This window comes from Loxodonta africana, chromosome 14, assembly GCF_030014295.1.
Source record: "Loxodonta africana isolate mLoxAfr1 chromosome 14, mLoxAfr1.hap2, whole genome shotgun sequence".
Lineage (NCBI taxonomy): Eukaryota > Metazoa > Chordata > Mammalia > Proboscidea > Elephantidae > Loxodonta > Loxodonta africana.
Genome location: NC_087355.1, coordinates 87,466,764 through 88,550,438, shown reverse-complemented (window position 1 = coordinate 88,550,438; position 1,083,675 = coordinate 87,466,764). Strand labels below are relative to the sequence as shown.

Sequence of the window (1,083,675 nt, the reverse complement as noted above, 5' to 3'; positions counted from 1 at the left end):
AGAAGGACCCTTGGCTAATTGTAGTCATAAAGCAGAAGCATGAGATTTGAGCCCAGACACCCAGCGAAACATCGATTTAGAACTGAAAAGTTTCCAGTTGCTCAGTATACTGTCTTAGTGTCGCTATAGTAACAGAAATACCACAGGCGGGTGGCTTTAACTAACAAAAATTTATTTCCTCACAGTTGAGGAAGCTAGAAGTCCAAGCTCAAGATGTGGCTGAAGGCAAGGCTTTCTTCGTCAGCTCTGGGGAAAGGTCCCTGTCTCTTCTCAGCTTCTGTTTCTTGTCTCCTTGATGGTCTTCCTGTGGCCTGGCATCTGTCTTCCCCCATCTCTGCTTGCTTGCGTCTTGCATAATCTGCTCTTTTATATCTCAAAGACACACCTGACACTGGTACTGACTCTTTCACGCAACAAAGAAATGCCTGTTCCCAAATGGGTTGGCATCCACAGGTGTAAGGGTAAGGGTCTAGAGCATATAATTTCAATCCATAGCCTATGCCGAGGGCAACAGTTAGTTACCTCACGAGACAACCCACATGTGAAGCACTTGAAAATTTGTCCGTGTTAGGTGAGCAAAGTAAAAAAGAAAATGAAGGTAAGCCTGTTTACAGTCTCACCCTTTTCTCCTTCTGCCGGATATTTTCCTGTTTATTTAACATTAGTTTAAAGACTCAATAGAGAAAAGGGCACCAGAATGTAGAGCTCACTGGGCTTTTCAGAGTATAAAATTGTAACTGGGACCCAGATTGAGCAATAGAATAGTACCAGCACCCACAGATCTCAGGGCCCCTTCCAGTCACCACTCCTCAGGAGGGTAACCGCCATCCTCATTGTCTTAAATCAACTTTTTTAAGAGGTGATTTATATGACAATGATATGAACTGATAGAACAGTTCAGTGATTTTTTTTTCTATCAGTATACGTACATGTACTCAGTGCAGTCAAGGTGAGAGCGTTCCATCACATCGGAAAGAAAGCACCCTCACCCCTTCCCATGAGGGAGCAACCCTGTCCACCAATGATAGGATTTTTGTCATTGTAGATCAGTTCTAGAACTTCAAATACAGGAAGCCACTCTGTGTGTACTCTGATTTTGACTTCTTTCACTTCTGTCCATCCGTGTTGTTGCGTGTATCAGAGGTTCATTCTTACTTCTGATCATATTCCATGGTGTGGATATAGTATATATATAGCCTGTTTACCTGTTCACTTGATAAATGAGACATTTGGGTGGTTTTCTTTTTTTAACTACTATGAATAAAGCTACTATGGACATTTATGTATAAGTTTACATGTTTCCATTTCTCTTAGGCAAGTAACTAGGAATGAAATTTCTGGAATATATGGTGAATGTGTTAAAAACTACCAAAGTGTTTTCCAGCATGGTGGTGCCATTTTCCACTCCCATCAGCAGCGTCTGAGAGCTCCACCTGCTCCACAGTCTCACCGACACTTGGTGTCCTCAGTCTGTTTAATTTTAGACATTCTAGTGGGTCTGATGCACTATCTTGTTTTAACTGGTGCTTCCACAGCGACCAGTGATGAAGTCTTTTCCTGTACTTATTGGCCATTTATGTATGTATGTGTGTGTGTGTGTGTGTATATATATATATATATATATTCCCCCTCTGTGTGTGTGTGTGAGGTGTCTGCACAAATATTTTGCCCATTTTTAAATCATCTATTGATACTTTTGTCACCGAGCAGTAAGAGCTCCTTACATATCCCAAATACTAGTTGTTCTAGTTACTTGGTGTAATGCTGCTGTAACAGAAGTACTGCGAGCAGATGGCTCTGACAAAGAGAAGTTTATTCTCACAGGCCAGGAGGCTAGAAGTCTGAATTCAGGGCACCAGCTCCAGGGGAAGGCTTCCTGTCTGTGTTGGCTCTGGGGGAAGGTCTTGTAATCAATCTTCCCCTAGCCTAGGAGCTTCTGAGCACAGGGACCCCAGGTCCAAAGGATACGCTCCACTCCTGGATCTTCTTTCTTGGTAGTAATGAGGTCCTTCTCTCTGCTTGCTTCTCTCTTATATTTCAAAAGAGATGGATTCAAGATACAGCCTAATCCTGTAGATTGTGTCCTGCCTTATTTACATAACTGCCTCTAACTCTGTCTCATTAACCTCATAGGGGTTAGGATTGACAACATACAGGATAATTACATCAGATCACAAAATGGAGGACAATCACAGAATACTGGGACTTGCACCCTAGCCGAATTGACACAGTTTAATCCGTAACACCAGTCCTTTGTTAAATAACATGTTTTGCATATATCTTCTCCCAGTCTGTTGTTAGTTGCCACTGAGTCAGTTCCAACTCATGGCGACCCCATGTGTCAGAGTAGAGCTGTGCTCCATATGGTTTTCCCAGCTGTGACCTTTGGAGACAGATTGCCAGGCCTGTCTTCTGAGGTGTCGCTAGGTGACTTTGAACCGCCAGCTTTTTGGCTAGTAGTCAAGCACTTAACCATTTGTGCCACCAGGACTACTCCTGTCTCTGTCTTCTCCAGTGAAATACCTCTTCATGTCTTTAGCCCATGTTCTAGTTGGAGTGTTTGCTTTTTTTACCACTAAGCTTTGAGAGTTCTTTATATATCCTAGATACTAGTCCTTTGTCAGATGTTGTTTGCAAATATTTTTAATTCCTGGTACATAATAAACTAGTATTAAATCTCTGGTATGTAATAAATTGTAGTATTAACCCGCTGGTGTATAATCCCTGGTATATATTTGCTGTATCATATAATTCTTGTGTATATCAGTTCATAGTGACCCCATAGGACAGAGTAGAACTGCCCCACAGGGTTTTCACGGTAGTAATCTTTATGGACGCAGACTGCCACATCTTTCTCCCATGGAGCAGATGGTGGATTCAAACTGCCAACCTTTTGGTTAGCAGCTGAGCACACGAACCACTGCACCACCAGGGCTCCTTGGTGTATATACACAGTAGTATTTAATATTGGTATGTAATCAGTTACTTTTATGTAGTATGAATCCCTGAATATAAAAAAAGTAATCCCGGGCGGGGCCAAGATGGCTGACTAGGTAGAAGCTACCTCGGATCCCTCTTGCAACAAAGACTCGGAAAAACAAGTGAATCGATCACATACATGATAATCTACAAACCCTGACTATCAAACACAGATCTGAAGAGTTGACCTGAGTGACAGAGACAGCCAGTGCAAGCAGGCCGCACACTGATGCAGCTAAAGAGAGAACGAGCAGCCACAGGGAAGCAGTGACTGTTTTTGGAGCCTGGAGCCAGCGTCCCAGTCAGAAAACCTTGGTGCCAGGCTTTGGACTGGATGCAGGGGAGCTGAGCACGGCATCCTGAGACAGCGCAAACACGGGACGCAGCCCTAGCCCCCAGAAGTGACCTCGGGGGAAGCCCAGCCAGTGCACGCAGGCAGCGCAGCAACGTGGCTGACAGGAGAAGTCACCAGGAGGCAGTGACAGGTTTTGGAGCCTGGAGTGCGGTGTCCCAGCCGGGGAACCTTGGCGCTGGGCTTTGGACTGGGAGTGGAGGAACTGACCACGGCTTCTGAGACAGCACAAGCACAGGATGCGGGCCTGACCCTCGGGGACAATCTCGACCCAGCCAACACACACAGGCTACACGCTCCTCACCCGTTGGGAATCTCAGAGAAACAGTCATCACCAAGCAAGATAAGTAACTTTGTCTATATTCCTGGGTACTACTCTCTCTCCTATCTATCTGATCCCTCCCCTCCCCTTCCCAGGCGGCTTCATTAACATTGGAATTTCCTGGGCCAGAGAGTGAAGTGCTCTGTGGGTTTTTTTTTGTTGTTTTTTTTTTTGTTTTTTGTCTTTTCCTAACTCATTCTCCTGGCCTGAAAGAAGCAGCTACAAAAAACCCAGGGACCAAAAATCCTTCCCTGACTTCCCGAAATTGGACTAAAAATACAGAACCAGCTCCAGCCAAGCATATGAGATCTACAGTCTTGGGCTTTCATCCCTACAGGGAGCAAGGTGGCTATTATAAAGCAAAGGCAATTCTGATAGTGATCTGACCGTAATTGTTTCAGTGGATTACCGGAAAGACAAGTTTCCCAGGTCTGATATCTCTACCTATTAAACAGAGCCCTCATTGACCCACAATGGAGAACTGAGAGCTGAAGCTCCACCCAAACCACCTAGCCTCCTGCCATAGGGGTCTGAGGATAGTGACACCTACAAATCTGTAGAGGTACATGCATTGGGTGCCTACGGTACAGCTGCAGAGCCCACCCACCAAAGTGCCTTTCAATAGAGACACACCTACCTCACTGGCACTTGGGGGAAGCCTGTCAGCATCCTGCCCCCCCCGGAGTGTGACCCCTTGCTGCTACTAGAATCTGGTGCACACAACTATGACCACTACTCCTCTAAGTGAATAGGTGACAGTCTACACCACACACTTGGTGACCAAAAATCAGACTCTACTCAAGAATAGTGAATAGACTCTTAGGCTTATATATCTGGTAACAGCCCAAACCAGCTGGTAATAGGACATAAGTGATTCAAAGGCTACAACAATCAAGACAGGGCAATCTAGTAGCCCATCTATGAATATTGAAAGAAAACAAAACAAGATAAGACTCTGAACAAATATAAAATAAATCATTGCAATATCTTATAGATGGCTTGGAGACAGTCGATATCAAACCACATAAAGAAGCAGACCATGACTGCTTCTACAACTCCCCAAATTAAAGAATCAAAATCTTTCCCAAATGAAGATACAATCCTGGAATCACCAGATGCAGAATATTAAAAACTAATTTACAGAATGCTTGAAGACATCAGGGATGACGTCAGAAATGAAATAAGGCAATCTACAGAAAAAGCCAAGGAACACACTGATAAAGCAGTTGAAGAAATCAAAAAGATTATTCAAGAACATAGTGGAAAAATTAATAAGCTGCAAGAATCCATAGAGAGCATTCAGAAATCCAAAAGATTAACAGTAAAATTACAGAATTAGACAATAGGAAGTCAGAGGAGCAGAATCGAGCAATTGGAATGCAGAGTGGGGGAGTTGGAGGATAAGGCAATTGACACCAATATAGTTGAAGAAAAATCAGATAAAAGAATTTAAAAAAATGAAGAAACCCTAAGAATCATGTGGGACTCTATCAAGAAGAATAACTTGTGTGTGGTTGGAGTTCCAGAACAGGGAGGGATAACAGAAAACACAGAGAGAATAGTTGAAGATCTGTTGGCAGAAAACTTCCTGACATCATGAAAGACAAAAGGATATCTATCCAAGATGCTCATCGAACCTCATATAAGATTGACCCAAAAAGAAAATCACCAAGACGTATTATCATCAAACTTGCCAAAACCAAAGATAAAGAGAAAATTTTAAAAGCAGCCAGGGATAAAAGAAAGGTCTCCTACAAAGGTCTCCTACAATAAGTTCAGACTACTCAGCAGAAACCATGCAGTCAAGAAGGCAATGGGATGACATATATAGAGCACTGAAGGAGAAAAACTGCCAGCCAAGGATCATATATCTAGCAAAACTCTCTCTCAAATATGAAGGTGAAATAAAAACATTTACAGATAAACACAAGCTTAGAGAATTTGCAAAAACCAAACCAAAGCTACAAGAAATGCTAAAGGAAATTGGTCAGAAAATCAATAATAATATCAGATACCAACACAACACAAGGTCACAGAACAGAACATCCTGATATCAACTCACAGGAAAATCACAAAAACAAATTAAGATTAATTTTAAAAAGAAAAAAATGCTCAAAACAGGGAATCATCGAAGTCATTATGTAAAAGATCACAATAACCAAAAAGAGGGACTAAATACAGGAGGCATAGAACTGCCATATGGAGAGGAAAACAAGGCGATATAGGACAATACTAAGTTAGGCTTTTACTTAGAAAAACGGGTAAATATTAAGGTAACCACAAAGAGCTCTAATAATTCCATAACTCAAAATAAGAACCAAGAAAAACATAACGACTCAGCAAACATAAATTCAACTACTATGAAAATGAGGAACACACAATTTACAAAGAAAAACATCTCAGCACAAAAAAGTAAGTGGAAAAATGAAATTGTCAACAACACACACAAAAAGGCATCAAAATGACAGCACTAAACACATATCTATAATTACACTGAATGTAAATGGACTAAATGCACCAATAAAGAGACAGTCTCAGACTGGATAAAGAAACATGATCCGTCTATATGCTGCCTACAAGAGACACACCTTAGACTTACAGACACAAACAAACCAAAACTCAAAGGATGGAAAAAAATATATCAAGCAAACAACAACCAAAAAAGACCAGGAGTAGCAATATTAATTTCTGACAAAATAGACTTTAAAGTTAAATCCACCACAAAGGATAAAGAAGGATACTACATAATGATTAAAGGGACAATAGACCAGGAAGATATAACCATATTAAATATTTATGCACCCAATGACAGGGCTACAACATACATAAAACAAACTTTAACAGAACTGAAAAGTGAGATAGACACCTCCACAATTATAGTAGGAGACTTCAACACACCACTTTCAGAGAAGGATAGGACTTCCAGTAAGAAGCTCAATGGAGACATGGAAGACCTAATTGTTACAATCAACCAACTTGACCTCATAGACTCATACAGAACACTCCACCCAACAGCTGCAAAGTATACTTTTTTTTCTAGTGCACATGGAACATTCTCTAGAATAGATCACATATTAGGTCATAAAACAAACCTTTCCAGAATCCAAAACATCGAAATATTACAAAGCATCTTCTCAGACCACAAGGCCATAAAAGTGGAAATCAATAACAGAAAAATCAGGGAAAAGAAATCAAATACTTGGAAACTGAACAATACCCTGCTCAGAAAAGACTGGGTTATAGAAGACATTAAGGAGGGAATAAAGAATTTCAGAGAATACAACAAGAATGAAAACACTTCCTATCAAAACCTCTGGGACACAGCAAAAGCAGTGCTCAGAGGTCAATTTGTATGGAAAAATGCACACATACATACATGAAGAACCAAAATCAGAGAACTGTCCCTACAACTTGAATAGAAAGCGAGCAACAAAAAAATCCATCAGGCTCCAGAAGAAAACAACTAATAAAAATTAGAGCTGAACTAAATGAATTAGAGAACAGAAAAACAATTGAAAGAATTAACAAAGCCAAAAGCTGGTTCTTTGAAAAAATTAACAAAATTGATAAACCATTGGCCAGACTGACAAAAGAAATACAGGAAGGAAACAAATAACCTGAATAAGAAACGAGATGGGCCATATCACAACAGACCCAAATGAAATTAAAAGAATCATATCAGATTATTACAAAAAATTGTACTCTAACAAATTTGAAAACCTAGAAGAAATGGATGAATTCCTAGAAAAACACTACCTACCTAAACTAACACAATCAGAAGTAGAACAACTAAATAGACCCATAACAAAAAAAGAGATTGAAAAGGTAATCAAAAAACTCCCAACAACAAAAAAAAAAGCCCTGGTCCGGATGGCTTCACTGCAGAGTTCTACCAAACTTTCAGAGAAGAGTTAACACCACTACTACTAAAGGTATTTCAAAGCATAGAAAATGACGGAATACTACCTAACTCATTCTATGAAGCCACCATATCCCTGATACCAAAACCAGGTAAAGACACCACAAAAAAAGAAAATTACAGACCTATATTCCTCATGAACATAGATGCAAAAATCCTCAACAAAATTCTAGCCAATAGAATTCAACAACATATCAAAAAAATAATCCACCACCACCAAGTGGGATTTATACCAGGTATGCAAGGCTGGTTTAATATTAGAAAAACGTTAATGTAATCCACCATATAAATAAAACAAAAGACAAAAACCACATGATCTTATCAATTGATTCAGAAAAGGCATTTGACAAAGTCCAACACCCATTCATGATAAAAACTGTCAGCAAAGTAGGAATTGAAGGAAAATTCCTCAGCATAACAAAGGGCATCTATACAAAGCCAACAGCCAACATCATTCTAAATGGAGAGAGCCTGAAAGCATTTCCCTTGAGAACGAGAACCAGACAAGGATGCCCTTTATCACTGCTCTTATTCAACATTGTGCTAGAGGTCCTAGCCAGAGCAATGAGGCTAGACAAAGAAATAAAGGGCGTCTGGATTGGCAAGGAAGAAGTAAAATTATGTCTATTTGCAGATGACACGATCTTATACACAGAAAACCCTAAGGAATCGTCCAGAAAACTACTGAAACTAATAGAAGAGTTCGGCAGAGTCTCAGGTTACAAGATAAACATACAAAAATCACTTGGATTCCTCTACATCAACAAAAAGAACATCGAAGAGGAGATCACCAAATCAATACCATTCATAGTAGCCCCCATGAGGATAAAATACTTAGGAGTAAATCTTACCAAAGATGTAAAAGACCTATACAAAGAAAACTACAAAGTACTAGTGCAAGGGATCTACATAAATGGAAAAACATACCTTGCTCATGGATAGGAAGACTTAACATAGTAAAAATGTCTATTCTACCAAAAGCCATGTATACATACAATGCACTTCCGATCCAAATTCCAAGGATATTTTTTAATGTGATGGAGAAACAAATCACCAACTTCATATGGAAGGGAAAGAAGCCCCAGATAAGTAAAGCATTACTGAAAAAGAAGAAGAAAGTGGGAGGCCTCACTCTACCTGATTTTAGAACCTATTATACAGCCACAGTAGTCAAAACAGCCTGGTACTGGTACAACAACAGGCACATAGACCAATGGAACAGAATTGAGAACCCAGATATGAATCCATCCACATATGAGCAGCTGATATTTGACAAAGGCCCAGTGTCAGTTAATTGGGGAAAAGATAGTCTTTTCAACAAATGGTGCTGGCATAACTGGATATCCATTTGCGAAAAAATGAAACAGGACCCATACCTCACACCATGCACAAAAACTAACTCCAAGTGGATCAAAGACATAAACATAAAGACTAAAACGATAAAGATCATGGAAGAAAAAATAGGGACATTAGGAGCCCTAATACAAGGCATAAACAGAATACAAAACATTACTACGAATGACGAAGAGAAACCAGATAACTGGGAGCTCCTAAAAATCAAGCACCTATGCTCATCTAAAGACTTCACCAAAAGAGTAAAAAGACCACCTACAGACTGGGAAAGAATTTTCAGCTATGACATCTCCGACCAGCACCTGATCTCTAAAATCTATATGATTCTGTTAAAACTCAACCACAAAAAGACAAACAAACCAATCAAAAAGTGGGCAAAGGATATGAACACGCACTTCACTAAAGAAGATATTCAGGCAGCTAACAGACACACGAGAAAATGCTCTCGATCATTACCCATTAGAGAAATGCAAATTAAAACTACAATGAGATTCCATCTCACGCCAACAAGGCTGGCATTAGTCCAAAAAACACAATAAATGTTGGAGAGGCTGCAGAGAGATTGGAACTCTTACACGCTGCTGGTGGAAATATAAAATGGTACAACCACTTTGGAAATCTACCTGGCATTTTCTTAAAAAGTTAGAAATAGAACTACCTTACAACCCAGAAATCCCACTCCTGGGAATATACCCTAGAGAAATAAGAGCCTTTACACGAACAGATATATGCACACCCATGTTTATTGCAGCACTGTTTACAATAGCAAAAAGCTGGAAGCAACCAAGGTGTCCATCAACGGATGAATGGTTAAATAAATTATGGTATACTCACACAATGGAATACTACGCATCTATAAAGAACAGTGACGAATCTGTGAAACATTTCATAACATGGAGGAAACTGGAAGGCATTATGCTGAGTGAAATTAGTCAGATGCAAAAGGACAAATATTGTATAAGACCACTATTATAAGATCTTGAGAAATAGTATAAGCTGAGAAGAACACATTCTTTTGTGGTTAGGAGAGGGGGGAGGGAGGAAGGGTGGGAGAGGGTTATTTACTGATTAGTTAGTAGATAAGAACTACTTTAGGTGAAGGGAAGGACAATATACAGGAAAGGTGAGCTCAACTGGACTGGACCAAAAGCAAAGAAGTTTCCTGGATAAACTGAATGCTTCGAAGGTCAGCGGAGCAAGGGCAGGGGTTTGGGGACTATGGCTTAAGGGGACTTCTAAGTCAATTGGCAAAATAAATTCTATTATGAAAACATCCTGCATCCCACTTTGAAGTGTGGCGTCTGGGGTCTTAAATGCTAACAAGCAGCCATCTAAGATGCATCAATTGGTCTCAACCCACCTGGATCAAAGGAGAATGAAGAACACCAAGGTCACACGATAACTATGAGCCCAAGAGACAGAAAGGGCCACATGAACCAGAGGCTTACATCATCCTGAGACCAGAAGAACTAGATGGTGCCTGGCAACAACCGATGAATGCCCTGACAGGGAGTACAACAGAGAACCCCTGAGGGAGCAGGAGATCAGTGGGACGCAGACCCCAAATTCTCATAAAAAGACCAGACTTAATAGTCTGACTGAGACTAGAAGAATCCTGGCGGTCATGGTCCCCAAACCTTCTGTTGGCCCAGGACAGGAACCATTCCCGAGGACAACTCATCAGACATGGAAGGGACTGGACAATGGGTTGGAGAGAGATGCTGATGAAGAGTGAGCTACTTGTATCAAGTGGACGCTTGAGATTGTGTTGGCATCTCCTGTCTGGAGGGGGGATGGGAGGGTAGAGAGGGATAGAAACCAGCAAAACGGTCACAAAAGGAGAGACTGGAGGGAGGGAGTGGGCTGACTCATTAGGGGGAGGGTAAATGGGAATATGTAGTAAGGTGTTTATAAGCTTATATGTGACAGACTGACTTGATTTGTAAACTTTCACTTAAAGCACAATAAAAATCATTAAAAAAAAAAAGTACTCCCTCACATACGATTAGCTCTAATATTTAATCTGTGGTACATAATGAAACCTCACTTTATAATCCCTGATATATAATTAGCTGTAGAGTGTAATCCCCAGTATATAATTAGCCATAGTGCGTAAATCCCAGTATATTATTAGCCAGAGTGTGTAATCCCCGGTATGTAATTAGCCGTAGTGTGTAATCCCTGGCCTGTAATTAGCCGTAGTGTGTAATCCCTGGTAGATAATTACCTGTAGTGTATAATCCCCGGTATATAACTAAATGTAGTGTGTGATCCCCGGTAGATAGCTGAATGTAGTGTGTGATCCCCGGTAGATAGCTGAATGTAGTGTGTGATCCCCGGTATATAATTAGCCGTAGTGTGTAATCCCCGGTGTATAATTAGCCGTAGTGTGTAACACCTGGTATATAATTAGCTGTAGTGTGTAATCCCCAGTGTATGACTACATGTAGTGTGTGATCCCTGGTATGTAATAACCTGTACTATTGAATCCCACGTGTACTCATATGGTTAGCTGCAGTGTGTCATCCTCAGTATATAATTAGCTCTAGTGTGTAGTCCCTGGTTTATAATTAACTGTAGTATTGGACCCCCGGTATATTATTAGGTGTAGTGTGTAACCTCTGGCCACAAGCAAGGGTGAAAGCTGTCGTCCCTCACCTGATGAGCCCTTACCTTAGGAAGTAACTCGCGAAACCCTAGCCAGTGGATCTAAACCACCGTGCGCGCTGAGTGTGTTTCCACAGGCTCACCAGTGGCACAGGAAGACGCCAACCTCCAGAGGAAATTGGCAAATAGGGTTGCAAAGCCTCTCAAATTCCTTAGTTTTTCTTTAGATTGCTAACAGCTTTAATGTATACAAGCTAAGGGACTTCGAGATGTTCACCCACTGCTCTCACGGCGATTTTGACTCACAGTGATCCCATAGGGTTTCCAAGGCTGTAAATGTCTACTGAAGCAGACTGCCACATCTTTCCCCTGCAGAGCAGCTGGTGGTTTTCAACGGCTGACGTCTCAGTTAGCAGTCAGATTCAGAAGGGAAAGAAAAACGGAACACAAGTCACGACTCAGAGCGCTGCAAGAGCTGTCTTTAGGCCAGGCCTGGAGGAAAGCTGAAGGCTCCCTGCAGCACCGGAATGCACATTAGGCCCCGAGCGCTGGGCTCAGGTGTAACTAAGTGAAAGAACTCAGCCACTGGGAATTCAGTCTTTTAGCAGTTTCTCATTGGAAAAGGTGATTCCCAATTGCTTTAAAATCAAAGTCCACAGAAAAGTTCAAGTGTTATAATTATTTGATTAGAAGACATATAGTATCCTCTGTTGCCCTTAGGTGCCATAGAGTCAATCCCAGCTCATAGCAGCTCCAAGTGACAAGTAGAACTCCATAGCTACTAAATAAAATATGTATAAATAAATGTGTTAATTATGTTACTAATAAAAATTAAAGCAGGACAGCTTGACCTTAGTTTAACAACCTGCTACTGCTCAGACGTAACAGGAAACGTGAACTGGTGGTTTGCGAGCCCAGAAGGCTCTAAGAAAGCCTCTGCGTTAAGACGTTTATCTGAGATCTCACAGGTCAAATGACAGAAAATAAAAAGAATTGTGTTTTAAAAATCCAAGCCCATTTCATGTTCTCATCATGAATAAAAGTTTGTTTTGTGAATTTTTAAGTCAGCTATGTTTTCTCATTTTATCGGTGTGAAAATACACTGCAAGCTTACTATTTGGAATTTATTTTCTTTGAAAAATCTAATGTAAATGAATATAAAATTTAAAAAGGTAGTTAAATGAAACTTCCTGTAGTCTTAATGCTCATCTTCAGGTTAGATGAGTTACCATTCCTTCCACTGCTGTCGAGTTGATTCTGACCCAGCGACCCTATAGGACAGAGTTGAACTGCCCCATACGATTTCCAAGGCTGTAATCTTTACAGAAGAAGACTGCCATATCTTTCTCCCATGGAGCAGCTGATGGATTCGAACCACTGACCTCTCAGCAGCCAGCAGCCAAGTCCCTTAACCACTGTGCCACCTGGGCTCCTGAGTTATCGTTACTCATGCGTAAATATTTAAGACTCTCTGTGTCAGTATGCATGCAAGGCTAATCTAAATGACAGCAACTAGTGTCTTCGTTCAAATACATGAGTCTGGCAAACTCCAGAAGAATGACAAATTATATGGCCACACAGAGTTCCTTCCCTGGCTAAAGTTTTAAAATGTCGTGTTTTGCAGCAACAGTGTTACATTATTCTTTCTTCTCAACCTAAACTAGAATTTCTACAATTCCTAACTGACTTTGAGTCTGGGACTAATACCAAATTGTTACTGAGAAATCTTTGTTTGCCTGAACATAGTTTAAAGAAATTAAGATTCGAATAGACAGAAAGTGAAGTATATGTTTGCTACACAGTCTCATGTATGATTTTTCCTATGTATTCTCTACAAACAAACTTATTTGTCTTTGTTGTTGATAGGTGCCATTGAGTCCCTTCTGCCTCATAGTGACCCTGTGTACAACAAAACAAAACACTACCCTGTCCTGTGCCATCCTTACAATCATTGTTATGCTTGAGCCCATCGTTGAGGCCACTGTGTCAGTCCATCTCCTTGATGGTCTTCTACTTTTTTGCTAACCCTCTACTTTAGTAAGCATGATATTCTTCTCCAGGGATTGATCCCTCCTGATAACATTTCCAAAATATGTGAGACATAGTCTCACCATCCTTACTTCTAAGAAACTTTCTGATTGTACTTATTCCAAGGCAGATTTGTTTGTTCTTTTGTCAATTCATGGTGTATTCAATACTCTTCACCAACACAATTCAAAAGCGTCGGTTCTTCTCTGGTCTTCCTTATTCATCATCCAGCTTTCACATGCATGTGAGGCAACTGAAGACACTGAGGCTTGGGCCAGGCTCATGTTAGTCTTCGAGGCATCGTCTTCGCTTTTTAATGCTCCAAAGACGCCTTTGCAGCAGATTTGCCCAATGCATTTCGTCTTTTGATTTCTTGACTGGCTGCTTCCGTGGGCATTCATTGTAGATCCAACACGCAAGCCCTCACAGCATGACAGGCTGACTGGCAAGTGGGGGCAGTTGTCTTTAAGACACTCAACATAGTAAAGCTGTAGTGTATAATCCTGTCTGAGTTGCAAGTATCGTCTTATACTACATAAGATTATATTTCAAAAATTAAAGCTTTAGATAATATTGTCATTTAAGCATTGCTCAGTATAACTATATACATAATGTTGTTAGGTGCTGTCAATTCAGCCCCAACTCATGTTGACCCCGTGTGTGCAGAGTGGAACTGCTCCGTAGGATTTTCTTGGCTGCTATCTTTGTGGAAATTGCATATGAGCAATTAATGGGGCTGACTGCAGAACAGATGATATACAAGTTCAAGTTCAAGCTGAAGAAAATCAGAACAAGTGCACGAGACCCAAAGTACAACCTTGAGTACGTCCCACCTGAATTTAGAGACCATCTCAAGAGTAGATTTGATGCGTTGAACACTAATGACCAAAGACCAGACAAGTTGTAAAATGACATCAAGAACATCATATATGAAGAAAGCAAGAGGTCATTAAAAAGACAAGAAAAAAAGAAAAGACCAAAATGGTTGTCAGAAGAGACTGAAACTTGCTTTTGAACATCATGTAGCTAATGCAAGAGGAAGAAATGATGAAGTAGAAGAGCTGAACAGAAGATTTCACAGGGAGGCTCAAGAAGACAAAGTATTATAATAACATGTGCAAAGACCTGGGGTTAGAAAACCAAAAGGGAAGAACAAGCTCAACATTTCTCAAGCAGAAAGAACTGAAGAAAAAATTCAAGCCTCGAGTTGCAATATTGAAGGATTCTATGGGCAAAATACTGAACAATACAGGAAACATCAAAAGAGGATGGAAGGAATGCAGAGTCACTATACCAAAAAGAGTTGGTCAATGTTCAACTATTTCAGAAGGTAGCATATGATCAAGAACCCATGGTATTGAAGAAGTCCAAGCTGCACTAAAGACATTGGTGAAAAACAAGGCTCCAGGAACTGACGAAATACCAACTGAGATGTTTCAACAAATGGATGCAGCTGTGGAAGTGCTCACTTGTCTATGCCAAGAAATTTGGAGGACAGCTACCTGGCCAACAGACTGGAAGAGATCCATATTTATGCCTATTCCCAAGAAAGGTGATCCAACCGAATTTGGAAACTATCGAACAATACCAATAATTTCACACACAAGTAAAATTTTGCTGAAAATCATTCAAAAGCAGTTGCAGCAATACATCCATAGGGAACTGCCGGAAATTCAAGCTGGATTCAGAAGAGAACGTGGGATGAGGGATATCGTTGCTGATGCCAGATGGATCCTGGCTGAAAGCAGAGAATACCAGAAAGATGTTTACCTGTGTTTTATTGACTATGCAAAGGCATTCAACTGTGTGGATTGAAACAAATTTTGACTAACATTGGGAAGAATGGGAATTCCAGAACACTTACTTGTGTTCACGAGGAACCTGTACAGAGATCTAGAGTCAGTCGTTCGAACAGAACAAGGGGATACTGCATGATTTAAAGTCAGGAAAGGTATGCATCAGGGTTGTATCCTTTCACCATGCTTACTCAACCTGTACGCTGAGCAAATAATCCAAGAAGCTGGACTATATGAAGAAGAACTCAGCATCAGGATTGGAGAAGGACACATTAACAGCCTGCATTATATAGATGATGAAACCTTGCTTGCTGAAAGTGAAGAGGACTTGAAGCACTTACTAATAAAGATCAAAGACTACAGCCTTCAGTATGGATTACACCTCAACATAAAGAAAACAAAAATCCTCACAACTGGACCAATGAGCAACATCATGATAAACACAGAAAAGACTGAAGTTGTCAAGGATTTCATTTTACTTGGATCCACAATCAACTTCCATGGAAGCAGCAGTCAAGACATCAAAAGACTCATTGCATTGGGGAAACCCACTGCAACAGATCTCTTTTGAGTGTTAAAAAGCAAAAATGTCACCTGGGAGACTAAGGTATGTCTGACCTAAGCCACAGTGTTTTCAATCGCCTCATATGCATGTGAAAACCAGACAATAAATTTAAAAAACCGAAGAAGAATTGACATCTTCAAATTGCAGTGTTGGTGAAGAATCTTGAATATACCATGGGCTGCCAGAAGAACGAACAAATCTGTCTTGGAAGACGTACCGCCAGAATGCTCCTTAGAAGCCAAGGTGGCAAGACTTTGTCTCACATACTTTGGACATGTTATCAGGAGGGATCAGTCTCTGGAGAAGGACATCGTGCTTGGTAAAGTCGAAGGTCAGCAAAAAAGGGGAAGACCCTTACGGAGACAGATTGACACAGTGGCCTCAACAATGGGCTCAAGCATAACAACAATTGTGAGGATGGCACAGGACCAGGCAGTGTTTCATTCTGTTGTACACGGGTCACTACGAGTCAGAGCCGACTTGACAGCACCACACAACAGTCTTTACTGAGGCAATTCTCCAGGCCTTTTCTCCCGTGGAGCTGTTGGGTGAATTCAGACCGCCAGCCTCTGGATGACCCAGTCGCATACCGCTTGCCCTGCCTGAGCTCCTAACTGTATGTACAGATGTGTATGATATGTATAATGTGCGTGCGTGTACATTTTATTACACAGGTACTCGGCCTGATGTGGGGATTAATACACAGAAGAAACCTGTGTATCATAGTGAAGACAGACTCAGAGCACCTAGGCAGTTTGCCATGTGATGGAGTAAAAAGCTCCCCTTGGCCTTCTGCACGTTCAGTCTGTACAGCAGAATTTTTTTAGGCATGTGCTATTTCTCAGAAAAGTCGGTGAAATTTTGTCTGACCTCTCAGTCTTTTGGGCCAAGTCTCACGTGGACAATTGAAAGAACAGTGACAACCACAGTAACAATGGTTCTTTGTTTCTGCAAGAGCCCCGGTTGCAAAGCATCTTCTCTGACCATAAGGCCATAAAAGTAGAAATCAATAACACAAAAAGCAGGGAAAAGAAATCAAACACTTGGAAAATGAACAATACCCTGCTCAAAAATGACTGGGTTATAGAAGACGTTGAGGATGGAATATCCAGTCATGCCAGCACCATTTGTTAAAAAGACTGTCTTTTCTCCATTTAACTGTTTTGGGGCCTTTGTCAAATATCAGCTGCTCATATGTGGATGGATTTATGTCTGGATTCTCAATTCTGTTCCGTTGGTCCATGTATCTGTTGTTGTACCAGTACCACGCTGTTTTGACTACTGTGATTCTTGTCTTTTCTTTTATTTGTATGATGGATTGCATTAGTTGTTTTTCTAATGCTGAACCATCCCTGCATACCTGGTATGAATCCCACTTGGTCATGGTGAATTATTTTTTTGATATGTTGTTGAATTCTATTGGCTAGAATCTGTTGAGGGTTTTTGCGTCTAAGTTCATGAGAGATATAGGTCTGTAATTTTCTTTTTTTCTGGTAATTTACCTGGTTGGTATCAGGGATATGCTGGCTTCATAGAGTGACTTTGTTCAAGCTGTAGGGATAATTCTTTGATTTTGACCCTTTCTTCTTTTTGTATGTGTGCATTTATTGATATAAATTGACCTCTGAGCATTGCTTTTGCTGTGTCCCAAAGGTTCTGCAAAAACACAAATAACCCAATTAAAAAATGGGCAAAGGATGTGAACAGGCACTTCACTAAAGAAGACATTCATGATACATGAGGAAATGCTCGAGATCATTAGCCATTAGAGAAATGCAAATCAAAACTACAATGAGATTACATCTCACTCCAGCAAGGGTGGCATTAATCCAAAAAACACAAAATGATAAATGTTGGAGAGGTTGTGGAAAGACAGGAACACGTATACACTGCTGGTGGGAATTTAAAATGGTACGACCACTTGGGAAATCGATTTGGTGCTTCCTTAAAAAGCTAGAAATAGAACTACCATATGATCCAGCAATCCTACTCCTCGGAATATATCCTAGAGAAATAAGAGCCTTTACACGAACAGATATATGCACGCCCATGTTTACTGCAGCACTGTTTACAATGGCAAAAAGATGGAAGCAACCAAGGTGCCCATTAACAAATGAATGGATAAATACATTATGGTTTATCCACACAATGGAATGCTACACATTGATAAAGAGCGGTGACGAATCTGTGAAACACTTTTCATAACGAAGAGGAATTTGAAAGGCATTATGCTGAGTGAAATTTCTCAGTTGCAAAAGGACAAATATTGTATGAGACCACTATTATAAGAACTCAAGAAGTAGTTTAAACAGAGAAGAAAATACTCTTTGATGGTTAGGAGAGTGGGGAGGGAGGGAGGGAGAGGGGTATTCGCTAATTAGATAGTAGACGAGAACTATTTTAGGTGAAGGGAAAGACAACACACAATACAGGGGAGGTCAGCACAACTGAACTAAACCAAAAGCAAAGTTTCCTTAATGAACTGAATGCTTTGAAGGTCATTGAAGCAGGGGAAGGCGTATGGGGACAATGGTTTCAGGGGACATCTAAATCAATTGGCATAATAAAATCTATTAAGAAAACATTCTGCATCCCACTTTGGAGAGTGGCGTCTGGGGTCTTAAATGCTAGCAAGCGGCCATCTAAGATCCATCAATTAGTCTCAACCCACCTGGAGCAAAGGAGAACGAAGAACACCAAAGACACAAGGTAATTATGGCCCCAAGAGACAGACAGAAAGGGCCACATAAATCAGAGACTACATCAGCCTGAGACCAGAAAAACTAGATGGATGACTGCCCTGACAGGGAACACAACAGAGACTTCCTGAAGGAGCAGGAGAGCAGTGGGATGTAGACCTCAAATTCTCATAAAAAGACCAGGCTTAATGGTCTGACTGAGACTAGAAGGACCCTGGAGGTCATGATCCTCAGACTAAGACTGAAACCATTCCCAAAGCCAACTCTTCAGACAGGGATTGGACTGGAATATAAGATAAAAAATGATACTGGTGAGGAGTGAGCTTTCTTGGATCAAGGAGACACATGAGAGTATGCGGGCAGCTCCTGTCTGGAGGGGAGATGAGAGGGCAGAGGGACTCAGAGGCTGGCTGAATGGACAGGAAAATACAGATGGAGAGAAGAGTGTGCTGTCTCATTAGGGGGAAAGCAACTAGGAGTGTATAGCAAGGTGTATATAAGTGTTTGTATGAGAGGCTGATTTGATTTATAAATTTTCACTTAAAGCACAATAATTAACAAAACAAAACAAAACAAATGGTCCCCAAAGATGTCGCATTTCACTCCCAGGCTAGGGCCACATCAGCTGATCCTCCCACCCCCAGATGACTCATGGCTTGCGCAGCAGCCACTTGGGGCGACCTGTTCTTGTGTTCCTGGTCACGCTGCTGCGTGGGCTCCAGCCGTTTACATCACTCCTGCCGTAGCAGCAGCGGACACGAGAGGCCTTGTGTGTTAATGACTCTGCCTCTTCTGCCCCAGCTTGCGTCAAAGGACTGAGCAGTCTTGATGGAGGATCTCAGGAGAGCAAAGCAAAGACGTTGATAAGAAATATTAAAAGCTAAAAATAGCTTCTGCTCATGTATTCATTTCTTGCTAGTCTCAGTGCTCATCTGGTCGACACGTATCTCAGCTGGAAAGAAAAAATCTCTCCAAACAGCTGAAGCAGTGAGGTTAATGACGACAGTTCTGGAAATGACGAAGGCAATTCTGCGAAATGAGGGTTTTTTGGGAGTATGGAATTTTTTGAAGATACATTTGGATAAAACCCAAATAAAATTTTTACACAGTCTCTTGCATATTGGGTGGGCATTAATTAATAGGTAGTTAAAACCTATTTTATTAAATAATTTCAAGAAATGCTCTAATTTTGGGTAATCCTCATCTTATTTCATCTCACCAAATGGTTAATATTTTCTACTCTCACAGCAGAAAAGTCAAATTGACAGGCCACTGCCAGACTGACTGTCTTTTCAGCAGTGTGTGCCTCTCTTTCAGTAAATCCATATGAAAAGCCTAGTCATGATGTTTAACAAAATGACCAGAGTTATTTCTGAGTTTATACTTGATTCTCATTTAGTTATTTCCAAAAGCCAAAAACACACATCAGGAGACAGGCCTACACACATTTACCAAAGGAATACCCGGCCTTTTGCCTCATGCCTTACTTCATTTAAAAACAAAACCAAACCCAAACCCACTGCCATCAAGCCAACTCCGACTCCTAGTGACCCTATAGGACAGAGTGGAACTGCCCCGTAGTGTCCCCAAGGAGCGGCTGGTGGATTTGGGTTCGCAGCCTCACTCTTAACTACTGTGCCACCAAGGCTCCGTAAGGAACCTCTTATTTTAGCTACATGTTTTGTGTATTACTACAAATCGATAAATAATTTATAATGCCAAACGGCATATCGATTTATTTTCTTGCTCTTGCAACATTGTAAAGTAGATACAGTAATTACATGTGATCTCTGTCATTTTAATCCTGACTGGTTTTGGTAATACATTTTTAAAAATGCTTTCTCTAATTGATTTCTCAGTGGCTTTTACAACATTCCTGGAAATGCAGATTAGCACGTTTATTTGAGTTGAAAACTGAAGTCAGACACCTTCTGACAAAGTGTGTCTCACTGGCTCTCTGCTTTGACCAGGAGGATGGCCTCTGCCAGTCAGAGTATAAATCGAATGAGCTAAGTCTGCAGCTCTAAGGGTATGACAAAAATACATCTAAAGCAAGTGATAAAACCATTTTATCAAAAAAAAAAAAAATTATTGGCAAAGCTACAGATATTAGTAGCCTTTTCATCTCTCCCAAGCCTTTCTTGATTATACTGGGCTAAACGTGGTGACTTTTAGTATATGACAGAGTACCAGAGTCCATCCCCAGTGTCAGCAAAGCCTGTTTTGTTTTTAATTGAGGTAAAATGTACACCGAGTGAAAGGCACAATTCAGCAAGTTGTGACGAATGTGTACCCTGGATACCCATCAGTGCAACTGGGTTCTGGAAACTTTCCATCGGCCCCGGAATTTCCTCTGCCCTCCCGGGCCGTCTCTTGTGATGGCGAACACCCTTGAGATTTCAGTCATCAGAGGTTAGTTGTTGCCTCGTCTAGGATTCATAGACACTGAAGCAGGCAGCATGTCCTTTCTTAAAATTATTTTTTGTTTGTGGTAAAATGTAAATTATAAAACCAACTTTTTTTTACGTGTACAATCCATCAGGTTGTCCATCCATTACATCCATTTCCAAACCCTTCCACCACCATCGAACAAGACTCAGCGCCCTCTAAGCAGATTCCCAGTGCCCCGCCCTTTCACCCTGGGAACACCAATAAACATCGGTTTCTGTACGTTTGCCTATTTCCTGTACGTGAGATCGTACGATATTCCCCTTTTGTGACCCATTTATTTCACTCAGCACCCAGTTTTCAGGGGTCATTTGCATTACGGTGAGTGTCAAGACTTGGTTTCTCCTTCTGGCTGAGCAGTACCCTATCATACACACACACCTCATTTCGGTGTCCATTCATCTGTTCATGGACATTTTGGTTGCTTCCACCGTTTGGCTCGTGTGAACAGTGCTGCAGTGGACACTGGGGTACAGCTTCAGCGTGTCCTTCTTCAATCTAGCTTCTTTCACTTAACACATGTTTTTGAGATTCTTCTCTGTTGTGTATACCACACTATTCTTGTGGAATAGCATGGCATTGTGTGAGTATACCACTGTTTTTCTACACAGTTTCTACCACTTTCTCCTGTGGACAAACATCTGGAATGTTTCCAGCTGGGAGCTTTATGAATAAAGGTGCTGTCAACATTTGTGTGCATGTCCTTTTGGGCAGGTGTACTTTCCTTTCTCTTGAGTAATCCCTGGAGTAGGATTGCTGAGTCATAGTGCAGATCTGTCTACTTCTATTAGAAACTGACCAACAGCAGTACCTATAGCACTTTGCGTCCCCATCAGTGACGTACAGAAGTTCCGGTGTTAAACATCCTTGTCAGGCTTGGTATCGACAGTCTGGTCGTTATCAGCCAACCTAGTGGTTGTGAACTGGTGTCTCATTGTGGTTCTCATTTGTATTTCTGTGATGACTAATGCTGTTTGCAACTTCTCATGTGTTTACTGACCACTTGAATATGTATTTTCTGAAATATCTGTTTACTTTTTTTTTAAAGTTTACTTTTTATTATTGATTTGTTTATATATATATATTTTCTGGATACAAGGCCTTTGCTAGCTATATGCATTGCAAATATTATCTCCCAGTCTGTGGCTTGCCTTTTTTTCTTAACCATATCTTTTTTTTTTAATCATTTTTATTGTGCTTTAAGTGAAAGTTTACAAATCAAGTCAGTCTCCAACACAAAAACCCATATACACCTTGCTACTCACTCCCAATTACTCTCCCCCTAACGAGACAGCCCGCTGTCTCCCTCCACTCTCTCTTTTCATGTCCATTTCACCAGCTTCTAACCCCCTCCACCCTCTCATCTCCCCTGCAGGCAGGAGATGCCAGCATAGTCTCAAGTGTCCACCTGATCCCAGAAGCTCACTCCTCACCAGCATCCCTCTCCAACCCATTGTCCAGTCCAATCCATGTCTGAAGAGTTGGCTTCGGGAATGGTTCCTGTCCTGGGCCAACAGAAGGTCTGGGGGCCATGACCACCGGGGTCCTTCCAGTCTCAGTCAGACCATTAAGTCCGGTCTTTTTATGAGAATTTGGGGTCTGCATCCCACTGCTCTCCTGCTCCCTCAGGGGTTCTCTGTTGTGTTCCCTGTCAGGGCAGTCATCGGTTGTAGCTGGCACCATCTAGTTCTTCTGGTCTCAGGATAATGTAGTCTCTGGTTCACGTGGCCCTTTCTGTCTCTTGGGCTTGTAATCACCTTGTGTCCTTGGTGTTCTTCACTCTCCTTTGATCCAGGTGGATTGAGACCAGTTGATGCATCTTAGATGGCTGCTTGCTAGCGTTTAAGACCCCACACACCACTCTTCAAAGTGGGATGCAGAATGTTTTCTTAATAGATTTTATTATGCCAATTGACTTAGATGTCCCCTGAAACCATGGTCCCCGGACCCCTGCCCCTGCTACGCTGGCCTTCGAACCATTCAGTTTATTCAGGAAACTTCTTCGTTTTTTGGTTTAGTCCAATTGTGCTGACCTCCCCTGTACTGTGTACTGTTTTCCCATAACCTAAAGTAGTTCTTATCTGCTATCTAATTAGTGAATGCCCCCTCCCACCCTCCCCCCTCAACCACGAAAGAATGTTTTCTTCTCAGTTTAAACTATTTCTCAAGTTCTTATAATAGTGGTTTTATACAATATTTGTCCTTTTGCAACTGACTAATTTCACTCAGCAAAATGCCTTCCAGGTTCTTCCATGTTATGAAATGTTTCACAGATCCCTCACTGTTCTTTATCAATGAGTAGTATTCCATTGTGTGAATATACCGTAATTTATTTACCCATTCATCCATTGATGGGCACTTTGGTTGCTTTCATCTTTTTGCTATTGTAAACAGTGCTGCAGTAAACATGGGTGCGCATATATCTGTTCAGGTAAAGGCTCTTATTTCTCTAGGATATATTCCAAGAAGTGGGATTTCTGGATTGTATGGTAGTTCTATTTCTAGCTTTTTAAGGAAGTGCCAAATCGATTTCCAAAGTGGTTGTACCATTTGACATTCCCACCAGCAGCGTAGAAGCGTTCCAATCTCTCCATAGCCTCTCTAACATTTATTATTTTGTGTTTTTTGGATTAATGCCAGCCTTGTTGGGGTGAGATGAAATCTCATTGTAGTTTTGATTTGCATTTCTCTAATGGCTAATGATCATGAACATTTCCTCATATATCTGTTAGCTACCTGAATGTCTTCTTTAGTGAACTGTCTAACCGTATCTTTTGCCCATTTTTTAATTGGGTTATTTGTCTTTTTGCAGTTGAGTTTTTGCAGTATCATGTAGATTTTAGAGATCAGGCGCTGATCAGAAATGTCATAGCTACAAACTTTTTCCCAGCCTGTAGGTAGTCTTTTTACTCTTTTGATGAAGTCTTTGGATGAGCATAGGTGTTTGATTTTTAGGAGCTCCCAGTTACCTAGTTTTTCGTTTGCATTCTTTATAATGTTTTGTATACTGTTTATGCCATGTATTAGGGCTCCTAAACTTGTTCCTATTTTTTCTTCCATGATCTTTGTTTTAGATTTTATATTTAGGTCTTTGATCCATTTTGAGTTAGTTTTTGTGCATGGAGTGAGGTATGGGTCTTATTTCATTTTTTGCAGATGGATATCCAGTTATGCCGGCACCATTTGTTAAAAAGACTGTCTTTTCCCCATTTAACTGTTTTGGGGCCTTTGTCAAATATCAACTGCTCATATGTGGATGCATTTATGTCTGGGTTCTCAATTCTGTTCCATTGGTCCATGTATCTGTTGTTGTACCAGTACCAGGCTGTTGTGACTACTGTGGCGGTATAATAGGTTCTAAAATCAGGTAGAGTAAGGCCTCCCACTTCGCTCTTCTTTTTCAGTAATGCCTTATTTATCCAGGGCCTCTTTCCCTGCCATATGAAGTTGGTGATTTGTTTCTCCATCTCATTGAAGAATGTCCTTGGGATTTGGATCGGAATTGCATTAAATGTATAGATCCCTTTTGGTAGAATAGACATTTTTATAATGTTAAGTCTTCCTATCCACAAACAAGGTATGTTCTTCCGCTTATGTAAGTCTCTTTTGGTTTCTTGCAGAAGTGTACTGTAGTTTTCTTTGTATAAGTCTTTTACATCTCTGGTAAGATTTATTCCTAAGGATTTTATCTTCTTGGGGGCTACTGTAAATGGCATTGATTTGGTGATTTCCCCTTCGATGTTCTTTTTGTTGGTGTAGAGGAATTCAACTGATTTTTGTATGTTTATCTTTGTATCCCCGTACTCTGCTGAACTCTTCTATTAGTTTCAGTAGTTTTCTAGAGGATTCCTTAGGGTTTTCTGTGTATAAGATCATGTCATCTACAAATAGAGATACTTTTACTTCTTTCTTGCCAATCTGGATGCCCTTTATTTCTTTATCTAGCCTAATTGCTCTGGCTAGGACCTCTAGCACAATGTTGAATAAGAGCAGTGATAAAGGGCATCCTTGTCTGGTTCCCGATCTCAAGGGGAATGTTTTCAGGCTCTCTCCATTTAGGGGGATGTTGGCTGCTGGCTTTGTATTAATGCCCTTTATTATGCTGAGGAATTTTCCTTCTATTCCTATTTTGCTGAGAGTTTTTATCATGAATGGGTGTTGAACTTTGTCAAATGCCTTTTCTGCATCAATTGATAAAATCATGTGATTCTTGTCTTTTGTTTTATTTATGTGATGGATTACATTAATTGTTTTTCTAACAGTGAGCCATCTCTGCATACCTGATAAGAATCCCACTTGGTCATGGAGAATTATTTTTTTGATATGTTGTTGAATTCTATTGGCTAGAATTTTGTTGAGGATTTTTGCATCTACGTTCATGAGGGATATAGGTCTATAATTTTCTTTTCTTCTGGTGTCTTTACCTGGTTTTGATATCAGGGATATGGTGGCTTCATAGAATGAGTTTGGTAGTGTACCATCCTTTTCTATGCTCTGAAATACCTTTAGTAGTGGTGGTGCTAACTCTTCTCTGAAAGTTTGGTAGAGCTCTGCTGTGAAGCCGTTCGGGCCAGAGCTTTTTTTTTTTGTTGTTGAGAGTTTTTTGATTACCTTTTCAATCCCTTCTTTGTTACGGGTCTATTTAGTTGTTCTACCTCTGTTTGTGTTAGTTTAGGTAGGTAGTGTGTTTCTAGGAATTCATCCATTTCTTCTAGGTTTTCAAATTTGTTTGAGTACAGTTTGTCACAGTAATCCGATATGATTCTTTTAATTTCAGTTGAGTCTGTTGTGATATCGCCCATCTCATTTCTTATTCGGGTTATTTGCTTCCTCTCCTGTTTTTCTTTTGTCAGTTTGGCCAATGGTTTATGAATTTTGTTGAGTTTTTCAAAAAACCAGCTTTTGGTCTTATTAATTCTTTCAATTGTTTTTCTGATTTCTATTTCATTTAGTTCAGCTCTAATTTTTATTATTTGTTTTCTTCTGGTGCCTGTGGGTTTCTTTTGTTGCTCTCTTTCTATTTGTTCAGGTTGTAGGGATAGTTCTTTGATTTTGGCCCTTTCTTCTTTTTGGATGGGTGCATTTATTGATATAAATTGGCCTCTGAGCACCGCTTTTGCTGTGTCCCAAAGGTTCTGATAGGAAGTGTTTTCATTCTCATTGGATTCTCTGAATTTCTTTATTCCATCCTTAATGTCTTCTATAATCCAGTCTTTTTGGAGCAGGGTATTGTTCAGTTTCCAAGTGTTTGATTCTTTTCACTGCTTTTCCTGTTATTGATTTCCACTTTTATGGCCTTATAGTCAGAGAAGATGTTTTCTAATATTTCAATGTTTTGGATTCTGCTAAGGCTTGCTTTATGACCTAATATGTGGTCTATTCTAGAGAATGTTCCACGTGCACTAGACAAGAAAGTATAGTTGGTTGCTGTTGGGTGGAGTGTTCTGTATATGTCTACGAGGTCAAGTTGGTTGATTGAGGCATTTAGATCTTCCGTATCTTTATTGAGCTTCTTTCTGGATGTCCTGTCCTTCACCGAAAGTGGTGTGTTGAAGTCTCCTACTATTGTTGTGGAGCTGTCTACCTCACTTTTCAATGCTGATAGAGTTTGTTTTATGTATCTTGCAACCCTGTCATTGGGTGCATAAATATTTAATAGGGTTATATCTTCTTGGTGTATTGTCCCTTTAATCATTATATAGTGTCCCTCCTTATCTGTTCTGATGGATTTAACTTAAAGTCTATTTTGTCAGAAATTAATATTGCCACTCCTGCTCTTTTTTGTTTGTTGTTTGCTTGATATATTTTTTTCCATCCTTTGAGTTTTACTTTGTTTGTGTCTCTAAGTCTAAGGTATGTCTCTTGCAGGCAGCATATAGATGGATCTTGTTTTAAAATCCATTCTGCCACTCTCTGTCTCTTTATTGGTGCATTTAGCCCATTTACATTCAGGGTAATTATGGATAAGTATGAATTTAGTGCTATCATTTTGATGTCTTTTTTTTTTTGTCAACAGTTTCTTTTATATGTGCTGAGTATATTTTCTTTATATATTGTCCTTTCCTCATATTTGTTGTTGATTTTGCTTCTGCTGAGTCTGTATTTTTCCCTTGTATTTTATTTTGATGAGTAGGATAGTTTGTCTCCTCTGTGGTTACCTTATTATTTACTCCTACTTTTCTAAATTTAAAATTAACTTTTATTTCTTTGTATCACCGTATCTTCCTCTCCATATGGAAGGCATATGATTACATTTCTTAGTCCCTCTTTTAATGTTGGGACTTAATGTTGTCTCCTTTTACATAATAACATTGCCATTACCCTGTGTTGGGCTTTTTTTTTTTTAAATCTTGCTTTGTGTTTTTGGATTTCCCTGTCTGGGTTGACTTCTGGTTGCTCTGCCCAGTGTTCTAGTCTTGGGTTGATACCTGGTATTATTGATTTTCTAACCAAAGAACTCCCCTTAGTACTTCTTGTAGTTTTGGTTTGGTTTTTACGAATTCCCTCAACTTGTGTTTATCAGGAGATGTCTTAATTTCACCTTCATATTTAAGAGACAGTTTTGATGGATATATGATTCTTGGCAGGCAATTTTTTTCCTTCGATTTTTTAAATATGTCATCCCACTGCCTTCTTGCCTGCATGGTTTCTGCCAAGTAGTCCGAGCTTATTCTTCATTGGCTCTCCCTTGTAGGTGACTTTTCTTTTATCCCTCGCTGCTCTTATACTTGTCTCTTTATCTTTGGTTTTGGCAAGTTTGATTATAATATGTCTTGGTGACTTTCTTTTAAGATCTACCTTATGTGGAGTTCAATGAGCATCTTGGATAAATATCTTCTCGTCTTTCACAATATCAGGGAAGTTTTCTGCCAACAAATCCTCAACAATTTTCTCTGTATTTTCTGTTATCCCTCCCTGTTCTGGTACTCCAATCACTCGTAGGTTATTTCTCTTGATAGAGTCCCACATGATTCTTAAGGGTTCTTCATTTTTTTTAATTCTTTTATCTGATTTTTCTTCAATTAGTGCCAAGTGATTTATCTTCGAGTTCAGAAATTCTAGCTTCTATTCGCTCGATTCTGCTCCTCTGACTTTCTATTGAGTTATCTAATTCTGTAATTTTATTGTTAATCTTCTGAATTTCTGATTGCTATCTGTCTTTGGATTTTTCCAGCTTATTAAACTTTTCATTATGTTCCTGAATAATTTTTCCAATTTCTTCCGTTGCTTTATCTGTGTGTTCCTTGGCTTGTTCTGTGTATTGCCTCGTTTCCTTTCTGATGTCTTGAAGGGTTCTGTATGTTAAACTTTTGTATTCTGCGTCTGGTAATTCCAGGAATGCACTTTCATCTAGAAGATCCCTGGATTCTTTGTTTTGAGAGCCTGTTGAGGTGATCATGGTCTGTTTCTCTATGTGACTTGATATTGACTGTTGTCTCCGAGCCATCTATAAGTTATTGTATTAGTTTATGCTTGCTTACTGTGTCGTAGCTGCTTGCTTTGTTTTGTTTTGGTATTCCCCTATGGGTTGCTTGAGTGAGCTCGGTTGATTATTTTTGCCTTTGGAGCTCTGGAGTCCTGTCCCCAGCTGGCTAGAGCTTTTATCAGGTATACCAGTCTAGGAGTCCCTTCAGTTTTCTTGTATGAATTCAGCCCAGGTTTCCAGGTAGCTGATATCAAGTGTGTGGTACAGGCTCTGTCCTACAGTCTTAGGGGGACTTTGGTGACTGGGGTATATACCGGTATCTGATTGCAGCAGGGGGTCATGCTCTGAACAAGGCAGGGGACTGAGAGCCAACCCCCAAGTGTCTCTGAGGAAAACATGTCTCTGTTCCCTAGAGTGTGCTGGTGGGTGGGTTCTGCAGAGGGACCACGGGCACCCAAAGTTTTTGTTGTAAGGACTGGGAGGTACCAGTTATCTTTGGATCCCTGTCGCAGGTGGCTGGGTGACCCGAGTGGAGCTACCAGTCATTAGGTCCCTGTTGTGGGTAGGTGAGGACCTTGTTTAAAAGGCAAAGCAACATCAAACGTCAAATACCCACTTCTCCACCGCACCACTGAAATGGTTGGAGTTTGCCAACAAGGGCCTATTCTCCCGAAATAGGCCCACACAGGTCCAAGCAGAAGGGAAAGGTGCTCAAGGTCCACCCACGGTTTATGCCTGGACAGGAGCCGCTTCTGTCGTGAGCTGCCCAGTTAATGGAGCTAGCAAATGATCTTTTCCCCCCAGTTGGAAATTTTTTCCTTCCCCAAGGCCGGGAGGACGGCTCCAGGTGCTCACCAGGGTCTATCTCAGGCCCAGGGATTCAGCTGCTGAAGCTGGCTTGGGGGTGGGGGGGAGGGCGCGGTAACACGTACACAAGTCCTTAGCTTTGGCCGAGAGCGCCGTGCTCCTCAGCTTCCGGAGGTGTGAGTGGGCTGGGTGGCTGCTGCCTCTCCCTGAGGAAACGGCGGCCGAACGCTAGGACCAGCCCGCCGCCGCCGCTGCCAGCGCAGCTCCGGGAATGCTGCCTGAGGGCTCCCCGCGATTCAGGGCCGATAACTCCTCTCCGCTTCTGAACAGCCTCCTCCTCCCCCTGCCCCTCAGTTTGTTGTCTAAGCTTGCCTCTGATGCTCAGGGCTCCCAGCTTGTCACAAATATACTCGTTTCACTTGTTTTTTCGGGTCTTTGTTGTAAAGAGGGCTCAACGGAAGCGTCTGTCTGTTCCGCCATCTTGGCTCCGCCTCCTTGACCACATCTTTTTATTGAACAGTAGGTTTTCATTTTGATGGAGTCCAATTTATCACACTTTTATATTTAGTGCTTTTTGTATCTTTTTAGTTTTTATGTTTAGCCCTGTGATTTATCTTTGTGTGAGGGATACGAGACAGTGTTGAAGTTCATTATTTTTCATATGGGTATCTAATTCTTCCAGGACCATTTATGGAAAAGCTTTTCCTTTCTCCATTGTATCGCTCTGGTAGTTTGGTGATAGCGTATGTGTGTCTGTTTCTAGACTTGTTATTCTCCCCCATTGATCTGTTTATCCGTTCTTATGCCCACGCCACACGGTCTTGATTGCTGTGGCTTTACAGTCTTGAAATTGGACAGCGTGAATCATCCAATTTTCTGCAATTTTCAAGATACTTTATTTTGTGTCTTCTAACTCATCTGCAGTTGTATATAAATTTTTGAATCAATTCGTCAATTTCCATTTAAAAAGCCTCTTGGGATTTTGAATCAGTTAGCTTTGCCGTGTACGGCACTTAAGTATTTCACTCTCCGTCTGGGCATCAGCTGGCAGTCACCTGGTGCAGATGCCCTTGGCAGAGTGGCCCTGCCTCCAAGGGAGGATTCCAGCTCGTTGTTGACCCACAGGGCTGCTGAGACAGCCAGCGGCCAGCTCTCCTGGACACCTGTGAGCGGGTGGCTGGGGAGGGTCAAGCCTCTGCTAACACCCCCTTGACCTAACCAGGCCACATGGTGGAAACCCAGCATTAGTAGAGTGAGAAACTGTTCCCAGAGGGCGAGGAAGTGGTAACCTTTGAACTGTAATCTAATCCACCACCCCTTTCTTCAGACACCCAGACTCTATGAGGTTCATAAAAAAGCCTTTTGAAAGTCAGGTCATTTCCTGTTCTTTGCTTTCACCTGCTAGAAAGCAACCTAATTGAATCGTCAGCTTAGATCATTACAAACAATTGTTGGTAGTAGGTCACTGTGTGATTTCTGGCATAAAACTTGGAAGGGGTTCAAAGGCCTGAGCCACTTGGCCGTAACTAAAGCCCTTCCAGTCCCACTAGGTGTTTACATGAACATGGCTTTCAGCTCTGACATCTCCAAACATGAAAAATGGGGACAGAACTGATAAAGAACGCTGTCTCCATCCAACTGTGAGTCACCCAGATTCAGTGAAAAAGTATGCCCTATTTTGTCCTTTAAAGCCAAATTTCCAAAAAAATGCTACTTTTCATGACTCATAATTATTATTCAAACTTTGTGATATATATTTGTATTTTGATCAATTATGTACTGGTAATAATTGCAATGATAAACACAGTAGAAAGTTTTTTTCTAACAAAGCCTCTCGGGAAATAAATTTTAAGATTTCAATTTATGCATGCATTTTCCATTGTTGTTGAGAAGTATGTAGTGTGATCACTAAGACTTTCACGTATAAATACTGGCTAGAACATTAGGGTAAGTATGTAAATATCATAGAAGAACTGAAGGGGGACTAGAAGCTTACAGGATTGGAAGGAAAGATGTAAATAGCTGAGTGTTAAAGAAGCAGTCGATGTTATGGTTTGTTTTTTACTTCAGAAAAGCTTTCTGCTTGGATAGGTGGGTATAATTTTTTTTTTTTAATTGTTGTAAAAATACAGCTAACAGAACATTTGCTAATTCAGCGTTCTTCACGTGTACAATTCAGCGAGACCAATTACATCAATTGCCTTGTGCCACCATCAGCAATATGATCGTGTACTCTTTTTTTTTCTGTAAAATAAAGAGTTTTATTCAGAATCAAAGGTCTGATCCTGTACTCTTGTACTCTTTTTCAAATAGATCACGTCGGATGTCAAATCGACGTATCCATCTGGATACATTTTAAAAAGTGATACCACAGCTCTATTTTTAAGAGTCAATATTTTCAAGGTGCCAGAAATTATGTTCTTTGTAACAATTTAAACTTATGAAATATTTTAGATGTTAACTTAATGTGTGAGTGGGATAAAAAGTATTCAAAATTATTTTGGTGGATATGAGAACAAAAGAGTTTGCAGACCATGGATGTCAAGTTCATTCAATGAATCTTGAGAGTAAGAAGAAACATAAAACTCAAGTGCAGAATCCCTTGGTATATATTTTGACAATCAAAATACCATTATCACAGCTTTAAAAAATGATAATTATCCTTGAATATCATCAAATATACAGTCAAAATTCACATTTTCCTAATTGTATCAGGATGATGATTTTTTTTTTTGCAGTTTGTTTGAATCAAAATCCAAATAAGATGGCACCCTTATGGTGTCTTTTGACGAACAGAAGATGTTAACTTAATGGAGTCCAACTTTTCACGAAACCTGTTGTCATCCAACTCATAGTGACCCTATAGGACAGAGTAGAACTGCCCCACAGAGCTTCTTGGTAAGCCCATTAACAAAACCCAGTGCGCCATGAGTCAATTCCGGCTCTTGGCAACCCCGTGTGTCACAGAGGAGAACTTCTCCATAGGGTTTTCTTGGCTGTAGTCCTTATGGTATATGGCAGTGTTGTCTTATTTAAGAAATTTTTTCCTACCTCAAGGTAATAAAAATGGTCTCCAATATTATCTTAAAGGAACCCTGGTGGCACAGGGTTGAAGAACTCGGCTGCTTACCAAAAGATTACTGGTTAGATGCCACCAGCTCCTCTGCAGGAGGAAGATGTAGCAGTCTGCTTCTGTAAAGGTTACAGCCTTGGAAACCCTGTGGGGCAGTTCTACACTGTTCTACACAGGATCGCTATGAGCCAGAATCCACTTGACAGCAGCGGGTTTGGTTTAGATATTATCTTACAAAGTCTTTATTGTTTGGTCTTTCACATTCGACCTGTTCTCCGCCTAGAATTGGTTTGTAGTGCGTTTTTCCCGTATGCATGCCCACTTATCCAGGCACCGTTATCAACAAGTCCGTCCTTTCCCCCACGGCCCTGTGGTTTCAGCTTACTCATGAAGCAAGGGCCCACATGTGCGCACTTTCTGGGTTCTTCTGTTCCGAGGGTCTCCGTCGATGAAGCAACACCCTCTCTCAGTTACCATCGCTTCATAAGACTTGATACGTCATATTCCATCTGGCTCTTCTTGTCCTTTCCATTTCCACGTAAATTGTAAAATAAACGTGTTAAGTTCCACCCAAAACAAACAAGAAACAACAACAAAAAGCTATGGGATTGCATTGACTGTCTCGATGAATTTGGGGACTGTGTAGTAAAGAATTCAATCTTGCCCAAAAAGAGGTCTGGCTTTGCCCTTGGCATCTGGGAGGTGATCTCTAAGCCCGTGGAATGGCAAGCCTAGTAAGAACGTCAGGAGGCCCTATGGAGCACAGCTCTGCTCTGCTCACATGGGTCGTCATGAGCCAGAATCAACTGATGGCAACTAACAGTGCAACAGGAATGTCTGTGCCCAGAAGGCCTTGGACCACGATGGGTAGTCTAACGCTGACTTGGGGTGGGGACCGGCACCACCCAGGCCATCAGCCCAGTGGAGGGGGTTGGGGCAGATTTTTAAGTGGTTTACATCTCCACAGGGCCTTTCTGCCTGCTCATCTCCAGCTGCCCCTGAGGGAATGAGATGAGAACAAGTGTGATGTAAACAGGTCTCACAGCTCTGGTTCTGCATCAGCCCTTGCTTCTCGCTGTACCTGTCTCGGAGGCACAGGCAAGGCTGACGTCTCCTGAGCTCCTGCTGTTAGTTATCCCCACTGACAATAAAGTTGTAGAGATGTCCTCAAAGCTTCATCCATCTTCATCCACAAAGTCAGTACGATCCCCATAGCTTTTCCAGATTGTTGCTTGTTTTTTTTTTTGGTGAAACTTAACATGCTTGGGAGCCATGGTGATGCAGCGGTTAAGAGCTCTGCTAGCCACTCACCAAAAGACCGGCGGTTCAAATCCACCAGCCACTCCTTGGAAACTCTAAGAGGCAGTTCTACTCTGTACTGTAGGGTTGCTGTAAGTTGGAATTGATGGCAGTGGGTTTGGTTTTGTTTTTTTTTAACACGCTTATTTTACAGTTTATGTGGCAATGGACAGCAATGATAATATTACAATCGGCACTACAGCTTCTGGACAGTAGCTGCATAACACATCAGGGGCTGTACAGACGTCCACGAAGATGCCGCCTTAGTCATGCAGGAAGTCAGCTGCTAACTTAGATTTTCCAGGAGGCAGCCCTTTCATGTGTTTCAGCTTTCTTCCTTTCAGATTGCCAACAGTTCTACAAATTATCGCTATGAATAATTCTATGAGACATCCAAAGTATACACTTAAATATTTCAATGAGAGAAATGAAAGGGGAAAAGAAAGAAAGAAAAAAAACCCAAACAAAGCTGGGGCCTTCCAGTTGCACACATCTGAGTGTGGTGTTTCTGACACTTTTCCTGATACTCCCTCGTGCAGGTGTGAACCTTCTGCTTTGCCTCGGGTGCACAGGAGACCAAGATGTTCAGGAGCAGGTCGCTGAGTGACAACACCCGTGTGTGGGTGCAAGGGGTCACCACACTGGTCAATCTCCTTGGTTATCCAGCTTCTGGGGAAGTGACCTTGTGTAGGGGCAGGGAGGGGTGGAGTTGCATCGTGTTGTAACTCCCTGGAATGCAGGAACGATGTGTAGAGGTGTGAGCCTGGGAGCTGACATTCTCCCCAAAGCGAAGAGACATTTCTTGCAAGGGGTTTGCATTAATCTAGTAATTCTGTCTTTTTGAGGGGGGGGTGGTGGTGGGGATGGAGGTTACAGCCTAGGTTTTTTTTTTTTTTTAATTAAAATTAAACTCTTTGTTTTGAAATAATTATAGATTTACATACAGTTGTAGAAGTAATACACAGAGATTCCAGGTACCCTTTACCCTGTTCCCCCCAATGGTAATATCATGCGAAACTATAGCGCAGTATCACAACTGGGATACCGACAGGAGTAGGGTGGGCTTTGTTATTCAGCATACTGTGAGACTCATGCAGGCTGGGGGGTACACCAACAGTTTTTTTTTTTTTTTTTATTACTGAGCAGTGGTCCATTGTATGGATGTATCAGAGTTTGTTTAGCTCTTCACTCGCTGAAGGACATCTGGGTTGTTTCCAGCTGAAGGCTGTTACAGATAAAGCTGCTAGGAACATTTGTGTACAGGTTTACGTGTGAACATGAGTTTTCATTTCTCTGGGATCACCCAGGAGTGTGACTGCTGGGTCATGCGGAAGCTGCATGTTTAGTTTATTAAGAAACTTGCCAAACTGTTTTCCCTAGAGGCTGTACCATTTGGCATTCCCATCACCCATGCGGGTGATCCCCTTTCTCCACATCCTCACCAGCATTTGGCATTCTCATCTTTTTTTTTTAATTTAATTTTAGCCATACTGATAGGTGGGTAGTGTTATCTTGTTGTGGCTTTAATTCGCATTTCCCAAATGGCCGGTGACGTTGAGCATGTTTGCACGTGTCTCTTTTCTACCTGTGTATCTTCTTCAGTGAAACGTCTCTCCATATCTTCTGCCCATGTTCTAAGTGGGTTGCTTGCTTTTTTTACTGTTGAATTTTGAGAGTTCTTTATATATTCTAGATACTAGTCCTTTGTCACACGTGTAGCTTGCAAATATTTTCTCCCACTCTGTAGCTTATCTTTTCATCTTCCAACAGGATTTTTCCACAGAATGAAAGTTTTATTTTTGATGAGGTAATTTTGTTATTTTGATGTATCAATTTTGTCTTTTATGGAGCGTGTTTTGGTGCCAATTCTAAGAACTATTCGCCTAGCTCTAGATCCCAAAGAAATCCCTGGGTGGTGCAGTGTGCACTCTAATACTAACCTAAAGATTGCCAGTTCAAACCCACGCAGCAGCACTGCAAGGCCTGGCTATCTGTTTCTGTAAGGAATTACAGCCAAGAAAACCCCATGGGGCTGTTCTCCTGTGTAACACATGGGATCGACAGGAGTCAGAATCCACTTGATGGCAACAGGTTTTTTTTTTAGATCCCAAAGAATTGCTGTTTTTTCTTTTTCTTTTTTCTGTTTTACAGTTTTACATAAATATGGGGTCCATTTTGAGTTAACTTTTCCGTACAGTGTGAGGCCGGGGTCGACCTTCTGCCTACACATGTCCAATTGCTCCCGCACCGTTTGTTGAGACAACTCTTTCCTCCATTGAATTGATTTTGTAACTTTGTCAAAAATCGATTGTGCGTATTTGTGTAAAAGGGAGTTCTGTGGCCAGATGGAGTGGGGGCATGGTGTTACTCTGTGTCCCCTTCTTTCCTTGGAGAATCACGGTTCTCAATACCTCAGTAACAGCTCCAAGGCTTTCAGTCAATAAATCCGTTTAGTATGGTTTGACCTAACATTTACAAATTTAACCATGTGCAGAAAACGTTTGGGGAACAGCTGATTCATTCCAGTACCCTCATTTTAGTCTTGCAGAAACTGAGACCCCCCAAAGTCGAGAGCTTTGAGGGCCCACTGACCATGAACAGCAGTGGGCGTGCTTTCTCCTCCCGAGCTCAGCCCTGTTCTCTTCCCTGCAGCATTATTGCCCTAGGCTGCACGCACCCAACTTGCAGACCTTCAGCCTGACCTCTGACAGGTGTTTCCGGTTATGATGAAAGCACAGCAGTCACATCAAAGCATAGACAGAGAGACACATGGATAGATGGATGATAGACAGATAGATGACACACGATACGTAGGTAGGTAGGTGGATGGATGGGTGGACGGACAGAAGGATGGACGGACGGACCGATGGATGGATAGCTGTTGTCAGGTTGGCTCCAACTCATGGTCACCTTGTATGTAACAGAATAAAATGTTGCCTGGTCCTGTGTCAGCCTTGTGATTGCCTGCATGCTTGAGTCCATCATTGCAGCTATTGTGCCAATCCATCTCACCAAGGGTCTCCCTCACCCTCGCTGGCCTCTGCTTCACGAAACACGATGTCCTCCTCCAGCCACTGATCCCGCCTGATGACATGTCCAAAGAAGCAAGTCGAACAGTGTTTTTTTTTGTGTGTGACCCATAGGGTTTTCATTAGCTAATTTTCAGAAGTAGATTGCCAAATCTTTCTTCCTAATTTGTCTTAGCCTAGAAGCTCCACTACAACCTGTCCACCATGGGTGACCCTGCTGGTATTTGAAATACCAATGGTATAGCTTCCAGCATCACAGCAACACACAAACCACAATAGTGCGACGGACTGAGGGTGGGTCGTGGCATCAAAGCATAGGGATCCAAAACCACAGAGCAAGAAATTGTAGGGAGGAGTCAGCTCTGTGTGGCAAACACCCAAATGCTGGATGAGGAGGGGGAGGGAAAGATGGATGCCTGAGGGAATGGTAGAGCGTGGAGCTGTCTGGTGCATGGTGAGGAGCCCTGGTGGCACAGTGGTTTAAGAGCTAGGTTGCTAACCCAAAGGTTGGCAGTTTGAACTCACCAGCCGCTCTGCAGGAGAAAGATGTGGCAGCCAACTTCTGTAAAGATTACAGCCTAGGAAACCCCACAGGGAAGTTCTACTCGATGAGTCTGGATCCACACGAGCAGTGGGTTTGGTTTGTTTTGGTGGACACTGACTGTATTAACCCGCTGGCGAGCAAAGGAGAAACAGCAGCTGGAGGAGGGAGAGGGTGAGCTTTGATGTCCTGGGTCTGAAGCGAATTTGGGGGGCGAGGGCTGTGGCAAGGGGCCTGGGATTCCTCAGCACAGGCGCAGCAGGGTGAAGTCAAGCATGGTTTTACCTCGGAAGAGGGCAGGCAAAGGAGGGCCAGGACCACGCGGAGAGAACCCCGTGTCCCCGCGCTTTGGGGCGGGGAGCGCAGGATCCCCTAGGCCCCGAGGGCTCCGCAGGGGGCGGGGACGGGTGCGTGCTGCGGGGACGCGAAAGCGGCACCAGCGCCCCTTGGCCAGCAGGGGGCCAAGGATGAGGGATCTCAGAAAGGAGCGACGCAATGAAGCAGACACCTTCTAGAAAAGAGGTTTGCAACAAAGTTACCCAACGCCGGGCTCCAGGAAAAAGAGGGGAGCAATGGAGTCCAGACGGCAGGGGGGGATCCTAGTTCTGGGCATTCTGGAGCTAGAGGTGACAGCTGCAAACCGCGGGGCAGTCAGGCCCCTGAGTGATCCGGGGATTCCAGGCAGAAACGAGTTTTGTGGGTGTCTGAGAGGGACCATGGAGAGAGGCCTGTGGGGTTGAGGAGAATTATAAGGGGGTGTGGTTTATAAAAGGAGCCCTGATGGCACAGTGGTTAAGTGCTCAGCTGTTCACTAAAAGGTTGGCAGTTCAAACCCATCCGCAGCTCCCCTGGAGGACGACGTGGCGGTCTGATTCCTTAAAGGTTACAGCCTTGGAAACTCTAGGGGGCAGCTGTACCCTGTCCTATAGGATCCCTAGGGGCCAGCTGTACCCCGTCCTGTAGGATCCCTAGGGGGCAGCTGTACCCCGTCCTGTAGGATCCCTAGGGGGCAGCTGTACCCCGTCCTTGGAAACCCTAGGGGGCAGCTGTACCCCGTCCTGTAGGATCCCTAGGGGGCAGCTGTACCCCGTCCTATAGGATCCCTAGAGGGCAGCTGTACCCCGTCCTATAGGATCCCTAGGAGTCGGAATTGATTCCACCGCAGTGGGTTTTCTGTGTGTGTGTGTGTGTTTTGTGGTTCATAAATAGGAGTGATAACATTCACGTTTATTTCAAGACTTCTTTGTTATGAAGTATAACAGAGGTACAGGGAAGTTTTTAAAACATAAAGCTTAAGGGATTGTTGCAAGGCAAACGCCAGTATCCACCCATCCACGGCCAGAAGGAACACGCCTTGGACCCCAAAAGTCCCCATGGGCCTCTCTGTGGTCACACCTCCCCAGCAGTAAACCCCATTCTGACTCTTATGATAATCACCTTCTTGTTTTTCTCTGTATTTCTATTATTAGCTTTGCATCCCTAAACAATGTGTGGGGCCAGTGGTGGTTCAGAGGCAGGATCCTCACCTTCTATGCAGGAGACCCGGGTTCGATTCCCGGCCAGTGTACCTCATGTGTCGCCACCACCCGTCTGTCAATAGAGGCTTGTGTGTTGCTGTGAAGCTGAACAGGTTTCAGCGAAGCTTCCAGACTACTTGGACTAGGAAGAAATGCCTGGTGATTTACTTCTGAAAATCAGCCATCGATAATATGATCTCGACCATGGGAGCCACAACCCATCATGCGGATGGGCAGGACAGGGCAGTGTTTTGCTGAGGTGTGCATGTCGCCACCAATGGGGGGGGTGTCTGACCCCACGGCAGCTCACAACACCAACAACATATATGCGGGAGCCGAGATGTGGGTTCGTGTTTAGCTTTTACCGGATACTGCCACACATTTTCTCCAAATTCACGTTCTCACGATAACAGTCTTGAGAAAGCAAAGACGTGGATCTGAACAGCCCTGGAGTCTGATGTGAGAAGACTCTGGCAAACAGGTGGGGCTCTACTGTAGACCAGAGTAAGGATGTTGGGCCCTGTGTGGATGGAGACAGGAACCCAGGGAAGGGCTGTACGCAAAGTAGACCAAGATCAGCTTTGTGTTCGCACAACATGCCTCCAGCTGCGGCTCAGAGGGGAAGGAGAGGGAAGGGTCATTTCAGTGGTTGGTCAGGTGGCTCAGCCTTCTCAGGTGGAGGTGGTGGGCAGAGTTGGAGACGGGTGGCTGGGCATATGGGAGACTGCAGCGACAGGACTCAGAGACTGAGGAGGAGCCCCACTCCATCGGGAACTTGGTGAAGACAGATGTCTTCCTTATAAGTTTCTCTCTGTAGGAAATTACAGTTTTCCTTCACTTATTTAGGGATGACATTAGGAAGCCCTGGTGTCATAGTGATTAAGTGCTATGGCTGCTAACAAAAAGGTCTGCAGTTTGAATCCACCAGGCACTCACTGGAAACTCTATGGGGCAGTTCTTCTCTGTCCTATAGGGCCCCTATGAGTCAGAATCGACTCAACGGCAATGGCTTCTGAGACAGCAGAGATCTCATCATAAACCTGCCAAGGGCCCTGCACCTCCCCCAACACACTGGGCCTTGCACACGACAACATGACAATAATACGTATTCATAGGATGCCTGGAGAAAGGAGCAGGTGAAAGTGTTAGAAAATGAGTAACTCAGGTTGTGTGTCACCTTCTGACTTTAATAGCCCGCCTACTGGGGCAGGAAGGAGGTAACCTCTACCTAGTACCCCTAGGAAAGGCTCCAAGGGAGAGGTGGGGCCCAGAGGGACTTGGCGGTGAGGAGGATTTGGGTGGGGGAACATCCCAGGCAGAGGCAGGAAAGCACAGAAAGGCACATGAAAGAGTGACATGGTGGGGGCTGGTAAGGGCACCGCTTGAAAGACGGGCCCAACAGAGCCCAAGGGGGCTGGGGGCAGTGGGCCCCAGCCCCGGAGCAGAGCCGGCTGGGCTGCGTCTAAGTCGCGCCGGGAGGTGGCGGTGTGGTTGTGCGCGAATGGGCAGGGAGCGCGTTCAAGTTCAAGCGCCGACATTCATGTTTCGTTATTAATTTAAAAAAGCCAGGCTGCGATGCGGCAGGCGCGGCCAGGAGGCGGACTCCCGCACCCCCGCCACATCGTGCCCAAGTGCACCGGGCCCCAGAGCAGCCGCGAAGCCGCCCGAGGGTGGGGGCGGGAGACTCAGGGGCGCCTCCGGGCCGGGGGACGGCGTCGCTCCTCCCGGGCGCTGCACCGGACCGTCGCCCCCCGCCGCCGGTCCCCGCCCAAGTCGCCCCCGGAACCCTCCAACCCCCGCGTCCCCGCCCACTCGGCTCCAATCCCCGCCCAGGTCCCCTCCCAGCCCCGGGTCCCCGCCTAGGTCCCCCCGGAACCCCAGCCCCGAGTCTCCGCCCAGTCCCCCCCGGACTCCCCTCCAGCCCCGAGTCTCCGCCCAGTCCCCCCCGGACTCCCCTCCAACCCCGAGTCTCCGCCCAGTCCCCCCCGGACTCTCCTCCAGCCCCGAGTCTCCGCCCAGTCCCCCCCGACTCCCCTCCAGCCCCGAGTCTCCGCCCAGTCCCCCCCGACTCCCCTCCAGCCCCGAGTCTCCGTCCACGTCCCTCCCGGGCGCCCCAGCCCCTGGTCCCCACTCGCCGCCCCTCGCCCGCCCCCGGGCTCCCCGCCCCGCAGCCCCCGGCGCGGACCCGGTGGCGCGCAGGGCCGGCCTCCCCCGCGGGCGCGCGCGCCTCCCCCGCCGGCCGGCGCCCCTCCCCGCGCCCTCCCCGCCCCGCCCGCCGCGGCGGGTAAACCTGTTCGGCGAGGCGGCCGCGCCGGGGCAGATCGAGCGGCCGGCAGCTCCTCGAGCTCTCGGCGTCGGGTGGTGCGCGCGGCCGCCCCTCGCGCAGAGCCTTCAGCGGCGCCACCATGTACTCGGCAGCCGGCCCCGGTGAGTGCGGCGGTTGGCGGCGCGAGGCGGGAGGCCACCCGCTCCCCGCGCCCCGGGTCCGGCCGGGCGCCGCGTGGAGGCCCGAGCCCAGCGGCCTGGGCGTACGGCAGGGGCCGGGGACCGGGGACCGGGGCCGGGGACCGGGGTCGGGGACCGGGGCCGGGGGCCGGGGCGGGGCCGGGGGCGGCGGGCCGGGGTCCTCGCCCGCGCGGTGGCGCCGGCCCGGGGCTCCGTGCGGGTGGGAGCGGCCCGGAGCCGCGCGGCGCCTCCCGTGGCGCGGGGCGCCCTCCCCGGTTCCTGGAACGAGGTGGGAGACGAGCTGATGTCGTCGGCTTCCCTGCCTCCGAGACAGCCTCGCCTGCGTCGGAAAAGTTCTAAAAACTTGAAGCAGGCGCACATTTTCCTTCTTTAATGCCGAGAGGGAGGGCGGCTAACTTGCTGGCGGAGAAAATGGTCCAGCGTTGAAACGCTGTCGCCGTCTCCCGCCGGGCACGTGGCCGCCCCGCTTCCCCGCGGCCCTGCCACTTGGCCCGGGCATTGCTGCGCCTTTGTCCGCCGAGCTCCGGCCTGGCCACCGCGCCCGGGGCTCCGTGCGTTCTCCTTCCCGGCCCTCCGCGCCTCCCTGCCCGCCCGCCTCAGGCCCCCGAGCCACTGGGGCCGGCTCTGATCGCTCCCCGCAGTGAGCTCGGTGCCTGGCGGATTCCGGGTGTCTTATTTCTGATGTCACAGTTGGTTAGAAAGCTTTCCCAAGGCTGAGCCGACCCAACTTTCCAACTCTTTAGGGCTCCCAGCAATTTGATTGCAAAATGGTTTGAACCCGGCACCTCGGAGGTGCCCCAGCCCTGGCGGGCAGAGCCTGAGCTCCGTTGCCACAAGCCCTGGGGTCAGATCCTGGCTTCTTGGGGCCCTGAGTGGACAGACCCCGACCCGTGAAATGGGCCGGATGGTCCTCTCCGCCTTGAGTCAGGCTCTGAGAGCTGATCCGTCTAAAGGGACCCAGTAAGTGTTAGCGACCTACTTGGTATGTTTTTTCAGACTTTGAGTTTACAAGTTGGAGGCCGGCAAAAAGTGAAGAACCTTGAAGGAAGGTCAGGCTTTTCTGTAGAGTGTGTTCCTTAATCCACTGGACAGCTTGCTGAAGTTGGTGGTGGTTCTTCATTTTAAAGGTGGACAACAGAGGCTCAGAGAGGTTAAGAACTCCCCCAAGGTCAGACAGCCAGTGAGCATTAGACCAATCTGTCAGACACGCAAGCCGATTCTCTTGACACCCTCCTCAGAGAAGTGGCTTTCAATCCTTTCTGACCTTGACCCCTGGGTGAGAAATACCTGTTAAATCTAGACCCGTTAAATTATATGCGTGTATAATTCAAACAAGAGCGTCAGGAAGCAACACCCCCCCCCACTGCGTGCACTGGCCTGGCCTGGGGTAATTCCCCGTGCACATCGATTTCTTAAAACGCTTCAGCCCTGTGGGTCTCCAGGCTCCTTCCTGGCCTCTGCCGGCTTTCTGGAGAGTCCTGCTCCGGTGGAGGCCTTGGTGGTGATGGGGAGAGGGACACACAGCTCACAGATAAGACCTGCTCAGGAATGGGGCAGCTTTGGGTGAAAAGATAAATGGGTCTGTAGGATAATTCTTAGCTAAGGGCAGGATGGGAAGTGTGCCCAAATTTTAGGTTGTTTTGTAATGATACGGCTGTGATGCAGTTCCATTTTATTCTGTATGCGAGGGCTGTTAATTTCATATCAAAGGAATTTTTGGAGCTGAGTCTCGTCAGTGAGACTCTTCAGTGTTGTGTTTCTTAATTTAGAGTAATGAAAGGACATTCAGCCTGAATTGTAAAATAATTACAGATAGTTTTGCTACGTAAATTAATTTCAGATATAGAGTGTGCAACAGGCCTCTATTGTGCCTGTTACAAATAAAAAACTGTTACGTATGTGAATCAGTATCTGGGCTCTTAAAGTTAGGCGTGTTACCATTTTTTAGTTTTTTGAACTCTTTCAAAGAGTTAAGGCTTAGGGTAGGTCCTCCAGCGACTTTCTGAACCTTCATAGATGAACAAATTAGTTTGATTCTTTTTTTTTAACCACTTAAAGCTCTTTCACTGTGTCTGAGCAGCAGCATACTGTAAACCTATTGTTTCTAATGGTGTTACTGTGCTCAGATACCCCTGGGAGTTACACTCACCAGTTTACTACAAAGTAACTCTCAAATGTTGTCACTGGTAGTTGCTATCTCGTGGATTTCCACTGTTGGCGACCCCTTGTGTGCAGAGTAGAACTGCTCCACAGGATTTTTCAAGGCTGTGACCCTTTCAGAAGCAGATCGCCCGACCTTTCTTTGGGGGGGCCTTTGGGTGGAACCACCAACCTTCAGCTAGTAGTTGAGTGCGTAATGAGAGGTGTCTGAATAAGATTATGCCTTTGAGAATAGCTGATTTACACTGTGGTTTCTAGTGTAATTTAACTTGCCATGCACCCCACTTCTTTTCCTTTTCCATTGTTGAGGTCTCCCAGTAATGTTGCATGGTTGTCGCAGAAGCAAATTGCCTTCTTTCTGCCCACAGAGAAGCAGCAAGCTGGGAGGTACGGGAGTACAGGGGTACTTGGCTGTGCGAGGGCTTCCTTAGTTCTATTTATAAACTTGGAGGAAGAATTTAAATAAGTGTGTAAAAAAAAAAAAAAGATTATGGAAGCTTTGACTCCTAAAGCTTACACGGTTTTAAGTAGTAGTAGCTTTTCTTTTTCTTTTTTTTTAATTTCTCTCTTGTTAACTTCGAGTTTCAGCGGCGGAAGTTTTAATTAACGTGCTTCTGGAGCTCACGGTTTATATTGTCAATGACGCAGCCCGCTACCGTGCTCAGTAGTCTGATGAGATATGCTCTTCTTTCATGAATTGTCACTGTGAACCTCCCAAACAGAACATTCGCTTTTTTTATAGTTGCTGTTGGGGAATACTTAAAAATACGCAAAAGCCGCAAAAGCCGAGTGACACGGCACAATGCACTCCCGCTCGCCCACCCCCAGGACCGACAGTCACCAGGCTTTTCCACGCTTGCTCCCGAGATTCCCCCTTGCCTTTTTTCTTTGTCGAAATGGTAAAGCCAGTTCCAGACCTGTCATTCATTAAGCATGCATGTCTCAAGTATGGGGACATTTTCTTAGCATAACCCGATGTCATTACCACACCTAACAACCCATAATCAGCTTCTCTCATTATCTCAGAAATGGTGCTTATGGTAGGTTGTTTTGGATTCCGAATTTTAATAAAAGCTCAGACATGACGTTTGGTTTTATGTCTCCTGAAGCTCTTTAACGGAGACTCTAGAGCTAGGGCCCCTCCATCTTTTTTTTTCTCCCTGTTGTTGACTTGTTGCAGACATTTCTGTTTTTAAAATGTCATTTCTTCAGAATACCCCCTCCCCCCGCCCCCCTGCTAGTTTTCTGTCTTTAATCGGTTCCAAAAAGAACCCCATCGTTTGTTTCTCCATGGTTGGGGAGGGAGACCTGCTGGCTGTAAGCTCAATGCCGGCTTGCATCTCAGAAGCACTGTTTGTGGACAGGTCGCTTTGCCTCTTTAATTTTTGGTTGTAGGAGTGATATTTCACCCAGGCATTATGGGTGATTCAAGTGTGAATCTTGTATGACTACTCTTCCGTAATTATTCAAATAAGGTGGGTTCTTTTTCTCCCAAGTTTTGGGTGGGGAGATGGGCTGGCGGCTTCAGTCACCCTCTGCCTTGCCTGTTTCTCTGCAGGGCACTGCTTCCCTCCCGCCTCCATCATGGCGCCCTCAGTGGTGGGGCCTGGGTCCATGTCCACACCTACGGAGCCCTTCCGCCCTCCGGTCCAAACTAGGCTTTTGCTGTGGTGACAAACCACCAAGCTCCGTTACTCTGTTTCTTCCTCCACCCTTTCCCTCCCAAAGCTTAAAAACCTGAAACCACTATTTGTTTTCTGGTCCCTCACTTTTTGTGACCAACTGTAGCTGTGCCCCCTAATTTATCTTTCCATAAGAGGTATACTCAGGATGACTGTACAAGTTTTGTTTTTAATTGTGGTGAAAATATACATATCAAAACATTCTCTCAGTACAACTTCCCCATTCAGATTTCAGTGACATGGGTTACATTCTTCCTGTTTTATCACCAATCTTGCCATACCTTTTCCAAAATATTCCACCAACGTTAACACAAACTCAGTGCCCCCCAAATGAGAGCCGCGTCTTCCAGCTGCTTAGTTCTAGTTTGAACCCCTGCTGAGAATTTGCATTTCTAACAAGTTCCAGGAAGTTATACATAAGAATCACCTGGAATCTTGCTGAGAGTAGATTCTGGTTCAGTATATCTGATTCAGTGGAAATGCAAATTCTCAGCAGGGAACTTGCTAGAAACTCCCCCCCCCCCCCGCCACTGTTAGTAATCTTTGGTTTCCATGTATTTGCTTATTTTGTATAAGTGGGCCCATACAGTATTTGTCATTTTGCGACTGACTGATTTTGCTCAGCATGATGTTTGCAAGGTTCATCCATGTTGTGGCATGCATCGGCACTTCATTTCTCTTCATGGCTGCATAATATTCCACTGTCTGTCCACAGACCACATTTTGTTTATCCGTTCATGTGTTGATGCATGTTTCTACCTTTTGGCTATTGTGAGTAGTGCTGCAGCGAATACGGGTGGACAGGCTTTGGTCTGAGTTCCTGTCTTCACTTCTGGGTGTATACCTAGGATTGGAGTTACTGGGTCAGGTGGTAGTTCTGTGTTTGACTTATTTTTTAATTTTTAATATAATTTTATTAATTTTATTGTTAAGAATATACAGAGCAAAGCATAAACCAGTTCAGCAGTTTCTACAGGTACAACTCTGTGTCCAACTTCATGAAGAATCGCCAAACTGCTTTCCACAGTGGCTGCACCCTTTGGTGGGACTGTCTACTTTATTATCGAAAGTGGGAGTGTCTGGAAGTAGAGCAGACACTATTAATTATTCCCTGGGATGAATCAGGAGGGACAGTCTTCCTGACTAAACACACTTCTGAAAGCTTAGATTTTATCTAGGCTCAAAAATAACATGCATGGGCATTTTCCACCACTTGCACTTTTCAGAAGCTTTGCACTTACTGAAATTCTTATAAAACCAGAAGGCCGCAAGGGGCCTCTCTGAGAGGCTGCCACCAGTTTTCACCAAAAGGTGCATCTGCTGTTGCCTCTCTGGTTGTTAATGGGGGTGGGGGGTGGGGGGTTGAGGGGGTGGGAGCAGTAGGATGCAGCATGGTGCACAGGAGAGATGGGCCTCCACCGTGCCTGCGAATGCTGGAGGCTCCTCCAGGCTCTCGTGGATGTTGGATCAAGAACTTGAAGCTGCAAGCTCCGTAGGCACGTCCAAACTCCCTGAGGGCCTGAATTACTGGGCTGGGGGTGGGGTGGGGTGGGGTGGGGCATGGTCCCAGGGAACATCTAGCTCAATTGGCATAACATAGTTTATAAAGAATATGTTCTGCATTCTACTTTGGTGAGTAGCGTCTGGGGTCTTAAAAGCTTGTGAGTGGCCATCTAGGACGCTCCACTGGTCTCACCTCTTCAGGAGCAAGGAAGAATGAAGGAAACTGAAAATGTAAGGGAAAGACTAGTCCAAAGGACTAATGGACCACATCTACCATGGCCTCCACCAAACTGAGTCCAGTACAATGAGATGGTGCCCAGCTACCACCACTGACTGCTCTGACAGGGATCATAATAGAGGGTCCTGGACAGAGCTGGAGAAAAATGTAGAACAAAATTCTAACTCACACGCACAAAAAAAGACTAGACTTACTGGTCTGACAGAGACTGGAGAAAACCCGAGAGTATGGCCCCTGGACACCCTGTTAACTCAGTACTGAAGTCACTCCTGAGGATCACCCTTCAGCCAAAGATTAGACAGGTTTGTGAAACAAAACGAGACTAAAGGGGCACACCAGCCCAGGGGCAAAGACGAGAAGGCAGGAAGGGACAGACAGGAAAGCTGGTAATGGGGAACCCAAGGTTGAGAAGAGGGGAGTGTTGACATGTTGTGGAGTTGGCAACCAGTGTTACAAAATAATATGTGTATTAATTGTTTAATGAGAAACTAGTTTGCTCTGTAAACCTTCATCTAAAGTGCAATAAAAAACAATTAAAAACAAACAAACTTGAAGCTGGTCTTTTTATCTTCTCACGTTCCTCAGGGTCACCCCAGGGCCGTGGATGGGAAGGATGTCCACCAGCCCCTACACTGTCCGTTTCGTAATGGGCAATGGGGAAGCCTCCGTGAACCCCAGAGGTCCGAGTGCAGGCAGGAAAGGTGTGGGTACTTCTGAGAAAGAGCCCACGTGCATTGCTAAGCGCTTTGCGCTCTACAGATAAGCTCTGTTCTGGAAAGGTGACCCCGTAGCCCTGCAGGGAGAGAGAGGCCCTCGGCAGCAGTGTGGGGTGGAGAAATTGTAGCGGACATCAGGACCAGGGACTCCCTCTGCCCCCCCTCCACCGGGTGGATGGTTGTGGGAGCAGAGACAGACAGGACCCCACTGAACCTTCGTCTCAGCGTCCCAATGCCCTCTGGTACGTGGGTACAGGAGGAGGTGGTTGGTTAGCTGGAGGAGTGAGTCTAGTCTTCTGTATTTACTAAGTAGGTTCTACTTACTAGCAGGCGACACCTAGGTATCTGGGCCCCAGACCACTTCTTATCAGCTCTGTGCCTTTTGGTGAGTTACCTGGCTTCTCTAAAGCTCAGACTTGGAGAAGGAGTGATAATAGCACCTCCCTCCCGAGGCTTGTTGTGAAGGGTAGTGAGGTAACTATCTGTCTGGGCCTGGGACACTCCTCACCTGGAGGTGGGCGTGGATCTGTTCATTGGTTGCATCCTACCTACCTCAGTGCGTAAGGCTGCGTAAAGCGTGAATGAAACCCTTGGCGAAGCATCCAGCGCGAGGAGAGACCATGAACGCTGGCTGGGAGAATGAGTGTCCTTGTCTCCGCGTCTTGTTGGGTGAATCTTTGAGTAAGGAAATAGGTAGGACACTGGAGGAGGAGGAGACTGAAGGTGTCCCTGAACCTCAGCCACTGGTCACACGGTTAATAGGGCTGAGGGGCAGAGATGGCAGAGCTGGCCCTGGGGAGGGGTGCACAGATGGTGTTGGGGCATGTGAGTTTGGGGTATCTGGAGATGCCAGCGGTTGAGTTCAGACTGAACTCTAGGCTGAGGTAGGGTCAGCAATGGGGGTCAGAAAGGCCTGGTGGCGTGGTGGGAGGACCAGGGCTTTGGGGCCAGTGGGATGTAGGGTCAGGGCCTGCATACAGCTGGGGCTCATGAGTGGGCGCAGAGACGGGGGTGGATGAACCTAGGGGAGCAAGGCTCAGGCCTTCCTCCCTGCAGCTGCTCACAAGCTCCTCCTGGAAGGCCTGGGGCAGCGGGCGGGCCATGAGATCTGGGTCTGGGAAGTTGCAGATGTCCCAGGTGGAGCTCTGTGAGGTGGGTCTGAGAGTTGGGAGCGGGGGCGGGGAGAGGAGGTAGGAAATGGGCCGGGGCCACCCCCAGGGAGCACTGTTTGAGGGATGGGAGCATGGGAGGAGGTCCTGGCAGAAACCTGAAGCAAGCCCCTGGTGAACGGAGGTCCCCCACCCCCAGGAACAAGTGTCTAGGAGGTGGGAGTGTCAGGTGTCCCAGCAGAGAGGACTTTGCCACAGACTATGTGGTGGTTGTTATTGTTGTGTGCTGTCAAGTCGATTCTGACTCATAGTGACCCTACAGAACAGAGTAGGACTGGCCCACAGGGCTCCCTAGGCTGTAATCTTTACAGGAGCAAGATGGCCAGGTATTGTGCCCGTGGAGTGCCTGGTGGGTTCGAACTACTGACCTTTCAGTTAGCAGTCAAGCACTTAACCGTTGCGCCACCAGGGCTCCTTGCATGGACTGTGAAGAGATTTATCTGTGGTTCTCTTTTCTGATAAAGGGTACAGATCTGGTTATGTGAGGACCACGACTCTTCCCTTCACCGTCCTTGTTTCCTTTCAGTTGATAGTTTCATGTTGCTTTGTTTCTGGCTTCATTTAGAGCCGGGGCAGAAGCGGCTTCAGTAAGTTCCCCTGGAAATTATTCTGTATCCATCTTTCAGACCCAATAGCAACTAAGAAACAAAACTATAGCAAAGCTTACAAAGAGCCGGGCTGTCCCTAAGTGGCTCCCCTTCCCTGTTGTCGAAGCCCGCCTCTTGGGAGTCCTACAGGAGTGAGGGCTCAAGGGGTGATATTTTTGTAGTTTTCCCAGTTATTTCCGGTGTTTCCGCTCCAAGTTCCAGTTCTCGGAGAGTTAGTGTTTGCAGGGCAACTAGATGTTCCCCGGTTGCACATAAGAAGGTCAGAACGATACGGTTCATAGGTCAGAACGATACGGTTCATAGGTCAGTCATTTGAGACAGTTCGCTAGGTTTTACTTATAAAAATAATGTGACCGTTGGGAGTCTGTCTTCACAGGGTAGTTAAACTTGTGTGGTGGGGAAGCTTGGATGCAGTGCATTTGCTGAGGCTATGGGTGTAAGGGCTCAGATCTGGGGGCTTTACTGCCTTCCCTCTTGGTTTTAGGTGGTGGGAGGCCTCCAGGAGTGGGAAGTGGCTGGTCAACCCCTGGGACAGCCTGGCCTCAACCAGGCTTATGAGCAGGACCTGAAGGTGACAGGGAGCTTGTGTGGATGGGAAGTGGCTTGGGGCCTGAGTCTCAAAAACGACCAGCGCCTTGGGTTCGCGGGGCTCTCGAGTTTTCAGGGTGCCTTCACACCGTTGCCATTGGGGCGTGGTCTGTCCATGTGGGGCAAGTGAGCAGCGAGTGTGAATGAGATCCCTCGGCACCAGAGGTGGTGATTTCGGGGCCTTGGAACTAGCAGGTCGTGCTGTTGTGTTTTTTTTTGGTTACCTTTTTTTTTTTTTTAGGAACAAAGGAATGAATAGAGTCAGACACTGGGAAGTGGGGAGAAAGCAGAGGAAGGCACAGGGAGTGGTGGGAAGGATGACCTTGAACAAATCCTTGGGTTGGTGTCAAGGTGCATGGAGCTCTTGGGATATGGGGGTCCCAGGTGACAGCGCAGCCTACCCTCCACCCCCCCCACCACCATGCTCAGAGCTCAGGCTCCAGGTCCAGCCGACCATGCTGAGTCCTGGCTATGTCCCTCTTTCACATAACCTCTGTACCTCCGTCTCTTCCATAGTCCAGAGACGGATAAACCTCATGGCAGAGGTGTGTTGACAGACGAGGCAGTAAAGACTTCTTACCATCGTGGTTGCCCACAGAAGGTGCCGAGGGATGACCATTTCTGCAGCTGCTGGGATTATTGTCACCGCCGCTGTTGTTTACTCCGCACCAGAGAACGTTGTGTTATAGGCGTTGAAAGCTTTCGGGGGGCGATGGACAGTCAGTAGCCCATGGGGGTCCATATTCTTGGGGACTCCTCACCAGGCTGGAAACTGGGAAGTGGACGAGGGCCTGTTGGCAGGAGTGGGGGTGTTGAGACCTGTTCTCTAGTGCCTTGCCCCCATTCTTCTGGTTGCCCCCGCAAGAGGGTGAGGCTGACATTTGTTTCACTCATCGGCCAGACAGTGAACACTCAAATGAACGAGCCACAGTCCATCCAGGGAGGGTGGAATTGGGAATGCGAGAACCCCAGCATCTGGGCTCCTGGGTGGCTGGCTGGTCAGCCTGACCGCAGCGACTCCCCGAGTGTAGGGCACTCTTGTGGAAAGTTACGGAGCATCTCAGGGTGACCGTTCCAGGCTCTTGCAGTTGAGAGGAGGAACAGGGACAGTTCAGCAGACAGCAGGCGGGGAATGCTGCTTGTTCCTGGAGCCGGGTCACTCCTGGCTGAGATAACTGGGATAGCTGAGGAAGGAAGCCCCCTTTGCATTGCGCAGGGTGTGATGTCACTGGCGTGACTGGGGAAGAGGACTGGCCAAAGCACAGCTGTTGGGCTACTCCTGTGTGGAGGGCACTGAGGCAGTGAACCGGAGGGGAGACGGGCAATCAAAACAAGACGTACACAAATAAATTAGTTATCAAACATGCGGGATCCGTGAGTAAAGGTCATGTAGACCAGGTCAGGGGCAGAGGACAGGGCTGGGAGGAAGGCATGTTGCCCTGCTGAACGGGGTGGATGGTGAAGGCACCTGAAGAAGGTGGAATTGGAGCAAGGACTTGAAGAGGAGAAGGGGGGAGTCTAGGGCATATTTGGAAGAACAAAGGCATGAGGACAGGGATGCCATGACCGCCTTGTGGGCCATGCAAAGGAGGGGGTTGAGTGGAGGAGGGAATATCAGCCACCTGTGTTTATAAAAGGATCCCTCTTGAGTCAAGATCCAAGTAAGGTCCACATTGTGACTAGTTGATGTGTCTGTCCCTTAAAAAAGAAAAAATGTGTATATATATGCACACGTGTGTGTGTTTACATTTTTCATTGTACAGTTTAGGGGTCACTGAGTTGAAATCAGCTTGGCACACAACAACACAATTTAGTGATATCAATTACGTTAGTCATGTACAATCAGCATTAAATCTCTTTTAGAAATAAGTTTTCTTGAGGTATAATTCACCTACTATGCAATTCATTCATTTAAAATGTGTAAGTCAGTGTTTTTTTTAGCAGATTCACAGGGTTGTGCAACCACTACCACAATCTAATTTTGGACATTTCTGTCCCCTCCCCCCGCCCCGGGCCCGGCAAAAGAAACCCAGGACCCTTAGCTGCTCCTTGACACCCTCAGCCCCGAACAACCACAGCCTTAAGTCTCTTGTAGTCTGTGGCTTTCTCCTCCCCTCCTCCACCCCTTGCTGTTACATGGTGGAAAACCTAGACTGCTTATCCTGTCAAGCTCCCCACAGCCTGGAGTCTGCGGATGGCATCTTCCTGGTGTCATTTACCATGTTCCTCTATCCTTTGTGTTTCCTGAAAATTAGTAGACAGAGCTTGAGGCTTGATCTGGTTCAGGTGCTGCTTTTTTTTTCTTTCAAAAATACCTCACAGGTGAGGGTATGGTCCTCTACCAGAAGGCACCTCTGGCTGGCTGTCTTGCTGCAGCTGCTGGTCCCTGAATTCAGTAGGGTTTGCAGAGGTGCTGCGTTTTCTGATTCTGTACTTATAAGTAAAAACATTCTCTTGCCGACTGGTTGGTTTGGGGCCTATTTTGAAGGCAGAAGGAATGTCAGTGGATGATGTGAAGGAAGAAAGAATCTTGTTTGGAGGAAGGGAGCTGGTCCAGGCTGGCTGCCTCTTGGAGAGCTAGGAGGGCTGGAGGTGATGCTGGGGGTGAGCCAGGGGCTTGCTCCTTCCGTAAAACCACAGGGGTTTTAGCAAAACCACAGGGGTTTTAGCGGCTGGGTAACAGGCTGGACACGTTGCTGGGGGTGGGGCTGGAGCCTTCATCAGAGACTGCTGCATCCTGTATGTGGGAGGTGGTGCCGTTTCTGGTGACCTGTTCTAGGCAGGCAAGCAGAGCAGACAGGGTGGAGGAGCTGGTGCAGCCAGCACGCAGGGTTTGGATCTGGGGACTGGTGAAGGAGTCCACCGGGAAACGGGCGTCACTGTTGGAAACGGGGAAGCGAGGAGCAGTGGGGGTGGGCTTTCTTTTACAGACAGGCTATATTCAAGATGATTCTGAGAAATTCAGGGTACCAAAAACCCAAAATGCTCCAATGCCTTCAGTTTGCATATTTGCCTTGCGGGTTGTCTGCCCTTTTGTGTGTGTATCAAAAACTGTGAGTTCATACCAATACTTCTGATTCAAATCCAACACGACAGGGTTTATTCTGGCCTTCCCCTATCCTTGCTCAAAACTTCCTTATCAGATAGCGAGCAAGTGGGCTCTCATTAGCCACAGTATATTTATGTCTTTGTCAAGCCCAGTATACACATACCGTGCTTTCAGAATTGCTAGCCCTGCGAGAAGCAAGCTTACTAACTAGAACAGGCTTCCTTGGTTCCTGTCTGGAGCCTGAGAGTGTACAGAGCGAGCACCCACTTTCCAGAGTTCTTCCTTATTCCTTTTGTCTTCCATCCCTTCCGTGTGGCTGTGTTCCTCATTGAGAAGCCGGCACTGGTGGGTTCGTCTCTTACCGTTTGGTCTCTTACTGTTTGTATTCCGCTTTGGGTCCCCTCCCCCAGTCCTGGTTGATTTTAATTATTTAGCTTTTTAATTATTTACGTGAGACATTGCCATGGTTCTAAGATTCGGAGCTATGTAAGAAAAGTCTACTTTGGGAAGGCTAGCTCCTCTCATCCCTCCTACCCGGATCTCACCTCCTTTCTCTCCCCTCACCTGCCCCCACCCCACCTTACCCCACCTCCATCCCATAGGAGCCAATATCATTAGCTTTTAGTCCATTTTTTCTGTATGTCTTTTGCACAGCTGAGCAGATGCTTGTATACTTTTCTTGTATCTTCCTCTTTCTTTGAGGAAGGGAAGGCAGTCTACTATATTCTTTTGTGCTTTGCTTTTTTCACTTAATAGCATTTCCTGAAAATCACCCCATATCAGTTCCAAGTGATTTTTCCTCATTTTTTAAGTCAACTTCATTTTTTTAGAGCAGGTTTAGATTTTAAAAATTGAGTTCATACATCCCCCTCACCCCATAGTAGTTTCTCATCATTAACATCCTACCTTAGACGGTGCAACCTGTGAGAGCTGGAACTTGGCCTTTGTTTTTCTGGGTCTTGCAGGTTTTTCACCTTTGACAGGGTGCAGTCACCACTTTTCTGTCACTTGTTTTAGTGGAAAATATTTGGATTTTTCCTCTCTGACAGGTTTCCGGCTCCCCCAGGTTCTGGCTTTCACAGGTGTTATTGTAGTATGGTATATCTTCACACTCCGGGAATTCCAGCCCTTTGTCTGTGATTACAGTTAATGAGCAAATATTGCTACATTGTTATTCACTAAAGTCCATAGTTCTTTCAGATTTCTGTAGTTTTTTTTTTTAAACCCAATGCCCTTTTTCTGTCCCAGGACCCCACCCAGGATGCCATGCTGCACTTAGTTGCCACGTCTCCTTAGGCTTCTCTGGCTCTGACAGTTGCCCAGCCTTTTCTTGGTTTTGATGCCCCGCCAGTTTTGAGGAGCCCTGGTCAGGTATTTTGTAGGCTGCACCTCTATCGGAATTTGTCTGATGGCTTTCCTCTTTCTGTAGTGACCCGGCCCTCCATTGTGTGCGTGTCTATCGTAGTATTTTCAGCCTCTCTCCCATGTATGGGCATTTAGGCCCCCCCCCCCCCAGTATTTTGCAGTTACAAACAATGTAGCAATAAATAGCACTGTGCATTTGTATTTTCATATTTGTTGAGCTGCATCTTCAGGCTAGACTCCTGTAGGCAGGAAGGCTGGGACAAAGGTGAGCATGTGTGCTTTTTGCCAATCCCTGGGTCGCTCCAGTTTGCATTCCCACCTGTGGGCCTGCCCCCTCACACCTTGCCAGCAGTCTCGTCATACTTGAGAATTTTCGCCAGCCTGATGGGAACATGATGACAACATGTCAGTGTTGTCTCCACCTGCATTGTTCCAGTTACGAGTGCGGTCGGATGGTGTTCATGTGGCTAACGGCTGGTTTTAGATGCATTTGTGTGTGTGTGCGTTGTCTGTTTATGTGTTTTTCTCCATTTTTTAAATCTGGTCTTTCGTTTTTTATTCCTCAGTTTTTAAGAGCCCCGTATATATTAGGGGTTTTAGCCTTTATCTGTGGTGTCTGTTGCAGAAATTTTCTCCCAGCTTTCACTTGTCTTTGACTTTGTTTATGGTGTGTTTAGCCATGTAAAAAAATTTTTTTTTTATTTTTATGTAGTCAAATTTATCAGTCTTTTATTGCCTCTGGCTTTTCAGTCATAGTTAGAAAGCTTTTCCCTACTCTGGGTTAAAGAGGAATTCCTTCATGTTTTTTTCTAGTACTTGTATGGTTTCATCTATTACAATTAGATCCCCAATCCATTTGGAATCTATTTTTGGATTTGGTGAGAGGTGTGGTTTTCCTAAGTGGCTGCCCATTTTCCCTGTACCATTTATTAAAAAGCCCACCTTTGCCCTGGTGATTTGAGCTGCCACTTTTATCATATACTAAATTTCCACGTATCCATTCCTGCGCTTCTGGTCTTTTCTACGGGACAGTTTGTCTGCTCCTGCACAGTACCACCCTGTTTTCATTATTGTCGCAGTGTTTTAACGTCTGGTAGTGCTAGTTTCCACTCACAGCTTTCCTGCAGGTTTGTTGGTCTTTTTATATGTTTGTGAGTATTTTAAATTTATCTCTAAAAAGATAAGCACTGTCTTTAAAAACATGACCACAATATCATTATCAGGCCTAAAATAAAGCAAGAATTTCTCAATATCATCATGTATCCAACATGTTCAAATTTCCAGTGGTCTCAAATGCCATAATTTTGTTTTGAATCAGGATCAAAATAAAGTTTACACATTGTAGTTGGCTGCTCTGCCTCTTAATCTGTAGATTCCTGATGGTTATTCTTTTTTTTCCTCGTAGAATTCACCGACAAAGCTGCTGAGCTCATCTCGGCGGTGATGCTTAACGTGTTCTCCTGTTCTGGCATGTCTTGTGAATTCTTAGTTAGCTGTACAGATTTGGCCAGTTAGAGGGTTGATTTTTGTTCTGTTTTTGCCAGAAACCTCCAGGGTGGCTGTCACGCGATGCCTTGGAAACATCCCAGTAGAGACGGCTCGTGAGTGGTTGGAATGTATGGGTCTGGAGCTGTGCGAGGAGAGAGTTGGACACTTATAAGTGGGTTTCCTGGTATGACTGGAAGCTGAAGCTGTAGGCATGGATGAGATCCAGAGTGGACACGTATATTGAGGACAGGAGAGTGCCTGGCCCAGCCGTGACTAACACTGACCTGCCAAGTGGGTGTCACCACAGACGCGGTGGGCCCAGTGGGCCGGCAGCCGTGAAGAGTTTGGCCTGTGTTTGGTTCCTGCCCTCCAGGAGTCTCTAGCCCTGGTTGGGTGACCAGGCCCAGCATTGTAACATGTAACATGGTAGCTGACCAGAGGGGATGGCTGCCCTCGAGGACCATTTGCTGAGCTACACGTTGCTTATAAGTAGACATGGATGGTGACTTTATTTAATGAAGTGGGGAAGCAGCTGCAGTAGCTTACTCTGTCTTTGCTTTTTGTTGCTTTCTCTGGTAGTTTCACAACGTGCATATCTCACCTAGAAACCATCTGTCAATTCCGACTCATAGCGACCCCATGTGTATGGCTCCATAGGGTGTTCAAGGCTGTGTCTGTTCGGAAGCAATCTCCAGGCCTTTCTTCCCAGACGCCTCTGGGTGGGTTTGAACTGCCAATCTCTCAGCCAGTAATTGACCACTTAACTGTTTGCGCCACGAGGGACTCCTGAAACCACCTATATAACCAGTTGCTGTCAAATCGATTCCAACTTGTAGCGACCCTCTAGGATATAGTACAACTGTCCCATAGGGTTTCCAAGGCTGTAATCTTTACGGAAGCAGACAGCCATGTCCTCCTGCGGAGCGGCTGGTGCGTTCCACCCGCAGAGCACTCCAGTGAGCTGCTGGCTGTGGTCTCGTCACGTCGTCAGAGGACTTTTCTGTAGTCACTTGTAACAAATGAGTGATTGTAACTATTCATTGTGATTATATGCTGTCGGTGGTCATGTTTGGTTGTATTAATTATATAATAGCCAAATAACAAAGTATCATCGTGAAGGTAAAAAGAGTCAGTAGATGGGAAGTCTGCCGGGCGCCCAGCATGCAAGTGTCTCGGAGGGTGGAGAGGCTCACCGCTCCCGTGAGGAATGTGTGTACCGTTCATGCAGGAATTTGAGAATTACGCTTAGAGCTTAATTTTTACATGTGTTGACTGGGACGAGCAGGCCAGCTGGGGGCTGAGGAGGCTGTGGGGTTCCTGGGGCAGAGAAGCCACGCATGACTTGCTTACAGGTGGTGTCCGGGCAAGTTTGCGGATCACTCAGTGCAAACCCTACATCACCCCCAAACTGACCCCTGAGCATGCCTACGTGACAGGACGCCCGTCAGTCCACGGGGTTTTCCATCAGCTTCCAAGGACGCTCGCTCACTGAGGCTGGACCGCCTTTCTGTAGACTTGCACACTCGAGCCAGACATCCCCCCACCCCCACCCCGAGATTCCAGCCAAGTTCACGTAGATGCATGATGCAGGCGTGTGTTTTTCATCAAACACCTTTCTTTGAATGGGAACAGATATCCCTGTTCTTCTCAGTGACTTTGCTGGAATTCAGAATTCAGTCCAGGTTGTCTGCTGGGAAGGACTCTGTCGAAACTGTTTTCTAAACAAAATCCCAGAAGAGACAAAGCAGCCACATCAGTGCCTAACTCAGTGGTGCGTTTTAATTCAAAACAGACACCAGCCAGGGGATCCGTGAGCACAGGGGAAATCTCACTGTGTGGGAAAGCGCGCAGAGCTTGAAACAAAATGTAGGATTTGTCCAGTTGTTTCAGAAAAACGCTGTGTGGTAAAAATTCATCAAACCTGTATTTATCCCCTAATAACATGTCGTAGCTCAGGGCAGCTCCTGTCACTCACCTGATGCGGTACCCTTTTATCCTGCCCCTAAAACCTCGTCGTAGGGTAGGTACTATCGCAGCCTCACTCCATTGGGATTCCCTGGCTCTGTGTTAATGAGGCGGCCACGCTTCAGAGGGTGATTTTTAGTGTCGTGAAAGCTGTGGGGTGTGTGTGTGCAGAATTCCGCTGCGGCTGGTGTGGACGAGACCGGCTGCCTCGAGGCCCATTTGGGATCTGGAAGATGAAAGCAAGCCTGGGCAGGTAGTGGCAGGTGCCTGTTGGCTGCTTCTGGGCCATCAGAACCGGAATCCTGAAGCCCTAGGAATGACTGCTGCTGCCAACCACATTGTTACATCGTCGTTCATTTTATTTTAAAAGCGGCATCTTCTGAGTGCTCGTGCTTGTCCAATTAATACCTTTAGCCTTAAAAATTAGAAGACAGTGCCGTTGGCAGGATAATTGCCCGATTTACAAACACACAGAAGGTGGTGAGTGGCAGTGCTTTGTGGGTTTGTGTATGATCAGAAGCTGCACAGGTGACAGAGGCTCGGGAAATGGTTTCAGCTACAAAGCGAAGACTGCTTGGGAGTCAGGGAGTGCCAAACAGATACGGTCTCCTGACTTGAGCAACGTAACAGCCAGCGTGGACGTCCTGTTTACTGCGGATGCATCCAGACCAGTCGCCATCGAGCTGAGTGACCCCACGTGCGTCAGAGCAGAGCCGTCCTCCACAGAGTTTTCAGCGGCTGATTTCTCAGAAGTAGATTGCCAGGCTTTTCTTCGGAAGCGCTTCTGGGTGGGCTTGAACTTCCAACCTTTGGGCTGCCAGTCCAGTGTGTCGACCATTTGCAGCACCCAGGGACTCGCACTGTAGGTGCTGTGTCTGGGTTAACTGGCTTGTCACAATGACCTTGGGCAGCGGGTACTGTCCTTGTCCTCATTTTAGAAGTGAGGAGACTGGGGCACAGAGCAGCTCAGGTCACAAAGCAGTGAGGGCCGAGTCCCCAATTTGAACCAGGGCAGCCACCTCCAGGATCTAGGGTGACTCCAGGGATAAGCCTGTCGGCTGCCAAAGCCACAGGCCGGGTCAGGACAGGGCAGTGAACTCAGGGCAGCGTCCACACGAGGAGAGTGGTTGTCATTGCTTTGTTGTAATTGTGCACAGGTGCAGGGCCTGTAAAGAGGACGCTTTGAGATAGAGCACACTTTGTTAAGGAATCAAAGGGAAAAAATTGACTGAGGCAAAGACGAGAAAGCAGGAAGGGACAGGAAACCCGGACAAATGGAAACAGGGAACTCGAGGTGGAGAAGGGGAGAGTGTTGACACGTTGCCGTGTTGGCAACCAGTGTCACAATACAATCTGTGTATTGTTTAATGAGAAGCTAATTTGCACTGTAAACTTTTGCCTAAAGCACAATTAAAAAAAATTGACTGGGAACTCAGTGGGGTTGGCTTTTCCAGTGTTTCTTTCAGGACTTCAAACTGGTTCAGTCATGGCAGACAAAGCAACACCAGAACAGACCCGAATTTTTACAATTTGGGTGCTGAGAACAGGGAAAATTACAGGTCGAAAACCTGGAAAGTAGGCTCAGAGGCGACATAGTGACTCTTTCAGGAGCCTGATGTGTGAGGTTGGATCACTGGCAGAACTGGGGAGAGTGACGCACATTCAGAGCGGTGTGCTGGGCCGCCATCTTTGAGCCAGGACCTGCTGTTTCCCACTTTGCTCAAAACCTGAAGGGCCTGAGATTTGGTTGCTATGCAACGCTTACGCTGCCCTTGTTTTCTAAGAGGGTGATTAGGTTTCCAGCAGGGCTTTAATTTGTAATATCTCCTGTTCTGTTTCACTCAATTTTTAATAATTCGGGTCTATTCCAGTTTTGCTTCCTTGGCCATGACTGAACTGGAAAGAACCGGTTCAAAGACCATGTTTATTTTAAAAAACAATAATCAGTTCAGCAGTGTTTTTAATGCTATCTTGAATAAATGGTACTGACTTGAGTTTTGTTTTTTTAATATTTTTAAAAGTTTAACACTGCATTTCTAGCCTGTTTTAGGCTGTGACTTTCTGGGTGTATTTCCGGGGGTTGGGGGGGGTTGTTACTACTACAAAACTCATAACACTTTTGGGGAATTTTTGAATTTTCTTAAGCCGCTCCTCTTACAAACTGATGTCACTCTCATATGCTTTTATGAAGCCCGGTGACAGACTGGGTTATAGAATGAGTGATGTACTCACCAGTGGGCTGTGCTCACCCGTGGGCTATGCTCACTCCCTGCCGCCGCCCCCCTCCTCCCTACTCCGCCCAGCTTCTGCCCTGCTCAAGCAAGTGGTACAGCTCTTTGTCCGCAGGCAAGTGCTCAGAGGCACTCCACCCCGCCAAGAAGCCTCCTGCCCCAGGGTGCTCAGTTCTCTCACTCCAAGGGTCAGGAACCACACAAGCTATCTTACCCAGGTCTCCTGGTTCCCACTGTCTCACACTGCAGCTGCTTGTGCTGCTGTTCCCGCCGTCTCCAGTGTTACAGCTCTCTCTCCCCTAAGTCTAGGGGGTTCACAGCACAGGGACCCCAGGTCCAAAGGACACACTCTGCTCCAGGTTTTTCTTCTAGATGGTAGTGAGGTCCCCCTCAGTGGGACTAGCCTTTACAAGCCTAGCAGGATGGGAAAACTGACCAGTCCCTTTGGTAGACCATAGTCGCTTAATTTGCAAAGTAACTGACCAATCCCCACAAGAGTTTTATGATCTTATTTGCATAATAAACTGTCCAATCCCTGCAAGGATTTTATATACCTTATTTGCATAGTAGACTAACCAGTCCTTTTGCAAGATTGTGGCCTAGCACATCATCTTGGCAGAACTACAAACCCAGAGCCAGAAAGGCCGTATGTAAAGAGGAGCCTGTCACGCTGCAGGATGAAAGGGTTTTTTAAAAGCCCGCTCCTGAGTTCCTATGTCATTTTTTCTCTTTTACATCAGGATAAAAAGGGCTGCAATCTGGGAAGGGGCCATGGAACCAAGGTTGAAGGTGGACATGCCATTGTTGTTTGGGGTGCCCAGTCACCCTCTGCTCTATGGTGCCACCTTGGTTTGTACACTGACCTTCACCCCTTAGGCTGTAAAATCAAAGGGCATCACTGTTGCCCCATTACATGGTCATGTCGGTGGTGGTTAGGTGCCCTCAAGTCTTTTCCAACTCAGAGGGACCCCACGCGGCAGAGGTGAACTGCCCCACAGGGCTTCCTAGGCTGTAATCTTTGCGGGGGGGGGGAGATTGCCAGGTCTTTCTTCCACAGAGCAGCTGGTGGTTCAGACTGGCACCCTTTCAGTTAGCGGCAAGTGCTTGACCATTTAAGCCACCAGGACTCCGTAGAGCCTGGCAGTGGTGGGGCTTAAATTCAGTGACAGGTTGTTTTGTTTTGAAGTTCAACTTAAACAAAGGGGAAAAAGAGGGGGGAAAAAAGCAAACTGTGGTATTTCCAGAAGTGGCGAGGGCACCGCATCTTCAGAGGATGATTTCCTTTGGATCTTTCTGGGGTCATACGATAAGGATTCCGAGACTGGAAACGAGCGGTTATTGGCCCTTAAATCCTCAGCTTAGCAGCCAGGTAGAGACAGCTGTTTGCTCACTCAAAGCGGCAGAGCACCTGTTTGCTCAGCTCTTTTCCCTGGTGAAATTTTATGTATTTTGAAGTGAATGATGTTTGCCGACTTTGAGTTGAGCACTTGATAAATAGTCGTTTAAGTTGAAGTAACTGGATGAACTTGGAGCTGACACGGGATGATTTTGCCGAACCTCCCAAAAAAACAGTCCAGGAAATGTGCACCGGCCCCTACACTGTAAGATTCTAAATTAAAGCGCCATGCTTATGTGGACCACGGGTACCCACCTTCCTCTCATTGCAGGCTTGTTTATATGTGGAGGATGATAACTGGGTTAATCCAAAGACATTTGTAAGTTAATTAAAAACTTTCAGTCCTATCGTGGATCATTTCAGTTACTTGGAACTGGCCTAGAGTACTTCCACATTCACTAATGATTAACTCTGTTCTGTTGCTGTTTCTGTGTGTGTCTTTGCACCTTGTTTGCATGGCAGTTTCCTGGAGTGTGTGGACTGTCCAGTACAGTGCAGTCGGCCCGCCGTACCCACAGATTCCACATCTTGAGATCCAACCAACCGCGGATCGAAAGTTCTGGGCGAGGGCGGGAGGGGGAACAAGAGTTCTAAAAAGCCACGCTTGACTCCGCGGTGCTCCGAGCACTACGCCGAATGTACTCAAATGCAGTGGTGTGTAACACGCCCTGCTGTAGCTTCCCCACATCTCACAGGTCCTCGGTGTCTCCCTGGCTCTGGTTCGTTGGCTGCTGGTGGTGTGGGCACCCTTTGTTCTGCCATTTGCATAGCAGTTACGTTGTATCAGGTATTGTAAGTCATCTAGAGATGATTTATGTGCGGAGGACTGCATATACTATGCCATTTTACATGAGGGACGTACACATCCGCGGACTTTGGTATCTGCGGGGGTCCCGAAACCAATCCGAGGGACGACTGTATTCCTTTTCCTTCTTCTCCCTTTCTCCGTCGATAGTATGCCAGTGTCTTAGAATTCTGACTTAGTCATCTAGTGCTGCTGTGACAAATACCACAAGTGGGTGGCCTTAACAAACAGAAGTTTATTCTCTTGCAGTCTGGGAGGCTAGAAGTCCACATTTAGGGCGCTAGCTCCAGGGGGAGGCTTTCTCTCTCTCTCAGCTCTGGAGGAAGGTCCTTGTCATCAATCTTGCCCTGGTTTAGGAGTTTCTCAGCATAGGGACCCTGGGTCCAAAGGATGCACTCTGCTCCCAGTGCTTCTTTCTTGGTGGTTGGAGGTCCTTCTCCTTTCTTCTTCCTTCTCTCTTTCATATTTTAAAAGAGACTGATTCCAGATACAACCTAATCCTGTAGATTGAGTCCTGCCTCCTTAACAAACTGCCTCGTTAGCATCATGGAGGTAGGATTTACAACACGTAGGATGATCACAGCGGATGACAAGATGGCGGACAGACACACACCGGAAATCATGGCCCAGCCAAGTTGACACACATTTTGAGGAAACACAATACAATCCATAACAGCCAGCCATCAGAGGTGAGTACATCTTGTTTCCTGGTTTTGATTGCCTAAAGCTTTCGTCTGGTTTGCTCAAATCAGCGCCAGGACAGTGGTCAGAGAGCTTCGTTGCCTCGGTTGGGTCAGATAAAATTAGTGCTCTGTCAGCTAATCCGTGTTGTCGCTGTTCCAATCTGCTGGAAACGAGATCAGGAATCTCTGCAGTGGTTTGATAATTAGTCCTTACTGTAACACTGACGTCTGCTGATGTTAACCTTGTTGTTGCTGAGTGCCACGGAACTGATTCTGACTCATCGCGACCCCACGTGACAGAGTAGAACTGCCCCATAGGGTTTTCTTGGCTGTAACCTTTACAGAAGCAGATTGCTAGGTCTTTTCTCCCATGGAACCTCTATGTGGGTTCAAACTACCAACCCTTCAATTAGCAATCGAGCACTTAACCGTCGTGCCACCTGGACTCCTTGGTATTATCCTTACTCCTGGAAAAACCTGAGGCCGGGCTTGAAGAAGACACTCTTTGGTGGCAATCCACGCCCACAACATGTTCTTGAGCATTTTTGTGTTAGGACCTCTTTACGTTCTTAAATTTATCGAGAGCCCCAAAGAGCTTTTGTTTATATGGGTTATACCTATCAACATTTACTGCACTAAACATTAATATAAAAATGGAAATAACAAACTCATATGAACATACTGTTTTTTATGAAAAATAAATGTTTTTCTAAAACTAAAAACATAATGAGAAGAGTGACACTATCTGACAGTTCGTAAATCTCTTCAATGTTTGGCGTCTGCAGTCACTCTGCTGGGATATGTTGTTTTGGTTGCAGTATAAGAAAACAAATCTGACCTCACACAGATACACAGTTGCAAGGGAGGATTATTTTAGTAGCCATTTCAGACCAGGATGGATATTCTTTGATAATACACCAAAACTCAACAAGTAATAGCTTCTGAAAAGCTAGTTGCAATGTAGAATGTGAAACCACCCTCAGTGGTAGTTTGAATGGATTTTTACCCACGCGTGATGCTGTAGCATCATGCATCAGCCATTTGAAAAATTCTGGTTTACTGCGTTACGCAGATCTTGCAAACACTGACAGATTTCATTATGCAACATCAGAGCGTCACATTCATTAGCACCACCATTGGTCTTATCACAAGGGTCTTCGTGTATTGGGTAACTTTCAGCTCATGGTGGGCGTTGTGAGTTTTCCACGATTAAGGCATGAATTTTATCAACAAAACAAATGCTACCGGTTTTTTTCAATTAACACCCTTGGTTTGGTTTTGAGAAAATTTCTGTAGATACCCAACTCTGTCCTTCTGCAGAAAAGGGGATAGTTCAGGTCGCAGCTCAGCAATCGAATGCGCGCTTTTCCTCAAGAAAACCATGAAAAAAAACCCCAGTGCCTCCGAGTGGACCCCAACTCAAGGCAACCAGACGTGTATCATAGTAGAACTGTGCTGCATAAGGTTTTCAATGGCGGATTCTTCAGACGTAGGTCACCACGCCTTTCTACCAAGGCACCTCTGGGTGGACTTGAACCTCCAACCTTTCTGTCAGCAGCCAAGTGTGTTAACCTTTTGCACCACTCAGGAACTCCTAAGAGAGGTTAGTGGTCTGTGTCTTCCACTCCCTGCTCACATCCGCAACGCACTTTTAAGCATTTTTGTGAAGTATAGAAAAAGACAAACACCTCCGCCCGCCCACTGATCTGGCTTGTTCCCCGTTTCCACTGTACTTAAACACAAAGTGTAAAGTGTACCCCCTGCTTCCCCTCAGGGTATGTTAGGGAGTGTGCTAGGGGAGCCCCAGCACAGGCTGCATTTGTGGAGTGGTTTCCACGTGCTTTCCTAGTAGGCTCTGACCTGCTCCGCCCACATAGAGGGGGTGTTCTAGCTGATTCTCAGTCTGTAGGCAGTCCACGGTTGGACGGTTGCTAGTGAAGTGTGGCGCTGTCTTCCCACAGCCCTGCCCTGAGACGGGGCAGAGAACTCTTGCCCTGTGCAGGGTTAGTGCAGTGCCCTATCCCCGTGTCCTCTCTGCCCTCATTCATTCATTCATTCACTTACTCACTCATTCTTTACTGCACTCATCCGATGTATTGAGCATCTGCTCGATGCTGGCCCGGGTCCAGGTGCTGCAGAAATGGCAGTGAGCAACATGTCACACCTGCCCCAGGGAGCTTGCAGTCTGGAGGGAGGAGGTGGATGAGCAGAGAAAGTAAAACGTGAAGTGCATTTGGTGCACGGTGCCTGCCGATAGAGCAGTTAGGGATGGCTGCCTGGAGATGGAACATTCCAGAAAGAGGGCCTTGGCCACCTTAGTGGAGGAGCCGAGGTGGGAGGGCAGAGCAGGAGGTGGCGGGGTTGGAGGTGATGGCGGCGGGGGGGGGGCACCGAGTCAGCCCTGCTCTGGTCGAGTTTAAGAACGTTGTCACACTCGCCCACTTGGAAAGTCTCAAAGGTTGCCAACTATTTATAGCAGAAACCCTCACCCCTGGAGCATGACGCTCGGGTACAATTTCACCCAGTGACTCTGGGCTTCCTCCCTCCGCGGCCCTCTGTGCTCACCTGCCCTCACACCAGTGTACTACTACTAAGAAGTCCCTGGGTGGTGCAGATGGTTACACGCTCACCTGCTAACGGAAAGGTTGGAGGTTCGAGTATACCCTGAGGTGCCTCGGAAGAAGGGCCTGACGATCTACTTCTGAAAAATCAGCCAGTGAAAACCCTATGGAGCACAGTTCTGCTCTGCCACTCACGGGGTCGCCATGGGTCGGAGTCGACTGGACAACTGGTCGGTTGGTTTTGATGTTTGGTTTACGTGGCCGCTCTGTGTGTTGCTTCCTCAGTGTGAGTGTGCCTGGTGCGTGGCCACAGCACAGGGGCTGGGCACTCCCAGAGGGTGAGGCTGTGGAAGAATAAAGGTGCTGAATTAATAAAGCAGAGAGAGAAGCCTAAAAATCCGTGTTCGCTTTGGTTACCTCTATCCTGTATAACACGAATATTTCAAAAACAGGAGCAGCTTCATTTTCTTAGATACGGCTCACAGAGCCCCAGATTACCGCTATAGCGTTGTCCGTTGTGGCTAGAGAAAACCTGAGGTGTCTCTTGGTGCCGATCATTCACCCGGAATGTTCCCCACTGAAGGCTCAGGGCTCCCCAAAGCCATGCTGGCACCAAGACTCTCAGTGCTGAGAAAATATGTTGATTAAATATTATTTTCTTTTAAAAATTCATAATTTTGTGTGCCTTCACACCTCAGCAGGATTACAAAAGCGTGTGATGTTATCAGGGGATAGATTCTTAGGATTGCTTGGCTGCTCCTTCATGTTGTGCTGAAAGCGCTCGCTTTAGGAGAACACCAGCATTGGTCTTTGCTTTAGGGGGGAGGGAGGGCAGGCGGTGGCAGCTACAGGTTCCTGCACTCAGCCCTACCCGGATGGGAGACTGTGGCCTGCGGTGTCTCACTCGGCCCTCCTAGGGGTCTAAATCTACTTGATTTCTTCAGGCAAATTAAAGCGTAGTCGCTGTTTTAGAAGGATACGCTTCAATGTTATTTCTCTGTGTAGTGTAATTATGGAAGAATCTTACCTTGTTTTTTAATACCTGAGTTGTGAATTATTTACTCTGAGCAAGACTGATTTACAGTAATATAAAAACAATATATTATGCATAATTTGTTTATAATAACGGTCCCATTTGGTAGGCGTGAAGGCAGAGAACACCAGGCAGAGTGGAGGAAAGTCATTCCTGACACTTTACTCAGTGTTACAGGCGTTAATTGACGCCTCAAGCCCTGAGATGTTTCCCGCAGGACAGCCAGTAAACCTCCCGTTCTCACTTTGCCGGTGGGTTACTTCCGAAGCCTTCGAGCAGGTCTGCAGCCTTCCCCTGGCAAGATTACCGTTAACATCCTCAGTCATGATTTCCTTATTTCCCTGCTCAGACCTGTAGTCAGGAGGAAACCGCTGGGGATAAAGGCAGACCTGGCCAGTAGGCCGAGCCCCTCACACATGGCTCCCGGGATCCTCCTGCTGCCGTCAAGTCGATTCTGACTCATAGTGACCCTGTAGGACAGAGCAGAACTGCCCCTCAGGGCTTCAAAGGCTGTAAATCTTGACGGAAGCAGACTGCCACGTCTTTCTTCCACAGAGCAGCTGGTGGGTTCATACTGTCAACTTTTCAGTTAGCAACCGAGCACTTAACCACTGCACCACCAGGGCTGCTATTGACTTAACACTTGTTACTCTTGCTCAGATCATGAAGGTAGTGCGGGGCCAGGCAAACGTTTTCTTCTGTTATACGTGAGGTCCACGGCAGCTAACAACAGCAGCTCTTGCTCAGAGGGGCTCTCGAGCCACGGGGAAAGCTGCAGACCCTTCCCTGAAAAATGCACGGGTGCCCATCCCTACTGGCTTGTGCAGCCTTGGGGGGATGTGGGCCCCCCGCTGAGGGACCTCACAATAGTGTCAGCTGTGTATTCTCTGCATTCAGGAGGGGAGAAATCCCTGCCTGAGTCCTAGCTCTGCTCCAAGTTCCCTGGCCTGAGCAATCCCACATACACAATCGTGTGTGTGCTAATGAGGTAACAGAGCCGGAGAGGGGAGGACACTGAGCATTCCGCAGAAAGAGTATCACAGGGACTGAGTTCCCCGAGGAAGCGAGAGGGGCTGGAGTCCCGAGCAGAAGGGCGTGGGAAGAACCTTCCTTTGAAGGAGGCCCATTCTTTTCATGGAACCGAGAGAACTGCAGGGACAGCTGTGCACACACAAGTATGATGTGTGAGCATGGGTGGGTTAATGGGAAAGCCCCCACCTTGCCCATGTTTCATTTGGTCTTTCTAGCGCAGGAGGTGAGGTGGGTCTCCTCCGTCCTGGGTGTGAGGAAGGGCGGTGGAAGGGGAGACACCTTGAGCAGGGTGGCAGTTTGAAACGTTTTGAAAAGCTGCAGTGCCAGCGGGGATGGGCGAACGCAGACTCAGGAGGGTTTGAAGGTTTCCACAGGCACTGTTAGGAAACACACTTAGTTTTGTTGTAGTTGTTACCTTCTGTCAAGTCAGCCCCCAACTCTTGGAGACCCCATGCACAACGGAACCAAACCCAGCCTGACTCTGCGCCATCCTTATGATTGATGACAGATCGGACCATTGCGATCCCCACGGGGTTCTCACTGGCTGGTTTTCAGAAGTAGATCACCAGGCTTTCTTCCTAGTCCTTCACAGTCTGGAAGCTCCACTGAAACCTGTCCAGCATCACAGCAACACGCAAGCCCCCACGGAAGAACAGGTGGTGGCTGCACACGAGGTGAACTGGTTGGGAATCAAACCCTGGTCTCCTGTATGGAAGGTGAAAACTCCACCACTGAACCACCACTGCCCCCATCTTAGGTCTCTGCAGTGCAGTGGATTACATAATATGGCCCTTCTAGCTATAGTCTTTGTGACTCCCACACAATGATTGGGTGGGACTATGCAAATAAGGTATATGGAAACTGGTTATGGATAAGGTTATCTGTCAACTTGCCTAGACCATGATTTTCAATGGTTTGGCAGTTATGTAGTGATGTAAGCTATGCAATGATGTAGTCATCTTCCATTCTGTGATCTGATGTAATTGTCCTCCATTTTGTGATGTGTTGTAATCCTAGCCTCTATGCCTGCGGTTATGGTCCCACTTGGGAGTGAGTTGTCTGTTAATGTTAATGAGGCAGGATTAGGGTGAAATGTATCTTGAGTCATCACCTTACTATAGGATGTGACTCAAGTCATCACCCTAACCCTAGTCACTACCCTTACCACCCTTATTCAAGTCACATACTTGAGTCATACCCTTTATCTTACAAGAGATAAAAGGAGAGAGAAGGGAATAGATGGGCGGGAGGATCCACTACTATCAAAAGGAGCTAACAGTGAAGTGTTTTATTTGGACCGGGGATCCCTGCACTGAGAACCTTCTAGACCCAGGAGACAGAGCTGTAATATCAGAGACGGCGAGAACTGGCAGCAGCAGAACCAAGAGACCAGTGCCAGATGGTGTGGTGGGCTTCCCGGTCCACAGAGGAAGACAGCTACAGTGGGTGTGCCGACCCACAAGTGCCTTCAGGCTGAGGCTTACGGGCTTACCTGGGCACTTACTGGCGGAACTGAAGAGGTTGTTAACACTTGCCTAAGCTGTGCAGAGACTGGGCCGAGGGACCTGGGCCAGAGAGAGGCCTCCTTGAAGGCACGGCTGAGTAGAGGCTATCCTGATCAAAGAACTGTATCCTGAGTCATTTCTGGTCCTGAATTGTAACCTGTTGCTTCTCTAATAAACCCCATAATCATGAGTTTCGTCTCCGAGTTCTGTGTGGCCATTGCAGCTAATTATTGAACCCAGCAAAGGAGCGGGGGGAGGGACGGCTGGTGTCAGAATTGGTAAAAAGGCTGGAGGCTGGAGGTGTCTGACCTGCGCCTCAGAGAGACTGGCCTCGGGCTGTTGTTGCTCACAGTTGTCCTCCCTGCCCCCTCAGGAAATGAGACAAGGTCTGACGCTGCCGCCTCCTCTGAGCCATTCTTACAGTCTTACGTATGCTAACTAATGGTCTAGCCGGTGGCTGGAGCCTGGCTTGGATGGGAAAATTCCATGGTTACAGGATTTAAAAGCTGGCAGCCAGCACCCTATCTCCCATGGTCCATAGTCCGAGATATGTGTAGGTATCATTCATTTTTCCTCCAGTTTCTGAGGAAAGCAGACACATTCCTATTTATTTTAAATCGTGAGCTTGTCTCTTGTTGGGAAGGAATTGATTAGAGAAGCCAAACAGTCCTGGGGATTTATCTGCTAGGTTTTCAACAATTTACCCTTAATTAATTATTCTGACTAGAAAAAAAATGGTACCTCTACAGGATGCCAGTATTTAGAATTGACATTTCAAATATCTAGTTGTACAAATTGGGGGAATTTTCCTATTTCTGCCATTTGGTAAATTTGCTTTTAAGTATCCCCTTGGGGAGCTGCATTCACTCCAAGTGACAGGAATTAAAGTAGAATTTGCACTCAGCTGAACTGGATCAAGCCACAGGTGTTGGCTGCAGAAGCCTGGCTGCAACGTGGAGGGAAATTTTACTTCTTAATTATAACAAAGCAAAGGCTTATTTTACTTAAGTTTTCCGAGGTGCTCTCGGTGTAAAGAACATTCTGGGTTTCTTTGTTTGTAACAGCATCACAATATATAGTTTGCTTATTCATTATATGCTCTGCTTTAGCATTAAAACAGTATTTCTTTTTGCAGTATATTTAAAACAAACAAACCTGTTGCCGTTGACATATTTCGACTCATAGCGATCCCATATGTCACAGAGTAGAACTGCTTCATTGGGTTTCCTTGGCTGTAATCTTTATGGATATTGTTGGATAATTTCCACATTTTGTTGGATCACCTTTCTTTGGAATGGGCACGGATATGGATCTCTTCCACTTGAATGGCCAGGTAGCTGTTTTCCAAATTTCTTGGCATAAATAGATGGGTGAGCAGTTCCAGTGCTGCATCCATTTGTTGAAACATCTGAATTGGTATTCTGTCAATTTCTGGAGCCTTGTTTTTCACCAGTGCCTTCAGTGCAGCTCGGATTTCTTTCTTCAGTACTATCGGTTCTCAATCATATGCTACCTCCTGAAGTGGTTGAACGTTGACCAGTTCCTTTTGGAAGAGAGACTTTGTGTACTGCTTCTGTCTTCTTTTGCTGCTTCCCGTATCATTCAACTTTTTTGCCTGTAGAATATCATTAGTGTCACATGCAAGTAAAATTTTGCTGAAGATCATTCAAAAATGGTTGCAGCAGTACATCTACAGGGCACTGCCAGAAATTCAAGCCGGATTCAGAAGAAGACAAGGAACAAGGGATATCATTGCTGATGTCAGATGGATCCTGGCTGAAAGCAGAGAATACCAGAAAGATGTTAACCTGTGTTTTATTGACTATGCAAAGGCGTTCCACTGTGTGGATAACAACAAATTATAGATAACATTGCAAAGAATAGGAATTCCAGGACGCTTCATTGTGCTCATGTGGAACCTGTACATAGACCAAGAGTCATTCTTTCGAACAGAACGAGGGGATACGGCGTGGTTTAAATTCAGGAAAGGTGTGCGTCAGGGTTGTATCCTTTCGCCATACTTATTCAGTCTGTATGCTGAACAAATAATCCGAGACGCTGGACTATATGAAGAAGAACGGGGCATCAGGATTGGGAGAAGACTCATTAACAACCGGTATTATGCAGATAACACAACCTTCCTTTGTGAAAGTGAAGAGGACTTGAAGCACTTACTAATGAAGATCAAAGACCACAGCCTTCAGTATGGATTGCACCTCAACATAAAGAAAATAAAAATCCTGACAACCGGACCAATAAGCCACATCATGATAAATGGAGAACAGATTGAAGTTGTCAAGGATTTCATCTTACTTGGATCCACAATCAGTGCCCATGGAAGAAGCAGTCAAGAAATCAAACAACGTATTATTGCCTTGGACAAACATGCCGCAAAAGACTTCTTTAAAGTATTAAAAGCAAAGATGTCACTCTGAGAACTAAGGTGTGTCTGACTCAAGCCATTGGTATTTTGAATCACCTCATATGCATGTGTTTTAGTTATCTAATGCTGCTGTAACAGAAATACCACGAATGGGTGGCTTTAACAAACAGAAATTTATTTTCTCACAGTGTGGGAAGGCTAGAAGTCCAGATTCAGGGTGCCAGCCTAGGGAAGGGCTTTCTCTCTCTGTCAACTCTGGAGGAAGGTCCTTTCTCTTTGAGCTTCAGCTGGGTGATTTTCCTGTGGCTTGGCATCTCTCTTCCTCTGCCTCCTCTCCTTCGATTGCTTGTTTAACCTCTTTTATATCTCAAAAGAAATTGACTCAAAACACACCCTATACTAATCCTGTCTCATTAACATAACAGAGACCACCCATTCCCAAATGGGATTATAACTGCAGGCATAGAGGTTTTACAACACATATTTTCTGGGGATACAATTCAATCAATAACAGCTGCAAAAGGGGGACAATGAATAAGGAAGACGGAAGAATTGACGCCTTTGAATTAATGGTGTTGGCGAAGAATATTGAATATACCATGGACTGCCAGAAGAATGAACAAATCTGTCTTAGAAGAAGTACAGCCAGAGTGCTCCTTAGAAGTGAGGATGGCAAAACTTTGTCTCACATGCTTTGGACGTGTGATCAGGAGGGATCAGTCCCTGGAGAAGGAGATCATGCTTGGTAAAGTAGAGGGTCAGCGAAAAAGAGGAAGACCCTCAACAAGATGGATTGACACAGTGACTGCAACAATGGGCCCAAGGATTGTGAGGATGGTGCAGGACTGGGCAGTGTCTCCTTGTCTTGTACAGAGTTCCTACGAGTCGGAACTGACTTGACGGCACCTAACAGCAATCTTTATGGAAACTGATCGCCAGGCCTTTGCTGCTGGGTGGGTTTGAACCTGCCAACCTTTAGGTTAGCAGCCAATCATAAACTGTTTCCGCCTCCCAGGGACCTAATATATAGCTTACTATTCAGTGCTGTTTTTATATAGCTATAATATATAGCTACTATTCACTGTTTTATTAACATCAAAACAAAATTTCTTTTTCACAATATATAGTTACTGCAACTTAAAGTCAATGTGGGAGAATTTTTATAACTACAAATCTGCTGAGTCGAAATGCCGAATTTCTAAATATATCATGGAGGAGAGGTAATCTTTTCCCTTTTACAATGACAGCCTTGCAGGGCTGATGCTGTAGATTTCCAGGGTGGGAATATTTTGATGTGTAATAAGAAAGCATGTTTCTCTTTCTCTCTCTCTCTCTCTCACACACACACACACCCCTCTCTCTCTCATTCTCTCTCTCACACACACACACACACACACACACACAAGATATAAACAAGAGGTTTACGTTTTCCCTCCATGGTGCTTATTTAGAACATCTTACTCTGATTGCTTTACATAGTGTGTTCATTGTAGCAGCCCAGAGGGGGGCCAGGGCAGGTGTGCTGGAGGCCTGGGGAGGAGGCTGTGCACAGGGAAGCTAGTAGGAGGTGTGACCACGGCATCAGCAGGGATGGCCTGGCAGGAAACTGTGTTTCCATCACACAGGATGCTCAGGCTCAGACCCAGGCAGCCCTGCGTCAGTCTTGCCCCCGGGGAAGCTCGCATTCTCTGAGCTCACCAACTTTTTGTTTTTGTTTTCTTTCTGTCCTTGGAGATGTCCCTTCCCATGATCCCGGCAATGCACCGAAAATGATGTTTCATACAGCGTTCAGTTGTGTGTACGGGGGGACTCCCCTGAGTGGCTGGCTCTCTGTGCTGTTGGAAGCCTAAGACTAAACCTTAAAAATCTGCGATCGTTTCTGCCATCTCCTCGAACGGGAACCTGGCTGACGGCGACTTCCCATAGACCATCCTCAACTCCATGTGTACTTCCTTTACAGTGCACCCAGATGACCCTATTTGTCCTAACAGGGCCAAGTAACAGCGGGATGGCTAAAAATTTTATACTAAATCGGAGGTCCTTGTGTAGGGAACATGTTGTTGGGTGCCATCGAGTTGATTCCCATTCGTAGGACTGTTTTCTCGGCTGTAATTTTTATGGAAACAGATCACCAGGTCTTTCTCCCACAGAGTCACTGGGTGGGTTCAAAACGCCAACCTTTCGGCCCCAAGCCAAGCAGCCAAGCTAGTAACCATTGTGCCACCAGGGTTCCTTGTAGGAAGCATGCCTTGAGTGGTCACGATTAGGTTGGCATGGCACTAAAAAAAAAAAAAAAAAAAAAAGGCATTTGTTCCGGTTATCCTTTGCTATTCAAAGAACCACTTCACGCTGTTGTTATGCTCATTGGTTTTGTGGGAAGGGCGCCTTGGGGGTGGTTAATCCCTGCTCTGTGGTACCTCACCTGGGGGTGAGGTGAATGGTTTAGGGCTGCAACCACCTGGAAGTTCTTCATTCACATGTCTGGCCCCCCGCAGGGATGGCTTGAAGGCTGGACTCATCTGGGATGATGGCGGGTTCCTCTTACAACGTGGCAGCCGGGCTCCCAGAGGAGGTGTCTAGAGAGCAAACATTTCTAGAGATCGAGTTGGAATTTGCCTGGCCTTCATGACTCAGCCTTGGAAGTCTCATAAATTAGTTTCCACCCTACTTTATTAGTGGTTAAGAGCTCAGCTGCTAACCAAAAGGTCAGCGGTTCAAATCCACCAGCTGCTCCTTGGAAACCCTAAGGAGCAGCTCTACTGTGTCCTGTAGGGTTGCTATGAGTTGGAATCAACGCGACAGCAACAGGTTTTTTTTGGTCAGAGCAGTAACAAGCCTGCCAGTGTTCGAAGGAAGGAATACATAGAACCCCCCTCCCCTGTGGGGGAGTATCATAGAAATTGGGGCCGTTTTGATACTACCACAGTGTTGTCCTTCCAGAAAACTTGATTAGGCCCAAATGCAAGGACTAATTCTGGTTAAGAAGCAGTCTTAATTGCCTGTGGTGCTCAAGATGGTTATCAAATGCCAGCTTTTCTTTTGTGACAATGTGTGGGAAAGACTGATCCTGCCTTAGTGCTTTCATTACACGTCAACCCAGGTTACAGTAACTAGTGAACACATTCCCCCTCCAAACCAGCACCGCATTGAACACGTCCATCCTGACTTGTTCCAGACTACCACACGCTGGACGCGTCCATCCTGACTTTTTCCAGACTAGCACACGCTGGACGCGTCCATCCTGACTTGTTCCAGACTAGCACACGCTGGACGCGTCCATCCTGACTTGTTCCAGACTAGCACACGCTGGACGCGTCCATCCTGACTTGTTCCAGACTAGCACACGCTGGACGCGTCCATCCTGACTTGTTCCAGACTAGCACACGCTGGACGCGTCCATCCTGACTTGTTCCAGACTAGCACACGCTGGACGCGTCCATCCTGACTTGTTCCAGATGTGCACACATAGGACACGTCCATCTTGACGTGTTCCAGACTAGCACACGCTGGACGTGTCCATCCTGACTTGTTCCAGACTAGCACATGCTGGACGCGTCCATCCTGACTTGTTCCAGACGTGCACACATAGGACACGTCCATCTTGACGTGTTCCAGACTAACACGCTGTACGTGTCCATCCTGACTTGTTCCAGACTAGCACACGCTGGACGCATCCATCCTGACTTGTTCTAAACTAGCACACGCTGGACGCATCCATCCTGACTTGTTCTAAACCAGCAGATATTGGACGCGTCCATCCTGATGTGGGTTCTTTTGGAAGAAGCAGCTGGCATCATGGGATGAGTACAAACTCGATTTGAACTCCTGCAAGTTCAAGTCCTCGGGCAAGTCACTTAACCATTCTCAGTCTCAGCTTAATCTTCTGCAAAATGGTGAATAACACCTACCTTGCAGAGGTGTTGTACATATCACAGACAATCTAAGGTGCCTGTCTAGGTGCCTGGCACGTAGATTTCTAATAACTGGAAGGTGTTACTGCGGAATAGACTTAGCTATCAAGCAGATGTTACTAAGAGTTACACAGTGCTCCTTTTCATAGAATTCTAATAGGAAATAACCACACAAAGCCTGTTTTTTTTTTTCTCTAAACACTTTTTGGATAGTAAGACCCTTGCATTAAACCATCTGTATCAGTAGACAAGGATCAAGTTTGGTGAAGGGAAGGACAGCACACATTACAGAGGAAGTCAGCACAACTGGACCAAAGCAAAAGCTAAGAGGTTTCCAGGACACATCCAAACACTTTAACAGACAGAGTAGCTGGAGCTGGGGCCCGGAAACCATGATTTCGGGGGACATCTAGGTCAACTGGCATAACAAAGTTGATTAAGAAAATGTTCTACATCCCACTTTGGGGAGTGGCATCTGCGGTCTTAAAAGCTTGCAAGTGGCTGTCTAAGATGCATCAATTGGTCCCATCCCACTTGGAGCAAAGGAGAATGAGGAAAACCAAAGACAAAAGGAAAATATTAGTCCAAAGGACTAAAGGACCACATGAACCAGAGACTCTACCAACCTGATAACAGAAGAAGTAGGTGGTGCCCGGCTACCACCAGTGACCGCCCTGACAGGGAACACAACAGAGTCCTGGACAGAGCAGGAGAAAAACGTAAAACGGAACTCAAATTCACAGAAGAAGACCAGACTTAATGGTCTGACAAGAGACTGGAGGAACCCCCAAAACTGTGGTCTCCAGAAGTACTGTTAACCCAGAAACTGAAATCATTCCCGAAGGCCACTCTTGACACAAAGATTAGACAGGACTATAAAACAAAAAAAATAATACATGTGAGGAATGTGCTTCTTAGTTCAATCAGGTATACGAGACCCAATGGGCAGCTCCTGTCCAAAAGCAGGATGAGAAGGCAGGAAGGGACAGGAACTGGTCAAATGAACACAGGGAACCAGGGCAGAAAGGGAGAGTGCTGTCACATTGTGGGGATTGCAACCAATGTCACAAAACAGTAAGTGTTTACATTTTTGCATGAGAAATTAACTTGAGTTGTAAACTTCCATCTAAAGCACACACACAAACAAAACCCATTTGTATGAATCACCTGTGAGTAGCTAACTCTATGAACCAAACAGTCAATATTACCCAGACGCAAAGGTGAGGAGGCCAGGAGAGGAAGGGAGGCTAGATCAATGGAAACAGAGCAAGCAGAATGGATATAAAGAGAACGCTGAAGAATTGTAAAAACCATAACCAGTGGCAGGGAACAGCTTGTATAAAATTTGTTAAAGGGGAACCTAGTTTGCTGTGTAAACTTTCACGTAGAATACAATCAAATATTATTTTTAAAAATCTGTATGAAGCCAGAAAGTCAACAGTTAACTCTGAAGCAAAAATGAGAAGATAAGGGGGCAGGGAAACAGAGCCATCTGAATACAATGAGAGAATGTTGACACGTTGTGAAAAATGTAACTAATGTCACTGAACAATTTGTATAGAAATTGTCAAATGGAAGCTTAATTTTCTGTGTAAACTTTCACTGAAAACACAATATTAAAAAAAAAAAACCCTCGGGTTTCTGACCTATCAGTAGTGTGCTGCCGGCGTCTGGATTGAGAAGGGATATTAACACAGGGCCAGACAGTGGGGTGCTTTCTGAGCGAGACTAATTAATTGAAATTCCTTTCAAGTACAGTTTATACTTATCCCTCTTTTATACCTTACAGTTTTGCGTGTTTGTAAATGGTATCTTTGGAAACCTAACTTTTCTAATTAGTATTTGCTTCCGTAGAGGGATGCAGTGGGTTTTGTTTTTCGTTTTTGTCTTTCAGCAGCTTTGTTGCACTCTTTTTATTTCTGTGTCTGTGGGTTCCATTTTATTTCTGGAGAGGTGCTCTTGTCACTGCGTATGGCAGTTTTCTGTCTTCATAGCTAGCACTGTCATTTATTCTTGTTTCTTACTGCCCTGCTTAGACCTCTGTTGAGGTGGCGACAGCAAGTATTGTTGTCGGCTTAGTGGGAATGATGTTTTCAGTAGGGTTTTGGTAGATACCCTCTAAGGGTTGAAGAAGTTTCTTCTATTTGCTAGGGGCTTTTGTCTGTCTGTCTTTTTTTTTTTTTAATCAGAAGAGGGTCTTGATTTTCAGACAAGAAAAAGATATAAAGACTAACACAAGTAACACCTGTGTGCACACCATTTAGCTTAAAGAAACGGCTTAAGCCCTTGATGAGATGCCCTTTTTTTGTGTGTGAGATTTCTCTGATGGGGAGTTACCTGAGAGTCCTATAGGTAGAAACTCAGAACCCAAACCTGTGAGTGGAGGACCCTGTGGCTACAGATTTTTAAGAGGATACTGACCCCCATCCCTTACCATCTGCCCCCCAGCTCTGGCCATAGAGCATCCATGGGTCCCTGTGCTGGTGGGCAGTCTTGGTCTCCATTACTGTCGAAGATGTTGATCCCTCAGAATCCAGCAGACTTGGTTTCAAATCCCAGCTTGCATACTTCCTGTGTACCCCAATAGTTAAATTTGTCTAACCCATTTCATCTATAAAACGGAGGCAGTGATAGACTACTTCCTGAGATTCTTCCTGGAGCCCCAGGTGGTACAAACGACTAATGGGCTTGACAGCTAACTGAAAGGTTGGAGGTTCCAGTCCACCCAGAAATACCTTGGAATAAAAGCCTGGCTATCTACTTTCCAAAAATCAGCCATTGAAAACCCCATGGAACGCACTTCTATTCTGACATACACGGGGTCGCTGTGAGTTGGAACTGCCTCCACGGCAGCTGGGTCTAGGATTCTTATTATGACTAGACAAGAGTGTGAATATACCTGTCTCGTGGTAGAAGGTCGGCAGACACAGTCTGTCAGGTCAGGCTTGCTGGCGCGATTGCAGGACATGGTTGCAGATGCTGGGTTCTATTCCGTTTCAAAGAATGATTATTGAGATTTGTGACTTGCAGATTCTAGCATCATGCTGGGAACCATGAGGGGCAGTAGATGAGTAAGCCCGCCCTGTCTTCACTGGGCTCAGATCCAATGGGAAGGCAAACCTGTCTGCATGCGAATGACTGAAGTAGGCCTCGAGCACGGACTCCCATTTTAGAGCCATTTTAGAGCCGTAAACAATGCGGTAGAAACGCAGAGAAGGGAGGGTGACTTTGGCTATTGTCACATTTCCCCGGTTGGGGAGCAGTAGCAGGGAGGTTGGGAAATGAGCAGTAAGGCTTGCTCACAGGAGCTCGCCATTGTGACCGGTACATGGTCTGAAAGGTCGTCCTGCCAAAGGGTGGTGGGAGTTTTGAGAAGAGGTGACATCTGTGGGACAGTGATCAGAGCATGTCCACATATTAATCCCCTCCAAGATGTAGCAGTAGCGCCAGTTTTCAGAGAGAAAACGAGGGCCAGGGTAAGCAGGAGCCTGCCAAAGTCACGGAGCAGGTGCGGGTAGGGGCCAGAGTTCCTTGCGTCCTGAGGGCGTGTCTGGGAGCTCAGATACAGAGGGATGGGATGGATGGGTGAGAGAGAAGTTACATTTAGGACTGGCTGCCGCCCAGAGCCTGTGTGTAGCTGGTGTGTGGAGGCGGCCACACAAATCGTGGTTCCGCACTCAGCTGTCAGGCCCCACCCAGGGCGGGACGGTTGTCCTCGCCGTGGTAGGAGCTGCAGCGCCCCGGTGTGAGCGCAGCAGGTTGTGCTTCAGCGGGGGAGGGGCGAGGTCCGTGGGCTTTGCTGCCTCCCTGCTGAAAATAAACATTTTTTTTTTTTTTTTCCAAGTCAGGCAGGAGGGTAAGATTTGACTAGCCCTGTGGGATGGAACGGAAATTGTGTTTTTTTGTTCTCGGTGGCATTTTTTCTTTCTGACACCTTTTGTCTTAAAATGAATCAGACCTCAAGCTAACCCTGATTAGTCAGGTTGCGGCGGCCCTGCACTCACTAGGAATATTTGAATGCAGATTTATTCTTAGAGGCCTCGTTGCCAGAAAAGCAATTAGAGAAAGCAGTGAGAGCCAGCCGTTTTCAAACCCCTACTCATAGTGAGAAACTCGTTTTCCAGCACACCTAGTGTAAACACGGTTCAAACGAAAGTTTACAAAACGGCACTTACCCTTCCTGGGGGTGGTGCGCTCTCGAGATTGTGTTTCTTTCCGCTAAAGAAGGGCTGGTCTGGGTGGCGGCCGCGGTGTGGCGGCCGCGGGTCTGGATAAAACGTGTGGCTTTCACGCGCGTCGCCGCTAGACCGCGCCCCTGCGTCGGTCCGTCGGTCCGTCTGCCAGTCGGTGCGCGCAGACAGCTCTCCCCCCTGTCGGGGCGTGGACACGTAGGGAGCGTTCTCGGAATCGAGGCCCTGGCTCGTGCTTGCAGGAAAGGTTGCACGGAAACGGAGGGGCGTCTTGGCCACCTCGCGAAGTGGTTCAGCCCTGTGCCCTGCCAGGGGCTGGAGAAGGAGACCCCACGAGTCGGGTTGAGCGAGGGAGCAGGGTCCCTGCCCAGGTGTTGTCGCGGAGCGTGTTTATAAAGAATGTGGAGGCGGATCTTGAGGTAACGCTTTTATCTTTTATGCAAATCCAGTATGAGAACCCGTAGACTGTGGTGTAAAACCCAAACAGTGGCTTTGAGCTTCTGTTTCAAATGTTTTTTTGCCGGCAGTGGTGCAAAAGAACGCATGAATGCTTCGGGCACGGACACCTGGCTTCAAATTGACCGCCCTGCCTGAGCCAGGTCGGTACCCTTGGGCGGTCCCCAGGCTCTGGCGGGCACCGCGGGGATTGTCACTGCGCACCGCGGTCCCACAGCGCAGCAGTCCCTTGGTCCGGCCCCATGATCTGATTATGCGGCACTCCCGTGGTCGCAAGGCGCCGCAGCCCCATGATGTGGTCGCAAGACCTGGCGATCTCGGTATCCCGTAGTCCCATGGTGCGGGCCCGTAGTCCTAAGACACGGCGGTCCCAAGGTCCCATGGTGTGGTCCCGCGGTCCCAAGGCGCTGAGGTTCAGCAGTCCGGTAGTCCCAAGGCACAGCAGTCCCGTGGTCCCATGGTGCAGTCCCGTAGTCCAAGACGGGGCAGTCCGACAATCGCGTAGTCCCAAGGTACGGTGGTCTTGGTCCCATGGTGTGGTCGTGCGGACCCAAGGCGCAGCGGTCCCGTGGTCCCTTGGCACAGTCCTGTAGCCCTAAGGCGCGGCAGGCGCTTAGCGAGGGTAATGAGCGCCCAGTGGCAATCTCTTAAATTGCACTCAGCTCAATTTCAAGATGAATAGATATTGATAGCAGCGACGCGTCAGCAGAAACGCCTTCCCCCCCTTGCCCTTCCCCCCTCTGTCTGGCTGCCTCCGTCAGGCGCCTGCCATTTGTGGCGCCTGGGAATGTCATTCCTTGCCGTGTCTGGCGCCCCCTTGGACTTACCGCCAGGGCCAAGCACTCCCCCCGCCCCCCGCCACGCCTCTGCGTCAGCCCCGCGGTCTGGAGGTGCCACGATCCTGTGGCGCAATCCCTTGGTCCATGGTGTGGCTCGCAGTCCCGAAGCACTGGGGTCTGCTGGTGCCGTCGGGGGGTCTGCAGTCCCGAGGCGCGGCAGTTCCTTGGTGCAATCCGCGGTCCCGAGGCGCGACAGTCCAGTGGTGCAATCCGCGGTCCCGAGGCGCGACAGTCCAGTGGTGCAATCCGCGGTCCCGAGGCGCGACAGTCCAGTGGTGCAATCCGCGGTCCCGAGGTGCGGCGGTCCCGAAGCGTGACAGTCTCTTGGTGCAGCCTCAGTCCCGAGGCGTGGCGGTCCCGTGGTGCAGTCCGCGGTTCCTAGGCGCGACGGTCCCGAGGCGCAACGGTCCCGTGGTGCGATCCGCGGCCCCACAGTCCCGAGACGAGGCCGCCCGGCATACAGCCGGGTCCGAATGCTGCTGGAGGTGTGCGCGCCGGCGGTGCACCTGGCCGTGACCGCGCCTCCTGGCGCCGTGTCCGTCGCTGCTCAGCCGTGCGCCACCGTGGGCGGAGCGCTTCACGCGAAATCACGGTGTGCTGTTCTGCAGAATGTAAACTGAGAATGGCTGACCCGCCTCGAATCTTGAATTGGGCAAGTTTTAAATCCCTCTGTTAAGCGAGGTAATGTCTACAACCTCATGCTTACATTTTTATTTTCTTTAACTTTGGAAAATGTCAAACCTTGGGAAAAATAGAGTAAAATTTAAAACGCCCATTTATCCTTCTCTCAGAGTTGAAAATCTTTAGCATTTGTTCATATTTGCTTTTGTAGATTTAAAAAAAAAATAGCTTTATTATTTATTTTTCTAATTACAGGCATAATATGGATGCTTCAAAAACAAAAACGGAAGCTGGAAGAAGGGCAGAAAGACCATGTGTAGCTTGACTAATCAGGGACAATCACTGTTACCCTTTTAGATCCTTCTGACCATGTGTAGCCTGACTAGTCAGGGACAATCACTGTTACCCTTTTAGGTCCTTCTGACCATGTGTAGCCTGACTAGTCAGGGACAATCACTGTTACCCTTTTAGGTCCTTCTGACCATGTGTAGCTTGACTAGTCAGGGACAATCACTGTTACCCTTTTAGGTCCTTTTGACCATGTGTAGCTTGACTAGTCAGGGACAATCACTGTTACCCTTTTAGGTCCTTCTGACCATGTGTAGCCTGACTAGTCAGGGACAATCACTGTTACCCTTTTAGATCCTTCTGACCATGTGTAGCTTGACTAGTCAGGGACAATCACTGTTACCCTTTTAGGTCCTTCTGACCATGTGTAGCTTGACTAGTCAGGGACAATCACTGTTACCCTTTTAGGTCCTTCTGACCATGTGTAGCTTGACTAGTCAGGGACAATCACTGTTACCCTTTTAGGTCCTTCTGTAAATTTTTCCCACCACATTTGTGTGGGAAACAGATGAGATTCTATCGAACACCATGTTGAAACTTCACAGTTTGCAGGTCTCTTCTCATGTAATAAATGATGGGCACAGTGTCAGGAACTCATCCACACGGTGTGCTTGACCGGTTGTCTGCTGATGGGCATTTCAGTTGTTGTCAGTCTTTTGTTATAATGAACTGTCACGAGCGCTCTTGTGTGCACGTCCAGTTATTACCTTAGGACAGATGCCTAGGTGTGGAGTTACTAGATCAAGGAACGCGTCATTTCAAAAGGTTTCTGGAACACACCATCAGCATCACCTCACATGGAAGAAAGTGCTTATTTTTCCACGATCTTATCAACATCAAATGGGCAAAAATATTTGCAATGTTGGTTTGCCTTTCTGTGATTGCAGTTGAGTACATTTTCCCGCGTCTGCTGGCCACCAGCGTCTCTTCTGTGCACTGACTCTCGGCATCCCTTGTCCGTTTTCCTCTTGGAGCCTTTGTGGACTCCTGGCGAATTTGTATAAACCCGACGCATTAGGGTTTACAGTTTCAGGTCTGTGAATTTATTATGTCACGATTTTTTCTGAGTGTGTTGTGCAGTTAGAGAAGTTTTAAAATCTTAATGCAGTCTTTCTTTTGTGGCTTCTGCTTTTTGGTTCTGTTGTGGTTGTCGTTGTGTGCCATCCATTCAATTCTGACTCACAGCGACCCTGTAGGACAGAGAAGAACTGCCCCACAGGGTTTCCAAGGAGCAGCTGGTGGATTTAAACTGCCAGCCTTTTGCTTAGCAGCGTGAGCTCTTAACCGGTGCACCACCAGGGCTCCTTTTTGATTCTAAGAAAGAATGTTCTACCCTAAGATTCTAAGAGGTTACTAAATTTTTAAACATTTCTTTGCCTGTTTTGTTTCATTAAAAAAAGGTATTATCTATAGTGACTTGCCCATGGTGACATGACCAGCAGGGGAATGCGCTGAATAGGAGCTTTAATAAACCTTTACGGAATCTAATTCTTGAGGACAAAACCCATGTCTTATTATTCCCTTATTCTTTATGGCACCTTTGTACCCAGTAGATTCTCAATTGATAAAAGCTGAATTGAATCATTTTCCCCATTACTATCTATTTACAGGTTGTACCCATCTGAAAATTGTTTTGTAATGGGGTGTGAGAGGGCTCTAGTCTTAATGTTTCCCTTAAACACCCAGAAAGTTGTTTGCTCTGTTGCTCCTCCCCTGTCCCACTGATCGGCCTGCCTGTCCTCTGACTGCCTCCCCCGGCCCCCCGCACTCCAGGCCTGCAGTCTCACCTCTGTCTGTCATGGGTTTTCTCCCCACGACCTTCTACAGGTGAACTTTCTGGGCACAGGGGCAGCAAGTGCTCAGAAAGGGTTCGAGCGAGTGGGTGGTGCAGGGAGATGGTGGAAACGAAACCCTTAGCACAGGGCTGGCCACATGGTCAGACCTCGGAGGCGCAGCTATTGTCAGGCTCTTAGCTGGTCACTGGAGGGACTCAGCCAGCACAGAGTATCTTGCTTGGAGCTATTTTTTGTTTGATTTAAACATGCCTGTTGTCTCAAAGGATTCGAGGCAGCTTGGGGCAGTGACACAGCCCACGCTCTGACACCACAAGGCCTGTGTTCGAGTCCCAGCTTTGCCACTTCGTTAAGGTCTCCCACCTGAACAGCTGGGCTCATACTTACCATACCCGTGGGGAGGATTACCTGAGATAATAGACATGCAGGTCTTTCACACAGTGCCTGGTCCCATAGTGGTGGCCATTATTTTTAAAGTATGGGAGTTTAAAGTACTAATACACATTATCGAAAAGGAGAATTAGATATTTGATGTAAATACTGAGCAATGTTCTAGGTACCCAGGATGAATCAGTCATGGAAAAGATCACTACATTGAGTTTGGAACTCTGTAGCTGCTTAGGGGGATAGGTGGTTGCTTAGATTCTTGTTTGGGGTGATGAAAAGAAGGCTTTAGGTAGGTACCTGGCAGAAAACAACTCCCTGAAGTTTCCGGGGAATGTCGTGGATTCTTTTGTAGGGGAGGTTGGATGCACGATAGTGGCAGAAGGGTCGGTTGGAAACCACCTGGTGTCAGGTGATTGGAAATCTGAATTCTATCACTGTGCCCTGCTGGCCGGGTGACCAGACAGAGTCACCTCCCTTTGTAGAGCCCCTGGTTCCTTATCTGTGCCTCTCAGGGCAGGTGTGAGAAGAGAACCTGCACCCAGAGCATAGTGGGTGCTAGGTGAGTGCTATCCGCTTTAGGAGAAACTAGGCGGGCTGTCTGCCAAAGATGGGGAAATAGTCTTCACATGGGTACCTCGTGTATTTACCTAAAAAAACAGAAACAGAAATACTTGACATTGAGTTATAAATCCGTAAAGGTGTTCCAGCAGGAATAAATGTGACATGAAGATACTGTCTTACTCGTCCATCTGTTCATTCATTCATTCAACAATTGCACAAAACCACACATAATCCTTGCTCTTATGATGGTTAAATTTAGTGGGAGAGGCAGTTACTAATCAGAGAATCACAAAATAAAAATAGAATCAAAGCTGGTAAGGGCTGCGGGGAAGTGTGACTGCGTTTCTTTCCCAGGGAGTTCCTTTTTGGTGTTGCCCTGAGATTGTGTCTTAGAGACTACAAAGAAATGGATGTATGTATCAGAGATTTTTCACTTCTTCGCTAAGCTTTTGTCAGGTACTTACATTGCCTGGCTACCTTTTTTCCTAAGTGCTTGATGAGAACCACAGGTCTGCGTTAATAGTAATGATGGCAGCGGTACTCTCAGCTACCATTTTGGAGGACATTTCTGTAGGAGGCCATTTATATGTTATCAGTATTTCTTTAATTCTTCGAATATTGTTGAGTAAAGACAGATGGTAAGTCACAGAGGACAGTTTTAACTTATGAGGGGGAATTTATTCTAAAAATTTTTATGGGAAACATTTTCTTTTTACAGATCACAGGGGTGGCTTTGGGGCCCATTTCTTAGAGATAGTGTTATAAATGACAGCTGACGGTTTAGGCTGGATCACAAAAGCCCATTTGAAAACCTATTATAGAGGCAATTCTTCAGGCTTGCAGTGAAGTAAAGAACAGCGTGGTGAGTAGTCTGCACGACGGTAGTTGGATGTGAGTCTGTCAGCAGGGTTACTGTCATAGACTATGGGTACTCTACTGCTCACTTCGAAAAGGTCCAGTTTGGAGGAGCCTGACTTACCACCCTTGCCTGCCCCCAGGGTTTTCCCACTCTGGCCCTTGCCCCTTCCCCCGCCAAGGGTTGGCCCCTGTTCACGCCGCCACCCAGGGTGCCTTCTTTTGGTATTGCCTGGAACCAGGCTGAGACTGACTGGAATTTCCCCAAGGATTTTTACTAAGGGAGAAAAGAACGAAGTACTTCCAGGAACGTGCAGCGTGAAGATGACACATTTCCAGAGAAGAGCCCTCTGCTTCTGCAGGTGGCTGGCTTGCTTGCAGGGTCTGTCCCTCCCCACCCTCTCTGGAAGCCTGCCCAGGTCTTTGTCTTGGCTCTGCTTTCCCCCAGAACTCCCCGCAGGCCGTGGTGGGGCAGTGGATGTTCTTCTTTGTTGATTATCACATTTAAACACCTTAGTGGCACCAACTAACTGCTGAGCACAGACACCCTGGTTCCAAAGTGTGCTGATAACGAAATTCCTTCTAAGTGCCAGTGTGCACACTCTCGCCCGCTGCCGAGCTCTGACTGGTGTTAGGAGCAGCCTTACCCCTGTGTGGGTAGTTAAATGGTGGCCAGTGAGTCTGGGTTCCTTCCACCTCATTCCACTACGGTACATGCGCCTGCCTCCCTCTGTCTCTCTTTTCGTAGGGGTTCTCTAGGTCCGGAACCCCAAAGGCCATGGATTCCCTTTCTTCCTTATCTGGTCGCATTTTACTTCGTGCCCTTTGACCCTGGGGACCTCAGAAGCTTACTTTGGTTCAGTTTGCCGGGGCTTAGGGTTTAGTGATCTGGGCTATTAGAAGGCATCTGTGACTGCAGACCCAGTTCAGACCCATGGCCTTACGTGGCTGCAGCTGCTCGAGCCCGACGTGCGAGCCAGCGTTCCAAGTGTTCCCGAGTGTTGGCGTTGGGCCAGACTACAATCCCTGCGTCTGAGGGTGGAGCTCAGGTCTGGTTTTCTTTGTTGGGTTTGGCTAGGTGGTTGCCCAGCTCTAACCACCACAGTCCTGTGGATACTAAGTAGCTGTTTTGATCCTTCTCTGCTGGCAGAAGCCAATGTTCCTGTTTGCGTTTGTAGGGGCTCACGCTGAGAAGGCCTCCCTGAACTCATCAGGGAAGCTGCTGTGGTATGTCTGATGTAGCTCAGTCATGAGAGAGGCTCCCTGTGGAGACGACAGGTGAGTTGGGCAGGTGGCCACCAGGAGAGGACCGGCGGTCCTGGTGTCTGTTTGACAATACCAGCCTTCTGGTCTGCACCCCAGTGAGCCATTGAACATGCCCCTGTGTGGCCCGTGAGGAAGAACGCACGTCACGCAGACCTGGGCTGGCCATCTTGCCCGGCTACTGCCTGCCCAGGGGACCAAGCCTCCCTTTTCTCCTCACAGGGGTGTCTGGTGGCATAAAGGCCGTGATGCCACTTCTCAGGCCAGGGTGTGCCACAGAAGCGTGGGATAGCTCTGAGCCGTTTTTATCACTTTCTCAAACCTTTATACCTTCTGAATCATAATGCAGAGCTTTACCACAGACTGATGGCATTTGGGCAGCAGGTCCCACGAAGACAAGGATGCTGGGCTCACTCTGAGGAGTGTGGGTGATGGGTCCATATAGCAGCAAAATGGCCAGGGAACACAGATCCCGACCTTTGGGTTAATTCGCCAGTAACCAAAGCTACTTATTCTAAGGGCCAGGCTATCCATTTGCCTAATGATTCTTCTGTATGATTGAGAAGATGTTTCTTAAGAAATACGTATTTTGAATTGGATAATCATATGGTCTACTATCCTGGGAATGACAACTTGAAGAGGAACGGTGTCACATTCATTATCGAAAAGCACATTTCAAGATCTATCCTCTCAAGTACAACGCTGTCAGTGATAGGATAATAGCCATACGCCTACAAGAAAGACCAGTTAATACGACTATTATTCAAATTTACGCACCAACCACTAGTGTGAAAGACGAAGAAATTGAAGATTTTTACCAACTTCTGCAGTCTGAAATTGATCAAACATGCACTCAAACGCATTGGTAATTACTGGTGATTGGAAAACAAAAGTTGGAAACAAAGAAAAAAGATCAATAGTTGGAAAACATGGCCTTGGTGATAGAAATGATGCTGGAGATTGCATGATAGTTTTTTTTTTTTTTTTTTAATTTTTATTGTGTTTAAGTGAAAGTTTCCAAATCAAGTCAGTCTTTCACACAAAGGCTTATATATATATACCTTGCTACACACTCCCAATTGCTCTCCCCCTAATGAGACAGCCCACTCTCTCCCTCCACGCTCTCTTTTCGTGTCCATTTCTCCAACTTCTAACCGCCTCTACCCTCTCATCTCCCTCCAGGCAGGAGGTGCCAACATAGTCTCAAGTGTCCACCTGATCCAAGAAGCTCACCCCTCACCAGCATCTCTCTCCAACCCACTGTCCAGTTCACTCTGTGTCTGAAGAGTTGGCTTTGGGGATGGTTCCTGTCCTGGGCCAACAGAAGGTCTGGGGGCCATGAGTACCGGGGTCTTTCTAGTCTCAGTCAGACCATTAAGTCTGGTCTTATGAGAATTTGGGATCTGCATCCCACTGCTCTCCTGCTCTCTCAGGGGTTCTCTGTGCATGATAGAGTTTTGCAAGACCAACTGCTTATTCATTGTAAATACCTCCCCCCCCCAACAACATGTTAACATAAAGAAAACAAAAATCCTCACAACTGGACAATAAGCAACATCATGATAAACGGAGAAAAGATTGAAGTTGTTAGAGATTTCATTTTACTTGGATCCACAATCAGCACCCATGGAAGCAACAGTCAAGAAATCAAAAGACGCACTGCATTGGGAAAATCAGCTGGAAGAGATGTCTTTGGAGTGTCATAAAGCAGAGGCATCACCTTGAAGTCTAAGGTGTGCCTGACCCAAGCCACGGTGTTTTCAGTTGCCTCATATACATGCGAAAGCTGGATAATGAATACGGAAGACCAAAGACAAACTGACATCTTTGAATTATGGTGTTGGCAAAGACTATTGAATATACCATGGACTGCCAAAAGAATGAACAAATCTGTCTTGGAAGGAGTACAGCCAGAATGCTCCTTAGAAGCCAGGTTGGTGAGACTTCATCTCATGTACTTTGGACATGTTATCAGGAGGGACCAGTCCCTGGAGAAGGACATCATGCTTGGTAAAGAAGAGGGTCAGTGAAAAAGAGGAAGACCCTTGATGTGATGAGGTGGATTTTGACGCAGTGGTTGCAACAGTGGGCTCAAACGTAGCAACAATTGTGATGGCGCAGGACCGGGCAGTGTTTTGTTCTGTTGTACATAGGGTTGCTATGAGTCAGAACCGACTCGGTGGCACTTAACAACAGCATAAGATGTCGTGGGAGGAACAGAAGCCCCGATTCCAGGCACGTCTGCCCCTTCTGGGAAGTCTGGGGGCTTGCTTCTCATTTTCATTAAGCTTGATTCCCTGCTGCTCCACCGAGCCCAGACAGGTCTCGCTTGACGTAGTGTCCCCAACCGCCTCACGCTGGCTCACAGTGGGTGACTCAGAGCAGTGGAGGGGGATGGGCGAGCCACCCCTCCTGCTTGGTTTCCAAGGCGCCTTGAGCTCCAGACCCTGCGGTTTATTACGCACCACTTTTGGTCAGGGCGGTGTCCTAAGCCTGGTGGTGCATACTGGCGACGAGGCCTTTTGCCTTGGTGCTGGGTTACCAAGCAGTCACAGTACAAGTTTGAATAAAGGCTGCCTGTGTGGGAGTGGGGGCGAGGCTGCAGCCAGCGAGGGTCCCCATTAGACCCGAGGTCCGTGCCTCTGATCCAGGGTGTAACCCACCTTCTGAAAATGCGTTTTCGTGTGCTGGAAAACTTAGGAAATATGCAACAGCAATGAAAAGCGTCTCTGAGCAGAGTCATGCCTGCGGTGTTGTTCCGAGCGCGCGCCAGTGTGTGGGCAGGGGTACAGTAAAGGCGGGGGCCTGGGGGCCCGGTCCCAGCGGTCTGATTGACCCCTGGGTGCGGGGGAAGAAGCGTGGGTGGCAGGCATCATCAGGATGTCTCATCGCTGACGCCAGACAGCCCTCTCCAGCTCCAGGGCCAGGCAGCGCAGTGCACAGGAAGCCAGAGAGCCGGTTGCCATGGCAGCGAGAAACTGCACTCGGGAACGCGCGTGCGCAGCGCAGCGCAGCAGCCTCTCATCCCTTGGCCGCCCCAGACCCTGGGGGAGAGACGCCAGAGCCGCCCACCTCCCAGTACCGCAATAGACGCGGTGTGGAGGGTTTTGTGACGTTGATCGTTGTTTGTTTAGAGATGAGCCCCCCCCTTAGGACTGGGGATCTTAAACTTGTGGGGTCTCAGTTTGATGGAGCTTACGAATGGATCTTTTTCCATAACAGTGGTCTTCAAGGCACAGAATAAGTAGAAACGACAAAGAAAATCACTTCCACTGTAGTAAACCAGATCAGTTGCCATCGGGTTGGTTCCAACTCCTGGCGATTCCATCGTGTGTGTGTGTGTGTGTGTGTGTGTGTGTGTGAGAGAGAGAGAGAGAGGAGAGAGAAAGTGTGTGTGTGTGTGCACACGCATAGCTTGGTAAAGTGAGTTTATTTATTACTAAAAAAAATTTTTTTTGAATTGAGATAAAAACCATCTTAACCATTTTTAAAGTGTATGATATAGTGGTTTTAGTCCTTTCACGGCATTGTGCCGTTAATGCTACTGTCTCGTTTCCAGAGAGCTTTCAAGGTTGTGACCTTTCAGAAGCAGCTCACCAGGCCTGTCTTCCGAGGCCCCTCTGGGTGGGTTAGAACCACCAGCCTTTTGGCTAGCAGCCAAGTTCTTAACTGTGGACCCCAGGACTTCTCTAGCATAAGTGTCCAAATACTAGAAATAAATGTGTGATGAGGTAACCGGTGACTTATCACCTCCTGTAACAGGGTCTAGCAGCGGGTCTAACGATGATCGTGATTATGAAATCATGATGGTTTGCAGTGTATTTCGTGGTGTCTAATGACTGTAATTAAAAAAAAAAAAATTCTTTTTTTTTTAATGACTGTAAGGGATCCGAGGGTGTCTTTGATGTCCCGGGCTCTGCCAGCGTTGCTGTGGCTTGCTGCCCACCTTCATAGCGGAAGGAAATGCTAGGTCTCAGGTAGAGGTTAGTGAAGATAAAGGTATAATTTTTTCCCATCCAAGTTCGCGTTCTCTGTGTGGGTCCCCGGTCGAGAACTCCTGGTTCACCGGGTGTGTGGGGAGGCAGTTCTGCATAGGGGCTTTCGGTGACTCAGTATGTGGTAGGGCAAGGGGCTTCAGACCGAGCCCGACTGCTGTAGGCGCCATCTGCTCTCGGAGGGGTCTCAGTCATGCGTGACACCACCTTCCCGAGGTCGGGCCTGGCTAGCGTAGCTGCCACCATCGCTGGGCCCCCCCCCTTTCTCCACAGAGACAGTGTGGCTTCCAGACTGGCAAGCTGGGGACAGATGAGCCAGGTTTGTTCCACTTTCACACACCCCGGGAAGGGCGTGCCTGCCCTGGTTCCATGCTGGTCAGTAGATGAAGAGATATCAGAACACCCTCTGGTTCTTTAGTTCACAGACCTGGGCCTCCCAGTTCCCAGTGGGAGAGACAAAAGCTGGCACCGCATATTAAAATTTATTGGTGTGTACCGAGCCACGCCTTTCCCTGTAGAATTAGGAGCTGAAAAATGGGTTGTGTTTAAAACCAGTACCGTCTTAGGGGCCCTGGTGGCACAATGGTTAAGTGTTTGTCTACTAAGCGAAAGGTCAGTGATTCGAAGCCACCACCATCTCCACAGGAAAAAAAGACCTGGCGATCTGCTGCTGTAAAGATTACAGCCTAGAAAACCCTATGGGGCAGTTCCGCTGTGTCACATGGGGTCACTCAGTCAAAATTGACTCAGCTTCACCTAACAGCAGCGTTGCAACATGGTCTCCAGTGTAGGCTCAGCCCTGCCTCACCAAACTACTGTGTGCCCAAAGAGACTCAGGGGGCACATGAGGGGGCACGTGTTCACTTGGTCGCTCCCCTGGTACCTTTCTGGTACCCGGGAGGTAGAAGGCTGTGTTATGGGAGTTTTCCCAGCCACCTCACGAATTTTCCCAGCTCTTGAGACTATGGCCCTTCTAGTGCAAAGTCGTGACTCTTGTGACCAGGCCTTTCTGCTGGGGGACCTGGCAGACGCTCAAGTGATCCGAGCCAGACACAGCTAATGTCCTCTCCTCAGGCTGGGGAGGGTCTCAGTACCCCTCAGACTGCTCCCTGGGGCCCCCTGATACCTGACAGTCTTGAAGCCGTCTGCTCCTCACTGCCCTCTTCTTTCAATTGGGGTTCACAGCCCGTATCTCTCCCTCCATCCTGGGAGGTAATTTGGATGTAGGTGGAAGTTTCTAGAGGGGTTGTTGTTGACAAGTTTTTCTCGTGCCAGGACTGCCCTACTGGGCTTTGCGTTTCTGTGACATCGTCTGCCCCAACTTGGCACACGCCGCCCATTTGAGAACCTCAGGCAGGGCCTTCTGTGGTCACCGCACTTTCTTATCCCACATGCCAGCTTTGCCCTGGGCTCCACCCTTAGGTGGGGTCAGGGATGAGAGCACCACCATGGCAAGGGGGCTTCTTTTCTTCTTTGGGGACGGGGGCTCAGCTGTTAAACAGCCGGGAGGTGGTGCTTGGGGGCGTGCCCTACAACCCCTCCCCTTCCTGTGGATGGCCGTCACTGTCCTTTGAGGAGGCTCGATAAACGTCATCTGTTAACAGCATGCAAAGGTTTTGGTTGCCACGACCTGGTTACTCATCCAGGAAGCTGATTACTCACCCATGACGTGTTTCTCTTTGACTCAGGCTGCTGTCTGAGGTGCGGCTCTAAAAAAGGAATTTTTAAACAAATCATCTCTGGAGGTTACGTGTTCAGTAGCTATTCTGCAAACACTCGGCGCCTACTGTGTGCCTGACACTTGCCAGATGTTGAGCTCTGGAGCCCTGCCCTTAGTTAGTGCTCACTTGGCAGGAATTGCCAACTGGAACAGGGAAGGCCCCTTCCGATCACGGCATTCCTGGTGTGGAGAAGGGCTTGCCTTCCTGACCCCAAGCTCTTGGGCCCCCAGGGCAGAGACAAGACAAGCACTTACAGAAACAACCGGAAATCAGCTCAAAACGAAACCATTTGATGAGTCACCACGTGAAAAATGTGGCTGTAGGTCCTCCCTGCGGTTGGGGAGGAAATGCCAGCAGGGATGTTGGGGTGTGTAAAACTGGTGTGGCAGGGGTGTGTGACTCCTCCTCTAACCTCACAGGTGGGAGGGAGATCAGGATCAACACCCCAAGGCCGATTCCTGTGAGGCAGAGGTTAGATGTGCCTCCACCCTCCAGCCTCTACCAATTGTGACACCAACCGTCCCTCCTACAGCACTCTATTTCTCTGCTGGGTTTGGTAATTTGCTGCAGCGTCCACACAGAACTCAGAGACAATACTCAGAACCACGGGGTTTATTAAGAAAGTAACAGGATATAATTTAGGCTCAGGAATTCTCAAGATACAGTTCTTCTATCAGGACAGTCTTTTCTCAGCTGTGCCTGCAGGCCGGTCTCTCTCTGGCCCTCGGCTGCTAGGCCTGGCCTCTGCCCTGCTCAGGTGTTACAAAGCTCTTTTAGTTCTGCCAATAAGTTCCCCGAGGCACCCCACTCCACCAGTAAGCCTTGGCCTGGAGGCGTTTGGCTCTGTCTCCGTGAGTCAGCAAACCAGCTCCATCAAGTGTCAGAGGTACTCCACTCCACCAGCAAGCCTCGGCCCTAAAGACGCTCAGCTCTAGCTCCACAGGTCTACAAGCCTAGCGCCACCAAGTACTTAGAGGCACCCTACGCCGCCACCAAGCCTCTTGCCCAAGGTGCTCAGCTTTCTTGCTCTGTGTGCCAGAAGTCCACCATGCCCACAAGGGTGCCCTGCACCTTATTTACATTATTACCAAGCTGTCCAATCCCCTTTGTGGGCCATAAGCACCTCATTTGCATAGTCTCACCCAGTCATTGGTGGAAGTCACAGAGACTGGCTAGGAGGGCCATAGTAAGTGATTCACTGCACTGCAGGGGGATTGTCATGAGAAAAGAGAATTTGCATTTCTCCTTGGAAGATGGAGAAAATATAGGAACAGCTAGCTTTGACCAGGGAGCAGGGCGGCCTGCCTGGTGTGGCTGGAGACAGGTGGAGTCTTAAATGCAGGGCGGACATTTGGGACTTGGTCCCTGCTGAGCAAGCAGAAAGAGTTGGGGCCAAGTCCCTTCATGCCCGCTCATGTGGGTCTCCTTGGTGATACCTTCTCCTCTTGGGCAGTGACTCAGGCTTTCATTTATTCAACAAATGCTGATGGCACCAGGTGCTGGGGAGCCAGGGGTACAGGACGTGAACCAGACTCTGTGCCAGGTGGGCAGGGCTCATGCTTTGGGGGGACAAGAACCAGCCATGCCTCTCAGAAACACATGCCCACCAAATCCCACCTCAGTAGGCTCGCTGTGGCAGAGCCCCCTCCCCTTCACCCATGTCTCCCTGCTGCCTGGTGCGTATCTGCGTCACAGCACTCAGCCGGTATTGGGGGCCAGTGAAGGGAAATGGGGAGTCAACAGAGAGCACCCGGAGGACTCCTCTTGGTGACACTGGAATTAACTTCTCAGTCGCCTATGTCTAGCCTTTACTGCGTGCCAGTGTGTCATCTCAGCCTCCCGTAGCCTCTGCTTTCTGTCTTGGCACCTGGTCACCTGTTGGGGCCAGCACCTGGTCACCTGTTGGGGCCAGCACCTGGTCACCTGTTGGGGCCAGCACCTGGTCACCTGTTGGGGCCAGTGGCTGGCCCTGCAGGCCAGTGTCGCCTCTTTGTTCTTCACCATGGCTCGCTTTCTCATGGGGTGGGGGGAGTTCCAGGCTCCTTGCAGCCTGAGGCTGCATCTTCCCCTCTCTAGGGTTGCTGGCTTTGTTTGTTCATTTTATTATGGTAAATATGTACATATATCAAAACAGTTCAACATTTTTTATATATAGGGTTAAGTGACATTAATTACGTTCACCATGGTGTACAACCATCCTCACTATCCATTCCCCAATTTTTCTGTCACCCCTAACAGAAGCTTAGTGCCCCCTAAGCCCTGACTCCCTTCTTCTCCTTCCCGTTTGCTTTTTGTAACCGTCAGCATTTGCCTGTTCTAAATGTTTCATGTAAGCGGTATCATAAAATATTTGTCCCAATTTTGCGACTGACCTCACTCAGCATACTGTTTCCAAGGTTCATCTCTGTCTTAGCATGTCAGGATTGAGTGTGGTTTTGGAATCCTCCTGCTAGTTGTGGGGGCTTACACTTGGGACTCCCTGTGAATTATAAAAATAGATCTAAGATCTCTCCATGGACATAGAGGCCCAGCAGGGTTTTAATAGTCTTCAGTAGTAGGGTTTTCTTCCCGAAGGTATGAAACACATGAGTCCTCCCCTCTCCCCTCTGCTTGGAAAACTGTCAGGATTTTCACTTGGGATTTTATATTCTGTGTGCCTTCCCATAAAGAGTCAGTATTTTCATTACTAGAAGCAGGGGGCAAGGAAGAAACATCTGAAATTATGTGTTTCCTGAGTCAATTCCTATTGCATTTCCCCGTCTTAGTTCTCTAGTGCTGCACCAACAGAAGCTGGTTTGTTCCAGTTCAAACCCCTGCTGAGAATTTGAACCAGAAGCTGCATTTTAACGAGACCCCCAGGTGATTCTTATTTGTAACTTCCTGAGAACTTGCTAGAAATGCAAATTCTCAGCAGGGGTTCTGACTAGAATGAACTGAACCAGAATGAACCGGTTTGAACCCCCCCCCCACTAGAAATGCCACAAGCAGATGACTTTCACAAACAGAAATTTATTTTCTCATAGCTGAGGAGGCAAGAAGTCCAAAGCCAGGGTGCCAGCTCCAGGGGGAAGCTTTCTCTTTCTGTCAGCTCTGGGGACGGTGTTAGTTCCTTGGTGGTCTCCAAGTGACGTGGCGTCTATCTCCCCCCCACCCCCGCCTGCTCGCTTGCTTTTATATCTCAGAAGTGATTGACTTCAGACATACCCTGTGCTAATCCTTTCTCAGGAACATAGCAAAAGAAAACCCATTCTCAAATGGGATTATAACCACAGATATAGGGGTTAGGATTTACAACACATATTTTTGGGGCATACGATTCAGTCCATAATACCCCCCATTGCTGTTACTAATACAGGGTAGTAACAAGCTGGCAGACAGTTTTCTGTGTTTCCTGTGGCAAACGTTGTTGAAGTATAGGGCTTTGAGTGGGCTCCTTAGGAAAAATGGGCTCAGCCTGAGCAGTCGACCCTAGGTCTGAACTGCGCCCCTTGGTCAGATTTTAGTAATGTAAAACCACTAGTTTCAAGTTGGGACGTGTAACTGGGGTATGGGGTTGGGAGTCGCAGTGAGTGGCTTTATCCCCTGAGCCTTGGACTTTTGTACTTTTAAATGGCGGTGCCTTTGCTCTGTAGTTATGAGGCCGCGTTAGGAAACGACGGAATGCACTTTGTGAACTGGGGGTCGCTAAGCAAATGATGGTCATTTTCTTCAGCGTCAGTTGTTGCTGTTGGCTGCCGCTGAGTCAGCCCCTGACTCACAGTGACCCCACGCACAGAGGGGAAACACTGCTTAGTCCTGGGCCATCCCCGTGAGCAATTGGTTATCAGACCATTGTGATCCATAGAATTTTTGGAAGCAGATCACCAGGCCTTTCTTCCTAGTCTGTCTTAGTCTGGAAGCTCTGCTGAAACCTGTTCAGCATCACAGTAACTCGCAAGCCTCCGCTGACAGACAGGTGGTGGCTGTGCATGGGTGCGTTGGCCGGGAATTGAACCCTGGTCTCCCTCATGGAAGGTGAGAATTCCACCTCACGTCCCTGTTGAGCTTTGTTTCTGCACTCACAAGGTCCTTCTGCTGGGCGGATCCAGTCCTCATGAGCACAGGGCCTGAGAGTTGGTGTGCCTTCAGTGCCTTGTGGCAGAAGGGGCCCAGTTGTCCTGGGGAGGGGGGGAAGGGAGGGAACACGGCTAGTCCGGGAAGTGGTTTCCACCCTCGTCAGGTCGGGGTCCACAGTGAAAGGTCCACATGCTAAGCTTATGGGCGCAAACAAACTTAATCCATTTGTCCTTTCGAAACGGCACGTGAGCAGCTGGAGACACAGTTTGTTTCCGTATCCCTGGTCCCTGGCACTGCACCCAGCACGTAAGAGGTGCATGGCTCGTGCTTGTGGGAGGAAGGGATCGGTTTAAAGGTCTGTAAATATGTAATCTGTGAAGTAATAGTAGCCTAGTGGAGAGGCTTGAAGGTTTCCAGATGGCCTAACTCAGTGAGATTAATAACCTTTAAAGCATGTCACTTTTCTTACAGAAAAGAAAAAAAGTAACTCAAGGCCTCTCTGAGTATTCTTGGGTTAGAAATACAGTGAGAATGGCTTATATTATTTTTGACAGAGGACTTTTGTCTGCAGTGAGCATCAACAGGAATTGAAAGATATAGAATTAGAAAAAAAAGTTTTTTGTTTTTTTTTTAAACAAAGATTTTTAAGTATAAAGTAAAATTATTCAGTTACTGGAAAAATTTATTGCTTTTTTCTCTAAAGCCGCATTTTGAACTTTACTGATGTGGAATTACTGACAATTTGAGTTGGGGTGAAGTTTCTGTTGCTTATGTAAAAATCATTCTGTGATTAAACTCAGGGTTTAAATCGCAACAATGGAGGGGGCGGTTAACCACCCTGACGATTTTCACCCCTGTAGTTGGGTTTGTTCTTGAGTAATTACAAACAAGTGTGCCTCGGCGGTGTCGATGGTTAGCGTGCTTGGCTACTAACTGAAAGGTTGGCAGAGTCCACCCAGTGGTGTCTCCGAAGAAGGGCCTGGCTGGTCTCAGCCATTGAAAACCCTACGGAGCACAGGTCTACTCTGACATAGGCGGGATTGTCACAAGTTGGCATCGACTCTACCTCAATTTTTTTTCCCTTCCTTTTTTTGTAATTATAAATGAGTCCTGTCTTTGGGCTTGTCTACCTTGCCTGTCATTCCACTGTGCCATCTTTACAAATTCTCTCTGCAAAGAAAGATACCAGAAACGTATATGGCAAGTGTGACTGCAATTGGTCAATGCCCAGAAGCTTCCTTGTGGAAATGCGAGATTGGCCGTCTGTTGAAGAGAAGGGGGGTGTTGCGTCATCGCTTCCAGGGACCTCAGAGATTGCGCCCCGTTGGGTGCCGTGTTGGCCAGCGCATGGCTGTGGGAAGCCACTGGCACAGGGGCTCACACGTGGTAGAGGTGGAGTGGGGCAGGGCAGGGCGCTTTGCGTGACCGCTGGTGTCGGGAAAGCTCTTGATGCTGCAGCATCTTCTGGGCTCCCTGAGCACCGTGGCCTGGGGACCCCACTCGCCTCCCTGAGCGCCACGGCCTGGGGACCCCGCTTGCCTGCTTGAGCCTCAGTGCACTCACATGAGTGGAGCAGTGTCTGTCAATGGTGTGGGTTCTTCTTGTGTATCAGGCCATCGGCAGGAGTACAGTGATCTTTACCCTCAAGCAGCTTGGTCAATTGGGGAGGGGGAGGCAAGTGGGCTGACAGCATCGCGCGGCACATCTGTGCAGGCCATGTGAATGAAGTGAGGTGGAGACAGAGAAGAGCGAGGGACCCAGTCATTCAGGCTAGTGCTTGAGCTGGGCCCCCCAAGGGGTGACTGCATTGGAATTGTTGGCTGGAAGCCGTGGTGTATGGAGGCTGAAACGTGAAAGGCTTGTTCTGGTGGGGGGGGGGGGCAATTATTGGAGTGGCGGGAGGGAAGGGTGGAAAGGGCCGAGGCTGGATTATGCAGGTCTGCCAGTGCCTAAGTGTTTGAGCGGCTGCTGGGAAACCAAGGAGGTATTTGAGCAGGGTCAGGTCAAGCACTCTGGCCTGCAGTGTGGAAAATGGATGGGGGAGGGTATGGCTGGAGGCCAAGAACACATGTAGGAGTGTGTCTGTAATAGCCCATGCAGGAGAAAATGGGGACTGGAGCTAAGGCAGAGATAGGTGAAAGGGGAAGGGTGGGTTGGAGAAAGGCAGGTAGCTGAGGCTGTCGTGCACTTGGCTGTGAAGGAGGTGTGTGGAGAAGGATCTGGGCAGCGGTAGATCACAGCGTCACTGATGGAAGCCTGAGGTGGCAGAAAGAAGCCTGGTTGTGGGTATCATCTGTGAACTTTCCATTTCACAGGAACTCTGAGATGGGGGCAGGGCACTTATAGATTAGGAACTCCATTACTACAGATAAGAGACATGAAGAGGGTCAAGTCAACATTTCAAGGGACTGGACAGAGCATGGAAAGGACAAGGCAGGGAACAGTTTGAAAAAGACAGACATAGCCAGATGTCCCATGGCATGAGCCATTCATGAGGAGGGCATGTGAGGTCCCCTGAGCCTGCAGTTACAAGGTCTTTGCGACTGACAGGTCTGGATGGGCGTGGGAAGGCCAGATTACACCAGATGTTGGATGGGAGCATGTCAACATGCGTGAAGGAGGAGCTAGAGTGGAGCAGACAGTGAGAGCACAAGAGGGGGCACGATGGCGCAGGGCCATGGCAAGTGGGAGGGGCGGGATCACCCACAGGAGGAGCACCAATGCTCAGCTCTCTGCAATGCCACGTACCACGCCTGCCATAAAGAACTAGTTCCCTGTGTGACGGGCTGCTCTCTCTTTCTTTTTTAGTGCTCACAACTCCTGCACCACCACCACCCACCATCCAAGGATATGCCTTCAAGCCTCCACCGAGACCCGACTTCGGGACCTCTGGGAGAACAATCAAATTACAGGCCAATTTCTTTGAAATGGACATTCCAAAAATTGACATCTACCATTATGAATTGGATATCAAGCCAGAAAAATGCCCACGAAGAGTTAACAGGTATTAGATTTCATCTTTTATTAATGTGTTAATTTATGCAGGTACTCTATAAATAAAAATAGGATATTTTAAGATAATCAGTTCTTCAGTCCTCAGTAGAGCCTTCTGACTTTTTCCTAGAAAGTTTCGGTTGCATTTGTTTTTTAAAAAACTGTTTTGTCTTGAGATAAAAACTTAAGTACAGTGAAATGCACAGATCTGCAAGTATACAATTCAATGAGTTTTGACAAATGTATATCACCAGCACTCCAGAAAGTCAGGTCCCCACCCCCAAAAGTCCAACATTGTTCTAATTTGTATCGCCATAGGATAGTTTTCCCTATGCGTGTAAATGGAGCCATACAGCATATGATACAGTATTCTCTTGAGCCCAGATTTTAACTCAGCATAATGTTTCTGAGATTCATTTGTATCATTGTGTATATTAGGAAATTTTTTTTTATCGCTGAGGGATATTTTATTGTAGGAATGTTGCACAATTTATTTATTCATCATTCGGCTAGATACTTGGGCTGTCCAGATTTTGACCATTATGAATAAAGCTGTTGTGAACATTCCTGTACAGATGTTTTCATTTCTCTTAGAGAAATATCTAGAAGTGAAATTGCTGAGCTCAAGAGTAAGTGTAGGTTTAAGTGCGTAAGAAACTGCCAGACAGCTTACCCAGCTGTTCTACCATCTTGGGCTGCCGTCAGTAGTCTATGAGACTTCAGTTGCTCCACCTCCTTGTCAGCACTTGGTTTGATCTGTCTGTGTGGTTTTGACACTTTGGTGGGTGTGTAGTGGTTTCTCATTGTGCTTTTAATGTGCATTTTCTTGACAACAAATTGAGTCCCTTTTCACGTGTTTATAGGCTGTTTGTATATTATTTTTAGTACAGTGTATTTTATTTATTATGTTGAAGTCTTTTGCCTGTTTTTCTTGGGTTATTTATTTATTTTTTTAAATTGATTTGTACGAGTATTTAATATATTCTGGATGCAGGTCTATTTTTCTCCAAGTCTGAGGATTGCCAGTTCATTTTCTTAATGGCGTCTTTTAATGAGCAGAACTTCTAAATTTTGTTGAAATCCGATTTATCGGTTTTTAAGAAATGGTTATTATGTTATGTCATCTTTAAGAAACCTTTGTCTCCCCTCCCCTCCCCGCCCCCCCACAAAAAAAAAGAAAGAAAATCTTTGTCTGCCCCAGGGTTGTAAAGATATTTTCCTTGGAAGAACCATAGTTTTGGCTTACTTGCATAATTAATATTGAATTATTTTTTGTATATGGTGTGAGGTAAGGGTCTATTGAAAAAACTTTTCTTTCCCTGTTGTTACTTTGGAAACCCTGGTGGCATAGTGGTTAAGAGCTACGGCTGCTAACCAAAAGGCCAGCAGTTCGAATCCGCCAGGTGCTCCTTAGAAACTCTATGGGGCAGTTCTACTCTGTCCTATACGGTTGCGATGAGTCGGAATCAACTCGACAGCAGTGGGTTTGGTTTTTTGGTTTTTTATTGTTACTTTAGCACCTTGTAAAAAAAATTAATCGATTGTGTATGTGTAGCTCTATATCTAGATTCTGTATTCTGGTTTGTTTGTCTGTCTTTAGGCCAGTGACTCATTGTCTTGATAACTATAATTTTATAGTAATTCAGAGATTTTACAGTATTTTATAGGTTTGAAATTAGATAAAGTCCTCTAAATTTGTTATTCATCATGATAGTTTTGGATGGTCTATGTCCTTTGCTTTTCCAAATAAATTATAAAAATTATAGCGTTAGCTTGTCAATTTCAACTAGAAAGTGTTTTAGCATTATTTATTTGGCTGACTTTGAATCTGTACATCAATTTGGGAAGAACTGACACTATTCCAGTTCATGAACATGGTACATCTCTCCACTTATTTAGGTCTACTTTTGTTTCAGCAGTTTTTTGTAATTTTTAGTGTAGGTGTTTTCCATTAAATTTATTCTTAAATATCTTTTGTTCATTGATGATACTGTAAATAGTATTTTAAATTTTCTGAGAGGAGTTGGGAGTGACTGCTGTTGGATGTGGGGTTTCTCTTTGGGGTGATAGACGTGCTCTAAACTTAGATGATGGTGATGGTTCCACAACTCTGAATATACTAAAGCCATTGAATTGTACTCTTTACATGGGTGAATTTTATGGTATGTGAATTATATATCACAAAGATGTTAAATTTTTTTACATTTTCCAACTATTTGTTGATAGTACCCAGTCTATAGTAAAGAGACTTAAATTTGATTTTTGTATATTGACCTTGTATCCTGCAACCTTGCTAAATTAACTTTAGTTTGAGCAGTTGCTTTCTTTTTTTATAGATTCTTCAGGATTTTCTAAGTAAACAATCATGTTTGTGAATAAAAATGGCTGTATTTTTTTTCACGTTTTATGTATTCTGTTTCTTTCCCTTGCCGTATTGGAGTATCTAGGATATCCAGTACGGTGTGGGACAGAAGCAGAAGTAGTAAAAGCAGATCTCCTTGCTTTATTCCCAGTCTTAGAAGGGAAGCATTTCGTCTTCCATCTATAAAATATGTTAACTGTAGGGTTTTTGTAAAGACCCTTTATCAGGCTGAGGAAGCTCTCTTCGTAAGTGGGTGAGCATCGTTGGGTGTTGAATTTTTTCCAATGCTTTTTCTGCATCTCTTGAGAGGATTGTATGGTTTTTCTACTTTTTCCCCTGTTAATGTGATGGATTACAGTGACTGTTGTTTCAGACATTAAGTCTGAACCTTGCATTTCTGATAGAATCCTAGTCATGATGTATTATTTTTATATATTACTGAATTTATTAGTGCTTTGCTATGAATTTCTTTTTTCTGTAATTTTCTTGTCAGTTTTTCTCTTTGTTTTTAGTTTAAAATTTTTTTTTACTGTTGTGAGATATATTTCAACCAAAACAAAACATTTCAACCATTTTTTCTTGTCAGATTTTAATACCAAGCTGGGAGGTGTTCCCTCTTCTTTGTATACTGAAAGAGTTTGGTAAGATTAGTATGATTTCTTTTGTCATTGCAACTATTGAGATTGAGCCTGGAGATTTCTTTGTAAGGAATTGTTTTAATACAATTTTTTAAAAAAATATTGTGGTTTAGGTGAATGTTTACAGAGCAAATTAGTTTCCCATTCAGCAATTTATACACAGATTGTTCTATGACCTTGGTTACAGTCCCCACAATGTGCTTTAATACAGTTTAATTTCTTTAACAGGGATCAGGCTCTTCAGGTTTTTCTGTTGCTTGTGTTTTGGTAGTGTTTGCCTTTCAAGGAATTTGCCCATTTCATCTAAGTTTATTGGCATAAAGTCGTCATAGTATTTTTTTTTAGTATCCATAGGACCTGTGGAAACCTGGTGGCATAGTGGTTAAGGGCTACAGCTGCTAACCAAGAGGTCGGCAGTTCAAATCCACCAGGCGCTCCTTGGAAGCTATTTGGGGCAGTTCTACTCTGTCCTATAGGGTCGCTGTGAGTCGGAATCGCCTTGATGGCAGTGGGTTTGGGTGGTATAGGACCTGTAATGAAAGCCCCTGTTTCATTCCTGGTATATAATTCTTTTTCTTTCCTCTTAAATTCTTGATCAGTTTTGCTGTATTCATCTTTTCACAGAACCAACTTTTTGCTGATTTTTTGCTCTGACCTTTATTATTTTCTTCCTTCCACTCACTTTGGGTCTGGGTCATTAATTTAAAACCTGTCTTCTTTTGTAATATAATTGATTAAGCCTCTAAATTTTCCTTTAAGCAAAAGCACTCTTTTGGCTGTAACCTACAAGTTTTGATATGATGCATGGAAATTTTCATTCAGCTCAAATTATTTTCTCACTTCTCTTGTGATTGCTTTAACCAACGGGTCATTTAGAAGTATGTTGTTCAATTTCTAACTATTTAGGTTTTTTTTTTTTTTTTGATGTCCTGTTATCATTGATTGCTAAATTAATTCCTTTATGGTTAGAGAACATATTATGTAAGATTTCAGTCTCTTGAAATTCATTGGGGCCTTTGGGTTATTTTATGGCTAAATATGTGGTTTATCTTGGTAAATATCCTTCATGTGCTTGAAAAGAATGTGTGTTTTGAAGTTGTTGTACATGGTGTTCTATAAACGTTAATTAGATTGAGCAGGTTGGTAGTATGTTCCAACCCTCTATGTCCTTTCTGAATTTTTTGCCCAAGTTTAATTAGAATTTGTCTATTTCTCCCTCTGATTCTCTTTTTGGCTCCTGTATTTTAAAACTGTTCTTAGTAAGGCAGTCCCTAGGCTCCTGAAGTCCAACTTATGTACAATCCATAGTTATGAACCTACTCCTGTAAAGCCTGCTATATTGAAAGTTCAAAGTACATACAATGGTTTATAACAACAAACAGGCACTACTTTGTGATGCACGTCCAAATGTTATTATTACTGTATTATGTTAAAGATGTTTTAGTCTGGAAATGTTTCATATTTTTTATGCACAGAAAGGTACGCTATACACTAAGACATTAGACTAGCTGATGTTAGAAACAAACTGTACCTAACTGTTCCAACTTATGTACGAATTTGACTTGAAGACACACTTAGGAATGGAACTCGTTTGTAATTTGAGAACTGCCTGTATATACCCATTTCATTGTTCTGTCTTCCATGATAGGTAATCATGTCATGACTTCCTCCCTCCCTCACTCTTCCAACAAGTTCCTTTTATGTAATTTCTCTTCTTTGCCCTGAATATTTTCTTTTGTATTTTTGCTTTTCAGCAAGTTCTTTACAGTTGAGGTCCTCTTTGCTGTAATGCTTTTTCCCAGTCATGACCTTTATAAGAGATAGGGACTCCGTTCCCTTATCTGTAACACTGCACAGTTGGATTCCATCAGCATGCCTGGAGTATGCTGAGAACGATATAAACCCTTTAAATGTGAAGTTACTAAAAGCACGCCTCTGGACAAAAGCCTTGGGCACAGCCCAGTCAAAGAAACAGCTTTCTTTACTGAAGGTCTTCCCAGAGCCCTTACTGGGTCTCTTGTGCTTTGTCACTCTCCACAACTGGGCTTGTTGGTTACTGTAGTTATTTTTTAATTTTTGTTCTTGTTGAGAACATACACAACAGAACATACACCAATTCCACAGTTTCTATATGTACAATTCAGCGACGCTGATCACATTCAAGTTGTGCAACTATGGTTGCACCCTCCTTTTCCAAGTTGTTCCTCCCCCATTAACACGAACTCACTATCCCCAGAGTTTCCTATCTAATCTTTTGAGTTGTTGTTGTCCATTTGATTCCATATAGGTAGATCTTAAAAGAGCACAATGCTCAGGACAGGCATTCTTTACAAGTTAAGCTAAATGTGTGTTTGTTTTTTAGTTTTCCATGGGAGAGAAACATCTGTGTGGATCTGTGATCTACAACATACTCCTGGAACTGAAAGAGCATGTGCGTTCTCTGGGCTTTTCATTGATATCGTGGCCAAAAACCTTGTTGCCATCGAATCGATTCTGACTCAGCAATTCTACAGGACAGAGTAGAACTGCCCCATAGGGTTTCCAAGGAGCAGCGGGTGGATTCGAATTGCTGACCTTTGGTTAGCAGCTGTAGCTCTCAACCACCGCACCACCAGGGCTCTGTATGGCAGCACTTGGGTTCTTTGGCCATTGACCACAGTGCACAAGAAGCCGTCTTTTATGAAAGTAGGCATGACTAAGGCTTTGTCAGTTGGCACCAGAAAAGGCTGATAGTGGTTAAAGTGTGCTGCGTTTACCTGGCTGTGCTGCCACCTTCCCACTGTAGTTAACTCCTCTGAGATCCTGAAGTTACCCAATATTTAGATTGTCTCGGGTCACACAGTGGTGACAGAGGTGGGGCTTGAGCTGTGCTTCTGTGGCCAAGGGCCAGTCCACATTCTGCCACAAGCTAAAAGCTCCCCTCGGTTTGGAGCCATCCTGAGGGTTGCTGTCTATTTAATGTGTGAACCTTTAGGGTTCTTCATTTTACTATAAATTCTGATAGACTTTGGCCAAGATCCAGCCTCAAAATCATGATCAGCCAGAACAGTGTAGAAAAGTGTTGGAGTTAAAGTTTTTGTTAGTTCTTGACCCTGTGTGCCATCATGTTGATTCCCTCCCTCATTCTTCCAACCAACCAACCAGCCATCCATCCAGCCAACCAATCATGCAACCAGTTGCCACTTGTGAAACCTTTGCTCATGTGTGAGTTGCTGTGCCCCCAGGGATACAATGGTAGGCAAGAAAGACAGTTCCTACCCTAGTCAAGGAGAGTCAGCCTGGACTGGCAGTACGCATGCTTATGCTCAGAGTGTGGAGGGAAGGCAGATGCAGAGCACCCTGTTCACGCCAGTGTCTGTACCTGGGAGTAACGCTATCTTAGTGCTCAGCACCCCTTCTCATTTGCCTGTCTCTCCACCCCACCACAGTCTCTGCTGAAGCAGAGATGGCATCTTAGCTCTGAGTTCTCAAAACCTTGTGTAGTTCATATGGTAGATGTCTTAGATTCCTAGCGCTGCCATCACAGATATACTGCAAGTGGGCTGCCTTAGACAACAGAAATTTATTTTCTCACAGCTTGGGAGGCCAGAAGTCTGAATTCAGGGTGCCAGCTCTAGGGGAGGGCTTTCTCTCTCTGTCCATTCTGGGGAAAGGTCCTGTTCCTTGGCTTCTTGGAAGATCTCATGTGGCTTGGTACCTGTCTTGCCTCATCTCTGCCTGCTTGCTTCCTTGCTTGCTCAGTCTGCTCTTGTTATACCTCAAAAGAGACTGATTGTAAGACACACCCTACACTAATCCTGCCTCGTTAACATAACAAAAAAAGCCTATTCCCAAATGGGATTATAACCACAGGTATGAAAACCAAAACCAAACCCGTTGCTGTCGAGTGGATGCCAACTCATAGCGACCCTATAGGACAGAGTAGAACTGCCCCATAGAGTTTCCAAGGAGTGCCTGGTGGATGGATTCCAACTGCTGACCTTTTGGGTAGCAGCCATAGCACTTAACCACTAGGCCGCCAGGGTTTCCACCACAGGTATAGGGGTTAGTATTTATAACACATGTTTTTGGGGGGACACATTTCAGTCCGTAGCAGTAGGTAGCAAATCCAACATTTAGGCTTCGTGCAAGGTCAACAGCAAAAGGCCACCACTCCTCAGTTACTCACACGACCTTATGATGATGGTGAACGCTGGCCCAGTGTGCCCTGAATCTCTGGTGGGAAAACCCATCAGCGTTCCCTGTCGTGGGAGTGACTTTGAGATGCTTTCAGCGTGGTTGTGGGTACAGAGATGATTACATGACGGTGAGATGAAATTAGCAGCATTCTGCTCAGAAGCACTGGGTGGGCTGTAGAAGAGGGGGGTATTGTCCTCATCTTTCCTCCTGCCCTTTCCTCCTTGTTCCTCTAGAGCTCTGTCAGCAGCCGTCGTTCTGTTCCTGAGGAGAGGGAGGGCCGTGCCACATGACTGGAGAGCTTTCTGCAGGGCCTCCTCGGGCTAGAAAAGGGCCTTTCACCTAAAATGGAAGCTCATTGACCATGCAAGGGCATTGGGGTATTACCTGACTGATGGACAGAGGTTCTTAGACGGTGGTAGTTCAACTCTACCCAGAGGCACCTCGAAAAAAAGGCCTGGCAACCTGCTTCTGAAAAACCAGCTGTTGAAAACCCTGTGGAGCCCAGTTTTACTCTGACACACACAGGAGGTCACTAGCCATTAGAGTCGACTCAATGGCAGTTGGTTCCCGTTATCCTTTAGAAACAGGCTTACTCATGGCAGAAGATAGAGAGAGCAAAGTGGTCCCAGAGTCTAGAATCTGGTTGTCACGTTTGACCCAAAAAAAGACCTTGGAATGTTTTACCACCTGTCGAATGGAAGGATGGGGGAAATTGGCAGACCCTGCAGCGGTTAAAGCCGTTCAGTACATGTGTTTGCGCTATAATGTGGGGTGAGATCAAAAACATTTTAAGTTGAAAGTATTTTGGCCCTTTGAATGTATTACTTCTCTGACAAGCTTTTCTTTAGGAAAACAACAAAACTTAACACGCGTTCTAAGGCAGTTGCTAATAGCACCTGGGTAATATTTATTCTTTACCTATAACCCGCCTGTTTCCAAGACTTTAGGCAGCTTAGAATAAAAAGCAGATATAAAAAGTGCCCCTTCGCAAAAGGCAGGTATGCAGAAGGAGTGGGGGAATCAAAAATGAACACAAAGTGAGAAGTGATTTAGGAAAAAATTGTAGAGCGGCGGGGACAGTAGTGAGGGGTACGTCGGCTGAGGGCGCGTGAGCACCCGTGAACTGACGTCCGGTCCCTGCTGATCTGATGGGGTAAGAAGAGGAAATGAGAAACACGTATCTGATGGAAGGAAACAAAATGTAATTTGCTGCCTCCCATTCACTGCTGTGTGACCTGGGCGCTGTCACTGTTGTTGTTAGGTGCCGTCGAGTCGCTTCTGACTCATAGCAACACTGTGTACAACAGAACAAGACACTGCCCGGTCCTGTGTCTTAGTTTCCAGTATCGCAGCAGCACGCAAGCCACCACAGTAGGACAGACCGACAGATGAGTGGTGGACTGTCCACTAGCGGGTGTGTAAACCGTACAGACTTGAGAAGGTGATTTGGTGTGTATATTAAAATAAAAATACTGCATTTTTCTTTGACTCAACAATTCTGTTGCTGAGTGTTTATCTCAGAGAGATTATTACACATGTGCCCATGAGATACTCATGAGGCTGTTTGTTCCAATATTTAAAGACAGAACAAAAAAAAAAGATCCGTCTATTGATCAGTAAAAATATGGCTCAGTAAACAGTGGGGTGTCATACTAGGGAATGCTTTGGAACCATTGATGGCCATGAAGTGGACCTGCACAGTGTGAACACCAGGCCTGGAAGCATAGGCAACCAGATTGTGAACAGTTTATTAATATTATAGTTAGGACATGATAAAACAATGCCTGTATTTCTAGACTTTATGGCCACTTCGTTTATAGGGACAAGGGAAGATCTCAGAGACGGTGGGGAAGACAGCAACCTTCAGAACCCTGTGCCTATTAATCCTGTATACTTACACAATAACAACGAGACTACTTTTTTCTAAGTACGTGTGTATTTATGTAAATGCATAGGGTTGAAATTAAGTTTACCTCTGAGACCGACCTGAGAGGTGGTTGTAGTCTAGACAGACTTTTGGCTTGGATCAGTATCTGAAACTTTTACGGTGAAAATGTATTAGCAGAAAAACCTATGTAATTGGAAATTAATGAAACAATGAATTTTTGAAAAGGAAAATCTCCCCAGCAGGCATGGCAAAGGACGGACAAGCTGATAGGAATGGATGGGCTTTTCTGGGTTGGCCATTGTGTTCCAGTTGCTACAAGGCAGTTTGTGTGATGATGAATGGTCCGACGATGAAGAACTGGGGGGAAAGAGGGCCTCCATCTGCAGCCGTCACCCATCATTGCTGCCAACTCTCCCACCACCGTAATCAGCAATGCCCCGCTTCCCCTAGTTTGAGTCCATATAGGAGGAACCTGGCAAGTCGTGTGTTACTGAAAGGTCTTACAACGTCGCCTAGAAACCAGTGTCAGGAAAGTGTCATCTGGGTATGCTGTTTCCCTGATTTTATTGACTCTTTGCCTGAATTCTGCCTTTGTTGCAGGGAAATAGTGGAACATATGGTCCAGCACTTTAAAACACAGATCTTTGGGGATCGGAAGCCGGTGTTTGACGGGAGAAAGAACCTTTACACAGCCATGCCTCTTCCAATCGGGAGGGATAAGGTGAGTCCGTGAAGACGTGTTTGCGTCAGTAACGTGCCGGTGAATAAAATGCAGCGTGTTGTACAGGTCGTTATTCCCCGGGTCACACACTGGATCAGTTCATCTAGGAAGAAGGAGCAGCCAGTTGGCTCTGTGCCTCCTACTGGGATCCATAAAAACCACCTTGCCCTGGTTTGTGGTTTTCAAAAACAGAGGGCTGACTTGTCTAAGTCCAGAGAGAGGAGCTCAGGACGGCTTGGAACCAGCAGACTTTGACATTTTAACGCGCGTACACACACTCAGCGCGAACCACAAGCCGCCACCGAGAACCACTAGGTGAGACGGTGGAATTGTAAAGCCCCCGTGGAAGGTGTCGGTTTAGACACAGGTGTGTATGCGATGGACGGCAGTGAAACAGAACGAGCATTGTGCTGCGGCCGGTGACTTCCCTAAAATGGTGATGATCGCAATGCATCAGCCCAGGAGCAGAGCTGTATTAAAGTGTCACCTTCTCTTAGTGTCTGCTATCCTTGTCATGGTGTTATTTAAAAAGTAAAAATTTTCTGTCGGGAGGTTGTCACTGGCCAGTGCCATCTTCGCTCCAGGGTGATAGTGGGAGTTGTTTGTAAGCTGTGGATGAGCAAAGACCGAGCTCAGAAATCATCCTTGTCGTACATACGAAGACAAACAACCAGTAGTTTTAATACAAACCCAAGCTGGCTCCCCCCGAGAGAGACCTGCACAATTGGCGTCTTAACCCCCGTGTTCGGGTTCGAGAAGAGGGCAGGTCAGCTGAGCACAGGGTCAAACTGCCATCCACGGAGATATTGGGAGGTGGGGGGGCAGGGGGTCTGCAAGTTCTCTGCAGGTGATTTTAGAATTTTGGTTTTGTGTTTTAATGATCGTGTAAAAGGACTAAGCTCCTTCTCGGTGCTGGGATCCCCAGCATTTTTACAGTGGTGTGAACCCCCAGGAGTCCAGGGAGCTGGGGCGGCCGAGGCCAACTCTGACAGAGCAGCAGAACCCTCTGCACTTCGGGGGCCCAGGGATGTTTGATAGACAGGCAGGGAGTAGGCAGAGGTGGGAGATCCTGGGAGGTGCTGGAGGGCCAGAACCCAGTCTTGGGGACATCTCTGCTTCCTACTCTGCTCTCGGGGTTGACACACAAGGTGTGGGTCTCCCCGGCCTGTGTCTTAGGGGCTGACCTGCCACCCCTTGGGTTGAGGGTCCCCCAGAGGAGCAGCACACTTGTCAAAGTGTCTTGAATGGAGCCATCTCGGCTCAGAGGTGCTGGTTTTGGCTCTGAGGGCAATTTTGAGATCCCGTGGTTTTGTGGCAAGGTCACCCAGAGGGGAGACCACTTGCTTGGTGGGGAGACGTGTCACTGTGCAGAGACACAGGGGCCTTCAAACACTCAGTTCCCCAAGCACATTGGAAACCAGACGCGGCCTGCACGTCCCCTCCGGGGAGACTCTGGAATGAGGCCCAGCAGCTGCCGCTGTTGGCACCAGCCCCTCCGGCAGGCCCCAGGAGGGCCACAGCCAGGCCTGAAGTCCTTGCCGTGGCAGGGTGCCTCTGCCAGCCCTGCCCTCCTTCCCCAGCAACAGATGGTGGTGATGGGCTGGCCTGGGACCCGAACACGTCCTGGACAAGAACCCTTTAACCCAGCTGCTTCTCGCCCTCTCTCCCGCTCCATGCAGCTCCTCTGCACCCTTTAAAGTGAGGTTCCTGGCCTTTGTCCTGGTTGTAGAACCTTTCCTGGCCCAGTTCCAGTTCTCTTCACCCCGATGGTTTTCAAGAACAAGGGGGCTTGGTTGTGTGTCTGTGGTCCGTCTGGAGAGATTGGACTCCTTAGCTGGCCCGTCACAGTCTAAGGGTTTCCATGTAACTCAGACATTAACCCTCGCTGGTCCCACTCACAGCTCACCCCGCCCTGTGCTGTGCCTTGGGGTACCCTTGGGAACAAAGGGAACCGGCAGCTTTTCTCTCCTATTGTCAGCAGAACGGCCTTCCCATTGTCCACACTTAGGCCACCCCAGCACCCACCCCCAGCAGGAGCAGCTGGCCACAGCCACACTGAGGCTCTGTCTCCTTTTGTGGAACCGGCTGTCAGAGAGGGACAGTCCTCTGCTTACTGCCGCGTGATCTTGGCAACTCCTCCCCTGACTGAAGGTGGAGGTGGAGGAGAGGGTGTCAGGAAGAATAGGTTATTGGGTGAATTAAATAATTACCGGTACCAATACCAGTTGCCATCAAGTCGATTCTGACTCATAGTGACCCCGTGTGTGTCAGAGTAGAGCAGCGCTCCATAAGGTTTTCAGAGGCTGATTTTTTGGAAGTAGGTTGCAGGCCTTTCTTCTGAGGCGCTCCTAGGTAGATTCAAACAAACCTCCAAGCTTTTGGTTAGCAGTTGAGTGAGTTAACCTTTTATGCCACCCGAGGACTTGTCACATTGTTAGTGCTAAGTTAAGTGTTAGCCTTTAGTTATTATTACTTTTATATGATTTATTTGAATTTTTATTTTGAAATCCAGTTAACAAGATACGTATAAAAAAAGTAATACTCTTGTGGAAACCAAATTATTCGGAGCCATGGAGGCTGGACGAACCCCTGGAACTATTGCCCTGAGATCATCTTTAAACCAAAAATATCCCCTAAATTCTTCTTAAAACCAGACAGTAGTTTAGCTTAACTAGTAAAGAATGTCTGGCTTGAGCAGTATGCTCTTTTAAGAACTATATGGGATCGAAGCGACATCAACAACTCGAAAGATTACATAGGAATCTTAGGGGGCAGTGAGTTTATGTTAGTGGGGGAGGAACAACTCAAAAAAGGGTGAGAATGGTTGTACAACTCGAAGAATGCAATCAATGTCACTGAACTGTACATGTAGAAATGGTTGAATTGGTGTATGTTTTGCTGTGTATATTCTCAACAACAAAATATAAAATAAACGAGTAATAAACATAATTAAAGTGAAAAAGTAAAATAAATTAAAAAAATAAGGTAGTAATAAATACCCGTGAACCCACCACCCAGAAATCCCCTCCTACCACCCTTGAGCCCTTGCAGGCTACCCCCATGACTGCGTCGCCTCCTCCTCTTCCTGACGACCACTGTCCCGGGGATTTGTGTTCACTGGCCTCTTCTTTGGAAACCCTGGTGGTGTAGGGGCTGAGAGCTACGGCTGCTAACCAAAAAGTCAGAGGTTCGAATCTACCAGGTGCTCCTTGGAAACTCTATGGGACAGTTCTACTCTGTCTCATAGGCTTCTCCACTGCTCTTTATCGTTTTCGTCACCTGTGTGTGTCTTTGCCAACACTGTCTTCTTCCCTTCTACCTGTTTGTGAGCTCTGAAAGAACCGTGCTGTAGTGTCCTCCCATGGCTTGCCACCTTTGCTCGATAGTAGACAGTTGGAATCCATCTGCTTTGGTGAGTTTGTTCCCTTTTCACTGCTCTGTGAACCAAACCCAAGCCGACCCTTTGGTTAGCAGCCGTAGCACTTAATCCACTACGCCACCAGGGTTTCCTGCTCCATGAACACACCAAGCTTATTTCCCCCTCCCCTAGGAATGGACCTTCAGCCCATTTCCACTTTGGGGCGGGTGGGCCTGTACTGGATGGAGCTCAGGGCACATGAGAAGGGTGCGTCTCCCTGGGGACAGGTGTTCAGGTGGCTGCAGTACTGTGTAGCTTACGGCTCTGTGAGGCTCAGACAAGGTGTAGCAGGTACAGAAGGGAAGGGGCTCCTTGGGGGCCGAGCTTGCGGGGTCGTGGACGATGAGACGCATAGAGGAGGAGATGCCTACAGAATTGTTGAATGAATGGATGAGTGTGCCAGGAGCAGTCGGGTCCTGCTTGGCCTGGGACTTGGAGGCCGTGGAGGTGTGTGCTGGGCCGTGAGGGGAGGGCTTCACAGGTCGGCTGTGCAGGGCTGGCACGATAGTGTGCCCGTCCTCCCTTTGGGTGGGAGGGGGCCTGGGCCCGAGGCCTGGGTAGTGGTGGGGGAGCAGCTGGGCGTATCAACGGTGGCTGTGTATCTGTGTTGTGTAGCCCCGAGAATGACCTCGACCCTTGGTCATCTGGTGTTGAGAAGGGGCCTTTGGTGTCAGACCAGCCTGGTCTAACCCTCATCTCTGCCTTTTAGTGCCTGTGGGGACTTGGGCTGTTTATTAAGTTTGGGGGGGGGGGGTCTGCTTTTTTCATGTGTGAGATGTGGCTAATAGCAAACCTCTTACTGGGACTTTAGGGTGATTATGGATCAAGTATACATATAGTCTGTGAGCTCTCAGATGAACTTTCAGCCAACAGTGGGAAGTAGCATCAGCAGGCATTGAAGGTGCTTTTCTAGGCTTCAGTCATCAGCTGAGTGGGGTCTGTGGAGCCGTCTCTGTGGAATGTGTTAGTCACTGCCAAACGATGGTGTGACTGCAGGGCTTTAAGTCATGGGGGGAAGTGATGGGTGAAGATGAACCCGGGCAGAACGTGGCACACAGGACTGCAGGGAGGCCACATCAGAAACTGAGAAAAGGCATGTGGATTTGGTGTGGCTCCATGGGGCACTTCGTAGGCTGTCCGTGCCCAGTTCAGTAGCCACTAGCCACTGGGGCTCTGTCCATTTAGATCAGAAGTAAACGAGGTTGACAACTCAGCTCCTCGGTCACACTGGCTACCTTTAAGTGCTCAATACCACATGTGGTCAGTGGTCACCATCCTGGACTGTGCAGATTAGCGCATTTGCATTGTCACAGCAAATTCTGTCAGACAGGGCTGTTCTGGACTGCTCAGGCCCCTGTGGCCAACATACCAAGGGTCTGGCTGAGAATTTTAATTTCTCCCCAGGAAATTCTGATCAGTGCTATTGCAGTTGATGTCGCTGCATGTTTAGTCCCTGGAGGCCACAGTCCTGCCACGCCTTCTCACACAGTCAAGACAAGGGAGGGCTCTGTAGGGTGGCTTCCAGCAGAAGCCAGCGTCTGATCCCTCGCTGTCCCTCGCCCTTGGTTTCAAAGGTTACGATTTAGCGACACTTTAATGTGAAAAACGTTAATGATACAGAAAAGGTGGAAGAGTTGGACACGGAGCGCCCATCTGGAGCCTACAGTTGTTACTTAGCATTTTGCTCTGTTTGTTTTATCACATAGCTATTCTGAGAAGGCGTTTTGTTTGTGATTTATTCACTGCCGAGCTAGCTCATAGGCTTTTAGGGACCCAGAAAACGGGAACCCCTGTCACAGGCCTGGTGCAGCCTCCTCAGCGCTACGAAAACTGGAGAATGACTAACGCCCCTGGCGAGCTGCAGCCATTAGGTCTTCTGGGCCCACCTCAGAGAGGCCTTCCTGAACCCCCAGGCTGAGCGGCTCTTGCCTCCTCCCACACCTCCCACCGTGTGACCTCCTTGAGGAGCGGTCTCTGTCCACTTGACCTGGCACAGCGTCGGCACCCAGAAACCGTGGAGGAAAGTGTCACATTCTGTGTGTGTGTGTGTAAAGGACTGAGCTCAATTTCCTGAGCCCAGGAGTGTTCCAGAGGCCTACCACAGCCAGCGTCCGCCCTTCTGGTGGTGCATGGATGACCGTGTGTGCCTTGGGTCCTGCAGGTGGAGCTTGAGGTCACATTGCCAGGAGAAGGCAAAGACCGCATCTTCAAAGTGTCCATCAAGTGGGTGTCCTGCGTGAGCCTACAGGCGTTACACGATGCACTTTCGGGGCGGCTGCCCAGCGTCCCCTTCGAGACCATCCAGGCCCTGGACGTGGTCATGAGGCACCTGCCATCCATGAGGTGAGTGGCACCAGGCAGGGACCAAGGACCGGCCAGTGTCTTAGTTATCTAGGGCTGCTATAACAAAAACACCACAGTGGGTGGCTTTAACAAACATAAATTTATTTTCTCACAGTCAAAAAAAAATTTTTTTTTTTTTTTTTTTTTTTAGGAGGCTAGAAGTCGGCATTCAGGGCGTTAGCTCCAGGGCAAGGCTTCCTCTTTGTGGAGGAAGGTCCTTGTGTCTTTGAATTTCTGCTCCTGGGCAATCTCCCTGTGACTGTTTGTGCCCCTTCCGCCCCCCAGTCTCTGCTTTTCTCATTTATTTATTCTCTTTTATATCTGAAAAGAGAGTAACTCAAGAACATCCTACACTAATCCTGTCTTATTAACATAACAAAGACAACCCATTCCCAAATGGGGTTGTAACCACAGGCATACAGGCTAGGATTTACAACACCTATTCTGGGGAGATAAATCCAAGCCATAACAGCCAGAGAATCCTAGGTGCCGGGGATGGTGACGGGGGCGTGGATCTGCTACTGGGGAAATGAAAATAGTAAAGCAGGGCGGTGCTGGAGGGGGAGAACCCAGCTCCTGCTGGCGGCAGACCAGGGAGCTCCCCCTGTGGCCCCCACCCTGAGCGGTCTCGAGGGCAAACCACTCTCACCACCTGCTGAGCAATGGGATGAGGGCTGCAGTGCCCCCCACCCACACCGCATCCCTCGCAGCAGGCGTGAGCATGGGCCAGTGCAGTGTAGTGAAAGCAGCTTTGTGAGGAGTAGAGAAGCAGGAGCGTGTGAGTGCCTGCCTAGTCACGCTGGTGACCTGCAACATCGTGGCCTGTTGTTTCTAGAAATGTGTATGCTCACGCAAGGTGATCTTTTGTTCCAGGTACACCCCTGTGGGCCGCTCCTTCTTTACTGCCTCCGAGGGCTGCTCAAACCCCCTAGGTGGGGGCCGTGAGGTCTGGTTCGGTTTCCATCAGTCCGTCCGGCCTTCACTTTGGAAAATGATGCTGAATATCGATGGTAAGCAAAGCCTGGTAGTGGCTGCAGGGTGGAACTGAGGAGGTACTGACGCTCCAGACCATGCCTGCCAGGCTATGGATTTATTGAAAAAAATTGCCTCTGTGTACAACTGCCACTTCTGCCATGAGACCAGAAAACTGGGTGGTTCCCAGCTACCATTACTGAACATTTTAATTGAAGATTCTACAGAAGGGTCATGATCAAAAGGGGGAAAATGCAGAAAAGAACCGTGAATTTTCAAGGAATCCAGATTTTCTGTAGCCATGGAGGCTGGATGAACCCCCAAAACTATTGCCCTGAGATCATCTTTAAACCTTAAGCCAAAAATATCCCCTGAAGCCTTCTTAAAACCAAACAATAGTTTAACTAGTAAAGCACGTCTTACGTGAGCATGAGCGTTGTGCTCTTTTAAGATCTATCTGTATGGGCTCAAACTGACAACAGCAACTTGAAAGATTAGATAGGAAGCTTAGGGGGCAGTGAGTTTATGTTAATGGCAGAGGAACTGTTTGGAAAAGGAGGGCGAGAATCATTGTTCGACTTGAAGAATGTGATCAGTGTTGCCGAATTGTACTTGTGGAAGTTGTTGAATTGATGTATGTTCTGCTGTATATATTCTCAACAACAACAAAAATAAAATAAATAATTTTTTTAAAAGAAAGGAAAAAGAAAAAGAATTACCTAAAAGGGAGCAGTAAATTTCAGAAATATCTAGACAGGAAAAAGAGTCAGTTTTTAAAATGAAACCGTTCTAAAAAATCCAGAGTGCACAGTGACCATGATCTGTTGGGTTTTGTTTATTTTTCAGAACTAGTTTTACTCTCAGAGGGTGACATTGTGGAGGGGGTGTCGGGCAGCTGGGCCTCCCTCTGGGCTCTGTTCCGCCTGCCCCTGTGGAATCCAGGACCACAGTGTCTTTGCTGTCTGCTTTCCTGCCTCTCAGGCCCTCAAGTGGGCCCTCAGGAGAGACAGAGCAGGCGTGTGCCGGCCCTACAGGCGCTGGGGGTCTCTGGACCGCCACTTTCCAAAGTGCCTCGTAGGACAGGCACTAGACGTCTCATCCCTTTTCTGCCTTTTTCTTTTCCCGCCTACAGTCTCAGCAACAGCATTTTATAAGGCACAGCCAGTAATCGAGTTTGTTTGTGAAGTTTTGGATTTTAAAAGTATTGAAGAACAACAGAAACCTCTGACAGACTCCCAAAGGGTAAAGTTTACCAAAGAAATCAAAGGTAACTGCCTGTCGGGGCTCATCGGGCTGGGGGGCGGACATGAGACCCTGATGGGACTGCTCCTGCTTTGGTTTGCCAGCTCTGGCAGTGGGTGCTCCTGTTTTCAAGGGTGGGGAGGTGGCAGGAGACACTAGCCATCAGGTGGATTAGCCCCAAGGTGAAATAAACCCCTTCACGGAGTGGGGATACTAACTTCCTAGATAAACGCATGTTCTGTGTGGGATGAGGAGCAGGGTGGGGAATTGGGAACGGTGAGCCGTGGGTGTTAAGGCTGGAGAGCCCCTTGGTAAAGAAACAGGGTGGGGAATCGGGAATGGTGAGCCGTGGGTGTTAAGGCTGACATTAACCCTTGGTAGAGGGTGGCGGCTGACGTTTTGGGGTGTTCTTGGTGTAAGGTGCGTCTTCGTTAGCTGCCCTCAGTCCTCACGACAGCCTGGCAGGTGTTTGCACCACGGGCCTTGGTTTCACTGGAGGAGGCACAGGTCCCAGGGCTAGTGGCTCACCTCTCTGTTCTGTGTTGGCAGAGCTGGCAGCTCCATGCCCTCTCCTCAGGCCAGGCCCCCTGCCCCTGCTGGGCTCGGGAGGCCAGCAGTTAAAAATAGCTGTCCTGAAGGAAGAACAGGGCCACGTGGCAGACACCCAGCTCTAAGCCAAGCCCACGCCATCTCCTAGATCCTTAAAAGTGGTGCCTGGACGTTAGCCTTGGCCTTCCCAGAGAGAGCCACTCTGTGGGCGAGGCGGCCTGGACAGGCGTCCTGGGGTGACCCTGTGTCCTCTCCCTCTCAGGGAGGGGCCCACAGCTGCTCCCGGGTCCCCGTGACATGGTTCCTCTTTGAACTGACTCTGGGGTGGGAGCCGGCACTCTGGACCAGGCTGAGGTTGGCGCTGAGGCGGGTCTGTCTGCATCCTCAGGTCTCAAGGTGGAGATCACGCACTGTGGGCAGATGAAGAGGAAGTACCGTGTCTGCAACGTGACCCGGCGGCCAGCCAGCCACCAAACGTAAAGGAGCACTTTCCAGACTAGCCCCACCTCTCACTGTCCCCCTCCCGTGGAGCAGGGGTTCTTTCTGAAGGACCACTTCATCCTTTTTTTAAAACGTCAAAACCATACCCCCCACCCCACACACACTGTATACATAGTGACCCCACAGGACAGAGCAGAACTGCCCCATAGGGTTCCCAAGGAGCGGCTGGTGGATTAGGGCTGCCGACCTTTTCAGTTAGCAGCCAAACTCTTAACCACTGTGCCACCAGGGCTCCAGTACAAATACTATACCTAGGCAGACTCTTATGACACCGAAAAAACTCACATAATGAACTGCCACCTGTATGGGGTGGGGGTGGGGCCCCTATACTTTTTCCACCCTGAGTTTTGCAGGTGAGCGAAGCCCTTTTTGTCAGCCTGTCCTCAGTGCTGAGCGTGGGGCTGCAGAGTGGTGGGTGGCTGGCAGCCTGCCTGCCCCTGCCTGCCATGCTGTCATCATTTAAGAACACAGTCTGTCCTCCACATCCACACAGGCCTTGCCCATGTGTTCACTTTGGAGTAGAGATGGACTCAGCCCCATACCCCGCGTTGGCATCTCCCAGGCCCAGAAAGGGTCCATTTGTCTATTTCATGGTCCATTCATTGGGGGACCACGATGGCCAGCACCCTGTCTGGAAGGCGAGTGGCCTGTGTCCTTGTCTCACTGTCCACCCACCACTAGGCAGTCTGCAGAGAGACCCAGGAGCCTGGGTCAAGCAGTGGGTCGGGGCAGGAGAAGCTGGGGTTTCATGGACCTGTCCTGAGTTGGCACTTCCTGTGGCACCATCCCCACGGGGGAGGCCCATCACCAGACAGGCCTCCACTCACGTGTGGAGCCCCCCGCCTTGCCGTTCCTGCCCCTGGCTCAGCCGTAGAGGTGCCCAGCTATCTCTCTGCCCTTAACTGGCCACATGCTTTATTTTACTACTGGAAGGTGTCACCTTCTGGGCAGGGGCTTGACCCATCACTGTCTGCTGGAACAGGGTGACACGTGTTTACTTGTGCTGACCCTTTTCCACACGTCGCATGCACACCGTGCAGTTGACGGTTACGCGCATTACGTGCCTGTGAGTATTTCTCACTTTCCGGCTCCAGAGACGAGTGAGAGTTGAGGGGCCCAGATACTCCACACAAGCCAAAGGGCAGGATCAGGTGTTGACCCCTGGGCAGCGCTTTGACCACCTTCTGTATGCTCAACCCTCAAAAGCAGACTTGTTTTGGGGTTCCCGGGCCATCCTCAGCTGAGCCCCTCTGCCTCCAGGTTCCCTCTGCAGCAGGAGAGCGGGCAGACGGTGGAGTGCACGGTGGCCCAGTACTTCAAGGACAGGCACAAGCTAGTGCTGCGCTACCCTCACCTCCCGTGTTTACAAGTCGGCCAGGAGCAGAAACATACCTACCTTCCACTGGAGGCAAGTCACTGCCTGTGCGCTCAGGCCTGTGGCCTTTAGGGGCTGCTGGGGGCCGGGGGATGGGGGCTGGGACCGGGCAGAAAGCAGCAGAGGCCAAGTTGAGGTGCCTAGTCCAGAATTGACCATCTCTGCTCTGTGGGATTTGGGCTACTTAGTGACCTTCTTTGAGCCTCAGTTTCCCCGTGAATAAAATGGGTTTAGTAACACTGTGTGTAAGTGTGAAAGGAGATGATGTGTGCCCAGTGGGCCCCAGCGCAGAGCAAGGAGTAGGTGAATGCACTGCCCCCCCATCACCGCTGCCCCCCGGTCCCCACTGCCCCCCTCCCCCGCCACGTCCCCGCTGCCTCCCTGTCCACACTGCCTTGGCCTGCGAGAAGAGCAAACGCTGTTATAAGAAACAAGTTTTAACGCTTTTAGTATTTTACATTCTCGGTACTTTTCTAACTGCTCAGTTGGTTACGGCCCTGGTTTTCTGAAGTGGCAGTTCGGAAGGCAGGCCGACCCCTGCTCACGTACCCTGGGGCCAGAGTGCAGAGGCCTGCCATGCTGGTGTGTGGCCATGGGGGCTGCGGTTTCCTGCCGCTCACAGGCCTGACGTTCCTGGTGGGCTTCAGGGGTGGCCGCCACCACCATACTTGTGGCGGGTGGGGGGGGCGTGCCCGGGCTAGGCCGAGCACACAGTTGACCACAGCTTTCATCTGTCCGCAGGTCTGTAACATAGTGGCAGGACAGAGATGTATAAAGAAACTCACTGACAATCAAACCTCAACCATGATCAGAGCAACTGCCAGGTCCGCGCCCGATCGGCAGGAAGAGATTAGCAAATTGGTGAGTGAGGTCCACATGGGATGCCCTTGGCCAGGAAGCCCTTGTGCCTTTGGACAGACACGGGCTTCTAGAAAGAACAAACACTGCTTCTGACGCTGTGTCTTTTTTTTTCCTCTCTTCAAGATGCGAAGTGCAAGCTTTAATACGGATCCGTACGTTCGTGAATTTGGAATCATGGTCAAAGACGAGATGACAGATGTGACTGGGCGAGTCCTCCAGCCACCCTCCATCCTCTACGGGGGCAGGGTACGTGCAGGGTGGGGCAGGGGGACCCTGTGTGCACAGGCACGCACGCACATTCAGGGGTGGCGTACTGGCACCTGCCCTGTTTCAGGTTCCGAACCATCACCAGAGGCAGAGGCCAAATTCAAGGAGAGGCATTCTTTCTATGTTAGTCTTAACCTGTAAGACTTACGGGACCTCATAAAGGATTGACTTTCCTTAGTCCTTTTTAAAAATCTTTCAGGATACCTTTAATATTTCCAACAGGTGATAATTCACGATCTCAGCAAAGTTAAAAAGCATCGTTCTTTGTGTGGCAGACGCTCTACTAGGGTAGAATTAGTTTCCAGAAGCTTGTGCTATTTTTCTTCTTATTTTTTACCATCTATCTGTCCTCATTCTGTCCATCCGTTTATCTGTTTTCCCATCTACCCACCCATCCACCCATCTTCCTTTCACCCACCTACTCATCAACTACCCATCACCCCTGCCAAACATTCATGGAGTGCCTATGGTGCTAGGCAAGTGCAGAGACGGGGAGGGGGACAAACCACGGGGTTGGTTCTTGCCCTGAGGAGCCACTGTCCAGTCAACAGGACTGACTGTGACAAAAAACCAACCCCATTGCTGTTGAGCTGATTCCAACTCACAGCAACCCTACAGGACAGAGTAGAACTGCCCCGTAGAGTTTCCAAGGAGCACCTGGTGGAATTGCACTGCTGACCTTTTGGTTAGCAGTTATAGCCCTTAATCACTACGCCACCAGGGTTTCCGACCGTGATAAAGATGATGACAAAGTCCAAGGACAAAGGAACCCATTCCCCATTTTTTCTCACTCTAAACTTCTTGCCACTTGCAGAACAAAGCGATCGCCACCCCTGTGCAAGGTGTGTGGGATATGAGGAACAAACAGTTTCACACCGGCATCGAGATCAAGGTGTGGGCCATCGCCTGCTTTGCCCCCCAGCGCCAGTGCACTGAGGTCCACCTGAAGTAAGCATGCTCCAAGTCGGGTGCCTGGGCGGGCGGGGGTGGCGAGCGCTCAGGAGGCTGGCGCACGAGGGACCTCAGCTCGCTTTCTGACAGCAGGGTGGGCAGCTTGTCTCCATCAGAGAGTGCTCACCCAGAAGGGCCGGGCCGGGAAACGTGGGCCGCCTTGCGGTGGAAACCCTGCTTTTGCCTCTTGGACCCACTGTTGAAGTGAGCATGGGGAATTGGCAGAGGGCATGTGGGTCGTCATGAGTCAGAATCAGGTCAACAGCAACCAACAGCAAAAGCAACAACCACATAAAAGAAACAAAATGGCATCTGAAGACTAAGCTTGAAAGTGCAAAAGCCAGAAAGAAAATTGGATTCAGTGAACCAAAATTATTTTTAAAACACTTTAGCTTCACATTTCTGTAAATTAAGCGAGAAGGAGGAAATGAAGACAGAAGGGAGAAGAGATTTTGGTAAAACAGAGAGGCAGAAAGGCTGGGGAGCATTTTCTCACTTCCGCAGGCAAGGGGGAGCAACTGAGAATTGCTGAGTGTGGTGGGGAGATAGGAAAAAGCTTTGGGTCCCCCTGTTCTCCAGCACCCACCGTTGGCACTGGCCCAGGAAGCCTGGGTGGTGCAGAAGGGCCTCTTCACCCTGGGAAGCTCTGAGGCTCCTGGGGAGTTGGCCCGTCGGTCAGTGTCTTAGTCACCTAGTGCTGCTGTAACAGAAGTGCCGCAGCTGGATGGCTTTGACCGACAGGTTTATTCTTTCACAGTTTAGGAGGCTGGAAGTCTAAAATCAGGGTGCTAGCTCTGTGGGAAGGCATTCTCTCTTTGTCCGCTGTGGGGGAAGGTCCTTGTCGTCATTCTTCCCCTGGGTCTAGGAGGTTTTCAGCACAGGGATCCCGGATCCAAAGGATGTGTTCTGCTCCCGGCTCCTCTTGGTAGTAGTAGGCCACCGTCTCTTTGCTACCTTCTCTCTCCTTTTATCTCTTGTAGATAAACGGTGATGCTGGCCACACCCCAGGGAAGCTCCCCTTATATCGGATCAGGGATGTGACCCGAGTAAGGGTGTTACATCACCCCCCCCATCCTCTCTAGCATAATTTTGCCTCATTAACCACAGGGGAGATAGGATTTACAACACACAGGACAGTTACATCAGATCACAGAATGGAAGACAACCACACAACACTGGGAATCATGGCCTAGCCACGTTGACAGATATTTTCAGGGGACACAGTTCAATCCATGACAGTCAGCGCAGCCATACAGAGACACATTGATTAACTGGGTCGCTGCCCTTCGGCCTCAGAGGTGACCCTGACTCTGGTGCCAGACACCATAAAAACACAGCGTTGTCACTGGTGCTTGTGTGCCAAACACACTAAAAGCGGAAGTGAGACTTCTCCAGCTTGCCTTGGGAGGAAAGTGGGGGCCAAGCTGGGAGCCTATGGGTGGAGCAGGCATGGGGGCATTGAGGGGGGCATGGTGGTGACGAGCCGGTGCCGGCAAAACATGTTGTTCGATGAGAGCTGATGTCTTCCTTCTATGCAGCACAGGGTCTCCCTTCTATGCCAGCTGGGAGCCCAGGGGAGGCCTTGGGGATCACGCTGAACAGGTTGAGTCAGGGCGCCTGGTGGCTTTCCACCCTATTTCTGTCCTTGGCTCTGTTGTTCTGTTTTACCAGGAGCTAAATGGCCCCGAGGTAAATTACCGTATAGACATAAATACAGGTCCACACACACGTGTCTGTAACTGCACCAACGTGTGTGAAGTTGTACACTGACTGGCTAGGTTGGCTCTGAGTTTCTTTACCTTATTACAGACGGCAGCGCTGTTTTTATTCTAACGCTTAAAATAGAAGCTGTTACTCTGCCCATTCCCGCACCATAACCTCAGAGGCCCGTTGGCCCGGCCACTGGCGTTACCCCACTTGTGGTTTTCTTCCTCCTGCGATTATGTCACCCAGGTCCACGTGGTACACACTAGAGTAACTGGAAAAATATCCAAAAGGGCAGTTAGCTAATAATTTTAGTCACCCCCTGAAAATGCAGGGCACTCATGTGCTTAGGGCTTCTGGGTATATCTTTCCCAGAGTGTGGGGACGGCCTCTGGCTGGTCTGGCCCTGCTGAGGGGACAGCTGCTCAGGGTGTCACTTTATAAGGACAGTGTCTCCTCCACGGCACACTGTGAGCATTGGCAGCTGGTGTAGTGACGTGGAACCAATTCAGAGTCTTCTATTTAGTGGTAAATAGTAACCTACAGGTATAAACAAACAACAACAACAACAAAAAGAAACCAAGCCACCTGCTGTTGAGTCAATTCCAACTCATGGTGACCCCATGTGTTACATGGTAGAACTGCCCCATAGAGCTTTCTTGTCTGTAATCTTTCCAGAGGCAGATTGCCAGGCCTTTTTTCTGTAGTGCCGCTGGGTGGGTTCTAACCCTCACCCTAAGATACAGTTAGCATATTTAACCTCCGTGAGCTAACATGTTTTAGGAGATGCCGTTTTTGTTTCTGGCTTTGGCCAGGACTCAAACATAGATTCTGACATCAATAAATAATGTCTTGGTAGTTTTTACTGAAGGAAGCAGGGCCCCTGGCTGGTCTGGGGTTCCGTGCACGTCAGCTGTAACGGCCCTTCTCCTGCAGGTCCTTCACGGAGCAGCTCAGGAAGATCTCACGAGACGCCGGCATGCCCATCCAGGGCCAGCCTTGTTTCTGCAAGTACGCCCAGGGAGCGGACAGCGTGGAACCCATGTTCAGGCACCTGAAGAACACCTATGCTGGGCTGCAGTTGGTGGTGGTCATCCTGCCTGGCAAGACCCCTGTCTATGGTAGGCATGGGTGGCCCTGATAGCTGTGGAGGGGCCTCTGGGCATGTCCGCTGCAGCAACAGCCCCTTCGTGGAGGACCCTGTCACTGACCAAACCAAAAAAACCAAACCCAGTGCCGTCAAGTTGATTCTGACTCCTAGCGACCCTATAGGACAGAGTAGAACTGCCCCATAGAGTTTCCAAGGAGCGCCTGGCGGATTTGAACTGCTGACCCTTTGGTTAGCAGCCGTAGCACTTAACCACTACACCACCGGGGTTTCCTGTCACTGACCACTGCCACGTAAATCTCAGGGCCACCCTCACAGCTTGTCTGGGGCTGTGGTTCCTGATGGTCGCACAGAGTCTCAACATGTGGGTGATCGCCTTGCCCCTGCTACCCGACCCCAGTGCTGCCTGGACGGAGAAACGACCATTCAGTGCGCGCAGAGGCTCTGTAAGGGTGCCATCGCCGGCCTCTGCTTGTGGCTTGTCCTCTGTTTGCCATGTCTGAGTCCACCTCGGAATTCTCTGGAAGTTCATCAACGTCCTTTATGCCTTGGGACCACCCATTAGTTCACCTAAAGCTTATTGGGCCCTGTGATGCTGCCCCAGGCCCTGGAGGACACAGGGATAAACAAGGCACAGTCCCTCCTTTTGGGAAGTCACAGGGCAGCAGGGGGAGCTGCAGATGGGGCGTTGTGATTTGGGAGTGCGTGCTGTCTGGGCCCTGATAATAGCTCAGGGAACCCAGTGCTCTGGCGCAGGGTGTGGGTGGGGCCCCACAGTGCATGGCGCCATGGGGCGAGGGCAGCAATGAGACCCTGTTGGCGTTCTCAGGCAGGTTCCCCCTCAGAGCAGTGAGGGATCCTGGCCACATGGAAGCCCTGCACCTGCTCTCCAAGTCACACATCCAGAAAAAAAAAAAACAGAAATAGAGAATGCCGTATGCTTTCCCATCCTATTCGTATTCCCCGGCACGTACCCTGTGTGCACAGAGTCGCATGGCTGACCAGCTGCTTCATGAAAGAACCCAGGAGTAGAGGGTGTGAGCCTCAGCAGCTCTTTGATGTCGGCTTTGCATTTGGCCAGGACATGAAGGGAGCCGGGTTTTTTATTTTTGACTACTTGTGCGTTTGCTTGCTGCTGTGAGTGCTGTGATAGGAGGAACCATTCCCAGCCGGTGAATGCCAAGCCTTCAGTTCTCGCTGGACTCTGCCCACCGGGCCCTGTGGCCCTGGGTAAGTTGGCTAAACTGGAGGGATGAGATGTGCCACCCAGCTTCCCTTACGGAGCAGGGGTGAGGCTTACATGAGGCCATGCGGGCCTGGGGCAGGACTTGAGCCCAGGTGCTCCGGCTGCCCTCCCCTTGCTCCGTACTCCCTTGACAGCCTCAGTTACAGGTTGGGTCAGGCAAAGGAAAGCCTAGTGAAGCTGCTGTGGTGGCACGTCTGTGTGCCTCTGTGCCTTTGCGGGCGTGGGTGTGCTGGGAGCTAGCTGACGACGTGCACCTTTTGCATTTTGCAGCTGAAGTGAAGCGGGTGGGAGACACAGTGCTGGGAATGGCCACGCAGTGCGTGCAGATGAAGAACGTGCAGAGGACCACACCGCAGACCCTGTCCAACCTCTGCCTGAAGATCAACGTCAAGCTGGGCGGCGTGAACAATATCTTGCTGCCCCAGGGCAGGTAAGGCTGGCCCTGCTGGCTGGGAGCATGGGCGGCTAACTGCGATTGATCCCTGGTATGGTGGAGGGTACACAGGTGGACGGTGCTCGTTCACCTGTACTGCGTACTGTCCTGGATGCTGCAGGTAAAAAAGTGAGGAAGACAGTTGCTGGCTGCTGGTGGTGTGTAGGGAACCCAGGGCATCTACAGGTGGCTGAGGTGTGACCAGGTGCCAGGAAAGAGATGGGGACGGAGGGCAGGGGCCCCGGAGCTGTGGAGCCTTTGAGAAGAGCATCTGGGGCAGAGGGCACAGCCATGCAAGGATCCTGCGGTGGGGGCCTGCCAGAGGGCTGGGAGTCGTTCTCCCAGCGACAGGGGTGGAGCGTGGGCAGGGAGTGCAAAGAGGGCCAAGGCCAGCCTGAGCAGGGCCTGAGGGCCACTGGGGGGACAGGCCCCCCTCTGTTTGGTAAGGGGCCACTGAAGTGTTATGCGTGGACACACTGCCCCTCTGATGTGTGCTCTGAGGCTGCAGGGGGGGCTCTGTGCCATCCGGGGGGGAGGTGCTAGTGACCAGGCGGCAGCAGGGCAGGATGGTGCCCCGAGTCTGGGATGGTTTGAAGGCAGAGCTGGGGGGCTGCCGATAGGTGGGATGGGGCTGTGAATGGAAGAGGAGAGCCTGGGCTGGCCCCACGGATTCTGGCTTGAGCCACTGGAGAGGCTGTGTCAGCGTCGGCTGCAGGGAGGTCAGGAGGTCAAGGCAGGCATGTTGACTGGCTGAGGTGTCGGCCAGGCGTCCGAGCAGAGCTTCTGAGTGGACAGTTGGAGCTAGGAGCGTGGTGTGGAGACGGGACATGGCGTCAGGAGAGGCGGTAGGTATGGCAGTGGGAGAACATGTGCCTTGTCTCCCACTGGGTCCTGGTGGAGAGCGAGGATGGGGTATGGGAGTCCAAAGCCAGCTCAGCAGGACTGAGACCCCAAGGCCCCTGGTCGCACATGGGTAGACGCAGCGTGGCAGACAGGCACATGACTTAGGCTTCCGTGTTATAGTAACATTGTTACAGTAACACTGTTACTGTAACGTTGTTACAGTACAACCTGCGAAAGCCAAAACCTGTGGAAGGTGGAAACCTGTCAGAGAAAGGAAACTCAAATATTTTCCACTAAAACGAGGGATAGGGAATTGGCAAGACTACACCCTGTCAAAGACAGAAAACTTGTGTGACCTGGAAAAACAAGGCAGCTACAATGAGTTCCAACTCTCACAGGTTTCACTGTAGTACATCCTTGTCCCTGAGAGGTGCTCCACTGCCTAGCAACGTTGCTTTTCAGGGTGCACAGTGCCTCCAAGGAGCAAAAAGGATGCTCGGGAAGCTGGGTAGATGCCCACACAAGCTTCTGCACCGCCCCAGCTGGGCAGGTGCCCTCGCCTCACCCTCTTTCCCCAGGCATCAGTGGTGAGGATGCAGGAGACAGTTTGAAAACCATGCTTCCACCAGTGTGGGTGTGAACTGTAGCACCAGCTCCCCTTCCCTGCCCTCAAGTCCCATGCCCTGGTCCCCTTAGCCTTTGCACTGACTGCTGAGAAGCCCAACATTTGGTTGCAAAGAATCCTATCCCACCACTCCTTTTCCATGCCCCAAGGTGTAGCGGCTTCAGTTTTCTTCTGTGATGATCCTGGTCTGTCGTGTAAAAGGATCCCGTTTCCTCGGTACCAAACAGTAGAACTAGGACCAGCCAGTGGTAAAAATTATAGGAAGGTGGATACTAACTCTGGTTCAGAAACCCTTTGAATGCCCACACCCTCAGCTATAGGACAGGGAGCCTGGAAGCCCGGGACCACGGGACGGGGAGACGGGGTATTGGGTAGGGGATTCCTGGTGTGTGCACAAATCCGAGCTTCCAGCCTGTCTCACGAGGCTCAGCTGCAGAGGTGGGGGTCCCTGTGTCTGCTGCTCACCGTCAGCAGGAACATCAGCCGTGGTGGTAATAGTATCAGTCAGTGTTTCTGATGCACCTTGGAAGCACCTGGCACGCATTAACTCATGCACTCCCCGGAAACACCCCACGAGTAAGCGCTTCTGTTGTCGCCTTTTTCAGAGGAGAAGAGGGAGGCCCTGTGAGCTTGCAGGCTGGCTTTCAGCCTTGCGCATGTGCAGTGTTCTTCAGAGCAGGGACCCCCGGGAGGCGCTTCAAAGACGAGAGAAACGAGATTAGAACGGTGCTCCTCAGCTGGGGGCGATCTCACCGCCAGGAACGTCTGGCAATGTCTGGAGACATTTTTGATTGTCAGGATGGGGCGGGGGTGTTTACTACTGACGCCAAGTGGGTGGAGGCCAGGGATGCTGTTCACCATCCCACAATGCACAGGGCACCCCCACCACAGAAAATGATCCGGCCCCAGACGTCAGTAGTGCCCAGGGCGGGAGCCTTGGTCGTCTAGAGCCAGCCTGCAAGTCAAAGTTGGAGTAACGAACCATGGGGCCTTTTTTTTTTTTTTTTTTCTGTAACCTTTTCACTTTGGAAATTTTCAAATACATGCAAAGGTAGAGCATATAACAGGCAGAAATTGTCAAATTGCTGTATGTTGTATATATTTTTATCACTATAAAAAAAGGCTACAGAATGACTCCCAGCCTCAGTTGTTATCAGTCCCTGGCCAGGCTTGTTCCATGTACGCCCTGCCCCCCACACCACCCAATTATTCTGACACATATTTCAGACCTCGTGCCACTTTATCTATTTCTGTGTGTACCATTAAGCAATAAGGGACCCTTTCTGAAAACATAACCACAATACCGTTAAAAACCCAGTTGCCACAGAGTCATCTCCCACTCCTAGTGACCCCATGTGTGTCAGAGCGGAACTGTGCCCTGTAGGGTTTTCAGTGGCTGATATTTTGGAAATAGATCACCAGGCCTTTTTTTGGAGGTGCCCCTGGGTGGACTCAAGCCTCACCCTTTTGATTAGCAGCTGAGCTCATTAACTAGTTCTACCCAGGGACCTTACAGTAGCCTCACCACACCCAGAAAGTGACCGTGGCACTCAGCCTCACTGAAGACCCAGCCCGCGGAGTGGGGCTGTCGCTTGCCCAGAGCACCAGCCTCTGACAGCCTGCTTCCTTCCACAGGCCTCCTGTGTTCCAGCAACCGGTCATCTTCCTGGGGGCCGACGTCACCCACCCACCTGCTGGGGATGGGAAGAAGCCTTCGATTGCTGCAGTGAGTGTGACGCCCTCCTCTGTGTGGGACCTATCACCCTTTGAGATGCAAGTGGGGGTGGTGGTTTAGGGGCATGGGCAGGGCTGAGGGCTTGGTCCTTGTGCAGCAGTGGCACTGTCCCTGTCCCGCCCATCTGGCTGGGTGTCGTCCTGGGCAGCATTGATGTTTACTAGACTACAGTTGGTGAGATCAAGGTCTCTTGGAAAACCCATGTTTGGGGGGATGGTGTTAGGTAAGTCCTCAGAAGCTATAGAGTTGTGTGAGTTCAGGTGGCCAAAAGCCCCAGCCCCGCACCAAGCCAGCTTTGTCAGTACCACAAGCCCTCTGGGAGGTGGGCTTGCCCTGCCTGGCCCTCACCTGCAGCTCAGGTGGTCCTGATGGCTTCACGGCCTGCTGGGCAGATGCCACAGCGAGTTGTATGCCGGCATGTCATTTCGTTGTTATAAAATGCTGCTAAATATAGACTAATCAGTGTTAGAGGTTCATCTTTCTTTTTATGCTTTCTTTTCAGTCTCCTAAAGGTAACTGTTGCTGTTAACTGTGTCTTTTTAAAAAAACACTCAGAAGTGCTTAAGGCTTAGTACCCTTGCTCATTTGAGTTATGTGAGTTTCATCAAAATGGGAGCGTCGCAGCTTCTTGGTTTCACACGTCCTCACAGTGCTAAAAGTGTGTTCTTTACACCTGGCTTCTACCCACGTGCCGAGAAGGTGGAGCGGCATCCGCCGACTGCCTTCAGGGGACTGGGACCTTTGCTCCAAAGGCCCCAAATGAGCTGTGCACTCGCGCCGGCTGGTGTTTTGGACTGTGGCTGCAGGGAGCCGAGGGCCTTCCTCAGAACTGGGTTGGCCAGGAGACTGCAGGGATCTGTGGCTGAGGCAATAAATGGGAGCTGGGCTTCCAGCTCGAGAGTGTGCCTCTGGGGGCTGCCAGGAGTGGTATATGCGGCTGTTGGGTATTTGGGGTGTGTGCGTGTGTGGGTGTGGGTGTGTGGGTGTGTGGGTGTTGACATGTGATGACTGCTTTGGGAAAGCAATTAGCCTTAAAAAAAAAAAAAAACTAGGGAAACTGTCACCAGTTGCTTTTTCTTTGGGTTGGTGTCACTCAGCCATAGCTAATCACGAGAAGAATAAAGGTTCTGACTAATTGTCTATTCTTTATCGTGGATGTGGCCAACTGTTGATTCCTGGGAGCGTGTCTGTGAATGCTGTTCACACACACACAGCATGAAGGGAGGGAGTTCACGTGTGACAAGCCACTGTTAGGTTACTGTGGTGTGGACCGCAGGGTGGAGACACCCCCTTCCTCCGGCACACCCCGGACAGGCTGCTCTCGGGACGGTGACGAGCCCTCCTTGTCCCCCAGGTCGTGGGCAGCATGGACGCCCACCCCAACCGTTACTGCGCCACCGTGCGGGTACAGCAGCACCGGCAGGAGATCATCCAGGACCTGGCCGCCATGGTGCGCGAGCTGCTCATCCAGTTCTACAAGTCCACGCGCTTCAAGCCCACCCGCATCATCTTCTACCGCGATGGCGTCTCTGAGGGCCAGTTCCAGCAGGTGGGCCCCCCAACCCCCAAGCATTACCTGTCCCTGCTCTCAGACGTGCGCCGTTCACCTGGCTGTCTGCAGGGCAGCTTCCCAGGCTTGCTGATGAGCAGGGTGGTGCCATTTACCTTCCACCCCCTCTCAGGGCCAGAGTCCACCCAGTGCCTGCCTCTTGGACGCATCTATTGTGCCAAACCGTCTAGGTCTCTGTCCTTGTGAGCTCACCAGCCCTTTGACCCTGTGTCATGGTCATCCCCATTGAGAGGGGAGAGGACTGTGCCTTTCTCTGTCCTCACCCTGTGAACGTGCTGAATACCAACAGAATGGCCACAGTGGACATGCCGAGCTCAGAGCCCAAGACACGTTCTTAAGACGTTGTGACACAATATTTAATTAGGATGGTCACTAAACATCTCAGGCCTGTGGTCTCTGTGTAGCTGTTTTCACATCGTGATGTGAAGACAGGTGGTAACGGCAGAGACCTGTGTCCATCCTTTGTATCCAGTGTGCCTGGCGTGTACGTGCCAGGTGCTTTGAATGTTCCTTTAACCTTTACAGCAAGTCTGCAAGGTAAGAGACTTCCAGTTTTAAAAGGGAAAAAGTGGGAATCAGAGAGGTTACGTGGTTTTCTCGAAGCCACACAGCTACTTAGTGGTAGAGCTAGTATTTGAACCGAGGTTCAGCCCTGAGCCAATGTTTTTTCTACTCAATCCCCCCATTCCTTTCAAGTGCAAAAACACAGGCTTAATGAATGGTCATTGAATTAATGTATTCCTGTGCACCTCCTATAGCACCTCATTGCTACTTGTATGAAAAAAAAAAAACCCTTTTCCATCAAGTCAGTTCTGACTCCGCGACTATAGAACAGAGTAGAACTGCCTCCTAGGGTTTCCAGGGAGCAGCTGGTGGATTTGAACTGCCGATCTGTTGGTTAGCAGCCTGAGCTCTTAACCACTGTGCCACCAGGGCTCCACTGTGTATAGTAGGTGCCGTTTATTGAGCGTTTAAAACATTCTAGATATTCTGCTAAGTAATTTCATGTGATACCTAATTTAAACCACGTAACCGTGAAACCTTGGTTGTATTAGCTCTCAGAATCATAGAACCCTGGCCAGGAGCTGCCATGCGGTTGAGACACATCCACTCTTGCTGTGAGTGAGAGCAGCCTTGGAAGAGAGGTTGAATGGATGAAGAAATAAGCTCAGGAAGGAAAAGTCCAGAACTAGAAGACTTAGCCACAACTATTTGTTTAAAAGGCATGTGTTATTAAGGAATTTAGTTTTAAGACAGCAAGGAGCCCTGGTGGCACAGCAGTTAGGTGCTCGGCTGCTAACCAACAGGTTGGAGGTTCAAATCTACCTAGTGGCTCTGTGGGAGAAAGACCTGTCAATCTGCTACCATAAAGATTACAGCTTAGGAAACTCTACAGGGCAGTTCTACTCTGTCACATGGGGCTGCTGTAAGTTGAAATTGACTTGACAGCCCCTAACAACAACAACACTGTACCAAATGGCAAGTTAGGTAATTTTAAGGTAGCAGGAGTTCCTAAAAATAAAATAATCCTCAAAACTGTTCCTTCTCCCCCTCTTCCTCTTTCGTAGGTTCTCCACCATGAATTATTGGCCATCCGCGAGGCGTGTATTAAGCTGGAGAAAGACTACCAGCCGGGGATTACTTTCATCGTTGTCCAGAAGAGGCACCACACGAGGCTTTTCTGCACCGACAAGAACGAGCGGGTGAGCGTCCTCGGGTGCATACGCCTGGGGCTGCCAGGCACGACCAGCACAGGGCATTTCAGTGTGGGGGATGGGCCCTCTCGCAGAGTGTCTGCCAGTAGAATCCAGATCAGGGAGTCTGCCCTCTGAGAGGGCTTCGTGGGAACTTGGCCCCAGGGGGCAGAGAAGGGCCGCCCTCGCTTGGTGAGAGCTTTGATTTGTAAATCCCAGAGGTTCCGGGTTAGGTCCAGGCATGAGAGGCCTTGTATCCAAAAAGAAAAGAAAAAAAAGAAACCTGTGAGAAACCATGGCAGTGGGCAATGTGGTCCTAAAGAACTGGCTAGAACGGAGTAAATCTGAGATGCGGGCACAGGGGGAACAGGGTGTGAGACAGTCGCTCCCAGCAGCTTATTCTGAGGATCTGGGGGCCAGTGGGAGGAGGCAGTGAGAGACTGGGGGTTTGTCGATGCTCCGTGTTCATCTCACAGGAAGAGGGAGAAGCAAGGTCTGTAGATGGAATGTCAGAATTCTCCACACCAAAGAAGCCTAGGTGTCCTCTGGTTAAAAGTGTATTCTTTATTTCCAAACTCATAAAGAAAAATAAAGCCACCCTAGACACATAGTCTTAAAAATGCAGACCATGACAGTAGCTGCCTAGGAAGTCAGCCATCTCCCAGAAGGGAGGACATGAGACAGACACATGGGGCCAGGGTTGGTGGGCTCATGTGGACACAGCGTGGAGCTTTAGCCCCACTGCGGCCACCGCCCCAGAAACCCAGGGCATGGACACACTGAAGACTCCTTGAATGGGTGAAAGACAAAACAGTAGTTAAGAGCTAATAGTGAGAAAAGGGCTACTTTGTCACAATAAAAAGAATACTTTAGCAAGAAGATACAGCCGCTCTGAGCTTGGCTATGCCTGACAACATGGCCTGAAATACGTAATGCAAAAAAAGGTGAAGCAAAAACTATCCAAATTCCAAGGAGAAATGGACAAATCCCCAATCAGGGAGGAATATTTTAACACATCTATATATATCAGAGAAACTAAGGAGCCCTAGTAGTGCAGTGGTTATACCCTCGGTTGCTGAGTGAAAGATCAGCGGTCGGAACCCACCAGCCGCCCCATGGGAGAAAGATGCAGCCGTCTGCTTCCGTAAAGATTCCAGCCTTGGAAGCCCTACGGGGCAGCTCTGCTCTGTCCTTTAGGGTCCTGTGAGTCGGAACCAACTCCACGGCAGCAGGTTTTGTTTTTGGTGTATCAGAAACTGATAGATGAAAACAGGTAAAAATTAGTAAAAACTGAAAATTGGGAGAGTGAAATGAGCACACTGTATCTAATGAGTAGACAGAATCTTGCAGACGTCCGCCACGTTCAAACAGAAGGGCTATAAAAATTGACCTAGTATCAGATTACTAAGGAAGTCTCAGGAGATTTCTAATTTTCAGTGTTGTACAAACCACATTCTTTGATCACTACACAACTAAATTTTAAATCAACAGTAGAAAGGAAGTTTGAGAACTTTAAATGCACTTCTAAGTAACTCCTGCATTAAACATGTAAAGAAGAAAAAAAATCACAAAGTAATCAGAACTGAACAGAAACGAAACACTTTCGTATCAAACCTCATGTGGTGCGGCTAAGACAATGCTTCTGTACTTGTTGTAAAACAAGAACCAAAAAAAAAACCAAACCCAGTGCCGTCAGGTCGATTCCGACTCATAGCGACCCTACGGGACAGAGTAGAACTGCCCCATAGAGTTTCCAAGGAGCACCTGGCAGATTCGAACTGCTGAACCTTTGGCTAGCAGCCGTAGCACTTAACCACTTCGCCTCCAGTGTTTCCTAAAACAAGAAAGAACATAAAATAAGCCTAAAAATGCAGGAAGGTTGGAAATAAGAGACCTCATTCCCTAGGGGTCAAGGCAAAGCAGGAGCACTCAGGAGCTTGCTCACCTGTTCCTCCTCGGCCTCTAGGCCTCCGTTGCCAGCAGTCAGACAGGTTCCAGAAGGCTGCTTATTCGAGGCAACACCTACACCCCCCATCCACCATCCCAGAATAGGAAATAATGAAACCAGAAATGAAGAAGCATTAGAGCAGATTAATAAAATCAAAACCTACAATTTTTGAAAACAGCCAAACTTAGCAAGACTTAAAAAACCCGAAACTAAACCTGTTGCCATTGAGTCAATTCTGATTCAGCAGTGCTATAGGACAGAGTACAACTGCCACCCCATAGAGTTTCCAAGGCTGTAATCTTTAAAGAAGCAGACTGTCACATCTTTCTCCCATGCGGCAGCTGGTGGGTTCGAACCGCTAACCTTTTGGTTAGTAGCTAATGCTTAACCACTGCACCACCAGGGCTCCATAGCAAGATTCAACAAGGGGGGAAAAAAGGGCAGTTAAAACAATATTAAGAGTGTAACTACAATTACAGATAAAGGTATACATTATTTAAATTATAATGTGATATTGTTCACATTATGCCAATAAATTTGAAAACTTAGAAGAAATAGATATTTGTAGAATTACCTAAATTATCAAAATAAACTGAAAAGAATATAGAACGTCTGATTGATCCAATAATAATTTTTATAAACCTCTCACTTTAAAAGATATCAGGCCCAGAGAGTTTTACTAAACCTTCAAGGAGTAAATGATATTAAAGTGTTGCCGAGAACAGGAGAAAAGGGAAAAACCGCTGAGCTCATTTCATTTTATAAGGTTGTCCACAGAGTTTCACAGGCAAGTTTTGCCACACCCTCCAGGAATACCTCAGGCAAAGTTCTTTCAGAGACTAGGAAAAGGGAGGAACCTGTTAACGCCTGCGATGAGGTTGGCCTGCTGATACCCAGTGTTGGCAAGGGTGGGAGTACTGGGCTGTGGTTAAGGGCAGAGAACCTGAAGGCCAGCCAGCCAGGTGCACACACAGCTGCTGAGTTAGCATGTGCAAAGCACGGAGGCTGGTCCTCACACAGGGCGAACGCGTTGTTGTGAAGGGAACTCTCACACGCTCCCAGTGGGGTGCATGTTACCAACTTGGAATGCAATTTGGTGATTCTGGGCATTTACCCTGATCGCACGCCTGCGTAAGAACAATACCGCATCATGGCTTGTAGAAGCAAAAATCGAAAAGACTAACCAAATACTACTGCGAGAATAGGCTGTGATGCAGTCCTATGTGGGTATTCAACGCAGCAGTGAAAATTAATAAGCTACAGCTATCAAATGTATCAGGAGCCCTGGTGGCACACTGGTTAAGCCCTTGGCTGCTAACCGAAAGCTCTGTGGTTCGAACCCACCAGCCGCTCCATGGGGAAAAAGGCCTGGCTGTCTGTTCCCGTAAAGATTACAGCTTAGGAAACCCTGTGGGGCAGTTTAACTCTGTCCTATAGGGTCGCTATAAGCTGGAATCAATTGCATGGGCACACAGCTACATCAAATATATACATCTCAAAGTTGTAATATATAGCAGAATGTGTTTATGTGACTCATGTGTAGTTTTATAACCTGCAAGGCAACACAGTATAAAGCTTATGGATACTTATATGTAGCAAAAATAAACAAGTATGTGTGGGAAAAATAAAGTGTGAATTTGAGATTTGCAACTTGGAAGGGAAGGGGGAGTAGAAATCAGCAAGAGGGGTACAGAGGGGCCACTATTTTCAAATATTTTATTTTGAAAAAATCTGAAGGTGCACGGGGGTACAGTATCCTTGTACAAATATTTGAAATGTTGCACATTTTAAAATATGCAATCATTGACTAGTGTTTGGGGTGAGTTGCGCTAGCAGTGACTGGATCTTGGTGACTTTTTGACCCTAGAGTTTAAACTTGTGGTTCAGGGTCCTTTGTGGCTCCCGCCCCTTCGTGCCCCAGCCTCGGGGGCCTCTGCTGAGGCCAGCTGCTCTCTGCCCCCGTCGGCGCTCCTGCAGCTGGGGGCTTCCTGGCAGGTCGGTCTTCAGTATATACATTTGTGCACAGATGAGAGCCTGACAAGTGTCCCCTGTCCAGAGCGTTTTCCCATTTGTACTTGGTGACAGTTTCCATCATGACCTCAAGTCAGAACATCACTCACATCATGAAGATTCTTCAAGTGCTAAGTGCAAATTCCTCAGTAAATTCCATCGGCCTCCATGAGATGTGAGAAAATAGCCCTGTCCCATACAGAACGCTAGCTCACTTACCCGCGGCTAGTAGCGTAATTCCATTCGAATACTCTGGCCACAAGCACCCGTCTTGACCAATTTAAAGACTCGGAAATGAGGCCACTTCTGGCCAGCAAGGTGCGGTATCAGAAGGCGGGTGGCGTGGTCTCGTTTTCGGGCTTGTTTTACTTGTCTCTGCCCTGGGCCCTGGCCGTGTCTAATGAGAGTCCTGTGTTGCTGAAGGTTGGAAAAAGTGGAAACATTCCAGCAGGCACAACCGTGGACACGAAAATCACCCACCCAACCGAGTTTGACTTCTACCTGTGCAGCCACGCTGGCATCCAGGTGAGGGGGGGTCCCCACACTCTGGTCAGAGATCAGGGTCTCTGGGCTGTTGTCCACACACTTAGCAAACACTTGCTGAGCACAGACCATGTGCAGGCACTGGGGTCACGTGCAGGAGACGTGGTGAGCAGCTCAGGGGACACTCCGGTGTCCGCCAGAGAGACACACACTAACTAGGAAACAAACAAGAGCACAGGCTACTTCAGGGCAAGAGCGTCACGCCACCACTGATAGCTGAGGGCCCTTCCACAAGGTCAGACGCTGGACGAGCCTGGTGTCCGGCTGCCCAGCCCCAGGAGGCTGCCTAGAGTGAACTGTGGGCAGGGGGCAGCGAGACTCAGCAGGAAGGCCTTGCACGGGGGTCACTCTGTGTGGCTGGTACTGCCCGGGCGGGTGCGGCAGCCAGCCAGTGGGCGTTGGCCAGGCAGTGGTCTCTGGCCTCCTTGAGTTTTTAAAGACTTCAGATGACAAGACCACATACAATCACACAGCCTTCATGTTCAAACACCCATTTAGAAACTGTTCTCATTAATACATAACTTTTATTGGAGATTTTTTTTTCCTTACCTTAGAAATAAAACTTTGTAGAAAACCTGTCATGTACAAACACAGCCATCCTCAAAACAGCAACTTAAAACTCTGCTCTGTCTCTCCTGTGGTCTCTGTTTTACACACACGGGTCACCTCATGGACATGGTCCTGATGCTCTTTTTCTTTGACAGTGTGGCATTGAGTGTCCTTCCACGGGGTCCCCCGTGTATACCCCATGGCTGCTCTGGGCTTGTTCCTGCGAGCCTGCCCCTGACCCTCTGCTCTGCTTCCAGGGAACAAGCAGACCTTCCCACTACCACGTCCTGTGGGATGACAATCGTTTCTCCTCCGACGAGCTGCAGATTCTGACCTACCAGCTGTGTCACACCTACGTGCGCTGCACACGCTCTGTGTCCATCCCTGCACCGGCTTACTACGCTCACCTGGTGGCCTTTCGGGCCAGGTACCATCTGGTGGACAAGGAACACGACAGGTGAGTGGCAGAGTCCAAGTGCACCTTTTCAGGCCGAAGGTCCATTTCTGAAGCCGGCAGACCTGGGGTCTCTCAACCTCACTGCTGCTCGCCAGCCACATGACACGCTTCAGAGCGTCACTTACCCGCCAGCACTTAACCTCACAGTGCCCTAAAGGCTGCATCCCTTTCTCTTTGTCCCTGCAGTGCGGAAGGAAGCCATACCTCTGGGCAGAGCAACGGACGCGACCACCAGGCCCTGGCCAAGGCTGTCCAGGTCCACCAAGACACGCTTCGCACCATGTACTTTGCTTGACGTGTTTTAGGGTTTTAGCGATGTGTACCGAGTTGGATTCCCATGAGACCAGCTACACTCAGACCAACAGTTGCCCAGCCCTTCCGTGACAGCCAGCATTGAACATGAGATGTCCTTTATTTTATTAGATTTTCCATTTTCCAGAATGCCTTTCGTCCCAGATTTCAAACTCGGATTTTGAAACTGCAGACCTGTATGAGACCCCGTTGTTGTAGGAAGTATGGTTTGCCAAAATCTATAAGCTGCTTATTAAAAATAGAAGTCCCATTTTTCCTAAAAAAGAAAAGAAAAAAAATTCTCCTAAAACCAATCTATGAACTCAGGGCTTTAAAACATTTTTAATTTATTTGATCATTCAATTTACTTGTTTTTAACACATGGTTCTCTATGAAACGGGTGGGCTCAAACTAGCTGCGAATGTGTTCTAGAAGGTGAAAGCAACACAAAACACCATGGTGGTTTTAAAGCCGTGAACATCCCCATGTCATCACTGAAGTTGGTTTCCAAGTGGCCCTGGTGGGTCGCCGGCATGGCCACAGATGCCCTTGTCCTGCCACTGCTGTCCTTTTACTCCACTTGACATAAGGGGTGGTGGCAGGAGACAGGCCACGTGTGTTTACAGCATTTATAGGTCCAGAGAGATTGGCAGACAAGTGCCATTTTAATAAAAGTTTATTTAAAGAAGAAAAAAAAAAAAAAAAAAAACCAATATACCGACAGTCTAATCATAAGATTTGTCCTCTAGGACTGTGACATTTATTTTCCAAAGTTTCTTAAGAATACGGGTCTGTGGTGATAAATACAGTACAATCCTTTTTCACTGTTATGTCTTTAATGTAAGAGAAAAAATATATATATCTGGTTTGCAGTATTAATGTGATAGGTAGATGCTGTTTTTTATTTTATTTCCTACGGGGTGCTTCTTGTGATCTGTTTAGCGTATCGAGAGCATTGTGGAGCCTGGAGGCTGAACCTCACCTGGCGGTCCCTAGTGCTTGAGGACAGGGATACGCAATTGACTCAATGTGACGCGGCCTGCCTCCCCTCCGCGCAGATGGTGTAGCCTGTGACTTCACCCGCCGCCGGTCCCCTGTCCTCATCCCCCCTGTTGCTCGGCCGGTTAAGCACAAGTGGAATTTATTTATTCTTCTGTTCCCAGGACACGAATTGGTGTTAGGGAGTACCCTGTCTGTGTGTGGTGTTTCATAGGCTCTGTATGCTGGAATACCTAGCAAGCCGCAGACGTCCCCTTTCGGGGGGACGGCTCTGCATCCTGCAAGAGGCCAGCAATTGGTGACGAAGCCCTGCCCCCAGTGGTGCGGCCTCGGAAGACAGGACACTTGTGTTAGGATTCACATCCTGGGCCCCAGACGTGGGTTTGCCGATCTGTAAACCATTGCACTGATAGTGGACAGCTCAGAAAGGATCACAACAGACCAGCTGTGTTTGGCCGAAGGGGTTTTTTTGTCCTTGCACACTATTTTCCTAAGACTCAAATCCATATTCCATGTAGAACTCCAGGGGCGGAGGCCCCCTGACCCCCTTAGTGCTGCTTTGTGATCTCCAGGTGCCCCCTCCCTGCTCCTCCAGCCCTGCCTGCCTGATGTGGGCCTCAGGCACTGCGGTGGAGGGAGGGCGGGGGCCGCCCATGCCTCCTGCTGGGGTAGATACCCATGTCTGTCCTCGCTGCTGGGAGGGGGCAGGGAGCCCAGGTGACACTGCCTGGGTGTGGGCAGAGGTGGCAAAAGGATGGTGATCATTTATGATGCTGTCTACTCAGTAGTGTGTGTGTGTCTGTGTGCACGGAGGGTCTCACCAATGGCATTAGTCTCTTCTTGCTGTGTCTTTTTTTTTTTTTTGTCTTTTTGAATGACAGAAGCCTCTGCTCTAAGAAATGTTGCAATTTCCTGTCATTTTACTGGCAAGTGGCACTTTCTCCTGTTCTCAGAAGGGTACAGACAACGCTCTTGGCTCCAGTTACCAGGGGCGTTCAAGCTAAGGAGGGAACCTTTAATAATAAACATTTTAAAGCCTGAAATTGGGCTACTTTTCAGCCATTTCAGAATCATCTAGAACCATGAGTTTCAGAGGGTGTGGGCCTACCACCCCCAACAGGTCTGTGTGTGTGGTGGGGGAGGGGCTTCATGTTAAAAATGCAGGTTCCTGGGCCTCACCAAGACCTTCAAAGTCAGATTCTCTCGGCCCAGGCCTGGGTGTCTAATTTTGTTTAGATCATTTTGAAGGAAAAGTTTTCTTATCGGTGGGCCACAGTACTTGGAGAAGAGCCCCGGCAGTGCAGTAGTTAAGAGCTCGGCTGCTAACCAAAAGGTTGGCAGTTCGAATCTACCAGCTGCTCCTTGGAAACCCTATGAGGCAGTTCTACTCTACCCCATAGGGTCACTGTGAGTCAGAATTGACTCAATGGCAACAGGTTTGGGTTTTTTTTTGTTTATACTTTGGTAAAACTTTTCATAGTAAAGACATGAATAGACCAAATGTCTCCAGTTGGGTTAGCCCACACGTTTCTGATGGTTCAGAATTCAAATGGCTGTAATCAAAATTTCTCAGGTAAATGATCGTTTTTCCCAAATTCTCCCAGCCCCTCCATCATTGGAATTTGTGCTCTAATAATGAAGGAAAACCATCACACCGAGGCTTCTTTTTCCCTAAATTTTGAGACTGCATGAGACCTCAAAGTGTAGTGGGATATGTCTAAATCCCCCCCACCCCCACCCACTGCTGTTTCCAGTTGTGCTGCCCATCCTACCCCCCCCCCATGGAAGGGTACCTAGTGGCTGCTCTGTGGGACCCCTGGGCACAGACCTTCACCATGGTACCATCCTCCTGAGCTTGGCTGGTCTCCCAAGGCGCAGGGCCATTCACAGATTTGAGGGGGGCCCTTTCCCTAGCTCTGTCCCCAACCTACTGTTACGTAAGGTGTGCCTTGCTTGAAGCAAACTGAATGTGAATCGCAATGTAGAAAACCTGGGTTTTATTTGAAAGAAAAACTGGGGTTTATCTCATCTCTTTAAAAGAGGTTTCCCAATTAGATTCCTATACTGGCACTGTACCTAGTATATTTTAAAATACTTGCTTTTTAAAAACATTAATGTACACCCATCCTTTTACCACTATCTATTACACTAGACAGGTTCCCTCTGGACTGACTACATGATGACCCAAGGGAGCTATTTCCAGCCACCATTTTGTATAAGCCGCCTTGGTGATACTAAGATGCCATCCTGTTGTTTGTGTGTTGTAAGCTCAGACTTTCCTAGATCTGTAGGTAAATTTTTTAAAACTGGACATACCTGTACTTTTGGGAAGGGATTGTTTAGTTTTGGGTGTGTGTGTGTGTGTGTGTGTGTGTGTGTGTGTGTGTGTGTTCCTGTTTTGAGAAGTCTTTACATAACACTTTTGATACTACATTTTAGGGTCTGCTTCTTCTTTTCAAGATTATATTGCTCTTTGGAATTGTTCTCACACTCCCTCAAGGAGGCTTCTCCTTTAGAAGGAATGTCTGCAGCCTCTGCAGCCACCAGGAGCCCCCACCTGTGTGTTGACTGCCCTGAGAGGGGAATCCTTGGAAACAGGGCGTGCTTTCTGTGCTGTTTGAGGCTGGCCGTAATCACTGTTATTACTGAAGTTTACCCGGGTCGTTGAGTGCTCATTATAAGACAGCCTGAGTTCTGTTCCTGCAGCGGGATTGGGGCGGGGGGGGGAGGCTGTTGTCGTATGTTATTTTTATTGTTGTGAAATGCAAACGTTGCTATTTATTTCGTCCTTTCTGCCCTGGTTTGATCTGGCCTTTGTGAATACGCCAGTGCATGTGGTACCTAATGAAAATGGTAGCAAATATCTCCCCCAGTGTTTATAAATTACCCAGTGTTTCAGGCTTGCTGGATGATTTATTTTTGAAAGCCACAAATGTAATTTTTCTGGATGAATTGTTTTTCTTATATATGCAGCAATGTGATTTTGCATTGGCCTGCGAGTGATTTAAATTTTATTTTTACAAGGCCGTTTTTCAGTCAGATTCTATATTTGATACAACGTGTTAAGGGTAGACCAGCCAAGCGTCATGCAGCTTCAAGGCCTTTGGGGCAGGGCCGGCCTCTCTCGAGATTGCATGTGACCGTGGGAGCACTTGGCTTGTGTCTCGTTGTCATCAGAACCTGGACGTAGCTCTCCAAAGTAACTTTTGACCTGTTGGACAGTTGAAAGGATTTTCATGGGCATTTTCCTAAACCTGAGGCAATTCCATTAGAAGGACCTTTAGATGTTGACCTGATCCTGACAGTGGACAATCCCAGTGGCCTAGACAAGCCATAAGAAATTTTCCTGTGACCTCTCATCTCTCCCGCTCACGAGAAAAGGAATGTACGATAAACAGAAGCTTTCTCGGTGTTCATGCTCCTCACTTTCAGAATGCAAATATTTTATTTATATTTTGAGTCTTTCCCCAAAGGAACCGAGGATATGCTCCCTAACCGCCACCCTGGCCATTTTGGCCGGCCTGGCGTTTTCCACGTAGACCCCGTGCGCGCGTGTGGCTTTCGGAACGCAGTGTCTGTGCGCTCTGAAATGGCGCGCCGACTCTTTTGTAAGGAAACTTTTCAGCTCAGAACAATTGCACTGATTTTTTAACAGCTCCCTTTTGACTGTCCCAGCTTTGCATCTGCTGTGCTTGTCTGACAAGATTGTAAATAGGTTTATGGTGGCGGAGAGGACATGAGCCCACTGTGCTTTGTTTTAGCGACTGTCAGTTTTCAGTATTACATGTTAGAGTTGTGTGGACTAGACTCTGCCCTTCTCTAGGGCTTCGTGTCTGTTGACCATTCATGAAGGACAAACTACACTTGTTTTCTTGTTTTTCTGGAAGGAAGTTTTCAGCCTGTTGTTAATATGCTCTCTCCCTGAGACCCGAACATTTAACTCTCAAGAGGATTAATTGTGAACCTTTTGAACACTTTCTTGATCTGCTTACCCATTGCTGTAGAGTCGAATTCTGACTTATAGTGACCCTACGGGACAGAGTAGAACTGTCTCATAGGGCTTCCAAGGCTGTAATCTGTACGGAAGCAGACTGCCACATATTTCTCCCGTGGAGCTGGCGGGTTCGAGCCACTGACCTTTCGGTTAGTAGCTAAGCGTGTAACCATCGCGGCACCAAGGCTCCTTTGATCTGCTTCTGTCCTCGTTATTTGCCAAGGCTCCCAAAGCGTTTTCTTCTAGTTCCGTCCAGCATTGGACAGTTTGGATAGGATGGGTCTGCTTGGCCATGGTAACGGGAGGGAGGGGAGCCCCTTGCTTCCCTCTGGCCAGCTGCCCTTGTAAAGCCATGAGGTCACCGTTGTGTGAAAACTGTCTTTGTGGCTTAAGCCATAGATCCTAGGAAGCCCCGAAACAGTGCTTGTGCCTCGCAATCTTTCTAGGCTCTAGGTTAGAAGTGTGCACCTCTGTTCTCCAGCCCCCTATGTGTGATTCTCTTTGTGGTTATGCTACCAGGTGTCAGAAACAGACAGGAACTTGTGACCCTGCACCTGCCACCCGTGTGTGTGTTCATGTTGCACCGACGCCACCGTGGTCCCCACTGACGCTTCTTGGGATAGCTGTACTATTCTTTTGCCATTTTATTGTCTAAAATGAATGTATTGGTTCAGCCAAATCACTACAGAAGGTGGTTCTTAAATACCTATTAGTTAAAAACCAAGTGCAGATGAAGGCTACCTCTGACTTCCCCACAGATTCATGTTTGCTCTTAAGCTTAGTGACCCACCCTGAAAACAGCCAAAATGTTGCCCAAATAAACTGAATTGTGAACATCTCTCTGTTCAGTGCTGGCTTGAAAACGTGCCATACTGTGACCCTTGGGCGGCCCTCCCACTCTTCCAAGAGCTGGGCCAGGCTCCTCCAGTGCCGCCCACCTCCCAGATTCTAGCATTCACAGAGGCCAGCAGGAGCGGAGCAGAAGGACCTGCCCCCAGCACCGTGCACTGCCCTCCCAGGCCAGTGTGTGCCACAAGACCTCGGAGTGGACCACTGTCCTGACAGGCTTTTCACTTCCCTGTCCCTTTTTTCCTGCTTTTCTTACAAATGGGTTGAAAGTGGCTCCGTCTGCTCGCTTCTTCCTTTTTGTGCAGTCTGTAAACTCTCGAAGGTGCTCAAACACCAACTCCTGTGCAGATAATGCAGCCGAGATAGCTGCATGCCTCAGAAGACGGTGCAGACACAACTGACCTTTGACTTTGAACCTTGAGTTAATACCGCTCCCTATTTAATGATGACCTAATATTTGAAAGAAAATGTTCTGTTCAAATCCAGAGCCCTTTGTTAGGAGGGAACTCAGGGCCACTGCTTGTGGCTTGAAGAAGGAGTTCCCGCTAGCAGTGCTCTGGATGACCTATCTCTACCAACTAGCAGGAAATCATCCTAGGGTGTGTTCACGACTGGACACCCTGCCCTGTGATTAACTACTTTGCTGTCAGAAATGTCACCCACCCACGCGCCGTGCTTGGGTCACCCACCCACGCACCATGCCATGGGTCACCCACCCGCACACTGTGCCTGGGTCACCCACCCGCGCACCATGCCGTGGGTCACCCATCTGTGCACCATGCTGGGGTCACCCACCTGTGCTCCATGCCTGGTCGACCCATCTGCACACTGTGCCCGGGTCACCCACCCATGCGCCGTGCGGTGGGTCACCTCAGCTGGGCCTCTGCAGCCTTTGCGGCTTTCTTCCGGTTCCTGAAGTTCCCTAGTCTTCTCAAGCTTGGCATCTGCTCTGAAGCACCTCCGTCGGTTCACTGTTGAGTTAATTCTTGGGGGACAGGTGGATGGCTCTGTGTTTACAGACGTCTGGATGTGTGGTGGTAGCACTGCCCCATGCAGAGTCAGCTCTGATCCAGGGAGGTCCCCAACACACCGTCTCCTGAGAGCAGGACCTTGAGTGTCATTGCTCTGCGTCTGATACTCTTTGTGCCCTGTGGCATGCAGATTCCGAGGAGCCCAGTGTCCTTTGTAGCCTCTAAGGATGCTTTGTGGTTCTTCGATGACACTGTTGCACCCGAGACAGGGGTCTCCAAGGTGCCCCTCAGTCCTCAGCATGAACTGTTGGCATCAGATCTGTCAGTGTGAGCTGACAGGTGGGCCCCTCCACCATCTTTCATGCTTATGAGGGATGATTGACAGATGAGAGCATGGAGGAGCCCAGAGCTCTTGGTAACACTGCCTTGCCAGTCGGTGTAAAGATCTAGGCATGCTGGCAGTAGGTGTGCTCGGTGGTGTGACGGAAGGGCACGTCCCCCCTTGTTTTGGGGGTCGGCAGGGGACCGGATTATCTATTTATAATCTTCTTGGATTTAAGTAGTTCAGAGCTAGAGCTGCCACCCCACATGTTAACTCTTCCCCTGAGTTTCTCCAGGAACTACTTGTTGAGGTTGCCCTCCTTCAGCGCTTTCTGAACCTTTACGATCCTTCCAACCAGTGGGCTGATCCCAAGGACACACACACCCTCGGCCAGGGGAGCCAGAGCAGACTCACCACTGGGCTCCTTGGCCCCAGCTGAGGTGCTCGTGTGGGCCTGGAGGCACCTTAGAACCCTGGAGATGGTCTGAGCACTCTGGGCAGGGAGGGCTGTGTCCAGTGGGCGCCAAGCCCACCTCTGGTCCCCTTGTGCTCTGGCCTGAGCGAGCTGTGGAGGACCCAGGCCCGCAGTGCCCTCACAGAGTTACGCCAGGCTGTGCTTTGTTGGGAAACAGCCTGGGCTCCTCACACGTCAGTCACTGCCCCTTTCTCTTTGAGGCTCCCGCCTCAGATCCCGACTCTGGAAAGTGCTGCCCATGCCCAGTGCACAGGCGGGAGGGCACGCACTGTCTGTTCCATGGCATGACTTCCCACAGGCCCTGACCGGGTCCCCACCCATGTCAGGGAATCTCTTAGCCAGGCTTTGACCATGACCATCTGCAAAGCCTGGGGGCTTGGTTCTCATAGTCATTCAACAACAGTATTTATTCTAGTGGAACTACGTTTTACAAAAAGAATTAGAATCCTGTCTTTGTGAAACGCTTGTGAAGTCCTCAGCTCCAAGGTGCCATCCAGCCGTATCCCCCTTCTCCTGGAACCCTGCTGTTGCTTGGCTCGGGAGCGCTGCGTTGCTTGACTTGGGGACCCGAGGTGTGGCTGTGACCTGGAGCTGTCCACAGAGGACTCAGCTCTGACATGCCTGAAATCGAGGTTCTATTGTGAACTTTTAGCAGTTTTTTGGCTCATGGTCTAGTTATAAATCATCGTTCCCTGTCAAGGGAGGACTTTATGGGGTTTAAGTGGGGAAACAATGCAATGTCTTTATTTTTAAAATTTGGAGAAAATCTTTCTTAGTGACTCCTCTTGCTCCTCCTTTCTCCCCAGGCCTTCCCTTTGGGAAGACGGGCCTTTTCCTGGGCAGAAGTGAGGGCTAAAGAGGTTCACAATTTCAGTCCCTCTTCAAAGCCAAATAGACACGCCTGACTAAAATCCTGAAGTATATAGTTGAGCACTAAACTGAAGCGTGAGCCCTGAGTTAGGTAGTGGATTTTAATGTAGTCGCTGAAGGCATAAATTCATGTTTTATAACTGTAGTGGCAAATGAGTTTTTAACTTTTTAAAAAGGTTGAAGGATAACTAAGTTTCTGTGCAGCAAAGTGGCTAATTACTCATTAAATTCAAGAAGAGAATGTAGTATCGAAATCCAGAACCTCTGGTACACTGCAGATTACTTACCTAATATGTATTCAGGGCTTACAGCCCTTGGTTTTCTCCATTTTTCTAGTTTTATTTTTAGAAAATAATTTTAAAAGAACCAAAAATGAACTTAAAAGTTCCCTAGGTGGATCTTGCCCCTTCTTAACTTTTCCCCACAAGAAGGCATTTTTAGTCCAAATGTATTGTGACCATTGAAAGTTGACTTTCCTGAGAAGCTGAGCAGCTCGAAGGGCCTCGTTTTAGGCAGTACTCTTGTGTCGCGTCCCGGGCTCCTGTGTACCTGTGCCGTGGACCTACGTGGCTATGTCCCGTGCTTGCGGTATAGACACCATGCAGTGCTGTTTTGTGAAATTGACAGTCCTGTATAAACACTTATTTATATACGTTGACCTCTGTATGGTTTTTCACCTGCTACGTGGATTGTAAAATTAACTTATAAAATTGATAGTTCCTGCTAACTACCGTTCCGAGGCTTCAACATCTTTGGTTTCACACCGTTCTGTGTGTCTTGAAGATGCCCCATGCTTGCATGATGCTTGGTGGCGATGCCACTTTCAACTAAGCCTTAATCAGCTGTTACACTTCTGTCAGATGCAAAAATATTGGGCAGAGCGAGCCCAAACTGTTAGTTCAAGATCCTGTCTCGTAACACACCGAGTCTTTTCTCTGGCATTCAAAAGGGAAACTTTTTGTGATGTGGATATCTGCCGTCTGTCTGTCTGTCCCTCTCTCTCTCACTGGTCTAACTTTGCTGTTCCCACTGCTTCAAGAGGATGGACCATTCTGCATCTCTGTGGCCATCAGTCAAAAGGCCTGGTATGAAAGTCTTGAGACGTTTTTCAGGGTTACTTTTAAATGTTTTATCTTTTTTTCTTCCAGTCTGAGGTTTATTTATGGCTGATGGAGAGTGTGTTTTGGGTGTACACTTTATTTGCAAACCTGCTCGTGTTCTAAGCTTTCTTCAGGTAGTGCCACCCGCCATTGCTTCTGCATATGATTAGGATGGAGTTTTGTTTCTGTAAAAGCATCTTAAATTTAGAGAGAAAATGGAGGGGACCCAGCTTTCTTTACAATGTGGATCTACCTCAGTTAAACAGTTGGGTGCTATTGACTAAGTCTGTCAGATTAAATTGGAAACAGTCACCAAACAGTGAGATACAACTCCACGCGAAGCTTGAAATCATCATTTCCGTTTATTTAATAATATTTTTTATTTATTTTGTGCCTTTTGTGTTGAATCCTAATGCATTGAGAAGAAAAAAATTCAGTATAAAATTAATTTTTATTGCAGGTGGGGAGAAGAGCCCACCTGGCCTTGGAATTTGATAGATTTTCCCCCAAACAAGTACTAACATGGATTAGAATCCCAACTGCCCTCTAGTGAAAAGGAAAAAAAAAGTCCAAGAGCAAATTTAACATTTTACAAACAATAAATTCCCAACTCTTCTACGCACATATTTATAGCTATCACTTCATTTTCTGTGCCAACAAAGGGGAGGCCAAAAAATCGCAAGTACTCTTATCATTGCTTTTTAGCCATTCACGCCCTCCTCTTCCCCGGCATCGTTTGTTAAGGGTTTATTTCCCAGGCAGCAGATGGAATGTTCTCGATTTCCTCTGTCCTGACCCACCTGGTAGAGGTGCCAGTGACCATCACAGAGAAGAGACGGGCTGTGCGGAGAGGCCTGGCCTTTCCTGAACCAGACCTTTGTGGCAGGTGAGGAAGTCGACGACTTTCCATTTGGCCGTTTACAATTCTAGACTTTTCCTACTGTGGCCATCTTTTATTACTTCTTTGGAGGTAACACAATATTTTAGAGTCTTAAGAACTTGATTTTATACCAGTTAAAAACTAGACATTAGGGATCTTTCCTTTAGTCTGTAGTTTTACCGTTTTCAAAAAATCTCTGAATTTTACAAGAGAACCAACATTCCTTAGTGGCAAAATTTTGAACATTGATTTGGGAGGCTTTCTGCTGCAGGATCTCAGAAAACTGGGGATGATTCCAGTTAACTGTCTTTCATTTTTAAATGTCCATCGGGTCGATACTTAAGCTATATTTTGTAAAGAGTAAATCATCCCTTAATATGCTGCGTATAAAGGTCAGCGTTGTTGCACTTTCTCCATAATAATAACGCCCTACAATTGGCTCACTAGGAAGCATTTTGTTTTTAACCTAACAAGAGTACTTTGGGGCAGGTGATGAAATTTATATAGGTACCTCAAGGACCTGAACATGCTGCATTTTGTTTCTTTACCTTTGACGTGTAGCTTTTTTTTTTTTTTGCTTTTATTATTTAGGTATATGCTCTTTGGACCCCAATAGACTGTTGAAAGAAAATTTAAAGTTACTCTTGTAGGAATATGGTATCCTTTTTTTTTTTTTTTTTTTAACTTAGCTGTAATATCTGGTTCAAAGGTTGCCCTATATTAGAATAACTCTACCCAAGTAGACCTGAGGCAAAGGATACTATGTTTATAACCAGACAACTTTCCCAATCCTTCCTGTTCATGCTGCTTCTGAATTCCTTTTTCCATATCATCAAGCGGTAAGATAACTTATTTCCTAAGTTCAAACTTTAGCAAGAATAATGGCATCTTATTGTTTTCAACACAGACCTCACAAAATTGCCATCTTGAATAAGTAGCATGATCCTAAAGGTATTGCTGATAGCAAGCAGCCCAACCAATCTGGTAGTTCGGAAGAGGTGATTTTCCCCTCTCCATTGCCCAGCGCTCCCCGCACCAGAATGGTGGGGGGAGTGGCCTTGATTTGACAAAAGATAAACTGGTGAAGAAAGCTAAAGGCTGAGACACTGAGCATCTACTGTCGTGTTTAAGCTTAGCTGGGTCCTTTCAGGTGTTTTACAGCTTACTAGGTTAAGTAGTTTGCACTATTTTTGCAATAAATTCATGGACACCCTAACAGTTACTTGTTTTGTTTCTTACTGTGTGTATATGAACTAATACTAAAGGTTTGGCATAGTGTTTTTTCACCTCCTTCCATAACCCATAACATGCACAGAACGCTGTAAATCGGATAAAATATGATGTGAATGATATTTTATAAAGTTATTTTGTATGGTTGTCAATTTTGTTTTGCCTCATAGTATGTCAGCAAAAAAAATAAATAAATAAAATTCCTCATATTTACAGCTGCCTCTTCCAAGGATCTCTAATTACTCACATGTTTATTTGGGCACTTCCTTCTGCACAGGTTAAGATTCCAGGTTTCCAAAGTGGGAGCTTGCCTTCAATGACAGAAGTCGACGGCCCACTTCTACAAACATTGGGCCTCTTCCATGTATACTCAACAGAGCTCAGCATACACTGGAGAATTTGGGGTTTGGGGGATGAAAACCACAGGAATGAGCTGGACAGGAGTGAGAACAGATGTGGTACCGTGGGGGACTGTCTAAAAGCCAGGGAGAAAGGATGCCCATAAAGCAGTTGACACCTGGTAACATGGAAAGCTCCATTTTTTGTTGAGCGTGGGACTCAGAGCTGACCACACCTGGGGGTCTCGCCTGCTGGGTGGCTGGCCCCCTCTGCCTGACTGGGTTTACCTTCCCACACTGCTCTGAAGTCCAGGCAGCCTCACTCTGACCCACTGTGTGCTGAAAGAATGCGTGGTGTTGGGAAGGAAAGGAGGGTTGGCTCAGTGCTGAAAGCCAGTAGGATGCACATCATTGCTAAAGCCGGCCAAGGTTTTATCCTAGTTTACAGCTATTTTTTGATTTTAGGAATAATACTGTTCATTACAGAAAATGTGAAAATTTTAGATAAACACAAAAAATTCCAATTATCTTTGATCACCACTGATAGGTACTCTTAACATTCTGGTATGTTTTGTTCCTCAGTCTTTTTATATTTACAAATTTACAAATTTGAGATTTTTTTTCCTTAATGTATCTGGGGGACCCTATACTTCTTTTAACTGTGGTAAGATGTAACACTGGGCCCTGTACTTATTTCTTAGTATCCAAAACCACAAACCATCTTTTGTGGCCCACTGGCCCTGTGGAATGCTAGTCAAACCGGGAGAAATGTACAGAAAGTGATGTGAGATCAAGAGAAACTCACACTGATCTGCAAGTAGGCCCTTACTTAACACGACCTCGCTGTCTCTTCACTGCTTCTCTAACATTTACTGGTCAGAAGTAGCTCACGATTGGGTTGGAAAGAACTGAATTCAGAAGCAGCGCGTGAGTTAGGAAAGGACTTCAGCCCCCTAACAGGGATGTACAGTGGCTGTTCATGCTCCACGCAGGATGGACAGACCCGCAGGAATGGAAAGTGAATTTAGGAAAATAGCAGGATCTAAAGGAGACTGAGATTAGTGTCGAGGGCCTCAAATGCCAAGTTAGGAACTGATCCCACAGACAATGGGGAGGCTCTGTACCCCGTTAAGCCGCATGGTACGAGGAGAATCCTATCTGGGACTTGAATCCTAGCCTCACCACTTCCTCGCTGCACCTTGCATTCATTCACTCCTTACCCGGAGCTCCATTCCCTTTGTGAAAGGTAGAAACATACTTTCTAAGTTGTGAGGATTTGATGAAAATGTACACAGTGCACAGAGAACAGCCCCCAGTGGCTACTAGAATTATCAGCTATCTTTAGCACTTCTGACCAGATTAATCTTGATAAAATCGTTTTGATAATCTGATTGCAGTATGCACAATGGTTAAGACTGAAGACGGCGAGAAAACCAGTTAGGAAGCTACCAGAGTAGTCCAGCACCTGGTTCAGGGAGGAACAAGAAGGCTAAGTACTCACGGCAGCTCGCGGACACTTCAGCCCATTAGGGTTTCTCCGGAGATTTCTTAAGCAACATTACATTACTGTCGGCCTAGGTACTGAGGCCAAGCACAGCATTTAAAAGATACACAGGAGATCTTTGTGACCTTGGGTTTGGTGAGGATTAGATACATGAAAAGCATGATCCTCAAAAGAAAAAAATAAACCAGACTTCTTCAAAGTTAAGAAGTTCTGCTCTTCAAAAAATGCTGTTCAAGAATGAAAAGACAAGCCATACCCTAGAATATGTGCAAATCAAGTATCTTGATTCAAGACTTGTATTCAGAATACATAAAACTCTCAAAGCTCAACAACAAAACAACCCAGTAAAAAGATGGGCTACAGACTGTGACACTCCACCAAAGAAGGTGTACAGAGAGAAGCAGCATTACGTTAGGGAAGTGCGAATCCAGGCCTCTAACTACCAGAGTGGCTAAAATGTGAAAAGAAACATACCAAGTGTTGCAAAGGACACAAAAGAACTGGAGCCCCTGTATGGTGCTAGTGGGAAGGCAAAATGGTATAGCCACTTGGAAAAGTTTGGCCGTTTGTAGGTATTCACCCAAGTGAAATGAAATCCTATATTCACACAAAAACCTGTACACAACCCAAGTAGGGAATTAACCGTTTACCTGGGGAGTGAATAAACGAGCAGCGTATCCACATGAGTGACTGTTACTTAGTAAGAAGGAGTGACCGCTGACACACACAGCAACATGCGTGAATCTCAAATGCATTGTGCCAAGTATTAAAGAAGCCAAACCCAAAGGCTACATCTCCAGTGCGGTGACATCCTGGAAATGGCAGAGGCTGGCTGGTAAGCTAGGCTCCGCAGGCCAAATCCAGCCCACTGTGGTTCTGTATGGCCTGTGAGCTAAGAATAGCTTTTAAATTTTTTAATGGTCGGAAAAAAATCAAAAGTATTTCATGACATGACAGTTACGCAAAATTCAAATTTCAGTATCCAGAAGTAAAATTTTGTTGGAACATAGCCACACTCATTCCTTTATCAGCTGTCCGTGGCAGCTTTCATCCTGAAAGCTGAGAGAAGCAGCTGCAACAGAGACCATACAGCCCACAAAGTCTCCAACACTGACGAGCTGACCCTTTACAGAAAATGTCTGCTGAGTGCTGCAAAGGGGCAGGGAGGGTTAAAGGGACAGCGTGAGGGAGTATTTGGGGAGATGACACAACTTCTGTGTATCGACAGTGGTGGAATAAAGAAAGGAAGAACGAGAAATATACTCAACACATGTTTTAAAGAAGAATATGCTTACGATAAGCTTGTGCAGAGGTAATATTTCTTTTTGTATTTGATAATTTTGACTTGGGATTTTTCTCTGGGAATAGGAGTTTTAGGACTCTTTGTTTCCAAACCTTACAAAGTTTTAGGTAGCAAGCACAGCACTACAGCAATAAAGGCCTTCAAAACTAGTTCCGTACAACAATGTACTGTGAAAATATATACAGATTTTAACAGAAAAGTATAATGTTTTACAGTTTAAAAAAAAAATGCAATAGTTGGACAAAGAGTAAAAAATGTTCCTGAAATACAAAAATTCAAATGTAACATACTACCCATAAACCACATATTTACCTAAAACTGGATCTAGTTGTTGACAAGACCTAACCTGGAAATATACACACATGAATTTACCCAGCTGATATTTAGAAACTCTTCAAAGTCTATTTGTAAATTACGACACTGAGCAAAGTCGTCTGCCTCTGCGGCTTCAAGCTGTAGCAGACCAACTGGCAGAGCCTGACTGTGTAGGCCGCTCGTCCTCAGTGACCTTCAACTGCAGTGTGGGCCTGAAAGAGGGGCTGCCCTGGGGTTACTTCCTGTTGGCTACTTATGGGGGAGCTGCCTTAGACGCTGTCTGAGCCAGGGGAGATGCCGTCTCCTCGGAAACTCTGAAGTGTGAAGAGACTGAAGTCACAGAGCTGTGCTTGCTTCAAAGCAATGCTGCCCATCCAGAAGGCCTTGCCAGGCTGATCGGTAAAGCACTTTGTCTGTACGTTTAGGATTCAGCTTCATCATCGTCACATTCATCATTGTTGTCGTTCTCTTCCTCATCTTCTTCCCTCTTCTCCTCTTTAAGCATTTTCAGGTATTTACTAGCTAAAATCTTCTTTGGTAATATATCTTAAAAACAGAAAACTTACATTAGCAATTGATTATGACAGACCATGAATACATCAATGCAAATTTCAAAATGAACTAGTTCCTGCTTTGACTTCTAGAATAGGTTCCAAAGACGACAAAATTCAGGTTATGCTTCGCAGGGAAATATCAGAGAATCTAGCACAGTCTCCTGACTAATGCTAAAGACCTGTTTCCACTGACTGCAAACCATGGTGCTGAGAAGGACTCTGAGCTACCCTGCCTGACGTGAGACCAGCCAGGCTGACACAGGGATAAACTTCAGCTCTCTTAGCTACGGCCCTGTTTCACTGAAGCAATGACTAGTTTCTCTGGTTCTGGGGCCAAGAGGAGCAGTCCTGAGTTTTCCCTTCGGTAGCAGGGTAGATCCTGACGGGGTGGATTGGCTGGGCTCACCTACCAGCCAGCCAAACATTCGTGTCTTGCTGACTTCATTATTGTTCTAGGTGATCCACATTACAAAACATATTCAAACAGAAAGAAAACTAAAAATGTCTTCCTGTGCCAGGTCATGGTAAACTTTGGCACCTAGAGAAGACAGCAAAATATCTAATTCAGGGAGAGCAGAACAGAAAACTCAGTACATTTACTAAGCATTTTTTACTCCCAATGTTTCAAAGTACCTGCAAGAAACTGAAAAGTTTCTGATTCCTCTGCAGTATTTGACAGATCACTGTACGTCAGAGCCTTCTTGTCTCTTCCACTGCCATGTTTGTAGGAGTAGGTGGCTAGATACTGAACAAAGAGTTCCTAAAACAGAATGAGAAAGTAAAATCAAAGCTATACGCTGAAAACTTAACACAGAACTTAATTTTTTTTGATTACATTAAGTTTAGACGACTGCAAATGATCTTGACTTCTCAAATTAAATTACAGGAAATCGCTGGGTCAGGGGAACATGAGGTCGTAAAGAAAGGCCACATCAAAGTTAGTGGGAAAGAGGCATTTCCCAGAGATTTTAGATTTCCAACTTACAAAAAGTATTTAAGACTACAAAAAAAAAAAAAAAAATGAATCATAAATGTTTAATGACCACTGTCTACACTAAGAACAAGAGGCCACTTAAAAATTCTATTAGGCTCAAGAACGAACATATTTCTACACTTCTACCGGAATGCAGGAAACCCTGGTGGCATGGTGGTTAAGAGCTATGCCTGCTAACCAAAAGGTCAGCAGTTTGAATCCACCAGGCGCTCCTCGGAAACCCTATGGGGCAGTTCTACTCTGTCCGATACGGTCACTACGAGTCAGAACCCACTCAAGGGCAATGGGTTTGATTTTTGGTTTGGTATTGGAACGTAGCGTTTCTAAGCAAGGCTTTGAACAGGTCTATTCCGCTTTGAACCCCTGCTGAGAATCTGCCTTCAGATATACTGAATCAGAATTTACAGTTTAACAAGATCCCCAGGTGATTGTTATGTATAATAAATGTTGAGGACCACTGCTCTACTAGTGGTTCTCAGAACTGGTTCTTAACCAGCAGCATTGGCATCGCCTGGGAACTTATTAAAAGTTCAAGTTCTTAGCAGAACTCCAAGGAAGGGTTTGAAGCTGTTTCTCGGGTGGCCCACCTAGAACTGTAATAACACCAATGACCTGAAGCTGAAATGTGGCCGTACTTCCAAGTTTGCCTCAACATCTTCTCTTTGCTGGGAACCGACACAGAATCCTCAGATTGACCTGGACTGAGCCTTTCTCCAAGCTTTTATACTTTATTAAATCCACCTGGCTCAGTTAGTAAGGCTTGAAAGAAGTGTCTGTGTATCTTCGTTCCTTAATACCAGCAGAATGAAATTATACAGGAAAACAAACGTCCGGGTATCAATGCTAAATGTTTTCCCGTGCTCTAAGAAAGCATGGCTCAAGCATAAAGCAGGCAAGATATGGGCGATCTCCATTTCCTTGGCTCTCGGGCAACATGTTGTAGGCACGCTGTGTAGTGTCAGCTTACACGACTCAAGTCTCAGACAAGGAAGAGTTCTGGCCTACTGCTATAAAGGCAGAATAAAACCCCACCTATTCTGCACCTGGAAACCCTGGTGGCGTAGTGGTTAAGTGCTATGGCTGCTAACCAAGAGGTCGGCAGTTCAAATCCGCCAGGCGCTCCTTGGAAACTCTATGGGGCAGTTCTACCCTGACCTATAGGGTCGCTATGAGTCGGAGTCGGGTTTGGCTTGGTTTGATTCTGCACCTAAGAAAGGTCTAGAACAAGTTATAAAGCGGTTCCCTAGAACTGAACGATGACTCGGGAAGTCTTGCCCAGGAGGCGGGGTGACATTCGCGGGCGCGGGCAGCTCCAGGGCGCGGGGCTCCGCGGCTGCCCGCTTCCTCCCGCTTCGGGCGGAGTGAGCGCTTTAAATGAGTCATCTTCACTCGCCTTCCTCCACCCGCACTCAGCCTCCGGGTCCGCAGCCACGGCACTTGCGGGAGGCCCACCCCGACGGCGAGAAAGGACGCCGCCGCTCTGGGGCCCCAGGACCTCGAGACAGAGCGGAGGCAAGAAAAAGGGAGGCCTGCGGCCCCCGGGCACCGGGCGCGGCCCCCGGGCACCGGGCGCGGCGGGAGAGGCCGAGAAAACCGAAGGAACGAGGGCGCAGAAACGCAGGACGCGGCGCCGTGGGCGAAGCGGGCAGACGCGCAAAGGAGGGCGGGAGGGGCTGGTGGGACTCCTGCCGCCACATGCTCGGCGCCGCGCAGTTAGCGGGCGCGCGGAAGGGACGCAGGACGTAAGGGGTGTGGCGCTGCGCAAGGGAGGGCGGGAGTGCAGCTGGACGCGAGAAGCAGAGCCCCGCGCACTCAGGGTGAGCGCGAGCCCGACGCTGAGCGCGAGGGGCGGGACGCTGGACGCGAGGGGCGGGCGGACGCGAGACGCCTTACGCGAGGGGCAGAGCGAAGCGCAAGTGGGCGGGGCCAGAGGGCGGGGCGACGCGGGAGGGCGCGCCGACGGCGCGCACGCGCGAGCCCGCGCAGGGGAGCGGCGGCGCGCGGGCCGAAGGGCACTGGGCAGTGCGGCGACGGCCGGGCGGGGCGCGACGGTTGAGGGCGGCTGCAACCCCGGCCCTCACTCCTCCCCCTGCCTCACCGTGGCCTTGGCCGTGAGCACCAGCGCCTCCTGGTTAATGCTGGACACCTCGGGGGAGCTCTTCATGATGACCCGGATGCGGGATAGAGGCAACGACACCAGCCGCTGCTCCCCGCCCTTCTCTTTGCCGACGACCACGTCCGCCATCTCTCCACCCCCTGCCCCGAGGGCGGCGGCCGCGGCGGGCCCAACCGCGAGCACGCCGCCGCCGACTCCCGCCGCGAGGCGGCCGGCAAACAAAGTTGGTGCCGGGGAGCCCGAGTCCCGCTGCCTCCTGGGAGTTGTAGTGTTCAGAGGCGCAGCCGCGAGCTGGGGCGGCCCTTCCGGAGGGGACTACCAGCCCCGTGGTGCCTTGCGTGCGCGCGCGACGTCCGGCGCATGCGCGAGACCTCTTGCGTCACTGGTGCGCGTCGACACCGTCACGTCAGCCTGTACTCGAGGCCCGCCACCTCCTGAGTCCTCCTTCCCTCTGCTCAGCCAGTAGAGTAGTGGAAAGGGCTGTCATCTGCGAGCGAGCGCCCTCTGTATGCCAGGCCCTGGGCTGAGCGCCGGAAATACTGGAGCCAGCCCAGTGCCTGACCCCGAGCAGTGCGCTGTCAGCCCAGCGGGAAGATAGACCCTCAACTGGGGTCCAGTGTCGTAGGTGCAGGGGTAAAATCCAGGAAACCCAAGGGCAGGTCTGGGTACTATTATAAGTACTCGAAAAATAGTTTAAACGGAAGAAAATAGTCTGATGGTTCCGAGAGGGAGGAGGGCAGGAAGGAGAGGGGTTTTCACTAATTAGAACTGTGACAACACACAATATAGGCGAGGTCAGCACAACTGGACTAAAGCAAAGAAGTTTCCTGAATAAACTGAACACTTCAAAGGCCAGCGTAGCAGAGGCAGGGGTTTGGGGACCGTGGTTTCAGGGGACAATTGGCATAACGAAAACTTTTAAGATAACATTCTGCATCCCACTTTGGAAAGTGGTGTCAGGGGTCTTAAATGCTAGCAAGCAGTCATCTAAGATGCATCAATTGGTCTCAACCCATCTGGAGCAAAGGAGAATGAAGAACACCAAAGTTACAAGGTAATTACAAGCCTAAGAGACAGAAAGGGCCACATAAACCAGAGACTACATCAGCCTGAGACCAGAAGAACTAGATGGTGCCCAGCTACAACCGATGACTGCCCTGACAGGGAACACAACAGAGAACCCCTGAGGGAGCAGGACAGCAGTGGGATGTAGACCTCAAATTCTCGTAAGAAGGCCAGACTTAATGGTCTGACTGAGATTATACGGACCCCAGACATAATGGTCCCCATACCTTCTGTTAGCCCGAGACAGGAACCATTCCCAAAGCAAACTCTTCAGATGAGGATTGGACTGGGTATGGGATAGAAAATGGTACTGGTGAAAAGTGAGTTTCTTGAATCAAGTAGACACATGAGACTATGTGGGCAGCTCCTGTCTGGAGAATAGATGAGAGCAGAGGGGCCAGAAACTGGCCAAATGGACATGAAAATAGAGAGTGGAGGGAAGAAGTGTGCTGTCTCATTAGAGGGAGAACAACTAGGTGTATATAGCAAGGTATATATAAATTTTTGTATGAGAGACTGACTTGATTTGTAAACTTTCACTTAAAGCACAATAAAAAAAAAAAAATAGGTGCCTAATCTGTGCTAGGAAACCCTGGTGGTATAGTGGTTAAGTGCTATGTCTGCTAAAACAAGAGGTCGGCTGTTCAAATCTGCCAGGCACTCCTTGGAAACTCTATGGGGCAGTTCTGCTCTGTCCTATACAGTTGCTATGAGTGGGAATCGACTCAACGGGAGTAGTTTTGGTTTTTGGTTAACCTGTGCTAAGGCTGGGAATTCTACAGTGAACAAAAAACGCTTTCCTGAAGCTTGCATTCTAGAGTAGAAAACGGGGTGGGGGGGGAGAAAAAAAGCAAATATACAGTATACTTTCTGGTAGTTGTAAATGCCATGAAGGGAAATAAAGCAATGTAAGAAAATAAAGTTAATCAGGGAGTACTTTTAAGCAAGTGGCAGGGGAGGGGATGGGCAGTGAAGCAAGAAAGCAAGCTCTGTTGATACCTGAGAAGCTCTTTCTGGGAGAGAGAACAGCAAATGCAAAGGCCCTGAGGCAAGCATTCTTAACCTTTTAGGGAATTTCAAAGAGCCCAGTGTGTGGAGTCAAGTGTGCTAGAGGATGTCTCAGAGGTAGCCAGGGGCTAGATCTTGTTGCCTTTTATTCTAAGAAAGATTCCACAGTCACATGATAAATTTCCATTGTCTATCAAACACTCAAGTCCTATGTAGAGCAGACAGTTGCATCTTCAGCCTTGAGTTAAGGCTGAAGAAGTGGATTTAGGAAGTGCCATCTGGCCGGTTTTCAACCCACAACGATCCCATGTGAAAGAGTAGAACTGCCCCGTATGGTTTCCTAGGCTGTAATCTTTATGGGAGCGGATTGCCAGGTCTTTATCCCATGGAGCCGCTTGCTGCATTCAAATCATCAACGTTTTGGTTAGCAGCTGAGCACTCAACCATTGAGCCACCAGGTGGTAGTTAAAGCCATGAGACTGGATGAAGTTAGGAGGAGAATGCGGCCAGAGCAGAGGGAGTTCTGAGGACTAGGAAACTCCACTATTTTGAGATCGGGTTGTTATTTTAGGTGCCCTGGAGTCGATTCAAACTCACAGTAACCCTATGGGACAGAGTCGAACTGCCCCATAGGATTTCCAAGGAGCAGCTGGTGGATTTGAACTGCCAACCTTTTGGTTAGCAGCCCCACTCTTAACCGCTACACCAGCAGGGCTCCATCCCTCCTCTTTTTTTTTTTAGGATGAGTAAATTGACAATTGGAGTGAGCAGGAATCTAAGCTCTTCAAATTACAATGTGTGTAACTCAAATTACAGCACCTTCATGACTGGGAAGAGAAGGAAAATCCAGCAAAGGAGGATGGGAAAAAGTGACCACTGAATATGTGGAAAACCAAGAGATGGTGATGTCCAAAAAGCCACGGGAAGAAATTTTTTATGAAAGGAGAAACTGAAACACTGGGTCAAGTGCTGGTGAGAGGTCAAGGATGCTGGCTGGACCTCACAGATGCCCCAGAGTAATGCCATTTATAGCCCTATAAGTCTTCATATCCCCCTCAGCCCTAATGACTTGCTGGGTACTGCATCACTAGAAGGCAAAGGCCAGCAGGGACAGTGTCTTCACCACTGTGACCCTGAGTCTGGCCCAAACATTGAGCACAGAATACATGCCAGGCCCTGCTAGGTACAGGGGCTGCAGCTGGTGAGCAAGACAGCCGTGGTCCCTGTGCTCCTAGAGCTTGCTATCAAGGACTGCACACACGCCTGCCTGTGTGGAGCAGACCTCAGGGTTTGCAGAGGCAGGAGCTGCTGCTTCAGCCCTGGATGTGGCCCTTAGAGAAGTCCTTCCCCTTCTCCCCCGTGGGAAAGCCCTTGGCATTCACAAGGAAGCTGATCAATTTCTAGAAACCGAGAACATCTCTGATGGTGAGCGTTGTGAAGAAAACCAGCACGAGAGTGACGAGGTAGCGGCTGGCTGGAGTGGGGGCCCTGGCTGCTAGAGATTTGGTCAAGGAAGATATTTCTGAAGCAGTCACCTTTGAGCCGAGACCCTAGTAATGAAAAGGAACTGGCCTTCCAAGGTGCAGAGGTGGGGATGCGTTCCCAGCAGGTGAAGTCACCGCTGGAAAGGTCCAGAACACAGGTGAGCCCACAAGAGCTCCTATTTTGAGAAGTAGGGAGGGGCAAAGAAGCAAATTTTCGGACTGAAAAGGAAGCAAATGTTCTTTTTTTTTTTTTTTTTAAAGCAACACGCTTCGAACCTAAGACAGTAGGTGAATTAAAGAGTATAATAATGCTGGGAAACTTGCCTGTGCTGGCAAAAGCACAGTGAGTGAGTATATCATTCTGTTGTCAGTTCTGTCATCCATAAGCTCACTTTATCTTTACTACGTCCCAGGAGGTGTTGTGTTTTGCACCATTCTTATCCTTCCGTGCTCCGTTCTCTATCTGTATCCCGGGATGCTAGAAGTTGTTAGCTACCCTTCCCAGAGTCCCTTGCCAGTGGTGTTGGTTGGGTTCTGCCAACGGCAGGCACTGGTGAGAGACTCAGGAGGAAGGAAGAAACATTGTTCATCTGATTCCCTGGAGACATTGGCAGCAGGGTGTCGACTGGGAGTTTTTGGGGAGCGCCACCAGCATAGGTGGGGGTTTGAGCAGCTTCACTGGGGATGGGCCCCTGGGTTTCTGCTCAGTAGCCGCAGCTTCTCCAGAAGTTCGGTGGTGAGTGTGTGGACTCCAGTCAGACACAGCACCTGCTCGCTCCCTGAAAGGGTAGCATCTCTTTCCTTTTGCTCAAAAGCACCATCCCCTTCTCTCTCAAAGCTCCCCCAGCTCTTCCAACATCCTTGTAACCAGCTCTTGGCATTATTAAATCTCTCTCAGCAACGTCTAGAGAAGTGTCTGCTTTTCCGATTGAACATTGAAACATATGTACTTGGTCCTGGGAGTGGTACTAGCAAACAGACTCACAAAAATAGGAATCTGGGAACGAATTGTGCTGGTACATACAGGTGGCCTCGCTGGCAAAGCACTCACTAGATCATCACCTGCCATTGCCTGGAATGGAGTGCCCGCTGAAGGCTAGGCTGCTGCACGTGACCGTCATGATGGGAAGGGCAAGACAAGGCTTGCGGGATGGCTGGCTGCTTCTGATTGCATTGGAGAGATGTCCAAAAGAAAATGAAAAGCTCAGGGCTTTACATTCTCAGGTCAAACGTGATCAGAGAATCAGCTCCTAGATTAAAAAAAAAAAAACATTACCCTTGAGTTGATTCCGACTCATAGTGACCCCTACAGGACAGAGTACAACTGCCCCATGGGGTTTCCAAGGAGTGGCTACTGGATTCAAACTGCCGACCTTTTGGTTAGCAGCCAAACGCTTAACCACTGCGCCACCAGGGCTCCAGAATGAGCATAGCTGGGGGGATACAGACAAATCTGAGACCGTTTAGACCCCTAGTCCCTCTGAGCTTCTTTGTCAGTGGAAGTAGCCTCTCTCATCTGAGATTGTTGCGATTAGTTGCTTCCACTCACGATGACCTTATGTCAAAGAGAGTGAAACTATCTTCATGATTCTTGGTGTATTTGAGTCCATCGTTGTGGCTATTGCTTCGATCCATCTTCTTGAGGGTTTCCCTCCTTTTCACTGACTGGCCTTCCCTCACTTGAAATCCTTTTAATGACCCCGCCTGGGGCGATATCTGGTAAGGGGTTGCTGAGTCTTTTCAAGACCTGCCCGTCACTAACTTCTGATGTGTGGTTTGAGCCGTAGCCCAGCCTGCAAAGTCTTTACACACAAGAAGAAGGATATCTGGTCATTTTATCAGCAGAAACTTGGAGAATATATAGGGAACACATTCCACTGGTGCAGTCCAGAGGGACAGGGCATGAGGTCGCATCAGCTAAACTGGAACTGACCCCGTGGCTGATTTACCAGAGATCCTGGGTGTGGTGGTGATAGCACTGACAGCCAGAGTGGCTCCAACGGTTGGCCTAGCTCAGCTGGTTTGCTGCATGGGTGGCTTTCTTTGCCTTTAGAGGCAATACATACCACGTGTGAGTGTGCCATTCTGACCTGCAAAGAAACAACACCCACTGCCATGGAGTCGATCCGGATTCATAGAGACTCTGTAGGACAGAGTAGAACTGCCCCACAGGGTTTCCAAGGCTGTAAATCTTTTCAGAAGCTGACTGCCACGTTATTCTCCCATGGAGCAGCTGGTGGGTTTGAACCACTGACTTCAGCTAGCAGCCAAGTGGGGCCCAGAGCAGGAAAGGGCCCTCCAGCAGATCTGGGCTGGAAGTACCTGCACTCAGGGTACGGCCCACAGAGCTAGTGCATTTGTGTCTGTTACTGGTCCCAATATGAGGGTCATGGCACAGACTCCCAGAGGTTTGGAGCAGATACCTTCTTCTGTAGATGGCTTCTCCACTTGAGAAACAGCTGCAGGTTTGCTGCTGCCCACTGGTAGAAACTAAATGCCTGACCAGAAGAACCCAAATGAGTATCTGAACCAAACATTCGGTGATCCACCAGACATAGACCACACACTGTCTTCAAGAGAAAGTTGATATATACGAAAACCTAAAAACCAAAGCCATTGCCCTTGGGTGGAATTCTGATTGATAGCAGCCCTGTAGATGTATACTAGATCAGTCTTACGGGTCTCTGGGTGGCGCAAGCGTTTCAGAGCCTGGCTACTAACCAGAAGGTTAGCAGGCTGAACCCACCCAGAGGCACCTCGGAAAGCAGTCCTGATGATCTGTTTCCCAAAAGGGTCACAGCTTTGAAAACCCTACAGAGCAGTTCTACTCTGCACTCGTGGGATCGCCATGAATGAGGATCGAGTCAATGCCAACTAAAAACGACAAAATCAGTCTTGAGCAGGTATCAGAAACACAAATAAGTCTCATGAGCGGGAGGCTCAGACGCTCATGGTACCTCCATAACTTCCTCTCCCACTCCCCACACTTGTGGCCCCTTGGGAGTGTCTGTAGGCAGAAGGCTGAAAAAGAAAAACGCAGAGCCAGTTAACGGCTTGTGTTGTAAACTTGCTGCACCAGCCGGAGGTGGATGGCTGCAGCATAGCATAGCAGCTTTCCTCCAGAGTGTGCCTAAAAGATAGAGGTGAAGGATTCTCTCCCAGCGACCACCTGGCTGGAGGAGACAAAGCCAAAGGTGTAGAGTCCACACCACTCAAGGATAGTGGCTAATAGTTTGATGTCCAAGAATTTGGAAAGAACAAGCCCGGAGATAAGACAGTTTGGGCAGGGGTATGCGGATGAGCCTCCCAGAATGGAAAGAGATGTGAGGGCTTTCGTATCCATGAGAATGTTCGCCAAAGGGACCTTTCTAGAGAGGAGGCCTTTCTTGAACAAGTGGCAGGATGCCCCATTTGAAGATGTCAGGCAGCCCCTTTTTCCCAGCTACCCTCTTGTGCCACGCGCACTGATTGATTACGGATTCATTATTCTTGTGTGGCCTTTGTAGCCAGGGCCTTGTAACTGTCACCCAGCTGATTGGGCGGGACTCTGTGATAAGATAATCCAAGGGGATTGATCAGTTTTGCCTTAAAAAGGGGGCCAATTCCAGAGCAGAAGAGGAGGAGTCCACCACCACCACCACCAAGGAAGGAAAGACCAGCAGGAGAGACCCAGCAGCAGGAGAGACCCAGCAGCAGGAGACTGTGCAGTAGGTTTCCTGGCCCACAGAGGTAGAAAGCTGAGTGCCTTTGGTCAGAGACGGGGCGCCAAGGAGAGGCATGCCTGCAGGCATGGCTGGGAAGAGGCTGTCCTGATGGAAGAACTGTATCCTGAGTGTTCTTGAGCCTGAATTGTAACTGTTAAATTTACGTCCCTAATAAACCCCATAATTGTGAGTACAGTCTGTGAGTTCTGTGTGGCCACTGCAATGAATTATCGAACCCAGTAGGGAGCGCCGTGGGAGAGATGGTTGGTGTTAGAATTGGTAGAGATGGCAGAGAGAGGAGGCTTGTCTGTCTAGCCTCCACCTCGTGTGAGTCAGCCTTGCACGTTGATCTCGGGTCTCCTTCCACCTTGTGGGGTAGGAGGGGTTCAGACACTGCCCCCGTGTCATTTTTGTACCACCCCAGGCTGCTCAGTCAGGCTTGTGTACAGAGCGGCATGGACACATCTGGAGCTGATGCAGGAAGGATGTCATCAAGGACTTTGGATCTTCTAGTTTCTGCTTTGACATTCTTGCCAGGTTGGTTTTAGTCCCTGGGCTTATTGCCTCAGGCTTGCAGAATGGCTGCTGCTACTGCAGACTTCACAGCTGCATTCAAAGAGAACAGGGGGAAGGGCACTAGGCCCAAAGCAGTCCTCATTAGGCCTTAAGGCTTCGTCTTTTTACAGAGGAAGGAAAGCTCTCCTTAGCAGCCTTCCCTACAGCTCACTTGTCAGATTTGGGTCATTTGCTCAGCCTTAGACCAGTCACTGGCCAAACGGAATGAGAAAACTAGCAATGGTTTACACTAATTAAGGTTTATCCCCAGGGGCTATCTTCCTGAGATCAAAGAATATCTGATCCCAACTGACTTTAATTGGGAGAGGAGGTGGGAGATGAGGCTTTAGGAAGGAGTGGTTATAGGTTAGGTCATTGCCAGAATCTGCCGAAGTTGTCAATGTTTAAACTTTTGGAGATTTCACATAAAAGTCGAGACTGAAGATTGGGGAGCAAGACAAGCTGATCTCGTATCACCTCATGGCAAAACTGGCCGCCCTCTTTAGACACAGGGCTCATCACTCTGTTGTCACCTGTCTGCTTCACCCGTTTCTGTTACCTCCTCTGCACCTCTGAGCATTGAAGTGTGTGACCTCTGACTCAGGACATTGCTTTAGGGCGCTCCACGTGCTTGTATGTTCCTCCCACTGGGCTAGCACAGTGCTGGGCACATGGAGGATTAAAAGCAGCCCATCCTAACAAGCCAAGCTATCATATGTTAGGAAGACCTGAGTCTGATTCTTACCCTGCTCTATCCTCCCCGTCTGCCTCTTGGTTTCCTCATCTGTAAAATGAAGGTAATAACATCTGCTCCCCAGGATCATTGAGAACCTTATATGGATTCCTTCAGGTAAAGCGCCAGATGAAACAACAGATGTCCTCTTCTCTTTCTCCCAAAAGGCAAAATAGTCTATGTTGAAATGAACTGGGGATGGAATCAGGAAGGAAGGTTTTAAGAGCTGAGGCCACGTCTTATTTGTATGCTTTGCACCGCTAGAAGTGCTTAATAAATATTTAATAATGATAATAATGGTCGTTTAGCTTGGTACATGATAATTATACAAATTGTAAAAAATATAATTATGCCAGGCTGTCATTACAGATAATGGCCTGAGCACAGGGCTAATGAGGGGCAAACCAGAGACCACCCTAGTGATGACAGTCGACAGGCAGGCGGCTGGCAGTGCTGCTGCGAAACTTCATGGGGGTGAGGGGTGGTGGAAGGAAGCAATCTGCTTTTCATGCCAAGTGTGAAGGGCCAAAGGGAGCAGTCAGCCACACTGCCCAGAGCCTGGTGGTCCAGGGTGGTGGAGCGGGACAGCCTGAGGGAGCTGTCAGCCACACTGCCCAGAGCCTGGTGGTCCAGGGTGGCGGAGCGGGACAGCCTGAGGGAGCTGTCAGCCACACTGCCCAGAGCCTGGTGGTCCAGGGTGGCGGAGCGGGACAGCCTGAGGGAGCTGTCAGCCACACTGCCCAGAGCCTGGTGGTCCAGGGTGGCGGAGCGGGACAGCCTGAGGGAGCTGTCAGCCACACTGCCCAGAGCCTGGTGGTCCAGGGTGGTGGAGCGGGACAGCCTGAGGGAGCTGTCAGCAGGAGACCTACAAGAGCAGGTACATGATTTTAACTGGGAGGTGTGGAAGCAGAGTCTGGAAAGCAGTTTGGCAGTTCTTGACAAGTTAAACGTCTACTCACCGTGTGTCCTTGTGAATGTGGCCTTGTTTGGAAATTGGGTCTTTGAAGATTTTATCAGTTAAATTAGTGAAGCTGTACCTGAGTAGGGTGGTTCCTAATCCTAATCCCTTCTGAGTAGTGTTTTATAAAAGAGAAGGAGGGAAACAGAAAGAGTCACATGGGGGTGAGAGGTGGGGAGGCAGGACAGGATATCTCTACAAGCCAAGGAACACCAAGAAAGGCACAGGGCTGCCAGAAAGGACCTCAGAAGAGACCAAGAAGGATCTCCCCCTAGAGCCACAGTGAGAGCACGGCCCTGCAAACACCCTGAACCCAGATGCCCAGCCTCCAGAACTGTGAGAGGATAAATGTCTATTCTTTTTTTATAATTTTTATTGTACTTTAAGTGGAAGTTTACAAATCAAGTCAGCCTCTCACACAAAAACTTATATACACCTTGCTACATACTCCCAATTACTCTCCCCCTAATGAGACAGCCTGCTCTCTCCCTCCACCCTCTTTTTTCATGTCCATTTTGCTAGCTTCTAACCCCCTCCACCCTCTCATCCCCCCTCCAGGGAGGAGATGCCAACATAGTCTCAAGTGTCCACCTGATCCCAGAAGCTCACTCCTCACCAGCATCCCTCTCCAACCCATTGTCCAGTCCAATCCGTGTCTGAAGAGTTGGCTTCAGGAAATTAATGTCTATTCTTTAAAGCCAGCCACTAAGAAGCCAAGACACCTTGTGACCCAGAAACTCCACTCCCAGGTGTTGACCCAAGAGAAATGAATATTTAGGTCCACATGAAGACTTGTGCTCGAGTGTTCATACAGGTTTCTTGATAACAGCTAGAAACTGCAAACACCCTGAATGTCCACCAACTGATGAACTGTGAAACAAACTGTGGCATGTCTACACAGTGGAATACTACTCAGTAACAAAAATAGAGCTACTGATAAAGCAGCGTGGAGAAACCCCAAAAGTACTATGCTCAGTGGTAGACGCCAGCCGCAGCAGGGTATGTTACTCCGTTTACATGAAATTCTAGACCAGGCTAATCTAGTTCACAGTGATGGAAAGCTTGGTCCTTGGTGGCCTGCGAGGGGTAGGGTTGGGGGGCTGACTGCAAAGGGGCGTGGCGGAAATGCACTGTATCTTTGGGGAGATGGAAATGTTCTGTGTCTTGATTGAGGTGGTGGTTACATGGATGTAGACATTTGTCAAAACTCATTAAACTGAACACTTATATTGTATGAAATTGTATCCCAATGAAGTCGATTTAAAAAGAGAAGGCACTGCCCCTGCTTGGTGGAGCCCGTGGGGATGAGAGCTGCTATTCAAGTCATGACTGAAATGCAGAGTCACCAGGAAGAAAAGGGACAGGAACTCTGAAGCCTCTCCCAGAGGGAGGGGGTGGGCAAGGCTCCCTGCAGAGGGCTGAGCGTAAGCAGGCATTAGTTTGGTGAGGGGGTGGGAGAGAACCTTTTAGGCCAAGGGAATGGCCTGTGCAGATGCTGAGCATAAAAACAAGGACCCTACATGGGTCTGTGAGCTCCTCATACTGTGGGGGCTTGCATGTTGCTGTGATGCTGGAAGCTATGCCACCGGTATTCACATTCCAGCAGGGTCACCCGTGGCGGACAGGGTTCAGCTGAGCTTCCAGACTAAGACAGACTAGAAAGAAGAACCTGGCAGTCTACTTCTGAAAAGAATTAGCCAGTGAAAACCTTATGAATAGCAGCTGAACATTGTCTGATATAGTGCTGGAAGATGAGCCCCCCAGGTTGGAAGGCATTCAAAAGATGACTGGGGAAGAGCTGCCTCCTCAAAGTAGAGTCAACCTTAATGATGTGGATGGAGTAAAGCTTTTGGGACCTTCATTTGCTGATGTGGCACGACTCAAAATGAGAAGAAACAGCCGTGAACATCCATTAATAACTGGAACATGGAATGTACGAAGCATGAATCCAGGAAAATTGGAAATCATCAAAAATGAAATGGAACACATAAACATCGATATCCTAGGCATTAGTGAGCTGAAATGGACTGGTACTGGCAATTTTGAATCAGACAATCATATGGTCTACTATGCTGGGAATGACAATTTGAAGAGGAATGGTGTTGCATTCTTTGTCCAGAAGAACATTTCAAGATCCTTCCTGAAGTACAAGGCTGTCAGTGATAGGATAATATCCATATGCCTACAAGGAAGACCAGTTAATACGACAATTATTCAAATTTATGCACCAACCACTAAGGACAAAGATAAAGAAGTTAAAGATTTTTACCAACTTCTGCAGGCTGATATTGATCAAACATGCAGTCGGGATGCATTGCAAATTACTGGTGATTGGAATGAGAAAGTTGGAGACAAAGAAGAATTGGCAGTTAGAAAATACGGCCTTGGTGATCGCAGGATAGAATTTTGCAAGGCCAATGTCATGGACTGAATTGTGTCCCCCCAAAATATGTGTCAGCTTGGCGAGGTCGTGATTCCCTTGTATGATTGTCTACCATTTTGCCTTCTGACGTGATTTCCCTATATATTGTAAATCCTATCACTATGATGTAATAAGATGGACTGGTGGCAATTATACTGATGAGGTTTACAAGATTAGGTAGTGTCTTAAGCCAATCTCTTTTGAGATATAAAAGGGAGGAGCAAGCAGAAAGACATGGGGACCTCATGCCACCAAGAAAGCAGTGCTGGGAGTAGAGCTCATCCTTTGGATCTGAGGTTCCTGCGCAGAGATGTCCGAGACCAAGGGGAGACTGATGACAAGGTTCTGACCTTCCTTCAAAACCGACAGAGAGAGCCTTCCCCTGGGGCCGGTGTCCTGAATTCGGACTTCTAGTCTACTAGACTGTGAGAGAATAAACTTCTGTTTGTTAAAGCCATCCACTTGTGATATTTCTGTTATAGCTGCACTAGATGACTAAGACAGAATTTGGTACCAAGAGAGTGGGGTGCTGCTCTAATATATACCTAAAATGTGAAGGTGGTTTTGAAACTGTGAATGGATAGAGTTAAGGCAACGGCAGAGGACCAGCAGCAGTAGAAAAGCAGCAGCAGCAGAGCCAGGAGACCAGCGTGGGACAGTTCTTGTCACAGAGCAAGACAGCTGAGTGCCTGTGCGCAGGAGGCTTCCTGGTGGAGTGGGGTGCCTCCAGGCATTTATCGGTGGAACTACAGGGCTTTGGAACACTTACCCCAGCAGGGCAGATGCAGGCGTGAGGCCCGAGGAGCCCAGAGGCCAAGAAACTAGGAGGCAGAAGCTGAAGAGACAACACAAGAAGCCGAGCTGCCTCAGTCTCAAAAGGTATGGCCATGACCTCTGGGGCTCCAAAGGGTGGAGCCATGGCCTCTGGCCTTTCTAAGGGTGGAGTTTCCACTCAGATGGACGAGGAGAATGGTGCATCTAAAGCCGAGGGGGCAGAGTTGCTGTCCCAGTGGGCCTGGAAGGCGGAGCTGAAGCCCAGAGCCTGGGGCCTCCACTCAGAATCTGTGAGTGTGGCCAATACCTAGAGTCTGGAGGCGGGGCCATTGTGTAAATTGTCTCAGAAAACAAAGGACTATTTTCAAAGCCTTGAGGGCCAATGTAACGTGTTCTGCTGCCTTGCTTGGTGCCTGTTCTGCCTTCTTTCCCTTCAGTTTCTCCCGTTTGCGATGGAAACGTCTAGCTTGTGCTTGTTCTGCCATTGGACCTTTGGAAGCAGTTGACTTGTATTCTAGATTTCACAGATGAGGGAGAATTTTTGGATTTTGGACTTGAAGTTGATTTAAGACTTCTGCTATAATATGATGGGGTGAATATGCTTCACATGTGGCAAGGACATGAATTTGGGGGTGGCCACAGGGTGGAATGTCATGGATTGAATTGTGTCCCCCCAAAATATCTGTCAGCTTGGCTAGGTCATGATTCCCTTATATGATTGCCTCTTCTGACATCCATTTTGGTCTTTTCTTTCTTTCCTGTCTTTTTAATGAACTCTTGCTTCATGTATGATGTCCTTGATGTCATTCCACAGCTCATCTGGTCTTTGGTCATTCGTGTTCAACGTGTCAAATCTATCCCTGAGCTGGTCTCTAAATTCAGGTGGGATATGCTCAAGGTCGTACTTTGATTTTTTTTTTTTTTTGATAAGGGGAGGGGAGAATAAGAATAGGGTTATTTATGTCAGAAATAAAACCTTTATGTCAAGTTTTTAAAATAAAGCTTTACGTCAGGTTTTTAAAAAATGATGTTTATACATAACTTATAACAGCATGGAAAATACTTTTGTTAAATGAAGAGAGAAGACTATGAAGTTTTATGCACACTGATTATAACCATATTAACTGAAAACCTAGGCTGGACAAAGTCTGAAAAGGCTTTTGGGAGACCTCCGTGAGTCTCTCAGGCTTTTATGTGTCTTGCATAAAAGCGTTGAATACCTTTCTACGAACTTTCCTTTCAAGGATGTTTGCAGAATGAACAAACCTTGAGATCAAGAGCATCTCTTTCTGGAGCCGAGGGCAGGTTCATTTATAGACCATTAGAAAAGACTGAGTTTCCTGAGCTCGGGACTCTGCAGCTGTGTCTGTCACAGGCCTACTGAGTGCACAGCATGTGTCTGGGCCCACTTCCACATCAGCCTTACGGATGGGGAGAGAGGGAAAGGTGGAAGGAGAATTGACGCAAACATGCAGCTCATGCTGTCTGCTGTGCTGTGAGTAATAAAATCTTTTGTCTCTGACCCAGGAATTTTGAGTCTTCTACCAGCATTCATGAAACTGGCAGGCAAATAGGGTAAGATCTCAGACCTTTAACAGAAATGCGCCAAATGTTAGCAGTGGTTGGGCTAAAATGATCGGGGACTTTAGTCTTTCTATTTTTTTTCTACTTTTTAGAATGTTTCATTCTTAATTAGAATATTTTGCTTTACAAATGGCAAAAGAGCCCTGGTGGTACAGTGGTTAAGCACTTGACTGCTAACATAAAGGTTGGAGGTTCAAACCTACGTAGTGGCTCTGTGGGAGGAAGACCTGGCAATCTACTTCCATAAAGATTAAAAAAAAAAAAAATTAGAAAACCCTATAGGGCAGTCCTATTCTGTTACATGGGGGTCACTATGAGCTGAAATCAACTCAGCAGCACCCAACAATGACAACAGCGGCAATATATACATTGTATATATATACATACATATATATGTTACATATTGAAATATATATATATATCCCTGCTATTCATAATGAAGATCAAAGACCACAGCCTTCAGTATGGATTACACCTCAACATAAAGAAAACAAAAATCCTCACAACTGGACCAACATCATGATAAACGGAGAAAAGATTGGAGTTGTCAAGGATTTCATTTTACTTGGATCCACAATCAACAGCCATGGAAGCAGCAGTCAAGAAATCAAAAGACGCATTGCATTGGGCAAATCTGCTGCAAAGGACCTCTTCAAAGTGTTGAAGAGCAAAGATGTCACCCTGAAGACTAAGGTGTGCCTGACCCAAGCCATGGTATTTTCAATCGCATCATATGCATGTGAAAGCTGGACAATGAATAAGGAAGACCGAAGAAGACTTGATGCCTTTGAATCTTGGTATTGGTGAAGAATATTGAGTAGACCATGGACTGCCAAAAGAATGAACAAATCTGACTTAGAAGTTCAACCAGAATGCTCCTTAGAAGCAAGGACGGCAAGACTGTGTCTTACATACTTTGGACATGTTAGGAGGGATCAGTCCCTGGAGAAGGACATCATGCTTGGCAGAGTACAGGGTCAGTGGAAAAGAGGAAGACCCTCAACAAGGTGGATTAACACAGTGGCTGCAACAATGAGCTCAAGCAGAACAACGATTGTGAGGATGGCGCAGGACCGGGCAGTGTTTTGTTCTGCTCTGCATAGCATTGCTATGAGTCGAAACCAACTCGACGGCACCTAACAACAACAACATATATCCCTAGCGGCACAGTGGTTAAGAGCTTCAAGCTGCTAACCAAAAGGTCGGTAGTTCGAATCGACCAGCTGTACCTTGGAAACCCTATGGGGCGGTTCTCTTCTGTCCTATGGTCGCTATGAGTCAGAATCGAGTCGAGAGCATTAGGTTTTACATATATACAAAGAGAAAAGAATCAGAGGTTCAGAGGTGCTCTTATGATGAGAAGGCTGCCAAGCACCATTCCAGCATTCTCAGTTCCGCCACGGCACAGCCATTTGTGAAATGCTGCCCGGTGGGTCCCCCAGTCTCCACATCAGAAGCATCCACCTCACCCGCTGTTGTTCATGTTCTGCACCTCCTGGGGTATGGTCCTGAACTTTCTGAGCCTCAGATGCCTCACCTGTAAGAGGAGAGTAACCACTGCACAGAGGGACATGGGTGGTGGGAAGCCCCTGCTCCAGTGCCTGGCAGTTGCTCTGTGCTCTGTGGATGCACCACACATGCCGCACCACTTCCAGAACAACGGTCCTCTCGTCAACCCCTTACCCCCATTTTACAGATGGCGATACCGAGGCTCAGAGCAGTCACACAGCTTGCCTAGAGTTATATAGAGAAGAGGCAAGGCCAAGATCAAATTAAGGTCTTGCAGACTCCAAAACCTGACTTCTTTTTACCACAATCCTACAACACAGGTGAATCTTCTGATCCTTCCGCCATCTTTCTCAGCTCACGAGCTATTCCGTTAACGTGGTTCTAAATACCCAGCATGGCACACTCCCTTCTCGTATCTGAACTGCAGCCATAAGGCTCACAGCACCATTACAGAAAGTTCTGGATATAAGAAAAAAGTCCATATTATTCTACTAGCCCAACCCTATGATTTTCATATTTGTAAGTTCCTGTTGAATTTTTACCATGTGCAGACATACTTTATCTGTCAAATCCTTGCTCTTTGTCCAGTCTGGCCTCCTGTTTTTTCATGTAACATTAAAGTATTTCTCTCATCCTTGTTAATGGTTCCTCGCTGTCCCCTAGACTGATGGGGGGAATACAGTCAATTGCTCGAGGCAGTTGTGTTAGGGTAGTGCGGTTACGGAATGTGATTCTTTCCCTCACTTATAGGTTTTTTTTTTTTTGGCAATGAGTATTTTATTTTTGTTGTTTATATTTTCTTTTTGTTTTAATTTTTTATTATACTTTAGATGAAGGTTTACAGAACAAACTACTCTCTCATTAAACAGTATGCATGTTGTTTTATGACATTGGTTAACAACCCCACGACATGTCAACACTCTTTCCTTCTTGACCCTGGGTTCCCTATTACCAGCTTTCCTGTCCCCTCCTGCCTTCTGGTCCTTGCCCCTGGGCTGGTGTGCCCTTTTAGTCTCATTTTGTTTTATGGGCCTGTCCAATCTTTGGCTGAAGAGTGACCCTCAGGAGTGACTTCATTACTGCGCTGAAGGGGTGTCCGGGGGCCATACTCTCAGGGTTTCTCCCTCTCTGTCAGGCCAGCAAGTCTGGTCTTTCTTTTTGAGTTAGAATCTTGTTCTACTGTTCATATTTTCTTGCAATAAATCTTAAGATGAGAAGTTGTTAAAATGTCAACATATTGTTCTCATCCATCCTGTCTCAGCTCGCACTGGTGCTGCACCATAGTGCTGGTTCCTCGGCCCGGCCTGGCCTATGTCCCGTTTGAAATAAGACACTTGTGATCTACCCTGGAGGGCAGACGGGATGTTTTCAGCCTATGGAGAGGTAAGCATAGTATAAATGATGCCCATGTCTAAGGGAGGAAAGACTGTCCTGAAAACCCTGTAGCTTGTCGATGGGCTTTTATCCCCATTTCCTTCCTAATGCATTAGTAACTACAAGGCCACCCTTGAGTTCTGGAAGGTAGGGACCATTTCTTGTTCTTCTGTTTCCCCAGTGCCTGGTATCAGACCTGACACATATTTAAAAAAAAAAAGAAAACAAAAAAATTGCCTTCGAGTTGACTCCAACACATGGCAACCCCACATGTATCAGGGTAGGACTGTGCTCCGTGAGGTTCTCAGTGGCTGATTTTTTGGAAGTAGATCATTAGGACTTTATTCCCAGGTGCCTCTGGGCAGACCCAAACTTCCAACTTTTGGTTAGCAGCCGAGTGCACGAACCCTTTGCACCACCCAGGGCTCCGGCACACAGTAGGTGCTCAGTAAGTGTTCACAGAAACGGAGAGGTTCATTTAGTCAAGGCTCACAGTGCCCAGGGCGGGGAGCTTAGGCCCATCGAGGTCTGTTTGTTTCCAGGGGTCCAAGTAGAGATAAGAAACATAACCTTTAAAGTGGGTGAAAAAATTCCTTTCCATCAGCAGCGGAGTGAAAGCTGGCGTGACCACAAAGCCAGAGAGTGTCCCCTTTGAGGGCGCTGAGTTGATCCAGCCGGGGCTGCTTTAGAGACCATTTTCTGAATGAGCCATCTGCCTTTTCATGAGAAATCTCTCTCCTCATCACGACAGAATACAGGGCTCTGGCTTAGCTCTGGAGTTTCCATGGAAATACACTTCCTGGAGGAGCCTCTCCTGATACTGAAGATGTTGTAGATATTGGAGATACTGCTAAAGTAGATTCATTTCAGCAACAACAAAATAAGAGTGTAAATTCCCCTGGACCCAGACTTAGGGGGGCTGCAGGCGGGCGCCAGGAGGTGTTTATTGAGTTGATTAAAGAGGTGAGACTGACTTTAGTCAAAGAGCATATGATGAAATAAAATCTGCCTCTGCCTGGATGCAGGTTTTTGGGCCTGGATATGAGAAGAAGCTCAGATAATAGCTAGAGCACCTACTGTGTGCCAGGCCCCATGCTAGGCTCTTTTCAGGCACTTAATCTTTGCACATATTTACTCTTTACCGCCCCCTAAGGTGAGCATTACTGTCTCCAGCTTACAGATGGATAATGGGGTCTCAGACAGGTGAAGTGACTTGCCCGAGGTCATGTAGCTGCTCAGTGGACCCGCTGGGATTCCAACCCATTTCTCCCTGAACTCTTTGGGAAAAGAAACAAACAAAAGAGAGACAGTAGTAACTAACACTTATGTAGTAGTCACTGTCTGCCGAGCACTGTTCTAATTTAACCCTCTTGACCATCCTACAAGGTGGGTACCGATATTAGCTCCACTTTATAGATGAAGAGGAGCCCTGGTGGTGCAGTGGTTAATAGGTAACCAAAAGGTTGGCAGCTTCAGATCCACCAGCTGCTCTTTAGAAACCCTATGGGCAGTTCTACTTAGTCCTATAGGGTCGGTATGAGTCGGAATCAACTCAGTGGCAATGGGTTTGGTTTTGGTTTATAGATGAGGAAATTAAGGCCCAAGGATTGTCAAAGTCCCACATCTGTTAAGTGGCAGAGCCCAGAATTGAAACCCGGGAGGCTGGCTCCTACAATTCTCTTTTTTCCTCAGCAGCATCTCTGTATCCCATGGGCCCTAGCTCGCCACTTGGCACTGACCAGCACACTCGCTGCCTGCCAGGTACCAACAAGGCCAGATGTGAGCCAGCAGGATGTGGGAGGACCTGCAGTCACCTCCTACAGTGGTTTTAGTCCAGGCAGTATTTGCATCTCGGACCTCACACCGGGATGATGGAGAGGGTGAAGGCCCCTGCCTGTCCCCAGGGAGCCCCCAGGCTGATGAAGAGGTAGAGCGTGCACACCAGGAAATGGCTCCGATGGAGCCCTCCCTGAGGGCGAGAGCACAGAGGGCCCTGTGAGGGAGGAGGCCTGGGGGCAGGGGTGGTGGGTGCTACACAGAGGGAGCGACCAGGGAGCGCAGGAGCAGGCTGCTCACGCCAGGGAGGTGTGTTGCAGACAGAAGGCACAGGACAGAGCGTGGGAGGGAGTGGTGTGGGCAGTGACTGATGCCAGGCGCCGGCCCCACTGAGGGCTCTGCTCAGGCCGCATGGCATTGGACCCCAGCCTGCCCATCACTCAGCATTTCTTAGCCCCGAACAGACCTCTAACCCTCCGCTCTTTGCAATCCACAGACCTGCGCTCTGCCTCTTACCAGCTCTGGGACCTTGAGCACAGAGCGTCCCTTCGCTGAGCCCTTGTCTCTTGTCTAGCACATTTCTTATGAGTATTATGTTTGTTTTATAGGCCTGTCTAATCTTTGGCTGAAAAGTGGGCTTTGGGAGTGATTTCAGTTCTGAGTTAGCAGGGTCCATATGGTTTTTAAGTAGCTGAGTTTTCTGAAGTAGATCCCCAGACTGTTCTTCCAAGGTGCCTCTGGGTGGACCTGAGTCACCAACCTATCAGCGAGCAGCTGAGTGCCTCAACCATTTGCACCACCTGGGGACTCCCCCAGCCCTTGGTAACAACTGATAAATGTCTGTCTGTTTCCACTGAAAACTAGAGTTTTGCTTTGAGTCTGTTCTTCTTCTCAGCGCTGTGGTCAGCTCCCATCTGACCAGTGACAGTCTCCTGAATATCTCAGTTTCCTCCCTGTGGCAGGCCAAATAACCACCCCAGAGTCCCAGTCCTAATTTCCAGCACCTGTGACCCTGCTGCCCTATGTGGCAGAAGGGACTTTGCACGTGTGATTAGTTAAGGGCCCAGCGATGGGAGAGTATCCTGGATCATCCAGGTGGCCCTTGTGATCATAGGGTCCTCAGAAATGGAAGAGGGAGGCAGGAGAATTGGTCAGAGAGGGGGCCACAGGAGAGGCAGGGGAGATCCTGAGTGTGAGGGACTTGACCAGGCATGGCTGGCTTTGATGATGGAGAAAGGCACCTCTAGAAGCTGGGAATGGATCTCAGCTGATGGCCACTGAAGGAACCGGGACCCCAGCCCTGCAACCACAAGGAAACGGATTCTGCCAACAACTTGAATGAGAAGGAAACACTCTCCCTAGAGCCTCTGGGACTTCTGATCTCCAGCACTGTAAAGGAATGGATGCTTCGGTGTTGCTTTAAGCCGCTGCATTTGTGGGACTTGGTTACAGCAGCAAAAGGAAATGGATACACTCCTCAGACACCCTTTCCACTTGGGGGTGAGGCTTGGTCCACATGTCAGCCCTGAGTCACTCAACAAGTGCCAACTCCCAGCCTTGCTTTCTTGAATCAACGTTGGTAGGGGCTGAACTTTGTCCCCATAAAAGATACGTGGAAGTCCTAACCCCAGTACCTGTGAATGTGACCTTATTTGGAAATAGGGTCTTTGGAGATATAATTAGTTAAGATTACAGTGGAGTAGGGTGGCCCTAACACAACATGACTGGTGCCCTTAGAGGAAGAGGAGAAGAGAAAGAGGTGGAAGAAACATGTCCATGTGAAGACGGAGGTAGAGATGGGAGTGATGCGGCCACAACTCAAGGGGCGCCTGGGACCACCAGAAGCTGGACAAGGCAAGGAATGGTCTTCTAGAACCTTCAGAGAGAGCCTGGCCCTGCCAGCACCCTGAATTCAGGCTTCTGGCCTCCAGGACTGTGAGAGAATACATTTCCACAGTTGCGAGGCCCCCGTTTGTTATGACAGTTCCAGGAGACTCACACACATGTGCAAGGCACATGGATCTGCCGTCTCTGGCTTGAACATGGGCAGGAAGGTGGCTGGAGGCAGCCAAGCAAACTTGGCATCGTGCCCAAACAGAGCTGCTAGGTCTGCATGCATTTGTTTTTAAAAAAAAGCCAAGTGCTGACCCATTTCTTCCTGACTACCCTGGCTCAGACACGTTCCTGTAAAAGGAAATTTATTTCAAGTACACTACGTTCCCGGGCTGACATCACACACCTCAACTGAAGGAGAAGCACCAGTGAGAGCTCTCAGGGGCAGGCATTGAATGTCTGATCATGGAGCACAAGTTCCCCCAAAAGTTGGGTCTGGTAACTGCACTGGCCTGCCTTGGTGGAGGGACCAGACTCTCCAGCTGTCCCTCCTGCCTCCCCTGCAAACCCTGGCAGCCCACGGGAGCACAGCTGTTGGTGGAAGACAGCCACCACGGCGGCCTGGCGTGAGGTTGCTGCTAGGACAGAAGCGTCCCCCAGAAATGTGTGCCTTCCGAGCAGCCGTGGTCTTCTGAGAAGGTCTGGTTCCATCCAGGTGGCTCCACGACACCCTTCCCGAGCTCTGGACTAGCGCTGGGCACAGAGGCAGGATAGAAAGGCAGGGTGGGGTCCAAAGGAAGTGGGGGCCCCAGAGTCAGCCAGCCTGTGCTTCAGCCCTGGCTCTCCGCTCACTAACTGTGGGACATTACACTGAGCCTCAGTCACCCCATCTGTAAAATGGGGGTCTCTTGCAATTCCATAAGAATTTTAGGATGGGTTTTTCCATTTCTACAAAAAACAAACAAAAACAACACTCCATTGGGATTTTGATGGGGGTTGTATTGAATCTGTATATCACTTTTGGGTAGTATTGTCACCTTAGCAAGTTTAAGCCTTCTGATCCATGAACATGGAATGTCTTTTGTACCATCATCATCATTAGGAATGAAGAGCCTCAGGAGTTACCAGAATCAGGAATCGGATTCCTCAGTCTTAAAGGCATCTATTAAGGAAAACCCCTGAAACATGAATTCCCCGGGAGAGGAAGCTGTGACTTGCATGGAGCTTTGCACAGGGTAATGATACTGGTAACAATAGGAAGCCAAACTCCGTGTTAAGTGCTCTGTATGTGTTGTTGCGTCTCATTCTCAGCGCACCTTCATGAAGTAACAGTCCCCCCAATGACTAAGTGAGTGAGGAACAAATGAAAGCAGCCATCTAGAATCACAGCACACACTTTGTCCTTTTAAGCACATCGATGTTGTCAGCTGCTGTGAGGGGCAGGAAAACGGTAGATGCGGGAGTCAGTGGTGAGTCCCTTTCTCTAGGTCGGAGCCTCACCTCTCTCAGGAGAGATCTTTGTGGGCATCTTGCCAGCACCCGTCTCCCCGCGTTCAATCGCTGCTTCTGTAGAGTGAAGGGCCTGTCCTGGATAATCTTTCTTTTCTTTCCCGTTGAGAAATTTCAGGATTCAGAGAAGGTGTGTGATGTTGTGTGTTGATGAGCCTGACGCTCCCCCCCCCCGCCGATATTTCAACTAAGTCGGGCAGGAATCAGTGCCCAGAGCTGGGGCTCTGAAGCCTACGGCCACATCCATGTTGCTGGCCTCTAGGCATGGAACCTTAGCACTGGGACAGGGAGCAGCGTGGGCTTTGGAGTCAGACGTGCTAGCACTTTTTTTTTTTTTTTTTGGTAATAATTTTTATTGTGCTTTAAGTGAAAGTTTACAAATCAAGTCAGCCACTCACATAAGAACTTATGTACACCTTGCTACATACTCCCAATTGCTCTCCCCCCGATGAGACAGCCCACTCTCTCTCTCCACTCTCTCTTTTCTGGTCCATTTCTCCGTGCTAGCACATTTTAAAGCCCTGTAAGGTCCTGCCGAAGGGGACCTTCTGGGTCTCCCTGCACTGGCTTGGGGCGGGGGTAGGCACATACAGACTAACTAGGGGAAGCTAGAGCTATCTTTCCATCCAGATAGAAAAGAGGAAAGGCAGCAATCCTTGTCCTGAGCACAGCATAGGTAGAGCAGATGACCTGTGGGGTGTGTGTGTGTGTGTGTGTGTGTGTGTGTGTGTGTGTGGACCAAAACCAAACCAAACCTGATGCCATTGAGTCAATTCAGACTCATAGCAACCCTACAGGACAAAGTAGAACTGCCCCATCGGGTTTCCAGGGAGTGCCTGATGGATTCAAACTGCCAACCTTTTGGTTAGCAGCCACAGCTCTTAACCACTGCACCACCAGCATTTCCAGGAGGGGAAAGGAGGGCCTCTAAATCACCCCCGACAGGCCACAGCTCCTATAGTCTGGGGTTGAGTCTCAATAGTCAAAGCAAAGGGGACCATAAAGCACAGAGAGTGTGGCTCTGGACCAGGCTGAGGCTCCTGGAAGTCCACCCTCCGTGTGATAGGTGCCGCGTGGAGGCCGGGCAGCCCAGAGCTCCCACCCTCCGTGTGATGGGTGCCATGTGGAGGGGCAGCCCCGGGCTCCCACCCTCCATGTGATAGGTATACCGTTCAGGGGCAGCCCCAAGGTTTTTGGGAAGTGCAACACCAAGAGCTCTTTCAAGGAGCTTCTTAGTTGTTCTACTTTGTGTCCTTTTCAAAGTGGGGAGGGAGAGCGCCTCCAGTTTAAAGGCAGGAATGAGAAACAAAAGCCTCAGACGTGGGTGGAGCCTGGACTTAACTAGGTAACTTGTAGGGGACACCTTTTTTAGCTGCTGCGGATGAGGGCCGGGATGTAAGGTTGATGAGACTGTTGGACTGAACACACAGGCTGTTGCAGGCCCTGTGGAGTGGTTGCCTCCAGACCTGGCTGAACTTTTGAAAACATCCATCTCAGGGCCCCACCTCCAGATGGTCTTGTTTAGTACGTTTGCGTCAGGCCAGGAAACATGGTGTATTTTTAACTGCTTGGACTTTGAGTCCTCTTTTTAATATATTTTTTAACAGCCTCCAACTTAAGTTGCAGGTACAGTACAAATAACTTACTTTCCTGAATCGTCTGAGAATAATTTGCTGACCTGATGCCCTAACACCCCTGAGTTCAGTGTGAGTTCCCTGCAAACAAGGACATTCTCCTGCATAACCACAACACAACCATCAAATCAGGAAGGTAACATCGATACATTGCTATTATCTAATCCTCAAACTCCAAGTTTTGCCAGTCGTCTCAGTATATATTTTTAATTAAAGCTATCCACTTTGGAACCATGTGTGATATTGAATTGCCACAGCTCTTCCTTCAGTCTTTTTAATCCGGAACAATTTCCCAGTCTTTCCTTGACTTTCGTGACCTTAACCCTTATGAGGAGCATAGGCCAGCTCTCTTGTAGCATGTCCTGCATTTCTGTTCCGTGTTCCTTCACGATTAGATGCAGGCTGTGCATCTTGGGCAGGAATTTCACGGAAATGACCCTCTGCTCTTCCTACTGCCTTTGTAAAGTGTATAAGATTTAGATTTGTTCCATTTCTGACTGTTACGGATTGAATTGTGTCCCCTAAAACATGTGTTGTGAATCCTAACCCCTGTAGTGGTTATAATCCCATTTGGGGATGGGTTTTCTTTTTTTTAATCTTTATTTTTATTGTCAATCAGTCTACTTTTTTTTAAAATCTTTATTGTGCTTCAAGTGAAAGTTCACAAACCAAGTCAGTCTCCCATACAAAAATTTATATACACCTTGCTATATACTCCTAGTTGCTCTCCCCCTAATGAGACAGCACACTCCTTCCCTCCACTCTCTATTTTCATGTCCATTCAGCCAGCTTCTGACTCCCCTTTCCTCTCATCTCCCCTCCAGACATGAGATGCCAACAGTCTCATGTGTCTACTTGATCCCAGAAGCTCCCTTTTCACCAGTATCATTTTCTATCCCATAGTCCAGTCCAATCCCTGTCTGAAGAGTTGGCTTTGGGAATGGTTCCTGTCTTGGGCTAACAGAAGGTCTGGGGAACATGACCTCTGGGATCCTTCTAGTCTCAGTCAGACCATTGAGTCTGGTCTTTTTATGAGAATTTGAGGTCTGCATCTCACTGCTCTCCTGATCCCTCGGGGGTTCTCTGTTGTGTTTCCTGTCAGGGCAGTCATCTGTTGTAGCCGGACATGGGGATGGGTTTTATGTGAATGAACAGTATCAGTGTAGTGTGTGTTTTAAATCAATCCCTTTTGAGATATAAAAGAGATTACCCAAGCAAGAAAGAGAGCAGAGATGTGGGAAGAGAGATGCCATGCCACCAGGAAGGTACATACGGGTTTGCTTGTGCTTACTTACTCATCTGTAGTGTACAATTTCATCTGTTTCGCACATCAAAGGTGTACCTTGCTTACTGGTTTATCTGCCCCTGCAAGGAGCCAAGGGATAGAAGCTGAAGAGACGAGGACTTTCCCCCAGAGCTGACAGAAAGAGAGCCTTTCTCTAGAGCTGGTGGCCTGATTTTAGTCTTCTAGACTCCTAACCATGAGAGAGAATAAATTTCTATTTATTAAAGCTACCTACTTGTACTGCTTCTGTTATAGCAGCACTGGATAACCAAGACACCAATGATGTTCATTTTGATCTAAATCTTCTTTACCTGTCACAGTCAGAGAAAGAAGGAACGCCATGGCAAAGGTATGGATAATTGAGCTTAAAAAAAAGGAAAACCCTCCATTTCGATCTATGTTAGTTGAATAATTCACCTAAGTCCTGTATCCAGTTGGCACATAGCAGAGATGTAGCCTTAGTGTATCCTTTTAAAAATGTGCTTTAATGCCGTAATATTTAAAACACACAGAGGATAAAGAATAATACAGCTATTTGAGTTATAATAACTTGATATTTAATATACTATGTATTTCCAATTGGATTATTATATATTATTAGTCTTTTATTGTATATGGAATATATAAAATATATTATATAATATATAAAATATACAATATAAAAATATGTGATGTGATGTAATAATCACCCAGCTCAAGAATCAAGCCAATTCAGATAAATTTCTCTTGTGAATTCCTCCTCAACCTCAGGCTACTCTGAATTTGCCCAGAACTATCTGCCCCAGGCTCCCCTAACAAAGTGACAAAATCCTGGGCTTCGGAGGCAATTACCTGCTTAATTCAGGCCGGATGTGGAAGCTTGCTTTTGTAGAGTACCGACCTGGCTTCTTGCGGTATCTGGTGGTCACACGTGGAATTGCAGCTTCTCGTATGCTACCCTTGTGTGTGTGTGCGTGTGTTTTTATTTCCTTAAAAAATTTTTTTTGAAATCTAAAATTAGGTTTTCTTAAGCTATGTTACCTACACAAGTCTTCTGGCTCTACTGGTGACAACCATGCACTGGTTAAGTGACCTCTTCCTTAAGGATTAGCTGCTCACATTTATCATTTTTCAATTTCTTGATGTGTATGTGTGTGTATGCGTTTGGAGATGGCTTTCATTTATTATTTCAAACAATTTAGTGCTAAAATGTATGACCAACACCGAGGCAGGTGGTGGTATGAAATAATAATCTGGATGCAAATTCACCTTTGTTTCTGATTATACCCCACGGAACAAGAAACCCCTATTAATCTACAAAGGAAGGAAACCAAACGCTTCAGATAATATTGTCATCACCTATTGTGTACTAGGTGCACACGTGCCACGTCCCAGATAATGTCACAGCAGCATTGTTGGAAATGCATGAAAGGATAAATTACAGTCATTGCTAAGCTGTTTGGTAACCATCCGTGCGTCATCTGCGGGTGTTAGAATCTGTGGGTAAACATTTGATCAACAACAGGCTACGTAACGCCAAGCAACGTCCCGCAAAACAGTGCTGCCTCCAGAAATAAGCTCTTTGAGGACAACGAACTGGTCCCTTTCAAAATGACCTTTACTTTTCATTATGAAATCACCGTCTGGATGGTTTGTAAAGAAAATCGAGTAAATAGGGAAAAGCAGAAATAAAAACTAAGCAGCGCCCACACTTGCATCGCAGACCAACGTTGCCTGGGCGACCGTGTGAAAAGGGCTGCCGTTCCAGCAGGACGTCGAGTAAGGGGAGGCAGTGGGGACGGGGACACAACTCAGCCAAGGCGGGGGCCGTGGCAGGGCGCGGCGCGGAGAGCGAGCAGAGCCGCGGACACGCCCCAGACGGGTGGGCTTCCAAGGAGGGGCGCTCCAGGCCGAGTCTCCGGCTCCCTGCGTGTCAGTTCCACGGTGCCTTGCACGCGGCCGCCGCGTCCCGCGTGTGAAATCCGGGCTGAGAAAACGAACGCACGAGAAAGCAGTGACAACACCGCGGGCGCGCCTGTCCCGTCATCCCCCGCGCCCGCCGCCTCGGGGGCGCGCACGCGGGCCGCGCGCAGGGCGAGTCGGGACCCGTGACGCACGCAGTGCGCAAGTGGGGAGCTCGGTTTCCCGGGCAACAGCGCGGGGCCTTTTCCCGTTCTTTCTTCGCTCCTCGCGTCACTTCCGGTCGCTCCCCCGTAAATCAGCCTAGTTACGAGAAGGTGCCGATCGGGACCTGCTCCTCTCGTCCCGTGGGGGCGTCAGGGCGGGGGGTATTGGGGAAAGAGCGGGCCACACGAGTCTTCGGCTTGGGCGAGGGCTTGGGGGCAGGCAGAGCTTGGCATCCGTCCCCACAACCTATCGCTTCCAAACCCGCCCCTAGGCGCCGCGTGAAGCTGTCCTGCCACTGTCCGCTCGGGAGCATGCGCACTCCCGCCGAGGGCGCCTCAGGAATTCCGCGTTCCGGGCTTTCCGCGCAGCCGAGAGGGCCGGGCTGTGGGCGGGGCTCCGGGGCGGGGCCGACGAGCGGGCGCGTTGATTGGCTAATTAGAAACAGCTCGTAGACGCTGTGGCGGGCTCCAGCGTTTCATTCATTCCTTCAGTCGTGAATGAACTGATTCATTCAGCAAACATTCACTGAGCGTGCACTGTCTGAGCTTGTGCCAGGCGCTGGGGATTGAGAGATGGCTCAGGCACGACCCCTGTCCTCAAGGATCCCACAGCTCGGAGGTCACTCTGCGGTGCCCCTTTCCTTCCTTTGCACCCTCCGCGCCTCTTGTCCCAAGTCTGCGGTAGATGTGTTCTTGCAAAGGGAGGTGACACCCAGCATATCTTCCTCCAGGAACCCCCTCTAATGGCCTCATACCTCCGAAGGCAGCTGTTGGGGCCCCAAGGCTTGAGGCGGAATCCTGGCTAGCCGCTTAATTACTGAGCCGCTTCATCACTTGACCTTGCCTCTGAAAGAAGAGTGTCTTGGTCTTGCAGGGGGTCGTTAGGTTTAAAATGAGCTTTGGAGATTATCTTGGGTTTGATCCTAGCTTCTCCCCTCATTAGCTGTGTGCCTTTGGGCCACTGAAGGGCGGCCTGTGGTTGTCCAGCACTGGCTGAGACTTGAGTCTGAATAGCTCTCAGGTGAAGGGTTAATAAACCATTTGGCTTCATATCTTAAGCACCCTCCCCAATCAACATGTTGTTAATAAGACTGACATTGTAATCTCTTTTGTCCTGTGTCTTATTTCTCAGTTGTTTAAAACTCAGAAAAAAAAAAAGGGGTGGGGGAGATGGGGAGATACGGCCTGGTCCTTTAATCTTGAACAACCTGCATTATAGGGTCATTGTGAGGGTTATATGAGAAATTTATACCAAGCACATTATCTGATGGGTAGAAGCTCCTTAAATGATAGCTTTCATTGTCCACCACCCAGCTGTCAGTCTGTTGCACTGTGGTGGCTTGTGTGTTGCTATGGAGCTGGAAGCTAGGCCACTGGTATTTCAAATACCAGCAGGGTCACCCATGGTGGACAGGTTTCAGCTGAGCTTCTAAAGTAAGATAGCAAGAAAGGCCTGGTGATCTGCGTTGGAAATTGGCCAGTGAAAACCCTTTGGGTCACAACATAACATTGCCGGATACAGTGCTGGAAGGTGAGTCCCTAAATTGGAAGGCACTCACAATACACGTTGCTTCAACAACGGATCGTACACACCAAGATTGTGAAGAAGGCCAGGACTGGGGACGTTTTGTTCCCTCGTACGTGGGCTCTCCATGAGTCAAAGCACCTGCTGTGGCAACTAATAGCAACAACACTATCGTATGATTTTGGGGGAGTCGATGTGAAAGGTTTGACGAAGTGGTTGGTCTTTACTGATGGCTAAATAAATGTAATTAAGTAAATGAATTTTTTCCCTCCTTGACTTGGTAACTCGAAAGCCCAGGTGCAACATGGCATTGTGAATAAGTATCTGAGCAGACATAGTGGGAGAAGAGAACCCTACAGCATGGGAAGGAGTAAAGAAATGTTTAAAGTACTGTAAAACAAACCCAGTGCCCTTGAGTCGATTCTGACTCATAGCGACCCTATAAGAGGTTAGAAGTCCTGAGAGGTGATGCTATTGGCCAAAGTGGGGCGACCTTATCACCCGACCACAAGACTTAGCCAGGACAACAGGCGTAAACTGGGATTGTCCCACGCATATCACAATATATGGCCATCTTATCCCCAGTTGGAGCCCTGGTGGTACAGTGGCTTATGAACCTAGGCTGCTAACCAAAAGGAATCCACCAGCCACACCTTGAAAACCCTATGGGGGCAGTTCTCCTCTGTCCTATGGGATCGCTATGAGTTGGAATTGACAGCAACAGGTTTTTTGTTTGTTTTTTTTAATGGATTTTTTTATCCCAAAGTTAACACGTGACAGAGTTGTGATGGAGCCCCACTCTCTTAAAGTGCTTTCCCATCCTTTCTTCCCTTGAATCCTCACACCAACTCTCTGAAGCTATTATCCCTAATTTATAGATGAAGACATTGAGGTCATATAGCTAACTAGTGATGAAGCGAAAGCTCTCTGCTGCACTTTTGACTCAGGGTTCAGTGATAATTCCCAACCCCACAAAGACTCTTTGGGCATTGACCTTATTCTTAGAGACCTCATGCCTAGATGTTTCAGGGGAGCAGATTCTAGCTCAGTTTACTGGAGAACTTTTGCACAGATCTCTGTTTCTTTGATACTTCCAATCTCTGGTTTTTTGTAGAGGGGTCCATGTGGGTGTGAGGTTGGACTTGATTATCTTAGAGGCTCCTTCCAATTTTAGGTGTGTACCCACAGCTCAGGGGCAGGTTTTGTATATTTGAATTATCAGCATATAAAGAGGTACTCAGGAAATGTTAAAGCCAGGCAAAGAGTGGAAGTCCAGGAATGAGGCAGCCGGGGGACCATCCTGCGTCCCCATTTGATGACTATGGGGCTGTGACAAGTGCTTATGCTCTCTGAGCCTGTTTTCTCTTTGGTAAAAATTCTGAATAATGGTCACCCCTCCTTTCTTCTCTCCCTACAGATTTGCTGTGACAATAAGTAAATCAGTATAAGGGCATACATTGTAAACGAAGAAACACTCTACAAAAATAAGCAATGTTTCTTTGCTAGCCTTCAATTTTGCTTTTCAAGTTGCTGGTCTTATCCATTTACAGAGAGAATAGGAACAGCAAAGGACTGTGGGTAAATCACAGGCCATGCCGTCAGACAGTCCCAGGTCTGAGTTGTAAGTAGCACCACTTAGGTGGCTCCAGCCAAGTGCTGTATCCTTCCCGGACCTCAGTGCAGAGTAGCTACGTTGCATGGATTATATCAAGACCATGCAGCCAGGCGTGGAGCCTGGTTCCTGGCACATAGAAGACCTCCATATCTGGTGGCCTCTCTCTTTCTCTCTTTTTTCTTTTGTTGTAAAAACATACTGCACAACATTTAACAATTCAATATTTTACATAGTGTTATGGATTGAACTGTGTACCCCCAAAATGTCTGTCAACTTGTCTAGGCCATGATTCCCAGCATTGTGTGATTGTCCACCATTTTGTGATCTGATGTAATTACCCACGTGTTGTAAATCCTACCTCTATGATGTGAACGAGGCAAGATTACAGGCAGTTATGTTAATGAGGCAGGACACAATTTATAGGATTAGGTTGTATTCTGAGTCAATCTCTTTTGAGGTATGAAAGACAGAAGTGAGCAGAGAAGAGGAGGACCTCCCTACTACCAAGCAAGAGGAGCCAGGGGTGGAGCATGTCCTTTGGATTCAGGGTCCCTGTGCTGAGAAGCTCCTAGACCAGGGGAAGATTGATTACAAGGACCTTTCCCCAGAGCTGACAGACAGAGAAAGCCTTTCCTAGAAGCTGGTGCTCCGAATTTGGACTTCTAGCCTCCTAGACTGTGAGAGAACAAATTTTTGTTTGTTAAAGTCATCCACTTGTGGTATTTCTGTTATAGTGGCACTAGATAATTAAGAATTTGGTACTGGGAGTGGGGTGCTGCTCTAACAGATACCTACAACGTGGAAGCAGTTTTGGAATTGAGTAATGGGCAGAGGCTGGAAGAGTTTTAAAGAGCCTTATAGTGAAAGCCTAGATTGTCTTGAAGAGATCTTTGGTGGAATTAGGACATCAAAGACAGATACACTTGTATTTCCTGTTATAGCAGCACTAGATAACTAAGACACAATTTAGTGACACCAATTACATTAGTCATGCTGTGCAATATCACCAATATCCATTGCCGAATTTTCCATCACCATAAATGGCAACTCAGAGCTTCCTAAACTGCCCATCTCCCCCTTCCTCCTATTCTTGGTAACCACTAATAATAAGCTTTGCTCTCTATACTTTGAATGGTGCCCTCTTCGAATGTCTGTAACTGTCAGCCCCATCCACCACTCTCAATATCATGGCACAGCCACCTTGGGCAGTGTTTTGTGTTGTCCTGAAAGGCATCCTCCCTCGTCCCCTGGGTGACATCCGGGGAGGGGACTCTGGACTTCATCAGCTTGCCTCTGTTGAAAATCCTTCCTGGTGTGTGCTGGGAATTGTTCCACCTGTTTTGCCATGAAGATATGTTCTGTTTATAACCCACTCCTACTCCTTGGAAAACAATTCGATAAAAACTCAGTCGATTTCCCACTAGCCCTGGGCAGGGATGAGAGATAGCACATTATTATTTTATAAAAAATGTGAATAATAAAATAAGCCATGAAACAGCACTGGGCACATAGCGGAAAATCAATAAAAGCTTGCTGGCTTAAAGCAAAAGTAATGGCTCAGACTGTCTTTTGTTCCTGCTGTATTTGCTGAGAGGACTGTCCCTATTATATTTTAAAACATTTGTTTAATTGAAAAATAAATACATGCATATGGTAAAAAATTCAAACAGCATTAAAAAGTTACACAAGGGAGTTTCCCTCTGGCTGTTTTCCCAGTCCCTCCAGAGGCCACAATTTCTTGTGTCTTTCCAAATAGACTATGTATATTTCAACACAGTATGTAAATTCTATAACCCCCCTCCTCTTTTTTTTTTTTTTCAAGTTAGAGGTCTTTGAATCCTTAAGTGGCTTCTGCCCCTACCTAGCAAGCTGGGCTCTTGGTCCCCGGAATAACGACAGCTCTCTTGTCTGTGGTGCTGATGGGTGGTCAGCTCTGATCTTCCAGCCCCCGTGGCAGACAGATAAAGCACACCCTGTAGGCATGCCAAGACCACACGTGCCTCAGTTTCCCCACCTGTAAAAGGGGGGATTGCTCCCCAGAGGGTTGTTTTGATCATTAGTGGCAATGCCCATGGGGCGCTTGCCTCCCATGCGGTACAAAGGGGGCTAGACTGCTGGGATCGCTGTGGGATTTTGTGGGGTGGCTACAGGAGGGCTTCCAAAAGGAGGTGGGATTTGAGCTGCTGGCCTGAAGGGATTAGCCTGTGGAGTAGAGACAGGGCAGGCCCCTCCTTCGGGGTGCACCTCCAGGAGAAGCGGGGGAGGGAGGAGGAGCTCCCGCCTCCCTTCCCCTTCCTCCTCTCCCCTAATCCCTCCGTCTTCCTTTCTACTTCCCTTCTTCCTCCCTCTTCTATCCCTGCTTTTCTTCCCTCCCTCCCTCCCTCTTCCCTTCTCCTTTTCTCCGTCCTACCCCCTCTTCCATCCCTCCCTCCCTCCCTCTTTCCTTCTCCTCCTCCTCCCTCCCTGCCTGCCTGCCTCCCTCCCTGCCTGTCTGCCTCCCTCCCTGCCTGCCTCCCTCCCTCCCTGCCTGCCTCCCTGCCTCCTTCTCCCTCTCTGCCTGCCTCCCTCCCTCCCTCCCTGCCTGCCTCCCTCCCTCCCTCCCCCTCTCCCTCCCTGCCTGCCTCCCTGCCTGCCTCCCTCCCTCCCTCCCTGCCTGCCTCCCTCCCTCCTTCTCCCTCCCTCCCTCCCTGCCTCCCTTCCTGCCTGCCTCCCTCCCTGCCTGCCTGCCTCCCTCCCTCCCTCCCTGCCTGCCTCCCTCCCTCCCTGCCTGCCTCCCTCCCTCCCTGCCTCCCCCTCTCCCTCCCTGCCTGCCTCCCTGCCTGCCTCCCTCCCTGCCTGCCTGCCTCCCTCCCTCCCTCCCTCCCTGCCTGCCTCCCTCCCTCCCTCCCTCCCTTTCCTGGGCGTCTCTCTCAAAACCCGGAGCGGATCGCCGGCCGGAGCGGGCCTCCGCGCTTGCGCACAGACGGAGCCGGCTTGGCCGCGGATCGGAAGTCTCGAGGCTGAGCCGGGAAGCAGGGGCAGAGGCTGCCCGGCCGCGCTGTCCGCCAGGCCGTTGGCTCCTGCTCTGGCCCGGGGCCACCGGCTGTGTAAGTGCGAAGTGGGGGGCTCGCGGCCCGGCACCGGGGCCGGCTGCGGGGAGGGCTGACGTGAGTCCCGGGCGTGCGCGGCGAGCCGGCCACACTGCCCGGGCACTTTGCCGCCCCGGAGTCCGGTTTGCACCTGCCCGCGGCCCGTACTCTGCCCGGGTCCCTGCACACCTGTCTCACCCAGCCCACACCTGCCGCCCCCCGGGCCCTCCCCGGGCCGCCTGCGGCGCCGAGCCCCGGAATTCCCCACCTGGCTGCACCCCGGACCCCGCCTGGGCCGCCCCAAGCCGGGCTGCACCCCGGCCCCCAGCCGCCTTCCTTGCCCGGCGATGCCGCGGCTCCCCTTTTCCTTCTCCGTCTTTGCTGGGTGAAAAGTGCCTCAGATCCGCTTCGGAGGCGTCAGACGTGAGATGCTAGTTGTCAACTCAGCTGTCCCGAGAAGAAAGTGCCGCCTCTGTGCTTGCCTTGGGTCTTCTCCTTCGGGCACCTGCTCCCCCAGCAGGGGCCTCTCGGAGCCCTCCCCGGCTCACCTTCCCACGTGAATGCCTTTGAACCCGGGGTTTTCAGTGTTGGAATGGGGTGCTGATTTCACATGTTTTTACAGAGCAGGGTTAAAATGTCGAAAGCAGGGCTCGGCTTAGTTGAAAATGGTTTGAAGGCAGTGGGGCTGAGACATGCCGCCTCCCCGCACCCCCTACCCCGCCCAGTTAAAACTAGTGACTGTCATTTTTTTTTTCCTAAGTTGTTACAGCTACTTCCTGATCCAGCCCAGCTAATATTTGTTAACATGAAACAGAATAGCACCAAGGGGCATGACATTGGTGACAAAGCCGTTTTGATTCTCCTGGAATCCGGATTTCTGGGTCCATGGAGTTGGGGTGACCCACTCAGGCCATTTGCCCTTTGGTTTCCTTTTGAGCCGGGAGCCTTTAAGGAACTGTTTTCCTCAAGTCACCTTCCTGTCGAACAGTAGGCTAATAAGCAGCTTAGGAGACCCTTTGCCTTAGGCATTCGGTGTTTTCTGAGAATTATCAGTGCAGCTAGCTTGGAGAAGCTGGCTGAAGAATGTATTGCACGTCCTTAGTGACTGTTTCTCCAGCCACCTGGAAGTCTGTTTTGATGTTATCTCCTGAGAAATTAGCAAAGGAATGATCTACATAACCCACCTTCACTATCCCTTCTTCTGAGGCCTTATGGATAGGTTGAGGCTGCCCTGTTTGAACTGTACCTACTGACAGTAAATATTCTGTTACACAAATTTTTGGTATTTCTCCAAGCATTTAGGTTTTTGACATTGGAAGGCCAGGAATATTGCAGTCCTGAAGATCTGGTGATATTACTTGTCTCAAAGGTTTAATTGAAATAATATGCATATAATATAGGTATAAACCATTTATGTCTTGCACAGAAACAAGATAGGGATTCTTTTTTTCTTAACCTTGTTTACACCCATCTACCTGTTGTTTACACCCATCTACCTCTCTGTGTGTATTTTGAAGTTGGTGGAGGGTGGGGTTTGCCGCCTGAAGTCTATCCTTGGACTGCAGGTCTACAACCGCCTGCCCCTCCCAGCCCTCTCCCTCCCGGTGGCCAGGATGCAGTTCCTGCCCTTAGAGTTATGCAGAGGCCTTGTAGGAATGGCCTTCCGATTTGTTGTTTTACCTGGAAGGGGTGCTGCCATCATCTGGACAGATTCGGGTTTTGGTGACGTGAAGGTTGTACAATTTGGGGGTCCCCATTTAAGAAAAAGAACATTACAGATTCAGAATTAGATAGGGGGCCGTGGAAGGGGCTCTTGCCAGCTGGGGACCTGGAGCCTAAGCTCTTCAGCTTCATGGTCCACCTGGCTCTGAAGAGTGTGAGTGTACATGGAAATAGTGACTAAGAACATCTTATGGACTAGGTGTGTTCAATTCCTTATCTGATCAGTGATCTCATGTAATCTCAGTAACCTTTTTAAAAAATTAGGCTTTCATTTTGAGGCGGGTTACATTCCCGTAGAGTTGTGAGAAATGACGCAGAGAGAGCCTGTGTGGCTGTCACCCGGTGTACCCCAATGGCACCGTCTTGCACATGGCTCAGCGGTTAAGAGCTCAGCTGCTAACCAGAAGGTTGACAGTTCTACTCTGTCCTGTAGCGTTGCTATGAGTCGGAATCCACTCGACGGCAGCGGGTTTGCTTTTTACAGTCTTGCGTGATTATAGTACAAGGTCACGACAGGAATATTGACTCAATAGCCCTTTTAGGTATCTGTTATTATCCTCATTTTATTCATGATTTAACTGAAGCTCAGGGAAGCCCAGGTAGCACCCAGGTAGCAAGTGGTAGAGCTGGGAGTTGACCGTAGCCTCTGACCTCCGTCTGACAGTCTGTGGGTACGGCAACAGCGTTCGTTTGGTTGTCCGTCTGTTCGTTCATTCTTCAGGCATTTACTGAGTGCCTCTTCTGGGCCGGGTTCTTTCATGTGGCTTATCTAATGTGATTATCGAAGAGTGCCGGGGATCAGGTAATGCTGTTTGCCATTTTATGTCTGACAACACTGGCTCAGAGAAGTTCTGCAGACTTGCCCGGGGAGCGGCGGGGGTGAGGCTGGGCTAGTATTTGCGTCACGCCTCCTCTGTGTCGGGCGCTGCGCTAGCCACTGTACATCTGCTTCATTCAGTCGCACGACAGCCCTCTACCAAACCCTGTTGCTGTTGAGTCGATTCCGACTCCTAGTGACCCTATAGGCAGAGTAGAAATGCCCTATATAGGGCTTCCAAGGCTGTAAATCTTTTCAGAAGTAGACTACCGCATCTTTCTTCCGCCAAGTGGCTAGTGGGTTTCAACCACCGAACTTTCAGTCAACAGCCGAGCACTTACTCACTGAGCCACCGGGGCTCCTTCAGAGTCCTGTAGGGGAAGTTTTATCATCTTCATTATTTTGTCACCGAGGAACTCAGGGATGTGGGAATTCAAATCCAGGTCTTCCAATTCCACTTGTGGTTCCGTTCATTACGTAATGCTCACAGGATGGGGGAGCAATTCATTCATTTGTTCATTCATCCCTTCAGCAAATCATTTTGGACGCTTACTGTATACCAGTACTCAGCTAGGTGTTGGGAATAGAACCCTGTAAGAGACAGTTTCCAGAGGAGCTAAAAGCCCAGTCCCCGACACCGAGCAGCCGACAGCTACAATATTGTGCTAAGAGCTCTGACAGCCATATGCCCGTTCTAAGGACACATTTTATTTCTCAGCTGTACTTAGGAGCCTGGTGGCACAACAGTTAAAAGCTCGGCTGCTAACCCAAAGGTTGGTGGTTTGAACCTACCCAGAGGCTCCGTGGGAGGAAGACCTAGTGATCTGCTTCTGTAAAGGTTATAGCCTAGGAAACCCTATGGGGCAGTTCTACTTTGTCCTTTGGGGTTGCTGTGAGTCAAAATTGACTCGATGGCACCCAACAACAACTTAGGGCTTACCCTGCCTTCCAGGTGATAAATGTTAGAATTATTGCCCCCGCAAAGTAGGTCAATGCTGTCAAAGCATTTCTTTTCTCTCTGGACTGGGGTTTCAGAATGATGTTTGCCCCAAGTCTCGTTTTTCTCTTTGGACGGGGGTTTCAGAATGATGTGTGCCCCAAGTCTTGTCTTTCTCTTCGAACAGGGGTTTCAGAATGATGTGTGCCCCCAGTCTCGTCTTTCTCTTTGAACAGGGGTTTCAGAATGATGTGTGCCCCCAGTCTTGTCTTTCTCTTTGAACGGGGGTTTCAGAATGATGTGTGCCCCAAGTCTCGTCTTTCTCTTTGAACAGGGGTTTCAGAATGAGCGTCCCCGATTACATGCAGTGCGCCGAGGACCATCAGACTCTCCTGGTTGTGGTCCAGCCTGTTGGGATTGTCTCAGAGGAGAACTTCTTCAGGATCTACAGGAGAATTTCCTCCGTGAGCCACATCAGCGTCCGGGATTCCCAGCGAGTGCTGTACATCCGCTACCGGCATCACTACCCGCCTGAGAATAATGAGTGGGGCGACTTCCAGACCCACCGCAAGGTCGTGGGCCTCATCACCATCACTGACTGCTTCTCCGCCAAGGACTGGCCGCAGACCTTCGAGAAGTTCCACGTGCAGAAGGAGATCTATGGCTCCACGCTCTACGACTCCCGGCTCTTCGTCTTCGGGCTGCAGGGGGAGATCGCCGAGCAGCCGCGCACCGACGTGGCCTTCTACCCCAACTACGATGACTGCGAGACAGTGGAGAAGAGGATTGAGGACTTCATCGAGTCGCTCTTCATTGTGCTCGAGTCCAAGCGTCTGGATAGAGCCACAGACAAGTCCGGGGACAAGATCCCCCTTCTCTGTGTCCCGTTTGAGAAAAAGGACTTTGTAGGACTGGACACAGATAGTAGGTAAGTTTGCCTAGGGTCCCAGGTGCCTTGGCTTTATGCTTGGGTCGCTGTAGTGCATTGGTTTTCACACTTTTAAAAATGGAGACAGCCTTTGGTTAAGGGGAGTCTTTTAGGGTTAATAGGTATACTGCCCGTTTTAAACAGGAGCCCCTAGTGGGACCCCCTAGAGATGTGCTGTCCAGTATAGGAGCCACAGTCACCTGTGGTTCTTGAGTCCTTGAAACGAGGCCGGTCTGAGTTGAGGTGTGCTATAAGTAAAATGCAAGCCAGATTTTGTGAGACCTCGTAGGGAAAAAAGAATGTAAGATACATTGTTCATATTTTTTATGTGAATTACATGTTGCATTATATTTTGCATAAAAAAAAGCCTGTTGTTATCAGGTCGATTCTGACTCCTAGTGGCCCTATTGGACGGAATAGAACTGCCCCACAGGGCTTCTGAGGCTGTAAATCTTTACAGAAGCAGACTGGTACATCTTTCTGTCATGGCACAGCTGGTGGGTTCCAAACGCCGACCTTTCAGTTAGCAGCTGAGCGCTTAAACCACGGCGCTACGATATGTTAGGTTACGTACAGCATACTACAGTGAAATCTGTGAGAGCTGGAACTCAGTGGGTCTGCCTTGTTTTTCCAGGTCTTGCAAGTTTTCCCCCTTTGATAGGGTGCAGTCTTACCACTTTTCTTTCGCTTGTTTTAGTGGAAAATATTTGCGTTTTCCTTCTCTGACAGATTTTCGCCTTACACAAACTCTAGCTTTCACAGGTTTTACTGTATTAAAATTAGTTCACCTGTTTGTTTCTTACTTTTTAAAATGTGGCAACTAGAAAACTTAAAAATTATAAAGTTGGCCTGCATTTCCCCACTACTGGACAGCACCACCCTGGAGCACAATTTGGAAACTTCTGTTGGGTCTTATCCCTTTGGTTTGTAGATGAGATGCTGGACCTGGAGAGACCACAGAACCAGGTAGGAATTGACCTTGAAGTAGAGCCTGTGTCTCCCAACCCCCAGGCCCAGCACTCTGCATCTTACCTGATACCCATTGCTCACTTACAAATCGGCGGAGTATCAGAGTATCAGAAATACCACCAGGCAGTTCCTAAAGAGCTGCCATGTCCAAAGGAAAGCATGTCTGTGCGCTCTGTAGACAAGGGTGTTGGACAGAGCAGGAAGAGGCCGGCCTCCATGTTTCCTTCCTGTCAGTCAAGCTCTTTATCTTGAACCAGGGCCACAGATTAGCTTCTCTTTGTCGTCTCTGAGCACGCGTGTCCTCTGCTCTTTCCACCATGCTGTCCTTCTGGCTCTCAGGCAGGGCTGAGGTACACGCCTAGGCAGCCAAGGTATGGCCCCCCTCTTGCTGGAGAGAGCAGCTGTGTCACCCAGAGGCTGGGCTCAGAGTCTTCAGGTGTCACCAGCCGGCTTCATGGCCTTGGGCAAGGCTCTGAATTGCTCCGAGGTGCCTCTTTCTCCTCTGTAGACTTAGGGTGGTTACCCCACAGGTGGGGATTAAATGGCATGATGTGTGTGCTCATATAGTCCCTGCTGCAGAAGAGGTGCTCAGTATGCGTTTCCTGAAGTTCTAGGGTCAAAGGATGACTTCCTGGTTGGCTGCAGGTCTGAGGGGAAGATGTTACAGAAACGTGAGCAAAGAGGCCACCTGCAGCCTGGGAGTTAGCAGCATAGAGTAGCTCCAGCCACACCCATGTGAGGTGCTTTGCAGAGTTTGGCAGTAACGTCTGTTTCCTCACCTGAATGCGAAAGTGTTTATTTGGCATAAGGAAATGGGGGGCATATTCTATGCAAGATCTGTCTTGAGTCCTCACAATAGCCCTGTGATCTACATGGTACCACTCCCATTTTACCTATGTGGAGCTGGTGTAGCAAGGGTTAGAAACCTGGGCAGCTACTGAATGACAGAGCTGATATCTGAGCCGATGTGACACCAAAGCCTGTGTCCTTTCACCTCACCACATTGCCTCGCCAAGCCTCCCGCGCCCAGTGAAGAAGCCCACCTGGCTGCCAGGTCCAGCAGGTGCCCGTGGCCATCACCCCTGATGACATAGTGCTCTGAAGTGCTACAGAGACTGCAAACCTCCATGCCTCCCCGCGTCATTTCAGCCTTGCAGCAGCCTACAAGGCAGCCCGGGTGTACTGGCCCCACTCCACAGAGCATCGGCTCAGAGAGGCAGCATTGTGGCCGAAACCTCAGAGGCAGCTTGGGGCAGACGCCCTGCTCCAACCCCTTGACCAGGGCCCCATGAAGTACCAATGACATTTTTCAGTCATTGATATCTTGGTGTTGAGGCTGCACATCCCCAGAGAGTGCCAGCTTTTTTTTGCCTCCTGAAATCAGTGCTCTCAGTTTGGCGGGACTAACGAGACTCCATCAGGAAGCCTGTCCTAGGGCAGTGCTGTGCAGGGGGCTCCGTAATGACACACCGATGCTTATGGGGAGCCTCCACTTGCTGGGCACTCCCCTTGGCCCAGGAACATGGCGGTGGATGGAGCTGCCCTGGTGGTGGTCCTTTCTCTTGTAGCGAGTGGTCCTGACTGCAAACACCCCCCCGGGAATTGTTTAATTGCAGTGAGCTAATGGCGCTGGTGAGCCCCAGCCAGGTCCGTTCTCCAGCCAGCTGTCCTTGCTGTCCCTGCTCTGCAGGTCACTCGTTTTTAAAGCCGTGATCTCCTGTAGGAAGAGAGCCCAGTTCTCACCTGCAGTCTTGCTAGGAAGGATCTTTTGTCCAGTCTGAAGTGAGAACGTATTTGGTAGCTCAAAAGGAAGTGTCTAGATGCAAGTCAACTTGTGCTTTGACACAGTGACCGTAGTGATCGGCTGTCTGAAAGAGGACTCTCACATGAGGTCCCAGACTTACTAGGAAAACTCGGTCTAGCAGTGTTTCACTGAAAAGTTCACGCGTGTCCCCAGCCTCATCAAAAACCCACAGTAAGTTCTTGTACACGTAGCGTTGTAGCTGTCAAGATATTTTTGTTCTTCCGTGTTTCTAATTTTTGCTTGTTTCTCTTTCTTTTCTTTTCCTTGTTCTTTTCTTCTCTCATACCGCCCTGTGAGTGTGTTGTTGGGTCTGAAAAGGTAGGCCGTGCACACATTGTATTCCAACTAGCTGGATTTCTCTCTGCCCTGCTTCCTCACGGCCTTCACCGCTTCAAAAAGCAAACGCTTACTGCTGCCTAGAGCCACGTGTTATCCCAGTTAATTTTTTTTTCCTTTTTAATTTGAGCTTTTTTAAGCACGTAACCCATTGGTGTTTGATACCTGTTCAAATACCTGCTCTGGGGGACTTGCCTGGACTGTGGTGACAAAAGAGCTTGTCTTTATTTTTTTATTTTGAGCAAGTGAGTGCTCATTGATTTAGGTGGCTGCAGGGCCGCGTTCATGGGATGTTCTAACCTGGGCAGTCTAAACCTGCAGAGGCTTGCTTGATTCAGGGCTTCTGAATTAAGTTCCCAGGCATGTGCCTCCTGGCTGTTGCTGTGTGACGTGCATGCTGGTGCTCACGGATAAGCATTCCCCTGGGAAGAAGGGTCCAGCTGGGGCGTGTGCTCATGGATAAGCATTCCCCCCAGGAAGACGGGTCCAGCTGGGGCGTGTGGTCATGGATAAGCATCCCCCCCCCCTCCCCCCGGAAGATGGGTTCAGCTGATGAGGAAGGGAGGATGTTGGAGAAACACTTGCTGTCTTTGCATTCATCTTGAGCATGCTATTCAGTTTTCCTTTACTTTAGAAACTTTCTCTGATAAAGGGACAGAGGCTGCTTTAAAATCTACACCATTCTTTATGAGGGCTCAAGGGGGATTTTTCTAAAGTATTAGGAAAATAGGGGATTCCCCTGAATCACTAGGTCATTTGACTCTTGTGGATACCAAGCCTGTTGTTGTCCAGTATATTCTGACTCATGGTGACCCCGTAAGGCAGAGCAGAACTGCCCCATAGGGTTTCCGAGGAGCGGCTGGTGGATTCGAACAGCAACCTTTTGGTTCGCAGCTGAGCACTTAACCACTGCGCCACCAGAGTTCCCTTGTGGACACCAGGGCCCCTCTAACTGATCATTACTTCCTCTCTGCTTTAGACAGTAAGCCCTGCAGAGGCAGAGAGGCAGGTCTCCTTTAGTGGTACAGGGTCTGTATGCACCAGGCTACTTCTACCCCTGCCTTGGCAAGGAAGAGCTGGTTTTGTGTTTGTTGAGGCTGATGTCCATTAGGAATCCCTGGGTGGTGCAAACGGTTAACATGCTCGGTTGCTAACCTAAAGGTTGGAGGTTCGAGTCCACCCAGAGGTGCCTTGGAAGAGAGGCTTGGTGGTCTGCTTCTGAAAACTCAGCCACTGAAAACCGTATGGAGCCCAGTTCTACTCTGGCACGCTTGGGGTCGCCACGAGTTGGAGTCAGCTCGACGGCAACTGTTTTTTTTTTTTTCTTTTTGGTTTTCAGTGTCCATGACTGATGGGCCAATCCTTAGTTTTTATTGATGACCTAGGACCTCCAGCATCTGAGGTGAGCCCGGAAGGGATTCTCTGGCTGCCCTAGTGCTCTGTATTCTTTCCCTCCGTGTCATCTCACTCACTGTGAGCGGATGCCTGCTCTGTGTATTGCTGCCTCCACCATGATGGCCTGGAGGCCCTGCTGCTTCTTGAATGTTCTGGTCCAAACGTGGACACTCTTGTTCTTGACTTAACTTTGTCTCAACTGAGACAGGAAGATTTTATTACCTAATGGGGTGGGGGAACAAAACAGAAATAACTGCAGTAAGTACAAGAGGTTGCAGTTGTCCAGCTTAGACGATCCAGAGCAGAGATCCTGGGATGGCTGGTGTATTCTGTGGGGCCATAGGCCCTTTCTACTGCTTATGGGATCCCAAGGGAGGAAGAGCCTGGTTCTTCCTTCTGAGCCCAGAATGCTTGCTGTGTCCTAAGGAGCCAAAGCTGAAGTATATTTTAGAGACAGACATGGCAGGACTCGCTAATGACTATGAGGTGGGGTAAGGAGGAAAAGAGAGAGGCCAGGTGTGGCACTTGTGTGTTGGGCTTGAATACCTGGGAATTTGACATGAACACCTGACTGAAGTGGGGAGACTAGGAGGGCCCTGCTTGGGAGTGAACCCAGAGGACACTGTGGCTGTGTTAGGTTGGACGTGTCAAGTGAAGGTATCAAAGAGGCCGTTGGATTTGAGTGGCACTCAGGTGGAGGAGGGGGAATTGTCAGTGTTTGGCGCATGTTTAAGACTGTGAATCTGGGGAAGCCTGTCTAGGGAGGCTGGGGACTGAGCAGGAGGAGGGTCTAGGGCCGACCCCTGGGGTCTCCTTCAGGACTGAGAGTGTGAGGAAAACCCAGAGCATGCAGGAGTTTGGGATTCTAAGCATTTGTTGTACAGGCGATGGGTAGGGGAGGGCTCGGGGAATCTGAAGGGAATGCTGGGGCTGGATCTGCTTTTCAGCTTTGCTCAGCAGCAGTGTAGGGGAGGTGGAGGCGGGAAAAAGGGTACTCATCCTTGGGGGTGGCGAAACGCAGGAAGAGGGCAGGATTCCCAGGCCAGTGGGGCTGTCCTTCCTATGAAACCAAAGGGCAATCAGATAGAGGACCCGAAGAGAGAGGTGACATGTGGAAGGATGGCTGCATAGTTCCGGAATGGTCTTTCCTCTAAAAATAGACTTAAAAACAAAACAAAAGCAAAACCCTCTAATGAACGTTGTTAACTGCCATCAAAGAAGCAATTCCTTTTTTTTTTTTAAATAATTTTTATTGTGCTTTAAGTGAAAGTTTATAAATCAAGTCAGTCTCTCACACAAAAACCCATATACACCTTGCTACACACTCCCAATTACTCTCCCCCTAATGAGACAGCCCGCTCTCTCCCTCCACTCTCTCTTTTTGTGTCCATTTCGCCAGCTTCTAACCCCCTCCGCCCTCTCATCTCCCCTCCAGGCAGGAGATGCCAACGTAGTCTCAAGTGTCCACCTGATCCAAGAAGCTCACACCTCACCAGCATCCCTTTCCAGCCCATTGTCCAGTCCAGTCCATGTCTGAAGAGTTGGCTTCAGGAATGGTTCCTGTCCTGGGCCAACAGAAGGTCTGGGGGCCATGACCACTGGGGTCCTTCTGGTTTCAGTCAGACCATTAAGTCTGGTCTTATGAGAATTTGGGGTCTGCATCCCACTGCTCTCCTGCTCCCTCAGGGGTTCTCTGTCGTGTTCCCTGTCAGGGCAGTCATCGGTTGTAGCTGGGCACCATCTAGTTCTTCTGGTCTCAGGATGATGTAGTCGCTGGTTCATGTGGCTCTTTCTGTCTCTTGGGCTTGTAATCACCTTGTGTCCTTGGTGTTCTTCATTCTCCTTTGATCCAGGTGGGTTGATACCAATTGATGCATCTTAGATGGCTGCTTGCTAGCGTTTAAGACCCCAGACGCCACTCTTCAAAGTGGGATGCAGAATGTTTTCTTAATAGATTTTATTATGCCAATTGACTTAGATGTTCCCTGAAACCGTGGTCCCCAGACCCTTGCCTCTGCTACGCTGGCCTTCAAAGCATTCAGTTTATTCAGGAAACTTCTTTGCTTTTGGTTTAGTCTAATTGTGCTGACAGAAGCAATTCCTTTTTGATCCTTCTTAGCGTAAGACACTCTATTAAATCAAAACCAAACCCATTGCCATTGAGTCCATTCTGACTCATAGTGACTGAGTTCGGACTTCTAGTCTCCTAGAATGTGAGAAAATGAATTTCTGTTTGTTAAAGCCATCTACTTGTGGTATTTCTGTTACAGTAGCGCTAGATAACTAAGGCAGAATTTGGTATCAGAATAGTGGAGTACTGCTCTAACAGATCCAAAATATGCAAGTGGTTTTGAAACTGTGAGTGGACAGAGGCTGTTGTTGTTAGGTGCTGTTGAGTCGGTTCTGACTCATAGTGACCCTGTGCACAACAGAACGAAACACTGCCTGGTCCTACACCATCCTTACAGTCTCTATGCTTGAGCCCATTGTTCTAGCCACTGTGTCAATCCACCTTGTTGAGGGTCTTCCCCTTTTTTGCTGACCCTGTACTTTACCAAGCATGATGTCCTTCTCCAGGGACTGATCCCTCCTGACAACATGTCCAAAGTATGTAAGACGCAGTCTTGCCATCCTTGCTTCTAAGGAGCATTCTGGTTGTGCTTCCTCCAAGACAGATTTGTTTGTTCTTTTGGCAGTCCACGGTATATTCTTCGCCAACACCACAATTCAAAGGCATCAACTCTTCTTCGGTCTTCCTTATTCATTGTCCAGCTTTCACATGCATATGATGCGATTGGAAATACCACGGCTTGGGTCAGGCGCACCTTATTCTTCTAGGTGACATCTTTGCACTTCAACATTTTAAAGAGGTCCTTTGCAGCAGATTTACCCAATGTAATGCGTCTTTTGATTCCTTGCCTGCTGCTTCCATGGCTGTTGATTGTGGATCCAGGTAAAATGAAATCCTTGACAACTTCAGTCTTTTCTCCATTTATCATGATGTTGTTCATTGGTCCAGTTGTGAGGATTTCTGTTTTCTTTGTGTTGAGGTGTAATCCATACTGAAGGCTGTGGTCTTTGATCTTCATAGTAAGTGCTTCAAGTCTTCTTCACTTTCAGCAAGCGAGGTTGTGTCTTCTATATAATGCAGGTTGTTAATGAGCCTTCCTCCAATCCTGATGCCCCATTCTTCTTCATATAGTCCAGCTTCTCGGATTGTTTGTTCAGCATACAGATTGAATAGGTATGGTGGAAGAATACAACCCTGCCGCACACCTTTCCTGACTTTAAACCATGCAGTATCCCTTTGTTCTGTCTGAACAACTGCCTTTTGATCTATGTAGAGGCTGCGACAGTTTTAAAGTGCCTAATGCTAAAAGCCTAGACTTCTTTGAAGAGACTGTGGTGGAATTATGGATGTCAAAGGCCGTCCTGATGAGGATTCAGACTGAAGTGAGGAGAGCTGTTAGACTGGAGATTGTGCAGATGGCAAGAAACAGCAGCAGAGAAGTGGCAGCAGCAGAAGCAGGAAATGAGCACTAGAGCGCTGGCACTGGCCCAGAGAGGCAAGAAGCTGAGTGCCTTTTGGCTGAAGTTTACTGGTAGAGTGGGATTCCTCCAGACACTTAACCAGTGGAGCTAAAGAGCTTTGGGACACTTGTCCCAGTAGGGCAGAAGTGAGCCGTGAGGCTTTAGGGGCTGAGAGGCCAAGTAACCAGGAAGCAGAAGCTGAAGAGGCAAAGAACACAGGAAGCAGAGCTGCTTCAGTCTCAGAGGACAGGGCCACAACTTCTGGGGTCTCAAAGGGTAGAGCCATGGCCTCTGGGGCTTCAAATGGTACGGTCACGGCCTCCTAGGTTTCAAAGAATAAGATCTTCACCAACTTAGTTTTGGATTGTGGGGCTGCCTTTTACAAGTGTCAGGAGGATGGGGCCAGATCTGCTGCTCAAAGCTGAGGGGGTGGGGCTGCCATGCCCAAGGAGCAGAAGAAAGGGGTCTAGTCTGCTGGGGCCGAGGGGGTAGGGTCGCCACTCAAATGGACTAGGAGAATGGCACTGCCCAAAGCTGAGGGAGCAGAGTTGCCATTCCAGTGGGCCTGGCAGGCGGAGCTGAAGCCTAGGGCTGAGGGGCTTCCACCGAGAATCGAGAGAGGAGAGTGTGGCTAGCACTTAAGAGTCTGAAGGGCAGGGCCACTGCCTAAATGGTCTCAGAGAACAGAGGACTATTTCCAAGCCTCGAAGGCTAATGTAATGTTCTCTGCTGACTTGCTTGGTGCCTGTTATCCCTTCTTTCTCTCCAGTTTCTTCCATTTGTAATGGAAATGTCTAGCTTGTGCCTGTTTCACTGTTGTGTTTTGGAAGCAGATAAATTGTATTCTAGATTTCACAGACGAAGAGGAATTTTTGGATTTTGGCCTTGGAGTTGAATTAAGGCTGTTGCTATGATACGATGGTGTGACTATGTTTTACATGTGCCAAGGACATGAGTTTTTAAGGGCCAAAGGGTGGAATGTCTTGGATTGACTTGTGTCCCCCCAAAATATGTGTCAACTTGGCTAGGTCATGATTCCCAGTATTGTGTGATTGTCCACCTTTTGTCATCTGCTATGATTTTCCTAGGTGTTGTAAATCCTATCTCTATGATGTTAATGAGGTAGGATTAGAAACAGTTATGTTAATGAGGCGGGACTCAATCTATAAGATTAGGCTGTATCTTGAGTCAATCTCTTTTGAGATATAAAAGAGAGATGTGAGCAGAGAGTCATAGGGACCTCATGCCACCAAGAAAGCAGTGCCAGGAGCAGAGTGTGTTCTTTGGACCCAAGGTTCCTGTGCTGAGAAGCCCCTCGACCAGGGAAAGATTGCTGACAAGGACCTTCCCCTAGAGCTGAGAGAGTAAGAAAGCCTTCCTGTGGAACTGGCACCCTGAATTTGGACTTCTGGCCTCCTAAACTGTGAGAGAATAAACTCCTGTTTATTATAGCTACTCACTTGTGGTATTTTTGTTATAGCAGCACTAGATAACTAAGCAGCGACCCTATAGGACAGAGTAGAATTACTCCATAGGATTTCCAAGGAGCAGCTGGTGGATTTGAACTGCCGAGCTCTTAACCACTGTGCCACCAGGGCTTCAAGACAGAAGACTGGGTAGATACAAAGACGAAGAAGACGGTCTGTCACCAGGGGCTTCAATTTACTAGGAGATACTACAGAATTACAGAGGGGAGGGGGGAGGGAGACTACAGTCAGGGACCAGTTAGCCGCCCCACCGACACTCATTCACATCGATGCCGTCTGAGGGGGATGCTGGCAGGCCCCTTTTGCAGAGCGGGAAGCCGGCTCAGAGAGGTTAAGTCATTTAGTCCAGCATCTCAGAGTAAACGATAGCGCTTCTCCAGACCCCAAGGGTACGCGCCCTCTTACAATCACGTTACCTCCCTGTGTCACTCTGAGTGGTGACATCAGTCAGTGGTGGATGGAGCCTCTCAGAGAGTCTTCTCTTTGCTGGAGACCTGTGTCACGAAGCTCAGACTTCTTAACGGCTATGGAGCATCAGCGCGTTCTACATGCCAAGGAGCTAGGTTTTCCGTCTCACTTTTACAGCAACCTGATTGCAAATAACTGACAAAGTAAAACCTAGAAACTTCTGAACTTTTAAATGAAAACTGTTCGGCTGTCCCTTTTAGCAGAATGTAACAAACACTGCAGGGTGAGCCAAAGCTCTGTCTTTGTAGGGTGATGCTTTACTATGCAACTTCAGCTTAAAAAAGTTTAGATGGAGGTAATCAACCTTGACAGTTCGTTTTCAGTTCTTAATGAGAGAAGATGCAGTATTTTTTAACTGCCTCTATAAACCAAAAAAACAAAACAAAACCCACTGCCGTAGAGTCTATTCCAACTCATAGCGACCCTGTAGGATAGAGTAGAACTGGCCCATAGGGTTTCCGTAGCATCCAAAAGCGAGTGTAAACATTACATTTTTTACGGTCTGTTTAGAGCTCTTTTACAGCCGAAGGTTGTCTACTTGGGTGATTTACCTGTACCACCTGGGCACCTTTCTGTGTAGTTTATTGGATTGCATTTACATGATACATGTAATCTAAAGGCTTCCCTACTCCAACATATTCCAGGGCAGAATTACGGCTGTTGTTAATTAATTATCTAAAGGCTTCTAAAGCTATGTAATACCAAAAAAGAAGGGGGAAAAAAAAAAAAGATGACCTTTATCAAAATTCCTTTGGATTTTACCTGCAGACTCTGGCTGAGCAGCCCTGGGTTTTCTCTGGACTTGAACATACACATTTATTTGGGTGTGGACTGGTTTTTGATTTGAATACCAAGCTCTTGTTTTTCATAAGCCGTGTGAATAAATAGTACCCAAATCACACAAATATGAAATATTTTCTTCTTTTACATGGTCTAGAGTCATGCAAATGATATAGCCTGTGTCTTTAATTAGGTCTTAACGACAGCGGCAGGTGCGGCAGGTGCAGAGCTGAAGGGCAATTGCGGCGCCTTCTCTTACTACGGCTGAGGCTCTGTGGGGGGTTAGGTGCTTTCCTACAACTTCCAGAAAGGACGTGTTTCTCTTTCTATGGGGAGGGTGTCGGGCATTTGCCCATGATTTAGTCGTGATTAATTCTAAACCGTGATGAATTAGGGGAGGGTCAGGTTCTTATTTTTTTCTGTCGATTCTTAAGTCTGTTTTTTTTTTTTTTTTTTTAACCCAGAGTTTGTAATTTGTACGATGGGGATAATGAATAGCATAATGGCTGCTCTTCGAAGTATTTAGAGCATCCTCAAGTTTTTGTGGCCAAGTTCTGTTGCTCCTGGCCCTCAAGTTCATCGTTAGCTTTCAAGTTTACAACAAATCAATGAGATTATGTATTTTTCCTATTGAATTTTGTGTTAACTTTCTTTGCTACTGTGGCTTCACGCTAGGTTTTTCTTTTTAATGGGCAGCTTGCATTTTTATTTTTTATCCCTTGAAAACGTAAATATTTTATTAGTCTTTAAGCATGTTCAGTGGTCACAGAATTGAATTAAGACCCGATGATTCTAATCGTTGTTTCGGTAAGAATAGAGAGCTTCTACCTGTGCCCTTTGCCGCCTGGTTGATTCCGACTCAGTGACCCTGTAGGACCGAGTAAAACTGCGTAGAGCTTCTAGAGGAACTTAAAAAAACTGACATTATCATTTTCAAAGAAGAGAGGACCTATGCCTTTTTGAAACCTTGAATTCTACCGAAATTGGCTTAAAAGTATATAGTTCAAAGAAAAATGCAGCGTCTCACAGAACTCACAGACTGTATCAAGGAAATGGCTCGTGTGGTTGTGGAGGCTGGCAGGTCCCAAATCTGTGGGTCAGGTACAGGCTTCTGACTCAGATGGCTGCAGGGGCTGACGAACCCAAATCTGCAGGCCAGACAGGGTGCTGACTCACAAGGCTGCTGAAGCCGGTGAATCCCAGAATCAGCAGGTCAGGTGGCAGGCTGCTGGCTCAAGCTCCAAGAACCTGGGGTTAGGCAATGGCAAACTGAATGCAGGATCCAGAATGAGAGAGAGGGAGAGCCCTGCCAGAGCACCCACATATATGCATTGGACGCAGGCCACATCCTAGGGAAAGGCGTAACTTGAGTAAGGGTGAGACTTGAGCCGTGCCCTCCTGCAAGGCTGTGACTCAAGATACATCTACACCAACCCGGCTTCATTAACATATAAAAAACCCACACCAAACTCACTGCTGTCAAGTCAATTCTGACTCGTAAGGATCCTGTAGAACTTCCCCACAGAGTTTCCAAGGAGCCCATGGTGGATTTGCACTGCTGACCTTTTGATTAGCAGCTGTAGCACTTAACCACTACGCCGCCAGGGTCTCCCATTAACATGTAGAACTTAGGATTTACAACACATAAAATGGAGGATAATTAGAATAATCACATCAGATCACAAAATGGAGGACAGACACACACTACTGGGAATCATGGCCTAGCCAAGCCGACATACAGCCCCAACCATCACAGGTTCCATACACCTTATTTGCATAGTCTCAACCCTGGTCACATAGTGGTTAAGAGTTCAGCTGCTAACCGAAAGGTCAGCAGTTCAAATCCACCAGTCACTCCTGGGAAACCCTATAGGGTAGTTCTGCTCTATCCTGTAGGGTCACAATGAATTGGAATCGACTTGATGGCAATGGGTTTTTTTTTGTTGTTGTTGTTTACTCAGTCATTGTGTGTGCGTCATAAAGACTATGGCTGCTGTTGCTAGGTGCTGTCGAGTCGATTCTGACTTATAGGGACCCTACGTACAACAGTACGAAACACTGCCCTCTCCTACACCATCCTCACTATGCTTGAGCCTGTTGTGCAGCCACTGTGTCAGTCCATCTCGTTGAGGGTCTTCCTCTTTTTCGATTGCGCTCTGTTTACCAAGCATGATGTCCTTCTCCAAGGACTGATCCCTCCTGATAACATGTCCGAAGTATGTGAGAGGTAGTCTCACCATCCTTGCTTCTAAGAAGGGTTCTGCTTGTGCTTCTTTCAGGACAGATTTGTTAGAAGGGCTATATTAAGTAATTCCTTGCGCTGCAGGGTTCTGTGTTCAGTTCTGAGGACAGTAAGATTTAGCCAGGTGCAGGGGCAAGGAGGGTGGCGAAGGCGGAGGGAGCAGCCTGGGCCTACGAGTGGAGGTGGCGGTGGGGTGGGGGCACTCGCTGTGAAAAACTCTAAGCGGGAGTTCTGAGGTCAGTGTGGAGGGGTGCCCCTGCTAGGGAGGACTTGGGGCGGGGGGCCTGGTCATGGAGGGGTTGCCGGAGCTTGGCTCTTGTGTTTATAACCCAGGGAGGCGGTGAAGGCTTTGGCAAGCAGTGATTCTTAGGACAGGCATTCTGGTTCTGCCTGTGCTGACCGTTGTGCAGAGGAGGGCATTGGGACCGGCTAGGGCAGCGCCGTCTGTCCCTTTAGAGACCCATCCATTCATTGGTTTGTTCATAACATGTTTCTGAGTGTTGGGGGAGAGGCGTGAGCATCCCACAGCAAGCAAAACGTATTTGCCTTTTTGGAGCTTATAGACAACCAAGGCCAGAACTTGATTAAGTATAGAACATTACAGGAACACACAACAGGGATGCCTAACCCCAACTGCAGAGGTCAGGGACAGAGAAGGCTTCCCTGGGAAACTAGCAGATGGTCCCGAAAGGAGAGTGCAAGTAGCCAGGCAGAGGGGGAACTTCCTGTACGGCAGAGGGGGAACTTCCTGTACGGCAGTGGGGAGGTGGTGTGGGGTGCTGGGGCCTGGGTGGGGAAGCCTCCTGTAGACCACGCTTCTCCCTAGAGCCACATTGGGGAACCACTGTCAAAGGATTGGAAGTGGGGGTGTGACATAACCAGATGTGTGCTTGAGGAAGGTTACTCTGGCTCTGTGTGTGTAGAATGGGTGAGGGGGAGTGGTGTATAGAGTAGGGAGAGTCAGAGACCAGTGAGAAAGCTGTTGAAGGCTCTCTGGGAGGGAAAGATGGGTGGTGGGTGCCTCAGTGGGAGAGGAGACGGGGTGCAGATTGAGTATGTTGTCCTGGGAAGATTTGCTAGAAGGGCTGTCAGGATAGTACCTTGTGGTTGGGAAGAAGGCAAACGAAGGCCGGCGTTTTCTCTCTTCTCGCACTCTGCCTCAGTGCTGGTCTTAGTTCAGGCGATAGTTGGGATGGAAGAGCTAAATTCCAGGTAGCCAAAGAGTTTGTTGAGCTTGTTTGTGGTATCAAGTCTGGTAGGATTTAGGTTGTATTGAGGTCTGTCAGTAATATTCATTTAGTGAGAAACTTCAGAGCCTTAGGATTTCCTTAGAAGTTTTAATCCTTGATAAGATTGCTTTCTTGGTGAAAGAGAATTTAGTACAGCTGCTATTTCTCTTTAAAAAATTATATTGTTTAAGAAATTTAATATCCAAAGGACTAGAAGTATTTAAAAATTGTAAAGGAAGATTCCTGGTATATTTCCTTTGATTTGTGAGTTGGTGAGGCATCAGGGCCTTGCATTATTTAGGAGCACATCTGTGCCAATCTTGAAAGAGTTGATGAGGGTCCTGAGGCCCCCACTCGCCCAAAGCTTTTTTAAAGCTTGTTCTGAGATAGTGAAGATTAAAGGGCTTGTTTGCAAAGGCCAAAAAGTTGACTTACAATAGGCAGGATATTTTTCTTTGTAAAACGATAATGGGCCTGAAATGAAGAAGGTGGAAGACAGTCGATTTTTTAAAAAGTGGAAACTTAAGCTTTCTTGTGCTAATGTGACTGAAAAATTTGAGAAGAAAAACCCTACTCCAGTGCCAAATTGAAATACGTGGTAGAAGCCCTACATACACATTGCCTGTAAGACATGACTTGCCGGTGTTTGTGTTAGGAAGACGACCCCTTCAGCTCACATAACTGGCAGTGGTCTTTGCTGGCTTCCAGCGACAGAGCCTACGGTTGTCTTCCTCGTGTGGTCAGTAGTAAGAGGACGGAGTAGTGCTTGGCAGTGTGCTTTGGGGGCGGGGCCAGGTGTTAGCGATGACATGTCTCCATCACATCTTACGTTTCAGACATTACAAGAAGCGGTGCCAAGGCCGCATGCGGAAGCATGTGGGGGACTTGTGTCTTCAGGCCGGGATGCTCCAGGACTCCTTGGTGCACTACCACATGTCGGTGGAACTTCTCCGCTCCGTCAACGACTTCCTGTGGCTTGGAGGTGAGAGTATCTGATGAAGGCGATCTCATATGTCACTGCTTCAACTGTTCTTTGAACTGAGAGAAAGCATGAGTAAGAATTGGCTTTAAAAAGAAAAGACATGATGTTTAAGTAGCAATGAGAACAGACATTTGTACACCAATGCCCATTGTAACACTATTCACAATAGTTAAAAGGTGGAAACAGCCAAAATGTCCTTCACCAGATGAATGGACAGACAGCATGTGGTACATCCATGCAATGGAATATTAACTCAGTCACAAAGAGTAGTGAAGCCCTGATGCATGTCACAACATGGAATAACGTTGAAAACATCATGCTGAGCAAAATTAGCTGCAAAATACTGTATGCTCTCACATATGAAATAAGCAAATATATACCAAAAAAACCCATTGCTATCTAGTGGATTCTGACTCATAGCCACTGTACAGAGCAGAATAGAATTGTCCCATAGGGTTTCCAAGGCTATAATCTTTATGGACGCAGACTGCCACATCTTTTTCCCATGGAGCGGCTGTGCGTTCGAGCCACTGACCTTTTGATTAGCTGCTGAGCTCTTAACCACTGTGCTGCCAGGGCTCCAAGCAAAAATCTAGAAACCAGAAATTATTAGTGGTTATCAGAGGTGGAAGGGAAGGAGGGAGGAAGGGAGAGTTTTTGTTTAGGAGGCAGGGAGTTTAATGTTAATGGTGGTGGAATAATTTGGAAAAGGATAGTGAGAACGGTTGCACAACTTTAAGAATGTAATCAATTTTGCTGAATTGTACATGTAGAAATTGTTGTCTTTGTGTATGGTTTATTCTGTATATTTTCACCACAGTTAAAAAGTAAAGGATGAGGGAGGAGAAGCAGCCAGCCCTGTGTTGCTTCTGGGTGCAGTCTCTGGGGTTACCTCCCTGTGGTATCTGCTGCCATGTGGACCCCGCCCTGCAGCCTTGTGTTCTGTAGCACTTTGTGAGACCTCTGTTGAAGAACTCACTTCATTACTTCATTCTGACTTATATCCTAAGGGGTGGACAGACATGCTTCCCTCACTAAAATGTTGACTTCTTTGAGGAAAAACCCTACTTAGTCGTCACTCAAGGAACCCTGCTGGCACAATGGTACCAAAAGCACTTGGCTGGTAACCAAAAGGTGGGTGGGTCAAACCCACCAGTGACTCTGCAGGGGGAAAACCTGGGGATCTGTGCCCGTGAAGATAGCTGCCTGGGAAGCCCTGTGGGGCAGATCTGCTCTGTCACATGGGGTTGCTGTGAGTCGGAATTGACTTGATGGCACCCAACGACAACAACAACAGCCACCACCGCCACCACCAGCCCTCATTCACACAACATTGACTCAACACACACTCCTGGAGGTGTGTGTGTTCCCCCATGGCATGGTGTACTTCTGTGTCTTAGCACATCCTCCTCTCGGCTTAGAACACCATTCCCCATCTGATTCACCTGTTACAGTCATTCTTCAAAACCTGATTCAGACATCAGCTAGTGAACGGCAAAACGACAAGTGGTGCATTCACACAGTGGAACATCATGCAGCCATAAAAAGGGATGAAGTCCCGATACATACTACAACACGGAGGAGCCTTGAAAAGATCACGCTGAGTGAAAGAACCCAGACCCAAAAGGCCATGTATGGTCTGATCCATCTATATGAAATGTCTAGAATAAGCAAATCCATAGAGACAGAAGATAGGTGAGTGGCTGCCAGAGGGCAGGGGGCGTGGGAAGATGGGGAGTGACTGTCAATGTGCACAGGGCTGCTTCTTGCGGTGATGACATGTTCTGGACCTAGACAGTGGTGATGGCTGCACAACTTTGTGAAACCTAAAAAAACCAAACCCATTGCTGTTTAGCCAATTCTGACTCGTAGTGACCCTATAGGACAGAGTGGAACTGCCTGTCTTAATCATCTAGTGCCGCTATAAAGAAATAACACAAGTAGATGGCCTTAACAAAGAGAGTTTTATTTTCTCACCATCTAGGAGGCTAGAAGTCCAAATTCAGGGCGTCGGTTCCTGGGGAAGGCTTTCTCTCTCTGTCAGTTCTGGAGGAAGGTACTTCTCAGTCTTCCCCTGGGCTAGGACTTCTCTGCACAGGAACCCCAGGTCCAAGGGACGCGCTCTGGTCCTGGTGCTTCTTTCTTGGTGGTGTGAGGTCCCCAACTCTCTGCTTGCTTCCCTTTCCTTTTATCTAAGATAAAAGTTGGTGCAGGCCACACCCCAGGGAAACTCCCTTTACATGGGATCAGGGATGTGACTTTAGTAAGGGTGTTAGAATCCCACCCTAATCCTCTTTAACATAAAGTTACAATCACAAAATGGAGGACAACCACACAATACTGCGAATTATGGCCTAACCAAGTTGATACATATTTTTGTGGGACACAGTTTAATCCATGACACTGTCCCATAGGGTTTCCAAGAAGCAGCTGGTGGATTTGAACTGCCGACCTTTGGTTAGCAGCTGTAGCTTTTAACCACTGTGCAACCAGGGCTCCTACAGATTGTGAATACACTAAAAAAATGGCTGTATTGTACACTTCGCTGTTGTTGTAGTTATGGGCTGTTGAGTCAGGTCTGATTTATAGCGATGCTATGTGTAACAGAACAAAACACTGCCCCGTCCTGCACCATCCTCATAATGGTTGTTATGCTTGAACCCATTGTTGTAGCCACTGTGTCAATCCATCTTGTTGAAGGCCTTCCTCTTTCTCCCTGACCCTCTACTTCAGCAAGCATGATGTTCTCCAGTGGCTGGTCCATCCTTATATCCAAAGTACGTGAGACAAAGTCTTGCCGTCTTTGCTTCCAAGGAGCATTCCGACTCTATACTTCTTCCAAGACGGATTTGTGGGTTCTTCTGGAAGTCCATGGCATATTCAATATTCTTCGCCAACACCATAATTCAAATGCATCAATTCTTCTTTGGTCTTCCTTATTCATCGTCCCGCTTTCGCATGCATATGAGACAATTGAAAATACCATGGCCTTAGTCCTCAAAGTGACATTTTTGCTTTTTAACACTTTAAAGAGGTTTTTTTTGCAGCAGATTTGCCCAATGCAGTATGTCATTTCATTTCTTGACCGCTGGGTGTTGATTGTGGATCCAAGTAAAATGAAATCCTTGACAACTTCAATCTTTTCCCCATTTATGGTGATGTTGTTCATTGGTCCAGTTGTGAAGATTTTCGTTTTATGTTGAGGTATAATCCATACTGAAGGCTGTGGTCTTTGATCTTCGTCAGTAAGTGCTTTAAGTCCTCTTCATTTTTAGCAAGCAAGATTGTTTCATCTGCATAACGCAGGTTGTTAATGAGTATTCCTGCAATCCTGATGCCCCATTCTTCTCCATATAGTCCAGCTTCTATTGCGTACTTAAAAAGGGTAAATTTTATGACATGTGAGCTATATCTCAATTAAAAAAATTAGAGAGAAAAAGAAAAACACCTCATCCAAAGGGCAGCCTTTGCAGCTCTACACGTATTTGGACAGAGCTCTGTGTAGGCCCTGCACCATCTTGGATGAACCCTGTCTGCTGTGAGCTGACCTTTTGCTGGAGTTGTTGGCATGTTTACCCTCCTGTGTCTCCTGGGCTGGAAGTGGGAGACCTGAGCTGTTCTTTTTCATCTCTGAGTGTCTGTTGTCTAGTGTATCATAGATGTTCCATGAAGGCTTGTTGAATGAATGTTGTATGTGAGGGGACTAAGTAGGGTTTTTCCTCAAAGAAGTTGACAGCTTAGTGAGGGAGGCATATCTGTCAACCATTTATGATACAAGTGGGAATGAGATAATGACAGAAGTTCTTTAATAGTAGTCTTAACAAAGCGGTCTTTTCAGTCATCTCATGTGCACGCGAAAGCTGGACAGTTAATAAGGAAGACCAAAGAAGAGTTGAATCCTTTGAAGAATTATGGTCTTGGAGAAGAATATTGAGCATACCCTGAAGAATGAACAAGTCTGCCTTGAAAGAAGGACAGTCAGAACGCTCCTTAGAAGCGAGGATTGTGAGACTGCTTCTCACTTACTTTGGACACGTTATCAGGAGGGGTCAGTCCCTGGAGAAGGCCATCCCTCAACGAAGTGAATTGACACAGTGGCTGCAACAATGAGCTCAAACGTAGCGAGGATTGTGAGGAAGGCGCAGGACTGGGCATCGTTGCCTTATGTTGTACATAGGCTTGCTATGAGTTAGTCGACTCGATGGCACCTAACAACAACAGTGCTGTAGAGCACACTAAATATCAGAAATACTTAAAATCGACTTCAATCTCATAATCTGGCTGCTGCAGGCAGTAAGAACCAGGAATAAATGGAAGAAAAAAGAAACAGACAAAGGATTAAGTGAGGTGAGAAAGACAGCACAACTATAAGGATTTGCTACAGCCGCAAACGGAGTAGATACACTCAGGGTGTGTGCTGTGGAAAGGTGTCCTGGGCGTGCTTTGGTGGAATTACTTCCCAGTATTTTCACACCAGGGTACTTTGTGCCGCGTGTCTCTACACCGCAGAGCCTGGCCTACAGCTGGCCACACGGTCAGCACTGAACTTGTTGGGCGAATGACGGAATGATGCCCGAGGATACCGGCCCGCTGCACACGCGTACTTAGGCCCTCTGTGAAACCTTGAGCATCCGAGAGTTCTCTGTGTTGTAGCCTCAGCAGGAGCATGCGAGAGATAAGAGGTGCCATGATCTTGTTTGTAACAAAACCAGGGTTGTTTAGATGTTGCTATGGATTGAGTTGTGTCACCCAAAATGTGTGTCAACTTGAGTAGGCCATGATTCCCAGTATTGTGTGGTTGTCTACCATTTTGTGATCTGATATGATTATCCTATGTGTTATAAATCCTAACTTCTGTGATGTTAACGGAGCCCTGGTGGCGCAGTGGTTCACCGTTCAGCTGCTAACCAAAAAGTCAGCAGTTTGAATCCACCAAGTGCTCCTTGGAAACCCTGTGGGGCAGTTCTGCTCTGTCCTATGAGTTGGCATCAACTGGACAGCAGTGGGTTTTTTATGAAGTTAATGAGGCAGGATTAGAGGCAATTATGTTAATGTGGCAGGACTCAGTCTATAGGATTAGGTTGTATTCTGAGTCACTCTCTTTTGAGATACAAGAGAGAGACTCCAGCAGAGAGATGTGGGGTCCTCCTACCACCATGAAAGAATCACTGGGACAGAGCGCATCCTTTGGACCCAGGGTCCCTACACTGAGAAGCTCCTTGACCCGGGGAAGATTGATAAAAAGGACCTTCCTCCAGAGCCAACAAAGAGAGAAAGCTTTCCGCTGGAGCTGGCGCCCTGAATCCGGATGTCTAGCCTCCTAGACTGTGAGAGAATAAATTTCTGTTTGCTAAAGCCCATCTGCTTTTGGCATTTCTGTTACAGCAGCGCTGGATAACTAAGTAAGATGTGATCTTTGTTTTGGGAAAGTTTGGCCTTTTCAGATAATTAAACTGTTCAAATTATTCTTCTTAGCCATTGCAGTGTGAACTGATGACGGGCCACTAGCTCTCTAATTGTACTTTTTTATTGGTTTGTTTTATGCCCAGCTGCACTTGAAGGTTTGTGCTCCGCCTCTGTCATCTCTCACTACCCTGGTGGGACCGGTGGTAAGACTGGGGCACGAAGGCTTCCGGGCAGCTCGCTCCCTGCCGAGACGGCCAACAGACACCGACCAGGTACGCCTGCTCCTTCCTGGGGCCTCTATTCACCTGAAGTCTTTAAAGCCAACAGGAGAGTAATTTACTATTGTTCCTGTCTGAGTTAGGCCTGACTAATTTTAAATACAGTATAAAATCTATTGAGTCCAGCATTACCCATGAGACCTTTCGTTCTTCTTTTACTGAATACTTATGGATCTTAGTGAATAGTCTTAACGGATTAGCATGATTGGTCTCTGGAACGCTTGCGTAACATTTCATGGTGGACCTGACTTGAGGTTCTGTGCTTGGGTCTTTTTCATAATTTCTATGTGTTGGATGCATCTAGCCCCAGAAGTCAATTTTAATAGCTAATTCAGAGCCTGGGGCCTGTTTATTATTTACTGGTTGATGAAGTTCTCTTAATGACTGAAGTTTGATTTGCTTATGTTTGTTAGCAATGAAGAGTGAAAAAACTTCTTTGGAAGAATAGGCCCACAACTACCTTTTGAGGTTGAATTTGAATCTTTTGACCTTTAATGAATGAACTTGACTTTGGTGGTTCAAGATATTGTTGTCAAGGTGCGCACACCATAGAGGATAACAGGATGAGAGCTCAAGGCCGTACCCACAGCTGCTAGGTATTTTTTGGTCCAGGTGATTTTTAGGCATTTTTTCCCCCAAGGAGAATGCCCACAGTAGTTACTGTGTATTGGATGGGGGAATGCCTTCAGTTTCCTTTTTCCCTGAGTGACACCATCTCACAGCGTCAGCAAAGACTGCAAAGTCTACCTTTATCAACCGGTTAGGTAGCCGCACAGTCTGTGTCTGGGCTGACTCTCTGTAGAACTGCTTGGATGAATCTATAATGGTTCTTGAAGGTGTTTTATCCTTCCCCAGCAGAGAGTGCCGACTGACCTCAGTTATTTCAGAGGAGAGCAAAGCCTGCTGGGAAATGACATAGAAAGTCTGGAGGTTGGAAATACAGGCGTCCCTGCCCCTCTTCCAGTCGCTGACTCTGGGAGGAGGGAACAGTACTTTTCTCTTCATTGTCTTCTCCAGTCAGCTACCAAGCCTAAAATCTCCAACACACCGGGAAGGTGACAGCATTCTATTTCCTCTTTAAAAGGCAGCCTCCTGCCCTCTCTCGGTGTGCCTTTGCACTGGAGGGCTTTTTACTGTGATTTGAAGACTGTGAGTGAGTTGAGATGTTCTCCTCTTGATGGGATTATGGGACTGAGACTTTTTAGGGGAATGGTTCATTTCCCCCTTGTCGATTGTAGGCAAAAAAGTTTGAAGAAGCTGAAAAACTGCTCTGTCTGCAGCAAGCAGAGAAATGTCTTTATTTAGCTCTGTATAGTGTAAAACACCTGAGAACTTTCTACTGTTGAAGACAGTCCGTGGGGTGGAATACCCAGTGAAGCCCAGAGGAGAGGTGAAGGAGCACTTATTATCTCATTTAAAAGCTTTGTGATGACTTTACCACCTTTGAAGCAATTTAGAGTCCAGATCTCTTAGTAGGCTAGAGGTCACGAACAGATATATTGTCTTGTCTTGGACATTAATTTCAAGATAAGTCAATTTATAATGACAGCCTTAACCTACATCAGGAATTTATGGCATCTACTATCTGAAACATGAGTCAGAATCAACTCGATGGCAGTGGGTAGTGGGTAATATCTGAAACAAAGACCAGGCAATTTAACCTTCTCCCTTGTATTTCATGGAATGAATATCTCAGGTCTCTTTTTCAACAGCAGAATATCAGAAATACAGAAGTCATTTAATATCAATGTGACCTGGAGCAAGTTGTTTAATCTCTCTGTTCCTCAGTTTCCTTATCTGTAAAATGGGAATGATAATCATAGTACCTACCTCACAGGGCTGTTGTGAATGTTGAATGACATACCCATTGGTTTCGACGCATAGAGACCCTATAGGACAGAGGAGAGCTGCCCCGTAGGGTTTCTGAGGCTGTAATCTTTATGCAAGCAGACTGCCACCTCTTTTTCCCACAGGGTGGCTGGTGGGTTTGAACCATCGACCTCTCAGCTAGCAGCTGAGCACTTAACCACTGCATCACTAGGGCTGTCTTTTGAATGACATACACATTTATAAAGAGCCTAGGACAGTTCTAGCTCATAGTAAACCCAAAAACCCGTTGCCATCGAGTCAAGTCCAACTCACAGTGACACTATAGGACCAAGCAGAACTGCCCCATAGAGTTTCCAAGGAGCTCCTGATGGATTCGAACTACCAACCTTTTGGTTAGCAGCTGTAGGATTTAACCATTATGCTACCATTCCATAGTAAGCCCTTGATAAATATTAGCTGTTATTATTATTGTCAATATTATTATTGATTAAAAATAACTGGTTGTATACATTTATGATTAAGGGACTCTAGACATCTCAGACCCAGATTACATAGCTTCCAAGCAGATGTTCTCTGGGAAAAGGAAATTTTCTCCCCTTTTAAAATTGAGTTATTTAGATAGGTTCACAAATGTTTTATTCTCAGCTAACGATCTAAAAGTTACCATTTTTTATTTTCTTAACTCTGTAGGCATTAAAAAAAGAACATTAAAGATGATTCGGGTGCAAAACAGAAGGGGCTTTGAAAATTCAATCACTGTAATGACTTACCACTTCTTTTTCTCTAGCGAAGCTTGTGAAGAGAAAAGTTATAAAGGCCAATTCGGTTCTGTGAATCTTTTAGTATGGAAGAAAGATTAATTAAGTTAGTGAATTTTGAGAGAAGATAAACATCCATACTCTTTTCAGATGATGAATATATAGTTTTGTGGGACTTGGGATTTGCCAACCTGGCTTTTGATGACTTATTTTGTCATCGACTTGAAGGCACACAGCAAGAACAACAGTATGATTTAAAGTGATAAGGCACCTTTTTTTTTAGTGCAGTATGAGTTTTGGACATCAGAGGAGACTCTGAAACTTGCTCTTGAACGTCGAGCAGCTAAAACAAAAGGAAGAATTGATGAAGTAAGAGAACTGAACAGAAGATTTCAAAGGGGGGCTTGACAAGACAAAGTATTATAATGACCTGTACGAAGAGCTGGAAATGGAAAACCAAAAGGGAAGAACGCACTTGGCGTTTTTCAAGCTGAAAGAATTGAAGAAAAAATTCAAGCCTTGAGTTGCAATAGTGAAGGATTCTATGGGGAAAATATTAAACGATGCAGGAAGCATCAAAAGAACATGGAAGGAATACACAGAGTCACACCAAAAAGAATTAGTCAATGTTCAACCATTTCAAGAAGTGGCATATGATCAGGAACCAATGGTACTGAAGGAAGAAGTCCAAACTGCTCTGGAGGCATTGGAGAAAAACAAGGCTCCAGGAATTGATGGAATGTCAGTTGAGATGTTTCAACAAACAGATGCAGTGCTGGAGGTGCTCACTTGTCTATGCCAAGAAATACGGAAGACAGCTTCCTGGCCAACTGACTGGAAGAGATCCATATTTATGCCTCTTCCCAAGAAAGGTGATCCAACTGAATGTGGAAATTATAGAACAATATCATTAATATCACACACAAGCAAAATTTTGCTGAAGGTCATTCAAAAACGGCTGCAGCAGTATATCGACAGGGAACTGCCAGAAATTCAGGCTGGTTTCAGAAGAGGATATGGAACCGGGGATATCATTGCTGATGTCAGATGGATCCTGGCTGAAAGCAGAGAATACCAAAAAGATGTTTACCTGTGTTTCATTGACTATGCAAAGGCATTCGACTGTGTGGATCATAACAAATTATGGACAACATTGGGAAGAATGGGAGTTCCAGAACACTTAATTGTGCTCACAAGGAACCTTTTCATAGATCAAGAGGCAGTTGTTCGGACAGAACAAGGGGGTACTGATTGGTTTAAAGTCAGGAAAGGTGTGCGTCAGGGCTGTATTCTTTCACCATACCTATTCAGTCTGTATGCTGAGCAAATAATCCGAGAAGCTGGACTATATGAAGAAAAACAGGGCATCAGGATTGGAGGAAGACTCATTAACAACCTGCGTTATGCAGATAACACAACCTTGCTTGCTGAAAGGGAAGAGGACTTGAAGCACTTACTATGAAGGTCAAAGACCACAGCCTTCTGTATGGGTTGCACCTTAACATAAAGAAAACAAAAATCCTCACAACTGGACCAATGAGCAACATCATGATAAATGGAGAAAAGATTGAAGTTGTCAAGGATTTCATTTTACTTGGATCCACAATCAACAGCCATGGAAGCAGCAGTCAAAAAATCAAAAAGATGTATTGCATTGGGTAAATCTGCTGCAAAGGACCTCTTTAAAATGTTGAAGTGCAAAGCTGTCACCTTGAAGACTAAGGTGCACCCGACCCAAACCATGGTGTTTTCAATCGCATCATATGCATGTGAAAGCTGGACAATGAATAAGGAAGACCGAAGCAGAATTGCTGCTTTTGAATTGTGGTGTTGGTGAAGAATGTTGAATATACCATGGACTGCCAAAAGAACGAACAAATCTGTCTTAGAAGAAGTACAACCAGAATGCTCCTTAGAAGCAAGGATGGCAAGACTGCATTTTACATACTTTGGACATGTTGTCAGGAGGGATCAGTCCCTGGAGAAGGACATCATGCTTCGCAGAGTACAGGGTCAGCGGAAAAGAGGAAGACCCTCAACAAGGTGGATTGACACAGTGGCTGCAACAATGGGCTCCTCAAGCATAACAACAATTGTAAGGATGGCGCAGGACCGGGCAGTGTTGCATTCTGTTGTGCATAGGGTTGCTTGAGTCGGAATCGACTCGGTGGCACCTAACAACAACAACAACAACGATGATGTTTTGATGAAATCCCATAGGGTTTCCAAGGCTGTAATCTCTAATGAAGCAGACAGCCACATCTTTATCCCATGGGGCAGCTGGTGGGTTCGAACCATCAGCTTTTTGTTAGCGGCCCATCACTTAACCACTGTGCCACGAGGAATCCTTATTTTAACAAGATAACCCAGTGGAATAGCAACTGCAGAATTTAGAGATTATTTGTACAGAATGTGTATTTTTTACAACTCAGAATTCATATTGCTGCATAAAAACCCACTGCCGTTGAGTCGATTCGGATTCATAGCGACCCTATAGGACAGAGTAGAACTGCCCCACAGAGTTTCCAAGGAGCGCCTGGCAGATTTGAACTGCCGACTTCTTGGTTAGCAGCCGTAGCAACCACTACGCCACTAGGGTCTTGTTGCTGCATAAATATGCACTAAAACATTTGGGTAACTAGGAATTTGTCATTCTGAAGTTGGTCAAGAGACATAAACTTTAGAAAAATTGATGTAGAGGTATTTTCAGGGAATAAATTTATTTCTTTTATGATTGAAGAAAATTTCTTTTTTTTTTTTTCTGTACCTTTAATATATTTCCCTGGTTGGTACAAATGGTTAACCACTCGACTACCGGCTGAAAGTTTGGTGGTTCAAACCCACCCAGAGGTGTCTGGAAAGACAGGCCTGGCGACCTGCCTCTGAAAAGTCACAGCCGTAAAAACCCTATGGGGCAGTTCTACCCTGCACACGTCCGGTCTCCATGAGCAGGAATCGACTTGACAAGCGTCAGGTCAACTGACAACAAGAACGACAACTCTTAATATATTATTTTAGCCTAACCTAAAGAATGTTAATCTGGTATTTGTCACTTTTATAGCTGGAATAAAAGATGTCATTGAACAGATCATGCTGTTTCTGTATGTAAATAAATGATTTTTGTATTTCAATACAATTACATGATTTATAGTTCCCAGCCCTTTGGGAAGTGTTTTGCAAGACAGACTACCTACTATTCGAACTACTATTTGACTTCTGTGAATATAGGGGTGATGGGGTAGCTATGAGTCAGAATTAACTCGACAATAACAGGTTTGATTTTGGGGTTTGTAGATCAGTTGGGTTTTGGTTTAGAGCAGAACACAAGGACTAGGAGTAAGCTTTGCTACTGGTTACTAGGGCAGATTCCTGGGTCTCCGCTTCTCCGTCTGTGAGCTGAAGAGGCCGAACCAGATGCCCAAGTTTCCTTCCAGCTCTAAGATCGGTTTCTTTGTCTCCATCTTTTGTTTCTGTCAGGGTTTAGACCCATTCTGGTTCGAACCCCTGATGGTAATTTGCATTTCGAACGAGTTCCCTGTTGAGAATTTGCATTTCCACCCCAGATACACCGAATCAGAACCTACGTTCTAACAGGATCCCCAGGTGGTTCTTACGTAGGCTTCCTGGGACCGTTTCTAGCAAATTCTCAGCAGGCGTTTGAACCAGAACAAACCAGTTCAGAGCCTTGGTTTCTGTCCAGGGGGTTAAAGATCTCACATTGAGCGCCGCACAGCACCCCTGCCCTGAGGCGGTCTGTGCTCACTGGGTCCTCAGTTATGGGCTCTGAGCTGCCGTTTTAAAAAGTCTTACTGACCGTGTCCTATCATGCAGGGGATTTATTTTGTTGCATCTTTTTTAGCAACTTGGAAAGCCCTTTTTGGCCGTAGGTGGCACTGTTGCACCTTATTATTATTATTATTATTTTTAAATCTTCGTTTCCCTGTTTGTGAAAGAAGCAAGGCTTAAACAACGTTCCTTTAATTTGATTTCTTTATTTAATGCTTCAGAGCCGCACCGTGGCTGTGATACCTGGAGACCTGGGAAGGGTGTTCTAGCTATATCTTATTTTCATTCTGCCATTTTCTCAGCGTGAAAATTTCAGGCGTGCTGTGTGAACAATGGTGAGGTTGGAACTTTTCTTCCAATATTAGAAAGCAGTCAGGCGTGGTTTTATAAGAAAGATAGAGACCGTCCCTGGGGCACCTTAAAGCTGAAAAGCTTGTTGAACTCAGCGAGACTTGAGTGTACTGCCTGGTTTCGTGTTTATGACAAAACCAGCTTTAGTGGGAGGTAGCTTGGTTTCATGGAAGGAGCCTGGGTTTTCAAATTCAGCTCACTTGGGTTCGAATACAGATGCCACCACTTGGCAGTGCAAACTTGGGTAAATTCTTTCTATGAGGTTTTTTTTTTTTCCCCTCACCTATAGAACAGGGATAAAAATACCTGCCGTGTAGAACTGTGAGATTAGAGAGCGTGTTTGAGAAGTGTTTAGCATAGTGCTCACCCCAGAAACATCTCACGTTGTTGTTGTTAGGGGCTGCGGAGTCTATTCCGACTCACAGCAACCCATGTGATGGGGTTTCCTAAGCTGAGATATTTACGGCAACAGATTGCCAGGTCTTTTTCCCACAACATCTCAAAGTGTCAGTTGTTACTTTGTACAACTCCACCATTTTATAGTCTTTGATGATTACTAAGGAATTAAGATGGGAAAAACTAGTTTTATCAGAAAAAATGCAATTAAAAAATGAGAGAGATATTTGAGGAGTCTCAGCAGCGCCTACGCCCAGATTTAGCAGCAGCGTCAGGTCATTAGAGTCATCCTCAGCCTATCTGGAGGCACAGAATTGTTAATTAGCACATGTTGGGGCTCAAGGGGGGGCCCAGTGAGAATGCTTCTGTTTTTTCCACATCCAGTTGAGAGATGAGACAGAAGAGTAGGCAGAAGGAGAATCCAAATGTCACCCATATTACTATAAGCCCTACTCCCCATGAACTTTAGGGGTGCAGGAACAATGGATATCTTCATGCTGTACCCTGGAATTAGACCCACTGGTCACTGCTCTGGGCCACAGTAGGCCTTCCCCTGAAGGGGCCAACCCTGGTCACACTTAGGGCTGGAGCAGAGAGTCCTGTATGCCTCCTGAGGTAGCAGCTCCTGAGAAAAGAGGAGGGCTTCCCATGCCCAGCTCTGCATCCCAACACACTGATCCCATAACCCACTCTGTGTGTGGGGAGTGAGAGGTCAAGAGGTCAGGAGTGTTTGGGAAAAGGCCTTCCTAATGGAAACGGGGATGGTGAGGAACGGGTTTAACAGTTCACGGGGAGTGCGTAAATAGGGAAACAAGGAGAGTTAGACCAGAAAGGAAACAGGGAGGCTGCTCGGGATGGGGATTTGTAAAATCACCTCAGTAGGTACATTTGTTGAGCACCTGGTGCTACACGCTATTCTAAGCATTTCACATAAACTGATTTAATGCTCACAAAAGCCCAGTGAGGTAGGGTTGATTATGTCAGAGGTGGAAAACTTGTGAGTCCGGCTCTCTCAGCTTTCCCTGGAAACACAATAGCCGTCAAGCTCCACAGTGCGTTTCCTATGGGGCCAGTTTACCATGAGGCAGAGACTGAGCCAGTGTCTAAAGCATCGGAAGGTCTCAGGCTTACTTTCTGCTTGGAAGTTGTGGTACAGTCTAACATATTCAAGTTTCCCACTGAACACAAAGCCTGTAGGCTTATCTGGGATTCCCCAAGGCTCTGTGTTGCTGAGTGCCTCCCTGGTGTTGCTGTCAGCTCATCACCACAGGGCTGGGGTCACGGCGAGGATGATTAGGCTTCACTTTCCTTGTCCAGAGCAGACTCAGTAGAACTATCCGCTGTGAGGGCCGCACTGAGAACTGCACGCATGTCTGCAGAACACCGTGCTGGCTCAACAGAAGCACCCTTTTTTTTTTTTTTTACAATTTGCTCAGGATGAGTAATAGTAGCTGTTCCTTATTTTTCTTGGAAAGCAGAAAAGGCGCCGCACGTGTGACATTCCGTTGCTCGGGACTGCTTTTCTGATCAGATCGCAGCGTTGCAGATTTTTCAAGGCTGCGTGAAGTGATTTTTCAGTCTGTGTTGAAGAATGTTGTTGTTGTGAGGTGCCGTGGAGCTGGTTCTGATGCACAGCGATCCCACCTACAACAGAATGAAGCACTGCCTGGTGCTTGTAAATATGTGAGGTTGTGGTATCTGAGATAGCTCCTAAATAGGACCATCACTGTGGGGTCTGTTCTCCAGAGACAAGTGAATACATGTGCTATTTTAATAACAATGTATGCTAATGGTACGTCAATTTTTGAGTCTGGTTAATGTGTTTAAAAATGATCATAGGTATTGATAAACACAACTCTTGAAACCATTACTCTTAGGGTGTGTTTTGCTGTAATGGAAAATTACGTTCTGTAGAGAAGGCTAATTGGATCTCATGGATATTTGGATAGCTTAGTGAATGATCAAGGCTTTTAAAAGCTTCTTGATAAGAAACAAAAAGGGCCACATAAACCAGAGGCTCCATCAGCCCGAGACCAGAAGAACTAGACGGTGTCCGGGTACCACCAATGACTGCCCTGACAGGGAACACAACAGGGAATCCCTGATGGAGCAGGAGAAAAGTGGGTGCAGAACTCAAATTCTAGTAAAAAGACTACACTTAATGGTCTGACTGAGACTGGAGGAACCCCAGAAGACATGGCCCCTGGACTCTCTGTTAACCCAGAACTAAAACCATTTCTGAAGACTACTCTTCAGACAAAGATTAGACTGGACTATCAGATGTAAAATGGTACTTGTGAAGAGTGTGCTTCTTAGTCAAGTGGACACATGAGACTACGTGGGCAGCTCCTGTCTGGAAGTGAGATGAGAAGGCAGAAGGGGACAGGAGCTGGTTGAATGGACATGGGAAATACAGGGTGGAGAGAAGGAGTGTGCTGTCACATTATAGGGAGAGCAACTAGGGTCACATAACAATGTGTGTATAAATTTTTGTACGAGAACGAACTTGAGTTGTAAACTTTCACTTAAAGCACAAAGAAAAATGAATAAATTAAAAAAAAGCTTCTTGATAATAATGAAGTTAAACTGTTTTGTGTTTTCAACAACTATAGGGTTGCTGTGAGTTGGGATCAACACAACAACAACATGTACAAAGCTACCTTCTGAAAGACAGAAATCCCTAGCTGGAGGGAGCATACAGCAATTCCCGGTGTCTGTGAGACAGGGAAAAAAGGATGGATTGGCTGATTTTAGGGGATGTGTTCCAGTATAGCCTTCTGACCCCTTGGGAAAAAAGGATGGATTGGCTGATTTTAGGGGATGTGTTCTAGTATAGCCTTCTGACCCCTTGGGAAAAAAGGATGGATTGGCTGATTTTAGGGGAGGTGTTCCCGTATAGCCTTCTGACCCCTTGGGAAAAAAGGATAGATTGGCTGATTTTAGGGGAGGTGTTCCCGTATAGCCTTCTGACCCCTTTTCCTCCATTCCAGAGTTTTACCATCTACTTGCACAAATAAGTTAATATTCCTTTGTCATTGGCTTGTTTGAGGCAAGTAAGATCCTCCTATTCTCGTAGTTGTTCAAGGAAGAGCTGGGGAGCTGGAGCTTAGACAGTGTGAAGGGAAAGACGTAGGAAGCACTTTCCGACTGGTTCAGGGTATGAGTAATAGTAGCTCTTCTTTATTTTTCTTCTAAAGATCAAAAGGCACTGCACGTTATTCAGGACCGCTTTTCTGATCAGATAGCAGCCTTGCAGGTTTTTGAAGGCTGTGTGATTATGAAATGTGACTTAGTAGTATCTTTAAAAATAGTTTTGTTTTGCAAATAAAAGACCATAATCTCTTCTTTTTTCCAGGGGCACAAGAAGTTCTCATTGATCCAGGTACATGATCTCTGTGCTTAGTTTCTTTTGCTTTCCCTCGTGGTGGTTGTTTTTTTAAGTGCTTGTTTCACAGTGGTATGAATGAGTGGTTAACGTTTCTGGATTGTGATCTTGGGAACATTCTGATTTAAGTGATTTTAAATCAGAACTATTAACAACCCGATTATTGTCTGGCCCTTGTCTGGTGGACACTGCATTGCTGTGTGTCGTCTGCCGAAGAGGCAAAGGCTTCCTCTAGCATGGTTAAGTGGGTGACTGGCTGTGTGGCTTCATTCTTTGAATGCGTTCAGCATGCTTGTCCTGTTAATTCTGAATTCATAGTAATGACTTCCTCTGATTCTGTGGTTCACGCCCCTCTCAACATGAATTTGAATTCTGTTTTGCATTTTGTGTGTGTGTTCTCAACAGGGAAAGGGCTTTTGATTTTGTTACAGAGGTGGGCTTTCCATTCCCCCCTTCACACCTTCTGTCAATAATATAGCCGAAGTCTCTTTTATCAAGAGGGTGCTTATCTCATGGTGAGCACTATTTTCTGGCTTAGTCGCAAACAACGACAAAGGGTAAAAAATTAAAATGCGAAGTCCCTTGATTTGAAGCCTGGAAATCTGGACAGTCGTGCCTACACGGGCTTTGTTACCCACACGTCTTCCCATGCACCTCTCCTGTGCAGCTTGACTGACATGAAGCTGCTTCACGTTGAAGGTTTTTAACATTTGTGTTGAATCCTTCCTCTAAGCTTGTGGCTACGTCTCTGGATATGGCTGGTGGAAATGCAGAGGAAGGAAAACAAATGCTTTGCCCTGTTTTCAGGAGATCTGAGCTGCTGATTAGAAAACAACTCGAGGTCTGTCCAGGCCCCTGGACTTTATGGTGCTGAGGGGTGGAGGGACCCCAAGGCTTAAATGGAGGAAACATTAAATAGAGGTTGGATTTATCGGTATTTGGCCAACAGAAGTCACTGAGCCAAAGTCTGGCTAGCTACGACTGATATAAAGTACTGAATTTCAATGTGTCAGTCACTTTACTTAGTAGGAGAATTAGATGCTGGTACCAATTAGAAGCACCTTAGAAAAAACCAGTCATCTGTTAAGATTAAAATAGGAAGATGTATTTTTTACTTCTAAAACTTTACAAAATAAGGCTGGGTAAAGATGAAATTGGGTGTAGAGTACTGAGAGTAAAAGTAAGGAGGACCCTGTAGGGCTGTGTTCTTCAGGGATGGGCCAAGATCCTGCTACAGAGGCTACAGGCAGTAGGATGCCCCAGAGAAACCAATATTTGGTGCTCAATGGCACCTTCTGTAATGACCCCAAAATGACCTCCATTTAACCGAGGGAGAGCAAGTAAAGACAACTGACATTCTGCTCCCTCCCACTCTTGTTCCCTTCCTGCCTTAACCCCCCCAGTTCTGATTGGACAAGGGCTTCCAAGCCTGAGCTGCCTCCACACGTACCTGGACTGGCACTTAAGGAAGTCTTAGGTGTTTTTCCAGCACTGGTCCCTTGTGTGCTGCTTAAACCTTGCAGATTATGTTGGTGGTAAATTTGTGGGTAGAGAATCATTTTACAACTCCCATGACGTTTGATTCTCCTTAGTCTCTAACGTCCCCTCGTAGGTCGTAAAATTGCTCAGCCCCTGCAGACAACCGTTCACCTGAAGCTATCATAGAATTGCGTCGCTTTCATTTTATTTGCAAGTTTTATGGGTATAATATTTGAAGCAAACTCTTTCAGAATTTTTTTTCCCTACCTGATTTTCCCACGGCTGTCTCCAAAACCAGAAGGAAGAGTTGGGTGGTCTTTGTGTGTTGACACCATTGCATATTTTAAGAGCAAAGCTTCTCCTCCAGTCACTCCCAGGAGCTAGGCTTTGGAGTCCTTGATCTGCATTTTAAATGGAGTGCTTCTTCCTGTCAAATCCTGTTTTCTGTTATTTCTGAACATTTCCTATCCATTCAGAACTGCTGTAAGTAAAATGATCTTTTGGGCAATTTCAGGTAACTCACGTTTGCTTTTACCAATTTCGTTTTGAGGGGAGTTTCCTCTTCCTATAACAGAAACTAGCAGTTAGCACTCATTAAGTGACAGGCATTGTTCTAAGGTGCTTTTTAAAAAATATTTTTTTTAACACAGCTTTAATACAATTTACCCATTGAAAGTGTCTAATTCAGTGGTTTTTAATATATTCGCAGACTTGTGCGACCATAACGACAATTTTTGGGTTTTTTCGTCACCCCATCAAGAACCCCTGTACCCGTTAGAAGTGATTCCCCATTTCCCCCAACGCCTACGCCCAACCCTAGGCAACCGCTGATTTCCTTTCTATAGATCTGCCTCTTCTGGGTATTTCATATAAAAAGAATCATACAGTCGGTGATCTTCTGTGACTGGCTTCTTCCACTTAACATAGTGTTCTCGAGGTTAATCTGTGTTGTAGCAAGTATCAGTACTTCATCCCCTTTTATGCGTGAATAATTTTCCGTTGTGTGGACAGACCCATTTAGCTTATCCATTCGTCTGTTGATGGACATTTGAGTTGTTCCTACTTTTTCGCTGTTATAAATAATGCTGCTGTGAACACCTGTGTACAAGTTTTTGTGTGGACATATGTTTTCAATTCTCTTTGGTATGTATTGGACCCCTGGTGGCGCAGTGGTCAAGAGCTTGGCTCCTAACCTAAAGGTCAGCAGTTTGAATCTACCAGCTGCTCCTTGGAAACCCTACTGGGTAGTTCTACTGTCGTACAGGGTATTCAGGCATGGAATTTCTGGGTCATAGGGTAACTATATATTTAAGTTTTTGGGGAACTGGTAAATTGTTGTCCAAAGTGGTTGCACCACATCATATTCCCACCAGCAATAAATAAGCAGTCCAGTTTCTCCACGTCCTTGACCACAGTTTATTCTTGACTTTAGCAACCTAGTGGGTCTGAAGCGGTGTCTCACTGTAGCTTGGGTTTTCATTTCCCTCATGGCTAATGACGTTGAACGCCTTTTCATGTACTTATTGGCCGTTTGTATATCTTCTTTAGAGAAATGTCTATTCAAGTCCTTTTCCCGCTTTTTAATTTTTTTTTTTTTTTTAAATTTTTGCATTGTAAGAGTTCTTTATATTCTGGATACATGTCCCTGACCAGACAAAGGGTTTGCGCGTTTTTTTTTTCCTATTCTCTGGCTTGTTTTTTTTATTTTTATAATGGGCATCTTTTAAGGGCAAATTAAAAAAAAAAAATTTATTGTGCTTTAAGTGAAAGCTTACAAATCAAGTCCGTCTCTCATACAAAGACTTACATAAAAACCAAACCAAACCCAGTGCTGTCGAGTCGATTCCGACTCATAGTGACCCTATAGGACAGAGTAGAGCTGCCCCATGGAGTTTCCGGGGAGCGCCTGGTGGATTCAAACTGCTGACGCTTTGGTTAGCAGCTGTAGCACTTAACCACTACGCCACCAGGGTTTCCAAGACTTACATACACCTTGCTGTATACTCTAGCTGCTGTCCCCTTAATGAGACAGCACACTCCCTCTCTCCACCCTATATTCCCGTGTCCATTCAGCTAGCTTCTGACCCCCTCTGCCCTCTCATCTCCCCTCCAGACAGGAGCTGCCCACATAGTCTCAAGTGTCTACTTGATCCAAGAGGCTTACTCCTCACCAGTATCATTTTCTATCTTATATAAGGGCAAAATTTTTGAATTGTGTTGAAATCTATCATTTTTTTTTTCTTTTATAGATCATGCTTTTAGTGTCATAGCCAAGTATTCTTTGTCTAACCCAGGGTCGTAAATGTGTTCTCCTCTTTTTTCTTCTAGAAGTTTTATTGTTTTTGCTCTTACATTTAGGTCTCTGATCCATTTTGAGTTAACTTTTGTGTATGGTATGAGGTAACAGTCTAGGTTTGTTTTTTCCATGTCGACATCTAGCTTTCCCGGCGCCATTGTTGAAAAGTCTGTCCTTTCTCCTGCTGAATTGCCTTGTAAGTTTATCAAAAGTCAGTTTACCATTTGGCAGGGGAACCATTTATTAAAAAATCAAAATTGTTTATGAGATTTCTCGTCATTTTTTTTCCTCTCTGGGGACTTTGCCTGTTTACTCACCTTGCAGAGTTCGGTGCGGGCTTATTTTAGGTCTAGTGTAGGCTGAAGCATCCCAACCAGTTGTTTGGTCATCACCTGCCCTCCAGTGAGGCATGCTGCTAACGACCCAGTCAAGTCGTTCTTAAGCCTTTTCTGTAAAGTCACGACTACAGCGTTCACAGGCATCGTTTGATTGACTTCATTTTGTTAACCAATGAAGTAAAAATCTCAGTGTTGAAGTAGATGATAATCCCCTGCAGATTGGGTTGTTGTCTTCCTTTTATTTCATTTCGTTTCCTCACTAAAAAAAAAAAAACAAAAAACCAAACCCGTTGCTACGGAGTCGATGCGGACTGACAGCAACCCTGTAGGACAGAGTGGAACTGCGCCCTAAGGTTTCCAAGGAGCAGCTGATGGATTCGAACTGCTGACCTTTTGGTTAGCAGCTGAGCTCTTAATCGCTCCACCACCAGGGCTCCTGTTTCCTCGTAGTGTCCAGAATAGCGCCTTATTGTTCGGCAGATTAGTTAGTGCTGAGTTCAAGGTTGTCATGAATCACCATCGGTATTCATACAGTTTTGGCAACAGTACCCGCTGTTGTTTGTCTCACGTAGGAAAAGATAGTATAGAATTGCCTCTCATAGCTATTAAAAAAACCTGGAATTTTGAAAGGAGTTTCATAAACCATGCGAAAACATTTTCAGTAATTTTAGATCCTAGACATATTATGGAGCCCTGGTGGTCCAGTGGTTAAGAGCTTGGCTGTTAATCAAAAGGTTGGCAGTTTAAATCCATCAGATGCTCCTCGGAAACCTTATGGGACAGTTCTACTCTGTCCTATAGGGTCGCTATGAGTCGGAATCAGTTTGGTTTGGTTTAGACATGTTGTGATTACATCACAGAGTAAATCCCTTAACTAAATTTGTAAAGAGAAGTGTAATATTGATTATTTGTCTTAATTAAAATATTCTGCCTTGGCTAAAATAATTAATTAGTGCCTATGATTGAGCAAAAGTAGTTTTCATTTATATGCATGTAACACAGGGACAGAGTTCCTATATTTATTTCTCTCTTTTTCAGAGTATTTTTAGCATTTCCACCATGTTCTAATTTTAGAATTCTATTTAAAAAATCATCACTGTGTCTAGTGCAGTTTAGAGTGAGTGTACTGTGTTTTATGCACAGAAACCCAGTGTGGCCTGGGTAAAGATTTCCCTCCCATTTTGTTGCATTATACTGCATTAGTGTTGGAGTTACAGGAACTGTGATTTCTAGGCCTTTTCTCCTCTCTGTACTTGAAGCTCGCTATCAAATGTGATTTCCCTGTTATTGGGTTTTCATTATTTGATTAGAATTTTTGATAATGAATTTGTCTTTTTAAATGTTGTATAAATTTCCCTAGAAGCCTGATGTGTTTGTACTTTTTTAAGTTTTCAATTTATAAAAAGCGTACACGCACTCTTGTGTGTAAGTAGTTATTTTCACTGTATATTTTTTAACCTCTTTATGATTTTTAAAGATTTTTTTCAAGGAGTGAATATGTATACATGCTTTAAAAAATACCTTTTTTTCCCTTATTGTAAATTCATGTTGATGCAGAGAATTTAGAAAATAAAGATAGGCAAAATAAATGAATTTAAACTGCCCTTAATCCTCCCACCTACAGGTAATTTGTAGTAAGTTTTGAAATCAGGAATTGTGAGTCCTCTAACTTTGTTCATTTTCAAGATTGTTTTGGCTTTTCTGGGTCCCTTGAATTTCCATAAGAATTTTAAGATGAACTTGTCAATCTCTGCAGAGAATCCATCTGGAATTTTGATAGGGATTGCATTGAATCTGTAGATCAGCTGGAGGAGTGTTGTTATTTTAAAAGTATTAAGTCTTTTGATCCATGAACATGGGATACCTTTCCATCTATTTAGGTTTTCATTAATTTCTTTCAATGATGGTTTGTAGTTTTCAGAGTATCATTTTGCACTTCTTTTGTTAAATTTATTCCTAAGTATTTTATTCTTTTGATGCTCTTATAAATGGAATTGTTTTCTTAGTTTCATTTTCAGATTGTTCATTGTAAGTGTATAGAAATATAATAGATTTTTTATATTGATCTTGTACCCTGCAACTTTGCTGAACTTGTTTATTAGGATATTATTATAATAGCTTTTTTTGTTGTTGTGTGTATTTATTACCGTTTTCAAATACAAGGTCACATCATCTGTGAATAGAGATAGTTTTACTTCTTCCAGTCCCATCTGATTGTCTTTTGTTTAATTTTCTTGCCTCGTTGCCGTGGGTAGAACCTCCAGTGTAACACTGAATACAAGTGATGAGAGCAAACATCCTTGTCTTGTTCCTAATGTTAGGGGGAAAGCACTGAGTCTTTCACATTAAGCATGACATTTGTAGGTTCTCAGGGAGGAAGTTCTCTTTTATTCCTGGTTTGTTGAGTGTTCTCATCATGAAAGGGTGTTGAATTTTGTGGAATGCTTTTCTGTGTCTCTTGAGATGATCGTCTGGCTTTTGTTTTTTGTTCTGCCACCATAATGTATTGTATTAATTGATTTTCAGATGTTGAGCCAACTTTACATTCCTGAGTTAAATTTAAACACTTTCTACATGTACCATTTATTGTTGTAGTTAGGTGCCGTCGAGTTGGTTCCAGCTCATGGCGACCCTGTGCACAACAGAACGAAACACTGCCTGGTCCTGCGCCGTCCTCACAATTGTTGCCATGCTTTAGCCTGTTGTTGCAGCCACTGTGTTAATCCATCTCATTGAGGGTCTTCCTCTTTTTCGCTGACCCACCACTTTGCCAAGTGTGATATCCTTCTTCAGGGACTGGTCCCTCCTGATAACATGTCCACAGTATGTGAGACATAGTCTTGACATCCTTGCTTCTAAGGAGAATTCTGGTAGTACTTCTTCCAAGATAGATTTGTTTGTTCTTTTGGCAGCCCGTGGTATATTCAATTTTCTTCGCCAACACCACAATTCAAAGGCATGAGTTCTTCTTCAGTCTCCTTATTCATTGTCCAGCTTTTGCATGCATATGAGGCGATTGTAAACACCATGGCTTGGGTCAGGTGCACCTTAGTCCTCAAGGTGACATCTTTGGTTTTTAACACTTTAAAGAGATCTCTTGCAGCCGATTTGTCTGATGCAATGAGTCTTTTGATTTCTCGACTGCTGCTTCTATGGGTGTTGATTGTGGATCCAAGTAAAACAAAATCCTTGACAACCTCAATTTTTTCTCTGTTTGTGGTAATGTTGCTGATTGGTCCAGTTGTGAAGATTTTTGTTTTCTTTATGTTGAGGTGTGATTCATCCTGAAGGCTGTGGTCTTTGATCTTCATCAATAAGTGCTTCAAGTCCTCTTCACTTTCAGCAAGCAAGGTTGTGTCATCTGCATAACGCAGGTTGTTAATGAGTCTTCCTCCAATCCTGATGCCCTGTTCTTCTTCATATAGTCCAGCTTCTTGGATTATTTGCTCAGCATACAGACTGAATAGGTATGGTGAAAGAATACAACCCGGATGCACACCTTTCCTGACTTTAAACCACGCAGTATCCCCTCGTTCTGTTAGAACAACTGCCTCTAGATCCATGTACAGATTCCTCATGAGCACAATTAAGTGTTCTGGAATTCCCATTCTCTGCAATGTTATCCATAATTTGTTATGGTCATTACAGTTGAATGCCTTAGCATAGTCAATAAAACACAGGTAAACATCTTTCTAGTGTTCTCTACTTTCAGCCGGGATCCATCTGACATTGGCAGTGATATCCCTGGTTCCATGTCCTCTTCTAAATCTAGCTTGCATTTCTGGCAGTTCCCTGTTGATATACTGCTACAGTGGCTTTTGAATGATCTTCAGCAAAATTTTGTTTGCATGTGATATTAATGATTGCTGTTGTTAGGTGCCATCGAGTCGGTTCCAACTCATAGCGACCCTGTGCACAACAGAATGAAACACTGCCCGGTCCTGCGCCATCCTTACAGTCGTTGTTATGCTTGAGCCCATTGTTGCAGCCACTGTGTCAATCCACCTCGTTGAGGGTGTTCCTCTTTTCCGCTGACCCTGTACTCTGCCAAGCATGATGTCCTTCTCCAGGGACTGATCCCTCTGACAATGTGTCCAAAGTGTGTAAGACGCAGTCTCACCATCCTTGCCACTGAGGAGCATTCTGGTTGTACTTCTTCCAAGACAGATTTATTCATTCTTCTGGCAGTCCATGGTGTATTCAATATTCTTCACCAACACCACAATTCAAAGGCATCAGTTCTTCTTCGACCTTCCTTATTCATTGTCCAGCTTTCATACGCATATGATGCGATTGAAAATACCATGGCTTGGGTCAGGTGCACCTTAGTCTTCAACGTGACATCTTTGCTCTTGGTCTTTTGCGGCAGATTTACCCAATGTAATGTGTCTTTTGATTTCTTGACTGCTGCTTCCATGGCTGTTGATTGTGGATCCAAGTAAAATGAAATCCTTGACAACTTCAGTCTTTTCTCCATTTGTCGTGGTATTAATGATATTGTTCGATAATTTCCACCTTTCTTGGGAATAGGCATAAATATGGATCTCTTCCAGTAGGTTGGCCAGGTAACTTTCTTCCAGATTTCTTGGCATGGATGAGTGAGCACTTCCAGCGCTGCATCCGTTTGTTGAAACATCCCAATTGGTATTCCATCAATTCCTGGAGCCCTGTTCTTTGCCAATGCCTTTAGTGAAGCTTGAACTTCTTCCTTCAGTACCATCAGTTCCTGATCACATGCTATCTCCTGAAATGGTTGAACGTTGACCAATTCTTTTTGGTATAGTGACTCTGTGTATTCCTTCCATCTTCTCTTGAGGCTTCCTATGCCGTTTAATATTTCCCCGTAGGATCCTTCAATATTGCAACTTGAGGCTTGAATTTTTCTTCAGTTCTTTCAGCTTGAGAAATGCTGAGCATGTTCTTCCCTTTTGTTTTTCTATTTCTAAGTCTTGGCACGTGTCATCATAATATGTTACTTTGTCTTCTCGAGCTGCCCTTTGAAATCTTCTGTGTAGCTCTTTTTCTTCATCGTTTCTTCCTTTTGCTTTGGCTACTTGATGTTCAAGAGCAAGTTTCTGAGTCTCTTCTGACATCCATTTAGGTCTTTTCTTTCTTGTCTTTTTAATGACCTTTTCCTTTCTTCACGTATGATGTCCTTGATGTCATTCCACACCTCGTCTGGCCTTCAGTCATTAGTGTTCAACATGTCAAATCTGTTCTTGAGACGGTCTCTAAATTCAAGTGGGATATACTCAAGGTTGTACTTTGGCTCTCATGGACTTGTTCTAATTTTCTTCAATTTCAACTTGAACTTGCATGTGAGCAGTTGGTGGTGTGATTTACAGTTGGCCCCTGGCCTTGTTCTGACTGCTGATATTGAGCTTTTCCATCATTTCTTTCCACAAATGTAGTTGATTTGATTCCTATGTATTCCATCTGGCGAGGTCCATGTGTATAGTTCCTGCTTATGATGGTGAATAAAGGTATTTGCAATGAAGAAGTTGTTGGTCTTGCAAAATTCAATCATGTGATCTCTGGCTTTGTTTCTGTCACTAAGGCTATATTTTCCAACTAGCAATCTTTCTTCTTTGTTTCCAACTTTGCCCTTCCAATCACCAGTAATTATCAGTGTGTCCTGTTTGCATGTTTGGTCAATTTCAGACTGCAGAAGTTGATAAAAATCTTCAGTTTCTTCATCTTTGGCCTTAGTGGTTGGTGTGTAAATTTGAGTAATAGTTGTACTAACTGGTCTTCCTTGTAGGTGAATGAATATCATATCACTGACAGTGTTGTACTTCAGGATAGATCTTGAAATATTCTTTTTGACGATGAATGCGGTGCCCTTCCTCTTCAAGTTGTCATTCCCGGCATAGTAGACCATATGATTGTCCTATTCAGAATGGCCAATACCAGTCCATTTCAGCTCACTAATGCCTAGGATATTGATATTTATGCATTTCATTTTTGACGATTTCCAAGTTTCCTAGATTTGTACTTTGTACATTTCACATTCCAATTAGTAATGGATGTTTGCAACTGTTTCTTCTTATTTTGAGTCTTGGCACATCAGCAAATGAAGGTACCAAAAGCTTTACTCCATCCACGTTGTTAAGACCGACTCCACTTTGAGGAGGCAGCTTTTCCCCAGTCGTCTTTTGAGTGCCTTCCAACCTGGTGGGCTCATCTTCCAGCACTATATCAGACAGTGTTCCGCTGCTATTCATAAGGTTTTCACTGGTTAATGCTTTTCAGAAGTAGACTGCCGGGTCCTTCTTCCTAGTCTGTCTTAGTCTGGAAGCCCAGCCAAAACCTGTCTGCCGTGAGTGACCCTGGTGGTATTTGAATACCGGTGGCATAGGTTAGAGTATCACAGCAACACGCAAGCCCTCACAGTATGACAGGCTGTGGCAGGCGCGTGGGGGACATGTACCATTTAGTGACAGCGATTATGTTCTTCAAGTTGTGTAACCATTCTCATCCGCCTTTCCGGAGTTGTTCCTCCGTTAACACAAACTCACTGCCCCCTAAGGTTCCTATCTAATCTTTCCAGTTGCTGTTGCCAATTTGATCCCATATAGAGAGTTCTTAAAAGAGCACAGTGCTCAAGGCAGACATTTTTTACTAGTTAAGCTAAACTATTGTTTTATTTTAAGAGGACTTCAGGGGATATTTTTTGTGTATGGTTTAAAGATTATCTCAGGGCAATAGTTTCAGAGGTTCACCCAACCTTCATGGCTCCAGGAAGTCTGGAGTCCATGAGAATTTCAAAATCTGTTCGGCATTTTCCTCCTTTTGATTAGAATTCTTCTCTGGAATTTTTTATCAAAACGTTCAGTAATGGTAGCTGGGCACCATCCAGTTCTTCTGGTCTCACGGCAAAGGAAGCAGTTGTTCGCGGAGGGAATTAGCCTCACTTTCCATATCCCCCTCCTGTTCCTGACTCTCCGTCCTCCCCTGTTGCTCCAGACGAATAGAGACCAATTGATGTGCCTTAGTTGGCTGTTCCTCCTCTTTTTACTAGACTTGTTTTTGTAATTTAGTGAGCTAACCAGAATTCTAATAATTTTTAACTTTTGATTTTGAAAATAATGTAAAACTTGCAAAAAAGTTTTGAGTTTCAAAAATAGAACAAAGAACCCTGATATCCTCTTCATCCAGACTCACTGGTTGTTATTATTTGATTTCTCTCTGTGTGTACACGTACTTTTTGAACCATTTTCTACCTTAGGCCACATCTTGCTAATGGATACACAGAATAAATGGAGAGAAGCACAGACTCTCAGAGACACGGTTCTCAGCTATGGCGGCTTGATGCTGAGATGCTGAGTGTAGTTCCCGGGGCAGGGGCTTGGCCGTGCCACTCTTGCTGCTCCGGGCGCGCTGCCTTTTTAGCAGCTTGCTACAAAACAAACGCTGAACTCTATTCAGCTTTTTGCAAAAGTGAAAATCCTGTTTGGATTTCTTTCAGTTAGGAAAAATAGGTAGTAATGTAGACCTTTTGTTAAAGCAAAGTTGGCGTAAAGCGAATTTGTGAAAAGAGGGGCATACCTGCATGCCATATTTCATTCAGCCAACCTTCAATGTACGGAGGAAACCCTGGTGGCCTGGTGGCTAAGTGCTGCGGCTGCTGACCAAAAGGCTGGCCGTTAAAATCCGCCAGGCGCTCCTTGGAAACCCTGTGGGGCAGTTCTACTCTGTCCTACAGGGTTGCTATGAGTCGGAGTCGACTCGACGGCAGTGGTTTTTTGGTTCTATGTATGGACATTTCAGTTATTTCCAATATTTTGCCATTAAAAATAATGCTTCAGTGAATAACCTCGTACATATGTGTTTTTGTATTGTTGGAGATGTGTATTCAGGATAAATCCCTAGAAGTAGGATTGATGAGTCAAAGGTGAACATATCTGTAGTCTGTTAGGTTTTGTTCACATTCCCCTCCGTAGAGGCTGTACCATTTTGGATTGACAGTAGCAGGGTATGAGAGTACCTGTTCTTCACAGGTTCACCAACAGAGCGTGTCGTCAGCTGTTATGTTTTTGCCCCAACTAGGTATGTGAGAAACAGTATCTCTTTTTTTTTTTTTTTAATTTTTATTTATTTTGTTATTGTTGTTGAGGATATACACAGCAAAACATAACACTGATTTGACTCTTTGTACATGTACCAGTCAGAGACACTGATTGCATTCTTCAAGCTGTGTAGCCATTCTCATCTTACTTTTCTGAGTTGTTCCTTTTCCATTAACATAAACTCAGTGCCCTCCAAGGTTTCTATCTAATCTTTCAAGTTGCTCTTGTCAGTTTGATCCCGTATAGATAGATCTTGAAAGAGCACAATGTTCAAGGCAGGCATCCTTTACTAGTTAAGCTAAGCTGTTGTTTGGTTTTAAGAACTTCAGGGAATATTTTTGGTTTCAGGTTTAAAGATTATCTCAGGGCAATAGTTTTAGGGGTTCATCCAGCCTCCATGGCTCCAGAAAGTCTGGATCCCATGAGAACTTGAAATTCTGTTCTGCATTTTCCCCCTTTTGATCAGGATTCTTCTGTAAAATCTTTTATCAAAATGTTCAGCAATGGTAGCCAGGCACCATCCAGTTTTTCTGGTCTCATGGCGAAGGAGGCTGTTGTTCATGGGGGTAATTAGCCACACAGTCCATAAAAAAAAACTAAACCCATTGCTGTCGAATCAATTCTGACTCATAGAGACCCTATAGGACAGAGCAGAACTGCCCCATAGGATGTCCAAGGAGTGGCTGGTGGATTTGAACTGCTGACTTTTTAGGTAGCAGCTGTAGCTCTTAACCACTGCTCCACCAGGGCACTACACATTCTATACCCTCCTCCTATTCCTGACTCTCCTTCTTCCCCTGTTGCTCCAGGTGAATAGAGACCAATTATTGTGCCTTGGATGGCCACTTGCAAGCTTTTAAGACCCCAGGCGCTACACAGCAAACTAGGAGGTAAAAAAAAAAAAAAAAAAAAAAAAACAGAAGCACTAAACACGTTATTAGACCAATTAACTGGGATGTCCCATGAACCTAAACCTCCAAGCCAGGGAACCAAATTCCATGAGGTGTTTGGTTGTACATACGCAGCCTCAGCAGCTACTCTTTTTTTTTTTTTTTGTCGTTGTTATATCTGTCACACAACTTTTGCCAGTTCAACTTATTTACAGGTGTACACCTTTTTGACAGCAATTGCAATAATCGGCTGTGCAACCCTACCATTAATTAACGGGATTTTTCCGTCAGCATTAAACCCTCTTCTCCCTCTCTTTCCCATCCCTGGTAACCAGTAATAAATTTTGGTCTCTATACGTTTGCCTTTTCTTGGCTTTTTATAAAAGTGAGGTCATACAATATTTGTCCTTTTGTGATTGACTTACTTCACTGAGCGTAATGTCTTCAAGCTCCATCCACATTGTAGAATGTATCAAGACTTCATTTCTCTTACTGGCTGAGTAGTGTTCCCTTGTATGTATGTATGTATGTTCCACATTTTGTTTATCCTTTCATCAGTTGACAGGCCTTTAGGTTGTTGCCACTTTTTGACTGCTGTGAATAGTGCTGCAACGAACATTGGTGGACAAGTTTCTGCTTTCGAGTGTTTTGGATATGGTATCTTTTATTACTGGTGAAGTTGAACATATCTTCAAATCTTTAAGGGACACACAAACACACACAGTTATATATTTAAATGAATTGTCTGCTTATGTCAGTTTGTAGTCTTCTTCCCCTCCTTTATGGATTCCTTGTATAGAGCCTTGCATGTAATGGGAACTTAGTAACTGCATCTTGAAGGAGTGATGAAGCAATTATTGGATTGATACTCGAGAGCCTTTGTGATTTTTTTTTCAGTCTTTTCTTTGCACTTCTTCTTAACCTTTCTTTCCCTTCCCTCCAGCCTAGGTTTTAGCTTCCCTGTGGCATTGATTTTCTCGTCTGTAACCCAAAGGCTGTGGTTCTCGATGACTCCTGGCATCACTGGTTCACGACTGTTACATGTGTGCTGTCACAACTTTACAGGTGTCAGGAAAGATCAAACCCATTGCATGCTAGTATGTTTAGAGCTTGTTATTCTGTTATTGACGGAAGTTAAACCAGTTGGGTCCTAAGCTCCTTTTGAGCTGTATGCATGTTACCTTCTGGCCAAGTGTGTTGTTCTGGGCTGCTGCATATGGATTTCCTCCTGCTGCCTCCCTATACAGGTCAGTCCTTCTTACCGGTGGTACCTTTCTCAGAAGATGGTGGACTAGCTGGTCCTTCTTCATGGCTGGGGCCTTCTCCTCTGACATTAAGATCATGTACTGCTTGGATAGATGAGGTGCTGTCTGAAGAAGTAAGAACCCACCTCATTCTGACCCGTTATCTTTCCTTTCATTTCATCAAGGGGGGAAAAAGTAAAATTCAACAATATAGAGATAGCCTGGTAGAGCTAATGAGATAAATCACGACTGCCTGCCATTCATTAGGAGGTAATTTATGCCTGAAACAGATGTGTTACACATGTGAGCACACGGACCACGGGAATGCAGTGGTGGAGCACGCAGGCCCCAGGTCAGATCCTGCTCTGGTGCACCTTGTCGTTAGGTGCCGTGGAGCCGGCTTCAACTGATAGTGACCCATGCTTTGCAGGACAAACTGTTACCCAGCCTGTGCCATCTTTGTGACCGTTGCTACGTCTGAGTCCTTTGTTTTGCCTAGCTCGCCTGTAATCTCGAGAGCTAGTAAGAATACGTAACTTCTCTGGGGTCTTGCTTCTTCACCTGCGGAAGCAGGACCCCACGAGTACCTGCCCCACAGGGTGGCTGTGGGCGGTGAACCAGAACACGCACGGAAACCCTTGGCAGGTGGATTCCCTTCAAGTGGGAAATGGCATTGCTATGGCTGTTACGGGTCCAACCATCCTGTGTAAACCAACCCTCACTGCTCCACAGGGATGCCCTGGGCCTAGGAAATGGGATTCTCAGCCCTTTAAGTACCCAAGGAGTGGGGTGGTTGGGTCTTGCCGATTTAGGTTTATCCTTAAGAAAGTACATATTTTAGATCTTTTTTTTTCAAGCACACCCTTTTCCGTTATTTATAGTTCTGCCCTCTTGTTCCTTGAGGTGATTTTCACAAAGTGGCTGGGAAACAAAATCCTAAACATCTGCCCCTTCACAGTTACCTGCTGTAGTCCTTCCTTTCCTTACTCACAGAGGATTTTACAGGTGAAATGTTCTTTATTTCCCATTTCTTACAGTCTCTTTGTCTACCTGTCACCATCCATCTATCCATAAGCATACGGCTACTGACATGCTAACCAAAGGTCAGCAGTTCAGGCCCCTCCAGTGGCTCCGTGGGAGAAAGACCTGGTGATCTGTTTCTGTAAAGATTACAACCAGGAAAACCCTGTGGGCAGCTCTGCTCGTCATACGGGGCCCATACGAGTTGGAATCAACTCAGCGGCGCCTCGTAACAGCAAATTCGTTCATTCTTTTTCTGTCTGCTTCCAAAAAGCATCGAGGCAGCTTACAGAACCACAGCGTAAAAAGTAGGCACTTGAGGCAAGTGGGCCGAGGGGAGAGAACTAGGGTAAGGAATGCGGTCACGGGAGGACTGCGGTTGGTGAGGCCCCCCCATCCTGTGCTCCCAGCAGACCTGAGGGTGCCGGGGTGTGGGAGAGGCCTACGGCCCGAAGGTGAACAGGCCAGGCTTAGGAGAAGCTCAGCTTTTCCTGCCTCTGCAGCGGAGGGGAATATTGCTTTGAGTGTTCCATTAAATCAGATAATTTCTTCTTTTTTTCCATCAGTTTTCTATGTGTAGTTGCTTACATTCTTTCTTATTGTACTTTAGATGGAGTTTTACAGAGCAAATGAGTTTCTCAGTCATCAGTTAGTACCCACACCGTTTTGTGACATTGGTTGCCAGACCCACAACGTGTCGGCATTCTCCCCTTCTCAACCTTGGGATCCCCATTACCACCTTTCCTGTCCCCTCCTGCCTTCGAGTCCTTGCCCCTGGGCCCGTGTGCCCATTTAGTCTCGTTTTGTTTTATGGGCCTGTCTAATCTCTGGCTGAAGGGTGAGCCTCAGGATTGACTTCATTACTGAGCTAAAAGGGTGTCCGGGGGCCATACCCTCGGGGTTTATGTTTACATTCTTTAAATGGAAATTTCTGTGAAGTTCTTTCCCATGTGACTTTGATGGTTTGTGGATTAGGTGTTTCTCTTTTTGACAGTGGCTGGCCAGAAATAGAAAATGACAGCCACGGTGAGAATATGAGTAATTACGAGTTATGTTTGCTCAGTGCTGTCCAGTCCAGACAGGGCTTTCGTCTGTCTCATGTCCTGTGAGGACACAGTGTGGCCCTTTGCCAGCATTAGGAGCTTACGGCCACAGGAGAGTGCATGAGGCTCTGCCGCTGGCTTCAAGACAACTAAGCTAGTTAACGAAGTGTGTCATGGAAGGCGTTCCGTGTTCCTTAACCAAAACATCTCAACAGGGAGGAAAGCGTATTCCGAATTAATTAACACTTAATACAACACTGTAATGGTAGAAACTGTTAATAGAGGGTGTCAAACCATGAAGACTTTAAAAACTGTTTCATTATTTAGATTTCAGTGCTGTCGATAGGTGCTGTCAGGTCGGTTCTGACTCATAGCGACCCCATATACAACAGAACGAAACTGCCTGGTCCTGTGTCACCCTCACAATGTTGTCATGCTTGAGCCTGTCCTTGCAGCCGTGTGTCAGTCCATCTTGTCAAGGGTCTTCATCTTTTTCGCTGACCCTCTACCCAGATTTTAGTAGGACATCCTGAACTTTTATCTTGTTAGTACCTCTCTTTTTTAAAATAACAAAGAAACCAAGGCCAAAAAAGCAAAAGTGTGTTTCTTTTCTTCCTCTTGGCTTACAGGTGCCCTCACCACCAACGGCATAAATCCCGACACCAGCGCCGAGATTGGACGTGCCAAGAACTGTCTTAGCCCTGAAGACATAATTGACAAGTATAAAGAGGCCATTTCCTATTACAGCAAGGTGATTTTATTGCTTTGTAACTTTTCAATGTCATTGTGTGGTTTTAATCAGAAGTTCCCATTTTACCTTGTGTAACAATCTTGTGGCATGTCTGACTTATTATTTGCCCCTATTTCGTATGTGTGTATTACTTCCTAATGTCTGCATTATATGATATTCCTAAAAATGTTTCTTTCTGATTCAAAATAATGCATATTTAACTAATAAATTTGGAAAAAGGAGAAAAAAAAGGATTTCCTATTCTCACTCCCTAGGATGTTGGTTACCCTGCCTGCTCCCATCTTTAACACTTTCCTGCTCTTTTTATCGATGCACGTTGCCTTCATCATGAAATGTGGGGCGTATACTGAGCCTGTTTGCCGGGGGGTGGCCTGCACCCCCCGTGGCACACTAGCTGTGTTTTCTGTGCTGTTACAGCTTCCCTGGCATGATTTTTAATGACCCATAGGGTATTCCATTTATGGACGCACCATTGATTTTACTTTGGACTCAAAACTTTAAAAACTGACAAATGTACTTTCTGAAATACTGGGAGAAAAAGAAAGAACTTCAGCAGCACAGGAGAGAGGAGGGTGGGCTGGAGTAGAAAGTGAAAGTGCCTCCCCCCTGCCCTGGTTTCACACAGAGAGTAATGACTATTAGCTTGATATGTGTCTTTTGTGACCTTCATCTATGTGTGCAAAATGTATATACACACATGTAAAAATTTTATTTACAAAAATGGCATCCTGTTATCCTGTGGCTTGCCTTAGTCACTCAGCAATATCACAGCCACCCTCCCAGCCCAGACCTGCTTTCTTCTCTCACAGTGTGGAATGGTCTTCCAGAAGGTGGATGTCGGCATTGTTTAAGTTTTTTTTTAGAAGGAAAATTATGAGTTTATTTTACTTTTTTATAATTTATTTTATTTTGGTTGTCGTTGAGAATATACGCAGAGGAACATACACCAATTCACCAGTTTCTACATGTACAATTCAGTGACATTGATGACATTTTTCAAGTTGTTTCAGGTTTTAGCCATTCTCACCCTCCTTTTACCATTTGTTCTTCCCTCATTAGCACAAACTGAGTTTCCTGTCTGATTTTTCGAGTTGCTCTTGTCAATTTGATTCCATATAGATAGATCTCGAAAGAGCACAATGCTCAAGGCAGGCTTTCTTTACTAGTTCAGCTAAATTATTGTTTGGTTTTAAGAAGACCTCAGGGGTTATTTTTAGTGTAAGGTTTAAAGATTATCTCAGGGCAGTAGTTTCAGGGGTTCATCCAGCTTTTATGGCTCCAGAAAATCTGGAGTTCATGAGAATTTGAAATTCTGTTCTGTGTTTTCCCCCTTTTGATCAGGATTCCTCTACAGAGTCTTTGATCAAAATGTTCCATAAGGTAGTCATTTATTCATTCAGCACATTTTGTGAGAGATGACCATAGACCAGACACTGGGAGTATATAGCACGTAGAACAAGAGTAAGTGCCTGCTCTTAGGAGCTCACAGCTTGCCATAATTTACTTAATTATTCCCCTGTTGATGGATGCTTAGGTTTTCTACTTTTCCCACTGTTTCAGTGTAAAGCACTGAAAAAGTGCTTCACTGAATATTCCGGTACGTATATTCTTGTGTTCTTGTATGGGTATTCTTTTAGGTGAGAACTTAGAGAAATTTAATTGCTAGATATGTGATAAGTTACTTCCAATTACTCTCCAGATTCCTTCTCCAATAGGAAATGAAAAGATATAGAATTGTTTATTTAACCAACTGTCTGTTACTAAATATTATTTAGTTTCCATTTTTCTTCCTACTACTGTAAACAGTGCTGTGATAAATATCTTTATAGATAAATCTTTTTGGGCTGAGTTTTTAATTTTTTATTAGTAGACTTTATTATTTTTTTAATTGTACTTTAGGTGAAAGTTTACAGAACAAATTAGTTCCTCATTAAACAATTTATACACAGATTGTTTTGTCACGTTGATTGCAGTCCCCGCATTGTGTCAGTCCTCTCCCCTTCCATACCCCAGGTTCCGTCACGTTGATTGCAGTCCCCGCATTGTGTCAGTCCTCTCCCCTTCCATACCCCAGGTTCCGTGTGGACTGCTTTTTTTTAAGGGAAAAATTCCTAGACGTGGACTTGAGTCAAAGAGTGCATGTGTTTTTTTTTTTTTAAGAGTTTACGTATACCTTGCCATATTGTCCTCAAAAAAGATGAACAACTACCCTCCCACAAGTAACACTGGCTATTATCCTTTTAAAATATTTGCCAAAATATTTGATATGCAAAATAATTTTTTATTGTTTTAATATGCATTTGCTTACAAGGAAGGTAGTGAACATTTTCCACCTGTTAGCCGCTTGCATTTCTTTGATGAATTGTCCATTTTTGTCTTTTGGACATATTTCATTGGGTGCTTTTCTTATCGCTTTGTGATAGCTCTTTGTATATTGTGGATATTAGCTTCTTGTCTTCCTGGATATTTGTTGCCAAACCTTTTTCTTAATGTTGTTTCCCTTTTTATTTATGTGGTTTTTCTTTTTAGTTGTGAGGAAAAATATATTCTTAAAGTAGTAAATATTTTTATTATGGGTTTTACCTTTGGTATTATGCTTAGAAAAGACTTTCTTAACAATAGAATAATTTGGCCAAGTCAGAACCTCTCTATTCTTCAATTTTTAATCTCTAACATGGGGTTGATAATAGTACCTACCTCATATGGTTGTAGGGAAGAGCAGTCTGCATTAATATATGAAAAATATATTGTTGTCATTTTTATGTGTTTATATGGATATCATAGTCTGTAATTTACTGTATACATTATGACATAAGAATATATTTTTTCCAGATGATTATCTAATTGTCCCGCCACAATTTGTTGAATTTATACTTTTTCTCTCTGTTTTGAAATCCCACTTGCGCTAAATACTGACATATGCTGAGTTTTTTGTTCCTTTCAACTGATCTATCATGGCATGTAATATATTATAGCTTATTTAATATCTGCTAATGTGTCTTCTTGGTCATTATTTCCTCCCATCCCAAAGTTTTGACTGATCTGATGAATTTATTGTTCCTAAGAATTCTAGAATAATTTCTTCAAATTAAAAAAAAAATCACATTCGGATTTTGTTGGGAGCTTGCAATGAGTTTTAAATTATTTTTTCAAGAATTTCTATTTTTACAGTATTGCTTTCTGCTATTGGAACATGTTATACATCTTATTTTCGTACACCTTTTTTTAAGTTCTGCAATATAGAGTTGTAGTTTTCTTCTTATCAGATGTGGCCATTACTTTTAAGCTTGTTCCTGGCTACTTTTTATGTTCGCCTTTCCCCAGTGTGCTTTGTCTTCCTTTACCTCTTTTCTGCGGTACTTTCCTACCTCCTCTACCAACAGAGCCTGAGAATGTTCCCCACGCCACCCAGACCCTCGTTTAGAATTCATTTGAAGGTTGGGCCATCGCCGAAATGGTGGTGATGACCTAGGTTTGATTGTACTGGTTTGCACACGCAAGTGCACACCCATCCATGTATCAGGCTGCCTCCCACTTTGTGAGAAACGCCACCTTCTGATTTTCACTCACTGAGAAAGATAGTGACGTCTTCTTAGCAGACTCTTGCCTGGCTTCATGTGTGATTTTTTTTTGATTTCTGATTTTTGGCCAAGGACGTTTTCTTCCATTAAAAAAAAACCCTGTACCAAACCTGTTGCTGTTGACTCTGACTCTTAGTGACCCCACAGGACAGAGGAGAACCGCCCCACCGGGTTTCCAAGGAGCGGCTTGTGTACTCGAACAAACTGCCTGCCTTTTGATTAGCAGCCAAGTTCTTAACCACTGCATCACCAGGGCTCCTCTCTTCCGTTAGAGGTAAAATGGAGAAATGGTCATTCTTCTGAGATACTGGCACCATCACACCTTGGAGGGCAGAGAGGCTCAGTGACTGGGTTGAAGTCACACAGCGGCATCATCTGGACTAGAACTTAGGTCTTAGGTCTTCCTGCCAGTCCTGAGGTAGCTACACGTGCACACACACACACGACGAAATGGCTGGGCGGGGGGTGGGTGGGCAGGGGCTCTTCCTTACTTGAGCCCGGGGTCCTGGCTGCGTTCTGAGTGTCCACCTGTTTTAGTTTATGTCTGTGGTGGCCTCCCAGTGAAGGTCGCTTTCTCCCGATAGGTTGAGTTTGTCAGCAAGAACTGCTGCTGTCCTTACTCTACCCACACAGTCGTTTCCCAGAGCTCCTGAGTGGACACCGTGTGAATAAGACCCAAGAAACCACCAGACGTAAAATCCTTGTTGTTGTAGTTTGCCCAGAGTCCCATATGAATGGGGAGCTATCAAAGGCTAGATGGAGCATGTGGGTTGTCTGAACAAAGTTAGGGCGACAGTCCGTGCTGCTGGAGCAGTCTCCCTTCCCAGATGGAGGGGCGTAGGGTGACCTTGGGCTTGACCCCGGGCTTGGATTCAGGCCGACTGGAGCGCAAACCTGCCTTCACCGATTACCGGCTTTGTGACCTTGGGCAAGTGACCTTGGGCAAGAAACATTGCTTTTTAGGTTTTGATTTCTTTTCTGTAAATAAGGATAATACTTACGTTGGTTTTCTTTTCTTTTCTTTTTTAAGAACTGAGAGAGCTAATTATTTGTTCTTCCTAGAATATGCTGGGCCCTTGGTACGTGGTTGACAGGGACTGGAGGTGGAAACCAGGCGCAGTCCTAGCCATCGGAGAGCTTTGCCAAAGGCAGTGGTTCAGCTTTGGCTACTAACAAAAAGGCTGGCAGTTCGAATCCACCAGCCACTCCTTGGAAACCGTACGGGGCAGTTCTGCTCTGTCCTCTAGGGTCGCTATGAGTAGGAATCGATTGGACAGGAGTGGGGTCTTTTTAGTGTTTGTAGAAGAGGGTACACGGTGGGTGTTCAGTCAGTGACCTCGGTGCCTGCTCCTGGCTGATTGGGTCCATGTCTTTCTACTAACATGCGAATAATTTCTCATGACTGCACTTTAAATCATTTTGTAATAGAATTAAAAAAAATAATAAATTTAACCAAAATATGCAAAAAACACTGAGCTGACTTTTATTCCCACTTTGGTAGAAGCTGTTTTAAGAGTTTTGAAGGAAGTCATTTCATTTCAACAGAACCAATTCATTACGCTAGTTTTTATTATCATGTTGTTAAATGGTATGTAAAAACTGACAGATTTCTGATTTTTTCGGCTGGTGTTCAGGTAGGTACATACAGTGTTTTTATGGTGATCTTTGATACACTGCTTTAGGATCACACAAATTATGTGCATGTCATATGAGCAGGAAGAAGGAAAGAGTGTAGACTTGCCCTTTCTGGCTCAATAATTATACAATTTCTTTTTCCACCTTATGAATGATTTGAGTAAGAACGGTGACCAGTTGTACCTGCTTCTCAGGAGTTGGTGAATAGGCAGCTGCATTTATAGGGAGGTCGTGCCACGGGGGCCTGCAGCGGTCTGAGCACACACTGGTTGACTAGCTGGTTGACTTCAGCCCACGCGCTGTGCCTCCCTGAGGGAGTGTGAGTGTGTTACCCTGCCAGCTCATGGATTTACCTCTATAAACCCTTCCTCCAACTGCAAGAATTTCGTTCAGCTATATCAATCAAAAATCACTCTAGTTTGGGATAATTAGGGGGAAAATAAAAAGTGCTTGGAGTAGACAAGAAAAAAAGTAGAAGAACAGCTAGCCTGGAGGATTTTGCAGTGAAGCCTTGGGCGAAGGGAAGGGGCGAGGAGGCCTACCCTGGAGCCCGCCCCTCCATCTGCTCTGGGTCAGCCCACAGTGTGCCGGGGTGGCCAGGGCAGTGCTCTTGGTGTGAGGTCCCTTTGGGCAGAACTTTGAGAACTGGGGTGGGGCTCAAGAAATACTGAGCCAGGTAAATGAAGGTCCACAGAGGCTTTTCTGTCCCATCCGACCTTGTCCTTCATCTCAGGAACCATAGTGGGGTCTAAGAAGTAGAAACAAGTGACTCTGGGAGGGAAAATCAGAAAGACATTGGACATTTAAATGGACCAACACAGGGAGCCAGATTTCTGCAACAAAGTAAAAGGAATTTCTGAGAGCACTAAAGCTGCAGACTGAGAGTCTAAACGTGTTCTAGAGAACAGCAGCAATAAGTAGAAACAGATAGCAAAGCATCCACTGATATTACTTTGAAATTTTGTGACTTATCAAGTGGTTGTGATTGTTCTATTTTAATGAATGCAAACACATTTACACAGGCATTCATAGGCTCGCTCAATCCCAACTGCCTTCTCCTCCACAGGGGGCAAACTCTCAAAGACAAGCCCTCCTCCATGAGGTGGGGAGTGACCAGGAACCTTGCAGCCCTGGGGAGGTGCTGTTGCAGTCTTTGAGTCCCAGGCACTTTGAAGATGCTCTGACGAGGGGCGGGTTATCCAATAGGCAAGGCAAGCATGGTGCTTACCTTGTTTGCCAGGTCATCTGTAATGAAATTGTTCACTGCAGATTAGTAAGTAAGCTCAAGTCAGCCTGTGCTTACCTTGCTTACTGGTCATCTGCCCAATCAGGGACTGTAAATTTGGAAGAGGTTCTGATTCTGTAGGAAGCTGCTATGGGTCGGGAGAGAGGCAGATGCCAGTTATATCTAGAAGCAGAATCTTTGATGTGGTGAAAAAATTGTGAAATTATTCACTACATATGATCTGGTAAGCAAGGTAAGCACCGTGCTTACCTTGCCTATTGGATAATCCGCCCCTGGCTATGACTGAAATGTCCTTACTCTTCCTTTTTGACGGAGGCACCTCCTTTGTACCCTGCAGTATAAGAACGCCGGCGTGGTTGAGTTAGAGGCTTGCGTCAAAGCGGTCCGTGTTCTCGCAATTCAGAAGCGGAGTATGGAAGCCTCGGAATTTCTTCAGAACGCAGTTTACATTAACCTTCGACAGGTGAGCGCGTGTCTGGCTATGAGCGAAAGGGTTGATACAGCCTTGTTACACTGAAAGTGTTAATACAGTTCTGTTATAGTGAAAGTGTCGATACAGTCCCATTACAGCGAAAGTGTCGATACAGTCCCCTTACGGCGAAAGTGTCGATACAGCCCTGTTACGGTGAAGGTGTCGATACAGCCCTGTTACGGTGAAGGTGTCGATACAGCCCTGGTACGGTGAAGGTGTCGATACAGCCCTGGTACGGTGAAAGGGTCGATACAGCCCTGGTACGGTGAAAGGGTCGATACAGCCCTGGTACGGTGAAGGTGTCGATACAGCCCTGGTGCGGTGAAGGTGTCGATACAGCCCTGGTGCGGTGAAGGTGTCGATACAGCCCTGGTGCGGTGAAGGTGTCGATACAGCCCTGGTGCGGTGAAGGTGTCGATACAGCCCTGGTACGGTGAAAGTTTTAATACAGTCCTGTTACAGTGAAAGTCGATACAGTCCTGTTACAGTGAAAGTTTTAATACAGTCCTGTTACAGGGAAAGTGTTAATATAATTCTATTATAGTGAAGGAGTTACTACAATTCTTGTGGAGTTTACAGTCCACTAATCCAGCTGGTTTTTCTCTGCTGGGATAATCTGACACAGTAATTAATGTGTTGTTCATATGTTTCACTTCTTTGTTTTATGGTGTCTTCTTTTCAGAATACAGAATGTGTTGTCCTTTCAGATTTTTCTGACTGGAAAATAGCTCTGTGGCCTCGAACAAGCGTCATCCCTCTCTGCCTTAATTCTGTCACTGTAAAGTGGTTGCCATTTGTTAGGGAGCCTGTCTACCTACCTGCTGGGTTGTTAGCTTTCCAGAACATAAAGTTTGTGAAAATGCTTTGTATAGCTTCTTTTCCACAGTAGGCACTCAGCAAATATTACTTAAATCCGAATCTGGATATGCTTTTAAATAAAAACAGAATCTTAAACCAAAAATATGCCCTAAAGTCTTCTTTAAACCAAACAACAGGTTAGCTTAACTAGTAAAGAATGTCTGCCTTGTGCATTATGCTCTTTAAAGAGCCATGTATATGGAATCAAATTGATAGCATCAACTCGAAAGGGTAGATAGGAAGCTTAGTGGTCAGTGAGTTTGCTAATGAGGGAGGAACAGCTCAGAAAAGGAGGGTGAGAATGGTTGGACAACTCGAAGAATGTCATCAGTGTCACAGAATTGCACCTGGAGAAACTGTTGAATTGCTGTATGTTCTGCTATGTATATTCTCATAACAACGCTATAAACAAAAAAAAATTAAAACAAGCTAACAAAAACCCCCAGAATCATTAAAACATTTTGGTTGTGAGTTGTGATAATACAAAATTCCAAAATTTATAGTCCAGAAAGTGTTTAGAAATGTACCTAATCTAACTTGGACTATAAATTTGAGAGAGAAAGAGGCAGACAGAGAGAGAGAGCCACAGAGAGACAGACAGAGATTCAGAGACAGAGACAGAGTCACAGAGACAGACAGAGAGACAGGCATGAGCCAAGCAGGAGGGCCTTCGTGGCTAGGTGAACAATTTTGGGGTTTGTTCTAAGAATAGTGGGTTTGAAAAGGAAGGTCTTACAGGCTAGCACTGATGTGGTCAGATTTGTCCTGGGTTGGCTACTACTACCCCATTACCAGCTTTCCTGTCCCCTCCTGCCTTCTACTCCTTGCCCCAGGGCTGGTATGCCCCATTAGTCTAGTTTTGTTTTTATGGGCCTGTTTAACCTTTTGCTGAAGGGTGAACCTCGGGAGTGATCTCGTAACTGGGCTGATAGGGTTTCCGGGAGCCATGCTCTCAGGGTTTCTCCAGTCTCTGTCGCGCCAGCAAGTCTGGTCTTTCTTTTTGAGTTAGAATTTTCTACGTTTTTCTCCAGCTCTGTCTGGGACCCTCTATCTGATCCCTGTCAGAGCAGTCAGTGGTGGTAGCAGGGTACCATCTAGTTGTACTGGACTTAGTCTGGTGGAGGCCATGGTAGATGTAGTCCATTAGTCTTTTGGACTAATCTTTCCCTTGTGTCTTTAGTTTTCTTCATTATTCCTTGCTCCCGAAGGAGTGAGACCAGTGGAATATCTTAGATGGCTGCTGACAGGCTTTTAAGACCGCAGACACTACTCACTAAAGTAGAATGTAGAGCATTTTCTTTATAAACTATGTTATGCCAATTGAGGTAGATTAGATGTTCCCGAGACCACGGTCCATGCAGCCCTCAGCCCAGCAATTCCGTCCCTCAGGGAGTTCGGATGTGTCTGTGGAGCCTCCATGACTTTGCCTTGTACAAGTTGTGCTGGCTTTCCCAGTATTGTGTACTGTCTTACCTTTCACCAAAATTACCACTTATCTATTGCCTATTTAGTGTTTTTCCATCCCCACCCCTCCCCTCCCTCGTAACCAAAGATTATTTCTTTTTATGTGTAAACCTTTTCATGAGTTCTTACAGTAGTGGTCTCATGCAATATATGTCCTTTTGTGACTGACTTATTTCACTCAGCATAGTGCCCTCCAGATTCCTCAACGTTATGAGATGCTTCACAGATTCATTGTTTTTCTTTATCGTTGCGCAATACCCCATTGTGTGTATGTACCACAGTTTGTTTATCCATTCATCTGTTGATGGGCATTTAGGTTGTTTCCATCTTTTTGCTGTTGTGAACAATGCTGCAGTGAACATGGGTGTGCATATGTCTATTCGTGTGATGACTCTTATTTCTCTAGGATATAAGGAAGGAGAACATTGAGATCTGATGGATTTGGGTTCAGATCCCACCTCTGCCACTCACCAGGTGTGCCACTTTGAGCCAAGTCATCTAGTCTCACTAACTCTTAATGTTTTCATCTGTAAAAAGGAATAACAATCTCATGAAGTTATCGGAAGGATTCATTGACATTAGATACTCTCTGTCTGAGCTGGAATCGACTCGACGGCGCTGGGTTTGCTGGGTACTCTCTGTCCATACTGTTGTAGGGCCTGCCCTGTGGAAGTTTCTCAGCAACGGGCAACCGTTACTATACTCGAACTGGAGGGTTTGGAAGGACATCTTTAGCGAAGGGTGAAGGACGGATTATGCTTTTAAAGTGGACGCCTAGAAGGCCTTGAGCTGTAGAACGTCAGCCAGTTTGGCTGGGACGGTGCAGGTGGAGCTGGGCAGAGAGAACCTTCAGCAGGGATCCCATGGAGGTGCGCTCTTATGCCTGGGTTGTCCTCAGCCACTAGAGCTGTCTTTGCAAATTAGCATTGAAAATAGGGGCTTGTGGTGAAGCCGTTTTCACAGGTGGGCATCTAAGTACACTTATTTTATAAAATAAAGTGTTTTCAGTTAGAACGTGTGGGGATTCGCTGTTGTTTCTTAGGGCCTTTCCTTTTGCTGCTGTGGGCCTGGCCGTCCATCCATCCGTGGACACTAGGGGTCAGCAGTGAGAGGATAAACCAGGCTGCCCCCTGCTGCAGGCCCAGCACAGGGGGCGTGTGGGCCTGGTCATCCGTCCATGGACACTAGAGGTCAGCAGTGACGAGCTGTTCAGGATAAAGCAGGCTGTGCCCCGGCTGCAGGCCCGGCCCAGGGGGAGTTTTGTGACTTGGCCTCTTGTGTTTTCCCCAGCATAATACTTTGCTTTAGTTGACTAACCTCCGTGGGTGCCTGCCACGTGTTGCTGTGTGCTGTTGAGTGGATTCTGACTCATAGCTGTTCCATGTGACAGAGTAGAACTGCTCTGTAAGGTTTCCTAGGCTGTAATCTTTATGGAAGCAGACTGCCACATATTTCTCCCACAGAGCCACTGGGTGGGCTCGAATCTCAGACCTTTCACTTAGCAGCCGAGTGCTTAACCATTGCACCAGCGGGGCTCCTTGCGTGCCAGATGAGCAGACAGGGAAGTGATGAGTTCTGGTGGGACTCTAATTACAGTAAAAAGAGGGACCTAGTTTTTCTGAAATTTTACAGGCTGTTGGTTCCTAAGTGTGTTTCGTCGCAGAATCGATGAGTTGTATCTATTCCTGGGTGTGATTTTGCTAATGTGGAAATTTTGAAAGGAACCAAGACATGGTTATTACCGTTATCTTTTGCTTCAAGAAGCCACGGACACACATAAAAACTGATAAATAATCCATTTGGATTTAGTGGTGTTGGAAAGGGTTTCCTTGCTTTGCAGAAGAATTCAAGGCAGAGTTCCTCTTCTTTGAGTGTGGGAACCTGTATTAACCTGTCTTCTCCAGTAGTTTGGGAGGGTAGTTTACGATCATTATCTAGCACTAACAAATGTCAGCAAACTGGCTGTCTGTACATTTGTGTGGGGGCATTGGTGGTTTAGTGGTAGAATTCTTGCCTTCCGTGCGGGAAGACCTGGGTTTGATTCCCAGCCAGTACACGTCAAGTGCAGCTGCCACCTGTCTGTCAGTGGAGTCTTGCGTGTTACTATGATGCTGTAAGGTTTCAGGAGCTTCCAGACTAAGATGGACTAGGAAGAAAGGCCTGGCAATCTTATGAAAATCACTGAAAACCTGTTGGACTAGGATGGTGCCTGGCTACCATTACTGAATGTTTTGATCAAAGATTCTATAGAAGAATTCTAATCAAAAGGGGGAAAATTCAGAACAGAATTTCAAGTTCTCATGGAATCCAGACTTCCCTGAGCCATGGAGGCTGGATGAATCCCTGAAACTATTGCCCTGAGATAATCTTTAAACCTCAAACCAAAAATATCCCCTGAAGACTCCTTAAAACCAAACAATATTTTAGCTTAACTAGTAAAGAATGTCTGCCTTGAGCGTTGTGCTCTTTTAAGAACTATCTATATATGGGATTAAATTGACAATAATAACTCGAAAGATTAGGTAGGAAGCTCAGGGAATTTATGTTAATGGGGAGGGACAACTCAGAAAAGGAGGGTGAGGATGGTCGCACAATTTGAAGAATGTCACTGAATTGTATATGTAGAAACTGTCGAATTGCTGACTGTTTTGCTGTGTATATTTTCAAAAGCAGCAGCAAAAAAAAAAAAAAAAAAAGAATAGTCCAGAGAAAAATGTGCTTCAAAACCATATGTCCTAAAAAGGAAAAGAAAGCCGAACCAAACCAAACCCTCGTGGACCACCGTGGTTCAATCTGCAGGGGATGGTGCAAGACTGAGCAACGTTTTGTCCTGTTGTGCGTGGGTTGCTGCTGGTCTGGGTCAGTGTAACAGCAGCCAGCACCAACAGCATAGGTTTGCATCCCCAGCACGGAGGTGTCACAGGCACGTGGTGAGGTGGAAGCCAGGTAGAAGCACTGACTTTGGAATCCTGAGCTTAGGTTGAAGTCACATTTCCTCACCGTGTGACCTCAGACTAGTTATGGAACTTCCCCTAGCCTATTCCGCGTCCGTAAAACGGGAATGCTAAAACATGCGTCTTCCTGGAGCTGTAAGCTGTAAATGAAGTAGTGCACGTAAAGTGCTTCACACGCCCGCTGACGCCTAGGAAGTGTCCGACAGATGTGGCAGCCTCGCTTGGTATGGTGGCGGAAACTAAAGGAGTGCACGTTGATGGGTCGAGTTACAGGTTACTAAGTTGTGAATTTGATGATTCCCTTTAATCCTTATAACCCTGGTGCCCAATGCAGTTTTTCCTATTTACAGAGGAGGAACCTTGGGCTAAAGAAGGGCTCTGTCACTTGTCTAAAGTCAGGCCCTGATTTCAGAGATGTAGGGGCCCCTAGAAGGTTTGCTGGTTTACGCTTTCCTTCACTCTGCACTCCGCAACAGAGACGGGTACCAGGCGCTGTGTGGCTGTCTGCGAGCCCTCGAATACTCTGTGGGGACAGACCAGACGCATTCCTGGGCTCAGTGAGCTTCAAGTCCAGAGGGGGAAACAGGCCCTAAACAGATACTAAGTAATATCTGTATAAAGGAAAAGAACATGCCCTGCCTGTGGACCGGGGAATCTTCAAAGTTGGCTGCTCCCGGGTCTTCCCCCCGGTGCAGTAAGTTGTTACCACATGAGGAAGGCAAGAGGAGGGAGTATCCCTGTCACCAGATGCACAGAGGCCTACGGATACCTGCTGGTAATTGAGCGGCCACCTAACTGGGTTTCTAGGTATTGGCCATACTCATCACCTTTGCTGAGTAGTTCCTTGTACCCGGTTTGAGAGACGGGGAAACTGAGGACAGGAGAGCTTGCAGCTTGTCCACGCTCACCTTGTAAGTAGCACCCCGGGAGCTGAAGCCTGGTTCCTCTGGCCCTAAATCCAGGATCTGCGGAGTACATCACGTTGCTTCCCCCAAACAGCCTAAACGAGTGAGACGAATTGCCCCAATTTTTAATTAGTAGGAAATGGCAAATGACAAAAAAAGAAAGTAGTAGAAAGGAATTGTTTGAAACACCAGGACTAACCCGGCCTCACCAGAGGCCGGAACGGGCTCTGGAATCCGTGTGTGTTGAGCCCACACCCCACGCCCCGTATAGACTCAGTGCTCGGGAAGGGTCCTGAGCCGATTCAGAACCTTTCAGCTATGCTTTTGATACTGTTGACTAGGGCCAGCAACCTCTTTTGTCCCTGGTTAATTTTCTATTCAAAGCCATTCAAACTTTAGGCAGGATACTCTTTTCAGCTGAAAGAATAACCTCTTTACACTTTTTGATGTAGTTCCTTAATGAAGCAGTTGCCAAGGAAACGTAGCAAAGCCCTGGTAGATACGCATCTAACAGTCACAACCTCAGAACTGTGTGCCTATCTAAGCTCGAAACCAGAGGGGTGGGGAGATTCAGGAGCAAGAGAGGATGTCAGAAGGCAGCCCTGGTAGGGCTGGGATGCCTCAGCCCCAGCCAGGAGGGCACAGAGATGGTTTGTGTGGAATTCGTAGTTCTTACAAAAAAAGACAGTTTTGGTGGGGAGGCAGGAAGGTGAAGTTTCTTACTGCAAAAGGAGAAAGAGCGAGAGAACTGAGGACTGCCTGACTGAACAAGAGTCTGGGATGTGGCCTGCTGCTCGTGTACGAGGAGAGGGGTTTTGTGGGCAACAGACAGGTAGAGAAATCTCTCTGGAGTGAGAAGTCAAAATGCTGGCTGCTGAGAAACACGCAAAGCAGGCAGGACTAGGGTACCCAGCTGGACTCATGGGCAGCTGCCCTCAAAGCTGTGGGCACCCAGTCCTTAAGTTGGGGTTCCAGGTGTCTGTTTGAAGCTTGTTGAAGTGATGGGCCACCAGGACTGTGGTGGCTCGTGTGTTGCTGTGATGCTGGAATTCTGCCACTGCTGTTTCAATTACCCCAGGTCACCCCTGGTGGACAGGCTTCAGGATAGTGTCCAGAGCAAGACTAGGAAAGAGGGCTTGGTGACCTACTTCTAGAAATTAGCCAACGAAAGCCCTGTAGACCAGAAGAGAACATTGTCCAGCTGGACTCAGACATGCCCATAATCGTGAAGATGGCACAGGACTGGGCAACGTTTCCTTCTGTTGTACACGGGGTCTCCGTGAGTTGGGGCCGACTCAGTGGCAGCTGGTAACAACAACGTGAGGAGTGAGGGAGAGGACTGATATCGGAGGAAAAGCTGGAGCTGGAGAGTGAGCCACACACATGTACCAAAGGTCATTGTCACATATGACACCGGGATGTTACTGAAAATGATACGGCGTTGTTGCTAGTCTCCCATACAACGATGCACCACCAACTGGTGCAGGTATTTATCTCACGGACGTTGCTGCTCTTTACCTGATCCTGGTTTTTTTTGCTTCAGCCGTTAGGCACTTCACTGCAGAATCTGTAGTCTACCTTTGATAATCATGCCTACTTCATGGCATGCGTTTGTGATTTCACCTTCCCCCGGTTTCCTTTAAAGGAGGCCTGGAAACCCCAGTGGCATGTTGGTTAAGAGCTACGGCTGCTAACTAAGAGGTCAGCAGTTTGAATCTGCCAGGCGCTCCTTGGAAACTCTATGGGGCAGTTCTACTTTGTCCTGTAGGGTCACTATGAGTCGGAATCGACCTGACGGCAGTGGGTTTGGTTTTTTTTTGGTTTTTGGTGGCTTAGTGGTTAAGCGCTTGGCTGCTAGCTGAAAGATTGGTGGTTCCAACCCACCAGGCGCTTGATGGGAGAAAGAGGTGGCAGTCTGCTTCCGTAAAGATTACAGACTTGGAAACCCTATGGGACAGTCCCACCCTGTCTCATAGGGTCTCTACGAGTTGGAATCGACAGGTAATGGGTTTCATTTAACTGTTCACGCTTCATTTTCCCTTTATCCTGATTGTTGTCTTCTTCTTGTTAAATCGTACGTGTTTTAAAAAACCAGTTTTGATCCTTTTTTAGAACGAGACAGAATGTAAATAAATGCATGAACAGAGCACGTACAGACACTGCTTCAGAAGTTCTAGGCTGGTTACCTTAGTAGTGACTGAAAAGCTGAGATGAATATCCAAGTGGTATGTTTTTACTCAGAAAGCGTGGGAGTGCAGGCAGAATCTCGTGCAGGGGGTGTGTCTTACTCATCCTGGCAGTCACCCCGCCAAGGCGATGCCTGCCGTAGACCAGGCACTTAAATGCTTGTTGGATGTGGAGTCAACTGTGACACCCACCTCTGAGCACAGTCACTGCAGGAACAGTGGAACAGCTGCGACGGGAAAGGCGTTGTACCCACGCTCGACACGCATTTCTGCACTTTGTCCTTAAAACTCTCCTGTGAAGAATTATTTTACTCTTATTATACTCCTCATTTATTTTTGTTTTGAAAGATTTCAGACCTTCATAAAAGTTGCAAGGAAGTACAACAAACACTTATGTACCTGTCATGGATTGAACTTTGACCCCCCAAAATGTGCTTGTCAACTTGGTTAGACCATGGTTCCCAGTATTGAGTGGTTGTCCACCATTTTGTCATCCAATGTGATTTTCCTTTGTGTTGTAAATCCTACCTCTATGATGTTAATGAGGCAGGATTAGAGACAGTTATGTTAATGAGGCAGGACTCAATTTACAGGATTAGATTGTATCTTGATTCAGTCTCTTTTGAGAGATAAAAGAGAGAAGTGGGCAGAGAGACATGGGAACCTAATGCCACCAAGAAAGTAGTGCCAGGAGCAGAGCATGGCCTTTGGACCCAGGGTCTCTGTGCTGAGAAGCTCCTAGACCAGGGGACGATTGATGACAAGACCCTTCCTCTAGAGCCAACAGGGAGAGAAAGCCTTCCCCTGGAGCTGGCACCCTGAATTTGGGCTTCTAGCCTCCTAGACTGTGGGAGAATAAACGTCTGTTTGTTAAAGCTGTTCGCTTGTGACATTACTGTTATGGCACCACTAGAATAACTAAGACAGTACGCTTCACCTAGACTCAGATGTTAACATTAGCAGTGTTTTTGGGGGAGCATTTGAGATTTAATTTCAGACCTCATTCATTTTACCTCTGAATACTTCAGCGTGTGCCTTCTGAGACCGAGGCCATTATTTTATTCACAATGCAGTGATCGGATTTGGGAGATTTAGTTTAATCAGTGCGGAACTGTTGTCTGTCATGCAGTCCGTACACAAACCTCCTCCAGTGATCCCTTAACAAAATCCCCGTCTCACAAGGAGAAAATAAGGAAACTTTGATCTTGTTGGAAAGAAAAAGCAAAACAAAGCCCAACCTGAGGATTTTGTTTAGAGTTGTCCAGGCAGGAGAGTGATCACAGACTCTGTGGAAAAATGTCAACCCTCCTTGAGGGAGCAGTTGTGTTCCGAATGAATAAATGAACACTCCACACAAAGAAGGCCCACGGAAGCTTCTGGATCAGATAATGGACTCAAAGCACAAGAACCTTGTCCCTCTCCCAAAGTCTTGGATTTTTAAAGGCCAGAAGCTGTCATCATAATTGTGTCTACTGACACTTCCCGTGCTAGGAATTCAGAGATGAACAAGGAACCATCTCCTCTTTTATGGTGCTCACGTTCCGTTTGGGCGAGGACTTGCAGGGTCTGTGAGCCTCATGGAGGGAGGAGATTGGTACAGTACGGATGGCATGGGTGACATTTTTTTTTTAAATATTTTATTTTTGTTGTTGAGAATATACATAACAGAACATACACCAATTCAGCAGTTTCTACATGTACAGTTCAGTGACATTGATTACATTCTTAGAGTTGTGCAAACATTCTCACCCTCCTTTTCTGAGTTTTTTCTCCCCCATAACCATAAACTCACGGACCACTAAGTTTCTTATATAATCTTTCGAGTTGCTGTTGTCAGTTTGATCCCACATAGATAGATCTTAAAAGAGCACAATACTCAAAGCAGACATTCTTTACTGGTGGGTGACATTTCAACCAGTTGATTTAGTTGGCCTTTAATTTCAGGCTCCCTGAGTTGTCGTTGGAAGGAATAGATTTTATGGAAGACAGACCTTAGGAAACAGACTCTTCAGCACGGAAAGATGAATGTCGAGAAGCTGTGGCCAGCGTCTGAGCAATCACCAGAGCACACATAGCTTGCTAGCCCTCTAGACCCCAAAATACTGAGAGTAGGTGGCATTTCTTGAGGCCAGAGGAGTTAGGGTGTTTATTGCTGTTGTTTGTAGGGGATAGAGCAGGCAGCTCTGATTTTGCTCCCAGATTCCCTTCCGTATCAGCTGATTGAGGAACAGAATGAGCTGCTGGAAGGTGGCCCTGCCTGGCAGACAGACCCTGGGATTGGCTGGGCTGCTCAGGGGGACCACGGTCCCGAGGATGTGTTCCTGGGACACAGTACTGGCTAGCTAGGTGGGATTTGGCATCTCTTTTCTGCCCAGCTAGCGTCATTGTTTCTCCATGGCCACCTCTCCTTTCTGGATCTGAGGCAATCGTTCAGGGGGACTTTGTGTCAAGAAGAGTTGGATTTGAAGGTTATCCAAGGATGAATTGATTGGAAACGTGATGATTTGGAGTCAGACTTTTGACTTTGACTACAATTTTTGAATGATATGCTCACCCAGGGTATTGAACGTTTAAACCAGACCAGACCAGACCAGACCAGACCAGACCAGACCAGACCAGACCAGACCAGACCAAACCGATTGCCATCGAGTCGATTCTGATTCACAGCGACCCTATGGGACAGAGTAGAACTGCCCCATAGAGTTTCCAAGGGGCGCCTGGTGGATTCGAACTGCCGACCTTTTGGTTAGCAGCCATAGCTCTTAACCACTATGCCACCAGGGTTTCCATCGAATGTTTATAAGATTTAATTTCCCTATAACCTTTGTCAAGGTGTTCAGCACACAGTGGGTATACCTGATAGTCTAGGAGCCTCTGAGGTAATGTGCCTGAGAGTGTGGACCACACCTGCCCCGACGCCGTCCCTCACCCCGTCCACCTCCTCTTCCATCTTTTCCCGGGTCACCAGGAACACTCAGAGCCATTACTTGTTGGCTTGTCTGTCCCTTCTACACCCTGAACACCATTAGAAGGAGCAGAAAAACTTTGTTTTTCTTCATTCTTCCTTTTGAATGATTAAAACTGAGAATGGATCCAGTTACTTTAGGCAGTTGCTTTTTAAAGAAAGGTCTTTACTACAAACCTGTAATGCTTGCTTTGGGATGTGGGAAGAAAGTTACATTGTTTCTAATCTTTTTTGACACATGTATGGAAATTTTGAATAAACATTGTCTATCCTGACTAGGCCTAACTGTGGCTAGAAACGAGACGTGTTTTACGCATTTGAGATTGTGCGGTCTGCGGTTTTCCATCTGCTTTTTCACAGACGCCACTGGGGTGCTGTAACCAGGCTCTCCGGAAGCATCACCGCCACCTTGTTCTTCTGGTCGCCGTGAGTTCCCGTGTTGGAGAACGCTGATGGGCGCTGAGGCATTTTCTAGAGCAGCTTGAGCCAATTTGGCGTCAACCCCTGTGATTTCAAAGGCGTCACCTGATAACAGTAGAATTTCACATTTCTTGGAACACTTTCAAGGGTTTTAGACCTGAGTGTGCACATGATTTCATTTAGTCTTCCCGACAACCATAACTGGCTTTTATTGTCGACATTTTGTCGGTAAGGAAAGTACCCCAGCCAGAACCTGCGGATGTGGGATGGGAGCTCGGGCCTTCCTGACCCCGGTCTGTCTTTCCACCCGGCACCACCTGGCCAGCTAGGCAGCGGGCAGTCCTCTGGCACAAGTTCCCACCGATGGCACCACTTCCTATCGTATTAGTAGAATAAAGCAGGTGTAAGCTTAATTTCAACTTGGAAGTGGAAGGATGAGTTCGTGTGTGAATCCCCCAGAGAGCCCACCTTGTGAGTAAAGCTGCTCGTCTGGAGTGTGGTTTGCACCACTTCTGCTGTCACTTCTCCATAAACACCTGGGCCCCGGACTCAGACTTGGTGACTCTGCAGCTGTTTGAGATACGGGAACAAAGGCGGGGTGGTTTATACTCCCTGAGGAGCGGCAGCTTGCAGATGAGCTTTGGGATTTGATTTGATGTCAGCATGTCGTGAGGATCTGGGCCTAAACTTTGTCCTGGGACCATTTCATATTGCCCAGAGTCTTGTCGTGTGGGTGCCCTGTGGACCTGTCATCCTGTCACGGCTCTGTCCTGAGGCAGGTGGGGCTTAAAGGCCAGTGGGAAGCTTTCCACCCAAGGGTCTGTCTGTACTCAAAAGCAGTTGTGCCCAAGCTTTCCCATTAAGGGTGGTTTTAGGACTTGAAGTGATGCATCTGTAATACAGTGTTTATCGTTTGGTTTCTCATTATGTTCACTTGGTGAAAAGGAAGGGTGAAAGAGTATATTAATGGCCAGAATGTTAATGTCCAAGGTATGTTTTCTTGCCACGGCTGTCTCTTTATTTTAGGTGGTGGCTGTATTAAGGGCATTGGCCTAGATTACTATTTATTTTATTTATATTGCTGTTGTTGACAATATACACAACAGAGTAACAGTTTCTGCATGCACAGTTCAGTGACACTGATTACATTCTTTGAGTTGTGCAGCCGTTCTCACCCTCCTTTTCTGAGTTGTTCCTCCTCCATTAACATAATGTCTTAGGAAAAGTGCAGCCAGAATGCTTGAAGTGAGGATGGCAAGACTTCATCTCATGTGCTTTGGTCATGTTATCAGGAGGGACTAGTTCCTGGAGAAGGACATCACACTTAGTAAAGTAGAGGGTCAGCGAGAAAGAGGATGACCCTCAACGAGATGGATTGACACAGTGGCTGCAATGATTGGCTCAAATATAGCAAGGATTATGAGAATGGCTCAGGATCGGGCAGTATTTCGTTCTTTTGTACATAGGGCTGCTGTGAGTCGGAAGAGACTCAGCGGCACCTAACAACAACAACAACATTAACATAAATTCAGAGTCCTGTTGGCGCAGTGGTTAAGAACTTGGCTGCTAACCAAAAGGTCAGCAGTTTGAATCTACCAGGTGCTCCTTGGAAATCCTATGGGACAGTTCTACTCTGTCCTATAGGGTTCCTGTAAGTCGGAATCGACTCCACGCAAAGGGCTTGGGCTTGTTGTTAATTTGATGCCATATAAATAGATCTTAAGAGAGCACATTGCCCAAGGCAGACATTCTTTACTAATTCAGCTAAACTATTATTTGGTTTAAAGAGGACTTCAGGGGGTATTTTGTATTAAGGTTTAAAGATTGCTGTTTGGTTTATCGCCCTCAACAGCTTTTATCCTGTTCAGCACACAAGAGGTGCAGTTACAGGCTTATGTGTTCCCAGGTTGGTGATAAAGGCATGGAGCCCCCCTGCCTCTCCCTTTGGCCCAGCAATCCCATTTCTAGGTGTTTTCTCATGAGAAGTGGGATCCTATGGTCACAAAAAGACTTGTACAAGGATGCAAGTTCATAGCCACTTTATTCATAATAGCCCACAGCTGGAAAGGGCCCAGGTGCCCCCCAGGAATGATGGCACAGACAGGGATGAGTTCATACAATGAGGTACTACTCAGCAGTACAAAGAAATGAAGATAGTGATGTATGTGACAACACGGGTGGATCTTTCATAGACCGGGCTGGCCACCAAGGACTGCATTCTGTTTGTTTCTATTTTTATGCCCTTTTGGAATAGGTAGAAATAATCAACGGTGGAAGAAAATGACCACTGTGGCTGCCTCTTGAGGGCAGTGGGGGCAGGGATTGACTGGGAAAGGGCACAAGGGAACTTTCGGGGGTGAGGGAAATGGTCTATAGCTTGAGAGGAGTTTGGGTCACTCAGGTGTATGTGTTTGTCAAGACTTGTAAAAGGGTAGATTGCAAAGTATGTAAATTTTACCGCACACAGAAGCCAGTCTTGAGCTGTAGCTAATTACATCCACGTTCAAGTGTTCAGAGATCTATGTCTGGAATGTAGCTTGCGATGCATCAGAAAATAAGATGGACGGACGGATGGATGGATGGATATGTGATAAACCAAATATGGCAAAGTGCGGGCAATCAGCAAGTCTGGGGGGTGGGGCGTCTAGCTGTTCATGGCACATTTTCTTCAGCTTAGCCGAGCACTTGGCTCAGCATTAATTGCGTAACATGTCCATCTGTCCATCTCGAAGAGAGGGTCAAAACTTGAAGTTGCCGCACCACTTACTGGTGTGTATCCTGGGAGAGTTACTGAGTCTTCCTCTGCTTCACCTATAAAACGGGGGCAACGAGGCCCCTCACGGGCTTTTGTGAAGGTTAAGTGAGTCAGTACCGGTGAGCTGTGAGAAGAGGGCCAGCCCATGTTCAGCGCTGTAGAGGTGTTAGCTGTAGGTCCTGTTCTCCAGGAGCCTGCAGTCCTGGTGTGAGGGTGTTAAACGCATACACGAACGATGCAGGAGACAGAGAGCGATGACGCCATGGGCTCCAGGACGGCTGTGAGAACTTAGAGAAAGACCAGGCAGCGCACAGCTGCAGGGCCTCAAGTGTAACCTCTTGGAGAAGGTGGCATTGGAACTGACTCTGGAGGAGGAGCCCTTCGTGGAACTGTGGAGGAGGGAGAGAAGGCCTTAGGGCAGAGGGCAGGGCGCAGACAGAGCTGGGTGGGAAGACACGGGAGCCCGGTGCTTGCTTTTATTTCCTCCACCTCAAACACTCATCACCGCTTTTGTTTATTTTATTTCCTCTCTAGAGTTCCCCCTCCAGTCTCCTCTGCCTTAGCACATTTAACTGCACTTACAGCAATTATCTTATGTCTTTGTCTACTTATTGATGGCTGCCTTCCCCACCGATTCTACTGCAAGGCTTAGAGGGCAGGAACTTGCCTCCACCAGCATGAATGTGCCCCAAGGGCAGGCTGGGGTTGGCTCCTGAGGGCCCTGTGTGTTGTGGGGGGAGCTGGCCTCAGTTGTGTGGGCCTGGAGGGCGTCTGAGTGTTTTCATATGGGGTGACGGGCTCTGAGTTGCTGGAATGCTGCTGGGCAGCTGTAAGTGGATGGGCTGGGGAAGGTAGGTAGAGAAAGGTGGTGGAAGACCGCCTAGGTTAGTCTAGGTGAGCGCCAGCGAGGGCCCAAGCCCGGTGTTGGCAGTGGGAGCGTAGAAAACGGAGTGGGTGGGAGGCATTGAAGGGCACGGTGGATAGGGCTTCCCTGCTGTGGTTCTGTGCTTGCGGGAATATCTGGGGCAGATTTGTTGTTGGGGGTGGAAGAGGAGAGAACCACGTCCCTGGCAGAGTTGCCTTGCGCGGCGGTGTGGTCCCCATCTGACTCTCCCATTCTGGGCTGTGTGCACTGAGGCGCAGGCAGCAGGCAGAGCCTGGAGCGCAGTCAGGCCTTGTCCCTGGCACTCCGCAGCTGGGGAGTTATGCACGGCTCTCTGAGCTTCAGACCCCTGCCCACGAGCTGGGGTAATAGTAGCTCATGGATTGTCGCGATGACTAAGGTACGTTCAGCTGGCTGACATACAGTAGGTGCTTCCTAAATACAAGTTGTTATCTCTACATCACACTCTTATGGGGAGAAATCAGTTAGGTCATGGGTGACAGTAACCTCTTGTAAACCACGAAGTCTCAGGTCTAAGTTGGGTGTTGTTATTAGTAACAATTCATTACCTAATTACATGTTCTTACGTTATTGTGTTCTTAGGTTTTAAGAAGTTCCCTGTTTGTTGGGAGGCTCTGCCAGGACCCTAGAGAGTGCCCGGCTGAACCAGTGTTCCTTTCCTGTTACAAAGGAACTTAAAATAGATACTTGACATGATGTGTAGCAGACACCTTTGTTCTAGGGAACCTGGGCCTTATTCGCAAGAGGATAGGATGAGCTTGTAAGGCGGGCTCGTCAGAGGTGCAGAGGCTTCTCAGGAGGCCACCTGAGTGCTTCCCTGGCACTATCACGGGGACCTCAGCCTTGGGGACTGGGCTCGTCAGAGACGTGGAGCCTTCTCAGGAGGCCACCTGAGTGGTTCCCCGGCACTGTCACGGGGACCTCAGCCTTGGGGACTGGGCTTGTCAGAGGCGTGGAGCCTTCTCAGGAGGCCACCTGAGTGGTTCCCCGGCACCGTCACGGGGACCTCAGCCTTGGGGACTGGGCTCGTCAGAGGCGTGGAGCCTTCTCAGGAGGCCACCTGAGTGCTTCCCCGGCACCATCACAGGGACCTCAGCCTTGGGGACTGGGCTCGTCAGAGGCGTGGAGCCTTCTCAGGAGGCCACCTGAGTGCTTCCCCGGCACCGTCACGGGGACCTCAGCCTTGGGGACTGGGCTCGTCAGAGAGGCGTGGAGCCTTCTCAGGAGGCCACCTGAGTGGTTCCCCGGCACTGTCACGGGGACCTCAGCCTTGGGGACTGGGCTCGTCAGAGGCGTGGAGCCTTCTCAGGAGGCCACCTGAGTGCTTCCCCGGCACCGTCACAGGGACCTCAGCCTTGGGGACTGGGCTTGTCAGAGGCGTGGAGCCTTCTCAGGAGGCCACCTGAGTGGTTCCCCGGCACTGTCACGGGGACCTCAGCCTTGGGGACTGGGCTTTTCTTTCTTTGAAATTTCATCATGGCTTTGCTTTTGTTTTAAGGAAAAAAAAAGTCTTTAAAACAACTGTTTCTTTTTTCATTTGTAAGTTTCCCCCAGAAGCTTCTGACTCCCTCTCTGTGCCGCAGCTCTCCGAAGAGGAGAAGATCCAGCGGTACAGCATCCTGTCCGAGCTCTACGAGCTGATCGGCTTCCACCGCAAGTCGGCCTTCTTCAAGCGTGTGGCCGCCATGCAGTGCGTGGCCCCCAGCATCGCCGAGCCGGGCTGGAGGGCCTGCTACAAGCTCCTCCTGGAGACGCTGCCTGGCTATAGCCTGTCACTGGATCCCAAAGACTTCAGCAAAGGTACGTGGGGTCCTGGTGCTGAAGCGGCCCCTGGGTGATGCAGACAGTTTGTGCTTGACCACTAACCTCAAGTTTGGCTGTTCACACTCACTCAGCAGCACCTCGGAAGAAAGGCCTGACAGTCTGCTTCTGTAAAGATTACAGCCAAGAAAATCCTATGGGGAGTTCTACTCTGTAACACATGCGTCCGCCGTCAGATGGAATTGACTTGACGGCATGGGTTGGGTTTGGTTTGGTGCTGAAGCTCAAATGTGTTTTAATTCAATCAGCCGTGCACTGTTTGAGCACTCACTGTATATGACAGACACCGTGATTGGTGCTGGGGCATCAAAGATGAAAAAACCCTGCCCAGCACTTGAGTACTTTCAGTAATAAACACAGCTGTGCTTTGCTGTGGGACGTGCTTCCTGAAACCTTTACCAGTGAGAGTCAGAAATCTCCCCTGAGCTCATTGACATGGTGTATCATCAACAAAACACTTCTAATACCTAATGAATTTTAGTTAATTTATGAAATCTACATAAGTTAGATATCTAACAAGAATAAATAGACTTAGAAACAGAACAACAAGAATGGAAATAATGAGAATGTTTGTGCATTGTGAAGAATTTAACTGTCCTGGATTGAATTTTGTCTCCCAGAATATGTGTCAGCTTGTTTAGGCCATGATTCCCAGTATTGTATGGTTGTCCTCCATTTTGTGATTGTAATTTTATGTTAAAGAGGGTTAGGGTGGGATTGTAACACCCTTACCCAGGTCACATCCCTGATCCAACGTAAAGGGAGTTTCCCTGGGGTGTAGCCTACACCCCTTTTGTCTCTCAGGAGATAAAAAGGAAAGGGAAGTGAGCAGAGAGACAGGGGGACCTTATCCGACCAAGAAAGCAGTGCTGGGAGCAGAGCGCGTCCTTTGGACCTGGGCTCCCTGTGCGGAGAGGCTCCTATTCCGGGGGAAGATTGATGAGAAGGTCGACAGAGAGAGAAAGGCTTCCCCTGGAGCTGATGCCCTGAATTTGGACTTTTAGCCTACTTTACTGTGAGAAAATAAACTTATCTTTGTTAAAGCCACCCACTTGCGGTATTTCGGTTATAGCATCACTGGATGACTGAGATAGTAACCAATGTCACTGAACAACTTCTGTAGAAATGGTCGAATGGCAACCTGCACGGCTATGTAAACCTTCACTGGAAACACAATAACATTATTAAAAAAAAAAAAAAAGAATAAGTGTACTTGGTATTTGTATACATGTAGGTGTGTATTTGGTGATAAACCCTTATCCTGCCATATTAATGCACGGTTGTTGTGTGCCGTCTAGTCCATCCTGACTCATAGTGATCCCATGTGACAGAATAGAACTGCTCCATAGGGTTTCCTAGGCTCTAATCTTCATGGAAGCACATCACCGGGTCTTTCCTTCCACAGAGCCACTGGGTGGGTTTGCACTGCTGTCCTTTTGGTTAGCAGCTGAGCACTTCACCACTGTACCACTAGGGCTCCTTAAGGGTAGAACTGCCCCATAGAGTTTCCGAGGAGCGCCTGGTGGATTCGAACTGCTGACCCTTTGGTTAGCAGCCACAGCTCTTAACTACTGCGGCACAGCGTTGCCTAATGTGCAGTAGTACGTATTAGAAATAAAGCTGCGCCTCCGATAACAAACACAGGCAGTCCCTGGGCTACCAGTGTCTGACTTACTACATACAGCTCACACTTAAGAACGGGCTGCCATAAAGCCTATTATATTAAAAATTTGAGTTAAATACAATCACTTATAATAACGAACGCACACACTACTTTGTGACACTCATGAAAATACTGTGTGGTTTGCAAGTATTTTTTGCTCATAGTGACCCTGTGGGACAGAGCAGAGCTGCCCCATGGGGTTTCCAAGGAGCAGTTGGTAGATTCGAACTGCTGACCTTTGAGTTAGCAGCCGTAACTCTCAACCACTGTGCGCCAGGGCTCCTTTACATGCATAGACCAGAAAAAACCCTGTTGGCGTTGAGTCGATTCTAACTCATGGCGACCCTATAGGACAGAGCGGAGAAAGGTGAAATAGGTACCAAAGACAAGCATTTGACAAACCGACGCTGAGTAAGAGTCGCGGGTACCTCTTCCGACTTACCTTCAGATTCAACCTAAAGATGGACCTAGGAACGGGTCTCCTGGGTAGCCCAGGGACTGCCTGTGCACACAGTTCTTGCCCAGCTTCAGGCAGAATCTGAATGGCAGGAGGAAAAACGTGGTGCTTTGCCCCAGCTGTGTCACAGGACTGCCCCTTCATTCCCCAGAGCACTGCTAACACAACGCTACAATGAAGCCTGCGGGCATGGGGGACTCACACTTCCGGAATGGGGAAGCCAGGGTCGTCTCTGCTGATGGAGCCATGAGTAGGCCTCTGGGAGCTGTCCCTGCGCGCTCAGTCCCAGGGCTCAGGCCTGACACGTCCCGATGAGGGACTCTGCCCTCTCTGCAAGAGTCCCGGCCCAGCTCTTCCCCCTTTACAGGGGGAGGTGGCTTTCCTTGTGAGCTCCCTGTTTTGTTCTAGAAATGATGACGCATTGCAAGTGGCGGGCCGGGGCGGCGTGTGGTGAGGCCTGGGCCTGTGCATTGGTACAAGTATCATGGGGTTCTGAGGAGCTGATGTGGTTCTTACTTTCTTTTTACAGGTGGAGGAATTGAGCTCCAGAGGGGGGAGGTGGCTTCTGCTTAGGTGTGTTCCACTGAAAACACTAATTGGTAAAGGAGCGGGGCAGGGGGCTGAGTGCCAAGGCCCTGGGTCCAGGCTGACCGTGGGGGAGGCAGAGGACAGCTAAGGAGGGGCAGGGGGCTGAGCGCCAAGGCCCTGGGTCCAGGCTGACCACAGGGGAGGCAGAGGACAGCTAAGGAGAGGGGAAGGTGTGAGAAGTGATTGGGGGTCAGGCCGAGCTAGGAGGAGGGCTAGGACCTAGGTGAGACTTGCTTTTGCCCAGGAGGCTGGAGCGTTTGTCTGGAAGCTCAGCTGGGCCAGAGTGACACCTTGGGCAAAGCAGTGAAGAGACCTCAGCGTTCTCCAGGAGAACGTGGCTCTCTGTCCCCACTGTCCCGAGTTTACTGCTTCACGTCAATGGGTGCCAACACACTGGGACTGGCTGCAGGGTGAGGTGATGCTGAGTTCCTGGCCTCTCGGTGCCCACCTCATGGCTCATCGTAAGCACCTTTCAGGAGGAGTGTCCACGGTCTGCTTCTCGGGAGAGAGAAGCGGAAAGATGAGGACGAAGCCTGTGAACTGAGCCCTCGCAGATGGGCCAGCATGGCCGTAGCTTGCTCTTAGGGGTGAGCCTGGTGGGGGAGCTGAAAGCCAGGCTCTGTGTGGCCTTCTCACACGCTTCCAGCACCACGCCTTTCCTCTCCTGTTTCTGCTCAGTCAGTGGGCTGAAGACCAGCAGCACCAGAAGAGAGCACCTCTATGCGTGAGGAGCCCTGGTGGTTAGCTCGGCAGCTAAACAAAAGGTCAGCCTTTCAAATCCACCAGCCTTTCCTTGGAAACCCTATGGGGCAGTTCTTCCCCATCCCGTAGGGTTGCTATCGGAATGGACTCGATGGCAAAGAGTAATGGGTATGTCGTGTGGTAAACACGAGTGAGAGTGGCCCTGGAGTGTCCTGAGACATCTGAGGGTCATTCACCTGCAGGAGTCAGTCACACAGTTCTGTAGCACTGTTATTCGTATGTCCACTTCAGTGAGTGGCTTTGAAGGTGCTCATTCCTCTCTCTCTCTCTCTATATGTGTTTATTTTTTATCATAGTGAGTATATATATAACAAAAAATTGCCATTTCAACATTTTTTACATGTAGAGTTCAGTGACATTGACTGCTTTCATCACGTTGTGTGCCCGTCCCCACCATCCGTTCCTGATTTTTTTATCCCCCTCACCGGAAGCCCAGGCCACCTAAGCAATGACGCCCACTCTCCCCGCCTGTGCGCCCCGGTAGCCACGAATAGACTTTGGTCTCTCTACATTTGCCTCTTTTTCAGAAATAATTCCATCATGTTCTTCCCTCCACCAGACTTCCCGCTGTGTGAGTTTTGTTAACTGTTCAGGCAGGTACCTAGTGGGGTGGTTTGGATATTTTTATTTATTAGAATGTTGTCTTTATTGGACATTAGAAAAAATGGGTTCTTCACAAAAGGCGATTGTTGATGTTTCCTTCAGTCTCTAAAAGTTCCCAGTATTTTAAGCAACACATAGAGAGGGGCTGCTGTGCTAGGAGGGCCACCAGGAGGGCTGGCTGCAGGCGGGTGGGCCACACCAGCCCTGGGTCTGCTCAGCCGCCGGCCCCGGGTCTGCTCAGCCGCCTGCCCTGGGTCTGCTCAGCTGCCGGCCCCGGGTCTGCTCAGCTGCCCGCCCTGGGGTCTGCTCAGCCGCCGGCCCCGGGTCTGCTCAGCTGCCCGCCCTGGGGTCTGCTCAGCCGCCGGCCCCGGGTCTGCTCAGCCGCCGGCCCCGGGTCTGCTCAGCCGCCGGCCCCGGGTCTGCTCAGCCGCCGGCCCCGGGTCTGCTCAGCCGCCCGCCCTGGGGTCTGCTCAGCCGCCGGCCCCGGGTCTGCTCAGCCGCCTGCCCCGGGTCTGCTCAGCCGCCGGCCCCGGGTCTGCTCAGCCGCCGGCCCCGGGTCTGCTCAGCCGCCGGCCCCGGGTCTGCTCAGCCGCCTGCCCCGGGTCTGCTCAGCCGCCGGCCCCGGGTCTGCTCAGCTGCCCGCCCTGGGGTCTGCTCAGCTGCCGGCCCCGGGTCTGCTCAGCCGCCCGCCCTGGGGTCTGCTCAGCCGCCCGCCCCGGGTCTGCTCAGCCGCCGGCCCCGGGTCTGCTCAGCCGCCGGCCCCGGGTCTGCTCAGCTGCCGGCCCCGGGTCTGCTCAGCTGCCCGCCCTGGGGTCTGCTCAGCTGCCGGCCCCGGGTCTGCTCAGCTGCCCGCCCTGGCTCAGCAGGCCCATCCACCGGGAGGCACCATGGTCTGTTTCAGCACGGCCTTGCTGAGCCTTGTGTCTCTGGGGCTGTATCCGCCCAGAGGGGGCATCTTTTTCTAACCCACACCAAGGCTAGTTTAGGTTTTCGCGTGTCAGCTCGTTTCTCACAGCCTGGTGAGTAGGCATTGTGAGGCCTGTGCAGCACTAGAGGAAACGGAGGCTTAGTGAGGTTAAATGTCAGCCCCAAGGTCATGCAGCTGATGAGATCGAGGGACGGGGCACCATTACTTGCCAGCTGTGTGACCTTGGTCCGGTCACTCAATATGTTGTGTCTCTAAAATGCTTTTATCTAGAGGAGCCCTGGTGGCACAATGGTTAAGCACTCGGCTGCAACCAGGACGTTGGCAGTTTGAACCCACCAGTGGGAGAAAGACCTGGCAATCTGCTCCCGTAAAGATTACAGCCTAGAAAACCCTACGGGGCAGTTCTACTCTGACGCGTGGGGTCACTATGAATGAAATTAACTAGACAGCCCCCACCAGCAACAGTTTTGTCTAGTTCACGGTGAGTTGTAAGGACTGAATGAGGTAATCCCTGTGAGGTGCTTAGAACAGTGCTCAGCAAACATGTGCTGTTGTTGCTGACAAGTTAGACCTTCCCCCCGAGTCTGGCGCTCTCCCCGTAGCTTCCCGAGGCCAACTCCAAAGGGGTAAAATAAAACGCGCTCAGAGGCTTCAGGGTCTGTCTCTGCCTGAGAGGTGAATGGTGCCAGGGTAACCCCCCATCTTGGTTGTATTAATTGGAGTTAAGGCCCAAAACAGGAGTCCCTGGGTGACAAAAACTGTTAAGTGCCTGACCACTAGCTAAAAGGTTGGCGGTTCAAACCCTCCCAGAGACGCCTCGGAAGACAAGCCTGGTGATTACTCCCGAAAGGTCACAGCCTTGAAAACCCTATGGAGCAGCTCTACTCTGCACACATGGGGTCGCCGTGAGTCAGTGTGCACTTGACGGCACCTAACAACAACAACAACAAGGGCAGAAATAACTGGACAAGCCCTAGAAACTTGAGGGGTTAGCAGTTGAAGGGCGAGCAGAGAAGAAACTCAGCCTCAGAGGGAGAGTTGAGTGTCCACACTCACTGAGGCTGTGTTCTAGACACTGCCTGAGGGGTGGTGTTTGGGAAGAGGGAAGAGAGAGTTTTTAGAGCTGCTAGACTACTGCTTTATAGATGAAAAAGGGCGCTGTAAATGGTTTCTGTGTGCACTGTGAAGGCGGTTCCCATTTGGGGTGCTTCTGAGGGACTTCTGTCAAGGTTTAGTTGCTTTTCAGTTTTCTGTATCCTTTGAATATAACTCCAGGCTAGCTTCAGGGTAAAAGCCAGCCGCCTGGGCTTTATGTGGGTCTCACTAGGAGTTTTTGGAATTTTCTCTGTATACTGAGGAGGCCTGGTGGCGCAGTGGTTATGTGCTTGGCTGCTAACTGGAAGGATGGCTCTGCAGCAGTCTCCTTCTGTAAAGATCACAGCCTAGAAAACCCTGTGGGGCAGTTTTACCCTGTCCTATAGGGCCGCTATGAGTCGGAATTGACCCCATGGTGGCAGGTTTGGTGTTTGGTTATACTGGGGCTAACTGTGGGGAATGTGGAGGGATACATATGCTGGGGCCTCGAATGTGCTTTTCCTTCTTCCGGGAATGCTCTTCCCTCTCCTTACCCCAAGGAGCCCTGGTGGCACAGTGGTTAAGCGCTCAGCTGCTAACCAAAAGGTCGGCGGTTCTGCTCTGTCACCCGGAGTGGCTAGGAGTCAGAATCGACTCGACCTCAGTCATCCTGTAGGTCTTGGCTGAATGCCACTTCTTCACAGAGCTCCCCTCGGCCCCTCGGCCTCTTTACTGCACCCCTGGTTTTCTCTTTCACTGAGTCCTGTTCTTCCTCAATACTCCCCATGGCTTGGAAGTGTATTTTGAAGACGTGGGTGACTATTTAATGTCTGTTCCCCTGCCTCCACTGGCCTGTAAGCCCTGCGAGAGCACAGACCCCTGCCTCAAACCTTGTCCCCTGTGCTGGTCCACGGAGGTGTCCGAATAAATACAATGTGGGACCAAGCCCTCAAGAGCAACTGCAAGGACGTGGATTTGTGGCATCTACTGAACGGAGTTTGCTTCTTGACCTTAATTTTAAAATCAGATCAATGAGACATTTAATTCTTTTGAAAAACAAAACAGGCACAGTCTAACTGAGTGGGCACTTTTATTCGGTCTTCTGTTTTGGGAGGGGACAGGTGCCACCATCATTGTGTGAGCAGGCTGCAGAGAGAAGGTAAGGGAGTGAGATCCAGAAATGTAAAAACGATCAAAGCTGGCTGGTTATGTTTTTAGTCAGAAATAAAATTCCCATCACACCCTGTCTTCCACGATTGCACTGGACTGCTCTAAACATTTCTCAGGAAATGAGTAGAAATCTGCTGAGACTCTGTTAAAAAAAAAAAAAAGGGAATAAAAGGTAGATCCCTTGTGTTCTAAAGCCCCGAAACGTATTCTCCGTTTCCCGAGATGGACCTTTTCACCAGCTGGTTATAGAAGCAGCACATTGGGGACACAGATGTGTGCCGTGAGTGTTTGCTGGCCTGAAGGGCATGGCTTATTATCATTCTAGTCTTATTTCTGTTGTTGTGTTTGGAGATTTTCCATTATGCCTTTTGCCCAGCCTTTTCCCGAACGACAGATTCCATTTTCCCCAGGGACTCTTATGAAAGAGACCGAGATGGAATTGCTAAAAGGCAATAATTGGTGTACATAAAAAAAAAAAAAATTTTTTTTTAAAGGAACCCCCAAATCGCTGAACTTTTCAATTACAAGTGTTGAAAATTTTGCTGTGCAAATCTGTCTTCCAAAAAAAACCCAAACCCACTGCCATTGAGTCGATTCTGACTCATAGCGACCCTATAGGACAGAATAGAACCGCAACATAGGGTTTCCAAGGACCAGCTGGTGAATTCAAACCTCCTACCTTCTGGTTAGTAGCCGGCCCTTAACCACTGTGCCAACAGGATTCTGGAGGTTAAGCTACTAGGGTCTTTTTTTTTTTTTTCTTTTAATGTATTTGGTTAGCTCAAAGAATTTTTAAAAAGTGTTTTACATATGCATACAAGTAGAGAGAATTGTACAATGAGCCCTGTGGCTGGATTAAATCTTGCCACATTTGCTTTATCTCTCCTTCTTTTATCCCCTCCCTGTTGAGGTATTTCACTGCAAATCCCGAAACCATGTTGTTTCACTCCTGGTTGCTAAAGCCTGTTTCTGTGAAAAGTAGGGTGCTTTCTTTGCAGGCTTTCAGCTTATGCTCACATGCTTATCAAGTATCAACTGTGTGCCAGGCGCCATGCTAGGTACAAGGACACTTGGGTGACCCAGACATAGTCCAATCCCGAGGGAGAAACAAATGCTGGGCCTTCAGGTGCCTCCCTGTACCTGCCTGACTGTACTGCCCCTCCTCCGGGTGGAAGTTTGTGCAGCAAACAGCGGAAGCAGACAAGGAACTGGTCCCCTCCGTGGGGCGGGTGGCGGGAGAGGAGGCCAGTAAGGATTACGAGAAGAGGGACCGGTGAGTGGAGTTTTAGAGTTGTTGTTAGGTGCCACTGAGTCGGTTCTAACTCATAGCGACCCTATGCACGACAGAATGAAACACTGCCCGGTTCTGCCCCATCCTCACAGTCGTTATGCTTGAGCCCATTGTTGCAGCCACCATGTCAGTCCATCTCCTTGAAGGTCTTCCTCTTTTTCGCTGACCTTTGACTTTTACCAAGCATTATGTCCTTCACCAGAGATTGGTCACTCCTACTTAGAGTACTAGCAGATAAAACACACAGAGGTTATGATAGAAAAAGGAAGATCACCTGTTATGTGTGTGTTTTAAAAAAGATAATTAGTTTTATTTATTTTTGTTGTTGTTGAAAATATACACAGCAGAACATACCAGGTCAACAGTTTCCACACGTACAGTTCAGTGACTCTGATGACATTCTTTGAGTTGTGCAGCTATTCTTTTCTGTGTTGTTCCTCCCCCACTAACATAAACCCCATACCAAACCCACTGCCATGAGTGGATGTGACTCGTAGTGACACTATAGGACAGAGAACTGCCCCACAGGGTTTCCAAGGCTGTAATCTTTAGGCAAGCAGACTGCCACATCTTTCTCCCGCCAAGCAGCTGCTGGGCTCAAACCGCCAACGTTTTGGTTAGCAGCGGAATGCTTAACTACTGCGCCACCAGGCCCCCTTAACATAAACTCACTACCCCAGTGAATTTCCTGTCTAAGCTTTTGGGTTGCTGTCGTCAATTTGATCCCATATGCAGTAGATAGTTCTTTTAAAAGAGCATAATGCTCAAGGCAGATATTCTTTGCTAGTTAAGTTAAACTACTGTTTGATTTTAAGAAGACTTCAGGGGATAGCTCTGGTTTAAGGATTGAGTCTGACTGACAATGATAATCACGTGGGGGTCTTTACAAACTCACATTTCCCGACCTCACTGCAGATGTACTGAAACCAGGATCTTCTGGTGGGTATCGTGCAGCCTGCAAGTTAAGAAGCCGCTGAGAAGGCTCTGCCCATCCGCCGATGGTGGGGGGAGCCACCAGAGTGGAGACCCGGGGCTCACCTCAGGGCATCCTCTGGATGAAAGAATTCGGGTGGGTAGGGATGGTGGCCTTGAGTCAGGAGGTCTCTGAGTCAGACCTGATGCGACTGAGATGCCACGGGTCCTGAATCTTTTTTTTTCCAACTTTCGCACCAAGCTGCTAAGGCCGCTGAACACACAAGCTTGTGTGACGTGTTTGCTTTGGAATTCAGTTAACGTGCCTTCTTCATGAGGGGTCTTAAGGTGGAAAACGTTTAAAAATCGCCATTGTTGCCAAAAAGGAGACGGAATAAGCAACTCTAAGATTCTGTGATCTTCATGAGACACTATTCAATTGGCTGTTTAACCGATTGCCCCGCCTTTGACTTCAAACACGCTGGATGATTTGGGGGAGTAGCCACACAAGCCCATTGATAACCTTTTTTCCCCCCGATTTAGCTCTCTTCTACATTTTTCTTATACTTCAGAGAAATGTTGAACTTTGAAATTTAATGTCTCTGGTTGTTGACAACGAAGTCCCGTCAAATCACCACAGACCCCCCCTGCAAGATTCTGAAAACAGCATATATGTCTACAACTCAAATGCATGCCATTAAAAACGTAATCTTTTGTTCTAAGTTTATTATCATTATTTCAAAATGGGTTATATTTGAAATTGTGTTTTTGCAGAAGAAAGTATAACATAAAACATATTTTTAACATGTGAGGAAATATACCACTTTAGAGCTCTTTTCCATGGTAAGTAAACACAGGAAACATTTTTATTTTAATAATTTGTTTTATTTTTGTTGTTGAGAATATACACAGCAGAACCATACACCATTTCGACAGTTTCTGCATGTAGCATTTGTGACATTGATGACATTCTTCTAGTTGTGTAGCTGTTCTCACCCTCCTTTTCCAGTTGTCCCGCCCTCATGAACATAAACTCACCGCCCCCTAAGGTTCCTATCTAATCTTTCGAGTTGCTTTTGTCAGTTCAGTCCCATATAGATAAATCTTAAAACAGCTTGATGCTCAAGGCAGACATTCTTTACTAGTTAAGCTAAATTATTGTTTGGTTTTAAGACTTCAGGGAATATTTTTGGTTTCAGGTTTAAAGGTTATCCCCGGGCAATAGTCTCAGGGGTTTCAGGGGTTCATCCACTCTCCATGGTGCCAGAAGGTCTGGAGTCCATGATAACTTGAAATTCTGTTTTGTATTTCCCCCCTTTTGATCAGGATTGTCCTGTAGAAGCTTTGATCAAAATGTTCACTAACGGTAGCTGGGCACCATGCAGTTCTTTTCGTCTCATGGCAAAGGAGGCATTTGTTGGAGGCAACTAGCCACCCTTGCATTTCAGGGAACATGTTTTTTGTTGCCCTTTGAGTTTGATAGTTGAGGGAGGTATTTGTTTTGAGATCACCAGGTTTTGCATATTATGTGAAATGCGTTTCCAGAAAAGACTCACTTTACTTCCTGTTGTTTTTCCTGTGGGTCCTCCGAAGCCCTCTCACCATCTCTGTCTCCTTCCCTGCAGGGACCCACAGGGGCTGGGCCGCGGTGCAGATGCGCCTGCTGCACGAGCTCGTCTACGCCTCCCGGAGAATGGGGAACCCTGCCCTGTCCGTCAGGCACCTGTCCTTCCTCTTGCAGACGATGCTGGACTTCCTGTCAGATCAGGGTGAGTGAATTGGAATTAATGTGTCCTTCTCAGTGTGCAGTCCTGGCGTTTTCTGTTTAGGACTCTTGATGACCCAGGCATATCCCTGCTCTGATGGTGTCCCCAGTGAGTGGCAGCTTTGTCCTTGGTGCCCGTTGCCTTCAGCATTGCACTTGAATTGCCTTTGTCTTCATGCTGTCTGTAAAGTCCAGGGCCTGAGCAGCAGGGTCAGGGCCCGAGCAGGCTGGATGGATAGTTTGTACTTTGGAGTTTCTTTCAGGTGAGAAGGAACAGCCTAGGGCCCAGATCTCGGAGTGCTCATCTCTGGTGTTGGGAGCTGGTTTGTCCTCGGAGGTGGGCTGGTGCTCCGCTCTGGTGCAGGCGTGATTGCCTACAGTATGAACAGCCTAGGGCCCAGATCTCGGAGTGCTCATCTCTGGTGTTGGGAGCTGATCTGTCCTCGGAGGTGGGCCGGTGCTCCGCTCTGGTGCAGGCGTGATTGCCTACAGTATGAACAGCCTAGGGCCCAGATCTCGGAGTGCTCATCTCTGGTGTTGGGAGCTGATCTGTCCTCGGAGGTGGGCCGGTGCTCCGCTCTGGTGCAGGCGTGATTGCCTACAGTATGAACAGACTAGGGCCCAGATCTCGGAGTGCTCATCTCTGGTGTTGGGAGCTGGTTTGTCCTCGGAGGTGGGCTGGTGCTCCGCTCTGGTGCAGGCGTGATTGCCTACAGTATGAACAGCCTAGGGCCCAGATCTCGGAGTGCTCATCTCTGGTGTTGGGAGCTGGTTTGTCCTCGGAGGTGGGCCGGTGCTCCGCTCTGGTGCAGGCGTGATTGCCTACAGTATGAACAGACTAGGGCCCAGATCTCGGAGTGCTCATCTCTGGTGTTGGGAGCTGGTTTGTCCTCGGAGGTGGGCCGGTGCTCCGCTCTGGTGCAGGCGTGATTGCCTACAGTATGAACAGACTAGGGCCCAGATCTCGGAGTGCTCATCTCTGGTGTTGGGAGCTGGTTTGTCCTCGGAGGTGGGCTGGTGCTCCGCTCTGGTGCAGGCGTGATTGCCTACAGTATTCTGCTTTTTGCTTGGTAAGTAGTGGTCCGCAAGCTCCCTGAGGGTACTGTTCCCCCACCCTCCACCTCTCCCCTGGGATTTCTTGGACCTCCCAGACCCAGCAACTGCAAAGAGGTGGTGCCGGCACAGTGCTGGTCTGAGTGGATGGTGCTCTGCTAGCGCCGGGCCTAGAAACCAAGCATCATCCCTGATCTGTGGCCCTTGTCCCTGCCCCCCTTTGTCATGACCTGTTCTCTCCTGCTTCCAGGGCCCCCACATCCCTGGCATTTAAATGTGCACAGAGTCACACGTGTGTAGGTTGTGACGACTGTGGCGCCTCCTTCCCCACAGTGCCCGGCCCTGCACACTCACCCTGCCTGCCCCAGCGCCTGCCTTGGCCTTCTTACTCAGGTCCTCTGCCTGCCTTGGCGCCTGCCTTGGGCCTCTCTCTCAGGTACTCTGTCTACCTTAGGCCTCTCTTTCAGGTACTCTGCCTGCCTCAGCTTCTGCCTTAGGCCACTCTCTTAGGTATGCTGTCTACCTTGGGCCGTTCTCTCAGGTACTCGGCCTGCCTCAATGCCCGCCTTAGGCTGCTCTCTCAGGTACTCTGCCTGCTTTGGGCCACTCTCTCAGGTACTCTGCCTGCCTTGTGCTGCTCTCTCAGGTACTCTGCCTACCTTGGGCCACTCTCTCAGGTACTCTGTCTGCCTCAACACCCGCCTTATGCTGCTCTCTCAGGTACTCTGCCAGCCTTAGGCCACTCTCTCAGGTACTCTGCCTGCTTTGGGCCGGTCTCTCAGGTACTCTGCCTGCGTTGGGCCACTCTCTCAGGTACTCCGTCTGCCTCAACACCCGCCTTAGGCTGCTCTCTCAGGTACTCTGCCTGCCTTGGGGCACTCTCTCAGGTACTCCGCCTGCCTTGGGCTGCTCTCTCAGGTTCTCTGTCTTCCCTGGGCCGCTCTCTTCGGTACTCTGTCTGCCTCAGCACCCGCCTTAGGCCACTCTCTCAGGTACTCTGCCTGCCTTGGGCTGTTTTCTTATGTACTCTGTCTGCCTCAGCACCCGCCTTAGGCCAGTCTCTCAGGTACTCTGCCTGCGTTGGGCCACTCTCTCAGGTACTCTGCCTGCCTTGGGCTGCTCTCTCAGGTACTCTGCCTTAGGTCGCTCTCTCAGGTACTCTGCCTGCTTTGTGCTGCTCTCTCAGGTACTCTGCCTTAGGTTGCTCTCTCAGGTACTCTGCCTGCTTTGTGCTGCTCTCTCAGGTACTCTGCCTTAGGTGGCTCTCTCAGGTACTCTGCCTGCCTTGGGCCGCTCTCTCAGACATACATCTTTCTCCCCTCAGCAGGACCTTGTGCTCGCCCTTCCCTCCCGCGCTCCTCTTCACCACGGGACTCCTCCAGGTCTCTGTGTCTTGAGAGCCTTTTACAAGTCCCTGGCCGAGCAGGGCTCCTACTGGTTCTCCTCATTCCTGCACTCATCGGGTTATCATGAAGTAATCAATCAATCGCAGGTTTAGTTGGTCAGCGCCTGTCTTCCCTTTAGAACCTCTGTTCCTGTGCCTGGTCAGCTGTTCCCCCTCCAGCCCCTGGTGCTGCACTTTGCAGAGCAGGTGCTGAATGCACACTTTAGAGGTAAAGTAACAGCGTACCAGAGCTCCCAGGTGTGACTGGAGGCCTTCCAGCCCCTGCTTCAGTTGTGATTGCTTAGGGGACAATTGCTTTGGACTTGTAATCCGAGAAACACCTGTCTCTCTGCCTGCCTATATGCCTGTCTGTCTGTGGGTCTCCCTATATTTTTGTTGTTCTGTTGGATTTTGTATTTCTCAAGGGCATGGGTTGTATCTTACACAGGCCACAGGAAGAATTTACTGTTTGTTCAGTGTGTGAACTTGGATGTGGGATGTGTAACTGGAACGACCCTGTCTGCTCTGGTGGGCCTGGCCTTCTCTGTGCCGGACACGCAGGCTTTGTCCCGTCTTCACAAGGCAGCACAGAGAGGCAAGCGCCCCATAGACCCCCACGTTTGCACTCTGTCCATGCGGTGGCAAAAGTGCCTCATCAAAGAGTTAGTGCACGCATTAGGACGCTCGGTTATATTTTTCTGTTTTTCCTCCCTTTTTTGTCAACAGCGTTTGTTGATTATTTGCAAAAAAGCCCAAGAGCCTGTGAATAAAAGCATACATGTGCTTTTCCATCTCCTTGCGCTTCTTGGAGGGACTCAGACCTGGCGTCTGTGTTCATGTGGCAAATGGGCTGTCTCACAATAAAAATATTAAAGTGCTAGCTGACCGTTTCACAGGCTTTTTTACCTCTAACTCTTGCTTTCCCTGGAGCCCTTTCTGATGCCCTCTGTGTGTTTTCACATCTGTTTACTCCTCAAGTTGTCAGCTGATTGTCGTTCTTACTCCTCATGATCTTTCAGAAAGGTTGACCTGGGTCTTAGTCACCTAGTGCTGCTATAACAGAAATACCACGAGTGGAGGCCTTGACAAAGAGAAATTAATTTTCTTACAGTCTAGTAGCTAGAGGTTCAAATTCGGGATGTTAGCTCCAGGGGAATGCTTTCTCTGTTAGCTTTGGGGGAAGGTCCTTGTCATCAGTCTTCCCCTGGACTAGGAGCTTCTCCATGCAGGAACCCCAGGCCTGAAGGACGTGCTCTGCTCCCAGCACTGCTTTCTTGGCGATATGAGGTCCCCAACTCTCTGCCAGCTTCCCCTTCCTTTTATCTCTTGAGAGATAAAAGGTGGTGCAGGCCACACCCCAGGGAAACTCTCTTTATATTGGATGAGGGATGTGACTTGGTAAGGGTGTTACAATCCCACCCTAATCCTCTTTAGTATAAAATTACAATCACAAAATGGAGGACACCCACAGAATACTGGGAACCATGGCCTAACTAAGATAATACACACATTTTTGGGGGGACATAATTCAATCCATGACAATCTGTGTTTCACTTTTTTGAGTAATTAGATAGTTTATAACAGGTCATATTGAAGGCTCTTTTAATATATACATATAAAGTAAGTATAAAATTCTATGGAATTGATGTATCAGTTGTAGTGTATGGTCTTAACAAGGCCATTTGAAATATTTAAGTGAGCCCTAGTGAAAGATGGAGGGTCCTCGTTTGGATTTGGTTCATCTATCAGCCTCCCCTCTCCCTCAGATGGGAATACGTGCTAATGGCTGTTGTGGCCGTATCCTCGGTAGGTGCACTTCCATGCTGTGCCCTCTCTTCAGTGTATCTTCTTCATGCTGGGATCCTGAAAATAGTTTATTTTCTCTTTTTGAAATCTATCAGAAGTACCAGAGAGAAGAAAAATTTAAAACGTGAGTTTGAATTAAGCAGTCACGGTAGGATTTTTTTCATGGTACTCATGCTTAGATTAGAAGAGATCCATCATCTCAGTTCCTACAACTGAAAAAACTCAAACTGGACTAAATCAGGTTCCAGATTGGGCAGTTGGTGGGAAAAGAAAGCAGGAGCTATGATAATGTATTGTTTTTTTTGGAGGGGAGAGCAGTCAATTCCAAGTGAGAAACCAGAGAATGAAATTAGGACATTTTCATGTTGTCTTCATTTCATTAGGCTCAAGTTTTTTTTTTTTTTTTTTTAAATTTTTATTGTGCTTTAAGTGAAAGTTTACAAATCAAGTAAGTCTCTCCTACAAAAGTTTATATACACCTTGCTACGTACTCCTAGTTGCTCTCCCCCAATGAGACAGCGTATGCCTTCCCTCCACTCTTTATTTTCGCATCCCTTCATCCAGCTTCTGACCCCCTCTGCCCTCTCATTTCCCCTCCAGACAGGAGCTGCCCCCATAGTCTCATGTGTCTACTTAATCCAAGGAGACCACTCTTCACCAGTATCATTTTCTATACCATAGTCCAGTCCAATCCCTGTCTGAAGAGTTGGCTTTGGGAATAGTTCCTGTCTTGGGTTAACAGAAGGTCTGGAGATCATGACCTCCAGGGTCTTTCTAGTCTCTGTCAGACCATTAAGTCTGATCTTTTTACAAGAATTTGAGGTCTGCATCCCACTGCTCTCCTGTTACCTCCAGGGGGTTCTCTGTTGTGTTCCCTGTCAGGGCAGTCATCGGTTGTAGCTGGGCACCATCCAGTTCTTTTGGTCTCAGGCTGATGTAGTCTCTGGTTTATGTGGCCCTTTCTGTCTCTTGGGCTCATAATTACCTTGTAGACACAAATTTTTATTTATGATGAATAGACAACATAAGTCTTTACTCTGGACTTAAAAGTCCTTTTCTTGGGAAGAGTGATGAACAAGTGACTGAGGGGAGTCCGGCTGTGTGTTTTTAGGTAACAAAAAGATTTGTTTGCTTACAGAATCCTATAAGTATCTTGCAGCTTATTTGAGGTCATATTAATTAGTGATTTCAAGACACTAAGTTTAAAAGGAGAAGAACTGGGGGCATTTGAACAAATAGCGGTCTCCTTAAAGACCTGTGCTTAATGGGATGTGGTTAATTGGAGTCTTCCGAGAAAAGGCCAGAAGTCAGGAGGTCTGAAAGGTCCTTTCCACCAACCTTGACTTGTAATTACTGTAACCTCAGATCAACAATTAAATTCTCCCTCAGTCTCTGTTTTCTCATTTGTGCAACTGAGATATATTACAGATCCTGTGTTATAGTTTATTATTTTTTTAATGGTATTTTAAAAATTTATTGGATGACCTTTCTTCTTAAGAGCTCATGGTTCCATACATAGGGTGATGATTAACATTTTAACATATTGCTGCATTGAAATTAAATATGGAATAGTAGAACAGTCAAGGTAGAAAAAAATAGGTACCAAACTTGAGGAGTGTGTCTTTCCAGCCTTCCGATCATAGGTTAACCTGGACTGGTTATTTGTAGTGAAGACAACGTTGTTTGGGGGATTCCTAGCCCTTCCTTACCTTTTCTAACGTGAAAATATGAGTGAACTCACAAGATAATTTTGTTATGAGTGTGATTATGGCTCCGAGTTCCCCATGACTTTTGTAATTTTTGGCAAGGTGGAAGGACTAACTGGAAGGTTAGTGGAATTTTCTTTGGAACCGTGATTGTTACTTTTTATGATTTCCAGTGGGGTCATTTTTGTTGAGGCTTCCTGACTGGAGGCTTCTAGGCCATGCATTCCAGGAACTGCCATCCTCTTGAGCTCCAGGGGCTGTGAATGCAAAGCTGGTCCTGTGTACTGCACAAGAGCCTCACAGTGAGGGGCCCTCTCCCCTTACCTTCTCCCACCCTCAGCCCCAAGCAAGCATAAGCCTACTCTCTGTCTATACATTTGCCTATTCTAGGTATTTCACATAAATTGAATCATTCAGTATGTGTCCTTTTGTGTTTGGGTTCTTTCACTTAGCATAATGTTTTTAAGGTTCATCCATGTTGTAGTACGTATCAGTACTTTATTTCTTTTTAGTACTGGATAATATTCAATTGTAGACTTGAAACACTTACTGATGAAGATCAAAGACCACAGCCTTCAGCATGGATTACAACTCAATATAAAGAAAACAAAAAGCGTCACAACTGAATCAACAAGCCACAACGAGTTAAACTAAGGAAAGTTTGAAGTTGTCAAGGATTTCATTTTACTTGGATCCACAATCAATGCCCAGGGAAGCAGCAGTCAAGAAATCAAATGACCTATTGAATTGGACAAATTTGCTGCAAAAGACGTCTTTAAAGTATTAAAAAGCAAAGATGTCACTTTCAGGACTAAGGGGTGCCTGACCCAAGCCATGGTGTTTTCAGTCACCTCATATGCATGCGAAAGCTGGACAACGAATAAGGAAGACCGAAGAAGAGTTGATGCCTTTGAATTATGGTGTTGGCGAAGAGTAGTGAGTATACCACAGACTGCCAAAAGAACGAACAAATATGTCTTAGAAGAATGCTCCTTAGAAGCAAGGATGGTGAGACTTCATCTTACATACTTTGGACATGTTATCAGGAGGGACCAGTTCCTGGAGAAGGACATCATGCTTGGCAAAGTAGAGGGTCAGTGAAAAAAAGGAAGACCCTCAATGAGATGGTTTGACATAGTGGCTGCAACAATGGGTTCACACACAGCAATGATTGTGAGAGTGGCGCAGGACCTGGCAGTGTTTCATTTTGTCCTGTTATTCATAGGGTCACTATGAGCTGTAACCGACTTGATGGCACCTAACAACATACCGCATTTTGTTAGTCCATTGATCAGTTGATGGACATTTAGGTTGCTTCTACCTTTTGGCCATTATAAGTAATGCTCCTGTGAACGTCATGTACGGGTTTTTGTGTAGACTCAGATTTTTATTTATCTTTGGTATCTACCCAGGAGTGGATTACTGGGTCATATGGTAACTCCATGTTTAACATTTTGAGGAATTGCCACATTGTTTTCTAAAGTGGCTGCACCATTTTACATTCCACTAACAATAAACAGTAGAGTTTTAAGAATATATCTCACATTGAAAAAGAAACTCAGAGCTGACCTAGTTTATTCAGCAGCCCGACAGTGTTATCAAGGACCCTGGCTCTGGCTGATTTTCCCTTCGCTGTTCTCTCTGTGTCAGCGGTAAAGGGAAATGTGGGGGTCTCGTGGTTCCAAGATGGCTACAGCAGCTGTAAGCATCCCACCCTCACACCACATAATGTGAGAGCAGAAGGGGAAGGGGGCAGAGGCTCCTGATGCACCTCTCTGATTTGATCAAGAAAATAAGTGTTTAAAAAGTCTCTACCTCACCTCACACCATACACAAAAATTAACTCAAAATGGATCAAAGATCAGAGTGTAAAAACCAAACTATAAAAACTCTTAGAAGAAAACACAGGAGTAAATCTTCTTGACCTTGTATTTGACAGTGGATTCTTAGATATGATATAAAATGCACAAGCAGCAAAAGAACAAGAGATACATTGGATTTCATCTAAATTAAAAACTTTCGTGCTTCAAAGGACAGTATCAAGAGAGTGAAAGGGCAGCCCACAGAAAGGGAGAAAATATTTGGGACCCATATATCTGATAAAGGACTTATTTCTAGAATATTTGAGGAACTCTTACAACTCAATAATAAAAAGAGAAGCCAATTTAAAAATGGCAGAGGACTTGAATGGACATTTCTCTGAAGAAGATATGCTAATGGCTGATAAGGACGTGGAAAGATGATCAGTGCCGTTAGTCTTCAGGGAAATGCAAATCATAACCACGACGGGACACCGCTTCACACCCACTAGGATGGCTGTAACTGAAAAAACAGACAATCGTAAGTGTTGGTGAGGATGTGGAGAAACTGGTTGGATTGATTTACTCTTTATTTTTTTATAATTTTTATTGTGCTTTAAGTGAAAGTTTACAAATCAAGTCAGTCTGTCACATATAAGCTTATGTACACCTTACTCCATACTCCCACTTACTCTCCCCCTAATGAGTCAGCCCTTCCAGTCTCTCCTTTCGTGACCGTTTTGCCAGTTTCTAACCCTCTCTGCCCTCCTATCTCCTCTCCAGACAGGAGATGCCAACAGTCTCAAGTGTCCACCTGATACAAGTAGCTCACTCTTCATCAGCATCTCTCTCCAACCCATTGTCCAGTCCCTTCCATGTATGATGAGTTGTCTTCGGGAATGGTTCCTGTCCTGGGCCAACAGATGGTTTGGGGACCATGACCGCCGGGATTCCTCTAGTCTCAGTCAGACCATTAAGTCTGGTCTTTTTATGAGAATTTGGGGTCTGTATTCCACTGTTCTCCTGCTCCCTCAGGGGTTCTCTGTTGTGCTCCCTGTGAGGGCAGTCATTGGTTGTGACCGGGCACCATCTAGTTCTTCTGGTCTCAGGATGATGTAAGCCTCTGGTTCATGTGGCCCTTTTTGTCTTTCGGGCTCATAGTTATCGTGTGACCTTGGTGTTCTTCATTCTCCTTTGATCCAGGTGGGTTGAGACCAATTGATGCATCTTAGATGGCCGCTTGTTAGCATTTAAGACCCCAGATGCCACACTTCGAAGTGGGATGCAGAATGTTTTCATAATAGAATTTATTTTGCCAATTGACTTAGAAGTTCCCTTAAGCCATAGTCCCCAAACCCCTGCCCTTGCTCCGCTGACCTTCGAAACATTCAGTTCATCCCAAAAACTTCTTTGCTTTTGGTCCAGTCCAGTTGAGCTGACCTTCCGTGTATTGAGTAGTGTCCTTCCCTTCACCTAAAGTAGTTCTTATCTACTAACTAATCAGTAAATAACCCTCTCCCAACCTCCCTCCCCCCCCGTAACCACAAAAGTATGTGTTCTTCTCAGTTCATACTGTTTCTCAAGATCTTATAATAGTGGTCTTATACAATATTTGTCCTTTTGCCTCTGACTAATTTCACTCAGCATAATGCTTTCCAGGTTCCTGCATGTTATGAAATGTTTCAGAGATTCGTCACTGTTCTTTATCGATGGGTAGTATTCCATTGTGTGAGTGTACCACAATTTATTTATCCATTCATCCGTTGATGGACACCTTGGTTGCTTCCAGCTTTTTGCTATTGTAAACAGAGCTGCAATAAACATGGGTGTGCATATATCTGTTCGTGTGAAGGCTCTTATTTCTCTAGGGTATATTCCGAGGAGTGGGATTTCTGGGTTGTATGGTAGTTCTATTTCTAACTGTTTATTACTCTTTATTCTTGTGGTTTCACTTTAAATGTCATCTCTTCCAAGAAACACCCACTCAAATACCTCAGTCATTCTTCATCACATCACTGTTTATTAATTTTTATTGTGCTTTAAGTGAAAGTTTACAAATCAAGTCGGACTCTCATACAGAAATTTATAAACACCTTGCTATATACTCCTAATTGCTCTCCCCCTAATGAGACAGCACACTCCTTCTCTATTTCGTTTTGAGTCCATTCAGCCAGCTTCTGACCCTCTCACCTCCCCTTCAGACGGGAGATGCCAGCATAGTCTCATGTGTCTACTTGATCGAAGCAGCTCATTCTTCACCAGTATTGTTGTCTGTCCTATAGTCTAGTCCAATCCCTGTCTGAAGAGTTGGCTTTGGGAATGGTTCCTGTCCTGGGCCAACAGAAGGTCTGGGGACCATGACCCCGGGGTCCTTCTAGTCTCAGTCAGACCATTAAGTCTGGTCTTTTTATGAGAATTTGGGGTCTGCATCCCACTGCTCTCCTGCTCCCTCAGGGGTTCTCTGTTGTGTTCCCTGTCACGGCAGTCATCGGTTGTAGCTGGGCACCATCTAGTTCTTCTGGTCTCAGGATAATGTAGTTGTTTATTAATTCTTAAAGTCTTCCCCCACTAGGATGAGGGCTAACCCTATCTACCTTGGCACCCCAGCATCGAGGACAGGGCCTGACACAAGTAGGTGTTGAATAAATATTTGCTGAGTGACTAGAAAACTTCCCTTTGATGTCTGTACATGGCTCTGTGGCTGTTGCTGTCATAGTGCACAGGCCAGTCAGGAGAATGTTTAAATGTCAGCTGCCCTTCTGTTACGCTAATAGGATTTGCATGCCACAGTTAATTGATGATTGGACCTTTCAGGTTGCTCTTGTCGTGAACTGTTTGCATTAAAAGTCAGCTTGCTGTTTACAATAGCAAAAAGATGGAAGCAACCAAGGTGCCCATCAGCGGATGAAAGGATAAATAAATTATGGTATATTCACGCAATGGAATACTATGCATTGATAAATTACAATAATGAATCCGTGAAACATTTTACAACATGGAGGAATCTGGAAGGTATTACCCTGAGTGAAATTAGTCAGTTGCAAAAGGACAAATATTGTATGAGACCACTATTATAAGAAGTAGAAAAATAGTTCAAAGAGAAAAGAAAATATTCTTTGATGGTTATGAGAGTGGGGAGGGTGGGAGGGAGAGGGATATTCACTAATTAGATAGTAGACAAGAACTATTTTAGGTGAAGGGAAAGACAACACACAATGCAGGAGAGGTCAGCACAACTGGACTAAACCAAAAGCAAAGAAGTTCCCTGAATAAACTGAACACTTGGAAGGGCAGCACTGCAGGGGCGGGGGTTTGGGGACCATGGTTTCAGGGGACATCTAAGTCGATTGGCATAATAAAATCTATTAACATTGTGCATCCCACTTGGGAGAGTGGCACCTGGGGTCTTAAATGCTAGCAAGCAGCCATCTAAGATGCGTCAATTGGTCTTAACCCACCTGGAGCAAAGGAGAATGAAGAACACCAAAGACACAAGGTATTTATGAGCCCAAGAGACAGAAAGGGCCACATAAACCAGAGACTACATCATCCTGAGACCAGAAGAACTAGATAGTGCCTGGCTACAACCAATGACTGCTCTGACAGGGAACACAACAGAGAACCCCTGAGGGAGCAGGAGAGCAGTGGGATGCAGACCTCAAATTCTCATAAAAAGACCAGACTTAATGGTCTGATTGAGACTGGAAAGACCCCAGGGGTCTTGGTCCCCAGACCTTCTGTTAGCCCAAGATAGGAAGCAGTCCCAAAGCTAACTCTTGAGACAGGGATTGGACTGGACTATGGTATAGAAAATGATACTGGCGAGGAGTGAGCTTCTTTGATCAAGTAGACACATGAGACTATGTGGGCAGCTCTTGTCTGGGGGGAGATGAGAGGGCAAAGGGGGTCAGAACCTGGCCGAATGGATGCGAGAATAGAGTGGAGAGAGGGAGTGTGGTTTCTCATTGGGGGGAAAGCGAGTAGGAGCGTATAGCGGGGTGTAAGCTTTTGTATGAGAGACTGACATGAGTTGCGAACTTTCATTTAAAGCACAATAAAAGAAAAGTCGACTTGCACAGAGGTGGAGAGGCTGCAGAACCTGTGACTCCAGGAGACAAGACATATTTTCTACCATTATTTTGAAGGAAGGCAAAGTTTGTTGCTTCCAAAAATGTTACTCTATTTTTATTTTTTAAAATTTCGTTGTGGTAAAATATTGTCATGGATTGAATTGTGTCCCCCCAAAATATGTGTCATCTTGGCTAGGCCATGATTTCCAGTTTTGCGATTGTCCACCATTTTGTCATCTGATTTGAGTTTCCTATGTGTTGTAGATTCTACCTCTATGATATTAATGAAGTGGGATTAGCGGCAGTTATGTTAATGAGGCAGGACTCAATCTACAAGATTAGGTTGTGTCCTAAATCAATCTCTGTGGAGATATAAAATAGAGACGCCAGCAGAGAGACATGGGAACTTCGTACCACCAAGAGAGTAGTGCCAGGAGCAGAGCGAGTCCTTTGGACCTTGGGTCCCTGTGCTGAGGAGCTCGTAGACCAGGGGAAGATTGATGACAAGAACCTTCCCCCAGAGCCGACAGAGACAGAAAACCTTTCCCTGGAGCTGGTGCCCTGAATTTGGACTTCTAGTCTCCTAGACTGTGAGAGAATAAATTTCTCTTTGTTAAAGCCATCCATTTGTGGTTTTTCTGTTGTAGCTGCACTAAGACAAATATGTACGACTAAAAGTTTGCCAATTACACCAATTACACTTACCATGTTGTGCTGGTATCACTACTGTCCATTTCCTAAAGTTTTACATCGCCCCCAACAGAAGCGAGCGCCCTTTTAGCAGTAACTCACGCCCTTCCTTACCCCCGCCCCCGGACCTGGTAATAAACTTTGGTCTCTATGCGTTTGCCTACTCTAAACATTTCGTCTATATGGGATTAAACAGTATTTGTCCTTTTGTGTCTGACTGCTTTCATTCGGCATCATGTTGTCAAGGTTCATGCGTGCCATAACATGTATCAGAATTTTGTTTCTCTCTACGGCGGAGTGATATTCCATTGTATGGAGGTACCACATTTTGTTTATCCTTTTCTTTGTTGACAGACATTTTGGTTGTTTCCACATTCCCTCGCTTCTGCTCTCCTGCTGCCTCGCTTTTCCCAGCTCCCTCTTCTTCAGGTTCTCCCCCTCTACTGGATTACTCCCATACATGGGTGAATGTGCTGCTATGACTACAGTCAGGAACCAAACCAAACCCCTTTGAAGCAAAACCCCTGTCAAGAGTTGTCTGTAAACATTGCTATCATGGGTTGAATTGTGCCCCCCCAAAACATCTGTCGGCTTGGCTAAGTCACGATTCCCAGTATTGTGTGATTGTCTGCCATTTTATCATCCGATGTGATTTCACTATGTGTTGTAAATCCTATCACTGTGATGTAATAAGATGGATTAGCGGCAGTTATGTTGATGAGATCTACAAGATTAGATAGTGTCTTAAGCTACTCTCTTTGAAATATAAAAGAGAGAAGTGAGCAGAGAGACAGGAGGAGCCCATACCACCAAGAAAGCAGTGCTGGGAGCAGAGCTCGTCCTTTGGACCTGAGGCTCCTGCGCTGAAATGCTCCCAGACCAAGGGAACACTGATGACAAGGACCTGCCTCCCGAGCTGACAGAGAGAGAAAGCCTTCCCCCGTAACTGGTGCCCTGAATTTGGACTTCTAGCCTACTGGACTGTGAGAGAATGAACTTCTCTTTGCTAAAGCCATCCACTTGTGGTGTTTCTGTTACAGCAGCACTAGATGACTGAGACAGTTGCTGGGTCCTTTTCCTCCCCTCCCGTACTCTCCTCAACCCAGGTCACTGGGCGCACACCTCCTCACCTGCCCAGGTTGCCAGATTTCAGATCTGTAGCCCTTTCTCTCGCCTCATCTTCTTGCTTTCTTCCATGTCCAGCACATTCCAGCAATTCCTCCTGAAAGCCTTTTTCCTTTCCTGGCCTGCCCTGATATCTACTGGTGTTCCTTCCTGGTCTCCATGACTGGGTCTTCTTGCTTTTCTGATTTCAAGGTGGTGGAACACTTGACGGCTTCGCTCTGAGTCCTCTTGGCCGTCTCTTCTCACTCCCTAGGTAATTTCGCTCAGTCCTCTGCCTTGAAATACCATCTATATGCTGATTCTGTCAAATTAGTATCTCCAGTTCTGGTCTCGCTCCAAACTTCAGATCCCATCAGCTGTCTAACTCGGGCTTAACTTGTCCAAAATAGAAGAATTATTTCATCTTTCCCCAAAGGTGTTTCTCACCATTATCACCTAACTGTTCAGGATGAAATCCTGGGACTTGTCTTTGATTGCTCCTTCCCTCATACTCATTCAAACTGTCAGCAGTAACTCTAAAATGTGTATTGAATCTGGCTAACTCGCCCCCTCTCCCTTGCGAATGCCTTAATTCAGGCAATGTGTCTTTCATGGACTGCTGCGGACCTTCCTAACTGATCTTCTTGCCTTCAGCCTTGTCTCCTCTGGAGTTGATTCTTTACCAAGCAGCTTGCGATGGGTTAAAAACATATATCAGATGATAGTGCACTCCTGCTTACAACCTCTGTAGCCTGTCATTGCACTATGAATCTACATTAATTCCTTACCATGGTTTACCGCCAAAAACCGAAACGAAAACATTGCTGTCGAGTCGATTTCGACTCAGTGAGCCTATGGTGGGTTTGAGCCACTAACTTTTCAGTGAGCAGCTGAGTGCTTAACCACTGCACCAGCAAGGCTTCTTGTGGTTTACTCACCAAAACCAAACCCATGGCTGCTGAGTGGATTCCGACTCATAGCGACTATATAGGGCAGAGTAGAACTGCCCCCTAGGGTTTCCAAGGCTGTAATCTTTATGGAGGCAGACTGCCACATCTTTCTCCCACAGAGCTGCTGGTGGCTTCGAACCACCAACTGTTTGGTTAGTGGCTGAGTACGTAACAACTGCGCCACCAGGGCTCCTCGCGGTTTATTTAGGGAATGGTAAATGCAGTAGTGGGGTGTGAGTTTGATGCCTGGGATTTTAGGAAGCAAGGTAGATAATCATACTAGAACAAAACAGAAAGTTGTACAATATAACCCAGAAGTTCTACTAGGTATGTGTATACTCAGAGAATTGAAAACGTGTCCACACAAAAGCTAGCATGTGAGTGTTCACAGCAGCCTCGTGGGTAATAGTCAAAAGTGGAAACCGGAAATACGCACTGACTGGTGAATGGATAAAGAAATGTGGCGTAGCCATACTGTGGAATATTATTTGCCACTGAAGAAGATGCAGGGTCAGTGTGTTATTCAATACTGGAGTTGGTACTTTTCTACCAGAGTGCTTTCTTCCACTCCATTTTGCTTGCTTAATTGACAAAATCCCCACTAGGTTGTAAGCGTTAGGAGGGCCAGGTCCCTGTCAAACTGGTTATTTTCCTATGCCTGGCACCTAGGGGCACATACTGGCATTCACACATCATTGAATGTATTAATAATTAACATTTTTCTTCTCTTAAAGTATCTTTATTAAAAAATAATTCACATACTGTATCACTCGCCCATGTAAAGTGTACGTTCGGTGGGCTGTGTACACTCACAGGTAAAGGTAGCTATTGCCACAGTCAATTTTAGAACATTCTTATCACCACAGGAAAAGCACTCAAACCTCGTACCCGCTAGCTAGCTAGGGGCACATACTGGCAGTCATATACTGCCGAATTCCTTAAGAATAGCTCTTTTTCTTTGGTTTGTTTTTGCTATTGTTGATAACACTGTGGTGAACATCTTGAGATCTTTGGCTCTGTAACAGGAGAGGGCTTACCAGGTCAGCCGTTGGGCACCGTGTTATTGCTGCTGAAACGTACTGCCCAATTGCCTTCTGAAAGGGTGGCTCTAACTATACCACCAGCAGCCCTAGTGCTGCTAATTCAGAATGTATAGAGTGTTGCCTTATTGTTTTAATTTGTGTTTTCTTGGTAGACTGTAAGAGTGAATTTTTCTCCTGTGTCATGGGCTTGTTTATCAACTGCATCCTTTTTAGGTGAAACTCTTTTAAGGTCTTCTAAGCCTAATTGTTTCTGCCGCCCTTTGTGGGATCTCTCAGGGCAGGTGGTGCTGTGGCCATTTTGCTGGCAAGGCCCCTGATGCTCTGAGACACAAACGAAGTGGTGTGCCCAAAGCCATCCAGTTATTCAGGGCAAAACGAGTGTAGCACCCAGCTCTTTGCCCTATTTATACACACCAGATAGAAAATATGTTCTGTGCCTTAGCACCTAGATGGAGCTCAGCAGGCTCCAGGGAGGTAAGACATCTTCCAACAGTGCTTCGAGGTTCTGAGCTAAAGCTCGGTCTCAGGAAAATCTGTTTTAAACACATTATGATAGCTCCGGTGGTACAGTGGTTAAACGCTCAGCTGCTAACCGAAAGATTGGTAGTTCGAACCTACCCAGTGGCACCAGAGGAGGAAGACCTGGCCATCTGCTCCCGTAAAGATTAAAAAAAAAAAAAGAAACCAAACCAAATCCATTCCCATCGAGTCAATTGCAACTCATAGCGACCCTGTAGGATAGAGTAGAACTGCCCCATAAGGTTTTCAAGGAGCGTTCGGTGGATTTGAACTGCCGATCTTTGGTTAGCAGCCATAGCTCTTAACCACTGGGCCACCAGCGCTCCCCCATAAAGATTACAGCCAAGAAAACCTGATGGGGCAGTTCTACTCTGTAACACGTGGGGTCTCTGTGAGTCGGAATAGACTTGATGGCATCCAACAACAATGACAATGGATTTCCTTAGCCTAATTTGAAATTTCAAACTATTCCTGGAATATCGAGAGATGAATTTTAAGTTACAGAAGCTTAGCTTCAGGTTGACATGTGTAAATTTAAAAGATAATGTTAAGCTTATTTGACCCACATTGGCTGCGTTTGTTTCTGGTTCCACTTTGGAACACCTGCGCTTGCTTTCAGGCGAGCACTCACCCCGCCTTTTACCTGACGGGCTTTTCTAGCCCTGCAGTTCCATGGTGGGTATTTGTACCCATCCTCTTTTGTCTTCCTAATAGGATCCTGGCTTTTCTTCTGGAAGGCAGTTAGGGATCACCCACTCTTTTTTCCATTCATTCAGCTAGCTAGCTTTAGGTGAAAGTTTACAGCTCGAGTTAATTTCTCATTCAAAAGTTTATACACATATTGTTTTGTGCCATTGGTTGCAGCCCCCACAATGTGGAAGCACCCTCTCTGTTTTCACCCCGGGCCCCTGTGCCCCTTCTTCCAGTCCCTTCCTGCCTTCTCATCCTGCGCCTGGACGGGAGCTGCCCATTTGGTCTCGTGTACTTGATTGAACTAAGAAGCAAGTTCCTCATGTGTATTATTTTTTGTTTTATAGTCCTGCTAACCTTTGTCTGAAAAGTGGGCTTCAGGAATGCTTTCAGTTCCAGGTTAACAGAGTGTCTGGGGGCCATAGTTTCAGGGGTTCCTCCAGTCTCTGTCAGGCCGTTAAGAACGATCTTTGTATGTGAGTTTCAATTCTGTTCTACATTTTTCTCCTGCTCTGTCTGGGACTCTCTGTTGTGTTATCTGTCAGGGCGATCATTGGTGGTAGCCGGGCACCATCTAGTTCTTCTGGTCTCAGGCTGTTGGAGTCTCTGGTTCATTTGGTCCTTTAGTCCCCTGGGCTAGTATTTTCCTTGTGTCTTTGGTTTTCTTCATTGCTCTTTGCTCCGGGTGGGATGGGACCAATAGATGTATCTTAGATGGCAGCTCGAAAGCTTTTAAGACCCCAGACGCTACTCATCAAAGTGGGATGTAGAACATTTTCTTTACAAACTATGTTATGCCAATTGACCCGAGATCCCAGCTGCAGCCCCAGCTACTGGGTCCCTCAAAGTTTTTGGTTGTGTCTAGGAAACTTCTTTGCTTTTCCTTTGGTCCAGTTGTGCTGACTTCCCCTGTATTGTGTGTTGTCTTTCCCTTCACTGAAGTTGACACTTGTCTAGTGTCTAGTTAGTGATTTCCCCTCCTCCTCCCTCACCACCCTTGTAACCATCAAAAAATGCTTTTTTTTCCTCTGTGTAAAGCTTTTCTTCAGTTCTTGTAATAGTGGTCTCATACAATATTTATCCTTTGTGACTGACTTTTTTCACTCAGCATCATGCCCTCCAGATTCATCCATGTTGTGAGATGCTTTGCAGATTCACCCTTGTTCTCTATCCGTGGGTAGTATTCCATTGTTTGCGTGTACCACAGTTCGTTTATTCATTCATCTGTTGGGCATCTAGGTTGTTTCCATGTTTCTGTTATCGTGGATAGTGCTGCAGTGAACATGGATATGCATGTGCCTATTCGTGTAATGGGTCTTATTTCTCCTAGGAGTGGGATTGCTGGATAGTATGATATTTCTATTTCTAGCTTTTTAAGGAAGCACCATATTGGTTTCCAAAGTGGTTGTACCATTTTACATTCCCAACAGCAGCGCATAAGTGTTCCAGTCTTGCCACAGCCTCTCCACCATTTGTTATTTTGTGTTTTTTGGGTTAGTGCCAGTAATGTTGGGGTGAGATGGTGTCTCATTGCAGTTTTGATCTGCATTCTTCTGATGGCTAATGATGAGCGTTTCCTCATGCGTTTGTTAGCTGCCTGAGTGTCTTCTTTGGTGAAGTGTCTGTTCATATGCTTTGCCCAGTTTTTAATTGGATTGTTTGTCTTTTTGATATCGAGGTGTTGCAGTGTCTTGTAGATTTTAGAGATTAGACCCTTATCAGATATGCCGTAGACAAAATTTTTCCCAGTTTGTAGGTTCTCTTTTTACTCTTTTGGTGAAGTTTTTGATGAGCACAAGTATTTGGTTTTTAGGAGTTGCCAGTTATCTAGTTTCTCTTCTGGTGTTTGTGCATTGTTAGTTATGGTTTATATACTATTTATGCCATGTAATGGAGCCCCTAGTGTTGTCTCTATTTTTTCTTCCATGATCTTTATCATTTTAGATTTTATATTTAGGTCTTTGAGGGATCAGCCACTCTTTATGACCAATCCTATACTTCTTCTCCTGATAAATTGACCCTACAAAAGTCAGGGCAGTCAGGGCCAACAAGGCAGACATGGCATCTGTGTCTGAGCTCTGGGAAGAGAAGGCATTTGCTCTTCTCCATGGCATCCAAATGGAAGCAGGAGGCCCCAGGAGCCACTGACAGCCAGCCGGTGTCCTGGGGGCAGAAGAGTCCAGGAATGGAGCCAGAGCTGAGGACACTGCCCACGAACTGGGGTGCAAGAAGTGCACCCTGGGCCTTTGCCTGGCTCGGTCTCGGGTTGTTGGATTACCCGAGCCAGCACATTCTCTTTTCGGCTGATTCAGTTTGGGTTGACTTTTCTGACACTACCCCACAAGGTCTCAGGGGTGATGATTCGAGTCCTGGTGTCCTCTGTCCCCTCTGTCCTCTGTGCCTTGGCACTCTAGGCCTGTGTTCACAGGACTGTGGAATGTGTAAGCCGAGGAAGGCTCCAGCTCCACTTTGTTGCATTGCAGAGTGTGGCTATGTGGCCTGCCCGAGCTTCACAGCTATGAGTGGTGGAGCAAGCTGGCTCCCTGGCTCCCAGGCCCTCACGTGGAGGAGCCTCTTGCAGTGCCGCCTCTGGATGGAGATGTTGTTATTGGTTAGCTGCCAAATGAGGGAATGCTGCCCTGCAGCTGTGGGTTGTGATGGGGAGTTCTTGATGGCAGAATTGCACAGTGCTGCTGCCCTCTGCTGGTGGGGTGATGCTATACACTTGCATTTCTAAGAAGAAAAAAAACACCCATTGAAGTTGGAAATAGTTCCAAAGCAGCCTTTGATGCAGGAAGGAGTTTGTTTATAGAAAAGGAAGATGTATTACTTTGAAAATGATGAAAAAGCTGTAAAAATTGCTTTATCGGTCATGGTTAAAGGTCTGTGCGTGCACACACACACTCACACACACAGTTGCAGGGATTTGACCTTAGGCAGTTGTGGGAGCACGTTACACTGGCTATCCGAAGCTGTCGTGTCAGTGTTTGGTGCTGGACCCTGAAGTCCTCAGGTGGGCAGTTGGGTGGGCAGTCAGGAAGGAAAGGTGGATGTGAAGTGGGGAAGCCAGAAGAAGCTGGAACCTGCAAGGCTGAGCTGGAAGCCAGGAGGACTGGCTAGAGCCCGTGTGATTTCTCCTTTCCTTCCAACCTCCAGCAGTGATGGTGGGGTTCCTGCAGGGGGCCTTTTTTTTTTTTTTTACTGAGTTAAAGGCGCACCTGGCCCAGGAGTTGGAGAAGCTGAAGCAGGAAACCTGGCAGGAGCTAGAGGCACCATGGGTGTGATGCTGCCCAGCTTGGGCCATGTACAAGGGCTGCAGCAGCATTGTGTCACCATGCTGGCCCCGGAGTGCTGGCAGCTTGCTAACTCAGAGCTCTGCGGGGAAGGGTGCTCTGGGAACCATAGCTGCCACTCAGCTCAACAGATAGCGCCACCCAACAGTCCGCCCAAATCGCAGGGTGAGCATTTTCATCTCTGGTGTGAACCTCAAGTCCAACTTTGGGAAGCGGGAAGTAAATCTTTATCGAGAAAAAGCATTCTTGTTTTTACTTCTCTCTTCAGCGTATTTGATATTTCACCTTTTTTTTTTTTTTTTAATACAAAGAACAACCTTTTGTTTTCTCTTTGGCAAGCCCATACTTGTAGGCTTAGGTGGACTAGATGAGAGTTCTTTTTTTTTTTTTTTTCTTGTTCTCGTTGATTTTTTTTTTCATTTGTTGTTGGATTGAAAACTATTGATCTGAGGTTATGCAATGCTTTGTGAATGAGAGTGACTTTTATTGTGGAAAGAACAAGAAAAACAATAAAATGACCAGTTCTTTTAGCATTTTGTTTTTGCATATGAAGTAGGATTCTAAGTTGTGAGTGCGGTTATAATAGAGCCTCAGGGCTCAGAAAGGATGCACTTCGAGGGTCCTGGGAATGCTATACGGCTTAAGAGACAAGGAGGAGGGCAAACGTGAGCATAGCAGAAGGTCTCTCTATTTCCTTTCTATAAATATTTACTGCTCATCTCTCATGGTTGAGCACTATGCTGAACACAAGCGGTACAAGACGTGGCCTTTTGCTGGACGTGAAGAGTGGGCAGGATGATGTCCAGCTGAGCTTGGACGGAGAGGAGTCATTCCAGTGGAAGGGAAGCATGAGCAGAGACACGCATGTGAATGTTCTGTGTCTTAGTTATCTAGTGCTGCTGTAACAGAAATACCACAGGTGGATGGCTTTAACAAACAGAAATTTAATCTGTCAGTCTAGGAGGCTAGATATCTGAATTCAGGGCGTTAATTCCTTGAAGAGCCTTTTTCTCTCTGTTGGTTCTGGGGGAAGGTCTTTGTCATCAATCTCCCCCTGGTCTAGGAGGTTCTTAGCGCAGGAATCCGGGGTCCAAAGGACAAGCTCCCCTCCCAGCACTTCTTTCTTGGTGGTATGAGGTCCCCATGTCTCTCTGCTCGCTTCTCTCTTTCATATCTCAAAAGAGATTCACTCAAGATACAACCTAACCCTATAGATTCAGTCCTGCCTTGTTAACATAACTGCCTCTAATCCTGCCTCATTAACATCATAGAGATTAGGATTTACAACACATAGGTAATTATATCACAAAATGGAGGACAACCACACAATACTGAGAATCATGGCCTAGCCAAGTTAACACACATTTTTTGGGGGACATGGTTCAATCTATAACATACCAGAAGTGTGAGCAGAGCCATAGTTGTGAATGTTCCAGAAGTGAAGCGTGAGCAGAGACATGGGTGTGAATGTTCTAGAAGTGAAGTGTGAGCAGAGACATGAGTGTGAATGTTCTAGAAGTGAAGTGTGAACAGAGACACAGGTGTGAACGTTCCAGAAGTGAAGCGTGAGCAGAGACACGGGTGTGAATGTTCTAGAAGTGAAGTGTGAGCAGAGACATGAGTGTGAATGTTCTAGAAGTGAAGTGTGAACAGAGACACAGGTGTGAACGTTCCAGAAGTGAAGCATGAGCAGAGACACGGGTGTGAATGTTCTAGAAGGGAAGTGTGAGGAGAGACACGGGTGTGAATGTTATAGAAGGGAAGTGTGAGGAGAGACATGGATGTGAATGTTCTGGAAGTGAAGCGTGAGCAGAGGTGTGGGTGTGAATGTTCTAGAAGTGAAGTGTGAGCAGAGACACAGGTGTCAATGTTCCAGAAGAGAAGTGTGAGCAGACACTGGTGTGAATGTTCCAGAAGTGAAGTGTGAGCAGAGACATGGGTGTGAAGGGAAGCGTGAGCAGAGACATGGGTGTGAATATTCTAGAAGGGAAGTCTGAGCAGAGACACAGGTGTCAATGTTCCAGAAATGAAGTGTGAGCAGAGACATGGGTGTGAATGTTCTAGAAGGGATGTGTGAACAGAGACACAGGTGCAAATGTTCCAGAAATGAAGTGTGAGCAGAGACATGGGAGTGAATGTTCCGCAAGGAAAGTGTAAGCAGAGATACAGATGTGAATGTTCCGGAAGGAAATCATGAACAGAGACAGGTGTGAATGTTCCAGAAGCGAAGTGTGAGCAGAGACATGGAATGTCGAATGTCTGGCAGGGAAGCGTGAGCAGAGACATGGGTGTGAAAGTTCCGGAACTGAAGTGTGAACAGGAACATGAGATGTTGAATGTTCTGGAAGGGAAGCGTGAGCAGAGACGGGTGTGAAATTCCTGGTGCTTTTGGTCATGGCAGATGCTCCGTAGGACTAGATGTCTGCAAACAGCAGGGTCAGTGCTGGGACAGAGGCAGGGCTGGCAGTGACAGTCCTCATGTAGACTGAAGAGCCTGGGTCCACCCTGCAGGTGGGTGCTGAGGGAGACTTTCAGTGGTGGGAGCTATGTGATCCAGTTCCTGTCACCTTGGGGAAGGGGGGAAGGATGAGCATGTTTTAGAGGGGTCTTGGGATGAACTGGAGAAACGGCGTTGGATTATTTTCGACTGGGGAAACTTCCAGAGCCAATGTTTGCTGCCTTCCATGCTAATCACTAAGCCTCCCCAGGCCAGGTACTGCAGGTGTTTTCAGCTTTACAGGTTCCTTGGGCGGAATGCCAAATTTATACTTGTTACCTTCATACCTTTTATCTCTGAGTATTGACTTTGGAGTTGGGGATGCTTGGGTCATATGCTCGGATTATCACTGACAACTTTTGCTTTGGTAACACTCCCAGTCCCAGGGGCTGTGGTCAGCTTCCCATGGGTCGACAGGGTCTCCCAGGACAACCTATCATGAGTTACACATCTGTGCGTCTTGTCACGCTCATTTGTCAGCCTGTGGATCTCCTGATTGGCCACTTTCTGCCCTCGTGTCCTCGTGGCCCTTCCACTGTGACCTCAGCAAGCCCCCATTTGATCTCAGTCTTTTTTTGTCTGGATGTTTGAGTGAGCGACTCTTCCCCATGGGGGTTTGGACACGGCGGGTGTGTTTTTGGTGTAACCATGACTGGGGGTGTCGCTGACATTTGGTGAGAGGGGACAGGAAGGTGATGTGGTGTGATGAAGTCCCGCACACTAAAGCTCTGTCCACCATGTGCCGGCAGTGCCTCAGCTGAGAGTCAGAGGCAGAACGTGCTGTCATGATGTTGCTGCTGCCCCGCTGTCCTTGCCGTGTGGCCAGGTTTCCTTCCGTACCCCCCCTCCCAGGCCCCTCAGGGCCTGGGTGTTTCCTCCAGTACCCCCCTACCCTGCCCCTCAGGGCCTGGGTGTTTCCACCCGTACCCCCTCCACCCCTCAGGGCCTGGGTGTTTCCTTTAGTACCCCCCAACAGGGCCTGGGTGTTTCCACCCGTACCCTCCCCCCACCCGCCCGCCCCTCAGGGCCTGGGTGTTTCCTCCAGTACTCCCCACCCCTCAGGGCCTGGGTGTTTCCTCCAATACCCCTCCCCGCCCCTCAGGGCCTGGGTGTTTCCTCCCATACCCTCCCCTCACCCCTCAGGGCCTGGGTGTTTCCTCCCGTACCCCCAGCCCCTCAGGGCCTGGAGGTGGGTGGAAGTTGTTCTCCACTGCTAGTTTCAAATAGTCCTCCAAGAAACCCCAGCTCTTCATTGAGGCCGTGTCAGCAGGGTCTGCCGCCCTTCCTTGTCCTTTTGTGGTGGTCACTGATGATTTCAGTTGGTAGCTTGTCCTTCGCTGCAGCACCACCCCCCCATCTGTGTTCCTGGTTACCTGAGCATCCACATTGAGGGGCCATTCATCGCTGGCGTCCACTTCTCTACCTGCACTTTCTCCTGGTTTAGGGCCACGAGGCTTCAGAAGGATGCCTGCAGGATGGCCCATCTTTATTCCTTGTGCAGAACCCAGGCCTGAATGTCTGGTCGCCCCTGATCCCCACGAGTTACGGCAGAGCCCAGGCCTGAATGTATGTCTGTCTGCTCAATCCTGACTCCATACGAGTGATGGATGTCTGCTCGCCCCGACTCCCCATTAATGACAGCAGAGCCCAGGCCTGAATGTCAGTTTGTCTGCTCACCTCTGACTCCCCACGAGTGATGGCAGAGCCCAGGCCTGGGTGACTGTCTGTCTGCTCGCCCCTGACTCCCCATGCAGTGACGGCAGAGCCTAGGCCTGAATGTCTATCTGTCTGCTCAATCCTGACTCCATATGAGTGATGGATGTCTGCTCGCCCCTGACTCCCCATTAATGACAGCAGAGCCCAGGCCTGAATGTCGGTCTGTCTGCTCACCTCTGACTCCCCATGAGTGATGGCAGAGCCCAGGCCTGGGTGACTGTCTGTCTGCTTGCCCCTGACACCCCATGCAGTGACGGCAGAGCCTAGGCCTGAATGTCTGTCTTGTCTGTCTGCTCACCCCTGACTCCCCATGAGGGACGGCACCACTGCCCACCCAGCTGCTCAGCCAGAAGCCTTGATGTCGTCCTTGACTCCTTTTCCACCATCAGACCCCACATCTAGTAAGGCCCAGTGGTTTTACCTCTTAACTGTATCCCAAATAAAGGTGCCCTGGTCGTGCAACTGTTAAGTGCTCAGTTGCTAACAGAAAGGTTGGTGAGGTTGGTGGTTCAAACCCACCTAGCAACCTCACAGGAAAAAAGACCTGGCGATCTGCTCCCGTAAAGATCACAGCCTAGAACACCCATTGGGGTAGTTTTACTCTGTCACGTGAGGTCACCACGAGTTGGAATCTACTCGATGGCATACGACCACAGACCCCAAATCTAACCCCTTCTCTCCACATCCTGGTTCCAAGCGCAGCCCAAACCACTGTGATGTCTTAGCTGCACTGTCCACCCATCTACGCTGCTGTCCCTGCCCGGAGCCCATCCTCTGTACAGCATCGCAGCAAATCTCTGCTCTGCTTGTTGCTCACCTGTGGGCTCCCCTTCCCAATAAAATACACGGGAATGAGATCGAGATGACTTAAAGCCTACCAGGCCCCGCCTGATCCCCCTTAGTTCTGTGAACAAATCTCCCTCAGTCTGCCGCTCTTCATTCACCTCCGGTGTATTTGGCCTCATTTCCATCTTTCCAGGAAAACGAGCTGACTTCCGTCCCCTCCTGCGGGACTATGCACCGTTCCTTCTGCTTCTACAGCCTTTCTCTTCCATCTTCGTGTGTCTGCCTCATCTGTGTCCTGTAGTCCTGGGCTCTAGGGCCACTTTGCTCTCTGCCCAGCGGCGTTTGCCTTGTTACTGACCGTCTGTCTCTACACAGAACACAAGCTCCTGGAGGGCAGGGTCTGTCTGTTCTGCTCATCACTCAGTCTCTGTTGCCTGCATCAGTGTGTGCCAGGTGCTCAGCAGATACTTGACTCACTGGCCAACTAGGGAAAGCCGTTTCATTTCTTCCCACCTTATTTTCCCCATCTGTAAAATGGGCCCAGTAGAGAACTCCCAGGGGGTCTGAGGATTGAAGGTGGCTGGGCCTACAGTGCGTCGGGCCCATCACACTTTTCACACACCTGTGAGTTGTCCTCCCTTCCCTCTTCCTCCCCCAGGTGTGAGTGACTTTTATGTGGGTTTGGTCCCATTGCTCAAGTAAGACTTAGCCCTCAGGGGATATACTTATATTTCGAAAGAAAATCTTGCTAAACCCAAAAGTCAACTCAGAATTTATGGTGCTGGTTCCAGGGTCTACTCCAGACCAGTTGAGTCAGAATCTCTGGCCCAGGACCCGGGGTCTGTGCTTCATGAGGACCTTTGGAGGCCCATCCCAGGGGTCTGGACCACAGCCTGAGCTTTGAGAAGTAGAAATTATTGTGGAGTATTTTGCTTGAGGTCTTTTCTGGCTTGTTGCCTGCTCCTGAGAACCAGCTTCCCCCCAGGCTGCCTCATCGTCCCTTCTTTGATTGGAAGTAAGTGCATCACAGTCCCACCACCTCAGGAGTTCGGCTGCCTTCTGTGGCCCTGCTTTTCTGGGTGGCAGCATTTCCCAAGTCAAACGCAAGACCTCTGGCCGAGTGGGATTCCTTGTGGTTTATAGATTTATACACGGGAAAATCGTGCAAAACCGTACAAGTCAGTTCTCATTTAGTTATAGGTTTGGTGAAGTGCTTTATTGGAAAGAAGGTACTGGGGCTGACCTGAGGTCTGAGGCTGTGATTCTACGTGTGTAGGCAGAGCTGTTGACTCTTAGGGGTCCAGACGCAAGGGGCAGCGCTGTCACTGCTAGGGACAGGGCCATGCAGGTGCGGACATGCCCTTCTCCACCCTCCGCCCTGCACCTTCCGCTTACAGAAGCGCTAGGCTGTTTGTGACTTCTGATGTACTGTTCTGGCCATATTTTACAATCCTGGCTATCTCAGTGTATGCTCTTCACACCTCCTGAGTCTAAGTAACTGGTGAAGTAGTATAGCAAATAAAAATGCATTATTTTACTAGATTTTGGTATCAGAAGTTACAGGTGAATTAACATGACTACACATATTCCCCAACTTACGACATTCAAGTTACGATGAACCGCACTTATGACTGTCTTTTTTTTTTTACTTCTTATTGTTAGCAATATGTAGTACATACAGTGTTGCAGCGTGTAATTTGCTGCTGTTATCATTCTCAGATGTTCACTCGTGGATGTTCGATGTTGTGATCCACTGTTCAAAACACTGCCGTATAGCAGGCTGTGAACGCTGAAATAAATAAAGAGGTATTCGACATAGGCCAGAACTGAATTAACGCCGGAGTCATTGGAACAGAGCCCCGTTGTAAGTCGGGGACTACCTGTATAATAATTAAAGTCTCCTGTAGCATGAACTGGAGCCCTGGTGGTGCAGTGGTTGAGAGCTTGGTGATTTGAATCCACTAACCGCTCCTTGGAAACCCTGTGGGGCAGTTCTACTCTGTCCTATAGGGTTGCTGTGAGTCGGAATCAACTCAACGGCAGTGGATATGGATAACATGGACCGAGTGACTCAGGTATGTGGGGTTTGGGTTTAAAGCCCCCGATAGCATATCTGATTCCCATTGTGAAGGGCACACGGGCTTCACGTTTGAGTATTTTGCCCCTTGGTTCCATATAGCCCAGCAGAAAGAACTGCGGCATGATCTTGGACCATACTTTTTATGTTTTTAGTTAATATTATTTTTTTGCTTCCTGTTTTCTGTTCATCACATGCTTTTTCCCCTTGTGTTTTCTTCAGATGGTATATGTGGTTTCCTAGTGAGTTTGGATTTCACATATTTCATTTTTCACCTGGGTGGGGAGGAGGGATGATATGAAGTATTACATTATAAAGAGTCCTGGTGGCAGTTGTTCAATAAAGGGGTATAATTTGTTTCCATTGCAATTTATACAGTTCCTTTTGTTTGTTCAGAAATAGACAGAAGGGCTGAACAAAAACCCAGCAGAAATGAAGGCAGGCATTTGACTTCCTTTTAGTTCTCTGCTGCGGAGATAAATGCTGCGTAGTACAACCTAATAAGTACCTGTTCATAACGTGCTCTTGGTAAAGAAACCGAACATGTGAAACAATGAGGTGACGACAACTGTTGGTGTGTCAAAATCCGGAGTATATTAGCAGATTTACTAGTTAGGGGAAAATACCAATTTGCCAGGCTTTAGGTGAACCAGAATAGACCATCACAGGCTGGTCTTGAGGGCCTTCTGCATCTCCTTGCAGGGTTTCCTCTCTGCAGGACGGTGTGGGTCTAGGTGGGGTGTGCTTTTCCGCAGTGGGGAGGAGTCAGGCTTTTCTGCCGACTCGTCCAGCATCTGCCGTGCAGAGTGGCCAGGCACTGCCACGTCTGCTCTGGGTTCTCACTGCCTCCCAGTGTCCCCTCTCTTGCCTGTCCTCTGCCCAGGTTGTCGAGTGGTCTTTCCACAGCAGTGTTTATCCACAGCAGGCATCTGTACAGGCAGCATCAAAGGCTGTCCGGCGCCTGTAGGAATGAAGTTGCAGTCCCTAAACCTGCTATGCAGTGTTCTCTTCAATCTATCCTTTGAGATTGGCCACTAGACTTCGCTGCTGTTCGCAGAACAGAGCCTCTACGATCACGTTCCTTGTGCCTTGTCCTCAGGCGCTCCTCTGCGCAAACTGTAGCACTAGCTGCCCTCCCTCCATACCTGTCCTTACACCTTCCCCACCCCCATGGTGATATAACAGTGCTTATCACGTTGCATATTCACTGTTGGTTTTCATGTCTGTAGATGGAGTGAAGCCTGGACAGTTAAAATTGAGTCTGTCTGTCTCTTTTTAATCTCAGCTTAGCACAGAGGGGCACAATAAATGCTTGTTAAAACAAACTCTCTTGTTTTTCTCCAGGGCTTTGAGCTGGTTCATTCTGGTTCGAACCCCTGCTGAGAGTTTGCCTTTCCACCCCAGATATACTGAATCAGAATCAACATTTTAACAAGGTCCTCAAGTGAGTCTTATGTGTAATAAATTTTGAGAACCACTGCTCTACTAGTGGTTCTCAGAGTTGGTCCCTTAGCATTGCCTGGGAACTTGTTAGAAATGCAAATTATCAGTGGGGTTTGAACCAGAAGGAACTGGTTCGAAGCCCTGTTTTTCTCTGACATCCTTTCCTCATCAATAAAGTGAGGATTATAGCTCCCTTGCTGTGCTGTTGTATGGATTACAGCATTCGTGGATAAAGAGACTGAAATGTCATATGTGCTCAATAAATAGTAGTTATTGTTTATACCGATTTGTTTCCTGCTTCCAGAAGAGTGTTTCAGCAATGCTGTTCTCAAACTGAGGGCTATTATGGTAGTTTTGGATTTGGATGAGTGGCCTGGGACAGGATGTGTAGTGTGCCTGGGCCTGGGTTGCCTTGTGTGCAGAATGGGGACAGCAAGACCTTACTTAGACAGGAGCATGGGGGAGTGAGGCTATGAGTCAGGCAGAGCTGGGCTCCCATCCTGCTCTTCTGCTTATGAAATGTGACCTCTGGCAATTTACTTCCTTAGCTATGCCTGTTTTTCAGCTGTACAATTAAGGCGCTAATGTCTGGTTAGCTAGGGGTCATTGGGAATAACGCATGTCAACTGCTTGGCTCAATGCCTGCAGCCGTTGGAGCTTGGTAAATGCAAGCACCTTCCTTACTGCACCTGCTTGATGACGTTACACAGTTCTTCCTGTGTAAAGATGTACGTGTCTGTAAGCTCTAGGTGGGTATTATCGAAAGCTTTAGCAGCAGAGTAACCTGTATAAAAAGCAGGATTTTTCTAGTTCGTTGGGAACAGAGGAAACCCTGGCGGTGTAGTGGTTAAGAGCCATAGCTGCTAATCAAAAGGTCGGCAGTTCGGATCCACCAGACGCTCTTTGGAAACCCTATGGGGCAGTTCTACTCTGTCCTACTGGGTCACTATGAGTCGGAGTCAACTCAACAGCAGTGGGTTTGGCTTTTTTGGGTTGGGAACAGATGTGGGAACCATATTTCTGGCTGTGTCTGGCTCTAACCTTTGACCAATTTTCTTTAAAACATGTTTATCTAGGTGGTTTGCTGTGGGTCCTCATGTATTGAAAAGGGTAACTTATCAATGTCTGGCGTTTCTGTATCAGGAATATGCTAGCACATAGGGAATGGACTTTATGATTATTGAATTCAAGCCAAATTGAAATAGTAGGCTTTTCACGTGAGAGTACTGAGTCTGAAAGTCGGAAACAACTGGCAAAGGTTGCGCGGGCCTTGTGAACTAGGAGTAGCCACGTGCCCTGGTTTTCTGGCCGGCCAACAGGGCCAGGAGTTAGAGATTGCAGCTTCAGTCAGCCTTTCCAGGTGGGGCCCTGGGTCCATCATTTCCCTTCTCCCTACCTTCACTTTCCTTTTTGGTCAAATAGGAATTATCAGATAGCCCGGGGTTAGATACTGGATCTCAGATTCGATTTACTGTTTTGAATCTACTACTGTTCTCTGTCAAATATTCTGTCTAATATTTTGGGTTTTAAAAAGAGAAGGTGGCAGCGACACTAGCCACACCTCTGTGTGTTGAATGCACACCCTGTGCCCAGCACTCACGGTGCCTTGTTTAACCCCAAGCAGCCCCTGTACCTGATGAGCAAACAGGCACCAAGCAGCGTGATCACGTGCTCACACTTGTACCCCAGTGTGTGGCAGGGCAGAGGCTGGGCTTCCCAGGGGCCATGTCAGACAGAGCCAGGGATCTGAAGCTTGATGAGGGAGTTTGCAAATTCATCAGCCAGAATTTATCTTGAAAGAATGCTTTCCCTGCTCAGTTATATGTTTCTTCACAAACAGACCTTCAAGGTGTAGAGAAACGATGACAAGCCTTTGCCTTAATGAGTGTTTCTGGGTCCTCAGAGTATATGTGACAGAGTTATTAGGCACCCTCTGTATGCTGGTGCTGATGGAAGTGTAAGGTGTGACACAGCTATTAGGCACCCTCTGTATGCTGGCCCTGATGGAAGTGTAACGTGTGACACAGTTATTAGGCACCCTCTGTATGCTGGCGCTGATGGAAGTGTAATGTGTGACACAGTTATTAAGCACCCTCTGTATGCTGGCGTTGATGGAAGTGTAATGTGTAACACAGTTATTAAGCACCCTCTGTATGCTGGCACTGATGGAAGTGCTTTTAAATGCAGAAGTACTTTCACCCTCTGAGGTCGCCATGATTAGTGTGCTTCTTTTACAATGAGGAAATTGAGGTATAAAGAGATTAGCTAACATGCTTGAGATTTCCTAGGTGGCATAAGAGGAGCTGGGATTTGAACCCTGGCTGCCTGGCTCCAGAGTCCATTAATTATCCACAAGGCTGCACTGTCTCCGCAAGGCTGGTGTGCTCCTTGAACATTGAACCTTGTTGCCCCCCACGGACAATGAGATGAACCCACCAAGGCTGCATCAACAGCGTAAGATGCCACACCTTCAGTTTGGCACTGCACCAAGGAGGCTATCTATCAACTTAGACATGGTTGTCATTTGCTTGAAAGACAGGATTGAATGAGATAGAAAATGCCAGGTTGAATTTGTTCAGCTGCTCCTTCATCGCATTGCCAGCTCATTACTTTGCTGCTCAGCCCAAAGAAAATGCATTACAAGTTTGTCATTCATCAGTGTCGGAGTGGGTTGGGACTTGGCTTGGGTAAGGCTGTGACCTGCTGTGGCCTTGATCTTGATGAGATGGGTCTTCAGCCTCTCATCTGACTGCATCGCTTGGGGCTAGGCGGGGAGGGAAGGAAATGAGAGAAGTTATGCATTTTCAAAATGTCTCCACGGCCTGAACTGGGACTCCCCTTCTGGACTGCAGCTGCATCTGAAAACGTTAGAAATATTTTTTGCACAGAATCTTCTGTCTCGTTGGAACTTGTGGTCATTACATCATAAAATAAAAAGGTTGTTTTTTTTTTTAGTGCTAAGTGTTATTACCTCAGCGCTGTGACACATACATACGTTTAATTCACTCAAGTACTTCCCCGTGGGGAAGAAGCCTGAGTGGCTGGAGCACCAACTTTTGGTTTCAAAATGTTATGAAATTACTTGTACATCAAAAATAATTATTTTAGTTAGGAAAACAAGATCATTAAAACCCAGAAATTTCAAAGTGGGTCAGTCAGGACATAAATTTAAAAAATTCTCTGGAGTCTTATGGTGGGGATTCAAGGAGGGACAGAAGCTCTCTGTATGTTGGAGATACATTTTTCTATAACAAAAATTTGCTTATGATTTTAGGTAGTTATGCTTCCAGTTCTGATCTCTGAGCTCCAGCCTCAACTGTAAGATGAGCATATCTCCTGAAGTCTCTTGCTGTTGTTGTTGTTAGGTGCCGTCAAGTTGGTCCCGACTCATAGTGACCCTGTGTGCAACACAACGAAACACTACTTTGTCCTGTGCCATCCTCACAATGGTTGCTTTGCTTGAGCCCATTGTTGCAGCTACTGTGTCAGTCCATCTTGACAGTGGTCTTCCTCTCTTTCCCTGACCCTCTACTTTACTAAGCATGATGTTCTTCTTCAGGGACTGTTCCCTCCTGATAACATGTCCAAAGTACATGACAGAAGGTCTTGCCATCTTCGCCTTGAAGGAGCACTCTGGCTGTACTTCTTCCAAGACAGATTTGTTCGTTCTTCTGGAAGTCCATGGCGTATTCAGTATTCTTCACCAGCACCATAATTCGGAGGCATCAGTTCTTCTTTCGTCTTCTGTATTCATTGTCCAGCTTTCGCATGCATATGAGGCATTTGAAAATACAGTGGCTTGGGTCAGGTGTACCTCAGTCTTGAAAGTTACATCTTTGCTTTTTAACACTTTAAATAGGTCTTTTGCTGCAGGTTTGTCCATTGTGTACGAATAGATTTGATGCATTGAACATTAATGACCCAAGAGCAGACGAGTTGTGAGATGACATCAGGGACATCATACATGAAGAAAGCAAAAGGTCATTGAAAAGACAGGAAAGAGAGAAAAGACCAAAATGGATGTCAGAAGATACTCTGAAACTTGCTCTTGAACATAGAACAGCTAAAGTGAATAGAGGAAATGATGAAGTAAAAGAGCTTAACAGAAGGTTTCAAAGGGCAGCTTAAGATGAAAAGTGAAGTATTATAATGATGTCTCTTAGGATCCTTAAAGTTGCGTGTCCCCAGCTGATTTCATTCTCTTCTCCTCCCATGCTTCCTGTTTGGGTTAAGGGCATTGCCTTTTTGTCAGTCTTAGAAGCTTAAAACTTTTGGAGTTATCCTCAAATTGTCTTCCTTATCCAGCATCCTACTAAGTGCTTGGAAGGCCCATTCTAACTCCTGGTTTATCTCTTACGTGGTCCTTCTTCTCTCTTCTGTCTTCTACTGGGATTTTTGCAGTAGACCCTCAATATCCTGTTCTGTTTCTGGCTTTGCTCCTTCCAACCCATCCTTCACATTGAAGCCAGAATTCTCGTTAAAATACAGGCTAAATCCCATCATTCTGTTTCTTAAGAATGTGCGCTGACTCTCCCATGTCTGTCTGGTAAAGCCTAAACTCCATCTTGAGGATGTTCATGGTTTAATTTCATCCTGCTCCTGGCTACATAGAGGAAGTGATGGATTTGAATGATGGTGTTGATGAGGAATATTGAGTATGCAGTGGACCGCCAGAAGAATGAACAAATCTGTCTTGGAAGAAGTACAGCCAGAATGCTCCTTAGAAGCCAGGATGGTAAGACTTTGTCTCGTGTTCTTTGGAGATGTTATCAGGAGGGACCAGTCCTTGGAGAAGGACATCAGCCTTGGTGAACTAGAGAGTCAAGGAAAGAGAGGAATACCCTCGCTGAGATGGATTGACACAGTGGCTGCAACGACGGGCTCAAGCATGGCAACGATTATGAGGATGTGCAGGACTGGGCAGTGTTTCCTTCTGTCGAGCATGGGGTCACCATGAGTTGGAACTGACTCGACGGCACCTAACAACAACCACAACCATCTATCTAATCTGTATTCCACATGTATTGGACTATTTTTTGTCCTCTAAGTATATCATGCTTTTCACACTGTTGCCATGGTTGCATGCTCTGTCCGTGTACTTTTCCTGTTTCTCCTGCTTGGAATTAATCATTTCTTCCTCTGCACCTCCTCAGTATTTTGCTTGGTTCTCAGTCCAGCATTATTTCATTACATCTTGAGAGTTACTTACTTATCTGAGTCCTTCACTAGATGACGAACTCCTCGGGGTCAGGGACCATGAGTTACTCACCTTTTATCTTTCATCATTTTGGACAGTGCTTTTGCCTAGAAGATAGTAAATGTGAGCCTTTCCCAAATTATTTCTTCTTATGTATTAACTGGGACCCAGCAGGCATAGAATGAGACAGGAATTAGAAGATGATGATATCCTCGAAGAGATGGGAATCCAGTTGAGTGATTCAAGGCAGAAATCTTCCTTGTACAGGGTAGGTACTCAATACTTGTTTGTTAAGTGAATGTTGAGTGAGATGTGAAATAGCTTTAGAAGGGAGGTGGGTGAGTACAGCAGTTTAGTAGAAACGAGGGGCTCTGGTAGAGAGGCGTAGGCATGCTGAGCTAGCAGTGAGGTCTCCTAGGCTTTCATTCCTTATTTGTGGGATCAGGAAAATGCTGGGAGTGATTTGATGAGTTCATATGTGCAGGGTGCCTGGCCCAGTGTCCTCAGTAAATGCCAGTTGCTGATGCAGCTGAGTGACAAGAGGACACGCTGTCTGTTTCCTTATATTAAATTTCTGCCTCTGAGAGAAGAGACTCAGTGGTTCCTCATTCCACTGATGCCTTACACTTCTTTGTTCTCTACTCACGTGGGACATTTATAGACAGACTCTAGTTTTCCTTAGGGACTTCTCTGAAAATTCAATTGTAAGCATGCTTTGAAATACCTTTTATTATGTGGGTAATATATGCTCATTTTAGAAACCTTGGAAAACAGATAAATGGAAAGAAAAAATAGGCATAATCCTATGTAGGCAAACATTTTAGTGTATTTCTTTTGTGTTATTTTCTATTCTTTTTTGAATTGAATTAATTTTTTAAATAGAATTTATTTTGTAAATATAGTTCTGCATTTTACTTTTTCATATAACATAAAAGACACTTTCCATATTATATATTGATCTATTAATTTAAGTTGCTGATCTTTTATTTCTAGAATTCCCATATGGTTCTTTATAAATATTATTTTGAATGATTGTGTAATATCACAATATGGTAATCATATTATTACCATGTCATTACCACAGCTTATCTAACCATTTCTGCATCATTGGATATGCACATTCTTTCTAATTATTTATTAAGCCTTTATTCTTATGGGAATTTTGCCTTTTGGGTGTTATATTAAGATCTCTGGAGATAAAAATTTTCTGCGGAGTGCTTTAAATAGATGATTATATAATAAGCCAAAGGCTGAACATAAGCGTCTTTCATTTTGGTAGGACATGTTTATATACTTGGAAGGGACTAGGAAAAATATTTAATCTCCTGGTGTACTTGGATGATTGCTTCTCAGGGACTCTGGTCTGTCACTCTGTAAATTAAGCGAAGAAAAAAAATAATGTTGATGGGAGGCCATTAATGTGCCTCAGCGCAAGGTTATCTAAGTTAATCAGTATTGGGTTTAGGAAAAGGTTTGTTTTTTTGTTACATGACAGGTCTTCTTTGTCATCTCTTGGTTTGTCATCCCATTAATCTTTATAGTGGTGTCATGTGACTGCCTCCACCTTTGTAATTGGACCGTTATTGTCCCTGGACACGTATGCAGAGTGAAGAAAAGCTGAGTTGATTTTTCTTGCTGTGTATGATGCTTAATTTGCAGGACACATTGGATTGACTGTTTCAAGATATTTGTGGTTTTCTCTGTTGTCATATGCTGAGACAGTCTGGGCGGGCAGTGTGATAAAACGGAAGTAGTAAAAGGTTTGAACTCAGAGCTCTGAGTTGGAATATAATTTAGCCAGTTATCGTCTGACTGACTCGTGGACAGTCTTGTGACCTTTCCAAAACTTAAATTTCTTACCTGTAAAATGGACATAATAGCACCAAAGGAAAGAGCACTAGGTTTGAGAAGCCCATGTTTAAAATCTCAGCCTTGCCCACTAACGATGTGACCTTAGAACAGTTGTATAATCCCTTGGGTCCTTAATTTTCTCTTCCCTAGAGTAGAGCCAATTGTATATTTTACTCACTGGGTCAATACAAAGATCATATGAGACAGAGCAGGTGAATGCCCCAAACGTAGTGTCTGGGTTTTTGATGGTACTTTGAATTCTGGTCTCCTTCCCCATCTGCCCAGTGTAGGACTTTCTGGAACCCTCAACTAGCTATCCCATGCCTTCTGCCCAGTGTAGGGCTTTCTGGAGCTCTCAACTAGCCGTCCTGTGCCTTCTGCCCAGTGTAGGACTTTCTGGAGCCCTCAACTAGCCACCCCGTGCACTCTGTGCGGACCATACAGCCGCATCCGGGGGGATAGGCGGGGTTGAAATAGCTTATTGCAGAATTGAAGAAATAACAGCTTTCTTAAGGTTTTCCTTTCTAAAAACATGTTAATGAAGCATAAAATTATTGCTAATTCATGTAGTGTGCTTCACATCACTCAGTCATCTTCCTTTCCTGGGACCAACAGAGCTCTGCCCATCTTAGAGTCATTCGTTTCTTTTTTCCAGGTTTAGTTTTCACTTGTTTTATTTCATCTGTAACTTAAAAAAATTTTTTTTTTATTGTGTTTTTGGTGAAGGTGTACACAGCAATTTAGGTTCCCATTCAGCAATTTCTATACAAATCGTTCGGTGACATTGGTTACATTCTTCACAATGTGGGAACGTTCTCAGTATTTCTGTTCTGATTGTTCCATCTCCATTAATCTAGTGTCCTGTCCCCTTACCTTCTCATCTTTGTTTTAAGATAATTGCGAGCACTTGGTCTCATATAGATGACTTTTTTTTAAAAGGAGCACAGTACTTATGGGTGTTATTATTTATTTTGTGAGCCAATCTGTTATTTAGCTGAAAGGCGACCTCAGGGGCTAGTTTATGTTCAAGGCTTAAAGGTGTCTAGTTTCATGGAGTCCTCCAGTCTCAGCTGGTCATCTGTAACTTTTAAAGCCCACCTAGCATGTTACAGACCATTTGAAACTATATTCTGGATTGGACCTGAAAAGAGTAGTTCTAAGAAAAATGCATACCAGTTAGATATGCCTACCTAATTTGCTGCTGTATGGATCTTAACAAGTTATGGATAACCTTGTAAGGAATGGGAATTCCAGAACACTTAATTGTACTCATGTGGAACCTGTACATACAGCAAGAGGCAGTTGTTCAGACAGAACAAGGGGATGCTGTGTGGTTTAAAATCAGGAGAGATGTACGTCAGGGTTGTATCCTTTCACTATATTTATTCAGTCTGTACGCTGAGCAAATAATCTGAGAAACTAAACTATATGAAGAACAACTCGGCATCAGGATTGAAGGAAGACTTATTAATGACCAGTGATATGCAGATGGCACAACCTTGCCTGCTGAAAGTGAAGAGGACTTAAGCACTTACTCTTGAGGATCGAAGACCACAGCCATCAATGTGGATTACACCTCAACATAAAGAAAACAGAAACCCTCACAACCGGACCGAAAACAACATCATGATAAAGGGAGAAAAGATTGAAGTTGTCAAGGATTTCGTTTTACTTGGATCCACAATCAACAGCCATGGAAGCAGCAGTCAAGAAAACAAATGACATATTGCATTTGGCAAATGTGCTTTAAAGTGTTAAAAAGCAAAGATGTCACTTTGAGGACTAAGGTGCACCTGACCCAAATCATCATATTTTCAGTCATCACATAATTATGCAAAAGCTGAACAATGAATAAGGAAGACCGAAGAATTGATACCTTTGAATTACAGTGTTGGCAAAAAATATTGAATATACAATGGACTGTCAGAAGAACAAACAAATTTGTCTTGGAAGAAGTATAGCTAGAATACTCCTTAGAAGCAAGGATGGTGAGACTATGTCTCACGTGCTTTGGTGATGTTATCAGGAGGAACCAGCCCTGGAGAAGGACATCATGCTTGGTAAAGTGGAGGGTCAGTGAAAAAGAGGAAGACCCTCAACAGGATGGATTGACACAGTGGCTGCAATAATGGGCTCAAACATAGCAACGATCTTGAGGATGGCGCAGAACTGGTTAGTGTTTCCTTCTGTTGTACGTAGGGTCGCTGATTTGGAACCAACTTGACGGCACCTAACGGCAAGCAGAATACCTTGTTATTAAAAAAAGATGAGACATAAATATGGCAGTGTTTTTACTGACCTATCTTTCAGCTCACTCTTCAGCTATGTTCTAACTGCTGTTAAACCTATATACTGATCCATTAATTCAAGTTGCTGTATCTTTTATTTCTAGAATTCCTATATGATCCTTTTCCATAAATATCAGTTGTCAAGTGAATTCCTCCATCTTATTATTTTTGAAGTTTAATGACACCAATATCTGAGTCACCTCTAGGCCTATTTCTACTATCTTTGTTTTTTTCTGTTGGAGCTGTTTCTTAGCATGCCTGGTAATTTTTTTTAATGTTGGCTATGATATGAAATACTGAAGAAGTTTTCTATGATGTTACCTTTTTTCAAGGAGGATTTATATTCTAGCAGGTGGCAGAGGGGGGGTTACCTTAATCTCTCCAGGGACCAAACTGGCTTGAGGCTCATTGCACTTTTTGTAAGGCTTGGGGTTATCCCTGCTCTTATTGTATAGCCTTCTAAAGGTGGTAACTGAGCATCTGGGGTATTTCCTAGAGTCCTTCTTCCTTGATGGGCCCCAAACTCTGATGTTTGTCTCTTTAGTTCCTGTGAGACCACTGAAAGTCCTGCTGTTCTTGGTCTGCCCCTTTATTTTCTTTTAATTATTTATTGGGTTTTGCTATCAGGGCTATGCTGGCCCCATATAACAAATTGGGAATTATTCCTTCCTTCTTTAGTTTCTGCTATTATTTCTTCCTTAAATGTTTGGTGCTATTTACTAATGAACCCATCTGGGATAGGAGTGTTTTGTGGGAAAGAGTTTGATTATAGATTCAATTTCTTTAATAGATACAATGCTGTCTAGGTTTTCCATTTCTTCTCGTGTCTTTTTTGGTTAGTTTTTGTCCCCCCAGTGAATTTGTGTCTATTTCACCTAAGTTGCCCAACTTGTTGGCAAAAGGTTGTTTGTAATGTCCCTTTATCATCCCTTTTGGAGCCCTGGCAGTGCAGTGGTTCAGAGCTATGGCTGCTCACCAGAAGGTCGGCAGTTTGAATCCACCAGCCACGCCTTGGAAACCCTACGTGGCAGTTCTACTCTGTATTACAGGGTCACTAGGATTTGGAATCGACTCGACGTCAGTGGATTTGGCTTTTATCATCCTTTTTAATGAATGGAGGGTCGGCTCCCTTTTTATTCTTGATGTAGGTGATTTGCATTTCTCTACTTTTTTCTTGATCAGCTTTGCTAGAGGTTTGTCCATTTTGTTAATCTTTTCAAAGTGCAAACTTGACTTTGATGATTTTCTGTATTGTTTTCTATTTTGTTGAATATTTCCATTTTTTCTACTTTGGGTTTAATTTTACCCTTTTTCTAGCCTTCTCTAGGGTCACTATGAGTTGGAATCTACTCGATGGCACTGGGTTTTTTTTTTTTTTTTTTTGTTCATAAGAAACTTGGATAATTGATTTTGGACCTTTCTTCTTTTTCTAATATGAGCATTTAAGGCTGTCAGTTTCCCTCTAAACACTGCTTCAGATGCAGCTCACAAATTTTGATCTGTTGTATTTTTATTGTCATGATTATCATTAAGTTAGAAATATTTTAAAAAATTTCCCTTGTGGGTTTTTTGTAAACCTATGGGTTATTTAAAAGTATGTTGTTTTAACTTTCAAATATTTAGAGCTTTCTGCGATATCCTCTTGTTATCAACTTCTGTTTTAATTTTGTTGTGGCTAGCAAACATACTCTATGTGATTTCCATCCTTTTATTGAACTAGTTTTATGGCTCAGCCTGTGGTCTAAGCTGGTGAATTTCTATGAGAACTTGAAAAGAATTTGTATTCTGCAGCCGATGGATGTAGTGTTTTATAAATGTCAATTAGGCCAGGGTGGTTGACAGTTTATTCAAATCTTTTATAGCTTTATTATTTTTTTGGTCTACTTATTCTTTTAAATAATGAGAGGGGTGTTAAAGCCTCCAACTTTAGAAAGATTGTGAATCTTTCTATCACTTTAGTTCCATTAGTATGCATTTAGTTCCATTGCTTTGTATATTTTTAAGCTGTTATTAAGTACACACACATTTGATATTGCATTATCTTATTGATAAACTGACCCCCCCTTTTTTTTCAATATGAAATGTCCCCATTTAATCCTTTGCATACACTGAAATCTCCTTTGTTTGCTATTAATATTGCCACACTGGGTTTTTAACACTTATTTCTTGTGTTTGTGTGGTGCATCTTTCCCCCCCAACCTTTTATTTTCAACCTGTGTCTTCCTATTTGAAGAGCGTTTCTTGTAAAGTCTATATAGTTAGGTCTCGTTTTTTATCCAATCTTGTATGGATGGGTTCAAGTATACCATCTTGGTATTTGTTTTCTATTTGTCTTACCTGTTTCTTTGTTCTTTTTCTCCTTTTCTGCCTTTATTTGAGAGAATCAAATATTTTTTGCATTCTGTTTTATCTTCTTTATTTAGTTACTTAGCCATAGCTGTATTTTTTTTTTTTTTTTAATGCTTGCTCTGGTGATTACAGTATGTATTTGTAACACAGTCTATGAAATATAGAATAATATTATTCATAATATAGAATAATATTATTCTACTTGCCCTTTGTGTCCTTGTTATATAAAAGAACAGTAGAGAATGAGGTAGGTAAGATTTATCCTCAGAAAAAGGCATGCCCTTCCTTCTGCCAGCCATTAGCATTGGGCTTTACCAATCTAACCAGTACTTGAGCTGGGTGCAGGCGTTGTTGTAGCTCCAGTTGGAGTCATTTCACAGTTAGCTCCAAGTATTTTGGTGGGATCAGGCTTTGATCTTCTGTAGGGCGTGGGGTCTGACACAGGAAAGATTCTGGGGTTTTCTTTATGGTTCACAGCCCAATGCTAGCTTTTCTGCCGTGGGAGATTCTCTTTTCCTTTAGAATCAGTCTCTGGGTTCGTGGGATGCAAGAGTTCTTTTTGGCCCTAGCCTCACCTCTGGCTTTCTACATTTTTGGAGCTCTCTCATGCCCTGTCCTCAGCAAAGTTCCCTGGTGCCCCGAAGGAATTTCTTTCAGCTCCTCTGCTCTGCTTCTAGCCTTGGGTGGCCATGCCTTGGAGGAGGGGGTTCCCCCTGTTCTCCCACTCTGCCCCGGCCTTAGCGGGCCTCTGCCTTGCTCCTGGAGGCAGCTCAGTGCACCTCAGGTATCTCAGCGGCCCTCCTGCCCTGCCCCAGACTTCTGTGGGTGGCCATCTCGCATCTGGGAAGGGTCCTCAGCCCCTGGTGGGTTGGGGGGGTGGTTGTTCTCTCAGCTCTCCAGCCCACCCCCGCCTGCATTGGGCTACACCTGTACTTTTTCTTTTGTTTTCTTCTTTTTCCTTAGTTTTTTTTTTCCTCTTAGATTTGGGAGAAAAGATGTATGCTGCATGTCTGCTTTCTCCTGTTTTTATCCTCTACCTGTTTAGAACACTGTGACCAACTTAATGCACACACGGCTGTCTCAGACTCTTACACAGAGGAAACCAGGCTAGGTCCGCTGTGACATCCTGGTGCCCTGGTTTTCATGCACATGTCAGCTCCTGAAACAGCAAATGGCCTGTGAGCTTCTCACAATCAAAAGTTTCGATGATCACATTTTCTGCTTCTTAAGGAACATTATAGTTCAGATAGTGGCTGGGCTTTCATTAAAGGTATTCTGCCTGTCTGCATGAATTCGCTAATTCCTGGGACTGAAAAAATAACGATCAAGCGCATTAGGTGCTTCAGTTTGACTGAAATGGTTTTTGGATGTTCTGATCAAAACTGAACAAGAACCATTGATTTTCAGTGAAACAAATTAAGGAGTCATCACCTCCCACCGAAAAAATCCTATGCTTTTGAGAACGTTAAAAAGACTTTGTCACAAGCTTCATTCCAGGCATATACAAGAGATGTTGGCAGCCACATGGCCTTGGGCTTGTGTCCACATTATGTGACACTGCAAATCTGCAGTCAGGCCTGACCTGTCGGGACAGGGGTCTGAGCCACCTGAGACCCACCTCCGCAGTAGATCCCAAGTCTTACTGGTGAGCTGGATGACCTCGAGCAAATCATTCAACTGCCCCTTGCTGATTAACACTTCCTACTGCAAAACAATGTCAAAGAAAAATAAAATTACGAAGGAAAGTGAAATGAATCCCCATGTTTTCAGTTATTCAGATGCAAGGCTTTTAAGATTTGTGTACATTTTACTTTATTTCTCCCTTTTTTGTTTGTCAAATTTTTTTAAAGTGAATCCCAGGCATTGGGCCATTTCACACCTTCACGCTTTAGTATGCCTCACCAAAAAAAAAAAAAGACTTTTTTTTTTAGTATAACCACAATGTTCATATTACACCTAACAAAATTGATAATACTTCTTCAGTAGCATTTAATACCAATCCATGATCAAATTCTCCAGATTGTCCCTGAGTTAATTTTTATCACCTTCAAAAGGGGGATAATTATGCATTTTTAAATATTTTGGGCAGGGATTTTGTGGGAGGGTATCATAATCCTATTTTGAATTAAAAAAAAATGGAAGTTCTGTATTATACTAGGATCCCTTTCCTTAAAGATCTTATAGTCTGAAGAACCTAGAACAGTATTTGAGACATAGTAGGTGCTCAGTAAATGTCATTGTGGGTAACAGTTTCTAGGATTTAATAGTGTTTACTTTGTGCTAAGTACAGTGCCAGCCTCCACTGAAGGTGTAATAGAGGAGCGGACTGTGGGCTGAGCTATGTTCTTTTGCATTTCTGAGCGTGTGTTCATTTCTTCCTCAGTTGGGAAGCCTTCCTATCTGCCTGGCAAACTTGCATTCCTAAACATTTTCTGTATGCTAAGCACTCTTGACAACTTAGAGGGAAAAAAGAAAACAGGATAAAACTTTCTTCCCTTTAAGGAGTTTGTAGTCCATGAACCTTTATTTTAGTTGTCAACTTAAAAAAATTTTGAAGTAAAAATCGCTTAAAAGCTTACCACTTTAAAAAATTTGTAAGTTGACCTCTTCTTTGTAAAGACCTAGAGACACAACGAGAACCCAGTAGCAATGAACACTCTTACCCCCTAGATTCTGGTCTCTAAACCCCATTTCCTGCTAAAAGGTGCCAGAGCTCCTTGGAGAAATGGCTTGATTTTAGGTCTGGGGCTGGAAATGAGCCAGAAAGAAAGAAAGCTATGAAAGAATAATGCGGTCTTATCTAAAGGACACAGGAGCCAACTTGAAGAGGTTCCTACTGGCCAAAGATAGAACAATTTGAGCATCAGAAAGATTCACTAAATTGTACATGTAAAGAATGTTGAAATGGCTAATGTTTTGTTACATGTATAATGTGATGGCAATGAATTGAAACATCAAATATATAAAAATCCATGAGTTTGTAATGATACTCATTGATACGGAACTCATGGTCATCACTGGATGTTGTTAGAGCCCTAGTCCTCTACTGCCGTGAATAAAGGGGAAGACTCAACCATCTACTAACGAGGCCCTCTACTGTATCAACTGCGTTTCAGGATCGCCGGGTGGTTGATGTGGAAAAGTCGTCTTTGTAGGCAAATTCTAGGTTATAAAAGAGAAATCAGAGAACTAGAAAATCCCTCTTTTGTAATCCCTGATGAAATAATAGATCTGGCCATTAACTGACAGCAGGTGCTCAAATCCATAAGGAGCAGGATGGGTGGGAGCTGAGTAATGGGTGGACCACACTGGAATCGGGCATGAGCCTTAACTCTGGAATCCCACTGAAGCGACAGTGAAGTGGAAAGCCAAGAGCAGCCCAAGATCCCTGTGTGTTGCAGAAGCTCCAGGGGCAGTTTGCTGAAAAGTGGTCTGTGAACCAGTATAGCCCCAGATCTCTGGAACCTGGTTACTGTGGTTCCAGCCCAGCAGAGGGTTGGTATTTTATGGGGAGTGTAAAAAGAAAACGTCCCTGGCTGGGAGTCACCAGGCACAGTTGGCGAGTGGCACTGTACTGAAATCGAGGGAATAAGTGACTATTTCAGGATTGATTTTGAGATCCCTCCCCTTACCCAGCCCTCCACGGAGCCCTGAGAGTGCTCAGAGCCAGGCTCATACCCCTCATGTAGGAGATTAAAGAGATCTTCTCTAGAAAAATGACCAGGCCAAAAGAAAGGTCTGAAGGACAAACACAATGGTTCCCTGTGGCATGGCACGAGAACTCCCTACAGGGAAACCCCAGTTGCTACGCCTCACCTGTGTTGTTCACGGTTTCCTTTGTTTTGTCCATGTAAATGCTCTTTGTAGCTAAGCCAAGTAACATACTATGCTTACTCTTCCTTCTTGGATAACTTGGTGACTGTGAGTGGTGCTAGGTATGAAATGGATCCATCTCCGTCTTTATTTTAGTGGGGCTTACTAAGAGTGCATATGGGCTGGTATAATCTCACTTAATAACATACCTAAACCTCAGGTGCTCTACCTAACCTAAGCATGCTAAGGTCATTTACACGGCATCAGCTGGAGCCCTCTGGGAGACTTATCATCTATACAATGAAGATGCTTTGATTATTTTAACATTTTTTTTTGTGTTGCAAGAATAACATTACTGTATTCCAAATTACCTATGGTAGCTTTTCTGCCCTCTTACACCCTAGAAAGTGATGCCTAGAGACAGAAAATCCTGCTGCTGTCATTTACCAGTTAGTCTACATGCCTGAGATCTATAGAGTCCTTGCCTTAATTATTTATGTTCACCGGCCTTAGTGGGCACTTAGTTAGCCAGCTTTGCAGCCTACTTGCCTGCTCTTTGTCAACTGTCTTACTTCTCCTTCAGTGCGTTTATATGATGATGATTTCGGTAGTTATAATCGTTCCCATTTATTCAGTGCTCAAAACGACCAGGCGCTGTTTCTTATGCATTATCTTAGTTTGTCTTGAGTAATTCTCTGGGTAGGTACTACTCTTACTGCAAAAAATAAGGCTCAGAAAGGTTGAGTACTTCCACTAAGGTAGCGAAACACACAACAGGTAATGAAGGGCCAAACGTTTCATTCAAAGCTAGCCTGAGCCTCACTGCTCTAAGTCTCATCATTCCTGGTCGTGTCCCCCGTTACCTGTCTCTCAGGCCCTCTGTCTTTCAGTCTCAGCATTGACTTTGGTATTTTACAGAGAAAAAAGATGCCAGAAGGAGTGGTTGCACTTATCCACTCCCACCCCCAATTCTTTACGTAATTCTTCAAAACAGTACAGTGAGAAGTTCACAGGCTTTGGGCCAAAGGCATGGTCTTTGATGAGCTGTTCAACTTTGTTTGTTCTGTTTTCTCTTCTGTAAAATGGGGGCAGCGATGCCTACCTTCCTGAGTTACAGCTAAGTTTAGCGCGTGTGAAGTACCTGGCACATCACAGACAATAAGCAAACATTACTTATTGATACCTGTATCCGCTTTCCTCCCCTCCTACTGGGAGGGATGGCATGGAGAAAACCATCTTATCTCACGAAGCTCCATTTCTGTGTCAAAAGCGTTGATTTCTAATTAATCATTTTAAATTTAATCAGTCATGCAAATAGACTATAAGCTCCTTGAGGATAGGGTCTGGCATTTTGTAATTGCTGGAAAACGTTTATTAAGTAATAGAATACACAGACTCTCCAGGCCTGCCTCTTGACCTTCTTGGAATCTGGTAAGGATTTATTTCCTTGAGAAATGGAAACCTCCTCAAGGGCAGTAACTTCATCAGCTTTTGATCCCTAGGCCCTCGACTACACTAGCTGCTGGCGATTCTTGACATAAACGGAATCAACTCCCTGCTATGTCCTCATCTCTTGTGGCCACTGCCCCTTTGTTTCTGTCAGAAGACTGGGCTCATTGTACTGTCGTGGCTTGGGTTAAGAATTTTATTTTTGCCCAAGATAAAATAAAAGTCACCCTTTTACATTTGTCTAATAAGCCTTTATTTTGTTTTTATTTCCCCTGTAGAGAAGAAAGATGTGACTCAAAGCCTGGAGAACTATACGTCCAAGTGTCCTGGGACCATGGAGCCCATCACCCTCCCAGATGGCCTCACCCTGCCCCCAGTGCCCTTCACCAAGCTGCCCATCGTCAGGTAAGATCGCCCTGTGGAAAGGGAAAGCAAACTATCAGACCTGCTGTATAGAACTGCTGGATATAAGCTAAGTGTTAGCCCTAGTGACACAGTGGTTAAGCACTTGGCTGCTAATGGAAAGGTTGGCGGTTCGAAACAACCAGCTGCTCCATGGGAGAGAGACTTGGGAATCTACTCCTGTAAAGATTACAGCCTGGGAAACCCGATGGGACAGTTCTACTCTGTCCTGTAGGGTTACTGTGAGTTCAGATTGACTTGACATTACCCAACAACAACAACAACTAGTGTTAAATATAAACTAATTGTTGGAGATGTCTTGTAATTATGATTTTTGGTATTAGAATAGGTGATTAGAACCATTTTTTTTCTCTGTACGGTCTTAACTAGTTTTTGACAATAAAACTATTTCATCAATTTGTTGTTGTTAGGTGCCTTTGAGTTGGTTCCAACTCATAGAGACCCTCTGTCCAACAGAGTGAAATACTGCCCAACCCTGCGGCATTCTCACAACCCTTGCTATGCTTGAGCCCACTGTGTCCGTCCATCTTGTTGAGCGTCTTTCTCTTTTTTGCTGACCCTCTACTTTACCAAGCATGATGTCCTTCTCCAGGGACTGATCCCTCCTGATAACACGTCCAAATTACGTAAGATGATGTCTCGTCATCTTCGCTTCCAAGGAGCACTCTGGCTGTACTTCTTCCAAGATAGATTCGTTTGTTCTTCTGGCAGTCTGTGATGTACTCAGTATTCTCCACCAACACCACAATTCAAATGCATCAGTTTTTCTTCAGTCTTCCTTATTCGTCATCCAGCTTTTGCATGCATATGAAGTGACTGAAAACACTACGCGTGGGTCAGGTGCACCTTAGTCCTCAAAGTGACATCTTTGCTTTTCAACACTTTAAAGAATTCTTTTGCAGCAGATTTGTGCAGTGCAACACGTCATTTGATTTCTTGACTGCTGCTCCTGCGGACGTCGATTGTGGATCCAAGTAAAATGAAATCCTTGACAACTTCAATCTTTTCTCCGCTTATCATGATGTTGTGTATTGGTCCAGTTGTGAGGATTTTTGTTTTCTTTATGTTGAGGTGTAATCCATACTGAAGGCTGTGGTCTTTGATCTTCATCAGCAAGTGCTTCATCAATTTACAGGAAAATATTTATCTGTTTTCTGTAGCATGGAAGCATGAACTGGGCTCAGCCAGAAATGGTTTCAAGTAATCATGGTGCAGACTAATTAAAAAAGGGACCAAAATACATTCCTGTATTAGTTCTTCTTCAAAATTCAATGCATTCAATTTTATTGAGTTGCTATAATGGGCCTGACCGAATGTGAAATGTTTGGGCCTCAGTAATGGTGATGCGTTATCCCATTTGCCAAATCCTCTTCCTGTTACTGCTGCTCAGAGTTAAATCGGAGGGAAGTTCAATTAAGACTATAAATGGTCTTATTTTATATTTCACAGAATTCTTAACAATAGCTAATAGGATATCAGGTCCCAAACAGTCGTGTAGATCATTAAACTACAATTTATAGATTATTAAAGAAGCTGGAATAGAGTTGAGAGTTCAAATGCCTGTAGAGTTTAGGTGCAATTTTCAGTCTTTAATTGGAGGGTTGGGGTGGCTAGTTGATTTTTTTTTTTTCTTCTTTTTTTTTTTTATTATACTTTAGATGAAGGTTTACAGAACAAACTAGTTTCTCGTTAAACAGTTAGTACACATATTGTTTTATGACATTGGTTAACAACCCCATGACATATCAACACCCTCCCTTCTCCACCTTGGGTTCCCTATTACCAGCTTTCCTGTTTCCTCCTGCCTTCTAGTCCTTGCCTCTGGGCTGGTGTGCCCCTTTAGTCTGATTTTGTTTTATGGGCCTGTCCAATCTTTGGCTGATTGGTGAACCTCAGGAGTGACGTCATTAATGAGCTGAAGGGGTGTCCAGGGGCCGTACTTTCTCAGGGTTTCGCCAGTCTCTGTCAGGCCAGCAAGTCTGGTCTTTCTTTTTGAGTTAGAATTTTGTTCTACATTTTTCTCTAGCTCTGTCCGGGACCCCTTATCGTGATCCCTGTCAGAGCAGTCAGTGATGGTATCTGGGCAACGGCTAGTTGTATTGGACTCAGCCTGGTGGAGGCCATGGTAGATGTGGTCCATTAGTCCTTTGGACTAATCTTTCCCTTGTGTCTTTAGTTTTCTTTATTCCTCCTTGCTCCTGAAGGAGTGAGACCAGTGGCTGGTTGATTGTTTTTTTTTGATGAACTAACAGTGAGCCCTTCATCTTGGAAAAGAACCATAGAGTCTTAATGAGAGTATTTATGACGCTAAGGATTGAAACCCTCCACTCAGAGTGAGCTTCGGGTCTCTTTGAGTGGCTTTCAAAACTTAAACTTTCAAGTGAATTGCACTTTTGCAGAAAGAATTATAGAGATTTACTAAAAAGCGGGCTTACTAAATTTGGGGTGATTTTTCTTGGTTTATAAAACTGGGAAAAGTCAGCCTCCCAGATAATTAATCAGAACGTGACGTCCATGACCTTATCAGGTGCTGCCATTGTCCAGAACCTTCTCTTATACTTGGCAGAATGACCAAGCCCATACCTTCCTTAGAATGCTCCTTAGAAGCAAGGATGGAGGGACTATGTCTCACATACTTCGGACGTGTCTTCAGGAGGGATCGGTCCTGGAGAAGAATATCATGCTTGGTAAAGTAGAGGGTCAGCAAAAAAGAGGAAGACCCTCAATGAGATGGACTGACACAGTGGCTGCGACAAGGGTTCAAGCATAACAAGGATTGTGAGGATGGCTCAGGACCGGGCAGTGTTTTGTTCTGTTGTACATGGGGTCACTATGAGTCTGAATGGACTCGACAGCACCTGGCAACAATAACAACAATGCCTTCCTTAGGAATCTCATGAACTGGAGCCTTTTGGAGGTAGTAAGAAATACCTAGTAGCGTTCAGGATTAGGAGCTCGATGGTCTCCCGTTATTACTAGCATGGCCAGCGTGGTTTGATCTTTTCTGTTATCTCAGCCCTTCCAGGATTTGGAAGGGTGGGTGGCCTCCACATTGGCCCACGTATGGGGCTGATGAGGCCAGTTTTAGTCACTGTTCATCTGTTAGGAGATATCCAATAGGTTCTTGGATTTTTCTAGATCCTTAAAAAACAAGATGGATTAAAACCCAAGAAGAAAGCTGAGTTGCTTTTTTCCTGTGTCATTTCTTCAACTGCTCTGTTTGATATCATTCTCCTAGTTGGTGTCTGCTTTTCCTTGGTGTGATCCCAGTTAGCCCTGGTGTGCTGAGGGAATCAGAGTTTTTAAATGTCAACAGTTTCCAAATGGAATTTCTAAAAATAACCCTTGTATTTGAGATCTTTATCCCTGGAATTCTGCTCTGCTGCTGACAGCCTCATAAACCATGAACCATAAAGTTCTGCAGTGATTCATGCTAAATGGGTTATGTTTCCTTCAGGCCAGGTGTCTCAAATGACTGTCTTTCTGCTGGGCGCGTTTTCTAAAACGACGTTTTACTCAGACGTTCGGGTTACACGTGAACGCTGTGACCACTCGTCGGGTTACATTCTTGGCTGACTAGACCCTCACGACTCTTTTGCATATTTTAAAAGCTTTTTCTGTGATGAGGTATTTCTGCAGTGGAGACCTGTAGGTTCAGGTGATCCCTGATTTTTAACTCTAGGTGAAAGAAAGCTGTCGGTGCTCCCAGGAAACAGAACCATTTTGCACACGAGTCGTTGCTCCAGCTCTGCGATGCTGGGACCTGCTCAAGGTCCAGCAGTGTGTTTGCAGCAGGGCGGGGACTACAACTTGGTTTCTTTCCTCCAGTACCGTGTTGGAATCTTTGCCCCAGGGATTCTGCCGCATATGTGTATAGATACGTGTTGCTTTTTTTTTTTTCCAATTTTTATTGTGCTTTAAGTGAAAGTTTACAAGTCAGTCTCTCGTATAAAAATTCATATACACCTTGCTATATACTCCTAGTTGCTCTCCCCCTAATGAAGCAGCACACTCCTTCCCTCCACTCTCTACTTTTGTGTCCACTCGGCCAGCTCCTGACCCCCTCTGCCCGATAAGTGTTGCTTTAAAGAGGGGAAGAGTAGGGAATTTTTTGAGCACTTACGATGTGCAAGGAATCCTTGGGGGCACAAGTGGTTAAGCATTTGACTACTAGCCAAAAGGCTGGCGGTTTGAACCCACCTAGGAGCGCCTCGGAAGAAAGACCTGGCGACCTCCTTCTGAAAGGTCTTGGCCTTGAAAACCCTGAGGAGCAGTTCTGTTATAAAACACGTGGGGTTGCCGTGAGTCAGAGTCAACTGGACAGGCAACTGACAACAACAGCAACGTGATGCGTCAGGCGCGATTGTAGGTGCTTTACATAACTTATCTTACTTAACCCTCAAGGTGCCTGCTAGTGTGTGAAGGCACCGGGTTCAGATTACTCTCCCACCTTCTCTGCCTGAGTTAGAATCAGTAGAGAGAAGCATATGCCTCAGGCAGATGGAAGATACGGTGAGAGGCATGGCTCAGATCTGGCCAGGTGGCCGGTGAGACCTCCCGTGAGTCGGGTGGACTTACTGCCCATCACGGGCATAGCCGGGCAACTGGAGGCCTCTGTGGTGGGGATGGGACCATCTGAGTAGGAGCTGAGAGCAGAACTGCATCTGTGGTCTGTGCAGGTGGGCAGGCCCCTAGAGGAAGAATGAGCAGTGCACACCCTGGTTCTCCTTCCGTGTTTACCAGCCCCCTCAGGAGGACTCAGGGAGGGGCAGTGTGAGGTCAGGCCTGCTGCTTAGATAGACATCCCTCTGCATGGAAACCAGGGGACAGGGAAAGGCAGTGGCCTCCAGCCAGCACAGTGTCAACAGCTAGTTATTCTCTTTCCTGTTTTACAAACGACATGGTTGAGGTCCATCCAGAGAGTCGTATCTTAGCATTGGTGGCCCTCAGACTCTGTTGCTGGCCCTCTTTACCCTATGTAAGGATGCTCCTGAAGAGCAGCTGAGAATTCCTTGCAGGACAGTCACTTTTGGTTGGTCGTTCAGTGGCAGGACTCTTAGCTTCCATGCAGGAGACCCAGGTTGGATTCCCGGCCAGTGCATCTCATGCGGAGCCACGTCTGTCTGTGGGGGCTTGCATGTTGCTACGATACTGAGAAGGTTTCAGGGGAGCTTCCAGACCAAGACTGACTAGGAAGAAAAGGCCTGGTGACCTGCTTCTGAAGATCAGCCAATAAAACCTTATGGACCACAAGAGTGTGATCCATAACTGGTTATGGGGATGGCACAGGATGGGGCAGTGTTTTGTTGAGTGTGGGGTAGCCATGAGTTGGAGGCGGACGTAACAGCAGCTCACCACCACAACAAAGGCAGGACATCTTGGCCAGCTTTAAGATTTGCTCATTCTAGTCTTCAGAAGTTTTGCTGCCCCGCACACATCTGCGAATGACCACAAAAGCTCCGCGACCCTTGATTTTGGGGTTACAAATGTATTTTAGTGAGTAGGCAAATTTGCACATACAGAATCCGTGAATAGCGAGGATCAGTGGTACATAATCTCTCTCGTGTTGCTTTCCTCACTGATAAAGTGGAGCCGTAATAACAGTTGCCGCACTGAGAAGGTGGCTGTGAGGCTTGATTGAGACGGTCCATGTGAAGCGGCGAGCGCATGTCTGACTGTGTTCAGGCGCCATAGATAAGTGCGTTTTCGATAAGGGCTGGCTGCCTGGGTTTGAGCACGACTGTAGATTAGCAGACACCGCAGCTGGGGAAACAACGTAAGATGCCGGCTGTGCCGGTGCAGGATCAGTCATTCACTTAAATAAAGCAGACGGTGCTACTAACCTCCAGACGCGGTGCCTTCCGATCTTACAGACTTGGGGCCGCCCTTAGAGTTGCTGTGGGGTGTCCATCGGGGGCGGGGGCCAGAGAGAGGGGAGAGCGCCGACCTCTGCTGAGCAGGAGACACTGCACCAGGCCGTCTGATTTTCTCCTCACCTTCCTTTCTCAAGAAAACCAGTTGCCATTGAGTAGATTTGGACTCATGGCGACCCCGTGTGTGCAGAGTAGATCTGTGCTCCTTAGGGTTTTCAAGGCTGCACCCTTTCGGAAGCAGACCCCCAGGCCTCTTTTCTGAGGTGCTTCTGGAGGGGTTTGAACTGTCAACCTTTCGTTTAGTAGCTGAGCACTTAACCATTTGCACCACCCAGGGACCACTAGTTCCACAAAAAAAAAAACAAAACAACCTGTGGCCATAGTCTCAGTTCCGATTCCAACTCCTAGCAGCCCTATAGGACAGGGTAGAACTGCCCTGTAGGGTTTCCTAGGCGCTGGTCGCTGTAGGAGCAGATCACCGAGTCTTTTATCATGCAGAGCCACTGGTGGGTTCCATCCGCTGACCTTCCACTTAGCAGCTGCGTGCTTAACCACTTGCACCCCCAGGGCTCCTAGTTCCACGAAGGAGGTGGCTTTATCTGTATTTAAAGGCCAGGAGCCTGAGTCTTAGAGAAGGCAAGGAGCTTGCCCACAGGCAAGCTGTGCAGGTCAGATTTCCCATTGCTCTCCTGACTCTGGACCCACCCGGAGCCCATTCACAGATCTGGTGGGAACATTGTAGCTCCGGAGCCCCTGGTGTCACCCCTCTCCCCCAGGAATCTGGGCTTGGCCCGGGCAACATCCTTCTGCTTTGCCCTGCCGGATTTAAAGGCCCTTCCTTCCCTCCATTTATCTTTTGGTTTGACTGACTCTTTTTCTAACACATGTTATTTGGTACTATTTATTCTGAAACCAAGCTAACAAGGCCGTTGAAATATGTTTGCTCCATTTCAAACAACAGGCACGTGAAACTGTTGGACCTTCCTGCCAGCCTCCGGCCACAGAAGATGAAAAGCTTGCTGGGCCAGAACACGTCGACCAAGAGCCCTTTCATCTACTCGCCAATTATTGCACACAGCCGTGGTGAGGAGCGGGGCAAGAAGATCGGTAAGACCACCACCGGCCTGGCCTCCCGACTGTCCTTCCACCTCCTGGTCTCCAGGGTGATCCTGGGTTCTTAAAGACCGAGAATTTCTGCCCGACCCACTCACATACCGGCACAGAAATGTAGACACATGACTGTGTACATGCTCCTGTGTAATTTCATTTGGTTTGCTGCCTTGGTCAGTCCCACAGAGCTAATGTTAAAAAATCTATTTTGTAAGCATGATTTTGCGGAAGTTCTAGAAACCAGGAAGACCTCTGTCACCTGAGGCTTATTGGGACCACAGCAGAGTGCTAATGAGATGGGAGTGCTCGTCCCGGGCTGCAGTGACGTGGGAATCATCCGGGAAAGGCTGGACAATGGGGTTAGCTCAGGGCTGCCTGGTGGACCAGGCCAGGGCGTTGCTGGTAGGCCTCCTGTGTGGCAGTAACCACAGCCAGCCCTAGAGTGCCCTGTGAATCAGCAGGGAGAGGTTAAACCAGGCTGCAGATAGACGGGGAGCAGAACCTAGCGTGTGTGCCCTCATTCTTTGAAAATCTCTCAGTGAAGTGCTTTTCCATGTGCTATGGTCCCCCGGCCCGCCCCCACCCCTCATCTCCTTCCTGGTGGCAGGCCCACCCACTCTGTCCACTCCATCCCTGGGGTCCTTCGCTGGGCGCCTGGCTGTGGGGCAGGCCTCCTTCCCCCACCCCCCTTCCTGGCTGCTGCAAAGACGAGCCCACGGGCCCCTTACATTTGAGGCTGAAATAGAGCCCCAGGGCACATCCACGGGGACACGAGGCTTGGACCTGCAGTGGTGGTTGGCTTCCCCTGGGAGTGCACGTAGACACCTGTTAAGCTTTTGAAATCCAATGTTTTCTTTCTTTCTACTCTTACTTTTGACACCCTGTTGGCAAAAAGGCCCTTCCCCTAATGCCTCACGCATTATGTTTGGAGGAAAACCTCTAGAGGTGATTTAGGGACCCGGGGCCCCTTTTTCAGGGCTGGCTCTGTCACTTTGGGGCACAGCACAAAATGAAAATATGGGACCCCTTGCTAAAAATCGATTAAGACCTTCTAGACAGCGAGCTGGCCGCATACACCTCCCGGCCCTTGAGCCCGCCTCTCCTCTGCTTTGTTTTCTGACCCGGAGCCCAGGCCTTTCCCCACTGGGACAAGGCTCTTCCTGTCCATGAGAAGCACCCGCTGTTAGACAGAGAAGGAAATCGGGGGCATGCCGGGTGTTTTCTGAGCCATAGCAGAGCTTTAGCCAGAATGCACGCTATCTGTTGACTACTCTTGAGCAGCAAAGCGTGGTTTATATCCTGCGGCTCCCAGTATCTTTCTGGCAGTATACTCGTTAGTGAGCACCTGCCTAGGGGTTTAAGAATCCCGTAGCTTTAACCTAAATTTCCAATCTCTGTGAACGAATCTTTGCATACATTTGGTGGAGTTATCATTTCAGTGGGGACATGGAGTCTTACGGAAGAAGAAACCCTCGAGGGTAGTTTTGGGACGGTTTTCCTTTCCAGTTCCGAATAATACACCAGTCGTTAGGCCTGCAGCTTGCTGGCACTGCCGTCACCTGTGCTGAACTCTGAATGCGGAGAAATTGCAGCCACGGTGCCTTTCGCTGAGTGTGGTGGGCTGAGGGTTTTATGTACCTTGTGACGCAGCTTCATGGCCTTGCCAGGCTTCGGGTTGCAGCCTGGCAGCTGCTCCGAGGTGGTGGGGTGGCCTGGAGGGCTGGAGCAGTTGGATGGACTTGACTGAAGCCTGGCCCTGCAGTTTTCATTTCCCACTGCGTGGCCTGGGGCAGTGACTGTGCCCCATGTGGTGCTTCTGCAGAATGGGGACAGGAACAGCCAGCTCAGAGGGCCGTTCAATGGTTACGTGAGCTAGTGCTCCTGAAGAACGTGGCGGCCATCGGGATAACGTCCTGCGTCCCATTTGCCTGCGCTGTGCTGGGTGCTGGGGCAGCAGCGGTGGGTCAGGAGTGCTTCTGCCACACGGGCCCCTCTAGTGTAGTAGAAGGAGATGCTGTTAGTCCACGGACAGCACAGGGGAAGGTGCAGTCCATGCCGTGTGTCAGTGTGTCGCCCTGTGGTGGCCTGTGTGTTGCTGTGATGCTAGAAGCTGTCCCATCAGTATTTCTAATACCACAGGGTCCCCCATGGTGGACAGGTTTCAGCAGAGCTTCCAGACTAAGACAGGCTAGGAAGAAAGGCTTGGAGATCTACTTAGAAAATTTAGCCAAACATTATGGATCACGATAGAACATTGTCCAACTGGCTTGCTTGGGACACGTCATCAGGAGGGATCAGTTGCTGGATGAGGACATTATGTTTGGTGAAGCAGAGGTCAGCGAGGGTGAGGAAGAACCTTGGTGAGATAGACTGACACCATAGTCACAATGATGGACTCAAACGTGCTGGCGGGTGTGAGGATGACGCAGGACCGGCAGCGTTTTGTTCCGTTGTATGTCAGGTCATGATGAGTCAGAGTTGACTCAGCGGCAGCTATCTGTCTGTCTCTGTAACGGTGCAGGCACAGAACGGGGAGGGCCTGGCCCAGGATAGGTGTTTAATAGCTGTGCGTTCCTGTTCCTTGCCAGAATACCTAAGAAGGGCCGCCCCGTGTGCCTTGACACACTGAGAGCTGAAAGGGGATTATCTCCTTTCAGACAAAACCAACTTTTCCTGTAATCAGTGATTTCTCTCAGATTTACCACTAGTAGATAAGGGGCCCGTAAGTTTAAATTATTCCTTCTAGCACCCCAGGAAAACCATTTTAAAAAAAATGATTATTATTTTTTACCACGACAGAGGAAATTAACAGTTCCTTAGCTACCAGGCATAGCAACTTACTTAGAAAAAAAAAGCCGTTTCCCCTGCTGTGAGGGACGGGCTGGGATGCTAGCCACCTGCTGGTCAGTGGTGACTCAGTGCGGTGCTCAGGGCTGGGGGCCGTAGGGTGATTTGTGAACAAGGAGTGGGGTGGGGAGGGAAGGTAGACTGAAGCTGGAGAAGCCCTCCGTTTCTGCAGGTCTTCTGAATTAGCCATAAGCTGGGCAGGCCGGTCTACCTGCTGGAGCGTTTTTCTTTTTTTTAAATCTATTTTATTTTTTGTTGTTGAGAATATACACAGCAGAACATATACCAATTCAACCGTTCCTACAGGTACAGTTCACTGACACTGATTACATTCTTCAAATTGTGCAACCGTTCTCACCCTCCTTTTCTGAGTGGATCCCCGCCATTAACATAACCTCACTGCCCCCTGAGGCTCCTACCTGATCTTTCCAGTAGAAGCTGTCAGTTTGAGCCCACATAGAGAGTTCTTCAAAGAAGGTAATGCTCCAGGCAGACAGACATTTCTTTACTAGTTAAGCTAAACTCTTGTTTGGTTTTCAGAAGACTTCAGGGGATTTTTTTTTGCTTTAAGGCTTAAAGATTCTCTAAGGGCAATAGTTTCAGGAGTTCATTTAGCCTCAGCGTTTTTTCTTTTTTGGAGAGCGAGAATAATCCTTGCTGCCCTCACCACTTCCCTGCGTGGCCAGGAGGCTCGGTGAGTGCATGGCCCTGGGAGCGTTTTGTGAGCTAACCTGCCCAGTGGGCTAGTTCTCACGGCACGCAGCCGTGGAATGCCTGCTCTGCACATGCGCCCGGCTCTCTCCCCATGCAGGGCACCTGGTGCAGGGCTGTGTCGTGAAATAAGATTATGAGAGCTCTGTAGAAGGAGAAGAATTCTGGTCGATAAATCTTAGTATCTACCCCAGAAAGAGCCTTATGCTGTCCCTTTAGCCACCGATGTCCATCGTAGATGCCTCTTGGAACTCAAAGACTTGGGTGGATCCCCGCCGCCCCACTTATTAGCTGTGTAACTCCTGGGCAGACTCACTTCTTTGGGCCTTGAGTCCTGCCTGGGGTTTTTGCTGTCTCCCTTGCTAAGTAATTCTGAAGAATATTGGGGTAACCTGCTTGAACTGGCCTCTCACCCAATCCATGCCTGACACAAGCTAACTCACCCTGTAATTCCTTCTGGCTCGCCCCCCGGAGCCTCTTAAGGCAGAAGAGGGGCCGTGGGAATGGGGCAGCCGCTTGTGTCAGTTTTCAGCTGCTGTGTGACCTGTCCTCACACACTTGACAGCTGGAAACAACACACACGTGGCACCTCGCTGTTTCTGTGGGCCAGGAGTCTGCGCGTTTCAGCTGGGTCCTCTGCTCCAACTCCCATGCAGCTAGATCAGAGTGTTGGCTGGGCCGTGTCCTCAGATCACCTGGAGGATTGAGGAGGGAAAGACTCACTTCCGAGCTGCCTCAAGTGGTTGGCAGAATTCCTTTTTCTGTAGCCATATGACTGAGGTCCCCGTTTTCTTGCGAGCTGTTAGTTGGGGACCTCTCTCAGCATCTAGAGGCCACTCACGGGTCCTTGATATATGGTGCCTCCACAACATGGCAGTGTGCTCCCTCCAGGCCAGCAGGGGAGCCCCTGTTGCTGTGTGTCCTTTTTAAGGGCTCACCTGATGAGGTCAGGCCCACCTAGGGTATGCTCCCTTTTGATTGACTCAAAGGTTAGGGTCCTTCATGACATCTGCAGACCCCTTCGCCTTTGTATATAGCATAATCTGGTCATGATGCTCACATGTTCGTTGTCGTTAGGTGCCATTGAGTCGGTTCTGACTCATAGTGACCCCGTGTATAACAGAACAGAACATTGTCCAGTCCTGCACCATCCTCACAATCATTGCTGTAGCCACTGTGTCAGTCCATCTTGTTGAGGGTCTTCCTTTTTGCCATACTTTTCCCAGCATGATGTCTTTCTCCAGGGACTGATGCCACCTGACAACATGTCCAAAGTATGTGAGACATAGTCTCACCATCCTTGCTTCTAAGGAGCAGTCTGGTTGTACGTTCTGGTTGTTCACACACAAGGGGAAGGAATTACACAGGGTGTGTATACCAGGAGTGCTCACCTGCAGCTGACCTGGGAGAGGGCAGGGGTGGGCAGCCACCACCTTCTCTCAGAGTCTTAGTGGGAGGGCAGGGGGGTCACGCTGTCTGCCACTCACAGCTGACCCCAGGGCCGTCGTCCTAAGTGGCCAGCCTCTGTACCGAGAACAGTGCTGTCTGGATGGAGGGTGGTTTTGTGAGGCTGCATCTGGCATGCCTGTGCGAACATGACATGCCAAAGACTGTGAGAAACTTCGCTCACGTTGCCGTCAGCAGGCAGTGATGACTTGCTTTGCTTTGCTTCAGAGAAAGCTAGTGGAAAGACCAGTTTCTGGTCGCTTATTTCAAGGTGATTATAACACCTACTGCCTCGTTGGAAAAGTAAATTGCCAGAGGGATAATCTGAAACCAGGTGAAATGTGCAAAAGTACCAGCTGACCGTGAATTCTCTGGTGTGTGTATATTTTAGAGTTCCAGTGGGTTCAGGGCGACGTATGTGAGGTCCAGCTGATGGTGTACAACCCCATGCCATTTGAACTCCGAGTCGAAAACATGGTACGTATCACCAGTAATCTCACCCTTTCGGGCTAAAACGCCAACTCACCATTAAAATATGTTTTCTGCTGAATATTTGAGGGCACACATTCTATACTATATGTTTATTTTATATTTGTTTTGCCCAAAATTGTAAGCTTTCTGTGGGAGAGGATGATGTTTTGTTCCTGTGTCATCGGTGCCTAGCGCAGCGCTTGGCACGTGGCGGGAACTCAGCAGATGTCTGAATCGGCCAACAGCGAAACCTATGATTTGAGCACAGACCAAACTTATGGCTGTAAGATCTGAGGTTATCGTTTTGAAGTTGACACGAGATTAGCACAGGTTTGCTTTTTGCCTGCTCCCCAGTAATCTCAGCGTTGTTTTGTTGCTGCACGATGTTAAGATGACCAAGGCCCAAGGAAGGCAGCAGCTCTGGGATAAGAGAAGGAATACTGCATGACTGCTGTGAGGCTCCTCTTGGGTTTGAAATCCTGATGTCCTGGTTCTGTGTAGAGGGGGACGTTGAAGAGGCACTTTGTAGTAGCAGCCATCAGAACTACTCACCCGGTTCCACGGTCAGTGGGAAGGAGCTTTGTAATGGCTTGCCAAGCAAATCCCATCGTTCCAGAGCCAGCCACCCACCCAGCCGCCCACCTGGGTTCCATTGTCAGACCTGCTGTGTTACTTTTCAGTGACATGCAAAGGTGCTGTTAGAGCGGCAGACATTTTCCTGTAGGTCCTCACGACCGGTGTGCAGAGTCAGAGGCATGTCGTTGATGCGCACACCAGATATTTTGCTGGTTGCCCTGGCATTTGTCAGTAATTAGCACGTGTTACTTTTCAGCCAGATAAAAATGAAAGCTGCCTTCTAAGAAAAAAATGTGTAGCAAAGAGCAGCAGGCATATGGTACTCTAGCCACTTTGGGGAAAATTCTCTAAACAACTATTGTTACCTGTTTAGGCCAAGAGACAGGAAGGCCCTGGACTGGCTGACCCGACTCACGGTGCTGGTGGTGGGGGTGATGTCCTCCAGGCCAGGGACCCTCTGTCTCATTCACCATCAAACACAGTGTCTGGTACATATTGAATCCGGGCTGAAGGCATATGAGCTGGTGATCTATTTTTTACCTTTTATTTCTTTTTGCTTATAAATTAAACATTTCATTTTTTCTTTGTGTTTGCATTCCCATTTGGTAAAATGACAGAACAAAACAAGCAGGGCTGATATCAAGATGGAACTGTTGGTTATCACCTGAAATACCTGCCGTGCACTTTCCATTTCAAGGCTGTCTTGTCTGAATCGCAATTTTAGACTGTCTCTAAAATTCTCTGTCCTTGACTTGCCACAGGGCCTCCTCACCAGTGGAGTGGAGTTCGAATCTCTCCCTGCAGCACTTTCCCTGCCAGCCGAGTCTGGACTATACCCAGTGACCCTCGTCGGGGTCCCGCAGACGACGGGGACCATCACCGTGCACGGTAAGGGTTGATTGCTGTCTGATTCCAGTTCAGCTCACTGTCGTATTGCCAGTGCCTGGCCATGCCCCACAAAGAGGGCTCTCGGAGCCTGTGGCCCTGCCCCTGCTGACCCCCTAGTCGCTTCAGCCCTCCCGTCCCCCCACTTACACTCGGTCTCATAGAGCTCCTTTCAGTTCTGGAACATTCTGTGTAGCCTAGCCTTCGCTTGTGTGCTGCCTTCTCTCTGTTCTCTGCGTCCCTGCCCTGCCCGGTGCCATGTGAAGCTCTGAGCACCATCCTCCTTCACACCCCTCACTGCAGTTGCTCACTTGCTGCCTCATCTGCCTTCTTCAGCTGGATCCTCAGTGCTTAGCCCACAGTGTGGCACACAGTAGGCCTTCAGCAGGTGTTTGTTGGCTGAAAGAGCAAACATTCCTGGAGGTCTGTGTGTGAAAAGCTGACACTCAGCTCTGGGGTGTTGTGTGGAGTGAGACGCAGGCCTGTGCCAGGATTGAAGGAGACAGGCATCATAACGAGGGTGTATGCAGGCGCCGAGGTGGGGTATAGAGGAGAGGGCCTGCCCAGCAAGGAGCAGGCTCAGAGGGCTTCCCAGAGTCAGTGACCCTGAGACCTCGGAGGACAATGGGAGTTATCCACATGAACAGGATGGCACTGAGGGGGTGGTAAGCAGGGCGCAGAAGGGGCTCTGGGCAGAAAGAACAGCTTGTACAAAGACCTGGTGGTAAGAGAGAACATGGTGCATTTTAGGGGAGCTGTGGGTGCTTTGGGGCCCTGGTGATACAGTGGTAAAAAGCTCAGCTGCTAACCAAAAGGTCAGCAGTTCAAATCCACCAGCTACTCCTCGGAAATCTTATGAGGTGGTTCTACTCTATCCTACTGGGTCGCTATGATTCGGAATCTGCTCGATGGCAACGGGTTTCTTTTTTTTTTTGTGGCTGCTTCACAGTAGATGGTGTGAGACTGGGGAGTTGCTGACGGTCAATCTAGAAGAGGCTCGTAGATGGTGTGAGACTGGGGAGTTGCTGACGGTCAATCTAGAAGAGGCTCATAGATGGTGTGAAGCTGGGGAGTTGCTGACGGTCAATCTAGAAGAGGCTTGTAGATGGTGTGAGACTGGGGAGTTGCTGATGGTCAATCTAGAAGAGGCTCATAGATGGTGTGAGGCTGGGGAGTTGGCTGACGGCCGATCTAGAAGAGGCTTGTAGATGGCGTGAGGCTGGGGAGTTGCTGACGGCCGATCTAGAAGAGGCTTGTAGATGGCGTGAGGCTGGGGAGTTGCTGACGGCCGATCTAGAAGAGGCTTGTAGATGGCGTGAGGCTGGGGAGTTGCTGAAGGCTGATCTAGAAGAGGCTTGTACATCCTGCTGCAGGACACAGACTCTGCCCCGTGGCAGTTGTTGGAGCAGGAGAGACCCAGTCAGTGCCCCCCACCTTGCCCCTCCCCCTGGCTGCTCTCCTGGAGAATGGGCTGGACAGAGGCCAAGACTGGGGACAGGAGAGCTAGGAGGAAGCTTCAGTGACAACCCAGGTGGAGAACGACAGAGGGGGAACCACAGGTGTGGCTGGGACATGGCGCAGAGGGACAGGTGATCGAGGAAGCAGCAAGGGTTGTGGGCTTGACTCAGAAGAGCACACAGGTGACCAGGCATCGTCAGGGACGTGTGGTCAGCGATGGCATGGGAGCCCACCAACTCCTGTCCAGCCGATTGTCCTGTGTGTGAGGTTGCAGGGCTGGCCTTGTGTTGTCAGACACTACAAGGTGTACGCACAGAACTTCTGCCACCAGGGTTTAGTTTATGGGCAGTCATTCTCAGCAGTGGGTTAGAAAGGAAATTGATGGATTTTATTAAGAGTTGCAAAATGAAGGTGGCTTGACAGATAAAACCACATTTCCAGCACATTTTGTAGAAGGAAAAGTACGAGAGGCATTAGGGCCAGAGGTGGGGTTTTTGGGGGGGGAGGGGGTTGTTAGCAAGTTCAGTGAAACGGAACACTGCTCAGCCAGTAGGAGAAACGAAGTCTCCATACATGCCAAAGTAAGGATGGAGCTTGAAGACGTTACACTGAGTGAAATAAGTCAGCCCCAAAAGGACAAATACTGTATGACCTGGCGTACATAAAAAGACAAGAAAAGGCCAATGTACAGAGAGCAGAGTTTACCAGTGGTCACCGGGGGCAGGAGGGAGGCGGAGGGGGAGGTTAGTGGTGATGGAAAAATTGCATTGATTAAGGGTAGGGTTGCACATCCGGTTATTGTAATTGCTGTCAGTAAGTTGTACACCCGTAAGAAAGTGAACTGGCAAAAGTTGTGTGATAAATACATTTACTACAATGACCAAAAAAAAAAAAAAAGGAGCAGCTGCTGAGGCTGCTTATGTACAGCCAAATACTTCATAGGATTCGTTTCCTTAGTTTGGAGGTTTAAGGTCATGGTTTCATGGGATATCCCAGTTAATTGGCTTAGTAGTTTAGTGCTTCTGTTCTACCTCCCAGTTCACTGCGTAGTACCTAGGGTCTTAAAAGCTTGTAAGCGGCCATCCAAGGCCCAACAATTGGTGTCTATTTGCCTGGGACAGTAGAGGAAGGAGGAGAGTCAGGAACAGGAGGAGGATACGGAATGTGTGGCTGTTGCTTCCATGAACAACTGGCTCCTTTGCCGTGAGACCAGAAGAACTGGACGGTGTCCAGCTACCATTACTGAACATTTCGATCAAAGAGTCCATACAACAATCCTGATCAAAAGGGAGAAAATGTAGAACAGAACTGAAATTCTCATGGATTCCAGACTTCCTGGAGCCATGGAGGGTGGATGAACACCTGAAACTATTGTCCTGAGAGAATCTTTAAACCTTAAACCAAAAATATCCTCTGAAATTTTCTTAAAACGAAACAGTAGTTTAGCTTATCTAGTAAAAAAGGCCTGTCTTGAGCATTATGCTCTTTTAAGGACCCGCTGTATGGGATCAAACTGACAACAACAACTTGAAAGATTAGATGGGAACCTGGGGGGCAGTGAGTTTATGTTAATGAGGGAGGAACAACTCAGAAAAGGTGGGTTGCACATCTCAAAGAATGTAATCAACGTCACTGGATCGTATAGTAGAAACTGTTGAATCGGTGTATGTTTTGTTGTGTATATTCTCAAAAACAACAACAAAATACATTTTAAAAAGAGACAGTCTTTTAAGACATGCTTTAGAAAGAAGGAACTGTGGGTGCTGTGAAGTGGAGTTGTTTTAAGTTGAGAGACCAGCTTCAAGCTGGCAGAAGGTGAAGAGGCGAGCTGATGGGGCCTTCTTCACCCTGGAGGTAGTAGCGTGCTTCTCTAGGTCATGGGTGACAGTTTAATATGAAGGCAGAGACGCTGTCACGCTAGGCATTTAGCCGTCGGGCATTGTTTAATTTTGTTACATGGTGAATGTTGTTTGTAGTAATTATCTGTCGGTATTTCAAAAGCCATTTTAATGCTTTGCTTAAACAATTTCAAGTGCTTGTTTAACCGGCGGACTGTTTGTTTTTTCTGAAATGCTTGGAAAATTTGCTAATCTTAAATTATAGTACTTGTGCTCTTGTGACAGATTTGCCATTTCACGTAGCAGTTATAATAATAATTGGCTCTTGAACTTTCATCTCTCAAGAGAAGATTTTGAAGCATTTTTCAAATAGTCATTAAGTCACATTATATCCTGGAAAGGAGCGTTGACTATCAGTCTCACTTTACAGATGCAAAAATTTGAAAAGCAAATTAGAAAAGGGCTGAGATACTAATTTTTAAGTTGTGTGGAGATTTGTGATTTACAAAGCCTTTCACAAACACACTTTGATCTGGACCCAGTCAGTGGTGTGAGATAGGAATGCAGGCCCTATTACCATCTCCATTTTACACAGACTGAAATCAGCGTCTTCAGGGCTGAGTGTGGGAGCTCTCGGTGAGAGCCAGCAAGCCATGGGGCTGGGATGTGAACTCAGGGCCTCTGGGGAGGACCCCTCTGTGCTCCTCACGACTTGGCTGCCTGCAGCGGTGGGCCTGAGGCGCCAAACCTTCCGGATGGCATGAGGATTTCATTTTGTTTTCCAGGTTACCACACCACGGTCTTTGGTGTCTTCAGCGACTGCTTGTTGGACAACCTTCCGGGAGTCAAGACCAGTGGCTCCTCGGTCGAGGTCATCCCCGCTCTGCCCAGACTGCAGATCAGCACGTCTTTACCCAGGTACGGTGCTGAGAGGACTCAGGCATCCAGTTGTGACAAGAGAGGGCACTGAGAATATCCTTTACTTAGGCTTTTTCTTTTTTGGGGGCACAAAGAATCTGAGTTAACCTGAGAGTCTTATGACCAGAATATGAGTGAAGGATTTCTTTAACATGGTCAGCTGTCAATATGCTTTGGTTAAAGTGAACTGGAATAAAGTTGAAGTCTTTCTTACCAAAGCAGAATAAAATGTGAAATTCGCCTTTGGAATCATAATTTTTGTGAAAACAGTTTAGGTTTTAGGAAATGTAAGAAAAATCTGATTTTTTAAAAATAATTTTCTCTCTTTTTGTAAGCATTGCTGTTGTTGTTGGGTGCTATTGAATTAATTCCAACCCCATGTGACAGAGTAGAACTGCCCCGGAGGGTTCTCTCGGCTGTGGAGTCTCTAGGAGTTTAATCTTTATGGGAGTAGACTGCCAGGCCGTTCTTCTGTGGTACTGCTGCATGGGTTTGAACCTCTAATCTGTGGTTAGCAGCTGAGTGCTTAACTGTTTGTACCACCAGGGCTCCTCCCCGCCCCCAACCCCATTAGCATTTTAGGAAAGCATCAAGAAGAAAGGGGGGAAAGTCATAGCAGCTCCAAGGCAATTCCTGTTAATACTTTGTGGTATTCCTTTCCTTCCAATTTTTACCCGGTTTTTAATATGTTTGAATAGCTGAGATCATACTACATTATACGCAGTATCATAGATTACCTTTTGCATGACAGTGTAGCAGTAAGTTTTTCTGCATGCTTTTACAAATTCTTGAAAAATTCAATTTAATGGGTTTAGAAAAGTGCATTATCAAGCTATCTCAACGTGTACCCTCGTTCATTCCTTTGCTGTTGCAATTGGGGATGGTCTCAATTTTTGCTCTTATGAACAATTCTTTAGCAGATATGCTTTTGGCTATTTTTATGAAAAGTGTCTTGGGGTTTTCTGAAATGTTTTAAAGCCCAGCCCTATGTGTACTGAACCCTTTCCAGGCGCCAGGTGCTAGGTTGTCACAGTAGACTGGAGACTCACGGTGCCTGCCTTCCCAGCAGGTTACTGTCAAGTGGGAGAAAGGGACAAGCAGCCATGTAATCACTGTCCAGTATTGCTGGGACTCGGGTGGGGTTCCGTACAGCGTGCTGTGGGGGTCACAGGGGCCCAGGGAGGTCACAGAGGATGCAGGGAAGACTTCCTCCAGGAAGTGACATCAGTGTGATATGAGGTGGAAGTGGGGGGCTTAACCCTCCCAGATAGGTGGGTGGGTGGGAGGGCTTTCTAAGGGAGAGCTGTGTGTGAGAAAGCCCAGAATGAGGGAAAGCATTATGTGGTTGGTTGGGAACAAAATGAAGCTCCACAAAAATTAACTCAAAAGGGACCATAGATCCTAATGTAAGGTCTAAAAGGAGAAAATTTTTACAAGAAAACATAGGAGAGAATTTTGTTGACCTTCGTTTAGGTAAAGAGGTCTCTCATGAGGTACTAAAAGCAGAGTCCATAAAAGAAAACATTGATGAACTGGACTTCATTAAAATGAAAAACTTCTGAAAAACCTCAAAAGATACTGTTAGGAAAATGAGAAAACAGCCACAGCCCCGGGGAAGGCATTTGCAAAGCACGCGTCTGATACAGGACTCGTATTTGCAATACGTGAGGAATTCTTCAAGCTCAATAACGAGAAGATAAATGACCCAAGTGACCAATGGGCAGGTCAGAAATGCTGAAGTGACCCCTTTATTTGAGGGGAATAATTCTAAAATGCCACTGGTCCCTTTTTCTTGTTTTTTTTTTGTTAATTATTATGATTATTCCTGTCATTTTAGATCCGCTCACTCATTGCAGCCTTCCTCCGGTGATGAAGTATCTGCTAATGTGTCTGTCCAGCTTTACAACGGGGAGACCCAGCAGCTGGTCATTAAGCTAGAAAATATTGGGACGGAGGCTTTGGAGAAACTGGAAGTCACCTCAAAGATCCTCACGACAAAAGGTAGGCGCTTGAAGCAGCTTTGCCCCCAGAAATGTTTACCTTCTTTATCGCAGAAGAGACACCCTTTTATTTATTTAAATTTTATTTATTTTGTTGTTGTTGAAAACATACACAGCAGACCATACACCAGTTCAGCAGATTCTGCATGTGCAGTGCAGTGACATCGATCACATTCTCCGAGCTGTGCAATCGTTCTCACCCTTCTTCTCAGAGTTGTTCTGCCCCCGTTGACAGACACCCACTGCCCCGAGGTTGCTGTCTAACCTTTTGAGTTGCTGTGGTCAGTTTGATCCCCAGAAGAGACACTTTCAGTAACCAGTGTTCAGAAAATCTAAAAGCTTCTCTCACTTTTGTTTTAGTGCCTCGGAAGTTGGCACACCAGTTAGGCACAAAGACGCTGGGACAGAGACTCCCCCTGCGTGTCTCTGTGCTCTTCATGGTGTCTGGGCACACATCACATCCTCAGGAAAGATGTTTTAGAATGGATAAATGAGAGAAGGCGTTAGCAGAGACAGAAGCATCACTGTCTGGGGTCCATCCCCTCTTCCTCTGGTCTAGTGTTCCCTACAGGCTCAACACTGAGGGTCTGTGAGCCCCTCTGAAGGGCAGGTACAGTGTCTCCTAGCTCCGAGGCACATGTAACTCGTGGTCAAAAGACTTCTGTTGAGATTTTTTCCTCACAGTTTACTAGCTCTCTGTTCTTGGGAAACTGTCTTGTTGCGCCTCAGTTTCCTCATGGGTAAATAGGGGGAGCAGTGCTTACCATGTAAGAGTTGTTAACGAAAGTTAACTGAGGTAACATGTGGCCGAATACCTCCATACTAGGGGTCAGAAGAAACCAGTTGCATTACTTAGCCATAAAGAGAAGTGAAGTCCTGATACATGCTACAACATGGGTGAACACTGACAACTATGCCCAGTGAAATAAGTCAGTTACAAAGGGACAAATACTGTGTGATTCCACTTATAGGAAGTGTCTGGAATAGGCAGGGAGCCTTGGTGGCACAATGGTTAAGTGCTCAGCTGCTAACTAAAGAGTTGGCAGCGCAAATCCACCAGCTGCTCCTTGGAAACCCTGTGGGGCAGTTCTATTATGTCCTACAGGGTCGCTATGAGTCAGAATCGACTTGATGGTTAATTTAATAAAGTCAGAGAAATGACGCAGACCAAGGAGACCAGACAGAGAGACAGGACAGGGGGCAGGCTGGCACGACTTGGAAATATTACCTGTTTCTGATGGAGGAGTGAGGCAAACCGGGCCTGCAGTGGGGTTTAGCTGGTTCTGGTGAAGGAAACGCTTATGTAACTTCCGGGCGGGAGGGTGCCCTCTGCATGCTAACTAATGCCATTATAATGGGAAAAACCAAGTGGAATAAGTGTTCATTAGAGGTAAAGCCAGGGACACCTGGTTGCTCCTACCTTGAGGGAAGGTCCAGGGAAAGTTGGGAGAATTTCCAAGAATTATGCCATGAAGGGAGGTGTTTCGATTGTGTAAGATTGTCTTAAAAAGCAAAGATGTCACTTTGAAGACTAAGGTTTGCCTCACCCAAGGCATGATGTCTTCAGTTGCCTCATATGCATGTGAAAGCTGGACAATGAATAGAGAAGGCCAAAAAAGAATTGATGCCTTTGAATTGCGGTGTTGACAAAGAATACTGAATATATCAGGGACTGCTTTTTGCCAGAAGAACAAACAAATCTGTCTTGGAAGAAGTATAGCTAGGCTGCCCCTTAGAAGCAAGGATGGCGAGACTTCGTCTCACGTACTTTGAGCATGTTATCAGGAGGGACTAGTTCCTGGAGAAGGACATCATGGTTGGTAAAGTAGAGGGTCAGCAAAAGAGAGAAGGACCCTCATTGAGATGGACTGACACAGTGGCTGCAACGGTGGGCTCAAACGTAGCAACGGTTGTGAGGAAGGCACGGGACCAGGCAGTGTTTTGCTCTCTTGTACGTAGGGTTGCTATGGGTCAGAACCAACCTGATGGCACCTGACAACAACAGCAACAAGAAGGGCTTAGTTGGAGCCTATGGAGCTTGACAGAGGACCTCAGGGTACCTTGTCTGCCTGTATTCCTCCCTCTGATTTTGGTCGTCACCTGTGTGTGCAGGAAAAGAACACAGATCTGCACATCCTCACCCCTGCCTGTGCCTCTTCTGGAAGGAGCCTTGCACGGGCTCATTCTTCTAGTGGCCCATGTGACTTGTCTGGTCTGGAGCCGCCTGGCAGCCTGTTGTGTAGAGTTCATTGCCGGCTCATACTATGGCTCAGGGGTGGGTGTGCCCAGAGCTGGAAGTAGACCCAGCTGAGTCCACCGCAGGTTGTCAGTAGACATTAATTTTATTTTTTATGGTCTTCCATCCTTTCCCTTCTTTCTGCTATTTTCTTCCTCTTCCCCTCCAATGCTGAGCACATGATAGGTGATAGTTTTTGATTGCTTGAAGCCATAGTGGCAAATGGCTATACGTAAAGAGTTATGTTAAAAATGAAAGGAAGCAGCTCCCCCTCCCCTACCCCCAGGAGTGGTTCTGGAACTCACCACAGGCTTCACCTGAGCCCCGAGGAGACCCCAGGGGTAAGTGAGCCAGGCGTGGGGCTGGGGCAGGACCCTTTGGAGGTTGAAGGTGACAGAAGAGAGGTGTTTTTATTCTACTGCCCTCTCTTGAAACCTCCCCAAAGTCACAAAGTGTGAAAAGTATTGACAATAAGATCGCTCCCCATGAAACAAGGCAAATTTCCCAACCCCACAGGAGGATGCACTGGCTGACAGCCCTGTGAGGGTCGGGGTGGGGGCTGGGGCAGTGAGGGCCTGGGAGCTGTCTTCTCTGCCTAGGGCTTTGGCCAGAAAGTGTGGCCAGAGGGCAGGCAGGCAGCACAGTGCCTGGAAGCCCTTAGTGGTTGTTTTTTTAATTAAATCTAGGTCAACGGTGGCAAGGCAATTGATGGGCAAGGGCAGGAGGCCATGGACACAGCAGCTTTTAGTGCTTAGTTCAGGGATCCTGTGTCTTAGAAGCTTTACTGTGGCCTCACCCACTTTTTGAACAATAAAAGCAAGGGGAGCCTCCTTCTGGAAAAAAGCCATTGATGCAAAAGCAGTTCTGGTAAATCGTCAGAGCTGTGAAGGCCGCTCCATCCCATGTCAGTCAGGGGCCAGTCAGGCAGGGACCAGAGCTGCCGGTTCAACAGAAGAATGAGTGCGAAGGACTGTTAACTAGCTATGGACTTGTTCACAGGGTGACTGAGGGTAGCAACTAGAGGAAGCAGCTTCCACCCTAGGGCTGGCAAGACAATGGGAAAATGTTGGAATTATTAAAATTTAGAGGAAGTACTCTAGGAGCAGGTTTCTGGGTGGTACAGATGGTTACGTGCTTGATACTAGCTGAAAGGTTGGCAGTTCTAACCTACCCAGAGGCACCTCAGAAGTAAGACCTGGCAATCTGCTTCCAAAAGTTCACAGCCTTGAAAACCCTGTGGAGCAGTTCCACTCTGCACACATGGGGTTGTCATGGATTGTAATCAACTCGACTGCAACTAACAACAACAACAACCCTAAGAGTGGAAACAGCCTCTGAGGAGAAGCACAGCTCCACTGGTGCTGGGGTGGGGGGTCGGGGGGTGCCCTTAGGATGGGAGGCAGACCTGAGAAGGAGGCCTATTGGCACTGGGATCTCTGAGCTCAGGGGGCCTCATCCCAGACCTCTGAGGAGGGGTCATGGTCTGGTCGGTGCAGCTTTGTCAATGCCTCTCCTTACTTTTCTTCAGTTTCCTTACAGGAAAGTGCTGCATGGGTTCAAATCTTGGCTCTCAAGTACTAGCAATGTAACTTAGGGCAAGTAATTCAACCACTGTTGTCGTTTCCTCTTCTGTGAAATAATGCTAATAGTACTGCCTACATTTTAGGGTTATTATGAGAAGGAAATGAGACTTTGTATGCAAAGTGCTTCAGGTGGTGCTCGGCATATCATAAGCACTCAGATATGTTTGCTGTTGTTACGGCTACCACCACCTCCACCACCACCATCATCATAACCACCACACCTCTACCACCTCCACCACCACCTCCACCTCCACCTCCACCTCCACCTCCACCTCCACCTCCACCTCCACCTCCACCTCCACCTCCACCTCCACCTCCACCACCACCATCATCATAACCACCACACCTCTACCACCTCCACCTCCACCTCCACCTCCACCTCCACCTCCACCTCCACCTCCACCTCCACCTCCACCACCACCTCCACCTCCACCTCCACCTCCACCTCCACCTCCACCTCCACCTCCACCTCCACCTCCACCTCCACCTCCACCTCCACCTCCACCTCCACCTCCACCATCACCACCATCACCACCATCATCATAACCACCACACCTCTACCACCTCCACCACCACCACCACCTCCACCTCCACCTCCACCTCCACCTCCACCTCCACCTCCACCTCCACCTCCACCTCCACCTCCACCTCCACCTCCACCTCCACCATCACCATCACCGTCACCACCATCACCACCATCATCATAACCACCACACCTCTACCACCTCCACCTCCACCTCCACCTCCACCTCCACCTCCACCTCCACCTCCACCTCCACCTCCACCTCCACCTCCACCTCCACCTCCACCTCCACCTCCACCTCCACCTCCACCATCACCATCACCGTCACCACCATCACCACCATCATCATAACCACCACACCTCTACCACCTCCACCACCACCTCCACCTCCACCTCCACCTCCACCTCCACCTCCACCTCCACCTCCACCTCCACCTCCACCTCCACCTCCACCTCCACCTCCACCATCACCATCACCGTCACCACCATCACCACCATCATCATAACCACCACACCTCTACCACCTCCACCTCCACCTCCACCACCACCTCCACCTCCACCTCCACCTCCACCTCCACCTCCACCTCCACCTCCACCTCCACCTCCACCTCCACCTCCACCTCCACCTCCACCTCCACCTCCACCGTCACCGTCACCACCATCACCACCATCATCATAACCACCACACCTCTACCACCTCCACCACCACCACCACCTCCACCTCCACCTCCACCTCCACCACCACCACCTCCACCTCCACCGTCACCACCATCACCACCATCATCATAACCACCACACCTCTACCACCTCCACCACCACCACCACCTCCACCTCCACCTCCACCTCCACCACCACCACCTCCACCTCCACCACCGCCACCTCCACCTCTACCTCCACCATCACCATCACCACCATCACCACCACCACACCTCCACCACCTCCACCTCCACCATCACCATCACCATCACCATCACCACCATCATCATAACCACCACACCCACCACCACCTCCACCACCACCACCACCTCCACCACCTCCACCACCTCCACCACCTCCACCTCCACCTCCACCACCACCACAATCTTCACCGTCACCACCTCCACCTCCGCCTCCGCCTCCACCTCCACCACCACCATCATCATAACCACCACACCCACCTCCACCTCCACCTCCACCTCCACCTCCACCTCCACCTCCACCTCCACCTCCACCATCACCATCACCACCATCATCATAACCACCACACCCACCTCCACCTCCACCTCCACCTCCACCTCCACCTCCACCTCCACCTCCACCTCCACCTCCACCTCCACCATCACCACCATCATCATAACCACCACCTCCACCACCACCACCATCTTCACCGTCACCACCTCCACCTCCACCTCCGCCTCCGCCTCCGCCTCCACCTCCACCACCACCATCATCATAACCACCACACCCACCTCCACCTCCACCTCCACCTCCACCTCCACCTCCACCTCCACCTCCACCTCCACCTCCACCTCCACCTCCACCTCCACCTCCACCATCATCATAACCACCACACCCACCTCCACCTCCACCTCCACCATCACCTCCACCACCACCATCATAACCACCACACCCACGTCTACCTCCACCATCACCACCATCATCATAACCACCACACCCACCACCACCTCCACCACCACCACCATCTTCACCGTCACCACCTCCACCACCTCCAGGTCCACCTGCACCTCCACCTCCGCCCCCGCCTTCACCTCCATCTCCACCTCCATCTCCACTACCACCTCCACCGCCACCTCCACCTCCACCTCCACCATCACCACCACCATCATCATAACCACCACACCCACCACCACCACCTCCACCATCACCACCACCTCCACCATTACTACCATCATCATCACCACCACAACCACCACCATCACCACCACCTCCACCATTACTACCATCATCATCACCACCACAACCACCACCAGCACTACCACCTCCACCACCTCCACCTCCGCTCTGGTGTTGCCACAGCCACTGCCATTTTGCAGAGTTGTTACCGGGATTAGAATTAAACATATCAAGTGTGTACCCATTTCTTGGCCTAAGGTTAGTCACTGTCTTGGCTGCGAACAGTGTAGCTTTGTTTCACTTGTTTTTGTACCTTATATAAGTGGAATCATTTTATGAAGTAAAAATTATAATCATACCATATTGTAGTCTGTCATGCCTGGCTTCTTTGGCTCGTGCATCTCAGTATGTGTGGTTGTGGACGGTTTATCGTCCTTGCTGTATAATACCCCATGTAGGAACGCACCACATTTATCCATCCATTCAGCTGCTGAGCACACCTGGGTGGCCTCCATCTGTGGGCTCTTCGGAAGAGTGCTGCTATGAGGATTTTGGAGCGTTTTGGTGGACCTGAATAGACATCTCTTTTGAATATGTATCTAGAAGTGAGATGCTGCGTCATAGCGTGGACATACATTCAAGTTTAGTGCCAAACCATTTCCAAAAGTGATTGTACCAGTTTACACCAGCAGTGTTTTAGAGTTCTGCTTGCTCCACGCCCTCACCAGTCTGGTGGTGAGGGTGGTACGACATTGTGTCACTGGGGCTTTTGTTTGCATTTCCCTGGCGATCGTGAAGGCAAGCACCTTTTGTTTGTTTTTGGCCACTTGGATATTTAGCCCTTTGCTGTTTTTTCCTATTGGGTATGTTTTCTCTCTCTGTCTCGCTGACTATAGATTTGTAGGAGTTCTTTTTTACGTATTCTGGGTATGACTTCTTTGTTGGAAACGTGTTGTGACTGTCTTCTCCCACTCTGTGGGTGCCTTTAGACTCTCTTAATGGTGTCTCTGGATGAGCAGAAGGTTTTAATATGGTCACTTAATAATTTTTTTTATTTTATGGGCCTTGCTTTTTTGTATCTTTTTTTTTATACCTAGTCTTTGGAAAATTTCAATTAAACTACCTTCATTTCATCCTTTCCTCCCTTGCCCAGTATTTTTTGAGAGCAGATACACACTAATTAGGTAGAAAATGCCTCTTTGACATAAGATACCTTCATCTGATACTCAGACTTCGATTAATCGGTTATAGGGTTTGGTTGCTGTTTGAATAAGCAAACTAATACTGAAATTACAATACTGAATTACTAATATTGAAATCAGGGAAATTACCAGAGATGGTAAATTTTTTTTTCACATCTCTTATTATCATTTCCCTTATTGTAACAGCTTAACAACTGGAAATATGTTTTCCCCTCTCCGATAACCCCAAATGGTAAGTGTGTGTCCGTTATTCATTACAAGACTGCTTGTTCTTTCTGAAGCACAAAACTGCACATGTTTCCCCTATTTGGGAATCCTTTAAAGATCCCTATTTTCCACGGCTCCTCTGGCCCTGTAAGACCTGGCCTCTGCCCAGTGTTTCTGCTTCATCCTTTGGGACTTCTCGCCTGGTCTAGAGTCTCAGCAGTCATTAGGAACGACTTCCGTGCCCTCAACATTCCATGCCGCCTCTCACTTCTAGACTTTCGGATAAGCCTCCTCTCTCCAGGACAGCCTGTGGACTTCTGCTCCTACCCTGTTTGCCATCTGAACCTCAGCTTGTCCTTTGGGTTTCCACTTAGCTGTCACTCTTCTGGAAAGCCTTCCTAAGATGGGTTGATGGGTGCCCCTCTTTTGTGGTCTGAGCACCCAAATGCTCCTGCTGTGGTCCCTGTCACTGTGTCTTGTCATTGCTTGTTTATGGGCCTCGAGTCTCTCAAAGGCAGCGACTGGGCTTCTTCTCTTTCCGGGGCCTGGCACGAAGTTGGTGAGGAGTACTGAGGGCCGCTGATGGACAAGAACGAGATGAACACGGTTGTGGTCGTCTCACTTGTTGGTCGAGTGGATTAAATAAATGAAGGTGTGTGAACCACTGATGTTCTAATGAGTTGTATTGCTCCTGTTGAGGTGCTTGGCTCCCACCCCACCCCGTGCGTTCCTTCTGGCACAGACCATTTCTTCTCCCTGAAAAGACCTTCAACTTTGTCCCAGTCATCTCAGTGGTGCCTTTCCTCAGCGCCCAGGGGTGCCCCACCTTCCTGCCTGCCCTCACCTTCGGCTTTCCTTGTGCCTTTGCCCTCTTCTGGAACCCACTCTTTGTGTCAGCCACCCCTTCCCTCCCCAGCCTTTTATTAGGAAAATGTCTAAACATACAGAAGACTTGAAGTGACTTTACAGTGAACACCTGTAAACCCACTATCTAGGTTCGCTAATTAACATTTTGCCATTTTTGCTTCATCATGCATCTCTCCAGCTTCCTATCCGTCCACTAACATATCTTATTATATTTAAAGCAATTCAAAGTAGGTTGCAGAGTTCGGTACATTTTACCCCTGAACACTGCAGCATGCCTGTCATTATTTAAAGTTTAATATCTGTTTACTTTTTGGGGGGTAAAGGCACAAATCTTGAGTGTACCGCTTGATGAATTTCGACAAATACACGCATATGTCTATCCCAAGCCCTTACCAAGATGTAGGAGAGAACATATCCGTGACCTAGAGAGTTCCCTCACATCTTTCGCAGTCCATCCCTGCCCCACCCCCAAAGGGCCCACTCTTTTGCATCCACCTTGTGGCCCTCAGGAGATCTTTATTGATAACTTGAGGGAAGTCGGGAGCACTTATGGGAACTGGACAGAATTCCAAGGTAGGTCCACGCCGGCACTGTCCACTCTGTCACCGTCTCTTCTCGCTCTTGGATTTAGATTTCATCACTGTCTTTTCTTATTGTGTCATTTTTCTCTGCTTATCTTCCCCCTCCACTGAGACTTGGGACAGAGGACCAGTGTGTTACTACCCTTGCTTTATGGATGTGGTTAGGTGCTGTCGATCCCGACTCATGGTGACCCTAAGTGACACGGTAGAATTGCCGGCGTGTGCACCTTAATGATAATAATAGTAACAGCGTTTACTTTTTGGCACTCACCATGTGCCAGGTTTTTACTGGCTAATTCTTTTTAGAAGTAGATCTCCAGGTCCTTCTTCCTAGTCTGTCTTAGTCTGGAAGCTCAGCTGAAAGGTGTCTGCCATGGGTGACTCTGCTGGTATTTGAATACCGGTGGCATAGCTTCCAGCATCACAGCAACATGCAAGCCCCCACAGTATGACAAACTGACAGACTTTCTGAAAAGATTTAGCCAGGGAAAACCTTCCGAATAGCAGTGGAACATTGTATGATACAGCGCCAGACAATGAGCCCCTCAGGTTGGAATGCACTCAGAAGACACCTGGGGAAGAGCTGCCTCCTCAAAGTAGAATTGACTGTCATTACATCGGTGGAATCAAGCTTTTGGGACCCTCTTTTGCTGATGTGGCACGACTCGAAATGAGAAGAAACAGCTGCAAACATCTGTTAATAATCAGAACGTGGAATGTACAAAGTATGAATCTAGGAAAATTGGAAGCCGTCAAAAATGGAACACATAAACATTGATATCCTAGGCAATAGTGAACTGAAACGGACTGGTATGGGCCATTTTGAATCGGAGAGTCACATGGGCTACTATGCTGGGAATGGCAACTTGAAGAGGAATGACGTTGCATTCATAGTCAAAAAGAATGTTTCAAGATCTATCCTGAAGTACAGCGTTGTCAGTGATAGGTTAACGTCCGTACGCCTACAAGGAAGACCAGTTAATATGACTGTTACTCAGATTTACGCACCAACCATTAGGGTCAAAGATGAAGAAATGGCAGATTTTTACCAACTTCTGCAGTTTGAAATGGATTGAACATGCAATCAGGATGCATTGATAATTACTGGAGATTGGAATGCAGAAGTTGGAAACAAAGAATAAGGATCAGTAGTTGGAAAATGTGGCCTTGGTGATATAAATGATGCTGGAGATTGCATGATAGAATTTTGCCAGACCCATGACTTCTTCATTGCAAATACCTTTTTTCGCCAACATAAACAGTGAATCAAATTTACTGCATATGTGGGAAGAGAGGATGGAAAAGCTTAGTATCATCAGTCAGAACAAGGCCAGAGGCTGACTGTGGAACAGACCATCAATTGCTTCTGTGCAAGTTCAAGTTGAAACTGAAGAAAATTGGAACAAGTCGATGAGAGCCAAAGCACGACTTTGAGTATATCCCACCTGAATTTACAGACCATCTCAAGAATAGATTTGATGCATTGTGTACTAATGACAGAAGACCAGACGAGTTCTGGAATGACATCAAAGACATATGTGAAGAAAGCAAGAGGTCATTAAAAAAAACAGGAGAGAAAGGAAGGACCTAAATGGATGTCAGAAGAGACTCTGAAACTTGCTCTTGAACATCGAGTAGCTAAAGCAAAAGGAAAAAATGATGAAGTAAAATGCTGAATGGATTTTAAAGGGCAGCTCAAGAAGACAAAGTATTATAATGACATGTGCAAAGACCTGAAGTTAGGAAACCAAAAGGGAAGGACATGCTCAGCATTTCTCAAGCTGAAAGAATTAAAGAAAAAATTCAAGCTTCCAGTTGCAATATTGAAGGATTCTATGGGGAAAGTATTAAATGACTCAGGAAGCATCAAAAGAAGATGGAAGGAATACACAGAGTCTCTATACCAAAAAGAGTTGGTTGACGTTCAGCCATTTCAGAAGGTAACATATGATCAGGAACCAATGGTACTGAAGGAAGAAGTCCAAGCTGCACTGAAGGCATTGGTGAAAAACAAGGCTTCGGGAATTGACGGAATAACAATTGAGATGCTTCAACAAACGCATGCAGCACTGGACATACTCACTCGTCTATGCCAAGAATTTGGAAGGCAGCTTCCTGGCCAACTGACTGGAAGAGATCCATATTTATACCTATTCCCAAGAAAGGTGGTCCCACCGAGTGTGGAAATTATGGAACAATATCATTAATATCACATGCAAGCAAAATTTTGCTGAAGATCATTCAAAATCGTCTGTAGCAGTATATCGAAAGGGAACTGCCATAATTCAGGCCAGATTCAGAAAAGAAGACATGGAACCGGGGATATCATTGCTGATGTCAGATGGATCCTGGCTGAAAGCAGAGAACACCAGAAGGATGTTTCCCTGTGTTTTATTGACTATGCAAAGGCATTCCACTGTGTGGATCATAACAAACTATGGATAACATTGCGAAGAACGGGAATTCTGGAACACTTAATTGTGCTTATGAGGAACCTGTAAATAGATCAAGAGGCAGTTATCCGGACAGAACAAGGGAATACTGTGTGGTTTAAAGTCAGGAAAGGTTTGCATCAGGGTTGTATCCTTTCACCATACCTATTCAATCTGTATGCTGAGCAAATAATCCGAGAAGCTGGACTATATGAAGAAGAACGGGGCATCAGGATTGGAGGAAGACTTATTAGCAACCTGCATTATGCAGATGACACAACCTTGCTTCCTGAATGTGAAGAGGACTTGAAGCACTTCCTGATGAAGATGAAAGTCCACAGCCTTCAGTATGGATTGCACCTCAACATAAAGAAAACAAAAGTCCTCACAAGTAGACCGATGAGCTACACCATGATAAACAGGGAGAAGATGGAAGTTGTCGAGAATCTCATTTTACTTGGATCCAAAATCAACACCAATGGAAGCAGCAGTCAGGAAATCAAAGGACGCATCGCATTGGGCAAATCCGCTGCAAAGGACCTCTTCACAGTGCTGAAGAGCAAAGATGCTGCCTGGAAGACTAAGGTGCGCCTGACCCAGGCCATGGTGTTTTCGGTCGCCTCCTATGCATGTGAAAGCTGGACAATGAATAAGGAAGACTGAAGAAGAGTTCATGCCTTTGAATTATGATGTTGGCAAAGAATATTGAACATACCACGGACTGCCAAAAGAATGAACAGATCTGTTTTAGAAGAAGTACAGTCAGAACACTCCTCAGAAGCAAGCATGGTGAGACTGCGTCTTACATCCTTTGGACATGTTGTCAGGAGGGATCAGTCCCTGGAGAGGGACATCATGCTTGGTAAAGTAGAGGGTTGATGAAAAAGAGAAAGACCCTTAATAAAATGGATTGACACAGTGGCTGCAACAATGGGCTCAAGCATAACAACAGTTGTGAGGATGGCGCAGGACCTGGCAGTGTTTCATTCTGGTGTACATAGGGTTGCTATGAGTGAGAACCAACTCAGCGGCACCTAACAACACCACCACCACCAACATGTGCCAGATGGCTGGTTCTTGGACTGCTTTTTCTCATGAGATGATCACAACAGCCGTGAGAGGTCTTTGTGTGTGTGGCGGCGGGGCGGGCGGCGGGGGGGGTCCGCTTGTTCCCAGTGCTGCATCCCTGGTGCCTGTGAAGTTGGAGGCTGTCAGTAAACATAATCAGGACCAGCCTCACTGTGTGTTGGTGACGACTCAACATCCGTGTGTGTGGAGAGCCTTGGACACTGCCGAGCACAAAAGGACCCGCTCCCTGTTTGCTTGAGGAACACTGGCTTCTTTTGGCGGCAGTATTTGCAGGTCCCTGCTGGGAGCCCCCGGCCCGGTGTGTGGGAGTCCTGCCTGTCACCCTGTCTTTCCTTCTCCTAGTCCTCACACCTGGAAAGCTCCGGAGAGGTCTGTCAGGGCTCTCACATGTCAGACCCGTCCCCTGAATAAGCTCCTTTTTCCTCAGACACAAACCTTCAGTTAAATATAAGCTTATTGTTTTGTTTATTCCCCCCCAACTTCATTGCTTTCTTGTCTTGTTTTAATTCCTAGTCTTGAAAACTGTGTTTCTTATCGTTTTTGCATTGTGACTGTGCGCTAGGGTTGAGCTATAGTCAGGATCAGCTCGGCCTTGGTGGGCTCTCTCAGTAGATTCCTATCTGTGGTTGCTTGGGCTTTTATGGGGCCAGTGTGTCCCCATGTCCACAAATGGCTGATGGAGATGAGCGTTATGACCCATTTCAAGACGAAGATTATCTGTTAACCGGTGCTTGTCATGTGGTTATCCGAATTACAGTTCATTTGTAAGCATACCTTATCTGTAGATTGTAAAACATGTAAACTGCAGCCATATTTAATCACATATTTCATTGTAATAAAGTCCAAATTAAGAAAAATTGATTGTACTTTTCAGCTAACGCTCTAAGATATATATGGATTTATGAGTGTGTGTATCTATGCATATACAAGTGTAGAATTCATGTGTACATAAATATGAGGAGCCCTGGTGGCACAGTGGTTAAGAGCTCAGGTGCTAACCAAAAGGTTGGCTGTTCGAATCCTATGGGGCAGTTCTCCTCTATCCTGTAGGGTGGTAATGAGTCGGAATCGACTCAGCGGCAACAGGTATACAAAATACACATGCTGTTGTTAGTTGTCGTCGAGTCGGCTCCAACTCACGGTGACCTCATGTATAACAGTACACATGCTGTTGTTAGTTGTCATCGAGTCGGCTCCAACTCATGGCGACCTCATGTATAACAGTACACATGCTGTTGTTAGTTGTCGTCGAGTCGGCTCCAACTCATGGCGACCTCATGTATAACAGTACACATGTTGTTGTTAGTTGTCGTCGAGTCGGCTCCAACTCATGGCGACCTCATGTATAACAGTACACATGTTGTTGTTAGTTGTCATTGAGTCGGCTCCAACTCACGGTGACCTCATGTATAACAGTACACATGTTGTTGTTAGTTGTCATTGAGTCGGCTCCAACTCACGGTGACCTCATGTATAACAGTACACGTGTTGTTGTTAGTTGTCGTCGAGTCGGCTCCAACTCATGGTGACCTCATGTATAACAGTACACATGTTGTTGTTAGTTGTCGTCGAGTCGGCTCCAACTCACAGTGACCTCATGTATAACAGTACACATGTTGTTGTTAGTTGTCATTGAGTCGGCTCCAACTCACGGCGACCTCATGTATAACAGTACACATGTTGTTGTTAGTTGTCGTCGAGTCAGCTCCGACTCATGGCGGCCGCATGTATAACAGCACACATGTTGTTGTTAGTTGTTGTCGAGTCGGCTCCAACTCACAGTGACCTCACTTTTAACAGAAACAGACAGTGCTCCGTCCTGCGTCATCTTCATGATTGATTGTTTTCATAAAGTTTTTGTTGGCTGGTTTTCAGGAGCAGGTCACCAGGCCTTTCCTACTAGTCTGTCTCAGCCTGGAAGTTCCACTGAAACCTGCCCACCATGGGTGACCCTGCTGGCATTTGCAATACTGATGGCAGAGCTTCCGGCATCTTAGCAACATACAAGCCACCACAGGATGACACACGGACAGGCGGGTGGACTGTACGCATATACACATAACACCCCTTAATTTTAGTTTAATTTTTTGACAAAAAGTAATGACTCTACCTTGGTATAATTAAAAATTTATAAATGGTTTCATTGAAGAGAGATTGTCTTTACTGCTTATTTTTCTCACGAATGTTGTAGAAAGAGTCATTACATATAAAAGCAAATACTAATGGCTTCCCAAATAGTGAAGGGCAGCAGTGGTCGTGATTTCTGTATTATCGTTAGTGTAAAATAATCAGTGTCATTGGATACAACTAAAGTAAATGCTACCATTAAAATGATGGCCGTTATCCCGGGATCTAAATTCTACACCTGGCTAGCTCCGTCCGAGAGTCTTAACCTCGGGGCTGTGGGTTCATGTGCCACGTTGGGCCCTCATTTGGAGCCCTGGTGGTACAGGGGTTAAGAGCTCAGCTGCTAACCAAAAGGTCGGCAGTTTGAATCCACCAGCTGCTCCTTGGAAACGCTGTGGGGCAGTAAATTCTACAGGGGAAAAGATCCGCGACATTTGTCGCGATATTGCTTTGTGTTCATCCTGCTCTTCCTGACAGCTGTTGTTTGTTGCCTGTGGTTTTGAAAAGCCCCTCAGCTGTCCCAGTCTGGACTACAGTAATAGCGAAAAAAGTAGACACAAAAAGACCCTCTTTTGAGTCATGAAAACCGTCTTAGCTTTGCTGTCTAAGCCGTTCAGTTTTCTCTCATGCCTCGCTATAGGGACGTGCTTGTGGTGTTGCGAATTCCCTGTGTGATTATTTGTATGTAAATACTTTGGTGTTTTTGGCGTCAGTGGGGAATAAGATGTTCCCTGTGAGTGGATTTGCCTGTCATGTGAATGTGCCAGTTTTTTAAAAAAAAATTAATTTTGTTGCTGTTAAGAATACACACAGCAAAACGTACACCAATTCAACAGTCTCTGCGTGCACAGTTCAGTGGCATTGACTGGATTCTTCGAGTTGTACAACCATTCTCACCCTCCTTTTCTGAGCTGTTCCTCCCCCAGTAACATAAACTCACTGCCCCCTAAGCTTCCTATCTAAACTTTCTAGTGGCTTGTCAGTTGGATCCCATATAGAAAGTTCTTTAAAGAGCACAGGGCAAACAAACAAACAAATGAACCTGTTGGCATTGAGTTGATTCCGACTCATAGTGACCCTATACTATAGGACAGAGTAGAACTGCCCCAGAGTGTTTCCAAGGAGCACCTGGTGGATTCGAACTGCCGACCTTTTGGTTAGCAGCTGTAGCTCTTAACTACTATACCACCAGAGTTTCCACAGTGCTGAAGGCAGACATTTTTTACTAGTTAAGCCAAACAATTGTTTGGTGTTAAGAAGACTTCAGGGGATATTATTGGTTTAAGTTTTAAGCCAAGGGCAGTAACTTCAGGGGTCCATCCAGCCTTCATGGCTCCAGGAAGTGCCAGTTTTAAGTCACAGAACTTAATACAAAAATGATCAGTGCAGTTAGGAGTCTTTCTGAGCGTACTGTGTACCTGGCAGTATTGGGGCTGCAAATACAGGACTTTGACCCTCGCTTAGTTAGTTGATGGACTTCTAGTGGGCAGGCATGGCAGTGTTCAGATGTCCTCTGCAGCAAGCCTTTGGTACATTTAGGGCCCGAGCTGCGGTGCTCTATTGGTTTAGTATGGTTTTTCTCTCCTGGTCTCTGTTGTTGTTGGCAGTTATTTCACCTAGAAAAACTTGTTTTTCTAGCACAGCCTCTTTCCAGGGTCTGGAGTCTGGCAGGTTTAGTGTCCAGCCCTGGCTCTGCCAAGCATCAGCCGTGTGACCAGCCTTGAGTAAGCATCTGACCTTGGAGGCTGTGTTCGCATCTGGATTCTCACCGGGGTCCAGCACCTTCCTCATGTGGAATCGAGGACAAGTGGTAATGCCGGTAGCATCCAACAGAGTGCCTGGCACGGGTAGGCGATGGGGTTCGGATTCCCTATTTTCCACACCTGGTCTGCGGGCGGACCGGGAACTGGGACATCAGAATGGCTCACGCTGGCTCTCCACAGCAAGTGTGCTCCACTCGGGGAGTTGGGCCCCACGTCTGCATTTTCTGGGTTGATCTCCCTTCCAGCAGTTCAGAAACCAGCTTAGCTTTCTCCTTGTTCTCTGACTTCCGGAATGGTGACATTTAATGATTCCTGGATGAGCGAAGGTGGATGTGTGTTAAAATAGAGACAGTCCAAGCTGGAAGCCCCACTGTAGAGCTGGTGGTGGAGGCCCTGCCAGTCACCCAGGGCTGAGGCCAGGAAAGGGGAGGGAAGCTTCAGGAGGCTCTGCAGCTCCGACGGGCAGATTAGGGCTCCTTTCTTCCCACGGACAGAGGGATGCCCGTTATGAGTAATTCTCAGGGCCCACGGAGCTCGCTAGCGAGCTGACCAGACACCCCGGAGTTTACCCACGCACTACCTGCCCCGGTGAGCTTTCTAGCTTTTTTCGGCCTGGCCTGTTTTACACGTAGTTTATGTCATGCTGTTTCTATAGACTGTATATGTATTTAACACATGGCAATGCAGAGCAAAGTTTTACAGATACATCTGGTAGAAAAGTGGCTGGTTACCTTCTAGCGTCGGAAAGCTGGCGCCTTGGGGAGTGGGAGGGAAAGGACTCATTTTCTTCAGTCTCTCGTTTTCTTGCCAAGTCCTGCGAGCACGGCTAGGTGTTCACGGAGAGAGAGGTGGAGCTGAGAGCAGGCTGCTGCTGCTAGCACTGGCTTAGTGGGGATGGGGGCTAGAAGAAGACCCCCAAGATCTGGCCTTCTTTGATTTGAAAATTAGTTATTATATAGTTAAGAAAGCAGTCTTTGGAATCAGACCAACTTGGGTTTGAACCCTGACTTTGCCACTTACTGGCTGGAGGACTGGGACCAAGCTACTTCTCCTATGACAATCTTATTTCCTCCTAATGGGGATGGATAGTGCCAGATAACTCCGCTGGTCGTTATTAAAAAAAACAAAACCGTTGCTGTCGAGTCGACTCTGACTCACGGTGACCCGGTAGGACAGTAGAACTGCCACCTAGAGTTTCCCAGGAGCTACCGACCTTTTGGTTAGCACCTGCAGCTCTTAACCACTACGGCACAGGGTTTCTGCTGGTGGTTACAATACGTGTTAAACACTTGATACAGTGCTCGGCATTACTGAGTGTTCAATAAACAGCAGCTATTCCTGTGAACTGTGGTGGTTGTTATCACTGATACTGCTGCCATTGTTGTCTTATAAAAATGTCAGTTTAAGTGTTATCTTCCTTAAATGTTTCTTTTTTAATTGTGATAAAATCTGTACAACATAAAGTTTGCCGTCTTAACTGTTTTCAAGTGTATAATCTAGTGGCAGTAACCACACTCACAGTATTGTACAGCCAACACCACCATTTGTTTCTAAATGTTTTCATTGCCCAGACACGAACCCTGTGCCCATTAGGCATTCGATCCCCATTCCTCCTTCCCCAGCCCTCGGCAGCCTCCAGTCAGCACTGTTCACAGTCCTGTAGTCAAAACGTGGAAGCAAGTCAGGTGCCCGTCAGCTGATGAGTGGATAAACAGATTGTGGCTTATCCCTCCAGTGCAGTATTACTGAGTCCTGAAAAGGGAGAGGTGAGAAGACCAGTGTGTGTGAGGAGTCCTGAGTGTGATGTCAGCTAAATGCGCTCACCCACGAGGGAGCGTGTGGACACGTATATGCGCAAGTCCAGAGCCCGATGCACAGGCTCACGCACCCTCCTCTCTCACCTGCCTGGCTTCTCCTTGCCCTTTAAGTTCTGGATGAACGTTGGTCTCTCCAGGACCTTTCTTCTGTCACTCTCCTAGGCTGGTTGTGTCTGTGGTGTGTGCCGAGTGCCCGGGATGCACCCTGTCTCGAGGCTGGCATTCTGTGTGATGCTCTCTGTGCCTGGCACCGGGCTGGGCACGTAGCAGATGCTTAGTGAGCATCCGTCAGACGACAGTGACATGGCTCTCCTCCGTACATGACCACAGACCTGCTGCTTGAATGTGTAAGTGTCCGTTTCCTTATTCAAATGGAGGAAATTTAGCACAGAGAGCTGGTTCACAAAAAGGGCAACGGTGAGGCAACCAGGAGGGCAGGAACAGCAGTGAGCCGCTCGCCTCGGGTTGAGGGACTCCAGGAGGAGGTGTCAGCAGATTGGGAAGCTGGGCCCTCTGCTGGGGCTGAGAACCGCAGTGGGCTGCCTGATGGAGGGGGCATGGGGTGGCATCCATTGTGGGGAGGGGTTGTCTGGCAGGAGCTGGAGTCCTGGAGCTGACACAGCTGCTTCCTCACGGCACAGATGGAGTCTCCGCTGCCCCCTTCTCTCCTCCCTTCGGTAAAATTTGCCTTTTGGTTTATTCCTGCCGGTCTTCTCGTCACTTTACAGAGGGTGTTTTGTTTAATCTGCACAACAGCCCCATGAGGTAGCAGTTGCTATCCCCTTCTTGCAGATGGAGAAGCCTTGGCGTCTCCAGAAAACTGCGGTTGGGAAGGGCAGGGAGGCGGCAGACACAGAGGTGGATTTGCCCGAGAGGGAGGAGCTGGAGCTCCCACTGGCCCTTCCGGAGCCCCTGCCCTCAGTCTGTGCTCGTGATTTTGTCTACTTGTTTTCCTTAAGAGCGTTGCTCAAATTGTGTAGGATTGCCCCGCTCACTTTGGATCTATGTTTGAGACGATATATAGATAATACAGAAAATAACATACTATAGATAACATTTTGTTGCAGGGAAATTGACAATGGTTTAGTTTACAACAGCAAAGATAGCACCTGTTTTGTCAGTGAGAAGAGCTGCCCAGAGAAGTAACCATCACTTGACTTACAGCGTGCTGCTTCTAACCACAAGCAGCGACGTTGCCTCTTTACGCCTCCGTTATAAACAGAGGTGATTACCTCCCAGCACCTCTTGGTTCTAGAGTGTTCTTGGTACTTTATCACATTTTCAATGCTTTTTGTTTTTCATTTGAGAATGCACTAGCAAGTACTAGGGGATTGGTAAGTCCCACATTGGCTCCATTACATCATCATCATTGTTATTGTTATTGTAGAAAAATTGTACGGGGACTTCTTGAGCTGGAAGCTGGAAGAAACCCTTGCCCAGTTTCCTCTGCAACCTGGAAAGATCGCCACTTTCACCGTCAACATCAAAGTGAAGCTGGACTTTTCATGCCAGGAGAATCTTCTCCAGGATCTCAGCGATGGTGAGCTCGTCTCGATTTTAATTAGCACTTGGCCCCTGGGTACATGGTAGCAAGCACCATTCCTGAAGCTGCTGTTCTCTCCTTGTAGCTGGCATGTCAGCCGTTAACTCCGGCTGCCCGTGCCTCTGCCTGGGGACTTGGTTAATGGACTGAGGGACTGTGGGTATCTGAGAGTAATCAAAGTACTTTCAGGAAAATGATTTCCTGCTTCCCACTCTGCTCGTCTGCACGCACTCGCGGGAGGTCTCCCTAAATTAGTGGGATCAGGAGCCACTGCATTTTTTCTAAGTCTAGCTGCTGCGGACATCTTATTAGCTGTGATGATAAAGTCCCTCCAAGTCCGGAGATTTCTGTAAGGAGACAGGGTCTAGAGAAAATGGAGATTTATACTTGTTGTAACGTTTGTTGCTGTAGTGTGCCGTCGAGTCAATTCTGACTCACAGCGACCCTGGGTGACACAGTAGAAGTGCCCCAGAGGATTTTCCAGGCTGTAGTCTTTACGGGAGCGGATCACCAGGTCCTTCTCCTGTGAAGCTGCTGGCGGGGTTCGAACCATCAACCTTTCAGTTTGCAGCCAAGAGCTTAGCTGTTGCGCCACCAGGGCTCCTCGTTGTAGTTCAGGACTGGCTGGTCAGGGATGGGGTTCTGGGGCTGATTATGTAGAATTACAAAGCAGGTGTCCACACGTTCACTGGGAAGCGTCGCGGGGTGATGGGGTCGGTCAGCAGATCCTGTGTCTAGAATTGATGAGTTATGTAACTTTGGGTGAGTCTGTACCTTAATCTCCTGGTATCTAGAATGATAATCGTCACCGTAATAACTTACAGGCTCATTGTGGGAATGTGTACCAGAACGTTGCCTGGAATACGGTAAGGGGTCCTCAAGTTCTAGCTTTCCTTCTCTCCCCCACCCCCATCGCTCATCCAGCAAACACTGAATGATCTCTTTGTATGGGTCAGGCACTTGGAAAAGAGGGGAATGAGTTATGGCCTGTCCCCTGGAGAATAAGAATAACACCAGCTGACACTAAGAGGACAAAATTAGCTTACTTTGTCCTCACAACAACCCTACAAGGCAGGTGCTGTTCTCATCCCCACCTTACAAATGAGGACATTCAGGCACAGAGAGGTTGCTTAGCTCTTCTTAGGTCACACAGCGAGGAACTGGAGAGCTGGCTGTGAGCCAGGCGGCCTCCACTGTGCCATTCTGAGGCTCACCATTGCCTAGAGGCTCAGCCAGAAAAGCACACGGGTGATCACAACACTGTGTGCTTCTGTGCAGCTGGCTGCATCTGGTGGGGTCCTGTAAGGTCCTGGAGTTGGTGTTTGACTTGGGCCTGGCCCGGGAAGTTTCCTGGGTGAACAAAAAGGAAGGGCTCTCCAGGCCAGGGAGCAGCAGGTACAGTGGCCCAGAGGCCTGACCTTCAGTTGTGAATCGGGGCTTTAGGTCCAGATGTCTGTCTGTCTGTTTCTCTTTGTTTTGGAATGGAATTCTCTTTCCTGGCCAGTCTCTCCCAGCCGTATCTGCACGTTTAGGAAATGGTGCTGTCACACTGAACACCAGAGACTGCAGGATTAGTCGTGGGTGTTGTTTTCCTGTGACAGGGAGTCATCTCCCACACTCTTCTGCTCTCTGAGGGGTCTCCAGCCACCTGACCACATTGTCCCAGGAGCACGCCCAGCTGGTTTCTGCCCCAGGGCCTTGGCACTCAGCCTTCTCTTGCCTGGAAGGCTCTACTCCCGCAGTTTGCATGACTTGGCCCTTGTTATTCAGACCTCAGGCCAACCATCCACAGAGGCCCCGCTGACCAGTGTAGCTCGATCAGTGCCTCCCTGTCCCAGTCTTCAGCACATCAACCCACGCTGCTTACTTCATAGCGCATACCCCCTGGGGTAGGCTGGTCCTCAGCTCATCACCCCACGCTGCGTACTTCATAGCGCATACCCCCTGGAGTAGGCTGGTCCTCAGCACATCAGCCCATGCTGCTTACTTCATAGTGTGTACCCCCTGGAGTAGGCTGGTCCTCAGCATATCACCCCACGCTGCTTACTTCATAGCTTGTACCCCCGGACTAGGCTGGTCCTCAGCGTATCGCCCCACGCTGCTTACTTCATAGCGTGTACCCCCTGGAGTAGGCTGGTCCTCAGCACATCACCCCATGCTGTTTACTTCATAGCGCGTATCCCCGGAGTAGGCTGGTTCTTTTTTTCCGACCTGTCATCTCCATCCTTCAGGATACAAGTCTCATGGGATCAGGGCCTTTGTCCTGTTCAGTGCTGGACTCACAGTGCTGGAATGTGGCGGGACCAGCGTGGCCAGCGTTCGTTTGTACAGCGAGTCTGGGATGAGAGCTTCTCCCACCACCCCCCCCCCACCAACCTGGGGCCTCCAGGCTGTGTTCCTGTCCGTTCTCCTGAGGCTTTGTCTCCTAAAGACTCCTGGGAGTTGCTGAAGATCTCAAAATTCTGATTCAAGAGAAACTTACTTAGCACCCTGTGCTGGGATACAGAAGTGAACTGTTTTGCTACTTTTTTAAAAAAAATTTTGTTGTGCTTTAAGTGAAAGTTTACAAAGTTTACAAATCAAGTCAGTCTTTCATACAAAAATTTATACTCACCTTGCTATATACTCCTAGTTACTTTCCCTGTAATGAGACAGCGCACTCCTTCTTACCACCCTGTATTCCTGTGTCCATTCAGCCAGCCTCTGACCCCTCCAGACAGGAGCTGCCCCCATAGTCTCATGCATCTACTTGATCCAAGAAACTCAACCTTCATCAGTATCATTTTCCATCCCATAGTCCAGTCCAATCCCTGCCTGAAGAGTTGGCTTTGGGAATGGTTCTTGTCTTGGGCTAACAGGAAGGTCTGGGGACCATGACCTCTGGGGTTCTTCTAGTCTCAGTCAGACCATTAAGTCTGCTCTTTTTATGAGAATTTGAGGTTTGCATCCCAGTGCTCTCCTGCTCCCTCAGGGGTTCTCACACTTTTTTTTAAATAACAGTGACTATATTAAGATCTGGCACAGTGTTTAAGAGCTTGGCTGCTAACCAAAAGGTCGGCAGTTCAAATCCACCAGCCACTCCTTGGAAACCCATGGGGCAGTTCTATTCTGTCCTATAGGGTGGTTAAGAGCCGGAATCGACTAGATGGCAGCGAGTTTGGTTTTTGGTTTTCTGTTAAGATCTAACACGCCACTGCATACAGTTTGCCATCTGTTCCTCTGTGCGGTGTTTAAATGACCACTGTGGGATTACTCACATAATGCTGGTGCTAAATAAAACTTTAGAAATATTATTAACAAAGGCAGGGAAACAAGCTTATTGTCGGGCAATTTAGAAACACTGTCAAATGGATTTAACATTATACCGGGACTCAAAAATATGAGATGAAATGGATTTTTGGGGCCTCCTTGTAAGCCGGCTTGCGTTGCTGGAATGCATTTTTCTATCGGTGGACAAGGGTTAGAGAGGTCCTTTCTATTCCCAACAGAGGAGCTTGGCAGAGTAGGTAGTGCCTGGCACCTGCCCCGGAGATGCTGGGTTAGAGATTGTGCCCGGGGGTCTGTCTGGGAACGTAGGCTTCCAGCTGAGATGATCTAGAGGTGAGAAGGGAGCCAAACCCGCCTGACTCCTGCTCCGGCCAGCTGTGGCTTGCTGTCCCCAAGGACGCAGTGCGGAAGACTGGGCAGGGGAGCCTCCATTTTCTTGTTTTGGTGGTTACCTGGGTTTACGTGTTCACTGCTGACCTGCTTTGTTATGGCGTTATGTTTGTGCCTTTTGTTACAGAGGGGACTGGAGTATTCTCTCTGCCCTTGTAAGCTGAGAGTAAAATCGCAACTCGGGACTTGCGGGCTGGGAATACCTTCTTCTGTCTTTTAAAATCAAATCAAATCAAGTTAGGATTGCGGTTACCAAGTGGTTTGTAAATGCAAGACCGGCCCATCCTCCTGATTTCTGCTCAGTTAGACATAGCACGCATGTGAGATGGTGGAACATGTTTGTTACCAGTAGATGCCGTCTTTATTGATAATGGCTTATAGAAGCTCTAGTCGATTGTTTATATAGCAAATTGTAGAATTTGAGACAAAGAATCTTAAAAAAAAATTCATTTTTTCTGAGGTAAAAATATATACAACAAAACATTCTCCAATTTAGCAATTCCCTTTTTTTTTTAATGGTGCTTTTTTAGGTGAAAGTTCACAGTGCAAATTACTTTCTCATTAAACAATTAACACACAAAATATTTTATGATGTTGGTGGCCAACCCTGCGAAGTCTCAACACTCACCATTTCTCGACCTTGGGTTCCCCATCCCCATTCGTCTGGTTTTCCTGTCCCTTCCTGCCTTCTCATTTTGCTTTTGGGCTGGTGTGCGCATGTAGTCTTGTGTACATGGTTGAACTACATGTGTTATCATTTGTTGTACAGGCCTGTTTAAGCTTTGGCTAAAGGGTGAACTTCAGGAGTGACTTCAGTACTGAGTTAAAAGGGTGTCCAAGGGGCTATACTCTCAGGGTTTCTCCAGTCTCTGTCAGACCAGTAAATCTGGTCTCTTTTTGTGAGTTTGAATTTTGCTCTACGTTTTTTTCCCGCCCTGCCCAGGACCCTCTATTGTGGTCCTGATCAGAGCAGTCGGTGGTGGTAACTGGGCACCTTCTAATTGTTCTGGACTTAGTCTGGTGGAGGCTGTGGTAGTTGTGGTCCATTAATCCTTTGGACTAATCTTTCCCTTGTGTCTGTGGTTTTCTTCATTCTCCTTTGCACCAAACTGGGTGGGACCGGTAGATGTATTTTAGACGGCTGCTCACAAGCTTTTAAGACCCCAGATGCTACTTACCAAAGTAGGATGTAGAACATTTTCTTTAAAAATTATGTTATGCCAATTAACCTAGATATCCTCCCAGGCAATTTAACAGTTTCCACATGTATCATTCAGTGACATTGATGACATCCTTCATGTTGTGCACCCGTTATCGCTGTCCTTTTCCAACGCATCCCACCACCATCAACATAAACTCATTGGAGACAGAGCACGTTAGTGTCCAAAACCAGGAATAGTTCTGTAGAGGAAAACAGTGGACACAGAGGGCCCCAAAAGGCTCCCACTGAGCTTGGTCCCCGAAGGATGCATGGTTAACCTGCAGTTCAGGCTGAGGAACCGCGAGGCCACAGTTATGCCCTTGTTTGGAGACAGCCTGTAAACTGAGTGGTGCAGTGTGGCTCGTGGACTCTTGAGACTGGGTGATGACCCCACTGTGGCTCCCAGTCTGGCTGTCTCAGGCCATCCAGTCAGGGGTTACGTGTGCGCTGGACTTGTCTATCGGGGTGGACTCGTGTCAACTATGGTTACTGAAATCACACCCCACGGGTTAAATCTGCAGCAATAAGTACAGGTGTCATGGAGAGCAGAACATGGATTCCGTGTGGGCTTGAGGCAGATGGGAGGGAATTCACACTTACTGAGCACTGTCAGGTACTGTTTATAAGGACTGGCTAGCTACTTTATTTGCGTTATTTCTATTTAATCTTCCCAACAATTCTGTAAAGTTGATATTAGTATTATTCCTACTTCGTAACAACAGGCAGGAGGACTGTGTAGATTAAAGAAGACGGGAGAGATACAGCACTCAGTGCTGTGCATAATTCTTAAATGTGACCTGGATGAAAAAAAAAAGACTCGAAAGACATGTTGGGGACAATTGGTGAAATGGAATATATACTATATATTGTTAGTGTAGTAGTTGGGTGCCATAGAGTTGGTTCCGACTCATAGTGACCCTGTGTACAACAGAACGGAACACTGCCCGGTTCTGCACCATCCTCACAATTGTTGCTGTGCTGGAGCCCATTGTTGCAGCCACTGTGTCAGTCCATCTCATTGAGGGTCTTCCTCTCCTTCGCTGACCCTCTCCTGTACAAGCATGACGTCCTTCTCCAGGGACTGACACCTCCCGATAACACGTCCGTAGTGAGCGAGATGAAGTCTCACCGTTCTTGGTTCTGAGGAGCATTCTGGCTGTACTTCTTCCAAGACAGGATTGTTTGTTCTCCTGGCAGTCCGTGGCATATATTAGATGATGTTATTGTATCAATGATAAATTTCTTGGGTATAGTAATGAAGCTTATGACAGAATGCTCTTATTTTTAGGAAATACATATGGAAATATTTAGAGATGAAATGTAATTATGCCTGCAACTTACTTTGATATGGTTCATCCAAAAAAAGAAAAAAAAGTGTGTGACTGTGAATAAAGAGAAATAAAGCAAATGTGCCAAATTATTTAAAAACTGAGTGGCTCAAGATAAAGGTTATGGGGTGTTCATTTCTGTTCTTAGAAATTTCCTGTAAATTTGATATTTTTCCCAATCAAAGTAGGGAGGAAGAGAGGATTTGCAGAGCACCACCTTCTCTATTATGTTTTGATTTCTAAGTGAACTCCCTGAAAGCAACCTATTTCCCTTATCCTCGAGTTCTTGGGAGGCATTTCTGTGTCTTCCTCTGCAACCAACCTAGGCTGAGACAAGCCAGCTTTCCACCTAGAAAATGGTATACTGTTTTCCTGTGATCTTCACAGTACCTAGGAGTCTCTGACGTCTTGGAATTTTATGTTTAGAAATTTTGGGAACGGTGGTAAGGTGTTATAGGTTTTGGACCTCATCCTATGAAATAGACTGAACAACTAGGTTAGGAAAACCAAATACCCATAGGCAACATGCACAACACCGCCAGATAACAAAATATCCCCAAACCTAAAACCCGTTGCCAGGGAGTTAGTTCCGATGCCTAGAGACCCTATAGGGCAGAGTGGAACTGCCCTATAGGATTCCAAGGCTGTAAATCTTTACCAAAGCAGACTGTCCCATCTTTCTCCTGAGGAGTGGCTGGTGAGTTTGAACCACCAATCTTTTGGTTGGCAGCTAAGTGCTTAACCACTGTGGCACCAGGGCTCCTAAAATATATCCATGAACTCCAAAATGTGAATGATGCATAGTCAGCAGGTCTCTGTGGATCCGGCATCTGTGCAAGAGGAAACAGCGAACAGTTAGCTGTCCACACACCTGAGAAGCCGGAAGCAGCTAGTACGCAGTCACTGGAAGGTCAGCAGTTGGCACATATTCCAGTAGCAGATGGGTGCAAAGCCCCACGTGAGGAGAAGCTGCCAGGAGTAGATGTGGGATAACAGAGCGGAGGAAAGAAAAAGTCCCGCTCAAAGTGGGGGAGGAGAACAGAGCCGGTGATGGCAGAAAATCAGCTGCCACGGCTTTGGGGACTACACAGAAACACAGAAGACAGAGCTCTAGATTTATCAAAATTAGAAAAACTACCCCAAATCATGCCTCCTAAGAGTTCAGGTAAACTAATTTCAGGTAAAAATGGTCAGCAGAAAAGAATCAAGGTTAAATCCAGTACACAGTTATAATGAAGACAGAAAAAGAAGCAGAACAACATGCCTATAAACCATGCCAGTGTGCCAGGGAAGCCTGCTCACACAACTGGTGAAAATGGTAAGCTATTTCAAGATGAGCTAAAAGATGTTGAGAAAATCATGCAAGATGCAAGAGATAGTGTTGACATTGGTGCTGACACTCTGAAGCTGGATGTGATGTGAAATAAAGTAAATGATTAATTTTGTGATCATGTAATTCTACCATACGAACCTGGTCTTGAACTTGGGTTCTGATGTGGAAGAAAAGAGGTAACTGATGTAAGATAAGAAGGTAAGTAAAATCCCCATAGTCCAGAATGTGAATAGAAACTATCAGTAAGAAATCATGAGGGTTTTTTTTGGCCAGCTGATTGGTTGGTTGGTTGGTCAGTCGGTCAGTCAGTCCATCCGTCTGTCTGTCCATCCGTCTGTCCGTCCGCCCGTACGTCCGTCCATCCGTCCATCTCCCTTCCCCCCTCCTTTCTTACCCTCCCACTGCTTACCTACCCACTCGCCGACTCTGAGCCCTGTATACTCCCAAGGCCAGGGCTTCTTGGAGAAGCGGCTACTGAGGCCAGGTCTGGAGCAGGAAATGTTTTAGGTGATCTTGGAACCTACGGCAAGGAAGCTATCAAAGGCTGTTAGGGTTGTGTCAAAAGGACTGACTGTGTCAGAGCAACCTGAAGAGGCTACCACTGGCGGTTTGAGCATCAGTGAGGATGATAACTGTGCTTCAGTCTATGAGTTCGTAAAGCTACTAGAAAGAATGATGGGAACTTATTCATTGTTTCCACCTTTCTTGTACTGCTGTCCTGTCGGACCACCTAATAGCTGACGAGGGGAGGTTTCTCTTTGTAGCAGTATTCCAGCTAACAGTTGAAAAAGGAATGATAGAATTAGAATGCCATCATTTGCAATAATAGATTAATAGGTTGAGACAACGTGCATCCACATCACAAAATAAGAGACAACCAGATGTTACGCTCCTCCGGAGGAAGAACACCCCACCCTTCCTGCTATGAAATAGTCTTCCCCCCACCAAAGTCACACCTGAGACTGCTCAGCACTCTGGCTCCAACTCCCAGTTTGTAGGTATTCAGAGGACAGACAAACGTGTTAAACATCACCATGGGGATGCAGCCAGCTGTCCAGACTGTGGGAGACTCTACAGTCAAATGGCCTGGTTTCTTGAACAAATAAATTGTAAGAAGAAAAGGAAAGGGAGGGGGGAGGGAAGAAAGGGCTACCTGTAGTTTAAAAGAGACTGAAATGATATATTTGAAAATAAATAGAAACAAGACTAAACTGTGGTGTTCACGGCCTCACGCTTAGGTAGTAAGACAGGAAAGAAAGGCAAGGAAATGATGACTGTACAAGCTGGGACAGTGGTCAGGAAATGATGACCGTACAAGCTGGGACAGTGGTCAGGAAATGATGACCGTACAAACTGGGACAGTGGTCACTTTGTGGGGAGTGTGTTACGAGTGACATGAAGCCAGTTGAGGGCTCCTGGGTGGCTGGCAAAATTCTGCTTCTTCAGCTGGGTGGTGGGTCCCCAGTCCCCGGGTGGCAAACGGTTTGGTGCTCAAATGTTGTTTGCTGCCATAGAGTCGATTCTGGTTCATGGTGTCCCCAGGTATGCAGAGCAGAACTGATCTGTAGGGTTTTCAAGATTGCCAGGCTTTTCTTCTGCGGGCTGTCTTCTGAGGTGCCAACCTTTCAGCTAGTGGTTGCACCACCCAGGGACTAAGCGATCGACTACTAACTGAAAGGTTGGCAGTTTGAACCCGCCCAGAGGTGCCTCAGAAGCAGAGCCTGGAAGTTAGCTTCCAAAAGGTCACAGCCTTGAAAGCCCAGGGGAGCACAGTTCTGCTCTGCACACACGGGCGAGCTCTGCACACGCGGGCGTGCTCTGCACACACAGGCGTGCTGTGAGTTGGAAGGGACTTGATGGCAACGGATTTGGTTGTGTTTTGTTTTTTGGTGGCGGTTTCAAGGGTGTTTGCTTCATTCAGCTATACATTTATTTTATGCAGTTCTGTCAACCTGTCCTGTATCTTACAATAAAATGTTAAAAAAAACCCAAAAGGATTAGAAATATCTTGGTAATAATATTTTTGCTGGACAGTTTCTTATCTGATCAGGTTGAAGTACTATTTTTATCTAAGAAGTTTTTCATCCAGGTGTTAACGTGAAGGTCTGCTCAGCCTGCCACGTTCACCTTCTTTTTCTAAGGGTCCCCTTTGAGCTCGGGGCCTTTCAGAGAGATTGATAAATTAGCGTTTTGGTTTTATTGGTGTTGGTGCCCTAGAGGAAAACCATCTTCAGGGGTTCCTGTTTCTTGACAGTGGAATGAAAGCATCGCCTGCTTTTTGTTTCCATTCTAATTCATTAATGGAATGACTTAACTGGGTTTTCTTTCTGTGTGTGTCTTAGCTCTCAGTTTTTAGGAGAGGTTTCAGCTCCCTGCTGACAGTTTCCATCGGACGTGATAATTCACTTAGGCGTGTCTGTCTGAATATGGGAAGTGGTGATCGTTACTGCCCCGGAACTACAGACCAGAGATGTCATCCAGTCTAACCAGTTTACCTGACAACACGGGGGCCGCATCCTGGCGGGTGGAATGACTTGTCTAAGGCCCCCACGTAGCAGCCCAATGTCCATGCTCACAGTGGAAGGCCGTCTTCCTGCACCTTGCTCCTTCCTGCCCTCAGGGACGAAAAATACTATTTCTAGGTGACGTCTTTGCAGTGTCTGTAGGGATGAAGCACCAGTTTGCTTGAACTGTGTGTTTGTTACGGTTATGTGGACGTGTGGAGGCGCTGGCCTGGTTTTAGTGTGAATGTGACAGTAGTCCATGTGCGGTGTCTTAAAAAACAAAACAAAAAACCAAACCCTTTGTAGTTGAGTCTGTTCCAACTCACAGCGGCCCTACGGGACGGAGCAGAACTGCCCATTGGGTTTCCAAGGCTGTAACCTTTACGGCAGCAGACAGCCACATCTTTCTCCTGCAGAGCGGCTAGTGGGTTAGAACTGCCGACATTTAGGTTAGCAGCCGAGCGATTTAACATGCATCTGAGCTTAGTGCGTTGTACTCCCTCGTCCCTGCTCACCTTCCCTGTCTCCTCGGTTGATGAAAGGCATCACCACCACCCAGAAGTGCCAGCGAGGAGCCTATGTGTCTTGTTGGGGGGACCTGTTCCATCCGTTCACCACCAGCATTCCATCAGTCATCACTACGTCCTGTCCGTCCTTTCTCCTGCACATCCCTGCACCCCCGGCCCCCTTTGCCTAGCATGCTCTCTAAACTTCTTTCATTTGAACCCCTGTAAGACTTTTTTTTTTTTTTTTTTTTAAGACTTTAGTCACTCTTCTCCCTGCCATTATGCTTCCTTCTGTAAAAGTGGCGTGGGGACAGTGTCTGACCTTTTCCAACCCCAGAAGGGGGAAGGAGAACCAAAGTCAACAGCCCAAGGCAGATTCCTATGAGACTGAGGTCAGACAAGCCTCCTCTCGCCACCATCTTTATGAATTCTGACCCCAACCATCCCTTCCACAGCACTCTCTACTGGCTTTGATAATTCATTGCAGTGGCCACATAGAACTCACCGTACTCAGGATTATGGGGCCTATTAGGGAAGTAACAAGTTATAGTTCAGGCTCAGGAACACTGAAGGATACAATTCTGCTATCAGGACAGCCTCTTCCCAGCCGCGCTTGTGGGCACGCCTCTCCTAGCCCTAGGCCTCTGCCCAAAGGTGCTCAGCTTTCTCTCTCCATAGGCCGGCAAGCCCACCATGTGCTGTCTCATGCTGCTGGACCTCTGCTTCAAATGGTCCCAGGTGGGCTTTTCTCTTTCTCACCTGTGGGGTGGCTTATTTCAAGCCCAACAGGATGGCAAAACTGACCAATCCCTTTGGTGGGCCATAATCACCCTATCACACAGTGACCCGCAGTCACTTGGGTGGGAGTTACAGGACCTTGCCTAGAAAGGCCACACAAAAGTAATCAATTGTACCCTACCTTCTCAAGTCCATCTTCCTACAACATTTGTGATTTTTCTCAAAAACAAATGCCCCTCGGTTTGGCACGTAAGGCCCCAGCATAATCTGGTCCCAGCCTCCTTTCTCCGCTCATTCATGCCACTGGGCCCTGACATTTGGTACTCGGGCCTCCCTCCCCGTCTGAAGTATTGTTTGGCGTGGCTGCTTCTGCTTCATGATGCCCCTTCATGACCCTGGACGCCTCTCCGTGTTTATTTGCCAGCTGACTCCACTCAGCCACTTCCTGTCTTAGCCCTTACAGCCCCTCCCTCTGTTCTCTCAGGTAAAGGTGGTTCTGTCCTACATCTACCATGGCACCTTCAAGTACTAGTCTGCTCCTAACACCCGGCACAGGGCCTGGCCCACGAAGAGTCCCAGCACGTATTTAGCCCTTTGGTGACTCATGGGACATATGGTATGCCAACCACTTTTTAATGCCTCTGGAGTTCTTTGGGAAAGAGGTAACCTGATTTTAATGTGTTTAGCCTCAAGGTGGAGCCCTGGTGGAGCAGTGGTTAAGAGCGTGACTGCTATCCAAAAGTTTGAGTCCAGGAGCTGCTCCTTGGAAACCAGCTGTGAGGGATAAACCCTACTCTGCCCTATAGGGTCCCTATGAGTCAGAATCACCTCAACTGGCAGTTTTTTTTTTTTTTTTTTGTAGACTCAAGGTGGGATCCTTTTGAAATGCGTGAAACTCAAAAATCCTGAGTGGGAGCCTCATTTTTTCATATGTTTAGCATTGTCTTAAGGATGGCTCCAGGATGTGTGATTTTCTAAACTTCTTACAGGTTTGCCTTGACTCTATTTCCCAGTTACTATGTTCTCATGAGAATGTACTTACCGTGAGAAAACCCATTGCCAATCTTCATTGAGTCATAGTAGATGTTTCTCCTTTATGTCATTCGTTGCTTCCAGGTGTTACTGGCTCCCTTCTTCTCTAGCTTCTGAACAGTAATAACACCTTTCCAATAAGGAATAATGCATTGCAGTGGTACTTTTCAAGAGACCCAAACTCCTGTAAGTTATTCTTACCATGTATTCATTGACTTATATTGGTAGGATTTACTATGTCCTGTGTCCGCTGGGGTACATGGGGACTCAGATAATGGGTATCAAAATCCGTCACTCATAACAAAAGTTATGAATTGGTCCTTTAATCAGCATGCCTTCCATTAGTGAAAACACGTGATATCAACAAAAAATTTAAAGCGGAAAATAATTGGGTCACCAAAGGGTTATCAAATGAGGGGATGAAGGTGGCCTGTGAAAGGTTAAAGAAAATAAAGACACATCGAGACTGAGTGACAAAGCCAAATTGAGTTCAGAGAAAGGGGCAATGTCTGGCTGGGATGATCAGCTGTTGCTTTCTGGATGAAGCTGCTTGAGCTGGGCCTGACTACCGGTGAGCTAGACACCAGTGGGTGGGGATGGAGAGAGCAGGTAGGGGTGGAGGGGGTGAGGCCAGAGGGGGCGAATGGGAATGGAGGAGGTAGGTGGGGCTGCAGGAGGCAGGGCTGCCCCTAATACAGAGAGGATTCGGGTGTAAGAGAGGACCCTGGGGGACGTGGTATGACCAGACAAGCTATGGAAGGCCTTAAACCCCAGAGAAGTAATTTGGACTATGTTGAAAAGGTACTGGAGAGCCGCTGAAGGTATTTGGAAAGAAGGTGGGAATGAAGATGGCTGGGCTGGATTGAAGGGGTCACCTGAGGTCCATGCAGGTGTCCTGGTCCGAGAGTGCCAGCTGGGCTGGAGAGGAGGGCGGCGGTGGGCAGTGCGGAGCTAGAAGACTCAGCAGGGCTGGCGGGTGGTGACCTTTCTGTGAGGGCGTCCTTCCCATCTTCCCTGCAGGCCGTCAGCGAGGGTTTTATGTGGTTGCAGACAGAATTCAGTAGCAGGTCAAGCAGGTTGGTGAGCTCCTGTTAGAATCTGTTCTGTTCCCCAGGGAACGTGAGTTTCTTTTCCCTGAAATGGCTCGTTTATCGGACTGAGGACCAAGGCTGTCCATGGCAAGTTGGAACCAGTTCAGTTCTTTGTCCATAGTTGGACTGTAGTGCAAAAAATCATATTTACGTTGGGCCTTTCATTATGTTTTGTGTCTTCACATTTAATGATAACGGATACTTCAGCTTATCATTGTGGCCAGGAATTAATTTTAGTCGAGAGCTGTCATTTCCAAGTACACTGTGTTTGCTTTCATACTGTGGCCCTTTCTCTTGTTATTGAACTCTAAAATTGGGACAGTTATTCAGTATCTTTGTCTTAGATTGCTGCGCCTCTTGAAAAGAAATAATAATTTTTGGAATTCTCACTCTTTATTTTTTGAAGAACAGTGACTCATTCTGAACTACCCAGAAATCAAAGGCAAAGATGATTGGAATCTTAATGCCATAATATTTCTTTTTCCTTTGCAATTCCTAGATGCCTCAGGCTTTCACAACATTTGTGATTTTAAGAGGCCAGGAATTTATTGAAACTTGAGGTTTTTTTTTTCCCTCTGAGGCTACAGAATATAGGGGATAGAAAGAGAATGAATAATTTATCGAGTGCTCACCATGTCCTTGGCAATTTCTCTGTGCCTTTCGGAGGTCTGTCATGGTGACCTTGTCGGTGCCCGGGCCTCCCCATTTTGGCTTCATGCTCCCCCCTCTTGTGGGTACCTCTGTGTTAGCACTAGTCCCAGCTCTTGGAATTATGTTTGTACTTTTGGTCTCTTGGGCTATGCAATGAACATCTCTTGGGTGGGGCCAGCGTCTTACTTGTCTTCTAATTCTTAGCTCCTAGCTCCGTGCCAAGGAGCCCTGGTGGCACAATGGTTAAGTGCTTGGCAGCTAACTGACAGGCCAGCGGTTCAAATCTACCAGCGGCTCACAGGAGACAATGCCTAGTGATCAGGTCCTGTAAAGGTTGCAGCCTAGGAAACCCTATGGGGCAGTTCTGCCCTGTCACGTGGGGTTGCTGAGAGTTGGGATCAACTGATATCACCCAGTTACGGTAGCTCCAGCCTACTGGCTGCCTCCTCCCCCCACACCCTCGCTTCTCCTACCTGCTGGGCAGCTCCTGTCAGTTTCATTTGGTCATTTTTCCTTTTCCTCCTTACTATTAAACTTTGGAATTCCTTAGGGCTCCATCCAAGGTCCTTTTTCACTTTTTTTTTTTAAGCTGTCTCTTTCAAGACCTTCTGCTCAAATGGCTTCAATGACCACCTCCATGTCCCCTCACTCCCCAGGCCAGACCTCTTTTCTGAGCTCTTGGGCCATGTGTCCAAGTACCTGCCTCAACTCTGGGATGCCTCACAGGCTCTAGAGACTAAGCACGTCCACCACAGCCTTCCCTTACTGACAGTCTGTCCCCATCTCTTAGTACTTGTAACACGTTCTACCTGATCGCTGAACCTGGGAGACCCAAGATCGTCTCGTCTTGTCTTGTCCTCTGCCCATCAAGCCAAGTATTGTCACCTCTCTTTCCTGAACATCTCTGCAGTTCAGCACTTCCTCTAGCCCACAGTTCCCGCACTGGGGAGACGCTCCCCCTGACTGGTCTGTCCATTTACTCTCACTGGTACCAGTCTTCTCTTTGCTTTCAATAGGATGTGACTTAAGAAACATCTCTGACCTTTCCCTCAACTGTCTGAATTGTCAGTGGTTTCCTTAGGCACCTGTCATGGATTAAATTGTATCCCCCCCAAAATATCTGTCAACTTGGCTAGGCCATGATTCCCAGTATTGTGTAATTGTCCACTATTTTGTCATTTGATGTGATTTTCAGATGTGTTGTAAATCCTACCTCTATGATGTTAATGAGGTGGGATTATTGTCAGTTATGTTAATGAGGCGGGACTCAATGTACAAGATGAGGTTGTGTCTTGAGCCAGTATCTTTTGAGATACAAAAGAGAGATGCAAGCACAAAGACGTGGGGGACCTTATACCACCAAGAAATAAGAGCCAGGAGAATAGTGCATCCTTTGGACCCACTGTCCCTGGGCTGAGAAGTTCCTCCACTGGGGAAGATTGATAACAAGGACCTTCCTCCACAGCTGACAGAGAGAGAAAGCCTTTCCCTGGAGCGAGCACCCTGAATTCAGATTTCTTGCCTCCTAGACTGTGAGAGAATAAACTTCTGTATGTTAAAGCTGTCAACTTCTGGTATTTCTGTTATAGCAGTGCTAGATAACTAAGATACCATTGAAGTCCAGAATCTCAACGGGATCATCGAGACCCTCATCCATCCAGCTCCTGTCTGCCTCTCCGGCCTTTTTCTTGTCACTGTCATCCATTCTCAGAGTTTGAGCCCCCCACCCTTCTCTCATATCCCTGAGTTTGTCTTGGTCTTTTCCATGTCAGGGGTTTAACACCTAACTTTTCACTATTTCCCTGATTCCCATCCTCTTTGCACATCCTTCATATATATGCTTAACAGCCTTTCCCTGAGAAGACTTCCTTGGCCCCCGCCCCCCTCGCCCCGAGGCTACCCCTCATCTCGTGAACTCAGTCTATTCCTTCTCACTTAGTTAAGGACAGCTGATTGGCCTGCTTGTGCTCATTGGCCATTGGTATACTTTCTTTGGAGAAATCTCTATTCAAATTGTTGGCCTGTTTTTCTAGTTGAGTTGTTTGTCTTTCTATTGCTGAGTTGTAAGAGCTCTTTATATATTAAATCACATATAAGCATTGCAAAAATGTCTCCCATTTTGTGGGTTACCTTTTCATTTTCTTGGTGGTATCTTTTACAGCAGTTTTAAATTTTGACGAAGTCCGGCTTATCTATATTTTCTTTTATCACTTGTGCCTTTGGTGTTGTGTCCAAGAATCCATTGCCTAACTCAAGGTCATGAAGATTTACTCCTCTGTTCTCTTCTAGGCATTTTATAGGTTTAGTTTTCACTCTTAGATCTGTGATCCATTTTGAATTAATTAAAAAAAATTTTTTATTGTGTTTTTAGTGAAAGTTTACACAGGAGATTAGGTTCTCATTTAACAATTTCTATACGTATTGTTCAGTGACATTGGTTACATTTTTCATACTATATCAGCATTCTCATTATTTCCATTTTGGTTATTCTGTTTCCATTAATCTAACTTCCCTGCCCCCCCGCCCCCCCCGTAGGCTTCTCATCTTTGTTCTAGGATAAATGTTAACCATTTGGTTTCATCTAGACGATTTGTCCCCTGATGTGTCTGTCAGTTTGTCATACTATAGGGGCTTGTGTGTTGCAGTGATGCTGGAAGCTATGCCACCGGTATTCAAATACCAGCAGGGTCACCCATGGAGGACAGGTTTCAGCTGAGCTTCCAGACTAAGACGGGCTAGGAAGGAGGACCCAGCAGCCTACTTCTGAAAAGAATTAGCCAGTGAAAACCTTATGAATAGCAGCAGAACATTGTCTGATATAGTGCTGGAAGATGAGCCCCACAGGTTGGAAGGCACTCAAAATACGGCTGCAAAAGAGCTGCCTCCTCAAAGTAGAGTTGACTGTAATGACGTGGGTGGAGTCAAGCTTTTAGGACCTTCATTTGCTCATGTGACATGACTCAAAATGAGAAGAAACAGTTGCAAACATCAGTTAATAAGGGGAACGTGGAATGTATGAAGTATGAATCTAGGAAAATTGGAAATTGTCAAAAGTGAAATGGAAGGCATATACATCAATATCGTAGGCATTAGTGAGCTGAAATGGACTGGTATTGTCCATTCTGAATCAGACAATCATATAGTCTACTATGCCAGGAATGACAACTTGAAGAGGAATGGCATTGCATTTATCGTCAAAAAGAGCATTTCAAGTCCTATCCTGAAGTACAGTGCTGTCAGTGATAGGATAATATCCATTTGTCTACAAGGAAGAGCAGTTAATACTACTATTATTCAAATTTATGCACCAACCACTAAGGCCAAAGGTGAAAAAACTGAAGATTTTTTACCAACTTTCACAGTCTGAAATTGATCAAACATGCAGTCAGGTTGCATTGGTAATTACCTGTGCTTGGAATGCGAAAGTTGAGACAAAGAAGAAGGATTAAAAAAAAAAAAAACAAAAAAAAAACCCAAACCCGTTGCCATAGAGTCAATTCCAACTCATAGCCACCCTATAGAAGAAGGATTGGTGGTTGGAAAATATGGCCTTGGTGATAGAAATGATGTTGGAGATTGCATGATAGAATTTTGCAAGGCCAATGACTTCTTTGTTGCAAACACCTTTTTTCAACAACATAAACGGTGACTATACATGTGACCCTCGACAGATGGAATACACAGGAATCAAATCGACTACATCTGTGGAAAGAGATGATGGAAAAGCTCAATGTCATCAGTGAGAACAAGGCTAGGGGCCAACTGTGGAACAGACCGTCAATTGCTCATACTCAAGTTCAAGCAGAAACTGAAGAAAATTAGAACAAGTATGACCTTGAGCATACCCCGCCTGAGTTTAGAGACCAGCTCAAAAATAGATTTGATGCGTTGAACACTGATGACTGAGGACCAGATAAGTTGTGAAAGTACATCAAGGACATCATACATGAAGAAAGCAAGAGGTCATTAAAAAGACAGGACAGAAAGAAAAGATCAAAATGGATGTCAGAAGAGACTCTGAAATTTGCTCTTGAATGTTAAGTAGCTAAATTGAAAGGAAGGACTGATGAAATAAAAGAGCTGAATAGAAGATTTCAAAGGGCAGCTCAAGAAGACACAGTAAAGTATCATGATGACATCTGCAAACACCTGGAGGTAGAAAACCAAAAGGGAGGAACATGCTCAGCATTTCTCAGACTGGAAGAACTGAAAAAAAAAAAAAAAATTGAACCCTTGAGTTGCAATATTGAAGAATTCTATGGGGAAAACATTGAACAATGCAGGAAGCATTAAAAGAAGATGGAAGGAATACACAGTGTCACTATACCAAAAAGAATTGGTTGACGTTCAGCCATTTCCGGAAGTAGGACATGGTCAGGAATCGATGGTACTGAAGGAAGAAGTCCAAGCTGCCCTGAAGGCATTGGTGAAAAACAAGTCTCCACGAATTGACAGAATACCAATCGAGATGTTTCAACAAACGGATGCAGCACTGGAATTGCTCACTCATCTATGCCAAGAAATTTGAAAGACCTGGCCAACCGACTGGAAGAAATCCTGTTTATGTCTATTCCCAAGAAAGATGATCCAAATGAATGCAGAAATTATCGAATAATATCATTAATATCACACACAAGAAAAATTTTGCTGAAGACATTCAAAAGTGGCTGCAGCAGTATATTGACAAGGATCTGCCAGAAATTCAAGCTGGATTCCGAAGAGGACGTGGAACCAGCGATATCATTGCTGATGTCAGATGGATCCAGAAAGATGTTTACCTGTGTTTTATTGACTATGCAGAGGCATTTGATTGTGTGGATCATAATGAATTATGGGTAACATTGCGAAGAGTGGGAATTCCAGAACACTTAATTGTGCTCATGAGGAATTTGTACATAGATCAAGAGGCAGTTGTTCGAACAGAACAAGGGGATATTGCGCGGTTTAAAGTCAGGAAAGGTGTGTGTCAGGGTTGTGTGCTTTCACCATACTTATTCAATCTGAATGCTGAACAAATAATCCGAGAAGCTGGACTATGTGAAGGAGAATGGGGCATCAGGATTGGAGGAAGACTCATTAATAACCTCCGATATACAGATGACACAACCTTGCTTGCTGAAAGTGAAGAGAATTTGAAGCACTTACTGATGAAGATCAAAGACCACAGCCTTCAGGAGGGATTATACCTCAACAAAAAGAAAACAAAAATTCTCACAACTGGACCAGTAAACAACATCTTGATAAATGGGGAAAAGATTGAAGTTGTCAAGGATTTCATTTTACTTGGATCCACAGTCAACACCCCTGGAAGCGGCAGTCAGGAAATCAAAAGACACATCGCATTGGGGAAATCTGTTGCAAAAGATGTCACTTTGAAGACAGAGGTGCACCTGGTGCAAACCATGGTGTTTTCAATCGCCTCATGTACATGTGAAAGCTGGACAATGAATAAGGAAGACCAAAGAAGAATCGACACTTTTGAATTGTGTTGGTGAAGAATACTGAATATATCATGGACTGGCAAGAGAATGAACAAATTTGTCTTGGAAGAAGTACAACCAGAGTGCTCCTTAGAAGCAAGGATGGTGAGACTACGTCTCACGTGCTTTGGACATGTTATCAGGATGGATCAGTCCCTGGAGAAGGACGTCATGCTTGGTAAAATAGAGGGCCAGCGAAAAAGAGGAAGACCCTCAATAAGATAGATTGACATAGTGGCTGCAACAGTGGACTCAAGCGTAACAGTGGTTGTGAGGATGGCATGGGACCGGGCTGTGTTTCATTCTGTTGTACATAGGGTCTCTATGAGTTGGAATTGTCTCGAAGGCACCTAACAACAGATGATTATTTTGAACAGCATGGTACTCATGAGTGATATTATTTATTTTACAGCCTGGTATTTGACTGAAAGGTGACCTTTAAGAGTGGTTTAAGTTCCAAATTTAAAGAGTATCTCAGGGCGATAGTCTCAGGGGTTCATCTAGTCTTTGCCTGTCAAGTAAGTCTGGCCTTTTTTTTTTTTTTTTAGGAATTTGAGTTTTGTTCTACATTTTTCTTCCATTATCTCTGGGACCATCTGTTGGGTCCCAGGTCAGAATGATTGGCAGTGGTAGCCGGGTACCATTTAGTTCTTCTGGTCTCAAGGTAGGTGATGTTGTTGTTCATGTAGGCTATTGGTTGTATAGACTAGTTTCTTCTTTGATTCTTTGGTTTCCTTCTTTCTCTTTAGCTCAGGAAGACTAGAGACCGATAGTTGTATGTTAGATGGTGGCTCACAAACTTCTAAGATCTCAGATGCAACTCACGAAACTAGGATGTATAGTGTTGTCTTTATGGACTGTATTATGCCATTTGACTGAGTTACCCCACAAGACTATGGTCCTAAGCCCTCAAACCTAGTAGACTAATTCCATGAGGTGTTTGTTTATATCTAGGAAGTATCCATAACTGTGCCACCATGTGCTTTGTTTTATACTTGAAAATATATGCTGCACACATAAACATGTATGCATATGTAAGTCGATTCCAGCTGACCTTATAGGACAGAGCAGAACTGCCCCATAGGGTTTCCAAGGAGTGGCTGGTGGATTCGAAGTACTGACATTTTGGTTGGCAGCTGAGCTCTTAACCACTGAGCCACCAGGGTTCTTCATATGCCTACAGTTATTTATATATGCCTTCCTGCTCGTATTTATGCACATTTGTATGTCTGTGTAACCAAACACCTATTTTTTTAGTCGTTATTTCTGTTGTTGCAAAATTGTATATTTCTCAATGAATTTTTTAAACAAATTTCCAGAAAAATTGTTCATTGACATTAGTTGCATTTATCACAATTTGTCAGAATTCTCTTTAATTGTGTCTATACTCTTCTATTTGTGCCCAAACACTCATCTTTGTTATTTTTTTTATAGTGTGAGGTAGGGGTCCAGATTCATTCTTTTGCATGTGGACATCCAGTTATACCAGGAACATTTGTTGAAAAGACTATTCTTTGCCCCATTGAATTGTCTTGACACCCTTGTTGAACTCAATTAACCATACTTGTGAGAGTTGATTTCTGGATTCTCAATTCGTTCCTTTGATCTATATGTCTGTCTTTATGCCAGTACCCAATGATGATTAAGACGGTAGAGTACCCGGCAGCGTTTCATTCTGTTATACCTAAGGTTGCCATTAGTCAGAGCTGGCTTGACAACAACGAACAAGAACAACAATGCCTATACCATACTGTCTTGATTACTGTAGCTTTGTAGTAAGTTTTAAAGTTGGGAAAATTGAGTCCTCCAACTTTGTTCTCCTTTTTTAAGACCGTTTTGGCCACATGAATATTAGCATCAGCTTGTCAGTTTTCGGAAAAAACAAAAAAACTAGCCAGCTGGGATTTCTATGATCCATTTTGAGTTGATTTTTATACATGGTATAAGGGAGGGATCCGTTTCATGCTTTTGCGTGTGGATAATGAGTTGTCCATGGAGTTGTCATTTTCATTGTGTTATTATTGGCAGAGAAAACCTGATGGGCTACAGCATGTTACAGTGCTGTACCTCACACAGCGTATGATGGTTATGGTGTTACACAGAAGGTTTTTCTTCTCGGTTACCTTATTTCTTACATATCTAATATAGATTTTCAAATTTTAATTTTGAAATAATTTTAGATGTGCCAAAGATTTACAAAGATAGTACAGAGAGTTTCCATATATCCTCGCCTAGCTTCCCCTAATGCTAACATCTTACATAATCACAGAACATTAATCAAAACTTAAGAAATTAATGTTGGTACAGTACAAACAAATTTGTCTTGGAGGAAGTACAACCAGAAAGCTCCTTAAAATCAAGGCTGGCAAGAGTTTGTCTTGCTACTTTGGACATGTTATCAGGAGGGATCAGTCCCTGGAGAAGGACATCATGTTTAGTAAAGTAGAAGATCAGCAAAAAAGCGGAAGACCCTCAGCAAGATGGATTGACACAGTGGCTAAAAAATGGGCTCAAACATACCTACTATTGTGAGGATGGCCCAGGATCCGGCAACGTTTTGTTCTGTTATACACAGGGTAGCTATGAGTCAGAGCCAACTTGACGGCACCGAACAACAGTACTATGATCTAAATTACTGATGTTATTTGATTTCCCTAGGTTTTTCACTACTGTCCTTTTTTATTCCAGGATCCAGTCCAGGATACCATACTGATTTTGTCATCTTGTCTCTTTAGTATCCTCCAGTGTTTCTTGGTCTTTCTTTGTCCTTTATGACCTCGACCCTTCTGAAGAGTACTGGCCAGATATTTTGTACAATGTCCCTCAGTTTGGGTTGGGTTTGGCTGGTATTTTCTCATTATTAGACTGGAGTTTTTGGAAGAATACCAGATAGGAGAGGTATTCTTTTCACTGCATTGTATTAGGGAGTACATGATATCACTGTGACTGATTACTGGTGGTGTTAACTGATCATTTGGCTAAGGTGGTATCTGCCAGCCTTCTCCACCGTAAAGTTACTGCTTTTCCTCTTCTGTATTGTTAGAAGTGAGTCACTGAGTCCAGCCCCTACTCAAGGGGAGAAGGTTTAAATACCACATCCTGGAGGGAAACGTATCAGGAAATTTGTGGACATTTGTTAAAACTGCCACTTTGAGGCTCTGTTAGGATTCTGTTTCTTCCTGAAGCTTTGCCCACTTTTTACCTTTCATCAGCGGGCCTTGCCTCAGGCAGTTATTACTGTGGCATTCTCGTGGTGGTTTTCTGTTTCCCCCATTCCTTGTACATTTGTTATTTGGATTTCTTCTGTAACAGGAAAGATTTGTCTCTTCCCATTTATTTATTTATTCAATCGTTGAAAAATTAATAAAGCATGGACTCATGGACATTTATTTTTTGGGTTACAATCCAGTACCATTATATATATATTTTGTCGCTCAAATTGTTCCAACTTTTCTATTGGGAGCTCTTTTAGGTTGGCTTCTTTGTTCTTTTGACATGTCTTCATTCTTTATTTGAGCGGCTTTGTGGCGTGGTAGTTAAGAGTTTGGTTCCTAACTAAGAGGTCAGCAGTTCGAATCTACCAACTGCTCCCTGGAAACTCTATGGGGCAGTTCTCCTCTGTCCTATAGGGTTGCTATGAGTTGGAATTGACTTGATGGCAATGGTTTTTTTTTTTTAATTTTTCCTAAATTTTTAAAATTTTGTTGTTGAGAATATATACAGCAAAACATATGCCAATTCAACAGTTCTTCCATGTACAATTTAGTGACATTGATTACATTCACTCTCCTTTTCTGAGTTGTTCCTCCCTCATTAATGTAAACTCACTGCCCCCTAAGGTTCATATCTAATATTTCAAGTTGCTTTTGTCAGTTTGATCCCATATAGGTAGTTCTTCAAAAAGCGTAATGCTGAAGCAGACCTTTTTTCACTAGTTAAGCTAAACTATTGTTCGGATTTAAGATGACTTCAAAGCATATCATGCTTTATTTTTAAAGTACATTCCTCACCTGTGTTTTCTGTATCCCAGTTATACAAGCAACCATTTCTCTAAAGTGCTTGGTTCCTTTTATTGGGGAATGGTGTTTAGAAGCCAAAACCTGGGCACTAGAAATATCTTTTGTTAGTGGGATGTCACTTCTTCTATACTCTTTCAGTGGACAGAGGTGAGAATAAATGTATGAATACTAACACATTAGCATTAGTTTTTTTTTTTTTCTTTTTCAATTTCAAATTCCAATTTTCCTTTGTTGGGTTATAGCCATATAATTGACATTTGTAAATTGACCTTGTATTCTAAGATGTCACTTTGAGGACTAGGGTGTACCTGACCCAAGCCATGGTATTTTCAACCATCTCTAATGCATGCAAAAGCTGAACAATGACTAAGGAAGGCCTAAGAAGAATTGACACCTTTCAGTTATGGTGTTGGTGAAGAATACTGAATATGCCATGGGCTGCCAGAAGAATGAACAAATCTGTCTTGGAAGAAGTACAGCCAGAATGCTCCTTAGAAGTGAAAATGGCAGGACTTCATCTCATGTACTTTGGAAATGTTATCAGGAAAGACCTGCTGGTGGAGAAGGACATCATGCGTGGTGGAAGGTCAGCAAAAAAGAGGAAGACCCTCAATGAGATGGACTGACAGTGGCCGCAACAACGGGCTCAAACATAGCAATGATTGTGAGGTGGCACGGGACCGGGCAGTGTTTCATTCTGTTGTACAGAGGGTTGCTATGAGTCGGAACCAGCTTGATGGCACCTAACAACAACATTCTACTCTCACATTCACTTTTACATATGCTATAAACATACCGAATAAGTTACAGTTTCTGTGTTAAGCAGTTATATTTTAAAGCACTAATAATATAAAAATTTTAAATTTTATCTTCATTTATCCTGTTTCTGATGTTCTACAGGTCTGAAGTTTCTGACATATATTGAATTTCTTCTGCCTGAAAAATATATATGTTTAAATGTTCCTTACAGAGCAGGTCGGTTCTCAGTAAATTTCCTCAGTATTTGTTTTTCTGAGAAAGTCTTTATGTCTCCTTCACTTTTGAAGGATATTTTTTTCTGGGCATAGAATTCTGGGTTGACAGTTTTTTGTTTTTGTTTTCCTGTGTACTTTAAAGATCTTTCCTTGTGTTCTTGCTTGCACGTTTTCTGATGAGAAGTCTGCTGTAATTCTTATATTTGTTCCTCTGTAGCTAACGTGTCTTTTTTTCTTCTGGCTACCTTCAAGATTTTCTTTTTGTCTTTGATTTTTGGCGATATGAATGTGATGTGCCTAGTTGTGTGTACCAGTGATTTTTTTCTTCATTGATATTCTTTGAGCTTGGATCTGTGGTTTGGTGTCTGTTATTAATATTAGGAAAATTCTCTGACTTTTTTTCTTCCAGTATTTTTTCTTTCCCATTCTCTCATTTTTCTACTTCTGGGATTCCGATTGCACCTATTTTAGACTGTTTGAAATTGTTGCACAGCTCTTGGATGGCCTATTCTTTGTTTTTTCCCCAACTCCTTTTTTTTCTCTTTGCATTTTAGTTTGAGTAATTTCTGTTGACGTTTCTTCAAGTTAACTGATTCTATCTTTGGCTGTGTCAGTTGTATTGATGAGCCTGTCGACAACATTATTTCTATTACTGTGTTTCTGATTTCTGGCATTTTCATTTGATTCGTATAATTTCCATTTCTCTGATGAAATTATTGATCTGAGCTCATTTGAGCCTTTAGCATATTAATTGTAGTTATTTTAAGCTCTCTGCCTGATAGCTCCAACGTCTGTTTTATATCTAGTCTGGTCCAGATGATTGCTTTGTTTCTTCAGAATGTGTTTTTTCTTGCCTCTTTGTATAGCATGTAATTTTTTGTTAAATCTGGACATGTCGTATAGGATAGTAGATACTGAAGTAAATATTTCTTATGCTTGGGTCTGACCGTGCCTTTCCTTTTACTAGTCCTTTAATATGGGGGCGAGTGTTAATCTACTTAGGCTGAGTTTGAAGCTTGTTGTTCCCATAGTTATCATTTGTGCACTACTCGCTTAAAATTTCTCCAGCTATACCTTGTAGGGGCTGATTTGCTGATGGTTTTCTCAGTAGCTGCTCCCCGCTTGGCCTTGGGTCTACTCCTTGACTTTGGGTCATCCTTTTGTACTCCTTCCCAGTGAAAATCTGTCTTTTAGCTCTCCTGGCTGTATTATACTGTTTTTTTTTTTTTTTCTCACTAAATGCTTGCTAGCACGTTAGTGGAGAGGAAGGGAGGTGCTTTTTGATGTTTCAATTAAGCCTCAGTCCTCGGCAGGCTCTTTGAGCCTAGGTCTTGGGCATGTGGCTTTCACATTTGCTCCTGTCCCTCATCCAGCTGTAATTCTGGGCTTAGCACCCATTCCTGCCCCTTCCTGAGGGTAAAGCTTTTTCCTCCCCTTGCAATGCTTTTCTGCCTGTGCCCTCACGCTACAATTTTTACTGCCCTTTCTCATACTTCCAAGGCTTTTGGATTTTAGGGGAGATGGGGGAGAGAATGTCCGGGGTGAAGCTACCTTTCCTCTCTCCCAGCCACACCGGGTTTTCCCCAGGGCCCTTGTGCTATTGGCTTTGTTTCTCTTTCCCTTGCAGATTAAGGAAGGCTTTTATTTCAGATCAGGGAGGGGACCCACTTCCCCAGCCAGCACCAGGGAGAACTTTCTCAGGACTCTTCTTTATCTTCCCAGCGAGCTTCTTCTGGTGGTGCGCATGGAGGAAAAACCTGAGAGAGATGGGAAGCCCCATGTCTGCATCCTCAGGGCTTTATGCTCTTGCTAGCCCACACTAGTCCTTTAGCAATCTGTTAGAAATTTCTAGCTAAACTTTTATGCTGGATTATATGGCATTTGTAGCCCTAGTGGTGCAGTGGTTAAGAGCTACGGCTGCCAGCCAAAAGGTTGGTAGTTGGAGTTCATCAGATGCTCCTTAGAAACCCTACGGGACAGTTCTACTCTGTGCTGTAGGGTTTCCATGAGTCCGATTCAATTCATTGGCAAGGGGTTTGGTGTTTTGTTTTTTATATGGCATTTGTCAGAGTCCTATGTAGGTAAACGCTCGGGTCCCATTTCTTCAGTTTTCATGTTAGTTGTTTTTCTTGTGACCACAATTAACTCACGGGTTCAGGAAAATTGTTAGTGTTCAATGTATCCAGCTTTTTTTCTTATAAGGGAGGGAGCAGTGCTTTTTGCAGCTCTCCACGTCTCCGAGCTGAAAGCAATAGTACGCATCTTATTTTAATTCAGACTTGCAATTACTTTTGGATTGTACTGGCCATTTGTCAGGTTATGCACTGCTTGTCTTGTGTTTAGTGGGCTATCTGGCTTTTCTCTGAAGGAAGAAGGTTAATGATGCGCTGGACAGCCTGCCTATTGTTATATTTAGCCTATGCCACCTACCAGCGTTCTGACTCACAAACAGTAATTTCACAGCACAGTGGTTTAACCAAGGGAAAGGTCAGCCTGCTCCTGCTTCCCTGGAGCTCCCAGGGCACATCTTGAGTGTGGGGGCTTTCTGTGATACAGAAAGTTTTCACCATACCCCTAAGCCTGATTCGTGCCTCAGACACCTGCCTCATAGCAGTGAAGGTGTGTTTATCCCTGGAGCCACTGTTAGCCCTGCAGTTGGGAAGGCTGACTCAGTTCTTTGATTTAAATTCAGGTTGTCAAATAATTCCCTAAGCCACCAGGAAGGAATGAAAATTCAGGTGTTTGTCATTTATCAGCAACAGGTGGTCCCTCTTGCAGGCAAACAGAGCCCAGATCTTTTGGACCATTGGTCTCCCTGTTCTCATGATTACCTCTTCCCACCGAGCTGGCAGTGATTCACTGTGAAACGAGTTATCCAGGAGTTTGGTAGAGGGAATTTAAAAGTGTTTTCATCCAAGGAGGAGAGGGATGATTTCGTGGATCACTGCAGGCTGTTTCACTGTTAGCTCATGCTGTCTATTGAACCAAGTCTCTCCCATTTTGTTTTCTCAGTATTTCCACCTCTTCCCTCCGTATCCACCTCCACTGCTCTGAGTCAGACCCTGATCATCTCAGCTTCACCATCTAGTAGTCTTCTCACTGGTCTCCCAGCTGCTACGTGAGCCCCTTCGTCTACCTTCCACATTACCCCACAGTCATTTTTTCTAAAACAGAGTCTGATCACCCCTCCTCCCTCAGGGGAGGTCTCTAAATGGCTTATGTGGTCTTGTGTTTGCTGCCTGTTTAGCCTCATTGCCTACCCTCTCCTTCATTTAGTGTATATACCAGAAATGCTGAATTACGTGTATTCCTCTCATTTTCTATGCCCTGTTGTGCTTGCATGTCTTTGCGTATAGACTAGAGGTCCCTACATTTTGCTGCACGTTGGGATTAACTGGAGGTCTGATACCTGTCTCCCATGCCTAGACATTCTGATATAATTGGTCAGGTGTGGCCTGGGCATCAGGATTTTAAAAGCTCCCCCAAATGACTCCAATGTGTAGCAAAGTTTGGGAACCACTGATATAGACCGTCTTCTGCCTGTCTTGAAAAACTCATCCTCATTCTCCAAGTCGGGTCAGCTGTCCCAAATTCCTGGCTTCTTCAGGCAGACCTGGTTTCCCCTTATTCTTTATTCCCTTTGGTGGTAAGATCTGAAGTCTGGTAGGGCAAGTCTCCTCACTAGATTCTTCTTCAGGAGCCTCTTGGACATTCTTTGTCCCCTGGTCATCCATAAAAATTTTAGACTCAGTTCGTCATGTTCCTCAAAGTAGCCTGTTAGAATATTGATTGTCACTGCACTGACTCTATAGATTAATATGGGGGATATTGACAATTTTATGATATTTGATCTTGTATTTCCTATCTTGTATCTCCTGTCTATGAATAGTGTATGCCTCTTCATTTAGTTAAGTCTTCTTTAGGGTCTTTCAATAACCTTTTCTAATTTTCTCCGTAAAGGCCTTTCAGTGTTTTACTAGATTTATTCCTAGATACAGGATTTTTGTTGTTGTTATTGTAACTGGGAAAACCAAAAAACCCATTGCCATCAGGTTGATTCCAACTCATAATGACCCTACAGGACAGAGTAGAGCTGTTCTATAGGGTTTCCAAAACTGTAAATCTTTATGGGAGAAGACTACCACATCTTTCTCCTGCGGAGCGGCTGGTGGGTTTGAATATCTAATCTTTTGGTTTGCAACCCAGCACTAAAACACTGCACCACCAGGGCTCCTACTGTAAATGGCACCGTAAGTCTTCTTTATGGAAGTATAACTTACAGTAATGAGCACAAATTTTAAGTGTATACCTGAATGCATTTTTTTTATGAGCACATTAATCCATGCCCCCAGCACCAGATCACGATGTGGATAATTTCCAGCACCCCTCCTTGGTTCCCTTGTGTGCCGTCCCAGCCAATGACACTCCACAAAAATAACTGGGATCCTGATTTCTATTGTCAGAGTTTGCCTGTTCTTGAATTTCGTATAGAAGAAATAAATACAATACATGTACTTTTGTGTTTTTTTTTTTTACTCAGCATCGTACCTGAGGTTCATGCATGTGAATTGCATTAGTTTGTTCTTTTTTATTGCTAGGTGGTGTTCCATTGTGTAACGATGCCGCAGTTTCTCCGTTCTACTCTCGATGGCTGTGTAGGTTGTTTCCCGTTCTGGGCTGTTACGAATGGTGCTGCTGTAAACATTCTCATACATGTCTTTTGGTGGACATAAGGTCACATATTTGTTTGGTATATACCCAGGAGTAGTTTTGCTAGCTCATAGGTTTTATGTATGGCTAACTTTGGTGGATATACAGCCAAGAAGATTTTCAAAGTGGTTTTTTCAGTTTACACACACACCAGCAATATGTGAGTTCTTTTGGTCCACATCCTTGCCACCTCTTGGTATTATCAGCCTTTTACATCTTAGCTGTCCAGTAGAGCTTTCTGTGATAGTGGAAATGTCTGATTCTGTGCCATCCAATATGGTAGCCACTAGCCGTATGTGCCTATTGATCACTTGAAACATGGATGGTGCGTCTGTAGAACTGAATCATTAATTTTATTTACTTTAAATTTAAACACCCGCATGTAGCTAGTGGCTACCGCATTAGACAGCACAAGTCTAGTGGGAGAGACAATAACCAAGCAATTTCACAGATGCAGTACATGAAGAACTACAGCTCTGGTACATGCTGGGTCAGGAAGGTATGGGTTGCCGTGAGCAGATAACACAGATGTGACCTGGTTTGGAGGGGTCAGGGAAGGGTTTTCTGCAGAAGTGATGAGTGAGGGAGATATATAGAATGAGGAGGTGAAAGAGGGTAGAATGGGTGAAACAGCTTTCAGTGCTGAGGAAGGGCATGTTAAAAACCCCATGGCAGCAAAGAGCAAAGCCAGGTCCCAGAACATGACAAAGGCTAGTGTCGCTGGAGGGAGCGAGGTAAGAATCATGTGAATTGGCCTGCAGGAGTTCCCGGCCTTGTCAACATGTTCAAGATTTGAATGCTCTTCCTAAGAGTCCTAGGAAGTTGTTGAAGTATTTCTATCAGGGGGGTGGTGTGAGTATGTTTGTGTTTTGAAAAGAACTTGCGGCTGCTGGGTGAAGAATGGATTTGAGCTGTGGTCCTTAGAGTGTGGCCTGTGAACCAGCAGCATCAAGGTCCCCTCAAACCCGGGACCTTGTTAGAAATGCCAGCTGTCAGGCCCCACCCCAGGTCTGCTGAACCACAGTCTGCTCGTGGGCCTCTCAAAGGCCCTCTCAGCGATTAGGAGCACGGTATAGTTTGAGAACCACTGCATTACAGTGAAAAAACAAAAAACCATTCCAGCAGAGTAGGTTTAAAAAAATCTTGTTCACCTACCGAGTTTCTGCCTCATTTCTCTCTCCATCTCTTTAAGGCCAGAGAGTCTTCTGCAGCAGTGCAGAATGGAAGACAGCGTGGACTCTGGGGTCTCACACGTCTGGCCTTTGGTCACATGAACTGATTTCTCAGAGCCTCGTTTGTAGAGAGGACGTAATAAAAGCATCTCCCAGACTTCTGAGCGCTGGGCTGTCACTTGTTGTATGCCCAGCACAGTGGCAGGTGTAACGCTAGTGAGCAAATATTGCTCCATGCTCTCAGCTCCCTTACTTCTACCCCCTTCGCTGCCATGAGTTTAAGAAGATACATGTGAGACCCACTGTCTTTGATTATTTATGCTGTTAAATATTATGACGCAATCATCCTGTTCACTTACTTGAAATAAAGTATTTTAATAATTAGATTATTATTATACCTAATATTTAGCTATATTTAGCTATGTTCCAGGACTACTGGATTTTGTGTTTATTATTCTATTTAATATTTACACAGTTAGTTTAATATTCACACAATTCTGTGTGATTTCTTCACATAGTCAGCAAGGTAGGTATTGTTGGTAGGTCCATTTTGTAGATGAAGACAGTCTTAGTCTCCTAGTGCTTCTATAATGGAAGTACCACACATGGGTGGCTTTAAAGAGCAGAGATTCATTTTCTTACAGTTCCGGGGGCTCAAAGTCCAAATCAGGGCCTCAACTGTGACCCTTTCCCTTTCTGGTGTCTGTCGGGCTCCTCTTTGAAGTTACTCTGTTTGGAGACGATCCTCAAATGGTGTCTCTCCTCTCCCCATATGTGTCTCTGAGTTTCTTCTGGCATTTTTATAACTCAGAAGTCATTAGGCTTAGAATCAACCCTTCGCTGATATGACCTCATTCACAGAACAAAAACTCTGTTTTCAACCAGGACCATATCCACATCTACGAGGCTAGACATTCAACAGGCATTCCTGGGACACAATTCAGTCCATGACAGAAATACACACACAGAGGAGCTACACAATTGCCTCAAAACAAAAATTCTATAAAGAAAAAAATAAGGCCATTTATATTTTTGGGAAGTGAGAGACAGATGGACAGACAGACAAACTCTCTTGAGTTCATCTTCAAGAGAGTTCATAGGTATTAAAACGAATTTTTCGGAAAGAAAGGTTTTTTGGGACGATAGGCTGAGCCTTCCTTGTTTGATAATTTTCAGATCGGTTGTCCAACTTGAAGCTGCCAGCTTTGTAATTTCCGTGATTTGGCAACTGTTTAATGAAGAAATAATTGCTTTCTGTCTTGTGGGGCACGCCGTGCTTCATGGCTTTTGTGAAGATTGCACGGAATACTCAGATGGTGCTTCATTGTCTCTCTGCTAAAGGAGGACAAGCACAGCCATCCCGCCTCTATGATCTCAAGTTATCTTCTGAAAAAGGCATTCTGCTTTCAATTTCAAACCAGCAGCACGTTTCCGCCCCCCTTGATTTTTGTCCTAAAATAACATATGCTAATCGAGCTATTTCTGTCGCTTCCTTTGGAAAATTGATGTTCATTTATTTGTTTTTCTTTTCAAGTAGAAATAGAGTAGCACATGTAAACAAGATATAAAAGATAGAAAACATGGAGTGGGAATGTCGGAGGCGCACGGCATTATCTTTGCCAAGATGATCACTGTTGAGGCTCGGTGCCATCAAGTGCCCTTCCCAGGGTCAGAGGGGCAGGGATTGGCAGAGTCAGACTCTTGACTCCATGTCTGGTCCTCTCTTTTTTGTAAATGGATTCTGGACAAGCAGAGGGAACACACTGCGATTTGAACTCAGATCCTCATGACTCCACCTAGCCACTCTGCACTGTCCTGCCTCCCTCTGAGTAAAGGGGAAGAAGGTGTGAGCTGGAGTCCTGTTGAGGCTGTGGTTGACGCCATAGCTGCACAGAGAAGGAGAGGGAAGAGGACGCTAGCAGTTCACACTACCCCAGTTCACCCTCCACCCGCTTCCTCCACGAGATCTTGGCCAACAAGTTATGTGTCTCCTGCTGGAACAGCTCTAGCGACAAGGAACTCAGTGCTCTTCAATAGCCAGCTCTTACTCTACAAAGAAGTGACTTGGTGGTGGTTTTAGAAAATAATCCTTGAATTTGAATGCCCAACACTAAACCACTTTATCTCTTATGGTGGAAAGACAGTCATTTACTTATTCATTCCTGAAGTCATCTCTTCGTGCATCTCATTTTTATTGTTGCTGCTAGTTGCAGTCAGCTCCAACTCCTGGCTGCTTCGTGTGTAACAGAACAAGATCTTGCCTGGTCCCATGCCATCTTCGTGATCATTGGTGTGTTTGAGTCCCTTGTTCTGGCTGTTGTGTCAGTCCGTCTCATGCAGCTTTTCCTCATTTCCACTGACCCTCTACTTTACCAGCCATGATGTCTTTTTCTGGTGATTGGTCTTTCCTGATGGCCTGTCCAAAGTAAGCAAGACAGAGTCTCTCAATCCTTGCTTCTAAGGAACATTCTAGTTGTACTTCCTCTGAGACTGAAAACCTTATGGATAATGATTTTTATTAGGTGCTTTTAAATGTGGCTGCACATTACAGAACTCCTGGGGGCACCTGCATGTCACAGTCTGGGTGAGTGATGCCCTGGAGGTGGCACTGGGCACCTGTGTGCCGGCCTGCAGCCTGAGTGGTGGGCATCACACATCGCTAGAAGTTACTCTAGATCCATGTCTTCTTTCATCAAGTATTTACTCTGTGCTGTATGTATTTGAATACAGACTAAAAATGCACAGTCATTGTCCTCAACATGCTCCCAGCCCAGGAAAGACCTCCATGCCTGGGTCAGAGTTGGTGCTCATGGGGACAACTTCGCTGAAATGGCCGAAGGCTGGAGCGCGTTCACTGTTCCTGAAGGTCCCCACAGAAGAGACAGCAGCATGTCCACTTGGGCACACATTCCAGGGCCTGTCACCAGTGATTAAAAATGTCTTTCTTGTCTTTGGCCGAGTCCTCACCTTCTTCAATTCCATCCATGTCTTTTTTTCTTAACCACCTTTGGAGGAGAAGACAACTCAATAATACCTTTGTATTAACAGGATTATTACAAGGTTTAAAAGTCCATTTGAGCTGGTTCTCCGTTGGCCAGGGACTCAAAGGGTATCACTTTCTAGCAGAGATGGTCATTGTTATCAGCAGGGTCTACAATGCGATCTTAGTTGGAAACTGGCCCTGGCTGCTCGCGCTGCACTTTGCCTATCGTGAGGAGGCTTTGCTGCTGTGTGAATTTTCAGGTCCCCTTGGAGGTGACAGGCTGGGCCGTCTTTGAAACAACCGAGAGGAAGGGTCCGTCTTTGTGCACCGCGGCGTGGAATTGCGCTTCGTGCTCTTTGTTACCCAGGACACCAGGACGTCCCACTCTCCGTTTTGGGGCTGCACCTTTAAAGGACCCTTTCTGCCTTGTACTTAGTAGAAGCTGCAGTGATATTTGTTGAATTGAAAGCATTTGGGCTGACCCAAGCACAACGTTTAAACGGATACGCATGCCTGCCACTTTCTGTGTTCGCCGTTGCTTCTTACTTCTCTTACCTTCCTTCTGGAGTTATTTTCTTTCATCCTGAAGTATATTGCTTAGAAGCCCCTTAGCAAGGATCTGTTTGTGCCAAGTTCTGTCAGTTTTTGTCCAAAGTGTCTTTATGTCACCGCATTCTTGGAAAATAGGGAACTAGCTCTGCTGTGTGTATAGTTCTCAGGTAGCAGTTAAATTTTCTTAAATACTTTCAAGACGGTATTCCTCCTGTCTAGTGGCTTCCATTGCAGCTGAGAGTTTAGCTGTGGGTCTAATTGTTGTTTGTTTGCATATAATCTTTCTTTTCCGCATATCTTATTTTTTTTTCCTGTAACTTGCTTGCATCCTAAGATAGTAGTACTAATACTTAAAAAAAAACTCTATTGAATTATAATTCACATACCATAAAATTCACCCATCTAAAGCATGTGCTCACTGGTTTGTAGTCTATTCACAGAGTTGTGCAATTACTACTAGCACAATGTAAATTTGGGGCATTTCATCCCCCCAAAAGAAACCCCGTACCCACTGGCAGCCACACCTTCTCCCCTCTCCCCCCAGCCCTAGAGAAACAGCTCATCTGCTTCCCGCCTCTGTGAATTTGCCTATTTTGGGCATTTCTTTTAAGCTGAGTCATGCAATGTAGCCTTCTGTGACTGACTTCTTACGCTCTGCACTGTGTTTTCGACATTCATCCGTGCAGTGTGTATCAGCACTTCATTTCTTTTTATTGCCTAATTATATTCCATTGAATGGACATACCATATTTTATTTATCCATTAATCAGGTAATGGCCGTTTGGAATGTCTCCGCTTTCTGGCCCTTACGAATAAGGCTGCTGCGAACATTTGTGTATGAGTTTTTGTATGGTCATTTCCCTGTATCTTTAAAAAAAAAATTAAATGTGTATGTTTATGAACACTTTCACTGATTGTTTTTGGAAGTTTAAATAAACCCTCTCAGATAGATACTTAATTTAAAACAGAACAAAAAACAAGTGTGCAAAATTAAGAACATTTAAAAAAGAACCAAGGTATGTAACATTTGAAAGGGAAATTCTAAAACATTAGTTCTAAAATATGCTGTGTGTCCTGATTCCTGTGCCCTGTCCATGAAGATCCGTCATTGGGTAGAGCTGGGTAGATCCAGGGACCTGATTCCTGTACCCTGTCCATGAAGATTCACCATCATTGGGTAGATCCAGGCACCTGATTTCTGTGCCCTGTCCAGGAAGATTCACCATCATTGGGTAGAGCTGGGTAGATCTGGTTAGATCTGGGGACCTGATTCCTGCACCCTGTCCATGAAGGTCCATCACGGAATAGAGCTGGCTAGATCCAGGGACCTGATTCCTGTGCCCCGTCTTTGAAGATCCATCATTGTATAGAGCTGGCTAGATCCAGGGACCTGATTCCTGCACCCTGTCCATGAAGATCCATCATTGAATAGAGCTGCCTAGATCCAGGGACCTGATTCCTGCACCCTGTCCATGAAGAGCCATCACTGGGTAGATCCAGGGACCTGATTCCTGTGCCCTGTCCATGAAGATTCACCATCATTGGGTAGAGCTGGGTAGATCCAGGAACCTGATTCCTACACCCTGTCCATGAAGATCCATCATTGGATAGAACTGGGTAGATCCAGGGACCTGATTCCTGCACCCTGTCCATGAAGATCCAGCATTGGGTAGAGCTGGATAGATCCAGGGACCTGACTCCTGCACCCTGTCCATGAAGATTCATCATTGGGTAGAGCTGGCTAGATCCAGGAAACTGTAGTTTTAAAAAGCTCTTCAGGTGATTTAGAAAAAATGAGATATAGTTCACAAATTATGCAATTTATTTTTTTAAAGTGTACCATTTAGTGTGGGTTTTAGTAGAGTGAAACCTGTGAGAGCTAGAACTTGACAGGACTGCCTTATTTTTCTGCATCTCGCTGGTTTTCCGCCGTTGATGGGATGTTATCTTACCACTTCTCTTTTGCTCTCTATTTGTGGAAAATAGCTGAGTTTTCCCTTTCTGACAGTTTTCTGCCTTACACAGGTTTCACTGTATATTTGAATAATTGTGCAATCACTGCTTGTTGATGTTGAGTTGATTCCAACTCACAATGACCCTAAAGAACAGAGTGGAACTGCTCCATAGGGTTTCCAAGGCTGTAATCTTTATGGAAGCAGACTCACATCTTTTCCACACAGAGCAGCCAGTGGATTTGAACTGCTGACTTTCTGGTTAACAGTCTAGCACTTAAACACTGAGCTACCAGGGCTCCTGTGCAATCACTACCGCTGTCTGTATCCAAAACAGTCCCATCACCGCCAAGAGAAACCCTGTGCCATTAGCAGTCATTCCCCCTTCCCACTCCCTCAGCCCCTGCTACCTCTCGCCTATTTTCTACCTCTGTGAGGCTGTCCGGGGGAAAGAGGAAAGTTCCCATTTGAATATTATATAAAGGCTACTGCTTAATTCTCTATGAATTATTTTCTTTTTCCTAGGCATATACTACTTGTAAAAAGTCATTGCCCTTGAGTTGATCCTGACTCATAGCCACCCTATAGGACAGAGTAGAACCGTCCCACAGGGTTTCCAAGGAGCGGCTGGTGGATTTGAACTGCCAACCTTTTGGTTAGCAGCCGAGTTCCTAACCACAAGGCCTATTCTAAAGTTTCTGAATGAATGAACATGCTGCTTTCTCCATGGCAATTAGAGATGAGTATTGGTTAATTCCTGAGCCAAACGCTCCTACTGCTTTACTTTTCTTGAGGATATTTTATGATAAGCAGATGGGCTTTTTTGGCACCCACGGATTTTATGAATAAATGAAAAAGCGTCTTTCAAACATTTCTGCCTGGAACAGCAGTTCTGACAAACTACCTCTGAGAGACTGTTGTCTCCTTTTGCCTTGGTAAATGTATTTTATTCTTGTTGCATTTGATTCTTGTTTCCCCAGGACCTGTCACAAGACAGAGGAAATGTTATCTGCAGCCTTAGGCATTAGTGTTACTTTTGAAAGGATGCAGAACTGAGCACCTGCCCTGGGTGGACACTCCCAGTGGGTGAAGGCGGGCTCATCGTGAAGGTCCTCACAGTAGGTGCAGTGGGATGCAGGGTGCATGGTTTTAACCCAGGGTGTGCTGCAGAACAACCTGCGTGCATCAAGTTTTGTAGAAGCCTAGTCTTAGGACAGGAATGCGTTACTCGGGCCCAGCTTTGCTGGGCAGGGACAAGCCTGACAGTTCCAGCTCTAGCTCTGCTTCTGATGGACTCTGTAAGATCGACCGAGTCACATATCTTTTCACAACCTCAGTTTCCTCATCTATAGAATGGGTAAGTAGTGCTTACCTTGCAGGGGGTGAAGAGTAGGATGCCATGTACGAAGTGCCCAATGCCGTGCTAAAGGCGTAGTAAACACTCGGTACCCGCCCTACTAGTCTCACTATTTTTATTCTGACTGTGCTTTTTCTCTCCACCCACAGATCCCACTTTCAGCTGTCATTTCTCCCTATTGTCATCCAGCTGAATTCAAGGGAGAAGAAGTATTATTTTAGCATGCAAAGTTGTGTTTCTGAATTGCCCACAGAGACGCTCTTAATAGGAAAATCGAGCACTATAAATGGTAACTGGAAATCTCTCTGAAAGCCTGGTTTTATTCCTGGTGATCTTCCCAGAGCATACCATTCTGAAATACCCGTCTGTCGTGATGAATCCCCTAAACTCTGGTCTTCCTACCAGCCTGCCATCATCTGTTGTAACTTTTTCTGTCCTGTCTTCCTATTAATTGCCATCCCAATCTGTTCTCTGTTCTATTTGTGATAGCCTATGTTGGCAGGAAAAGTGGCCGAATGATTGAACATGATTCTCCTCCCCGCTGCCCGCCCCAGCTGGAGAGCTTTTTCTTCCCAGGCGTTCATGGTGTTTTGTTCCCTCTCATCTCTCTCCACCTTCTGCAGCTGCCCAGTCCTCTGTCCAGCTCTGTTCTTGCTGGGCTCAATTCTTGCCTTCCGAGTGTTAGTTCCTGCCTCTCACCTGAGCTGCTGACATTCTGTTCCCATTTATCTGTAATTTATAGGTCACTTGTCTTTTCCATCCTCAGCTGAGTTAAAGACTTCCCCAGTCTCTAAGTAAGCCACAGAGCAGCCTTTTCTGAGCTTGAAGATGGCATGTTTTTGAGGTCTCTGTGGCTTTCATGAGACTAGAAAAGGAGGTGAATTGTAGATGTCATTGCTACCCTTTCTGCAAAGTGCCCTGTCCCAGGTCCTTCCAGTTCCAAGTCTTTGCCAATTTGTTATTTTCAAAGACATTGTTGCATCACTTTCCTCATTGAGTCCCTTGACTTAGTTCCCATCATAGAGCCAAGAAAACCGAGGTACAGAGAGTTAGGTGACTTGCCCAGAGTCTCTCAGTGTTGTGGGAGGGATGACCACTGGAAGACCCTGCACCTGTGTTTTATCTGATCCTCCTAGACTTCTTAGACCAGCTCTTACAGAGGGATTCTGAGGGACCTTGCTGTGTATCTGTCTACCCTGTCAGTCACTGGAGGTGGGACATTGCCTCTTTGGCCACGCTGGATCAGGCTAGCCATCATCCCACCAAAACCACATGGGGTGGACAAGGAGCCATTTCCCAAAGAAAGGAGGAGTGCCAGGCAGACAGAAAACCAGATGTTCACTGTGTCTTTCCACTGCAGTCCAATACCTCTGGACCATTTCCAGAAATGAAAACTCTGGCATTGTTATAAGTATAAAATAGGATTGGTATTTCCAAGGCAAAAAAGAATCTGAGTCCCTTGGGAGCTGGCAGCTTTTGTTTAGTTTGCTAATGATGGGTTCCATTTCCAGGGAAGTGTGTGTGTGTGTGTTTATGAGAGAGTGTGTGTGTTTGTGTGTGGATGTGGGTGTGTTTGGATGTGTGAATGAGAGAGATAGAGAGGAAGAGAGACAGAGAGATAGGGGAAGAGAGTGAAAGGGGGAAGGGAGATATGAGAGAGAGAGAGACAGACAGGCAGAGATGAGATGGCGTATATATATGCCTTTAGGCACCTGGCAATACTTCAGTCCATTCACATTTAGTGGTCTTCAGCACCATGCTCACTTATAGACCGCACTTGACCTAGTTTCTAGGGTAGGATGCTGAAAAATGTGGACTTTATGTTTTGCAAATGTCTATAATATTAGTTCCTTTTACAGCAGGCATCAGGTGTAGTGGAGATGTTTTATAGATTGTGCCCACGGAACTGGGAGAAAGAGAAAAAGAAGAAAGAAAACTCACTGAAATCTAACGGCTTTTGATTGAATCTTTGCACAGAGACACGTGATAAAATTCTAATTAACCAGGAGCTTTGGGATGATGGAGTTTTTGTTCAGCATGTGTGGGCAAGCCAAGTATGGAATTTGACCCTGTAATTTATTTAGTCATTTGGTTAGTCTTTATGGAGGGCAGACAGTTTGGTATAATGAGGTGTCAGCTACTGTGGGGGATATAGCAATGAAGCCGAGGGATTCTTCCCTCAAGGGGTTTATTGTCATGTATGGCATGTAAGACGTGTGCATAAGTTACTTCCGTGGTAATGACAGCTATTTGTCTTCATTGTTTGCCATGTACCATTGCCATGTACCAACCAAAAAAAACCAAATCCAATGCTGTCGAGTTGATTCTGACTCATAGCGACCCTCTAGGACAGGGGAAGACAGGGTAGAACTGCCCCATAGAGTTTCCAAGGAGCGCCTGGCGGATTCGAATTGCCTACCTTTGGTTAGCAGCCGTAGCACTTAACCACTACGCCACCAGGGTTTCCCTACCATGTACCAGGATTGTGATAATAACTTGATTTGCAGGCACTCATTTTTTTATTTATTCTTCTAGGTAACCCTATGATTTACAAATCCTTATTAGTCCTATTTTAGGGGTGAGGAATTTAAATCTCAGAGGGATTAAGCAACTTGGTGAAGGTTGTTCACCAGATAGTGGAGGAGCCAAAATCTAAACCCAGGTCTGACTGACTCCCGGAACACTTCCCTGCCACATGACCTCTCTGCGACACAGGATGACGTGTTGTAGGCGTGGTTGAAGTCTAGACAAGAAGGATTTGGAACTCAGAGGAAGGAGAACTTGCTGAGACACCTGGGAAAGCATTATGGAAGAGGTGGTCTTTGAACTGTGCCTTTAAGATGTGGGGTATTAGGATGGGCAAAGGTGGTTGTCAGAGGGAAGAGAATTGCCACAGTACAAGGGGAGAAAACCTGGGGCTGAATAGGCAGTGACAAGGAAGGCATTTTGGTGGGAGAATTGCCTGGATTCACTTCTAGACTGTTGTACTCCAAAGTTGAGCTCTGTCCCAGAGGCTGCTTTCTTTCTAGCCCCCTTCCTCTTCTTGAATGTAGTCCTTTGGGGTCCCAACAGGTACTCTATTTGGGGAATGTTGGAGACCGTTTTTTCCCATCTCGTCCTGTGAATGGGCCAAAAGCTCTGCTCAGCTTCTCAGCCTCTCAGTGACTGCTGGAATCTGCAGGAAGCAGTGGGAAGAAATGTGGCCATAAGTGCCAGGCCCATATCCCGTATTGCCTCCTTCGGGTAGATGATGTCTCAGTAACTCTTTACCTCCTTGTTAGCTCTCCAGTGCCTTGGACAGATTTTAAGCATACTTTGTGGCTGTTTTGTGGTTGTTCTCAGTGGCTGAGTTGGCCTGACTTGTCCAGACTGCCTTTATCACAGACTGACTCTCCTGAAACTTGTGTCTGTTCGCTTTGGGTTGCTCACGCTTGATGCTTGAGCAGGGCCCACCTGGTGCCTCCATTTTCTTGGGAAGTGCAAAGATGAATTCACCCTTGAAAGCTTAATTCCAGTCTTCATACATGCCTTCGTACATGTCTTCACACATGTCTTCATACATGTCTTCCATGGATGTTATTAATGGAAACAGACCAATTCGAAAAAAAAATTTTTTTTTTTTAAGTAGAAGCTCAGAGCCTGCGTGTCCTATTTGGAGTTAAAGGTGTAATGAAACATTTGATGTGGTACTTTTTTTTTTTTTAAACTTATTCAAGATAACTTAGCATTTGGAGATTTGATGACTCTAAACAGAAAATTATTTAATTCTACTTCACCTTAGCTGAACATTGCTTGACATTCTGAAAATTGAATTATTTAAGGGCACATACCTTAGCAAGTGATGTATAAGGGAAATCTTTTTCAAAAATTAGAAACCATTTACATTATGCTTAGTTAATTGTATGCCTTTGCAGATAGCTCACAGTTCAGCTGGAGTCCCCTCTTTAGTTGATGAGATTTTATTTAAGGCATCCTGTCTCCTCAGGTGTTAATGTAAATGGACTTGTTCGCAAATGCAGTGGTGCCCCAGAACACTGACTGGATCATACACACGGGAGTGAACCCTGACTTTGTCCCTTAGTTGAAAAGCCAGTTAAATTTTTTTTGAATAAAAATGGGATTGCATTTTAAAACTTTTTATTGGAAAAAAAAAGATTCTGAAAGCCATACAAAGCAAATGCATAGCTTGATGAGTTATTATAAACCCTCATCACAGTTTCAAGCCCCATCTCTGCCCTAAGAGCAACCACCGTCCCAATTTTTATATCAGTCTCTTTTGTTTTTTTATAGTTTTAGCAAACAGTTGTATCCCTAGACAAAATAGTTTAGTCTTACCTATTTATTGGAAAATGTTTATTTATTTTAAAGTCTCTATGAATCCGCACCCACCCCTTTCTTTTCCTTGTAATTTACCTGCTGAAGAACCTGATGAGTTTTCCACGGCCTGCTTTTTGTTGCTTGTACCCTCATGCTGCACCCAAACAGGTTCCTCTGTCCTCTGCATTTCCTGAAAATCAGCAGGGAGATCTGGAATCTTGCCGTGGCTCGTCTTTGATCTCTTTGACAAGCCTAAAGGTAGTCTTGTGTTCTTACATCAGGAGACGTGTCATGTCTGATTCTTTCTGTGATGTTTGTGGTGGTTTGTGTTCATTGCCCAGAACAGTGCTTCTCAAGCAGGATTAGTATTGCCTGGAGACATTTGGTTGTTACACCTGGAGGGAAAGAGTCCTTAGAGATTGCAAAATGGTATTATTCTGACGTCATCATTTCATGTTCATTTATTTGCTAGAGTACTTTTATGAAGAGATTTTCTATGCATCGTCCATCATTTGCTTACCCAGTGATACAGCTCATTAAAGACATGAAGTTTCAATAGTTGATTCTGTTCTTTTATTTACCATTTTTCAGGATAATGAATCAGTTCCCTCTCATCCTCCACAGGTGACTAATTATTGTTATTATTATTACTTTTCATATTACTCCGAACATGTAGATTTAAACTCTGTGAAGAGTTATAATCAGTTGCAGTTACTCTCATTTTTTCAAGTCAGATGGTCCCATCTTTGGCTAGTGAGAGCTTTTCAAGTTGGTTCCAGAGACTTAAATGAAAAAACAGCACGTATTATATATCTGTATGATACACATATTGGAACGGCTAAAATCCGAAACACCGATGACATCAAATGCCAGCAAGGATGTGGAGCCACCGGAAGGCTCATTCACTGCTGGTGGGAATGTAACGTGGTACAGCCGCTTCAGAAAATGGTTCGGCAGTTTCTTACAAAGCTAAAAATAGTCTTACAACTCCATCTAGCCATAATTCTCTTAGATATTTACCCAAATGAATAAAAAATGCATGTCTACACAAACATTTGCACACAAATGTTTATAGAAGCCTTGTTTTTATTTGCCATCTGCATATCTTCTTTGGTGAGGTATCTGTCCAGATCTTTTGTCCGCCTTTTAATTAGGTTGTTTTCTTACTGTTGAGTTTTTAAAAGTTCCCTATATCCTTTGGATACAAGTTCTTTATCAGATATGTGTTTTGCAAATATTTTCTCCTAGTCTGTGGCTTGACTTTTCATTTTTTTTAACAATGTCTTTCTCAGAGCAGGAGTTTTTAATTTTAATGAAGTCCAGGCTTATCTCGTCTTCCTTTTATGGATTGTGCTTTTGGGGTTGTATCTAAAAAGTCATTGCCAAACTCAAGGTCACCTAGATTGTCTTGTATGTTGTCTTCTGGAAGTCTTATAGTTTTGCATCTAACATTTAGGTCTGTGATCCTTTTTAAAAGATATTTTCTTTGTTTAAATTGTGGTAAGTATATAGGTAAGAAACCGTTTCCTGCTCCAGCAGTCTTCACATGTACAGTTCAGTGATGTTAATTATGTTCGTCATGTTGTCCAGCCATCACCCTTAACTGTTTCAGACTTTTCCCATCATCTTTAACAGGAGGTCATGATGTAAGGTGTGTCTGGATTCATTGTTTTACATGTGATGGCCACTTGTTCCAGCACCATTTGCTGAAAAGACTCTTCTTCAGTCTTTTTGTATAATAGTAAAGGCAGAAACTGAAACGTTTCTTTCAGTTACTATATTTGAAACAAAACAAAACCCTACATTTAAAAAAAATCAAGCTAACATCTTTCTTAACTTTTTTGTTCTTTTTTTTTTTAGATGGAATCAGCGTCAGTGGCTTTCCCCTGTCCAGCCCCTTCCGACAGGTTGTGAGGCCCCGAGTGGACAGCAGACCCGCCAATCCACCTGAGAGCAGCAAGACTGGTGACTTCAGCCACGTGAAGGTGAGAGGGCAGATTCCAGGCAAGGGAAATGTGCCCGGACACAAGTCCTTGCTTGTTTCTGCAAAACCTTTCCTGAGGCAGGGAAGGAAAGGAAATTCGTGTTTGATAACATTATCGTCTTTGTGGAAATCTGGCTTCTTAGTATTTTTCATTCTGTGGACTGTTTTGGAAAGCAGTTGCAGTGAAGCTTGAGGGCATTGTGACTTGGCGATGCAGGCGCTCGTTTCCTTGAAATATTGAGATTTTGTGGGTCGAATCAAGGAGGGCAATGATTAAGCAGAATACTGCCTGCCTTTTTCTTATTCATTTGAAAAATGTAGTTATTACGTAACTCTTCTCAGTTTGCATTTTCATCCTGCAAATTTTTCTTAAGCCTTTGGCAACTCCTTCCGCTTGTTGGTTTGTAAGCCCTGAGGAGAATGAAGTGAATACGCAGATAACATGCGTTTATCTGTGGAAAGCTGAAGTGCTTTGGGCCTTCTGGGTGAGGTGGTCAGAGACAGTTGGATCTAAGAAGCTCAAGGGCCAGGTCTGGACTAGAGCCATATGTTTCTGAGTCGTTAGCATATGGGAAAGTTCTGGTTGTTTGAGCCTGCCTGGTCATAGCGTGTCTAGTGAGAGGACTAAAGGGCCTGGGAGACAGGCCTGGGGTTGCAGGCAGCAGAGTCACCAAAAACAGCTTTTCAAGTAAGTGTGTGTTCAGGGCCAGCCTTCTAGAGTACTGTTTACGATCTCGATGCCAACATTTAAGAGAGGCGTTGACTGATTAAGGCCTTCAGAAGAACATGGCCAAGATGGTACTGAGTCAATGGTACAATGAATTTTTAGAGAATGGGGTGATCTGACTAAAGCAAAATGAGGGGTGGGGACCATGGGAGCCGTTTGAGAAGAGGTCATGCCAGGAGGGAATGAGTTATTTTGGGTGACAGAGGTCAAGTCAGAGGATTGGAGTTATAAGGAGCTTGGTTTTGGGGGAGCGGCTTTTCACATTTAGACCTGCAGGAAAGAAAGAGGTGGTGTGGTGTGGCTGGGACCCCCCACCATGGAAGGATTTAACGAGAAGCTGAGTGCTGTGTGTAGGGGCTCTTGTGTTAGTCAAGGACTGGGATGTGGGAGCACGGGCCCCAAGGAGCCTCGGAACACATGCAGGGGGCAGCCAAGCGTCTGGCGCTCTCGGGGTCAGCTTTGTGGCAGGGAGTGACAGAGAAGAGGCTGGGAGGTAACTTCGTTAGAGGGCCTCTGAGGCCACAACCTCGTGATAACCAGCACAGCTATGATCCTATTTCTCCTTTGTGTCCAGGCTCCTCAGCAGCACTGAGTTTGCCATCGCGGTCCCTCTCCTCCAGGGCGTGCCCGTCACCCCTCTGTCTGCTGTGGGTAGCCGCCGTGGCACCCTCTCTTTTGTCTCTATGGACACACAGTGCCTGGGAGAGCTGTCATAAGCCTCATTTTGTGGAGATGATGGCTTTCTGGAGGCAGTGATCACCTCTGAGTGAGGAATGTTGATAGCGGCAAAGTTTGTCTCCCACAGGGTCCCCTCTGCTGCTGGTCACTCAGCAGGTGTCTGGTTTGGGAACAGTGTACCAATTATCAGTAGGTGGTTTGACTGTTGATGGTGAGCCAACTGAGCCAAGGCTAATAGAGGGAACAAAAAATACCCTTCAGGAAAGCAGGAAAGTTTTCTAAAGAGAATTATGAAATTGTGTTGCTGGAAGGCGTGTAAGACCTCATTTCCTCATGGGGTTTGGGGCCACAAAGCCTGGATCCGGATCCTCGGCCCAACACTTACCCGTTAAGTCGCTTGGTCTCCCTCCTCTCCAGTCACTGTGTCTGGAGCATGGGAGGCACAGCACACAGGGCTATTGGCGTGAGGCTCCAGAGACGGAAAGATGGCATTGCTCGTGACAAACGAGCAGGGCTGGCTTAACCAGTACAAACGGTCTGCACCAGCTTGCACTGAGCAAGGTGCACTGAGGCCTAATTGTATTTACCTGCTACTCTGCGGTGAGCGATTTTGTGGGGGTTTCACCACATCTTTGCTGGGGTAGGGGACAAGTGAAACTGCGGTACACATTGGTGGGAAGGCATAGTAGGCCCCGTGTGTACCTTGGTTATTGGGTAATCCCGCCCCACAATGAGTTCACTGCCTGTGTGGTTGACCTTGGGGGAGCCTGGGAGCCAGGGAGTTTGTGATCTGCCCAAGGTCGCTAGTGGATCAGGAACCTGGCTCCCGGTCTCAGGGGAAGAGCCACACCACTGCTGGTTGTGATGGAGTGTTGTCGTTGGGTGCCGCCCGTGTGACGGCGTAGAGCTGCCCGTAGAGCTTTCTAGGCCAGGATCTTTATGGAAGCAGATCGCCTTTCTCCTAGGGAGCTGATGGGTGGGTTTGAACTTGCAACCTTTGGTTAGTAGCCAAGAGCTTGATCATTGCACCACCAGGGCTCCTTGTAAAAGTGAGGCCCAGCCAGTTCTCCAGCTGTGTGGTATGTTAGCCTTGCCAAATAGGGGCATCATATTCCATGTAGATTTAGTTCCTAATCTTAGATTATAACAACTGTTTATGGGTCTGATTGTTTACTCTCTTAAAACTTACTCTTCAGTTTTTTTTTCAAACACAGTTCTAGTCACTCTTTTTTAAAAACAGCTTTATCGAAGTATAATTTGTATACTCTAATATTCACTTGTTTTAAGTGTACAATGCAGGGATTTTTTAAAAAAATTTACAGATTTTTTTAAAAAAAAAAAACATCACCGCAATCCAATTTTAAAATGTGTCCATCGCCCCCAGAAGGATCTCCGTGCCCATTTGCAGTCACTCTGCCTGCCCCCAGCCCCAGATGACCACTAATCTACTTACTGTTGGTGTAGATTTACTTCTCTGGATGTTTCCTTTGAGTGGAATCATACAATACATATATGGTCTATTGCACCTGGCTTTTTTCATTTAGCACAATAATTCTGAGGTTCATCTGTGTTGCAACATCTGTCAGAAAGTCCTTCCTTTGATGGCGGAACATTGTTCATTGTATCAGCATGCCACGTTTTCTTTATCCCTCCAACAGTTGATGGACTTTTTTGTAGTTTTCAGCTATTATAAATAATACTGCTACGAACATTCATATATAAGGGTTTGTGTGGACATACGTTTCCATTTGTCTTGGGTAGATACCTTAAAACTCATTCATTTTAAGTGTACAATGCAATGATTTTCACTAAAGTTACAGAGTTGCGCAAACATCTGGAGTGGAATTGCTGGGTTGTACGAAGTATTTATGTTAAACTTTTATTTCAGAAACTGCCAAACTGTTTTCCAAAGTGGTGGCACCATTTGACATTCCTACCAGCAATGTACGGGAGTCCTGTGTGTATCCATGCCCTTAGCTACATTTGTTACTGCCCTTTAAATGACACACGGTCTAATGGGAGTGGCAGGCATCTCACTGGGGCTGTAAGTTGCATTTTCCCAATGAGTAACCATCTGGAGCACCTTTTCATGTACTTATTGGCGTATATATCTTCTTTGGTGAAACGTCTATTCAAATTTTCTGCCCGTTTTTTAAATTGGGTGATTTGTCTTATTACTGAGTTGAAAGAGTTCTTTATATGTTCTGAGTAGAAGCCCTTTATCAGATACATGATTTGCAAATATTTTCTCCCAGCCTGTGGCTTGCCTTTTTATGTTCTTAATGGTGTCTTTTGCAGTGAAAAATGTTTTCATTGCAATAAAGCCAGATATGTCCATTTTTCCTTTTTATCGCTTATGTTTTTGAGGTTGTGTGCAGGTAACCTTTGTTTGCTCTGAGAGCATGAAGACTTACTCCTGTTTCCCTTTCAGCATTTTTAAACTTTAGCTCTTATATTTAGGTCTATAATGCAATTTTTCTGTATGGCGTGAAGTAAGGGTCTAAATTCATTGTTTTGCCTGTGGGTATCCATTGTCCTGCACTTTTGTTCAGAGGTGATCCTTTCCCATTGAATTCCCTGTGTACCCTTGTTGAAAATCAATTGGCCATAAATGTAAGAATCTATCTGTGGACTCTGAACTCCGTTTCTCGGATGTCTACATCTGTCTTCATGCCTTGATTGCAGTAGATTTGCAATACGTTTTGAAATCAGGAAGTGAAAGCCCTCCAACTTGTTCTTTTTCAAGATAGTTTTGATTACTTCTGTGTTTTGCATATACCTATGAATTTTAGGTTCAGCTTGTCAATTTATACAAAAAGCCCTGCTGAGATATTGATAGGAATGGGTGAATCTGTAGATCAATTTCGGGAGAATTACTATCTTAGCAACATCGTCTTTGGGTCCATGAACATGGAATGTCTCTCCATTTATTTGGAGCTTCTTTAGTTTATTTCAGTAATATTTTGTAGGTTTCAATATGTAAGTCTTATATTTGTTTTGTTAAACTTATTCCTAAATTATTTATTGTTTTTGATGATATAGTGAATATAATTGTTTTCTTAATTTCACTTTTGGATTGTTGTTCCTAGTATATAAAAATATAATTAATTAACTGTCTTTTTTTTTTCTGTTTCCTACTTAATTTTTCTTCCGTCATCTTTATTATTTCCTTCCTTCTGCTTTGGATTCCTTTCCTTTTTCGTAAGGTAAAACTTAGGCTATGGATTTGAGATATTTTCTTATGCGTGTTCACAACTATAAAGCATTCTGTCTGAATACTGTTTTAGTTGCAGCCCATAGTTTTTTATTTTTGCATTTCTTTATTTCACTCAGTTCGAAGTGTTTTCTTATTTATCCTGTGATTTTTTTTCCTTGACACACAGGTTATTTAGAAGTATGTTGTTTAATTTGCAAACATTTGTGAATTTCCCATATTTCCTTCTGTTGTTGATTTCTTATTTAATTCCATTTTGGTTGGAGAACATATTTTGCATGATTTCAGCTCTTTTCTATTTACTGGGGCTTATTTGATGGCTAGCATATGGCATATCCTGGAGGATGTTACATGAGTACTTGAAAAGAATGTATATTCTGCTCTTGTTGGGTAGAGTGTTCTGTAGGCGTCAAGTCGGCTGATAGTGTTGTTCAAGTCTTCTGTGTCTTTCTGTTTAGTTGCTCTATCTATAATTAAGAATGGGGTATTGAAATTTTCAACTGCTGTTGTTAAATTGTCTATTTTTCATTTTATTCTGGTTTTTGGGCTATGGGTTGGGTATGTATATGTTTATCTTTGTTTATAATTATTATATCTTCCCGTTGAATTGACACTTTTATCACTATAAAATATCCCTCTTCATCTCTAGTAACACTTTTGTCTTAAGCCTATTTTGTCTGATATAATATAGTCACTCTACTTCTCTTATGTTTCTGCTTTAATGATATCTTTTCCCATCGTTTTACTTGCAACCTATTTATAATATCTTTGAATCTAAAGGGTATCTCCTGTAAATAGCACAGAGCTGGATCTTGTTTTTTTTTTGCCCAGGCTGACAGTCTGTGCCTTTTGTTTGGAGCACGTAATCCACTCACACTTAAATTTTTGTTAATATGGTTGGATTTATATCTGCCATTTTGTTGTTTATTTTCTGCATGTCTCATGGCATTTTGTTTTTCTGTTCTTCTTTCACAGCCTTCTCTTGTACTAAGTGTATATTTTCTGGTGTACCATTCTAGTTCCTTTGTTGATTTTTTAACTATTTTTTGAGGTGTATTTTCAGTAGTTGTTCTAGTTATTACAACATTCATCCTCATTTATCAGAATTTACCTCAAATTAATACTAACTTAATTTCAATAAAATACAGAAATTTGCCCCAGCGTTGCTGTATTCCCTCCCACATTCTTTGTGTCATTGTTGTCATATATGTTGTGTCTATATATGTGTTGTGAACTCAACAATCCATGGTTATAATTGTTGCTGGCTTATATCGCGGCCCCTTCTCAGAGGACATCTGAAAGGTAGCCCCACAGTTGAATCAGTGTGTCTCACCCGCAGAGCTTAGCGTCATGACTGACACAGATTGTTGTTGTGTGCCATCGAGTTAATTCTGACTCACAGTGACCCTGTAGGACAGAGTAGAACTGCCCCATAGGGTTTCCTGGCTGTAATCTTTACAGGAGCAGATCACCAGGTCTTTTCTCTTGCAGACTAGAGCACAATAGCTGTTGCCTAACTTAATTAATTAAGCAGAGACAAGAGGTAGATTGAGGATGCATCGGAAAGAGGCCTGAACCCAGACTTGGTGAAGATCTCAGCTGTGCCATAGTCAGAGCTCAGTCCAAGATGAAAGCATTCTCCAACAAGCCAGACATGTGCTCAAGGCCAGGAGCCACAGGGGCACAAAAGTATAAGGTAGAACCACCACCTCTGGTCCATTGCACCAATGCGAAATGGATGGGGGGATGCAGAGCTAGGCAGTCAAAATGGAGACACAGTCCCCAGCCTAGAGGAGGTTATACCTGAGAAGAAGGTGAGAAGAGCACATGCAGGGGTGGGAACAGAGCCCCAAGCCGCATGGCTGAGTAATGAACTGGGTGGTGCAGGCAATGGACAGCCTTTGATAGGGTTGGAGTGTCACAGAGAAAAAGAATGATACCCTAGGCAGATTCCCTTTCCATGGAAAATTCCATACCCACGTGGAGCCCTAGTGGTGCAGTGGTTAAGAGCTTGGCTGCTAACCAAAAGGTTGGCAGTTCAAATCCACCTGCTGCTCCTTGGAAACTATGCAGGGCAGTTCTACTCTGTCCTATAGGGTCTTTATGAGTCAGAATTGATGGCAACGGGTTTGGTGTTTTTTGGCTTAATATATGAATTTACATCGTAATACAAACTAATCCAGGACCCTATAGTTGCGTCAAAACAGTCTACAAACAAGTGTAATTACCTTAGTCCCTAAAATTTCACACCTGTGCCTGTACCAGCTAATCCTCTTAACAAAGGGAAAGAAACAATGAAAGGAATCGCGCTATTAGGCGAGCTATTGTGTTCAAAGCAGCGGAGAAAGCCTGCAAGTTCAAGTGCTCAGACAAAAGCGTGTGGATAATCTGCACACAGTCACACCTGCTCGCACACCAAAAAGACAGCCAAGCCGCAGAAGTCACTCGGCTGCCGTAAACAGGCCTCTCCATCCGTCTATCAACATCTAGCAAGTCAACACCTGGGATATTAATGGGCTCAAATGAACACCTTTCCAAATAAGCATTTTTCATGACCTCCTCAGCTCTGAAAGGATCACCAAAGAGTAAATGGATCAGAGGGATGGGACTTCTAGGATGGCTTAGTGAGAAGCTTGGTTAAACCTCTGCCCAAAAAGCAAAGAAAAACTGGACAGAGTTGTCAAGAACAACCATTTAAAGACTCTGGAAATTGACCAAAGGCATACAAAAATTTGAGAAGCATTTATGCATGAAAATCTACTCAGTCTCAGTAAGAACAGGGGACAGCTGTGGGTTTTAGCCTGGGCCTGTTCCCATTGCTCCTCCTTCCCACCTTCAGCTCCTTGCTGCACAAGGTCTCCTGGACAGGCAAGGCAGGCCTGAGGGCTGGCACCTCGCTGTCCTGCCAGGGCGAGCTGCCGTTATTTAGAGAAGAGGATGGAAACTTCACGCCCAGAAGCATTGTCAAAAGTAATAGCGATCTCAGGAGCAAATAGCCAGGGCAGCTGTCCTGGTAGCTAGCCTGGTGACACCCAGCTGAGCAAGGCAAGGAGCAAAATGGCAGACGAGAAAGAAATGCAACAGGGAGCTCTAGTGAATGAAACAGCAGATGCCGGGGATAAGACCCCATCTGTCCCTGAGGGTTGGGAGGCTGCGTACACACAAGGCAGGCCACACTCAGGAGAGGCCAGAGAAAGCCCTTGTGAGCTCCTGGTTTCTAGACTGAACACTGGGCCTCGCAAATTCGGACAGTAAAACCAGGGTAGACTTGTAAATGCATCCAACTTTGAAAGCCTTCCCTAAGGCACAGAAAGATCCATTGGCAAAGGGTGGGTGCCTTGCTGGCTCAAGCTGTCTGCCTAATCACACACTGGCTGACTGAGAAGCTCAGCTTACCCGGGTAACTCTAGAATGCAATCTTTGGGGGAATCAAACTGCACAAAATTAGTCCAGGAAAGTTACCAGACAAAGGAATGAACAAAAAGATAAAAACAGCAGAACCGATCCAGTCACTCAGCAGTCATTCCCTAAGCCCCTATTACATGTCGAGGAACCCTGGTGGCCCAGTGGTTAAGTGCTTGGCTGCTAATGGGAAGGCTGGTGGTTCGAACCCACCAACCGCTCTACAGGAGAAAAATGTGGCACCCTGCTTCCCTAAAGAGTACAGCCTAGGAAACTCTATGGGACAGTTCAGTCAGTAGCGTGCCAGATACTAGGGACTCAGAGGATGGATTAGACAACTCTCGATGTGAAGGAACCCATGTCTGGTGGGCAAGACAGAAGTAAACAAAGCATTAGGATATAGGTAATGCCAGTTGCCATGGCTGAACAGAGGCAAGTGTCTTCTGTGCCTAGAGAAGTTAAGAAGTGACACTTGAATGCAATCTTGAAAGAAGAATCAGCTGGGGTTGGCCACCATGCTATGGTGGAGAGGGTGTCCCAGGGTATGGGGATGGCAGGTTCAAAGGCACTGAGATGCGTCAATACACAGCTTGTCTGCTGAGTATCTGTCGCCCAGACCACAGGAGCGGGTGCAGGACTGCAGGAGGCAGTAAGGGAGGTTGTGATCAGGCTGTGAAGGTTTCCAACACACTATCTTCATCTGGTCCTTCCTTCATTTGCTAGTCACTCTAGATCTTTTTGAGGATCTAGTATATTCCAGGCCTGGTAGCAGACAGTAAGAGGTTTATTCCTTCCCCCACAGAATAACAGGAGAAACTGTTATAGTTTAGGGAGAAGGCTTCAAAATCTAGGAACTATTGTTCGTACTTGGTTGGGTCATGGTGGTTGTGGTATTAATTTTGACTCTTTCAGTTGGATGTTGCAAGGCTGAAAGTGTTTCTCTATTTGAAAGATTATAAATGTTTATAGATGTACACGAATGTTTGTAAATGTATTTAGTGTAATTATTTAAATAAGTCGTTATGGCTGAGTTGGCTCTGACTCATGGCGACCTTGTGTATAACAGAAAGAAACGTTGCCTGGCCCTGTGCCATCTCATGATTGTCAGCATGTTTGAGCCCATTGTGGCTGTTGTGTGAATCCATCTCACGGGGGTCCTCCCTCATATTTGTTAGCCTTCTGTTTTACCAGCCCTAATGGCCTTTCTTAGCAATTGGTTTTTCCTGATGACATGTCCAGTGGATCAAAGTTGAGTCCTATGGATCAAAGAATATTTAAATACATAGTTAACATTTATTGAGTACCTGCTGTTTCTAAGACAATGGTATATAAATTGTCATTTTAAATTCTCATGACATCCTTTTGAGTAGTGGTATTGTCTGCACGTACAAAAGCCGAGGCTCAGGGAGCTGGCTGGATCTGAGCCGCCTGTTTGAGGCTTGGGCTCGCACTGTGACGCCTTTCAGTACACCATCCTCCTGTCTCACTTGTGGCAGCGTCCCAACGCTTCTTTATTCTACATTCAAGGCCCGTATGATTTGGACTCACTGAACGTTCCATGTCTCTCATGTCTCAGTTTTCCCATTTCCATGCTCCTCTTTACGTGTTACCCTTTGCCGTCAAGTCAGTTCTGACTCACAGCCACCCTGCAGGACAGATTAGAGCTGCCCCACAGGGTTTGCAAGGCTGTAATCTTCACGGAAGCAGACTGCCATATCTTTGTCCATGGAGCAGCTGGTGGGTTTGAACCGCTGACCTTTCATTTAGCAGCCGAGTGCTTAACCACTGAGCTACCAGGGCTCCTCCTGTCTCCTTTAGTCACCATGAAATACCCACCGCTTTCCTCGAGCAGCCTGGGTACCCTCCTCCAACAGGTTCTTATCAAGGAAAACGCAACGTGAGAGAACTAATGTCGGTGGGGTGTGGTTTACAGGCCAGACCTGTGCTAGGTGCTTCACACACTCAGTTTACTCAGTTCTTGCAGACACCCTGTGAGGTCAGCGTGGAGATGGAAGCTTAGGAGAGTCGGGTGCTTTGCCCAAGTTCCCAGGGTAAGCAGGTGGTAGAATAAGGACACGGACCCTGTTCTCTCTACTGGTCCTCAGGTCAGGATCGCGCCCTGGCAGTTGGGTGGGATCCGACGTGTGGAGCTGCCTGGGGAGCAGGCAGGGAGGGTGCACCCAAGCGTTGATGGGTGAGAGTGAGCAGTTTGGTTTGTCTGAAGTCTGTTGGTGGTAATTTCAAACCTGTGAAATTATGCCGCTTTTTCTGGCTGTCAGGATGTGTCTCCCGTGACACAGTTGAACTTCTCGGAGGAGCAGAGGAGAGGTGTGTGTGCGAAGCGGCTGGCGGCGCTGTTCTGTGGCGCATTGACCTCTGGGGGCCTCTTGGCATTTTGAGCTTGTTATATGGTCCTTCTCCCTGAAGCAGGAGTGATGTTACTTAGTTGGAAATGTGCTAAACCTATAAAATTATCACTGAGGAATGGTGTAGTCATGGAAACAAGTTACCCGGTGAAAGCAGCTTCCAGGGAGCACCGCAAGAAGTGGGGAAAGGTAATGTGTTTCTTCAGGTCTCCGAGGAAGTTTTCTTCCCCCGTTCAGTTAGCCTCAATCCTGTCTCTCCGTGTTCTTGACGGTTTTCTCTGCGTGCCTTGTGAAGAATCCACTAGGATTGAAAATAGGGACTGTGTAAAGTGGGTGGAAATTAAAAATAATGTGTCTATAAGTCAAGCTCTGCAGTATGGCCTCTCTGACCCTCAGTTTCCCCATCTGTAAAATGGAATAATACTGCAGGCTTCCCAGGGCTGTCAGGAGGGTTGAAAATGTAAGAGCAGGGGAAATAAAGCTGAATGAGATCAGGACATACTAATGAATCAGGCCTTCCTCCTCCTATACTGAGAAGAAGGAGATCTGGGTAAGTGACTCGCGTCAGGTCTGCCCTGGAGTAAACAGGTTGCAGGGACGCCGGTCTGGAGCCAGGTGTGTGCCTAGGTCAGCTGCGGTCCTTCAGCAAGTCGTTTAGCCCTGCTCTACCCTGATTCCCCCACCATCCAGTGGGGCTGAGGTCTACCTTACAGGTTAGATACCGTGTGCATAAAATGTAGTGGGGCAGGGTGGTTCAGTGGTGGAGTTCTCACCTTCCATTTAGGAGACCTGGGTTCGATTTCCGGCCAGTGCACCTAAGCACAGCCACCACCCATCTGTCCGCAACAAGACTTGCGTGTTGCTGTGATGCTGAGCAGGTTTCAGCGGTGCTTCCAGACTAAGACAAACTAGGAAGAAAGGTCTGCCGATCTAGCTCCAGAAATGACCCTGTGGATCACAACAGTGCAGTCTGCAACCAATCATGGAGATGGTGCTGGACCGGGCAGCGTTTGTGCTGTTGTGCGTGGGGTTGCCATGAGCTGGGGGCCGACTCGACAGCAGCTAACAACAACAATAACACGTAATATAACACATGAAACGCAACGTGACCTGGCCACGCAGTGGCTCACTGAGACCCTCTGGAGGGGGCAAACCTCGTGGGCTGGGGCTGCAGAAACACCTGGGGAGAGGGAGCTTCTCACCTGCATTGCCGGCACTGAGGGCGCCAGCAGAGGCTGCCCATGGCTTTTCCTGTTGGAGCATCAAACGCACGTGCAGCCTCAGAGCCGAACCACCCTGGAACCCGGAGCCCTGAGGCCTGTGCTTGCAGCTGAGTGAGAGGCTGGAGCCAGTGCTGAACCCCAGGAGCCAGCTCCCAGTGCGCAGCCACTGCAGCCGTGTGTCGTCACGTGTGCTCTGGCTGCCAAGCACATTCCATCCGCTTTATCTACGATACCAAAAACAAACCAAATCTGTTGTCATCAGTTGGTTTTGACTCATAACAACCCTATAGGACAAAGTAGAACTGCCCCATAGGGGTTCCAAGGCTGTGATCTTTATGGAAGCAGGCTGCCACATCTTTCTCCTGAGCAGCAGCTGGTGGGTTCGAACTGCCACCTTTTCGGTTAGCAGCGAAGCACTTTAACCACTGTGCCACCAGGGCTCCCATCTTCAATATTGCCCTGTAAACACTGCACATCTGCTCATAGCTTGCTGAAAAGCAGTGTCGAAATCCTAACAAAGCCAAAGTTTGCCAGAGGCAGGGACCATTCAGCTTTGGAACACTGGTTGCCCCAAGACTGCCCTCGTCACCCGTCTTGTCTTTTAGGCATTAGTCACATCATGACAATGGCAGCTTCACCCCTGGGCACCCCCGTGCCAGACAGGTGTTGTGCTGGGTGCTCTCAGGTGAACTGGGTCTGAACGGAGAAGATGGGTGCCTGGGCACCCCTGCACCAGACAGGCATTATGCTGGGTGCCCTCAGGTGAACTGAGTCTGAACGGAGAAGATGGGTGCCCAGGCACCCCCACATCCCACGCCTCCTTCCACTGCAGCATCCACCCCGGGTCCCAGGAACTCATCTGCAAATTGGGGCTCAGAATTCTCTCTCTCACAAGGTTGTCAGTGCAGATCCACGGAGGTGAGTTTTAGGCAGGAGTTTTGTCCAAAAACAAGAAGCAGGTGGGGAGGAGGAACCCATGCAGAGGTGGCCGGAATGGGCGACTGGAGGGTGAGCTAAGGCGTCTCAGGGACACGTTTCGGCCGGTCCGTCAGGAGGGCCAGTCTGTGACGCCAGCCTAACCTCAGCTTACCCAGGCGGCATCACGAGTCCAAGACCCTCAGAGCCCAGCTGACCTGGGCCCCGCCTGCCTCTGGCCACACCTGTCTGTCCCACAGACAGGCCACCACACACCCCATCTGCTTTCTGTCATGTGACGGCCTCCCGCTGCCTCCTGCCCCCTCAGCTTTGTGTGGCATGGTCTTCTCTCCTCTTCTCCCCATGAGCCTCTGCTGGGAGACATTTTCTTCTGCTGCCCTGGGCCAGCCAGCCATTCCCTGAATCCTGCTTCTCGAGTTTACTTCTCCACAGCAGGTCACTGCTCCGTGGAGGTGCATCGCTTCTCCACATGAAGTGTTTGTTTTCCCAGGAGGTAGACTCCATTAAGCATGCAGGGCGTGGGCACCCTGGCCTCCAGGCCTAGGGCAGTCCCCGGCACACAGTAAGCTCTGCACTAGCAGTTGTTGAATGCAGAATGAATGGACACATGTTTTGGCCATTTTGGGCTAGACACTTGCTGGACAAGATGGTTAGCAGTTCAGTTGGGGCAGACGGGTGTCGCTCAGGCAGGGGTGGGTTAGCCAGTGAGCACTGCACGCACTGGGTCACAGTGGGCAAGGTACACGTGGGCTTAATTGTGTTTACTTCCTAATCCGTCGTGCACCATTTCACGTGAAGAACAGGTGAAACTGTGCACTACGGATTAGGAAGTAAGCACAAGTAGGCCTGTGAGTACCTTGCTTATTGAGTAATCCATCCCTTCGTCCTGGCCACTGAGCATCGGTGGAAGGCCTGCTTGGAACAGGAGCTCAGAACAGAGCCGAGGCCTGTCACCGGCAGCGTGGGGAACTGTCCACCCGCAAGTCCAGGTGTCATCTGCCTGGGTGCTGACCCCATCCTATCCCCAGTCCCCAGCCTGAAGTCCTGGACCTGAGTCCTGGGTGCACCTGTTCAGCTCTGGTGTGCTGCTGCTCCCAGTTCTGGCTAGCTCTTGTCTGTTGCTTCTCTGTGTGTTTTTCCCTTTATTCAGAAGAATTGCTGAAATCATGCCTGTGGTCATTGAGAATGTGTGCCCTTTTGTCCTTGGCCATTACTTGTGAGATCCTGTGCAACGTGCCAAGAGGCGATGGGTAAGAGCCAATTCTTCTGTGATTGAAAATCACTTGTTGGCAGGGATGGCAGGTCCTGGTTGCTAAGCATTTGTTTTTCCAAGGTGTTCTCACTGATTTTGAAGAACACATTTTCTCTTTGTGGGGAAGTGGAAATAACATGGATTTGTAGTCAGCAAATAGATGAAAATCTCCTCACCGTGTCAGGTGCTCAGATTCCATCCTGTGCTGTGTAAATACACTGCGTTACTTCATCTTTACCATAAAGACTTGTGAGGTGGTCACAGAGTTCTCTGTGCTCTAAGATTTTAATCATTGTGGTTATAAATGCACCGACTGGAAGAATCTGCTCAGAAAATATATGAGCAAGTGTTTTCAAATATTAAAAAAACTATAGTCTGCAACAAATGGCGTATTTTCTTAATCAGACCGTGTTACAAATGAACGGTGGCCCCTGTGAGCCTTCCCTGCAGCAGGCCTAGCGTTCACGTCGGCTGTGAGGAAGAATGTGTCGCGCCGTTTATTCACCGGACGTTACAGAGCACTGGTGTGTGTGGGGCCCTGTGGCTACGGAGTTATGTCTGATGCACTTCTTGCCTGTGAAAAGCTTGCAGTAGAGCTCGGGGGAAATACACAAGCAGCGAAGCCCCACACTGGCCTCGTCCCAGAGGGCCAGCCGGCACTACCCAGTACCTACAAAACCAAAACAAACCAGTTGCCATCAAGTCAACTCCCACTCGTGGTGGATGCATGTATGTCAGAGTAGAACTGCACGCCATAGGGTTTTCAGTGGCTGATCTTTTGGCAGTAGATTACCAGGCCTTTCTTCCAAGGCACCTCTGAATGGGTTCAAATCTCCAGCCTTTTAGTTAGCAGCTGAATGTACTATTTGTAGCACCCAGGGACTACTGAGTTCCTCAGGGGCAGGAATACCTTAATTATGTGTTTATTCCCAGAAATCTGTCTGCTGGGCAGGACGGGGCTGGGAGCAGAGGGGAGGGGACAGGACAGGAAGGATGTTGTAAAGAGAGTGGTGGGATGGGCAGAGTGGGCAACAATGTCCCCAAGGGAAGAATCAGGACAGGGAAGGCCTTGGAGCCATGAATGGGTACTCACAGGGCAGAGAAGGCAACAGGGAAAGTCCAGACCTAGAGCCAGCTATGGGGACACAGCCCCGACCACAGCAGACCTAGAGCCAGCTATGGGGACACAGCCCGACCACAGCAGACCTAGAGCCAGCTATGGGGACACAGCCCCGACCACAGCAGACCTAGAGCCAGCTATGGGGACACAGCCCCGACCACAGCAGACCTAGAGCCAGCTATGGGGACACAGCCCTGACCACAGCAGACCTAGAGCCAGTGATGGGGACACAGCCCGACAGTAGCAGCAGGGCCACCCAGGGCATCCTCCCCAGCACTTGGTGGTGCTCCGTCAGGTTGGCACCCACTCACCTTCACTGTGTGGTCCTCACTGCACACCTCTGGTTTACAGATGAGAACGTGGTGGTGTGGACAGGTTAGGGAATCTGCTCAGACACCCAGATAGCTAAGTGGTAGGGGCAGGACTGGCACCACCCAGAGGTGCGAGCCTGTGGTCCTGGCCCGTCCGCACAGTGCCGTGCTTAAGGTGGCCAGCAGGTTAGCAGGCCAGGTCAGAGGGAGGGGCTGGCCCAAACAGGAAGAGCCAGGGAGGCTTGGAGTCCACACTAGGAGACGCAGCTAGACAGCTCGACAAGTAGTATTTACAGTTCCTGCTCTCGTGACTACAGCTTCTCATTATTCATGCTGAACTCCTGAACAGCTCGGAAAGATTAAATAGCAAGCACAAGGTCGGGCAGCTACTGAGTGGAAGTTAAAATTCCAACCATATCAGTCTGAACCCAAAGCTTGTTCTCCTTCCGCTGTATCGAGCTGCCGTGTCCCTGTAATTTCTAAGTTCGCAAACTTATTACGGGTTACAATACATTCTTTATTGGCGAGAGCCATATTTATAGAGCGGCGAGCATAAGCCGTTAGCCCGTCTGACCCTCGGTTTCCCATCTGTACAATGCAGATAATGAGACTTCCTCCTGGGCTATTGTAAGCAATAAAGTGTCCACTATTAGCCCTGGCAGATAAGAAATGCTTACAAAATGCCACATCCATTCAGTTCCAAATTATTTCTAATCTGTCCCAGTAACAGTTACAGAGACAGAGAATTTCTTTCTACAAAGTTTAAGCATGAAAGCTTCAAAGGAATCCTCTAATCCGCTCAGCAATTTAGAAACTTAATAAGAAATAGCGGTTTAGCAGTGAGAGATGTGGAGGGTGCCTGCCGTGTGCAGAATCGCGAACAGTTGTTGAGGGAGAGGCCCGAGGAATGTCCGTGCTGTCCTAGGACACGTTAGCATTCATTCAGCACGTCTGTGAGCAACTATCACACTCACAGTTCTGGATGCTGGGGATACAAGAGTGAAAAAGACAGAGTCCAGAGCTCACATCTGGCAGAAGAGACAGACGGTAACTAGCAAGCAGATACAGAGCGTGCCAGGCTCTGGGAAGTGCTATGCGGAAAAGGAGAGGGAGAGAGGGGTGGCAGGGACTGCTGGCTCTGTTAGGTAGAGCCATCAGCAAGGGCCTGTGTGCAGAGGTGCCACGTCAGAGGAGGGACTTTTCTGTGTGACTGCTTTCCAGTCTGCACCAGTCAGGAGTCACTGTACTGAAGTACGTGGTTAGATCAGCTGTTAACCCAGAGGCTGGCAGTTCAATCCACCAGCCCCTCCTTGAAAACCCTGTGGGGCAGTTCTCCCCTGACTTATAGGACCCTGGTGGTGGAAACCCTGGTGGTGTAGTGGTTAAGAGCTATGGCTGCTAAGCAAAAGGTTGGCAGTTTGAATCCACCAGGCGCTCCTTGGAAACCCTATGGGGTAGTTCTACTCAGTCCCATAGGGTTGCTATGAATTGGAATCGACCTGACAGCAACGGAGTTGGTTTTTTTGTTGGTGGCACTGGGTTTTTTTTTTTTATTTTTATAGTGGTTAAGAGCTACAGCTGCTAACCAAAAGGTCGGCAGTTCAAATCCACCAGGCGCTCCTTGGAAACTCTATGGGGCAGTTCTACTCTGTCCTGTAGGGTTGTTACGAGTCGGAATTGACTCAGTGGCAATGAATATGGGTTTATGAGTCTGAATTGACTCGATGGCAATGGGTTTGGTTCTGGCAATGGGTTTGGTTTTGGTTTGATCCTGAAGGAAGGAGTCCCCCCCCGGTGGTACTGACAGTTAAGTGTGCAACTGCTAACTGAAAGATTGGCGGTTCGAGCCCACCCAGAGGTACCTTGGAAGAAGAGGCCTGGCGATCTGATTCTGAAAGATCACAGCCGTTGAAAACCCTGTGGAGCACAGGTCTGTCCCACACACGCGGGTTGCCGTAAGTGGGAAGCAACGGCAACTGGTTTTTACAGGTACTGAAGTGAGGGCGTTAGTTGGAATATCAACATCAACTGCCAACGTATTTAATTAGTATTTATATGTGAAATTTTTTTTTTCAGTGGACTCCGAGTTAGTCAAGCTAAGGGTGTTACCTTGTTAATCTTTTCATCCCCAGCGCCTGCCACAGGCTTTCAGGAAATGTTGAGTGAGGAAGAAAAGGAAATGAAAGAACAGCTGTGCCCCACAGTTTTTTTTGCCCTTAACCATTCACGACACTTGATCATAGCAGCACTGTCAGGCCGACATGAGTGGGCGTCGCTATCACCTGGAGGCTTGTGGGTGGGGCCTGGGAATCTGCATTTCTAACAAGCTCCAAGGCGATACTGATGCTGGCAGGGTGGGGCCACACTGGAGGACCACTGCCTTCAGATGTGAGATATTTTAATGTTTTTTCAGAATATTTTGTATTTTTTATTGTCCGCATGGCTAGGCTGTAAGCATTGTTAAGAACAGTTCTGGACGCTTCTGCTGTGCCTGGTGGAGGTTAGCCAGTGCAAGCTCTCTCGAAATAGCTCCAGGTTGAGCTACGCCAGTGACTGATTTATAGTCCCTGAGCTCCTGGGAAGGAGTTTTCAGAAACGTTTGTGATAAAATCTTAATATAAGCGTACAGCTAAAATTAGATCTGGGCATGAGACTGTTATTTTGGGGAAAGCCTAGAAGCACCTGTCTGGAAACTGTAATCTGCTCGCCCTTGCTCCAGGCCAGGTCATTGCTAAAGGTGGAGGTTAGGGGGTGCAGTATCAGCACCCCCAGAAGTGCTGGCATCTCTGCGTGCCTGACCCCATCAGGGAAAAGGGCCTGGTGGGCCACCTGCAGCCTCTGCGTGGGCCTCGAGGCCGCTGTCAGCACTGGGCAGGACTTGTGAACTGTTATCTTGAAAACAACTTCTGCCGCTACGATTAGAGGTCTCAGAGTGAAGAAGGGACAGAAACAGCAGGAGAAAGTGTGCGCTTTATAGCAGTCTTGACAAACAGGAAAACTGATCTGGGTCAGCAACTGAGAATGATGGACGGAAAGCAAATATGTTTGTCTTGGGCAGGAAATGGAAATTTCTAGCAACAAGAAGATGGGGTATGAGCATCGTTCCACAAAATGTGCTATCATACACATCTTGGTGATACCATTAGTCTCTACAAAACCCAAAGCAGTTTACGAAAATAGAGATCCAGCAATCAAAAGTACCCCTCTCCTGCCCCCTCCACCCTGGGTCAGGTCTCCAATATTGGAACAGGTAACACAGGAGAGAAAAAGAACACTTACTTGGCATCAGACAGACCTGGCATGAACCCCAGCTTTTCACCAGCTTTGACACAGTGGACAGGTCTCTGCACTTCATCTGTCAAATGGAGCTAATCGTTAGAATATTAAAAACAAAACAAAACAACTAAAAACCAAACCAGCCACCGTCCAGTCAGCCCCGACCCACGGCAACCGCATGTGTCGCAGAGTAGAACTGTACTCCATACAGCTTGCAGTGGCCGACTTTCCAAAAGGAGAACGCCAGGCTGTGTTTCTGAGGCGCCTCTGAGTGGAATCAAACTGCCACCCTGTTGGTGAGCAGCCCAGTGTGTACCTGTTTTTACCACCCAGGGAATGCTGGTACACTTAGGGGTGTTCCTACAGCGAAGCAGGGGGCACAGGACCCAACTTAAGGAGGGCACAGGCTTCCGGAAGCGAGAGGCCGCCAGCGTCTTCATTCCCTGGCTGGCTGTGAGCTTCCTCCGTTCAGTCTGGCCATCCCGTGGATGGAGTCATTGACCTTTACTTGTCTGCCATCGCCCCAGACTCCAGTGCCACGAGCACAGGAGCTGGCCTGGTCCTTCTAGATCCTTCCTCCCCCACACTCAGCAGGGTACCTCATGCGTGCTGGAGGCCCAGTATGTGATTATTAGGACCGACAGTCCCTGAAGGCTTGTGAAGGAGGTGGGGAAAGGAGAAGCAGTCTTCTCGCCAGCAAGATGGTGAAAAGGTATTCCCACCCAGGAGGAAGGAGTGTCTTCCACGGACTTGGAGCAAGTCCACTAAAGCCTGGCAGTAAAAGATGAGTGACGAAGAATCCTGAATGCCACAGTAGAGACCCCGACCCTAAGCTGTGGGCAGTGGGAACCCCCACAAGACTACAGGAGACTTGATTCACTATAACCTACCCCTAGCTGGAAGTTACCGGCTTTGTAAACTGCAATGTGAATGTCCTGGGTTTTCTTCCTTTAGATGTTCCTACACGTACTTACTTCTTTATCTTTCTTTTTAAAAAAAAATCTGCCACCTCCGTAGATGATTTGTGAAGCCCTTGAACAAGCTCTTTCTATCCATTATTTTTGCTCACTGTCTCAAATGTAACAATTGTAAGGATGGGCAGTGTTTCGTTCTGCTGTACATAGGGTCGCTACGAGTCAGTACCAACTCTATGGCACCTGTTGTGGATTGAACTGTGTCCCCTAAAGTGTGTGTCAGTGTGGCTAGACCATGGCTCCCAGTATTGTGTGATTATCCACCGTTTTGTCATCTGATGGGATTTTCCTATGTGTTGTAAATCCTACTTCTATGATGTTAATGAGGCAGGATTAGAGGCAGTTATGTTAATGAGGCAGGACACAATCTATAAGATTAGGTTGTATCTTGAGTCAGTCTCTTTTGAGATATAAAAGAGAGAATAGAGCAGAAAGGAGAGGGACCTCATACTACCAAGAAACAAGAGCTGGGTGTGAGCACGTCCTTTGGACCCGAGGTCCCCGCACTTAGAAGCTCCTAGATCAGGGGAAGATTGATGACAAGGACCTTCGCCCAGAGCCGCCAGAGAGAGAAAGCCTTCCCTGGGAGCTGGCATCCTGAATTCGGACTTCTAGCCTCCTAGACTGTGGGAGAATAAATTTCTCTTTGTTAAAGCCATCCGCTTGTGGGGTTTCTGTCACAACAGCGCCAGATGGCTGAGACAGCGCCTAACGTCAGCGACGATCCCCGCCCCCTAACCCTAGCCCTCTGGCGTCGGGCTTAACTCCTCAGCAGTTTGGTGAATTCACGTTCTCTGAGATTTTCTGTGAACTTTTCCTTTTGCTAATGGAATCCAGCGATCTCTTGTTCACTGCCCTCGTTCAGCTTCCATCTTTTCACCAAATTTGACACTACTGTTATTTTGTCTAAGAAGCCCTGGTGGCGCAGTGATTAAACACTCAGTGCCAACCGAAAGGTCGGCAGCTGGAATCCAGCAGCCACTCCACGGGAGAAAGATGTTGCAGTCTGCTTCTGGAAAGATTTATAGCCTTGGAAACCCTGTGGGGCAGTGCTATCCTGTCTTACAGAGTCACTGTAAGTCGGAATTGACTTGATGGCAGTGGCATTTTTTTTTTTTTTTTGATTATTTTGTGTATGATAGATGTCTTCTGATTTTTCTTTGTTCTTAGTCTTTAAAGGTTAATATCTTGGCCTTGTCTGTGACCCTCCCCTCCCCTCTGGTAACCAGTTAACCAGAAAGTCCTACGGATTCTTCCTTACAAAGCCTCTTTATCCAAGTGTAATTTGTATTACAAGCAACTACCGTAGCTCAGCCCCTACTCACCTCCAGCTGAATCCTTCCGTCTCTTCCAGCTGCCCTCTTCTGTGTCTTCCATTTCATGTATCTTCCACCTTGTCCCTTAGCTCAGTCTTCCCTCACACATTGGTTTTTCACATCCTACTTCCTGCTAGAGAATGTACCATTCATCACAGGAAGTCCCAAAGTCATCACTGACATTGTCACTAAAGATAAGCCTCCTATAGGTATGGGCACTTAGGACCATCCTGATCTCACCTGAAACTCTATGAGATTGTTAGGCGGTATTACACACACGCACGCACACACGCACTCACGCAAGCGCACACACACAGACAACATTTTGTCATTAGAGAAGCAGTACAAGCAAAAATTAATTCAGCAATACAATCGAAACAAGCAAAACTAAAAGGAGTGTCGTTACTCCCGCCCCCCATCCCTGCTGTGAAACCAGCGTACAGATCCTTCTGGAGCCTGCATGCATGCACACCTGTGTGTGTTTAAACCATCAGGATTAGATCACTGTAAATACTGTTTTGTAACTTGCTTTGATCATTTAATGCTTCCCACTCTCTATGTCAGTGAATTTTTATTTCCTCTAACTTGCAGACAGCATTAAAATGTCTGGTATTTGACCCCCCAATTCTGCTATAGCTAGGTAGCCCAAACCATATACAGCCCAGGCCCTCTCATTGCATCTGGTCGCTGTGTTGCTTAGGTTTGTTTTAACCTAGTGCTGCCCCTTTTCTTGAGATTGGTTCATAGAAGAGACCAGGCCAGTTGTCCTGTAGGGTGTCCTGCCTTCTGGACCAGTCTGGTTGCTTCCTCACAGTGTTACTTGGTTTGTTCCTCTACCCCCTGGTTTTCCTTAAACTGGAATTCAAAGAACACATTTCTGTCTATACTACTTCATAGTTGCACCATGTTAAAGAAGCACTGTATCTGGCCGTCAATCATGGTAAGGCAAAGATCGACCCTGGAGAGAGTGATGATGGTCTGAGCCCACTGTGTTTTCCCCTTGCACCTAGAGAATATTCTGGGTGTCAATAATTTGGCACCATACAAATGCATCGATCGTGTGTCTGGTGGTTTTAAAATCAATTGATCATCCTTGCCTGATTCATAATGTCATTAAGGTTTTAAAAGGTGATTTTCTGTATTTGTTATTTCCTCCCCTTTTATGAAATGGCCTTCTTCTGTGAAGTAGGGTGTTTAGTTCAACTATTGGGGCTATTTGATTACACAGAAACAGAACACCCAGAGACAAAATGCCCCTCTTTTCTTTCTAATTGTGTCAGAGGGAGGGATTGGTTAAAGCCTTCCTCAAATATGAGACATTAGTTTTGTTTCTCCTTTTTCGAGAACTGTTTTTTTTTTTTTTTTTTTTGTTACGGACTCAGGGACTTTTACTGACTCAGTGTGTTTGACCCACTTGCCATCATTTTTCTGGCTGCTCAGATCGTCATGGGTTTGGCCAGTGAGCTGGCTTTAGCTGGCTCCTGTGCCCTTTCAACAAGTGGCTCATTAATCTTGGAAAGGGTCACTGCTTTTGGTGACAAGAGGTTGTCCCTGAGCAGAGGAAATTGGTCCTCTCTGTGTCTCGGGAACCTGAGGCCCTAGGAAGTGGGGTGACTTTCTGAGACGTGCACTGTGGATTAGAGGCTGGCAGGGACTTGGCCCTCTGACCCTGCCTCCCACACACCCCCACTAAGCTTCCCTGTGTTTTGTACCCATCGGACAAATTGTTCCCCGGTCTGAATTCACGCTTTCATTGGGGCCCCTTACCTTCTCCCACCGTCCTCCACATCTATGCCTAAACCTGCAGGTCACTGGAGGATTGTTTCTTCTCATTGGCCAGCATTTACAGCGGCCACACCTACACCCCCAAACCCGGTCGGTGCTGTCAGGGAACCCAAAGATAACAGGCGTGGTCTCTGCTCTGCTGGAGCCTACAGTCTCGGGGAGCAGCATCTGTGTACAACCCGGATGACTGGCTCGCAGAGCAGGAAAGGGAGCTGACGAATATCTGTGAGTGTGGATGGATGGCGGGGCCAGACCCTCAAGGTTCCAGGCTGGAGACTGGGCAGTTCTGGCCCTGTAGCAACAGTTGCGTGCTTCTCCTTGTTGTGGTTCCTGAATCCTCAGGGGCAAGAAGGGACCCTTGGAGAGTTTATCCCGACGCATCATTTGATAGAGTGGGGAGAAGGAGACTTTGTATTCCAGCCACCTGGACGTGGGTCCCAGTCTTGCCCCTTATGCTTTGTGATCTTAGGCAGATTACTTTGGCTCTCTGTTCCTTTAAACTTCCCTGGGAATAATAATATTTTTCCCTCTCTTTTTTCCAAGAGTAGTTTTGAGAATGAAATGACTATGAGAACTTTGTCTAGTTTTAAAGTCTGACCAAATGTAATTCATTATTATTCTATTTACCATTAATAAAAGGAGTCCCAATGGTGCAGTGTTTAAAGTGATCAACTGTTAACTGGAAAGGCCGGTGGTTCGAAACCACGAGTGGCTCTGTGGGAGAAAGAAGTGGCAGTTTGCTTCCATAGACATTTACAGCTTCGGGAACCTATGGGGTTGCTATGAGTCTGAATCGACTTGACGGCAGTGGGTTTGATTTTTTGGTTTACCATTAGGAAGAGTCCTACTGGGCTGCAGGGAAACAGTGCTTAAAAGCGTGGACTTTAGTTCCATAACTTATTCACTGAGTCTCTGTGGGCAAGTTACTTAACCTCTCGGCGCCTCTGTCTTCTCATCTATAAAGTGGGAATGACAGTAGTGCTTGTCTCACAGCAGTACTGTGGAAATTAATTCTCATGAAATTAACGAGTTAAGTCAGCTGATGTCTGTGGATCACTGAGAGCAGTGCCTAGCAGATTAGTGAGTGCTCAGCCTTATCACTACGCGGAAACGCAGTGGCATCTCTGCTCACGTACACAGCCCTCCTCCGTTTGCTCACCTCACTCTTGCTCCATCCTTCCTTTTCTGTTTAAGAACTCAGCCCAAGGGAACATTCTGTTCTGCTCAGATACGCCAGAGCACCCGACGGAAGAGAGCTCATGTAATGCTGCCTCCAGCACCAGCTAATCTAAGCTAATCTTCCTATGCTAAGAAGACCAATCTTACATCTCACCAAAAGCTAGCTTAAAAGTGGAAATATAACTGAAATTTGACATGCCTTATGGAAGCAACACAGAACCTAAGAGCCCAGGTATGTCAGTGCCCTGGCGTGCTCTGAGAGTTTTTCAGACCAGCTCTCTCTGACAGTTCCAGACATCCAGAAAAGCAGTGGAGAGCGGTACCCTCTTTGAAGCTTGTTCTAACTGTCTTTGCCCTGGGGAACTGTCAGCCACTAAGTCTGTGGTAACCTGTTACGGTGCGATGGAGGCTTTCTGTAGAATGAGCTGTTTTCATCTTGCCCCTGAAAAAACCCGTTGCTGCTGAGTCGATTCCGACTTACAGTGACCTTATAGGACAGAGTAGAACCGCTCCCTAGGGTTTCCAAGGAGTGGCTGGTGGACTTGAACTGACGAGCTCTTGATTAGCAGCCAAACTCTTAACCACTACACCACCATGGTGACAACGTGTAATTTAAGTATCGTTCTCTCCACTTGGAACAGGAAACCGAAGCTTAGAGCAGATACTTCGTAGCAGCTAATATAGCTAATCTGGGAGCCCTGGTGGTGCAATGATTGAGCGCTCAGCTGCTAACCGAAATGTCAGTGGTTTGAACCCACCAGCCAGTCCAAGGCATAAAGATGTGACAGTCTGCTTCTGTAAAGCTTAAAAAAAAAAAAGGAAACCCTGTGGGGCAGTTCTGCAGTGTCCTGTAGGGTTGCTATAGGGTCGCTACGATTGGAATCGACTCGTCGGCCCCTAACCACCACCACCCCCACCACAAGAGCATACAGCTAATAAATGGCAGTGCAGGAGTCCAGAGGCAGGTTTGTCTACCTGAAACCTTTCCCACGGTGCTGGAACCTTCCCTGCTTTTTCCTGGGTACTCCTGCCCACTCTCCCTGCGCAACCCACAGCTCTGACCACAACGCATCACAGCCCCTCGTTTATGCTTTGGGCCTCTTGTGGCACCCATCCCTCTGCTGGGACATGGCTGATGTGCCTGTGTTCCTAGTGGCCCCGATGTAATGACACGCCTGCTCCACGGCAGGCCGTTGTTCTCTCCCCATCTACCCCGTCCCCAGCTACTCTCTGTCTTCTCCTCCTTCCCTTTGTCATTGGCTCAAGGATGACAGTATTGACACTTTAATGTACCTGCTAGCTCAGTGTGTGCCACACAGAATGCTTTATCTTAAGGTAGACAGTTCTGTCCAGAAAACTCTGCACCCTGGCTGCTCAGAACACAGCCCACCAGCTGATAGCATCAGCAGCCCCAGGAGCACAGCCCAGACCTGCTGAATTTGGAATCTGCATTTTCCCAAGATCTCTGGGTGACTCCAATGTGTGTTAAAGTTTGAGAAGTCGTGTTCTGTACTGATACACACAACACCCCAGCTTCCCAGGATCCTTTTTGCAGATTCTTACAGCATCTCAGGCCTCCAGGCAGCCCCGCCCACCCCTGGCCATGTGCTCTCTGGTGCAGCGTGCAGCCTGTGGTCTGTCACCGTCCACTGCGTCTCCCTTCTGGCAGTTGTTCCCGGGTCCTTAGTAGAGTGTCTGGCACACTGATGTGCTCAGCAAATGTTTGCTGAATGAAGGGTGCTCTTGACTCTTGGCCAGCTTGTGAGAAAGAAGAAGAAAGATGTGGCCCCGGCCATTCAGGGGCTCCCAACCTAGAGGGCAGACAGACTCTGAGTGGACAGTGATGCCTGCCTGAGGGTCACCCAGACTCTGGGTGCTGTGAGCTACAAGGAGGAAGGCAGAGACAAATCCCTGTGTGTGTGGGGGGGTGGGGGCGTGGGGTGTTGTTTGAGCTGAGTCCTGGAGACTAACAGGCCAGTAGACTGAGACTCTGTCTCACTTCTTTGCATAGGCACCCAGAGGGAGCTGGTGCTGTCTTGTCCGTGAATGTGAACCTCCATTAGCAGGCGGTAGGCCAGCTCCTCTTCAGTGCTTCAGGGAGAGACTGCACCCTAGGCCCCAGGCCTCCCGCCTTCTCTGCCCTTATCTCGAGCCTGTGCTGCCTCAGCCAGGACTAGTCATTTTTCCTCTTTTGTTCTGTGTTCTGTGCTTTTGAGAAGATGAAAAAAAAGGGCTTCTTTAAAAAGCAACATGAAACTCATTAAATGAAATAGCCCTAAGGGTTGGATTGTAACCTAGCTGTGAGTACGTATCTGCTAGGAAAGAGGAAATTAAAACCCACATCACTGTATTTCATCTGGATAGCCTTTGATATCAAGGCAGAAACTTCCAGAAGCAAGAGTGTATACAGTGTAAAGAGAAAAAAATAACAGCCCGGGTTTGAGTCTCAGTTCCATTTCCTAATTACTCGGTCCTTGGGGAAGACACTACCCCACCCTGGGCCTTGACTTTCTCTTCTGTGAAGTGGGAGGGTAACGCCACTCTCCTCTCTTCACAGGCTTTGGGAGGAGCAGGATGAAGCAATGGGCATTGATATGTTTTTTCAGGCTATAAACAAACAAAAAAAAAACCCAAAAACCCAAACCTGTTGCCGTCGAGTTGATTTTGACTCATAGCAACCCTATAGGACAGAGTAGAACTGTCCCATAGGGTTTCCAAGGAGTGGCTGGTGCATTTGAACTGCTGAGCTTTTCGCTGACTACTATGCCACCGGGGAGCCTTTAGATCCTTTAGACTATAGCACTCTATATTAACATTAGGTAAAATTATGATTATAAAATCCAAAGCTTGTTCCCAATTTTCCCCCAAATTATTGTCCCAAATTAGTCCTAAGCTTATTATTTTTCTTTCTCTTCCTTTTCTTCCTTCTTCTGCTTTTCCTCTTCCTTGCCCTCTTTATGCTCATTCTCCTTTCTTCCTACCCTTCCCAATCCAGTTCCCACAGCCCTCTCTGTGAAGCGGTGATCAAGTATTCCTTCATTTATGCAGTTACTTTACACTTATTGAGCATCACTGTACCTGGCAGTTGCTAGGTGCTGAGGACACGGAGAGAAACCAAATGTTGCTTTTCCAAAAGGGGTTCATGTAAGTCGGTCAGTGCAGTCTAGTGTTACCTGTACTCAGGGTGTGGTTACTTGTGCACGCGTGAGAGTGCGTGCGTGCATGTGCACCTGCCTGGTTCGAGAAGCTTCAAAGAACAGTTGATGGGTGCGATGGGTATTGAGAGCTGAGTAGGTATTGAGCTACATGGGGTGCTGGGGGTCCTTCCAGCCAGCGAGTTCCCCAGACAAAGGCATGGCGGTGTGTCAGTGCATTTCGGGAGCTCCGATTGTTCCAGAATGGTGGGGGTGAGAGGAGAGGGGAGGGTTGACTAGGAGTAGTCAGGTGGGAGGGAAAGGAGCACATGGAAGTGAAGGCAGAGAAGACAGACAAGGGCTGTGGCTGCACGAAGGAGTTTGGAGCTTAAATGGGAGGCTGTGGCGGCTTTCAGCGGCGGAGTCATCTGGACAGGATCCATTCTCAGAGAGGTCGCTTTGGTAGCTCCAGGCCGAACACAATGAGGTGAAACCGGGTCAGAATTTGTGGCTCCAAGGAGGTATTGGAGTGAGGACTCGATCTCGTGTTTTCTGACTCAAGCTCTTGGGCATTTCTCAGAATATAGCCTTATGCAAAACGACAAAACCTATTGTTCTGTTGCTAGTTACCGTTTGAGTCAACTCTGACTCGTGGCAGCTCATGTGTAACAGAATGAAAAGTTGTCAGGTCCTGCACCGTCTTCACGACTATTGGCGTGTTTGAGTCCGTTGTTGTGGCCACTGTGTGGTGCCTTCTGTCCAAGGGGGCTCTCGTTCCAGTACCGTATTATACAATATTCTGTTGTGCTCCGTAGGTTTTCATTAGCTTATTTTTGGAGGTAGGTTGTCAGGCCTTCCTTCCGACTCTGTCTTAGTCTGGAAACTTCACTGAAATCTGTCCACCATAAGTGACCCTATTTGAAATATTGGTGGCGTAGCTTCCAGTGTCATAGCTACATGCAAGCCATCACAGTATGACAAATTGACAGACGGCTGATGGACAAAACATATTAGCTTCCACCTATTGGGAACCCACTCTTGTCTCAGGTGCTGTGCAAAGTGCTTTGCCTACATTATCCATGCTTCTCAGAACAACCCTGAAAGGTACGTGTTATGATCTTCATTTACAGTGATAGTCGGCTCACGCGTCGGGATGGTCAGTCTCTTCTGGACCAGCTGTGGACTTCTCAGTAGGACAACGATCCAACAAGCATTTTTTTCTGAAAGCACACAGACCCCTTCTTTCCTGGATCTTTGTGGGAAAGTGTCATTTCTTCTCTGCTTTTGGCTCAAATCTGAGCTTCTTGAACTTGCCAATGATCTGAGAAGTAAGCAGTTCTGTCCTAGTAGATGTTCGAAACTCAGCTTTACTGATTAAGAAGCCAGGCTCTGCTGTGTCTACAGCGTGGAGCTTCTCCCTGGTCAGAAGATAGGTCACCCGCTTTGGGTTGGATTTGTGTTCATTACTTTTAAGCTGAGATATGCAAGAATCTCTGCCTCCGCTAAGTGTGTAATGCAGATTTATCCCTGTGGGGAAGGAGCTGAGCTCGCCATGAAAAGTCACAGTGGAACACATTTTCACAGTTTAGATTGTTGACCCAGGGCTTGAAAAGATGATTTATTTAGAAACTTTCCTCCAAGGAACTCAAGAATGGAGGTATATATGGCAGAGGTGTTTGAACTTGACTTCCCCGTGGGGAATACTTGTTTGTACCTCTGCTGGAGCCCAGCAGCCACTCTGTGGAAGTTTGGGAGAAACACCTAATAAATAGTAGCTGTGAGTTATTATTATCAGTGAATGATGATTAATAATGGCTGCCTATACTATTTTTTTTTTTTTTAATACAACAGGGACCCCATTTAGCACTTTGCACCATATTTATAATACTGAAGAAAACCCTAGTTGGAGTAGGTTTTGCGGACAGGAGACTCAGTTCCACATAAAGCTCCTTGGTGACTGCACAGCTCACATGAAGGCAGAGGGAGGACTGCTGGGCTCCCTTGGCTGCCCCCAAGCTGCCTACAGTTATAGTTACACTGCGTGTACCTGTCTTAGTCATCTAGTGCTGCTGTAACAGCACAATACCACAAGTGGATGGTTTTAACAAAGACAAATTTATTCTCTCACAGTCTAGGAGGCTAGAAGTCCTAACCCAGGGTGCCAGCTCCAGGGGAAGGCTTTCTGTCTCATTGACTCTGGGCGAAGGTCCTTGTCATCAGTCTTCCTATGGTCGAGGAGCTTCTCAGCACAGGAACCCTGGGTCCAAAGGACGTGCTATTCTTCTGGCTGTTATTTCTTGGTGGTATAAGGTCCCTCTGTCTCTCTGCTTGCTTCTGTTTTTTATATCTCAAAAGAGATTGATTTAAGACACAACCTAATTTTGCAGATTGAGTCCTGCCTCATTAACATAACTGCCGCTCATCCCACTTCATTAACATCACAGAGGTAGACTTTACAAAACATAGGAAAATCACATCAGATGAAAAAATGGTGGACAGTCACACAACACTGAGAATCATGGACTAGCCAAGTTGACTCACAAATTCTGGGGGGACACAATTCAATCCGTAACAGTACCAGACATGGGCTAGGAGGTTCCTACATATCACCATGCGTTTTACATAACTGGATCCTGTTGAATGCAGAAGTCAGCCAATGACTTCTAAAATGATTCCTCTCATTACTCAAGGTGGTTACACCATGAAATATGGTACCCATTGCCTTGAGTGGCCGCGAGGAAGCCACTTTAAGTTCAAGCACTGTAAGGTGCCGCTCCCATGACCTTGCTGTAACTTCCTGAAACCTTTCCTTAGCTTGCTGACTTACCCAGGCTGCTTGGCCTCATGGCCTGGATCTGGGTTTGTGAACTACAGACCAGTTGAAAGCTGATTTAGATTCTTTTGATTAACCACAGCTCCCAGATGCTAGCATTTAAAAAGAAGACAGAGGATGTCGTACTTCCCAAATGCCTCCTGCGTGCCAGGCGACATCCATGATCTTATTGAATTGATCTTATTGAATCCTCATGGCAGTCCATGGTGGATGCTTCTCTCCTTCAGGGAAGCGTAGGCCCAAAGAGGCATGGGATTACTAAGTGTCAGGGAGGAGGTGGGAAGTGCAGGAGAGCAGATTCAAACTTGGGGCTTCTTACCCTCAGGTCTGTGCTCTTTCCACTTGACTACGGGATATGAGCCCAGAACCTCTGCCGTTTCGTTGACAGCATAGTATTGTTGGAGTGGATACGGGCTTAGGAAAGAGCTTTGGCATTGAAATTAGACCTGGGCTCACATACAGGGTCCACCACCATCCACCTGTCACCCATGGGCAAGTTACTTAACTTCTGTGAGCCTCATTCTTTTTTCTGTAAAATGGGAATACTGTGGGCCTCAGAGACTTCTTGTGAGACTAGACACATAGTTGTTGTTGTCAGTTGCTGTCGAGTTAGTTCCAACTCCTAGTGACCTTACATACAACAGAACGAAATGTTGCCTGGTCCTGAGACATATTTATGATCATTGGTATGTCTGAGTCCATCTTTGTGGCTGTAGTGTCCTTCCATCTCACTGGGGGTTTCCTTGCTTTTGCTGACCCTCTACTTTACCATCTCCACGTGTCTGTCAGTTTGTCGTACTGTGGGGGCTTGCATGTTTCTGTGGTGCTGGAAGCTATGCCACCGGTATTGAGATACCAGCAGGGTCACCCAGGGAGGACAGGTTTCAGCTGAGCTTCCAGACTAAGACAGACTAGGAAGAAGGACCTGGCAGACTACTTCTGAAAAGCATTAGCCAGTGAAAACCTTATGAATAGCAGCGGAACATTGTCTGATATAGTGCTGAAAAATGAGCCCCCCAGGTTGGAAGATGCTCAAAAGATGACTGGGGAAGGGCTGCCTCCTCAAAGTAGAGTTGACCTTAATGACGTGGGTGGAGTAAAGCTTTCGGGACCTTCATTTGCTGATGTGGCACGACTCAAAATGAGAAGGAGCACCTGCAAACATCCATTAATAATCAGAACCTGGAATGTACGAAGTATGAATCTAGGAAAATTGGAAATTGTCAAAAATGAAATGGAATGCATAAACATCGATACCCTAGGCATTAGTGAGCTGAAATGGACTGGTATTAGCCATTTTAAATTGGATAGTCATACAGTCTACTATGCTGGGAATGACAACTTGAAGAGGAATGGTGTTGCGTTCATCGTCAAAAAGAACATTTCAGGACCTATCCTGAAGTACAACACTGTCAGTGATAGGATAATATCCATACAGCTACAAGGAAGACCAGTTAATACGACTATTATTCAAATTTATGCACCAACCACTAAGGCCAAAGATGAAGAAATAAAAGATTTTTATCAGCAGTTGTAGTCTGAAATTGATCGAACATGCAATTAGGATCCATTGATAATTACTGGTGATTGGAATGCGAAAGTTGGAAACAGAAGAACGATAAGTAGTTGGAAAATATGGCCTTGGTGGTAAAAACGATGCCAGAGATCGAATGATAGAATTTTGAAGACCAACAGCTTCTTCATTGCAAATACCTTCTTCACCAACATAAACTATACACATGGACCTTGCCAGATGGCACACACAGGAATCAAATTGACTACATCTGTGGAAAAACACGATGGAAAAGCTCAATATCATCAGTCAGGACAAGGCCAGGGGCCGACTGTGGAACAGACCATCAGTTGCTCATATGCAAGTTCAAGCTGAAACTGAAGAAAATCAGAGCAAGTCCATGAGAGCCAAAAGATGACCTTGAGTATATGTAGAGACCATCTGAAGAATAGATTTGACACACTGAACACTAGTGACCGAAGACCAGACGAGTTGTGGAAGGATATCATACATGAAGAAAGCAAGAGGTCACTGAAAAGACAGGAAAGAAAAAAAAAGACCAAGACGGATGTCAGAGGAGACTATTAAACTTGCTCATGAATGTCAAGCAGGTAAAGCAAAAGGAAGAAATGATGAAGTAAAAGAACTGAACAGAAGATTTCAAAGGGCCTCTCGAGAAGACAAAGTATTACAATGACACGTGCAAAGAGCTGGAGGTGGAAAACCAAAAGGGAAGGACATGCTCGGCGTTTCTCAAGCTGAAAGAACTGAAGAAAAAATTCAAGCCTCGAGTTGCAATAGTGAAGGATTCCATGGGGAAAATATTAAACGACACAGGAATCATCAAAAGAAGATGGAAGGAATACACAGAGTCATTATACCAAAAAGAATTAGTCGATATTCAAACATTTCAAGAGGTGGCATACGATCAGGAACCGATGGTACTGAAGGAAGAAGTCCAAGTTGCTCTGAAGGCATTGGCGAAAAACAAGCCTCCAGGAATTGATGGAATATCAACTGAGATGTTTCAACAAACAGATGCAGTGCTGGAGGTGCTCACTCATCTATGCCAAGAAATATGGAAGACAGCTATCTGGCCAACTGATTGGAAGAGATCCATATTTATGCCTATTCCCAAGAAAGGTGATCCCACCGAATGTGGAAATTATGGAACAATATCATTAATATCACTCGCAAGCAAAATTTTGGTGATGATCATTCAAAAATGGCTGCAGCAGTATATCGACAGGGAACTGCCAGAAATTCAGGCCAGTTTCAGAAGAGGATATGGAACCAGGGATATCATTGCTGATGTCAGATGGATCCTGGCTGAAAGCAGAGAACACCAGAAGGATGTTTCCCTGTGTTTTATTGACTATGCAAAGACATTCGACTGTGTGGATCATAACAAACGATGGATAACACTGTGAAGAATGGGAATTCCAGAACTCTTAATTGTGCTCATGAGGAACCTTTACATAGATCAAGAGGCAGTTGTTTGGACAGAACAAGGGGGTACTGATTGGTTTAAAGTCAGGAAAGGTGTGCGTCAGGGTTGTAGTCTTTCACCATACCTATTTAATCTGTATGCTGAACAAATAATCCGAGAAGCTGGACTATATGAAGAAGAACGGGGCATCAGGATTAGAGGAAGACTCATTAACAACCTGCATTATGCAGATGACACAACCTTGCTTGCTGAAAGTGAGGAGGACCTGAAGCACTTACTATGAAGATCAAAGACCACAGCCTTCAGTATGGGTTGCACCTCAACATAAAGAAAACAAAAGTCCTCACAACTGGACCAATGAGCAACATCATGATAAACGGAGAAAAGATGGAAGTTGTCAAGGATTTCATTTTACTTGAATCCACAATCAACAGCTGTGGAAGCCACAGTCAAGAAATCAAATGACTCATTGCATTGGGTAAATCTGCAAAGGACCTTTTCAAAGTGTTGAAGAGCAAAGATGTCACCTTGAAGACTAAGTTGCGCCTGACCCAAGCCGTGGTATTTTCAATCGCATCCTATGCATGTGAAAGCTGGACAATGAATAAGGAAGACCAAAAAAGAATCGACGCCTTTGAACTGTGGTGTTGGCGAAGAATATTGAATACACCGTGGACTGCCAAAAGAACGAACAAATCTGTCTTGGACGAAGTGCAGCCAGAATGCTCCTTAGAGGCAAGGATGGCGAGACTGCATCTTACATACGTTGGACATGTTGTCAGGAGGGATCAGTCCCTGGAGAAGGACGTCATGCTTCACAAAGTACAGGGTCAGTGGAAAAGAGGAAGACCCTCAACGAGGTGGATTGACACAGTGGCTGCAACAATGGGCTCAAGCATAAAAATGATTGTAAGGATGGTGCGGGACCGGGCAGTTTTTTGTTCTGTTGTGCACAGGGTCACTATGAGTTGGAACCGACTGGATGGCACCTAGGAACAACAACAACTACTACTTTGCCAATCATGATGTCATTTTCTAGGGATTGATCTTTCCCAGCGACGTGTCCAAAGTAAGCGAGGTATATAGTAGGCCCTCCATAAAAGCCTGTGCCCCTTCTCTTCAAGTGATCAAAGCGTACACTGATGTCTTAAGCTTCAGTGGAGCCAGGTGCTGAGAATTTTGGAGGATATTGTGACCTTTCTGCCCCCGGACAACCCTCTGCTGTCAGCTAATTCGGCCTTTCAGAGAGACTGCCAGCTCTGCCCGTTTGAGAACAGGGATTTGCAGGAGACAGGCTTTGGTACTTGAGAATCCCATTGTTGGAGAATCCATCAGCTGTGCAGCACTAGAGACGGCCTTCTGCTTGGCCGTAGTGAGGACACACTTGGCTGCACTCGGGTTTTTGCTTCACCCTGCCTTAATCTTCGCTCTGGTGTATGTGGCTTTGTTCCTTTGGTAAAGCCTTGGCAACAAAAACTGGGTAAGTTCTTGAATTTGCTGAGAATGCTTTTTGATAAATCTGCTTATCGAATAGCAGTTTTCTAGAGGGAGGAGGGAGGAAAGGAAGTGACAGGTCAGAGGAAAGCAGTTTATTCTCAGTTCAGCCTTTTGCCTCTTTCTCTCTGCGACCTTCGTTTGTGTTACAGAAAGAGCATTTTTTCCTGAGGGAGCTCCGGTTGGCCCCAGCTCTGCAGCTGTGTAAACCTGGCCAGATGGCCCCGCCTCGCTGCACCAATTAATACCTGCTTGGAATTCCAGTTGGTTATCAGCCCAGACACTTAGCTATTCTCTATAGAATTTTTTTTAATTGTGGTGCATATATAGGTAACAAACATTTGACATTTCAGTGGCCTTCATCTGTACAGTTCAGGGACATGCATTATGTACCTCATTTTGTACAGCTGTCACCCTTATCTGGGTCCGGATTTTTCCATCAGCCTTACCAGAAGCTCAGTGCCCTCTAAGCTTTGCGTTCCCCTTTCCCTCTCTGTCCTGCCCGCCCCAGCAACCATGAATAAACTTTGTTCTCCGTACACTTGCCTATTTTTGATATTTCATGTAAGTGGGATCATAAAATATTTGTCCTTTTGTGACTGATATATTTCACTCAGCATGATGTTTTTAAGGTTCATCCACGTGGCAGGGTGTATCAGGTCTTCATTTTTCTTTATAACAGAGTAATATTCCATTTTGTGGCTATACCATGTAGTGTTTATCCATTCATCGGTTGATGGACACTTAGGCAGTTTCCACCTTTTGGCTATGGTGAATAGCGCTGCAATGCACGTTGGTGTACAAGCATCTGTGTGCAATAGGGTTTTAGTACAGTACTCATCTCTGGCTCCTAGCCAGAACTTGTGGTATAGATCAAGAGATGATTTTAAAATGAATTATCAGCTTTGGTTTTGTTTTCTTCTCATGTCAATTCAGCAAATCCTTGTGAAAGTGTTTGCGCTCAGAAACTTAGTAAAGAGTGTGTTGGTGTTGCAGATGCACAAAAGGGACACGGAGGCCATGGGTGTGCCCTCGCCTGGTGCTGTGCCAGGACTGCGTGCATGAAGGCCACCCAGGAGGAGGGCCCGTGTGCCCGAGGTGTGGGGCAGAGTGGAGACAAGGCCACAGGGAGAGCCAGGAGCCAGGTGGCACATCCCGATGCAAAGCACAAGGTTTTGGAGTGTATCCCTTTCTCTGTGCTTATTTTTTGTCTTATCACACAAGTAATGAATGCTCCTTATAAGAAAAACCTGGAAAGTCCAGAAAAATGTAAAGCAGAAGAGCAAAATATTCCCCATGATCTCACTTCCCAGAAGTGAGATCTTGGTACTATTTTAGCACATTTCCTTCTCGTTTTTCTCTATTCGTCTTTTTACGTAGGTGCGATCATACCTAATGGGCAATTTAGCATTCTGCCCATTCCACTAAACTTAAATTGTGTGCATTTTCCCACATCACCAGAGTCTTTGTGAGCATGTTAGTAACGACTGTGTGGTGGAACGAGGCCTGACTACAGTAGGAAGCGTGGTCCCTAGGTCTTTACAATGGCAGCACTTTGATGAGAAGGGGCTGATCTTATGAAAGGGTGAGCTGGCAGAACTTTTGAAGGAGGAGGTGATATGCCAGGTCTTACTTTTAGGGCCGTCACTCCTGCGGCGGTGTGAAGGCTAGACTGGTGGGAGGAAATACCGGAGGCAGCTGGAGGCTCGCCTCATTCATTCCGGCCTTCCAACGTCCTTTCAGCAGATGCATGCCAGGCATGGCGTAAGGCCATTAGGAGGCTGCTGGGAAGTCCAAGGTGGATGATGAAAGTTTGTGTCAGGCAATTTTAACGAGGGCAGAGAGGAGGGGATTGATGCTAGAAGTACTTGGTTGAAGAACAGGACTTGTTCCGGGGGGTTCTGGAAGCAGCTGAAGTGTTACGTGGGACACAGAGCAGATGGTGAGGCCACCCCCTGAGGTAGCAGCAGGTTCCAGATGGTGATTGGGAAGCCAGTTGTAGGGCTGCCTGCCAAGGGGACGTGTTTACAAGGCGGTTGTGGATTTCTGCTGGAATTCTGGAACAAGGTCCAGGCAGGTGTTATCTATGAGGGGTCGTCAGTCTGTGGACAGAGGTTGAATCGTGTGTGATTCCTTGGGATGAAAAGAGAGGTGAGGAGGAGCAAAGGTGGAGCCCTGGGGACATCAGCATTTCAGGGGCCGTCGGGACAGCAAATTGAGGCTTGAAGGGTAAATATGTCTCTCCCAGGACTGACGGCGTTTCAGGCCTGGTGCAGCATGTGCTGGGAGACTGGACAAGGGGAATGGCACATTCAAACCAGGGACGGGCCAGTGTGGCTGGGAGACTGCAGGGTCAGGGCCCATGTGTAGGGGCTTTGGCATGTGCAGGTGGCCGGGACCCGGTGGAGGCTTACTTGCTTGACCTAGTAGATTTTAGCGGAACCCCTGGACTAGTGGACTACTAGCCAAAAGGTTGGCGATTCAAACCCACCCAGAGGACCTGTACCTCGTTCTGCAGTCCGTCAGGGTTTGGTGTCTGTATGTGTCCCACAGGGGGATTTTGAGTTCCTCGAGGGTGAGAACTGTTTGGCACCTTTCTCCCGCACCCCCTGGCATGTCTTTGATGCCCAACAGCTGTTTCAGAAAGATAGCAACCAGAGAGAGCCTGGGGTTTGGTGTCACACACGTCTGGATCATTAGCTGTCACTGCAGTTTCCTCTTCAGAGAACAGGTATAAGGACGTCTCCGTTGTAGAGCGACGTGAGCGGTCCATGACATACCCAGCATAGCATCTGACAGAAACGTGAGATGATGGCTGTTACATGTGAAACAGCACGCCGTCACACGACAACCCTGCCACCCTGTACCCACCACACTACAAGTAAAAAAAAAGTTTTTTTTTTTTTTTTTTTAAGAAATCACAAACTGAGTATCCTGATGGGGTTTCTGTTAAAGTACAGCAATAAAAGAAAATTCACGTACCAGCTTTATTACTTCTTATTCCAAAGATGGACTGACGTAGTGGCTACAACAACGGGCTCAAGCATAACAACGGCCATGAGGATGGCGCAGGGCCGGGCAGTGTTCCGTTGTGTTGTACGTGGGGTCGCTATGAGTCGGAACTGACTCGGCAGCACCTAACCACAACAGCAACAGCAGCTCTCATTGCTTCTAAAAAGAGTTATGTAAATATCCATCTGTCTCAGTCATCCAGTGCTGCCATTAACAGAAATACCGCAAGTGGATGGCTTTAACAACGAGAAACTTATTTCCTCACAGTAAAGTAGGCCAAAAGTCTAAATTCAAGGTGTCAGCTCCAGGGGAAGGTTTTCTTTCTCTGTCGACTCTGAAGGAAGGTCCTTCTCATCAATCTTCCCCTTCTTAGGTACAGGGATCCCGGGTCCAAAGCACAGGCTCTGTTCCTGATGCTGCTTTCTTGGTGGTACAAGGTCCCCAGCTCTCTGCTTGCTTCCCTTTCCTTTGATCTCTTGAGATAAAAGGTGGTGCAGGCCACACCCAAGGGAAACTGTCTTTACCTTGGATCAGAGACAAGACCTGGATAAGGGTGGTGGTACAATCCACCCTGATCCTTTTAACCGCAGGCAGAGATTATGATCCACAACACATAGAAAAATCACGAAATGGAGGATAACCACACATGGTCTAACCAAGCTGACACACATTTTTGGGGGACACAATTCAATCCATTACAACATCTGAGACATTTTAGTTTTAACATCTCTTTGGTTCCTTTCCTTTGTTGCTTTGTTCTAGCGTATTTCCGGAATTCATGTTCTGTGCTCCATCTTTTATTGCTCTGCTGGAAAGATTTCATGAGCACTAGCCCCACTTCTGCCCACCACTCAGCCACCAACACTAGCCTGGGCATGTGCACAGGGGGCCGTGTGGCCTTGTAAGCCTCAGGCCTTGGCCCTTTGGAGTAATTCAGTGACGAGTGATCATGTGAGTTACAGGCTTTTTTTTTAATCTAATTTTTATTGTGCTTTAAGTGAAAGTTTACAAATCAAGTCAGTCTCTCATACAACAGTTTATATACACCTTGCTATATACTCCTCGGAATCGACTTGAGGGCACTGGGATATACTCCTAGTTGCTCTCCCACTTAGCCAGCTTCTTGTCCATTTAGCCAGCTTCTGACCCCCTCTGCCCTTTCATCTCCCCTCCAGACAGGAGTTGCCCACATAGTCTAAAGTGTCTACTTGATATAAGAAGCTCACTCCTCACCAGTATCATTTTCTATTCCATGGTCCAGTGCAATCCCTGTCTGAAGAGTTGGCTTTGGGATGGTTCTTGTCTTGGGCTAACAGAAAGTCTGGGGACCATTACCTCTGGGATCCTTCTAGCCTCAGTCAGACCATTAAGTCTGGTCTTTTTGCGAGAATTTGAGGTCTGCATCCCACTGCTCTCCTGCTCCCTCAGGGGTTCTCTGTTGTGTTCCCTGTCAGGGCAGTCATTGGTTGTAGCTGGGCACCATCTAGTTCTTCTGGTCTCAGGGTTATGTAGTCCCTGGTTTACATGGCCCTTTCTGTCTCTTGGGCTCATACTTACCGTGTCTTTGGTGTTCTTCATTTTCCTTTGCTCCAGGTGGGTTGAGACTAATTGATGCATCTTAGATGGCCGCTTGCTAGCATTTCACACCCCAGACACCCCTTTCCAAAGTGGGATGCAGAATGTTATCTTAATAGATTTTATTATGCCAGTTGACTTAGATGTTCCCTGAATCCATGGTCCCCAAACCCCCTCCCCTGCTATGATGGCATTTGAAGTGTACAGTTTATTCAGGAAACTTCTTTGCTTTTTGTTTCTTAGTCCAGTTGTGCTAACCTCTTCTGTATTGTGTGTTGCCTTTCCCTTCACCTAAAATAGTTCTTCTCTACTATCTAATTAGTGAATACCCCTCTCCCTCCCTCCCCATTCTCATAACCATCAAAGAATATTTTCTTCTCTGTTTAAACTGTTTCTCGAGTTCTTATATAGTGGTCTCATACAATACTTGTCCTTTTGCAACTGACTAGTTTCACTCAGCGTAATGCCTTCCAGATTCCTCTATGTTATGAAATGTTTTACGGGTTCTTCACTGTTCTTTATCAATGCATAGTATTCCATTGTGTGAGTATACCATAATTTATCCATTCATCCGTTGCTGGGCACCTTGGTTGCTTCCATCTTTTTGCTATTGTAAACAGTGCTGCAGTGTAAAGGCTCTTGTTTCTCTAGGATATATTCCAAGGAGTGGAATTGCTGGGTGGTGTGTTAGCTCTATTTCTAGTTTTTTAAGGAAGTGCCAAAACGATTTCCAAAGTGGTTGTACCATTTTACATTCCCATGCAGTGTTTAAGTGTTCCAGTCTCTCCACAACCTCTCTGACATTTCTTATTTTGTGTTTTTTGGATTAATGCCAGCCTTGTTGGGGTGAGATGGAATCTCATTGTAGTTTTGATTTGCATTTCTCTAATGGCTAATGATCGTGAGCGTTTCCTCATGTATCTGTTAGCTACCCGAATGTCTTCTTTAGTGAAGTGTCTGTTCATATCCTTGGCCCATTTTTTTTTTTTTTTATTAACTTTTATTGAGCTTCAAGTGAACGTTTACAAATCAAGTCAGTCTGTCACATATAAGTTTACATACATCTTACTCCGTACTCCCACTTGCTCTCCCCCTAATGAGTCAGCCCTTCCAGTCTCTCCTTTTGTGACAATTTTGCCAGCTTCCCACTCTCTCTATCCTCCCATCCCCCCTCCAGACAGGAGATGCCAACACAGTCTCAAGTGTCCACCTGATATAATTAGCTCACTCTTCATCAGCATCTCTCTCCTACCCACTGTCCAGTCCCTTTCATGTCTGATGAGTTGTCTTCGGGGATGGTTCCTGTCCTGTGCCAACTGAAGGTTTGGGGACCATGACCGCAGGGATTCCTCTAGTCTCAGTCAGACCATTAAGTATGGTCTTTTTATGAGAATTTGGGGTCTGCATCCCACTGATCTCCTGCTCCCTCAGGGGTTCTCTATTGTGCTCCCTGTCCTTGGCCCATTTTTTAATTGGGTTATTTGTCTTTTCGTAGCTGAGTTTTTGCAGTAACATGTAGATATTAGAGATCAGACGCTGATTGGAAGTGCCATAGCTACAAACCTTTTCCCAGCCTGTAGGTAGTCTTTTTACCCTTTTGGTGAAGTCTTTGGATGAGCACAGGTGTTTGGTTTTTAGGAGCTCCCAGTTACCTAGTTCCTTTTCTGGTGTTGGTGCATCGTTAATAATGTTTTGTATACTGTTTATGCCGTGTATTAGGGCTCCTAGTGTTGTCCCTGTTTTTTCTTCCATGATCTTTATCGTTTTAGATTTTATATTTAGGCCTTTGATCCATTTTGAGTTCATTTTTGTGCATGGAGTGAGGTATGTGTCTTGTGTCATTTTTTTGCAGGTGGATGTCCAGTTATGTTGGCACTATTTGTTAAAGAGACTGTCTTTTCCTCATTTAACTGACTTTGGGCCTTTGTCAAATATCCACTCATATGTGGATGGATTTATGTTGGGATTCTCTATTCTGTTCAGTTGGTCTGTGTATCTGTTGTACCAGTACCAGGCTGTTTTGACTACTGTGGCAGTATAATAGGTTCTAAAATCAGGTAGATTGAGGCCTCCCACTTTGTTCTTCTTTTTCAGTAATGCTTTACTTATCTGGGGCCTCTTTCCCTTCCATATGAAGTTGGTGATTTGTTTCTCCATCTCATTAAAAAAAGTCATTGGAATTTAGATCGGAATTGCATTGAATGTATAGATTGCTTTTGGTAGAACAGACATTTTTACAGTGTTAATTCTTCCTATGCATGAGCAGGGTATGTTTTTCTACTTATGTAGGTCTCTTTTGGTTTCTTGCAGTAGTATCTTGTAGTTTTCTTTGTGCAGGTCTTTTACATCTCTGGTTAGATTTATTCCTAAGTGTTTTATCTTCTTGGGGGCTACCGTAAGTGGTATCGATTTGGTGATTTCCTCTTCGATGTTCTTTTTGTTGGTGTAGAGGAATCCAACTGATTTTTGTATTTTTATCTTGTTTCCCGATACTCTGCTGAACTATTAGTTGCAGTAGTTTCCTTGAGGATTCTTTAGGGTTTTCTGTGTATTAGATCATGTCATCTGCAAATAGAGATACTTTTGCTTCTTCCTTACCAATCTGGATGCTCTTTATTTCTTTAGCTTATGCGAGTCACAGGTTTTTTTTTTTTATTGTGCTTTAAGTGAAAGTTTACAAATCAAGTCAGTCTCTCATACAGAACCTTACATACACCTTGCTATATACTCCTAGTTACTTTCCCCCTATTGAGACAGCACACTCCTTCTCTCCACTCTCTATTTTCTTGTCCATTCGGCCAGCTTCTGTCCCCCCTGCCTTCATATCTTCCCTCCAGACAGCAGCTGCCCACATAGTCTCGTGTGTCTACTTGATCCAGGAAGCTCACTCTTCATCAGTATCATTTTTTATCCCATAGTCCAGTCCAATCCCTGTCTGAAGAGTTGGCTTTGGGAATGGTTCCTGTCTTGGGCCAACAGAAGGTCTGAGGACCATGACCTCTGGGGTCCTTCTAGTCTCAGTCAGACCATTAAGTCTGAGTTAGAGGCGTTTTTGATGTCACCCATTGTCTTCTGAGTGGAGCCCCTGTTCCTTTTTGAGGTTTTTCCATGTCTGGTCCTCCAGAGCCTTCCTGGGCCAGCCCACTCAGAGAGGCCCCTCACCCGCGCCGGCCTTCTATCCCCAGTGGCTGTTCTTCATAACCTTCGACTCTGATATTACGTGTTGACCAGTTTATTGTGCATCTCCTTCATGAGAATGTTGTTAAGTTCTCTGCGAACAAGGACTGTCTTTCGTTCACTGCTGTGGCCCTCTGTCTCAGGTGGTGCCTGGGTCACAGCGGGCTTTTATAATACTGCTGTAACTGTCTCCAGGGGGCACCCAGCTCATGGGGAGGTTGCAGGTAAGCCAGCGGCTATAGTGCCATGTGGTCAGGGTTTCGGATGAGGGAACCCGAGCACGCCTGTGGAGCCCGAGAAATCCATTCATTTATTTTTTAATTTTATTGTGCTTTAGGTGAACGTTCACAGAGCAAATTAGTTTCTCATTCAAAATTTGTACACAAATTGTTTCATGACATTCGTTGCAATCCCCACAACGTTCTAGCACTCTCCCCCTTTTTATCCCGGGTTCCCTGTTTTCATTCCTCTGGGTCTCCTGTCCCTTCCTGCCTTCTTGTCTTTGCTTTTGGGCAGGTGTTGCCCATTTGGTCTCGTCTGCTTGACTGATCTAAGAAGCAGGTTCCTTACATGTGTTAGTGCCTGTTTTACAGGCCCGTCTAATCTTTGGCTGAAAGGTGAACTTCAGGAGTGGCTTCAGTTCTGAGTTAGCAGGGTTTCCGGGGGCCCTAGTCTTGGGGGTTCCTCCAGTGTCTGTCAGATCATTTCACATCAGTAAATCTGGTCTTTTTTTGTGAGTTTGAATTTTGTTTTACATCCTTCTCGCGCTCTGTCTGTGACCCTGTATTGTGACCCCTGTCAGAACGATCGATTGGTAATGGTAACTGTTCACCATCTAGTTCTTCTGGGCTCAGGCTGGTGGAGGCTCTGGTTCATGTGGTCCTTTGGACTAATGTTTTTTCTTGTGTCTTTGGTTATCTTCATTCTGCTTTGCTCTGGACGGGATGGGAACAGTAGAAATCCATTTATTTTTAAGTCAATAAAAAATTATCAACAGTTTTTTACAGTGAACATTGTTATACTTGTAATAAAAATAATTGTTGAAATTTGAAAGAAAAGTCACTGTGATCACTGTGAAGGCTAACACGTGTGGTGACGGAATGACGAGGTGCCACACTGGTGGGAGACCTGGGCACCCCTTGATCTGCCACTGTTGCCGTGTTTCTTTACTAGGCTGGCCACGGCATTTCGGGAGCGGGAGATGCTGGTTTGGCCTCCCTTCAATTTCCAGCTTTGTCTGCCTTGCAGCCAGCAGCCCTGTTTCCCTCTCCGCTCTCCTCTGGTGCCTGGATGGGGCCCTGGAGTTGTCACTGCTCCTTGAGCAGGTCCATTCGGTGCTCTTGTGCGGGGGCCTTTCCCTGCCAGTTAACTGCTCTGGAGATGGAGATGTTCTCACGTAATCACAGCCGTTTCCTCACAGAAGCACTGGGTCAGCTTGACTGTGGCCTCTGTTTTTGAAGTAAGGAGAAAAAGAAATACATATTCATGACTTATAAAATAGTAGAAGCTTAAAACTCATCTACATCTTCTTACCTAAGATTTAGTTCTGACCTCCCAGTTTCTTTTCATACCTTACCATTCAAACACCTACCGTCAGGGCCCTGTGTCGTCAACGTATCTAAAATGGAAGCTGTCATTTTAAATGGAAAGACTGGGGGTTGAGTCCTGCTTCAGCTGCTTGCCACCTGGGTATTCTTGCTCGGTCCTCAGAACCTCAGTTTCCACACTCGTAGGTGGCCATGGTGATACTTTTTCTGAGATTGGAATGAGATGGTGCTGAGCTTGTGGCGTGCGGCATGTGTACAAAAGTGTTCAATTCCTCTCTCCCATTCTTGCCCTTGTGTTCAAAATCCCCTTTAAACAGTCTATGGCAGAACCATTTATCATTCAGTCTTTATCAGTGCTGTTATTACACCTCTGGAGACTCACCTGTTTTCCTCATGCCTGTACTGTGTATGACTCTGCTATGGACATTAATTCAGCGTACCCTGACCTACTCAATCTCATTGTAAGTTTGTGTTTTTTGAGACTAGAACTGTCACTTAGAGTATTCTGTCTTGTGTGAAAATGAAGGCCATGGACAGCGAATACTTTGTTTCATTGATTCTACTTTCTGCATTTTTGTCTTCAATGGTATGATGAGAGTGGGTGGATTTGGGATTGAGACAAGCCTGAGTAACACATATTCTTGTTGGAGGTTTAGGGCAACTGCTTTCTCTCTCATTTCTCAGTGCTGTCTTTGGCCGTTAGTAGAGTGGAGGTAATGCCGGCTCCTGGCTCAGTTGGGAGGGACTTGACGTTAAATACTAAGCACAGTAAGCGAGACGAAGTCTGGTTATCCTTGCTTCTAAGGAGCATTCTGGCTGTACTTTCTCTAAGACAGGGACCGATCCCTGGAGAAGGACATCATACTTGGCTAAGTGGAGTGTCAGTGAAAAAGAGAAAGACTGTCAATGAAATGGATTGACACAGTGGCTGTAACAGTGGGCTCAAGCATAACAATGATTGTGAGGATGGCGCAGGACCAGGCAATGTTTGGTTCTGTTGTACATAGAGTCACTATGAGTTGGAGCCCATTCAGTGGCACCAAGCAACATTAAAGAGGCCCCGTGTAGGACTTCATGAATGGAAAGTACTATCCTTTTATTGGATAAGGAGACCGTGGACAGTTTTGAAAAGGGAAGACTGGTGGTAGAGGTCGCTTATTGTCCAGGTGTGTAGACCTTGGACTGCCCCTGCTGGCCAGCTGACTCTTCTCCTGTCCTGCAGATGCATTCTCGGTCTCCAGCCGATGTCCCTGCAACATGAGTCACTTGTCAGACGTGTCACCAGACAGGGGGATGGCCCAGGGCGAGAAACACTCCTACGACATTCATGATTCCTTACACCTTCATAACTGCGGTTTCATAGCCCTGGCCGCATTTTCCTTGTCTGTTGGCCATCCTGACTGCTCTGGTGAACTCTGAGCCCCCGGAGGCAAGGATCATGTGTCTCTGCAAATGCTTCCATGTCCTGACACACTTCCAGAGCCCGTGCTGGCATAGGCACGTGGCCCTCGAGGGGCGCACAGGCTTGGGGGAAACAGGTGGAAAGAGCTTCCAGCCAGTGTCGGCACCGCTGCAGTATTAGGCTTGGGCTGGGGGAGGTGGTACTGAGCTAGGAAATCTCCTTCGTATTCTAAGCTCACACCTGGCAACTGGCGTGAGGCCGTCGTCACTGATGCTCGCTGAACACCAAGGGGAAAGGGAGCCAGCCGACTTGATTAGCCAGGTTGTTTCACGGTGGCTCATTTGGGCGAGCTCTCTGTCTTGCCTCTGAGTGTCGATTAGCGTCGGCCTGCAGATGTTTCTGTTCCGGTCAGGCTCCACTTCCTCTGGCCCTGTGCTGGAAGAAAGAAAGGGTGCTATAGCCACACGCAGACAGGGCACCTAGACGTGGTGGTGGGGCGTGTGGCCAGGGGGGCCCCTGGGGAGGGCTCCAGAGATTAGTTCTAAAGGATGGGCTGGGATCCTTGTGGTGTAAGGGAGGGAGTGGCATGAGCAGACTGTGCAGAGGAATGGAGCGGTTTGAGTGTGCTGGGTCATGCACTGAGGGATGGGTGGGCAGAGGTGAGAGGAGAGGGTAGCTGCCAGCACGGCTCAGGGGCCGACAGCTGGGCTGGAGCCTCGGCTCTGCCACAGCCTTGCCGTGTCATCCCAGACAAGTTACTTAAACTCTGTGCGCTCTGTTTCCTCATCTGTGAAATGAGAATGGGAGTAGTGCCCACTTCACAGAGTGGACATCAGGCTTCAGCCAGCTTATCCAGCGAAGCCCTGGAACAGTTCTCAGTGCAGGTAGGTGCTCAGGGAAGGTGCCGCTTTATGGCTAGGCAGGGCCAGGTCACGTGCAGATGGTTTTTTATGTATTTTATGTCGCGGTGCTTGTGCATCGCTCTGCAGAGACCTGGAGCCGTTGGAGGCCTGAGGTGCTCTGGTGTGTCCTGTCATCCTGGCATTGCTCCCAGTGGACTGGAGTGTGGTTGAGCAGAGACAACGAGGGCTGGAAGCAGGTACTGGGTGTGGAGAGGAGAGGACGTACCCAGGAGACATTCAAGGACAAGACTGGCAAGCCGTGGGGACTGATGAGATCTGGCGGGGGCTGGATTTTGGGTTTCTGACCTGGGTGGCTAGTGGTGGAGGGACAGCTGGCACGTCCACCCTGAGTGCCATTTGGACACACTGAGTTTGGGGCCCCTGTGCAACTTGTGGGTGGAGAGGCCCAGTAGCCGGTTGTACTAACAAGCCTGAGGCTCAGGGTACAAGCCTGAGCCACAGGGGGAGACAAGCAGTGCCAGGCAGGTGGAAAATAAAGCCATGGAATGGTCACGCAGGGAATGATCTTGAGGGAGAAGATAATTGGGCCATCGTTGGAGTTCAGCTTCATCAGTGTTTTAAAGCAGCCCTGGTGGCACAGTGGTTAAGAGCTGCAACGAGCTACGGCTGCTGACCAGGAGGTCGGCGGTTCGAATCCACCAGTTGCTTCTTGGAAACTCTATGGGACAGTTCTACTCTGTCTTACTGGGCCTCTGGGGTGGGAAAATGAAGAGACGTTCGTGGAAGAAAATGAAGAGGAAGAAAGAAGACCGGATCACAGAAACCAAGGGATTATAAAAAGTGATGAAAGGTGGTCCAGTAAGAAAAATGTGGAATATAGTTACCACACTTGAGAATGTGGAAGTTGTTGAGGATGTCATTAAATTCTTACGAGAAGTTTCCGTAGAATGCATGGGGAGAAGCCAGGTTATGATGTGTGAAGGAGGCACTGGGATGAAGAAGGCAGCAAGTGTAATTACTCTTTCATGAAATTTGGCTGCAAAGATGATAAGAGAAATGCAACCATTCTTGCCCTCCTTTTCCAAATTATTCCTCTACCATTAACATAAACTCACTGCCCCGTAAGGTTCCTATCTAATCTTTCCAGTTGCTGTTGTCTGTTTGATCCCATATAGATTTTAAAAGAGCGTAATGCTCAAGGCAGGCATTCTTTACTAGTTAAGCTAAACTGTTGTTTGATTTGAAGAAGAGTTCAGGGGATGTACTTGATTTACAGTTAAAGGTTTAATGATCATCTCAGGGCGAGGGTTTTGGGGCTCATCCAGCCTCAGTGGCTCCGGGAAGTCTGGAGTCTTTGTACTCTTGCACAGCTTATCAATTCATCCGTAAAGATTTCACGCTTTCTCAGTGTTCCATATCATGTCTTTATTAGAAATTCATGTTATCAGCTGTTTTATCAGGTGAGGTGTTTATAGTTTCTCAAAAAATTTGTCTTTCAATTTATTAATTAATCCTGAATCTTCTGTTTTGTGTAATTGCTCAGTCATTTCTCCTTTTACAACTGTCTTCCTGTGCCTGGAGCTAACAGGCTTTCGCATCGACCTTGTCCATTTCCTGAGATCTGAACTGATAAATTATATTTTGAGCTTACTCTCCCCCCCGCCTCTTGATTTTCCCTTTCAAATACAATTTATTGAAACAAAGAGTAAAATAACTAATGGAAAACCTTGATGTATTATGTAAGCGTGGTTCAGAACTGATCTGATTTCAGGACTCAGACAACCCCCAAGACGTTGGCTTCCGTGGACAATGTGCAGCGCGGCTTTGCCCGTCTCTCAGCCTGCTGCCAGCCCCCCCGAGCCTTACAAAATCCTTCACTCAGTGCTCTGTTCCCTGACGTACTGGTGCATTCAGCTCTGTGATGGTGTTGACTTTTGAGTCAGACTTGGATTGGAGTCTCCTCATCAGTAATGGTGACAATAACAGCCACAAAGCCTGACACGGAATCTCTGCTCAATGAATGGCAGCTATTATTATCTTCTTATCGAATGCTTACTGGGGAGAGGACTCTGTGCTAGCGTCTGGGCATGGAGGAGGCTGATCCATCTCTTCTTAAAAGAGCTCAAGTTAGAGCTAAGGTAGAAACTCTTAGAGAAACTCCAATAACTCAACTCTGACAGTCACCGTTAGGTAGACTAAGCTGGTGTGCTCATGGAAGGCTAGCTGTGGAGGGTGGGGGACCCGGGGTGGGGCTGGCTGTGCTGTGGACCTGGCCTGGGCTGGCCATTAGCATGCTTTTCTTATTTACAGGGCGCCTCCCTTACGCCAGGACTAGAAAGTTCTCAGAGGCAGAAGATGCACACCATGCATTTGAGCCTGCCCCCTCCCCACCCCGGCTTAATTACTTTGCTGTAGGGGACAAGCCACACGGAGTTTATTGGTTATTCTGTCATTCATTCTTTAAGTACTCATTGAACAACTGCTCTGCATCGGGCGCTGGGCTAAGTGCTGGGGAGAGAAGTTGAATGAGGTAAGTGCTGTCTCTGAGGAGCTCTTGCTCTGAGAAGGAGCATAGCAACAAACCCACCGCTGTCATGTGTCTCTTTGCAGACAAAAAAAATAGCTTTCTAGGTAGAGGGAACAGCATGTGAAAAAGCACGGAGGACCCAACCAGCACGGCAGTGTGGGGGAAACTGTAAGGGGCTGAGTAGGCTGAAGACTTGGATGGCGAGACTGCGTCTCACATGCTTTGCACATGTTGTCAGGAGGGATCAGTCTCTGGAGAAGGACGTCATGCTTGGCGAGTACAGGGTCAGTGAAAAAGAGGAAGACCCTCAACGAGGTGGATTGACACAGTGGCTGCAGCAATGAGCTCAAGCATAACAACGATTGTAACGATGGCGCAGGACCGGGCAGTGTTTCGTTCTGTGGTGCATAGGGTCGCTATAAGTTGGAACCGACTTGACGGCACCCAACAACAACAACAACTTGTTTCAGGAGAGCCTGCATCACCGCTGTCTGTGCCCCCCCCATCAGCTGTTACAAAGGGCAGCAACTTCTAGAATAAAAAATAGCAGCCAGCAAACTCACTTCTCAGCCTGTTTTCTCTACTTGAGAAAAAGGGACTAAGTTGTTGGGGCTGGCCCGCAACTCAGAACATTGCAGTTCACCATTTGACCACACGGGGCTGCCCTTTCTCAGTGAATCTGTAGCTGCACCGCTGTCTGTGGGCGCCTTGAAGGCTTGGGGAGCCCTGGTGGCACAGTGGTTAAGCGTTCGGCTGCTAACTGACAGGTTGGTGGTTCGAACCCACCAGCCGCTCCTCAGGAGAAAGATGCGGCAGTTCTACTGTGTCCTATAGGGTCACTATGAGTCGGAATTGACTTGACAGCAATGGGTTTGGTTTGGGGTACTGATAATTTGGTTTGGATTTTTTTTTGTCCCTCTTTTACATGTAATACTTGATTTTCTTTGGATTTGCAGAATGAGAGACCTTATTTCCTTCCTTACCTGGACTGAGTGGTGTGGGTAAGATGGAAAAGAAACCCTGGCACTCTACAGGAAATACCGCCTTACTTTAAGTGCACTGTCCTGGCCCACTCTCACCAAAACATGCTTTACTTACGGGCATGGATTGGAGGCAGAGGGGCGGTAAACCGTCTCAGGAAAGATGTCCAGGGATTCTAAGGAGTTGAAAACAGTGGGACTGGGGGAGACGGTATAGGCTTTAGACAATAATTCAACAAATATTTATGAAGGGCCTGCTACGTGCCAGGGACTGTTCTAGACACGTGGGATTTGTCAGTAAACAAAACAGACTAAGAGTCCTGCCCTCGGGGGTGGGGAGGGGCCAGGAAGAGTAAATGTAGTAAGTAGATTTAGGTATTTTGAATCTAAATTCACCTGAGTGGAGTTTTAGGTGATGAGCATTTTGGAAGAAAGGAGCCCTCCTGGTGCTGTGGTGAAGTGTTGGACTGCTAACCAAAAAGTTGGCAGTTTGAACCCACCAGCAGCTCTGCAGGAGAAAGACCTGGCAATCTTCTCCGGTAAAGATTCCCCAAACTAAACCCACTGCTGTCCAGCCGATTCCAACTCATAGCAACCCTGTAGGACAGAGGAGAACTTCCCCACAGGCTTTCCACGGCTGTAAATCTTTTACAGAAGCAGACTGCCACATCTTTCTCCCGTGGAACGGCTGGCGTGTTCAAACTGCCTGCCTTTTGGTTAGCAGCCAAACTCGTAACCATTGCACACCACCAGGGCTCCTTCCCCATAAAGATTACAGCCTAGAAAGCCCTGTGAGGCACATGGGGTCGCTATGAGTCCAGATCCACTCGAAGACACCTAATAACAACAGCAACATTATGTAAGAAAGGAAAAGAAAAGCAGAGAAAGGGAGACTGGTGGGTGGGGCAGGTTACTGCTGTAGCCTGCGGTCAGAGTGTGTTTAGGCTCCCAGCCTGGCTCTGCCACTGTCTGGTTACGTGACCCGCTGGGACATAGGTTCCACCAGGCATACGCTCTCTCGAGGTGTCCTGTTCACTGCTGTGTCTTTAGCGCCCAGACCAATGCCTGGATGATAGTAGGTGCTCTGTCAGTATTTGTTGAAAGAATCAATGAACCTGGAGGAAGTCATTGAACCTTCTGGGGCCTCAGTTTGTTAAACTGTAAAAGCACATTAAAATAAGTCCTTCTTCACAGTTTAGGGGAAGAGAAGCATGAGATCAAACCACGTGTGCTTGGCACATAGTAGATGCTCAAGCAAACTTGAATTCCATTCTCCTGGAGACGGTGTGGCCCCATGCAGTGGGGTGGAGAGGAGTGCTGCTCTGGATGGTGGCTCCAGAGTAGACATACTTTTACAGCTTGCAGTACCAGAATGAGAGAGTTGTGCTGAATTAGCTAACACAGTTTACCTTAGCAGTGTCATTATATTTAATAAAAGGCTTAGAAAAGTGTGTATTGGTTTCCTACTGCTGCTGTAAGAAGTACAAACTCAATGGCTTGGAACAACACAAATTTATTGTTTTACAGTTCTGTAGGTGAGAAATCTCACTGGGCTAAATACACTCAATGCCTGTTTCTTCGGGAGCCTCTAGGGCAGAATCTGTTTCCTTGACTCTTCCAGCTTCTAGAGTCCGCCTGCGTTCCTTGGCTTGTCTCCTTCCTCCATCTCCAAAACGAGCGGCACAGCGTTGTCAGGTCTCTCCCTGAGTCTCCTGCCTGCCTTTCACTTATAAGCACGCGTGTGATTGCACCAGGCCTCCCACGTAATCCAGGGTCATGTCCCCATCGCAGCTCCCTTAATTAGTAACACGGGGCTGTTCCTCTTGCCCTCTGACGGGTTCCGGGGCCCAGGACACGGATGTCTTCTGCAGGCCATCACTTGGCTACCATGATGCAGTGGCATCACTAGGGGGGTACAGGGGGTGCACACCACACCAAGCGACACTGTTAGAGAGGGTGACCCCAAAATGACTGTAAAATTTTTGTACAGTGTTTCAGCAGAAATTTATTATTATTATTTTTTTATTGTGCCTTAAGTGCAAGTTTATAATTCAAGTCAGTTTTTCATATAAAAACATATACACACAATGTTATATGACCCTAGTTGCTCTCCTGATAAGAATACACTCCTTCACTCCACCCTGTATTCCCTGTGTCCATTCAACTAGCTCCTGTCCCCCTCTGCCATCTCATCTTGCCTCCAGACAGGAGCTGCCCACACAGTCTCATGTGTCTGCTTGAGCTAAGAAGCTCACTCCTCACCAGTACCATTTTATGTTTTATAGTCCAGTCTAATCTTTGTGTGAAGAGTTGGCTTCGGGAATGGTTTTAGTTTTGGGCTAACAGCGAGTCCAGGGGCCATGTCGTATTGGGTCCTTCCAGTCTCAGTCAGACCATTCAGTCTGATCTTTTGTTAATTTTTTTTTAAGTAAAGAATATCACTGTCGTTAGTTATAACAACAAAAAACATTTTTTATAAACCCAGCTTACATGTATCAATATATCTACAAGGCTAAAACTCTGTGCTAATTTGCTTTTTGAACCTTCTAATGCGCTCCTGTCGGAGCTGTAATTAGTACCCAATTACAGTGATGCTTCGAATCACGTGGTTTTGTCTGCACACGCTACTAGCACACGCGCTGTATTTTTAGTTGCTGCTGGTATTTTTACAGTGGACTGATTTCGTCAAATTTTCTGGTGTTTTAGGTACAATATTGTACTTGTTAGTATTTGTGAACCATATCTACCTTTTTTGAGAATGAAGTAGTAATTAAAGGAAAAGAAGGAGTGATAATCGGGAATTACAATTTACAAGTAACATGAGTACAAAAAACACTACTTAGGATTCTGTGTGGTCTGGTGTGAGAGGAGGTCAACAGGAGAGGTGACACCACCCTAGTGACGCCATTGCCGCAACGTGCAAATCTTCGACCCAACAATTCCACGTCTGGTGTATTTTAAGGAAAACAATGAACTAATGCACAAAGATGTATGTGATAGCCTGTTTGGCATAACATTATTGTAATACCAGAAATATTAAAAGCAACGTAAATGTCCAGTAACAGGGAATTTAGATAAATTAAGGTACATCCATATGACACACGGCGTTTAAAATGAAGCTGTAGAACATATATTAATAGATGGCCTTGACTTAAGTCCTAAAAATAGTTGAAGACAGGTTACAAAGCAGTATGAATGATGTGATCCAGTCTTATAAAAACTCTGCATCTATATGTGTACAGAAAAAATTGACTCAGAAAATATACACCAAGATATTAACAAGGATTATTTCTGTGTTTTCTTCTTCTTTGCTTCTCAGCGTTGCCTAATTTTTTTTAAAAAATATTTTATTGTGTTTTCAGTGAAGGTTTACATAGCAGTTGAGGTTCCCATTTCAACAATTTCTACGCAAATCGCTCAGCGACATTGGTTACGTTCTTCACAACACGTGAACGTTCTCATTATTTCCGTTCTGGTTGTTCCCTTCCCATTAATCTAGTTTCCCTGTCCCCTTACATTCTCATCTTTGTTTTAAAGTCACTGTTGACGGTTTGGTCTCATATTAGTGATTTTTTAAAGGAGCACAGTACTTATTTTTTGAGCCAGTGTGTTATTTGACTACAAGGCGACCTCGGGGGTTACTTTCTGTTCAAAGTCTGAAGAGTGCTCCCTGACAGTCTCGGGGAGTCCTCCAGGCTCAACCAGTCCAGTAGGCCTTTTTTTTTTTTTTTTTTTTAGGAATTTGAGGTTCTGTTCCACATTTTTCTCCCCTTCTGTAAGGGTCCATCTGTTGTGGCCCTGATTCGTCATGTTTTGACGGGGAAAATGTATCAGTCTTGTAAACAGAATTCTTTCTCTTTTTTTAAATAAAGAAATGATTATCGAATTCAGCGAAAAGGAATACTTATGATCTAAATCAGAATTGGCACCTGAAAGTACCAGCTGCGGAGAAGACTTGGATTTGCCTCTGGATTGATCCTCAGCCCCCAATCGGATGGCAGCCCCTCTTGCTCAGTGCCCTGGAGTGCTGCAGAGAATCTGATGTTTGTGTTCTTGGATCTTTCAGGGAAACCCTGGTGGTGTAGTGGTTGAGTGCAACGGCTGCTAACCATAAGGGTCGGCAGTTTGAATCCGCCAGGCGCTCCTTGGAAACTCTACGGGGCAGTTCTACTCTGTCCTATAGGGTCGCTAGGAGTCGGAGTCGACTCGACGGCACTGGGTTTGTTTTTTTTTTTTGGATCTTTTGGGAGCCAAGCACTGGTTTGCTATCCACAGACAGGTTCCTTACCACCACCCCCGCCCCCCCGCCGCTGTCCCACACACTTGCAGGGAGAAGAGGAGGAAGGCTCTCGAACGGGAAGGGAATGTGTCTCCAGGTTCTGCTGCAGCACAGTGCTTTTACACCCACTTTATTCTGACCTGCTTTTCCCAGGCTCTCTCCCTCGTGCATAAACGTCTTTCATTCTCTCTGCTCTGCCCACCTTTTAACTTCGGCAAGTTCTCTCTGCCACACGTCCACCCTGGAGACCCAGCGGCAGTCGTCACGCGTAGCCGTGGCTGTGCTATTTTCTCTGTGGTGGTGACTTAAAGCAATTGCTTCTCTTCGTCCTCAGGAGCCTGCAGCTGCGTCTCCTGTGACTGGAGAGGCACGCAAGAGGCAGGGCCAGCGCTCCAAGACGGTTTCGAGGCTCCTGGTGCAGATACAGGTTATTTGCACATTTCCTCCAGGAATCATGTGGCCTCCAAATCGAGTTTTATCTTGTGTACTAGAAAAAAAGAAAATGAAGTTGTAGTAAAAAAAATAATTTGGTAGTATTTTTGCTTGCGGTGAACACATCCATCTTTCCCTTGAGCCTCACGGTGGCCCCGCAAGGCCAGCACTGCGACTGTTTTCACTGTTCAGAGGCAGACGTGCAGGCTCGAAGAGGTTTGCGATTGTGTTGGAGTTGCATTGCTAGCTAGCGTCCAAGTTGATTGAATGCCCTGTCTCCTCCCCCCAGGCCAGCACAGCCAGATGTCTATGGGCTTGTCCTTCTGGCTTGAGAGACTGTAAGACAAATGAAGCAGGCGGTGCTGGGAGGTGCTCAGCGTTTTCTGAGCACCTCCTGTTGGTGTGGCCCTCTTCGGATTTTCACAGCGATCCTGTCTGTGGTGGGCTTTATCCTCCCTGTTTAGTGAGGAGTGAACACCTCAGGGCACCATGAGTTGGAATCGATTCAATGGCAGCGCTTTTTGGTTTTGAGCTGAGGCCCAGAGCAGTAAAGAGAAGACTGAGTTAGCTGAGCAGAGGGGCAGGGTGGGTAGTGTTTAAAGCAGAGGCCGCAGAGAGGGCGGGGGATTGGAGAGCAGGCAGGGAGATTTGAACATGCAGCCTTGTAGGCCATGATGAGCTTTTGGTTTTCATCGTCAGAGTATACCAAACAAAACCCAAACCCATTGCCATGAAGTTGATTCTGACTCATAGTGACCCTATAGGACAGAGTAGAACTGCCCCGTAGGGTTTCCAAGGCTGTAATCCTTACAGAAGCAGGTAGCCACATCTTTCTCCCATGGAGCAATTGGTCGATTCCAACCGCTGACCTTTCAGTTAGCAGCCAAGCACTTAACCACTGTGCCACCAGGGCTCCTTCATCAGAGTAAAAAAAAAAAAATTTTTTAAAATTTTTTTTTAGGGGAGTGAAAATTGTCCTCAGCTGCACAGCTAAAAAAAAAAAAAAAATTTTTTTTTTTTTATTTTTTTACACAGCTAGTGGGACAGGAGTCCTGGCCTCCCTGCCCCTCGTCTGCATGCTCCCTCTGTGGGCCGTACAAGGCTATTGACTACTGTGGCCACCTAAGCAGAGCATTGCCCTTGAATGCCAGGTGAGAAGTGGTGCCTCTCAGATAAATGACTTTAAACGTCTGCATGTGTCCCCAAAAGAGCAAGATGATATCATCGTTGTCATCTTTTTTTTTCATTAGAACATAACTCCTTTCCCTGTTAGGCATTGCCAGTCAATTTGGCACCTGTTTCAAGAACCAAGTTATACACTCAATTGGTTTAGCTATCCTTCTTTTTGGGGAACTGATTGACAGCCAGGGGGTCACATATAAATGGACCCGAAGGAATTTATCTTTTTTGGCCGAAGGGCTTCATATTAAGACAAATGGGACTATCCTTTTAATTTACTGAAGTGATTTCCTAGAATCTAAGGGCTAGAAACAATCAGAGGGGCCGTCTGTCTGCAAACTCCTGGGTGCGGTGTGGCTCTTACCTGTTCCTGTTTCCTTTGATCCCAACATCCATTAATAGGTATTCAACAAAAAAATTAATGAATAAAAAAAGGAATCTGGTCAGATCAGTAATTGAACAGAGGGTGCTTTATACAGTACGCAGACATTGGCAGAGGCTGCGACCTTGCCAGGGATGGGAGCTCCAGCTGCTCCTTGCGTTCAACGTCAGCAGCTTCCCCTCATTGGTCCTAGCTTCTTCCTCCTGGAGCCTCAAAGTATACATGAGAGGGCTCCTAATACCGAGGAGGGTGCAAACAGTTAAGTACTCCATTAGTGGCCTAAAGGTTGGTCGTTTGAATCCACCCAGAGGTACCTTGGAAGACAGGCCTAGCGACTGGCTTCCAAAAGGTCAGAGCTCTGAAAACCCTATGGAGCAGTTCTACTCTGCACACCTGGGGTGGCCGTGAGTCAGGACGACTTGACGGCTTGACAACGACAACACTGAGCAGAGGACCTCTCTCTTCTAAGGCTTCTGACTCTGAGTGAAACAGCCCCACTCTAGAAACCCAGCGAGGTCTCCTTGACCCTGTATTTACCAGTGCAGCTTTTTCCCTTTTAAACTGTGGCAGTCAGAATCTACCCACCCATCGTGTGAGCCCTTCTGTTATCAGATACTTATTTGAGCAACTGCTTTGTGCCAGGGGTTGGAATTAAAAAGCTTCCTGTCCACATGGAACTCCCTGTCCAGTAGCAGGAGATGTTTCAGCAAAGTCCTCTAATAAGGTATTGCAAGTACTGTGCTAGAATTCGAGGAGCCTTGGTGGTGCAGTGGTTAGGCACTTTGCTGCTAACTGAGAGGCTGGTGGTTTGAACCCACCAGCCGCTCCATGGGAGAAAGCTGTGGCAGCCTGCTTCCATAAAGAAAATAGCCTTGAAAACCCTACTCTGTCCTATAGGGTCACTGTGAGTTGGCATCAACTCGATGGTAATAAGTTTGGTTTTTGTATTTGGTTTTACTAGAATTCTGACAAGGTACAGCATTGTCCAGAAGAGGGAAGTGGTCATTTCTGCCTGAGAGTTGCAATGAGTAAATGTTTCATGGACATGTATTCACTTAACAAACACTTGCCGAGAGCCTTCCTTTTTTGTGCCAGCCGGTAGGGGTCTAATGACGTGCTGTTTTTCTCAGGGGGTTATAGTCTGTAGACACAGTAATCTGCTTCAAGTGAGACTGTTATTTCACACTGAGATAAATGCTATGAAGAAGAGGAATGCAATCCTATGAGGCCATAGACTGGCCTAGACTAGTAGTAGACAAGGCTTTTCTAGATGATACATAAGCTGAGATCTGGAGGAAGAGTAAGAGTTAGCGAGGCAAAGGGGTGACGGGACAACAGAGAGGGCTAGGACACTGGAGAGCTGGTCAGGGAGATTTGAACACAGAGCCTGATAGGCCACTATGAGCTCTTGGTCTTTATTATCAGAGCACGGGGAGCCTTTGAAGGACTTGGAGCAGTGGAAGGGAAGGAGTAAGATGATAAGGTTTGTGCCCTAGGTGCAGTGTGGAGAGTGGTGTCTGAAGGGAGGCCGGTGAGAAGCACAGGGGTACATTAGGAGGCCATTGTATTAGACCAGGAGAAAAGCGATGATGGCTTGGGCTAAGGTGATGGGATGGCATGGAGCCAGGGAGAAATGGATGGGCTTCAGAGATATTTGCGATAAACATGCGTGGCACAAGGTGATGGAGGACATAGAGAGAGGCAAAGGAATCGTCAGTGGCTCGTAGGTTTCTGAATTGCGTTTTGAAACGATAGAGTTGTTTTGAGCTAGGAAATAATGGGCAAACAAAGTCTCTCCCCCCACTCCCCCCCCCGCCAGCAGTGGCAGGGTAGAGATTATCATAAGTTTGGTCTTAGATTTGGGGAGTTTAGGGTGCCTTTGAGATACCCAAGCTAAGTTGGCAGCTGTATAAACAGATTAGAGCTCAAAGGTGATGTTTGAGTTGATGCTTGAAAAAAAAGTTGGATGTTTTCCAGGTAAACAGTAGGGAAGGGCATTCAAGGCAGTTCAAGCAGAGGGTGTGACATGAGCCAAAGTGGGGAGACTTGAAAGGGCCCTGGCGTGTTAGGGCAGTTACAAATACTTGCCAGGGTTGAGAGAGTGGGACGCATCGCAGAAGATGGGACTAGAGAGATGTGGGGCTGGCTCAGATTGTGGAGAATGCCGTGCTAGGGAGTTTGGACTTTATCCTGAAGGGTATGAGCAGCTGTTGAAGGGCTTTCGCAATTGAGTATTATAACAAAATTTGCACTTTAGGAAAATCACTCTGCCAGTGAAATGGAGGATCGATTTGGTGAGTCATTCATTCATTCAGCAATGCCATATGTCATATATTGTATGCTAAGCATTGTGTTAAATGTTGGTGAAACAAAGATCAATAAGGCGGAGACAATGCCTTTAATGAACTGATTGTCTGTTGGAGGAGACAGACCCATAAACAGGTAATTATAATATGGTGATTATAATGACACAGATATGCACAGAGTATTGGTGGTGACATAAGAGAAGGGAACCAGCCTAGCCTCTGGATTTAGGGAAGGTTTCTAAGATGAAATAATACAAAGTTTTAAAGGCATTGTAGGGGCAAGTGGGTATTCATAGGAATTGGATTCTAAGCAGAAGGGACAGAATGACCAAAATCATGGAGAGCAGAAGTAGCAAAGTACGTTAGGGAGATCTCAATCAGTTTGTTGCCGGAAGGCAACACACAAAGCAAAAGTAATGAGAGGCGAGGTGGGAGAAGCCGGGAGGAGTCCAAGCTTGAATGATGTCCTTTAGTCTAAGAAAAAAAGCAGTGACATGATCGATTTTGCATTCTGCAAAGATCACTGTGGAAGCTTTGGAGAGGAATGGATTTTTAGGCAATGAGACTATGAGGGTCTCTTCATGATAAGAGAAAAGACTCAGTAAATTAGGAATGGAAGGGAACTTTCTCAACCTGATAAAGTGGATCTGCAAAAAAATCTTCAGCTAACATCATAATCTCATAATGGCGGCAGACTGAATACTTTCTCCCTGAAACCAGGAACATGACAATAAGGGTGTCTGGTCTTGCTGTTCCTATTCAACATTGTACAGGATGTTCTAGCCAGGGAAATTGGGCCAGGTAGGAGAGGAGGCAGTAGAATGGTCACTACCTCTGTTTGTACATGACATGATCTTATATATAGAAAAACCTAAGAAGTTCATGAAAAAAGTATTGTAACTAGTAAATGAGTTCAGCAAGCTTGCAAGATACAAGATCAATGTACAAAATTTAATTGTATTTCTACACATTTATAATGAACAACCCAAAAATGAAATTAAGAAAACTATTCTGTTTATAATAGCATCAAAATAATATAAACAATTAGGAATAAATTTAACGAAAAGAAGTGTGAGACTTGTATACTGAAAATTACAAAACATTGTTGAAAGAAATTAAAGAAGACCTAAATAAATGGGAAGACATTTCGTGTTTTGGATCCAAAAACCAAACCCAATGCTGTCAAGTCGGTTCCGACTCATAGCGACCCTAGAGGACAGAGTAGAGCTGCCCCATAGGGTTTCCAAGGAGCAACTGGAGGATTCCAGCTGCCAACCTTCTGGTTCGCAGCCAAGCACTTAACCACTGCCACCAGGGCTCCATTTATGGATCAGAAAACTTAGCATTGTTAAAATGGCAGTGCTCTGCAAATTGATCTGAAGAGTTAATGTAAGCCCTATCAAAATTCTGGTTAGCTTCTTTGCATAAATTTCCTTATGAATTTTAGGATTGGCTTGTCAATTTCTGCATAAACATGAGACATCTTTCCATTTACTTAGGTCTTATTTAACTTCTTTCAGCAGTGTTTTGTATTTTCACTGTACAGTCTGGGGAGCATTGTGGTAGCCTGGAAAACCAGTAGCTCTTAAAAGCCTAAAAGGAGAAGCTGGAGAATGAGTTGTGCATAGAGGCTTTGAAAAGTTCCCACATATTGTTGGCATTCTAGAAGACCATGTGCATGCACAGGGCTGTGTGCGTGCTCAGGAGAGACCTGGAAAGTCCCTCAGTGCCCGCATCTGGCTGACTTTGAGGCTCTGTACAAGCAAGACATGAATGTTAAGGCAGGGTTGTCAACTACCTGGCTGAATGTTGAAGACAAAATAAACTTTTATGACAAAAATTGTTGCTATACAAAAAGAAAGACATTTTATAATGATAAACAAGTTAATCTATCAAGAAAATATAACAGTTATAAACATATATGTACTTAACAACAGACCCCCAAAATATAAGAAGCAAAAACTGAAAGAATTGAAAGAGGATATATGCAGTTCAACGATAGTAGTTGGAGACTTCAATGGCCCGCTTTCAGTAATGGTTAGAACAACTAAACAGAAGATAAAAAAAATAGAGGACTTGAGTAATACTATCAGCCAACTAGACGTAGTAGGCATCTCGAGAAGACTCCACACAGCAGCAGAAGGATACACATTCTTCTCAAGTACACACGGAACATCCTCCAGCGTAGATTATATTGTTGTTGTTGTGAGGTGCTGTTGAGTCTGCCCCGATGCATAGCGATCCTGTACCACAGAACAAAACACTGCCCAGCCTTGCACCATCCTCACGATCGTTGTTATGCTTGAGCCAATTGTTGCAGCCACTCCGTCAGTCCATCTCATTGAGGGTCTTCCTCTTTTTTGCTGGTCCTCTACTTTACCAAGCATAATATCCTTTTCCAGGGACTGATCCCTCCTGATAATTTATGCAAAGTATGTCAGATGTAATCTCCCCATCCTTGCTTCTAAGGAACATTCTGGTTGTACTTCTTCCAAGACAGATTTCTTTGTTCTTTTGGCAGTCCGTGGTACGTTCAATATCCTTCACCAACACCACAATTCAAAGGTGTCATTTCTTCTTCAGTCTTCCTTATTCATCATCCAGCTTTCGGGTGCGTATGAGGAAATTGGAAACACTATGGCTTGGGTCAGGGGTACCTTAGTCCTCAAGGTGACATCTTCGCTTTTCAACACTTTAAAGAGGCCTTTTGCAGCAGATTTGCCTAATGCAATGCATGTTTTGATTTCCTGGCTACTGGATGTTGATTGTGGATCCAAGTAAAATGAAATCCATGACAACTTCAGTCTTTTCTCTGTTTATCATGATGCTGCTTATTGGTCCAGTCGTGAGGATTTTTGTTCTCTTTATGTTGAGGTTTAATTTATACTGAAGGCTGTGGTGTTTGATATTCATCAGTAAGTGCTTCAAGTCCTCTTGCCTTTCAGCAAGCAAGGTTGTGTCATCTGCATGACGCAGGTTGTTAATGAGTCATCCTCCAATCCTGATGCCCTGTTCTTCATAGAGTCCAGCTTCTTGGATTATTTGCTAAGCATATAGATTGAATAAGCATGGTGAAAGGATACAACCCTGATGCACACCTTTCTTGATTTTAAACCACACAGTATGCCATTCTTCTGTCTGAATGACTGTCTCTTGATCTATGTACAGATTCCTCATGAGCACAATTAAGTGTTCCGGGATTCTTATTCTTCGCAATGTTATCCATAATTTGTTATGATCCACACAGTTGAATGCCTTTGCATAGTCAATAGAACACAGGTAAACGTCTTTCTGGTGTTCTCTGCTTTCAGCCAGGATCCATCTGACATCAGCAATAATATCCCTGGTTCCACGTCCTCTTCTGAATCCAGCTTGAATTTCTAGCATTTCCCTGTTGATATACTGCTGCAGCCACTTTTGAATAATCTTCAGCAAAATTTTACTTAAGTGTGATCTTAATGATATTATTTGATAATTTCCACATTCGGTTGGATCACCTTTCTTAGGAATGGGCATGAATATGGATCCCTTCCAGTCGGTTGGCCAGGTAGCTGTCTTCCAGATTTTTTGGCATAGACAAGTGAGTATTTCCAGTGCTGCATTCGTTTGTTGAAACATCTCAATTGGTATTCCATCAATTCCTGGAGCCTTGTTTTTTGCCGCTGCCTTCAATGCAGCTTGGACCTCTTCCTTCAGTACCATGGGTTCCTGATCATATGCTACCTCCCGAAATGGTTGAACGTTGACCAATTCTTTTTGGTGTAGTGACTCCCTGTATTCCTTACATCTTCTTTTGGTGCTTCCTATGTTGTTTAATATTTTCCCTGTAGAGTTCTTCAGAATTGCAACTAGAGGCTTGAATGTTTTCTTGAGTTCTTTCAGCTTGAGAAATGCTGAGCATGTCTGTCCCTTTTAGTTTTCTACCTCTAGGTCTTTGCACATGTCATTATAATACTTTACTTTGTCTTCTTGAGTTGCCCTTTGAAATCTTCTGTTCAACTCTTTTACTTCATCATTTCTTCCTTTCGCTTTAGCTACTTGACGTTAAAGAGCAAGTTTCAGAGTCTCTTCTGACATCCATTTTGGTCTTTTCTTTCTTTCCTGTCTTTTCAATGACCTCTTACTTTCTTCGTGTATGATGTCCTTGACGTCATTCCACAACTTGTCTGGTCTTCAGTTATTAGCATTCAGTGTGTCAAATCTATGCTTGAGATGTCTATAAAATCAGGTGGGATATGCTCAAGGTCATACTTTGACTCTCGTGGACTTGTTCCAATTTTCTTCAGTTTCACCTTGAACTTGCACATGGGCAATTGATGGTCTGTTCCACAGTTGGCCCCAGGCCTTCTTCTGACTGATAATATTGAGCTTTTCCATCATCTGTTTCCACAGATGTAGTCAATTTGATTCCTGTGTATTCCATCTGGTGAGGTCCATGTGTATAGCTGCTGTTTGTATTGGTGAAAAATGGTATTTGCAATGAAGAAGTCGCTGGTCTTGCAAAATTCTGTCATGTGATCTCCAGCATCGTTTCTGTCACCAAGACCATATTTTCCACCTACCAATCCTTCTCCTTTGTCTCTAACTTTTGCATTCCTAACACCAGCAATTATCAGTGTGTCCCGATTGCATGTTTGATCAATTTCAGACTGCAGAAGTTGGTAAAAATCTTCAATTTATTCATCTTTGGCTTTAGTGGTTGGTGCATAAATTTGAATAGTAGTTGTATTAACTGGTCTTCCTTATAGGTGTATGGATATTATCCTATCACTGACAGTGTTGTACTTCAGGATAGATCTCGAAATACTCTTTTTGACGATGAATGCAATGCCATTCATCTTCAAGTTGTTGTTCCCAGCATAGTAGACCATATGATTGTCCGATTCAAAATGGCCAACAGCAGCCCACTTCAGCTCACTAGGATGTTGATGTGTTCCATTTCACTTTTGATGATTTCCCATTTTCCTAGATTCATACTTTGTACATTCCACATTTCAGTTATTAATGGATGTTTATAGCTGTTTCTTCTCATTTTGAGCTGTGCCACATCAGCAAATAAAGGCCCTGGAAGCTAGACTCCATCTACGTCATTAAGGTCGACTCTACTTTGAGGAGGCAGCTCTTCTCAGTCGGCTTTTGAGTGCCTTCCAACCTAAGGAAGGCACTATATCAGTTGATGTTCTGCAGCTGTTCATAAGGTTTTTACTGGCTAACAACAGCAACAACAACAAAATAATGCAAGTATGTTTTCCAACTCTAATGGAATAAAATGAGAAATTAGTATGGGAAAGAAATCTGGGAAGTTCATATGTGGGTGAAAATTAAACAACACACTTCTGAATAATCCATGGGTCATAGAAGTAACTAAAAGAGACATTAGAAAATACTTTGAGATGAATGAAAATGAAAGCATAGCATACCAAAACCTATAGGAGTCAGCTAGAGCAGTGCTCGGAGGGAAATTTATATTAGAAGAGAGAAAAGGTCTCAAATCAATAACACAACCTTCTACCTTAAGAAACTAAAGAACAAATTCTACCTAAAGCAAGCCAAGGAGAGATACAATAAAGATTAGAATGGAACAAACGAATCACAAAGCAGAAAAACACTAGAGAAAATCAGCAAATCAAAAATTAGTTTTTTAAAAAAAGTCAGCCAAATTGACAAATCTTTAGCTAAACTGCCTAAGAAAAAGGGAAGAAGACACAAATTACTAAAGTCTAGAATGAAAGCAGGGACATTACTACTGACCTTAAAGAAAACAATGAGTTTGAACCCCATCTCATGCCATATACAAAAATCAACTCAAAATGTGTAAAAGATCTAAATATGAGAATTAAAACGATAAAATCTTAGGAGAAAACATAGGTGAAATCTTCGTAATTTTGAATTAGGCAATGCTTTCTCAGATACGACATCAAAAGCACAAGCAACAGAAGAAAAAATAGATAAATTGCATTCCATCAAAGTTAACAAAGTTTTGCATTTCACAGGACACCATCAAAAAAGTGAAAAGACAACCCACAGAATGGGGGAAGATATTCGCAAATCATATATCTAATAAAGGACTTGTATCTAGAATAAATAAAGAGCTCTAACTCAATGATAAGAAAGCAACCCAATTAAAAAATGGACAAGAGATCTGAACAGACATTTCTCAAAAGAAGTTTGATATACATGTCATCACTAAGGGCATGAAAAGATTCTCAACATTAGTAGTCACCAGGGAAATATATGGAAATCCAAACCACCATGAGATACCACTTAACATCCAGTAAACCCATTGCTGTCAAGCTGATTTTGACTCATAGCGACCCTATAGGACAGAGTAAAACTGCCCCATAGGGTTTCCACAGAGCAGCTGGTGGATTCAGACTGCTGAAGCTCTTAACCACTGTGCCACCGGGGCATCTAGCGTCCGGTAGGATGGCTGTAATAAAAAAAGACGGACAATAACAGCTATTGGTGAGGATGTGAAGAAATTGGAGCCTTCTTGAACTGCTGGTAAGAATGCAAATGGTATGGCTTCTTTGGAAAACAGTTTGTTAGTTCCTCAAAATGCATGATATGTGAATTATATTCCAATAAATCTGTTTAAAAAAAAAAAAAGAATACCACGAGGACCTAAAGCAGGGCAGTGGCAGTAAGGATGGTGAAGAAGGGATGGAGCTGAGGAATATTTAATACAGGGGAAGAAAGTAGTAGGATTTGCTGATGGATTGGCAAAGTGGGCGAAACAGTGAGCAGATGACTCTTGTTTTTCTAGCATGAGTTCCTGGGAGGATGGCCTCACTCAGCTGTAGGTAACTTAGTAGTTGACACGTGTCTGATACTGCAGTGTCCAAGGCCTGTCCTAATCCTGTTATGTGTTTTAATTTATCTTCCCAGGAAGCCTGTCACATAGTACTGTCATTCCTACCAGTATGTAACAGATGAGAAAATGAAAGGTCACTTACCCAAGGTCACACAGCAGGGCAGCAGGAGCCAGGATTGGAATCCAGGCTGTCTAGCTCCTGAGCCTGTGGTCTTAAACCTCTTTCCCTAACAAGATGGAGAATACAGGGGTGTAGGGTGGAGCACATTGAGTCTGAGGTTACTGGACACCAGGTGGAGATGCTCAGCGAGCAGATGGCTTCCCATTGGAAGCCTGGAGAGAAAGTTCGGCTCCTGAGCAAGACTCGAGCACCATTGACTTGAGCAGGCATTGTCATCGTGATGGGAGGAGATGACCAAGACAGAGAAGGCAGAATGAGACGAGCAGCTGGCAGACTTCTGGGTCACAGGAACTGAGAGAAGAAGGAAGGAGGTTCTATAAGGAGGGACCATCAACAGTGTTGAGTTCAGCAGAGGGAGGAAGACAGTCTGGAGATGAGGTCTGAATCAGCTCCGTGCGCCTGGGACCACAGCTGCCTTTACTCTGGGGGCTCCTTTTTGGCCAGTGTAACCTGAGGGTGGGTCCCTCCAGAATCATGCTCCTGGCTGCCCGCAAGCAGGAGTGGGTGTGTCAGGTCCCCTCCCCAAGCCCTTCATCCCACCACCAGCTGTCATGCTCAATCTCCTCTAATCTGTTCCTGTGCAATGGATTTTTGGAACCTAACTGTGGGAGTTAGATGAATCTCTGTTAAATGTCATCTTATTGGTTTTGGTTCAATATTTTAGCCAACTTAAAATTTCAGCTCTGTTATCTTTCATGTAAACTTTCCTTATAAATCTGTGATATCCACAGAATTAAAATAAGTGTTTGTCTTTGTCTCAGTCCTTAAGGAAAACGAAAACACACTGTAAGAAGAGGTAGTGCCAAGGGGCAGAGCATGGCTGCCCCTGGATCCTTGTGGAAAGCCTTTCTCCTCATGGATCCTGGGACCCAGAGCCATCTAAGTCCTACTTAATGTAATAAGAAAAGATAAAGTCAGAGAGGTGTATGAATAAGAATGGAAGAAAGAAAGCCACTCTTTTTGCAGATGATAGGATTGTTTATATGGGAAATTCAAGAGAACCTATAAAAAACTACTAGAATTTGTGAGAGAGCTCATCAGATTTTCTTTATTCAAGATAATAAAATTAATAGAATCCCTCTGGTGGCACAATGGTTAAGAGCTTGGTTGCTAACCAAAAGGTTGACAGTTTGAATCCACTAGCCACTCCTTCAAAACCCTATGGGGCAGTTCTACTCTGTCCTACTGGGTCATTATGAATCACAATCAACTCTACGACAAGGGGTTTGGCTGAGTGTTTTATCCTGAGAAAGAATTGACCAATTTGAAATCTGGTGTTGGAAAAGAATATTAACTATACCATGGAATGCCAGAAGAAGGAACAAATTTGTCTTGGAACAAGTACAGCCAGAATGCTTCTTAGAAGTGAGGAGGGCAAGACTTTGTCTCGCTTACTTTGGACGTGTTACCAGGAGGGACCAATCCCTGGAGGAGGACATCATGCTTGGTAAAGTAGAGGGTCAGTGAAAAAGAGAAAGACGCTCAGCAAGATGGATTGACACAGTGGCTACAACAATGGGCTCACACAGACCTACTATTGGGAGGATGGTGCAGGACTGGGCAACATTTTGTTCTTTTATGCATGGGATTGCTGTGCTTCAGAGCCAGCTTGATGGCATCTAACAACAACATACAAATAAAAACCAATTAGAAAATGTAATTAGAAATATTCCCATTTATAATAGCCAGCAATAGTCTAAGGTGCCTTGAAAAAAATCTAACAATATATGTGTACTGGGTTGAATAGTGTCCCCCATACCCCAAAATTCATGTCTACCTGGAACCTGTGAATGTGACCTAATAAAGTCACATTTGGAAATAAGGTCTTTGCAGGTGTAATCAATTTAAGATGAGGTCATGTTGCTATTGTGTGCCGTCAAGTTTATTTTGACTTTTTGGGCCCGTATAGGACAGAGTAGAACTGCCCTGTAGGGTTTCCAAGGCTGTAATCCTTTTTTTTTTTTTTTTAAATAATTTTTATTGTGCTTTAAGTGAAAGTTTACAAATCAAGTCAGTCTGTCACACAAGAACCCATATACACCTTGCTACACATTCCCAATTACTCTCCCCCTAATGAGACAGCCTGCTCTCTCCCTCCACTCTCTCTTTTCGTGTCCTTATCACCAGCTTCTAACCCCCTCCACCCTCTCATCTCCCCTCCAGGCAGGAGATGCCAACATCGTCTCAAGTGTCCACCTGATCGAAGAAGCTGATTCCTCACCATTGTCCCTCTCCAACCCACTGTCCAGTGCAATCCCTGTCTGAAGAGTTGGCTTTGGGAGTGGTTCCTGTCCTGGGCCAACAGAAGGACTGCGGGCCATGACCACCGGGGTCCTTCTAGTCTCAGTCAAACCATTAAGTCTGCTCTTTTTACAAGAATTTGGGGTCTGCGTTTTTTTTTTTTTTTTTTTTATCATCCCACTGCTCTCCTGCTCCCTCAGGGATTCTCTATCGTGTTCCCTGTCAGGGCAGTCATTGGTTGTACCCAGGCACCATCTAGCTTTTCCGGTCTCAGGGTGATTGTAGTCTCTGGTTCATGTGGCCCTTTTTGTCTTTTGGGCTCGTAATTACCTTGTGTCCTTTGGTGTTCTTCATTCTCCTTTGATCCAGGTGGGTTGAGACCAATTGATGCATCTTAGATGGCTGCTTGCTAGCATTTAAGCAAGGCTGTAATCTTTACAGAAGCAGATTGCTACATCTTTCTTATGAAGAGTGTTGCAAGACAATCAAGAAGAGCACAAAACAGACCTGATGAAACAGCAAAGTATACCATGCTCATGGATGGGAGACTCAATGACTGTGAAGTGTCAATTCACCCCTAGGTTAATTCTGTGAATTACACATAATTCATAGCAAAATTCCAGCAGCGGTTTTAAAATCAACTTGACAAACTAATCTTAAAATTTATATAGAAGAAGAAGGAGGAGCCAGGAATAGCCAAGACAAACCGAAAAATGTGACCAAGTAGAAGGACCTTTCCCTATCAGCTATTAAAGCCTATAAAGCCGTAGTGATTAATACAGTCTGATAATGGTGCAGGGCAGATAGACAAATAGAAGAGAACAAAGCCCCCGATCAGATCCACAGAGGTAGGGATACTTGATCTACCCTGTCCCAGCCATTCTAAGAAGCGCCTGTGTTCCATGTTTTACTATCCCTGAATTATACATTCATCTTACGATCAAGGGTGGTTTATACTTGTTGTCAGCCAGATGGCAGACCTAACGTAGTTTTATGCAAACCTCCTAATGAGAACCTTAGAACTGATGAAATGTGGAATGGCAGGGGGCATTATATATATTTCTCTTATGAAAGATCCATTTCATGCGTGATGCTGGGCCAGTGCTTACACATATGAAAAAAACAAAACAAAAACTAGAACATCATACACAAAGGCAGCACCAGGTGTAATAAATACCCAAATGTGAAAAAGCAGAAAGTTTCAATTCTAGAAGACAATATAGGAGGCTCTCCTGATGACCTCGGGGTAGGGAAGGCTTTCTTAAGCCTGGCATGTAAAGCACAGGCCATAGAGAAAAAGACTGATCCGTTTGATTGTATTAAACCAAAAAAAAAAAAACCAAACCCAGTGCCGTCGAGTCGATTCCGACTCATAGTGACCTTATGGGACAGAGTAAAACTGCCCCATAGTGTTTCCAAGGAGCGCCTGGCAGGTTCAAACTGCCAACCCTTTGGTTAGCAGCCAGAGCACTTAACCACCGTGCCACCAGGGTTTTATTAGATTGTTAAAAAATTCTGCAAAGAGCACCTGTGAACAAGATTTAAAAGACAAGTCACGTGTACACACATGCCATGCACCTTTCTGTATATATGAGAGATCTTAATTAAAGAAAATGTTAAAAAGAGAGAGGGAGAGAGGAGCCATAGAAAGGGAGAAGGCACGATCAACACCCATCACCCACGAGGGACTTGTGTCCAGCCTGGAGGAGGCGTTCTCGCTGCTCTACATGCGGTCAGGAGAAGGTAGAGTGGGCAGTGGGACGAGCCAGCCTTTCCTGCGGAGGAAACCCAGTGAGCAGTGTGGTCACGGAGCAGCATCTCGGCACTGCGCAAGGATGCTTCTGTCTGGCCTTGCTTTGATTGGCTGGTGCCTGCGCGCTACCCGCTGATCTCACATGTTTTTAATTGTGCTGTAGTACTGGAAACCCTGGTGGCATAGTGTGTAAGTGCTATGGCTGCTGACCAAAGTGTTGGCAGTTAGAATCTGCCAGGCGCTCCTTGGAAATTCTATGGGGCAGTTGTCCCTGCCCTATAAGGTTGCTACGAGTCGGAATCGACTCGACGGCACTGGGTTTGATTTGGTGTTGGTTGTAAATCCTAGTCTGGGAATGCATGTGGACACACCCCAAAGTACAACCCCCTTCATTCCCGACACCCTTATCCTGCTTTATTCTTCTCCATAGCGCCTGCACCCTCCTGCCGTTACATTAGTGGTCTCGTTTATGGTTGTTTATTGTCCTCTCCTTCTACTGGAATATGAGCTCCCAGATGGGGTCGGGCAGTTCTGTCTGTCGTGTTTGCTTTTGGGTCTTCACTGTGTTTGGCAGACAAGTAACACTTAAATATTTGTTAAATAAATGATTGAATGAACGAATTAATGAGACGGTTTCTCATTTGTAGTATCTGGGAAAATTAAAAAAAAAAAAAAGTCTGATAACACCAGATATGGCAAGGATGTGACAAAGCAGGAACTCAAAGGGTAAATTTGGTCAACCATTTGGCACTTTTCGTACAGTTGAGCTCTGGTGCTGCAACGATTAAGCCCTTGGCTGCTAACCGAAAGGTTGGCAGTTCCAACAGCTTTGTAGAAGAAAGACCTGGCAATCTGCTCCCGTAAAGATTATAGCCTCGAAAACCCTATGGGGCAATTCTACTCTGTCCTACAGGGTCCTTGTGAGTTGGAATTGACTCAATGAGACCTAACGACAACAACAGTACAGTTGAGGTTGGTGCATTTTTGACTTATTAAGCCCACTTCTTGGATTCCCCATCAGAGAAACTTGAACAAGGAGGCCAGCCCAGACTGGGCGGTCGCTCAGGGCCCTTTGGGTCCAGGGCTCTGTGCTTGGGTTCAAGTTCTTCTTTGAGGGAGGGACATACACTGGGGCTCTGTGCTTTGTAGTTAGACTTTCCAGACCTGGATGTTCTCTTGTGCACATACTTCCAGGCTGTAGGCATAATAACGCGTCCCATCTTCTCTGTGACTGATGGGGTGGTTGGGGAAGGCCCATATCAGAGTGGGGAATCCGTGAGCTGGGCTGAGGGCAGGCAGGGTGGCCTCTCGGTCTCTGTGTCTCAGGGCCTGGCACCAAGCTCCGGTTTCTTGCTCACTTGCTCTACTAACACTTACTGACACAGCTTTTAGACCAGGTGCAGCCCTGTGAAGGTGCAGTTAGGGTGATATGGCCCCTGCCTTCTGCAGGGCTGTAGTCCATCTGAGCAGGACAGAGGGTGAGGAAAGCAGGAAGGGAACCCACAGGGTGAGTGTGGCCAGCTCCCAGCATTTCCTCTTACCATCTCATTACTCCTTCCAGCAGCCCTGGGAGTGAGGCTTTCCATTACCGCCTGACAGATGAAGCAGGGAGGATGCAGAGAGCTGGTCTATTTCTGCAGGTTAACCTGGAATGTGGCTGAGCTGACAGTCAACCCTACACCTCTCACGTTGAGCCCCCTGCTCTGGTGTAGAAAGTAAACCTGGAATGTGGCTGAGCTGACAGTCAGCCCTACACATCTCACACTCTGAGCCCCCCACTCCTATGTGGAAAGTAAACCTGGAATGTGGCTGAGCTGACAGTCAACCCTACATATCTCACACTCTGAGCCCCCCACTCCTATGTAGAAAGTAAACCTGGAATGTGGGTGAGCTGACAGTCAACACTACACATCTCATGCTCTGAGCCCCCCACTCCTATGTGGAAAGTAAACCTGGAATGTGGGTGAGCTGACAGTCAACACTAAACATCTCATGCTCTGAGCCCCCCACTCCTATGTGGAAAGTAAACCTGGAATGTGGCAGAGCTGACGGTCAGCCCTACGCCTCTCACGCTCTGAGCCCCCTGCTCCTATGTAGAAAGTAACCTATGCTTTAGGGGGAGTGTGGAGAAGTTCCTGGAGCATGGAAATGGGGGTGTAAGGGAGGACTGCATGGAGGAGGAGGCACCTAGACTGGGCCTCGAGGCAAAGATGTGAATGGGACACCCCCTGTTGGGGACATCTGGTCACTCTTGCCATCCTCCCCCATGGAGTCACTGCAGACACTGCCTTCCTGGTGAGGCAAGCTTGAGTGTGTGGAGCCAGCTGGGAATGAGCGGGACCACCATGGAGCCCCAAACCTGCCAATGGCTGTCATTTTATCCTTGGGGCTTCTCTTTGGAATATGGTAGCGAGAGAGGAAGGTCATGAAATGTCATGCTGTCTACTGTATGCCTCCAATGTTCGATCCTCGGTGCTCGGGAAAAGGAGAATGAAAAGCCACTCTGTGCGTGTGCCAGAGTGCGCAGGGGACGCGTGTCTCTGAGGACACATCTTCACATGCAAGCTCGCTGAGCTATTTTTAGGCGCCTTTTCTCCGAACAGTGCTGTTTAAAGATTCAGCTCAGGCTGCTAATAGGTATATTTATAACCATTCTGTCGACGGCCCCAGCATGCATACTGCTGCAGATGATGCTATTCTGGGAGGCAGTTGCCATGGTTACCATTAACCCTTTGCCTTGGACGAGTCTATCAGTCAGTCGGCTTTGTTCCCCCAGGACGCTCAGCAGCGTTGGAATGCATACATGCACTTGGAAGCAGGAACTGAGTGCATTTTAAACACTGAATAAACTCAGTGCATGAATGGACAGTGCTGGTAATTAATATCAGCAGAGGTCCCCCCCTCCCCGCCCTTAAAAAAAAGAAAGGCAATAGAGTTAGCTTTGTAGTCACTGCTGAGCACTGGGTGCTGATGTCATCTTTTAAATGTGAGTGTAGACCCACACGTGAGAAAGAAGACGCAGCCCCCTAAGACTTGTTGTTCCCGCTTCACTACCCACGATTTCTCTAACTTAGCAATGTGTTGATTTTAAAAGCCAGAGTATCTTTTTTATCAATATTCATTCATTATCTAGAACACTGCCACCACAGGCTCCGAAATGGGCATCTCTCGAGGCATAGGTTCAGCCCTGACTTACCCAGCAGGACTCGTTGGTCAGTGGGTTCCAGAGAAATCCAGGAGACACAGTCCTGCAGGTGGGCCTGTCCACCACACCTGCGTGGGCCTAGGTAAGGCAGGCTGTGTCCAGACGTGGGTCTTTGTCCTACCCACAGGTGGCTTATGGCTGGAAGAGGAATTCAACATTTAGCTTTCTGGCATGAAGAACAAAATAAATATTACAAAACATAGACACGTTGCCATTTGGGCAGGCCTCAGGATTAATCATGATCAGCATAGGCAGAGAAAGTGGTGGAAAAATTCCCGTCTGAGGTACAAGCTGGGTAAACGCATGGCCTGGGGCAAGGACTCTGGCACAGGCTTTGGAGGGAGTTAGTGGGAGCTGAGGCTGGAAAGAGAAAAAGGGGCATGACCGCTTACAGCCTGGAAAGCCCGCTGAGAACTACCATTCAACGAGCAGCCTTTGCCCAGGCCTGTCCTCACAGCAAGCTCCTTGGGGTTGTGGGGCTTCTCTGAATTTAGAACTTCCAAAAGAGGGGCAGAGAGAAGATGAAATCATTTTTTAAATTAGTCGAAAGTACACTCTAAAGGGAAAATTTGCACTGGAGCAAACAGGCCTCATGGGTTGAGGCAACTACAAACCTTGGAAGACACTGGCAGCTGTGTCCTCTGGACTATGGCTTATTGCACAGGTTCTGTGGCCTATTGCACGGTTTCTGTGGGTTATTACGTGGGCTCTGTGGCTTATTGCACGGGTCCTGTGGCTTATTGCAGGGCTCTGTGGCTTATTGCATGGGTTCCATGGCTTATTGCATGGGCTCTGTGGCTTATTGCATGGGTTCCATGGCTTATTGCATGGGTTCCTTGGCTTATTGCCCAGGCTATGTGGCTTATTGCACAGGTTCTGTGGCTTATTGCATGGGTTCCGTGGCTTATTGCATGGGCTGTGTGGCTTATTGCAGGGCTGTGTGGCTTATTGCAGGGCTGTGTGGCTTATTGCATGGGTTCTGTGGGCTATTACATGGGTTCTGTGGTCTATTGCATGGGTTGGCGAGGCAGAGAGCCATTGAGATTTCACTCATCTTTTCTTTCATACGTGCAGACATACACTACACATGTAGGCACTTGCCCCATCTCCTCATCATAAAGGTGGAGTGCCACTAGGATTCGCTGCAGGAACCCTGGTGAGGACTCCATGGGTACTGCCTGGAAGGCTCAGGCACAGTGGCTGCCCATGGCTTGGTGCTCTATCAATCCGAACTGGGGTCATGAGGTCATATTCACTCATTCTGTTCTCTACCTGGGCTGTGGCAGGTACTGAGCATGCAGAGAAAAAGACAAGCTGTCAGCAGCTCACAGTCAAGTTGGGGAAATCGTTGGCAAGCAGATAGTTGGTGATGTCTTTAGTAAAGGTAGGAAACCCTGGTGGCGTAGTGGTTAAGTGCTACAGCTGCTAACCAAAAGGTCGGCAGTTTGAATCCACCAGGCGCTCCTTAAAAACTCTATGGGGTGGTTCTACTCTGTCCTGTAGGGTTGCTATGAGTCAGAATTGACTCAACAGCAACAGGTTTGGTTTTTCTGGTTTAGTAAAGCTGGTCTATCACACAGGCTTCCTTGTGAAAACGCCCTGGGTTGAAGTCCTGGTTACTACGCTTCCTGCCTGAGTAATGTAGGGCAGTTGTCATCAATGCTCTGAGCCCCCATTTCCCCATCTGGGAAATAAAGATGACACCTTCTGAGCAGGACACTCCCGGGACCAAGTGTAGACCCCGTGTTCAGTCTGTGGGACCCTCAGATCCTAGTGTAGGCCTGTGCTGTGTGCAGTGCACCATCAGACCCTGGCATAGACCTGTGCTGTGTGCAGTGCACCCTCCGATCCTGGCGTAGACCTGTGCTGTCTGCATTGCACCCTCAGATCCTGGTGTAGACCTGTGCTGTCTGCATTGCACCCTCAGATCCTGGTGTAGACCTGTGCTCTGTACTGGACCCTGAGATCCTGGTGTAGACCTGTGCTCTGTACTGCACCCTGAGATCCTGGTGTAGACTTGTGCTCTGTACTGTACCCTAAGATCCTGGTGTAGACCTGTGCTGTGTAGTGTACCCAGAGATCCTGGTGTAGACCTGTGCTGTGTACTGCACCCAGAGATCCTGGTGTAGACCTGTGCTCTGTACTGTACCTTGAGATCCTGTTGTAGACCTGTGCTCTGTACTGCACCCTGAGATCCTGGTGTAGACCTGTGCTCTGTACTGTACCCTGAGATCCTGGTGTAGACCTGTGTTGTGTGCAGTGTACCCTGAGATCCTGGTGTAGACTTGTGGTCTGTCTGCTGCACCCTTGGATCCTAGTGTAGACTCATGCTCTGCCTGCCCCGCTTCCGTGTTGAGTATAGACCCATGCTCCGCCTGCCCCACTTCTGTGTTGAGTATAGATGCTCTGCTTTGTCACTGCCTCCTGTGTTGGTGCTTCATGCAGTTTGAGCAGCTGTTTTGCACCCCCACCTGTGTGGGTCCACCCCCCCCTCAGGACCTTCTACCATGGACCCCCTCCTGGAGTCGTTTTGTGACTCCTCCCTAGTACGCCGCCCTCGTGTCCTCAGGCACTCTGTGTTGCCCCTCCATGGGCAGGATGATGCACTAGTCTCATTGTGGTTGTCTTTTTCTCTCTCCAACTTGCCCACTAGACAGGGGCTTTAGAGGCTGAGGTCTTTCTTGTTGACCTGTGACTCCAGGCATGTGGGCTTCCTTGGCAAGAGCTCTCTGTAGAGGACAGGGGACACCCACATGTGTGAGGCCATGGCTGGTCTTTGTGCCCAGCTCCGAGCTAGAGGATTGTTGAAGTGGCAGCAGCAGAAAGGAAGTCCTCATCTCATTTCTCACTGTCACATGACACAGCACAGCCAAGATGGTGGCTGGCTCCTGAGACTGAAGTTGGGGTGATAACAAAATAGCATACTAGAAAAGTTCCATTTTACAACACCTCTAATAGATAAAAAGACACTTTGGGTTTCAAAATCAGAAATGAAGTCTTACATGGGGGCAGTCTCTTTTTTCTTTTTTAATTTTTATTGTGCTTTAAGTGAAAGTTTACAAATGAAGTCAATCTCTCGCACAAAAACTTATATACACCTTGCTACATACTCCCAATTGCTCTCCCTGTAGTGAGACAACCCACTCCCTCCCTCCACTCTCTCTTTTCCTGTCCATTTCACCAACTTCTAACCCTCTCTGCCCTCTCATCTCCCCACCAGATAGGAGATGCCAACATAGTCTCAAGTGTCTACTTGATCCAAGAAGCTCATTCTTCACCAGCATCTTTTTCTATCCCATTGTGCAGTCCAATCCCTGTCTGAAGAGTTGGCTTTGGGAATGGTTCCTGCCCTGGGCTAACAGAAGGTCTGGGGGCCATGACCACGGTGGCCCTTCTCTTCTCAGTCAGACCATTAAGTCTAGTCTTTTTACGTGAATTTGGGGTCTACATCCCACTGCTCTCCTGCTCCCTCAGGGGTTCTCTGTTGTGTTCCCTGTCAGGGCAATCATTGGTTGTAGCCGGGCACCATCTAGTTCTTCTGGTCTCAGGCTGATGTAGTCTCTGGTTTATGTGGCCCTTCTGTTTCTTGGGCTTGTAATTACCTTATGTCCTTGGTGTTCTTCATTCTCCTTTGATCCGGGTGGGTTGAGACAAATTGATGCATCTTAGATGGCTGCTTGCTAGCATTTAAGACCCCAGATGCTGCTCTCCAAAGTGGGATGCAGAATGTTTTGTTAATAGATTTTATTATGCCAATTGACTTAGAAGTCCCCTGAAACCATGGTCCCCAAACCCCTGCCCCTGCTACACTGGACTTCGAAACATTCAGTTTATTCAGGAAACTTCTTTGCTCTTGGTTTGGTCCAGTTGTGCTGACCTCACCTGTATTGTGTGTTGTCTTTCCCTTCGCCTAAAGTAGTTCTTATCTACTATCTAATTAGTGAATACTCCTCTCCCTCCGTCCCTCCCCCCCTTCACATAACCATCAAAGAATATTTTCTTCTCTGTTTAAACTATTTCTCGAGTTCTTATAATAGTGGTCTTATACAATATTTGTCCTTTTGCAACTAAATAATTTCACTCAGCATAATGCCTTCCAGATTCTTCCATGTTGGGTCAGTCTCTTTTTAATGGTCTTCTTCTTCTAAGAGTTAACACTTTTTAAGAAGAGAGTCCTTTGAAAAGAGTCAGCGTCCTCGATTCCTGTAGCCTTGGGCATCTTACTCGGTGTGGTGCCTTGGTGCCTGCTGTGCCCACGGTGCCAGCCACAGCCTGCCGCTGTAGTTCCCCAGCAGCTGCAAAGAAAGACCAGAGATAGCTCTTGCTTCCCAGTGTGGCATGAGAGGCAGGGGAGTGGCCGGGAGGACTTGGAGGGCCCGGTCTTGGGGCTTGAAGATAAGCTGGACCTCTGTGAGTGGAGAAAGAGGAGGAGATGTGTTCACGGAAGGCTAAGCTCCCAACGCACGTGGCTGCCCTGTCCAGTGAGTTGCCTGGTCCCCTAGATTGTGAAGAGCTTGGGGGGCTTTCTGCTGAACCCTGAAGTCGGGGAGATGCTGCAGGAAAGGCGTAGGGATAAATGATTGCTTGAGACTGCGCCTTGATTTCTCTACAGGGAGGACCATGTGGTGATGTCCTCCAGGCAACTTAACCTCAAGATGTTGCTTCTTAAATTCTCTTTGAGGGAACGAGTCTAGAGTGGGAGGGGACAAGTCTTGAGTGGGACCTCTAGGGAGAGAAAGTCGGCCCTCCATTTACAGTAGGCAGATTCAGTAGGAGAAGAGGTCACCTTCAGCCCTGAGGAGCTGGAGACCTGGAACAAACCACTCAACCCCACTGAGCTTGACTTCCTTAATGTGTAGTTATAGGGTCATGTGACTTTCTCTCCTGCCTCGGGGTTGTTGCTGAGGCTAGGTGGCCTGTGCCTTCTAAGTAGCTGAGCGCTGGGCAGATGGCAGCTGTGTTAAAATTTAAAGCAGCTTTCAGCAGATACGATCACTACAGCTGTGGGTTACAGTTCAGGACGAAGTTTCTGTGGGACCACTGGGCTGTCCTTTATGTGTCAAGAATCTTTAAAAAGTCTGTACCTGATTGTCTAATGATTCTGCCCCTGGAAATATGCCCTAAGGAAAAAAATCAGATGTGCACAAGGATTTATGCGCTAAGAGGTTTATTGCAATGTTATTTATAACAAAGAAAAAATTGGAAGCAATCTAAATGTGTAACAGTAGAGGTTTGGCTAATTGAATTATTGAACACTTTCACGGTGGAATAATATGCAGCCATTGAGAAAGTTCAAAAGGTACATTATAGAATAGTTTTACAGTATAATTTCAATTTATTAAAAAAATTTATGCATAGAAAGAAGACTGGAAGCCTGCATATTGAATTGTTAATGACAGTTGCCTCCCAGTGACGGAAGAATAGATTATTTTTACCTTCTGCCCTATTTTCTAAATTTTTTATGATGGACATTTATTATACTTGGCGAAGTTTTTGTGTGATTTTATTTGAAGCAATCTCACATTTATGAAAGTTTCAAGTATAGAACAAAGAACTCTTTTTTTTCCAAGCCAGTTGAGAGTAAGCTGTCGACCTGATACCTAGTCATCCCAAGTACCTTACTGCGTATTTCCTGAAAACAAAGACATTCTCCTACATAACCATGCTGTGTGACGTTGTTAGGTGCTGTCGAGTCGATTTCGATGCATAGCGACCACATGTGACAGAGAATACCTGCCCCATAGGGTTTTCTATTGCTTGGTGAAGTAGAAGCTCAGCAAAAAAGAGGAAAACACTCACGAGATGGATTGACACAGTGGCTGCAACAGTGGGTTCAAGCATAGCAACGATTGTGAGGATGGCGCAGGACCAGCAGCGCTTCGTTCTGTTGCACATAGGTTCACATGAGTCAGAACTGACTCAACGGCACCTAACAACAACAACAGTAACAATCTTTGTGGGAGCAGATCACCAGCTCTTTCTCCCACAGGGCCACTGGGTGAGTTCAGACTGCCAACCTGTTGGTTAGTAGCCGAGTGCCTAACCACTGCGCCACCAGAGCTCCTTCGTAAGCACAACGTAAACAGTAGAATCAGGAAATCACCATCCAACCCTCAGAGCCATTCTCCTTTTATAGCTATCCCAATAATGGAGTTGATGACAAAAAGGCTCTGTCCAGAATCCTTCATTTCTGTGGTTGCCATGTCTCCTCGGTCTCCTTCACTCTTCCATGTGGTTGGTTCCTCAGGCTTTCTCTGATTTTCATGACCTTGGTATTTCTAAGGATTGTCGTTCAGGCATTTTGTAGACTGTGCCTCCATTTGCTGCGATGTTTCGTTGTGACTGGGTTCAGGTTGTGCCTTCAGAGGGATACCGCAGAAACGGAGCTGTGACCTGGCCTGTCTATCAGCTGCTGCGCCGTTTCTGTTTGTCCCGTTTCTGGTATGTTCACTTCGATCCCTTCTCAACAGGGAAGTTCCTCTGAAATGAATGAGTATTTTCCAGGAAGGTGCTGGGGAACTCTGTAACGATCCCGTTCCTTACCATGTTTTCCATCCACTCAGCCATTTATTTATAGCATTATGGACTCGTAGCCTCATATTTTATCCAGGGGGCTATAATCCATTATTATCATTATTTATTATTGATGCTCAAATTGTCTGAGATTCCACCAATGGGAACCCCTTCCAGCTGGCTTTGTCTTTTTGACACATGCCTGTCATTCCTAGAGTGTTTCTTTGCTTCCTGGCCTAAGTGACAGGTTCAAAGTCACCCATGTAGTGAGGCCCAGGCGCCTGTGCATCCAGACTCCCTGCTGAGTCCAGCAGACTGTGTGTGGTTCCGAGGCTCCCCCTCCCATCCATGCAGGTGCAGAGCTGTGGGGGTGAGGGCTGGTGACGGTAGCCACCCGGGCTGTTTTGTCTCCCTACTGATGCGCTGGCTACGTACGCTGTCCTAATTAAATGTTTCCTTTTCATTTAAAATTCTACAGTGCTGTAATTCAAATGAGAAAGCTGCTGTTTTGACAGATGATGTTATTTAATTTGGGGATCACAGTACTTCTTATATTCAGCTGCCAGCTAAACTGTACCCTGTCTTGGAGCTTTCATACGGTATAAAATATTATGTTCATGTGAGTGTCTGATCACCTTGGCATGGTGGGGTGTTTGAGTTCCCTTCTGCCGATGGTGGCCTTTGAGAGGACTCCTTGACATGGGAGAGTTTGATGAGTTAATTTCCTGGTTTGGAGCCTGGTACCTAATGAGTTCAGTTCTGAAATGGGCCCGCAAGTTTGCATTTGTCCCATGGCTGCAGACTGTCTCATGGGTAGCAAGTTCCAAGTGACCCACCTTTTCCCCTTCCCGATGCCTGGTCCCTACAGCCTCAGTGCATCACACCCCATCCCGTGACACCAGCCTGAGTCTGGGAATAGCTCATGCTTCTCGCCCTCCCTCACCTCATCCCGTTTGCCTCCAAGTCCTCTTGGTGATCTCCTTTTTTAAAAAATAATATCTTGTTATGTTTTTGGTAAAGGTTTACACAATAGTTTGGGCTCCCATTCAATTTCTACACAAGTTGTTCAGTGACATTGGTTACATTCTTCACAGTGAGTGATCAGTCTCCTTATATCCTTTCTGGTTGTTCTGTTTCCATTAAGTTAGTTTCCCTGACCCCTTACATTCTTATCTTTGTTTTAACATAGTTGTTGACCATTTGGTCTCATATTAGTGATTTTTTAAAGGAGCACAGTACTTACCGGTGATATGCATTATTTTTTGAGCCAATCTGTTATTTAAGTGCAAGATGATCTCAGAGGATAGTTTTGGTTCAAGGTTTGAAGAGTACCTCAGGGTGATAGTCTCCAGGAGTCCTCTAGGCTCAACCAGTTCAGTAGATTCTTGGTGATTTCCTTTTAAATCCTCTTGGTGGAGGCAGGATTTGACTACAGAAAGTATTTATTTATTATTACCTGCATCATTGACGAGTGTGTGCGCCTACTAAACTACCACCACAATCAAGATGCAGGCGTTTCCATCACCCCAAGAGGTCACCCGCACAGCCCCATAACAACAACCATTGCTGTGCTTCCTCTAACTGTCCATTAGATCTGTCTTTTCTAGCATTTCATGTCAGTAGTACTTCGGGCCTGTCGTCTTCCTATCCCTGCTCAGTGCTGTGGTGGAGGTTCTGGCTGTGTCTTCTTGGTCACTGCACTGGCTCTCCTGATGCCACCCAACCTCCTTGCTGCCCACCTTCTGCAGTTTCCAGAGCAATCTTTCTCAAACACCATCTGGTTGTGTTGTTGACTGCTTGGTGCCCTTGCACCAAGAAGACCCTCAGGGGGAGCATTAGGTTGGACCTAGGCTCAGGGTGGTCTGACATCTGCTGACCATCCACTGCTGCCTGACCCTCTGCCCAACGGCTCCCGCTGCCATGGGCTCCAGCTGTCAAGGGCTCCAACTACCCAATGACTCCAGCTGCCACAGGCTCCAGCTGCCATGGGCTTCAGCTGCCATGAGCTCTAGCTGCCATAGGCTTCCGCTGCCGCGGGCTCTAGCTGCCCAATGGCTCCAGCTGCCATGGGCTCCAGTTGCCGTGGTCTCAGCTGCCCAATGTCTCCAGCTGCTGAGGGCACCAGATGCCATGCGCGCAACTGCCCATAGGCTCCAGCCATGATCCACTGTTTCCACATCCTCTCATGGCCTCTTCAAGGACACAATAAAGGAATTCCTGTCATTTCTGCTTTTAAGATGCAAAACAAGGGCCCAGGGCTTACCCAGGCCACCCAGGTGGGGTGCAGTGGGAATGCCTTCAGAGCACAGGGACTTTCACTCCCCAAAATCACAAGACTTGATGATATCAAATGCCTTCTTTTCCAGCTCTGCAAAATGTGAAACTGCGTGTTCCCTGGGACAAAATGATCGAAGACCTTTCCTCTAAGTGGTCACCCTACTTGTGGTATATTATTATCATTATTACAAAGCATTTGCTGCCCCTCCTTGTGGGAGGGCTTCACCTCCCCACCCCACTGATGGCAGACCTAGAAATGTGATGGTGCCCCTCCCTTGTGAGAACTGTGTCTCCCTGATCCACTGATGTCAGGCTTGGTCTTAGACATATGGTTTGCTTTGGCCAGTATGAATGGAAGGGGGATGTGGTGGACAGAACGATGGCCCCCAAAGAAGCTCACGTCCTAAGCCTTGCAATCTGTGGATATGTTACCTTCTACAACAAGAGGGACTTTACGATGGGATTCAATTAAGGACCCTGAGGGTATGTCTAAGGGAAAGAAGGAAGGAGGAGGGTCAAAGTCAGGGTAGGAGATGTGACGATGAAGCAGAGGTTGGGGTGACGTGGGGCCACAAGCCAAGGACTGCAGGGGGCCTCTAGGAGCTGGAAAAGGCAAGGAAATGGATTCTCTCCCCTGGAGCCTCAGAAGGCATGCAGCCCTGCCAACACCTTGACTTTAGTACTTCGACCTCCAGAGCTGTAAGATAATAATAAATATGTGTTGTTTAAGACCCTAGCTTGTGGTAGTTTGCCACAGCAGCAGTAGGGACTAATACAGGGTGTATTTGCATCTAAGCAGAAGTTTCAATGCCACCATGGGGTTCGACCATCTCTCTTTTGCCTTTGAGTGAGGCCAGCAGTGTCCTGGGCAGCCTGGGTTGGGAACGAAGGCTGAGGCAGGTCAGAGCCCATCGGTGTGGGTAAGAAGTAAAGCTGTGTTGTTGTAAGCCACTGAGATTTGGGGCTATTTGTTACCACAGCATAATCTAGCCTCTCCTGATTGACCCGCTTCCCAGGATAGGTAACGGCCAACCAGGCCTCACAGAGAGCTGAGACCTTCTCCATTCATTAGCAAATATGCTTCAGTATTGTCCGGTGACCTGGTACCATATTAATCCTTGGGAAACTGTAGACAACAGATGACACCCTTCTCATTCTTGTGGAGCTTACAGTCTTGTTGGCAAGGTAACAAACGAGGATGTAATTACTGGCTTTGGTGAGTGATGTGACAGAAACCAGGTGCCATGAGAAGAGCAGTTAGGTGGCCGGTGCTTGGGGAGGGCCTGCCATAGGAGGGGACACTGGAGCTGAGACAGAAGGAAGAGAAAAATCAACCGTGCAAGAATGGAAGGGTTCAGGCAGAGGGAACAGGACACAGTGGGAGGGGGGCGTGGCTGAGCGCTGTGTGGAAAGGACAGAGGGAACCAGGTGGACCCAAAGTCCTCAGATGACAGCGAGAGGCCTCGGAACCATGGTAGGAAGGGGTTTGCTTTGGTCAAAAGGCAGTGGAAGCGGGGGGGGAGGTGGGCGGGGGCTTAAGCAGGGCAATAGAATTTGCAATTTCACTTTCAAAGAAAATGCCCACTTAGTGCAGGATGGAGAATAAACTGGAGAGTGCGGTGTGGCAGTGGGGAGGCCAGATGGGGGCTGTCGCAAGCTCGGGCGAGAGCTGGGATGTCGCGACGGATGTGTGGCGGTGGGATGGAGGGTGCAAAGGGCTTCTTGGTGCATTCAAGAGCTCTACCTGCTAGACTTGCTGTGGGAGGGGGCTTGGCAAGGAGCAGGCCCAGGGCCAGCCTTCCGCCTTGAGCCGCAGATGGTGGGGCCGTCGGCTGGGACTGGGGAGCCTGGAAGAGGAGCGGATTTGAAGGGAAAAAGAAATTCATCTGGGGAGACGTGAACTTTGATTTACTGTGTGACCTAGAGGGGAGGTGTCAGCACGGGAGTCGTAAGGACGAATCTTGATCAAAACATAGATAAAAGAAAATGCTAAGGCTCAGTGCAGCTTCTGCACATGTGCATCCAGCAGGGACAGCGTGGGCCAAGTGCAGGGACAGCGTGGGCCGAGGGCAGCGACAGCGTGGGCCGAGGGCAGCGACAGCGTGGGCCGAGTGCCGGGACAGCGTGGGCCGAGGGCAGGGACAGTGTGGGCCGAGGGCAGGGACAGCGTGGGCCGAGGGCAGGGACAGCGTGGGCCGAGGGCAGGGACAGCGTGGGCCGAGGGCAGGGACAGCGTGGGCCGAGGGCAGCGACAGCGTGGGCCGAGGGCAGGGACAGCGTGGGCCGAGGGCAGGGACAGCGTGGGCCGAGGGCAGCGACAGCGTGGGCCGAGGGCAGGGACAGCGTGGGCCGAGGGCAGGGACAGCGTGGGCCGAGGGCAGCGACAGCGTGGGCCGAGTGCAGGGACAGCGTGGGCCGAGTGCAGCGACAGCGTGGGCCGAGTGCAGCGACAGCGTGGGCCGAGTGCAGGGACAGCGTGGGCCGAGTGCAGGGACAGCGTGGGCCGAGTGCAGCACACAGCGTGGGCCGAGTGCAGGGACAGCGTGGGCCGAGTGCAGGGACAGCGTGGGCCGAGGGCAGCGACAGCGTGGGCCGAGGGCAGGGACAGCGTGGGCCGAGGGCAGCGACAGCGTGGGCCGAGGGCAGGGACAGCGTGGGCCGAGGGCAGGGACAGCGTGGGCCGAGGGCAGGGACAGCGTGGGCCGAGGGCAGCGACAGCGTGGGCCGAGGGCAGGGACAGCGTGGGCCGAGGGCAGGGACAGCGTGGGCCGAGGGCAGCGACAGCGTGGGCCGAGTGCAGCGACAGCGTGGGCCGAGTGCAGGGACAGCGTGGGCCGAGGGCAGGGACAGCGTGGGCCGAGGGCAGCGACATCGTGGGCCGAGTGCAGGGACAGCGTGGGCCGAGTGCAGTGCACAGTGTGGGCCAAGTGCAGTGACAGTGTGAAACAACTGCAGCACACAGCATGGGCCAAGTGCAGCGACAGTATGCTCAGATCCGCTGCGGGGCCTGTGTGGCCTCAGCCTTGCAGCATGGTTTCCTGTCTTTCAAGATCAGCTCAGAGGTCCCCTCTTTGAGAGAGACTTTCCGTGGCTACCACACCAAAATCAAACCAAATCCGTTGCCATCAAGCTGATTCTGACTCACAGCGACCCTGTAGGACAGAGTAGACCTGCTCCACAGAGTTTCCAAGGAGCAGCTGGTGGATCTGAACTGCCGACCTTTTTAGTTAGCAGCTGTAGCTCTTAACCACTGCACCTCCAGGGTTTTCTTCCTGGCTCCCAGTGGAGACTAATTGCTGATTCTCTGAGTGTGTGTTGTACTCTGCCCTTTCTTTGGAGCAGACACCAGAGGGAACTTTGTTCTCGTCTGCCTGGTCTTACTCGTTACCAGACTTTTAGGACCAGGGGGGCACAGAACCATCATTTGAGTTCCTCTTTATGCTGGTTCTGGACTCAGGTTTTAAAAATTTGATTCTCACAGAAATCGCAGGGTGTAGGCCTTATTTCTCCTAGAATGATAAAACTGATGCTTAGTGAGCTTGTGTGTCTTGTTCTAAGTCACATAGCTAATATGTGGCAGGTAAATGGAGAAAAGATTGAGGCTGTCAAGGATTTCATTTTACTTGTATCCACAGTCAACACCCATGGAAGCAGCAGTCAGGAAATCAAAAGACACATTGCTTTGGGCAAATCTGCTGCAAAAGACCTCTTTAAAGGGTTGAAAAGCAAAGATGTCACCTTGAAGACTAAGGTGCACCTGACCCAAGCCATGGTATTTTCAATCGCCTCATATGCATGAAAAAGCTGGACAGTGTATAAGGAAGACCAAAGAAGAATTGATGCCTTTGAGTTGTGCTGTTGGCAAAGAATATTGAATATACCGTGGACTGCCAGAAGAATGAATAAATCTGTCTTGGAAGAAGAACAACCAGAATACTGCTTGGAAGTAAAGATGGCGAGACTGTATCTCACATACTTTGGACACGTTATCAGGAGGGACCAGTCCCTGTAGAAGGACATGATAACTTGGTGAAGTAGAGGGTCAGTGAAAAAGAAGAAGACCTTCAACGAGATGAATTGACACAGTGGCTGCAACAATGGGCTCGAGCATAACAACGATTGTGAGGGTGGCGCAGGATCAGGCAATGTTTCGTTCTATTGTACATAGGGTTACTATGAGTCAGCAACTGAACGGCAGCTAACAACAACAACATGGGAACCGAATTTAGATCTCTCTATTTCTAAGATTTTTGTTCATTCATACCACATGTATAGTAATCTATTGCTTTGTAACAAATTACCACAAACTTAGTGGCTTAAAACAGCACGCACTTATCATTTCTAAGTTCCTGTGAGCCAAGAGTCAGGGCACACTTAGCTGGGTCCTCCGCTAAGGTTCTCTCAAGGGTGTGGTCACAGTGTCGTCCAGGCTGCCGTCTCATCTAGGGCTCAACTGATGATGGATCCATTTCCAGGCTCCCTCAAGTTGTTGGGAAGATCCACTTCCTTGTGGTTGCAGGATGGAGGGCCTTAATTTTTTGCCAGCTGTTGGCTGGAAAACACCCTCAGCTTCTAGAGGCTGCCTGTTGTTCCTTGCTTGCTTCGTCAAAGCCAGCATAGGAGAGAGTGAGACCCCAACAAGATGGTGCTCCGATCATGTGATCATGTAGTCTGTGTATCCCACCACCTTGGCCATATTACGTTGGTTTGAAGCAAGTCACATGGCCGGCCCATACTCATGGGGAGTGGACCACACAAGGGCGGGAACATCAGAAGTTGGGGACCATGGGAGGCTCTTTAAGAGTCTGTTGCAGCACATTATGCGGCCTCCTCATGGCAAGGTCTGTGACTTATTTATCATAGCTGCTACCAGAAGGAGCATGGAGCTGTATGGAGGAGGCCTTCAGTAAACGCTGGTGAAATTTAAGCCACTGATTCTCCATCAGAGAACTTAAGAGTTGAACATCCAGTAGGATAGCCACACTATTTTGCCCTTGGTAATAACTTCACGGTGTGCCTAGGATTATAAAGTTTGACAGGAAACACCAGGCCACTGCTCTGGAATCCATTCTGTCCTCTCTGGCATCCCTATTGCTCCTACTGCCCTGACTGAGGCCCTCACCTCTTCTCCCCTGAGTCACTGCACTGTTATCCACCCTGTCCTCCTGCCTTTGGCCAGACCCTTCCGTCTATCATCTCCCTCACTGCCAGAGCAGTCTTCTTTCATGAAAATGTGCCTGTTGTATTCTCATCTTGAAACCCTTCTTTCTACCCTGTCCTCTGGAATAAAGCCCAAGCTCCTGGGATACACGAAGTCCTCCATGGTCTTTTCTGACCTCACTTCTCCAACCCTATTTCTTGACACCTTCCCTCTTGCATCTGAAAGTCCAACAATATCCAAGTCCTTGTGACTCCTGGGCACTCTGTCCTGTCTCATGCCTCTGTACCCAAGTGTCCTCTTCCTAAAATGTTCTTCTATCAGTGTCCCCACTTGACTCTCCCCTATCAGTATGTTACTTGGTGAATTCCTACTTCTTCCTCAGGACCCAATCCAAAGGTTACTCCTCTGTGGAGGCCTCCCTGGCATCCTCAGGAGAAGTTAATGAGGTATAGAGCGGACCTCTCTAACAGAGCTCAATATGTGGTAGAGTGAGTTGATTTTTGTTCCTTGACTATTTTTTCATCTTCACCTTTGAATTCTCAGAACCTTGCAGAGTCCTTATATGTAGTATGTGCTCTGTAATGATAAGATTGAATTAATGAATGGATGAGTGAATGAATGAATGGGAGTACCGCAATGAAGCTGTGTGGAACTGGAAACCTTTAAAGCAAAATCTATTTAAAAAATTCATTTCTGGGAGAAGTGCACTGTCCTGTATTAATTAATTGAGAAGCTTGCAAATCAGGGAAAAGCTAACGACCTCTTTTTCCAGTTACTGAAGAGAGGGGAGCTGGCAGAGCAGCTGCTCTATTCATCATTTTCAGCTTAGGTCTGGCTGCGCTTATTTTTCTGGTAAATAAGGAAAAGAAATTATACCATACATTCAGTAGACGGGTGTTTCTTTTGGAGTCCAAATTTTGCCTTAATTTCTAGTCTGTGGCAGCATACTAGACATTACCAAATTCAAGGTTGAGGCCATGTTTCCTCCCCTTTTGGAATCCACCGTAGTGCCTAGAGCTGTGCCCACCACGTACATCCTAAATGCCGATGTAGGTTGAGGAGCAAATCCTACAGAAAACTCCTCGTCAGATTTGTTTTCGTTAACTGAATGAGCATTTGCTGAGCACTTGTTATGTGAAACCATGGCATCTTGTTGTCTGAATAAGACTTGGAACCAAGGATTTCAGTCCTGTAGTGGTGCTAACATGTATTTGGAAAAGGTGCAGTTGGAGGAAGGCAGAGATAAATACTTTTCGAAGCCCACGGACAGTTCTGTGGGAGCCCAGTGAAAGGAAGGTGGTGGTGTGGGGGATGGGGGAGCCCCTTCTAGCTTAGATGAATGTGGAAGGTTTTATAGAGAAAGTGACATTTGAGAGACCTCATGGTGTGAAAAAAATGGATTTGGAGTCAAAATTCCCTGCCTTGTTTTTCAGCTGGGCTACCCTGGAGAAATTACTTGACCCCTTCTTGCCTCAGTTTTTTCATCTGTAAGATGGGAATATTAATATCTACTGAGGTGTGTATATATGACTATCAAATGATGTCACAGTATAGAAGTGCCTCGTTTTCGTTATTTCGTTGATGCCAGACCTTAGAGGATGAGCGAGTGGGGATTGTGCATGAAGAACAGCTGTGACAGCCAGAGGGACCAACGTGAGGCAGAAGGATCTAGCTCTGGGGGAAGATGGGCTGTTGTCTTAGTCATCTAGTGTTGCTCTAACAGAAATACAACAAGTGGATGGCTCCAACGAAGATAATTTTATTGTCTCATAGTTGAGTAGGTTACAAGTCCAAATTCAGGGCGTCAGCTCCAGAGGAAGGCTCTCTTTCTCTCTCTCGACTCTAGAGGAAAGGCCTTGCGATGCATCAGTCTTCCCTTGGTCTGGGACCATCTCAGCACAGGAACCTCAGGTCCGAAGGACGCGCTGTGCCCCTGGTGCTGCTTTCTTGGTGGTATGAGGTCCCTGTGTCTCTCTGCTCACGTCTCCTTCTTATTTCTTGAAAGAGATTGGCTTTAGATGCTACCTAATCTTGTAGACCTCATCAATATAATTGCCGCTAATCCATTTTATTACATCATATTGATAGGATTTACAGCATTTAGGAAAATCACAGAAAGTGGTGGACAATCATACGAGGGAATCATGACCTAGCCAAGCTGACATATTTTGGGGGGACATAGTTCTTCCCATGACAGCCGTGGACACCAAGGTCCCTGCCAGCTCCTGTGTGGGGTGCAGTGGGAGCCAGGGTGGAAGGGTGAGTGGCCTTCTTGCCCCGAACCCCTCTGTGCTCTGGCCCCTGCTTGTCTCCCCTCCTTACCTGAATCCCACAGCACTGCCGCCCCCACCTGAGTCTCCTGGAGACTCTTACTCTTCAGCCAGCTTTAGCATGGTATTAGATTACATTTGTAAAGGGCCTATCTAAATTAAGACTCTTGATTGTAGTTAATAAAAGTGCTTTCAAGCTATCTTGAGCAAAAGAGGGAGAAGCGTGGGCATCACATGGAGTTGAGGACACAGTGCTGGCCAGGCTGTGGGTGAGTTGGGCAGGAAGCCCAGAACCAGACTGCCAGCGTGCAACTCTAGTGTGCACTGTCTCTCACCTCTTGGTGATTCTTGTCCCCCATTTGCCTTTTTCTATTCTCTGCCCACCTCTGCATCTTCAAACACATGGCCAGGCCATGATAGCTATCCCAGCTCCTGGGTTCTCATCATCACAGGCTAAACCAGTAGCCCCGATGAACCAGATTTTCTTGGCTCTAATGGAAACTATGGGGCAGTTCTACTCTGTCCTATAGGGTTGCTATGATTCGGAATTGACTCGACGGCACTGGGTTTGGTTTTGGTTTGGTTTTAATTCCACATTGTCCAGGAGGAAGCACCTTTATGGCCCAGCTTCTGTTACATGTCCTGCCCTGGTCCTGCCAACTGGGACCAGTGGTGCCTGAGCCCTGTAGTGACAAACATGACTACCAGTGCCCCTTCCTGGACACGAGGGACTGTGTCCAAAGGAGGGGGTCATGTAGACTGGGCAGAGACTCCAGACAGCATCTGTTAAGGTAATCAGAGACTATTGAATCCTTAGACCACTAACCTGGAATCCCTGGACCCCTTAGGAGACCGTAACAGTTGTAATGAGGGATGTTCATTCAACATTTATTCATCACCCCCAGTGGCAGGCCCTGGGCCGTCCGAGGATGACGTGTGTGCTGTGTCTGTTGTCTCTCTCCAAAAACCTGGTAGAAAGCCAGCTTGACCTGTGCTGAAGCTGTGTTTCGGCTGGACTTAGGTGAGTTGACCCTCCAGTTCTCACTCCTGTACCAGAGAGATTCTGTGCATGCCAGCCACCTGGGTCCTGTGCAGGAAGGCACCTGAGTGACACACGCAGGCATTCACCTGGCGCAAACCTAGTTCCTGACTTGTAAAATGGGGTTCAGTGTGACCACCTCATTGTGTTTCAGGGAGGTTGATGGGAGAAAATGCACTCGTATGGATTATGTAAGCTCTGAAATGACAGACATGGTTTCCAGTCACCAGTGGTTGCAGGTCAGTGAGGCATAGTCATGGGAGGCAAGTTTCAGAAGGACCACTGGTCTTCACAGGCCTTGAGCTGGGAGTGAACTCTCCTTCACTTTCTAGACAATGTGCGTTTCATGTTGTGTGTCTTCACGTGGATATAGACCTGAGCGAGAGTCTGTGGTGTCTCCCAGATACTCTAAGAGAAAACAGACCAAGTCTGCTTTCGCTACTCACGGAGCTCTGTGATGCTATAAGTTAGAGGCCCATCCCATTCCTTTAGACTGCTTTCTTGTCGTGCTTGGCGCTAAATAAAAATTGTCATTACATGCCTGCTTTGTGCCAAGCACTTTGCATGCATCATTTCGTCTTTATCCTTGTACCAGCCCTACAAAGAACACACTTATCTCCGTTTTACAGATGAAGAAACTGAGTCTTAGTGAGGAAAAGTGACTTGCCCAAGCTAAGTTAGTAAGATGCCCAGGCTCTAAAGACCCTCTTCTTCCCACAGTGCCATACTGCACTGCCCCTCCTCCCCTTACCCCTTAGGATGATGGGGGTCAGAGCTGTAGTCATGGGGACACCTCACCCCTTTTGGATTATAGTGGATCCTATATGTGGAAGGCTGGTATCTACAGTTTGATACGTGAGTTGCTCTGGTGGCATCTGGATGGTAGGGGGAGCCCGAGCCCTGCCCGCCCAGCACCCCCGGCCTCTGCTGCACCTCCAGGGCCTCTCCAGGACCCCTCTAAGCACCATTGGAAGCCACAGTCCCCCTACCCACATCACGCACATTTAAGCACTAGAAAACCGAGTCTTCATCAGTGCTTTCCCTGCGAGCAGTGGCGCTGTCAGCTGTTGTCAGAGGGGCACACTGCAGCCTTAGGCAGCCTGGGCTGTGTTACACTTGCTGCAGGTATTTACTCTCTTTGAAAAACAGTAGCATTATGAATCAATTTGAGTGCTTGGGAGATATATGCAGCTCTGTATAATGGCCCCTAAAATTTGTAAATTACAGGCATCAGCTTCAGTAAAATAATGACAACGCCAAACAAGTGAGTCATCGTCTTCCCTCAGGTTCTGCACAGCGCTTACCTGCTCTCAGGGAAAAAACTGAATGATCGGGTGACTGCTGAACAGAACTGCTCTGAGATTCTTGCAAGGAGAGAGCATGACGTATGTAGAATGTCCTGGCTTCGGGGAAAGATGATCACCACTTTTAGGTCTGAACTTCTTGTCTCTGAAAGGCAGAGTTTCTTCCAACAGGTACAAAATAGCCCTCTCCATCTCCCATAGAGTTGCAGCATGAGCTTTCTAGAACACACAGGTGCCTGTACCTTGCCCTGCTTTAAACTCGTAATCACTCCTCAGTGCCTGCAGAATAACAGCCCAGCCCTCAGCCCAGGACAAGCTCACTGTGTTTCGTCACGCCTCTGCTTGGCACCTGCAGTGACGTGGAATGGCTTTCCTCACTGCTTATGCCCAGGCAAGTCCTTTAGTCTCAGCTCAGGTGTGGCCTTCTGCGCAGCCCTTCCTCCCAGACTAACACTCTTACCTGATAATATTCGTCATCTGAAGTTGGTCAACACCCACCATGTGCCAGGCAAGCCTGTAGACGTGTTCAGGCATTGTCTCACTCTGTCGCCGCTCAGTCCTTCTTTTCTGGCCCTTCGAAGGAGAAGAAGGACCCCAGAGAACAGCATGCTCAGTGTCTCATACTCCCTGAGTATAGAACTAGGTTTTGAACCTGTCTGCACAGCCTTTGAAAGCCCAGTGGAGCTCAGTTCTACCCTGGAACACCTGGAGTCTCCATGAGTTGGAACTGACTCAGCGGCATCTGGTTTTTGGTTTGTCTGATTGCTAAGTTCACGCTCTCTTCACTCTCCAGGCTGCTTCTCTCAGATGGTCGACGAGTCCCTCTGTGCACTCTCTGTGCTTTTTATTGCTACAGGTAGTGCACAGTATTGCCAGTAATTATTTTCAGAGCTACATTCTCTACCAGCCTGTGAGCATCCTACAGTCAGGAACTGCCCTATTTACTCTTCTCCTTCCCTCCGTGGCCTAGCACAAATCTCACTCTCAGGAGTTACCCGGCGACTCTTGGCTGTATTTAGTCCACCTGGTTATGCTGTGGATGTCACCTTTCTCGTTGAGTCCTGAGTCGTTACCCACGTAGCCTAGAAAACAGCACGACTGCTGGGTTGTCAGCAGTTCCCTCCCTTGTCTCGTCTCTTGCCTTGTTTCTCGTCCCTCTTCTTCCAGAAGCTCTTTCTGTATCGAGGTCTGTGTGGTAACCAGTGGGGAGGCCTTGGCTCGACAGTCCCCCTTCCATAGGTTTCCCTGTCACTTGCTGTTTCTTTGCTGTCTTGATCATGGACCCTTCACCTTTTCCCTCCTTCTTTGTCTTTAAGTCTCAAATGGAATGATCCAGTGTGTAAAGAGCAGTTGTGAGAAGATTGCATCAGTGTTGGATGGTCCCGTTAGGATCATGCCCGACTCTGGGATTAAAGATCTTACCAGGAAGTGCTGAGGAGGACTATTCATGCCATCGTTTGGATCAAGCTCTGTTCAAATTTTTGTTGACAAGAACAGTCAAATTAATGCTAACAGTTTTCTACTTTCGGCTATGTAGCCCTAAAGTACCGCGTGTCTTTTGCAGTGTCCACTGTTGCTGTTGGGAATAGCTTCTTTTTGAAGAGAGTTTTTATTTTTCTTCTCCTTACTAACTCAGTGCTAGGCACATAGTGGGTGTTCAGTGTTGACTGCCTTGCTTTAGTTGCATGACCTGGAGTTAGCATTTGCTTTTGTCCTCAAACATTTAAGGAGGATGTCCTTGTCGGGTAGGTGCTAGGCCAGGTCACAGTCCCTGCTCCGATCAAGAAGGAGTTTTGTGGAGGAATCTGATAAGTTAACTGTGTTAATAAAGGAATATGTGGGCGCTATTGAAGTGTGCAGAGACCATCTGGCTCAGACTAGGTGGAGAGAAGGGGCTTAGGGAAGGGTTTTTGGTAACTTCTCATTGGAGACTTTACCACACATATTTTCTGGGACACAGTTCAATCTGTAACACCAGCCAAACCGAATTACTTAGAATTACCTGATGCTGAGACTTCGGCTTTCTCAATTTCTGCCTTTACTCATGTAATTCTGACTACCCAGTTCACCCCAAACATGACTGGAATAGTCCTATGGATCCTGGAGGGCCCATCTCAAAGGCTCCTACTTGTTGCCACTCACCCTGATATCCCAGCTGAATACACCCCTCCCTGCTGTGACGTCTGAGAGTGGACGTTAGCACAGTGCCTGGGACAGTGCCACGTGTCTAATGTTCCTGAAGGGAAGCCCCTTCTGAGCAAGGAGCTGGGTCCTGTTTGTCTTTGCATCACCGTCCTGAGTAACCCAACACTGGGTGCTCATTCTTCTTTCTGCTCCCCAAGATGATATTGTACTATTTCTAACTCCTGGGGCATTCTCCAACATAGGAATGCTCATAAGTATTGAATGACTGCTAAGTAATATATAACACCCCCCACCCCCCGCAAAAGAAAGTAATACGTAAGTGAATGCAAAGCTGCGTGGAAGAATATTTTTGATTTTTTAAATGTCAGTAAGGGCGGAATTAGATGTCACGGGAGACGACGTCTAGGACTCAGCGAGCTGCACTTGAAGAGCCGTCAGCCTTGGAGCCAGACAGACCTGGGTGTGAATGGCAGGGCTGCCACCTGCTCCTCTTGGGGCCTCCAAGCAGATCTCTTCTAGGGAGTCTGTGCAGCTTGGGGTCATGGCCACCTCCCACCAGCTCTGACCTGTTGCTCCTCACCTGTAAGATAGGGGCCGCTCTCAGACCTGTGGAGAGGATTAACCAGCTAGTACCTGACATGAGGTAGATGCCTGATGTATGGCAGCTACTGTTCTACTGTCCAGAGTGCTCAGTCACCTTACTTTATGCCCTCAAGGCAAAGCAAGCCAAGCCTTCCTGTCTGTGGGCCAGTTTCATTACTTCTCTGTTTGTGAAAATGGCTGAATTGACAAAGGAGAGGGGCTACCCAAAAGTGTTCTTTTCCAGAGAAAGGCGTGAATATTTCATGAAGCACGCAGCCCAGCCCTACGGCCGCCCCGTGCCTCAGCCTCCTGCAGCTGTTACTTATTAAAGTGTCACCGGTGATGGAGTAGGCAGGGCTGTGCGCTGAGCACTCTCTGCTTCTCAAAATCACTTTCAGGCCATAAATATTTTAAAGAGTTTTATCTGTTCACGGTTTTCTGTATATTAATCTATCAAATTGATCACTTTTTAAAGACAGTATCGTTCTTTTCCTTCTGCTTTCTTTTTTTCTACTTTACCTCCATTTTGAAGTAAGGCTCTACATTTCCTGTCTCCGTATGTCTGGGACTCTTGAGCAAATTAGCTCCTTCTGAGGAAACATGGGAGCCTGTGATCTGACGTGGAGTCTTGCGGAAACCTGGCTCCATGTGTCTGATTTTCCTCTTGAGCTTTCATCTGGCTGCTCCCACCACGGTCCAGGCCCTGGGGTAGAGCCTCCATCTGGCTGGTAAAGCCATGGTCCAGGCCCTAGGATGGAGCCTCCATCTGGCTGGTCCTGCCATGGTCCAGGCACTGGGGCAGAGCCTCCATCTGGCTGGTCCTGCCATGGTCCAGGCCCTGGGCTGGGATCTGGAGAAGGGCATGTTGTTCTCCAGGCCCCTGCCTGCCGCCCACCCCACCCCATAAGTCCAGTGCAGGCTTGCACAGGTGACTGAGGGCGTCATAGTCTAGGGGACAGTGCTTGGGGAGCCAGGCCTGGGCAGAGGGGGGCGGAGAAGAGGATCTGAATGGATTTTGTGATGTGGTGACCTCTGAGCTTGTTGAGTGAGAGGAGCTGACCCTCTGAGCCTGAGCTCCTCACCTGTACCTGGGTGTCACCCTCACAGGTGAGGGAGGAGGCCATGATATCACAGTACTGACACAAGGTAAGCCCAGGCCTGAGGTGCAGACCAAAGTAATGCAGAAAGGAGGTGTCTTTAATAGACGTATCCATGGAGGTCCCCACAGGAAGCAGGCAGCCCACTCAAAGGAGCAGTCAGTAAAGGGAGTCTTGGCAATGGTGTTGAGGGGAACCAAGAAAGGCTCCTGAAGCAGCCTAGACTAGGGCGGCTAGGAGCTTTGAGCCTCTGGTGAAGGGACAGGGGGCTGGAAGGGGCTGCAAGAGAGCTTCTTCATTGCAAATGCCTTGTTTCAACAAAATAAGTGGCAACTATATTTTATACATGTGGCTGTGATCTTTGCTAAGGGCAGCCCTGGCCTGGCGCAGAGGGGCAGGGGATGACTATTCTGGTCTCCCTCTCATCTTCTACCAGTGCCTCACTAGCTGAGCCTATGACAGCCCAGGGGCACGGGGCCTCTGGGTCAGTCGTGGGAACCCACGCCTTGGAGCACAGCTCAGGTGGAAGCAGGTCTGGAGGAGCAGTTGGAACACCATCAGCATGAAGGATTTGTTGTTGTTAGTTGCCGTCAAGTTAACTCCAAGTCACGGCGACCCCATGTGTGCGGAGTAGAACTGCCCCATAGGGTTTTCAAGGCCGTAATCTGTATGGGAACAGATCACCAGGCCAGTCCTCTGAGCCACCTCTCGGTGGCCTCGAACCACCAGCCTTTCAGCTAACAGTCAAGCGCTTAACCATTCATGCCACCCAGGGACTTACATAAAGGGTTTAAGTGTAAGTAATTTCTATAAGACATCAACACCAAGTCCACCAAGCCTCCATTGACCTTCTTCGGTGTTCCTCAGACAGGAAGCTGGTCAGACGTGCTGTCCCAGGGAGTACATTTAGCTCGTGTCTGTCATTGGCCCTGATGCTGTCACTTGGGTTAGGTTATTGGCTTGCAACAGAGGAAACAGATTTTTAGAGAGGTTGAATGCCTTGCCCAAAATGCCAGTTTGCATGGGAGGTGGAGCTGGATGCCCACCCAGTGCTCTCAGTTGCTTCTTACTATATCTACCTCCTCATATGCATACATGGAGCCCTGGTGACGCAGTGGTTAAGAGCTACAGCTGCTAACCAAAAGGTCAGCAGTTCGAATCCACAAGATGCTCCTTGGAAGCCTTATGGGGCAGTTCTACTCTGCTCTGTAGGGTTGTTATGAGTCAGAATTGATTCGATGGCAATGGGTTTGGGTTTATATGCATACATATAGGGAACATTTCAAGATCTATCCTGAAGCACGTTGCTGTCAGTGATAGGATAATATTCATATGCCTACAAGGAAAACTAGTTAATACAAGTATTATTCAAATTTACGCATCAACCACTAAGGCCAAAGATGAAGAAATTGAAGATTTTTACCAACTTCTGCAGTCTGAAATTGATCAAACATGCAATCAAGATGCATTGGTAATTAATGGGGAATGGAATTCCAAAGTTGAAAATAGAGAAGAATCGATAGTTGGAAAATATGGCCTTAGTGATAGAAACAATGCCAGAGATCACATGACAGAAGTTTACAAGACAAATGACTTCTTCATTGCAAATGCCTTTTTTCAACAAAATAAATGGCAACTATACATGTGGACCTCACTGCATGGAATACACAGGAAGCAAATCTAATACATCTGTGGAAAGAGGCAATGGAGAAGCTCAGTATCATCAGTTAGAACAAGGCCAGGGGCCGACTGCGGAACAGACCATGAATTAGTCATATAGCTGAAGAAAATTAAAACAAGTTTATAAGAACCAAAGTACAATATTGAGTATATCCCACCTGAATTTAGAGACCATCTCAAAAATATATTTGAGGCATTGAATGATAATGACCAAAGACCCCACGAGTTGTGGGATAACATCAAGGACATCATACATAAAGAAAGCAAGAGGTCATTGAAAAGACAGGAAAGAAAGAAAAGATCAAAATAGATGCCAGAAGAGACTCTGAAACTTGCTCTTGAATGTAGAGTGGCTAAAGCGAAAGGAAGAATGATGAAGTAAAAGAGCTGAACAGAGGATTTCAAAGGGCAGCTCAAGAAGACAAAGTTAAGTATTATAATGAAATGTGCAAAGACCTGGAGTTAGAAAACCAGAAGAGAAGAATACACTTGACATTTCTCAAGCTAAAAGAACTGAAGAAAAAATTCAAGCCTCGAGGTGCAATAGTGAAGGATTCAATGGGCAGCATTTTCAATGATGCACGGAGCATCGAAAGAAGATGGAAGGTATACAGAGTCAGTATACCAAAAAGAATCGGTCAATGTTCAACCGTTTCAGGAGATAGGCTATGGTCAGGAACTGGTGGTATTGAAGGAAGGAGTCCAAGCTGCACTGAAAGTATTGGCGAAAAACAAAACTCCGGGAATTGACAGAATTATCAGTTGAGATATTTCAGCAAATGAATGCAGTACTAGAGGTGCTCATTCGTCTATGCCAGGAAATTCGGAAGACAGCTACCTGGCATTCTGACTAGAAGAGATCCATATTTGTGTCCATTCCTAAGAAAGGTGACCCAACCGAATGTGGAAATTATTGAACAATATCATTAGTATCACGTACAAGTAAAATTTTGCCGAAGATAATTCAAAAGCGATTACAGTAGTACATCAACAGGGAACTCCAGAAATTCAAGCTGGATTCAGAAGAGGACGTGGAGTGAGGGTTGTCATTGCTGATGTCAGATGGGTCTTGGCTGAAAGCAGAGAATATCAGAAAGATGTTTACCTGTGTTTTATTGACTATGCAAAGGCATTTGACTGTGTGGATCATAACAAATTATGGATAATGTTGTGAAGATTGGAAATTCCAGAACACTTAATTATGCTCGTGAGAAGCCTGTAGTTAGTCCAAGAGGCAGCCGTTTGAACAGAACAAGGGGATACCGCGTGTTTTAAGGTCAGGAAAAGTATGTGTCAGGGTTGTATCCTTTTACCATACTTATTCAATCTCTGTGCTGAACAAATAATCTGAGAAGGCAGACTATATGGAGAAGAACGGGGTATCAGGATTGGAGGAAGACTCATTAAGTATCTCTGCTACGTAGATGACACAACCTTCCTTGCTGAAAGTGAAGCGGGCTTGAAGCACTTACTGATGAAGATAAAATACTACAACTTCCAGTATGGATTGCACCTCAACATAAATAAAATCCTTTCAATTGGACCGATAAATAACATCATGCTGAACAGAGAAAAGGTTGACATTGTCAAGGATTTCATTTACTTGGATCCACAAACAAAACCTGTGAAAACAACAGTCAAGAAATCAAATGACATATTGCATTGGGTAAATCTGCTTCATGGACCTCTTTAAAATGTTAAAATGTTAAACAGCAAAGAGGTACTAAGGTACCCCTGATCCAAGCCATGATATTTTCAGTTGCCTCATATGCATGTGAAAATTGGACAATGAATAAGGAAGACCGAAGAAGAATTGATGCCTTTGAATTACAGTGTTGGTGAAGAATATTGAATGTATCATAGATTGCCAGAAGAATGAACAAATCTGTCCGGGGAAAAGGACAGACAGAATGCTCCTTAGAAGCGAGGATGGTACTTTGGACATGTTATCATGAGTGACCAGTCCCTGTAGAAGGACATCATTATTGGTGAAGAAGAGGGTGAGCAAAAGAGAGGAAGACCCTCAATGAGATAGACTGACATAGTGACTGTAACAGTGGGCTCAAACATGGCAATGATTATGAGGATGGCGCAGGACTGGGACATGTTTCATTCTGTTTTACATGGGGTCACCATGAGTCAGAACCGACTGGGTGGCATCTATCAACAGCAACTTATGCATGCAGGAGTCTCTGGTGGTGTGCTTGGCTGCTAACCAAAAGACGGTAGTTTGAGTCCACCCAGAGGTGCGTGGGAAGAAAGGCCTTGAGATCGACTTCAGAAACTTAGCCAGCGGGAACCCTATGGAGCACAGTTCCCCAGTGGAGGCACCACGGCTTGGGGTTGGCTTGACAGCTACTGGTTTTTTATATGCACACAAAGTATAGTTTAGATTAAACTCATATTGTCTTTTCTTATTTAATTCTTAACCCTGTGAGGTAAATAAAAAACCAAACCAAACCCGTTGCCATCTAGTTGATTCGGACTCATAGCAACCCTAGAGGACAGAGTAGAACTGCCCCATAGGGTTTCCAAGGAGCATCTGGTGGATTAGAACTGCCGACTTGTCGGTTAGCAGCTGTAGCTCTTAACCACTATGCAGTAGTAGTATTCTGCCCCAGGTCACAAAGTCAATGGCAGATCTGAAACTCAGGCTGAGGGTGTTTGCGTTAGTCCATCGCAGGGTCAGTTTTCTCTCTGGTATTTTTTTAGCGAGAGCCACATTTCCCCAGGGCTCAACACAGCCCCTTCCGAGATGTTGATCATCACTTCCATGTTGACTAGCGGTGACCTTGTCTTTAATGACCTCTGTCTGGTTATTGAAGGAGCCCTTGGCTGTTAACCAAAAGGTTGGTGGTTTGAACTCACCAGCGGCTCTGCAGGAGAAGGACCTGGTGATCTGCTCTTGTAGAGATTACAGCCTTGGGAACCCTATGGGGCAGTTCTCCTCTGTCACATGGTGTCAGTATGCGTCAGAAATCGACTGGACGGCACCTGGCAACAACCATCGGTCATTACAAGAGTGAGCATGTGCCCCAGTTTTCCTGAGTTAGGCCCAGCTTACACCTGCTGTCTGGGGGTATTATTCATAGCGCCCTCTTCCACTCTTACAAGTGTCCAAGAATGGACAATGACTCTGTAGTGGCCGAGCTGTCAGCACCCATACCGTGTGCTCTCTGGGTGTTTAATTGGTGTCCAGGCACATGGCCTAGCGAGACGCTTCCTTCTACCCAGCCTCCCCTTTGGTTGTAGGGTACCATTTTCATTATGTAATTTTAATAAAATTGGAACATGTACCCAGAGGCACTTTGGAATCACATTTCCTTCTGATTCGGAAAGGAGAAGTATTTGGGGTAGTTACAAATCACCTCCATTTACATTGTACTTTTTTTTCTTTTCAGTGAGTGAAAAGACTTTCTAATATAAGGAAAAGAGAAATTCCTGCCTTCCGAGAGTTGTTTTCAAACTTATCTTTAGCAGTAGGACTTTCTGTCAAGTGAAAACTTCATAGAACCCCCAAATATAAAACAGAGAAATGATGAGCTACTCTGCTCAAAGTAAAGTAGTGGGATGTCTGGGGATTGGAGGAACTTGGTCTTTATGAAGGGCGGCCCTGGCCTGTGCAGGGGTGGGGGATGACTCTTCTGGCCCCCAACCATCTCCTGCTGGCACCTCACCAGTTGAGCTGTGGAAGCCCAGGGGTGTGGTACCTGTGGGTCCGTCACGGAAACCCACCCCTTGGAGAATGGAAGCAGGTCTGGAGGAGCGGATGGAGCACCGTCAGCAAAACAGATTAATTCCACACTCTTTATTGAGGGCCTACTATGTGCCAGGCAGAGTTGTAGGTGCTGGGGACCTAGCAATGAACAACGGATGGAAGCACTGTCAGGAAGCTGGCATTCTAAGGGCAGGGGCAGTCTGCAAACTCCTGTTCAAAGAGATCTCATACCTTCAACTCACCTTCCTGCTCACAGCACCCTCAGGGTGGGAGTGGGCTTTGAGGATGGGGGATAGGGTAAGGAAGTGTGTTCTAGGCAAAGGGTACAAGGGTTCAAAGGCTCTTCCCTCTTATGCTGTGAAAAAGTTCTACAAAAGCAAATGATGGGCATGGTTAAACACCTTCTCTGTACTGGAAAAGAGACTGTCAGGGCCCCAAGATAAATAACAAAGGGCTGTGCCATAGAGGACCTGAGGCGTTGGGGCTAGACGTTCACAATTTGGGGTCTAGTTCTGGGTTTGAACATAGCCAACTATGTAATTGTCCAGTAACTCACTTGGTTATTTACCATCTCCAGGACTCAACTCCTGTTTGGAAATAGAGGATTGGACCAGATAAACTTTTTTTTTTTTTTAATTTTTATTGTGCTTTAAGTGAAAGTTTACAAATCAAGTCAGTCTCTCACACAAAAACTTAATATACACCTTGTGACATACTCCCAATTACTTTCCCCAAAATGAGACAGCCCGCTCCTTCCCTCCACTCTCTCTTTTCGTGTCCATTTCGCCAGCTTCTAACCCCCTCTACCCTCTCATCCCAGATAAACTCTTGAAGGCCCCTTTTGCCCTGTTCCTCCTCCCTAGATCTGTGAACCTATGATTTTTAAGTTCAGATTCTACCCAGAGTGATACTTTATTTAAACAATTCCCACAATACACACACACCCACCACACGCATGTATAGATATTTCCCCTTTCACATTTTGAACACCGAGAGCCTTGTACTCCCTCTTCCTGGCCTTGACTGTGTGCAAGATGCAGGTGTTTGTGAGTCTGTCGTCTCTGCCACGGACACACCTAGCACGTGTGCTGTCACAGCCAGCCCCAAGCAGAGGGAGCTGTGCACTGCGAATCCTGCATGTTCATGCCTCCCCAGTATTCGGAGTTTACATGCCTCAAAAGCCCTTGCTTTTGAGTCCATTCCAACTGATGCAGCCATGTAGGACAGAGCAGAACTGTCCCGTAGGGTTTCCAAAGCCGCAGTCTTCACAGGAGCAGATCGCCAGGTCTTCCTCCCATGGTGCATGGTTAGCAGCTGAGCTCTTAACTACTGCGCCACCAGGGCTCCACCCACAAGCCTCACCAGTCTCGTAAATCCCCTTTCACCTCGCCAGCCCCACCTCCTCTCTGGTTACTGCATGGCCTGGCCAGGTGACATTGTTCCTATCCCTCTGCCTGTGGCCTTTCGCACGTGCCTGCCTTCTGCGTAGGACGCTGTTCCTCTTCACACTCCTCTCCTTTGCCCTTGGCTGCCTCCTCCTCTTCCCTAGTGTCAGCTCAGTTGTCACTTCTCCTGGGACGCTTCCCCTGAGCTGAGCACGATTTCTCGCTGTACCATGTGCCTCCAATTCTGACCGTTCGGGCAGCTGCCCCTTCTGGCTGCTTCCGTAGAGCCCTCAGTTCCCTTTTATGTTACCATCTTCTGGTTACTTGCATTTTCACTGTAGTCGCCTCCGAGGCAGGGGGTGTTCCCTTTAACCTGTGATCATAGTCTCCTCACACAGCACCATGCCTGGCCCATTGCAGGGGCTGAAGTGGATATTCCATGAGTGAAACATGATGGTGACTGCCCGTGGAGACTTCCAGTTCCGCCTTTCTGTGGCGCTAATAACTTGTACAGACTTCAGAGGAGGGGGTTTGGCTTTAACAAGGGCTTGAAGAATGAGTAGCGGGGAGAGCTGGACAGTGTCTAGTGGTGTCTGCCTCCTGAGCAACAGACAGGGAGTGTTGGTCCTGCTGGGGAACAGCAGGTGTGGGCAGGGACACGCAGAGAAGTCGGGGGTGAGAGTGGACATTTCAGCAGGGACTGTATAGTGAAGGAGCCCTGGTGGTGCAGTGGTTAATTGCTCAACTGCTGATCTAAAGGTTAGCTGTTTGAACCCACCAGCGGCTCCTTGGGAGAAAGATGTGCCAGTCTGCTTCTGTGAAGATTATAGCCTTGGAAACCCTATGTGGCAGTTCTACTCTGTCCTACAGGGTCGCTATGAGTTGGGATCGACTCAACAGGAACGGGTTTGGCTTTTGGTTTGGTGTAGCGGAGGGCTCCCAATGCCTGCGGCACAGTGATCCTTACTCTATTTTGGGTCATGAACTCCTTTGAATCTCCAATAAAAACCATGGCTCACGTCCCTTAAAAGAAAGTAATGTACACAAAATCTCACCTATAATGGCATAAAGTTCTTAGACCCCCTGGAGCCCATGGAGCTCAAGATAAGAACTCCTGTTGTGGACAGGGGCACCCCCCTGAAATGGCTTTTAACCTTCACAGGTGTTTATGGAGACCGTACGAGTTTATATCTGCAGATATAAAGATGAGTCATACTCAAGATTGCTGCAGTCAAGGGGGGAAGAGGAGGGGATCTCTTTCTTGAGCATCTACTTGGAGCTCGGCACCGTCCAAACCCTTTTTTCACCCCCTTTATACAGATTGCCTTATTTAATTCTCTTAACAGTTCTTACAGAGTAGGAGGAAATTCAATCTCCAAGGGGTGAGATGACTTTTCCAAGGTCACACTGCTAGTGAGCAGAAGAGCTAGGGTTTGAAGTCAAGGCTTCTCTTGCTCCCAAGCCTGGGCTTTTCTGTTCCACCATATCACAAAGAACACAGCTGACATTTGCTCTCTGGCTCTTCCCACTTATGGTGCTTTGAGTACCTGTTTCAACCCACCTCATCCCTGAGCTTCAGGCTCGGCATGGACCAGCCTGTGGGCACCAGGACAAGGCCTATGTTGACCTCCTTTCATGCAGAGGGGAACACTGCATGGACACATCTAGGAGGCGCTCCTAGGTGTCTTGTTTATTCTCCCGATAACTCTGACAGCTGGAAAATTCTTTAGACTCTTGAATTAAAATCACTTTCACATTCACCTATCTTTATCAGCAACTTTTCTAACTTTTTCTGTGAACCACTGCCTGACCTAAAAATGGAAACCTGGCGTTCCTTTTTTGGGATCCAGGGCTGTGGCTCTGATGGCACGATGGCCTTTGGTTAGGAGCTGAGTGAGGAAGTGGAGAGGTGCTCACCGATGTGGTGCCAACCTTGCCTTTGTTCTGAAGGTTGAGCTGGTCCCAGCATGATTTATCATCCGGAACTTTGTCATCTGTGTTTCTTTTTCAACTGAGCCCCAGACGCTTTTCACCATTACATAGTCTACATTCGACTTGGGAGTTTTAAGTCATTGGGCAGGCTTGAGCCTTTCATTGCTCTGGTCCTCTCCTTGCTCTTCCCTTTCCTTCCTGCTTCTAAGGAGAGGTGAAGCATACCCTTCTGTCACCCCAGGTCTACTGTGTTGTGTGGCCTAACCCTTATGAAGTGCCACTCATGGCTCTCCGTCCCTGCAAAGGACGATCCCCAAGGTTGTGCATGAGTGAGATCAGGTGCAGTGGTCTCCTCTGGAGCCTGTCCCCGCCTGGTGAGTTCTGCAGTGAAGACATGAATGAAGGACAGAGGTGGCATAGGAGGGCCTGGGGAGATGAGGACAGGCTTCACAGAGGAGGCGCAGTTCAAATTAAGCCTGAGGATGATTAGGTACCAGGCAGATGAGGGGAAGGTGGGTTGAGGGTTTTCCAGAATGGTGGACAAAAAGTTCAAAGGCAGGGAGGCATGAAAACGTGGGTAGGTTAGGAGTGTTTATCTGTTTATGTGTTGATAGGGTCTGTTTTCTCTAGTGTGTATCTCTGTGAAGTATAGTTATGCATTTTCATCTGTAAAGTAGGGAACTCAAGTAGTTCCAGAGAAAGTAGAAACTATACCAGTAACAGCAATGGTCAATCCGATCAGCCTAGTAATCACACCGTCACACCCGTAACCAGGTGGTAGGCAGATCCAGTAGTTAGCCAAAGTCTCAAGAGAAGAGCTGACTTTTCTGAAAAAAAAAAAATCACCCAATTCATTTGTCAGTTGATCATGTATTTACCGAGCATGTGTTGTGTGTCAGGGAGTGTTCCAGCACTGCGAGCATTTCCCTTGACATGAAGCCTGGATGACCGTACTAATAATGAGAGGCTGCTAAAGCAGAGTCAGGAAACGGGGAACCTTGGCTTGGAAAAAGGGAGGTGGGGAGAGGTGGAAACTGGAAAAGGGGAAAGGGAGAAGGAAAGATGGGCTGTGCTTCTGTGTGCAGAGTGTCGCTGGCTGCATTGCCCCTCTTGCTACAAGGTAGCGCTGGCTACATCAGGTTGTCTGAGGAACTGCTTGTGGTCAAGCTGAGTTTGATGCTGGTGAGTTGGAGCCCTGTCCTGGTAGCACGGATTACTGACTCGGGTGCAGATTGGGGAAGAGTCAGCTCCGAGAGCTCTATGTTGTTAAATATGACTATGGTATAGTTTCCTAAAAGGGACAGAGGGAGGTGGTGAGGTTTTGGTTCTCCTGAGCCACTCTGGGACATGTTCTACTCATGAGAGAGATGTTTACAAGGTATCCGTGGCAGTGCCCCAGTTGGTGCTCTTCCTCTTGTTAGCCACAGAGTAGAAATGGCCTGGGCCCCCGTACCTGGCAGAGGGACAGCACTGTCTGAGGGGGGGACACAGTGTTGGGGTGGTGGTTTTTCATAGCACTGGCAAAGCAGCATCCCTGGAGCCAAAGCTGTCATCCTTGTGCCTCGGAGCCACCATGTTCCAGCCACCAGGGCTTAAAACATTGGGGACCACTTGGCCTCTTCCCTCTTTCTCCATAGCTGGTTCTTAACTGCTTCCATCCTTCCTTCGTACTTTTGATGGCCTGTTGTGATTGTCTTTTTCTCTATTTGACTCTTCCACTAGGCTATGGTGTCTCAAAGGTCTCAGGAACCGTGTTTCAATCATCTTCACTCCTGATGGCTTTCTGTGCTTCCTCATTTTATCCCTTTCCTGGAATGTCTTCCCTCATTTATCTGTTTGGAAAACTCTCTGTTCTTCAAGAGCCAACTGCGGGGAGCCTCTCCGGTTCCATCCGGGCAGATGTGGCGGTCCTTGCTGCCTGGCCCGTGGCACTGTGTGATCGCTTGTAACCCGAGGAGAGCAGTGGTATTATGATTACTCTGTCTTCCTTTGTTTGCATGTCCACCTTCCTGGTACGTGACTTCATCTCAGTATCCCCAGCATCGAATACAGTGCTTGGTACACAGTATAAGTGGAGGTAAGTGCTGAGTGAATGAATAAACATAGGAAGCAAAGGGTTGGTCCAGTGTCTGGATTTAGAGAGGCATGTTAATAAGTTATGTATTCAAATGTCTTCATTTGTATGTTCAAAAGCACATATATCCATACCCAGAGATCAGACGTTGGTGTACATTGCTTCTCTCTCCCAGGTGGAGTGGTGGAAAGGGTGCTGGCTCTGGAGTTAGGCTGCCTGGGTTCAAGACCTCGTTCTGTTACCTACTACCTGGATGACCCTTGACAGGTGACTTTGTCTCGTAGAACCTCCATGCCTTCATTTGTAAAAAAAAAAGGGAGGAGTAATAGAATATTTCAGAGGGTTATTGTGAGGATTAGCTCAGATAACAACTACGAAAGTGCTTTGTGGTGATGATGGTATAATAATATAGCAACTATTATTTATTGCTACCTGGTATAGGCACTGTTCAAATACTTTACTGCATACAAAGCATTTTACTGCTTTAAGATAGTGTTCAGCCTCAGCGCTGTTGATGTTTTGCCTGCTGTGTGTGGGGGGGGTCCTGTGCCTTGTAGGATGTTCAGCAGCATTCCTGGCCTCTGTCATCTAGATACCAGTAGCACCCACCATCTGCCCCAAGCCATGACAACCAGAAGTGTCTCCAGATGTTACCAAATGTCCCCTGGGGGGCAAAACTGCCCCCAGCTGAGAACCACTGCCTACATGGGCTTCCTTCTTTAACCCCTCACCATTTCCTGAGGGGGTCCTAGTAGGTTCTGGCTTACAAATGAGGAAACTGAGGCATTAGAGGGGTTAATTCATTGTTCCAATACTTTCCTACCTGTTTCTCTCAAGGTTCTTTCAAGCAGAGGGAGATGCCTTGACTAAGGGAGAGGTTGCAGGGCTGAGCGTGAGAGGCCTTGCTGTCACCGTTCCTCAGCCCCTGCCTGGCCATGGGAGCTGAGGCATCCCATTACCCCCTTGGTCCTTTTGTTCATGACACAGAAGAGGCGGGGCAGATGTCCTTTCAGGCTGTCCGCCAGTGGGCTTCTAAGTTTCTACTTTTGTTCCATTATTTCATTGGTGTCTGTGTTGTGCCCGGACTGTGTTTCGTCCTGGTAAGTCAGATACAACCCAGGCTCCTAGAAACTTTCAGCTTAGTGACTCTATTGAAATAGGAACCAGAGGCCTGTAAGGCTGAGGTCACCCAGCCCAGTGCCGTCACTCCGCAGGTGGGTAAAATGAGGCTTACAGAAGTTAGGGGTTTGCTCGGGATCACACAGCAAGACAGCAGCAAACCCGAGACCCAGCCATCCCGTATCTGTGAGACCACACCTCCACTCCTGCTGACCGTTCAGCCCAGTTCCCTGAAAAGGTAGCTTCTACTCCATGTCTGCAGCTCCTCTTCTCCCAGCCCCCTCAGCCCTCTCCACACGGTCACTGAGCAGTGAGCAGGGAAGCAGCCAGGGACAGAAGCCACACCAAACCAACCATGAGTGTGTGTTGGACAGCCAAGCGAGGAGATGTCTAAAAGAGAGGACTCGATAAGTTGCGTCCTCCTCTCCCTAGGCCTGGCCCGCTCCTCTTCTCCACTTTCACCATGCTCACTTGTTGGTGAGCTCATCTGGACACATGGCTTTAGTAGCAGATGAGGACACCTGCCCGGCGTTCTGCAGCTGACCACTCGGCACCTCCATGGCACGTCTGCTGGGCATCTTGAACCCAGTGTGCCCAACAGTGTATCTAACGACCATGAACTTCTTCAGCCTCTGCCGTTGATTAGGAAGCTGCCGTACCACTGATGGTACGTGCTGCCGCAGGGGCCTTTATGACTGAAACCGAAGAAACAGCGTGTGCCACAAATTACTGTTTTTACAGGGTATTTTGTGAGGTCTCTGAATTTTTGGTAGGAAAAATAGAAATGTTGAAAATTTTTATTTCTTACACATACCTACCAGTAGACTTTGGTGGGGACTCTGGGGTATAATCAGTGGTACTTCATATGTGCCACTAAACACTTAGGGTAGGCTTGTGGGAGGGGGCAAGAAAAAATAACCCATACTACCTACCCAAAATTCAGACACACTTAGTGATTCAGCGTGCTTCCATTAATGACGACACATGGTATATACAAAAAATTCAGAGCAGAATATAATTCGGTCACCAAAGGGTTGACACTGCACTGGGCTTGCCTCTCACAACTTGTTTTCCATACAGCTTTCCCTGCCTGAGGCTAGCAACTCCATCCTTCTGGTTGCTTGGACCAGATACCTTGGAATCATTTTTAACTTTTCTCTTTCCATTAAACTTCATACTTCATCCTTGAGCAAACTCTCTTTTTTCCATCTGCAAAACATACCCAGAGGTCAGCTACTTCTCCCTACTCTGTCATCCCTCTGTTGCCCAAAGAAAGGGCTTAGTGACTTTGGGTCCTGGTGGGTGGGGTCAGGAACGAGAAGTGCTTGGAAGCTGGTCTGTCCTGGTCTCACTCCTGGTTCTCAGTTTTCTCCCTTATAAAATGAGAATAATGATCACGTAAGACCCTGGAGAGTAAAAGAAATACAGTAATGCCTCATTTTATCAGCAGAGCTCTGACAATAGGTACTCAGTGGATGGCGGCTTCCCTTACTATTTTGGCAAAGAAGGCATTTGACGAATGACTGAAAAGGGGCTAAGTAGACATGGCTGGTGGGGGAATGTCCTGGACCGAGGAAACAGTAGAGGCCCTACAGACTGCCCTACTGGGCGGGGGTCAGGATTCCATGCGGCTGAGTTGCAGGGTAAGCTGTGGGGTTGGCGGGAGATGGGCATGGAGAGATGGGTGGGCCAAACGCCAAGACCCTGGAAACCTTGATGGGGCTGGCCTCTGCCCCAGGCAGTGGGGACTCACTGACAGTTTAGAAGAGTCTGCTGGGGAGAGCAGTCCTGGCTTAAGAACAGCTCCTAATTCTCTTGTTATTTTTGTAACTTAACCGCGGCAGGCGGGACAGCAGATCAGAAACCTTTGAAGGGAACTTCAGAGCCCTCTCACCCCGCAGCTTCCCTGGCTGGCTTTCTCAGGTCTTTCATCTCTGCTGTTATCTAGATCATTGCAGCTAAATGTTTTTCCAAAGATTAACTCTACCTGAGACTTTATAATGAGATTCCTCATCACCTCTCAAAGAGAACTTGCAGGAAACACCCAGAAATCAGGAACCACAGAGTAGCTACCCACAAGCCTGTGATTTTAGAAGGGCCCTTCCTCTGAGCAAACCCAGTTAGAATCTTTGGGAAGAGTATTTGGTTAGTTGGGTCTTATCATCAAGAATACTTTTTTTTTTTTTGGATACAACTAGATGGTGCCTGGCTACCACCACCAACTGCTCTGACAGGGATCACAATAGAAGGTCCCGAACAGAGCTGGAGAAAAATGTAGAGCAAAATTCTAACTCACAAAACAACACCAGACTTACTGGCCTGACAGAGCCTGGAGAAACCCTGAGAGTATGGTCCCCGGACACCCTTTTAGCTCAGTAATGAAGTCACTCCTGAGGTTCACCCTCCAGCCAAAGATTAGACAGGTCCACGAAACAAACGAGACTAAAGGGGCACACCAGCCCAGGGGCAAGGACTAGAAGGCAGAAGAGCACAAGAAAGCTGGTAAAAAAGGAACCCAAGGTTGAGAAGGGAGAGTGTTGACATGTTGCGGGTTTAGTAACCAGTGTCACAAAGCAATACGTGTACTAGTTGTTTAATGACAAGATAGTTGTTCTGTAAACCTTCATCTAAGTACAATTAAAAAAAAAGAAATACACACACACACACAAGAATACTTTTATTTCAGAATGGCTGCTGTTTACATGGTATACTTTCATATTTCTGACCTAATTAGTCCACAGATATTTATTGAATAACTATTATATACCAGACATATTTTTTAAAAATCTTTTAATAATTTATTTTATTTTTGTTGTTGTTGAGAATATACACAGCAGAGCATACACCAAGTCAACAGTTTCTACGTGTACAATTCAGTGACACTGATTACATTCTTCTAGTTGTGCAACCATTCTGACCCTCCTTTCCTGAGTTGTTCTTCCCCCATTAACATAAACTCACTGCCCCCTAAGTTTCCTGTCTTATCTTTCAAGTTGCTGTTGTAAGTTTGATCCCGTATAGACCTTGAAAGAGCTCCATGCTCCAGGTGGACATTCTTTACTAATTAAGCAAACTGTCATTTGGTTTAAAGAAGACTTCAGGGAATATTTTTGGCTTGAGGCTTAAGGTTTAAAGATTATCTCAGGACAGTAGTTTCAGGGGTTCATCTACCCTCCATGGCTCCACAAAATGCCAGACACGTTTTGAGGCCCAGAGATGTAGCAGTGACCAAGAGAAAAAAAGTCCTGCCTTCAAAGGGCTTATCAACTGGTGGGAAGAAGGTAAGATATGTATGTGAGCAAACAAATACTTTGGGAGAGTTTTAGAAAGAAGAAAACCAGGTCCATGGCACGAAGACCAGGGAGGCTGGTTCCACCATGGTGATGGGGACTCTTCTCTGGAGGAGGTGGCCTTTGTTTGAGGTCTGAATAATAAGGAGGAGATGACCAGGTAGAGATTGAGTGGGCAGGCTTCGGGCAGGGCAAACCCGAGGAGAAAACGGAGAAGTCTCCTTAGAGCTATGCACGCAGGGCTGAGCTGCTTCCTCTCTGATTTCCTTCTGCCAGCTCGCCCTCACGGAGAGCCGTGGTGGTTCCAGAGCGAGGGGGCGGCAACGCCACAGTGCGGGAGCCTCACCACAGTGCGGTAGCCTCAGGAGAGAGTCCACCAGCGCTTTGAAGAGGAAATGTTTATTTATTTAAATAATTTTTATTGTGCTTTAAGTGAAAGTTACAAGTCAAGTCAGTCTGTCACATATAAGCTTATGCACACCTTACTACATACTCCCATTTACTCTCCCCCTAATGAGTCAGTCCGCTCCCTTCTCCCAGTCTCTCCTTTCGTGACCATTTTGCCAGTTTCTAACCCTCTCTACCCTCCCATCTCCCCTCCAGACAGGAGATGCCAACACAGTCTCAAGCGTCCACCTGATACAAGTAACTCACTCTTCATCAGCATCTCTTTCCAACCCATTGTCCCGTGCCTTCCATGTCTGATGAGTAGTCTTCGGGAATGGTTCCTGTCCTGGGCCAACAGATGGTTTGGGGACCATGACCGCCGGGATTCTTCCAGTCTCAGTCAGACCATTAAGTCTGGTCTTTTGATGAGAATTTGGGGTCTGCATCCCACGGTTCTCCTGCTCCCTCAGGGGTTCTCTGTTGTGTTCCCTGTCAGGGCAGTCATCGGTTGTGGCCGGGCACCATCTAGTTATTCTGGTCTCAGGATGATGTAAGTCTCTAGTTCATGTGGCCCTTTCTGTCTCGGTCTCATAGTTATCATGTGACCTTGGTGTTCTTCATTCTCCTTTGATCCAGTGGGTTGAGACCAATTGATGCATTTTAGATGGCCGCTTGTTAGCATTTAAGACCCTGGACGCCACACTTCAAAGTGGGATGCAGAATGTTTTCATAATAGAGTTTATTATGCCAATTGACTTAGAAGTCCCCTTAAGCCATAGTCCCCAAACCCCAGCCCTTGCTCCGCTGACCTTCGAGGCATTCAGTTTATCCCAGAAACTTCTTTGCTTTTGGTCCAGTCCAGTTGAGCTGACCTTCCTTGTATTGAGTATTGTCCTTCCCTTCACCTAAAGTGGTTCTTATCTACTAACTAATCAGTAAATAACCCTCTCCTACCCTCCCTCCCTCCCCCCTCTCCTAACTACAAAAGAATGTGTTCTTCTCAGTTTATACTATTTCTCAAGAACTTATAATAGTGGTTTTATACAGTATTTGTCCTTTTGCATCTGACTAATTTCACTCAGCATAATGCCTTCCAGGTTCCTCCATGTTATGAAATGTTTCAGAGATTCATCACTGTTCTTTATCGATGCGTAGTATTCCACTGTGTGAGTATACTATAATTTATTTAACCATTCCTCCGTTGATGGACACCTTGGTTGCTTCCAGCTTTTTGCAATTGTGAACAGTGCTGCAATAAACATGGGTGTGCATATATCTGTTTGTGTGAAGGCTCTTATTTCTCTAGGGTATATTCCGAGGAGTGGGATTTCTGGGTTGTGTGGTAGTTCTATTTCTAACTTTTTAAGAAAATGCCAGGTAGATTTCCAAAGTGGTTGTACCATTTTACATTCCCACCAGAAGCATATAAAAGTTCCAATCTCTCCGCGCCCCTCCAGCATTTATTATTTTCTGTTTTTTGGATTAATGCCAGCCTTGTTTTTGTTGGAGTGAGATGGAATCTCATTGTAGTTTTAATTTGCATTTCTCTAATGGCTGATGATCGAGAGCATTTTCTCATGTGTCTGTTAGCTGCCTGAATATCTTCTTTAGTGAAGTGCGTGTTCATATCCTTTGCCCACTTTTTGATTGGGTTGTTTTGTCTTTTTGTGGTTGAGTTTTGACAGAATCATATAGATTTTAGAGATCAGGCGCTGGTCGGAGATGTCATAGCTTAAAATTCTTTCCCAATCTGTAGGTGGTCTTTTTACTCTTTTGGTGAAGTCTTTAGATGAGCATAGGTGTTTGATTTTTAGGAGCTCCCAGTTATCTGGTTTCTCTTCGTCATTTTTGGTAATGTTTTGTATTCTGTTTTTGCCTTGTATTAGGGCTCCTAACGTTGTCCCTATTTTTTCTTCCATGATCTTTATCGTTTTAATCTTTATGTGTAGGTCTTTGATCCACTTGGAGTTAGTTTTTGTGCATGGTGTGAGGTACGGGTCCTGTTTCATTTTTTTGCAAATGGATATCCAGTTATGCCAGCACCATTTGTTAAAAAGACTATCTTTTTCCCAATTAACTGACACTGGTCCTTTGTCAAATATCAGCTGCTCATATGTGGATGGATTTATATCTGGGTTCTCAATTCTGTTCCATTAGTCTATGTGCCTGTTGTTGTACCAATACCGGGCTGTTTTGATTACTGTGGCTGTATAGTATGTTCTAAAATCATCAGGTAGAGTGAGGCTTCCCACTTTCTTCTTCTTTTTCAGTAATGCTTGACTTATCCGGGGCTTCTTTCCCTTCCATATGAAGTTGGTGATTTGTTTCTCCATCACTTTAAAAAATGTCATTGGAATTTGGATTGGAAGTGCATTGTATGTATAGATGACTTTTGGTAGAATAGACATTTTTACTATGTTAAGTCTTCCTATCCAGGAAATGTTTATTTTTAACAACAAAAGAGAAACGAAAGGTGGTGCTTTGACTGGGACAGACCTCGGGGGCCCACATGGGGCATGCCAGATCAGGGCCTCATTAACCAGAGTGGTCACTCTTAGCTCATTTTGTAGGGAGGGCGAGCGGTGGGCTCTGTTGGGCGTCATGGTCAATGACTGCCCCTTTCCTCCCTAAGTGGATGGGTAGAGCAGAAGGGAGGTGCCCTCTTTGAAGCTGGGGGGCATTGGTCAGCTGGTGAAATGAGAAGCCCTGCAGGTCCCTGCAGCGTCTACTTCAGTGAGACAAGTCTGTGGTGGGTTGTGCTCGGTTCACGGATGGTGTTCACCTGTGTTACCATTCAAGAGGGTTTTTGGTGATTCTCGTTTTACTACATTAAGGAAAGACCTGCATGGAAAGTGAGGATGGCTTATATTTAAAGAGAGAAATTTTATTAGGCTGTTGAAGGTAGAAGAGGTTGAAATTTATATTTTCAGTCTTGGCTCGTGGTTTTCAAACTTTTTTTTTCAAAATGGCAGAACCCTTTCTGTCTGTAGAACCTTGCAGAGGAAGCCTGAAGTGGGAAACACTCATAGCTGGTGTAGCCCTGCTGGAAGTGGACATGTGGGTTCTTGGAGGAGCCTTCATTGCTTGGTCCCATCATTTCTGAGACAACCTCAGCAACACTGAAGCATTGTGGGAAAATCTCTCATCTTCAAGAAGTCATGGGCCATGAGGTTTACAAAGATTTTTAAATGAAACATGGCTCTCTCTCTGTTTACATGTGTATCTCCAGTATCTATGTATTTGTAGATGATTTGGCCATAGATCACACACACAGAAAGCTATTAGAGTGAAGGGGTTGAGACACAGGCTGTAGCATCCATCCTAGCCCTGAGCCCAGCCCTGCCATCTTGGGCAGGCTACTGCACCTTCACAGATAAGTTTCCAGTCTATAAAATGAGAATAATTATATGCCTATTTCAAGGGCTTATAGGGAGAAATGGTGACAAAGGCACTAGTAGAGAGCTTAGCACTGTGCCTGGTAATCATTTACACCTGGTAAATGTCTCCTGTGGGAGTATTTGGGCATGAGGGGAACAGAAGATTGTTTTATCCTTGAAGGTTTCTGGCCCCAGACCCAGGACTCTCAGACAGAGGCGGCATCTGGCTGAGAACCAGACAAGCCCTTGTATTCTCCATTGGGAACCTTAGATGGCCTCAGTCCTGTCCTGCCCTGCCATCAGGAACAAACCTGTTCACAGGCACCTCTCAGTATAACCTGGAAGGCAAAATTAGCACTGGTGAGATGATAGATATATTCTGATTTTCATGCTGGCCTTTTGGAAGGAGAGGTTGGAGCCAGATCATGAACCATGCACTGGGCTTGGTCTTTATCGTCTAGGCTACTGGGCTGTACTGAAGGCTTCTGAACAGAGGAGGAATGTGCCAGCATGTTCACCATGGAATGAAGCTGTACTGTACGGAGTGAAACCTGCTGGAGTCCCATCTCAATTAGAGATGAATTGGAAGTGGGGATACTAATAATGTTTTTATTACCGAACCCATTTAGGATTTTTACTGGACAATTTTACATTTATAGAGATTTATTTTCATTATGACAGTATAACATGCTTACTACAGAAGATGTTAAAAAAAGAGAAAAGCTGGAGGAAAAAAGTCAACCATGGTTCTACTTCCCTGACTCAATCACTGTATGTTTTTATTCTCTTTTCTATGCATAGTTGTAATAATAGCAGTCACCATTTATTATTTTTTAAATTTTTATGGTGCTTTAAGTAAAAGTTTACAAATCAAGTCAGTCTCTCACACAAGAACCCATATACACCTTGCTACATGCTCCCAATTGCTCTCCCCATAATGAGACAGCCTGCTCCCTCCTTCTACTCTCTCTTTACGTGTCCATTTCGCCAGCTGCTAACTCCTTCTACCCTCTCATCTCTGCTCCAGGCAGGAGACGCCAACATAGTCTCAAGTGTCCACCTGATCCAAGAATCTCATTCCTCACAATTGTCCCTCTCCAACCCATTGTCCAGTCCAATCCATGTCTGAAGAGTTGGCTTCAGGAATGGTTCCTGTCCTGGGCCAACAGAAGGTCTGGGGGCCATGACCACCGGGGTGCTTCTAGTCTCAGTCAAACCATTAAATCTGGTCTTTTTACAAGAATTTGGGGTCTGCATCCCACTGCTCTCCTGCTCCCTAAGGGGTTCTGTGTTGTGTTTCCTGTCAGGGCAGTCATCGGTTGTAGCTGGGCACCATCTAGCTCTTCTGGCCTCAGGCTGATGTGGTCTCTGGTTTATGTGGCCCTTTCTGTCTCTTGGGCTCGTAATTGCCTTGTGTCCTTGGTATTCTTCATTCTCCTTTGATCCAGGTGTGTTGAGACCAATTGATGCATCTTAGATGGTCGCTTGCTAGCGTTTAAGACCCGAGATGCCACTCTCCAAAGTGGGATGCAGAATGTTTTGTTAATAGATTTTATTATGCCAATTGACTTAGATGTCCCATGAAACCATGGTCCCCAAACCCCTGCCCCTGCTACGCTGGTCTTAGAAACATTCAGTTTATTCAGGCAACTTCTTTGCTTTTGTTTAGTCCAGTTGTGCTGACCTTGCCTGTATTGTGTGTTGTCTTTCCCTTCACTTAAAGCTGTTCTTATCTACTATCTAATTAGTGAATTCCCCTCCCTCCGCCCTCTCGTAACCATCAAAGAATATTCTCTTCTGTGTTTAAACTATTTCTCGAGTTCTTATAACAGTGGTCTTATACTTTTTTTTTAATACAATATTTGTCCTTTTGCAACTGACTAATTTTCACTCATCATAATGCTTTCCAGATTCCTCCATGTTGTGAGATGTTTCACAGATTCCTCACTCTTCTTTATTGATAGGTAATATTCCATTGTTTGAATATACTATAATTTATTTATCCATTCATCTGTTGATGGGCACCTTGGTTGCTTCCATCTTTTTGCTATTGTTAACAGTGCTGCATTGAACATGGGTGTGCATGTATCCATTCATGTACAGGCTGTTATTTCTCTAGGATGTCTTCTGAGGAGTGGGATTGCTGGATCGTATGGTAGTTCTATTTCTAGCTTTTTAAGGAAGCGCCAAATGGATTTCCAAAGTGGTTGTACCATTTTATATTCCGACCAGCAGTGCAGAAGTGTTCCAGTCTCTCCACAGCTTCTCCAACATTTATTATTTTGTGTTTTTTGGATTAATGCCAGTCTTGTTGGAGTGAAATGAAATCTCATTGTAGTTTTCATTTGCATTTTTCTAATGGCTAATGATTTAGTGCATTTCCTCATGTATCTGTTAGCTACCCAAATGTCATATCTTTTGCCCATTTTTTAATTGGGTTATTTGTCTTTTTGTAGTTGAGATTTTTGTAGTATCATGTAGATTTTAGAGATCAGGTGCTGATCAGAAATGTCATAGCTAAAAACTTTTTCCCAGTCTGTAGGTAGACTTTTTACTCTTTTGGTGAAGTCTTTGGATGAGCATAAGTGTTTGATTTTTAGGAGCTCCCAGTTATCTAGTTTTCCTTCTGCATTCTTAATAATGTTTGGTATACTGTTTATGCTATGTGTTAGGGCTCCTAACGTTGTCCCTATTTTTTCTTCCATCATCTTTATTGTTTTAGATTTTATATTTAGGTTTTTGATCCATTTTAAGTCAGTTTTTGTACATGGGGTGAGGTATGGGTCTTGTTTCTTTTTTTTACAGATGGATATCCAGTTATGCCAGCACCATTTGTTAAAAACACTGTCTTTTCACCATGTAACTGTTTTGGGGCCTTTGTCAAATATCAGCTGCTTATATGTGGATGGATTTATGTCTGGATTCTCAATTCTGTTCCATTGGTCTATGTATCTGTCGTTGCACCAGTAGCAGGCTGTTTTGACTACTGTGGCGGTATAATAATTTCTAAAATTAGGTAGAGTAAGGCCTCCCACTTTGTTCTTCTTTTTCAGTAATGCTTTGCTTATCCGGGGCCTCTTTCCCTTCCATATGAAGTTGGTGATTTGTTTCTCCATCTCATTAAAGAATGTCATTGGAATTTGGATCGGAATTGCATTAAATGTGTAGATCGATTTTGGTAGAATAGACATTTTTATAATGTTAAGTCTTCCTGTCCATGAGCAAGGTATATTTTTCCACTTATGTAGGTCTCTTTTGGTTTCTTGCAGAAGTGTTTTGTAGTTTTTTCTTTGTATAAGTTTTTTACATCCCTGTTAAGATTTATCCCTATGTATTTTATCTTCTTGGGGACTACTATAAATGGTATTGATTTGGTGATTTCAATGTTCTTTTTGTTGGTGTAGAGGAATCCAACTGATTTTTGTATGTTTATGTTGTATCCCGATACTCTGCTGAGCTCTTCTATTAGTTTCAGTAGTCTTCTCGAGGATTCCTTAGGGTTTTCTGTGTATAAGATCATGTCGTCTGCACATAGAGATAATTTTACTTCTTACTTGCCAATCTGGATGCCATTTATTTCTTTGTCTAGACTAATTGCTCTGGCTAGGACCTCCAGCACAATGTTGAATAAGAGCGGTGTTAAAGGGCATCCTTGTCTGGTTCCCGATCTCAAGGGGAATGCTTTCAGACTCTCTATCTACATTTAGGGTAATGTTGGCTGTTGGCTTTGTATAAATGCCCTTTATTATGTTGAGGAATTTTCCTTCTATTCCCATTTTGCTGTGAGTTTTTATCATGAATGGGTGTTAAACTTTGTCAAATGCCTTTTCTGCATCAATTGATAAAATCATGTGATTTCCTTGTCTTTTATTTATGTGGTCGATTACATTAATTGGTTTTCTAATATTGAGCCATCCTTGCATACCTGGTATGAATCCCACTTGGTCATGGTGAATTATTTTTTTGATATGTTGTTGAATTCTATTGGCTAGAATTTTGTTGAGGATTTTTGCATCTAAGTTGATGAGGGATATAGGTCTGTAATTTTCTTTTTGCATGATGTCTTTAGCTGGTTTTGGTATCAGGGATATGCTGGCTTCATGGAATGAGTTTGGGAGTATTCCGTCCTTTTCTATGATCTGAAATACATTTAGTAGTAGTGGTGTTAACTCTTCTCTGGAAGTTTGGTAGAACTCTGCAGTGAAGGCTTCCGGACCACGGCTTTTTTTTGGGGGGGGGGAGTTTTTGATAATCTCTTCTATCGTTATGGTCTGTTTAGTTGTTCTTCCTCTGTTTGTGTTAGTTTAGGCAGGTAGTGTGTTTCTAGGAATTCATCCATTTCTTCTAGGTTTTCAAGTTTGTTAGAGTACAGTTTTTCATAGTAGTCTGATATGATTCTTTTAATTTCAGTTGGGTCTGTTGTAATATTGCCCATCTTATTTCTTATTTGGGTTTTTTGTAGGCACAATTTATTGAGTGCCTACTGTGTGATAGATATTATCCTAAAGTTTCTACAAAAACAATCTCCATAGTGTATATGCCTTTCTGAATTTTACACATGTAGCACCTGAAGATCAGAGAGGTTAAGTGGTTTGACCAAGATCAAACCCTAAAAAACCAAACTTGTTGCCATTGAGGCGATACTGGCTCCTGGCGACCCCATGTGTTACAGGGTAGAAGTTCCCTCTAGTGTTTTATTTTCTGTTTGCTGTAATCTTAATGGAAGCAGATCACCAGGCATTTCTTCCGTGGCACCACTGGGTGGGTTTGGAATGCCAGCTTTTAGTTAGTAGTCATGTAAACCATTTGCATTGCCAAGGGACCCAGGTCTCACACCAGTTAAATGGCTGAGATAGGATTCGAGCCCCTGACTTTCTAACTCCAAGGTTCTTGCTCTTTCCATTTTACCAAGTTGTGTATCCAGTTTTGTATCCTTGTTTCTTCACTCAACATTGTATCAGAAGCATTTTCCTATTTCATCTAACAGTCTTTGCCAACGTAATTTTAATTTTTGTATAATATTCCATTGTATGATGTTACAAGAATAGTTTAAATACATTTTCTCAAATGTTAGACATTTAGGTTTTTGTTGTTAGGTGCCGCCGAGTCAGTTCCAACTCCCAGCCACCCTATGTACAACAGCCTGTTCCTGTGCCATCCCTACAATCATTATGCTTGAGCCCATTGTTGCAGCCACTGTGTCAATCCATCTCATTGAGGGCCTTCCTCTTTCCGATGACCTTCTACTTTACTGAGCATGATGTCCTTCTCCAGGGACTGATACCACCTGATAGCATGTCTAAAGTATGTGAGACAATGTCTTGCCATCCTCACTTCTAAGGAGCATTCTAGTTGTACTTCTTCCAAGATAGATTTTTTTTGTTCTTCTGGCGGTCAGTGGTATATTCAATATTCTTCACCAGCACCATAATTCAAAGCCCTCAATTCTTCTTTGGTCTTCCTTATTCATTGTCAGGCTTTCACATGCATATGAGGCCGTTGAAACACCTAGGCTTTCGTCAGGCTCACCTTAGTCCTTAAAGTGACATCTTTGCGTTTTAACACTTTAAAGAGATCTTTGCAGCATATTTGCCCAGTGAAGTGCATCTTTTGATTTCTTGACTGATGCTTCCATGGGTGTTGATTGTGGATCCATCCAAGTAAAATGAAATCCTGAACAACTTCAGTCATTTCTGTTTATCAAAATGTTGCTTATTGGTCCAGTTGTGAGAATTTTTGTTTGCTTTATGTTGAGGTGTTATCCACATTGAAGGTTGTAGTCTTTGATCTTCCATCAGTAAGTGCTTCAAGTCCTTTTCACTTCCAGCAAGCAAGGTTGTGCCATCTGCATGATGTAGGGTGTTAATGAGTCTTCTTCCAATCCTGATGCCCCGTTCTTTTTCGTATAGTCCAGCTTCTCAGATTATTTGCTCAGCATACAGATTGAATAAGTATGGTGACTTTAAACCATGCAGTATCCCGTTGCTCTGTTTGAATGACTGCCTCTTGGTTTAAGTACAGGTTCCTCATGAGCACAATGAAGTGTTCTGGAATTCCCATTCTTTGCAGTGTTATCCATAATTTGTTACGACCCACACAGTCGAATGCCTTTGCATAACCAATAAAACACAGGTAAACATCCGTCTGGTATTCTCTGCTTTCAGCCAGGATCCATCTGACTTCAGCGATGATATCCCTGGTTTCACACCCTCTTCTGAATCCGGCTTGAATTTCTGGCAGTTCCCTGTGGATGTACTGCTGCAACCACTTTTGAATGGTCTTCAGCAAAATTTTACTTGTGTGTAGTATTAATGATATTGCTGGATAATTTCCGCATTCTATTGGATCACCGTTTTTTGGAATGGGTACAGATATGAATCTCTTCCAGTCAGTTCGCCAGATAGCTGTCTTCCAAATTTCTTGGTATAGACCAGTGAGCACTTCCAGCGCTGTATCCATTTGTTGAAACATCTCATTTGGCATCCCGTCAACTCCTGGAGCCTTGTTTTTCACAGTGCCTTCAGTGACGCTTGGACTTCTTCCTTCAGTACCATCAGTTCTTGATCATCTACCATCAGCCTCTTGAAATGGTTGAATGTCGACCCATTGTTTTTGGTACAGTGACTATGTATTCCTTCCATCTTCTTTTGATATGTCCTGCATTGTTGTGTTTTCCCTATGGGATCCTTCAATAATGCGACTCGAGGCTTGAATTTTTTCTTCAGTTCTTTCAGTTTGAGAAATGCTGAGCATGTTCTTCCGTTTTGGTTTTCTGTGTCCATGTCTTTGCACGTTTCATTGTAATACTTTGTCTTCTCGAGCCGCCCTTTGAAATCTCCTGTTCAGCTCTTTTACGTCATAATTTCTTCCTTTCGTTTTAGGTAATTGACCTTCAAGAGCAAGTTTCAGAGTCTCTTCTGACATCCATTTTGGTCTTTTCTTTCTTTCCTGTCTTTTTAATGACATGTGTGATGTCCTTGATGTCATTCCACAACTCATCTGGTCTTCAGTGATTAGTGTTCAGTGCGTCAAATCTGTTCTTGAGATGGCCTCTGAATTCAGGTGGGATATACTCAAGGTCATACTTCGGCTCTTGTGGACCTGTTCTAATTTTCTTCAGTTTCACCGTGAACTTGCATACAAGCAAGTGATGGTACATTCCACAGTTGGCCCCTGGCTTTGTTCTAACTGATGATATTGAACTTTTTCCATTGTCTTTCTACAGATGTTGTTGATATGATTGATGTGTATTCCATCCATAAGGTCCAGGTGTTTTATCGGTGTTTATGTTGTTGATAAGAGGTATTTGCAATGAAGAAGTCGTTGGTCTTGCAGCATTTTATCATGTGATCTCCATGGCCATGTTTTCCAAAGCTGCCTTCTTTGTTTCCAGCTTTTGCATTACAGTTGCCAGTAGTTATCAATGCATCTTGATTGCATGTTTGACATTTAGGTTACTGTCCTTTTTATTGTTAATTTTATAAGCACTGTTGTGACAAACATCTTATGGAAATATTTTGTCCAAATTTCAGATCTTATTCTTAGGATAGATCCCCAGAAGTAGAATTACTTAGTCAAAAGGTGTGGACATTTTCAGTCTCTCAGTATCTGCTGCTATATTGCTTTCCAGAAAATCTTCCCATTTCAACATCACTAGCTGTGCATGGGGATGTTAATCTCACCCCATGCTCTGTCACAACGGATGTTCTCATTTTTATAACCTCAAACAAATGTGAACCTAACTGAATATATACATATACATTTATAATTTTGACTTGCAAGCACATGATCTTGAACTTAATCGGACCATTGTGATATCTTTTGTTTTAAAAAGGGGGAAAGAATGTGTTTAATAGTCTTTTCTAAAAGCTTTATTTCTAGCAGGAAAATTAATTTGAACATCAGGCTGAAAAAATATGAAGTTAATAACAGTTTGTCAAGGGCTGTTGTCAAGTGTAGTAATTTATAATCCTTAACTTCTTAACCCCCTTCCTTTTGTGTGTCTGTCACCACCTGAATGTTAATTAGGTTGTTAAAATGCATTAAAATATCAAGATGTGGCGACACTTTCCTCTTTCACCTATCTTCATTATTAGGCAAGTCAGAATGTTCTCCTGCCAGTGCTTTGGGGCCGTCTTATTACCAGCTAGCACTGGAGCAGGCTTTAATGGAGCCATCTCTTTGTGGAGGGAAAAACTCATTCACTAATTCACTCAGTACATTTTCTACTCTTAGCAGATATGTTGCTGTCTAATGTAACACTTTAGAGGCTTTCTTACTGTAAAGCTCTAGCAAAAAATGGCTACAGGGTCCAGGTCACAAAAAACATATGGTTTTCACATGGGCTGGATAAAATCTGAAACTCAGATAAAGAAGTAATGGGTCAAAATTAAAAAAAAAAACAACTTTTTTCTTCCGATGACAGCATCCTTTCTTTGTTAAGCATGCTTCAAGTTGGTTTTGTTCCCAGGTCATATTGGGGGCACACTGTGATAGAGAAGGCTGACCTGAATCACCAGAGGGGCACGTGGGGCACTGGTCCTCTGGGTGAAGCAGAGATGTTACCAGGTATTGGTTCCGAACAGTAACCAGTGTGAATTCAGCTGTGGTCGTTGAGCTGCTTGGCTAGTCCAGGACTTGGGTTCCATGTCGCATGAGGGTCAGAGGCTGTACTGAGAAGCACACAGGTGTGGGGGAGGCAGCCACATCTGGAGGGAACAGCCAATGGGGCACACATGCCGATAATCAGACCACCTTTCCTAAACCAAAAACAAACAAAAAAACCCCAGAATACATGACTTGACAAAGGCATTTTCCCGACACATTTGCTGGTGCTGTGACTCTTTCCCAAACCAAAAAAATTAGAATATATGACTCAATAAAGGCATTTCCCCTGATTTGTTACGTTGCTTTACATAAATTATCCCCAAAGTTCTCAAACACGCATTTTGAATACATTGATCTTGTTCTTCACCTCTATGATTGTAGAAGGAGCAGTCCACTTGCTGGGAATAAAGGGGGGAGTCAGGAAATTGTCCTAGTGCAGGGCCATAGAGCTGGATAGCTAGTAAAGTGGGGGATGGGCTGGTGAGGGAGGAATCCAGGCAGAAGGGGCAGCAGGAACAGAGGCACTGCAGAGGAGGGCCGTTGTCCAACCCCAGGCAGATGCTGTTGGGGCTGGGTAGCTGGACAGGCAGTTGAGATCTGGTGGTGTCTGGAAGCTTCATCTTGGTAGGTAGAAGGTACTTACCTCCTCTGGGAACCCACAGCCACCCCTCCAGAAGGCACCCATCCAGTGCCTTCCTGGAGGAAATGTCTCGCCTATGTAGTGGCTGAGATGAGTCTAGGATCTGTGACTGTGGGTGTACTAGGGCTCAGATACCCCCACCCCCCGGGGCCAAACGGAACCTCTCAGGAGCAATCAGCAGACAGTTTCCTGCTCTGTAGCTAGTTCTTCCACACGTGTATCTTTGGCATGTACTTACATGTTTTGTCCATGTAAACGTAGCTTGTCTAGAGCTAGCTACAACACTGGACATTACATTTTTAGGGCTTTTTTAATTTTTTTGTATTCTTAGCTGTTATGATTTGGAGGCCGAAGGAAAGTTTATTAGCATGGCTTTAAATCTCCACAATGCTGAGTATTAAGGCACAAGGAAATCCATTAAGGACCTGCGTTTGGCCCCACCCAGAGTTTATTGTTGAAAGCCTATTTCTACCCTGTTCTGTCCTTGATTCTCCTGGATCATCAAACGTCACTTCTCTTCCTGGAATCTTGGCCTTTTAGTGAGAATCAATCATACACAATGTGAGTTATCGAAGCACAATGTCCAGATGTGACAACTGACCAGATGAAAGCGATACCTTCTTATTATTATGTACAATTAGCCTTTTTACTCCTGTCCTTTTTTTTTATAAAGGAGAAAAAAAATCTCAGTGCTTGAATTTAGGGAGAACACTTGTAGTAAATGTCAACAATAATCATGCGGCTTTCTGAGTGTTTCCTTTATGCTATGTCTCTACCTGGCTGCCTCTGGCCCCTGCAGCAGCTTTGTGGGTAGCCGTGGGCTCGACTCTGTAGGTGCCGAGAGGTTAAGCAACTTGCCAATTTCACACAGCTAGTAAGCAAAGAACCAGGACTTGTACCCAGGTTTGGCCAGTTCGAAGCTGGGCTCTTCTCAGATGCTTTCTGCAGCTTCTGGCTGTCTCATGGCTAAGAAACTGTCCCTGTGCCCTGGGGATGGCTGGGCTGCGTGGAGACTATACTGGCAAAGCTGACCGGGCCCGAGAGGCTGGTGGGCAGGTCCTCAGGCTGTCTGGATGTGCTGTGGGCAGGCAGAGCAGCCGGCCTGGGTTAAAGCTTGGCTCCCGGGTCTGGGGCCCTGTCCCCTATGGGCTGGAATGGACCATTTTCTCATCCCCACACCGGCTCCTCAGACAGATGGCGTGTCTTGACTCTAAGCTGCGTTTTCTTCAATGGGTTCAATTCCTTTGGTTGGGTTCCTTTGGATGAGACCACTTTTTGTCCTTGTGACTCAGGGTCTTGCCCAGACTGCCTCCTATTCTTCGTATGACCTCCTTTCCCCACCTCGGAATCCCTTTTCCATCCTTCAGTCCCAGCTCAGCCTCCCCTCCCACTCCTTTCACTGTGCTCAACCTGGATCCTGCAAAACCCCAGCCAGGAACCTCCTGCACCTGAGACCTGAGATCTGGCCTCCACCCTGGGCCACCCACCTCCCATTTCTGTACAATGAGTTAGGTGAGGTACCCAGAGTACCTTCAAGCCTGATTTGAACCCAAGCATGGCTAGGTTTGAAAGTAATGTAACTTCTCTGTGTTCAATTAAAACAATAATGAGAAAAAGACAGTGTCTTCCCCACAGTGTTGTGTGAAACACTGTTATCACATGCCCAGCATTTATGTACTTTCTTCTTTTGTTAGAAGTCATTTCTCCTTACATATATATATATATATATATATATATATATATATATATATATATATATATATATATATATTTTAATTCCATAAATCCCTGTGCCACAGCAGGTGACAGTGAGGGAGTTTTGGCAGCCAAGAGAGCAGTGAGGCCCTGTCCTGGAACAAGTGGCATCTCTTCGGAACGCTGATAGCTGGACAGATTATTTCGTTCTTTAAGAGCAGTTTCCGATTAGATGGAGACAAGCCACATGTTTTCACGACACTCTGTCTCATGGTGTTTCTGTTCACGCTACTGGGTGCAACTTGCTCCCTATCTAATTATTTCACCTCCATGACAAATGCGGGGTAAAGTGCTTGCTTTTCTGTGGAAAACCCTATTTTTCTGAAGTTATGCCTTGATCACACACAGGGGCAGGTTAACCAGTAAGCGTGGTATGCATGGGTGTAATTGTATTCATTTACTAATCTGTAGTGAACAAATTCACATGATTTTCACCACATCAAAAAATGTGGTGGAGAGGCAGGGCCAACATGGCTCTACAGACAGAAGTGCCACGCTGGCCCTCCACAGAAAAGACCTGACAAACCAAGTAAAACAGAGACAAACTGGAAACTTAAGCATCAAATGAAGAGATGAAGAACTCAACCAACCGCTGAATGGAATAAGAAACTGACAGAGAAAAGAAAGCGAGGAGAGATACGAGTGGAGGTCCCCTATCAGCTAACACAGCATGAATTCACCATCTTGGACTCATATCAGAGATCGGTGGACAGGGAGTATGGGTAAGCAGGTCATGGAGCTCCCAGCAGGAGACAGAGCACCCGGTAACCAGTGATACATACATTCCCAACCCCCAATTTTCCTCCCCTTGCTTACCTTCCGCTGCTTCCCAGTAGCCCAATCCACAGCTTTTCAATGGGGCTGAGCCACTGTGGCCTGGGAGGTGCTAGCTCCATGCCGTGCAGATTCAACCTGCCCACACTGGCCGGCTCCTTTAGCGCCATTTCTTTGTTGCTGGTGTTGCTTTTTTCAGCTTCTATTAGTTTCTTCCCTGCCTCTCACCTCTTCCCCCTCCTTTCTCTCGAACATCTGACTCCGTGTGTCATCTTTTCGTCTGCTTGATAGGTTGTGAAGTGCTGCTCAGCTGGGAACTGCTTCCCCAGTCTGCGCTGCCATGCTGGTGGATCTCTGAGGGCTTTTTTTCTTTCTTTCTTTTTTCCTTTTTATTTTGCTTCATTTCTTAGTTTCTCATCTCTTTCTACTTACCTTCTTTTCCCGTCTCCTGAATACCTGGTTCTGTGTGCCATCTCCACCCCTCGCAGCTGGGCTGTACTGTGCAACTTGGAAGCCTCTTCCCCGGTCTGTGCAGCCACACTGGTGGGATCCCTGGGAGCATTTATTTTTTTAATATTCTTTTTCTTCATTTCTTGGTTTCTTGTCTCTCCATTCCAACAGCAGGCTCCCTCAGTACTTTTTTTTTGGCTCCTGTTTCTCTCTTCTTTCCCATATTTTTTTGTTTGTTTGTTTCTCTCTTCTCTCCCATATCCAGCCTAGCTCCACACATCACAACCTTTCCCTTAACCCCGCCCCACCTATCTGCCCTGTGCGCAGAACATTGCACCCCTGAGCAGCACAGGCATGGCCTACCAGAACCTGCCCTGTGCTGATCTATGGCCTACCTTGTCAGCCCCAGTACATGCCACAGACAACCTGTCCCAGCCCCTCCCCTTCAGCTGGACCTGCCCTGCTGCACCATAGCTGAGCAACTGGACCTACCCACTGGACAAAGAGGTAAAAAATATTATTCCCACAGATGAGCAAACAACAAAGAATGCACAGCCCGTCTGCTCAGACATAACCAAATAAAATAAAAAAGCAGGACGAAAACATATCTACAATCAATAAACAAAGAAAATAACTACTGAATCTCCTGAAGACAGCTGAAAATATCAAAACATATTAAAAAAAACAGGACAGGATGGTTCCAGTAGGCGTCCAAAATAAAACTCCAGATAACTTTCCAGTAGAAGAAAAGGCACTGGAACTACCTGATAGGGAATTCAAATCTCTGAATTTTAGAGCTTTCCAAGAGTTAAGGCAAAAAAAAAAAAAAAAAAGGCGGGGGAAGTAGAAAAATTAATGGAAAAGGCAGACAAATTTGTGGAAAATGTAGACAAAAAATGGGAGAATTCAGGAAAATAATACAGAAACAAAATGTCAAAATAAATTCATAACTAGAAATCATACAAAAACAACAATTAGAAATCCAAAAGATGAACAATAAGATTTCGGAAATGAACAATGGCATAGAAGGTCTAAGGAGCAGCTTTGAAACAATGGAAGATAGGATCAATGAAATTGAAGACAAATACTTGGATACCACTTTGTTTGAGGAAATGTCACAAAAAAAAAAAAAAATGAAGAAAAATTAAAAAACCCTGAGAATGACGTGGGATACAATCAAAAGCAAAAATTTGTGAATGATTGGAGATCCAGAATAAGGGGGGAAAATGGAAAACACAGAGAGGATCATTGAAGAATTGCTGACAGAAATCTACCCTAATATCATGAGAGATGAAAAGCTGACCATCCAAGAAGCTCAATGAATCCCATATAGGATGGACCCCAAAAGAAAATCACCAAGGCATATCATAATCATGCTTGCTAAAACCAAAGATGAAGAAAATCCTGAGAGCAGCTCAAGAAAAATAAAAAGTCACATACGGAGTGAAACAATAAGACTAAGTAAGCTCTGATTATTCGGCAGAAACCATGCAGGCAAGAAGGCAATGGGATGACACATATAAAACCTTGAAAGAAAAGAATTGCCAAGCAAGAATAATATATCCAGCAAAACTCTCGTTCAAATGTGATAGTGAAATTAGGACATTTCCAGATAAGCAGAAATTAAGGGAATATGTAAAAACCAAACCAAACTTACAAGAATTATTAAAGGGAGTCCTTCGGTTTCAGAACAAACAACATCAGAATACAGCCTGAATCTAGGATGTAAGATTACACCAGTCAGATACCAACCTAGGAAATGAACTCTCAAGGACTATTCAAAACCAGAAGGTTTACAACAGGGACCCAGAAAGTTTAATCTGTAAATGACAATAACATCAGAACAATAAAAGACGGAATAAGTGTTGTAAGTATGGAACTTTCTAATGGACAGGAAGGCAAGAGAATACCAAGTAGCGATAGACTAGTTCAAACCTAGGAAGATAAGGGTAAATTTCAAGGTAACCACGAAGAAAGTTAACAAACATACTCATCAAAATAAAGAAGAAAAACATAAAGTCTCAGTTAAAAGAAACTACAAAAACAAAAGAAATGGAAAAAAAATCCACAAACAAAAGGAATTCAGCACAGCAGAGTAAGAACAAAGAAAATGTCAGCACCACAAAAAAAGCACTACAAGATGACGGCAATAAAGTCATACCTATCAATAATTACACTGAATGTAAATGGCCTAAATGCACCCATAAAGAGACAGAGTGACAGAATGGATTAAAAACAAAAAACAAAAACAAAAAAAAAACAGGATCCATCAATAAATAAATAAAAGGAAAGAAAAGAATCACACGATCATCTCAATTGACTCAGAAAAGGCAAAACTCTCAATAAAATAGGTATAAAAGGGAAATTTCTCAACATAATAATAAAGGGCACCTATGCAAAACCAACAGCCAACATCATTGTTAATAGAGAGAGGCTGAAAACATTCCCTTTGAGAACAGGAACAAGACAAGGATGCCAATGCCCTTTATCATCACTCCTATTTAACATTGTGTTGGAAGTCCTAGCTAGAGCAATAAAGCAAGAAAAAGAAATTAAGGCCATCCAAATTGGTAACAAAGAAGTTAAACTGTCCCTATTTGCGGATGATATGATACTATACGTAGAAAACCCAAAAGACTTCATGAGAAAACTACTGGAACTAATAGATTCAGCAGAATAGCAGGATACAAGATGAACATACAAAAATCAGTTGGATTCCTATACACCAATAAAGAGAATGATGAAAAGGAAATCAGGAAAATAATACCATTTGTTATAGCCCCTAAAAAAAAAGAAATACTTAGGAATAAATTTTACCAGGAATGGAAAAGGCCTATACAAAGAAAACACTACTGCAAAAAACCAAAAGAGACCTACATAAATGGAAAAACTTACCATGTTCATGGATAGGTAAACTCAACATTGTGAAAATGTCAGTTCTACTCAAAGCAATCTACAAATACAATGCAATCCTGATCCAAACACCAACAGCATTTTTTAAAGAGATGGAAAAACTGATCAGTAACTGTATATGGAAGGGGAAGAGACCCTGGATAATTAAAGCACTATTGAAGAAGAAAAATAAAGTAGAAAGACTTGCACTACCTGACCTCAGAACCTACTGTACAGCTACGGTAGTCTAAATAGCCTAGTACTGGTACAACAATAGATATGTTGACCAATGGAACAGAATTGAGAACCCAGATGTAAATTCATTCACCTAAGGTTGCATGATCTTCAACAAGGGCCTAAAGTCCATCAAATGGGGGGAAAAGACAGTCTTTTTAAGAAATGGTGCTGGCAAAACTGGATGTCCATCTGCAAAAAAATGAAGCAGTTCCCATACCTCATACCCTATACAAAAACTAACTCAAAATGGATCAAAGACTTAAATATAAAGCCCAAAACAATAAAGATCATAGAAGAAAAAAGAGGATCAATGCTAGAGGCCCTAATACACGGCATTAACAGGATACAAACCATAACTAACAACACACAAACTCCAGAAGATAAGCTAGATACCTGGGATCTTCTAAAAATTAAACTCTTATGCTCATCAAAAGACTTCACCAAAAGAATAAAAAGAGAACCTACAACCTGGGGAAAATTTTTTGGCTATTACAGATTCAACAAAGTTCTAATCTCTCAAATCTATAGGAAAATTCAACACCTCTACAAAAAGAAGACAAAAATTCAATTAAAGATGAGCAAAGGAAACAAACAGGCACCTCACAGAAGAAGACGTTCAAACAGCTAACCATGTGTCTACATGAGGAAATGCTTGGGATCACTAGCCATTAGAGAAATGCTAATCAAAACCACAATGAGATACCATCTCATCCTGGCGTTACTGGCACAAAACAAAAACCAGAAAATAATAAATGTTGGAGAGGCTGCAGAAAGGTTGGAACTCTTGTGCACTGCTGGTGGGAGTCCAAAATGGTACAACCATTTTGGAAAGTGATATGCTGCTTTCTTAAAAAAGTACCATATGATCCAGCAATCCCACTCCTAGGAATATATCCTAGAGAAATAAGAGTCCTTACAGGAATAGACATATGCACACCCATGTTCATTGCAGCATTGTTCACCATAGCAAAAAAATAGAAACAACCTAGATCCCCACCAACAGATGAATGGATAAACATCCACATGATGGAGTACTACGCAATGATAAAGAATAATGATGAATCTATGAGGCATGCCACAACGTGAACGAATCTGGAGGGCATTATGCTGAGTGAAGTAAGTCAATCACAAAAGGACAAATACTGTACGAGACCACTACCGTAAAAACTCAAGAAAAGGTTTACACGTGAAAAGAAACAATCTTTGATGGTTATAAGGGGCGGGGAAGGGTGGGGATGGAAAAACACTAAGTAGACGCTAGATAAGTGGTGACTTTGGTGAAGGGTGGGACGGTACATGATACTGGGGAGGCCAGCACAGCTTGTACTAGGCAAGGTCATGGAGGCTCCATGCACACATCCAAACTCCCTGAGGGACTGAATTACTGGGATGGAGGCTGTGGGAACTGTGGTCTCGGGGAACATCTAGCTCAACTGGCATAACACGGTTTATAAAGAAAATGTTCTACATTCTACTTCGGTGAGTAGTGTCTGGGATCTTGAAAGCCTGTGAGTGGCCGTCTAAGATACTCCAGTGGTCTCATCCTTTCGGAAGCAAGGGAGAATGAAGAAAACTAAAGACACAATGGAAAAATTAGTCCGAAGGACTAATGAACGGCAACTACCACAGCCTCCACCGGTCTGAGTCCAGTACAATTAGATGATATCCTGCTACCACCACTGACTGCTCTGACAGGACTCACAACAGATGGTCTCAGACAGAGCTGGAGAAAAAGGTCGAACGAAATTCTAACTCACAAAAAAACACCAGACTTACTGGTCTGACACAGATTGGAGAAACTGTGTGTACGGCCCGCAGACAACCTTTTAGCTCCGTAATGAATTCGCTCCGGAGGTTCACCCTTCATTCAAAGATCAGAGAGGTGCATAAAACAAAATGAGACTAAAGGGGCGCACCAGCCCAGGGACAAGGACAAGAAGGCAGGAGGGGACAGGAAAGCTGGTAATAGTGAACCCAAGGTCAAGAAGGGAGAGTGTTGACATGTTGTGGGGTTGTTAACCAGTGTCATAAAACGGTATGTGTACTGGCTGTTGAATGAGAAGCCAGTTCTGTAAACCTTCATCCAAAGTACAAAAAAAAAAAAATTAAGATTAAAAAAAAAAAGTGTTGAAAACCCGGTGAAGTTGTGCACTATAGATTAGTAAGTAAGTAAGCACAATTAAGCGCCTGCATACCTTGCACCTTGGGTACTCTGCTCCTGGTCACACATTAGGCCCTTCTTCCTCTCTCAGTCTGAGTCTTGAGGACTTTCCAGTCTAATCTCAGGACTGTATAGCTTTCAGTCTTCTAGCCTTCAGTCTTCCCACGCTTTCTGCCTCCTTCATGTGCTCCTTCCTCTCCTCATATCTGCATGTCCCCTGTCCCAGCCCCCAGGTCTAGTCCCTTGTCTCTTCCTTCCTGCTGGAGCATCTCTGGATGTCCACAGCAGGAGGGACCTCCCTACCCTATGGCCTGGGTGCTTTCCTTGTCCATTTCTGCAGCGCTGACCTTCTCCTGCTCTGCCACCCGGTCACCTCTGGACAGCACATGGCCCGTCTGCTCAAAGGCATTCATTCATTCACCCATTCATTCATTCAGCAAGTATTTATTGAGTATCCAGCGTTGACCAAGTGAGCCAGGGTCCGTTCCTGCCCTCACGGAGCTTCCAGTCTGATTCAAAGGTATTTATTTAATGCACAAACGCATTTGTATTATACATATATGTTATGTAATGCTATACCATGTATTTACATTTTATATATGTGTTATTCATATTATGTATTTTTATTACGAATTGTATACACACACACACATAAGGCAGTTAGAAATTGTGATTGTTGTCATGATAAATTGGCTAAACTGGTGGGGAAATCGAGGACCAGCAGCCTGGATGTGGACGTGGGTGGGGAGTGTGATGCAGGGCAGAGGTGCCGAGCCTGGCCTCGGGCGTGATGGTTAATCTCCGCAGTCGGATTCAGACCTCACCGTGATGCACCAGGAACTGGGTGTTGGTGTCCTTAGGTTTTAAATGGGCACTGGGCTGCATAGAGGGAGAGAGCCCTGGCTGCAGGATGTGGTAGGGTGCAGGGGGGGACACCTACCTGACCTGGGCCACCTGACTCTGTCCCGTACTCTTCTCTGTCTCCACTGTTGGGGGGCCATTCTGGTTAAATCCTGGCTTTCTCAGGGAGAGGAGCTCTGAGGGAGTTTTACTTTGACATAATGAAAAAGGGTAAGATCAGTAAAATAGTTTGATTGGAGAGGGCCCATTCTGGGAGCCACTGATTAGCAGGCCACACAGGGAGCCGCGGGGGACGGTGGGCCCTGGAGAGGCTCTCAGTGCGCCCTTTCTCCAGCGATGTCTTTAGGTGGCGTTTACAGCCACACTCTCTCCCAGCAATACAAATCAGCCTCTCCTCTGATGGAGACCCTGCAGTGATGCAGTGATGAGTTGCCTACCTGTGGGGATTCTGTGGCTGGACAGCTCACTGTGGCTTCCCCTCCTCACCTGTGAGGACACGGGTGGTAATGGTGCCTCCTCTCGGGGTTGGCTTGAGGTTTTCACTCACACAAGGCCTGAACAAGAGAATGCATTTCACATTGGCTGCTATTCTGAATGTGGCTCTGGTTGTCGTTGCCATTGTACCAGCAGTGGGCTGTTCTCAGAAATTTTACTCCTGTGTTTAGTTGATTGAAATCAGTAATTGTGAAAGGCAGCTGAAAAGAACTGAGTGGAAATGCAACATGTCTGGCTTCAGAAGGCTCTTTCCCTCCAGCCCTCACACAGCTCAGGTGAGGCTGGTGCAGGAGGAAGATGAGCTACAGTGGAGGGGGTCCTGTTGCCTCCATGGAGAACTGGGTTATAGAGATGGTGACATGCCTGGACCCAGGGAAGGCCCCTTTGTCCAGTGTGTCACGCTCTCCAACACCTGGAGGGCTGCACAACGTCACTTGTAAATGGAGGCTGAGAATTTGTTTCTGAGCTCCGCCTAAGGCAAGTGCCCACTCCCGGGCTCGAGGTGGGACTCTCGTTGCTCCTGAAAGGATAAATTAGCCCTCGTGCCTTCGAGGGCTGGAGACCTGCATAATCCTGGGTGCAGAGCCCAGAATGTGAGCGCCGAAGGGCCTGGCCATAGAGGTTCCCAGGCCTCCGTCAGCCCTGTCATGCAGGTCGGCCAGCATGTGCAGCCAGACGTTGTAGGTGAGAGCATGGGTGTGGAAGCAGCCGATGCATGCTTGAATCCAAGCTCAGCTATCTGAATGAGCCTCGTTTTCTTCATCTGTCAACTGGAGAACAAGCTTTTACTTGCTCCAACTGTTGTGAGGGGTATGTATGATCATGTGGCTGGCACGTATGGTCACGTGGCTGGCACAGCTGGGATGGCACCTGGTGCTGCAGGAGCTTGGTGTGCCGAAACAAGAATCATTTCACCTGCATTTGCTGACCAGCTGCTCTGGACCAGGCACCTGTCCACAGCTCCCCAGCATCTTGGCCAGGAAGGCCCGTACACCTCTGCTGCCCCGGGCTTTGGGGAAGAGACACAGAGGAGCCAGCACACACAGCGGCTTGGAGGTATTTTTTGCCCCTCCTGCCTCCATCCTGTGTGACTCAGCTGGGAGTCTCCATGTTTGTGGCCTTAGGAGACCGCCACGCTGGTGTGGCTTGTTGGTGAAGGGTCTCATCTTTCTGAGCCAGTCTTAGCATGTTTTGAGAATCTGCTCTGCTGTTCTCATCACCATGGCCACTTTCAAAATAAGACCCCAGTGTCCCTTCTCTTGGGGAGCACTTTCTCCAATTATAACAAGAACAGACTGGTTTATCTGATTGTTTTTTGTTCTCATTGTAGTTACTCGTTAAGTGGTGATCATTCAAAGAAAAAGCTTTTAACCACCATTGTATATGTATGTTTGTATTTATGCATGAGTGTATGTACATGTGTGTTGTTGTCGTTAGGTGCTGTCAAGTCAGTTTTGATTCAAAGGGACCCTGTGTACAACAGAAGGAAACATTGCCCGATCCTGCACCATCCTTACTGTTATTACTACGTTTGAGCTCATTGTTGCAGCCACTGTGTCAACCCGTCTCATTGAGGGTCGTCTTCTTTTTTGCTGACCTCCTACCTTACCAAGCTTGATGTCCTTCTCCAGGGACTTGATCCTCCTGATGATGTGTCCAAAGTAAGTGAGATGAAGTCTCAGCATCCTGGCTTCTAAGGAACATTCTGGCTGTACTTCCTCTAAGACAGATTTGTTTGTTCCTCAATATTCTTTGCCAACACTATAACTCAAATGTGTCAGTTCTTCACTATTCCTTTTTCACTGTCCATCTTCTGCGTGCACGTGAAGCAGTTGAGTATATATGTGTATACGTAGTGTATATTTTTTTACCTTAAGTCCAGTGCTGGCAAAAGTGTATGGAAACATCTTGATATGTTTCTGGTGCCATTGTAAGTTGATACAAACTCTTAAGAAAGCTGCGTGTCAACATATATTACCTGTGCTATCATGACATTTCTACCTTTTGCCTCTTTCTTTAAAAAATTGAAAAGTAGAGGAAAAAAAAAGCTACGCATGATGTTGTTCTTTCAAGCTTCATCCTATTTGCAAATAGAAGAACTACTTAAATGCACACCAGCAGGAGCTATTTTGAGTGGTCGATGGTTCATTGCGGTGATGGTATCTATGCGGCACTCTATGCATATTAAGCATATAAATTGCGTGCAGGTGGACAGGACCCAGAGAAGATGACCCACACTAAAATAATGGGGCCAGCCCAGAGCTCCTTGCCCATCCTTTGCTGCCTGGTGCGTTCCCCATGCCTACCACACCGACCACTACAACACTTTAAGGCAGACAAGATTACCCTTCACTTTTAGATGAGCAGCCCGAGGCCTTAAACTATTGATTTGCCCCAGGTTGCATGAGTAGTGAATGCTGACATGGGTTTAACACAGATGGTCTGACGGAATCTCGAGGTTTCTGCATGGGTGCTGCCCTCATATTGTGCTGTGAGTGCTGTGAGGGTCACGGGGGCAGAATAGCAGGATCAGGGCTTATTTTTCCTTTTTCCATGATTTAATTCAGCCGTTATGCTTACACTCTTTAGAGTTTACGTGCACATGGACTTGAGGAGGGAAATGGGATACCTGCTTTCTCTACAGCATAAGCGTGCTCCATGTGCCAGGGCTGCCTGAGGCGTTTTTTTGATGGCGGACTGGACTTTGGCACAGCCAGCCAGAGTGTGCATTTCAGAAAGTCGTTTTCTCCACATTCGAAACTCTTGTTTCTTTCCAGTCCCCGCCCCCTCCGCCCCCAGTATATTGTAGAGGGAAACCCTGGTGGTGTAGTGGCTAAGAGCTACACTAGTCTGAATCCACCAGCCACTCCTTGGAAACTCTATGGGGCAGTTCTACTCAGTCCTAGAGGGTGGCTATGAGTCAGAATCAACTCGATGGCAATGGGCTTTTTTAAAAAATTTTTTTTTATTGTAGATGCAAGGGAAACTCAAGGATGAGTTTCAATATAGCAACAGATTAAGTGGTCAAACTCGCATCGATGCAGGAAGGCTCATGCATAATTCAGGCACTTAATACTCACTGATTTAATTTATTAGGCAAAGATGTATTGTTGTGCCAAACGAAGCGCTGTTATGAATGAGGATGGAACAAGTGTCCAGAATAGTGCAGTTGTGGCAAGCTAATTAGGCCTTGATTGCTGCCTGCAAAATACAAAGGACTAATTAAGCCCTTTTGATTTAAGAATTTCACAGTGCAGGTGATCACCTGTCCCTGCTTTATCCAGTGACCTGGCTTCCTTAGGAGGGCAGCTGAGTTTGAGCTGTGCTTTTGGATGAAGAATATTGACAACGGAAACATGCTTGAAAGTGAAAATCATGAGTCATAATTAGATAAAAATCCTCAGTGAAAGTCTCCACCAAATATGAAGTGTCTGTCACACGGCCTGCCTGCTTAGGAGTCTGACATGGTGTGAGGTGAGTGTGTGTCTCTCATGGTCCCACTGGGGGTTTGATTAGTCTCTCTGGGTGCCTTTGGCAGAGAACATGACAGAGGACATGACTCCACACCTGAACCATCACACTCTGTCCATCCCCTGGGAAACCACCATTTTTTTCTTAAATGGCTAAAATGTCATTTCTCCATGAAGCCTTTCCTATGTCCCCAGGCAGCTCTGTCCTATTAAGTAGTTTTCAGTGAGCACCAAGAACAGTATTGGGGATGTAAAGGCAGATTGGTCATATTCTCTGCTTGTAATGAGCTCAGATGTGTAAGGAGACGGACAGTTACCATACAAGATGATATATGTATGTATATATGACGACCAAAGACTACAGCCTTGAGTATGGAGTATGGATTCCACCTCAACATAAAGAAAACAAAAATCCTCACAACTGAGCCAATAAGTAATATCACGATAAATGGAGAAAATATTGAAGTTGTCGAGGATTTCATTTTACTTGGATCCACAACCAGCCCCCATGGAAGCAGCAGAAGAAATTAAACCAATGTATTGCATTAAAAAAAAAAATTTTTTTTTTGTTTTTATTGCCTTGGGCAAATCTGCTGCAAAAGACCTCTTTAAAATGTTGAAAAGCAAAGACATCACTTTGTGGATAAAGGTTCCTGTGACCCAGCCATGATGTTTTCAGTCACCTCATATGCATGTGAAAGCTGGGCAAGGAATAAGGAAGACCAAAGAAGAATTGATATGTTTGAATTATGACGTTGGTGAAGAATACTGAATATACCACCGACTTCCAGAAAAACGAACAAATAAATCTATCTTGGAAGAGGTACAGCAAGAACGCTCCTTAGACATGAGGATGGCGAGACATCGTCTTACATACTTTGGATATGTTATCAGGCAGGACGAGTCCCTGGAGAAGGATGTCGTGTTTGGTAAAGTGGAGGGTCAGCAAAAGAGAGGAAGACCCTCAAGGAGTTGGATTGACACTGTGGCTGCAATGATGGGCTCAGGCATATCAACGATTATGAGGACGGTGCAGAACTGGGCAGCATTTCCTTCTGTTGTACATAGGGTCACTATGAGTTGGAACTGACTCAATAGCACCTAACAATAACAACATATATACACACACATATATGTATATGTATGTATATAACATATAATACATGGGTAATGTAATGAATGAGAAATTCAGAAGTGGTGCAGACAGCTGAAGGGTTAAGTATAGGCATGAATAAACAAATCACTCCACATGCTGTCTGCACATTTAGGAAGCTCCGCTGTAAAACCCAAAACCAAACCTGTTGCCATCAAGTTGATTCCAACTCAGAGCAATCGGTGTACACAAAACAGGCCTTCTTAGGACTTCTGTGTGTGGGACTTGGTTCTACCACTTGAGACCTTATAATGCATGTTAAGGCCCTTTAGAGCTTTGAAAATGGCAACCACTCTTTCCTAGAATTCTTCCCTTTCTTTGCCTCTACTTTCTCTTTTATTACGTGAGTTCAGGCCCCTCACTCATCTTACCCTTTCTCCGAATGTGTTCTCGTTGGCCTATGTTAAAATCCTAGTAAAAATGGATATATCATATTTTGTTTATAGATGGAAAGAAAACAGAGCTTTGCAATTCATACTTAGCCCATTTAATGTATCTCTATCTCCATTTTGCTTGATGGCAACTGGTTTTGGTTTTTTATATCTCCATTGACTTGTCCTGTGATGTAGGTCAAGACACTTTGTTCCCAGGATTTTTGTCTGTAAAATGAAGAAATCAGGCAAGATGCCCTCCAATTCCCTTCTAGTTCTTCCTTTTGCTTAGGTCAACCCAAAGACCAAACCAAACCCTGTCCTCACATAAAGGGACGTGGGCAGCCATTCTCATGGAATTGGAGGGAAATTGGAATGATTGCCTATTGTCGAGAGCCAGTTTTAACTACTTAGAAAATTTAGAAGCTTGAGTTAGAAAGAAAAAGGTCTTTCACAAGCTCACACTTTTTCCCTGAATGACTACTGCAATCTGTGGAATGGATATGTGACTAAACTTCAGGGAGTGGAACCGTTTCTTACTCTGTTCAAGGTTCCGCTCATCTGTCCTTCTAGATACATTTTTCCCTAAACAAACACTGGGACCTGGGAAGGGGTGCCTGTCACCAGTTGGCTTGGCTTTTGTAGGCAGGTGCTTTTCTTTTCTGAGTGTCTCCCTGCAAATCCTCCGCAGAAAGACAGCGCCCTCCTCTCAACAGTCCCTGGAGAAACATATCATACTTGGTTAAGTAGAGGGTCAGTGAAAAAGAGGGGAAGACCCTCAATGAGATGAATTGACACAGTTGCTGCAGCAATGTGAGGATGGCACAGGGCTGGGCAGTGTTGCCTTCTGTTGTACCTGGGGTCACTATGAGTCGGAATTGACTCTGTGGCACCTAAAACAACAACATATGGATACATCACGTTTCGTTTATCCATTCTTCCATTGATGTTCCTGCCTTTTGGCTATTATGAATAAACCTGCTACAAACATTTGTGTATATCTTCTTTCTTTCTCTCACCATACCAAAAAAACAAACCCATTGCCATCAAGTCAATTCTAACTCACAATGACTCTATAGGACAAAGTAGAACTACCCCATAAGGCTTCCAAGGAGTAGCTGGTAGATTCGAACTGCTGACCTTTTGGTTAGCAGCCAAGCTCTTAGCCACTGCACTACCAGGGCTCCCTTTTTATCACAAGGGGACAATATCTTACAGCTGGAATCACCAACCATTTCCTCTGGACGAAGTCCCAGCCTTATCCAGGTCCACATCCCCAGCTCCTTGGACAGTATCTGGTACATATTAGGTATTCAGCAAATGCTTCTTGACTGAAAGCATGAAAATTCTGCTTGTAGCCTAGAAGCAAAGTAGGAGGTTTCAAGAGATACAGGAGAGACGAGATAGGCTGCCAGGTAGTCTTGGCAAATGTTAATCCTCCTGTGGGCAGCTTGGGGCAGAGGGAGTATTCATAACTCAAGGGAGTCATTCCCGCTGCAATATGGCACCAACTGGTAGCTGGCCTTAGGTATCAAGGTCACAGGAAAATGCTCGTTTACAGGTTCGGATTCCCAGAGTGTCCTTTACCGGGGCTTCTGCCGTAGGTGCCTGCCGCTTTCTCCCTTTCCCCTCCCTCTATCCATTTTTCTGCATTATTCTTTCATGTAAGTATGATTAAACTTTTTTTTTTTTTTTTAAATCTCTCAGTGCTTCCCCAGGGCCTACGGATCTATTTCTCAATTCTGGCTTCACATTAGAGTTGAATTATCTAGAGATACTAAGAATAAACAAACCTTGGCCCCATGCCAGACTGTTTGAACCAGAATCTGAGGTAAGGTGGATCTTTAAAATCTACTTTGGAGATTTTAGTGTATAACCAGAATTGAGAAACACTGGCCTACAGCGTTTAATCCTGTCTCTTCAAGCCCTGTCCTCAAACTGACTCAATATATGGAATCACTTGGGAAGCTTAAAAAACACTGGTGCTTGGGGACGATTCCCAGAAATTCTGATTTACTTGGTTTGGAGTGTGACCTGGGCATCAGGTGGAGTTTGCTTCTGCCAAGATAGATAACTGGTACCAGACTTGTCCCCCTGCCGTAAGCCACAAGAATATTGGGAATATGGATGAAATCCTGGTTTTTCAGAGACGAGGCAAGACTTAATGGTCTGACTGAGACTGGAGAAACCCTTGAAGCCATGGCTCCTGGAAGCTTTCTTAACCCAGAACTAAAACCATTCACGAACCCCACTCTTCAGACAAAGATTAGACTGAATTATAAAACATAAAATAATACTTGTGAAGAGTGTGCTTCTTAGTTCAAGCAGATACGTAAGACTAAATGGACAGCTTCTGTCGGGAGGCAGGATGAGAAGGCAGGAAGGGACAGGAGCTGGTTGGATGGACACAGGAGACCTGGGGTGGAAAGCGAGAGTGTACTGTCACATTATAAGGATTGCAACTAGTGACACATAACAATATGTGTATAAATTTTTGTATGAGAAATTGAGCTGTAAACTTTCACTTAAAGCACAATTAGAAAAAAATTAACAAACAAACAAAAACAATAGCACAGCACCGTGACCCCTGAGAGAGGAGAAATAAATGCTGTGAGCCCTAGGGCCGCCTTGGCTTTCTGCCTGCATGTACATTCTGGACTCAAGCAACGCATGGCAGTTTTGCTGAGTTGAGGAGATGGAGATCAGGTCCAGGAAGGCAGAGGTCACTACAGATGCAGGACAGAGTACAAGAGAAGGTGGTAAGCAGAGAGATAGCTCCTGAATCTGCTTAGGGGTCTCCTCGAGCTCACTGCTGAATCCTAAGCCACGCAGGGAGGGTGAAACACCACAAGGCCAGGCAAAGAGTTATTAGGCAACTGCAGGCTGAACAATTCCAGGAGCGTACACAAGGCTGGGAGACATTCAAGTTCTGACCAGCCAGAGTGGAGGGACCTTGCTGACACCTGAGGCATTCTTCATCTGAGACCTCAGAAGGGCCACTGCTTAGTACTAGGCCAACCTAGCTCTACATTAAAACTGCTATAGGATCGCCCTAAAAGAACTAAAAGACAAGCATCAAAAAGAGCAAGCTGACCCCTAGGTAACTCAGCTGCCAGTGAAAACCAGATTCAACACTCTTTATTGGAAGACAACCCAATTCAGACATTTAACAACAGAAGACTCAGTGTCCTGCAAAAGAAGTAGGAAAATATGAACCATAACTAGGAGAAAAGTCAGCCAATAGAAACAGACTCAGAAATGGTAAGGACGATGATGACATTGACAGATACAGACTTGGAGACAGTTATAATTACGCTCAATGATATAAAGGAAAAGGTGAACACAATGAGGATCTAACTGTAAGAAAAAGGAACAAATAGGACTTTTAGAACTGAAAAAAATACAGCTTGGCGTGTATCCAGAATATGTAAAGAAAATTCGTAATTCAATAATAATACAATCCAATTAAAAACTGTAAAAATTTGAACAAACATTTCACCAAAGAAGGCATAAAAAAAAAAAAATTCAGAAGGCATAGAGATGGCTAATATATATCTGCAGGAAAATTCCATTCAAAACCACAGTGAAATACTACTACGTACCCACTGCACTGCAACAGTTAAAACTGAAAACACGGGTAAGGGTGAGGAGCAGCTGGAATGCACATTTGCTGCTGGTGGCAATATAAAATGGTACAACCGCTTTGGAGAACTGTTTGTCCATTTCTTTCACAGCTAAACACGCAGCCCCTATGGACAAAGTCATCCCACTCCTAGGTACTAGCCCAAGAGAAATGGAAACATGTCTCCATAAGACTTATACATGGATGGTCTGCAAACCTCCTTCAGAATAGCCCCAAAGTGGAAATAACCTCCCTATCCAACAACAGGCAAGTCAGTAATCTTGATGTTGTGGAATAAACAAGGAGCAAAATGCTGATATATTAAAAAATATATATATAGGTGAATCTCAAAAACATTATGCTGAATGCAAGAAGCCAGACACGACAAGTACAAACTCTATAATTGCGTTTATATAAATTCTAGAAAAAGTAAAACTAATTTATTATGAGAAAAAGTGGAACTTTGATTTCCTGTGTGTGGCGAGGGGTGGGTGTCTGTGGATAGACTGTAAAGGAACAGGAAAGAACTTTTTGGGGGGTGGAGAGGTTTTATACAAGTATCCATTTGTCAAAACTCATTAAACTTGACAGTTAAGATTTTATTATATAAAAATTATTTCTTACTACTGTGGATTTATGGAGCCCTGGTGGTGCAGTGGTTAAGCACTCAACTGCTAACTGGTGGTTCGAACCCACGCAGTGGCTCCACAGGAGGAAGACCTGGTGATCTGCTCCTGTGAAGATGACAGTCTAGGAAACCCTATGGGACGGTTCTGCTGTGTCACATGAGGTCACTAGGAGTCAAAAACCGACTCAAGGGACCCTAACAACAACTGTAGATTTAAAAGACAACTACCACAACATCAAACAACCCCCAGGACTTTTAGCATGCAGTGAGGTTCGAGAGCTGCTACCTCAGAGACCCATCGTGGTGTGGCCTCACCCACCCGCCCCCGTTCCCACCTCTTGTCCCACCTGGCTCTCTTTATACTCGGGCCGTAGCCTGTATGGAATTACACTTAGCTCCAGAACCAGTCACCCTATGTTCCTTTCCTTTTCCAAATGCGGTTCTGCTCACCTAAAATGTCTTTCTTGGACACACTCTAATTCTCCTTGTAGGCCTTTTTTGGTGCCCCTGCAAGTCTTGGCTGTTCTTCCTTGCTGCTTCCATTGCCTGCTCTGCGTATTTCCACAAGGGCACTCACTTCCTGGCACCATCTTTGTCTACGAGGCTTCTTCTCCTCCTTTACTGTGAGAGCCTCGTGGGCACAGGTTCTGCATTTTTTGTCTTTGCATTCCCAATACCCAGCTGGCCCAGGGCCTGAGGTGCCAGCAAGCAGGATAGGAAGGACGAATGGATGACTAAATGAATGGCTGAGGACGGTTCCATAGAGGAAGCTGGCTGAATGGGACTTGAAGAGACATAAGAGCTGTGTTCTGACAGAGAATGAGGAAAGACAGTGAAGAGGACATCCGGAGGTTTGGCCTGTGGGTTTATTCCCATTGGTAGGCTGTTACGTTCACAGGGAGGGCGTTCTGGAACTAGCCTTCAAAGCGATACCATAGTGCCTCCCTGCCCGCTTCCCCCTTATGTATTAAAGATTCTGAGAAGTGACTGGTGGAAAGGGAATTAATTTCTAACATCACTGCTGGATTTCAATCCCAATTCATCTAAGGGGCTGACCCAGGAATCTTCTAAAACCAAATGGAGCAATATCCCAGAAATCGAGAGTGGGAGCCCTGTGAGCTGCCGTGTTTGCCAAGAGTTCCCTGTATGCGATGTGCTTAGAAAAGCAAAAGCTTGGAAGTGGTGCCCGCCCTTCGTTGGATGGATATGGCCTCTCTGAGGGTGTGAGGTCGGGGTTGGGGGACACTGCCTTCTGGCCCCACCCATCATTGATGTGGTCTGCAGGCTCATCCTGGTGCCAGGTGCCTGCCCAGGACTGTACCACACACACGTCTGCTCCAGTCTTGGCACATGCTGTCAGGCTGCTATGTCAGCCCCCTTTTCCGGGAGGGGAAACTGAGGCCAGCTGCTCCAGCACTGCATTCACGGAGCCAGCAGCTGGCCGGGTGCACTCGGCAGTCAGGGCCCTGGCCACTGCCTCCTGCAGCGTCTCAGCCGAGTCCAACACTTGCGCCGCTTCTGTCTGTAACTTCCTGCTGGAAACGATGACGTTGTTACCCAGCAGCCTTCAAGGAGCTGTGTGGAAAGCAGCTTTTCTTTTGACAGGAGACTTCTTTCAATCTCAGTGAGGGAGAGGGGACCAGAGGTGAGTGCTCAGCACACAGTTTGGTTGTGTGTCCGCTTAAGAAGTGTGGTAAAATGGGGAAAGAATAGGCTTTGGCGTCAAGGGGTGTTTTCCAATCCCAGTTGTAAGACTGGTGTGTCGGGCTTTTCAAGTCTCTCTTCTCGTCTATAAAATGCAAGCGTAACACACATAAGGCCTCGTGATCAGTGCGTGGCAGCACGCGTGTAACATTCCAGCAGAGTGCAGGACATCACACAGATGCTCAGCAGTCTCCTCCCCGGCCCTCCTTCACCCCAGGCACCATCTTTGTGTTTGCTATGGGCCTGGGCACTTGAGCATGCAGGCTAGGGCATAAGGGATCCCATGTCACTGTGGGATGAACAGGCCCCCTTCTGTCATCCTCTGAACCAGTGTCCCATTTGAGCTTGGGGCCAGTGCTCCCAAGCGGGGAGAAGGACACCTGCATGCTGCCCTTTTAAGGTGCGCACCTGGGGCGGGGGAGGGTGTTAACGCACACCCAAGCCACAGGGGAGACAGTCAGGTATTCAGGCCTCTGTCCCCACATCCTAGTCCTTGCACTGCCCTGAGACCTGTGCAGACCTTCCATCTGCTTCACAATTCTCTCCTGCCTCCTTTAGGGGCCTTAGAACGTGCTAGAAGAGCTTTCTTTCTAAGGGCTATGCAGGCAGAGAGGCCCAGGGTTGAAATCCAGGCTTCAATGATGATGGATGTGTGGCCTCAGGAAGAGTACTTAGCAGGGGTAACTGTGGGACAGCCCTGGTGGCACAGTGGTTAAGAGCTACGGCGAGCTACAGCTGCTTACCAAAAGGTCGTCAATTTGAATCCACCAGGCCCTCCTTGGAGACGCTATGGGGCAGTTCTGCTCTGTCCTATAGGGTCGCTATAAGTTGGAATTGACTTGACAGCAGCAGTGGGTTTAACTGTGATGACAAAGCCAGCCTTCAGAGCTCCATAGTTAGAGATAATGTGGGCACATGGTAACTACTCTGGCTAAGGCAGCTGTTAGGACAGATACCCTCTCATCTACTGGTCCTCTTAACCTTGATCCATTACTCATTAGCTGTGTGATCCTGACCTGCTATGCCTCAGTTTCCTCATCTGTAAAGTGGGAATAACGAATATAGCTATCCCACAGGATTGTGGGTAGGATTAAATGCACTAGTACTGGAAGTATACTCAGCACACTGGCTGTTAGTGAGTGCCCAGTAGATGTTAGCTGCTGTGGCAGCTGTTCCTTGCTCACCATTAATTTTTTTTTTAATTTTTAACTTAGTATTTTGAAAAAATTTCAGATTTACAAAAAAGTTGCAAAATTAATTAAAAGAATTTTTTGTATTCCGTTCACCTAGCTTCCCTAAATGTTAACATCTTCCATAACTGCAGTTAAATTATTAAAATCAGGAAATTCACATCAGTGTAAGTTTTGGGTTTTGTAATACTGTTCGCTAGTCTGTAGACCTGATTCCAGTTTGCCAGTGGTTTTACTGGTGTTTGTTCTCTGGGTCAGCATCACCTGTTGCATTTCGCTCTCACGTCTCCAGCCTCCTTTAATCTAGGACCATCCCTCGACCTTTCTTTGTCTTTTGTGTTCCTGACACCTTTGAAGATTGCTGGCCACTGTTTTTAGGATGCCCTCAGCTTGGGTGTGTCTGATGTCTCCTTGTGAGGAAGCTACGCTGTTTTTAGGATGCCCTCAGTTTAAAAAAAAAAAAATTTTTTTTTTTTTTTCAGTTTGGGTGTGTCTGACGCCTCCTGGTGAGGAAGCGCAGGCTGTGCATTTTTGGCAGGTGGTGCTCAGCAGCGATGTGTTACCCTTCTCATTGCTGCTCACCGTGCCACTGTGTCCCATCCTGGGGATGCTGACGTGGATCACCTGCTGAAGGCGGCCAGGCTGCTCCACTGCAAAGCTACTATTTTCGCTTTTGTAATTAGCAGGTATCTTGTGGGAGGTACTTGGAGGCTTTATAAATACCCTGTTTCTCATCATACTCTCACTCACTGCTTTGAGCATTCAGTGGTGAGTCTTACCTCCGGCAGTTATTACTGTAGTGTTTGCCAGCTGTTGAGTTCTCTCTTCCCGTCATTCACTGATGGGACCTCCACCGTGAGAAAGAGCTGCTCCCACTCCGCCATTTACTTATTTATGTCACCAGCGAGTCTTGGATGTTTGTTTTATTCTAAGGGCTATAATCCATCATTATCATTATTTATTCTGTTGCTCAGATTACCCCAGACTTCACCATTGGACTTGGCTCACTTGTCAAGAGAAGATGTCCTATGCTTCCTTCCTCTAAGAGAGGACTGTCTTTTCCTGGTAAAATACTGTGTGCCAGATAATTTTGCATATTTGTTATTTATCTTGGTGACTTTGAATTAGCATTTTCAAACTTTTGAGCTGGAAGACAAAAATTTTCACTCTTCTTTGCCCAGCCCTAGGTGCCCTGCACCACTTTGCCCTAACCCTAAACTCTGCTCTGGACCTCACTGGCCCTGGCTGCCTTCAGCCTTCTTTAAGTATTTGTGGAGTCCCTGGGTGGTCCACATGGTTAATGTACTTAGCAGCTATGCAAATGGTTGTAGGTTCGAGTCCAACAGAGGTGCCTTGGAAGAAAGTCTGGTGATCACTTCAGAGAGCACAGTTCTTCTCCGACCCCTGAGCTGGAGCCGACTCCACGGCAGCTGGTGTGGCTGAGTGCTTGTGCTGTCACCTCAGGGGCCGAAGGAGGGCATCGGGGGGGCACTGCTGCTGCTTCTCCCTCTTCACTTTCTGGTTCTGTGAGAAGAAATATGGCCGATGCATTTGGGTTGGAAGCCCACTACCCTCATGCTGTGATCTTATGTGAGAATTAGGTGAATTTATTTACTAAAGATGAGTTTCAAGGTGAGCACCTCTTGTTAGTTCTTCTCTGCATGCGCTTATCCAAAAGAATGTCAGCACTACGGTGAGAAGCCCCATCTCAGGTGGGGAAGCAGCCGTCCTAATTAAGCATCTTTAAATAATTACAAATGTGCTTTATAGGCCACTGAACATAAACCTCTGGAGAAGTGAACTTCCCCTTTCCAAGAATTTGCTGTTTTATGTTCTTAAAGACAAGAAAATGTGACCCCATTGCACAGTGTGGTGCAGTGGGCTGGGAGGCAGCTGGCCCCTCACTCACAGCTGAAGCAGAGCATATTAAGTGGTGCCTGTGTGTGCACACCCCAGCGTCAACTCCTCCCCTGCATTAGGGAGCTTCAGGCTGGTCTGGGTTGGGAGAGGGACCAAGCAGACGCTTGCTGGAAGAAGAAAACACACATTTATAGCCTTTAATGAAAGGCAGTGGCGATTCAGTGGTAGAATTTTGCCTTCTGTGTTTGAGACCCGTGTTCAATTCCCAGCCAGTGCACTTCGTGTGCAGCCACCACCTGTCTGTCAGTGGAGGCTTGGGTGTGGCTGTGAAGCTGAACAGGTTTCAGTGGAGTTTCCACACTAAGGCAGACTAGGAAGAAAAGCCTGGCAATCTACTTCCGAAAATCAGCAAGTGAAAACTCTATGGATCACACCTGCCTGATCCTGTTGTGCGTGGGGTCATCGTGAGTCAGGGGTTTATTCCACAGCAGCTAACAACAAGAACCTTTAATGACTTCTGAATTTTAAGAAGGGGAGTTCAGAAATAACTCTTGTGAAAAATGGTGGACTGACAGGGCAGGGCTTCAGAAACACCTTGGGGTTTTGGATTCCACTCCTTGAGCAGGCCTTTCTGTCCAATCGTGGTAGGCCCCATGTGATCACATAACTGGGTTTGCTCTGTGACTCCCCTTTTAAAGGCCACTGCCCCTCCAACACTTCTAATTAGTGTAAGGGAGAGGGGCTGGGCGACAATTAGTGTTCATCTTCCGTGCTGACATCTAGTGGTCCCTGCGACCCATTCCCTTGAGGAAACTGTCTCTACCAGGAGCCTGGCTTTCTTGTTGTCGCCTTGCGTACAGTGGCTGCAAGTCTTGGTGTCTGAAGTTGAGTTTAACAACATTTGAAAATCTAAAAATAGCTGTCACAGCTGGCCTTAATGACTTCCAATCAGTCAATGTGGAGACGTGCTCCAGAACATGGGAGCATTGAGGTGCCCAGAAGGAGGGGGCACACAGATGCCTTCTCCCAGTGTGCTTTGGGCTGTGTGGCCACCTTGTGTCTGTGTCCCCCCAGGGGGGCACATTTCTTCCCTACTCTGGTCATGGTCGTCTCCTCCAGTCTAATGTCTCCTGGAGAGATCCCAGCTTCCCCTTCTCACCCTCCCTGGCTCCCCTCCACACGTAGACATTGTGGAGCCCTGATTGTGCACCAGGTGGAATGTGCTAGAACAGTCCCTGAGGAGACAGTAAGGAGCCGAGAACCCAGATGGTTACAGAAGGGTGTGGTACTTGGCCAGCTCCGCTTGCCTGGGGTGCAGAGGATGGCAGGCCAGGTGACCATCTTGGTGGGCAGAGAGACAGAGGATGGCCGAAAGTGGAGGCTGGGCCTGGGATGGGAGTTGGGATTGGGTGCTTCGCTTAGGCAGGCCAGTTGATCATCTTGGTGGTCTCCCCACAGTGGAGGCCAGCCCTGGGATGGGAGTGGGGATTGGATGCCTTGCTCAGGCAGGCCACTCCAGGACAAAGTGGGAAGAGCGTGAGCCTTGCACTCAGACCCACCTGACCTCTGAAGGGCTGTGCCTTTCACAGGTGTGTGATCCTGGGCACTCGATGTCCTCCTTTGTGGAATGGGCATGTGTCATGAGAATTATGTGAGACGATGTGAGTGCATTGCTCGGTGCAGAGTGGCCTCCCCTCAGAATTTAGTGCCGCCTTCATTCCCTGACAGGAGAGCTTACGCTCCATCGCGCTCCAGTCAGAGTCCCCAGTGGAGAGTTTCGCGCCAGACTCGCCACAGCAGAAATGTTAAAGGAAGCTTCAAATCAATGTTCTGAAGAGAAAAAAAAAAAAAAGGAAGCTCTCTATTATTTTTTATGATTCACAAAACTCTGGAGGAGTCACTCCTGAGCAGAAAGGGGCATGACTGGTGGTGTGGAAACCACGGTTACGGCTGCCCAGGCCCCAGCCAGCTCTGCGTGACCTTAGATCGGATGGCCCAGTTGCTGACTCAGATCCCCAGTGTCCCTCTACACTTGGCCAGTAGGCCCCGTTGACCCCACTTTCTCCTCACGCTTTTGGCTTTTTACACCTGAGTACACTGTCCACGCAGATGCTGTGGAGTCTGTTTCGACTCATGGCGACCCCATGTGTGTTCAGAGTAGAGCTGCTCCACTGGGTGTTCAGGGCTGTGACCTTCCAGAAGCAGATCTCTGGGCCTGTCTTCTGAGGCACCTCTGGATGGGATTTGAACCACGAGCCTTTCACTGCAAATCTCCACGTGCTTCATTCACCAGTGTAAGCAGGCGGCCTTACCGCATAACTTCCACTGTTTGCTCAATGGTGTTGGGCACTGATTTGCAGTGGACTAAGCAGCGAGGTACTCGTACTTGACGTTGGACAAGTTTTCCATTCTGTACAATGGGAATAAAATTAGTTTGAGGGTTGAACGGGAGACCCTCGAAAATGCCTAAGACAGTACTGGCACTGTGTAGACACAAATGCTTAGGAACTCATCTCCAGCCTCAAGTAAACCCAAGAGTGTGAAGTTGGAGAGAGAGTCGGGATGCCATGATGGTTTTCCTCCAGACTGGCCATGAGTTACTTTTGAAGGACTTAGGAGCAAATGGGAAGAATACATAATTAGGAAACAGTCTGCCCGACAGCCACGTTCTTGGTTGTCGGAGCAATGATTTTGTCATCTCTGAAGGAGGCACTGTAGCATTTATTTTCACACTTAATGAGAGGCTTAACTGAGAGCGGCAGGTTTCGTTGCAGGCTATCTTTTCCCATGAGTGGACAATCAGTTTCCTGTGCCTACCAGAGGCCCCTATTAGAAGAACAGGAGCCCAGTCACAACACCAGTAACCTTTAAAAGCTCCACTTCCTCAGGCAAATACAAGGCTAATTTGGAGCTCACCAATTTTTCATTTGGGCCAGAAAGGGAGTATCTTAGATATCTAGTGGAGCTATAACAGATATACCACAAGTGGGTGGCTTTAACATAACAGAAATTTATTTTCTCACAGTTTAGGAGGCTAAATATCTGAATTCAGAGCACTGGCTCTAGGTGAAGGCTTTCTCTCTTTGTTATCTCTGGCGGAATGTCCTTGTGTCTTCAGCTTCTTTCTTGGTTCCTTGGAGATCTCCATGTTGGCTTGGCATCAGTCTTCCTCCATGTTTGCTTGCTAGCTTGCTTGTTTAATCTCTTTTATATCTCAAAAGAGATTGACTCAAGATATACCCACACTAATCCTGTCTCATTAACATAACAAAGGCAACACATTCCCAAATGGTATTATAACCACTGGTTTAGAAGATAGGATTTATAACACATATTTTTGGGGACACGATTCAATCCATAACAGGGAGCATTTGTTTTTTTGAGTCAGATGATATGCCAGAAGTCCTGGGCGCCTTGTGCAGTAGGACAAACTCGGCCAGCAGTCTGGAGCTATGGGTTTTAGTTTTGGTCTTGTCTTTAGTTGGTTGTGTGACCTTGAGGAATTTACTTTGCCTATCTGGTCCTCCTCCATAGAAGCAGCAGTCAAGAAATCAAATGACGTATTGCATTGGGCAAATGTGCTGCCAAAGACCTTTTCAAAGTGTTAAAAAGCAAAGATGTCACTTTGATGACTAAGGTGCACCTGACCCAATCCACCATCTTTTCAATCACCTCATATTCCAGTGAAAGCTGAACAATGGAAAAGGGAGACAGAAGATGAATTGATGCATCCGAACTGTGATGTTGGTGAGGAATATTGAATATACTGTGGTCTGCCAGGAGAGTGAACAAATCAGTCTTAGAAGAAATACAAACAGGATGCTACTTAGAAGTGAGGCTGGCAAGACTTTGACTCACTTACTTTCGACAATTGCTAGAAAAGGACATCGTGGATGGTAAAATCGAGGGCCAGCAAAAATTAGGGAAACCCTCAATGAGGTTGAGTGACATAACAGCCAACAACGATGGGCTCAAGCCAACAATCACGAAGATGGCGCAGGACCAGGCAACATTTGTACTGTTATACATGAAGTCGCCGTGAGTTGGAGCCAACTCCATGGCAGCCAGTAACAAACCTGGGCCTCGGTTTCCATATGTGTAAAATGAGAAAGTCGGGCTGGGTGCTCCGTAAGCCTTTCTAGCTGTTAAATAAAGTGATGAGACCATTCTATAACCAAGAGAAACACTGCCTGTCTTCTGCCTCACACACAGGGAGTGCTTTGCATGCTAGGTGCTAGGGCTGTGTGGCTCAGTGTAAAGAGCCTGGAGCTGGGGTGAGAGAGCCAGCACGTGAATCCTGGGCTCCATATATGAAAGCCCTGCCCCGCCTCTCCCAAGCTGTAGATGCCACCTTTCTGAGCGAGGGTTTGCCCATCTGTCACATGGAGCTCTTAGCATCACATCATCTCAGCTGTAAGGCTGAGATGAGCCCATGGTTGTTACAAAACGCACATGGCAACATCGGTTGTCTCACCTTCCTAGCCTTCCTGTTGAGAGCTGCTCAGAGATGGGGTCCTCAGAGCCTCAAAGCCCATTTTTCCAGAGCTTCTAGTGAGGTGTGTCCTCCAGAGTGAGTGATGCATGGGGTAGGCACCTCCACTTCCTCCCTGAGACAAACCACTGCACACTTTGTATGACAGCTTCTGCCCTTGTAGCAACCTGTGGAGTCAGGGAGGTGGGCCTCATCTGCTAGACCCAGAGGTGGGGTCGGCAAACCAGGTGATACTGCAGAAAAGCTATCTCCAGGGGCACCCTTTTGGTGGCTTCCCACCTAGCTTGCCTGGGTTCTCCTTGAAGGTGCTGCCTGCTTCCATAGCTGCTGTGGTGGCATCGTCTGGGGCTCTGTCAGGGCTTACAGTGTTGGCGGGTGTTCCCTCTCTGGTCAGCATGTGCCCTGGCCCTTGATGGCATCCTTTGCCTCCTGGCTTGACTTCTGTCTTCACTGGGGCTCAGCTAGGACATCCCCCTATCTTTTCCTCCCCTGGCCATCTGGGTAATTACCTCACCAGGGAGCTGGATTCCATCCCCATCCCTGCCTGCACCTTAAGCTGGGATACGAATGGTGGTTGTGTGCCCCCACCGCTGTTGGAGCCCAGTTGGGGTGTGATTCAGCTTTCTGCTAAAGACAAGCTGGGGGGCAGTAGGGGCGCCCAGATTGGGCTGCCCGGCAGACCTCAAATTTCAAGCCTACACCTCACAGCTCTGTGACCCTGGGGAAGTTTCTTCATGTCTCAGAGAGTGAAGGTCTTCGTGTGCAGTGAGAGAAACAGACAGCCTCAGAGCCCTCTAATGTCTCAAGTCCATGCTGGTGCCATCCCAGTGAGCACTGCCGAGCCCGCTGTGACTGTGGCTCTTGCTCTCTGTGGCTTCTCTCCCAGACGGGGTCTGTCAGCTCTTAGCGGGGCACAGCCCATCAGCCTTTCCTCATTTCCTCACATGGCTGGGTCTCGTCATCTCTTTGCTTTACCCCAAGGCAACCGCTTATTTTCTTCTACCTTCTCTGTGTTCATGTCTGGGCACCGGTGACCTGCCTTTGCCCCACAGCAGCCGTGCCCACAGCTCCCCAGACACCAGCCGAGCCTCGAGAGCGACTTGTGACCCCATCACATCTCGAAGCTTATTCTAGCCGAGGCTATTTTTAGCACATGGCTATTTCAGATCTGCCCTGTGCCCCGGAGGTGGGTTTATTGAGCAGCTGGTGTATTTCTGAAAGCTGGTCTCCCTTGAGGAGCATCCGTGTGTGTGTGCGCGCATGCGTGCATACTACATAGTGTGCACACCTGCACGTGTGTGCTCTTGCACGCGTGTATGTCTGTGTGTGCGCGTGTACAGTGTGGGGAGGCTGCAGGGCAGAAGCAGGGAAGGAACACAGCCCAGGCTGCACGCTCCCCGGCGGGGCGTCTGAGGAGCTTTATTTAGCAGCTGCGCCATGTTTCTGCCCGCAGGCTGTGCAGGGAAAGGCTGGGGCCTGGTGGCCTGGTGGACTGGGGAGACCCGCGTCGGGGAGGGCTGGCTGCTCGTGGGACCTGTGGACCTTCCTTCAGGACACCACACAGACTCAGCCAGCCACAGGAGAGCTTGGCTCATCTTGGAAGCTGTTTCTGCGCACCGGAACAACGGAACAACGGTAGTGTGTTGCAGTGTGTCAGGAACCCCCCTCTAGGCTTTTGTACACACATTTTTATTTTGAGGAAAAAAGAATTTTCCCAAACTTTTTACTTGTGGAGTCAAGATCTGAACCCAGGCTCTAGTTTAGTTCCTTAGTGTGAAGGTTCAAATACAAGTGTTTCCAGCCTAGAACAGGGCAGGGGGCGTTGAAGAACGACTCTGAGTCCTTTCTTCATCCCTGGATCGTTTCGGGGGTGTCAAAGGTGGAACGGGGTCACAACGCCTCACAGGCTCTGTGCGTTGGCTGACGTGGACGTGCTGTCCGAGAGCGCCCCGAGAGCCGTTTTCTGGAGGAGAAACATCGGAAAGGCCTTCAGAGGCCGCGGACAGCACCAGCTCCTGCTGGGCCCGCCAGGCCTCCAGCTGGTTTGACGCACCCCCTACAGACTTGGAAGGAAAGCTGGAGGCAGGGAGCACGGCTGTGGTTTCGGCTGAGCCAGCAAGAGAACAGGAGGGAAAAGGATTCTGTGCCTGAAGAGGCCAGGAGAATTCCTCAGCCTGCCCCAGGCAGCCTTTCCAGTCTGTTTCCCCGAGCTGCAGCCACACTGGATCCCCCGCCTTTTCCCGCCAAAGAGGGGCTGTCATCCCATCTTGCAGATGAGGAAACTGAGTCCCAGAAGATTCAACAGCTTTCTCAGGTTTACACAAGCCAAGTGTCTAGACCAGAGCCTGTGTCCTGGAGTTCAGCCCTCCCCACTTCCCAGGAGCTGTTCCCATACAAGGTGGGGACAGCCTAGCGGTCCTGACAGGAGCAGGACAGCTCAGTTCTGTGGGGCCGCCCAGCAAGAGTATGGGTTCTCACCCAGGTGCTCCTTAATGGGGAGGCTGGGCTTGCCATGCCGTGGTGAGCTCCATGACCACATTACCACAGCCCCCAGTGTTATTTAAAAAGAATCCCACAACTCCTTTTCCTTCTGGTGAAAATTTCACCACTTTTGAGAAGCCACGTTGATATATAGAAAGCCAATCCATTAGGATATTGTTGTTGCCGTTATTGTGCGCTGTCGAGTCAATTTGAACTCACAGTGACCCGTGTGACAGAGTAGAGCTGCCCCATAAGGTTTCCTAGGCTATAATCTTCATGAAAAAAGGGGAAGACCCTCAATGAGACGGATTGACACAGGGGCTGCAACAATGGGCTCAAACATAGCAACAATTGTGAGGATGGTGCAGGACCAGGCAGTGTTTGTTCTTTCTTGACAGCACCTAACAACATAACAACAACAACAGTCTTTATGGGAGCAGATCGCCAGGTCTTTCTCCCATAGAGTTGCTGGGTGAGTTCGCACCACCAGCCTTTCGGTTAGCAGCTGAGCGCTTAACCATTGCACCACCAGGACTGCTTTTAACTAAATTGAAATTGTAGTCTTGGTGATGCTGCTTTTATTTTTATTAGTTAAATGGAGTAACATTGACTCAGAACAACTGCTGGTAAAAGGAACAGGTTGAGGCACAGAACTGATCCTGTCTCTTTACTGCCTGTGGTTGCACTGGGTGGTCTCAGTTCACGGAAGGCCCTTTCCCATCCCTGTTAGGATGCAAGGCTCCCGCCAAGTGGCGTGTTAAACTCCAGGCCATTGCCACCTCCTTTAACCCTTGCATCCACTCTGCAGGTGGGTATACCTGCGTCATCTCATTTCACATATGACGAGACTGAAGCTCAGAGAAGTGAGTTGCTTGCCGAGGTCATGAAACAAGTGGATGGTGGGGCTGGGTTTGAACTCTGGTCTTTGGACTCCTAGTCTCCTCCCTTCTTTCTGGGGGGTGGTGGATGCACACAGGTGAGGGCTCGGCTCAAAAGTGAAGCCACATGCCATGGTGGCACTGTGGCTCTCGTTTGAGTGTGAAGTTCTATGCCCTCATTCTCTGTCTTTCTCCGTCTTTTAATACTAGTAATCCCTTGTGATGGCTTACTGACTGCTCACCAATCTTCGCTTACCTCTGGCTTACTTTTTCAGCTGACATAGAATATTGCTCATCTGTAAATTATATTATTTAGCTATTCTTAGTCTTTAGAGTGACTATGTCTTAGGTGTGTATAATTAGAAACGCATATTTAGCACACTAGGGATAATTTTCTCCTTTGCAGCTGTGCATTAAAAAAATAAATTACACCTGCAGGACTAGATTTCCATTTATAATAGGGATTTGTTCTCCCTGAGGCTAGGAAGCCGGAATCCTCTCAAAGCCCTTAATATCATCAGTGCTGGAGGTGTTTCTTTCATTTACTTATTCAGTAAGCATTTGTCGAGCGTCTTCCCTGTCGGGCAGTGTGCCAGGCCGAGTGCCGAGTCCGTGCCGAACATGGGGAGAACCCGTCATGCCTGGGAGGCGCTTTATGGGAGGGGCCAGTTTGTGGCAGCTGGAGAAATGGCAGATGGGAAATTCTCAGTTTGCTGGGAGTAGAGTTGGGTCATGAAATCCCAGTGGCCGAGGGCTTATTTTCCTCTTCTGTTGTGGTTAGGGCTGGGCTTCCAGGGCTTCTGCTCCTTGGAGGCCATATGGACCACGAGGTCCACTATGCAGTTGAACAAAATTCATACCAGGAAGTTAGCCTGACAAAGTAGTCATTGAAGGCAATTGCCAGCCCAGCATCAAAGGCGGAAGACTGGATGCCTCTGTCAGCATTGCAGGAGACCTGGGCCTCCGTGTAGCCCAGGATACCTTCCTAGGAGACTTCAGTACCTGCTTGTTGGGGTGGGGACACAGAAGGCCTCGCCAGTGTGCTTCTCATTCACTTCGATTCCACACCTACAGCATTGGTAGTGCAAGTGGATGCAGAGATGAGGTTCCGAGCAAGGCCATCAGGCCAGTTTGTCAAAGGGGCCATGTGTAGTCTTCTGGGCAGCAGTGTTGATGTGGACTGTGGTCATGAGCCATCCATCTGCCATAAATGTCATGGATAATCTTGACTGGGGGACTCGGGTGGCAAGCAGGTGGTGGATTAGGCATTGCTAATATCCTTGAGGGAGTTTTCATGCTTCCTGTGGTTCTTTCTCATTGTATATATGGGGACATCAGCAGAAGGGGAAGGAGGAGATGGTGACCCCTTTGTTTCTACCCTCCAGGTGAGTCTCACACTTCTCAAAGGTAGTCTGATGGGGTTGGTGGGTCCTTGCTCCTGGAAGATGGAGATAGGATTCTCATTGATCACAAACTTCTTGTTTGCAACCTTGATGGTCTCTTTCGGCTTGCCATGGGGAGAATCATACTGGACCATGAGGACCCTGTAGTTGAGATCATTGAAGGGGTCATTGATGGCCAAGGCATCCACTTATCCAGGGTTGAGAGGAGCCCTGGTGAGGAGGTGCCTAATAAAGCCATATTCATTTCCTCTGACCTTTACCATGAGGCCTTGGTGGTGTGGATTGGCACCACAGCAAAAGGGGCAGCTATCTGTTGATCAGAGTGTTCAGAGGACCTCCGTTCTTAACCTTCCATAGGCACATACATGCTTACATTGTGTCCTGCTTCAAAACATGGAAGGGAAAATTAGGGAAGAAGAAATCAAACACATTCTATGAATAGAGCACAGGTTTTGAATGAAAAAATATCTGGCATTTTAACTGTTGGGAAAGTTTAATAGTTCTGTGCTGAATTTCCCTTACCTGTAAAAAGTGGATAATAATTATGTACTTCATTATTATTATTTTTTAAATCACATAATATAGGAAGCACTCAGTGTACTGGAAAGTCCTCCCACTCTTTTTTCAGGCATACTTACAGCTCCCCAAAATGGGTACTCCCTCAAACCTCGTTAACAAGAAAGTATCCACATTGTGAATTAAGTCTTTCTGATTCTTGTACATCTCTCGGGTGAAACCATAGTTGGATCTCAACCATTTGAGTAAGTGAAATCCGTGTTAACAGACGCAGTGGCTGCGTGCATGTCAGTGAGGCAGTGACCAGTGGAAGTGGATATGCTGTGTCTCCTTCCACGCTAGGAAACTGGGGCTGCTGGTGGGGACTCAGGAAGATATACTGTGTTAGGGAGGACACCAGGACTAAGGAGGTCAAAGACAGAACTGTCCAGGTTTAAAGCTGATGGGCTCTTATGGATCACTCGGCGCTGAGTCAGGAATTTTATGAGGTGGACTTGAGCCTTACCCCACCACAGGTCTGTCCTGCGTCTCAGTGGGCCCACAGTCTGGGGATGTGGGGGCGGAATGCTGTTCCAGAAGCAGCGGTGAGTGCTGAGTCCGGTGGGCAGCGGGAGTCTGATCGGGCAAGGCCAGTGAGTAGCTGTGTCAAAGTGTCACCTGTATCTTGGTGATTGGGGCCAATGGTGGCTTAGTTTTATTTTTTAAATCTTGGTAAAATACACATAAAATTTACCAGTTTAACTATTTTACAATGTGCAATTCCGGGGCATTCAGTACATTCATAATGTTGTGTAACCATCACCGCTATCTAGTCCTAGAAAATTTTCATTACCCCAAAAGGAAACCCCATACCCATTAAGCAGTCACTCCCATTCTCCTTTTCCCCCAGCCCCTGGCCACCATACGCATCTGCTTCCTGTCTCTATGGATTTGCCTCTTCTGGATCCAGTAATGGTTTTTAAATAGGGGACAGAATTTTGTTTCCTTGTTATTGGCTCTATTTGTTAATTCATTTGTTCCAAGCACCTTATTTTCCTTTCTCAGGGTTGAATGTTGACTTAGTGATAATAATGAAGCCAGAACTTACAGCGCTCTTTCCAAATGCCAGGCCCCACCTCAGCTCTCTGCGTAGCATCTCTGTATGAACCCCATCTGTTCAGCCCTCACTTGTTCCCTCGACTCATGTGTCCAACTGTCTCCACTCAGCTGCCCTGATGAATCTCACTTAGCGTGTCCCAAAGCCCCGTCCCGGGTTTCCCCACCACGCTGGTCCACGAGAATAGCAGCTCCTTTCTTCTAGTTTCTGCAGCCAAATAGCTCGAAAACATCCTTCACTCCCCTTTTCCTTCTCACCCAGCGTCCAGCCCATCGGTCAACTCTGATGGTTCTTACTTCAGAATATCTGCAGAGTCTGCATTTCCACCCCACTGCCGCCCCTGGACAAATCACCACCCTGCTTCCCCTGGACAGTTGCGTTCCTCTGTCTGGCCGCCTCCTCACTAGTCTGGTCCCATACCATCCATTTTCAACGTTGCTGCCGGAGCGTTCTTTTAAAAAAGTAATTCAGATCATGTCTTCGCTGAAAACCTTAAGAGCTTTCCATCTCTTTGGGAGCAAAGGCTAAAGTCCTTACTGCATCTTACACGCAAGTGCTGTCCAGCTGCTGGCTGCCTCTTGGAGCTTATCTCCTTCTGCTCCCCACAACCCACCCACACCCCCTGCCCCCGACTGGCCTTCAGATTGTTCCTGGAACTCATCAACAGGGTCCCACTTAGGATTTCCCCCATAGACGAATGGAGGGTGCCTCATCTTCCTTTCCGTTTTTCTTCTCAGATGCTGTTAGCCGAGAGCCTTTGCCTGAGCCATAAAGGAGCTCTAGCCCATTCTTTTCCTGCTGTAACTTGCTTCACATCTTCATACTTGTCACCATCTGACGTGCACCAAATTGCTTATTATTTGGCTCTTCTTGGTAGGGTGTGAGTTTTGGGTTGCTGTCTGCCTGCGAGGCACATGCTAGGTGCATCCAGGCATTAGATTAGCAGGGCAGTAATGTTGACAGGGCCAAACCCGTACTTCACAGATGGTGAAGTCGACACCAAGAAAGGAAAAGACGTCTGCTGGTTCCCACTTGGTTCAGTGGCTGAGCGGTGACCAGACTCCAGTCTTCTCCTGCAGTGGTTTCCTGGCTTACCTTTCACCTGGCCTGATGCTGGCTGTAGGCTTGCACGGAGCAAGCCTTGAAAAGGCTTCTCTTCAGGTTCAGTCTTGGTGATGCCATACTTACCCTTCCTTTATAAACAGCTGTCGGTATGGTAGGCCTGGCAGGTCTGGCTTTGGGATCAGACCCACCTGGGTGGAATTCCAGCTCTATCACTTCTGGCCATGAGACCTTGAGCAACTCACGGAATCCCACCAAGCATTGGGTTCCTATTGAGGGACTCCCATCAGCCAAGATGGGGTAAGTCCCGAGAAGGATACAGGGTATCTGGCTTCTAGCGTAGTGTCTGGCACAAGCTGGCTACTCATTGGCGGCCTCCAGCCCTCAGCACCTAACTCAGTTTGGCACCGATGCCGTGGGCCCCCATAAATTCCCTGCAGCAATGCCTCAGTATTTACTTCTCGCTGCTCCCCAATCACAGAGCCTTGGAAGGAGATGGCATTCCTCCCTATAAGTCAGAATTCTGTTGGGTGGCTGGTCCTCAAGTCATTACTACTTTAAAAAAAAAAAAAAAAAAACTACTTAAGACAGGCGATATTTAGAAGGCCGTGTAATACAGCCGGAGAGTGTTTGTCAAGACTGAATGAGTGCACATGGAAAATGTACTAATTGCTTATGGCTTGTGACAGTGTATTAATGCAAGTACAGTTCTGCTGATCCCCAACAAATCCTTGTTGCCTCGTTCCATGCTGACTGTATTTAGGTTTCACTAAATTTATTACAAACGTCCTTTCCCAAGTGGCGTACCCAGAAGGAGACAAGCCGTGAATATGTTGAGTGCGACATTTAGCACCAAGGCCGGGGAGCTGCCTGCCCTGTGACCTTCTGTGGTGGTTGCTCCCTGTGGAAGCACCAAGGCAAGGGAGCTGTTTGCCCTGTGACCTTCTGTGGTGGTTGCTCCCTGTGGAAGCCACGCTGACTTTTCGGGTGGCCTCTACCTCCTGCTCAGTCTTGTTCTTTCCCGTTCTCCGTGGCTTCTTGCTGGGAGACAACGTGGTATCTCTGGAAGAGCAGGTCCTTCGGAGTCAGGCTGACCTGAGTTTGAACTTATTACTGGCATGTTTGAGGCAAGATTCTTAATTTCTCTAAGCCTCCAATAATAAGCTTTTTAGGTAAAAATATCTACATAGCATTGTGGTAAGATTTAAGGTCTCTAAAGCACTGATTACAGTGGCTGGCATGTGGTAGGAGCCTAATAGATGCTAGCTTCCATCTTTCTCTGAGATGCGGCATGAAGATGCTGCCTGGCATTCAGTTCACTTGAGCCCCTCACTGCTAGCCACCAGGTATATGTGGCATGGCCCCTGCCTTCGGGGAGCTATACTCTGTGGAAGGGTACAAGCAGTTGTGCTACAGTGGTCAGGGACAAGGTGAGGGAAAGTGGCCTGGACCATGGGGTCACACAGGGAGGGATAGCTAACCCAGACCTTCCAGGACCCTGCAGACTCCCTAGGTGATAGGAGTTGTATGCAGAAATCTGATAACCAAGGAAGATTTGTCTGTGGGGGTGGGGTGGGATAGAGATGTGGGGAGGAGCTTCATAAAGCCACATTGTGGGGGAAAATCTGCATGTATTAATTAGTACGATTTTATCATTATTAATTTGTTAAATTATCAGAGATATTATAGCTAAAATACATGAGATTTTGAGTAAGAAGAATCCCAGATTTGATACTTAACAGCAGTATGACCTCGGTCAAATTAAACTCTTTTGAGTCTCAATGGTATTTTTAGAAAATGGAAAGAATACTGACAGATTTGTTTTGAGGATGAGGTACATTGCCTCATGTAAAATTCTTGGTAACGGCCTTGCACACATTGGGTGTTACCCGAATGTCGGAGTTGGGGAATTGGTAGTAGTTGTTGTAAACAACTTAGTAACAAAATATGATGGGTGGGATTTCTAGTTCTAGCACTGGTACAATAGCTTATATCTGACTAAAACTCATATAGTTAGCAAGTATAAACTCTAGAGAAAACATAAAAATCAAATATTTGGACTCACTGAAGAGGGACCAAATTCAGGCAGAAACTAGAGGAAATTCAAACCTTGAATGAGGAGATAAAGAAACCTATTTCATAACAATGAAATGGTCAGTCATCTAGAACACAAACCAATCCTCAATGTGCTTGCACGTGATCACAGAGCTTCAGAACATGCAAAGCAAAAACCAAGAGAATTAAAGGGAAAAGTAGATAAATCTACAGTTGGAGATGTTAACACCCATCTCAGTAACCGATAGAACAGCTAAACAAAAAATCAGTAAGGATATAGAAGTTTTGAACACCAGCTGCCACATTCACCCAATTGACATTTATGAAACACTATACCCAACTGCAGAATATACATTCTTTGTATTGCACATGGGACATTCATGAAGATAAACTCTATAATGGGCCATAAAATAAGTCTCAGTACATTACAAATAATTGAAATCTCACAGAGTATGCTAAAATGACTATACCAGAATTAAATTGGAAACCTAACAATAAGACAGCTAGAAAAAGCCCCAAATATTTGTAAATTAAGCAACATCGTTCTATATAACCCACTGGTCAAAGAAGAATCACAAGAGAAAATGGAAAATATCTTGAACTGAATGATTAATGAAAACATGAGATATCAAATTAATTGCACACAGTTGAAACAGTGCTCAGAGGGAAATTTGTAGCTTGAACTGCTTAAATTAGAAAAGAAGATTTTAAATCAATGACCTAAGCTTCCATTTTGAGAGGCTAGAAAAAGAAGAGCACATTAAACTCAAAGCAAGTACAAAGAAGGAAAAACTAAAGATAAAAGCAGAAATCAATTCAATAAAAGCAAACATTTGATAAAATTAACAAAGCCAAAAGTTGTTTCTCTTAAAAAAACAAATAAATAACTTTGATACTCTTGCCCAGCAGACATACCAGGAAAAGATAAATAAAAATTATCAATATTAAGAATGAAAGGGGGCTATTACTTTAGAGCCTACAGACATGAAATGGTTAAAAAGGGAATATTATGAACAGTTGCATGCCAATAGATTTTACAACTTAGACCAAATGGAAACATTTCATATTAGTTCTACTAACTTTTCGGAGATGTCTTTGAAATTTCTGTGTGCAAAATCATGTTTTCTGCAGTTAAAGACAGTTTTCCTGCTTCTCTATTTCTAATGTCTATGCCTTTTATTTCTCTCTCTCTTTTTTCCTATTAAACTGTCTAGGACCAGTAGATCAATGGATTAGAATAAAGAGTCCAAAAATAAACCCACACTCACACAGGTAATTGATTTTTGAATAAGGTCCAAAGCAATTCAATGGTCAAATTAGCCTTTTCAACAAATGATGCTGGAACAACTGGATAAATGTATGGTGACAAATAAACCTTGACCTCTACCTCACACACAAGTCAGTTTTAGGTAGGTTATACATCTAAGTGTAAAATCTAAACACCCAAAACTTTTAGAAGGAAACATAGGAGAATATATGTGGAAAGTTGGGAAAGGCAAAGATTTCTCAGAGAAGACAGAAAAAGCACCAAACATATAGGAAAAAATAATTATCTGACCCCTTTAGAAGTAAAAATTTCTACTTACCATTAAGCAAATAAAAAGGTAAGCCATAGACCATGAGAAAATATTTATAATATATACATCTGACAAAGGACTAATATACAGAACATATCATAAAAATAATAAAACAAGCTGATAAAAAATTGACAAAAGACCTGAACAGACATTTCCAAAAGAAGATACTTACATGAGCAATAAGTACATGAAAAGTTGCTCAAAATCATTTGTCATCAGGAAAAACACAAATTAATACCACAATGAAATGCCATCTCACACCTACTAGAGCGGTGAATGTGAAAAAGATTGACACCACCAAATGTTGGCAAGAACGTGGAGCAACTGGTACTCCTCAGGAAATGTTGACAAATATTGAACTCTAGTTAGTAGATTTGCCTTTTGCAGTGTGGTACATGTTGGCAATTAGGAAACCATTTTCTTTGTATTCTTTGAGCAATTGAATAAATCGATTGAGAATGATGAGAGCTGCGTTTCTCACAATTAGAGAAGGGTAATACAAATATGGAAAGGGACAAGACTAGATTGAATCTTGAGCGTAGGTTAGATTTTGAGGTATCATTCTGCACCCCTTGTTAGTAATGTCTTTATCCCTTTATCTGTATTTGTACTTATATCCATTTTCCTATTCATACCTATGTACAAATAGATATAGAAAAACATATGGATATGTATGTGTGTATAAGGTCTTGAAGTAAGAGCATGTTAGCAGCAGTGAGTGCACCTACCGTCCATATCTTAATGTTCTCCTGCCAAATGGATCCAGGTCTCTTCAGAGAAATGGCCACTTACTAGGTCAGGGAAAACAGGAGATGAGCCTGGAACATCTTGTTGTTCCGTGAAGGTAAGGAAGCACTCAAAGAATGTTGGGGATGTCAAAAGTATTCTGCAGCCAGCTTGAACAGAGTCCAAATCTGGGACAAATTGAGCATCACCATGAGTAATGATAGTAACAGAATATAACCCATTGAATAAGAATCCATGAACCCATGTAGTATAAACAACCAAATAAAGAAATGAATATAAACAACTAAGGAAATAAATGAGGAAAGGAAAAGTTCTCTCTCTCTCTCCTTTTTTACAGTAAATTGGCAACTAATAAATATGGAATGAATGATATAGCTAGAAAATTATCAGCGTTTGCTAAAACTTATCTCTTGTTGTTGAGTCAGTTCTCATAGCGACCCTATAGGACAAAGTAGAACTGCCCCATGAGGTTTCCAAGGAGCACCTGGTGGATTCAAACTGCTGAGCTTTTGGTTAACTGCTGAACTGTTAACCACTGGGCCACCAGGGCGCCATGCTAAAACTAGTGGGTAAAAATTTGCAAAGAATAAGGTATTTACCAATTCTCAAACATCTCCTCACAAATAACTTATTAATTACTAAGAGAAAACTAGTTACCATACAATGGAGAAACCCTGCAGACAGTATCTTATCATATGTATATGATCAGTCTCTCTCTTTCTACTTGAAAGAGAGAGATTGACAGACGTATAAAGCCAAGAAACAAAATGTGACAACTGTTAAATTGTGTAATAGGGAGTTTTTGTACTGTTCTTTCAACGTATCTGTCAATGTGAAATAATAGCAAAGTTTAAAGTTTAAAACAGAAACTTCTAGTAGAAGAAAATGGGGGAAATTATATTTCACCTTTAGTGGATGGAGGGTATTTCTAACCATGATACAGGAACCACTAAAAAAAAAATGCAAGAGACATAAACAAAAAGATTGATGTATTAACTGCAAAGAAATTCAAAATTCTTTTATAGCAAAAAATATTCTAAACAAAGTCAAAATCAAATATCCAACTGTGAAAAATATCTGCAATTTATGTCACAGATGAAGGGTGTAAAACTGATGTGGCGGGGGCAGCGTCTGACCTCCTCTAGCTTCACCAGAGGGAAGTTGAATCAAGATCAACAACCCAAGGCCGATTCCTACAAGGTGGAGGTGAGACACACCTCCTCCCTCTCCCCTTTTTACCAATTTTGACACCAACCGTCTCTCCCACAGCACTTTCTACCTTTCTGCTGGGTTCGATAATTTGATAATTCATTGCAGTGACCACACAGAACTCACAGGCCGTACTCACAGTTATGGGGCTTACTAGGGAAGTAACAGGTTACAGTTCAGATTCAGGAAAGACTCAGGATATAGGTCTTCTATCTGGATGGCTTCTTCTTAGCTGTGCTGCAGGCACACCTCTCTCTGGCCCCTTGGCCTCCTGACACCTGGGCCCGGTGCTTGGACTAGTGTTACAAAGCTCTTTTAGCTCTGCTGTTGAGTGCCTGGAGGCACCCTGCTCCACCAGTAAGCCTCATGGCCAAAGGCACTCAGTTTCCTAGCTCTGTGGGCTGGGAAACCCCACCACGGCTGTCTCGTGCCAGTCTCCTGATTCCTGCCATCTCTCACCTCTGTCTCGTGCTGTCTTCCATGTTATGGCTCCTTCCCTCTGTCTCCTGGATCCAGGAGCTTCTCAGTGCAGGGATCCCAGGTCCAAAGGACACACTCCACTCCTGGCTCTTCTTTTTTGGTGATGTTGAAACCCTTCCCTCCCACCTCTGATGGCTCATTTTAAGCCTAGCAGTATGGCAAAACTGACCAATCCCCTCATTCATTAGAGTTCCATACACCATATTGGCATAGTCCCACCCCCACAAAATCTTCATTATTTACATTATTAGCAAGCTATCCAGTCCCCTTGGTTGGCCACAAGCACCTCATTTGCATAGTCTTACCCATGCATTTGGTGGGAGTTGCAAAGACTAGGGCTGGAAGGGCCATATTAAATAATTCACTGCTCCGAAAGGATAATCTCCATAAAATATAAAACCTCCTAGAAGTCTGAAAGAAAAACACTGACAGTTCAATAATAAGGTGATCATATGATAAGAACATGTAATTCACAGAAGAGATACGAATGGCCCTTGCATAGGAAAAGATGTTCCATTTTCTTAATAACGAAAGAAATGCAAAATAAAACTACACTGAGGGTTTTTTTTTTAATGTCAGAGTGCACAACATACCCTATTTATGAGCCTTTGAGAAAAGTCCTCTCAAACATTGCTGTTAGGTGTGAAATGGTTTAAACTTTGAGAACATTTTAGTAGTGTCTGTTAAAATACTAAATATATTTACTTTTTGAGCCAGCAATCCTGCTCTGGAGAATATATCTTTCAGAAATACCAGCAAACACAGGAAGTGACCTGTGTAGATGTAAAGATGCAAAGTATCGGAAACAACCAAAAGGACAATATCTAGGGGACTGTTAAACCTATAAGAACATTCACACAGTGGAATACCACACATCTCTACAATTAATAAGAATGCTTTCTCTGTACTTGTAATGAAAAATCTCCAGGATATGTTAAGCAAAAATAAACAAATAACAAGGGGGACATTGTGTGCTTTTTTTTTGTAAGGTAGGAGGGGAGAGGAAAAACGGTGTATTCGTATTTTTTGGTGTCTGCATAAATAAGCACCTGGCAGGTACTCTTAAAAAACTAATGTGTTTACTTCTGTAAGATGGGTTAAGAGAATGGTACGGACATGGCAGCAGAGGAAGAACAGGCGGGCTCGGTACGTTACCATTTATATCATTCACGTTTGGAACAATGGGGATGCATTACTTATTGAAACAAATAACAGCTAACTGATGTAAAGTGTGACAGGTGCTATAAACTCGTTGTTGAGTTGATTCCGACTTAGCAACTCTGTAGAACAAAGTAGAACTGCCTTTTAGGGTTTCCAAGGCTGTAATCTTTGCAGGAGTGCATGAAGAAGAACATGGCATAAGGATTAGAGAGAGACTTTATGCAGATAACACAACCCTGCTTGCTGAAATCGAAGAGGACTGGAAGCACTTACTAATGAAAATCAAAGACTACAGCCTTCACTTTGAATTATACCTCAACATAAAGAAAACAAGAATCCTCAAAGCTGGACCAATAAGCAATATCATGATAAGCAGAGAAAATATTGAAGTTGTCAAGGATTTCATTTAACTTGGATCCACAGTCAATGCGCATGGAAGCAGCACTCAAGAAGTCAAAAGATGCATTGCAGTGGACAAATTGGCTGCAAAAGACCTCTTTAAAGTGTTGGAAAGCAAAATGTCACCTTGAGGACTAAGGTGCACCTGACCCAAGCCATGGTATTTTCGGTTGCCTCATATGCATGCGAAAGCTGGCAATGAATGAGGAAGACCAAAGAAGAATTGATGTCTTTGAATTTTGGTGCTGGTGAAGAATATTGAGTATATCAGGGACTGCCAGAAGAACAAACCAATCTGTGTTGGAAGAAGTTCAACCAGAATGCTCCTTAGAAGTGAGGATAGTGAGACTTCATCTTACTTACTTTGGACGTGTTGTCAGGAGGGGTCGGTCCCTGGAGAAGGACATCATGCTTGGTAAAGTGGAGGGTCAGCGAAAAAGAGGAATTCCCTTAAGGAGACGGTTTGACACAGTGGCTACAACAATGGGCTCAAGTGTAGCGAGGATTGTGAGGATGGCGCAGGACCGGGCAGTGCTTCGTTCTGTGGTACGTAGAGTTGCTGGGAGTCAAAGATGACACTGCAGCACGTAACAACCACAACAACAGTCTTCACGGGTGCAGATTGCCAGGTCTTTTCTCCTGCAGAGGGGCTGCTGGGTTTGAACTGATGACTTTTCTGTTAGTAGCCAAGTGCTTAACCACTTCATCACCATGGCTCCTCCGATGGATGCTATGGTGGAGAGAAAAGCAGAGTGCCATGTGGGCCTATCTCAGAGACACGAGCGGCTTCTCAGGAGAGCTATCTGAGAATAAAGCATTCGGCAGGGAGCCCGTTGTTCTGCTGCGGTCTGTGGAATTTTGGGTGATCAGTTACCTTCTAAGTCGTCTTGTTCATCAACTAGGCAGCTAGACTGCTGGTCTAAGGTACAGTCTAGCACCTGATTCTCTGACCTGCTGCTTTCCTTGGTACCAAACACCAGACTTTCAACTTGGTCCTGTAAAAGTCCCCAGACTCATAGCCCCTCCACCTGGGCCTAGTTTTCCAACTCTCCTCAACCACCATGGGACCTCTGAGCCTCTTGAGTAGAAGCTGTTTTTTTAAAATTTTTATTGTGCTTTAAGTGAAAGTTTACAAATCAAGTCAGTCTCTCATACAAAACCTTATATACTCCTTGCTATTTTTTTTTTATATGCTCCTAGTTGCTTTCCCCCTAATGATACAGCACATTCCTTCTCTCCACCCTGTGTTTTAGTTTCCATTTACCCAGCTTCTGTCCCCCTCGGCCTTCACATCTCCCCTTCAGACAGGAGCTGCTTACATAGTCTCATGCGTCTACTTGATCCAAGAAGCCCACTCCTCACCAGTATCATTTCCTGTCTTGTAGTCCAGTCCAATCCCTATTTGAAGAGTTGGCTTTGAGAATGGTTCCTGTCTTGGACTAACAGAAGGTCTGGGGACCATAACCTGCAGTGTCCCTCTGGTCTCAGTCAGACCATTAAGTCTGGTCTTTTTACTACAATTTGGGGTCTGCATCCCACTACTCTCCTGCTCCTTCAGGGATTCGCTGTTGTGCTCCCTGTCATGGCAGTCATCGGTTGTAGCTGGGCACCATCTAGTTCTTCTGGTCTCAGGCTGATGTAGTCTTTGATTTATGTGGCCCATTCTGACTCCTGGGCTCATAACTTACCTTGCGTCTTTGATGTTCTTCATTCTGCTTTGCTCCAGGTGGGTTGAGACCAATTGTTGCATCTTAGATGACCGCTTGCTCGCGTTTAAGACCTCAGACGCCACTCTCCAAAATGGGATGCAGAATGTTTTCTTAATAGTTTTTATTATGCCAGTTGATCTAGATGTCCCCTGAAACCATGGTCCCCAAACCCCTGCCCATGTAGGAGCTGTTTTGACTGCTGGCGTTGAGCAAGCCCATTCCTGCATCGTTGTGGATGTACTGTTTTAATTTGTAGTTACTTGACACCTTAAAGGTATAATTAACACTGAAGAAAAGACTTTGGCCAAAAGTGCTAATTAACTGGGAAGTAATGGTATGACTTTCATTTATATGTTTCATTGACCTTAAATAAACTATAGGAGGTCCGATCTTGGGAAATGAGCCCCAGCCAGGACCTCTGGTCCTGAACTTCTGACTTCCTAAGTGGACCTCGTCATAGCTGTTAATCTCATGTTACCTCACAGAAATAGAGCAGAAGGAAATTGTGGTGACAGGTCCTAGTGGGGTCTTTAAAAATTGGACATCTACCTCGTAGACACACAAATTGGATGCAGTACGTACAAGGGCAGTTACTTTTCTCTGGTGATAGCCTTAGTTAGATTAGAAATCATGGAACATTAGATTATAAATACAAAATGAACAATCACAATTCATTTAAGAGTTGATAGGAATCTCAGACAGTGTCTGGTAGGGCACTCAGATTTTACGGATGGGGAGATTGAGAGCTAGAGAAGGCACATGACTCTTTCAAGGTCATGTGAAGGTTAATTATGGCAAATCATAAGTCTTGCTTCTATTATTTCTGGTGAGGAAGGCTCCACATTAGACCCCAGACCGGGCAGCCCTGCACAGTGATTGGAAACTTTGTTTCAGTGATTGTAAGCAACTCTATTAATGGCCAAGGGCTATTTTTTAAAATCACCTTTATCAAATATAATTTGCATTGTATAAAATGCAGCCACATTAAAGTATTACAGTTAGATGAGTTTTGACAAGTGTGCACCACACATAACCACTCCCACAGTCAGGATAAGGAGTATTTTTATCACTCGCAGAAGTTTCCCTGAATTCCTTTTCAATCAGTCCTCTCCTACCCAGCGCCAAGAAACCATTAATCTGCTTTTTGTTACAAAAGATCAGTTTTGTCTTTTCTAGCATCTCACATAAATGCCTAAATACGGTACATACCCTTTTGTGTCAGGCTTCTCTCACCCAGAGCAGTATTTCTGGGACTGGTCCGCGTTGCTGTGTGTCAGTGCTCTGTTCCGTTCTGTTGCTGAGTAGGGTTCTATTTTATGGATATACCGCCTTTTGTTTACCCAGTCACCTGTTGTTGGACATTTACATTATTTGTCACTTTAGGTTATGAACCCAGTTTTTATGGGCATTTATAAAAATGTTTTTCCATGGACATATGTTTTTATTGTTCTTAGATAAATGCCTCATGTGAAATTGCCGGATAATAAGTTCATTGTAAGTTTAAGTTCTTAAGAAATTGCCCAGCCATTTCTCAACACAACTGTACTATTCTGTAATCCTACCAGCCGTGTATGAGGCTTCCAGGGGATTTCTTAGGGTTTTTTTTGGGTGGGGGTGGGGGTGGGGGGTTTGTATAAGCATGTTGTCTGCAAACAAACATTTTCGCTTCTTCCTTTCTAATACGTACGCCACGCATTTCTTTTTCTTGCCTTATTAACCTGAATAAGGTCAATGCTCATAGAAGATCAGTGCTGATACAAGTCATGAAAGCAATGCCCTTGCATTATTTCAGATTTTAGGCACAAAACATTCAGTCTTTAACCACTAAGTATGGTTTTAACTGGACATTTTTCATGGGTGCATCTTACCAGACTGAGGATGCGTGTTTCTGTCTAGTTGGCTGAGAGTTTATTTATTTTTAAGTTTTTTTATTGTACTTTAGTTGAAGGTTTACAGAACAAACTAGTTTCTTATTAAACAGCCAGTACACATACTGTTCTATGACATTGATTGGTTAACCACCCCATGACATGTCAACATTCTCCCTTCTCAACATCAGGTTCCCTATTGCCAGCTTTCCTGTTCCCTCCTGCCTTCTAGTCCTTGCCCCTGGGCTCGTGTGCCCCTTCAGTCTCATTTTGTTTTATGGTCCTTTCCAATCCTTGGCTGAAGGGTGAACCTCAGGAGTGAATTCATTGCTGAGCTGAAAGGATGTCCGGGGGCCATAGTCTCAGGGTTTCTCCAGTCTGAGGGTTTATTTTTAATTATAAATGGGTGTTAAATTTTATCAACTGCTTTTTCGGAAGCTTTTGAGATGATCAGGTGGCTTTTCTCTTTTTGTCTGTTAATAGATTGTTAATATGGTGAATCACATTGGTCGATTTTTTTGGTATTAAACCACCTTTCGCTGTTGAGATAAAACTTAATTGGTCATGATGTATTATTCATTTTCTGTATTACTGAATCAATTCACTAATATTTTGCTGAGGATTTTTATATCTAAATTCATAAGGCCTGCAGTTTTCTTTCCTTGTAAGCTCTATCTTTTTTGGATATTTGGGCGATACTGACTTCCAAAAGAAATTGGGAGGTTTTCTCCCTTTCTCTATTTTCTCTCTGGCTCTAACTTTTCTGAAAAAGTTAGTGTAAAATTGGTGTTATCTGCAGCATAAATGTTTGATAGAATTCAGGGGGAAACTGTATGGGTTTGGAGTTTCTTTTTGGAGGATATTTTAAATTATTAATTCAATGCCTACAATTTTTCACAATTAACATGGTCTCTTGAGGCTTTCTGTTTCTTCTTGATTCACTTTGGTGATCTGAGACCATTTTATCTAAATTGTTGAATTTATTGGCACAGAATTGTTTACACTATTCTTTTTTTTATCCTTTTTCATGTTGTTTCTTTCAGGGCTTTGAGCTGGTTGGTTCTGGTTCAAACCCCTGATGAGAATGTGCATTTCTAAGACGTTCCTAGGCCATGCTAATGCTGCTGGTTAGCGACCAATTCTGAAAACCACTAGTAGAGCAGTGGTTCTTAAAATTTATTATACATAAGAATCACCTGGGGATCTTGTTAAAATGTAGATTCAGATTCAGTATATCTGGGGGGTGGAAAGGCAAATTCTCAGCAGGGGTTCAAGTTGGAACAAACCGGTTCGAATCTCTGATTTCTTTCTTCTTTCTTCCTCAATCAGCCCAACACAGAGTATTATAACATTTATTGACATTTTTAAGAACTAACATTTTAGTGTAATTTATTTTCTCTATTATTTGTCCATTTTCCATTTGGTCATTTCCTTTCCTGTCACTCTGCTCACGGTGGTTTTAATTACATGTTTTCGTAGCATGTTGCTGTTGGAGCTTAGCACGTTGATTCCACGCCCTTCTTTCCTCGTATGAATGTGTAAAGCTGTGAATTTTTCAGTGCCGCTTAGGCTGCGTCCCACAAATTGTGGTATGTTGTGTTTTCATTCAGTTTAAATTACTTTCTTATTTCTGTTGTTATTTTTATTGTTATTTTACCTCTGGGTCTTTTAGAAGTGTGCTATTCAGCTTCCAAATATTTGCGGATTTTTTTCAGATATTCTTCTGTTATTGATTTCTAATTGTAGTCAGAGAACATACTTTGTAGGATTATGATGTCAATCTATTTAAATTTGTTGAGACTAATTTTATGGATCAGAGCTCTGGTGGTGCAGTGGTTAAGAGCTCGGCTGCTAACGGAAATGTCAGCAGTTTGAATCCACCAGCCACTCCTTGGGAACACTATGGCACGGTTCTACTCTGTAGGATAGAATCACTATGAGTTGGAATCGATTCGACGGCAACGGGTTGGGTTTGTCTTTTGGTATTTTATAGTTCAGAGTATGTCCTATTTTGATAAATATTCTCTGTGCTCTTTAAAAGAGTGTCTGTGCTGCCATTGTTGGGTGTTCATTATTGTTGTTGTTGTTAGGTGCTGTCGAGTCAGTTCCAGCTCATAGTGACCCTGTGTACAACAGATGGAAACACTGCCTGGTCCTGCATCATGCTTACAATCGTTGTTATGCTTGAGCCCATTGCTGCAGCCACTGTGTCGGTCCATCTCTTTGAGGGTCTTTCTTTATTTCGCTGACCCTCCACTTTACCAAGCATGATGTCTTTCTCTAGGGACTGATGCCTTCTGATAACATGTCTGAAGTATGTGAGACATAATCTAGCCTTCCTTGCGTCTAAGGAGCATTCTGGTTTTGCTTTGTCCAGGACAGGTTTGTTCGTTCTTTTGGCAGTTGATGGTATAGTCAATATTCTTCGCCACCACCACAATTCGAAGGCATCTTCTTCGATCTTCCTTTTCCCTTTTGCATATATATGGAGTGATTGAAAACACCATGGCTTGGGTCAGGCACACCTTAGTCTTCAAGGTGACATCTTTGCTCTTCAACATTTTAAAGAGGTCTTTTGCAGCATATTTGCCCAATGAAGTGTGTCTTTTGATTTCTTGACTGCTGCTTCCACAGGTGTTGATTGTGGATCCAAGTAAAATGAAATCCTTAACAGCTTCAGTCTTTGTTTATGATGATGTTGCTTGTTGTTTTTTTTTTCTTTTGTTTTCTTTATGTTGAGGTGTAATCCATATTGAAGGTTGTGGTCTTTGATCTTCATTAGTAAGTGCTTCAAGTCCTCTTCACTTTCAGCAAGCAAGGCTGCGTCGTCTGCATAACGCAGGTTGTTAATGAGTCTTCCTCCAATCCTGATGCCCTGTTCTTCTTCATACAGTCCAGCTTCTCGGATTATTTGCTCAGCATACAGATTGAATAGGTATGGTGAAAGGATACAACCCTGACGCACACCGTTCCTGACTTTAAGCCTCAAAGTATCCTTTAGGTATGTTTGGACGACTGCCTCTTGGTCTATGTACAGATTCTGCAGGAGCACATTTAAGTGTTCTGGAGTTCCCATTCTTTGCAATGTTATCCATAATTTGTTATGATTCACACAGTGGAATGCTTTTGCACAGTCAATGAAACACAGGTAAACATCTTTCTGATGTTCTCTGCTTTAAGCCAGGATCCATCTGACATCAGAAACCATATCCTGGTTCCATGTCCTCTTCTCAATCCAGCCTGAATTTCTGGCAGTTCCCTGTTGATATACTGCGGCAGCCACTTTTGAATGATCTTCAGCACAGTTTTACTTGTGTGTGATCTTGATGACATTGTTCAATAATTTCCGCATTTGGTTGGATCACCTTTCTTTGGAATAGGCATAAATATGAATCTCTTCCAGTCAGTTGGCCAGGAAGCTGTTTTTCATATTTCTTGGCACAGACAGGTGAGCACTTCCAGCACTGCATCCGTTTGTTAGAACATCTTAATTGATATTCCATCAATTCCTGGTGCCTTGTTTTTTGCCAATGCCTTCAGTGCAGCTTGGATTCCTTCCTTTAGTACCATTGGTTCCCGATCACATGCTACCTCCTGAAATGGTTGAACGTTGACCAATTCTTTTTGGTATGGTGACTCTGTGTATTCCTTCCATCTTCATTAGATGCTTCCTGTGTCCTTTAATATTTTCCTAGTAGCATCCTTCAATATTGCAACTTAAGGCTTGACTTTTCTCTTCAGTTCTTTCAGCTTGAGAAATGCTGTACATGTTTTTCCCTTTTGGTTTTCTATCTCCAGCATCACAGCAAGACGCAAACCCCCACAGTGCGACAAACTGACAGACACATGGGGGATTGTTGGGTGTAGTGTTCTCTAAATGGCAATTACGTACAGTTGATTGATAGTGTTTTCTATTCTTCCACATCCTTACTAGTTTTCCGTCTACTCGTATTACTGTGGTAGAGTAATGTTGAAATCTGCAACTATGGTTGTAGGTTTGTCTGTTTGTCCTTGTAGTTCTGTCAGTTTTGACTCCGTGTACTTTAAGACACTGTTAGTAGTTGTAATCACATTGTGAACTACCTCTCTTTATCTCTGGTAAAATGGTGTCTTGAAGTCTATTTTGCTGATGTTAAACAGTCCCTTCTGCTGTCTTTTAATTATTGGTTTTCTTGTAGAGAGCATATAAAAAAAAAAAAAAATAGTTGGGCCTTTTTAAAAAAAAATCTGGTCTGACAATTTGTACTTCTATTAACATTTTTTCATGATTTTATTGCTCAAATTTTCCAGCTCTGGTAATAGTTTTATTTGTTGACAGACATTGTGAATGTTATATTTGAGAGTCTGAATTTTGTTTCATTCCTCTAAAGAGTTGTTTGAATTGGTTCTTCTTGTTGTTAGGTGCTTGTTGCTGTTAGGTGCTGTACATAGTGACCCTATGTACAACAGAACAAAATACTGCCCCGTCCTGCACCATTCTCACAGTCCTCGTTATGCTTAAGCCCATTGTTGCAGCCGGTGTGTCAGTCCATCTCGTTAAAGGTCTTCCTCTTTTTTGCTGACCTTCTACTTTACTAAGCATGATGACCTTCTCCAGGGCCTGATCTGTCTAGATAACAAGTCCAAAGTATGTGAGATATAGTCTCACTGTACTTGCTTCTAAGGAGCATGCTGGTCGTACGTACTCTTCCAAGACAGATTTGTTCGTTCTTTTGGCAGCCCATGGTATATTTAATATTCTTCTTCACCACCACAATTCACAGGAGTCAATTCTTCAGTCTTTCTTATTCATCACCCAGCTTTTACATGCATATTGAGGTGATTGAAAACACCATGGCTTGGGTCAGGCGCACCTTAATCTTTAAGGTGACATCTTTGCTTTTCAACGCTTTAAAGAGGTCTTTTGCAGCAGATTTGCCCAGTGCAAAGTGTCTTTTGATTTCTTGGCTGATGCTTCCATGGGAGTTGATTGTGGATCCAAGTAAAATGAAATTCTTGGCAACTTCAGCCTTTTCTCCCTTTATCATGATATTGCTTATTGGTCCAGTTGGTTCTAGCAGGCAGCTAAGTTATATGTGGATAATCTTGATCCTTTGAAGACTTGTTTTTAAAGTTTGTAAAGATGTGTCTAGAGTAGCTTTTATGCTGTGGTTAATTTCACCTTTGTACTTAGTCCTGACCCTTCTAGGATTGCTTCTGAAGGTCTCAGATGTCCAACCGGGCCTTTCCACTTGGCTGTTGGAAACTTGAATGATTTTCAGCCCTGTGTTAGCGCTTTGAATTGTCTAGCCTCAGATGCCCTGTCATTGTTGTTTTCCCTGGCCGTTATTTTTTTCACCTGGCCTGGATATTTTCACCCTACTCATGCAAAGATTGATATTCAGCCAAAGATGCAGGGAATCTATGCATCTTGCTGGAGCCCTTTCTCTGTATAGCAGTCTCTTCTCCAGGACTCTTTCCTGTGTAGTCTAAACTCCTTGGCTTCCATGTACTCTGTTCTCTCTCCTAAGTCAGCAAGACTGCCCGGCTCTGTTTGGGTTTCCCCCTTTTTGCATCATGGCTTAGAATTTGCCACTGGCTGCAGCCAGTGGGATTCTAAGGCTTGTATCATTTGTTTACCCTCTCTTATGTACCACCGTCTGTTGTCCTATGCTATCTATTGTCAGATCTCCTATGCTCTTTTCTGTTATCAAATCCTTATAGCTTTCATACTAAGTTGTGTATGCCTAGAAAAATGTATATTTTTTCTTTAGTTCCTTTTCCTTGCCCATTACTGATTTTCGTCATAGTCTCCTCTTAAAGAAAGGGAATGTATAACACTCTCAGAAGGGAAAGTCTTTGGGCAGATTAGTGCTTTGCTTCTCGTTACATTTTGATTGACAAAAAGATTGAACACCCTGAGTTTTTTGCCTTACCAGCCCACTTTTGTGGTTTTATTAAAATTAAAATATTATGTTATATTGTAACATAAAAAAATTATATTGTAATTTTACTTGGTAGAGGAAGCTTTTTACATCTTCTCCTCCCCAGCTGTCTCATTATCTGACATTTTGCATTTATGACAATGGTAAAACATCCACTGTCCAACTGTTCTGCCCATTAATGACATTCATCAGGCTGCAACAAATGCCTAAGTGCTGGCATTGGTAGTTAAGGTTATGTGTCGACTTGGTCAAGCCACAATTCTGTTTTTTAGCAGTTAAGCAATGATGTCATTTGGCAATTGTATAATAATATGTCAGTTATGTAATGATGTAGCCATCCTCTGTTTTGTGATCCAATGCAGTCGTTCTCCATTTTTACATAACACCGATTTCACGTAGTGACCTGGTCTTTGGAACCTTACCGTGTCAATAAGTGAGGAGAGGGTATATTTCTTTTTTTTAATCAGGAGGAAAAGGCAATGATAGAGTCAATAATTAACAGAATCTTTTCTCTGCTTGGTTATCACAAAATAGACATGTTTCTCCACAATTTTATCTTTTCCTTGGTTCTCTACAGAGTGAAGAAACAGCCAATTCTAATAGAACGAAAACAAACTTTGTTGTTATTGTTGTTATATGGCACTTGACAATTATGTATCTCCTTGTGTTCTTCTGCTCATTTCCCAGGTGATTTCCACCACATCACTCCCTGGAGGTTTTAAGTTTTACCTTAAAAAATAAAAAATAAAAGAAAGCCAGAGTAACATCGGTAGTTACTTCACAGATGTTGACTTTTCAAGGCCATGTTTGGAAGTCCATTTATTTTCTTGACCACTCCGCCAGCAGTTTGTGGAAGATGCTACACATGTGTGGGGTGATGGGTTGGCTTCATGTATTTCTTAGTTCCTTTACTCATGCATTCATTCAGCCAACATTTACCGAGCTTTTTGAGACGAGGGACCACACGATATTCATATTGTACTAAGCACAGAACCTGGTATCCAGAAGGTGCTCAGGACATGTTTGAAAGGAGGAATGAAAGAATACATTAATTGAATGAAACCTGAATTCAGGTGGCAAATCTGCAAGAACTTAATGTAAGTCAGTTGGATTCAGAAAGTCTTTACAGAAAGGCTTGTTGGGGTGTACGTATGATGGGGGATGGTCTCACCTTCTGCCGATGACAAAGGGGGTTTCATGAAGTGTAAGACGTATTCACAAGAAACAATCTTTTTGAGATGGTGGGACAGTGCTTTGGGCTAGAGTGAGTGGGAAAAGGATTAAGGATTTTGGTGAAGCCAAAATATGATCCTTCAGACTTAAAAAAAAAAAAAAAAAACCTTTTTCAAAAAGCACTATTTCAGTGAGGAGATATAGAAGTCTTGTTGGAGGTGTGGCTTATCTGGGTCATGAAGGAGAGGTAGGACTTGTACAGGTGGAGAAAATGAGCGAAGGTGTTTGTGGTAGTACAGGCCTTGAAGGGAAGCTGTAAACATAGAATGGAGGACACGTGGAGGTGTGGTGGGAGGGGAGGGTGTAGAGGTGGGTTGGAACAATGATCTCTTAAAATGGGACTGAAACTACTTTTTTCCTACTCTTACCAACATTGGCCTAGGGTTGTCAGATGGGTGAGGTTGTAGAGGGAGAAAGAAGTTTATTGGATGTGTGCCCACTTGTTCTACTACCGCGTTTTGTCATTTAATCCTCACTAAAACCTGGTGGTTCAGTGTTAGAATTCTCAACTTCTGTACAGGAGACCCGGGTTTAATTCCCAGCCTGTGTACCCCAGGTGAAGCCACTGCCCATCTGTCACAACTCAGCTTGCATGTTGCTATGATGCTGAACAGTCTTCAGTGGAGCTTTCAGACTAAGACAGACTGGATAGAAAGGCCTGTAGTCTACTTCCAAAGAATCAGCCACTGCAACACCGTGAATGACAGTAGTCCAACCTATAACCCATCATGGGGATGGTGCAGGACAGGGCAGCATTTCATTCCATCCTCCATAGGGTCATCATGAGTCAGGGGCTGCTTTGACGGCAGCTAACATCGACAGCAACCTAGAATGATTAGTTATTCCATTTAACAGTTGAGAATCTGAGACAGCAAGAGGTGAAATAATGGGCCCAAGGTCACACAGAGCCGTGGTGACTTGCCTGGTATAACTGGCCCCCAGACCTGCTTTCCTCTGTGCCACTCTGCCGTGCACGTCTTTGGGGTTTCTTCATTTGGCCTCCCCGGAGGAAAACTACTCTCCTTCTTGGCATACCCTTTGTATGATACCATGTACATACAGGCAGTTTTGTTAAAAGGCTGTGGCTGCCTCACCACTGGAGAGGAGAAATAGGTCAACAAAAGCAATACCTGCAACTTAAATGCTGCAGCTTGCTAGAGAGGCTTTCATGAACTGTGACTCTTGCAGCATAGGGAAGAAGGGAGGAAGGCAGGACTCTCCTGCTAGACTTTTGGAAATATGGCTTCACTTGGCTTCTGCCAGGTGAGAGGTCTTTGGTCTGCACCTTGGGCACCTGGCCATGAGCCCCCATCTGGCTTTTACCCCCTACGTTACTGAGGGAGGTAGTGAGCAAGCGAGAGGTCATTAAGAAGATGAGAAAGAAAAGACCAAAATGGATGTCAGAAGACACTCTGAAACTTGCTGTTGAACGTTGAGTAGCAAAAGGAAAAAATGACAAAGTAAAAGAGCTGAACAGAAGATTTCAAAGGGTGGCTCAGGAAGACAAAGTAAAGTATGATGACATGTACAAAAAGACCTGAAGGTAGAAAACCAAAAGGGAAGAACATGCTCAGCATTTCTCAAGCTGAAAGAACTGAAGAAAAAATTCAAGCCTCAAGTTGCAGTGCTGAAGGATTCTACCGGGAGAATATTAAACGACACAGGAAGCATCAAAAGAAGATGGAAGGAATACACAGAGTCACCATACCAAAAAGAATTGGTCAACGTTTAACCTTTTCAGGAGGTAAATATGATCAGGAACCGATGGTACTGAAGAAGTCCAAGCTGCATTGAAGGCATTGGTGAAAAACAGGGCTCTGGGAATTGACGGAATACCAAGTGAGATGTTTTCACAAATGGATGCAGTGCTGGAAGTGCTCCCTTGTCTATGCCAGGAAATTTGGAAGACGGCTACCTGGCCAGTCAACTAGAAGAGATCCATGTTTATGCCTGTTCCCAAGAAAGGTGATCCTACCGAATGCGGAAATTATCAAACAATAGCATTAATATCACAAAATAAAATTTTTCTGAAGATCATTCAAAAGTGGCTGCAGTATATCAACAGGGAATTGCCAGAGATTCAAGCCAGATTTAGAGGAGGACGTGGAACCAGGGGTATCACTGCTGATGTCAGATGGATCCTGGCTGAAAGCAGAGAATACCGGAAGGATGTTTACCTGTGTTTCATTGACTATGCTAAGGCATTCTACCGTGTGGATCATAATAAATTATGGATAACATTGTGGAGAATGGGAATTCTGGAACACTTGTCTTAGGCTGGGTTCTCTAAAAAAAAAAAAAAAGTTCTCTAGAGAAGCAAAATCAGTACAACATATAAATATATAGAGAGAGATTTATATCAAGGAAACAGCTCATGCAATTGTAGAGGCCGGAGCATCCCAAGTCTGTGAATCAGAATAAAGGCCTCTGCCAATTCATGCAGCCACAGAAGCTGGCAAACCCAAGATCAACAGGCTGGAGAGCGGGGCTCCCACTTGCAGGCTGTGAAGGTCAGCGAATCCCAAGATGGGCAGGCAAGACCACAAGATCTGTTCTGATTTACATAGCTGCAGGGGCTGGTGAACCCAAGATAGGCAGGTTGGGGAGCAGGACTCTTGCTCACAGGCTGTGAAGATCGACAGATCCCAAGATTGACTGGTAAGCTGCTAGCTCAAGTCCCAGGAACTGGAGGTCAGATGACAAGAGGCAGCTGCTGGATCCAGAAGAAGCCAAAAACCTTGGCAAGGTGAGCAGGAAGGAAGTAGGTGGTGGAGGGAGGAGAGATGAAGGCTGAGGGGGTGGTAAGCTGCCACAGGCCCCACCTCCACAGGTACCACTCAGCAGATTCCATCATGGGAGTGATCATATATCAAATTTCAACAGGGGAGTGATCACAGCATTATGTAACTGCCAGAACACTGAGAATCATGGCCCAGCCAAGTTGACACATAATTTTAACCATTACAACACTGAATCGTGCTCATGAAGAATCTGCATATGGATCAAGAGGCAGTTGTTTGAACAGAATAAGAGGATATTGCATGATTTAAAGTCAGGAAAGGTGTGTGACAGGGTTGTATCCTTCCCATACTTATTCAATCTGTATGCTGAGCAAATAATCTGAGAAGCTGGACTATATGAAGAAGAAAGGGGCATCAGGATTGGAGGAAGACTCGTTAACAACCTGTGTTATGCAAATGACACAATCTTGTTTGCTGAAAGTGAAGAGGACTTGAAGCACTTACTGATGAAGATCAAAGACCACAGCCTTCAGTATGAATTATACCTCAACATAAAGAAAACAAAAATCCTCACAACTGGATCAATAAGCAAAATCATGATAAGTGGAGGAAAGATTGAGGTAGTCAAGGATTTCATTTTTCTTGGATATACAGTCAAACACCCATGGAAGCAGCAGTCGAGAAATCAAAAGATGCGCTGCATTGGGCAAATATGCTGCAAAAGATCTCTTTAAAGTGTTGAAAAGCAAAGATGTCACCTTGAAGGCTAAGGTGTGCCTGACCCAAGCCATGGCGTTTTCAATGCCTCATATGCGTGTGAAAGCTGCACGATGAATAAGGAACACCGAAGGAGAATTGACGCCCTTGAATTGTGGTGTTGGTGAAAAATATTGAATATACCATGAACTGCCAAAAGAATGAACAAATGTGCCCTGAAAGAAGTATGACCAGAATGCTTCTTGGAAGCAAGGATGGCGAGACTATGTCTCACATACTTTGGACATGTTATCAGGAGGGATCAGTCCCTGGAGAAGGATATCATGGTTGGTAGAGGGTCAGTGAGAAAAAAGAAGACCCTCAATGAGATGGATTGACACAGTGGCTGCAACAATGGGCTCAAGCATAGCTACAGTTGTGAGACAGTACCCATGGCCTGTCCCTCCTTGGAGTGCTGGCTCCTTGTTGCCCTGTGCCCTTGTCTTGGAGGGGCTCAAGGGAACGGCATGAGTTGGTAGCTTGCCAGCTTTCACTCACTGTGATTGAAATGTATCTTTCTTTCTAAAATGCCCCATCCAGTCACTGACTACATCTTGGAACCATTTTTCATTTGTATCTGTAGGCTGGGAGCTGCTGGTGTAGACATCAGGGTGTCAGAGGAAAGGTGGTGCTGGGGTTGGTAACGGGGTGAGAGCTGCTAAATGCTAAGAAGCTTCACCAGTTGGGGTTGTCTTCAGACTTCCTAAGTGTGGGGCTGGAAGTGAGGAATGTTGACCCCTTAGGGAAGACTGACTTACCATTGCCTTCTTGTTTTAGACTCTGGAAGCAGTCCTGAATTTCAAATACTCTGGAGGCCCGGGCCACACTGAAGGCTACCACCGGGAGCTTTCCCTGGGCCTGCATGTGGAAGTGGAGCCATCTGTGTTTTTCACCCGTGTCAGTACTCTCCCCGCAACCAGGTAAACTTATGACTTAATAACCTTCAACTTGTTGTCATTGTGTGCCGTTGAGTCAATTGTGGCTCATAGCAACCCCATGTGACAGCATAGAGCTGCCCCATAGGGTTTCCTAGGCTGTAGTCTTTAGAAGAACAGATTGCCAGGTTGTTTCCTCTGGCGAGTGGATGGTGGATTTGAACCACCAGCCTTTGGGTTAGCAGCCTAGCACTTAACCATTGTACCACCAGGGCTCCTAACCTTCTTTTACAGTCCTATAGTACTGGTCTCAGCTTTTCTTGTGACTTGCCTCCCACCAGATCTGTGTCGTGGGCCAAGTTGCTTAGCCTCTCTTGGACTTAGTTTCCTCATCAGAAAAATGGATGCTGCATAGGACCCTGCCTCTTGTGTTAGTTGTAAGTGAAACCCCCACCCCCCCAAAAAAACAACTCGTTGCCATCGAGTTAATTCCAACTCTTAGCAATCCTATAGGGCAGGGTAGAACTGCTCCGTAGGGTTTCCAAGGCTGTAATCTTTACAGAAACAGACTGTAATATTTTTCTCCCCAGGAGTGATTGGTGGGTTCAAACTGCCGATCTCTGTGAGCAGCCGAGAGCTTAACCACTGTGCCACCAGGGCTCCTTAGTTGTAAGTGAAAGGCTGTGGAAAGTATTACATGTTCTAGTAAGCATGTTCTTGATGGCCATGTTCTTGTTTGTGGTCGTCATTGTGGGACATTCTGCTTGTTGTCCCGAGCCTGAGCCAGGCTTCCATCTGGCCCAGCTCTCCTGTTAGCAGGGAGCTCAACAGGAACCCACAGGGTCTAGGGGACTCCTGGAGAAGCCCACCATCTCCTTCTTTGTCTCTCCCGGCATCCCAATAAGATGGAAAGTGCTTTGTGGGGGCCAGGCTGTCTAATGTCTTAGTGTTCCCACTTCATGGTGTGAGGGAGTCCTTCCTGCACAAAGCCTTTCTCTCCTACTTGCTCTTCCAGGCCTAGTCCTCCTTCAGGGAGAATGAAGTCACTCAGTTGTCTGCTTCAAACCCACAAGTGGCCAAGTGTTCGTCTCTGAGGCTGGAGAGTGGCGGTTCTTGCCTAAAGCTTTTCCTTGTGGTGATTTGGGAGCAATGAGCTCTGAGAGCTGGCGGGGCTCAGCCACGGGGCATCCTCTGCGCCCTGTCCCTGTCCCAGATGCTGAACAGCTGTTAGAAACCAGTGGTGGTTCTCACCCAGCACATCCACGTTCTCCTGTGTAGGGTGCTTGCGTATCGGGGTAGGACAGGTGGATTAGTGTTATTTATTCCCTATAGAGAGAAGGCAGCAGTGATGATGGACACTTAACTCTCTGCCCTCCCTCTCCTTATCCACTGGTTGGTCCTATACTTCACAAAGAAAAACAGGCATATTGTTGCCCAGGTTAAGGTTCACATAAAAATCCCTTCAAAGTGGTACAGTCCCAAGTAACAAATGTAGGTTTAGTTTATGGGAAAGACTTTTTTGTGCCCCAGCCACTGGAGAATGGCTTCAGTGAGAATTAATGGCTTTGCCTGGGCTTTTTAGCATCACATTTCATCATCTATGACTTTTCCGATCTGCGGAGCAAGTCTTTCTGCGGAGCAAGTCTTTCTTGCCAAGGCTCTCCTCTGTTTTGAATTTGTATAAGGCATTAAAGAGCTTGCCCCTGGGGAAGATTTGGCCAGGGTGGCTGCCAGCTGATGTCAGGGTATCGAGGGCCTTCCCGTGCACTCCGTCTGCTCCACCATAAACCTGGTGCAGGGCCTCTCCTCCTGTCCACTCCTGCTGCGGTGGCCTGTGTAGATAGTTTCTGGAAGCTTATAGGTGGTCCCTGAGTTCTTCATCATCCTTTTTTTTTTCCCTCTATTGATTTCTGGCATCCACATCATGCCTCCTTGCAGCTCTAAAAGACAACTTAAGACGAGGAAAACGGTGTTGTGTGGGACACTGCAAATGCACGCTTGGAGAGTTGGTTGTTAGCGTAAGTACCATTGGGCTCCTGAGTTCCCAGCCTGTCAGCCTTGCTCTCTTTTCTTTTGGCTTGAATGTTTCATTTCCCTGCTCTTGGGATTGAGACTTGGTTTCTTCTAATCTCCCTTTCCATTACTGATGACCAAATCCCGTGGCTTCAGCCTGTGATGTATCTCTTGAATCCCTCCTCTGTGTACAATTCTGTCTCCGTCACCTTTCCTAGGGACAGGATCCATAGTTATCTAGTCAATCTTCGTGCCTCCAGACTTGCTCCCGTGTGATCCTTTAACTATTCTTTCAGTCCCTTTCTCTCTCTCTCATCTCCTTCTGGAATTCTCATGATTCATATATTAGGTCTCTTGTTGTGTCATAATTCCATTAAACTGTGCTCTGCCTTCTTGAGCCTCCGTTTTTGTTTCTCTTTGGCCCCTGTAACCTTGACTACCTCTGTGCGATCCTTTAAATAAATAAAAGTATTCTTGTGTCACTGCTTGGCTTAAAGACTCCCCTAGAACTTATGGGATGAGTTCAGAGTCCCTACTGTGATACTCAAGATGCTTAAGCATCTTGCTTAGACCTCTGTCTTCAGCTCCGTTTGCTCCCACATCTTCCACACTTCGTGTAAAATCTACTTTGCTTTTCATCATTACTAGGCCATGCCAAGAAATTTTACTCTAGTGAGCTTTTGCGCACATCTTTTTCTAAAACTATTCTTTTTGTAAACTATTGGTCTTCCGCTTAGCCTCTTAGATAGTATCTATCTGTTGGCCCTTGGCCATCTCTGTTACCGTCTTTATAAAACTTTCTCAAACATGACTAGGCAGGCAGAGTTGGAGTTTCCTTCTCTGGGTTCCCCTGTACGTTGTTCCTGCCTCTAACAAAGCCCTCACCAGATGGCACCGTGAGCACCTTCATTTATTCCTTAAAGCAGCACCTCCAAAGTCTCAGGTGCTATCTGTAGCGCACACTGGGATAAGAGATGGGTAGAGCACAGTCCTGGTTTCCTAGGAGCGCACAGTCTACGGGGAAGGCAAGCTTAGTTAATTAAAGTAAAAGTGGACACAGTTGCCACTTCCTGTTGGCGCAGTGCTTGAGAGCTTGACTGCTAACCAAAAGGTCAGTAGTTTGAATCCACCAGCCACTCCTTGGAAACTCTATGGGGCAGTTCTACTCTGTTCTATAGGGTTGCTGTGAGTCGGAATCACATCGATAGCAATGGGTTTTTTTATGCCACTTCCAGGCATGATTTAGAAATGGATACCAGACTAGCTCTCCTGCCATAAAGAACCATAATATCAACAAAACATATGAAATAACTGTTTCCACATGTTGGACAAGAGGGAGCTCAGGACTGTGACCCCTGAACGAAGCGAAGCAGATGAGATGAGCCCTACTGTCCCCAGGCTTTCTGCTTGGAGCCACTTTGCAGATCACAGTACAGGGAGGGGACGCAAGCTGAGCAGACATCTTTGTGAACTGGGAGGGGACAGAGGTCAGAGTTTGCTGCTACTGAGGACGTTGTTATTGTCAGGCAGGGGTCTGTACATGGGAGCAGAGCAGAGAAGGAACTCTAGAAATCCATATAGGGGGCCTGTTGAGTTTGTGGGTGCATCCTAAGCTGCACGTGTATGAAATGAAGCCCGCCAAAGCCAGGCAAGGAGCAGCTACTGGGGAGCTGTGAGTAGAACAGCTGGAGACAAGCAGAGCCTGCACAGAGCTTGGAGGCGTTCAGGTTCCAACCACCACAAATGGAGAGATGCCCTTACGTACTCTGGACATCCTGTCCAGACCCGAGAACTTCCACGTCTTAGGTGCAGGACTAGTCTAGCCACCGACCCTATTTTGGATCCATGCTAATAGAGCTTGAAAACAAGCCTTGAAGGGATCACAGCGATCTTCAAGTAAATTAATTCTTTAATAAAAAATCAATACTTTATTAAAGAAGACAACGCAATCCAGACGCTCAATTTGTTAACTTCCACAGTGTCCAGCATACAACAAATATAAATGGGCATGCAGAGAGGCAAAAAACGTGGTCCACAAACAGGGGAAAATCAGTTTCAGAATCAGAAGCAGAGAAGGAATTTGTATCCAAGAGCCGTTCTGTAAATTAGCACGAACATGTTCAAGCAGCGGGTGGTGGTAAACCTTTTCTTTAAAAGGTCAGATAGTAAATATTTTAGGCTTTGTGGAGCACATATTACTTCTGTTGCATATTCTTCTGTGTTTTTTTCTTCTTTTGTTTATTTGTTTATTTTTTAAACAACCTTTAACACGTGAAAAGAAGCCCTGGTAGTGCAGTGGTTAAGTGCTTGGATGCTAACTGAAAGGTCAGCAGTTCGAACCCACCAGCTGCTCCGCAGGAGGAAAGATGTGGCAGTCTGCTTCCAAAAAGATTACCGCCTTGGAGACCCTGTGGGGCAGTTCTCCTCTTCCCTGTAGGGCTGCTATGAGTCGGAATCGACTGGACAGCAATGGAGACATGTGAGAAACACTCTTAGGTCACAGGCTGTACAAAAACGGGCTATGGGCTAGATTTGGTCCGCAGGCTGTAGTTTGTTGATCCCCAATTTAAAGAAAAACATGAACACAATGGGGCAATAAACACAGGATATTAATAAAAAAGCAAAACTGTAAGAAAAGTAATAGAGATTTTAGAACTAAAAAATCCTCTCTGAAATAAAAAAATCACTTCATGGAAAAAGAGGGAGACCCTCAGTGAGAGGGATTGCCACGGTGGCTGCAACAATGGGCTCAAGCATAACAACAATTGTGAGGATAGCACAGGACCGGGCAGTGATTCATTCTGTTGTACGTAGGGTTGCTGTGAGTCAGAACCAACTTGACTGCACCAAACAACAACAACAACATGGTTTTAATAGTATACCAGAGACTACAGACGAAAAGATCATGTACTTGAAGGCAAAATAGTATAAGCCAGGGAAACTTCAAATGAGAGAGAAAAGGTTGAAAAAATTAACAGGGCCTCAGTGACTTGTAGGACAAAACTAAGCAATCTAGGGCATGTTGTGAGAGGCGCTGTAGATGAGGAAAGAGAGAAAGAGGCAGGAAAAAAATCTGAAGAAATAACAATTGAACACTTTTTGATGAAAACTATGAACTCACAGATCCAAGAAGCCCAATGACCAGGGTAAACAGAAAGAGAACCACACTGAGGTACATTCTAATCAATTCTCTGAGAACTAGGGCTGAGAGAAAATTGTAAAGGCAGCCAGCAGACATGGGAAGAGCAGCAGTATGTAATTTATAGCCCCACAGATAGAAGCGGCTGTACAAACCAAACGCAGCTGACTTCAGAGGGAGGCGTATCAGGTCACGTCATCACCTGAGGTGATGGAATGTGGTATCTCTTGACACGGGGCGCGGGTTACGGGCTTGCAGACAGCTGTGAACTCATCAGACTTAAGACCTGTGCGTCTCCCTGTATGTGAGTTACACCTCCGTCTAGGAATCCTTGAGGCCCAGGCTTAAAAAGAGCTGCAACTGGAAAGAGCACCTGCTTTTGCTGGAGAGGTGTGGGAAGGCAGCCTAGACATTTCCCAGGGCACTCGTTCCTGAGAAGCAGGAGGGTGTCACAGCCAGCCAGCGGGAGGAGTGGCCCACGTGGCCATCAGCCCTGTGTTTCTCTTTTCCTCAGTCGACGTGGGATCTATAAGATCAGGAGCTGGTTGTACGTCCTCGTCCCCCCCGGGCCGGCACCTAGGGCCTGTCAGGCAGCCAGCAAAGATTATGGGATGATTGAGTGAATGGCTGTAAAATACCAAGACAGGTGTTATTCAGGTGTCTTTTTGTGTAAAAGGAAGGACTTTTCTTTATTTAGACTTACGCCCTATTAGAGACCTACGTGAATTGTCTGGCCTGGAATACAGCAGAACCAGCGTGTGAATCGGGCACTGAATTTTTGCAGTTTATTGGTGCTGATGTGACCAGGTGTATTAGGAAATCATTATTTTTCATTTTGCTCACAGGTGGAGATTTTTCTTTCAGCATGATGGCATTTTAGAGCTATAAGCATCCCCAGAGGTGATCTACTTCACCACACTTGCATTACAAGTGAGTCCCAGAGAGGTTGTGTGATCGGCCCAGGGTCACACAGCCCGCTGGTGTCCAGATACCCTGGCTTCAAGGCCACCATGGTGTAGACAGTTAGATGACCACATACAGGTCAGCTGGGCCTGTGTGAAGATCCAGGCTGATTTTAATGCAAAAAAAAAAAAAAGATAATCTCACTGCCTGCATAAACAGAATCGTATGCTTACTTGGAAACCAAAGTTATTTCCTCCTGGGATGATCTGTGTGTCTTCCCCTCTCATTAGTATTGATAATGTATACATCTTATTCGTAATTTTTTTAAGGTAGTATACTGGAATGGAGCCCTGGTAGCACAGTGGTTAAGTGTTGGGCCGCTAACGAAAAGGTTGACATTTCCAATCCACCAGCCACTCCTTGGAAACCCTGTGGGGCAGTTCTATTCCATCCTATATGGTAGCTATGAGTCCGAATCGACTCAGTGGTAATGGGTTTGGTTTATACTGGAAGAGAAGGGGGGAGAAAAATTTTATTTATTCAGGGTCTGTTGCATTTCCAGGGAGTTTAATAGGTACTTTGCATTCAGCATGTCATTTAAACTCCAGAAAACCTGTTAGAGCCGTTATTATTATCTGGACATGTGAAATAACTGACCCTAGGTCGCATCTTGACGAGCAGAAGAGATGTGATTTAAATCATGGCCTTCTTGACACCAAAACTTATGCCTTCTGCCACACGGCTTCTGAACTGGGAGTCCCGAGACCTGGGTTCTGGTTTTCATTCTCCTTATAGTCAAGGCATCTCAGGAGAGTTCCTTTATCTCTCCCAGCTTCCGATCTCCCAGAGTGGTCATCTCTGTTGCGCTCACCCTGCCAGAGGGAAGAGAGATCAAATTAAACAGCACGGGGGATTTTTTTCTTAAATCCTAAAGCCCAATATAGATGAGGTGGAACTGTCATTTTTTATCGTTCTCCCTGAGAGACATGCATCGGTCTCCATCGGCTGTCATTTAGGAGATCTGTTACCTTGGAGATGCACTCTTTGCCCAGAGATGCCCAGTGATGTTGCCAGGGACCAGGGGGGAATGGGCTAGGCCAGCGGCCCCTCTGCTGCGACCTTCCCTCTCTCCTGAGGGGCTGTTTCCCTCTCTCCTGTTACAATAAATGATCCAATCTCAGACAATTCTACTCCGAAGCTATGTGAAAAATACACCCCTCTGAGTAGAGCAGAGGGTACAGCAGTCATTACATTATTAATAGAAATCATGCCACTTGAGACGTGGCAGCACCAACCCTCAGCCGTTTCGGGAGATTCCGTTCCCCCCACGGGGCCGGGACAGCTCGACTCTGCGGAGGAGACGTGGAATGAGCGTGGTGTTTCCTGCTGGGCTTCTATCAAGATAGCTCTCTCTCAACTTGCTATATTTATTTATTAAATTGGTTTTAGATTAACAAGAATTCGGCACTTTACCAGTCCCAGGATTCAGAACCACATGACCTGCTTCTGATTTCAGACTTCATTCTACTCCGTTTGCTCTGTGGTTTGAGCAAGGCATTCACGTTTCTTTAAGCACCGTTTTCCCTTCATCAGGAAATGCAGAGAACACTGATCTTGCAGGGTGGTGGTGACCATTAAAAACCTGCATAAGCGCCTAGTAGAGTACCTGACACGGGACAGATAGATTTAAAGCAGCGACTGTCAGTGTCTGTGTGTGTGTGTGTGTGTGTGTGTGTGTATGTCTGTGTGTACTCTACCCCTGCTGGTTGTGTAGAGTTGATTCCGAATCATGAAGACCCTGTGTGTGTCAGAGTAGAAATGTGCTCCATAGGGTTTTCTTTTTTTTTTTTTAATAAAATTTTATTGTGTTTTTGGTGAAAGCTTACACTGCAAGTTAGGTTCCCATCTGACAGTTTCTACACAAATTGTTCAGTGACATTAGTTAACATTTTTCACAGTGTGTCAACAGTCTCTTCGGTTGTGTTCTGGTTGTCCCATTTCCACTGCTCTAGTTTCCCTGCCCCCTTATCTTCTCATCTTTGCTTTAGAGTAATTGCTGTCCATAGGGTTTTCAATGGCTGATTTTTTAGAACTAGACTGATGGGCCTTTCTTCTGAGGCACCTCTGGGTGGACTCGAACCTCGAACCTTTCAGTTAGCAGCTGAGCATGTTAACCGATTGCACTACCCAGGGATTCTCTGTGTACTCTACTGAGTGCAAAATTCTAGGGATAAAGGAATGAGTCAGCCATTTAAACTCCTGCCAGCTTTGCCCAGGCACCCCCTCCAATCACGCCAGGTGCTCTTCCTCCGGGTATTACCTACCCCAGTGTAGTGGCAGGCCTTTTTTCTCCACTTTCCTGTAAACTCTGAAGGCAAGCGCTCTGGCTCACTCTTGTATCTGCAGCACCCAGCATAGTGCTTGGCTCACTCGTGTACCTGCAGCCCCTGGCATAGTGCTTGACATGAAATAAGCAATTGGCGTTCAGTGGAGTCGTTGAATAAATAGTGTAGCTGAGATGCGAGCTGTGTGTGGTGGGAGCTTCGCAGGAGGTACAGCTAGATGCTGGGGAGGCACACAGAGGAAGCACAGTGGGGATATTTGCTTTGACAGGTGGGGGGGTGCCGTCTGAGGGTGCACTGGCTTGCACAGAGAAGGGCGCTCAGTGCAGGGAGCAGGGAGAGGTTGGGGTGGTCGGAGCACAGTTCCCTGAGGGCATGCTGAGAGGGGGCACGTGACAGAGCAAGCATGGCTGCTGCTAACCCAATGTGGTTTTTTTTTTTTCAGTTTAAATTTTATTTTCAATTGATTTTTTAAAAATTTTATTGTGGTAAAATATAAAAAATATATATAACAAAAATTGCCATTTTAACTATTTTTTAAAAATATTTTATTTATTTTTTGTGGCAGTATATACAACCAAACACACACCTGTTCACAGTTTCTATGCGTGCAGTTCAGTGACATTGGTAACATAGATCATGTCGTGTCGCCATTCTCACCGTCCGTGCCCGTATTATTTCACCACCGTGAAATTAGACTCTCTGCCCCCTGAAGTTCTCATTTGCGCTTTAGGTTAACCGCTGTCAGATTAAGCTCGTATAGGTCTTTCTTTATAAGGGCACTGTGCTCAAAGCAAGCATTCTTTATTAATTGGGCTAAACTGTTGTTTCGTTTAACGATGGCTTCATGGAATAGTTTTGTTCAAGACTTAAGGATTATTTCCAGGCATTAGGTTTGGGGGTCCCCCAGTCTCAGTGTTAATGTTATGTGGTTTTTACCTCACCTGGCCGTTACCTGCCCAGCAAGCACCAGACAGTGGCTGGATCTTTTGCATAGAAACATGCATTTCCATTGACTCAGCTGCCACCACGCTAAGGTAGCAGCAGTGTCCCTTTCCTGTGTTCCCTGCCAGCCCGTCCTTCTGCACGCAGACTTTTGTGGTGTCATGGTCACAGCGTGCATCGAATCAGTTGTCATTAGCGGGTGCCCATGAAGTGCCAGGCATGTTCCTGGGCACGGTTGCTGTGCTCTGTCTGTGACCCACCGGCCCCCTTATGAAGTATTTTCAGGCTCTGCCACTTCTCTGCTCTTAAATTGCCTGTCTTCAAACAGAGGTCCTTACAGCATCTCCTTCCAGGCTTGTCAGAGATTAGAGCCAACTCTACCTGGGAACTACCTGGACCAGGGCCAGGCACATGTGACATGCTCATGGCAGTTTCACCACATGTTGGAGCTGAGCGTCTCAGGTATAGAAAGGGGAACCAGGTCTGCCATCGCTACGGATGGATGCGTGATCCCCGGTTAGTTAGGGACCCACGGGCTGCCTAGTGGAAGGAAGGCAGCAGAGCCAAGAGGTGAAGGAAGTGGGTTTGGGGTCAGTTTGCCTCGTGTTGGAATTCCAGCACTGCCACTTCCCAGCTGCTGACTTTGGGCGAGTTATAGACTCTCCATACATTGGAGGTCCCTGCTCCCTGTGAGCATTCATACAACCTGTCTGTTCTGAGTCTCCAGCCGAGCCTGGCACACTGCAGACATGAGGCATATGGGGGCCGCTCTGGCTCTCCTTCCCTCTGGGTCAGGTCTTTTTGGGTGTGTTACAAGGAGAATCTTCTGTTCTCTCTTTTAAACCAACATGATGGGCACGTGGCAGGGACTCAGCAGATGAACCACAGCAGCCTGTGATTTTATGGAAAGAAGAAAGAATTGGGAGTGAGAGGAAATGGGTCTAGTGCCTAGCTGTGGACAGGCCTCTTGGGTGCTCTAAGCCCTGGTTTTTCTTATCTGAAAACAGTGGAAATGTTTGTCTTACAGGGTTGTGGTGAAGAGTATGGCAGAGAATATGTTTTCTCCCTCACTTTTATCCTGAAGACAATGAAAACTTTCTATGCAAAATTTATGCCTCGTGGAAGTGTGTTACCTGTAAAATGAGTACCTGTTGTGATATCATCACACGGAGACATGCATTAACAAGTTTGATGCATATTTTTCCAAATTACTTACTCATATAGGTATGCTGTCAAGGATTGCGTTTTACTTGGATCTACAGTGAATCCCATGGAAGCAGCAGTCAAGAAATCAAACGACGTATTGCATTGGGCATATCTGCTGCAAAAAAACCCTCTAAAATGTTAAAAAGAGAAGATATCACCTTGAGGACTAAGGTGCACCTGACCCAAGCCATGGTATTTTCAGTTGCCTCATATGCATTCGAAAGCTGGACAATGGGTAAAGAAGACAGAAGAAGAAACGATGCCTTTGAATTATGGTGTTGGTGAAGAGTAGTGAATATACTGTGGACTGCCAGAAGAGTGAACAAATCTGTCTTAGGAGAGGTACAGCCAGAATATGCCTGAGAAGCGAGGATGGTGAGAAGACTTTGTCTCATGTACTTTCGATATACTATCAGGAGGGATCAGTCCCTGGAGAAGAATATTATGCTTGATAAAATAGAAGGTTAGCAAAAAAGAGGAAGACTCTTAACAAGATGGATCGACAACAGTGGGTCAAACATAGCAATGATTGTGAGGATGGCCCAGGACTGGGCAGGTTTTATTGTGTTGTACATAGGATTGCTATGAGTTGGAAGTGACTTGACGGCACCTAACAACAACATAAATATGAATACAATATTTATTACTGTCATTTTATAAAATGAAAACAAAAGTAAATTTTAACCTTTTGCAAATTAAAATACATGCTTATCATTGTTCTATATCAGCATATATAAAAAGAGGTCCCTGGGTGGTACAGACTGTTTGCAGTTGGCTACTAACCTAAAAGTTGGTGGTTTCAACCCACCCAGCAGCACTGCGGAAGAAAGGCCTGGAAACTTGTGTCTATAAAGATTACAGCCAAGGAAACTCCATTCAGTTCTGCTTATTAGGTCTACTCTGATAAAAGTTTTATAGCTTTGCATTGAGATTATCAATCCATCCTTCATTTATTGATTTTTGTATGTGGCATGAGGTGGGAAACTATTTTTTTTAGCATAAAAGTCTAAAAGACAACGAATATTAAAGTACATTGTGAAATGTAAAGCATTATACAAATTTAGTTGGTGTAATTGGTAAAAATTTGAATGTTTATTGATTATTCGTTATATAAACAGATACTGAGTAAATGGAGGGAAACGGTCTAAATAGTTTCCAGATCTCGATGGTGGGACTTTAATGGCCCAGCAGAAGTCACCACTGTCTGAAGTACAGCTGCATTCACCTGGATGGACCTGTGTCCCTGCAGGCTCGCCACGTCGCAGTCTCCCTCTCTCCTTCCCTACCTTCCTGAACAAATGTTTTTCGGAGCCTGTGTTGTACTGGGCACTGTCCTAGGTGCTGAAGACCCAGCTATGAATACAACAAAAGTCCACGCTCTCAAAGAGTTTATATTTCAAACGGAGGGAGAGAAATAGGAACAAGACATAAATATATCAGGATGTATGGGCAACAAGGAGCCCTGGTGGTGCAGTGGTTAAGAGTTCTGCTGCTAACCAACAGGTCAGCAGTTCGAATCCACCAGCCACTTCCTGGAAACCCCATGGGGCTGTTCTACTCTGTCCTACAGGGTGGCTATGAGTCAGAATTGACTCCATGGCAATGGGTTTGGGTTTTGGATGGACAAGAAGAAGTCCCTGGGTGATGCAGATGGTTAGTGCACTCAACTGCTAACTGAAAGTTTGGAGGTTGAGTGCACTCAGAGGTGCCTCAGAAGAAAGGCCTGGCAATCTACTTCTGAAAAATCAGCCATTGAAAACCCTATGGCGCACAGTTCTACCCTGACACCAGAGGGTCTCCATGAGTTACGTCGACTCGATGGTAACTGGTTTTCTTTAGACAATGAGCATGAATTCACAGGTGGTGAGTGCTAGGAGGAAAAATGAAGCTGCTCTGGGGAGAAGAGACTGTAGGGCCGAGGGCAGGAGCAGGGGTGTCAGTCCCACTGGTGTGGCAGTGAGAGAGTTGGCGATAGCCGGTCAGATTGTTACCCAGGAGCCGTGGGGATGCCCAGGTGTTTGTCCTGAGAAGCTGGAAACATGGAGGTGCATGTACTGGGACGGGGAAGACTGTAGGAGGAACGGATTGTAACATATCAATTTACAAAATATGTTAAATATGTGTACTTCTTATATGCTTTTGTAAAATACCTATACCCGTTGCCATCCAGTCGATCCCAACTCATAGCGATCCCGTAGGACAGAGTAGAACTGTCCCCCGAGGTTTCCAAGGCTGCGGTCTCTATGGAACCAGACTGCCACGTCTTTCTGCCTCGGAGCGGCTGGTGGGTTTGAACTGCTGACCTTTACTTTAGCAGCCGAGTGCTTAGCCACTGCAGCAACAGGGCTCCTTATAAAACATATACAAAGTATAAATAAGTATAAAACGTTTTCACTATTGTTTTTCCATTCGTATTGTTTTAATCGTTCAGATGATATTTTTCCCCCGATGTTGTGGTTCTGAAATGCGTGATAAGTAGGCCGTTGCCCATTCGTCTTGTAGTGGCTTGATGGTATCAGCGTGTCCTTGCGAGAGCACCGCAGACGTGGTACAAAACTGTCTGCTGGCCGGTCTAGTTGGACACAGGAAATTCTGGTGATGCTCTTCTGAGTTGTTAAGGAGCTACGCTTGAGGCTTTCCATTTTATTTCATGATAAGTACTTTTCTACATGGAAAAAACGTTCTAAACCCCATGCAATTCCGAACCCTGGAAGGAGTTACAGACTGGACATAGGACCTCTTCTTTCTTCCCCCCCTCCTCAGGTGACTGAAAATGGACATGGTTTTTAGTTTCTGTTGGTCCAATTCAGACCATGTCGTCTTTTTTCAACTTTTGATTGAGAAATCATTGTAGATTCACAGGAATTTGCTTGAAAATGTCCAGGGAGATCCTGTGCCCCGCGCCCCCGTCCTCCTCCCAAGAGCAACATCTTAACAGTAACGGCACAACAGCAACGCTAGGAAAGTGACGCTGTCCAGCCCGCAGAGACTTCACCAGTTTTGCCAGCCCTCATCTGTGTGTGTGCGCGCGCGTGTGTGTGTGTGTACAAAAAACCCAACCTGCTGCCGTCGAGTCCATTCCAGCTTAAAATGACTGCCTTTGTTATTTAGTGCTGCTATAACAGCACGTGGGCGGCTTTAGCAAACAGAAGTTTATTCCCTCACAGTTTAGGAGGCTAGAAGTCTGAATTCAGGGCCCTGGCTGGCAGGGAAGGCTTTCTCTGTCTGTCTGTCTGCTCTAGAGGAAGGTCGTGTCGATCAGGACAGCCTCTTCTCAGCTGTGTCCACAGGCAGGCTTCACTCTGGTCCTCGGCTCCTCGGCCTGTCGGCCCAGCCTCTGCCCTGCTCCGGCAAGTGTTCCAAAGCTCTGTAGCTCCACCGATAAAAGACACCCTGCTCTGTGAAGAAGGCTTCTGCCCAAAGGCGCTCAGCTCTCTCACCCCATAGACCTGCTCTGGTGCCGTCTTTTGCCAGTCTCCTGGTTCTGCCGCTGCCGTTTCTCTACAGCAACTTCTCACCGTCTTGTGCCATCTCCGGTGTTACACCTCTCTCTGCATCTCCTGGTTCTAGGAGGTTCTCAGCACTGGGTCTGAAGGACGTTCTCCACTCCTGACTCTCCTTTTTGGTGGTATTGAGGTCCCTAATCTTAATCTCTGCCTGCTTCTCTCTCCTTTTATATCTTATAAGATAAAATCTGTAACTCAAGTAAGGAGGAAGACTCATTAACAAACTTTGTTATGCAGATGACACAACCTTGCTTGCTGAAAGTGAAGGGGACTTGAATCACTTACTGATGAAGATCAAAGACCACAGCCTTCAGTATGGATTACAGCTCAACATAAAGAAAACAAAATCCTTGCAACTGGACCAATAAGCAACATCATGATAAATGGAGACAAGATTGAAATTGTCAAGGATTTCATTTTACTTGGATCCACAATTAACAGCCATGGAAGCTGCAGTCAAGAAATCAAACGACGCATTGCATTGGGCAAATCTGCTGCAAAAGACCTCTTTAAAGTGTTGAAAAGCAAAGATGTCACTTGAAGACTAAGGTGCCCTGGCCCAAACCATGGTGTTTTCAGATGCCTCATATGCATGTGAAAGCTGGACAATGAATAAGGAAGACCGAAGAAGAATCGATGCCTTTAACTTGTGGTGTTGGCGAAGAATATTGAATGTACCATGGACTGCCAAAAGAACGAACGAATCTGTCTTAGAAGTACAACCAGAATGCTCCTTAGAGGCAAGGATGGCGAGACTGTGTCTTACATACTTTGGACATGTTGCCAGGAGGGATCTGTCCCTGGAGAAGCACATCATGCATGGTAAAGTGGAGGGTCAGCGAAAAAGAAGAAGACTTTCAATGAGATGGATTGACACGTGGCTACAACAATGGGCTTAACCATAACAATGATTCTGAGGATGGCACAGGACAGGACAGTGTTTCATTCTGTTGTACATAAGGTTGCTGACTTTCTTTCTGGTAGTTTTGAGAACTGCTATAAGTGAAGTGTTGAAGTTGCCAACTATAATTGTGGATCTATTTCTTCCTCTTGTTTCTTGTATTTTGAAGGTCTGATGTTTGGTGCGTACATGTTTAGGATCATGATGTCGTCTTGCTTCCTCGATCCATTTATTGTTATGTAGTGTCTCTCTTTGTCCCTAGTGATTTTCTTTGCTCTGCTTTATGTAATATTGATACAGGCACTTTTATTTTCAAATGAGATATCTTTTTCTATCGTTTTACTTTCAACCTACCTATGTCATTATGTTTGAAGTGAGTTTCTTGTGGATAAAATAGAGTCTTTTTGAGCATATAATTTGGCATCATTTTCTCAGTGGCTCCCCTAGGTATTACCACATACACATGTAACTTGTCATAGTCTGGTGGTATCAGCGTTTGGCTGCTTTTAGTAAAATGTAGAAAACTTACTTCTGTTGAAGCCCTTTTACCTTATAAGTATAGAAGTTACACTTTGAGAAGATAATTGTCTTCAGTATTTCCTCCACGTATGTTCAACACCACATTAAACGATGTTAACATTTTGCTTCAACCATTAAATATGATTTAATAAACTCAAGATGAAAAGGATATAACATTTGCTACTGTTTTTACCCATTTTATTTATTTGTTTCCTTTCTGAAGTTCCAAGCCTTCTTCTGTCACCATACCCTTTCTGTTTACAGCATTTCTTTTCACCATTCTTCAAGGGTAGCTCCGGCAGAAACAAATTCTCTCAGTTTTCCTTCCCCTGAGGATGTTTTGATTTCCCTTTCGTTTGAAAGGATAGTTTTGTTGGGGGTGAAAGCTGCCAGCTCTGTTCTTACAGCACTTGAAGAAGATGGGGCCACTTCTGGCCTGCATGGTTCCAGATGAGAAGTCCACTGTCATTTGAATCTGTTTTCTCATAGATACTGTGTCATTTGTCTCTGGCTTTTGAAAAGATTTTTTCTTTGTCTTTAGTTTCAGAAGTTTAATTATGGTGTGTGTTAGTATGACTTCCTTTGGATTTATCCTATTTGTAGTTTGCTTAGCTTCTTGAAGCTGTAGGGTTTGTTTTTGCCCTGGTTTCAGTTGTTAACCAGGTGTCTTAGGCTGGGCTCTGCAGAGAAGCAAAACCAGTAAAATTTATAAATGCATGCACAAAGAGATTTATATCAAGAAAACGGCTCATGTGGTTGAAGAGGCTGGAAGGTCCCAATTCTCTGGGTCAGGCTGGAGGCATCTCCTGAATCACGTAACTTCAGGGGCTGCGAACCCGAAATCTGCAGGTGAGACAGCAGACCTCTGGCTCACAGGCTGTGGAGGCCAACGAATCCCAAGATTGGAAGGCAAGACGGCAGGTAAGCTGCTGGCTCAAGTCTCAAGAGCCAGAGGTCAGATAAACAGGAGCCAACTGCAGGTTCCAGAGTGAGCAAAACCCAGTGAGCCTTACCAGAAAGCCCGCCTATGTTGGAAACAGGCCATATCCCCAGGAAACCCCCTTTCAATTGATTGGCTACTCACAGCAGATCCCATCATGGAGGTGATCGCACTAAATGGAAACCCTGTTGGTGTAGTGGTTAAGAGCTACAGCTGCTAACCAAAAGGTTGGCAGTTTGAATCCGCTAGGCACTCCTTGGAAACCCTGTGGGGCAGTTCTACTCTGTCCTATAGGGTCACTATGAGTTGGAATCGACTCAACGGCAATAGGTTTGGGTTTTTTTTTTTTTAATTTTGAGGAGCCCTGGTGGCAAGTGGTTAAGCACTTGGCAGCTAACCAAAAGGTTGATGGTTCAAACCCACCTGCCACACCATGGGAGAAAGATGTGACAGTTTGCTTCTGTAAAGATCACTGCCTTGGAAACCCTGTGGGGCAGTTCTACTCTGTCCTGTAGGGTCTCTATGAGTCAGAATCGACTCCACGGCAAAGGATATATTTTATTTTAGACTGATACCTTATTAAATATTACATGTTAATGTTCGCTTTAAAACAGTGTTTAGTATTTATTATTTTAAGACACACTTTAAGTTTACTCTGTTTAACAAGTAATATACTCTTTAATATATCATTTTAAAAAAGCATGAGTTTTAAACATAAAATAAGAGTCTAGTGTTTGGTTTGGGAATTGAAAGTATATTTAAAGGTAAATGGTTCAGCGTCAGCAATTGCCCAGAGTATCCCTGTGACTTTACGCTTGGAATTCTTGCATTTTGAAGGTTCCAGTGCTTTGTTTGTTTCATCATTTTGAGTTTAATTTCCAAACGGTGGTATGTGCTACATGATTTCAGGTTGTTTTGTGCAAGCACTTTTCTACAGATAATCCTTTGTGAATTTGGATTGTCTTTGTTCCCAGAAAATGAGAAGCCAAATTGGACCTAGTCTTCTTTGTATGTTATCTTTTCAGTGTTGTGTTTTGAGACTCTATAGATATCTTAATGGACTGCAAATGAATTGTGATTAGATAAATACAAAGCGGAGACCTGGTGACACCCCTCCGGGGGCACAACTGCGGAATCGTTTGGCGCCCCTCGTTAACTTGTGCTCTTCGTGGCCCTTGTCTTTAATCAGTGCTTCATGCTGAGTACCAATTAAACCTGTAACAGAATGCGTGTCAAAGCCACCACGGGCTGAGTGCTGAGACATCAGGCGACCGAGTGCCTGAGTCACGAGCATGTTTGTCTGCTCCCAGAAGTTCCTGTGCTCTCGCCCTGGACATGCAGCCCCTCACGTGGCTTCTTTGTAAACGCCTTTATTGAGCTATAACCCCATGCCATATAACTCACCCATTCAAAGTGCAGAATTCAATGTTTTCGATGTATTCACTAAGTTGAGCAGCTATCGCCACTGTCTAATTTTGGACATCTTTATTCCCCCAGAAGAAACCATGTGCCCATTAGCAGGCACTCCCCATTCCCCGTTTCCCCCTACCCCTGACACCACTAATCTCCTATCTGTCCCTATGGGTTTGCCTCTTCTGGATATTTCATATAAACGGGATCATACAGCAAATGGCCTTTTATGACTTGCTTTTTTCACTTAGCATAGTATTTTCAAGGTTAATCCACAATGAAGCATCGATATTTAACTTCTTTTTAATTTAGTTATTTTATTTTGTTGTAGTTGCTGAGGATACACACAGCAGAACACACACCAGTTTAGCCATTTCTACATGTACAATTCAGTGACTATGATTATATTCATTTGAGTTGTGCAGCCGTGTTTACTGCTTCTGTTCTACCTCCTAGTTTATTGCATAGCACCTGTTTGCAAGCAGCCATCCAAGGTATGACAGTTTGTCTCTGTTTACCTGGAGTAACAGAGGAAGAAGGACTGTCAGGAATAGAAGGAGGATATGGAATATGTGGCTAATTGCCTCCAACAACTGCCACCTATGTCATGAGACCAGAAGAAATGGATGGTGCCTGGCTACAGTTACTGAATATTTTGATCAAAGATTCTATAGACAAATCCTGATCAAAAGGGCGAAAATGCAGGACAGAATTTCAAAATCTCATGGACTCCATTCAGTCCAAATTCTTATGGACTTATTCAGTCTGTATGTTGAGCAACTAATCAGCTCTGAGGCTGGACTGTATGAAGAAGAATGCAGGATCAGGATATGCAGATGACACAACCTTGCTTGCTGAAAGTGAAGTGGACCTGAAGCACTTATTGATGAAGATCAAAGACTACAACCTTCGGTATGGATTACACCTTAACATAAAGAAAACAAAATCCTTGAGACAGAACTGATAAGCAACATCATGAGGAACAGAGAAAAGACTGAGGTTGTCAAGGATTTCATTTTGCTTGGATCCACAGTCAGCACCCATGGAAGCAGCAGCCAAGAAATCAAATGCCAGGTTGTATTGGGCAAATCTGTTGCAAAGAATCTCTTTGGAGTGTTAAAAAGCAAAGATGTCACTTTAAGGACTAAGGTGAGCCTGACTGAAGCCATGGTGTTTTCAATCACCTTATATGCATGTGACAGCTGGACAATGAATAAGGAAGGTCTAAGAAGAATTGTTACCTTTGAATTGTGGTGTTGGCAAAGAATATTGGATTTACTGTGACCTGCCAAAAGAACAAACAAATCTGCCTGGGAAGGAAGTACAGCCAGAATGCTCCTTAGAAGCGAGAAAGGCAGGACTTTGTCTCACATAATTTGGACATGTTATCAGTAGAGACTGGTCGCTGGAGAAGGACACCGTGCTTGGTAGAGTAGGTCAGTGAAGAAGAGGAAGACCCTCAGCAAGATGGATTGACACTGTGGCTGCAACAGTGGGGTCAAGCATAGCAATGGATGTGAAGATGGTGCAGGACTGGGCAGTGTTTCCTTCTGTTGTACATAGGGCCACTATGAGTCAGAACCAACTCAACAACACCCAACAACAACATGGACTCTAGAGTTTCAGGAGCCGTGGAGGCCGGATGTACCCCTGAAACTGCACCCCTGAGATAGTCTTTAAAACTTAAACCAAAAATATCCCCTGAAGAGTCTTCTAAAAACCAAACAACAGTTTAGCTTAACTAGTAAAAAGTGTCTTCATTGATCATTATGCTCTTTTGAGAACTATCTATATGGGATCGAAGTGACAACAGCAGCTCAAACCTTAGGGGTCAGTGAGTTTATGTTAATGGGGAAGGAACAACTCAGGAAAGAAGGTGAGTGAGAATGGCTACATAACAGAATTTCTTTTTTGCGGTTGATTAATATTCCTTTGTATGAACATACTACATTTTCTGTATGCATTTTTCATCTGATAGAGATTCGGTTGTCTGCACTTTGGGGCTGTCGTAAGTAATGCTGCTGCGAGCATTCCTGTACTTGCTTTTGTACAGACACGTGCTTTCATACCTTCCGAGTAAATACCTAGCAGTGCAATCGCTGGATCATGTGGTAATTTTATGTTTAACATTTTGAGGAACTGCCAAACTGTTTTCCAGAGCGGCTCCACCATTTTACCTTCCCACCCACAACGTACGTCGGTTCCAGTTTCTGCACATTTTTGTCAACATTTGTTGTTGTCTTTTCGATTTTAGCCATTCCAGACGGTTTCTCTTAAGGGGGAATTTTTTTTTTTTAATAATTTTTATTGTGCATTAAGTGAAAGTTTACAAATCAAGTCAGTCTCTCACGTATAAACTTACATACACCTTACTACTCAATCCCGTTTACTCTCCCCAGAATGAATCAGCCCACTCTCTCCCTCCAGTCTCTCCTTTTGTGACCATTTTGCCAGTTTCTAACCCCTTCTACCCTCCTATCTCCCCTCCAGACGGGAGATGCCAATATAGTCTCAAGTGTCCACATGGTACAGGTAGCTCACTCCTCATCAGCATCTCTCTCCAACCCATTGTCCGGTCCAATCCATGTCTGACGAATTGGCTTCGGGAATGGTTTCTGTTCCGGGCCAACAGAAGGTTTGGGGACCCTGACTGCCGGGGTCCTTCTAGTCTCAGTCAGACCATTAAGTCTGGTCTTTTTATGAGAATTTGGGGTCTGCATCTCACTGTTCTCTTGCTCCCTCAGGGGTTCTCTGTTGTGTTCCCTGTCAGGGCAGTCATCAGTTGTGGCCAGGCACCATCTAGTTCTTTTGGTCTCAGAATGATGTAGTCTCTAGTTCATGTAGCCCTTTCTGTCTCTTGGGCTCATAATTACTTTGTGAGCTTGGTGTTCTTCATTCTTCTTTGATCCAGGTGGTTGAGACTCATTGATGCATCTTAGATGGCCGCTTGCTAGCGTTTAAGACCCCAGACGCCACATTTCAAAGTGGGATGCAGAATGTTTTCTTAACAGATTTTATTATGCCAATTGACTTAGATGTCCCCTGAAGCCATACTTTAAGGGGGAATTTTTTAAAACAACATTTAAAACTTGTTTATCGTAATATGGAGCCCTGGTGACGTAGTGGTAAAGAGCTATGGATGCTAACTAAATGTCAGCAGTTCAGATCCACCAGGCACTCCTTGGAAACCCTATGGGATACTTCTACTCTGTCCTGTAGGGTCGCTATGAGTCGGAATCTACTCGGCAGCAGTGGGTTTGGTTTTTTCATAATATAAGCATATTATATTTACATATAATATAAACTTAAATATATTTATTATAAAATATGTGCCTTCAATAATGTGAAGCTCTTCTCCAAATAGATGCCGAAATGCTCTTTGTAAACCACCAGCATGATTTCGTTACTTCCTAGGGCCCTTCAGGAGACGCTGGTGGCATAGTGGTTAAAAGCTATGGCTGCTAACCAAAAGGTCAGCCGCCCAAATCCACCAGGCGCTCCTTGGAAACTATGGGGGCAGTTCTACTCTGTTCTGTAGGGTCACTATGAGTTGGAATGGACTTGATGGCAATGGGTTTGTTTTTTTTTTTTAGGGCCCTTCAGTGAGTCCCTGTTGTCTGTTAAGCCAAGTTCCAGTTCTAGTACTTGGCTCACAGGCTTTTCATCACCTGACCCAACCTGTCTTGCTGTTTTTTTCCGCATCACACCTGCTTCCTTATCCCTGAGAGGAAGCTCCCCGAACAAGCCATGCTGATTCAGCCCTTGGGGCCTTGGTGCGTGCTCTGTACTCTGTCTAGAATGTTCTGTCCTTGGTAGGTCTGTTCGTAAGCCTTGGCCCCTCACTGAACACAGGTCATGTCCTCTCAGACTTCCCTGATTCTTGCGCTGCCACTCTGCTTGCCGTCTTGCTGATGTGCACTTGTCTTTCTCCCCACTATGCAGTGTGTAATGTGTAATGATACCTGTGCCATCAGGTCCAACTCATGGCAACCCCATGTATGTCAGAGTAGAACTGTGCTCCGTCGGTTTGGTGTTTCTGGGTGGCACCAACGGTTAACACATCCATCTGTTAACTGAAAGGTTGGAGTTTCGAGTCCACCCAGAGACACCTTGAAGGAAAGGCCTGGTCATCTGCTTCCAAAAGATCAGCTGTTGAAAACCCCGTGGGGCACAGTTTTACTGTGACACTCATGGGGTCACCATGAGTCGGAGTCAACTTGATGGCGACTGGTTTTGATCATAGGTTTTTCAATGGGTGATTTTTCGGAAGTAGATCACTTGGCTGTTTTTGAGTCACCTCTGGGTGAACTTGTACCCCCAACCTCTTGGCTAGCAGCCGAGTGCATAAACTCTTTGCACACCTAGGGACTCCTGTTAAGTGATAAGTTCCTTCCAATTCTATAGGTCTGGCTTGCAGTCACCTAGGAGCTACCTCTAGAGATTCTGATTTATTGAGTCTTGGCTGGACCCTAGGAATCTGCACCTGGTGGTCCTTGCGTTACACTTTGAGAAACTTCAGTCTCGTAGATTATTTATAGCCTTCAGTGAGATTTAGAGGCTCTGCAACCGGGTGTGGCAGAGGTGAAGATGGGATTATACCACCAAAAGAGCACTCTGATTCTTCTATTTTTCCTGGGCCTTAGATTGAAGTAGGCTCCCTGGCTTTCTTCAGACTTACAGGAAAGCTAGCCACCCTGATACTGGCTACCAATCTTTTCTGGAGAGATGACAGACTAAGAAAGAAGCAGAGGAGGCGGGGCCAAGATGGCGGACTAGGTGGACGCTACCGCGGATCCCTCTTGCAACAAAGCCTCGGAAAAACAAGTGAATCGATCACATACATAACAATCTACGAACCCTGAACAACAAACACAGATTTAGAGACGGAGAACGAACAAATACGGGGAGGCAGCGATTGTTTTCAGAGCCTGGAGCCAGTGTACCAGTCAGCGGATTTTCTGGAAAAACTAGTTTCCCAGTGATGGCTCGGAGACAGCAGTCCATATCAAACCACATAAAGAAGCAGACCATGACAGCTTCTCCAACCCCCCAAACAAAAGAATCAAAATCTTTCCCAAATGAAGATACAATCCTGGAATTATCAGATACAGAATATAAAAAACTAATTTACAGAATGCTTCAAGACATCACAAACGAAATAAGGCAAACTGCAGAAAAAGCCAAGGAACACACCGATAAAACTGTTGAAGAACTCAAAAAGATTATTCAAGAACATAGTGGAAAAATTAATAAGTTGCAAGAATCCATAGAGAGACAGCATGTAGAAATCCAAAAGATTAACAATAAAATTACAGAATTAGACAACGTAATAGGAAGTCAGAGGAGCAGACTCGAGCAATTAGAATGCAGACTGGGACATCTGGAGGACCAGGGAATCAACACTAACATAGCTGAAAAAAAATCAGATAAAAGAATTAAAAAAAATGAAGAAACCCTAAGAATCATGTGGGACTCTATCAAGAAGGATAACCTGCGGGTGATTGGAGTCCCAGAACAGGGAGGGGGGACAGAAAACACAGAGAAAATAGTTGAAGAACTCCTGACACAAAACTTCCCTGACATCATGAAAGACGAAAGGATATCTATCCAAGATGCTCATCGAACCCCATTTAAGATTGATCCAAAAAGAAAAACACCAAGACATATTATCATCAAACTCGCCAAAACCAAAGATAAACAGAAAATTTTAAAAGCAGCCAGGGAGAAAAGAAAGGTTTCCTTCAAGGGAGAATCAATAAGAATAAGTTCAGACTACTCAGCAGAAACCATGCAGGCAAGAAGGGAATGGGACGACATATACAGAACACTGAAGGAGAAAAACTGCCAGCCAAGGATCACATATCCAGCAAAACTCTCTCTGAAATATGAAGGCGCAATTAAGATATTTACAGATAAACACAAGTTTAGAGAATTTGCAAAAACCAAACCAAAGCTACAAGAAATACTAAAGGAAATTGTTTGGTCAGAAAAACAATAAAATCAGATACCAGCACAATACAAGGTCACAAAACAGAACATCCTGATATCAACTCAAATAGGGAAATCACAAAAACAAACAAATTAAGATTAATTAAAAAAAATTAATAATACACATAACAGGGAATCATGGAAATCAATAGGTAAAAGATCACAATAATCAAAAAGAGGGACTAAATACAGGAGGCATTGAACTGCCAGATGGAGGGTGATACAAGGCAATATAGAACGATACAAGTTAGGTTTTTACTTAGAAAAATAGGGGTAAATAATAAGGTAACCACAAAAAGGTATAACAACTCCATAACTCAAGATAAAAGCCAAGAAAAACGTAACGACTCAACTAACGTAAAGTCAAACACTATGAAAATGAGGATCTCACAATTTACTAAGAAAAACGTCTCAGCACAAAAAAGTATGTGGAAAAACGAAATTGCCAACAACACACATGAAAAGGCATCAAAATGACAGCACTAAAAACTTATTTATCTATAATTATGCTGAATGTAAATGGACTAAATGCACCAATAAAGAGACAGAGAGTCACGGACTGGATAAAGAAACATGATCCATCTATATGCTGCCTACAAGAGACACACCTTAGACTTAGAGACACAAACAAACTAAAACTCAAAGGATGGAAAAAAATATATCAAGCAAACAATAAGCAAAAAAGAAGAGGAGTAGCAATATTAATTTCTGACAAAATAGACTTTAGACTTAAATCCACCACAAAGGATAAAGAAGGACACTGTATAATGATAAAAGGGACAATTGATCAGGAAGACATAACCATATTAAATATTTATGCACCCAATGACAGGGCTGCAAGATACATAAATCAAATTTTGACAGAATTGAAAAGTGAGATAGACACCTCCACAATTATAGTAGGAGACTTCAACACACCACTTTCGGAGAAGGACAGGACATCCAGTAAGAAGCTCAATAGAGACACGGAAGACCTACTTACAACAATCAACCAACTTGACCTCATTGACTTATACAGAACTCTCCACCCAACTGCTGCAAAGTATACTTTTTTTTCTAGCGCACATGGGACATACTCTAGAATAGACCACATATTAGGTCATAAAACAAACCTTTGCAGAGTCCAAAACATCGAAATATTACAAAGCATCTTCTCAGACCACAAGGCAATAAAAGTAGAAATCAATAACAGAAAAACTAGGGAAAAGAAATCAAATACTTGGAAAATGAACAAGACCCTCCTGAAAAAAGACTGGGTTATAGAAGACATCAAGGAGGGAATAAGGAAATTCATAGAATGCAACGAGAATGAAAATACTTCCTATCAAAACCTCTGGGACACAGCAAAAGCAGTGCTCAGAGGCCAATTTATATCAATAAATGCACACATACAAAAAGAAGAAAGAGCCAAAAGCAGAGAACTGTCCCTACAACTTGAACAAATAGAAAGTGAGCAACAAAAGAACCCATCAGGCACCAGAAGAAAACAAATAATAAAAATTAGAGCTGAACTAAATGAATTAGAGAACAGAAAAACAATCGAAAGAATTAACAAAGCCAAAAGCTGGTTCTTTGAAAAAATTAACAAAATTGATAAACCATTGGCTAGACTGACTAAAGAAATACAGGAAAGGAAACAAATAACCCGAATAAGAAACGAGAAGGACCACATCACAACAGAACCAAATGAAATTAAAAGAATCAGTTCAGATTACTACGTAAAATTGTACTCTAACAAATTTGAAAACCTAGAAGAAATGGATGAATTCTTGGAAAAACACTACCTACCTAAACTAACACATTCAGAAGTAGAACAACTAAATAGACCCATAACAAAAAAAGAGATTGAAATGGTAATCAAAAAACTTCCAACAAAAAAAAAGCCCTGGCCCGGACGGCTTCACTGCAGAGTTCTACCAAACTTTCAGAGAAGAGTTAACACCACTACTACTGAAGGTATTTCAAAGCATAGAAAATGACGGAATACTACCCAACTCATTCTATGAAGCCACCATCTCCCTGATACCAAAACCAGGTAAAGACATTACAAAAAAAGAAAATTAGAGACCTATATCCCTCATGAACATAGATGCAAAAATCCTCAACAAAATTCTAGCCAATAGAATCCAACAACACATCAAAAAAATAATTCACCATGATCAAGTGGGATTTATACCCGGTATGCAAGGCTGGTTTAATACCAGAAAAACCATTAATGTAATCCATCACATAAATAAAACAAAAGATAAAAACCACATGATCTTATCAATTGATGCAGAAAAGGCATTTGACAAAGTCCAACACCCATTTATGATAAAAACTCTTACCAAAATAGGAATTGAAGGAAAATTGCTCAACATAATAAAGGGCATCTATGCAAAGCCAAAAGCCAATATCACTCTAAATGGAGAGAACCTGAAAGCATTTCCCTTGAGAACGGGAACCAGACAAGGATGCCCTTTATCACCGCTCTTATTCAACATCGTGCTAGAAGTCCTAGCCAGAGCAATTAGGCTAGACAAAGAAATAAAAAGCAACCGGATTGGCGAGGAGGAAGTAAAATTATCTCTATTTGCAGATGACATGATCTTATACACAGAAAACTCTAAGGAATCCTCCAGAAAACTACTGAAACTAATAGAAGAGTTTGGCAGAGTCTCACGTTATAAAATAAACATACAAAAATCACTTGGATTCCTCTACATCAACAAAAAGAACACCGAAGAGGAAATAACCAAATCAATACCATTCACAGTAGCCCCCAAGAAGATAAAATACTTAGGAATAAATCTTACCAAGGATGTAAAAGACCTATCCAAAGAAAACTACAAAGCTCTACTACAAGAAATTCAAAAGGACATACTTAAGTGGAAAAACATACCTTCCTCATGGATAGGAAGACTTAACATAGTAAAAATGTCTATTCTACCCAAAGCCATCTATACATATAACGCACTTCCGATCCAAATTCCAATGTCATATTTTAAGGGGATAGAGAAACAAATCACCAATTTCATATGGAAGGGAAAGAAGCCCCGGATAAGCAAAGCATTACTGAAAAAGAAGAAGAAAGTGGGAGGCCTCACTCTACCTGATTTCAGAACCTATTATACAGCCACAGTAGTCCAAACAGCCTGGTACTGGTACAACAACAGGCACATAGACCAATGGAACAGAATTGAGAACCCAGATATAAATCCATCCACGTATGAGCTTTTTTATGAGCAGCTGATATTTGACAAAGGCCCAGTGTCAGTTAATTGGGGAAAAGATAGTCTTTTTAACAAATGGTGCTGACATAACTGGATATCCATTTGCAAAAGAATGAAACAGGACCCATACCTCACACCATGCACAAAAACTAACTCCAAGTGGATCAAAGACCTAAACGTAAAGACTAAAACGATAAAGATCATGGAAGAAAAAATAGGGACAACCCTAGGAGCCCTAATACAAGGCATAAACAGAATACAAAACATTACCAAAAATGGTGAAGAGAAACCCGATAACTGGGAGCTCCTAAAAATCAAACACCTATGCTCATCTAAAGACTTCACCAAAAGAGTAAAAAGACCACCTACAGACTGGGAAAGAATTTTCAGCTATGACATCTCAGACCAGCGCCTGATCTCTAAAATCTACATGATTCTGTCAAAACTCAACCACAAAAAGACAAACAACCCAATCAAGAAGTGGGCAAAGGATATGAACACACATTTCACTAAAGAAGATATTCAGGCAGCCAACAGATCCATGAGAAAATGTTCTCGATCATTAGCCATTAGAGAAATGCAAATTAAAACTACGATGAGATTCCATCTCACACCAGCAAGGCTGGCATTAATCCAAAAAACACAAAATAATAAATGTTGGAAAGGCTGCGGAGAGATTGGAACTCTCATACACTGCTGGTGGGAATGTAAAATGGTACAACCACTTTGGAAATCTATCTGGCGTTATCTTAAACTGTTAGAAGTAGAACTACCATACAACCCAGAAATCCCACTCCTTGGAATAGACCCTAGAGAAATAAGAGCCTTTACATGAACAGATATATGCACACCCATGTTTATTGCAGCTCTGTTTACAATAGCAAAAAGCTGGAAGCAACCAAGGTGTCCATCAATGGATGAATGGTTAAATAAATTATGGTATATTCACACAATGGAATACTACGCATCGATAAAGAACAGTGACAAATCTGTGAAACATTTCGTAACATGGAGGAACCTGGAAGGCATTATGCTGAGCGAAATTAGAGGCAAAAGGACAAATATTGTATAAGACCACTATTATAAGATCTTGAGAAATAGTAAAAACTGAGAAGAACGCATACTTTTGTGGTTACGAAGTGGGGAGGGAGGGAGGGAGGGAGAGGGTTTTTTATTGATTAATCAGTAGATAAGAACTGCTTTGGGTGAAGAGAAAGACAACACTCAACACATGGAAGGTCAGCTCAATTGGACTGGACCAGAAGCAAAGAAGTTTCCGGGATAAAATGAATGCTTCAAAGGTCAGCGGAGCAGGGGCGGGGGTCTAGGGATCATGGTTTGCGGGGACTTCTAAGTCAATTGGCAAAATAATTCTAGTATGAAAACATTCTGCCTCCCACTTTGAAACGTGGCGTCTGGGGTCTTAAATGCTAACAAGCGGCCAACTAAGATGCATCAATTGATCTCAACCCGCCTGGAGCAAAGGAAAATGAAGAACACCAAGGTCACACGACAACTAAGAGCCCAAGAGACAGAAAGGGCCACATGAACCAGAGACCTACATCATCCTGAGACCAGAAGAACTGGTTGGTGCCCGGCCACAATCGATGACTGCCCTGACAGGGAGCACAACAGAGAACCCCTGAGGGAGCAGGAGATCAATGGGACTCAGACCCCAAATTTTCATAAAAAGACCAAACTTAATGGTCTGACTGTGACTAGAGGAATCCCGGCGGCCATGGTCCCCAGACCTTCTGTTGGCACAGGACTGGAACCGTCCCCGAAGACAACTCATCAGACATGAAAGGGACTGGTCAGCGGGTGGGAGAGAGATGCTGATGCAGAGTGAGCTAATTATATCAGGTGGACACTTGAGATTGTGTTGGCATCTCCTGTCTGGAGGGGGGATGGGAGGATAGAGAGAGAGGGAAGCCGGCAAAATTGTCAAGAAAGGAGAGACTGAAAGGGCTGACTCAAGAGGGGGAGAGCAAGTGGGAGAAGGGAGTAAGATGTATGTAAACTTCTATGTGACAGACTGATTGGATTTGTAAATGTTCACTTGAAGCTTAATAAAAGTTAGTAAATAAAAAAAAAAAAAAAAAAAAAAAGAATGACGCAGACTTATGGAATTCTAAATGACCACATGAATTCGGCCAAAGATTTACACGGCCATCACTTCTTGCTTTTGCTTTGTGTTTGCTCAAGTGACCACACCTCTGAGAATGACTGGATGTTGACGTTTGGACACAGGAAGGCCTCAGAGACATTGACAAGACTCGGGGAGAAAGAACCCCACGTGATTTCTTGTCGCGGCCCCGTGGTTTTTATACGCACTCAGACCTTGGCCTGTGGATTTCTCGTAGTCACTTTTAGCTGAGTCAGTACTGAATAATAAGCTGGGATTGGTTTGTTGGCAGGGTTGTATGATATCCTTTTTGCTGCTCTGCTGACAGCAAGCAACCAAATAATAATCACTATACCGTGTCTTTATGTAATATACTACTTTTAGTTTTAGAACGCACTTCCCCTTCTTTTCATTGGGACCCCCTAATAATTCCATTAAAGGAGCCCTGGTGGTGCAGTTGTTAAGCACTTGGCTTCTAACCAGAGGGTCAGAGGGTCAAACCCACCAGGTGTTCCATGGAGAAAGATGTGGCAGTCTGCTTCTCTACAGATCACAGCCTGGAAAACGCTGTAGCGCAGTTCTGCTCTGTCCTGCAGGGGCACTATGAGTTGGAATCGACTTGACGGCGATGAGGTAATAATTCCATGGCGTAGGCATTCTTATCCACATTACAGAAATGAGGAAACTGAGGCTCAGAGGAATCAAATGATTCGCTTAAGATGTTGCAATGTTTAAGCCACAAAACTGGTATTCGGAATAAATTTTATGCACTATAGCTTGTCAAGCTCATCACACTATTTGCGCTTTAATTGAAATGATTAAAAAAATTAACATACAATGTTATGGATTGAATTGTGTTCCCCCCCCAAATATATGTTGAATCCCTGGCCCTTGTACCTGTGGATGGGATCCTGTTCGGAAATATGATTTGTCTTTTGTTATGTTAATGAGGCCATACCAGCAAAGGGTGGATCCTCAACCTAATCACTTCTGAGTTATACAAAGAGCAGAACAGACCCAGAGAGGCACACATGGGGGAAGACTGAGGCCACATGAGAGTTGCCCACAAGCCAAGGAATGCCAGGGAAATGACAGACCCTTGGGTTGTTGACAAGAAAGGAGTCAACAGGGCCACGACCCCGATTTAGACTTTGTCAAAAATCAAACAGCCAAGCTCTTTTTTCCGTTCCAAAGAGCTACGTGTTTATTCCTTCACCAATATTACACTGCCTTGATTAATGTACCTTTATAGGAATTCTTAAAGTGGAGGCATGTGAGTCCTCCAGCTTTTCCCTTTTATCTTTAAATGTTTTATCTGTTCTAGGTCCTTTGTGTTTCCATATAAATTTCCAAATCAAGTTGTCTGTATCTGTAAGATGTCCCGCTAGGAATTTGATTGGAATTGTGTTACATCTATAGATCCATTTGGGAAGAATTGATAACTGTATTGAGCCTTCCAATCCATGAACACAGTGTGTCCCTCCATTTATTTATGTGTTTGATTTTTTTCATCAACATTATGTGGTTTTCAGATCCTGGACATGTTTTGTTAGATTTATACCTAAATCTTTCTCTCTTTCCTCTTCTTTTTTAAAGTATGTGGTATTATTTTTTCATTTTATTTTCTCACTGTTCATTGCTGATATGTAGAAATAATTATTGATTTTTGTGTGTTGGCCTCATTTCCTGCAACCTTGCTAAACTCACAGCTCGCTAATTAATACAGGAGCTTTTTGGATACATTTTTTGAGATTCTGTATGTAGACAATCATGTCATCTGTGAATAGAGACATTTTTATCTGTTCCTTTCCAATCTCTACGCCTTTCGTTTCTTCCTTATTTCGCTGGCTAGGACTTCCAGTACAGTGTCGACTATGAGGGCTGAGACTGAGTGAGGTTGCTGTCGAATTGATTCCGACTTATAGCAACCCTATAGGACAGAGTAGAACTGCCCCATAGGGTTTCCAAGGAGCGCCTGGTGGATTTGAACTTCTGACCTTTTGGTTAACAACGGTAGCTCTTAACCACTACGCCACCAGGGTTTCCTGAGTAGGGTTGCTATTGTCAACTATGATGTTACCTATAGGTTTTGACCCCTTTATCAGGCTACACTATCACGTGTTTATTGTTATTGTCATCATCAGTGGAATTTGAATTTTGTCAAATGCTTTTTCTGTATCAAAAAATTTGTGGAGGCTTATTGCTTCTGTATTCGTGAGGGGTGTTTGCCTCTGGCTGTCTCCCTTCTGGCATCTAGTTTGGATATTAGATAGTGCTCGCCTCCTACTGTGTTTGGCCGGTGTTCCCTCCTCTCTCCTGTTTCCTGGAAGAGATTGTGTAAAATTATTTCTTTTTGAAATGCTTGGTAGAATCAATCAGGAAACCATCTGGGCCTGGAGTTTTCTTTTTCAGTAGGTTTTAAACTATAAATTTAATTTATTTAATAGAAATACGACTACACGTGTTACCTTTTTTTGCCCCCCCTTGGGTGCATTTTGGTAGTTGTGACTTTCAAGAATTTGGCCCATTTCATCTGAGTTGTCAGTTAATGAGAGTAGACGTATTCGTAGTACTTCCTTGTTATCCTTCTAGCATTTGGGGCAGCTGAAGTGTTATTCTCTTTCATTCTTGATATTGATCATTTGTGTCTTTCCCTTTTCAGTTTGGCTAGAGGTTTATTAATTGTATTGCCCTTTTCACAGAGTACCTAGAATTAATATTGTGTCTCTTCACTTTGTGTTGTAGTTGCAGCCTGTATGACATCTACATACTTTGGAAATCCCATCAGATAATGTTATAGTTTTTGTTTAATCGTGTACGTGTTTTAATCATCACTTATATCTTTTTTGGTTTATATCTTCTAAGAGGAAAATTATATTTAATCATGTATTTATCTTTCCTGTTCTTTCTTCATTCCGGATGTTCTGTATTTCCTTGTACCATTGTTTCCCTTTCATCTGAAGAACTTTCTTTAGCATTTTTTAAGAGCAGTTCTGCTGACAGCTAGCTTTCTTAGTTTTCCTTCACCTGAGAACGTCTCCCTTCCACCTCCATTCCTGAAGGCTGGGTTGACTGGGTATGTAGGCTTCTGGGTTGACGGTTTTTTTCTTCCAGCACTTTTCTCTTCCCCCCATGGCTTCAGCGCGAAGTCTTCAGACTTTGAATGACTGTTCCCCATGTATCAAATTCATTGTTTGCTCCGGCTGCTTTCTGGAATTTTTCTTTTCTTTAGCTTTCTGCAGTTTGATTAGGATGCTTTTGGGCAAAGATTTATTTGAATACTGTTTGGGGTTCCTGAGTTTTGTGAATCTATAGATTTATGTCTTTTGCCCATTTTGGGAAGTTGTTGGCCATTATCTCCTCAGAAGCCTCATGCTTTTTCTTTTCTTCCTGAAGCTTCTTTTGCTATTGTGGAGGACTCTCTTTTTTTCCAATCTTTTTTTCTCCCTGTTGTTTGCATTGGAGAATTTTACCTATCTTCGAGTTTCCTGACTCTTCTCTCTGTCATTGCTATTCTGCTGTTGATTCCACCCAGTGAATTTTTTAGTTCAGTTATTTATCTTTACTCAAGTTGCCATTTCATTCTTTGCGGAGAGCACCTCACCTCCACTGTGCTGAGCATCTCTTGCTTTGTGGCATGTTCTCAATGGCTTCTCTGAGGCTGCAGGATTGGATACCATCCATGGGTGTCTGCTCTGCACCCATGCATGCTTGGAGGTGTGAGAGAATTAACACCCTTTGGTGAGATGCATGACCAGTGGGGGCAGGAGCTGGTGTAGGAATAGCCCTCTCATCTCTCCCCCAGGAAACCCTGGTGGCGTAGTGGTTAAGTGCTGCGGCTGCTAACCAAGAGGTTGGCAGTTCAAACCTGCCAGGCGCTCCTTGGAAACTCTATGGGGCAGCTCTACTCTGTCCTATAGGGTTGCTATGAGTTGGGATCAACTCAAAGGCAGTGGGTTTTTCGTTTTCTTTCTTCTCTCCCCCAGGTGGACAAGTTAGCATATATTCTCCACAGCTCCTCACAGGGCCCCAGTGCAGTTCAGTCCCAGTTGCCCACAGAAGTGACCAGCTCAATGTGTTCTCTGGTGTTGCTTTCTCTTCTTCCCTGCCTTCCTCTTCTCAGGCCCCCTCTCCTCTTGGTATCACCTCCCCCCAAACCACCTCCATGTGAGCTCTTTCCCCAGGCTAAGGCTATATTCTAAGTGACTTAAAAATATGTTTCATAAGACATTTCAAGGATACAAACTTACAGAGAAAGATCAAAGGGATACCAATCTATCCAAATTTGTTAAATTTTAACATTTTGGCATGCTATATTTTCTTGTACTTTTTTTAATTTAAAGAAATAATGATACTGTTAAACCTTTATGTGCACCTAACACATTTTTCTTCCTCCCTCCCCTAGATTTGATATTTATAAATAGTATACAGTATTTTTTAATATTTTAAAATTTGATATAAATGGATACTGTATTTTATCTTCTACCAGTTTTTTTTTAATTCATCCAAATTTATGATCTGAAATTTATCTGTGGTGAAATACACAGTTCTATTTAATTCATTTTCACCTCTTTGTAGATTTCTACTGTATGACTACTAGATTTATGTATCTGCTCTCCAGTTGATGTACACTTAGTTACATGGGATTTTTTTTGCTTTTATAAACAATACCATAATGAATATTTTTTAATGTGCCCTTGTGCCCTACTCTGAGAGGATGCATGTGTAAATGTGAAGTTGTTAGGTCAACAGATACTCATCTACAACTGGACTAAATATTCCCATTTTGCTCTCAGGAGTTGTACCAATATATACAGCAGTGAATGAGAATTCCCAGCAAGATATCTTGTTGATTAATATCTTGGCCAACTCTTACTGGAAAACTTTACAAATATTTCCAATATGTTGAGTGTGGAATAGTATCTTAGAGTTTTATGCCTATTTTCTTGATTCATGGTTGGATTGAGCTTCTGTTCATGTTTTTTGGCCATTGGGTTTCCTTTACCTGAAGTCCTCTGCTTTATTTTCTATTGAGTAATCTCTTTTTCTGACTGATTTATAGGAGCTCTTTATAAATACTGAACTCCAGTCCTTTGTCAGTTTTATGTGTTGCATCTACGTTTTCAGAATACGACTTATCTTTGCTTTTGTTTTTAATGTTTTTCATTGTGTGAAAGCTCTTAATTATAATACAGCCATACATTTATATTTCCTTGATATTTTGTAAGTCTTGTAACTTATTTGGAGCCCTGGTAGCTCAGTGGTTAAGAGCTATGGCAAGCTACGGTTGCTAACCAAAAGGTCGGCAGTTTGAATCTACAAACTGCTCCTTGGAAACTCTATGGGGGAGCCCTACTCTGTACTATAAGGTCGCTATGAGTCGGAATTGACTCGATGGCAGTGGGTTTGGTTTTGGTCTATAACTTATTTGAGAAATCTTCTCCAGAGCCATAAGCTGTTCACATATATTTTCTTCTAAAGATTTTAAAATATTGATTTTTTACATTTAGATAGTTCTTCAGTCTGATTTGGAATTTATTTTTGTTCGTGGTGTGAGGCAGAGATATAATTTTGTGTCTGTAAACATAACCGGTTGTCCCTGCACTTCTTGTTAAATCTTTTCCTCATCAATTAACGCCACCACCTTAGTCATAGAACAGTTCCTTTATATTCATGGGTCTGTTTCCAGTTCTTTTCTTCCGTTCATCTGTTTATCTATCACTGCCCCAGTACCATACCACTGTCTTCCTCATTTCAGCTGTATGTTAGTTCTTGATATCATACGTCAGATCCCTTCCAGAGACCTTTCTCATTGTTTTCCCTATTCCTGGCCGTTTTCTTATAAATTTTAAAGTCAGCTTGTCAAGCTTCACCCAAAAACAAATAAATAAAAAACTCTTCTTGGATTTTTTATGGAATTTATATATACATTCGGAAAGAGATGTCTTTAAAATATTAAGTCGTCCCATCCTTGAACATAATATATCTTTGTATTTATTTGTCTTCTTTAATGTCTTTTCATAAAGTTTCATAATGTCCTCCGTAAATGTCTTACATACATTTTGTTAGATTTATTCCTGGGTGCATTGTGGCTTGCATTGCTGTTATCAATATATTTTCTTAGAAGTTTAATTTTCTAAATGCTTTGATCTGGTATGTGTGAAAGTGAATGATTTGTATGTGTGTATTAATCCTGTATTAAGCAATTTTTTGAACTTGTTTTGAACTGTGTTATTTCCTTATATTCCATAATGTGAGTATATAAAATTATTTAAAAAATTTTAACTTCCCCATCTTTCAAACCTCTTCCCCTCACGAGGATGCAATTTCCAGGAAAGTAGAGATCCGATCTTTCCTGTTCACCTCCATATCCCCAGGGTGTAGAACAGTACCTGGGACACAGTAGGTTGTTGTGTCATTGTTGGGTGCTGTTGAGTCAATTCCGACTCATAGAGACCCTATAGGACAGAATAGAACTTCCCTATAGGGTTTCCTAGGCTGTAATCTTTATAGGAGCAGATCACCAGGTCTTTTCTCCCATGGAGCTGCTGGTGAGTTCAAACCACCGACCTTTTGGTTCTCAGCCGAGTGCTTAACCATCGTGCCGCACAGTAGGTACTCAGTAGATATTTATTGGTTGAATGGATTAATTAGATTCCAGGCCAAGGAAGCAGCACATACTAACTATATCAAGGTGGTTTCTCACACACCGCTCTCTTTGCCTGGAAGGTCCATCTCTTCCACCTGGCAACCTCGTTCCAGTCACCCAACTTTCTCCGTCTGTGACTACTCCAGATTCTCAAAATAAATGTGCTCTTGCAGGCTGCTGGGCCTCTGCTCTTTCTCTCACTCAAACCAGGCAAATGCCTCTGTCCTTCAAAGCCTTGCTGTCATCTCTTTCTTCCAGCAAGCTTTCCTGGACTTTCTCACCCTTCAGAAAGATGAATCCAAAAAAGAGGGAGAGAGGGAGGGAGAGAGAGAGTCAGAAAGAAAGAAAGAAAAAGAATTAGAAGTAAACTATATCCTCAAACAGAGGCCTTCAAGCCTTAAAGAAAATCATCCAATGGGCAGATACTCAGAGGTGATGTATGGTGGACACAAGATGCTACTGCAGTTTGGGGAAGGGCATTGATTGACGACAGCAGATAGAAGCAAAGACCCGCCAACCTACCATGGTTTCCACAATGAGAAGGAGCAGAAACCCTGCACCAAGCTGCCCCCACGCCCCCCAGCAGGTCAAAAAGAAGGGAACAGAAGTAGTGTTGTGTGTGGCTGCCGTCTACTCCTGCTCGGTTTCCTGTGTCTGCATTCTGTCAGCGAGCACGACCTGTTTGAATCTTTTATTCCCTCCCTTTAAAATTACTTCAATTTTTCTCCTCTGATAAATGTTTTACAAGCTCTCTTTCCTGATGAAAGGTTTTTCTGCGGTTAAAGATTTCATGAAGTTATGAGGAAGGTGGAGTAGATCTTCATTCTTGCGAACTCATTTCTTTGTGAGCTGAGGGAAGAGGCCCCTTGTACACAGCTGTCAGCAAGTGAAAATTTCCAAATCAGCATCTGTGAAGACTCCCCACCCAAAAAGTCCAGAGCCAACCACTGCCGACCTGTGTTTCTTAAGACATGCCTGTACAGCATATACAGGGCAGCATGTGAAAGACGTGCATATACGGTGTCTACACAGCAACGTGTGATAGACGTGCGTGTACAGGGTCCATACCACAGCGTGTGATAGAGATGAGTGTACAGCATCTACACAGCAGCGTGTGATAGACATGCATGCACAGCATCCTCACGGCAGCATGTGATAGACATGAGCGTACAGCGACTACATGGCAGCCTGTGATAGCCATGAGTGTACAGCGACTACACGGCAGCCTGTGATAGCCATGAGCGTACAGCGACTACACGGCAGCGTGTGATAGCCATGAGTGTACAGCGACTACACGGCAGCCTGTGATAGCCATGAGCGTACAGCGACTACACGGCAGCGTGTGATAGCCATGAGCGTACAGCGACTACACGGCAGCATGTGATAGACGTGCATGTGCAGAGTCTACACTGCAGCATGTGATAGACATGACATAGCTGCTCCTTGCCCTTTCTCCCATGAGCGTAGTTATACATGCACACCTTGGAAACTTGCGTTTCACAGAGGCCCTGTGGCCTTTTGATGATGATGATGATGGGGTGTGTGTGTGTGTGTGAGAGAGAGAGAACGCTTGGAGACATTACTTTACCCCTCTGGGCCTCATCCCCTTCTCTGGAAAGAGCAGAGAACGAGGTTGGGTCTCCATCTGCTGTGAATCTACAGGATTGTGAGTTCTAAGTCTTGGCTCTCAGTCTCACCCACCACTTGATAGCTTCCTGACTGAGCATTTTCCTGCATCTCCTGCGACTCCCGGGCCCACCTGAAGATGGCCCGGTGACGCTCCTTATGGGGTGACGTGACACAAGTGCAGCTGCCCTGGCTGCTGACGCCGCGGGCCTTGGTCCCCTTCCCCTTCCCTGTCACACGACCTTCTTCCAACACCGTGCAAAGCCTCGCATCCCACTTTGGGAGACAGACCTGAAAATCCCAGTGCCCTTTGCAGGGTCTTGTTCTGAAGTCACACTAAGGTAAAAATGACCCCGTGTACAGATCCTTTTTGCAGAGTCTTTTTTTATTTTCCTGTGAAAAACCATTCACCCTGCTCCTCCACGGAGGAGGGCGGCCCCCGCCTCTGTGGCCACTCCGCTGTCTGCCCCTGTCAGGAGTGCAGCAGTCCCGCGCCCACCCGCAAACATCTATTACCTGCCACGTGCCAGCTATGGCGCTTGGGCACGGGGATGCTGTGTGAGTTTTAGGGCAAATTCAACTGTAATAGAAATCTAACAAATGATGTTGAATAGAAATGAAGCATGCGTTTTTTTCTGCATGTGGCTGTCAGCACAGAGGGAGTGGGGCTGTGTGGGACTGTTCCCACTGCTCGTGATGTCGTCGATTTCCAGGCCCCTTTGCCCCCTGTTCTGCCACCCAGTACTGTGGCTTTTGCCTTCATTGTCTCAGGATAGTTCCTGAGCTTTGAGGCTGCCAGCTCATTTCCAGGGAGGAGAAAAGGGACCCAGGGAGGCTGAAGGGCAAAAGCCTTCTTCTGACAAAGGTGTTGTCTTTGCATTTGGGATGGGAGGTCTCCAGAAGCTACAACTGATTGACTAGAGCTTTGCCACGTGGACCACCTCTTGCTGCTTGGGGTGATGGGGATTTCGGTATTATTGTTCCCACCTTCTGTGGCAGAGGAAAACAAAGCATCTATAGAGGTTTCGGATAGTGGTGACCGAGCGAGCCTGCATTGTCTGCAGTGGTTCTAGGGATGAGCAAGATGTCGCCCTGTTGTAAGAAGCACACAGGAGATATCCTCACATGATACGTGTTTTATTTACCAGGGCCTATTTTTTTTTACTACCTTGTTAGGAGCCCTGGTGGCACAGCGGTTAAAGCACTTGGCTGCTAGCCAAAAGGTCTGTGTTTTGAACCCACCAACCTTGGGAGAAAGATGGGCAATCTGCTTCTGTAAAGATTTACAGCCTTGGAAATCCTATGGGGGCAGTTCTGCTTGGTCCTATAGGGTTGCTATAAGTCGGAATTGACTCATCAGCAGTGGGTTTGGTAGTACCTTGTTTGGTTGTTGTTAGTTGCTGTCAAGTCATCTCTAATTCATGGTGACATAATGTTTAACAGAACAAAACGTTGCCAGATTCTGTGCCATCTTCATGATCTTTGATATGTTTGAGCCCATTGTCGTGGCTACTGTGTCAATCCATCTCACTGAGGGTTTTCTTGCTTGGTACCTGGTAGAAATTCAGTAACTATTTGTGAAGACATCCTGACTCTGACATAGCATTTATTGAGTGACCACTGTATGCTGAGTGCTTTCACAGGAATTATCTTACTTAATGAGTCAGGCATTCCAGTCCTGACGGTAAGCTCATGCTTGGAGAACTTGAGTTACTCCCGAGGTCACTTGGTTTGTCAACAGTACGCTGGGTTGTAAGTAAGCACATGTCTGTAGGACCCAGAACCAAGGAACACCTGAAGTCAAAACACGTTTTTGGAGGTCTCAGCTCTGGTCAGAAGTAGTGTCAGGAAGGTGTGTGTCTAGCACGGGGCCATACTCTGCACGCCCTTGGGTGGCAGAGTATCCTCAGGAGGAGGAAGACACTGAACTCCCTCATCTTTGGCGTCAGAGGTCCTGAGTTTCCTTTTGTCTTCTCAATGCAGCACCCGGCAGTGCCACCTCCTCCTGGATGTCTTCAACTCCACAGAGCATGAGCTGACCGTCAGCGCCAGGAGCAACCAGGAGCTCATCCTGCACGCAGGCGAGTGCCAGCGGTAAGTTCTCCGCCTCCTGCCAGCCACCCCGGCTGCCAGGGGATGTGTTGTCTCCCTTTGTAGCCATGTGGTAGCTATTCAAGTTCAGTGAAGGAATTTGAAGTGGTCTCAAATTAGAGCTAAGGGTAACAAAAAGGTACAAGGATAACGAAAAGCATGTCTGTCCAAGGAGGCAGCAACATGCGCTTTCAGGCACCAGGTTTGAGCAGATCGCAGCATCTGCACCAGACCTTCCCCTTCTAAGTTCTGAGAAAGCTGTGTCTGAGAAAATTGGGTGTTGGTGTTGGGGTTGTATATCAATAGGAAGTCCCTTTGATGAGTCGATGCCACCAAAAGACAGGCCAAGCTGAGACCTTTGGGCAAGTGTACAGCATCACTCACATCCAGTCTGTGGAGGGCAGAGAGGGGCCACCCCTAGCTTGGCACAGGGTCAGCCACAGGAGATGCCCTGGCCACAGAGGCTATCTGGAGTCAGAACTGGCTGAGAGCAAAGCCAGGGCCTCTTGGGCATGTCCCTGTGGCAGGTGGAGCCTGCTGAGTTAGGGAAACCCAGTTCTGCTATGGCAGAGCCCATCAGTGGGCCCCTCCCCAGACCCAGAAGCTGTGCTTGGGTTTTAAGGGCATACGCATAGATGGCATAAGAACCTTATTAATATTTTTGTCTTTAATTTGAAAACATTTTGCACATACAGAAAATAATATAGATACTGTTATACCATTTCCCAAACTTAAGCATTTTGCCATATTTGTGCCAGGTCTGCCCCCCAGCCCCTGCTGTTTCTACTATAGATTTCTGCATGTTCCTCAGAATGGCTAAAATTAAAAACAAAAACAAAAACTGACACCACCAAATGTTGGCAAGGATGTGAAGCAACTGGAATTCTCGTACTTTGTTGGTAGGAACATAAAATAGTCCATCCACTTCAGAAAAGGGTCTGACAGTTTCTTATAACACTAAATGTCCTTCTAGCCTTCATCTAGCAATTCCAACCCCATTTATTTATTTAAGAAAAAGTAAAACATATGTTCACAAAAAGACCTGTGTGAGAACGTTCCTAGCCAGTGTATAGGAACAGTCCACATGTCTGCTACGGGAGAATACATAAACAGATGGCGATGTTTTCTTACAAATGGAATGTTGTTGTTTTTGTTGTGTGCCGTTGAGTCGAATCTGCCTCACAGTGGCCCTGTAGGGCAGAGGCGAACTGCCCTGTGGGGTTTCTAAGGCTGTCATCTTTATAGAAGCAGACTGCCCATCTTTCTCCCATGGAGCGGCTGGTGGGTTTGGACTGCTGACCTTTTGGTTGGCAACCGAGCACTTAACCATTGTACCACCGGGGCTTCTTACAAATGGAATAGTACTCAGCAATAAAAAAAGTGAATTACTAATACACACAACAACTTGGACGAATCTCTGAAACATTTTGCTCAGTAAAGGAACCTTACCCAAAAGAGCACATCCTGAATGATTCCATTTAAGTGAATCCTAGAGCAGACAGAACTAACCTGTGGAGGAAAACATCAGGACGTTGGTGGCCTCTGGAAAGGTGGGAGGGAGTCTGACCAGGAAAGAGCATGCAGTCATTTCTAGATGGTCGTGTTGTATATCTCGAGGGGCTGGGTCACACAGGTGTATGCGTTTGTTCAAACTCCAAGTGTACACTCGGGATTTGTGCATTTCATTGCACATAAAGAAAAACCAAACAAATGTTGGACTCTTGTTCATGATATGCACACTGAAGGATTTGGGGGAAGGATTGGCAGCGTAAATAATAAGATGGATTCATGGATGGTAGAGGGAGAAAAGAATGGAAAGATAGGTGACAAAGCAAATAGAAAATGGTAACAGTTAATGATAGAAGCTGGGTGGTGGATAGGGTGTGCATGATAAAATTCTTCCAACTTTACGTTTAAATTTTTCATAATAATATCTTGGAAAAAATAAGTAAAATAAAAAACAAAAACACTAAATCCCACCCCTCCCCTGCATGCCTCACCCTCCCCCACTCTCCTCTTCCTTCCCTCCCCCCCATCCCATAATAACTATATTAGAGGCAATTGGTATCTTCTTCACACACTTGTTTTTCTACCTTTACAGCATGTATATGTATATATATGTTGTTGTTGGTTGCTATCGAGTCAGTTCTGACTCATAGCAACCCTATAGAACAGAGTAGAACTGCCCCAAAGGGTTTCCAAGAATTGGCTGGTGGATTTGAACTGATGACCTTTTGGTTAGCAGCCACAGCTCTTTCTTAAGCATCATACCACCAGGTCTCCAATGTATATATCTTTTATAAAGGTAAATGTTTTATACAATGGATATATATATATGTATCTCCATAACCAAATATTATCTTGAGAGTTCTGTGAAATGACATGCATGGTACTGTATTTGTATATCCTTTTACAACTTTTTAAGTCAGAGTTATACTTTGGAGCTGAATATAAACCTGGCTCTGTCTTTTTGCGTGCTGCTCGTATGTCCTTGTATGGCTGTGCCACTTGGCCCATCACCGTGCCAGTGCACAGTTAGGCTGTCTTCAGTGTTTTGCTATCTAAAGTGATTACTGTTAATAACATAGGAATGTGCAGTCAGGCCCTATAGCCCCTATAGCAGGACTTGTTTAGGCTGACACTTGGACACACTGGTGGTCCAGTGGGTCGGGAGGCATTTATGGTTTTCTTTTGAGAGGAGCCAGAAAGCGTTCCCTTGTAAGACCAGATTGTTCTAGGAACCTAGTGGGTGCAAAAGGAGAGAGATTTGTGTGTGCGTGCGGGTGTTGTGGGGCTCATTTACTCGTGTGTGTGGTATAAATATGTATAACAAAATTTACCATTGTAACCATTTTTAAGTATGTGATTGAGTGGCGTTAAGTTCATTCAGGATGTCATGCAACTGTCACCACTATCTAGTTCCAGAACTTTCTCATCACCCCAACTGAAAACGGCACGCCATTAAGCATTCTTTCCGCATCCCCTGGCCCCAAGCCCCTGGTAACTGCTGTATGCTTTCCGGCTCTGTGGGTCTGCGTGTTCTGGATATTTTATGTAACGGATTCATACAGCAGTTGTCCTTTTATGTTTGACTTCTCTCCCATTAGCATAGCATTTTCATGAATCACCCATGTTACAGCATGTATGAGGACGTCGTTTCTTTTTATGGTTGAACAATATTCCCTTGTCACATATATCATAACTTCATTTTTTTTTTTGTGGCTGGATACGATTGCCTTGTGTGGGTGCATGGGCTCAGGAATACATGCACATACACGTATGTACGAAGCAGCACAAACTTTCCCAGAAAGGTGTACGCCGTGGAGGTTCTGACTGAAGGCCATGCCTCTGGCTGCGGAGAATAAGGATAGGCTCCTTCCTAGGATGCTGATGGGACAAGCCCCTGGCAGCTGCCTGGGTCCAGGGCTGTTCTTTAAAAGTTGTGCAAGGAACCGTCTGCCCTCTGTCTTCTCTTTCTTGTCTAGATGTTTAGATATAGTCTGAGATCCCGGAAAACATAAATCTGGTCTTTTTATGGCACCACTATAAAACACTCAGATCCACAGTCAATGCCCGTGGAAGTAGCAGTCAAGAAATCAAACGATGTATTGCGTTGGGCAAATCTGCTGCAAAAGATCTCTTTAAAGTGTTAAAAAGCGAAGATGTCACTTTGAGGACTAAGGTGTGCCTGACCCGAGGTGTGGGATTTTCAGTCACTTCATATGCACATGAAAGCTGGACAATGAATAAAGAAGACTGAAGAAGAATTGATGCCTTTAAATTGTGGTGTTGGTGAAGAATAGTGAATATACCATGGACTGCCAGAAGAACAAACCAATCTATCTTGGAAGAAGTACAGCCAGAATGCTCCTTAAAACCAAAGATGGCAAGACTTCATCTCATGCACTCTGGACATGTTATCAGGAGGGACCAGTCCCTGGAGAAGGACATCATGCTTGGTAAAGTAGAGGGTCGGCAAAAAAGAGGAAGACCCTCAACAAGCTGGATTGACACAGTGGCTGCAAGAATGAGCTCAAACATAGCAACGATTGTGAGGGTGGCACAGGGCTGGGCAGTGTTGTTCTGATGTACACAGGGTCGCTATGAGTTGGAACTGACTCGACAGCACCTAACAGCAACAACAATATAAAACACATTTTAAAAAATTATAGACGGCAAAGCCTCTATGCAGTAAGCTGCACTCCCTCTTGGTCATGGAAGGCCGAATGGTGTAAAAATCACAGTCATGCACGATCACGTTTGAGACTTTTGCTTCGGGCTACTTCATGATTAAGCTTCTTGCTTAAGTTCGTAATTCTTAATGTTTGTCATGCACACATTACTTATTCGTTCATAAAATATTCATTCAGTAAACACTGATGCTTGGACAGTTTGCTGTGTGGTAAGCCCTGTGTCAGGCTCTAGGAATGCCAGGATGAATACATAAAGACTCTCCTGCCCTGACAGAGTCCTAGCCTGGGGAGTGACAGCCCAGCGTGATGCCTGTGTAACCCAGACGGGGCTGACCCCTTACTGCTGTCTGACAGTTGTGTTGTTTGTCTGGGAAGTCAACTTTGGCACTCTTCCCAGCGTCCCGGCTGCTGTCGAGGATCCCTGCCAATCCTTGCTGCCTCTGCCCTTTATCCCTGTGTTTGGGAAGGTGGGAGCCATGCCCCTGCAGCCCCCGTCTCTTCTGAAGACCCCTGCAAGATGTGGGGGATCACTTCTCTCTCCTGTCCCCAACTTCTCCTGCCTTGCCAGTCTTGCCTGGTTCCAGCACACAGGCCAGCACCATGCAGGGGTCACTGCTCTTGGGCCCTTTGGGGAAGGTTCCCAGCTTTGCACGTGAAGTCTCAGCCCTCCTAATCCCCGCCCAAGGCAGAGCTTGTCCTCGCTGTACAGACGAACAGACTGAGTGGATCAACGTTTCTCAGAGGTGCCACGCCGGTGCCCTGCCGCCCACGCACGGCCCACGCGCAGGGCGGCTGATGGCCAGGCCACGCTGAGGAGAGCGTGCAGATGGAGGGAGAGAAGGAGCAGGGCAGGAGAGGACGCAAGCACGAGGCTGTGTCCCGCCTTCCGGCTCTGCATGGCCTTTGACGAGGTGCGGTCACCATGAAAAGCCACAGTTTAATTTTTTAACCAGCAGGACGGGAAGTGAGAAGGGAGCTCACTCACTCATTCATTCATTCCACAAATGCTGCCGCACGTCTCCTGGTGGGGGGCTGGCGGGAGTCGGGGTAGGGGTGCGTGTGGCACCACCTGCACTCACATTTTGGCGTGGGCATTGCACCCATTTCTGCAGGTGACCAAGGAGGCTCAGAGAAGTCACGACTTGCCGAGGCCGTGCCACTAGTGTGTGTGTGTATGAGTCTGGAGAAAGTGGTATGACAGAGCTATTCATAGACTGAGTATTCTAAGTTCTAAAAATATCGCTGTTGTCACCATATTTCTTAGAGCTATCTTTTAAAAATTTTATAATTTAAAATACCACATTTAACCATTTAACCAAGAAAGCATCTTCCTACCTTCCTAATCTCCTCTTTAAAAGGTCCTTTGGAAATGAGGGAGTCTTCTCAGCCTGTGAGTTTTTGTCACTTGGCTGATTCATCAACGCTGTAATTAAGGGTCATTAGCCAACTTTTAAAAGCAAAGATGTCACCTTGAAAACTAAGGTGTGCCTGCCCCAAGCCATGGTATTTTCAGTCACAGCGTATGCATGTGAAAGCTGGACAATGAATAAGGAAGACTGATGAAGAATTGATGCCTTTAAATTGTGGTATTGGCAAAAAATATTGACTATACCATGGACTGCCAAAAGAATGAACAAATCTATGACCACCTGTTAGGGAAGGAGGCTCATTTTATCTGATGGAGGAAGGTGCACAGGACTAGGAGACGGAGCCCTGCGACAGCATCCCAGCTCTGCCAGTTCTCTGCTGTGGTCTTGGCCAGGTCGTTGACTGCGCTGAAACATAGCTCCTCACCTGCCAGGCAGGGAAATAGAAGCCCAGCTCTGCTGCCGTCAGTGCTCGCCAGTCAGCGAAGGCACTGATGGGAAGGGCATTTCAGATCAGGACAGGGCAGAGGCACATCGCCACCACTGGGCATCGTTTCACTTACAGACTTTGTATAAGACAAAAGGTGACCCAACAGTATAACGAACCCCCACGTACTTATGACCCAGAGTCTGTGATCATTACGCCACAGCCAATCATGTTAATCTCTCTCCTACCCACTTCCCCATTTCCTGTATTATTTTGGAGCACATGCGAGACATTGTATTATTTCATCTGTAAACATTTTAGCATTTAACATGAGAAATCTTTATTAAAAATCGTAACTACGATACTATATCATGCTTTGAAACAATGTAATTTCTTAACATACACAAATAGCCAGTTAATGTTGAAATTTCCGGTTGCCTCAGTGTCATTTTTTTTTTTTAACATTTTTTGAATCAGAATTCAAAAGTAGATGTCTGAAGCCCGTTTTTAAAAAATAATTCCTTTGTTGTTGAGAATATACACAGCAGAACATACACCAATCCAGCAGTTTCTACGTGCACAATTCAGTGACATTGATCAAGTTCTTTGAGTTGTGCAACCATTCTCACCCTCCATGTCCAAGTTGTTCCTCCCCCATTAACATAAACTCACTGCCCCCTAAGTTTCCTGTCTAATCTCTCAAGTTGCTGTTGTCAATATGATCCTATATAAATAGTTATTAGCAGAGTGCAATGCTCAAGTCAAACCCATTTTTAATCTGTAGGTTCCCCTCCCATGTCTTTTATAATTTCTTTTCTTAGAATTTTTTCCTTGCGTAAACCAAGTCCCAGCATCAGGGATTTTGCCAGTTTCATCCCTGTGGTGTTGGAGAACTTTTTCCTGTGATGTCTCTCTTTTTCTTTATTAAAGCAGTAGTAGGATTTAGAATACAGACTCACTGTACCAAAAAGAGTTGGCTGATGTTCAGCCATTTTAGGAGGTAGTATATGATCAAGAACTGATAGTATTAAAGGACGAAGTCTAGGTTGCACTGGGGGCACTGGCGAAAAACAAGGCTCCAGGAATTGACAGAATACCAGTTGAGACTTTTCAACAAAGGGATGCAGCGTTTACTTGTTTATGTGAGAAATTTGAAAGACAGCTACCTGGCCAACCTACTGGAAGAGATTCATATTTGTGCCCATTCCAAATAAATGTGTTCCAACTGGATGTGGAAATTATCGAACAATGTCATTAATATCACATGCAAGTAATATTTTGCTGAAGATAATTTAAAAATGGTTGCAGCAGTACATTAACAGGGAGCTGCCAGAAATTCAAGATGGATTCAGAAGAGGGCATGAAACAAGGGCTGTCATTGCTGATGTCAGATGGGTCTTGGCTGAAAGCAGAAAATACCAGAATGATGTTTACCTGTGTTTTACTGACTATGCAGAGGGATTCAACTGTGTGTATCATAACAAATTATGGGTAACATTGCGAAGGATGGGAATTCTAGAACATTTAATTGTGCTTATTCTGAAACTGTACATAGATCAAGACATAGTCATTTGAACAGAACAAGGGGATACGGGGTGGTTTAAAATCAGAGAATGCGTGCGTCAGGGTTGTATTCTTTCACCATACTTATTCAATCTGTATGCTGAGCAAATAATCTGAGAAACTGGACTATATGAAGAAGAATGCAACATCAGGATTGGAGGAAGACTCATTAACAACCTGAGATATGCAGATGACACAATCTTGCTGGCTGAAAGCAAAGAGGACTTGAAGCACTTACTGATGAAGATCAAAGACTACAGCCTTCAGTATGGATTACACCTCAATATGAAAACAAAAATTCCCTACCATTAGACCGGTAAGCAATATCGTGATAAACAGAGAAAAGATTGGAGTTGTCAATTATTTCATTTTCCTTGGATCTGCAGTCAATGCCCATGGAAGCAGCAGTCAGGAAATCAAATGACGTTTTGCATTGTACAAATTTGCTGCAAAAGACCCCTCTAATGTGTTAAAAAGCAAAGATGATACTTTGAGGATTAAGGTGCACCTGACCCAAGCCATGGTATTTTCGATCTCCTCTTTACGCATGGGAAAGCTGGACAGTGAATAAGGAGGACCGAAGAAGAATTGACGCCTTTGAATTAATGGTGGTGGTAAAGAACATTGAATATACCACAGACTGCCAGAAGAACAAACAAATCTGTCTTAGAAAAAGTACTACCAGAATGCTCCTTGGAAGCAAGGATAATGAGATTTTGTCTCATGTTCTTTGGACATGTTATCAGGAGGGACCAGTCCCTGGAGAAGGACATCATGCTTGTTAGAGTAGAGGGTCAGTGAAAAAGAGGAACACCCTCAACGAGACGGATTGACACTGCGGCTGCAACAATGGGCTCCAACATAGCAGCAATTGTGAGGTTGGTGCAGGACCAGGTGGTGTTTCAGTCCATTGTACCTAGTGTCGCTATGAGTTGGAACCAGCTCAACAACACCTAACAACAACAACGTAAGGATCTAGAGACTTCTTTTTTTCAAAACCACTTCAGAGAGTGTTGTGAATTTCCACCAGACGGCACTAGATATCATTATTATTATATTATGTATTATAATAATAATGTATGTGTTGTTTCATTGTTGTTAGGTGCCCTCCAGTCGGTTTCGACTCATAGCAATCCTACGCTCAACAGAACGAAACACTGCCTGGTCCTGCGCCATCCTCACAATTTTTGCTATGTATTTTTTTTTTATGTTCAATATGCTTTGCCAACACCACAATTCAAAGGTGTCATTTCTTATTCGATCTTCCTTATTCGTTGCCCAGCTTTCGAATGTGTATGAGGCAATTGAAAACGCCATGTGATATATACACAGTACAGTGTATGTGTATAGATTATTGTTTGATCTTTTCCCTTACATGACTCTACACCCCAAATGCCTAGTATAGAGTTGTTATGCCAAATGCATACATTTTCATCCTCACTGGGTCTGTAAACATGAGGAAATCACCCAGCTCTTCTCCTTCATAAGCCCAAAACCAAACAGAATACAAAAGCACTTTCTTTCTGAGGTTTGGCGAAGGATCAGATGTAGGATTGAGCCCTTTCCTGTGGGATCTCAGCTCTCAATCACCAGGTTCCTCAGTTAATGAAGGCTCCTTACGCTTACCAGCTGCCCAGGGAGAAGAACTGGGCAAACCCTCCACCCTTCGGCATGTGAAGATACCCACAACCTCTGCTGGCAATGCAGCCCCTGAGCCACCAGGGAATGACAGCTTCCCTCAGCCCTGCGCCAGAACTCTTGAGAGGGGCAGAGGAGGGACTGGTTGAGTTCAGGGCGCCTAGGACACAAATCAGCTTCAGCAGCATCTGTGTGTAGTCATCCTGAGGGCACCGAAGGTGAAGGAAGGGTATAGGGATGGGGGCTGGATTCTCACTGGGGACTCTGAAAAGGGTATTTGATATAAGTTATGGATTTTCGCCCTTCAAGTAGGTGTGGAGAGGTAGCTCAATGTGGTCTTGATTTGCATTTCCTTGATGACGAAAGCTGAAAGTGTTTTCGGTGCTTATGAGCACTTCGTGTGTCTTCTGTGGCGAGGCGTGTGTCTTCTGTGGCGAGGCGTGTGTCTTCTGTGGCGAGGCGTGTGTCTTCTGTGGCGAGGCGTGTGTCTTCTGTGGTGAGGCGTGTGTCTTCCGTGGCGAGGCGTGTGTCTTCCGTGGCGAGGCGTGTGTCTTCCGTGGTGAGGCGTGTGTCTTCCGTGGCGAGGCGTGTGTCTTCTGTGGTGAGCTGTCTGAGTCTTCTGCCCATTGTTTTATTGGATATTAGTTGTCTGATTAAGTTGTAAGTGTTCTTCATGTGCTGTGATTACAAGTCCTTTGTTAGATAAATGATTTAGAAGTATTTCTTCCCAGTACTTGTCTTTTCATTTTCTTAATGGTGAGCAGAAGTTTTAAATGTTGATGAAGTCCAATTTGTCGGTCATTTTCTTGTCTTCTTGGACGTGCAGTCTCACCTCATCCCTCCAGCCCCACTAGCTCAGCCCACCCCTCTGAGTAACCCCGTGTAGACCAAGTTGCTGGGTGGCCCAGAAGATAGGCTATGGACTACTGTGGAAAGACAAAGCAGGCCCCCCACCTCGCAGTCTGACTTCTTTGTGCTCGGGTGTAGTGAACGCCCATGCCCATGTGCTGGCCTTCTTATGCATGATTTTCCTCCCGGGTGATCCCCAGGGTGCCAATAATGCCCTGAATCACCTTCAAGGGGACCAGGAGCTTCGTGGTGATGGAAGCGGGCACGGAAGTGCAGAGGGGCTTTTTGCTGCCTGGACCAGCCTTTGGTGGCAGTGGGCTCTGAACTCCCATCTGCGGCCCCATGTCCTGCTGTCACGGTTGGGCACAGCTGGCATCTCTGTGTCCTGAGTGGGGGGGGGGGGCTCATCCTGGCAATCCCACATGTGCTCTTCAGCCAGGAAGGGGCACAGGTCCCCCTGTGGGTGGGAGAAGAGGCACATCTGGAGCTCATGGCAGCTCTGCGTGCCAGGTCTGCGCTGTGGGGATGGCTGGGCTGTGCCTGGTGGGCAGGGGCCAAGCCCATCCGAGGTCCTTCCTCAGGATATCTTGTGTAACACGTGCTGTCATTTATCAGCAGAGTGATTGATGGCCCAGAAGAACCGCTGTGTCTCTTCTTGAGCTGCTGCTTTCACACTGTTGCTCTCAGAAACGAGAACCTGGCTAACAAGGCAGTGTCTTAGAGCAACGCACTCGACCATTAGAATGGTTGGCAGTGGAACCCAAGTGAAATGAGGCTGACATAATGGAGTTGTTTAATTGCGTTAGTCCAGAAAGTCTCTGCAAAGACCTCTCAGCCGCGGGGAATCTGCCGAGACACACACAGTGAAGCCAGGGCTGCCAGAGGGAAGGTTTTTGGTTTCCAGCACCCACGCCTTTGGCAGCGGACGGGGAGTGTCTGAAGCTGTCTGTCTGCACAGACTGTTCGCTGACACCTCAGCTCTGTAAACATTTGTATTTTAGAGCTTTCCCCGTTAGAGAAGGCTTTCATATCCATCATGTCAACCCCTGAGCCTTGTCCTGTGATCCCTGTTGGCCAAAGGGGAAGCTGAGGCTGAAGGAGGCCATGCAGGGGCCCTACCCTCTTCCATCCCCACACTCCCACACCTGCCTGCTCTCCGGGGTGGATTGAGTCCTTGCTCCAGGCTGGCATGTGCCCCTGGCGGTAGGGAGACAGACATGGAAAAGAATGTCCTCGAGGACCGCATGGTCTAGTGGGAGGGAAAGGCCAGTGTCTTAGTTATCTAGCACCGCTGGGACAGAAACACCACAGGTGGGCACCACAGGTGGGTGGGCTTAAAGGGCAGACATTTATTTTCGCAGTCCGGGAGGCTAGGGGTCCAAACTCAGGGCACTGGCTCTAATGGAAGGGTCTCTGGTCTCTTTCAGTTTCCATTCCTTGGCCATCTCTGCGTGGCATCTGTCTTCCGCCCATGGCCCGTGCCTTTCTCTATGCCTGATCTGCTCCTTTATGGGCTCAGATGTGATTGGCTTAAGACCAGCCTACACTAATACGGTCTCGGTCTTATTAACATAACAAAGGAAACCCGTTCTCAGATGGGATTACATCCACAGGCATGGGGTTTAGGACTCCAGCACATGATTTGGGGGGGACACAATCCAGTCCATAACAGCCAGTGAGTGGGCAGTCAGAATTTATCAAGGGAAAGGCTGCACTGTGAGTGGGGGGTGAGGCTCCTGAGGGAGGCGGGTCAGTCAGTCCAGTGGCAGGTGTCTGGAAAGACGTCCTTAGCAGGGAACACTGAACCTCACAGCAGGAGGCCCAGCCTGTGTCCATCCTGGTGCCTCCTCCTTCGTGGTCCTCACTAACCCAGTCGGCTTGGGAGTGAGTCTGCTATGTATGCATGGGCACACAGTGTGTGCCGTGTCTACACGTGTCTACAGACGTGCTCAGGACCTGCAGATGTGCGTTTACACTCACCTGCGCACACATGTTAAACGCAGAAGGCTAGCCTCACTATCTTTGAAGTGTTGTTGTTAGAGCTCGGGGGCTTCTCTGAAGAGCATTTGTGGCTAAGCTTCTGTCCCCATAAGTAATGGGGAGAGGCCGCAAGCTCCGGGGCCACAGGGCCCTGGGTTGGACTCCTTCCTCTCTTCTGCCCTTTGTTCACTCTGGTGAGCAGCTCACCTCTCCGAGCATCCGTGCTGACATCTGTAACGGGGATGAGATGACACCTGCATTGCTGGGTCAGTGTGAGGATTGATGGAGCTGGTAGCTCCGACCGGCCTGCTTGGTGCCTGTGTAGGATTTAGTAACTGCTTCATAAATGGTTGTCCATTTTTATATTCTTCTATAAGGCACTCATGTCTGACTTACGGACAATGCGTACTTAAGAACAGACTGCCATAAAGCCTATCGTGTTAAAAATTTGAGTTAAATACAATGGTTCAGAATAACGAACACACATACTACTTAGTGATGCTCATGAAAACATTGAATGGTTTGGAAGTGTTTCTTGTGTTCTGTATGCATAGAAAGGTAAGATATATATAAGATGTACTAAGACACACATTTGACTAACTGACGCTAAGTAAGAACCGTAGGTATCTGTTCGGGCTTACCTACAAATTCGACTTAAAGGCAGACTTTGGAACGGATTTCATTTGTAACCTGGGGATGCCTGTATTGATAATATGTCATCCTGAAGAGAAAAAAAGGAGGAAGCTTGCAAGGCATAGCAGACTTCTATCTGAAGGAGTGTGGGCCTCTTTTCACGCACCATACTATCATCCACGGTGGGGCAGCTCCAGAGCGAGATGGAACCCAGGCTGGTCTCTGCCCTGTACCCTCTCCAGCCTCATCCTGATCTCCATGGGGCTTTCAGTGGCCAATCTTTCAGAAGAGTCTTCTTCGAGACCCTGAGGCTCAAGGAGGACAGGAGCCAGAATGGGCACCCCGTCCCGGGAAAGCACAGACGACTTGTGGTAGTGGGGGCTGTTCCATGGCTTGTCCGGGACCAGGGCGGAGGTGGAGGGATGAGCAGGCGGCTGGGCGGTGGGGAGATGGGGGGTGAGGGACAGAGAGCAGAGGCGGCTTGTCCGGGACCAGGGTGGATGTGGAGGGATGGGCAGGCGGCCGGGCGGTGGGGAGATGAGGGGCTGAGGGTCAGAGAGCTGAGGTGACTGGCTCATCCGTCCAGCCACGGTAGCACGCCTTTCATCCCTTCCATCATACTGTTCCCAGGCAGCGTTCCACAGCAGACGGAAAAGAGAAGGAAAGCAAAATGCTGGAGTAATGACACCATATAGCACTGTAAGGGCTGGAGGTCACCAATAGCTCATCCTATTCCTTCTTTTTGGAATGCCACGTGGAGGCCCAGGGGCATCTGGTACAAAGGACACCCCACGAGGGATTCCTAGCCTCTCTTCGCAGTTTCACATAGCATCCTCTTTAAAAGACTTTTCAAGACTGACATGTGCCAAGGACTTTCCCCCTTTAAAAGTCTCCTTCAGAGAAGACTAGGGTGTTAGGTAGAAGACACTATAATGTATGCTACACAGCCTCCAAGCGTCAGTCTGCCTTGCTTCCTTCATTGCTATTTATTGGTGATTAGAGTCAAGGAAATTCTTTTATTTTCAATTAAATTCTTTTATTTTCAATTAGTCATCCCTCCTGAACCTGCTGTGTATTCAGCGTGCAGCTGGCTTCCGCTTAACACGTAGCTCTGTCTCTCCCCTTTGCGGTTGTCTTCTATTTTTTTAAAAGTAATTGCATTGTTTGTGTTTGTTCCTTGTGTTTTGGGATATCTCTATAACACGGAAGCAGAGGTTAGGGTTGATGAATGCTAATGGAAACCTTGATGTGCAAATCTCAGTTAGCCAGTGCCAGCTGGGGCTCCTGGAAGACCAGGAGGCCAAGTTGCTTTGCTCTGGGAACCTTTGTTCTTGATAAATATTTCTGACTATTAAAAATTCACGAATGCATCATTTTCTGTTAACTGGGATCTCAGGTCCTCCATGTAAGCCCCATTGTGCAGCTCTGGGTGCCGAGACCCCTGGGTGCCGAGACCCCTGCCAACACCACTCAGGAAGAGCACGTGCAGACCAGAGTCTGCCCCGACCACCCAGTTGCCATCGAGTTGATTCTGAGCCCTGCAAACCCATTTTTGTCAGAGTTGTGCTCCCATTGGGCTTTCAATGGCTCATCTTTCAGAAGTACGTTGCCAGGCCTTTCTTTTCAAGGTGCCTCTGGATAGACTCGAACTGTCAGCCTTCAGGTTAGCAGCCGAACTCGAGTTTACGCCTGAGAGTGTTTGGAGGCGGTTAAAGGGGAGACTGGAAGCTGGAGGGAGGGTGATTTGTCGAGGGTTGTCAGTATCTGTAACCTCAGGGAGCAGAACAAGGCCCAGCCTTGCAGGTTACATGCTGCAGCTTCCTGTATGCAGGTCCTCCCAGTAGTCATTTCCATTGAACAGTCATTTCAGAATGCCTGCACGGGGAGACACTGCAGCTGCTGAGGCTCTGGAGGTGGACAGGCTGACTTCCTTGCATGTAGCTAGCACTGACATGGAAGCTCCACACCTGGTGGACTCTGAGAGCTGCCCCCAGCCGGGCAGTCAGAGCGGACGTCAGCCCAGGTGCCCGGACCATCCAGCCTCCTGTGCCCAGTCCTCTGACCAGTGCGACATTGAAGCATCCATGGTGCTCAGTAAAGACTGAATAAAACGGCTGCTGTTTGGGTGATCTGTGTTCAGTGTCCTCCTCGGCTTTCCCTGAATAATCTTCTCAAGCCCGTGTATTCATAGCACTGGGATCAAAGTTCCTTGGCAGAAATGTTTAGTCTTTTAGGGAAATTAAAAATCTAGCCTCTATCATTTCTCCCAAATCTTGCTGAGTGCTTGAAGTTATACAATCTTACCATGTTTTTTGGTTTTACTTCATTCCTATTTAATCTCTTAATGTTTCCTTAAATAGCTATTCTTAGTATCACTTTGGAGATGCATGTCTTCTGAATATTTATGATGAATGTTCTGAAAAACACCTCCCAAGTCCACTGCACTTTGAAACCTTAGACATGGGGGGAAGTGATATCCCTGAAGCCCAGATACCACCTTTTCCAGAAGAGGATCCTGAGCCCAGAGCAGGCGAAGTGGCTTTTTCTGGATCTCGTAGGCCACTGGTGGAAGAGCCCTGAGGGAACCTGATTTTCTGACTTATTGATCCCAAGAGGCCACTCATGGCACGGACCATCATGTGCCCCTCTGTTCACAGCATCCTCCAGGGACCAGCTGTTTCCATGGCAACGCTCTGTCTGGACCGGACCAAGCTTCTCCTGACAATGGTGCTTGCTGCTGTTGGGACTAATTGGAATTGTGTTGGTTAGCTATTTTTAGCCCCTGTGAGGAAAATTTTTTGATTTAGAAATGGTACCAGATAAGATATGTTATAGAGCGCAACGGCACTCCCAGAGTGGAATGCGAGTTTGCTATCACCTAGAAAATGGCCTTTTATGTGTGTGTGTATATATATATAATTTATTTTATTTTGTTGTTGAGAATACTCACAGCAAAACATACAATTCAACCGTTGCTACATGTACAATTCAGTGACGTTGATCACATTCTTCTAGTTGTGCAACCATTCTCACCCTCCTTTTCTGAGTTGTTCCTCCCCCAGTAACATGAACTCATCACCCCCCAAGGCTCCTACCTGATCATTCCGGTTGCTATTGTCACTTGGATCCTGTATAGATTGTTCTTAAAAAAGCATATACTCAAGGCAGACGTTCTTTACTAGCTAAGCTAAACTATTGTTTGGTTTTAAGACTTTAGGGCATATTTTTGGTTTAAGGTTTAAAAATTATCCCAGGGCAGTAGTTTTGGAAGTTCCCTTATATAAAAAGACAAGAAAAGGCAAATGTATGGAGACCAAATTTTATCAGTGGTTACCAGGGGAAAGGGAGGGTTATTGTTTATGGAGTACTGAGTTCTGGATTACAGTGATGGAAAGTCGCATTGACGAAGGGTTATCTGGGCCTGGAGTGATTCCCAGGCTTCAGTCCCAGGTTGATGGTGATTCACAAGCCCGTCTATGCTTTCTTCCCCACTTTCCTGTGGTGGAGACCCCTGCCCTAGGTCAGACTCAGCAGGCCCTCCCCAGCTCATCACCCAGCTCCAATCTGTTGGCCCCTCACCAGCTGCCATCAATCAGTCCAGCTGCCCCGCGGCTCCCAGCTCAGTCTCTGTAAAGCTTAGGTCTCATCGTGGGCTCCTGCTTACTGCCCTTCAGGGGCTCTCCTTCACTTAGTGTGAAGACTCACCAAGACCTCTCCCTGGCCTCGTCTCCCCAAGCACCACAGGGCCCTGACCAGGATGATCTCATCTCTCAGGGTACAGCTCCAGGGCTGGTCCCCTCCTACAGGCGTGACCCCGATGCCGAGTCAGCCCCTGCCTCGGTGCTTCCGAGTGTCCAGTGAGTGGCAGTGGCTCTGTCTCCCTCAGCACTGTTCACAGCTTTGGCTCCAGTGAGCCAAGCAAAGCTATCCCAGGCTCACAGGTCTCTGCTCCTTGTCAACAGAGAGGCCTGGCTACCATGTGGCGCCTCAGAACACTCAGTGTCTGAGGGAGAGAGAGCAGTCGGGCATGATGCGCACTCCAAGGAGACCTGTCAGAGCTCTGGCGCAGTGGTTAAGAGCTCAGCTGCTAATCAAAAGGTCAGCAGTTCAAATCTATCAGTTGCTCTTTGGAAACCGTATGGAGCAGTTCTACTCAGTCCTGTAGGGTCGCTATGGGTGCGAATTGACTCAATAGCAACAGGTTTGGTTTGGTTTGGGCTTGTAAATATTTTTGAGCTTTGTTCTGGGATGCAGTTCAGTTACTTGGAAATAGTTTGATTTTTTTCAGGTCTTGCTTTTAAGATTTGTCAGGTGGGACCACAGCAGTGTTTATTTTAAAATTGATTTTCCCTTACTACTGAGGCAACTCCATTTTGGGTACCTTACCCAATTCTCTGTGTATATTAAGGTTTTACAGTCTGGCTTGTGGGGACAGGCACTATTCTTGGCCTTGTGTAGGTGATAAGACTGCTACTCATTCTCCCTGGTGGTTCCTTCCTGGCCTTGGGTGGTTTCGTCACATACGTGTGCTGAATACTTGAGGGGCCCTCTGCAGATGCCTGGGGTTTCCTATGCAGCTCTCTTCTCAACTTAGGGGGTCTGCTGGGTTCCCCCTGGGTCTCCTCTCCTTGCCCCATGGCCTGGAAACTCAAGACAGTAAGCTGGCAATCATAGGGCTCACCTTGTTTGTTTCCTGCCTCTCGGGGGTCATTGTCTTTTTTTTTTTTTCTTAATTGAGGTAAAATATGTATAACAAAAAGTTTGCCTTTCTGACCATTTTTAAGCACACTATTCAGTGAAGGGGTCATTGACTTTTGCTGTCTGCCCACTTCTTAGAGCGGAGTTTGACAGGGGGTCCCATGAAATCAGAATACTTCCTTAGGGCTCCATAAGCCTGGTTGGTCTCTCTCATCTTTCCATCACCGTAGGATTCTAGGGAGACCGCAGATCCTAATGCAACAATCGTATACGTCCCTGTTAAAGCCCTTCTACCCTGTAACAGAAATCTTGGGTTATCCATTTCTCTCCTCTCTAATTTGTGAATCCCCTTACCCAGGGACCGTGTGTTTCTCATTTTGTTTTGAGTACAATGCCTAACATTTAGCTGATCATGAGTTTGTTGACTGAATGAGCGAATACATTCTTCTTTACTGGCCTCACGTAGGCATTACAAGACAGGTGTTCTTCTTCTGGTTGTTGGTCCTTTTTCCTGTCATGGCGGGAAACATGGGCCTAAGTTAGAATCTTTGGATGCAGCCTACTGGCCTCTTTTATTTTGGGCTCATTGATACCATGGCTGCGAGGGAGTGGTGGCAAGATTTTGCAGAGTTGTGCTCTCTGGGCTAAGAACTAGGCTAGTTGGCACTGTGGGCCATTTACACAACCCCTAAGTGTCTCTGCTCACTGCCTTTAGGAAAGAATGTAGACCCTCTGCTTTCCACCCTGCTCAGCATACTGGTCCGTCTGGAAGACCATGTGATATTCCTGACACCATCACTGCTGACATCCTTGTATTAGGGTTCTCCTATGAGTGAAGGACAGTCCTAGGTGTTTATATCTACAGCCAGTGGGATGGCAGGCTAAGAATTAGTACACGGATTATGAAGGTGAGAACACTGCTGTTTAGAGCGTCTCCATGATTTCTCCAGGATCACTTGGTAAGTAATGGGTGGTACCTCCTCTGGCCCTGAACCCAGAGCCCTCTTGTCATCCCATCCCCTCCGTTCTTCCAGCAGGCAGAATAGCAGACGACTCAGGCTTAAGTTTATCGAGTTGGTTCCAACTCATGATGACTCAGTGTACAACAGAATGAAACACTGCTCTGTCCTGTGCCATCCTCACAATCGTTCTTATGCTTGAACCCACTGTTGCAGCCACATTGTCAGTCCATCTCGTTGAGGGTCTTCCTCTTTATCACTGACCCTCTACCTGTCCGCCATGGGTGACCCTGCTGGTGTTTGAATACGGGTGGCGTAGCTTCCAGCATCATAGGAGCACGCATGCCCCCACAGTACGACAAACTGACAGACTCGTGGGGAATGGTCAGACTACTTGGATTCAAATCCAGCTCTGCTGTTTACAAGCTGGGGGACCTTGGAAAGTTAACTGACCCCTAAACCTTCAGTTTTCTCATGAGTAAATTGTGGTTAATGATAGAACATACTGGTTAGGGCTGTTGTGGAGACGGATTGGGTACTGTATCTAATGTACTTAGTACAGCGTCTGGCTGTGGGCCGTGCTCAATAAATAGAAACTGTTGATGTTGCTGCTACCATCATGCCACCTTAGCCGCTGGCTGGGTGCCTTGCTAGGGTCCCCTCACCCTGCCCTGGTCTCCTGGCTTGTCTTGTAACACCTTGTTCTCCAACATAGGCTCCCCAGAATCTTCATGTCTGAGTCTTTGTTACAGCCTCTTCACTCTTGCATTTTCTCGGTACCCTGTTCGCCCAGGCCCTTATTATCTGCTCCTAGGGAGAACCCCTAGTAACCCTAGCTGCTGAGCTCCTGTAAAATCTCACCATTCCAGGTCCTGCACAGTATGGTCCACTGATTCACGGCCTTCCCTGAAAGTTCGGTAAAATGGGAAACACCAGGCCACAGTCAGACGGAACCAGAGTCACACCACGATTCTGTCACTTATTTAGCTGCTTGGCTTAGGCCAGTGACTTGCACTCTCTGAACCTGTTTCCCCTTCTGTAATGAGAATTACTTCGTGGGGCTGTCATGAAAATCGAATGAGATAGTAGATCTGAGGGCCCCTGGCACGGGGCTCGGTACACACTGGCGCACACTCCGTAAACTGTTAGTCTAATTCTGAAAGTTAACATGGCTCAGGACTTTAGTGACGAGAGTGCAAAAAGAAGAGAAGCAGCCATTTTGAGACAGAATTTAGTAACAGCTTACGTTATGGAATAGGAGGAAAACAAAGTACGTCCTTAAACTTCACGCCTGGGGAGATGGTTCATTTCCTTCCTCTCACAAAGAGAAGAAAATTAGAAGGGAGAATTTGTTCTCTTTTAAAATACTTTTTTTTTTTTTGGTGAGCCTGATGAGGAAATTATTGAAACGTGGCAATTTGAGTGACCAGAATATTCCTCCTTGATTATGCTTAATGGACGCGGTGATGATAATATATGTTCGCTTGCCACTCTGCCTTAAGAGTTCCAAGGGTGTTTTTTCTTCGATTGCATCAAAGTGGAAATAATTGATTCATAGATATTAACACCCTGGGCTTTCCGTTATCTTTGTGAGCCTCTCTTCTGCCCCATCAGACCCCTTGGGTGCAGATTTAGAGATAGAGCGAATTTGGAGGCAGCAACAGCAAGGTGAAAAGAGCCCAGGGTTTGGAATCAGCAGTCCTGGGTTTGCCTTCCAGCTGTCATCCTACCCTGCGACCTTGGGTAATCATCTCCCAGAGCCTCTGCTCCTTGCTGGAGGATGGACATTTCCTCCTTAAACCAGCAACGTACACTGAGTGCTGCTGAGCTCCAGAATTTACAGTCAGATGTCCTGAGCAAAACATGAGGTAATGGGTGTTGAAGAGCTTTATAAATGGTTGAAGCAACCTACCTGGCAGGGGTGGACTACCCAGTGAGTAAGGTAAGCATGGGCTTACTTGTGCTTACTTACTAATCTGTAGTGACCAATTACACATGGGTTTCAGCCACGTGAAATTGGTCACCACAGATGACCTGGTAAGCAAGGTGAGCACCGGGCTTACCTTGACTATTGGATAATCAGCCCCTGCTTCCTGGGATGATAGTGATGGCGGGCAAGGTGATTTTTGATGCACTTGGCACAATGCATCAGCTGTGGGACAGCCCCAGACTGTTCCTGCCTTCAAGCTTTCTCTCTCTCTCCCTTCCATCCCCTCCTCCTTCTTCCTCTCCACCTCTCTCTCCTCTACTTTTCCCTCCTCCTCTTCCCCTTCTCTCTGTCCATCTTCCTTCTCCTTCCTCTTCCTCCGCCTTCTCCCTCCTTGTCCTCCTCCTCCTCTTCTCCCACCCTCTTGGCACGGATTTTATTCGTTTTATTGGATAGGAAGCTGACAGAAGCAAACACTTAGGTTTCTGCTAACGTGACTTGGGCTCCAGACCTCAGGACATGAATTTGTAGGCCAACTCTAAAGGAAGGATAGAGAGCTGATGCACATTGAGCACCTCCGTGTGTCAGGGTTTGTGTTGGGAAATTTTACATGGACTTTCTTGGTTAATTTCCATACCAATTTTTTGAGGTGTTAGAATCATTATTCGGATTTTCTGGAGAGGGTGTTGAGGCTCAGAGAGGTGATATAACTGGCTCCTGGCCACAAGGGGAGGAAGTGGCAGTGGCAGCATGTCCATCTGGGTCTGGCTGACCCCAGAGTATGAACAGAGAATGTCATGTCCACCGAAGCACAGTGTTTGCCACGGGTTTATCCTTGGTCAACTCATTTAACCCTTTGTAGTTCACTTGCTTTGACCAGAAAGAGAGTGCCACTTGTTCCCTCCCAATCATGGAGCCAGTGGATTTTGGCATGTATCAAAAAAGCTGTTGGAGCATAGGGTCCATTTATGGAATGATCTGCAGCAAGGGGACTAATAAATTTCCCTGCTCTTCTACCATAATTGGATTGTTAGTCATCAGATTTATTCACTACTGTTTCCAAGTCTGAAGTTGTTGTTTTCTGTGACTCTCTCCAGAAATAATGATCATTTGGGAAAGGCATAGGTTCACTGGTTTGTTTTTTAATTATTATTATTCATTTGTTATTTTTATCATTGGCGCTTGGAAGGCTATAGCTGGTGTGGCCTTATCAATATGATGCCTGTTATTATTCACGGCAGCAAATTAGACCTTTATCTTGTTGAGTGTTACATGTTGGCCAATTGGACGTTCTGCTTAATGGGAAGTTGCCTGTGTGTTAAACAGCAGATTTGCTTGGAGTCCTAGTTTACTAGTTGTGGAACTAACAATGCCACTGTAGACGTGTTCCCCAACCACTCAGAACTTCAGTTACCTCATCCTTAAGTTGAGGAAGAATAATAACCAGTCAACAGGGACCAGTGTGATGATTTCAACAGCTGACAGCTTCAGATTCCATTTGGTAAGCTAATCATAAAAATCCTAAACATTCTCTTGCGGTTTACAGAGTATGAAGTATTCCCAAATACCACATAGCTACAATGAACTATACCATAAAACACCATACTACTGTACCATAGAGAATTGAAGTCCTGATGCATACCACATGGATGAACCATGAAAACATGATGCTAAGTGAAATAAGTCCATCACAAGAGGACAAATATTGTATGATTTCACTACTGTGAGATACCTAGAATAGGCAAATGTATAGAGATCAGAGTTTAATAGGGTCACCAGGGGCAGTGAAGATCATTCAAAAGCGGCTGCAGCAGTACATTGACAGGGAACTGCCAGAAATTCGAGCCAGATTCAGAAGAGGACATGGAATGAGAGATATCATTGCTGATGTCCAGTGGCTCTTGGCTGAAAGCAGAGAATGCCAGAAAGATATTTACCAGTATTTTGTTGACTATGCAAAGGTATTAGACTGTGTGGATCATAACAAATTACGAATAACATTGCAAAGAATGGGAATTCCAGAACACTTAATTGTGCTTACGTGGAACCTGTACATAGACCAAGAGGCGGTCATTCAGCCAGAGCAAGGGGATATTGCATGGTTTAAAATCAAGAAAGGCGTGCATCAGGGTTGTATTCTTTCACTGTACTTATTCAACCTGTATGCTGAGCGAATACTCTGAGAAGCCAGACTGTCTGAAGAAGAATGTGGCATCAGGATTGAAGAAAGAGTCATTAACAACCCTCATTACGCAGATGACACAAATTTGCTTACTGAAAGTAAAGAGGAATTGAAGCATTTACTGATGAAGATCAAAGACCACAGCCTTCAGTATGGATTACACCTCAACATAAAGAAAACAAAAATCCTCACAGCAGAAACAATGAGCAATATCATGATAAATGGAGAAAAGTTTGATGTTATCAAGGATTTCATTTTACTTAGACCCACAATCCTTGCCCATGGAAGCAGCAGTCAGGAAATCCAATGTATTGCATTGGGCAAATCTGCTGCAAAAGATCTCTTTAAGGTATTAAAATGCAAAGATGTCACTTTGGGGGTTAAGGTATGACTGATCCAAGTCATGATATTTTCAGTCACCTCATAGGCAAGCGAAAGCTGGACGATGAATAAGGAAGACTGAAGAATTGATGCCTTTGAATTATGGTGTTGGTGAAGAATATCGAATATACCATGGACTGCAGGAGAACCGACAAGCCTGTCTGTGAAGAAATACAGCCAGAGGCTCCTTGGAAGTGAGGATGGTGAGACTTCATCTCATGTACTTTGGACATGTTGTCTAGAGGGGCGAGTTGCTGGAGAAGGACATGATACTTGGGAAGGTAGAGGGTCTGTGAAAAGAGGAAGACCTTCAATGAGATGGATTGACACAGTGGCTGCAACAGTGGGCTCAAACATAGCAATGATTGTGAGGATGGCCCAGGACTGGGCAGTGCACCATTCTGTCGTACATAGGGTCGTTATGAGTCGGAATCGACTGGACAGCATTTAACAAGAACGACAAATACCAGGAGTGCGAGGGATGGGGTCAGGGGGAGATGGCTTTGGCAGCGTCAAGTTTTTGTTTATAGGGATGGAAAATTTGGCAACAGAAGTTGATGAGGATCGCACAACCTGATCGATGTAATTGGTTTGATTAATTGTACATGCAAAAAATGTTCAACTAGCAAATGTTGTATTCTCTGTATTTCTACAGTTAAGAAAAGAAACAAGATGATGGAAATTAAAAAGAAGTATCCCCACATACTATCATTTCAATCCTCATGACAATCACTTGGGGACAAAAGCCACCTTCATCCACTTAGAAGCAAACCTAAGCTCGGAGTGAAGCAGCGCCTAGCCTTGGGCCAGGAATGCTGACTGTCCAGGGCTCCCTCGGCCGTCCACACGCTGCTGCTGCTGCCAAAGTCAACTGACTCTTGCTTTCTAGCGTGCCCACCATCCTGAGACCAGTTCTTTCTGTGCCCTTTACGGCTCGTGCGGGCATTTGTCCTCCAGGTTGTGGCATCTAGGGTCAAGTGTCTGTGCCGAGGGAGGTGCAGACTTAATGATGCCAGGTACATACCATCATTTTCAATAGCAATTTTTTTTTAATAACAGCTTTATTGAGATAATTTACATGCCATACCATCCACCCATGTAAAGTGTAGAATTCAATGCTTTCTGTATATCCACAGCTGTATAACCATCAGCACAGTCAGTTTTAGAACATCTTCATCAATCACCCCAAATCCCGTACCCATTAGCAGTCGTTCCACTCGTCTCCCCCACCCTAGCCCTAGATGACCACCAGTCTGCTTCCTGTCTCTGCAGACTTGCCTGTTCTGGCCATCTCATATAAACAGAGTCAGACACTGCGTGGTCCTTGGTGACTGGCTTCTTTCACTTAGCATCAGGTTTTTCAGGCTCATATTTTGTAGCACCTGTCAGTACTTCCTTCCGTTTTATTGCCAAATAGTATCCCCTGTAGGGATGGACCATGTCTCATGTATGTACTCACTGCTGATGGACGTTTGGGCTGTTTGCACCTTTTGACTACTATGAATAATGCTGCTGCGAACATTCATGGATGCTATTTAAAGAAAATTTATTGCCCCCCAATAACCTCTATGGCTTCTTCTCCTGCTCACTCCCCCATCTGAGCCTCATGGCCCCCATTGCTGTTTTTTGTAACTTGCCAGGTGTGTACCTTCTTTAGAGCATATGCATTTGCTGTGGCCCCTCCCTGGGGTGCTCCCCCCACCCCATGCCTGCATGGCTCATGCCCTTGTGTCTTTCAGACCTTGCTCAAATGTCACTTTCTTCCTTAGGCCTTTTCTGACTTCTCTATTTACAATTGCGTCCTCTACCTGCCTCTCCATAGCACTTATTACCATTATTAGATATACCATCTGGATGAATGAATGACCCAACACACACACACACACACACACACACTAGGTTTCTATTGCTATGTTGCAAGTTACCACAAACTTAGCTGCTTAAAACTACACGTATCTGTTATCTCATGGCTTCTGTGGATCAAGAAGAAGTCCAGGCACAGCTTAGCCGGGTTCTCTGCCCAGGGTGTCCCAGGCTGTAAGCAGAGGGTTGGTTGGGTGCGTTCTCATCTGACCGCTCGACTGGAAGGATCTGCTCCCAAGCTCGTTCCGGTTGTTGGCAAGATCCCTTTCCTCGAGGCTGTAGGACTAAGGCCCTGGCATTTTGCTGGCTTATTGGCTGGAGGCCCCCCTCAGGTTCTAGAGACCACCTGCAGGTTCTGGAAGCCACCAGTCCTTGCCCAGTGGGCTTCAGTGTGGCTGCCTGCTTCCACCCAGCCAGCAAAGAAAGTCACCTCAAGGGGGTCGGCTCCATCTTTTAGGGTTTTATGCTTGATTAAATTAGGCCCACTCAGGATACTCTCTCCCTTGGATAAACTCGAAATCAACTGATTTGGGGCCTTCATTACACCTGCAAAATCTCTTCACCGTTGTCATCAGTGTTGGCTAGGAGCGAGCCACAGGTGGAGCCTGTACACAAGGGGAGGGTTTATGCTGGGCAAGAACACCCAGGGACGGGAATCGGGCGCCACCCCCAAGGGTCTGTCCACCTCCGTGTGTGTGCGCGCGCGCGTGTGTGCGTGTATTTATTATACACACACACACGTTTATTATCATTTTCCTCCAGTCAAATGTAAGCAGGGCTCACTGTTTTGTCCTTTGCTGTATCCCTAGCACATAGAATAGTGCCCAGCACATGGTAGTTGTTGAATGAACTTAATCCTCAAAACCCTTATGGTATAGACATCTTTCTCCCCACTCTCCAGATGATGAAACTGAGGCTCCAAGTGGTTACATAATGTCCCCAAGGTCACGTAGCTGGTGAAGGACAGACTGGGGTTATAATGCAGATCTGTTTGACTCTGAATTCTCAGGCAGCATTTTTTGCTGCTTTTTAAGAAGGAAAAGAGAAAGTTTTATTTAAATTAAAGCACAAGCGATTTTGGTACGACCAACCAAGCTCCGTTTTTCTTCCCTCTCTGTCCTTAATTTATTTTTCTTCCATCCCCATCTCCTGAGGCTCAGTAATATCCAACACTGTTCTTCCTGGAGCCTCTCAGAGCGCCAGAACCACCTTACCACTTGGTAAGTGCTGCCGCGTGGTGTTGAGGAGGCTTAGTTCCTGGTGCTTTATGAAAGTGGTAGAAACCCCCCCATTCCATCGTAACCGTTAGGATGTTTATACCACCAGAAGTTCGCATGTTGTTCATTTCCTTTGTCCCCCATGATGTTAATATTTCACTAATGATACCACCCTGTTTGGCTCCAACACGCCAGCTATTTGACTTGCCAAGTAATCTCATGGAGACCCTGCGATTTAATTACAAACTCGTTTCTCTCCATTTCCCCATGCAGGGTGTGAAAACCCTGCCCTCCCCTGCCGGGGCCTTTCCTTCTGATGCCAGGGTCTGTGGATTCTCCCATCTCAAAGCCTCTTCCGTTTACTTCTGCTTTCTACCTGTGCTGCCACCATGCTGACTAACACCTTTATTATCTGCCCTTGGGACACCTGGATAACCTGCTGAATGGTTACCTTTTCTGCTTCTTTCCTTCTGCTCCCATGTGTTCTAAACAGCACCGCTAAAGAAAGAGTTAGGAAGCAAAGCTCCACGCGTGCCAGTACTTGCTCCGCAGGGGAAGGGGGGAGTCACTGGTAATTATCACGTATATATGTACCAGGCACTGAGTCAGGCTTGTAACCTACCTTGTCCCACTTAATTCCCATGTAAGTCTTCAAGTGGATGCAATTAGCCCCATTTTACAGATGATAAAACTGAGGCTTAGAAAGAGGAAGTAATTCCACAGCAAGGAGTCAGTGCAATTGGAACAAAGATCAGGTCTACCTGACACTAAGCTTGGTTGGGCTCTATCAGTAGGGCCTTTGAGCATCTGTTTCCTTAAGCTCTTCTTTTGAAAAGGGGTAAGTTGGGGAAATCCAGCACAGCCATTTTCCCCACTCTCAGGGGTTCACACTGTATGTCAGTGTCTTCAGGATTGTGAGACGCCTTCCATTTAAATATTTTTTTTACTTTCTCTCAATTTTTTTTATTATGAAAATTTTCACACGTGCACACTGGTTTACCCACCACCTAGGTGCTGCCGTTAATATTTTGCTATACTTGCTTTATCACCTACATGTTATGGTTGTTGTTAGGTGCTGTTGAGTCGGTTCCAACTCATAGTGACCTCATGCACAGCAGAAAGAAACACTGTCCGGTCCTGCGCCATCCTCACAATCTTTATGCATGACCCCATTGTTGCAGCCACGGTGTCAATCCATCTCATGAAGGGTCTTCCTCTTTTTCACCCACCCTCTACTTTACCAAGCATGATGTCGTTTTCCAGGGACTGATCTCACCTGATAACATGTCCAAAGTATATCAGATGCAGTCTTGCCATCCTTGCTTCTAAGGAACATTCTGGTTTTACGTCTTCCAAAACAGATTTGTTCATTCTTCTAGCAGTCCGTAGTATATTCAATATTCTTCTCCAGCACCACAATCCAAAGGCATCAATTCTTTGGTCTTCCTTATTCATCATCTGGTTTTCATATGCATATGACGCTGTTGAAAACGCTATGGCTTGGGTCAGGAGCACCTTAGTCTTCAAGGTGACATCTTTGCTTTTTAACACTTTCAAGAGGTCTTTTGCAGCTGATTTGCTCAATGCGATGTGTCTTTCGATTTCTTGACTGCTGCTTCCATGGCTGCTGATCGTGGATCCGAGTGAAATGCAATCCTTAACAACTTCCGTCTTTTCCCCATTTATCATGATGTTGCTCATTGGTCCAGTTGTGAGGATTTTGCTTTCTTTATGTATCACCTACGTATTTGCTTGTTAATCCATGCTTTCACCCATTCACTAATCCATCGTATTTTGTTCCTGCATTCTAAATTATAAACATCAGTATGCTGCCCCCCACAGTGCCTCTGCATCTGTGTTATTAACTAGGGTTTAGTACATACTCTATTAGTCAACCAGTATATGGTCTTTCCTAGTGAACATATCTTCTACACTTGAAAAGAATATGTATTCTGAAGTTGTTTGTTGTAGCATTCTATAAATAAAATTAGTTTTTAGGGTTTCAACAAATGGTATTAAGGCATTAAGGGAGAAAACCCCTGAGTTAGGCCAGCAGAGCTGTTTTCACCCTTTGCTGAGGCCTAGAGATGGGCTCCGTGTTGCAGCACACTCTTCCACAAAGCCTGCTCACATCCACCAGCCCAATTCAGTGCTTACAGATCCGTGAGGCTGACGTTTTCATTCCTGTTGTGTAGACAAGGAAACAGGCTTGGGAAGTTACATGACTTAGTGGAGGCGTTGGATTGAAACCCAGAATTGTGGCCCGAGGTGTCTTTGCGACCAGCACCCTGGTTGCTAGAGCCATTTCCTTGGGTTTCCCTCAGATCTGCTCTGGCATTTCTCCTGTGTGCCTTAGGAAGCGGTTGCAGAGAGCCCTGGTGGTGCAATGGTTCAGTGCTCAGCTGCTAGCTAAAGTGTTGGCTGATTCAACCCCCAGCAGCTCTGCAGGAGAAAGACCTGGAGATCTGCCCTGTGAAGATTACAGCCTAGGAAACCCTATGGGGCAGTTCTGCTCTGACACATGGGGTCACTATGAGTTGGAATTGACTCGACAGCACCCAACAACAGCACCCTGGCAAACCCACAGCCTCTGCAGGAGGTTCTCTGGGTGTCAGGTCTGGGCGGGTATCCTGCCCTGCGTCCTGTCCAGCATCTGAGCTCCTCTGTGCACCTTGGCGCAGCTGGACGGACCACAGGCTTGTCCACACGGGCCTCAGCCTGTGGACCTCTTCTCTGAGCCCGAACGCCTGGCGCCATATCCTGCCTCTGCGGGGCTGGCCACAGGCCCGTGCACACGGAGGGGTCAACCTATGGACCCCTTCCTCCGAGCCCAGGAGTCCAGCCTCCTATCCCTCCTCTGCTGGGCTGACCACAGGCCCGTTCACACAGGGGGCTCAGCCTGTGGACCCTTGCTCCCAGCCCGGGGCCCGGCCCCATATCCTACCCCCTTACGGGGAAAAGCCAGGTAGGCGCTAGCTGCATCCTCTGCTCCGCGCCCATTTTTGTATTTTATTTTTTTCCCTCTTTCATTTTGATGTTTCATTTCCTTCCATCTGGCACTAGGAGGTTTTCACAGCATGAAGTTCGAAGTGAAGATGATGAAGGTGATAATACTGGTTGGAATAGAAAATAGCAAAAACTCCCAAATTAAAAAAAAAAAAATCGGAACATTAGTAGTTGGTTTCTTCTGTTTTTCTGTCCAGTGATTTGCTTCAGTCGCTAGAAAGATCGGGGAGGAGATGTGGGAAGAAGCACTTGACTAACAGGGCCGCTGAGAAATGAGATCAACTCCTGGTGGGTAATGGAGCTCCCGGGGCTGGGGGCTGTGGCAGATCCTCATCCTCGGAGAGGCCTTTGGCGGTGGGTGGGGGGAGGACATACGCCAACCCGATGCCCAAGCACAGCAACCCTCAGCAGACGGCAACAGGCCCCACCCAGCCTGCAGGTGCATTTTAGTTGGCTTGCATAGTGAGGGGGAAAAAAAAAGCCACCATTTAAGAAATCTAGAATTTTCTGATCCCACCTAGGTTTCTGGTTCTCCCGAGAAATCAGGAACTCAAGCAGCACGGAGCCACATCTGTGCAGATGTGGCTCCGTGCCTGAGCCAGTAGCTACTGCCTGTGCTACATCACTGATCCCCTTCTGCCCCGCTAGCTCCAGCGTTAAAAGTAAGGACGCCAAGATCCTTCACCAAAACCAAACGCCTTCAAGTCAGCTCCGACTCACAGCCACCCCGTCTGTATCAGAGCAGAACTGAGCTCTATGGGGTTTTTCAAGGGCTGGTCTCTGGGAAGTAGATTGCCAGGACCTTCTTCCGAGATGCCTCTGGGTAGATTCAAACCGCCAACCTTTCAGTCAGTAGCTGAGCACTTAACCGTTTGCACTGCCCATGTCTGCCCCATTATTGGATGCCCCCTCTTCCTGGGCATTTTTGTTGCCACCTCTGGCCTTAGATTTCTTTCCAATTCTAGGATTCAGGATTTGAAAATATTCTGGCCACACCAAACAAAGCGGGATGAGACATGATCAGGCTGCTCTAGTCAGTCAGGATGTGTGAGCGCATGCCCGCAAGGGGCCACAAAGGAGGGACAAAGGCCCGTAGAGGTGGGGTAGCCTGGGATGGATGGCCCCAAACCCACACATCAGGCCCTGAGCCAGAGGTGCTGTGTCCTCATTACAGAGAGAGGGTTCGTGCTTGAGAGAGAGGCCGTCTCGGAGCTGGACAGGCAGAATCAGACCTCCCCGCAGGAGCCAGGCCTGGAGGGTTGGACAAGGGTGTGGGTGGGTGAGCCCCATCCTTTCAGCCCCACTCAATGTAGGCATTGCCCTTCCACCTTCTATAGTGCCTGCTTATCCTGGTTGGCTTCCTGTTCCTCTGGCCGCCTTCCTGGTCTCCTCAGCACCGTCCAACACATCGCCTCCAAACTGTCGGCTGTGTTTTGCTCACGCGCCTTTGTGGGCCTGCATGAGTGCACTCTTTCTACCCGCCTGTGTCCCCCGTCAGGCTGACCCCTTCTAGGCTTGCTGCCCAGCGAGGCAGGGCCTCCTCCAGGACGGCCATGGCTTCCTCAGCCTGGGCTGCCCCGTCCTCTGGCTCCTGTGACAGGTCCCTCAAACCCAGCACTCACGGCAATGTGGTGTTGTCCACTGTTCACCTGTCAGCAGCCAGTTCTCTGAGTGTGGAAACCATGTCTTATTGGCCTCTGTACCCCAGTACTGAGCCCAGAACCTAGAGATGAGTGGGAGGGAGCGAGGAAGAGAGGAAAGATGAGCCTGGGGGACAGGAAACTTTATTCAGCCATCTGGTTTCTCCTTGGCCTTCAAAAAGTATTTGTGATAACTGGACGTTTCTCAAGTAGTTGCATATTTCAGAGTTTTCACATAGAAATAGACTGTTTCAAATGACCAACTTGCTCTTTGGGTTTCTTATTTGATTTCAGCCTAGGTCCCGTTGGCTTGACACATAGATGGGCTGGGGTTTTCCAGAGCAAGGCTTGGGGCAGAGAGGGCTGTCACTCTAGTGCTTTAATTTAGGAATCTCTTGCCCCTAATTATCTGTTGTACACTGTTAAGAACTTTCTTCTTTCCATATTTCAGTGGCTGTGGCGTCTTGGGTCTTAAGCTGGGGTCCCTAAAGAGTCCTGTAGTTGACCAGGCCTCCTGCAGGGTTGGCTTTTCCATCTGCAGAGCCTCCAGGATGCAAACAACTTAGGAAGCGAATATCTGTTTGTGTTTTTTATGAACGTATTTTCACCTTCTCCGCTTTTCTGAGCTGCATGAGGCGTCGAAGTAACCGCAAAGGCTAAGACAGCAGTGACCACAGTGTGTTTGTCGAGTGCTGGTCAGAGAAAGCTTCCTCACCCCGGCTTACTCGATCAGAAACCACAGTTGCAGTGGTGATCACACTCGATTTGTGTACGTACATCGTGCTTCACCCCGTGACTTCACAGGGTTTTCCTTCCAGGCCCTTCCCCCTGCCCAGGACATTGCAGAATGGCCTCCTCCTAATCCTCTTCCAGCGGCCCTCTTGCTGCCTCCTGTGCAGAGGGTGCCGTCTCTGCACTGGTTTGCTCACATCCGTCTTCCTATTTGCTTCAACTTGTTCAGTCCCCTCCTTACTACCATTGAGGTGGCTACCGCACGCACCTCTGTCTTCACACCGAGGCTGGTGCCACCAGCTGCCTCACAAGGAAGGGGGCTGAGCCTTCTCCTGCCTAGTCCAAGGATTTATTCAGCCCTGGAGGTTGCTCAGGGAGCTCTGGTGGCCCAGTGGTTAAGAGCTTGGAGGCTGCTAACCAAAAGGTCAGCAGTTCAAATCCACCAACCTTTCCTTGGAAACTCTGTGGGGCAGTTCTACTTTGTCCTATAGAGTTGTTGTGAGTTGGAATCCACTCGATGGTGATGGGCTTGTTTTTAGCAGGAGGCTGCTCAGCAGGACGAGAGTCCCGTGCCCTGTAGGTAAAAGAGAATAGCTTAGCATTTTATAAGTGATGACTCAGACAGAGCCTGACTATTAAGGAAAAGACTATCTCTAGTGCTGTGAGCACCACAAAAATAGCACTGGGAAAGCGAGTCAGCGGTGTACCATCTGAATGGGAAGGGAGGGAGGGGAGCCACACTCTCCATGGTCTGTGCACTTGGTCATTGGTGGTGGGGTGGTCTCTCTGTCGTCCTCACTAGCAGTAATGGCAGGAGACACCCCACCCCCCACCACAAGCTCTGTCATATCCACAACATTGTTCTTGTCTCTCTCTGACATGTCCCTGGGAGGGTGTCCTTGGACGCAGTGGTTCAGTTGCCTCACCTAAAGCAGTGACCAGCACAGAGTCAACGCACAGACACCAGTGTGAATGAATGAAAGCAACGTCAGGCTGAGCCTCTCTTTTTTTAATTGAAGTGGTTCTCAAAAATGAACTCTCGTAAGTGCAACTTCTCATGTAGGTTTCCATAATTTAGTGTCAGCCAAAAAAATATGGACAGGATGCTGTTACCATGGATTTTTGAAGTAACAGAGGACACCTGCTAAACCAACAACCAGTTGCCGTCGAGTCGACCCTGACTCATGACGACCCCATGTATGTCGGATTAGCACTGTGTTCCACAGGGTTTTCAGTGATTAGTATTTTGGAAGGAGATTGCCAGGCCTTTCTTTCCAGGTGGCCCTGGATGGACTACCGGCTACTGTATATGTCGTGTATACTGTAGGAGATGCCTTTTGTGTAGAGTTGCTCATCTTTAACTTAATTTTGCAATGAATTATCATTGCTGTTTTATAGGTGAAGAAATTAGGGTTCAGATAGGTTATGTCACTAACTTTGGCTCAACGACCTAAGTAAGGCAAATGTGGGATTCATATCCTTGGTCCCTCATGGCCTGGATTCATACAGGAAATCAATGTTGAGACAGGGATGCAAAGTGACAAATTGGTCATGGGCTTAGGTTAGGCGTTGACTGTGCATGTCTAGATCTCACAACCTAGTGCAGGCAGAACAGAAACCAGGACAGGCAAGCAGAGGGCAGGGGCCAGGGAAAGCCTGGGCACAGCAGGAGGAGGAGGCTGAGTTCTGTCTGGTGTGGTCTGTAGAGAGCCAGGCCCAACACAGAGGGCGGGGCCACCAGGGCTCCAGGGCTTGACAGGAGGCAGGAGTTACTTCCTACAGGAGGAATGATGCTACCCTGGGTAGTTTGGTCTTATAGATAAACCACTTATAATACAGTTCACTTACTCATTTGTCAATTCATCATTCAACACATCTTCATTTATTAATTGGGTCATGTGCTTTAACTAAGGAGCCCTGGTGGTACAGTGGTTAGGCACTCGGCTACTAACTGAACGGAGGGTTGGTAGTTTGAAGTCACCCAGTGGCTCCTTGGGAGGAAAGAACTGGCAATCTGCTACTGTAAAGATCTCAACCAAGGAAGCCCTGTGGGGGCAACTCTGCTCTGTCACCTGGGGTAACTATGAGTTGGAATCAACTTGATGGCACCCAACAACAATATGCTTTAGCTATTGGAAGGGACCTTGGGTGTGAATCACCCCGTTTTAAGTGAACAAGTAGGCACAGGATATGGTGAGATTCAGAGCAAAAGTAACTGGGCGTCATCATGCAATCCTGAGAACACGGCATCAGGGTTGGAGGAAGACTCATTAACAACCTGCGACGTGTGGATGACACAACCTTGCTTGCTGAAAGCAAAGAGGACTTGAAGCACTTACTGATGAAAGTCAAAGACCACAGCCTTCAGTATGGATTGCACCTCAGCATAAAGAAAACAAAAGTCCTCACAACTGGACCAATAAGTAACATCATGATAAACAGAAAAGATTGAAGTTGTCAAGGATTTCATTTCACTTGGATCCACAATCAACAGCCATGGAAGCAGCAGTCAAGAAATCAAACGACACATTGCATTGGGCAAATCTGCTGCAGAAGATCTCTTTAAAATGTTAAAAAGCAAAGATGTCACTTTGGGGACTAAGATGCGCCTGACCCAAGCCATGGTATTTTCCATCACCTCACATGCATGTGAAAGCTGGACAGTGAATAAGGAAGACGAACTGAGGAAGAATAAATGCCTTTGAATTGTGGTGCTGGTGGAGAATACTGAATATTCTATGGGCTGCCAGAAGAATGAACAAATCTGTCTTGAAGAAGTACAGCCAGAATGCTCCTTAGAAGTAAGAATGGTGAGACTTCATCTCACATACTTTGGACATGTTAGCAGGAGGAACCAGTCCCTGGAGAAGGACATCATGCTTGGTCAAGTAGAGGGTCAGTGAAAAAGAGGAAGACCCTCAATGAGATGGATTAATACAGTGGCTGCAATAATGGGCTCAAGTATAACAACGATGATGAGGATGGCACAGGACTGGGCAGTGTTTCATTCTGTTGTGCGTAGGGTTGACTCAGCAACACCTAACAACAATAACAACAATCTGGGCATGCCTTCAAGGAGGCTACCTCACAGAAGATAAATAAAGCTTGGTTGTGAAGAACCACAGTGTAAGAAGGAAAATGATAGAGATCATAGGGAGATAGATAAAGGGCCAAGGGCCCTGAGAGAGAAGACTGCCCCTGGCTGGAATGAGGAAGGAGGCAGTGGCACCTGCGCTGGGCCTCCACGCGTGAGCATTGTATACTGCAGAAGAGGTGAAGGGCATTCCAGGCAAAAGAGCTGTATTATTTTTGGCTAGGTTATGCTGTGGTAGCAAACAGCTGCTAAATTTGCATGAATTAAAACCACAGTTTGTGTCTCACTCGCCTTACATGTCACATGGCTGCACACTATGACTCTGCCCCCACGCCTTTCCAGTCCCAGGGGGCAGATCAGCCAATCTTGTCTTGGACATGAGGCGGGGCAAGAGAGAAATGGCCTAGCCATCCAGTGGTTCTTAAAATTTCTGATCCAACATGGCAGATGTCCCTTCTGCCCAAGGCCCACTGTCCAAAGCCAGTCCCAGGGCCACGCCTGGCACGAGTGAGGTGAGGCATGTACCCCTTCCCAGGGAGGGGAGCAGACAATTGAGAGCAGCTACACAGTGCACCCCAGCAGCCAGTGTCAGCAAACCTGGCTATGGGAAAGCTGCTCAAGGGCTGAGTGGCTTTGGGGTTGCCCTGAAGCCTTACTACCTGGTGACCCTAGATCCCCATAAGTAAGATTAATGCTTCCAAGCTCCAGACCACGGATTCCGGAGTAGAACACAGATTTTTGCTGCACCGTCTCAGCTTCTTTGGCTTGTTTTTCATTTTGAATCATATTGGTACTCTTGGGTACTCCTGTAATGCTTGACAAATTCTCTGTGAGTAAGGGAAAAAATTGAAGCATGAATCTTCCGGAGAGTAGCGTTCTCTAATTTGGGTGTGTGACAGAACGACTCCAGGTGATTTTTATTCTTTATTTTTCCACCTGGAGCTGCTCTGACAGGCTGTCGTCATCTGTTGGGGGGCCGTACAGCTCAGCCATATTTCCACCACACGGGCCTTGTGGTCCTAGTGACTCCATGATAAGATGTCATTGCTCGGCCTCGGCCTTATCAAGAGGCTGATAAATCCTAGAGATCTGGCCTCCTTCCATTGGCTGCAGTCTGGGTCATCTTGAGTCGCGAGTATCATGTGCAGAGAAAGCAGCGCAGCCCCAGACCCCAGGGTCCAGAGGTCCAGCCCAGAGCTTCGTGTGACCGGGCTGGAAGCTGGGACCCGGGTTTGTTTCGTCTCTACAGAGAGGATTAGACTAGACCGCCTTTAGGGCCCTTTCAACCGTCATATTCCAAACACTAAGGACAGGTTTCAGTGGACACCTGTTTTAGCCACCTGCTCAAGGCACATTCCAGACTTTGTCCTTCTTTCTAGGATACAAAATTCAAGTGACACCACTAGTTAGATTTTGCATTTGAAAGCTGCCATTAAACACGTTTCAGCCTGAAAATATGACTGCGACGTATACGGCTCCACAGCGGATGATGACGGATTCTCAGAGCAGCTCTTTGGGGAGCCCCCTGCCACTTCACTGACGTCAGCAAGCCTCAGTCTGCCCCCTGGGGAATGGGCATATTGATATCCGGCTCCTAAGGTTGTTGCAAGGATTGCGGATGAAATAGTGCTTAGTACAGCTGGCATTCAGTGAATGGCATTACCTGGCTGGTGCAAATGGCTAATGTTCTTGGCTACTAACCAAAAGGTTGGCGGTTCAAGGCCACCCAGAGGTGCCTTGGAAGAAAGGCCTGGCAATCTACTTCCAAGAAATCAGCCATTGAAAACCCCATGGAGCATAGTCCTACTGTCACACACATGGGGGCACCATGAGTTTGAGTCCACTTGGTGGCAACTGGTTTGGTTTTATTATCGACATCCTCATTTTTCAAGTGAGACATCTGAAGCCCCCAGAGTTGAAGTGTCACCTCAGTGACGTCACAGCTGTCATGGTAGATCTGAGTTAGAAGCCCCAGAAGCTTAGCCACGGGTTGTAGGATGGCAAGAGCCAGGGCCTTGGCCTACTTCCTGCTCAGGACAGTAGAGCAGGTAAGGGACAGGCTCTGACCCAAGTGCCAGGGTGGCAGCAAGGTGCTTTCTGGCCTATGCCTCAGCTTCCCCATCTGTGAAAGGGGGAACCGTAGGGTTGTGAGGAGTTGATGGGTTAGTGCATGTGTGGTGTAAGGTGGGGGTTCGGTGATATTGCTGTGTGATGTCGTTGTCATGATAAACTGCATGGCCTCTCAGCTCCACATTTCTGTTCTAAATCTCTGTGGTGCCCGCCTGGAAGATAGAGGTATGCATGTGACCCCCAATGCTGACACGCCAGAGCTTTTATGATTGGCTGACAGGGAAGTCTGCTTGCTTGACAAGATCCCTCGTCCTAGCCGCCCACAGAACCATGATCACCTTTTATTGTACCTGACAGGCCTAGAAGGCCCGACACTGTCCTCGAATATTAATCTTGCTCCTGTTACCCTTTTGTCCTTTTAACATCTTGGCTGGTAAAAAGGAGGGTATAAATAGCACCAGTCTGCTTCCTTAAACCTTCGTAGCATTCACTATTTTGAAATATAAAACAGAAAGCTCATTTCCAAAGCTTCGATCTAGTCCTTAGCCCCATGTTTCCAGTGGGATCCAGGTGGCCAGCCATCCTGCCTGCAGCAGAATTGCTGTTTGCCAGAGTGAGATTATTGTGTATGCATTTCAGCCCCTCTGCTTTGTCCCACACCGCTGGCAAGCACGGGTGGGCTGTGCCTCTCCGTGACTTGCCCATGTGCCGCTCCAACCAGGAGTTAGGCTGGAGGGGTGAATCCATGCTACAGTAAGAGGGACAAGGCTTCTTAGTGAGCAGCTGCCTCCTGGGCCTGACTAGGCTCATATCACAAGTACCATCCCCTCAGTCCCCGATGTCCAAGACGTCTTAGACGGCCCAGAAGTAGTGAAGTTCTGTTTGACCACCATGTATCATATGCCATGCACAACGCTGAATATTGTCTTCACATTAGTTACCTAACGGAGAGGCTTAGACAAATGGCAGGACCCATTCACAGCGTCAGACATTTATGTCCGTTGCCTAACTTGCAGGTGGTCATCACGCATGTTTTACAGATTACATGGTGTGTGTTGGACCCTATGGGAGGCTGAAGGGCCTGAAGCAGAGTAGGCTAGGCAGAGGTAAGGCTGCAAAGGCAGTGAAGGCAGACCCCGAGGACCCCCCTCAGCTTGGAGGCTCTTGATCTGCTTCCCTAAAGGCCCTCACTGCCCTATAGACGGCCCCAAACACTGTAGGGCACAGCCGTGATCCAGACCACAGCCACTGAGTAGACGTGCCTCAGATCCCATCCTTCCCTCTCCAGAGGTCAGGCCCATGTCCCTGAAGCCACAGCACAGGAGCAGGCTCGTGGTTCCAGGAGAGGTTGTTGATGTTCTTATTGGGTGCCATTGGGTTGATTCTGACTTACAGGGACCTCATGTGTGACAGAGTAGAACTGCCCCACAGAGTTTTCTAGGCTGTGATCTCTATGGGAGCAGATCACCAGGTCTTTCTCCCGCATAGCCGTTTGGTGGGTTTGAAATACTGACCTTTCCTTTAGTAGCTGAGTGTTTCACCATCACGCCACCAGGGCTTCTTTATAGGAGAAGCACACTGTTATTATTCTGGAAAGCTATGGAACCTGCAAAGCAGGCAAGAACAGCGGGCGGTGTGATGACTCTATAAGGAAGAAAAACAGCCAAGAGCTGAAAAGCCACCTGAGGCCTGGGAAGCACTGAGGGCCCCCCCTTTTTTTTAAATCTGAGAACTGCACTATGTTTGACAATATTGAGAATGTCATAGAGCTATTTAAAGAGACCTTTTCTAAACTAAAATGTATCAGACTTTATGCTTAATATGGTGACTATGAACTTTAAGAATATTCACTAAAAATGAAACAAGACCTATATCTCACACCACGCACAAAAACCAACTCAAAATGGATCAAAGACCTAAATATAAAATCTGAAATGATAAAGATGATGAAAGAAAGGGACAATGCTAGGAGCCCTAATACATGGCATAAACAGTATACAAAACATTGCTAACAATGCACAAACACCGGAAGAGAAACTAGATAACTGGGAGCTCCTAAGAATCAAATACTTAACGCTCATCCAAAGACTTCACCAAAAGAGTAAAAAGACTACCTACAGACTGGGAAAAAATTTTGGGCTATGACATATCCGATCAGGTTTTGATCTCTAAAATCAACCAGATGCTGCAACAACTCAACAACAAAAAGACAAAAAACCCAATTAAAAAACAGGCAAAGGATATGAGGACAGACTCTTCACCAAAGAGAACATTCAGACAGCTAACAGATACATGAGGAAATGCTCATGATTACTAGCCATTAGAGAAATGCAGATCAAAACTACAGTGAGATACCATCTCACCCCAACAAGGCTAGCATTAATCCAAAAAACACAAAATAATAAATGTTAGAGAGGTTGTGGAGAGACTAGAACACTTACACACTGCTGCTGGGAATGTAAAATGGTACAACCACTTTGGAAATCGATTTGGCACTTCCTTAAACAGCTAGAAATAGAAGCACAATATGATCCAGCAATCCCACGCCTTGGAATATATCCTAGAGAAATAAGGTCTGTCACACAAATAGATACATGCAACATTCATTGCAGCACTGTTCACAATAGCAAAAAATGCCAACAACCTAGGTGCCCATTAGTGGATGAATGGCTAAACAAATTATGGTATGGTCACACAGTGGGATACTGTGCAACGATAAAGAACAACGATGAGTCCATGAAACATTTCATAACATGGATGAATCTGGAAGGCATTATGCTGAGTGAAATTAGTCAGTTGCAAAAGGACAAATATTGTATGAGACCACTGTTATAAGAACTCAAGAAAAGATTTAAACACAGAAGAAAACATTCTTTGATGGTTATGAGGGAGGGAAAGGGGTATTCACTAACTAGACAGTAGATAAGGATTATTTTGGGTAAAGGGAAGGACAACACGCAATACAGGAGAAGTCAGCACAACTGGACTAAACCCAAAGCTAGGACGGTCTCTGAACACAACCAAATCCTTCGAAGGCCATTGTTTCGGGGGACATTTAGGTCAATTGGCAAGAGAAAGTTTATTAAGAAAACGTTCTGCATCCCACTTTGGTGAGAGGCATCTGGGGCCTTAAAAGCTATCAAATGGCCATCGAAGATACATCAATTGGTCCCGATCCACCTGAAGCAAAGGAGAATGAAGAACACCAAAGACACAAGGAAAATATGAGCCCAAGAGACAGAAAAGGCAACATAAACTAGAGACTCCATCAGCCTGAGACCAGAAGAACTAGATGGTGCCCATCTACCACCAATAACTGCCCTGACAGGGAACACAACAGAGAGTCCCTGACGGAGTGGGAGAAGTGTCGGGTGCAAAACTCGAATTCTATTCAAAAGACCAGACTTAGTGGCCTGACTGAGACTGGAGGAACCCTGGAAGACGCGGTCCCCAGACTCTGTTAGCCCAGAACTAAAACCATCCCTGAAGCCGACTCTTCAGACAAAGATTAGCCCGGACTCTCAGATGTAAAATGATGATCGTGAAGAGTGTGCTTCTTAGTTCAAGTGGGTACCTGAGACTAACGGGCAGCTCCTGTCTGGGGGCAGGATGAGAAGGCAGAAAGGGACAGGAGCTGGTCGAATGGACACAGGAAATCCAGGATGGAAAGGAGGAGTGTGCCATCACGTTATAGAGAGAGCAGCTAGGGTCACATAACAGTGTGTGTGTAAATTTTTGTATGAGAAACTAACTGGAGCTGCAACCTTACACTTGAAGCACACACACGAAAAGAATATTCACTTACTGATCATACGTTCTGTGCTGGTTCTGTGAGGCCTTTAGAGACGTCATGGCTGGAAGTGTGATAGACCTGTGTGATTTTATCAGGAAAGCAACAAGACGGCATGCAGTACTTGAAGTTTAGAGTTTAGAGGATTGTTTACGAATTGCCTACATTTTTTTGTTTCAGTGATTTATTTTTTCTTGTTGTTGAGCACATACACAGCAGAACATACACCAAGTTTCTGCACGGCCAATTCAGTGACCTTGGTTACATCTTTCCAGTTGTGCAACCCTCGCACCCTCCTTTTCCGAATTGTTCCCCCCTGTTGACATAAGCTCACTGCCCCCCAAGTTTCCTTTGTAACCTTGAGTTGCTACTGTCAGTTTGATTCCACCCACGTAGATAATTCTTAAAGGAGCCCAGTGCTCCAGGCAGATTGAGTAAAGAATGTGTGTTTGGTTTTAAGAAGACTTCAGGGGATATTTTTGGTTTAAGGTCTGAAGATAACCCTAGGGCAGTAGCTCTGGGGGTTGATATGGAGGTCTACGAGAATCTGCAATTCTGTGCTACATTTCCTCCCTTTTGACAGGATTCTTCTATAGAACCTTTGATCAAGATCTTCAGTAATTAATGACCTACATTTTTTAAAGAGAATCACTTCTGTATTTTAAACGAGTAGGGCTAATGATAATTCCCCATTTCGTTAAGTATTTGCTAGTCACAGATCTACCCCCAAATATAATTGCCGATAGAGTATATAACACGTTCTGTTGAAACTTTCTTCCCCTGCCTCCCTTTCTCCCCCTGCCTCCCTTTCTCCCCACATTCTTCTTTTCATTTCAGTACTCATTAGTTACAAGGCATTGCCTTAGGACCAGTGCGAGGTGTAACAAAGGGCACCCTGCATTCCTCCTCCTCCTGGTGAGCCTGCAGTTTCCTAGAGATGTAAAATATACCAAAAATAGCGTAAGGTGGTAAAACCAAGTAAGCTCTGTAAAGAGACCATATATAGGGCCTTGGGCTTCAGACACAGGGTTGACATTACTGCGAGGTAACTTGAAACATGGCCCTGTTGATACCATGGAGAACGAGGAGAACCCTGTCTGCAGGTGCAGAGTCATGAAGGTGGGCAGGTGGGCTGGGGCTGAGGAGCAGAAAAGTGCTCAGATCGGTTGGGGCAAACACCACCTCAGCCATTGGTCCATGTCCCCCCGTCCCCCACCTCCCTGTGAACTCGTGACTACTAACAGCAGTCCTACCAGGTGGACAGATACTATTGGTGTTTCCACTCTGCAGACAAAGAAATGGAGGAAGTTCAGTAACTTGCCAGACCTGGGATTCAAACCCTGGCTCTTCTGACTCTGGAGCCCATGTTTTTTAAGTGGTTTGGAGCCAAAGCTGCAGAAGAGCTTGATTCTGAGGAGAGACCTTTACACTGCATATTTCTTTTGGATTAGCCTCACAGGTGAACAATGTGTGAGGGAAAGAGCGGGGGGGGGGGGGGGGGGAACCCCACTCGAAGTGCTGAGCCCTTCCACTATCCTCCTGCTTTGACATCTCTTCCCAAGTCCTCAGGTGGCTGTTTCCTGTGTTCTGGGCAGACTGAGGGATGAGCTGTAGCAAGATTACGCTGTCATGCTGGGGTCCAGAAAGCTCTTCTCATTAACCTCTTTCAGGTTAAACCCATTGCCACAGAGTTGATTCCGACTCAGCAACCCTATGGGAGAGAGTAGAACTGCCCCATAGGGTTTCCAAGGCTGTAATCTTTACGGAGGCAGATGCCACTTCTTTCTCTTGTAGAGCAGTTGGTGGGTTCCAACTGACTACCTTTCAGTTAGCAGCTGAACGCTTGACCACTGTGCCACCAGGGCTCCTTCTTTCAGGTTACCGAAGGCAGTCTTCGGTAATTTCACTCAGTGAATCCTTGAGTTGAGTACCTCTGTTATGGATGTGTAAAAGAGGAGCAGGGCATAGCTTCCTCTGGAATTCCTTTTTTTGAGGGGGAAGGGGTGGGGAGGGAGCCGTGAGATAGGCCTGTAAAGAAACTAATGTAACAGAGCGTGGTCAATGATGTATCAGAACATGGGTGTAGTCCCAGAAGCCTTGGTTCTTGTGGGTGGGAATGGGGGAGATGTCAGAGGAGGCTTCACAAAGCAGGCTGTCTTGGAGCTGACCCCTGGAAAATGTGCGCGTTCTGGGCCCAGGCCTGAGGCAAGGGCCTCCTAGCAGTGGGAGCAGAATGAGCCAGGGCCAAGCAGTATTGCTGTGGTCTGTTGGCCACGAGGCAGGACTCAGCCCTCTGGGCCCAGTGTGCAGGGGAGTCAGAAGACAGGAGACCCCAAGATGCCTGGGCCTGGGGTGAAAGGCTTTGAGTCCTTCCTAAGGAATTTCCGTTTTCTGTGACCTGGGGTCCTCTTTGGGGTCAAGTGTCAGGGCTTATATTGTAATTGTTGTTGTTGTTAGGTGCCGTGGAGTTAGTTCCAACTCATAGCGACCCTGTGCAAAACAGAACGAAACACTGCCCGGTCCTGAGCCATCCTTAAAATCATTGTTATGCTTGAGCTCGTTGTTGCAGCCACTGTGTCAGTCCACCTCGTTGAGGGTCTTCCTCTTTTCCGCTGACCCTGTACTCTGCCAAGCACGATGTCCTTCTCCAGGGACTGATCCCTCCTGACAACATGTCCAGAGTATGTAAGATGCAGTTTCGCCATCCTTGCCTCTAAGGAGTATTCTGGCTGTACTTCTTCCAGGACAGATTTGTTCATTCTTTTGGCAGTCCATGGTATATTCAATATTCTTTGCCAGCACCACAATTCAAAGGCGTCAGTTCTTCTTCGGTCTTTCTTATTCATTGTCCAGCTTTCACATGCATATGATGCGATTGAAAATACCATGGCTTGGGTCAGGCGCACCTTAGTCTTCAGGGTGACGTCTTTGCTCTTCTACACTTTGAAGAGGTCCTTTGCAGCAGATTTGCCCAATGCAATGCATCTTTTGATTTCGTGACTGCTGCTTCCGTGACAGTTGATTGTGGATCCAAGTAAAAGAAATCCTTGACAACTTCAATCTTTTCTCCATTTATCATGATATGGCTTATTGGTCCAGTTGTGAGGATTTTTGTTTTCTTTATGTTGAGGTGTAATCCATACTGAAGGCTGTGGTCTTTGATCTTCATTAGTAAGTGCTTCAAGTCCTCTTCACTTTCAGGAAGCAAGGTTGTGTCATCTGCATAACACAGGTTGTTGATGAGTCTTCCTCCAATCCTGATGCCCCTTTCTTCTTCATATAGTCCAGCTTCTTGGATTATTTGCTCAGCATACAGATTGAATAGGTATGGTGAAAGAATACAACCCTGATGCACACCTTTCCTGACTTTAAACCAATCAGTATCCCCTTGTTCTGTCCGAACAACTGCCTCTTGATCTATGTAAAGGTTCCTCATGAGCACGATTAAGTGTTCTGGAATTCCCATTCTTCCCCATGTTATCCATACTTTGTTATGATCCACACAGTCAAATGCCTTTGCATAGTCAATAAAACACAGGTAAACATCCTTCTGGTATTCTCTGCTTTCAGCCAGGATCCATCTGACATCAGCAATGATATCCCTGGTTCCACGTCCTCTTCTGAAACCGGCCTAAATTTCTGGCAGTTCCCTGTCGATATACTGCTACAGCTGTTTTTGAATGATCTTCAGCAAAATTTTGCTTGCGTGTGATATTAATGATATTGCTCTATAATTTCCACATTCGGTTGGATCACCTTTCTTGGGAATAGACAGAAATATAGATCTCTTCCAGTCAGTTGGCCAGGAAGCTGTCTTCCATATTTTTTGGCATAGACGAGTGAGCACCTCCAGCACTGCATCTGTTTGTTGAAACATCTCAACTGATATTCCATCAATTCCTGGAGACTTGTTTTTCACCAATGCCTTCAGAGCAGCTTGGACTTCTTCCTTCAGTACCATCGGTTCCTGATCATATGCCACCTCTTGAAATGGTTGAACATCGACTAATTCTTTTTGGTGTAATGACCCTGTGTATTCCTTCCATCTTCTTTTGATGCTTCCTGCATCATTTAATATTTTCCCCATAAAATTCTTCACTATTGCAACTCGAGGCTTGAATTTTTTCTTCAGTTCTTTCAGCTTGAGAAACGCTGAGCGTGTTCTTCCCTTTTGGTTTTCCATCTCCAGCTCTTTGCACATGTCATCATAATACTTTGTCTTCTCGAGAGGCCCTTTGAAATCTTCTGTTCAGTGCTTTTACTTCATCAATTCTTCCTTTTGCTTTAGCTGCTCGGCACTCAAGAGCAAGTTTCAGAGTCTCCTCTGATGTCCATCTTGGTCTTTCTTTCTTTCCTGTCTTTTCAATGACCTCTTGCTTTCTTCATGGATGATGTCCTTCCACAACTCATCTGGTCTTTGGTCACTAGTGTTCAATGCATCAAATCTATTTTTCAGATGATCTCTAAATTCAGGTGGAATGTACTTAAGGTCATATTTTTGCTCTCATGGACTTGCTCTGATTTTCTTCAGTTTCAGTTTTATTGTAGAGTGATAGGAAATAGCACCACCTACCATCCCTGTGGAAACCCTGGTGGCGTAGTAGTTAAAGCTGTGGCTGCTAACCAAAAGGTTGGCAGTTCAAATCCAGGAGACGCTCCTTAGAAACCCTGTGGGGCAGGTCTACTCTGTCTTATAGGGTTGCTATGAGTCAGAATCCCCTTGACAACAGCGAGTTTGGGTTTTTTTTTTTAGCACCGTCCACATGATGGCAGTGTTGGGTCAGTGGTAGAACTCTCACCTGTCACGTGGGGGACCCGGGTTTAAATCCTAGCCACCGTACCTCGTGCAGCCACCACCTGTCTGTTGGTGGAGGCTTATGTCATGTGCATGGGATAGCCATGAGTCGGGCACTGCCTCCACAGCCGCTGACAACACCATCACCATCATCATCACCACCATCATCATCATGTGCATGGTGTCACCATGAGTTGGGCACTGCCTCTACAGCCACTGACAACACCATCACCATCATCATCACCACCATCATCATCACGTCCATGGTGTCACCATGAGTCAGGAGCTGCCTCCACAGCCACTGACAACACCATCACCATCATCATTACCACCATCATCATCACGTCCATGGTGTCACCATGAGTCAGGAGCTGCCTCCACAGCCACTGACAACACCATCACCATCATCATCACCACCATCATCATCACGTCCATGGTGTCACCATGAGTCAGGAGCTGCCTCCACAGCCGCTGACAACACCATCACCATCATCATTACCACCGTCATCATCATGTGCATGGTGTCACCATGAGTCAGGAGCTGCCTCCACAGCCGCTGACAACACCATCACCATCATCATTACCACCGTCATCATCATGTGCATGGTGTCACCATGAGTCAGGAGCTGCCTCCACAGCCGCTGACAACACCATCACCATCATCATCACCACCATCATCATCACGTCCATGGTGTCACCATGAGTCAGGAGCTGCCTCCACAGCCGCTGACAACACCATCACCATCATCATTACCACCGTCATCATCATGTGCATGGTGTCACCATGAGTCAGGAGCTGCCTCCACAGCCGCTGACAACACCATCACCATCATCATTACCACCATCATCATCACGTCCATGGTGTCACCATGAGTCAGGAGCTGCCTCCACAGCCGCTGACAACACCATCACCATCATCATCACCACCATCATCATCACGTCCATGGTGTCACCATGAGTCAGGAGCTGCCTCCACAGCCGCTGACAACACCATCACCATCATCATTACCACCGTCATCATCATGTGCATGGTGTCACCATGAGTCAGGAGCTGCCTCCACAGCCGCTGACAACACCATCACCATCATCATCACCACCATCATCATCACGTCCATGGTGTCACCATGAGTCAGGAGCTGCCTCCACAGCCGCTGACAACACCATCACCATCATCATTACCACTGTCATCATCATGTGCATGGTGTCACCATGAGTTGGGCACTGCCTCCACAGCCGCTGACAACACCATCACCATCATCATTACCACCGTCATCATCACGTCCATGGTGTCACCATGAGTTGGGCACTGCCTCCACAGCCGCTGACAACACCATCACCATCATCATCACCACCATCGTCACATGCGTGGTGGCTCCCTAAACTTCACCACCACCCACCCAGATGGGATTATCATTCTTACTTTTCCAGCAAGAAAATACACACTCAAGAGGCCAAATGATTTCCCCGGGATGACCCCGACACCCGGAGGCAGAGCTGGGACATAGCCGCAGGTGTCTGTGACCCTCAGCGCTGCACAGATCTCACACACATCGGTCACCCTCTTCCAGCCTTCTCCCCGCGATCATCTGCCAATTGTTGGAGGACATCCTGTTTGCTTCCCCCATTTGAATAGGAAATCTGAGGTCTTACTTAGAATTGGTGAAATGTGTAATTCAATTTAAAGGCATTTCTACGGACAATAGCTGATTATGATTGGGGCATTTCATAAACCAAGTGGGGGCATGTCACTGCGTGAAACCCTTTCAGCTCCCTGCCTAGCACTTCCTGATGGGAGGAGAGCACTGAGCCAGGGAAGGATTTCCAGGTGCTTCTTCCATCAGCAGACACCTTTTCCAGCTCCTGCCATGCACCAGGCACCATGCCGGAAAGGCAAGGACCAGTGCATCACGTTCCTGCCCGCCAGAGAGCCTGCAGTGAAGGGGGAAGCTGCGCTTGGCAGGCTGATCAACTCCTTGTGTCCTTCATGAGAGAAACCACTTGCACAGGGTGTCAGAAGGACGGGCTGGGAGGTGGGCCAGCCAGGTGAAGCCGGACTTGAAGCATTCTTGGTGAGGGACTAGAGTGCTGACACTGTGGGCTGAGGGCACGGGATACTGACATTTTAGTGATACCAGAGGCAGGGCATGGCCACAGACATGGGCAGAGGCCGGATGGTGGCAGGCTTGGCAGCCTGAGGCGCTTAGACGAGGCATTGAGATGTGACAGTTGGAGAGCTCCGATCTCAAACGTCTCGGCCATCTCACATGGCTGTGGTGGCTGATGTGTTGTCACTCTCTTGGTGACAGCTCTTCCGCTGCCATGTCAACAGCTTTATCCCAATGGCTTCCTTTTGAAATGTTGTTGTTGTTGTTGTTGTTGTTGTGTGCCCTTGAGTCGATTCTGACTCATAGCCACCCCATGTGACGGTAGAACTGCCCCATAGGGTTTCATGGGCTGTCATCTTTACAGGTGCAGATCGCCAGGGCTTTCTCCTGTGTTGCCGATGCTGGGTTTGACCCCCAACCTTTTAGGTTAGCAACCCATTTGTGCCACCAGGGCTCCTTCAGTACCCTTTAGGTGTTCTCAGTCCATAATTCCCATTCCTCCCCGGCACTTCTGCCTTCTGGAGTAGATTTTGGCTTTCTGGAAATTCATTCTAATTTTTATTTTCTAAAGGCATTTTATTTCATTCTATATGTATTCTATAAATACATTCTGTATTTACACTCCTCCTTGGTGGTTATGTGAATGTTATTTTGCACATTAGATGATAATTAGGCAATTTCCAATTTGTAAATCCCTTTGAGAATTCCACAACGTGGGTATTTTCGGTTTTCTGACGGCTATTTTAGTTTAGATGTGGACCACGGCACGTGCCTCCCAGCTGGTCTCTGCCACAGTCCCTCCCCTACTAATCCTCCATTTGGCAGCCTTGGCTCTCTCCCTCAAGGCACAGATAAGACGCTGCCCATCTTCTGGTCGACCTGCACTGCCTCCTTGCCTAAAGGAAGCCCCAGAGACTCCAGGAACCCTTGTAGCGTGATGCTCACAGTCCTCTGTGGCCTGCGCCCACTTTCTGCATGTGGGCACTTGTCACCCGGCCCCAGTCTGTTCTGTGGGCAATCAAGAGCCCCTCAGGACCAGGATGGCTTGCAAACATTTGGGGTCAGATTCCTGCTGTAGGAAAAGCTGCAGCTGCAAGGTAAAGAGGGCTAGAGAGGGAAGACTTCAGCAATAGGTTGGGTCCCCCAACCTGGTGCTGAGAGACTGGGAGCAAAGGGGAGAAGGAGGTCAAAGGCCAGCCGGTGTTCGAGTCTGGGCTCCACAGGGCATTCATGGGTACACTGAGTGTGAGGAGCCAGAGGGGGTTGTGGCTGTAATAATAATAGTGAAAAAAGGACTGGAATTTCTAGAATGTATTCGTATTTAGAGTAGACTGTTTTAGTTAATCCACAGATCACTTCTTTTTACACAGCTGTTATAGTTGTGTTACAGGTGAAGAGCTTGAGGGTCATAGTAGTTAGGACACTTCACCAAAGTCACAGCGTGGCAGAGCCAGGACCAGAACCCAGGTCTTCTGGTGAGAGATCCCTGTAAAGAATGTAGAGTACAGCGCGAGGACATGGGGCACATTTGGGCTCCCCGTGGTAACCAGATTCCACGTTGGCCAGGCCTCCTGGGACCCTGCTGGGCTTCCTCTGTGGTTAAGGAGCATCAGCCCACTGGACCAGGACCTTCTGTGCCTCATCAGCACCCCTTAACACACGCGCAGATCCCAGCGAGGACTACTTCTGTGACCGGCACTCTCGTTACTAAACTGCTGAGTCTCAGCTTCGCCATCTACAGGATACACACCACAATAGCACTAGCATTGATCACGCGGGGCAGCTGTGAGATCCACAGGAGACAGGATGGCGGATGGCCCAGTCGAGACTCTGGAGAGGGGAACCCCCACAGGATCCGTCTGCAGCTGCCTTGCCCACAGAGTCTGCTCCTGAGACCCACCCTACAGTGGGTGTGCTGTTGTTGTTAGGTGCCATCAGGTCAGTTCCGACTCATAGAGACCCTGTGTACAACAGAACAAAACACTGCCCCGTCCTGCACCATTCTCACAATCATTGTTATGCCTGAGCCGATGTTTCAGCCTCTCTGTCAGTCCATTTCGTTGAGGGTCTTCCTCTTTTTTGATGACCTTTACCAAGCAGATGTCTTTCTCCAGGGACTGGTCCCTCCTGATAACATGTCCAAAGTATGTGAGACGTAGTCTCACCATCCTTACTTCTAAGGATCATTTTGGCTGTGCTTCCTCCAAGACCAATTTGTTCGTTCTTCTGGCAGTCAACGGTATATTCAATATTCTTCGCCAACACCACAATTCAAAGGCATCATTTCTTCTTTGGCCTTCTTTATTCATTGTCCAGCTTTCACATGCATTCAAGGCCATTGAAAACACCATCGCTTGGGCCAGGGCACCTTAGTCTTCAAAGTGACATCTTTGCTTTTTAACACTTTAAAGAGGTCTTTTCCAGCAGATTTGCCCAATGCAATGTGTCGCTTGATTTCTTGACTGATGCTTCCATGGGTGTTGATTGTAGATCCAAGTAACATGGGTGTGCAGAGAGCCCTAAACCGTGAGGCCGTACTGAAGCAGGCGTGCGTGGAGGCGGAAGGTAGAGGATTTTGCATTCTAACACAGAACAGTTCTGTCAAAACAGATTGATGCAAAATGGTCCTGCTTTATAGGTTCAGCTCCACTTACCAGGAAAGCTGTTACACCAGGGACTTGTGTTCCCAGGAGGCTGGATGGCTAGAGCCCCGTTGTCCTTCAGTGTATCCCGTGTGTTCTCCTTCACCTTTGACGTTGGCGCTGGCCAGCACGCTCTCCCTGCCTCCTAACCCGTCACCAGCCTGATGTGTGTTCTCCTTCACCTTTGACGTTGGCGCTGGCCGGCACGCTCACCCTGCCTCCTAACCCGTCACCAGCCTGACATGTGTTCTCCTTCACCTTTGACGTTGGCGCTGGCCAGCACGCTCTCCCTGCCTCCTAACCCGTCACCAGCCTGACGTGTGTTCTCCTTCACCTTTGACGTTGGCGCTGGCCAGCACGCTCACCCTGCCTCCTAACCTGTTACCAGCCTGACGTGTGTTCTCCTTCACCTTTGACGTTGGCGCTGGCCGGCACGCTCACCCTGCCTCCTAACCAGTCACCAGCCTGATGTGTGTTGTCCTTCACCTTTGACGTTGGCGCTGGCCGGCACGCTCACCCTGCCTCCTAACCAGTCACCAGCCTGACGTGTGTTCTCCTTCACCTTTGACGTTGGCGCTGGCCAGGACGCTCACCCTGCCTCCTAACCCATCACCAGCCTGATGTGTGTTCTCCTTCACCTTTGATGTTGGCGCTGGCCAGCACGCTCTCCCTGCCTCCTAACCCGTTACCAGCCTGATGTGTGTTGTCCTTCACCTTTGACGTTGGTGCTGGCCGGCACGCTCACCCTGCCTGCTAACCCGTCACCAGCCTGATGTGTGTTGTCCTTCACCTTTGACGTTGGCGCTGGCCAGCGTGCTCACCCTGCCTCCTAACCCGTCACCAGCCTGATGTGTGTTCTCCTTCACCTTTGACGTCGGCGCTGGCCAGCGTGCTCACCCTGCCTCCTAACCCGTTACCAGCCTGTTGTGTGTTGTCCTTCACCTTTGACGTTGGCACTGGCCAGCACGCTCTCCCTGCCTCCTAACCCGTCACCAGCCTGATCTCTCCGTGGCTGTTCCCAGAGTTATTTTAGGGCTGAACATTGTTGGTACTTTTGCTTCTGATTAGCTTGATGAGGGACTCTGCCTCGGTCTTTCTTAAATCCAGGTGTCAAAAATACGTTCATGTATTTCTCCTGCATTCTGTTTTTAGCACCATACTAGGAAAAACACCGCCAGAGAGGGCCCATGTTTTTTCCTCTTTCTCTCCAGCTCTCTGGGCCTGGAGGTAGCGCTGGGTAGCATCCTGGTTCTGCCCTGTCCAAGCCAAGTGCAGCTGGACCACTCTCCTTGGCTGTCCGCCTCAGCTCCCCTGACACAGAGGCCCCTCCTCCCTCCAGCCCTGTTCTGGTGGGAGGTTGTGTGAAATGCTCACAGGGCAGTCACCTTCTCCTCTGGAGCCTTGGACCTGGGCCTGGGCAGGGTCTGGGTGTCGCCTGGGATGGAGGGAGAAGGCACTGACCCACCTCCAGCATTTCACGTGCACCAGCTGCTGTCCCCACTCTGCATGCCCTTTCCTGTGGCCCCCAGCCCTGGGTAGGGGAGCTGCTCTGGCCTCTGGCCTGCACCCCCATGCTCTCCACTCTGCATGCCCTTCCCTGAGGCCCCCAGCCCTGGGTAGGGGAGCTGCTCTGGCCTCTGGCCTGCACCCCCCTGCTCCCCACTCTGCATGCCCTTCCCTGAGGCCCCCAGCCCTGGGTGGGGGAGCTGCTCTGGCCTCTGGCCTGCACCCCCCTGCTCCCCACTCTGCATGCCCTTTCCTGTTGCCCCCAGCATGGGGTGGGGGACCTGCTCTGGCCTGCACCCCGCTCTGGCATGGTGGAGGGACACGCCCTTTGCATCCACATGGAACCGACTCTTGGCCTGAGCCTCAGTTTCCTCTTCTGCTTAGTGACAGTGATAAAACCCGTTTCAAGGGTTATTCTTGGAGGGAAATTAAAATAAAGGGGTCAAACGTGTAATAGTTCAGATAACCCACATTCTCTTCCTGCGTTGTTTGTTTTCTTTTACTTTCCCTCCTTCAGCTCCTCCTTTTGTGTGCTGCCTTTTTCAGTTTGCTCTCTTTTTAAAATTAGCTGCTGGTATTGTGGCACAAACGGTTTGCGCTCGACTACTAACCTAAAGGTTGGCAGTTTGAACCCACCCAGCAGCCCACAGAAGAAAGGCCTGGCGATCTGCTTCTGTGAAGAGTGGGGTGCACCCCAGACTGAGCCTGGAAACCTGAACGTGGGGTTAGGAGAAGGTGGAGGATGAAGAGGGACCAGATGCGCAGCTCTTGGGTGGCAGATGTCTCAGCCCCAGGGGCTGCACTGTCATGGAGCGCAAGGTTGCAGCAGAGGTGGAGGCCTGGACATCGTGCCGTCCAAGTCAGGGAAACGTTGTTCCTGAACACAGGACAACGAAGGAAGACAACAAACAAAGTCTAGCTTGTATCTGGCGGTACGTCCTCTTGTCTTTATGAATGCTTGCCCGTTTGGTCTTCATTATGATCCAAACCAAACCAAACCAAACCAAACCAAACCAAACCAAACCAAACCAAACCAAACCAAACCCATTACTGTTGAGTCAATTCCAACTCATTACGACCATCTAAGACAGAGCAGAGCTGCCCTGTAGGATTTCCAAGGCTGCAGTCTTCAGGGAAGCAGACTGCCACATCGTTCTCCCACGGAGCAGCTGGTGGGTTTGAACCACTGACCTCTCAGTTAGCAGCCAAGTGCTTAACCACTGCACCACCATGGCTCCTTCCTTTATTTTGATAACTCCCTTTAATCGCTGCAGTTTTGGGAACAGCTTTTTGAGGTGTGCATCACACACCGAACCACTTGCCCGTTTGTAGTGTGCAGGTCAGTGGTTTGTAGTGTGTTCACAGACTCGTGCAGTCATCACCGCAATCAATTTTAGAATGTTTTTGTCACCCCAGGAAGTGACAGCTATAGTTTTTTAAGCACCGATCATGTACCAGGTGGTTCACATTCACTCTCCAAACTCCTGAGTAACCCTGCAAAGTAGGAGGTCCATTTTGCAGCTGGAGACACCAAGGCTTGGAGACACTTAGGTAACTTGCCTCTAGCTACAGAACTAGAAGTGACAAGCATGGTTGGAGTCCAGACCTGGCAGCCCCAGAGCCCATGCTCATTCCTCCACATGACTCCATCCAAGAATGAGGTCCCATGGACAGGAAACTGGCCCTGAATCAAACAACTAGAGAGTGGCAGAGTGGGGACTTGAACTTGGATCTGCAGACTCGGAATCCAGCCCTTCTCTTTGCTCTGCAGAGCCCGTGGTCAGTCAGCAGGGCCCTGGCTCCCCCTGGTTTGTGGCCAGTGCAGCAGGGTCCTGGCTCCGCCTGGTTTGTGGTTAGTGCAGCAGGGTCCTGGCTCCCCCTGGTTTGTGGCCGGTGCAGCAGGGTCCTGGCTCCCCCTGGTTTGTGGTCGGTACAGTAGGGTCCTGGCTCCCCCTGGTTTGTGGCCAGTACAGCAGGGTCCTGGCTCCCCCTGGTTTGTGGTCAGTGCAGCAGGGTCCTGGCTCCCCCTGGTTTGTGGCCGGTACAGCAGGGTCCTGGCTCCCCCTGGTTTGTGGTCAGTACAGTAGGGTCCTGGCTCCCCCTGGTTTGTGGCCAGTGCAGCAGGGTCCTGGCTCCCCCTGGTTTGTGGTCAGTACAGTAGGGTCCTGGCTCCCCCTGGTTTGTGGTCAGTGCAGTAGGGTCCTGGCTCCCCCTGGTTTGTGGCCGGTACAGCAGGGTCCTGGCTCCCCCTGGTTTGTGGTCAGTACAGTAGGGTCCTGGCTCCCCCTGGTTTGTGGCCAGTGCAGCAGGGTCCTGGCTCCCCCTGGTTTGTGGTCAGTACAGTAGGGTCCTGGCTCCCCCTGGTTTGTGGTCAGTACAGTAGGGTCCTGGCTCCCCCTGGTTTGTGGCCAGTGCAGCAGGGTCCTGGCTCCTCCTGGTTTGTGGCCAGTGCAGCGGGGCCCTGGCTCCCCCTGGTTTGTCTGGATTCGGGGCCATGTGGCTGCAGCAGGCCAGCTGGCCCTGTTCTGATGGAAAAGCTGTTCCCCCAGGAGGCCTGTGTGGAGGGAATTCAATAGAAAATGAACTGGGGAAGCAGGCACTCCGTCCTGCACTGCCTTCTGCAGTTTACAGAAGGAGGGCAGTTGGCAGCCAAATGACATTAAGAGAAATCTCATTTTACTAAGCACTATTTTCTGTGCTGGGGAAAGTACTTAAAGGTCCTAAAATAAATGTTCCTCTAGAGAAATGCAAGGTAAGGGTTTGTGCTTCCCACAGAAGTGGGGTGGAGAGAGATGCTCTAACACTGGAGAGCTCGCTCCTCTGGGACAGTGCCAAAGTCTCTGGTCATGAGGAGCATCGCTTAATTTTTTCATTTTTTCTGTAACAGAATAAATATGTGTAAATTTTATATAAGAGGTATCAGCTTCCAAAGGCGCCGTGGTGGCCCAGTGATTAAACACTTGGCTACTAACTGAAAGGTCGACAGTTCAAACCCACCAGCCACTCCTTGGGAAAAAGATGTGGAAGACTGCATCCATAAAGATTACAGCCCTGGAAACCCTATGGAGCAGTTCTGCTCTGTCGCACAGGGTCACTGAGTTGGAATCGACTCAACAGCAGTGGGGTTTGGGTTATCAGCTTCCAAGGGACTATTTCAGAGGCTCCATGTGGGAGCATCATTCATTCAACACATCCTGGGACCAGTTGTGGAACAAGCACACAAACATGACTGTGGCCAGTCCCTGTCCTTGAGGACCCCACTGCCCAGGGAGGAGATGGGCACTGCTCACCAAGGACACTAGGGGTGGTCTGATGGGAGCCTGGGCACCTCAGCAGGCTTGGAGAGCAGGGTGCACAGGCAGGGAAAGCTGCTTGGGGAAGGAGGGTGAGTAGAGCTTAGCTCCACGGGGAGAGCGGTGAGAAGGAGCAAGGGCAGCATTCTTAGCTGCACTGGGTGGAGAAATGTCACTGTACTGGGTGAAGAGCAGTGTTATTAGTTGCTATCAAGTTTGCTTCAATTCATGGTGACCTTGTGTGTAACAGAACGAACGCGCCTGGTCCTGCGCCACCTTCATGATTGTTGGCGTGTTTGAGCCCATTGTTGTGGCTGTCGTGCCAGTCCATCTCACTGAGGGCTTCCTTCATTGCCCTTGGCCGTTTACTTTATCCAGTGATTGGTCTTTTCTGATGACAGAAAAGTGAGTGAGCCAAAGTCTTTTCATCTTCTCTTCTAAGGAGCATCCTGGTTGTATTTCTTCTAAGATGGATTTGTTTGTTCTTTCTATTTCCAACATTCTTTGCCAACACCACAGTTCTAACACATCAATTCTTCTGCATTCCTTTTTCATTCTTCAACTTTCACATTCATATGCGGTGACTGGAAAGACCGTGGCTTGGGTCAGGTGCACCTTAGTCACCAGTGTGACGTCTTTGCTTTTTAAAACTTTAAGCTTTCGCAGCAGATTTGCCGAATGAATAACATCATTTGATTTCTTGACTCCTGTTTCCATGGACATAGACCCTCCCAAATTTCACGTCTGCCTGGAACCTGTGAGTGTGACCTTAGTGGGAAATGGGGCCTTTGCAGAAGTAATCCAGTTAAGATGAGATCACAGCGGAGCAGGGTACTGGATTAGGGCAAGCCCTAGTTCAATAACTAGCATCCTTGTAACTGGAGGGAGAGTAGGACACAGGGACACACGGCAAGAAGGCCCTCTGAAGATGGAGACAGAGATGGGAGTGATGCATCTACAAGCCAAGGTATGCCAAGGGTTGTTGGCAGCCACCGGAAACTAGGAGGGAAGCAAGAAAGGATTCCTCCTCAGAGCCTCCAGAAGGAGCCAACCCTGCAGACACCTTGATTCAGACTTGTGGCCTCCAGAACTGTGAGAACACGCTTCTGTTGTCTAAGCCTCCAGTGTGGTACGTTGTCATGGCAGCCACAGAGAAGGAATAGCCCAGGGCCCATGGGCACAGGCACCTTGAGGGGTCGAGGGGCTGCCATCCTGACTGTTTTGCTAACACCCCGGTGACTACAGGGGATTATTTTCACTTTCATGAGCCAGCTCAGCCCTCTGTAAGTTGGGGTAGTAATATAGGATCTCCACAGGTGTAAACCAAGATAAGGAGTACACAGTAGGGGAGGTCTCTGCTCTAGTCTCCCTTTCCGCTGGTACGAGCTGGGACTTAGATTTAGGAGCCAGTGTGTTCAACCCCAAAGTTACTCCTTGGAAGAGCTGCCTGGGCAGCAAAAGGCTTAAGCCCCCTGATGGCCACCGTAATCCCAACCAACCCTCTCCGCCTTGAAGTCACAGAATCCAAACTCAGGAGTTAGGTATGCCCCAAATAATCATTTCTCTTTCCCCATTACTCCAACTTACAGTTGAGGACATTGAGATTCAGAAAAAGTCAATGACTTAGAATCCTGGACTTTTAAGATTGGAAGAGAGCCTTGTCTGTGTGATACTCCCATTTCCTCCCTGCCCACCCGTGAGGGGTTGCCAGCCTGTGCGTGGAGCACATACAGGAGGAGGAAGTGGTGCAAATGGTTACACACTCAATTTCTAGGTGACAAGTTGGCGGTTTGATCCCACCCAGAGGCACCTTGAAAGACAGGTCTGGTGATATGCTTCAGAAAGGTCAGAGCCTTGAAAACTTACGGGGCAGCTCTACTCTGCACACCTGGGCCAATTGTCAGGGACAGATTACTCAATAAGCATCAAAGATGCGGTGAAACCCGTGTGAAACTGGGCACTACAGATTAGTAAGTAAACACAAGTCAGCCCCGCGTACCTTGCTTACTCTAAGACCATGCATACCTTGCTTACTGGGTATCTGCCCCTGGTCGCTGTGACTCGGAATTGACTTGACGGCAACTAACAACAACAGCAGTGCTATTGCGAGAGAGATGAAGTCTGTGAGGCATGTTGCTGAGCACTCGGGCAGCCCAGAGAGGATGCAGGGTGCAGTGGGTGCCGTAGCCACACCTGGTGCTGTGCCTGGCAGTTGGTGCCATCTCTGACAACGCTTTGGTTGGATTTCACAGGGCTTTGATTTTTAGAGCACAAGCTTATTTTTCCTCTTCAATTGAAAGTTTTTTTTTTTTTTTTTTTCTTTTACTACTATCGATCTATGGGGCTTACAGAGAAGTTATCTTCTCTTTGGGTGTGATAAGATGTCAATGTTAATGCCATTTTCTTGTCTGCCTAAAGTCCCTTCCCCTTCCTTCCAGATGGATGACGCTGCAAGGCTGGCTGCTTCACTTTTGCTTGGCTTTGTGCTTCATTATAAAACAGGGAATAGGCTGGTATTCTGCAGAACCAAATAGATTCCCATATGATGCACCCCATAAATTGAGAATACCAGTCTTGTAACTATCAATTATCTCCCGATGAAAGTTCAATTTAATTATATGTGGATAGTCCTTTTAAATCCAACCCCTTGATTTGTATTTAAATGCCATCATTATGACTTCCCTGGTGAGGTTATCAGCTGTTCAAAGACTGAATCATATGATACAGTATTTAAAAACCTCCACTTTTTTATAGCGCCTTCAAAAATCACAGCACCTTTTTTTAGTGCCAACTCTTGACTATTATTGTCACATTTGGCTATAAAATTAAACATGAAAATTGGCATTCAATAATAGTATTAATTTTATTTAACTCAGACTCATCAAAGATGAACAGACTCAAACAGTGTTAGAGACAGCCAGGTGGGGAGGAGGACAGAGTCACACAAAGAACCATGGATTTAGAAGCAGGACCGAATGTGAATCTCAGCTCTTTCCTGGGCCTGTTGTTGTTTTTTAAACTTGGGTTATTCCCTTCGCTTCTCAGCCCCTCAGTGTCCTCACCTGTGGCATGGGTTCACTAACCATCTCCAGGGCCTATCTGTGTGCCAGGCACTGCAGGAGGGTTTTGCACCCACCATCTTATTTAATTTGCACCAAATCTTTCAAAATGGGGCTTGTTGTCCCCAGTTTTTTATGAAGAAACTGAACTACAGTGTTTTTCAAATTGTGAGTGTGGGAACAAAGTTTGAGGTTGCAAACAACACACGAGTCACACACAGGCATTGGATGGAACAACACTTTACTTGCATAGAGAAGAGGCAGAGCAAGGTCAGCTTCCATTGTGGGCAGTGCTCTCCCATGGCAGATGCTTTGCACACACCCTTCTTGTGCTGCAGGTGAGAGACCCCATTCCCTCCCCACTGGAAACATACAGAAGTGAGGTTAGCCAGGTGCTGTGTGGGGCCTGGCCATGAACCCGAGACAGAGAAAGTTGCGTTGTGCCCAGAACAGGGGACAGGCTTCTCTGATAAACAGAATGGACGGGGAGAGATTCCCAGCGTCCTTATCAGAGAATGTTCTGGGTGGCCCCGGATGGGAGGCATAGATGCAGACCATCCCCCCAACAGTGGGGGACTTTAAAATGGTGAGGGACTATTACTATTCCTGGAGGAAACGGCCTCCAGTTGAACACGTTTCTTGGAAATGCTGGAATTTGAGCCCTGTTTGATAAATCCGTGGCGGCCCTGAGTCTGGAAGACTGGGTGGGCCTATCTTCTGCTCTGCCTGCGATTCTAGTCTACTTCCTTCAGATGACATGAAGGGACCATCTCAAGTGCCAAGTGCATTCACACACATTGTCACACTTCATAGAATAGCTCATGACCTGGGTTGTTCCCCCATTTTACAGAGAAGGCAGTGGGTTAGAGAAGCTTGAGGTGTGTGGGAGATACCATGATGTCTGGGGAGCTTCTAGCCCAACCCTGGGGAGCCTCTGGGAAAGGGCTGTAACAAGAACCCCTTGCCCTCTGCCCTCAAGTTTCTGAGAGCCTACCAGATGGAGAATCCACAGACTGGTTCTCCCTTGTCCCAGGCAAGCCGCCAACAGGAGGTGATGCACCCGGATCCTTCCCTAATTCCCTCCCTTCATCCAAAATAAATAGAACAGATAACAAAGCCATCAAGCTTTAAAGACTGCTATTGTGAGGACGCAGCCTCCTGGGCAAAGGCACGGCTTTGCTCACTCCCTCCAAGTCCCCCTACAAGGCCACTGAAGACCCTTTTAGAGAGCAGGCATGTCAGCAGCTGGTCGTGCTCTCTCTCTCTTGCTTCCTTACGTCATTCCCAAAGATAATGTTTTCCAAGCTTGCTCTGATTTACCAGAAGCGTCAGCCGTGTTTTTTAATTACTTCATAGACACTTTGTAACGGGACTGTATAATATTCTCTGACATATGTCTCACCCCTGATAAAAGGTCTCACACCTTAAGAACAAATTTAAGCCCTGAGTGAGGAGGGCGTGTCCATGGGGCTAGGGAAAGCGCTACCTGGCAGGGGCTTCTCCAAGCCGAGGCTGGTGGAGGTGGGTCGGGCTGGTAGCGGATATTGTGGCTTCAGTTCAGTGTGAAGGTTTGGCTTCCTTCTAGTTGTCGTGGAAAATAGCTGCCAATTGAGGAAATAGGTGTAAACGCCTCCAGAGCACTAAGCGATTATTAATGTGCACTGACTAGACTGTCCTCGTTTTTAGTTGCCTTCCAGTCAGTTCTGACCCACAGGGGCCCCACGTGTGCAGAGTAGAGCTGCTCCACAGGGTTTTCAAGGTGACTTTTTGGAAGCAGATCGCCAGGACTATCTTCAGAGGGACTTCTAGGTGGATTTGAACCACCAACCTTTCAGCTAGTGCTCAAGCACTTAACTCAGGGACTCCACGTAGACTGTCTTGTTGTTGTTGTTAGGTACGGTTCTGACTCCTAGCGACTCTATGCACAACAGAACAAAACACTGCCTGGTCCTGCGCCATCTTCACTGTCGTTGCTATGTTTGAGCCCTTTGTTGCAGCCGCTGTGTCAATCCATCTCATTGAGAGTCTTCTTCTTTTTCTCTGATCCTCTACTTTACCAAGCATGATGTCCTTCTCTAAGGACTGGTGCCTCCTGGTAACATGTCCAAAGCAAGTGAAATGAAGTCTCACTATCCTCGCTTCTAAGAAGCATCCTGGCTGTACTTCTTCCGAGACAGATTTGTTTGTTCTTTTGGCAGTCTATGGTATATTCAATATTTTTTGCCAACACCGGAATTGAAATGCATCAATTCTTCTTTGTTGTTGTTGTTGTTAGGTGCCATCGAGTTGGTCCTAACTCACAGCGACCCTCTGTACAACAGAGTGGAACACTGCCTGGTCCTGCAGCATCCTCACAATCATTGCTATGTTTGAACCCTTCGTTTCAACTACTATGTCAGTTAATCTCACTGAGGGTCTTCCTCTTTTTGATGACTCCCCGCTTCACCGAGCATGATGTCCTTCTCCAGGGACTTGTCCTTCCTGATAACATGTCCAAAGTACCCGAGATAAAGTCTTGTTATCCTTGCTTCTAAGGAGCATTCTGGTTGTACTTCTTCCAAGACAGATTTGTTCGTTCTTTTGGCAGTCCGTGGTGTATCCAATATTGTTCGCCAACACCATTAATTCAAACATGTCAATTCTTCGGTCTTCCTTATTCGTTGTCCAGCTTTCACATGCACCTCAGTCCTCAAAGTGACGTCTTTGCTTTTTAACCCTTTAAAGAGGTCTATTGCAGCAGACTTGCCAATGTAGTGCATTGTTTGATTTCTTACCTGCTGCTTCCACGGGTGTTAATTGTGGATCCAAGTAAAATGAAATCCTTGACAACTTTAGTGTTTTCTGTTTATCATGATGTTGCTTATTGGTCCAGTTGTGAGGATTTTTGTTTTCTTTATGTTGAGGTGTAATTCATACTGAAGGCTTGATTAAGGAGATAACATTGGAGTCGTTGTTCCCTGTCCTAAAATGTGACCCAGCTGGAGTTGAACTCACAAGGACACGTCAACTGGGCCCTGAGATACAAAAACAATAGCTAGGACAATCTTGGAAAACATCTTTTAGGGGAGCTTTCACATAAACAAATCATAAACAGAGCACAAAAGATTCACATACTTTCCACTCTTACCTTTTTCTGTTAGCATTTAGTGAATAGAAAGATTTGTTGGCCCTATGAAGACCCTTCTTACTGAAACCTGTACCAGTGATTTTTAAGAAAGACAACTCAAAATGTAGAATCATGGTGACTTAACAGTTTTTAGCCAATCTGAAAAGGTGAAGCTTTCAATGGTTTTGCCCATCTGTAATGTTAATATATACTGATGAGTCTGTAACGTTCCCCGGACTTGGGCAGACGTGGGTCTGGCAGCGTGCTTGTCCATTTTCCCATTCTTGCTAATTCTGTAATACTTCCTTGGACTCAGACAGACTTGGGTCTGGCAGCATGCTTGTCTGTTTCCTACTTTTGCCTCCTTGATCATATGTCTAATAAAACCTTTTTGTTTTACTAAACTTTGTGATGTTTTTACCCTAGAACAGGGTCTTTGATCTTCATCAGTAAGTGCTTCAAGTCCTCTTTGCTTTCAGCAAGCCAGGTTGTGTCATCTGCATAACGCAGGTTGTTAATGAGCCTTCCTCCAATCCTGATGCCCCATTCTTCTTCATATAGTCCAGCTTCTTGGATCATTTGCTCAGCATACAGGTTAAATAGGTACGGTGAAAGGAAGCAACCCTGATGCCCACCTTTCCTGACTTTAAGCCACGCAGTATCCCCTTGTTCCGTTTGAACAATTCCACATGTACAGGTTCTATATGAGCACAGTTGAGCGTTCTGGAATTCCCGTTCTTCACAACATTATCCGTAATTTGTTATGATCCAGACAGTCATATGCCTTTGCGTAGTCAATAAGACACAGGTAGATAGCTTTTTGGTATTCTCTGCCTGTTGTTCTTGTCAGTGTGTCATATTGTGGTGGCTTGTGTGTTGCTGTGATACTGGGAGTTATGCCACCAATATTTCAAACACCAGCAGGGTCACCCATAGTGGACAGCCTTCAGCGTAGCTTCCAGGCTAAGACAAACTAGGAAGAAGACCTGGCAATCTACTTCAAAAAAAAAAAAAAAAAAAATTGCCGGCGAAAACCTTATTCTCTGCCTAGACCAAAAAAAAAAAAAAAAAACGAAACCTGTTGCCATTGAGTCGATTCTGACTCATAGCGACCCTATAGGACCAAGTAGAACTGCCCCTTAGGGTTTTCAAGGAGCGGCTGGTAGATTCGAACTGCGGACCTTTTGGTTAGCAGCCGAGCTCTTAACCACTATGCCACCAGGGGTCATCTTCTCTGCCTAGCTGCCCTTTGTTGGGACTGGGATAGGAACGTTGTCCCCTTCTCAGCCGCCCCCCTAGGCGTAGATTCGTACCAGCTGCACTTCACAGAGATGTGGGGAGCACGAGGTTGTCGCCTGAGTCACGCCGGCTGGGGTTGTCCGGGCTAAGGAGGCCCTGCCCAGCTGGTGTCAGTTCTCCCCGTCTTTGGGTGACTGGGGTGTCTCTCATGGCCCTCCCTCAGTGACTTTCTCTTGCCCATTTCAACACCTGGGTTTCCCCTCATGTGATACAGATGGACATGTGGGCCTCCTCCCCAGCACCTGAGGCTTGTTGTCATGTTAAATAAGATGAATATATACAAAATACCTAGGTTCCTGGGTGGCACAAATGGTTGGTTCTCAACTACTTACCTAAAGGTTGGCGGTTCCAACCCACCCAGTGGCGCTGTGGAAGAAAGGCCTGGTAATAGGCTTCCGTAAAGATTACAGCCCAGAAAACCCTATGGAGTCGTTCTGCTCTGTAACTTACAGGGTAGCCATGTGTCAGAATTGACTTGATGGCAAATAGGTTTTTTTTGTCTGTCTGTTTTGTTTTTGGTATACAAAATAAATACTTGTTACCTTCTATCTCTTTCCCTTTTCAGCCTTGTGAGCATGCCTGGGTACAGGTGTGTTAAGGGGTGGGCAGGGGAAGAACAATGTAGTATGATGCTTACCAAATTAGAAATTGCTGGGAAGCGACCCTCTCCCCCAGAATCACACAGACAACCCCGATGGCCCACTACCTGGTGTGTGTTCTTGCCAACGGCTGCCGACTGGGGCTGATCGCCTGCCCTCTGGTCACCAGGAGGAGAGCCTGGTACACTGGAGTATCTGCAACCCCTATGAAAGGTGAAGGTTATTAGTTCCTCTTGGGTTATCAGGCAATGAATGGAAATTGGCCTTTTTAGTAAAACATAGAAAACGTTCTGCCCTTTTGTTTGGAGACTGCGCTAGTGTGCTTCCAACTGACTTTGGGGTGGAGGAATGAGAAGAGCTTTTGCCGGATGGAGTCTTAGAGGCACCCATGCTACATGCTGTAGGCAGCTCAGACGGGAAGATAGACAAATGGATAATAAAAAAGCAAAAAACCAAACTACTGCCGTCAAGTCAATTCCGACTCATAGCGACCCTATGGGACAGAGTGGAACTGCCCCATAGAGTTTCCAATGAGTGATTGGTGGATTTGAACTGCCAGCTTCTTGTTTAGCATTGACAAGCTCTTAACTACTGTGCCACCAGAGCTCAAAGTTCCCAAAAAAACACCCAAGCTCCAGGGTATTCAAAACTGCAAATTAAAATGCCAGCAAGACAGCATTTTGCCTGTGAGTAGCACAGATTAAAAACTGATGATCGGCAGTGTTGGCAAGATGCAGAGAGAGGGCACCCCCTGCACTGATGGGGGAGCCTTTCCGAGAAGGCTGGTTTCACGCGTCAGAGCGCAGCGCGTTTTCATACTCTGAAGTCAGTAATTCCGTTTCTAGAAACACATCCTGACCAACAGCCATAAACGCAGACGGAAATTTTAGCACAGAGACATTTGTCATGATCTTTTTACAATAATCATTTTTAAAACTGGAAAAGATCTGAGAGTCCAAAAAACAGGGGGGTTGTTAGGTGAATTATGATATGTGCATAAGATAGAATATTTTGGAGGCTAATTTTTAATCATGTGAAAATGTTCATACTATGTTAAGACAAAAGTAAGACTCATATTGTGTGTATGTATATATTTATGTCTGTGTGTATATATGTATATATATAATGATTTAAACTAGATTGAAATATACATACTTAGAAAAGAGACTATGGAATGAAAATATTAGCATTAGGGTATAAGATTCAGAGTGCTTTTTGTTTTCTTTTTTATGCTTCTCTCTATTTTCCCACTTTTTACAATAAGCCTGTCTGCCTTTATAATCAGAAGAGAACAGTAAATACAATTTTCTAAGAGCACTTCTTGCTACAAAGGGCGCTGCCCTCTCTGCTTACACGGGAGTCTTCCTCACTCTGGAGTAGCTTGACCCTGAGCCCACGCTACCAGCTGGTGGACCCTGCAGTAGCTCATGGCTACCTTGACCTCTTCTTTGGGTTTCATCTTCTATTTCTACACCGTGAACACCAATCCCTCTTATCTCCTGTTTGTCAAAGGGCATAGCCCCAAAGACCAACTAAAGCATGCTGGAAAATGTTGGCCTTAGCACAGTCTATGCCACGATCATACAGAAACTCTACTTTTACCCATTGACTGACTCTCAGCCATCTTTCAGTTGGAGGCTTATGTGGGTGCCAGAACTTAGGGGGCCTAACATGAGAAAAAAACAAAAACAAAAGCTTTCCTCCTCTCCCTTTTTTGGTTTTTTTTTTTTTTAACATGGCTTTATTCAGTACCTACTGTATGCCTGCCTTGGTGCTAAGAGGTGGAGTTCCGATGTAGTGAGACCCAGCCCTGCCTACAGGAGCTTCGTAGTGTAGGGTGGAGACAGGGCTGCAGACAGTGTACCCGAGCACACGGGTGAGCGCAGAGATGCATCCATGCACATGTGCTTTGTGCCTCCCACAGCCCAGGCGCCATGCTAGGAACAGGCTAGCGGATGTGGATATAGGTACAAGGGCTGGGGAGCAGTGAGGAGGAAGAGGTAAGCATTGTCTGGGGTATCAGGGCAGGCTCTTAATTCACCCATTCATTTATTCAACTAGTATTTCAGTGATGGACTGAAGCGTGCCAAGCATTATTCCAGGCCTGGGAAACAGTGGTAGAGAGACCCAGACACTCTCTGGCCTTGGAGAGCTGAATTCCAGCGGGGTTGGTAGGCGAATTAACAAATCCAAAAATAAATAGAATACTTGCAATTTGTGATAAATGCCATGACAGAAATCAATGGAATGCTGCAGCAGGGAGGAAGGGCACGGAGGCGAGAGGGAGGGAGTGCTGCTGTGATGAGGTGGCCTGGAAGGACCTTGCTTAAGCTCAAGCCTAAAGAGTCGCAAGGAGCCAGCTGTGCCAGGAGTCTAAAGGAGCCCTGATGGCGCGGTGGTTAAAGTGATTGGCCAATAATCAAAAGGTTGGTGGTTCGAAACCACCAGTGGCTCTATGGGAGAAAGATGTGGCAGTCTGCTTCCTTAGAGATTTATAGCCTTGGAAACCCTATGGGGTCGTTATAAGTTGGAATCGACTCGATGGCAGTAGGTTTGGTTTGGTGCCAGGAGTCAGGAGAAGACAACTCCAGGCACAAGGAGCAGTGAGCACAAAGGCTGAGACAGGAGGAGCCTGGTGTGTTCTAGAAACACTGGAAAGGTCAAGAGGGCTGGTGATGAGGGGAGGCTATGGAGGACATGATGCTTGAGCAGAAATCGGAGGGACAGTGGGCAGGCAGGGTGCCCTCCACACAGGAGCTGGACGTGGGGAGACAGGGTGCAGTGGGGAAATGGCAGGAGGGCTTATATGATGACGGTGGAGCTTTGGTCCCTGTGTTAAATAGTCGCCTGCATTCTCTGGTTCTCCTTATCTGAAGCACATGGCACCCTGGACCCCACCCACTTTTCCCCACTGCAGAGTTGAAACTTCCTCCTGGGGAGACAGGGTCTTCTTGTAGGCTTGAGTCTCTGACCATGTCTTCATTTCCAAACTGTGCGTTAAAGCAGCTCTGAGTCGGTGCCGCCCTCGAAGTCTGTTATTTCATTTCCTTGGGATGAATCTGTTGTGAATGAATAATGATAATGACTCATTACCCGTCTCAGGCGGCCACGCGCTGCTCGCCAACAGCCAGCAGAAGAAAACACCCCGTGATGAGTTCTCTGTTCTTTCCCCTTCTCTTAGCATGGCCATTCAAGTGGACAAGTTCAACTTCGAGAGTCTCCCAGAATCCCCCGGGGAGAAGGGGCAACTTGCAAACCCCCAACAGCTGGAGGAAGAGAGGCAGGAGGCCCGAGGCCTGGAGATCAACAGCAAGCTGGGCATCCGCTGGAAGATCATATCCTTGTGGTGGGCTCTGCCGGTGCCTGGGGAGGGCTTGGCTGTCGCATTTTAACCACAGAATGCTCAGAAGTGTGTGGCGGGAGGCATGGGCCGGGTGGGCGACTTTCTCTTACCTTGGTGATGCTCACAGGCCGCACTTAATTCAGAAGTACGGATTCATGGCAAGGAAGGGTCTCCTGGGGGCTGTGGTTGCTCTTGTCTTGGGAGCATATCCTTCTGGCCAGTGTTGATATTCGTATTAGTGACAGCTTCTAATGGCCACCTATCAGTTTCGGGTTCGGGAGTCTCACATGCTGACAGCCGAGAACGTGGATGCAATTGTCTGGGCATCTAAAATCCGAGTGTACAGCTTAGTGAGGCATGAAGACACCAACTGGAAGATGCTGGGAGAGTTTTCAGAGGGACGGTGCTGCAAGGAACATTTCCTAAATAACTGACCCTGCTCTCGACATCAGAACAGGCCTGGCTCGTAGTGGGCACCTGGCGAATGAATGAGTGTGTGAGTGAATGAGTGAGTGCCCTGGAGAGAACCCAGGGCCTTTCGATTTGTCGCTTGTTCAGCACTACTCACAGAGTGCCTCCTTTGGGCTGGGCACTTTGCCAGGCACTTAGGAGACTGAAAGAGAAAAGGCCAGGTGTCCCTGCAGGTTCGCAGGCTAGGGGGCCTGGGATTATCACCTGGGGGCTGGGTACACTGCAGTGGGCACATGACCAGGATTGTGCTGAGTGCTAGGAGTGCCCATAGGAAGATGCCATGTGTGTGGGGCAACCACAGGAGGCTTCACAGAGGGGGTGACATTTGAGTGGGCCTTTTAATGGTGAGTAGAAACTAGCTGAAAGGTTGGCAGTGTAGACCCACCCAGTGGCGCTTCGGGAAGGAGGCCTGGCAATCTGATTCCGAAACATCACAGCCTTGAAAACCCTACGGAGCAGTTCTACTCTGCACACATGGGTCACCACGAGAAGAAAGCAACTCCACGGCAACTAACAACCCCAGCAAAGCTATCGATGGGACAGGGGTGGGAAATGCCCCAGAGACAGCCAGGTGAGAGAGCCTGGCTTGCTCAGAGAAAGCGTGAACGTCCGCCAGCTGGCTTACTCCTGTGTCGTTCTGTGTCTCAGGACGTGACCAAAGCCACGGAACGATCTCAGGTCATTGCAGAGAGCTCCCCTGAACTCTGAGCAGATTCCGGACCTCAGGAAAGTTCCTTCTTTCAAGCTCAAGAGAATTTGGGCTTGGTAGACCCACCTTTCCAAGCTGAGTCTGATGAAGTAAGCACTTTACATGTAGATAGAAGTTTTTCTGAACCAAACACTGAAAATACAGTGCTTGGGAACTCTGGAGAGGGAACGGAAGCAGCTTGCCACTGTGGGGTTAAAGGTATTTGCCGTTTGTACATAAAGAAGTAAAAAATGGGTATACCAGTTGTCCTCCCTTGTATTCCACAGACCTCAGCACAAAGCCAGCACTGAGTGGATTCAGGCTGACTGAAGCAGCAGAATGAGGCAGCCAGGAGGAAGTCAGGATGAGCACTTCCTGCCGTACCTGCCTCCCCTCTCATTAAATTCTTCCACATCACCTTGATCGTACTGTTGGGCCTGTTGAGGGAACTGAATCTCCAGGAGAGTCTAGCCAGTGAGAAGGGGAGCCAGGGACCGAACCAGGTGTATCTGCCAACCAGGCGCACCTCCAGCCCCTGCCCTCAAGGAGCGGGGGCCCTGTGTGGAGAGACGTAGGCAGACAGCTCCTGTGCTCTGTTGTTGGATGCCGCTGAGTAGAATTTCAACTCATAGCAGCCCGTGTGACTGAGTAGAACTTTCCCATAGGGTTTTCTAGGCTGTAATCTTTACAGCACGGAGCCCTGGTGGTGCAGTGGTTAAGCATTCGGCTGCTAACTGAAAGGGTGGTGGTTCAGCCCGCCAGCAGCCGTGCAGGAGGAAGATGTGGCAGTCTACTTCTCTGAAATTAGCCAAAAAAAACCAAACACCAAACCCATTGCTGTGGAGTCAATTCCGACTCATAGTGGCCCTATAGGACAGAGTAGAGCTGCCCCATAGAGTTTCCAAGGCTGTAATCTTTACAGAAGTGGACTGCTACATCTTTCTACCATGGGGCGGCTGGTGGGTTTGAACGGTTGACCTTTCAGTTAACAGTTAAGGGCTTAAGCACTGTGCCACCAGGGCTCCCGCCACAGAGATTACAACCTTGGAAACCCTATGGGGCAGTTCTGGTCTGTCCTGTAGGGTCACTATGACTCAGAATCAACTCAGCAGCGAAGGGTTTATGGAGTCTTTACGACTCCTTTCATGTGCTGCAGGTTGGAGGGAAGAAGGGCCGTGAGTGCTCACCCCTTGGTCTGTACCGCCATGACCCTGGAGCCTGGGAGTATGTCACCTGGGACTTTGCAACAGGAAGAGTACTGGAGAGGTGCAGTGACCTCCTGATGGGGAAGCCTCCTGTGTGGCTGGAGACAGCTGTCACCCAGGGTCACAGAATGCAGAATGAGCAGGCCCTGCTGGGTCTGATTGCCTTCACTCAACATCAACAGGTGCCCAGGGAGGAGCAGGCGGTGTGGTTGAGGGGCCAGGAGGAAGTGACTCCTTCTCTCAAGTGGTCTCATTCTGCAATAGAGATAAGACCAGGAAGCCAGTGAGTGGGGGTTTGCAACCCCTAGCTCCCCACATTTCCACAGAGGGGAGACCCACCACTGTATGGGCCCCATCTGGAGCCAGGGCACATAGTCACTCTCCTGCTAACAGAGCAGCTCCCATTTTCCAGCGGCTGCCCCTGGGCTGGGCTGGGTCCCATGTCTCACCCCCTCAACAGCTCTGTGAGTGGTTTCATTATCCCTGACTGCAGACGGGAACACTGAGACCCAAGTGCACAGGGTATAAAGTGGTGGAGCTACTATGTGAACCCACATTAACCTGTCTTCAAGCCTGTGGTCTTGATGCCGCCTTCTAGTGGGATTATAACCAGAAAACCCAAACCGGTTGCTGTCAAGCCTCCTCCAACTCGTGCCAACCCCACGTGTGCAGAGCAGAGCTGCTCCGTAGGGTTTCCAAGGCTGGGACCTTTCAGAAACAGATCGCCAGGCCTGTCTCTGGTGCCTCTGGATACGTTCAAACCGCCAACCTTTCAGTTAGGAATTCGAGTGCTTAACAATTTGTGCCACCCAGGGATTCCAGTGGGATTATATTGACCAATGAAACTCTCACATTCTTTGAAAACTATCATCAAAAATCGTGCTTCAAATGTCTTTGGGTTTCTCTCCTTTCAGCCTGACTCTTTGGGGAGGCTAACTTCTGTATTCACTTCATAATTCATGCAACAAACATTTATCGAATGCCTGCCATGTGCCAGATACACTTGTCCCACAAATTTACTCGCTGGGATTATTTGACGGACTTTCCTATAGGCGAACCTGAATATTCTGTCGTTTCCACTAAAGGAGGCTGGAAAGTGAGTTCAAATAAAGGGAACTACCATTAGGCCATTCATTCATTCTCTCCCTCTCTCTGGCATCTGGTAATGGCATCTGTCATGGCATGGATAGCAGACTTTTGCTATTGTAAACCTGAATTCAGCAGATGGAAAGACCGAAGATTGAATTGGCTAATAATTTCCTCAAGCATTTTAATAATATTTTCTAAATATTTAGACTTCATTAAAAAATTGATGCTAATTTGACACCCCTCCGTAGTCACAGCAGTTATCCCTGTGTGGCACATGAGGCCGGATATGGGTTTTACAGGACATGGTATATCCTGAAATAGTTCTCTGCATCCCTGTCTTCACAATGCCCAGAGGACTCCAGGAGCTGAGCCCCAGTCTCCATCCAGTTAACAGTGTGTCCATTGTTTTGCTCTCTGAGCTGGGTCCTTGAGATACCCCCAGTGTAAGGGGGGACAGACGCAGAGCTGGCGCCTACAGAGCGCACTGAAGGCCTAAGGTACAAGTCGGCTCATGTGCGGGCTGAGCACATTCCAGCCTGGGAAGCAGTGGTGCTAGCTGCAGACTGGGCAGGAAAGCAGGCCATTGTGCTAAGAGGTGGGGTTCAAATGTAGTGAGACCCAGCCCTGCCTACAGGAGCTTCGTGGTGTGGGGGTAGAGACAGGGCTGCAGACAGTGCACCCGAGCACACGCGTGAGCATAGACATGTGTCCATGCACACGTGCTGCCCACCTCCCACAGCCCAGGCACCGTGCTAGGAACGGGCCAGTGGATGTGGATGTAGGGCCCCTGTGCCGTGCTGAGGAGGGCAGTGGGGAGCCTGCGGGGGCAGTGTGGCCCCACCAGCCTGTGTTTCTAGAGCAGCATGACGGCATTTTGTTTTTTCCTTTCCCTTTTTTTTCCCACAGGGATGAGGGCTAAGCTCAGTGACCAGCCTGGCGCCTGGGAGGTGCCCCCTCCCCTCACAGGCCTTTCTGACTTGCCGTGTCTGCTTTGCAAGCCCAGGCCCTGGTGAGCACTCCCCACAGTGTCAGGCCCCTCCTGAGGCTCACACCAGCTTTGTGAAGGAGCAGGGCCAGCAAGGCTGCCAGTAAGACGTTTATTTTAAACCACGCCCTGCGTCCTTGACTGGCACAGACTGGCCGGGGTCCCCACGCAGGGACGTCCTCAAGGCAGCAGTGCAGAACTGGTTGAGCTGCCTGGAGGTCCCGAGGGCCGCATCTCTCAGGAAACACGGGGACCTCGTGCGGGGAGGCGGCAGAGGGAGTTAGCTGAGCGCAGCGTCTGTTTCAGTGGCACAGCAGAGTGGCCACCAGCTTAGTCTCACTGTGCTAAGTGCTGTGAGGGACACAGGAAAGGAGATGGCAGCTAGCGAATTCAGTCTTCACAGAGACTGACCCCTTTTCCGGTGGCCGAGGCACACGGGCACTGTGGTTGAAACACATCAGGGAGAAGCTTCCAGCAAGATTGTCTCATCTCACCTTCTAGTTGTCCTTGTTTTTGTTGCAAATCTCCCTCCAGAGAGCGTTTCGGGGGTTGGTGTGATGCTTGGGGCTGTCTTAGTTGTCCAGTGCTGCTGTAACAGATACCACAAGTGGGTGGCCCTGAAGACCAGAGCTTCACTGTCTCACAGCCTAGGAGGCTAGAAGTCTGAATTCACGGTGCTGGCTCTAGGGGAAGGCTTTCTTTCTCTGTCGCCTCTGGAGGAAGGTCCTTGTCCCTTCTCCGCTTCTGTTCCTCGGTTCCTTGGAGATCTCCATGTGGTGTGGCATCAATCTTCCCCATCTCTGCTTGCTGCTCTGTGGCTGATCTGCTCCTTGTATGTCTCAGAAGCGATTGGCTTAAAGCACAACTTACACTGATGTGGCCTCACTAACATAACAAAGAAAACCCTATTCCCAAATGGGATTACATCGATAGGTATAGGGGTTAGGATTTGAAACGCACATTTTTTGAGGGGACTCAATTCAATCCATAACACCAGCATATCAGAATCTAACCCCGTCTGGATTTAAAGATAGAGGATTGGTGCTTGGGTCAGCTGAATCCACAAGGGCAGGTGGTTGGACCATCTGGGCAGTTTCTCCACGAGATAGTCTGGTAAGAAGCAGTCTCACCCTTTTGATGGCGAAGCATTGGTAACCATTCCAGCTGCTTTGAGGGCATCAAGATGGAGCGAGGAATCCAAAAACGAACTGGGCCCTAGGTTCCAAAGACCTTACATCCGAGAGTGGGGATGGAATATTTTTCACAGGATGCAGAGGCCAAATCGATGTTGGTGTGTAAGCTGGGAAACAGAAGGAGTGGGCTTGCTGAGGGCCACTGTTCTCCCTGGGGTGGAGGGTGATGATCCCCCGGGAGCTCATGCCTCAGGCTTTGTGTGGTGCTGAGTCTTGTCGTCCTTGGCCTCTCGGACACTAGCCACCCTACATAAACTGAAGAAGCTCAGCCGTGGCCACAGGTGTCATCACTGTTTATCTGGGCCTTCACAAGCATGACCCTTAATCTGCATGGTCACAATGAGTACAACCAAGAGGCAGTGCAGACCTGTGCTCTGTTCTCTTCCCAAGGTGGTTTTCTTTCCAGCCAGGAGACTTTGCCTTCAGCTGGCCCCACCTCGCTTAGAAGACGAAGGCCGAGATTGGACGGTTGGAACTGGGTTGCTTAAGGTCATCCGTTACCCTCTCTAATTGGCTCCTGTTCTCAAGATGCTTCTGAATGGAGTTCTTTCTTCTCATCTTTTGAAAAAAATGGGATGTCTTTGAATGAGACCCTTGGAAGCCCAGTGCACCATGCATGTTTTTCTAATAGTTACGTTTGGAGAAATAGTTTTACCTAAATGAATTCTAATACAAACAGCTCCTGTCGTCAGTACAGCTGCCAGCTTGAGCATCTTAGGGGCAGTGTAGGGCTGTGTTTTCTACCTGCCTTTAGGGAATTTGGCTTCTGTAGCTTGTTGTGCAGTAACCAGGTCCTGAGGCCTTTCATCTGCGTCAGAGCGGAGAACCTTCACCCGCCAGAGAGAAGCGTTGTGCCTGATCGCTGAGGCTGACCAAGTTACCAGGCTCTTTGCCCTTCTGTGGGCTCAGGGAGTCAGGTAGGAGGGAAAGATGTGATTGCTATGTCCCCCAAATCCAAATAAGGTGGCTGGCACACCTTAAAGTCACTTTGAAAGGAGTCAGAGTTTGGCCCAGTGTTCAGATTTGGTTCATGGGAGCGGAGTGGGCCTTTTCCCACATCCAAAGCACTGTTTCCGTCTGTGTGCGCATGTGCATGTGGACGTGTGTGGACGTGCGTGTATCTGTGTGTGCAAAGGAGTTTGGGTCTGAGTGATTGTGTCCAGTGTCTATACGTGCCTGAATACGTCCAGGAATTGGCACGTGTGTATGCGTATGCGTGCGTGTGTGTGACTGGGTGCGTGTGCGTTCTATGTGTATTTGGTGTGACAGCCACCGTGAGCCTGCATCTTATATGACAGAATGGCACAGTTACAGCCTAAGCAACAGTGGGCACTCATATGGCACTTCCTACATCCGAAGCAGCGTTCTGAGCAGTTCACACAAGTTTACTCGCTGAATTTCACAAGAACTCATGAAGGAGTTGTTATCTGCGTTCCACAGATGAGAAAGCTAGGCCCGGAGAGATTGGCTAACTTGTGCACAGTCACCCAACTGTCCACGGGTGTGCACCTCGCTGCCGTCTGTGCTCTGAGCCCTTGCTAGGAAAAACAGAGGGCGTCTGGTCCCTGCCGTGGCCCTCAAGCTGTTTGTTCTTCAGATGACGCTTGAAGAGATCGCAGCATCCCCCTGCCGGCCCCGTCTCGCCTACTCTCCACCTGGAATTCTAGAATATTCTCAACCCAGCCCAACTAGCAGCAGTGAACCAAGTGTGGACCGCTTACTTGGCTGCTCTGTGGCGGCCGACGGTTTCCCCTACCTGGCAGCCTCTGGCCGGAGGAGCTCAGCCAGGGAGCCGGCCGCGGGGCACGTAGGGAGGTGAGCATCTATATAGGATTAGCATTCTGAAAGTTCACGACGCAAATCAGAAAACAAAGTCACGGTAAAGAGGCTCATTAATCATTTAAAGCAGTCTTTCCATTAGTGTAATTTCTATTTATGACAATTTGCTAATTCATTTGAGCTGAAGTGGGACTGGGCTAAGTCGCTGCACCTGGAGTGATTCACTCCGGGGCTGGCATGTGGGCCCGGAGCCTGCTTCCCAGGGTGCCCAAGTGGAAGCATGCCCTGCCCAGCTCAGCCACCTGGGACCCTCGGAGCCAGCATTGCCCCACCCAGCACCTGCCCAGGACGCAGCCTGGGAGCTGGCACACCCTGCCCAGAGTACCCGCCCAGGACCTTCGCATCCAGCGTGCCCCACCCAGCACCCACCTAGGACGCGGCCTGGGAACCTGCACACCCTGCCCAGAGCACCCACCCAGGATCTTTGGAGCCAGCATGCCCCACCCAGCTCACCTACCTGGGACTCCGCCGGGAGCCAACAAGCCCTGCCCAGAGCACCCACCGAGCACCCAGCCTCAGAGCCAGCACGCGATGCCCAGAGCACCCACCTAGGACCTTTGGAGCCAGCACACCCACCCAGAGCACCCACCCAGCACCCAACCTGTCTGTGTCAGCATCTCTTACATGAAGGCTTTCTAGCTTTGGCTTGACAGACCTTTTATTGCACCTGGGACCCTCAGAGCGGAGCTTGCTTCTCCTTTGAGAGGCAGGACTGATGCATCTGAGGCCCAGAGGAGAACCTGACAGTCCCCATGGGTTTGCACATCCCTAAGGGAAGAGCTGGCTTTTTATAAAATACCAAACCACCCACCCACCCACTGCCGTCGAGTCGATTCCAACTCATAGCGACCCTATAGGACGTAGTAGAACTGCCAAAATACCAAACCAGGTTATGGTAAATCCCACTAAAATAAATATCACAGGATTCCAGAAGCTGCTCAATGATTTCAAATGGCTCTTGAACAGTGGTACATAGTATTTCACTGCCAGGGGACTAGTAGAAAATGAGAGGGAAAGTGTTTTATTAACTTTCTGAATTTCTCTCGGATCTGACTGTGGTTTTCACAGATTTGGAGGCAAACATTCCTGGTTCCCAAGATACACAGAAGATTAACTGAGAAAACACTTGTAACAAAAAGGCTCTGCACAAATATTGATTCATTAAATTTAATTAATAATAACTAATGACTAATAATAATAAATAAGGTATAACCCTTGCCCAATGGACTGGGCTTCTTAAAAGTAGGACAGATCTTATCTTCTCTGGTCTCTTTATCCCTAGCCCCAACCTGGCATGCGTAATCAGTGTTAATAAATACTTTGCTGGGAATCAAGGCACTCACAGTCCAGTGGGGCGGGGGACAGCTCAGAGCAAATACTACACAACGTGGCAGGTACAGCCTAGGTGCGCTACCAGGTCAGTGGTAACTGCCAGGGAGGAAGGAAGGATTGGCTTAAAGCGGGGGAAGGGGGACAGAGAGGATATCCAGGTAAGAGGATATGTGGCACAGTGCTTAAGAGCTCGGCTGCTAACTGAAAGGTCAGTAGTTTGAATCCACCAGCCACTCCTTGGAGACCCTATGGGGCAGTTCTGCTCTGTCCGTGTAGGGTTGCCGTGAGCTGGAATCACCTCGACGGCACAGGGTTTAGTTTTTGGTTTAAGCTCTGGAAGATGGGTCGGTGGTCACCAGAAGGATAAAGCTAAGGTGTGTTCCAGGCAAAGCGGAAGCAGGAGTGAAGGCCCCAAGGCAGGAAGTGGTGCAGTGTATTGTAACAAGCACCAGTATTTTGGAGTCCCTGGGTGGGGCAGGTGGGTAACAGGCTTGATGCCAGTTGAAAGGGTGGAGGTTTGAGTCCACCCAGAGGCACCTTAGATGATAGGCCTGGTGATCTACTTCACACACACAGACCCACACAGACCCACGCACACCCACACACAGACCCACACACACCCACACACCCCCCCACACACACCCACCCACACACACACACCACACACACCTACACACCACATCACACACACACCCACACCACACACCCACCCCCACATACCCCACACACACACACACACACACACACACACACACACACACACACGAGAGGGCACAGAATCTGGGAAGGGAGAGGAAAGCAGGAGAAATAAATCCCGGGAGAGCTCGTATACTGTGCTGGGAAGTGCAGATTTTATGGAGCGTCTGTGTGGGCAGTGCATCCTGCCTTTGGAAATGAGGCGAGAGCGGAGGCCCTAAAACTGCTCCACAGCCCAGCCGGTCTCTTCCCCCCGCATCCTCCTGTGCCTCAGCTCTTGTAAGGCCTTTAGGGGTGTTGAGCTGAGTTGAAATAGGGGGTGCTGTTAGGAGTGGGGGCCCCATAGGGCTGTGGCTTACCTGACTTCTGAAACCTCACTTCTCTAAAAGGTGACACAGAAAACTAGAGCAACAGCACTGCTCTGAGCTGTTGTGGGTGGAGAAGGAGCATAGAGTGATCGCCATTACATTTGACCTCGTGTCCTTTGCTGTTTGGTTGGCTTTGTTTTGTGTGCGTAAGCCTTTTCCTCCTAGGGGACTTCAAGTTGAGGAAGGAAAGGATGATCCATCAGGGGGAGCTGGCTGTACCTCACATCCTTCACCTGTTTACTCTGAGGTGTGCAGCTTCCATGAGCTCGGCCCCCTTCTGTGCCGGTGAACCACCTGGTCTGACCCTCCTGTGGATCTGAAGCTTAGGGGGGTGCTGCATTCTGCGGGCTGTGTGGCGGGGGTGGACTGTGCGTGCTGACGAAAGCAACAGTGTGAGGGATCATCGCTCCCATGGTGCCACGCGCACAGTAGGTACTCAGTAAATGTTCACCCACCTGGCCTTGTGTGGGTACACTTGTTGATAAAGTGTGGCCTTGTGCAGATAGTGAAGTGGTAGCTGATGGCTATGGGTACTATTCCTTCTGCATTGCTCCTGGAAAAATTCATTCTGAATTCAGCCAACGTTTACAGCCTGCCAACATTGCACGTCCCTGTGAGGGCCCAGGCATTTGGAGGCCATAGACCTGGCCCTCCCTCAGGGAGCTCCTTGGGGAATCAGTTATGTCAACAAGTATCTGGAGCCTAGACCAGGACGGCCTGCCAGGTGCAGTGTCGGGGCTCACTGCCAGCTGGGTCGGGGCTGACCTCCACATGCAAATCATAGCCCTCCCCTGTTCTCCAGGGGTGGACTCCACATACACACGCCTGGCATCCTGGGGCTGAGCACCACCACCTCACCGTGTATGGGCTTCACGCCAGCACTGTCCCTGTCCCACCTGAAACCACACGGGCTAACTCACAGGAGACAAGTGAGCTGGGGGACCCACAGGCTCCTTGTCCTCGAAAGGTGCTGACATAGCTGCCTCCTTAGCCTACATGCCATCCCCACAGTCGGATATCCTAGAGCGTCTCGAAGGTGAGGTCCTGACCCAGTCCGTGTCACCCTATCAACCTAGGAACCCCTCCCTCAGACAAGTGAGCTGTGTGTGTGTGTGTGTGCACGTGCACGCTGATAGGACACATAACAAAATATACAACAACAATTTCTACGTATCAACTCAGTGACATTGATTACATTTTTCAGGTTGTGCAGCCATTCTCACTATCTTTTTCCAAATCATTCCACCATCATTAATATAAACTCACTCTCCCTTGAACAAAAACTCCCCTTCTCCCCTCACTCCCACCCCTGGTAACCACTAAAACCTTTGAGTTCTATGTACTTGCTTATTTCATATAAGTGAGATCATACAGTATTTCTCCTTTTGCGACTAAACTGATTTCGCTCAGCATGGTGTTTTCAGGATTAAGACATTAACTCTGAATCCTCACACCCATCCTTCCTAGCTATGTGGCTTTCAGGAAGTTACTTAATATCCCTAAGGAGATTTCTTCAGCCTGAAGTATTGGCGCTGACATAGTCCTCACAATATTGTCATGAGGACTGTCCTTGTTGTTGGGTGCTGTCAATCAATTCGGACTCATAGTGACCCCATAGAACAGAGTAGAACTGCCCTATGGAGTCCTTTAGGCTGTAATCTCTATGGGAGCAGATCGCCAGGTCTTTCTCCTTTGGAGGCTCTGGACGTGTTCTAACTACCAACCTTTTAGTTAGCAACAGAGCACGTAACCTTTGCACCACCAGGGCTCCTTGTTGTGAGGATTACATGAGATAATTCATAGATAAATAACTCACGCTAGGTGCCCAGTCTGAAATTGCTCAAACATGCCATCAGGATGCATTGATAATTATTGTTGATTGGAATGTGGAAGTTGGAAACAAAGAAAGATTTGTAGTTGGAAAATATGGCCTTGGTGGTAGAAACGATGCCAGAGAACTCATGATAGAATTTTGCAAGACCAACGACTTCTTCATCACAAATACCTTTTTTCAACAACATAAATGGTGACTATACACATGGACCTTGCCATATGGAATACACAGGAATCATATCAACTACATCTGTGGAAAGAAACGATGGAAAAGCTCAGTAACATCAGTCAGAAGGCTAGGGGCCAACTGTGGAACAAACCATCAATTGCTCATGTGCAAGTTCAAGTTGAAGCTGAAGAAAACTAGAAAAAGTCCATGAGAACCAAAGTACGACCTTGAGTATATCCCACCTAAATTTAGAGACAATCTCAAGAACGGATTTGATGCGTTGAACACTAATGGCTGAAGACCAGGCAAGCTGTGGAATGACATCAGTGACATCGTATATGAAGAAAGCAAAAGGTCATTAAAAAGATGGGAAAGAAAGAAAAGACCAAAAGGGGATGTCAGAAGAGACTCTGAAACTTGCCCTTGAATGTAGAGCAGCTAAAGCAAATGGGAGAAAGGATGAAGTAAAAGAGCTGAACAGAAGATTTCAAAAGGCTGCTTGAGAAGACAAAGTGAAATGTTAATGATATGTGCAAAGACCTGGAGTTAGAAAACCAAAAGGGAAGAGCACACTTGGCATTTCTCACACTGAAAGAAGTGATAAAAAAATTCAAGCCTCAAGTTGCCATGGTGAAGGCTTCTGTGGGCAAAATACTGAAAATGCAGGATGCATCAAAAGAAGATGGAAGGAATACACAGAGTCACTGTACCAAAAAGAATTGGTCAGTGTTCAGTCATTTCAGGAGGTGGCATATGATCAAGAACCAATGGTACTGAAGGAAGAAGTCCAAGCTGCACTGAAGGCACTGGCGAAAAACAAAGCTCCAGGAATTGATGACATACCAACTGAGATGTTTCAACAAACGGATGCAGCACTGGAAGTGCTCACTCATCTATGCCAAGAAATTTGGAAGACAGCTTCCTGGCCAACCGACTGGAAGGGATCATATTTATGCCTGTTCCAAAGAAAGGTGATCCAACCAAATACGGAAATTATCGAACAATATCATTAATATCACACACAAGTAAAATTTTGCTGAAGATTCTTCAGAAGTGGTTGCAGCAGTACACAGACAGAGGACTACCAGAAATTCAAGCCAGATTCAGAAGGGGACATGGAATGAAGGACATGTCAGATGGATCCTGGCTGAGCTGAAAGCAGAGAATACCAGAAGGGTGTTTACCTGTGTTTTATTGACTGTGCAAATGCATTTGACTGTGTGGATCATAACAAATTATGGATAACAGTGTGAAGAAGTGGAATTCCAGAACACTTAATCATGCTCATGAGAAACCTGTACATAGATCAAGAGGCAGTCCTTCTAACAGAACAAGGGGACACTGCATAGTTTAAAGTCAGGAAAGGTGTGTATCAGGGTTGTATCCTTTCACCATACTTATTCAATCTGGATGCTGAGCAAATAATCCGAGAAGCTGATCTATATGAAGAAGAACAGGGCATCAGGATTGGAGGAAGACTCATTAACAACCCATGTTATACAGATGATGCAACATTGCTTGCTGCAAGTGAAGAGGACTTGAAGCACTTATTGATGAAGATCAAAGACCACCGCCTTCAGTATGGATTGCAGCTCAACATAAAGAAAACAAAAATCCTCACGCCTGGACCAATAAGCAACGTCATGATAAACAGAGAAAAGATTGAGGTTGTCCAGGATTTCATTTTACTTCCGTAGTCAACACCCATGGATGCAGCAGTCAAGAAATCAAAAAACGCACTACATTGGGAAAATCTACTGCAAAAAAAAAAAAAAATCTAAAAGACCTCTTTAATGTGTTAAATAGCCAAGATGTCACTATGGGGACTAAGGTATACCTGACCCAAGCCGTGGTGTTTTCAGTCATCTCACGTGCATGTGAAAGCTGGGCAATGAATAAGGACGACTGAGGAAGAATTGATGCCTCTCAGTTATGGTGTTGGTGAAGAATATCGAGTATACCATGGACTGCCAGAAGAACAAACAAGCCTGTCTTGGAAGAAGTACAGCTAGAATGCTCCTTAGAAGCAAGGACATTGACACTTTGTCTCACATACTTTGGATATGTTATCAGGAGGGATCCGTCCCTGGTGAAGGACATCATGCTTGGTGCAGAAAAAGAGGAAGACCCTCAATGACATGGATTGACACAGTGGCTGCAACAATGGGCTTGAGCGTAACAGCGATCGTGAAGACGGCACAGGACTGGGCTGTTTGTGTTCTGTTGTGTATAGGGTCGTTATGACCCTGAACCGACTCGGAGGTACCTAACAATGACAACAGGTGCACAGTAAGAGTGGTTGAATGGACATCATGCTTTTCTGACTGGTATTTGTGGGCACCCCCGTGTGCAGGGCCAGAGTGGGTGACCAGGGATGCCTTCGATACCCCCGCGCTTGGAGCCGCAGCTGTCCTCTGAACTCTTGTTGCTGGTCTGCATTCTTTGTTGTGTGAAGCACCGTGTTCCTACGGGAAGCACAGACTGCTACGCAGCTAGGGGAGCGGGGTGCCAGATGCTGGCCCTACTGCTGTGACCAGGGGGCAGGGAGGAAGTTTCATTTGAGCAAGAGCCACCCCCAAGCCAGAGTCTCAGGGCTCAGCTCCGAGCGCTAGTTACCAACGGGAAAGGGTGGGGTTGGAGTGGACTCCAGGTCACCTGGCCAGCTGTGCGAGGTGGAGAGTGGCCAGCCAGCAGGCACTGTGGAAGCGAGGAGGAACTCTGCTGTGGGATGCTCCAAGGAAAACTGAGCTGGGTACACATAGCAGGGAACTGGAGTTCTTAGGGTTCGGGGGCCCAGGGCTGTTTGTCATTAAACAGTGCATGTGGTCCGGGAGATTTGCACCAAGAGCGATTTTACCGCCTCCTGCTGGCTGTTTCATTGCCTGTGCCCCCCTAAGAGGCTGGAGCAGAACCAGGGGGGACAAGGACCCACAGGCTGTTTGGAAACATAATTGCTGCATCGTTCCAGGGTGGCTGGATACAGGCCAACAAAGGAGGCGGTGTCTTCAGCACCACCGACCAGTCCCAGGGGCTTCCTGCTCGGGCGGAAGTGGGAGCCTGGAACCCAGCGTGACTGCCTCTGGGCCCCTGGCAAGTGCTGCAGGATCCTGCCTGTGGGGAAGGCCAGGGCCTTCTGCCCTTCCCTGCAAGGAACCCATCTGATGACTTTGGTGGTGTGCCTGAGAGGGCTCAGAGTCTGGGCTCCACGTAGACCGCCTGGGCTCAGCCTTCGACTCTGTGACTCCCTAGATGGGTGGGCTTTCTTGTCTTCTCCCTGGGCCTGAGTTTTGTTCTATTTTAAATCTTTGTAATGGAAATAGCAGCATCTATCTCGTACCTCGAAGCCCTGGTGATGCAGTGGTTAAGAGCTCAGCTGCTAACCAAAAGGTCAGCAGTTTGAAGCCACCAGCTGCTCCTTGGAAGGCCTGTGGGTCAGTTCTCTGTCCTGTAAGGTTCCTATGAGTCTGAGTCACCCTCACAGCAATGGGAAGAAAGTCTCATACCTACTGTGTTCTGAAGACTTAATTTGAAAATGTTGTTGTGTGCCATCGAGTCAATTTCAACTCCCAGCAACCCCGTTTGACAGAGTTGAACTCCCCCATAGAGTTTCCTAGGCTGTAATTTTTACAGGAGCGGATCAGCAGGTCTTTCTCCCGCGGAGCTGGTAGGTGGATTCAAACTGCCAACCTTTCAGTTAGTAGCCAAGTGCTTAGCCCTTTGCTCCAGGGCTCTAAAATAGTAAGTATTAAACTGAGAAATGCATGTTAAACAAGTAAGACAGGGTCTCCCTGTGGTAAGCACTTTGGAAGTGTTATCTGTAATAGCAATAATGATAGGAATTACCGTCATGGTCATCATTATTCATCGACCTCTTGCCCCAAATGCCAGGGTCTGTGCATTGAAGACGTCGCAGCCCCAGTCGCTTCTATCATGTGATACTGGCCAGTCAAGCAGCTGCCTTGCTGACTGGTCAACAGCTTTGCCGCTCATGAGTCGAGGCTGTTTGGGTGGTTATGGGGCCGAAAGGGAGGGGGAGGTAATTAGCTGTATTAGCTCAGCTGTATAATCTCATGGCTCACATCCGAAAGCAAATTAATACAGAAATACACTGTTGGAGTGATTTCCAGAGCCCCAGTCCCTGGCCACTTGGAGATCACTTGCTCACAGGCCCCCTCTCTCTCCTGGCTCACCCTTTCCCAGCTCCCTCATCCTGGTGGCTCCACAGGCACAGTGGGGCTGCCTCTGTGTCCCCACCTCCAGAGCCAGGCGTGATTTTGTGTGGTTAGAGAGAGGAGTTTGCCACAGTGGACATGAATTCCAGAGAGAATCAGGGAAGGAAGCTGGGCTGAGGAACGCCATCTCTGGCCTGCTGGAGCCGTGTACATGCCCACATGTGTGCAGATCTGCAGAGTAAGGGCGGGTTGGGGTTTTTTGTCTGTCCCCCAAAAGCCCACCGGCACTTCACAGATGCCAGTCCTGTCCTGGCTGACAGCCCAGGGCCAGGGGCGGTGGGTACTCTCTGAGGTTCCTCACCGAGGTTCCTCACTGCTGACGCCCAAAGCCCTCTGTGACACACATCACTGGCGCAGGTCCTCACGTGGGAAAGTAGGGTTTGCTTTTTCCCAGACAGTGGAGCTGAGGACGGCTGTCTCCCCGAGCATGCGCCCTTACTGTCTGTCAGCACAAGTCACTGTGAGAGGCCTCCACCCTGTTGCTGAAGAGTGAAGCTGACTGGCCCCTGTCACTTCCTGCTGCCCCTGCCTCTGACCGCTCTGGCACCCTACACAGGCTCCCCGCCAGGTAAGGGGTGTTAGCGCCCCTCAGGAAATGGAGCCTGACGAGAGGAGGGAGATGGAGCCCTTAATGAAACACTCCGCCCTGATGGCAGCAGCACCCTTTATGGGGGAAGGTGCCCAAGACTGCAGCGTCAGAAGGATGGGGCACAGTGGCAGGTGGGAGAGCAGGCAGGAGGGGGGGAGGCACCTGGCATAGATGCAGCGCAGCTCCGCGTTCTGACACCTGCAGGCCTCTCTGAGCCTCGGTTTCCTCCTCCACCTCTGCTCTCTCGCCACTTCCTTGAATGTCTCCGTGTGCGCCTCTGCTGGAATGCTTCATGCACCCCTCACTCCCTCCCCCAAGAAAACAAGTGTTATCAAGTTGATTCCAGCTCATGGCACGCCATGTGTCAGAGTGGAACTGTGCTCTGTAATGGCTTTCAGTGGCTGATTTTTCAGAAGTAGATAACCAGGCCTTTCTTCCAAGGCTCCTCTGGGTGGACTCCAACCACCAACCTTTTAGTTAGCAGCCGAGCATGTTAAATGTTTGCACCAGCCAGGGATGCACTCCGTCTTCCATGGACTCTCCCAGGGGACTCAGTGCAGATATCCCCTCCACCGGCAAGCTTTTCAACCTTCTGCAGTGGCTACTGCTCCCTCAGGGCCTCTGCAGCCCCTTCCCTTCTTAATTGCAGCCTCCCTTCATCAGGTCACGTTTCTGTGCAGGTCTGTCTCCCCACAGGCCTGTGAGCTCCTTGGGGCCAGGGTCACAGTCTGAGCTCACCATCCGCAGCCATGTCTCACAGCCCCACCCTAAACATGTGCTCAAGAGCTATTTGTTGAATGAATGAATGAATAAGTGACTGAATGAATGACTCTCATCTCCCGGGACTTTTGCAGGATCCAGTAGGATAATTAGAAGTGCTTCACAAAGTATGGAGCAGTAATAATGTCATTTCAACAGACGTGGCCTGTGTCTAATGAGATGGAGAATATTGAGTTCTCCAGAATTCTTCTTAGGGAGAAAAGTGCCTTTGGAAGAAACACTTTGATAAATTGCTTGTGGTGGAGTAAGATCCCTCAGGGAATCTGAGGCAACAGAAACAATGGCGAATTCCTGAGGTGAGGAGAGAGATTTCTGTCTCCTAAGAGAGTGGGGTGGGGGTAGCAGAGAATACGGAATGGAGAGAATAGCAATTGTAGGGGACATTTATTTAATGCCTGCCACGGGACAGGAGCACTGTTCCATTTACTCCTCATGACAGCTTCATGAAGTTGGTTATTTTGCCCATTTCACAGATCATGAAACTGAGACCCAGAGAGTTTAAGTAAATGGACCAAAGCTCATCAGTGGTGGTGTCAGGACTCAGAGCTAGGCAGAGTGTCCGGAACTCCTGTGAGCAGAGAGGAGGCTGATGGGGTTTCCTCAGGCGGCGGCTCACCTGTGTGACCCTAGACTTTTAGGGACAGTGGTCCAGCTCTCAGATTCTTGGCCAAGGGACTTATGGGGGACATAGGGGTGGATTAACCAGTAAGCAGGGTATGCCTGGGGTAAACTGTGTTTGCTTACTAATCTGTAGTGCACAATTTCACATCAAAGATGTGAAAAACAGGTGAAAGTGTGCACTGCTGGTTAGTAAGTAAGCACAAGGAAGCCCGTGCATACCTTGCTTATTGGGTAATCTCTCCCTGGGAGGACAAGTGTTGAGCTTGGTGTTGAGGTTGGAGTGGAGCGAAGCAGACAGCAGGAGTGACGACTGGAGGCAGAAGTGCCCTGAGCAGAGACCCCTGGCCGGACTTGAGGTGTCAGGCTGTAGAGTTACCCGGCCTGCAGCCTCAGGCTGTGTGTTGAGGGGCCGTGGGCTGTGGACCCGAGCGAGGCAGGGGTCCTGTGCTACTTCCCCAGGACACTGTGCTCATTCTGCATTCACTTATTCATCAAACAGGTATTTACTGAACAACCACCATGGACCAGGCACTGTTCTAGGCCCCAAGGAAGAGGGCTGTAGCCGCCCAGCTCCCAGGCCAGTGGGGGCGCCCACCTCACGAGAAGGCAATCACACCCAGTCGATTAGGGGCTGCCTAGGGGGTGCTGAGGGTCTTTGGGCCGAGGTGAGGAGTCCGGGAGGCTTCCTGGATGCGGTGGGGCTTATGGCATGGAGTGTGGGAAGTCGGGTGTCCTGGGACCGCCACCGAGTTTTGGAAGAATGGAAAGGTGTCCAAAACAGCCAGAAGTAGGGCTGGGGGTGGGAGGCTGGGAAGGCAGGGCTCCTTGGTGCCCTGGGGGCTGGGATGTCTCCGCACTGGTTGCCCTCCAGCAGGGGCCCAGCGCGGTGTGGCCTGCGGGCTCTCTCAGCAGCCTTTTGTCCCTGCGTGTTCTGTTTTTATGGTGATGTGTCTGGCCCTGCTCACTGCCCCTAAGGCAGCCCCCCACCAACAATGTTTACAGGGAGCCCCAGACACACACATCCCTTTGGCAGAAGGGACCCAGGACCTGGCCTTCGATCCCCCCGGTCCCTCCCCATGCACCCAGCCTCTGCTCTGTTTGACCCCTCTGTCCTCAGACTTGGCCAGTGTGGTTTCAGTGGACACACCGTCTTCTTCACCAGACCACTAGCCTCTCACATTCGAGGTCCTGTGGGACCCCGTCCAACCTCAGAGCTGACCACCACCCACCTCGCTGTCCCATTTCCAATACCACCTCTGTTTGCTGGTGCAGCTGACTTGCGGAAGGAAGAAAGGTGGCCCCGTTTTCCCCCTTCCCCAACCACTGGAGAACATCAGATGCCAAATTCTCCCCTTCCGTTGCAACGTAAATACTGTCTAATTTACTCAGGAACAGGGCAACAGGCCCACAGGCCCTCCCCAAGCTTCAGTGGCTCTTCCGGGTTAGCGCCCACCCAGGAGACTTGGTTTCCGCCTTTCTAAACCTAATTCTCCATCCGCGGGCATTGCTGAGAGACTTTGTGACTTCCTCCATTAGGAACTGGCTTCAGTGAGTCCCATTCCTAACACCATGTAATGACATCGGGATGTGTAGTACCACAGACACAAAGCCAGCACGCGCCCACAACGCCGAGACGCGCAGCGGCTGTGTTTAACAGGATCACAGTTGACATGTGGTATTAAGGAAGAGCAACTTCCTGTTTTCTTTATTTTCCCCAGTGAAAATCGCTGCTGGATTAGGATCACCCTTGTGGATTCCCCTCTTTCCATCATGGATTTGGGGGCCGGGGAGAGGCTCTGGAGGCCTGCATCCTCACTGAGGCTTCCACATCACCTGAGAAGAGGGAAGACGCAGATTGGTGGGAGGAGGTTCCCACCGGGTCTTCTGTCTGGAGTGTCGCTTCTGTCTGGAGGCGGCTTGGTTTTCTGGAGCTGCCGTAAAAAAAAAACTACCACAAGTGAGGGGCTTTAAAGAATAGGAATTTATTCTCTCACGGTTCAGGAGGCTACAAGTCGAAGTTCAGGGAATGGCTCTAGGGGGAGGGCTTTCCTTGTTGGTAGTCCCAAGAGTTCCTTGAAAATCCTTGGCGTCTGCCCTCCCCTGTGTGGGTCTCTGTGTTTGATCTGCTCTTTTATAACTCAGAAACGATTGGGTTTAGGGCCCCACCCAATGCTCATATGACCTCATTAACATAACAGAGGAAACCCCTATGTCCAACAGGGTCCTATTTGCAGGTACAGGGGGTGGGATATCAGCACATATTTGGGGGGACAGAGTTCATTCCCCAACAGGGCCCAGCAGGAGCGGGTTTTCCTTGACTGAGGTGTACCCATCTCTGAAGCGCCAAGGAGAGGCGAGCGTGGAAGGACTCCTGAACCAGCTCGTCCTGGAGCACGTGCAGCTGGCCCCTCTGCAGTGGGGTGAGTACCGCGTGTGCACAGGACTCACAGGCCCACGCACTCTCAGCTGTGCGGGATGGGGTCCGTGGATATGGGCGTGCGCTTCGGAGCTTCGTGGGGGCGGTGGGAAAGCAGAGGCGGTGGGCTGCGTTGGCGTCTTTGCAGTAGTACCAGGGTCAGCTGGGTGTTGTTCCACCTGGCAGCGCACTTGGCAGGTTTGTCCTGTTGCCTGTCAGTGCCGCACACACTTGTGAGCTGCTGATGGACACCGAGAGCGGCCTTGAGTTCTAGTGGCTGTGGTCGGCCAACTTCCCGACAGCAGTGGCTGCAGTCCAGATAGGTGTGCTTTCTGCAGGTATTCATGGGTCTTAGAGTTGTTTTGGGTGGCGTGAGAGGACAAGTGTGTGGCCGCCTTCTTCTTCACCCTCATTCTCTGGTCAGTGTGGACAACATATATCCTGTAAACATTGTAACTAAGGTTTATGCACAGCCCCCAAGAGGCCACTGCTATTTACAATTCGTGTTGTTATTAGCCGCCGTCGAGTCGGCTCTGACTCATGATGACCCCATGTACAACAGAACGAGACACGAGCCAGTCCATTTAACCTCAGCACCATTTATGTGAACGTTTGCTTCCCGTTGCTCCTAGAAACTTTTACCCTAGACAGTGCCCTTCTAAATAGCATTAAAAAATATTTTGCTGAGAAACAAGCTAAGCACAAGAGTTTTGCTGAAGGAGACTGGCTTACTAATTCTCGGGAAATGATTTCATCATGTAATTTATTTTGGGTCAAGTGCCGACCGTCGGCTATTAACATACGTCTCTTCTTTGTCTTTTTAACCAAGAAATCATCGAATATTAGCATCTGGTTTTTACCCAGGATCCTCCCGTTTGCACGCTGGAGACCCATGAATTTCATACCAGCGTCTTGAACAGAAAAACACATCTCCTTCCACCCCATCACCCCCACCTCTTCTTGGTCCCCTGATTCCTTCCTCAGTGAAGGCTGCCAGGGGCTGGGGGGCCGTACAGCCATGGCAGACACGAGTGGGTCAGGCAGCTCCTTCTGTGGACTCCCTTCTTGTGGCTGATCCATCCTGAGTGAGGGAGTACCGTTTCTGCAAAGGGCTTCCCTGTTCAGACCTCTGGAGCCGAGACACTTTTTAGATTGAAATGTCGTATCTCATGATCACCTGGGCACCAGATTTGGACAGCTGAGGGGGTCAGACCCGGGACCTTCCAGCCCATGGGATTGAGACTGGCCCTAGGCTCTGCTCCTTACTGCAAACCACTTCCCTGTCTTTCTTCTGCTTCAGAGAGTTACTGGGCACTGTCATCTGTCCTGTGCACTTTTGGGATCAGGCAGCCCTGGGCTCAAATCTGAGCTTGATCACGGACTGGCTGTGTGATCTTAGGCTAGTCCTCAGTCTGTCTGAGCCTGAGTGTCCTGATTCATGGAGTGGGATGATAATACCTGCTGTGTGGAGTTACTGTGAGGGTCAGATGATGCCTGGTACGTGCCCAGTGCCATCCTCCCTCCCTGCACCATCCTCCCCTCCAAAGCACGCCCGTGGCCTCGCCCCATCCCACTCCCTACCTAGCTTCCCTTCCCCACAGGGAACATGGTCCAGTGAGGGCTGGGTATACTGCGTACTTACGCGGGCCCCATGCAAGGCATGATGACATGGGGGAGCTGGGTACACTGTGACACTCACATGGGCCCTGTGTAAGATGTAATGACGTGGGGGGCTGGGTACACTGTGACATTCACATGGGCCCAGTGCAAGGTGTGAGGTGACATGGGGGAGCTGGGAACACTGTGACACTAACATGGGCCCAGTGCAAGGCATAATGACATGGGGGCTGAGTACATGCCACACTCACATGGGCCCAGTGCAAGGGATGATGACATGGGGGGGGGGCTGGATATATGCTACACTCATATAGCCCCCATGCAAGGAGTGAGGTGACATTCAATGACGCCGTTGACCTTGTTTCACTGATGCCCCTGAGGGGGCAGAGGAGGAGGCAGGGAGAGAAGGAACTTCAGCTATAAGAGCGTTCTCGTCTGAAGACGAGGAGGGCCTTCCCACAATGCACTGGTGCACTGGAGTACAGGTGAGGAATCAGGTGCACCTGGGCTTAATTTGTGGTTCTGCTGCGTGCTGGTGGGTCTCCCAGGACAAGTAACGTGGCTCTGAGCCTCAGTTTCCCCATCATAGGAAGGGTGGGTGTCTTCCTTGGTCGCCTCTCCGCATTGCTGCAATGGTTAGAATCTGGAGGAATGACATTTGCAGAGGTGTTCGGCAAACAGAAATCCCTAACGGCTGGCAGAGCGCAGATTTGGGATAATCACTCATCTTTAAAAGCTACAGAGTATTTTATGCAGACATTTTGTTATTCCTCAAAGATCAGCTCCGTTCTAAGAGCCACACGTGCCGGGGCCTTGGTGTCCTAGGCTGCACAGGACCCTCCCTGGCGCATGCCTCCTGGCACCCACTGCTCTCCCTGCCTCAGGACTGGCCCAAGCGGTGCCCCAGGGCAGGCCACCGACAGAAGAAAGCCCCCGGAGCACCCCGAGCAGTGTGTCTCCCAGCACCTGGGGGATGGTCAGCAGGGGTGGGGATGAGGGCCTGTGCACCTGGCGCACGTCAGTCCTAGAGCGTTACCCCCGCCAGGGAGTCAAAGGTGGCCCAGCAGTCGCCACCTTTTGCTGTCTTCGTCCTTGGAGAGTTTGAGAAGGTTGTTCTGGGGACCCATTTGCATGGTGGAGAAAGATTGGCAATTTGGACGCCAGCTCTTTGTCTTCTAACTGTAGCGAGTCCCCGTGCCTCTAGTCTGGCTCTGGCTTGAGGAGCAGCGCAAGGAAATGCTTTCCAGACCTGGCTTGACTTCCCAGATCGGGGCCGGTTACCTGCCTCACTAAGATGGTGGCTCATGGGTATGACACAGTACGAGCCGCTGGGTGGCTCAAACAGCATAAATAATGAACGGGACGTGCTTACCATGTGTGAAGGGCTCTGTAGAACACTGGAGGGTGAGAACTGAACTATATAAACTATAAAGTGATTGGAAGTTTGTTCTGTTTCTGTAATATTACTAAGGTTTGAACAGAAAGCCCATCTGAACCTAAAGTAAGTTGCTTTTCCTAAAAAAAAAAAAGGGATTAATAGAAACGAGACAAAAGTTGCACTAACATAGTGTGTCAGTCAAAAGAAATAAAGTCTCCAAGGAACGAGCATCGCTGCCACCGTTGTTGGAGGGAGCTTGTGGCGGTCTGGTTTCCCTCAAAGACCACCCCGGAGGACTCTGGGAGAGGGCGGTCCTTTGCTGCAGCCATGAGAGTTTCTGCACAAGCATGTTATTTTTCTGTTTGGCAAGGGATGACATTTGGGTCAGCTGTTGTAAACGCATTTCCCATGAACACCAGTATGTTTGCAAACAATGCAAGTATTAATCTTTTTATTCTAGGAAAAGTGCATGCCTTTTGTTTTTTGGTGAAAGTATACACAGCCAAAGATACACCATTTCAGCAACTTCTACACAGACAATTCAGTGACATGGGGGACATTCTTCAGGGTGCGCTACCATCCTTGCTATCCTCTTCCACATTATTCCACCTCCATTATCAAACTCTCTGTGCCTCAGCTTCCCCTCCAGCCTTTCAAGTTGCCCTTGTCAACTTGATCTCCTGTAGATAATTCCTAAAGGCGACACTGAGATGGTGAGACATTCCTGCCGGGAGTCCTCGCCCCGAGGGTGTGGACAGTGTCCTCAACGTTGTCCTGGCTGGGGCCCAGACAGGACCGCTCACCTCTGTGGGTCTCAGCCCCCATGGCACCGCCGAGGCCTGTTTTTCGAGTGCGTATCACCTGCCAGTCAAGGTGTGAGGACTTCACACTGTTCCTCTTATCCTGCCCCCGGCCCTGCAAGCTTCTTCCCTTCCCTCTGCAGACGTGGAGATTCAGGCTCAGCTGGGAAATGACTGACCAGGTTCAAACGCAGGTCCCTGTCTCACCGTGAGAGTCCTGTATTCTCAGTAGAAAGCTAGGAAAGACAGAAAAGGTGGGCAGAGAAATGACCATTCTCCACCCTCCAAAACACCCTCCGTTTCATTGTTGTGCACTTCTCAGTTGGTTTCCTGCCTCCAAGTTTTAATTTTGTTCTCAGACATGATCATACCGTGTGTGTCATTGGGGTCTTTGTCTCCAAGGACAAAACACAGACATTTCCGTTTATGACCACGTCTCAGACGTATACTCCTGGCTGCACTGTGTGTCGTCAGGTGGACACAGATGGATCGGTAATCGTTCTACTGTTAAATGTTTAGGATGTTTCAGAGGTTTGCTGTTAACACAAGGTACATGCGGTGGTTCGTACACATGGCTCTTCCTGTGTTTTGGGGTCATTCCCCCAGCACAGATTCCCAGATGCTGTCAATGTTTTATAAGATCTTGGCAGACACAGGGTTACCATCTGGTAATTGCACCCCCATCGTGGTGTAGATGAACTTGACCTTGGAGCTCAGCCCACTGGGTTTCCATCCTAGTTCTGCCCCTTCCTCCCAGTGGGGCTTTACTTCAGGAAAGTTCTCTGAGCCTCAGCTTTCTCATTTATAAAATGAGGTGCTGAAGGTTCCCATCTCCTTTGGTAAAGGCTTGAATGAAAAGCCCCATGAGTGCAGCGGAGATGTCTTCACCTGGCTGTCAGACAGGAGTAGAGCACGGGGAACCCACCTGGGGGTTCCTGGAGCCAGCCCAGGTAGGCGGTGGGGGTCCAAGAAATTGTCGTCTGGGTCGCAGGTTAGAGAGGAGGAAGCCGGGGCTCTGGGGGTGGCTTCAGCACTGTGTACTTCTGCGGAGGACCCATGGGCAGAGCTGGGGTGTATGACAGGCAGGACCCAGACAGACAGCTCCCCAGAGGCCTCCTGTCTCAGGTGCATGGAGGGTCCTGGGAACTGGGGGGCTGAACCTCCAGGAGGGAAGGAGGGAGCAGGGCTGGGCCTGTCCTGCCTGTTGCGAGGACGAGAGCGCACCCGACTGTCCATCTCGAGGACTGCCTTACAGCTCCCATAGATACATGGTCACAGTGAGGAAGGAGCTAACCTGTGTGCCCCACTCCTCTCATGGCCCCATAACAGCTACGCTTCTTCCTCCTCCTCCTCCAGCCTGCATTAGCTCTTGTACCTTCCCAGACTCCTCGCTGATTTGGCTGTGCCGTCTTTCCAGGCATCCAGTGAGCACCAGTGAGGTTTCAGCCGCATTATGGAGGTGATATTTTCAGCACTCGCTCTCCACCTAATTGCTGAGCAAGCTGCACCTGTGAGCTGGAGTTCTGAGCTGTGACACAGTAGGGCTCGTGGGAACACGCGGAAGCCCATCTAGGAGAGGAGGGCAGACGTGGGACAACTCATGGCAGACACTCTCGGCACACAGAGAATCCTCCCTCCCTTCGGGGCTCACTGGAGCACCCTGACTCTTCACACGCATTTTTCACCTGACTCTCACACATCCGTGGAGTCATTGTTGTTGTTAGTTGCCACCCAGTTAGTTCCAACTCATCGTGACCTTCTGTACAACAGAAGGAACCGTGGCCAGGTCCTGTGCCGTCTTCACGGTGGCTGGTGTGTTTGAGCCCATTGTTATGGCTGTTGTGTCAGTCCCTCTCACTGAGGGCTTCCCTGGTTTTCACTGACCCTCTGCCTAACCAAACACGATGGCCTTTTCCAGCAATTGGTCTTTCCTGGTGATGTGTCCAAAGTAAGTGTGCCAAAGCCTCGTCGTCCTCGCTTCGAAGGAGCATTCTGGTTTTATTTCCTCTAAGAGTGATTCGTTCGTTCTTCTGGCAGTCTATAGTATGTTCTGTATTCTTTACCAGCATCACAGATCATCATTACTAGTCCCTTTTTAAAAAAAAAAAAAAAAAAAATCTCAGAGAAGGAATTTTTGCCTAAGGTTTTGTGGCATGCATTGGTTCTTTGATTGCTTGATTCATTCAACAGATACTCCTTTATGAACATCTGCTGTTGGCCAGGCACCGTTCTAGGTGCTGGGGACCCACAGATAGATTAAACTGACCCCTGCCTTGGAGAAACTCCTGTCTGATGGGGGTGGGGACCCAGGTGGGTAAACAGACCATCCACACACACCGCGTGCCAGCACAGGGCTAGCGTAGATATCATGGAGGGCAAGAAGGAGATCAGAATGGACCCCCATCCCTGCCCCACCTTGTTCCAGAAGAGCCCACAGAACATGTGGAGATGTGGTAGGGAGCCCGCAGCACTGATAGGCCCCGCCTTCCTGGGGCAGACCACCTGGACGAAGCTGGGGCCATTGTGCTTGAATGCTGCCTCCTAGACCTAAGTGGTGCCCTCTGCATTCAGCCCCCTGCATTCAGGAGTCTGGATCCCAGAGCAGGGCCCCTGAGGAGAGGTTGCCCCGGCCTCCTGGGCTCCACAGGGACGTGTACCCCCACTCCCTGAACGTCCCTTTCATTAAATTTCATAACGTGTAGGTTTGGATGGGGGTTGTTGGTTTTTGATGTGAATTCATGCAGAATGGCTGCTAGAAGTTACTGCCCATGGTCCTGTCTTTCCTGGCTTGGGTGAGGGAGCAGGAGGTGTCCTTTGAGAGCCAGTCCCCACCCAGCACCCAGCAGGACAGTGCAGCCTCAAGGGGCCAAGAGCGCCAAGCTCTACTGTCACTGCCCACTGACCCTCGCCTGTCGCCTAGTAACCTAGCAACGGCACTGGCTGCAGATTCCTCCCGCTCATCAAGCAGCTCCGAACATCTGCTCCTTGCAAAGTGTCCGTCAGCACTTCTGTGCTTCACTGATGAGGCCTGGGTTTGGGCAAGCAGAGGGACCAGTCAGCTGGGCCGAGGAGGCCCGCTTCTGCCATAGCTGGCGGCCATCTGGTCAGAGGCCCGGCAGCCAGGTAATGGTGGAGGGAGGCCAAGAAGGCTGGGGTTAACAAAGAAGAGGGTCATTCACTTATTTTTCTTCATAAAAGGTATTATGTTCCTTTTAAGGGACAAAAAAAAATTAAAAAGTGGAAACAAACCAAAATCCCCATACACAAACAAAAGCCCAGACCACTCCTAACCCCCACCCAGCGAGGACACCACTGTTGGGTCCCCTGCTGTTCATTTATCTAGATGGGGCCTGAGCCTGCTCCCAAGGGCAGGGGTGGAGCGAGAGTAATGAGCACCCAGGGACAATTTCTAAGTTGCGTCCCCGCCCCCACCCTGTCCAGATTTCAAGATAAGTAGACATTGATAAAGGCAATAAAAAGGAAAAGCCGAGCACACCTGAGACCCACATGCGATTTCCTGCCACACCTGCGTCCCGGGCGGCTGGTGGGCTGACAGGCAGGCTCCGGGGGCGCCTGGCCCCCAGTGGCTCGAGCAGTGCCTCCGGGGCCGCTGAATCCTCCCAGCCGACACTGAGAGCCGCGGCAGCAGAGAGCAGCCCCGAGACATGGCTGAAGCGGGCAGGAGCTTTCTGGAGCAGCTCAAGTCCTACAGAGCTTGGTCTTGGACATATCACTGGACCGTGTGGTGTCACCGCCTCTGACCCAGTGTGGTCTGCACCTCCCACACCCCCTAGTTATGCCACTGGTGCCCCCTTAAACTTACGCCCAGGGCAAGTGCCCCTCTCCACCCCCCCTCGCTACACCAGTGCCCAAGGGCCTACTCGGTGCCAGGCAAGTCCTGAGCCCTTCCTTCTCTCTCCTCACAACAACCAAGAGGAAGACCTGTGGTCTGTCTTATTTTATGGTGAGAAAATGGAAACCTCGAAAGCTGAAGCTGGAAGTGGCCCCACTGGGCTTTGCACCCAGGCCGTCTGGCCCAGAGCTCCCTTTTTTTCACTCTGCACTGTGCTGTCTCCTTTCCCCATCTCGCCCCCTCGTCTCCCCCCTGCACCCCTCAATCTTTCATTTAGTCCAAAATGTCTCAGTTTAAAAATAATATTTGGTAGCCTGCTTTATTGTGATGGTTTCCCCCAACAGAATAGCTGTGAGGAGCGTGCTAAGTAACTTTCTGTATCACCTCATTTAGTCTTCACAATAACCCAGTGGGGTAAAGGTCATTGTGTGCTTTATGGCAGAAACTGGTGAATGAAAACGTTACATAATATGTCCCCAGAACTGCCGCCCCCACTTCAGCTGGTCCTGCTCCCTTTCAGTCAGTGCCCTTGCTGCAGCCCAGGGCGAGCGTCCTCAGGTGTGACTCTGGTTGTATCTTTCTCTGCTGGGAATACTTCCCAGGTCCCATTATCCTGAAAGTCAATCCCAGAGCCCTTACTGTGTCCTAGAAGGCGTGACCTGACCCCCCTCAAACCTCTCAGTCTCTACTCCCCCAGCCCGGCCTCCCATCCCCACACTCCAAGCACCCTCAACTGCCGCCACCTCTTCCTGTAAGCCCCGCTCCCCTTCTCTAGGCCTTCATTCATGCTGTTACTACAGTTTTACCTAGCCCTCTTCTTCCAATTTAGGTTCTTCTAGGGAGCCTTCTCAACCACCCCCTGCACCCCACACTCTCATACCCCTATCCCCTTATGTGTTCCCATAGCCCATAACAGCGTGGTTCTCCCTACATTTCCATTGCCTGAGTCACCCACTCTGGGTGGGTGCCGTGAGAACACTTTAGCAGGTGGGTGTCCAGTGTTTGTTGACTGGAGGAAGTGATCCATGATTGAAGACCATTGCTGCACACGTGTTCAACATGATTTAATTGGCTCCATGTTGGTATGCACAAATGTGTTTAGGCATTCTCTTCTTTTTGAGGATCAGATGGTTTCCAGTTTTTCCACGTGTGATGCTACGGTGGGCATTCTTGGACATGCTCCTTTGTGCGTGCCACTGGTTAGTTCCTGAGGATCAGCTTCAGAGGAGTGTTACTGGCAAGAAGCACACGTGCTATGTGAAGACTAGTCTTAAAACACTAGTCCAAACTTCTTTTCTTTTATGTCTGCCCCATTTATCCATCCATCCGTACCCCACCCACTCATCTGTCTCCATCCATCCTATCATCCGTCCATCCATCTATCCATCCATGGAATCATCCATCCACCCACTCATCCATCTATTTGTCCATCCCTCACCTACTCATCTATCCCCATCTGTTCTATCTTCCATCTATTCATCTATCCATCCACGGAACCATCCATGCACCCATCCATCCATCCGTCCCTCACCCACTCATCTATCCGCATGCATCCCGTCATCCATCCTTCCACCCATCTATCCAACCACAGAACCATCCATGCACCCATCCATCCATCCATCCCTCACCTACTCATCTATCTGCATCCATACCGTCATCCATCTTTCCATCCATCCATGGGACCATCCATGCACCCATCCATCCATCCGTGCCCCACCCACTCATCTATCTGCATGCATCCCATCATCCATCCTTCTACCCATCTATCCATACATGGAACGATCCATCCACCCACCCATCCACCCATCCATCCATCCCCCACCCACTCATCTATCCCCATCCATCCTGTCATCCATCCATCCATGGAACCAACCTTCCATCCATCCATCCATCCATCCACCATCCATGGAGCCAATCTTCCATCCATCCATCCATCCATCCATCCATCCATCCATCCATCCATCCATCCATCTAATAGCAGCTACTGAGCACCTTCTGTCTACTAGTTTGTGCTAGACTCAAAGGTCTTCTCTGGAGTGCCCAAGTTCTTTACCCCTTCCTTCAGATGCCTGCCGCTTTCTGTAAAAGAAACATTTTCTTTTGGAAGGGGAATTTCTGTGGTAGGTTTCATTTTATATTGATGTGGGAGAATAGGACTTGGAGCCAGCCCTGCCTCCGAATCAGGAAATCAAAGGTTCTTACAGCCCTCTCCAGTGTTGTGAGCTGTTTTATTTGTGGCCTCAGCCTTCTTGGGCCAGGACAGGCCGTCCAACGAGAGATGAGAGACGCAGTGTGAACTTGGATGGCACAGCAGACTCTGAGTGCTGAAAGAAGAGCAGACACAAATGGGTCTTTCAGGTTCTGAGGAAAAGCTCAGGAAAGAAGCCTTCTGGAGCCTTCACAGAGTGCCAGGTTACCAATCCTGGTAAGCAAAGAACTAATAAGAATGGGCTAAAAATAATATACTTTCTGCCTTCCAGAGTCCAGGTTGGGACATAACTGAGCCACAAAGCCAGGAAATGCCTTGTCAATGCAGACTTTCACAGTAATCGACATAACTACCTTTAGCAAGAATACTTCCTGTGACAGGGACTTAGCTGGGTGTTTAACATCTTTCATGTCACATGAGTCATACAACGACCCGACAAGGTAGGTAAAAATACCCTTGTTTTACAGAGAGGGGACCTGAAAACCAAGATTAAATGACACTCCCACGATCACCCAGCGGGTAAGTGGCAGGGTGGAGGTTGACGCTGGGAGACTTGGTCTCATAGGACTGCCATACCAGAATGCCACAGATGGGTGGCTTGTACAAACAGAAGTTCATCGTCTCAGAGTCTGGCGGCCAGCAGTCCAATTCAGGGCTGCAGCCATGTTGATTCCTTCTGGGGGCTTTGAGAAAGGAGCTGTTCTGTGTTCTCTTCTAGCTTTGGGTGGCTGCTGGCAATCCAGTAGTCAATGAGAAATGCATCTGTCTCTTGTCACATGGTGTCTGTCTTCCCTGGTGTGTGACTCTGTTTCCATGTCTTTCCTTCTCTTTTATAAGATGCCACTTAGAAGGATTAGAACTAGGACCTACCCAACTGTGGTGTGACTTTGTCAATTTAACTGATAGTACCTACAAAGAAAAACCCTGTTTCCTCAAAGAAGGTCCCATTTACTTGTGCAGGGGTTAAGCCTTCAACGTATCCTTTTCGGGCGTCATGGATCAATTCATAACAGCCATTTTCAAAGACCATCATCCAGCATGTTGTGTGTCTAGTTGCCTCCATGAACAACTGCCCCTTTTGCCACGAGACCAGAAGAACTGGATGGTGCCTGGCTGTCATTACTGATGTTTGATCAAAGATCCTATAGAAGTATCCTGACCCAAATGGGGAAGCACACAGAAGAGAATTTCAAATTCTCAGTGAAATCCAGACTTTCTGGAGTCATAGAGGCTGGATGAACCCCTGAAACCATTGCTCTGAGATAATCTTTAAACCTTAAACCAAAACTGCCCCCTCACATCTTTTTCAAACCAAAAATTAGTTTGTGTCTTAATAAGTAAAGTATGTCTACTTTGAGCATTGTGCTCTTTTAAAGAGCTATCTATGTGATAGAAATTGACAACAGCAACTCACATGGTTAGATGAGAAGCTTAGGGGGCAGTGAGTCTAAGTCAATGGTGGTGGAACCATTAGGAGAAGGATGGTGAGATGTTCGCATAACTTGAAGAATGTAATTGACATCACTGAGTTACACATGTAGAAATTGTTGAAATGGTGTATGTTCTGCTGTGTATATTTTCACCCCCACCCCCCCCAAAAAAGGGTAGTCTGACTCAAGGAGGAGAGCCCAGGGCACTCGACTCTAAGCCCACACTCCTGATCTGTTGTAACTTCAAAATGGGGGCAGTGCCCAGCATTTGCTCCTTCCCTGCCAAGATCTGTTCATTCCCCACTGCAAGGAAGACCCCGTGAACTTGTTTCACTATAAGGGGCTTATCCTCTGGTAGAACTGCTGTCGTGAAGAGCAAAAGTCACTCGCGGTTTTTTTCCACTTGTTGAACTGAATCGAGTGTCCAGGGACAAATCATCACCAAGGGCCTTGGGTAGAAGGACACTGTCAGGAGATGCCTGTGGAAGGTCAGGAGACTGAGCCTTTGAAGTTGCCTTTCAGGCTCAAGGTCTGGCTTCAAAGCTGCCCGAGGCCAGTGATTCTGTAAGGACTGCTCCAGTTGCCTGCTCCTCAGTGGGAAGGAGTTATTTCCCGTACATCTGTTAGTATTGACACCTGACAGTTCACATTGGCTTCCAGACCGCTTTTCCTTCCTAAGAAATTAAACCTCTTCATTTCAAACACTGCTTTTCTAGGGCAAGACCTGGAGAATGAGGGCGAAGTACAGTGGGCCAAGAGCTCACACCCATCAACAGACTTGTGTTCTAGTCCTCCACGCCCCCTATCGTGCAGTATCTGAGGTGTGCCATTTTTTCCACCTGGCCTTGCCTCCTCTGCCTGTTTGTGACCTGAGGGCTGGATGAGGTGGCCTCAGGGGTCCCTCACCTCCATGTGTCGGTGAGCTCCAGGGCCTTGGTCACAGGTCCCAGCACACTCTCGCACACCTCCTTCCACTCTGGGGCCAGCCCCGGGCAGTGCTATGGTCTGAAGAGATAAGGGAGTGTTGTAGGTTGAGCTGTGTCCCCTGAGGAAATGGGTTCAAGCTCTAACCCTGGTACTTGTGAACCTGACCTTGCTAGGGACTAGTGTCTTTGTAGGTGTAATTAGTTAACATGGTTTGTTCGGATGTTTTTATTAAAAACCCACGTGGAGTTTCTGAGGAGCCATAGGGGAATGAATGCTCTATCCTGTGTTTTGTCATGGACACGTCCTCCTTCCACACTGGTCTCCTGTGTGAATGAACTCAGGGAAGTCAGTCTCATTCAGCACAGAGGCCTGGTGGAGAGACACAGAGCCACCGAAAGGGCTGTGGTCACACGTGACGGTCGGCTCCTTGGTACAACCTTCCTCGCCTCTGGAAACTACAGGACAGTCCTTGTTAGGACCAAGGTCTTAATGCATGGGCTCTTGGTGCCGCCATTACATAGCAACGATTGGTGGGTTCTGGTGGGCCTGTTTAACACCTCGAAAGTGAGGTAGGCATTTCCTCTGTAAAATTGTGTGCGGGGTTAGTGCTCAGTGACAGCATCAGGGGTTCATTTATTCATTTGTTTATTCACTCAACAAACATCTGTCCTGTTTGTGCCAGGCCCTGGGCTGACTACTGGAGACAGAGATAAGACAATGCATCCCCAAAGAGCTCCCATTCCAGGAGCAAATATTGAAAGTAAGAGCTGGGACTTGAGGTGTCCTCAGATGGCATAAAATCATATGCACCTATGCGTGTGGGTTCATTTTTCTGGGAAGAGTTTTCATTAGATTCTCCAAGGGGTTTGTGGCCCCAAACGACTTGGGAATCGCTTTATTGAAGGCATATGGCACAGCTGCTCTCTCCCACTGTCCCTTCTCTGCTCCAGCTGGGAAAACTTACTTCTCCTTCAAGGCACAGCTCAGCTGTTACCTCCAACCAGGGTGCTCCCAGAGCCCACCTACCTACCCTTCTCCTTGTCAAACTGTGTCCTGGGGTCTGTCCATGCCCCTTGCTGGCCACTTGGGCAGAGTGGGCACTCATATCCCAGGCTTCACCTGCTGGAAGGGATGCTCTGGGCAGGAGCCAGCTCTGCCTGTGGAGGGATGTGGCCGCTGGCCAGCCCTGTGTCAGGATGCAGAACCTGCCTGCAGCCACCAGGAAGGAGGCATTCATTTCCCCGCTTTCTGAAGCCAGGGCGTGTTCTCATCTGATGCCTTTTCTATTTCTGGAAGCATGAACTTTATTATGCAGAAATACAGCTTTGCTTAGTAAGCAGCAGAAAGCCCCCTTGAACTGAACGTCTCTGTGGGTCATTAGGACGGTGAGCAATATTGATTGCTGTGTCTAAAAATGGAAACTCAATGGGCTTGATGGTGGGAAGGAAGAGCCAGAGCTCCAGGAAGAAGGAGCCCACCAACAGACAGTCAACGGGTTCAAGTCAACCCACTTCCTGGGCAGGCGGGGTGGGGATGAGCAAGACTGAGTCCAGCCCTGGAGGAACTCAAAGCCCATCAGCTTGGCTGAGGCAGCGCTCCTACGGCCTGGAGCTGGGGAAGGCTGTAGGCACTGAGGAGGAGAGGCCGGGTCTGCTGGGGTCATGGGGGGAATTCACGGAAGAAGCACCATTTGAGACCAGTCTAAAAGTAGGGATAGAATTCCAGCACGGGAAAATAGAGGAAAAGCTTTCCAGTTGGAGACACCGGCATGAGTCAAGGCCAGGAGGTGGGGCCGTGTGAAGGGTGTCCAGAGGGAGGAGTTCGGGGTGTGTGGCGGGGCCAGTCAGGGCTCCCAGCATCAGCAGCCCTGGACCTCCATCGTTCCTCCCTGGCTCTGGCCTTGGTGAAGCATTGGTGCCTCTGGAATGCCCACAGCAACCTTAGTAATTACCGGAGCCGCTGCAGCTGCAGGTGATGTCACAGGTGAAGGGCTCATCCACCGCACACCGTCCCCACACCCCTGGAGCGTTTATCTCCAGCCCTGGTCCCCGGCATCAACAGTGCCTGCCCAGCGGACCAGGGTTTAGAAACATCTGACAATAGAGTGCAGACAAAATGTAAGCCATTTGCAAAGGAAACTGAAAAATTGGTAGAGTTGCAGCATTTCTTGAACTCGATGAGAGTGCTGTGGGAGAGCTGCCCTGGGCAAAGGAGGGCCGGCCAGTTAGACGGTGGACAGCTGAGGAGGACAACCAGCAAGGGGCTCCGGGGCGACTGCTCATACCTCAGAGGTCAGAAGAGGCCTGGGGAACACGCCAATGGTTTGCAAAAATGACTCTCTTTGCAGTTCTGCCCTGGAAGTCAAACGCAAAGTGAAGCTTGTCACATTGTGTGTTCCAGTTATCAGAAAATCACAGGAAAAAAGTATCATAACTTCAGTCTTTCTCTGTTCTTCTAAAGGGCGCATAATGCACATATAATCCAGATTTTATTAAATATAACCTAAATTAAACGGAAGGAGCCCTGCTGGTGCAATAGATATGCACTCGGGGGCTAACTGAAAGGCAGGTGGTTCAGACCCACCCATCGGCGCTGTGGGAAAAAGACCTGGTGATCTGCTCCCATGAAGACGGCAGCCAAGAAGACCCTATGGGGCAGTTCTCCTCTGTCATATAGGGTCACTGTGAGTCAGAATCAACTTGATGGCACCTAACTACAACAAATTAAACTTGCTTTCATAATTACTTGGCTTCCTTTTTCAACATCAAGCCCCAGGCTGGCTTTATGCCCCCTGTCTACCATGGTGGTTTGGTCCCGTGTCACTGTATTCTCTTCGAGAAGGCTTTTGGTCGCAGGTACCCTCAGATGACAAGCCCCCCCATCCTCGGAGTACCTGCCTGTTCAGTGATCTGGAGGTGGTGACGGATGAGGCAGGTGGGACAGAGTGCCTGACCACTGGGACCCGCCTTACCGTTACTTTGGCGGGCTGCCCCCTGCACCCACTGCAGGCTCTGTGGCATTGGCGAGTGAGCAGCTCCTGGATGCCACGTCTGTTTGTCCTGATGGGAGAGGGGCTTGTCAGGTAGGGAGGACCACAGCCCAGGCAGGGAGGTGGCCAAGGGCCGAAGGGACCTTGCTCAGTTCCTGGCTCGGAGGAGCAAGGCACGGAGCTCCTGCTGCTGCTCTGGCTGACGTGTTGCTGCACGTGGTCACCATGCTGTTCTCGGTCATTGGCAGTCACTGTTATTGGCCGTTGGTGGTCAATGTGCTGTCCTCAGCCATTGAGGTCACTGTCCTCGGCCATTGGGGTCACTGTCCTTGGCCATTGATTGTCACCATGCTGTCCTTGGCCGTTGGCATCATTGTCCTCAGCCATTGGGGTCACTGTCCTCAGCCATTGGGGTCACTATCCTCAAACATTGGTGGTCACTGTCCTCAGCCATTGGTATCATTATCCTCAGCCATTGGGATCTCTGTCCTCAGCCATTGGGGTCACTATCCTTGGCTATTGGGGCCACTGTCCTCAGCCATTGGGGTCATTGTCCTTGGCCATTGGGGTCACTGTCCTTGGCCGTTGGGGTCGCTGTCCTCCCATTGGGATCACTGTCCTCGGCCATTGGTGGTCACCGTGCTGTCCTTGGCCACCGGTGGCCATGTGTGAGGAAGGGGCTCTGGGCTTGGGGGCAGCAGGCCTGGGGGAGTCCACACTGCTTACTTAGGTCCTCAATTGTCAAGTGGAGATCAAGTGGGGCCCGGCATCTGGGATAGTTGTTGGATGTGAGAACGTGGGTGAGTTCTTGGTGAGCACCTGGAAGCACATCTCACTCTGCTTTAATTTCTAAGGGCCTTTCTGCTTCACATGTTGGTTGGCAACCATCGTCTTCAGAGTACAAAAAGGACTCCCCAGCCTGGAGGGACTGCCCTGCTGCCTGTGGCCTCACCCTGGCCCCAGTCTGCTTCTCTACTGCACTGAGCCACATGCATGGACACCACAGACTCACACCCGAGCCTTTTGTGTGTGCTGTTTCTCATGCCTGGACTGGGTGGCATTCCCCTTCCACACAGCCTGTCTGTCTGAGCCAGCTATCCCTGCCCTGAGCATCCCACCTGGACTTCTACCACACTCTCTAGACACGTTTCCTCTTGCAGACGACCAGCCCTCCTTGTGAGCAGGTGGTGTGGCTGAGTCACTTCTGTGTCCCCATGCCGAGCAGTGCCAGAATCTAGCAGGTATTTGGTGAATATCTAAATGAAAACAAAAGTTCTGGAAAACCTGGAGGTTGCCAGATTACCAAGGACAACGCATACTTAGCTGCCTTCAATTCACTTCAAATCTATTGGCTCGATGGTCCCAGATCCAGAATTTCAGGCCTCTGTCTTTGTCTAGAGTCCAGCACTTGATGGTCTCAGATCCAGAAACTGCCAGCCTCTGTTTGTCTTTGTCTGGAGCTCAGCTCTAGATGGTCTCAGATCCAGGATCTCAGGCCTCTTGTTTGTCTTTGCCTGGAGCCCAGCACTTGATGGTCCCAGATTCAGGATCTCAGGCCTCTTGTTTGTCTTTGCGTGGAGCGCAGCACTTGATGGTCCCAGATCCAGGATCTCGGGCCTCTGTTTTTCTTTGTCTGGAGCCCAGCACTCGATGGCCTTAGGTCCAGAATCTCAGGCCTCTGCTTGTCTTTGTCTGGAGCCCAGCTCTTAATGATCTCAGGTCCAGAATCTCAGGCCTCTGTCTTTGTCTGGAGCCCAGCTCTTGATGGTCTCAGGTCTAGAATCTCAGACCTCTGTTTGCCTTTGTCTGGAGCCCAGCTCTTAATGGCCTCAGGTCCAGAATCTCAGGCCTTTGTTTGCCTCTGTCTGGAGCCCACTCTTGGTTACAAGGCAACCAGAAAGGCGCATTGCCTTCTAGGGGTGTTTGTGTAGGAACAGCGTCCTGCCTGCCAGAGACTCGAACAAATAATGGTTTAATAATTGACGCATCTAACCCAGGAGCACGGTGCTCACTGTAGATACAAGGGGACTGACCAGAAGACAGGAAGAGGCGGTATCCACGCAGAGGTCAGGGGTCAGGGACACCGCTGGCCCTTGTTTCAAGCTGGAAAGAAGGGCAGTGGGCCGGTGTAATTGGCGGTATGTGGATCCAGCCGCAGCCCCATTGCTCACGTGGCACCCCCTTCTCTGAAATAATTAGAGGACCCTCCGCTGCCAAGCCCTCAGACGTGGCTGGGGGTCACTGCCGGCTGGTCTTCTGAGAGATCTGACCAGAAGAGAGAGGGAGGTGGAAGTAATCAGAGCAGCAGTGGTATGCATCGTACTGTCAGGCGTTTGCCTGGTGAGGTCGCTGCTGCAGCCACTGTGCCACTGTGTGTCACTGAGCCTCAGAGAGGTTAAGTTACTTCCCCAGAGACCCACAGTTGGGGATAGATGCACAAGGTTTGAATCTAATAATAATCACAACCACCAGAAACCAGTTGCCACTGAGTCAGTTTCAAGTCGGGACAACTGCACGTGTGTCGGAGTCGAACCCTGCTGCACGTGTGTCGGAGTCGAACCCTGCTCCACGGGGTTTTCAGCGGCTGGCTTTTCAGAAGGAGATCACCCGGACCTTCTTCTGAGCCATCTCGGGGTGAGCTCAGACCTCCAGCTTTTGCTTAGCCGTCAAGAGGGTTAACCACTTGCACCAACCTTTATTGGGGTGCCCTGCACGCACGGTGCTGCGCTTAGTGCTTTCAGGCATCACCTCCTTCACGCCCACACACCGGCTGAGCTGCAGGTCCTGTCACCACACCCAGGGATGAATGTGGACCTGAAGGCAGGAGCACAGAGGCCCTGCCGGAGCCCCCGTGGCTGGAGGCTGGGGACCCAGCCAGCCTGTCTGCCCCCAATGCTGGCTCTTGGCTCCGACCTGGCGCTCAAGGCATCACCCACAGCGGTGTCTGTGCACGGTGGCTCCAGGGAACAAGCTACCACTGTCGATTCTGACTCAGAGTGACGAAGTGACTTCAGAGTTCTCCGCGTACCAGTGTCGTGGGGAAGTGCAGACAGCCTGAGAGCTGCAGAGCTTTCTGAGCACAGCGGGGCTTCATAAAGCCCGACAAGGGTCTGACGATCTCCCAGAAAATGGTGAGCGCTCTACCAGGAAATGCTGGCGACAAACAGCAGCTGCCGCGTCGATCTTCCTGGTTTTATGGTCTTTTCAAGATGTAGTGAGCCATTTACCCCGTGAATTAAAACAAAATTAAATAATAAACAAAAAGCCTTTCCTTCCTTTTTAAGGGCCCCACTGTGGCTGTGGGCATTGCTACTGTGTGCCCCAAGTATTGCGGGGCTCCTGCCCCGGCTCCTTCCCAGCTCTGGAGGGAGCACACACCTCTCTGTTCTGCTCTCAACTTCTCCCGCCAGGGCTGCTCCTGATCCCTTGGCTGGCCCTGCCTTGTCCCTGTCCCCAACCACAGCTGGCCTCCGAGGAAGCAGAGCCACAGCCTCCCGTTTGCTGGAGCTCACAACTACCTCACAAGCCGGAGGTCAGGGGTCTGAGCCCTGCTCAGGGGCCCCGTCACCATCCGCCTGTTATTTATTCTTTCACTAATTTGTGCATTCATTCAGCAAGCACGTACTGAACACCTGCCTGGTGCTGGTTGCCAATGACTCAGGGTGAATGGGCACTGTCCCTTTCCTTCCAGTCTGCTGGGTGAGTCACGGACTGCACACGATGGGACTGCTAAGATGGCTGGCCACACAGGGCACGGGGTGGGGGGCTTAAGGGGGCACAGGGATACATCGTGAGCTATTTCCAAGAGACAGGAAGCTGCTCTGGATAGCTCTAGGCTGGTCACTCCTAATCCCACAAGGACCCAGGCTGTGAATGAACAACGGGCTGTTTGGGCCGCCAGGAAGGCAGGTGTCTTGTGCTTCTGCCACCCTGCCATGTCGGTTATCGATGGGTTCTGAGGCTGGGGAAGCTGGGCAGAACAGGCTGTAACTGGGCAGACTCGGACCCAGGCCTTCCCAGAACTGATTAGGGAGCGCCCAGGTGCTGACGGGACAGGAAGTATCACACACCAGGCTCCGGCATCCCTTTGGAACATTTCACAGGAAGCCGAGACTCAGAGCCTTTGCCGGGAAAGGAGATGTAAAGGATGTTTTTGAACCAAGAAGAATGATGTATGGCTTGGTCAGCAGTTTACACAGATGCTCTGAAGGCAGGGTGGGCAGGGACTGAGGGCCAGTGGCTGTCACTGTCCGTCCTTTGTTCACAGCTTCCTCTCCTGAGGGGCCTGTAATTTGCAAGATTGTGTCCCAACCTGTTCCCTGAAGGATGGTGAACTCTGTCTTTTTTTTTTTTAATCTTATTAAAAAAAAAAAAACAGATGTCTGCCAGTCAGAGCCTCTGGCCCGCCCAAGAGAACAGGTGTCACCTGGAGCTGAGAGAATTCTAGCCCAAAGGGAGGCAGTGTGATGCTTTCTTTGGCTTGTGCTGTCTGGTGGAGGATACACGTATGGTTTCCGTTGGGCTGTGTGGGATATTGGCCATCATGACCATTGAGGCTACTGCTGCCTCGGGAGCCACAGGGGAGAGGCGTCAGGCTGTTTCTTCCCTGTCCTCTTACGCATTCGGAATCTGCTGCACAGACGAGTGAGCGGGGCAGAAGCAGGACCGGGGGGAGATGCCAGTGGAGTATCTAGCACCGGCGCGGCCCTGCCGGAAGAGCTCACAGCCCAAGACAGGCGTGCAGAGATGGGGGCCTATGACAGGGGAGGGCAGGAGTCCCATCCTGGAGACGTGGCTCTCTGAGTTCTCTGTTTCCCTGCCACCTGGCACAGCGCTCTCTGTCACAGACACGCCGGGTTTGCCACTGAACACACTCACGCTCCTTACCTGAAAGCCACCATTGCTCTCCGTCGCTTGCCTCACACAGACAGAGCCCACACAGGCTCCTCAGGGCAGCTAGACTCCACAGCCTGATGGTCTTGGAGATCTATTCTGATGCCAGCTCAGCCCTCTCCAGGGTCAAAGATAAAACTATTCTACGCAGCCATCACATGCGCCCCAAAAGATTGTTCCATTAATTCATGGGAAGTCCCTTCCCCTCCCAACTGGTTTCCTTAATGAATGTTTATACCCAGGTCTTCAGAACTCTGTGAGCCCTCAGGCTGCATCAGTGGGGCCCCTTTGCTAAGCTTCTCCAGAGAACGAACAAAAGCACATGACTAGACTAGTGCTTGGGACCCCTTGGAGCCCCAGAGTGCCAGCCCAGGCACCCTTCCCAGGACACGTTTCCAGGAAAACGGCATTCCCTTAGCCACCCTCATACTCCTCCTGGGAGTCAAGATGGGGGAGCGGTAGGGGTCAGCACGTCCGTTTTCTGAATTGCTTTGGGCCTGAGCACTTCAATTCCTGTTGTGAAGCAGTGCAACAAAATGGGAAGAACACGAGCTTTGGAATCCCGTGGACTTAGGTTTGAATCAGGTCAAGTTCAAAGAATGCACAGCATCCCCTCACCTGGTCCAGTGTGCTCCCAGCTCCCACACACGCCTCTTTTAGAATGTATCGTGTTGTTATACAGAAGTTCCTCTGCTTACCAACAGGTCAGGCTCTGAAGCCATTCATTGGCCTTCCCACTTATATATCCAAGGTAACACCACATATGTGACCCGTAAAATCCTCTGCCAGTCATGGGCTGAGCTGGTGTGCATTTGCTCCAGCATTTAGCTTTCCTTTCTCTCGTGAAAGTTCCTAACTTGAGCATCTGTGGATGGAGGAGCTTCTGCACTTTGGTTTTTACATGATTGTCTCCCTTGTAGACTGAGAGTTCATTCTGAGCAAGAAGAATAGCTTATTCATCTCGGTACTCCCAACAACTGGAACGATTCTTGGCTTGTGGTAGGAACTTATATAAGTGTTTGTTGGAGAGCTGGGAGTGAGGATGGATGAATGGGAGGGTGAGTGGGTAGCTAGATGGGCAAATGGTTGGATCAACAGATGTGTAATTAGATGGGTAGATGGATGAAGAGTTGAATAAATGGAGAGTTAGGAGCGTGAATAGGATAAATGGATGGATGGGTGGATGGATGGAGGGGTGGAGGGGTGGGTGGATGGGTGGATGGATGGATGATGAAGGATTAGATGGTTGGATACATCTGTGGATGGATGGATGATTTGGTTGTCCAAATCACTGGCATATAAAAGAATCTCCCTTATGTGACTCATTGTTGTTAGGAGCTGTCGAGTCAGTTCCGACTCACAGCGACCCTATGTACAACAGAACAAAACACCCGGTCCTGCTCCATCCTCACAATCGCTGGTATGTTTGAGCCCATTGTTGCAGCCACTGTGTCAGTCCATCTCATTGAGGATCCTCTTTTTCTCTGACCCTCAACTTTACCAAGCATTATGTCCTTCTCCAGGGACTGGTCCCTCCTGGTAATATATGCAAAGCAAGTGACCCAAAGTCTCACTACCCTTGTTTCTAAGGATTATCTGGCTGTACTTCTCAGATTTGTTTGTTCTTCTGGCAGTCCATGGTGTATTCAATATTCTTCACCAACACTATGATTTGAGGGCATCAATTCTTCTTTAGTCTTCCTTATTCATTGTCCAGCTTTCGTGTGCATGTGCAGCAATTGAAAATACCATGGCTTGGGTCAGGTGCACTTAGTCCTCAAAGTGACATCTTTGCTTTTTAATCACTTTAAAGAGGATTTTTGCAGCAGATTTGCCCAATGCAATGCATCATTTCATTTTCTGACTGCGTCTTCTATGGGCATTGATTGTGGATCCAAGTAAAATGAAATCCTTGACAACTTTTAACTTCTCTCCATTTATCATGATGTTGCTTATTGGCCCAGTTATGAGGATTTTTGTATTTTTTAAGGAAAACAAAAATTATGTGTCTTAAATCCCTTAAAATGGCGAACTACCTGGCCCAGCCTTTACAAACCTAGTGGCATGTCCTTCAGCGTCTCATTCTTCCTTTGACAGTTATAGTGACTCCTGTGATGACAGTGGCATCACTAGTAGCCCCACCTCCCATCAGGACAAGGGCACTATTGGGGTTGCAATGACAAGAGAGTCAACTGGGAGTTCCTACTCCGTAAAAGGCTTTGATGCTCCAGGCTGTCATGGAAAGAACTCTGAACTGGGGGCCAGGAGCCCTGGGCTCCAGTCTTGGCTCTGCCAGCTACTCAGCATGAGACGTTAGGCAAGGACTTGGCCATTCCATCTCAGTCCCTTCACTTGTGAAAAGGTGGACACAGTGCCCACTTTGCGGAGCTGAGGGTTGGTTGTGTGTAAGTCATCACCACTGTGAATGGCATGCTGTAGGCGCTCAGAAGTGTCAGTTCTGACTTCACTCTTGCGATTCTCCTCTTGGCCCACTTCCCCTGTCTGTAGTTTGTTCCAGGGGAGGCAGTGAATGCAGAAGCATGTTAAGAACTGTCTAGCCCCCAGGAAATGACTGAGAGGGGCCCAGAGCCCCCAAACGACTGCACGGAGGTTCAGGGCTCGGGTGTTACCGGGGAACTGGGATAGGAAGTGAGTACCAGAGCAGAAGGCTGTTGGGAGGACTGGTCTATTGTGGCTGAGGCGGGAAAGAGCATCCAGCCCTCCAACTACTGAAGGAAGACCTTCCAGGCTTCTCCACCAAGAGAAGGGATCCTGGGGGGCTCCAGCCAGGCATCACTGGAGCAGAGCAGGGTGAAGCAAGGCACTCTGGCAGAGTGGCAGAGCTGGCCTTTGAGTCAGAGATGCTCGGGTTCCGAGAGGGTGACCTCAAGGAGCAACTTGTCCCCAGCCTGCCTCTCCATCTGTAAGATGGGTACATTTGTGTCCGCCTCCTGGGGTGACTGTGAGGATTGACCAAGGATGTGGAACCCTTAGCATATTTCCTGGTAGGAGCCCACTCAGAGATGTGCACAGTGATGACAGTGCCTCCTGTTCTCATTTACTGTTATCTGTTGTGCTACAGAGTATTACATGTTATATAAACCCTCCCCCCAAAAAAACCCAAACCTGTTGCCATCGAGTCTGTTCCGACTCATAGTAACGCTGGAGGACAGAGTAGAGCTGCCCATAGGGGTTCCAAGGCTGTAATCTTTACAGAAACAGACTGCCACATCTTTCTCCTGCAGAGTGAGTGCCTGGTGGGTTCGAACCACTGACCTTTCCGTTAGCAGCTGAGCACGTAACCACTGTGCCACCAGGGCTCCTACATATTATGTAACTACTCATTGCCATCAAGTCAATTCCGACTCTTAGTGGCCTTATAAGACAGAGTAGAACTGCCCCATAGGGTTTCCAAGGAGTGGCTGGTGGGTTCGAACTGCTGACCTTTTTGCTTAGCAGCCGAGCTCTTAACCACAACATCACCAGAGCATACTATGTTATATAACCTAGCGTACACATTATGGGGACCCTGGCGGCACAGTGGCAAAGAGCTACAGCTGCTAACTGAGAGGTCAGCAGTTCGAATCCACCAGGCATTCCTTGGAAACTCTATGGGGCAGTTCCCTTCTGTCCTATAGGGTTGCTAGGAGTCAGAATCGACTCGATGGCAATGGGTTACACATTGTATGTTTAACATTATAAGTACAATGCACCTGTATTATAAGATGATGATAATTATCGCATGGTCTCCTTGCTGTTATTAGGACATTTGTATGGTTATCATGAGGAACATAACAGGCACAGGGCCAGAAGAAAAGTAAGAAGCAACAACGGCTATATTTCAGCTTCTGTCTGGCTCCTGGCAGCTTTTGCTGCTGCTGACGACGGAGTGGGCGGGCGGGCGGGCAGGAGTGGGCGGGCGTCGATGCCAGGCCAGCTCGCAGATCCCGGTGGCCACCACGCAGATCTGTGTCAGGGGATCCCTCCCTGCTGACGACCCCACAGAGCCCACCTCCCACCCTGTCAGGGTATCCCTTCCTGCTGGCCACCTCACAGAGCCCACCTCCCACTCTGTGTCAACTATCCCTCCCTGCTGAACACCCAACAGAGCCCACCTCCCACCCTGTCAGGGCATCCCTTCCTGCTGGCCACCCCACAGAGCCCACCTCCCACTCTGTGTCAGCTATCCCTCCCTGCTGAACACCCCACAGAGCCCACCTCCCACTCTGTCAGGGATCCCTCCCTGCTGACCACCCTGCAGAGCCCACCTCCCACTGGCTCTGGGTTTCCCTGGCCCTCCATGTGCACTCTTGTGACCCCAATGAGCCAGGAGAGCCAGAGGAAAGAGTGAACCCAGGAACGGCCCTGCAGGGGGTCGGAGAGGATGCTGAGCCATGGGCCCATAAGCACCTGGAGCTCTCAGCAGGAAGCACTAAATCACAGAGTAAGGTGTGCTCTGATGTCATCTGCTTTTGAAAACTATGAACTGACCAGCAAGAGCCTTTCAACAAGATTGCCATTCAACTTTCAATGTCTGCAAAACACTCCACACCGAACACATCTGTCTCTAGCCTTACCCGGCCCAGTCAGCCTAGACAGCCAGTCTTCAGTGGGGCTCGGTGTGAGAACCCATATCATCTGGAACTGGAGAGGCAGATGCGATTTGCCAAGCTGAGGGAAGGTTTAAAAAAAAACAGAAAGCAAGATGCTTTTTGTCTGGGACAATGGTACAGGCTCCAGAGCCCTTTTCTCTGAACACTGACATTCATCTGAGTATCTAGGTTTCTATTTCAGGGGCTGGGTGATACCTGTGCACATCCGTTTCTATGAGAGGGTTGCATCTACACATTTGTCTGTCTGTATATGGGAACGTCGAACTTTGACACACGCACACACTCAGATTCCACACGGCACACCCTGCCTCTGGGAAAAACTTTGCAAGCCTTCCTTTCCCAGGGTATTCCCTCTAGGTGACCTGCCCTCATGTGGCGTGCCCCTGGAGTGTGTGCATGGTTGTGGGTGTGTGCATGTGTGTATGTGTGCATGTGCGTGTCTGCACGGATGTGTGTGTGTGCACGCATGTCCTGTGTTCCCTGTAGCCATTACAGAGGCCCAGGGGCAGCATGGACTTGGGGGTCAGGGAGACCAGATGACAGTATGGTCCCTGCAGGGTTGTTGGGTGGCTTGGAGATGAGGAACAAAGTACCTGTCACTGTGCAGGAAGCATGCTCATGGCTCAAGAGCTGGGAGCTGGCTGTATGACCAGAGGTTGGTTTTAAACCCCACAGGTCCCATCTAGAAGCTGTCACCAGCTGTGTTCCTCTATCACCTGTTCCCTTCTCCTTCCAAAGTCTGTTGAGAAAGCCGTTTAAAGGGAGTGATTTGCCCAGCAAAAGTGGCCGTGGAGCTCCCTGGCATAGGCTCAGGGGAATGACAGAATTTCCAAGATGAGAGCCTGGTGCCAGAGCCTATAGATCAAAGTTCAGGCCCCTGATAGGCGTGGGCGTGCCCTGGTGGCTGCGGGGATGCTGGGGTGGTGGTGATCTTTCTTCTGGTAGGGGCCTTTAAGTCTCTCCCGTCTCCAGCCACTTCAGAGGGGGATGTAGATGTCTGCACACCTCCTCAAGCTCACATTCCCACTCTTGTCATGAAATGCAACACAGCTTTGGGTGACTAGTTTTTTTTGCTGCCTCCAGGGCCGTGCGTGTGCGTGTGCGTGTGTGTGTGGCTGGCTCCATTGCATGTACTCTGGCCAGCATCCAGGACCGAAGTTGGTCCCATTCGTCTGTCTCAGCCCCCTGTGTGTCCGGGAAAGCATCCGTGTGTGCAGCATGTATGCTGCGTGTTCCCCTCGGAAACCTCAGCTCTTCTCTGTTTATCCTGAGTCAGCATTCAGCCTTCTCCCACAGGCCTTGGTTTGGGACAGCTGGCGTGTTTGCTCCTCAGGATACCCTCTGGTCTGCTTCTTCGTGGTCTTGGGACTTGCCCTCCCAGCCCAGAGCAGCTGGGTGGTGCTTCTGCCTGTCTGCGTGCCCACAAGTGACTGGCATTTGGGGACCCCGTAGAGCAGGGACAGTGATACTGCCTGGCTCAGAGTCACCTCTTAGCAAGTGATTACGGAATGTGCAGTTAGAAGGACTAACTGCGTGGATTGACTCCACCAGACAGCTCAAAGAGCTTGTTAAGGAATTTGGATAATCAATTTGCCTGATTTTAGTAAGACTCATGAGATGTGGTATTGAACCAACGGACCACCTAGTATGATGAGAACTCTAACCAGTCCAGCTCAGTGCTGGCTCCCGGTAGGATGGGCCCCCATGCTATGGCTCTGTGGCCTGGCCTCTGTCAGACTTCTGAGCGTGTCTACCAGCTAGCAGTGTGACAACACTCCTGTTCTCTAAACCAGAGAACTAGGACTCCAGGGGATGTTTGCATTTTCTCTCAGAGGCTGTTAAAATTATAAGGCTATGTTGATATCTTTGAAGTGGTTTAGAAATACCTGTCCTCGTTATTCATCTTACCCCTGAGATAATGTGATCATTCTGCCAACTACTTTGAGTCGGGCTGTAATTCATCTTGTCCCACCAGAGCTAATTTATACGTTTGGAAAAACAAGGACTGGTCTTGGCTGAGGTCTTGCAGACTGGCAAGAAGATAACGGGTCTGGCTGTTCTCCCTGTGCTCCGTCAGTATGGGGGATGCCGTATCAGAGGGTCGACCAGGTGACAGGGACAGTTCCCGGGAGACAGAAGGACAAAGACGGGCACTTTGAAAATGCATGAAGGCAGGGCATACCCTGCAGGGTGCCTGTCCTGTGTCCTGCCTGGGGACCATGTGAGGACGCCTCACCGCCCCTTCCCCGCACACAGCACCCAGCCCCCTGCAGCACCCAGCCCCCCGCAGCCCCACCTGCTGCCCCTCTGCCCCTCCTGTGCAGGGGAAACTGTGGCCACAGGCAGGGAGGACAGAGAAGATGTTGATTCAATTTACAAATGTGAAAAAGCACCTGCTGGTTGTGTTTATCTGCTGAGACTGCTGTGAAGCTGGTGTCAGTAGGGGGTGTCTGTGGATCAAAGCCAGTATGGGGTTGACAGGAGCAGAGGTGGGTTTGCTTTTTCCCTCAGAAACTTCTACTGTTTGAGTGTGGAGCTGGCAGCCTGGCCGGGGGCCCTGCGGGGCAATGGGAGGTGCTTGAAAGCTGGTGTCCACAGGTGGGATGCCCCAGGCCCAGGCTGCACTTGGCAGAGAAGGAGAAGGCCAATGCCAAGCAGCAGCAGGGGGTCTGTCGTAACAACACCAGCTTTCCTCGCAGCCGTTGGCGAGGCTGTGCCCGCAGGGCTGGTGCCGGCCCGGATCTCACGCCCAGACTTCTTTCCACACCAGGACCTCGTGGGCTGGCCTGTGCCAGCTCCTCCTTCCTTGTCTTGAAGCCCCTTCTGCCGGCCAGCCACTCAAGCTGGCTCTGGCCTCCAGCATGCTAGCTTGCTGGGCCATATCTCACCTGCTCGCCCCCAGTGCACCCCCAGATACTCCCTGCATGGTGCTTAGTGAGGACCTGGGGACTTGCACTCACCTTCAGCCAGGCCCACGTGCTCCCCTCCTGGGCCCCCAGTAGGCTCCACAGCGGGCGGGCGGGCATCTGGGCCTGGCTGAAGGTTCAGCTCAAGTCCTCAGGTGTTCACTAGACAGCGTGAACACTCAGGTGCAGACTGTTGGTTGGAGTCTTCGAGGTGCCTGTGCCCCCTCAGATGCCACCTTGCAGGGGCATCACAGCCTCCTGTTTCACAGCCACACTCTGGACAGGTGGCCTGTCCACGTTTCACAGGCTCAGAGAAGTCACTGGAGACCTGCCTGTTGCTACAATGCTGAACAGGTTTCAGCAGAGCTTCCAGGAAGAAAGGGCCAGAGATCTCCTGACAATCAGCCCGTGAGAACCCTGTGGGTCACAGCAGTCCCGCTGATCACAGGATGACCCAAGAAGGGGCAGCATGTCGTTCCTGCATGCACGGGGTCACCGTGAGTCAGGGGCCAGCTCGACAGCAGCTAAATACAGCAGGAGAAGTCTAGGGCCTCACCCAAGGTCGTTCAGCTTATTGGTGGCAGAGCCCAGCTCAGCTGTAGACTGTCTGGGTCCCAAGCCCCCCAGACCCCAGGCACCGTTTCCAGAAATATACAGAAGGTGGCAACGAGCAGCTGCCTCCTCCACCAAGAAGCTCATGGAGGGGTGGGTGGAGCTGCCTGAGCAGAGCAGGGCCTGCACCTCTAGGGAGACCAAGCGACAGCTTACGTGGATAGGAGATTGTGGCGCAATCGATTAAGCACTTGACTGCTAGCCGAAAGGTCGGTAGTTCGAACCCGTCCAACAGCACCTCGGAAGGAGGGCCTGATGATCTGCTTCCGAAAGGTCACAGCCATGAAAACCCTACTCTGCACACATGGGGTCACCATGAGTCGGAATCAACTCAAGCAACTACCAACAACAATGACACGGCAGAGTTGGCCTTGATTTAATGGAAGCGCTTGTTTAAGCAAATTGGCTTTCAGTGAAGTTCACTGTGCTCTGCCGTGTGTGGGCGGGGGAAAGGGCAGCCTCGGCCAAGCGGGCAGGAGAAGCAGAGAAGTCCCCCTAGCCAGGAGCTGGGTACTTAGGAGGGTCCTGGAAACCCCACCTGCCACCAAGGACAAGGATGGCTGCGTGGCTGTGAATTCCTGCCCCAGAGAACTCTTGGCCCGAGACCAAAGGCAGATAACTAAAGGGGGTCATTACTGGCTCTTTCCTGGCTTCTCTGCTTGCTTTAGCACCCTGTAGCCTTCAGCCAGAGTCCCTAGGTGGTGCAAATGGCCAAGCGCTCAGCTGCTAACCAACAGGTTGGAGGTTCAAGTCCACACAGAGGTGCCTTGGAAGAAAGACCTGGCGATTGGCTTCCAAAAGATCAGCGATTGGAAACCGTGTGGAGCACGTTTCTACTCTGGCACACGTGAGGTCGCCCTGAGTCAGAGGCAGCCCCACAGCAACGGGTAAAAAGGCTTCCACACGAGGGGCCCCTGGACCACCTAGTCGGCCAGCAGCGCCAGCTGCACGTGGCCACCAGCACGGTCAGGGCGGGTGGGGCTGTCACATCAGCCACTGAGAACCTGCGTCCGGGGTGGCGTGAAGACACCTGGCAGGCGGTACCTTGCGTTGTTCATTTACTCATCCGACACGTGTTTCTCTGGTGCTGGCTGTCTGCCGAGCCCTGGGAGGAGGTCGTGGCGAGGAGCCGGCTCAGCCACTTGACGGCAGACTCTGTGCCGTCTCCTGGCTACCGGCTGACTGTGCCGTCTCCTGGCTACCGGCTGACTGTGCCGTCTCCTGGCTACCGGCTGACTGTGCCGTCTCCTGGCTACCGGCTGACTGTGCCGTCTCCTGGCTACCGGCTGACTGTGCCGTCTCCTGGCTACCGGCTGACTGTGCCGTCTCCTGGCTACCAGCCGGGCCCTGGAGTCTCGTCCCTGAGGTGGGCAACTTTGGAGGGCAGAGCTGTCCCAGCATTTCCCACGGCCCGTGAGTGTCTCTGAGCTCCAGCTGCCAAGACCGACAGAACGTTCCACTTGCTCTGCTTTGATGGAAAATAACAACTCTGCGTGGCTCTCACTGCAGAGACGAAGTAATTGGGTACAGCCACAGCTCCTGGGTGGACATGCACAGGCTCCTGGAAGATGAAGTCCGGCAGAGCCCACATAAAGAAGGACCAGTAGAGCGTGCATCCTGGAAGAGGGAGGCCACGTATTTTTGCCTCCTATCCCAGGGCCTTGGCATCATCTCTGGAATGTTCCAGGCTCACCTCCCCTCCACAGGCCATTTCTCTTCCTGAGGTGGCCCTTCCTTCTGGTTAACTGGATATGGGGGAGTGCCCAGCAGAGCCGAGGTCTCCTGGAGGAAGTGGTTCTCAGCTGTGACCCTGGGACGGGTGGGAAGGACAAGGGTGGCCCACAGCCCAGGGAAGCGGTGACACGGGGGAGGGGGGCTGAGCACAGCGGGGGGCTGAGACGCACCCCCTCATATGTCACTTTTAGATGCTAAGAAAACACAGATCTCTCTGACCCAAGGCTTCAACCCCTTTGCCGACAGCCTGTATTGATTTCGTCTCCAAAACCTTTCTCCAGTCCACCGTCTCTCCTCCACCCCGCCCCCCACACACACAGCCACAGCGGGGCCACAGCTGCACCTCCCCAGAGCAAGGGCTAGAAGGCAGGCTGATAAGAGGAAGAAAATTGATGTCCAGGCTCCTAGGCAACCCCTGGGCATCCAGCCTCCTTTAAAGGGGCCATCTGTCAGAGGCAGCCATAAAAATACCTTTGACAGGCAGAAGAGGTCCAGGGAGGCCAGCACTGGCCGCGCCCTCCCAGAGCCAGGCTCCCAATGGGAAGCAGCCACCAGGCGAGGTACATGGGCTGTGATCGCCTCCCGGCCCCCCAAAAGGAGAGCAGACCAACCCATCCTGGCCAGGAAGCCCAGCACCCCAGTCTCCTGTGACCCACCTGCGCCCACAGTGGCTCTGAGGCCATCGAGTCCAGCCACAGATGGATAGGAGACTGTTCCCCAAGCGGCTTCGAGCAGCCAGCAACACTGCACAAACCAGGAAAGGACAGGCGGCAGGACAGGCGCTCTCAAGCTCTCCTAGGATTGTCCCACACACCCGGGTTCTTCTCGCCCACCCATTGAGGCATCCACAGCAGTCCATCCGTGTGCTCAGTGGGTGATTATCAAGCACCTACTGTGCGCCCACATTGTTCAGCAGCGCTCAGCAGTGAGCATGGTGGCCATGGCCCTGTCCTTGCCGAGCTCACAGTCTAGAGAAAGAAAGCAATCACATCAGTGAAATCTCAGCCAAGTGCAGTGTTAAACAAGAGGACAGGCAAAGGCAGCCAGGGGTCCCAGTGTAGTGGATCTAGCCTTGTCTGGGGGAGGGAAGGCTTCCTGGAGGAGGTGGTATGTAACCTTCCACTTGCAGGGTGAGTAAGAGCTCGTGAGTCACAAAAAACCAGTGGCCATGGGATGAACCCCAACTCACGGTGAGCCCATGTGTGTCAGAGTAGAAATGTGCTCCATAGGGTTTTCAGAGGCGACTTTTCGGAGGTAGATTGCCAGGTCTTTCCTTCCAGGCACCTCTGGGTGGACTTGAACCTCCAACCTTTCAGATAGCAGTGGAGCTCATTAATCAGTTGCACCACGAGCAAGAGGGAGACAGTCACAAAGGGAGAGCAGTCACAAAAGGAGAGCGAGTGAAGAGGAGGGAGCAGCAGCCTGTGGGCAGGGCTGGGGAGGATCCCTCCGGGAGGGACCGGAGTCCTGGGTGAGGCTGGCAAGGGCGCGAAGGGTGCTAGCAGTCTGAACCATCCTGAATGCAGAGGGGGCTGTGAGAGGTTTGGGGAGACAGGATCAGTATACAATCGAGAAGGACTATGCGGCGTTGGCCCCAGGGTGGAGGAGAGCAGGCAGGAGCCAGCCACACTGGGGAACGGTGGCTGAGCCAAGCTCCCCTGGTGGCTTGGACTGCTTAGCGGCTGGGACAAGGAGAGAGAGAGGCTGACCTGATAGGCTCTAGAGGAGAGTCTGACGGCAAGGAAAGAGTGAGGGGCTGCCGGGGATCTGGGAGTCCTGGGTGGACAGGGAGACCAGGTGTGTGTTGGTGAGTGGCAGTGGAACTGACAGACGGACATGCTTGGCTATGCCTCTGCTGCTCAGGAGAACCTGGGGCTGGAGGTGGGTCTTGGGGGGTGTGGGGAGCATAGGAGGCCCCCCCGGGGAAGTGGAGCAGGCCAGAGGTGGCCCGGGAAAGGCACCATGGGAGTGTCTCCTGTGAGTGGCTGCCAAGCATCTGTGGGCCCATGGCACCTGGGGCGGGCACCATGACTGCCTCTGGACAAAGACCCATCATGGAGTATCCTTTTTAAAGCTGAAGGTCTGGTCCCATCCAGCAGCTAACTTTGCCCAGGGAAAACCTCGTTGGTTGGGAAGACAAGAACTTTTTGAGAGGCTGCCTTGTGTGGAGGGTGTGGACAGCCCCTGCCTGGGGCAGCTCTGTGTTCCTCTGAGAAGTGGTGAAGGCAGCCCCAGCTGATCCTACTGCACCCCCTGGGGTCTGCACGGACGGATGGCGTGGAACCGCTGCCAGCCCCGCTGATGGATGGACAGTTCCATACACTTTATATCGTGGAAGTAGTAAGGATCATAATAGGAGCTTGCACGGCCTTGTTTACACACAAAAAAACTAAACCCACTGCCGTCGAGTCGATTTCAACTCATAGCGACCCTACAGGACTGAGTAGAACTGTCCCACAGAGTTTCCAAGGAACGCCTGGTGGATTCGAGCTGCCGACCTCTTGATTAGCAGCTGTAGCACTTAGCCACTACACCACCAGGGTTTCCCTTGTTTACACAGATGTGTTTAACTTGGGCTTTGGGGTTTATAAGCAGTTTTCTGTCTGTCTTCTAGTTTGTTCCGAGTACTGACCCCACGGTCAGAAGACAGGATCTGATGTAAAACGGACAGGTCTTTGTTCCTTGCTCAAGGTCCACAGCAAGTAGGATTCAAACCCGTGTCTCTGGGCTCCAAGTCTTTTCCATTGTTTTTCTTTTGAAGACAAAAAAGTAGTAGCTCAGAGTCTGAGGGGATTCCCAGCTGGTCTTTCCCACCTCCCTGGAGCAGGGGCCTCTTTGGATCTTACCATTTCCAGCAACAATGGCTGACACTGAAGTTCTTTCAAAGATCACATCTGTTCGTTTACAAAACAAAATCTCTCCAATTAGCAGCATCCTCCTGAAAGGGAATTTGTCCCTTCTTATAAAAAACCATGTGTGTGCTGAGATTTCTCAGAGCACTGGTCTCTCTGCCCCTGGGAATTCCCAAGTGGTTGTTCTGCAGTTCTTGTTAGGAACCCGGGTCAGGTGTGAGTTCTCATCCACCTCAGCTCGGCTGTGGACGTGCCGGGAGCACCATGGCGGCAGTTCCTTTTGGGAACCCGGGTCAGGTGTGAGTTCTCATCCACCTCAGCTCGGCTGTGGACATGCTGGGGGCACCACAGTGGCAGTTCTCATCGGGAACCTGGGTCAGGTGTGAGTTCTCATCCACCTCAGCTCGGCTGTGGACGTGCTGGGAGCACCATGGCGGCAGTTCCTGTTGGGAACCCGGGTCAGGTGTGAGTTCTTGTCTACCTCAGCTCCGCTGTGGACATGCTGGGGGCACCATGGTGGCAGTTCTCGTCAGCAACCCAGGTCAGGTGTGAGTTCTTGTCTACCTCAGCTTGGCTGTGGACATGCTGGGAGCACCATGGCGGCAGTTACTGTTGGGAACCCGGGTCAGGTGTGAGTTCTCATCCACCTCAGCTCGGCTGTGGACATGCTGGGGGCACCACAGTGGCAGTTCTCATCGGGAACCCAGGTCAGGTGTGAGTTCTCATCCACCTCAGCTCGGCTGTGGACATGCTGGGGGCACCACAGCAGCAGCTCCTGGCGGGTGTCTGACTGTAGCACCACGGTAACAAAAAGTACAGGTGGGTGGTGTTAAAGAACAGGAATTTGTTTTCTCACAGTTCTGGCTATTAACAGTCCAGGTTCAGGGTGTGGCTCTAGGGGAAAGTCCTGCCTGGTCTCTTTCAGCTCTAGTAGCTGCCGCAGTCCTTGGCGTCCTGGGAACGGAGATGTGTTGGCCTCCGTGTCACCGGGTCTCCTCCCCTGTGTGTCAGCCATCCCGCTCTTTTTAGAAGACACCACTCAGGAGGCAGTAGGTCTAGGACCCACCCTACTCCAGCATGACCTCATTAACATAAAAGAAAACCCATTTCCCCAAGCAGGGTCACAGGTACAGGGGCATTAAAAATAATCAAAAAACGCAAGGAACTTGAAACATAAGGTATATTCCAAGGAGTTATTCTATATGCATACAGGGAGACCATTCTGATTCCAGAAAACCAAAAAACCAAGCCTGTTGCTGTTGAGTTGATTCCAACTCATAGTGATCCCATAGGACAGCGTAGAACTGCCCCACAGAGGTTCCAAGGAGTGCCTGGTAGATTCAAACTACCAACCTTTTGGTTAGCAGCCGTAGCCCTTAACCACTGCACTACCAGAGTTTCCATGGAAAAAAAGCAAATGGCTCGAGGTGGGCTGGTTACAATGAAGCTTGTAAAGAGAAGAGGAGGGAGAATAGAAGATCAAGCACTGGCTAACCTTTATGTGAGTGATGGGACCTTGCCCTCCCCCACTACTGATATCATGGTGGTCTCAGGCCCTCCACCCCGCTGGCAGCCATGATATCTTTTGAAATTTAAATTAAGTAAGCCTGGTTTCAAACTCAAAAAAAAAAAAAAACAGATTAGCAACTTCAGGTGAAAAAGCTGATGGCAGGATTTGGTCAGGAATTTTTATGGTTAATGTTTGATTTCATGGGTAAGAAAAACTCTAAAATCACAATAAGATGTCTGTTATTAATTTTCTCTTTGGCACCCGTTAGACATTCACATAACTTTTCTGAGGACGCAGTTCAGTCCGTAACAGTCAGCAAGTGAAAGGCACAGACACTTGAGGCCAGAAAGGCCTGGGGCTGAGTCCCTGACCTGTTACTTCCTGGGGGCTTGATCAGGGGCCTGCTCCTTACCACTCTCAGCCCATCTGTACCTGCTAGCTTGGCCTCCAGAGCACCCAGAGCAGGCTTATGTGGGTGTCTGAGGAATATGAAGGAGTCCTTTGTCTAGGACCCAGTCATCCAGCTCCCCTTGGTGAAAAATATTGTTTGTCAAAAAAAAAAAAAAAAAAGATACACACACACATATATATATCGAATATACCATGGACCACCAGAAGGATGAACAAATGTCTCTTGGAAGAAGTACAGCCAGAATGCTCCTTGGAAGCAGCGATGGTGAGTCTTCGTTTCACATACTTTGGACATGTTGTCAGGAGGGACCAGTCCCTGGAGAAGGACATCATGCTTGGTAAGGTAGAGGGTCAGTGAAAAAGAGGAAGACCATCCTCAACAAGATGGATTGACACAGTGGCTGCAACAATGATCTCAAACACAGCAACAGTTGTGTGGATGGCACAGGACTGGGCAGTGTTTCATTCTGTTGTACACAGGGTTGCTACGAGTCAGACAGAACCAACATGACCACACGTAATAGTAATAATGGTGTATACATATATATCTGATTTGTCCAAACACCTGTGAGCCAGGCCACCCCCTGCTGGTGCCTTGGGGCAAGGGGACAACCCTTGAGTATCAATGGGCTCTGCCGTCCTGTGTCCCTTCCCTCTTGTCATCACTTCTCTGGGCTTTCTAGGGAAACTTTTTTTTTTTAATCTCCAGCCTCCCCTCTCATGTCTTAACAAACCAGTGAGGCTTGGAGTCTCTTCATTCCACCCTGACAGCTCTTATCAATCTCACCCTTAATTAAAGAAAACAGATTTGGCAAGAGCGGCTCTTATCTGCTGTCATTTGGGACTCCATCAGTCCCCAGCGGCTGCTGTGATCAGCCTTCCTTGCTGCCTTCCACTGCTTCCCAAAGGGTTGTTAGTGGAGATGTGTCATGATATGAAATGTGTAAGTAGATAGTAGGTTCATAGGTACGCATGTGCACAAACACGCGCGTATGCACACCCACATCCACATTCGCATGTGCACACACACCCCCATGGAGAGCATGTGTGCAGCTGGGCTGCAGGAGAGAAAGACACTAATAAGGCTGCTTCTGGCAGAGCCACAGGGTGGCCGAGCCAGGAAGGACCGTCTGCACCCTGTGGCTCAGTAACTTTCACATTTTATTAATTAGATGCCACGTATTTGCAGCCCACCAAGTAAAACATAACAAGCCGCACCTGGGGTGAAGGGGCTGGCCAGTGAGAGAACATCTGGAGAGGGGACAGCTGCTCTAGTCCGAGGCTCAAAGCAGGGATTCGTGCCAGGGCACGCTCATTAACACAGCCCCCATCAGCAGAAACGCCTAAATACAAGAGCCAAGAAATCTCCAAGCTGGGCCCATGCCCACTGGACAGGGGGCACCTTTATCTTTGGATCTTCCCCTTGGTGCCTCAGCTGCCCTGTCCATGGGACTCGGCACTGAAGTAGACCCACAGCACGTGGAGCAGAAGCTTCCTCACTTAACGACCGCTGCAGGGCAGCGGGCAGACATGGGACTTGGAACCAGAGCTGGTGCCAACCGGCTCTGCCACCAGGGCAGATTCCTTAACTCCCCTGAGCCATGGTTTTACATCGTGAACAGGGACAGTGAGGACGATGCCAGTATGTCTCAGGTGTGTAACTGAGGACAGGTGTGTGTACTGTTGACCAGGGTGGTGGAGAAGATGTGAACAAGTGAACCAGCCAGGGCAAGAGTGGGAGAGAAACCAGAGTGCGAGTCCAGGTTCAGACCGCCTACCAACTCTCTTCCTCATCTGTTCAGTGGCCCTAACACCTCCCGGTGCGCCAGGGCTCCTGAGGGCTTGCTCCAGAGGAGAGCTCCCTGGATGCTCTCCAGATGGTCGGTGGCATCCCCACCTCTTCGCTTAATGGGCCTCATGTGCCCTGTGGCTCTTTCTCTTCCTGAAGAAGCTCCTCACAGCTCACAGTGATATGTGTCATGAGTTGAATGTCCGTGTGGTTGTTCTAGGGTCGTTAGGAATCTCAGACTAATTACCCCTAACGTAGCGCTCTGACCACCCCTGAGCTTCCCCCAGAGGTCAGTTTGGGGCCAGGGCACTGGCTCCATGCAGGTGCAGGGCGCCGGGATGGGACGGATACTCATCTTGACTGGTACAACTGCCTGGTGGAGCCTCGCAGATATTAACCACAGCCCTGGTAACCAGTAGGGACAAAATAAGAGACCACTATTACCCCATTGCCGTGGAGTCAATGCTGCCTCATAGCGATCCTATAGGACAGAGTAGAACTGCTCCATAGGGTTTTCAAGGCTGTATCTTTTTGGAAGCAGATTGCCAAGCCTGTCTGCCTAGGCACCTGGGAGAGTCGGAACCACCAACCTTTCTGCTAGTAGGTCCAGTGATCAACCATTTGTACCACCCAGCTGCCCTGAAAAAACCAAAACCAAACCCGTTGCCTTCAAGTCGATTCCAACTTACAGCAACCCTATAGGACAGTAAGTAGAGCTGCCCCATAGGGTTTCCAAGGCTGAAGTCTTTATGGAAGCAGACTGCCACATCTTTCTCCCACAGAGCAGCTGGTGGCTTCCAACCGCCGACCTTTCGGTTAGCAGCCAAGCGCTTAATCACTGTGCCACCAAAAACAAAAACAAATCGAAACCTGCTGCCATCCAGGGCTCCTCAAAAAAGCACTAGCAACCATAAAAAATAAGAGTAGTTAGTGAGTACCCGTCATGTGCCAGGCCCTGTTAGGCACGCACTTGGCACATAGAACCTCTTTTCACCCTCACGGTGAGTCTGGAAGGGTAGTTTGCATCGTTACTTTTCATCAGAGCCCACCCAGGTTCACTCACTTGCCCCAGGGGTCATGGCAAGGAAGTGCTGGAGCAGGGGTTGGAGCTCCCTCCTCTGCGCAGGCCCCCCGCTGACCCCACTCGTGCCCCCTGATCCCTGGTGAATCATGGTAGGTCTGGAAGTGCTCCTAGCCACCGGCTGTGCCTACCAACCATGGCCCTGTGGCTGCGTCCCCTCCTCCGTGTGAAGATGGTGAGGCTGAAATAAGCAATTCCGATGGCAGGGTGGGCCTCTCGGCTCTTCTGTTCGTAGGGTAAGTACACGCTTTCTCTCTCGTCACTCTGTTTTGGCGTCAACTTCTGGGAATGCCATCTTCCCACCTGTTCTGGTGCAAGGGACAAACCCTGGGGGTGGGCTCAGGAGAAATGCCTCTGCTTTGGGCAAGGAGTGGACCCTAGCTGTGGCCTGTGGGTCATGGGCAAGGCCAGCTTCTGAAGTCAGCTGTTGCCCCAGCCACGTTCTCAGGGACCAGCCCACTCCATCCAGATCAGAGGACACCAATAGTCAGTGGAGGAGAGTGAGCCTCATCTGGGAATGGGGGGGGGGTCAGGGACCCAGCCAGGAGCACTCTTTTTCCAGCAGGCAGTAGGGAAGTCACCCGAGGAAACCAAGGCAGAAGGCTCCTGCTGTTGGCAGAATCTCAAGATCTAAGGAGAAGTCAGCTAGGGTAATGACATTTGGAGCTTCAAGAAGGTATCTACTCTGGGTATCATAGGCTAAAATGAAGGCGTTTGCAGGGCTGAGTTCTTATCTGGGAGGCTGTGGGGAAAACTCGGCTTCTAAGCTCATTCTTGTTGTTGGCAGAGTTCAGTTCCTTGCAGGTAGAGGTCTGAGGTCCCTGTTTCCTTGCTGGTTGTCAGCCAGAGGCCGCGCTCAGCTCCTAGAGACTGCCCACATTCCTTGACATGTGACCCCCTCCATCTTCAAACCAACAATGGCCTGTCTAATCTTTCTTACTCTTCAAATCTCTGACTTCCTCTTCTGGGACCAGCCAGAGAAGATTCTCTGCTTCTCATGGGCTCCTCTGATAGGGTCAGGCCCACCCAGGGTAATCTGCCCTTTAGCAGGTAATATAATGTCACCACAGGAGTGCTACCTTATCAGACCATAGGCTCTACCCGCACTCAGGGGAGGAGGTTAAACCAGGGCGAGGACAACTGGGGTCATCTGAGAATTCTGTGGCTACACCTGACCCAGCTGGGAGGTCGGGACTGTGTCCCAGAAGAGGCAGTATCTTGAAAGCTGAGGAGAGGGCACCCCAAGCAGAGAGACCTCTCTGTTCTCGCTGGCAGGTCTCATTTTGTACCTGTCCTTAGCTCAGAGCTTCCTGAGGTCAAGGGCCTTTCTTACAGATGGCGAAGCTGAGTCCCGGAGAGCTAAATGCCAAAGGTCACAGACTCCTCCGCTTTTGTCCCCCCTCCGCCCGCTCTGGGCAGGTGCTTGCTCACCCCAGGCCTGGCCAGAAGCGTGGCTTGCAGCTGCTCTTGCCTGAATGGCTGAGCCTTTGGTCTTCAAGTAGTCCACGCCACGTCAGAGCCTCAGTATCGAAAGCGGGCTCCGTGCAGGAGAGCAGGCAGATGCTGTCACGCACAGCCGCTGCTTTTACAGGGAGGCCCAGAAGAAAGCAGCTGCTTCAGTCTTTGATTAGAAAATGTACTGGCCAGGTATCAAAATGGATGGGAGGGGATCGGCCAGTCTCTACCGGGCAAAGAAGGCCTTCCACAGAGAAGCTCAAGGGCCCTAAGTTGGGGTCCCTAGCGTGACCCCACCCTCACCCCTTTTATGGCATGTTGCTGGCAGATATGCTGTGACAGCATGAAAGGAAGGAGCCCAGCCGCGGGCACCTTGGGAGAAGGAGAGGGGACCAGAGAGATGAGGTTAATGGACACTTCACACAGAGAAAGAGGAGTAATTGAGCAATACGCATTTCTGAAACGTACCCAGGACAACAGAGCTGTTTGCAGAAGTGTGATGGAATAGCTTGAGACAAGGAGTGGGTTCTGGGATGGAGCACAGGCGCAGAAGTGAGACCTGGGGGCCCCAGACAGAGTGTGGGTGCAGGAGTGCAGGAGTGAGACCAGGGGGCCCCAGACAGAGTGTGGTGTGGGAGTGAGACCCAGGGGCCCTGACGAAGCAACAGGCATGGGAGTGCTACCTGGGGGCCCTAGAGTGTGGGTGTAGGAGTGAGACCCAGGGGCCCCAGGCAGAATGCGGGTGTGGGAGTGAGACCTGGGGGCCCCAGATAAATTGTGGGTGCAGGAGTGAGACCCAGGGGCCCCAGACAGAATGCGGGTGCGGGAGTGAGACCCGGGCGTCTCAGACAGAATGCGGGTACAGGAGTGAGACCTGGGGGGCCCCAGACAGAGTGTGGGTATGGAAATGAGACCCAGGTGCCCCAGATAGAGTGCGGGTGCGGGAGTGAGACCCAGGGGCCCCAGACAGAATGCGGGTGTGGGAGTGAAACCCAGGGGCCTCAGAGAGAGTGTGGGTGCAGGAGTGAGACCTGGGGGCCCCAGACAGAGCACGGGTGTGGGAGTGAGACCGAGGGGCCCTGACAAAGTGTGGGTGTGCCAGTGAGACCCAGGGGCCCTGATGAAATATGGGCGCAGGAGAGAGACCTGGGGGCCCCAAGGAAGTGTGGGTGCAGGAGTGAGATGCAGGGGCCCTGATGAAATGTGGGTGCAGGAGTGAGACCCAGGGGCCCCAATGAAGCGGGGACATGGGAGTGCGACCCAGGGGCCCAGACAGAGCATGGGTGCAGGAGTCAGACCAGGCTGAGTCCTGGCTCCTCCATCTGTTGCCTGAGAATGCCTACAAGGAACTAAACTTTCTTGGGCCTCTGTTTCCCCATCTGAGCTGAGAATAACAATGCAGTCACTGCTACAGGCCCCTTCGGTGAACAGGGGTTTGTGTAGGTGGGGGTCCCTGCATGTAATGGCGTGGGTGACAGATGAGCCATGTCCCCAAATGCTGTGATCTCCAGAGGGAGGGGGGACTCAAATGGAAATCCAGGTCTGTCCCAGCTCCATATAGAGTGTGCATGTTATAATTCAGCTCAATTGGGGCGATTTATGTTGTGCGCGGGGTGTGTGTTGGGGGTTTTTAAGGTGTGGTCCTCTTCCTGTAGCCCCTGTTAGGATCAGTTATCAAGAAAACTTGCTGATGGCAGAGAGTCCCTCTTGGTCCCCTCAGTACCCCCAGGACCAGGTGCATGTCAGGCTCCAGATGGTGACTGTCACACACAGTGACAAAGCCGACCACCAGAAGTCCAAGTCAAGCGGGGACAGCTGTCTTCTGCCCCGAACACGACCAGTGAGTCTTTACCGCCGTACAACATCATGGAGCTTTAGAATGTGGACTTTTGGGGTTCTGCAGCCCTGGGTTCAAAGCCCCACTGTCCTGTTCCCCCACTGTGCACCCACGGCAAGCTCCTTGCTCTCTCTCATCCTGTCTGCTTGTTTCTAAAGTGAGGATGAGCTCACCCACCTCTGGTTACTGGGGCACTGGGTGCACACAAAACACCTGGCACAGGGCTTCATGCAGAAGGAGTGATCCAGCGACAGTATCAGCCACTCTCTCACCTCAAGACGGCCCTGACATCTCAGGCTCCCCTGCCAGGAGCTGCTGACCTCTGCCTGGGCTGCTGGCCTGAGGAAGTGAGGAGCAGGGAGAGCAAGACGTCCTGTTGGTGTTGGCCAACAGCCTCGTTCTTTGCAGAGTGGGTGCCCATGTCCGGAGAGGCTGTGGGCTCCCAGGTGGACTAGCACGTGGTGTTCCCCTGGCCTGGCTCCTTCTGGAGCATGTGCGTAGCCACCACACACCTGCGCCCCTCCTCCCACTCAACCCCCATTTGCTGGCATACTGCAGGGCACACGTCTGTTTTCAGAAATCTCTGTCGCTAACTTAAGTATGTCCTAACGGAGTACGTATGTTCACAGTCATTCATAACTATGTCCCTCCTGCTCCCGTGTTCTCCTCGGCCCCTTCCCTCACACTGCTCTGGTATACGTAGAGAGACAAGCTCTATGACACAGAGTGATGGGAAGCTCTTTTCCTTTTGCTCAGACACAGCTTGACCAGCCACTTGACCCCTCTGAGCCTCTGCCTCTTGTGTTATGAGATGGGGAAGCCACACCAACGTCACCCTGTAGGACTGGTTGGACCACTCAGAGGCTTGGAGAGCATGTTGGTAAGGCCAGCCTGGCACGAAGCAGCCACTCCATTGGTGGTGCTTTGTACGTATGTCTTCGTCACACGTCTCCACAGACAGAAATGGACAGATATCTATCCTCTCGTATCTACTTCTTTCTCACCTGCCTCTTACGACTCACAAAACTTTAGCGCTCAGCTGCTAACCAAAAGGTTGGAGGTTCGAACCCACCCAGTGGCTCTGCAAAATACCTGGCAGTCCACTCTCGTAAAGATTACAGCCCAGGAAACCCTATGGGGCAGTTCTACTCAGTCACATGGGGTCGCTATGAGTGGAGAATCAGCTCAACAGCACCTGACGTTATAATATTTAGATAGCACCGTGAAGTATAAAATCTAGAAGGGACTGCACTTCGTGAAGTGCAAGACTCAGTACCCACCTCCTCCCCACAGCACCTGCTGGAGGTACTTGGCAAGGACAAGAATAGTGAGCATCTACAGATTGGCACACCCAGACATCCCTCTGCCTGTGGCTGCATGTTTATAGATACACCTGCTTGCGTGCACACGCGCAGACAGGTGCATAAGCCAAGCTGCCTCGCTCATGTAAATGTGTGTGTGGGAGAATCACCGTGGGGTGGTGGAGAGAGACGCAGGGTTGGAGTTCAAGGCTGGATTCTGGGGGTGCAGGCTCAAGCAGGTAGTTCAACATCCTGGCACCTGTTTCCTGGCCTGGAGCAGCCTGGCCTACGGGAGTGCTGCGAGAACCCAGTGGGATGAAGGATCTAGAATGTGGTGCACAGGTCTCAGCAGGAATGGGTTGTTACGGTGGGGGGGAGAGGACAGGCTGTAAATCTTCTGGAAGGATCTCTTTCCATGGATGTGTGTCTTCTCCCACATGCATCTAGATATGCACACATGTATACAGCAGACAAAAAGGACTTCTCTATGTGGACCAAGGTTTGTATCAGAACAAGGGACAAGGGGGTGGGTTTACCATGTGGCTCTCCAGCAGTTTCTAAGCAGAGAACATATATGGGAGGAAAGATGGATTTTTCTGTAGGATTCAACGGCCATGTTTGTCATACAATTCCGGAACCCTTGGGCGTTGGGCAGCTGCTCTTATTTAAACCCATGTGCCATTTCATTGGTGCCCTTCTCCCTCGTTTGTATGCATTCTTGTAAGCATTGCTCATCTGTTTATTATGTGCTGGTTTCCTGCAGAGGGTCAGACGCTGTGCTGGCTCTGGGGACAGAGGGTCGGCGGCCCTTGTGGTAGGGTGCTGTCTCTGGAGCCAGACAGACCTGGGCAGGCTTCCCTCGAGTTGTCGTCTGGCAATGAGCCACACAGGAACAAAATGGTGTGTTGATCTCCCAGGCCCAGCCCCTAATGAATGTTACTTCCCGGTGTCAGATGGCCTGGGGCATCTCAATCAGTAACTATTAACTGCAGTGCCAGCCCCACGCTGGGAAATCTCAGGCTGTCCCTTCAGAGAACCATTTCCCGACTCAGTCATCACTTTCCTCAGTGGCACTGGGTCTTTGATTCACTTGGTAGAAAACTTGCACTGTTATCTTCAATTGACAACCTTTGGCAGGCCCTCGGCCGCGTCGTCCTGCCTCTTTCAGGATAATGAGTATTGTCATCTCCTAGATTTGCTCGTGGGGACTGAAGATGCCAGCCAGATGAGAAGAGCGGACGCTAGGGATAAACCACTTCCCTTGAGGGTAGAAGACCCCTGTCCTGAGGCCAGCCAAAGAAGCCAGTGGGAATGGGGCTTCTTCTGTGTGCCAGCTACCGCACAGTCCCCAGGAAGACAGACATTGGGATGTGGGGGCAGGCCTGGGGGCAGAGGGAGATGGGGCAAGAGGAACAGGCTCTGTAGCCACACACACTGGAGGGTGCTCCTCTTGGTGGCTGCTCCGAGGGCTAACGCTGCCAGGCTCTCAGCCTCTCAGTGCCTCAACTTACTCATCAGTCAATTGGGTGACCCGTTCTCACTAGGATCTCCCTTGTAAGTGGCAGCCTGGGACTCAAAGCCAGAGCTGCCTGCCCCCATGACGTGAGTCCACTCCGTGCACGCGCACAGTGCTGCGCCCTAGACGGCCATAATGGCATCTGTAGCTGGCTCCATCAACCCTCTGTTGCTCAGCCTTCCTTGTCAGCACTCAAACCCATTGCCGTCGAGTCGATTTGGATTCATAGCAACCCTATATGAGACCAAATGATTGGATGACTTATCCCTAGATTATTCAAACAGTATTAACTGGAATTTTCTACTTTGGGCCTGCATTTTTAAATCCATAAAAGGTAGACTTTGTATAGGTGATAACCCGTAGCCTCAGCCTTCTGCCTGAGCTTCCTCCGAGTCTCGGAGCTGGGTTTGGTTCTGGGTGTCTCCCTTTGTCTGACGTCTGATGTGGAGACAGCTACAGGCAGGGGGTTGCTGAGTGGCCACTGAACCTCTCAGACAAACAGGAGGGTTGGCTCTTTCTCGGTATCGTGTGACATTACCAAGCACTGCTCGTCAATGTGGCCTAGGCCTCATCTGGCCAGGAGCATGCCTGAGGCCGTCGTCCTTGACCCCTGCTGAGTGTGGAAAGAGGAGGAGTCCAGAAGGCCAGGATCCTAGTCTTCAATTCTCTGAAGGGTTGTCATGTGGAGGTGTTTTAGCCATATTCTCTGATGCCCCTTTAGCAGATCCATTCCCAATGACTGGACCCATCACCGTCTAGTCGATCCCGACTCATGTCGACCTCGTGCGTTACAGAGTAGACCTGCTCCATGGCGTTTTCTTAGCTGTAAACTTAACTGAAGCAGATAGACCTTTTCTTCCTTTAGGTTAGTGGTCCAGTGTGAACTGTTTGCACCCAGGGACCTCCGCAGTTGATTGGAAGACCCAGGGAGACAGTCCAAGAAGGGTGTCCTAGCAGCCAAGTCCTCAGAAGGCTGAGTGGTATCTTCAGGAGGGGGTACATCTCACTTGAGGGGTCCCAGCTCAGACTTAGGGGCATCTTGGCTTGAATGCTGGGCTTGGGCTTGGATTCCCGGTGGATGGTGGGCCTTCTGGTGTTCCTTCCTGCTGCCTCCCCTTGCCACTTCTCAAACATGGAGGCCACTTCAGCAGATCAGACAGCGGTGGGGGGAGGCATACACTATTGCTCACGCCCAAGCCATGCCTGGAGAGGTTCGGGGCAGAAGCAAGGGCCGGGCAGCAGCAAGGCCACCCTCACCCCTGCCTGTCTCCCAAGCCGAGTGTTCCCAGTGAAGGGACAGGTTAGTCCAGGCCAAGCCCCCCAAGGGAAGACCCCGTGGCTGCTCACCTTCCACCCTGAGCCTGACATGGCCTGGGTGCCTCCACATGTGGGTGGGGGTGGGCCTGGAAGTACTGCAGTGCCTGGGTGCCAGGAGTGCTTGTGTCTGTGAGTGTCCAAGCACGACCACTACCTCCCCCATCCCTCCCCCCCCCACCTGGGAAGTGCAGGAGTGCCTGGGTGCCAGGAGTACTCCTGTCTGTGAGCGCCCAAGTGCGGGCCCCGGAAGTGCTGCAGTGGAGCTGGTCCAGAGCCCCTCCTGGAAGCCCAGGCCGCTCCCCATCCCAGCCAGCAGGACGCCTGGCTGCAGCCATTGAGCGGGGACACGGACTGTCCCGTGGGTGCACATGACCTTTCCTCAGAACTTACTATGGAAATCGAATCTCCCTTTTGGCTGGAACATTAACTGATCGCACAGGGGTGTGTGCAGAGATTCTCTGGAGTCTCGAGAGTGGGGTCTGCAGCCCCTCCCCAGCCCTGCAGCTCTGCCCTCCCAGATGCCTTCTGCACGCTGGACTCCCTGCTCCGGCCACACCACTCAGCATACCGCTCTGTGAGGGGCTGTTGGGGGCTCTGCTGCCCTCGGCCTGCCCCTCCCTTCCTCGGCACCTCCGAGGGAATCAGTCCAGCTGCCCCTAGTGGAGCTGCAGGCCCCAGCAGGGAGGTTGTTTCTAGAAAGATGTGCTTCTCTTCTGTCCCAGCCTGGGAACAGACCACTCAGTGGGGCAGCACCTGAGTCCTTCTAGGGACCCACAGCCCTGTTCTGCACCAGGATGGGGGGCTGTGTGCAGGGATGTGTGGGCGTCAGACAGGGACCAGGGGTGGAGGGGGCATGCAGGCATCTATCAACACCCAGGGGTGGAGGGGGGCACGCCCTGCTGGGAGCGACTTCCAGGCAGCCGTAATGTCTTCTCATATCTGTTCCCTCATCGCCGAGCACACGGCACTGAGTGGGCACCAATGCTGGTTTCATGACTGGACTGAAGAGATCACCCCAACACCCCAAGCCCGGCACGGGTCAGCCCCGCAGAGCTTGGGGGTGTGCAGGCTTTTGACCGATTGAATGAACTGGTCTCCTCAAGCCTTAAGGCCTCAGAGCTGCTGGGGGCCAGCGCTGGGGCTGCAGCCGGGGCCTCCTGGGTCCAGCCTGGGCTGTTGGAGCCACATCACATGCCTCATAAAGCCTGTTGATACAAAGGTCAGAAGTCAAGGCAGTCGTGCCAGGAAAACTCCGAAAACCAAAGCTGTTGCTGTAGAGTTGACTCCAGCTCCTAGCAACCCTGTAGGACAGAGCAGAACTGGCCCCTAGGGTTTCCGAGGCTGTGATCTTCATGGGAGCAGACTGCCACGTCTTTCTCCCGCAGAGCCGCAGGTGGATTTGAACCTCCGACCTTTCAGTCGGCAGCTGAGCGCTTAACCACTGTACCACCAGGGCTCCTCTTATGCGGAGAAAGAGCTCTCAAATCTGTTTTATTGCTCAGCCACTGAACTAATCCTCAGAGTGAGGACCAATTTGGGCCCAGCCAATAGCCGAGAATGGCTGTGCGGTTCATTCTCTCGGTGGAGCTCCGGGGGAGCAATCCAGCCGCTGCCCCCTCGTTCCTGTTTACCAGGTGATTACCGGGCTCCGGCCTGCTGCTTCTCCCCTCCGTGCCCTAACAAGCCCATGGACCTGAGAGGAATGGAGCCGGTTATGCCAATTATCAGTCCTCGCGGTTGATATTGGTTTTCAGCCTAGAACACTTAATAACCATTTGCTACATTTTTTAAGCTATAAAGGCAACTCATGCTCATTTTAGGTAGCAACATAATGCAAAACTGTATAAAATGTGTTATCTCTGTCAGCCTTTCCTTCATTTCCGTGCTCCTGAGAAGAAACCTAACGTGAGTACCCTGGTACATACCTGTCTATATTTTCTCCAGGCTCCTATCAATGTATGCAAGTATATATCATATGCGCGTGTGTGTGCAAGTGTATGTAGGTGTGTGCGTATATGTAGTATGTACGTGTATGTGAAATAGGGTGTCCTGTGATTTGGACATTGTGTGAACACCATGTTAAAATCTTAAGGGAGCCGCTTCCGGTCGTCCTCATTGCCGCTGTCGCAGTAGCTGCTGGCAGAGGCCAGAGAAACAGCAGTGGCAGTGAAGGCGGCTGAGGGGGTGGTGGTGGAAGCAGAGAGAGAAGCAAGCAGGGGAGGAGGCCCAGTGGGCCCAGCGCCTCCCACGGTTCTGCCCACTGGAGCAGCCTGGCCCCGCGGCCCCCACCACTGCTGCCCACCTGCCCTCCTGACAAAGCCCGAGGTCCAGTGCTGCAGGAGTCTGGGTTTGGCATCTTTACAACCATTAGGGGAAATAATAGACTAAAGGAGAGCTACTTTCCCTTAAAAAAAATGTGGTACATGTGGTAGGTACGTTGCCCCAAGGAACTTCAAGTGAGGCATATCTACATATACACACACACTACATGAAATTTCATTTTTCAAAGACAGCCCCTATTATACACATTGAAATCCCTGAGTTCTGCAAACAGTTAAGTGCTGAGCTGCTAACTGAAAGTTTGGAGGTTCAAGTCCACCCAGAGGCATCTTGAAGAAAGGCCTGGCGATCTGCTTCCCAAAAAAATCAGCCATGTGTGCTAGCAAGTGACCATCTAAGATGTATCAATTGGTCTCAACCCACCTGGAGCAAAGGAGAATGAAGAGCACCAAGGACACAAGGCGATGCAGACCCCAAATTCTCATAAGACCAGACTTAATGGTCTGACTGAGACTAGAAGGACCCCAGTGCTCATGGCTTCCAGACCTTTTGTTAGCCCAATACAGGAACCATACCCAAAGCCAACTCTTCAGACATGGAGTGAACTGGACAGTGGGTTGGAAAGGGATGCTGGTGAGGAGTGAGCTTCTTGGATCAGGTGGACCCTTGAGACTATGTTGGCATCTCCTGCCTGGAGGGGAGATGAGAGGATAGAGGGGGTTAGAAGCTGGAGAAATTGACATGAAAAGAGAGAGTGGAGGGAGAGAGCAGGCTGTCTCATTAGGGGGAGAGCAATTGGGAGTACGTAGCAAGGTGTATGTAAGTTTTTGTGTGAGAGACTGACTTGATTTGCAAACTTTCACTTAAAGCACAAAAAAAATTAAAAAAAAAAATCAGCCATTAAAAATCCTATGGGGCTCAGTTCTGACACGGGACCAAGTCAATTCTGACTCATGGCGACCCCATGTATGTCAGAGTAGAACTGTGTTCCATAGGATTTTCAATGGCGATTTTTTTAGAAGTAGATGACCAGGAGCTTCTGGGTGAGCTCGTATCTCCAAGCTTTCAGTTAGCAGCTGAGCACATTAACCATTTGCACTGCCCAGGGACTCCACACCCTTACTAAAGAGGCTGCTTTTGTCCCACTTCACGGTTGAGGAGCCTGGAGTTCAGATTAGCTGTAGTCTGTGCCACAGTGAGGCAAAGCTCTTTGAGGATTCGAGCTGCAGCGTGTGATTCTCATATCCTTACTGCTGGCCGTGTGTCCTTCTGGAGTACGGGAGATACTCTTACTAACTTATGTAGGAGACTAGTTTAAAATCTATTATTTCATTCATTAATATTGTCCTTTGGCGGTTAATTTTCTTTAAAGCTAGTTTTTATTCAAAGTAAAGTATACCTGTAGCTCTAAAAGCTAATTTGTTCTAAAACCTCAGACTGAAAACCAACAGTCACATCCCCTGTTCCTCCCCATGGCTGAGTTCTGACCTTTAATTAAAAAAAAAAAAAAAAAAAAACCAAACCTGTTGCCATTGAGTTGGTTCTGACTCATAGAGGTTCTTAAATTCTTCAGCTGTTTACCACGAAAAAAATGACCACATTAATGCTGAGAACATATGCAGATCTACCCTGAGTTTTCATTCTTGACGTTGCCGATTGGCTTCCTAACCCCATTCTCCCGATACAGTTCAGCTTCAATTTTTGTTAAATCTCCCGAGTTTTTTTGTTGACTTTTTATTGTGATGATGTAAATATTTCTCACAGCTAAGCCAAATACATGCTGTAATTGCACTCATCTCTCTTACACAGTTTTTTTCTCTTTTTTTGCTTTTCCTTAAGTTAATAATTGGTAAAGTAGAGGGTCAGCAGAGAGCTGAAGCATGACAACAATCGTGAGGATGGCACAGGACCCAGCAGTGTTTCATTCTGTTGTACGTAGGGTCACTATCACTGCACCTAACACAACAAAAGTTAATAATTGCCTTGTTTTTATCCTTTGCTTACTTTTCTAGCCTATCACTAATGTTTATCGAACTCTCCAACAGAACAACGAAACCCTTCTTGGTACCTCCAAACCCTTCCCCTAATCTAGCAATATTTGCTTTGTTCTTGGAGACCTTTCCCTGGAGCTCTCCTGGCTCCTGTTCCTGTCTCCAGCCTGGAGGCTGCCACAAAGCCTCTGGCCTGAAAAGTTTCTTCCCTTCATCTTGACACTCCCTTTGTTTGCCTCTCCCCTGACAGAGATCCCTGCATCCTACTCCCCCTGTCTTTTCTCTTTGTAGGTTTACTCCCTTAATTTGTTGGAGCACATCCTCTAGTGCTCTCCCAGGAAAGAGTGGATAGGAAAAAAATGTTTTGAGAGAGTGCATGTTTGAAAAATAGATCATTCTTCTCCCTTCAAACCTAAGTGATCATTTGGCCTGGTTTAAAGTTTGGAATTTTTTTTTCCTGAGAATTTTGAAGGTGCTAGTCCTTTCTTCTAAAATATCTTCTAGCTGCCAAAAATTTATATCTTCTAAAAATTAGCTTCCAGCATTCCTCTTAAGAAGTCCACTGCCATGTGAGTGTCTAAACCAAAAGACCAAACCCACTGCTCTCAAGTCCATTCCAACTCATAGCGACCCCATAGGGTCTCCAAGGCTGTAAACATCTGTGGAAGCAGACCGCCACCTCTTTCTCCCTCAGGGCCACCTGTGGTTTCAAACCTCTGACCTTTCGGTTAGCAGGCAATCACTTTAGCCACTGCACCACCAGGGCTTCCCGGCCCTTGTAAATGACCTGCTTCCTTTGATAACTTCTCTACAATCTCCTGTGTTCTGTGATTTCACATAACGTGCCCTGATGTTGCTCTTTTGAAATTCATTTGTGCTGGGCCCCTGGTTGGCCGTTTCAGCAAAAAAAACAAAACAAAGACCTAGGAATTTTTCTTTTATGATTTCTGTAATAATTCCCCCTTCCATCCCTCTGTTTTCTCTTTCTGGTGTGCCTGTCGCTGGTGTACCCGCACCCCTTGACTCGTTCTTTCATTTTCTTCTCTTTCTCTCCCATTTTCTACCTCAGGATTTTTGTTTTGCTTCCTGGGAAGTCTCTTCAATTTTATCTTCCATTCTGTGTATTATATATCTTTGATTTCTGCTGTCATATTTTTAATTCCCAAGGGCTCTGCTTGTTCCTTTCTTCTAGTGTCTTGTCTTAAAATGGATACCATGTCTTTTAGAAGATATTAATTACGGCTTTCTTTGAAGTTTTCTTTGTTCCCTGCATTCTTCTTTTTTCCTCTTGTATTTGCTTTGGTCTCCTTCATTTAAAGACTTTCTTCAAATGACCAGGCACCTGGGCTTTCTTTTCCTAAGAGTGAGACCCTGGAGCTGATGGGAGGCTCTCAGCTCTGGGTGAGTCGGCCCGGCTGGTTGGCTGGTGGCCTTCACTGTGGAGGAGGATGGTGGGGCCTGGCCATTTCACTGGTGACCTCCCCGACTATCCAAATCTTTTGTCATTCCCGTGCAGTCTCCTGCCATGGACCTTGCTGCCAGTGTTCTGGGAGCATTCCCTCTGCCTCTTCTCTGAGAGAGATCCCTGCATCCCGCTCTCCCCGTCTTTTTCTTTATAGGTTTACTCCCTCAACTTGTTGGAGCACATGCTCTAGTGCTTTCCCAGGAAAGAGTGCTTCCAAGAAGGGGGCTGCTACTCTCAGTAACTAATGTCTAGGCTTCCACAATATCTTGGGTCCAGACCCTCCTGGCCCAGGTTCTCCTAAGAACAGAACTTGTCCTGTCAAACTGAGGTCAGGTGCATGACCTAGCCGTGTGGGGAAGGGATGGTGTGTGTGAATGTGTGTGGTGTGTGAATGCGTGTGGTGTGCGAGTGTATGTGGTGTGTGTGTGTATCTGTGCATGTATGAATGTGTGTGTTATATGTGTGGTGTGTGTAGTGTATGAGAACCGTATGTTGTATGTGTGTGGTGTGTGTAGTATATGAGTTTCGTATGTTGTGAGTGGTGTGTGAATATGTGTATGTTGTGTGTGTGTGTGGTGTGAGTGCTGTATATTGTGGGTGAGTGTTGTGTGTGAATGTCCATGTGGTAAATGTGTATGGTTGTGGGTGCTCCAGCCCCTACAAAGAGTCAGCCCCTTGACCCTGGTCCCTCCAAGCCCAAAGTGTCCCTTGGGCTGGCAGACAAGGCCATCCCTTCTCTTTAGGCTTCCCTTCTCTGGGACAGAGGTGCCGTCTTCATGTGCGTCTGTGGCTGGGTCCTACCCCGCCCATGCACACACCTGCACAGGTGGTGCTCAGTAAGCCTGCAGTGATCTGAGAGGTGGGCGCAGATGCCCAGGGTGGGCAGTCCAGCAGCAGCCCTGACGCCTGGGCCCAGCACCTCGGACTGGGGTTCTGCCAGGGACCCTCTGACGGGAGAAGGCCCTTTATGTTCATGGAGGGAGAGGCACCGTGAAAATGCACTGTCAGCAGGACTCCTAGGCGATTCCTACAGCTCAGTTTTGGATCGAAAAGTGACGAGCCCGGTATTCAGCAGACAGACCACTGCTCCGTGAGCCCTGAGCCGTGTTCACGTGCCCTGCAAATCCCACACTTTAGCTAACTGGTGCTTGAGAGTGGAAGGATGAGGAGCTGCGTGGAAGGCAGGGGTAGGTCAGCATCACTGACACGGAGCAGGTAGCCGCGTGCATCAAACCCAAACTAAAAACTAAACCTGGTGCCGTCGAGTCGATTCCGACTTATGGTGACCCCAGTGTGTTTCAGAATAGAACTGCCCCACGGGGTTTTCTTGGCTGTACTCTTTGTGGAAGCAGGTAACCAGGCCTTTCTTCTGCTGCACTGCTGAGTGGGATGGAACTGCCATCCTTTGGGTTAGCAGACGAGCACAAACCATTCATGCCATCCGGGGACACTTCAGACCCAGATCTCTTGAATTCTCGTTGTTTCTGGCGGGGATCCCCGGACCGTGCTAAATCCTGGCTAATAACACCCTCCCCCCCGACACACACACGCAGACACTCACACACAGAGACACACACATACAGACAGAAACACACACACACACACAGATACACACAGACACACCCAGACGCACACACACAGACACACACACGGAGCTCCTCACAGCTCACGGCTCTCTCCCCTCCTCTGCCTCACTCAGGAAACAGTAGACACCGCCGTGGGGTCAGGGTCCAGCTCTGGAAGCACCCCAGCGGGAAGCTCCCCGATGGCCCTGCAGAACGTGTGCCCTGGGGTAAGGTGGGGGAGTAGGGTCTCATGCTAACACCCGTGAGCTTCTGCCCAGGGCCGTCTCATTTCAGGCCAGTCCAGTAATGCTGTGGGGCCACCGATTCTGCAGAACAAATGGCATATGTCATTGCAGTGCACACTGGGGGGTGCAGACCAGTGAACCCTGGGGGGAGAAACAGAGATGTTTGCCCCTGGGGCACCACATTCGTCTCTGGGGCATGACAGGGCTGTAGCAGTTTTACTGAAAAGCCAGGTTTCTCCCAAAGCAAGCTGTGCATCACTATCTTCATTAAATTTGCCCAACCTTATTATAAAATGGACTCTACTATTGATACTCGTTCACTTCTTTACCCAGCACCTCCCTAGCACCCTCCGTATCCATGTACCAGACACGGAGTGCAACAGAGGCCCACAGGATTGAGAAATGCAGTCGCTCTCCGAGGGGGGAGCAGGTAGGAATTCAAACAAACAGCAGTGACCACAGTGACAGATGCCAGTCACTGCACCTACAGGTACCACGTCCTTTACCTGTGTTCTCTGATTCAGTCTCACCCAGGGGCAGATCACTCAATTGCCAAGGTAAGCATGGGCTGACTGGTGGTTACATCCTAGCCTGTAGTGAACCCCATGTGAAAGTGTTCATGACAGGTTAGGAAGTAAGCACCAGTCAGCCCATGCTTACCTTGCTTACTGGGTGATCCGTCTCTCTCAGGACTGTAAATTTGAAAAAGGGCTTCAATTCTTTAGGAAGGTGCTGTGGAGTTGGGAGAGAAAGTTGCTAGCCATACCTAGAAGCAGAATCTTTGATGTGGTGAAAAAATATGAAATTGTTCACTCTAGATGATCTGGTAAGCAAGGTAAGCACCTTGCTTACCTTGCCTGTTGGATAATCTGCCCCTGATTCCATACTACCCATATTAGTGAAGGTTTGTCTGGCCTCAGGTAACGGGAACCCCCCTGCGCCAGCGTAAGTGAGGAGGTGCTCTCAGGAAGGATGTCAGGGGGCCGCAGGCTGAGTGCAATGTGGGGACCAGGCAGCTCCCGGCCCTTCCTTTCATCAAAGCCCATGTCTGCCTGGCTCCCATCCTCTCCCATGTCAGCAGTCCTCAGTTCAAACTCCACATCCCCAAGCGTGAGGCTGTGCCACTCAGCTCTCCACCCTGCAGCAGTCAGAGAGGGCTGCATGGGGTCCTGGACCATCTGCCAGCTCCAGGGGGTCTGGCTCTTCCGAAGCCCAACTGGCTCCATGGGGGGCCAGGGCCACCTACTGAGATCCCTGCCACCCTACTGCCACCCCCAGCCATATATAAACCAATGCCTGTGTCTTTGCTCCTAGTGAGCCCCCATGTCAGGAGGCACCCGAGGGGATGTTGGGTTGTGTGTGATGGAGCTGGGGATGGGGGTGACTCTAAGAAGGAAGCCAGCAGCCAAGTTTCCCATTCTGGAGCACTGGGAGTTCAGGCCCTGGCTGTGTCCCTCCTCTCCTCAGTCCCCACCTTACCTACCCCATTAAGTGATGACTCCTGGGGTGGTAGGGAGCGTGAGCCTGGAGACAACAGCCCTTGGTGCCAGGCCCAGCCCTGTCATGACAAGCTCTGTGGCCTCAAGCAAGTGGCTGAGCGTCTCTGAGCCCCTCAGTCAGACGGACGCAGTAAATGCATCCTAGTAGTTGTGGTGCAGACCCCCCAGGGACACTCCTGGGGGCACCCCTGCCCAGCAACACATCTTGCTGCCCCTCAGCTGCCAGCATGGTGGGCCCAGAGAGCAGCTGGCCTTCCAAATGGGTTTCTCCACCTCTGCATGCGCCCCCAGACGCCTTGCGGTCTGCCCTGGCTCTGGGTGTGTGTTTCCTCTGCCAACAGCTCCATCTCGCCACTTCTGAGGGGCAGATAGTCCCCAGAGAACAGATCAAGGTGTCCAGTTCCCACTGTCCCTGTTGGGCTGAGGTCTGGGGCCCAACCCCTTGTCGGGTCTTGGCCAGCCAACAGCATGCTGCCCTTGGGTGTGGTGGCCACCACGTGTCCAGTCATGTAGATCAATGGAATGAGTCCAGAAATAATCCCTCACGTTTGTGGTCAATTAAACTTTGACAAGGGTGCCAAGACAATTCAAAAAAGAATGAGTGATCTTTTCAGCAAGTGGTCCTGGGGCAACTGGATCCTGTGTGCAGAAGACTGCGGTCAGACTCCCACCTCGTCCCGTGTACACAGTTTAACTCAGATAAAAGATCTGAATGGAAGAGTTAAAACTGTAAAACTCTTAAAGACGCAGAGGCATAAATCTTCATGACCTTGGATTAGGCAGTGGTTTCTTAGGCCGGACACTAAAAGCACAAACAACAGAAGAAAATATAGATAAATTGAACTTCATCCAAATTAAAAACTTTTGTGCTTCAAAGGATTCCATCAAGAGAATGAAGACAGCCCACAGAATGGAAGAGAATTTGGCAAATCATGTATCTGATAGAGGACGAGTATCCATATATAAGCAATTCTTACAACTCAGCAGTAGAAAACAAATGACCCTATTTAAAAATGGGGAAAGATGTAACAGACATTTCTCTGAAGAAGATATGAACGGCCAGTAACCACATGAAGAGATGTTCAACATCGTTAGTCGGTAGAGAAATGCAAGTCAAAACCACTTCACAGCCACTAAACCAAAAAACTGTTGCCGTGGAGTCAATTCCGACTTATAGCGACCCTACAGGACAGAGTAGAACTACATAGTTTCCAAGGAGTGCCTGGCGGATTTGAACTGCCAACTTTTAGGTTAGCAGCCGTAGCACTTAACCACTACACTAGGATGGCTAAAATAAAACATAAAAATGAAGTGGTGAAATTGGAATCCTCAAACATCATTGCTGGGAATGTAAAATGACGCATCCATTTTAGACAACAGTCTAGCAGTTCCTCAAAAACTTAACACGGAATTTCCATATGAACCAGCAGTCCCAGTCCTAGTTTTATACCCAAGAGAAATAAAAACACGTGCACACAGAAAAACTTATACGTGGATGTGCAAAGCAGCACTCTTCACAGTGGCCAAGAAGTGGAAACAACCCAAATGGCCAACAGGTGAATGGATAAAGAAGATGTGGTCTGTCTATATGGTGGAAAATTATTCAACCATAAAAAGAAATGAAGTTCTGATGCATGCTACCACACGGATGAACCTTGAAGTCATACAAGTGATAGACGCCAGTCACAAAGGCATATTGCATGATTAGCTTTATATGTAAGGACTAGAACAAGAGAAGATAGGTTAGCAGCTGCCAGGGAGATGTGGAGTGTCTTCGCACGGGTCCGGAGCTTCCTTTTAGGCTGCTGAAAATATTCTGGAGTTAGATAGTGGTGGTGATTGCCTAACTTGTGAGTATGCTGAAGACCTCTGAATCATACAGCTTAAAGGTGAATTTAACCGGCTGTGAGATTTATCGCAATGAAAAGGGAAGGTCCTCTTTGCTTCCCTTCTGCCTTCGGGGTTAAATAGGAGAGATGTGTATTCAACGAAGGGAAGGCTCAAACAAGGAGTGGTCAACGCCTTCAGTGCTGGAAGGGCTGCCGGGTCATCCATGATCCACAGAGGTGCCAGCTACTTGATGTAACTGCCACCGCAGCCCAGCGAGGCGGGCATCAGCCCCGATGCACAGATGAGGAAGGTGATTCCAGGATCCCACAGGGCAGGTGCGGCCCAGCTGGCGGCACGGCTGCATTTATCCACCACCACCCAGTGAGTGCTCACTCTGCACAAGGCCTTTCCTAAGCCAGAGGCTCCTGTCTTAGTTCATCGGGTCCTGCCCTAGCTCGACGGGTCCTGCCCTAGTTCAGGGGGTCCTGTCCTAGTTCAGGGGTCTTGTTCTAGCTCAGGGTCCCTGTTCTTGTTCAGGGTCCCTGTTCTTGTTCAGGGGTCCTATTCTAGTTCAGGGGATCCTGTTCTAGTTCAGGGGGTCCTGTCCTAGTTCAGGGGTCCTGTTCTAGTTCAGGGGTCCTGTTCTAGTTCAGGGTCCCTGTTCTTGTTCAGGGGTCCTATTCTAGTTCAGGGGATCCTGTTCTAGTTCAGGGGATCCTGTCCTAGTTCAGGGGGTCCTGCCCTAGTTCAGGGGATCCTGTCCTAGTTCAGGGGGTCCTGCCCTAGTTCAGGGGGTCCTGCCCTAGTTCAGGGGATCCTGTCCTAGTCCAGGGGGTCCTGCCGTAGTTCAAGGGGTCCTGTCCTAGTTCAGGGGTCCTGTTCTGGTTCAGGGGATCCTGTCCTAGTTCAGGGGTCCTGTCCTAGTTCAGGGGATCCTGTTCTAGTTCAGGGGGTCCTGTCCTAGTTCAGGGGGTCCTGTCCTAGTTCAGGGGGTCCTGTTCTAATTCAGGGGGTCCTGCCCTAGTTCAGGGGATCCTGTCCTAGTTCAGGGGGTCCTGTCCTAGTTCAGGGGATCCTGTCCTAGTTCAGGGGGTCCTGTCCTAGTTCAGGGGGTCCTGTTCTAATTCAGGGGGTCCTGTCCTAGTTCAGGGGATCCTGTCCTAGTTCAGGGGATCCTGTCCTAGTTCAGGGGGTCCTGTCCTAGTTCAGGGGATCCAGTTCTAGTTCAGGGGGTCCTGCCCTAGTTGAGGGGGTTCTGCCCTGGCTCAGGGGGCCTTCTTCTAGGCCAGGAGTATAGCAGCGAACAAGACTGGCAAAATCCCCGCCCTAGTGTGACAGCATAAAAAAGTAGCAGTGAACGTGTAATCTAGTGTGAGGCTGTGGGACGGGTCAGACCGTTTGCCTTTCACCTGAGCGCTTATCTGTTTGCACCACCAGGGCTCCAGGTGCTACTTAGAAAAATAAAGCCAGGCAAGTGGAGAGAGAAGAGTGGGAGGACGGGGTCTGGGAGAGGCTTTCAGATGGGTTGGTTGTGGTGGGGGGGCTCGTGGGGAGAAAACATGTGCCTGGGGCTGAGTGGGGTGGGGAGGGGGCTCCAGGTAGAGGAGCACGTTGATGTCGGAATAAGAAAGCCAGGCGGCTGGGTTGGGGTGCGGGAGGTGAGGGTGGGGGAGGTGAGTCAGAGAGGGACAAGGGTGATGACGAAGGGCTTGTGGGCCCATGAGCAGTTCTGATGTTATTCTGGACATGATGGAAAGATGAAAATGACTGGGGGGGTCTTGAGCAGGGGTGCGCCATGACCCGATTTGGATTCTGGGAAGACCCCTCTGGCTGTGAGTGGAGCATGGCATGGGGGATCCTGTCCTAGTTCAGGGGATCCTGTCCTAGTTGGCTGCCCCCGCCTGTGCTGTGTTTGCTGGTGACTGGTTACCACGGGCCAATGACACTAGGTGGTTCGGACACTGGGACCCGGTCCTCCTCGTGCCGTTTCGAGGACTGACTCCAGGGTGGTAATTGGCTCCTTCTTTTTTCTTTTTGACTAGTTTTAATTCCCAAAGTGTGCCTCCCCCTGCACCACCCCTGGCCGGGAGGGCGTCATAAGACCTCTGACCACTTTCCAACACTTGGACGTGTACTCTGGGTTTCAGGTTGGTTTGTGGGTTATTTTTCAGGTAACTAAAAAGGATGCTTTCAGATGCTAAATGTCAGCTGTAAGTACTCATCAAAGCGTCAGATTACCGTGACTTCACTCTGCCCATCACCCTTCCCGGCAGGGTTTGATTACAGATTGGATCAGCTGCATTGCCTAGCAATTAAACCTTGCTCAGGGGAAAAGCTGTGCTCGAATCACAGAAACATAGGCTGTCGGAGCTGGAAGGTCCCCGGAGGCCATCTTGCCCGACGCCCACGTCTGTAGAAGTGTTTAGAGTTATCTGTGGCCAGGAGAAGCGTGGTGTGCTGCTGGGGGGCCCCAGAGACTTCACTGCAGGCGCAGCTCGGCAGCCTAGCTCCCCAATTCCTCAGCAGACGGGGTCGGGCAGGAAGCAAACCTGGCAAGGAAGAAATGGAGCCACCTTGGAAAACTGCATATCTGGGCTCCCAGCTCTGCTCCATCCCGGCCTGCGAGAGACCTGGGCCAGGCTCTTCAGGGGTGAAGACCCCTGCTGTGTGCCAAGAACCAGTTTACTTCTGTGCATGCCCATTTTTATGTCACCACCCAGGAGTCCCTAAGCTTTCCCCGCTTCAGGTGGTGTGAAAGCCAAGCGAGCTAAAGTTTGAACAGTTCCCAGCACACAATTGGTGCATGACACCTGTCACTTCCTTTCTTTCCGTTTTCTGTGCAGCCCAGATGTGGGAAGGAAGATGCATGTCCTCAAGCCACGGGCCAGACTCCATGTGACTTACAGACCCTGTCACGTGAATTCCGATGCTGCTTGTTTGAAACAGGGGTGACTCTCAGGTCAGGGTGCACAGTCGCTTCATGCCTCTGTAGCACCTGTCACCTGGTGAAGGCAGGGCTCCTGGGGAGACGGCGTCCACCAGCAACGCTCATGGAGCCCCTGGACCTGTGCCAGGCTCGACTCCTCACAAAGGACAAGGGGGGGGCACCCTGCCTTCCAGGTCGCCCATCTACAGGGTGTTGAGGGGATAGACAGTGGCCAGGCCCTGAGCTGGGAACCGGGTAGAGGGGGCTGCCAGGACACTGTCCCCACCCTGGGGCACACAGTGGCCAGGTGAAGCTGATGCCTGGATCTCCCCAGGAGAGCAGGCTTTCGATGGTTGTGTTGGGGGTATTGCCAGTAGGGAGCCCCCAAGGAGACATACAACACCTTAGCATAGCGGAGGATCCAAGAAGCCCCTCCCAAAAAGGACCTGGACTTCCTTGACCTGTACACCTGTCTGTGGACAGCAGCCTTGGGACGCTGCCTGGGACTAGGGCCACAGTCTGAGACCGTCATGGGCCAGCTCCTACCAGTCAGTGCGGGTGCAGCCACAGTGACAGAGGAGTCATGGGTGGGTTTGTCCGTGGCAGTGCTCTTCAGCAGCTGCTTGGGGCTGGATTCAAGGAGCTGAGGCTGGCAGCGGTGGCCCAGGCCGGAGGCAGGAAAGGAGGAGGAGTAGGCTGGCGAGGGGATCCCGTGGGTGGGGAGGGAGACGGGGGACAGTGAAGGCATCCTCCCACGCACTCGAGTCTGTCTGCCCCGCTGTCCAACTCTCGTCAGGTGTCGCTCCTGTGTCAGCACTGTGTTCAGAAGAGCGTGGGTACCGTCCTATCACTCAGCTGCTAATCAAAGGGACACACTCCCTGCATGAAGGTGCTGAAGTCTGCCCTCTCAGTGGCACTCACGCCGTAGGTAGGGTTGAGTCTTCTGGATCTGTCCCCGAGAGACTGTGGAGGTGGACGTCCGTTCTTGCTCCTACGGGGTGCAGTCCAAGGCTGACTCTGGCTCATCGTGCATGGAGTTGAGGTGGGAGTCTTCCCTTCCTGTGGTTTGGGGAGGCTAGCGAGAACGCCTAGATGGGCGGCCGTGGGGCATGGGGGTGAGGCTGGACGCCTCTCTGTGTTGACCTTTTCTCAGCCCTTCACCTGCTCCTCCTGCAGCTGGCTCCTTGTGGGCCCACATGCTGATCCACACCACGTGTTCACTGCCAGCTGGGTGGTTTCCTGATGCCCTCACTCAGTCACTCTTTATCCACCCTCCAGCCGGCACTTCCACACACCGTCCTGAGCCCTGGGCTGGCAGCCGGGGGCCCAGGCAGAGGCAGTGTTCCTGGACCCTGTCTCCCAGCCTCGGGTTATGGCCAGTGCAGGGCAGAGAGATCTGTGGGGTCTGAGAGGGTGGCTCAGCCAGCTGTGCCCAGAGTCAGGACAGGCTTCACAGAGGAGGGGGATGGCCAGCTCTGAGCGGGGGAGGCGGAGGGGAGCAGGGCTTTGCGTTCCTAACTGTCCCAGAGGCCATCACCTGGAGAGGGGCCCCTGGAGGAACCACCTTCATTCTGCTCCTTCTCAAATTCCCATTCCTGACTCTTGGCCAGTGGGCACACCACCCAAGTCCAGGGGGAAGATGGTCACGAGCGCCCTGTGGAGGAGAGAAACCTGTTGGTGGGTATCATAGTGGTGTTGGGTGTCATCATGTGGGTGGAAGGGCTCATCGCTGCAGCCATGCCCACGGGCAGGGGTACAGAAGGGCACCTCCAGGGGCAGCAGCAGTGCCTGGTCTCTGGGCCCTTTAGCCTGATTGGGCCCCGCAGCTGAGTCACACCATTAACCAGCCTCAGTGAGGAGTACTTGGAGCCTAGTGTTTGTAAAGCTGGGCGCTGCTTTTCAGTCCAGGAAGCTTTCAGAGACCTGGAAGGGAGCACGGTGTGAATGATATGAGACTGAGAGCTGGAAATGCAGCCCCCGCTCCCTGAGAGGCCAGACCCGCCTCCTGGGAGCTCAGAACCACCACATCCGGAGTCGCTCTGCCCCAAGTGCACGCCCTGGCTCCTCAAACATTTCCTAAGCAGCTCTGTGTGCCGGGTGCTGGGGTGTGCAGATGACTGCGGCGCCCCCCACCCACCTGGTGCTCCTGTCGGGGCGGGTGGCAGAACGCACCTGCGTTGGTGGATGCCCAGGCAAATTAGAGAGCCAGCACAGCGTGCAGGGGGCCCAAGGCTGGCAGGGGCCGGAGGGTGCAGGAGGCGTCCTTAAAGAAACCATGCTTGAGTTGGGCATTGAAGGACAATAGGAGTTTGCTGATGGGCAGCAGGGCTGGCGCCCCTTCTGGCAGGAACAGTGTTTGGAAGGCTTTGGAGGGGAAGCCTGGGAGGGTGGCTCACAGGACCAAACACACAAGTGGGGCATGGGGATGGAGGCTGCCTTGGAGCTCCCATCTGGCAGGGAAAGCTGAGGAGGGGCAGAGGGCTAGGTGTCTGCAAGGAGGGGTCTGGAGGCAGGCTCGGCGTTGGGGGTGGGGGACAGCAGTGTACCAGCAGGCTGCCGTGGAGCTGGAGAGGACAGCAGTGTACCAGCAAGCTTGGGGGGAGGGAACGGTAGTGTACCAGCAGGCTGGCTGCAGGGATGAGCTAGGGGGCTCCCCAGCCTTCCTAAAGCAGCAGCACCCAAGAGCTGTCAGAAGGAAGGGCCTAAGTGGTTGGAGAGCCTGTCCCTGGGTTGGGGGCCGGCCCCCTGGGGCAGAAGTAGAACTATATGTGATTGTGTGCAAGCTGCAACAGAAGCCATGACCCAGGCTGGAGCGGGGCGGAATGGCCCTTGAACGTCTGAGAGCCCTTTTAGGCCCGTACAAGCCCATGTGCCCATCATCTGCACTGGGCTCTCATTCCCTGCACTGTTGACATTTGTTGTTGTTGCTGTTAGGTGCCATTGAGTCGGTTCCTACTCATAGCGACCCTATGCACAACAGAACGAAACACTGCCCGGTCCTGCACCATCCTTACAATCGTTATGCTTGAGCCCATTGTTGCGGCCACTGTGTTAATCCACCTCATTGAGGGTCTTCCTCTTTTCCACTGACCCTGTACTTTGCCAAGCATGATGTCCTTCTCCAGGGACAGATCTCTCCTGCCAACATGTCCAAAATATGTAAGACACAGTCTTGCCATCCTTGCTTCCAAGGAGCATTCTGGTTGTACTTCTTTCAAGACAGATTTGTTCGTTCTTTTGGCAGTCCACAGTATATTCAATATTCTTTGCCAACAACACAATACAAAGGCGTCAACTCTTCTTCGGTTTTCCTTATTCATTGTCCAGCTTTCACATGCATATGATGCGATTGAAAATACCATGGCTTGGGTCAGGTGCAACTTAGTCTTCAAGGTGACATCTTTGCTCTTCAACACTTTAGAGCAGTCCTTTGCAGCAGATTTACCCAATGCAATGTGTCTTTTGATTTCTCGACTGCTGCTTCCATGGGTGTTGATTGTGGATCCAAGTAAAATGAAATTCTTGACAGCTTCAATCTTTTCTGCATTTATCATGATGTTGCTCATTGGTCCAGTTGTGAGGATTTTTGTTTTCTTTATGTTGAGGTGCAATCCATACTGAAGGCTGTGGTCTTTGATCTTCATTACTAAGTGCTTCAAGTCCTCTTCACTTTCAGCAAGCAAGGTTGTGTCATCTGCATAACGCAGGTTGTTAACATTTGGGGCCACATAAGTCTCTGGGGTGAGGGCTGTCCTGTGCTTTACAGGACATTTAGCAGCATCCCTGACCTCCACCCACTAGATGCTAGCACTCTGCCCCCCATAGTGACAACAAATATACTGCCAAGTGTCCCCTGCAGCAGCTCCCCTGGTGGAGGACAGCCACTGCACCTACTGCCTCTTGGCATGCCCCAGCACCCTGTGGCCACCCCACAGGGTCAGCCCTGTGCCTGGCGCTCGGACGTGCCCAGGATGTCGGCTCCAGGTCCTTGCACGCCACCCCGTGCCTGTGCCCTCCCCTGCTGTGGCTCCACATTTGTCCTCAGATCACACATTAAAAATCCGGGTGGTTGGTTCAGAACTTCTGGATCTGATTATTGGAGCAGAGCCCTTTGGTGCCAGCTTTCACAGAGGACTTGGGTTCCTGTTCAAACAGGGCAAAGCTTTTCTTTGGGAAAATAGACCATGTTCAAGGCCTAATCGCAGGCATTAGAGTCATTAATTAGTAATAAGATTCAATTTCCCAATGTCCTTGCCGGCGTGTGTGTCCTGATGGGAAGACTGCTGTGAGCGTTTCCGCGGGAGCATGGCAGACACCTGCAGCCCGCCCTGCACAGGCGGGGTGACGTTCCCCAGCCGCCCAGGCCCCACATAACCCCATTATCGGGAAAGATGATCCTCACCGAACGTCCCTCCTACAGGTGGGGAGCGGGGAGCCCTCCTAATCAGATGACCGATTTCAGATGTGCCGGCTGCCGAGGCCTGTTAATAAAATGAGTGTGCTGGTCCTCAGCTGAGGTCCCTGCTCGATAAGGCCAGCGTCGTCCTCTCTCAGTAACTGCGTCCTCTCACTTTGTCTAACCACCCCCACCTGCCTCTCAATAGGGCCAAAACAGGCTTCTAGGGTTGACCGTGAACTTACTTTTGCCCCAGCAAAGAAGCAAGAATGGGGGTCAGGGGAGGGTCCCTACCTCCCCGAACATAACCCACCATGCCCTGAGGAACCTGATGAGCTGTGGCTTCACACTGACCCCTGCCCCTGCCTCCCTCCAATGCAGAGTGAGCGCAGTGGTCCTGAGCACATGACCTCCGTTGGAGGATTACACGTGATAATAGCCTTAAAGCCCTGGACCAGTGGAAGCCCTCTGAAGCGTGGTGTCCCTTCCCCACTACATGGAGCCTGACGTCCAACTTGGCTCTGTGCTCTCAGGACAGACTCTCCCTCTGGGGGGCAGCTCAGCAGGAGATCCCAGCAAAGGCTCACGGGACAAACGGTGGACTTCCCCCAGCGACAGCTGCAGACATTGACGTTGCTGGCCTGCATTTTATAATTGTATAAAGTTCACGATGATTTCAGCCGTGTCGTTTTCTTAGCTCCCCAGTGTCCTTTGTATCTTACCATATGAAATGTTTCTGGCATTAGAGAGAATCTAGCTTGTTTGTTGTTTTAAGCAAGGCGTCCCTCATCTGCACTTTTCATTCAGCCCCTTTGGTTGGGCCTTGCAGCGAGTGGACCGAGGACCCTTCAGCCTGGTGTCCTGCTTTGCCAGAACCCGGATCAGGGTGCCCTGGAAGCTCCCCTGGAGAGGCAGGCAGTGAGGAGCTGCGTGCCATTTGCACGTTCATCTGTTGAGGTGCCTGGTGAGATGGATGTCCGGGGTGTGGAGGGAGCCGTGTGCTCTGTCCGCCTAGGACTGGCACTTGGGGCCTGTCCTGGGGGCCCTCCCATCTCTACCCTTCTCCCTGCCGGGTCTGTCTGTTCCCTGGGAGGAAGGGGCCCAGTGGCTGGAACACAGCCCGACTGGCCACGCCTGCACTGCAACCACCCCACGAGGACGGCTACCCCAGGCCCCAGTGCCAGGTCCATCATGGGGGAGGGAGCCAGGGTCACATTTACACAAGCTCCGGGGACCTGGGCACAGGGGTTTCCAAGCCAGGGGCCTAGATGGTGCTGAGGAGCGCAAGCGGCCCGTCAGACGGACTAGGTCTGCAGCCTGGAGCTGTTGTGCTCCCCCTCTCCCAGCCTGGGTCTCCTCCACTTAAAGGTGGGGTGAGCGGAACTCCTGACTGCATGCCCTGGGGGCTGGATAGTGGGAGAAGGCACTCAGGGCACATGGCCCAAGGCCAGGTGGGTGCCATTGCTTCCATGGCCACCGTGGATTTCCTGAAGTGCCAACGGGACCCTCCCCCATGTCAGGTTCTAATGTCATAACCCAAGAAGCCATGAATCTCCAGGGCCCTGGTCTGCAGCAGGAAGGGCCTGAGCTTGGAGCCCCCTCAGCTCCTCCTCCGGAGCCTCCCCCCGCCCCCCCCAGAGCAGCTTGTCTCTGCCCTGCGTGACAGCTAATGGTTTTGACAGGCTGGGCTATTTTTAGAAACCTGTTCCCACTCATTTTCCTCATGGGAAAAAGAAGGCAAGTTAAATTTTAAAATTAATCTGCCACCCGCCCCTCCTCCAGCATACACTCGTGGGGCAGGGGTCTTAACCACAGGGCATATGGCTGCCCAGAGGCCCGGGCCACGGGGTGCCTGGGGAGGGGTGCTGCCCAGAGGCTTGGGCCATGGGGTGCCTGAGGAGGGGTGCTGCCCAGAGGTCTGGGCCATGGGGGGCCTGGGGAGGGGTGCTGTCCAGAGGCCTGGGCCATGGGAGGCCTGGTGAAGGGTGCTGCACAGAGGCCCGGGCCATGGGGGCCTGAGGCAGGGTGGCGTTTCTGGTGGGTCCTTGCACACAGGCTCTAGGGTAGGCCTGCACCTCCAGTGTGTGCAGCAGGCCCCGTTAGGTTAGACGGACGGCAGCACCGGCACTGCATGAAACAGGAGACATTCGGAGAGGGATGAGGCCTGGGGGCCCATACTGCGGAGGACAGCCCCTGGCCCACACCAGAGCCCTCAGTGGGCAGCCCCATGGCTGGGCGACCAGTGGTCCCATGAAGGGCTTGGATGCTTGGGCCCCACTAGGATGAGGGCCAAATGGCCACACTCCAAATACCCTTCTGGGCCATGCAGGGCTCTGCCACACCCCACAGATCTGGCCCTGACAGTCACCCTGGGGACAGGCAGCACCAGGATTTTGCACAGGAGAAGCCCAAGGCCAGCGGTGAAGCACACACTTGCTCAGTCACCCTCTCGGAGCGGCTGTCCCGTGGTGTCTCGTGAGCATGCAGCGGGCCTGGGCAGAAGCCAGCCTGTGTGTGCACCAGCAGGGAAACAAAACGTTGCTGTTGAGTTGATTCCAACTCTTAGCGATGCTCTAGGACGGAGTAGAACTGCTCTATAGGGTTTCCAAGGAGTGCTGGTGGATTTGAACTGCCAGCCATTTGGTTAGCCGCTGAGCTCTTAACCAGTGCTCCACCAGGGCTCCACTTGCCAAGTATGTAGCAATTCTAGATCCGCTGCTTGAAAAACAGTGGGGTTCGTTTGAAAAATAAACTTGGAGTTAAACTGTCACTGATTTTTAACTACTGATCTGGTAAATATTTAGAGAAGCTTGGAGTATATACCCATGTTCTAAACTGGTGTGTTGAAACGTGGCTTCAGCGAGCCTGACAGTTCCCGGGGCTGGGGCAACAGGGAGCACAGAGCCAGGTGGCCTTGGTCCCAGCCCCCACGTGGCGGCTCTGCCTCTGCCTCTGCCTGGCAACGAGACCCCGGAGAGAAGTCATCTCTCTGCACCCGAGGTCCTTGTCTGTAACGTGGGCACAGCAGCGTCAGCTTCCGGAGGCCGCTGTGAGGACAGAGGACACCCGTGAGGCTGCCCCTGTGCTCAGGCTGTCGTTCTGGTCAGTTGCTGTGGGTGGGCCCCGACTTGTGGCAACCTGTGTGTAACAGAATGAAATGCTGCTGGGTCCTGTGCCATCTTCACGATCTTTGATATGTTTGGGCCCATGGTTGCAGCCACTGTGTCAATCCATCTCAGGGAGAGTGGCCCTCATTTTCACTGACGCTCTACTTTTACCACCATGATGTCCTTTCCCAGTGATTGGTCTTTCCTGGCAATGTGTCCACAGTAAGCGAGCTGAAGTCTTGCCATCCTCGCCTCTAAGGAGCATCCTGGCTGTACTGTCTCCACGACTGATTTGTTGGTTCTTCAGGCAGTCCATAGCGTATTTACTATTCTTCACCAGCACAATTCGAATGCACCAATTCTTCTTCTGTCTTCCTTCTTCACTGTCCAGCTTTCACATGCATGTGAGGCGACTGAAAAAAACGATAGCTTGTGTCAGGCACACCTTAGTCTATAACAGACATAAAGCAGCTACTTCACCTCAGAGCAAGATTCCTCTCTGCAAACTCAAATCTAGCAGCGGTAGACATACCCCCAGGCAGGGACTGTGCTAGGTGGCCACGCTCGCCCGTCCAGTCAGGTCAGTGTTGTTTTACGGAAAAGGTCCGGCCTTGCTGGGCACTGATGGTAATAAAGGGAAGGTGGTGTCCTGTGGTTGAGTCAGTCTCCAGAATTTTTTTAACCACTTTGTTGAGGTACAGTTGACATACAATAAATTGAACCTATTTAAAATGTCCAATGTGATCAGTTTTGACAAAGTTTACACCATGTATACCATCGCCACAATCAAGAAAATGAACATGGTGTCTCCCCAAGTTCCCTCTTTCTCCTCTGTAATCCTCCCATTCTGTGCCTCCCCACCCCTGCCCCCGCCCCCGCCCCCCCCACCCCCCCCACCCCAGTATCTTAGTTTCCTAAACCAAAACAAACAAACCTGTTGCCCTCGAGTCCGTTCGGATTCATGGTGACATTGGACAGAGTAGAACTGCCCTGCCTGTACAGAGTTTCCAAAGAGTGCCTGGTGAATTTGAACAGCTAGCCTTTTGGTGAGCAGCTAGAGCACTTAACCACCATGCCGTCAGGGTTTCCCTTAGCCTTAGTCTCCTAGTGCTGCTATAATAGAAATACCACAAGTTGGGTAGCTTCAAGAACAGAATTTATTTCCTCACGGTTTATGAGACTAGAAGTTTGGATTCAGGGCACTGGCTCTAGGGGAAGGCTTTCTGTCTGTCAGCTCTGAAGAAGGTCCTTGTCTCTTTTCGGCTTCTGTAACCTGGGGGTCCCCAGTTCCGTGGTCATCTCCATGTGGCATCTGTCTCCCCGTAATTCGTGATTACACTGATACGGACTCATTAACATAACAAAGAAAATCCTATTCCCTAATGGGATTACATCCATAGGTATAGGAAATTAGGATTCCAATACATATTTTGGGGGGTGAGAGGGGGACACAGCTCAGTCCGTAACACCTGGCAACCACCAGTCTGCTTTCTGTCACTATAGTTTGCATTTTCTAAAGTTTTATCTAAATGGATTCATAATACTCTTTTTTTGATTAGCTTCTTTCACTCAGCATAATTATTTTCAGATTAATTTATGTGGTTGCATGTTATCGATACTTTTGTTCCTTTTTTGTTGCCGAGTAGTATTTCGTTGTGTGCATATACCACAGTATTCTTACACGTTCCCTTGTTGATGGACATTTGGGTTGTTTCCAGTTTTGGACTATTGATGAAAACACAGCAGCTACGAGCATTTGTGTAACAGTGTTCCTGTGGACATCTGCTTTGATTTACTCTGTTTTCAAAGTTGTTTTAGCTGTTCCAGGTCTTTGCATTTCCATGTGAATCTTAGAATCAGTTTTTCAATATCCAAAAAAAGAAAGCCCACTGGAATTTTGATCGGTATTGTGTTGACTCTAGAGATCAATTTGAGGAGAGTTAACGTCTTAACAGTATTGACTTTTCCTATCCATGAACAAAGTCTGTCTCTCCATTTAGTATTTCTCTGAGCCATATTTTATAGTTTTCTGTGTGCCAGTCTTTTGCATCTTCTGTCAGACTTACCCCAAAAGAGTTCATATATTTGATGCTACTGGTGGCGTGGAGTTTAAGAGCTCAGCTGCTAACCAAAAGGTTGCAGTTCAAATCCACCAGCTGCTCCTTGAAAACCGTATGGGGCAATTCTGCTCTGTCCTCTTGAGTTGCTATGAGTTGGAATCGACTCAGCGGCAACTTTTTTTTTTGTAGATGGTATCGTTTTTTAAATTTCAATTTCCAATTGTTCATTGCTAGTCTCTAGAAATAGAATTGATTTTGTATGTTAATCTTGTATCGTGAACCTTAATAAACTCATTCGTTGGTCCTAGTGGCTTTTTTGTGGATTGCATTGAATTTTTTAAAGTCAATCACGTCCTTTGAAAATGAAGACAGTGCTACTACTTCTTTTCCAGTCTGGATGCACTGATTTTTTCCCCCTTGCTGTATTGCGCTGGCCAGCACTTCCAGTACAACGTTGACTGGAATGGTGAGAGCAGAATATTCCACCTAGTTTCTGATCTGAGGGGGAAAGCATTGAGTCTTTCACCATTAAGTATGTTGTTATTATAGGTTTTCGGAGATCTCTTTGTCAGATTGAGAAAGTTCCCTTTTGTTCCTAGTTTGCTGAAAGTTTTAATCAGGAATGAATGTTAGATTGTCATATGCTTTTTCTACATGTATGAGATGATCGTACGATTTTTCTTTTTTAGTTTGTTAATACGGTGAATTACATTGATTTTTCAGATGCTAAACCAACCTTGCATTCCTGGGATAAACCCCACATGATAATGCTACATTATGCTTTTTATATATTATTTAATTCAATTACCTAATTTTTTTTTTTTTAAGAACTTTTCCATCTATCTTTATAAGGGATGTTGTTCTGTAGTTTTCTTTTCTTGTAATATGTTTGTCTGTAAAGGATAGCAGTATAATGCTGGGCTCATAGAATGAATTGGGAAGTATTCCCTCCCCTTCAGTTTGATGGAAAGGTTTGTGTAGAGTTTGGTTTTATATCTTCCTTATATCTTCGGAAGAATTTAATCTGGGCCTAGCGTTTCTTTATAAAAGGATTTTGATACAAATTCGATATAGGGCTATTTCAGTTTTCTAGTTCTTTAGTGAGCTTTGCTACCCGTACCATACCCATTGCCATCGAGTTTATTCTGACTCATATCGACCCTAAAGGACAGAGTAGAACTGCCCCATAAGGTTTCCAAGAAGCACCTGGTGGATTCGAACTGCCAGCCTTTTGGTTAGCAGCCATAGCTCTTAACCACTATACCACCACGATTTCCATTGAGCTTTGCTAGTGCATGTATTTCAAGGAATTTATCCATTTTATCTAAGTTATCAAATTTATTGGCATGAAATTGTTTATAATATTCCCTTACTTTCCTTTTAATGTTTATGGAATCTGTGATGCTGTCATCTCTCTCATTCCTGATATTGATAATTCCTGTATTCTCTCTTTTTTCCTAATTAGTTTGACTAAAGGTTTATTAACGCTATGGATCTTCTCAAAGAACTGACTTTAGGTTTCATTGAGTTTCTCTGTTTTTCTGTTTTCTCTTTCATTGGTTTCTACTTCGTTGTTTAATATTTTCTTTCTTTTGATAACTTTGCATTTAATTTATTCTTATTTTGGTTTCTTAAAGTAGAAGTGAGATCATGTATTTGAAACATTTCTTCTTTTTTTATAGGCATTTGATGTGGTAAATTTCCCTGTAAGCACTCCTTTACTGACATGTCACAAATTTTGAAATGTTGTGTTTTTATTTTCATTCCATTCAAAATACTTTAATTTACTTTTCAACATCTTGTTTGATCTGAAAGTTGTTTAGAAGGGTGTTGTTCAGTTTTTAAATACGTGGAGATTTTCCAGATACCCTTGTGTTATTGATGTCTAATTTAATCAGAGAACATAGTTTGTATGGCTTGAATTCTTTAAAATATATTGAAATATATTTTATGCCTGAGAATATGATCTGTTTTGGCAAATATTTCAATGTGTACTTGAAAATAATGTATATCATGTTTTCAGGTAAGTTGTTTGGTAGTGTTGTTCAAGTCTTTTATGTCCTTGCTGATTTTCTATTTACTTGTGTCAATTATTGAGAGGAGGTTTGACTACAATTGTGAATTTGTCTGTTTCTATTTGCAGCTCTATCAGATTTTGCTTCATGTATTTTGAAGTTCTGTTATTAGGTCTACAAACATTTGGGGTTTTTATGTCCTTTTAATGAATTGACCCTTTATAATTATAAAATGACTTTCTTTTTCACTAGTGTTTTATGTAGACAATCCAGCTTTCTTTTGACTAGCATTAGCATGATATATGTCTTTCTATACTTTTAACTTATTTATTCATATTTAAAGTGCATTTCTTGTAAGCAGCACATGGTTAGTTTTTTTTTTTTTTTAACCCTATCTGGTAATCTCTGTCTTTTAATTGGGTCCATTTACATTTAATGCGATTGTTGATACAGTTAGGTTTAAGTCTGTCATCTTGCTATTTGTTTTCTATTTGTCCCAACGGTTCTTTGTACCACTTTTCCTCCTTTTCTGCCTTCTTTGGGATACGCTGAGTTTGTTTTTGTTTCTTTTAGTATTTTTATGATTCCATTTTAGTTCCTCTGTTGGCTTACTAGCTGCAATTCTTTTGCTTTATTAGCGATTGCCTTAGGGTTTATTGTATACAACTTTAACTTATCACAGTCTATCTTTCAGTGGGATTGTACCACTTGATATGTACTCTAATAAGCTTGCAATGGTATACTTCCAATCCTTCCCTCCAGGCTTTGTCATCATACGTTTTACATATATGCGTGTGTGTTATAAACCCGACAAAACATTGTTGTTTTTATTTAAGCAGTGAGTTATTTTAAAATACATTTCAGTTAGAAAAAGATCGTACATATTTATCCCTGTAGTTATCATTTTACCATTTCAGGTACCCATTTCTTTTTATAGATCCGTGTCTTTATCTAGTGGCATATTTTTTTGTGCCTAGAAGACTTCATTTAACATTTCTCACAGTTCAGGTCTCCTGCTGCTGAATTCTGTTTTTATGTTTCTGAAAAAGTCTTTATTTCATTTTAGTTTTTGAAAAATATTTTGCTGGATTTAGAATTCTAGGTTGACAATCCCCTTGCTCCCTTCAGTACTTTAAGATGTTGTTCCACTGTCTTCTCTCTTGCATTGTTTCTGACGGGAAATCTGTTGTCATTCTTCACTTCATTCCTCAGTGTATATAACATGTCTTTATTTCTCTGACTGCTGATAAGACTTTCTCTTTATCACTAGTTTTGAGCAACATGACAATAGCACCTTGGTGTACTTTACTCCATATTTCTTGAGCTTCTTGGGTCTGTGAGTTTACAGTTTTCACTGATCTGGGAAAAATTTTGACCATTATATCTTCAATTATTTTTTCTATCTCCCTTCATTCTCCTCTCTTTTGCAGGGGGATTGGAAGGACTCCAATTATAGGTATACTAGACCACTTGGTATTGTCCCAATGCTTACTGATGATCTTTTCGCTATTTTTTTCTCCCCTCTGTGTGTTTCATTTTGAGTAGTTTCTATTTTTGTAACTTCACATTTGTTATCTTTTCTTTTGCAGTGTCTAATCAGCTATTAATCCCATCCAGTGTATTTTTCATCTTAAATAGTCTACTTTTCATTGCAAAAGTTCTGATCTTTTTACTTCTTCCATGTCACTGCTTAATTTTTTGAACATCTGGAATGCAGTTATAATAACTGTTTAATATCCTTGTTTGCTAATTCCTAACATTTGTGTCAGCCCTGGGCCTGTTTTTATTGGTTTCGGGTTTGTTTTTTTTTCCTCCTCATAGCGAGTCATAATTTTCTGCTGCTTTGCTTGGTAGTCTTTGATTGGATGCCAAACGTGATTAATTTTACCTTGTTGAGTTCTGCATATAAATATTTCTGAGCTTTGTTCTGGGACATAATTAAATTACTTAGAAGCAGTTAGATCCTTTGGGCTATTGCTTTGAAGTTTTTTAGGCAAGACCAGAGCACTGTGTACTCTAGGGCTAATTACTCACCACTACTCAGAAAAGAGCCTACTCAGTACTCTGTCCAGTGTCCTGTGAATTCTGTGATTGTGTCTAGTTGATGGTGACAGGCACTATTCTTGTCTTCGTGTGGGCACCAGGCGCTTGCCCTTGTCATCTCCTCAGACAGTTCTTCCCTCAGCCTTGACTACTTCCTTCCCATGTATGTGTTGGTCAGTACTCTGCTAAATGCTGAAGGAGACCCTTGGTAGATCTCCACGGTTCTGTCTCGCTGCAGCTCCCCACTCCTGGCATTTTATTCTGTAAACTCTAGCCACCTTGGTCTCCCCAGACCCTCAGCTCCATCCCCTTATCTCGAAGTCTGCAAAGCCCCCCAGGCTCCCTCAAGGCAGTAAGCTGAGGTAATCATAGGGCTCACTTCATTTGTTGCCTGTCTCTCAGGATTCACTGGTCTTTGTTGCCCAGTGACCAGGGTCTTGAAAGCTATGGCTTCATGTATTTTGTGTGTTTCACAGGAAGGGTCGTTCTGTTCCATCTTGGACAGAGTGGATGTATCGTTGACTCTGGATGCTTTGACATGATTTTGTTGCACCAAAATGCAAGCTGGTATGTAAGAAGTCTCAGAAGAAATAACTCATCTAGGAAACCCATATTGTGAAGAAGGAAATCATTCATTCATTTACTCACTCATTATTTGTTCAGAAGTTGTTAACCTAGCCCTTACGAGTTCCTGGGATACAGCGGGATTTATTTGGAACCATATATGAAGAATATTAGCAACTGTCTTGGCTGAACTTAAGAAAAAACAGCCCTCCATCACTCATTCAGCAGACACATGCTAAGGACCTGCCAGGCCCTTCTCACATGGCCTAATAGAGGTAGATGTACACACAGGCAATCAGAATACTTTCTGCTAAATGCTGAGACAGAAATGTACAGAAAAGGAGAAAAGGAGAGCGTGTTTACTTTGGACCATGAGGTAGAAAGAGGAAACTCCCCAGAGAAGGTGACAGTTGAGCTGAACTTTGGAAGATGATCAAGGCAGGAAGATATGAGGGGTGAAGGGCCCTGTTCTGTGTTCAGAGATGTGGGAGAGGTTTGGTAAGGCTGAAGCTGGAGGTTGGAAAGGGAGGCAGGCCCTGCAGGGTCCAGGCAAGCTCAGGGCTGGCCCACCCTGAGACACCCTAGGACTGCAGCGGGGTTTAGGCACAGCCCTGGCTCCATCAGATCTGTGGTTTAGGAAAAAAGGATTAGATTGTCATTTCATATGAGCTCAGAGGCACAATGAATAAGTGGACTTACACTTTTATCGCTTGAAATCATTTTTGGTTTCCCTGAAGGAGCTTTATTTAGGATAGAATTTCCCAGGTAAAAATTATAATTACGTCTCTTGGCTTGTGAGCTTACTCTACACTGAGCTCATGAAACCATGCACATACGTGCCTTGCCATATGCATGCACACACACATGCATATGTGTGTGCACACTTGCACGCTCATGCATGCACATATGTACACACACACAAATGCTTGCACACTCGTGTGCATGTGCATACATATACACGTGTGTGCACATATACATACACGTAACACGTGCACACACACATGCGTGCACACACTCGTACAGGTGAATGGACAGGGCTGAGATGGTGTCAGACTCAGTGCCGTCTGGCAGATGACACTTTGGAGGGCAGGTTCGGGACGGAGCTGCAAGCCAGGCTGCTGAGGTAGTAGACTCTGCTTTTCTAATCAGGCCATTGATTTTGTTATTAAGCTGCTTATTTCCTGAATGAGTTGTTACTCATCTGTTTCTGTAAACAAGCAACGCTAACCCGTGGGCAATGGGCATCTGTCTCACCCTCGTGCCACTGTCCTCTCCAGTCAGTTTTGCCCTCTCCATGGGTCACAGAGGACAGACGGGTCAATACTATATTGTTAAAAATGGGGTTGACGTCACGCAGTTTACATTCTCGTCTAGTCTGTCGGCCCCGAGGGGAGACTTCGCCTTGTGTGGCTCAGTTAATCTGTGCACTGAGTCATCTGACCAGGGAGCAGCTTTAGCGCATTCCAGAGTGTCGGCCTGGGATTCACATCCAGGTGAGTAGCCTTGTAGGATGGAAAGAATTCTGGACAGGAGCCATGAGACCCGGGTAGGCTAGTGTGTGGCCCTGGCAAGCCCACCCAGCTATCCTCATAAAGGTAGAGGCTGGGCTGGCAGCCAATGGGAACCCAACATGGCTGAGAGGCCAAGCGAGAGGAGAAGGCCTCTCAGGAGGGGGCAGTGCGAGCCAAGGGCCCTGAGTGTCAGGCACGCTGGAGGGAGGGGGTGCTTGCAGGGCAAGGGCACAGTGACAGGAGGGCATGGAGGGAGCCCAAACCTGGCATCCCACCCTCACCCAGCACACTGTCCCAAGCAGCCCCAGAAGACCGGTGGTGAAGGGGATGCGGGTGTCAGAGAGAGGGGCCAAGAAAGGAGCTGGACTTTGTGGGCAGAGGTGCAGAGGAGGCACCCTGTATAGAGGGCACAGAGGGTGCTCTGGGCAGGAAGGACAAGGTGGCCACAGAGCACAGAGGACTGCTTCTGGCCAGGAGCCCCACCCTGCAGGGCAGTGGGAGAGGGGTTGGGCTCACCCGCAGTGCGATAGCCAGTAAAGGGTGAGCTGGGGTGCCCCAAGCCTGCCAGACTCCAAAGCCCAGGCCAGTCCTCACCCTGCCGAGGGTGGGTCACCCTGCCAGGCAAGGCCAAGCTGGCAGCCCACCTCTCGGGATCACAGCCCCCGTCTGGTGTCGCACCCTGTGCCAACCTGTGTCTCCCGCCCTCCACGCTGCGCCTCCACCCCAAGACTTCCTAAACAACATACTTCGTGCCCAGCCGGGCCAAAGGCCCTTTGCTCAGAGTTTCTGGGAAAAGCAAATTTATCAGCTCATGAAAAGGGGAAATGTTTACAGGAAAGAAAGGCACTAAACGAATGAATAATTGCAGCTTGGTTCTCGGTCCCCCGAGACCAATAGCCTAGTCTCATCTGCTTTTATTAGAAAAGTGAGCCAAGTTGAGGGATCGTCTGGGGCACTGGGAGCCAGGCGGGAGGGGGCCGAGGTCCCCGTCAGGATCACTCGTGGGTAGGAGGCCTCGGCCCGGGCAGCAGCAACACTGGCCTTGGGCAGAGGCTGGTGCCGCTGGGAGGCCGACCACAGCACCCCGTGTCCTGGGCTATCCCCATGACCGTTGGTACGCTTGAGTCCGTTGTTGTAGCCGTTGTATCAGTCCATCTCATGGGGGGTTTCCCTCATTTCCTCTGGCCTTCTGCTTTACCAACCATGATGCCCTTTTCTAGCAATTGGTCTTTCCTGATAATACGTTCGAAGTAAGCGGATTGAAGTCTTCCCGTCCTCACTCCTAAGGAATTCCAGTTGTATTTCTGCCAGCAGTCCATAATATAGTCAATATTCTTCACCAACACTGCAGTTCAGATCCACCAATTCTTCTTCTGTCTTTCTTTTTCACTGTCCAGCTTTTGCATGGATATGAGGCAGCTGAAAAGACCATGGCTTGGGTCAGGTGCAGCTTAGTCATCTAAGTGACATCTTTGCACTTTAACACTTTAAAGAGCTCCTATTTAATTTCCTTCACAGACTGTCACCACCGACCTGGGGTATCTTTTTCAGATCTTTCTGCCTCTCTGACCAGGATGGGCGCTGGTGAAAGTCGGCACTTTGTGCACCCCTCTATTTTCTTTCTGTCTCCCCAGTCCCTGAAAGAGGGCCTGGCACATACGGAGGGCCCAGTCAATAGTCGTCAAAGGAATGAATGCTCTAGTGGATCAATTAATCAATCAGTTGAGTGGCTGGTTCAGATAAAGGGACCACCATGCTCAGAGGCCCCTGAAACAGTGGGTAGTCTGGCTTGGCTGACAGCTCCAGGGAGAGGTGCTGAGGGTGGGGGCTGCAGAGAGGGCAGAATGCCTGAGAGCCGGGGTTGGTGGTCACACGGGAAGGTGCTGGAGGTTCCCGAGCATGGGTGGTGGGAGTGATGCTGGGGCTGAGCAGGAAGGCAGAGACCGAGGGCGTGGTCAGAGACTTGGCTGTCCCAGACGCCTCTCAGGTCCCTCAGAAGGGGGGCTGGCATCCGTGGATTCCCAGGGGAGCCTGGCTGTTCCAGCATCGGCATCTTATGAACTTAGGTCTGCTGCTTTGCTGTCTCCAAAGAGACTTCAGCACCCAGGACAGACTCCACCGGATGTGGTGGGTTTGTGGTGGCCACTGGGGGTTTAGTCTTCACTTTCTTTCATTTTAATGATCTAAATTAGCACTAAATACTACCCAGCTTCTAAGTTGGATTTTAGCTAAAACCTCTTAAAGCCATCAGCTGAGTGCCTGCTCCATCCCAGCCCTGCAGGATGGGCACGTCTTCACCCACTGCCGACTGCAGAGGAAGCGGGTGCTCCTGGGACCGCCAGCTTCGGAGAGGTGGGCTCGGGCTGCGTGCCCAGGCCTACAGGCCCGCCGGCCCTTAGCTGGTGCGGGCTCAGCTGCTGCCCTCGGAGTCTCATCAGGGAGATGGGCACAGCATTCTGCCCCAGACAGGGGACAGTGTGGTGGAGGGTGCCCCAGAGCTCCTGATGTGGCCCTGGGTGTGGGAGTGGAGCTTGCTGGAGTGAAAGAGCCTGGGGGTTGGGAGTGGCGCCCTGTCTTTCCTAACACCTATGCTGCTCTCCGAGGAAGAGACCCTGCAGGACTCTGCTATTTCCCGCTGAGCCGCTTCCATTTTGTCGCCTGTAAAATGGGATAATACTCCTTGCCTTGCTGGGTCCCAGTGAGGGTGAGATGAGCCACCTGTGGGGTTCCTGGCACCTGGGGGGTACTTCCGGCGATCTCTGCTCCCTGCCCCTGCTGCCCTGGGCCCAGACAGTCCTGAGCCCGTGGACGCAGCCGCCCCTTGTGCACACACGCAGACACACACAGCCGCCCCTTGTGCACACACGCAGACACATGCAGCCGCCCCTTGTGCACACACGCAGACACACACAGGGCCCTTTGGCTTGACTAATGAGCCCTTTCCATTTGGATAACCAGCAGTTTTATAAGCGGGCTGTACAGGGGACTCGGGGACTGGCCAGATCGATCAATGGCCCTCAGCAACAGTTAGGCAGTAGAGACGCTCCTTCTGTCATAATTAAGTTTCCACCGGGGAGCTGTCACCAGGCACTGAGTCATCTCCTGGTGGGCGGCTGTCCGGATCCCTGCCAGGGCGCGCAGGGCCTTGGGACCACGTCAGGTTCCTGTGCTGACGGGACCCACCCACCCTGGGACACTGAGGTTGCCTGGGGACAGGGGAGCTGCAGAGACGGGCAGGCCACAGGCAATTTGCACCACAAGAGTCCGAGTGTCCTCCCACTGGGCCCCAGGGTCCGGAGTGGAGACCCATGTCTGCTGCGCCCCCATGCTGTACAGCTGTGGAGCCTGAGCCCTGGGAGGCTGAGTGACTTGCCCAAGAACTCACATGGCGTCAGGGCTGGTGGAGCTGGCAGTGGGCCTTGACTGATGGCTGCCCACCCTGCAAGGAGCTGTCGAAACACCCTTGTCTTCCCTTCTCTGTTCCCCTGTGTTTGGACTAAAGGGGTTTTGTTAAAACAGAAAATGGCAAAACGTTCAGCTCTTGCATTGCTTTGCACGTTAGATGCGTCTATGAAAATTTCTTGGTGATTGTTTTTTGTGCCTGTAAGCCTTTGGAAGATAAAACCCTTCCGGGAGAATCTGTGTCCTCGGTAACTTCCAAGCCCGTGTCAGATGCGACCGGATTTCCCTGTTGCTGCCCACAGCCGAGCTCAGAGCTGGGAGGGATGACAGGTGCCTGAGTGGGAATTTACAACTTCCGTGTACAAACTCAGCTCCAGGGAGAAGAAACATCTTGGTTGGAACGGGGCAGATGTGTGTGTGGGTCTGGAACTTCCAGGACATGTGTCTTGTGGCCCTGCTCCTGCGGCTCACTTTGCTGCTGGCATCCAGACTCCTGTGCCCTGCCCACCACCCGGGCCTCCTCCCACCGTGCCGGGTCCTGACTCCTCTTTCCTCGTGGGGGCCCTCGGAATCCAGCACCAGCTCGCCTGCTGGCCACCTCCTGCAGGTGCTGGCCCTTGACCCAATCGTGAGCCCCCCTCGGTTTCCTTTTTCCAAACCATCTCTTCCTCCTAACGCACCTCTCCTCCTCTTGCTGGCATCCACCTTCCCTTAAGGCCCTGGCTGTTTGCCTTTGGGAGCCACAGGGCACTGTGAGAGTTGTGTATCTGCACAGTGGTGACAGTCCTGTGCTCAGAGCTGCCCGCGTGGTGTGCTGTAGCCTCTCCGCTGCTGTCCTTGCCTGGCATGAGCTCCCCAGGTGTCTGTGTCCTGCCCCTTCCCCTCCTGCAAGCCTCACGGGGACCTGCCCTGAGGTCCAACACAGAGCAGCCTCCTGTCGCTGTCATTTATCCTTCTCAGCCCTTATTACCACTTCGCTGAAGGCGGGGGGTGGGGGGGTGTATTCATTTATTTTTCCATTTGTTTCCTTGTTTCTTCTCCTGCCAGAAGTAAGCACCTCCAAGTCAAAGACTTTGTTTTGATCTGAGCACCCAGAATAGCGCCTAGTACATGGTGATTGCTCCATGAACATCTGTTGCATGGATGGATGGATCCATGGGTGGATAGATAGGTGGACGGATGGACGGACGGACTGACGGACGGACGGGTGGATGGACGGGTGGGTGGCTGGGTGGGTGGCTGGGTGGGTGGGTGGATGGATAGGTGGATGGATGGATGGATGGATGGATGGATGGATGGATGGATGGATGGATGGATGGATGGATGGATGGATGGATGGATGGATGGATGGATGAGTATGAATGGCACTCAAGACATGGTGTGTGTAGATATACATATCAGGGATGGGGAGAGAGTCCGTGGGTTCCATCCTATTTTCAAAGTTTCCCAGGGCTCCATAACACCATTTCTGTAAAGAATTGTTTTCCTAGATAAATCCATGGATTTTTTTTTTTTTTTTAATTCTTTCTGAAGGCTAAGCCTTATGGTGGTTGCGGTGAGAGACCGTGAGCTTTATATTCAGATAGACCCAGGTTTTAATCACAGCCTGGCTCTATCATTTTAATCAAATTACTAAGCTTCTCGGAGCCTCAGTTTTTTTCCTCTATGAAGTCTGGTTCAGAAGGTTATTAAGCAGACAAATATGAGATGCTTGGAAAATACCTGTTGCTATTTCTAGCCCCTAGTTAATGCAAAATTAAGGCCCTCAATAAATACTATTCTCTTCCCTATCTATCAAAGAAAGAAGAAGAGTTTAGGCCGGTCCTGTACCTGAGACCTGTACTCCACTTCCAGTAAACAGTCCTTCCCGGTACCACCGACTTGGAGCCACCTCTGTACCTGTGCCAGCGGGGAGCTCCTCTCAGCACTTCCCTGTGCGGTCACCCTAACCCGGGAGGCCTCAGGGCTGGGGTCTTGATCCCGGTTCCTGATGTGGAGGGTGCAGCTCATAGGTGGAGCGAGGGGCTGAAGGTCCCACAGCCACAAAGGGCAGGTCTGGGGCTTTGTGGACCCAGGCCTACCATCTCAGGTTCCTAAGCCAATGTGCACTTCTCATGAGGAGAGGATGGTGGTAGTTGTACCTGTGAGCCAGTTCCCACTCAGAGCACGCCCAAGTGACAGAGTTTTCTAGGCTGTAATCTTTACAGGAGCAGATTGCCTGGTCTTTCTCCTGTGGAGCCACCGGCTGGGTTCACACCACCAACCTTTCGGTTAGTGGCGAGTGCTTAACCATTGAGCCACCAGGGCTCCTGAGGATGGTGGAGTTGATTGAATTATTGAAAAGTGCAGACTTGTCAAGCGCCCTGATTTGCATGCTGGCTCTTAGGATGCTAATTACAAGCAATTCTTCTTGGTTCACCCGCGCAGATCTGTTGCAAACCCCTCAGCACCCCTTCTGTCTGCACTGGAGGCCTTTCCGGTGGATTCCTGAGCCAGGACTCAGACTTCCCGGAGTCGGCATGTCTCCCCCCACAGCCCCGTTAGCGTGCACCGGGCCCCTAGCTCCGGGCACATGCCCAGGGCTGCCCCCTGCCTCAGGTCCAAGGCCAGGCCGTGTAGTAGGGGTATTTACAGACCCAAGGCCAGGCGGGGCAGCAGGGAGGGGTATTTACAGATCTGAGCATGGCTTTGGCTGCACTCACTGCAGAAGATGTCTCTCTTCATCAAGAATCTTCGTGTGAACTGAGTACAGCGTGTAACACACGGGCACAGGGGAGGCCAGCACCTGCAGGTGGCCAGGTGTGAGGAGAGAGAGCTCCAGGCTCTGGATTTGGCCACAGAGAAGGTGACTGCCTCAGGCCTCGGGCGTGGCTGTGCTGGGGAGAGGGGGCAGAGCTGGAGCACCAGTTCAGGGCTTGGGTGACCTCTGGGTGACCATCCCTGACGGGGCCCCTCACAGGAAGCCCAGGAGAAAGGGAGGGGGAGCTGGGCGTGGGAGGTGTGGGGAGCGTGTGCCTGTATGGTGTCCTGGGGAGGGGCGCTGAGGCCGTGACCTGGGTTCTGGAGTCAGAGGTGGGTCACCAGCCTCAAGGGTAGCTGTAGACATGGAGAGAAAGACCTCACCTGGCAAAGGTGTGTGAGGTGTTGACAAATTCTGGAGTCGAGTTATAGAATTTTGACAGAGATTTTATTTGGGAGTAAACCAAATGGCTGCAGCAGGGAAGCCTGCCTCAGGACAGGAGGCCAAGGACTTCAGCTTGAGAAAGATTGCTGCTGTTGTTAGGTGCCGTCGAGTCGGTTCCAACTCACAGTGACCCTACAGGACAGAGTAGAACAGCTCCATAAGGCTCCCAAGGAGCAGCTGGCGGGTTCCAAGCTCTTAACCACTGCGCCAGAGTTCCTTGAGAAAGATGATGGTCTACTTTTATGAGAAGCTTTAAGGAGGTTAGTTGGGAAAAGAGACAGGTTCTGGAAAGCTATCACTTAAGCAAAGGCAGGTCCTTTCAAAGTTGGGACAAGTTTGTGATTGGGCCACACATCCTGTCATTCCTTGGAAATAGGTGCAGGATGGCTTTAGTATGATGAAGTCTCAAGATAATGTGGGTTTAAAAAGTCCCAATTAAGTAAGGTTTAGAGGTGCAAGCACCTGGATATGGTCTAGACTGGCTTTGGTCATTTCTGCTTGATGGGACAGGGAGAGAGAGAGCTGGCCAAGGCCTCTGGATACCTGTGAGGGAGATGGTCTGTGGCCAGAGCCAGAGGAAATCCGAAGAGCCCAGCCATCCACTCACTTACTCACACACTCAGTCACACACTCACTTACCCACTCACTCATTCACTCACCTACTCATTCACCCACTCATTCATTCACTCACTCATTCAGCCACTTACTCAGTCACATACTCACTCACTCATTCACCCACTCATTCATTTACTCACTTATTCACCCACTTACTCGCGCAGTCACTCACTCATTCACCCACTTATTCAGTCACACACCCACTCACTCACTGGTGCATTCACCCAGTCTCTCACTCACTCACTCACTTAGCACCCTAGTGCCCAGCACTGTGCTGGCCATGCCAAGACATCTCAAACCCCACCCTGCCCCTGAGTCAGTCACCGTCTGAGGAGGCAAACCTAAGACAGTTCGGAAGAGTGACAAGGTGGTGTCTCAAAGGAGGCCGTGACTCATGCTGCCCTAGTAGGGGGTGGACTTCACAGAGGAGGTGACCGCCAAGGTGGCCTCCAGGGAGAAGTGGGCAGAGGAGAGCCATCCCTGCCAGAGCAGGAAGGTGCCAGCAGAGTGAGGGACAGGAGCTAGCACTGCCCAGAGACCCTCCCTCCACATTGGTCCAGGACAAGGCTGACCTCAGGTATGGCAGAAGGACCCTAGACCACAGCCTTCCTGAGCTAAAACTATACATCAATGCTGGCCTCGGACCTGGGCCCTCTGCTGTGGCTGGACTTGGGCCACACCTTGCCCTGTGAGATCAAAGGAGGTGCACCGAGCCAGAGCCTGCCTCCACCTTTGGGTCCATGCTCCGGGGTGCACGGATGCAGCAGCCAGCATCCCCTTCCCACTTCCAGAGCCTGTGTGGCTTCCATTCTGTGTCTGTCCTCCCAAGGAGTGGCCTGGCCAGGGTGTGTCATCCATACGTGTGCACATGGGGCCCCTGTCAGTACCAGCAGAGCTGGGGTGGGAGAGAACGTGGGCAAGGCAAAGGCTGGACTCCAAGGAGTCCAGAAGTTCTGAATTTGAACTTGGCCTTACAGGTCATTCTGAAGGTATATTTGTCAAGTGTGGAGGATAAAACAAATTGTGTGCCATGGTCTGTTAGCTTGGTAGATAGCTTTTAAGTATTTAGACATATGATAGGTGGACCCCTACTTGTCCTCTTGTCCTGAGCTCCCAAATGTTACAGACGGGCCCAGTTGGCCTATATGGCTTCCCCAAGCTCTACCAGTAAAAGCTGTACCAGCAAACACCCCCACACCCAGGTCAGGAGCCGTGTCCCTGCCCAGAATGCTGCCCAGTGACATGCAATTGCTTTCCTGTTAATTAAGCAGACAACACAGCAGGCAGTCAGTTTCAAATTGCTTTTAAAAATTCCATCTTTCTCTTGGAAGCAGAGTCGTTGGCCCAGAGAGGTACAGGCCTTTCTCGCTTGCCAATTAGAGGCTTCTCAGCCACGTCCGGAGGGCCCTGGGCAGGGAATGGTGCATGAGAGAGATGGGGTGGGCTGCAGAGGCCCCCAAGGCAGAAAGACTGAGTCTGGCCCCTGCCACCCAGTCTCCTGTCCGCCTAACACTTGAGAATCTCAGCTTGCCTTCCTTCAGCAAGCACTCGCGGACCTGGAAGTCCCTCCCCTGTGCTGTCTCCAAGACCAGCGCATCATGCACCCTGGCCCTTCCCTCCCAGGCCATGTGCCCTGCACCACCCTCTATCAGGACGCCTGCCCCCTGCACCATCCTGTCTGATGACCCAACTGCCCCTCTACCTGCCTGTGAGCACTACAAGAGCAGAGCTGGGGGCTGGCACACCCCTGCAATCCCTGGGTTCAAAGTAGGACTCAGTCAGCCACTGTGTGTTGTTTTGAATTGAATCGAGTCCCCAGAGCCCCAAGAACAGAACACTGAGCTGCCTCTGAAAAATGTCTGCCGTGGCAGAGTGCGTTTTCCTTATTTCACAATCCTGTCTCCCCTCCCACTTGCGCTTCTGCAATGTGGCCTTGCTAACTGCATCAAGAGGGGGAGTCGATTTCTCTGCCCCCTGTGAATCTAAGAAGGCCCCATGACTGTTTTGGCTAATAGAACATGGTGGGAGGAGTCACGTGCCAGTTCCTGGCATCGGCTTTTACTGGTCTGGCAGCTTCTACTTTCTGCCTCTTGGAAGTCAGCTGCCATGTAAAATCCCGAGTAACCTGAGTCCACCATGCTGTGAGAAGCCCCAGTCATGTGGAGGGGTCCTGAAGAAAGAGGCTGCTTCCAGGAGAGAGAGGGAAAAAAAGAAGGAAAAGGAGGAGGAGGAGACAGACAGACAAGCCAAGGCACACCGAGACACCAGATACGTGAGAGAAGAAGCCACTCTGCAAGTGGATCTCCAGGGCCACCTCCCTCAACAGATGCCACATAGATGGGGGATGAACTACCTGCTGAGCCCTTCCTCAGCTCCTGACCGACAAAATCAGGAGCAAAACAAGCTGGGTGCTTTAAACCATTATGGTTCGGGGGCATTTGCTCTTCAGCGGTAGATAACTGGAACCCTGCCCTACTCTGTGGTATTCCCTTCAGCCTCCTTCATGGGAAGTGGAGTGGCTGCTGTACTTGTCATCGGAGCACTGTAACTTTGCCCTTCTGCTGATTATTGAGGCAAACAGGTCCGCACTTTTTTGACAAAGCAGAACGTATGCCCTTCAGTTTCTTGGCAGAGAATCTCGTATCCTCTGCTGCCTGATTCCACCTAAAATCCGATTGCAACAGTGTGGGAGGACTGTCTGAAGGCTGCGGGGCAGGATCCTGCCGTGAATATTCTAGACCGAACCCTGGGACCCACCCGAGAACCTGGCCATGGGTCTCCCCTGCCCCCAGCCCACCTGCTCAGCTCTCCCAGGTTGACAAATCTCCGTTCTAGTATTTTTTTTTTTTTTTGTACCGAGGTGCCTGTGTCTCCTGAGCAAACATTGTCAGTTTTATAACTGATCTTATTTCCCTCTTTGTTTGGCTGCCGGGAAACTCAGGCCCATCAGTAGCCCCCTCAGCCGGGCGGGGGCTTCTAGGCATGCGTTTCCTATGTTGACTTCTCACTGGCTTTACATTACTTTCCCATCATTATCTTCCCCTGATCCTGATTTTGGGGAGCCGTGGTGGCACAGTAGTTAAAGCTCTTGGCTGCTAACTGAAATGTCGGCATTGGAACCCACCAGTTGCTCTATGAGAGAAAGATGTGGCAGTCTGCTTCCATAAAGATTACAGCCTTGGAAACCCTCTGGGGCAGTTCTGCTCTGTCCGTTGGGTCTCTGTGAGTAGGAATCAACTCGAGGGCAGTGAGTAATCCTGATTTCAGGGAGCCCTGGTGGTGCAATGGTTAAGTGCTTGGCTGCTGAACAAAAGGTCGGCAGTTCGAACCCACTAGCGGCTGTACCGGAAAAACGACCTGGCGATCTGCTCCTGGAAAGATTACAGCCTAGAAAACCCTACGGGGCAGTTCCGCTGTGTCACATGGGGTCGCCCTGAGTCAGAATTGACTCCGCTGCAGCTAACAACTACGAGAATCCTGATTTCCACCTCTCTTATTTCATTTTGTTTAAATTATTTTCAGAAGCCAGTGAAGATCATCTTGGAATGAGGCAGGATATGTTGGATGAATGAGAGATGGAGGTGTGAGTGACTCAGGAAGTGTACCTGGTACTGGGCTGGGAGTGGCTCCAGGGTTGGGAAGTGAAGGGAGATAGACGCAGCAGGGAGGGGATGGACCTCACAGGCTGCAGGCGGCAGAGGGGGTGGGGGGAGTCACCTGAAACTGGATAATTGCAGTCCAGTGTGATGTACGCCGTGATCAAGGGAAGCTCGGGGGCCCTTGGGGTACAGAGAAGGGGCAGCTCCACCCTAGGGAGTCAGGGAGCCATGGCTTACGCCTAGGCCTGTGGACACCAGAGCCAGTTCTGTCCTTCCTGCCTCTGTCTCTGACTGCTGCAGCTGAGGCTTTGTCCATCGTAGGTGGGTGAAAGCAGGGCATGGTTGGTTGGTTCTGGTTCCAACCCTGCTGAGAATTTACACTTCTACCCCAGATATACTGAATCGGAAGCTACATTTTGACAAGATCCCCAGGTAATTCTTAGGCATAACTTCCTGGGAACTTGTTAGAAATGGAAGTTCTCTGCAGGGGTTCAACCAGAATGAACTGGTTCAAAGTCCTGGATGAGAGCGCCTTTCTTCGATGAAAAACAAGAGTCACCGCTTACCTTTGGTTCCCCATTACTGCCCCCGGGCCTCGTGAGGCCATCAGGGGCTCTGGGAGGCCTGCCTGGCTTTGCCTGGGGACCATCCACAGGGGCAGGCCGGGTCTTTCCATGGCCACTCCTCAGAGACCCTCCTTCCCCAGACTTAGGGATAGGCTGGGTTGCCCCCCGTCCTCCCCCCCCTTCTCCAGGTTGCACTGGCTCCTGAATATTGCTTCTGCTCCTGCTCACAAGCAGTCAGCACAGCCCAGGAGCGGAGAGGAAGAAGCAGATGCCAAACGAACACCGCTCTGCTCTGGCCAGTTCTGGCTGCTGGGGGGCCTCCCCTCTGGGCTGGAGCCGCTGGGCTGGTGTGTCCCTGTTAGTACACAGTGTGCTGGAAGAGCCGCGAAGGGCTCAGGACAGCAAGGCCCAGAGAGGGGAAGGGACTGGCCCAAGGCCATGCAGCGAGGTGACCCAAACCTGCATCTCTGCCCCAAGTCTGCCCCAGTTCCTGCACACCTGTCTCAGAGCGGCAGCTCCTGACAGACCACACAACCTGCCGCCCTCATCTCTCTCTGTCTCTCTTTGTCTGTCTGTCTGTCTCTGTCTGTCTGTCTCTCTCTCTCTCTCCCTCACACACACACACACATACACTCACACACACCCCTTCTCCTCAGTCAAAAGGAAGTGGTTTGGCAGTGAACTCTTCCTGTCCCCTGCCCCCGACTCTCTGCAGCTTGGAGACCAACTGGCTTTGCCTGTGAAAGCACCCCCGCTGCTGCCCACTGGCGGAACCTAGGCTCTTTCAGAGTCTGGTATCTTTTATCATGAAAGGAACTTGAGAACAGAATTTGAGCAGTTGCAAGTGGTTTCATTACCTACAGGCACCTCGCGTGGTGTCATTTGCCCCATGGTGCCCGCCCAGGGCCAGGCACACAGCTACCTTTTACCAGGAATGGAGCGATCAATGCCGTCATCACCCAGGCAATACCACGTTCATCTTATACGTAAGCCGCGTTACAGGACAGAACAGCCTCTCAGGACACTTGTTTTCTCCTTATTGTGTGATAACGTTGTAATCGTAGCAAACGACATTGTATCCCCCAAGTGCTCTGCTGTCCCTCCATCCAAACACATCTGCTATTTCCGTTTCCTCCCAAACCTGTTACATCAGTAGTTTCTTCTCGATGGACTGTAGCCAATTAGGAGAAATGAGACCGACTCAGAAGTCCTCTGAGCCGGAATTCATGTGGCCACTTTGTGTGACGCAGATAAGAAACCCTGAAGACAGCCAGAACACGGACGGTCCTGGTGACCAGAACAACGCCGCACGTGGGACCTGGGCCTTACGGGCACGCTCCCTCCTCCTGGGTTTGATGGAGAGTGATCTGGTGGACGAGCTGGGCTGGCTTGGTGCAGGTTCAGAGAGCAGAGCCTTTTCACTTGTTCCTTCACGTATCTAACGACTACTGCATTCTGGGAATACGGCCCTGCACCAAACAGACGAGAGCTTTCCCTCAGGGGAGCTGCATTGTCGCGGGAGAGGCAGGTGGTAAAAACCCAGTAGCCATCTAGTTGAGTCCAACTCCCGGCAACCCCGCGTGTGCAGAGTAAAGCTGTGCTCCATAGGGTTTTCAGTGGCCCATTTTTCAGAAGTAGATCACCAGGCCTTTCTCCCGAGGTGCCTCTGGGTGGACTTGAACCTCCAACCGTTCAGTTTAAAGTTGAGTGCATTAGCTGTTTGCACCACCCAGGGACTCCAGACAGATGACACAGAGTGTAAAGATAAGACACAAGATCACGTGCAAGCTGGGCTGTGGGGGGCCACTGGGGGCCTGAGAGCATTCTGAGAGGGGGCCCTGAGTGGAAGCAGCGAGGGGAGGAGCCAGGTGAGGTGAGGCTCTAGGGACAAAGGGCGGAGCAGCAAGTGCAAAGGCGCTGGGGTGTGACTAGAAGGCCGCCTGGTGGGCGAAGGGGAGGAGGAGGACAGAGAGGAAGCAGGGGCCAGTGCTCGCTAGGCCTTACAAGGGCTGGTGGGAAGATTGGGTTTTTATTCTGGGTGAATTGGGAAGCCACTGGAGGCCTTAAGCAGGGCAGTCATGAGTTCAACATGATCCCTCCGCTGCTCTGTGGAGCATGTGGAGGGTGAGGCCGAGTGGGCATTGTTGCAACGTTCCGGTCTAGTGAGGGCGAGAAGGTGCCTGACTCCGGGTGCTTGTGGGAGGGCTGACAGGTCTCTGGATGTGTGGACGTAGGGCAAGCACAGGTTGGCCAACGGGCCTTTCCCGGGATGGGCAGGACCTAGATGAAAGGTAAACTTGGGAGCCTGAGCTCAGTAGAGAGGTCAGGGCTACGACTGAGAACGTGGGTCCTGGAAGGAGCTCCGTGGCCTGGGGCCAGCGGAGGTGGTTACACGTGACGAAGGCTACAGCCATGTCACTGTCCAGGCCTGGTGGAGAAGTATGGGGCAGAGACTCCCAGGCCTGGGTGACGGTGAGGGGTGGGTGGTGACAGGTGGGGACACAGGGTGGCTCCTGGCTTCTCTCCAACTGACTGAGAAGGTGGTGCGCTATCTGAGTGAACATGATTTCCTCTGGGCTCCGCAGCAGCTGGGCTCTGTCCTGGTGGTGGTGGTGGCTGGACCTGGCATCCCTGAGGGTGGGGGAGGGTGAAGTGTGAGCGGTGCCAGCACCGGGACATCCCCTGCTCTCCAGGAGCCCGGCAGGAGAACGCTCACACCCGCCTTTCCCAGCCCCGGCCTTGCGCGCCGCTCAGCCCCTAATTAAATATCCTGGTTGTCAGGTGAGAAGGCCCTCCCTGCTCCCCGTGGAACAGGCTGTTCCTGCAAACCGCCACCGCCACCTGGCAAGCCTGATTAGGAGGGCTAAGTGGCCAGGGCAGGTGGCCGCCCGGGAGCCCGAGGGCAGGCAGATGTGGGCCAGCTGCTCAGGCAGGCAGGCCAGCGCTCACTCATCAGCAAATATTTACTGAGCACCTACTGTGGACCAGGCCCACCCAGGCCCTGGGGACCAGCAGGCTGCACAGCTGACCTCTCTGGGCCCTGGAGCCCTCTTGAGCGTGGGCTATAAAGGCCACGAGGAGACGGGAGATGGGGCAGATTCCAACAGGGCCCACAGACCCCGGCTGCGGGGCCTCAGCACGGTGCTGCACCCTGGCCACAGTGTCCCTCACCCCAGTGTCCCTCACCCCGTGCGTGGCCAGTGCCGGCCCCCACCCTGCCAGCCCCAGCCACCTCTGGGGACTTCTTTGCCTTTCGTTTTTTATTTTCAGTTAATGAGAAACCAGTGGGCAAACAGGTGATAAGATCTGCATCAGGTTTTACATAAGGTTGCAGCCAGTTTATTGGGATGGGGGTGACATTTACTACTGCACCAGCTTTGTTTCTCCTGGGAGTCCCCAGAGAGCTTAGCAGCAGCCAGTCCTACAGTAAATCAGGGCCCGAGGACAGGGCCAAGGACAGTGCTTCTCCTCACACCCTGCCCCCACCACCCAACTCAGGCCTGTTGCAGAGTGGAGCTGCCCAGGAGTCCTGAGTGGAGAGGGTGGCCGTGGAGCCATGTGGAGAACTTTCCCAGGACACCCTGGGCGGAGAGGGTGGCTGTGGAGCCGTGTGGAGGACCTGCCCAGGATGCCCTGGGTGGAGAGGGTGGCTCTGGGAGCCCTGTGGAGGACCTGACCAGGACGTCCCGGGTGGAGAGGGCAGCCATGGGACCATGTGGAGGACCTGCCTAGGATGTCCCAGGTGAAGAGAGTAGCTGTGGAGCTGTATGGAGGCAGAGAAGGTGGGCACCTCGCGAGTCCCTTCCTGCTCTGAGACCTGTCTATCTAGGGGCTGGATACCCAATCAGAGCCACAGGGTGTGGGGTGTCACACACTAGGAGGAGCAGGAGGGCCGGACTTCTCAGCTTGCGCATCCTCCTAGACTATCCACCCTGGGTTCCTGACCCAGAAGTGCTGGGGTCGTGGCAGGCTCTGCTCCCAGGAGCTTCAGGCACAGACCTGGCCCCTTCCACCCACCTTCCACCCATTCAGTTTATGGCCAGCCTGCAGGGGCCAGTGTGGGGCCCATTGCCCCAGGACCCTCTCTGGAGAACAAGTTTAGCGCCCCACCTCTAGGCGCTGAATGGGAGCTCAAGGATGTTCACTAGGGTGCAAGGGTAGCAAGGCTCAGGGTCTTCCTACCACACACTCCCAGAAACCAGTCTGGGGACAGGGCAGCCCCAAGAACCCACCGCTGCAATGACGCCCAGTTCCTCATAACTGAACAAATAAGCAACACCGTGATAAATGGAGAAAAAATGAGATTGTCAAGGATTTCATTTTTCTTGGATCCACAATCAACACCCATGAAAGCAGGAGTCAAGAAATCAAAACGACGCATCGCGTTGGGCAAATCTGCTGCAAAAGACCTCCTTAAAGTGTTGAAAAGCAAAGATGTCACCTTCAGTACTAAAGTGCACCTGGCCCAAGCCATGGTGTTTTCAATTGCCTCATACTCATATGAAAGCTGGACGATGAATAAGGAAGACTGAAGAAGAACTGATGCCTTTGAATTGTGGTGTTGAAGAAGAATATTGAATATACCATTTTAGCCAAAAGAACGAACAAATCTGTCATGGAGGAAGTACAACCAGAATGCTCCTTAGATGCAAGGATGGTGAGACTACATCTCATATACTTTGGACATGTTATCAGGAGGGACCAGTCCCTGGAGAAGGACATCATGCTTGGTAAAGTAGAGCATCAGCAAAAAAGAGGACGACCCTCAATGAGATGGATTGACACAGGGGCTACAACAATGGGCCCAAGCATAACAACGATTGTGAGGATGGTGCAGGACCAGGCAGTGTTTTATTCTGTTGTGCATAGGGTTGCAATGAGTCAGAACAGACTCAACGGCACCTAAAAGCAACAACAACACAACGTCTGTATAAAAAGTTTGAGACTCATTAACATCTCCACACCTAATTCCCAGTAGGCCCTGACTTAGCAGACGTTCACCTACTAAGGGAAACAAGACCCTGAGCAGCTTGGGGGATATCTCCACATCCCACTGATGTCACAAGCCACAGAGGTTCTAGCCAGGACCCTAGCTGGCTCTCACTGGGGACACTGATGGAATAAAGACACCAAGCCTGCTGTGTAGTCTGGGTGATTCCATGGCTCCAAAATACAGGGGATCATGTAGTGCCTGATCCTTAGATCCACGTGGTACATCACCTAATTCTTCTGTCGACACAGACATCTCCCCCCATCACCACCACCATGTTGCTTGCTTGTCCTGTACTATTTTTGAGTTTGTAGGATGTATACATATCTTTTCTATTTAGCTTCCAAGGGACGAATGGATGGAAGGTTGGATGGATGGAAGGCTGGCTGGCTGGCTGGCTGGATGGATGAATGGGTGGGGGGGTGGGTGGATGCGTAGTAGTTTCTCTTGGTGATGGTAGTGATACTGGCAGTGCTGAATGCAATGCTGTGGATGTGGAGTGTCACTGAGCACCCCATTACCCATCACGGAGCAGCTACTCTGCTTCCACACCTGCAGGACTTGAGGGACCAGGTGCTGGCAACAGGAGGAGCATTTGAAAGCCAGTCTGGCTCCAGAATGTGCTCCTCCTCCCAGGGACCCAGCACTTGTGTCTGCTTCTAGCTGTCAACTCCTAGAGAAGGATGCCTTCAGAAATACTCTGTGCCTTTTGTTTAGAACAGCAGCTTACCCATCTCAACCTTGTTTGGAAAATCTCCAAGTTCCCTCACTCCTTGTCCTTTGCCAGCGTAAACTGCAGCCCCGCCTCAGGAAGCAAAGTCTGCTCTCTCAGCATTTCTCTGGGCCTTTGAGCCCCCATCTCTGTGGCCCAGCATCCCAGCTCTTGCAGTGTGGGGGGGCAGGTCAGGGATTCCGGAGCCACATGCCTGCACCTGCATGCATGGCCTCGGCCAAGGTGCTGTCCCTCCATTCCTCGCCTTCCTCCTGTAGAGAGAAGTTAGTTCCCAACCTCTAGGATGGGGGCAGGGATTTCATAGGGCGATGTAGGTAACACACCTGCTGCAGTGCTGCGAACTCAGTAAATACTCAATAAATGCTAGTCCTGCCCATATTTTCCCTCCATTCCCTCTGAGACTACCACTGCTCTTTTTCAATAACCACCTGGGTTCAGATTCCAGCTCTGCCATTTACTGTATAGCCTGGGCAAGTCATTATTTCTCTGAGCCTCAGTTTCCTCATCTATGAAAGGGGACAGTAATAGTTCCTAATTCATAGCGCTGTCAGGATTAGAGCAGTACCTGGTCCATAAAGATCTCAGTAAATGTTAGCCACTATCATTATCACCCAAAGTCCTTGGATGGCACATATGGTTTGTTCTTGGCTACTAACTGAAAGGTTAGTGGTTCAAACCCACCTAGCAATGCCACAGAAGAAAAGCTTGGTGTTCTGCTTCCATAAAGACCACAGCCATGAAAACTCTATGGCACTTAGTTCTATTCTGTAACACATGGGTCACCATGAGTCAGAATCACACGATGCAAACAGGTTTGGGTTCTTTTGGTATCATTATCAGCAATGTCGCCCCCACCTCCATCGTCAGTTTAAAGTTGGAGGAAACAGAGAACAGAGACACCTCCCCCTCAAGTACACGGCATTGTGGCTTCAGTTTCAGGGAGGTAAAGGCTGCCCATGCCTGCCCATGGTCTTCCCTGGGTTCGCAGATGCTTGAGCAGGAGCCTCTGGGAGACAGGGAGGAAGCACACTCTTTGTCAGAAGAACCCTGAGTCGGACCTGCCAACCAAGATGTTGAGCCATTTCCATAATGCACTTGGCTGGTTGGTGACATAATCCAGGTTTTCCACCTCTCCAGCCTGGTTTCCTGGCACTGCCCTCCCCACACTGCAAGCTCCGGAGGCACCGAGGCCCTTGGGCTATCCCTAACACCCCTATTCCCCTTCAAAACAGGATATCTTGTCCTGAGGCTTTCCCATACAGGTTCTCTTGCCTCCCAACCTGGATAACCCCTATCATCCTTCAGTCTTCAGCCCAGAGAGTCCCTCCCCCAGGAAGCCTGGCATATAGCAGGTGCTCAATAAATATTTGAATGAATGAGTGAGTGAATGAATGATGTTTCACTGGTGCCTGGTGTGCCTGCCCTAGGTTTGCATGTCCCATTCCCACCTGGCTTGACCTTACCAGGCTGGAGGGCTGTTACTGACCTGTTCTGTGTCTGCCTCACCCTCTAGCCTGGGGTATCCCTGAAGGCAAGGACAAGAGTTAGGATGTTGAATTAGTCAATATTTGAATCAAGCTCAGTTTTTTATTCTTCCTCTGCAATGGTGGTGATGCTGCTGATAATGATACAAAAGCAAAACAACACCTGTTGGCATGGTATTGATTTTGACTCACGGCAACTCCATGCGCTCTGGACACGAGGAAGCCTCCCCATCACATAAGAATCTAGGAAGCACCTCCTACCATCAGTGCTCAAAGTGAGTTCCACTCCCACTCAAAGCAAAATGCATGCTTCCATCTTCCTCAACAAACACCTTGTCCACTGCCTGTGGCAGACTTTGGCATCTGCTTTGGCTTCAGCTAGCAAGTCCAGGGTGACAAGGCACCTCTAACCACCTGGCCCTGATGGGTGGATGCCAGCATTCTATGTCTAAGCGCTTGGCCTCCTCTATATCACAGGATCCCCTTCCAAGCAGAAGAAGGTAAAGATGAATTCGTTTTTAATTCCTCTTCTGATTGCACTCCTCTCCAAAGGACATCCCAGTGCCTGCCACAATCCCTGAGACCACATCCGTTTAAAAAGAACAAGACTACTCAGGCAGGGCCACATGTTAACCACTGGGAGGGCCCCCCAACTTCAGGGCCAGCAGCCACCTCTTGAGCACGAGTGGAATGTTCTTGCTCCAGGCTCAGCATTCCCCTCAGATGGAAGGAGCTTCAGTCAGCAAACATTTACTGAGCAGCTTAAAAAAAAAAAAAAAAAAACTGTTGCCATCAAGTCAATTCTGACTCCTGGTGACCCCATGTGTCACAGACTAGAACTGTGCTGGTCCATCAGGTGGGCATGACAGCAGTCACAGGGCTCTGTGAGGATTACATGGATAGTCATCTAACCCATTCATTAACAATGGGACGTACACTATGTATCCCACGCACTTTTTCTGGCTCTCAGGTTTCTTGGGATGCTACTTTTCCCACTAAAAGTATTTGCTGCCCTCCAGTGGGGACTTGTGTAATGGTAAAAGGTGAAAAATACATTCACTGAAGCAAAGTAGCTGGGGTATCAGCCTTAAATGTGAGGTAGTGCATTCAGGAAGTGTGATTGGGTAAAAATTTTGTCTCTTTTGACTTTTGTACAGATAGATAAACCTTATAAGGATATTTATGGTTTTCTTGTGATAGATAGGGAACCCTGGTGGGTTTGGATTTGTGTGTGTGTGTTGTTATACATCCTGCCACACATGACCAGTGGGACAGACGGGCACCCACCAATCCTGGTGCCCAAGAACCCTCAGAAGTACGTTGGACCCATGTATTCCTAAATAATACTTCTCAAAATCCGTATTACCAGCCAAAAAATTAAACACACTCCATTACTCAGCATGCTTCCATTAATGAAAACACATGATATTAAAAAAAAAAAATCAAAGCAGAAAATAGTAGGGTCTTGAGAGGGCTAAAGCTTGGAGACTGTGCCAGGCACAGCGTGCTCCAGTCCTGGGGGAGGGTTCTGTTGCTGCTGTTGCTGCTGTAGGCGTTGCTGCTGTAGGCATTGCTGCTGCAAGGTCTTGCAGGAACTGTATGGTCTATGCATGTCTGTTCACTCCATGCATCCACTCGTTCACAGCCTTCACTGAGCAGGAGATGCGGCAGCCTCTGTCCCTGCCCCCTGGGACTTCTAGTCTGCAGGGGACACCAGCAGGGACACGAGGGGACAGCCAGGGGGCAGGCTGTGATGGTCATTCTGAAGACTTCCTGGGGAGGGGCATGGACGGGGCCTAGGTCACAGGCGAGCTCACTGGGATGCGGCCCTGGGTCACAGGTGAGCTTGCTGGGACTCAGTCCTGGGCCACAGGCCACAGGTTAACGTGCTGGGACTCAGCCCTGGGCCACAGGGGAGCATGTTGGGATGCGGCCCTGTGCCACAGGTGAGCACATAGTGGCTGCCATGGTCAAGGAAGGGTGATTGGCCAGCAGCTGAGAAGCCCTGGTGGGAGGGCTGCTCCCCAGGCCTCCCCAGCAGGGAGGGGCACCCAGGACCGTGGAGGCTTTTACAGTCATTTTACATCTTCTTTCTCACGGCTGTCTCTCCCTCACAACAGACCCAGAAGTCCAGATGCCTGGTGTCTACACCTGGTTCTGCCACTGGCCAGCGTAAAGTTAGCAAAGTTAGACAGTGGCCCCATGCACCCAGGTCCTGTGGGCACTGGGGTGTGGGGGAGGCGCACTGAGTGCCGGCCTCCGGGCACCACCAGGAGGCAGTGGAGCAGGGCTTGCACACTCACCAGGAAGGCACAGGTGCCCGGTGTAGCCACAGAGGTGCAGGAAGGGGAGGCTGCCTGGGAGGAGGGGCTGAGTGGACAGACAGACAAAAGGGAGCATCCCCCAGGCAGAGACGAGAAACAGCAACTGTTAAGTGCTCGGCTGCTAACTGAAAGGTCAGCAATTTGAACCCACTCAGTGGCTCCCAGGGAGAAAGATCTGCTGATCCGTGTCCATAAAGATTACAGCCCAGGAAACCCTGTGAGGCAGCTCTACCCTGTCACGTGGGGGTTGCTACGAGTTGGAATCAGCTTAATGGCACCTAACAACCACGACAAAGACCCGGCAATGTGAACCCACCAGAGGCCCCTTCCCACGCCCTCTCTGACCCCCACGCCCCTTCCCACACCGGCCTGAGCTGCCTCATCTGGGAAAGGCAGGGTCCCATGGTTCCGCGCCTGCGATCCGCCCCCGGGCTGGCTTCTGTGGCATAAGGGCAAGGCCAGAGGCAGAGCTGCGGAGCGGGCAGGGGCCCTGCCAGGCCAGGGAGTCTTCCTTTACTTAGACAGGCTTGAGAGGAGATGAAAAACGAGAGATTGAAGTGGTGGAGACATTGCTTGGGGACAGAGGAGTCATTTTAAATTCTCTGCTGTTCTCAGAAAGATGTCTTTGCATAATGCGACCAGCCAGCAGGCATATTTTCCGTTTTTCCTCCTGTGTCTTTCTTTTGGTTTATCTTCAGCCCTCTGAAGTGCCTGTCCAAAAAGAGAAGGTTGAAGGAGAAGGACTTAATATAGTCATTGTCTCCAGTGAGCGGAGAGGTTCCTGTGCAAAAGGCAGCGCCGTGGCCCGGGGAGAGAAGGGGAGCCGAGTTCTAGGGCCGAGCGGCCACCGGTTCACAGCGTGGGGGGTGACAGCGGCTGGACCTCACGCTGTCTCCTGAGTGGGGGCTCGGTTAGATGCACTCTGAATCCGTGTAAAGTGCGGAAACCAACAGCCCCCAAATCCAGGGAACAAGCAGCAGCCTCCTTTTTTCTGCCTCACGTTCTCTTGGCCTTTCTACAGCTCATTGGGACACCCAGGCCCCGCCCATCCTGTGCCCCGCCCATCTCATGGCCCCGCCCTTCCCATGACCCCACCCCATCCTGCCACCCCACCCATCGCGTGACTCCACTCCATCCCATGGCCCCACCCATCCTGTGACTCCACCCCATCCCCCACCCTACCCATCCATTGGCCCTACTCATCTTGTGGCCACACCCATCCTGTGACCACGCCCCCTCTAGTTCTCCCCTCTCAGCCTGAATCCCCGGGATAGGAGGGATGTATTTATGGGCCAGGATTGAGAAGTGTCTTTTCCCACCTCTCTGGCCAGAACTCTGTCCCGAACTCTGTCCCGTGTGGGCACATTGTGGGGGAGCAGGGACTCCACAGCTCTGAGGCGCCAGCGCCTTGTCAAGTCCAGGTTGCTCAAGGGAAGATCAGAGAAGGCCTCTTGTCGGGGCGTGTGAGAAGGGCCTCAAAGCGTGGTGCTGGGGGTGCATGACCGAGAGGGTGCAGGGCACAGTGCAAAGGGCTGGGGTCGGAGGGGACACCAAATGCAGGCGTCGCTGGCAAGTGAGTGTGCACAGGCTCCTTTGCCGGGAGACCTGGGTTCAAATTCTCGCTCAGCCCTTGCGTCTCTTTAAACCACAATGGCCATGCCCCTCGCTGAGAAGGAGTGTTGCTGAGAATATTAAAGGGAAGATACGTGTTCACATGGCATGGGGCTGGCACACAGGTGGGTTGTGGTTTGGTAGTTTATCTTGTTCCATTCAGCCTAAAGGGGAAGTGCTGGCAAAGGCCTGTGCCTTGACTCCTCCTCCACCCAGAAGCCTTTGCTTCTTCTTGGCTCATCTGCCCTCGTTTCCTTTTGTCCCAAAGAAGCAGCTCCAGCCAGCACAGCACATCCCAGGGCCACGGGGCTCCTGTGCCAGGGGATTGCTCTGGTCAGCACACCTTGCGGCCTGGTCCTGGGGCAATCTAGGTCAGCCCCATCTGCACTGCCTCCCCGACCGGTCCAACCCACTGTGACGATGCTGCCGCCTAAATGTGCCAAACACTGGGGTGTGCTGGAGCCCCCATGAGCAGGCGAGGATTAACTCTCAGCTCTCCGCCAGGGCACCCAGTCACCCCACCCCACAGGTGGCGCAGGGCTGCCCCCGAACCACAGCTGGGGGATTCTGTTGCGACCCTCACATTCGTCAGGCCCAGCCCCCTGCAGGGCACATGCCCTCACCCACACACCAGCCCTTTGGATGGGCACTTGCACTGTGCCCATCTTTAGAAGAGGACTTGAACTTAGACTTCCCTAGGGCTCACCAGGCCCTTGGCCCCACGCCTGAGTGTCAGCCTCCCTACCCACTCTCAGCTTCGAGCCACCAAGCCCTTAGACCGTGTGGCCCAGACTTCTGGCCTAGTGGCCTTGGAGGGCGTCCAAGGAGGAGGCTGGGAGACGCCGACTCCACGTGCGGGGTCTTCAACGCACTTCATCCCATTGTTCGAGGTCAGCGCACAGCCAGTCTACAGCGGGCCCTGGACTCAGCAGCACTCCACCCAGAGGCCAGCTTGGCTGGAGCAGTCTTCCCTCTCCTGCCTGGCCCTCCTCACACCTCCAGATCAGCCAGTGTCCAGGCCAGGAGCCCGTGGATGTCTCCGGAAGCAGGAGCACCCCCTCAGAAGAGCACTCCAAGCTGCCCAGGCCTCCTTTCCAACTCCGATCTGCCTTAATTTTAATTTAATTCTCTTTAATCTTTAATGAAAAGTTGTAAAAGTAAATTATTTACCCATGAGAGCCAAATGGCTCCTCAGGAGCTGTTCTCGACTTGAGGGTAATTACACACGTGGGCCCCAGCATGGCCCCTCCTGGATGCTGAGGGAGCAGAAATGGCCACCGGCTTATGCACTAATTAGCTACCTCCATCACTGCTAGGAACACGTGTCCTTTCGTGGATTGTGACGGAGCACCAGGTCCACACAGTGCACACCTGGCGACTGCAAAGAGGGAAAAAGCCTGTGTCTGTCCTCATTCAGGTCCCCTGGAGGCAAGCAGGTGGGAGCTGAGTAGACGCTGGCTCCAGGGGAGAACAAGGGCACCCTGTGCCCCAACTTTTAACTCTATACCACTAGTTGGCTCTAAATCTGATCCTGGCTTCAACCTGACAGAAAGGACCCTCCCCAGCAGACAGGGGGCTCACAGAGGTGGGGGCAGTGAGGATGATGGGGAGGGGGGTGGCGTACGATGGCCTCCTCAGCTCTGCACTGCTGCTCTGCAGTCAGACCCTCTCTCAGACCACCTTCACCCACCTCCTGCGATCATCCCTGGTTTTGGCCTCCATTCTAAGCCCTCTGTCTATATAGCACCATGGTGAATAACACTCAAGATGAGACCAAGAGAAGCGTGTAGCGTGGTTGGTCAAGACTTGGAGGAGCAGGCAAGCAGGAGAGGCAGAGAGCATGTGTGTGTATGTGTCTATGTGCATATGCATGTCTGTGTGTGCGTACATCTGTCTGTGTGTATCTGTATCTGTGTGTGTGTATGTGAGGGTGCATGCATGTCCTTCTGTGTGTGTTTGTGTACCTGTCTGTGCATGTGTTCATGTCTCTGTGTGGTGTATGTGTTGTGTGTTTCTGTGTACGTCTGTGTATGAGTGTGCATGTCTTCATGTGTGTGTATGTGTACTTGTCTGTGTGTATGTATGTGCATGTCTCTATGTGTGTGTCTGTGTGTGGAGGGGGTGACTAAAATGCAGCTACCCAGGGCCAACATGGTGCTCTAGGTTTGTATCTAGGTACAGCTCTGAGCTTCCTAACAGCCAAAGAGAAAAGGTCCGTTGCTTGGCTGTCATCGGTAAAAAGAAAAACTTGCCTAATTGAGACACCTCTGGCGTTAGAGCGAGTTTGTCACTTTTTAATAATTGTTTAATAAATACTTACAGGGTTTTAGGAGCCCTGGTGGCACAATGGTTAAGAGCTTGGCTGCTAAACAAAAAGTCGGCAGTTCGAATCAATCAGCTGCTCCTTGGAAACTCTGTTCTGCAGTTCTCCTCTGTCCCATAGGGTCGCTATGAGCTGGAACTGACTCCATGGCAGCGGGTTTGGGTTTTTTTGGTTACAGGGTTTTATACAAGAGATGCCTGTGCCCCACCCACCCACCCCCAAGAACAGCAGGCAGGTGTCCTGGAGGACCGGTAGACGAGACCCACCCCCGGGACCCTCGGCTCAGCCACCCTCTCACACCTGAGGCCTCTCACACCTGAGGCTCTGGCTGTCCTTGTTTCTTTCCACGTGAACTTCTTTTGCTTCCTCTAGAGACTGATAAGTCTCCTTGATTAATTTCCAAGCCAAGCCTTGCCCGAATCAAATCTGGCTCTAAAATTTAGACCCATTGAAGATTTATGTCAGCTAGAAAAACACGTGCATGCTGTGAAATTTGAAATGTAAATAGGCTCCTGCCGAAGCAGCCCTGGTGGGGCCCCGAGAACAAGACTCACGTTGAATGTCCCTGGTCTTGAAGGCGTTGATCCACACAGCCTGGTTCTTGAGTCTTCTAAAAACTTTTTGCCAAAATTAGACATTTGCATCTAAAGGCTATAGGGGCAGGACAGGTAGAGTTGCAGGGCAAGCCTGGGAGGACATGTGCTGGTGGAGGGTGGCGGGACAGAAACCCTCTGACTACTTGCTGTGGGAGCTCTGTCTACAAGGAGAAATGAGCAGTTGTTGGAAAAAGCCCCTTGAGCAAGAAATCTAGTAGTCGTTCCTCTTTGCCGCTGAAAAGTGCTTTGCACACGAGTGTGACCTTGGGGTCAGCTGAGGTCTTCCAAGTTTGCCTTGGCCACGTAGGAGAGCCGTGCTGTGCAGCCCCACCGCCTGGAAGAAGTCAGCCTCCCATTCTCCCGGCTCCTCCCTGTGCTCCTCTCTGCAGCCCACTCTGAACAGGAAAGAGGCGCTTTATGCGTTGGACCTGTGGTCAGAATCTCCAGCCCAGCACACCTGAGACCTCCGGGGCTGCAGCCAGACAGGTGCACCTGGACAAGTCCTATGCAGTTTTGGCCACTACCGTGAACTGACACCGAGCCCCTGCCCACTCGGGCCTATCAGCCTGGAGCCCCGGCCCCCACACCACTCGCTCTGTGCAGAGCCAACTGCAAAGACAACTGCAGCGCCGAGAAAGGCCACTGGCCCCACTCCAGCCTCGTGCTGCAGTACAAGCAGCATTGGCAGAGCCAGACAGGGAGGCCTAAAAATAGCCCTGTGTCTGCCCTCCAGCCACCAGGAGCCTCCAGCCCTAAGCCAGTCGGAGCAGCTCCAGCTGCATGAAAGAGCTGAACCACTCCAGCCCCGCGAAGCGGAGCCAGGGGGAGACTGAGTCTGGCCAGTGAGGCCCTGCCCAGAAATGGGACCCTAGCCCCACAACTGAGTCCAGGTGCCAGGACAGCCGACAGGTAGATGATAGGTACCAGGTGCCTGGCGAGCCTCCCAGGGCAGTGAACATCCTCATTGGGATGGTCACACCACTGCCCTAAAAGCCCTCCAGGCTGGGTTGGGCCCAGAGCAGGGTGCAGGGACCAGACAGTGAGGCCCAGGCACCCACATCATCTCTCAGAACGGATCAAAGGGCCCTATGCTCTCTGCAAACCCCTGGGTGGTGCAAGTGGTTTTCATCAGTTCCTAACCCAAAAGTTGGTGGTTCGAACCCACGCAGTGGCACTGAGGAAGAAAGGCCTGGCAGTCTGCTTCTGAAAGGTCACAGTCTCAAAAACCCTATGGGGCAGCTCTACTCTGCACACATGAGGTTGCCATGAGTCAGGATCGACTAGACAGCAACAGGTTTGGTTTGGGGTTTGGTGCTCTGGGTGATGCTTGTGAGGACCATGGGAGGGGCCTTGGCCTGGCCAGGTGGGGACTGACTGGGACACTCTGCACCCGCAGAGGGGCCTTGGGCCAGCCGCCACCTCCTGCCCGGGGCACAGACCCCACGTCCTCAGAGTCCTCTCACCGCCTGGCCCTTCTTGCTGTCTCTCCAGAGTGGGTCGCTGGGCGTCCTCGGTTCGGCTTCTATTTTTAGCGTGTGTTTCTGCAGAGCCTGCGACGTGCTGTAGCATAAACGTGGCAGAGATTTTCAGGAGGAGTTTTGGGCCAGACAAAATGAAGTCCGTGACTCGGGCTGGTATTAAATGCAAAAGGGAAGTGGGGTAGGGAGGGAAGATGAGCTGCACACGGATTTAATGCTTTCCGAGAAGAGGCTCTAATCTGCTCCCAGGCGATTCCGTACAATGTCAGGTTCCCCTGCACAGATACTCCTCCCTGGATGCACGGATGGGGGTCCTGAGCCCAGGGCGTGGGGAAGCAGCAGATGTGAGGCTGGAGTCGGCTATGCGGAAGGTGCAGCAGGACACCTCTTGGGGACAGGCAGAGAACGGGAGGTGGGAGAGGGCCAGGCCTGGGCTGGTAAGTGGTGAGGCCGGGATTCAAACCCAGGCACCTAACTCCAAAGGCACTCATTTGCTCACTCATTCATTCATTCAGCCAACATGAACCACCATAAGGCCTGCCAAGCACCTGGCTGTTCTGGACAGGGGTGAACAAGACAGGCCAGTGCCAGTGTTCATGGTGTTAACCCTTAAGTGCCTGACTAGACAAGGTAATTTCAGATCAGATGGTGAGGGCTATGAGAAAGAAAGAAAGGAAAGGCAGAACAAATGAATGAATGAGTGGTAGAATGACAGGGGCAGGGTGGCCTCTCTGAGGAATGAGCCAGGAGTTAAACCTCAGAAAGGAGCTGGCCACGCCGGGACCTGAGGGCCGTCAGACCAGGAAGAGGGAACGGCAGGTGCAAAGTCCTTGAGGCAGCAAGGAGGCAATGCAGCGGAGTAGCCTCAGCAACAGCAGAGCGGGAGCCGGGGCTTAGGGCCCTGTAGGGCCTGGAGAGCAGAGTGCGCTTGGAATTTGATCCTCCCTTTTTTTATTAATCTGAGTGTGAAGGGAGACCTTGGGGGGGAGGGTGTGGGGGAGGGGCTGAGCAAGGCAGTAGATGACCCAGCAACACTTGTACAGGACCGCTTCGGCTGGTGTGTAGCAGTGGGTCAGAGCCGAGCGTGGCCCCAGGGAGGCCTGTTGGGAGGCAGTGGCAGCCAGGCTGGGGGTGGGGGTAGAGAGATGGGAACAGCAGTGCTGACCAGACGTGTGGGTGGGTTGGATTTGGGTGATGAGTGGACAGGACTCGGCTTGACCTCTAGGGGTGAGGCCGCACCTCCGCCCACTGGTGGGACTCCCTTTATGTGGGAACCCTGGGGATGGCAGGGATGTGAGAGCTCCGTTTTGCCCATCAGGTGCCAGGGGAGATGTCAGCTGGGGAGCCTGTCAGCCCACCTCTGAGTGCAGAGCACCTCAGGCTCAATCCTGTGGGTGCAGGCTCTGGAGGGAAACTTCCTAAACACAGGGGTCCCTCCGGGCCTGGGAGCTGCCGGGGGCAGGGCGGCACCTCCTTCCAGCACGCAGTGGGCAGTGAATGCCTGGATAAATGGGTGTGCGCCCAGCCTAGGAGGGGGTTTCAGAAGCCTCCAGAGCGCCTCCTCCCTGTCTGACCCTTCTCATAGAGGCTGACAACCGTAGCCATCTTGCCAGGGAGGCCACCTTTACCCACGACAAAGACGCAGCCCAGAGAGTTCAAGCACCTTGCCCTAGAGGCCCAGCAGGTCAGACTCAGAGCCGGCTCTGCCCAAGTACCTGGCTGGCCTGCATCCCAGAGGGCCTGGGAGTGCTGGCTGTGGCGGGCAGGCCTCTGACCAGCGCACTGGGTGCTGTGACATCCACTGACGCCCCCCCACACCACCACCCCACACACACACAGGCAAGAGTTTACTGAGGCAGCCATAACTCCATTCTGGAGGTCGGAATTCTAGAACTTGGCCGGGCTGCGTTCCTTCTGGAGCTCCAGAGGAGAATCCATCTCCTTGCCTCTTCCAGCTTCTGGAGGCCACTGCATTCCCTGGGCCCGTCCTCTGTCTCCCAATCCAGCGTCGGAGCATCTTCCAGTCTCCCTCAATCAGTTCGTCAGTATTCCTCCTCCCCTTTTTCTTTCCCTTTCTCTCATAAGGACTTATGATTACATTTAGGGCCCACTGGGATCATCTAGGATCAGCTCCCATCTCAGGATGCTTAATCACATCTGCAAAGTCCCTTTGCTGTGTGACAACAGCCCCTGGGGCCCCAGACCAGGGTGTGGACATCCTGTCTCCCATACCACCTTCAGGAAGCTCCCTGGGGACATGATTTGGCCCTCGAGGCATGGCCATTCTTTCTCCCCAGATCTTCGTCCCCTGCAGGACTGCAGGCCAAGGTTTCCATCCGTGGACAAGGTGCCCTGTGCCCGGCCCTCCCAGCTGTAGTTTGCCTAGCTGAGCACCTCTAAGAAAGAGCAGGGGCCTCCTTGTGGGGTCAGGAGATGGAGTCCCAGGCTGGGACTGGGTGGCCACTTCCCCTCCCAGCCTTGTGACCTCCTGGGCAGGGTGTCTGTCACCTGAGACCCTGATGCTCCAGCAACTTGCCGGCCAGGGACGTGGGGGTGGGGCTGAGCAGCCTCGGAAGCTGCAGTCAGGTCCCTCGTTGCAGCAGCCGAGGGAGGCTGTGATGACTGTCCCTGCTGCAGCTGTCCTCTGAGCGGCATCCCCAGAGACTCTGAGCCCGTTTCCCTATCAACACGGGCCTCATCTTGCAGGCTGGTGAAGGTCCCTGGAGAAGCTGTATAAATGCAAAGTGTCTGCCGGCAGGGATAGGAGCAGGGGTCGCTGATTCTCCACTCCCCAGTCCCGAGAGCAAGGAAGGCCGTGATGGTGGCCACTGCCGCCCGACGTGGCCCTCGTGCCGGCCCGGGGCTGCCCTCCTGCGCACCTGCTATTTCCAGTTCTCCACAAAGCCCCTTGGAAGTGGGTTCTACCACGATCCCATTTAAAGATGAGGAAACTGAGGCTCAGAAAGGGCGAGCAGCAGCGAGTGGTGGAAAGATTACCCAAACGCAAGACAGTCTGACTCAGGCACCCGCTGCCTCCCAGGGTGCAAGTCCCTGCCCCACCCCCCCACCTCGGGCATTGTTCAGTGGACCAGGAAATGGAGGACAAAGGGGAGCTCTGAGGGGCCAACCCTGGGACCAAGGGGGCCCCCGCGCACCAGTGACATCAGACCCAGGCTTACAAGGGAACCCAGATGAGCCCCCTCCAGGCAGCCCCAGAGGAACCTTTGAGGGAGCAGACACGCCCTCCCTGGGACTGACTGGCGGCCTGTGGGCACTGAGAGTGTTCGAGCCCCCTGGCTGGCAGGGCCCCACTCGGCCAGCCTCATCGCAACTGAGCTGGGCGCCCCCACCAGACACCACCCTCTGCATGCACATCTCCATGTGAAGAAGAGGGCTGGAGCAGGTGGCCACTCGGGCCTCCCACCTGGCAGTGTGAGGACCTCTCCTGCCCCCAGGCCTTTGTGGGAGCTTAGTCCAGTGATGGCACTGGGGAAGCCGGGAAGAACGGCATCCCACCATCTCACAGGCCGTCAGTGCAATTCAGAAACTGCTCCCAAACAGCCAGGCTTTGAGAAATATATATATATATTTCCCAGCTCTGTCCCAGAAAAAATTGAAGCAAACTGTTTTGTGAATGGATGGAGCCAAGATCTCTTCCTCCAAAAATATTCCAAAACGCCTTGCCGTCGAGTAGATTCCGACTCATAGCGACCCTGTAGGACAGAGAACCGCCCTCATAGGGTTTCCAAGGCTGTCATCTTTATGGGAACAGACTGCCACATCTTTCTCCCACAGAGTGGCTGGTGGGTTAAAACCGCCAACCTCTGTTAGCAGCTGAGCACTTTAACCACAGCTCCACCAGGGCTCCTTAGGATTCCTGAATTTAAAAGAATGCCCGGCCAGTCTCTCCTGGGTCTCCAGGCTGCAGTTTAAGAAACGTGGTAGATGTTAATCTCAAGGTAATAGTAGGAACAACCACTGTAGCTGCCAGCGAGGTCAGACCCCACCGCCCCTGGGGCTGTGGAGGAGTGGGGCAGGGAGGCCCTGGCCAGCCTCGAACTTCTGTCCCCACCTCCTAGGTCCGCACCCTTATCCCAGATCTGCACATGCAGGAAGGGAGCTTCCAATTGGTGAACCCCAGCCAGCGTCCAGTGCTGTCCACTCCCCCTGCCGCCCTGGCCTGCCCTTGGGGACCACAGCCCCTCCTGCCTCTTCTACAGAGAAAGGGAGAAGGAAAATTCCCACCAGGAGCCGTGTTTTCAGCTCCGTCAGCACCCTCCCTGCCAAGGCCAGGGGAAGATCAAATGGGCGCAGGTCCCCCCGCCCCCCCCCGCAGGCTGGCAGTTGGCCCAGGGCCGACAGGCCAGCCCGAGGCTGCCCCAGCAGCGCACACAGTTCTATGCAAAGAGAAAGGCCAGCACAGCGGACTGAGCAGCCGCCCTTCGCTGGTTTGCACGTGATCTTCCCCTCTGTGGAGCCGCCCCATGCTCTCTGACGCCTGCTGCCCCCAGTTTACTCAGATGCGGGGCTCAGCTCACTGTTCAGCAAACACTGACTGAGGCCAGGCCTGTGGAGGGGGAGGGGGAGGAGACAACCCTCGCCCCAGACTGGCCACACCTCCTTCATCCAGGATTTACCTGCAGGAGCTCCTCCAAACAGGTGCAAATGCCTGAGGGCTTCCACCTAGCCGTGGAGGGAGGCTCTGTTTGTCCCCCTCCAGGGCAGGCCACACTCCCACATCTCCCAACCTATGCCCTTCAGGACTCCCAAGGAGGGGAGATGGCTGCCACTTTAAAGCTACTCAGGTCCCCTGCCCTATCACCCCCGCCCACCTCCTAGGAGTGAGTCAGACCCAGAGCATCCTTCTGACACCCAGGCTCAGAAGCCTTCCCTCCTGGCAGCAGAGGCCAGCCTGCTAATCTCCTGTTTCTGTTGACCTTATCACAAAGCGCACGTCCATCTCTTTAAACAGAAAAATAAGAACCCGGCAGACCCCAATTGTACAAGCACGGTTTTACCTGAATCTCTGACACACGGAGGCTAAGAACACTAACGTTGCAGGTGCCTCCTTCCTGTCTCAAGTTTATAGAGTCCTTGAGGGTTGGCCAGGCCAAGGCCTCTGCAGGCACGGTCACCAGGCCTGGCTCACAGCGAGGAGGGGGCCCAGGGACCTGGGGTGGGGTGGAGGGTAGGGGCCCGGGGTGGGCCAAGGGCAGCAGGCCTGGCTCATAGCCAGAGCTGCCCCCACCAGCCCTCAGGTGTGCAGACCAGAGCCCAGGGCAGACACACCGGAGCCCAGAGGGCATGAGAGTAGCATTTTTTTTCCCCCTCACTTTTTTTAAATTGTGGTAAAATATATACGTTGTTGTTGTTGGGTGCTTTCAAATCGATTCCTACTCCTAGCAACCCCACATGATAGAGTAGAGCTGCTCCATAGGGTTTTCCAGGCTGTAATCTTTATGGGAGCAGATTGCCAGGTCTTTCTCCTGCGGAGCATTGGGTGGGTTTGAACCAGCATCCTTTCAGTGAGCAGCTGAGCAGTTAACCGTTGCATTACAAGGTCTCCGTAATGTATATATAACATAAAATTTGCAATTTTAACCATTTCACCTGTACAACTAGATGGCATTAATTATATTCACAACGTTGTGTAGCCATCTTCATCTTTTATTCACAAAACGTTTTTCATCGCCCCAAACAGAAGCTCTGTGTCCACGAAGCAGTAACTCTCCATTCCCCATACAGCTGGTCCCTGGTAATGACTCATCTACTTTCTGTCTGTGCATTTGCCAATTCTAGACAGTTCATACACGTGAGATCACACAATAGTTGTTCTTTGTGACTGACTCATTTCACCCAGCCTGATGTTGTCAAGGTACCTCCGTGCCTTACCACGTGTAAGGACTTCATTTGTCTTTATGGCTGAATAACCTTCCATTATTCACCTGTTGGTGGACGCTTGGGTTGTTTCCACCTTTTGATATTGTGGATACTGCTGAAAGGAACACTGGTGTACAAGTGTCTATCTGAGTCTCTGTTTTCAAGTCTTGGGGTTTATACCTATGAGTGCAGTTGTTGGATCATGTAAGAATTCTATGTTTAACTTTTTGAGGAGGTTACACAACTTCACAAGGGTTCAAGTTTCTCCACGTCCTCACCAACACTTATTTTTGTTTTGTGTGCATGTGTGTGTGTGTGTTTTGTTAACATAATAGTCATCTTAGTGGGTGTGAAGTGTGTGGTTTTGATTTGTATTTCTCTAGTAATTAATGACACTGAACATCTTTTCATATGCTTATTGCCCATTTATATATCTTCTTTGGAAAAATGTCTATTCAAGTCCATTGCCTATTTTTTAATTGGGTTGTCTGTCCTGAGTTGTAGGAGTTCTTTATGTATTTTTTAATATATTAAACTCTTATCAGATATATGATTTCCAAATATTTTCTTCCATTCTGTAGGGTTGTCTTTTCACTCTCTTGATAATGTCCTTTGATGAACACACATTTTTTCATTTTGGTGAAATCCAGTTTATCTATTTTTTCTTTTGTTGCTTGCTTATGCTTTTTATGTCATATCTAAGAATCCATTGCCAAATGCAAGGTCCTGAAGATTTACCCCTATATTTTCTTCTAGGAGTTTTATGGTTTTGGCTGTTATAATTTTTGTATATGGTGTGAGGTAGGGGTAGGTAGAGCTTTTGAGGGGCAGAGCCAAAGAAAAGTGGGTGGAGCAGGGAGGGAGGGGTCTGGAACCACCCGGGAACCAGGGTAGATGGGGACTCCCACTGGCTGGGCCCCCTCCAAACCATTCTCCACCCCCTCTGTCAGTGACCTGAACTCACAGGCCTGGCTTAGCAAGAAGGTGCTCCTGGCAGCCTAGCTCCATAACTGCCTGGTTCCCCAGAGCCAGAGCCCTCGCCGTCTCAGCAGCCCTCTCTCGGCCCTTCTGTACTCCTTCCAGGGGTGGCTGCCCTTCCCTCAATTTGTCGTGTGCCCTCCTCTGCCAGGGATACTCCCTACAGCCTCATCCACTCTGGAACCCAGCTCAGGATCCTGCACCCACCTTATAATTGTTCTTTCCACCAGCCACTTGCTCCTGGCTGCCTATCGGTTTTTCCAACCCTGGGTGCTTTTCTCACTCTGGCCATTGGTAAGCCGCTGCCCACATCCTTCCCTCCTCCTTGCTCTCCCCCCCAGCTCCTGGAGGCCTGGAGCACAGCTCAAGCACCTCAGCTGCCCAGACTGCGGACCTCGCAGAGGGACCAAAGTGTCCCTGAGCAAATGGACTGGGAATGGAGGGGGCAGAGGGCAGGTGTGTGCTCTATAAGAAAGGAAGTCCCTTCTCAGATCCCAGCCAGTGCTGCGCACCTCCCCCAGGCCTAAATCATGCTCCACAGACACCCCACCCCACCCGTACAGCGGCTCTGTTAGTGAGTACATTTGGGAGCCATGGATCATAAGACTCTTTTTGGAGAATTCCGAGTGGAGATGTGGACTCCTAGCTTTGACCCCTCCCTCCCTGCTGCCCACCTGCCCCTGACTCCTCTCGCTTCTATACCTTTGCTCCCCTCCTCCCCTGCCTGGAACACTCTCCCTGCTCTGAGACTCCTGTATCTTACCCAGGCTAGTGGCCCCCTGCCGTGGTGCTCCATGACCACCCTGAGGGAACTGGGCAAGGCTGGCCCTGGGGCTGGTGTGGATTAAGTGGGCGTGGATGTTGGTGCCTGCACAGCTGCATTGCTGGCTTCCCCAGAGCTGCCGCAGGGGCCCCTTCCACGACCCAGCCCAGAAAGTCTCTGAGTTTCTCCCTGGCCTTCCCTGCCAGTGGCCAGGCTTGCTGGAGAACCTTGGGGGCCTGGACCTGCTGTCCGGTGGGCTCAGCAGGAGCTCCTGGGAGGCCCTCCCGGACCCCACATGACACTAGGCCCTTTGGACTCCTGAGTAGGCAGGGCCCTTGGGTTAGAGCTCAGGTTCCCCACCTGCCCAGAGCACGGTTGGGTGAGCATCTCTGTCCCCAGCCCCAGCCTGGCCCAGAGGGCAGGCAGCCGTGGTGAAGGACAGGGTGGCCAGGAGGAGTGCCAGCCCCTGACAATCTCCTGTCCCTTGCAGATGTGCTGGTGGATGGACAGCCGTGTGACCAGGAGGCAGCGACTGCCTGCAACGTGGGCGACCCGGTGCGCCTGGAGGTGAGGCTGACCAACCGGAGCCCGCGCAGCGTGGGGCCCTTCGCACTCACAGTGGTCCCCTACCAGGACCACCAGAATGGTGTGCACAACTACGACCTGCGTGACGCTGTCTCCTTCGTGGGCTCCAGCACCTTCCACCTGGAGGCAGTGAGTGACCACCAGCCCCAGGGCCGGGCCCATCCTCCGCCTCCCTGGGCTTGTCCTGTCCCAGCAGTGGGCTGACACTGCCCAGCCAGCTGCGGGACTCAGGGAGGCCTGGAGCAGGCTGGCCTCTCCTCACCTTGCACTCGACAGTGAGGGGGGGTAGGGGTAACGTGGCCTGCGTGGTAATTAAAGGAGATAAAACATCTTGGCGCTGTGCCTAGCACAGGGGGTGCCCAGTGACCTTTAGATCCAGGCGATATTATTGTCTAGTAGGGCCATTGTCATCACTGCACCGACAAGCTCTACCGTCCATCCCCTGACCCTGCCCTCATCCCCCGAGCAGCGCCGCCCCTGGGCCCCGCCCTCTGCCCACATCCAGACCCCAGCCTCATGGCTCCACCTTTATTCTCCTTCCCCCCCATATTGACCCCACCCCCAGCCCCTCCAGCCTCATCCATACCGTGTCCCACATCCTGAGCTAGAGGAATCCCAAATAATCTGGGAGGTAAATACTGTCAGTTCCTTTCAAAGATGCGGAAGCTGAGACTCAGAGAGGTACAGCGACTCACCTAGGGCAGCACAGCAAGGATGCCCTGGGGTGGACGTGGGAGCGAGGCCTCGTGGCCTCTCTGCTCCCTGTCGTCCGACCCCGACATCCTGCGGGCTCGGTGGTCTCCCAGTGGCTTTGGGGTCTGTGCTTGGGTCTCCGGTTACGCCCCATCCTCCTCCCCACCAGGTGCAGCCGTCGGGCCAGTCGGCCTGCCTCGGGGCCCTTCTCCTCCTCTACACGGGCGACTTCTTCCTGCACATCGGCTTCCACGAGGACAGCTCGAGTAAGGAGCTGCCGCCGGCCTGGTTCTGCCTGCCCAGCATTCACCTGAGCGCCCTGGAGGCCCGGGCCTGAGCCAGCCAGCACCTGCCCGCCCCTGCCCACCCATGCTGGGTCCCTGCTGGCGTAGGGGGAGGGGATAGAGGAAGGGACCTAGAGCTGAGGGCTCCCGGCCTTCTACCACCCCTGCAGATGAGACTAGTACCCCCGGTTCCTCCACCCCCCAGCCAGCCCTCTGCTCCCCTTTCGTCTCCCCTGCAGCTTCCTTTCTGGGCTGCCCACCCCATCCCACACTGTTGGCCAGGCCCCCAGACCAAGCCCAGAGGGCAGCACCCTCCCAGGTCCAGGGTCCCTGCGGGTTCCTTGTGACCTGGGATCATAGCCCAGCCCTAGTCCTGCTCTGGCCTGTGAGCGGCCCCTCCCCTTGGCACTAGGAAGAAAGGAGAACAGGGGGTGGAGCAGAGCCCGGGAGCTCCTCCAGCTGTGGACTGGGCTCTCGGGGGGCCTGGCTGTGTGGCGTGTGTCTGTGATAAGTTCCCCAATAAAGAGCCTGCCTCGCTCCTCAGCATCCTGCCTGGCTTCCTGTGTCTGCTTGCCCAGTGTGGCGGCCCCGCACAGCCCCCTTCGCCCCCCGACTCAGGTGTTGGTTTCAGTACATGGGACATGAACAGAAACACCCTACAATACACATGTCTGCCCTAGTGGCCAGCAAGGTTGGGTCTGGGTGTATGTGTTTGTCCCTGTGACTCTTCAGAAATACTTCTCCCAGGGTCTCCCCCCATGGTGCCCATCTCCCGCCCTGGTTTCTGACCCCTCTCAGAATACCGACTCAAGCCCGCATGCCAGGGGTCTCAACCACCTGAACCCCCATGGGCTCTGGAGGTCCATGGGACATTGGAAAAAGCCTCCTCCTCACGTTCCTAGAAAGCCTGCCCACAAAAGCCTCCATAAACACTGACTTGCGTCACGGAAGTCTGGACAAGGTCGATGGGATGTCGGTGACGGTGATCCCAATGACCCCACTGGGCAGGCGTGCCAGCTGCCCCTAGCCGAGCCTCCTCAGCCAAGTCTCCAAGGTTGGCAGTTCCACCTTCCACTGAAGCACGACTGACCGAGGTCACTTCTCCAACAAACCTCACACCTTGCACAGAATTCTGGAGCTAACTCTGAGGCAGTGCCATGTTCCCACTCTGAAGCTAGCAGGGAGCAAGAGGGGCCGAGGACAGAGCAGGGAGCCAGGAAGCCATGGATTCTGAGGCTCCGGGGGTCCTGCTTCCAGGAAGCACATGGCACAGACACGCGTCGGGGTGGGAGGTAGGAGGACGGCACAGTCTTCTGGTTGTCCTTAGATGCGGGAGTATGTTGGCCAGAAGGGACCCTGTGGCTTTGGAGACAGGGCTCACAGCCTGCCCTTCCACGGGGCCTGGAGGCTGCCAACTTGGAGAGGGGAAGAACTTTTTGGGGTCTTCACCTTCACAAGGGGCTGTTCAGTGCCCACTGGGACATCCGACAGGTCTCCTGGGTGTCTCTTTGTGCCCGACGTGGCCTGGACGCCTCACCTCTGCCTTGAATCCCCCACCTGCCCTGGGCTTGGAGGGTGGGGTTGTTGCTCCCCATTACAGAGGTGGAAACTGAGTCTCCAAGTGCCAAGACCACACAACAGGAAGCACCAGACCAGGATCAGAACCCTGCCCGGGCGGACAGACCTGCTGCTCCGGGCATTATGTAAACCCAAGGAGCATCCCAGGACAGCAGGGGGACACCCACAGTTGACCTGCCCAGGTGGGGCTTTCATCCCAGGAGCACTATCAAGTCAACTATCAAAGTGGGCAGCCAGCACTGACTTCCTCAGGGAAACAGGGGGACACAAAAACACATCTCAGGACCATCCCACCCGGGTGAGAGAGCTGGGGTATTTACACACCCACTCCCACAAGAGGCTGGTTGGGGCTGCTTCCAGCGTGTTGATTCCTGGGCTTCCAGCCTGTGCATGCGTGAGCAGATCAGCGCGCTGCAGTTCCAGCAAAGAGAACCAGCCCTGGGAGTCCTTGGGGCACTGAAGACTCTGAGGAATATGGGGAAGGCGGGGAGGAGGGAGTGGGTATTTGCCCAAGGCCCCTTGGAGAGAGAGGCTGAACCAGGAAGGAGCTGCTCCCACCTCCCGTGGGGCAGACAGTGTAGACATCAATTGGCATCTGAGGCTGGGGGAGCTCCCTAAGGACCTGGCAACCCTGCCCAAGCTTCCCTTGCCATGAGCAGGGTCACCCTGCAGCCTCCAGTCCAGGGACCAGGTTTCCTGGGCGCCCATCTGTGGCCTCCTGCTGCCGCCTGGCAGATGGTGGTGGGTGTGTTGAGACGCGGTGGAGCTGCCCCACAGTCTCACAGCACGTTTATCAGCTGCCCCCAGGAAATGCCCTGCCCCCGCGGCGGCTCCTGCCATGCTGGGCTCTGAGGCCTTGCCAGGGGAGGCCTGGCTGCTCCTGGTGCAGGTCCTATGGAGCAGGGGTGGCCAAAGCCTTCTGTTTAGGCGCTGGGGGAACCTCCTCCAGGGCCCAGTGGCCATTTGTCTGGACTCCCCGCGAGTGAGCCAGTCTGCCTCTAGCCTCAGTCTGCACAGGGCACAACACCCAGTGGGTGCTCAATACGTGGGGGGCAAGTGGACGAGCGCTGGGGTCAATCCTGGTTTGGCCACTTCCTGCCCTGAGACCTGGCCTTTCCTGTCCTGACCCTCATTCTCCCCACAGAAGCTACTCATGGCCTGGGGTCAAACCAGCTGTTAAGACTAGACTAGGGAACCTAGGAACAGGCTCAGTGCCCTGCCCTACACACCGTAGGCACTCAGTAAATGCCTGGTCAGCCTCCTCCATCCCAGGGTCTAGGAATGCACCCTGGGCTCCCGGCCCAAGGTCCCCTGCAGCCTGGTAACCACCAGCTGTGCACCTATTACAGGAAATTGTGGCAGGGGATCGGGGACTATGTTTCAATGAATCATTCTATGTTCAGAAACACACCACAAAGAAACCTAAACAACCTCCTGGCTGTCATTTCTGAGCTCTCATGATGCCACCTGCCCTGGGCCAGGCAAACAGTAAGTGAAGTGGTGCAGTGGCTTGTTTTATATGTCAGCTGGGCTAGGCTATGGTACCTACTTATTTGATCAAACACTAGTGTAGATGTTTGTTTTGAAGGTGTTTTGTAGATGTGATTAGCATTGACAATCGTATGACACTGAGTAAAGAAGAGGACCCTCGATAGTGTGGGTGGGCCTCGTCCAATCAGTGGAAGGCCTTAAGAGCCAAAACTGAGGTTTCCCAGAAAAGAGGGAATATTCTGCCTCAAGATGGTAGCATAGAGATTCTCCCAGAGTTGCCAGCCTGTCAGCTTGACCCTATAGATTTCAGACTTGTCAGCCCCCTTAATGTATATTTCCTCTTTGTTTTGTTTCTCTGGAGAACTCTGACTGATACAATGACTAAGATAAATAAATAAAGAACTCTTAGCAGGCTAGGTCTAGAAGAGACCGCACAAATGGTTATCTGTTGAAATACCAAAAGAAAAATACAAACCTGTTGCCGTCAAGTTGATTCTGACTCATAGCAACCCTATAGGACAGAGTAGAACTGCCCCATAGGGTTTCCAAGGAGTGGCTGGTGGATTCAAGCTGCTGGCCTTCTGGTTAGCAGCCAAGGTCTTAACCTTTATGCTACCAGGGCTCCACCAAAATATAGTCAACCTTATTCTTAATGTTGAATGTTGTAAGCACTCTCTTAAAGTTCAGGAACAAAACAAAGATGTTCTTTCTCTCCACTTTTACTCAACGTTATGTAAGTGGTCCATGCCAGCACAGAAAGGCAAGAAAAAGAACAAGCAAAAGACATAAAGACTAGAAAAGAAGAACCAAAATTGTCATTGTTTGAAAATTATATCACTAATTACATTAAAAAATCCAAACAAATCTTCAGATTTACTAGAATTAATAAGTCCTTAGCAAGGTTGTTAGATATAAAATCAACATACAAAAATCCACTGCACTTTTGTAACACAGCAACAAAACAGCTAGAACATAAAATTGTAAAAGATACCATTTACATAACCACAGAAAATATAAAGAATTAGTGGTAGGCACTATAATAATAATTAAAAACAACAAAAAAAAACTCATTGACATCCAGTTGATTCTGACTTACAGCAACCCTACAGGACAGAGTAGCACTGACCCATAGGATTTCCAAGGAGGAGCCAGTAGATTTGTCTGCCAACCTTTTGCTTACCACCCGAACTCTTAACCACTGTGCCACCAGGGCTCCAGAGGCACAATAACAGCATCCCAATAATATCCACATACTAATCCCCTGAAAACCAAAAAGAAAGAACACACTCAGCATTTCTCAAACTGAAAGAACTGAAGAAAAAATTCAAGACTCAAGTTGCAATACTGAAGGATTCTACAGGGAAAATATTAAACGATACAGGAAACATCAAAAGAAGATGGAAGAAATACACAAAGTCACTATGCCAAAAAGGAGGGGTAGATGTTCAGCCATTTCAGGAGGTAGCATATGATCAGGAACCCACGGTACTGAAGGAAGAAGTCCAAGCTGCTCTGAAGGCATTGGCAAAAAACAAGGCTCCAGGAACCGACAGAGAAGCAATTGAAATGTTTCCACAAACGGATGCTGCACTGGAAGTACTCGCTCGTCTATGCCAAGAAATTTGGAAGAGAGCTACCTGGCCAACCGACTGGAAGAGATCCATATTTATGCCTATTCCCAAGAAAGGTGATCCAACCAAATGAGGAAATTATCAAACAATATTATTAATATCACAGGCAAGCAAAATTTTGCTGAAGATCATTCAAAAGAGGTTGCAGCGGTAAATTGATAGGGAGCTGCCAGAAATTCAAGACGGACTCAGAAGAGGATGTGGAACCAGGGATATCATTGCTGATGTTAGATGGATGCTGGCTGAAAGCAGAGAATACCAGAAAGATGTTTACCTGTGTTTTATTGGCTATGAAAAGGCATTAGACTGTGCGGATCATAACAAATTATGGATAACATTGCAAAGAATGGGAATTCCAGAACACTTAATTGTGCTCATGAGGAACCTGTACATAGATGAAGAGGCAATCATTCGAACAGAGCAAGGGGATACTGCCTGGTTCAAAGTCAGGAAAGGTGTGTGTCAGGATTGTATACTTTCACCATACTTATTCAATCTGTATGCTGAGCAAATAATCTGAGAATCTGGACTATATGATGAAGAATGGGGCATCAGGATTGGAGGGAGACTGACAACCTTTGTTATGCAGATGACACAACCTTGCTTGCTGAAAGTGAAGAGGACTTGAAGCACTTGCTGATGAAGATCAAAGACCATAGCCTTCAGTATGGATTGCACCTCAACATAAAGAAAGCAAAAAATTTTCACAACTGGACCAATAAACAACATCATGATAAACAGAGAAAAGACTGAAGTTGTCAAAGATTTGATTTTTACTTGGATTCACAATCAGCACCCATGGAAACAGCTGTCAAGAGGTCAAAAGATGCATAACACTGGGCAAATCAGCTGCAAAAGACCTCTTTAACGTGTTAAAAAGTTAAGATATCACCTTGAAAAACTAAGGTGCACCTGACCGAAGTCATGGTGTGTTCAATTGTTTCATATGCATGTGAAAGCTGGACAGTGAATAATGGAGACCAAAGAATTGATGCCATTGAATTATGGTTAGTGAAGAATATTGAATATACCGTGGACTACCAAAAGAATGAACAAATCTGTCTTGGAAGAAGCACAACCAGAATGCTCCTTAGAAGGAAGGATGGTGAAAGTACATCTCACATACTTTGGACATGTTATCAGGAGGGATCAGTCCCTGAAGAAAGACAACATCCTTGGTAAAGTAGAGGGCCAGCAAAAAAGAGGAAGACCCTCAAAGAGATCAATTGACACAGTGCCTGCAACAATGGGCTCAAGCATAACAATGATTGCGAGGATGGACCAGGACTGGGCGGTGTTTCGTTCTTTTGTACATAGGGTCGTCATGAGTCAGAACCGACTAGATGGCACCTAACAAGAACAATCCCCAGAAACATGGAATGTGTAATGTTATATGGCAAAGAGGAATTAAGGGTTTTGATAGAATTAAGTTTGCTAATCAGCTGACCTTAAAATAGGGAGATTAGCCTGGATTATGTAGGTGGGCCCAGTGTAATCACAAGGATCCTAAAAAGGGGAAGGATGCAAAAGAAAACCAGAGAAATGGCAGTGCTGGAAGGACTCAGCCCAATGATGCTGGCCTTGAAGGTGGAGGAAGATGCCACAAACCCCACGAGCCAAGGATTGCCTCAGCTTTTGGAAGCTAGAAAAGGCAAGGAAATGGATTCTCTTCTGGAGTTTGCCACGAAGAATGCAGCCCTGCCGACACCTTGATTTCAGTCTGGTGGAACTCATTTCAGAAGTCTGACCTCCTGAACTCTAAGATGAGAAATGTGTGTTGTTTTAAGCCATTTAGTTTGTGGTGATTTGTTACAGCACCAGTGGGAAACTCACACGGAACCCAAGAATAAATGTCCTTTAATGTGAAGACCTTTATGGAGAAGGTTATAAAAATTTATTGGAGGGTATAAAGAAGATCTAAATAAATGCATTGGAAGACTTTCTCCTAAAGGTGTAAGTTCTCCCTAAATTGATCTATAGATTCAATACAACACCAATAAAATCATGACAATTTTTTTTGGTGGAACTTGGCAAGCTGATTCTAAAATTTATGTGGAAATCCAAAGTCCTGGTAATAGCCAATATACTCTTAAAGACATCAAAATGTAGCATAATGCTAACGCACCTATGTAAGCATGCAATAGACACGTGGACCAGTGGAGAATCAGAAACAGACCCATGCATATATGGACATTGCTATCACATACCAGTGGGGAAAGGATAGACTTTTCCTTACATAGTGTCGGAAAAGTGAATAACCGTAGGGAAAGAGAGATGTTGGACCCTACTACACACCATGTGCAAATGCGTCTTCCAGATAAAGTCTCAGATATAAAAAGGCAAACTATAAAATGTTTAAAAGACATTATATATATCTTTTTGGTTTTAGAGTAGGGATGGGTATCCTAAATAAGGCACACAAAAAAAGCACAAACCATAAAAAATGATAAATTCAACTATATTAAAGCCGAAGATTTTGTTCCTCAAAAGACACTATCCAGAGGGTGGAAAGATATGTTACAAACTGGGAGTCATATGAGGAGGGTCTGACCTACAATGAGATTATTCAACCTGAAAATAATGTAAGCCACACGTTCTACCTGAGTGCAGAGGGAACACGTCTCCACAGGGGGAAGAGAACAGGAGGTGGGTGAACACCAGAAGCGTCTACCACTCCCAGTGAAGTTGGACTGGTCACACCCTTAAAAAAAAAGCTCAAACCCTTTGCTGTCGAGTTGATTCCGACTCAAGGCCACCCTATAGGACAGGGTAGAATTGCCCCATAGGGTTTCCAAGGAGCAGCTGGTGGGTTCGAACTGCCGACATTTTGGTTAACAGCCAAACGCTTAGCCATTTTAAAATTACTATAAAGACAAGTGAATAGTTAACACAAAACCCAGGACACTGATTCCATCAGGGGAGGGGGAGAGAAGGACCGGGTCTGCAAGGAACAAGCAGGGGGATTTGGGAATTAGGTGGTGCTCCATCCCTTCATCTGGGCAATGAGGCTTAATTCTGTGACTCTCTCCAAAAATTGAGATGTTCATTTCAGGCCCAGGTGATGAGAATTTGTCAAAAATAGGCTTGTGGTAAAAAAAAAAAAAAAAAAAAAAAACGAAAGGAATAAAGAACTTTTGGCACTGACTCAGCAAACCAATAGAGAACTCTTCCTTCCTTCCACCTTTAGAATTTAGTTTGCCATTTCAAAGCTGCTGGTTAATCACAGTGTGGTGCTGGCAGCCGCCCCGGCCAGCTCCTCTGGAAACGGGTGAAGTGGAGCCCTCGGGCGGGAGAGTTTTCAGCACCGAGGACAGCGACCTGGGGCTGGCTCTGTAGGAAAAAAAGCCAGGCTTATTGGGATCTATGAGTGTTGAACAAGGACAGAAGTCTTAAACGTCATGGTTCAAACCCCTGGCCAGCTGTTGGTCAAGCATGAAATGGGACCCAGGTCTCCTGATTCCTAATTCCCTGCTCCTGGCTTTGGGTAAACTGACTGGAACTCTTTCACGAGCCAAGAAGTATCCAGGGGACACGTGAGATCTCCATGTGTGCCATCGAAAGCTTGTGCCATTCTCACCAGCATTTAGATCCCAACTCTGCCCCTCACCAGCTGAGCGCTGTGGGAGTCAATGCTTCTCTCCAAGCCTCAGAGTCCCTAGTTCCACCTCCCCACAGAGTTGCTGTGAGAGTTCAGTGACATTAAGTGGGCCACATGTGCAACATAGCGCCTGTGCAATGGTGCTCAGTTGAATACAAGAAAATCCCTTCGGCCCTTCCTCTGGTGGCTTTCAATTTGAAAAGGAATTGGCTTGATGGAACATTTAAAAGATGCTGAAACAATATTATGTTTTAGAGACAGCTTTGGAAATAAACCCTGTAAAACTTCCATTAAAAACCTTGGCATTTCTTGAAAGAGATTAAGGCTTCATTAGACATCTCATTTCTGCCCAATCCTGTTGATTGGAGCCTCCTAATGCACTACAGGGGAAACACTGGTGGCGTAGTGGTTAAGTGCTATGGCTGCGAACCAAAGCGTTGGCAGTTTGAATCCACCAGGCGCTCCTTGGAAACTCTATGGGGCAGTTCTACTCTGTCCTATAGGGTTGCTATGAGTCAGAATCGAATCGACAGCGCTGGGTTTGGTTTGGGTTGGTTTTAATGCACTACAGATCACTGCTGACATGTTATTACTTCGGTCATGCCAAGAGACACTGGGGGAAGTGGGGTGACCATGCCCCCAGGGCCAAGGATCCTCAACCACCCATTGAATTCCTGAAATAAAACTAACTAGTATATTTTGACCAGGGACACAATAGATGATCCCAGATAGAATGGCAGCAAAATGTAGAACAAAGCTCAAATTCTTTAAAAAAGGCCAGGCTTACTGGACCAGCTGAGACTAGAGGAGCCTCTGATACTATCACCCTAAGTTACCCTTTAAACTTGAAGTGAAACCACTCCCGGAGGTCACCTTTCAGCTAAATAACAGATAAGCTCATAAAATAAAACAATATCACCCGTGAGTGCTGTGCTCCTTTAAAAAAAAATTGTCTCTATAAGACCAGTCAGCAGTTACCCTAAAGCAAAAATGAGAAGGTAAGGGGAGGCAGGGAAACTAGATCAACGGAAACAGAACAACCCGAATGAAAATAATGAGAATGTTGACACACTGTGAAAAATGTAAGCAATGTCACTGAACAATATGTATAACAAAAAAGTATAGAAATTGTTAACTAGGAACCTAATTTGCTGTGTAGACTTTCATCAAAAATACAATAAAATATTATTTTTAAAAAACTAGGGTGATGAATTATTCTTTTGATATGCTGCTGTATCTATTTGCTAGTATTTTATTTAGATGTTTCCGTCAGTTTTCATACTTGCCGTTGGTCTATGAAAAAACAAAATGTTCTATCAAAAACAAAACAAAAAACCAAACCCACTGTTGTAGAGCTGATTCTTACTCGCAGTGACCCGTAGGGTTTCCAAGGCTGTAAAGCTCTGCGGAAGCCGACGGCCACATCTTTCTCCTGGAGAGCAACTGATGGTTTCCAGCTGCCGACCTTTCAGTTAGTAGTTGATCGCTTTAACGACCGAGCCACCAGGGCTCCTCGTTTCCCTTATTTTGTATTATTTGCATTAAAGTTATTCTAGATACCTGGAACAAACAAGGGAGTTTCTCCTCTATCTTTTTTTAATGGATTGAAATAGTTTTAAAAACAGTGAAATGATCCGTTCTTTAAAAATCAGATACCACTCTGCCGTGGGCCTGTGTGACTCCGGTGCCTTTCACAGACGGGTCTTCAGTCACCTTCTAATCTCGTCTGCGGTAACTGGTCTATTAAAATTTTCCTTTTTTTTTGTTTTTTTAACCCTAGTATTGATTTTGGTAATTTACTTCTGGTGGGAAATTATCCGTTTCCTTGAGATTTTCAATTTGTTATCACGGAGTTGCATGTAATATTCTCTCGTAATTATTTTTATCTTCCCCGTATCCGTAGTTATGTTGGTTGAGTCTGCCTTCTCATTCTTAATCTTGTCAATTTTTCCTCTCTTTCTTCCTTCATTCTCCATAATTGGACTCATGAGGGATTTCTGTATTTTATTAGCCTTTTCAGAGAACCGGCTTTTGCATTTATTGTCTCCACTTTTTTTTTTTTTTAATTTTCTGTTTCATCAATTTCAGTTCTTATCTTTATGAATTCCCTCTTTGTTTCTATTCTTGTTTTATTTCCTAATTTCTTGAGACAAGTACTAAAAATGATGTTACGTCTAGTCTTTCCTCCTTTCTGATGAAAGCACTTACGGCTGTGCGCTTGTCACTAAGCACAGTGCTAACTTTGCTCCATAGGTTTGAATATGAAGTATTCTCATTTTCTCTCTTTTCCAGATAGTATCTAATTTCTCCTTTGGTTCTTTTCTTTGATCCAAGGGTTACCTAGAAATGATACGCATTTGCCAGTAGAGTGTTTTTTTGCTCCCCGTTTTATGATTTATTTCTACTTGCCTTGGATATGAGCACAGCTTGTGGCCCCTGAAAAGCTCTGTTCTTACGCTCTTGACTTTGGTCAAGTTTTTCTTATGGCCCCTTATACACTGGTTTTCATGAGTGATCTTTGGGTATAGGAATATGCATTCTCTCTCCGTCTATACACACACAAATAAGCACGCACACACTTATAGCCTGCGTTATCCAATTCTGACATGTCAACACCTTCCTTTATTTTTAAAAATTCCAAATGTACAGGAAAGCAAGGAGACAAGTATGATGCTGTCTTAGTCACTTAGTGCTGCTGTAACAGAAATACTACAAGTTAATGGCTTTAACAAAGAGAAATTTATTTTCTCATGGTCCAATAGGCTAAAAGTCCAAATTCAGGGAATCAGCTCCAGAAGAAGGCTTTCTCCCTCTGTCAGCTCTGGTGGAAGGTCTTTCTCATCAATCTTCCCTGGACTAGGAACTTCTCTGCACAGGAACCTTGGGTCCAAAGGATGCACTTTGCTCCCAGTGCTACTTCCTTGGTGGTATGAGGTCCCCAACTCTCTGCTTGCTTTCTTTTCCTTTTATCCCTTGTAGGATAAAAGGTAGAGACCACACCCCAGGGAAACAACCTTTACACTGGATCAGGGATGCGACCTTAGAAAGGGTGTTACAATCCCATTCTAATCCTCTTTAACATAATCTAATCTTGCCTCATTAACCACAGGCAGAGATTAGGATTTACAACACATAGGAAGTCTACAATCACAAAATGAAGGACAACCACAAAGATGTTACCTTGAGAACTAAGGTGGGCCTGACCCAAGTCATGGCATTTTTAATCTCCGCATATGCATGCATAAGCTAGATGCTGAATAAGGAAGACTGAAGAAGAATTGATGCCTTTGAATTACCATGTTGGTGAAGAATACTGAATATACCATGGACTGCTAAAAATGAAAAAAAAAAATCTGTTTTGGAAGAAGCACAATCAGAATGCTCCTTAGAAGCAAGGATGGCGCCTTCATCTCACGTACTTTAGACATGTTATCTGTTGCCACCCAAACCAAACCCATTGTTGTCCAGTCAATTCCAACTCATATTGACACTATAGGACAGACTAGAAGCACTCCATAGGGTTTCCCAAGAAGCAGCTGGTGAATTAGAACTGCCGACCGTTTGGTTAGCAGCCAAGCTCTTAACCACTGTACCATTAGGGCTCCGGACATGTTATAGAGGGACCAGTCCCTGGAGAAGGACATCATGCTTGGAAAAGTAGAGAGTCCGTGAAAAAGAGGAAGACCCTCAATGAGACGGATTGACACAGTGTTTGAAACAATGGGCTCAAACTTAGCAGTGATTGTGAGAATGGCACAGGACTGGGCAACACTTTGTTCTGTTACACATAAGGTCACTATGAGTCGGAACCAACTGGATGGCATCTAACAACAACAACTTTACTTCCAGTTGTTTCATTCCTGCAAATCTTCTCCCAGACATCTATTTTAAATCTTTAAAGAAACAGTTTTAAGCGCATTTCTAATAAACAGCTTATACTTTGCTGTTGTTTTACTTATTGAACCCAATGTGACAGTGTTGTTTTTTTAATGGGAGAATTCAGTTCTTTCCACTTCGAATAATAACTCATATAGTTACTGTAATTCCTAAAATATTCCAGTGTTGATTGTTTACCTTGCCTCACTGTTTCTTCTTTTCTCTTTTCCTCATTGTTGATGGTCTGACCAAGTTGCTCTTCCTTACATTTCCCTTCGCTAGTTGGAAAATTCTACTATACTTGCCGTTGCCCTCGTGGCTAGCTCCTTTTGCTGCTTATATAACCAGGCACAGATTTCTTCACGATTAGTTGAAAACAAGATAGCAACTATTTCACACAACAAGATGTTCTAGTTTTCCCATAACCATTCCTCCTCGGTCCAATAAGATGATGATGCTGCTAGAATTATTTTATTTTCCTTCCCCCTCCTCTTCAGATGAAATCTTCACTTTAATTCCCCCTCCCTCCCACTCGGAGACATTGCTGAGCCATGACTTTTATAAGCAGACCATCGTTAGAATTTTTTCTTCCAGCACGTACCTTCTATTTCCAGAACCCTTACTTAGCACTTAGGTTACAGTCTAAGACAGGTCCATCCTTATTCACCTAGATTTAATTTATCCACATATCAAGGTCTGCTGCTCACCACTATTTCTTTCCCTTTCCATCTTTCTTCATCTCATGGGCTCTGTTCTGCCTCATTTATTGTTTGGATGGAGTTTTCTCTGAGTCTTTATTTCCAGTGGGGATGTGTGCGTGACATACAAAAAGTTCAGAAGGTGGACCCTCGAGTGCCTTCCTTTTGCCTTCACAGGTGGGTGAGAGCTTGTCTGGGGGTAGGACTCTTTCACGGGCATGAGGAAGGGTTGCCCTCCCAGGCTTGGCCATGTGATGGGCACAGCAATGCCATCAGAAGTGCCAGAGGATGTTTCTGGCAGGAGCCATAAGAGCTGCTGTGAGATTGGTCATGCTTTCTGTCTGAGTCCCCATGGGCTGCCATAACAGAATACTGCAAAGCGGGTGGCTTCAAAGAACACAAATGGCTCTGGAGGCTAGAAGTCCACATCAGGGTATCGGCCGTGTCAATTCCTTCTGAGGGCTCAGAGAAAGGAACTTTTCCACGCCTCCCTCCTAGCTTCTGGTAGCGTTCCTTTGATGCTTATAGATGTATCCATCTCCTTCATCACACGGCGTCTGTCTTTCCCCATGTGTGACACTGAATGTCCGCTTTTCCCTTTTATAAGACACCTCTGAGAAGGGACTGGGACTCACTGACTTCTGTATGACGTTGTTAACTGATGTTGTTGCTGTTGTTAGGTGCCGTCGAGTCCGTTCCGACTCATAGCGACCCTATGCACAACAGAATGAAACACTGTCCGGTCCTGCGCCATCCTTACAATCGTTGTTATGCTTGAGCTCATTGTTGCAGCCACTCTGTCAGTCTACCTCATTGAGGGTCTTCCTCTTTTCCGCTGACCCTGTACTGTGCCAAGCATGATGTCCTTCTCCAGGGACTGATCCCTCCAGACAACGTCCAAAGTATGTAAGACGCAGTCTCGCCATCCTTGCCTCTAAGGAGCATTCTGGCCGCACTTCTTCCAAGACAGATTTGTTCGTTCTTTTGGCAGTCCGTGGTATATTCAATATTCTTCGCCAACACCACAATTCAAAGGCGTCAGTTCTTCTTCGGTCTTTCTTATTCATTGTCCAGCTTTCACGTGCATATGATATAATTGAAAATACCATGGCTTGGGTCAGGCGCACCTTAGTCTTCGGGGTGACGTCTTTGCTCTTCAACACTTTGAAGAGGTCCTTTGCAGCAGATTTGTCCAATGCAATGTGCCTTTTTATTTCTTGACTGCTGCTTCCACAGCTGTTGATTGTGGATCCAAGTAAAATGAAATCCTTGACAACTTCAATCTTTTCTCCATTTATCATAATGTTGCTCATTGGTCCACTTGTGAGGATTTTTGTTTTCTTTATATTGAGGTGTAATCCATACTGAAAACTGTGGTCTTTGATCTTCGTTAGTAAGTGCTTCAAGTCCTCTTCACTTTCAGCAAGGAAGGTTACGTCATCTGCATAACGCAGGTTGTTAATGAGTCTTCCTCCAATCCTGATGCCCCATTCTTCTTCATATAGTCCAGCTTCTCGGATTATTTGTTCAGCATACAGATTAAATAGGTATGGTGAGAGAATACAACCGTGACACACCTTTCCTGACTTTAAACCAATCAGTATCCCCTTGTTTTGTCCAAACAACTGCCTCTGGATCTATGTAAAGGTTCCTCATGAGCACAATTAAGTGTTCTGGAATTCCCATTCTTTGCAGTGTTGTCCATCATTTGTTATGATCCACACAGTCAAATGCCTTTGCATAATCAATAAAACACAGGTAGACATCCTTCTTGTATTCTCTGCTTTCAGCCAGGATCCATCTGACATCAGCAGTGATATCCTTGGTTCCACGTCCTCTTCTGAAACCAGCCTGAATTTCTGGCAGTTCCTCGTCAATACACTGCTGTAGCCGTTTTTAAATGATCTTCAGCAGAATTTTGCTTGCGTGTGATGTTAATGATATTGTTCTATAATTTCCACATTCAGTTGGATCACCTTTCTTGGGAGTAGGCATAAATATGAATCTCTTCCAGTCAGTTGGCCAGGAAGCTGTCTTCCATATTTCTTGGCATAGACAAGTGAGCACCTCCAGCGCTGCATCTGTTTGTTGAAACATCTCAATTGATATTCCATCAATTCCTGGAGCCTTGTTTTTCACCAATGCCTTCAGAGCAGCTTGGACTTCTTCCTTCAGTACCATCGGTTCCTGATCATATGCCACCTCTTGAAATGGTTGAATATCGACTAATTCTTTTTGGTATAATGACTCTGTGTATTCCTTCCATCTTTTGGTGCTTCCTGCGTCGTTTAATATTTTCCCCATGGAATCCTTCACTATTGCAACTCGAGGCTTGAATTTTTTCTTCAGTTCTTTCAGCTTGAGAAACGCCGAGTGTGTTCTTCCCTTTTGGTTTTCCATCTCCAGCTCTTTGCACGTGTCATCATAATACTGTACCTTGTCTTCTCAAAAGGCCCTTTGAAGTCTTCTGTTCAGTTCTTTTACTTCATCAATTCTTCCTCTTGCTTTAGCTGCTCGACACTCAAGAGCAAGTTTCAGAGTCTCCTCTGACATCCATCTTGGTCTTTTCTTTCTTTCCTGTCTTTTCAATGAACTCTTGCTTTCTTCATGGATGATGTCCTTGCTGTCATTCCACAACTCATCTGGTCTGCGGTCACTAGTGTTCAGTGCGTCAAATCTATTCTTGAGATGGTCTCTAAATTCAGGTGGGATATACTCAAGGTCATATTTTGGCTCTCGTGGACTTGCTCTGATTTTCTTCAGTTTCAGCTTGAACTTGCACATGAGCAATTGATGGTCTGTTCCACAGTTGGCCCCTGGCCTTGTTCTGACTGATGATATTGAGCTTTTCCATCGTCTCTTTTCACAGATGTAGTCAATTTGATTTCTGTGTGTTCCATCTGGCGAGGTCCATGTGTATAGTCGCCGTTTATGTTGGTGAAAGAAGGTATTTGCAATGAAGAAGTCGTTGGTCTTGCAAAATTCTATCATTCGATCTCCGGCATTGTTTCTATCACCAAGGCCGTATTTTCCAACTACTGATCCTTCTTCTTTGTTCCCAGCTTTCGCATTCCAATCGCCAGTAATTATCAATGCATCTTGACTGCACGTTCGATCAATTTCAGACTGCAGCAGCTGATAAAAATCTATTTCTTCTTCTTTGGCCCTAGTGGTTGGTGCATAAATTTGTATAATAGTCATATTAACTGGTCTTCCTTGTAGGCGTATGGATATTATCCTATCACTGACAGTGTTGTACTTCAGGATAGATCTTGAAATGTTCTTTTTGACGATGAATGCAACACCATTCCTCTTCGAGTTGTCATTCCCAGCATAGTAGACTATATCATTGTCTGATTCAAAATGGCCAATACCAGTCCATTTCAGCTCACTAATGCCTAGGATATCCATGTTTATGCATTCCATTTCATTTTTGACGATTTCCAATCTTCCTAGATTCATACTTCATACATTCCAGGTTCCAATTATTAACGGATATTTGCAGCTGTTTCTTCTCATTTTGAATCGTGCCGCATCAGCAAATGAAGGTCTTGAAAGCTTTATTCCATCCACGTCATTAAGGTCAACTCTACTTTGAGGAGACAGCTCTTCCCCAGTCATCTTTTGAGTGCCTTCCAACCTGGGGGGCTCATCTTCCAGCACTATATCAGACAATGTTTCGCTGCTATTTCATAAGGTTTTCACTGGCTAATGCTTTTCAGAAGTAAACTGCCGGGTCCTTCTTCCTAGTCTGTCTTAGTCTGGAAGCTCAGCTGAAACCTGTCCTCCATGGGTGACCCTGATGGTATCTGAATACCGGTGGCATAGCTTCCAGCATCACAGCAACACACAAGCCCCCACTGTATGACAAACTGACAGACACGTGGGGGTGTTAACTTGTAACACCTGCAAAGAAAAATCCCACTTCCCCAAATGAGGTTGCATTCACAGGCCTATGGGGTATGGCTTCAACATATCTTTTTCGGGGACCCAATTCAGTGCACAGCCCTGCCTTCCCCATTCCCGTGGTCGCAGCAGCCATGTTGTTGGGAGCGTCTAGCAGCTGGGGTCTCAGAGGGACCATGGTGAGCAGAGCCACTGTCGATCCCCATGAGCAAGAAACAAGCTTTTACTGATTTAAGCCATTTTTAAATTTTTAAAAATGTTTTTGGACGCTGCATAAACTAGTGCATCGTGATTGATCCAGAATCGGGCACAGGACACAGGGTGCTGCATTTCCCTGGGTACAGCCGTTTGCCTTCTGTCTGGTTCTGGGCTCTCCGAGATGCTCTGATTTGGGGCCCGGGACTGACTGCAGAATACCCTGTCTTGGTCTGGGTCCTCCAAGGAGCAGACACCGAGACGCAATTAAACACACATGAAATTTATCAGGGAGAGCACCAGTGAAAGAAATTGGGGTGGGATCTGGGAGCGCCATCACGCAGTGACCCGGGTCTGACCCAAATGAAAGAGAGGGAAGGAAGGATGGGAGAGTGGCTTCAGAAGCCCAAGGGCTCCAGCTCAGAGCAGACAGGTGGATTGGAGAGGAGAGGAGCTAGAGGAAGCCTCGGTCCCAGAGGGTGGCACCTCTCCTGGCCTAATGCCCAGGATGTTCTCCTAGCCCCCTCTGAGCACCTCCGTGGCCTATCCAAGCCAGCCAGGACCAGGTAGGATGGGGCTTCCCCTGAGAGGGTAACAGTGTGGGGGGCCGGGGAGGCATGGCTGGCTGTGGGGGCCTCGGCAGTCTGACACATCCAAACCAGCTCTGAGGCACAGCCCTGTCCCACCTCCACGCGGAGCCATGAGTCTCTCTGCCCTCTCGTCAGTGGACGCCTGGGGAGGCTGTGGTGGCTATGGGCTGGGGAGGAGCTCTTGGTTGGAGCGAGAGGGGATAGGTGCCTCCTACCTGCTCTCTGGGGCCTCCTCGCTCCCTCTGCCGACCCCTCCCAATCCTCCCAAACACCCATTGTCTCTGCACCCCGCCTCCCCCTGAAGGTCAGCACTAGTCAGCTTTGGGGCAGCAAAGCCAATGTTTCCCAAGGCTGAATACTGTTTCTCAAGTGATGTTGTCCAAACCCTTGGGGTCTGGTGTGCTTCTTTCTTTGGTTTTGTTTCTTCGTCCTTCCCTTTCTCAGGTTTTGTTCCCCAAGTATTCCTTTCGTGTTGGGAAGTAAATACATAAACAAGGTGAGGTGAGTTAGAGAAAAAGAGTCACTGCTCTTGTCTGCTGCCACTCAAGAGCCTTCAGGCCTCGGGTTGGAGGTGGGGGGATTTGGGGAGAAGGGGACCGAAACCCACCACCTGTCCCAGTGGTGGGGGCCATTCAGGGTTAGGAGAGGTGGCAAGGACTGCATCAAGCTTGCTCCTGGTGGCCCCCGCTCCCCTGTGGGTGGCCCCCAGCATAGTGGGGGTCAGGTGACAAGGACATGCCCCTGGAGCCTCTGGGAAGCTGGTGGCTGAGGCGGGTACACTGCAAACCCAAAGCATTTGCAGGGATCAGAGTCAGGTTTGTGATTGTTTTAATTGGCCACTCAGCTCTTGGGGCCTTTTTCCCTCCAGAATCAGAAATACGATCAGAGAGGCCCCCAGGCCTGGCGCCCTTTGCTGCACAAGCTGGCAGGCTGGGGGTGGGGCCCTCACCCTTCCATTTAACTTTATTTGGTTCAGTTCCCTCCATATGCCGCGCCCACCCCATGGGATGTTTGTGATGTGCATGTGACATCCAACCTCACCACGATGCACGCCTTCCTCCACCACTCGGTGACCCTGCTGGACTTCTCTGGATCCTGGACCCATTGCTGGACTGCTCCGGGCCATGGGTCCTCAGTTGTCAGATGAGGAGGCGACCTCATTGTCAGCGTTCCTTCCAGCTCTGGGGAAGGGACCTAAACCCTGGTTGAGGTCTGTGTCAGCTCAGCCCTGAAGAGCTGGAAGTCAGAGCCCCTCTGTCCAGAAGGCTTCAGGACCCCCGGTCTGGCTGGTCTGGGCCCCCAGCTGTCGGGGATCCTCTGGTCCCATCTTGTGTCCCCAACCCCAGCACTGGCCAGCACTGAAGCCTTCCTCCCAGCAGGTGATGTTGAAGGCAGGGAGGGATTCAGAGGGAGGGAGAGCCTTCTAGAGGCACCAGGCATTATGGACACAGATGGATGGGACCCAGTCCCTGTCCTGCGGAAGCTTGCGGTCTAGTGCAGGGGGCAGTCACGGCAGTGCTGAGGGCAGGCCATTTGCAATGAGATGCTCAGGGCCGTGGCCAGACCCAGACTGGGATGGAAGGCCCCCCGGGGGAGGAGCTGCAGAGCCCTGGGTGAAGTCTTTGGGCCCCTGGAAGCACAGCACCCTCCTCCCTCTCCCTGGGAGTTGAGAGCTCCTGCATTGATACGAACGATACACCTGTGGGTCCCCGAAACAGGAGCTGAGCGTACAGGGACGCCGTGTCACACCGAGAAATCGCTGCCACTTCGACAGTGTTTGCAAAAATACCTTCTGCCGCACAAAGGTGAAAATGGCAGGGGCGAGAACCAGGCTTCTGAAAAGGAGCAATATTTAAACACCTTCCACGGGAATCTGTAAACTCTCGGCACAAGCGAGCGCCATGTGACTGGGCTAATGTTAGCAGCGCTCCGGAGGGAGCTGGCTGGTAGTAGTGTCTCCACTGCATGTGGCAGCTGGCAGCGCTCCCCAGTCGGCGGGCAGTTAGGTGGAGCGCAAGGAGGGCAGCACGCCCTCTACACATGGGAGGAAAATCATCATCGACCCAGCCCCCGAGGAGTGCTGGGCCTCTGGCCAGGAACCCACCAGCCTCGATCCATCCCATCAGGATGGGGGTGATGGGACCAGGAACCAAGGCACAGAGAGAGCCTCTCACCTGCCCACGGTCACACAGGGAGAAGACCACATCAGGATTCGGGCCCAGGCTGCCCACCCCGAAGCCAGCGGTCATTCTGCTGCCAGGAGTGGGTGTCCAGGCTCCACCTGACGGCTGAGAACCTGGCCATATGGGGTATGAGTTCTAGAGCCGGGCTAGCTCTGGGGACAAAGGCCACAGACCAGGGCCAAGCCTTGAATTTGCCCCTGATCCTTGCCAGGCTCGGCGCTCGATAGACACTGTGCAGGTGCTGTTGTTTAATCATCTCAACAGCCTTAGAAGAGAGAGTCTAGCTCATCTCCAAGTTCAAGGTGAGAAGCGTGACAGAGCTCCTTCCAAGGTTCTCAATAAACTATTACTTCAGTTAGTTTGTTTTTCAGAGCACTGAGCTCCAAGGCAGAAGAACCGGGCCTGGAAAACATCCTGTTGCTGTGGGTGGGTAGTAGGGAGTGACCAAGAAAGAGGTCGCCAACGCAATTTCCTGGTGACCAATACACCTGCCGTTCCAATCCATTCCATTAATCTGTTCAGCAAGTCTCCAGTGCCTCTGCTCTGTGCCAAGCCCTGGGGTACCCAGACGGGGAGCCCAGCTCCCTGTGGGGGTCAGTGCTGTTCCTTCCTGTCACCTCTGCCTGTTGTTAGAAGGGCCTCCTGGGTTTCTCCACCTGGCCTCTCTGCCCTGCATTAATGAGACTCCCATGATGGACACAGGGCTCACCCCTTCAGCAGCCCCCTCTGAAGCCGTCACCAGGAGATGCCTCAGCCAATCGTCCAGTTGATCCTGGCTCACCTCGGGCTCCGTGGGGAATGCGATGGAGCTATTTATGGACCAGCCGTGGAGACGGGCAGTGTTTCAGGCCCATTAAGATGCTTGAGATCCACTCATCAGATCTTCTCCAGTAAGGCAAGGACATGTACAAGCAGAGCGCAGGGGCGTCCTTGGCACACACAGAGAGGGGCCAGAGGAAGGGAGACCCGGCTTTGCTTCGAGCTGCCTCCCTCATTTACTGTCACCTTGAGTTGCGGAGTAGAGTGACGTGCTTGCCATCTACTAAAATGAAGTTCCCACTGTTAAAAGCCCTCTCAATCCAGGGCACACAGGATCCACTCTGGGTCCCAACTCTGCCTCCATCTTGTCTCTGTAACACCTGGCGTGTGAACCACCCAGGTGCCTTTGCCCCCGTGGCCACAGTCCGAGACCTCACAGCACTGAACTGGTGGAGTGGGAAAAGCCCTGGGCAGGGAGTCTGTGTACCCCTGACTCCCTGGGGAACCAGGATAAAATGCCCAGCCTCTCTGGTTCAACAGGGCACTAGACCTTAGCCTAAGGAGTGGCAGGCATGCCCAACATGTGTAAAGAACCCAGCTAACAGGTAGGCAGTAAGAAAGTTACAGCCGCGATTTTCTTTATTTAAACAGGATACTTCTGAATTTACTAGAGAGAAAACTGAGGTTCAGGAAGGCCTGTGACCAATTGCTAGCGGACAGGACAGGCTGTGATGCAGCTCTCTGGCACCTGTGGCGCAGGTGAGACCTGGCACCCAAGCCCAAGAGGGAAGGCTCTTGCTCACCTAAGTGGGGATAGTGCTTGTGAGTCCCAGTGTCGCTGCACCTGGGTTCTCAAAGTTCTCTTCAGGACCTGCCCCCTGCTTCCACCTCTTAGCTCTGTGCTGGCTCCTCCCAGAAATGCTTCCTCAAAGCCAGGCTAGACCAAACCAAACCTGTTGCTGTGGAGTCGATTCCAACTCATGTAGGACAGAGGAGAACTTCCCCGTAGGGTTTCCAAGGCTGCAATCTTTACGGAAGCAGACTGCCACATCTTCCTGCCACAAAGTGGCTGGTGGGTTTGAACCCCCGACCTTTCAGTTAGTGGCCCAGCACTTAACCAGGGCACCACCAGGGCTTCTTTCCCAGCTAAGATGTCCCCATTTTACCTGCCAGCTTACAGCCCCAGCTGGGGAGGGCTGTCATTGGCTAAGAGGTAGACATGTGAGCCAAAGCCAGCCAACGGCTGTGGCCAGGGGGAATCCTGGGCTTGGATTGGCCATACCTGAACTCAGTGCCCACCTCAGGCTGGTCTGGGCTCGGTCCTCCCAGACCACAGGGGCCTGGGGGTGTAGGTGGGGGCCCAGAATTGCTGTCACCAGCTTGATCTCTTCCTGGACTATTGTGTGGACCCAACCCACAAATGTCAACTGAGGAACTGCCTTGGGGCTAAGTGCTGGGGGCGCAGGAAGGTGGTCAAGACCCAGGCTCTGCTCTGAGAAGCTGGCCGTCCACCAGCAAGTCAAGACACAGGGAAGAAGAGGAGGCCACGTGGAAGGACGGAGAAGGAAGCCCCCCCAGCCCCTGCCACATCCTGCTCTGAGGGGCCCTGGACTTGTTGATCTGGAGTCCAAGGGTCCTCTCTTGGAGGAGGGACGGAAAGAAAAGCCAAGGTTTGGGAGTGGCAGGTGGTCATTCATGCCAGGTGTGAATCCAGGCAGCTGGTACTCGAAGGAGCCCGGGACAGACCCGGGGAGGAGGTTCGAGTGCTGATTCCGGATGGGAATCGATGCATGATCCCAGCTGTGGTCCTCTTGTGTTGGGGGTCTTCCATCTGCAAAGCAAGGGGTTTGGAGTAGTTTATCTCTGAGGTCCCTCCCAGGCCTCACACAAAGCCAGCCCGTTTTCCTAAGAGACTGTATATAAATGTAAGTTCTGTCAACCAAATAAAAGAGGCGCTGTACTTTAAAAATCTCGGGAGGCAACGATTCCTTTGCAAAGCCTGGAATCTGCGGGTGGAGTGAACCCCACGCCCCACTCCCATATCTACCAGTCTGGGCGGCCTGTATTTCCCTACATCTGGGTTGGCTCAAATCGAGGCCGACCTGCGTCGGAGTCCAGTGCCCCCTGGCGGCGCGAAGGAGACGACCGCGTCCGGACGGCGCGCAGGCCCGACGGCTGTGACTCAGGCGTGCGGCGCGGATGCTAGGGGTTCCGTCGTGGGCCGCGCCGCGGAGCAATTAATTACCAGCTGCCGGGAATCCTGGTCGCCCGCTCGCGGTGACTCACCGGGCAGCCGGGCTCACTCGCCGAGAGCGGGGGCCTGGTTTCCAAAAAACGAATTCTGCGGAGAGCGCCTGCGCCCGGGTGGGGCTTCCTGCCCCGGTGCCTGAGGACGCCCCAGGCCCAGCGCAGACCCCACAGCCCGAACACTGCACACAGAGCAGGAGCCCCTTACCCAGTGGGGTATGGAGCGCAGGCACCGGCGAGCCCCCGAAATGGGGTGGCGAGGGTCTTAGCCGGGGAGCCTTGACAAGGCATAGGGTTCCCGGCCCCACTCGGGCCTGAGTCTCTGCGAACAGGGAGCCCAAGCTCGGCCCGAGGGGACCGGCAAGAGGGCCAGGGCTCCAGGAGCCTTAGAGCTGAGCGAGGGTCCAGCCTGTTCCCCAGCCTAGCCCCTACTGCCCTTGGCCAGTTTCTGCCCCCCCCCCCCACCCTCGCCGCCCCTTTCCCAGAGTCTCCAGCTCTTCCTTGGCCGGCACCCATGGGAGATAGACTGGCCTAGGAAAGGGGACCGCAGGGGGTCTCCATGGCTTAGGCCTACCCATTTCTAGTTCCACTCCTCGATGGGGACGCCCCCCGACTGCCTGAAGGGGGCGGGGAGAGGACCAGGGCGTGCAAGAGAGGAGTGAGCGGTGGTGCGGAGGCCGAGATGGGAAGGGGTAAAGCCGATTGTGGCCTCCTCTCTGGAAGCAAAAAATAGCTGCGCTCCAGCCCAAGCCTCGTGTTCTTTCCCCAGGCTCGTCCCTAGAGTGGACGCCGCGCAGTGCGGAGAGCCAGGGAGGGCCAGGGCTGCATCCCGGGTGAACCCCGCGCCCAGCCTCGCGGAACCAAGCAGTGTTTTCAGAAAAGCAACAAGGAAACAGGGAAGGGGAGAGTGCTATGGCCTGTCCGGTGCCCTGAACCCAAGAGTGTAGGCCGTGCCATCCCCTACGCTCCCTGGGGAAAGCGGGACCGCAGGTGCTGGGCCACCCGACCCGCGCCGCTAGCGGGTGCTGAGGCGGTCCTCGAGACCCCACTTTGCGGCAAGGCGTAGACAACGATGGCTCCAGCCAGTGACCCGAGCCCGCGCCAGGTGGCTGGCCCCAGGAGGTACCGCGTGCGCTGCCACCGCCTCCGCGCTCCCGGGCGCCCACGGTCCCCTCCCCTTCTGCTCCCCGATCTCTGCCCGACCTCTCCTCTCCCTAACGCTGCCTATCTACCTTCTAGGGCTGAGTCCCATTGGCCTCCCTCCGTGCCCGGAGTCCCCGAAACTCGCCGCCTGAAGCGGCTGCGGACGCTCTGGGGGAGCGGGGCTAGAAGGACCCAAGCAACCCCGTTTATCCCCCATCCTCCACCCGACCAGTGGCTCCGCCCCCACCTCCAAGCGGGCGGCCACCCGGTCCTCCGCCCGCCCCCGTCCCCTCCCCAGCGGCTCGGGCCGCCCCGCCCGGGCTCCCTCGGCGTGCGCCCTGCGCCGCGCTCGGTCTGCAGCGGGAACCGCCGCGGCCGCCTCGCCAGCTGGCTGGGGACCAGGCGGAAGGCCGCGCGCCCAGGAGGCTGCGGGAGGGAGGGAGGGAGGACAGGAGGCCGGGCCTCGGCATAGCCCGGCCCCCGCCCCCCGCGGCCCTCCCGCCGGAGCGGGGCCGCCACGCGCGCTCACACACTCACGCGCACACACACACTCGGGCTCCCTCCCGCGCGCACGCACGCAGCACCCGGGGCAGCTGAGCGCCGCGGCCGCCTCCCCGGACGCCTGGAGGGCCCGGACCCAGGCGCGGCTCATGCGCCCGCGCCAGACCCGCAGCTCCGCAAGGCCCGCGGGACACCTCCTGCTGCCGCCGCAGCGACCGCCACCCACAGAGGAGCGGGCTGGCCAGCCGCCGCCGCGCCGCCCCTCGGCCGCCCCCGAGGGCCCTCCGCCGCGGGCCCTGCCGCCCAGGGGCCGCGCCCCGCTCCCGCGCCTCGGGGGCTGAGCCAAGCAAACTTCGCAGACCAGCCGACGCCCGGGTGGGCGCAGGGCGCACGAACCTTTGGGCATCGCCCCCCGCCCGCTGCACCTGCTCAGTCAGCCCCCTCCTGGCTGGCAGGGGACTCCGGAGACGCCGCCACTTTACAAACTTTTCCACCCCCCGAGGGGGGGCGAGGAAGGGCAAAAGGGGCAGGAGGTCCCGCGGGGCGCGCAGACCTGCGGGCTCCTCGCGGGGCCCCGCCACCCGGGAGACGGTCCAGAGGGGCGCGGGCCCCCGCGGCCACCCTCGGGCCGTGCTCCGGCTCCCGCCCCTGCTGTTCCGGCGGGAGCGGGCGGCGGGGGGCGGGGGGCCGCGCGGGGCCCGGCGGGGCCACCGTGCATGGCCCTGCGCAGTGGGGCGGGCTGCTTCGGCCGGCTCTGGCGCAGGGTGGCGGGGCTCCCGGACGCCTGGCCCCGGCGCTCGAGCAGCCTCCTGTGCCTGTCGGCCTTCTCCCCCGAGCCCACGCCGCCCCTGCCCGGCCAGCCGCCTCGCGGTGGCGGCGGCAGTGGCGGCCCCGGAGGAGGGGGCCCCCCCCAGCCTCCCCGCCCCCCGCCTCCCTGCTGCTGCTGCTGCTTCTGCCGCCGCCGCTTACAACTTGGAGGCGGCGGCGGCGGCGGAGGAGGCGGCGGCGGCCGCCCGGCGCTGCAGTGGGACGCGCGAGGCTGCGAGCCTGCGGGACATGCCCCCCGCGCCGGCTCCTTGCTGGCGGCCATGAAGAGGCAGAACGTGCGGACTCTGTCCCTCATCGTCTGCACCTTCACCTACCTGCTGGTGGGCGCCGCGGTCTTCGACGCCCTGGAGTCGGACCACGAGATGCGCGAGGAGGAGAAACTCAAAGCCGAGGAGATCCGGATCAAGGGGAAGTACAACATCAGCAGCGAGGACTACCGGCAGCTGGAGCTGGTGATCCTGCAGTCGGAGCCGCACCGCGCCGGCGTCCAGTGGAAATTCGCCGGCTCCTTCTACTTTGCCATCACGGTCATCACTACCATAGGTAAGGGCTGGGCGCTCCGCCGCCGGCTCCTCGCTCTCGGGAGGAATTCGGGGAGGTGGCAGAGCGCGAGGCGCGGGGCTGGGTTGCGGGGCACCGAGGGTTAAACGCAGCCTCTCGCGGCGCCCCTCCCGCGGCGCCCCCTCCCCTCTAGAGAGCCCACGCCTCTCGCGCACCTCCACGCCTCACCCCTCAGGGACCCCACCCGTGCTCCTCTCCGCACCGGTGTCTGGACCGGGAGTGCGAGCCCCGAGCTGAGTGTGCCAGAGCCGGGAGGGTGGAGGCGCCACTTTTGCGAAGAGTGGAGCGCTAAGAATAATCCCGTCGCAGACACCCACCCACCCACCGCCCCAGCGCGGGCTGGACTGCGCGGGGTTCCAAGGCTTACACTTACTAGCTCTCTGGGAGTTGGAGAAGGCTTTCCTGGAACCCGGGGCACAGAGAAGGGCTCAGGTGGTAAGGCACTGCTCCAGCGCCGGGGAGGTGCTGACCCTCGCCAGTCTTCGGGCACCCCTCCAGGCTTCTCCTCCCAACCCAGATTTCAGCTTTCCACCCTCCTGGCCCTTTCTACCCTGAGTTCTGGAGCCTGGACGGGCCAGGCGCCTGGGAGGAGGGAGTTTGCTCTTGGAGGCTCGGGGTAGGGTGGTGAACCCCTCTAGGAGCAGGCGGAGGGTTGGAGGAGGGGCAGGACCTGCACATTCCCCAGCCTGTGACAGTGGATAAGGGAAGTCTGGATTTTCCCCCCGAATCCGGGAAGTTCATTGCCAGCCACTGTGGGAGAGAGGGTTCAGGGGGTACACCCGGGGAAGCCTCAGGGTCCTGTGCCCAAGGGTGCTGTGGTGAAGCAAAGTGGAGGTGTGCCTGGAGGCAGTACCCCACTATGGTCAGGTTTCCAGAAACTCAGATGCGTTACACTTTGAGACCTGTGGCAACTAGAGCAGGTCATTTTTATCCTGGTAGACCTGGTGGATGGCCTGCGTGGCAGGAGGCAGGGTGGTCTGTGGCTCCCGACTTGCCCCAGTCTGCATCCCTGCCCTCCATGGCCACCTCCTGGGACCTTCAGGGTCAGGTGTTGGTTCATGGTTTGTCCCTGCCCTGCTCACCCAGTCCTTGATACCCCCGTGCCCTGAGGAGAGGCCCTGCTCCCTGCCTTCTCTCCAGCTCTCCTGCCTTCCTCATCTGGCCCTCCCTGTATCTTTCCCTTGATATTTTTCTTGGGAAAGCTCTGTGTGCTGAAACATGGGATTTCTTGGTGCCATATGCAACAGGAAGCAGCAGCACAGGACGGTCTGTCTCTCCTTCTTGCTTGAAAAGACTTTGCAGAGAGTCATCTCGCTTCAAATGTTTAATTCATTGGTGCAGGTTTTCCTGTGTTTAGAAGGAAATGGTCCTTCTGTTGTCTACATAACCAGCTTTGCTCCCACGCTCTTCGTCCAGCGGCCAAAACATGGAAGAGTCCTTCCCCCCAGCCATGTAGTCCCAGTGTCCGAGGCCCAACTGGTCATTGCTGGCATTTCTGTTCTTAAACTCCTAGCGTGGGCTGTGGCCGTGACATACAGCTGCGTGCAGAGCACAGAGCTCCTGGGAACAGGGGCCTGTTTGCCCACAGCCAGAGAGCAAAAATATGCCTCCCAAACGGACTGCCGTAGAGGGAGGGGAGAGAACCCAGTAGCCCCTAAACGTGCCTTCAGCAATCAAGACGGAAGACAGGAGAAATTTGCTAGCATGCCGGCTAGCACCTAAAACGTTTAGCTGGTCCCAAGAGTTGAGCAACAGCACCAAGCAAAGGGTTGGATGAAAAGACAACCCAGAAACGTTCCAGATGTCCTTAAAGAAATAAATTGTCGAGCTAATGAAGTTCTGATTGACCTGTGTTTCACTGATTCTGATTGGTGGTGCTGGGCATATGCTTCTGACGGTTAAAACTCCAAAGAGAAAATGTCAAGCAAAGTGTAGCCAAGCTGAGGGTGATCTCTTAGCCAGGGTGCCGGTGGGACGAGGCTCAGTCCAGGGTGAAGGGGGGCTTCTGATGAATATGCCAGTTTTTCTCACTTTCTTTATTGGATTTTCAACTGATTTTCTCGAAAGACAGGTTGAAATATCTGTGTAAGGGAGCGAAGATCGTCATGGCATAGCTGTAGACACTGAACTCTGAGCCGGGCGACCTAGCCTGCAATCAGAATCTTGTCTTGGTTTTCCTGTCAGACCATGCAGAGGTCATTTCCTGGCTCTGAGCCTCAGTTTCCCCATCCAGAGAAGGAGCACTGGACAAGCCCCTCCTGCCAGGGTGCTTTGGAAGGGCTTGTGGGTGCTGAGTGCTTTGTAGGTGCATGACCCCCTGCTCTGTGAGATAGGCTGAGCCTCACTCCCTCTGTCCCAAGAAGCTGCGTTTAGCAAAAGAGCTCAAATTTACAGGAAACAAAGCACCTTCCCAGCTAATTCTGTTTGTTTTCTCCTTTTTTTAATATAAATGCAAATTAAGGTGCTTCTTTTCTCTGGGCCCAGAACAAAAAGCAGCCCTAAGCCAGGCCCTCCAAGGCATCCGCTCCTATAGCACAGAGATATTAATGAGTCGGGTTAGTCTTCGCCAGCGTTCTTATTTTTCACCTAACCTTGAGCGATGTCTCGAGTGTGTCTCAACTTTGCCCGAGACTCCGAGCCTGACGCAGAGGCCCTGACACTCGGCTCCTGCTAATGAACGCGTCTTCTCAGATGCAGCTATTAGCTCCCTCTGTGAAATGGATTTTAAAAACATATGTAATTACCACTTCTCGTTGGCTCTGTGGCCGCGCCTCCCTGAAAGGGCTTGGAGGGATAGCGCAGTGGACCCAGCCCAGCTCTCTGGGCGCCGGGTGGCAGCAGCCTGGTGGCGAGGAGGGCCTAGCGGAGTGCCGGCCGAGCTCCGGAAAGGGCAGATTTGGTTGCATCGTTTACCCGGGAGCTGGCTTGGGTTCCTCCCCGTTACTTCTTTTGACGTCTGTAGCACTTGTAGCTATTTCCGAGGGGCTGACTTTGCCGAGCCCTGTGCTCGTAGAGCCCTGGAACTCGGGAACTCTCCGGTGTGTTATCTTAAGACGGGAAACCTTACCTGTACTTGCCGAGCTTGCCCGGTTAGCGGAATGGTTTGGGACCCCACACCCCTTCCCAGCTTGTTGGTAGAAGTGGCAGAAGGTGGGAGTCTGGACACGGGTGTAGAGTGCTTTGTGGAATTCGCTCCACTTGAGGTTAAGTCTGAGTGTGCAAGAAACCTGGTGCACACTCGTAACCTTCCTGCAGTAGCTGCTTTAGGTCAGACGTGGGTCGCACAATCAGCTGCTGCCCGTGACAGAACAGAGCTAGTTTCTCCAGGGCAGTGTTCCCGAACAAGGGTCTTTATGCCCCTCCTGAGCCCGGGCTCGTTGCTGAAGGATGCAAAAGGCTGGTTTAGGAGCTGGGTCTGTTGGCCGGGGGTGGGGCACACTCTGAGAAAGAGGTTTGAGGCTTCCGTCCTTGCCCTGTTCAGGGTCTTGCACCCGGTTGGAAACAGGATGCACGGGGACACCCGTTCTCTCATTTACCAGCAGAACGCAAGGAATGGAAAGCCCCTTCCATTTTTCCAGCACTCTTGGGTGTTGTTTTCCATACATGGCTTACACCCTTGCTGAGCACCTGACCCTGCCAGGGCCTCTGCTGCCTACGTCTGGGGCTCTGGGGAGAGAGATGACAAGATAAGACCTGTCCTTGAGGCCAGAGGCGAGCTGGAAAACCCAAACAGTTGATTGTAGCCCAGTGTGAAGTGCAGGGACGGCTAAGCCCGGCAACTGCCTTAACCCACCCCATGGCGCAGCTCTGGATGCCCACGGGTGGACCTTGATGGCCCCTGGACCCTTCTCCACGATGTCCTCCTCGGTTTCCCCTCTACTCCTTGCTGCCTCCCTGAACTATGACCCCAAGCCTTCCTCCATTCCAGCATCTGTACCATTTTCCCTGCCTCAGGTCTGGCCTCTGCTTTTTCTCCCTGCACCCCCGTGGTCCAGCCCACTGTGCGGCAGAGTGGGCATCTCAAAGGACTGCAGATGGACCAGGGCCTGGAGGACCGAGCAGAAGGGAGCAGGGTGCTTCCACACACGTGGTGGGCACTTGTTCCTCCCAGGGGCTGGTGGGAGTATTGCCCCACTTTATAGATGGGGAAACTGAGGCCCAGGGCAGGCAGTGCACATGGAGGCAGAGGGCCCCGAACTCCGTAATGCAACCAGGATCTCCTTGCCAGAGGCGTGGACTGCAGAGTTGTCCCAGCAGCCAGGGATGGGCCTGTGGAATATTCCATCTCTGTCTGCTTCTCCCTTTAATGCCACTCTTTAGGAAACCTCCTGGGCCAACCCAGGGTGAGGAAACCCACCCTCACCCCACCTCCAGCACACCATAGACTGGCCTGGGAGGAGCGGCACTGCCTTTGTCATTTCCAGCTGGGCATCTGGCAATGTGGAGGAAGTGTGAAATCCCCCCAGATTGCCCCTCTTTCCCAGGCCCTTCCAGACTGGAATTGCCCAGCTTAGCTATGGTTGGAGAAAAGCAGAGACATGGGGAGAAGTGGGGTTCCTTGTGACTCTGGGTGACATAAAGGAAACACCCAGCTAGGTGCTGTGAGGAAAAGGTGGGGGTCAGATGAGACCCACACAGCAGTTTCAGACACCCACTGCCTTCAACTGCTTTTCCTGGGTCACTTTCCCTAGCTCAGTACAGTGAGGTCAGAGCAGGAGCAGGTGAAATCAGGCCTCAGTGTACATCCCTTCCGCCACGCACCTGCTCATTCACACCGCCCTCCATCCATTCCCCATGCATGTGCATATTCACACCTCCCTCCATCCATTCCCCTCTCACCTGCTCATTCACACGTCCCTCCATCCATTCCCCACTCACCACCTCATTCACACCTCCCTCCATCCATTCCCCATGCGCGTGCATATTCACACCTCCCTCCATCCATTCCCCACGCACCTGCTCATTCACACCTCCCTCCATCCATTCCCCTCTCACCTGCTCATTCACACCTCCCTCCATCATTCCCCATGCACCTGCTCATTCACACCTCCCTCCATCATTCCCCATGCACCTGCTCATTCACACCTCCCTCCATCCATTCCCCATGCACCTGCTCGTTCACACCTCCCTCCATCCATTCCCCACGCACCTGCTCATTCACAGCTCCCTCCCTTCATTTCCCATGCACCTGCCCATTCACACCCCATCCATCCTTTCCCCCTGCAGACGCCCACTCAGCCCTCCATGCACCTGATCATTTACCTGCATCCATCTATTCCAATGCCCCCCGGCTCTCCAAGAGCAGGAGGAGCATGTTGCTGAGTGGTTCAGGTGACATGTCTGCTCAGCTGTGCCTCTGGCCCCTGGCAGACATGGACAAGGCTCCAGCCTTTGAACTTGAGATGTGGCTTTTAAAGGGAGGGGGCAGGTCCAGGGCTTCTCTTGTCCAGCTGTGAGCTTCTCACTCCCTAGTGTAGATGTGTGATCTCGGTCCTCTAGGCCACTGCTGGTGCCAGGCCCCCAAGAGGCTTGTGGCACCTGGCTAGAGAGTTGGCCACCTGTGAAAGGGCCTTTGGCTTTCACTGATATGAGGTGAAACCTGCTCCAGGAGGCGGGAGGCCTCCATGCAGCCAGTGCCACCAGCCTTACCCAGGCAGAGGGGACAGGACTCCTGCACCCCACGGCTGACCAGTTACAACACCTGGCCTTACCCAGGCTGAGGGTGCAGGGCTCCTGTACCCCACGGATGTGCTATCACAATACCCAACCTTACCCAGGCTGAGGGCACAGGGGTCGTGTACCCCATGTCTGTGGCATCACAACACCCAGCCCTCCTTGCTGCAACCCCCCACCCTGTGGCCCCCCATCCCTCCCTGCTTCCTGGCCCCCCTCCCTGCCCACCTCACCTGGCAGTTTTCGGCCTCAGAGCCTTGCCTGTATAACTCCTTCCTCCTGGCTTGGCCATGCTCACAAGATGCTGGGTCTGTCCTCGTGTCTGTCCCTTGACCCTGGTTAGTGTGTGATGGTGGGTGCCCAGGTCGTCTTGGGTCTTGTGATAGCAGCTTGAGGGTAGGGTCCCCAGCACCGTGCATGTACTGGGCCTTAGAAGGTGTTTGTTGAGTGGTTGCCTGATGGAGTGTCAGGGGTGGGTTTCAAGACTCGGGGATCAGGAATGTCAGTAGCGCATTAAGCGGGTGGCAGGGGCATCTGGGGGGGGTCTGTGTTTGTCAGAGGTGTGGGGTGTGGTGAGTTCAAGGGGTGAGTCAGTCCTGGAGGGCGTGTGGGACAGAGCCTGGGGATGAGGTGCTGGGGACACATCCACAGACCTGTTTGCATGTGCCCAGCCCACACCTCTGCTGTCCTCCTGCCTCTTTGCCCATGGCAGGTGCTTGGTAGGGTTCTGTGGGTGACCCTCTGAGCCCCAGCCAGGCATGCCTGTGGGGAAGAGAATGTGGTTGCTTCTGTACCAGTCAGGGAGGCGGCCAGTGGGGACTGTGCCAACTCGACATAGCCAACTCCAAGTCAGCTGGTCTGGTTGGTCCTGACCATGGTGGGCGGGGGTGGAGCCATGTGGGGTGTGTGTGATCCGGGGCGCTGGCCCTGTGAGAGCTGGTTTCTTCCCTCGCCGGTTTTCCATCCCTCCTTTCTGCCTACAGCACGGGCAGCTGAATTGTGGAAGGCTGTGGGGGAGGTGACAGTCAGAATAAGGGTGGGAGGCGAGACGAGAGTACAGGGGGCGGGGGGAGGCTTGAGGCCTTGGGGAGAAGGGCCGAGTGGCACGTTTCTCCCATGTTTCAAGAGGAAGCTTCAATAGAGGGCTTGTGTTGAGGGTCAGAGTGGTCCAGCCCATCCCTGGCTCCAGGCCCTCCCTGCATGTGTGTCTTGGGGGCTGACATCACCTTGGTGTTAAGCACCCACATTCCACTTGACTCCAGGTCTGCAGTAGTTGCCAGGGATGAGGGGATGGTCCGGGATGAGCTTCCAACCACATTGACACATGCTGGGCCCCAGGACAGAGCCTGGCCTGGGACCCTGTGGGCTGGGGAAAACGCCCCACAAGTCTGCTTATAATGAGCTGGCTCCCAGCATGAGTGCAATTTCTCAGGGGACTATGACACCTCTCCACGAAATCACTGAGTGCTGAGGAACTCTGGCCGTTGTGAAATTGGTCTAGCGTCTATTTAGGAGTGTTCTGGCCAGAGGAACCTAAGCAGTAGAGTGGAAGCCAGTGACTGTAGATTTACAGAACAGCTCTTGTGTTACTGCAAAGGTGAAGCGGTAAGCAATGCAGAGAGTTTTTAGCTGCGAGGAGATCCTCATCACTCACCTGTGACCCCACGGCCACATTCAAGCCTTAGCCGTTCGTGTTTCCTTCTTGTCTTCACCCAAATGTTCTCATTGATTTTTATCCTTTTCATTAGAATGAATCCGTTAGTGATTGTGCTCAGCGGCCCATCACAGAGCACCAAGTGACAGTGACTTGACAGAATGGGTTTTATTTTCCCAAGAATCCTGGGCCAGGCAGGCCAGGCTGGCAGGTGGCTCTACAACGCCTGAAAGACTCAGGCTCCTTCTGTCTTTCTGCTCAGCCATCTTAGCTTGGCTTTTCTTGCCTTGAGGTTGCCTCATGGTGCCAAGATGGCTGCTCCACCTCCAGCATCACAGCTCAGTTCCTGGCAGAAGGAAGAGGAAGAATGAAAGTCAAAGGCGTTTGCCAGCGGATCCTGCCTGGGTGGCCCACCCAACAACTTCTACTTGCATCTTATTGGCCAAAACTGTCTCCTGACCAAGCCTAGCTGCAAGAGAGGCTGAAAAATGTAGGTTTTTTTTTTTTTTTTTTTTTACTGGGGCATGTTGCTGCTCCAAATCAAACTGAGTTTCTGGTGGTGAGGAAGGAGGAAAGGTAGGGACTGACAGGCACCCACAGTGTCTGCGGCAGGATGCATGGCATTGCAGAGTGTCCTTTCTCTTTAAGCTATTATCAAATATTATCTTGTGTTTCTGCAGCCCTAAGGGAATTTGTTGTCATGGCTGTGTACTACAGCATGAACGTACCATCTATCAGCTATGAACTACTCTATTTTTAGCTGCTTAAAATAATTTTTTTTGATGATTATAGGTAATGCTTTGTTGAATGTCTTTGTGTATGTGTGTGCACGTGTGTGTGTGTATGAATGCGTGTGTATGAGTTAGTGTGTGTATGAGTATGGACGTGTGTGTGAGTGTGTGTGTGTAGACTCTACTGGGCTTTTCCTTTAAGGCCTTGGTGCCAGCAGTGGGATTGCTAGGTCGGAGGACAGCAGCACCCAGTGGTGTTATTGTGTTGTTCCCATAAAGAGTGGCACAAGGGTGGCGTGGATTTTTCTGGTTTCACTGCAACTTTGGCAGCCCTCAGCCATGTTGAAAAGTTTTTGACATTCTGGCATCAAAATGTTAGAAGTTGTCTTAACAGCCTTTGCGTGACCTCTGAAAGGCATCCTGAATTGGGCCATGCGGGTTTGGAAGGCAGGTGCCTTCAGTCATGAAAATTCACCCTCTGCCCAGACGGTCCAAGGGGCTTTGCAGGTGCAGTCTTAGAGGCCTGGAACCCATGACCTCCTCCTGGAGCCAGTAGACCTTGGTCTAGCTTTGGGGACCGGAGTTTCACCTTGTCAGTCTGGTTGAGCCAATTGGCTATGTTCATTGGAACTCTACTGAACAGCAGCCTCAGTGAAAAGGAGTGCTGTGTGATTGACTAGTCATGTCTGCCATGGGCATAGAATGGGCAGTGATAATGCTTGCCACATACCTACCCACCCAGGGCTGGTGAAAGAGAGAACTCAGGAGGTGGAGGACTTTTCCTTCTGTGTGCCAGGAATGATGTCACTATGGATATCACTTATCCCTCATACTGTCCAGTTTACAGGGCAGATTCCTATCCAGTACCATCTTTCATCTGTGTAACAACTCGGTGAAAAAGGCCGGGCCAGGGATTAAGCGTGCATAGATGAGGCTCAGAGAGGTCCAGTGACTTGCCCAGGGTCACATGCTGAAGCTTAGAACTTGAACTCAAGTCTTCTGCCCTCAAAAATTTGTGTGTGTGTGTGTGTGTGTGTGTGTGTGTGTGTGTGAAAGAGAGAGACAGAGAAGAAAGAAAGAGAGAGATTCATGTTTGCTAATCTTCATAAAGGCTGCGATAGAGGTTCAGATTTTATTTGGAGCTTCCTAGGAGAAAGGGCAAAATAGGAAACATGTCAAATGTTATAAGTACTGTTATCAGAAATAACCCAAACCAAACCCATTGCCGTCTGGTCGATTTGGACTCATAGTGTCCCTACAGGACAGAGGAGAACTGCCCTATAGGTATGCAAGGAGCAGCTGGTGAATTCAAAGTGCGGACCTTCTGGTTAACAGAACAAATGCTTAACTACTGCACCACCAGGGCTCTGTTATCAGAAACGTTGTTGTTAAGTGCCATCGAGTGGATTCCGGCGCATAACAATCCTAGGTACAACAGAACAAAACCCTAGCCATACTCGTGATCGTTGTTATGCTTGAGCCCATTGTTGCAGCCACTGTGTCAGTCCATCTCGTTGAGGGTCTTCCTCTTTTTCGCTGACCCTGTACTTTACCAAGCATGATGTCCTTCTCCAGGGAATGATCCCACGAGATAACACATCCAAAGTATGTGAGACATAGTCTCGCCATCCTTGCTCCTAATGAGCTTTCTGGTTGTACTTCTTCCAAGACAGATTAGTTTGTTTTTTGGCAGTTCATGGTGTATTCAGTATTCTTCGCCAACACCAAAATTCAAAGGCATCAGTTCTTCTTTGGTCTGTCTTATTCACTGTCCAGCTTTCCATGCATATGAGGCGATTGAAAACACCATGACTTGGGTCAGGCGTACCTTAGTCCTCAAAGTGATATCTTTGCTTTTTAACATTTTTAAGAGGTCTTTTGCAGTAGATTTGCCCAATGCAATGTGTCTTTTGATTTCTTGGCTGCTGCTTCCATGGGTGTTGATTGTGGATCGAAGTAAAATGAAATCCTTGACAACTTCAATCTTTTCTCCGATTATCATGATGTTGCTTACTGGTCGACTTGTCAGGATTTTTGTTTTCTTTATGTTGAGATGTAATCCATACTGAAGGCCGTGGTCTTTGGTCTTCATCAGTAAGTGCTTCATATCCTCTTCACTTTCAGCAATCAAGGTTGTGTGATCTACATATCATAGGTTAATGAGTCTTCCTCCAATCCTGATGCCCTGTTCTTCATATAGTCCATCTTCTCAGATTTTTCGCTCAGCGTACAGATTAAGTATGGTGAAAGGATACAACCCTGACACACACCTTTCCTGACTTTAAACCACGCAGTATCCCCTTGTTCTGTCCGAACAACTGCCTCTTTATCTACGTACAGGTTCTTCATGAGCACAATTAAGTGTTCTGGAATTCCCATTCTTCGCAATGTTATCCATAGTTTGTCACGATCCACACAGTTGAATGCCTTTGCATAGTCAATAAAAAACAGGTAAAGATCTTTCTGGTGTTCTCTGCTTTTAGCCAGGATCCATCTGACATCAGCAACGATATCCCTGGTTCCACTTCTTCTGAATCTGGCCTGAATTTCTGGCAGTTCCCTGTCGATATACTGCTGCAGCCGCTTTTGAATGATCTTTAGCAAAATTTTACTTGCGTGCGATATTAATGATATTGTTCTATAATTTTCATATTCAGTTGGATTACCTTTCTGGGAAATAGGCATAAACCTGGATCTCTTCCAGTCGGTCTTCCATATTTATTGGCACAGAGGAGTGAGCACTTCCAGCGCTGCATCCATTTGTAGAAACATCTCCATTGGTATTCCGTCAGTTCCTGGAGGCTTGTTTTTTGCCAGTGCCTTCAGTGCAGCTTGGACTTCTTCCTTCAGTGTCATCATATGCTGCCTTCTGAAATGGGTGAACAGTGACCAACTCTTGTTGGTATAGTGACTCTGTGTATTTTCCATCTTCTCTTGGTCCTTTCTACTTTGTTTAATATTTTCCCCGTACGATCCTTCAGTATTGCGACTCAAGGCTTGGATTTTTTCTTCACTTCTTTCAGCTTGAGAAATGCGGAGCACGTCCTTCCCTTTTGGTTTTCTATTTCCAGCTCTTTGCACATGTCATTATAATACTTGTGTTCTTGAGCTGCCCTTTGAAATCTTCTGTTCAGTCTTTTACTTCGTCATTTCTTCCTTTTCCCTTTAGCTACTCGAAGTTTAAGAGCAAGTTTCAGAGTCTCTTCTGACATCCATTTAGGTCTTTTCTTTCTTTCCTGTCTTTTTAATGGCCTCTTGCTTTCTTCTTGTCTGATGTCCTTGCACAACTTGCCTGGTCTTTGATCATTAGTGTTCAGCACTTCAAATCTATTTTTGAGATGGTCTCTAAATTCAGGTGGGATATGCTCAAGGTCGTACTTTGGCTCTTGTGAAGCTGTTCTAATTTTCTTCAGTTTCAACTTGAATTTGCGTATGAGTAATTGCTGATCTGTTCTGCAGCCGTCCCCTGGCCTTGTTCCGACTGGTGATATTGAGCTTCGCCATCATCTCTTTCCACAGATGTAGTCAATTTGATTCTTGTGTATTCCATCTGACGAGGTCCACGTGTATAGTCATGGTTTATGTTGGTGAAAAAAGGTATTTGCAATGAATACTTGGCACTAAATTACACAAGAGTGTCCTTCGTTGAGGCTTACTGAGTAACGTCGTGCTGATGTTGGGACATAAATGAGGAGTGCTCAGGGATGTATGGGTAAATGTCTTGTGAGTGATGTGTTGGGTTCCGGGCACACTGTTCAGGGGCATGTGGGACCCCACACTTTTGATTTTCTGTCTTCTGTTGGCATTTTGGCATTTGGGCTTCCAAGAAGGAAGAAGAAGAAGGGGACAAAGTCAGAAGGGTCATGCCAGCTGAGATTGCCCTTTTTAAAACTCCTGGAAGCCCTCCCCAGCAACCTCTGCTTCTATCTCATTGGCCAGGGGCGGGTCACATGGCCACACTTTGATCAATCACTGGAAGATGAGTTGAGGTGGGCCCCCAAAGCCAAGGCCTCAGCCTCACCCCCAGGCTCTCTCAGGTGTGTATTAGGAGGGTGGTGGGGACTTTCAGAACGGTTTGAAAAGCTGGCACCATGTAGAGCCTCTGACTTTTGGGAAGCAGGTCACAATAGAAGAAACTCAGGCTTTGGGGTCAAACAGGGTGCTGTCTTGCCTCCGCCATTGCAGGTTGTGTAACTTTGGGCCAGACACCTAGCAGTCCTTGGCCTCAGTTTCTTTATCTGAAAAAATGGGGTTGGTCAGCTGAATAGTGACCCCCAAAGATTTCCAGGTCCTAGTTCCTGGCACCTGTGAATGTTACCGTAGTTTGCAGGTGTGGTTAAATTAAGGATCTGGAGATGGGAGGTGATCCTGGATTATCCGGGTGGACCCTAAAGACAATCACACGTGTCCTTGTAAGCAGGAGGCAGAGAGTGACTTGGCACAGAGAATACGGCCATGGGAGGGCTGGAGATGCTATGCTGCTGGCTTTGACGGGGCCGCGAGCCAAGGGATGCAGCTCTGTAAGCTGGGAACGGCAAGGAAACAGATTCTCTCCTAAAGCTTCTGGAAGCACAACCCTGCTGATCCCTTGACTCTGGCCAGTGAAGCTGATTTTGAACTTGGGGCCGCCGGAACTGTAGGAGAGTAAATGAGTGCTGTTTTAAGCCACCCAGTTCGTAGTATCTGCCACAGCGGCCACAGGGAGCTGACAGAGGAGACAGCGGTAGTAGATGCAGCAGAGGTGGAGCCGAGAGTCAGCCGGGCCACTGGCGTGCAGGGCGCCTGGCTCAGCGCCTGGCTCGGCTTCTGAGTAACCACTGTTGACGTAGGCTCCACCCTTAGCGTGGGTTGGGGGCACCTTAAGGAGACTCACGTGTGACAGGGTATCACTGGGTGGCGCGGACAGTTCATGCGCTCAGCTGCTAATCTAAAGGCTGGGGGTTTGAGTTTGCCCAGGAGTGTATCAGAAGAAGGGCCTGGTCATTTACTTTTGGAACATTAGCCATGGAAAGCCCCCTGGAGCCCAGTTCCACTTGGACACACGTGGGGTCATCGTGAGCCAGGGTCGATTCGAGGGCACTTAGTTTTACCTGTGTCTGGGGGGGTGTGGCTCGTGCTGGGGCTTTGTGCACCAGATTTCGTGCCAAAGGAGGTGGATGAGGCGGAGGGCAGGCTGGAAAGAGCTGCCGACCCAGCTCTACCTCTCTGCCAGCCTGCAGCTGCCCTGTCTCAAGCCTGCCTTGAAGACCTAGTGGACGTGGGGTCTGGGCTCCCAGGGCAGAAAGGACCGTCTGGTGGTCGGCTAAGGGGCCCTGCAGGCACTGCTCACACACATGCCTCCTGTGACGGGGCCCTCGTAACCCTTGGACGCCACTGGCTACCACCTTGAGTGGCCACCACCTCCTGGTGCAGCTCTCCCTTCCCTGTTTGGGCCTCAGTTTCCCTATGTGGGACATGAGCATGTGGACGAGGTTAGCTCTGTGGTGTCCAGGGGCTCCAGGTGGACACCCTCAAGGTGCTGCAGAAGACAGGGACCACAGGTGCTGTTACTTGGCATTTGAGGCTGTCCTGAGAGTCTCATGTATGCAAAAGAACCCAAAGAGAAGCTGCAGCTGGAACGGGGTGCTGTCCCCGGGGAGCCCCTCACACTGAGGATACAGTGGGTGGGAGGAAGCAGAGCCAGCGTGAACAGGACGGGTGTCAGAGGCAGGGACCTCCTCTCTGGCAGCTCTCTTCAGGTTTCAGGCACTCTCTTGTCACCCCCTTTCTGCCCTCCAGCAGGGAGGCATCTAATGCAGGTGGGACATTGCTTTCATCTGGTGGTCCTTCCCTCCTGGGCCTAGCAGGGACCCCTTCCAGGCCCGGGTGCTAGGTGCTGTTGCTCCGTCTTCTTTTCCTTCCTCCCACGGGGCTCTTCAGTCATTCAGCAGGATCTTCCCTCGTTTTCTGCAGAAGGGAACTGCTGGCTGCACCTCCCCAACCATACCTGAAGTCCTCCCTCCCCCCAGAGCCCAGGAGATCAGGGAATGCTCTGGTTTTTTCCTTCAGGCTTTGTTTTCCAGCTCAGCCTAGGGCCTTTCTGGGCACATGGAGGAGCCCTCTCGAATTTTTGGCTTCCTCTGGGAATGAGCTAAGCATTTGTTTTCAAAGGCTGGAGGGGGGCCACCGGGCATTATGGAACACTGCCCTGCGACAATGTTCCCTACTCGGCCTTTGCCCGGTTGCCTGAATTTCAGAGATGATCTAAGGCCTGCCTGTGCTGATATACATCAAGTTGGCCACAGGGCTATCAAATCCAATCAAGTCACTCCCCTGCTCAAGAGCTGTCAATGGCTCCCAGTGGCCTGCAGCATAAATGCATTGCTCCCCGCGGTCAGTCCCGTGAAGCCCGAGCTCTTTTCTGCCACTCAGCCCCTGCCTTGGCCCACCCCTGCACCATGCGACTCAGGCTCGGGCTGATCCCTAACTAGCCTGGCTCCCTCTGGCTGCCTGAGACCTCTCCTACGTGCAGCCTTCTTGGGCCCATTAGATGCCCCTCCTGTGGTCGCTGCAGCTCCAGGGCTCCTGCCATCTCCACACCTGTCACCATGTGGCATGCTCAGCTCTTTCCAAGCCCGTCTTCCTCCCTGGCACTTCTCGGCGGGGACCGTCTTATTCTCACTGTGGCCAAGGCGTCCATCCACCCGTGTCTGGCACCAAGCAGGCCCTCTGAGAATGTTTGCTGAATGAACGCATCATGGAAATGGAACAGCTTTCACGAGAGCTATATTTAATTGTTCTAGAATATTTTCCAGGTCTTTAAGAAAAGCAAATCCTTGAAAAACAACAGCCTACGAATCTGAACGGCAGGGGTTTGCAAGAAGTGGGGGGCAGCCCACTGGGGAGGGCAGGCCTGCGTCTTGTGGGAGCCAGGTGCTCCCCGCACCCCTCGACCTCCCTGCTTATCCTGAGGGACCTGCTGTCCCTGCTGTGGCGTCTCCAAATCCCAGGGCAACTGCAGGGCCTGGCTTGGTTCCCGTGGGGCTGAGGAAGCTCTCGTATGGCAGGCTGTGGGAAGGAGGGCCTTTCTTTTCTCACCCGGGACTGATCCACTTTTCCAGATTCTCTGCAGTGGAGTTCCGTGCGTTGATCCACGTATCCGCATTTTCCCCCCAGGTAGGGCTCTGGGTTCTGGATGTCCACTCCAGGTTGCTAGGAGTCCCTACCTGCACACCCAGGACAAGGGCCCTTGCTTTTACTTCCGGGGGCCAGTAGGGCAGGAGAATGGGGTCAGAGGGGGAAGAGTGAGCCTCTCACCTGTGGCCTCGGTAAGGGCTTGTCTTGGAAGCCTGGGCCCTCCTGGATCCTTTGCCTCCCCTCTGGAGGACCCACACTGGAACTTCCAGTCCTTCTGCTTCTGCCGGTGCTGGTGAAGGCCACTCCAGCAGCCCGCCCTTGGCTCAAGCTGGGCAGAGGCTTTGCCAGCCGGAAGGGATGCTGCCAGCTTCTGCTGGTCTGGGCACCACTCTTCGAGCCCTGAAGGCATGGGGTGGGACCAGGTGGTGCAGGGAAGAGAGACTCGTAGGGCGTGGGGACCACGGCCCCTGACCCAACAATTCCAGGACCAGGCCTTGCTCTTCGTCTTTGGGTCTTCATCTGCTAACCTGTGCTCGGAACACAGAGGGGCTGATACACACTTGTTTATGAATGAAGGAATCCCTGTGGAGCCTGGCAGTGCTTCCCCTCCTGGCCTCTGCCTCCCCTCTGGTAAAGGAGGCTTGGGCTTCTCTGAAAAGACCTGGGTTCATCCTGGCCCTTCCACTCACAGGCTGTGTGGCCTTAGGTGAGCTCTTTAGCCTCTGTGAGCAGTTTCCTCATCTCTGAAATTGGCCGTGAGGACTGACTGAGAATGCAGACACCCGGGAAGCCCTCTCGACCCCTGCTGGCCCCCACTGAGCTGTCACTGATTGTTCTCCGAGGATGAACACAACCAGAGGTCTGGGGCTGAATGGCACTACCTGTATCCGGAAGGATCAGGGTGGGTTTCAGGTAAGAAAGGCCTGACCACAGTGGCTTGACCAGTTTGGGACTTGCCCCATTGCAAGATGTGTGGTGTTAGCAGGCCAGGCAGGGCTGGGATGGCTCCTGGGGTTGTCTCAAGGACCCGGCTCCTTGTAGCCATCTATGCCACCATCCTTAGCGTGTGGTGTTCACCTGCCATCCCTCGTCCTACCTTCCAGGTGGGAGGAAGGGAAAAGCAAGAGCAGAAGGCGGGTGGTGTCCCCAGGTGTCTGTTGGCACCACACCTACTGTCAGGGACAGAAGAGCTTCCCCAGAACCCTGCCCTGTGGCTGCTTCCTCCGGCTGTCATTGGTCAGGTCTGGGCACGTGGCCACCTGGTGCTTGCAGCTGGCCCATTGCTGCCCCCAAATAAACCTGGGGTCCCCTGAGTGAGGGTGTTGAGTGGACAGCCTGCAGTCCCTGAATCTAATGCATGTCACTCTGAAGTGGGCTTAAAAAAACCTGGGAACGGTGGGATATTATTCCACCATTACAAAAGAACGATGTTCAGAAATACGCTACAATGTGGATGGGCCTCGAAAACTCATGCTAAGTGAGAGAAGTCAGGGCACAGATCGTGTGAGCCCACTTATATGGAGTCAAATGCACAGAAGCAGAAAGCAGACTGTGGGTGTCAGGGCTGCGGGGAGGGGGATGGGGAGTTAACGGGTGCAGGGTTTCCGTTTGGGGCGATGGCTGCACAGCATTGTGGGTGAGATTAGTTCACACCTGAAAATGGTTAAAATGGCAATTTTGTGTTGTGTGTATTTCACCACCATAAAAAACAAGACAGCTGAGGGCATCCCCGGGGGGTTCTCTCAGGTCAGCGTAGAGCCCGGAGTCTGCAGCGGTTGCATTGCCTGTGCCGTGGCACCGATGTAATGCTGGACTTAGCCGTGTACCGTGACGGAGGGTGCATTGCTCTTGCCCGTTTAGAGCTGAGGAGAGGGGACATTTATGCTGCATTGTTTGCAGAGCGAGAACCTTGTCTGGTGACAGAGCCAGACAAGGCAAGCCAGGGGTGTGACTCCAGTCAGCACTGGCCACGTGGGCCAAAGCCCAAGCCCACATCCCAGACCCAGGGGTGGAGGCTGTGGAAGTTAGAATAACTCCATGCGGCTGCATCAGGGTCTTCTTTGTGGAGGATGGGGGTGCCGGGGGGGAACATCCTGGAGACCTGAGAACGAGACCTGAAGCCTTGTCACAGCACAGCAGGGGCCCCACGGAAAGCCCTAGAGCTCAGAGCAGAATGGGCAGGGCCAGGCTGGCCACAGATGGGAGACTCAAACGTACTTTGCACTGACCTGGAGAAGCGTGGGCCAGTGGGTCTGGGCAGAGGTGGTTACTGTCCCAGGGGGTCAGAGAGGGCACTCAGGGCTCGGCCTGTGGAGGGGACGTGGTCTCTGTCTCAGCACTCTAGAACTGCTGTAATGGAAATAGCTCCCGTGGGTAGCTTTAAAGAACAGGAATTTCTCGGAGTTTTGGAGGCTAGGGGTCCAAATTGGGGTCTTGGCTGTGTTGATGCTTTCTGTGGCCTCTCTCCTAGTTTTCCTGTGTCTGTTGGCCATCCTTTGCTGTAGACAGGTCTTCACATGGCATCTGTTGTGGATTGAATTGTGTACCCCTGAAATGCGTGTCAACTTGGCTAGGCCATGATTCCCAGTATTGTGTGGTTGTCCACCATTTTGTGACCTGATGTGATTATCCTATGTTATTAAGAGCTCGGCTACTAACCAAAAGGTCGGCAGTTTGAATCCACCAGCTGTTCCCCAGAAACCCTATGGGGTAGTTATACCCTGTCCTTTCGGGTTGCTATGAGTCGGAATCGACTGGACATCGATAGGCACTCTGATACGGCCTTATTAACATAACAATAAAACCCCTGTTTCCAAACAGGGTCATATTCACAGCTTGGGATTTTAACATAACCTTTTCGGGGACACAATTCATCCCATAACAGGAATTCAAAAGGGGTGGTGCCCCATCAGTCATATACACCTGGAGAGACCTCTCTGCGACAGGTGAATCACAGGAATCTTTTCACCCCAGTGAAGGAAAGCCCACACCTTAGGCAGAATCTTGATTCCAGAAACTTCCAAAGAGTTCTGGTGGCCTTGGGATATCTGGGGAAGAAGTAGAACTGTTTAGCCAGTGGCCTCCATGCCTAAGCAGGTGCTGGCCGTGGACACGAGTGGTCAGGGACACCTGCCCACTGCAGTTGGGTGGCCCTGGTGGAGGCTGGGCTCTGAGAACTGTGCCCACTGGGCAGGGATGTGAGGTGTTACTCTGTGGCTGCAGGGATTCAGAGAGCATCTGGTTTATTTTTCTTCCTCCTTGTAAGGGTGTCCGACCCACTTCTTCGCCCCTAGCCAAGTGCTTGGCATTTAGAGGAATTATGCTCTCGCTTGGCCCTGAGCTGCCTCTTGGGGTTTAAACACACCAGCAACCCAGGCGAGACGAGTGATGAATACTTCCTGGCATCTGGGGTCAGACTACCCACGGAGGAGAGTTGTGGAGAAAGCCATGGGGTTAGAGGGTTAGCCAGGCCTGCTCTGGAGCTCAGCACTGCCCCTTTTTCTAAGTATTAGTCAGTCTCAGCCTCAGTTTCCTCATCTGTGGCAGGAGTGTTGGCATGCCCGAGGTGGCAGTAAAAACGTCTGACATCTGGTGTGGGCACTGACCTGTGACCGGTGCTGCTGCTGCAGGACCTGTTGGGCCTGGTGCTGACCTCTAGTGTAGGGGATGGAGTGGTGGGGGTGGGGGTGTGTGTGCAGGGTTTCAGTCCTAGGACTTGGCTGTTGACCAGCTGGCGCAGAAGAACTTTGTTTTAGCAGCAGTGTTGCTCTCCTGGGGAGAGCCCGCTGATGATCATGTGTGCCACCTCTCCAGGGACAACATCTTCGGGGGCACTTTGTATACAGAAGGTCGGCTGTGGCCCAGGGGTCTCCTTTTGGTCCCCACGTCCCAGGATGGGGTCCTTATTCGTTCCCTGAGATCGGCGAGAGCTGTGTGGGCTCCAGGAGCAGGCAGACCCGGCCCTGGGAGCCACACCCTCTCTCTGACACCTCACTTGTGGTCAGCGGAGCCACACCCTGTCTGACACCTCACATGCGGTCAGAGGAGGGGGTCACTTGTTCCCACTTTGATTCCTTCCCCTCTGAGTTTTGGAATCACACTAGCTGGGCATGGTGGGGACTTCTGGGAGCCAAAACTGTGGGGATGGATTGGGGTGTCCTCAGCAGGAGGGGACAGGAGGGGCGACAGCCACAGTGCCAGCTGCCCATGGGCTCATTTATGCATTTTGGAGCCCAATGCCTGCGTTCCAATCCTGCCCCTGCACCTTAGTGACCATGGGACTCACCTTGTGGAGTGTTGAGTGAGGCATACTTGGGAGGCACCTGGAACAGTGCTGGCTCCATGAGGCTGATGGTAGAGAGCCCAAAGCCCAGAGAATGCCACACAGGGAAGGCTGGCAGGCCCTTTGAAGCCAAAGTTCTTGTTTTCCTTGTGTCCCTAGTCTGAGAAGTTTTGGCGTGTTCACAGGGCAGGATTTATGAGTGCCCACTCTGTTCTGGCCCCAGCTGGGGACACAGATGCATAAATCACAGGCTGCACCTCTGTCCGCCCTGTCCTCAAAGTACAGGCCCACCTGGACTCGCCAGGAGAGGAGGCAGGGACGTGTATCAGTTAGTCGAGGCGAGGTGCTGTGACAAGCAGCCCCGCTATTCCTTATGGTTTTGTTACTGGAATAAGGTTCTTGCCTCTCACTGGTCAAGAATGAGCAGGTAAGGCACGTAGAGTTTTCCACACGAGCAAAGCTTTATTGAAGAGGCTTGCAAGTGGAGACGAGGAGGGCCTAAGCAACACATTCCCCCGTCTCACAGAACGGGCCTGGGTTTTTAGAGGTTCTTGGGCAGGATAAGATTCATGTTTATTCATAGGCCAGGGCGGGGGGGGATGTGTTAACTATGGTGTGCATGCAGCAGCTTTCCAAGATGGCTCCTGTCCCAGAGGCCTCTGGGATTCGTAGCGGGACTTATTATAGGGTGTCACGCCTGCACAGTCTCCTGGCTACTACTGCAGCCCCTCACTGCCCCTGGTGGAAGGTCACACAGCGGTCACAGGTGGGTGTTCTGCGCATGTCCCTGAGGCTGGTTTTCTCCAGCTGCTTCTGAAAGACAACTTTAGAGAAGTTTGCGGACTATTTTCTGATACCCTGCCCCATTGTTCTGGGGAATGGCTTTGTTTCTGCGCCCTGGCCCATTTCTTGTTACTTTGTTTGCAGATTTGGGGGACCCTCTGTTCCCTGTCTTAGTTTTAGACAATCTATGTTTGTTTGGCACCCACATTGATGCAGGTCCGAGGAGAGCTCTGCTCCACTAGGTCATTCAGAGCCTCAGGTTCCTTCATCGTGGCTCTGCCCTCTGTGCATCCTTGGGTGCTGTCCAGCCAACCAGCCAGCAGGGAAAGGGAGCCAGACGCTCCTCGGGCTAGGTTCCCTGGTACAGGGCAGAGGTGGCTGCATTGTTTCCGTGCACCTCCCATTGGGCGGCACTTGGCCACATGGTCCCACCCACTGCAAGGGAAGCTGGGAAATGTAGTCCAGCCACATACCCAGGGGAACTGGGCAGGGGGGTTGTGAGGTGGGTGGATGCCAGCAGTGCCAGCCACAGGGGGCTTCTGGGAGAAGACAGTGTCGACGGGGGCTGTAAATGGTGACTGGGAAGAGGGCGGGGAGACCCCCACTCTTTAGGTGGGACTGAGGTGCGTCACAACTTAGGGATGATCAGAGTCCAGGGTGCTGGTGTGGGTGGGTGATGACAGGCATCCCCCTTACCCCGTGTCCCCGAGTCCCCTGTGTATTCCACTGTCTGTTTTAGGGACAACTAGAGTTTGGGGTACTGGAGTGGGTGGGTGATGACAGGCACCCCCGTGTCCCCAAGGCCTGGTTACTTTGGTGTCTGTTTCACCTCAGGCCCACCCTGCACCCGTGGAGGAGGGTCCCCCACAGATGTTCCTGCCTTATCAGTCCCCCACCTCTGCTTCTTCTCCGGGTGGCCATCCATGGCGTGGGGAGATGAAGTAATTTTCCTGTTGCTTGCTCCGCCAAAAACCAAGGGCCAGGCTTTGGATCCAAGTGGCTGACTCGGAGGCCTGTCTGTGGTGCTCCACACTGGGCCTGTTTTCAGTAAGGCTGAGGACTGGGGAAGCACGGTCCTGTGTTGGGAAGGCTTTAGGGAGAGGAAGAGCTGAGCCCCAGGGGTGCCTGCCAGGGTGTCTGGCCTTTGGGTGTGACACACTTGCTGTATACACGGACCCCTGTGTCACTGCCTTTGGGGCTGAAATCCACACTTGCTGCTCACCCTCAGGGCCCCCAGCAGTCCTGGTCCCTGTAACAGGGCCCTTAGTCCTAGTGAACATGTCTCCCAAGGAGAAGGATCTCAAGCAGGACAGAGGGGGAGGAGGGAGGTTGGCTGGCCCTGGTGGTATCCTCTGGCCGGGGAGGGGTGGCAGATGCATCAGGGTCAGAGCTGGGGCACTGGGATCCAGGGTCCTGGATTCAAACCCTGCCCCCTCCCTCCTCAGCTGTATACCCCAGGTATGAGAAAGGACCTCAGATTCCTCATCTGTGAAGTGGAGGGACCAGGACACTATGTCACAGATGTGTTGGGAAACCAGCTGTCGCCCCAAGGGGTTTAGAGCTGTAAGGATTGAAGGGAGACCAAAAAGAAGGGCAGGCCCAGGGCTGCAGGTGTCGGGGGAGCCACCCTGTGCCAGGGCCCTGGATCTGGCTCTGGGAGTGGGTGGGGTGCAGACTCAGAGTGACTGGGGGTTCATTCTTTTCTGTCTGCTGGAGGGGGAGGGGCTTGGGTGTTGACAGCACCCCATCCTCACCCCCTCCTGGGGGCGGCAGAAGGAAAGGGAGGCCAGGCCCTGTCTTTGTTGCCATTTTTTGCAACCTGTGAAGGGGTTTAGCCCATCTTCCCAGATGTGTGCCCTGGTAAGCCCTTAAGGCTGTCCTAAGCTTGATGTATCTGTCTGTAAAATGGGCTAATGATGCTTACTCAGTGCTTACTTCCCAAGGTTGTAAGATATCAGACAGATGCTGTTTTGATGTCTCTGGGTCTCATGTTCCCATTCATGGAAAGCAGTACATAGTCACAGTCTTGTAAGAGGCAGAACTGGTCATCCCCCAGGCAGCCAAGCTCCTCCATCACGGAGGAGCGGAGTGTAGGGGCTACTCAGGAGCCAGACCTGGAGGCACCTGTCCCAGTTTCTCCTGTGAGCTCTGTGCCTCCGGGCTTGACCTTTCTAAGACTCAGATTCCCTTTCTGTGAACTGGAGATGGGACGGTACCTGTTTCCCAGGGTTTCTGTGAGGGGCTCTGCTCTCACCCCTCCGTTGCGTCATGGGATGGGCTTGCTCCCGTCCAGTGGGCTCTGCAGTTACCACACTCCTACCTGGCCAGGTGGCTCTCTCCAGAACCAGACAACATTGCCGGATGTACCTGCAAGCTACTCTATAGTTACGACTCTGGATGTTTTCCTGAGAATCTAATTCTAATAAAAAAAATTCCAAATGCCTGCCTCAGCTAACAGCTAATCAACCCTACCCGCCCCTCTTATCTCCACCTACCAAGTCACAAACTAAAGCTGGAAGTTGAAAGTAAACCAGGCACAATTCCCAGGGTTTCCTGTAGCCCCCCAAAGCTGCCCCTGGGACACCACACCTCAGAGCTGCTGTCGGCTGGCAGAGTGGCCAGGCTAGGCCATAGAAGGAACGTGGGGGTCCGTCTCCATCCTGTCCATGCTGGCCGGCTGTGTGGCCCAGGTAAGCCTTTGGGACCCTGGAACCCTGATGTCTCCATCTGTCAAATGGGCTGATGATGCTTCCCAGGTTGGATTAGAAAGGATGTTATATGACGTAAGGACTCTCAAGGTTGCCAGTGGAATGTTCAGCATCCCCTCGGCTCTCCTGGCACCTGGCAGGTGATGCTAAGGTGTCCCTCATTGATTCCTGGCCCAGGCTGGTCAAGGCTTTGAGTCCTTTGTGCTGGGTGTTCATTTGGTGAATGAGTCGGGGCTCAGCTCCCCAAATCTAAGAATTGAAGACTTTCTTGCTGTTGTTCATTGCCCATGCCCCTCTGCAGGTGGGGCTCTGTAAGTGGAAGGTGAGTTGGATGGTGCTTGCTTATTTCCTCCTTTCTCATCTGACTTATCAGCTCTCCTCTGGGCTGGCTGCCCCACCATGTGCCCTCTCTCCGGGCCTGGCACAGCACCCCGTGCATGGTGAAGGCTGAGGGTGCAGGGGGGAGTCTAGAAGATACTGCAGGGCTCAGGACTGCTCCCCCAGGCACTTTCCAGTTCACATTTGGTGATTCCCCAGCTCCTGGGTCCCCCAAGCTCCTGCTCCACACTGGACTTTTTTCTGGGGAAGAAATAGGACTAACACTGGGCTTAGGTCCCTTCTCTGCTCCTGCTCCACGGTGGGCGGTGTCCTGGGGCCTGGGCTGACCCTGCCCCACCAAATACCCCTGTTTCTACTCCCCTGCAGACATCCCTCAGATTCGGGGCCGTTGCCATGGGGATTGTGTATTTGGAGTCTATTTTGAGACCATTTTGTAGCATGATTTTTAATACTGCATGGTGCTCGCTGTTGATTTTTCTGCATTTGCCCAAGTGAATGGCATTTGACTGGGCAGAGAGGTTTGGTCACTTTGATTCCAGATGCGGCATTGCCTGGAATGATGTGTGAGCAGTTAGTAACGGGGGGCAGGGGCCTCGAGGGGACCCTCTTCAGAGGCTGCGCCTCCACTGGGCCTGAGGGAGATGGCCCAAGGAGGAATGGCTGCTGGCCTGCTTTTCTCTGGCCAGCTGAGGGTGTCCGGTGGGTAGGGCCTGTGCCCTCTCAGACAGAGGAAACCACCTTGGGGGCTGTGAGGATTCAGCAGGATGTTGGGGTGAGGAGGCTGGCGTTGCACCTGGCACCTGACAAGCACCTGCAGAGATCAGTTGCTGTTGGGGTTCATTGTGTTGAGTCTGTCCCCTCCCCCAGCATCCTTCCTGCACTCCTTCTTGTTCCAAGCCTTTGATATTGCTCTCAGGACTAACGGTAACCCCGCTGTTGCTGTCCTGGCCCCAGCCTCTCCTCTAGAGCAGCATCAGATTTCACAGGTGCTTTTGTAGGTTGGAGCCCTAGTGGCGCAGTGGTTAAGAGCTCAGCTGCTAACCAAAAGGCCAGCATTTTGAACCCACCAGCTTTTCCTTGGAAACTCTATGGGGCAGGTCTACTCTGACCTATAGGGTTGCTGTGAATTGACTTGATGGCAACGGGTTTGGTTTTTATATTGGTTGTGGGTATTTTATATACTGAGCTTGTTTCCCACTGGGCTTCAGGCTCCCTGGGGGCAGGCAGGGTGGGGGGCGCTTGCCTGCCACAACCAGGGGAGCGTGGATCAATACTTGGCAATAGCAGAATGAATGTGAGTGGTGACTGTAGGGATGGGTTTGTCTGTTCTGAATCCGCCAAGCCTTCTGCCCTCGTAGGTTTGTGGCTTAGGGGTCTCTCCCCATACTGGGCAGGATTGGGGGTCCCCAATGCCTGGGACACAGAGCAAAGAAGTAAAGACCTTAGCCCAAGGTGGTTCAGGAGGGCGTTTCCTAGGAGGGGTGTTTGTGGGTGGCAGGAGGTGAGCCTGGAAGGGGAGGTGCTTCTGACTTGAAAGATCAGCCTCAGAGGAGCGCCTGGTGCCTGGGGTCCTCAGAAAATGGGCCGATGCCGGCCTCCCTGGGGGCTGTGCTGGCGCCCTACAGCTGCTATCATTACACTTTCTTCTGGTTGTTAGGAACCCTTGGGGCCACTGAGGATGTAAAACCCAGCCCCCCCCAAACCCCCCCCCCAAAAAAAACAAACATAAAAACCCACTGCTGTGGAATTGATTCCGACTCATGGTGACCTCATGTGTGACAAAGTAGAACTGCCCTGGAGAGTTTTCTTGGCTGTAATCTTTTTTTTAATTGTACTTTAGATGAAGGTTTGTGGAGCAATCTAGTTTCTCATTAAACAATTAATACACATATTGTTTTATGACATTGGTTACCAACCCCATGACATGTCAACACTCTCCCTTCTCAACCTTGGGTTCCCCATTACCAGCCTTTCCTGTCCCCTCCTGCTTTCTAGTCCCTGCCCCTGGGCTAGTGTGCCCCTTTAGTCTCATTTTATTTTATGGGCCTGTCTAATCTTTGGCAGAGGGGTGAGCCTCAGGAGTGACTTCATTACTGAGCTAAAAGGGTGTCTGGGGGCCATACTCTCGAGGTTTCTCCAGTCTCTGTCAGACCAGTAAGTGTGGTCTTTTTTTGTGAGTTAGAATTTCATTCTACATTTTTCTCCAGCTCTATCCAGGACCCACTATTGTGATTCCTGTCAGAGCAGATGGTGGTGGTAGCCGGGCACCATCTAGTTTTACTGACTCAGTCTGGTGGAGGCCATGGTAGATGTGGTCCATTAGTCCTTTGGACTAGTCTTTCCCCGTATCTTTATTTTTCTTCGTTTTCCCTTGCTCCTGAAGGGGTGAGACCAGAGCAGTATCTTAGATGGCTGCTCACAGGCTTTTAAAACCCCAGATGCTACTCACCAAAGTAGAATGTAGAACATTTTCTTTATAAACTGTGCTATGCCAATTGAGCTAGATGTTCCCCGAGACCATGGTCCCCACAGCCCTCAGCCCAGCAATTCAGTCCTTTAGGGAGTTTTGATGTGTCTGTGGCACTTCCATGACCTTGCCTTGTAAGTTGTGCTGGCTTCCGGCTTCCCCGGTATTGTGTACTGTCTTACCCCTTCACCAAAGTTACCACTTACCTGTTGTCTATTTAGTGTTTCTCTATCCCCACCCTCCCCGCCCCTTAACTATCAAAGATTGTTTCTTTTTGTGTGTAAACCCTTTCATGAGTTTTTGCAGTAGTGGTCTCATACAATATTTGTCCTTTTGTGATTGATTTATTTCACTCAGCATAATGCCCTCCAGATTCATCCATGTTATGAGATGCTTCACAGATTCGTTGTTGTGCTTTATCTTTGCGTAATGCTCCACTGTGTGCATGTACCACAGTTTGTTTATCCATTCATCTGTTGATGGGCACCTAGGTAGTTTCCATCTTTTGCTATTGTGAACAATGCTGCAGTGAACATGGGTGTGCATATGTCTATTCGTGTGATAAATCTTATTTTTCTAGGATATATTGCTAGGAGTGGGATTGCTGGGTCATATGGTATTCCTAGCTTTCTAAGGAATCGCTGTATCATTTTCCAAAATGGTTGTATCATTTTGCATTCCCATCAGCAGTGCATAAAAGTTCTGATCTCCCAGCAGCCTCTCCAGCATTTTTTATTTCCTGTTTTTTTGATTCGTGGCAGTAATGCTGGAGTGAGATGGTATCTCATTGTGGTTTTAATTTGTATTTCTCTAATGGCTAGTGATCCTCGAGCAGTTCCTCCTGTGTCTATCGGCCGCTCGAATGCCTTCTTTGGTGAAGTGTCTGGGCATTTCCTTGGTCCGTTTTTTAAACGGATTACTTGTCTTTTTGTTGTAAAGGTGTTGGATTTTCTTGTAGATTTTAGAGATTAGACCTTTGTCTGATTTGTAATGGTCAAATTTTTTTTCCCAGTCTGTAGGTTCTCTTTTCTCTTTTGGTGGTCTTTTGATGAGCATAGGTGTTTAATTTTTAGAAGATTGCAGCTATCTAGCTTATCTTCTGGAGTTTGTGTGTTGTTGGTTGTGGTTTGTATCCTGTTAATGCTATATATTAGGGCCTCTAGCATTGATCCTTTTTTTTCTTCTATGAACTTTATAGTTTTTGGCTTTATATTTAGATCTTTGATCCATTTTGAATTAGTTTTTGTATATGGTGTGAGGTATGGGAACTGCTTCATTTTTTTGCAGATGGACATCCAGTTTTGTCAGCACCATTTATTAAAAAGACTGTCTTTTCCCCATTTGATGGACTTTGGGCTCTTGTTGAAGATCAGGTGACTGTAGGTGGGTGGATTTACATCTGGGCTCTCAGTTCTGTTCCACTGGTCAATGTATCTGTCGTTGTACCAGTACCAGGCTGTTTTAACTACAGTAGCTGTGTAGTGATTTCTGAGGTCAGGTAGTGCGAGTCCTCCTACTTTATTCTTTTTCTTCAGTAGTGCTTTACTTATCCAGGGCTGCTTCTATTTCCATATAAAGCTGATGATAAGTTTTTCCATCTCTTTAAAAAATGTTGTTGGTATTTGGATCGGGATTGTATTGTATTTGTAAATCGCTTTGGATAGAATTATCATTTTCACAATGTTGTATCTACCTGTCCATGAGCATGGTATGTTTTTCCATTTACGTAGATCTCTTTTGGTTTCTTGAGTAGTGTTTTGTAGTTTTCTTTGCATAGGTCATTTATATCCCCCGTTAGATTTATTCCTAAGCATTTTATTTTTCTAGGTGCTATTATAAACGGCATCGTTTTCCTGATTTCCTTTTCATTGTTCTTTCTATTGGTGTGTAGGAATTTGTATGTTTCTCTTGTATCCTACTACTCTTTCTATTAGCTCTGGTAGTTTTCTCATGGAGTCTTTTGGGTTTTCTATATATAGTATCATATCATCCACAGATAGGGCCAGTTTAACTTCTTCATTACCAATTTGGATGCCCTTTATTTCTTTTTCTTGCCTTATTGCTCTAGGTAGGCCTTCCAGCATGGTGTTAAATAGGAGTGGTGATAAAGGGCATCCTTGCCTTGTTTCTGTTCTCAAGGGAAATGTTTTCAGCCTCTCTCCATTAAGAATGATGTTGGCCATTGGTTTTGCATAGATGCCCTTTATTATGTGGACAAATTTCCCTTCTATACCTATTTTATTGAGAGTTTTTTTTTAATCAGAAACGGGTATTGAGCTTTGTTGAATGCCTTTTCTGCATTGATTGAGATGATCATGTGATTCTTTCCTTTTATTTATGTAGTAGATTATGTTGATTGATTTTCTAACGTTGAACCATCCTTACATACCTGGTATGAATCTTATTTGGTTGTGGTATATTATTTTTTTTTGATATGATGCTGAATTCTCTTGGCTAGAATTTTGTTGAGAATTTTTTGCATCAATATTCATGAGGGATATTCATCTGTAATTTTCTTTTTTTGTGGTATCTTTGCATTGTTTGGGTATCAGGGTCATGCTGGCTTCATACAATGAATTTGGAAGTATTGCTTCCTTTTCGATGTTCTGAAATAGTTTGAGTAGTACTGGTGTAAGCTCTTCTTTGAACGTTTGGTAGAATTCTTCAGTGAAGCCATCTGGCTTGGCCGTGTGATCTTTATGGAAGCAAATTGCCAGCCCGCTGCTGGGTAGGTTCAAACCATCAACCTTTAGGTTAGTAGCCAAGAGCAAACCATTTGCACCACCAGGGACCTTGTAAAACCAGCCCGGGGGGAGACACTAAGATTTCCTGGCTCCTCCAGGATTGTTGGCTGCAGGTCTTAGGTGCCCCTTCCCAGGTATGTGTCTGGGGCCAGCATGGGCCCTGAGCCCTTCATTGTGACAAGGACTTCCCTGGGGTTGTCAAGTCTCAGCTGGAGAAGACCTCCCTGCATCAGGTAGGAAAAAGGCCATCACACATTTGACCCATCATGATTTTAAATTCAATCACATTGATAATACATAATTATTGTAAGAAAAGTTAGAAAACACAGATGAGAACAAAAAAAATCTCCTGATCTCCCACACCCAAAACCAACAGCTCTTAGATTCCAAGCGTGTCTGTCCATACTTCTCAAATACACCCATGGCCAAGGTCTCCTGGTTCTTATTTATTTTACAAAAAACAGTCTAGTGCTCTACTTGCAGGAGTCCCTTCATGATGCAAATGGTTAAGCTCTCAACTGAAAGAAGCCTTCCAAAGGTGCCTTGGAAGACAGGCCTGGTGATCCGCTTCTGAAAGATCACAGCCTTGAAAACCCTGTGGAGCAGTTCTACTCTGCACACATGAGGTCACGGTGAGTGGGAATTGATTTAACAACAACTGTACTTACTTTTCTGTAACTTTGGATTTTTCCTTAATGCACCCAGAACCCACTTTCACGGAAATAAATGTAACGCTGTAGATCTCCAGCACTGCTTTAATGGCACATCCATTCAGTGGAGTCTTAGTACGCCATAAGGATCCCTTCTCCCATGTGGGAGATTTAGATTATTTCAAGTGTCTGCTGTTCTCAGGGATGCTGTGATGACCTTTCTTGTCCACATTTCATTGTATGCTTGTTGGATTTTCCACCGTAGGATAAATTCCTAGAAGGACAGTATCCTTCTAAAACCCCTTGTGGTTCCTCTTTATGAAAGACATGTTTAGCACCCAGGGTGTGAAGGAGGGGCCTTGCTACATCATGACCACATCTGATGTGCAGGTGCTTTGCAGGGGGATGGGGTCTTTGCTGGACCTGCTGCTTTCAGATCCGAGGGACTGACAGCAAGACACACTTTACACTATGGCCCAGTGCATGGCCACACACCCTCACACACACACATGCGTGCATATAAAACTGGAAAACACTCCATGAAGTGGCGCCTACCTGTGTCAACTCAGAGGCTCTCTGATCTCCCCTCCCCTTTCTTCCCCTCTTTTTTGTCTTTTCCACCATAAGAAAAAATGAAGACCACAGCCCACTGATGGGACTCTGAGCCACGTGCAGTAGCCTGTGGCTTCTGATGTGAGGGTGTGCTCCATCTCCCCGGAGAAGGCCGTGGTGGGCAGAGTGGGGGTGAGGGGCGGTGAGGACCCTGCGGGGCTAGTTGCTCTTGCCTTGGTTACTCGCCTCCTCTCCCCCTCCGGCTCTGTCCCCTTCAGGTTGTCTGGGAAGACAGCAGAGGAACTGGGGAGAGCCTCCTGTGTTGAAGAAAAGATGGGGTTCTGATTTATTTAGTTTGTAAGTGGATGAATTTCTCCTTAGGGCAGGGTCCAAGGAGCAGGTGTCACAGCGGCTCTACCTCGGCTCTGAAGGCAGACAGCTGGGTGGCCGTGGACGAGCCCCTGCGTTGGAGCCCAGCTTTTTGCCGTCTGAGGAGTGGACACAGTGGTGCTTGAGCCCCTGTGTTGGAGCCCAGCTTTTCACTGTCTGTGGAGTGCGCACAGTGGTGCTGGCTTATGGGGTCTGGAAGGGGTTCGGAGAGAGGACCCGGGTCTTGTGCCTGGTGCTTGACAACCCTGTTAACATGAACTTTTCTGACCTCAGATGCCCCTTCTGTCTCTGGCCTCAATCCCAGTGTGTAAAATGGGGGAGAGGGTCACGCGGACGTCCACTGCTGTGGACACGCCAAGCCCAGTGGCTAAGAGGCTCATGAGATAAGCGCAGCCATGTGGCGGTGTGGAGGGGGTGTGACGGACGGTTCATCCGGAAGGGCCGGCTGGGGGATGGGCTCAGGGAGGGGAGCCCTGGCCTTGGTGTAAGCCAGGAGCCACATTCCGAGTCCATGAAAGCTTGGGCAGGTCGCGGGCCCCTTCTCTGTGAAGGGGTGAGATAGATGGAGACTCATGGCGTGACCTGCCTTGGAGGGCGGCATTACTGCGGACCCATTGGATAAGCTGACCTGGTGCTGAGTGGGGGGATACACACTGTGGCAGAGGTGATTTGAGGTGTGGGAAGCCGGGGTTCCACAAACCAGCACCTCTCTTTCCCTAGTGTATACCTATCTTAGGAAACGTCCTTGGTCCTCTGCATCAGCAGTTCTGGGATCATCCACGTGCTGGAAACTGCTTACATCCTCTCTCGTACCATGGAGTTGGTTATTGGAAGGACTGATGGGGTGTTCTCAGATGTGGAAATTGGAGCCCTGACTCCAATTCTACTCAAGGTACTTCTGAAGCAGTGTGGCCTTGGGCCAATGGCTCATGCCCCAGCTCATAGCCTTTACCACACCTAAGCCTTCCCCAAAGGGCCCTGTGGGTGCTGGCAGGTTGGGTGGGTGCATCCAGCTGAGCATGGCCTCAGGTGCACCCACAACCTTGCAGTGGACTCAGCCCTCCAGGCCAGGGCAAGGCCAAGGGCATGGGCACCCGGCACAGGCGCAGGTCATATCTTGAAGGAAGCGCGTGGCTTAAGGTGGAAAAATGGATTAAAAAAAAAAAACAAAAACTAAAACCAAACCAGTTGTCATCAATTCGACTCTGAATCATGGCGACTCCGTGTGTGTCAGAGTAGAACAGTGCTCCATAGGGTTTTCACTGGCTGGTTTTTTGCAAGTAGATTGCCAGGCCTTTCTTCTGAGGTGCCTCTCTAAATCCCACCCTTCAGTTAGCATCCGAGTGTCTTAACTGTTTGCACCACCCAGAGGTTTGATCTGTTGTTGTTAGGTGCCATGAAGTCGGTTCTGACTCATAACAACCCCAGGGACAACAGAACGAAATGCTGCCTGTGGCTGTGCCATCCTCACAATCGTTGCTATGTTTGAAGGCATTGTTGCAAGCACTGTTTCAGTCCATCTCATTGAGGGTCTTCCTCTTTTTCACCGACCCTCTGCTTTACCAAGCATGATGTCCTTCTCCAGGGACTGGTCCCGTTTGTTAACCCAGGGACTAATCTTTATCATTGTCACAGGGTGCGTGTCGGGTGGCCATGTAGCTGGGATAGGTCCCATATCAAGGTTGAGCTTTGGGGGGCACTTGGCCATGTTTTGAGTAATCTCTCTGCGCCAGGCCCTGTGCTGTTGGAGCGGAACACAGGTGATGAGGGGACTTAGGGCAGAGACTCTCGCGTGTGGCCAGGCCAGTTACGGTCTGAGCTTCACCTGGCAGCTGGGCAGACAGGCCGAATCCCGGCTCTGCCCAGACCCACAGCATCAGAAGCTGCATTTCAATAAGACCCCCGCTGGCTGTGTGCACACGGGCTTGGGGACGTTGGTCTAGACAGCAGGCTTTGTGCTCATCCGCCTTGACTGTTTGGCAGCAGGCCTTGGGGGTAGTGATGTCTCCCTCTGTGCCTTGCTGGGGGACCTGTCAGGGAGGAGCTACTGGGGGGACGCAAAGGAGCAGAGGCCTCACTGAGGATGATGACACGCCTACTCGGCAGCACCAGACCAGCCTGGCAGCTAAACCAGAGGCATACCAGGTGGCCGAAGTGCGCCTCTTAAACTCCAGATTGCTGTTTCCTCCAGTCTAAATCCGTTCCTCAGGTTCTCAGTTCACCCAGACCCATACCCTCCCCTCTCTCCCCTAACGAGGGAGCCCTGGTGGCACACGGGCTAAGAGCTTGCCTGCTAACCCAAAGGTCGGAGGTTGGAATCCTCCAGCCGCTCCTTGGAAATCCTATGGGGCAGTTCTACTGTGTCCTATAGGGTCACTATGAGCCGGAATCCACTTGACAGCAACGAGTTTGGTCTTTTTGGTCTTTCAGGTGGCATTAAGGTTGTTAATCAGCTAAATTAAGATGGGGGAGATTATTCTAGATTATCCAGGTGGGCCTGATGTAATCACAAGTGTCCTCAGAACAGGGAGGCAGGAGGGTCAGAGTCTGAGAGGGCTATGTGAGGACGGAAGCAGTGCTCAGAATGATTTATGGTGAGAAGGACTCAACCCGTCTGTGCTGGCTTTGATGATGGAACAGGGACCTATAAACTGTGGAGTACAGGGGCCTCTAGGAACTGGAAAAGGCAAAGGACAGATTCTCCCCTGGAGCTTTCAGAGGGAACACAGCCCTGCCCACATCTTGGTTTTAGTCCAGCGAGACCCATTTGGACTTATGATCTCCAGAACTATAAGGGAATACATTTGCTCAAGCCGCTAAGTTTGTGGTTACTTGGTACAGCAGGCACAGAAGCTCACACACTTAGTAGATGTTGGCTGCCTTGCCTGATTACTTTGTGTAAAACCCTACCTTAGTTGCTGGATTCTGCCCTCATCACTGCTTTGGGAGGGAAAGAGCCTGTGAGACTCAACCCCAAAACTTCTCCTTCAGGAGCAGGTTAAGTCTTTCTTGGGGGCCATCCTCCCCTCCGCTTCCCCATCACCCACCCCTAGGCCCACCCCCAGCCCATGCTCCAGGGAAGGTGCTTCAGACAGAGGGGGCTCTCTGCCAAGGTGAGGGAGTATGGCTCCCAGGGCACCAGGAGTCCCCAGTGGCTGGAGGTAGCACTGAAGAGAGCTGGATGAGAGCCTGGAGGACTGTGGCATGGGCTTGGGGTCTGGGTCACTGTGCCGTCCCGCCCAAGCCTGAACAGGCTGCACCTGCCGTCCACCCAGGACATAACTGTGGATGAACAGTGGCCTGTGGTTGGCACTGGACAGATCAGAGGTGAGAGCAGCTCATGCCACCAGCCCGCCTTGGCTAAGTGCTCTGCCAGATTCCAGTGAAGTGACACTGGGTTGTATTTTTGAGGGGTAAAGGAGGAGGTGGGAGCTTGCAGGAGGATGTGGGCTCCAAGAGAATATCAGTAATAAAGGAAGGGAGACAGGCCATGAACACAAGCTCCCTCAGGGAGTGCTAAGTGCTAAGGCCCAGAGTGGGATGAAGCAGCCATAGGAGGGCCAGCAGAGGGCCTTCCCTGTTTGTTGAGGGCTGGGAGGTTGTGAGTGGCTGGGGCAGGCAGGGGTAGGTGGAGACACAGGAGCTTCCCAGGCTGCAGACTTCTGGGGAAGAATGGAACCACCTGGAAGTGCTCTTGAGGGAGGCTCGATATGGTAAGTCCTTGAACACAGTGTACCCATCTTGCAGATGAGAACACTGATGCCCTGGGGGGCCACAGACCTGACCAAGCTCACGTGCTGTCTGCAGACAGAGCTGCAGCTCAGGTACTCGCACCTCAGCCCGCCCCTCCCAGCGACCCTCGACTGTGGGGCAAGTCTGGGCTCGACCAGCCATGCGGCCTGGGCCATCCGTGCCTTATTTTCCGCCTGTGAGGTAATCACAGAACCTCGCAGAATTCTCAGGGTGTCAGGCTCTGCCGTGGGGTTACCCCTCGATTTCTCCTTCCTTCTTTTGCCCCCACATGCTGTGTAAGCGAGAGCTCGTCCCAGTTACCTGCAGCCTTGTAAAAAACATCCAAACCTGGTGCGGGAATCAGCAGTGACCATTGGCTATGGTTACCTGCCCTGTTTCTGTCTCACCTGGGCTCAGGTGGTGGTCCTTGTGGAGGTCTCCAGCGCACTTGCAGTTGGACTGTGTCCGGGTCTGCAGGATGTTTCCTTCTTGCAGGTGTCCGACTCTGGGTGGGGGAGATTCTAGCAGTGGGCTCTGGGGTCTCTCCACAGCCTGGGGTGCGCGGTAACATCACCAGGCCTTTTGGACTTGTCATGTGGAGGCTCAGGGCTCCAAGGGTGCGTCCCCAGAGAGGAAGAGGGCCAGACAGAAGGAAGTGTCACCCCTACTGCCTTCTGTTCATGAGAAGAGTCACGCTTTGAGTCAGCTCAAAATCAAGGGGAGGGATGTAGACACCACCTCTCATTGGGAGATTCTTCTTGTTGGGTGCCTTCAAATCAGTTCCGACTCACGGCAACCCCATGTGACAGATAAAACTCCCTCAGGGTTTCATAGGCTGTGATCTTTACTGGAGCAGATCACTAGGTCTTTCTCCCTAGGAGTCACTGGTGGATTTGAACTGCCGACCTTTTGGTTAGCAGCTGAGCACTTAACCATTGTGCCACAATTTGCAGATGTTTTAATATCACCTCCTGTGCTCGTGGCAGCTGGCTTAACGTCAGCGTGTAGACTTCCTCTGTCCCAGCCTCCCAGGACTCTTTGTTCTTTCCTTCGTTTGTTTGTTGCTTTATTCCTTCATTGAGTGCCTTCCATGTGCCAGGCCCAGGGCACTCAGCTGTAAACACATGGCTCCTTGATTTCAGACAGTGGCTGGTCCTCCCTGCTCCCACCAAGTGTAAGGCCTGTGGGGCGGAGATTTGGAAACCAGGCAGGTGGCGTGTGAGGTCTCTGTTGTTGGCGGCTTGGCTGCCCAGGGTCTGCACAGAGATTACTCTCAGATATACTGTTTGTGCTGTCATTCCTGGGCCCCTGCTGGTCCCTCCAGGCCAAGATGCTGGGGGGTCTGCTCAGCTTGGCTGGGACCCTGTGTGGGCGTGAAAAGGCCCCCCTGGCTGTGTCAGCTGAGGCCAGGCCCTGGGCAGTCTCCTCCTCCCCTGAGTCTCATAGTTCCCACACTGCTGGGACCATGTTCCTCCCCAGGACCCAGGCCTATCCTGGAATTGGGGATTGTATGGGTGGGAGAGACACCTAGAACACAGAGCTCTCACCTCAAATCAAAGACCCCAAAACAGCCCTGGGCCCTGTGGGGGTGGGGGGGCAGGTTGGGGAAGGGGTGCACTCTGAGAAGCCAGCCCAGGGGGTGCCCTGTGAAGCTCCTATCGCTGAGGTGGGTGTCAGCCCTCCCACCGTGGTGTTGGGGAGCAGAACCTTCTGTCTAAGACTCCTTCACCCACTGAGGCCCACTCCTGACTCCTCCCCACCCAGCGTACCTGAAGGGCAGGACCACAGGTCTTTAGTTCATGACCAAATCTTCCCACCCAGCACAGCACAGCGCCTGTCTCTGAGCAGCCCTCTTTGAATCAAGTGTGGCTACCCAGCTACGGCCACCCCCACGACTCTTCCTCAGGCCAGAGGCAGCCAGGGGAGCGGGTGACATGCGTGGGGCATGTGGAGAAGGGGCCGGCCTCCCTCTGATCGGAGAATGGACATTTGCCTATCAAGGTAGGGTCACAGGGCTGGGCAATAGTGCAGAATTTTAATCTCCAATCTTTCACTTCCCGGTGTTGTTAACCAGCAGCTGCGGCTGAGCACAGCCCACTGCCACCCACGGCCCCACACCCAGCTCACCCCCTGCACCCTTCTCCTCACACCACCCTGCCCATGGGCCAGCCCCCCGACCTGGCCACATGGGGCTTCCAGCACCCAGAGCTTTTGGCCCCTCTGAGCCCTCCTAGGTCTTGGGCAGGGAGGGAAGGGCCGCATGCCTCCTGGTGTCCTCCGCGCCGGCTGCCTGTCTCTGCCTGCAGGAGGGTGGGGTGTGCGGGACATCAGGCCTGGGGTCTGGAAGGGGAGTGGAGCCTCAGGAGGAAAGGGGCTGGGGAGGACCGGGGGTGGGGGGAGCCTGGGGCAGCAGGCAGCCTAGCAGGGGTGGGACAGCCCTGGGTCTTGAGCCCTAAGTAGTGGGGAGAGGGGCAGTGGGCAGGCGTGAGAACCGGGGGTGGCCCTCCGCGCAGTCCCTGGCTCCTCATGGAAGGTGAGAGTTCTATCATGGAACCCCCACTGCCCCCAAAACATTTACGGAGCTCAGCTATTAAGGCAAAATACAAAGGAGTTCACTGAGCCAACTCACTCCCACCCTGCCGTGTTCTTCCATCCCATCTCCACCCACCGTATTCTTCCCATTCTTACTGACATAAAAGGAACCGTTTGTATTACTATCCGTGATTCTGTCTAGCGGTCTTGATGCAAACCCACGTGTGTACTCTTATCCCCCCCTTTCTTACACAGAAGTCCGTGTACTCAGCCCACTGTTCTTTACCTTGCATTTCCCGCTCATAATAATATCCCAGCGGCCTTTCCATACCGGTGCATGACTTCTGGGTCTGTCTGTCTTTTTTTTTTGACATCAGCATAGTATTCCAGGGTGTCCTGGAGTTTATTCAATGCTTTTGTAATAGCAAAGGCTTGGAAACCACTCCTGAATGAATAACTTCGTCCACACCTCATTTCACATATGTGCAGGTATACCTTCAGGATACGCACACAGACGGGGAATTGCAAACGCATGTGTGATTTTGGAGCTGTTGCGAAACTCCCCTTCGTGGGGGCTGTCCTGTTGTGCCTGGCCCCCAGCCACGTCTGAGAGCTTCCCCACAGCATCACCAACAGGGCGCTTGTCAAACTTTGGGATTTTCTCCAACCGATAGGTGATAAACGGTAGCTCGGTGTAGCTTGAGCATACGGTCGAGCATCTTGCCTTATGTTTAATAGGTATCGGTGTCTCTTCTTCTCAAGCAATTGTGCATGTCATTTGCCTGTTTTCCTCTTGGCTGCTGGTCGTTTTAGTGTGCTCTCTCTCTGAGAGTAGGTTTTGGCTTTAGACTGTTCAAATTCCAGCTGTCCTAGGGAGAGGGAATGGGGGAAGAATAATAAAAAGAGAAGGGGAGGACCTTTGACTAACAGTCCTCCAGCAAAGAAGCCCACACTGGCCCTTGCTTATCAACTGGCTGCTGACTGTGAAGAGTCAGCAGGTTATTATTGTCTGAGGGCATGGAACAGGGGCCAGGGACCAAGCCAGAGAGAGGCCAGGAGCCTGTGCCAGGCTATCAGGGCATATGGTTCTCTATTTTTAATCAACATGGCTGAAGCAAAGGAAAAGGAAGAAAGAAGCCTAGGCTGTGCCTTTAAGCCTTTGTTTTAGAAATTCGAAGGCACCCCAAGTGTGGGGGTGAGAAAAGCTGGGGGTCAGTCTGGAGCCACCCCTAGCAGGTGGTGACCTTGGGCAGGTCCCCTACGTCAACGACTGTCGGGCTCACATCCACGTGGGGGCTTGGGGTCACAGGTGCTTTCTTGCCTATGGTCTCATTTGACACTTACAAGGACCCCAAGCCTCAGTGGCTTTGCATATACTGTTTCTTCTACTTGGAATGCCTTCCTTCCTAAAGTCTTCCCTCAAAGTTTCAGCTTTTATATTCGAGCTCAATTCTAATCTCATCCCCTCTGGGAGCTTTCTGGGACTGCCTCGTCTATAATTGCTCACAAGAATGTTAGTCCTCCCCCATGTGCGTTACCTTCTGAACGTTGTAAGTACCCCTTGTGGGTCCCAGGACCTTGGACAGCACCCCAAGCCTGGGTGGTGACAGCCCTAGGAGTCCAGTCCCAGGAGAAAGCTGCCCCACTTCCCAGATGGGCACACAGAGGCCACTGGGTTTTGGCCCTGCTGCTTCTGGGCCATGTCACTGTGGGTAGGTCCAAGCCAGTCAGCTGTAGAATTCGCCCCATTTTACAGCTGAGGCTGCTGGGACTCCCCAAGTTTGTGACAGAGTAGTGGCCATAATAACCAAGGTCTTGCTTCCTCGGGGATGTGATGGTCCCCAGGAAGGCCGGAGCTGGGCATCTTTTCCATGGTGAGAGGAGTGGGCTTTCGGTTGAGGAAGAGCTGCAGAAAGGGGCGGGTCAGGCTACAGCCTGAGGCCTGGGCCTGTCCCTCTCCAGGTTCCTTGAGTTCAGCAACATTGTGGGGGGCTGTAGAGGAAAAAGCTGGGGAACTGGCCTGCTGGTGGGCCCAGCCACAGCAGCCAGAGAGTAGGAGGGGGATGAGGTGGGATATCTCCTCCCTGCCACCTCCCTGGGTCAGCACTGCTTATCTGGCCGTGGCTGTGGCCCCATGACTTTATGGGGCAGTTCCTCCACTCATTGTGGCCCTCCTAGGCTCCCCTGGGCTCTCCAGCCTCCCGTGTGCTAGAGCCTCGGCACCTCGCCATCCCCTCCCTCTGCAGGGTCCCCTTGTTAAAGACTCTTGATTTATTCTATCCGGGTGGACTTCTGATTTGTGCCACGACCTTGACCTGAGACAGCCAAGGGCTTGGGCTTTTATTCTAAACCCAAAAGGAATCTGTAGCTCGTGTGTCCTGTCCACCCAACCCACCCTGGCATCTCCTCTGTCCCTTTTGTGGGGTGACCTCCCCACAGACTGAGCATCTTGAGAGCAGGGCTGGGCATGGGACAGTGAAAGGGGCCTGCTGGATGGAAGAGAACATGGAGAGCCTGCAGAGAGCACCCCCAGCCCATCTGGGGGGACACTATGCCTCCTGCCATGAGGGATAGAAGCTAATGCATGCACAGCCCCACAGCCTGGGGAATAGTCCTCACGCACCGAGCCAGCTCTGTGAGCTCTGTTCTGCAGAAGTGGAGCATGCCATCTGGCTGCCTGGTGGTCTTGGGCCCCTACACCCCCTTCTGCAGGCAGGAGACTCAATTTCCCAGACTCCCTCGCTCTCTGGTTTTGGGAGTTTTAGCTGAGGAGAGGCAGCGGCAGAAGCTCAAAGGGCAGGATCCAAGAATCCACGCTGTACCCCCTTCCTGTGGCACTGCAGGCAGCTGCTGGGTCCTCTGTAGCTCCTGCTCAGGCTGGGTGACAGCACCCTGAACTGCCCCCTCCCGTCACCTTAGGGTAGTGGGAGCTTCCTGCTGCCCTCCCCCCTGGGCTGCCCCAGCTCTCTGTCTGCTGTGCGGCCAGTGCTCTGGATTGAGGGCCCTCTGTTCTGAATTCTTCACATGGGTTCTGTTTTCCTGGCCAGGCCCCATGCGTGCTGAGCTCAAAGAAGTTCAGCAACCTGCCCAAGGTCACACAGTTAGTTGGGGCACTGGGATGCCTGAGTTCAACCCTGGTCCAAGCTGGTACTGCTGCATTCCCACTGCTCTGTGTGGCCCAGCCCTCCCTGGGAGACCAGGGCAGGCTTCCTGGAGGTGGCGGCACTAGAGCTGAGCTCGGAGGACTCAGACAGGAGGAAGAGGCAGGATGGAGGTCGGTGGTCCTGTTGGAGGGTGCAGCACGTGCTGGGGAAAGCAGGGTGTTCAGAGTGGACACCACGGAGGCTGCTGGAGGGAAGGCTGAGCCTAGGGGAGCCCGGGTGGGGGGAGTTGAGCAGGGCCAGGGAACGATTTGACTTGTGTTGGAGAAACTGGCTCTGGCTTCCCAAGGTATGGCCCAGAGGGGGCCAAGGGGGGGCCCCAGGGGCTGAGAGGAGGCTGTTGGGTGTGTCCTGGAGAATGATGATGGGATGGTGCACCAGGCCCAGCTCTGGGGACCAAGGGAGGTGACAGGTCTGGGCGAGTTGATTTAGGAAATGTGGTGGCAGATGGAGCCTGTGTGGGCTGGAGCTCCCCCAAAGTTTGACCGAAAGGAGAGAGTACTCAGCTGTCTCCAGGAGTGGTGGGGTGGATGGCTCTCCCACCCATCACACTCAGCTGTTGCTGATCTGTCTGCCCTCAGGGCTGTGAGCACTCGGGCAAGTGGCCACGACCAGTCCGTCTGCAGATGGTGAGGGAGAGAATGCCCTGGGGAGAATGGGGAAGGGATGTCAGGCAGAGGGAACAGCACTGGCAGAGGCCCAGAGAAGGGACAGTGAACGGTACACCTGGACAGCAGGGACTAGTCAGTGGGCATGGCTGGGGGCCCAGAGGTGCAGGAGGAGGCCAACAAGTCAGGGTCGTTGGTCACTGGCTCATCCACCTCCTGCTGCCCACCCAAGCTGCTCCCAGTCTTGTTTCCTGGTGCTGGAGAGGGCCGGCCTGGCCACCAGGAGGAGCTGACAGCTGTTCCTCAGCTCAGATCTGGGCACCAAGTGGGTTTACTCCCCTGGCACCTGGGGTCATCAACTTGTACCACCCCCAACCCAGCTTATCCAGTCCATGAGAAGGGGTGGCCCAGAGGGCACCTTGAGTGTTCCCCAAGCTTCAGGGTGAAGTGCAGATAAGAAGGCCGCCCCACTTGCCACAACCAGCCAACCTCTTTGCCTTACTTGAACCATACTTCACCTTCAACCTTCCCTCCCAGGCTTCTTATTCCCATTATGCAGGTGAGGAAACCGAGGCTCAGAGGGCTCAAGAAACATTCCCAAGACCCCACAGTGTTGCTCTGCATCCCACTTGCCATACATAGTAATATTTTCTTTTTTTAGCCCTACCTTCTCCCCCAGGAAACCTTCCCTGACCATGCCCGGCCGGCCCCCTTGTCTGGTTTCTACCCCTGTACTCTATTTGGCAGAGCCACTAGGTGAAGAAGCCCATGGGTATGGGAAGACCGTGCTCTGGAGTTAACCACGCCTGCGTGGATTCAAATGTGCGTGCCCCTTTCTGAGCCTCAGTTTATTCTTCTGAGAAGGGGAGTGACAACACCTTCCCTTGCAGGCTGGATGTGAGGAAGGCCCCAGCACAGGGTTTGCCACATGGTCAATTCCCTGCCTCCCTGCCCTTGTCATTCTCAGGCTGGACTGGGTGGGGGTCCCAGCCACTCACCACCCACCTCCGTACCTGATCAGGCCTTTAGAAAATCTGCCTAGTCAGGTTTGGGTTGGGGAGAGCCAGCCAGCCAGCATGTCTGGGTGGTGAGAGAGGCTATTTTGGGAACGAGCAGGGAAGGAGTGTTTTGTTTTGTTTTCTCCTCGTGATTACAAGAGGTAGCCGAGGCCTGCCACCGCTCTTGGACGCCCAGTGAGATCTTAACCAGGGTGTAGGTAGGGGAAGGAGGGACACAGCTCTCTGTGACCTGAACTGCCAGACTTCCTGACAGCCATGGGCTACATGGATCCATGGCCTGACCCCTTCACTGTCACCCTCAGCCTGTTCCCGAGCTGTGTCTGACAGAAGGAAGGGGAGGGGAGGAAAGAGGAGCAGAGGGGAGGAAGGAGGGCTAAGAACTGGGGAACTCGGATCCTGACACAGCAGAGTTTGATTCTCAGCTCTGCCATCCACCCACACATCCATTTACCCAGCCAACCATCACCTACTCATTCACCTACCCATTTATCCATCCACCCAGCCACCCACCCAGCCATGCACCCATCCGTCTGTCCGCCCATTCACCCACCCACCCACCCACCCATCCATCCATCCATCCATCCACCCACCCACCCACCCATCCACCCACCCACCCATCCACCCATCCATTCATCCATCCATCCACCCAGTCATCCACTCATCTATCCATTCATCCATCCATCACCCATCCATCTATCCACTCAGCCATTCACTCAGCCATCCACTCATCCACCCACTCATCCACCCACTCATCCACCCACTCATCCACCCACTCATCCACCCTCCCACCCATCCACCCATCCATCCGTCTGTCCGTCCATCCGTCTGTCCATCCATCCGTCCATCCATCCGTCCACTCACCCATCCATCCAGCCAGCCACCCATCTATCCACTCAACCATTCATTCAACCATCACCCACCCACCCACTCATCCACCCATTCACCCACCCACCCATCCACCCATCCATTCATCCATCCATCCATCCACCCAGTCATCCACTCATCTATCCATTCATCCATCCATCACCCATCCATCTATCCACTCAACCATTCACTCAGCCATCACCCACTCATCCACCCTCCCACCCACCCACACATCCACCCTCCCACCCACCCACACATCCACCCTCCCACCCACCCACTCATCCACCCTCCCACCCACCGACCCACTCATCCACCCTCCCACCCACCCACTCATCCACCCTCCCACCCATCCATCTGTCCATCCATCCACCCATCCCTCTGTCCCTCCCTCCGTCCCTTCCTCTCTCCCTCCAACTGTCCATCTTCCCATCCACCCACCCACCCACCCATTTTTTTGCAGCGAGTACCCCAGGTGCTGGATTAATCTGTGCTTGGTGTTGTGTTAGACCCCAGGGAAGGATGGTAAACCAGACAGACAGCTGGCACTCTGCCTTCCTCAATAGAGGCCACAGTTAAACAACTCGCTAGGCATTTAATGTGGCTCTTAGAGTACTTGTATTCTCTTGGAGAGATTTGAACAGGGTGCCGTGAAAAAGGCCACACAGGGACTAGGAGGGAAAAGACTCTCCAGGGGAGACTGAGGAAACCCTGGAGTTTGCCCATCATGCTGTTCCCCTGCTGTCGTCCTTGCTGAGAGGAGAGCCTGTGGAGGGCTGTGAGCTGGGGAGGGCTTGTTGTCTTGGGGGGAACAGCAAGGCCAGAGGGTCTGAGCCTGTGGAGGGCTGTGAGCTGGGGAGGGCTTGTTGTCTTGGGGGGAACAGCAAGGCCAGAGGGTCTGAGCCCAGTGAGGTGGTGTGAGGAGGCGGGAAGGGGCAGAGGTGATGACAGGGGTGGGTGGGACCAGAACCTTAGGGCTCAAGGGCTGCAGAGGGGGCCTGCTTGTTGGCTACAGTACAAGCGGACGCTGGAAGGGTCTAAACCCTGGGGCATGCTCTCTGATGCCGAGTGCTGTTCAGAGGCTCTTCTGCCTTTGATCAGGCAGAAGCCGTCTACAGATGAAGGGGGAGTGAGTTCAGGGTGACACTTGCCAGAGCCTTCCCCAGCTGTATCAGCAGAAAACTCAGACAAACCTCAGCGACTCCTAGGTGACGCTTGGTCTCACTTGGAGCTGACTTAAATAAAAGCCTCGTCATTTTCCTCTATGAGTGTATTGAACTGAAAAGTGCTTTTTCTTAGGAAACTGAGCAGCCATCATCTAGGGCCTGGAGGGCAGTGCCCTGGCCTCCACCCTAATTTGCTGTGTGGCCTTTGAGCCACTGATGTGCCCACCTGGGACCTCCACTTTCCCATGGGGGAGGGGAACATAGGATTAGATGGCCCCTTCTGCTTGGAGACCCTGGGGCTGGGGTTCTGGTCAGTGAGGCCTCGAGCAGTCCTTGGGTGGTGCACATGGTTGATACTTGCTGCTAACCAAAAGGTTGGTGATTTGAGTCCACCCAGAGGCACCTCGGAAGAAGGCCTGGTGATCTGCTTCTGAAAAACCAGCCACTGAAAACCCTATGGAGCCCAGCTCTACTCTGCACACCTGAGGCTCCATGAGTTGACGTCAACTCTGTAGCAACTGGACTGAGTGTTTGGCAGCACAGAAATTCCCAGGCAGGTGATGCCGGAGCTGGGTGGGCCGAGAGGCTGGCGGGTCTGAAGGAGTTGCTTCTGGGCCTCTGGGAAGCGTGCCCTGTGCTGGAAGAAGGATTTTTCTTGAGCTGATAATACTGACTTGTGTTTGTAGAGCGATTTGTGGGTTTGGAGATCACTTTCCCTCATGCCCTCCGATTTGAGCTTTGAGTATCATTAAGCGAGTGTTTGCATGTTGTGGACCCGGGGAGCCGGGGCCAGCCCTGTGGGTCCGGGGGGGTCTGGGGGCTGGCTCTGCCCTGCAGGGCCTCACAATGGGCGCGGGGCTCAGGCATACCCCAGAAATGTCTGGAGAGAGCAAGAAGGTGGGGTCTCTCGGGGTGGGAGAGTTCTGGATGCGGTTCAGTGACGTTGGTGACAGTTCACGTTGTGTCACCGTTCTTACTGTCTCCACCCCTACTGTTTCACCACCATGAATCTAGGCTCTCCGCCCCTTAAAGCTCTCATCTCTGCTCACGTTAATTGCCGTCGGCTGGAACTTATACAGTTAATTCTTTGTAAGAGCGCAATGCTCAAGGCAGACATTCTTTCTTTGGGCTAAACTGTTGTTTCCTTTAATTATGGCTGCATGGGATAGTTTTGTTCAAGGTTTAGAGATTATTTCTGGAAAAATGTTTTTCTAGAATGGTCTCTGCCACTTGGACACCCAGTTTGGAGTCAGTGGCTGACAGGGCCAGTGACTTTTGTGTTTGTCATTCATTGAGTCACACAGTAAATACTTGTGAGCAGCCCATAGGTGCCAGGCGCTGTGCTAGGCTCGGTCCCCATAAAGCCAATATCCCATAAACACTTAGGGCAACGACGGGGGTTGGGGCAAGAGGAGGATGCTGGGGTTGGTGATGCATGGGCAGCCGGCTTTGTCACCTTCACTTAGAAGGGAAGGTGAGGATGGAGCCTGTGTAGGGAGCCCGGGTTGTGGCCCCAGCAGCTCTGGGCTCAGCGGCCCCTTGGCTGTTGCCGTCCTGGGACTGGGCACAGAGGGCCTTGAGCTTACACCTCTACTGGCTTCTCCTGGTGGCCAGCGGCTGACAGCATTTGGCTGCACAACTCGTTGTATATATGGACCCATTCAATATTAAATAATCACCACGCAGCACTTCTCCTGAAAGCCCTTTAGGGTCCATATTCCCCCCATTTGGAAGGTAAAACAAATAACCATTTTAATCAACCTCCAGCTCCCAGCATGAGAATCCTGCCCTTGGAGGAGGCCAAGGCAGGGAGCCTCCCCCACTTCAGAGGAAGCTCTGTCCCTTCTGGTGGGGAGGGTGCTGGTGTCAGGGAGAGCAGGCAAGCAACAGAGCTGGGGCTACCCTGGGCTCTGGATGAGCCCTTAGGGACGGGCAGGCTAGGGACGGGATGGCCAGGGCTGGGCAGGCTATGGACAGGAGGGTCAGGGCTGGGCAGGCTAGGGACAGGAGAGTTAGGGCTGGGCAGGCCAGGAACAGGAGGGTTAGGGGTGGGCAGGCTAGGGACAGGAGGGTTAGGGCTGGGCAGGTTAGGGACAGGAGGGTTAGGGCTGGGCAGGCTAGGGACAGGATGGCCAGGGCTGGGCAGGCTACTGACAGGAGGGTTAGGGTTGGGCAGGCTAGGGACAGGAGAGTTAGGGCTGGGCAGGCTACTGACAGGAGGGTTAGGGCTGGGAAGGCTAGGGACAGGATGGCCAGGGCTGGGCAGGCTACTGACAGGAAGGTTAGGGCTGGGCAGGCTAGGGACAGGAGAGTTAGGGCTGGGCAGGCTAGGAACAGGAGGGTTAGGGCTGGGCAGGCTAGGGACAGGAGGGTTAGGGCTGGGCAGGCTAGGGACAGGAGGGATAGGGCTGGGCAGGTTAGGGACAGGAGGGTTAGGGCTGGGCAGGCTAGGGACAGGAGGGTTAGGGCTGGGCAGGCTAGGGACAGGAGAGTTAGGGCTGGGCAGGTTAGGGACAGGAGGGTTAGGGCTGGGCAGGCTAGGGACAGGAGGGTTAGGGCTGGGCAGGCTAGGGACAGGAGGGTTAGGGATTTGCAGGCCATTGGTAGCATGGCTAGGAATGGGCAGGCTAGGGACAGGAGGGTTAGGGCTGGGCAGGTTAGGGACAGCAGGGTTAGGGCTGGGCAAGCTACTGACAGGAGGGTTAGGCCTGGGCAGGCTAGGGATAGGAGGGTTTGGGCTGGGCAGGTTAGGGACAGAAGGGTTAGGGCTGGGCAGGCTAGGGACAGGAGGGTTAGGGCTGGGCAAGCTAGGGACAGGAGGGTTAGGGCTGGGCAGGCTAGGGACAGGAGGGTTAGGGCTGGGCAGGCTAGGGACAGGAGGGTTAGGGGTGGGCAGGCTAGGGACAGGAGGGTTAGGGCTGGGCAGGCTAGGGACAGGAGGGTTAGGGCTGGGCAAGTTAGGGACAGGACGCTTAGGGCTGGGCAGGTTAGGGACAGGAGGGTTAGGGCTGGGCAGGTTAGGGACAGGAGGGTTAGGGGTGGGCAGGCTAGGGACAGGAGGGTTAGGGATTTGCAGGCTATTAATAGGATGGCTAGGGCTGGGCAGGCTAGGGACAGGAGGGTTAGTTCTGGGCAGGCTAGGGACAAGAGGGTTGGGCTGGGCAGGCTAGGGACAGGAGGGTTGGGGTGTGCAGGTTAGGGACAGGAGGGTTAGGGCTGGGCAGGTTAGAGACAGGAGGGTTAGGGCTGGGCAGGCTAGGGACAGGAGGGTTAGGGCTGGGCAGGCTAGGGACAGGAGGGTTAGGGCTGGGCAGCCTAGGAACAGGAGGGTTAGGGCTGGGCAGGCTAGGGACAGGAGGGTTAGGGCTGGGCAGGCTAGGGATAGGCGGGTTAGGGATTTGCGGGCTATTGATAGGATGGCTAGGGATGGGCAGGCTAGGTTTAGGAGGGTTAGGGATTCTTGTTAGGGACAGGCAGGCTGATATCAGGATGTTTAGGGATGGGTTGGATAGGGATGAGTAGGTTAGGGATGGGCAGATTAGGGGCAGCATGGTTAGGGATGGGCTGGTTAGGTATCGAATACTTAGGGACAAGTAGGTTAGGGATGGATGGGTTAGCGACAGGCTGGTTAGTGATGGGCTGCTTAGGAATGGGATGTTTAGTGATGTGCAGGTTAGGGATGGGATAGTTAGGGACTAGTAGGTTAGGGCCAGATAGGGTTGTTAGGGGTGGGATAGTTAGGGACTAGTAGGTTAGGGCCAGGAAGGGTTGTTAGGGATGGGATAGTTGGGAACTAGTAGGTTAGGGCCAGGAAGGGTTGTTAGGGGTGGGATAGTTAGGGACTAGTAGGTTAGGGCCAGGACGGGTTGTTAGGGATGGAATAGTTGGAAACTAGTAGGTTAGGGCCAGGAAGGGTTGTTAGGGATGGGATAGTTGGCAACTAGTAGATTAGGACCAGGTGGGATAGTTAGGGACTAGTAGATTAGGGCCAGGATGAGTTGTTAGGGGTGGGATAGTTAGGCATGAGTAGGTTGGGGACAGGAAGGGCACTTAGGGCTGGGATAGTTAGGGACGATTATGTTAGGGACGAGCAGGCTAGGGGCAGGTTGGTTAGGGATGGGCTGTTTAGGATGGGTCGGTTAGGGATGGGATGCTTAGAGACAGCGTGTTGTTAACGGCACAGCCAGCCCCACTAGCACCGTCCGGGGTGCGGTATCCGCATACATTTGGTCTGCTCACCAAGGCTGGTTGTCAGGTGTCCCTGTTGCAATCCTTAAGATATCAACAGAGAGAACTTTTTTCGGTGACTAGCACACAGAATCCTGGAGCAGGTCTGGGCCAAGGAGTGAGCGATGGGCTTGGAGTCCGGAGACCTGGGAGACCCTAGAGTGAAGACAGCAGGTCTCACGTTGCCCTGTGCCAGGCTCTGGGTATGTGGGCACCTTTCTGCTGGGAGAACTCAGGCAGGTGTGAGCCTCGGTGGGGGTGTTCTCTTTGTCTAACTATGAGCAAAAGCTGGGATCAGGTTATGAAGCTCATAGAGTTAGCGACAACGAGGACATTTGAGACTCAAACTGGCAACAAGGGAGCTTTTTGGTTCACAAAGCGGGGAAGTTTAGGAGTAGGTCGGATTTCAGGTACTTGTCAATCCAGGGGCTCAAACCAGGTGGTCAGAGCCTGGAGAAGGAGAGGGAGGCCTGGGGGCTTCTCTCTGCGGTGGAGAGGGCTCTGGCTTCCGACCACACAGCCTTCAGCACTGCATGCCCGCCAGGGACACCAGTGCAGAGGGAGGGTCTTCATACATAACACCAGGGAGGGCTCAGCTGAGGGGCCAGGACGGGACCAAGGTGTGGCTGATGGATTCACCCACTGGATCAGGGGCTGGGGACCACGAGTGGCTGGGGGGGTGGGACCGTGATTGACAGCCCCCATCAGAATGGCAGATGGGAGGGATGGGGGTGCTGTTCCCAGAAATGTGGGGACCAGAACACCTGAGTCTCCAACTGAGTGGGCGTCGGCCTTGGAAACAGAGGTTGAGTCAGAATTGCAGAACGTGGCCACACCATCTCCAAACCTCTCTCTGCACATCAACCCTGCTGCAGAGCGTATTTGGGGAAACTGCTCAAGGGACACTCTTTGGCCTTGATCTTGCAGCTAGAAAGAAATGAAAATGGAATTTGAAACACATTTCTCTTGACTTGCAGCCCAGCATTCTTGCTTTTGCCTGCATCCAGGTGTTTTGAAGCTTTCAATATTGGTAGGAGCAGAGATGCTCAGGGCTGCTGGGCCTCTGAAGGCCACCCAGCCCGTCCCCAGTCACACCGACACCAGTGGAGTGGGCTTGGCTCGTTGAGGACCCATGGGCTGCTTCCTTTCTCTCCTTGCTCTGCCTCAACTTTGCGGGGCTGCTCTGCCTCCCCGCTTACCTGCAGGGTCCCAGGCTGCTGTAGGGTTAACTACTGTCCAGTCAGCACCTGAACCATGCTGGCCCCATGCACAACAGAACAGAATGCTGCCCAGTCCTGTGCCATTCGCATGATCAGTTGCAGACTGGACTGTTGAGGTCCATGGAGTTTTCACTGACTGATAATCAGAAGTAGGCTGCCAGGCCTTTCTTCTTAGTCTGTTATAGTCTGGAAGCTCTGCTGAAATCTGTTCAGCATCATAGCAAGACCTCTAGACAGAACTTCTCATTTTCCAGGGACTCTTGGTTGTTGAAATTCACTCTGGTCCAGTTGCAAACTTCAATCTCCATCCAGTTCAGAACCAGTCCCTTTCTTGTTCGTCAGTCAGATGCTCGAGGGCCCTGAAGTGGGGAGAGAATGTGGTTCCTTTGCTCACCCTTGTCCCCCTCCCACCTTGGGGTCAGCCTCCTCCAGTGGGGAGGGCAGGGAGAGGGGGTGGTGTTGGAGGAAAGAGCAGCCACAGCCATCAGGGCGGCTGGTCGGTTTCTTTAGAGCATGGGAGACCCAGCTCTGCCCAGCCTCTTTCCTGTCCTGGGTCAGCACCTGCCCCATCGGCCCTCCCTCAGCCTCCCTGGCCCCCCCTCAGCCTCTTGGTGCCCTGTTAGCAATCATCCTAAGTGCTTAGTGAGACCATCTGTGTGCTGGGTGGCAGCAGACCTTGCAGTACCCCAGGTGAGACTTGAGGTAGGCTTGGAAGGACAGAGATGTTACTAATATCACTTGGAATGGCTGTGGGGGTGAAAGAAGTTAGCTAAGGCTTTACCTGTGGTAACAAACACTGCCCCACCTTTGCCCTCCACCGCCTGTTCCTCAACCTGCAGGCAAATGGAGCCACTGAAACCCCAGTGGGATCCACCCCTCTGGGTCTTATTCTGGGTGAAATGAGAAGCCCTTGGGGATTTTTGAGCCACATTCTTTCCATGGCTACAAGGAGCTAGGTGATCTTAAATTGCGCTGCTTCTCTGTGTAGATGGCTCCTGCCACAGGGCCTTTGCATGTGCTTTCCTGCTGTCTGGAATGTTCTTCCCCAGATGTCCACCTGGCTCACTCCCTTGCGGCCTTCAGGGAGGTGACGTAGAGGGGCCTTCCCCAGCAGCCTCGCCCCTCTTCAGTGAGTGAGCTTAAACAGAGTTCCTGCCCGGCTCCCATGGACCCTTCATTCCACTGGGGAGGTGGTGTTCATGTCTCTCAGGCAGAGCTGCTGTGCTCTCTGCTGTACCCCCAACACTGAGAACGTGATAACCCCCAAAAAACCAAGCCAGTTGCTGTCCAGCTGATTCTAACCTATGGTGACCGGTGTGTGCAGAGTGGGATCGTGCTCCACAGGGTTTTCAGTGTCTGTTTTTTGGAAGTAGATCATATGGCCTTTCCTCTGACACACCTCTGGGTAGACTCGAACCACCAACCTTTTAGTTAGGTGCCAAGCGTTGTTAACATTTGCACCACCTGGAGAACATGGTAGGCACTCGGTAAATATTCTTTCAGTGAATGAACGAGGCGGGGAGGTTAAGTAATTTTCTGGGGCCGCACAGCTAAGAAGAGGTTGTGCTGGGCTTGGAAGCCAGGCTGTGCCTCCTGGAAGTAGACCCTGTTGTCTTGCCTTCCTCCTGAATAAGGGGCAGCCCTTGTTCTGTAGGTGCTGGGGAGTCATTCACAGATTTTGAGCAGGGGAGTGTCCCTGCTGGCATACAATGGTGGGGAGGACCGGAGGTGGGAGTTAAACCAGGCGTAGCTGTCCCCAGGGTGGGAAGAAGAACTGGCAAGAGGTGGGGCAGTGGCAGGGATCTGGGGAGGGGAGGCATGAGTGAGGACATATTAAAAACCAAAACAAAACAAAATAAACTGTTGCCATTGAGGTTAGTCCGACTCGTGGTGATCTCATGTGCGACAGAGCAGAACTGAGCTCCATTGGTTTTTCTTGCCTGTAATCTTCACGGATGCCAGTCACCAGGCCTCCCTTAAGAGGCACCAATGGGTGGGTTTGAACCTGCAACCTTTTGGCTTGTGCCACCCAGAGACCTTTCAGGACATATTAGGGGGTGAATTTGGCCCAAACTGGTGACTCTTTGTTTTTGTGAAACCCACGCTCTCTCTCTCTGTTTCCACAAGGTCCACTTGCTGTGAGCCCCCAAATCAAATGGGCCAGCTCATCCCCAGCCTCTTGTGCCCCCAGCTTCCACGTCTGCACAATTAAACACACACTTAGGCCCGCCGATTTTTCAGATCCTGTTGTTTCCCACCAGCGAAGTTACAGTGAAAAAGGATAACTTCCCTGGAGTCTGCCCATCTCAGCCAGAGCTGGTGGTCCTGCCCCGCTGTCGCTGAAGGTTATGAAGTACCGAGGAAGGGGTGCGAGAGGGAGCCTGCGACCACAGGGATCTGGGAGAGCACCGAGGATAAATATTAGCTCAGCGGGTTTTTTTTTTTTTTTTTTTTTAAATAGTGTTCACGGAAGCGAAATATGAAAATCATCAGATAGCTTGCTTTGGCCCCCAGTGGCTTTTCTCCTTTTAAGTGTAGGGTGATGAGCCAGCCTGGGGGGAAGGTAGGTGGGAATAAAAATCGGGAGGACAGAGGAGGGCAGGGTAGAAGCTCGTCCAGCCCAGGACAGAGTGTGGCCTGTCCTTGAGAGGGCAGGTGTCCCTTAATGGGTGTCCTTGTGTCACCCAGGATCACAGCTGACTCCCCTATCAAGCAGAGCCCTGCAGGGGTCTTGAGGCCTGACCTGACACTCGTGGCTGGGGTCTGGGTGCTTGGCTCTGCCAGCCAGGGAGGCCCTTCTCCTGTGAATCCTGCCTGTGCCTGCTCAGCTGAGAGACAGTGTTCAGCGGCCTGGTGCCAGCAGGCGTTTGCAATCGGTGGTCAGGCCGGAGCGGGCTCCTGAGTTCGTGAGCTGGGCCATGCACGGGCCATCCAACAGTGCAGCTACCACCATCTTGCTTTTGAATTACTGCAGTAGCTCCTTTTTTTCTAGCTGTGGTAAAATACACGTGAAATTTACCAGTTTAACCATCTTTGAAGTGTACAAATCAATAGCATTTAATTACTTCCACAACGTTGTGCAAATACGACCTAGTTTCAAGGCATTTTCTTCGCCCAGAAGGGTGGCCCTGTGCCCGTTAGCCGTCGCTCCACGTTCTCTTCCTGTGGCCCCTGGCAACCACTAATCTACTTTTTGTCTCTACAGATTGCCTTTTCTGGGTATTTCACATAAATGGAGTCACACAGTATGTGGCCTTTCGTGACTGGCTTCTCCCACTCAGCGTGTCTTCATGGCTCATCCACGTTGCCGCGTGTATCAGTACTTCATTCCTTTTCAGGGCCGAATCGTCTTCCGTTGTGTGGATGGACCCTGTTTTGTTCATGTTTCTGTTCAGGGCCATTGGGTTGTTTCTCCCTTTGGCTGCTGTGAATACGGTGCTGATAGGAACATTCACGTGCAAGTTTTTGTTGGAACCTGTTTTCAGTTTTTTGGGGATATCCCTAGGGTGGAATTGCTGGCAGTGGAATTGGTGGCACAGTGGTTAAGTGCACGACAGCTAACCAAAAGGTCAGCGCTTCAAACCCACCAGCCACTCTGTGGGAGAAGGATGTGGCAGCCCGCTCCCATAAAGATTACAGTCTTGGAAACCCTGTGGGGCCGGTTCTACTCTGTCCTGTAGGGTCGGAGTGAATTGGAATCAACTCGACCACAGTGGGTTCGGTTTTTGATTTATGCACCAGGATTTGTCCAGAAGCCACTCAGCCTTCACGATATCCAACAAGGCTTTAGCATTTTACATATGTGAAGACTTAGGCTCATAATGTAAGTATCTTGCCCAAATTCAAAGGGGCCCTGATGGTGCAGTGGTTAAGCAGTCTGCTCCCATGAAGATCGCAGCTTTGGAAACCCTGCGGCGGGGAGGTTCTACCCTGTCCTATTGGGTCGCTATGAGTTGGGTTTGGTTTGGTTTGATGGCAATTCTATGTTTAACTTTTTGAAGAAACGCCATTTTACGGTGCTTCTTGTGGGGGGCAAAGTTGGGACAGGGAGACGTAGGGTCTTCCTAACAGCGGAAGTCAGGATGGGTCACTTTGGGGCTCAGGACCCTCTAAAAGCCCTCGTCTCACTCAGAGGAAGAGTCGAAGCCCTTACGATGGCTCTGAGGCCTCCCCAGTGTCCTCACCTGCTTCCCTACACCAGCTACCCCTGGCCTCCAGCCCCTCTGCGTCCTCCACCAGGCTAGCAGGCTGTGTCTCAGGGCCATTGCACGCTGACCCTTAGCCGTGGGGGTGGTGGCATGTGCCACTGTGCAGACCCTGGGTAGCACAAAGGTCTTGGCTGCTAACCGAAAGGTTAAAGGTTCAGGTCTACCTGGAGACAGCTTGAAAGAAAGGCCTGGTGACCCACTTTGGAAAAATCAGCACTGAGCACCCCTTGGAGCGCAGTTGTACCCTGACACACGGGGTTGCCATGAGTCTGAGTCAACAGCAACTGGCAGTGGACCCTGCTGTATAATTTACATATTTGTTGTGCTTGGTGTTGATTGTCTTTCTCTCCAGCTTTCTCCCCTCCCCCCACGATAGGATGTGAGCTGTACAAAGGCCAGGCACCGTTCTGGTCACTAAGTGTCCCCAATGACCATAACTTTGCCTGACCAATGTGGCTGCTCATTAAACATTTGTCAAATGGCTTGATGACAATTAAAAAAAACTGAGCCAAGCCTATGGCCGTCAAGTCAATTCCAACTCATAGGGGCTATAGGACAGAGTGGAGCTGCCCCATAGGGTTTCCCAGGAGCAGCTGGTAGATTCAAACTGCCGACCTTTTGGTTAGCAGCCTGAGCACTTAACCATTGTGCCAGCAGGGCTCCTTGAATGAAGATAAGGACACATAATAGCGTCTCCCTTCGACTTTCGTCTGCCTTCCCTGGCGCCTTCCCCTGGGCCCACTCCATCTGGCAGTGCCCCCTTAGAAGCCTGCCCTCCCCCCCAGCATCTGTGCTGTGCCTGTAACCTCAGGATTGCAGAGCTCCTTGCTGCCAACAGAGGGCATGAGAAGGCGCTCTTTTGCGGTCCGTGAGACCAATGCAAGGAGCCTTGGTGGCGCAGTGGTTAAGTGCTTGGCTGCTAACCTAAAGGTTGGTGGTTCGAACCCACCAGCCACTCTGTGGGAGAAAGATGTGGCAGTCTGCTTCTGTAAAGGTAACAGCCTTGGAAACCCTGTGACGTCCTGTAGGGTTGCTCTGAGTCAGAACCGACTCTACGGCAACAGGTTTTTTTTTTTTTTTGGTTTAAGACCAGTGCACAAATGGGTCCAACCTGCATTTTCATGTGTGTGCAATCTGCATTGAGGATATGTTAGCCCCCCTCCCCCTCCGCCCCGGTTTAGGGCCACCTTTTTCTGTTAGAGCAAATCAGGATGGTAATTCCTTTGGGGGCAGCCCCATCAAGCTGCTTATTGTGTCACATTAAGAAGTACTGATTGATGCTAAGTGTCTGGTTGTGCTGTGGGCTTTTGGAACCCATTTCTAGGAATTCGTGATTATCATGATTTATTTTCTCTTGTTAAATTCAGGATTTCAAAAGAGGCTGGGAAGATGGTCATAACTGCCATCCAGGATATCACTCATTCAGTTGTTGGGCCATTCGGTCAGTTAGCAGAAGCTCCTGGGCCTCCTGTCATCCTAGTGTCCAGTGCACTGCTGGACACATAAGGCGTGCCACTGTTCTCGAGAGCATTGTCTGTTTACTGCTGGGTGTTCCTTGCTGCCCTGTGGGAGAGGCTTCTTCGGGGTCATCGACGGAGTTGTGAAAGTAAAACATTCATCAGGTCAGCTTCAAGGATAGAGCCCTGTGACTTGCCACTGGAGACCTCCTTTCATGTTGACCTGGCCCCTAGGATCTATGATTTGCTTATTAAAAAAAGTTCAGAAGCCATTGCACTGACTGTTGTCTAGCCCACATTCACCTGCCTCTCTACCAGGATTCCAGAATAAACTTAGAAGCTGACAAATTTGGAAAAATGTCTGTTGCTACTGGTCTTAGGCTTTGCAGGACTGAACCAGCACTATGTGTCTGCAGTACCTGGCACAGGGCCCAGCACAAAGAGGAATGTGGTGTGGCTGTGTGCTCCTGAGCTGCCCCCAGGTGGGCTGCAGAAGGCAGGCAGGCAAGTGGGAAGCACAGTGCTTCCTGACAGGTGCTGCTCTCAGGGTTCCTCCTGCTCACTGGACTCAGGAAGGCTTCCCAGAGGAGGTGACATCTGACTTAGACCTTGAACACTGAGTAAAGTTCCAATCTGAGAAGCAGGCAGGGAGGAGTCATTCTGGGACAGTGGTCAGCCGGACCATGGGGTGAAGGGATCAGAGCAAATGGGCACTGGGGAAGCAACGAGTGTTCTCAGAGGGAGTCTGAGCATGCTGGTACAGGGAGATGGGGTGAGAATGGGGAGGGCTCAGGGTGCCAGGCTAAGGAGGAGGGTTCTGTCTGGGTTGTGTTGGGGGAGCCTTCAGAGGGTTTCCAGTGGGGGCAGGGCAGCATCAGGTCTGAGGTTCAGGAAGCTGGGGTGCAGGCTGGGGAGCAGGGGCCAGGACCCAGGCAGGGGATGATGGATTCCTTCCATGCCCTCCTTTGGTCTGCCAACTGACATGAGGGAGCTTCTGGCGGGACAGACCCGTGCAGAACTTTGAGCAGGTTCTTTCCAGTTCAGTCATGGCTCAGGAAGTGACACCAGAACAGATCCAAATATTTTAAATTTTTAAAAGTTGTATGAACTGGAACCATAACCAGAAAGGGAAAAATTACAGGTCGAGGCCCTACTTGAAATCTAATCTTCCTCTTGGAAAACAAAGTCAGCGTACACATTGCATAGCAACCAAATCTCTTGCCCTTCTGACTTTGCGCAGTCAGAAACAGTGGTGCCCCTCTCAAAGGTGGCGACTGACCGTGCTGCCTTGAAGGTGTGTTGATCTTCTCAGCCCTGTTAGTAATCCAATCTTACATTCCTAATGGGCTCACTATGCCTCTTCTGAGTCTCCCATTCAGGGGCTTCGGCCCGTAATTTTTCCTTCCAGTTATGATTCCAGATCACCTAAAATTTAAAAAATTCAGGTCTGTTCTGGTTTTGCTTTGTCGGCCATGACTGAAATGGTTCAAACTGGTTCGAACCAGTTCGAAGCCCTGACCCCATGCCAGGCTGGTGATGGCAGGTCCAGGTTCCAGGAGGTGTGGGTGGGCAGGAGAACCCCCTGCTCTCATGGGCACTGCAAGTCCCAGTTTATAGACAGGGATGCAGAGGACTGGGGTGGGCCCAGCTCTCCCACTACCCAGTGTTTTCCTGGGCTGTGAAGTCCTATGCCCTTTATGGTGTGAGGGTGGGTGGGAGTGAGCAGAGACCTGGAGCTGGTTGGGTCCAGCCACCGCCTGCAGTGGGGAAGGGATCTTGCCCTCTTTATAGGTGGTGAGGGAGGTGCTGGGCCCCCAGCCTGAGTCACCACCCCACCCAGTGCTCCAGGTCCCTTGGCCACCCGTGGGGTGCCTCAGGAGCACTTGGTGGAGCCCCTGCTGGAAGGGCCTGTGGCCCCTACTTGAGGGGACAGAGAGCACACCAGGAGGGGGAAGCAGCTTGCTGCTTCTGCAGCCTCCTCCTGCCAGCCAGGTCCATCTGCACCAGTAGGCCCGGTAGGTGGGGGAGGCACAGGTAGACCAGAGACGGCTTCTGGGTCACGGTGGAGGGGGCAGGGCTCCTGGCAGAGGTGCAGCTCTGCTGCTGGTCAGCACCTGAGTGGGCACTGCTCACCCACCCTAGGGGAGTGTGAGCAGCTGGGAGTAGGGCTGGGGCATTGTGCTATAAACCCAGGTGGACTTGGCTGCAAAACTACCTGTGTGGGCCCTTCTGAGCCTCAGTTTCTCCCTCTGCGAGGTGGGGGTCCTGGTGCCCACTTTAGGAGTGTGGTCTCTAGTTCACAACCTGCCTGTCATGGATTGAATTGTGTCCGTCAAAAATATTTGTCAACTTGGTTAGGCCATGGTTTGCAGTATTGTGTGGTTGTCCTCCATTTTGTGATTAATATAATTTTCCCATGTGTTGTAAATCCTAATCTCTGCCTGTGGTTAATTACACAAGATTAGATTATATTAAAGAGGACTAGGGTGGAATGTAACACCCTTGCTCAGGTCACATCCTTGATCCAATGTAAAGGGAGTTTTCCTGGGATGTAGCCCGCGCCACCTTTTATCTTACAAGAGGTAAAAGGAAAAAGAAGTGAAGAGAGAGTTGGGGACCTCACACCACCAAGAAGGCAGCACTGGGAGCAGAGCGCATCCTTGGGATCTGGGGTTGCTGTGCAGAGAAGCTCCTAATCCAGGGGAAGATTGATGAGAAGGACCTTCCTCTAGAGCCGGCAGAGAGAAAGCTTTCCCCTGGAGCCGATTCCCTGAATTTGGACTTGTAGCCTGCTAGACTGCGAGAGAATAAATTTCTTTGTTAAAGCCGTCCACTCGGGGCGTTTCTGTTCCAGCAGCACTAGATAACTAAGACGCTGCCTCAGCATCCCAGCCCACGCAGCCCAGCGCCCACCCCCAGCTGCCTTGACTGCAGAACCCTGGCAGGGATTATTGTTTAAACTGGAGGTTGTGATCCATTAATGGGTCACAAAATCGCATTAGTGGGTCACAGCTAACATATTAAAATGAGAAATAGAATACAATGGAATGATATAATAGAATTGAAAAAAGAGGGCTCCTGAGTAAGGATAAATATCGTTCAGCGAGACCTGGGCTTCACAACAGGGCCGCTGGGACATGATGTTAATACATTTTGTATTGCGGGTCAGCCCAGAATGTTTACTTAGCACCTTGGCTCTCAGATGCTCTGCGTTTGCACGTCCATACTGTCCTGCACGAGCTGTGGCCCCAGCCAACTCATCTCCCCTCCGATCCTCATCAGTCAGACAGGGATAACAACACCTTGGGGTCCACAAGGTGCTCGTTACAGAATGCTTCTCCCCAGCCGGCCCTTCACAGTAACAGCAGCAGTAAACCCCGGGACTCTCATTTCAGCCAGCTGGGAGGAACGGGGGTCCAGGCGTGGCTGAACGGGACTGGATTTATGCCGAGTCTGACCCAGACCCAGACGGCTGGGGTCCAGGGCAGGTGTGGGAAGACCTCTACCATGGATGCAGAGGACGTGCTGGGGGGAGGGCCCCCTGGAGGAGGGACACTGCACCAGGGCTTGCAGGATGGGACATACTGGGGAAGAATTCTGGGCAAAGGCCTGAGCAGGGCATGGAGAGACCCCCCGCATCTTAGGGGGCTGCCCTCAGTGTGGCTGGACCGGAGCGCAGCCCTGCAGAGGGGGCCTGTGGGCCTGCCGGGTGACAGCCCCAGAGCCCAAACTGCTGAGGGGTGTCTCCTCCCCCTTCTCCTCCCCCTCCCACCTTCACCGCTGCTGCTGCCTCTGCCAAAGCTATTCATGGCGTGCCCAGCCCAGGGCCCACCCTCAGCCCACTGCCCGATGAGCCACCCCAGGCAGAGACGTTATCCGAATCCTGTGCTTCTGCCTTCGAGGCCCCTGTCCATCAGCAGTCCCCCCTCAACTGGTGTCTCTGCTCCGCCCAGCCCTCCCAGTCCCTGGGGCCCAGGACCCTGGACCATAGCCTTCCTTCTAGACATCTGCACCCTCCAGCCACCGGCTCAGAAACGGTGCTTCTAGAAGCAGCCATGTGCCATCCTCAGGGAGGGAAGATGGGAACCCCAAGCACCTGGGGCAGCCCCTGATCCCGCCGTGGCACCCCAGGGCCCTCTCTCAGGGCTTCCTTAGAGCATCTTGCTCCTTCTTATCCCGGCCCCCTGTCTGCACCCCCCCACCCCGTTTTATCTAGTTGCAGCTTCATCCTGAAGGGGGTGAGGTTCAATGTCTTTCTCCAGGAAGCCCTCTCTGGGCCCCCATCTGGGTGAGGAAGCCCCCACCTGTCCACTCACAGGGTTCTTCTCACCTCCTCCCACCCAGGGCCTCATGATTTTGGGGTGGAGGACACAGCCCCTTCCCTCTTTCCTCCCCCCGGGGGGCCTTTCAGAATGGGTGGGGCTTGGAGATGCATAGGGGACCAGAGGGCGGAGGGTGGGAAGGGAAAAGTGGCTGTGTCCAGAAGTGACTTGGCCTCAGAGTTTACATGTTGGCTGGGCACGGCCAGGGGGTGGTCCCTGCCTTGTGGGGCAAGGTGAGGACAGAAGGAGTGTCATGACCTCCATAACATCTCTCCCCTGGATGCCAGAAGTGGAAGCCAGACTCAGGGGCCTTGGCAAGCTGGGCCCTGCCTGATGCAGGGGTGAGAGCAGGGGGCAGGGGAGCAGGGTGGGCAGCAGCAGTATAATTAAGTTGTGGCAGGTAGGTGGTAACCTGGGTGCCCCTTGAGAGGGACGATAACAGCAGTTTCTATTGCTGTCTGGGTCTCCACCCTAGCTATGAGAGATCACTCAGCAATTTAACACTGATTGCCACGGGCGCTATGTCCGTTCATAGGCCCCTGGTGGGCAGGACACCTAAAGCGGCCGTGAGCTGGTGGGGAGAGGCCTCGGTTATCAGACTTGGGACTGAGGGGTCCCTGTGGGTGTCTGAGCAGGGGGATGGGAGGTGTCCTGTTCTCACCACACCTCGCAGCAGTGTAAGTTCATCAGCACCTGCCCTGGCCCTGCTTTCCTGCCAAGCAGAGGTGCTCCTGATGCCCTGAGTGAAAGCTGCCAAGAGCCCTTTCTGGGGCCCTCGCATGCCCCCTCCAGCGTCTCAACACCCTCCTGAGCTGTTCCCCTGCCCACAGCCCTCTCCACGGCCTCACAAGGCCCCCTCCCCTGGGCTGGAGGAGCTGTGGGTGGACATGGCTGCATCCACTGACCTCAGCCCCTTTGCTCAGGTGTGCTCTCCCAGGTGTGGAAGGGGCGGGGCTTCCAGGCCAGCTCCTCCTCACCCTGTAGCCCAGCTCCAGAGTCATTTCCTTCAGTCTCAGAGGACTGCCCGCCCCTCAGCCCTGGCTGGGTGAGTGGGTGGTGTGTGTGCGCGCGTGTGCGGTCCAGCAGGGACCCACTCTGGTCTATCAGCGTGGAAATCTGCGGCTGTGTGAGGTGCTGGGTCACGCTCCTCTCCTGGTCCCTGACTTGGCCGACACTGTTTTCCTTCTGTGGGGTGGGGTATGGGCTCCAAGTTCTCAGAGACAGTGTGGCCTGGCAAGCTAGGATGGGAGGATGCTGGAGTAGGTGGAGGAGAGCAGGTTAGTGAAGCAGCCTCAGGTGGAGACAGCCTTGGGCATTAGTACCTCCTGGGTCTGGCACAGGCACTGGCCAGGCCCCTCCCTAAGCCTGACTAGGCACCAGCCCTCCCTAAGTGCCAGATGTGGATGGTCTCCTTTAAGCCTTAGAAAACCCTCAGTTAGGTACTATTCAGCCCCCTTTATAGTTGAGAGGGAATGGAGCTGAAGTTCAGAGAGGTTAAGTAACTTATGCAGGGCCACACAGCTTCTGTGGAAGGGGTGGATGGGGCTTTGAACCCAGGCAGCCTGGAATTCCTGCCCTAACCACTACCTCCCCCAGACCTTGCCCTCCATTCTGGACGGGAATGCTTCTGGCATTTCCATCCCTGGGGTAATGGCATTTTCACAGCCAGTCACCCCCACACCCAGTGCAGTAGGTAGTGTTCCCTCCTCCTTTATGGGTGAGGTGAGCGGCTTTAGAGATGAAGTGGCTCACCCAGAACCCCAGGGTCAGCCAGACGGACCCTCTGCCGTTTAGAGGTGGCATTTGTGCATGCTTTTGTTTCCTTTTGGGGAGCAGGTATTGAAAGGAAGAGGGTCCGGGAGCTGGGGTACTGATGATTTCCTGGTGGGCGAGGCTGGTTGAACAGGCTGGCGTCACATGGCAAAGTTCAGAGACAAAGACCAACCTTGTCCTCCTGGGTCTTGGTGGTGGACTTTCTCTTTGCTCCCAGCCCCAGCTGTCCCTGTTCACCCCGCTCCCTGCTCCAGCCTTCCCTCTGAACCCTGGGAAAGGTACTCCGTCATGGGGTCCAGCTGGGGGCTGCAGACCTCCCTGAGTAAATGCACAGCCCGCAGCATGGAACTCCTCCAGGACTTGGCATTTGAAAGCAAGTCCACTTTTTCTGTTCCCCGAGAATGAGTGGGGGTGCCCCAGTGGCTGTGCACAGCGGTACTCACCCTCCCATCCAGCCGTCCCCCCAAAAAATAGATGTGGGGGGTAGGTTCGGCTGCCATGAGAAAGGAGAACTCCCCATTAACCCTAAACCCACTGCTTTGAGCCCTGTGTGTTGAGTCCTGTGGGGAAGGTCTGTGCTCGGGCCAGGTGGTTGTCCTGTGGGGATGATGCTGACCACCTGGCTGTGCCCCACCTGAGCCCGGATCCCCATCTGAGCCCAGGCCCCTACCTGAGCCCAGGCCCCCACCTTAGCCCAGGTCCCCATCCGAGCCCGGGTCCCCACCTGAGCCCAGGTCTCCATCCAAGCACAAGGAAAGGCATATAGACTGGCAGAGCCACACCCCTTGCTCAGGGAGCCAGGCCCAGACACACAGCATTCTTGAAAGACCCTCACTTTTTTTTTTTTAACTCCTGAAAGATTTTAAAACATGCATTTCATTGCTTTTGAGGCCACACATTGTTGATCTCAGCAGTTGAAGAAGTGAAAGTTCTTCTCTTTAAATTAATTATTGTTTTGGGGCCATTTCCAATTTTTATTCTGTCTTTGTTCGAGGACCTCTGAGCCCAGCTGTGGCTCTCAGTGTCCCTGGGGTCTCAGCAGGGATCTCTGAAGGAGCCACTAGATTTGTACAGGAAGTTAGTGAATTTCAGTTTTAGGTGGGGAAAGGGAAGTCTCTTGGGGTTACAGGGAATAAAGATACTTTGGGCCATGGCTGGCTCCACCAGGAAGAAGGGGCGCCTGTTGCTGAGCTGCAAGTGGCATCTGTACTGCACAGCCCGAGAGGAGCTGTTCATTGCCCGGGCTCTGCCAGCCGGACAGCTCACCCAGGGGTTTTCCAAGCTGTCATCTCTTGCCACACACAAGTGAATGGGCACAGTCCTCCCCTTGTAGCCTCCTGGGGCAGGGGAAGAACATATTCTCCAGGGTGATAGGGGCCCTGCTGGCAGGGCAGGGAGTTGGGCACTTCTCCAAGCCTGTCAGGGACACTGTGCTGAGCAAGCCTGCCAAGGTCCTCTGACAGGAGGGTGGCCCAGGCTGGGGCCAGCAGGGCAGGGCTCCCAGCAGGAAGGGGTGTGGGGTGTTGTGAGTCCAGGTGTGCAGTGGAGGGTTCTGGGGGCAGGTGGGGGAGGCACTATGGGTCAGAGGGCAGGACCTGGGGACACTGTCATCTGGAGCAACTGTTGTGTGCACCCCTCTGTTGGCTGCTTTGTACACAGGTTCCTGGCACTGGCTCTCCTCATCCACTCCACCTCTAAAATAAGGAAGGTCTTCACATCTATTTCGCGGGGGGCTAGGAAGACTAAGTGGTGCCATAATAAGCTACAGTCTTCACAGTCTCTCCACATGTCTGTCAGTTTGTCGTACTGTGGGGGCTTGTGTGTTCCTGTGATGCTGGACGTTATGCCACAGTATTCAAATACCAGCAGGGTCACCCAAGGTGGACAGGTTTCAGCTGAGCTTCCAGACTAAGACAGACCAGGAAGAAGGACCCGGTGGTCTACTTCTGAAAAGAATGAGCCAGTGAAAATCTTATGAATAGCAGCGGAACATTGTCTGATGTAGTGCTGGAAGACGAGCCCCTCAGGCTGGAATACAACTGGGGAAGAGTTGCCTCCTCAAAGTAGAGTTGACCTTGATGTGGATGGAGTCAAGCTTTTGGGACCTTCATTTGGTGATGTGGCAAACATCCATTAATAATCAGAACGTGGAATGTATGAAGTATGAATCTAGCAAAATTGGAAATCATCAGAAATAAAATGGAATGCATAAACACCAGGCATTAATGAGCTGAAATGGACTGGTATTGGCCATTTTGAATTGGACAATCGTATGGTCTACTATGCCAGGAATGACAGTTTGAAGAGAAATGGCATTGCATTCATTTTCAAAAAGAACATTCAAGAGCAGTCCTGAAGTACAATGCTGTCAGTGATAGGACCATATCCGTACGTCCTACAAGGAAGCCCAGTTAATACGACTGTTATTCAAATGTACACACCAACCACTAAGGCCAAAGATGAAAAATTGAAGATTTTTACCCACTTCTGCAGTCTGAAATTGATCAAACGTACAATCAGGATGCATTGATAATTACTGGTGATTGGAATGTGAGAGTTGGAGGCAAAGAAGGATCAGTAGTTGGAAAATGTGGCCTTGGTGACAGAAACGATGCCGGAGATTGCATGATAGAATTTTGCGAGACCAACGACTTCATTGCAAATACCTTTTTTTGCCAACATAAATGGCGACTATATACGTGCACCTCGCCAGAAGGAATACACAGGAATCAAATCTACTACATCTGTGGAAAGAGATGATAGAAAAGCTCAGTATCATCAGTCAGGACAAGGCCAGGGGTTGGCTGTGAAACAGACCATCAATTACTCATATGAAAGTACAAGCTGAAACTGAAGAAAATTAGAACAAGTCCACGAGAGCCAAAGTACAACCTTGAGAATATCCCACCTGAATTCAGAGACCATCTCAAGGATACACTGAGTAGCTAAAGGGAAAGGAAGACATGATGAAGTAAAAGAGCTGAACAGAAAATTTCAAAGGGCAGCTGGAGAAGACAAAGTATTATAAAGACATGTGCAAAGACCTGGTGATAGGAAACCTAAAGGGAAGAACACACTCAACATTTCTCACGGTGAAAGAACTGAAGGAGAAAGCCAAGCCTCGAGTTGCAATATTGAAGAATCCTATGGGAAAAATATTAAATGATGCAGGAAACATCAAAAGGAGATGGAAGGAATACACAGAGTCACTATACCAAAAAGAATTCGTCAATGTTCAGTCATTTCAGGAGGTAGCATATGATCAGGAGTCGATGATACTGAAGGAATAACTCAAAGCTGCACTGAAGGCATTGACAAGAAACAAGGCTCCAGGACTTGACGGAATACCAATGGAGATATTTCAACAAACATGCAGCACTGGAAGCGTTCACTCTTTTATGCCAAGAAAGTTGGAAGACAGCTAGCTACCTGGCCAACCGACTGAAAGAGATCTGTATTTGTGCCCGTTCCCAAGAAACGTGATCCAGCTGAATGCAGAAATTATCAAACAATATCATTAATTTCACATGCAAGTAAAATTTTGCTGAAGATCATTCAAAAGTGGCTGCAGCAGTATATCGACAGGGATCTGACAGAAATTCAGGCGGGATTCAGAAGAGGACGTGGAACCAGGGATATCATTGCTGATGTCAGATGGATCCTGGCTGAAAGCAGAGAATACCAGAAAGATGTTTACCTGTGTTTCATTGACTATGCAATGGCATTCTACCGTGTGGATCATAACAAACTATGGATAACATTGCAAAGAATGGGCATTCCAGAACAGTTAATTGTGCTCATGAGGAACCTGTACATAGATCAAGAGGTGGTTGTTTGAACAGAACAAGAGGATACCGTGTGGTTTAAAGTCAGGAAAAGTGTGCGTCAGGGTTGTATCCTTTCACCATACTTAATCTGTATTCTGAGCAAATAATCTGAGAAGTTGAATTATATGAAGAAGAGAGGGCATCAGGATTGGAGGAAGACTCATTAACAGCCTGTGTTATGCAGATGACACAACCTTGCTTGCTGAAAGTGAAGAGGACTTGAAGCACTTACTGATGAAGATCAAACACCACAGCTTTAAGTATGGATTGCACCTCAATATAAAGAAAACAGAAATTTTCGCAACTGGACCGATGAGCAACGTCATGATAAACGGAGAAAAGAGGAAAGATTGAAGTTGTCAAGGATTTCATTTACTTGGATCCACAACCAACACCCATGGAAGCACCAGTCAAGAAATCAAAAGGCACATTGCATCGAATTCACAGCAGATATCTGCTGCAAAAGATCTCTTTAAAGTGTTGAAAAGCAAAAATGTTACCTTGAAGACTGAGGTATGCCTGACCCAAGCCGTGGTGTTTTCAGTTGCTTCGTACCCACTGGAAAGCTGGACGATGAATAATGAAGACCAAAGAAGGATTGACATCTTTAAATTGTGGTATTGGCAAAGAATATCGAATATACCATGGACTGCCAAAAGAACGAACAAATCTGTCTTGAAAGAAGTCCAGCCAGAATGCGCCTTAGAAGCAAGGATGGCAAGACTATGTCTCACATACTTTGGACATGTTGTCAGGAAGGGTCAGTCCCTGGAGAAGGACATCATGCTCGGTAAGATACAGGGCCAGCAAAAAAGAGCAAGACCCTCAACAAGATGGATTGACACAGTGGCTGCAATGATGGGCTCAAGCATAACAATAATGATGAGGATGGTGCATGACCGGGCCTATTGTACGTAGGGTCGTTCTGTTGTACGTAGGGTCTCTATGAGTCAGATCTGATGGCACCTAACAACAGCAACTTCGCAGTCTGCTCTGAGCCCTGGACTCTGGTGGGGTTGGGCTTTATGCTGCAAGGTGGGGAAAACCAAAATGGATTTTAGGGCTGAAGCTATAGAGGGAGATTCCCAAGTGGGCTGGGAGCCTCCAGGCCATACCCTAAGGGGCTCCTGATGGTGGGTCTGAGGTGCAGCTGCAGGGCATGAACCCACCATTCCTGCTGGGCACCCAGGTTGAGGCCCTCACTGCGGTGTCCACCATCACCCCAAACGTGCAGGTCGTGGGGTGCCCTGATCCACAGAAAGGACCTGGGCGGGCTCCCTGCCTAGAGAGGCTGGAGAACGCACCTGTGGCTCATGCTGAGTCCCTGCTTGGTGCCAGGCCTGGGCGGGGCATCTCCCGGGCGATCTCATTTAATCCTCTTTAAGAGGCAATACAACTGAAACACAGACATCAAAATGTTAACAAATGTGACGTGCGTGCTTCTTGGCGCATGCGTTCCACAGCCGGAATGATCTTCGGGCCTAATAACTGTGATAATCTCTAAGTGATGACTCGTGCTGGTGATATTTCAAGATGTCTGCAACCATGGAACATGATGCAGAAATATATCTGTTAGTGACGCAGTGGCAGCTACTGTTGGCCCCACTGTGGTTTGCTGTTTACATGCGTCATAGAAGGAAAAGCTACATTTCAGCTAGGGGAAAAAAAAAAAAAGGGTGGTGAAAATGAAGATAATGGGTTTTTCCTCTCCCTTCAAGTTCTTGGACCCTCTGAATTTTATCCATAGACCCCATAGGTTCAGTACCCTGTCCATTGCCCTTGACCGGTTCCCAGGGCAAGCAGTTCATGTTTATAAGAGGCACAGGCTCTGGCTGAGCTCCACCCCGCCACCCGGTGCCAGTGCTGAGGGACTCACATACATAGTCCTAAAAAGCAGCCTTAAACAGCTTGGATTTTTCTGGGAACGGAAGATTTATGGTGTGGTGGGAGCTTGGGAGGTATTTTGAGGCAGAGTGAGGGATGAAGACAGTTAAGGAGATGGGTTTGGTGATGCACAGACTAGGGTTCTAGTCACAAGGTTGACCACAAGGTAGGGATGCTTCATAGATGAGAAAGCCACACAAGTGTTTTTCATTTAAGCTTCGCAGCTACCCTTCTGTGTTTCACAGAGCTCAACACAACGTCCAGGATGTGGAGACCCGCAATGAGTGCTGGCTGAGGTTGGTTTCACTGTTCCTTTGGGGCTCAAGAGGGTGCTAGGCACTGGAGGGTCCCTGATTTGGAAGACTGGGGGAGGGCCAGAACTGAGGTGGCTTGAGGTGGTCATTAGCAGGCCCACCCTGGGTGCCAGGTGGAACACGGTGGAGACTAGATGACCAGGTGGAGGCTGGTGGGGGACAAGGCAGAACCGCGGGACTTCCACCTGACCCTTAGGTAGGCATGCACTCTTCCAACAACATCTCCGTGATGGGGCTTAGCTCCACCTTGCAGATGTAGAAGCTGACCTCAGAGAGGTTAAGTCCAAGGCCATATACTCAAGGGAGAGGCTGGGTCCGAACCCATTATTTGCTGCTTAGCCAATAACGAGGACATGGGACCTAGATAATGCCCGGAGAGAATGGCTCCATAACTGGGGATAGAAAGGAGGAGGCATAGTTTGTTGAATGTATGAATGAATGGATGAGTAAATAAATGAGCAGAGTCACTTAGGTGCTCAATGCACCTAAGTCACTGAGTGGAGAAATTTCTATGCAGGTGGCACTTGCCCCAGGACATGAAGGATAAGTACTAAATTGCATTGTCCAGATTCTGAAAGATGCAGGAGGTTAGTGTAGGGGAGGAGGTGGAGAGTCATTTTGCAGTGGGTGGTGAGGAAGGGAGCTCAGTTAAGGTCTTGAGAGCGGATGAAGCCAGGAGCCTCCCAGAGCCCATTCACCTGGCAGGCCTGGTCCATGGAGGGTTGGGTGGTGTGGGGGCTTGGCAGTCCACCAGGGTCAGAGGGAAGAAGGCAGAGAAATCAGCCGGGCATACCAGTGTCAGGAAATATGGGAAGGGCTGGGCAGGAAGAGGTACCAAGTAGTGAGAAACAAATTCTTGACCCCACGGGTTGAGAGAAAAAAGTGACAGAGATTAATGCGCTTGTCTCACTATTGAAGCTCAGCAGACAAGTCTCAACTCGTAGTGTGGCCTAGGGGAGAAACGAAGACTCTGGGACCCATCCATCCTTCCATCCATTCACCTTCCATCCATCCATCCATTCATCCATCCTTCCTTCCTTCACCAGTCCAACCATCCATCCCAACTATCCATCCTTTCTTTATCAATCCAGACTTTCATCCCATCTATCCATTAATCCATTCTCTATCCATCCATTCCTTTCCCATTATTTGTTGATCATCTTCTGTATGCCAGGCACACTTGGAAAGTGAGTGAATGTATATGGTCAGATTGCCTGGGTTCAAACCCTGGCTTTACCCATTCCTGGTGCATGGCCCTTGGTGAGGTCCTTCACCTTCTTTATGCGTCCATTTCAACTTCTGCAAAATGGTGGCAATCCTAGTACCTGCCTCTGTGATTTTGGTGAGAGTTAAAGGGGCTGTTACCCACTTAACATCACTTGGCATAGAGTAAGCCTCCAGTGAACGTTATTAGCTAATGTTATTGTGAAGATGAAGAAACTGGAGCTCAGAGAAGTGAAGGCCTTTGCCCAAGGTGGCACAGCAAACTAGGAGGATCCAAAGCTCAGCTTTCATTCTTTCCTTGCCCCCCCCGCCCCCACTGTGTTAATTCACGTTGCACATGGAATGTCTGTAAACTGTAGAGGTCTGTGTGAATTGGCTGTTTTGACATTTTGGGGAGATAACCTGGCAGCTAATGCCCAGCATATGTTGGAGGCGACAGGGGCCACAGGAGGGAGGGGCTGGGATAGGAGTGCCTGCAACAGGCACAGCAGGTGATGGATGTGCGCCAAGGCCAGGCAGTGGGACTAGGGGGAGGGTGGCCGAGGGAAACAGAGGAAAGAAGATGTTGAGACCTGGGGGCTGGTTGGATGTTGATGTTGGTGGTCAAGGAGGAGTCGATAACACCCTGACTCTGAACCGCCAAATTAGAGAAGGCGCGTATCATCAGAGAAGCCACCAGAAGGTGGAGTCATGCTCATAGCCCTTCTTTCCACTCAGCTAATTAAACAGGAAGAACAGTTGCTGCCTCTGTTATTCATTACCCAGGTGCTGGGTCGGGAGCCGACTTCATCCCAGCCAGCCCACTCCCCGTGTGTGCTGGGACGGGGAAGGGCTGACGGAGTCTGTAAGCCGACCAGTGCTTGAGCAATACTCCCGGCTGGGCCTTCACCAGGCCCCAAAGTGCGAGTGCCCAGGACTAGGGGTGCCCCATGAGCCTGGGAGGAGCTTCCTGCCGGAAAAAGCCGCTGGTATGTGGATCAGGAAACATCACTCAGAGGAAACCAGGGGAGCTTCCGCCCGTCACCAGCCACTGGAGAGCTGTGTGGCCTGGAGCAAGTCCCTTGACATCTCTGAGTGTGTTTCTTCATCCAGAAATATGAGGCCCACCATCTCTATCACTGGGTGTGCTGAGGGAAGAAGGTTCTCCCATCCTCAGGAGAGGGGACAAGCAAGGGTCTTTTCATCTTCGAGTCTCTCTGCCCAGCCCAAGTCCTAGCTCTTCACTGGTTCTTGGTTCTTTCATGTCGGGGGCAGTGGTGGTTCAGTGGTAGGACTCTCGCTGGTTTGATTCCTGACAACTTGCACGCATACAATCCTAGAAACGGTGCACTTCTGGCTAAAACACACATGGTTATTGACAACAGTGACAAACTGGAGCTGAACCAATTCCCTGTTGAGCCCATTTAGGTGGAGGCTTTATGGCACAACTACTTGGTGTTTATGAAGAATTAAAACCGATGTTCCTGAAGAATTTTTACTGACGATATAATAGCATAAGCACTTTGTATAAGTAGAAAAAAGCAGGCTACATCATTGTTTATATTCAGGTTGCCCTCGGCCATGGAAGATGAATTTAGGAAGAGGTCTTGTCTCTGGGGCTGTGTCCTGAGCGGTGGAACTAAGGGTCATTTTTCCCCAGCTTCTTTAGAGTTTAAAAAAAAAAAAAAACAAAAAAACTTTGTGATTCTCTTCAGTATTATTCCTATAATCAACAAATGACAAAATAGAAAATCTGAAAAGTAGAAAATAAAAAAGAAGTGGCTGGTAGATAAATTAAGCAGGATTATACTGGTGGGGATTTTTCCATTTCTTTTCTTGTTTTGTGTTTCAGTTTCTTATCTCTGCAGGGTTGGGTGACCTGGCCAAGGTCACACAGCTAAGACGTGGATGGGGTGGGGTTGGTACCCAGATCTTCTCTAACTGCAATTACAGAGTCATTATGACCATAAAGCGTACCCCTGCCCTTGAGATGCCAGCGCTGGCTGTTCATGAGAATTGGCAGTGACAGGTACAAGGAGAGTCCTCTAAGCGAAGTTCAACCTTGACTCCTTCAGGAAGGGCATCAGGGCGGAGCACTGTTGGGCACGGCTTTCTTCCTGTGGGCCCAGCCAAGAAGTTTCAATCGGTGGGTATCTGCCTTTGGGGACCCCACTGGCTTCCACTGCACAGCCCTTGGAGATCCAGCCAATATTCCACCTCTCACCAGCCCAGAAGTGGACGGGAAACATCAAGCCCGGCAGCTCACGTTACAGCCACAGCTTTCCATGCCTAGCACGGTGCCTGGCACGTGGCACGCTGTGGTCATCATCATCATTGTCACCATCATCATCATTGTCATCATCATCATCATTGTTGTTATCGTCCTTGTCACCACCATCGTCATCGCCATCATTGTAAACATCACCATTATCATCAGTGTCATTGTCATCATCGTTATCATCATTGTCACCATCATCTTCATCACTGCCATTATCGTCATGATTGTAAACATCATCATCATTGTTGTCATGGTTATTGTCACCATCATCAGTCATCATCATCATCATCATCATTGTCATCGCCTGTCACCATCGTCATCGCCATCATTGTAAACATCACCATCATATTGTCATTATCATCATTGTTATCTTTCTCATTGTCACTGTCTTCATCATCACCGCCATTATCATCGTGATTGTAAACATCATCATCATCGTCATTGATGGTTTCTTTAATGCTGATTCCAGGGTTCTGATTCAGTGGGTCAGGGGCAGGGCCAGGAATCGGCATTTTGGCCAGCACCCCAGTGATCCTGGTGAATGGTCTGTGGCTTTGCTTTGAGAAACACTGGCCCAGAAGTGCATGAGTGGTCGATGCCTCAAGAAGAAGACCAGTGGGAGTGGCCCGGGGCTGGCTTGGGAGAGTGGGTTGAGATGGGCAGATGTGTGACCATAGTTAGTACTTCCATGTGGTGGGCCCTGGGATGTGCACTTTACACACAATGCCCCCTCACGAAGCTGGGGTGAGCACCTGACAGATTCCTTTTCCCTTTGTCAGATGAGGAAACTGAGGCTCATGGAGGTTGTTCAATTGCCTCACACCACTTGACTAGTATGAGTGCTGGGCGTTCACCTCTCAGGCCAGCCAGTGCTCTGTTGACATGTTTTTTTTTTTTTTTAACTTTTATTGAGCTTCAAGTGAATGTTTACAAATCAAGTCAAACTGTCACATATAAGTTTATATACACCTTATTCCGTGCTCCCACTTGCTCTCCCCCTAATGAGTCAGCCCTTCCAGTCTCTCATGACAATTTTGCCAGCTTCCAACTCTCTCTATCCTCCCATCCCCCCTCCAAACAGGAGATGCCAACACAGTGTCAAGTGTCCACCTGATACAAATAGCTCACTCTTCATCAGCATCTCTCTCCTACCCACTGTCCAGTCCCTTTCATGTCTGATGAGTTGTCTTCGGGGATGGTTCCTGTCCTGTGCCAACAGAAGGTTTGGGGACCATGACCGCCGGGATTCCTCTAGTCTCAGTCAGACCATTAAGTATGGTCTTTTTATGAGAATTTGGGGTCTGCATCCCACTGATCTCCTGCTCCCTCAGGGGTTCTCTGTTGTGCTCCCTGTCAGGGCAGTCATCGGTTGTGGCCGGGCACCAACTAGTTCTTCTGGTCTCAGGATGATGGAGGTCTCTGGTTCATGTGGCCCTTTCTTGACATGCTTTCTTGCTAGAATTCAGGTGGCTATTCTTGCTTTTCCAGCAGCCCCACCTGGGAGGAGTAACGTCCTGAGGACAGTTTTGATTGAGAGGGGGGTTGGGGCAGGAGAGGGGATTTTGTTTCCTCTGACATCTGTTGAGGGTCTACCATATGCTTCATATATGTGATTGCATCTAGTACCAGCTGTGTGCCCTGGGGAAGAAGTTTAATAATAGGTGGTGTTATCACTGTTGTTTCCAGCATTAACTCAGCAACTTCTACATGCCTGGTACTGTTTTATCAGAGTCTAAGTGCTTTGCCAGGTTACCTCATTTAGCCCCCACAGCTACCCCAGAAGGCAGAAGCAACCTTGTTTCAAAGTTACAGAGGGGAACCTGAGTCCCAGGGAGGCCAGCGGCCTTCCTGTAACCTGAGCCCAGAGCTCTGACTCTGAATCCAGTGCTCTTCCCAGGCCTGGCTCTCAAAGGCCAACTTTCCTAGTGCAGGCCCCTGTGGCTGGCACCTGGTGGTCCCCAGGGGAGCTTTGTGCAGCTGGCAGGGGCCCTCACCTACAGCAGCCGCAGAAGCTGAGCTAGTCCTTGTTTTCCCAGCCGCTGGGACCTCTGCCAGGAGTAGGTGGCCAGTCTACTCTTCCCGGTGGGATGAGGCAGCCCTCTCTGGTCCAGCTCCCTTGACCGAGGTTGAGCCTCCTTGGCCAAGAAGCTCCCAACTATCCGGCCACTAATAAGACAGATGTAGGATCGCTTCTGTGGTCCAAGGGCCATCCCTCATCCACAGACAGCTGGGCAGCCAGCTTTAATTAAAAGGGCTCCATGGCTCTGGAGAGATGAATTGGGGCCAGTTTCTGTTTGTAAATGCCCATTCCAGCAGGGATGGAGGTGTCTGGTCAGGCTCTGCTCCAAGGACATGAGTGGGTGGATTCCAAGCCTTGGCTGGAGCTCCCATTTACAGACAAGTGCTGGACTAGGGGCCCAGCATGTAGCCCCTGAGTAGGTGATAGCTTCTCTGTGCCTCAGCTCCTCATCTGTGAACTGAGGATATTACAGGCCCACCCAGGAGCTGTTATCTCGCATACTCTTTGTAAGGCCTTCATGTTTATGGCTCCCTCTGCTGACGATGCAGCTGGTTTAAAGCCTCGAGAACAGTGCCCTACACATAACGTCATCATCACTGTCTTCAGTTTTGTCATTATTGTTGCCATCATCATCATCACCATCACAGCCTTCATCAATGTAGTCATCTTCATCGTTGTCATCATCATCGTTGTTGTCACTATCTCGGGCTCTCTACTGCTTGGCGCAGTGCCTGACCATAGCATCGTCATCATATCGTTGATGTCATCATCACTGTCATTATTTTTGTTGTTATTGTTGTCAGCATCATCATCACCGTCACAGCCTTCATCACTGTTGTCATCTTCATCGTTGTCTTCATCAGCTTCATTGTTGCATCTGTCTTGGGCTCCCCAGTGCCTAGCACGGTGCCTGACACATGTCGTCATCCATGTTGTCATTTCTATCTTGGGCTCCTCAGTGCCTGACCCATAGCATCAGCCTTGTCATCATTGTTGCTGTCATCGCCATCACCATCATCATCATAATCTTTATCATTCTTGTCATTACTATCTTGGGCTCTCCAGCACCCAGCCCAGTGTCTGACACATTGTAGGTGCTCAGGAGTTATATGTGGAATGAATGAAGGGATAAAATAAGGCGCCCGCTCTGTGCAGGACACTGGAGATACAGAGAAGAAAGGTACAACCTTCTCACCCCCCTGAGACATGAGGGGTGGAGACACCCCCACCTGGACTGTGGTGGTTTGTTCATAGAAACAGGGCTGCAGCCTTGGGGAGTTGTGAGCCATTGACCCTGCTGTCAAAGCCTCAGCTTCCCTCTCGTCTGTTGGCCTCTTCAGTGCCTTCCCCATTCCTGCCTGGGCTCCTTCCCCAGGCCCAGCCCTGTGCCTGCTCCCCTCAGCTGGCTATGGCTGGGAGGGGACGAGGCTGCCAGCTCCCATCCTCCCCACAGGGCAGCCAACATTGCTTCATCACACATGGACCATCTGACCCCACCCTGGTGGCAGGGGGCCTGGGAACAGAGTAGGGGCCTCAGATCTACGGTTGAACCCTCCTCTGACAAGCCGCCAGCTGGGTGATCTCGATATAGTTACTAACCCCTAAGCCTCAGTTTCCTCGTTTATAATATGGGCAAAATAATTCTACTGCCTGTAAGTTCTTGGTTTAGAAGTGTGCCTGGCACATGGCTAAGCTTTGTTATGCCCTTGATGCTTTTCATCTGTTCATCATTCATTAATTTAACGTATTTTTCCTGAGGTCCTACTATGTGCCAGGGGACACATCCAGTGGTGAGCAAAACAGGCTGCCCCATGCTGGGCGCTCCAGGCCCTGACTCTGCTCACAGACTGTCTGCTCGCCCTTTGAGGACCTGATGTAGCGAGGGAATGACCCCGATGGTAACAAAGTTAGGGACCAGCCCGGCTGCCTGTTGCTAGATACCTTAGCTGGTGGGTCAGTGGTAGGATTCTCACCTTTCATGTGGGAGACCTGGGTTTGATTCCTGGCCAGTGCATCTCACACGCAGCCACCACTTGTCTGTCAGTGGACGCTTGCTTGTTGCTATGGTGTGAACAGGTTTCAGTGGGGCTTCCAGATTAAGACAGACTAGGAAGAAAGGCCTGGCGATCTATTTCCAAAAATCAGCCCGTGAAAATTATGGCTCACAATGGTCTGATCTACAACTGATCTTGGGGATGGTGCAGGACTGGGCAGCGTTTTGTTCCACTGTGCTTGGGTTCACTGTGAGTTGGGACAGACTGATGCCAGCTGATAACAATAACACCCCACCAACAGCTGCTTGTGGGTCACTGCTTCTGCTCCAGGCAATGCGTCCTAGACATAGTTCCTGGAAGTTCTTTGTAAAACAAAGGTCCAAGTGCATCAGAAGAGCGGTTCCTGTCTTCATTGAGGATCCCAGAGCAGGCCTGGTGGGGCTGGTCATGCCTATTGTTGTGTGCTGTTGAGTCGATTTCGACTCATAGTGACCCCATGTGACGGAGTAGAACTGCCCCAGAGGGATTTCTGAGCTGGCATCTTTTTGGGGGCAGATGACCAGGTCTTTCTCCGGCAGGGCCACCAGCCAGGCTTGAACCACTGAGGTCACGCCTGGGCTAATGCATTTCTTTGTAACCTTCCTGCCTCCACCTTCACCCCAGGACCCCAGGTACTTGCAAATCAAGTCAATCAAGTGCAGAACACGCAGGGCTGGAGAAACTGGTGAGAGTTGCTCTCGAGGGAGCCTTCCTTGGTCTAGCCCCTTGGCGAATGTCACCTACTACTTGCCGATCTCGGCCCTGGGGGTTTGGAAGCAAATCGGGGTCACAGCTTGCCCTTGTGGTCTGCTGTTCTAGGAAGAACAGACGGTGTTAGCCAGTCCCACCAGGGGAGAGATGGTCCCTCCAATGTGGATGGCCCAGGAGGCTTGCTTAGGGGTTCTTCAAGGGGACAAGAAGGATGTGGGACATCTCAAGAGATGGCGTTGTCCTGGGGGCTCCTAATGGTGGGTGATGCCATGACTGGAGGGCTGAGGGGAGTGAGAATTTAGGGGGCATGGGTCTAGAGGGCAGCTGCTGACCGCTGGCATGCAGACACGAATGCCTGCTTGGCCAGAGGGTGAGATGAGCTTTATCAGTAAGACAGGGGCTTTGCACATGAGGCAGGCTCCATTGCCGGGTGACCTGAATGCTTGGCCTGTCTGAGAAGAGGACGGGCTGGCCCACTGGCTGCACCCCGTCAAAGCAGTGCCTGGCTGAGCCACGCCATGGCTGCCCCTTCCTCAGGGTCATCACCCTTCCTCTGGGACAAGTCTTCCTTGCCTTGTGCCTGGCACTTAACCTGGTCCCTGAAGGCATTTGGCCTTGAGACTCCCAGGCTAAGGGAGCCAAGAAGTAGGGACCCCTTGACACAGCCTGTGGATCTGCACCGATGGGCTGCCCCAGCCTGAGGCTGAAGGACAAAGGGAGAGAACCAGCAGGTGAGCCAGGCGCAGGTGTCTGTGAACGGAGCCCACCCGCTTTTTCTTACAGCCTGTGCAAAGGCCCAGAGGCACGAGGCAGAGGAAATGGGAATCATCAGATGGGCCACAAGCTTATTCCTACATTCACAGGGCTTCTTGGAAACTGAAAGGCAAAATCAGAGACCACCCAGGTCCAGGGAGAGGCCGCGGGCTTTCTGGCGGTCTGTGCCAGGTGCTTTGTGTCTGTCTGGTCCCTTTTGTAATGCCCACAGCAAGCCTTGGAAGAGGGTCCGGCTTTTATCTGTTTTCTGGGGCAGGAGCCCAGGCACAAGGTGCTGAAGCATCGCTCCTGAAGCCACACCGAGGGAGAGGGGTCAGCCTGAGCTGAGCACGGGGTTTTTCCACTCTGCCTGCAGCCTCGGAAACACTTTGGGTGGCTGTTATGTAAGGGAGGGCCCAGGAGAGCTGTGGCTCTGTGTGTGTGTGTGAGTGTGAGCACATGTGTGTCTGCATGTCAGTGTATGTGCGTGTCAGTGTGTGTGTGTGCACGTCAGTGTGTGTGCGTGTCAGTGCAAGTCTTGTGTGCATGTCAGTGTGTGTGCATGTCAGTGTGTATGCACGTCTGTGTGTCTGTGCAAGTGTGTGTGCACACATGTGTGTGCATGTCTGTGTGTGCAAGTGTGTGTGCATGCATATGTGTGTGCATGCATGCGAGTGGGTGTATGTGCACACATGTGCGTGTCTCAACGTGTACACATTTCCATGCATCTGTGTGTTTTCCCGTATATGCTGGCTGTAGCCTTTTAGGAAGGAGGTTGACACAGGGTAGTTTTCTAGCAGTAGAGAATTACCCACGTATTAGCTGGGTGTCCTTGGGAAGTGACTTGGCTTCAATCATTTAATCCTCACAACTCCAGGAGGTGGGTACTGTTAGTAACTTGTTTTGGCAACAAGGGAGCCGAGGTGCAGAAACGCTGCGTGACAAGCACTGCTGTAAGCGGTTTCTAAGCTTTTAGTTTGCGTGTATTGCATGTTTGCTATGAATTTACAGGGTGAGGAGTGAGTGGGGCTTCTCCTGTGCTTCAGTTGTATCTTGCTTGTGTTTTTATTACTCCGCAACCGAGTGGGGCCGCAAAGGCGGGGGGCGCGTGTGCATGCGTGCAAGCTTGCACATCTGCCCAGGGGCTGGCCAGCATCTCACTGCAGGCTATACTCTGCAGCCAGAGTCTGACAGTCACATCCCAAGCCTGGACCGTGGCTAATGGGACTTCCCCAAGACTTCTTGGCCACTCATGTTCCTGAGACCCAGGTTTCTTACCCATAAGATGGACAACACTGTCCCCACCCTGCCCATCCCCTAGCGGATGTGAGAATGGCTACGAGAAGGCTTCGTGAACTGCTCACGTCTACACCACAGGGAGGGCTTCCTCTTGCGGGGTTCTGTTGAGCAGCGTGATGAACAGCAGGGTGGGTGGTGACGGTTTGTACACATTTGCTGTGTCAGTTCAACTTCTCTGCTGCTAAATAATAGTATTTAAGTATTTATTATGAGCTGGGCGAGTAGCAGATACCGAATACCACTGGCTTGATACAATTAAAGGCACTTTTTCCTCCATGTCACACAGCGCTACATACCAGCAGGGCTCTGTTCCACACAGTGATTCAGGGACAGGCTCCATCTGCCTTCAGAAGCTCAGCATCCTCTCCATCTTCCGGTAGAGAGATGGACAAATGGATAAATGATAGACAGATTGTCATTGTTAGCTGCCATTGAATCAGCCCCTGACTCATGGAGACCCCATGCACAGTGGAACAAAACGCTGCCCCATCCTGCTCCGTCCCCACGATCAGTTGTGGATCAGACCTGTGGGATCCGTAGTATTTTCATTTGCTGACTTTCACACGTAGATCGCCAGGCCTTTCTTCTAGTCTGGTTTAGTCCAGAAGCTCCACGTAAACCTGTTCAGTATCAGCAACGTGCAAGCGTCCACTGATAGATGGGTGGTGGCTGTGCACGAAGTGCATTTGCTGGGAACCAAACCTGAGTCTCCAGCATAGAAGGTGAGAATTCTACCATTGAGCTACCACTGCCCCAGACGGACGGATGGACGGACAGACGGACAGACGGGTGGGTGGGTGGATGGGTGGATGGGTGGGTGGATGGATGGGTGGGTGGGTGGAAGGATGGGTGGGTGAATAGGTTGGTGGATGGATGGATGGATGGATGGATGGATGGATGGATGGATGGATGGATGGATGGATGGATGGATGGATGGATGGATGGATGGGTGGAAGGATGGGCGGAAGGATGGGTGGGTGAATAGATAGGTTGGTGGGTGGATGGATGGATGGATGGAGGGAGGGAGGGAGGCAGGGAGGGATGGGTAGATGGATGGGTAGATGGATGGGTAGATGGATGGGTGGGTAGGTGTGTTGGTGGGTAGATGAATAGATGGATGATGGATGAATGGGTTGGTAGATGGATGAATAAAGAGCTAGAGGGAAAGAGGATCATGAGGCAGGTTTTGGGGGACCAGTCCTGGAAGTGGTGGCCAGCATTCCTACACATACTCTGTGGGCTGGCCCTGAGTCATATGGTCATGGCCACTTGCAGGGGGACATGTGGCCCAGCCAAATGCCACATAGATGGCTGGACACTGCCAGTCTTTGCTAGAACCAACCACTTCTGTTGTGTCTTGACTAAAGGAATGTTTCTCCATGCATGAGCCCCTGGAAGCAAGTAGGCTGACAGGGAACTCCAGCTCATCCTGAGACTGTCCTGGGGATTCAGTGAGCTCTTTTATGACAGCCACGTGGTGCCTAGGACATCTTCTGGGCGAAACCTTTACCCCATTGGATCTTACATACTCTGTGTCTCTTTAGATCCCTCGTACTCAGTGTGGAAAGGAGCCCTGGTGGTGCATCAGTTAAGCACTTGGCTGCTAAATGAAAGGCTGGCGATTTGAACCCACCAGCCGCTTTGTGGGAGAAAGATGTGGCAGCCTGCTTCTGTAAAGATTTAGAGCCTTGGAAATCCTATGGGGCACTTCTACTCTGTCCTGTAGGGTCACTAAGTCAGAATTGACTGAACAGCAGTGGGTACTCAGCCGGGGGTCCACAGGATGGCACATCACCAGTGAGCTTGCTTGAAATGCAGAGTTTCAGGCCCCCCAGACCTGCTGACTCAGAACCTGCATTTTAACAAGTTCCCTGGAGACCGGTGTGCTTGAATAATCAAAGTTTGGGAAGCAGTGTGTCTTAATTTCATAGTGCTGCTGTGATAGAAATACCACAAGTGAGTGGCTTTAATGAACAGAAATTTATTTTCCCACAGTTCAGGAGGCTAGATGTCCGAAATCTGGGGCAAAGTCCTTGTCTTTTTCCAATTTCTCTTCTTCAGGTCCCTGGTGATCTTCAGTGGCCTGTATCTTCCCTTCATTTGTACTTGCTTCTCTGCTTAATCTGCTCTTTTGATATCTCGGAAGTGATTGGTTTCAGACACACCCTACACTGATATGGCAGCCCTGGTGGCATAGTGGTTAAGAGCTATGGCTGCTAACCAAAAGGTCTGCATTTTGAATCCACCAGGCGCTCCTTGGAACCTCTGCGGGGCAGTTCTACTTTGTCCTATAGGGTCGCTATGAGTCGGAATCGACTTGACGATAATGGGTTTGGTTTTGGTTTTGGTTTTACACTGATAAGGCATCGTTAACAGAACAAAGCCCTGTTCCCGAATGGGATTACATCCACAGGTATAGGGGTTTAGGAGTTACCACATATATTTTGGGGGGACACAATTCAATCCACAACACAGTGCTTTATGAACACAAACCCAGCACCTTTTACTGTCATTTCAGCTAACTGGGCTTCCTAAGAGGCAGATTCTCTGGTTCCTGGCTTTCAACTAGAGATACACGTTCATTGCCTTTACTCTTCCTTGGCCTTCTGCCTCACAGGCTGGCCTCACACCTGTTTCACAGATAAGAGACTTGATGCTTGGCTTCAGGTCTCCTAAAGCCAAGTCGATTAAGTCTCTGCTAGCCCAGGACCCCTTCCACACCATGTTGGGATTTGGAGTAGGGGAGGAGACACCTTCTTGCAGCAGGCAGCACTGGAGCTGGGCCCTGCGTGGGGGCAGAACTCAGGCCTGTGGAGCGGGAGGCAGTTTTCCAGGTGGGAGGCAAGGCCCTAACTGAGCTGGGGAATGGGCCAGGTAAGACCCCAACCTGGGGCGTGGCCACCCGACTGGACGGGCTAGAACTGGAGCCGTGAGTGACTTAGCATTCGAGACTCCCTGTGTTCCAACCCAACTGATGGCTCCTTTTCGAATTCCGTTGGCTGTCTCATGCTCTCATGGCTAATTAGCCCTCAAAGAGATACTCCGCACCCAGCAGACACAAAGCGGAACTTTACAATGTTTGGCCTTGGTTTCAGTTTCTTAAAGAAGGTATAAATTACTGCTTAATGAATGTGCGTTAGGGCTGGCTTGAATTTAAAAGCTTCTTATCCTAAATGAACTTTTTTAAAGTCAGCCATTTTTGCTATGGACTTTTATATTCAAATTTAGACTTACTGCTCCACGTTTTTGTAGGTTTTTTGGGGGGGAGGGGGGCGTTATCTATTTTGGAGATGGGGAAGGGAGAGTAGAATGGAGGAGATAGAGGTGACTTTTATTTGAAAGGGATGGAGGAGACCAGAAGAAGACTCAGGCTTCTATGAGTTCCCTGACAAACAGGAAGGTCACGGCCCCGTGTCTGCAGCGGCGGGGTGGCTGAAATCCTAGACTTAAGATCTGATTCCAGATCAGCCTGGGTCCAGACTTTGAGGCTTAGAAATAGAACATGTTTTGACCAAGGCTGAGGGTGTTTTCTCACCTTTAGTAGAGAGACAGTACCAATTAACTAGCAAAGGGTATTCTGAGCCTCCCCGAGAGTAAATGCGTTAACGAAGGTATTTTAGCTCAGTCCCTGGCCCAAAGTATGTGTGCAGTAAACACTTGTTGTGATATTGCTAAGGGTCCCTGGGTGGTGCAGATGATGTGTGCTGGATGGCACAAATGGTTTGCTGTTAACTGAGAGGTTGGTGGTTAGGACCCACCCAGCAGTACCAAGGAAGAAAGCCTTGGTGATCTGTTTCTGTAAAGATTGTTGTCCTTGCTGTTAGGTGCCGCAGGGTCAGTTCTGACTCGTAGCTACGCCATGTGTAACAGAACGCAAGACTGCCTGGTCCTGCGCCATCCTCACAGTCGTTATGTTTGAGCCCATTGTTGCGGCCACTGTGTCAATTCATCTCATCGAGGGTCTTCTTCTTTTTCACTGACCCTCTCTCTACTTCACCAAGCAGTGGTTTGTTCTCCAGAGACTGGTCTCTCCTGATAACACTTCCAAAGTAAGAGAGATAAAGCCTCACTGTCCTAGCTTCTAAGGAGCACTCTGGCTGTACTTCTTCCAAGACAGATTTGTTCATTCTTTTGGCAGTCCATGGTATATTCAATATTCTTTGCCAACATCATAATTCAAAGGCATCAGTTCTTTGGTCTTCCTTATTCACTGTCCAGCTTTCCCACGCATATGAAGAGATTGAAAATACCATGGCTTGGGTCAGGCGCACCTTAGTCCTCAAGGTGACATCTTTGCGTTTTTAACACTCTAAAGGGGTGTTTTGCAGCAGAATTGCCTAATGCAATGTGTTGCTTGACTTCTTGACTACTGCTTCCACGGGCATTGATTGTGGATCCAAGTAAAATGAAATCCTTGACATCTTCATTCTTTTCTCTGTTTATCATGGTGTTGCTTATTGGTCCAGTTGTGAGGATTTTTGTTTTCTTTACGTTCAGGTATAATCCATACTGAAGGCTTTGGTCTTTGATCTTCATCTGTAAGTCCTCTTTACTTTCATCAAGCAAGGCTGTGTCATCTGCATATCACAGGTTAATGAGTCTTCCTCCAATCCTAATGCCTCATTCTTCTTCACATGGTCCAGTTTCCTGAACTATTTGCTCAGCATATGCATTGAATAAGTCTGGTGAAAGGATACAACCTTGACACACACGTTTTTTGATTTTAAAACAAGCAATATCCCCTTTGTTCTGTTCAAACCACTGCCTCTTGATCTATGCACAAATTCTGCATGAGCACAATTAAGCGTTCTGGAATTCCCAGTCTTTGCAATGTTATCCATAATTTGTTATGGTCCACACAGTCGAATGCCTTTGCATAGTCAATAAAACACAGGCAATCCTCTTTCTGATATTCTCTGCTTTCAGCCAGGATCCATCTGACATCAGCAATGATACCCTTAGTTCCACATTCCCTTCTGAATCCAGCTTGAATTTCTGGCAGTTCCCAGCCAGTGTACTGCTGCAGCCATTTTAGAATTATCCTCAGCAAAATTTTACTTGCATGTGACATTAATGATATTGTTCGATAGTTTTCCCATTCCGTTGGATCACCTTTATTTGGAATAGGCATGAATATGGATCTTTTCCAGCTGGTTGGCCAGGTAGCTGTCTTGCATATTTCTTGGTATAGACAAGTGAGGGCTTCCAGCGTTGCATCCGTTTACTGAAACATTTCAGTTGATATTCTGTCAATTCCTGGAGCCTAATTTTTTTTGCCAGCGCCTTCAGTGTACCTTGGACTTCTTCCTTCAGTACCATTGGTTCTTGATTATATGGTACCTCCTGAAATGGTTGACTTTTGCCCAGTTCTTGTTGGTACCCTGTGTATTCCTCCCATCTTCTTTTGATGTTTCCTGCATTGTTTAATTTTTTGCCCACAGAATCCTTCAAAATTGCAACTCGAGGCTTGAATTTTTTCTTCGATTCTTTCAGCTTGAGAAATGCTGAGCACATTCTTCCCTTTTGGTTTTCTAACTCCAAGTCTTTGCACATTTCGTTATAATACTTTGTGTTCTTGAGATGTTTGGAAATGTTCTGTTCAGCTCTTTTACGTGATCATTTCTTCCACTGGCTTTAGCTACTCTATGTTCAAGAGTAAGTTTCAGAGTCTCTTCTGACATCCATTTTGGTCTTTTCTTTCTTTTCTGTCTTTTTAATGACCTTTTGCTTTCTTCATTTATGTTGTCCTTGATGTCGTCCCACAACTCCTCTGGTCTTTGGTCATTAGTGTTCAACGTGTCGAATCTGTTCTTGAGATGGTCTGTAAATTCAGGTGGGATATACTCAGGGTTGTACTTTGTAAAGATTACAGGCAAGAAAACCCTATGGAGCAGTTTCAATCTGTAACACGTGGGGTGGCCGTGAGTCGGACTCAGCTCGACAGCAACGGCTTCAATTTGATTTTTGGTGAATGTTATTGTTGTTAGGTGCTGTGGAGTCATATCCAATATACAGGGACCCAGTGTACACCGGAACGAAACACTGCCTGGTCCTGCACCACCCTCGCCATTGCTGCTAGGTTTAAGCCCGTTGTTGCAGCCACTGTGTCAGCCCATATCATTGAGGATCTTCCTCTCTTTTGCTGACCCTTTCTAAAGTAGAGGGTGGTTTTTGGTATGTTCTTGTTATTATAATCCGTTACAAATTCTAAGATGCCATTGACTGATGGTAACTTTTGAGAAAAAAAATCACCCCATGACACATAACCACCAAAGAAGATGAATAACTTTTTTGCGTGGTTCCTGGTTTTTGGAGGAACTTCCAAGGGAAATCCTGAGCCGTGGCGGACGCATCAGAATTCGTCTTTCTGCAGCTGACCGAGTTTCCGCCAGAGGGCGCCCGCGCATCTGTGCTTGCCTGCTCCAGGGGTCAGCTCCTCCAGTGAGTGGGCCCGAATGGAGGCTTTAACCATCATTGTGGTCCATTAAACTTTTTATTGGCAATATTTTATATGAGCCTCTTCCAAAAGCAAACCAACGTGGTGGGTGGGTGACCCCCAGATTCTTCCAGGGCACAAGTCTGTGCTTCTGTGATCTGGCCCTGAGCTCGTGGAGGCTGGTGGGGCCAGGTAGAGATGGGGCTGGGTGACGTCCATCAATCCTGATGTCTGTCTCCTGCTCAGCTTCGAGCCTGGCCCCAGGGGTGCCTTGTCAGAGCCCTGACAGCCTTGTGAGACGGGGTGGCATTGCCCAGGTGTGGGTAGAGGGAGCAGTAGGGACCACTGCCCTCCCCGGAGCCTCAGCATCACCCGTGTGCAGATGGGCTCAGCCAGGCAGACCTGTGGCGCTGGAGGTCCAGGCTCTTCCCCTGCGCTCAGCCTTCCATGCAGCACCGCCAAGGCCAGTGCTGCAGGGGGCCTCTGACTGTGGACTTGGCTCCCAGCTGGTTCAGGGCTGAGGCTGGGAGCGTGCACTTGGCTAAGCGAGGCCAGCTGGCTGTGGCTGCTCCCAGGAGGCTGAACAGTCCCTGGGAGGGGAGCTTGGTGCCAGCCCTGCATCTTCCCCAGAAAGAGCCTGCCCAGGCCGTGACTTCAGCAGCGCCTGCCTGGGCCATGACATCTACAGAGCCTGCCCGGGCCATGGCTTCTGCAGAGCCTGCCTGGGCCAGAGCCTGCCGTCTTCCCCCCAGTGCCCACCCAGCATGGAGCAAGCCCAGGCGAGCTGACCCCCTCTCCACAACCTCATCCAGCCTCTGTGCCCTGCTGCTCCCCGGCCCACCCAGACTCAATTTGTCTGTAAACACAATTCTCTTTTTATTGAGGTGAAGTTCAGAATACATGTAATTAACAATGTTGGGTAAAAACCCAGTCACAAACAAACAAACAAAAAAACAATGTTGGGTAGCCATCACCTTTTTCTAGCTCCCGGACATTTTCATTACCCCAGAAGAGGCCCCATACCCATTAGCAGACATTCCCCATCCTCCCGTCTCCCCAGCCCCTGGCAACCACTCAGCTGCTCTGTGTCTCTATGGATTTGCAAGTTCTGGACTCTTCATTTAAGTGGAATCACGCAATATGTGGCATTTTGTGTCTGGCTTCTTTCACTTAAGCATACGTTTTTGAGGTTCGTCCACCTTGTAGCTCCTGTCGGTACTTTGTTTCTTGTTATGGCTGGATGACATTCCATCGTATGGTGCTTATCCGTTCCTTCCTCCGTGGACATTTGGGTTGTTTCCACCTTTAGTCTGTCATGAATAGGGCTGCTATGACTATTCATGTACGAGTGTCTGTGTTCCTGTTTTCACTTCTTTTGGGTATACACCTGGGAGTGGAATGCTAAAAATAAATGTTTGAGAATGTATTTGTTTGTGACTTGGGTGTGAGCAGGAGTATGGGATCCTGCCGAGCAGACTGTGGAAGCCTTGCCTCTCATCTGCCCCCTGACCTGGGGTGGTCACCCCTGTCCACAGGAGGTGTCCCCCCCGAAACATCCCTGCTCCCAGGGGAGGGGGTTTCGGCCTACCTCGCAGATTACGCAGGGACGCAGGAGATGCAAGCAGAGGAGCGGCAATTGCTACACAATTAGCACAATTAATGACTGCAGCTAAAGGGCCGCTGAGGCTGTTTCCTCGTCCATAAAATGGGGATAATAGCACATTATTTAATCCTTACTGGATCCTTGTAACAAGAAGGAAACTGGAGCCCCAGGAGGTGAAGCCACAGCTGGGAGGAGCTGGGGTTGGGGGCTCTCAGGAGGTTCTCAGAACTATAAACACAAACCTAAGAAGGGAGGGGAGCCAGGTGGCGCAAGAGTTCAGCGCTCAGCTGCTAACAGAAAGGCCAACGGCTCGAACCCACCGAGTTGCCCCACAGGAGAAAAGACCTGGTGATCTGCCGCCATAAACATTACAGCCTAGAAACCCTGATGGGGCAGTTCTGCTCTGTCACATGGGATCACCATGACTCACAACAGGAAGGGGAAATGCCCACTTAGCATAGCGGAAAGGCTTGGAGCAGTGCTACACCTGTTTGTGTGAGCCCCTCGGGGCCCTGGTTGGCTCCTCCCTGCCCCTGGCTCTCCCTTCTTTGGAGGGGAACTCCCCTGGACTCACCCCAGTGGGGCCCACACACCCAGCCTCCCATGGAACAGAGAAGGAGCAAGGCGTGTGTCATTTGCTGTTGTCAGAAATGTGTGCTTTGCAAGCTTGAATTTTTTATTTTTTAGGTATCTTTTCTCCCTTTCAGACCTAAAATGAAAAGAAACTGAAAGGGATCGCAAGTTCTTTTTGGAAACTGATAATAACAAAGCAGATGAGGGAGTAGCTCTTTCATGAAATAAAACATGGAACCTGCCGGTTTTCCTTCCAGGGAGCCCGGGTGCAGATCCCACCCGTGAGCAGGTCACCTGCACCAGGAAGTTCCCAGGAGGGCTGGGGGTTAGGAATCGAGCAGAGGATCAGGGCGCCTGCCCTGCACGCCTCACCTCTGTGATGTGGGCAAGGCCTTCATACAGAGCCTCGGTGTTCTCATCTGCTAAGTGGGGTCACAGATCCCGTGGGGTTGAGTCCCAGGGGGACTGTGGGAAGGCGCCTCCATCTGCCCAGAATGAGGGTGTGGCATCCTAGGTGCTCTGGTTGGGGGCGGAGCAGGGGAGGTGTTTCCAACCGGGATGCCGCCTCTTGCCACCTTTGTTTGTGCATCTGTGAAATGGAACTGGCCGGTTGCTCTCGCCGTGGCTGCCTGACAGCGGTGGGGGGAAAGTGGACGAGACGGGGGATAGGAAGGGTTTGCAGCCTGCTCGGCCTTCCTGGGTGGTGGATGCCTGGCCTTTAGGGGTCCTTCCCTGACCTCCTTTGCTTCCCTGCTTGCTGCCCGTCCGACCCCTCCCTCCGTGTCTCTGGCCACTGTTCTCTCTCTCTTCCATTTCTGGAGCATCGTGACCTCTGATTTAGACAAACAGATGGCCTGTTTGTCTTATTTTGTTTGGCTTGTACAGCGTTTTAAATATTTTAATTAGACGCCAATTAGAGCCCACAGTTTTTAGAGTCCTTATTTCCAGCTTCTCTCTACAAACCAGAAATGGGGTCACCCCGGCCCAACAGCTCTGGTTACTGAGCTGGGCAGTAGCTGCTCTGCTAGAGGCACTAGTCTTTTGGTTGGCCTCAGTTTACCCACAGGCTGGCTCTACCTTGCCAGCCCACATCACCTCCGGAAGAGAAACTATGAGATGAGGGATATTGAAACTGCAAAGTGCTTTGTTATCAACAAGAAACTGTTATTTGCTATTTGTAGTCACACTAAGGTGTTAAGACATAAGCTCCTAGTTGAGTGTTGGTCAGTTGGAATCAAAACACCATCCTAAGCAAAAAGATTTATTGAGGGTCAGAGTGAGACATTTGTGAGTGGGGCTGGCTCTAGGCTGGGCTCAGATGCAGAGCTAGACCATCGCCCCAGTGCTGAACCTCAGCCCCCAGGCCAGGGACCTCCTCCTCTGTGGTTAGGCTCATTCTCATGGTGCCAAGGTGACTGCAGCAACTCCAGACCTCAAACCTATCACCCTTCATGTCGTCTGCTGTGAAAGAGCCAAAGGCTTTGTCCCAGCAAAAGCCTCGTTGGTTCAGGGCTTGGCTGGTGACCCATTCACAGAAGCAACACTTCCATCTCAGGGTCGGAGCAGGAAGGAGACCTCCACCTGAGCTCACATCCATGGGCTGAGGATGGAGGAAGGGTTGGTACCCATAAAAATCAAGATTCTGTTACATCGCAAGAAGCATGGCTTGATACCGGGCAGCTGAAACAACTGCTATCCCTGACAGATTAAATAATGAATGTGAAAAAGCTTTGTAAACCAGAGTGCTGTGTACCTGAAGTTCGGCTTCATTTCTTGTTCCCCTTTTCCAGAAGATAAAGTCACGGCTTGGAGATGCCAGGTGGCTTGCCCGTGCCGTGGCTGCTGGATGGGGCAGGACTCAGACCTTGGTGTGCACTGACCCCCACCCAGGGCTTCTTCCACTGCACCAGGAGTTTCCTGAGGACCCCTGCTGGCACCGGGTCCATGAATCCTCTTCCTTCCTCGTGTTTGCAGACATCTGGGTCTTAATGATTGCTGTTGAGCTCCTTTGGGGGCTCGTGGGAGGGGGAGTGGGATGTCTGTTGCAGGCCTAAGTCGGAACCAGCCAGAAAGCACAAGGGGCTGAGGTGGCTCCCTTCTGCATGCCCCTTCCTCAGGCCCCACTGAGTCACCCTTTGATGGAGTCGTGTCTGTTGTAATTCTCACCAGCACGACACCTTGCACGTCCTTTATGAATATTTCATTCTCTGCCAGCAACAATATTCCTGATGTCCAGATGGTTGTGGGGTCCTGTCCTTCCTGTGCTGGGTAGTCTGTTCCCAACCCAGACAGTTGTGGGCTCCAGGAGCTAGCCACAGCCATCCCTCCCCTGGTACCTGTTCTCTCAGCAGTTTCAGCTCTTGGAGCTACCCAGCGATCTGGTGGGTTCACTTGGCTGTGAACTTGACCGAAGAAAAGGCGGAGGCCTGAGAAGGGAGGTGACTATCCTGTGGTCCCAAGGGGCAGAGGCAGGACTTGAACCCCGGTTGGCCTGACTGCCAGGGCCCATTCTGATTGCGCTGCACTGCCTCCTAGTGGAAATTCCAAGCAGGCCGGCTGAGGATCAGTGCTGGTTTCAGGGAGCGGCATCCCTTGAGCTGGCCCTGAGGCTTAGTGGGATGTGGCCACAGGTAAATGGGATAAGGAGTTGCTGGATAGTGCAAAGGATTAACACACTCGACTGCTCATCAAAAGGCTGGCGGTTTGTACCCACCCAGCGGCTCTGAGGGAAACAGACCTGGTAATCTGCCCCTGTAAAGATTAAAAAAAACCAAACCCATTGTTATCGAATTGATTCTGACTCTTAGCGACCCTATGGGACAGAGTAGAACTGCCCCATAGGGTTTCCAAGGAGTGGCTGGTGGACTCGAACTGCCAACTTTTTGGTTAGTAGCTGAGTTCTTAACCACTGCATCACCAGGGTTTCCCCTGTAAAATTAAAAGCCTAGAAAATCATATGGGGCAATTCTACTGTGTCGTATGGGTTGCTATGAGTCGTTCTAGGCTGGACAGCACTAACAATAACAAATGGGATAAGAATAACTATGATGGTGCAAAAGGTTAACTAACACGCTTGGCTGCTAACTGAAAGGTTGGAGGTTCGAGTCCACCCAGAGGCACCTCAGAAGAAAAATCAGCCATTGAAAACCATTTGGAGCACAGTTCTACTCTGACACAGGGGTTCACCGTGAGTCAGCATCAACTCAATGGCAAGTGATTTTTTTTTTTTAAATGGGAAAAAAGCCAGGGGATGGGGTGTCCCCAAGTGAAAGGAGGGGCAGGACCAAAGGCGCAAGGCAGGAAAGTAAAGGTGCTTTCTTCACCTAGTGGGGTTGTTCGCTGCTCCCTGAGTACGCTCTGCAGAGGGGAAGATTTGCAAAGTGTGAAGTGCTGTGGAAGTCCAGAAGGCCAGGTGTTGAAAAGCCTGGACTGTCAGGGAGCAAGAGGGAGCCACGGACAGTTCTTGAGCACTGGAACCTAGTGGGTGCTCAAGGCATCTCTTACTCAATGCTATTCAGAGCAGGAACCAGGCTGGGCAACCTCATGTACCTGGCAGCCCTCATGCTTCTGGGGACTCTAGCAGGGACCAACGGGGAGCGCAGAGCGTCCTGCACATAACTGCTGCCTCCTAGCTGCAGCTGGCTCTCCTCGGAGCCCCAGAACCACGAGAAATGATTGGTTTTATTGCCCTCCTCTGCTGCCTCTCCCCACTAGGAAAAGAGAGCCTATTCATTTTGTTTTATTCGTCAGCCAGCTACGAGAGACGAGGCCGCTCTCTGATTTCCTCTCCCAGGACAGATCCGAGAGGCCACCAAGTCCATTAAAGGGGCCATAAAAGTCGGCAGATGATACAGCGTCATAGGCAGAGCTGCCTCGGTCACTTGGCTCAGTGTTCGGCTGGGGTTGGCCGGGACTGCCAGGCTGACTGGGAAGAAGGCATGTTTGCACAGTGAGGGCACCTCTCTAATTCTGGGTGCCTCCCAGCACTGGGCCCTGTGACTCACAGAGAGGAGTCAGGGTGGGCTCTGTCCTCCTCGGGGAACTTGGGTCTGGCCGGGAGGCTGTGGAAGGAAGGGAGGGAGGGCAGGAGAGACAACATACTGCAAATAGTACCTGTTGCCTTTGAGTCGATTTTGACTTATACTGACCCCATGTGTTACAGAAGTAGATCTGCGCCATAGGGTTTTCTAGGCTGTAATCTTTACAGAAGCAGATCGCCAGGCCTTTCTTCCAAAGCACTGCTGGGTGGGTTCAAAATGTCCACCTTTTGGTTATAGCTGAGTGCTTAGCTCTTTGCACTACCCATGTCCCAGGGCTGCTATGACAAAATACCACAAAAAAGTGTGGCTTTCAAGAACAGAAGCTTATTGTTTCACAGTTCTGGAGGCCAGAGGTCCAAACCAGGGTGTCAGCCCTGTCGATTTCTTCTGAGGGATCTGTGAGAGAAACGGTTCCAGGCCTCCCTCCCGGCCTCTGGTGGCTCCCGCAATCCTTGGTATTCCTTTGCTGCCGGTAGATGCATCTTCACGTGGTGTCTACTCTGTGCGTGTCCTTGTCTCCATGTCTGTTCTCCCCTTGATAAGACATCCCTAAGAAGGGACTAGGACCTACCATACTCTGGTGTGACCTTATTAACTGAGAATATCCTCAAAGAAACACTCTATTCCAAACAAGGTCACATTCACAGGTACAGGGGTTGGGACTTAAGTGTTTCTTTTTTGGAGACACAATTCAATTCATAACAGAAAGAATGAGGAGAGGGGCTTGGTAGGGGCTGGGAGGTGGGTGATGACGTGTGCTCTGAGCTGAGGGCCAAGGACATAGCCGAGGCTGGGGACTGGCAGGGCTGACGAGGTTGGGATGTGTAATCTCCTGAGACTGACTCCCCAGTGACTCCTGTGATTCCCGTGGCCCCTGATCTGTGCTGGTGTCATGAGATCTCAGGGGGGCTGGTGTTGGGATGCGGTTGCTAGTGTAGTCACCAGCCACGGTGGTGGCCCCACAGTTGACCTCACGCTGGGACACCGCTCAGAGGTGGCAGGTGGACAGTGTGTGCTGGCTGTCTTCTGTGTGGCATTGCTTCTTTCCCCAGTTACGGGAGCTGTCCATTGGATGAACCCAATGGAAACCAGAGGACAAAGGAACACTTTCATGTAGCTCATACAGGCTAGCTTTCCAGGGTGGAGGTGATGGAGAGTGGATCTAGATGAGTAAATTGAAGATATCCTGCAGAGTCTTCTTTTCCGTGTTAGGCATTAAAAACTTTAGCAACTTGTCTCCCACTTTAGAGGGAGCAGCCCCATGCCCCAGACCACTGAACCTCTAGGTACTTCATTGATGTGGAAGGCACTTGGACTTTGGTGGTGATGATCTGCACGTGTCCTATGATGGAAGCACAACGTCATCAATGCAATGGACCAGTGAGATGTATTGTGGGATGGACAGACTGATATGTCCAACAGAAGAATTGAAATAATGCTGAGGCAGGACATCACAAGTGTACTGCTGTCCAGGCCAGGCGAAAGCTAAGTGCTTCCGCTCATCTTTACTGACAGGAATGGGGGTGGGGGAGACCCTGGCACAGTTTTTGAGCCAGCAAACATTGTTTATTTCTTCTAGTAAATATATCCCACTCGGAATTCTTAGCATTACCACATTATTAAGTTTCCAGTACAAAACGAAAAACCAAAGCCATTGCTGTTGAGTCAATTCCAACTCACAGCAACCCTATAGGACAGAGTAGAACTGCCCCATAGGGTTTCCAAGGAGCAGCCGGTGGATTCCAACTGCTGACCTTTTGGTTAGCAGCCAGGCTCTTAACCACTGTGCCACCAGGGCTTCAAGTTTATTTTACACCATCCAGCTGGCATTTGCATCTGCTACACAGGTGAGCTAAATGAGGTTGGAATAAGATTCTTGTTCCTGCATCTTTTATATTTACCCACTTGTTTATCACTTCCGACTTGTTTCCTTCTTTCCCGAAGACCCATGTCACTTCCCTTCAGCCAGAAGAACTCCTTTTAGTATTTTTTGTTTTGCAGGTCTGATGGTAACAGATGCACTTCATTCCCTTTAATCTGAAAATGTCTTTATTTTGCCTTCATTCTTGAAGGATATTTTCTCTGGGTTAAATTTTTTTTTTTCTTTTAGCTCTTTAAAGTTGCTCTTCCACTGCTCTCTGACCTCCACTGTTCATGATGGATTCCCCAAACCTCCTTCAACCAGAAATTTTCCAAACTCCATACTTACTGAAATGCCCCAAAGCCCCTCCCTACTGAAATGCCCAAACCCCCTCCCAACTGAAATGCCCTGTCTTAGTTACCTAGTGCTGCTATAACAGAAATAACACAAGTGGATGGCTTTAACAAAGAAAAGTCTTTTCTCACTGTAAAGTAGGCGAAAAGTACAAATTCAGGGCATCACCTCCAGGGGAAGGTGCTCTCTCTGTGTCGGCTCTGGAGGAAGGTCTTTCTCGTGAATCTTCCCCTGGACTGGGAGCTTCTCTGTGCAGGAACCCCAGGTCTAAAAGAGGCACTCTGTTCCCAGTGCTTCACAGGTCCCCAACTCTCTGCTTGCTTCCTTTTATCTCTTGAGAGAAAAAAGGTGGTGCAGGCCGCACCCCAGGGAAACTCCCTTTACATTGGATCAGGGAGGTGACCTGAGTAAGGGTGGTGTTACAATCCCACCCTAATCCTCTCAACATGAAATTACAATCACAAAACAGAGGAAAACCACACAATACTAGGAATCATGGCCTAACCAAGTTGATACACACGTTTTTGGGGGACACAATTCAATCCATGACATGCCCCAAACCCCTTCTCAACTGAAATGCCCTAAACTCGCTCCCTACTGAAATGTCCCAAACCACCTCCCAACTGAAACTCCCCAAACCCCCATCCCAAATGAAATGCTCCAACCCTACCCAAAATGAAATGCCCAAACCCCACCCCAACTGAAATCCCCAAACTCATTCCCCTTCTGAAATTCTAACAAATCCCCTCCCTGCAGAAATGCCCCCAACCTTGTCCCTGTTGAAATCTCCTAAACCGCTTCCTAAATGAAATGCCCCTAAACTCATCCCCACTGAAATGCCCCACACCGCATCCCAACCCCAAACCTCACGGGACACTTCCTCACTGGTTCTCCCTGTTCTCCTCTCTCCGTCCCTCCAGGCTATGGGCACGCAGCCCCCGGCACCGACGCGGGGAAGGCATTCTGCATGTTCTACGCAGTGCTGGGCATCCCGCTGACGCTGGTCATGTTCCAGAGCCTGGGCGAGCGGATGAACACCTTCGTGCGCTACCTGCTTAAGCGCATCAAGAAGTGCTGTGGGATGCGCAACACCGAGGTGTCCATGGAGAACATGGTGACCGTGGGCTTCTTCTCCTGCATGGGGACGCTGTGCATCGGTGCGGCTGCTTTCTCCCAGTGCGAGGAGTGGAGCTTCTTCCACGCCTACTACTACTGCTTCATCACGTTGACTACCATTGGGTTCGGGGACTACGTAGCCCTGCAAACCAAGGGTGCCCTTCAAAAGAAGCCGCTCTACGTGGCCTTTAGCTTTATGTATATCCTGGTGGGGCTGACCGTCATCGGGGCCTTCCTCAACCTGGTGGTCCTCAGGTTCTTGACCATGAACAGCGAGGACGAGCGGCGGGACGCTGAGGAGCGGGCTTCGCTCGCTGGGAACCGCAGCAGCATGGTCATCCACATCCAGGAGGAGGCCCAGCCGGGCCGGCCGCGGTACAAGGCCGACGTCACGGACCTGCAGTCGGTCTGCTCCTGCATGTGCTACCGCTCACACGAGTACCGCCCGGCGGCCCACCAGAACTCCTTCAGCACCAAACTCACCCCCCAGTACTTTCACTCCATCTCTTACAAGATCGAAGAGATCTCTCCAAGCACATTGAAAAACAGCCTCTTCCCCTCGCCCCTTAGCTCCATTTCTCCTGGGTTACACAGCTTTACCGACAACCACAGGCTGATGAGACGGCGGAAGTCCATTTAGGGTGGGAGGGGACACATGGACAGAAGGCGTCATTTGTCATACTCAACGTCCACTTCCATTGACCCGACTCGTCTTTCCTTCTTTATTATTTATTTATTATTATTATCGTCATTTATTGTTGTGGTGGTTATCATGATCCCTTTCTCTCCTCCCTTCTCTCTTGGTTTCATTTCCTCCCCACCTTTCCAGCGAGGCAGAGCAGGTCAAAGGGAAAATAAAGGCCGGTCCTCCTCTGAGTCTCGCATCTAAGCATGAAGCATGGATTTCTTCCTTCCCAGCAAAGTCTGCCTTACATTTCTACCCCCGCGACCCGCTCCATCTCTGGGGCGGCTTTCCCAGGACAGGTGTGAGAGCAGGATGGAGACAGAGCTGAGAGGATACCCAACCCCAAGGTGCACACCCAGCTGAGAGTCTTCGAGCGCCCACTCACGGTGGTGTCTCTAACGCCTTTCTCTTTTTCTCCCCAAGGAGTGGGTGACAGCCTGTGTGTGTGTGTGCGTGTGTGTATGAATGTACACGAGAGCACGTGCCAGCTCACACCCGAGTGTGCTTCTGTGTGCGTGTGTACCATGTGACGAAATGGGAAGTTCGAGGTACTCATTTTTCTTTTCCATCACATCATTTCATTAATAGCCTGCTTCCAGCTGCTTCCAAACATGATGGGAAAACAAAAGCCACAAAGTTATTGATTTATTGTCTTGCCAAATCAAGCATGTTCCATGAGCAGGCTCTATCCCAGGCGTGCCAGGCCCATATTTTTAAATGCTAGGTTCTAAATTATATTAACTTCTTTTTAGGGGGCGGGTGGGCAAGAAGACACGGATCGTTTTAGCTTGCCAGTTCAAAAATTTTTAAAGAGCATGCACTTTGCTAAACTGGTATGCATTATTGATGCAAGAACACAAAACTAGCAATGGAATAAATAATCAAAAACCAATGATAATATTAATTTATTAAAGACATTTTTAATTTTATCATCTCCAGCTCCAACAATTTTCCACGTAACTGGAAGTGTCAGGGGAAACTGGGAAATTGTTGGAGCCACAGAGTATCTGTTTTATGGTTTCCTTCTTATTTATGTCATGATGGTGATTTTCTGCAGCATCTCCTTCAGGGATAAGAATTACCGTGTGGGAATGCCTGAGCGAGAATGGGCGCTATTACTCAGTGGATGTGGTTTCTCTTCCTAATAAAAAAGGACAGGGCATTTTTTGTTTAAAAAAAAAATACATATATATATGTGTATATATATATATAGCTCAAGAAAGACTGTCTCTAATTGCATTTGATTTGTAATAAGGAAAGCTCATGGTGGCCTCTGGAAGAGCTTGGAGGGCAGTGAGCTGTGTTTTGGCCTGCTGGGAACTTGTCAATCTCAGGAGACAGTTTGGTCTGGGTAGTGGAGAAGTTCCTCCCAATTCTCAATAGGGGATGACCCCAAAGGGAAGACTGTGTCAGTCTCCTAGGGGACAGAGTATGGCATATTGGACAACTAAAGGACAGACTGACCTCCAAATTCACTGAGGGGACTTTCCTTCTTCATTGTCCCTGCCATGTCTGAAAATTTCTCACCCTCCCACTCCTTTTTTTACATAGAACTTCCTGACTCTTGGATAGAATTGGGCTTCAGCCATTTTACTCAGAAGGAGCTTGTCTACAGGCCTGTATCAAGGTTCCAGTGGGATACTCTAGAACGGGCGAGCTGCTCCCTAGAAAGAGTTGACCTAAAAGGTTTCTGAAAGCAGGCAGTACCCAAAATGCCACCAGCCCCAAGCATTTGGGCCATTGGATTGAAACACGTGAGCACTCAAGCCTCCCCTGAAGAGTCTGGGGATGCCCTTTAATGCTCTGTCCTAGTTTGAAATGCCTCCTTTGTCCAGGACACAGGGCCCTTGGAAAAGTCTGGGACCCTCAGACTTTCAGGCCAAAGTTGACAATTGACAAAGTCTTTGTTGATTCACTCAGTTTTAAGATCTGATTTCGCGGAATGCCCTATTAAAGGCTAAGTCTGTCAAGTGTAGAAGCAGTAGTTATTTTTAATTTATTTTTTTCTTTTGGAAGAGATTGCCTTTCGGAAGTCATAGGCACAAAACCACTACTGCATATTTGCAGAGTGTGTTATGCTTTGGTGGGGGCTGCCTGGAATACACTTGGGGCTTCTAATGAAGACTTTTGTAAGATTTGCCCTCCAAGGAAGAGGGCGGTGATAGCCTTTGATCTATGAAAGAAACGGAGGCATCAAGAAGATGAGTGGTTTTGCTCAGTGTCACAGAGCTGTGCCTTCACGACATTGAGATGATTTAGGTCTCCAACCCCCAAAGGGTCCCAGAAGCTAACCCCACTCCACCAGGTTGTCCTAACTCAGCCCCCAGTGAAGGACCCTGCTTCTCTTTCTCACAGGAAATGCAATAGACCCCTGGAGTCAGTTAGAGGGAAATGAAAGGACACTGGTTCGCCCTTCATTCGGAGCTGGCTTCCCCATGAATACATCCTTGTATGTATGCTTGAATGCTCCAAGTGATGGGAAACTCCTCCCCAGGTAAATATAGAGAACCTTCCTGTTTCCACAGAGTTGACTCTTTATAGGATTAAGGATTACAGGATTAAGTCTTCATTCTCCTCCTGTGATGACTTCTGACTTAAAGTATCTGAAGCAACTTGGATTTTGTCTTGGTTCTATATCTCCCCTATTTCTTCTGCCCTTTGGAGTGATCACTATCTGAGTCTTAATCTTCTGAAGTTAAACATCCCTCTTCACGCTCAGAGTGTCTGGGGCGTGCAGGTAAGCCTTGGTGTGCTTTCTTTGAGATGTCTGCCTTTTCCTTAGGTGGCCCATCTGTTCCCTACCATCGTCTCTTGCCAAGGAGTTCTCTGTTATTATTAGGTACTGCCGAGTCAGCTCCAACTCATAGATAGTGACCCTGTGTGTAATGGAACAAAACGTTGCCTGGTCCTGCACCATCCTCACAATAGTAGATATTTTTGAGCCCATTGTTGTAGCCACTGTGCCAATCCATCTTGTTGAGGGTCTTCCTCTTTTTTGCTGACCCTTTGTTTTACCAAGGATTGTGTCCTTCTCCAGGGATTGATCCCTTCTGAAAATATGCCCAAACTAAGCAAGATGAAGTCTTGTAAGCCTCACTTCTAGGGAGCATTCTGGCTGTACTTCCTCCAACATAGATTTGTTTGTTCTCCTGGCAGTCCATGGTATAGTCAATATTCTTTGCCAATGCCTCAATTCAAATTCATCAATTCTGCCTCATTCTTCCTTTTTCAGGAGTTTTCTAGGTGCATCTAATGGGGTAATCTCATGGGGAGGCCAGGTCAAGGGTCCACCTTGAAAAACAGGATGGGGCATCTACATCTGGAGCTCTACTGCCTGGGATCTGCTCACCTCTTAACACTATTATAATCAGAGACTCTGAAAGCTGGGAGGCATCCTAGTCAGAGTCACCCAGCTGAACTCACTCATTTCCAGAGGAAGAAACTGAGGTCTCAAAACTTGCTGCCTTTGAGTCAATTCCAACTTATAGCAACTGTGTAGGACAGAGTAGAACTGCCCCATAGGGTTTCCAAGGCTGCAATCTTTATGGAAGCAGATGCCACATCTTGGACCTGTGGAGCGGCTGGTGGGTTTGAGCCACTGACCTTTCGATTGGCAGTTGAGCACTTTAACCGCTGCACAACTAGGGCTCCGATTGAGGTCCAGAGATGGTGAGAACCTGCCCAAGGTTACACAGCCGGCACCTGTTTCTACCTTCTTTTTAGCTATTTTTGTTGTGGTTGCAGTTGCTGACACCCCCCCCCCTTTTTTTTTTATTGTGCTTTAAGTGAAAGTTTACAAATCAAGTCAGTCTCTAATACAAAAACTTATACACCTTGCTACATACTCCTGATTGCTCTCCCCCTAATGAGACAGCCCGGTCTCTCCCTCCACTCTCTCTTTTTGTGTCCATTTCGCCAGCTTCTAACCCCCTCTACCCTCTCATCTCCCCTCCAGGGAGGAGATGCCAACATAGTCTCAAGTGTCCATCTGATCCAAGAAGCTCACTCCTCACCGGCATTCCTCACCAACCCATTGTCCAGTCCAATCCCTGTCTGAAGAGTTGGCTTTGGGCATGGTTCCTGTCCTGGGCCAACAGAAGGTCTGGGTGCCATGATCACTGGGGTTCTTGTAGTCTCAGACCATTAAGTCTGGTCTTTTTACGAGAATTTGGGGTCTGCATTCCACTGCTCTCCTGCTCCCTCAGGAGTTCTCTGTTGTAGTTCCTGTCAGGGCAGTCATCGGTTGAAGCCGGGCACCATCTAGCTCTTCTGGTCTCAGGCTGATGTAGTCTCTGGTTTATGTGGCCCTTTCTGTCTCTTGGGCTTGTAATTATCTTGGCTGACACCCTTTTGAAGATGTTGTCTCAGGCCTGGTCTCTCCACCTTTCCCTTGCACTTGGTAATTTCTTTGTAGGTGCTTAAAGAGGTTTCTGACTCATTAGAACTCTTTTCAACTAAGTGATTTCCATTTTTATATCTGTCCACCGCATCGAAGACAGGAGGAAGGCAGGCAGTGGTCTAAAAGCTGCGGGTGGAATGCTTCTACCGACCATCTATCACTTGTTAATCCTCACTGGCCACCCTGGGTGGAAGGTGCTGTCACAGCCACAGACCTGCCTGTGTCTCTTTTTTACATAGGAGTGAGCCACCCTCCGTGGGCACTGAGATGGCTGAGTAGCCCCAGAGCTGGGATCCTATCCATTCTTTCCACCTGCACCACTGTCTTGAAACCAAGGCAGCTGCTTCTTGAGCATGGTGAGCTGGCCGTGCTCTAATTTAACTGAGTTCTCTGAGCTTCTGCCAGGCTCCCACCAGGCATCCCTGTCGGTAGGGGGTACTTCTGCACAATCTCAGCAGGTTGTTTGCAGCCCAGGAATCCCCACTGGCTTCTCATGCTTCCAGGAGGGGAAGCAAAGGACCCAGACTGCTTCTCAGTAGGCCCCCCGTTGGAGGTGCTCCTTACAACCTCATCCGTAAGAAAGGGGGCAATTGACCGACGGCTCTTGGCTCCCCTTTCCTTGTCAGCACTCAGGGCCTTGGTTGGGAGAACATCAGGGCAGTAACTAAGAAACCCACAGACAAGCCACCGCAGGTCACTTTTCTCTGCTTCGTCTGCATTTGGAATCCATACGATTTCTGATTCCGAGCAACAGCCGTCAGCAGCTGGAAGCTGGAGAGCAGAGCAGTTATTCAGAGGCATTCGTTGTCTGTGTGCGTTGGGTCGGAGCAGGAGGTGAGAGAGGAGAAAATGATTAAAGAAGGAAAACCATCCATCGCTGCGGTTTATGGCTCAATTTCTTTATGCAATATTCTTTTTTAATAATAGGTCCTAATTAAGACACCCATTGAGGGCATCCACAGGGGCATGAGGTCCCCGAATGTGCTGGGATGTATCCATCTGTTAGTGCAATGGGTGCTGTGATCTGTGAAACGTTCTGGTGAATTGCAGCTCTCACCGAAAGGGACAGGACTTTGGACAGTCGCTGCTACCTGGGGTCTCAAGGGCACTTCCTCCAGGGCAACATTCTGTCTGGGACCCTAGGCAAGGACAGGGTGGCAGGGCTGGTGCCAGGCCCACGTCTTCTGCTTCCGGAAGTCATTGTGCCTCTCTGAGCAAAATGAGAATCCTTCTCTGGCTTCCCATTGATAAAAAGGGGCCATTTGGTTGGGATTTATGGGCATTTAGCACAAAATCAATTTAGCCTGCAAAAACATTGGCCTGGATGTTCCATTCAATGGGCACATTTGAAGATCGAGCTACCTTGGTAGGGGGACAGGAGCTGGGCAGATGGGAAGGGGAGAGCAGTGGCAGGCAAAGAGGGACAGGAGCAGGGTCACTGTGTGGGCAAGGGTCTGTGCACTCAGGCGGCTCCCAGACACCTGGGCATGAATGCAGGGGATGTGGGTCCTTCTCAATTACACCCTGGTAGAGGCTGCTGCTTCAGGGAAAAAATCATCAACTTTTTATTTTGAGAATTTCAGATTTACAGAAGAGTTGAAAGAATAGGACAAGAAACACTGGTATACCCTTCACCCAGACCTACCAGCCTTCAGTCCTTTGCCACCTTTGCTAATCTTCTTCTCCCACCTACACTTCCCCCGCCCCTCACATACATGTGCACGCACATGCACACACATGCGCGCACACACACGTAAACACACAGGTATTTGGAGGACAAAGCATCATGATGTCTGCAACTTTTAGGTGGTTCAGCCACAGAAAAATATGTATATCTCCCCAAAACAAGAACATTCTCCTACATAACAGTGCCATTGTCACACTCAGGAAGTTAGCCCTGACACAATGTTATCTAATCTACAATCCGTATTCAAATTTCCCTAGCTGTCCCCAAATGTCCTCTACAGCTTTTTCTTTAGTTTAAGATACAATCACCGTTCACATTCCACACTTGCTTGTCTTGTTGCCCCAGACTCCTCACTCATTCTAGAACAGTCCTCACTACCATTTTTGTCTTTCGCAGCATTGGCATTTTCAAAGCGTCCAGGCCAGTTGTCTTGTAGAATGCCCCATGATCTGGTTTTGTCTGCCGTTTCCTCAGGATCGGATTTCAGCTTCTTTGGCAAGAAAACAATATAGTTGATGTTGTGTAGCCATGATTTATGCATTTGATATGCTCAGCTTTCTGGGGACCTCTGAGGTTATCTCTTCCATTATAGATAAATTTTTCTGTTGTTGGCTGCTGTTGAGTTGGCTCTAACTCATGGTGGCCCCATGTACAACAGAATTTCATCTTTATGATCATTGGTATGCTCAAGCCCATTGTTGTGGCCACTGTGTATTTTGAGCACCTTCCAACCTAGGGGTCTCACCTTCCAGCACTATATTGGACAGTATTCTGTTGTGACCCACAGGGTTTTTAATTTTCAGAAGTAGATCACTAGGCTTTTCTTCCAGTCTGTCTCAGTCTGGAAGCTCTGAAACCTGTCTACAATGGGTAACCCTGGCGATATTTGGAATACTGGTGGTATAGTTTCCAGCGTCACAGCAACATGCAAACCACCACTTCATGACAAACTGATAGTCAGGTGGTAGTGTAAATCACCTGTGGTTTCCAGGACTGTGGGTCTCACCGTCTGTGGGTCCCAGGACTCTGGGTCTCACTGTCAAAGCTGACCCAGGCTTCGGTATTTCTGACTTCCCATGTGGCCCTCCTTTCTGTGTCAGGTGGGTGTCAGTAATCTTCCCCCTAAACACTTGTAGGATGATCCAGCTATAAATAGACACCAAGCATAGAGACATGCTTCCATCCATTGTAGAATCGGCTACTAGGTATAACCCAGTAGGGTTATCGTAAGGATCTCTGCTAGCCAGTTGGGGAAATTTGGCCCCCAGGAACTTCTCCATGAGTGGTAATGACTGCTAAGCCCTTCCATTCATTAATAATCGCAAAAATGCAGTTTTTTACATGGTGGCTCTCCTGGCCATTGACTTCTGTCTTGGAGATATTTGCACAGACAAATTCTAGACCACAACCTTCTCAGTTTTGATATCACAAAGCAGTTTACCTACTGCGACTAAGTAACTTTCCCTTTTGACCAAGAAAATATGGCCCTGCAGATTCCTGCCTCTGTGTCTTTGCCTGTGCTGTTCCTGCTACCTGGAAGTTCTCCCTGTGGGTCTCCAGCAGTGGAGGTGCAGATGGGAATATCTCAGGCATCTTTTAAAAGTCTTTCCTGACCCTCTTGCTTCTGATGGAGTTAGAATTGCCCCAGTCATTGTTTCCATCATGGGAAACAAACCTCTGGTGGCCATGGTCTCGTGAGAATCAAGTGCTGGGCAGGACTCACAGAGGGGAACCGTAAGGATAATAGGATGATTGGATTTCTAGCATCATGCCTGAATGGTCATTAGTAGCTGTAATCAAGGCATGTCTTAACTGGCTGAAGTGGAGACAGGGTAATTCAATGCAGGTATTCGTTCCATCCCTGGTAGCTGATCCAAGTCTGTATGATGAAAATTTACCATCACACCTGTGGCTGTTAAAAGCCACTTGCCTGTGATAGTGTGGAGTGTGCCACAACAATTGGGCTGGTGCTGTCCAAAGCTTGGAATTTCCTCTAGGTGGGTGATTCTTGTAGCCTCAGACCGCAGGACTGTGATTGCGACATTTCACGCTGCACTGGTGGACCCGTGATGGGAGTGTCACCAGGGAGCCTGGTCAGCGCCATTTTTCTCTTGGGCACATCTCTGGTGGAGGCTGAGTGCTTGTCAGAACTTGCACAGAGAGATCTCCCGAGCAGGCCCCTGAACCTGTACCTGACGCCTCTAGCTCTAGGGTCAAGAAGAGAGGCAAGCGTGGGCTCTTCTTGCTTGCATACAACAGTGTGGAAGCTGCTCAAGCCGTGGTGTCTCGCACCTGGGACCTGACTCTGCCATTTACAGATGGGTGATGGCTTTGTCTGTCTAAGCCTCAGTTTCCCCATCATTAAATGGGGATGGATTATAAATAAAACCTACCGTGTAGGGTGGCTGTGAGAGCTCCGTGTGCTACCTGGGCACCTGCTCTGTGCCAAGCACTGTGCTATGTTTGCATTTCTCATAAAAGCAAGATTCACATCTTCCACAGGTGACCCTCCTGGGGCATTTGACTTGAAACAGAACTGTGCAAAGAGAGTGATTGACCCTGGTTGGTAGATTCAGGCAGGGCTTCACAGAGGAAGTGGCTTTTGGAAATCCTTGAGGAAAGCCTTCAAGGATCAAGCGGGCTCTGTTTTAGGCAGAGGTGCAGCTTGGTCAAAGTCACAGGGATGTGAAAGTGCAGAGGGTCCAGATTATCCACTGCCACCCCTGAGAGAGATGTGGCAGCACAGCCAACAAGACCCTTCACATGCTTGTCACAGCCTACCCCATTCAAGCCAGTCTCCTGTTCAAGAACCTTCCATGGCTCCCCAGAGTCCACCCCCCCACAAAAAAGCCCATTGCCATTGAGTCAATTCTGACTCATAGTGACCCCATAGGACAGAGTAGAGCTGCCCTATGGGGTTACCAAGGAGCGCCTGGCGGATTCAGACTGCTGATCTTTTGGTTAGCAGCCATAGCACTTAACCACTAGGCAACCAGGGTTTCCGCAGAGCCCACACGGTAACTCTGTTTTAAGACCCTCACTCTAACAACCATAGCCCTAGTCTTGGGCTTCCACAGAGGAGCTATCAATCTGAGTGTCCCTCCTGGGTCCTCCTCCAAAAAGAAAGCTCTGAAAATAGATCCTGTAGTCTCACCAAAGTTGAATTCTAGGGGTCCTCTGGTTTACCAGTAAACCAGTTGCTGTTGAGTCAACTGGGTTTTCAACGGAGCTGATTTTTCAGAAGTAGATCACCTGGCCTTTCTTCTGAGGCAGCTCTGGGTGGACCCAACCTCCAACCTTTTGGTTAGTAGCCTAGGGTGTTACCCATTGGCACCACCCGGAGACTTCTCTCATTTAGGTGCAGTGAATTACTTTTTGGTTACTCTTTTCTGGACATTAGCTCTGATTCGCACACGGAGGTCTTTCTGGATAAGATCTCGCTGGTCTTTTACTTCAGCGTCCAGGGAGCTTGCTCCCATGCAGTGTTCTTACAGCTTTATCAAAGGTTAGCATGAAGCTAAGAAAAGGAAAACGTGGTATAAGGTCCAGGGCCTTCTTGGCATAAAGATTTTGCTATCTCCTGATGGGCTTTATGAGCAAGGGCCTTAGTGTCTCTGGTGATGTGTCTGTGAGATGGGCCTCTTTGTGGGTCTGGCACCGAGGTCAGGTCCTTGGAGGGCGTCAGCAGGAGGACCAGGATGTCTGCTGTCGTGGTGTGTGCGGTTGCCCAGGGAGGAAGCCTTCTGTCTGTCTGCTTGTCCTTTAGACCCCGTCCTTCCCGGTGTCTGAGGACCGCACCAGGGTTTACAACCAAGGTAAGGAGTAGCATCTCCTAGGGAAGTGTGTGCTCTCAGAAAGCAAAGCTGCCTGACCAGGGCTTGCAATGTGGACCTGAATTTTGAGACATTGCCTTTGGGGTCGTGGAGGCTGAGGTCGCAGTGGCTGGGGTGCAGCAGGGTGGCCAGCAGGAACGTCTAGCTTAGGGAAAATAGGGCAAGGCAGGACTCAAACACTGGTCTCGTGATCTGCTGTGTGACCTAGGGTGAGTGGCTTCACTTGTCTGAGCCTGGAACATCTTGTTTACAGACAAAAGGCTTTGGCCAAGATCCCAAGTCTATCCCCACCAGTGTCTGCCTGGCTCCCTCCACCAAGGACATGGCCACGAAAGGCTGGGTGGGCGGAACGCCAACCAGCATCTGGAAGGATTTCCCCAGATACCTTCTGTTGCAGGCAACTCTCCCCATTAGGTGCCTTTTTTTTTTTAAATGACATACGAATCCTTGATTAACGAATAGCCCTGCACAATGCATCTTAGTGTAATTTCCTTGACAGGCCCTCCTCCCCTCCTGACTGTACCAGGTGCTGCTCTAAAGAGGGAGAATCTTAGGTGAATGGAGTCAGGATACCTGCAGGACAGGCTGCAGGACCCGCTCTCTACCCCCCACCAGCTGAGCTCCCATTACTGTTAGGAGAGGGCTGTGCCTGCACCCAGGCGGCCCTGGTGGTGCAAAGGGTTAAGTGCTTGACTACTAAACTAAAGGTTGGTGGTTTGAGTCCACCCAGAGGTGCCTTGGAGGAAAGGCATGACGATCTGCTTCTGAAAGGTCACAGTCTTGAAAGCCCTGCATACATGGGGTCACCATAAGTTGGGATTGACTTGATGGCAACTGATTAATGGCTCTATCAAGCATTCACCTTCAGTTGAAACCTGAAACTCTGACGCTTCCCTCTGCCCTCCCTCCCCTCTTCCCACCCTGTCCTCTGCTGGCTTGGACTAACTTCAGGACTCTCTTTGCTTTCTGGGAGGATACACCCACACCTGCAGGAGCATCTGGCCCAGTGGGGCTGAGTAACAGCTGGGCCCAAGTAGAGCAAAGATGGAGCTGACTGCGTGAGAAGCAGGTATCTCCCGGGCAGGTACTCATGACAGTGAAATGAAATAAGTGTCATTGTGAACTAAACTCTTCATTTATATTTCGGTGGGGATGGAGGTTTGAAGGAGGGATAGGGCCAAAGTCTCCCCAGTGTTGGACCTCTGTTCCTAAACTGTGTTCCTCTTTTCTGGGGAAGTCACGTTTTTCAGATATTGTTGTCCTGAAAGTTGAGAAGGCTGTAGACTTCTCTCCCCAAAGAATCTTTTGGTCCTTCTTTGGATGGGATTCTCTTTTCTGCCCCCAGCTCGCAGTTTCCCAATGAACCAGAATGCTTGGAGAATGGTCTGGGGTGGGAACATTTTCAACTGAGCCAAAGCCCTTTTCACTGCCAAGATTTGATGAAATTCTTACCTTTTCTTAGCTTGAGAGGGCAGTTGAGCTACCAGAAGTAAACTGCTACGGTGGTGTGCCTGGTGGCCCCATTGGATCCCCTTTTTGCAACATTAGCTGACAATTTACACATTTATCCAGCAATTATTTATAGAGCATATTGAGGATCTCAATGGCTGCCATATGTCAAATTTGGTGAGATGCCATTGTGGTCAACAAGATGGTGGAGGTCCTGGCCCTCATAAGGCAAAAATCCCAATGGAGAGCATAGTTTCTAGGTGTAGGGGGTCTAGGAATAGAGCCAGATGAGCAGGTATTGGAACCAGAATATGCCTCTTCAATTGTTCCATTTTCTTGAGCTGATTTTTAGAAGTTGAGTAGAAGAATAAAAATCCAGTCAAGGGAAGAACATGATTAGTGGGGACCCAATGAAGCAGAGCCCACAATTAGCAAGATGTCTCTATAATTTGATGGCTCCTCGGAGAAGAACACACTCCTGGGAAAGGCTAATTATATATTTGTTTATTCTACCCACAAATAGCATTTCGACAGCTGTTTTGGGGCTGGAAATGACCTCAAGAGGTCATCTCAGTCCACCCCTGCTTTACCAGGAATCTCCATAGGATAGAGACTGCATTGGTTTAGGTGAAGCTGTTGGCATTATTGAACAAGATTTAAATCAGAGAAACAGATGAACTCAATTGGAAGATTTGAGGCTATCTCATATGTCCAAAACTGTTGATTAGAAGGTTTGCAATTAAACAAACATAGGAGATAGAGGACAAAGATATCAAGAATGATAAGTAGATTTTAAACCACTGAATTGATTAATAAGGAGGAAGGATTTCAAGTCTATTCCCAGCAGGCCAAGAAACTGTGGATACTCCCTCTTAAAAAAAACAAAAAACCCTGTTGCTGTTGAGTCAGCTTCCACCCACAGTGACCCTATAGGACAGACTAGAACTGTCCCACAGGGTTTCCGAGGAGTGGCTGGTGGATTCGAACTGCCGACCTTTTGGTTAGCAGCTGAGCTCTCAACCACCATGTCACCAGGGCTCCTCACTTCCTCTTAGATGTAAAAAAATTTTTAACTTCAGCAAACTGTCTATCCTTGTACCTCAAAACATTAAACAAAAAATTTTGATCTGTGACCTCAAGCATAGAAGAAGTCAAGCGCGAATTAGTTCCAGACTCACAGCTATCAAAATGATTGGCATATCCTCACAGGGTGTTCATTTTGGGGGTGGGGGCAACAGGATGGGGATCTTGATGTATTTGTCTGGGGCGTGCGTGTGTGCGTGGACTGGGTATTTCTGGGTGTCTGGATCATTGTTCTTCCTTTGCTGCATTGCTGGAGTCCTCATGACGGTGTGGCAAGAGGATCTGGATCTGCTGTTGACGGTGGCGATGCAGGAGGCCCCCCAAAACATTTCCCAGGGAGGGTGATGGAAATCCCAAAAATTCTACCAGAAGCTGGTCAGTTACCCCAGGGACCACGCTGGCCACATTCCAGGGGGATGGAACGGTTTGTCCGGAAACCCTGTCTGGGTTTTCCCTGAGCTGGGACCGTCCTTCCTGCATTGGTGGGCATTTGGGACTTGGACGATGGGCAACACTGTGGTCCAGGCATCAGACCATTTGTGGGAAGCCACACCTGGATTTGGCAAAAGCCAGTGACTCCAACTTGACCACAGAGAACCAAATTCAAAGAAGCCTACTGTTACTCTTTGTTTTCCTTTTGTTTCTCTTCTCTGGCCTTCTCCGTCTGTGGAGAGGGCACCTTCACAAATGGCCTTAGAATGCCGTTCTGAAGTTTAACAGAATGAGACAACCATCAAATGAATATCAGAGGTATTTATTATCGCAGCTTACCTGAAGGATGAAAAACAAAATAAAACTGTATCGCCAATGTTTACAAGTCCAGGTAAGCATCCAGCCCGTGTAAAATATGTAATTTATGCAAGCGATTGCATCTTTCTTTTGTAACGAATGCACTAAGCAACCCTGTATATATTTTACAATGTCTTTACAGAAAAAGAAAGAATCATTTACTGTAGTGTTGTAAAATAATGCACTTTTCTAATTTTTTCATTAAAATCTCTATGGCACGTTTGCAAATGTGTCTTGGTCTTCCTTTACTAAGAGAGGTTGGACAAGAGTTGCTTTGGTTCAGCTCCTCACTACCTTTAAGCCACTTCCTGAAAGCGAAAAGCAAGGTGGATAAAGTCTGAACTTGATATCACATTTGCTAATGGTCTTCCACACTGGAGACAAGCATTTCTCCTCAAAGCCCCAGCAAGGTGAGGAATTTGCCCTAAAATACAAAAATACCCTTCTTGGACTCTGCACACTGGACTTGGTTATTTTGTATGGGTTGACTAGGATTCTGGAACCAGAGGTAAACCCCTTGCAGTTGAGTTGATTCTGGAGATAGCTGAGTATTTTTCAGGGAGGGAATGAAATCACATTAAAACAAGGGTGTCTTAGTTATCGAAACAAGTTTATACTTGCGGTGTAAAATACCGCAAGTGGATGGCTTTAACACAGAGAAGTTTATTCTCTCACAGTCCAGTAGGCTAGAAGTCTGAATTCAGGGCATTAGCTCCAGGAGAAGACTCTCTCTCTCTGTCAGCTCTGGAGGAAGGCCATTGTCATCAATCTTCCCTTAGTCTAGGAGCATCTCAGTGCAGGATTGCCAGGTCTAAAGGATGTGCTATTCTCCTGGCTCTTGTTTCTTGGTGGTGTGAGGTCTGCCATGTCTCTCTGCTGGCTTCTCTCTTTTATAGCTCAAAAGAGATTGATTTAAGACACAACCTAATCTTGTAGGTTGAGTCTTGCCTCATTAACATAACTGCCTCTAATTATGCCTCATTAACATCATAGAGGTAGGATTTGTAACACACAGGAAAATCACAACAAATCACAAAAGGGTGGACAATCACACAATACTGGGAATCACGGCCTAGCCAAGTTGACACATATTTTGGGGGGACACTATTCAATCCACGACAGAGGGTTTCACTGGATTTTTTTTTTTTTACTGAGGTATAATTACATACAGAAAATGTCACCCTTGTTAGATGTGCAGTTGTCTGAATTCTGGCCATGCACACGGTCTTAAAGCAATCGTTTTAAACTTAAATAAGCTCAGGCTGCTCCCTCTCTCTACCCTTCCTGTGGATTCCCATCTCCCCCAGATACCAAGGCCCTCCGGGACTTGCTCTACAGGTGTCTCCATCACTTCCTGTTACTTGCTCCTGCTCTCCCTACCCTAGCTACTCTGGCCTCTGTGCTTCCAGCAGGCCTCACACTGCCCGCTGCTCCCTCGGCCCAGACACCCTTTCCTCAGGTGGTCCTGTATTCCACCCTCGTCTCCCACAGTGTCTCTGCTCATATATCTTCCCAGGACTATTACCCTCCCCTGGAAACCTTACCTTCCCCTCCTTGTCCACCCATGCTGACTATTTTCAATGCAGCAGCCAGAGTCATTCCTTTTTTCATAGTCAGGAAATTGAGGAATGTTAATATCTGTATCTGTCTCTAGAGCTCTAGTGGCACAGCGGTTAAGAGCTTGGCTGCTAACCAAAAGGCTGGCAGTTCGAATCCACCAGCTGCTCCTTGGAAATCCTATAGGGCAGTTCTACTCTGTCCTATAGGGTCACCAGGAGGTGAAATTCACTTGATGGCAACAAGTGTGGTTTGGTATATCTATCTCCACCACCTGACTATCAGTTTGTTGAACTGTGGTGGCTTGTGTGATGCTGAGCTTCCAGACTAAAAGACTAGAAAGAAAGGCCTGGTGATCTACTTCCAAAAGTTAGCTAAGGGTAATCCTATGGATCACAATATAATACTGTCCGATATAATGCTGGGAGAGGAACCCCAACGTTGAAAGTTGCTCAAAATACTCAGTGGCCACAACAACGGATTGGAAGATGGTGCAGAAATGGCAACATTTTGTTCTGTTCTACATGGATTACCATGAGTCAAGCTGACCGAATGGCAACTAACAACAACAACAAATATATATACGTATATTGAATATGCCGTTGCTCAAGCATAGCAACAAATGTGAGGATGGTGCAAGAACTGGCAGTGTTTCGTTCTGTTGTACGTAGGGTCGTTATGAGTCGGAACTGACTTGGTGGCACCTAACAAGAACATATATACATATGCAGATATATGAGTGTGTGTGATACGTAATTTCTGTATGTATTTTAAGTTATAATATACATGTCATAATATATGTGCATGCATATAAAATAAAATATACACCCAGAAGTTACAAATCATATATATGTGTGTGTATATACACACACACACATATGTTGTTGTTGTTAGGTGCTTTCCAGTTGGCTCCTACTGAAGTGACCCTAAGTACAACAGAAAGAGACAATGACCAGTCCTATGCCATCATTCTCACAATCATTGCTATGCTTGGGACCATTGTTGTGGCCACTGTGTCAATCCATCTCATTGAGGGTCTTCCTCTTTTTCACCGACTCTCTACTTTACCAACCATGATGTTCTTCTCCAGAAACTGGTCCCTCCTAATAACATGTCGAAAGTACATGAGACGAAGTCTTGCCATCCTTGCTTCTAAGGAGCATTCAGGCTGTACTTCTTCCAAGACAGGTTTGTTCATTCTTCTAGCAGTCCATGGTATATTCACTATTCTTCGCTAACACCGTAATCAAATTCATCAATTCTTCTTCAGTCTTCACTATTCATTGTCCAGGTTTCACACATATATGAGGCTATTGAAAACACCATGGCTTGGGTCAGGTGCACCTTAGTCCTCAAAGCGACATCATTGCTTTTTAACACTTTAAAGAGGCCGTTTGCAGCAGATTTGCCCAACGCAATGCGTCTTTTGATTTCTTGACTGCTGCTTCCACGGGTGTTTGAATGTGGATCCAAGTAAAATGAAATCCTTGACAACTTCAGTCTTTTCTCCGTTTATTAGAATGTTGCTCATTGGTCCAGTTGTGAGGATTTTTGTTTTCTTTATGTTGAGGCGTACTCCATACTGAAGGCTGTAGCCTTGATGGTCATCAGTAAGTGCTTCAAGTCTTCTTCACTTTCAGCTAGCAAGGTTGTATCATCTGCGTATCGTAGGTTGTTAATGAGTTTGCCTTCAATTCTGACGATGCATTCTTATTCAAATAGTCCAGCTTCTTGGATTATTTTCTCAGCACACAGATTGAATAAGTATGGTGAAAGGTACAACTCTGACGCACACCTTTTCTGATTTTAAACAACTCACTCCCTTCTTGCTCTGTTTGAGTGGCTGCCTCTTGGCACAATTAAGTGTTCTGGAATTCCCGTTCTTCGCGATGTTATCCATAATTTGCTATGATCCATACAGTTGAATGCCTTTGCGTAGTCAATGAAACACAGGTAAACACTTTTCTGGTATTCTCTGCTTTCAGCCAAGATTCATCTGACGCCAGCAATGATATCCCTCATTCCACGTCCTCGTCTGAACCCAGCTTGAATCTGGCAGTTCCTTGTCGATGTACTGCTGCAGCCGCTTTTGAATGATCTTCAGCAAAATTTTACTTGTGTGTGATATTTATGGTATTGTTTGATAATTTCCACATTCTGTTGGATCACTTTTCTTTGGAATCAGCACAAATATGGATCTCTTCCATTCGGTTGGCCAGGTAGTCTTGCAAATTTCTTGGCATAGACAAGTGAGCACTGCCACCGTCACATCTGTTTACAACTCAGTTAGTATTCTGTCAATTCCTGGAGCCTTGTTTTTCGCTAACGCCTTCAGTACAGCTTGGACTTCTTCCTTCAGCACCGTTGGTTCTTGATCATACGCTTCCTCCTGAAATTGTTGAATGTCAACCAATTGTTTTTGGTACAGTGACTCTGTGTATTCCTTCCACCTTCTTTTGATGCTTCCTGTGTTTTTCAATATTTTGCCCATAGAGTCCTTCAAAATTGCAGCTCAAGGCTTGAATTTTTTCCTCAGTTCTTTTAGTTTGAGAAATGCTAAGACTGTTCTTTCCTTTTGATTTTCCAATGCCAGCTCTTTGCACATTTCATAATAATATCTTACTTTGTCTTTTTGAGCTGCCCTTGGACATCTTCTGTTCAACTCTTTTACTTCACCATTTCTTCCATTTGCTTTACTTACTCTATTTTCAAGAGCAAGTTTCAGAGTCTCTTCTCTCTTTTTTTTTTGGCTTTAACAAACAGAAATTTATTTTCTCACAGTTTAGAAGGCTAGAAGTCCGAATTTAGGGCATCTGCTCCAGGGGAGGCTCTCTCTCTCTGTCGGCTCTGGAGGAAGGTTCTTGTCATCAATATTCTCGGGTCAAGGAGCTTCTCAGCACAGGAACCTCGGGTCCAAAGAACGCACTCTGCTCCCAGCATGCTTTTTTGGTGGTATGATGTTCCCACACTCTGCTTGCTTCCTTTTCCTTTTATCTCTTGTAAGATAAAAGGTGGTGCAGGCCATACTCCAGGGAATCTCCCTTTACATTGGATCATGTATTCTGACATATGTAATTGTCAACCAATCAAAAATTTTTTGTTCAGAGTTCCTGATAAAATTACCTTTAAGTACCCTGAAAATCTTATTTAATCAATTAAGATTAAGAATTAATTCATTTGAGGATGGCAGTGCTGCCCAACTTTAAAGTTTTCTATTAAACCTGCATAGTAACCTGTTGATGGTATTCTGAGTTATTTATTTATTTTTTAATTTTTAATGTGCTTTAAGTGAAAGTTTACAAATCAAGTCAGTCTCTCATACAAAAATTTATACATACTTTGCTATGTACTTCTAATTGCTCTCCTGCTAACGAGACAGCACACTCCTTCCCTCCATTCTCTCTCCTCGTGTCCATTCAGGCAACTTCTGACCCCCTCTACCCTCTCATCTTACCTCCAGACAGGAGATGCCAACACAGTCTCAGAGTCTCTTCTGATATCCATTTTGATCTTTTCTTTTTTTTTTCTGTCTTTTTAATGACCTTTTGCTTTCTTCGTGTATGAGGCCCTTGATATCATCCCATAATTCATCTGGTCTTCAATCATTAGTGTTCAATGTGTCAAATCTATTCTTGAGATGGTCTCTAAATTCTGGTGGGATATACTTAAGGTTGTGTTTCGGTTTTTGTAAACTTGTTCTAATTTTATTCAGCTTCAACTTGAACTTGCATATGAGCAATTGATGGTCTGTTCTGCAGTCGGCCCCTGGCCTTGTTCTGACTGATGATATTGAGCTTCTCCATCGTCTCTTTCCACAGATGTCTTCAGTTTGATTCCTGTGTATTCTATCTGGTGAGGTCCATGTCCATAGTCACTGTTTAGGTCGCTGAAAAAAAGTATTTGCAATGAAGGAGTTGTTGGTCTTGTAAAATTCTATCATGTGATCTCTGGCTTCCTTTCTATCACTAAGGCTCTAATTTCCAACTATGGATCCTTCTTCTTTGTTTATAACTTGCAAATTCCGATCACTAGTAATTATTAACACATCTTGATTTTATGTTTAATGAATTTCAGACTGCAAAAGTTGATAAAATCTTCACTTTCTTCATCTTTGGCCTTAGTGGTTGGTTTGTAAATTTGAATAATAGTCAAAATGTTCTTCCTTGTAGTCGTGTGGCTATTATCCTATCACTGACAGTGTTGTACTTCAGGATAGATCCTGAAATGGTCTTTTTGACAATGAATGCCAATCCATTCCTCTTAAATTTGTTACTCCAGGCATAGAAGACCATCTGATTCAAAATGGCCAATACCAGTGTATTTCATCTCACTTAGTGCCTAGGATATCAATGTTTATGCATTCCATTTAATTTTTGATGACTTCCAGTTTTCCTAGATTTACACTTTGTACATTTCATGTTCTGATTATTAATGAATGTTTGCAGCTACTCCTTCTCATTTTGAGTTGTGCCACACCAGCAAATGAAAGTTTTGAAAGCTTTACTCCATCCAATCATTAAGGCTGACTCTACTTTGAGGAGCCAGCTCTTCTCCAGTTGCATTTTTAGTGCCTTCCAATGTGAGGGGCTCATCTTCTGGTACTATATCAGACAATGTTCTGCTGCTATTCGTAAGGTTTTCACTGGTTAATTTTTTAAGAAGTAGATCACCAGGTCCTTCTTCCCAGTTTGTCTTAGTCTGGAAGCTCCTTTAAAACCTGTCCGCCATGGGTGACCCTGCCGGTATTTGAAATACTGATGGCATAGGTTCTAGCATCACAGCAACATGCAAGCCACCCACCCACAAAAGAGTGGTGGCTATGCATATATATATACACACTATGAGTTGGAATCGACACAACAGCAACGGGTTTTATATTTATATATATATATATGTACACACACACATATTTTGGATCCTTGGTGGTACAGTGGATAAGCCCTCAGCTGCTAACTGAATGGTCAAGGGGTTCAAACCCACCAGCCACTTCCTCCATGAGGAAATGATGTGGCCGTCTGCTCCCATAAAGATTATAACCTTGTAAACCTTATGGGTCAGTTCTACAGGATCACTATGAGTTGGAATCAACTTGATGGCAATGAGTGGGTGGGTATATATTTTTATATATACTTTTTTGGGGGCCTGTTCTGATTGCCCCCACCCTTGGGCCCTCCTATTCCTCTCTTGTCACCACCGGCCATTTCCTGTTACGTATTTTCACACTTGTTTGCCGTCTGTCTCCCCATTGAGAGTGTATGCTCCATGAGAGCAGGGAGCCTCACCTGTTATACTCACAGCTGTATCCCCAGAGCTCAGAACAGTGTCTGGCTCATAATATGCACTGAATACTTGTGGAGCACCTCAGTGAGTGGTTAAGGTGGAACTCAAGCTCGCACATGCCCCCAGAGCCAGGCAGAGGCTCTCAGCTCCCCTTCATTCTCCCTGTCCCTTGCAGAGCCTGGCACGGCTTGATGGTTTACGTCACTGACTTAACCCAGAATCAAGGAGTAGCTCTCTACCTGCCCCAGGCACAGGGTGGTTTCTCTGGATGGACCGTATTCCAAGGAATCTTCTTCATCAACACTGTCATCATCATTGTGCACCAATTAATAAAATCGACGACCATTTTTGTGTTGTTAATTACATAATTACTTTTCTATGTTTTTCCTGCTTGTTGCTATGTCACATGGGAAGGCCTGGCTAGATTTTCACCAAAGTTGTAGGGCATGTTTGTGAGTGTCTGACATTAAGTATAGGTAATGTGGTGAATAGGGGCAATGGTGGTTCAGTAGTAGAATTCTCACCTTCCCTGCAGGAGACCTGGATTCAATTCTCAGTCAATATACATCATGTGTAGCCACCGCTCTCTGCCACAGACAGACGTGTGGTGGCTTGTGTGTTGCTGTGATGCTGGACAGGTTTCATCAGAGCTTCCAGACTAAGATAGACTAGGGAGAAAGGCCTGACCATCTGCTAATGAAAATAAGCCAACGAAAACCCTAGGGATCTCAATGGCCCAGCCTGTAACTGATCGTGGGGATGGTGCAGGACCAGGCAACATTTTTGTCTGTTGAGCATGGGTCGCCATGAGTCAGGGGCCAACTCGATGGCAGCTAACAATAATGATGACAATGCAGGGAACACAACGTCCATTTTGGGGGTACCTCAAGAGAAGCTCTAAGGGAAGAGCAGTTGCCCTCTAGGGACGCTAAGGCCAAGGTGACCCGGAGAACCTGGTGGCCCTGGATTGGGAGCAGCATGCTATTGTGAAGAGAACACATGGTCTCAAAGGCTTCTTCCCCCCTCCCCACAGATGGAAGAGCGAGGGTAGGGTCTGCTTCCCCGTGCGGCACCCAGCTCATACAGCTCTCACGGGCAATGCTGCTTAACCCCTCTAACCTCTCAGGTTTCTTATGTATAAAATGGGCTCTTTTGAGGAAATATTATTATCAACATCTCCCCATGGCTCAAGGCCCCTACTGAGATAATATATGTAATACTCATAATAAATGCTAGTTATGTGCCAGGCACTATTCTCAAAGGCTACATTTGTGGTTGTTATTTTTAGTTCCACTCTATGCATTCACGGTCATATTCTCTTTGGCTACTTGTTTGCTATAGGCTGTGTGTCTACTATGCAAAGTGACTTTTAGTGTGCTCATTTTCCTGCCTGGTGCCTCCCTTTGCCCCTTCTCCTAGCAACAGTCCAGACTGGAGCCAGTTTGCAGCACAGAATCCCTTGCATGAACCCCTAAACCCTTTGGGGAAAGACTCTACCATACTGCCAAACATATTAGCCTTCCTTGCAGGAGACCCTGGCGTGGTTCCCAGCCAAATGTACCTCACACACAGCTGCCGCCTGTCTGTCCATTGAGGCTCGTGCATTTTTGTGATGCTGAATAGGTCTCAGTGGAGCTTCTAGACTAAGGAGGACTAGGAAGAAAATCCTGGTGATCTCTTCCTAAAATCAGCCAATAAAAGCCCTCTGGATCACAATGGTCTGATCTGCAACTGCTCCTGGGGATGGTGCAGGAACAAGCAATGTTTCGTTTCGTTGTGCATGGGGTTGCCATCAGTTGGGGGCTGACTCCAAAGAGACTTATGACCATTTACCAGGTGACTGTGCATTGAAGAAGGAGCTCTGGTGGTGCAGTGGTTAAAGTGCTCGGCTGCTAACTGAAAGGTCAGTGGTTTGAACCCACCAGCCACTTCTTGGGAAAAAGATATGGCAACCTGCTTCCGTAAAGATTACAGCCTTGGAAACCCTATGGGGCAGCTCTGCTCTGTACTCCAGTGTTGCTAGGAGTTGAAATTGACTTGATGGCAATGAGTTTGGTTTTTTTGTATGTGTCTTAGTTATCTAGTGCTGCTATAACAGAAATACTACACGTGGATGGTTTTAACAAACAAAAATTTATTCTCTCACAGTTTAGGAAGCTAGAAGTCTGAATTCAGTGCATCAGCTCCAGGGGAAGGCTTTCTCTTTTTGTAGGCTCTGGGGAAAGGTTCTTGTCATCAATATTCCCCCGGTCTAGGAGCTTCTCAGCCCAGGTACCCTGGGTCCAAAGGATGCATTCCCCTCCTGCTTCTTCATTCTTGGTGGCATAAAATCCCACTCCTCTCTGCTCGATTCTCTCTTTCATATCTCAAAAGAGATTGACTCAAAATACAACCTAATCCTATAGATTGAGTCCTGCCTCATTAACATAGTTACTTCTAATCCTGTCTCTTTAAATCATAGAGGTTAGGATTTGCAACACAGAGGATTATCAGATCACAGAGCAAAGGACAACCACACAATCCTGGCAATCATGGCCTAGCCAAATTGACACACATTTTTGGGGGACACAATTCAATCCATGATAGTGTGTGTGCATTGAAGAAAGGGAAATAGTCAGATTTTTCAGGGATTATAGGACACTAATCCCAAGAGAGGAAAACCTGGTGGCGTAGTGGGTAAGAGCTATGGCTGCTAACCAAAATGTCGGCAGTTCAAATTGAAAACCCTATGCGGCAGTTCTACTCTGTGCTATAGGGTCGCTATGAGTTGGAATCGATTTGAGCTCAATTGATTTAATCCTAAGGGACCCAAAATATCACTGTGGTGCACCAATAGGGGCCTTTGGAGAATAAAGGGACTCTTAGTTCAGGGCTGTCTCACAATGGATCCAGTGGGTCTCTCAACCCATCCTGTGGTTGTTTTCCCAGTTCTGGAATAGACATTGCCAGCATCTGGCAGAATCCCCACATTGGTCATAGTCATTTCCCCCAAACAACAGGGTGTCCCTGTCACCAGGCTGGCCTAATTATGGCTCTGTGGCCTCTGTGCCACCACAGTGATTGCTCAGGTTTGGACATGTGACCCAACTTAACCAATCAGTCCTCCCTTTTTTTTTCCCCAGAGAAGAGATCTCTGTCTGCCACCAGCTGTGGTGTGGGGTCTCTTGGGTCCAGCTGGCTGGAGTGGATGAAGCCAGCACTCAGACATATCTTGCTAAGCCTAGAGTGTTTTCCAAGTACCTGGATCAAGTCATCTCTAAGGCCAGATCCACCCCTGCCCTTTCTTCTGGCTGATGGTAAGCTAATAATCAATTTTCAATAAGCCGGTGTGAGTTTGGATACAGGTGACATGAATTTCAGAGTCTTGAGCAAAACACTGTTGGGAACCTTCTATTTGCCCCTCCAACTCTCTCCCTGCTGTTATCCACTCTGCTTTGTGTCCATGGCAACGGACCTGTGTAGCTTCCATTTGGTTTAGCCAATGGGGTACTCTGGCTGGAAGTCAGAAGTTTGAAGGACAGGGGGATGGGACCATTTGTTACCCTCGTTTGACCCGTGGCAACTCTGTGGGCTAACTATGTGCCAAAGTGTGGGTCCCAAGCCTCTGCCAGGTGGTCCTCTCCACATAGTCTCTGGTTTCCAGCCTCTGAACTGGTCCTCTTCGTGCCCTGTTAACCCAGGGAGGTATGGTGCCTTGCTGTTTTTAGCCTGGGCTCTGCACTGTCCTTTACAGACAGGACATAGGTGCTGCACTTTCCTTGGTAAGGAAACCACAGGTTGCTTTACACTCTGCCAAGCTTTTGAAAATAGCCCATTTATTAAACCCCTGAAATTACCAATTGTGAGCGTGCCACTGTCTCCTGCTGTGACCCTGCCTGACACGAGCACCCAGACATTTCAACCTCAGTGAATAAAATATCATGATCACCATGAGGTTGTCTTACCCTGAGAACTGGGTGCCATCTTGGTGCAGGCAATGATCCTGGGAAAGCTAGTTAACTTTGCTTACTTAGGAAAATCTTTGTGTAAGGCATAAGGGTGGGCTTTGTTTTATTGCCGCGCCCTGGGTTGGGTGCTTCCTGATGCCGGGTTTCCCACCAGAACAATCTACCCAAGAACTGAAGACCTTGGTGAGTAAGGATGGTCTTACTTCTAGAGCAGAACCCCTTGATTTCACTGCATTTTTTTTTTTAATTGTCCATCCAACATGAGTACATTCTCTACTAGAAGCAAATCTAGATCCAAGGTTCTCTTTCCTTTTTTGAATTTAAATTTTACTGAATCATGGCATGGCCTATGGAAAAGTGCACAACTCTTACGTGTACAGCCCAGTGAAGTTTCAAAAAATGAACCACCTGTTATGGATTAAATTGTGTCCCCCCAAAATATGCGCTGGAGTTCTAACCCCTATACCTGTGAATGTGATCCTGTTTGGAAATAGGGTTTTCTTTGTTATGTTAATGAGGACCTACCTAAGTAGGGTGGGCTCTAAATCTAATCACTTCTGAGTTCTAAAAAGAACAGCTTAGACATGGAGATACACACACACACACACAGGGGAAGACAGAGGATGTGTGACAATTATCTACAAGCAAAGGAACACCAAGGATTGCTGCCAGCCACCAGAACTAGGAGAGAGACTCACAGAAGGAATTGACATAGCAGAGGCCCTCATTTGCTCTTTTAGCCTCCAGAACTGTGAGAAAATAAATTTCTGTCGTTTAAAGCCAGACTCTTGTGGTATTTCTGTTATGGCATTGATTTTCCCTCCTTTTGAATTTGATATAAATGGAATCATAGTGTATACGCTCTAGTACACAGCTGCTTTTGCCTAAAATTCGTGCATACGGTTGTAGATGTTTATTCTCATTGCTGGGTATCATTCCGTTTTATGAATATGCTAGTCCTCTGTAGATGGGCATTTTCCCCAGTTTCCAGCTATTGTCCGTTCCAGCTGCTGTGAACATTCTATAACACGTCTTAGGAGTTACAAAAGAAGTAGGGTTGCTGCATCCTTGGAAGAATCTACTAAGTTTGGATACATGATTCCCTAGTGGGGTTCCTGGGTGGTGCAAATGCTTAAAGTTGGAGATTCAAATCCACTCAGAGGTACCTTGGAAGAAAGACCTGGTGACCTACTTCTGAAAAATCAACGTTGGACACCCTGTGGAGCACAGTTCTACTCTGACACGCGTGGGGTCACCAGGCGTTGGAATCAACTGTAAGGCAACTGGTTTAACAGTGTCCCAGGGCCTGCCCACATTTGTGTAAATTCTAATTCCTATCGTTACCCTCATCCCATCGCACTGGTAGTGTTTCTGTTTCCCTGGACTCCAACTAAAGCCTGACAGGTCCCTTTGTTGGTACTGGAAGTAGTTTCTCCATGAATAGAATCTTAGGAACAGGAATCGAAAGTTGATTTTTCAATCTGACTAGATATAAAGCCTTCTGTGATTCTGCTGCTTGGCTCTAACCCTGCAGATGGCTTAGGTACAACATGAACTGAATTGTCATTCTCCAGGGTCCCCTCATATGGACTCAAAAGCTGGACAACGAAAAAGGAAGACAGAAGAAGGATTCGTGCATTCCAATTGTGGTGTTGGCAAAGAATACTGAGTGCACTGTGGGCCACCAAAAGAACAAACAAATCAGTCTTGGAAGAAATACAACCAGAATGCTCCTTAGAACCGAGGATGGCAAGGCTTCGAATAGCTTGCTCTGGACATGTCATCAGGAAACACCTATTGGTAGAAAAGCACATTCCATTTGGTAAAGTAGAGGGTTGGCAGAGACAAGGGAGAACCTCCATGAGATGGACTGACACAGTAGCCACAACAATGGGCTCAAACATAAAAAAAATAAAATACCCTGCGACATTTGGTTCTGTTGTACACAGAGCCGCTATGAACTGGAGCCGACTTGGCCTCAACCGACAGCAGCCTACGTGCAGTCCTACTGGATGCTGGGCCAGAAACACAAATACGCATCCAAGGGTGTGTCCAAGTCCCCAAGGGCCGGTAGTAACGAACGACTCAGGCTCAGTGCGCGAGCGTTGGACTCGAGTCTTCCTGCACCTCTCAGCCGGCGCTTTACCTATGCCCCCTCCAGCAAGCGTCCTGGGCCCGGGGCCGGGGAGAAGGCGGGATCAGTATTCACTGCTCAGGGCACATGGTGCTGGCTTGCACAGCCGCTCTGTAAATGATGAGGTCTCCACAGAGCCATCAGAGGAGTGAGCCGGTTTGCAGGCCTCCCGCATTGCCCTGTTACCATGGCAACGCCCCAGTGCAGCACCAGGAATAGATTTTTTTGGGGGGGGGGCAGCATCTTGTAAAAAATACTGGCAGGCTGGAGGTGAGGGAATTTTCCCTGAAGGGATTCTCTGAGCAGGTGCAGGGGCCTGGGCTCTTATCCTGGGGCCCGACGTTGCCAGAGGGCTGCTCCCCATGCTGGCCTCCTCTCCCCTGCACCACACCCCCTGCTTTACCTCCGGTACAATAGGTGTCATTACCGTTGTAGGACACTGAGCACACAGGCTGAGCTGTACGTAAACCAAGGTCTGTGCAACCCCTAAGCCCAGGTGCTCTTGGATCCTTAGCGTCTTTGAAGGAAGCACCTGGTTTGGCTCTGGGGCTCCTGAACTCAAGCTCCAAGACTTGCTTTGGGGTACTTCCTTCATGGATGAGTGGTCACTCTGCATAGCCCTCTGTATCTATTCTCTACCCACCTCTCCTTGCTCTGCCCTGCTCTGTGCCCCGGGATTCTGACCCTGTGGACCACATCACCTGGGATTCCTCTGGCTTCTGGTTGGAGTTGGCCAATGGGGACAATGGTGGGAAAAGAAGACCAGGATATACATTAACCCTTGACTCTCTCCCTGCCTTGCCATGGTGGGCAGGGTGGGGGTTCATCACCCTCTGGGCTCTGGCAAACCTCCCCCTACTCACAAGTCTCTTCAGGCCCCAGTGTGGGAAAGGCCTCCCTCAGTTCCTAGACTCTGGGTGCCCCACCTTCCCTTACTGGCCCCCTAACTCTGTCTTCATTGCTACAAGCCCTTGGGTGTTCCACCTGTCTCCTGCTGGGCCTGGTGGACGCAGCGGGCAGTACCTGCTGGGCCTGGGGACTGTGAGGCAGGAGCCTACTGAGGGTGAGTGAGAGTGTATGGTGGGGACAGAGACGGGGTGAGCAGAGCCACTCATCCTCTGGAAAAAGACACCACCCTGATGAGTCTTTGGCCGGGCCTGGCCCCACCGGATGTGTAAGCAGAAAGGCAGGGTGACAAGTCGTCCCAGTGTGCCTGGAACTTTGGTGGCTTTGGCACTGAAAGCCACGCATCCTGGGAAAACCATCCAGCCCAGGCAGACCAGGACAGGTGGTCACCCCAGAGTGGAGTTACTCTGCTGTTGAGTGGAGCATGTTTATGGGCCTGGTCATTGTTGGGAGATGCCCAGGCTGGTCACCAGGCACTCTGGTCCCAGCTCCCCAGAGGAGGTGAGACAGAGGGAGGTGAGAGGGAATGACCTGTGAGACTGAGTCCCAGAGGGAAAGGGGTAATCGGGCAGGCCCTGTCTTTTCCCTAGCAGCCCTGGTTAAGTGCTCGGCTGCTAACTGAAAGGTTGGCAGATCAAACTTACCAGCTGCTCCATGGGAGAAAGATGTGACAGTCTACTTCTATAAAGATTACATCCTTGGAAACCTTATGGGGCAGTTCTACTCTGCCCTGTAGGGTCACTATGAGTCAGAATCGACTCGACAGCTATGGGTTTTTGGTCTTGTTTCCCTATCTCACCTCAAGGTGCTGGCCATCTAGAAGAGCCGCTTCCTCCAAACATTTCTCTTCAAATGCCTGGCTGGGTCTAATTGCTTGGCAGATTGCATCCCCAGGGCCCAGCACAATTACTGAGTATTTAATAATAATTAAAATACAAGCAGATAAGCACTCCTCCTCTGTTCCTCTCACGGTAGGTCTGTATCCCCCAGGCAGACTTAATTGCTGTAATGACAATGTCAACTTGCAAGCTGCCTCTTCCTGAAGTCCTGATGGGGAAGGGCCAACCAAAGTTTGTGTCTAATCCATGATGCCAGGCAGGGAACCCACCTGTACATATGTTGCCCCCTTTGCCTGGGCACCCCTCCGCACGCTGATAAACCATAATGCCTTCTCTCATTGGCTCAGCCAGTGGCCCCCTGATTACTCTGTCTGTGTCCGGCACCATCCAGGGACTAGGATACAGCACTTAGGACAGGCAGCAGTACAGAACTGGAGCCCAGGGGCCACTGTGTGCCTGTGTCTGTCACCTAGCCTTTGCCCCAGGTAAGCCAGACTTATGAGAACAGTGTGGTGGGTCTCCATGAGAACGAGGGTAAGCCCCTCCCCTGGGACCACAGCCTTGGGCTCTGCAGGGGCCTTTGAGGCACTTGTCAAACTCTACTTCCACCTGTTACTGATGTCTCAAATCTCACGAGTGAGCTAAATCATCTTTGTCCGCTCTGAATCGAATAGGAGCCCCTGTTTGGAAATGGCTACACTAGTTTCACCCTTTTCTAGTAGAGCAGAATGCCCATCACCACCACCAGGATACAGTTGTTCTGTCAATGAGAAGCTGTGGATGGACTTTGGGCAGAGAAGGGCCATTGGCCCGATTCTTTGTCACAGAGTATAAGGCCCTGCAAGGCCCAGCCAGCCCACTCCCCAGCCACTTCTCCCAATGCAAAGCCCTCACTCTCAACAGCTCAGCCACATTCTTCTTCCCTTGGGTCCTCCAGGGCACTGAGGGTCCTCCTGGCTCAGGGCTGACCCTTGCTCTTCCATCTGGCTGGAGTGACCCTCCTGGGGCCTGGTCACTTCCTACTCTTCCCTCCAGACTGAGAGGGATTCCGTGATTGTGGCCCCTCCTGCCCTCTCAAAGTAAATTGTTTTCCTCTTTCACTCTCACAAGGCCCTCCATTTCCCTTTTACAGCATTTGTGAGAATTTGTAAGACGATAGTAACCAAACAATTGGACAACTAAGTACGCCCCTTCCCACTGCTGTGTAAGCTACCTGAGGGCAAAAAACCCCAAACCATACCATTTGCTCTCGAATGGATTCTGACTCGTGGCAGCCCCACGTGTATCAGAGTAGAACTGTGCTCCATTAGCTTTTCAGTGGCTGATCTTTCGAACCCTGGTGGTGTAGTGGTTAAGAGCTTGGCTGCTAACCAAAAGGCAGTCTGCTTCGGTCTTGGAAACCCTCTGGGGCGGTTCTACTCCATCCTATATGGTTCCTGTGAGTTGGAATCGACTAGATGGCAACAGGTTTTGGTTTTTGGATCTTTCAGAGACAGATCACCAGACCTTTCTTCTAAGGTGCCTCTGGGTGGGTTTGAGCTGCCAACCTTTTGGTTAGTAATCCAGCGCTTAACTGCTTGTGCCGCCCAAGGACTCCACATGAGGGCAGAGTCTGATTTAGTGCTACTGTTATGTCCTCAGTGCTTAGCACCACGTGCCTACCACACGAGGGGTGCACTATCAGTTGAAATAAATGAATAAAGAAAGTGTGACATCCTGTTGGAAGAGACAAATAGGTATGTAAGGACACATCCACTATGAAAAATGGATTTTCCTCTCCTGCTCCACCTATCCTTGAATCTGTTATGTAGCAAACACTCCTATGGTACTTATTATGTGCCAGGCACTGTTCTAAGTGCTTCACATACATCATCCCATTTAATCCCCACAACGACCCTCTGAGGTTGGTACTGTTATCATCCCCACGTGACATAGGAGGAAACCAGGACAAAGAAAGCTTAAATAATCTTAAATAACTGAGAAGGCTGCAGAGATAGTCCTTGTGGGAGACAGAAGACAGCAGGTGGTTCCTTCAGATTTCAATTCAGTCAATGTAGAAATGGAGAGAAGGGGCAGGTTATTCCCATCTGGAGAGAAAGTCAAAAATCTGTGATAGTTTGTTTCAGTATCTGACTTCTTCAGAGTTCAGGTATCTTTATAGATTTCAATCTACTAATGTCCTTTTGCAATCATTGGAGTGCAAATCTCACTGTGCTTGATTTTGGTAGAAATATATCATCACAAGCCTTAAATTTCTTTAATTTCATCTTAATTAAAATTTGAAACCACAGACCACAAGATTCACCTAACTGTTAATGAGAAAACCTTTAAAAAGAACTTTCATGCAAGTGCTTTGAGTTTGGAGAGAAAGATAAAAAAGAGAGTCAACAAATATTCATAGGTGTTCATGACATTTAAGTTAAAGCCATACTACCTGTGCATTTTGTCATCACAAAAGTTTGAAGGAAAATTATTTCCCACTTAGAACTCTATACCCAGCAAAACTAACAATTGTATATGAGCAGAGAAAACGAATCCTGGATCTTACTAACAACAGCAGTAGATCTTTTGATAATGGCAGTCCTCGGCATGATCATTCCTAATTCACTTTTCTCCAATCCAGGCTAATTACTATGTACACAGCTGCCATCCTGGAAGATTGCTTCAACTTTGTTATGTGACTCACCTCTTGTTTCCTCTATCCTGTATCTTCCACTTTCACTATGTACTTTTTTGTTTTTTGGTACAGATCCTCCAGTAGCTTTCTGTGACATGGTTGCATGGGAAGTAAATTTTTGGAGTTTTTTTTTGTTGTTGTTGTTTAAAAATATCTTTACCATAATATTTAATTAATGGCTTGGATGGAAAGAGAATTCTGAGTTGGAAATTATTTTCCTTCAGATTCTTGAGGGTAGTGCACTAGAATTCTCTATTCTAGTTTTTTTATTCTCTAGTCTAGTAGTGGGAAGTCTAAAGACATTCTGACACCTAATCCTGTGTATGCGAGCTTGTTTTTCCCCTGGAAGCATGCGGAATCTTCTTTTCATCTCAATTGCTCTGCAATTTCACGATGAAGTGACTTGATATGCAGGCAACATGGTGGGCCCTTTCAATTGAGAAAATCATGTCTTTCATTTCTGGGAAAACATTTTAAAAGTGATTTCTGCTTCTCTGGTTTCTCTTTCTGGTACTTCTATTGTTCAAATCTTGTATTTTTTTTTTTTAATTAAGTATTCTCATATTTTCTACTATTCATCTTTCGTTTTTTTGCTTACTTCTGGAGATTTCCTCTTTTTTTTTTTTGTCTTATAGCCTTTCTATTGAGTTTTTCACGTCTACATTTATGTTTTCAAATTCTAGCCATTCTTTTTTTTATTTCCTCATTCTTATTTTTCCTAAAAACTAGCATTCTCTTTTATTTGATGGATGTAGTGTCTTTCTCTATGGATACTAATGATTTTTTTTTTTTTCTCTTTGCTTCATCTCAATTATGTCAAACATGCCAAAAAAAAAAAATTGGTTTTTGTCTGTTTTTGATGTTAGAGATTTCCTAGGATTTTGGGTAATCCTTGGATGTCTGCTTATGTTTAAGAGTGGGGAGCAATGGAGCTGATGGCCTCTCTGAGCACATGGTGGGGTCCTTTGTGAATTTCAGTGTAGAGTGATCCAGTATTATTGTACTTTAGGTGAAGGTTTACAGAACAAAATAGTTTCTCATTAAACAGTTAGTACACATATTGTTTTATGACATTGGTTAACAACCCCACGACATGTCAACACTCTCCTTTCTCAACATTGGGTTCCCTATTACCAGATTTCTTGTTCCCTCCTGCCCCTGGGCTGCTGTGCCCCTTTAGTCTTGTTTTGTTTTATGGTCCTGTCCAATCTTTGGCCAAAGGGCGAACCTCAGGAGTGACTTCATTACTGAGCTGAAAGGGTGTCCAGGGGCCATACTCTCAGGGTTTCTCCACTTTCTGTCAGGCCAGCAAGTCTGGTCTTTCTTTTTGAGTTAGAGTTTTGTTCTACATTTTTCTCCAGCTCCCAGCAGGGGCTTTTTTGAGGAACCTCTGATGTTGGCCAGAGTCCCCAGAGAGTACTCTTCCAAACTCTTGTCTGAAGGATTAAGGACAAGTGAGGGGCTTTAAAAATGTGGCAAAAAGAGAGAACAGCAGGGAATGTCTGTGCCTGAGGGTTGGAGTCCTCCTGGAGTGCTAAGCCAGTGGTATGACATCAGCATATGATGAGTAAAGCTTGCTAAATAAGTCTTCCTAATGAGGCTGGGTCCAGTGGTGGCCAAGCTGAAAAGGCCAGCCCTTCCACAACCAATGGGGAGACTGAGGTCTGCAAGGGAAGGACCTGCCTCAGATGCACCTTGGAATCTGAGGTACCTTTGGCCAAGGGGTGGTGTCGGTGGAGACCTCCAGGAAGCAGACCATGAGATAAAGTTAGATTGCAAGATGTTTACCAGGAGGACAGTGTCTGTGAAAGATGAAATGGGGGAAGAAGGGTTGGCCAGGGAATATCTTCAGATCACCGTCAGATCTGACAAGGCCTTGGTCAACCCAACCAGGAGATCCAGAGCAAAGATGAGTCCACACTGGACAGAAATGGCAGGCCGTAGTACTCCTGCCATGCTTAGGCTGTGTGGGTAGAACGTGACTTCAGGCCAAAAGCTGAGGTGGACCCTGAAAACGCCAACAGCTAGAAGCCATCAGCTAATGGCACTCCTTACAGCTGAGTGGCAGGTCTTTCTTGAAGGGAGAGCTGAGCGGTGTACTCCTATGGCTCACGGGGGTGAAGGGGGAGAGAAGGCACCAGGAGCTAGCCTCACAGTCCTCTCTTCCCTGATTACCCAGCTGAGGGGAATGGCAGGCCTCCCCAAAGCCCTCCGGGCTCACATTTTTAGGACTGAGTAGTCACAATGAAAAGCTTAAGGATCTTTCAAGGAGTGGGGGACAGCTCTTCTTAAAATTCTTCAGTTTTTCTCAGGTCAGCCACCCTGATTGAGAACAACAGCTGACCTCGGAGGGTAAATCAGAGCATTGCTCTAATCTCCCCCCTCCCCAGGGCATTGGGACGTCCCCACAGCAGCACTGCAAGCCACAGCAGACAGTTGGGGTGACTTTGCAGAGGGACACGGTGTGACAGAAGCATGGCTACTGACCCGGGGCTCATGGGCTGGTCAGATCTCTTCCTGAGACAGGCATGGAGGCTTTGATCCCTTTGGCTGATAAGCCTCTGATATTCTTGGGTGATTCAGAAATCAGAAGGCTCCCCTGAGGGGACACGAACTCTCTGCTACTCTGCCAGGTGTGCCCTGTGTACATTGTAACAGATGTGACCCTGTCCCCCCCACCACCACCCCGAGTACAGATACAGTCAAAGGCCCTGTGTCCCCTGAGCCCAGAGAATGCTTGTCCAGTCCCTGGCCCCAGCCTGTCTCTCCCACTGGTCATAGGAGGCCTTAAGTTATATGGTGCCCTCTGCTCCCCATCCTAGAGGAGTCCACACTCCAGCTTTTTGGAGAGTCTTCTTATTGACAGGTGTTGGAAAGAGGAACTACCAGCACACAAACAGACCCAAGAAAGGAGACTCATCTCTCAAATCCACCTTATCAGCCCTTGGCAGTCTTCAGGAAGTCTGTGTGCTAACACAGTCTTCAGGCAGTCTGTGGAAGTGGAAAAGCAACCCCTTCTGAATGCCCAGATGCAGCCCACAAGCATGAGAAGCCCTTGTGAACCCCGAAAGAAGGAAGCAGGTTCCCAATGTGCACATCCAAAGCTCATTCTGACCTAGCTCTGTAGCAGAAAAAGTCCTTCATCCTTCAAACGCCCCAAGCTCCAGAAAGCTGGCTCTACCTTATCCTGGACACTTATTTGGCCACTAGATGGCGAGTGCACAAATGCAGTGTTTTTGTTTTGTTCTGTTTTTTAACCCCTGTAAAACCAAGCAGAGAAGCAGCAGGAATCCTGGTTTTAATTATCTTGCTGAGTCTCTCCTTTCAACATGTTCCTGGTGAGCGATGGAAAGCAAAGTAGGTGACAGGATGTTGTTCTGAGCCCGTGCGGGGCACAGGCAAGACTATGGGTTGCAGAGACGGACCGGGACTCCAACCCCAGATCCCCTCAAAATTGTCTTGGTACCTGGTGCAAGTCACAGGAAAACAGGAAAAATTAATTCTTACAATGACCTTATGAGGCAGGTGTAGATAAAGTGCCTGGCCTAGTGCCCAGTGTACATTTGCCTTGGTCTCCAGCTGGAAGATAGAGCAAGTTGTACACCTCTTCTTAGGATGACAAGGCGGGGCTGACCAGCGCTGAGGAAGAACAAGCCTGTGTATGGAAATTCAATGGTCAGTGGAATTGAGGACAGTCCTGGCCTCTCTACCTGTAGGTCAGTGGTTCTGAACTGGTTTTACCCCACAGGGAGCACTTGGCCAAATCTGGAGACCTTTCTGATTGTCACAACTTGGGAGCTACTACTGGCATCTAGTGGACAGAGATTAGGGATGCTGCTAATATCCTATAGTGTCCAGAGCAGCCCCCTATGACAAAGAATTACCTGGTCCGAAACATCAATAGTGCTGAACTGAGAAACCCTACTCTAGATGATAAATACCTGATGATTAAATATACCCACCATTCATTGAGCATCTAGCACGTATGAGGCCCTTTACACACATTATCTCAGTTCTTGACTCAGAGGGCATGGAGGCTAACCACCTCACTTTGGAGATGAGGAAAGCAAGCAAGGGGATACAGCAAGTTCCTCAAAGCGCCCTGTGGCTAAGGGCCTGGGACCTGGGCTCAACCTGAGATTGGTCTGGCTCCAAAGCCCAAGTATTTGATGTCCACAGTCTTGAAGAAGAGGCCACACAGACCTGTAACACAGTTTACAAAGCACTGAGTAAGGCTAGTCTCATTAGCTTTGTTGTTATTCGGTACCTACTTGCCCAAAGAGTGTTAATCTTCCATATAGAGCTTAAGTTTGCTTGGCTAGAGGTCCATAAGAAATCTCAGATTGGATTTTTGATAATCTTAACGAGTCCTTAAGGACTTCAAAAAAAGTAAAGGCAGTCGAGAACAAAAAATAACCCTGAAAACTGCTGTTTTAGGACAAAACTACTCTTTTTCTTGAAAAACATAAGGATATGCATAGTTGCATTCCTCTGAAACATTTACTCTTTAGTCTCAACCATGTGCCGCGTATGTTAATTATTACACTCATTATATTAGCTACACTGAAAGTAGCTAACTTTTTCACAGATGAAACTAGAGGGTAGTTGATTGAGAAGTGCATGACACCCTAGCATTTTCACGAAGAAGCTCGTGGAGACAAATCATGTAGCTTTCTGCAGCTATACACATCCCTTGGGCAGCCTCCCAAAGTGGCAAAAATGAACACACTCGCTAACAGACTCAAAGTGATAGCCTCCCTGTAGCATATAAACATCACAACCCAAAGCATATAAGGTTAAAATGATGCTTAGTAATTAATGTTTCACTATTTGGTTATCCTATCTTACTTAGAAGTTGTCTAGGCAACCAATGAATAGACATTAATTAACTCAATTTAATATCAGTCTAAGGTTTTAAAGATCTTTGGAAATTATCTTCAAGCTGACAAACTCTGAAAAAGAAATGCTGAAAGACAAGTTCTTCATTAACATTCAATTCAGTTTAGCACAAATTTACATTTTTCATAATTATTAAACAAGTAGGAATAAGATTAGCTTGTTTGTTAAATAGACCTGTATTAGTTTAGGGAGAATATACACAAGTAGAATAGAAACACATGATTGAATTATACTTCACACTGATAAATCAGAGACGATGTAGAGTTTTTTAGGATATGGATCTCATTTGCCAAAGACATCTAAATCATATGAACTTGAAATCTTAAAATATTTGAGTTTATTTTTAATAGCTTTTTTGAGGTGCAATTTAAATACCGTGTAATTCACTGTTTTAAGTGTACAATTCAATGGTTTTTAGCGTATTTACAGAGTTGCGTAACCATCACCCTAATTGAATTTTAGAACATTTCCATCACCCCTAAAGAAGCCCATGCCCACTAGCAGTCATTCCCACCAGTCCTAAACCAAAAAGCAAACCAAACCCATTGCCGTCGAGTTGATTCCGACTCATAGCGACCCTATAGGACAGGGTAGAACTACCCCATAGAGTTTCCAAGGAGCGCCTAGTGGATTTGAACTACCGACCTTTTGGTTAGCAGACATAGCTCTTACCACTGCCCCACCAGGGTTTCCCCACCCGTCCTAGGCAACCTTTAATTTACTTTCTGTCTCCATGCATTTGCCTACCCTGAAGATTTCATATAAATGGAATCATAAAATACGTGACCTTTTATGTATGGCTTCTTTCGCTTAGCACAGTGTTGTCAAGGCCCATCCATGTTGTAGTATGTATTAGTACTGCATTCCTTTTCGTTGCTGAATTCCATTGCATGTATGTACCACACTTCATCAACTCAGCGGTTGATGGGCATTTGGGCTGTTTTCACTTTTGAGCTATTATGAACATGTCTGCTATGAACATTCATGTATAAATCTTTGTGTGGGTGTATGTTTTCATTTTTCCTAGGAATAGAATAAAAGATGCATTGCATTGGGTAAATCTGCAAAGGACCTCTTTAAAGTGTTGAAAAGCAAAGATGTCGCCTTGAAGACTAAGGTGTGTTTGATCCAAGCCATGATATTTTCAATCCCATCATATGCATGTGAAAGCTAGACAATGAATAAGGAAGACCAAAGAAGAATTGGCACCTTTGAATTGTGGCGTTGGCGAAGAATATTGAACATACATACCATGGACTGCCAGAAGAATGAACACATCTGTTTTGGAAGAAGTACAGCTAGAATGCTCCTTAGAAGCAAGGATGGTGAGACTGCGTCTTACATACTTTGGACATGTTGTCAGGAGGGATCAGTCCCTGGAGAAGGACATCATGCTTGGCAGAGTACAGGGTCAGCGGAAAAGAGGAAGACCCTCAACGAGGTGGATTGACACAGTGGCTGCAACAATGAGCTCGAGCATAACAACGATTGTGAGGATGGCGCAGGACCAGGCAGTGTTTCATCCTGTTGTACATAGGGTCGCTGTGAGTCTAAACCGACTCAATGGCACCTAACAACAACAACAGGAATGGAATGGCTGGGTCATAGATAATTATGTTAAACTTTTTAAGAAACTGCTGACTGTTATCCAAAGTGGCTGCACCCTTTCACATTCCTACCAGCAGTGGAAGGAGCCCTGGTGGTCCAATGGTTAATAGCTTGGCTGCTAACTGAAAGGTTGGCAGTTTGAAGCTGCTCCATGAGAAAAAGATGTTGCAGTCTGCTTCCCTAAAGGTTTACAGCCTTGGAAACCCTATGGGGGAGCTCTACCGTGCTACAGGGTCACTATGAGTTGGAATAGACTCAAAGGCAGTAGGTTTGGGTTTTTCGGTTTAACAGCAGTGTATGAGAGTTCCAATTTCTTTACATCCTTGCTAACACTTGTTATTATCTGTCTTTTTTATTACAGTCATTTTGGATACAAGCTTTTTGTCAGTTATATGGTTTGCAAATATTTTCTCCCATTCTGTGGATTGTCTTTCTCCTTTCTTTCCAAGTTGGTTTTTGTAAGAATATATTTTTTTAATCTAACACATTTAAAGTATTAAAATTTCAATTTCTTATTTTCTGGGACTCCATAGGAATATTCTGTTTGTATAACTGCTTATTTATCTCTATAAGCTCTTACTTTATAATTTAATTTATTAGAACCTTCTGGACATTGGAAACATTACCTGCTTATACAACCAGAGGTAAAGGACTTTATGAAGCACAGACACAAATATATAGGTGTAGACAGAGAGCTTATAGCTTCAAATCTACAACTTCAGCCGTAGCTCAAGAGCAAACACAAACACAAAAACTCACAGTGCAGATAACAAAGAGATGTTCTCCGTTCTGCTGGGCATGTAATTATTAATTCTGCTCAAAACTGACAAACAAAAAGACCAATAAATCAGATACTCTGTAATTTCTCACCCAACAGAGAACGTTGTTGTGTGCCGTTGTGTCCATTCTGACTCCTAGTGACTCTATAGGACACAGTAGAACTCCCCCACTGGGTTCCCTAGGCTGACTCCCTTGGAAGTTGCTGACCCGCCTGTTAGCAGCTGAGCACTTAACCATTGTGCCATCAGGGCCCCTTCCAACAGAGAATGTTGTTGTTGTTAGGTACTGTCGAGTCGTTTCTGTGTCATAGTGACTCTATGCATAACAGAATGGAATGCTGCCTGGTCCTGTGTCATCCTCGTGATCTTTGCTATGTTTGAGCCCATTGTTGCAGCCGCTGTGTCAATCCAACTTGTTAAGGGTCTTCCTTTTTTTGTTGACTTTCTGCTTTACCAAACATGATGTCCTTCTCCTGGGACTGGTCCTTCCTGATAACATCTTGCCATCTTCGCTTCTAAGGAGCATTTTGGCTGTACCTCTTCCAAGACAGATTTGTTCATTCTTCGGGCAGTCCATGGTACAATCAATATTCTTTGCCAACACCATAATTCAAGTGCATCAATTCTTTTTTGGTCTTTCTTATTCCTTCCTTATTTCCAACAGAGATTAGATCCTTATAAACCACTAATATATTTACAGAGATCACCAAATGATCAGATCATAAAACCAAATTCCCAATCTTTGCTGCCGCAGCAAGAAATTACTTAAAGGACATAAACAAATCAAAGAAGCAAACCGGAGAATTAGTAGAGATGCAAATTAAAATTAGAAGAACAGGCAGCAAAGCTTCATTGCTGCTTTGGATTCACCTCTGTGAGTCATGGTGCACCTGGGCTTAAATATCCCATGAGGTACACTTCCCTGTTGTTGATGTTTACTCAGCTCTGTTAGATGTATCCATTGGATATCCCAGTGGACCATCTCCAAAAACTGTTACAAGGTAATTAAAAAGATGAAAAGGTAAAATAGTGACTTTCATACAGATTAAAAATGAACAAGGACCCCTGGTGGCATAACAGTTAAGTGCTCAGATGCTAAATGAAAGACTGGTGGTTAGAAGGCTCTAAAAGGCTCCATGGGAGAAAGACCTGGCAATCTGTTCCCATAAAGATTCCAAAACCAACCAAACCCAGGGCTGTCGAGTCGATTCTGAGTCATAGCGACCCTATAGGACAAAGTAGAATTGCCTCATAGAGTTTCCAAGGAGCGCCTGGCAGATTCGAACTGCTGACCCTTTGGTTAGCAGCCCTAGCACTTAATCACTACGCAACCAGGGTTTCCCCCATAAGGCTTACAGCCTAGAAAATCCTATGGGGCAGCTCTACTCTGTCACATGGGGTCACATGAGTCCAAAATTGACTCAATAGCACCTAACGACAACATAAAATGAACATGTGTTAAAGGTTGTATTTAAGTAGTGAGAAAGCAGGTGAAATATTACAGCCTGTTCAAAGGAAAATCCAAAGAACAGACAAATTTATACATCAAGAATATTGAAGTAAGTGTGTAAATGGAGGCAGTAGTGGTTTTCCATGGGGAAGGGATAGAATAGGGAGAATTTCATGTTTGCATGTCAATAGACAAGAATTATTTTGCATTGTATCAGTTATCTACAACTTACAGCAGTGTTAAATAGCTCCCCTAGAATCAGAAGAGGATAAAGGGTGTGCTATAGGCAATGCAAGGAGCCCTGGTGGCATGGTGGTTAAGTGCTTGGCTGCTAACCAGAAGTTTGGCAGTTTGAACCCACAAGCTGCTCTGTGGGAAAAGGACATGGCAGTCTGCTTCTGTAAAGGTTCATAGCCTTGGAAACCGTATGGGACAGTTCTACTCTGCCTGTAGGGGCGCTATGAGTCAGAATCAACTCGATGGAAATGGGTTTGGTTATTTTTGTATAGGCAATGCAGGGTTTTCCACTGAAGGCTGTGGTCTTTGATCTTCATCAGTAAGTGCTTCAAGGCCTCTTTACTTTCAGCAAGGAAGGTTGTGTCTTCTGCATAACACAGGTTGTTAATGAGTTTCCCTCCAATTCTGTAGTCTCATCATAGAGATTGAATAAGTATGGTGAGAGAATACAACACTGACACACCAGCTTTCCTGACTTTAAACCGTGCAGTATCCCCTTGTTCTGTTTGAACGACTACCTCTTGGCCTATGTACAGGTTCCTCATGAGCACAATTAAGTGTTCTGGAATTCCCATTCTTCTGAATTTGTCCATAATTTATTATGATCCACACAGTCAAATATCTTAGCATAGTCAATAAAATACAGGAAATGTCTTTCTGGTATTCTCTGCTTTCAGCCAGGATCCACCTGATATCAACAGTGATATCTCTGGTTCCATGTCCTCTTCTGAATCTGACTTGAATTTCTGGCAATTCCCTGTCAATACACTGTTGCAACCACTTTTGAATGATCTTCAGCAAAATTTTACTTGTGTGTGATATTAATGATATTGTTCTATAATTGCCACATTTGGTTGGATTACCTTCCTTTGGAATAGACATTAATATAAATCTCTTCCAGTTGGTTGGCCAGGTAGCTGTCTTCCACGTTTCTTGGGATAGATGAATTAGCACTTTCAGCGTTGAATTCATTTGTTGAAACATCTCAACTGGTATTCCGTCAATTTCTGGAGCCTTGTTTTTCACCAATGTCTCAGGGCAGCTTGAACTTCTTGTTACCATCAGTTCTTGATCATATGCTACCTCCTGAAATGGTTTACTGTTGACCAATTCTTTTTGGTATAGTGACTTTGTGTATTCCTTCCATCTTCTTGATGCTTTCTGCATCGTTCAGCATTTTTCCCATAGATTCTTTCACTATTGCAACCCGAGGCTTGAATTTTTTCTTCAGTTCTTTCAGCTTGAAAAATGCTGAGCGTGTTCTTCTCTTTTGGTTTTCTAACTCCAGATCTTTGCACAAGTCATTATAATACTTTATCTTCTCGAGCTGCCTTTGAAATCTTCATTTCAGCTCTTTTACTTCGTCATTTCTTGCTATTGCTTTAGCTACTCGATACTCAAGAGCAAGTTTCAGAGTCTCTTCTGACATCCATTTTGGTCTTTTCTTCCTTTCCTGTCTTTTTAATGACCTCTTGTATTTTCATGTGTGATATCCTTGATGGTATCCCACAACTCATCTGTTCTTTGGTCATTAATGTTCAATATGTCAAATCAGTTCATGAGATGGTCTCTGCATTCAGGTGGGATATACTCAAGGTTGTACTTTGGCTCTTGTGGACTTGTTCTAATTCTCTTCAGCTTCAATTTGAACTTGCATATGAGATGACCAATTGATGGTCTGTTCCACAGTTGGCCCCTGGCCTTATTCTGACTGATGATATTGAGCTTTTCCATCATCTCTTTCCACAGATGTAGTCAGTTTGATTCCAGTGTATTTCATCCAGCTAGGTCCACATGTATGGTTGTCATTTATGTTGTTGAAAAAAGGTATTTGCTATGAAGAAGTTCTTGGTCTCGCAAAAAAAGAAAAAGGAAGGACCTGACAGTCTACTTCTGACAAAATTAGCCAATGAGAACCTTATGAACATCAGGGGAACATTATATGATATAGTGTCAGAAGATGAGCCCCTCAGGTTGGCAGGCACTCAAAAGATGACAGTGGAAGAGCTGCCTCCTCAAAGTAGAGTTGACCTTAATGATGTGGATGGAGTTAAGCTTTTGGGACCTTCATTTGCTGATGTGGCAATACTCAAAATGAGAAGAAACAGCCATAAACATCCATTAACAATAGGAATATGGGATGTACAAAGTATGAATCTAGGAAAATTGGGAATCGTCAAAAATGAAATGGAACATACAAACATTGATATCCTAGGCATTAATGAGCTGGAATGGACTGGTATTGGCCATTTTGAATCAGACAATCATATAGTCTACTATGCCAGGAATGACAACCTGAAGAGGAATGGTGTTGCATTCAACATCAAAAAGAACATTTCAAGATCTATCCTGAAGTACAATGCTGTCAGTGATAGGATAATATCCATACACCTACAAGGAAGACCAGTTAATATGACCATTATTCAAATTTATGGGCCAACCACTAAGGCCAAAGATGAAAAAATTGAAGTTTTTACCACCTTCTGCAGTCTAAAATCGATCGAACCTGCAGTCAAGATGCATTGATAATTACTGGCAGTTGGAATGTGAAGGTTGGAAACAAAGAAGAAGGATTGGTAGTTGAAAGACAGGGCCTTAATGATAGAAATGATGTTGGAGATTGCATGATAGGTTTTTGCAAGAGACCTTACAAGACAGTATAATTGCTTCGCAGGGTTTCCAAGGAGCAGCTGGTGGATTCAAACTACCTACTTTTTGGTTAGCAGCTGAACTCAACCACTGTACCACCAGAGCTCCAGGCATAGAAGAGAAGAGTATAATTCTACTATGTTCCATTTCCATTGGCCACGGGGTAATTGCCTTGCAATTGCAGGTTTGATTCTGAGCCAAGTGGAGACAGGGCTCTCAAAGACGTGCACACAGCGGCTGTAGTAGGGAACCTCTGGGGCAGAAAGTAGGCACATGTGGTACAACTGAGCTGAAGTGTTGTTGCTCTTAGTTGCCACTGAGTTGGCTCCAACTCAGGTGATGCCCTTTCATGGTGACCCCATGTACAAGAGAAAAAAATGTTGCCTGGTTCTGTACCTTCTTTACAATCATTAGTATGCTGGAGTTCATTGTTTCGGCCACTGTGTATTTTGAGTGCCTTCCAACCCAGGGGGCTTATCTTCTAGTACTATATCAGATAATATTCTGTTGTGATCTATAGGGTTTTTACTGGCTGATTTTTGAAGGAGATTGTCAGGCCTTTCTTCCTAGTCTGTCATAGTCTGGAAGCTCTACAGGCCTGTGGCAGGATAACAGGAAATGGGAGGACCTCGAAAAAGCTCACATTTGGTAAGCCTGTGCATTAGAGATAAAGAAATGGATTCTGTTTCAACTATATCTTTCAAGTCCTGCATGAATGTATCTTGTTAGCAGAATGCAAATTGTGTTTAAAATCCTGGAGGTAAACGGTCTGAAGGATATAGTTATTAGACTTCTAGCCTCTGTGATACAGGGGAGAGCAGGGTGAATCCTGGTTGTCCTCCCTCAAATATAAGCATAGTCAGTAGGAAAAATAACAAGTATCTTCCTATATAAGTTGGCTTTAAAATTTGGAGATTCTGAAATGGTAAAAAAAAAAAAAGTCCCGATTTTGGCCAGGGAATTGGATAGGAGAACAGTTTTTACAAAAGATCTCTGATCTTGGATTTTGATTTGTGCATATATATAGAGTCAATTGGGTTAAAATTAGTGCTCAGCATTTTCAAAGGTTTGAAAGTAATTGTTTGGAAAGATGCCTTCTCAACAATCAATTGTAATATTTAATTGAAGACACGAAATTTCCATTACTAAATCTGTGAGATGCTTATTTTAGGATCTTCTATTTATAATATGTTTGTGTCTTAGCCAAGGGGAATGTTTGACAAATCTTAGAAGAGTTCCTTAACTATTTACTCAGAAACTCGTGATTTATGGCTTCCAAGTGTCCTAGACCAAAACAAACTGTGAATAATTGAATGTATATGAAGATAAGTTAAATTAGAAATAATTTGTTCTTTTTTTTATTGTATTTTATATGAAGTTTTACAGAGTAGTTTCTCATTAAACAAATAATACACATATTTTGTGACATTGATTGCCAGCCTCATGACAGGTCAACACTCCCCATCCAGAACTTGGATTCCCTCTTACCAGCTTTCCTGTCCCCTCCTGCTTTCTCGTCCTTGCCCCTGGGCTTGTGTGCCCTTTTAGTCTCATTTTCTTTTATGGGCATGTCTAATCTTTGCCTGAAGAGTGAACCTCAGGGATGACTTCAGTATTGAGTTAAAAGGGTCTCTGACGGCCATGCTCTTAGGGTTTCTCCAGTGTCTGTCAGACCAGTAAGTCTGGTCCTTTTTTTTAAGTTAGAATTTTGTTCTACATTTTTCTCCGGCTCTGTCAGGGGCCCTCTATTGTGATCCCTGTCAGAGCAATCAGTGGTGGTAGCTGGGCACCATCTAGTTGTGCTGGACTCAGTATGGTGGAGACTGTGGTAGCTGTGGTCCATTAGTCCTTTTGGCTAATCTTTCCCTTGTGTCTTTGGTTTTCTTCATACTCCCTTGCTCCAGATGGGGTGGGACAGGTGGAGAACCTTAGATGGCTGCTCACAAGCTTTTAAGACCCCAGGCACTTACTCACCAAAGAAGGATGTGGAGCATTTTCTTTATAAACTATGTTATGCCAGTTGAGCTAGATGCCTCCCCCGAGACCATGGTCCCCAGCGCTCAGCCCATTAATTCAGTCCCTCAGGGAATTTGGATGTGTCTATGAAGCTTCCATGACCTTGCCTTGGTCAAGTTGTGCTGACTTCCCCAGTATTGTGTGTTGTCTTACCCTTCACCAGTTACCACTTATCTATTGTCTAGTTAGTGTTTTTCCACACGCACTCATTCCCTCCCTCATAACCATCAAAGATTGTTTCATTTTGTGTGTAAACATTTTCATGAGTTTTTATCATAGTAGTCTCATACAGTATTTGTGCTTTTTTGATTGACTTATTTCACTCAGCATAGTGCCCTCCAGATTCACTCATGTTGTGAGATGTTTCACAGATTCCTCATTGTTCTTTATTGTTGCATAATATTCCAGTGTGTGTATAGTTTGTATATCCATTCATCTGTTGATGGGCACCTTGGATGTTTCCATCTTTTTGGTATTGTCAACAATGCTGCAATGAGCATGGGTGCTTAGATATTATCTGCTGTCTCCAGCACATTCAAGAATTATTTTCTTCATTTATTGATTGTAGATTTGTTTGTTTCATCCTGCTTTTTTGTTTTATTTTGTTATGCCTGGGCAGGCTGGCTGGACGTGTTTTGTTGCTTGCTCACCTGTGGGCACTATATTTCCCACCACCTTGTTCAGTTGGGTAGATCCAGTCACTCAGCTATGGTGCAATGGGGTGGGTCCAGCGGGGGTGGAGGAGTGGGGATGGGTAGTTTGCGGCATGAACTGATGTCAATGGGGCAGGGCTGGGGTGCAGTGCAGGATGGGTTCTGGGGGACTACAATGGTGCCACTCAGGGGCAGATAGGCAGGACAGAAGAGAGAGGATGTGATGTGTGGAGCTAAATGGGTGAGAGGAAGAAGAGAAAGAAGAGAGAGAGAGGCAAAAGCAAAAAAAGAACAAAGGTAAATAAAATGGTGGTGCGGTAGCATTTGGCAAGTGGGAGTGGAGCAGATCCAATGAGGCCATGTGCTGGTGGCTCTCTAGCCGAGCGGTGTGGCTCAGCCTGTCGAGAAGGGCCATGGGCAGTGTACAGGGCTAGATGGGTGGGAGAAAGGAATGGAAAGAAGGGAAAGAGAGAGAAGAAACTAATAAACAACAGCAAAAACAAATAAATATGGTGGTGGGGGAGCTAGCTGTTGTGGGCAGGGTGAAATTGGGGTGGTGGTGAGCTGATGTCTCTCTCGCCAGGTGGTCCAGCAAGGCCCATCAGGAAAGGGTGGAGGCAGCTCAGGGTCTAGGTGGGAGGGAGAAGGAAAAAGGAGAATGGGAAAGATAAAGAAAAATAAAAAAATATGGTGCTGAGGGAGGTGGCCTGTGGGGACAGCACAGCTGGCCAAGAAGAGGAAGGGTGCTCCACAGGGCTAGGTGGGTGGGAGGAAGGAAGGAAGAGAGAGAGAGAAGAAAAAAAACAAAAACAAACATAGAATAAATAAGTGAATAAAATGGCACTGAGGGAGCCAGTCAGTGATTGTGGCATAGACATGGGGAGGTCATGTGCCGGTTACTCCCCAGCTAAGTGGTGCAGCACAGCCCTTTGAGAAGGGGCAGGGGCATTTCACAGGGCTAGGTGAGCGGGAGAAAGGAAAGGAAGGAAAGGAGAGAGAGAGAGAAGAAATGAAAAAAAAGAAAAAAGCAAACAAGCCAAAGAAAGATATGGTGATGAGTAAGCCAGTTGGTGGGAATAGCACAGGCCTGGGGAGGCTGTATGCCAGTAGCCCCCAGCCAAGTGGCACAGCAAGGCCCAGCAAGGCCCGCCATGTGATAGCACATGGTGCCAGGTGAATGGGAGAAAAGAAAGGAAGGAAGGGATAGCTTGCCAGCAGGGACGAAGAGGGCCGAGGTTGCCCATGCACATGTGGCTCTCTAGCCAAGTGGTGTGGCACAGTCCACCAAGAATGAGAGGGGATGGCACACAGGACTAGCTGGGCAGGAGATACAAAAAGAAGAGAAAGAGAGAGAAGAAACAAAAAAAGCCAAAACAAACAAACAAAAACAAAACGGCACTGAAGAGGCAGGCCAGTAGGGGTGGGGTGGACCTGGGCAGCAGTGAACTTGTGTCTCTCCAGCCAAGAGATGGAGGCCACATTCAGGGAAGAAGGGTGGAGGTGGGGGTGGGAAATTGTGTATCTCTGCTTTCCAGGTGCTCTGTCTTCTGTTGGTAGCTCCGTGAAGTTGCCTTCCTGTACTCCCTATCTCAGATTCTTTGGTGGCTGTAGCCCAAGATGGCAAATCTGTGCTGCCTTAGCTGGTAGGGGACCTCCACTCTGTAACTCCCTTATTCTCTGTTCTCTGTCAGTTTCTTATTCCATTTGATGCTTGAAAGAGTTGTTTTTTCCTTCGTTTGATGCTTTCAGTTCCAGGATTGATATTTGTATCTGTTTTATTTAGTTTTTTGGGTCTTTGCTGCAGAGGAATGGCATGGTGCTTCTGTCCATAATGCCATGTTGGCTCCACCCAAATTAGAAATAATTTTTGATTATTAAATATATGATTTACTTTCCCTTTTAGGAAAATAAATTCTTTTACATAACAATTAGGCTTGAATGACTCTAGGGGGTTAGAAATAACAAGAGAAAAGCTTTGGGGCTCAGTATAAAAGAAAAAACAAACAAGTGAAAATGTTCGTAAGTGTTAAAAATCTTGTCTGAGGCTACTGTCTGTCAGTGAAAACAAAGTGCATTTGGTTGGTTCTGTTCTCCTTAACTTTTAGAAGTTCTGTAATAAAATAATTATGAAAATATTAAATACCACTACTTTAAACAAATAATTAGAAGGTGATGAAAATGTATGATATAAGCGGAAATTTAAGATTTCACTTTGGAAATATTCTTAACAGATGTTGCTAATTGCATTAGGAAAAACATTTCTTTTGCAGTCAAGTGTGAATAGACTTTAATTCTTTAATGGTGATTACATGTTTCACCTCCGTAATACTTGTAAAATTTCTAAAATGCTAAAATGAATTGCAGGTATATTGTATTAGGAACCAAGCAAAATTATTGAGATATATGCACTAAAGGTGAAATTTAGATATTTACATTAATGGTACAATAACTTCTTATAAGTGTATATTCCACAATTTGTCAGTTTGTCACACTTTGATGGCGTGCATGATGTTGCTGTGATGCTGGAAGCTATGCCACCAGTATTTCAAATACCAGAGGGGCCATCCATGGTAGACAGGTTTCAGCGGAGCTTCCAGACTAAGATAGACTAGGAAGAAGGACCTGGTGGTCTACTTCTGAAAATATCGGCCAGTGAAAACCTTATGAATTGCAGCAGATTATTGTCTAATAACAGTGCTGGAAGATGATCCCCTCATGTTAGAAGGCACTCAAAATATGACCAGCGAAGGGCTACCTCCTCAAAGTAGAGTTGACCTTAATGACATGGATAGAGTAAAGCTTTTGGGACCTTCTTTTCTGATATGGCAAGACTTAAAATGAGAAGAAACAGCTGCAAACATCCACTAATAATCGGAATGTGGAATGTACAAAGTATAAATCTAGGAAAATTAGAAGTCATCAAAAATGAAATGGAACACATAAACCTTCATATCCTAGGCATTAGTGAGCTGAAATGGACTGGTACTGGCAATTTTGAATTGAACAATCATATGGTCTACTACGCGTGAAATGACAAAATGAACAGGAGTGGCATCACATTCATCATCAAAAAGAACATTCCAAGATCTATCCTGAAGTACAACCCTCTCAGTGATAGGATAATATCCATACAACTACAAGGAAGACCAATTAATACGACTATAATTCAAACTTATGCACAAACTTCTAATGCCAAAGATGAAGAAATTGAAGTTTTTTTTTTTTTACTGAGTTTTACAGTCTGAAAGTGATCAAACATGCCATCAAGATGCATTGATAATTACTGGTGTTTGGAATGCAAAAGTCGGAAACAAAGAAGAAGGATCAGTAGTCAGAAAACATGGCCTTGGTGGAAGAAATGACTCTACAGATCACATGATAGAATTTTGCAAGACCAATGATGTATTCATTGCAAATGTCTTTTTTCAATGACATAAACTGACTATACACGTGGACCTCACTGGATGGAATACAAAGGAATCAAATCAACTACATCTGTGTAAAATAATGATGGAGAAACTCAATATCATCAGTAAGAACAAGGCCCGGGGCTGGGTGTGGAACAGACCATCAATTGCTCATATGCGAGTTTGAGTTGAAACTGAAGAAAATTAAAACAAGTCCAAGACAGCCAAGATATGATTTGAGTACATCCCACCTGAATTTAGAGACCACCTCAAAAATAGATTTGACATACTGAACACTGATTACTGAAGACCAGATGAACTGTGGGAGATCAAGGACATTATACATGCAGAAAGCAAGAGTTCATTAAAAAGATAGGAAAGGAAGAAAAGATCAAAATGGATGCCAGAAGAGAATCTGAAACTTGTTCTTGAACATAGAGTAGCAAAAGTGAATGGAAGAAATGATGAAGTAAAAGAGCTGAACCAAAGATTTCAAAGCGCAGCTGGAGAAGACCAAGTAAAGCAGTATAATGAGATGTGCAAAGAGCTGGAGTTTGAAAATCATTTCTTAAGCTAAAAGAATTGAGAAAAAGAGGCAAGGCTTGAGTTGCAATTTTGAAGGATTCTGTGGGCAAAATATTGAACAACTCACACCCAGAACCCAGTCAGGAAACATCAAAAGATGGAAGGAACACACAGAGTCACTATACCAAAAAAGAATTGGTTGACGTTCAACCATTTCAGGAGGTAGCATATGATCAAAAACCAATGGTACTGAAGAAAGAAGTCCAAGTTGCACTGACGACATTGGCAAAAAACAAGGCTCCAGGAACTGACAGAATACCAATTGAGATGTTTCAACAAACAAATGCAGTATTAGAGGTACTCACTTGTTTATACGGAGAAATTTGGAAGACAGCCACCTGGTCAACCAATTGGAAGAAAACCGTATTTGTGCCCATTCCAAAGAAAGGGGATCCAACAGAATGTGGAAATTACCCACAAAAGCATCAGGATAGGAGGAAGACTCATTAACAACCTTCGTTATGCAGATAACTCAACCTTGCTTGCTGATGGTGAAAAGGACTTGAAGCACTTACTGATGAAGATCAAAGACTACAGCCTTCAGTATGAATTATACCTGAATGTAAAGAAAACAAAAATCCTCTCAACTGGACGGATAATGGTCATCATGATAAACAGAGAAAAGACTGAAGTTGTCAAAGATTTCATTTTGCTTGGATCCACAACCAATACCCACGGAAGCAGCAGTCAAGAAATCAAAGGACATATTGCATTGGGCAAACCTGCTGCAAATGACCTTTTTAAAGTGTTAAAATGCAAAGATGTCACTTTGAGGACTAAGGTGTGCCTGACCCAAGGTACGGGATTTTCAGTCTCTTCATATGGCTGCAAATGCTGGACAATGAATAAGGAAGGCTGAAGAATTAATGCCTTTGAATTATGGTGTTAGCAAAGAATATTGAATACACCATGGACTGCCAGAAGAAAGAACAAATCTGTCCTGTAAGTACAGCTGGAATGCTCCTTAGAAGTAAGAATGGCAAGACTTCTCTTACGTCTTTTGGACATGTTATGAGTAAGGATCAGTCCCTGAAGAAGGACATCATGCTTGGCAAGGCAGAGGTCAGGGAAATAGAGGAAGACCCTCATGAGATGGACTGACCAGTGGCTGCAACGATGGTCTAAAGCATTGCAAAGATTGTGAGGATGGTGCACGATGGGGCAGTGTTTTATTCTGTTGTACACCGGGTCACTGTAAGTCAAGACTTAATGGCACCTAACAAAAACAATATTCCATGTTTGACTGTTAGCTGAAAGTTGGCAGTTCTAACCCATCCGAGGCACCTTGGAAGACAGGCCTGGTGACCTGCTTCTGAAAAGCCACAACTTTGGAAACCCCATGGAGCAGTTCTACTCTGCACACATGCAGTTGCCATGAGTTGGAATCAACTCAGTGGCAACTAACAACAACAACAATGTTCCATGCAATATTTGAGACTTTCTTAAAAATTTTTTTGAACTTCAAATTTAATTGGGCACCATGACCGAAGACCAGATGAATTGTGGGAGATCAAGGACATTATACACGAAGAAAGCAAGAGGTCATTAAAAAAGATAGGAAAGCCTATCTAAAGGAGGAGAAGGTTGTATTTCAGGGAGAGTAGAATGTGTTTGGGTTAGAATATACAAGAACCCACGGATGGTATTCAAAAGAGCTATGACAAATTAGACACTTCAGTTTGGAGATTCTATTAATATGGACCAAACTAAATTGCAGTACACTTAATTGGTGCTCAATAGAAATGAATACAAAGTAGAAAGAAAACTTAATATAGCCAATGAAACAAATATAGTTAACAAATTGGTGACCAATTGTGTACAGCTTTTTTTTTATTATTATTCAGAAGTCTCAGGCTGATATAGGGTGAAAAAGTGTGTTCCAAGCTCTTCCTAGTTTACTGAATTACTGGGTTGACAGTCACTGTCAGGCCAGACATTCAGCTTCCTGTTTTGATTTGTTAAAAAAAAATAAATTCTGAACAGTCAATATCATGTGGTAAGTACATTCTTTAAATCTTTCATGACCCCAAAATAGGAAAGATAGTAAAAAATATATTTTACGATGACAAAATGCAAAACCCATTGAGGTAAAGCTATGGCCTGCTGGGCACTGAGTATGGAAATAGAGGTGGCTGGGTGTTTTAAAATCCCTGAGATAATAAGAACCCAAATTCCCCATGAGCAGAAACTTAAAAGGCAGGCTCGCTGCATGAAGCTGAGGGCTGTGGGAGAGGTGGGTGTCTTTAAACATCACCGTGGGGCAATTTTGAATTTCTCATTGACTTATGAACTCAAATGGCTTACCCAGCCTCACTCAACAACTCCATAGTCCTCACCATTGCCATTTCCTCACTCTCTCCCCATGACAGAGATATTGCACAAGCCAGTGCATTCCCTTTCACCAGGAGTTTTATTGACTCTGATTGGAGTGCTTTTGTCGAGCTAAGCTCAACTTGAGCAAGCTAGAGCCAGGGAATATTGACTGGTTTCTGCTATTTTCCACAAGTCACCTGATGATTGGCTTTGATTTAGAAACCTGGGTAAGAAGGCACTCAAAAGGAAGATAGAAAGTATTGACAATGAGTAAAAGGGGGCAGAAAACCAGAAAAAGATAAATCCCTGAGCTGGGATCTGTTTAGACCTGGGTCGACACATTACAGTGTTTGAAAACATCTTGTTATTGATCAGGCCTTGGAGCTATCAGATCTTAGGCCATTTCAGGAGTCATATAGCTGGGTGAGAAGCCACAGTAAAGGTGCCAGGATCCTAGGGGAAAGGATACCTACCTAGGCTGGTGGAATCATCTTCTCCGGATAAGGCATCTATTTGCACAATTTGGTCTATGTCATGGGGAATGGAGGCTAAAGAAGGACGCCCAACAGGCTTGTCTGTTGGGCATTATGAGGCCAAACATTCCATGATGAATTCCAAATGGAGATGCCAGCTCCTCCAGGTCGTTCAGTAGCAGAAGGCTCATGTGGATGAGTGCCACAGGCATCTGAAATCGCAGGACCCATAGAACAAATGCACGCAGCAGCTGGTGGTGAAAAGGTCTCCTCCTTTTCCTCCTCTGGAACAGTTTGGTTGGTGCTTGGAGACAGTGTCTTATGTCAACTACAGGGGTCGGCTGGCCCCATCAACCCTGTAACACAGCGTCCTAACCATACCGGACTCAGACCTCACAGGAACACATGAACGCTGCTGTCGTGGCTGTTAGCTGCCCCTAGTTCAGCTCCAAGTTACGGTAACCTTGTATGTAATAGAATGAAACTTTGCCCAGGCCCGTGCCAGGATGCTACTCTCGTCGCTGTCACTGCCTTCCAGTTGATCTTGGCTCATAGCAACCCCACGTGACAGGGTTTTCTAGGTTGTAATCTTTACGGGAGACGACCGCCAGGTCTTTCTCCCGCAGAGCCACTGGGTGGGTTCAAACTGCCAGCCTTTCAGTTACAGCTGAGCACTTAACCATTGTGCCCCATGGGCTGCTAGAGAATGTTACCAGTAAATTTTAATTCCCAGAAGCACATATGCCCTAGCATAAGTAGCCCCAGACCTTTAGATTTCAAAGTTAGAATTTGGGGAAGGGGGCAGCGACTGGAGTGTAGACTTTATTTTGAAGAGTAAGACTAAAATTACTGTCTCCTCAACATTTTGTTTCGAAAGTAACAAGAATGCCAAAAACAGAATTAGAAATGGTTTTACTTAATAGACGAGCTATGGCATCTGCCCTAGTTTTCATTTTTCAGAGTATTAGTGAAAGACTGTGGCATACTGGCAGACGACCAACCGGCTACTGTTATCTGAGAACCACTGTTTGGACCAGCAAACTGATGTCTTACGATGGCAGCCTTGCAGATGCTGCAAGGCTAGTGAGCTAGTTGCAGAGAGGATGAAGCCAGCACAGGAGCTAGGCGTTGCCTGTCATAGGATGAGTTTTAGAAACAGCCAATTAAGCCACAGGAAAAGGATTAAATGGTAGTCTTTTCTACTCCTTAAGAGAGCTTTAGTTTATAGCCGTTATCATCTGTTATATAAGAATAAAACAACTAGAAACACCACATTAACTTGTCCTGAAGACTTGGACTTATGAGCCATTTTCCAGTGCTTCTCTTTATTTGTTTGTTTTCAGCAGAGAACACTGACCCTCATCCATAACGTTTAAAGATGGTGGGCATTGTCGGTCAATACCACAAACAGTCCAGTTAGCATTCCACTTCAGACGGAATGCCCATTATACCCCCAGCTGTCGGGCAGTTTGTTTCTCTAACATTGTTCCTACATCTTTCATTGGAGTGAGATCTGACAAAACCCCAGGAAATCATCCTTGTTCACAGGTGTGGGAAACTTAGAACCAGATCATTTAGGAGACTAGATCAAGGTTATATGTTTCACAGTAAATCTGGGAATACTGTTCAATTTCATTGATTACCAGAATCTGGTAGTAAAGGGCTTTTGACCTAGGTCGAAGACTCAGGGCTCCATTTCTTCTCCACCAGGAGCTAGCTTTGTTGCTTTGAGCAAGTCAACCACCAACCCCATTTCCTCCCTTCTGTTACTGTTGTTGGGTCCAGTGGAATCGGTTTGGACTCGTAGCAACTCCATGTACAACAGAACGAAACACTGCCCTGTCTTGTGCCATCTTCATAATCATTGTATGTTTGAGCCTGTTGTCGCAGCCACAGTGTCAATCCATTTCACTTGACATTCCTCCCTTCTAACTGGGGATAACGGCTTCTGTTTACCTCATGGAATGGAGAGAATGAAATCCCCCTGTTAACCCTGCAAGACAACATCCCAACAGTACTGGATTCAGACCTCGTAGGAACACATGCACATTACTAGTGGGTTTGAATTCCCCAAAGCACACATGCCCTATTAGGTGGCCACAGACTTTTAGATTTCAAAATTAAAAAGCTTACAATTGGTTGGGTGGGGGAGGGCTGGGTTATAAACTGTCAATGGTTTTAGTTCCCAACCACGTCACCCACCACATTGTCTGGGACCATAGTCCCCAGGGCACAGTGTAAGCTGTGACAAACCACAGAAGCTCTGGGAGCTGCAAGTGAAGCATTGACCTGGCTAAGTAAAGTGCTTATGATTCCCAAACCCAGTGCCGTCGCGTCGATTCTGTGGCAAGAGCTTATTTCGGTCAAATTGAGTCTTAATGGACCAATCATATTTACTTGTTACACTAACAAATGCTCACCAAATTCCGTAGCTACTAGTTAATTTTCCAACAGTACTGTAAGTCTGGAACCCAGGCAGTACTTCAGGAATTGAGGATGTTTAGTTTCAAGTGTTTTCTGGAGGGTGGCAAAGACTACTAATGACCTCCTATATGCCTGCTGAGGCCCCATCTCTGTCTCACATCCCAGGCAAGGTTATTGTGGTTTTCTTACTAAAGATGGGCCTAGAGATAATTGCTTCCCTCGGAGTCACTCACTGCCCAGAAGAAGAACCAGGACTGGGATTTCAACCCACATTTTACTGTAAGCATCCTGCCTTCACAATTCCATAGGATATCTGCTGAAACTTAGGATCAATAGTTGGATCCAGCATGTGATACCCTAGAGCTTTACATAGTCATCCACCTGTAGATAAAGACAGGCTACACCTATCACCCATTTAACTTCCAGAAACCACAATAGCTCTCGAGTTAACATCCAGAAGACAAGGCTGGAGCTTGGTAGGCACTAAAATACCAGCTGTTTTCCTCATTCCACAGAGGAAAAAATGGTGTTTCTAGTTAAAGGCCATTCCGTATCTTCCAATTTAGGGATCAATAAGACTGCTTATACTCAACAGAGAAACACACAAGGCCTGTCTGTCTCTAAAAGAATTGCCATGTTAAACGGAAATTGGTGAAGGGAATTCAATAAAGAGCACCAAGAAGAGCTCCTCTGCCTGGGTCTCCCGCTGTGCACAGTGCTCCATCCTCCAGGATTTATAACCTTACCCTGCACTCCCACCCGCAGCCCCCTCCCCACTTGGGATTGGTTTCTATGGTGATGTAGGATCCCTAGTCGGTTATCCACTCTGCTGAGGGCCTGTCATCTTTGCTGCACCCTACACTTTTGGATAACTAATCCCAACCCCATCTTGGTTTGCAGAGCTAGGAACATTTTGAACCCAAGATCCTTTTTGAAGGGCAGGGAAAGGCTTCAGAGGAAAGGGGGGCCCTTTGTCTGAAGGGGTCTGGTTCTGGTAAGAGCTCCTTGGGGTCTCCTGGATCCCCTTGAGCAAAGGCTTTCATGCTTGTGATTTCCCTAGATCCCATAGGGTGAGTGAGAGCAAGCACAGGATAGATGGTTAGGAGGGAGGTTTCAGAAGGAGGCTGTCAGAGATCCTTGGAAGATAGATTTCCCGAGTGAAACAAAGAGTCCAGCGACCCTGACCATCACAGGTCTCATTACCAGTACTTCCAGAATCCCGAGAGTCTGGCCTGCCCAGGGCTTGTGGGTTCTTCTCCATGGTCTGAGCCACTCAGCTAAGGTGAAGTGTGGGGCCGGCCACATAATGTGGGGCCCAGTGCAAAAATGAAAATGCTGGGCCCTGGTTAACAAATTGCCAGGAATTATAAGACAGTGACAAGTCTGGGGCTCTTCTGAATGTGAGGTGCCTGCCCGTGGAGCCAGCCGTGGTCAAAAGAGACTTGTGTGTGGAGGTGACATTTGAACAGGGCTCAAACAATGTTGGAGCCCTGGCGGTACAGTGGTTAAGAGCTTGGCTGCTAACCAAAGGTCAGTAGTTTGAATCTACCAGAAGCTCCGTGGAAACCCTATGGGACAATCCTACTCTGTCCTGTGGGGTTGCTATGAGTCAGGATCGACTAGACAGCAATGGGTTTTAAACAATTTTGGTAGGACACAGGTCATTTTCTACACAATTAAGGAAGGTATCTTGAGCTTTTCTAAAGTAACTATTGAGCTTTACAAATTACTCTAAGTTATGTCTGCTTCTAGATAGGACATAAACCGAAAAAACCAAACACACTGCCGTTGAGTCAATTCTGACTCATAGTGACTCTATAGGACAGAGTAGAACTGCGCCATAATGTTTCTAAGGCCGTAGCAGCCAAGTGCTTTAACCACTGCTCCACTAGTGCTCCATCAGATAAAAAAAAAAAACTGGTGCTAATAAATAATAACTCCTGCAGAGCCCTGGTAGCTCAGTGGTTAAGAGCTTGGCTGCTAACAAAAACATCAGCAGTTCAAATCCACCAGCTGCTTCTGCAGGAGAAAGATGTGGTAGTCTATTTCTATAAAGATTTACTGCCTTAGAAATGTTATAGCACAGTCCTACTCTGTCCTATAGGGTCGGTATGAGTCAGAAACGACTTGATGGCAATGGGTTTCTTGGTGTAATAACTAGGAATAGCCGGTGATCAATTATCAAAAAAAACATACCTTTCAGGCGTCAGAGAAACATGAAAGCAAAGATGATTAGACGCTTTAGAATTCCAGAGAGCTATGTCCTGCTGGTGACAATTGTCATTCTGGACATGGGCTGAGGCTCAGATGGCCCAGGCTGGGACTCTCTGCTGGGGCAAAGAGAAAGCAGCAGAGTTTATGTTGATGGCACAGGGCTGGTGGGACTCATTGGAAACTTGAAGGGCTCTGAGCGCATGGCCAGTTTTCCCAGGGGACGCCTGCTAGGTTCTGGGCTGCACAAAAGGCTTGGGCTGAGGTTGAAACTTCTAAACAGCAGAGTAAACCCTTTGGGCATCTTGCCATGCTCAGGAACAGACCTGCTGGGGAGGGGAGACTGCTCAAGCACACAGCTCATCTCCCCTAATAACAGCTGCCAGATGCTGAAGCTGTGGGGTGGGAGGCTGGGAAGCTGGATAGGGCAGAACTGGGTCTTCCATACTCTGCAGGGCCAAGAACACAGACCTTCCAGGCTCCCCACCAAGAGCCCAGGAACAAGGATAACCCAGAGGTAGACCAAGTCCTACTATAACTGCCACTTGGCCTCAACCCAGCTCAATCTACAATTAGAGCAACGCTTCAACACATCAGTGGGATGGTACATCAGATGCAACGTGGGAAAGGGGAGATGGGGAGGCCGGAAAAGGAAGTGCCACAGAGGAGTACAACATGCCATGCAGGTCCATGTGAGAGCATGACCGCATGCAAGGCTGCAATAAAGAAAGGGTGAGCAAGGAACTGTGGGTGGCTGCCTTTACTGGGGCCTCTGGGTAGGGTTAGGCAGCTAGTTGTGCTGGTCTGCAGTTGGCTAGCTGGGTTTTAAAGTTTGCGCCCGCGGGAAGGAATTGACACAAGTTCCATTATCAAATGGGACCACATGGGGGGTGGGGGGGAGGAGTTCCAAGAAGACTATCAAATGCTACCACATGGGGAAAGTGGTGGGCATTCTAAGGTGATTATCACAGAGAATCAAATGGTGGTTTTTCCAGTGCATCAGAGGGGCCTGAAAATTGGGCAAAGGGCCTACTGCAGGGGTTGAGCCCCAAAGGTTTATGCTCAGAATGTTGGCGCAAAGAAAAGTATGAATTTTTAATACAGGCAAGGGCCCAATCCCTCAATCCATCTGCCCAATGGAGGAAGGAGGAGTCATCTCTGGAGGCTCTTAGGTTTTTTCAGTCACAATGTCTTTCAATGTAAGTGCTAGACATGCAGAGAAAATAGCCAGGAATCAAGGGAAAAAAGAATATAAGCCCACCTACTGACCATCCAGACTATGGACAATGTCAGCACTCCACCTAGATCCCATCAGCTCCCCCATGCCACTTGTGTGGGAACAGTTCTTCACCCTTGATGAGACTGGCATAAGAATGTAACAAAGATTCAGCAAAAAAGGAAAACTATGCAGCAACCCTTCTCATGAATATAGTTTCAAAAATTCTAAATAAAATATAGCAAATCAAATCCAGTGGTATATAAAAATAGTTCAGCAAGATCAAATTGGTTTTTTTCCAAGAATGCAGAGGCTGTTTTACATTTTTAAAAAACTCAATGAAATACAGTAAGTCCCTGGGTTAAGAAAATTCTTTTTAAGATTGTCCTTGTGCTTGACAACACACTTAGGCATCCAAGTATTTTAGATGACCTTCACCCCAATGCAAAGGTCATATTTTTACCCCTCAACACCACATCACTGCTTCAGCCAATGGATCAGGGAGACGTAGCCTCCTGTGCCAAAAACCAAACCCATTGCCCTCTTGTTGGTTCCGACTCGTAGCTACCCTGTTGGACACAGTAGAACTGCCTCATAGGGTTTCCAAGGAGCAGCTGGTGGATTTGAACTGCTGACCTTTTTGTTAGCAGCCTGAGCTCTTAACCACTGCGCCACTAGGGCTCCAGCCTCCAGTAAGGTCTATTATTTACTACAGGCCTTCTTACAAGCAGTCAGGGCCACACAAGATGATGTGACGAGCTTACAGGAATTCTGGGAACATTACAACATCTACGATGGCATCAAAAATTTTGCTGATCCTTGGGATGAAGTGAAGCCTTCAAATATGAAAGGAGTGTGGAACAAATTGTGCCTCCTATTTGCACATGCTTTTCAGGGGTTTACAGCTGATGACATCACCGAATCCAGGCAAGCTGTGGTTGATATTGGTAATCGACTGCAGTTAGACTTCGGTGAAAATATTGTAAATTTACTTGACTCCCATGCTGAAGAACTAACCAATGAATACCTTATGAACTAGAGCAGCAGGTGATAGCATTTGAAGAAGAAGACCAGGACCTAAAAATTCCAGAACTGAAAACATTTTTGACGAAAGAGTTAGCTGAAGACTTTAGTCTCATTGAAGCAGGGATGGCAAAGTTGGAGAAGAAAGATCCTAATACAGAGAGGTCACCAAGTTTACCGTACAGTTACTGAGGGCTTCAGTCACTACAAGGCCATTTATGATGAGAAAAAGAAAAGCTCTGTACAAATTTCCCTTGATGTCTACTTCAAAAAATTGACTCCAGTAGTGTCTTCATTATCTAGTGCTGCTATAACAGAAATACCACAAGTGGATGGCTTTAACAAAGAGAAATTTATCCTCTCACAGTCTAGTAGGTTAGAAGTATGAATTCAGGGTGTCAGCTCCAGGGGAAGGCTTTCTCTCTCTGTCGGCTCTGGGGGAAGATCCTTCTCATCAATCTTCCCCTGGTCTAGAAGCTTCTCAGAGCAGGGACCCTGGGTCCAAAGAGCATGCCATTCTCCGTGCTCTTGTTTCTTGGTGGTAACGACATCCCTCTGTCTCTCTACTCCTTTCTCTGTTTTATATCTCTAAAGAAATTGACTTAAGATACAACCTAATCTTGTAGGTTGAGTCCTGCCTTATTAACATAACTACCTCTAATCCTGTCTCATTAACATCATAGAGGTAGGATTATAACACACAGGAAAATCACATCAGTTGACAAAATGGTGGACAATCACACAATACTAGGAATCATGGTCTAGCCAAGTTGACACACATTTTTGGGGGACAAAATTCAATCCAGAACAAGTAGTAAATCCCCCCTCTCAAATAGCAGAATCAAACCCTGACTCTCCAACACCAATTCCATCTTCACCAAAGCATAGAACACAACCAGGAGTAGAAGAGCCATTAATGGCCAAAGGCATCCTGGCCCTTGGTGAAGAAGCCTGCTGTGATGCTGTGTGAATTTGAGTGCTGGGAAATGCTCAGAAGGTACTCCTTGAATCCTGGGGTGATGCCCTGTTCTCACGATCTTTTAGCACAATCAGTAAGAAGACCCCCACATAGTCAAGAAGCACTGAGGAACACCAACTCAGAGTTTGTCAACACAAGTGATAAAGAAGAGCATTAAAAATAAAGTAAAAGAGACCAAGAGAAAGTCCATATTCCAAAAATGTCCAAAATACCAGCAAGATAATAGCCCTTTTGGAAAAAGTGTAAAGTTTTCTGGAACACTTTAGTATTCACAGAATGCAATGTTTCTTTTGCTCATTAACAAGACAGCTCACCTTGGCTCTATCCTGATGTATAAGACCACTGTCAAGAGATCTGGTACGGGATGCTTCTATTGAATTGTCAGTATAACTGATCTAGGATCCATCTTCTTACTTCTAGCACCAACTGAGGTACTTGATGTGGACTTTATATACAGTACCCAGACTAGAACCAAGACACTGTAACAGGATTTCATCTTCATTCCCCAGTTGCAACCCAAGATTCCTCCTTTGGTCGAACTAGATTCCTCAGCAAGCAACCAAGAAATCAGTTGTTTTCTTCACCACTCCCTAGCAGAGCACTGACAGAAGAGTTATGGAGTCCTTCTAGGCTCTCCAGCTTTCTGTAGCACCACTAAACTGGCCCCCAACAGCCTGACTCAATGGTCAACTGAGCTATCATTGTGGTTCAGACCAGTTTTATTGTTGGATAGCTGGGAGTCATGCAGATTTTCACATCACCCCGTCCTACATAGCCCAATAACCCTCTTGCCCAGTGTGTGTGTGTGTTTAATCAGAAAATAATTGGTGGAACTCCACATATAGAGACTATCCAGTCTAACTCCCTAGAAAAAAAACCTGTTGCTATTGAGTCAATTCTAACACATAGTGACCCTATAGAACAGAGTGGAACTGTCCCATAGAGTTTCCAAGGAGCAGCTGGTGGATTTGAAATGCCAAACTTAATTTTTTTGGTTAGCAGCCAAGCACCATCAGGGTCACAACTTCCTATAGAGGATCTCAAACTTCCTATGGAGACTTTCAAACTATTGTTTTGTCTCTCTAGGTTTCAATAAAGTCTGAGAAATACTTTTTTCTATGCCCCATTCAGCATACTCATGAGGAACTGATGGTCTTCTCCTCTTGCGTAAGGAGTAACTTGAACTGAGACACATCTGAGGCAGAGAACCCCTGCCTCCCTGACTCTCAAGTTTTACTGGAGACTAGGAGTGTGACAAGAAGCGTTGCCAACAATAAGGAGGATTTAGGTTGTAGGACGGATCTGCTGTGACTGGGGAGTTCATGCATTCAAATTGAGGATAGGGTTGGGGAGGGAAAAACACTAACTAGATAGTAGATAAGCGGTAACTTTGATGAAAAGTAAGACAGTACACAATACTGGGAAAGTCAGCACAATTTGACCAGGGCAAAGTCATAGAAGCTTCAAAGGCATACCCAAATTCCCTGAGAGACCAAGCTACTGGGCTAAGGGCTAGGGACCACAGTCTCAGGGGACATTTAGCTCATTTGGCACAACACAGTCTTTAAAGAAATTGTTCTATATTTGACTGTGGTGAGTAGCATCTGGGGTCTTAAAAGCCAGACAGTGGCCATCTAAGATACATCTACTGGAACAAAGGAGAATGAACAAGACCAGAGATACAAGGGAAAGATGAGCCCAATGGACTAATGGACCACGACTACCATAACCCTCCACCAGATTGAGCCCAGAAAAACTAGATGGTAGCTGGTTACCACCACTGACTGCTCTGGCAGGGATCATAATAAAGGGTTCCCATCAGAGTGGGAGAAAAATATAGAACAAAATTCAAATTCACACACACACACACACACACATACACAAATCAGGCTTGCTGGTCTGACAGAGACTGGAGAAACCCCAAGACTATAGCCCCTGGGGACCCTTTTAAGTCAGTACTGAGGTTCACTTTTCAGCCAAAGATTAGAAGGTCTATCAGGCCAAATGCTCAGCATTTCTCAAGCTGAAATAACTGAGGAAAAAATTCAAGTCTCGAGTTGCAATAGCGAAGGATTCTGTGGGGAAAATATTAAATGACACAGGAAGCTTCAAAAGAAGATGGAAGGAATACATACAGGCATTATACCAAAACGAATTCATTGATGTTCAACCATTTCAAGAGAAGGCCTAGGATCAGGAACTGATGGTACTGAAGGAAGAAGTCCAAGCTGCTCTGAAGGCATTGGCGAAAAACAAAGCTCCAGGAATTGACAGAATATCAATTGAGATGTTTCAACAAACGGATGCAGTGCTGGAGGTGCTCACTTGTCTATACCAAGAAATACGGAAGACAGCTTCCTGGCCAACTGACTGGAAGAGACCCATATTTATGCCTACTCCCAAGAAAGGTGATCCAACCAAATGTGGAAATTATAGAACAATATCATTAATATCACATGTAAGCAAAATTTTGCTGAAGATCATTCAAAAATGGCTGCAGCAGTATATCAACAGGGAACTGCCAGAAATTCAGGCTGGTTTCAGAAGAGGACGTGGAACCAGGGATATCTTTGCTGATGTCAGACGGATCCTGGCTGAAAGCAGAGAATACCAGAAGGATGTTTACCTGTGTTTTATTGGCTACACAAAGGCATTCGACTGTGTGGATCACAACAAATTATGGATAACATTGTGAAGAATGGGAATTCCAGAACACTTAATTGTGCTCATGAGGAACCCTTATATAGATCAAGAGAAAGTTATTTGGACAGAACAAGGGGATACTGATTGGTTCAAAGTCAGGAAAAGTGTACGTTAGTGTTATATCCTTTCGCCATACATATTCAATCTGTATGCTGAGCAAATAATCCAAGAAGGTGGACTATATGAAGAAGAATGGGGCATCAGGATTGGAGGAAGACTTATTAACAACCTGCGTTATGCAGATGACACAACCTTGCTTGCTGAAAAGTGAAGAGGACTTGAAGCACTTACTAACGAAGATCAGAGACCACAGCCTTCAGTATGGATTGCATCTCAACATAAAACCAAAAAAACCAAACCCAGTGCTGTCGAGTCGATTCCGACTCAATGCGACCCTATAGGACAGAGTAGAACCGCCCCATAGAGTTTCCAAGGAGCTCCTGGAGGATTCTAACTGATGACCCTTTGGTTAGCAGCAGTAGCAAGAAAAAAATCCTTACAACTGGACCAATGAGCAACATCATGATAAACGGAGAAAAGATTGAAACTGTCAAGAATTTCATTTTACTTGGATCCACAATCAACAGCCATGGAAGCAGCAGTCAAGAAATCAAAAGACGCATTGCATTGGGCAAATCTGCTGCAAAGGACCTCCTTAAAGTGTTGAAAAGCAAAGATGTCCCCTTGAAGACTAAGGTGCTCCTGACCCAAGCCATGGTATTTTCACTCACATTGTATGCATTTGAAAGCTGGGCGATGAATAAGGAAGACTGAAGAAGAATTGTGGTGTTGGCGAAGAATACTGAATATACCATGGACTGCCAAAAGAACGAACAAATCTGTCTTGGAGGAAGTGTGGCCAAAATGCTCCTCAGCAAGGATGGCGAGACTGCATGTTACATACTTTGGACATGTTGTCAGGAAGGATCAGTCCCTGGAGAAGGACATAAGGCTTGTCAAAGTACAGGGTCAGCAGAAAAGAGGAAGATTGACACAGTGGCTGCAACAATGAGCTCAAACATAATGATTGTGAGGATGGCACAGGACTGGGCAGTGTTTCCTTCTGTGGTACATAGAGGCGCTACAAGTCAGAACTGACGGCACAGCACCTAACAACAACAACATTGGGCCAACAATACCACACATGAGGAACGTGCTTCGTCGTTCAAAAAAGAAAAGAAAAAAACCAAAAAACAAATTGTGGTCCATGTTCCACGGGTGGTTCACTGAATGGTTAGTCAGAACACTGGGCACATCGATAGTTTTGTGTTGTGTTTATTGATAGAGTAATTATGTATTTGGAATAAATAGGAGCATTTATAGTGTTACCATAACACTTGCATCAGGAATTTTCATCTCAAATACATTTAAAGAAAACACTAATTTTAAATAAATGGGATATCATTTAATCTTTTATATTTTGGGTTCATTCATCTTCTACACCTACATCAGCACAAAGCAATCTATCAAACGCTGAAAGCATGTGGGATGTAATTGAAGAAAGAAACCATGAGTTTATCCTTTGTGTTGCTTTGTGAATATTTTTGTTTCTTTAACATCCATCACAGAAAATTATTAGAATCACCAAATTCAGAGTCAAACAGGAAAAGACAATCCACCTCAACAGGAACAAAAGGATCTTAGGGCTCCTTTCCTACCATATACCATGTGTGAGGCAGACAACGGGGCTGCCAAAGCACAGAGGGTCAGGCCACTGTCAACTCAAGGCATCTGTCACTTCCTGGCAACCCAGTCATCCTATTCAAAGGATGAAACTCCAGACCAGGCTGCCCATCGACTTCATCTTCATGTCAGTGGTTGGTTGGGAAGCAGGGCTTCCAACTGGTTCCATCAGGTTTGAACCCCTGCTGAGAATTTGCATTTCTAACAAGTTCCCAGGCCATGCTAATACTGCTGGGTTAGGGACCAGTTCTGAGAACCACTAGTAGAGAAGTGGTTCTCAAAATTTATTATACAAAAGAATCACCTAGGGATCTTGTTAAAATGTAGATTCTGATTCAGTATATCTGGGTTGGAAACACAAATTGTCAGGAGGGATTTGAAGCCCTGGTTTGAAACATTTCAGATAAGCAGTCATGGAGCTTCGCATCCCATGGTGGAAAATGTGCAGCGGGAGAGTCAGGTAAGAACTGATCTCAAGTGAGAGGAGAATCAGGTAAGGAGGCATATCTCAGGTGAGCCACGTTATGTTTCATTGACAGAGGTATGTTTTCTCTACCTCCATCAAGAGCCTGGAGCTCTGGTGGTGCAGTGGTTAAGAGCTAGGCTGCGCACCAAAAGGTCAGCAGTGTGAACCCACCAGCCACTCTTTGGAAACTTTATGGGGGCAGTTCTACTCTGTCCTATAGAGTCGCTATGAGTTGGAATTGACTTGATGGCAACGGGTTTGGTTTGGGTCAAAAGCCTAGCCCCTCCCTCTTTGCAGAGTCATTGATTCATCAGCTGAACCACCTCAGTTGCAGCAGGGCCCCTTGCACCATTTGATTTAGATGAGGATATTGCATGGAAGTTCTAGAAGCAGTTGAAGGCTGCGGCCAGGCCATGTTGGTAGAGAAATTCACTTGTTTCAGAAGCCAACAGAAACAGCGCCCCAGGGATTTTGTATTTAAGTGCATAAAAATTTGCCTATACATGTACTGCAGCCATCTATGTGGGCCCAGCAGCATTTCCTGTGGTCTCCTTACTAACACCCTGGCCAGCAATTGCTTCAACCTAAAATGAAATCTATGGCCCAGGACTTGATTGGGACCAGAGGAGTTGCTCCTAGCCTCACGAAATCATCTTTTGATTGCAAGACAAATAACTTTCATAGACGGAGCCAACATCAGGCCTCCTTCTTACCCTGCAGAATCATCAGCTGCCTGGTAGTTGCGGAGATCAAACGAAACGTGAATGATATGAATCAGCACCCACTGAGGACATTGCACAAAGACTCCAGACCTTCCTGTGGACACGTAGCACTGTTTGTGACCTAAAATGGATTCATTTGGCCTGCAGTACAAAGACCTTTAATTAGAACCTCAAAAAGCCTGCAATCATTCCATCTCTGGACATCAATTGGCAATGGAAGGACAGTCATCACTTTTTGCTTTTGAATAACGAATCAGGGTACCATCATGGTGACATTTTGTCCTTGGGGGTTACCTAAAGTCTGCTGAAGTCATATCTCCACTTGATTTTTTTGGGAGGGACTTCCAACTGGGGAGGAAATCACTTCTGTGGGCCTTTTGTGCTTCTGTCAAATGAAATTGAAAAAAGCACCTCATGCTCAAAAAAAAAAAAAAAAAGCCACCTTCAAATCCAGACAGACTCTGTGGTAGGGGTGGGGGCATATATAGAAAGACTTTGGTTTCATGTGTTGACATCACAGGCCAAGTAAGTGGGTTCCGATGATAACAATATTGGTCTAAGCTATCCCCAGAGAATAATAGGATAAGTGTGTGTGTGTGTGCGTGCGTGTGTGTGTGTGATCATGACCATGGGATCCCCTGGTTGTATCACATCCAGAAGCTTCTGGCCTGATAGAGAACTATAACAGCCTCCTGAAGGAGTACTAGAATTGCCAATGCAGGGACAATCCCCTTCAAGGATGGAAGCCATCTTCCAGGATGTAGCACATGCACTGAAATAAAGATAACTTGAGGATGCTGGGTGACCAGGAACCAAGAGGCTGAAACAGGAGGGGCTCCACTTCCCAAAACTCTCAATGACCCACACTGGGAGACTGTGCTTCCTGACCCCACAACTCTCAGCTTTGCAGGATCAGAGGGTCTTTTTCTAAAAGGCAGGGTACTCTTGCCAGGGGGCCCGGAAAGCTCCCTGTAGTAGACTGAATGGTGGTCCCCAAAGATGTCAGTGTTCTCATCCCCAGAACCTGTGGCTATGATAATTTTGCAGATGAGATTGAGTTAGTGATTGTGACATGGGGACAGTAGTCTGGATTATCCAGGTGGGCCCAATGTAATCACCAGGGTCCTTAAATAAGAGGGAGGTAGGAGGGTCAGAGGCAGAGAGAGATGTAAGAATGGAAGCAGAGGCCAGACAGGAGGAAAGATGCAATGGTACTGATTTTAAAGGTGGTGGAAGGTGCCATGAGTCAGGGATCTCAGATGGCCTCTAGAAGTCAGACAGGACATGGACTCTCCCCTACCTACAGCCTCTAGAAGGAATGCAGACCTGCCAACATCTTGATTTTAGCCCAGGAAAACAGATTCCAGACTTCTGACCTCCAGAACTATAAAGCAATAAGTCTGTGCTGTTTTTAGTCAGAGTTTGTGGTGGTTGGTTACAGCAGTCACAGGAAACTAATGCAGTTCTTCTGAACGTCAGGCTATGGCTGCTGCCTGGGCACCTTGCACTCCTTGTGTCCAGGGACCAACCAGCAAGCAAGAAGAGGAGTTACTATCCTGGTAGGGCATTGATGCTGATTATCAAGATGAGGGTGTTATGACAACGGGGGTGGAGTAGAGTACCTGTGACACTCAGGTAGGTCCACTGGGGCACATCTTCATCCTCCCTTGCCCAGTTGTGACTGAACTGACAAGTGCAGCAACACTCACCTGAAAAGGGATGGTTTTCAGGGGGCTCAGACCTACTCAGTAATGAGGCTCTAGGTTACACCACAGGTCAACCACTGAATCCAGCAGAGGAAATATTGAAGGGAAAGAATGTAAGATGGACAGTGGGGGAGGAAGAGGGCAAGTACTAGCTATGGCCCAAGACCAACTTCAGCAAAGACGCTACCTAGCTCATTCCTTGAACCTCCTTCTTCTTCTTCTAAGTTTCTCAGGGAAGGGAGGCCCAGCAGGGACTGAAGGAGTTGCTATTCTACACATGTGGAAAAGTGAACCACAATGGCCAGAGGTAGCCATGGAAGTGTGCCCCTTGATCTTAAGACAGAACTTACTCACCTTCAAAAAGTTATCTTACAGCCTACAGGGGTTTTAGAGTTCAATGGAGGATCTGAGCTGAGGATATAGTCTCTCTGGGCAGCCCCCTGTCAATGACAGCAGGGAGTGGAAGGAGGGCAGTATCCTGGTGCAGAGGGGGCATAGACTAGTAAGCCATACGTGTGGAACAGGGAGTCCCATTAACCTACTAAGAACAGGGAAATATTCAGGTCAAGGTTCCTTTTTTATTTCCTCTGAGCACTGCCTCATGCCAGCATCTCAGCATCAATATCCATTGGCCTTTCTTTCTCTGAAGGCCGTTGACTCCAGGAATCCTCCTTATTTGTTGTGCTTTTTGGGGTCTCCTCTCGTCAGGGTTCAGGGAGAATTGGAGTGTGGGATTGTAATAGGACACAGATATCTGGCAATTCGAGTGTCAGAGAGAAGACCCTACCCTATGCTGGTGGCAAGGGAAGCACCGAAGACCTACTCCCATAAAGGATCTTCTGTTCCAAGGGCCATTGTAAGGGCCACATGCATATTCTGAGGCATACACCCTTCTCTACAGGCTCAACCACAAAATATAGAATCATGTAATTTAGAAGAAGCCTCACTTCCTTGGAGTCATATCATCATGAGGGATGCCAAGGATAAACTATACTAATCTTGGTAGCTTTCACATTTGATGCCTCTATTATAGTCCTGTTCATGATGAGATGCATAAGTATTACAGGAAAGCATCTCTCTCCAAATTCTGGGATGCCACGGGAAAGTAACATTTACAAAGTCCAGAAGGGTGATCTATTTGCCTTAAGCCCTGAGCACTGAAACCCTTCAAGATTACAACCATCCATTTACAGAGCCACTGAATTTGTGCTCAGTAGAAGAACCTCTCCTGACCCCTACCAAGAAACATTACACATCATGCCAAAAGTGGCGTAAGACTCGTTTTATGGACGAATTGACATTATTTCTGTAGAATTGGTAGGATAGACTTTGCTACTGAGGAGGAGCCAGGGGTCTTCATGTTTCTTAATGTGTCCACATCCTTCCAAGGAAAAGACATAATCATTATTTCCAGAGATCTTGTGAACTGTCAAGGCAGAACTTCTTCCAGGAAATCTCTGAGTCATGCTGGCCACATTCTCAAGCACATAAAGCAGAGGGCACAGTGGCACCTCGGTGATATCAGCCAATCGCGAGGAGATCTTCCTGGGCTTAGAAAAAGGAAGCTGGTGGGATGGACCTCAGTCCATGTCATTGTAGTTGGTTTCACAGTGGTACTGATACCAAGCTTCCCTCATTCATTCTAAAATTTCCCCTACCCTCACTTATAACACACCTGTTGCCTTGGTTGGCTTATTTGATGGCACACACTAGCTCTCGTCCCTCAGGGGTTTGAGCCTCTGATAGCCATACCTTCTCACACTTGTACATTCAGTACAATTGGACACGGAAATGCCAAGAAGTGGGGATGGTGCAGGATCCAGGAGCCTCAGGAGTCAGAGCCCCTACAGTCAGACTAGCCATTCACACGGCTCTTCACCATCCCTGGCCTTGGGGCCGACTCAGGTTCATCCTACCTCCCTCCAGAGAGGACGGTAAGCTCATTCTAGTCCTGGCTGTGTCTGGGCCCTCAACTCTGCCTAGAAGCCTGGTTTCTGCTCTTGGGTTGAAGTCAAAATATTTACCTAGACTTATTCTACCAAACCAGAAAGGCTCTCTGCCTCATGTTTCTTAGCCCTAAATCTTGGAGGAGTCTACAGTGGGCATTTAAGAAACCCCAATGTGATTGTGTCATTAAGCCTGATCATGACCTTGGGGATGACCAGTCTTTGACCTGCCCCCTCCTTCAACAGCTCTGTGGTTTTCTCAGGCCCTCAAAGGACACCGTGGAAGTCTCTACCAGCCCGTGAAGACACAGGTTCCCAGAGGGGTGACCAAAATTGCACCTCCTGTCATGATAGGCTGTGCTTTTGCAGCGGACTGGTGTCTTTTGACACTAACAAGAACAACAGAGAAGGAGACCAGACGTAAGGGTCATATTTAAGTTTGGAAACCTAGGTAGAAGCATTTGCAGTGGCAGCGGCCACAGCACAGACACATCTCGGCCGGTGCATTTCATGAAGAGTGACACCTGGTCCTTCATGTTACAAGAAATCTTCAAATCGCATGGCATTGAAGATCAGCATACAAATGAGGGAAGACGTGAGCACGGTGCCTATTTTTAACAGAAGGCATACGGTACAGAACCTCTGTGAAAGTGATGAAGTTAATCTGTGGAAAAATCTTTAGCCAGATTCCAAATCTTAAACTGTGCTTCAAAGAGCTCCTCCTCAAGTAAATCCTTCTCAATGCCGTGAGTGTAGAAAATTCTTCATGGATCATTCGTCACTTAAGCATCATATTAGATTTCACACTGGATGCAATATCCATCAGTGTGAGGAATGCGGAGAAGCCTGCAGTTGGTCCCTCTTACCTAAGCATTCTTGTGAGGACTCTTACTGGAGAAAAACCCCATAAATGTAAAGTATGTGGGAAAGGCTTCATTTGTTTCTCAACTGTTTATAATCATGTGACCACACTCACTGGTAAGAAATCCAATGAATATAATGACTGTGTGTGTGGGGGGGGGATCTGAGTGTAAGTACTGGACGCTGATGGCTGTAAGTTTCCAACAATTTGAAATAGGAGCGGTCACTTGGGAAAGCTTTAGGCAAAGAGGAGGAGAGCTCAAGAGAAAGCTCTTTCCCTTCTTGGGTAATTTCCTTAAATTTAGCTCCCAGTCTCTCTGAAAATTGTCTCAATTTATACTGTCTTGCATCTCTAAAATTTTTTCAGTTCTTTTAAATTTTCTTTATAGGGAGGAGGAGAGAAGGATAGGTTGTTTTCTTAACATCCCCATATTCCTAATGTAAAAGCAATAAGAATCCAGAGGGCATGCAAAAATGTTGCTAAGGTCAGCCTCTAGTGGCAGTAGATGGACTGGACGGGGTGATGGGAGATCTGAGGAGGCAGTGGAAGACACCTGGCCCAATGAGATTGATCACAGGGAGCGTTTCCAGCTACCAGGAAACAGGGGACTCCAGAAACAAACGAGCAGTGAGTTCCCTGTTTTTTTTTTTTTTTTTTAATCTCTTCCCTCTATGCTTTGGCCTGGGCACTGGAGAAGTCTACAGCCAAGGAATGCCAACAGGCACAGACATGAAACAGCCCAAAGGAAAACTGAATTTCTCTAACTCAATGTTTGGGAAAAGGGCAGGACAACACGACAAAGACCCTTTAACCACACCTGCCTGTTTTTGAGGCAGAAAAGCAGAGCTTTTCCCTCACCCTAATGGGCAATGCAGCAATAGAACCCATGAGAAGAACCTTCTCTTCCATTTCCTACAGTAATAAGGCAGTGCTTCTCTCCAGGTGCCTGTGGGGAGACCACTCACTTCCACCAGCCCCCTCTTCCTCCCCAGCTGGTACAGAGCAGAGTCTTGTCATCTGGACAGCAAGTAGGATGACCAGAATAGCACTGCAGAAATTAAATTGACGTTTGAGCCAGAGCCCATAAAAGTTGCATACATTCTGAACCTAAACAGGTTGACTACCTGCTAAAATGGAAGATTTAAATAGGAATCAGGGTCTTAGAATACTTGAAGTCTAGGATACAGTACAACGTTATACCAAACACCAGAAAAATCTCAATTTAAAGACACCAATAGATGGAAACACTGGGAAGACAGATGTTTGGATTGTCACAAAGGGATTAAGAAATGCTCCAATTAGCAATTATGAACACTCTTGAAAACAAATGAAAAACATTTGTATCTTCTATTTTAAGTTTTCTGTAAGAGCCAAATGAACATTTTAGAACTGAAATATATGATATAAAAACTCATTGGATGAAATTAATAGCAGAAAGGAGATAATAGAAAGGAATCGATGCACTTAAAGATAGGTCAATAGAAATAATTCAATCTGAACAGAAAGATTTAGAAAAAGAAAAAGAGCAGAATGGCCTGAGGAACCAGGCACACTTTGAAATTATCGATTTGCTCCTACTGGGTTCTGGGTTGGGCTTGTCATGCAAGATTTTGGGCCAGATTCTCACCACCATTTCCACATTGAACACTGGTCTCCAAAAAAATATTTATGGAGTAGGCCAGCTAGAAAAGTTCCTTCAGGAGACCGATTGTCCCAAGGGAACACTAGTCAAGTTTAGGGAGGAAGATCTTATTGGGCAGAACATCTGCACTGCACTGTGGTATCCCAGGCCACTATTTTGGTCAAAGCCCTGGAGGAGATGAATTCTCCCAAGTTCATCTGTCCTGTCTGCTCTGAAGGGAGACCCTGGAGCAGTACCAGTACCAGTACCAGGCAGAGCAGCCAGACCTTAGAGGACCTGAGAGAGGGAGGTCCCCAGAGCCAGTCCTGATCACTAACGCATCTCTAAGCAGGTGCTTTCTAAAGCAGCTTTTGCTCATGAGGCTGTTGCCTCTAGGGAGAGAGAACAGATCTGATCCCTCGTGTGCTGAACCCCTGGTTTGGCTGGTCAGAACACAAATTTGCTAATGGCAGGCTGCTTTATCTGGTTGGAGCTCTGTCTTGTCCATGTTGAGAAGCCACAAAAACATCCTGCTTCTAGAGGTCAGCAACAGATTCAATGAGGATTCTCTAACGAGAGGTGTGTTCTGCCATTTGCAACGTAACAAGATATCCTCAGTAAAGGAGGGGCACGTTGCTGCACTTGTACTAACTAAACTTAAGAAAGAGGCAGTCCTTGGAGACAACTCTGGAATTGAAGGATGTATAACATATTCGGGGATGCTGCTCAGATTCATTAAACATAATTATTAAGTCCACTGTTACCGAGTTGGGCAGGGAGCAAGAGAAGGCTTTGCTTCATGCCCAGGCGATCACGTGAGTTGCCATACCACATGGACTTTATGCCTCTGTGAATATAAAATTGGAAGTACCTGTGGCAGAGAGGGTTGCTAAATGGAGCCGCTAGAAAACCCCTGTTGGATGATTATAGCACAGATTCCTAGAGAAGAAGAGCCATGCCTACTTCTCCCAGCAAATGTTCTATAATTGAAAACCAACTCCTGGCGCAACAAATGTGTAATGACAGTTCATCAAATGCCTGATGCTTCCCATTGGCCAAACTCTTCATCACAAGCTGATGTCATCTGATGCACAGTATCAAAAAATTGGGCAACACACAATGCCAACGTAATATAGAAATGACATTTAAGAGACCAAACTGGATCAGGTCTGGGAGGCTCAAGAAGACATCACCAGCAGGAAGTTCAGACTTGCATGGCACCTGCTCCTGTCACTGGGCCTCATCTCCCTCAACTCAGACCTCAGGCTCCATGGCAGGGAGGGGTGTTGATGGACAGTATTTCCTTTCATGCATCCTGCTTATTTTAAGTTCATGATATCTCTGTGTCTAGAGAAGACAGAATTCTGGTCCCACAATTTTAGAGAATAACCAAGCCTGACTTATAGATGTTAGGACACAAGCCTGCAGAAGTCTCCAGCCTGTTGCTTTTTGGATACCTTAGCCCCTGCCACTACTACCATCCCAATTATATAAGCCAATTTCTTAAACTTATATCCTCACTGATTCTGTTTATATCTATATATTTTGCATTTGCTAATGAGGGGTAACATTTAGGTGTTCTCCCTTTTTGCCGTCTTGGGGCTTTAGCAGCAGAGCCCAGGGAAACCAAGATGGGTGGATTTATAGCCTCCAACTTGAGGCCAGGAGAGGTAACTTTTGCAACCTAAATTAGCAACTACCTATAGAATGTGCCCAAAGTCAGGAGCCTTCTTCCAACTAGACATGGTGTACGTGGGGTGTCCTGAGCTTAAACAGCCAGACTGGGAATCCATGGGAAATTCTCTATTGGGATCTCACGGATTCTCCAGTTCTAAGTGAGCTCATCAAAGGTCAGAGGTGGAAATCATCCACGGCCTTCCTGTCTAGACCACAATTAAATAATAGGATATGGTGACTTTGTAGAAAGCAATGAGAAGCTACCCACAACCTAGAAGATATGACTGCATGGTTCTAGCCAGGGCCTCCTTGTCACCGAGGCTGTGCTCTGGCAGTCTTTTCTCTTCCCTGGCACTGTAACTTGGGCCAAACTGCCTAAGCTGCTGTAGTCAGGGTGGGACAGTAAATATTACATGAACTTCCTGACATTTATTCCCAAATCTTAAAGTGTCTGTCCTTCCTTGCTGCCCACATCACACAGAGATGACCAATAGCTGCAATATAACTAACGTGCAATGTCATTGTTTTAGGGTATGTCAGACAGAATCTGAACAGGAAATATAGGACTTGCTGAATCCAGTGGTTCATAAAAGATTTCTTTACAAAGAGGCCACGGAGATGTGAAGATACAGGACCCACAGACAACGTTTCGTAACCCTAGGCTTAGTCACACAGAGCAAAGGTGGCTAAGTCTAAGACACCAAGAGTTCTTAGACTTCAGTGAGCGTCAGAATCTCCTGGGGAGACGTTAAAACACAGATTGCTGGGGGCGAGGATCTGCATTTCTACAAAGCTCCCAGATAACTGATGGTCTAGGAGACATACTTTGAGAACCACTGGTATTGAGAGGTTAATGGCCCCAGGGCAGAGAGACAAAGAATAGGAGTGTTTACTAGGATTGGAGACTTGGGGTGGGGAGCAGAGAAAGGTTCTGGGAGGGTCAGAGGAAGGCAACTGCCTGGAGAGCAGCAGTGACCTTCGATTGAGGGGTGTCCATAGCAGGTGGAGGGTCAGATGCTGAGTTGAGGGTTGCATTTAGGAAAACATTCCACCCAGAAGGGAGCTTAGCCTTAACAGAGCTCAACTGGTAGCAGTGAAAAGAACAAGAACCCGTGAGGAAATGCTGGAGAATGCCTTAAAGAAGCCTACACTAAGATCTGATGGACCTGCATTTTCAGGAAATGAGGATTAACTCACCTAAAAAAAACCCAAAAAAACCCCTCTGATCACACCTGAGCTGGCGTAAGAGCAAGGATGCTCATGTGGGCAGTTAACCCAGGGGCTCTTGCCTTCTGATGGGGCCCCCATCTTGGAGAAAGAACCTACTGGCAGTTTCAGCCTCATTTCTACAGGCCAGCCAATCACTTTGTGTCTCATGCTTCTTCTTACTCCCAGCTCATGGCCAGCACTTGGTAACGCTTAGGCCAACCTTCAGTAATTTTCACCACTTGCATTTGATAATGGCTTTCTTTTTTACAAATAAAATCTCTATTGGCTATTAGACCACACTAAAGCCCAGGACCACAAGTCAGAAGGCATGCAACTCTAAAGCGCCTGAGAATATCCTCCCAACATGTCTTTTCCCAAGACCAACCCAGGAGATGGCTGAGGGGTAGGCAAAACAGAGGTATTCTGGCGTGAACACACGCCCCTGGAGATCAGAGCCAACTCTGAGGGGCCAGCTTCAAGTGCAAAGCTGCTCATTCTAGTCCATTTAGCTCATGTTTGCATTCCAGTTTTTGGCTCTTAGACCCTTTCCAGAAGGAGAGTCTAGACATATTTTTCCCCACTGAAGTCTGACTTCAGAGCGGATTCCCAAGTTGTAAGCAACTCTTGCCCCTGAAAACAATGAGCACACACATTTGGGGCAGAGGCTGGGGCTGTGCTATCCTTGATGAAGCTACCTTTAAGCATTGTCTTCACCCCTCAAGACCCTGGGAAGCCCTTAGTTGAGATGCTCTGAGTCTCTTTACTGGTGTGACACTTACAGGACCTAATGTCCATCTAGTCCTACTTTTAAAAGATGTTTTCACTCTTATATCCTGGAGAGTCCCTCAGTAGGGGAGTGAGCAAAAGTTAAACAAAGTTACCACATACCTCAGAAATTCCTCTCTTAGGTGTTAACATCTGCCCCAAAGAATTGAAAACAGCAACTTATGCTTGTACGTCCCTGTTCACTGCAGCATCTTCGCAACAGCCAAAAGGTAGAAACAGCCCAAATGTCCAACAGAGAGGTCTATAAACAAGACGTGCCGTATACACACAAGGGAATATTACTCAGCCAAAGAGAGAATGAAGTCCTGATACATGGTACAATATGGATGAACCTTGAAAACATTCTAAGTGAAATAAACCAGACATAAAGGGCACGTACTGTATGAGCCTCCACAGGAAACATCTAGGATATGCTAATGATAGAGATAGAAAGTACATTAATGGTTACCATGGGCTGGGGGTGGCGTGGGTGGACTGGGGGTTCATGCTTGTTGGGTACAGGATTTGATTTGGGAAAAAGTCTTGAAACAAAGAGTGGCGATGGTTGCTAACATTGTGAGTACAATTAATGCCACGGAATGGTACACTTAAAAATGGTTAAAATGGCAGCTATGTTGTATATATATATATACAAATTATAATAAGAAATGCATAAGAATGCTTACTAAGGATTGTTTGTTCCTAGCGGCCCTATAGGACAGGGTAAAACTGCCCCATAGGGTTTCCGAGGCTGCAAATCTTTCACAGAAGCAGACTGCCACATCTTTCTCCCATAGAGCAGCTGGTAGCCTCGAACCTCTGACCTTTCGGTTAGCAGCTGAGTACTTAACCACTGCGCCACCAGGGCTCCTATTATCTGCTACAGAAGAGAATTCAAATGATCATCGTGTTAATTAAGATTAAACATACATATAATGAATAGAAACAACTATAATAACTGTGGCTTAAACAAGCTAGAAGTTTTCTTTCTCACATAAACACAGAAGAAAGATAAGGGAGGGAGATACGAAAGGCTCACGGGAGAATATCCTGGAGACAAAGCCACGAAAACCCCCCTCCATCCACGTCTGTGCATTCAGCCTTTTAAACTGGGAGTTATGAGCTCCAAAGTCAAAATGCCTTAACCAGAACTCCCAGCCATGGCCATTATCTAGTCCCCCATCAAGATTCACTCTCCTTGGTTTCAGTGCAGAAAGATAAACTCCCTGGCCCCAACTGTCCGGTGGTGCTTTGTCCACTCAGTTGTGTTATTAACTTCCATGGAGTCCGACCCTGACTCGTGGTGAGCCCATGCACAATGGAATTTTTGAAGTAGATTGCCAGGCCTTTCTTCCTGATCTGAGTCCAGAAGCTGCACTGAAACCTGTTTAGCATCCTAGCAACATGCAAGCCTCCACTGACAGAGGGGTGGTGACTGCACACAAGGAGCACTGGCCAGGAATCAAACCCAGGTCTTTCGCACGGAAGGTGAGACTTCTACCACTGAGCCCCACTTTCAAAGTCTTCCTATTAATCCAGAGCAAGGGGTCAAACACGGGCAGAGCCCAGGCAGGAAAGTGTTACGCATGCAGACCACTGCTAGTCCAAGGCAAACGCCTTGGGAGGCATGATGGCTTTGTAATGTGTCACCTTGGCTGAACTACGTCTCCAGAACGCCCTTTCTCAGGAAGGCTTTGGGAGCAGAGGGTAGCTGCAGGTGTTTTGCTGATCTGCTGGCTCATCTTGTCGGGCTGTAATTGCTCTACCTTCCCCTGGGTTCTCCCCAAATGCCCATCAGTGGGTGAATGGATCAACAGGATGTGGTAGAGCTCTACAATGGGATATTCAGCCATAAAAAGGAATTAAGTACTGATGCAGGCTACGATGTGGTGAGCCTCGAAAACACAATGCTGAGTGAAAGAAGCCAGTCATGCAAGGTCACATAGTATGCGATTCCACCTACAGGAAATGCCCAGAAAAGGCCAGTCCTCAGTGACAGAAAGTAGATTAGCGGTTGCCAAGGGCTGGGGGGAGGGAGGGAATGGGGAGTCACTGCCTCACGGGGTCAGGGTTTCTTTTTGGGGTGACTCAAACGTTCTTGATTTAGACAGTGGTGGTGGCTGCACGATACCGTATCACTTCAAGTGGTTAAGTTTTTTTGTTCCCTAAATTTCTCAAAAATTCAAAGTTAGGATTAAACAAGATTTAAGCCTGTCTCTCGGCTGCTTTCGCCACATCCTAAGTGCCCAATGGCATTCTCCTGATTGCTGCAAGGTTTTGGTTAGTTTCCAGAATTCTGAAAGAGTTGATTCAGAGAGTGCTCACCAGTTTGTCATTGCTTTAATGGGGGACAGGCTTCTGGAGTTTCTTATTCCATCATTTTCACCGATGTCCTCCACCCAGAGGATTTGGGGTATAAATCATGACTGATAGAAAACACACAAGTTTTTTAACAGACCGCCACGTAAACAAGCTAAGCCATGTGGGCACTAAAAATATATTTGTAAAGGTACAATTTTAATCCCAAAGATCCCAAAAACTAACTTCATCTTTGCTACCTGTTCCATCACTATCCATTTCCTGTGCTATAATATGGATGATATTGAAAGGAAAAGCTATTTTGGTGCGTCCAGCTAAGAGGCAGAAGATATGGTTCCAACCAAGTGTCCTGCTAGGTTCTTGCTGGTCGATTCATCCTTCGCCTAGGTTACCCCCATATTGCAGTTTTCTGGTGCACCCGGTGAGATGCCACGGATGAGCAAAACCAACAGGCAAATCCCTCCTGACTAAAGGAGCCATAACAAGGAGATAGTTTTGTTTGGTGTGATTTGAACAGCTTGTCAGTGAATGAAGGATGAGGCAAACTCATGAGAAGCAAGGAATAAGGGAGAAGTGTCGCTTCAGCCAGGATCTGATGAACAGTCAGCTGGGTTTGGCCTCGGCCGGTAGAGCTGAGTTTGACGAGAGTGCCCCAAAATAAGTTAAATCTAAAAAAAAGAATCTCTCAGTGCCAAGCTTTTCTCCAATACAGGCTGATTTTCAGTGGCTCCTCTAATTAAGCACATAAGAGGCAGTCACTCTAAGGTATTTCAGCACCAAAAGGGGACCTCAGGACACGTCAATATTTGCAGTAGTGTAGCCAAAGCTAGGCTACGCTCCAACTGCTGGTCTCCCCTCCAGGATGCACACCTACAGGCCATTTTCTAGCTGCCTCTGCATTTCCAAGTTTCTCACAAGCAAGCTACATCTGCTGGCTGTCTGCAGCAGTGTGTGGGGCCCTCTCAAGCAATCTCCTTAGCATCTCACTTCCAGCTGGGGGTTCCTGCCTGCACCTACACAAGTCACTCAGCTGGTGTCCCCTAACTTAGGCGCTTCCCACACTGAAGTGGGATCTGAGAAAGCTGCGAGCTATTACCCACACTCCTTCTTTTACAGGTGAGGGCAACTTAGCTTCAGAAACTTAAATCAGCCAGGTTTACAAGGGTAGGAAAAGTGGAACCCCTCCAGCATCACGGAAGAAGAGCCAGACAGAACTGGTCCTAAATCCCTTTTCCACCAGTAACAGCTATGTTGCTTTGAGAAAGTCCTGACTGACCAGACATTTCCTCCCTTCTCAAGTAGAGAAGATGTCTTCTGTTTACCTCATATGTATGGGAGAATGAGGCAAGAGCGGGAAAACATGTCAGCATGAAATACTGTGGAACTGGGATGAGGGTTGATCCCCTTGGGACACTAGTGCTGACCAGAGAAGCATCAGAACCAACAAGGGACACTGAGCCCTTGCTGGGTTCTAGAAAAAAGGTGAATTCTGGTTCACCTTAGTTTACGCCACGCTGAATCCCAGTGGAAGATTGACCTTTACTAAACCACTTGAGTACTCCCGTTCTGCGATTCACATTTGCCCACAGCCTGGTATCCAGAGAGTACTCCAGGGGTGCAAAGGCAGTGCTCCCCATACTTCATTTAGTTGGGGAGCTGCAGCCGTAAGAGTTTCTTAGCAGCCAATAATGACCTCTTGCTTCTTATCAACGCCCCTTCATTCCAGGAATATTTAGTCTGATCCACTTATCATAGAAGTCTAAGAACAAGGGCCTGTTTTAACCATTCACTGCCCAGAAGAACGAGCATCCTGAATCACTGGCACAGCTGATGGTAAGTTCAAGTCTGCTCGGTGGTGACTTACTCCAAGGTCGTGAGGGTCGAGTGACTGGCCTCTGGTTCAGAGTGGTTGGGTGATCTTGGCCATCGTTAATTCAAGCCTGAGGGAAGCTTCAGTCCAAGAAGGCCCCCTCCGGCCACAGGAGTCTTCACTCTCCATGACCTCAAGAGGTGTTAGGCGGGGCCGCATCAGGGGGATGGAGCCTAGTCTTCAGGGCCCTGGATGGCAGGCGTTAACCCCATTACTCAGAAGCGGGAAAACCTGAAGGTAAGGAATGGTCCATTATCTCACAACTTAGGGTCTTGGGTTATCTAATCCCTCTGCATTGCTTTCTCTTTAGTGTGACAGTTCTACCGGGCGGGCAGTGACTGCTAAGGAATAGCTTTACCGTGGGGGCTCACCCTTCTCCTGAGACCCCATTCCCCTAAGTTTCCAAGCTTCCGATTCACACATTTCCTAGCAACCTGGTCTGGTCCCTCACCCCACCACATTGGTCTTCGTGGTGATGGGCCTCTGGAGACCCTAGTTTATCATGCTCTAAGGTTAGGGGACAAGTTAGGGGCCAACCATCTCCTTTTCCTATTCTCTTGAATAAAGTAACTCACCAGCCGCTCTGCAGGAGAAAGATGTGGCAGTCTGCTTCTATGACAGCCTAGGAAACCCTGTAGGGAAGTTCTACTGTCACATGGGGTCACTGAGTTGGAATCAGCAGGACAGAATCGCACACAGCAACCACCACCACAACATAGTTGTTCCCTTTGGCTCCTGAGCTAGGAACCTAACATCCTTTTCTGAGGGAAGAAGGGCCTTGAAGCAAAGGAAGGTCTTTTGTGGGAAGAAGAGGCCTCAGATGGTGTCAGTGAGGCCAGCCTGCCTCCCTCAGTCAGAGATGAACCCCAGACAGGTTTTGTTGGCTGCAGTTTCCTTAGACTTTAGGGTGGAAGAGAAGGCCCTGGATCCCCAGCTTTCCACAACTAGTTCCACCCGGTGAGAGGGGAGGGCCCAATCTTCCTCTTTATATTCCTCCTCCTCTGCTGTTGACTTGAATCACAGCCACCTGGGGGGGGGCAGTCTTTCCCTACCCACCCCTGGGTTTTCTGGGCTGATGAGGGTACCTAGGGCTGTCAGGGGGTAGAGGCTGTGAACATTGCCCAGCAAGATGGAGGGAGGGGCTTAGAAACAGCTCTTTGAGCTCAGCAGCTCACTTTGAATGAGAAGACAACTCGAAGATCCTGCCGCCCATCAGGAGCTGCCACATGGGAGGGGTCATTCCTGGGGTTCAGGTACGGTGACCAACTGGTCCTGGTGTGCCCTGAATTTCCTGGTTTTAGCACATCTGACAGTCCTGCGTCCTGGAAACCTTTCAGTTCTGGACAAACCAGGAGGTTGGTCACCCTAACAGAGGAGGTCTGGTGACTGCTCCCAGGGGTAAGAGCACAAACTCCAGGGTGTCTGGGGCATCTGGACCACCATCAACATCAGTAGGGTCTGGGCAGGGTGCAGCAGCTAACAGCCTGCACTCATTCAGCTATCCTGAGTTCCTCTAGATGGCTGTGCTTTCAAAATGTCCTGACTCTGTTGTTGTGTGCCGTCAAGTTGATTCCAACTCACAGAGACCCTGTGTGACAGAGCAGAACTGCCCCATAGGGTTTCCTAGGCTGTAAGCTTTACAGGAGCTGCCACATCTTTCTCCCACAGAGCGGATGGTGAGTTCAAACCACACACCTTTCTGTTAGTGGCTGAGCGCTTACCTGTTGCACCGCCAGGGCTCCTTCTTTCAGTTTCCTGAAGGCAATCTTCAGTAATTCATTCAACAAACATGTGTTGGACACCTCTGTTCTGTGTCAGAGGGAAATACAAGAAAAGAGAGCTTATCATCCGGGACTGGAATCCGGTATGAAGCTTGATCCGAAGCCTGCGGTGTAAGTCACATGGGAACCCACGCGATCTAGAATGGCTTCTTGGTTCCTCTTTAATTTTGTTTGTGATGTTTCTCTTTCTCCTCCTTTGTTGCATGAAGTCTTCTAATATATTCCAGCCTATCTCAGGTGTATTAAGGAACCAAGGGATAGACATTTTCTCTCAGGTCAGGGAATTTTTAGGGGGTGTAGTAGGTAGATTAATGCCCCCCAAAGATGACCATGCCCTACTCCCTGGGACCTGTGACTGTGCTGCCTCACTCTGCAAAGGGAACAGTACAAATGTGCTTAAGTTAAAGATCTTGAAATGGGGATGTCATCCTGGATTATCTGGAATAGACTCAACCTAACTGCAGGATCCTTAGGAGATGGAGGGAGGAGGGTCAGTGTCACAGAGAAGGAGAATTGACAACGGAAGCAGAGGTGGGTGTAGGGGTGAGAGAGACAGAGCCGATATCTTGATTCTAACCCTGTAAGACCCATTTTGGACTTCTGACCCCCAGAACTGTAAGGTAATACATTTGTGTTTTTTAAGCCACTAAATTTGTGGTAATTTGTTACAGCCGCAAGAGAAAACTGGTACAGTGTATGACGGGGACAAGACCCCTTAGAGTTTGGAGCCATCTGGGAAAAATGGAAGTTGAGGGCACAGGTAAGAGTCCCTATTGTTGTTGTTAGGTGTCATTGAGTCAGTTCTGACTCATAGTGACCCTATGTACAACAGAATGGAACACTGCCTGGTCCTGCACCATCCTCACAATCATTGCTATGTTTGAGCCCATTGTGGTAGTCCTTGTGTCAATCCATCTCATTAAGGGTCTTCTCTTTCTCTGACTCTCTACTTTACTCAGCATGACTCCAGGGACTGATCCCTCCTGATAACATGTCCAAAGTATGTGAGACAAAGTCTCACCATCGTCGCTTCCAAGGAACACTCTGGCTGTACTTCTTCTAAGACAGACTTGTTGGTTCTTCTGGCAGTCCACGGTATATTCAATATCCTTCACCAACACCACAATTCAAAAGCATTGATTCTTCTTCGGTCTCCCTTATTCATTGTCCAGCTTTCGCATGCATATGAGGTGGTCATGGCTTGGGTCAGGTGCACCTTAGTCCTCAAAGTGATTTCCTTGCTTTTCAGCACTTTAAAGAGGCCTTTTGCAGCAGATTTGCCCAATGCAATATGTCATTTGATTTCTTGACTGCTGCTTCTACAGGCATTGATTATGGATCCAAGTAAAATGAAATCCTTGACAACTTTAGTCTTTTCTCCATTTATCAAGATGTTGCTTATTGGTCCAGTTGTAAGGATTTTTGTTTTCTTTATGTTGATGTGTAATCCATACTGACGGCTGTGGTCTTTGATCTCTCTGCTCTCTCTTACTCTCAGAGGCTGCTCCTTCCAGGTATGAGGGTGTTGTAAGCAGTCTTTACCTGACCTAGACACTCTCCTGGACTTCCCAGTTTTATGGGGTTTTGTCTCCTTCTGGATGGAGCGTTATCACTGATTCACTCTGTTGTCTTAACCTGCTGATGTTAAGTCTCAGAGTAGGTCCCTTTGGTCACTATTTTATGTTTCCCTGTGCTCTTAAATTATTTCTGCTGCAGGTATTATAAAGTGGAACTGTTTCACCTCTGAAGAATTCACCCTTAGAAAAAGAGCCAGAATACTAATTATCACCAATTTCTGAGAAGGGTCATCTGCAAAATAACCCAAGAGGAATTGCCTTCCTTAACACATCATTTCCTCAAGTTTCCTGTGTTTCCACAACACACAGAGGAATCTTTTAAAGGGCAAACCTGTGTTCTCATCTTTACGTGAGTACAGTGATTGAGAGGCCCTGATTTGGGGTGCAGTGTGTGATTCAGACCATGGCAGTCTGGCTAAATAGGAAGGGAAGCGAGTCTTAGGAATCAAGATTTAGGCTAGAATTCTACATCTTCAGACTTGTTTGTTTTGGGTCTCTCTCTGTGTGTGTAACTCAGCTAAGACTCAGTTTTCGCATCTCTAAACTAGGAATACTAAATCTTAAAATGCTACCCTAGTACTGGTGAATAGGATCCTGTTTGGAATAGTGTCTTTCAAGATGTTATCAGTTGGGTTAATATGAGGTCACACTGGAGCACAGAGGGTCCTAATCCTGTATGAGTGGTGTCTTTTTAAAACAGGACAAGAGACACAGAGGCAGGGAGTCAGAGGAAGGATGCCATGCAGTGTTGCAGCTATGAGCCAAGGAAAGCCTAGAGCTACCAGGAGCTAGGAGAGAGGCAGGAAGATTCTCCCTCAGAGCCTCAGAAGGAATCAACCCAGTTGACACCCTAATCTTAGTCTTGCTCCCCACCCCCACTGCCTTGGCTTCTTCCAGCCAAGGACTGAGTGCAATAAGGATATCAGAGCCAGGGAATCTTTGCCCAATGTGGACTCCTCTAATGGGCAGTCTTCACTCTGGGCTATCCCATTGGCCTGGTTGTGAGCTTCCCAGAACCACATTACAGCCTCTTTCTACTCAAATCCCTTCCTTCTCTCTCTCCCTTCACAGGCATCAGACCCGCACTATAGTCTGAAAGCTTTCAACACCTACTCATGCTTCCTCTCCCATTGTCCTTCCCACCCGTTTCCCCCAAGCAATCTCTTGCATGCTAAATTCATTCTAAATGTCTGCTTTCTAAAGGACCCAAAGAGTCACACCCACATACAGAAAAGTGCATATTTAATTGGTATACAAATCAATGAATTTTCACAATTTGAATACACCCATGTTAGCAGCACACAGATCAAGAGAGAAACATTACTTGTGCCAGAGAAGTCCTTTTGTATTTCCTTACAGTCTTAACCCCTACCCAAGTGTAACTACCATCCTGACTTTTAATGGTATAATCTTGATACCAAGAAAAGACCTAAGGTAGATATTAAAAGAAAGGAAAATTAGGGACCTCCGTCTCTCATGTAAAGTCCCTGGTACAAACAGTTTGCTCTCAACTGCTGACTCAAAGGTTGGTGGCTTGAACCCACCCAGTGGTGCCACCAAAGAAAGGCCTGGCTTCCACAAAGACTGCAGCCAAAAAACCCCTATGGAGCAGTGCTACCCTGCAACACATGAAGCCACCATGAGTTGGAATCAACTCAGTAGTAACAGGGTTTTTTCCTTTTTGGTCTCTCATGAAAATAGATGCAAACATCTTTAAAAACATTAGCAAATTGATTGAATACAGCAATATAACCCTTTATATTCAATAATACACCTGGAATATTGGTGTCTCCTGGAATGGTTCTTCCATTATAAACAAAATTTGAATGCCTGACCCTGGACTTCAAGTACTTTCCCACTTATTTTTATTCACTCCTGACCTTCCACTCTACTTGTCTGAAAATGAAGTTAATAAGTACCCGTAATTTGTGTGATAGCTTCTTGATGTGTCAGCTTGGCTAGGCTGAGTAAGGGTTACTAGCTATTCAACAAAATACTAATCTAGATGCTTCTGTAAGAGGTTTTATGGATGTAGCTAAAGTCCCCAATCAGTTGACTTTAAATTAGGGAGATAATCCTGAGTGGGCCTGACTTAATCAGTAAGAGAGGCTTAAAAGAGGGCTTAGGCTTTCCATAGGGAGTTTCCTGCTGGAGATCTTCCCTTCCTGATGGTCTACCCTACAGACTTTAGACTTACTTAATCAGTCCTCACAATCACATAAGCCAACTCCTTGAACTGACATGACAGCCAGCCTCAGTCTCTCTCTCCACACACACTCACTTTTGTGGGTTGAAATACTTCCCCTCCAAAAGACGTGTTGAAGTCCTAGCCCTCGGTGTCTGCACATTTGACCTTATTTGGAGGTAGAGTCTTTGCAGATGTAGTCCAGTTAACACAAGGTCACACTTGCATCCTTATAAGGAGAGAAATCAGAGACACAGACACAGGTAGTCATGTGAAAACAGAGGCAGAGATTGGAGTGATGCTGCCACAAGCCAAGGAACTGGAGCTACCAGGAGCTGGAAGAGGCCTGGAAAGATTTTCCCCTAGAGGCTTTGGAAACGGAATGGCCCTAGAGGCCCCAAAACACCTTGATTTGGGACTTCTAGCCTCCAGAACCATGAGACAATACATTTCTGTTGTTCTAAGCTAAACTTTTTGTGGTAGTTTGTTATGGCAGCCCTAGGAAACTTGATATAGAGTTAGGGTGTAGTGTGATTAATTACTTGTGTGTGTGTGGCCTTTCTAGTCATAGTCTTGTGACTCTCACCCAGGTGATTGGGTGGCACTGTGTGATAGGGTAATTGTGGCCCACCAAGGGATTGGTCAGTTTTGCCTTAAAAGGGAGCCAATTCCAGAGCAGAAAGGAGGAGCCTACCACCAACAAGGAAGGAGAGACCAGCAGGGAAGACCTGGCAGCAAAGAACCAGCAGCAGGAAACGGTATGGTGGGCTTCCCGGCCCATGGAGAGAGAAGGCTGAGTGCCTTTGGGCAGAGACTGAGGACCAGGGAGAGGTATGCCTGTGAGCATGGCTGGGGAGAGGCCATCCTGATGGAAGAACTGTAACTTGAATGTTCCTGAACCGGAATTGTAACTGTTATTCCCTAATAACCGCCATAATTGTGAGTACGGTCTGTGAGTTCTGTGTGGCCATTGCAATGAATTATCAAACCCAACAGAGAGTGCTGTGGGAGGGATGGTTGGTGCCAGAATTGGGAGAGAGAGTGGAGAGAGGAGGCGAGTCTGACTTCCGTCTCACAGGAATCAACCTTGGGTTGTTAATCTTGGTTCTCCTTTTCTCTTGTGGGGTTGGAGGAGGTCAGACACCTGCCCCATACCATTTTTATGTAGAGATATAAAGATTTTTTGTCTGTCAGTCCATCTGTCCATCCACCCATCCACCTGTCCACCCATCTACCCGTCCACTCATCCACTTGTCCACTCGCCCAGCCGCCCAGCCATCCAGCCATCCAGCCATCCAGCCATCCATCTGCTCCTCTGATTGAACCCTGACTCACATAATTACTCTGTTGCCAAGGCAATTATTCTGATTTCAATTTTCTAAAAACCTTTGGGCAGATATTTTTATTTTAGGAAAAATTATACCTTGAGTTGCTGGTTTAACAACATGGAGTTGTGGAAAGAACTAGCAATCAGGAGATAGAAATTCCCAGCCCACCAATTTTACCAATTAAATGTATGCTCAGGGGCGAGTCACTTAAACCCCCTGGGCCTCCCTTTCCTCAAGGGCAGCATGAGTGTGCTGGCTGACCTCTTCTCTGGAAGGTCCCTCCAGCCCCAGCCTTCCCTTGGGCTTCCCTGTGTCTGCTGGGGCCTTCGAGAGGACAGTGTTGGGAAGAGAGATACAGTTCTGCAATATCACTTGCTTAGTTCAAGGTTACTTGTTTGTTCAATGACCTCTCCTATGCATCATGCTATTTTGGACTTTTGGCTTTCTGCCCAGGTATAAAAATGTATTCTTAAAAAGGGGCATTTAATAGAGACCAGCTTGAGGGTGGTGACTGCATGCCAATGGATGGTGATAAACGGTACATTTGATGAGATCGATGGCAAAGTTATGGATCTTATTATTTCAGACTGTGGATTTGCTTCACTTGCTCTGGGTCTCCAGAACATGAATGATGATGCTTTTACAGTTTAAGGGTCTAACCTTTACTTGGCAACTGAGGTTGCATAAAGAGCCTGAGGGATGATTTAAAGAACAAAACAGGAATTTCTGACTGGTGTTGGTGACCCAGGAAGGTGGCAAGGTTTTCCCCTTTCTCGACCGCTCCACACCCCAGTCCTGTTTGACTACCTGGATTTCCAGGAAGTTTTTTCCGTCTGGGACTTGTCTCAAGCTGTTCTTTCTGGCAGGATAGCCTTTTCTTTCAACCCACTGACTTTTACTTCGGGCAAGTAACCTACAGTCTCCCAGTCTCAGATTACTCACCTGTACAATGTGAGCCTGAGCTAGATAATCTCTATGGTTCCTTCATTCCAGCGGGGGATCCTGAGTATGAAATTTCATAATCACACATAGCCGGGGTCAGCATCACCTTTCTTTGAAAAATAGAAAACAGAGTAATGAGAAAACTGCCTTGGCTCATTATTTGAAAACCAAAGGATTGGGAAGATTGATGTGTTTGCCCAGAAGAAAAATAAGCTTGGTTGCATGGTTTGTAAAGTGTGCCTTTATGAAATTGGGGATTTTTCAAAGACATTACAGACTCTTGGGGTTGCTGCTTGACTTGAGGCAGGCACGGGAGTTATTCACAGCCCGTGCCAGGACGAAGGAAAAAAGTGAGGCCAAGTGACCCGGATTTCTGCGTGTGCCACGTACCTTGTTACATTCTGCTTCCCCATCCCCCACCTCTTGCTGAGCTGGCCATCTTGCTCTTTCTCCTTGCCATCTGGGTCAACCTGCCCTTTCCTGCCCTGACTGTCCATCCCCACAGCTATACCCTTTGTCCTGTTGGCTTACATTCTTATTGTTTAGTCCAAGGGAATGCTGTCTTTTGCCAAGAACCTCTGAAGGGATGGCATAGGAAGTGAGTAAAATGCCAGCTGAGTCTGCAGAGACATTTATAGATGGATTTAGGTTCAGTCAATTTTTACCACCTGCCTACTGGGTGCCAGGCTTCACCAGAGCATATTTAAACACGATGGCTCACAACAGCCCTGTGGTACAGTGCAGTGGGTTGGATGGTAGCTCCCTCTGAATATATCTTCACATCTTAATCTTTCGAACCTGTGAATGTTACCTTATTTGGAAAAAGGGAATTTGCAGATGTGATTAAGAATCTCGAGATGAGGAGATCTTCCTGGATCATCTGGTGGCCTGAAATCCAAGGACAGGTGTCCTTATAAGAGTGAGGCAGAGGGAGATTTTATACACATAGAAGAGGCGGAGGCAATGACCACAGAGGCAGAGATTGCAGTGACGCTGCCACAAGCCAAGAGCCGTCCAGTGCCACAGAAGCTGGAAAAGCGAAGGAAGGATTCTCCCCCAGAATCTTCCAAAGGAGTGAGGCCATACTGACACCTTGTTGGATTTCTGGCCTCCAAAGCTCTAAGAGAAATTATTTCTGTTGTTTTAAGGCCATTCGTTGCAGCAGCTACAGGAAACTAATACACACAGGCATCCGCTGTATGGGGATGATCAAGAAGATTCTTTGCTATCATTGGGGCCAGTGGTTTCCTAACAGTTAACTGGAAACGAGACCCCTTTTCAAGTCCTACTTCTTCCCTTCCGATGGAAGCCTGAATTTTTCTGAGTGCCCATCCCTCTTCCAAGCAGCACTGGGACTCAGTGGAAGTGGAGTCCCTCCACCTTCCGGGAGTGCACTCATTTTTGGTGAATGAACACGTGGCCGTGCTCTGGCTGATGAACCACCAGGGGAAGGATGATGGGGCCTTCAGGGAAAATGTTCTTTGATCCTAATACGCATGAGATGAAACGCTTTTCTTCCACAGGATGTCAGTGGATCCTATGTGAAGACTACGAAGACTATAGCAATCTTCCTCCTGCCTGATGGTAAAACCAACACCGAGGATGGTGAAATGAAAAGATAAGAAACAAAAACTCTTAGTCCTTGTAGATGTCTTCAATGCACTGTTGGTTGTATTTCCTCTGGACTTAAAATTATGTAAGTTGATAAATTACCTTACTTTTTAAAAATAATTTTTATTGTGCTTTAAGTGAAAGTTTACAAATCAAGTCAGTCTCTCACACAAAAGCCCATATACACCTTGCTATAAAAAAAAAAAAACACCTTGCTACACACTCCCAATTACCCTCCCGCTAATGAGACAGCCTACTCTCTCCCTTTGTTCTCTCTTTTCGTGTCCATTTCGCCAGCTTCTAACCCCCTCATCTCCCCTCCAGGGAGGAGATGCCAACATGGTCTCAGGTGTCCACCTGATCCAAGAAGCTCACTCCTCACCAGCATCCCTCTCCAGCCCATTGTCCAGTTCAATCCATGTCTGAAGAGTTAGCTTTGGGAATGGTTACCTTCCTGGGCTAACAGAAGGTCTGGGGGCCATGACCACTGGGGTCCTTCTAGTCTCAGTCAGACCATTAAGTCTGGTCTTATGAGAATTTGGGGTCTGCATCCCACTGCTCTCCTGCTCCCTCAGGGATTCTCTGTTGTGTTCCCTGTTAGGGCAGTCATCGGTTGTAGCCGGGCACCATCTAGTTCTTCTGGTCTCAGGCTGATGTAGTCTTTGGTTTATGTGGCCCTTTCTGTCTCTTGGGCTTGTAATTGCCTTGTGTCCTTGGTGTTCTTCATATTCTTTTGATCCAGGTGGGTTGAGACCAATTGATGCATCTTAGATGGCTGCTTGCTAGCATTTAAGACCCCAGACACCACTCTTCAAAGTGGGATGCAGAATGTTTTCTTAATAGATTTTATTATGCCAATTGACTTAGATGTCCCCTGAAACCATGGTCCCCAAACCCCTGCCCCTGCTATGCTGACCTTCGAAGCCTTCAGTTTATTCAGGAAACTTCTTTGCTTTTGGTTTAGCCCAGTTGTGCTGAGCTCCCCTGTATTGTGTGCTGTCTTTCCCTTCACCTAAAGTAGTTCCTATCTACTATCTAAGTAGTGAATGCCCTTTTCTCACCCTCCCTCCCTCCTCTTGTAACCATAAAAGAATGTTTTCTTCTCAGTTTGAACTATTTCTCAAGTTCTTATAATAGTGGTCTTATACAATATTTGTCCTTTTGCAATTGACTAATTTCACTCAGCATAATGCCTTCCAGGTTCCTCCATGTTATGAAATGTTTCACAGATTCCTCACTGTTCTTTATCAATGGGTAGTATTCATTGTGTGAATATACCAACCCAGTAAAAACCAAACCCAGTGCCATCGAGTCGATTCCGACTCATTGCGACCCTATAGAACAGAGTAGAACTGCCCCACAGAGTTTCCAAGGAGCGCCTTGCAGATTCAAACTGCCGACCCTTTGGTTAGCAGTCACAGCACCTAACCACTACGCCACCAAGGTTTCAGTGAATATACCATAATTTATTTATCCATTCATCTGTTGATGGGCACCTTGGTTGCTTCCATCTTTTTGCTATTGTAAACACTGCTGCAATAAACATGGGTGTGCATATATCTGTTCCTGTAAAGGCTTTATTTCTCTAGGATATATTCCGAGGAGTAGGATTGCTGGATCGTATGGTAGATCTATTTCTAGCTTTTTAAGGAAGCACCAAATCGATTTCCAAAGTGGTTGTACCATTTGACATTCCTACCAGCAGTGTAGAAGCGTTCCAATCTCTCCACAGCCTCTGCAACATTTATTATTTTGTGTTTTTTGGATTAATGCCAGCCTTGTTGGAGTGAGATGAAATCTCATTGTAGTTTTGATCTGCATTTCTCTAATGGCTAATGACCGAACATTTGCTCATGTATCTGTTAGCTACCTGAATGTCTTCTTTAGTGAAGTGTCTATTCATGTCTTTTGCCCATTTTTTAATTGGGTTATTTGTCTTTTTGTAGTTGAGTTTTTGCAGTATCATGTAGATTTTAGAGATCAGGCGCTGATCAGAAATGTCATAGCTAAAAACTTTTTCCCAGCCTGTAGGTAGTCTTTTTAATCTTTTGGTGAAGTCTTTGGATGCACACAGGTGTTTGATTTTTAGGAGCTCCAGTGTCTAGTTTTCCTTCTGCATTCCTAATAATGTTTTGTATACTGTTTATGCCATGTATTAGGGCTCCTAACGTTGTCCCTATTTTTTCTTCCATGATCTTTATCATTTTAGAATTTATATTTAGGTCTTTGATCCGTTTTGAGTTAGTTTTTTGCATGGAGTGAGGTATGGGTCTTGTTTCATTTTTTTGCAAATGGATATCCAGTTATGCCGGCACCATTTGTTAAAAAGACTGTCTTTTCCCCTGTTAACTGTTTTGGGGCCTTTGTCAAATATCGACTGCTCATATGTGGATGGATTTATGTCTGGATTCTCAATTCTGTTCCACTGGTCTATGTATCTGTTGTTGTACCAGTACCTGGCTGTTTTGACCACTGTGGCGGTATACTAGGTTCTAAAATCAGGTAAAGTAAGGCCTCCCACTTTGTTCTTCTTTTTCGGTAATGCCTTATTTATCTGAGCCCTCTTTCCCTTCCATATGAAGTTGGTGAATTGTTTCTTCATCTCGTTAAAGAATGTCGTTGGGATTTGGATCGGAATTGCATTAAATGTATAGATCGCTTTCGGTATTTTATAATGTTAAGTCTTCCTATCCACGGGCAAGGTATGTTTCTCCACTTACGTAAGTCTCTTTTGGTTTCTTGCAGAAGTGTACTGTAGTTTTCTTTGTGTAAGTCTTTTACATCTCTGGTAAGATTTATTCTTAAGTATTTTATCTTCTTGGGGGCTACCGTAAATGGCATTGATTTGGTGATTTCCTCTTCGGTGTTCTTTTTGTTGGTGTAGAGGAATCCAACTGATTTTTGTATGTTTATCTTGTATCCCATTACTCTGCTGAGCTCTTCTATTACTTTCAGTACTTTTCTGGAGGATTCCTTAGGGTTTTCTGTGTATAAGATCATGTCATCTGCAAATACAGATACTTTTACTTCTTCCTTGCCAATCTGGATAACCTTTATTTCTTTATCTAGCCTAATTGCTCTGGCTAGGACCTCCAACACAATGTTGAATAAGAGTGGTGATAAAAGCCATCCTTGTCTGGTTCCTGATCTCAGTGGGAATGCTTTCAGGCTCTCTCCATTTAGGATGATGTTGGCTGTTGGCTTTGTATAATCGCCCTTTATTATGTTGAGGAATTTTCCTTCTATTCCTATTTTGCTGAGAGTTTTTATCATGAACGGGTGTTGAACTTTGTCAAATGCCTTTTCTGCATGAATTGATAAAATCGTGTGATTCTTGTCTTTTGTTTTATTTATGTGTTGGATTACATTAATTGTTTTTCTAATGTCGAACCATCCTTGCATACCTGGTATGAGTCCAACTTGGTCACGATGAAGTACTTTTTTTGATATGTTGTTGAATTCTATTCCCTAGAATTTTATTGAAAAGTTTTGCATCTACGTTTATGAGGGATATAGGTCTATAATTTTCTTTTCTTGTGGTGTCTTTACCTGGTTTTAGTATCAGGGATATGGTGGCTTCATAGAATGAGTTTGGTAGTATTCCATCCTTTTCTATGCTCTGAAACACCTTTAGTAGTGATGGTGTTAACTCTTCTCTAAAAGTTTGGTAAACTCTGCAGTAAAGCTGTCAGGACCAGGGCTTTTTTTTTTGTTGGGAGTTTTTCGATTACCTTTTCAATGTCTTCTTTTGTTATGGGTCTATTTAGTTGTTCTACCTCTGTTTGTGTTAGTTTAGGTAGGTAGTGTGTTTCTAGGAATTCATCCATTTCTTCTAGGTTTTCAAATTTGTTTGAGTATAGTTTTTCATAGTAATCTGATATGATTCTTCTAATTTCAGTTGGGTCTGTTGTAATATCGCCCATCTCGTTTCTTATTTGGGTTATTTGCTTCCTCTCCTGTTTTTCTTTTCTCAGTTTGGTCAGTGGTTTATCAATTTTGTTGATTTTTTTCAGATAACCACTTTTGGTCTTGTTAATTCTCTCAATTGTTTTTCTGTTTTCTATTTCATTTAGTTCAACTCTAATTTTTATTATTTGTTTTTTTCTGGTGCCTGAGGGTTTCTTTTGTTGCTCTCTTTCTATTTGTTTAAGTTGTAGGAATAATTTTTGATTTTGGCCCTTTCTTCTTTTTGGATGTGTGCATTTATTGATATAAATTGACCTCTGAGCACCACTTTTGCTGTGTCCCAAATATTCTGATAGGAAGTGTTTTCATTCTCATTGGATTCTCTGAATTTCTTTATTCCATCCTTAATGTCTTCTATAATCCAGTCTTTTTTGAGCAGGGTATTGTTCAGTTTCCAAGTGTTTGATTTCTTTTCCCGTTATTGATTTCCACTTTTATGGCCTTATGGTCAGAGAAGATGCTTTGTAATAGTTCAGTGTTTTGGATTCTGCTAAGGCTTGCTTTATGACCTAACATGTGGTCTATTCTAGAGAATGTTCCATGTGCACTAGAAAAGAAAGTATACTTGGTTGCTGTTGGGTGGAGTGTTCTGTATATGTCTATGAGGTCAAGTTGGTTGATTGTGGCATTTAGATCTTCTGTGTCTTTATTGAGCTTCTTTCTGGATGTCCTGTCCTTCACTGAAAGTGGTGTGGTGAAGTCTCCTACCATCACTGTGGAGCTGTCTATCTCATTTTTCAATGCTGATAGAGTTTGTTTTATGTATCTTGCAGCCCTGTCATTGGGTGCATAAATATTTAATATGGTTATATCTTCTTGGTGTATTGTCCCTTTAATCATTATATAGTGTCCTTCCTTATCCTTTGATGGAATTAACTTCAAAGTCTATTTTGTCAGAAATTATTATTGCCACTCCTGCTCTTTTTTGATTGTTGTTTGCTTGATATATTTTTTTCCATCCTTTGAGTTTTAGTTTGTTAGTCTCTAAGTTTTTTTTTTAAGTCTAAGGTGTGTCTCTTGTAGGAAGCATATAGACAGATCTTGTTTTCTAATCCATTCTGCCACTCTCTGTCTCTTTATTGGTGCATTTAGCCCATTTACATTCAGGGTAATTATGGATAGGTATGAATTTAGTGCTATCATTTTGATATCTTTTTTTGTGTGTTGTTGACAGTTTTTTTTTCCCCACTTTATGTGCTGAGTAGATTTTCTTTATATATTGTCCCTTCCTCATATTTGTTGTTGCTGATTTTGTTTCTACTGAGTCTCTATTTTTTTCTTGTATTTTATTTTGATGAGTAGGATAGTTTGTCTCCTTTGTGGTTACCTTATTATGTACCCCTAGTTTTCTAAATTTAAGACTAACTTTTATTTCTCTGTATCGCCGTATCTTCCTCTCCATAAGGAAGGTGTATGATTACATTTCTTAGTCCCTCTTTATTACTTTAATGTTGTCTTCTTTTATATAATAACATCTCTGTTACCCAGTTTTGGGCTTTTTTTTTTTCTTTCCATAATCTTGCTTTGTTTTTTTGGATTTCCCTGTCTGGGTTGACTTCTAGTTGCTCTGCCCAGTGTTCTAGTCTTGGGTTGATACCTGATATTATTGGTTTTCTAACCGAAGAACTCCCTTTAGTATTTCTTGCAGTTTTGGTTTGGTTTTTACAAATTCCCTAAACTTGTGTTTATCTGGAAATGTCTTAATTTCACCTTCATTTTTAAGAGACAGTTTTGCTGGATATATGATTCTTGGCTGGCAATTATTTTCCTTCAGTTTTTTAATTATGTCATCCCATTGCCTTCTTGCCTGCATGGTTTCTGCCGAGCAGTCCGAGCTTATTCTTATTGGCTCTCCTTTGTAGGTGACTTTTCATTTATCCCTCGCTGCTCTTATAATTCTCTCTTTATCTTTGATTTTGGCAAGTTTCATTATAATATGTCTTGGTGACTTTCTTTTCATATCTACCTTATGTGGAGTTTGATGAACATCTTGGATAGATATCTTCCCATCTTTCACAATATCAGGGAACTTTTCTGCCAGTAAATCTTCAACAATTTTCTCTGTATTTTCTGTTATCCCTCCCTGTTCTGGTACTCCAATCACTCGCAGGTTATTTCTCTTGATAGAGTCCCACAGGATTCTTAAGGTTTCTTCATTTTTTAAAATTATTTTACCTAATTTTTCTTCAGATATATTAGTGCCAAGTGATTTATCTTTGAGTTCAGAAATTCTAGCTTCTGCTTTCTCAGTTCTGCTTCTCTGACTTTCTATTGAGTTACCTAATTCTGTAATTTTATTGTTAAACTTCTGAATTTCTGATTGCTGCCTGTCTGTGGATTTTTCCAGCTTATTAAACTTTTCATTATGTTCCTGAATAATCTTTCTAATTTCTTCAATTGCTTTATCTGTGTATTCCTTGGCTTGTTTTGCATATTGCCTCATTTCCTTCCTGATGTCTTGAAGGGTTTTGTATATTAAACTTTTGTATTCTGGCTCTGGTAATTCCAGGAATGCACTTTCATCTAGAAGATCCCTGGATTCTTTGTTTTGAGAGCCTGTTGAGGTGATCATGGTCTGTTTCTTTATGTGACTTGATATTGACTGTTGTCTCTGAGCCATCTATAAATTATTGTATAAGTTTATGCTTGCTTACTGTGTCATAGCTTCTTGCTTTGCTTTGTTTTGGTTTAGCCCTATGGGTTGCTTGAGTCAGCTAGCTTGATTATTTTCACCTTTGGATCTCTGGTGTCCTGTCCCCAGCTGGCTAGAACTGTTATCATGTATATCAGTCTAGGAGTCCATTCAGTTTTCTTGTATGAATTCAGCTCAGGTTTCCAGGTAGCTGATCATCAAGTGTGTGGTATAGGCTCTGTCCTACAGTTTTAGCAGGGCAGGGGTGATTGGCGTACATACTGGTATCTGATTGCAGCAGGGGGTGATGCTCTAAACAAGGCTGAGGGCTGAGAACCGACCCCAAGTGTCTCGAGGAAAATGCATCCCTGTTCCCTAGAGAGTGCTGGTGGATGGGTTCTACAGACGGACCATGGGCACCCAAAGTTTTTGGTTGTAAGGACTGGGAGGTACCAGTTAGCTTTGGACCCCTGTCACAGGTGGCTGGGTGACCTGAGTGGAGTTACCAGTCCTTAGGTCCCTGATGTGTGTAGGTGAGGACCTTGTTTAATAGGCAAAGCAATGTCAAATGTCAAACACCCACCTCTCCACCGAACAGCTGAAATGGTTGGAGTTTGCCAACAAGGGCCTATTCTCCCAAAATAGGCCCACACAGTTCTATGCAGAAGGGAAAGGTGCTCAAGGTCCATGGATGGTTTATGCCTGGACAGGAGCCACTCTGTCTTGGGGTTCCCTGGTTAATGGAACTAGCAAATTATCTTTTCCCCCCAAGTGCAAATTTTTTCCTTCCCCAAGTCCAGGGGGATGGCTCTAGGTGCTTAACGGGGCCTATCTCAGGGCCAGGGATTCAGCCGCTGAATCCGGCTTGGGATTGGGGAGAGGGGGGCATGTTAAAATATTCGCAAGGACTTAGCTTTTGCCAAGAGCTCCGTTCTCCTCAGGTTCCGGAGGTGTGAGTAGGCTGTGGAGCTGGTGCTTCTCCCTAAGGAAACTGCGGCCGAATGCTAGTACCAGCCCTCTGCCACTGCCAGTCCGGGAATAGTGCCTGAGGGCTCACCACGATTCAGGTCTGGTAACTCCTCTCCACTTCTGAATGGTCTCTTCCTCCCACTGCCCCTCAGTGCGTTGTCTAAGCTTGCCTTTGATGCTGAGGGCTCCCAGCTTGTCACAAATATACTTGTTCCACTTGTTTTTTCAGGTCTTTGTTGTAAAGAGGGCTCGCCAGAAGTGTTTGTCTATTCTGCCTTTGTGGCTCCGCCTCAAATTTCCTTATTTTTTATGCCGTTTTGACTCGGAGTTTCTTTGCTGGAAGCCAGAATCTTCCTGACTGGTTAAAGGCTCCCTGTCCACCTCATCTCTTCTCCTTTTCTGCTGCTGCTGACCTCCATGTCAGCCCCTAAATTGACTTCAAGGACCAGAAAGCTCTAATTAATATGACTAGAAACCACAGATTGAGCATACCCCTTCTTTTAGAGATGTAGCAAAGCTGTTTTTTGTTTCACTTTGACAGTAGGCCCAATCTTTGTATCCTATGTATCTCAATTCTTATTTGAGAGTGCCTATGTACCAGGAGGAGCCCTGGTGGTGCAGCAGTTAAGAGCTCAGCTGCTAACCAAAAGGTTGGCAGTTTGAATTCACCAGCTTCTCCTTGGAAACCCTGTGGGGTAGTTCTACTCTGTCCTGTAGGGTTGTTATTAGTCGGAATTGACTTGGCAGAAATGGGTCTGGTTTTTTTGGTATGTACCAGGAAGAAGACCTGGCGGTGCAGTAGTTGAAGAGCTCAGCTGCTTGAACCCACCAGCCACACCACGGGACAAGGATGTGGCAGTCTTCCTTTGTAAAGATTTACAGCCTCGAAAACCGTATGGGGCAGTTCTACTGCGTCCTATAGGGTGCTACAAGTTGGAATCAACTGGATGGCAATGGGTTTGGTTTTTGCGCAAGTTCATACAGCTCATAACTTGTAGGGGTCCGATACAAGCCCAGGCTTTTTAGGTTCTGAAGGCTGCCTGTTAATTAACTGAATTGAAAAAAGCCTGTGTTTTCACATTAGACTTTTGCAAATTATCAAACATTTATATCTTTTTGAGCATTACTTTAAAGGAAAAGATTTCAAAAGAACTGCAAGATTTTGATCAAGCTCAGTCTTCTGGTAAAACAAACCAATGTAGATTAATTTCACATCTAGGCCTGATCATCTTGAAGCAAACAAAACAAAACAAACCTGTTGCCGTCTAGTCAATTCCAACTTATAGTGAACCTAAAGGACAGAGTAGAACTGCCCCATAGGGTATCCAAGGAGCACCTGGTGGCTTTGAATTGCCAGCCTTTTGGTTAGCAGCTATAGTTCTTAACCACTACTTCACCAGGGTTTCCTGAAGCAAAATAGTGGCCAATAAATTAAAAAAAAAAAAAAAATCTAACCGGGGCTGGGTGGCATTCTGGAAATAGCTTGGCCTTGATTCTGGCACAGCTAGCTTACTAGAGAGTTACCTTGAAAAATATAAGCTCTGTAAATTTTATTTTTTTAATCAGTAAAATGGGAACTACCTACAGCCATTTCTTCTCAGCATTGTTCTGAGGATCGAATGTGAAAATGCATGCAAACATGCTTCAGGAATGATAATAGGAACTACCTTGTTATGGGCTTTGAGTTTTTTTTATCAGTCAGGAGACAGAAGCCACACCAGTTATGTGAACAGAGAACAGTTAATATACAGAATTGTTAACTAGGCATAAAGCTGTTAACTAGGTAATCAAAAGGATAAAAAAGGACCTCTAAGGTGTCACAGACGCAGTAGCTGCAGGGTCATAAATCAAAGGGAAGAGTCTGGAATTGACATACACTGAAATCTAGAAGATTATAGGGGGACCTCTGGAGCCTACACTCACACTTCTGAGGGTGGAGGTGGGGGGCTGCTCAGCTGGTGTGTCTGTAGGGACCTGATGAAGCTGGTTCTGTGACTATTAGAGAAACTGCAAACTGGATTCAGTCACTCCTATAGGAAGGAATGGGCCACTGCCAGGGTGAAGGAGGCTTGCAGGGTGATGCTCACAGTAACAAGAAATAGACAGGAAGTCCATGGGAACAAACAGGAAGAAGAAAGTTCCTTCCTCCTCCTCCAGCCTCACAGCCTCCCTCTAGTGGCTGCGGTTGGCAGAGTTTAACATGGAACCAGCTGGCTGAGCAGAAATGCCCTTTGAAGACCCAGCCCCAGCACCAGCCCAGAGTGTACAAAGGTAGGTGTGGCACCTAAGTAACAACTTAATAGTTGGCATGTGGTCATCATTTCTAAGTCCCACAAGATCCTTGTAAAGTAGCTCTTGTCATTTCTATTTTATGTCTTAGAAAACCAGAGCTGAAAGACATTAAGCTTTCACAGATTTCAGCCAGAATGTTCCAGAACCAGGACTAGAATCCAGCTTTCTTTGACTCTGAAACGTTCTCTGAGGGTTAGCTTCTGACTGATTTTAGTTCTTATTCAACTACAATATTCAATAAATGTTAATCAACCTAAATGCCAGGCACTATTATATGGAATAGGGATATGTGATTAGTAAGTCATAACCCTTCTCGTCCTAGGGTTTACTGAGCGTCACAAACATACACACAGAGACACACCATTTAAGGCATTATTATCATGATTTTAATAGAATCGAATAAAATTTTGAATGTATGTATAGCGAATAAAAGTTGCAATATTCTACCAACGAGAGAACCAAACATTAGTGGACTGAGAATTCTGAATTTTCAATAACCTATCATTTCCCGTGTTCTTCTGTTCACTGTATTTTTCCTAGCTTGTTGAGCACTTAATTCACTTACACTCTCTTTTTTTTTCCCGTTATTTAAAGAGTACAAGTTTTTTGTTTTTTGGTTTTGGTTTACTCTCTCAATGTTGGTTTCTCATTTAATTACAGTAGGCAGGAGATTGCGAATGATGCATCAGTTCCCTTTAATTTGTCGAAATGTTTTTAGGATTTAGTACCTGGCCCATTTTTGTGGATATTCTGTGTGAACCTCATTAGTCTTTCGTTGGACGGATCCTTGGATTCCTTCAATGTTTTTGCTCTGGTACGTTTTATGTCTGATACTAAATATTGATGAAATAACTTTATTGTTATTATTTATATGACTGGAAAGTTGTTTTTCACATTCCTTGTTGAATTATATTCCTTCAATTAGTAGCTAAGCTTTAAGTGGAGATTCTATGTGTGCTGAGCACTGTTTTGAGCACTGTTAGACATGAACTCATTTAATTCTTACGAGCCTCTATGGATGTGTTGTAGTCATGTTAAACCAAAACTCAAACCAGTGGCTGTTTAGTTGATTCTGACTCCTGCCGACCCCATGTGTTGCAGAGTAGAACTGCGCTCCACGTAATTTTTATGGCTGTGACCCTTCAGAAACCGGTCATCAGGCCTTTCTTCCAAATAGCCTCTGGGTGGGTTCGAACTGCCAACCTTCTGGTTTGTTGTCAAGTGGTTAGTAGTCAAGTTAGTAGTCAATGGAGCCACCCAGGGTCAGTGTTGTAAAATATACTTATGTTACAGGTCAGAAAACTCATGAAAACTGTTCCCAAGGCCACATAAATAATGAGTAGTCGGCCTAGGTTACAGATCTGTATATTCTTGCTCTAGGTCCATGCCCTTAACCACCACTTTTCATCGCACAAAAATCAGAACCGAATTATGAATAGAATTTTGGGCTGATGATTATTTTCCTTTCGTACTTTGAAGATACCCCATTTCCATCTGCATCTGATTCCTTGTGGAGGAGAAATCCACTCGCAGACAGATTACTTTATCTGCTTTTTAATTATGTTATTTGTCTTTTTGTGTTGAATTATAAGAGTTTTTCATAGACGTTGGATACATCAGATATAGGATTTGCAAATATCTTCTCACGTTCTGTGGATTGTTTTTCATCTTCTTGATGGTTTCATCTGGAGGACAAAAGTTTTTAATTTTACTGGAGTCTATTTTACCTGTTTTTTTTCTTTTGATGTTATAGCTCAGAAACCATTGCCTAACCCAAGGTCATGAAAATGTACTCCTATGTTTTCTTCTAAAACTTTTATAGTTTCACTTCATACATTTAGACCTATGATCCATTTTGAGTTGTTTATGGCCTGAGGGATGGGTCCAACCTCATTATTTACATATGAGTATCCAGCAGTCCCAGAACCATTTCTTAAAAATACTATTTTCCCCCACTGAATTGTTCTAACACGCTTGTAGAAAATCAATTGACCGTAAATGTAAAGATTTATTTCTAGGCTCTTAATTCTAGTGCATTGATCTATATGTCCATCCTTATGCTAGTGTTACTCTGCGTGGCTTACTGTACCTTTTTAGTAAGTTTTAAAATTGGAACGTGTGGGTCCCCAAACTTTGTTCTTTTCAACATTGTTTTGGCTACTTTGAATTTCCACATGGATTTTACAATCATCTTGTCAATTTCTGCCAAAAATCCAGCTGAGATTTTGAAAGGGACTGCATCTAATCTATAGATGAGTTTGGGATTATTGGCACCCTAACAGTAGGTGAGAAGTAGGCTTAGAAGAATGGAGGATAGTTCTAGTTTTGAGCTGGGGTAATTTGGCAATGCCATAACCGCAATTAAAAAACAAAACAAAACAAACCCACTGCTGTCGTTTCCAGGTCAAAATGACCCTACAGGACAAAATAGAAGTGCCCCATAAAGCTTCCAAGGCTGTAATCTTTACAGAAGCAGGCTGCCACATCTTTTTCCTATGGAGCGGCTGGTGAGTTCAAACTACCGAACTTTTGGTTACCAACTGAGTGCTTAACCACTGCACCACCAAAACTCCTTGTAAACCACCATAAGGAAGAAATAAAGGAGGAGGGGCAGGCTTAGGGCAAGAATAGCATGGACCGGGTACCTGACTCCCCATGTATTTTGATGTCCGAGGACCACTTTCAGGCTGTATGACTTTTCAGTGAATCATTTTAGGCTCTTTGAGCCTCAGTTACTTTGGATGAAGGAAGAGACTATTAGCAGTAACATCCTTGTGTTGTCATGAGAAACAAAACAAAATAAAACAAATTGCTGCTTGTGAAAGTTCTTTGTCAAATGTAAAACACCCCACACGTGAGCAAAGTCTTCAGTGTCAGAGAGAACTGAGGGTGACCCCCTGATTTGGCAGTTGTTCTTCGGGAGGTTGGGTAACTTGGTCGACCACTTTTTGCCAAAGTTCCTTTGTACGTAAAGTGAGAAAAACAGACTCTATCTCAGTGGTGACTACATGTATCTATAAAATGGGGATAACATCTGCCTTCAGAGTTTAAGAAGTGAATAAAGTAATGTGGGTAAACCACTTAGTACAGAGAAAGGTACAACCAAGTGCCAATAAAAGTAACCATTATTATTATGATGGAGGCCCTGGGTGCGGCAAATGGTGCACATGGTCACCTGCTAACTGAAAAGTTGGAAGTTTGAGTCTACCCAGAGGTGCCTTGGGAGAAAGACCTGGTGAGCTATTTCCAAAAAAAGCCATTGAAAATTCTATGGAGCACAGTTCTACACCAACATACACTGGGTCACCATGAGTTGGAATCAACTCAATGGCAACTGTTTTATTATTTTTGAAAATAATATTGAAGACAGTTTGATTTCAAGTTTTCTATGCAAATTCCCAAAGCCTAAATTCTCACCACAAACTCGTTTAAGCTGTTCAAGCCAGCTGCCCAAGGCCATTGTGACATTGGTGGTTTCCTTTTAATGACATAAGATTAGTACAGGAAAAGCTTCAGAGCTGAAACTGGGGCCACTACTAATTTTGTAAGTCTTCCCTTCTGAGGTGAGTATGTTTCTGGATCCTAGGAAATGGGAATGATAGTTCAAATACAGGAGTTCTATTTTGAGGGGATCACAAAAAGACCCTAAAATTAATTAGGATTATTTTTTGCCAGAAGCAGGTGCAGGTGAAATGCCCCATCCTGCCATGTCTTCAGATCTACTTTGTTGTGGCCGAAGCTGCCCTTCTGCGGCTCTCTGGCATCTAGGACCCTTCACAAATCACACTACGCTCATGGTTCCCATCCTTACAAAGTCACGTACCACTCCGCTTCACCAGCACTGTCCCTGCTACCCGGAATCGACCTGAGAACAAAGCTGGGGCCCCTGTGCTGAGCCTCCAATGATGATCACTACTAATTGGGTCTCCAGCCCTGGGATTTTCATTGAAGCACATTGTTAAAATGTTCATTGTAATCGACATCATCAACACAGTGCTTCATCTATTATTCACATGGGCTAGTCTGGCTCCTGATTCAGAAGAGGCAGATAACAAGGGCTGCGAGGAGCCTGGTTGGTGAACACTGAGTTCTATTGGTTTTCTCCTCGGTGTCTCTCCTCTGTACTCACTTCCCTCCCACTGTGGCCTGGGTTTGGGCTCTTCCTTCCCGCACCTTCTCAGTGCCTCCACACTGTTTTCACTGCCTCTAGTTCTGCTTCCCCCTGATGAAATGCACACTGGGCAGCCAGCAACTTCTCTAAATCCAGTTCTAATTGGGCCACTTCTCCACTGAAACTGGGGGGATCTATGTTCCGTTGAGAATCAACTCTAAATTTTCTAAAGAGTATTTGAGGGCCCCACAACCCACTTTTCCAACTCCACTTCCCTCTCCCCTCAATAGCCTTCTGCTTCCGTGGCGATGACTCACCATCCCTGGACACCAATTGCTATGAAAGCTACCTTTCCATACTCTTTCCACCTCCTGGAATATCCATCCTCTTTGCGAGAAATGACACTACAATCCTATCAGCCTCCAAGACTTGGCTCGAATGTAACTTTATTCATGAGGACTCTGCATTCCCATCCCCACCACGGGATTTAAATGCCGCTGTCCATGTTACACCACCACTCATCTTTTCATCTGTCCTACTGTGGTGGCTTGTGTATTTTGCTGTGATGCCGGAAGCTACGCCACCAGTATTTCAAATACCAGCAGGTCACCCATGGTGGACAGGTTTCAGCGGAGCTTCCAAACTAAGACAGACTAGGAAGAAAGGCCTGGCAATCTACTTCTGAAAATCAGCCGATGAAAACCCTGTGGATCACAACAGAACATAGTCTGATATAGAGCTAGAACATGAGCCCCCTAGGTTGGAAAAAGACACTCAAAATACAGAGTGGCCACAACAATGGACTTGAGCATACCAATGATTGTGAAGGTGGCACAGGACTGGGCAATGTTTTATTCTGTTGTACATGGAGTTGCCATGAGTTGGAGCCTACTTGACAACAGCTAACAACAATCCCTTGTTACATTGTCCTTCTTAATAAAAGGAAGAAACCAGATATGCCTTAAAATAAGTAATTATGTCAAAAAGCATCAGTGTGTCAGTGAGAGAAGCAACAAAAATGAAAAAAGGGGTTCCAGCATGGAGTGGGTAGAGCCTCCCCACTTTCATCTTGTATTTAGAAGCAGGACTAACTCTAACAGACCATGTAAACCCCTGGACAAGAAAGAGATACTGTGTACTGCAAAAGCTGAACAAGATCAGTGGGCTCTCTGGAGGCTTGGCCTTCTCCATACCCTAAGCTGTTGAAGTGGGTCACACTGAGTACATACTTGACTTTATTTAATCTTATAACAATCCCATAACATGTTACTTCCCTCCAAATCCTTTCTAAATCCAGGCCCAAACTCTTCTCAAATTCTATCTCTATCTTCACTAAGGGTGAAAACCCGTCAATTCCAACTCATAGTGACCCTATAGGACACAGTAGAACTGCCCCCACAGGGTTTCCAAGGCTATAAATCTTTACAGAAGCAGACTGCCACATCATTCTTCCAGGGAGCGGCTGGTGGGTTTGAACCACCCACCTTTCGGTTAGCAGCCGAATGCTTCACCACTGCACCACAAGGCCTGCTTCAATAAGGGTGAAATGAAGGTATTAATTAAACAGTAAGTATATTTCCTGCCCTGGCTACTATAAAATATTTAGAGAGGAGGTGGCCTGACTGAGCCTGAAATGCAAATGGACAGCAGATGCCTGGACAGCAGCCATTTGGTCAGTGCAGGCAGTGTTGGGGGCTCCTCTCGTGTACTCAAAGCTTACTTCCTGACTTCCAGCGGGCACTCGTCAGGCAAGTTAGCCAAGTCCAGATGCACCAGCAGGGCTGCAACTTGGCCAGGGTGCTGCAGAGAAGACCCTGGCTCCCAGCTCCAGCGTTTGCCACTGGCAATGAGGTCTGAGTTTGCACAAAACTTGTGCCTTAGCCAAGCACTCAGTGCTTTTCAAAGTTAGCTCTCAATCCATAATCCAAACGCCATGGCTACTTTTCCGTCCGCAAGTTCAAGTATTAATGTCTGCCTTGTCCAGTCATCATGGCCTCTGGAAGAAAACTTTCTGGGTTGGAATCAACTTAATTTCCTCGTCTGTAAAATGGAGCTGTTTTGAGGATTAAACACAGGTAAACTGTTTACTACAGTGCCTGGTCCACTGTTAGTTTTCAATAAATATCAGCTTTTATTGATAATGTTGGATTGGTGTAAGATTCAACTGGGATGACGTGTTTGGAAACATTTGGCAAATGCATGAGTATAGTGGGAAACCCTGGTGGCATAGAGGTTAAGTGCTATGGCTGCTAACCAAAGGGTCGGCAGTTCGAATCCGCCAGGAGCTCCTTGGAAACTCTATGGGGCAGTTCTACTCTGTCCTATAGGGTTGCTATGAGTTGGAATTGACTAAATGGCACTGAGTTTGGTTTTGGTTTTTGTATGCATATGGTGAATCTGTTATTAAGGCTGGATCTTTTGGTTTCATGTAAAGACCTGGCATGAATATGACAGGTAATATTCCTATATTACCAGTTACTGTCACATTGATTCTGGAAACTGCCAAAAGCTAGTGTCATGGATTGAATTGTGTCCCCCAAAAATGTCTGTCAACTTGGCTAGGCCATGATTCCCAGGATTGTGAGGTTGTCCACCATTTTGTCATCAGATGTGATTTTCATATGCATTGTAAATCCTACCTGTATGATGTTGATGAGGCAGGATTAATGGCAATTATGTTAATGAGGCAGGACTCAGTCTATTAGGTCGGGTTGCGTCTTGAGTCAATCTCTTTTGAGATATAAAAGAGAGAAGCAAGCAGAGAGACAGGGGAACCTCATACCATCAAGAAAGCAGTGCTGGGAGCAAAGCGCATCCTTTCGATCCAGGGCCCCACACAGAGAAGCTCTCAGACCAGGCGAAGGTTGATGACAAGGACTTTCCTCTAGAGCCGACAGAGACAGAAAGGCTTCCCCTAGAGCTGGCACCTAAATTCGGACTTCTAGCCGACTGGACTGTAAGAGAATAAACTTCTCTTTGTTAAAGCTGCCCACTTGTGGTATTTCTGCTATAGCAGAACTAGATGACTAAGACAGCTAGGAAGAGGCAATGAAGGATTCTTCCCCAGAGCATCCAGAGGAAGCGTGGTGTTACTCCTTGATTTTGATCTTCTAGTCTCCAGACCTGTAAGAGAACACATTCCTGCTGCTTTAAGCCACCTGGGTTGTGGTGGTTTGTTAGGGCAGCCCTGGGAGATGAATACAGGGGAAACATGAAATATGGGTGTGGGTGCACAGAGCCAGCATGATGCTTGGTTCTAACTTTTTATCCTGTCAAATAAGAATGTCCAAATCAAATCAACAAAAACTCCATAATCTACTAATGTCACCTTTTCCCAAGAAATTAAAAACACCAGAAAAGCAGTTGGGATGTCATCTGAGGATAAATGAAATTGTATGTATTTGAACAGCACTTATGTAGCACTCACCATGTGCCAGGCACTGTTCTAAGTGCTTTACAAATATTGCTTCATTTAATTATCAAAACAACACAACGTCGTAATATCATTATTTTCACTCCCATATTACAAATGAGTAAACTGAGGCCAAGAAGAGGTATGCAACTTAACCAAGATCACATGGCTAATTAGTGCTGGAGCAGGAATTTGAACCCAGGCAGTCTGGTTCTAGAGTTCACTGCTGTCTTGACCCCTATGATTTGTAGCCTGTCAATCCTTTCAGTTGAGTAAAATTGGCTCTTTGTAATCTAGTGTTATTTGTTTCACTTTACATTGAACCAGAACACCTTCCTTATAGACTATACTGGACCAGGGATGGGCATTTATGACTCAGTGAGTCCTTCTAGCTCAGATACCCTTTGACACTGAAGAATAGGGTAAGGCCAGGTGGTGATGGGGCTGGGCATGTAACTGGTTGGAGATGTATGCCTTCGCATGTGTTTGTAGGCTCTGCTTTTGATGGAATATGTATATGATGACATTGCAAAGCTCTAAGCAAGCAAATCTCCCTTTGAGCACATTTACTTAGCTCTTGTTTATACCTTTGATAAAGCACAGAGTAATCCTGTTTGCGTATCTCCTTGTTCACATTGAACAGTTGCCAGCACCCATTAAGGCAATATCTCGGAGGCAGCAGAAGAACCTTTACTGAACCCATCAAAGTTACAAACATCTTAGTAAGAGGGTCTAGTACTTCCTCCTCCATCCTTGTTAGACATTGTGTTTACTTACACATTTTTGAGTACCTACTGAAGGGAGATAATGTATGCATGGTCTGTATAGCAACCCAGCTCTCCCTGCCCCTTAGGTCCATATAAGATAGGCTCAAACTCTATTCAACATTCTCTGGAAACCCAGGACTCTTACTGTGTATTTCCATTCCAGGGGGTAGGTAGACTCATGTTCTCATCCTCATCTCTGCTCCAGGCTTCTACTTCTATTGAGCTTCCTCGGTTCATGCTGTTGCCTCTGTGTCTACTGTGTCCCATGTTGTTCACGCATGGAACTCAGCCCTTATCTCAGTTGCCACAGTATGTACACTCACACATACTCAATTGCAAAGTACTTACACGTGTAGCCAACTTTCCTGAGAGTTTGGGAAGAAGGAGGGAGTTGTTTACATCCATGCAATTGTAATCATGTGTGATCAGATGTTAGATTCCTTGACTGATAAAGTCCACTGGCCAATCTGCCCTTCTTCTCAGCAACCTCCAATCACACGCGAATCAGATGTTAGATTCCTTGACCTACAAAGTCCACTGGCCAGTCTGCCCTGTTTCTCAGCAACCTCCCTTTCTCCCCTTCTCATTGCTCCATACACCCAAGTCTCTGTTTTATTCTATGGCTAAGCATGTCACCTTTCTCATGGGTTCCTTCTGCACACTCAGGTCTACTGTCTTACTGTTTTACTCCAAGCAGCTTATCAAGGTGAATTTCTGAACAAAGATCCTTTACTATCCAAGAGGAATTGAGATGTCAGCTGTAGGGATAATCGCTCTCTGTTTCACATACATATATACGTACATGAACATGCACATATACACATGTATGCACACACACACACACTCACACATACATATAAACTTTAATCTTGCTAAGTCCCTCCTCTTACAGATGCTCAAGCTGGGGAAGGGATACGGAGGGATGGAAGGCAGTGACAAAACTATCTACTGATAATATAGAAGCACAATTAACGCCATCAGACTCTTGCCCTCAGTACCCCCAATAAATTACTCAAGGGAACACAAATAATTATGTAAGAGCCAGCAGTTGAGTTTTAGACCATGAGTCTAAAGCCCATGCTCTTTTCCCTGTATTAACAAGAACTAAATTATATTTAGAGCAAAACTGTTTTTGTTTTCTTCATGGGTTTAAATCTTTTACCCTCAAAAAATCGTAAGAACACAAAAGGTAGACATCATTAGTAATATTATTATCATTAAAAAACAACCAAATCAAACCTGTTGCCACCAAGTCAGTTCCGACTCATAGCGACCATATAGGACAGAGTTTACTGCTCCACAGGGTTTCCAAGGGACAGCTGGTGGATTCGATCTGCTGACCTGCTGGTTAGCAGCCATAGCTCTTGACAACTGCTCCACCAGGGCTCCACGTTACTACTATTTTAATCATCACTTTTCAAAGCTAACTTAAGTATGCCCCAGTCTGTGGATCTTATGCCCTTCTTCCAGTCAGAATTAAACACTTTCTCCTTCTGTCCCATGGTACTTTGCACGCACACGACTTCCTGTTTCAAGGTCAGATTTGTGCACGCTTATTCATGTGTCGTTGCCTCCAGTAGACTCCTAGAGATTGGGTTCCATGAATACTGTCTTAATACAATACCTCGCACACCTTAGGTGTGCGCTAAATGTGTACTAAAATAATTTTGATGTATGACCTGAAGACAGGCCTTGCATATTCAGTCTGTGTTTTAAACTCTAAGCTGAAACATTTTAATTGGGACTATCATCCATTGGATTTCTGACTGCGAATAAGATTTTCCATATTTGGTGGCATTTTAATTATCCTCAGCTTTGATTGTCACTAACAATTAACTGAATTGATCAAGACCCTGTAAAAAATAGCCTCAAGCATTGGCCAAGTAAATGTATTCCATAATTTGGCATCAGGATACCTGAGACCATTTTTCTTTGGTTTAATCTTAAAATAGTCCCTTTGTTTGACCCCGACTATTAACCTCAGTGGGTCTGGAATTCATCCAGTTCTGGGGCTATAATATCTTACATCTCATTTCTCAATTGCTGAGGTATATGCTCCTGTCTTCTGAAACTGGGACTGCCATACAACACATGTTTTTTTCTTGTTAGAAATGAATCTCTCAACGGGTAATGATGAGTTGAAGACGTGACAAACATACTTAACGTCACTGAACTACATATGTGCAGAGTGCCAAGATGTCAAATGTTCCATTACATGTGCATTTACCACAGACACACAAAAAAGATAGGAAAACTAGTGCTTTAAATGGTACTTTTTTATGGCGCCATGAAATGAAGCCTTTCATCTAATCCAGGGATCGGCAAGCTATGGCCCCAAGCCAAATATGGTTCACTGCCTGTTTAGATAAATAACGTTTTATTGGAACATAAAAAAAAAGAAGCAATCTCTCTGCTGAGTTTTCAAGATCCTTCCCTATTTGCTTTCATTTTACTGGCCCAGAAAAATTCTCTGATAATTTCTCCATATTTAACATATATGTGTATGTGTATATACAGGATTGAACCATGTCCCCCCAAAATATCTGTCAACTTAGCTGGGACATGAGACCCAGTGTTGTGTGATAGTCCACCATTTTATGTGATTTCCCTATGTGTTGTAAATCCTATCACTATGATGAAATGAGATGGATTAGTGGCAGTTATATCAGTGACATATACAAGATTAGATCGTGTCTTAAGCCAATCTGTTCGAGATACAAAAGAGAGTAGAGAGCAGAGAGACAGGGGGACCTCATACCACCAAGAAAGCAGTGCCGGAAACAGAGCACGTACTTTGGACCTGAGGTTCCTGTGCTGAGATGCTCCTAGACCAAGGGAAGACTGATGACAAGGACTTTTCCTCCAGAGCTAACAAAGACAGAAAGCCTTCCCCTGGAGCTGGCGCCCTGAATTCAGACTTATAGCTTACTGGACTGTGAGAGAATACACTTCTCTTTGTTAAAGCCACGCTTGTGGTATTTCTGTTATAGTAGCACTAGATGACTAAGACTATATATATATATATATTTAACTCCTGTTTTTTTTTTACTGGGTAATGTACCTCCTGTATACTTACATCACACCCAGGGCAGATCTTGACCAAAGCTCTTGTCTCGTAGATTCATGATTACCAACTGACATTTAAAAAAAAAATTTCTTTTTCTAGAACAATAAAAGTAATATATAATAGGAGATCGATACATACTTGTTGAATAGATAAAGGAATGAAGGGGTAGATGGCTGTGTGGCAGGTTGAATAATGGTCCCCCAAAGATGTCCACATCCTAATCCTCAGAATGTGTGGATGTTGCCTTACATGGCAAAAGTGACTTTCCAGATGTGATGCAATTAAGTATCTTGTGATGGGGAGATTATCCTGGATTATCTGGGTGGGTCAGATGTAATTACAAGGATTCTTATGAGAGGGATACTGGAGATAAGAATGAGTTGTAGGAGACATGACCATGGGAGCAAGAATTTGTAGTAATGTGGAGAAAGGGCCACAAGCCAAGGAATGCAGGTGGCTACTGGATGCTGAAAAAGGCAAGGAAATGGGTTTTCCTCTCAGTCTCCAGAAGGACTCAGATCTGCCGACGCCTTGACTTTTGCCAAATAAAAAAAAGGTTTTAGACTTCTGACTTCCAGAACTGTAAGAGAATATATTTATGTGGTTTAAGCCAACCCGTGTCAGTTGATAATCATGAATCTATGCAGTAAGTGTGTGGTAATTTGTTATAGCAGCTATTGGAAGCTAATACATGCTTAATGAATACATGAATCAAGCATGAGTGAACTTGTGCTTATCAGTTACCTTGTTTATCCCCGAATCACTTGTTTGCTTATGCAGTTAGCTCCATTTGTGTAGCCTTCCCACATTCTTTCCATCCATCTTCCTTTCCTTCAAGATTCAACTCAGGAAAGCCTTTGCTTATCACTACTGCTCCCAGGTATCTCTCTCTCATCTGAGCTCCCCAAATACCAGGCTTCATTGTAAGTTCACAATAAATACTCATTGCATTGTCTCCACCTAGAAATAGTTTCTCCTTCTCTCTGTGTCCCTATTCAGACTTAGTTGTACTCTCCAACATCATTTACTGCATTCTGTGTTGAATGACAACTGCTTGAGTACTGCTCTTATTACTCAAGAGCAGTAAAGCGTTAACAAAGCAAGTCTGAGACTGCCATCCTTAGAGAGGTCTGCTTGAAAGATTGGCCCTTGGTTGGCCTCTGGGAACTTGGATTTCGGGAGGCTTCCCATCATTCTGAGAACTCATAAGAGAGGCTCGCTGTATCTGTACTGATTTTACAGACAATGTGGTTTATGTTGAACCCCTACTTTCCTTCTGGGGGGTCTGGAATTTGAGGCATGCTAGGCACTGGCACCTACTGTGACCAGCCCCCAATATAAACCTTGGGCACTGCATCTTTAATGAACTTCCCTAGAAGACAATATCTCACACATGTGGTCACAACTTATTGCTGCGGGAGTTAAACGAGTTCTGGAAGAGGACTCTTGGAAGCTTGAACCTGGTTTCCTCCAGACTTCACCTCATGTGTCTTTTCTCCTTGCTGATTTTGTTCATAAGCTTTTGCTATGTTGCATCTTAGCCACGAGAACTGCTATATGCTGAGTCCTATGAGTCCTGCTTGTGAATCTTTGAGCCTGTCAAAAGTCTTGGGGACTCCCAACACATCTCCATTCAGTTGCAAACTCCACATAGATGGGGTCTATATTGTTGGTGCCCCCACTTGTTAGACAGTACAGGTTGCATTCAAGTCGTTGGATTCTTCTGTATTTTTTCATACAATGAGGTATATTGTTTACTGTTAAGGGGAAAAAGGGTTGTAGCCGAGGAAGGGATATATTGAGAAATTACACTTGTTTAACTTCTTTTTGTGATACCTAGAGCAGAATCAATACAAAGAGGAGAACAGACTTGGTCTAATCATCATGCCTATACAAGTCACACACATTCACGCTTCCACAATTTTGCTTATGCATTCTTCTGCCCGGAGTGCTTTTTTTTCTCTTGGCTTCCATTCTCACCATTGCTGCCAGAACAGAGTTTGCTAGTGCCTTACCCTTTTTCACAAATTAGAACTAATTACCAACCATTAAAAAAATTTCCCAAGGCTTGGTTGAGGTTACATTTAGAGCATTTGCTGATTATATACAATTAATGAATCAAGTTCTCTTCCAGGGCTTCAACGTCTTAGGAAGTGAAGTCTCCGAGGAATATGGGCAACTAGAAGGAACAGGGAAAAACTGCAAAGTTTCTATGAAGGTAACAAATGATCATCTCCCTCACAAAAAAATTAAAATCATATTGGAGAAACTAAAGGCTTATGAGACTGAGCGCAGAAATGAAATGTTTAGGCTCATTTTGGACGAAAGGGGACATATTTTTGCATCTGTTCTCTCCAACTCATTATACTATGTCCCACTAGTTCAACAAATTAAAACTTGGCTTGTTTCCATCCCATTAGGGACCAATTTGCATGAATTATAGGTTTGCATTATTCAAGATTTGTGTTTAATTACAAGAGTTGCCTAAAAAAGAAAAGGAAGAAGTAGCCTTCACCTTTAAGCTCTTTAGGTTGGTTTCAAATTTGACTTTGTTAACAAAGCATGGGAAATGTTTAAGGGTTAAAATCTCCTGAGAAATGAAAAAAGCTTTTTCTTCATTTACAACCTTCTCCCTGACTAATACTTCCTCCCATCTTCTTCCTGCATTTTCAAGCCCTGCCTTTCTCTGAAGGAGCCTAGTTGCAGAGTGGTTAAGGGCTCAGCTGCTAACTGAAAGGTTGGCAGCTTGAATAGATCAGCCACTCCACAGGAGAAAAGGCCTGGAGACTTGCTCCTATAAAGGCTACAGTCTTGGAAACCCTGTGGGCCAGCTCTACTCTGTCCTATAGGATTGGTGTGAGTCAGAATCAACTCCATGGTAATGGGTTTGGTTTTTGATTTATGCACCAGGAATTGTCCAGAAGCTACTCAACCTTCACAATAGTCCAACAAGGCATTAGCATTTTACATATGTGAATATTTAGGCTCAGGATATAAGTATCTTGCACAAGTTCATAGGAACCCTGGTGGCACAGTAGTTAAACAGTCTGCTCCCATAAAGATTACAGCCTTGGAAACCCTGTGAGGCAGTTCTACTCTGTCCTACAGGCTCACTATGAGTTGGAATTGACTTGATGGCAATGGTTAGCCATCTCTGCAGGCTGGGGTTAAAAGCCTCCTCCTCAGCAGGAAGTGAGTGTGGATTTGACAGCAGGGCAAGCTGCTCAATGCTCTAGACATGCACCTGATGCCTGGAGATACAGGGGCCAGCCTCCTGCTCTGCAGCAGGCTCTAGTCTAGATGTTTCCACACATAACCAAAAAAAAAACCAAACCTAGTGCCATCGAGTTGATTCTGACTCATAGTGACCCTATAGGACAGGGTGGAACACCCCCATAGAGTTTCCAAGGAGCACCTGGTAGGTTTGAACTGCTGACCCTTTGGTTAGCAGCCGTAGCACTTAACCACTATGCCACCAGGGTTTCCACACATACCCACTCGTTTTAGTCCCTCAGCAAGCCTACAGAGAAGCACCGCTATTCCCATGCTTCATGTGTCCAGAGCTGGGAAGCAGTGGGGCCCGGATGTCTGTCTGTCTGTTTGAAACCAAGCTTTTAGACATAGATTGTAGGAGACAAATCGGTGTACCTCATCCTTGGAAATGTAACCCCCTCAGGTTTCCTCTGGAGTCCCTGAGTGGTGCAAATGGGTAATGCCCTTGGCTGCTGTCTTAGGCTGGGTTCTCTAGAGAAGCAAAACCAGTAAAAAAAAAAAAAAAGGGATTTCTATCAAGGAAGTGGCTCGTGTGATTTTTTAGAGGCTGTACGTCCCAAGTCTGTGAAGCAAGAAAGAGGATTCTCCTGATTCACGTAGTCGCAAACACATTACCCATTTCTATTGAGTCGATTACCACTCATACCAACCCTATAGGACAGAGTAGAGCTTCCCCATAGAGTTTCCAAGGAGTGCATGGTGGATTGAACTGCTGACCTTTTGGTAAGCAGCCGTAGCTCTTAACCACTATGGCACCAGGGTTTATGTAGCCACAGGGGCTGGCGAATCCAAGATTGGTGGCTGGAGAGCAGTGCTGTTGCAGGCTGTGAAGACTAATGAAGGTCAAGATCAAAAAGCAAGGCTGTGGTAAGCTGCTAGCCCAAGTCCCAAGAGCCAGTGCCCAGACAAGTGGGAGCCAACTGCAGGATCCAGAACAAGCAAAAGCCCTGGCAAGTGAGCAGGAAGGAAGTAGGTGGAGGAGGGCAGAGAGATGAAGACTGAAGGGGCAGTGAGCTGCCACAGGCCCCACCCCCACCAGTACCACTCAGCAGATTCCATTATGGCAGTGATCATTTGTCAGATTTCAACAGGGAAGTGATCACAACATTATAAAACTGCCAAAACACTGAGAATCATGGCCCAACCAAGCTGACACACAATCTTAACCATCATAGCTGCTAACTGAAAAGTTAAAGATTTGAGTCCACCCAGACGTGCCTCAGAAGAAAGGCCTGGTGATCCATTTCTGAAAAATCAGCCATTGAAAATCCTATGGAGCACAGTTCTACTCTGACACATGGGATTACCTTGAGTTGGAACAGACATGATGACAATTGTTTTTTTTTTTAATTTCTAAAAATGTTTCAGTCTATTCAATGTGAGATATATTTTCATTGTAAGAAATCAGTAATGAAGACCTATATAGGATCAAAAGTGAAAATTCTCCTTTACCCTTTATTTCCTTTACCCCTTATCTCCAAACCAATTCCTCAGCCTGAAGACTAGTCCTATTAACTTACTACTTTATGCATTTACAAACACACATGCACATTTTACAAACACACATGTGCACACACACACTCTCCACACATGCCATGGTAACATCTTTAGAAAACAAACGGTATCACAGCACACTTGTGTGCTGAGACATGCTTCTTTGGTAGAACTTGTAAACTGATGTCATTCTCTTAAAAACTTGACTATGAATATAATACATTAAAGCCTCTTTTATGAGGGGAACTGCTGCAAGGATTTTGAGGCTAGCATGAAAGGGCATGCCCAGTGAATTTGTAGGTCCTTTTTTTTTTCATCTAAAAATGTTCTTTGCGTTGGCCTATCAGAGACCAAGTAGTAACAACAAGGGATTTTGGAATCAGAAGTCCTTTGTTTGAATTATCCTGGCTCTTGCAACTTGAGGCAAGCTACGAAGCTTGAGTTTTCTCGTTTATGAAATGGAATAATAGTACCTAACCAAACAACAACAAAAAACCAAACCCACGGCCGTGGAGTCAATTCCGACTCATAGTGACCCTATGGGACAGAGTAGAACTGTCTCATAGTGTTTCCAAGGCTATAAAACTTTCCACAAGCAGAATGCCATGCCTTTCTCTCGAGGAGTGGCTGGTGGGTTTAAACCACTGACCTTTTGGTTAGCAGTCAAGTGTTTTAACCATTGTGTCACCACGGATCCTTAACAGTACCTACCTCACTGCGTTTCTGTCAGGGCTTCAAACAGGTTCATTCTGGTTTGACAATCTGCTGAAAATTTGCATATCTACCTCAGATATACTGAATCAGAATGTATATTTTAACAAGATCTTTAACAAGATTAAAGAATATTATCCATGAGTACTGTGTTCCTTTAAACTAATCATCTATATTAGACCAAACTGTCAACAATTATTTTAAAACAAAAATAAGAATGTAAGGGGGCAGGGCAACTAGATTAATGGAAATGGAATAACCAGAATGGAAATAATGAAAATGTTCATGCATTGTGAAGAATGTAAACAATGTCACTAAGCAATTTGTGTAGCAATTGTTGAATAGGAGTTTAAACTGCTGTGTAAACTTTAACTGAAAACAAAATAAAATATTATATAAAAAAAATTGCAGGCAAAGTTCTCTGTACTTAGGAAGTATGCAAAATAAGCCAGTGATTTAAGCGCATTGGGAACAAAGACTTTGTACAAAAATTCTTTTGTATCTTTCAGTGTACCTTGGATGGGGCTTTATACAAGTAATACCAAAAAAACAAACAAAAAAACAAAACCAAATCCATTACCTTCAAGTCGATTCTGACTCATAGTGACCCTATAGGACAGAGTAGAGCTTCCCCATAATGTTTCCAAGTTGCAGCTGGTAGATTCAAACTGCTGACCTTTTGGTTAGCAGCCGAGCTTTCAACCACTGAGCTACCAGGGCTCCCCATCTGATTCAATTGCCTATAATTCCAGCTCATTCCTTCTGGTACCTGGCTCCACACATTTTTACTCCATTAGAACCCATGATCTGTTGACCCTTCTACCCCTGCACTGTCCTTCACACTCTTACTTAATGTGCTAAGATTCTTGGGCAATCATTGTAATCACTCACTTTGTGCATACCTTCCCAACTCTCTTGCCCTCACTTGCTTTGTAGATCTCTCTTCGCAAAACCCCAAACCTGGTAAAATACATTTTCTCCCTTTCTGTGCCTATACCCAGGTAGCTAAACACAGCAGGAGAAAAACAGAAAACCATGCTGACAGGTCATACTTTAAATGTATGACTCTGAACCTCTAATGGACGCTTAACACCATCCCACAGTCATTTTACCTTCCCCTGGTCCACTCACTCTCCCCCTCTCTCTAAACAGTGTGTACTGTCCTTCTCTTCTCAAACCTCCAACAATTTCCCCCTCATGTTCACCCTCAAATGATGACATTGCTTCTAGCTCAGAAAATAGAAGTGATAAGAAAAGAAATGCCACACCTCTACTCCCATACCTCCGCACTTATCAGCACCTATACCTGCACCTTCTGCTGTCTTTCTTAGGACTGTGGAGAAATTCTCTAACATTCTAGGGCCTGTTTCCCCTCTCATGCTCGAGGCTACATTCACTCTCACCCCCTCAAGGACATGGCAATGGTCGGTGGTTCCACTGCCTTCCTCCATCATCATTCCCCCCTCTCTTCTAGACCTTTTCCATATGCATGAAAACGTGGTATTATTTCTCCCTCTGTTGGTCTCCCTTTTCTCCTCTGTGCCACTCTGTTTTCTGCTCCTGTTTACAGCAGAGCTCCCTGAAACAGTTGTCTACTCTTGTTTTTTCCAATTCCTCCCCCCCATTCCTCTCAAACACACTCTGAACCACCACTCTCTAAGGAAATTGCACTTGGTAATATCAACAATTTTCCCATGCTGTGAAACCCTGTGGTCATGTCTCAGTCCACATCTTAGTTAAACTGTGAGTAGCATTTGGCACAGTTGATTATTCCCTTCTCCTTCAAACTTAAAAAATTTTTTTTTCACTTTTCTTCCAGGACATCACATGCGTTAGCCAGGGTACTAGCAGATCCAGCTGGCGTGCTCAACAGGGATTTATAAAGAGATATTTTAATGAAAGGGCTGTTTAGAGAAGTGTGACAGGGTCAAAGGGGGTGAGGCACCCGGACAATAACAACCAAGAGAAGCTGTTAGCACTCATAGACCAGAAGGGGCAAATGGTGGAGATGGTATTACTAGTACATAGCTACGAGTTGAAGCCAAAGAAGGGAGAAACTGAGCACAAGTATGGTCCTAGAAGGATGCCGTCGCTCCCAGGACCACTTCGAAGAAGGATGGAGTGGTAGGGATAAATACCCCCACCTCTTTCTCCCTGCACCCTCTGATAGTGCCTCCCGTTGGCTAAACCCAAATGGAAGCCAGAGGGCAAGGAAGTCCATGCGATGGATACAACAGAGGACAGCCTTCCAGGCCACAGAACAGGTGGAAGAACCAACAGTGAGTCTAGGATGATGGTAGCAAGCAGAGAAAATAGATAAGACACTAGATTTCCTTACACTTCCTGTTAAGTGACTGATTGCGCCTTATCCATTTATCACCTCTAAAAAGTTGGGCTTCCCCAGGATTCAATCCTCAAATATCTTCTTTTCTATCTGCATGTCCTTGATTATCTTTTCCAGTCTCATGGCACCATCTACATGCTAGTGAGTCCCACATTTTATTCCCAGCTGGATCTCTCTTCTGAAACCCACCCTTGTATTTTCAACTACCTGTTCGGTATCTCCCCTTGGATGTCTACTAGATAAATGGATGGATGGCTGGATGGATGGGTTGGTGGGTGGGTGGATGGATGGATGGATGGATGGATGGATGGATGGATGGATGGATGGATGGATGGATGGATGGATGGATGGATGGATGGATGGATGGATGCATGGATGGATGGATGCATGGATGGATGGATGCATGGATGGATGGGTGGGTGGGTGGGTGGGTGGGTGGGTGGACGGGTGGACGGATGGATGGATGGATGGACGAACGGGCAGACAGACAGTTGGATGGATGGACGGACAGATAGACAGATGATGGATAGCTAGATAGCTGCAGTCAAGTTGACGTTGACTCATGGCAACTTATATACAACAGAATGAAATGTTGCCTGGTCCTGCATCATCCTCATGATTGTAGGCAGGTTCCATCCATTGTTGTGGCTACTGTGCCAATCATCTCAACGAGGATCTCCCTTGTTCTTACTGCCCCTCTATTTCACCAAACATGGTGTCTTCCTCAATGACCAATCCCTCCCGATGATGTGTCCAAAGTGAGGGAATTGGAAAATTTTCTGTTGTGATTCATAGAGCTTCCACTGGCAAATTTTCAGAAGTAGATTACCAGGCCTTTCTTCCAAGGCCTCTCTGAGTGAACGAACCTCTAATCTTTTGGTTATCAGCTGAGAGGGTTGTTTGCATCACCCAGGGACTCTTGTCCATTTGTAGTTTACCCCTTAACACAGCAGCATGATGCCCTTTAAACTTCAGTTGCATCATGTCACCCCTCTGCTCAAAACTTTCCAGTGATTTCCCCTCTCACTTGGAGTAAGGCCAAAGTCCTTAATTGATCTCACATCCCTCTTTGATCTGGCCCCATTAACTCTGACCCTACCCTCTTCCTCAGCCACATGGGCCTCCATGTTGCCCCTCAAACATTCCAGACATGCTGCTGATTCTGAACTTTTGTCCTTGCTGTTCCCTCTGCCAGTATTTCCTTCCCCCCAGTATTTGCAAGGCTCACCCTTCACTGCCCTCAAACCATTGTTCCGGTTCTCCTTCTCAGTGTGGCTTTTCCTTATCTCTGTATTGGATTGTAGCCCTTCCCCAGCACCCCATCTCCATTCCCTACTTCAACATTCTTCCTAAAACTTACTATTTCCTCACGCACTTTATAATTTGCCTATTTTAATGATTGCATGTCATCTCCTGCCCCAGCTAGAATATAAGCCGTGAGGGCAGGATTTTTGTCTCTTTGATTTACAGCTGTGTCACCAGTGCTGGAAAAGTGACCAGCAAATAGCAGGTGGTCAATAAATATTTCTAGAATGAATATCTTAGGAGATGAATATATATTTTGTTAATGAAATATAACGTGTCCCTTCTCCATATTTTAGATAGTTAAGATGTTTTTTTTTTTTTTTAAAACGCAATGCTGTTTAGAACCTGTTTTATTTCATCCATTCAGTATAAATCAGGAAAGATTTAATAAGCAAATATTTTCTGCTCAAGAGGATGGATGATTCTGTCTTTGTATGAAGATGTTCTCTGATTTCGCTTCGTGGGACTGAACAAACTCAGCTTGGTATGTTTTTCTCCCACTTTTAGATGCATTTGGGATATGTTCCTGGAAGGGGACATGACTTCGTTAGGAAGGCATGAGCAATGGGTCCAGCAACGTGGCAAGTTTTCCAAAATCAATGGCCCAAATTGTGAGTTGCTGTTGAGTTGGTTCCAACTCATGGCGACCCCACGTGTGCAGAGCAGAACTGCTCCATGATGTTTTCAAGGCTGTGACCTTTTAGAAGCAGATTGCCAGGTCTGTCTTTTCGAGGTGCCTCTGGATACATTTGAACTGCCAACCTTCCAGTTAGTAGCTGAACACTTAACCATTCGTGTCACTCAGGGACTCCTAATGGTCCAGGAGGTCCCCATGAGGTAGAGGAAAGTGAAGAGTGGCAACGTTTAATAGCAAGGTGACGAGTTTCAACTGGTGCCGCTGAGCCACTGCTACACCACAGATTGATTCCTATCCGCTTATTGGCAAACAGGAGAATTCAGGGGATTGGTACTCATTAGGAACTACTCTAGTCATGTCTTTGAGACTGAAATTTGGTGAAAGGATCTGCTGAAGATGGCACCATGATTTCAGCTTATTTATCTACCAAGCTGCAGGGCTGAGAGAGAGAGGAAGGTGAATTATTTATATTAATTTGAAATAATTGGACCATTTATTAAAATAAATTCAAAGTCACAATCCCTTGTGGCTTCTAGTTTATTACATACAAAGGTTTTGGCTGGTTCTCCTGCATTTAGAGAACTTGAACTCTGTTGGCTCCAGCGTTCAGTCCATGTTTGTAAACTGAAACTTTACATTCAGGAATCAGCTTGCAGGAGACCAAGATAAAGAAAGGAGTCCTTGGGTGGTTCAAACAATTCACATGCTTAAAATGACATCATGTCATTTTAAGCCTGGGCCTCAAGAGGAGTTGCAAGTGTTAACTCTCAGTCTTGGAATTCAGCCTCTATGAAAAAAGCCCGCTTGAGTTTGCTGGAGGACGGGATCTATGTGGAGAAGAACCTGGGTGCCCCAGCTGACTTTTGGCTGGACCCTCCCCAACCTGGGAGCTGACCACACACTCGCCAATGCACCCCCAGTCAACGTCACCTAAGTATGACTAAATAAGCAGAACCACCCAGCTGAGCCCAGCCCAAATTATCCACCCACAGAATTGTAAACTGCTTTAAGCCATTAACTTCTGGGGGTGGTTTGTATGTACAAAAGATAGCTGATTAAAGCCACATTTAGAAAAATCCTGCCATTGAACATGTGAAACAAGCTTATTTTATGATGTCGACTTTCCAGAAGGGAAGAACAATTAGGAAATCAACTGTGCTTTGTTTACACGTTTGCTTCCAAGGCTAGTTACCCCTTTGCTTAACTGGGTTATTCTGCTTTGATTTCTGATTTGATTGATGACAGTTTAAGAAGACTGGATTCTTGGTACTAAATACTATGGGATATACAAACATACATTTGAAATACCTACTCTAATAGAACCCGTTATCAAGGCATAATAACATCAGATAATACCCTGCAATCGGGAGAGTTAAAACCAAATCAAACCCATAGCTCTTGAGTCAGTTCTGACTCATAGTGACCCTATAGAACAGAGCAGAACTGCCTGATAGGGTTTCCAAGGAGTGGCTGGTGGATTTGAACTGCCAACCTTTTGGTTAGCAGCCATAGCTCTTAACCACTACACCACCAGAGTTTCCAAATAGCTACCAAGAGGATAAAAATTAGAAAATTGAACCAGAATTACACCTTTAATTGCTCTCGCCTATGGGGCCCTGGTGGCACAGTTCTACTCTCTCTTGGAATCAACTCTGTGGCAATGGGTTTTTTTTTTTTTTTGGCAGCTATTTACTACTATTTATAGGATTTATTCTCAGGTCACATATGAAGCAATAGTGCTTTTTTTTTTTTTGCTTTTCCTTAACCTGTTAAATATTTTTTTTGTTGAAATAAAGGCTAAAGCTCTATTTAGAAATGTATTTTTTCATTTGTAATGTTTTAACGATTCTTTTTTATTTTGGTAAAACCCTTCATTTGCTTGTTTTTTTTTTTAATATGGACTTATATTTTTTTCTAGTACTTTTATAACTACACAAAAATAAAGCTTAATTTATCTACAGTTAACTTCATATAGTATTATGTGAGAACCTAACACAAATTTTCTCTAAAACATAACCAATTTTCAAAGATTTACCTGTTTTACGCAAATACCATGTGCCTTCTCCATTTATTTGCCAACCACACCCCCCGTATTTTTGTAAGCACCGCTATGCCAATGTTTTTTACATGTTGCTGTAATTAATACTCTTTTTAATCTGCTAATTTGAAATGCTATCCTTTAATAATCTGAAATTTAATATGACTGAATCTGTTTATAGATTATCTATTTTATTCTAATTTTCTGCATATTTTTAGAATAGTAACACACCACTTAAAATTTCAGTTTATTACATTTGCCTTCTGAAAGGGCAAGTCCCACCCAGTGTTCTTCCTTTTGGCTAGCTTCCTGTGTTTATTGTATCTATTTATTTCCAGATAAACTTTAGAAAGCCTTTGTGAAGTTTCACAACATCACACTAAGATTTAGGTTGGAATTGTATAAACGTAACTTAATTTGAAAAGCACTGACAATTTTACCACATTGAGTGTTCCTGTTTGGGAACATATTACAATTCTCTATTCAAGTCTGCTTCATGTCCATCAATAAAGTTTAGTCAGATGTTAGATATTAGTGTGTTAGATATTAGTGGATTAGGCATTTTGTTGTTGTTATTATTTCATTGGCCTTTATATAAGTTGTGTTAATTTCAGTTTGTCTAGGTATTTCATAATTTTTGTTGCTCTTGTGAGAGAAGAATGTTTTCTTGTACTTAATAGTGAATGTTTAGGCACATTACAAGGAGCCATTAAGAAACACTTAATGAGATAATTTAGTTAAAACCAGTTCTCAGGGACTCTTTACCATGCATTCCTTCATTAGCTTTATTTGCATATTTGCATGCACTTGAAAGTAGGAAAATTATATACCTCTTAAAAGTACTTAAAATACCTGGCTTCTCCTGGTCTTTGCTCAAACAGCCATGCTAATATCACTCCCCTCGAATGCCTGCACACCAATCCTCCAAACTTTTCTACGTGGCACTGTAAACCCTTCCCAGTAGACTCTGTGTCCTGGCTTGCACCTTCTGGTCTTTTGGCTGAATCCAATGGACATTCTTCAGTGACTTTTCTACAACCCCTGTGGTCACTGGTCTCTCTTTGGGCCCCCACTTGGATCATGGCATACCATTTCTCCTTCTTCTCCTTGGCAGGGAAGTTGACACAGACTTGACAATAATTTGGAATGACTTGAACCTTGGGGGTAAGAAGATGATAACCAGGGAATGAGGAAGACAGTGTTGGTACCACATGCCCTCTCCATGGTTCCAACATGCCAGCCAGAGTCTGTTATAATATTAGCCCATGAATTCTAGCACCGAATTACACACTTTGCTGTCTGCATGCTGTGCCTGGTGCATGTGCTAGAGACAGAGTCTCTCACTGGACTCTTCCCTCCCATGGATTTTTTGGGATCTGTTCCCACTCTTCCACTCTGAGACAAGATGCTTTCTCCAGGTACCTCTCAGGTCCCTCATTTCCACTTAACAGATGGTGGTTTTCACTCCATTGCTCCATACTTTGGCAGCCCGGGTCCATGCTCCCGGTTACTCCCAGTATGTGTTTGGCTCAGGGAGAAGGCATACTGTTTGTGAGTAATTTCCTGTGCCGGTGACTTAGTAAAGGTGCCAAGTTATACTCATTTCAAATCATGCTTGCCTGTTCTTTAAGGATGGTTTTACTAATGGGACTAGGCAACTCTCAGTTAACTTAATTTGATTTAGTGTAATGAGGAAAGAATTTGGAATTATTGCATGACCTTGCTTTCATGACATTGTGTTTGCTTTGTCTTGAAAATAGAAGGCTAAATATGGACATGACTCTCCTCTGCCAGAATATGAAGGACTTCCCCGTGGTAGAAAGAAATGCTTCTTCCTTCACCGTAAAGGCCTTGGTGAAGCTTCTAAGATGAAATTTGTTTTCTGTATAAGGAAGATTCATTTTACACACTCAGTTGTTAAAAAAATGAAAGAGGCTGCTTTGAGAGGTTCTGGGCTCTCTAGCAATGGAGGTATTTATGCAGGGATGGGCTGCATTAGGGGAATAATAAAATACTTTTATTCCCTGCAATGTCGAGCATGGTGGGCTGCAGTCAGAAGTAGTGCAGATGAATAGAAGTGATAAGGGCACTGAAAATGGACATGCCTGGGTTAAAATTCTCTTTTATCACTTACCTTTAGGCACAGCACTTAATCTTACCATTGGGCTCCTAGTCCATAAGACAGAGGTGGCCCAGATGTCATTTCTTTTATCCTTGAGTTTTTGTTCCCACGCTCTGCCGTGGTTTTCATCTCATCACTCACCTGGACACAGAAGTACATCTTCAAGTTGGACAAAAATAATCCACCTACCAAAAAGTCTGAAGGAGCAAAGTAGCCAGCCGTGCTTGAAGGTTTCACAGGGGATATGGAGAGAAGGCTTTAGACCGCACATGCTCTAGAGCAAACAACTTGCATTCATCAGTCACCGTTTCTCTTTTCCAAATAGGGAATCACGGCCAGTTATTGCCTCGGTGAGCATCCCATCCCTGCTCAAATACCTTCATTGCTAGAGAGCTCGTCATCTCTCTAAGCAGCTGTTTTCATTTTTGGACATCTGAGTGTGTAAAAATAAATCCTCTGTATGTGGAGAACAAATGTCATCTTGGAAGTTTCACCCAGTCCTTATCACTCTCCCTTTGGAGGAACACAGCCGTATGTCTCTCTCACCCGCGCCTGTGCTGTGACTGCTTAGTGCCATGTGTTTTTCCTATATTTCCCTTCACCTGCTCCCTCAGGAACAGGCACACTTCTGAGCTCTTTTCTTTGTGGCTCCCAACCCCAATTCCATTATGAGATTTCTTCCCTCCACTCTGCAGTGAGGAGCTCTGTCTGGGCTCTTCTCTCTCAGGCATACCTGCCCAGACCCATTCAGTCTCTGCAAACAAAGGGGCCAATTCTTAACCAGGCACCTCATTCTTAGAAGGTTGTTTACAAAGACCCTTTGCACAGGGTCTCAGTGGCTTACCCTAGGGTTTCTTGGGTGCACACAGCACTGCACCACTCTCCTTCCAGAAAGAAGGCTGCTGAATGCAATCTTCTCCTTCTTGATCCATCAATCTAATGATTATATGTGCCTCGGGGGCTGAGGGGGAGGTGCAGGAGTGTTGCCCATGCTCAGTAAGTCTTTATTTTTCTCCTCTGTATGAATGCATGAAGAGATTAATGCTATCCAAGAAATTCAAGCATTCAAAAGTATACTTTGTGAGCAGGCCTTGAGAGTATTTGATTTTCTTTTCCCAAAAGATGTTCTTGATTCAGAATGTTTAATTCTGACTTGCTTTTTTTCCATTTCAACATAGTCCTGTTTATAAAAGTGAAAGTGGGAGGCGGAGCCAAGATGGCGGAATAGACAGACGCTTCCAGTGAGCCCTCTTTACAACAAAGACCTGAAAAAACAAGTGAAACGAGTATGTTTGTGACAAGCTGGTAGCCCCGAGCTTCAAAGGTAAGCTTAGAAAACGAACTGAGGGCAGAGGGTGGAAGAGATGGTTCAGAAGAGGAGAGGAGTTACCGCACCTGAATCTCGGGGAGCCCTCAGGCACCATTCCCCTAGCAGTGGCAGAGGTGGACTGGTACTAGCGTTGGGCCACAGTTTCCTCAGGGAGAAGCAGCCAGCCACACAGCCTACTCACACCTCCAGAACCTGAGAAGAATGGCCACTCTCAGCAAAAGCTAAGTATTTGTGTATATTTTACCCTGCGCCCCCGCCCCGCCCACCAAGCCGGCTTCAGTGGCTGAATTCCCTGGGCCTGAGATAGGCCCTGTTGAGCACCTAGAGCTATCCTCCAGGCCTTGGGGAAGGAAAAAACTTGCAACTGGGGGAAAAGATAATTTGCTAGCTCCACTATTTGTTAGCTCCACTAACTAGCTCAGGACAGAAGTGGCTCCTCTACAGGCATAAACCACCCATGGACCTTGAGCACCTTTCCCTTCTGCATGGACCTGTGTGGGCCTATTTCAGGAGAATAGGCCCTTGTTGGCAACTCCAACCATTTCAGCTGTGCGGTGGAGAGGTGGGTGTTTGACATTTGACATTGCTTTGCCTATTAAACAAGGTCCTCACCTACCCACATCAGGGACCTAAGGACTGGTAACTCCACTTAGGTCGCCCAGCCACCTGCGACAGGGGTCCAAAGATAACTGGTACCTCCCAGTCCTTACAATCAAAAACGTTGGGTGCCCGTGGTCCGTCTGCAGAACCCACCCACCAGCACTCTCTAGGGAACAGGGATGCATTTTCCTCAGAGACACTTGGGGTCGGTTCTCAGCCCCCTGCCTTGTTTAGAGCATCACCCCCTGCTGCAATCAGATACCAGTATGTACGCCAATCACCCCTGCCCTGCTAAAACTGTAGGACAGAGCCTGTACCACACACTTGATGATCAGCTACCTGGAAACCTGAGCTGAATTCATACAAGAAAACTGAATGGACTCCTAGACTGATATACATGATAACAGCTCTAGCCAGCTGCGGACAGGACACCAGAGATCCAAAGGTGAAAATAATCAAGCTAGCTGACTCAAGCAACCCATAGGGCTAAACCAAAACAAAACAAAGCAAGAAGCTATGACACAGTAAGCAAGCATAAACTTATACAATAATTTATAGATGGCTCAGAGACAACAGTCAATATCAAGTCACATAAAGAAACAGACCATGATCACCTCAACAGGCTCTCAAAACAAAGAATCCAGGGATCTTGTAGATGAAAGTGCATTCCTGGAATTACCAGAGCCAGAATACAAAAGTTTAATATACAGAACCCTTCAAGACATCAGGAAGGAAATGAGGCAATATGCAAAACAAGCCAAGGAACACACAGATAAAGCAAGTGAAGAAATTAGAAAGATTATTCAGGAACATAATGAAAAGTTTAATAAGCTGGAAAAATCCATAGACAGGCAAAAAACCAAACTCTGCCCTATAGGGTCGGTATGAGTATGATAGACAGGCAGCATTCAGAAATTCAGAGGATTAACGATAAAATTACAGAAGTAGACAACTCAATAGAAAGTCAAAGGAGCAGAATTGAGCAAGTAGAAGCTAAAATTTCTGAACTTGAAGATAAATCATTTGGCAGTAATATATTTGAAGAAAAATCAGATAAAAAAATTAAAAAAATGAAGAAACCTTAAGAATCCTGTGGGACTCTATCAAGAGAAATAACCTACAAGTGATTGGAGTACCAGGACAGGGAGAGATAACAGAAAATACATAAGGTAGATATGAAAAGAAAGTCACCAAGACATATTATAATGAAACTTGCCAAAACCAAAGATAAAGAGAGAATTATAAGAGCAGCAAGGGATAAACGAAAAGTCACCTACAAAGAAAAACCATTAAGAATAAGCTTGGACTGCTCGGCAGAAACCATGCAGGCAAGAAGGCAATGGGATGACATATTTAAAAAATTGAAGGAAAAAAATTGCCAGCCAAGAATCATATATCCAGCAAAACTGTCTTAAGACATTTCCAGATAAACACAAGTTTAGGGAATTTGTAAAAACCAAACCAAAACTACAAGAAATACTAAAGGGAGTTCTTTGGTTAGAAAATCAATAATATCAGGTATCAACCCAAGACTAGAACACTGAGCAGAGCAACCAGAAGTCAACCCAGACAGGGAAATCCAAAAAAACAAAGCAAGATTATATATAAAAAAAAGCCCAAAATAGGGTAACAGTGATGTTATTACATAAAAGACAACATTAAAATAAAAAAGAGGGACTAAGAAATGTAATCATACATCTTCCATATGGAAAGGAAGATACGGCAATACAAAGAAATAAAAGTTAGTTTTAAATTTAGAAAAGTGGGGGTAAATAATAAGGTAACCACAAAGGAGACAAACTATCCTACTCATCAAAATAAAATACAAGACAAAAATAGAGACTCAGCAGAAACAAAATCAAAAACAAATATGAGGAAAGGACAATATATAAAGGTAATCTACTCAGCACATAAAATTAACTGTGAAAAAAACTGTCAACAACACACACAAAAAAGACATCAAAATGGTAGCACTAAATTCACACCTATCCATAATTACCCTGAATGTAAATGGGCTAAATGCACCAATAAAGAGACAGAGAGTGGCAGAATGGATTAAAAAACAAGATCCATCTATATGCTGTCTACAAGAGACACACCTTAGACTTAGAGACACAGACAAACTAAAACCAAAGGATGGAAAAATATATATCAAGCAAACAACAACCGAAAAAGAGCAGGAGTGGCAATATTAATTTCTGACAATTATAGACTTTAAAGTTAAATCCATCATAAAGGATAAGGAAGGATACTATATAATGATTAAAGGGACAATACACCAAGAAGATATAACCATATTTAATATTTATGCACCCAATGACAGGGCTGCAAGATACATAAAACAAACTCTATTGGCATTGAAAAGTGAGATTGACAGCTCCACAATAATAGTAGTAGACTTCAACACACCACTTTCGGTGAAGGACAAGACATCCAGAAAGAAGCTCAATAAAGACACAGAAGATCTAAATGCCACAATCAACCAACTTGACCTCATAGACATATACAGAACACTCCACCCAACAGCAACCAAGTGTACTTTCTTTTCTAGTGCACATGGAACATTCTCTAGAATAGACCACATATTAGGTCATAAAGCAAGCCTTAGCAGAATCCAAAACACTGAAATATTACAAAGCATCTTCTCTGACCATAAGGCCATAAAAGTAGAAATCAATAACAGGAAAGGCAGGGAAAAGAAATCAAACACTTGGAACCTGAACACAACCCTGCTCAAAAAAGACTGGATTATAGAAGACATTAAGGATGGAATAAAGAAATTCAGAGAATCCAATGAGAATGAAAACACTTCCTATCAGAACTTTTGGGACACAGCAAAAGTGGTGCTCAGAGGCCAATTTATATCAATAAATGCACACATCCAAAAAGAAGAAAGGGCCAAAATCAAGGAATTATTCCTACAACCTGAACAAATAGAAAGAGAACAACAAAAGAAACCCTCAGGCACCAGAAGAAAACAAATACTCAAAATTAGAGCTGAACGAAATGAAATAAAAAATAGAAAAACAATTGAAAGAATTAACAAGACCAAAAGCTGTTTTTTTAAAAAAATCAACAAAATTGATAAACCACTGGCCAAACTGACAAAAGAAAAACAGGAGAGGAAGCAAATAACCCAAATAAGAAATGAGATGGGCAATATTACAACAGACCCAACTGAAATTAGAAGAATCATATCAGATTACTATGAAAAACTATACTCAAACAAATTTGAAAACCTAGAAGAAAAGGATGAATTCCTAGAAACACACTACCCACCTAAACTAACACAAACAGAGGTAGAACAACTAAATAGACCCATAACAAAAGAAGACATTGAAAAGGTAATAAAAAAACTCCCAACAAAAAAAAGCCGTGGTCCGGACGGCTTCACTGCAGAGTTCTACCAAACTTTCAGAGAAGAGTTAACACCCTTACCACTAAAGGTATTTCAGAGCATAGAAACGGACAGAATACCACCAAACTTATTCTATGAAGCCACCATATCCCTGATACCAAAACCAGGTAAAGACACCACAAGAAAAGAAAATTATAGACCTATATCCCTCATGAACGTAGATGCAAAACTTTTCAATAAAATTCTAGGGAATAGAATTCAACAACATATCAAAAAAAGTACTTCATCGTGACCAAGTTGGACTCATACCAGGTATGCAAGGATGGTTCGACATTAGAAAAACAATTAATGTAATCCACCACATAAATAAAACAAAAGACAAGAATCACACGATTTTATCAATTCATGCAGAAAAGGCATCTGACAAAGTTCAACACCCATTCATGATAAAAACTCTCAGCAAAACAGGAATAGAAGGAAAATTCCTTATCATAATAAAGGGCGATTATACAAAGCCAACAGCCAACATCACCCTAAATGGAGAGAGCCTGAAAGCATTCCCACTGAGATCAGGAACCAGACAAGGATGCCCTTTATCACCACTCTTATTCAACATTGTGTTGGAGGTCCTAGCCAGAGCAATTAGGCCAGATAAAGAAATAAAGGACATCCAGATTGGCAAGGAAGAAGTGAAAGTATCTGTATTTGCAGATGACATGATCTTATACACAGAAAACCCTAAGGAATCCTCCAGAAAAGTACTGAAAGTAATAGAAGAGCTCAGCAGAGTAACGGGATACAAGATAAACATACAAAAATCATTTGGATTCCTCTACACCAAGAAAAAGAACATCGAAGAGGAAATCACCAAATCAATGCCATTTACGGTAGCCCCCAAGAAGATAAAATACTAAAGAATAAATCTAGAAAACTACAGTACACTTCTGCAAGAAACCAAAAGAGACTTACATAAGCGGAAAAACATACCTTGCTCATGGATAGGAAGACTTAACATTATAAAAATGTCTATTCTATCAAAAGTGATCTGTACATTTAATGCAAATCTGATCCAAATCCCAATGACATTCTTTAATGAGTTGAAGAAACAAATCACCAACTTCATATGGAAGGGAAAGAGGCCCCAGATAAATAAGGCATTACTGAAAAAGAAGAACAAAGTGGGAGGCCTTACTTTACCTGATTTTAGAATCTATTACACTGCCACAGTAGTCACAACAGCCTGGTACTGGTACAACAACAGACACATGGACCAATGGAACAGAATTGAGAACCCAGACATAAATCCATCCACATATGAGCAGCTGATATTTGACAAGGTCCCCAAAACAGTTAAATGGGGAAAAGACAGTCTTTTTAACAAATGGTGCTGGCATAACTGGATATCCATCTGCAAAAAAATGAAACAAGACAGATATCTCACTCCATGCACAAAAACTAACTCGAAATGGATCAAAGACCTAAATATAAAATCTATAACGATAAAGATCATGGAAGAAAAAATAGGGACAACGTTAGGAACCATAATTTATGGCATAAACAGTATGGAAAACATTATTAAGAATGCAGAAGGAAAACTAGGTAACTGGGAGCTCCTAAAAATCAAACACCTGTGCGCATCCAAAGACTTCATTCAAAAGATTAAAAAGACTACCTACAGACTGGGAAAAAGTTTTTAGCTATGACATTTCCAATCAGCACCTGATCTCTAAAATCTACTTGATACTGCAAAAACTCAACTACAAAAAGACAAATAACCCAATTAAAAAATGGGCAAAAGATATGAATAGACACTTCACTAAAGAAGACATTCAGGTAGCTAACAGATACATGAGGAAATATTCATGATCATGAGCCATTAGAGGAATGCAGATCAAAACTACAATGAGATTTCATCTCACTCCAACAAGGCTGGCATTAATCCAAAAAACACAAAATAGTAAATGTTGGAGAGGCTGTGGAGAGATTGGAACACTTCTACACTGCTGGTGGGAATGTCAAATGGTACAACCATTTTGGAAATTGATTTGACACTTCCTTAAAAAGCTAGAAATAGAACTACCATACGATCCAGCAATCCCACTCCTTGGAATATATCCTAGAGAAATAAGAGCCTTTACACAAACAGATATATGCACACCCATGTTTATTGCAGCAGTGTTTACAATAGCAAAAAGATGGAAGCAACCAAGGTGCCCATCAACGGATGAATGGATAAATAAATTATGGTATATTCACACAATGGAATACTCCGCATCAATAAAGAACAGTGAGGAATCTGTGAAACATTTCATAACATGGAGGAACCTGGAAAGCATTATGCTGAGTGAAATTAGTCAGTTGCAAAAAGACAAATATTATATAAGACCACTATTATAAGGACTTGAGAAATAGTTTAAACTGAGAAGAAAACATTCTTTTGTGGTTATGAGAGCGGAGAGGGAGGGAGGGAAAGGGGTATTCACTAATTTGATAGTAGATAAGAGCTACTTTAGGTGAAGGGAAAGACAACACACGATACAGGGGAGGTCAGCCCAACTGGACTAAACAAAAAGCAAAGAAGTTTCCTGAATAAACTGAATGCTTCGAAGGCCAGTGTAGCAGGGGCAGGGGTTTGGGGACCATGGTTTCAGGGGACATATAAGTCAATTGGCATAATAAAATCTATTAAGAAAACATTTTTGAAGAAAAACATTTTGAAGAGTGATGTCTGGGGTCTTAAATGCTAGCAAGCGACCATCCAAGATGCATCAATTGGCCTCAACCCACCTGGATCAAAGGAGAATGAAGAACACCAAGGACACAAGGCAATTAAAAGCCCAAGAGACAGAAAGGACCACATGAACCAGAGACTACATCATCCTGAGAGCAGAAGTAGATGATGGTGCCCAGCTACAACCAATGACTGCCCTGACAGGGAACACAACAGGGAATCCCTGAGGGAGTAGGAGAGCACTGGGATGCAGACCCCAAATTCTCATAAAAAGACCAGACTTAATGGTCTGACTGAGACTAGAAAGACCCTGGTGGTCATGGCCCTGAGACCCTCTGTTGGCCCAGGACAGGAAACATTCCTGAAGCCAACTCTTCAGACATGGATTGGACTAGACAATGGATTGGAGAGGGATGCTGGTGAGGAGTGAGCTTCTTGGATCAGGTGGACACTTGAGACTATGTTGGCATCTCCTGCCTGGAGGAGAGATGAGAGGGTGGAGGGGTTTAGAAGCTGGCGAAATGGACACGAAAAGAGAGAGTGGAGAGAGAGAGTGGGCTCTCTCATTAGGGGGAGAGTAATCAGGAGTATGTAGCAAGGTGTATATAAGTTTTTGTGTGAGATACTGACTTGGTTAGTAAACTTTCACTTAAAGCACAACAAAAATTATAAAAAGAAAAAGAAAAAAAAGAAAGTGAATGTGCGTTGAACTCTTTCTATGAGCCTGCAGGGCAATGGGTTCCTGCTAGGCTTAAAAACAGCCAATCCCACAGTTTGAGGAGGGGCTCTCACTACCATTAAGAAAAGCCAGGAGCAAACTGTGTCCTTTGGACCCAGGGTCCGTGCACTGAGAACATCTTAGACCTAAGAGACCCAGAGAGGCACAACACTGGAGATAGCAGGTGGCATGAAAGGACAGTGGCACTGGATGGCAGTGGCACGGGACTGGCATACGGCTTAGTGGGTCTACTGACCCATGGAGCAAGACAGCTGAGCACCTTTGGGCAGAAGGCTTCCTGGCAGAGTGGGGTGCCTCCAGACACTTATTGGTAAGCTAAAGAGCTGTAACACTTGCCCAAGAAGGGGAGAGGTTGGGCCCAAGCAGGGCCCAGCTGCAGAAGCCTTCCTGCATGCATGGCCAAGAAGAAGCTGTCCTGATCCAAGAACTGTATCCTGAGTTGTTCCTGTTACTTCCAAGTTGATACTGATCCTGAATTGTAAAATGTTAAATTCCCTAAAAAACCCCATAATCATGAGTATGGTCTGTGTGTTCTGTGTGGCCATTTCAATGAATTTTCAAACCCAGCAGAGAAGTAGAGAGTGCTGTGGGAGGAATGGCTGGTGTTAGAATTAGTAAAAAGGTAGGAGAGTGGAGGTGTGTCTGACTTCCACCTTATAGGGATCAGCTTTGCGCTCATGCTGATGTTTATAATCATTTCCACTCGTGAAGTCAGAGGACCTCTGATGCCACCATTTTTCAGGGCCCAACATTGTCCAAGTATTCAGATACATTGGCTCTTGGAACCCTCATAAGAACACCCTATGAAGGGGGGTTCTTGCTTTTGTTCACTTTAGCCTGGGGAAACCAAGGCAAAGCCAGGCTGATCACTTGCCTAAACTCATGCAGCTAATTAGGTCCCAGCTCAGGCACTCGGGGACCAGAGCCCTCAGGTTAAGCCCACATCACTCCCCGCTCCCACCTTTAGGTGTCCTGAATTCTCCCAAAGCTTCACAGTCAAGGACCTCTGAAATCCAAACCGAGTGATAAGTTGATTAAACAGTAGCCAAGACGAAGTACAGCTACACTGGAGGAAAAATTAAATGGGAGCTGGTTGACTCTGAAGTCCACAGCATCCCAGACTTCAAAGGTACCTTTGAAAGTCACTGAGTCCAACCATCCCACCAGTGGCTTGGACCTCTTTGCTTAGCATGTTCTTGTAGATTGGGGTTCAAACCCCAGGCCTGATGTTTTACAGCTGATCTTGGAATAATATTTATATTTCCAAGCATTAGGTTCACCTTCTCATCATTAAAATGGGTATATGAATACCTACCTCCACTAATAGCCACATTGAGGATTAAATTAATGTAATAAAGCTCTGAGCACAGTATCTGAAATGTGAGTTTAATCATTGTTTCCCCAGGAAATTCCTGCATGCACGTTTCCTTCCCAGAGTCTGGAAGGGAAACAGACTTAAGACAGCCTCTCCGGTGATCTCCCTGCTGTCGTTCTTGTCTACCTGTAACCAGTTGCCATCGTTGATTCTGACCTCTGGTGACCCCATGTGTGTCAGAGTAGAAATGGGCCCTGTGCGGTTTTCAGTGGCTAATTTTTCAGAAGAAGATTGCCAGACCTCTGGGTAGACTTGAATCACCAACCTTTCGGTTAGTAGCTGAGTGTGCTAACCGTTTGCACCACCCAGAGGCCATGAAGTCTTAATTCTCTGCATTCCAGTGATATGTTCTTTGCCTTAAAGTGGAGCAGAATGATTTAGATGTCCATCGTAGTTAAGAAAAATCCACACTGTGGAATTGATAAAGCATTAAAAATAATGGACAGAAGTATGTTATGGGCATGGAAAAATAGTGGGACATAGTGTTACGTGAAAGGGTAAAGTGAGGAACAATATGATCCCATGTATCTAGAAGGGAAAGTCTGGTATAGGAAAAGGTCTGAAAGGAACAGTGAGTAACGGGGTCTCGACTGGGTCACGTCAGCCCCAGAGGAGGCACAGTGAGGTAGGGTCCAGGGGTGAACCCCAAGGGCCCATGAACTCCAGAAAATAGATATAAGTCTATATGTACAAGTGCATTTTTCTGGGAAAGGAACCTTTATACTCGTTCCATTTTCAAAAGGTAAGGAGAGTGACACAGACTTGCAGAAGTGTTCAGAAGCACTGCTGGAGGAGGATGCCATCATATTCTGGGTGGCTGACCCCTGAGGAGTCTAAGAGGTTTCCTTTTCTTTCCTCTGTGGATAGGATTTGATGGTGACAGATCGCAGTGGCTATTCAGTGCCCCATAATCGGATTATTTTGGCAGAAGGATACTTCACCGCTAATTGGCATAAGGAGAGCATCCAGAAGCCAAGGTGTCCAGCTAGATGAGGGAGGTGGAAAATAATAGAAGGCCTGAATGCTGAGAGGTGCCTTTGGAGACGTCTAAATGGGTTTGTGAGGGAGCCTGTCACATCTGGTTGTTGTGATAATTAGATTAGGAAGCAGAGAGATGGAGAGAGAGAAGGCATCAAATGTAATCTGTAGAAGCTCTGCCAGAGCCCCGGAGGTGGATCTGAAAATAGATCGTCTGTAGGGGTGACCTCCAGAGGGTCACATTGGACACAGCCCAGAGCTAGTCATGTGGGCTTCAGGTCCTTGGAGGGCATCATGTGCAACTTGGTCTACCCGGTGTGAGAGTTTGACAATATAGGTTCCAGGTTCCTGCCCCTGACGTTCCAGGTCAGTAGACTGGGTTGGGCCCCGGGGATCTCTGTTTTAAACAAGTTCCTAGTGATTCTGGTGCACGTTCAGTTTAGTTGTCACTGACCTAGTTCAATGTGGGCATTTGAGAGAACTAGAAAACAAGGGAGGAGACTACACAACCAGAGCAGCACCCAACTGTGCCATGTACTGTCCATATGTTATACTTCGATGAAGCTTCCTGTGCAGTGGAGGTTCAGTGGTAGAATTCTCGCCTTCCGTGTGGAAGACCTGGGTTCCATTCTTGCTCAATTCACCTCATGCCAGCCACCACCCATCTATCAGTGGAGGCTTGTGTGTTGCTATGATGCTGAACAGGTTTTGGTGGAGCTTCCAGACTAAGATGAACTAGGAGGCATCTTTATCTATCACAGACATTTCATACTTCATCAGAGCTGATGGGTTATACAGCCCACAAGGCAGAGCAGCTTGAATGACCTGATCCAGTGCCTTTTTTCCCTCTGATTCTCACTCAAAATGGGCAGCCTTTATGTTACCTAGTAAATGGGTCCAAGTAGCTTGACCAAATGAGGGCTATGTTGACTCTAAAACCCAAAGACCCAGTGGGTATTGTATATTTTACTTAGTGGTAGGAAGACCAGAGGCAGCAATTTGCACTTCACCTGGGAAGAAAGTTACCAACATTCTCCAGACCACTGAACCCCTAAAAATGTCACTAAGATGACAGATCTGAATTTCATGGAATTTGAGATTCTGTGGGTCCCCAATTTGGGATGGGCTGAACTGGACAGTTCTTCTGTTGGTTTTGCCTGAGTACACTCATATGGTTGCAGTCATCTGGAAGTTCAGCTGGGATAGAATAGTCTAGGATGGCCTCACTCATGCCTGGAAGTTGGTGCTGGCTCTCAGCTAGTCTGCTCTCCCCATTTGGCCAACCATCATCAAGGAAGCTTACCTGGGATTCCTCATATGTCTGTCTCAGGGTTCCAAGAGAGAGCAGAAGCTGTAAGGCCTCTTCAGGTCCAGGCTCAGAGCTCCCACAAATTTACTTTTGCTGCATTCCATAGGTCAAAGTAGGTCACAAACCAACTTGGGGTAGAGGTGTAGGGGAACATGGAGAAATGGACTCTACCTCTTGATGGGAAGAACAGCAAAGCTACATTGCAAAAGGGCATGGATACAGGGAAGAGAGGGATTTGTGGCTATTGTTTGCAATCTCCCACAGATTCCACTGATGCAGTCAATTCAGGTCAGCCTCTGGAGCACAGAGAAGGGTCCAGGAAATGGGTCATATCCAGCGTCCCACTTCAAGGAAACATATTGGGATGCAAGCAAGAGGGTTGCTTTCATAGAGTTCACCTTGAATTTTCCCGAAGTTATTTATGAAGTACATCATTTGCAAAAAACAGCTCTTTAATGGTTATTAACTTCGAATTACTTATGACACATCTCTTAGATCATGGAAATATGCCAGAGAGTTGATACCATGCTCAAGAGCTCTGTTTTAGACGACAGGGAATATCTGAGAAGGTGCAATAGAAGATAACTTTCCTGAAATGTTCCTGTCCTGCTCTTTTCTAGATGAATATTTCTGGAGTTTAGACCTATCAGTTCAAAAGAGAGTTTTGTGATTTAAAAATTAAATGAGATTACTTAAATTAAATGAGATTACTTAATCCAACCCCAACATCATCTGGATATACGCTGTTTTTTTTTTTTTCTTCGAATACAGGAATTAAGAAATGGGACATCAAGCATACATACACTATTACAAATGAATGTCTCAGAATGGTTGTTACCCACTAATATATATAAATAATTTTGAAAAGGCACAACTCTTGTGCAATCTGCAAAAACACTATGTTCTATTGCATTGGTTCCACGTGTGTGGCGCACAGAGTCTGTATTGCATGGTTGGGGCATTATTAACTAATCCTTGGCAGTTCTCTTGACGCATCATTCCAATGTGCCACGGACTACAGACAGTGTCTCTTGAATTAGCAAATCAGTGTTTTTTAGAGGGACCATTCTATAGCAATCTCAGGAAAATTCCACTGTTGGGATGCTTCTTATGTTTAAACTCCTGAGTATACCACATTTGTTTTGTTTTTATTGTAATTCATTCATTCAGCAATTGTCTTACATCTATTATGCCATTCAACCCCTTGAGGCATTAGAGAGACACTGATAAACAAAACTGATAAAAATTCCTGCCTCCTAGGAGCTTAAGTTTTGTGCTAATTCAAAAAATTTTGTCGAGAGGAAGGTTGTTCTTAGAATATTTTCTGTGGCAAGTAAAAGCATACCTGACTAATAGTAGCATGAGAACCTCAGACTTCTATGATTTACTTAACAAGAAGCCCAGAGGCAAACAGTCCCATTGTTGACTTCAAAACTCAAAGATGTCATCAGACACTGTGGCTTCTTCCATCCTTGTACTCTGCCATCTCATTGTGGCGATACCTCCCTTCATGACTGCAAGATGGTGATGCAGCTCCAAGCCACATGTCCTCACACCATCGCTACCAAGGAGGAATCCAAAGGGGCAGTGGCAAAGGGACTTTTCTCTTGACATTCTTTGGAGGAAAGCCTTTTTCAGAAGCTCAATCAGTTTCCCTCAGGTCTCAACAGCTAGAGGGGGCCAAATGCCCCTACTACATCAATAGCTTACAAGGGAGAACACAATTGCCATGGCTACCTTAGATCAATTGTGACTCACATCCTGGGCTGATGAGCACATTACTGCCAGAAAAAATCCGGACTCCGTTGGCCAGAAATAAGAGGGGTAGCTGTTAGGTTGACAACCTTACTTCTTATTTAATCATAATCTTGACTTAAACTTTTTCCTTTTGGAATTTTGTAGACATTATTCTGTTGTTTTCTGACATTTAATATTGTTCTGGAGATGCCTGAGTCCTAACCAGTGATCAAAGCCTACTATCTTTCCCCTTACAATTAAAATGTATTGTGTATATGTGGTTAAGTGCTACGGCTGCTAACCAAAGGGTCGGCAGTTCAGATTCCCCAGGCGCTCCTTGGAAACTCTACGGGGCAGTTCTACTCTGTCCTATAGGGTTGCTATGAGTCGGAATCGAATCGACAGCAATGGGTAATGGGTATATATATACACACACACACACACACACTGGAATATATATATATGGTTAAGGTTGTGTGTCAGTGTGGCTGGGCCACGATCCTCAGTGATTTAATAGTTGTATGATGGTGTGATCATTTCCATGATGCAATTTGATATTATGTGATCACCTCCATGATGGGATCTGCTGTGAGTAGCCAATCAGTAGAAAGGGAATGTCCTTGGACGTGTGGCCTGCATTGGCTATAAGTGGATATTCCGTCAAGGCTTGGGGGATTTTGCTTGTTCCAAATCCTGAAGGGGGCTCCTG

The 1,083,675-nt window shown here is 47.4% G+C and overlaps 4 protein-coding genes, 3 long non-coding RNA genes and 2 pseudogenes across 13 annotated transcripts; 5 read left to right on the top strand and 4 right to left on the bottom strand.

Moving 5' to 3' along the window:
* The first annotated feature begins 41,064 nt into the window (after positions 1-41,064).
* On the top strand, positions 41,065-148,387 carry AGO2 (argonaute RISC catalytic component 2). Of its 2 annotated transcripts, none has more exons than XM_064268119.1 (19): positions 41,065-41,187; positions 99,191-99,386; positions 109,044-109,164; positions 114,744-114,925; positions 115,799-115,935; positions 117,030-117,164; positions 118,077-118,164; positions 119,450-119,597; positions 120,306-120,425; positions 120,549-120,671; positions 121,507-121,640; positions 124,284-124,468; positions 125,972-126,131; positions 129,238-129,328; positions 130,692-130,886; positions 132,476-132,610; positions 136,983-137,084; positions 137,909-138,108; positions 138,295-148,387. In XM_064268119.1, the coding sequence occupies exons 1-19, from the start codon at positions 41,166-41,168 to the stop codon at positions 138,401-138,403; spliced, it is 2,583 nt and encodes an 860-aa protein (XP_064124189.1). In that variant the 5' UTR covers positions 41,065-41,165; the 3' UTR covers positions 138,404-148,387. The 2 variants fall into 2 exon arrangements, with proteins under 2 accessions (XP_064124189.1, XP_010586821.1); XM_010588519.3 differs by lacking the exon at positions 41,065-41,187 and adding an exon at positions 79,643-79,906.
* LOC135227649 (uncharacterized) lies at positions 46,649-80,701 on the bottom strand. The gene is made up of 3 exons (XR_010317840.1): positions 79,473-80,701; positions 70,159-70,779; positions 46,649-65,777 (listed from the first exon to the last, which is right to left on the bottom strand). It is a non-coding gene; the product is annotated as an uncharacterized LOC135227649 (long non-coding RNA).
* On the top strand, positions 79,900-95,302 carry LOC135227650 (uncharacterized). The gene is made up of 2 exons (XR_010317841.1): positions 79,900-81,463; positions 81,659-95,302. It is a non-coding gene; the product is annotated as an uncharacterized LOC135227650 (long non-coding RNA).
* A 995-nt stretch (positions 148,388-149,382) lies between the features above and the next one.
* Positions 149,383-157,404, bottom strand: CHRAC1 (chromatin accessibility complex subunit 1). Its single transcript, XM_064268120.1, has 3 exons — positions 157,196-157,404; positions 154,737-154,863; positions 149,383-154,095 (listed from the first exon to the last, which is right to left on the bottom strand). Exons 1-3 carry the CDS (start codon positions 157,340-157,342, stop codon positions 153,971-153,973), a joined length of 399 nt encoding a protein of 132 aa, XP_064124190.1. The 5' UTR covers positions 157,343-157,404; the 3' UTR covers positions 149,383-153,970.
* A 33,219-nt stretch (positions 157,405-190,623) lies between these two features.
* On the top strand, positions 190,624-826,600 carry TRAPPC9 (trafficking protein particle complex subunit 9). Of its 5 annotated transcripts, XM_064268117.1 has the most exons (22): positions 194,546-195,137; positions 210,215-210,360; positions 215,910-216,038; positions 226,521-226,547; positions 243,559-243,680; positions 250,480-250,605; positions 267,609-267,825; positions 278,920-279,063; positions 324,911-325,037; positions 331,890-332,035; positions 337,434-337,519; positions 338,851-338,977; positions 343,056-343,188; positions 345,026-345,189; positions 364,836-364,988; positions 408,409-408,533; positions 589,355-589,497; positions 628,860-628,970; positions 694,762-694,915; positions 715,343-715,433; positions 824,973-825,196; positions 825,930-826,600. In XM_064268117.1, exons 1-22 carry the CDS (start codon positions 194,554-194,556, stop codon positions 826,095-826,097), a joined length of 3,447 nt encoding a protein of 1,148 aa, XP_064124187.1. In that variant the 5' UTR covers positions 194,546-194,553; the 3' UTR covers positions 826,098-826,600. The 5 variants fall into 5 exon arrangements, with proteins under 5 accessions (XP_064124186.1, XP_064124183.1, XP_064124185.1 ...); XM_064268116.1 differs by lacking the exons at positions 715,343-715,433; positions 824,973-825,196; positions 825,930-826,600 and adding exons at positions 190,624-190,751; positions 696,043-702,671 and having other exon boundaries at positions 194,544-195,137; positions 267,570-267,825; positions 694,762-694,926; XM_064268113.1 differs by lacking the exons at positions 715,343-715,433; positions 824,973-825,196; positions 825,930-826,600 and adding an exon at positions 190,624-190,751 and having other exon boundaries at positions 194,544-195,137; positions 267,570-267,825; positions 694,762-706,105.
* Positions 349,168-351,385, top strand: LOC135227678 (basic proline-rich protein-like; annotated as a pseudogene).
* Positions 417,433-428,080, bottom strand: LOC135227648 (uncharacterized). Of its 2 annotated transcripts, none has more exons than XR_010317839.1 (4): positions 427,041-428,080; positions 420,122-420,366; positions 419,693-419,981; positions 417,433-419,220 (listed from the first exon to the last, which is right to left on the bottom strand). It is a non-coding gene; the product is annotated as an uncharacterized LOC135227648 (long non-coding RNA). The 2 variants fall into 2 exon arrangements; XR_010317838.1 differs by lacking the exon at positions 427,041-428,080 and adding an exon at positions 423,762-425,608.
* Positions 563,763-564,484, bottom strand: LOC135227677 (glyceraldehyde-3-phosphate dehydrogenase-like; annotated as a pseudogene).
* A 24,928-nt stretch (positions 826,601-851,528) lies between the features above and the next one.
* Positions 851,529-946,086, top strand: KCNK9 (potassium two pore domain channel subfamily K member 9). Its single transcript, XM_010588516.3, has 2 exons — positions 851,529-851,811; positions 944,314-946,086. The coding sequence occupies exons 1-2, from the start codon at positions 851,529-851,531 to the stop codon at positions 945,147-945,149; spliced, it is 1,119 nt and encodes a 372-aa protein (XP_010586818.2). The 3' UTR covers positions 945,150-946,086.
* Positions 946,087-1,083,675: the final 137,589 nt, after the last annotated feature.

Coding starts and splice junctions, on each gene's coding strand:
- AGO2 (XM_064268119.1), top strand. CDS start 41,166: ATGTACTCGGCAGCCGGCCCCG. Junction 109,165..114,743: donor TTCCAATCGGGAGGGATAAG/GTGAGTCCGTGA, acceptor TGGGTCCTGCAG/GTGGAGCTTGAGGTCACATT. Junction 119,598..120,305: donor ATACCTACCTTCCACTGGAG/GCAAGTCACTGC, acceptor ATCTGTCCGCAG/GTCTGTAACATAGTGGCAGG.
- CHRAC1 (XM_064268120.1), bottom strand. CDS start 157,342: ATGGCGGACGTGGTCGTCGGCAAAGAGAAGGGCGGGGAGCAGCGGCTG. Junction 154,864..157,195: donor TGCTCACGGCCAAGGCCACG/GTGAGGCAGGGG, acceptor ATTCTGTTTTAG/GAACTCTTTGTTCAGTATCT. Junction 154,096..154,736: donor AACTTTTCAGTTTCTTGCAG/GTACTTTGAAAC, acceptor TCTGTTTTTAAG/ATATATTACCAAAGAAGATT.
- TRAPPC9 (XM_064268117.1), top strand. CDS start 194,554: ATGAGCGTCCCCGATTACATGCAGTGCGCCGAGGACCATCAGACTCTC. Junction 338,978..343,055: donor GGGGACCATCACCGTGCACG/GTAAGGGTTGAT, acceptor TTTGTTTTCCAG/GTTACCACACCACGGTCTTT. Junction 364,989..408,408: donor TCTCCAGGATCTCAGCGATG/GTGAGCTCGTCT, acceptor TTTTTTTTTTAG/ATGGAATCAGCGTCAGTGGC.
- KCNK9 (XM_010588516.3), top strand. CDS start 851,529: ATGAAGAGGCAGAACGTGCGGACTCTGTCCCTCATCGTCTGCACCTTC. Junction 851,812..944,313: donor CACGGTCATCACTACCATAG/GTAAGGGCTGGG, acceptor CCGTCCCTCCAG/GCTATGGGCACGCAGCCCCC.